We start from the raw sequence: 1,153,433 nt of genomic DNA, 5'->3' as shown, positions 1-1,153,433 counted from the left end.
ACCTGGATGTAAAACAGGAAACCGGAGAAATCTTGACAAGGAGATGGGATTTACAGGGACTATCTAGAAACTAGAGCAGAACTTAGAACTAACGGTTCTATTTGGACAAGGGAACAAAGTATCACCCAAAAAATAAACCAACAAACTGGCAACCTGTGATAGAGTCACCATCGTATCTATTTCCCAGTCGCTGATGAAAACCAGGTGTATGGTAATTGGGTAAACTAGCAGTAAATGGAGATCAAATGACTGAAATTGGGGCGTAATCAGGGAGAAAGAAGTGCCAAAGGGGAACGGCCAACTGGACCCATGACAGTTTCCTGTAATACCATGAGCTCTTAATTTGTTAACCAGGCTCATGTGGCACCTTGTTAAATGCCTTCTGAATATCCAAGTACACAGAATTCACTGACTGTCTAATCTGCTTGTAATTTCCTCAAAGAATCTCAACAGATTTGTCAGGCAAGGTTTTTCTTTAAGAAAAACAATGCTGACTACAGCCTAATTTATCATATTCATCCAAGCACCCTGAAACCACATCCTTAATAATCAACTCCAACATCTTCCCAGCCGCTGAGGTCAAATTAACTGCCCTACAGTTTCATTTTTTACCCCTCTCACTTCTTGAGAAGCAGCATGAAATTTGCAATTTTCCATTCCTCTCGAACCACGCCAGAATTCACTGATTATTGAAAGATCATTTCGGTTGCCTCCAGGTTCTCCTCAGCTACCTCTTTAATAGCCCTGAGGTGTAGACTATCTGGACCAGGTGATTTATCTATCCTGAGACCTTCCAGTTTCCCAAGCACCTTCTCCTTAGTAATGGCAACTTCACTCACTTCAGTCCCAGACACACTTGAACTTCCAACATACTGTTACTATCTTCAACAGTGAAGACTGATGCAAAATATGTATTCAGTTCATCCACCATTTCTTTGTCCCCGTTACTACTTCTCCAGCATAACTTTTCATAGCCTGATATCTACTCTCACTCCTCTTTTATGTTTTCTATTATTTTTAGTATTATTGGCTATCTTACCTTCCTATTCCATCTTTTGCATCTTTATAATTGATTTAGTTGCCTTCTGTTGGGTTTTGAAAGCTCCCCACTCCTCTAATTTCCCACTAATTTTTGTTCTATTATATCCCCTCTCTTTGGGTTTTATGTTGGCTTTGACTTCTCTTGTCAACCACAGTTGTGTCATCCAATCTTTAGAATACTTCTTGTTGTTTGGGATGGGTCTATCCAGCACTTTCTGAATTGCTCCTAGAAATTCTGGTCATTGTTGCTCTACTACTAGTGCTCTCTTCCTATCAGTTTTGGCCAGCTCCTCTCTCATGCCACAATAAGAGAAAATCTGCAAATGCTGGAAATCCGAGCAACACACACAAAATGCTGGAGGATCTCAGTAGGCCAGGCAACATCTAGAAAAGAGTACAGTCAACGATTTGGGCCAAAACCCTTCGGCAGGACAGGAAAAAAAAGCTAAGAGGTAGATTTAAAAGGTTGGGGGGGGGGTGCGGGAGAGAGAAACGCCAGATGATAGGTGAAACCTAACGGGTGAGGGGATGAAGTAAAGAGCTGGGAAGTAATTTGCTAAAAGAGACAGTCGGCCACAGAAAAAAGAAAAGGGGGAGGAGCAGCAGAGGGCGGCGTTGGGCGGGAATGGAGATGCTGCTGTAATTCACCTTGAGACGTCCATCATAACACTCATGTCTAACTGTAGCTTCTGCTCTTCAAATTTCAGAGTGAATTCTCTCATATTATGATCACTGCACCCTAAGGGTTCCGTTAACTTAAGCTCTCTAATCAATTCTGGTTCACTGCACAATACCCAGTCCTGAGTAGCTGAACTCATAGTGAGCTCAACCACAAGATGCTCTAAAAAGCCATACTGTCGGCATTCTAGGGAGTCCCTCATTGAAATCCAGCACCAACCTGATTTTCTCAAACTACCTGCATATTGAAATCTCCCATGACGATGATAACATTGCCCTTTTGACATACATTTTCTATCTTCATTTTAATTTGTAGATCCAGCTCTCGGCCTACCTGTTTGTCCTTTTGATACAATGTGTAATCTTCTCTCAGCCACATTTCAGTGATGTGTACAAAGTCATACATACCAACCTGTAACTATGCTACAAGTTCATTTACATTATATTCCATATACAGCATCCATTCAATTGTAATACCTTCAGTCCTGTATTCAACACCCTTTTGATTTTGTCCCTATTTTCATTGCAACTCATCCCATTGGTTGCAATTTTGCCCTATCATCAGCCTCTCCTCGTGAGCCACATTGCCTCTGTTTGTAAACCAGCTACCCCTTCCTCACCCCGTTGCAAACAAAATAAAATTTGCAGGTGCTTGAAATCAAAGCAATACACACAAAATGCTGGAGGAGCTCAGTAGGGCAGGCAGCATCAGTGGAAAAGAGTCATTGGTCAACATTTTGGGCCAAGACCCTTCATCAGGTTATTGGGTATACTTAAGGCAGAGGTTGATAAATTTTTAAACAATACACACAAAATGCTGGTGGAACACAGCAGGCCAGGCAGCATCTATAAGGAGAAGCACTGTTGACGTTTCGGGCCGAGACCCTTCATCAGGAATAACTGAAAGGAAAGATACTAAGAGATTTGAAAGTAGTGGGGGGAGGGGGAAATGTGAAATGGTAGGAAAAGACCGGAGGGGGTGGGGTGAAGCTAAGAACTGGAAAGGTGATTGGCGAAGTGATACAGAGCTGGAGAAGGGAAAGGATCATGGAACAGGAGGCCTCAGGAGAAAAAAAGGAGGAGGGGGAGCACCAGAGGGAGATGAAGAACAGGCAGAGTGATGGGCAGAGAAGAGAAAAAAAACAAACAACTAAATACGTCAGGGATGGGGTAAGAAGGGGAGGAAGGGCAATAACAGAAGTTAGAGAAATCAATGTTCATGCCATCAGGTTGGAGGCTACCCAGCCGGTATATAAGGTGTTGTTCCTCCAACCTGAGTGTGGCTTCATCTTGACAGTAGAGAAGGACATGAATAGACATATCAGAATGGGAATGGGATAAGGGGAACCCTATCAAACATATCTCTCTCATTTCCTGCACATCTGCCCTCACTCCATCTGCCCGCTACCCCACTCGGGATAGGGTCCCCTTGTCCTCACCTACCACCCCACCAGCGTCCAGGTCCAACGTATAATTCTCTGTAACTTCCGCCACCTCCAATGGCATCCCACCACCAAGCACATCTTTCCCTCCCCCACCCTCTTTCTGCTTTCTGCAGGGATCGCTCCCTATGCGACTCCCTTGTCCACTCGTCCCCCCCATCCCTTCCCACTGATCTCTCTCCTGGCACCTATCCTTGTAAGTGAACAAGTGCTACACCTGCCTTTACACTTCCTCCCTCACCACCATTCAGGGCCCCAGTCTGTCCTTCCAGGTGAGGCAACACTTCACTTGTGAGTCGGCTGGTGTGGTATACTGCATCTGGTGCTCCCGGTGTGGCCTTTTATATATTGGTGGGACCCGACGCAGACTGGGAGACCATTTCGCTGAAAACCTATGCTCGGTCCACCAGAGAAAGCAGGATCTCCCAGTGGCCATACATTTCAATTCCATGTCCCATTCCCATTCTGATATGTCTATTCATGGCCTCCTCTACTGTCGAAATGAAGCCACACTCAGGTTGGAGGAACAACACCTTATATACCGGCTGGGTAGCCTCCAACCTGATAGTATGAACATTGATCCCCTTCTTACCCCATCCCTGACATATTTAGTTGTTTGTTTTCTTTTCTCTCACTCTGCCTGTTCCCCATCTCCCTCTGGTGCACACCTCTCCCCCTTTCTTTCTCCTGAGGCCTCCCATCCTATGATCCTTTCCCTTCTCCAGCTCTGTATCACTTTTGCCAATCACCTTTCCAGCTGTTAGCTTCATCCCACCCCCTCCGGTCTTCTCCTATCGTTTCGCATTTCCCCCTCCCCCCACTACTTTAAAATCTTTTACTATCTTTCCTTTCGGTTCGTCCTGACGAAGGGTTTTGGCCCAAAATGTTGACAGTGCTTCTCCTTATAGATGCTGCCTGGCCTGCTGTGTTCCACCAGCATTTTGTGTGTGTTGTTTGAATTTCCAGCATCTGCAGATTTCCTAGCGGTTGATAGATTTTTGATTAGTTAGGGCATTATGAGTTATGGGGAGAAGGCAGAAGGTTGGAGCTGAGAGGGAAAATAGATCAGCCATGATGAAATGGTGGAGCAGACTTAATGAGCCAAATTCTGCTCCTATATCTTATGGCTAGAATAAACTTCTGCCTCAGCAAGGACATGGACCCACTGCAATTTGCCTATCACCATAATAGGTCTAGGCAGATGCAATCTCAAACGTTCTTCACACGGCCTCAGATCACCTGGACAATACAAACACCTATGTCAGGGTGCTGTTCGTTGACTATAGCTCAGTGTTTAACACCATCATTCCCACAGTCCTGATCAATAAGCTGCAGCGTCTGAGCCTCTGTACCTCCTTCTGCAACTGGATCCGGGACTTCCTAACTGGAAAACCACAATCTGTGTGGATTGGTAATATTTCCTCCTCCTCACTGATGATCATCACTGGCACACTTCAGGAGTGTGCTTAGTCCATTGCTCTACTCTCTCTATACACATGACTGTGTGGTTAGGCATAGCTCAACTGCCATCTGTAAAGTTGCTGATGATACAACCATTGTTGGCAGAATCTCAGATGGATATGAGAGGGTGAACAGAAGTGAAGTATGCCAGCTAGTGTCTCAACAACAACCGTGCACTTAGTGTCAGTCAAAAGAGCTGATTGTAGAGTTCAGGAAGGATAAAACATGGGAACAAGTACCAATCCTCAGAGAGGGATCGGAAGTGGAGAGACAGGGACATTTCAAGAAAAGGTGTGCAGGCATTGGAGAGATTCCAAAGAATTTTCACAAGAATGTTTCCATGAATGAAAGGGTTTAACTAAAAGGAACGTTTGATGGCTCTCAGCCTGTACTTGCTAAAGTTTAAAGCACTGAGGGGGTATCTACTGAACCTATTTAATATTGAAAGGCCTAGACAGAGTGGAATTGAAGAGGATTTTTCATGTAGTCTGTGAGTCTAGGACCAGAGGGCATGGCCTCAAAATAGAGGGCATCCATTTAGAACAGAGATGAGGAAGAAATTCTTTAGCCAAAGGATGGTTAATCTGTGGAATTCATTGCCACAGACAGCCGTGGAGGCCAAGTCATTGAGAATATTTGACGTGGAGGTTGATAGATCCTTGATTAGTCAGGGTATCAAAGATTATGGGGAGAAGGCAGGAGGTTGGGGTTGAGAGTGATAATCTATAGCCTAATTCTACTCCTATGCTTTATGGCCATATGGTCTATTTAAGTCATTAGTGAGGCCACACCCAGAGTATTGTGTTCAGTTTGGGTCACTCTGTTATAGGAAAGATGCAGTTAAACTAGAAAGAGTGCAGAGATTTACGAGACTGTTACTGGCACTCGAGGGACTGAGTTGGGGAGAGAGGTTGGGCAGGTCTGGACTTTGTTTCCTGGAGTGCAGGAGATTAAGGGGTGACTTGTACACAGGTGTATAAAGCCTTGAATGGAACAGATAGGGTGAGTGCAGACAGTCTTTTTCCTCACATTTGGGGAATTTAGAAGGCACAAATTTATGAAGAGAGGGAACAGATGAAGTGGTTGAGGCAGGTACGCACATTACCAATATTTAAAAGACACACGGACAAGTACATGGATAGGAAAGGTTTAGAGGGATACAAGCTAAATGCAGGCAGATGGGATTGGCTTAGATGGGCATCCCTCCAACCCCCTTCCCCAACTCATCTGTTCACACGCTGTCCAGGCTGTTTAAGCTAATTAACACAATTCACTCAAGATGATGATGATGCTGATATCATCAACAAGGTCCATCCAAATCATTCCCTAACTGGCAATGGTAAATAGATGTCATCGACCAATGTTTTCAGGCTAGTCTTTGTGATTGACTCCATGATGATGATATCATAGACTTCGTTGACCAAGCCATTGGCTATGATTATTCCAGAACTCTGTCATCTCCAATAGGTTCTGCACCAATGCTCCTGTGATTGGCTCTGGGGTTGTTCCCATGGTCGTAGTGATTGACACCAAAACATTGTTGTCATCATGGAACATGAACAAATTCACTTCAGTGATGGTCTCCACCAGCGGCCCTGTATGCTCCTGGGCTGTTTTGCAGGTGATTGGCTCATCCCCTGTAACACAGTGACAGGCTCCTCTCCAGCCTTTACCTCTTGCCTGTGGGTGGTCTTTCAGTAACATCATCCATTGGCTCACCTCCATCATCATCACTGAGTGGCTCCTACCTAAGTCCCCGGTGCTGGGCCTACATAAGGATCCTCATGGAGTGACCTCATTAACTAGCACAGCACTGGACTGCAACCCTACAGCTTTGTCTGGCAACATCGATGGGCTCATCGCAATTCTAATGCAACAGAACCAATCAGCCCACTGATTGACAGCAGGCTGTCAACTCTGATTGGCTTGTTGAGAATTTCAGTATGGTCATTGCAACTGGATCCTTCAATGACTCAACAACGACAACACCAGTTGATTCAACTAAGGCGGTAATGATTGACTCTTCCAGTGACTCAAGTTCAACAGCACCAATTGGCTCCTCCAATGACTCAAGCACGGTGACACCGATTGGCTCATCCAGTGGGCCAGCCCTGTCTCAGACAATGAGCTGGCAGAACAACTCAGATCAGGCTGTGCTGATTGGCTTTTTGAACTTAAGACTGTGCCCTCTGTTTCTAGCCTCCCTTGCTATTGGAAACATCCGGTCCACATCCACTCTATCGAGTCACGGAGCAGTGGTGCTGAACAGTGGTTCGGTTTCCACTTTCGGACCTTCACTGAGACCAATTCTCATCAGCATATGTTTTATAAAGAACACATTTCAAAGTTGAAGTTCAAAGTCAATTTATTATACAAGTACGTTAACCATGTACTATCTAATGGTCCATTTTCTTGCAGACACAGCAACTCAATGCTCACCCCCAGCCTGGGATAGGGAAAGGGCCAATTCCAGAGGGGGAGGGAGAGGGAACCTGCGACCTCATGATGGTAATCACCCTCCAATGTCCTCCCTCCCCTCTACTCACCCCTTTCCCTTCCCTATCCATCCCTCCTCTTCCTCACTTATCCTCGCCACCCTATCCTTCCCCTCCCCTCCCCATCCTTCCACTCACCTCCTGCTCCTTCCCTCTGCACCTCCTCCTCACTCTCTCCTCACCACTGTTCCTTCCCCCTCCCTCTCTTGCTCCTTAACTCTCTGCATCCCCCTCCTGTAACTTCCTCTCCCCTCCTCCTCCCTCCTCCTCCTCACTATCCGTAGCCTGCCTGCTCATTTCTACTCCCTGTCCGTCTCCTGTTTCTTCCCCTTCCCTATCTCACCCCTCATCCTCCTCACACCCCCTCCCCAACCCCCACTCCGTCACCCTCCACCCAGCCCCATGACTGTATGTATGTCTGTGGGTGTGCATGGTGGGAGGGTAGGGATAGGAGCAGCGGGAAGGGCAATAGATCAGAGAGGATAGGAGGGGGAGTGTAATGGTAGGGATGGAGGTAGAAGAGAAGAGGGGAAGAAGGGGATGGGTGGGGGAAGGGTGAGAGCTGAGAGGGGGCACAAGGGTGGTTAGACAGACGGAGGAAGGGGAAGTGGGCAGGAGCAGTAGGGAAGTGTGAGGTTTGCAATGCACGTGAGGGTTGTGTTAAGCATGGGGGTACCAGTGCACACAGAGCAGTGCAGTGTGCGTGGGGTTTGCAGTTTGAGTAGGGCTGCATACACATGTGGGGACTGCAGTGTGGGCAAGGGTTGCAGTGTACATGGGGTGATGTCGTGTGTGCGGGTTGTGGAATGTGTTGGGATTGCCTGTGCGCGAGGCCAGTGGCGTGCCCGTGTGTTGTGGTGCGCGCGTGGGTTGTGTTGTACATGGGGCTTCCAGAGAGTGCGGAGGTTGTGGTATGTGATGTGCGCTGTGGGTTGCGGTACCTGAGGCATGTGTATGTGGTTGCGGTGCATACGATGTTTGTGGTGTGTGCAAGGCTGTGGTACACAGGAGGTTTGCAGTGACGGTGGGGCTTGTGGCGTGTACAGGAGTTTGCAGTACTGCATACGGCTGTGGTGTGTGTGGGTGTTGTGGTGTCGACAGCGTTTGCCATGCATGCAAGACCTGTGGTATAGGCAGGGCTTGCCGTGCCCATGGGGCTTTCGGTATATGCAGAAGTTGCAGTGCATGGTGAATTGTGGTATGCAGAGAGGGGCGTGGGGGTTGGTAATGGCTGAGGAGGGGGAAAGAAAGGGTAAGGGGAGGAGGGAAGATGATAGTAGGTATGGAGGGGAGAATGTGTGGGAGGAGAGGTGTAGGGAAGAAGAGGAGTAGGGGATGGAGGGGAGGGAAGGGAAAGGGTGAGTGGAGAGGGAGATGGGCAGAGTGTGTAGAGGGGAAGGGGGGTGAAGGGAAGGGAAGGGTAGGGATGGGGGTGGAGGAGAGAGGTGCTCCCTCTCTGAAGGATTCAGGTTGTGACAGTCAGGACCGGGGCAGGGAGTAGGGATGGGGGCCAAAGAGATGGCATCATTGGTGGAGCAGTTGGGAGGTGCTCTGGGATTGATTGGCTCTGGTCATTTAATAAGCCAATCAGCACAGTCTATTCTGAGTTGTTCAGCCAGCTCACTGGGTGACACAAGGCTAGCCCTTCTAGATGAGCCAACTGGTGGTGTGGTGCTTGAGTCATTGGAGGAGCCAATTGGTGCTGTTTTACTTGAGTCATTGGGCGAATCAATCAGTGCCACCTGAGTTGAATCGTTCAGTGAGCCAATTGGTGTTGTCGTTGTTCAATCATTGGAAGATCCAATTGCAAAGTCATGCTGAAACTGTTGAAAAGCCAATTAGAGCTGATATCCTGGTGTCAATAAATGGGCCACTCTGGTCTGTTGCATTGGAGTTGAGGTGAGCCCATTGGTGTTGCTGTACAAAGCTGTTGAGCTGAAGTCCAATGATGTGCCAGCCAATAAGGTCACCCCATGGAGATCCTTACATTGGCCAATCAGCAGGCCTGTTGGGTAGGAGCCAATCAGTGATAATGATGGAAGTGAGCCAATGGATGATAGCAGTTCACTGGAGCAAATGTTTCAGGGCTTCCCAACGTGGGGTCCATAGACCCTTCGGTTAATGGTGGGGGGGTGGTTCCATGGCATAAAAAGGGTTGGGAAACCCTACTATAGCTGATACCGTTGCTGAATGACTGTCCATGTACCTGAACGAGTGTCTTTTAACTGTTGTTGATATATGTACCTGCCTCAGCCACTTCCTTTGGCAGCTTGTTCTGTATACATGTAACACTCTGGTTGACATGTTTACAGCTATGCTGTAGGTATTTCACTTTAACGGTTCTATAAGAGCAGTCTATTCAGCTTTCAGCCTGTTTGGGTTATTGTTGGAGATAAGGGATGCTGTGGAATGGGTCATCCAATTATGATGGTGGAACTGGGAGAAGGTTCTAAAGAATGCTGGGGGTAGTGGTTTTGTGAGGGACACTGAGGTTTTTCTTGATTTTAGTTTGGTGGAAGATTAAGAGGGAAGATGCTGGAGAGATTGGGTCATAGGTTTCAATCCAGTGGGAAAATGCAATTTGATGGGGCCAAGGTGTGGAGATCTACCAATGATTGGTGAATAAGACTTTTAGAAGATTTGAGCTCCACTGTGCATATTTGACTGTTTAATTATAATGGGCCCTTTTGTTTTTTTTTTATCTTTATTAACTCTTTAGTTAAGTTAACATTCACAAGCATACTTTATAATTGTATGCAGTGTGCAATGGTACGTTATGCCAACAGGCTATTGCAGGGCAGTAAGTTACACAGCATTCAGACAAACCAGAATCTGCATGGGTGAAGCATCCCAACCCCATGGGTTTGATGGAACCGAAGTTATATACACTCCAGACTTATGAATCTTGAGAAAGGCGAGTCCTCACTGTGGAGTCCAGCGGTCGTTAGCGAGGGGCCAACGAGCCACATTTCCAGAGACACTTTTAAAAGAGGGTTTCATATAGACCACTGTCTGGGTTAATAATTTTCACCTTGGGTTCCTAATACATCATTCCTTCTCAACTTAAACCTGTGCCAGCTGGTTCTTTATTCCCCAAGTGTCAGGTGTTACGTATTCAGGCAACAATAAATATATGAGTTCGGCAAGGGTTTTTTATATCAAACAACACGTTTATTAAACACAGAAAACAAACCTTCCAAAAGTAAACAAACACTAACGTAACCGGAAATCAACTGCGGTGCGGCAGCTCAAACAGTTCTCAAACAGTTTGCAAGCGATATTGCAAAAACAGTTCTTTAAAGTGGTATTGCCAAAAGTTTGATATGCTCACAGTCCACTTAAAAGGAGAGACTTTATAAGACGATTTAAATTCTCTTTCACGTCGCTTTGCTTCGATCCCTGGCGTCGAACTTCCCACGAAGAATTTACGAAATGAAACGGCTTAAAGGCACTGACCTTTCCTTCCTCACTATCCTCAATCCTTTCTGGTAATCCCAGGGATTAATGTGAGAATAGTCAACGAAATCCTTCCAAATAAGGATCAAACAAAGGCTGAACCAGTTTCACAGTAGAAAGCAATTCTCCTCGATCTTTAACTCCTGAACTTTGATCTTCACTCTCTACTGATTCTCAAACTAGCAGAATTGTAAAGAACCTGCTGGCAATGACCTTTTAAACTTTAGGCATTAGATAAAAACTTCATCTTTCAACTAAACTTCGTCATCACATTAAATCACGCAGTGGCATGAAGTCCACTTGACAAATCCAGCCACGAACTGCCCCCCCTCACAGGGTGGGGTCTTCCTTTTATAACCTGAAAAAAAAACCTGTCACATGATCTCTACTGGCGGGAAAATGACGTCATTCCACCATCACAAGACCATTACCTCAAGTCCAGTATAGTTTCAACCCCAGTCACGTGACAAGGGTACCACTGTCATGTGTCACAAGTACGTAACACAGGAAATAGACAGTGTGCATTCACTCTATCTGTACCCTTCATGGATTTGTACTTATGTGTAACGTTTCCCTTAATCTCTGTACTCCAAGAAACAAAATCCCAACCTGCCTAAATGAATCCTTGTAAACTTTTATAACCTGAGTACCCAAGAACCCATCAACCTCTGCTTTACTACTCAATGAATTAGCCTCCACTGCCATTCATGGCAATGAGTTCCACAGATTAACCATCCTCTGGCTAAAGAATTTCCTCCTCATCTCTGTTCTAAATGGACGTGTATTTAGGTGCAGTAATAAGAACTTGAAGGGCTCAGAGAGAGCTCAGTATATTGAATGAGCAGTTTGTGGAAGGTACGTTGACAATATTCAAAAGGAAACTGAACAGGTATACGGTTAAGAAATGTTACATGGGAACCTTGGTGTGGATCCATTGGGCAGAAGGGCCACTTTCCATACTGTATCAATCAGTAACTTCATGACATATAGTAGATTACCATTCTGATCTTCCAGAGGACCAATTTTGTCCCTGGCAACTCTTTTGCTCTTAACATATCTATAGCAATCCCTTTGGATGCTCCTTCATATCTGCTAGGTTAACCTCATGCCTTCCTTCACTCTTCCTGATTTCTTAAGTGTCTTCTTGCATTTCTTATACTCTATAAGAACCTGTGTATACCTGCTCTGCACCTCCTTTTTTTTTTCCTTAACTAGGGCCACAAAATCTCTTGGGGGGGGGGGAAGATTCCCTAGACCTGTTATCTTTACTTTTATTCAGACAAGCACATACAAGCTTTGAACTCTCAAAATTTAATTTCTAAAGGGTTTCCATCTACAAAGTACACCTTTGCCAAAAAACAGCCTGTCCCAATCTACACTTGGCAGAAAGTTTCTGATATCACCATAATTGGCTTTTCACTGATTTAGAATCTCAATCCACAAACCAGACCTATCCTTTTCCATATTTATTTTGAAGCTAATGACATTGTGCTCACTAGATGCAGAGTGTTCCCCTACACAAACTTCTGCCACCTGCTCCATCTTATTCCTGAATAGAAGATCAAGTATCACACACTATCTCATTTGGATTTCAATGTACCAATTAAGGAAACTCTCCTGATCACATTGACAAACTTTTTCCCATTTAGTCCTTTTTTATCATGGGAGTCCTAGTCAATATGTGGCAAGTTGCTTACTATAATAACCTTATGTTTCTTACAACAGTTAGTGATTTCTCAACAAGTTAGTTCTCTAAATCCCTTGGACTGTTGAGTTGTCTATAATATACTGTGGCCCCATTAACATGTTCATACCTTTCTTATTCTTCAGTTTCACCTATAAAGCCTTATTAGATGAGTTCTCCAGTCTCTACTGAGTGAGCACCACTGTGACAATTTCCCAGACTAGTATTACCATCCTTCCCACTTTAATCCCTCCCACACTGCTGTGTCTAAAATGTCAGAACCCCGGAACACTGAGCTTCCAGTCCTGCCCCTCCTGCAACCAAGTTTCACTAATTGCTGCTACAATATCATAATGCCACGTGTTAACCGATGCCCTGAGCTCATCTGCTTTTCCTACAACACTTCTTGCACTGAAATATATGCATCTTGAAACATTACTCGCATCATACTCAACCCGGTGATTCCTGAGTTTCACTGATGTATTAACATTGATCTCCACAACCTCTCCACTATCTGTTCTGGCACTCTGGTTCCCATCCCTTGAAACTCTCATTTAAACTGCTCGTGCAGCACAGGCAAACCTTCCCGCCAGGTCCCCTCCAGTTCAGATGGAAACCATCTCTTTTGTACTGGTCCCACCTTCCCTGGAAGAGCCCAATGATCCAAAAATCTGATGCCTTTTCTCTTACACCAAATCCTTAGCATATCTACACAGGGTTTGTTATCCAGTAATATACTGGGATGCAAATGACCGGGATACAAAAAAAAATGGATGCAAATGTCCAGGGATGCTAATGACCAGGACGCAAATACCCTAGTACCGCTTACAGTTTCTTATCTCTACCCACAAAGTTTTACATCTTCTGTTCCTATGTTACCTCTTTCTAAGGATTTAATTTCATTTTTTACCAAAAGAGCCACCCCATACCCTTTGTCTACCTGCCTGTCCTTTTAATACAATGTGTATCCTTGGATGTTAAGATCCCAACTATGATCTTCTTTCAGCAACGACAGTGATGCCCATAGTGACATACCTGCCAAGTTCTAACTGCACTACAAGGTCATATTCCTTATTCCATATATGCCATGCTTTCAAATATAAAACCTTCAATCTTGTATTCATTGCCATTTTTGATTTTCCACTACTTGTGTGTTACACTTCAACTCATCCCACTGACTGCAGTTTTACCCTATCATATTTGTCATTCCTCACAGTCTCATACACACTTCATTGACTTGCATACATACTGCCCCATCATCAGCACTATTGCTCCAGTTCACATTCCCCTGCTGAATTGATTTAAACTCTCCCCAACAAATCTTGCAAACTTGCCTGCAAAGTTATTGGTCTCCCTTGGATTCAGTTATACCAAGGGGGCTGAGGACATGAAAGCAGAGGGTCTTCCCTGCCTCAGATATCCGGGCACAAGCACTAGACTGACACACCCTAATGATTCTCCTTGGGGACCACTGCTAGTGGCTCACTCCCCCTGGTTGATGCTGGTTAACCAAGACAGGTTAAGTGCTTTCAAAGGTGGAACTGGACAGGGCTGTAGACCTGACTGGTTGCAAAACTGGTCTCTTATTCCTAATCTGGAATGACGAGCCAGTGTAGCACAAAGGAAATTGAGGTCTAGGCACAGCCTCAGAAAGGAGGGTGGAAGGGTCAGTGATAGGGGTCAAATCTACTCATCGGCTGTACCCTTACTCCTTGAGTATAATCTCTTGCCGGTTGTGCAGCCGCAGCATAGGAGCTGGTGGAGCCCTAAGCTGAAAGGGCAAATGAAGTGATGACATCAGGTGGATAGGATGAGAGACCTTGCTCCTTCATTGAGGCTCCCACAGCCTGCAGCTGCAGTGGGCACACTCAGAAGCTGGTCCTCACTCTGGCATCAGTTGCAGTCTCAACTTACCTGCAGGATCTAAACTGCCCGACAGTGTAGATTGGGAGGGGATGAATGGAGGGACTTCCGAACCTTCATTTCCAGACCCAGAATACTCTTAAGCTGAAACAAGGGGAAGTGATGACTGAATCAGGCTCCCACTGGGCTTCAAGAGGTGGGGCTCCCCAGGGAACTCCTTGGGGTGAACCGGCAGGGAGGGAATGTTGAAAGGGAATCCCTGGGAATAGGGATGAGAGTGTAGGGTAGTGTAATGCGTGACAGATGACACATATTGTTCCAAATGGAAGCTGTTCTACATAATTCAGCAACACCATCAATGAGTTGTTGTGCTCAATTCAAGAGACGGTGTCTGGTGTAATGACATCAGTGCAAGGTGACTGCTTTTGGTTTGTTCGTAATGGAAGTAAAGGGCTGCCGTTTTTGTTAAGCACATAAAATGGCTCTTGCATGTTTTATTCACAAAATCCTATAAGGATGATCCTGACGCTGTCAGACAATTCCAGAGTGACTCAATGACATTTTGACCAATGCAGGCACGTTGAAGCAGCCGGAGTTCTGGGAGAAGCATACTACAGCATAGTTTTCACAGGCAGAAGCATAGTTCTTGCCTTGAGAAATCGCCGCAGACAAAACCAAATTTTACTACGTCGTAGCTTTGCCAAGTAGTTCTACTGCAGCCAGAGTGGTGAGTCTACTAGAAGACCTACCTGTACATGATGAAAATATCACTTTGAAAGCTTACCTAACACAGGCTCTTAGACTGTCTGAGTCTAAAACAGTTGCTCTCCTTGCCCAGCCAGGGTGGTGCTAGGCTTTAAGAACTAATGGACCACATGCTGTATCTCCTGAGTAATCACCACCCTTGTTTTATTTTAAAAGGCCTCTTTATGCAACAAATGCCTGATCAAGTTCACACAGCCCTCACTAATGCACCTGTGAAGGAATATGGGGAGCTGGCTAAATGGTCTGTAGTCTATACCAAGCCAGGCAGAGGTGCATCATTCCTCTTCCTTTCCCTGTCTCTATCAGCCCTGATGGCAGAGCCTCATGCTGGGTCATGCCAGCTGTTTCAAACCAGACAACACCTGGTCTATGTTTTTACCATGCATGCTTCGGCTCAAATGCCAAGAAGTGCCATTAGACATGTACCTTTGAGAGTGCCTTTGCATTGGGACATAGGAGGTCTGTGAACACCATGGGTTCCAGATACTAGGGTCATCTATTGTTCATTAAGGACACACTTTCAGTGCAGCACTTCCTGGGTCACGGGTGCTCAAGTGAGTGTGCTGCCAGCATCACACGTTAATTATAAGGCAAAGAGCAACACACCCTCACCGGAGGTCCCAATAGCACCAGGATCTGAACTTAAGGGACACAGCATATGTCAATCTGCTTCAGTGGACAGCACTGCACATGGGACATTGTCTTGCCTATAATTGCTAGACCTCTGCTTGATGCAGATATCTTGTGTGCCAAAGAACTGTTAGCAGATCTTAAGAGCGTCTAGCTTGTGGATGCAAAGGACTTTGGATCATTTCTCTGTACCCTAGAAAGGTTCCCATGATGATTGCCAAACTTTACCAAGCCCACATAATCCTCTACAGTTACAAAGCATGGGGTCGAGCACCATATATCCTCAACTGTCTTGCCAATCTACACCTGTTCACATTGACGAAACTCAGAAAAGCTGGCCAGGGCAAAGGTTGAATTTAACATGGAAATGGCTGGCATTGTACATGGGCTGAAAAGACTTTGGCTTCACTCCTCCACATGATTCTTAAAGCTGATGGCGGTTGCTGTCCATCTGGCAATTATTGCTGACTTAATGAGGCCACCAACTCCTGATTATTACCTGGTCCCACATATTCAGGACTTTTCCATACTTTTAGACAGAAAGATAATTTTCTGAACGTGACCTTAGTCAGAGGTACTATCTGATAGCTGTGTGTGTTGAAGACATTGCCAAACCCTGTGTAATAACTTGGTTGGTCTGTTTGAGTTTCTGCGTATGCCATTTGGGCTGAAAAATGCAGCATAGGTTTTCCAGCCCCAATTCATATCAGACCTCGGAGACCCAGTGGCCCAGAACCTTGCTATTAAGTTGCCTTGACGGTCTTCCCATAACTTCTAATGCCCTTTCTAATCAAGAAACTATCAACCTCCACTTTAAATAGATCTAATTGATTCTTGATCTCCACAGGGATTTGTGGTAATGAATCCCACATATTTGCCACCTCTGGATAAAGAATTCCTCCTTCTCTCTGTCCTTAAGGAACTCCTATTCTCAGGCTGTTCCTTCTGGTCTTAAACTCTCCCACTAATGGAAACATCCTCTCCATGTTCACTCGATCTGTATTCAGTAGATTTCATCGTGATCCCCCTTATTCTACAAAGCTCCACTGAGTACTTGCAAAGAGTCATGCAATGCTCTTCATACATTAACCTTTTAATTCCCAGGCTCATTCTCATAAACATCCTCTGGAGCTTCTCCAATGCGAACACATCCTTTCTTATTTATAGTCCAAAACTGCTCACAGTACTCCAAATGCAGTCGAAACAATGCCTTATAAATTCTCAGCATCACATTCTGGCTTTTATACTCTAGTCTTCCAGAAATGTTCTTTTGAAATGAAGGCTAACATTGCACTTGCCTTCCTTACTGCAGGTTCAACCTGCAAGTTAACCTTGAGGAAATCCTGCACTAGGACAGCTAAGCTCCTTTGCACCTCTGATTTCTGAATTCACTTCCTGTTTAGAAAAAAGCCTACAGTCCAAAGTGCATGACCATACACTTCCCAGACTGTATTCCATCTGCCTCTGCATTGCCCATTCTTCTAATCTGTCCACATCCTTCTGTAGACTCCCTGCTTCCTCAACACTCTGTCCCTCCACCTATCTTTGTATTGTCCACAAACTTGGCCAAAAACCCACCAACTCTATTATCATTGGTAAGGAGGTATGTGTTAAATCTGGATCTAATAAATGAAAGATAGTCCAAAGATTAAGAGCTCATGGTGTGAAGGGTGCAATTTAGCTGGGAGAATTTGTTGAAGGAGATAAAAAATAATAAGAAAAATAGTTCATTTTTACATGGGCCAGTCTGTAACTGATAGATTGTAACTGGGTTTTCTGTTGAGATCTCAACAGTGTATAATCCATATCAATGACATTTATGAGGGATGCAGTATAATCTATCTTCAGTTATTGATAGCATAAATCTAAGTAATAAAGTGAACCATGAAGTGTTTGCCATGGGACTCTAGATATTGATAGCTGAGGGGGGCACACTGGCTCTGCCAATAGAGCTGCTGCCTACTGACTCCACTCATCTGTGTTCAATTCTGATGCCTGGTGTTGGTGGAGACTCACACATCTTCCCTGTGACAGCATGGGTTTTCTCCTGGTAATCTGGTTCCTCCTACAGCCTAAAAACTGTGTAAGTCGAGTAGTTAATTGGCCGCGCGCTCTGTATAGTGTGGGGGTGAGTGATAGAAGATGGTTGGAGATGATGTGAATGGGAGGAAAGATTACTGGTGAAATTGAAGGGCCATGAGATTGCTCTCTGAGGGAGATTTGATAGGCTGAGTGATCTCCCATGCTCCCATGATGTTCAGAATAAAAGAAGGTGACGTGGGATGTATTATAGGTAAAAATGTGAGATGGCTAAATTTAATTTGTTGGAAGTAGAATATTTTGTTTGTGAGGGGAGTTACAAATAATAATTTTGAGGGAAATTTGAATAATCTTACACTCAGAAATAGACCACAGAGCAGGAACTAGTCCTTTGCCCTATAATGCTCTGCCAAACTAATCAACTCAATAATTAAATTAAATGTTGACTAATAGACAGTGGAGGGCATTCTGACTTGTTGCATCATGGCCTGGTATGGATCACAAGAGACTGCAGAGGGTTGTAGACTCAACCAGCTCCATCACAAACATAACCCTCCTCACCACTGAAGACACTTTCTAGAGGTAGTTAAAGATCCTCACTATCTGGGACATGGCTTCTTCACCTTCCTATACCACTGGGAAGGATGTAGATGTGCCTGAAGACCTAATATCAACATTTTAAGTACAACTTCTTCCCCCGCCCCACCATCAAATTTCTGAATGGTTCACAAACCTATGGACACCACCTTATTGTTTGCCTTTTGCACTACCATTTATTTTTGTAACATATTAATTTTAGGTCTCGGACTATACTGCTGCCACAAACGTCAAATTTCACAGCATATAGTATATCAGTGATTATAAACCTGATTCTGATTCTAATCCCTTCTGCTTATACAATGTCCTTTTCCTTTCTTTTCCTGTACATCCCTATCCCTATCTAATCACCTCCATCACATCTGGAATATTACTATCCCTGACAGTGCATTCCAGACATCCGCCAATCTCTGTGTGAAAAAAAAATACTTGCCCTGCACATATCCTTTGAGCTTATCCCCTACATGGCCTCTAATATTAGACAGTGAGGAAAGAGATACTGGCTGTATACTCTATGCCTCTAATAGTCTAATAGATCTCTATCAGGTCTGCCATTCCAGAAAATAAAACAATGCAGGTATGTTCAACCTCTCCTTATAATAGGCACCATCCAGGCCAATCTTTCCTGCACCCTGTCGAAAACTTCCACATTACAAAAAATGAAACTCAGAGGTAGAGCATGACAGATAGATGTTGCAGTAAGTAGAGTAAGAAAGTTTTGCCGAATTGCTCCAGGCATTGACGACTATCCACCTCAAATACTTTCTGCAGTTCTGTAGTCCACACCGAGTAAAGTATACACTTGATGTTGATATTATGATGCTTACACTAGTGTGGACTGGGTTCTTCAGGGAAATACAAATAGTTATATATGGAAGGAGTGGCAATCATCTGTGTAAATTCCGTCAAGCTCCAGACTCCAGCATAAGTAAAAGTCCCAAATGTGTTTTTCTTTCTTTGAAAGGATTTTCTGGTGCACACTATGTTGGACTCCAAATGGATAACACTGGCAAAACACTGCAATACCCCTGCATTTATAATGGATGATTTCACCTGAAAACTTAAACTAGATTAAATCTGGCTCAGGAATGGTGGTTGCTTCCAGTTGAATAGAGAGGAAGGTAAGAATTAGGAAATTATATATTTTGTATTTTGTTAAATGTCATTACTATTTTTAGCTTAACAAGTGTTCATAAATGTTCTGTGTTTTATTTTTGTTTTCTTTTATCCCTAACAATCAATAATGTTTTCATTATTTAATTATTGCTATGATCCCAACATGTTTCGTTGTCATATTTTACAGGTTTGATGGCAAGTCACCTCACAAGAGCTTGTAATTGAATATCAGGCCAGTTTGTGAGTAAATATTTGGCAATGATGGTTCCACATTAAGAAAGTTCAGTCATATTTTCAGAGTCAGCAGCTCATAATAAGTCAGGAATATGATTAACTTGAGGAAGTAATTTTCATATGGAAATAAAATTGATAGAATAGGCCTAAACTCCCCTAAAATTAAAAATATGAGAAGGAAGCAATTGAAGCCTGTAAGCTTCTGAGGAGGATTGGATCAGGTAGATGCTGGGAAAAGGCTGAGTAGTCTAGAACAAGTTACAAATTTAGGATAAGAAATTGCCAGTTAGAACTGAAGAGACATTTCATTCTTTATCATGTTTGAATCCATAGAATTTCTCTCCCACAGAAGGCTATAAATCAAATATATTAAAACCTAACTCTGGTGAATTCAAAGGAGATCAAGGCTCACTGGTTAATATTTCAGGTTGATGGCCTTTCACCAGAACATCTGAAGAAACATTATCGACCTGAATCAGTATCTCCTGTTTTTCTCTATACAGATGATGCCCAACCCACTAAACATTCAAAATACATTTTTTTTTTATCTTAGATTTCCAGCACCAGAAGTTTTCTTTTGGTTTTCAAGTAGATGAGGCAGAAAAATAGTGATGCCTTTTCCTATCAGGCATCATCTTACTAAACAATCAAAAGGCTCAAGAGTTGACCTATCTTCTGAAGTGCATAAAACCTTTATATCAATGCACCAGTGTTATTTTTTCCTAATATATCATTCTTTTAGCAGCCGCTTTCAAATTTATTACACATGCAGTAGTCCATCTGTCAAATTTGCAAATTTTATTTAATATGGGAGCAGATTAGGTAAATAACATTTGTGTTCTCATTATACACAATTAAATAATATGAAATATTGATTGCTATGAAAGTTAATTTATAACATTTCAGATTTTCTTTCATGATATGCAAATGTGTTACAACTTTAGATTGTATTTCATAACAATTAGAGCATAGGGGAATTATCTTATCAATGTTATAATTGAAATATTACATAATTACACATCATGTACATTTTGATCAATGAATTTTTATGTTGAACGTATAGAGTTGATGTGTAGAGATCCTACACCACTGACAATTTTGCATGTTAATTACAACACGCTATCAAAGGGAAAGGTGGTGTGGCACTCCAGGGGGTGAGGGGCAGGAGGAATCATAGTGTTCAGCATTTCCCAGCAATCCTAGTGGCCATTTCTTGTTTTAAAATGCTTTTGTGGGATTATACTGGGAAGTTCATTTATTGTTACATTTTTGCCTGGGTTATACACTTTTTTGTGGGTCACATTGACTGTAACCGGAGTGAGTAATAATCACCTCCCCTTCTGTTTGTGACTGACTGGGTTCTCCCCCCAGGTCATAGCGCCCGGTCTGGTTTTGCGATTGTCACAATAAAAGCATCAGTTCAGATAAATGAGCTTTTCTCGTCTCTCATCATGGAACTAAAGCTCACCACATTGGTGGCAGGAGTGGGATTAGAAATTAACGGCAAGATTGAAGAGCTATGACGTCAGATGGAGTGCTTTAAAACCCAGGGGAGATGTTGAGGGACCGAGCAGTATGCCTTCACTGCAACCCCGGGCTGGGCTCCTGAAGATGGGAAGCCAAACCGGAGGGAGCACCTGGAAACCAAACATCGTGCCTTCCCAGAGAACCCCGAAGTGGTGAGCGTACCCAGTTTCCTCAACCGGGGGACATGGCAGAGCATATCACCCACCTCCCTCAAGGCCCACACCAGGGAACAAGGTCCACGGCCATGGTAGGATGGGCAACATGGCAGGCACCACCAATGCTGTGGAACAAGAGGAGGACCAACAGGCCTCAGCGATTAACAGCAAAAGGTCCACCCTGAAGCTCCCCAGATACAATGGTGCCAGATGCCTGGAACCTTACTTGACACAAGTCGAATGCCGCATGGCATAATAGGTGGAGCCTCTCCGATACGGCGGTGCATCTTGGCCTGGCACTAGAAGGGGATACTCTGTTGGCCCTCCTCGACCTAATGCTGGCTGAGAAGTACAACTACAGAAGTACATCCTAATGATGCTGGAGCAGCGATTTGGGCAGAGACATTGGAGGAAGGAATGAGGGAAGAACTGGGCAGCAGGCAGTACCGTCTGGGAGAAGGCTTGGCATATTTTCCAATTCCTTCCCACGTCCCCGGAAGAGTTTGTTCTCCATGCCTTTGAAAAGGCACTGAATCCAGAGTGCATTCGGCAGCATATTCACCTGACATCACCATCATCGCTGGCTGAGACGGACAGGGCAGAGGCAATTCTAGACCGCCAAGGCATTCCAGAGTCACCCTAAATGCTGCAAGCCCACGCTTGTGTCATTGAGGCAGTGGAGGAAACTAACAAGGAGGAGCTCATGAGACAGGTCCAAACAGGACCCAGCCACCCTCCGCATGCCATCGAGCAGTCTCTGCCTCTGGTGTGGTGGGACTGCCCCAGTACCACGCTACAGCCTAGCGCAGCCATCGTGAAACACTGAGTGGACAGCACAACCCAAAACCTCCAGCAAAATCCCTCCGTTGCCGCCCCTCCGGGTGGGCTGTTCGGGTGAAGAGCAAGGCTTACACATGGACCGCGTGGTGGGGGACATCAGATTGGTGGGTGTGGGGTCAACCATCACTATCATCTGTCCCAGTGTTCCCCTGAACACAGACCAGCCATCCCCACCTGGGTGGACAACGACAGCGACGGTTCAGCTGGCTACTGTCACCAGCGACTGTGCGGCGATGCGAGGGAAGAGGAGGCTGTACATCGCAGTGGGGAGAAACACAGTGGAGCACGAGGTGTAGCTGGCCAACATTCGGGACTCCTGCATCATTGGCCTGGGCCATCAATCCCACGTGGGGACCCGTGTGGATGTGGCAGGGGAAGCCGTGGCTCCAGGGAGTGGAGCCAGCAGGGACAGCGACAACCAGCACTGGTCTCACAGTGGACAGCCACAGTGCAGGGGGGCAAGCAGCAGTGGTGGCAGCTAGTGACGAGATAGACCTCCCCACCATTGACCAGCTGCTGCACAGCGAGCAGGTGAGCGATTCCGCGTTGGCACGGATGAGGAGATGGGGAAGTGTGGGACAGCGGCCAGAGTGGGCTGAGGTCTCCAACCTGGATCCGGAGATCAGAGCCCTATACTCTCAGTGGGGCACACTGGAGGTGTGCAGTAGGTTACTTTTCTGGCGGTGGCAGTTTTCCGATGGGGGCGGACATCTCCTGCAGCTGGTGGTCCCTTGGGGGCTCCATGCCACAGTGTTGCGGTTGACCATTTTGGGTTCGCAAAGACGTTGAACAAGCTGTGTGAATGCTTCTACTGGCCTGGGTACAGGCAGGACGTGGGGCTGTTCATGTAATGCCGCAACATTTGTATGTCCCAGAAGGGGCCGAGCCACCAGTCCAGTGTGCCAATGCAGTAGTACCTGGTGAGGGCTCCAATTTGGGCTACCTGGATCTCACCGGGATTAATGGACTGTCCCCCTAGCTTGGAGGATTGGAAGGGGCTGGGAGAGGTGCATCTCTGATGTGGTATCCTGGGTGCAGTTGCCTGAGCAGCAGAAGGCAGTCGTGCTGCATTGCGACTGAATGGCAATGTATTGGCCTTTGGACACCGCTGATGTTGCGAGGCTGAAGGAAGGAACCCAGCCAGGCGAAAGAAGGAAGGGTCAGCCTTGGTGCCCTGCCTCTTGCCTAACCAATTAATGCCTCCATGAGGGGGAGGGGGCACTACAGACACCACACATTGCTCCAGGTGGTGGCGTTGACGGCGCTGGGACTTTTGAACCTTGGCATTGGTGGGGATGGCTGCCCCCTCAGGCAGGGGCAGTGTGGTGCTCCCAAGGGCACAATTGACAGCCCACCCCCGCTTTCCTAGTGTCCAGCGCTATTTATTGTTCTTGTTTTAAAATGCTTTCATGGGATTGTGTTGAGATGTTCAAGTTCATTTATTGTTAAACTTTAGCTTCAATTGTACAGATATTCTCATGTGTGTTTGTGGGTCACCCTGACTGTAAATGAGGTGTGTAATTATCACCACCACCCCCCCACCATCTGTATGTGACTGATTGGGTTCTCTCCCCACATTATAGCACCCGGTCTATTTTTATGCTTGTTGCAATAAAGACATCAGTTGAGATAAACAAACTTTTCTCGTCTGTCATCAGGGACTGAAGGCTTACCACAGAGGCAATGAAATTATGGAATGTATGAGGTGCTGCTGATAATGGGTTTTTAAAGATCCAAATTATGGTAGGAAAATACATTGTTCTATCTGATTAGAGAAAGAAGAATAATTTCAGAGTATGAATTCAGCATTTGCATAAATGGCCACTGAGCAGACACTTGATTTGTTTACCCCTTCAGAATGTCACTTATGCTACTATATCTTCTATCTTTCCCATCTTCTGATCTTCCCTTGTTTCATGGTCAATAAATCAAAATCCTTCCTCTGCTCCACTATTACTGTGGATTTCTCCTATAAGAAACAGTCTGTCGACTACAAAAAAAAGGCAGAAATATTCCAACCCACATATTGAAAGCAGCGTCAACTACCTTGTGTGAGCCTATGAATGTACAGTTTTCAAGTACGTTTTGAAAATCAAAAAAAGACAGCAGAACATAAACAAGAGAAATTCTGCAGATGCTGGAAGCCCAAAGCAACACACACAAAATGCTGGAGGAACTCAGCAGGTCAGGCAGCATCTATGGAATGGAATAAACTATCGACGTTTCCGGCCAAGATCCTTCTTCAGAAGCTGGAAGTGGAAACTATAAATAGAAAATGCTGAAAATACTTAGAGGTCAGACCATGTCTGTGGGAAGAAAATGAAGAGCCTTGACCTGAAGAACAATAATCCTTATCCCACAGATGTGGCCTAACCTGCTGAGTATCTACAACATTTTCTACTCTTATTTTGCTGGCATCTTTTGTTGGTCTTTTGTTTCCCATACTTGGTGGCATTTACAAGCTTTTCTTAATAGAATGCAGGCAAACAAGTGCTCACATTTGTCCCCAGCAACAAGTGCTTTCTGCAGCAGTGTTTATGCGTATGGATGTGTGAACAAGCTGAAGATTACCAGAGAGCCTTATACTTGGCATTAATTAACTGGACCAATTTGACATATGAAAAAAAACTTCCACCACATTAGCACAAGGAGTTCTGTGGATATTAAAATGCAGAGAAGCAAATGCATGATGTTACAAGAACTCTGTATCCATCGGGAGCAATAAATAGTCGATGTTTTGGGCCAACGCCTTTCATCCTGAAAAGTCGACTGTTTATTTGCAGGACATTATTTTTACATGTGATGTTAAAACAAATACATAACTTCTGGCCACTACAGTTTTATCAATCTTCCAGAGGGCTGAATGTATTCAAAATTTTGCAACATTCATTCTTTGACGTTCTCACAAAAGACATATAGCACAGTAGACTGAAGAAAGTGGATCATCTTTGTTCTGTTGAATAGAAGAACTTTCCAGTGGAGATGCCCCTTATTTGAATGCAGCAGCCTTTAAAGAACTGGTTGCTTGCTGCAAATCCCACTGACATAGTCTGCTCACTGCACTTCTACACTTGGGACTGTGTGTGGAATAAGCATACGGCATAGAAATGATCTTAACGCACTATCAAAATGCACATCAAATGTGACCTCCAATCTACTCCCAGTGGGTGGTACTAGACTAGGTCTGGAAAATTGGCCTGTAATTTCTGCTGATCCAGTAACTACAGGGATATTTGTGTATTATAATAATCAATTAATGTTGCTAATTTCATTACAGCTGGTAAAATTGCAATCACGCAGCCCCATTATCTGCTGACATAAGATGAGTTAATATCTATTAACTTAAACTTTTTCATTGGCTGCTGGTACTTAAAGAGAGATTTTTTCCTTCTGTTGTGTAATTGATTCCTTGCTCAGATAGAATCCTCAGTGAAACTGTCTAAATATCAATATGGATGTATTAGTATATCATCTATAATTCTCCTTAAGTTGTTTCATAGTGAAACTATTCTTTTGTGTTTGCAGTTACATTTAAACTATGCTGAAGTATTTTGAATTAAATGACTTTGTCCTAGCTCAGATGTTAAACGTGTACAGTTGATACTTAAGCATTATTAGTTTATTTCATATTTGCAAAAGTTCATCACTTAATGAAAGATCCATTATTTATTATCATCCATAATATAGGAAATTTATGAAAACTTCTTCATAAATAATATAAACTATTATGGTATTACAATTTATTTAATATAGTTAATATGCATTTTAATACAATTAATTGGACAATTCATTTATTATAGCTTTAGTTTAATAATACTAATGTCTTGGTGGAATGATAAAGTGTTATGGTTTCTTTTACAACTGCTGTATCCTTATTTTCTGAAATCGTTGCCATTCAGATAGTTGGAATTATCACTTGGGACTGCTTGCTGACATTCCCATATTTGCTGGCATTTACAAGTTTTTCTTACTAGAATGAAGGCAAACAATTAAAGGTACATATTTGCTCATATTCTTATATATCCTAATCCATAATACTCATTTTTGATCCTTATCCTAGACTTAGAGCAAGTGAGGGAATGAGCCAAAAGCATGGGTTTGTGTAAAGCCCCAGTGTGTGGCACTGCAGATTATTACACACTTACTAATTGCATTTAACCAATGACGGATGCTGAGCAGGACTCAAATAACTATGAAACACCTTAAGGACAAATATAGATGATATACTAATACATCCATATTGATATTTAGATGGTTTCACTGAGGATTCTACCTGAGCAAGGAATCAATTACGCAACAGAAGGAAAAATCTCTCTTTAAGTACCAGCAGCCAATGAAAAAGTTTAAGTTAATAGGTATTAAGTCATCTAATGTCAGCAGATAATGGTGCTGTGTGATTTCAATTTTACCAGCTGTAATGAAATTAGCAACATTAATTGATTATTATAATACACAAATATCCCTGTAGTTACTGGATAATAACATTGCAGCATGGGGTAGGCAGTTTGGCCCAAAAAGCTTTGCCGTGCACAGGCCCTTGCCTCTCCTTTGGAGACTACCCAGGAATATACTGGTAGAAACATGATGCTCCCAACTGTATGATAGTTCTCAGATCTCTGTTGCCCTGCTCCCCAGCCACAAGATAATCTTATCTCAATCTAGAAAAAGTATCCATTTATTATCATTTCACATAATATTGCAGTTTCAGGGAACACAGAGGATCTCCTGTCAATGCAGACTATGATTGTTCAAGAATGTACTCTAAAAAATTCAGTCAAGTAACAAACTGCTCTCTAGGTTGGAGTGCTGCTTTCTAAAATGTTCTGGAATTCAGGAAAGATTAAAAAAAATCCACTTCAATTTTACACTGATGGTGAGGATAATGAAGAATAATAGCCGTTTAAATGATGAAGCGGTTGATAATTTATTGTTAAGATGAATCCACGAAGCTCATGATCAATCATGGCAAGTCTCAGGTTGAAAAACAAGCATGGGGAAAGGGAAGATGCACATGAAAACAGAGATGCAGATATTATGACAGGACCAGATACAGAATGGTTCCATTCGGAACAGGGAACTATTCTCTCTATACATCAAAAAGAGTTAAAACAATTTAGGGAAAAACATTTTTGTGCTAGAAAACGGGCTTTGCACAAAAATAAAAAGGTAAATTTGTTAGTGGAATATGATCATATATCATTGGCAAACTTATGCCCCATAGATAGTCAATGTCTCACCAAACAAGGGATTGGATGGGACTACAACTAGAGGTCATGAGTTAAGTGTGAAAGGTGAAAAGTTCAAGAGGAACATGAGGGGAAACTTCTTCACTGAGGGGTGTGAGAGTATGGAACAAGCTGCCAGCACAAGTGGTGTATCCAAGCTCAATTTCAACATCTAAGAGACGTTTGTATAGGTACGTGGAAGGTAGGGGTATGGAGAGCTATGCTGCAGGTCGATGAGAGTAGGCAGCTTAAATGTCTCAGCACAGTCCAGATGGGTCAATTTTCATGCTGTGCTTTTCTATGACTCTAGGACATTATGGAAACCACAGAAGATTTGCAACCCACCTCCCAAAGAAATTCAAATTTACTGCAAGTCAGCAGAGAAGGATGGAGACCATATATCTACTCTAAGATCTGGCATCCCATCAATACATTTCCGAATCTTGTGCAGAAGTTAGTTTCTGTGTCAACTAATGGATGAAAGCACTCAGTCCAGATTAAGATTTCATGTTTGAACAGGCATGTGTAGAAAGGACCTTTTAAAATGTGAGTGAATGTTGGCCTGCTGATTATATTTGTGACAGAGCTATGACAATGAGTCTCAATCATACAAACGGTGAACTGCAGGCCTGGCATTTCAGTTGCTGTGGGAATCATTCAGCTTAAAAAATTCAGCCAGATATTTTATTTGCATTGACACTATCTTGAGCATGCAAAGCTAAACAGAGCTCACCTTTCTGAGTTATATCATTAGACAAACTAATCACGAGTTACAATAATGTTTTCTAGAAATTTCCAGAGGGATAGTCTGTAGCAGTTCTTAAACGAATGCACACTTTGGGTTTCTCATGTCTCATTTATAAAAGTCTGCACATTTTGCATTGGATGTGCTGACTGAAAGGTTGATCAACTACTGTAAACTTATCCCAGTGTAGGTGGGTGGCAAAGCTTTGGGAATTGGTGGGAATGTGATGAGAATGGGTTGCAAGGAAACGTAGTTAAGGAGTGGAATTTCTCATCGAGCTGTCAATAGCCTAATAGGCTGAAAGGGCCTTCAATGTTAGAATAATGGAATAATGCAAGTATATAAGTATATAATAACTAAAAAATTAAGAGTAGAAATTAATAATCATGATACAAGCGTGACTATCACATAGCTGAAACTGACTCCAGTGAGGGAAGGTGTCTGCGTTTAAATCTATCTCGCCTTTGATCTTTTTGGAAGATGGTTCCGAAGTTCCGGGTCTGCAATTTGTGAGTTGGACTGCAGTTTCTATTTGCTCATTTTTCTGTTGTTACTTTGGACGACTTTGAATCAGGGTGGCCGGCAGATGTTGAGCACTGAGCTGAATTGAATTGGGACTCTTCAATATTGTATTTAGTTTTTGTGTTTATGCTCATTCTCTCCTATTGCTGTTTGCGCGAGGAGGTAGTTGATGTTCTTGTTGCTTTTGTGCTATTAGTTTTTTTGCACACACGGGTGTTGATTTTTTTTTCATTGAACGGGTGCCATGGTTTATTTTCTTTTGTGGCTGTCTGTAGAGAAGATGAATCTCGGGATTGTATACTGCATACATACTTTGATAATAAATTTGAATTCTTTGAAGTTGATGTCGAATCAGTAATCAGGTGCCATTATCCAGAAGAACATTAAATTTGAAGATTTACTTTTCCAAGGTCCCAGTAATATGAGGGAAAATATAGATTGAATCTATTTTACCTAATTGCCTCCCCCCCCATGTCCCCCCTAATTCCGATGCTATTCACCATTTGTGTTTCTTAGTGTACTCACTCTAATTACTCACTCTAATTCCTGCCCCGCTCTGAATAAATCATACTCACATATATCATAATGAAAGTAGTGAACAATACTTGAATTAAAGTGACACCCAGCATGACATTGTTTTATAATTAAAAATAATTCCTTGTAATTTCTCTTCAAAATAATTGGTGCAGGAAGTCATCTGTAAAGATCAGTCATTCATGAATTGTTAGTTCACAGACCCATCAGCCCCATTGTTGTTGCTGATTGTAAATGCTTGGGGTTCACTTGTACCCAAGGTCCTGCATCACAGTTGATGGAGAGGAGTGGAGGAGTCTTCCAGGTTGAACCCTGTGCTGTCACCGCCCAAAAAAAACCTCTCTTCTCCTCCTTCCCCTATTCAGTTTGCTTCATCTCCAGAAAAGACAGTGCTTTCCACAGACAGATCAGGTAACTACCTATGCAGTAAACAACTTACTTTCTAGCTTATGTATATTAATTAATTGATGAATTAACACTCAAATAATTATTTTCAATCTGAAATTGCCCCTGAGCAGATGGTCGTGTGTTGCCTTCTTGAACCACTGCAGTCCTTCTGGTGAAAGTAATCCTAAAGTACTGGTTCTGAGATTTGCACTCAGCAGTGATCATTGCCCAGTGATTTTTTTTCAAGTGAGTACAATGTGTGCCTTAGAAGGGAAAATTCTTCAGGTGGTACTGTACCAATATGCCTCCTATCCAAGTGCTTTGTGGTAGAGAATTTCACACATTTGGAGGGTAACATAGCTGAGTGTTGCATTTTGCGGATGTTAGACATTACAGCCTATTGGTGTTTGTGCAGCAAATAAATAATACTTAGGAAGAGGTGCCATCTAAAGTGCTGAAATCCTTTGAGTTGTTGGAAATGCATTCATCAGGAAAATGGAGAACATTCATCCACATCCCTCTCTTGTGCACAGTGCCCATAAATTGTGCAAGCTAGATTTTAATTCTATTATGGTATTTTATGATTATCTTATACTTAATGTAGATACCTACAAGTTATTCTGCCTCTGAATTTTAAGACGTTGATTCTAAATGTGTGATATAGAATCAAAGGGAGGGGAGGGGAATGTTGGATTAAACTTGATAATTATTATTTACTTTGCAATTGAACTTTCTCATGTCTGCTTGTACTTTATATAATTTCCTCTATACACATAACTTTTCAGTGTGGCACCTAGTAGTTGTAGATCTTGTATCATTCTCTCTCTCTCTCTCTCTCTCTCTCCCTCTCTGTCTCTCTCTCTCTCCTCCCCCACCCCCCCAGCTTAGTGGTGCATTACCGCCACCTTCTGCTCCAGAGTGTGCGATAGACTCACATTCTAAATCCCTTCACCCAATCTCACACACACATACCCTAACCTACACTTTATCTTCCCATCTTTGGCCATCCTACTACCCTATTTCTGTTTATCCATCATGTCCTATAAAAAACCACTGTAACCCTTAAGAAACCCAAAAATACCATGCTCAACAACCCTTTTAATGTGAATTCCTGCACCCGTAATTCCCTTAGGTTAATTCTCATCATCTCTCTCTGTATCCCATACTTCCTACAACTCAGAACTACATGTTCTACTGACTCCTCTTCCTGACATTCCTCACACAATCCTGCCTGTTGTTTCCCTATCATTTTCAATGTTTTGTTTAGTGCACAGTGTCCCAGCCTTAACCTAGTCCACACAGTTTCCTCTCTTCTGTATCTACTACTTACACTAGTACCTGTAACACTTTTTTGTATTTGATATAAATGCCTCACTTTCCCCTCCCTGTCTCATCTTTCTTGCCACATTTGATTGATTTTTGTTCCCAGATAACACACTTAACCTCTGCTTTACTGATACTAATGTGCATTTCTATATTTTCTTTCTTTAATACCCTCTTTGCCAACTCATCCACCCTCTCATTCCCCTTCACCCCTACATGAGCTGGAACCCATAAAAATTTAACCTGACCTCCCTGATTTGCAACTCTTGTGACTGACTGAAGGACTTCATGAAGTACATCTTGCCGACTGTTTGAGCGAAAAGACCTTAAAGTTGCTCGAACTGAGGATGAATCTGAGCATATCAACACTTCGACTAGTCTAGCCTTCTCCACCCATCGCAACGCACCCAACACTGCCATCATCACTGTATACACCGTTAACTTATCAGATGTTCTTCTGCTGATTGCAATTGCTTTTGCTGGTACTGCCACCCCAAACACTGTCACTCCTGTTTCAAGTTCCTTAGCAACATCTGTATAAATCTGAGTATAATCACTATACTTTTCCATCACATGACAGTTAAATGCACTTACCAAATCAGTTTTATTTATTCCTTTCCCTTTTTACCTCTAACAAATGCCAGTCTACGTCAGGCCATACAAGCTTCCATGGAGCTACAACCGTATAAACTACTGAAAGACTTATCCTTAGATCAATCACTCCACATTCTTTAGCAATATCATTTCCTATCCGACTAAAGTTTTCCCTCTGAAACCCATTTTCCCAGGACTCCTGCAACACTCCTTGAGCAGGGTGAGAATCATTGTGCCCCTGCAAATTAGCCCAGTAGTTTGCTATCAATTGCATCCTTCTTAATTCCAAAAGGATTACTCCCATTTCTACCTGCAGGGCTGATATTGATGATGTTTTAAAAGCCCCACTGCACATTCTCAAAGCCTGAGCCTGAAACACATCCAGTTTCCTTACAAGAGACCTTGCTGCTGATCCATATGCTGCACTTCCATAATCCAACACAGATCTTACTAAAGCCACATACATTCTCTTCAATGCTGAACAACTTGCTCCCCATTCAACTACCAGACAAACATCTCATCACATTTATTACTTATTTACATTTCTCCTCAACTTTCCTGATATGGTCTGCCCATGTTAATCGTGAATCAAATATAACTCACAGAAATTTAAATGATCCAACCCTTTCTAATTCAATCCCACACATTCTTAACTTCTTCCCTACCTCAATTCTTTTCCTGGTGAAAAATACAGATTGAGTTTTTTCTACTGAAAATCTACATCCCCAATCATAACTCCACTCTACCACTTCATCAATGGCTCCTTGTAGTTTCCTGATTATATGCTCCGTGTTCCTGCCTCTTTTCCACAAGACCCCATCATCCGCAAACAGTGACCTATCTATATCCACTGGTACCTTTGTGAAGACAAAATTGATCATAATGATGAAAAGTAACGGGCTAATCACACTACCCTGAGGTGTGCCATTTCCCACGATGTACTGTTTTGATAATTCTGATCCAATCCAAACTTGAATTTTCCTACCAAACAAAAAATCTTTAATCCAATTAAAAACTCTCCCTCCCCCCCCCCCCCAACTCCCATTTTGTGCAGCTTAATTAATTAATCCTTCCTTCCACATCATATCATAGGCTTTTTCAATGTCAAAAAACACTGCAACTACTGACTCTTTATTTGCCTGGGCCTTTCTTATTTCAATCTCTAATCTTATCACTGAGTCCATGGAATTCCTTCCCTTCCTAAAACCACTCTGATAACTGGCCAGCGTTCCTCTCTTCTCAAGATCATATGATAACCTTTCTGTTATCATCCTTTCCATTATCTTGCATATATTTGATGTTACTGCTATTAGTCTGTAGCTGGTGGGTTTTGACGGATCCTTGCCAGGTTTCCTTATTGGAATTACTACTGCTTCTTTCCATGCACTTGGTAATCTTCCCTCCTCCCACACTCTGTTATAAAGATGCAGTAACTTCAAGAATGCTCCTTCTCCTAGATTTTTTAGCATAACATAGCATATCAGATCTTTCCCTGGGGAGGTTGGTCTCGATCTCCTTATTGCTCTCACCATTTCTGCCAAAGTAAATGGATCATTAATTATATCATCAGTTTCTTCCCTCCTGTTTAACACACCTGGGTGTTGATTCATTGTCCTTTCTCTTCTCCATTCTTCAGACAAATATTCTGAACTATGTATCTGTACAAATGACATGGCCATGATCTCAGCCTCATCTCTGCTGGAGACTGCTGTTTCCTCCTCAGATATCATTACTGGATACTCCCATTCCCTTCTATCTCCACCATCCTCTTAATCATTCCCCATACCTCTCCCACTGGCATTGTTTTTCCTATTTTGTTGCAAAAACTCCTCCAACTTGCCCTTTTAGCTTGATGTATAGTTCTTCTCACCACTGCCTGTGCCTTCTTATATTGAATTAAATGCTGTATGTTATGGGTTCTTTTAACTAGCCTGAATGCTCTATTTCTGTTTTTTTACAGCCTGACAACATTCCTCTGTCCACCATGGAACTAGTTTTTTATTCATCCTATTTTTTCTCCAGAGTATAGATACTTCTGCTGCCACAATAATTGCTGAAGTCACCTGACTGTTTAATTCATCTATATTTCCAGAAATGTCAATCCTTGTCAATGCTTCTTCACTCAACTTCTGGAACTTACCTCAATCTGCTTTTCCAAACACCCATTTTGGGATTCCACCACCTGATCTTACTTCAACTCTTTCACCCACTGAACATGAAACTGGGTAGTGATTGCTGCCTACTGTGATGGAGAAATATAATGATTATACTCATTTATATGGATGGTGCTAAGGAACCTGAAAGGAGTGACAGGGTTTGGGGTGGCTATACCAGCAAAAAATTGGAATCAGCTGTAGAACATCTGATAAGTTAGTGGTGTATACGGTGGAGATGTTGGCAGTGTTGGGTGCGTTGCGATGGGTGGAGAAGGCTAGACAAGTCAAAGTGTTGATATGCTCAGATTCATCCTCAGTTCTAGCACGTTTAAGGTCTTTTCGCTCAAACAGTTGACAAGATGTACTTCATGAAGTCCTTCAGTCAGTCACAGGAGTTGCAAATCAGGGAGGTCAGGTTAAATTTCTATGGGTTCCAGCTCATGTAGGGATGAAGGAGAATGAGAGGGTGGATGAGTTGGCAAAGAGGGTGTTAAAGAAAGAAAATATAGAAATGCACATTAGTATCAGCAAAGCAGAGGTTATGTGTGTAATTTGGAAAAAAAATCAACCAAATGTGGCAAGAAAGATGGGACAGAGAGGGGAAAGGGAGACATTTATATCAAATACAGAAGAGTGTTACAGGTACAATTTTCTGAACCATGTATCTCAGCCTTTTTCCTGCTGGAGACTACGGTTTCCTCTTCAGATATCATTACTGGATACTCTCATTCCCTTCTATCTCCCCCCATCCTCTTAATCATTCCCCATACCTCTCCCACAGACGTTGTTCTTCCTATTTTGTTGCAAAAACCCCTCTAACTTCCCCTTTTAGCTTGATGTATAGTTCTTCTCACACTGCCTGTGCCTTCTTATACTGAATCAAATGCTGCATATTATAGGTTCTTTTAACTAGCCTGAATGCTCTATTTCTGTTCTTTTACAGCCTGACAACATTCCTCTGTCCACCATGGTACCAGTTTTCCATTCATCCTATTTTTACTCCTGGGTATAGATCTTTCTGCTGCCATAATAATTGCTGAAGTCTCCTTACTGTTTAATTCATCAATATATCCAGAAATGTCAATCCTCGTCAATGCTTCTTCACTCAACTTCTGGAACTTACCCCAATCTGCTTTTCCAAACACCCACTTTGGGATTCCACCACCTGGTCTTACTTCAACTCTTTCACCCTCTGAACATGAAACTGGGTAGTGATCACTGTCGACTGTTGAAGAAGTCGAAACTCCCCAGTTACTGATGCCAGCCAAGACATTAGACACTAACGTAATATCTAATACCGGCTCAGTTCCTGTTGTTATGTTTATCCTTCATACACAGCAAATCCCTTTCTTCCATGAAATCTTCAATAACCTTTCCATTTGAATCTGTAATCTGATCCCCCCATATTGTGCTGTGAGTATTGAAATCTGCACACCACACTACTTTGTGTCTGTTTTGTCCTTGTATCCTTAATAGGCTGTCCAAAACCAACCTTTTACATGGATTGTAGTTGTTAATTATAACCACTTTCTCCCCTCTCTCCCACATTTCCACCACTATGTATTCCTGATCATCTCCCTTTTCCAGTACCCTATATGGTATACCTTGTTTGATTAATGTAGCACAACCCCCTCCTCCCCCTAGATTTCTATCTTTCCTTATCATTGTGTACCCATATACCAAAAAGTCTAAAGCTGGTTTCAACAATGTTTCCTGGAGACACACTACATCTGGTTTTACAACCATTTCCTTAATAAAGTGTTTGAATTCCTGGCCATTGGCCAGTAAGCTTCTTGCATCCCATTGCAAAAGAATCACCATAGTGAGTATTAATCAACCCAGGAACACTTTCCTTGGCACTCTTTCTTCTTCAAATTCAATCAATACCGATTCACTTTCCTTTTTGACTCCCTCCTTTGTTGTTTTCAGCCTTAGAACATTAATTACTTTTCCCCCTTTGATATTCCTCTTTAAGTCCTCCATGTTTATACTCATTGGTACACCCATGATCACTCATTTACATCCACTATTTCGTGCTCCCACCCTCCCTGTATACTCCACCTTGCATTTTCCTATCTCTTTTAGCTTGAGTGCTTTCTCAAGTTGTTCCTTATTCACACACCTTACCAATAGGTTGCCATCATTAAGGACTTTTCCAAGTACTATTTCCCCAATCTTATTTGCCAGAGTTGTTGTTAGCACAAATGGGTTAATTTTCTTCATGTGTCCTTGAGCCTTCTCATTAAACCTAATTATGACACCTCCTCTCTGAACTTGTTCATATTCCTCACTTTCAGAGCTCTCTCCACTGTCCTTTCTTATTCTTTTATTCCCTTTGTCTCAGTTTTCATTCATCATCCCCTCACATCTCCTCATTCCCTTTATTTCTCCCTTCACCATAATCCATTTCTCCCCAGCTGCCTACTTCCGATCCCAAATCCCTACCCCGCTCCTTCTCCACTCTTTCCCTCAACACCCCCCCTGCCTTGTCCGCCATTACCGGACCCAGACGACCCCCTCCCAGCAATTCCCACTCCTTCCCCACTCTCTTTCCCTCAACAAGTTCCAAACCACATTCACGCATGCACCAGCCCTTCACTTCCACCCAGCCCGCACGACTACTGCCTGCTCCATCCTCTCCGTCCAGCCAATATGTGAGCCACATTCTGCAAGCTTCTTTAGTATTGCATTATTTGAATGGGGGCTATTTGATTGGTTAACTCTTATCTACAAATTTAAATGGAAAGTCTTTTATCTATGATAAAAAGGGCTGAGCACATAGGCTTGCATCTTTTTCTGTTCTTTGTTCTCAGCTATTATACTTTGTCATTTTCCATTTCCATTTCCTCTGTTCTATGAACAGTTAGTGAAATGATCATGAAGTAACAAGTTCTATGACAATTTCTTGACTCTTGAAACATCCTTGGGATCAGAATTCAACTGCATGCTGATAATGAAGACTGATAGAAAATTTCCAAGTCAGCATGGAGTGTGATTTGGAGTGGAATTTATATTTTATAGTGTTCCACCATGCCTGCTGCAGGTGTGTGCCCTTTGAGCTTGCAGAAAATTGTCATCACATTTTTTGGGAAGGCCATGTCAATCCTTGTCAACATTCAGCAGTGCATTTTGTAGATTACACATATTGTAGCCATGGTACACCCTTTTTGAAAGAACAGGATATTAAGATAATAGAGGGAGGCCTTTCAAGTCAATTGTTTTTCCTGAACACGGTTGAATCTTTAAAATTATCATAGAAACATAGACACATAGAAAACCTACACCACATTACAGGCCCTTCGACCCACAACATTGTGCCAACTATATAACCTACTCTAGAAGTTGCCTAGAATTTCCCTTCCCTATAGCCCTCTAATTTTCTAAGCTCCATGTTATCCACTTCTACCACTTTCACCACCACGCTCTGTGTGAAAAACTTATCTCTGACAGCCTCTTTGTACCTACTTCCAAGCACTTTATCACTATGCCCCCTTGTGTTAGCCATTTCAGCCCTGGAAAAAAGCCTTTGGCTATCCACACAATCAATGCTTCTCATCATCTTAAACACCCCTATCAGGTCAACTCTCATCCTCCATCGCTCCAAGGAGAAAAGGCAAAGTTCACTCAACCTATTCTCATAAGGCATGTTTTTCAATCCAGGGAACAACCTTGTAAATCTCTTCTACACTCTCTCTGCAGCATCCACATCCTTCCTGTAGTGAGGTGACCAGAACTGAATACAGTACTCCTAGTGGGGTCTAACTAAGGCCTTATATAGCTGTAGCATTACCTCATGGCTGTTGAACTCAATCCCACGGTTGATGAAGGCCAACACGCCATTCGCCTTTTTAACAACACTGCCAACCTGTGCTGCAGCTTTGAGTGTCCTATGGATATGGACCCCAAGATCTCACTGATCCTTCACCAATAGTCTTATCATTAATATTATATTCTATCTTCAAATTTCACATACCAAAATTAACCACTTTACGCTTAGCTGGGTTGAACTTCATCTGCCACTTCTCAGTCCAGTTCTGCATCTTATTGATGTCCCCGTGTAACCTCTGACAACTCTCCAGACTATCCACAACAACACCAATTTTTGTGTCATCATACTTACTAAACCACCCTTCTACTTCCTCATCCAGGTCATTTATAAAAATCACAAAGAGGAGAGGTCCCAGAATAGATCCCTGTGGAACACCACTGGTCACTGTCCTCCATGCAGAATCTGAACAATCTACAACCACCCTTTGCTTTCTGTGGTCAAGCCAATTCTGGATCTACAAAGCAAGGTCTCCTTGGATCCCTTGCCTCATTACTTTCTGAATGAGTCTCACATGGGGAACCTCATCAAATGCCTTACTGAAATCTATATACACTGCTCTTCGTTCATCAATGTGTTTTGTTACATCCTCAAATAATTCAATCAGATTTGTAAGGAATGACCTACCCTTAAAAAAAGCCATGCTGACTATCCCTAATCAGATTGTGCCTCTCCAAATACTTATAAATCCTGCCTCTCAAAATCTTTTCTATCATTAAAGGACTGTCATCTTTTTGGGAGTGAGAATATCCAATAACCCTTCTGATTCATGTCCTGAAGAAAGTAGTTAGGCATTGAGAAACCAGGTGGTGTGTCACCAGTCACTAAGAATCTAGTTCCCATCTCACCAAAATATAACTTGATGTTCCAGTTAAACTTCTGATCAATGATGACCACTAAGGTGTTGATTGTAGAGGAACTGCTGAGGTTAACATAACTGCATTAGAAGTAGAATAATTATGCCAAATTGAGAAGTGTAGCACCTCGATAATCTTCATTCCAAAACCATTTCTGTTGTTTAGTGGATAGTTGTGGATTGTACAAATGAGCAAGACAAATTATTGCATTTCTTGAAGTGAGCTCTATACATTAATGAAAAATAGGTACAGGTGAGGGGACAGGATACTAGATCCAAATTTTGTGACAAGTCAGGGCTAGGTGGGTATGAACTCTGAGCAAGATGCAGAAAGCTATTTTTCCTTTATTGGATACATTTTGATTTCTTTGGGCAACATTGATTCTTCACTTCTGGGAAATAAGTCTATACAGTAACTGATTTCTCTCAGTATGATGGCCTTAAAATAACTTTGAAGCCAATGGTTTATTCTGTAGTTGAATGGAACAGGAGAAGAAGAAACTATCAAGAGTAATTATGAAGAAATGTGTTCTGGACGATGCTGCAGATAGGAAGAGTCTGAAGCTAAACTCTCAATCATACTGTTCAATATGCAGTTAGTCATACAGCATCTCATGGGTGCAGGTAACAAACCACTTCAGTGTTGGATCTGAATGGGCTCAGGTTCGTACTTGGATATGAACTTTCTACATTTATCCCACTGGTGGAAATGTGTCAGAGCTCACATGAGGCATGTTGGCTGGTTTGGTTCGAGTGACTGATACAGTTTGTTTGGAGATGCTAAGTATGTTATCCTCCCGATTCTTATACTTATTTGAATCCAGAATGCTCAAACAAAGCATGATACGAATTATGAAGAGAAATGAAGTCCGAATTTTGGCCTAGAAATTCAGACAGCTTGAAAGAAAACTGTATTTTCAAGGGATCTTACAATTTTTCTTCCAGTTCTTTACCCAGTCATTACCTTAACCCCATCCTCTTGGCTCATATTTTATACCACTGATCCTTTGTCAAAGTACTGGAGTCCTGAATCTCATAGCATTGCAAGATCCATCTCTGCTACTTGAACTGTTAGCACTCATCCAGAAAGCTACCTTCCCTAAGGCAACTAGGAACGGAGATAAATCTTTCCCATACCATCACTAACAATCATCCAAGAGTGGATAACTTAAAATATAGAGCTGTTGGAGCAAGAGGCATAGTAAATTACATTTGAGGATTTGATATATAATACAATTAATATGAGCTAACATTACAAACAGAAGAAATAGGTGTCTTAAGGCCTGTGGTTCTGAAAAGTTTCCAACACTGAGTGGTCCCTGATGTCACATCTAGCCAAAGATTTAAGGAATCATGTTGCAGAGAATGAGACTAGTTGGCTATCATGCTTGTGTAAGCTGATTGAAAGTGCTATCCAATCAGTCCAGTTATCCTGCTCTTAATCCAACCAGCCATATCTAGTCCTTTCAAATGCTTACTCAATTTGCTTTCAAAAGTTTGCCTCAGCCACCTCTTAGACTAAAACAATCTGGAAACAGGTAGTTTGTTCCACTGGAGAATATACCAGTCAAGAGACACCCACTTTCACACAAATGCGGCCCCAGCCCATTTTATTCTCTCCATGTTACCTTTGACTTCCCCGACAATCTTCCACTCATCTGCACAGTAACATAGAGCAGACAATTTGCAGTTGCTGATTAACCGACCAAACCATGTGTCTTTGGAATAGTAGGAGGTAAGCCCATACAGGCAGAATCGGAATTATGTTTAATATCACAGACACTTGTCATAAAATGTGTTGTTATGCAGCAGCAGTGCAATGAAATACATAATAATAAAAACTGTGAATTACATAAGAAATATAGATATAATAAACAATTATAGTAAAAAGATAAATAAAAAAGCGAGGTAGGGTACATGGGTTCAATGTCCATTCAGAAATCTGATGGCAGAGGGAAAGAAGATGTTCCTGAATTGTTGAGTGTGTGCCTTCAGGTTTCTGTACCTCCTCCCTGATGGTAGCAGTAAGAACAGTGCACATCTTGGGATCTTAATAATGGGCGCTGCCTTTTTGAGGCATCGCTCCTTGAAGATGTCCTGGATGATGGGGAGGCATGTGCCCATGATGGAGCTTACTGAGTTTGCAACTTTTTGCAGCTTATTTTGATCCCACGCAGTGCCCCCCACCCCATACCAGATGGTGATGCAGCCAGTTACAATGGTCTTCACAGTATAGCTGTAGAAATTTGTGAGTGTCTTTGATGACATACCATATCTCTTCAAACTCCTAATGAAATATAGCTGTTGTTGTGCATTCTTTGTAACTACATTAATGTGTTGGGCTCATGGTAGACCCCAGAAATACAGTACAGTCACTCAAAAACTTGAAGTTGCTTACCCTTTCCACTTCCGATCCATCTATGAGGATTGATGTGTGTTTCCTCGTCCTATCCTTTCTGAAGTCCACAGTTAATTCTTTGATCTTACTGATGTTGAGAGTGCAAGGTTGCTGCTGTGAGACCACTCAGCTAGCTGATATATCTGTCTTCAGTACTTGTTCTCAACATCATTTGAAATTCTGCCAACAATAGTTGTGTCATCAGCAAATTTATCAGCAATACGAGCTGTGCCTAGTTACACAGTCATGGGTATAGAGAGAGTAGAAAAGTGGGCTGAACACACATTTCTGAGGTGCAGCAGTGCTGATTCTCAGCAAGGTGCAGATGTTATTTCCAATCCATACAGACTGCAGTCTTCTGGTGAGGCAGTTGAAGATCCAGCTGCAGAGGGAGGTACAGAGGCCTAGATTTTGGAGTTTTTTTTTATCAGAACTGTAGGAATGATAGTATTAAACATTGAGCTCTTGTCAATAAACGGCAGCCTAAAGTAAGTATTAGTATTGTCCAGATGATCCAAGGCCTAGTGAAGAGCCAATAAGATCTCATCTGCCGTAGACTTATTGTGGGGATAGGCAAATTGCAGTGGGTCCAGGTCCTTGCTGAAGCAGGGGTTGATTCTAGCCATAACTAACTTCTCAAAGCACTTCATCACAGTAGATGTGAGCGCTACTGGACAATAGTCAGTACGGTAACTCACCCTGCCCTTCTTGGGCACTGGTGTGATTGTTGCCCTTTTGAAATAAGCAGGAACTTCCAAATGTAGCAATGAGAGATTGAAAATGTCCAGCACCAGTTAGTTGGCGCAGACTTTCAGAGTCCTATGAGGTTGCCTTGAGATGTTCCATCTCCTTTACGTTGGCCTCTAAAAAAGGGATAACAGGGTCACCAGATCCTACTGGGGTTCCTCATAGCTGTAGTTTTATTCTCCTTTTCAATATGCACATGAAAAGCGTTGAGCTCATCTGTGACTGAAGAGTCACTACCATTCACGATGTTAGGTTTTGCTTTGTAGGAAGTAATAGCTGGTAAACCCTGCCAGGGTTGACATGCATCTGAGTCAGCCTCTAAAGTCAATTGGAATTGTTCCTTGAGATAGCCTTCCATATGTTGTACCTGGCTGTCTTGTAAAGTGCTGGATCACCAGACTTGAAACTACAGATCTAGTCCTCAGCAGACTACAAATTTCCTGGTTCTTCCACAGCTTTTGATTTGGGTATGTACAACATGTTCTTGTAAGCACACACTCATCCACACAGGTTTTAATGAAGTCAGTGACAACTGTGGCATATACTTTCAGACTCAAAGTTGAATCCCTGAATATTGTCCAGTCCATTGACTCAGTGCAGTCCTGTAAGCGCCCCTCCACCTCCCTTCTCCATACCTCCTTGGTCTTCTCTACTGATGCTGTGGTTTTCAGTCTCTGCCAATGCTCAGGGAGTAGGGGTACATCCAGGTGATCAGACTTCCCAAAGTGTGGGCATGGGATGGCACAGTAAACGTTAATAATGGTAGCATAACAGTGGTCCCGTGTGGTGGCTCCTCTGGTTCCACACGTGATATGTTGGTGATAATTATTTGGAGACTTTTTCAAGCTGGCTTGGTTAAAATCCCCAAAAATTATGGGGAAGGCATCAGGGTGTGCTGTTCCATGCCTGCTGATTAAGTCGTTCAGTTCAGCTAGAGCCTTTTTGACACAGGCACTGTTACCAAGATGATGACTAAAAACTTCCACAACAGATAAAATGGATATCGCCTGGTCGCTGGATGTTCCTAGTTGGGTGTGCAAACTCAAACCCACAATTGATAAAGGCTAATGCACCATATGCCTTCTTAACCACAGAGTCAACCTGTGTAGCAGCTTTGAGTGCCCTATGGACTCGGATTCCAGAACCCTCTGATCCTCGACACTGTCAACAGTCTTTCCATTAATACTATATTCTGCCATTATATTTGACCTACCAAAATAAACTACTTCACACTTATCTGGGTTGAACTCTATCTGCCATTTCTCAGCCCAGTTTTGCATCCTATCAATGTCCTATTGTAACCTCTGACAGCCCTCCACACTATCCACAACAGCCCCAACCTTTGCGTCATCAGCAAACTAACTAACTCATCCCTCCACTTTCTCATCCAGGTCATTTATAAAAATCACAAAGAGTAGGGGTCCCAGAACAAATCCCTGAGGCACACCACTGGTCACCGGCCTCCATACAGAATATGACCAGTCTGCAACCACTCTTTGTCTTCTGTGGGCAAGCCAGTTCTGGATCCACAAAGCAATGTCCCCTTGGATCCCATGCCTCCTTACTTTCTCAATAAGCCGTGCATGGGGTACCTTATCATATGCCTTGCTGAAATCCATGTACACTACATCTATGGCTCTACCTTCATCAATGTGCTTAGTAACATCCTCAAAAAATTCAATCAGGCTCATAAGGCTTGACCTGCCTTTGACAGAGCCATGCTGACTATTCCTAATCATATTATGCCCCTCCAAATGTTCATAAATCCTGCCTCTCAGGATCTTCTCCATCAAGTTACCAACCACTGAGGTAAGACTCACTGGCCTATACTTTCCTGAGCTATCTCTACTCACTTTCTTGAATTAGGGAACAACATCCGCAACCCTCCAATCCTCCGGAATCTCTCCCATCCTCATTGACAATGCAAAGATCAGTACCAGAGGCTCAGCAATCTCCTCCTTCACTTCCCACAGTAACCTGGAGTATATCCCATCTGGTCCCAGAGACTTATCCAACTTGATGCTTTCCAAAAGCTCCAGCACATCCTCTTCCTTAATATCTACATTCTCAAGCTTTTCAGTCCACTGCAAGTCATCCCTACAATTGCCAAGATCCCATTTCCAAGGTACTTAATGAATACTGAAGCAAAGTACTCATTAAGTACCTCCGCTTATTTCCTCTGGTCCCATACACACTTTTCCACTGTCACACTTGATAGGTCCTATTCTCTCACATCTTATCCTCCTGCTCTTCACATACTTGTAGAATCCCTTGGGGGTTTTCCTTAATCCTGTCCACTAATGCCCTCTCATGGCCCCTTCTGGCTCTCCTAATTTCATTCTTAAGCAACTTCCTGCTAGCCTTTTAAACTTCACACAAATAACCCCTGAACATTTGCCACATTTCTTCCGTATGTTTCCCTTAGAACATCTGTTTTCAATTTATGCATTCAAGTTCCTGCCTGATAGCCTCATATTTCCCCTTACTCCAATTAAATGTTTCCCTAACTTGACTGTTCCTATCCCTCTCCAATTCTTAGGTAAAGGAGATGGAATTGTGATCACTATCTCCAAAATGCTCTCCCACTGAGAGACCTGACAACTGACCAGGTTCATTTCCCAATACCAGATCGAATACAGCCTCTCCTCTTGCAGGTCTATCTACAACTGCCCCTGCTCGCTACGTTTGAACTCACTCTCCTGCTTCGCTATCCAACATCTCCTTGGGAATTGCGGTGTGCAAGAAGTCCCAACTGCTCCCACTTGTGTTCTTTTTAAATCTCTTTCCTGCTATGCGATCGAATATCTCCATGGGAACTGTGGTATGCAGAATGTGCTGACGACCTTACTCCCTCCTTTTGAATTCTCTCTGCTTCTGCACAATCCAATGTCTCCTTGGGAACTGTGCAGTGCAAAATATTTATATTTGAAAACATAAGGTTATTATTGTTTAAGTATTGTTCTTGTTATTTTTATTATTTAAATAAATGCATTTCAACTCTTCCTATGTATCATGGGTCAATAGATAGTGCTTAAATTCTGCCGGCTGCAGTTAAGTCATCATTCACAGCCAAATTCAGCTCACGGAGTTTCCATAATGATCATACTGTTAGTAAGTTGTGTTTTAAGAACATAAGACATGGGAGCAGGATGAGGCCATCTCGCACATTGAGTCTGCTCCACCATTCATCATGGCTGATTTATTATCCCTTCCACAGAAGGCAAAAAGTGGTTGTAGATGGGTCATATTCTGCATGGAGGCCGGTGACCAGTGTGTGCCTCAGGGATCTGTTCTGGGACCCGTACTCTTCGTGATTTTTATAAGTGACCTGGATGAGGAAGTGGAGGGATGGGTTAGTAAGTTTGCTGATGACACAAAGGTTGGGGGTGCTGTGGATAGTGTGGAGGGCTGTCAGAGGTTACAACGGGACATTAAGAAGATACAAAACTGGGCTGCGAAGTGGCAGATGGAGTTCAACCCAGGTAAGTGTGAAGTTGTGCATTTTGCTCGGTTAAGTATGATGGCAGAATATAGTATTAATGGTAAGACTCTTGGCAGTGTGGAGGATCAGAGGGGTCTTGGGTCTGAGTCCATAGGTCTGTGGTTAAGGAGGAGTAATGTGTATTGGCCTTCATCAAAATCATGGAATTGAGTTTAGGAGCTGAGAGGTAATGTTGCAGCTATATAGTACCCTGGTCCGACCCCACTTGGAGTACTGTGCTCAGTTCTGGTCGTCTCACTACAGGAAGGACATGGAAGCCATAGAAAGGGTGCAGAGGAGATTTACAAGGATGTTGCCTGGTTTGGGGAGCATGCTCTATGAGAATAGGTTGAGTGAACTCGGCCTTTTCTCCTTGGAGTGAAGGAGGCTGAGAGGCGACCTGGTAGAGGGGTACAAGATGATGAGAGTCATTGATTGTGTGGATAGTCAGAGGCTTTTCCCAGGGCTGAAATGGTTGGCACAAGAGGACACAGGTTTAAGGTGCTGGGGAGTATGTATAGAGGAGATGTGAGGGGTAAGTTTTTTACTCAGAGAGCGGTGTGGATGGGAATGGGCAGCTGGCAATGGTGGTGGAGGTGGATACGATAGGGCCTTTTAAGAGGCTTTTAGATAAGTATATGGAGCTTAGTAAAATAGAGGGCTATAGAGAAGCATAGTAATTTCTAAGGTAGGGATATGTTTGGCACAGCTTTGTGGGCTGAAGGGCCTGTATTGTGCTGTAGGTTTTCTATGTTCGATGTTCAACCGTATTTTCCTGCCTTCTCCCGATAGACGTAGAAGCCCTGACTAACTAGGAATCTATCAACATCCACTTCAAGTAGATTCAATGACTTGGTGTCCATAACCAACTGTGGCAATGAATTTCACAGTTTCACCACCCGCTGGTTAAAGAAATTCATTCTCATCTCTGTTCTAAATGGACATCCTTCTACTCTGATGCTGTGTAGACTCACCCACTATAAGAAGCATCCTATCCACATTCACTCTATCTAGGCCATTCAATATTTGATAGTTTCTAATGAGATCTCCCTTCGTTCTTCTAAACTCCAGTGAGTACAAGCCCAGAGCCATCAAAGTCTCCTCTTAAGATGCTGCGCAAAAGTCTTAGGAATGTGTAAAAAAAAACCTGTAAAGTGAAGATGCTTTAAAAAATAATGAAATGAGAAGTTTCTAAATAGCAAAAAAAAAAGAGCAGTAAACAATCAAAAATGAATTTAATCAATATTTGGTTTGACAACCCTTTGCCTATAAAACAACATCAATTCTCTTAGTACATAATCATGCGGTTTGTAAAGAAAAAAAATCAACTAGTAGGTTGTTGCAAGCACCTTAGAGAACTAGTTACAGTTCTTCTGCAGAATTTGGCTGTCTCACTTGCTTCTTTCTCTCCAGGTAATCCCAGAAAGCTCAATGATGTTGAGATCAGGGCTCTGTGGAGACCATATCACCTATTGCAGAACTCCTTGTTCTTCTTTTCACTGAAGATAGCTTTTTATGACCTTGGCCATGTGTCTGGGCCATTGTCCTGCTGCAGAATGAAACTGGGACCAATTAGAAGCCTCCCTGATGGTTTTGCATGATGATTGAGAATCTGCTTGTAGTTTTCAGCATTGAGGATTCCATGAATTCTGACCAGATCACCAACTCCATTTGCAGAAATGCAGCTGCATTCCTGCAGAGAACCTCTGCTGTGCTTCACTGTTGGATGCAGACACTCTTCCATAGAAAATTTTTGAATTTTCTGTGAGTCTGTCTATGATCTGGGTGCAGATTGATGGGACTAGGCAGTTCAAAATGGTTTGGCACAGACTAGATAGGCTGAAGGGCCTGTTTCTGTGGCTGTAGTTTTCTATGACTCTGACTCTATGGGCTATATACCTGCAAAGTAATCAAGTTTTTATTTCAAAAGTGGTCGAGTACCTAATATGTCACCTTCTTTAACAAACTACAAACATTTTTCTGTACCATTTAATTTCTTAGAAAATGAATGTTTGGAAATCTAAAATTTGCTCTTTTTTACTGCCACATTCCACATACTGCAAAAGACAAATAAATATGCAAAATTTATTTAAAAAAACATAGAGTATGCCTAACATTTGCAACAGTACTATACATTAACTCTTTCATTCCTAGAATCATTCTCGTGAACCTCCTCTGGACGCCCCCCCCCCCCCCCCCAATGCCAGCATACCTTTTCTTGGATAAAGAGCCCAAAACTGTTTGCAATAAACCAAGTGTAGTCTGACAATATCTTTCCAAGCCTCAACACCACAGCTTTGCTCTTATATTCTAGTCCTTTCAAAATTAACACCAACATTGCATTTGCCTTCCTTATCATCAAATCAACCTGCAAGTTAACCTTTACATCTTTCTGCAGATTCCCTGCTTCCTCAAAGCTACCTGCCTCTCTGTCTATCTTTGCATTGCCTGCAAACTTGGCCACAAATGTATCAATTCTGTCATTCAAATTGTAAACATATAATGTGAAGAGTAACACTATGTATTACTGATCACTGAGAAACACCACTCACCACCCACAGCTAACCAGAAAAGACCCTCTTTATTCTCACTCTTTACCTCCTGAAAGTTGGCTAATCTTCTATTCATTCTAGTACCTTTCCTGTAATACCTTGGACCATTACCTTGTTAAGCAGCCTCATGTGTGGCACCTTGTCACAAGCCTCCTGAAATTCAAGTACACAACGTCCAACGATTCTCCTTTCTCTATCTTGCCTATTATTTCCTTAAAGAATTCTAACAATTTTGTCAGGCAAGATTTTCCTTTAAGTAAATTGGCCTATTTTATCATGTGCATCCAAGTAAGCTGAAAGTTCTTCATTAATAACGGACACCAACATCTTCCCAACCACTGAGTCAGGCTAACTGGCCAATAATTTCTTTTCTTCCGGCTCCCTGTGTGGAGAGACATTTGCTATTTTCTAGTCCTCCAGAACCATTCCAGAATCTAGTTATTATTGAAATATCACTACTAATACTTCCATAATCTCTTCAATTACCTCTTTCAGAACCCTGGGGTGTAGTGCATCTGGTCCAGGTGACTTATCTACTTTCAGACCTGTCAGCTTCTCAAGCACCTTCTCCTTAGTAATAGTAACAACATTCACTTCTGCCCCCGGACACTCTCAAATTTCCAGCATACTGCTGGTGTCTTCCACTATGAAAACTGAGATAAAACACTTATTAATTTTATCCGCCGTTTCTTTGTCCCCCATTACAACTGCTCTAGCATTATTTTCTAGTGGACTAATATCCACTCTTGCCTCTCTTTTACTCTTTATACAGTGTATCTGAAAACACATTTGGTATCCTCTTTGATATTATTGGTTAGCATTCTCCAGAATCTTCTCCCAGTTCCACTCTCTGGATTGGATAACACAGATTCCTAAGCATCCCTTATCAATAATGGTAATCCAAACACTGCCAGCAGAACACACTGCTTATACAGAAAGACCATTAGATGAACGATCTTACATTAGCAGTAAAACCTTTACCAGGGCATTACCCACTCGCCCCAACAAAAATAGTCATGTCTGCATGATTTTGAAATTTATCAACCCCTCATTAATAATAGAGTTTTCAAAGGAATTTCATGACATCAGGACTTCCAATCAATTTGTAAATGGTCTCTGATGGTGGTGTCTGAAAAGAGGATGCTGTCCAAGTTGCATGCCATCTTCGACAATGACTCCCATCCACTCCATAATGTACTGGATAGGCGCAGGAGTACATTCAGCCAGACACTCATTCCACCAAGATGTAACACTGAGCGTCATAGGAAGTCATTCCTACCTGTGGCCATCAAACTTTACAACTCCTCCCTCGGAGTGTCAGACACCCTGAGCCAATAGGCTGGTCCTGGACTTATTTCCACTTGGCATGATTAACTTATTATTATTTAATTATTTATGGTTTTATCTTGCTATATTTCTTCACTATTCTTGGTGCAGCTGTAATGAAACCCAATTTCCCTCGGGATCAATAAAGTATGTCTGTCTGTCTGTAGTGACATATCTCACTTGGGGATAAGCACAACACCCTGTTCCCCTGGAGCAACATAGGCCAGCCTATGAGATCTCCTTATCCCATCATCTACTTCTTCAGTTTCAAACACTCACTGGGATCTTTCTTGTCTGCATAGAGAGGTCTCCCCCTGTCTATTACTCATGCCTTCTGGAAACTCAGATATCCCTGTCACTTGGCTGAGCTCAGTTACTTTAGAGCCCAGTCTCTCATCATTGTCCAGCCATAAGCCTGCCAGTCTTGCTAGGGAAACTGCTAGTTTCCCCTGTTTCATCGACATCAGCAAGAGGAGGTTTGGGAATCTCTTCGTCAATTATTGGGGAGTTTGCTTAGGGTAGCCTATACCACCCCCCACCCCCCATTTCCTCATCCTCTGAGTCAGTACAACATTCAGTGGTTAAGTCCCCTTCAGGTCTCTCCACTGCTTCTCTTTCTGTTCTCCCATGTCAGGCTCTAGGTCAACACGTACCTCTTGTCTCAAAGGTAGAAGGCGGTTCCAATGGGGAATTTGGACAGGTCTGTTTCCATGCTCTGGGTTCACCCAGAGAACTGGCACATTTGGCATCAGACTCTTTACTTTACATAAGGCGTAGTGACCCAGCATTCAGCCAATTTATGCTTCCCTGGTAGCCCCAAATTCCTTATTCAAACTCTGTCTCCAGGTATCAGTTGGGAGAACCTAATCTTCTGATCATATCTCCTTTTACTTCCTTGATTCTGCTTGGTAGCAGAGACCTCTGCTAGTTCACAAATATTTTAGAGACAGACTATACACTGACATCTTCTACAAACCCACTGACTCCCATAACTATCTTGACTATACCTCTTCCCACCCTGCCCTATGCAAAAATGCCAATCCCTATTCCCAGTTCCTCCGGCTCTGCCGCATCTGCTCCCAAGATGAGGCTTTCCGTTCCAGGACTTCTCAAATGTCCTCTTTCTTTCAGGATCGTGGTTTCCCTTCTGGCATCATCAAAGATGCACTCACTCGCATCTCCTCCACTTCCCTCACTTCAGCCCTTAACCCATCCTCCAGTCACCACAACAGGGACCGAGTTCCCCTTGTCCTCACCTACCACCCCACCAGCCTCCGGATCCAACACATTACCCTCCGCAATTTCCGCCACCTTCAACAGGACCCCACCACCAAGCACATCTTTCCCTCCCTACCCCTCTCAGCTTTTCACAGGGATCATTTCCTCCACGACTACCTGGTCCACACGTCCCTCCCCACAGAACTCCCACCTGGCACTTATCCCTGCAAGCGCAAATGCTACACCTGTCCCCACACCTCCCCCCTTTCCACCATTCTGGGCCCCAGACAGTCCTTCCAGGTGAGGCAACACTTCACATTCGAGTCTGCTGGAGTTGTCTATTGAATCCGGTGCTCCCGGTGCTGTCTCCTCTACATCGGTGAGACCCGACGCAGGTTGGGGGATGGCTTCGTCGAGCACCTACGCTCCATCCACCACAATAGACAGGACCTCCCGGATGCCACCCTCTTCAGCTCTGCCTCTTATTCCGATTCAGATATCTCCATACATGGCCACCTCTACTGCCATGATGAGGCTAAACAGGTTGGAGGAGCAACACCTCATCTACCGTCTGGGTAGTCTCCAGCCTGGTGGTGTGAACATTGAATTCTCCAATTTCCAGTAACTCCCTACCCCTCCCCCTTCCCCTATCCCAGGTCCCTCTCTGCTTCTCTCACCTTTCAACTTTCTGCTTCTTTATCTCCACAGTTCTTTCATACTTATCCCCTCCCCCTCCCCTGTTTATCTTTCCTCTGATTGGTTTTCCACCTGGCACCTCTAGGCCCTACCCCCTCCCCTATCTCTATTACTGGGCTTCAGCCCTCTCTTCCCCCCCCCCCCCCCCCCATTCCTGATGAAGGGTCTCGGCCCGAAATGTTGGCTACTCTTTTCTCACGGATGCTGCCTGACCTGCTGAGTTCTTCTAGCATTGTGTACGTATTCACAAATATTTTGCCATTTTCTCCTTATGTCAGACATGTACTTCAGATAGGTCATCTGAGCAAATCTTCCCCTCCAGTCCCAAAATAAAGGTCAACAAGCAGTCTTGCTTTGTGGCCAAACATCAAATAATTTGGCAAGTATCCATTAGCTTATTTCTGTGTACAGTTGTAACAATGGACCAAGTGCCCAACATTCTGACTCTATTTGTTCTTCCTGTTGATCTTCAGGGTTCTGAGCATGTCTAGCAATGTCTGGTTAAACTTCCCAGTCTGAGGGTGATAACATATAGCCCTTAACTTCTCAGCTCAGTAGCTCATGTATGAGCCTACTCTCAAAACCCCGACCTGATCGCTATGTATCCATTCGGGAAGGCCATAATGAATGAAATACTTCACCCATAACACTTTGGCCATGGTGGAGGCCCTCTGATCCTTTGAGGGAAGGCTTGAGTATATCTGGTGCAATGAACCAAGACATTCGCCATGTTGCAGGAATCATGCTCTGTAAAGAGGAAATCCATAGTTACTAGATCAAGTGGCCCCACACTCTGTAAATGGGATAATGGAGCAGCCGTCATAGGCAGCGTCTTCCTCTGAATACAATGAATACATGACTTACAGTACTCTTTGACCTTGGGCTTCATTCGGGGCCAGTAGAACAAACCTATGACCAATCTATAGGTCTTGTCAAACCCCAAATTACCTGAATCATCATGAAGTGACTTCACACAATCCTCCAATACTTCTCAGGCAGGACCAACTGGGAATGCTGAGGCCTGTCTGGAGGAGACATGACCCAGTATAGAACCTCATCCCTCAGATCCAGTTTGTTCCATTCTCTCAGCAGTCGACATACGGCAGGGTGTTACATACATCCTCTTCCACAACAGCTGACCAGACGTTATTGATGCAAGGGTCATCTCACTGAGTGGTGGCCACTTCCCCCGGACTCAACTCAGGCAACTGCTTTGTAGTCAGAGTGGTCAGGTTGCAGTAAGCTCATGAAATGGCACAACCAGAAGCTCCCAAATGGTCCACCACTCGATCCTGTTCTTGCCTCACCTCTGAATTCCCCGTGATGGAAAACTGGCACATTGTTTTAACTCCAGGTGCACAAACACTCTCCCACTCCCCATCCATCTACAGCCCTTCTTGCGCACGTCAGGCCAACCCGTCGGCATCAGTGTTCTGGCTCCCCAACCGGTACGTCAAGCTGAAATCATAGGAAGGCAATCCAATTTCACCAAGTCAATGGATTGTTGTCCGTCCTCACCTCAAACTTGGTGCCATATAGATAATCACGTAACTTATCCACCACAGCCCACTTCAATGCCAAAAACTCCTATTTTGCGTGGGGTAGTTTTGCTCAGAGGGTGACAGACTCCAGCTGACAAAAGCAGCAGGTGTCAACCCTGTGCCCTGATCTTGATATAGAACTTATCCCTCTTGGCTGGCATCTGTATGCAGTATATACAATCATTGGAAGTCACTTTCATCACTTTCAGGCACTTTCGTCAGCAGCTCCTTCAGCAACTGAAAGGCCTCTTCAGATTTTGCATCCCATCTTTTTTCAAAAGGCTTTGAAGGTCTAACATAACCTTTACCATCTTTTCCTTTTGTCCTCCTCCCGTTCTTTCCCAAGGGAGGGTAACTGCACGGAAGCTGATTCAAAGGGTGACTCACTTAACAATAGTCCTCACAAGCCTTCAATAGTACCAAGAGAATGCTTACATTCTTGGGCCTTGGCCATGTGGTCACCGCCTCTATTTTAGACAGATCTGTAGATACTCCAAACTATGAGACTATGTGCCCAACATAGTTGACAGGTGTTTTGCAGAACTGGCATGTCCAATGACAGTTTTAACCCTTTGCTTTCTGGTGATTTAACACCTTCAGTAGTCTTGGCTCATGCTCTTCCAGGATGGATCTGAAAACTATGAGATCATCCAGGTACAGCAGCACCTCCAGCAAGTTCATATCCCCAGTGGTTTTCTCCATGACACGCTGGAAAATAGCCAGGGCTCCTGATGTGCCCTGGGGCAAGCTTTCAAACTGAAAGAGTCCAAGTGGACATACGAATACCATCTTCTCATTGTCAGCCTCATTCATGGGGATCTGACCTCAAGTCCAGTACACTGAACCATTACAGTCCACTCACACAGGTCAGCACATATTCGATCCATGAAACAGTATATTTTTCAGGGACTATGAGTTGGTTCTGTGTTTGATAGTCCGCACACATCCGTACCTTCCCATTCTTCTTTCTCACCACTACTATGGGTGACAAATAGGGACACCTGGACTCAGTGATAACCCCAGCTTCCTTCAGCTTCTGCAGAATCTGCCATACATCCTCCACCTCGGCAGGTGCCAGTCGCCAAGATCCTTCTCTGAAAAAGGTGTCCTTTGCCTCTCCATTGATGTGGTGAGTACTCTTGGAGCAACCCACATCAAACTCATCATTAGAAAAGACTGCTTCGAACTTTAACATCTTCTCTGTCACTCTCCTCTCCAGGTACTCAGGAGTCATCAAAGTTGAACGACCTGGCTGTCAACTTTTTTCCAGGGGATGGTTTCTCTCCTGCTTGTCTTACAGGAAAACTAGACATTACAGTCACGGGAAAAAGGTGTGCCCCACCAGTGCCCCAGCAGGTAAGCATAACTTCTCTTCATTGTCTTCCAGAGCATCCACCAAGAAGGTCTCGGCATCAGGCATTGGAAATTTGAGGATTCCCATAACTCTAGCTATTTCCCCTGGCCGTAACACAACAGGTTTGGACTGGGTGTTACACACAGTCCCTCGTTTATGCTCATCTTCCAGTCAAGGCCAGGCGTGCACTTCCTCAAAAGGAGCTCTGAACACAGGGTAAATGGACAAGGTTTTCAGAAGACTCTCTTCAACTCTCTCCTTGTAGGATCCTGCTAACCTCCTCACAATTGGAGTATTTGTTCCCACAAGAATTGAAGCTTCACCCCTCTCGATTGGGTCCAGACAAAGCAACACTAATGTATCAAGAGCCTCAGCTACTCACACATCTGCCTCCAAAAACTCTAGCTTCAGCCACAAGTAACCATTATATCAGTAGTCAGGCCCCAGAGCTCTAAAGGGCATTGAGTGGTATCAATAGTAAATCCATCAAATACCGGTTGCGGAAGGATCTGCACAGCAGAACCTGTGTCAAATATGGCTCAAGTATAAATATCCTCGATACACTGGAGCTTGGCCCACTATGCCTTCAGGAACAGGATCTTTCACTTTAGTGTTTCCCTTGATACATTGATTGGAATGTGTTCGCCTCGAGATGCCAGGCTGTTCCCTCATTGGGTCTTTCTGAAGCTTCCCGACTTCTCCTTCTGTTTAAGTAACCATGGGCTCACTTTCCAATGGTTTTCCTGTCCTTCAAACTTCCTCCTGAAATGTCCCTCCGCACCACAGTTGTAACAGACAGTACCAGTCACTTCCCTTTTCAAGGGACCTCATTCAGTAGCAGCCCAATGCTTAGAACTTCCCATCAGTGGGTCCCGCTCCCTATTGGCTTTGGCTTGCTTGGTGACAGCACCCACCAATATCAGCTGAGATACCTCGCCTCTAAAACTTTCACAAACTCCTGTAACACCCCTGCCTGTGGGACATCAGGGGTCGCTTCAGCAACAGGGTTTACTACTGAGGACCATACACTGCTGACGAAGCCCTCCTACTCCTCCATCGAGTTTTCCTCCTCTCTTACTTCTCTGATCAGCTCAACAAACAAGGGGGAGTGGGGACTCATCTTACGGTACTTAAAGTGATCATGTCCTGTGACCGTGCACACTTTGCCACTTGATCTTCCTTAATTGATTCACCTCAGCCAGTTTTATGACTCCTTTATGCCACAAGCAAAGCAGTTGGCTCTACAGGCGAAAATCGTTGGCTGAAAGTTTCTTCCTTTCTCTTGGAACACGCTCCTAAACCCAGTCATAAGATCCATTGGGCTTCCCATTGTGCCAAAAATGCTTTCTAGCAGTTGCACGTAGCCTGTGAAAGTAGCTAAGGGGTCCTCTGCCTTGAAGGACCTCTCAACTTCAGTAGCTGGACCTTTTAGCCTCTCTCCCATTTGCTGTCTTTTCACATTATCAGAGCACTGCCACTCACCCAGCATCTGAGAGGTCTGCTCCGCCCAAGCTTCATATTCCTCCTCCCCCTTGGAGGTGGGTTTCATTCCTGATAGCATTCTCAGCCTACGATAACTTTGACTCTACTCCAGTGCACTTTCACCCCCCTCAGTGGATGACTCATTAGACCTTCCACATAAGACCACTCCTTCCCCTCACTCCACAGAGACAAGAGTCTTTACAGCTACGGGAATCTCAGCTTCAAATTCAGCACCCTCAATAAAACTTCCCGCTTCTCTTACAGTATGGACGGCCATGGCCCTGCCTCTCCAGTAACTCCAATGGTACCAGGCAGTTCCACTCCCATTATGCCAACACTAGACAGAATCAACACATCTTTCCCCTCCTTTTACTCATGTTACCGCTCGATAGTCGTAACTTTCCCTAATGCTCTAACAGTACTTAAAACCCTAATCAACAATCCATCCAGGCTGCAGGTATCCACCCTGCTCAGAGCACAAGAAATAGTTATGGGCAATCTCTTTGAATCACACCAACACTTAATCACTGTGGCATCCATAATCACATATCTTAATCACTTTCCCAGACAACAGTTTAACAGAGGCTTAAACTCAAACCATTTAATCAATTCTTAGGGCAATCACATGGCGTCTAGGGTGTATATGACTTTGGTCCTGCCAAATCTGTGAGGTTGGGATGGTTCACCCACCAAAACCATGATTTGTGTGAATGCTGTGTGATTTATTGCCCCTGGTAATCATCCGTCAGCAAGAAATAATAGATTGTACACTGCATACAATTATAAAGAAATATATTTAAGAAAGTTAACTTAAGCAAACAATTAAAGCCATATAACCATATAACCATTACAGCACGGAAACAGGCCATCTCGGCCCTTCTAGTCTGTGCTGAACACTTACTCTCACCTAGTCCCACTGACTTGCACTCAGCCCATAAACCTCTATTCCTTTTCTGTCCATATACCTATCCAATTTATTAAAGGAAAGAAAGGAAAAAACCAATAAGGGACCAGTATACTTAAACAGTGACATGTGCACAGTGGAGCGCAAATCTTTCAGAAGCCATTGTTTTTGATGAACACGGGTCCAATTTACCACCTCCCAATAAAAGTTTCTGTCTTGGGCTCCACTGGAACGCATGTTCCCGCTGGATTGAATTCTATGGCCAGTCCTCTCAAGCTCCTTCTCTGTGTCCATCTCCTGCCAAAAAAGAGACCTCAACCCACCTTAGTGTTTGTCACAAAAACTGCTCCCCCAGTGTTCTCTAGAACCTTCTCCCAGTTCCACTCTCCTGACTGGATGACACATATTCCTAAGCATCCCTTAACATTAACTGCAATCCAAACACTGCCAGCAGAACACGCTGCTTATACAGAAAGACCATTACATGAAATGCCCTACAGCATTAGCAGTAAAGCCCTTTCCAGGGCGTTACGCACAAGTTCCCTCGCTTGGAATCCAGCACCAATGAGATTTTCTTTATCTACCTGCATATTGAAATCCCCCATGACTATCGTAACATTGCCCTTCTTACATGTCTTTTCTATCTCCTTTTGTAATTTGTAGCCCACATCCTGGCTAGTGTTTGAAGGCCTGTTTTTAACTCCCATCAGGGTCTCTTTACCCATGTGGTTTCTTAACACTATCCACAAGGATTCTACATCATCTGATTGAATGTCACCTCTTTCACAGATTTTGTTTCATTTTTTTTACCGATAGAGCCACCTCAACCCCTCTGTTTACCTGCATACCCTTTTGATACAAGGTGTATTGTTAAATGTTAAGCTCCCAGCTATGATCTTCTTTCAGCCACAACTCAGTGATGCCCACAACATATCTACCAATCTCTAAAAGCGCTACAACTACCTTATTCAGTATACTGCGTGCATTTCAAATATAACACCTTCGGTTGCGTATTCAACACTCTTTTTGATTTTACCCCATGTTGCCCCTGAACCCATCCCACTGACTGCAGTTTTTTCCTATCATCTGCCTGTCCTTCCTCACAGTCTCACTACATACTGCATTGACTTGTAGCAGGAAGAGATGACTGCAACCAGGGTCAACCAATGAGGTGAACTCAAGGCAATCGATATGAAGAGATGTTTAAGAATTCCTACACCAGATCTCTAAGGGCACAGTCATAATTTATATATAAAATTGAATGCCAAACTGATTCACTGTAATCTCAGGCCAATATCCTGTACTCTGAAAATTCAAGTGGAAGAGCAGCTCAATTGGAATGGGAAGCAGGAAAAATTGACAGATAGTGATTAGACTGCATACATTGAAGTATTATTCCAGGTCAAGAAGATGATCTGCTACTGTGGGGATTATCATGGAACAGAAGATGGTGTGTAATATCTGCTGCCCACATCTCATGACTCCTATGCTCAACTAGATGGGAAAAGAAATCCTTACAAAATTGCTTGTCCTCAGCTTAATGTCGTTGAAGAGAGTCAAAGCTATTTGACAAATAATACCACAAGGGATTATGCTGGTATTTCAAACTCCATTATGGGACCACGTTATCACCCATGGTATTCCAAATAAGATTGGGTAAGATGTAAATCACAAACACGCAGAAATCTGAAGATGCTGGAAATCCAAAGCAAATGTTGGAGGAGCTCAGTGGGTCAGGCAACATTTGTGGATTAGATGTGGAAAGGGATCTAGTAGAGTTTGCCAAAGTTTTGAGTGGCTGTGGTGCAAGCAGGTAGCAATGCTGGTGGAGAACTAGACTGAGCACAACTAGGCCAGTTTTATAAAGCTGCAACCAAAGTATACTCTCCAATGTGGAGTTCTGAATAGCGTGTGGATGATGATATAACAAATTAAAGCTGCAATGCTCATTAAATAAATCTCCAGTGGTGAGATGACAACTCAAATCATTTTAACCTGCTTTATACTTGAAGGCTTTGTTTTCCCCTGTTAAGCCAGGATGACCATGAACGTAAATCTCTGCATTGTTGTCCATGAATAACTGTTCAGCAGGATAACCAATTAGTTACACATAACTAACCAAATAAACATTCACAACATTGGCAAGGTTTATCACTAACTTCTTTGACCCACCAATGTTGATTAAAGTCTACAGACCCATGGAAGGCTGTATGCTAAGGTTCATGAAGGAACCTGCGGGAAATGCATATCTAGGGATATAATATAAAAGAAACAGATTTGTCAGAAAAAGAGAATACTTGGAGTGAAATCATGACTGAATATGATATACATAAGGCTGATCTTAAAACTCTTTCAACTATTGATAGAAATTATTTGGACAAGGGCATTGAATTTGTAAGTTTCCAAATGATATTAAATAATTGAATCACAATTTAGCTGCAGCATCCAGAGTCCATTCAGCCCATAGAATGCATTTGAACATAGAAATCTGCAGCACATTATAGGCCCTTTGGCCTACAATGTTGTGCTGACCATGTAACCTACTCTAGAAGCTACCTGGAATTTCCCTAGTGCAGAGCCCTTTATTTTTCTAAGCTCCATGTACCCATCTAAGAGGGTCTTGAAAGACCCTATCATATCTGTCTCCACCAGCGCCACTGGCAGTGCATTCCATGCACCCACCACTCTCTGTGTGGAAGCCAAGGAATATGGAGACCAAGAAAGAACAATCTAGTAGCTCACATTTTTCTTGCTCTCACAAATTCTGTTCTTTCAGACATTTATCTAGAACACTTTTGAATATTCCAATTGTAGCTGTCTGCACCATCATTGCAGGCAATGCATTTCAATGCAGAGACAGCTCACTTTGGAAAGAGTTTCCTTGTGTCTGCTGAGGCTTTATATGGCATTGGTCAGACTGCATGAGCAGTTTTGGTCCCCTTATCTAAGAAAGGATGTGCTGGCATTGGAGAGGGTTGAGGGTGGGTTTACAGGAATGATCCCGGGGATGAAAGAGTTAACCCAGGTGCAGTGCTTGATGGATCTGGGTCTGTACCCGCTGGAGTTTAGAAGAAAGAGGAGGGATCTCATTGGAAGATATTGAAAATTGAACGGCTTAGATAGAGTGGTCATAATTTTTCCTGCTGAGGGGGAGCCTTAGAACTGAGGGTATACACTCAGTTTAAAGGACATCCCTTTAGAACAGAGATGTGGTGGAAATTCTTTAGCCAAATGGTGGTGAACCTGTAGAATTCATTGTTATAAATGGCTTTGGAGTCCAAGTCATTGGGTATATTTAAAGCGAACGATGATAGGTTAGCAACATAGAAACATAGAAAACCTATTGCAAAATACAAGCCCTTATGCCCACAATGCTGGGCCAAACATGTCCCTAACTTAGAACTACTTAGGCTTTACCCATAGCCCTTTATTTTTCTAAGCTCCATGTATCCATCCAGGAGTCTCTTTAAAGACCCTATCGTTTCCACCTCCACTGCCGGCAGCCCATTGAATGCACTCACCACTCTCTGTGTAAAAAACTTACCTCTGACATCTCCTCTGTACCTACTTCCAAGCACCTTAAAACTGTGCACTCTCATGCTAACCACTTCATTTCTGGGGAAAAGCCTCTGATCAACGCCTTGCATTATCTTGTACTGTGCTATCAGGTCTCATCCTCCATCGCTCCAAGAAGTAAAGGCCAAGTTCATTCAACCATGCTCCCTAATCCAGGTAACATCCTTGTAAATCTCCTCTGCAACCTTTCTATGGTTTCCACATCCTCCCTAAAGTGAGGCAACCAGAACTGAGCACAGTACTTCAAGAGGGGTCTCACCAGAGTCCTATATAGCTGTAATATTACCTCTCGGCTCCTAAACTCAAACCCATGATTGATGAAGGCCAATACACCGTATGCCTTCTTAACCACAGAGTCAACCTGCGCAGTGGCTTTGAGTGTCATATGGACTCGGACCCCAAGATCCCTCTGATCCTCCACACTGCCAAGAGTCTTACCGTTAATACTATATTCTGCCAACATATTTGACCTACCAAAATGAACCACCTGGCACTTATCTGGGTTGAACTCCATCTGCCACTTCTCAGTCCAGTTTTGCATCCTATTGACATTTTGCTGTAACCTCTGACAGCCCTCCACACTATCCACAACATTTGTGTCATCAGAAAATTTACTAACCCCTCCCTCCACTTCCTCATCCAGGTCATTTATAAAAAATCATGAAAAGTTGAGGTCCAAGAACAGAGCCCTGAGGTACACCACTGGCCTATGACCTCCATGCAGAATATGACCCATCTACAACCACTCATTGTTTTCTGTGAGCAAGCCAACTCTGGATCCACAAAGCAATGTCCCCTTGGATCCCATGCCTCCTTACTTTCTCAATAAGCCTTGCATGGGGTACCTTATCAAATGCCTTGCTGAAATCCATATACACTATGTCTACTACTCTACCTTCATCAATGCGTTTAGTCACATTCTCAAAAAATTCAATTTGGCTCATAATGCACGGATGGCCTGCCTTTGACAAAGCCATGCTGACTATTCCTAATCATTTTATACCTCTTCAAATGTTCATAAATCCTGCCTCTCAGGATCTTTTCCATCAACTTACCAACCACTGAAGTAAGACACACTGGTCTATAATTTCCTGAGTTATCTCTACTTCCTTTTTTGAATACGGGAACAACATCTGCAACCCTCCGGAACCTCTCCCATTGATGATGCATTGATGATGCAAAGATCATTGTCAAAGTCTCAGCAATCTCCTCCCTCACTTGCCACAATAGCCTAGGATGCATCTTATCTTGTCCTGGTGACTTATCGAACTTGATGCTTTCCAAAAGCTCCAGCACATCCTCTTTCTGAATGGATGAGAGGTGACCTGATAGAGGTGTATAAGAAGAAGAGAAGAAATTATCATGTGGATAGTAAGAGACTTTTTCCCAGGGCTGGAATGGCTAACCCGAGAGGTCACAGTTTTAAGGTGCTTAGAAGTAGGTACAGAGGAGATGTCAGAGGTAAGCTTTTTGCGCAGAAGCTGGTGAGTGCGTGAAATGGGCTACTGGTGATGGTGGTGGAGGCAGCTATGATAAGGTCTTTTAAGAGACTCCTGGACAGGTACATGGAAGTTAGAAAAATAGAGGGCTATGGGTAACACTAGGTAATTTCTAAAGTAAGTACATGTTGGCACAGCATTGTGGGCCAAAGGGTCTGGACTGTACTGTAGGTTTTCTATGTTTCTATGTTTCTAAATTTGCTGATCATACAACCATTGTTGGTAGAATCTCAGGTGGTGACAAGAGGGTGTACAGGAGTGAGATATGCCAACTAGTGGAGTAATGTTGCAGAAACAACTTGGCATTCAACGTCAGTAAGATGAAAGAGCTGATTGTGGACTTCAGGAATTCTAAGACGAAAGAACACATACCAATCCTCATAGAGGGATCAGGAGTGGAGAATGTGAGCAGTTTCAAGTTCCTGGGTGTCAAGATCCCTGAGGATCTAACCTGGTCACAGCATATTCATGTATTTTTAAAAAGAAGGCAAGACAGCAGCTATACTTTATTAGGAGTCTGAAGAGATTTGACACGTCAACAAATACACTCTAAAACCTCTATAGTTGTACTGTGGAGATCATTCTGACAGACTGCATTACTGTGTGGTTTGGAGGGGCTACTTCACAGGACCAAAAAAAGCTGCAGTAGTTTGTAAATCTAGTTAACTCCATCTTGGGCACTAGCCTATAAAGTGCCCAGGACATCTTTCGGGAGTGGTGTTTCAGAAAGACAGCATCCATTATTAAGGACCTCCAGCACCCAGGGCATGCCCTTTTCTCACTATTACTATCATGCAGAAGGTACAGAAGCCTGACGTCACCCATTCAGCAATACAGAACAGCTTCTTCCCCTCTGCCATCCGATTCCTAAATGGACTTTGAATCTTTGGACACTATCTCAATTTTTAAAAAATACACAATATTTCTGTTTTTGCACATTAAAAAAAATCTATTCAATATACATATACCATAATTGATTTACTTGTTTATTTATTAATTTTTAAAATTTTATTTATTATTATAATTTTTTCTCTGATTGATTATTGCATTGAACTGCTGCTACTAAATTAACAAATTTTACCTCACATGCCGGTGATAATAAACCTGATTCTGATTCTGAAATGGCCTAATTCTGTTCCTATATGTTTTGGTCTTTAGTGTCACTGTCAGTCCTTTAGCCTTATTTAACATTTGCTTTCTTTTTTTGATTTTCCTAACCTGCTCTGCTGTCTTCAAAAAATATCCAGCAATGCTGTCTTGAGAATTGTGTTCTCTGGTTTATATTTTCTCAACTCATTCTTCCTACAGAAATGTAATACTTCACATTTCACAGTATTAAATTTCATCTGCTCATTCCTTTACTTAGCTTGTATATCCTCAAGGTGTTTTACTATCCGCCCCATGGTTCATTACATCTCAGATCTTTGTGTCATCCACACGTATGTGAATTGTGCCCCAAAGCTGAATCCAAATCATTACTAAATATTAAGAAAAGTGTCAGCCCTACTATTGACCATTGGCAAATTCACTCTGGTTTGTCAAATAGCTTTTCAACACAATTTGGAAAGGTCAGATACAGGCCGGAACATAATGGCGGGGTCCAGGCCCAGAGGGCATTGAAGCGACAGACCCTGGTCCTAGTGCAAGGAATGATCCAATTTTTGGATGATTTAAATGCCAGGCCAGATTGAAAAGGCAGTGTGTCATGACCAGAGGCAGGGATTGGGCTGGTTCTGCACCTCCTCTGCTACGTTTGCTCAGCTCTGTGCTGAACTGAGTCTTGGGCTTGCTCTGGCTGAAGTGATGCCTGTGGACTCACTTTCATTTTGAATGCTGTTTTCTTACTTTGATTGATGGCAATATTTGTTTTTATTCTCTCTGCACATTGTGTGTTAGACAGTCCTTTTTTATGGGTTTCTTTGTTTTGTGGCTGCCTGTAAGGAGACAAATCTCAAGGTTGTGTAATGTACACATACTTTGATAATAAATGTACTTTGAACTTCCAGCATCCCTATCAATATAGTTAGACACAGTTTGCCTTTAGGAAATGCATGCTGCCTTTTTGTAATCAATCCATACTTACTTATGTAGCTACTAATTCTGCCTTTAACTATTGGTTTTACAATGTTCTGCATCACCAAAATGACAGAAGAATTACCATTGCTACTGGAGTTTTAGCTTAGCAATTTTAATGAAAGTACCTTCTGGAAATGAGGCAGCAAAGATTCTTTTTGTGAGTTTATGGTCAGGACAGCTGTCAAGTGTGGAGAAAAATTACTTTCTTGGTGTTCAAGCAGGAAATATTTGATGTTGAAGTTTTCAGAGAGGACTTAATATAAGATGAAATCATCTCAGCTAATATACCCAAAGACTTCTGCAAAGAGAAAGATTTGGTGCACTAATCTGAAATAGATTCAAATCAATATTGAAAATATAAAATACTATTGTACCCAGCCCAGGACAAAAGTGTCACTCAACATCTCTACTTCAATGTTGCAGCACAGTGAGATGCATGTTCAATATTTTGATGTGCACCAGGATGTTAGAATATAAACTTAAATCTTGAATTCCTGATAAGATGCAGTTCTTATCTGAGTGTTATTGTGCTATAAGGTTCCAGTGAAATATCTAACTAATTCTTCACAGCAAGGGATAAGGACAAATCCAATGAAGAAACACTCTTATCTCCTTTACCTTTCCTTATTGGTTGATAATAGAACAGCTTTGAAATAAGTTTATTTATTTATCCTGTGATGATGTGCAGATCTTAAAGGCCAAATGAGAGGCAAAGAATAAATACAAAATGTTAGATATATAATTATTTTTGAATGAATATTACTGGTTGTGAATTGTCTTTGGCAGTAGACATAGATTTTACTTGTTAACTCTGTGATATTAGTCAAAAATAACGTATGTTCTTCATATTTAAACATTCAAAAGTTCAAAGGTCAAAGTAAAATTTAATATTGGAGTACATACATGTCACCACATACAAGCATGAGATTCTTTTACCTGTGGGCATTCTCAGCAAATCTATAGAACAGTAACTGTAAACAGGGTCAGTGAAAGAACAGAGTGGAGAAGACAACAAACTGTGCCAATGAAAATATAAATAAATAGCAATAAATAACGAGAGCGTGAAATAACAAAATAAAGGCTCCCTATAGTGAGATCATTGGTTGTGGAAACATCTCAGTAGAAGAGTGTAGTTATCTTTTGTTCAAGAGCTTGATGGCTGAGGGGTAGTAACAGTTCTTGAACCTGGTAGTGCGAGTTCTGAGGCACTTGTGCTTTCTATCTGATGATAGCAGGGAGAAAAGAGCATGGCCTGGGTATAGGTGATTCAAAATGTTTCATCAAAGAATGGAACAAGATTGAGTCCCATCCACAGGATGAAATGCATAATGACTCATAGAATAGAAGGGGGATGGTTAAAGTGCGTCTTTAGACATTAAAGCTTTCTCAGCTTGAGACTGGAAGTTGCAGTATTGAGGTACGAACTTCGTATTTGTGGAAAGAGAGTCCTGTTCAGTTTTCTCAGTATTTTCAATAAAGTAATGAATAGACGGGTAAATTTAACAAAAACATATTATAGACAAAAGAGATTTCTTTCCTTCAAGTGAAAGGGAAAAATTATACATGAAAACATAATAATAAGAGATGCAGATCAAATATAATCAGTTTTCTTTGGAATTCCTTGGAATGTATAAATTTACTGGAATTTCTAATCAAATGTTTAAATTTGCAATCTGTTTCATTACTCTAAACCTCAATTTTTAAAGTGACTTTTTTTTAAGAGTATCAGTCATGATAAAATCAATTGTAATTCCCAAGGCTGCAAAAGAGCAGCAGCAAAAGTGTTAAACTTGAATGATCATATTACCGAGGAATAATTACTTTGGAGATTATGTCAATTATGTACACCAGAAAATATGACTCAAATACATTACCCTTCAGCAACTCAAATCACGTTTGCTTTTCTATATGCTTGACAATTTTCAATTACCTGATGTATTATATTTCCAATTTCATTGTTCAGCCTCCTAGATGCCTTCTATCTCAATAATGCACACAGTGGGCTGACACACAGGACTGACTGACTATAGGAATGTATTCTTTTGTATCTCCTGGTACTCATTTGGACAAGCTAATAGACCTGTTATCAGCCACTTCCTCTTACTCTTGTCATTGGTTTCTCTATTTTACAAGATCTTTGAGAGCAGACATGATTCTGTTTGAATATTGTCATAAACATCTGAAAAGCACCTTGCAGTATACTTGTATGAATAAAATTAGAACTGAAGATGCACCATTCATAGATGTAAAACATATTTTTGACTTACAAAGTATTATTTTTGAGTCTTATCAGATCAAAAATAGGTAAGGTCAGAGAGTCTCAAGAAGCGACAGCTGTATTCTTCAATTCATTTATAGTTATGCCATACTGTTGTGCTGTTATGTATGTTCGTCATCTTCTATAATAAATATATTGAGTTCTGAAATCACTGAGTATTTTCAGGATCAAATTATTGAACTACTGAAGAGTGCAATGAAAAATTGTGGCTTTTAATATTTGGCGATTGCCTGAGAATGAACTGCTTGGCCTCATTCAATGTCCATGCATTTTTGATGGGGAAATTAATTGAAATTTTTTGCCTTTCAGCATCTTTTAAGCAGTTCTCTGGACCTTCATTTCTTTTTCTCCTTTCTCTTCTTCACCTAGAGGCTGTGATACTTTGCAGCAGAACTCCAAGCATTCATAAAATCTAGCCAGAAGATTAATTTTTCATGTTCAATAAAACAAAGTAGAGTTTGGAATTGAATAGATAACTTGGATATATATTTATCCCTCTGGAGGAAATGTGCAGGAGACGCATCAGACTGGCTGAAATGTCTGTACATTGCAGCAACTATGATACCTCAAACTCAATACCTATAATATGATACCTATAATAATATGGATAATAATGATATCTATAAACTCAAAGCAGTCAGGGTTAAACACCAAGGAACACATTATCAGAAAATTCCCTGGCCTTAGCTTGCAATATGTTTGAGTGTACTAAGAGAAAAGTGTCACCCACCCTCAATATCTGCAGAAGTGTAGGGCTCCTGGCAGCCTTGTCCTAAGGAGGTATTTTGGTTCTTAGGAAATCCTCCACAATTTCTTTGGGTTCCTTAGAAACATAAAAATTACTCATTGATATGAGATGAAAAATTGTTTTTGGAGACATAAAAGCCTGCAGATGCTGTAATCTAGAGCACAGAAATAAATTGCTGGAAGAACTTAACAGGTCAGGCAGCAGCTGTGGAGACAAATGGATGGTCAATGTTTTGGACTGAAAGTGTAAAAGAAAAATAGCCAGCATAAAGAGGTGAGAGGGACAGGTGAGACAAAGGCTGGCATAGGTGAAACCAGGTGAGGTGTGGCATCAGTATGGGGCACTCCAGTAATGTAGCTGTCTGCCCGACACTATTACAGCTTGCCTCGATGGGAATGGATTACCTGAAACAGGGAAAGTCAGTGATTATACCATTGGTTCTAGACTCTGAAATGTGTGATTGGATTTAGTCTGCAACGGAGAAGGCTGAGGACAGGCAGGCTGGTGTGGGGGCAAAGAAGGGAGATGAACAGACATGCAAACAAGAAGGTCACGATGACTGTTACAGACGGAAGGCGTTGTCCTCTATTGCATTTATATTTTCACAGTTCAGCAATGGAGTTCTTGACAATCATAGCCACTACTTTTTGCAATAAGTATGTAGTCTGATTGGCATTTAGGTCAGAAACAGAAGGCACAAATGGAAGATAATTTGCAAAAATCCAAAGGGAAATGAGCTGAACTATTTGATTTATTCAGTGAATTGTTACGACCTGGAATAGGAGGTTCAGGGGCACCACAAGTAGAACTGCCACCACCCTGCATCAATTGTTCAATCCTAGCCTTTAGGATTGGCTGTGGGGGATTTTGCACTGTGGACTTCAGGTGTCCCTGTTGCCTCCTACTATTCCAAAGACACGTGGCTTGCTCAGTTAATCAGCAACTGCAAATTGACTACTCTACATTACTGTGCAGATGTCTGGTAGATTGTCAGGGGAGACAAAGGCAACAAAAGGAAAATGAATTTTCAATCGAAGCAAGAGGCTGAGAGTGGAAGACTGAAATATCGCTGAGGGAAGGTCATTTTTCTTTTGTTATTATATATTTATACTTCTTATGTAATTCACAGCTATGTATTTCATTGCACTGCTGCTGCATAACATCACATTTTATGACAAGTGTCGGTGATATTAAACCTGATTCTGATTCTGCCTGTATGGGCTTACCTCCTACTATTCCAAAGACACATGGTTTGGTCGGTTAATCAGCAACTGCAAATTGACTGCTATACGTTACTGTGCAGATGAGTGGTAGATTGTTGGGGGAGTCGAAGGTAACACGAAGAGAATAAAATGGGCTGGGGCCGCATTTGTGTGAAAGTGGGTGTCTCTTGACTGGTATATTCTCCAGTGGAACAAACTACCTGTTTCCAGATTGTTTTAGTCTAAGAGGTGGCTGAGGCAAACTGAGTAGTAACTTTTGGAAGCAAATTGAGTAAGCATTTGAAGGGACTATATATGGCTGATTGGATTAAGAGCAGGATAACTGGACTGATTGGATAGCACTTTCAATCAGCTTACACAAGCATGATAGCCAACTAGTCTCATTCTCTGCAACATGATTCCTTAAATCTTTGGTTAGATGTGACATCAGGGAACACTCAGTGTTGGAAACTTTTCAGAACCACAGGCCTTAAGACACCTATTTCTTCTGTTTGTTATGTTAGCTCATATTAGTTGTACTATATATCAAATCCTCAAATGTAATTTACTATGCCTCTTGCTCCAACAGCTCTATTTTTTTAAGTTATCCACTCTTGGATGATTGTTAGTGATAGTATGGGAAAGATTTATCTCCGTTCCTAGTTGCCTTAGGGAAGGTAGCTTTCTGGATGAGTGATAACAGTTCAAGTAGTAGAGATGGATCTTGCAATGCTATGAGATTCAGGACTCCAGTACTTTGACAAGGAATCAGTGGTGTCAAATATGAGCTAGGAGGATGGGTGTAGGGTGATGATTGGGTACAGAATTAGAGGAGAAGTTGTAGGATCCCTTGAAAATAGAGTTTTCCTTCAAGCTGACTGAATTTCTAGGCCAATATTCTGACTTCATTTCTCTTTGTAATTGGTACCATGCTGCGTTTGAGTATTCTGGACTCAAATGGGTATAAGAATCGAGAGGACAATATGACTCACATACTCAGCATCTCCAAACAAACTGTATCAGTCACTCGAACCAAACCAGACAACATGTCTCATGTGAGCTCTGACACATTTCCACCAGTGGGATAAATGTAGAAAGTTCATATCCAAGTACGAACCTGAGCCCATTCAGATCCAACACTGAAGTGGTTTGTTACCTGCACCCATGAGATGCTGTATGACTAACTGCATATTGAACAGTATGATTGAGAGTTTAGCTTCAGACTCTTCCTATCGTCCAGAACACATTTCTTCATAATTACTCTTGATAGTTTCTTCTTCTTCTGTTCCATTCAACTACAGAATACACCATTGGCTTCAAAGTTATTTTAAGGTCATCATACTGAGAGAAATCAGTTTCTTATACATTTATTTCCCAGAAATGAAAAATAATTTTTGCCGAAAGAAATCAAAATGTATCCAATATCAAAGAAATAACTTTCTGCATCCTGCTCAGAGTTCATACCCACCCAGCCATGATGTGTCACAAAAATTTGGATCTGGTATACTATCCACTCACCTGTACCTATTTTTTGTTAAAGTACTGAGCTCATTTCAAGAAATGCAATAATTTCTCTTGCTCATTTATACAATCTACAACTAACTACTGAACAATGAATATGGTTTTGCATTACATTCTCATTTGGAGTGAAGATTATCGTAGTGATACACTTCTCAATTTGGTGCAATACTTCTGCTTCTCATGTAGTTACATTAACCTCACCAGTTCCTCTAGAATCAACACCTTAGTGGTGACCATTGATCAGAAGATTAACTGGAACATCACATTGTATTTGGTGAGATGGGAACTAGTTATCTGGTGGCAAGTAGCACACATACTGGCTTCTTAATGTGTAACTGCCTTGTTCAAGACATGAATCAGAAGTGTTACTGAATATTCTCACTCTTAAATAAGTGACAATCCATCGATAATTAAAAAAAATCAACACTATCCAGGAAAAACAATTGGCTTGAAAGGCATCCTACTATTACCTTAATATTCAGACCCTTCAACAAGGGTGTACGATGGCTACAATGTGTATAGTCTACAAAATGCACTGCTGAATGTTGACAAGGATTAACATGACCTTTCCAAAAAATGAGATGACACGTTTCTGTAATTTCAAAGGGCATATGCCTGCAGCAGGCATGGTGGAATATTATAAAATGCAAATACCCTTCGAAGTCACACTCCACACTGACTTGGAAATTTTCAATAATTCTTCATTATCTGTATGTTTGTTGAATTCTGACTGAATGATTGAATTCTAAGAATGAATGGGAAGGAGAACTTCAGGTATTTTTACCTGTAGAGAAATGAGAGAAAATTCTCCAACTAGTTAACACTCCTTCAATGTGTGCTAGACACAATTTAAGGTGGTTCATAGGGCCCATATGTCCAAGGATAAGTTACTCATTTTCATTGCCATATAAATCCTGTCTGTGACAGATGAATGTTCTGGTCTTGCCCTCTTTTGGAAAAATGTTGGAAAGATATATTTGATATTATTTCAGCAATTTTGCATATTGATTTACAACATCATCCTATTATAGCAATTTTTGGATTACCAGTGATGGACTTTAGTCAATTATCCCTTTCACCTTGCCATTTGATTGCATTTGTTACATTAATAGCCAGAAGATCCATTTTATTTTAATGGAAAGATTTTAATCCCCCTACTACATTTCAATAATTTTTTCCAAACTATAACATGTTTAAACTTGGAAAAAATTAGGAGTGGCACTATCGACCCTTCGGTTAAATTTGAAGAAACTTGGAGACCATTTATTCAACATTTTCATATGATGTAAGCTGACCTTTTCCGAATCCTTCTCAATAGCAGAGGAGTGGAGTTAATGACAAATAACAATTTTAACCAATGAAACTTGGCAACCCAGCTTTTGTTTTGTTTTGTTTTTATTTTGGTTTTATTAGTATAGGGGGACTTTTATCTCTTGTAAAAAAATTTTTTTTGAATCCTTTTCATGTTTAGTTACTAAGAGATTGGGAGGCTTAGATTACAGATGTTACTCGCAGTCTGTTTCTGTAGACATTAACTGTTATTAATGTAATCTCCATCTCTTTGTATCATTATTGGTGTTATGTTTATCTACTCTAAACTCAATAGAAAAGATTGAGAAAAACGAGAAAGGATTCTGAATCAAGGATCTTTTGGTAGTCAAGAAATTGGCGTAAAGTTTGATGCTTCATGATTGTTTCAGTAAGTGCTAGGAGAATAGTGGAATTGGAAATGGAAAAATAAAGCAAGTATAATAGTTAACAACAACAAACAGAAAAAGATGTGGGCCAATAAGCTCCACTTTTCTTATATAATAGATAAGAGACATTCCATTTAAATTTGTAGATAAGATTTTAAAAAATCAGATAGCCCCTATTCAAATAATGTGATACCAAAGAAGCTTCCAGAATAATACAAAGAACTGTAACCATTAGGACATACACTGAACAGTTATCTGTATATAGGTAATTATATAAAATATAAGCTGGCATGAGAATGTTAAACTGCAAAAAATATGTATTATGCAGTCTAATCAACATTCCCCATTTTGATTCTAAATTACACATTCAGAATTATTACATCTGAAAATCCAGAGGCAGAAAACCCTGTGCTAGCTACACTAAGTATAAATTAATCAGTAAACTACATAAGTTCAGGAAATATCAAAGGGTATTCATAGGATTATGTCATTGTTAGACAGACTAGTAGGGACACTTGCATGAGCTTTTCACTACTCTATTTATGATGACCCTTATACAATTAAAAATAGAAAATATGAAAAGGCATATTTGGATAAATATTATAACTCGTAGTGCTGAGCAATCCCCCGGAGACTATTCCTGTTGTTACTTTTCCCAAGCCATCAGCAGTGTCATTGCCCACTCTTTCTAAAGCTACACCAATGTTTTTAATCCCTCCTATATTCCCTGCAACACCAAAAAATGGGAAGAAAATTGATGCAAAATGATCTCCTTCTAAAATGTCTCATTTACCTCTGGACCCAGGAGGCAAAGGTGAAGTGTATGTATGTCACATAGCAGGAGAAACATACTTGAAATAACAAGATCCTAATCAATTACATGGAAGGGATGTATAAGACCCACTTCCAAACATAAAATACGTATTTTTCTATGATCTTAGACAAGTTCTTGTTACTCAACAGGAATCTTGTTGAACTGTAATATTTATGTGATAGATATTGTCAATGAAGATTCCAGAGTCATTGCACCTTTTAGGACAACGTAAGGTATAATTGCATAAAGGTACCTATGTAAATGTACCTTCCGAACTCAAGCAAAAGGTAGCATTTATAGAGAGAATGTTTTATAGCTTTGTCATCAACATCAGATGCAGATACAGCTGTGTCATTAACATTAGATGCAAATATAGAGATATCCTAGGTAAGACATGAATAGGGTCAGATTTGATATAATTCCCTAAATCATGCTGATATATTTACATAAGTGATCCAGTTAAAGACAATATGTGGGGGCAGGCGCATGATCAGCCTCCCTTGAGAATGATAATTCATGGGCATAATATAAATATTGCCATTACTGGGCAAACTTTGCTTAAGGAAGAGGGCATATGTTTGTTCTGGACCTGCAGAAAAGCCTAGCATTGGTGAATATTTTGAGATGTGTGGTATACATTGACATACCCAACAGCTAGGGACATAAACACATGAATAATATTAGAATAGACTTCATAATGTCCAATAGCTGTCAACTCTTCTGGATGGTTAATGATTTGTCCACTGTAACCCAGCAATGTAGGTCCTGGGTCAGAGGTTGCCTGCAGTGCTTTCCTTCCTTCATCAGGTACTACTTTAGCTTGCTCACTGTCATATTGAGTGGCTCCATGTACTTTTACCCTCTATCTTCGCCACTGAGTTAGTAATTAACAACACCTGATAGCGACCTTGCCATTCAGCTCCCTGTGTTTCCTTAAGTAGTTTCTTAACCGGGATCTACTCACCAGGAATCTGGGTGCACCCTCCCTCTGCTCCAAGTGGCAGAAACCTGATGAGAAGTAGACTAGACAGCTTGGGTTAATTTCACACAATAGTTAACTGACTCTCTGCCATGATGTGTATAACAGCCTCTCTGAGATTAGGAGCTCTCGGCAGTGACATACCTCAATGTGTTATTACCTCAAATGGACTTAGTTTAGTTTCTTTTTTTGTTTGTGGTTGCTCTGATACTACATAAGACCAAAGGAAGATCCATTGGTCATGGTATGCCTTCCTCATGATACTTAGTCAGTTGTTGTGGATGGTTCTGCTCATTCATTTGACTTGATGACTCTGGGTGATGTGAACAATGGAAAGACTATTCAATGTTCATCAGTCGACATAATTCCTGACAAGCTTTCCCAGTTAAGTGTGTTCCTTGGTCAGAGTTGATGTCACATAGCAACCCCCATCTGGGAATATAGTCCTCACTAAGAATTTTTGCAGTGTGCATGGCTGTGGTTTTCCCTGCTGGAACAGCTTTCATCCATCTTGGCAAAGTAACGTAGTCTGCTTGTAAGTGTAAAAATCGCCCTGGTGAGGCAAGAGCACTTAATTGTGGTGTCTCTTTCACAAATCTAAGATTTGTTTCCATAATTTCAGTGGCTGGGCTCACTGCACATGTTCTCGGTATCATACTTCTTTTAACTCTTTGACCTTTAACACTCTTCAACTTCTTTTATTACTTTTACACCTTCCAAAGCTGCTTCTTTCCACAATTTCCACAACTTTCCATGGTAGTAATTTTGAGTATCCTTTACATTTTAATATAACAAACTCTGACGCAGTTGTATGGCATTTGTGAGTTCTTGTACTAGTTGGCCATTCTTGATTGGGGCTGCTACAGCTGTAAGAAATCCCCTTCGTATTCACAAATTTTCAAAGTCATGAACAACTCCAAAAGCATATTGAGTATCAGTGTAGATATTAGCTGATTTTCCCTCTGCCATCTTATATGCTTCAATCAGAGCTCTCAGAGAGACCAGGACCCATACTTTCTCTTGTTTCTGAAACTTTGGCTCATCCAGCTATTTGAATACCTATCTCAATGGCTGAGGAGCCTTCAGTGTACAAAATCAGATCTTTGCAGAGTAATAACCAAAGGGATGCTGCCAGTTTTATGTTCCTGAGTTAAGACTGCCATCATGTGTTTCTCGTTGACATACGGAATAAATAGTTTACCTGTATTAAGGATTCTGAGTGCAGCTGTAACTTTAAAGTTTGAAACACTCTCAGTCATTCATCATTAAGAGTCACAGAGTCATCTGACTGCTTACTGCCTTTCAGCAGATTTTTGAGTGGCTGGGCAATTTCAATTTATGAATCAACCCATACTCTGTTGTAGTTACAGAAAAGATCGAACTTGATGGACTGTTGTAGTAGGTTTTACTAACTTAATGGCTTTTGCAGGATCCTCAATGATTTCCTGCTTACCTTGGGAAATTTTCTGTCCCAAGTAAGTTACTGCTTGCTGCAGTTGTGCCTTGACTAGATTTGCTTTGTAACCCTTGGAGGATAAATAATTGAGCAAATAAATCACATCATGTTCACGCTGGTTCACAGCTCCAGATGAATTCAGAACATTATCCACATATTGTATGATAGTCTGATCAGTGGTTGGTAAGTTGCCCAGGTGTGGTCACAAAGCCATGTCTTGATAGTGGGACAATGGTGGATCCCTTGTTGACCAGCAACTGTGAAAACCAACCATGGTTGACATTCAGACACAGTTGCATCAGAATCCATTGGACATATCATTAACTGTAAACCACTGTGATGTAAATTGTGTGATGGCTTCAGGGCATTGAAAACCATTGATGGATCTGCCACCAGAGGGGTTAGCTTGTCAATATGTTGATAGCAACCTGGTAGTCCACTGTGAGTTTCCTTGCATAGGTTCTTTCTTCAGTCTGGTGTGTCTTCCTTTCTTTGGTTTTTATTGGAGCAAGCTGTGACATATCTGCCAATCCTATTGCTTCAGCATTGTCATCTGCACTTGAGTCATGAGAGGCCATTGCAGAGTCCTAGTCATATCCATCCTGTAATTCCCCAGAGCTCAGATGGTGGCACTGTCTTGGAGGACTGGTCAATGTAGAATTTTCCAAGGAGAAGTGTCACTGGCAGGACCGCCCACTTCCTAAGCTTTCTCGTATTGCTTCAGTTGATCTTGAAGCTCCATGCAACACACCTCAATTTGATTACAATTATCATGTTTTTCAATTGTTCAGTTTATGTAGAAATCTGCTCTCATTTATTGTCTCTATCATACTGTTTTTGTAGTTTATCACTTATTTCAACTTCCTGTCTCAGTCAATTAGTTAATTCCTTTATTTGCCCCATTATGTATTTTTACTCGATCACACATTCAATCAAACCGACCACGTGTTTTTATCTTTAGCTCATATATTCCAGTTGTTTCCATCCCTTCAGGCATTCTCCGGATCTTTTCTTTTCATTTACAAGATGTAGGCGTCGCCAGCTAAACGAGCATTTTTTGCTCATCCCTAGTTGTCCTTGAGAAAGTGGTAATGAACTTACATTCTTGAACCATTGCAATCCCTTATCAAATGCCTTCTTAATAAAATTAACATTGATGGTATTTTTTATACTTTTTTTCATTAATGTTATCAAACTTATATGTTTAATTCAGGTGAGATCACAGTTTCATAATTTTGTTCAATTATTCAATTGATGCAGCTCTATAAAACTCTAGTTAGGCCACACTTGGAGTATTGTGTCCAGTTCTGGTTGCCTCACTATAGGAAGGATGTGGAAGCCCTGGAAAGGGTACAGAGGAGATTTACCAGGATGCTGCCTGGTTTAGAGAGTATGCATTATGATCAGAGATTAAAGGAGCTAGGGCTTTACTCTTTGGAGAGAAGGAGGATGAGAGGAGACATGATAGAGGTGTACAAGATATTAAGAGGAATAGACAGAGCAGACAGCCAGTGCCTCTTCCCCAGGGCACCACTGCTCAGTACAAGAGGACATGGCTTTAAGGTAAGGGGAGGGAAGTTCAAGGGGGATATTAGAGGAAGGTGTTTCACTCGGAGAGTGGCTGGTGCATGGAATGCACTGTCTGAGTCAGTGGTGGAGGCAGATACACTAGTGAAGATTAAGAGACTACTAGACATATGGAGGAATTTAAGGTGGGGGGTTATATGGGAGGCAGGGTTTGAGGATCGGCGCAACGTTGCGGGCTGAAGGGCCTGTAATGTGCTGTACTATTCTATGTTCTATGTTCAATCTTGTGCAACACTTCATATGTACGTACTTTTCACTACTTTGACCTCAGTCTGAAATTTCACTAGACTGCAAATGAAGTTTAAATAGATTGCCGTGCAACCAAAGTTACAATAGATTGCAACTGACAGATCTCTTTTTCAAAGTAGAAATGTGTAGTAGTTTCCTCACTCCTGCACTTCCACCAGATGGTGTATTGAAGCAGAACATATCAAATCTCTCAGACAATTTGAAATCTGAAGAAGTTCTTACCTCCTTTTCACTTCACCTGGATTTATTCTGAGTCCTTAAATCTTTACAACCATTCTTGCTGACTATGCCAGATTGTTGGACTCTAATATTTTTGATCAAAGGTATTTTTGGAAGTCAAGAAAGAGACCTAAATCTTGTTCTTCCTTAATTATTTTATTAAGCACTAAGAGATCAAAGGAATTGGGAATGGAAAATAGCAAAAATCTAGTGGCTAAGAACAAAGAACAGAAAACGACGGTGACCCAATGTGCTCTGCTCTTTTTAAATCATAGATAAGAGATATTCCATTCAAATTTGTAAGTAAGAGATAACCAATTAGATAGCCCCTATTCAAATAATGTGATATCAATAAAGCTTCCGGATTGATACAAAGAACTGTAAACACTAGGAGACATGCAGAACAATTACATGTATTTAGGTAATTACATAAAATGCAAGCAGACATGAAGAAGCTAACTGCAAACAATAAATATTATATAGTCCAATCCAACAATATCAAATCCTTCACAGGTACCTTCTTGGGGGCAGGATACGGTGCTAAATGTGAGCATCACCACCTTTACAATTAAGTATCATCCTGGTCGTGTTCCAATGGGACCGAAGGTTCAATACTCAGAGACTCTCCAACTGATGCGACTCCTGCCTGGAGTTTTCCATTTAATTTCCTATCATTTTGTTCATTTTTATGAAGGAATGCTCATCATGGCAAACATATTTAATAAAGTACATCTAGACAGTAATTTCCTCAAATTGCAGGATAAGGAACAAAGCTATGAAACCTTACAGTTAAAGACAAATGCTTATAGTGGATCAGGAAGCCCACTTCAGTATGAATGGCAGAAATATGGAATTCACCCCCTTAGGATTGATATTACGCAAACCAGAATTGTTTCTGACTCAGATGGCCCATCAGAATTTTTACTCTGTATTGATGTGGAACAAAATCACATAAAGGCTGTTGATTATAATTACCCAAGATCTAATTGAATGGATCAGCATTGAGGGGCTGAATAGTTCACTTCTGTCCCTATATTTATGTTCCAATGCCACCAATAGATTATGATGAATGCTGCATAACTTTATAAAAATCTGTTTTTTTTAAAAATGTCACAAACCCTTGCATGTTTAGTAGACTGACTATTGTTGTCCAAGATCACTGCACCACAGCTGCAGAATATTACCTTGGTTTGGATATGAAGTGTCAATGTTGCTGACTTTGTGCACCCTGGAGTCGGATGGTGTGACCAGAGCTTCCAGAAGCTTCCACTGCTACCAAACTCTTGACCTCCAAGATAAAAACGACAAGCTAAGTTGGTGCATGGGAGCATCACCACTGTCGGTTCTTCTAATATTTGTGCACCATTATTACTTGGAAATACATACCCGTTCTTTCATCATAATTGGATCTAATTCCTCAAACTCTCTACACAACACCACTGTGGGAACAGCTCCTCCAGAAGGGCGCAGCAGTTCGAGTTGTCAGCTGCTCAAGGGCAATTAGGGATAGGCAGTAAATACTGGCCTCAGCAGCCCAAATATAATGATAAACAAAATATCAGGTTGTTCTGCCCCTGAAACACTATTGACAGGTTTTCACAGTCAGCAAAACACAATCCCAGCTGTGTTAACTGTCAAATCTCTGAGCTTTTAATAGTCCTCTTAGATCACCTAAAATTGTGAAAATTAAAATATAAAATAAGATTAAAAAATTATCAAACATTTTCAAATAAAAATAAAAAGAAAATGTTGCCTGTAAGCACCTGAAATACATAAAAAATGAAAATCGCCAGAGCAAATAAATTAAATTAAATCTGAAACTGTTGCACTAAATTTTCCATCGAAGTCAATGGGCTATCATATCTTGTTCCAAATCTGTCCTGGCACTGGATTCTGGTGGTAATTCCCAAATATATATATTGCTCATGGATCCAGGACAAACTGCTGTTTAAATGGTTTGAAAGCCAGTAGTTAGCAGTATTCCTTTCACTGACAAAGATATAATTAGCATTGCAAACATTCAGCTTCGAGTGGGGCATTACAGAGTAAAGTGAACTCTTAGCTTAGCAACAGAAAGTGCCATGAAGCTAGCAACCAATGTAGTAATGTGAAACTAACAGTGAAAGAGGACAGGATATTTCATGACTATTGTAGAAAAACCGCATTTCTTCACGCAAAGTTTGGGTAACTATTTATATGTCCAATCACAGGACCATAATTTGGTCTATGAACAAAACAAAGATATTTAACAGGTTCCAACAGCAGAATATTTTCAAAATGTTTTAACAAATAAAAATTGTTACAGAGAGTACTTGCCTATAGATCCATATAAAGAACCCTGTCACCATTTATAACCCTGAGCTTCACTTTCTTGCGGGCATACTCAAGAGACATTCAAGAGACATAATAGAATCAATAAGAGACCGCACCCATAAGCATGGGCAAACCACCAATGGGCAAAAGACAACAAACTGTGCAAATACAAAAAAAAAGACATAATAATATTAAATAAACAGTAAATATAAAGAACAATAGAATCAACAAAGGACCGCACCAATCAGTGTGCAAAGGACAGCAATCTATGCAAGTACCAAAAGAAAGAAGAAAAATAATAATAATAATAAATGAACTATCAAGAACATGAGAGAAGAGCCCTTGAAAGTGAATCCATAGGTTGTGGGATCAGTTCAGTGATGGGGCAAGTGAAGCTGAGCAGTTGGGAGCAGTTTGGCCCATGTGTATAGGATCTCAGACAATGGGTGCTGCTTTCCTGTGACAACGCCTCATGTCGGGTGTGATTTACCTATGATGGTGAATTCATCCCTACTATGGATGAATTTCCAAACTTACCAAAGAATATAATTCGATTGTAATATTTAAAAATTGATAGATTTTAACAGTACTTGGCAGTAATACAATAAATGTCATCTCAGTATGCATATTAAATTGCAAATTATTCATAGAAATCAAATTTATTGCAGAAAAATGTGTCATATGTATAAGGTATAAGGTATCAGAAGCTTAATCCCGCAAAGCAAGACTGGATGTTCATTCTGACGAGTGCAATAGAAGTTCTTTATTAAGCCAGAGAGTGGTGAATCTGTGGAGTTCTTTGCCACAGGCGGCTGTGGAGGCCTAGTCTTTATGTATATTTAAGGCAGAGGCTGATAGATTCTTGATTGGTCAGGGCATGAAAAGATATGGGGAGAAGGCACAAGACTGGGACTGAGAAGGAACTGGATCAGCCACGAAGAAATGGCAGAGCAGACTTAGTGGGCCAAATGGCCTAATTCTACTTCTATGTCTTTTGATCTAAAGTTTAACTCCATTGTTGAGTCAAGATTTTGCAACTCCCCTTCTGACACAACTATGGAAACACCTTCATTAATAAGACTGTGGTCATTCGAGTAAGCAGCTCAATCATCTGCTTCAAATGGCAGTGCTTCAAGAAGGCAGTATCCATTAGTGATAATACTCACCATCCATAACATGCCCCCTTCTCATTACTACCATTAGGAGCAGGTACAGGAGCCTAAAGATGCACACTCAACTTGTTAGGAACGGCTTCTTCCCTCCACCAACAAATCTCAGAATAGTCCATGAACATGACTGGAATATTTTGTTCTCACGCTCAGCCACTTTCAATAAACATGCCACCTATCGCCAATGCCTGAGTGCAGACTCCCCGAAGAAATCAGTAAATCCTGTCACAGCAACAGATCTCCAGCTAAAGAGAAATTTCAGGGATGTCTTATTGTACTTATCATAATTTTTTTGTATTACACTGTACTGCTGCCACCCAACAGTAAATTTCACAACATATGTCAGTGTAATAAACCTGATTCTGATTCATGGGTAGCAATGGATAGACAACAAATCCTGGACAGATCCAACTCATTAATGAGTTTAAAAATATTATTGGCCACTGTCCTTATCTTATTGTCCAAATGTTATTGTCTTGATAAAGGGTCTTGGCTGGAAATGCTGACTGTTAATTCCTCTCCATAGAAGCTGCCTGGCCTGCTGAGTTCCTCCAGCATTTTGTGTGTGCTGTTCTGGACTTCCAGCAACTGCTGAATCTCATCTACTTTTTGTTGGCCATCAGTATATCCCTTTGCGTGGATTTGATGAGAGTTTTAATAGCAAGTGTTTTGGCAGCCTGGGATGGGACAGGAGAGATGGTTGGAAGTCACATTACTTACGCTGAACTGGATAAATGCAGATGAATCGCGGTTGGTCATAGCAACTGAATGAGCTAAATGAAATGGCTAAGGTATTTGCAAACGCTCTGTGCCAGCTTTCTATGTAAATGATTATCAGAACACCTTCAAAAGCAGATCCTTCACAAATGAATGAAAAGGACAGGACCCAAAGCCTCAGGGAAAAAAAAAGCAAGAGCCAAATGATTTGGCAGGAAGTCCACAATTATTGTTTATGTAGCCACAAGATGCAGAGGAGCAGGACGCACAATGATGGTAACCGCATAGGGGGCACATAAAGGAAATATCATGGGACAGCTCAAATATATAATGCCTAGCAGATGATGCTGCTAATTCTGAGAAAATTAATTTCTAAATAAATCCTCTGATTTGAAATTATGTTCTGTGATTTTATTATGAGCACAATGAAGTCAGGCTTAAATTTATCACTGAAGAAAATAATTAATTTTGTAATAAATTTTGAGACAAAATCAGAGGAAAGAATAGAAACAGTAGAGGCACAGTGAGCTATGATTTCCACCCCTGTCCCCAGTCCTATCCTTCATTGCCAGACTCTGATCCTTGTTTCCTGCCAATGGGCCAAGTACTGTGGTGAGCTTTTGATCCCTGATGATAGACGAGAGAAGCTCATTTTGCTGAACTGCTGGCGTTATTGTGAACTGGGTGCTAAGACCCAGAGAGAGAACCCACTGAGTCACTCAACCGAGTAACAGTCAGGGTGACCCACAAACACACTAGCAAATAACTGGATACCCTAAGCTAAAGCGTAACAATAAATGAACTGGAATGTCCCACTGTGATCCCACAGATGCATTTTAACACAAGGACAATAAGTAGCTTTGTCCTCCAGGAAGGCTGGGGAAAGCTGTCACTGTCACCCCCACCCAGAGCTCCACACCACCCCCACCTGAGGAGTCAGCTGTCCCCGGCAACCCCAGAGTCCTAATGGCGGTCAACGCTGCCACCTGGAGCACTGGGTGGTGAGGCAAGGAGCAGGGCACGCGGTGTCATTGCCTACCTTCAGCATCACTAAGTCAGTGGTGGTAAAGGGTCGGCATGGTGCCAGCTGGTCCTCGTGCAGCACAAATGCCTTCCGCCGCTCAGGCAACTGCAAGCAATATTCCATATTGCAGTCAATGCAGTCGAGCCCTTCTCCTAGCCCCTTTCGAGGGCTTCCCAGCTTATGGGATAGTCCCTTCTTGCTGGTGGGACGGTAGACCCATACTGGGGCCCAATCCAGGTACTGCCGCATGGACGCCCTAAACTGGCAGGCCCGGTCCTTTCTGGGACATGCAAGCATCACAGCAGTGCACAAACAGCTCAATGTATTTGTGACCCCAAAATGGCCAGCCCCCACCAGCTGTAAGAGATGTCTGTCACCATCAGACAACTGCCACCGCTGGAAAAGCAACCCTCCGTGCACCTCCAACATGTCCCACTGAGAGGATAGGTCTTTGATGGCTGGATCCAGGACAGACACCTCTGCCCACTCCTGCCGCCATTCCATGCTAACCCGTCCCCTCACCCAGGCTCACCTGCTCGCTGCACAGCTGCTAATCTAGGGTGGGGAGGTCTATCTCACTGCCAGCTGCCACCTGAAGTGCCACCACCAATGCTGTGGGGGTACTGCACTGCCGTGGGCTGCAATGGGACTACTGCACCCGCCTGGTCTGCTCCCTGGAGTTGCCCTGCTGGAGAGCCACGGCACATCCATGCGGGCCCCAAGTGGGGCAACAGGGCCAGGCCAATGATGCAGGAGACCCAGATATCGGCTAGCCACACCTCGTGCTCCACTCTGTTTCTCCCCAAAGAGATGTGCAGCCACTTCTTCCCTCTCATCACCACGCAGTCGCTGGTGACCATAGCTAGCTGGATCGCTGTGGTTGTCCACCCAGGTGGGGATGGCTAGTCCATGTCGGGGAGGACAAAGGGACGGATAATTATGATGGTTAACCCCATGTTCACCAATGCAAGGCATCTGATGCCCTCCACCACACAGTCCACGTAAAAGCCTTGCTCTTCCCCAAACAGCCCACCCAGAGAGGTGACAGTGGAGGGATTCTGATGCATGTCTTGGGTGTCACCGCTCATTCGGTGTATCTTGATGGCTGCGCTGGGCTGTGGTGTGGGGTACGTCTAGGCCTCATGGCCTACCTCGCCACACCAGGAGCAGAGATCGCTTAGTGGCTCGTGTCAGGGCTGGTGTGGCGCTGGTCAGACCTGTCTCTCGGCCTCCTCTTCTAGTTTCCTCTTCTGCCTCACTGACACAAGTCCAGGCTCGCAGTCTGCAGGGTGATACTGGAACGCCTTGGCAGTCTAAAATGGTTTCTGCCCTCTCCACCTCTGCCGGCTCCTCGACCAGCAACGATGGTGATGTCAGGCGAGCATTCTGCCGGAGGCACTCTGACATCACCATCTTTATAAACACGTGGAGGGCAAGCTCTTCCTGGGCTGCGGAAGGGAACTTGTGGGTAGCCATGCCTAGCAGAGTGGTGGAGATCTGCCACAATCGCCCCCAGGCGTTCTCCCATACAGTGTCACCTGCTGCCTGGCTCTTTCCTCATTGTTTCCTCTGATAGCCTCTGCTCAAAATGCCGCTCCAGCACTTCTGCGAGGGCCCTGTAGTCACACTGCTCAGTTGGTGAGGTCAAAGAGGTCCGCAGGCAGTCGCCCTCCAGCGCCAGGGCTAGGTGCACCGCTCTTTCGGTGGGGCTCCACCCACTGTGCCATGTGGCAAGTTTGACTTGTGCCAGATAAGGCTGATACCAAGTATCTGGGTAGCTCCAGGGTGGAACTTGTGCGCTAATTTTCAGGCCCGTTGGTCCTCCCCTTGCAAGAGAAGGACACAAGGGAGGCTGGTGATACAGTCTGCGATGTACCCCTGGGTACAAACGTCCCATCAGGGTTCCTTGGGAAGGCATGATGCTGTGTAACCCTCTCACTGGGGCTTGTATGCCCCGATAGGTGGCTCGATAACTATCCCTACTAACAGCTATGTGGCTCAGTGATGAGGGGGCCACCTTTCATAAACAATATACGTCTAGGGTTGGTATGATTTCAGTTCAACCAAACTGTAAAGTTGGGATGTTCCAATTAACGGAACCTCGATGGTGCAAGTGCTGTGTAAATACTGCCCATAGACATTTTTTGGTCAGCAAGAAATGACAAGTCATACACCATATAAAATTATAAAGAAAATATATTTACTAATATTTTCCAACAGTTGTTAAAAGAAAGAAAAGAAATAAGAAGTCCCTTTGCAGTTAAACCAATCTAACTGTGCATGTGACTGTTGGAGCTCATCTCTTCCAAAAGCTGGGTATAACTGTTACTCATGGCACTGGATTCTCAGCACCAATCACCAGTAGAGCTTCCCAGTTTGGAGTTCTTCACTCACTAAGAACTCCTTGCAAATATATTTTCCAGTAGGATCCAATCCCATGGGTGTCTCTCCTGACCTCCCACCAAAAGGCTGCAAACCCGTCAGAAATCTCTCTTCACCCAGCTCTCTCTAGAACCTTCTCACAATTCCACCATCCTGATTGGGTGACACCACATTCCTAAGTTGAAAAACATGCCTCCTTATCTTTAGCCAGAAACCAAAACACTCTACCAGCAGGACACACTGTTTACACATAAATCTGAACTGGGGCATTACGTTTGGATCCCAGGTTCTCCTTCTGGTTCAACATCCCATCTTCTGGAGCCGGAAGGTGTGCGGGAGGCATACTGCTTGGTCCCTCAACTTATTCCCCGGACCTTAAGGTGTTCCATTTGGTGTTGAGGCTCTTCAATCTCATCTCAATTTCTAATCCCACTCCTGACACCAATGTGGTGAGCTTTTAGTCGACAATGACAGATGAGGGAAGCTGATTTAACTCAAAAAGCTGTTTTTATTGCGGCAAGCACAAAACAGACTGGGCGCTATGACCCAGGGAGAGACTGACTCAATCGCATAGAGATGGTGATTATCACACACCCTAGTTACAATCAGGGTGACCCACAAGCACACATGCAAATAACTGATTAACCCAAGCTAAAATGTAACGATTAATGAACTGGAACATCCCACCATAATCCCACAAACATATTTGAAGAGAAGAACAAGAAGTAGCGCAGACCATCGGGAATACTGGGATGAGTTGTCAACTATGCCCCTGGCCAGAGCACCACATAATTATTTCATTGGTTTCTTCCTTCTCTTTTTACATAAGAACATAAGAAATAAGAGCAGGCATAGGCCATCCAGCCCATTGAGCTGCCCCGCCATTCAATAAGATCATGGCTGATCTGTCTGTAAACTCAGCTCCATCTACCTGCCTTTTCTCCATAACCTTTAATTCCCTTACTATCTAAAAACTTATCTAACTGTATCTTAAATATATTTAGTGAAGAAGCCTCAACTGCTTCCCTGGGCAGAGAATTCCACAGATTCACCACTCTCTGGAAAAAGCAGTTTCTCTTCATCTCCATCCTAAATCTTCTCCCCTGAAACTTGAGGCAATATCCCCTAGTTCTAGTCTCACCTACCAATGGAAACAACTTTCCTACTTCTATCTCATCTATCCCTTACAATATTTTGTATGTTTCTATAAGATCCCCTCTCATTCTTCTGAATTCCAAACAGTATAGTCCCAGACGACTCAAACTCTCCTTATAGGTTAACCCTTTCATCTCTGGAATCAACCTGGTGAACCTCCTGCACTGCGTCCAAAGCCAGTACATCCTATCTCAAGTATGGAGACCAGAACTGCACACAGTACTCCTGGAGCGTCCTCTGTACCCTGTATAGTACCCTGTACCCTGTATAGTTGCAGCATGACCTCCCTGCTCTTGAATTCAATCCCTCTAGCAATGAAGGCCAACATTCCATTAGCCTTCTTAATTACCTGTTGTACCTGCAAGCCAACTTTTTGCGATTCATGCACAAGCACTCTCAAGTCCCTCTGCACAACAACATGCTGCAATCTGTCAACATTTTAAATAATAATCTGCTCTTCTATTATTCCTTCCAAAATGGATGATCTCGCATTTACCAGCATTGTATTCTCTCTGCCAGACCTTGGCCCACTCACTTAAACTATCTATATCCCTCTGCAGACTCTCCACATCCTCTGTACAATTTGCTTTTCCACTCAGTTTAGTGTCATCAGCAAATTTTGCTACGCTGCACTCAGTCCCCTCTTCCAAATCATCAATGTAAATGGTAAACAGCTGTGGGCCCAGCACTGACCGCTGTGACACCCCACTCAGCACAGACTGCTAACCAGAGAACCACCCATTTATACCACCTCTCTACCTTCTATTGGTAGCTAATCCACTATCCATGTCAAAACACTTCCTCTGACTCCATGCATCCGTATCTTATTTATAAGTCTCTTGTGCGGCACCTTATTTAAGTCCAAGTAAACGACATCCACCTGTCCCCCTCTATCCACTGCACTTATTATGTCCTCAAAGAACTCCAGTAAGTTTGCCAAACAGGATCTGCCCTTTCTGAATCCATGCTGCTTCTTTCTAAATGGATAGGAACTACTCCTTTCTAAATGTTTCTCTATTTCTTCCTTAATGACAGCTTCAAGTATTTTCCTGACTACAGATGTTAAGCTACTTGGCCTATAGTTGCCAGTCTTTTGCCTACATCCTTTTTTAAACAGTGGCATGATATTTGCTGTCTTCCGATCTGCCGGGACCTGCCCAGAGTCTAGAGAATTTTGGTAAATGATTACCAACACCTCTGCTATAACCTCTGCCAATTCCCTCTGCACCCTGGGATGCAGCCCATCAGGACCAAGGGACTTATCTACCTTAATGCCCTCTAGTTTGCTTATCACTGTCTCTTTAGTGACAGTGATTTTATCAATGATTTCACCTCCAATTTCGTCCATAACATCATTCTTTGACATATTAGACCTGTCCTCCACCTTGAAGACCAACACAAAATAGTTGTCCAATGTCTCAGCTATTTCCTTATCACCCAATATCAATTTCCCCTTCTCATCTTCAAGGGACCTATGTTGACTTTAGCCACCCTCTTTTTTTTTCAATCTTTTTATTATTGTTATTAATATCAACATAATAAAATTGATACATAGATAATGGGATTACAAACATACACCATTCAACTGAACATGAAAGAATATATAAGCAATGATTACGGTATAAATGGGTATTCCCAAATCATAGACAATACAATATACAAATAAACAAGGCAAACCTAGGTATATCATTATATATAATAAAAAAAACAGAAAAAAGAAAAAAAATATGTAAAAAAACTATTCTAATAATCTAGTAACTAATAAGGAAAAAAAACAAAAAAAGAAAAAGAAAAAAAAGGGCTGTTTATAATGTCTCACAAAAATACAGAATCACCAGTGTCGTTAACTCCGATCCTTTCAACATATATAGAATCAAAACTGGAAAATCAAATAGGCCTGGAACAGGGTCATATTACATCATATGAAAATATTGAATAAAAGGTCTCCATATCTTTTCAAATTTAATAGAAGTATCAAATACACCACTTCTAATTTTTTCTAAATTTAGACATAACATAGTTTGAGAAAAGCAATGAAATACAGTAGGAGGATTAATTTCTTTTCAATTCAACAAAGTAGATCTGGCCATTTGTGTAAGAAATACAATCATTCCACAAGCGGAAGAGGATAAATGGAATGAGTCCATCATTGGTAAACCAAAAATTGCAGTAATAGGATGAGGTCGTAAATCAATGTTCAATACCGCAGAGACAATATCAAAAATACCTTTCCAATATTTTTCCAAAGGCAGACACGACCAGAACATATGAGTTAAAGACTGTAGTGTTCCCGTTCGGCGTGTAAGTTAACGCGGAACTAAACACCAAGATAAACCTTTGTCAATAACGACAGGATCACAGTAAGATTAACCATTTACTGTTCACTCTTCCACATGGACGTATGGTGAAAACTGTTGACAAAACAATACAAGATTTGTACAGCATTTGTTTCCTTCTTGATATTACATTTACATCATAAGTACTTGCAAGGTAAAACTCCAACAACTACATTAAAGTGCAGCATACAGTCAGAATCTACCTACGCCATTGACTGCTTTAAATACACTTCAACGCAAACTATCCGCAACTCTTTAACTAACGAAAGCATAAACATTATCGGCCGTCATTACTTTTAACGGGATTGGCGTTAACATTTTAATTCAACATATCGATTATCTCATAACTCACAGCGTTGCTTTCACAATGTTTCTGGTGTGTAGAGAGAAAACTTTGCTGCTGCTTGCTCACACATGTCTCGACCCCCACCTTTCCATTTTTCCCAAACTGGTATTTTCCCACAGGACGTGGTGAAACCGGATGTGATGTCATCGCATGCCGCGATATCTCACAGACAACTTAAACAATCCTAACTTTAACTAGAATGCTAACAAATGAATTACTAAGCGAAAATATTATAAACTAAATAACTGCCATAAAGGCAGCACACTCCCCGCTTGACCTTCGTAAGGTCACAATGAACATAATACAAAACTTTAGTCTCTAATCAGTCCTTAGGTAGAAGTAGAATGACTTCTGTTACAGGCCTTTGGTATATTTTCACATCACCTTGGTCGGTAATTTTCAGCTCAACCTTCCTGACATGTTCGTCCCTGCTAGGGAATCCAGGAGTGATTCTGGCTATTGGCCAGCCATTGTGGGCGATTTGCTTGTCCCTGAGCAGGACTAAATCTCCAACTTGAAGATTCCTGCAGGGTTCTGTCCACTTTTGTCTGTGTTGCGACAAAGGTAGATATTCCTGTCTCCAACGAGACCAGAACCGATTTGCCAGAGCTTGGACCTGTCTCCATTGCTTTGTGTACAAATCCTTATCAGAGAAGTCCCCTGGTGGAGGGGGAGCTTCTGCCTTCTGTGTAAGGAGCATTGATGGTGAGAGTATGAAGGGGTTTTCCGGGTCAGGAAACATGGGTAGGAGTGGTCGTGCATTTATAATGGCTGTAACCTCTGCCATTAGTGTGCGCAGTACCTCGTGGGTCAATTGGGTGCGTTGCTGCATCTCCTTTTCCTTTTCAGGGTTTTTTTGCAAGGGCGTGAACCGCTTGACTGCCTGCTCTTTGTTGTTTGGCAAGCACTGGCGTGGTCCTCTGAAAGGTAGTGGGGCGACCCCATTATTTGCTTCATCTCTGAAGACCTTGGTGTCCTTTGTTTTTAAGAAAATGGCATCTTGAGCTGATTGAGCAAGTTTATTATCATGCTCAGTTTGAGCGAAGACTGACTGACCCAGCGTTTTGTCATTTACTTTACGTTTGTTAAAGCCTTGTCGTGCTTCCTTAATACACGTGACACTTGTGCGGGGTTGAAAAATTGAATGGCTGCCACTCTCTAGCTCATTGGTCTTGAGTGTGCTAACCGTCGGTTTGTGTACATTGCCAAGGCACACCTCTCCTATCACCACCCAGCCTAGATCCAGGCGTTGCGCAAAGGGGGCATCGTGTGGTCCATTGACCTGCTGCCTAACCTTGTGCACCCAAAGAACATCTCTTCCTAATAGCAGGAGTATTTCTGCTTTTGGATCCAGTTCTGGGATATGTTTGGTGATGTGGCGGAGATGTGGCTGGTGTAGCACCGCACTTGGCGTCGGGATCTTAGTGCGGTTATTCAAAATTTCATTGCACTCTAAGAGTGGAGGGAGACAGATGACGACTTTACCATCCAGGAACTCGAGCTGGAAGCCTTCTGCCTTCCTTCCATGAGTTTCCGCATTGCCTGAGCAAGTTCTAAAGTAGTATGGGAACTGCTCAATCTCAATGTTGAACAATTTAAAGAACTCTGGACTGACTAGTGAGCAGTTGCGCTGATCGTCCAGAATTACATAGGCTTTGATGGCCTTGTCTTTGGCTCCTTTAGGGTACACCTTAGTGAGGCAGAACTTTGAACAAGAACGGTTTGACTGAGCTTGACCGCAAACTTTTGTACAGCTCGAGCTGACAACAGTTGTCCTGGAGAGAGCCTCTCCCTCCCCGCCGTCCTGTTGTGGGGGTGAAGGAGCGTTGTCGGTTTGCGGTAACGGGCCGGGATGCATGGCCCCATCGTGATTAGTGCTATCACATTCCGGACACATCACGGCGATCGTACGCTCTTTAGCAAGGTGAGAGGTAGGGGAACAGCATTTTAAACATATTCTTTTCTCCTTGAGAAGGGCCATCCTCTCTTCAAGGGGTTTTTCCCTAAACATTCTGCATTTTCTGAGGGGGTGGGGTTTGTTACGCAATGGGCAATTCTTGCTAGGGTCATGATTAGTTGTAAAGACTTCAGTCTTAAGTACTGAGATGGGTTCATCAATGTTGAAATTGTTCAAAGAGGATTTATCTGGCTTGGTGTAAACTGTACTGCTTCCTTGACATATGAGGCTAGGGTCATTTCGCTTCTTCACTTCCCTGCACACAAGCCTAGTGAAATACTCCAAGGGAGGAAATTGACCATTGTGGTCTTCTTTGTACTCTGAGGCAACAGACACCCACCTGTCCTGCAGCCCAAATGGAAGTTTGTCCACGATTTGTCTAATCCCGAATGGAGTATCTCGGTATACTAGCCCAGTTGAGTAGCCATCTTCTTTGGCGCCTTGAATCTCCATGAGTAAATCTCCGAGCTCCCTTAACTTAATGTGGTCCTTGTCTGACACCTTAGGAAAGTTTTCCAGACGTCGGTATAGCGCCGCTTCAATAATTTCGGGGGCCGCATAGCCCTCCCGAAGTCTCTCCCACACTTTGCTTAAGGCTAGCTCGGGTTTGTTGATGTACACTGAACGTATGCGTCTCACCTGTTCGCATGATTCTTTCCCCAGCCATTTTGCCATAAGATCCAACTCTTGGGTTGCTCTGAGCTGGATTCCGTCGATAGCATTGGTGAATGTGGAGTACCATGCACGGTAATTTTCACGTTTGTCATCAAACTGGTACAGTTCTGAAGTGCCAAGATCTCGTCGTGCTAAATACTGTGCCATGGGTTCAACTGCAAGTGGCCTGCGGCCTGGGGAAGTATGTCGGTGGGTACATGACTGAGGGTGTACCTCTGTTATGGACCTTGCTGTTCTGAATTCAGCCTTTGCCTCTCTTCTCGCCAAATCTTGTAAGTTTGGTGTCGAGAAGTATTTGTCATCAGCTCTTTCATTCTTGACTTCATCGCGGAGTTGCAAGGATACATTGTCTGCCTCGGATGGATGTGATGCAATTGGATCTCTGAGACTCCTCATGACGTGGGGCGTTATCATATAAGTATGGAGTGGAAGAACAAATCTTCCAGACTGTTTGAGATTGGACATAGTCGCTTGTGCGTTCCAATCTGGTCCTTTCTGAAGTAGATTTTACGTCTACCAGATCTTGCATTCCTTCAGCATCTTCTATGAACTCTGCTTCCACCCTGGCAGCTTCTGCTTCTCGTTCCAGCGTCAGCACTTCTAACTCTGACGCTACCCTTGCCCTTTCCAACTGGTTTTCATCTTCTCTGGCAGCCACTTCCATTTCTCTGGCGGCTTTTTCCATTTCTCTGGCGGCCGCTTCCATTTTCAAATCTGCTTCTTCTCTGGTGCAGCGCAGTCGCACCCTGGCGGCTTCTGCCTTAGCTCTTGCATAGGTGGACTTACTTGATGATGTCCTACTGCCCCCCTCACTGGGTGGCAACAACTTGACGCTGGATCAAGATGTCATTGCAGCACTTGAAACACCTGATAATGCCGCTTTTTCACTGTAGTGTTCTCGTTCGGCATGTAAGTTAACACGGAACTAAACACCAAGATAAACCTTTGTCAATAACGACAGGATCACAGTAAGATTAACCATTTACTGTTCACTCTTCCACATTGATGTATGGTGAAAACTGTTGACAAAACAATACAAGATTTGTACAGCATTTGTTTCCTTCTTGATATTACATTTACATCATAAATACTTGCAAGGTAAAACTACAACTACATTACATTAAAGTGCAGCATACAGTCAGAATCTACCTACACCATTGACTGCTTTAAATACACTTCAACGCAAACTATCCACAACTCTTTAACAAACGAAAACATAAACATTATCGGCTGTCATTACTTTTAACGGGATCGGCGTTAACATTTTAATTCAACATATCGATTATCTCATAACTCACAGTGTTGCTTTCACAATGTTGCTGGTGCATAGAGAGATAACTTTGCTGCTGCTTGCTCACACATGTCTCGACCCCCACCTTTCCGTTTTTCCCAAACCGGTATTTTCCTACAGGACGCAGCAAAACTGGATGTGACGTCATCGCATGCCGCGATATCTCACAGACAACTTAAACAATCCTAACTTTAACTAGAATGCTAACAAATGAATTACTAAGTGAAAATATTATAAACTAAATAACTGCCATAAAGGCAGCACAAAGATGCTATATCAGACTGACATCTATCACAAATAGGATTTATATAGGAATAAAATTGAACCAATTTATCCTTGGACATATGAGCCCTGTACACAATTTTAAACTGCATTAGTGAATGTTTAGCACATATAGATGATGTATTAACTAATTGAAGAATTTTATCCCAATTCTCAATAGGGATAATAAGGTTAAGTTCTCTTTCCCAATCATTTTTAGTCTTATAAAAGGGCTCTGAATGTATCTTCATAATTATATTGTAAAGTTTTGATATTAGCCCTTTCTGAAAAGAGCTTAGTTCAAACAAATTCTCCAAAATGCCTGAAGTCACAAAATTTGGAAAAGTAGGAAGTACAGTATTTAAGAAATTCCTAATCTGTAAATATCTAAAAAAATGAAATCTAGGCAGATTATATTTATTAGATAATTGCTCAAAAGACATAAAACAATTACCCAAAAATAAATCGGAAAATCGTAATAATCCTTTAGTTTTAGCCACCCTCTTCCGCTTTATATATTTATAAAAACTTCTGCTATCTGTTTTTATATTTTGTGCTATTTACTTTCATACTGTATCTTCTCTTTTGTTATTTCTTGTTAAGTTGTTCTTTGTTTCTTTTTAAAGTTTTCCCAATCCTCCAATCTCCCACTACTCTTCGCAACTTTGTACACATGAGCTTATAATTTGATAGTATCTTCTATTTCCTTAGTTATCTAAGGTTGGCTCTCCCCACATTTACTGTCCTTAATTTTGACTGGAATATACTTTTGTTGAGCACTGTGAAAAGTCTCTTTAAAAGTATTTCACTGATCCTCAATTATCGTGCCAAAAAGCCTGTGCTCCCAATCCACATTAGCCAACTCCTCCCTCATCCTGTTGTAGTCTCCCTTGTTCAAGCATAGTACACTAGATTTGGATCTAACTATTTCATCCTCCATCTGTATGTGAAATTCATTCATACTATGATTACTCTTTCCAACAGGATCCCTGACTACAAGGTAGTTAATCTTACCTGTCTCATTGCACAGGACTAAATCTAAGATAATATTTTCCCTTGTAGATTCACTAACATGCTGCTCATGGAAGCCATCACAGATGCATTCTATGATCCCTCCTCAAGACTTCCTTGATCAACATGATTCATCCAATCTATGTGGAAGTTAATCTCCCCCATGACAACTGCCGTTCCATTCTTACAAGCCTCAGTTATTTCTTGGTTAATCACCTCTGCCACTGCAATATTTTTATTAGGTGGCTTATAGACAACTCCCAACAGTGATTTTTTTCCCTTTACTATTCTTAATCTCTGCCCAGATGGACTCAACATTCTCCTCCATATACCTTATATCATCTCTCAGAATCGCCTTGATCTCATCCTTAATTAAGTGCGCCACCCCACATCCTTTGCATTCCTGCCTTTCTTTCTGTATTACCTGATACCCTTGGATATTTAATTCCCAGTCATCTCCACCTTGTAACCAGGTGAACTCTTTCTGTGTTAGATATCTGTCAGTGACCAGCACTGATTGGCATGATGTTGCATTTCTTTCTTGTATCAGATAGTATAAAATAGATCATTTCAAATGGCCCAGGCATCAATGGACCACCTGGGGGACTCTCTAATGAGCATCCTGGTTTTTGTTGAAATAACTACCTTTATATTTCTGATGTGATTGCTTATGAAATGCTGAGCCTGACAACAGATACTTTCTTTCGGTCAGGAATTGTAGAGGAGGCTTTACGCAAAAGCAGAACAGCGGAGATGATTTAGCAATAAATGATAACTTACTCATAAACTGCAAAATGTTAAGCCATGAGGGGGCCACAAAACAGGAGAGAGCAGATACTAAACACATCAACTGATAAGGCAACTGAAGACTAGCAGCAATGGATTGGTTTGATGGGTGAGCAAGGACTGTGGTTGAGAGCTGGGTTCAAATAGGCTGCAGGTGATGAGTTAGAAACAAGTGCCAGATGACTCCTGCTAGTTGGCTGGAGACTGGGAGGTGCCAGCTTGTGTAGGCCGGGCAGTATTCCCCCCACCCCAACTAGGGCCAGCACCTAATGGACCAGGATGATCCAGGTGGGTCCAGTGGAACCTTCATTGAGCTATGGATCCAAGATGAAACTGGAGAGTAGCCATCAGCCCTGGTTCTGGAGCTGCAGGCTCAGGTGTGTTGAGTGGTCCATGGACAATGGGCTTGAGGCAGGACATGTGGAAGCTAGTGTGATCCAGAGGGATGGTGGCAGCTGGAGATGTAAAGTGACCAGATTGATACAATGAATAATCTTGAAGGGACCAATGAACTGGGGTGAAAAATTGTGGGCATCGGTGTGCAGGGGCAGATCTTGGGTGGACAGTTAGACACGGTCCCCAGGCCAGAATAATCTGGCTGGGCACTGACGGTGGTTAGCCCTGATGGCAGTAGGATCGCCCTCCGTGCCCTCTTCTAAGCATTCAGACTTCAGTGAACCAGAACCCTGGCAGACAGGACAACCACCATTGGCTCCTCCGTGAGGAACAACAGGGACTGGTTGGCATGAAGTATTTTGAAGGGTGATATACCTGTGACAAAGGGGGTATGTAGATTGCAGGACAGCTTTGCCCAGAGCAGGTACTTCTTCCGTGTGCATAGCAGAACTTCTCCACTTTAATGCTGCTCTTTCGGTTTGACAAATGGTCTGCAGATGACCGCCAAAGGACGGACTCACTGAGGTGTGGAGGAGAAAGCAAAAGGCCAGCCAGAAGCAGGAGACAAATGGTGGGCCCTGGTCTGACCCCATGCCATGAGGGAAACTGGAGGAAAACTACATTGCTGGAAAACTGGTTCTGTTGTCTCAGCGGCTGACAGAATTTTGGGGAGGGCAATGAAGTGGGCCACCTTGAAGAACCTGTCCACCACTCACATGATAAAGGTGGCCCTATCTGAAAGTAGTAAACCTGTGATGAAATCCTTTCTGATGTGAGATCATAGGTGTCGAGAGACGGTTAGGGTCCCCAGAGGGCCACTGATTGGAAGAATGAGACTGGGCACATTGAGGGCGGGCAGCGTCTAACTGACATACATCTGCAATCATGGTGGGCCACCAGAGCAGGCACCAGAGAAGATGCAGAATCCATTGTGTGCCTGGATAGCTGCAAAGTAGTGAAGGTTGAGCTCACTGGAATGCCTGAAAAGGCATAGCCGCTGGCAGGTACATGCAGTTGTCAGGAATGTTGGCTGGAGTAGGTTCATGCAGATCTGGTGCTCAAGATCACAGATGATCAGGGTGAGGATCTGAGTGGATAGAATGTTGGGCTGAGAGTCAATCTCCTTTCCAGCTGGTTCGAACTATAGTGACAGGATGTCTGCTTTTTTGTTCTTGGAGTTCGTAATGGCCAGTGGGTGTTACGAATGCCATCTTTGACTCATTCCCCTGGCAGATGTGAACCAGGCTGTATGTACTCGGTAGATACAGTTCGGTGAGGATCCGGGCCTCATTAAGTGTCTCGAATGCATTGTCCATCAAGGGGGAGAGGGCAGCAGTTCTTGATGGTGATTTTGTTGTGTCCATGGTAGAGAATGCAAAGACCCTCATCTTATGTGATGACCAAAAAGAATTTTGTACCCGCTGGGGACTGGGATGGTTGAATGAAGCTGTGATGTAGTCATTCATGACTTGGATCTCAGAAGGGGAGAGGCAAAGAAATTACCTTGAGGAGGATCAATATGAGGTCAATCATGGAGCAGGGTACTAGCTTTCCTTTTACTGAAAGCAATGGCTAAGTCATGATATTCCTGTAGAAGTTTGGTGAGGTCGAGAGTTTCTTCCATCTCCACGGATTTACAGGGTGAAGTCATCTGAGGTTGCTGAGTCCCCAATGATAGAACCATAGAACCATAGAGCATAGAGCAATCCAGCAATGAACCGGATGACCAGGCAGTGTGTGTCATGAGTGAGGAACCAGGGGCAACCTACGATGAGAGAAGTGTTGGGTGAGTCAGTTAGGAAGAATTGGATGAACTTGTAGTGCTTCCTGATGCTCCTGTGCAGAGGCTGTGTGCACACTCTGACTATCTGAGACACTAAGGGATGTCCATCAATGGCCATGATGTAGAAGTAGTGAGAGTTAGGCTTGGTCGGGAGTTTAAGCTGTGCACACAGAATCTGGTCCAGAAATCCACCTGACCCTCCTGCGTCTGTCGACCCTTTGGCTTGTGGCGGAACACAGAGAGTGATTACGGCTATGGGGCGGAACAGGAGCCAGTGCGGGGGCTTGCCAGATCCAGCCTTTAATTAGAAAAGCTTTAAATCTTGGCCGATCTTCCCTCTGAAGGAAAGAGAGACTTAAATTTATCTTGCAGTCATTTGTGCTGGTGATAGAGAATGGAAGGGTGAAGCATTGTGTCCCACTCAGTGAAGTACATTTGGAATGTATTCATGGCCGTCATATTGGGAATACATTGGAAAATTCTGTACATAACAAGCTTTCACAAATGCAAAATTAATAATAACTGGATAAACTCTTCCAGTGATGTTGTTTAAGAGAAGAAGAATTAGCCAGGACAACAAGGAAAACAGGAACAAAAAAAGGATTTACTGTGGATTAGACAGCATCTGTGGAGGGAACTAGGCAGCTGAACAACATCTGATCTTGAGCTGAATCATTAACTGTCAATTCCTCCAGAGACACAGTCTCACCCACTGCATACATCTACACATCTACTAGCTTGTTCTTTGCTCCACACTGCAGCATCTGCAGTTTCTTATGTCCCCATCAAGGATAACATCTGAATTCTTCTTCAAAATAACATCATGTGGTATTTTACTCCCATCTGAATGAGAAAGAATGGTTCTGTCACCTGAGGCAGTGCAACAGTCCCTCAACATTGCACTAGATATTCCGGCAAGAGTTTTGAAAAGTTGCTGGAGTGGGAATTAAAGCCCTATCTTCTGAGTCAGAGGTGAGCATGTGATCAATTGGGCAATGACTGTCAGTGCTAAGATTAAAAGCAATTACCAAGAAGAACTATTCTAGGAAACACATATAAAAGCACAGAAACTGCATTTAATTGCTTTGGCTCTTTATTCACCCATTTGGCCCTTCATTATTCAAATGCTTCTCTCTTCCTTTCAACTGTAAAACACATGTGGTACACAGTTTTATTCTTGAATGCAGAGAAATTAAGTGCTTAGCAAAAATGCATTAATGTAAGGCAAATGCATAATTGAGGCAAGATGAGTGATTACATTACATTACATTACTTGTTAAACTGCAGTCTTTGGGAGTCATTACCTTTGTACAATATATTATAGCAGACGTAAAGACAATTTATGCAGTTGACAGGGTGATTTACAGCATGTAGAAGTTTCTGCATTATTATGCTGAGAGAGTGTGATGTGCTCTGTAAAGTAATAACAGCACAGCTGTACGTCGTTCATGTCCAGCTGCAGTACTGTGGAAGGGTTTTTTGTGAGAAGATGTGACTGTCAGGTGGCATGAGGACAAGGTGATCAATGATACGTTTCAGATGGCAAAATGCACTGTGGCATAATTGTTACTTTACTTGTTGGTCAAAAGCCACTTCTATCATCGATTGGGCGATTGGTTGATCGATCAGCTCGTCGAATGGCCCAGTTGAAGTATGCGGCAGCTCTCTCCCATGGTTGTCTTGTGCGCCACGGCACCACTGTCCAGCTTCAGATATCTCAGGGGTATTAAAATAGCACATATAGGAGATTTGTCCTCTCTTCTTTTGTTCCCATGCTTCACACTGAGGTCATGACCAATGCTGAAGAACTATTTGGGAATGTATGTTCCAGACTTGGGGGAGCCCATGTGCACTCTTAGCTAAGTATTGTTTGTTCAGTACTTAGTTATGTAGTCTGTGTGACTTGAGGACTTAGATATCTGGTCAAATCTTTTACTATTTGTAAATAAATGAATGATATGCTTATTTGTAATCAGTACCTGCTTCCATGTTACAATAATAAGTGGTTCCAAGTTCCCTGTCGAGTATTGTTCTCACAGAATATGAACCTGAGGCCATAAATACTGTAACCTCAATTGTTCCATTAGCATTTACCAATGCATCTGCCTTATATTCAGAATGAAGGACAAATGTTATTAATTTGTTGTACTTTTATGGGTAATGCAAAGTGATTTAACCTAACAGCCACTGATTTATTAGAAAGATACGCCTTATACCATAAGACCATAAGACATAGGAGCAGAATTAGGCCATTGGACTCATCGAGTCTGCTCCACCATGGCTAATTTATTATTCCTCTCAACCTCACTCTCCTGCCTTCTCTTCAAGTCTAGTCAAGAACCTATCAACTTCTGCTTTAAAAACAGTCAATAACATGGCCTCCATAGCTGTACTTGCCAATGAATTCCACAGATTCACCACCATCTAGCTAAAGAAATTCCTTCTCATCTCTGTTTGAAATAGATGTCTCTCTATTCTGAGTGTGCCCTCTGGTCCAAGACTCACACAATAGGAAGCATCCTTTCCATATCCACTCTGTTGTGGCCTTTCAATATTTGATAGCTTTCAACAGGATCCCTCCCCTCTTCTTCTAAGCAGCAGCAGTACAGGCCCAGAGCCAACAAACGCTCCCCATACTTTAACCCTTTTGTTCCTGGAGTAATTCTTGTGAACCTCCTCTTGTTCCCCTCCAATGGCAGCACATATTTTCTTAAATGAGGAGGCTAAAACTGCTCATAATACTCCATATGCTCTGATCAATGCCTTTTAAAGCCTCAACATCACAGCCTTGCTCTTACATTCTAGTCCTGCATTTGTCTTCCTTACCACTGACTCAACCTATAAGTTAACCTTTAGAAAATCCTGCACAAGGACTCCCAAGTCATTGTTCTGCTGAGTTTTCAATTTTCTCCCCATTTAGAAAATAGCCGATGCCTTTATTCCTTCTACCAAAGAGCATGACCTTATTCAGTACTATGCAAAAGTCTTTGGTACACATATATATCTAGGGTGCCTAAGACTCTTGCATAGTATTGTATTTGTCAACGTGGAATGGAGAGTGAGTTTGTAAATCTGGTGAGAACAAAGGATGTTGGGAATGGCGAGGGTGGAGCACTGTGAGAGGGGCATGGGGCAGGTGGCAGAGGAGCAGTGCCACGGGCAGGTGGGGGATGTCATGGGTGCAGACACCAGGCAAAATCACTTGATTCCAAACAATTAGTTTATTGATCATTACAGAATGTCTCTCTGGTGTTTCCCACTCCCTCCCTTCCCTGTTCCCCTTTTCCCAACCGTGATTCCCCTCTCCCTGCCTCCTTCCCACTCTCAGTCCACAATAGGGACTCATATCAGAATCAGGTTTATCATCACTCTCATATGTTATGAAATCTGTTTTTTTTTTGTTTGCAGCAGCATATATACATGCCAGAGACTCTTGTACAGTACACTTCTGTACACTATATTCCATCTTCTACTTCTTTCCCATTCTCCCAATATATCCAAGCCCCTCTGCAGACTCCCTGTTTGCTCAACACTACCTACCATTCCACCTATCTTTATGTCATGTACAAATCTGGCCACAAAGCAATCAATTCCATCATCCAAATTGTTGATGTATGAAGTGAAATGAAGCCATCCCAATACTGACCCCAGCAGAACACGACTTGTCACCAGCAGGCAACCAGAGTAGGCTGCCTATATCCTGATTGTTTGCCTCCTGCCAATCACCTAATCTTCTATCCATTCAATCCATGGTATCTTCCTTGTTATACCATGCACTCTTATCTTGTTAAGCAGCCACATGTGCAGCACCTTGTCAAAAGCCTTCTGAAATTCCAAGTAAACAACATCCACTGACTCTCCTTTGTCCATCCTGCCCAAAGAATTCCAATTCGTCAGGCAAGTTTTCTCCTTAAGGAAACCATGCTGAGTTTGGTCTATTTTATCATGTGTCTCCACATACCCCAAAACCTCATCCTTAATAATGGATTCCATCTTCCCAACCACCAATGTCAGGATAACTATCTTATCCTTTCTTCTGCCTCCCTCCCTTCTTAAAGATTAGAGTGACATTTGCAATTTTCCATTCATCTGGAACCATTCCAGAATCTTGTAATTCTTGAACGATCATTACTAGTGCCTCTATAATTTCTTTGACCCCATCTTTCAGAACACTGAGGTGTAGGCAAATCTGGTCCAGGTGACTTATTTACATTCAGACCTTTCTGCTTTCCTTCTTCTTGGTAATAGCAACTACACTCCCTTCTATCCCCTGACACTCTTGAGTTTCTGGCATATTACTGCTGTCTTCTGAAGTCATGGCTGATGCAAAATACTTATTAGGTCCATCCGCCACGTCTTAGTCTCCCATTACTACCTCTCTAGCTTCGTTTTCCAGTAATCCAACATCCACTCTTGTCTGTCTTTTACTCTTTATATATCTGAAAAAAATTGGCATCCTCTTTGATATTTTTTGGCTAGCTTACATTGATCTATCATCTATACTCCCTTTATGTATTTTAGTTGCTTTCCATTGGTTTTTTAAAGCTTCCCACTTCTCTTATTTCCCACTAATGTATGCTATATTATATGTCCTCTCTTTTGCTATTTTGCAGACTTTGACTTTCCTTGTCATCCACAGGTGCTTCATTCTCCCTTTAGAATACTTTTAATCTTCGGGATATACAGCATCGATCCTATGCATTCTGAATTTTTCCCGTTGCTGTTCTGCTGTCATTTTTGCTAGAGTCCCCTTCCAATTAACTTTGGCCAGCTCCTTTCTCATGCCTCTGTAATTCCCTTTACTCCCTAAAATATTGATACATCTGACTTTATCTTCTCCCTTTCAAAATGCAAGATGAATTCCATCATATTATGATCACTGCCTCTCAAGGGTTCCTTTACCTTAAGTTCCCTAATCAATTTTGTTTCATTGCACAACATCAAATCCAGAATTGTCTTTCCCCTAATGGCCTCAACCAGAAGCTGCTTGGTAGAAAGTAATCTTGTAGACATTCTACAAATTATCTCTGTTGGGATCCAGCACTAACCTGATTTTCCCAATCTACCTGCATATTGAAATCCCCCATGACTATTGCCCTTATTAATATAATCATTGCTTTTTATATCTTAATGATAAAGGTGCTGATAGCACCTTCTCTGGATTGATCCAAGATGAAGAAGGTCCCATTTGTTTCAATGGAATATTTGAAAGGAAAAAAATTGTATCCCTCTCATGCTTATGACTTCAGGAAGGGTAAGACAAAGGAACACATACCAATCCTCATAGAAGGATGAGAAGTAGAGTGAGTGAGCAGTTTCAAGTTCATGAGTGTCAAGATCTCTGAGGAACTAACCTGGTCCCAATATATCAATGCAGTTATAATGAAAGCAAGACAGCAACTATACTTCATTAGGAGTTTGAAGAGATTTGCTATGTCAACAAATACACTCAAAAACTTCTATAAATGCATTCTGACAGGCTGCATCACTGTCTGGTATGGAGGGAGGGGGGGGGTTGTACTGCACAGGACTGAAAAAAACTTCAGAGGGTTGTAAATTTGTAAATTTAGTCGCCACCATCTTTGGTACTAGTCTACAAAGTACCCAGGACATCTTCAAGAAGCAGTGTCTCAGAAAGGCAGCGTCCATTATTAAGGACCTCCAGTACCCAGGGCATGCTGTTTTCTCACTGTTACCATCAGGTAGGAGATACAGAAGCCTAAACCACACACTCAGCAATTCAGGAACAGCTTCTTCCCCTCTGCCATTCAATTCCTAAATGACCATTGAACCCTTGGACACTACCTCACTTTTTCAATATATATTATTTCTGGCTTTTGCACAATTTTAAAACCTATCCAATATACATATATTGTAATTTATTTATTTATTTTATTATTTTTTTTCTTCTATATTATATATTGCATTGAGCTGCTGCTGCTAAGTTAACAAATTTCACGGCACATGCTGGTGATAATAAACCTGATTCTGATTCTGATATCCTCAGAATGTCCAAATGGCCTTATGTTTTAATGGTTATTTTGAGCAGACTAACAGGGGTACTTGTTCAACATTCTAATATTCAATGACACGCTGAAATACTAACATACAGTATATGATGTAGTTTGGTCCCTGCAAAAGAAATTAAACTCACTACTGTTGAATGTATCCCTCCATCTTTCATCCACCACCATAAATGTGAATTGGTGTCTGAGTTGAATTAATTAGCTGAAGTTCACAAGCAGTACAATTCAATTTTCTTTTAATAGTTGTGTGCACTACAAGGGGAACAAATGCAATAATAGTTATTCTCCTTAATGCACCATTTTTTCACTTCAAGCTCTATTCTCCTGTTCTGTTCTCTTGCATTCTCTTTGATTTCAAACACCAGTCACTGTGGTGAACACTCAGAGGATCCATTTGCACTTGCACAGGTGAGCAAACTGTCTGCTGTACTCATTCTCATTGCCAACACTTGTCAATAAACGCTGCATTTTTGTAATGCACAATAACACATACCATGCCAATTAATTTACCACAATTATATTTGTACCATTTTAACCTTGTCTGTTTTATATAGTTCCATGAAGTTTCAAGAAGCAACTGGAAGAAATCCAAACTCAGTGGAACCATAAATAGTACCACTCATATAGTTTTCAAAATCATGTTGGCAATCTCACCACAGAAGTACATTGTAGTCAATTTTTACCAGTGTGTATTACATAGCCATTTCCTTGTTTAGTGAGGTTGTTTCATTATATATCCCTGTGTGAATAATTGCTGATTTATGAGTCTCCTTAGTTCTTTATGGCATCTGGGATAGGAAGCTTTGACAATTTTTCTGTGTGAAGATCACAAAGCTGCCTTTATGGTTCAGCTTCTCTGCTATATCACTGGTGATTTACTTTCAGTTAAATATGTTCTTGCTGCAGAGCAGACGACACTGTCCAATTTAGCATTGACTGAGCTAGCCTGGCAAGGGAATAACCTTAGAGCTTTCAAACAGGCAGAAAAGACTTTAGAATCAGAACCAGGTTTTATATCTCTGGCATATATCATGAAATTTGTCAACTTTGCAACCACAGTACAATGCAGTACATAATACGAGAAACAAACTGTGAGTTGCAGTAGATATACATATTGAATAGATAAATTAAAGGAGTAGTGCAAAAATAGAAATAAAAAAATAGTGAGGTAATGTCCATGGATTCAATGTCTATTCAGAAATTGAATGGCAGAGAAGAAGAAGCTGTTTTTGAATCATTGAGTATGCGACTTCAGGCTTCTGTCCCTCCTTTCTGATGGTAGCAATGAAAAGAGGGCATGTCCTGGGTGATGGGGGTTCTTAATAATGGATACATTCCTTTTGAGGTCTCACTCCTTAAAGATGTCCTGAATGCTGGGGAGGCTAGTGTCCATGATGGAACTGACTAAGTTTACAACTCTCTGCAGCTCGCTTCGATCTTGTGCAGCAGTTCCTTCCCCACCCCCCGCACCAGACAGTGATGCAGCCAGTTAGAATGCTCTCCACAGTACAACTGTAGAAATTCAAGTTGCTATGGTGACATACCAAATCTCCTCAAACTCCTAATGAACTGTCCTGCCTTCTTTGTAATTGCATCAATATGTTGGGCCCAGACTATGTCCTGAGAGATGTTGACACCCAGGAACTTGAAATTGCTCTCCTTCCACTTCTGATCCCTCTGTGAGAACTGGTATATTTACCCTCATTTTACTCTTTCTGAAGTCCACAATCAGCTCTTTGTTTTACTACATTTCTGAAGTTTACATAAAAACATAGAAAACTTACAACACAATACAGGCCCTTTGGCTCAGAAAGCTGTGCCAAACATGTCCTTACCTTAGAAATTACCTAGGGTTACCCATAGCCCTCTATTTTTCTGATCTGCATGTTCCTATCCAGGAGTCTCTTAAAAGACCCTATCATATCCGCCTCCACTGCCGTCGCCAGCAGCCCATTCGATGCACTCACCACCCTCTGTGCAAAAATCTTGCCCCTGGCATCTCTTCTCTACCTACTTCCAAGACCCCTTCTCCACTCTTTCCTGTCATCTATGACAAAGCCAATTTTGCAGCTCGTGGATTGACTCACTGCAAATCACCTGTGACTTAATTTTCTGGACTAGTCTATCATAAAGGACCTTGTCAAATGCTTTTCAAAAAAAGTAATTGATTATCAATTCCAGCATCAGTGAAACTCATTTGCAATGATAAAAATATGCAGATATAATTAAATATTAACTCTTGTGACTAATCCATGAAGCATGTGCACTTCATGATCAAAACCCTAGTTCTTTTGGATGAGTGGCAAATTTAAAAATACTCTGCATATGGATATGCATATGCAATTTATTAAGGGAAATCACAAGCAGGATTAATAGGGCACTTTAGATTTTGGAATTGTGATGCAATAATTTGCTGTGTAGAATGATTATAACAAATATATACCATCATTCAGTATTCTTGAAAACCATCGACTAACTCCATTCCTCCTGTCCTGGTGTGAAAAAAATGGGAAAATATATGGAAATCCTTTCTTCAAGTAGGAATCAACTGCAAGAAAAAAAGTGGGTAACTTTTGGAAAATTTACAAAGTTCATTGATCTCCTGTATTGATGTACCATTCAGCACGCCTACATGAAACACTGTTGGAGGAAAACAGCATCCATCAACAGGCACCCCCACCATCCAGGTCATGCTCTCTTTTTGCTGCTGCCATCACGAAGAAGATACAGGGGCCCCATAACTCACAGCGTCAGGTTCTCAAACAGTTATGACCCCTCAACCATCATTCCTTGAACCAAAGGGGTAATTACACTTAATATCACTTGCCCAATGTTCCCACAATCAATGGACTTATTTCCAAGGACTCTTCATCTCATGTTTTTGATATTTATTGCTTATATATTTATTATTATTATCTCTTCCTTTTGTATTTGCACAGTTTGTTGTTTTCCACACTCTGTCTAAACACCCTGGTTGGGCGGTCTTTCATTCATTCTATTATGGTTATTGTTCTGTAGATTTATTGAGATTGCCCACAAGAAAATGAATCTTAGGGTTGTATATGGTGGCATATACTGTATGTACTTTGATAATAAAATTTACTTCAAACTTTGAACACTGTACTGGACATTTCAATGGCTCCATTTAATAGGTTGATTTTAGTGACCAAACAGAAAACCAATTTGACCAGTTTGGATTTTTATTGTTCTTTGGGCTTGTTAAAATTTCCAAAACACCTTGCAGGAGTATCATAATACAGTGCTTAACTGAGCTAAACAAAGTAGCAGATTACTTGAGTAAGTATTGTGTAGAGTCTTGGGAAAATGTGATAAGCAGGTTGGGAGCTATGAATGATTAAGGGAAGTATTCCATAGCTGCATGCCTATTCAGCTACATATGAGGCCTTAGTGAGGAATCTATGCTTCTGATGGGTTGGCAATCACTTTATGTTAATGACTCTGTGGTGACTTATTACATTTTGTGGATGTTCATTTTTTTTTGTAACATGTTAATTAGGCCTTGAGAAAACATCAGACCGATTCATACTTTAGCCATATGACAAGCAGCAGGAGCATCATCTCCCGTTCCATGGTGTGCAGTGGATTCCAAGCATGTTTATTAGATGTTTAGGAAGAAGCTGTCTTGTTGTGTTGATGGCAGTTAGCTGCTTTTGGGAAAAGGGATTTGTTTTTCTGCAGCGCCATTCACTTGTGAAAATCGGAAAATGTTAGAAATGTTCAGCAGGTCAGGCAGCAGCTGAGAAGATAGAAACAGAATTATCATTTCAGGTTGAACACTCTTCATGCAATCACTTTTGTGTGAATCCAGAGCCACATTGCCACTTCTAGTCACTTAAAATTTACATTAAAGATTCTTTGGAGTCGATTTTTTTTTAAGGCTTATCTATTGCACTCTCTAGCTAGAGTGATTTTGACTGGTGTGAATGTACAGCAAATATCTTTTCATTTGTAGCCTTAAAATGTAAATGAGGTCCTCTGTTACTTATGGCCTCCTGCTTCAACCATCCTTATCCAGACTCTAATTAATTAGTAACCAGACTATTTCTGGATTGCTCCGGCAGCACTTTGACCAGTGAAGCAAGTTAAACACGTTCAACCGTACCAACTTTTGATGAGGTGACCGATAAAGTTGATGAGGGAAGTGATGTAGATGTAGTTTTTGAATGCTTTTGAACAAGTTCTGTATGGTAGGTTCCCTGGAAGGTTTGGTCACATGGAATCCAGGAAGAGCTGGCTAATTAGATAGACTACCACATTGATATTGAGACAAGTAAAAAAACAAAACAGTAACTTGGAGAAGAAAAAAATAATTGCATGAAATTATCAGGAGGAAAATACACCAGTTAAGAAACAAAAATAATTTTGCTTGAAATTCAGATTACCTGAATTTATTCAAGCAGGTATTGAGGTTGGAAAGTTATAATGTATTTAAGTAAGAAATGAAATATTCTTCCTCAAACTTACATTGAGCTTTGACATAGTACAACAGAACAGGATGAAGAGGGTAAAGAAGAACAAATAGAAGTGTAGGACTCTCAGTACCATTAACTGTGGCGTTAACTGTTCAGGCTAACAAAATGGTTTCTCTGTAATGTTACTTAATGCTGCAATGGGTTCCTGTATCTGGAATGTTTGGGTTATAACTGCAGATAAAGGGGAAACTAACCAATGGAGAATTGTTATGCTATCTTGTATGTGTGAGCTGAGCGGGAGTTTGCGGTCTTTTTTGGGAGGCAAGCGAGGAGGACGGACGTGTGAGGAGCGGACAGCGGTTCCAGGGCAGTGGATACTGGATGTCGGCAGTTCGGATGGTAGCCAAAGGCTCGGAAGGTCGTTGTGGGTGGAAACGGAGGCGTGACCTCCAATGTATTAAAATATTATGTACACAAATTGATAAACTTACTGATTTGGTGCCTTTAGGTTATCTGTTTCTACTAACCCATCACCAAGAAATAACTATAAAGTTGCAATTATTTACTCACCTTTGGTGTAATGTCTAGTATTTGTGTTGCGAGCATGTACTGGGCGGGGGGCATTACACCGTATTTACACTGGTATTGCCCTATTGGCGGGGCGACGGTGGTTCACCCGAGGCAAATGGGGGTAAATTGGGGGCACGGTTGCTACACAAGCAATTAAAAAAACAGTGATTTGAAACTCAGAGTCACTAATCTATCTTTGGCCTTTTCGAGATCAATAGATTTCTTGGACATTAAGGAAAATAGGAGAAGTGATAGGTGGGCAAGATGATGAGGTGAGAGAAGGATGGGAAATAGTGAAGGAGAAGGGCTGTGGGAGGCATTATCGGAAGTTCAATTAATCAACGGTTATGCCATCAGGTTAGAGGCTACCCAAACGGAATACAAGGTGTTGTTCCTCCAACCTAAGTGTGGCCTCATCACAACAGTGGAGGAGGCCATGGATGGACATCTTGCAATGGGAATGTGAAGAGGAATTAAAATGGGTGGCCATTGGAAGAACTTGCTTTTTCTGGCAGACAGAGTGTAGGGGCTCAGTGAAGCAGTATCCCAATCTGCATCACATCTCACCGATATACAGGAGGTCACACCGGGAGCACCAAACACACTAAATGATCCCAACAGGCTCACATGTGAGGTGCTGCCTCACCTGGAAGGATTGTTTAGGGCCTGAAACCTCCATCTGGATCCCTCTGAATCCACCCATCGCCTCCCTCTGGTGCTCATCCCCCCTTTTCTTTCTTCCACAACCTTCTGTCTCTTTTACCAATTTATTTCCCAGCTCTTTACTTCATCCCATCCCCCTTCACATTTCACCTATCACCTTGTGTTTCTCTCTCCTCTCCCCACACCTTTTAAATCTACTCCTCAGCTTTTTATCACCAGTAATGCCAAAGGGCTTCAGCCTGAAATATCGGCTGTTCACTTTCCCATTGATGGTATCTGGCCTGCTGAGCTCCCCCAGCATTTTGTGTCTGTTATGTTCAGTTCTGGCGTCTGGTTGTAGAAAGTATATGGAAGCTCTAAAGAGGGTGCAGAAGAGAATTACCTGGATGCTGCCTAGATTAGAGAACGCATCTTAAGTAGATAGATTGAGCAACCTAGGTCTTTTCTCTTTGGAGTGAAGGAGAATGTGAAGTGACTTGATAGAGGTGTGTAAGAGTCAGATAGAATGGACAGTCAGAGAATTTTCCCAGGCTGGAAATAGGTCATATGAGTGGGCAAAAATTTAAGGTGATTGGATGAAAGTAAATGGGGATGTCAAAGATAGGTTGTTTTTATGTAGGGAGTTTTATGTTGTTTTTATGTAGGTGCATGGAATGTGCTAGGGTAGTGTTAGAGGTACTAGAATTGGATTTGGATTGTATCATATATCATGATAGTGATACAACAAAACCAAGTTCTGCAAGCAATCCATACAGACCATTATAAAACCTGAGTATATTCAGGTAGTACAAGGAAAATCAATAACAGAGTTCAGTATATATTGTTGCAGCTACCACAAAAATGTAGTGTATGTGGCCAACAAGGGGCAATAGTCAAACAATGTTGATTATGAACATAAGTGCTCATCTTGAATGTCCAGGCACTCCATTCAACAGTCTCATATCAGCAGCACAGAAGCTTTCCTTCAACTGGGTGGTGTGTACTATCAAGCTTTTGTATCTTCTGACTTCTTGAAGAGGAAATGCTTTTCTAAGACAGCAAGTACAGACAGGTTAATAGTAATCCCCTTGGCTACGTTAATGACAATCACTGACTCATTAAGGACCCTCATCACCCAGGCTATACCTTGTTCTTATTGTTACCATCAGGTAGGAGGTACAGAAGCCTAAAGGCACACACTCAATGATTCAAGAACAGCTTCTTCCCCTCTGCCATCAGATTTCTGAATGGGCATTGAACCCATGAACACCTCACTTCTACCATCAAGGCAATAAATTTCACGACATATGCCGGTTATATTAAACCTGATTCTGATTCCTACTTATCAAATTTTCTATTACTTTTTCAGACCTTTCCTTTCAACTACAGGTTAAGTACCCTTTATCCAAAATGCTTGGAGCCAGAAGAGTTTCAGATTTTGGAATATATAATGAGATAGCTTGGGATCACCATAATTTCTGATTCTGAATTTATGTGATACTAGTGAGCAATCTTTGTCTTACACTTGTTCACTATACACATATACAATAAAAATTATTAATATGATGAAAATATAGTGTGTGTAGGGTAACAAATGCAACACAGCAGCATTGGGAGAATACCTGAATCGGCTGTTGAAGAAAATCAAACAGCAAGCTTTCGTTCTCCACTTTCAATGCTATGCTTTGATTAAGAGGTTACAGTTTTTGTATTTTACTTCCTTTTTAGCCTTTATCCAAGGTATAAAAAGAATCAGCATCATGGACTTGTTCTGGTGTTAGCTTTTCATCAGCGATGACCTTCGCAAATTTATCAGTGCTGCATGATCAGCAGACACTTTATCAGCACCAATCTTTAAAATGTTAATGGTGTTGTAGGGTAATGTAATAGATGGAAACATCCATAATTCACATCCACCAGCACTGAGTTAGGGTTCACTTTAAGAGGCTACTCTGACGTGATGACGTAATTATCTATCATACGGTTTTGTGATGAGAGTCTTTGATGAGGATGGTTTGGACACAAATGCTGGAGTATCTGAGGCAAGGACTGAGACAGTTTCAAACTGGATCTTGAATCTGAGCACAAAGGAAACACTAGACAAAAAAAAACAAGAGGAGATCGATCCTCAGTTCAGGTGCTCCTTAAATGCTCAATCCTTGACGCCCAGTACATGATTGGCAATTAGTGGGACTGTCCCAAATCTTTAAATGGGCTGCACCAGCTATCCATTCTCTAGGGAGCTAGAGTGTCTAAACTTTGGAAGCTGGCATAAATGGGTAAATGTTGTAACCAGTTTCTCTTAAACTTAAAACATCTCTACAATTTTATTTATGAAAACCTACACTGGTGACCCCATTGCTCTAGGACAATTGCAGAGTTATTCAATGTGTTAACCAACACAGTCACTTTTTGAGTTTTGGAGCAAAATGCTATCACTTGGTTTCTACAAGTTGAGGCCCAATTCGTGCCGCAAGAAGCCTCCATCGATGACAGCAGGTATTACTATGTAGCAAGGTCACTCAGCAGGTATTACTATGTAGCAAGGTCACTCAGAAGAAGAAAGAGTGGTGAATCTGCTTGAACATTGAAAACTCACCTTTTACAGACTTCTAGACTATCGGAGTCTGAGCACGCCAAACAGTTACTCTCCTTGCCTGGCCTGGGGGACGCTAGGCCTTCAGAGCTAAAGGACCATATGCTGTCTCTCCTGGGAAATCACCATCCTTATTTTACTTTTAAAGAACTCTTTTTCACAAACAGGGGCAGGAGTGGACCCAAATGCAGGACACAGACACTGAAGTACTAGGGGTAGGACAGGATGGGGATGCCATGGCATGTGAGGGGTGAGGCCAGCAGGAGGATCCTTCATGGCAGGCCGCATGGATCCCAGGCAGAAAACAGAGGCCTGGGCCAGTCACAGACACCTGGGTAGGTGCGGGGCACAACCCTTGGGAAATGAGGGGAGGAAAGGGTAGGAGTCCTTAGGGCAGGCCGCATGGATCCCAGGCAGGGCCGCCTCCCAGACAGAAAACACAGAGGCCTGGGCCAGTCACAAATACCTGGGCAGGTGCAGGGCACAGACCTTACAGAGCAATAGGTGGAAAGGGCCAAAACCCCCACCAGCCAGCAGCAATCCAGCCAGACCTGCCCAACAGAGGCAACAGGTAAGAAGGGGCAGAACCCCCAACAGGCAGCAGCAGTTCAGCGAGACCTGCTCAACAGAGACAACAGGTAGGTAGGGGCAAAACCCCCACCAGGCAGCAGCAGTCCAGCCAGACTGGCTCAACAGAGGCAAGAGATCAGAAGGAAACTAGGTCCAGGGTGAGCAGCAGGACTACTATGATACACCAGTAAATTGGGAAAAACAACCAACAGCATGGCAGCACAAGCAAGGAGAATAAGGTGGAACAGCAGGACCAGTGCACAGGAGAGAAGCAGGGGAGCAAGACCAACCAGATAGAGCATATACAGAACAGGCCAGCAACCAGGGCAAAGCAGGATTCCAAGCAGGGCAGCAACCAGGGTAGAACAGGATTCAGAGCCAACCATCCAAGTACAGAGCAGGTTAAACCAGCTTCAGACCAGGACAACCCCACAACCAGGTTCAGTCCCTGAGCCCCTTATAAACACCTGCCCCCTAATAGGCAATAGGTGTACCTCCTTAAGCCAGGATGATCCAATGGCTCCGGGTGACAGGAGGGCTGGCTGCAAGGCCCAGAGTCTGGAATCTGCGGACCCGGAAGGCGGGCTCCGGACCGGACCCTAACACTCTTGATGCAGCCAATGTCTGATCAAGTTGACATAGCTCTCACGAATACACCCATGAACTTGCTAAAATTGAAGATAATCTACACTCAGCCAGGCAGTGATGCATCATTCATCCTCCTTTCCCTGCCTCAATAAGCCCAGTCAGCAAGGCCCCCTACATAAGGATGCCTATAGCTGTGAAACAGACGATGCTGAGTCCGTGCTTTGGTATGAACGATAGGATGTCCAGACTGCCCTGTAGCTTCAACCGTGCTGGTGCATCGGGAAATCAGAGGTCTTGGGGTAGCGAGGGTTCCCATGCCAGATTCGTCCATTGTTCATTACAGATACCCTTTCCGGGCGACATTTCCAGTGTGACATGGGTACTCACATGAGTAAGCTGTTCTCATCACCTATTGATGAGAAGGCAAAGAGCAACGAAACTGCAAGCCGCTAAAAGCAGCAGGTTTCAGACTTACGGGACACGACGGGTGACGCTTTGCTGCAGTGGGTGATGTCACACATGGGACTTTATCCTGACGGAAGTGGCTAACCTCTACTCGGTGCAGATTTCCTGTGTGTTAGTTGATCTTAAAAATGGCCGGCTTGTGGATACCAAGTACTTTGAGTCATTACCTTGTTCCTCTAGTAAGTTCTCCACAACAACTCCGTCAAGCACATGCACCACCGCACGTGAGTTTACTTAGATGCTGGGCGAATTCCCAAACCACACCAAGCCCACGTTCTCCACTGCAGTCACAAAACATGGCCTTGAGCGTGACATTTCCACAATTGGCACATCGGTCCATGCCTATGTGCATAGACTGGACCCAGAAAAGCTGGCAACCACAGAGACTGAGTTTGCCAACATGAAAAGGTTTGTCGTTTTATACAGGTGGAGTAGCTGCTGGGCTTCCCCCCTCCATATGACTCTGAATCCAATGGTGGTCGCCACCTGCATAGTGATTACCGATGCCTTAACAAGACCACCACCCCTGATCATTATCCGGTCCCACACCTCCAAGAGTTTTCAGCATACTTAGCCAGAAAAGTTGATGTTTTTCTAAAGTTGACGGTTTTGGGCCTGTGTGCATGGACAACATTCCAAAAATGGCTGTGAAAATCGCATTTGGGCTTTTTGAGTTTCTGTGGATGCTGTTTGAGCTGAAAAATGCAGCACAGACTTTCCAATAGCCTCTGAATTAAAATACTTAAGTTTTCTTTCTGCTTACCTGGATGACATGTCTCCAGCACATCCAAATCTGAACACAGACCTCATCTCTGCACACTTTTTCAGCATTTAAGCCAACACTGGCTGATTATTAATCCTGTTAAATGTCAGTTTGGGCTGTAAACCATCAACTTTCTCAGCGACCCCTGCAGAAGATGCAATAACACTCTCATCAGAAGTAGCTGCTATTATGAATTTCCCACCACCCTGCTCTGCTGAAAAGGCATGATGAGTTTGGATCTCCCAATGGCCACACATTTTAATTCCAAGTCCCATTCCCATTCTGATATGTCTATCCATGGCCTCCTCTACTGTCAAGATGAATCTACACTCATGTTGGAGGAACAACACCTTATATACCGGCTGGGTAGCCTCCAACCTGATGGCATGAACATTGACTTCTCTAACTTCTGTTAATGCCCCTCCTCCTCTTCTTACCCCATCCCTGACATATTTAGTTGTTTGTTTTTCTCTCTCTCTGCCCATCACCCTGCCTGTTTTTCAACTCCCTCTGGTGCTCCCCTCCTCCCCCTTTCTTTGTCCAGAGGCCTTCTGTCCCATGATCCTTTCCCTTCTCCAGCTCGGTATCACTTTCGCCAATCACCTTTCCAGCTCTTAGCTTCATCCCACCCCCTCTGGTCTTCTCCTATCATTTTGCATTTCCCCCTCCCCCCACTACTTTCAAATCTCTTCGTGTCTCTCCTTTCAGTTTGTCCTGACGAAGGGTCTCGACCCAAAACTTCAACAGCGCTTCTCCCTATAGATGCTGCCTGGCCTGCTGTGTTCCAGGAGCATTTTGTGTGTGTTGGTGAGTTTCTATCACTGCTTTCATTCTGCAAGCTGCTGAATTTATGCCTCCACCCCCGTATAGTGTGCTTAAGGCAGTGCCCCTAATCACGTGCTTGACTGGTCAGCAGGCACATCCAGATTATTTGATGGCACCAAACAAGCTCGTTCCAATGTTGGTGCACCCGCTCACCAATGTTCATATAGCCATTACTATGAACACTTCGGACTACGCTGTGGGTGCTGTGAATGAGCAGTTCGTCAGAGGTGCGTGGCAGCCACTTGCCTTCTTCAGCCGGCAGCTCCCCACAGCATGTTTAACCCCGAGCTTCTTGGGCAGTTTGCCCATTTCATTTTCTTCTATATGGTCACTATTTCACCACGTTCATTGACCGCAAAGCCTTTGTGCACATGATGGCTAAAATAACAGACCCTTGGTCCGCATGGCAGCAATGCCATCTGGCCTGCGTATCAGAGTTCACAACAGATATTCATCAGATCAAGGGGAAAAATAATGCCGTGGCTGATTGCCTCTCATTGACAATTGCCTCATGATTGCCTCTGAACCAGGTCACTGATCCAGAGGTCCAGACTTACCAAACAGCAGTAATGGGCCTGTGGTTTGTTGACAATAAGTTTGGGAAAGTGGAGATTTCTCTCCTGTGCAATGCCTCAACCAGTTGCCCTCACCATATCGTGTCCACAAAATGGAGGCGGACTCCATACATGGCCTCTCACATCCAGGCTGGAAGGCCTTACAGAAACTGATTGCGCTAAAGTTTGTTTGGTACAGCCTCAGAAAGGATGTGCATGATTGGACTGCAGCCTGTGTGAAGTGCTAGAGGGTAAAAATTAACCATCAAGTTCAGGCACCTCTGGCACCTTTTGAGATCCCAGGGTGAGGGTTTGACTGTGTCAAAGTAGACCTGGTTGGTCCTCTCCCCCCAACACCCCGTGGTTTCATGCACTTCCATACCATGGTGGATCGTACCACCATGTGGTCAGAGATCATCACAACAACCTCAGACATGACTCGGAAGCTCATCAGTACCTGGGTTGCTTGGTTTAGGGTGCCCCATCTGATATTTCTTCTGACCGCAGCTACCAGTTCACCCCAGATCTATGGGCCGCAGTGGCCCAGAACGTTGACGCTAGGCTACATCACACCATGGCATATCACCCACAATTGAATGGCCAATGCAAGCGGTTTCACCGCTCCTTAAAGGCTGCTCCGAGGGTTTCCCTGATGGATGAGTGTTGGCAGGATCATCTCCCATAGGCCCTGCTAGAGAACCACTCCTAAAGAGAACCTGCAGTCACCTGCAGCAGAATTGGTATACAGGCAGCCATTACACTACCAGGTGACCTTATTCCTGATGCTACAACCACCTGGTCGGCCCCTTAACAGCATTCCACCCTCCTCAGTAAATTCAATTTCTTTTCAGCTATTCCTACCTCCCATCATGGCATACAGCACTCTTGGGTTCCTGTTGACCCACATTCCACTTTGTTTTCATCTGCCATGATACACACCAACATCCACTTAGGCCCCCTTATGATGGCCCGTTCCACGTTTTGGAGAGAAAAGACTTCTATCATGGATAGCCTGAATGGACTTTGGTAGATTACATTAAACCAGCCCACCAAGATTTGGAGGATTCCCCTTCAATGTCCCTGCCATCACAACATGACCACAATCCTGTTAACACACATCTGGATGAGCCTGAGGCAACTGCTGCTCCTCCATGCATGGAACACAGGACCTGAGCCAGGCTCACAATGCCGGTTTTGGTGAATTCTTGGGGCGCCTGTGTAGGGTAATGTAATGGATGTAAACATATGCATAATTTAAAACCACCAATATTGAGTGGGATTACTGGTCTGATGTGATGACATAACTATGTGAAGTTTTACTGCACTTTATGACAATAATGAAATTGTTACAATTTCCTTTGAACTTAAATCACCTCTGTTGTTTCCTTTACAAAAACCTACACCGTGCCTTTTCTTAAATTTCAGCAATCAGCCTGCTAAATATTCACAATTATCTTCAATTTTCAGCTCATTGTTATAGATCTTAGCTTTTTTCATAATCAGCATGCTGTTAAGTGGCATTTGTTCACTCCAAAGCTCTTTCAATACTTGATCGAGATCGTATTTTTCACTTTATGCAGCATTTTTCTATTCCAAGGTTCAAAGTACATTTATTACCGTAGTCTGTATACTTTATACAAACTTGAGTTTCATTTTCTTATAGGTAGTTACAAACAAAGAAACCCAATAGAACCCATGAAAAAAGACTGTCAAACACCCAACAACCAAAAAATAATTGTGCAAACAATGAGAGTGAAACCCCCTGCTTTCCTGGGCTGTGTAAGTCTGGGGAATACCCACTCTTGTTCTACCAAACCCTTGGGATGGGGACACCTCTCCCACCCCAAACCCCGGTTTGTGTGGATGCTGTGTAATTTGCTACCCTGTTACAAATTAATGCCACAAAATAACAGAATGTGTACGATTAAAGGAATTATATTTATGAATCTTATCTGAATGGTTAGTAAAGAAAAACAAAAAGGGCACATATTAAACAGTTAAATGTGCACAAGTTGGGGTCAACACTTCTCTGATGTTCACCGATCCTCAGATGATCTCGCCACCTGGCTCCATCGAATCACGGTCCCATTGAATCCTATGACCAGTTCTCTCCAGCATCTTCTCTCTTTATCTCCCACCAAAGGCCCAAGACCAACCTTACTGCTCCCCACCAAAAACCTCTGCCCCCACCCCCCAGTTCCACCATCCATGGCACACATTCCTCATCATCTCTTACCTTCAACAATAACCCAAACAAGCTGACAGCAGAACAGATTACAGAACTGCTAGATGAAATACCTACAGCATCATAGCACTCAGAACTGAGTCTGCACTTTGCCAGCTGCTAACCACAGTCACTGTACAGTGCAGAGATGAGTCAACCTCATGGAGCATGTGATTGAACCAGCCCATTCCTTGTCTCCAGCCTGGACACCCTGACCTTTCAGAATCTGGCCTGGCATTTAAATCATCCAAACCTCAGGTTAGTCCTTGATCTCAGACCCGAGCCCTACCACTTTGATAAGCTCTCAGGCTTGTGTCGAACCACCTCAATTCGGCCTGTACCCAACTTTTCCAATTGGCTCAGTGACTAAATCAATCGAATCTTGGGTCTTTCCTCATTCTCAGGCCTGGGTCTGGGCCCCGTCACATTGACTCTGCATGGCCTCCACACTCCTCGTCTCGACTCTGCCGAATCAAATTGCCACCGTACCTGCACCAGCCATTTCCCGCTCTCCAGCCCAGACTCCATCACCTCAATTCAGCCACACATCACAGTGCAACTTGACGAAAGGTCTCAGCCTGAAATGTTGACAGTGCTTCTTCCTATAGATGCTGCCTGGCCTGCTGCGTTCCACCAGCATGTTGTGTGTGTTGTTCACACTGCAACCGTTCTTCAGTTTCCATCACAAAGTGCCAAGTTGTACAGGCAATTCAAAAGCTCGACTCCAATGGAGAAGTTAGAGTCTATTATTTGTAGTGATTGCTTCCAAAATAAGTGTGATTAATAAAGTATTTGGTTATTTCTTTGTTTTATTTCCCAACAGCAAGTGGTCACTAACATTCACCAGTACCATCTTAAATCAGAATATTTATCTTTAACTTCAGTTCATTATATAAATGAAGTCACTTCCCAGTCCTCTTTGTGAACTGCAGAGACCTGTGCATTGTCTGGGAACCTTCCCAGCACCTTGAGGAATTTTCCATTATGTGACATCATGTCAATGCTAGAGAAAAAAAATGGATTTTCTAAGTTTTTGGGTTTTATAATTATATATAAAGGGTACTCAACTTGCATTGATTATATTGAAACAGCCCAAAATCTATTATTGATTTACTGGATGTGTTCAAGAGAATCAGAAGCAATTGTCTGTATTTAAATGAGTACCATTCAAGCTGACCTGATCCAGCATAGGGATTGTTTGAATTACCCGGTTCAAAGCTCAAAAGTTCAAAGTAAATATAGCAAAGTATATATATATATGTCTCCACATAAGATTAATTTTCTTATGGTCATACTCAATACATCTATAATAGAATAGTAGCCATAATAGAATCAATAAAAGACTACTTCAACTTGAGCATTCAACAAACTAAGCAAATACAAAAATAAAGGAATAATAAATAAATAAATAAATAAATAAATAAATAAATAAATAGATAAATAGATAGATAAATAAATAGATAAATAAATAAATAAATAAATGAATGAATAAATAGATGGATGAATACTTACATACATACTTACATACATACATACATAAATATCAAGAACATGAGATGAAGAGTCATTGAAAGTTAGTCCATAGGTTTTGGAAGCATTTAAAAGATGGGGCAAGTGAAGTTGAGTGGATTTATCCTCTTTGTTTCAAGATCCTGATGGGTGAGGGATAATAACTGTTTCTGAACCTGGTGGCATGAATTCTGAAGATCTTGTATTTTCTTCCTGATGGCAGCAGTGAGAAAAGAGCTTGTCCTGCATGATGGGGATCCCTGATGATGGGTGCTGATTTCCTGCGACAACGTTTCATGAAGATGTGCTCAGTGGTGGTGAGGGCTTCACCTGTGATGGACTGGGCCATAGCCATTACTTTTTGTAGGATTTCAATGGTTCATTTTAACTGCTCAGCACAAAATAATTGCTGGACCACATATCCCATTACAAACTGGGACTCATTTTTGGTTGGACCATAGCTATATTACAGGAATGGTATAAAGACTAATTAAATGTTAAGGATTATTCATTTTCTACTGTAGTCCTTTAATAATAGTAGAAAAGGATATTATCAAGTGAAATAGCTTGAGTGTGTGTCTTTGGAGCTCATTTTGTTCCACTACTGATGGAAATGACAAACAGTAAAACTGGGTGCTGAATATTTGCATTCAGAGCTTTGCTCATTCTCTTAGTTAAGGTTTCCAGTACATGGCCTCGAGTTGCTTGATTGAATATAATTAAAGTTGCTTTAAGCAAAACCACGTAACACTAACTAGAAGAGAAATAAATTGTCTTGTGGTTAAGATGGATTATGCAAATAATAAGATAAGAAATAGCAAACGCAGCGAGAATGTCTTGAATTGAGGATTAGAAAATTATATATTGATTCCTTTCTAATCTATACATTACTAATTTTAAATATCAACACACTCATAGATACATTTCACATGAAAATAATAATCACAAAATTCCTGCTCACCAACATATGTATGTTTCTACCTGCACACATATTCACAGTTACAAAGAAAGATTTTAATGTTTCTCCTTTCTGCCCTAATAGTGCAAATCATGTCAGGGCAGAATTAATTCTGCAGTTCTCTAGTGTAAACTTCTACTGTAACTATTTTATTATGTCAAATATTATGCTCAACATTTTAATACAGTGAGAGGTCCATAGCTGCCATGATTAAGAATTCTACAGATTCACCACTCTCTGGCTAAAGAAATTCTTCTTCAGCTCAGTTCTAAAAGGACACTGCTCTATTCTGAGGCTGTGTCCTCTAGTCTTAGACTCTCCCATCATAGGAATTATCCTTTCCACATCCACTGTAACAAGGCCTTTCACCATTTGATAGGTTTCAATGAGGTCACCCCTCATTCTTCTGAGCCCAGAGCCATCAAATGCTCTTCATATGACAAGCCATTCAATCCTGGAATCATTGTTGTGAACCTCCTTTGAACCTCCTCCAGTTTTAGCACGTCCTTTCTAAGATAAGGGGCCCAAAATTGCTTGCAATACTCCATGTGAGGTGTCACCAGTGCTTTATATAGTCTCAACAATACATTGTTGCTTTTATATTCTAGTCTGATTGAAATGAAGACAAACTTTGCATTTGCCTTCCTCACCACAGACTCAATTTCAAATTAATCTTTAGGACTTCCAAGTCCTGTTGTGCCTGTTTTTTTGTATTTTCTCTCCATTTATAAAATAGTCAACCCTTTCATTTCTTCTACCAAAGTGCATGACTGTACACTTCCTGACACTGTATTCCATCTGCCACTTCTTTGTCCATTCTCCTCATCTGTCTGTGTCTTTTTGTAGCCTCTCTACTTCCTCAAAACTACCTGCTCTGCCACCTATCTTCATATCATCTACAATCTTAGCAACAAAGCCATTAATTCCATCATCCAAATCATTAATTAACATATAGCATGCACAAGATCTTTGGTTAGATCTATGAAAATTGCATACAGGTGCAAATTTTGTACTCTGCACTTTTCCTGAACCTGACGAACAGTGAAAACCATGCTGATATTGCTGCAGCCCGAGTGAAAACCATACCATGCCTCAAGGATGCTCTCTCATGATTTGATGCTGATTAGGCGGTTGAGAATAACACAGGCCAGACCATCCCAGCAATGAATAGAAGTCACCACGGTCAGCTTTGCCTCTCTTGTTTTTAGATCGAAGAGTAAAGGAGGAGGGCCATGCTTCATGGTCAATAATACCTAGTGCAAACCCCAGAATGTGCATACCCTCAAATCCCTTGGTTCCCCGGATCTGGAGTACCTAGTGCTGCTGTGTAGACCTTTCTGGCTGCCAAGGGAGTTCACGGTTGTTAGTATCACAGTGATGTACATTCTGTCGCAGGCTGATACTGACCTGGCTCTCAAGGAACCATATGAGACCATCAGCACCCTGAAGACTGCACATCCAGAGGTTGCTTTCATCATCACCAGTGACTTGAATAGAGCGTCACTGTCTGAAGTCTCTCTGAATTTTTGACAATACATCCAGGTGAGCACATGGGGAGATAGCATACTTGATTACTGCAACTCTCCCTTCCGCAACGCTTACAAAGTGCTCTTTAACCCGCCATTTGAAAAATCAGATCATTCCTCCATTTTGCTTCTGGAGAAGCTGAAACAGGAGTCAGCCATAGTTAAAACTGACCAATCAATTTCCCAGCTACAGGACTGCTTTGATAACATCCACTGGAATGTCTTTCATGATGAGGATGTCTCCATGATGGGGTCATGAGCTCATTCATAGGACTCTGCAGAGAGTGGTGCAGACAGTCCAGCGCATCTGTAGATGTGAACTTCCCACTATTCAGGACATTTACAGAGACAGGTGTGTAAAAGGGGCCCGAAGGATCATTGGGGACCCGAGTCACCCCAACCACAAACTGTTCCAGCTGCTACCATCCGGGACATGGTACCGCAGCTTAGAAGCCAGGACTCAACAGCTCCAGGACAGTTTCTTCCAGCAGGCCATCAGAATGATTAATTCATGCGGATACAATAGTATTTCTATGTTATATTGACTGTCTTGTTCTACAAAATATTTATTACAATTACTATGATTGCACATTGCACATTTAGATGGAGACATAGTATAAAGGTTTTTACTCCTCTTATATGTGAAGGATGTAAGTACAGTAATAAAGTCAATTCAATTCAAAGCATTCAACAATGTTGATGCACCATCAATAACTCTCTCTGAGACGAAAAGGGGAGATATCAGCTTTTATTGACTGGAAGAAGGAACAAGCAGTAGTTGACCACCATACTACATCCTGGAGACTGAGGCCGGGCTCAGGCCTCAATCGCCTTTATATCGGGGTCTGTGGGAGGAGCCACAGAAGTAGACAGTAGGGGGCGTGTCCAGACAGGTATACGTAGTTCACCACATTCACACCCTCCCCTTGTTTTAAAAGAGAGTCCCCATGGGGCGAAGTTTCTTACAAGTATATTTACAGGTTAGATCTATCAGGTGGTCGAATCTGTCGCTGCGATCTACGTAGCACCGGCTGTGATTGCACAGGTGCCGATGGTGATTGCACCGGAGACGGTGGTTGTGCTGGTTCTGGCCTAACTGGAGGTGTCAGCCCACTAGGCGTCAGTGATCCCTCATGCGTGTGCGAGGCGTCTGGTATATGCACGAATGAGACGCCCGGTATAGGAGTGTCGTGAGGAGTCTGTTTAGGGCTCAGTGTGCACGGTGTCACCTCCGGTACCATGGAGTGTTCAGGGTAGTGGTCTGCTGCTCCTGTGGGCGCTAGGTCGCGGACGGAGACGGTGTCCTCCCGCCCATCAGGTAAGACCACGTAAGCATTCTGGGGGTTCGCTTGTAGAAGGTGAACCCTCTCGACCAGCGGGGAGTATTTATTACTCCTCACATGTTTATGGAGCAGCACTGGCCCTGGGGACATCAGCCAAGCTGGTAGGGTGGTCCCAGTGGCAGACTTCCTGGGAAAAGAGAATAGGCGCTTGTGAGGGGTGGCATTGGTGGACATACATAACAGGGAGCAGATAGAGTGGAGTGCCTCGGGGAGGACCTCCTGCCATCAAGAGACCAGCAACCCTTTTGACTTAAGGGCTAAAAGTGTGGCCTTCCACACTGTGGCATTCTCCTTCTCCACCTGTCCATTTCCCTGGGGATTATAACTCATGGTCCGACTAGTAGCAATGCCCCTGGCCAGCAGGTACTGGCGCAGCTCGTCACTCATAAAGTAGGACCCTCTATCACTGTGGATATAGCAGGGATATCCAATCAGAGTGAAGAGCTCGCGCAAGGCTTTTATGACGGATGTGTTAGTGGTGTCAGGGCAGGGGATGGCAAAGGGGAACCGCGAGTACTCGTCGATAACATTGAGAAAGTAGACATTGCAGACATTGAGGGAAGGGGGCCCTTAAAGTCAACACTCAGTCGCTCAAAGGGGTGGGTGGCCTTGATAAGTTGCGCCTTTTCAGGACGGTAGAAGTGCGGTTTGCACTCAGCGCAGACTTGGCAGTCCCTGGTTATTGTCCTGATGTCCTCAAGGGAGTACGGCAGGTTCCGGGCTTTCGCGAAATGGTAAAATCGGGTGACCCCCAGGTGGCAAAGATGTGCATGGAGGGTGTATAGCTGGTCGAGCTGCGCGCTGGCACACGCTCCCCGGGATAGGGCATCAGGGGGCTCATTGAGCCTTCCAGGCCGGTACAGGATATCATAGTTGTAGGTGGAGAGTTCTATTCTCCACTGCAAAATTTTATCATTTTTGATTTTGCCCTGCTGTTGGTTGCTGAACATGAACGCAACCGAGCGCTGGTCGGTCAGCAAGGTGAACCTTTTGCCGGCGAGATAGTGCCTCCAGTGCCTAATAGCTTCCACTATGGCCTGGGCTTCTTTCTCCACCGCGGAGTGCCGAATTTCAGAGCCTTGAAGGGTACGAGAAAAGAATGCTACTGGCCTGCCTGCCTGATTGAGGGTAGCAGCAAGTGCGAAATCGGAGGCGTCACTCTCTACTTGGAAGGAAATGGTCTCGTCCATGGCATGCATCGTTGCTTTGGCAATGTCCCCTTTAATGCAGCTGAAGGACACGCGGACCTCGGCTGAGAGGGGAAATGTGGTAGACTTGACCAGGGGGCGGGCCTTGTCTGTGTAATGGGGACCCATTGGGCGTAATAAGAAAAGAAGCCCAGGTACCGTTTGAGGGCTTTAAGAGTGGTGGGAAGAGGGAGCTCTAACAGAGGGCGCATATGGTCGGGATCAGAGCCAATGACCCCATTTTCCACGACATACCCAAGGTTAGCGAGTCGGGTGGTTCCGAACACACACTAGCCCCTATTATAAGTAAGGTTCAGGGCTTTGGCCACTTGGAAAAATCGTTGGAGGTTGGCGTTGTGATCCGGCCAGTTGTGACCACAGATGGTGATGTTATCCAGATAGGGAAATGATGCCTTCAGTTGGCACTGGTCCACCATCTGGTCCATTTCCCTCTAGAAGACCGAGATACCATTTGTGACACCGAATGGGACGCGCAGGAAGTGATAGAGCCTGCCGCCCACCTCGAAGGCAGTGTAGGGGCAGTCCTCTGGGTGGATGGGGAGCTGGTGGTAAGCGGATTTCAGATCTATGGTCAAGTACACCTTGTACTGAGCTATCTGGTTGACCATATCCGCGATGCGGGGTAGGGGGTACGCGTCAAGCTGCGTGAACCCATTGATGGTCTGGCTATAGTCCACGACCATCCTATTTTTCTGCCCAGTCCGAACAACAACCACCAGGGCCCTCTAAGGACTTGTGCTTGGCTCAATGATCCCCTCCCTGAGCAGCCGCTGCACCTCTGACTGAATGAAGCCCCTGTCCCCCGCGCTATACCTCCTGCTTTTAGTTGCCACAGGTTTACAGTCGGGGGTCAGGTTGGCGAACAGTGGTGAGGGAGGGAAATTGAGGGTGGAGAGGCTGCAAGTGGTGTCAGTAGCGCAGCTGTCAGCATGGTGCTGGGGGGGACGTGTGGTTCGGTGTGTATGTGTGGTCAGTAGCGGGGTATATGGCAAAATCCCACAAAACTGAGGATTCCTGACAGTGAGTGGTGGGAGGGGCCCGTCATATGCCATAGCCACACTTTCGAGGTGGCTCTGGAAGTCCAGCCCCAATAGCACAGGTGTGCACAGTTGAGGCATGACCAGTAGCACGAAGTTCCGATATTCTGTGCGCTGCACCACCAATGTCGCTACACAACCCACCCGGATGTCTGTGGAATGCGACCCAGAAGCCATGGTGACCCTCCGGCTTACTGGCCATGTCACGAGTCCGCAGCGTTGCACCGTGTCCGGGTCAATAAAACTCTCAGTGCTGCCCGTGTCAAACAGGCAGCTAGTCCTGTGCCCCTCCACCAGGATGTCTATCATTGACCTTGCAAGCTGGTGTGGGGCGCTTTGGTCAAGGGTTACAGTGGTCAGAGTTGAACTGCCATCTTGGTGCCCGGTAAGCACTGGTGGGTGGGGGCAGGGCATGTTGGCGCCGACAAAGATGGCCGCCCACATCCGGGCATGCAAGATGGCGGCCCCCATGTCTCACACGCAGTGCTGCCCGACCCTGCTTGTGGTTCAGACTTACAGACCTTGGCAAAATGGCCTTTCTTCCCGCAGCTGGAGCAGGTCGCTTCTCGGGCCGGGCAGCGTTTTCGGGGGTACTTTTCAAGTCTGCAGAAGTAACACTGCACAGGCTTTTGACTGGCTGCAGCTGTGGTCGGGTTTGGGGAGTTTGTGGAGTCTCGACTGGCAGCGGTGTTGGCGAATTTGCTCGCCGGAACCGGCGTCAGCGGGGTCTGAGGTGTCCACAGAACCGGCGGGGGATTTCGCGGCTGGACATCGTCAGCATTGTGCAGCGCAGCCTCCAGCGTGTCGGCCGTCTTGATCGCCGAGCCTAAGGTAAGATTGGCATTTTCCAGCAGCCGCTGGCGCACATACACTGACCTGATTCCTGTAACTATAGCGTCTCGTACCAAGAGCTCCGCATGCTGTTCCGCTGTGAGCGTTTTGCAGTCGCAAGTTCGCACGAGTGTCTGTAGGGCTCAGAGAAACTCGGCGCTCAATTCTGCAGGTCACTGTCATCGCATACTAAGCGATGTCTTGCATAGACGATGTTCACCGGCTGCAGGTGCTGTCTTTTGAGGGCGTCCAGTGCCCCTTTGTAGGTCAGCAGGCCTCTGATAAGTGAGTAAACTTTCGGGGTGACCCTCGAGAGGAGAATTCAGTGCATAACAGCAGGTTTAGTTGCACTAACATCCTCCAAGTATGATTGGAAGCATGCAAGCCAGAGTTCAAAGGCAAGAGCTGCTTCAGGGTCTTGGGGGTCCAAATCCAATCTTTCCGAACGTAAAACTCTTTCCATGTTTTAAAACTTCCAGTCAATAAAATTGATGCACCATCAATAACTCTCTCTGAGATGTAAAGGCGAGATATCGGCTTTAATTGGCTGGAAGAAAGAACAAGCAATAGTTGACCACCACACTACATCCTGGAGACTGAGGCCGGGCTGAGGCCTCAATCGCCTTTATTCCAGGGTCTGTGGGAGGAGCCACAGAAGCAGTCAGCAGGGGGCGTGTCCAGACAGGTATATGTAGTTCAACACAACTGTCATCAGAGAAGTGCTGTGGACTGTATTGTTGAAGCTGTGATACCCTCACAGTTTCATCAACTTTGTTCACCTGTCTTATGACAATACGACTGGCCTTGTCTTGTCAACCAGGGAAGCTTCAGAGCCATTCAACATTTCAAACGGTGTGGTGGCTCCTGTGCTATTTCACTTATTCGTGCTGAGCCATGCCATCACAGACCTCGAACAGGGAGTGTGTCTGAAGTACAGGCTTGATGAATCACTCTTTGACCTGCATTGCAACGTCAAAGGTAATTGAGAAACTTATCCGTGAAGTGCTTTATGCTGAAGACCATGCCCTAATGACCCGCACAGAGTTGACAACTTATTGTGAACAGCAATGCAGAAGCCTCTCGTCTCCTTGGCCTCATCATCAGTCTGGTAAAGATGGAAGTCCTACTTCACTCTGCAGCTGGATCTGCTGCTCCCCTCATTTCATCACCTTCCAGGAAACAAACTTGAATATGGTTGATGGGTTCAGGTACCTCGGCAGCATCATCTCTACTGATGGCTCCCTGGACAAGAAAATCATTGCCAGAATTTGCAAAGCCTGCCAGAACCTTGGCCATCTGCACTTACTAAGTGTTGAATCAGCACATTATTTGACTATCGACAAAGCTCAAGATGCACAATGCTGCTGTCATTCAGTCCCCTTTATGGCTGTGAAACATGGACTGTTTACAGAAGACATCTCAGACGGTGTGGGTGCTTCCAGATTCATAGCTTGAGGTCGGTCAAACCCAGGCATCTGCTGATGGGACTGAGTCACAGACCTACGAGTCCTCGACAGAGCGGAGATCACAAGCACTGAGGCCATGATCCTGAAAGGCCAGCTTCAGTGGACTCTAGAATACTCAGATAGCTTCTGTATGATGATCTATCACTGGGCAAGAGGAACCAAGGTAGGTCTCACTGGAGGTTCAAAGGTGATGCCACATATGCTGGACTTACTGCAAAGCATCTGGAAGAGTGCATACAAAACCAGACTCGGTAGCATGCCTTGGTAAGACATGCTCACGACAACTTTGAAGAGAGGTGTCTTGTAGACCTGATAGCTGTCCAAGAGCAACAGAAAGCTGCAGCAGATCCCTGCCCTCATTGTGAATGGGTCTTCTGCTCAAGACTTGGACTCTACAGCAACTTTTGGGTCCATAACAGATGAGCCGGCACAAGAACGGCCATCATCGGATGAAACAGATGACCATCACAGCACAGGAATAAGTCCTTTGGCCCATGATGTCTGTATCAACCATGATGCTAACTTAAACTGCATTTCAGCCTGCACATGGAATACTGTATTTATTATTCTCAATTTCCTGCTTGATCATGTGCCAATCTAACTACCTCTTAAATGTTGCTATCATATCTACTTTCCCCTCTTTCCCTGACAACATGCTTCAGGCGCCTAGCATTCTATTAAAAGAAAAATTGCCATGAAAATCTTTAATTTTTCTGACTCTCATCCTAAAGCTATGCCCACAGTATTTCACATGTCCACCCTGGGGAAAAGGCTAACTATCAACCCTATCTTTGCCTGTCCATGTCCAATACACAATCCAAATTTGTTCATCTCTCTGTAGAATAATGATTTAACCTCTCTGTATAGAATAATGATCCAACTTCTCTGTATAGAATAATGATCCCTTTTATAGGCAACATCTTGAACCACTTTTGAACCCTTTACAAAGCTTTCACACCCTTACTGTAATATACTGACCAGAAATGTACACAAAGCTTCAAATGTAGCCTAACCAAAGTTTTACACACTTGCAACAAGACTTTCCAACGTTTATATTCAACTCCTCACTGAAGAAGGCAAATATGCTTCTTTTATCACTTATCTCGTGTTGCCACTTCAAGAGAACAATGGACCTGTACCCATGGTCCCTCTGTACATCAGTGCTCCTCGGCATCTTGACATTTATTGTATACTTTTCTCTTATAATTGTCCTCCCAAAATGCAAGTTCTCATACTTGGCTGGATTAAACAACATCTGCCATTTCTTTCCTCACATTTCCTGCTGGTCTACTGTAGATATTGCTGAATCTTTTGACAATCTTCCTGACTACCATCAGGATCCTCATGTCCCATTCTATCAGGTTCAGGAACAGCTATTACCCTTCAACCAGCATGGATAACTTCACTAACCTCAACTTTGAACTGAATCCACAACCTGCAGCTTCATTCTCAAGTACTCTACAGCTCTTGTTCTCAGCTATTTATTTATTTGTGCACATGGTTGTTAGTTGATCTTTGTTTATCTGTAGTTTTTCATAAAGCATTTTGTATTTCGTTACTTTCCTGTAAATGCCTGCGACAAAATGAATTGCATTGTTGTAAATGTTGATATATATGTACTTTGATAATAAATTTACTTTGATTTTGACTTTCACTGATTATAACTCTGCAAATGTTTGTGTTGTCTGCAAACTCACTAATCTGATCACTTACATCTTTGTCCATATCATTTGTAGTTCAGCTTTGCAAGGGACATGATCATTTACAAATTGAGTTATCCAGACACTTTTCCAAGTCTACATTCATATATCTCCACGTAGATTTTAAAATCTCAGTAGTAGTACGGTTAGAATATTCAAAATTCAGCAAAGCAAATGACAAGTTTGTGGCACAAATTCTCTCATAAAACACATAGTCAGTTTGGGTCCGGCACCTATATATTGTGTTTGTATATGGAGCAAACTTAACAGCATGTTAAATAACGAGGAAGATAGTACCAGATTTCAGAAGGAAGTACAAGTGATGAAATGGGCTGATGTATGGCAGATGCCGTTTAGTGAGGATGATTGTGAGTGTTTGCAGTTTGGATCACACAACGTACAGAGGCAGTACCATCCTGATGCTACCATATATTGGCTGCTCATCAACAATCCTTGAAAGTCGCAGAGACATTTTTCTGCACAATTAATAATGTATATGAGCTACTTGGCTTTGTAAACAGAAACAACAAATGCAAAAACTAACTGCTACAAATCATTGTAAGACTTCAACTAGTATAATGTCCATTCTCTGTTCAGATTCATACGAAGTGTGGCCTGGGAAGGGCAGAAGTGAGTCCATCCATTTGGGAACCAGGGTTGGACCTCCACCTGATCCAAGCATGCCCTTTCATCAAGGTCTAAGACGGCTTTGCCGCGGACCTTCAATGTGGCCGCGAGCTGGAGGAGCTGCTTGACAGCAACCAATTAGAAGTGTGAAGAGAAAAACACCTGCCAAATGAAACAACAAAACAACTCTTAAAACAACTTTTAAAAGCACTTTTAAATGAATGTTAAATGCAGGAGTGGGTACAAAGGAGATTCATCAGGCTAACAGCAGAATGAGGAACTTCAGTTATGAGGAGTGATCACAGAAACAAGGGAAAGTATCACAGAAGGAACAATGTAGGGAAAGTTAGGGAAGGAATTTAGCAAAGGAATTCAAGAAGAAGTTAGTTGTAAAGGGTTGTAACCAATGGTTATGGCCTTTCACAAGCAATAATGGTTAATATAGTTAAAATAAATTATTTTATAAAATAATCTGGGGAGGTGAAATGCAGTATGTGCATATTTTCTTTAAACAGAAATGATTTTCACATATCCTCATGATGTAGATGGAAGCCATTTTGGCCCATCAGCTTTATGCTAGTTCCCACTATCCGACCAGCTTCTCCCAAATTCGATCACTCACTCAACTACAGGCTAGGGGCGATTTCCAGTGGCCAATTAACCCACCACTCACAGATCTCTGGGACGTGGAGTACCTGGCAGTATCACACATGCTTATAGAAAGAATGTGCTAAATCCATGCTAATCTGGACGTCAGGAATGAACACACCACTGTGTCACCCCCACGTTATCTGAAACTGCGTGGTATCAACCTTCAAGGGGCACTCAGACGTAGAATTGATTTGAGATTTGAGGGGATTGGGAGGAAATATTGGAATACGTGATTAAATAAAAGACATGTTGCATGCTGATTGCCTGATTCTTCCAGACCAGCACTGTAGTAAGTGACTGAAGTAAACACGTAATGCATTTTAAGTGATTTTAACGAAAGAATAATTGTGACAGATCTGCATTATACATCAAAAATTGAATATTTCTGGATGTATCTAACATGAATACAGATAAGAAATTACATACAATGAAATTACTTATTTTAATTGAATATTTAATTTTAAACATGCAAGATAATTCTCTATCAATTGAAAACGTAACTAAAATACAACTTTGTGCAATTAATCTGTTCCACCTGAGTTCTCTCACTTTGCATTTTACAAATGCTCAATGTGCGAGAAGCATAATTGATTCTAGACTGTATAATGTATGCAAGCTTGCAGAAACAGGGAAAGCGAAAGATGTTTATCTGTAACTTGACCTGCAGGGGGGACATTTCAGAAAGGACTCCTTTGTTAGTAGCCATATTAACTGACTGAAAAGTAATTTGTTTATTCTTCAAGTGGGCCCCATTTGAGACATAAACATAATCATGCAGCTGATTTGTATTGTTGAGCTCCCTGCCTTACTTAAAGTGATTACACCAAGGAATCGTTATTTATATTGCTTAATATGAGAGATTCATTTGGAAGATAGAGAATAAAATGGATATTTTGATTACTTAATTTGTTATTAATGCTTAAGTATTATATAAATTAAATAAAAATAGCCATTTTGGTACAAAGTAATTGAAAAAATCACAGAGTTTTGAATGGTATTAATCTGTGGAATTCATTACCATAGGCAGCTGTGGAGTCAAATACAGTAATTGGGTGTATTTAAGGCAGAGGTTGATAGATTATTTATTGGTCAGGGCATGAAAGGGTGGGAATAAGCAGGAGATTAGGCCTGGGGGGAAAATGGATCAGCCACGATGAAATGGTAAATGAGACTCAATGGGCCAAATGACCTAATTCTCTCCTATATCTTGTGGCCTTAATCAATTTATATTTTGCCAGTTGGTTCAAGAACTGAATAGTTGAAGGGAAGTAACTGTTCTTGTAAGAAAAGTAGTAGCAGCAGACAAAAGCTTTGCCCAAAATGCTGGAGGAACTCAGCAGGCCAGGCAGCATCTATGGAAAAAAAAGTACAGTCGACGTTTCAGCCCAAGACCTTTCCCATCAACTGTACTATTTTCCATAGATGCTGCCTGGCCTGCTGAGTTTCTCCAGCATTTTCTGTGTGTTGCTCAGATTTCCAGCATCTGCAGATTTTCTCTTGTTCGAGCTTTGCCCAAATCTCACCAAATTTGAGCATATAGTGTAAACCTGCTTGTGCTAAAGCACTTTAGGTTATGTGTAATACTGCTCTATTCCACCTTTCTTCCATTTTCAACTTCATAATACCTTTCTATCAGTGTGGCATGAGTGTATTTCCAGGTCCACGACTCCATTTCAGAAACCCATTCCATTTCAAACCCAAGGATTACTGCAAAACTAATTCCACCATTCCACCATTTTGCCCAAAACTACTATTTTCTGCAGAACATCTCTACTAGAATTTTAGCAGAATCTTTTTCAAACACTCTTTAATGATGCACTTTCTTAATAATGCATTAGTAGAGAGGGCAGGCAATGGATGTTGTAAATTAGACTTGCAAAAGGCATTTGAAAGCTTATAAAATAAAACATATTCTGAAAATAAAACTACAAGGGATTAAGTGCCTGGTGGCATTGTTGACTTATAATCAGTTAAGGATCACAAGCAGAGATACATGGCTTAAGATATTTCACTGACTCAAGGACAGAGATCCCCAGATTCTGTGTTAGGGTAAGGGTAATTTCTTTTATTGTTATATATAAATGTTCTATTTGCATTCTGGAAGCACAGTTTTCATGTTTGTATAAAATCTAAGACATGATAATAGAATATACAGTGTATGAATGTAGCAAAGGTTAGAAGAAAATGGACTGGTAAAGTAGGGAGCAACAACTTAGAGAAAATGCATGGTGAATTTGTCAGGTCTGCTCAGGCAGCCATCTCCCATTCTCTACCCAGCTATCAGGAGTCACCTGCAGCCTACTCAAACCCATCGCATATCTATAGCATTTTGTTCACCCATTGAACCAGTCAGCCTCAACCAGTTACTTGGTTGCCTTGTCATGTGTAGTATCTGTTCTCTCTTGTTTTGTGGCCCCTTGTGGCTTGCCGTTTTCCAATTTAGGAAAATATTGATCAGTGCTAAATCATCTCTGCTGGTCTGCTTTTGGGTCTAGCCTCGTCTACATTTCCTAACAGAAGAGAAGAAATTTGAGAGAAATAATTTGCAAGGAACTGGGACAGAGGAAAAGTGTATACTAAAGGATAGCAGCACAAATTTCTAAAACAATTACGGAAGTTAATGGGTTTAGTGGGAAGAGACACTGAATACAAAACTGAGGAAGATACTGAATCTTTGCCGGTTATCAGATGGGCTTCATCTGGAAACTTGTCCAATGTTCTGGTGTTTTTAAGTTCAAAATTCAAAGTAGGTTTTTTAATCAAATTACACATATGTCATCATATACAGCCCTGAGATTCATTTTCTTTCAGGCATCTACAGACAAAAAAAGAAACACAATAGAATTTATGAAAAACTATACAAAAGCAGAGAGACTTCACAGTACATGGGATATCAGGAGCTTGGAATACTAGACAGATGCACCATGATAATTCTGGGGATGGTGACCTTGGCTCTGTGGAAAGATTTGAGAAGTTCTTCTGTATTACAGAAGACTACTTAATACAAGTATTGAAATTTACAGAGATTTAGACGTGAGTTATGTTACAAGACTGGTGTTCATGTAAAGTGAAATGCAAGTATATGAAGAGTCAAGCGGTGACAAAAACAGATGAGCATATTGACAGCAAATATCTTGAAACTGGATCCTAGCCAGTTAATGTAAAAAAGTGGAAATATGCTATTTGGCGATTGAACAGAAATAGTGGGAAGCTCAAGAAGCACCAGTGTTGATTCAGAATCAGACAGTTGCCCAAAGGCATTACAATAGGTTATGGATCCACATCTTCTGTCTCTATGAATGCTGACAGTCTTACTATCACAACACCATGGTCAAGCCAAAATTCAGTTTGAGCTTTTATCTGCTTCAAAACAGAATAATCATTATCTCTCAATGATCACACTCTTCAGCATTTTCTGTTGATTTCTCAGACTTACAGCTTTGTATTGCTCCCACCGTGATTTATCCTCTGGCAATTCTGAATCAAAAAACAACATCATAACATGGAGGAGAAAGAGAAAACACATCCTCGTTCCCCAGACATTCAACTGAATTCTCAGATAACTTTGATTTCTTTTTGAACAGTGTCTGGAAACTTCAAAACTTTATGCTTCTTTTAATGCTGCATATCCAAGAGTCCCCATTCCTATGCTTTCTCTGAATTAGAAGATTCAGAATCAGGTTTAATGTCACTGACAAATGTCAGGAAGTTTGTTGTTCATTGAAGTTTATTACCATAAATGGATCATGTGTTCAATTAACAGTGCAACCATCAATTTCACTATGCCTACTTATTGTGCAATGCAATACAAACCATAGCATCTATAGTAATATGACAAGCTGAATTACTTTTGATCTGTGTTCTACCTTTGATTTCATAAAATTAATGCTCACTTGTTCAGCATTTGTTGAAAAAAGTAAGCTGAGTTCCGCAGGTCTTTCATTATAATTATAGTTATAAATATCAACATCTCTGTGGCTAATTGTCTTCAATATTTGCATTACAGGCAGTCCCCGAGTTACGAACGTCCGAATTATGAACAACTCGTACTTGCGAACAGAGGGAGGGGAACGTTGTCCGCCATTTTAAGTCAGATCACGAAGCCGTCGGCCATTTTAAGTCATTGCTGTTAACATTGTGTTGACTGTGTAACTTTGTATTTGGCTTAAATATTTCTTAGCAAGATTCACCTTGACCCACCCCTTTTTCCAGTCAGCACTGCCCCCACTTGTCCTATTTAACCTGTCTCAGTGTGGGTGGACTTTAGGACCTGGGGCAGCAGATGACCTGCCACCCGTGGCTGCTGCTGAATCTGCAGTTTTTTGTTCCGTTGACGGGAAATGATCACGATTGAAAATGAAGTGGAAATAATAAAGTGATCGGAAAGAGATGAAATGCCATCAGTCATTGGAAAAGCATTAGGCTACAGTCAGTCAAAGATCGGAACAATTTTAAAGAATACAGGTAAAGGATAAAGTGAGAATAATGGAGTATGTGAAAGGCCCTTCTCCGATTACAGCTACAATTATTACTAAGCAACGCAGTGGTTTAATTATTGAAATACATATATTTCTTAAGTGTTTTATATGCATAGAAAGGTAAAATATATACTATATACTAAGACAAACGTTTGACTAACTGACACTAAATAATACTGGATGTACCTGTTCTGACTTACGTACAAATCTGACTTTAAAACGGACTCAGAAACAGAACTTGTTTGTAACCCGGGGACCGCCGGGTTTGTAACCAGTACCAAACAACTTTTGAAGCACCTCAACAAATTTATTTGATTATCATTTGAAATTCAGAACCAACATTTCCTCTAATTTTATTTACAGCAGTGTGGACTAACCATTGCTCTGAGCAGGAAACTTTTACACAGCCTGACAACTGTACAAGAATTTAAATGTTTTTTTTTGTAATATGAATATTTAGAATGAAAATATAAAAATCACATATTTCTGATTTTACTGAAGTGTAGAATGAAATACAGTACAACAAAGAAAATCTTTCATGTTCTGTAAACTTTTTCTTATCTGTTTTTACTCCATCTACACAGCAACAAAAGCCATGTAGCACACCCATACAACTTAAAGGGAATAGTTTCCAGAACCACCCGTCTGTGATTCTTAGCTTCACTCGCTCTTCCATTCACTGAACTAATTTCAGCAATAATCCCACCTCAATGCCATTGCTCACTGATCAAATTATTTTCTCAGCCAACTGAAGTCCACCTCAGACTCTCACTCGTTCAGCCATTTTCATTCATTGCTTCATGTGAATGCCTTATGTATTCCCTGAAATCACTAAAAGCTGGAGAACTAGGTAATTAAAAGACTGATAAAAAATCAAAAGGTTTAAAACTAATATTATATAAAGCTCTGGCGAGAACTGCATTTGAGATAGAGCTTTCAGTTCCAAGTCCTGTACTGAGGAAGGACATTTTGACCTTGGCAGCACTTATTCACTAGAATAATGCTGAAACTAATAACATTAATTTGCAGGGCCAGATTGCAATGTAGTCCCTTGAGCATAAAAAATTAAGTAGTAATCTACTAGAGGTGATGAGGATTTTTTTGAAAGTTCATTTATTTCAGGATGTGAGCATCTCTGCCAAGGCCAACACTTAATGCCATCCTTAATTTCCCTTCAACTGTGTGGCTTGGTGAGCCATTTCAGAGAACTATTAGGAGTCACATTTTGGGCAGCTGAAGCAATACTCCCAGAGGAGCATTTGGAAAACCAGATGGGGTTTTACTATATCTATTAACACCACCATTACTAATATTTCAGGTTTATTTAATTTACTGAATTTAGGTTCCCCAGCTGCTGTGGCAGGACTTAAAACTTACAACACTCAATCATTAGCCTAAGTCAATCTTGGTTACTTAACCATTGTAACAGTTCCTCTTAATTACCCCAACTGAGGTAATTAAGGGCTGGTATCACTGAAGCTGACTGAAGGTACTGAAAAAGAAGACAGAGGAAAACTGACTGAGAAGTGTGAATGTGCTGTACTTTATTTATTTATTATGTGTAAGTAAATAATTATTCCACAATAGAGTGCTATTGCAACTATTTCTGAGTTGGATTTCACCTTTCTAGAAATTCAGCCAGTCATTTTCAGTCAAAAATGAAACTTAAACCAAAGATGTAATTTCCATGTCTGTAATGAATAAAATGACATAATTCCCCAAGTGACCAGTCGTGTATTCTCACAACAATGTTTTGATAAGCTGTTGTCTTAGCAGGTTCCAACACATTAATTTTATTCCTTACCTTCCCTCCTCCCCTCCTTGTCTCACAACCCACTATTTAAGTTGTGAGTTTCAGATCACCCTACTCTTCCATTATCCCCCAGCTGTAACTCTTTCAATGGTTGACCTATTGCGGCAACAGGCAAATTGCAATGGATCCAGGTCCTTGCTGAGGCAGGAGTTCAGTCTAGTCATGACCAGCCTCTCAAAGCATTTCATCACTGTAGATGTGAGTGCAATAGTTATTAAGGCAACTCACATTATTCTTCTTTGGCACTGGTATAATTGTTACCTTTTTGAAGCAAGTGGGAACTTCCACCTGTAGCAGTGAGAGATTGAAAATGTCCTCGAATACTCCTGCCAATTGGTTGGCACAGGTTTTGAGAGTCTTACCAGGTACTCATCAGGAACTTCCACCTTGCAAAGGTTCATTCTCCTTAAGGTCAGCCCAGCATTGTCCTCTGAGACAGGGTCATCAGATGCAGCTGGGATCTTCACAGCTGTATTTATATTCTCCCTTTCAAGGTGGGCATAGAAGGCATTGAGTTCATCTGGTAGTGAAGCTTTGCTCCCATTCATGCTATGGGGTTTTGTTTCATAGGAAGTAATGTCTTGCAAACTCTGCCAGAGTTGTTGTACATTTGATGTTGCCTCCTATGTCAGGATGCTATCAATCAACTATAGCTCGGCATTTAATACCATCATTCCCACTATCCTGATCGAAATATCCTGGGCCTCTGTACCTCCCTCAGCAATTGGATCCTTGACTTCCTAACCAGAAGACCATAGTCTGTGCGGATTGGTGATAACATCTCCTCCTCGCTGACGATCAACACTGGTGCATCTGAGGGGTGCTTAGCCCACTGCTCTACTCTCTATATTCCCATGATTTTGTGGCTAGGCATAGTTCAAATACTATCTATATACTTGTTGATGGTACAACCGTTGTTCGTAGCATCTCAAATACTGATGTGAGGGTGTACAGGAGCAAGATATGCCAACTAGTGAAGTGATATTGCAGCAATAACCTAGCACACAACATTAATAAGATGAAAAAGCTGATTGTGGACTTCAGGAAGGGTAAGATGAAAGAAGATATACCAATCCTCATAGAGGGATCAGAAGTGGAGAGAGTGAGCAGCTTCAAGTTCCTGGGTGTCAATATCTCTGAGGATCTAACCTCTTCCCACATATCGATGTAGTTATAAAGAAGGCAAGACAGCGGTAAGACTTGATCAGGAGTTTGAAGATATTTGCTATGTCAACAAATGCACTCAAAAGCTTCTATAGTTGTACCCTGAAGAGTATTCTGACAGGCTGAATCACTGTCTGGTATGGGGGGGGGGGGGGGCTACTTCACAGGACCGAAAGAAGCTGCAGGAGGTTGTAAATCTAGTCAGCTCCATCTTGGGTACTAGCCTACAAACTACCCAGGACATCTTCAAGGAATGAACGGTGTCTCGGAAAGGCAGCATCCATTATTAAGGACCTCTATCACCTAGGGCATGCCCTTTTCTCACTGTTAACATGAGTTAGGAAGTACAGAAGACTGAAGGCACACACTGAGTGATTCAGCAACAGCTTCTTTCCCTTTGACATCCAATTCCTAAATGGGCATTGAATCTTTGGACACTACCTTACTTTTTTAATATATATTTTTTCTGTTTTTGCATGATTTTTAATCTATTCAATATACATATACTGTAAATGGTTTTATGTATTTATTTATTAATCATTATTATTATTATTTTAATTTGAATTTTTCTTCTATATAATATATTGCATTGAACTGCTGCTGCTAAGTTGGCAAATTTTATGACACATGCCAGTAATAATAAACCTGACTCTGATTCTGATTATTTTATTCACTGTGGCGCTTAACTTGACTTTGCAATTGGACTTGTGACCCTCAACAAATGTACTAATCTACTTTGAAAATTCAGGACCACGACTCATTTCCTGCACATTAATTTTCCTTGTACTTTTTGCCATTGCTCAAATGTGAAGGGAGGTGTATAAAGAAATATTGAGTCTTGATCATCATCAAAGGATTTGTTAGCGACTGAATGTTTTTACTTGGAAGAGCATAATATTAAGATTAGACTTTGCCATTTAGAGGTGTGGTCAACAGGCATTTCCTTCCACGTTGCCCAGGGATATAAGAAGCTGCAGAGTATAGTGGAGTCAGCCCAATACACCACAGGCACATCCCTCCCCACCATCATTCATCTACAAAGTGGCACTGCCTAAAGAAAGCAACATTCATCACCAAAGATCTCCAACAACCGTTACATGCCATCTTTTCCACAGTTGTCATCAGGTAGGAGATAGAGAAACCTGAAGTCCTACACCAACAGGTCCAAGACCAGCTACTTCCCTTCAACCATTCATTTCTTGAAACAGGTGACACAACCCTAATCACTATAGTTTAGCAACACTATGACCACTTTTGCCACTTGGCCCTAAGATGAACCCAGTCTTTTTTTAATCTACTTGTGCTCTTCCGTGTTAAAATAATGTCTATTTTATAATGATTTCTACTTGCAGCAATTTAGCTTTCCATTGTCTGTGCATATGACAATAAATTCCTTTGAAAAGGAAAGTAGAAATACAATACTCTCCTCTCCAGAATGGTGAATTGCAAGTTTCATGATGGACTTCATGAATATTTATTTAAACAAGTGTATTTAAGGTTATAGAACCTCACTGGCTAAAGGGAATTAAAGTTATGATCTGAACAAATGGTCAAGTAGACTCACGGTCTGGAAGTGTAGGGGATGCTTTTATGTAACCAGGTGACCATTAAATATTATGTTTATTGTTACGTATTCCCCTGGTAATGCTAAAATAGCTGCCCCTGCCTTTAAGAGAAGATGGTGATGTCATTATGCAAGTCTGGAGTAGAATGATCTAGAGTAATACAATGATCTAGAAAGGCGAATATGAAGTGCTGGATGCTGCTTCTCCCAGGCATGCTGGTCGTATGGTCAGGAAAGATTTTCGCGAGTAAGGTATCAGCGTTAGATAGCGTGGTCGTGCAAGTTCCTTATTGGCCTAGTTGGTTAATCTTTCTCATAATTTATTGACAAGGAAATAAACTGTAAATGTTTTTGTAAAGTTTATTTTTATCTTATTTTATTGTTTTATGACCAAATGTGAATGTAACAGAGAAATGCGAGTATGTTAATCTCGAGTTCATTTCAGGATCTAGTCTATAATGTCTGGAAGATAAGAACATGTGAACCAAAGTGAATATACATCTTAGTTAAGATCGGATGTATTTATTTTTTGATGATGTGTACAAGGTACAGGGTTGGTGGGATTCTGATGTTGTCAGTATTGTCTTTTAGAATTTCCACTAACGTATTGATTTAGTTTGTCTTGCTTTATTTATTTTCATACTGCATACATGACTAGATGATACACGTGCATGGGCGAAAGTTAAGCTGAGATTGTAACAGCAGAAACTGTTATTTTTTAAGTCATTTTGATGTTTTTATTTTGATATCCTCTTTCTGCATTATATATCTAAAATAGATAAGGGAATTAAAGACCTGATAAAGATTTGTTCTCCTGAGTATATTTTTTGCAGGCTATGAAATTTAAATCTTGAAGTTTAATATTTTTTGTTACAAGATTAGATTATTTACATTTCTGTGACAATCTAAATTCTCTTCCCTCCTATACTCATTTTTAATTTAGCATTTTAAGTCTGAAGAAAAGGTAGAGCATGTCCATATGAAGTTATAAAAATGCTGCTGAAACATATTGAACAAGAGGAACATCTAAAGGCCTTTTAAAGTAGGTAAACAGAGAACATTGAGATAGAAATGAGAAAGGTTGGGGAAGAAGACTTCCTTTAGAATACTGGGACTAAATATTTTTACCAATACAACATTCTGAAGTCTTAGAACATTAGGACACACAGATGTTGACCCTCAGACCTCAGCCTAGAAACCTTGCAATAATGTTGAACCACATAAGAAATGAAAGAATTGTTTAATAAAGCTAAGTGAAAGAAGTTGTACTAACTTTATGGGCTTGCACCAGGTTTTACCTTCAGTTAGCAACAATTTGACTGAAGGACAGATAGGTGTCAAGGGGTTAATAGCTTAATTAGAAAGAAATTATAAAGATAGTTTTGAAGGTTTATTTAAATATGTAGGTTGCATGTAGGCTTGACCTGCAATTTCATGTTGTTTTTCATAATAATGCAGGTTCTCCACAACTGCAGAATGTCTGAATTTGAAGGGATAGGTTTGGAGTGTGTACCAGAATGAATAAAACGAGAAACGTTAATTAAAAGTTACTGGTAGAAATGAGGGAGGGAAAGGTCAAATTTAATTGTTTGCACATCAGGTGGAGTTTTTTCTTGTCCCTGTGCATGATGTTAATGATGTTAAGGTGCAGATTTGCAGCATAAAAGTCATTTACAACAGTCACACATTTATTGTATGTGACAGTAATATCTGGAAAAGCCCAATGGCTCTGGAAAGGATACTTTAATGATGAGAACAGTGCCTCCGTAAACTAATTAGCTGCTAAAAGCTTCCATGCCTTGACTTTGTTTTGATACCATCTTCTTTTTAGCTTAGTGACAGATAACAGCCATTTCATTGGTATTTATACGTCTCAAAAATAGTTTTGTTCAGAACTGAATACCTTTAGATATTTTTGATTATAATGGAGAGAGAACACTGAGGAAGATCCAGGCTCTTTAATCATTACCCAGTTTGATCTGGAATTATTCAGTATCTTGCAAGAGGAAGGCAAATGCCATATTAGCATTCTTTTCAAGAGGGCACGAATATATAAAAAGGGTGTAATGCTGAGTCTTTATAAAGCACTGGTGAGGCCTCACTTGGAATATTGTGAGCAGTTTAGGGCCCCTCATCTAAGAAAGGATGTGCTGACACTGGAGAAGGTTCAAAGGAAGTTCATGAAAATGATTCTGGGATTGAAAGGCTTGTCACATGAGGAGCTCTGGGCCTTTACCTACTGGGACTCAGAAGAATGAGGTGGGACCTCATTAAAACTTATCTGATGTTGAAAGGCCTCGATAGAGTGGATGTGGTGTTTCCTATGATGGGGCAGTCTAAAACCAGAAGGCACAACCTCAGAACAGAAAACACCTATTTAGAACAGAGGTGAGGAGGAATTTCTTTTGCCAGAGAATGGTGAATCTGTGGAATCCATTACCACAGGTGGCTGTGGAGGCCAAGTTATTGGGTATATTTAAGGCAGTTGATTGATTCCTAGTCAGTCAGGGCATGAAGGGATAAGTGGTGAAAGCAGGAGACGGGCTGAGAAGGAAATGGATCAGACATGATGAAATGGTGGAGCAGACTCGATGGGCCAAATGATTTAATTCTGCTCCCATCTTATGCTCTTACGGTTTTATAATTATTGTAGGATATAGAACTATATGGATCCCTGAGAATGTTCAGCAACTCTCTTTATATGTTGTAGAGACTCTCAAAGCTCTGCAATGTTGTGAAATTCCAGCATATAGTCATGATATGGTGAATGAAGAATATCTTTACTAAGGAATCTCTGTAGAATATCTATAAAGGCTACAACAATTAAAAAATAACTCATCACCCAATTCAGCAGGATCAAAACATTTCATCATTTACCATACTTGTTTTATTCCATGTTAGGTTCAGCCACCAAAGTGAACAATCTATCCTAGGAGGTGGGAAGGCCAGTGAAGAACAAAAAAAATGTGGAATTGGTGAACCAGATGAAGCAGACTCCTTGCTTTAACCTGTTGGCAGAATAGCGCGTTTACAGCCTGTAATTTCTATGTCAAGAGTCTGCAGTTACATCCTGCTTGGATGTTACTCAGTCCATGGATAGCTGGGAACTCCTTACTAATTTGTCAGTTTATGGACATTTGTTCCAGGAGCTATTCTTTATAAATCATTTAAGGAATCATTGATGTCCACATAGATCAACACAATCTACCTAGTTCTGGCTCTCGCACCTTAACATTTACCCCCACTGCAGTTTCCCTGTGACTGTAACGCCACATTCTGCAATCCGTTATTGCTTCTACTTTGAACTACCTCTCTCTATATATTTTGACATGATCTGTGTGCATGTCTGCAAAACTAAGTTTTTCCAATGCATCTCATGCGTGTGACAGCAATAAGGCAATTCCAATTTTGTAGCTTTCGTGTAAATTACCTAATACTCGTACAGGATTCCCAAAGGATTAAGTTCATGGCTGAGTCTATGGTGAAGAAGATAAATGCAATATTAGCATTCACTTCGAGAGGACTAGAATATAAAAGCTAGGATGTAATAAAGCACTGGTGAGACTTCACAGAGTATAGTGAGGAGCACCCGAGGGAGGTGATGAGCAGGTAAGGACATAAGGTGAGAGAAGGAAACAGGAATGGGGAATGGTGAAGGAGGGTGGGGGGAATTACTGTAAGTTAGAGAAATCAATGTTCAAGTCATCAGGTTGGAGGCTACATAGACGGAATATAAGGCATTGCTCCTCCAGCCTGAGTGTGGCCTCATTGCGGCAGCAGAGGAGGCCATGGACAAATATGTTGGAATGGGAATGGGATGTAGAATTGAACTTGGTACTGATATACCTGCTCATCACCTCCCTCTGATCCTCCTCCTCCTTCCCTTTCGTCCATGATCTGCTAACCACTCCTATCAGATTGCCCCTTCTTCAGCCCTTTATCTCTTTCACCAATCAACTTCACAGCTCTTTACATCACCCCTGCCCCATCTTCTACCACTTTGTATTTCTTCCTCCCCTCCTCCAACCTCCTTACTCTAACTTCTCCTCTTTCTTTCCAGTTCTGATGGAGGGTCTCAGCCTGAAATGTCAACTATACTCTTATCAATAGATGTTGCCTGGCCTGCTAGGTTCCTCCAGAAATTTGTGTGTATTGCTTAGATTTCTAGCATCTTCAGAGTTTCTCATGTTTGTCACACACCATTAAAGCACACCCTTTGGTTTACTAAGCCTGCACTAACTACCAAGCACATAACCACATTGATCCCAGTTTTTATTCTCCCCACATTCCCATCAACTCACCCTTGCTTCTACAACTCAAATAGCATTAGGAGCAATTTACTATCATCAATTCCCAGAATCTTTGGGATATGAGAGGAAACCAGAGAACCTAAAGGGAACCTACATAGCAGCAGATGCAGATACCACAGAATCAACCCCAGAGGTCAGAATGTTTTTAATTGTGTGTTTTATGTATCGTATTTGGATGATATTTTCATAGTGCAAAACAGGGAAGTAAAGATGCATATAGTGGTGATAAAAAACACAGAATTGTTAACCTACAAATAAGTGATTATAACCTGAGGATGAATTCATGAATTCATAAGAGGAATTTCAATAAATTAGTATGTTGTGGAACCAATTAGAGGAAATGCTATTTTAGAACTGCTGCTGTAAAATTAGAAAGTGCAAGTTTATTATTTGGTAGTTAAGGTATTTTAGGGAACAGTGACCCTCATATCACAGTCTTTTATATAAAATGAAGAAACTCTTATGTTAATCTGAAATATGAATGAAGAAAACTGCCCCCAGTGTGTAGGGTGTGAGTTGATGCAGGTATCTTGCAATATTATGCTACAAAGGAGATGTCAGGGGTAAGTTTTTTACACAGAGATAGGTGAGTGCATGGAATGGCTGCCGGTGGTGGTGGTGGAGGCGGAAACAATAGGGTCTTTTAAGAGGCTTTTAGATAGGTGCATGGAGCTTAGAAAAATAGAGGGCTATGGGTAAGCCTAGGTAGTTCTAAGGTAAGGACATGTTCGGCACAGCTTTGTGCTGTAGGTTGTCAATGTTTCTATGTTTCTCTGCAATACAAGCAATTGTAAGTGAGGCAGGTAGAGGATACATGAGGTAGTGCTGGAAGAGTCTAGACCTTTGAGATTATCCAACAGGTCTGATATTCTTGCTCCTTGTAAGGTTAGAATGACACCCCCCACCCTCCTCTATCTTTTATTTCAAACATTGCAAAGAACTGTAGGCACTTCAAACCACTTTTTACAGGTGTCCCCCAATATATGTCACTTCACTTCACTTCACTTTTATGAAAGACCTACATTAGTACCTGTTTTTGCTAACCAGAAGAAATCCAAAGAGGATTTTCTCTTTTACAAAAAAAAGGCACCCGCTTTACAGTTGTGTTTACCCTGAGAAAGACTACCATGACTGTGAAGCCTTGTACGGGCAGGTGTGTACGCATGCGTGACGCGCACATACGTGTACATGCTGAATTTTTTTCTACAAATCGGCTTTTGGCCAAATCATCCCGATTTTGGTAAGTGAAACTACACTGTACATACATTATTTCTACTTTATATAGCTGTGTATTTATCATATCATTCCTGCTTTTACTATATGTTAATGTTATTTTAGGATTTATGTGCTATTTGGTATGATTTGGTAGGTTATTTTTTGGGTCTGGGAACATTTAAAAATTTTTCCCATATAACTTAATGGTAATTGCTTCTTCGCTTTATGCCATTTTGGGTTACAGTTTCACAGGAACGCTCTACTTTCGGAGAGCAGGAGAAAACTGTATAGTGTTTTTACACTATAAATACAAGCTGGTATTTATGAATTCATGCAGATTTTATTCCAAAAAGGTACCTTAACCTCCAACTTTATTTTTATATACAGTCGGCCCTCCTTATTGTGGGGGATTGGTTCTGTGACCCCCTGCAGATACCAAAAACGATGGATGCTCAAGTCCCTGTCACAATACGATGGTCTTTAGGACCCAGCGGAACCCCGGACTTTATTTAATCTGTTTCAGTGCGATGGATCTTAGGACCTGACACTGGAGCTCTGAATCCGCACTGTTTATGTTCACGAAAATAATCATGATCACGATTGAAAATAAAGTGGAAGTAAGAAAGCGATCAGAAAGAGGTGAGATGCCATCGGTCATTGGGAAAGCATTAGGCTACAGTCGGTCAACGATCAGAACAATTTTATTGGAGCATGTGAAAGGCCCCACCCTGATGAAAGTTACAATTATTACTAAGCAACGTAGTGGTTTAATTATTGAAATACATTTGTTTCTTAAGTGTTTTATATGCATATAAAGGTAAAATATATACTAAGAAAAATACTAACTGATGCTAAATAACATGGGATGTACCTGTTCCGACTTCAATTCCGACGTAAAGACGGACTCAGGAACAGAACTCATTCATAACCCAGGGACAGCCTGTACTTTTAAATCATCTCTAGATTACTTATAATACCTAATACAATGTAAATGCTATGTAAATAGTTGCTATACTGTATTGTTTAGGGAATAATGTCAAGAAAAAAAAGGCTGTACATGCTCAAACAATGAGTACTGGAGAGAGAACCTCCGGGTTTTCCTGATCCGTGGTTGGTTGAATACGCGCATGCGGAATCTGCGGATAAGGAGGGCCGACTGTAGTTCTTTATTCTTTACAATTGTTGAGTGTTGTTGTTTTTTTGTTGTATGTAGCACCAACATTAGCAAATTTCTAATACACATAAATGTTCAGAGGATTACGGTTAATTAAGCCATTGGTTAATGGGGGCAGCCATTTATTAAGGGCAACTCTTGAAGAAAAAAAAAAGTAAAAAAAAAACTGTGATTTCCTTCATTTATTTGGGACAGTATGCTGCTTAATTGGGGCAGGAGGCTGTTGCCAAACAGTTTCTAACCAGCGTCAGTAGTATGCACGTCTGTGGCCATTAGACCCTACACTGTGCTTGCAGCCTTCAGTTTTTAAGTAGCATCAGCTGTAGGTGCTGTGTTCAAAAAGCAGCAATTTTTGTCACCAATAGGTGGCAAGAAAAAAGCAGTAAGAAAATTCAGACCTGTTTTGATCACTGTGCTTTCAAGTATTTCAAGCTTGGAGATATCAGAAATGGCCAGGAGTGAAATTTGAACAATTTCACTACTTCAATAAGTTAGGAAGTACAAAGAATTTGAAGGTATCGACAATCATCTTGAATGTTACAATGAAAATGAGGATGCCATCATCTAAACCATTATCTACACAAAGGTGTCTGCACTGATTATATTAATTTACACTCAATCAAAACAATGTGGCAGATAAGTTCCTCCGTCAATAGCTATTAGGAACTAATATACCATTTTATAGTACCGTGAAGGCATTGATGGTGTTCTAATTTGTTCTGTATTTCATTTAAATACATAAATTGTTGCACAGTTAGATGGTTGTTTGACTATTTCCATGGAACTTCAGTCAATTGAGGCAGCTGCTTAATTAGGCTAAAATATATTGGTTGTGATGTGTCCTAATTAACTGGAATCCATTGTATATGGTGAATAGATTCATGATTCAAAGTACATTTATTATCAAAGTATGTATGCAGTATACAACCCTGAGATCTGTCCTCCCCACAGACAGCCATGAAAAAAACAAAAACATGGAACCTGTTCAAAGAAAAACATACCCACATACATGCAAAAAAAATCTCACACAAACGGCAACAAGAAAAGAGAGGAACACAGAATATAAAGCACATCGAAAAAATCCCATCACATTCAGTTCAGCTCACTGTTATCTGTAGGCTGCCCTGATTCAAAAGCACCAAAAAATAGCAACAGAAAAAGGAGTGACCAGAAACCAGAAACACATCATACCGTGAACTCCAATGCACAAAGTGTATCGATTAAGCCATGCCAGAACTCTAGCACCATCCAATGACAGGATCAAGGGAAAGAGAAACCATTCAAAAGCAAGGATCTTCCTTTGGGAGCAATGAGTGAGGGAGGGAGAGAGAGAGAGAGAGAGAGAGAGAGAGAGAGAGAGAGAGAGAGCATCACACACAGACAACTTCTTCCGGCAGCAACGAGTGAGATGCTGGCAGACAGCGCTGAACACCCTCTCGCCTTCTGTATTTGCCTTGATGATTTCAATCTTCCTCACCACTTTAATCGCTGAGATCGGTAAGAACTGAAGTCGATCATGGGCTCGCACCCCATCTCCAGGCTTTTTTTTGGCCTCAAAGCTGTACACCCACAGAACAACCTCGGGGACAAGGAATGCCAGGTCACTCAATCAGACCGAGGATATACCACCAAAGTGTAAATCACAGTCTTCAACAATTACAGAGTGACCTTTGAAAGAAACAGTTTTGTGAACCATCAACAAAGTTGATCTCTGATCCTTCGTTGGGCAGGTGGGCTAGTGGTGCTAGAAGAGCCTGTTACCATACTATACATCTCCATAAAATAAAATCAGCCATGGTCAAATAGTGGAGCAGAACTGATGGACTGAATCGCCTAATTCTTTCAATGCCTTATGGTCTCCTACTCTGAATGTTTAATGAACTAGAACGTAGATTACAAATCACAACAAAAAAAAAGAAAAGCAGGCCTAATGGTGGCTATCAGGACCATTTTAAGTTAATTGGGACAAAGTAATTCACACCAATGGTCTAAAAGCTGCTGGGGACTGAGATCCTAGAAACCCAAAATTAGTGTTGTTCAGGCTGACTCTGAGAACCCAGCTATCGATTGATGAATTGTACCTGCAACCACGTTTGGTATGTTAAGTGATAACATTAGTCTGGTTTGCCTGCTTGAACTCAGTCACAATGCAACAAATGATGGAGCCAGTGTTGCCTGGTTTGATGCAGGCCAATTGACATAACCTCGTTGTTTTATGTTTGACTGATGCAGACAAGAACATCTCATGGTCACTTCACTTTGCAAACACATCTCTTGAGCAGCCAACTGCCTGCTGTGGGCCAACAGTCTCTGCTCTGTAGACAATGCTGTTCACAAAATTGTACTTTTAACTTCAAACTGATTATTGGTTGCAATTTACACTAAGAACTGAAAATTGGTTCTTGCTTAATTTAGTATCTGCTATATTCACATAATTTCATAACTACAGAATAATCCCTAACATACAGTATAAGAGTGAATGAGAACCTCACAGAAATTGGCATGAGCAAATAAAATTAGAACAAAGTAAACTGCTACTGAAAGACAATAGACCTCAGGATCCTATAAACAGAATCCTAAATTTTTTGGAGGGGATATCCATGAAATGTAATGTTGCAAAGTGCATGGTCGTGTACTTTGGCAGTAGATATAATAAATGTGCCTACTATTTTCAAACTGGGGAGAAAATCTAAAAATCTGGGATGTAAAGGAACTTGGGAGTCCTTGAACAAAACACCCTAAAGGTTAACTTGCAGATTGAGCCAGTGGTGAGGAAGGCAAATGCAATGTTAGCATTCATTTCAAGAGGTCTAGAATACAAGAACAGGAATGTGATGCTGAGGCTTTATAAGGCACTGGTGAAGCCTCACCTTGAGTATTTTATACAATTTTGGGCTCCTCATCTTAAAAGAGAAGTACTGGCATTGTAGAGGGTCCAAAAGAGGTTCACAAGGATGAAAAGGTTATCATAAGAGGAACGTTTGATGGCTTTGGGTCTATATTTAGAAGAATTTAGAAGATTAAAACCTTTTGAATGTTGAAAGGCCTAGACAGAGTAGATATGAAAGGGATGTTTCCCATGGTGGGGGAGTCTAAGACAAGAAAGCACAACCTCGGGATAGAAGGGCTTCCATTAAAAACAGAGATGTGGAGGAATTTCTTTAGACAGAGGGTGGTGAATTTGTTGCCACATGCAGCTGTGGAGGCCAGGTTGTTGGGTGTATTTAAGGCAGAGATTGATAGGTTCTTGATTGGACATGGCATCAAAGGTTACGGGGCTGGGGAGTAGAGCTAAGGAGGAGAAAAGAAAGGATCGGCCATGATTGAATAGTGGAACAGGGCCTAATTCTGCTCCGATCTCTTATGGACTTATGGCCTATAGAGGCCATTCTTTCATGAGATGGCTTACACAAAATTGCAGGTAACAAATATAACAGCACTATGTAAGAAAAGAGAGAACGATGAAGCAGGGGATTACAGTCCAGTCAACTTGATATCGGTAGAAGGAAATAAGAAGGACAAATACAAAAACAGGCTTTAATTATGTCTGCCTGCAGCTGTGAATTTTCAGTACAAAAGATTAGTGTATCAATGCAGTTCTGATCCTATGTCAGAATGCCAGCATCGATACTAGTGTCTGAGAAAAAAATAACTTTACAAATAATTCTTATTCATAAATTTGCAAATATTAGATACAGTATACATACGCTGCAACACCATTCCATGTGTATTATATCAGCCTGACATAGATTTTCCTTTGCATACACTTTTTGTGCAAGTGTCAAAGACATTTGCTCTTCAAGTTGCAAACAAGAAAGGCCTGAACTGTGCCCAGCAATGTCATTGAGCTAGCTGCAACAGTCTTCATTGTATCTGTCAGTATGTAGTCCTGAACCATGGAACATGGCAGTCCACAATATTTAGTCTTAGGCAGCTCCTTGGAATTGGAAAAACACCAGGTTTTGGGAAGACCCAAGTGTGTCCAAATGTGTAAGCTGATAATCTTCAGGCAGCAGATGATAATGACTCAATATGTGTCCCTGGAAACAGTAAACCTACCATCTCTGATGAACCTTGACCAGGACCAAGCCTTTTTTGATCATCTTGGTTGAAGATGGAAATAGAGGATCAGCTCATCCTCAACACAGCCACCTCGGAGGCAGCATGGAATCCCACTGAGACTCTGACAGGGAGGTCCGTTCCCACTTTCAGCAAAAAAAAAGTGTGGACACTACTTCAGGGCTTCTGGTGATGACACATTCTGTCAAATGATCTGGACAGTCTGTGAGAGGAATTAACTGCCTGATTGACCTAATTGAGTATTTCTCCTGTTTAAAGTATTTTACAAGGGGCAGATAGTGTGACATGAGGCAAATCAATGTGGTGCTTTATGGCCAGGGTAATCATCAAGATGACTCACATTTTTATCTCTTTCCAAGGGAGATTTATACACCACACTCCCATTAATACAGTATGTTTTAATCTCCAGATAAAACAAAAAATAAAGTTTCAAATGGTTGCTACAGTGCAGATGTGGGTTATTGGTTGCATCTACATCATATACAACATTAAGATTGCCTACTGATCAATTTCTTCCCAAGTTCAGAACACCATTGTTACATCACTAAGTTTGCTTCACCTTAACTGTACACAATACCCATTTCTTCAAATAGGCCTCTGCTTTCCACGTTACATTTTCTGCACCTTGGGACAAGTTTTTCACTTCTCCACTTTGATTTGTTAGGAAATGGGAAAGGCAATCAAAAAAGATCCAGTTCTAGTCAAGTTTTATGACTACATTATCTTTATCTGAATTTGACATTTGATTTTCATTCAGATTTTGTTTCTGTTCTCTTAACTATTTGCCACCAGACGATACTCAAGAAATACTGCTCTAAGTTCTTAAGTGTTTCAATGATCAATCTCTTGAATTAATCTGACAGAGTCTGGCATTGAGCTATCTGTGATGATATACAGTAGATAGAAAAAGATATGAAGGTTATAATGAGTAAGAGTATCATATGTCAATCGGCAAGTAAATATCAGTCCTCATTCCCTTGCTTCTTCTGGTGTCCTTAGCTGATAGTAGAGCAGAGTCCATTGATGGTCCCCCATCTCCATTGTCCTCTAAAGTCAATGGTATGTTTGGAGGTCATCAATGCTTCAGCAATCCCTTGCAGGGGATGGGCCTATACAGCTTCACCAGAGCCCTGGTGACCAGTCTTACCCATTTCCACCTCTCACATTGGGGAGATGGGGTTGGACTTTGAGAGGTCCTCAGTTCCCTTGCACCCCTGTAAATTGTGCACTAGAGTATGACAGAGGTTTGTGGAGTTGGAAGGATAGCAATGGGTCTGCATGATATATAAATGATAGATAATAGCAATTCAAAACAGGGTGATGTGTTTCTGATGAATTGAACAATTCTCAGTAAAGCCTGGACAATTTTGCCAAGTTTACCTCATTTAAATTTCTGGAAAATAATGTGAACAATAGTGAGTCTCAACCTTATTCAGAAAAATGTACACAATTTATGAGTAGGAGTAGAAAATGCTGGAGTTCCATTATATTGCCCCCATTCTAATGGAACAGTTGAATGTAGATTACAAATAATTAAATTGACCCTTGTTAATGAAAGTGCTGGATCTTAATTCAGTTATTGAATATCAAACATGCAAACTTTCAAAAAATTTATTGAAATACAGCCTACAACATGACTGGGGCAAGACCTTGGACTGTTTCTAAAAAGGCAGCCACAAATAATATTCTCATTGTTGAAGCTAAATTCAGTCATCAGCAGAAGAGAAACAAGTAAAGCATGAGCTGAGATTGGTGCAGAGTCAGAAATTTGCAATCATGCCAGAGGTAAGGGAGGAAAAGCACCACCGGGGCTGAAATGGTTTCAGAGACTGCTGAAAAGTACAGGGCCCTTCCATATATTGGTTCAAGATACTCAGGAGTTACAACATTAAGTTTTATAATATAGTTGCACTTTATCAAAATCAAAGGAGATAAATTTGGGATGAATTTGATTCCACATAAATACATTGTTAGGGGTCATTCTGGAATTCTGGCACAGTGGAAGATAAAAGTGAGTGTGTGTGTTCACACATGTACACACGGCTATGCAGGTCCACATTGTGCTGGGTTTCAGCTAACATGCCAGCTTCACAAATCTCTCAGATCACTGAGTTTCATCTTGTATTATTCTTGGCTGCAGTGGAAGAACCTACTGCAGACACCTCTTGCCATTTCCTCTTCATTTCATTTAGTGTGGCCTCCTGATGCAGTAGACTGACCTTACCATCTATGGATGGTTAACCCTTTACATACCATATGGTTTATTTAAATAAAATGGATAATATTACTAACTTTGCCTCATGGAATATGAATGGTTTGAACCATCCAATTAAACAGAAGAAGAATTTTGAAGTTTTTCATAGATTGAATGCTCAGACTATCTTTGCCCAGGAAACTTATGTGAGGAATGAGGATAATCAGTGGTTCTTTAGATTTTGGAAACCCAACAATTTCACTCTAATTCACAGGCTAAGGTGAAAGGTGTATCTATTTTTATAGACTCCTCAATTTCAATTGTTCACTATGAAACAATCTCAGTCCTGAATGGTAGATTTCATTTAATTACTGGTTTACTTTATAACCAAAAAGTTGTTATGGTTAATATCTATTCACCAAATGCCGACCATCCTGCATTCTTTAAACATCTATTTGCATCTCTTCCTAATTTAAATGAATATATGTTGATAATGGGTGGAGATTTTACTGTTGCCTGAATCCCTCGATGAACAGGTCTGTGTCCAATCAGGTACCTCCAAACAAATCCGCTATACTTATTAATTCCTTTTTAGTTGACTCCGGAATTTTAGGAGGTTTTTACATCCTAACAATAAAGAATTTTCATTCTTTTCTCATGTATATCATAATTAATTTAGAATTGATTACTTTTTTTATCAACTCTCGATTAGTTCCATCTGTTACTGCCTGTGAGTATGATGCAATCGCTTTTTCCTATCATGCACCCTTGAAACTATCAATCAAATTAACTGATGTAACTTTTAGCACTAGACATTCTACTCTACTTCAGGACATAAACTTTGTTAGCTTAATTAATGAACAGATTGTCTTTTTCTTTTCAACCAACTTTACGGAAGAAATTTCCAAGTCAAATCAAGTCAACTTTTATTGTCATTTCAACCATAACTGCTGGTACAGTGCATAGTAAAAATGAGACAACGTTTTTCACGACCATGGTTTATGTGACACAGTACAAAACACTAAATTGAACTACGTAATTAAAAAAAACACAGAGAAAGCTATACTAGACTACAGACCTACACTGGACTGCATAAAGTGCACAAAAACAGTGCAGGCATTACAATAAATAATAAACAGGACAGTAGGGCAAAGTGTCAGTCCAGGCTTCAGGTATTGAGGAGTCTGATAGCTTGGGGGAAGAAACTGTTATATAGTCTGGTCGTGAGAGCCCTAATGCTTCAGAGCCTTTTCCCAGATGGCAGGAGGGAGAAGAGATTGTATGAGGGGTGCATAAGGTCCTTCATAATGCAGTTTCCTTTGCAGATGCAGCATGTAGTGTAAATGTCCATGATGGCGGGAAGAGAGACCTCGATTATCTTCTCAGCTGACCTCACTGTCGGCTGCAGGATCTTGCGATCTGAGATGGTGCAATTTCCAAACCAGGCAGTGATGCAGCTGCTCAGAATGCTCTCAATACAACTCCTGTAGAATGTAATGAGGATTGGGGAGTGGGAGATGGACTTCCCTCAGCCTTCGCAAAAAGTAGAGACACTGCTGGGCTTTCTTTGCTATGGAGCTGGTGTTAATATAACTAGTGGGATATTATGGGATACTTTTAAAGTATAAATCCATGGCCAAATTATATCATGTTCTGCTGGATTGAAAAAAATGAATTAATAATGAAATACGTACATTGGTTGATAAGATTAAAAGAAATTGATAAAAAAGTTTCTGCTGTTCCTAATCTGGAGCTTTATAAAAAAGAGAGTTGAACTTCAGATGCAACACATTTTATTATTAATATCCCTGATTGAAAAACAATTACTTAAACTACTAGTCAATATATACATGATGATAAATTGGGTAAATTATTGGCCAACCAATTGAAAATTGCTTCAGCTAAATGTCAGATTATTGAAGTTCATAACCAGGATGGATGGTAGTTTGACAGTTGACAATGACAAAACTAATAAATCTGTTCAAGAATTCTATACCTCTTTATACCAATCAGAATTTCCTGATGATTCTACCATAATGCATGAATTTCTAAGGAAAATGAATATTCCGAAATTACCACATAATGAACATTTAGCATTAGATGCACCCATCACGGAAAAAGAAATAAAAAAAGCAATTTCTTTGATGAATTCTATTAAAGCACCTGGTTTGGATGGGTATACAGTAGAATTCTTTAAATCTTTTTCAAATCTACTTTCTCTTTGGTTAAGTAGAATCTTTAAGGATGCCTTATTTGTAGGTAAATTACCATAATCTTTTTATGAAGCATTTATTTCTTTAGTTCCTAAAAAAGATAAAGACCCCACTGAATGTGCATCATATAGACCTATATCCTTGTTGAATATGGACTCCAAAATCTTTTCCAAAATATTGGCAATTAGATTGGAAAATGTATTGCCACAAATTGTCTCTGATGACCAAGCAGGATTTATTAAAAATCATTACTTGTATCTTAACGTTAGGAGGTTAATGTATATTGTATATACTCCATCTAAAACTCCAGAATGTGTTATTTCTCTTGATGCCGAGAAGCCGTTTGATAGAGTTGAATGGGAATATTTATTTAACATGCTTGAGAATTTTAATTTTAGCTCAAAGTTTATATCTTGGATTAAATTGATGTATCATACACCTTTGACAATAGACAATAGACAGTAGGTGCAGGAGTAGGCCATTTGGCCCTTCTAGCCAGCACCGCCATTCACTGAGATCATGGCTGATCATACACAATCAGTACCCCAATCCTGCCCTCTCCCCGTATCCCTTGACCCCGCTATCTATAAGAGCTCTATCTAACTCTCTCTTGAATGCATCCAGAGACTTGGCCTCCACTGCCTTCTGGGGCAGAGCATTCCACATATCCACCACTCTCTGGGTGAAGAAGTTTTTCTGCATCTCTGTTCTAAATGGCCTACCCTTTATACTTAAACTGTGACCTCTAGTTCTGGACTTACCCATCAGCAGGAACATGCTTCCTGCCTCCAGTGTGTCCAATCCCTTAATAATCTTATATGTTTCAATCAGATCCCCTCTCATCCTTCTAAATTCCAGTGTATACAAGCCCAGTCACTCCAATCTTTCAACATCTGACAGTCCTGCCATTCCGGGAATTAACCTTGTGAACCTGCGCTGCACTCCCTTAATAGCAAGAATGTCCTTCCTCAAATTTGGAGAACAAAACTGCACACAATACTCCAGGTGGGGTCTCACCAGGGCCCTGTACAACTACACCTCAAAGAGGACCTCTTTACTCCTATACTCAATTCCTTTTGCTATAAAAGCCAGCATGCCATTAGCTTTCTTCACTGCCTACTGTACCTGCATGCTTGCTTTCATTGACTGATGTACAAGAACACCTAGATCTCGTTGTACTTCCCCTTTTCCTAACTTAACTCCATTTAGATAGTAATCTGCCTTCCTGTTCTTGCCACCAAAGTGGATAACCTCACATTTATCCACATTAAACTGCATCTGCCATACATTTGCCCACTCATCCAACCTGTCCTTGACTTCTGTACTTGCCAGTAATCAGGGATCCCCCTTTTCAGGCTTTTTTTGAGGAATTAGATAGGGCTGTCTTTTAAGTCCCTTAATTTGATATTGCCTTGGAACCCTTGGCAATCGCTCTTCATGATTCACCCGATATATTTGACATTATTCATGGGAATGAGATGCATAAGGTATCAATATATGCAAATGACCTTTTACTATATATCTGTAACCCAGATAAATGCATCCCTGCAATAATACCACTACTTGCTCAGTTTAGTAGTTTTTGTGGTTATAAATTGAATCTTAATAAGGGTGAGCTTTTCCCATTAAATACACAAGTTCCAATCTATAGACAATCACCATTTAGACTGGTTACTGATTAATTTACTTATTTGGGTGTTAAAATTACTAAGAAGCATAAGGATTTATTTAAAGTTAACTTTCTACCCTTTAAACAACTGCTTACTAAATGGTCCCCACTGTCCTTATCATTGATTGGTAGAATTAATACTATTAAGATGATTATTTTACCTAAATTTCTGTATCTATTTCAGGTGGTACCAATTTTCATTTCTAAATCCTTTTTTGATATTATTGATTCTAAAATGTCTTCATATATATATGGCAGAATAAAAATCCTAGGTTAAGTAAGAAATATTTTCAGAAAACAAAGAAGGATGGCAGTTTGGCAATGCCAAACTTATGATTCTATTATTGGGCAATTAATATTCGATATTTAACGTTCTGGACACAAGATCTGGATGAAATTCAATGTCCATGAATCTCAAGCATGAGTCTTTACAGAAGTTCTCATTGGCTTCTATTTTAGGAGCCTTGCTTCCCTTTGCACTTACTAAACTGAATAAACAAATGACTAATCCAATAACTAAACATACAATATGAATATGGTTTCAATTTCATAAATTTTAAAATTAAGGGAATAATATGTTTTCGTGACTTATTTGTGGATAACTGTCTCATGTCTTTTGGACAGTTGTCTAATAAATATAATTTGCCTAGATTATATTTTTTCAGATATTTACAGATTAGAAACTTTTTGAATATTATTTTACCTACTTTTCCGGTATCACATCATACTGAAATTACAGAAAAAAAATTAGGTTTAAACCCCTATCACAAGAGTTTAATAGAAATTATTTATGATCTGATTATGAAAATATGTCTGGGTACATCTGATAAAATTAAGAATGAATGGGAAAGAGAACTTCAGATATTTTTATCTACAGAGAAATGGGAGAAAATTCTCCAATTAGTTAATACTTTTCAATGTGTGCTAGACACGCCTTGATACAATTTAAGGCAGTTCATTGGGCCCATATGTTCAAGGATAAGTTAGCTCATTTTTATTGCCATATAAATCCTGTCTGTGACAGATGTAAGTCTGAAGTAGCTTCCTTGACACATATGCTCTGGTCTTGTCCTCTTCTGGAAAAATATTGGAAAGATATTTTTTGATATTATTTCAGCAGTTTTGCTTATTGATTTACAACCTCATCCTATTACTGCAATTTTTGGATTACCGGTGATGGACTCTAGTCAATTATCCCCTTCAGCTTGCCATTTGATTACATTTGTTACATTAATAGCCAGAAGATCCATTTTATTTAAATGGAAAGATTCTAATCCCCCTACTAAATTCCCAAACTATAACATGTTTAAACTTAGAAAAAATTAGGAGTGACACTATCGACCATTCGGTTAAATTTGAAGAAACTTATTCAACATTTTGATATGATGTAAGCTGACCTTTTCCAAATTCTTCTCAATAACTTTTAGTTTGTGTATAGAGGAGCGGAGTTAATGACAAATAATGATCTTAACCGATGAAACATGGCAGCCCAGCTTTTGTTTTGTTTTGTTTTGTTTTGTTTTTATTTTGTTTTTTTTTTAGTTTAGGGGGAATTTTTTTCTCTTGTAAAAAAACTTTTTTCTTCAAATATTTTTCATGGTTAGTTACTAAGAGATTGGGCGGCTTAGATTACAGATGTTACTCGCGGTCTATTTCTGTAGACGTTAACCGTTATTAATGTAACCCCGATCTCTTTGTATCATTATCGGTGTTACGTTTATCTACTCTAAACTCAATAAAAAAGATTGATAAAGAAAAAAAGAATAAGTTTGAAACCTTGGGGTAAGAGTATTATATGAAAGGGAATACAAGAGCCATCATGATTTCAGAGTCAAAGAAGTAGAAGATTACAGAGGGCATACTCTGCGGTTTTATGTTTGTACTGTTTTATTTTTATTCCTTCCTTATCTTTTGATTAATATGATAATTAGTATGAAAATATTTGAGGGAGAGGTTATACGCAGATTTACACATTGGGCTGGCACCTATTAAGGTCAAACAACTGCAGTTTGACAATCCTGACAGTCCAGCCAACTAGATGATCCCAAAGGACATACAGTACATGTGTTGGTTAAAGCTAAATGATCGAGGAATATGTGGGACAGTTTGGCCCAGGAAGTGTGGGATGGTACATAGGCAAAAAATAGGAGCACCAGTAATGAGAAGAGGCATCACTACTTTAAGGAGGAAAAAAGGAAGCAACTGGGGTTGGTGAGAGTATTTGGGGAATTATCATGTCAGTAGTTCAGATCCACAATTGGCATGAGCTTCTCCCTTCAACAACTACCAGAGAAATGCAGAGAGCAAAGACAACCACTCCAAGTCACTTTCATTGACCTCACGAAGGCCTTCGACCTTGTGAGCAGAGACGGCCTGTTCAAAATCCTCGCCAGGATTGGTTGTCCCCCGAGGCTTCTCAGGATGGTTCCATCATTCCACACAGACATGAAGGGCGTCATCCTTCAGTTTGAGAGCTTTTCTTCAGAGGCCTTTAACAACAGCAGTGGTGTGAGGCAGGGCTGTGTGCTTGCCCCTAACCTGTTCGGCATCTTCTTTGCAGTCATGCTGAAGCACGCCTTTGGAACATCAACTGATGGTGTCTCCCTCCACACCAGATCGGACGGGAGGCTGTTCAGTCAGTCCCGGCTGAGGATGAAAACCAAGGTTCGTGAAGTGCTCATCAGGGACACGTCTGCTGACAACGGCACTGGCAGCACACTCTGAAGAGCAACTGCAATGCCTCGTGGACAGCTTCTCACGATCTGTCAGGACTTCAGCTTGACCATCTGCCTGAAGAAGCCAATGTGTTGGGCCAAGGCGTTGTGCACCCCCCCTGTCATTACCATCAACAACTATGAGCTGGAGGTAGTTCGCGAGCTTACATACCTTGGCTCCACCATCGTGGACAGTCTCTCCCTAGACCCTGAGATCAACAGATGGATCAGACGAGCAGCCTCAACATTCGCCAGGCTGACAGAGAGAGTCTGGAGAACCGAAAGCTAATGACACACACCAAGGTTGCAGTCTACATGGCCTGTGTCCTCAGCACACTGCCTTAACGGCAGCAAGACCTGGAGTCTCTACTCCAGACAAGAGCAGCATCTCAATGTCTTCCACCTTCGCAGCTTGAGATGCATCCTGAACATCGAGTGGATTGACCAAGTGACCAACAATGAAGTCCTGTGCCATGCCCAGATACCCAGCCTCTTCACCCTGCTCCAACGACTCCGTCTCTGCTGGCTGGGCCACGTACACCACATGTCAGACGGGAGGATCCCGAAAGACCTGCTGTACAGGGATCTGGCCTCCGGCAAGAGAGCACAAGGGTGGCCCCAACTTCATTTCAAAGATGTCTGCAAGAGAGAGATGAAGACACTGAACATGGACATCGAGAGGTGGGAGGACATATTAAGCGATCACTCTCGCTGGAGGCTGGAACTACACAGAGGTCTAAGAAGAGGAGAAGAAAGTGCACTTGCCGAAAAACAGCACCAAGACAACAGCAGAGGACAGCACCTTCAAGTGCAGTCGAGACTGTCACTCCCGTATGGGCCTCTACAGCCACAACAGACACTGCTCTACCAACACAGAATGAAGTAGGACTTCCCAGGCACAGATCCATGGTCTCGCGAGACTATCGGATGCTTCATAAGTTCAGAGACGCTATGGATTATACAAAGTATAATTATCGAGCATATGAGGAGTACACAGGGAGGGGTGATCCAGTATTCCTGAAAACGCTGAAGGAAAGCCTGAGCTCACCATACCAGTAAGTTTTGGACTTGGAAATAGCAGTGGAATCAACCTTCCCCGGGATAGTATCACAGGCTGAGGAAACAGAGCAGAGGAGAGGAAGGGAAAGTTGTGAAGTGTTTGCGGATGTAGCTGCTGCAAAAGAACTGAGGAGTTGCTCTGTGTCTTTTCAACCGGTGCACCTAGCAAGGTATTGCCAGAAGAAGGGTATAGGAGATGATTGGTTACAGTTGTAGTCTCTCAGGCATGGTTGGAGATAATGTTCTATAAAGGAAGGAAGGTGTGAGGGTCACCCACCAAAACAGGTAGAAACCACAACAGGAAATTCTGCAGATGCTAGAAATCCAAAGCAACTGACACAAAATGCTAGAGGAATTCAGCAGGTCTGGCAGCATCTATGGAAAAGAGGAAGCAGTCGCTGTTTACTGTTAATGTCCAGGTCAGACAAATGGCTGGCATTGCTAGCAGTGGTTACCTACAGATAAATACAAAAGGTTCATTAGGGTACCAGCAATGTGACATGTAATGGAGACAGTGTTAATAACAGATCTATTCTTGCCCATAACTGGAGAGGCGACTTATAATACAAGTACAGGGGTGAAACAATGAGGACAGAGAGAAGTGAGCCTCAAGTCCTTGTGATAGAGGGAGTGCAACCTCCTGCAGATTTTTCAGAGTGCCCAAACACTGAGGGTATTCTCCTGGGATAAAAATATTAAATAAGGCAAGTACTAGCACAGATTCAGGAAGGGGAGAATAACCTGGACAAGACAAGAACAGCAAACATACATGATGTTCAGAGACAGGACAACGTGTGTGAATCATGTCAATAGACAATAGACAATAGGTGCAGAAGTAGACCATTCGGCCCCTTGAGTCTGCACCGCCATTCTGAGATCATGGCTGATCATTCACTATCAATACCCAGTCCCTGCCTTGTCTGGGACCAAACACAGTCAAGGGCTATTAGAAGTCCTGCAGCTACCTGCAGGAGTGGCACTGATTAAAGAAACAGTAGAATGGGGAGAATAAGGAGCAGAAAGGGAACGAGTGTGCAGATCATGGAGCAAAGAGAGCAAAGAAAGAAGACCGCAATTGAAGGTTCAGAAAAAGAAACTACAAATGGCAATTTAGTAAGATTATATGGGGATCTGAAGGACCATTATAACATACATAAAATGCTGAAGGAAGTCAGAAACTCAGCAGCATGCATGGAAAGGAATAAAGGGTGAACATTTCAGGGCGAGACCCTTCCTCAGGACTGGAAAGAAAGGGGGAAGGAAGCCAGATTGAGAAGGTAGGGGAAGGGAAAGGAGTACAAGCTAGAAGTGATGGGTGAAGCCATGGAAAGGGGTAGATAATTGGGTGGTGACAGGATGAGAAACTTGGAGGTGATAAGTGGAAAAGGTAGAGGCTGAAGAAGAAGGAATCTGATAGGAGAGGTAATTGGACTTTGGGAGAAAGGGAAGGAGGAGGATACTAGAGGGAGGCATGCAGATAAGGAGAAAAGAAGCTGTGAGGGGAGCTAGAATGGGGAATTGAAGAAGGGGGAAGAAGGGAGAAGCTATCAGAAGTTAGAGAAATCAATAATCATACTGTCAGATTGGTGACTACCCAAACTGAATATGAGGTCTTCCAACTTGAGAGTGGCCTCATCTTGGCAGTAGAGAAGGCCATGGATCAACGTGTCAGAATGGGAACGAGAATAGGAATTAAAATGGTTGACCACTTGAAAATCCTGCTTGATGCGACAGAACAAAGGTGCTCAGCTGAATGAGGGGTTGCTACTAGGGTGAGATTCTTGGCAGCTATTCCATCCCAACCCTCTGTATATCAATCAAAGGGAATTGGATTATTCTGATAGTATACTATTATGGCATGGAAAGTGAACTGTTGCCTATGTACCTGAAACAAAGTTATCCTACTGGTGGCTCCTGCACACAGAATGACTAATGACAGCAATGCCTAATAGCTTCAGTTATCAGAAATTGAATGGACGAAGGCAAATTGTGATGTCTACCAGCAGTGAAGGAGGCGACAAGCAAAGTGTTACAAATGACAAAACTGCATTTTAAAGACTGGTTGAAATCAAGGATGAAAATACATCCAAGAAGTGAATGTGATCAAATGCCTAAATGTTTTATTGTCACCTCTGATAGTCCTACAGATAGCCTGTTAGAGAAGATAAATAGTGTAGATATAGACACACCTACAGACATAATTAACAAGTACTTTTGGAGGGAATCCTAAGTGAATTATTTACTACTTAATTAGATCCTCCTTAAAGTTTAGCCTTCCTGGGACAGATTTCTGTCCAGGGGTCAAGAGGAGGGTAAGTTAGGGATCATTCAGGAGTTACAACATTATTGATAGCATACTTATGGATTAAATAAAATGAGAACCCGTCACCAGAGGAAATAAAATCTGAACACATTTTAACTTCCAGCTGATAGATTGTGGCTAGTAGGCATGGAACACTCTGATTCTGTTCAGTTGAAACTACAAAAGGAAAGACAATAGGCAAGTGTTCTCGTACATCGTTAAAGGTCATCTCTGCCACTGGAGGCATAGTTCAGGACAGATCTGTCTTGTCACTTCACTTTCTGGATAGTTGTATATTAATAGAGCTATCCTTCAAAACTTTAACAGAAGGTTATATTTTGGGTGCTTGGAGTTTGTACTGAGGCTTTTGGAAGATTAAAAAACAGGAAATGCTGTCTGGCCTGCTGAGTTCTGCCAGCATTTCGTGTTTTTTTTAATTTATTTCCAGCATCTGCAGATTCACTTGTGTTGCTTTTGGAGGATAGTTGTATAGAATATTCAAAGGATTTCTGCCACAGAGATGGGGACACCCTTTCATGACTTGCAGCTCATGACTCACCTAGAAAAGTAACTGAAGTTCCTACTGCATGTTATCAAGACCACTTTGAGACCAAACATCCTCCTGGTCACAGAGGCAGCAAACCACATCATCCTGCTGGAGCTGACAGTGTTTTGGGAGGAGTGTCTGGAGGAGGCCCATGAGAGGAAGCTTGCCAGATATGAGGAACTGGCCAGTGAGTATCGGAGGCAGGAATGGAAGGCAAAGCCAAGCCTGTTGAAGTGGGCTGCCGGGACGTCACTGGACAGTCTCTTCACAGAGCTCTCATCGCACTGGGCATTGCTGGCACGAGGAGGCAGAGAGCCATCAGCAACAGAGGAAGTCTCAATATGGCTCTGGAGGAAGAGAGCAAGTCCATGGGGATCGGCAGCACATGCTACCTGAACACAGGTCATGGCTTGATCAACTACGATTGGGTCACGGGGTTGAGGGTGTCTGATGTTGTAAGACCCAAAACACCTGATGATCCCAGGTGACACCACCGATGATGTTTTCAGATCATTGTGTGAGGTATTCTTCAAATCACTTAGCTGGAGCTATCAGTGACAACAAGGAACAGACTGGCTGACAACTATGAATAGCGTGGTGACAACTGGAGAGAGCTAACAGTCCGGAAAGACAGCGACAGGGATGGGGAGGGTTAGCAATCCAAGCTACATCTTCTGTGAGGAAGAAACCCAAAGCAAGCCATAGATCATCTAATGGAAAATCACCCCCAGGGGAGCCTGAGGGGTGGGGAAAGGATGAGTACCCCAACCTGACTGATCCAAGGTTAACGAACCACAAAAATGGCAAACCCATGATGAGTGAGGAATGCATTTGCTGGAAGATCTGCAAGAACAACCAAGGCTTCGATATTCACCAGTCCTGGGTGAAATGTCTGGAGGTTGAAGCAGCCCCTGGTGAGATGCAGAAGGAATCAGGCTGGGAGTCACCCCACAATGCCTGGAGCTTCCACGTTTTGCAGCAAGCTCACAGATGCAGAGCATCTGAGAAAGTTCAAATAAAATGGTCACAGGCCTGTGAGACAGTCTGGGGACAGTTTGATGAGGATGTTCACAGGGTGCTGGATGCAGTAACAAAGGGAGATGCTGAAAGTGGATTGCAGGCAGTGACAACAATCACGGTCCACTTTGCTGAGGGAAGCTTCAGTGCAGCTGAACAGAAGCCAGCCAGAACACAATACACTATGGATCGGAGCACAAACAAGATCTACAAAATCGGCCATGAGTTGAAGTCCTGAAACACCAGTACAATAAGGCCAGTAAGGAGAGTGACTCCCTCTGGTAGAGGATAATAACCCTGTGCAGAGCTGAGAGGCATAGAGGATGCCACAAGCAGAAAACCAGGAGATGAGCAGCCTTCATAGTCAATGCTTTTGGGGTCACCAAGCAACTACTGGGACAGAACCATGGGGGAGCCTTGGTGTGCTCCAATGAGGAACTAGATTTTCATATCCAGACCACTTCCAGTGACCCTAACAGAGGACGAGATGTGGGTCATTATAGCATCTTGATAGATCCACCTCCAACCAGCATTGAATTTGACATCAGGGAACCACTCCTGAAAGAAGTGCAAGATGTGGTGAGGAAGGCAAGGTCTAGCTCTGCACCTGCAATGAGTATAGTCAAAGTCTTGAGTATAGTCATGAGATAGTACAAAGTCTTTAAGCATTGTCCCTGACTGCTTAAGTGGCTGTGGAGGATACTGAGAGTCATGGCTAAGCAGTGGAGATCTGCTTATGGAGTCCTGATCCCATAGGAAGAAGACTCCAGGAACATTGACCAGTTCAGGATCATCTCCTTGCTCTGTGTTGAAAGAAAGATCTTTTTCAACATTGTCACAAGGCAGTTGGTAGCTTTCCTCTCCAGCAATGGCTACATTGATACATCTGTGCAGAAAAGAGGTATTCCCGGAGTGCTCGGATGTTTGGAGCACACAGGATCCAGCTCATTTGAGAGGCGCAGGAGAAGAGGTGAAACCTGACCGCGCTCAACATGACCAATACCTATGGATCAATCCCCCGCAAGCTGGTGCAGACAATCATGGACAAGCATCATGTTCCAGGCAAAGTGGCAGACCTCATCCTGCATTACTACAGCCACTCATCAGGCCAAGCTACACTGGAGTGGCAGAGGCTGGAGATCAGGATTATCACAGGCTGTACTATCTCTGTGACCCTCCTTGTCCTTGCAATAAACATGATTTCAAAGTCTTCCAGCCCAGGGTGCCATGGCCCCCGCTCCAAGTCCAGTTTACGGCAACCACCAATTCGAGCTTTCATGGATGACCTGACAGTCACCATGGAGTCTGTGGCTGGAACCAGGTAAATTCTGCAAAGACTGGAGAAGCTCATCAAGTGGGCGAGGATAAGTTTCAAGCCCACAACATCAAGATCACTGGTGTTGAGGAAAGGCAGAGTCACTGACATACCCACTTTAATACTGCAGAAACACTCATTCCAACCATCTCTGAAAAGCTAGTGAGGAAGTGAAGAGCCTTGGCAAGGTGTTTGACAGCAGCTGAAAGACACACCATCAATCTAGGCAACTTGCCAGGAGCTGGAGGGCTGGCTGAAAGCAATGACAGGTCAGGACTACCTGGCAAGTTCAAGACGTGGATATACCAGCATGATATCCTACCAAGGATACTTTGGCCGCTGCTGGTACATGAAGTTCCAATTTCCATTGTCGAGAACCTAGAGAGAAAGTTCAGCAGCTTTATTCAGAGGCAGCTCGGGTTGCCCAGGACTCTCATCAGCATCACCCTCTATGAAAAAAACACCAAGCTGAGGCTGTTCTTGAAACCCTTGGAGGAAGAATTCAAGGTGACAAGAGCTAATGAGTTAATGCAGCATAAGGAGCCCAGTGACACAAAGATGGCCCAGGCACGGTTCATTATGAAGTTCAGGAGGGCTGTGTAGCAGGCCGAATATTGGCTGTGCCACAATGTCCTAGGGAGCAACTACCTGGCCCCGGAAGCTTCCCAGTCCCCAGCTATGGCACGGCTAAGGGGAGGAACAAGCGGAAGCTCTTGGAGAGGGCTGATACCACTGAAGTCACGGAAGCAATCTTAAGAATCAGTAACGGTAACAAGCATAACCCTGCAATTGAATCATCACCTTTGTGAGACCAGGAGAGCAACTGGAAGCAAGACTACCCATGGGGATTCTGGCACCTGCAAACGACTGACAGCTCATGACTGATTTGGAGAAATAACTAAAGTTCCAACAGTACGTCAGCAAGGCCACCTTGGGATCAGATATCCTCCTGGTCACAGAGGCAGCAAAACACATCATCCTGCTGGAGCTGACAGTGCCATGGGAGGAGCATCTGAAGGAGATCCAAGAGAGACCGCTTGGCAGATATGAGGAATTGGCCAATGACTGTCAGTGGCAGGGATGGAAAGCTAAATGTATGCCCGTGAAGTGGGATGCTGGGTTTTGCTGGTCAATTTCTTCACAGAGCTCTCAGCACATTGGGCATTGCTGGTACAAGGAGACAGAGAACCATCAGCAACATCTCCAAGGCAGCAGAGAAAGCCTCAGGATGGCTCTGGATGAAGAGAACAAGTCCTTGGGGATCTGCAGCAGATGCTGCCTGAACATGACTTGATCAACCACGGCTGAGTCGCCTGGGTGAGGGTGTCTGATGTTGAAAGACCTGAAACACCCAATGACCTCAGGTTACATCACTGATGATGTCTTCAAAGCATCTTCAAATGCTAGTTGGAATGTGCTACCATTGTAAATAAGTAATTCTGTAACTATACCTGGCTATAATCCAAATGTTAAAGTTAAGTAGCAACTGAAAGCGTTGTTAATTTTTTATTGTTACATTTTTGTTGAAGAAGTATAAAACATTGTGTTTGGAGAGTGAGATTATCTGGACCATCCTGGACTCTCTGTCTCTCCTGGTGGTTCGTTATGTGATTAAAGATTTTTGTATGTCCCAGTTACCACTTCTGTGTGGCTCAGTTTTAGTCAGTTACAACATACTCACTTCATGAAAATCACACAATTTCTTCTTGAGTGCTTCAATTATAGATTAAATTTCACCAATCATTAGCTATACCATTGTCTCCAGCTGAAGATATGCATGTCCGACTGGACCATGTTTCTACACGGGTAAGTATTTGGTAACATTGCTGTTTTGAACACCCACAGAGTAAAGGTTGGTAGCCTTTCAAAGTGCAAGGGGCAGTTTGGTAGACCCTAATTCTGAACAGACCCAACAATTGTAATGTGAGTACTGAATAGCCATCATTGGATGAGTTTCTGCATTGCTGGTAGGATGACTTTCAGTCTGCCTAACGTAACAGGCATTTGAAACAGAATAGCAATTGATGGAAGAATCGTCTGGTCTGTGTACACCAACTACATTCTGTCTTTATAAAACAGACACTGGATTGAGTTCCTTTAGTTCTGTTATAATTATTTTATTAACATACATCTTATTTGGCTATGCCTTTGTCTGTTAGGGATGGGAGAGTTTGACATTAATCTACATCCCACATTAAAAATGAAACTGTTAAGATTACATTCATCTTTTACATGATTTAGCAGCAGAATGCATGGAAACAATTGAAATATTACATGCTCAGACCATTATCCAGCACAATAGCTGCAAGGCCCTTGCCCAGTGTTGATCAGTCCAGACTCTGGAGTGTTACAAATTAAACGTGTTTGGGAATTAAAAGATTCCTTTAAGAATATATTTTGTAACATTTGACATCTAGAAGAGGAAATGCTAAATGAAATAGTGAAGTCATCTGGAACCAGACCTGAATCAGAATCAAAGTTTTCATTAAGCTGGCATGTGTACTCTTTTCTGTCTATCAGAATAGCCTCATGTACCGTTTAGAAGAAAATGTTCTGAACCAATGTCCAAAGGTGATTGATTTATTCGCCCGGTTGTATGGTTAGTGGCAAAACAAGCTGCTCACTGCTAACCTCCTATAACACAACTGCAGCTAGTTGCAATGAAGAATTCTCAAAGACAAGAAACAAAGAAGTAAAGAGGAACATTTGAAACTATTTTAAACATTTTACAGAGAACAAAATTAATAACTGAAATGTAAGTAAGCTTATGATATGAATATTTATGATTTGGGAACAGTAGTAAGTAACTTGAACCCTCAAATTTACATGGTGAACCTGTAGAATTCGTTACCACAAGCAGCTGTGGAGGCCAGGTCATATTTAAGGAAGAGGTTGATAGATTCTTGATTAGTCTGAGCATGAGGTTATAAGGGGAAAAGGATTGGGGCTGAGAGAGAAAAAGGATCAGCCATGATGAAATGGAAGACCAGACTTGATGGGCCAAGTGGTCTAATTCTGCTGCTACATATTATGGTCTTAAGATCACAGACCTAATTTAACAACTTAAATTGTTAAACTTTCACCTTTTTGTTTTTCAAGCATTTATCTACTTTTATCTTAAAAGTATTCAAAGGTTGTTTTTTCAACCACTTGATGAAGAGATTTAAAAAGCTCACACTTAGAGACATAGAGACGAGGGACTATGATGTCTGTCACAGGCTGAAGCGATTTGGTTTGGATTTTTACACAGACAGAGAGAGAGCGACCTTCAGTTGAAAGAGAGAGACAGAGAGAAGAGACTGGATAGGCAAACTGAAACTTCAGTTTGTCACTGTGATGGTTTGGAACTCTGTTAAGCCCAAAAGATTGGCTTAAACATCAGCATACAGTACACAACAAATGTGTGATAGTGACTTTGTATAATCCATAGGAGTGGATTCTTGAGGGCCCAGTTGTGCAGCCCTTGCCTGGGTGTGTTGTGTGGTAACTATTGGAAGATTATAGTCCTGTGACAGATCACTTTTGGTGATAATTTGTACATGGATTTGGAACGACATGGTGGACAAGATCTATGGCGACTGTTATCTCATTTTACCAGTGTGGAACCTGTGGAATACTTCGTACTTACCTTTTCTCTCCATTACAACGTGGATTACAAATATCTCTCTCCCATCATTTATTCCATAGATGACTGGACTTCCCTATTTTACCATCTCAGGACTTGTTCCCCAAGCTTGATAGTTTGGGAGTTAGTTTTATACACATGTATACACCTAATACAGGTAACTTATGTTTATCATATTTGAGTTACTATATTATGTATTAACTAATAAAGATAATGGTTTTATCATTAAAACCAGACCCTATGTGTAATCTATTGCTGCTGGTTCATTTCTCGTCCGCAACATGAGCAAATTTGGAGCTTATTGATTGATTATTGATCCTATTGGCTACTTCTCTTTTGATTTACTTGGCTGTGGAAATCAGCAGCAATGGATTTTGGGGCATTTCTGGAAGCGCCAACCCCTGAGGCATTAGAGAAGGCCAAAAAGGATGAATTGATGGCCATTGCTAATAAGCTGAATCTTACTGAGATAAAGTGGGCTATGAGGAAGCCGGAGATTCAGTGGAAAATAGTTGAGCACTATATATCTACGCAGGTGTTTGATGAGGAGGTGTTAAAGAGGTTTCCTGTGAGTAAAGAGGAGATCCAGTTATGACTAGAACAAATGAAGCTTGATATATTTAAATTAGAGGCTGAGGAAAAAGAGAGACAGAGGCAGTTTGAGCCAGAGAAGCAGACAAACAGACAGAAGAAGCAGAAAGACAGGGGTGGTTTAAAATGGATAAGTTAAGGCTCGAAAGAGAAGTTGCGGGCTCTAAGGAGCTGGTCATACCATTTATTGCCAGCCAAGAAGTTAAATTGGTCCCTCTATTTGATGAGACTAAAGTTGATAAATACTTCCAGCATTTTGAGAAGGTTGCTCAGAGCCTAAAGTGACCAAAAGAAAGCTGGTCTGTTTTGTTACAGAGTGCAATTAAGGGTAAGGCTCAACAAGCTTACTCTGCCTTATCAATTGGAGATGCAGTTAACTATGAAACAGTGAAAAGGACTGCACTTAAAGCCTATGAATTGGTTCCAGAAGCCTATAGGCAAAGGTTTAGAAATTTGACGAAATTTGTGAACCAGACTTATGTGGAATTTGCTTATGAGAAGTTTGTGTGTTTTGGCAACTGGTGCACATCTAAAAATGTGAATGATAATTTTAACAGCCTGAAAGAGTTGGTTTTAGTTGAAGAATTTAAGAGGTGCATCCCTAATGACATAAAGGCATATTTAGATGAAAAGGATGTTGCCACTTTGCAGGAGCCTGCTAGATTAGCAGATCAGTTCTCTTTAATCCACAAGGTTAAGTTTACCCCAAGTAGGACCTTCCAAAAGAGTAGCACGGATAGTCACGGTAAGCCAGAAATTAAAGCTGGGACTAGTGACAAAGGTAAGCAGTTGAAGGAGAAACTGTCTAGTCCTACTTGTCACCATTGTGAGAGAACTGGTCATGTTATGGCTAATTGTTCTGTCCTGAAAACGAGGTGGTCCCAGATGCTTGTATTCAGCATTGTGAAACACCTATAAACCCATAGCGGTCTGCACATTCTGATGAGGCTCAGTTAAGGACTGAGAGATCTGACTGAGTTAGGAAGTGATTCAATCATTTTATGTCAGATGGGTTTGTGTCAGCAAAGAAAGGGTCAACCCTGGTACCAGTGAAAATCCTTCGAGATGCTGGGGCTTCTAAGTCACTTATATTGGACAGTGTTCTGAAGTTTAGTGATGAGACTGACACTGGTGAGGTAAATCTTACTAAAGGCACTGGGGCCAGCATTGTTTCTGTGCCATTGTACAAGGTTACTTTACAGTTAGGGTTGGTTTTGGGACCTGTTAAGATAGGACTATGCTCCAGTTTACTGGTGGGAGATGTCACGTTGTTGTTAGGGAATGACCTAGCAGATGGTAAAGGTGTTCCGGCAGTGCAGCTGACCACTAACCCAACCATTGAGGACCCACAGATGGATTCTACCATTTATCCCTCCTGTGCAGTAACTCGAAGTATGGCTAAGAAGTCAGCCATTGCAGATAGTTCTGTGCAGCATGGTTCTGCTACCCATGATAGCCAAAGTCACGATTCCGATTTTGATGACTTGTCAGGGTCTTTTCTGCCTTCATTGTTTCACCAGGATCCAAGTATTAAATCTGACGATAAAGATTTCTCTCTGTGTAGGAAGGAGTTCATAGCAGAACAGAACTGAGACCCTGAGATTGAAGCTTTAAAAGGAAAAGCTCTCTCAGGTGATGGGATTGAGAAAGTGCCATTTGGATATTATATCAAAGATGGAGTGTTAATGAGGAAGTGGAGACCACCTGAGATACCTGCAAGTGAGGAGTGGGCAATTGTTCACCAAGCTATAGTTCCTAAAGTCTAGAGGAATGAGATTTTAACTGCTCCCAATGTATTTGAATATTTCTCATAATAGAGAAAACAATACAGTACTTGGTTCTACAGATACAGTTTCAATAGGTTTCAAAAGGTACGTTTAATGTCAGAGAAATGCATACAATATACTGTACATCCTGGAATTCAATTTCTTCACAGACATCTATGAAAACAGAGAAGTGCCCCAAAGAATGAATGACAGTTCAAATGTTAGAACCCCAAAGCCCCCCCAACTTCCCCTCCCATGCACAAGAAGTCTCTCTCTCTCTCTCTCTCTCTCTCTCTCTCTCTCTCTCTCTCTCTCTCTCTCCTTCCCTCCCTCCCTTTCCCCCCAAAAAATGTTAAAAGAGGTGTGCTGTTTCACAGCGAGAGGGGAGACATAACAAACAACTCATTGATTTATGATGTTAAGAGTTTATTGCATTACTTTTTCCAAGCTCTGCGCCCAGAGAGTCGGCACCAAAAAGGCACAACACTCCAGTCACGCAAGCCCCAGCAGCTAGCCAGCTGCTCCCAATGTCCCGTGTTCTCCCGCGATGCTTCTGTTAGCACGCCCCCAAAGCCATGAAAACCCAGAACCCTGAAGGCACACTCGGCTTCCAGGCCACGTCCATGGGATTTCAAAATGCGGCCGGTCGTGAAGCCCCGACAGTGAGTCCCATTCTTGCAAAGAATCGAAGTCAGAGTGTAACTCCAGGTCAGGGTCTTCAAAAGAACCTTGAAAAGGAAAAAAATGAGACAACAAAGATAGAAATAAAGATGTTTCACTATTGCCTTACGTAACCAAAGCATTACCTCCTTACTTTAGTATTCAATTCCTTTTGCAATAAACAATAACATTCTGTTAGCTTGCCTAATCACTTGCTTTACCCACATACAAGACTTCAGAAAATCATACACGCTGCATCTCAGAGTTCTACAGTTTCTCACTGTTTGGATTACATGTTTCTCCTGTCAAAATGAAAAATTTTAGTTTTCCATGTTACATTCCATTCACTACATCTTTGCTCACACATATAACCTATCACATGAATCATATCTTGTACCTAATAAAGTGGCTACAGAGTGTATGTACATTCCTGGTCTTCTGCTGCTTTAACCTGTCCGCTTCAAGGTTTGATGTCATTCAGAAATGCTCTTCTGCACACCACTGTTGTAATGAGTTACTGTTGCCTTCCTGCCATTTTGAATCAGTCTGGCCATTTTCCTCTGACCTCTCTTCTCTTATTAACAAGACATTTTCACCCACAGAACTGTCACACTTTAGATGTTTTTGTTTTGTTTTTTTTTTTTTGCATCATTCTCCGTAAACTCTAGAGAGAATTGTGTGTAAAATTCCCAGAAGATCAGCAGTTTCTGAGAGACCCAAACCACCTCGCCTGGCACCATCAATCAATCCATGGTCAAAGTCACTTAGATCACATTTCTTCCCCATTCTAATGTTCGGTCTGAACAGCAATGAACCTCATAACCATGTCTGCGTGTTTCTATGCTTTGAGTTGCTGCCATGTGATTGGCTGATTAGATATTTACATTAATTTGCAGGCGTGCAGGTGTATCTAATAAAATGGCCACTGAGTGCCCATCCTATGTAGATTTCTTATATTCATTTCACAATGGAGAACATAGAACAAAGGGGCACAGGTACAGGTCCCCACAATGTTGTGCTGAGCTAATACCACTTAATCATTTCTATCTTCATGTGGTATATATCAGTCCATTCTCCGCATATTCATGTACTTATCTAAGTGTATCTATCTCCACCACCAATCCTAGCAGTGTAGTCCAGGCAACCGCCACCCGTGATACAAAAAACCTGGCTTGCATATTGACTTTGAATATTCCTCCTCTCTCATTAAATGCAATTCATTTAATATTAGACACATTGACTCAAGGGAAAGATACTGGCTCTCTACTCAGTATTTTAACCTATCTACTATTCAATAATAGAGCACTATTTTACGTTACTCTATATGACTCTCATATTTTATAAACTTCTATTAGGTTTTCTTTCAGCCTCTGCCACTCCAGAGAAAACAACTCAGATTTGTGCAACATCTCCGTACAACACATGCTCTCTGATCCAGAAGGCATCCTGGTATACGTTTTCTGGACCTTCTCAATTAGTCTCCACATCTTTCTGGTAATGATGCAACCAGAACTGAATGCAACTTACCTTCCAACCTCTCTTCGTGTCAACAGTAAATTCAACAACCATACGTTCAGGATTTTTATCAAAGTCATTTATATCAATTGTTAAAAGTCAGGCTCCAGCACTGATCCCTGTGGCACAGAACACGTTATATCTTGCCAACCAGAGAGAAAAACATTTATGCCTGCTCTCTGTTTCTTGTTAGCCAGCCAGCCTTCTATTAATGGCCATATGTTGTGTTTTTAAAATTTATTTATTGCAATATAGAGTGGAATGGGTCCTTCTGGGACTTTGAGCCATGGTGCCCAGCAATCCCCCGATTTAATCCTAGCCTAATTATGGGAAAATTTGCAATGACTAATTAACCTGCCAACCAGTAGGTCTTTGGACTGTGGGAGGAAACTGGAGCACCCAGAGGAAACCCACGCAGTCAGGGGAGAACTCCTTACAGGCAGCAGTGGGAATTGAACCCCAGCTTGCCTGCACTGTAAAGCGTTATGATAACCACTACACTGCTGTGAGCTTACGGTGAGAGAGAATAAACTTAGACAGTATTACAGATAGCACACACAAAGTGCTGGAGGAACTCAGCAGGTCAGGCCTCATAGATGGAAATGAATAAATATTGATTTCCTTAGATGCTGCCTGTTCTGCTGAGTTCCATCAGCATTTTGCGTGCATTGCTCCTGACTCCCAGCATCTGTAGGATTTCTTGTGTTTATAGTATTAATTATAGCAAAACTGGCCGGTTCTGGCAGGCATCTTGTTGGAAGATGGAGTATTCAGTATTGATTCTGAAAGGCTGGCGTGTGCCTATTCAGAAAATAAGATACTGTTCCTCATGTTTGCGTAGTAAAGTTCATGAGAGCACATAGAGAAAGATCAGACTGGAATGAAATAGAGAATTCAAGTAGTAGGCAACAAGAAGTTGAGCATCGCTCCTATGGTCTAAATGCCAGTGTTCTGCAATGCAACCACGCAGTCTGCATTTGGCTTCTCTGGTGCAGAGACTACATTGCAAACACCAAACACTGTACACTTGGTTAGCAGAAGTGCAACATTTAGAAGGGCTTTTGGTTCCTGAATGATGGGAAGGGAGGAGATAAACAGACTGGTGTTGCAAATCATTGGCCATGTTTGAGAAGAGAAGATACAGAAGGAGTTTCAGAGATTTTATGAGCACCAAAATCCTCTTCATCCTCCTCCCCAAGTCATTGAACAGATGCTTCCCCAATCATAGTTTGGATTCTATCTATTCTATTCTATGTCTGCACCATGATACAAACCAATGGATCAGCAAAAAAAACATCATTTGCAGTGAAGGTGCTACATCAAGCAATGCTGAATCATTGCTCCAACATTTTTCATTGTCTTTCTTCGAGCCTCAACTCCAACGTTTCCACACAGTCATAAAGATATATAGCACAGAAGCCAGCTTTTCCATCCAACAACCCCGCAGACCATCAAATACTTATTCACACTAATTCTACGTTAATCTCTTTTTATTTATTTGACCCACCTTCGGACCAAACTCCCACAGGTTCTACCGGAATCGCCAATTCATTTACCAAACTGCAGTTTTTTGGGATGTGGGAGAAAATTGTAGCACAAGAAACCCAGGTGGTCACAGGGAGAACAGATAGCCTAACATAAAGAGCACCCACAGTCAGCATTGAACCCAGGTCCCTGATGATCTGAAACAGCAGCTCTACTAGCTGTGCTGCTATGCCCATGATTGCCTTAAGTGGCAAAGGAGCATTTGGGATAGTGTTGAGAATGTTAAGGCTAGTCCTCAGGAGACAGAAACTTAATCTAAGAACAATCAGAAGCACACCACAGAACAAATTACTGACCTGCCTGCCTATTTGGGCACTTCCTGCTGCATCGAGTGAAAAGCCTGTGGTTCTTACATTGAACTCTTTATGCACCTCAGAACTTACAAAACCAAAGTGGAAGCAAGCCATCTTGATCCCATAGGACCGCCTAAGAAGAAGATTAACACTGTGGTATCTGTCTGCATCACCTTCAGGTAATCTGATGATATTTCTTATTGATTGCCCACTGAGTTAGGATGCTGTTTCCATTTTATTCCATTCTGCACTTTTCCCTGTCATTAATTCCGAACTTTTCTTTTAAGCTAATTTGTTGTCACATCCCTTGCAGAAATTTTCATCAGCTCAGTGGTTTATATATATATTTTAAAGCTGTCTGTGCTCTCGCTGGAATTGAAGTGTGCAAGAGGAATTTCAATGAGTGAACATGTACATTCACTGTCAAGGACAGGATGAGTGAGGGGGAGGGGAGACGAGGAGCGACTGTGATTGTGCTTGAGCTCGCCCAGACATTCGTTCCCATGCTTATATGCCAAGAGTCACCTAAATGTATGTCCATTCCCATGCACGTGCAGTTGAGGCATGCCAGAGGCAAGTGGAGATAGGACCAAGAGTAGTCCTGATGTCTGGTTAATCTAAACACTGGGCCAAATTGGAAAGGTCAGATACGGGCCAAATCATGGTCGGGGGGGGGGGGGGGCGGAGTTCAGGCCCTCAAGCTGTCCAAGAGCGAGGAACAATCCGATGATTGGAAGATTTAAGCACTGGACCAGATTGGAAAGGTCAGGACTGGAAGCAAGGAGGGGTTGGTTCTGCCCAGTTCTGCTTGCTGCTCCACAAACTTCACTCAGCTTTGTGCTAAACTGAGGCTGCAGCCTACTCCTGCTGCAGTAATGTCTGGCTTCATGTCCGTGGTCCTGCAGCATTTACTGGGCTCTGTGATGAACCGAGGCTGTGGCCTACTTGGTCTTTCATTAAACTTCAGTTCTGAATACTATTTGCTTACTTTTATTGTATGCAAACTGAATTTTTGTATAAATCGTATGCACGGAATTTCTCCCCTCTCTGCACATTGAGTGTTTGACAGTCTATTCTTTTGGGGTTTCTCTGGCTGCCTGTAAGGAGATGAATCTCAAGGTTTTATGATGTGTACATACTTTGATAATAAATGTACTTTGAACTTTGATATTTATGAAGCATAATCCAGGGCCCTCTGTCCACTGAACCAAGACAGTGCATGATTAAGCCTAGGCCACAGCCTGTTCGCAATGGCTCTCTGCTGTTAAAATAAGTCACGCACAGGCAACTTCCCATTCCCAAGTATGAAATTTGGGACGTGAAGTGTGAGGGATCTCCTGGATATTTCCCAGCAGTGACAGAACAGGACATGGATGTTTCCATATTCCAAGACCTTTGATTCACAACAGGCAGCTCAAAGAACAAATTAACTGCTGGAAGAGCGAAGTGGAAGAGAAACAGAATTCACAGGATGGGTTTTGTTGGGAAGAATGAGCTTCTGTGTCATCTTAGTGACTTCCTCATGGATAGTTTGTGGGTCTCACTATCTCAGAGGACCTGTCCTGGACCCATTGTATAAATATAATTGCGCGACAGTGCCTCTACTTCCTCAGGAGTCCGCGGAGATTTGATGTGTCATCAAAAACCTTGGCAAGCTTCTATAGATGTGTGGTGGAAAGTGTGCTGACTGGCTGCATTATGGCCTGGTAATGGAACAGCAATGACTTTGAGCAGAAAATCCTAGTGGATTCAGCCCAGTATATCATGGGTAAAACCCACCCAACCATTGAGCGCATCTACATGAAACTTTGTCATAAGAAAGCAGCATCTTTAGTCAAAGATCCTCACCACCCAGGCCATGCTCTTTTCTCAATGCTCCCATCAGGTAGAAGGTGCAAGTGGCTCAGGTCTCACACCAACAGGTTTAAGAACAGTTACTACCCATCAACCATCAGGCTCTTGAACAAAAGGGGATAACTACATTAACTTAAGGACTCTTTTATCTTGTTATTTCATTCTCATTATTTATTGCTATTTGTTTATATCTGCATTTACACAGTTTCTCGTCCAATGATCCTGTTTACAGTTACAGATTTGCTAAGAATGCCCACAGAGAAAAAGAATCTCAGGGTTATATGTGGTGACATGTATGTGCTCTGATAATAAATGTTACTTTGACTTTGGCTTTTACTCTGGCAGAGTGAAGTCGATGTTTCAGGTTGAAACCAGAGTCCTGATGAAGGGTCTCAGCCTGGAACATCGACTTTACTCTTTTCCATAGATGCTCCCTGGCATTTTGTTTGTGCTGATTGGATTTCCAGCATCTGCAGATTTTCTCTTGCTTGTGAATGATAGAAAAGCGGAGGTTGTGCAGGAAGGAACAGTTAGATTGATCCTGGAGTGGGCTGAAAAGTAGGGCTGAAGGGCCTGTACTGTCACCTAGTGTTCTATGTTCTATATGATAATACCAACAAAACCTGTTTTCTGATAAAATTCTTGGAGCATGGTATTGTTCTAATCTATTGTTCTTGTTCTAACCTGTTCAACTAGACAGATAAGCTATGGTCTTCCTAACAAAATACTCTGGCAGCTTTTAGAGTATGTTGTTGTAAGAGGAAAGTTGCCCACATCACCCATGCCAACACTTGCACTGGTGGCTTTTGGAATGGCAATCACTCTTGGAGCTTTGTTAGCTCCAACTGTCTGGTCTCATATTAACGCGAGCAGAACTGTAGACTCAAGGGTAATCTCAAACAAGGGGGACTAATTAAGAGGTCAGTCATTTGAAACCAAGGTACAAAGACATACATGCGGGCCTGGTGGTGTAGTGTCATCAGCACTGGACTTCGAGGCGAATGGTCCTGAGTTCAAATCTGGCTGCCTCCTTGCACGTTTCCCATCTGTGCTGCATTGAGTGGCACAGCCTCATAAAAAAACAGTCAAGTACTATGGAAATCTCAGACATGCCGCCTGATGCACCACAAGGTGTGGAAAGGAACAGCAGCAAAGGCATACATGGAAGTTCTCCCAGAAGATAATTTCAAATTCAATTGTTTCCCATTTACATCAAATTATCTTATCCACCTTTGCTCCCACACCTGACCGTAAAAAGCTAAAATAAATGTCAACTAAGAATTAACCTCTGAACTAGAAAATATCACAGTTATAGCTCGAAAATCTGTCAAAGAGGAACTTTGATTGCAACTGCATAGCTTCAATATAACCATGACCAACTTCAAGAAGAAAGACAAGTTCCAAAATGGAAACTACAAAGGAGTCTGTCTGCTGTCTGCCACAGGGAAGTCGCCTCTAAAACCTTTTTCCTCAAAGGTTTTACTCAAAGGCCCCTTACTATAGTTGAACAGCTGCTTGCTGAAATGGAGTGTGGATATGTTGTTCAGGAAGACACATTGGCTGTACTGTTCAGCATATGACAACTGAGAGGCACAATGGCACAGCGAAAAGAGCATCTGTTTCATAGCTCCAGCAAACCAGGTTCGATCCCAACCTGGGTGGCTATGTCTGCATAGCTTGCACATTCTCCCAGTGACTGGACAGTTTTCTCTCACATCTCATGCTCAATGTAAATTGGTAGGTTTAATTGGCTGCTGTACAGTTTGTAGGTGGTACGGGGATTAATGGAGATGTAGGATAAAAAAAAAAGGGAATAATAGCAAAGATATTGCAGACTGTAAGTTTAAAAGTTTACTTTCTATCATAATTTCAACAAGATAGGAAACGTCAGTCATTCAGTCACTCCCAATAGAAAGGGAGAGAAAGAAGACTGAAGAGTTGAGAATGTTGGCATTGTAGTGACTGTCCTATGTACTTAAAAGATAATGAGATGAAAAATCAGTCAATGTTTTCCTTTCCAATCAGTAACCTTATTTGGAGAAGTGTGTACAGCAAGAAATAGGCCAAGGAATGGATCATGGCTGGCTGCCTTTAACCATCCTCCGAATGCCGACTGCCAAGGTTTATATACGGCTGATATATCCACATCTGTGAGTGATGAAAACATAATCCAAATTTAATGCAGCATCTTTGAGAGCAGAGATGAGAAAAAAGCTAGTGGATAAAAAAAAACATAAAGACGAAAAGACTGCTAAAGTATAGATTCAAATTTTCTAACGTGACATCTTAAGGTGACAATATATAAATAATAAAACTCTTAAAATTATTTTAAAATAATGTGGTTCATATCGTTTTTAATGGTGCATATTATAATCATTTTTGCAACCTGAGAAAAAGATCATTTTTTGACAAGCCATGCAATTCTTGTGTAGCTGTACAATAAATCAAGTTACTTAGAACATTATACATTTGGATTAAATTGTGATATGACTGTTCAGTTATATTGGTTTAGCTTATTAGATTTGTTTTCTCTCTAATCTAATTACTATTGTCCTGAAGCAATCAGTGTTTTAAAGAAATTCTCCATTAAATCATTTTGAATTCATTATCAGTTTTTTGCAATATATGACATTTAAAAATAAAAAATGAATTCTGAACTTAACCATGAAAGGTACTTCAAAAGTGTTTTTTTTTTGTTGCAAACAAGCAGTTCATGCATGGATGCTTACAATTACTTCCTCGCTGACTCTCTCAACATTCTAACTAATTTTTCAATGTATAAGATTTTGAATCCTGTAAGGTGCTACTGAATTAGAGGTTAGTCCACACTTTCAAAATAAACAACTTAAGGTATGAAAAAAAGCAAAGTACCAACAGTGAGTTAGCAGCAGTAGTTCAATTTTTGGAAAAAAATGCAGTTGAACAAATGGGCTTTGCTTCACACTTGAAGAGCAGAATTTCATATAAATCCATTGGTTGGTGTAGTATCCCCAATCGACAGCAGGCAGATGTCCTTTCTTAATGAGTGTTGACAGGACATCTTTCTGCACTTAATGGTAGTGTTTCCTCCCAATGTAAGTGGAAAAGTTTGGGCATACGCAGAATATTAACTGATCGATGTCTTATTCTAATAAATATTTCAGAAGCAGAATCAGAAGCCAGTTGCATTCTGTTATTCACAGAACTGCAAAATGAATAGATTAATTTTCATAGAATGGAAACAATTAATAAATTAAAAAGCATCAAAGCTTAAGTTTTGGCAAGGTACAACCACTGTCCCTCCCCTTCCTTCTCTTGGGCTGCTACCTATCATCAGAAGGCAATTTCCCTATGTTTATATCCAATATCCCATCATAGCAACAAGGGTAGCAGATTCAGCCTGTTCTGTTGTTTAATTAGGCCATCCCCAAGCCCAAATTCATCAAGCTGTCATTATTCCATTTCCCTTAATGCCTGAAGTTAACAAAATTCTGACATATGTTTAACAAGCTATAACTTTGATATTCTTACAAACATGAGAATTTCAGATTTCCCTGACCTTTCGAATAAAATATATCTCCTGACTTCACTGCAAAATGGCAGAGCTCCAACCTTGATAATCAACCAACATGTTTTCAACACCACAAACCAACAAAAAGCCTGGAAGAATATTTGATAAGACTGAAATTAGTGTTGCAAAAATACATATCAACATAAAGGTTAACTGGGAATCAGACAGAGGGGAAGGCAAACCGTGAACATAATCCCTTCCCTTGGGAGTATCAGGATCAATACTGTCATTTGCTATTATTATCACCGTTATCATCACACTCTTTGTAAAATCCTAGAAGAATGCTGAGGAATTGAGAAGCACTGTACTTGATTTCATGATATTTTCATTTACTACTTAACCATCTTCCAGGTAAATTTCAAAGCAGACTCCAATCTTAATGTCTTTTTAATGTAAATATTTTGTAAGTAGGGACATTAAGGACACATTCCCCAAATAGTTTGATGGATAAAAGCACTGGTAGAGTAAACCTCTCTGGTTTAAAGAACCTGGCTGCAAGATATCTTCTAAATTCAGACTAAATATTGATTGGATTAAGACCATCACAGCATTGCGTGGCTCTGCAAGAGAACGAGGAGATGGGATTCCTCTTTTGATTGAATGATCATGCATTTCTAAAGCTTAGAAATTCACTTGTGGAACACTGACAAACTGTCGTGTAATTGACAATTGGTTTAACTTGGAAAAGCGCAAAATCGTATTCATTTCCAGGCCACTTAGTACCCATCGGCTATTTCTTGATCTAATGCCGGAATTTATATTAATGGCAGAAACATGATTCCAGTGTAAGATACCCCCAAGTGATGTCAATGATTGCACAATGTCTGGTTTTGATTTCAGCATGATTTGCAACCATTCTGATCTAAAAGAAAGAGTTTTTGTTCGCTCACAAAACATCAGCTAATATCAGCTTTGTGCCACTGAAATCATCCTATTTAAGGATCCAGTTCTCAAATGATGTTGTTTGCCAAGCTGTGGCCTGGCACTCTGCAGTTTCCATGCCTCCTCTATGCACTCTGAACGTAAATGGGGTTTAGTTACATCTAACGCACCTCAGTGGAAGACATAGACTGCAGGTTTTAGAGATTTTGCAGACACATACAGGAACTGCATGGGTGGAAGCATGGGACATCTTTATTCATCCAGAGTCTCATAATTATTGCTAGACTTCTCTAAGCAGCAGGCTAAATTGCAAACTTAATTAGACTGTGTGATCACAACATGCAATTGAAAGGTGGGAGTGGGGACAGGAGAAAGTCACACAACATTTTTGTCCAAAGAGAGGTTATTTTTATATTTCCCTGTGTAGGAAACAATCAGATTCTGACAGTTGAGACAGCTTTTGGACTACCAGACTGGAAGCTGTTACTTTGGAAAAGGGTGACAATTTATAGGAAGTGATGGTGAGGAATAGTAAAACATTTCTACTACAAAATTTCTAAGTTAGTTGCAGTCATGAGTATAATTGCTTGCAAATGCAAAAGCCTGGATCTATAGGTTTAGCACTGGAGCAATAAGTAGTAGCAGTGTTCCTGGAAGAATACCTATAACCTCCTTGTAGATGGCTCCAGTAAAGACCTGGAGTGTGCTCTTTTAGAGTGAAACCAAGGAAGAGAGAAAATGCATTGGTTTTCAGAGGCAGCTCTCAAGGTCTTGATGAAGTTAAACATAGAAAACATACAGCACAATGCAGGCCCTTTGGCCCACAAAGCTGTGCTGAACAGGTCCCTACCCTAGAACTACCTAGGCTTTACCCATAGCCCTCTGTTATTCGAAACTCTATGTAACCACCCAGGAGTCTCTTAAAAGACCCTATCATTTCTGACTCCACCACTGCCGCCGGCAGCCCATTCCACGCACTCACCACTCTCTGCGTAATAAACTTACCCCTGACATCACCTCTGTACCTATTTCCAAGCACCTTAAAACTGTGCCCTCTCATGTTAGCTATTTCAGCCCTGGGGAAAAGCCTCTGACTATCCACGTGATCAATTCTTCTCATTATCTTGTACACCTCTCATCCTCCATCATTCCAAGGAGAAAAGGCCGAGTTCACTCAACCTATTCTCATAAGGCATGCTCACCAATCCAGGCAACATCCTTGTAAATCTCCTCTGCACCCTTTCTATGGTTTCCACGTCCTTTCTGTAGTGAGGCAACCAGAACTGAGCACAGTACTCCAAGTGGGGTCCGACCAGGGTCCTATATAGCTGTAACATTACCTCTTGGCTCTTAACCTCAATCCCACGAATGACGAAGGCCAATGCACAGTATTGCAAAAAATTAACAATTTAAATGAAGTGTAAAGGCAAGATACCATTACATTAATACATAGCTCAACACCCAGTTATATACTGACATTGAATTACTGCAGATGAATCTCATTGGTGCACTGTGCAGTTAACTATAGACCAGGTGAGCACTTTGCATATACATGTACAAATGCATTGTGTCTGTGTGTGTGTGGTTTGAGGGAGAGAGGAAGGGGGAGGTGGGTGCATGGAAGAATCTGCTCCTGCCTGGTCCATGTTTGATTCGGATTTGACCATCCAACAACGTGCAGCATGTGATGTCATAGCTGTTGCAGCCTTCCCTGCTTCTTTGAAGGCCACAACAGCTACCATTACATGCTGCATATTGAATGGTCAAGAAAACTGTGATTACATCATCACTGTCCATGTCAAGGGACAGAGTTCCACAACAGATGTACAGAGAGCTGCCAACAATGGTTTTGGACAGGAGAGACAGATTGAAAAACTGTAGGTACTAGAAATGTGAAATAAAATAGAAAAGTTAGTCAGCATCTGTGAAAAGAGAAACAGAGATGAGGGCCCCTCATGAGAAATGGGAAAGAGAGGGAAAAACAGTTTGAAGTCATGGGGAAGGTGAGAGGCAGATTAAGCAGGGAAAAAAGACAATATTTCTGCTAGAGTGAAGCCAGGCTTGCCATGAAATAAGCTGAAAATGAATTCATCCAGTGGATCACTGATGAAGGCAGTTTGAAACAAAAAGATTTTATACAAAGAAACATAAAAGTTGTTAAATGGGGTTATAAACAAATACTTGTCTACCGTCCTCATCTCTTAGCTATTATGTTACATAGTACCAATTCTCTCCCTCATACTGCTCTCATTAAACTGACTGAACAAATTATAGCTTTTACAGTTTATTACAATACAGCCCTACACTCACATTATCAGATATCTTTCCTTTTCTGATTCATGCACCCTCTAGCAAAACTTAAATGAGTTTTCTCTTTCTCAGCACTAAAAAGGAGTCTTTAACTATTTAGGTATCTGTTTCTACAAATAATCCTGAACTTCTTGCTGCAGTTTCTATTTTTACTTGAGAAGAACCTGTCTTTGCAGAGTACATCAGATGTTCAGCTCTTGTCTTCCAGCAGATGGAGTGAGTGAGCAAGTGCCAAAGTCAAAGACTAGTGTATTTAATATTTCAGTAATATTGTAAATATAATGTTTGATTAAACATTCTTTGTTTACAGAATCCAGTATGGGTTATAGGTTTTACCTACCATGGAAGATTTTTGTGATCATTTTGGTAGTGTTATACATTTCACCTCTGACCAATGTCAATCAGACTTTAGATCCGTGGTTCCCAACCTTTTTTTGGCCATGCCCCACCTAAACACCTCTAAAATCCTGATGCCCCCTGTGGTGATATATAATTCTTATTATTCAAAAAGTGAACTCCTATTCACCTGGAGGAAGCCTAGAAGACCATTAACTTGTTTTAATCAAGCTTCCAAAGAACATGGCATTCATGAAAGAGAAAAATAAAAGAACCAAAGGACTGTTAAAGTTCTGAGGAAGAAATTACTAAGAAATTGTAAAAAAAACATTAAGTGATATTAAAATAATAATAATAATAATAAATAAATAAAACAATGCCAATTCGACAGATACACCATTTAAAAGAGATGATGCAATGTACACACCTTCACACCACCAAGAACGGAAAGCTACTGCAAAAAGCAGCATTGGCGCAACCTCGTACGAGTTTCTTCCGCCTTTGGACTTGTTCGTTCGTTCCTTCCTACATCAGTCAATTCAGTAATTTAATTATGAAAGCCATTTGATGGTTGTAATGATGGTGATACACTATATATACAGTACATACGCAATTACACATGTACATACACACAAGTATTTTTATGTATGCATGCTGTATATACACATATGTATTAACTCGCACACACACTCATACCCACACAGACTTACCAGAAAAAATTCACTGTTAATAACTCATTCTCGAATTGCCCCCCTTAAAAATCAAATTACCCCCCTGTGGGGCGTACACCCCACGTTAGGAACCACTGCTTTAGATGATCTGAGAAATGGGATCAACATGCACAAAACAGTGTACCCTAATGCCTTCACCATCGTTTTGGTGGATTTTAACCAGACCAGTCTGAAAAAAATCACTAAACAATTGTCATTAACAGATCACTTGCAATACCAGAGGAAACAACACACTGGACCATTGTTACACCACAGTCAAGAATGCCGACCGTGCTATTCCACACCCTCACTTCAGGAAGTCTGATCACCTAACTGTACTTCTACCCCCTGAGTATAGGCAGAGACTGAAGACTGCAGCACCAGCAGTGAGGATCAAGAAGGTATGGACAAGGGCAGGACAGGAGCGCCTACAGGACTGCTTTGAATCAGTGGACTGGACTGTATTCAGAGATTCATCTTTGAACCGGGATGAGTTTGCTGCAGTTGTTACTGACTTCATTAAAACCTGTGTGGATGAGTGTGTGCCTATAAAGTCTTACTGTACATTCCCAAACCAAAAGCTGTGGATGAACCAGAAGGTACATCATCTGCTGAAGGCTAGGTATGTGGCATTCAAGTCTGGTGACTCAGGTCTGTACCAGAAAACCAGGTATAACTTGTGGACAGCTATTTCAAGGGTGAAGTGACAACTTTGAATGAGGTTGGAGGCGACATCGGATGTATGACAACTCTAGCGGGGTTTGCAAGACATTACTTCCTACAAAGCAAATCCCAGAAGCAAGAATGGCAGCGATGCTTCACTACCAGATGAACTCAATGCCTCCTATGCACGCTTTGAAAGGGAAAATATAACTACAGCTGTGAAGATCCCTGCTGCACCCAGTGGCCCTGTGATCTCTGTCTCAGAGGCTATCTTTAAAATTAGGCTGTCTTTAAAGACATTGAACCCTGGCAATGTGGAAGGTCCTGATGGAGTACCTGGTTAGGCTCTGAAAACCTATGCCAACCAACTGGAGGGATTATTCAAGAACATTTTCAACCACTTACTGCTGCGGGCAGAAGTTCCTACTTGCTTCAAAAATGCAGCAGTTAACCCAGTGCCTAAGAAGAATAATGTGAGCTGCCTTAATGACTATCGCCTGATAGCACTCACATCGACAGTGATGAAACGCTTTGAGAGGCTGGTCATGACTAGACTGAACTCCTGCCTCAGCAAGGACTGGACCCACTGCAATTTGGCTATTGCCACAATAGGTCAATGGCAAATGTAATCTCAATGGCTCTTCGCATGGCCTTAGACCACTTGGACAATATAAATACCTATGTCAGGATGCTGTTCATCGACTACAGGTGGAGCTTTTGGTGATGTTTAACACCACCATTCCCACAATCCTGATTGAGAAGTTGCAGAACCTGGGCCCCTGTACCTCCCTCTGTAATTGGATTCTCAACTTCCTAACTAGAGGACCACAGTCTGTGTAGGTTGGTGATAATATCTCATCCTCACTGACTATCTACACTGGTGCACCTCAGGGGAGTGTGCTTAGCCCACTGCTCTACTCCCTCTATATCCATCACTGTTTGGCTAGGCATAGCTCAAATAGAATCTATAAATTTGCCGATGATACAGCTATTGTCGGTATCATTGGTAGAATCTCAGATGGAGACGAAAGGGTGTACAGGAGTGAGATATGCCAACTAGCGGAGTAGTGTCACAGCAACACTTCCATTCAAAGTCAGTAAGACAAAAAAGCTGATTGTGGAATTCAGGAAGGGTAAGATGAAGGAACACATACCAATTCTTATAGAGGAATCAAAAATGAAGAGAGTGAATGGTTTCAAGTTCCTGGGTGTCAAATTTTCTGAGGATCTAACCTGATCCCAACATTATCGATGCAGCTACAAAGAAGGCAAGACAACAACTATACTTCATTAGGTGTTGCAGTGTCTAAAAGAGCACAAATCTGCATGTTGTTGATGAAAAATCTGATAATGGTGGGAGTGACAGAGAACCTGGTAGCCTTGAATTACGAAGTGAAAACTAGCAATAGAGAGTTGATATGGCTTAGACCAAAAGTGAACGGCAAATTAAATAAAACGGGATTGGACACTGGTTTGGCTGTTTCAGTCGTTCCACAAAATGAATTTGAATGACATTTCAAAGACACTGAACTGAAGTCTGCAGATTTCCACCTAAGAACTTAGACTGGAGAAAAGAAAATTCCTGTGGGAATGAGATTTGCATCAGTGAAATATAACAACCAGGAAGCGACATTGGGCTTGTAAATGGTAAAGACAGGAGGGCCAGCATAACGGGACGGTGATTGGCTGAGATAACCACAACTTGATTGGAGATCCATCCACCATTTGCATGCCACATCTCCTGCAATAGTGTCAACTGAAAGCAAATTAAGAAAGATACTGGATGATGTCACAGCAGTGTTCAAGGATGGTATTGGAAAACTCAAATATATCATGGATAAAATAGTGTTAACTGAAAATGCCACACTCAAGCTTTACAGCTCGAACCCATCTGGTTCTTTATACCATCCATGATACAGTAAGCAGTGAGCTAGATCATATGGAGGTTGAAGGAATTCTTTCCAAGGTTGAGTGGAGCTCATGGGCAATGTCAGTGGTCCAATTTGCAAAGAAGAATGGGTCTGCCAGGATCTGTGGTGATTTCAAGGTCACCATCAACCCTGTACTGAAAGTAGATCAAAAAGTAGATCAATACCCTCTGCCCAGAATAAAGGATATCTTTGCAAACCTTTTCACTAAGCTGAGGCCTACCTACAGAAAGAGATGGAAGAAGAGTCCAAAGTGTTTCTGACAATAAACACTCACAAAGGGCTTTATCACTATAATAGACTTGTTTCTGGAATAGCATCTGCACTGGCTTTCTGGAAGAAAGCTATGGATCAGGTACGGCATGACAGCCCAGTTACTCAGTGTAACCTGGATAACATCATTGTTACTGGTGAGGATGGCAAGGGTCATCTCTCAAATCTCAAGGTAGTGTTAAAAAGAAGATTATGGGCTCAAGGCACAAAGTGACAATCATAAATTTGCCAAAGTACGCTGCAAAAATTCAAGCAGTGGTGGATGCTACAAGACCAAAGGATGTACCATGGTTGTGGAACTTCTTAGGATTTATCACTTACTATAAGAGGTTTTTGCCAAACCTGGCTACTGTGCTCCGCCTTCTGTACTCATTACTACTGAATGGGAAGAAATAGCAGTGGACAAAGCAGTGTGAGGTGGCTTTCCTAAAGGCAAAGGAAATGGTGACGTCAGACATCATACTCAACAATATGATTCACATCGTCAGGTGAAGCTTGACAGTGAAGCCTCCCTCATGGTAAAGGTACAGTCATGACATGATACAAGTGATTGATGTAAATGTCCCACAGCATTTGTATTATGTTCCCTTAATTCTGAAGAGAAAAATTATGCACAGATTGACAGAGACACTTTGACTCTGGTTTGAGGTGCAAAACATCTTAAACAGGCAAGTATCCTGACCTCTGCAAGGGACTGGCAGCTGTTGGCGGACCTTGAAAGGCAGCTGAGATTCCCCAACCATATCGCAGCCACCATCCTGTAACCAGATATTGTCCTTGTGTCTGAGTCTATGAAGCAGGTGGTGATGCTGGAGCTGACAGTCCCATGGGAAGATCGCTTGGAATAGGCCTTTGAAGGGAAGCTATCAAAGTATGCAGGACTGGACAGCAACTGCCAGCAGGCTGGGTGGAGAGCGAGTTGTCTCCCAGTGGAAGTTGGTTGTACAGAATTCACAGCCTGTTCCTTAGCCAGAGCCTTCAGCAATTTGGACATCAAGGGAGAGAGGAAGAGGAGAGCCATCCACAGTACCACCGATGTGGCAGGGTGGTCCTCAAGGTGGCTGTGGCTCAAGAGAGCGGAGCCTTGAGTCATGTGTAGCTAGCCACCTGGCCACAAGCTGGGGTCTGATCAGCCCCGGCTGGGTCACCTGGAGAAGGGTGTATGATGTTGAAAGAACCAAAACACCTGATGATTCTAGGAACATCATTGATGATGTGTCCAGAAGCATCAGTAGATGTATGCATACAGCTATGGGAGAGAGTTTATCCCTGCTGCTGATCATCAACCACTACTGTCCACTTTCAATCCACAAAATGTGCTTCACTAACAGCGGCAGAATGAATGCAGAGATGGTCTTTTTCTTGGAGGGCAATTGGAAGATCGAATGCAAGATGACAAATAATCATGGAAGTGCAGATGGATTGCCCATTTATCCTTGGAAAAGGAAGTACATGAAAAATTTACAAAGGAGTTACTTTGTTTTGTTTGTATGCTTATTACCACATCTCCGGGACACTTGAATATTTGGATCTGACCTATCCAACACGTTACAATGCTCAGTAGTGATCAGTGATCTAAGTCAGGGTGGTGTGTGACCAGGTGAATCTACAGATGGTGATGTTTCTCAAAAGTAAGAATTGGGAACCAATTGAATAATAGTTGGAACCAGAACCAAATAGGGAGGTGATGGGTGGTTGCTGTAGTGAGAGTGACCAATGTGTGTGTGTCATAGGTTGGTGCAAGTAGGAGAGGGTGGGAAACGAACATTGGGTCTGGTGGTGAAGGTTTCAGCAAAGGGATCAAATTGGGAAGAGCAAAAGTGGCTCAGAGGGGTCTGAGAAGGCCGAAACAACCCACCAAGTAGAGGTGTCCTGGAGATGTGGTATCTAAAGCAGGAAAGTTTGATATTCATGCATTGGGTTGCAGACTACCTAGCTGCTGTTCCTTTAGCTTACCTGGGGCCTCAGCTTAAGAGTAAAGAAGGCCAAGAGTACACACGTCAGGGTGGGAATGGGAAGCAGAATTGAAATGGTATCCATTGGCATTGACATTGTATTAATGTTGTATCCTGTGTCCTTCCAAAATTATCGAATTTATGCATTGCACCCCGCTCTCAAATTCACCTGGACATTTCTGTTACTTCTCTCATTTTATTAGATCTGTCTCAGAAGACAAACTACCTCTGTGACTCCAGTAACATTCTGATAAACTGCTGATGGCAATCACTGATCTCTTACAAACTCTAGAATATAGAGGATGCAGCAAATGAACGCCTCAGCCATATAATTTAGAAATCTTTCTGATTAATCGAGAGAATCAACGTGGCACTCCGTTTGAGGCCAACATTGTTCTTTTCAGTAATATTCAGAATCAGAATCAGAATCAGGTTTATTATCACCAACATGTGACATGAAATTTGTTAACTTAGCAGCAGCAACAGCTCAATGGAATACATAATCTAGCAAAGAGAGAAAAATAAATAAATAAAATAAAACATAATAATAAATAAACAAGTAAATTAATTATGTGTATTGAATAGATTTTTAAAAATATGCAAGAAACAGAAAGAGTGTATATTAAAAAAAACTGAGATAGAGTCCAAAGCTTCAATGTCCATTTAGGAATCGAGCAGCAGAGGGGAAGAAGCTGTTCCTGAATTACTGAGTGTGGGCCTTGAGGCTTCTGTACCTCCTACCTGATAGTAACAGTGAGAAAATGGCATGCCCTGGATGCTGGAGGTCCTTAATAATGGATGCTGCCTTTCTGAGACACCACTCCCTAAAGATGTCCTGGGTACTTTGTAGCCTAGTGCCCAAGATGGAGCTGACTAGATTTTCAACCTTCTGCAGCTTGTTTTGGTCCTGTGCAGTAGGACAGTCTAACATCGACCTCTGAAACAAAGATCACAGGGCCACTGGGTGCAGCAGGGATCTTCACAGCTGTAGTTGTGTTCTCCCTTTCAAAGCAGGCATAGAAGACATTGAGTTCATCTGGTAGTGAAGCATCGCTGCCATTCACTGACCTCTAAGATTTCAACTGAGATTCATGAACCACGGCAACAAAAAATATTCCTCCTCATCCAGTTGGCAACCATATTCATTTTGTTGGGGCTAAAAGGATTGTGTGATAGATAAATGTCTCCATATAAACTTATTTGTCAGCCTTGAAATGTTTTTCGCCTTCACTATCTATTTCTATGTTTCTCTCACTTGTTGCATCTTTGAGTCTTTCCTTTCATTCTCCAATTTCTGTACCTCCATCTCAAAGATTAGGTTGATGAAAAGAGATTACTGATGAAAGTTCATTCACCTGAAACAGTAAACCTGTTTCTCCCTCCACAGAATGCTGCCTGGCCTTTTAAGTATGTGCACCCTTTCCTGTTTTAATTCTACATTTACAGCAAATAAAATCTTGATATCTGCTTGGATAGCAGAAACTTATTGATATAATGTCCTGCCAGTGACCTCAGACAAAATGTATGCTGTACGAATATAATGCTTTCTGCTCTTGAACACTCTGAGTTTAAATGAGTAGCTCATGTGGCTACATTAGTACACTGGGCAGTGGTGAATGTTGGAGTCTAGTTTTATCATTGAGCTCAGTCACTCTGGCCTTCTCTGACAATGCAATGGCACGAAACTGCAGTTGGACAGCTCAGCACATCACACAAACCAGCAGCACCTCCGCCCCCTCCCACTATCAACTCTGTCTATACTATACAGCGCAGCAGTCAGCATAATCAAGGATGGTACTCATCCCAGAAATTCTCTTTTCTTCCCCAAGGCAGAAGATACAAAAGCCTGAAAGGAGGCATCATCTGGATCGAGGATAAATGATACCCCACTGTAATAAATCCACTGAACGGATTACTTCTATGATAAGATGGACTCTTGATCTCACAATCTATCTTTTCATGGCCTTGCAACTTATTGTCTGTCTGCACTGCACATTCTCTGTAATTGTTAGACTTCATTCTGCATTGCTTTTGTTTTCCCTTTACCACCTCAATACAGTGTTGTAATGAAATTATCTTTATGAATGGCATGAAAATATGCCTCAGTACTTGCAACAGTAAAAAAAAAACAGTTCACCAATGGGGAATGATAGAGAGCTGTAAAATGAGAATTTTAAAAGATGTAAGATGTTGTGCCAACAAGGGAAGCCTTGGTATCATAGCAATAAACAGCTGTTCTGACCTTGAACGCTACATGCAGCACAGTGCTGATTGTGTTGCAAGACCTGATCCTTCCAGAATAAGAATCAGAATCAGATTTTTTGTCACCAGTATGTGACGTGAAATCTGTTAACTTAGCAGCAGCAGCAGCTCAATGCAATACATAATATAGAAAAAAAATGAGAAATGAAATAAAAATAATAGTAATAATAAATAAATAAATCAATCAATTACAGTATACATATATTGAATAAATTTTTAAAAAGTGTTAAAAACAGGAATACTATATATTTTTAAAAAGTGAGGTAGTGTCCAGGGGTTCAATTTAGGCATTGGATGGCAGAAGGGAATGAAGATATTCCTGAATTGCTGAGCATGTGCCTTCAGGCTTCTGTAACTCCTACCTGATGGTAACATTAAGAAAAGGGCATGCCCTAGGTGCTGGAGGTCCTTAATAATGGACGCTGCCTTTCTGAGACACCGCTCCCTGACGATGTCCTGGGTACGTTGTAGGCTAGAACCCAAGATGGAGCTGACTAGATTTACAACCTTCTGCAGCTTCTTTCTGTCCTGTGCAGTAGCCCCTCCATACCAGACAGTGATGCAGCCTGTCAGAATGCTCTCCATGGTACATCTATAGAAGTTTTTGAGTTTATTTGTTGACTTGCCAAATCTTTTCAAACTCCTAATGAAGTATAGACATTGTCTCGCCTTTTTTATAACTACATTGATATGTTGGGATCAGGTTAGATCCTCAGAGATCTTGACACCCTGGAACTTGAAACAGCTCACTCTCTCCACCTCTGAGGATTAGTATGTGTTCCTTTGTCTTACCTTTCTTGAAGTCCACAATCAGCTCTTTCATCTTCTTCAAGATGTTGTTGTGGCACCACTCCACTAGTTGGCATATCTCACTCCTTGTCACCATCTGAGATTCTACCAACAATGGTTGCATCATCAGCAAACATATGGACAGTGTTTGAGCTATGCCTAGCCACATAGTCATGTGTATATAAAGAGTAGAGCAATGGGTTAAGCACACACTCCTGAGGTGTGCCAGTGTAGGTCGTCAGCAAGGAGATATGTTATCAACAATCCACTCAGATTGTGGTCTTTTGTTTAGGAAGTCAAGGATCCAATTGCAGAGGGATGTACAGAGGCCAAGGTGCTGCAAGTTATCAATCAGGATTGTAGGAATGATGGCATTAAATGCTGGGCTATAATCGATGATCGGCATCCTGTCATAGGTGTTTGTGTTGTCTAGGTGGTCTAAGGCCATGTGAAGAGCCATTGAGATAGCATCTGCCATTGACCTATTGTGGCGATAGGCAAATTGCAATGGGTCCAGGTCCTTGCTGCAGCAGGGGTTCAGTCTACTCATGACCAACCTCTCAAAGCATTTCATCAGTGTAGATGTGAGTGCTACCAGGGCATAGTCAGAAGGATACTGATGTCTCTGACCAGATTAGTGAAAGGTAGCACAATGGCCAAGCCTTGGCGTGTCTAGAGTGTGTTACTGGAAGCACATGAGTTGGATATCATGTTTGAATACAACCTTATCTTTGTATCAATCCTCTTTTGCTTCTGTAGCAACTAGAACAACTCTGTTTGGGCAAATGCATTTTCACATTTTGGAAGGTGTGCGTGTAGGATGGTGGGGGCAGGCTTCAGCTCCTGGTCAAGCACTTCTTTTCTGTGGTGACTCTACAGGGCTTCAACCAGAATGAGCACAGCAGTTACACTCTTAAAGTGAAATATTTCACATTTCTGGAAAATAAATTATTAGTGAAACACTGTTTTAAAACCGTGCTAGAACAATTTCTGATGTGCATCAAAACTTCCCTTCAGACATTGTGAAGACAGTCAATCTCAACCAACAAGTGAGTAGTGAAGGGTAAGCACAGCTTTAATCATGTTCATAATCTCACTGGTTCAGTTGTTCTTTGATTGGGGAGGTTGTTAATTAAAGGACAATCCAGCAAAGTGTTCTGTAATATGTTAAATGAATGTTAATCTGTTATCACAAGCTTAGTCATCTTTGGGCAGCTATTCTGGGAACAGAATTAAATTCCTTTACTGAGCTTGCATCTTTCATGAGATGCAGTCCAAGAGGCCATTTGGTTACCTCTGAGACTCTGTGAGCTCAAAATGCCCCTAGAAATTCCACAATACAATGCAAATGTCATCCTATTAATGTTGAAATCAATTCAGAGTGGTGCCAGTGATTTAAAGTAGATTCTCCACATAAACAAGAGAAAGTCTACAGATGCTGGAAATCCAGAGCAACACACACAAAATGCTGGAGGATCTCAACACGTCAGGCAGCGTCTATGGAAATGAATAATTAGATGACGTTTCAATCTGAGACCCTTTTTCAGTAAGTCCTGAAAAATGGTCTCGGCATGAAACATCAACTAACAGATTCTCCTCGTTTGTATCCCGGGTCCTGCATTTTTCTTTCGATTAGTTTCTGTGGTTACAAACCATAACACAATGGCTTGGTAACTGTGGAGTCAAACTCTACTGTCTGTTCATCCTTAACTGCCCCAGAGAAGGGGATAGTGAACTGCCTCTGGAACCACTGCAATCTTTCAGAAGCAGGGACTTGCAGAAAGCTTTTGAAAGAGAAATTCAGAGATTTATACTTGTAGCAAATTAGATTTTGTAGAACATTGAGTGAATTCCTGTCTAGTCAATTAACTCATTTTGATATTGTAGCAAGTGAGGTTTGGAGAGTATCTCTGAGAATGTATGTCAAGTGGTTTGATTTCTGGATTCAGGCTTATTGTTTATATGTAAACGTCAATATACTTTGTAAGTCCAAGGAATTTAGTCTGTACAGACAGTTAGAGACTAGTGAACAAAGAGTGACCATTAACATGACTAATTGATTTATGAGGATATGCTGAATGCTATGTTAATGAACACACAATGTGTTTGAAAAAAAACAGACTGTGATAATGGCATGGGAACAAATGATCAAAGAGGTTGCCTTATGATTACTCTGTGCTTGTGATATATCAGGCTGTTTTATGTATCTTCTTTGGACTTCATCTGAGACTAGAATCATGATTGGTACCTGGGACCAAGGGATAGTTTCACAAGTGAGTTGGAAATTGGAGATTCCCCAACGACAACAATCAAGCAGTGACTAAGAATCGTGAATCCAGAAACCTTTGTGACTTGCAATGTAGTAGTTTGTGTGGTTTATTTGATGATAATAAATTAGGCTTAAATTACTTTTCTGTGCTTGTACACTGATTACTGCATCTCCTGGACACTCAAACAGTTGGGTCTGACCAATCCATCCAATTACAATACTCAGTAGTGATAAATGACCAGTCCTATATTCCTAAATCAGAGTGGTGTGTGACTAGGTGAATATATAGACAGTGATATCCCTTTAAGAATGAGTACCAATGGAATAGCAGTTGGAACCAAAACCAAAGAGAGAGGTGCAGGGGGTGGTTGCTATAGTGAGAGAGACCAGAGTGTGTGTCATGGGTGGATGGAACCAGGAGGGGGTGAGAGATGAAGATTGGGTCTGGTGGTGGAGGTTGAGGGAAAGGGATCAAATTGGGAAGAGCTGAAGAGGACTGGAGGGGTGTAGGGTGACCAAAACAAGCCAGCAGAGTGGAGGACTATCTAAAGCAGGAAAGCTGGACATTCATGCATTGGATTGTAGGCCATGTAACTGAATTTCCTTTATTTTGCATTGAGCCTTAGCCTAAGACTAAAGAAGGCCAAGGGTGCACAAGTCAGGGTGGGAATGGGAAGGGGAAATGAGTGGCATGCGGCATTGAAATTGTATTAATGTTGCATCCTGTATCCATCAAAACTTCTCAATTTTATTGCCTTTGCCTAACTTGCACCCTGCTCTCAAATTTACCTGGAGCATTTCTGACACTTCTCTCATTTTACTAGATCTGTCTCAGCAGACAGCCTTTCTCTGTGACCCCATTAACTTTCTCACAAACTACTGATAGTAATCACAGATCTCTTACAAGCTCCAGAATATAGAGCATGCAGCAAGTCACCACAGCTCCATCAAAACTTTAGCCATATAAAGTGGAAATCTTTCTGATTAATTCAGGGGACAAACATGGCACTCTGAGGAAAAGGTTGCTCTTTTCAATAATATTCATTGGCTGACCTCTGGGATTTCTACTGAAATTCATGAACCATGACAACAGAAGACATTCCTTCTCATCCATATTAATTTTATTGGTGCTAAAAGAATTGTGCGGTTGATAAATGTCTGCATACAAACTTACTTGGCAACTTTGAAATATTATCACCTTTTAACCATATAACCATATAACAAGCACAGAAGCAGGCCATCTCGGCCCTTCTAGTCCGTGCCGAACGCTTACCCTTACCTAGTCCCACCTACTTGCACTCAGTCCATAACCCTCCATTCCTTTCCTGTCCATATACCTATCTAATTTTCTTTTTTAATGACAAAATTGAACCTGCCTCTACCACTTCTACTGGAAGCTCATTCCACTCAGCTACCTCTCTCTGAGTAAAGAAATTTCCCCTCATGTTACCCCTAAAATTTTGCTCCTTAACTCTCAACTCATTTCCTTTTGTTTGAATCTCCCCTACTCTCGATGGGAAAAACCTATCCACGCCAACTCTATCTATCCCCCTCATAATTTTAAATACCTCTATCAAGACCCCCTTAACCTTCAATGCTTCAAAGAATAAAGACCTAACTTGTTCAACCTTTCTCTGTAACTTAGGTGCTGAAACCCAGATAACATTCTAGTAAATCTTCTCTGTACTCTCTCTATTTTGTTGACATCTTTCCTATAATTTGGTGACCAGAACTGTACACAATACTCCAAATTTGGCCTTGCCAATGCCTTGTACAATTTTAACATTACATCCCAACTCCTATACTCAATGCTCTGATTTATAAAGGCCAGCATACCAAAAGCTTTCTTCACCACCCCATCCACATGGGATTCCACCTTCAGGGAACTATGCACCATTATTCCTAGATCACTCTGTTCTATTGCATTCCTCAATGCCCTACCATTTACCATGTCTGTCCTATATTGATTAGTCCTACCAAAATGTAGCACCTCACGCTTATCAGCATTAAACTCCATCTGCCATCTTTCAGCCCACTCTTCTAACTGGCCTAAATCTCTTTTCAAGCTTTAAAGACCTACTTCATTATCCACAACGCCACCTATCTTATCATCTACATACTTACTAATCCAATTTACCACCCCATCATCCAGATCATTAATGTATATGACAAACAACATTGGACCCAGTACAGATCCCTGAAGCACACCAGTAGTCACTGGCCTCCAACCTGACAAACAGTTATCCACCAGTACTCTCTGGCTTCTCCCATCCCGCCACTGTTGAATCCATTTCACTACTTCAATATTAATACCTAACGACTGAATTGTTAGGTTTACGCTTAGAACCCTTCTTAAACATTGGAACCACGTGAGCAATACACCAATCCTCTGGCACCATCCCCATTTCTAATGACATTTGAAATATTTCTGTCAGAGCCCCTGCTATTTCTATGCTAACCTCCCTCAAGGTCCTAGGGAATATCCTGTCAGGATTTGGAGACTTATCCACTTCTATATTCTTTAAAAACTCTAGTACTTCCTCTTCTTTAATCATCATAGTTTCCATAACTACCCTCCTTGTTTCCCTTCACAATTCAATATCCTTCTCCTTAGTGAATACCTTCACTATCTATTTCTATGTTTCTCATCACTTGTTGATCTTTGAGTCTTCCCTTCATTCCCTAATTTCTGTATCTCCATCTCAATGAGTAGGTTGATGAAAGTTCATTTACCTGAAACAGTAAACCTGTTTCTGTCTCCACAGAATGCTGCATGGTCCTTCCAAGTATTTCCAGCCTTTTCGGTTTTAATTCTACATTTACAGCATCTAAATTTTTGATTTCTGTCTGGATAACAGATACTTATCTATATGATGTCCTGGCAGTGACGTCAGACAAATTGAGGTATGTAATTATAACACTACTGTCTTGAACACTTTGGGTTTAAGTGAATGAATCATACAGCTACATTTGTGAACTGGCAATGGTAAATCTCATAGTTTAGCAGTGGGAAATGATGAGAACTGTGGACACCTCCCATCAGTCAAAGCATCCAGAGAATTTTGAAAGATATAGGAAGTCCTAGAAGCTTGCAATTAACTGCTGCTCTGACCTTGATCACCATATGCAGCAGAAAGCTGATTGTGTTGCCAAGTCTAATCCTTCCATACTGATACTGATGTCTCTGGCAACATTGGTAAAAGGTAGCCCAGTGCCAAGCCTTGGCTCATCTGGAGTGTGTTATTGGAAGTTCAGAACTTGGATATCATGGATAAACAGAACCTTATCTTGTATCACTCCAATCTTGCTTCAGTAGCAACTAGAACAACTCTCTTTGGGCGAATGCATTTTCACATTTCAGAAGGTGTGCGTGCATGGTTGCATGCATACATGTGCATACACATTGGATGCTTGGGGTAGTCTTCAGCTCCTGGTCAAGCACTTCTTTCCTGTGGTGACTCTACAGGGCTTCAACCAGGATGAGCACAGCACTTAGGCTTTTAAAGTGAGATATTTCACATTTCTGGAAAATACCTTAAAATATCAATCAAACTTTTTTTTCAAACTGCATTAGAACTTCCAACGTACAACAAAACTTCTTTTCAAACACAGTGAATCAGTCTGTCTCAATGAACATGTGAGTAGTGAAGAGTAAGCACGGCTTTAATCATGTTCATGATTTCACCAGTTCAGTTGTTCTTTGATTGGGGAGGTTGTTAGCTAAAGGACAATTCAGCAAAGTGTTCTGTAATATGTTAAATGAATATTATTTGGTTATCACAAGCTTAGTCATCTTTGGGCAGCTATTCTGGGAACATAATTAAATTTCTTCACCGAGATTGCATCTGTCATGAGGTATAGATCAACAGTGCAGTCCAAAAGGCCACATTGGATACCTCTGACACTCCATGAGCCCAAACTGGACCTTAGCAGCTCCACAACTCAATAGAACTGTCATCCCATTAATGTTAAACCCACTTCACATTGGTATCAGTGATTTAAAGCTGATTCTGCACATAAAGAAGAAGAAGCCTGCAGATGCTACAAATCCAAAGCAACACATGCAAAATGCTGGAGGAGCTCAGCAGGCCAGGCACCATCTCTGAAAATGAATAAATAGCAGATGCATTGGGCCGAGACACTTCTTCAGGAAGCCCTGAAGGGTCTCAGCCTGAAACATCGACTAATAGATTTTCTATATTTGTCTTGAAAAATAATTTAGGCTCATTGTGCCAAAAATGCTGAACATTATGTTAGATCAGACTTTTCATGCTAACTTACTTACTGCCAGTTGAATGGACTCGATAGGGTGGATGTGGAGAGGATGTTTCTTTCCTGTGGTGGATGTATCCACAACTTGGGAGCACAGCCTCAAAATTGAGGGCCAATCTCTATAGAACAGAGGTAGGAGGAATTTCTTTAGCCAGAGAGTAGTGAATCTGTGGAATGCTCTACCATAGACTATAGTGGAGGCCAAGTCCATGGGTATATTTAAGGTGAAAGTTGATCGTTTCCTGATTAGTCAGGGCATGAAAGGATATGGCAAGAAGACAGGTGTATGGGGTTAAGTGCAATCCAGTATCATCTATGTTGGAATGGCGGAACAGACTCGATGGGATGAATGGCCTAATTCTTCTCCTGTGTCTGATGGTCTGACACCACTGGCGCTTAAGGCAGCATTGAAGGTCCTCCATCTCTGTCTGTCCTTGGCTATCTTCTCTACTGTGCTCCAGATTTAGTTCAGGCTCCTCATTTCTTTCTATACAGTACAGCAACAAGCTGTCTTTGGTCTCTGCCACAAGTAATTTCTTCCTCCCGCCCATCGCCCTGAAATTCTCATTATTCCTGTCTGGCAGTACTGACATTATGCTCAGCAGGTGCACACACAAGGCTAACGTACAGCATGGACACTTTTGTTTGTACTTGCTTGCTCCAGGACAGTGGTATTCTTTGACGCTTCCTGCTTGTTGTTGCTTCCAGTTTCAGGGAGGGGACCTGACTTCTTCTTCTTCCTCTATTTCTGGCAGTTTAGACGCATCTAGGTGTATTACTGCCCTCTGCAGGATGTACAATTAATTACAGAATTTCAAGAAACTCAAATTCTCAAATATAAATTAGTCGCACGTAGAAACAGAATAATAAACTTTTCAATCAGATGGTGGTTCTCTTTGTGGCCAGACAAAGATTTAATAGAAAAACAAAATACATTTAAGTCAGACAGCCTCTTGAACAATATTCTTCTTCCAATTTTATATCAATTACAACTCAGCAAAATATGCTGAACTGTCTCTGGACTACCACGGTCACATAAACCAGTTGGATGTTTTCCTATTATATTTAAGTAATAGTTTAGCTAACAATGCCCCAACCTAAGTCTTGTTAATTCCACCATATCTCTCTGATTTAAAGAGTAACAGTCTGAGACCTTTTTAACTAGAGGGTGACTAGAAAAGAAATGCCTTCCCTTTAATTCATTTTTTCAATCCTCTTGCCATTTCTTCTCTATGCCTTTTTTTTTATCCTACTTCTCAATTCTGCTGTGCCTAGGGGTATTCTAATCCCTACTTGCCCACTCTGTAAGGAAGACTTTGCAATGCCATCCACAATTTCCTTTCCCTCCACCCCAGCATGCCCAGGTATCCATGTAAATCTGACTTCACAACCCATCTTCCCTACTCTAAACAAAACTAAGAGAATCTCAATAACAATGTCAGGACAAGCTTTTAATTGATTCCCTTTTATAGCCTCTAAGGCAGCAGCAGAATCTGAACAGATGATAACCCTGTATGGTCGAGAGTCTTCTATCCACCATAAGGCCCAGAGGATTGCTAATAATTCTGCTGCAAAGACAGAAACACCAGCTGAAACCCAGTGACCAATCACAACTCCAAGTTGAGACATGTACATCCCAAATCCTGCCTTACTAGGGCACCTGACTGATGGGGGGTGGGGGGGGGTGTCTGAAAAAGGTGCCTGTTTGTGGTGGCACATGCCCAGTGCTGTCTCAGTGGAAGAGTACACTTTGGGGGATGGGGAAGAGTACTGGCGCCTAGAAAATGGGTAGTTGTTGATTGATTTTTTTGTTCAATGTTATTGTGATCTTATTGTGATGAATGTAGTTGTGAAGGAGAATGTGAATTCCTGTGTTTTGTTTTCTGTGTAATTACTCAGGCTCACGGTAACAACTCCCCCCGCCACCTTTCCAAAGAATGGACTAATGGACTATCCCTTTTCTCATAGAGTAAGGAGATCCCTGAAGGCTCAGTTTGGTCGAGTCAAGCCTGGCTGGTTCTGATCCAGCCATGGGAGCAGAGGATAGTTGCTATGAGTAAACGGACTCTGGCACCTAAGAAAGCTATGTCTAGGCCTACGTAGGAGAAAGACTGTGGAAGACCAACAGCCAGGCCACAAAGCTTCTTGGTGTCCCCTTAAGCAGCAGAAATTGTCAAACTACTGTTAAATTCCCCAGGAGACAGAAGAAACGAGTCCTATGAACATTCTAAGGGGAAGGAAGAGTATATGAAGGAAAAGGAGTTATTTGTTCATTATTGGACACTGGCAGTGTGGTGACTCTGATTAAGAGACAGTTGGTTTCCCCAGCTGCTGTTAACTATTCTAAATGTATGCAAGGGCAATGTGTGTATGGGGATGTTAAGTCATATCCTACCACAGATCTTACCCTTGGTCTCTCGGTCTCTCCATCTCTCTTTTGCTGGTGAGAGTGGTTAGCAACTTGCCAAGAGATATGGTCATTGGGTGGGATTTGCCTGTGTTGTCTGACGTTGTATAAAGATGAATATGGTAGCACTGTTCATCTTTCATGCCCTGTGTGTATGCCGAGCTTTAAAGGATTGAACCTTTACCTGCTGTTTGTGACAGCTTGCTTGAAGGAGGTAGGAAGGGCTCTTGGAAAACATGTCACCTGCATTACCTGGAGAAAAGTCGTAGGTGCACCATCCCCCATGCCTGACACCACACTCCTCATCACTGGTCAATGGCAGATTCCCAGTAACGTAAGTGAACTCCAGAAAGCTGACCTATCTCTGCACCCCCTATTCAATAGTGTAAGGAGGGAAGAGAGTAAGGGATCATGTCTGGGAACAGATGAGTAGGGTATTAACAACAACATACTCTATCTAACTGCCCTGAAAACCATCTGGTAGTTCCAAAGGTGTGCCGACTCCTCGTGCTCCATCTAGCACATATCTTATCCTGGGCAGGACACCTGGGTCAATGGAAGATCTACTTGAGAATTTGACAACAGTTCTACTGGCCCACCATGTATGCAGATGTGCAGAAGTACTGCCGCACTTGCCCAGAGTGTCTGAGGACAAGTCCAGTCTAGAGGTCTGACACAGCCCATCATCACAGCATCATTTAAATACATCTTCCTTTTGAGAAGAGTAGTAGTGGGTTCAAATACATCTTTGTGGTCTGTGATTATGTCACCAGATTTCCTGAGGCATTTCCCTCATGCTCCATAATTACTCCCAAGATAATCTCTGTTCTCATCCAGGTATTTTGCAGAGTGGCCTTTCCAGAGCAGGTACATATGGACCAAGGCACCAATTTTTCTTCCCAGCTGATGTCCCAGCTACACGGACAGCTTTGTGTCAGTAGCATCTGCACCAGTCCCTACCTTCGGCAGACTGATGGACTTGTAGAACGGTTTGATCAAATGCTGAAGTCCATGTTGATGAAGTTTGTTTCTGACACTTTGAAGCACTGAGATAAGTGGCTCACATTTCTCCTTTTTGCTTAGCGGGGTGTTCTTCAGTCCTCCACTTGGTTTTCCCCTTTTAAACTCCTCTATCTGTGGACTATTCAGGGTCCTTTGGATCTGCTCTGCAGCAACTAAGAAGTGAAGAACCTAGATAAAGCATTGTCTCCTACATTCTGTAGATGTGGGATCATCTTGACCACTATTGCAAGGAAGCCCACCAGAATGTGGTAAAGGCACAGAGAAATAAAAGAGAAGATCTGGTATAATGCCAATGCCTGATGCAGGGAGCTCCAGCCAAGTCCAAAAGTACTGCTTCTTTTACCTACCTCCAGCACCAAGTTGCTGGACAAATGGAAAGATCCTTATAAGGTTTTGAGGAATATAGGTCCTATGAAGTGTCCCATCTAAGGAAGGGGAAAAGGTTCCAGGTTCTATCATATTATCATCTTGAAAGAGAGGGTGGAGGCTATGAGGTCCCTGATGATTCAGAGGGTGGAAGCAGAGGAGGATAATAATCAAGATCCCTAGCCACGGGAAACCTCAACTCAGACTCATCACTTTGAACCTCACCAAAAGACAGCCCTAGAAGGTCTCTTCTTCCTGCATCCCACCTTGTTTAAACTACACACTGGGTGTACCAACTTGATCAAGCACAGCTTTCTTATAAAAAATGACCAGCCCTTTTGTCAGAGACCCTTCAGAGTGCCTGAGTGTCTTGTCAGTGCCTTGAAGGCAGGGATAAGGATTACGTTGAAAATGGGTTTCATCAAGCCATCAAACGGTTAATGGTGCAGTCCAGTAGTTAATGAGCCTAAACCTAATGGTTCTCTGAGGGTCTGTATTGACTTTAGAAAAATCAATGCCATCTCCAGGCTTGATGCTTATCCTATGCTGTGAGAGATTGGGATGTGCTCGGTAAATCACCACAATGGATTTGTGTGAAGGTTACTGGCAAGTTCTGCTGGATGAAAAGTCTAAAGAATGCTTTCCAGGTTCAACTTGGCCTTTGTATGCACTGTGTATTGAGGGGGTGTGAAGAGTTCAACATGGCCTGCCTCGATGATGTGATATTTTCAGCACGGGTTGCGAAGATCATCTCCAGCATGTCAGCTAGGTCCTGGGTCAGCTAGCCTCATTAGTTCTTGAGCTCAACCTACAGAAATGAAAGTGGGTGAAGACAGAGACCCAATATCAGCTTGGGAATGGGCTGATTTGCTCTCAAATAATAAGGTATAATCAATTCCTGTCAGCCCCTGCTCTCACAGAAAGAAACAAGTCAGGTCTCTTCTTGGACTGGTTAGATGGCATCGATGTTTCACACCATCATTTGCTGAAGTGGCAACTCCTCTAACCAGTAAGACCTCAAAGTCTGCAAAGAATCCTGAATGTTGGACAGAGGAGTGTGAATGGGCTTTTGTAAGATTAAAGGGGGCACTCTGTGAAGAACCAGTATTCATAAGTCCTGATTTCAAGAAGCTTTTCCTGCTGCATGTGGACACTTCTGGAATAGGGAGAGGTGCTGTTTTGGCCCAGGGAGAGGCAGACTGTGAGAGGCCAGTCTTATATCTGAGAAGGAAGCTGCTACCCTAGGAATCTTGGTATTCAACTATTGAAAAAAAGGCTCTGACTATCAAGTGGGCCCTAAACAGTCTACGCTATTACCTCATTGGACGGTAGTTTGTTTTGGAGACAGACCGCTGTGCCTTGACCTGGATCCAAACCGTGAAGGATCAAAATGCTTGCATTATCAGATGGTACTTAGCCATGCAAACCTTGCGCTTCTCAATCTGTCACATAATGGGCAGCTGGGATGTCACTGCAGGTCATCTCTTCTGTTTACACAACTTGGGTAAACTAGAAAAGAGGGGAGGGTAACGTGACACAGTAGGTCTACCACAAGTAATTTCTTCCACCCTACCTCCACCCCCAGTAGACCTGTAATTCTCATTAATCTTGTCTGGCAGTGTTGACGTTATGCTGATAGGGTGCACATATTGGGCTAATACACAGCATGGACACTTTTGTTTGTACTTGCATGCTTCAGAACAGTGGCATTCTTTGATGCCCCCTGTTCGTTGTTGCTTCCAGTTTCAGGGAGGGGACCTGACTGATGGTGGGGGGGGGGGGTGTATCTTAAAAAGGTGCCTGTTTGTGGCAGCAAATGCTCAGTGCTGGCTCAGTGAATACTCTTTGGGGAATGGGGTTGGGTGCTGGCTCCTGGAAAATGGTTAGTAGTTGATTGATTTTGTTGTGCAATGTCACTGTGATTTTATTCTGATGAATGTGTTTGTGGATGTTTATGACTGTGAAAAGGGATGTGAATTCCCGTGTTTTGGTTTTTGTGTAATTGTTCCGGCTCATGGTAACAACCACAACCCCCCCCCCCCCCCACATTCCAAAGAATGGCCTATCCCTTTTCTCCTCGAGTAAGGAGATCCTCATTTTGGTGTAAATGGGGAAGCGAAGTGAAATGGGGTGTGGTAAGGTGAGGTGTATTACTGCAGACTGATGTTTTGGAGCTGTAGTCCTAAAGGTCTGATGGTTTATATTGTATCTGTATTTTCACTTTTGTCATTTTTGTTATTTTTTCTTTTTGCTCTCTAAATATTTTTGCACATTTTCTAAAAATTTTTCACCTCAGGCACACCATAAACAGCTTCACACTGAGTGCGCTATCGTGGCCTGCCCTCTGAATTTTAAAGTCCACAGCTTCATAAGGGCACGTGACCCACACCAGAACACTGGTTTGATCATCTCCTGCGTTTCCTCCACCCTTCAGGGCTCCAATGAAATCCTGTCTTGATGTAGCTGGCCTCTCTTCTCAACACAGCCTGAAATGTCAACAGATTTTCCACTTTTGTCTTGCAAAATAATTCAGGTTCAATGTGCAAAAAATGTTAAACACAATATTAGATCAGACTTCTCATGGTAAGTCGTTCTGGAAAGGAATTCCAGGAATGGGCAAAACTGACTCTTTTAAACAGAATGCTTTGCAAACCAATCTAAAAGAAGGATAATTCAAAATATTGGCAAGAAATTATATTGATCATAGATCCAGCTGATGGTCAAGAATGCTATAAGGTTGCCAAATAGTTATGAAAATACAAGTTATAGACACAACAGAAAACAGCACCAAGTACTTTAGAAAATTTATCAGCTGGATACTCATGGTCCCTTTAAAAAACTATAGCATTTTTGGATAAATTGGGTCTCCATTTGAACTACACCAGCTGAATAGTAATGCATCAGATGTAGAGCATAGAGCATTTATCAACTTGCACTCATTGGATAGCAAAAGCATCATGGAAGCAAACTGTCAGGACAGTTACAGGTTCCTGATTAAATGCACCCGTTGTATAGCACTTACAATCTTGTTAAATGTACTAGCTGGACAACACAGAATCCTTATAAAGTATAGCCACGACAGAATAAATATTACACTTGGACAGAACTGATTCCTCATAAAACTTCGATACTGCCTAAAATATTAGAGGAAGTTTCTACACACCAAACGGCAATAACGCTATCTTTGCAATGGTGATTGCACAGAATCTGACAATTCATAGCATAATTTACTGGATCTTTGTGAATGCAAATGCTTAATATGATCATTTCGGATATCTACTAATATTAAGTGTCTACATTTAGTTTGCATAAAAGCATCCTACATCTTTCAACTATTGTGTACTTCCACTAAAAGATAGCTAACTGCCTCTCTCATTACATCTGTCACAGTCTACACTATAATTTATGTCATTTTAAAACAACATATGCATGTTAGATAAATTATTGCATGTAGAGAACTTGCATCAACTCCATAAAAACTATATCTCTACTCCACAGAATGTCCAGATGGACTGCTAACTTAAACAAATGGAAACACAGTATTATGCCCAAAGATTCCACAATGATTACTATGACACTACAGATATCAAGATCTTTCAATACCAGAGTTCAGAGCTCACTAATGCTCACCACTGAAGAGAGGGAAGTCAGCAAGGAGTAGAAGCGTGCATCTATGCACTCTGAATAATCGGAGCCTCTTTGTCATTAACTATGCCTGGTGCCTATGTGGAACACATTCCCAATCAAAATAAGAAACATTCAGCCTGTACCTACAAACTGGAGAAAAAGCACAGAAGACACTTTCATAACAGATTCTATTATTGATCATGAAGAACCAGCTAAGACAATCACTAGCAAGTGGAGACATTCTATGTCATCCATGAAATTCTGAGCAAAAAACTTACCCAGTTTCTTAACTCACACGCTTTCCATCAAGTGCAGTTATCCCAAGATGCTTAACTAAATTAATATACTTTTCCTACACCTGCAGAGCCAAGTTATAAGGTAGCTTCCCCAAATCAAATAAATCAAACTCTATTCACTTGCATGTGATTCCATTTTAACAAAATGGCACAGAATAATGTGTGCCAGCTGCCAAGCTGGCCGGTGGCATAGTGGCATTTTCACTGGACTTCGAGGCGAGTGGTCCTGGGTTCGTATCCAGCTGACTCCTTACACACTTTCTATCCATTCAATTTTCGGATTGAAGCTAACAACTCAGCCTTATATAACAAAAAACAAGATAAAAATGGCTAAAAAATTGGCAAGATTGCGACAGGTTCATGAAAAGGAACAACAGTTGTCAAGCATGGTCATGTATTTCAGCAAAAGGATTAAGGTATAGAAATTGGAGAAGTTGGAAGTACAAAGGGACTTCTGGTGCAGTTTGAGTCAGTAGTAAGGAAGGCATCGGTTCAAGAGGACTAGAATATAAAAGCAAGGATGCAAGGCTTTATATGGCATTGGTCAGACTCCATTTGGAGCATTTTTAAGCCCCATATCTAAGAAAGAATGTGCTGCCATTGGAGTGGGTCCAGGGGAGGTTCACATATGAGCAGCATTTGATGGATCCTGGCCAGTACTCACTGGAGTTTAAAAGAATGAGGAGGGAATCTCATTGAAACCTGCTGAATATTGAAAGTCCTGAAGAGGGTGTTTCCAATAGGATGTCCCTTAAGAACAGAGACAAGGAGGGATTTCCTCTTCAGAAGGTACTGAATCTGTGAAATTCATTGCTAGAAATGGCTGTGGAGACAAAGCCATTTGGTATACTTAAAATGGAGGGGTTCTTGATTTAGTAAGGGCATCAAAAGTTATGGGAAGAAGACTGGAGTTTGGGGTGGAGAGGGAAAATAAATTTGCCATGATCAAATAGCAGAGCAGACTTGATGGGCCAAATGGCCTAATTCAGTTCCTATGTCTTCTGGACTTAATACTGAGTTAACCATGGACTTGCCTTGATGAGGCAAACAACTTTCTCAAGAATGGAGTTACACAACACTCAAGTCTTGCATTGTTTGGGATGGTTTTATTTTAAAACTTCTCCCTTCTATTGTAAATAGTTCATGACAAGAGACAGATAAAAGCACATCAAATCCAACCGAAGAACCGACCAGTACTATGAAATGTATTACATTTTTAATTTAAAGAAAGATGGAAATAATATGTCAGTTTACAGTTTTCACAGAGACATTTCAGCCAGTGTCTGCAAACACTCAGCTGATTGGAGAAAGATAATTTGGGTTCCAGCTATGCAAGAAGTCAAGAAGTGTTCACTTCTAATGAGCACTGTGTCAACGCAACACACACACACACACTGCTGTATTGGTATTCCACTGCTAACAACTCATAGTAGGACTTACCACCTTCTTCCATTTGTATGAGCATTTGTCAAAATCTTGCAATTCCTTTACAAATAAGGAAATGCAATTTTTCTTATCAACGTTTGTATTTCTCCAATGCATTTTGAAAAAAAATTGCTTTGACTTCTGCAAATTTATATAGAAAATTTAATCAAATTCAATATTTAATTATATTACCAGTGTCTTCTCTGAGGATCCCATCACATGTTCTGAAAGTACATGAATATCATAAATACACTCATATAATTCTTGACTAGTATGATCCTAGAGCAAGCTAACATAATTCATAGCATGGTCATTGCAAATATAAAAGTTCCTGGCCTTGTATTAAGTTCTGATATATGCATTGCAAAGATGTTAGGATGTGCTGAAGTATTTTATATTGTTCATTAACTCTTCATGGGATACTTGAAGAATCTTTAAACATTTAATGAAATTTATTTACATAATTACTAAATATTTCTTGGTATTTTAAAACCAAAATCTAGTTTAGTCTGGATAGCATTTGTGATTGATAAAAATTGATTGGATCCAAATAATAATTGCCTTTGCTGAAGTCTTTAATCTACTGACTAAAATTGCCTAATAAATTCTATTTTGGAAAAATCAACCAGCTGTATGTCTGCAGAATGAAGGTCAAGGACAAAAGTGGCAGCACAAGGTACTAATTTGTGATTGCAGTGAAGGGACAGCACAGTAGTGTAGCAGTTAGCACAACATTTTACAGTACAGATGACCTGGGTTCAATTTCCACTGCTGCCTGTAAGGGGTTTGTACGTTTGCCCCGTGACCACATGGGTTTCCTCTGGGTGCTTTGTTTTCCTCCAACAGTCCAAGGACGTACCGGTTGGTAGGTTAACTGGTCTTTGTAAATTGTCCTGTGATGAGGCTTGGGTTAAATCAGGGGTTGCTAGGCAGCTTGGCTTGAAGGGTCTACTATGTGCTATATCTCAATAAAATAAAAGTGTTATCCGACTGAAATTGTTCACATTCCTTACCTGAGGGCTACCAGACACAGTATGGGGGCATGACTGTTCAAGTCAGCCAAACATTTCACACATTATGGTTGCTATTCGTGCCACCTTAACCCAATCGAACATTTACTTTTGAATAGGAGAGTAGCCCCCCCCCCCCCAGGAAGGAAGCAGAGAGGTGTATGAAATATAAAGATCTGATCCAGTGACGTCCCCTGGAGCTGAGTGACAACGTCAGTTAATCTGAAGAGAAGAGGGTGTTTTAGTATCAGGTCATCCATCAGACAAACCTGTCAGGGGCTGAGTCCTGCAGCAGGAAGACCCGGCTAGTAAACTTTACATTTTTACTTCTGGTTTTCTGTGGAACAGAAGTGCTTTACCTGACATCCTAAGGAAATATTGGTCCTTCATCAAGCAAAGTTAGATCCTGAAAATGCCTGACCACTGCCAAGCTCCCCCCCCCCCCCCCCACCAACTTTTCCCTTCCTAATTCAGTCTGCTCCTGGACAGCCTTATAGGGGGAATCATTCCATTGCATTCCTGGGTACAGTGAGAACAGATGGGCCTCACTGGATTCTCTCTGTAGGTTTCAAATGCTCGGTCTCCACCCTAACACTTCAAAATAGAGGTTTTAGAGTTTTGTGATTGTTCAAAGGTTCAATTTAATGTCAGAGAAATGTATACAATATAAATCCTGAAATGCTTTTACTTCACAAAAAAATCCATGAAAACAGAGATGTGCCCCCCCAAAGAATGAACGACAGTTAAACGTGACAACCCCAAAATACCCCCCAGCTCCTCCCTCCCATGTGAAAGCAGCAGCAAGTGATACCCCCCTCCCCAGCAAAAAAAACACACCTGCTACCGAGCACAAGCGTGATAGCAAGGACGCAGACTTTGCAGTTACCCCAAAGACTATCGCAATTCATCTGACATTCAGCAACCCACAGGTTCTCTCTTTCCCTAGTAAGGAAGAGGGAGGTGTCCCCCATTTTCACAGTAAGCAGGAGACATAACAACAATCTGCTGGTTTACAATGTTAAAAGTCTGTTTCATCGTTTGTTTCAAGTTCTGTGTCCGAAGATCGCAAAGATCTCGGGTCCTTGGGCCCCACAGTGAAAGATTTCCCGGCCTCCCCGACGACAACGACCCTCGATCCACCCGTCGCCAGAGCCCCGAGATCTGAAGCTTCCAAACACTAGGCCGCCTCTCAGGCCAAGCCCTTGTCATGCTGAACAACAGCCGGACCTGAAACCCTGAGAACGGGTCCCATTCCCGCAAAGGACCGAAGTCTGTGTGTAACTCCAGGTCAGTGTCTTCAAAAGAACCCTGAAGGGGAAAAATAAAGGTATTAAAGATGGAAATAGTTTTGACTGCTATATTGAAACAGGGTGCTTCATAAGGCAAAAGGAGAACTTGCAATTCATTTCATTATGCTTTTTTTATATTACTTTCCTGAATTTCGCTTGGGTACCAACATCACAGTCCTTGGTGGTGGGGCAGCGGGGGCGGGGTCACCTCTGTTATTCATTGTTTAACTGGAAGTCATCTGGTTTGGGGACCAGTGATCCAATCCGAGGGGATAGGAAGATAACTTAAGAGGGGCAGTGGTCCAGATGATTAGCTTGGAAGAGCAATGGTAGGTGGTGGGTGGATTGGCAAGCAGCTAGGGAGGTGGTGGTGTGGCCTCTGTCGGTCATGGGTACAGCGCCTCTGGTAGTCACTGGAGCGAAGCTGGAGAGCCTCAGGGCAGAGTTGATATGGAGATCCGTCTGTTGCCCATGCAGTGGGACCCCCCCCCCCCCCATGCTGATGACAGGTCCAAAGGAACGACGAAAGTCGGTACAGTTTGGTGCCAGCAGCGTCGCAGGAGTTGCCGTGCCGGGGCTGGGTTCAGCAGTCAGCCGCCTTCGGGACTCCAACTCCGGATTTTTCCTCAGGGTTTACTCCCAAAGCCTTCCCTGTTAGTGGGTATAGCTGCAAAGAAGGGGAGGTTTGAAATCGGAGTTTTCCCTCTCCTCGATGAGCTACCATCTGTGATTAATGAGCCCCATCTGCCCAGAGCAACTGGTCTAAGGTGCCAGTGGTCCGCCTTTGCCCCTTTTCCTGTCAGTGAGAACAGCTCCACCGGGCACAAGAACGATGCCGCACGTGAAGGCCGGGAGTTGGACTTGGTTGTCAGAGGCTGTTTGAGACACATGCCATGAAGAGCATTTGTTTAGCAGTGGGAGCTCGTCCCACAACCACCCTTCGGCTATGACTACCTTTGGAGCCAGGTAGGAAGGAAGCAATTAGCAAAAATGAAATGTTAAAGAAGGAATGTACCCTGAAGAATATACCGTAAATATCAGTGACTTTCCTTTAACTGCTCAGGTAAGAGTGAGCTCTTCAGCTAATTTAAAAAATAATATATTGTACAAGTCACACAAAATGCTGGTGGAACACAGCAGGCCAGGCAACATCTATAGGGAGAAGTGCTGTCAACGTTTCGGGCCGAGACCCTTCGTCAGGCCTGAAACGTCGACAGCTCTTCTCCCTATAGATGCTGCCTGGCCTGCTGTGTTCCACCACTATTTTGTGTGTGTTGTTGTTTGAATTTCCAGCATCTGCAGATTTCCTTGTGTTTGCTCTTTATATTGTGCAAGTCCTTTTGTTACGGCCTCCGGTGATGTTGAAACCTACAGCATTTTTCTGAGCACAATAAAATTCTGCAGCAAGTAAAAGGTCTTTTGATAACACTGCCCATGATCGGCAGCTTGATGTGTGCAGGAATATCACTTGTACAGAATAGCAGATTGAAATTCCTATGGCAAGGCATGGAAAAGTAGGGCGCTAGTGTTTAGCACTAAAAGTTAGTTTGCGTGGGATGTGATGATGATTAACTATGTCAGAGTGAGAGCAGACTAAACAAGCACAATGAATGAGTTGAATAACTGGGGCAGGTCCCTCACTGCCAGGTGAGATCATCAGCCATCCACCACTGGATCTCGCTACTAACATGAGATTGTGCAGTGCCGACCCTCCCTTAGCCAAATGGCCACACTGATTGGATAGCCTCAACAGTGGTGAAGCTCTACTCCCAGAATCGACAGCTGACATTTACAAATATTCATAAACACTTGGAACATGTTTTAAAAATATATTTTTATCTGTTTACTCTTTTCCATAGATGCTGAGTTGTTCCAGCATTTTGTTTGTGTTACTTTGGATTTCCAGCATTTGGTGATTTTCTTGTGTTTGTAACATTTTAAACTAGTATTTAAAAAAATAATGGAAAACAATACAAATGTGTAAACTGAATCAACTATAAAGGCTTTGTTGCAATTGAATTCACTCATTCATGTTAGCAGCACTCTGATCTTGCACTCTGTCTGTATAAAAAGCTGGAAACACTTAAGAGGTTAACTAGCATCTGTGAGAGAAAAACAGAATTAATACTTAGGAGATGACCCTTCAACAAATTCTTTTTTCACTAAGCTGTTCCCTGAGCTAGAGATAACGCAAATTGGGAAAGTTAAAAATTGAGCTATAAAATGCAGAGAGGTTGAGGCAGAGATGGCTAGGACAAAGGGTAAAATTGGCATTCTGCTCATGAATGTCAATACTTTGGTGAAATGTTGATGCTTACTGAGTAAATTCTAGTAAATTTGTGAGTGGTACATACAGTTCTATGCATACAGATATATACATGGAAATCTAGGGAGCATGAGAATAGTTTGAGTGAACTTGGTATTTTCTCCATGGACCAACAGAGGATGAGAGGTGACCTGAAAGAGGTCTATGAGATGATGAGAGGCATTGATCGTGTGGATAGTCAGAGGCTTTTTCCCAGGGCTGAAATAACTAACACGAGAGGGCACAGTTTTAAGGTGCTTATAAGTAGGTACAGGGGAGATGGCAGGGGCAAGTTTTTAATTGCAGAGGGTGATGAGGGCATGAAATGAGCTGCTGGTGATGGTGGTGGAGGTAGATACGATAGGGTCTTTTAATAGGTACATGGAACTGTGCTGAACTACATATACCTGTCTGGGCATGCCCCCCCCCCCCTGCTGACTGCTCCTGTGGCTCCTTCCACAGACCCCTGTATAAAGGCAATTGGAGGCACGGCTCCTCCCTCAGTCTCCAAGATGTCGTGTGGGGATCTCTTGCTGTTGACTGCTCTCTTCCAGCAGATAAAAGCCTATATCTCGCCTCACGTCTCCGAGAGTTATTGATGGTGCATCAGGAACTTAGAAAAATAGAGGGCTACGGGTAACCCTAGGTAATTTCTAAAGTAAGAGCATGTTTGGCACAGCATTGTGGGTCAAAGGGCCTGTATTGTGCTGTTGGCTTTCTATGCTTCTAAATATGTCAGTAGGTTCTGTTGCTGAATTCCTTTCAGACTCCAGCAGTGAAATATGAATCTTCACTGGGGAATCTACTGATGAATCCTGCACAGGATTGAACAGTTCTCCTAAAAAAAGTTTTTTCCCTGTATGTTAGCTTTTCTATAATATTAACAGATTTTTAAAATGAAGATTTAATTTCTACTAGATTATAATGCTTCTAAATGTCCTGCAGAGACATGGTTATCTAGTTTGCAAGCCTTGAGCTGAGATGGCCAGCAATCGTGGTCATTTAGATTAGCACCAGGTGACAAGGTTACCAAGCAAATTTTAGGCCACTTAATGGGGAGGCACAGCTGTGGAGATTTGGAACGTCATAGTGACAAAGGATTGTACAGCGTAGAAACAGGTTCCTTGCCCAGTGTGATAATGTTAACCATCATGCCAATCTATTAACAATTCCACTTGCACATATTAATTCCATAGCCTTCTATGCTCTGTTCTTCCAATTACCTGTTACTTTCTTGTGTTTAAAATGTACCCCTTATACCCCTTAATACCCCCTTCTTCTTGCCTTAAACTTGCATCATCTAGCCTTAGACTTTCCTATTGCATTCAGAGACACTTTCAGTTATTTTTTCACCTTGATGACCAAGAAATGTTTTGCAACCTGAAACATTCGATTTATTTCCCCCGATATAGTTTTTGATTTAGATATTCATCCCTTCCAGCATTTTCTACTTATGCTACATGAACTAAGGAGACCCTTAAAGTAGAGGACAGAAGGGTGTCAAACAAATGTTAAGTGTTTTCACAAAAGATCATTTTTAGCTTCACATTGTCGGATGTTAACCATTCCTTTGTCAGGCAGGCAGATGGCTCTGGATGAATTAATCATCCTCGTAACATGTTGTGCTCCTCTTTGACATTTATGGCCATTTTACAGACTGGTCTCTTTCACCTGTTAATATTCTTCTTCCTTGAGATCCTCAAACCATTATGCTCCAAGTGTCAAGAACCCATATCTTGGTCAGCTTCTCCAATCCAAAAATCATTGTTTCCTTGGTATGAGATTCCTCAGTTGGGATCAATGATTGTTCTCCTGTGAGATTGCCTTTCATTCCCCTTCAGGTTGACAACAATCTTTCTTCTATTAGTTTACTCTGCATGCTACTTCCACATCATTGGTTTGATGTTAATGAAGCCAAAAGTAATTTGTTTTTAGTATCTTCCAGTTCAGTTGCAAGGTTTGCAGCCTATACCTCACTAGAACCAGCAAAAGAACTACCCAAATATCCAGATGATAATCTCCAATCTAAAATCAAACTGTAAACTGGCATCTTCGTGGAAAACCTAGCCTCACCCTACCAGAGATACTTTGCCCCATCCACTCCCTCAGCTTAAGACACATTTGTTTTCACAATATATGTTGGTAAGTTGATGGAGAAGATTCTGAGAGGCAGGATTTATGAACATTTGGAGAGGCATAATATAATTAGGAACATATATAATATAATATAATATAATTAGAATCAACAGGAATTGATAAGTGATCTTGAAGTAAAGGAGCCATTAGGAAGTAGTGATCATAACATGATAAGTTTTTATCTACAATTTGAGAGGGATAGGGGCAGATCAGAGGTGTCAGTGTTGCAATTAAATAAAGGAGACTACGGAGCCATGAGGGAAGAGCTGGCCAAAGTTAAATGGGCGGATGCCCTGGCAGGAAAGACAGTGGATCAGCAGTGGCAGATATTCTTGGGCATAATACAAAAGATGCAAATGAAGTTCATTCCAATGAGAAGGAAGGATTCAAAGAGGGGGAAGGGGCCACAGTGGTTGACAAAGGAAGTCAGAGATTGTATAGCATTAAAGAAAAAGAAGTATGACAGGGCTAAGATGAGTGGGAATACAGATGATTGGGAAAGTTTTAAGGAACAGCAGATCTTAACTAAAAAAGCAATACGGAGAGAAAAAATCAGGTATGAGCTCAGTCTAGCCAGGAATATAAAAGGGGATAGCAAAAGCTTTTTTAGCTATGTGAAGAGAAAGAAGATAGTTAAGAACAATGTTGGCCCCTTGAAGAATGAATTGGGAGAAATTGTTATGGGAAACAAGGAAATGGCAACATAATTTAATGCATACTTTAGATCTGACTTCACCAGGGAGGACACAAACAATCTCCCAGATGTATGGATGGGCCAGGGTCATAAGATATCAGAGGAATTGAGACAGATTGACATTAGGAAAGAAACTGTGATGAGTAGACAGGTAGGACTGAAGGCTAATAAATCCCCGGGTCCAGATGGTCTGCATCCGAGGGTTCTAAAAGAGGTGGCTCAGGAAATTGTGGATGCATTGGTAATCCTTTTCCAATGTTCCTTAGATTCAGGATCAGTTCCTGAAGATTGGAGAGTGGCTAATGTTGTCCCACTTTTCAAGAAGGGAGGGAAGGAGAAAACGGAGAACTATCGCCCTGTTAGCCTAACGTCAGTTGTGGGGAAGATGCTTGAAGATGCTTAAGGACGAAATAGTGGCACACCTAGATGGCAGAAATAGGATTAGGCCAAGCCAGCATGGATTTACCAAGGGCAAATCATGCTTGACTAATCTGTTGGAGTTTTTTGAGGGTGTAACAAGGATGTTAGACGAGGGTAAGCCAGTGGATGTTGTGTACCTAGATTTTCAGAAGGCATTCGATAAGGTGCCACATAGGAGATTGGTGAGTAAAATCAGAGCTCATGGCATTGGGGGCAGGGTTTCAACATGGATAGAAAACTGGTTGGCAGATAGAAAGCAAAGGGTAGCAGTGAATGGGTGTTTCTCAGACTGGCTGGAGGTGACTAGTGGGGTACCACAGGGCTCTGTATTGGGACCACAGCTCTTTACGATTTATGTCAATGATTTAGATGAGGGCATTGAAAACTATATCAGCAAGTTTGCTGACGATACTAAACTGGGTGGCAGTGTGACATGCGAAGAGGACATTAGGAGAATACAGGGAGACTTGGATAGGCTGAGTGAGTGGGCAGATACTTGGCAGATGTCATTCAATGTGAATAAATGTGAAGTTATCCACTTTGGAAGCTGGAACATGAGGGCAGAGTATTGTCTGAACGGTGTAGAGTTATGTAAGGGAGAAATGCAAAGAGACCTAGGAGTCCTAGTTCACCAGTCAATGAAGGTGAATGAGCAAGTGCAACAGGCAGTGAAGAGGGCAAATGGAATTTTGGCCTTTGTTACAAGGGGAATTGAATACAAGAGCAAGGATGTTCTTTTGCATTTGTACAGGGCCCTGGTGAGACCACACCTGGAATATTGTGTACAGTTTTGGTCTCCAGGTTTAAGGAAGGACATTCTGGCAATTGAGGAAGTGCAGCGTAGATTCACTAGGTTGATTCCTGGGATGGCAGGGCTGTCTTACGCAGAGAGATTGGGCTTGTACACGCTGGAATTGAGGAGATTGAGAGGGGATCTGATTGAAACGTTTAAGATAATTAAAGGATTTGATAGGATTGAGGCAGGTAATATGTTCCAGATGTTGGGAGAGTCCAGTACCAGAGGGCATGGATTGAGAATAAGAGGTCAGTTATTTAAAACAGAGTTGAGGAAGAGCTTCTTCTCCTAGAGAGTTGTGGAGGTGTGGAATGCACTGCCTCGGAAGCCGGTGGAGGCCAATTCTCTGGATACTTTCAAGAAGGAGCTGGATAGATATCTGATGGATAGGGGAATCAAGGGATATGGGGACAAGGCAGGGATTGGGTATTGATAGTGAATGATCAGCCATGATCTCAGAATGGCGGTGCAGACTCGAGGGGCCGAATGGTCTACTTCTGCACCTATTGTCTATTGTCTATTGTCTAATTAGGAATAGTCAACCAAGCTTTGTCAAGGGCAGATTGTGCCTCACAAGCCTGATTGAATTTTTTGAGGATGTGACTAAACACATTGATGAAGGAAGAGCAGTAGATGTAGTGTATATGGATTTCAGCAATGCATTTGATAAGGTACCCCATGCAAGGCTTATTGAGAAAGTAAGGAGGCATGGGATCCAAGGGGACATTGCTTTGTGGATCCAGAACTGGCTTGCCCACAGAAGACGAAGAGTGGCTGTAGATGGGTCATATTCAGCTTAGAGGTCGGTCGCCAGTGGAGTGCCTCAGGGATCTGTTCTGGGACCCTTACTCCTTGTGATTTTTATAAATGACCTGCTTGAAGAAGTGGAGGGATGGATAGTAAGATTGCTGATGACACAAAAGTTGGAGGTTTTGTGGACAGTGTGGAGGGCTGTTAGAATGTTACAGCAAAACACTGATAACATGAAAAACTGGGCTGAGAAATGGCAGATGGAGTTCAATCCAGAAAAGTGTGAGGTGGTTCATTTTGGTAGGTCAAATATGATGGCAGAAAATAGTATTAATGGTAAGACTCCTGGCAGTGTGGAGGATCAGAGGGATCTTGGGGTCTGAGTCCATAGGACGCTCAAAACAGCTGCACAGATTGACTCTGTGGTTAAGAAAGTGTATGGTGTATTGGCCTTCATCAATCATGGAATTAAATTTAGGAGCCAAGAGGTAATGTTATAGATCTATAGGACCCTGGTCATACTCCACTTGGAGTACTGTGCTCAGTTCTGGTCGCCTCACTGATGTGGAAGGATGTGGAAGCCATTGAAGGTGTGCAGAAGAGATTTACGAGAAGTTTGCCTGGATTGAGGAACGTGCCTTATGAGAACAGGTTGAGTGATCTCGGACTTTTCTCCTTGGAGCGATGGAGGATGAGAGGTGACCTGATAGAGGTGTATAAGATGATGAGAGGCATTGATTGCATGGATAGTCAGAGGCTTTTTTCCAAGGGCTGAAGTGATTGCCACAAGAGGACACAGATTTGAGGTGCTGGGGACTAGATACAGAGCAGATGCCAGGGGTAGGTTTTTTACGCAGAGTGTGGTGAGTGCATGGAATGGGCTGATGGCAACAGTAGTGGAGGCGGATACAATAGGCTCTTTTGAGAGACTTTTGGATAGGTACATGAAGCTTAGAAAAATAGAGGGCTATGGGTAAGCCTAGTAATTTCTAAGGTCGGGACATGTTTGGCACAAATTTGTGGGCTGAAGGGCCTGTATTGTTTTGTAGGTTTTCTATGTTTTTATGTATGTCTATTATCCCAATTTCAATGAAAGCTCTTTCACTTTAAATGTTAATTCTGTTTCTCTTTTCACAGATGCTGCCTGAGTGTTTTCAGCATTTTTATTTTTATAGTAAATATGCTTCCTCGATATGACACAGAGTGGTGATTTCAGAGATATATTCATAGAATTGCAGCTAGTTTCAAAACCTTAATTCCAAATTGTCCAGGATTTTAACAGCAACAAATGAAATGGAAGATAGATGATATAAAATGTAATATGTAAAGATAAAGATATAGTTCTATTTACTTTCCAAAAATATACTGGTTAAAAACTCAAACATGAAGAAATCTGCAGATGCTGGAAATTGAAGCAACACACACAAAATGCTGGTGGAACTCAGCAGGCCAGGCAGCATCTATAGGAAGAAGCACTCTCGACATTTCAGGCCGAGACCCTTTGTTCTGACCTGCTTCTTCCTATAGATGCTGCCTGGTCTACTGTGTTCCACCAGCATTTTGTGTGTGTTGCCTGGTTAAAAACTCCCTTTTCACAGGAATCTAAAAACAAAATCAATAAAATCATACTTTTTGAAAACTGCCTAAACAAACATAAATTCTGAGAACAGTTTAAGAAATTATTCTCAAAAATTAAATGAGAATATTTCCTCTACTTTTGATATTATTGTGAGAAGAATATTGTTCAGTTAATTACATTCTCCCATCCATTTCAAGGATGCACAGTCTCTATAGGTTTGTGCCAACCCCTTACTAGGAAAGCCAAATGATAACATGTAACCACAGTTGTCAGAGGAGGAAGAATGCTGTGCGCAGATGGAGAAGCATATGGACCACCTGATCAGGCAAAAGTAGGTATTATAAAATCTAATAATAATCACAAAACATAAGCTCTTGCATCCATGCTCTCTACAGTTTATATAATTAAGAATGGCTATGTGCCATCCCTGAATTCAAGGGTGCTTGTATAACTGGAAGAATAGATTCCTAATTAGATCAGAAAGTAGACCACCTTTGTCCATAAGACAATTGGTAACCAACCATTATTTTCCTCAACAGAACATTTATTATCCAACACTACTTTCTTTCATTTTGTTTTCATTATTTCTGCTATCTCCATGTTTTTATTTTATGAAACAAGAATGGTTTTACGGACAACTTGTGGATCATTTTGCAGAGAACCATTGACACGAATCAGCACATTCCAGGCTTCCATGCTTTTGCCCTGCAGCGAAGAAGTGCGGAACTCACTGAGGCATGTTCAATAATTCCAAAGCTGTGCAGATAGATATACTTCAGATCAGGCCTCTCAGTTGTATGCTAGTTATTGTTGATGCATCTAACATATTCCCATTTATCTTAATTAAAATGGTATGTTTAGCTGAATATTTTATTTATTTTTCTTTATTTCCCTGCAAATTTATGTTTATTTAATTAATATTAGCTTAATACCCTTTAAACAGAACAATAACATTTTTAAAAATTATGTTATTTCTGTAATTTAGAAGGATAACTGAGAAGGGGAAGGCTAAAACTAGATTGGAATGAAAATTTGTGTAAATGTAATTGCATTTAGTCCTTAAATTATAACTTTACAATGCTGAAGTAAATCATGAAAATGGTGCTAATGATAACCAACACAAATTGTACTAATTTGGTAAAATTTGCAAATTAGGTTATATAAAATTCTTTGATTGTGAAATCTCATGACCTGACTTAAAAAAGTTGTAGAGTGCGCAGTTATGCTAAAGGTGAGTTTGATGAATTAAAATCTGTAACTCACATTTGTAGATGTAGATGTTTTATTTATAAAATAAGTGAGCATGATTTTATATTGTTCAAAATAATAATTTAAAATGCAACCAAGAAGCTAATGTCATCTGGTATTCTAATTCTAAGTTCTGTTAAGTCTAACTTCCAGTAAGTTAGCAGAGCTTGTCTTGGGTTAATATTTCTGATTTTATGTTCAGATTTTGTTTATTTAATCTAATAATGCCACAAATATCTGAATCTGAAATAGTGGTTAATTAGTAGGCATTGACTCATGGTTATCATAATTGGAAGTTAATGAGGTGGACTGAATAATGTTGACCTAGCCCATAGCCCCTCTTTGCTCATCACATCTCAGAATTCCCCAACTGAATCAAAAGCAGAAACCGAACAAAGCCTGAAGGTTGGATGCCAATACATCTGGTCTTCTGCTCACCATTAAACCCAGGAATAGAGAACTGAGTTGCTGATGAGGTATTGGAATGGATATTCCTCTCACCACCATCCAGGTCTTGGTGCTTGATAAGGCACTTTGCTGCTTGTGGAACCATCCAACTAGATCCTGTGTTTCTTTTAGTATCTGCAGGGCTCTTGTGAAATATCTTGTAGACGACTTTTTGATGAACTTTGACCAAGATTGCTTTACAAGGGAAGAGAATGTGGAAAAATCCAATTCAAATTGACAATCAGCAGCAATGCAGACACAGCCATTCCTCCCGACATCAGGGAGAGACAAGCTCCCAGCATGCAATGCCAGTCAGTACCCAACTACCCAGAATCCATGTGCAGCTTGACGAAGCCACACACCTCTGACAAACTGCCCTTGTCTAACTTGGTTTTATCAATAATAAATTATATTTCCTGCATTTGCATCCCTTTAGTCTCAGTTCCCTCTGCCTTCAAAAACATGGGGAAAATTATAATGCGTAGCTGTAATCCACAGTTGATTTTCAAAAAATATCAGAATTCTTGCAAGCTGAAGTCTTTTTTCATTTTCTTCTAAAAGTGTTTGAAAATGAAGATTATCTGGAACTTCATTCCGGGCAGAGATGTTCACACAAAGAAGCATGCTAATGATCTTTATATCAAGCGTCTTATTTGTACAGCCAAAGGAACATCAATAACTTAGCAGCTCAACCACAGGGCTGCTTTTCTATGTTTATGATACCAGCCCTGTGAAATGAATAGCAATAAAGTCACACACTTTATAAGTTTGCCTCATTAACTTCACATCTCTTTCTGAGCATTTCAAGGAAACGTTGTACACTCTTTGCTGATCAAAATGAAATCTCTTTAATTGCAATGTATTTCTAGAAATGAACTATTACAAACAAACAGGTTTCAAACTTAAGCAGCAGACTGGAAAGCTGGCAAGCATTTCACAATCAACAGCCCAGAGAAAAACACACTTTAAATTATATTATATTTTTTTCTTTGGAAAAGATAACACTGATGCTTTTAACACACCGGTAGTTGGAAGAAATTGCATTTATACAACATCTGATCAGTTTCTAAGGATGCCTCAAAGCACTTTAAATCAATTGCTTTCGAGAAACAATTGCGCATATTTTCAACACTACATTTACAGAGTGTCTCATCATGGGCTTTATTACTTTATGTGCTTAAAATGTGAGGTAAAAATGGGTTTCAAGGCATCATAACCCCAGAAAAGCTGTAGGGTCTTGCCCAAAGTTTTCACTGGATATAAGGCTGAATTACATAAAATATGGCAGCACTGACTATCATTTGTTTTCGTTGCCACCAAGTTGTCTTTGCCACTAAACTGGGTGTGGGTTTCTGGGATATGTGAGACAACCGAGGTATATTTAATTGCACAGTTAAAGGTTTGGTAGGCTAGAACTGGAAACTTGCTAGTTACTGCATTTGCAGTTTTCATTAACCTAATTTAAGAAAGTCCTTGCTAATGTATCAATCTAGTTCCATAGAGAGTGAAACTTGTGACACAAGTAAAATACTGCAAATGCTGAATATCTGAAAGAAAAGAAATGTAAAATGACATGTTGGAAACAATCAACTGGACAGCCAGCATCAGTTGGGAGATAATGAAAGATCAGTATTTTCGTCTGAAATCTTTAATCACCATTCAAAGTGTGAGCAAACAATTATGTTAAGTTGCAGAGATGCTGAGTACCGGAAGGGTCAGAGGGAATGTCTGACTTAGCACACAGACCAAAGTTGTCAAGGCTGTAATTACTTTAAAACCAGCAACTAAAAACAGAAAAGATAAAAAAAATTACAAGGAACATATTGAATTAGAAAGGGGCAGTTACATCTGTGGAGATAGGAGTGGTTTATCTGAAGTGGTTAAATTCAGTATTAAGTTCTGATGGCAATTATTATTCTATATGCTAGCCATAATAGGTGCAAAGTTGGAGGCTACAATCAGAGATGATAGTAAGGAGAACTACAGTAAATGTGTGTAAGCTTAGGGTTGTCATGGGGATGATGCATAAAACTTGGAAATTTGGTGAAGTGGAAGAAAGAGTTGAACTAATATGAAACAGTTGCAACCTATGTCAAGGATTTGTGAAGCAGGAGAAAAGATTTCCAGTGATATTGTCACAGGAAAACAGAAATGTAATCTTGCAATTTTCCTTTCTCTCAGTCTCAGAGTGATTCGCCATAAGTTATGATCATGTGCAAAATGTGTGTCTCAAGATGATGCTTTAAAACTATATAATCTAAATTAATTTGCAGTTTGAGAATTATAAATGAAAACCGAAGAAATTTAATTGATAATGAATTATGACAACAGTGTCAGGGCTAGTGTTGCATTGTGACTGTTGTGTGAGGGAAATGGTGAAGGGAAGGGCATTGACCACTGACCTCTTCCACAGTAAATGCTCTGCAGCCAAATTGAACAGTTTACCTTGAAATTCAGACTATTCTACTCAGGTCATTGTCAGACCCATTACTGAGGAAGTATTTGCAGTGTTTTAAGACTGATTGCCTCTCTATCCTTGATATTCACCTCCATTCTTGGTGCTCAATGAGATGGGCTTTGGGCTAATTTCATGGTTTCAGGGAGTTGCTGGGTTTCCTGATCTCTTTCTTTCACAATATATATTCAAGTTTCCTGATGGACCTGGCTTCCAAGTGCATTCTGAGGTACTCCTCCATCCTATCTCTGCCCCTTATGAGATGTCCTTCCACAGCAGCCCAGGCTCACAACCATCCCGAACCAATGAAGCCCGAGGTCAGATGAAAATGACAAAAGTTCAAGAGCGGATAATATCCCTGTTTGAGTTCTAAGAGTTGGGAGAAGAATGTTGGTCAAAAATTCACAATCTCATCTCCAACATTAGGTTAGAGAAGGACATGTGAAGTTAAGATGGTGCTAAATGTCGACTCCTTTGCTTGCACCTTCAAAAACAGCTCTATTTCTATCTTTAATATTTTTATTTTTCCTTTTCAGGGTTCTTTTGAAGACCTGGACCTGGAGTTATATGCAGACTTCGGTTTTTCGTGGGAATGGGACCTGCTCTTGGGGTTTCGGGACTGGCTGTTGTTGTTTGGCATGCCAAGGGTTCGGACTAAGAGTTTGGCTCGAATTCAGAAGCTTAAGATCTTGGGCTCTGGAGACGGGCGGCTCGAGAGTCGGTGTCACAGCAGGAGACTCGTGTCGTTGGGGAGGCTGGAAAATCTTTCACTGTGGGCCCGAAGACCCGAGATCTTTGCGATCTTCAGGCACAGAGCTTGTAAAAAAGCAACAAAATTGACTTTTTACATCATAAGCCAGCGGGTTGCTGTTATGTCTCCTGCTTGCTGTGAAAATGGGTGACACTTTCCTCTCCCTTATTAGGGAGAGAGAGAACTTGTGAGTTGTTGAATGCTGGATGAAATTCAATACTCTTTGGGGTAACCGCAAGGTCTGTGTCTTTGCTAATGTCTAGCTATTGTGCTCGGTAGCAGGTGAACTTTTTTTTGCAAGGGGGGGAGGAGGAGCTAGAAGGAAGGACAATGGAGTTCTCACATTTAACTGTCATTCATTTTTTGGGGCATTTCTCTGTGTTCATGGATGTTTACGAAGAAAAAGCATTTCAGGATGTATAATTGTGTACATTTGTCTGATATTAATTTGGACCTTTGATCCTTTTTGAACCTTTGAACATGCCAGAGCACTTCAGGGGTGATGCAATCTACCACACTGAAGAACAAAGCCAACTGATCATTTGAAATAAAGAGAGGTTTCCTGTCAGTGTGCTAGAGGAGAGCCATTGCCAATATCCTTCTCAAACGTCTCCTTCTAGTGTTGGAAAACTTCTCCCTGAATCACAGTGTGGCTGCTGTCCATGTTATGGCATCATGTACAAGATCTTCAATGGACAATGGACAACAAACCTATGGGAATTCTCCTTGGAAGTCCATTGGGAATGACAATCACATCAGTGACGACTCTGATGAGAGCAAAGCCCGAACCAGGAAGCACTGATGTGCCCGCAGGTTGGGCACGTTGAGGCTACTGAAGGGTCAAGTCCTTCAATCGCTGCTCTTTGAATGTGCTGGTGTCTTTGTAGACTACCGGTTGCCAGGCATTGTGGTCTTTGGCCAAGGCCTCTCAATCAGTTACGGGGATATAGCATGCCTTCAAGAACACTTTCACACAGTCTTTATAGCACTTTGTGTGGCTTCCTTGCTTTCTGGTGCCATGTGTCAGCTTGGAAAAGAATATCATCTTTGGAAGGCAGTTGTCTTCCATCGGGACCACATGTCCAACTCATCGAAGCTGAGTCTTCATGATCAGTGTCTCTGTGCCAGAGCTCTCAGTCCTTTGTAGCACTTCTGTGGTGAGGACTCTGTCTTGCCACAATGGCCCATGATCTTACAAAGCCATCGCAGGTGGAACTGGTCAAGCATCTTTATAAGCCTGTGGTATGGGGTCCATGCCTCACAGCTGTACAACACAGAAGTCAGGATGATTGTTCTGTAGATTGCCATCCTGGTCTTTAGCCAGATGCCATATTCTCCCCACACACACGTGCCCATAGCCTATAAAGGATGCCTCAGCTTTTGCAAGTCTATTTGAGACCTCTCCATCTCGACTGCAGGAGGAGGTGAGGTAGCTTCCCAGGTAGGTGAAGGAATCAACATTGTTGAGCTGTGTGCCTTTACTCTGAGTTTGTGGTTTTGCAGGGTTGATATGGGGTGTGGGCTGAAATAGAACTTCTGTCTTCTGCAGGCTGATGGCTAGGCTGAATTTCCTTGCTGCCACAGCGAGGCAGTCAGCGAGCTCCTGCAGGTCTCTTTCACTGTGCGCTGCAAGAGCAGAGTCATCTGCAAAGAGTAAGGATACATCCACATTAGACCGGATCATTTTGAAAACGCCGGTTTCATGTAAAAACGATAGGCGTCCACACTATGCGTTTTTGAAAATATCTCTATCCACACTGAAACAGAGATTTTGGCGAAACTCCTCCTCCTGTGCATGCACAGGACACATCTACCGAAAACAAACAACATGTTTGGTGTCGAATTTCACTGTAAAAGTGCACGTTTGTGTAGTTACAGACTAGAACAACTTAAAACGATGGACAGCTGTTGGCTCTTGTGCAGAAGAACTTAAAATTTAAAAAAAAACAAATACTGGAGCTTACGACAGCAACCAACAGGGAGTTCATGGACAGATTGACCCGGCTGATGACAAACATTGAAAAACTGACTAACTCTGTTGCATTAATAAAACAGCTTGTTAAACATATAAAACATGTCTGCATCAGTGTTATCTTGTATTTCCATAAAATGTTACATTAGGCTGTTACACATCTATTGTCAGAGAAGTACTTGCATAAATAGGTAAACCACTTTCATACGAGCAAGGACAGAAAACAGGGCAAAGTGAGTATACTTATTTATTCAGTAAGTTATGGGTCAAAGTATTTGGTGAGTACATTTCTAACTCTTCTGGCTTCAGTCTCGTTGCCAACTGTTCTGAAATTGTTAGGTTGCATTCAAGAAAACAATGAAAATAGCGCGCTACCGTCTGATAGCGTTTTCAAAAGTCTCCGGTTACCCCGTCCACACTGATCTGCCCAAACAGTGTTTTCAAAAATATCCACCTTGGAAAGCGTTTTTGAAAAGCTCCGGTTTCAGGGGCCGAGAACGCCGTTCTAGTGTGGAGGGAGCATAAAAACAAAGAGAAAAAGCTTTGGTTACGGATTTATCCGGCAGAGTGTGGATGTAGCCTAAGTCTCGTACTATTGCTTCCAGATCTTTGGTCTTGGCCTTGAGGCGTCGCAAATCAAAGAAGCGTCCATCAGTTCTGTAGTGAATTGTTATTTCCACATTGTCACCTGACAATGCTGACCAGCCTTGGCGGGGAGTGGGGGAGCAGCCTAGCTCAGTAAGGATGCACCAAAGGCCTGTGCGACTGACAGAATCAAATGCCTTTGTCAGGTCCACAAAGAGGATGTAGAGGATCTGGTTCTATTCCTGGCACTTCTCCTGGATGTGTCTGACACCAAAGATCATGCCCACTCTCCCTCTGTTAGATCTGAAACCACACTGGCTCTCTGAATCAACGGCATCAAGGAGGTGAGAGGTAACCCTGTTCAGTGTGGTATGGTCCATGGTCTTCTCGGTTATGCTCAAGAGAGATACGCCTCTGTGGTTGTCATAGGATGCCCTTTTCCCCTTGTGCTTGTACAGGCAGATGATGTTTGCATCATTGAAGTCCTGTGGTAAACAGACTTTCTCCCAGAACTGCTGCATGAGCTCTGTCAGTCTCTGAAGAAGTGTTTTGCCACCCTCCTTGAAGACCTCTGGTGGGATCCCATCCAGGCCAAGGACCTTACCTGGCTGCAGCTGGTTGACTGACTTCCTAGCTTCTACCAATGTGGGGGAGGGGGATCATGAAGGGCATCCAAGAAAGGACGCTGGTCCATGTCTTCTACGACTTGTCGTCTGTCTGAGATGGCCAGTTCAGCAGCTGGTTGAAATGTTCAGCCCAGTTTTGGATAATGTCGCCTTTGTCAGTGAGGAGCACTCAATTCAAGGAGTGAACTGTTGCCATGATATTAGAGGAAGATCCTACACTGCCTTTAGAGCATCAGAACACTTCTTTGTGATGTTCTGGTCAGTGTAGTGCTGAAGCTCTGGGGCTTTGGCCTCCCACCACTGATCTCTCATCTTCGGCAGCTCAGCCTGGACCTTACTATGGACGTGCTTTAGGCGGTCATGCTTGGAGGTTGACTGCTTGTCACTGAGCTAGCTTGCAAAGGCTCCTTGTTTCTGCTTGAGAAGGGTGATGATATCAGAGTGTTCTCATCGAACGAATCCTGAGGCTTTCTCTAGGAGTGCCCAGGAACAGCATTTGCAGCATGGTACAGGGTGTCTCTGAAGACAGCCCATGCTGTTTCAGGGTCTGCTTCCTCAGGCAGTTGTTCCTCCAGTTTGCTGATCGGCTCTTTTTTGATGCTGGGGTCAGCTTAATGTGCGATCTGAAACAACAGCTTGCTCCTCAGCAGGATGTGCTCAGTCTAGTAGTCTGCACCCCTCATCACGCTGGTGTTGATCACATCACTGATGTCCCGGCGCCTTGTGATCATGTAATCAATCAGGTGCCAGTTCTTGGAGGGCGGGTGCATCCAAGTGGCCTTCTGGATATTTGGAAGCTGATAGAGGGTATAGGTGATTGTCAGCCCATTTTCTGCGCAGAAAGTGAGTAGTAGCTGCCCATTTGAAATCTCCTTTGCAAAGCCAGAATTGCCAATGACTTCCAGCCAAGACTGATGATCACTGTCTACTCAGGTATTGAAGTTGCCAAGCAGCAGGATCCTGTCATCTTTGGGGACAGAGTGTAGTAGTTGGCCAAGTCCCTGGTAGAACAGTTCCTTCTGTTCAGAGGTGTAGGTCATGGTGGTGCGTAGGCACTGATCAGAGTCGGATGAGTCTTCTTTTCAGAGGGAGCCTCATTACCATGAGGCGATCATTGATGCCTCTGGGGAGGGACTCTGGGTTCCCAATGATTGTGGTCCAGATGACAAAGCCAACTCTGGCTTCTCTGCCTCATCCTTTCTCTTGCCACGCCAGAAAAAACATGTAGCCAGCCCCTACTTCTGTGATTTCACCAGTCTCAGCCAGGCAGGCCTCACTGAGTGCTGCAATGTCAATGTTTTACTTCTGAAGCCCGTGTCCTACAAGTGCAGGTTGCCGATCTGGTCTGTTACTGGTCTTGTTGTCTGTGGGTGTCCTGACATTCCAGGCTCCAACACAGAGTTTGCTCGGCTTTCTCGTGGTTCTTCTTTCTTTTGTGGTTCTTGAGGTTGTTCATCCGCAACATAGCTGTCCGGTCAGCTGCGGTATGCTGACAGGACAGGGTGAGGCAAGCTTTCTTTAGGTCACCTTTTCCAGACCCTTTCCCATGAGGGGGGAGCAGTGCGGTCCCTGAAGACGGCTGTTCCATTGCCACGTCGCTGTCGAACACTACCTTTGCTCGTGAGAAGACAGCGACCATCCTGCATTGTCCGCCTGAATGCAGGTCCGTGACTAGTGGCTCCCGTCACTGTCACCACTCACCCATCGCCCCAGGTCTTCAGTTGTTATGGAGATTGGTGCCACCAAATCTCGGGCAGGAGGTGTATGAAGACCACGAGTTACTGAACCGTCACAATCCCCCTCTCGGTCCATACGCTGATGTTAAAAGGGATGCGGGGCATAATGGTTTGATGATAGCTGAACTGCAGGAGCTGCTAGTATGATGTTGAATCAACACCAGGGTTTCTCCTGAAGCCTTCCCTATGAATGGGCATAGCTGCAAGGCAGCACAGATTTTAAATCAGAGTTTTCCTTCTCCTAGGCGTGCTGCCTCTCCAGGCTAACAAACCTCACCGGCCCAAAGCAACTGGTTTCAAGGCGCCAGTGACCGAACTTCACCCCTTCTCCTGACAGTGTTAACCATTATGTCACGTGAAGGCCAGGAGTTGGACTTGGTTATCAGAGGCTAATTTGAGATGCACACCATTAGGAACACTTTATAGGTAGTGGGAGTTTATCCTGTTATGATCCCAGTCCCCTCCTTTGTGAGAATCTCAAGAGCACCCGTTGGGGGGGGGAGGGTCAGAAGACCCAGGAAATGAGAGAGAGAGAGAGAGAGAGAGAGAGAGAGAGAGAGAGAGAGAGAGAGAGAGAGAGAGAGAGAGAGACGTGCTGAATAGACACAGGAAGTGGGAAAGAGAGAAATGTGCCGAATAACACGTTCCACCGGGATGCCAAATAAGGCGACAATGACTATTGTCCCATGGAGACCACGTGTAAAGCCCTCGGGCAAAGTGGGCTGGTTGAGAGAGAGATTGCATCATCACAACCTGATTGACACCTGCGGCCCCGTGAGGAAGTATAAAGGAGAGTCTAAGGGGGACAGCCCCTTCAGACGCACCAAGAAGACACGAGAGTGATCCCGCCGTAGCGGGATGCCATTCTGAAGGAAGCCACGTGCGTTAGATTCCGGGATTGGAATTTGTGGCTGGAATCACAGAAAACCGCTTTTAACTAACATCGGGGAGGGGGAACCCACGCTCCCCCGATTCAACGGAAGCAGCATAAAGACCCGGCAAGTCTTTCCTCTTCTCCCCAATCTCTCTCTCTCTCTCTGTCGCCCCACGTGAAACCCAGCGATTCTCAAAAGGCTGAAGCCTGCAGACTTTTATAGTTCCAACAGACAATATATTATCCCCTAGACAACAGTAGAGCTAATTTCTTAATGATGATTATTACTATACCCACGCTTTAGATTGAGTATTGATGACGTGCATTATCTGAATATTTGTATTAACCTTATTTTTGTGCCCCTTTTCAAATAAAAACGTTTGAAAATAGTGACATCAGACTTCAACGGGCCTCTCTATCTTTGCTGGTAAGTTATCCAGTTACGGGATATGTAACAAATTGGGGGATCGTCCGGGATTTGTCACCAAATTGGGAGGCCAGAGAATCGGGCTTGTAAGTCCAAAACTGGAATCTGGTTACGCGGGTAGCCAGATGGGAAACCAGCAAAGATGGACTTAGGTGAATTTATGAAAAACCCAACTGTGGGAGTGCTAGAGGCGGCCACCAAATCAGACTTGTTAAATTTGGCGAAGGGGTTGAACCTCGCAGAAGTGAGGTCGTCCATGAAAAAGCGGGAGGTGAGAAGGGCCATAACTCAGTATTACATTGGGAAGAATGTGTCTGAAGCTGAGGCATTGGAAGATATCCCTGAAAAGGTACTATCAAGTGGGACGGTTCAGTTAGAGGTGGAGAAATTAAGGTTGGAACATGAAATTAAGTTAAAAGAGCTGGAAGCGGCTGAGAGAGAAAGGGAGCAGGCGTTCCCCCTAAAGGAGCTAGAGGTGACCCGGGACCATGAGCTCCAACTAAAGGGGTTAGAGGTGAAAAAGGAGCAGGACCAAGCTGAGAGGAAAAGACAGCATGAAATTCAGCTAAAGGAGCTAGAAGCAGTTGAGAAAGAAAAGGAATGGGCCGAGAAAGAGAAACAGAGGCAACATGACTGGGAAATGGAGAAGATGAGGAACGAGTGAAGAGATCAAGGGTTAGACTCAAGGGAGCGGTTTAATGTTAGTAGGGACTTGAGATTGGTACCCCCGTTTGAGGAGACCAATGTTGATAGTTATGTCTTGCTTATTGAAAATGTGGCAGTAAATCAGAAGTGGCCAAAAGAGCAGTAGGTGGCATTGTTACAAAGTGTGTTAAAGCGGAAGGCCCAACGAGCATATGTGGTGTTGTCCCTGGAGGACGGAAAAGCGGAGAATTATGCTGAAGTAAAGGACATTCTCTGGACTTACGAATTGGTACCTGAGGCCTATAGACAAAAGTTTAGAAATTTAAGGAAAGGGTGGAATCAAACGTATACCGAGCTAGCCCATGAGAAAGGGGTGCTCTTGGACTGTTGGTGCACTGCGGAAAGGGTGGACGAGGATTATGGGTGTCTCAGGGAGTTACTTTTGATTGAGGAATTTAAAGGTTGTGATCCGGATGTATTTGAATGAGAAGCCGGATAAGTCCATTTCAGAATTTGCTAGGTTTGCGGACGAATATGTCCTAACCCACAAGACAAAGACTTCCTCGAATAAGTGTCCCCAGAGAAACCATGGGAACGATCAAGAAAGTCCGATGAGTGAGGCAGAGGTCCCAACGGGAGCTAGCGGTAAGGTTGAGGGGGGATGGCAAGACGGCCAGAGGTTTCCGGGTTTGACCTGTTTTAATTGTGGAAAGGAGGGGCATATTGCATCTCGATGCTTTGCTCCGAGGAAAGAGATAGGAAGAGGGAAAGCCGCAGTCCCTATCGGGTGTGCTGTGGTAATCAGTAAATCGACCAGAGAGCCGAGGGTAAAACAGTGTACGAGAAGGCTCTGAGAGTTGTCTGTTACACGGAACCGTGTCTGTGACGGAGGGAGACACACCAGTTCCCGTACGAATCTGGAGAGACACGGGGGCTGCGCTGTCGCTGATCAGCAGTAAGGTACTAGAATTTGGTTGGAAAACAGGCAGGGTAAAGGTAGAAGGAATAAATAAAAGGATAGAAATGGTGTCCTTACATAAAGTCATTCTGGATTGTGAGCTGGTGTATGCATCACTTGAAATAGGGGTGCCATCAGCATTCCCGAGAGCTGACGTGGACATCCTGCTGGGGAACGACTTAGCCGGGGGTAAGGTTTGGCTGCCGACCTGCCAACCAGTGAGTGTGGTGGCCCCGCCCCTAGCGTCCAAGGACTACCTCGCAGGCGCGGTCACTCGCAGCCTGTCGAGAGAGGCAGCTGAGAATGAGAGCAGTTTAAATCTGGCCAGTTTTGATTTGGCCGAGACGTCTTTGCTGACACTGTGCCATGAGGGTTTAGAGGGTGGTAAGATGAAGAGTAGTAAAGTGAAAGGGGGTAAGGGAGAGGAGATAGATCTGCCCTTAGCGAAGAGAAAGGTCCTAAAGGTAGGAAAAAAAGATGAGAAACAGATAAAGCTGTTAAAAGGTCCAGAGTTGGACATGGATGATCTGTCCGGTTTGGCAGAATTGTTTGAAGAACTTGAGTGTTCCAAAGGTGTCCCCAATAATGAGGTGAGGGCAGTCCTAGATGGAAAGGGTACCCTTGCCTCGAAGGAGTCTGCTGAAAAGGCTGAGGAGGTTGTTTCAGCTCGCAGGGTTGCGCCTTCCCCGGGTGGGAGCTGCCCAGAGAGTAACTGGAAGGATCAGGGAAAGTTCGAATTTGAAAAAGGTACGGGTGTTGAAAGCCTGGAAGAGGCCAATGTCCCATTTGAGTGTGTCCAAGATGGGGATGCACGTGGTGCTGAATCTGGTAACGGAGCTCAGAAGAAGTCTGAGGTATCTGATTCAGTGGAACGGGGCGGCCGTCCTTGTGGGTCAGATAGACTTGGTTCAGTGGGAAAAGGGTTAACCTTGGTAACCGTGGGAAGTGTGAGTTCCCCGGTGTTTGTACTCGAAGGTGGGTTCAAAGTTAACACAGAATTTAAGAATGGGGGGATGATGATTGTTATTGAAGGAAACTGAAAGTCTGTAGTTTCCAAATCAAAGGAAGAAATCTTAAACCTGGCAGATCGCTCACAGAGTGAGCCGGGAGATAGTGGGGCCCCCCACTCTACTGTTATGCCAGGATGGGGTGTGAAGAGGCCACCTTCGAAATGCTACTTGAGCGAAGAATTCAAATTAAATACCAACACCCTGAAGGATACTGACAAAAGGGCCAGCCATCTGGGTAAAATCAAAGAATTGGTTGGAAATGGTCTAAGTTTGGGGCATGGTGTTGCTAAAGTAACGCCGATGAACGAGGCAGGTGGGAGTTCACCACGCAAAAGTACTCAAGTTCCCCACGGGGGGGACTCGCCGGAAAAGAGCGACGGTTAATGGGGATGCCATTGTTAGCCAGCAAAGCAGGTTGAACGGGTTTTCGCAAAAGCCTGTGAATAATAAAGACAGCCCCTTTGGAGACCTGCCGGTTAAGTAAAATGACTGAAACGATTAGTATTCGCATAAACTTTTGTAAATGCATCTAAGCTAAGGCCACACCTCCTTAGTTTTGTTGCTGAAGGAAAAAAAATAAATAGGTGGTTATTGAATTGAAGTCTGATGCTACAAGACTTTAGTACGGTATGCGATGTTAAGATATTAAAGAAAGGGACACTGTAAACGTTAACTATTTAGATATTGACTTGAATGTATAACGGTAGTACTCTGTGAAAAGAATAACTTGTGTATTGTGTTAGATTCAAAAATCCTGTAAGACTGTGTACCACTCCGTTTTAACCGCTGGTAAAAACGTTTTTAAGAGGGGAGGTGTTATGATCCCAGCCCCCTCCTTTGTGAGAATCGCAAGAGCACCCATTGAGGGGGGGGGGGGGGTTAGTAGACCCAGGAAGTGAGAGAGAGAGAGAGAGAGAGATGTGCTGAATAGACACAGGAAGTGGGAGAGAGAGAAACGTGCCGAATAGCACATTCCACCGAGATGCCAAATAAGGCGACAGTGACTATTGTCCCATGGAGACCACGTGTAAAGCCCTCGGGCAAAGTGGGCTGGTTGAGAGAGAGATTGCATCATCCCAACCTGATTGACACCTGCGACCCCGTGAGGAAGTATAAAGGAGGGTCTAAGGGGTACAGCCCCTTCAGACGCACCGAGAGTGATCCCGCTGTAGCGGGAAGCCATTCTGAAGGAAGCCACGTACGTTAGATTCCAGGATTGGAATTTGTGGCTGGAATCACGGAAAACCGCTTTTAACTAACATCGGGGAGGGGGAACCCATACTCCCCCGATTCAACAGAAGCTTCATAAAGACCGGCAAGTCTTTCCTCTTCTCCCCAATCTCTCTCTCTCTCTCTGTCGCCCCATGTGAAACCCAGCGATTCCCAAAAGGCTGAAACCTGTAGACTTCTGAGTGACTTTTATATTTCCAACGGACAATATATTATCCCCTAGACAACAGTAGAGCTCACTTCTTAATGATGATTATTACTATACCTGCACTTTAGATTGAGTATTGGTGACGTGCATTATCTGAATGTTTGTATTAACCTTACTTTTGTGCCCCTTTTCAAATAAAAACGTTTGAAAATAGTGACATCAGACTTCAACGGACCTCTCTATCTTTGCTGGTAAGTTATCCAGTTATGGGATACGTAACAATCCCCACTACCACCCCAGCAATGGCAACTATTTGGAATATCAGCCATTACACAAGGTCTATTTTAATCACGCAAAACCTTTCAGTTACCATCAGTCAAGAAGAGTTTCTCAAATTTGGCTGGGCACAGAGGTTGTCTAAGCTAAAGCTAAAGATGGTGTCAGAGGGAAACTATTCCCAGACCATCTGTGAAATAGTTTAAATTCTACTCTGTAATATCCCTCCTTTCCTTTTCACGGTGCCTGGAGTCCTGTTGGAGTCCTTGATCTACAGCTGCACTCAAACTGTGGTTCTTCACAACAGAGGGTTTCTGCTCTTGGAGTTCGCTGAGGGGCTTGACGTTTTTGATATCTCCAGGAGCAGCCTGGAAGGCAGGCACCTTTGGGGTGTGGCCTTCCAGCCTGCGGATTAACTGATTCCTCACCAGTGAAGTGGATGATCGGTACATCAAGGCAGCAGTGTATGCTGCTGTTGAAGTAAACAACGCTGCAGACTGTAACATCAAAACAGGGAGCTGTTGGTCTACTCTCTCACTCCATCGCTAGGGAGACAGCCTGTGGAATGTCGAACTTCTAAGGTGTACAGTGATGTTGGTTGATGGATTGTAGATCATGCTTTCTTTGGGGGGTTTTGCTTCTCCTTGCATGGAAGGTGTTGGGGACTGATGCTCTTTGCTGCTGCTTGTGCTTGGGGAGAAGGGCGGCTTTGAGGCTCTAATGTCTTCCTGTCATTCGTTCATTGGGGTATTTCTTCTGTTTTGTGGAGGTCTGCACAGAGTAAGAATTCTAGATTGTATGCTATATGCATTTTCTGATAATCAATGGAATAATTAAATTTGTGTTTATTTCATGATATGAGCTTAATCAGTGGGTCCAACCTACACCTCACTTCCAACTGGACTCAGCTGGGTATTACTAACAGTAGTCAATGTGCAACATAAGAGACTGAAAGTGCAAATGTAAGAATGTACATACAAGTAGAATTAGGTTAGTAGGAAAAAGTAAAGGCATTTAATCTAAACATATACAATACCATCAAAAAGATGGAGAAATTAGTTTATAGCACAAATATAAAGAAATAGCAATGATCTACTAACAATTGCAGAGATGTGACTATAAAGTATTCAAAACTAGAAAATGAATATATAATTACATTTCAGAAAGATAGACAAAAGAAAAAAAGGAGATGGAACAACTCCATCAATTAAAGATGAAATCTGTGTAGTATGAAGAAATTATATTGACTCAGGAGATAAAAATACTGAATTGGTAGGGTTGGATATAGCCAGAAAAATGTCACTAGTGGGAGTAGTCAGAAAGAATGTTAACAGTAACTATGGCATTGGACAAAATACAAATCAAGAAATAGAAAAGCACTACAAGGAAGGTACAATAATCCTGAGCAACTTGAATCTTTATATCAACTGAATAAATCAAATAAGTAAAGGTAGCTTTCAGAACAGTATTGAAGTGTACTTGGAGAGGTTTCGTAGAACAAAACATTGTGAAACCAATCTGGGAACAGGCAGTTTTAAATCTTATCACGAGCAATGTGGCAGTATTAATGAATGATCTCCTATTAAGAATTTCTCTGATAAAGAAGAACAATAACATAATAAAATTTCACATTCAGCTGCAGAGTAGGAAACATGATCTGAAATAAAGACAAATTCAAAGAAGTGAAGATGGAGTCAGCCAAAATGCATTGGTAAAATTCTTTAACAGCTTAATCGGAAGAAAAAATGCTGTCAGTTAAGATGTCTCCGACTTCTCAATGATCTGTTGAGACTCTAAAAGGAGAATGATCCATCAATGGGGAAATTAGGATGGTACCAAAATGAAAGAAAAAACTCATAATGTTGTAAACGTTCATGATAGGACAAAAGATAGAAACATTTTCAAAATTACAAAGAATGACTGAGGGCAAAGTGAAGTATGAAGAAGTAAATTATGAAGGTATGCCAGTGAGAACTATAAAAATAGAGTTCATGCATTATATAAAAAGGAATTGAGGCAAAATGATGTCCTGGAGGGTAACACTGACGAATTAATAATATATAACAAGTATATGCAAAGAATTTAAACAAAGTATCCCATTTCCGAATAGAAAATACCAAAAACATCCCGATAATATTAGAAAATTCAAGGCACAATCACTGGAGAAAAGCATTATGTAGAATCTAATGGGACTAGTAGTTGCTGCTGTGAACCTGGTGGCCTCCATTTGCAGGCTTTTAAAACCTGGATTTCAGTGCTAGTGAATGCAGTAATTGTATACTTCCAAAATTCTCTCGATTAGAGATCTTTGTAAATGGAACGAATGGTGTATAGAAAGAGGAAGCAATAGATTTAACACATTAGGATTTCCAATTGGTATTAGTTAAAGTGCCACATGGTTTTGACATAAGGTAAGAGGCTCATAGCATAAGGGAAAATATATAATATGCACAAAGGATAAATGAACTCAGTGTATGGACAATTTAAATGCCAAGCCAAATGGATTGCAAGGGCAGGGAGTCGGGACCAGAAGCAAGGGTCAAGCCAGGTCAGCTCGCTACCCTGACACATTTACTCTGCTCTTTGCCACACTGAGGCTGAGGCTGCTGCCTGCACTGGCTGCTCCGGTCTCCATGTCTGAGGGCTCCATGATGTTTGCTCTGCGCTGAACTAAGGCAGAGGCTGTGGCCTGCTCTGGCTGCTCTGGGCTCCGTGTCCATGGACTCACTTTCTTCTAAATGCTATTTGCTTACTTTTATTGTTTGCACAATATTTTTTCTCTCCGAGCTTTGAGTGTTTGTAAGTCTTTTTAATGGGTTCTTTTGAGTTGCTTTGTTTGGTGGTTGCCTGTAAGGAGACAAATCTCAAGGTTGTATAATGTATACATACTTTGATAATAAATGTACTTTAGACTTTGAAGTAACAAAGAACAGAGAGTGGGGATAAATTGATCATGTCCATTTTGCTGGGCTATATTTATTGAGGTACAGCACTGAGGTTATGGGGAGACAGGAAACCTGAGCTGAGACCAAGACCAGCTCTGCAAGTTCATATCATGTGGCAGAGTAGGCTTGAAATACCTATAGTGTGACTCCTATGTTAATCTTTGAGCAATTGGATTTTTTCTGCACATCTCAGTGAGATTTTGATTACCCTGGGGAACAATTTTGGTTTTGAATAGCAGCATAACAAAGGAACCTTCTCTGAAATACAGATGACAAACAGAAGAGATGCATAACAGGGGCGTGATGCAACCTTCTCCAGTTTGCTCTGCCTTAGATGTTCCTTGTTAAATTGCAGAATTCTTTCACTGCAAGTGGTTCATAGTGAGAGCTCATTCCCAGATGCCTCTGTGAAAAGAAACACGGAGTTAACATTCCAGGTCAGGCACCTTTCATCAGAACTCCAGATGTTCCCACACAAATCATAATGATAAATATGCTATTCCCAGTGTACAAATAGCCACTTTGACTAGACAACCTGTCATCACACCTTAGCTTTGTACTTACCGGGATGTGACATGCTCATACTTGGCGATGAATATTTTTGAGGCTGCTTGGTAGTTTCAGCACATTCACTATGCAGTAATCCTTGGTGGCAGCCTTCTACAATGGCTGTACTGGGCTTTTTTGCTCTTTAAGCTTTTATAATCAAAGAGATTCTTGCTGTGACCATATTATCTGTCTCTGTGTGTATACATTTAGGGGCATTACCATCCTTCTTCCTCTTTGTTTTACCACTGAATTGCAATCCAAGTAAAATTGTCTCATTCTGAATGTCTTTTCCATTCTGGTGGTTATTCTACTTTTAACTCTTAATTGTTAAGATGCTATCAGTGTTTGATAGCTTTATCCAAGTTCTTTCATGCTGTATATCAGTCTGAAAATCAAGCAAGGTCCAATTTTTGAGTCAAGAAATTTCTCCTTTGTCTCAGAATCAGATTCAGCAAAATCAAATGTCAGGATGCATGTGCCAAACCTGTACATTCCTAATCTCTGATGGTGGAGGATTAACATGTTTTTTTCAGGGATTGCACTGTGATGTCATTGGATTTCCTTTGTGGTTTGTAGCGTATAGTCACCAATGTCTCATATTCTCTGGCATTGTATCACTCTGCACTTCTTCACTGTGGGTGCACTTGTCCGTGTTCTCTACTGGACCTCAGTGATATCAGTCCTCGGGAATGTTGCCTCTCGTTTTATATTGAAGAGTTAAAACTGGGACTGCTAATGCCTCCCAAGCTCCCTTATATATCTGTCATACTCACTTGCTACCATCACCACTGCTCCAAAAAAAGGGGGAAAATCCTGCAGATACTGAAAATTTGCAACACAAACTAGCAAAATGCTGTAAATATTCTGCAGTCAGACAGTGTCTGTGACAGGGTTAATGGAGTTAACAGTTCAGGTTGATATTTTGATACTCAGTCTGAGAAGTTAACCCTGTTTCTCTCTCTCTACAGACACTGATGGCATTGCTGAGTATTCCCAGTATGTTTCTCTATTAACTGACCATCGTGGTTGTGCTGAGGGAATCCTGTTACTTTGTTCACAGAGAATCATTGTTTTGTTGCCACATCACAAACAGTAAAATCCCAAACTTAGTGCTCACATTGGCTCTGACACATTACCTCTTGTGTAAGCTATATCGAGGAAGGAGCTGTCAGACTTCTTTTAATAAGGGGAGTAACTCAGAAACTGAATATTATATTACACAGAGTTTATTTCCGTGCATGCTTACATTTAAATGTTATGCATTAATTAAACTGAATTTGAGACAGCACAATTTAATGATTTTGATGACGGAATTGTGCACAGCATTCATTCAGTCCTCACTGATGAGCATCAGTCTAGCTTGAAATTGTAAACCACTTTTCTTATGTAAATCAGGCATTGGTGGCTTTTTAAAAAGTTTGAAAACATATATACTATTGTGACTGTGATCTAAACCACCAGAGAGACACTGAAGCTGGTGACATAAAAGTTTTTTATTCATCAAGACAAGTGGGCATCCTTTTGAGACCTTCTTGATAGAATCTCCCAAAACTCAAAGCAGATCGCATTTTTTATACCCTTAACATCAAAGGTAACAGCAGATGATTCAATACAATTTCAGTAGTTACAGTGACATTACTTACTTCTATATTTTGGATTGATAATGCTTCCTTTGAATTATGTATCTATAGTGGATGACTCCTCTGAATATACAATCACCTCAGCTGGAACATAATAATTCATATGGATGTTCTATAAGCCTCTAGGGAAAGATCCCAAACACCCAAAATTAATCATGTTAGATCTGGCTCTGAGTACACAAATATCCCATCCATTGATTGCCTATACCTGTAACCATGTTTGATATGCTAAGTGGCAACATCAGTCTAGTCTGCCAGCTTGAACTCAAAGCACAATGGCGCAAAATAACTTAGGCCATATTGCCTGGTTTCATGCAGGCCAATTAACATAACCCAATTGTCTTACATTTGGTTGATTCATATAAACATGGCTTTCACATTACAAGCCATATCTTTTAGCAGCCAGCCTTCTACTATAGGCCAAGACCCTGTGCTCTGTGGACAGTACTCTTTGCAAAGCTGTACTTTTAACTTCAAACTGATTACTGCTTGCAATTTATAAGTTACATTAAGAAGTGAAGTCTGGAATTAATATCTGCTATATTCACAAAACTCCAGCATGCACCTAAACACGGACAACATGAAATAACTTTACAGCAATCTTAAAGAAAGGACACACTGCTCCATAAAACCTGTCCTAAAAGAGACCTTGTGCATAATTCTAACAGCCTTTGAGGAGTGAAAAGCACAGCGCAAAACCAAAAATCAGAATATTTCTCCTCCAATATCATCTTCACCAGGCTTTAACTTATTTCCAGAGAAGCTGAAGCATCTGCTATTATCTAATCTTGCTGTGGTGGTCTTAAATAACCTTGGTCATTCATAATCCATCTGGTTAAAACATAGAGCTAAACAAACTTACTTTAATGGTTTCGTTTTGATAACCTTGTGTCCATTAAAGTACAGTGACTGAATTCTTTCTACATAATTGTATAACTACACTGCTTTGAAATGTTGTCTTATCCTTTCCATAGCCTCATCTTCACTTACCATCACAATCTGGTGTTTGACAGAATCAGCACGATAAAGGAAGTGTAATAGCTGATGTTCGGCATCCAGTATGTAATTAATCTAACATGGATCGTTCAATCAGTTGAAGGTAATAAATCTGCATAGAGTGAAGGGGGTGGATACTTCCTGCAAAATGTATTCCCATATAAAGAGGAACATTGACCTCCACTGTGTGTGGGTAACCTCTGCCACTCTATGTCGGTGCATCAGGTACGCTGCGTTCCAACACCAGCCTTAGGAAAATCAGGCATCTTTTAAGTATATAAAGCATTGTTAACCTGAGTTCCAAGGTGCTTTGTGCTGCAAGTCTGTGATGTACGATATATCTACATCATGTATGTCTCTCACTTCTGTGAACAGTGTTAGAACTAAGTCCATGACCCATCTTGCTTTGTCAAGATGAGTGTTCTGACCCCGACACACTGCATAAGGGTCAGAAAGCGAGGGCTCAGTGAATGAATTTACAGCCTATAGTTCTTTCCAATACTGTTACTTTCTACAGTGGTGCCAGAAAGTTTGTAAACCCTGTAGAATTTTCTCTATTTCTGCATGAAATGACCTTAAGATGTGACCAGATCTCCACATAAGTTCTAAAACTAGATAAAGAGAACCCTGTTAAATAAATAACACAAAAGCATAGGTCACTTATTTATTGAGAATAATGATTCAATGTTACACGTATTTGGTGGAATAAGTATGTGGACCTTTACTTTCAGTAACTGGTGTGATCCCCTTATACAGCTATAACTTCAACCAAACGTTTCCAGTAACTGTTGTTCAGTCCTGCACGTCAACTTAGAGAAATATTAGGCCATTCCTCCCTACAAAACTGGGATGTTAGTGGGCTTCCTTGCATGAACTGCTTGCTTCAGCTCCTTCTACAATGTTTCTCTAGGACTAAGGACAGGACTTTGACTTGGCCGTTACAAAACACGAATATTCCTCTTTTTAAATTATTCTGTTGTTGATTTACTCTTGTCTTTTGGATCATTGTCTTGTTGCATTATCCAACTTCTATTAAGCTTCAGGTGTTGGACTGCAACCCTGACATTCTCCTGTAACATGTCTTGATACAATTTTGAATTCATTGTTCCCTCACCGATTGCAAGCTGTCCAGGCCCTGAGGGAGCAAAGCAGCCCCAAACCATGATGCTCCTTCCAACATGCTTCACAGTTGGGATGAAGTTTTGGTGTTGGTGTGCAGTGTCTTTTTTCCTCCAAACATAGCAATGTGCATAACTACCAAAAAGTTCAACTTTTGTCTCATCTGTCCACAGGATATTGTCCCAGAAGCGCTGTAGAACTTCCAGGTGGTCTTTTGCAAACTTGAGACGTGCAGCAATACCTTTTTCTTAGACATGTGAACAGAGACGTTAGCAAAATCTAGAGATTTCTGCAGGCCTTTTGCTGTTACTCCTGTGTTCTTTATCACCTCCTTCAGCATTGCACATTGTGCACTTGGTGTGATCTTTACAGGAAGCCCACTCCGAGGGAGAGTAGCAACAGTACTGAGTTTCCTCTTTTTGTAGACAATCCCTCTTACGGTGGACTGATGAACATTCAGGTCTTTATAAATGCTTATGTTGTCTTTTCCAGCTTCCTGCATCTCTACAATCCTAAGGTCCTCTGAAAGTTGTTTTGATCGAGGCATGATGCACATAAACAGATCTTTTTGGAGAAGAGCAGGCTTTGTCAGTAACCTGACTTAGTGTGTCTTTTTTATAGGGCAGGGCACCTCTACAACCCACGCCTCCAATCTCATCTCATTGATTGGAACACCTGACTCCAAATAGATTTTGTCGAAGGCATTATCCCAAGGGTTCGTGTACTTTTTCTAACAAATACATGTAATGCTGAATCTTTCTTTTTCTCAATAAATAAATGAATAAGTATAATGTTATTTATTAGGTTATTTATTTAACTGGGTTCTTGTTATCTAGTTTGCATGAAGATCTGATCACATTTTTAGGTCACATTTAGGCAGAAATAGAGAAAATTCTACAGGAATCACAAACTCTCTAGCACCACTGTTCATACATTAAATGTTCCAATTTCACTCTTCTGCCTAATGTCCGTACTTGCACTTGTTTCTGTTTCTCAGGTTTGTCCTGGGGAACCAAGGGTGGTCAAGAGTACTGAAGAGGAGGCAGAAGGAATTTGAAACTAGCTCTAAAATGAAGTGCACCATTTTAAATCTTGCCACTGACTTATTGTGTAGATTTTTTATCTACTTAGACTTGTCCTATTAGAGTGGAGCTTGTTACAATTTTTTAACTTCAAAACATTAAACTAATGATGTGGGGAAGTCTGAAACACAGATGTGACTTTGTCTTTTACTTTAAGCGAATCACACACATATCATATGATAGTCTGATGATGTATGGATTTAACATATTTTAAATATAACCCATAAGTAATTATTTAAATGAATAAGAATGCTTAATTAAACTATATATATATAATAACTCAAATATCAAATAAACAGCAGAGTTGTTATTATCACATTAGAAATAATGAGCACTGAGCAGCAAGCTATTTACCTGTCTGATTATAGAGGAAAACACTAGTGGAACACTACAGGATGTTAGATAGCCAGGACACGACAGAGGTGCTTGATACTGACCTTGCAGAATTCACACTCCATTATATATCAGAATACATGCAACTGCATTGGAAAGAGAAGCACTGCCAGAAGAGGCTCCAGATTATTATGGACCACCAAGAAAACCTTGTGTTATGCATTCCTGCTCTGATGCTCTCATTAGATTACATAACTTGGATCTGAAGATTTCAGTTTCAAGGAATTCCTAAACTATTCTGTTCTAAGGTACTAGTATCCTATTGCCTGAAAAGATGATCATAACTCTCTTTCAGTGTCTATGGTTATTCATAGGTTCAGGTCAGCATCTGGAATCATTCTAATTCAGTTTGCAGCTCCAACTAGGAGGATGATATCTTAAGTTTCAAATAGAAACTGCCAGAGAAGCACTGCCCAAAACGTTGACTGATTACTCTTGTCCATAGATGCTGCCTGACCTGCTGAGTTCCTCCATCTTTTTGTGTGTGTTACTCTGGATTTCCAGGACCTGCCGAATCTCCTGCGTTTATGATTACTAGGGTTCGTAGCAATAAGTGCTGCTGAAGAACTACGAGTAAAGAAACATCAAAATTTACTCATTGCAGTTTCACATCTTCAATGGTCTTTAAGCAGGTTCTGGACACTTAACTTGAAGATGGAGCTGAACATTAACTTTGGCCAGATCTCTCGAAGACAGACGAAATTCTCTGCAATTTTAGCATCAAGACCACACAATTCATTTGCTTTGCAATATTAACATATTTCTAATATATAACCAATTTTTGTTTAATAGCATTGGCTCACCTTTGTCTCTTTACTTACCAAGGAATTTTCCCCTTGCGAGAAAACTGGGAGATACTGCTCCAGGAAGCCAACCTATGGGTTGAGGAATGGTGGAGTTCAGGGCTGGTAATCTTTCCTGATCCCTACAGAAGAGATTACGGGGCAATGAGTAGTATTCTGTGCATTTGTTTAGAAAATTTAGAGCATGATTATGGGAGGTTGGAGGGATATTTGGGGTTTCAGATGAAGGAGTTCAAGATGTATGTAATGGGCTGATAATTTATTGTGGGAAAGCATCAGATCCCTATGAGGATAGCTGAAGCTTTCTTGCTCCTCCTGATGCAAAGTGGTGCAGGGATTTTTTTTCTTAAATTCATCCGTGAACTATTTCTTCTCACCCTGCTGAATTTCTAGAGACCAGAGTACAGCATCATTCACATTTAAGCACATTAATATGTTTATGACTGAAGCAATGTCTAAAAAAATGCCCATTCCCATCTTACCTTCATCAATAGCAGATGGGAAGGACTGAATTCAGTTTGATTCCATTTCAAAATTTAAATATTGAATTTATAAGTATTTTATATATTTTAAATATTTTACTTTAATTTCCCAGCCCACCCAGATTGCTGGTTAAAATTACCTACCTATTGACTGCTAACCGTAGGTCGAATTACACAATTAAATTTTGCTCAGTTTTTGAGTAGGTGGAACATAATAATGTTGATATAATGGAATATGCTGGCAGGTTCAGTTTATCTTAAAAATCTACCCAGGCCTGTGAATGAAATTGCAGCCAATCAATGTCACTTTCTTTCCAGGGATAAAGTAAGTATGAAAGATGATGCATATCGCTGTCATTATCCAATAGGTGATAAATTCCATTTAGTTCTTAAAGGTAGGAAGGAATGTTCAATAAATTAAATTGAATTGTCTGGTGTCTGGTTGGGTTTTAATCTTAGGTCAAAGCTTAGCTCCCAGAAGCTTTTACAATCAATGTCATGGAGAGCATTTGTTGCACACTTTAACTTCTCAAGGAGGTCACAGGAAATAGAATGAAGACAAGGTTCTGACGTTACTAGAAGAATACACAATATGGTTTATGTTCATAGTCTTAACCTCAGCTGGAAAAAAAAGCTTATGACCTGAAACTGGAAGTAGCAAGTATAAATTGCAGACATTTCTTTAAAGTGTAAAATATTAACTCTCATTAAAAATGTAGCTAAAATATGCTCTCTACACAATTTATGTTAATTTTTGGCCTCTTGACACTTTTGAAACAGGGAGATTTTGAAATATTCATTAGATAGTTGAATAACTATGGATAAAAGCAAGATTATCTGAGGAGCTGAACTACCACAATTAAGCTGTTTTGTTTTAATGCTCTGTTGGCTCAATCCACAGCAATTGTTACTCTCGTGGACTTGATTCTGCTAATTTGTCAGTGAATCAGAAGTACTGCTGCTGGAGTTTTCAGGTATCACCCCAACATTATCTTTGCATTAAAGGTCTCAGAAATGAAAAGGTTTTCATTAAAATTGTACAGCCTTGCAACTTGAGTGTACTCATGTCTTCCAGAACACAGGAGAGAGGATCATTCTAATCATGTGATGGAACACCAGTGCCTAATAGTTGCCCTTGTGCTGATTATCACCCCAGGAAATTATACACACATTCACCATTGATCGAGTAAAGGATTAGGGCTTCAGAAATTGAGTATGTCTCCTGAGCAATGCACAGAGCACAACTTTAAATAATGTGCACTTCAAAGAGTGTCACTACCTTGTTGAATATGAAGACAAGCAAAATTGCATTTGGAAATATGCTCACTTTTGTTATCCATTATATTAATCATTCAGCAGGTGCTTTACATCCTCAAGGTGAATGCAGTACATCTGAAATTCCAGACAAATGCCTTTCACAGTAAAGGACATTCAAAAGAAACTGATAATCAAAAGCAGTCCATCTTTTTTCCATAAATAGAATGCGCAGGCTAAAATGTGTATATGGGCTATTACCTGTTGGCGTTTGTGGGTTGTGATACTATCTAGCTGTAACTGGAGAACAGTTTGCATCTGTACTTAATCAGTTATTAAGCTAGTGTGTGGGAGGACTGGAAGATGCTAACATATAAGGGATGGAGCAAACAATCTGCAAAGTTCACTCCATATATCAGTCATATCTCATGGACAATCATAGGATTGTAGATGTATGAAATCACAGATCAGGAGAGAGCAGAGAATAAGGCATGCTAATTGTTAGTTTGTGATGGGCAATTCTCAGCAAGGATTTGTTTTGTACTCTAGAGATCATGTATTCATAGACCTAAGAGGCCCAAGAAACTATCCTTGGAAAGTTGCATTCAGACAGCAGGAGAAGAATTTCAGTCAAGGTATTTGATGCCATGTTTGTGCAGGTGATGCACTAGTGCACAAAGACTGCTGGGGTTGTTCAGTGATAAGTGTCATACAAATCTCACATATCTCTTCTCAAATTCCTACCACCTATGCGAAGCTTACGCAAGAAGAGAATAATAAAGGGGTTGAAATTTTGTTATGTTTGTGGTACAGGGAAGCCAGGTGGCCATGAATAACATACAAAAGACAGAGAGGTGCCCAGAGTGCCCTCTCATCTAGCCAGGACACCCTCTCACATTATGTTCCGTGTGTAACACACAGAGAAGCTTGACAACAACCTGTAAGGGTCAATATATATATAACAACATAGCATTTCCCTCCCCCCTTAATTGAAAGGTTTTCCCCCTTCCCATATCCCATACACAGACTAACTGCTGAACTATTAACATTCAATGGAGTAATAATCAAATTTGATCATTAACAAAATAAAAACATCCTTTTTAAAACTAAGGAAAGAGGGTAGACTACCTCTATCTCCAGACATACATCTGAGTATTATTTTGCCCCATGTGCTGAGGGTTAGTCATTAAACTAAAGATTCAATCTGTCTAGAGGCTTCCTGTCCTGTGAGGATATCAACAAGAGGATGGTGCCAAGCCATTTCACCTCCTGCTGGTGTATGCATACAATGATGCTAGAAAGTTTGTGAACCCTGCATAAATATGAACTAAAATATGATCAGATTTTACATGTCTCAAAACTAGATAAAAAAAACCCCAAATTAATAAATAACAAAAAAAAAACATTATAGTTGTTCATTTAGTTATTAAGAAAAATGATCCAATAATACATGTATTTGTTGGAAAAAATGTGTGAACCTCTGGGGTAATGCCTTCTACAAAAGCTATTTGGAGTCAAGTGTTCTAATCAATGAGAAGAGATTGGAGGTGTGAGTTGCAGAGGGTACCCTACCCTATGAAAAAGACACACAAAGTCAGAGCTTGCCCTTCTTAAGAAAAATGTTTATGTTCACTATACCTCGATCAAACTTTCAGAGGACCTTGGAAGAATTGTAGCAATGTAGTACTGTCGTATTATTAGTAAAGGGCACCTCAGAAAGCACAGGTGATGGGGGAGTACTGGCTGTGACATTTGTTCTTAATAGTAGTTCTGCAGTCATTATCTCAGAATCCCATTCTATTTCTAGGACTGGATCTGAATTGGTCAGTTTGTGTTTGTTTTCAGTAGCCTCAGAAGCGGGCAACAGCTGATCAATATGCCTTCCCAAATGTTATTGTCACTAGTTTCCACTAAGTGTGACATAGGACCAGATTATGCCACAACCGTCACAGATATCCTCTTTGTTCCAGAGATGTAGTTCCAGGCAAGTACTCTCTCTCCTGCCATAAAACTTCAGTACTGTGCTTTGGTATATCTCTCTGCTTGGGTTTTCTGTTCATTTAGCACAATCTGTTTTGAGTTTGGGAGTCCAAGCAGGTCAAGATGGGTGCAAAGCTGTCTTTTCATAAGTGCAGCGACTGGAACCTTTTTGGTAGTGGTGTGAAGTGTGTTGCAGTGTGTCAGTAAGAAACTGCTAAAGCAAGCAAGAGAGTCTGCAGATGCTGGAAATCTGAGCAACACATACAAAATTCTGAAACAACTGAGCAGGCCAGGCAGCATCTGCAGGGGTCACCTACTGTATCCAGTGCTCCTGGTGTGGCCTCCTGTATATTAATGAGACGATGCAGATTGGGAGACCGCTCCACTGTCCACCAGAAAATGTGGAATCTCCCTTGTTTCATTGATTATACAAATCGTTCAGCAAGGTCATTAGTGGCTGGATGGTATGATGCTGACTTGATGTGCAGAATAATATTTGTGTCCATGAATACCTTTAACTCTTCAGACAGCAGTTGTGGGCCATTGCCATTGGCAACCTCTTGAGGAAGCCCAAAACAGCGAAAGATGGAACATAGATTCTCAGTTTATTTTTTCAAATGTAGTGATCCTCATGATGGCAATATTAGGCCATTTGCTTTGTGCATCCACTACGACCGAGAACGAGTGGCCTTCTACAGGTCCTACAAAATCTATGTAAATCCGCTGCCATGGTTCTTCAGACCATTCCATTGATGCAAAGGAGCAAGTTGAGGAACATTTCTCACTCATTGAAAATGGGGCACATTTTTGTCTTCCCTGTCATGGTCCTGTCTGGCAATTCCCCATCTTGCTATTATCTCCTTAATTGGGCCTTAATCTCCTCGACTGATTTCCAGACATTCCCAGTTCCACTATTTACAGCACTCCTGGTTCCCGTTAGTGAACATAGGATAAAACTCGGGCATCACAGCCACGCTTTGCCAGTTCGTTGGTTGACTCTAGTGTGAGTAAACCTCATTTCCTGATTCCTTAGGCCTGTCAGTTCTAAGCTCTGTATCATTTCCTGGATACTCTACGTAAACCTTGTCTCTGTGTAGTGACTCTCCTGGATACCAGTCCCCCATTTGCAACGGTGCTAACACCTCACAACTCTGCCTCCGCGCCTGTGTCCTGCACTTGGGTTTCTCCTCAGCCTCGTCCTTGTAACAGAATGAACTGGCCAAGAATAAACCCAGTGGACACAGACCTCATACAACAGGCCCTCGCCAGCCAGGGCCACCTACTGGGCGCCCACGACCAACTGCTCAGAGAAGTCACGGAAAACCTTCATGCATTGTCCACGAATGTGAGGAAGGTCAGTGAGCAGGTTGACCGGGTATCTGCTTTCCTTACTCCGTCCCTTCCAAGAACCCCCGACTGACTAAACCGCACAGCCTGGGATGGCTACGCCTCTTGGATCGGCAACACAATCCCCTTGAGAGCCGTACGTACCCGAACCGGAACCCAATACTGGGGACCTAGGGAAGTGCCGGGCCTTCTTACTACAATGCTCTTTGGTTTTTGAGCAACAGCCACGTACGTACACCTTGGACAGATCAAAGATTGCATACATCATGGGGCTGTTACCAGGAGTTGCCTTGGCAAGGGCCACCACGATCTGGGACAACCGTCCAGAGGTCTGTTCCTCCTTCCCCTCCTTCGTCTCCAAAATGAGAAAGGTCTTTGAACAGTCCATTCGCTCTAAGGGCACCGCTAAGTGCTTGCTAACTCTCTGCCAGGGTTCGCAAAGTGTAGCAAAATGCTCCGTTGAGTTCCACACATTAGAGGCCGACTGGGTGGAATGATGAGGCACTACGGGAAGTGTTTTGGCAGGGCCTTTTTCAGTAAGGTAACAGATGAATTGGCAGCGAGGGATGATGCGGACAGCCTGGACTCTCTGATCTCTCTAGCCACCAGGCTAGATAAATGGCTTTGAGTGCGTCTGAGAGAGAAAATCGGTCGTTCCACTCCTCAGGTCATCCCACTGCCAGTTTTACCATCTTCAACCAGCTCTAACCTCTCTCTCCCTTCTGTTCCTCGCAGAGCTCCCGCTCCTACTGTTCTGGTGAGTCAGATGACACTCCCTTCAGTCCTCCAGACCCGGATGCAGATCCCAGCTACCATGAACTATCAACAACAGTCCCTGTCCCTATCCGCCTTGCTGGATTCCAGTGACGAGGAAAATCTGCTGGACGAGGAGACAGCCTCCCGGGCCGGAATACCTCGGGAGCCATTAAGTACCCCTCTGGAGGCCCGGGTGCTGGACGGGAAACTGCTCGCTCGGTTTACCCACTGTACGCCACTCCTGACCTTGATCCTGTCTGGAAACCATCAAGAGGAGGTACGATTTAATCTCATCCATTCTCCTCAAGCCCCTGTAGTCCCTGGCTGAACCACCACAACTCCTACATCGACTGGTCTACCAGGAGGCTAGCCAGCTGGAGCCCGTTTTGCCACACCACCTGTCTGCAGTCAGCTCCATCCCCTAGGGAGGCTACCACGACCTCGCTTGTCTTGGAACCCCTTGACTTGTCCACAGTCCCCACAGAATACCTTGAATTGGGAGAGGTATTCAGCAAACAATGGGCTCTTTTCCTGCCTCCGCACCACCCGTATGATTGCGCGATCGACCTTCTCCCTGGGGCCTGATTACCCATCAGTCATCTTTATAACTTATCCAGACTGGAGAGAGAGGCCATGAAGAAATTCATTAGTGAGTCCCTCATGGCAGGCATTATTCGACCTTCATCCCCCCCGATGGGCACTGGTTTCTTCTTGGTAGAGAAGAATGATGGGTCGCTTCATCCCTGTATTGATTACCGACACCTAAACAATATAACAGTTAAAAATATGTACCCACTACCCCTCATTAACTTGGCATTTGAACCATTTCACGAAGCCACTATCTTCTCGAAGTTAGACCTTTGTTACACCTAACAGCTGGTCAGGATGAGGGAGGGAGATGAGTGGAAGACAGCCTTTAATATACCTTTGGGCCACTTCAAATATTTGGTCATGCCGTTTAGCCTCACCAATGCCCTCGCCATTTTTCAAGCCCTAATCAATGATGTGCTGAGAGACTTTATTAATCGCTTTGTGTTTGTCTACCTAGATAGTACCTTAACATTTTCTAGCAGCCCCCAAAACACATTCACCACGTCCATCTAGTCCTCCAGAAACGGCGGGAGAACAAGTTATTTGTGGAGGCGGAGAAATGTGAGTTCCATGTTCTTTCGATCAGCTTCCTGGGCTAATTCATCGAGAGTGGGCAGGTGAGGGCAGATCCCGAGAAGATCAGGGTGGTGGAAGAGTGGTCCAGACCCACGACCACTCCCATCCTGGTCCAACCGGACCCATCCCATCAATTCATTGTTAATTTTGATGCCTCCAACTCTGGGGTAGGAGTAGTCCTTTCCCAATGATCAGGTCCAGATGAAAAGCTTCATCCCTGTGCCTTCTTTTCTTGCCGACTGTCCCCTGCCGAGTGGAATTGCGATGTGGGGAATTGGGAACTACTGGCAGTCAAGCTAGCATTGGAGAGGTGGAGGCACTGGCTGGAGGAGGCGGAACACCCGTTTATTGTTTGGACTGATCTTAAGAATCTGGGATATATTCAGACTGTTGAATGTTTGAACTCCTGCCAGGCCCAATGGGCATTATTTTTTGGATGGTTCAAGTTTTTCCCTCACATATCATCCAGGGTCCAAGAACGGGAAGCCGGACGCGCTCTTCCGCCAATACAACTCCAAGGAGGACACTTCCAGCCCAGAGACCATCCTCCCACCATCCTGTGTGGTGGCAACCCTCACTTGGGACATTGAGTCCATAATAAAGGAAGCCCAACGGGATGACCCTGATCCCAGCAATGGACCCTCTTATCACCTTTCTGTGCCTGATTCTATCAGATCTCAGGTTCTCCAGTGGGGGCACACATCTTGCACCCCGGGAGTGGGCGGTCACTGGCTCTCCTGAAAAGATACTTCTGGTGGTTGTCCATGGAGGCAGATAACCATTCCTGTGTCTCTGCATGTTTTTTCTGTGGAAAACCCTCCCACCAGCCACCTACAGGATTATTTTATCCCCTACTCGTCCCTGGTCATTCTTGGTTGCACATCACCCTAGATTTCATCACTGGAAATTCCCTTCACACGGAAACTCCAGCGTACTCACCGTGGTAGACAGGTTCTCCAAGACGGTGCACTTTGTAGCCCTCCCTAATCTCCCGTCTGCTCAGGAAACCACAGACCTTCTCGTCCACCATGTTTTCCGCCTCCACAGAATCCCTGCGGACATCGTCTCCAATCGCGGTCCCCAATTCGTCTCACAGGTATGGAAGGCCTACTGTCAAGCCTTAGGTGCCTCGGTCAGCCTGTCATCCAGCTTCCACCCACAGATGAACGGGCAAACGGAATGGCGGTGACCACCTCATGTGGGTTGAGTATGCCCACAACTCTCTGGTTAGTACTGCCATCGGAAGGTCTCCCTTCGAGTGCTTCCTTGGGTATTAACCCCCGCTGCTCCCCATGCAAGAAGTGGAGATTGCGGTGCTGTCTGTTGAGGCCCATGTCGATCGGTGCTGCAAGGTTTGGGAGGACACACGGATGGCCCTGCTCAGATCAGCAGATCAGCACTGGACTCCTGCCCCGGAGTATCAACCTGGGCAGATGGTGTGACATTCATCCAAAGATACCCCTCTCAAAAATGAGCCTAAGAAACTCTTCCCTCGCTTCCTGGGACCTTTCAAGGATGAAAGTATCATCAACCCCACAGCAGTTCGATTTAAACTGCCAAGATCTATGCACTTCCACCCTAATTTTCATGTTTCCCAATTAAAACCACTTTCCCATCAGCCCCTTGTGTCCTCTGACCGAAATCCCTCCACCCATCTGGATCATCAGCAACCATCCGGCATACACCGTCCGGCAGCTACTAGATGTGCGCCATTGGGGCAGGGGCCTACAATGCCTGGTCGACTGGGAAGGGTACGGCCCAGAGGAGCGTTCCTGGGTTCTCCACTCCTTACTCCTGCACCCCTCTCTTATCCAAGACTTTCATCGGGACCATACGGACAAGCCTGGAGGCTCCCGTGGGGGGGGGGGGGGGGGGCTACTATCATGGTCTCATCTGGCAATTCCCCACCTTGCTATTACCTTAATTGGGCCTTAATCCCCTCATCTGATTTCCAATCATTCCCAGTTCCACTATTTACAGCACTCCTGGTTCCCGTTAGTGAACATAGGATAAAACTCGGGCATCACAGCCACGCTTTGCCAGTTCGTTGGTTGACTCTAGTGTGAGTAAACCTCATTTCCTGATTCCTTAGGCCTGTCAGTTCTAAGCTCTGTACCCTTTCCTGGATACTCTATGTAAACCTTGTCTCTGTGTAATGACTCTCCTGGATACCAGTTCCCCGCTCGCAACGGTGCTAACACCTCACAACTCTGCCTCCACGCCTGTGTCCTGCACTTGGGTTTCTCCTCAGCCTCGTCCTTGCAATGGTTACATTAAATCCTGGTCACCAGAAGTGGCTGTGTGGAATTTCTTTCACACGCACTATGCCACAGTTTCCTGTATGTAGCTCGTCAAGCACTTGCTTTCTTAGTGGTGAAGGAATGACAACATGATAACTACATTGTAAACATTCTGTGTGAACTGTGAGCTCCTTCCACTGAACCTGGTAAGGTTTCAATTCTATAGCTGGCTCTCCTTCTCATTCATGAGTTACCATATCCACCACTTTCGATGGAACAGGGTCAATATGTGTGTGCTTCTGATCTTACACCGTGGTTATTGAAGCTGTAGGGACTTCCTTGAAGTACAAGATCTCTTTCGGAGATGGATCTGGAGCTGTAGTAGCTCTGGGAAGTCTGGACAGTCCATCAGCATTGGACCTCTTGTTTATATCGTACTGATGTGTAGAATGTAACAGAGTCCAACATTGCATTTGTCTTGCACCCAGGGAAGGAACATCTGCATGTGGACCAAAAATTGACATCAAGTGGTGATGATCTGTCAAAACTGTAAATTATTAACCAAAGAGGAATTGGTGGAATTTCATAACTCTAAATTATATGTGCTTCCCGCTCAGTCTGGTCAGAGTGGCTTTCTGCCTTGTTTAATCTTTGAAGCAAAAGCAACTGGTTGCTCTTCACCCGATGGATGATGTGTGAGGTAACTGCTCCCACACCAAAGGGTGATCTGTTGCAGGCCATCTCTATGGGCAACGTTAGGTTGAAGCAAGTGAGTGCTTCAGATTTGTTACCAAGCTGTTGTCGCCTTTTTAAAAGCCTCTTCATGGTGATCTCTCCACTGCCAGTGTGTTGATTTATGAAGTGGTTTCAGCAGCTATCTAAGTTAGCAACAAACATTGTGTAGTATGTTAGTGGTCCATACGTACATTCTGTGATGGTGGATTATTGCCTTCACTTTTGATGGTGCTTTGTGAAGCCCTGAGTTGTCGGACACATGGCCCAAATGTGAATTCACACTTGCCCTTCTGGACCCTTAGCCCATGTTTTGTGAGTCTTTGTAGTGCAGTGTACAAGATTTGCAGGTGTTCACACTCATTTTTCCCAGCATTGTACCCCTATCGACCTGCTCAGGATCTGGTCCATTGCTCACTGAAAAAGCTCAGGAGCTGAGGTGATGCCAACTGAAGCCTTCAGTACCCGAGTATTCCTTTGTGAGTCACTATGGTCAACAGTTCCTGTGACTCTGGCTCCTCATGCATTTGCAAGTATGCTTGATACAAGTCAATCTTGCTAGATGTCTGTCCGCTGGCCAAATCTGTAAAATGTCATCAGTGATGGGAAAAGGGTATTGTTCAGCTGTAGGAACCAGGTTAATGGTCACCTTGAAGTCTCCGCAAAGCCTTAAAGACCCATCCCCTTTTAGCACAGGAACAAATGGAGTTGCCCAATTACTTACACACACTGGTTCCAATTCCCTCCTCTGGACCAGTTTTTCCAATTTAGCCTCTGCCTTTGGAACTGGCTTTGCCTCCAGGAATTGTGCGTTGAGTTGAGTTTAACAGTCATTCCATTCATGCTGCACAGTTCGCCGTTGAATATTTCTGCATATTTCTTCAAAACCTCTTTGTAGACAAGTGCTGAAGTGCACTTCATGCCAGTTGAGTACAAGCTGCTCCAGTCAAGAGTGGCCCAGAAGTGCTGGATAGCTATCTTTACCAAAGTACAGTGTAAGTTTCTATCTCCATCCGTTCATCTTTATTGTAACATGTACTACTCCCCTCACTGGAACAACCTCACCAATGTAAGTCTTTAACATCAACTTGCTCCTTCTGGGTGAGATACCATAATTCCTCCGTAAACTGTCTCTGACACCAGCCATACTGCAGCATCCCTGTCCACCTGCATCCTCACTGTGGCCCCATCCAACAGCGGGGTCCCCCAATAGTCATCTTTGTCTCACGAAACAGATAAATCATGCAAAGCTTTTTCCACCACAGAGTGAGAGTCATTCAGTTCATCCTCAGTATGCTCCATCTTGTCCATATTTCTTTTTGTTATTTCCAAAAGTAATATTTCTTTATTATAGTGCTTTTGATTGACAGTGTCTTTTTAACTTTTACAGGCACGTTCAATATCTCCCTTTTTGCCACAGCTTCAGCAGTCTAACTCTATATACCAGCAATCATTTGCCACAGCAGTAGCATTATGTGTTAATCATAAAGTCAGTAGAAACTTTATGAATTTGGGAAGATGCACTTAATAACTGTGCTTCTTTAGCTGCCATCTTCTTAGAAGTAATAGTATCAATTGCCTCTGTAATGTCAGTCTGTCTTCTGTAAGCAAACATTTCTGAATTGCCTCACAATACAGACAACATATGAGTCATTCAGTGACTGCACAATGTCACAGTGTTCAGATAATTCAATTGCTTCAGCCACAAACTGAAACAGACTTGCCTTTCTCTTGATTTTTTTTATGAAATCTAAACCTCTCAGCAATAATGGAAGGTTTAGGTGAATAGTGCTTCTTTAAGATGTTAACTATATTCTCATAAGGCTTACTGTCAGGCTAAACTGCATAATAAATTAAATGTTTTTGTACCAGTCATGGTCAGAAAAGTTGGAACACGAATATCAACTGAAATTTGATCTCCTAGTGCAAAATATTCAAATCTTTAAGTACATGAACTCAATTCTCTGTCATTTTGACACAAAGCCACATATTTCCAAACATTGCTGCTATTTTCAAACACAATCACATTCCAGAAAACATAGAACATAGAATAGTACAGCACATTACAGGCCCATCGGCCCACAATGTTGTGCCAACCCTCAAACCCTGCATCCCATATAACCCCCCACCTTAAATTCCTCCATATACCTATCTAGTAGTCTCTTAAACTTCACTAGTGTATTTGCCTCCACCACTGACCCAGGCAGTGCATTCCACGCACCAACCACTCTCTGAGTAAAAAACCTTCCTCTAATATCCCCTTTGAACTTCCCTCCCCTTACCTTAAAGCCATGTCCTCTTGTACTGAGCAGTGGTGCCCTGGAGAAAAGGCGTTGGCTATCCACTCTATCTATTCCTCTTAATATCTTCTACACCTCTATCATGTCTCCTCCCATCCTCCTTCTCTCCAAAGAGTAAAGCCCTAGCTCCCTTAATCTCTGATCATAATGCATACTCTCTAAACCAGGCAGCATCCTAGTAAATCTCCTCTGTACCCTTTCCAGTGCTTCCACATCCTTCCTATAGTGAGGCGACCAGAACTGGACACAGTACTCCAAGTGTGGCCTAACTAGAGTTTTATAGAGCTGCATCATTACATCGTGACTCTTAAACTCTATCCCTTGACTTACAAAAGCTAACACCCCATAAGCTTTCTTAACTACCCTATCTACCTGTGAGGCAACTTTCAGGGATCTGTGGACATGTATTCCCAGATCCCTCTGCTCCACCACACTTCCAAGTATCCTGCCGTTTACTTTGTACTCTACCTAGGAGTTTGTCCTTCCAAAGTGTACCACCTCACACTTCTCCAGTGAAAAGTTAATTTGTCTTATCTGTCTCTGTCGCCCTCTCTTATTTGTTTCATTTAACCATCCTATTATTGTTCTCTCCCCTCAAATTCTTTGCCCTCCTCATTTCCTGCAGCCGTTCTCGTTTCGCTCACCTACATTACACAGCAGTACTGGCAGCATTGCACGCAGACTTTCCCAATAAATGTCACATGAGGACATGATGTTTCATCGCCCATTGTTATATCTGTGGTACGGGGAAGTCAGGTGGCCGTGAATAGCATACACGAAAGTTGAAGAAAAGGCGTGCAGATGTTCATTTTACTTGCAAGTCATCTACCCAGAATGTCCTCTCACATGTTCAGCACATAAGGTGAACATAATGTGAAGCTTGACAGCAACCCATAAGGTCAAATGTACATGATAACATAACAAGTTTACTTTGGAATTACTTAAGGTTTTGTCTATCGTATGCATTTAACTGTCTTTTTACATTTTTCACCACTGCTGATCAACCCAATGAACAGACTGCTCACATCACCGATACTTCCAGAGTTGATTGGGGAGCAGCAGACCCACCACCTTGCTCATCAATGTATTAAACATCTTTGTATAACCTATGTGATTCCCTCTCCGAATCCCTGACCACTCCCAATCCCCTCTGCCTATTTCTCAGTCATGCTGTCATTCTAATCTCTTTCACTTTCGCAAGATTCTTCTTTTGACATGCGGTCCCATTGCACGCCGTGTCCCACTTATCCCAACAGTAGACTCTTGCCCATCTCCCTTCCCCTGATGTCTGCAGCCTCCATAACAGCAAGAGATAATTAAGGGAAATGTTAATCACAGTGCTTTGGGCCTTTATGCATTGTGCTCTGGAGTGTGTGTACTTCAAGGGTGCTCCCTTTCGGTAATACAAACTAAGAAATCCTGCGAGGCAAATTTGGTTCATGAGCCATTGTTGTGTCATCCTTAATTTTGTTTGTCTACTACATAAAACTGGCAACAATGTACGTTATTAAAATTGAATGTAATAAATTAGACAGATGTGCTAGTCTGTTGGAAATGAATTTCAATCTCAGGAAAAGTAAATGTGGTTATTTAAGACTGGAGAAATGTTGAAATGAGTACGATTGAATTAAAGAAAAGCTCGAGGGACTCATTATAATATTAGGGAATATTACAGAAATAAATTGTGGTCTTATATCAGGAAGGTTACTTCTCAATGTAGTATAATTTAGCAATGCAACTTTATTAGTTGGTTCCTTAAGCTTGTTATAGCCGGGTATGGTAATGTGGACTTACTAAATGCTCCCAATGGCATGCAGCTGAAATAGCCTCTGACAACCAAGTCCAGTTCCTGGCCTGCAAATGTGGCTTAGCTACTAAGCCCGGTGGAGCCATTTCTACTGACAGGAGAAGGGGCAAAGGTGGGTTACTGGCATCTTAAAATCAGTCACTTTGGGTAGATGGGACTCATCAGCTGTCGTTGGCAGTTCATCTAGGAGAAGGAAAACTCTGATCTCAAACCTCTGCTGCCTTGTGGCGATACCCATTCATGGGGGAGGCTTCGGGAGTAAACCCCGAGGGAAAAGTCCAGAGCTGGAGTCCCTAAGGCAGTCTTACATTGAGTTCAACACTGACTGGTAACTCCTGTGACACTGCTGGTGCCAAACTGTATCAGCCTCTGCCGTTCTGTTGGGTTCATCAGCAGGGTGAAGAGGAGGAGCTTGCTACATGGACAACAGCTTGCTCTCCATATTGTACTGCCCAGGCTTGCGTATCAAGACATCTAGGGCGCAACATCCATGGTCGACCCTGACCAACAGAGGCCTCAGCAGCTATATAAAGTTATTTTACAATCACACCATTGGAAGGAGATATTGACCCAAAAGGAAATATAGCTCCGAATTTCAGGAATGAGATTTAGGCATTGAACATCAAGTTAAGAGGGCAGGTTCTTCACAAGTTAGGTTTACATGATATGAAATTTAGAATGGATGAGTTAATTAAACTTAAAGATACAAAAGGGTATTATAAATAGAGAAATATCAATATTTCTGTAGTTAGGAAGTCCAAGGTAAGGAGTCACAGACTAAATGGACCAAAACCAAATATAACCTAAATACACACTTTGGAGAAGTGAAATTAGCAAACAATTCTGACTACAATGTTTGGAGATCTCTTCCTTAAAGCAAGTGTTATAGATGTTATTAATTTAATATTTACAGCTTTCAGATCTATTTATTTATATATTTCAAGATACAACATGGTAATGGGCCCTTTGAGACCAACAAACTTGCTTCACACAATTACACCCATATGACCAATTAACGTACAAGCCCGTAGGTCTTCAGCGTGTGGGATGAAACCAGAGCATCCATGTTGTTGCGTGAATGAAGTCACCGGAGAAAATCGCTGGTAGATATGAAGCAGCTTCTTTATTCAACAAAACAAGGTACAGCAGGCATATTATGGAGACACTCTTGGTGGAAAGGTCTTCTGGCCCAACGTGGAGCTCGAAATTTTATGTGCCAAACACCAAAGGACAACTCCATATTTACAATGTATGGACAATGCTTTCTTTGCATCTACATACAACCTTCACACCTCCTTTTTTTAAATATATTTTTTATTAAATTTTTAAAAGAATTACATACAATGAATAGAATGATAGAGTAATGGAAATTAATATTAGCCCTCCCCCCTCCCCTTAACCCTTCCCCCCTTAACATTCCTGTCTAAAAAAAAGAAAAAAGAAAAAAAAAGAAAGAAGGAAAGAAGAAAGAAAGAAGGATTGCCTGGATATCGGAGGATCCCCACATGCTCCATGGAGTTCAAAATAACTTTAGTATATATCTTTTTTTTCCCCAAATAACTAATAATTTTATCTTCAAAGGACCTATATATTTAATCCTATCTTTTGTAGATGGGGTGCCAAATTTTCAAAAATATATCATAATCATTTCTTAAATTATAGGAAATTCTTTTCAAGTGGAATGCAGCTATATATTTCATTATTCCAATGGTCCATAGTTAAGTATGAATCTGATTTCCAAGTAACTGCAATAGCTTTTTTGGCTACTGCCAAAGCAATTTTCATAATTTTTTTCTGATATTTATTCAATTTAGGTTTCGGTATTATCCCTTCAATATCGCCTAATAAAAATAATATTGGGTTATGTGGAAGTTGTATTCCAATAATTTGTTCCAGTAAAAGTCTTAGATTTATCCAAAAAGGTTGAATTTTAAAACAAGACCAAGTAGAGTGTAAAAAAGTACCGATTTCTTGATTACATCGGAAACATTGGTCAGATAAATTTGGGTTTAATCTATTTATTTTTTGTGGTGTAATATGTATTTGATGTAAAAAATTGTATTGTACTAATCTAAGTCGGACATTTATTGTATTTGTCATACTAGTAAGACATAGTCTTGACCAATTTTTTTCATCAATTTTAATATTCAAATCAGTTTCCCATTTTTGTCTTGACTTACGAATTCCTGGTTTAATTGTCTGTTTTTGAATCAAATTATACATACAAGATGAAAATTTTTAAAATTTTCCTTTTTGAATTAAAGGTTCTATTTCATTAGGTTTTGGCATTAACATTGTTTGACCCAGTTTATCTCTTAAATAGGCCTTTAATTAAAAATAACAAAAAAGAGTGTTATTTGATATTTTATATTTATTCTTTAATTGATCAAACAACATCAATATACCTTCAAAACAGTCACCTATATACCTGATTCCTTTTTGAAACCAGTTATATAAAAGTTGATTATCCATTGTAAAAGGATTAAGTATATTTTGAATTAGGGTTCTCTTTGCTAATAAATATTTCTTTATCTCATCAACCACATTTACCTTATTCCATAAATCAATCAAATGTTTTAATATAACAGATTCTTTCTTTTCCCATATCCATTTGGATTCTCATTTATATATAAAATCTTCTGATATATTTTCTCCTATCTTATCTAACTCTATTCTAATCCATGCCGGTTTTTCTTCATAAAAAAATGCAATAAATCTAAGTTGATTTGCTTTATAATAATTCTTAAAATTTGGGAATTGTAATCCTCCTAGGTCAAATTTACGTGTCAATTTTTCCAGCGATATTCTTGACATCTTACCTTTCCAAAGAAACTTCCTCACACATTTATTCAACTCTTGAAAAAACTTCTGGGGCAGTTGTATTGGTAATGTTTGGAATAAATATTGTAATCTAGGAAATATATTCATTTTTACAGCATTAACTCTACCTACTAATGTTATTGGTAACGTCATCCATTTATCAAGATCTTCTTGAATTCTTTTTAATAATGGCAAATAATTTAATTTATGTAAATTTTTTATATCATTATCGACTCTTATACCTAAATATTTTATACCATTTGTCAGCCATCTAAATTGAGTTACTAATTGACATTGACTATAATCTCCTTTAGTAAGGGGTAAAGTTTCACTTTTATCCCAGTTTACTTTATACCCTAATATTTTCCCATATTCTTCCAATCTAAAAGATAATTTATGCAACATATGCAATGGATTTGTTAAATAAATAAGAACATCATCAACAAATAAATTAATCTTATATTCCTCCTGGTTAACTCTGAAGCCCACAATATCTGGATCGGTTCTAATTAATTCAGCTAATGATTCTATCGCCAATACAAATAGGGCAGGTGATAATGGACAGCCTTGTCGAGTTGACCTTGTTAACTGGAATGATGTTGAAATTTGAACATTTGTCACTTATTTAGCTTTGGGACTAGTATTTAAGGTTTTAATCCATTTTATAAAAGATTTTCCTAACCCATATTTTTCCAATACCTTAAATAAAAATTCCCATTCCAATCTATCAAATGCTTTTTCTGCATCCAAAGCAACTGCCACACTCATTTCCTCCTTCTTTTGTGCCAGATGAATTATGCTAAGTAACCGAGTTACATTATCTGCTGATTGTCTATTTTTAATAAAGTCTGTTTGATCCATGTGTATTAATTTTGGTAAATATTTAGATAATCTATTAGATAAAATGTTTCTATTATTTTATAATCCATATTCAACAAAGAGATAGGCCTATATGATGTTGGTTTTAAAGGATCTCTATCTTTTTTTGGCAATACTATTAAGATCACTGTCGAAAAAGATTGTGGAAGTTTATGTGTTCTTTCCGCTTGATATATTAACTCCATAAAGGGAGAGATTAATAAATCTTTAATTTTTTTTTATAAAATTCAGGTGGAAAACCATCTTCTCCTGGAGAGTTGTTACTCTGGAGTGATCCTAAAGCTTTTTCAACTTCTTTTAATGTAAAGGGCATATCTAATCTTTTCTGTTCTTCTGAATTCAATTTTGAAAAGAGTTATTTGTGATAAAAAAAATTCTATCTCAGCAACCTCATTTTGTGATTCTGATTGATATAATTTGGAGTAAAATTTTTTTAAAGTTTCATTAATTTCTGAAGGTTTATATGTAATTTTATTTGCACCTGTACTAATTGCATTTATTGTTTTGGAAGCCTGCTCTGTTTTCAACTGCCAAGCAAGAATCCTCTGTGATCTTTCACCTAATTCATAATATCTCTGTTTAGTTCTCATAATTACTTTTTCTGTTCAATATGTCTGGTGTGTATTATATTGTAGCTACTTATTGACAAGTTGTCTTTGTTTTTCTTCTGTCATATATCTTTGGGATTCTTTTTCTAATGTTGTAATCTCTTTTTCTAATTGATCTATTTCTACCATATATTCCTTCTTAATTTTAGAAGTATAACTTATTTTCTGTCCCCTCAAATATGCTTTCATTGTTTCCAATAATATAAATTTATCATTAACTGAATATGAGTTTGTATCCAAAAAAAATTGGATCTGTTTTTTCATAAGATCACAAAAATCTTCACGTTTTAGTAAAATTGAATTAAATCTCCATCTGTAAATCAATTCCTCCTTATCCATCATTATCATTGTCATTATCAAGGGGGAATGATCTGACAGTATTCTCGCTTTATATTCCACACTTTTCACTCTATCCTGAATATTCATTGATAATAATAAAAAATCAATCCTTGAATAAATTTTATGTCTATTTGAATAAAATGAATAATCTCTTTCTCTTGGATTAATTCTTCTCCATATATCAATCAAATTTAAGTCTTTCATCAATGATAAAGTTAGCTTTATTACTTTTGATTTTGTTACAGCCTTAGTTGACCCATCTAGAACTGGGTCTAAACAAAAGTTAAAATCTCCACCTATTAATATTTTATCAGGTGCATCAGCCAAATTAAAAAAAAACTTCTTGTATGAATTTTGCATCATTTTCATTTGGTGCATAAATATTCATAAGAGTCCATAATTCCAAAAAGATTTGACAATGTATAATCACATATCTCCCCACAGAATCAATTAGTACATTTTGTATTTTAATTGTTAAGGTTTTATTAACCAAAATTGCAACTCCCCCTGACTTTGAATTAAATGAAGCTGCCATAACACTTCCAACCCAATCCCTCCTTAATTTCTGATGTTCTGACTCTGTTAAATGTGTTTCCTGCAAAAAAGCTATATCTCCTTTCATTTTCTTAATATATGTTAAAACTCTTCTTTGTTTCACAAGTCCATTAAGCCCATTAACATTAAAGCTTAAAAAATTGAGTAAATTAGTCATTCATAATACCGTGGGGGATCTCTTTAAAATTCTTCATGTTGCTATGTGTCTCCCCCCCCAATCATCCAGGCAAAAAAAGAAAAATAGAAGAAAGATAGATAGTAAAGAAAAAAATACAAAATACCCGCCCCCCCCCCCCCACTAATGTTGTGAATGAATAGAAACACAGCATTACCCCCTTCCATTTTACGGGTGATGGCAATCGCCATGATTACACACATGAATGCTGCAGCAATCAATCAGAAGCTCCTCCATCATCCCCTTAACAAAAAAAAGATATATATAAGTGAAGAAGAAAAAAAATGAATATCTCTACTCCCAATTAATATTCCTCAATTATTTTTTATCTTGTTCCCCTTCTATCATATATTTAAAGTATATTTGTATATTCTTCTACTCATAAATATCCATCAAATCCGATCCTTATCTCAATCTTCATCTTTAATCCATTTCATTTCCATAATTCTTTACCACATCTCGTGAATATTAGGAAGTTCTTGTACAAACTCCTTCGCTTTCTGATGATCAGTAAAAAATCTTCTTTCTTCGTCATCCAAAAAAATGATCAGTGTTGCTGGGTAGCTCAATATAAATTTATAACCCTTTTCCCAGAAGATTTTTTTCACTGAATTAAATTTCTTCCACCTCAGGAAGAGATCCAACTTGAGTACGAGGCTCCACCAAAACAGCCGGGCCTCTTTGCCCGCCAACTCGCGCTGTCTTCAAAGTAGTAATTCTCTTCTGTTTCTGTTTAGGAGGCATATCTAAAGATAGTCCTGAATTATTTATGTAATTTCTAGAAGGTATTTATTAACTCTTCTTCACTTAAACTTTGTTTTATTGGTTTTTATGGGAGAGCTGGATTTCCACGTCTCAATCCTACGTCATCACGTGACATCTCCCCACCTTCACACCTCCTGATTCACACCACAGACAACCAAATGAATTTTAATCAGCATTGTCAGCTGGGATTCACAGCTTTTAGGAACCCATTGTTCAGAGCTACACTCCAAATTAAATACCAATACATTTTCGGAAGTGAAGACCGGTGCCAAAGTCAATAGTTAAATGTATATGTCCTAAACCTAAAAATAACTCTAACAACCCAGTAATAATAACATTATCAAAGGAATAGTACATGAAGGTAGATCACAGAGCAACCAATATCAATTTGAAAAGTGGCACAGTGACATGGAACTAAGTGGCTCAATTCTGTGCCAGTGTTCCCACTGAAGTATATAAAACATTACAGATTTTACAATGTAGGTTGTTTAATTAATTGGATTAATTCCTTTGGAATGTTTCCATAGTATTTCACTAAAGCCTTTGTCAATTAGTAAGATGATTTATGGATGGGACTTACATTTATAAGTAAATATAAATATTTAGATGTAGACAGGTAGTTAAATTATGCAATGTATTAAGTCCCTGACTGCAATCAACACAGCAATAGATCTGATGAAAGTAATTGATCAAAATTGGGTAATATATACAGTAAATTTCAATTTTTAATTTTATTTTGATGTGCTTGGAAGATTGACAAGGGTGTGGGTGTCAATTGAAATTGTAGTAATACTTTTTTTTACATATTTTACATGTGTTGTCGATCACTTATCATAGGGCTGATATGGGTACATATATAGGAAGGGGAAGCCAATGTAGGTGTTAGAACACATTGATGAGACTTCTAAAACTTAGCTGGAAGATGAACTAAGCTGATAAGCCTACAGATTCTTGTGTTTTTACAGAGATCTGTGCTGCTTCTCAGGTGCAACAGTGATTCAGTTCTGGTGTATTTTTAAGGTGAACTGATATGTATTTGCTATGTAGCTGTGCAGAGTTTCAATGAAAGGTTAATCATACAAAGCACTACTCAGTTTCTCTCTCCATGAATGTTTTTGACTTCTATGTAGCAATTTGTTTTTATTTCCCTAAGTCTCAGAGCTTCCCTTCAGCCAAACAGGCTAGGCAACAAAAATATACAAAAGGTTTTGTAATTAATTGTTGGTCCTTCTTTTTTTCCAATTTGCCACTTATAAGTTAGCATCAAAAACAGAGTGCATCACAGTAAACTTTCAAAGGAAAAAATGGAAAAGTCACAAGTAGGTTTATGTTTGTGTTTACTGAAACAAATACAGTTTTTTTTTGTTGCATTTGCTCTTGTCTCCTGGAGTGAGAACAGCATGCTCAAAGTGCTGTGAAGTTGATAATGATGTAAATTCCATTTGCAAGCATGAATTATGTCATTATGACTAGAATATTATAAAATAAAAGCTTGTTTAACAAGTGTGTTTGTGAGTTTTCTCAGGAAAGGGTAAAATGGAATATACAGTTACATTGAACAATAACGGACCATATTTTGCTGGAACGGGTTAGTTAATGTTTCATAAATTTAATTAAATTGTCCTTTTCACTTCAGCTGCACACACTTGGCTTGTATACTTCTGGAATTCCACAGTGTAACAGGAGCAACAGTCTCTATCAGACTTATTTGAACATCAGCTACTAACATCTTGATATCTTTTGAACAACCAATATCATATTTTAAGATGGCACTGACGAACCACGCAATGTTCTGCAGGCTACATACAATACTTCTATATATATCTTTCTTGAATTATTCTCACTGCAATTTCAGCATGCAATTTCTTTTTAAGCAATATACTTTTGAACTGACTTAATGAACTACAGATTTCACAGACTTCTCTGGAACTCAGTGGACTTAACTCTCAAGCAAGCAGGTAGAACACCTTTAAGTGGACGAAGGTTCATTGCCCTGGCTGGATGCATGACAGGAGGTGTTGGGGGGAATCTAAGCTAGGCTGAAACACAGAGGAATGAGATCCCTTCGTCAACAGCATCTTGTTAGCAAATGTGCAGCTGCTGGAGAATAAAACTGTGGATCTGAGGGTGAGTGAAGGGAAATGAGAGAAGGTTGTGTCCTTTGTTTAACTGAGACATGGTTACTCCCAGAACACCAGATACTCTGATCAAACCTGATCAAATCTCAATTCACAGGATGGATCAAACTGCTGATTTGGAAAAGGCAAAAGGTGGAGGTGAGTGTTTCATGATAAATTCTTGGTCGTGCTCCGATGTCGTGTCAAACTCATATTCTCCCAACCTTGAACATCTAATGATAAATGCCATCTGTTCTACTTACCTAAGGAGTTCTCATTCATGATCCTCACTGCAGTTTACATACCACCAGTTGCTGATTATAATCAACTGCTTGAGATACTGCATGATAGTATCACCAAATAAGAAACGGTCTATCCCGGCACATTTCAAATCACGGTCAGGTACTTCATCCAGGCTTGTTTGAAGAAAACCCTGACAATATAACCTGTAGACCAGAGGTCCCAACACTAGACCACTGTTACATTAAGATAAGGAATGGCTACCCAGCGCAATAGACCACTGTTATGCTAAGATAAGGAATGTCAACCATTCCACGCCCAGGCCGCATTTCTGGAAATCTATTACTTAGCTGTCCTTATATCTGCATAGTTGCAGAGGCTAAATAGCAAGGCTCCAAAGATTAGGACAACAAAGACAAAGTCATGGGAGACAGAGGAGAGGCTACAGGATTGCATTGACTCAGTGGGTGGACCATGTTCAAGAACTCATTTACGGATCTGATTGAACACACCATGGTTGTAACCTACCTTATTAAACAGCTGCAACTCGTGTATCCCCACAAATCATTCAGAGTCTTCCCCAATCAGAAGCCCTGGATGAACCATGAGATTCACAATCTGCTGAGGGCCAGATCAGAGACATTCAAGAAAGTTACAAGAAGTTCAGGGATGATCTCCAGAAAGCTGACTCGTGGATGAAGTGGTGATCCTGCATGGAACTTGAATCAACAGAGTCTGCTCAACAGTTGTGGCAGGCCTTCAATGTTACCACTCTTGTAGAGTAAAATCAAGTGACATAGATGACAACAGGACTTCTCTTCCATATAAGCTCAATGGCTTCTTATCTTGTCTTCACCATCAAAACATGGAGGAACCGTCACAAACCCCTACAGCCCTCGATGACTATCTGGGGTCAAATTGCAAGCATCCCTCTGGAGGGTGAGCCCATGAAAAGAGAGGTATCTGGCCAAGTACTAAAGACCTGTGCTGATCAACAGGATGCAGTGTTTATTGAGGACTTTAATCTCTCACTTTGGCAGTCTGGGCTACCCACCTGTCTCAAGCAGGCTTCAGTTACACCAGTGCCTAAGAAGAACGTGGTAACCTGCCTCGATGACTATCATCCAGTAGCACTTACAACCACATTGATGAAGTATTTTGAGAGGTGAAACATATCAACTTCTACCTGAGAAGTGACTTGGATCCACTCCAATCTGCCTACTGGCACAACAGACATTATTTCATTTGATGCCATCTCATTGGCTCTTCACTCAAACATTGACCATCTGAACAGCAGAGATGCATACATCAGGATGTTCTTTATCAACTATAGTTTGGCATTCAATACTATCATCCCCTCAAAACTAATCAGTAAACTTCAAGATCTTGTCCTCAATACTTCCTTGTGCAATTGGATCATCAATTTCCTCAATTGCAGACTCCAGTCAGTTCAGATTGGCAACAACATCTCCTCCATCAGTGAGGTGCACCACAAAGCAATGTCCCTAGCCCACTGCTCTACCTGCTTTACACTCATGACTGTGTGACTAATCACACCACCAATGCCATATTCAAGCATTGCTGATGACACTGTTGTTGAAGGCCGAATCAAACATAGTAAGTAATCAGCATACAGGAGGGAGGTTGAATGGTGCATCAACAGCAACCTCTCATTCAATGTCAGCAAGACCAAGGAGCTGATTGTCGACTTCAGGAGGGGGAAACTAGTTGTCCATTAGCCAACCCTCATCAGAAGATCAGAGGAGGAGAGGGGCAGCAATTTTAAATTCCTTAGTGTTATTATTTTAGGGGACATGACCTGGATCCAGCATGTAAGAGAAATTACAAAGAAAGCACGGGAGCACCTGTACTTCTTTAGGAGTTTGTGAAGATTCTGCATAACATCCAAAACTTTGACAGACTTCTATAGATGTGTGGTTGAGAGTATATTGGCAGGTTCTATTACAGCCGGGTATGGAACAGCAATCCTACAGAAAATCCTACAAAAGCAGTGGATATGGTCCAGACCAACTTGGGTAAAGTGCTCTCCACCAGTGAGCACACTTAGATGGAGTGTTGTCGCAAGAAAGCAGCATCCATCCTCAGGGATCCCCACCATTCAGGACATGCTCTCTTCTCTCTTCTGCCATCAGGAAGAAGGTACAGGAGCCTCAGACTTGAAATACCAGGCTCAGGAAGAGTTATTACCCCTCAACCATCAGGCTCTTGAACCAAAGAAAATAACTTCACTTGCCCATTCACTGACCTATTCCCAAAACCTGTGGATTCACTTTCAAGGACTCTTCTTCTCATGTTCTCTAAATTTATTGTTTGTTTATTAGTATTATTTCTTTTTTTCTTTCTTTTTGTACTTGTATAGTTTGTTGCCATTTGCACACTGATTGTCTGCCCTTTTGGTGTGGTCTTTCTTTGATTTTGTTATGTTTATTGGATTTATTCAGAATGCCCACAATAAAATAAAACTCAGGGTTGTATATGGTAACATATATGTACTTTGATAATAAATTTATATTGAACTTTGAACGATGAGGTTGTGATTTCTTGCTAGAGTTGTAGTCGATTATTCAAGTCCTTGCCCTTACGTGTGACGTATCACCATCACCTGGATCAGCAATTAGGCAACTAAGTACAACTTTGCTCCTCTGACAGTGACAGTGCAGTGCAAATTCACGACATTAATTGCTTGAGCAGGAGGTTGTCCAACACTGACAGTTCAAATGAAACAGCCATATGCCTACAGGAGTTTGAAAGAATGGTTACTAATTGTATTTAACATCCAATATTCTGCGTGGGGTTGAAATGAAGCAGAACATGCTGGAAAGTCTCAGTAAACAGCACCAATGGAATGAGAAAAAGTTAAAGATTTAAGACCCATCATGAGAATCAAGATGGATTCTGAAAGTGATTAAGTGTTTAGAAGTTGAAAGACTATCTTTACTTTCTTCAGGGTCCAGAATGTGGGTTGTTATTAAGGCAAGTTATTACCTTGAAGGAATACAGCTTTTTTTCCCAATAAACTTAATCTTAGCTACATTGAAATTGTTTACTCAATACATGTCCATGCCTTGAACTTAGTTACGTCTCCTGATAACTTTTCCAGTCCTCCTCATTGTTGACCATCACTCCCAATGTTTTGTCATCTACACTTGCCAGAAGTGCATCCAGCTGCAGCTTCTAGCAGACCATGTTAAGGAGTTGGAGCTGGAACTGGATGAACACCCGATTATTTGATAGGCTCAGGGGTTGATAGACAGGACATACAGGGAGGTAGTTACACTCAAGGTGCAGGACACAGGTAACTGGGTGAGTTTCAGGTGGGGGAAACATAATAGGCAGCCAGTGTGGAGAACACCTGGAGCTATTCCCCTCAGCACCAGGTGTATTGCTTTGGAGACTGTTTGGGTTGGATGACCTAGCAAAACTACAATGGTTAGGTCTCTGGTATCAAGTCTGGCTCTGTGGCTTTAAAGGGAAGGTGGGAGAAGAGGTGAACTTTAGTGATAAGGGACTTATTGGTTAGAGGAACAGAAAGGGGGTTCTGTGGACGAAAAGGAGATTCCCAGATGGTAAGTTGCCACCTGGATGCCAGGATCAGGGACATCTTCGATCGATTCCACAGTATCTTAAATGGGAGGGTGAGCAATCAGATGTCATGGTCTATGTTAATACCAATGAAAAGGGTAGGAGGGGTGACGAGATCCTGCAAAGTGTGTTCAGGGAGTTAGGTACTGAGTTAAAGGACTGGACCTCCAGGATTATGATTTCAGCATTACTATCCATGCCACGTGCTGGTGAAGCAAGAAATAGGAAGACCAAACAGTTTAACATGTGGCTAAGGAAATTGTGCAGGAAGGAGGGCTTCAGATCTTTGGAATATTCGGTTCTCTTTCAGGGAAGGTGGGACCTGTACAGAAGGAACGGTTTGCACCTGAACTAGAGGGGACTAATATCCTAGTGGGAAGGTTTGTTAATGCTGCATGGTGGGGTTTAAACTAGAGTTGCAGGGGAATGGGAGTCAAAGCGACAGAATGGATAGTGGAGTTGTGGGGAAAGATGTTGTTTTGCCTATATACAAAGTCAGGAATCAAATGGTTGAGCATGGTGGGAATAATGTTCTGAGCTGCATATACTTCAGTGCAAAGAGTATTGTAGGAAAGACGGATGAGCTCGGGGCATGGACCAGCACATGAAATTATGGCATTGTAGCCATCAGTGAGACTTGCTTGCAGGACAGGTATTCCGGGACAGGGTCAGTGTTCCAGATATCTGTTCTTTAAGGTATGATAGGGGTATAAAAGGGGGAGGGCAGTGCTCAGACAGGACCGACTGGAGGGCTCATCTTGTAAGACTTTAGGGGTAGAACTGAGGATTAAGAAATGTATGACCGCATTAATGAGATTATATTATTAACCAGCTAACTGTCTGTGGGATTTAGAGGAGCAAATTTTAAAAGAAATCAGACTGTTGCAAGAAACATGTGATTGTGATAGTAGGTGATTTTAATTTTCTACATATTGACTGGAACTCACATACAGTAAAAGATTAGATCAGAAAGTGTGTGTCAAATGCATTCAGGAAAGTTTCTTTAATTAGTACATAGAATTCCCAACTAGAGAGAGCACAATATTAGATCTCCTATTAGGGAAAGACAGAAGTTTGTATAGGGGAACATTTCGCATCCTATGATCGTAATGCTAATTTCAAGGTAATGATGGAAAGGATAGGTCTGGTCCTTGGGTTGAAATTCTAAATTGGAGAAAGGCCAATTATGACAGTGTCAGAAAGGGTCTGGCGAGTGTGGACTGGGACAGGTAGTTTTCTGGCAAAGATGTACTTGGTAAGTGGCAGGCCTCCAAAAGTAAAATTCTGAGAGTACAGTGTTTGTGTGTTCCTGTCCGAATAAAAGACAAGGATAAAAGGCTTACAGAACCTTGGATTTTGAGAGATATTGGGCCCCTGGTTGAGACAGAGAAGGTGGTGCAAAGCAGGGATAGGCAAATAGGTACAAATGTGGTGCTTGAGGAGATGCAAGAGAACACGTAAAAATATCAGGAGGGCTAAAAGAAGGCACGAGGTTGCCCTAGCAGCCTAGATGAAGGGGAATCCTAAGGTCTTTTACAGATATGTTAAGTGCAAAAAGATAGCAAGGTACAGAATCGATCCTCTAGAAGATCAGAGTGGTAATTCATGCATGGAGCTGAAAGAGATGGGGGAGATTTTAAAAGGATTTCTTACATCTGTATTTACTAGAGATATGAGCACATACTAGAGATATGAGCACAGAGTCTATAAAAGTGAAGTAAACCAGTACCAAGGCCGTGGGCCCTATGCGGGTTACAAAGGAGAAGGTGTATGTTGTCTTGAGGCAAATTGAGATGGATAAATCCCCAGGGCCTGACAAGGTATTTCCTTGGTCCCTGTGGGATACTAGTGCAGAAATGGCAGAGGTCCTACCAGGGATATTGAAAACATCCTTAGCCATGGGTGGGACGCTCAAGGATTAGAAGATAGCTAAAGTTGTTCTGTTGGTTAAGAAATGCTCTAAGAATAATCAAGGAAACTATAGGCCAGTGAGCCTGACATCAGCAGTGAGAAAGTTATTGTAAGGTATTGTAAGGGTATTTGGATAGACAGGGACTTGATTAGGGGTAGTCAGCATTGCTTTCTTCATGGTAGGTCTTGTTTAACCAATTTTATAGATACTTCTGAGGATGTTAGCAGGAAAGTTGATGAAGGCAAACCAGTGGATGTTATCTACAAGGACTTCGGCAACGCCTTTGACAAGATACTGCATGGGAGATCGGTCAAGGTGGTTCAGTTACTTGGCATTCATGATGAGGTAGTATATTGGATTAAATATTGGCTTTGTGGGAGAAGCTAGGGAGTGGTAGTAGATGGCTGCCTCTTTGACTGGAGACCTATGATTAGTGGTGTGCCACATGGATCAATGCTTGGTCTGTTGTTGTTTGTCATCTATATCGATGGTCTGGATAATAGTGTGATAAACTGGATCACCAAATTTGTGGATGGCACCAAGATATGGAGTCTAGTGGTCAGCAAAGAAGACTATCAAAGCTTGCACTGGGATCTGGACCAAATGGGAAAATGGGCTGAAAAATTGCAGATGGAATGCAGACAACTGTGAGGTGTTGCACTTTGGGAGGAACAAACAGGTCTTACACCGTGAGATCTAAGTACTGAGGAGTGTGGTTGAGCAGAGGGATCTGGGAATACAGATCCATAATTCTTCGAAAGTGCTGTCAAAAGTAGATGGGTTTGTAAAGAAAGCTTTTGGCGTATTTGTCTTCATGAATCAATTTACTGAGTACAGGAGTTGGGATAACATGGTGGAATTGTACAATACATTGGTGAGACCTAGTCTGGAGTAATGTGTGCAGTTTTGGTCTCATACCTATCGGAAAGATGTAAATAAAACAGAAAGAGTACAGAGAAAATTCACAAGGATGTTGCCAGACCTGAGTTACAGGGAGGGGTTGAATAGGTTAGGACTTTATTCCCTAGAACATAGAAGATTGAGGGCAGATTTGATAAATGTATATAAAATTATGAGGGGTATAGATAGAGTAAATGCAAGTAGGCTTTTTTACTGAAGATAAGTGAGACTAGAACTAGATTTCATGGGCTAAGGATGAAAGGAGAAATGTTTAAGGAGAACAGGAAGGAAAATTTCTTTAATTGGAGTATGGTGAGATTGTGGAATGAGCTGCCAGCACAAGTGATGGATGCAGGGTCGATTTTAAATTTAAGAGAAATTTTTTTCAGGTACATGGACGAGAGGGATATGGAGGGCTATGGTCTGGGTGTAGTTCAATAGGACGAGGCTGATAAATGGTTCTGCACAGACTAGATAGGTTGAAGGATCTGCTTCTATGCTGTTGTGGTGACCCACTTTCCAGCGCACTCAAAATGGCTCACGAAATGGCACGCGCCGGCAGACAGGCCCGCCCCAAAAAGGGCACTAGGCCTTCTTCACCAGCAAGGGGAAAAGCCTGCGTGCGGGAAGGGACTGTGAATATGTGTCCCCTACAGCATTCCCGCCCAGGGAGGGCTGAAACGGGAAGGCTTAAAAGCGAGGCCATGAAGTTTGAATAAATCTTTTATACAACTGCAACTCACCATCTGCGTGTCGTTATTCCAGCGCTGTGTGATGCACACCACTACAATTGGTGACCCCGATGGCCCAAACGATATTTGGACTGAAGATGAATGATGCCACATCTGTTCATGCAGTTTTGTTAAAACTGCCTGGTTTCTGGACGCTGTGACCTCACCTGTGGTTCCAACAAGCAGAAGCCCAATTCCACATTCGGCAGATAACCTCAGATTCCACATGTTACTACTACGTGGTGAGCTCCCTCGACCAGGATACAGCTGCCCGGGTTGAGGAGTTCATACAGTCGCCCCCGGAGTATGGGAAATACACAGCATTCAAAGCCCTGCTCATAAGGACTTTTGGACTTTTGCCCGCTTTCTGCACCTGGATGGTCTGGGGGACAGGCCGCTGTCGGCATTAAGGAATGCGATGCTGGCCCTGGCTGAAGGACACAAGCCCTGCCTCATGTTTGAGCAGGCGTTCCCAGAGCAGCTGCCCGAGGACATATGCCTGCTGCTGTCTGACGTGGATTTCAGCGACCCCCCCACCCCCGGAAGGTGGCGGCCCAGGCAGAAGGAGAGTGGGGCGTCCGTCGCACAGATCACTAAGCCACACACCCAACAGCAGACCAGACCAGACCTGGGAGCAGAGCCCACAAAACTCAGAGGTAGGAGTGCAGAGGCCAACGAACAGTGGTGTTTCTACCACCAGCAGTGTGGCACAGAAGCCCGCCACTGTAGCCCGCCCTGCAACTTCCTGGGAAACGCCTGGGCCAGCCGCCGCTGATGGCTATGGCGGCTGACCATCGGGATAGCCTCCTGAATGTCTGGGACTAGCAGTTGGGACGCCGCTTTGTGGTTGACACCGGAGCCAAGATCAGCATCTTACCTCCGACGAGTTACGACACCCACAACAGAGAACCAGGACCCACCCTGAGGGCTGCAAATGGCAGCACAATACGGACCTACGGCACCCGTATGGTGCGGCTACAGTTTGGCTCCAGCTGCTTTACGTGGGACTTCACACTGGCCGCCGTAGCCCAACCGCTCCTGGGAACGGATTTTTTGCGGGCTCACAGCCTACTGGTCGACCTGCAAGGGAAGAGACTAGTCCATGCCAGGAATTTCCAAACGTTCTCCCTGGGTGAAGCCAAGTTGCCAGCCCCATACCTGGACTCCATTACGCTGTCTGACAACGAATTCACCAGAGTCCTGGTGGACTTCCCATCAGTTCTAGCACTGCAGTTCACGGCAGCCATGCCCAGACATGGCGTACAGCACCACATCCCAACCCAGGGCCCACCCCTCCATGCCCGTGTTCGAAGGCTTCCACTGGACAAACTCCGACTGGCAAAGGAGGAGTTCAAGAGGATAGAGGAATTGGAGATCATACGGTGGTCCGACAGCCCATGGGCCTCCCCGCTGCACATGGTGCCCAAAGCAACAGGGGGCTGGAGACCATGCGGCGACTACCGCAGGCTGAATGAGGCTACAACACCGGACCGCTACCCTGTGCCGCACATTCAGGACTTTGCAGCAAACCTGCATGGCGCACGGATCTTCTCCAAGGTAGACCTCGTCCGGGGATACCATCAAATCCCAATGCATCCGGATGACATCCCCAAAACAGCACTCATCACTCCATTTGGCCTTTTCAAATTCCTCTGAATGCCATTTGGCCTAAAGAATGCTGCACAGACATTCCAGCGGCTCATGGACACAGTGGGACGCGACCTGGACTTCGCTTTCATCTATTTGGACAACATCCTCATAGCCAGCAGTAGTTGTCAGGAGCATCTGTCCCACCTCCGTCAACTCTACACCCGACTGAGTGATTTCGGCCTCACAATCAACCCGGCTAATTGCCAGTTCAGATTCGACACCATCGACTTCCTGGGCCACAGGATTACCAAAGCCGGGGCAACACCTCTGCCCGCCAAGGTAGACGCGGTCCGCCACTTCCCTGGACCCAACACACTCAAAGGCCTGCAGGAATTTATTGGTATGGTGAATTTCTACCACCGCTTCCTCCCCTCATCAGCCCAAATCATGCTCCCCCTGTTCACCTTGATGTCGGGTAAGGGCAAGAACATTACCTGGGACGAAGAGGCCGCAGCCACTTTTGTTAAAACCAAAGAAGCCTTGGCGAGCACCGTGATGCTAGTGCACCCCAGAACAGACGTCCCTACCGCCCTCACAGTGGACGCATCCAACACAGCAGTTGGTGGAGTGCTGAAACAACACATCGAGGGTCGCTGGCAACTCCTGGCATTCTTCAGCAAACACCTCCGACCACCCGAACTCAAATACAGTGCTTTCGACCAGGAGCTGTTGGCGCTATACCTGGCAATCTGGCATTTCAGGTACTTCTTAGAAGGTAGGCCCTTCACCACATTCACGGACCACAAACCGCTTTTATGAAGGCGTCCGATCCCTGGTCGTCCCACCAGCAGTGACACCTGTCCTACATCTCCGAATACACGACGGACATCCGGCATGTTTCGGGAAAGGACAATGTCATGGCAGATGCACTATCCAGACCTACCATCCAGGCCCTGTCCCAGGGGGTGGATTATGCAGCACTGGCAGAGGCACAGCAGGCCGACGATGAGATCCCTAGTTACAGAACTGCAGTCTCCGGTTTGCAGCTCCTAAACTTCCCCGTAGGCCCAGGTGAGAGGACCCTACTGTGTGACATAGCTACTGGCCAACCCCATCCCGTCGTCCCGGCAGCCTGGCAGCTGCGAGTTTTCAACTCCATTCACAACTTAGCGCACCCCTCCATCGGGACAACCGTCTGGATGGTCTCCAACAGGTTCGTTTGGCACGGACTCCACAAGCAGGTCAGTGAATAGGCCAAAACGTGTATGCAGTGCCAAACAGCCAAGGTGCAGCGGCAGACCAAAGCCCCGCCACAGCAGTTCCACCCCACCCACCGGCGTTTCGACCACATTCATGTGGATATTGTGGGGACCCTGCCAGTGTCGCGAGGAGCGCGGCACCTCCTGACTATTGTGGACCGGTTCACAAGATGGCCAGAGGCGGTCCCGCTCACCGACACCACCTCCGAATCATGTGCCCGAGCACTGATTACAACCTGGGTATCTCGCTTTGGTGTACCGGCCACATTACCTCTGACAGAGGTGCCCAATTCACCTCCAGCCTGTGGTCAGCTATGGCCAGCCTTTTGGGGACATAGCTGCACTACACAATTGCCTACCACCCACAGTTGAACGGACTAGTGGAGAATTTCCACCGTCACCTGAAGTCGGTTCTCATGGCCCGCCTCAGAGGGCCTAACTGGGCAGATGAACTTCCCTGGGTCCTGCTCGGAATCTGCACGGCGCCCAAATAGCATCTGCTGCTTCGTCGGCCGAGTTGGTGTACGGCGCACCCCTGGTCGCCCCAGGAGAGTTCATACCAGCCCCAAGGGGGCAAGAGGAAGAACCCGCAGCAGTCCTGGACAGACTATGTGAACAGCTCGGCAACCTGGCCCCCATACCCACTTCACAGCATGGACGGACCCCGACCCATGTACCCAAAGACCTGCAACACTGTAAGTTTGATTTTATACGACGGGCCGGACATCGAGCACCACTACAGCGGCCCTACGAGGGGCTGTTTAAGGTGATCAAGAACAATGGGTCCACATTCGTGCTGGACATTGGGGGGAAAAGAGGAGGTTTTCACAGTGGACTGACTCAAACTGGCCCACGTAGACTTTGCGCAGCTGGTCGGAGCTCAGGCACCACGGCGCAGAGACAGACCGCAGACCTCCCAAACAGAGGCCGACTCAGACTGTGGACATTAGGGGGTGTATCGCCGGTTCTGGGGGAGGGGGGTTATGTGGTGACCCACTTTCCAGCACACTCAAACTGGCTCACCAAATGGCGCGTGCCGGCAGAGAGGCCGGCCCCAAAAAGGGCGCCAGGCCTTCTTCACCAGCAAGGGGAAAAGTCCGTGCACAGGATGGGACTGTGAATATGTGTCCCCTACAGCATTCCCGACTGAGGAGGGCTGAAACTGGAAGGCTTAAAAGCGAGGCGGCAAAGTTAGAATAAAACTTTTACGCAACTGCAACTCGTCGTCTGCGTGTCGTTAATCCAGCGCTGTGTGTAGCTCACCGCTACACTGTAATATTCCATTCCTCCATGATAAATTAGAAGTTGCTGCCCAGATATTCATTAATGTAGCATTGATACTTTTGTTAGTGTTTTGCACATGGAAAAATATTTTCAGAGAGGAGTATGCTTGTAGCCATTTCTGAGCTGAAAAGTTGACTGGGCAGTTTAGGTAAGATGCATCCTTATAACTAATGATGTACTTTCTGCACCTGATACATGTCACATTCTCATAGACAATACTGACTAGTGCATTGCTGGTGGATGTTGAGTTGTTGAGTGGTGTTTTTCCAAACTGTAAGGTCTGTAGGTAGGAACAAAGATCTTCCATAGCTGAGCAAATTAAAGGGCCACCAATTTTTTTAATGCTCAATCATTTACATTCTGCTGAGTTGTAGTAGTTGTCTGCACATTCTGACAACTTCTGTTAACCCCCAGCCTCTACTGCATTCTTTTTCTAGGGAAGGACAGCTGGATCTTCAGATTAAAATCTACCTGTCCCTTCTTGGGATTTTAGATTTACGAACTAACTTTCCTTTCTTGGTTTCTTACCCATGTCATTCTTCCAGCTGCAACTAAAGCCTTGAACCAGAGAAAAAAGATGGCATTGGATTCCGTGCAAATGAGATTCCACAGCATATAAACACTTCCAAGGCTTTGTACAAGATATATCTGACAGAATTTTATACTCTATTGTTCTCCCCTGCATCTTACCTAACATAAACCACGAAGAACTAAGCATTTCCTCAGGGGTCTAAAACAAGAGCACTGGTCTGGAAGAGAATGATCAGTAACAGACACATTGCCAGTGTATTAGGATTATCTTATACACCATGGAAAGGAGGACCTCTTGAAATTATATCAGATTAGCTTAGTTTGTTATTATACACAGCAGAGTACCTTGTTTGCATGAAGATCACTGAGGAAACAATATATTCAGTAATAAATACAAAAATAAATGTGCAATCAAAGGCCATTAAATTGCTTGGCAGCTCTTCTAAATAGCTCACTCCATGGTCCAACACAAACCATGGTACATACACTAACAAGGAACTAATGCCAGCACTAAACTATGGTGATTGATTACTCATTGCAACAGGTCACTTTCCCATAGTTATTATTCACTTCAGTTCAGGTGGACCTTATGTACTAAGTAAATAAAACTCAGGTGGACCTTATGAACTTAGTAAATAAAGCACAGCACACTGCAAAGGAACGAGTATTCAAGAACAACAGAAACGACTGCATGCAGCCAGTAGAGAGTTCACTGTTGGGGCACACAGAAGAATTTCATTTTACTTCTGAAGCACACTGCTAATATCTGAAAAGTGAACAAAAAATCAGATCAGTCTTGCTTTAAAGCACCCTCGGTATTTCAGCTTCTTCAGCTGCGACAATTCCATTAAAAGATCCATGGCCTCAGTATTCCTCCTAGGAAGATGATAACCAATTCAAACCAACAACTGATACTTTATTAAATGAACAAGAAACTTACAGTGTCAGGACAACATTGTTACTGCGACTTCTGCCACAGATTCCATCAACACAGACTAAATGAATTGGGAGATGGGTGGGGGGGCACTCGAATTGTTTCTCTGGATATGAGAAGGTATCTGTTGCATATTGATTAATTTGTAAATTTTTGGAAGGAAGACTTAACATTCAAAAGGCAGTTTCCTTAACTTCACATTCCTGAAATGTGGGTCACAGATAATCAGCTGCAGTTCGAAACCAGCAACCTGAGAGAAGTTCTCAAAGGACTATCAGCTCAATCACTGGGTAACACCACCTCATTTCTCAGAGCAATAGAAAGGCAGGCAACATTGTAAAGGTAGGTAAGGAAAACTGAAATAAACAATATTAGACACATTCCTGGCTTTCAGCAATGCCACAACCCAGGACGTAATTGTCACACATTTTGCAGAGACTTAATGGCAAACACATTTGAACACTACTCCAGTCAATAGGAAGAATGTCCCTACAACCAGGTCTTGGAAGACAATAGAAATGATCTCAAAAGGAAGGAATGCTGCTACAGTAGAGAATGCAAGGATGGGAAACTGCTTAGAATTGGAGAAAAAGTGAAGATGAAGCCTATGTTAGAATGACGCCATTTGTGGTAGAAAGCAGGGTTGACTCAACACACCACATCCCAAGTCTTATGAAGTCATGATAGAGGAAAGCGTCCCATCTTCAAGGAACAGGCACTATTCCAACTAGACCATTGATGGAACATGCTTGACGGAATCAGATATAGAAATGATAGAAGATACTCCACAAATCCTGAATGATGAGAACATTATAAGTTGGCTGTAGGTTTTGGGTGAACTTCAACCCATTGGCACAAGATCTGGAAGAATAGTTCATTAAACTAACCATCTGGAAGAATTTTGGCCAAAAAGTCACATTAATATTAAATAGTTCTTTTAGATACCTTAATTTCACTTGACATTAGGAAAACAGGGATATATTATCTCAGACAGAGATGATGATTTATTTTGCTCCTTTAAAGCTCTATCACTCATGATTGCATCACTGTTCTCTGTGTAGCTCTGAGCCTTCAGTTACCTTGTTGTATATGAGTTCAGTACCTGTTCTGTCTTGTCCTGAGGCCCCTCGTGGTTTGTTATTTTGCTGTTGATTATTAAAGTAATTGCTCACCGCTAAAACATCTCCACTGCTCAGCTTTTGGGTCAAGACTCCTATACATTTCCTGACAAGGTGGGTGAATCATCGACGACTCAGCAGAGCACGCTAACCAAAGGAAGTCATCTATCAACATGAGTGCACGATCCAGAAGCAGCAGGAATCCATTGACCATCTGCTTGCCACTCTCTGTCTCAATATAGCAATCCCATGCCAAAAAACCTCCTCGTTCTGAGCCCTGGATTCTGGCGCTGAAAAGTTAAGACAGATTCCCAACCTGATGCTGCAATTTCCTCTCCCATTACATTTTACACATCAAGCTCCAGCCACCTCTGTATTCTATGGACTGAGTCAAGATTGCCTTCATCATCTCTCTCTTGACTGGACGAGCTCTAACCTGGACCACAGTTAACTGCGACAATAAAACCACCATTTACAATAGACCTAAAGAATTCACTGCAGAAATGCGTTGGTTCTGAACACCTGGGAAGTGGAAGGGGGCAGCAGATCAGATACTTTGCCACATCAAGGTTGGTGCTCTGTATTGGATTACACCATGGAATTCAGGGCCAACGACGGATTGTAGTTGGAATGCAGAAGCGCTGCTGGACCATTATTATCACGTCTTCTTGGAGTGCCTGAAAGATTATCTCTCTCTTGAGAGATGCCACTGACCTCAAAAGCCTCACCTCCGAATTGACAAACGTCTTATGGAATGACCCTCCAGATTATCAGCCAAAAATCCAGTTCCATTCCCAGAAACATTTTAGGCTGCAGAACCCTTATCAGCAATGCCTCCAGCACTCATGCACCAAGGGGGGCCTCCCTTAATCACCCAAGAACCATGAGCATCATTGCTGAAATAACTTGTGTGCTTGCTACGACACAGCTGATCACCCATATATCAGATGTCCACTGCACCTGGGTGACAGCGCAGCTGGGGAAAGATGAGGAGTCTTCTATCTGGTAACCCCTCCTCTCCCCCCTGCCCCGTCTTCTCATTCCAGCACTATAGCCTGATTCATTCTTTCTGTCTTTCTCCACACCCTGACAGTTCTATGTGCACAGGAGGCTCTGCTGGATTCCGGCACAGCAGGCAACTTTCTGCGTGTGCAGCATAGACTCCTATTGAGCCTATCACTCACCTTTTCTGTATCACAACCATTGACGGATGTCCTTTGGGTTCTGGGATAGCCAGATCGTGCACATGGCCTGTGCACATGAGCACTCAAGAGCACCGTGAGTCTATCCAATTACTCCTGATTGACTCACCCATCGCTTATCTCATTGAGGACTACCCTTAGCTCTCCACTCATGATCCTCACTTTCCCTGGTAATTTGGTTTTCCACCAAGTTGGGGACCCATCTGCCTGCAACCTCAGTTGACTCTGTAAATCCATGAAGATGGAGGAAGTCCTCAACCTCACCAAACTCCCACAGGAATACCAAGACTTAGCCATCACCTTCAGTAAAAGGGAAGCTAGCACCTTACCTCCTCACAGATAACATAACTGCATAATCAGCCTCTTCTCGGGCACCACCCCTCGCCAAGATCAACTATTCTCCTTCTCCCGTGCTGAGATCCAAGCCCTGAATGACTGAACTGCTGAGGCTTTACTGCACAGTTTCACTCATCCAGCCCTATACCCAGTTGGTGCAGGATTCTTCCATGTCAAAAAGAAAGATGGGGGTGTTGGTGGACCCAACAAAGTCACTATTAAGAACTACTAACCCCTCCCCTTGATGGATAGCACATTCAAAACATTCCATGGGGCCCAGATCTTCACCAAACTGGAGCTACAGAGTACATATAACCTAATCTGCATCTATCAGAGGGATAAGTGAATGACTGCATTCATAAACTCAATGGCCACAATGAAAACTTGGTGATGCCTTTCAGACTTCCCAACTGTCCAGCAATTTTCCAAGCCTTCGTTAATGAAATCCTCTGAGACATACTACACAAGTATATGTTTGTCTACCTTATCTTCTCCAGGAGCCCCTAGGACCACACCTGTCATGTCCATTCAGTCTTTCTGTGTCTTCTTGAAAACCAACTGTGCTGCAAGTTAGAGAAATGCTAGTTTCACACCCCAGTCATTTCCTTCCTGGGAACTACAGTCAAATCATTGCTCCTCTCAGCTCCCTCACCAAATCACCTACCTCATGGTTAAGTAGTCTGTCACTGCGGATCAGACTTGTGAATACAAGAGACACTTCACCACAGTTCCCATTCTCTACCATCTGAACCCCACTGGACCTTCTGTGATAGAGCTAGACACACCTGATATGGGCACCAGGGCCATCCTCTCCCAGTGAGGACCGGATGGGAAGTCATACCCTTGTGCCTTCTTGTCGTGCAAGTTCTGCTCTACACAGCGCTGTTTCGAAGTAAGAGACTGGGGAGACTCACAATTAAATGGGCCTTGGAGGGATGGAGACATTTACTGATGGGAAACACCTAGCCTTTCCTGATCTGGACCTACCACCAGAACCTCATATCCTGCCAACTCAACCCACATCAGGCTCACAGGGCCCTCTTCATCCCGCAAATCTACTTCACCATCTCCTACTGACTCGGCTCCAAAAACACTAAGGAGGAGACCCTGTCATGACAGATCAACCCAGCTGAAACAAAGGTTGGCCATCAGCCCATCAATCCATCCTTACAGACTATTGCCCTAATTGTTTGGAATCTTGAGGACCAGACCCGCCAAGTCCAACAACCCAAGCCTGCTCTGACTAACACAAATGACAACCACATGTATGTACCAGTGGCCATCTGCTCTGAGGTACTCTAATGGGCTCACTCTTCAATCCTCTCCAACCGTCCAGGTGCACAATAGACCCTGAGTTTTGTGCGATGCTGGTTCTGTTGGCCAACCATGATTGCAGATGCACATTGGTTTGTTGCTGCCTGCCCTTAAGGTGCGCAATCCCATTCCTCCAACCTGCAGCCTTCTGGGTTTCTGTAGCCCCAGCTGGTCCTTCCATGTCCATGGACCCACAACTCCATGGATTTCATCACTGGTTTGCCACCTTCCAATGGGGCCATGGAGTCATGACAGTGGTGGACCGGCTTGCCAAGGCAACCCACTTTGTTGACCTCCACAAACCTCTATCAGCCACTGAGACAGAGAACCTGGTTTTCCGATATGTAGTTTGCCTCCATGGCTCTTCTCAAGACATTGTGCCTCAGGATGGCCAACAATTTGTCTCTCAGTTCTGGCAAGCCTTCTGCTCCCACGTCTGTACCTCAGTGAGTTTGTCCTCTCGCTATCATCCTTGGACCAATGGCAGTCAGAAGGAGCCAATCAATAAATGGAGAAGTATTTGCAATGCTTTGCTGCCTCTAACACTTCCTTGTGGAAAAAATATCTTCCCAGGTTTGTATCCTGTCTGGCTATCCACCCGAGATCCACTCTGGCACAACAACTCCCACAAGCTCTTGCCCCAGATCATTGGTCCCTTGAAAACTACACATTGCATCAATCCCATCACTTCCCATCTCACAGGATCACACCTATTTTCCATGTCTCTTGACTCAAACCCGTTGTCCATAAGCCACTCAACCCACTTGCACCAACGGAACCAGGGTACATGGTTTACCATTCAATGGATTCATGCCATTGTGGATAAGTAGATGGTCAAATAGGAAAGGTACTTCCCAGAGGAGAGGTCTTGGGTGCCATCCAGTTTCATTTTTGATCCATCACTCACTGAGGAGTTCCATTGAACCCATCCAGGTCATCTGGGCCCTCAGGTGCCAGCAATAAGAGGGGTCCTATCAGGCCTGCACAGGCAGGCACCTCCCTGTCTCCACCCAGCTAGTAGCAGTCATCTGCCAATCATTTGCAACTCATTACCTGCGGCCTACTTAAACCCAACTCTCATCCACAATCCTTGTTCACAATGTGAATCAACCAGCCTCAGCCAGTTGTTTCTAGTTTTCAGTTACCTTGTTGCCAGTGAGTTTAGTATCTGCTGCCTCTTAGTTTTGGCCCCTCATGTTCTGTAATTTGGCAGTTGTTTATTAAAGTAATGGCTCACCACTAGACAGTCTCCACTGCTCGGCATCTGGGCTAAGGCTCCTCTACGTTTCTTGGCAGGCAGAGAAAAAGGTCAGATCCACCCACATCTAAATGGCAGTGAATTCAAAGCCTGGACAAATTTGCCAGTTCTTGTGACAAGATTGGACTCACAGTTGGCACAAAGAAAAGAGAAATTATGCACCAACCTCAACTAAGCTCTCCATTCACAGAAACAAACATCCTTGTGAATGGTTAATGGCTTTTGGTACTGGACATGTTCACATATCTTGGCAGCACTCTCTAACGATCAGTCAACACTGATGACAAAGTCAACAACAGGATAGTAAAACCCAGCTCTGCTTTTGTAAGGTTTAGGTGTGAAGTGTGGGAAGGAAGAGGAATTGGACAAAAGATCTGTTTGTTTCTGTCATACCCACTTTATTCTCTGCTTAATATACCTGGAAGAATACAGAAAACCAGTTAATCACTTCCACAAAACCTGTGTGCACAGAATACCGGATATCAAAAGGCAAGACAGATTCTGGATATAGATTCTGTCCCAAGCAAACTTCCCCCAGCATTTAAACGTTGTTGAAAGAATCACAGTTCTGGTGGGCAGGGCATTTTGGAAGAGGCTCTGATGACAGAATACCAAGAAGTAACTTGTTGGCCACATAAATAGAGATTCAGGGATTTCTTGAACATCCCTGAAGAGTTTCAACATTGTCACATGCCAGAGGAGACAACAGGCATTGGATCATCCTGTTCAGCAGGTGCTCGCACATATGAAGTAGCTAAAATGGAGGAAGAAAGAAGAGAGTCTCATAAATAAAGAGCCAATGATGCTCCAGCATCCCTTTGTAACTTGTGAGAAAGGAACTTTCAAGTCAAGAGTGGCTTAATCAGCTGGCTCCATATACATTGGAGCACTATACACTTAGTCTCCTGGTTTTAGTTGAGAACAATTGATAAACAGCAACAGCTGCATTGTGTAAGCTCAGGGCTGGAACATGCTAATGTATGCACTGTAGCTAGGCAACAATTCATGATGGAACCACCAGCTGGCCAACAGTACAATCTAGCGCAACCTTTTTTGTTTAATCTTCCCTGATTTGCTATCATTGTCACCTCAATACATTCTTTCCACCGCACTCTGCATTCAAGGAAATGGAGTGCCTTTATTTTGATTGATTGTTTACGATCTTAGTTAAACATAGAACTTACATTATACATACTGTATTTGGAAGGATCATGCCTTCTGTTCAGGGATGGTGACTAAATTTTAGTTCATCAGCAGCACTTCGATCAGCATGTTTCACCAAGTTTCATTATCTCTCTGAGATATTGAACAATAATCAGTAATTGAAATCAGTAATAAAAAGCACTTGGCTTTCATTAAATAGAGGAGCTTTGCATTGTCAAGTAGAATTCTTACCATGGCTTTCTCCAGGGCAACATCCATTACTTCAGCAACTTTAAACACTGAGCTTTGTTGATTAGTCATACAATAGACTCTAAGATGTAGGAGTAAAATTAGGTCACACTGCCCATCGAGTCTGCTCCACCATTCTATCATGGCTGATTTATTATCCCTTGTAACCCCATTTTTCTGCTCCTCCCTGTAACTTCTGACACCCTGACCAATCAAGAACCTTTCAATCTCCACTTTAACTATGTTCAATGATCTGGTCTCCATAGCCATCCATGGCAATAAAGTCCATAGATTCACCATTTTCTGGCTAAGGAAATTTCTTCTCATTTCTGTTGTAAATGTAGATTTTTCTACTCTGAACCTGTGCCCTCTGGTCCTAGATTCACCTACTATAGGAAACATCCTCTCCACATCCACTCTGTCTAGGACTTGCAATATTCGATAAATCCACCCCCCCCCCCACCGCCCCATTCTTCTCAAATGCAGTGAGTACAGACCCAGAGCCAGCAAATCTTCTCATACATTATCTCTTTCTTTCCCGGAATGAACTTTCTGTGTACCTGCTCTGGACCCTCTCCAATGCTGGCACATCTTTTCTTAGATAAAGTGGCCCAAACCTGCTCAGAATACTCCAAGTGGAGTTTGGCCATTGCTTTATTTAGCCTCAGCATTATATCCTTGCTCTTATATACTAGTCCTCTCAAAATAAATGCTAACATTGCATTTGCACTTCTAATTTTTGAATTTTTTTCCCAATTTAGAAAAATCACCTTTAGTCCTCCTACCAAAATTCATGACCATACACTTCCCTACATTATATTCCATCTGCCACTTCTTTGCCCACTCTCCCAGTCTGTCTCATTCCTTCTGCAGACTCCCCATTTCCTCAACACTACGCACCCCTCCACCTATCTTTGTATCATATGCGAACTTGGTCATGAAGCCACCTATCCTGTCATCCAAATTGTTTACACATGACATGAAAAGCAGTTCTAATACTGAGTCCTGGTATACACCATAGCCATTCAGAATAGGCGCCTTTCATTCTGATTGTTTGCCTCCTGCCAGTCAGTCAGTCTTTGATCCATGCTAGTATCTTCCATGTAATACCCTGCGCTCCCATCTTCTTAAACAGCCTCACGTGCAGCACCTTGTCAAATGCTTTCTTTTGCCTGTCCTGCCTAAAATTTCTTCAAAGAATTCCAATAGGTTTGTCTGGCAAGATTTTCCCTTAAGGGAACCATGCTGACTTTAGCCTACTTTACCATGCACCTCCAAATATTTCAAAACCTTATCTTTAAGAATGGACTCCAACATCTTCGCAACCACTGGACGTCAGGATAATTGGGCTATTCATTTCCTTTCTGTTGCTTCTGTCTTTTCTTAAAGGGCAGAGTGACATTTGTAATTTTCTATTCATCTTGAACCATTCCAGAATCTAATAATTATTGAAAGATAATTACAAATGCCTCCACAATCTCTTCAACTACCTCTTTTAGAACACTGGGGTGTAGACCATTTGGCCCAGGTGACTTATCTACAGTCCTTAGACCTCTCTGCTTTCCAAGCACCTCCTCCTTACTAATAGTGACAACACTCACTGCTGCATACTGCTAGTGTCCTCAACACTTATTAAGTTCGTCCACCATTTCTTTGGTCCCCATTATTGTTTGTTGTGTCTGTGCACAACTATATATATATTCAATAAAAGCATGCATACAGGAGATGGCTTTAACCGGTGTATTCACATTGCAACAAGAAAGAGAGCAATGTGCATGCATAGACAACAGAGCATGCACAGACATCAGATCAATATGTAATGCTAAGGGAGGAGGGTCATTGCTCTAAAATAAGTAGATCCGTACATTACACTTCCTCCCCCTTTAAATTGATGCAACATAAAACTGTATATGTACAAAACATTCAATTTCCCTTTCATAAACCCATATTACAAATAAACACGCTTTCACAGTAACAGTCTATAACTAACTTCACAGTTCCAAAGGTTCTGTATTTTGGGTGATGTTCTGTCTCTTTCAGGATAGTGCCTCTGGACCTGTGAAGTGGTATCAGGTTTGGTAGGTATCTTGTCAACGATAATGTTCTCGGTTCATGGTGTCACGTTGCTGTCAGTGACATGATCATTACTGAGAGGTAAGTCCGGTGACTGTAATGTGTCCATCTTATTGGATGCAGTTGACTCAGATGTGTTCTTCGGCCAAACATCCGGTGTCTGGTCCACATGACATCTCCATGTCTGATCTCCAACATCCACAATGTACATCAGTGATCCAGTTCTTGTAGCTGTCCTATAAGGTGTCTACTTGGCTTCTTGGTAATCATGCACTAGGACTTGCTGTCCAATCTCAAAGCTCCTTGCTGCTAAACTTGGCAACTGACTGAACTGTTTATTCAGTATTCTCTTCGGAGGTCTGGTTTCAGAAGGTCAGTGTGAGATCTCAGATTCCTGCTCATGAACAGGTGTTTGATTTATCATTGCTTGAACAGATTTCCAATGCACAGAAAGGAAGATGTTCACCTTATGCTATAGATAAATGTCAACCTTGTGCATCGCTTTAATGGATTTCTTGAACGTTTGGATAAACTTATCAGCTAACCCATTTGTTGTTGGGTGGTGAGGAGCTGACTTAAAATGTCTGATGAAATTTTTTTTCATAATTCTTCCGACCTGTATTGTGGTCTGTTGTCCGGTAAGCCATTTTTGGCAATGATAGTCCTCAAAGTGGAGACGGTCTTTGCTGATGTGGTTGACTTCAATGGTATAACCTCCAGCCACTTTGAATGAGCATCCACAACAATCAGAAACATGAATCCATGAATGGATTCATTCCATTCAAACCCAACAATGTCAATATGTACTCTTTTCCAAGGTGACGACAGACACTCCCATGGGTGTAACGGTGCCTGCAGGGCATTTTTAACTTTTTGGCATCCCAAACAGCTTGAGGCCAAGTTTTCAATCTGTATATCTATCGCCTTCTGAAACACATTCTGATTAGCTTTAGGCAGCTGTGGCAGCCTCTGGTTAGTGCTACCATTTGGGGTTGATCCCACACTGAGAACTTTGATTGAGTCTCAGTCCAGTTGGATTTTTCTCAACCATTCACATCCAAAAAGTGCTGGCCCTCCATCTTCCAAAACACAAAGCTCTAATTGCTGTGTTTGGCCTCCAAACTTCATATTTCAGTTTGCCTTTGGGAGACACTTTTTCACCTGTGTAAGTCTTTAGCATCACTGAAGTCTTCTCTAATGGTATCTTAGAAAACTGTCTGTTATAGTCAGCCTCTGGAATTATTGACAAAGCTGACCCTGTATCCAGCTCCATTTTCAATTTTACACCAGACACTTTTATTGTGATCCAGATAATTTTGCAATCTGCCTCAGTTATTCTATGCAGTTCTGGGTATAACAGTTCACCTTTGTCAGACTCGATGTTGTCTGATTTTGTTTTACATTCAGTAACTTTATGCATTTGCTTAGTTTTGTGTTTAAGACTTTTCACTGGGTTGTGCTTTTTGTCTGCCTTGCACACTCTACGTGTCCTTTTCTGTCACACTTTCTACATCATTGCCACATCAATAACATTTTTGCACCATTCACAGACATTTTTGTGAATTTCACATTCTAACCTTTTCTGGTCTTCTGCTGCATCCTTTGCTGTAGTCTTTAACACTTCTGCAGTGATCAAAGCCCATTCTAAGGTTAGGTCAGTCTCTACCAGTAGCCTCATTTGAGTGCTTTGACAATACATGCCACCATACAAGCCTGTCCCTTAATACATCAGAAAGTCCATCCCTAATAACACAGTACTGGGAAAGCTTGTGCAGTTCTGCAGTGTATTCAGAAATGCTTTCATCTTTTGATTGGTTCCTTTTGTAAAATCTAAATCCTCAGCTATCACCAGCGGTTTAGGGCTCAAGTGATTTTGTGACATTGTAACAATTTTATTGAACATCTTGTTTGCTGGCTTTTCAGGGGTTACTATGTTGCAGAAGAGACTGTACGTTCTTGGGCCCATTTGCTAAGAAGTGTGGGGGATTTATTTTGCCCCTCCACATTAGTTGTGTTACAAAAGAGTTCCACCCTCTCAATATATGACTCCCAGCCTTCATTAGCACTATTAAATTTGTCAACTTTCCCATCTGAAGCCATTGCCATATTATTTTCACTTTAAATTCAGCATGTCTTTCACTGTTGCTATGCACCGTACTCACCCCTTTGTTAGCGTCCATGACGGCCTTCTCAGCACTGTTTAACTCTCCCAGTTTCGTCCCATCACTGTTGGTGCAGTTCATGATATTTTTTGACATTCAGGTTCATACTCATCACCAATTTGTTGTGTTTGTGCACAACCACATACATATTAAATAAAAACAAGCATGTGAGAAATGGCTTTAACTGGTGTATTCACTTTGCAATGAGAGAGAGAACAATATGTATGCATAGACAGCAGATTCATACATAGTGCGAAGGGGAGGGGGGTCATTGTTCCAAAAGAAATGCATCCATACATTACATTACCTCTCCAGAATTATTTCCCCCCAGTTGCAAATATACTCTCTTTAACTCTTTACATTTCTAAAAAATACTTTTCTTATCCCCTTTGATATTATTATCTAGCTTACCTTCATATTTCACCTTTTCCCTCCTTATGTTTCTTTTTAGTAGTCTTCTCTTGCTTTTTAAAAGTTCCCCAATCCTCTAACTTCTAACTAATTTTTGCTTCGATACTGTCATTAACTTTCCTTGACACCATGTTTATTTCATCCTCCCTTTAGAATGCAGCTTTATCTTTGGAATGTATATATCCTGCCTCTGCTGAATTCTCCCCAGAAATCCAGCCATTGGTGTTTTACTATCATCCCTGCTAGTGACCCCTTTCAATTAACCTTGGCCAGCTCCTCTCTTACACTTCTGTAATTCCTTTACCGATACATCTGACTTTATCTTCTCCCTCTCAAACTGCAAGATGAATTCTATCATATTATGATCACTGACTCCTAGGGATCTTTTACCTTGACCTCTGTAATCAAATCTGGTTCATTACTTAACACCCAGTCCAGGATTGCCTTTTCCTTAGAGGACTCAACCACAAACTGCTCCAAAAAGCATCTCATAGGCATTATACAAATTCTCTCTCTTGAGATCCAGCATCAACTTGATTTTCCCAATGTACTTGTATTTTGAAATTCCTGATAACTATCACAATATGCCTTTATTAAATGTCTTTTCTACTTCCGTTGGAAATTTATATCCCTCATCTTGACTGCTGTTTTTAGGACCTGTACATAACTCCCATTAGGGTCTTTGTACACTTGCATTTTCTTAACTCCATCTACAAGGGAGAATTCTTCTTCCAATACAAGGTCACCTCTTTTTAAGAATTTGACTTCATTGTTTACCGTTAGAGCTACCCCACCCACCTCTGCCTACCTGCCTGTCCCTGGATGTTAAACTCCCAATTGTGATCTTCTTTCAGCTATGGCTCAGAGAGGCCCACAATATCATACCTGCCAGTCTCTAACTGTGCTGAAAGATCATCTACCTTATTCCGTGTGCTGCATGCAATCACACCTTCAGTCCTTTCAGTTTTTTCCATTTAGTTTTTCCCCTCATGCTACACTTCATTTCATCTCACTGACTGTAATTTTTCCCTTTCATTTGCCTCTCCTTCCTCATAGTCTCACTGTGCACTGCATCAACTTGTACACCAACTACCCAATTTTCAGCCCTATTAGCCTTGTTCTTTTTCCACCCCCACCCCCTGCCAACTTGGTTTAAACCCTCCCGAGCAGCTCTATCAGACCAGCCCGCAAGATTATTGGTTTCCTTAGGTTCAGGTGTAACCTGTCCAATTTTCCACAGGGCATTCCTTCCCCAGAAGAGATTGCAATGCTCCAGAAGTCTTAAATCCGGCCCCCTGCACCACTTCCTTAGCCATTCAATCATCTGTACTATCAGACTATTCCTGCCCCAACTAGCACATGGTACTGGGAGTAATTCAGAGATTACTACCTTGGCGGTCCTGCTCCTCAGCCTCTTCACTAACTCACTGTGCAATACCCCTTTCCCTTTTCCACCTATGTCATTGGTGCAGTGTGCACCAGGATGTCTGGCTGCTCACTCTCCCTCTTGAGAATCTTGTGCAACTGCTCCGAGACATTCTGGACCCTAGCACCTGGGAGGCAACACAAAATCCTGGCTTCTCTTTCGTGGCCATTCTTTCTGCTGTCCATCCCCTTAACGATCGAGTCTCCTATCACTATTGTTCTGCCTGACTTTACCCTTCCCTGCTGAGCTTCAGAACCCACTATAATGCCTTTGGCCTGGCTGTTGCTGCTGTGCCCTGCTATGTCATCCCCCCAGCTGTATCCAGAATCCATAAGCAGAACATCCTCAAAAGAGAGTTACCTAGCATTAAATTTGTTACATATTTTACAAAGATCATTAATGTTGACCCACAGTTCCCTTAGCTAATGTCAACACCCAGCAAGAAAGGAGCTGCCTCAAAGAATTAAATTGTTATAATCTGGGATTCCACAGTATTCTGATGAGTAAGTATGTTGTATAATTAGTTTTGCAGCTTAGTGCTAATAAAGAGAAACCTTTTAAGTACTTGTCTGAGTTCACATCAGCTACCTCAGAAACTGGCAAGAATTGACCTATTTAGTTATCCGTTCTCTGAAATGGGTGGTCTTTAAGTCATTCAGCTAGAACATTCACCAGAAAAATACTTTGAGGTAAGAAATACTGGCTCTTTCTTCGGAACCATTTTAACAGCTGCAATCCTTCTGAACAGCACTCAGAGCTCTTGATCTCCATATCAGGCAATCCAAGGGCAAGGGAAGTCTTATGTTCATCAGGCTTCCACTCCAGCGTGAAGTCGATGTGCAAGCAATGCCACTAATGGAAATATACTGCAGTCAATTGAACATTACAGCATTGTCACATGAGCTGATCCTGTTGATGAAGCCCCAGTGGACTTAACAGTCAATCATCTGACATTGGCATGCATGTATGATAAAATTACAAGAGTCTTTTGCTGGAATAAGAGAAACAATGTGCCTCTGCCTCGAGAAATGGCCCGATAGTGATTCAGCTCAAGATCGGGCAAACTATTGCTAATCAAGCTAAGGGTTGTTTAGGCTGCAGTAGCCAAGAAAGATGAGTTCTCAGTTCCTGCTGCATCACTTATTAATATGCACTGACTGGATATCTGTGAATAAATTTCATCATCACATTGCTCTCCCTTGTTTCAGAGCCCGTGAGAGACTGACTCACCGTTCATCTGCTGAAGTGTTCATGAAGTGGCCACTGAGGATATGCATGTATTACATAATGTGGGAACACTTGGCTGGCTGTACCAAGACTGAAAGGGTGTGCCAGCATCATGCATTTTGTGAAATATTGCAGGAACTGGCAGAAACATTATAATTCCCCTTTTCACCATAGTGTGTGAAAATCAAGTTCTTGGAGGCTCTCAATAAAGGGAGTGGGTTGTGAAGAACAAACACCTCACTGGCAATGAGAGAGAGAGAGAAGGTGGGAGTCTTACCTTCTTTAGTGTTTGATTATCCACAGAGCTCTTTCACAATGTCATTGTAAAATAAAGGTTCCTTATGACTGAGTCCTGCCTAAAGAAACGTTTACAAATACAGAGGTGTGGGAGTTGTTCATTTACACAGGCAGAGAATTGGCTTCATTCAGCAGCAGGCAGCGGATGCTGAGAAACTTTAATAGTTTGGATTTCTTCATCTCAAATGCACTGCATTGTAATTACTGAAATTCTATTGATCATCTGAGATCTAATTTAAAACTCTGGCATTATTGCATTTAATTTGAAACAAAAGCTAAGACGTGAAAAAGAAAGAAAGCTGTGGTATTGTTAGTCAAAGCAAAAAGATGAGTAGAGAAAGAGAGAGATAGAGAGAACAATTTTATAGTGAGGAAAAAACAGCAGGTTCTGTTGTTTGAGGCAGTGGGATTTCCCCTTAAATGTGGACCTCTCAGTCACCGAGTAACTGCAGGTTGTATGAGGACTGTAGGTGTTGGGTTGGTCCCCCTGTTCTCTTCACTGCTGTGATGGGACCTTGGTCTGAATACATGCCCTTCACTGGTACTTACACAGCAAAGAATCACCAACAGCTCAGCAACTGTGAGGCCTAGTGTTAGTGTATGCTGGGTGGTGCAGTGTGGTAATTTGGAATTCAATATTGTCTTTGTTCTGTACCATTCTTACTGCTGCAGCCCTTCCGAACACAATTCAGAACTCTTGATTTGCGTATCAGGTAACCCAAGGGCTGAGAAACATTATGTTCATGAAGCCTCCACTTTAGCATGAAGTAGTTTGAGAATAAGGGGTAGGTCATTTAGGACAGAGTTAGGGAAAAACTTCTTCTCCCAGAGAGTTGTGGGGGTCTGGAATGCACTGCCTTGGAAGGTAGTGGAGGCCAATTCTCTGGATGCTTTCAAGAAGGAGCTAGATAGGTATCTTATGGATAGGGGAATCAAGGGATATGGGGACAAGGCAGGAGCCAGGTATAGATAGTAGATGATCAGCCATGATCTCAAAATGGTGTGCAGGCTCGAAGGGCTGAATGGTCTACTTCTGCACCTATTGTCTATTGTCTATTGTCTATAAATGTGCAAGCAATGCCAATAGAAGAAAGACACTGTAGACTTTCTGACAGCTTTGCCCTGTTCGGTGATACAATTACCTACTTACTGGTTGGGCTGTGGACTCTTGCTTGTACTGGGGGAAGACCTTTGACAGGACATTTCTCAAGTTCATGATGGATGTGAGATCCAAGATGGGCTCTGTGGAAGGAATCAGGAACTAGATTCATTTCTCTTTACCTAAACAGCAGTAGTGTAGTCTGACTTAATGAGTATTGCCCCATCAATCTGGAGTTAGACATTCTCCCTGACTTGTCTATGTGTTATATGGAATCTTTTGTAAAAACCATCAGGTAAAGTGTGGGCTTGAGAGAAATAAAAATGCCAGGCACTGGGGCACTCAGATCAAAGCCTCCCTTTACATGGACAATATCTTCTTTATCTTCTGCTCAGTTACAGGGTTGGCCCATGGATTGATTAGCATCTACAACCAGATTGCACTGGCCTCAGAAGATGGAATCACTGAATGTGTGAGGCCATGCTCTTTAGCTACTGTCACTTTCACTGCCAAGTCTGACTAACTGTAAGTGCTGAGGTTCTCTTTTGGGAGAATCGGAGCACCCATTGAAGATTGGCAGAAGCAGATAAGCAAAAACAAGACTGTGATCGGAGCTCCCTTTTGCTGTTGGGTAAGAACCTGGAGATTAGGTGGGAGTTGCACTTGGTGTTGCTCCACTTGACACAGGTATGTCCCGCGACCTGTTCTTTCCTGCAGCACAACAGTCATCTGAGCCATCTTCTATTTCATCTAGAGATGCAAGGAGAGGCACATACAATTAGTTAACAACATGCAAGACCCCAGAAAGTATACCCTACATCACCCCTTTTCTGATGGTCATATTTGTGCGTGATTGCACCAAGCTGAGTAGAATAAAGTACCACCATGTGCTGATTTTATACCTGCCCTCAGGGTTGCAAAGGATGGGACAGGCTTGGTTGCCATACAATGATAGAGCTTGCCACGGTATCCATCCTTCACAGGAGAACACTTTTGGCCACAAATCAGTCAGGCAGTGGTCAGTGTGGAACATCCTGCAGACTCAGAAGGACACAATAGATGCTGTGGGATCCCGTGAAGCAAGTCATAACGTTTTGACAGCATGCCTCAATGTCAGAACCCACCAAACATCAAGGCACTGAAAAAGAGGCCATCCTCATCAGATATTTCCTGCATGGTTAGGTCTCATTCCAATGCATACTGTTTTTGGAGCATCTGCAATTACTGCACATTTGCAAATTAAGTCTGGAAAAGGATGGAAAGGACCTTGTCAAGGTTCATCCCCTTTGTTGTGCAGAATCTCTGGTCTATGAGCTGTTCCCAGAGATGACAATCAAAATGGACAAGGCTGCTGGAGAATTATTAACTCGGTAACTTGATCTGTCCAAAGCTTGTACAAGGAGATCTGTGTAAGTGAAAGTTGCAAAAAGGCACATTCCAGGCTACAGAAGTATGTAATAGGGAACACACTGAAGCTTGACGAGGAAGGTCTGCATTCTAAACTCCTGACACCATAGGGGATTGAAGGCCTAGGACCTGAGTAACAACCCTGAAAAGACATGAACACTGGGTATACTAGGTGAAGAAGGGATGTATTGACTTGATAGCACTATGATTGATAGACTTGGTTAAGTTATGAACAAAAAGAAAATCATGTACTGTTTTGTATTTCTTGTATATATTTTTATGAATAAAAATAAAATATTGAGCATGTCTGAGAATCCAGTCCTCCTCATGATTTTATTCAACAGATCCTCCTCCTACTGAAGAGGAATATGAGACCATTAACTGCTGTGTTTCAATATTTTCGGAGAATCCTTCATGCACTCTCATCTGTCACTGACTTCACTATCTGAATGAGAGATTAACATTACAATGAGGGTCACACTGGTCCACAGAATTAATTCATTGCGCGCAGTCTGCCCACTCACTTCATTGCCTAGTTAAATTGGATTCCTGACACAATGTCCAGGCAATAGTATTTTAATGAAAGTTATAATATATAGATTCTGTTCAAAATGGAAATTATCACATTGACATGCCGCTAATAACCAGTGTACTACATTCCCCTTGGAGTACTTTCCAACATGGTTTCATTGGCCTGCTCCAAGAAAAAAGATTCCAGGCCGTTGTTTGCTTTTACTAGGATCTCTACAGTTGCATGAGCAAACTGAACTGTTAGAGGTTTCACTTTGCCTGGGGAGTTCATGTCATTCCCTGCCTTGCTCCATATTTTTCAGTAGTCATTCCTGGTGGGGAACTAAACTAACAACTTCTACCGTAGTTATGACTCTTGGCAACAAATGCCACAGTCCACGCTACACCCTTTGCTTCCCCCCACCCCCACCAGATTCTCCCCCAAGATATTCTTAATAAGGATTTTCCATTGTTGTTTGAAAGGTTAGACGTGCACACTGTCCTCCCACAGCCTTGGAAGCCATGGGTCATATTAACAGCTATATCCCCAAGGTGACTGCGCTGCGCAAGATTTTGTCAAGATGTATCATGGCCACGTTGCTTCCCTTGCTAAGACCAGATGCAGCAATGTTGTGATTAAATCTCTGATCCTAATATACAGAGATAAATGTCCAAGGTTGAAAAACATAACAATGCATCAACATTCCATGCACTGAGTTAGACAGGTGCTTTTGGTTCTAAATTTTGTGAAAAAAAAACACCGGAAGAATGGCTGTTGAATTTTAACATTGGTATATGTTGTATAGGAGAGGTTTGTGGGATTGTGTATGGGTGCTTGGAGATCACAAATTATTGAGTTTGTGAGGAAAATTGTTTAGCCATATATTGTACATCTAGACAAATAAGGCCTCTGGTCTTCAAATGATCACAGCAGCAATTATGATCAAGGACTAGTGTTGCCCCCCTTATTGTATGATGTGGGTATTCTTCTTTTTAAGTAGTCGCCCCTGCTATAACATTCTTTATTTTTCCTGGAAGAGAAATAATTGCAGTAACATTCTATGTGTATGGGATGCCTTGCAAAGATAAAGAACTTTGTGATGACACAGGCCGAATCGAGGCAGCGGGGTCCAGGCCCGAAAGCATATCAGAGTGATTGAACCCAATGTTCGGATGACATTTTAAGCACCAGGTCAGATTGAAAGGGTCAGGGTCAGGGTGTCAGGACCTGGGTGAGGAATGGGCTGGTTCAGCTTGCTGCTCTGTTTTGTGCTGAATTAAGGTCTGTGGACAAATTCCCTTTGTGGATTTCAGTTCAGAATGCTATTGTTTGCATGATTTGTTATTTTGTCTCTGCATTTTTGGTGCTTGACGGTCTTTTTAATGCTTTTTATTTGATTCTTTGTCTTGTGTCTGCCAGTGAGGAGGCAAAGCTCAAGGTTGTCTAATGTATACATAATTCGAAAATAAATGTACTTTGAACTTTGAACAGTGACTGTGCTAGTCAAAAATGCAATATGTAGATATTTGTGGATGCCAATGTATAATGTGATGGTTTATGCAATGTATTGAGTTTGTAATACTGATAGTGATATAGAAATGGCCACTTATGAGATGAGATTTCCTAAATTAGTTGTATCTTACAACATTGAAGCCAGATACAAAGGTGAGGACTTTGGAAATATAACTGACATTTGCATATCCCCTATCCCTTCTCAATCTTCAGTGCTGAGCCCTCTTTCTCGGATTCTAAGCCACCTGACTTGCCCGTCTGCCAGATCTGTCCACACAATCACCAAGAACTAAACAGTGTACTGCTCAGAGCATCACCCAAGCGGATGGCCATATTAGCACCTGCTTCAATTATGAAATCTGATTTAGCACTTAATAATAGAATGGTGGAAAGAATTAATGTTTTAAAACAGTGTTTTATTAACATGATACCCAATAATATGGGAAATGAGATAATTCATAGATCCAATTCCTGAACTGTAGATTAAACTGTCTAGTACTATCTTATCAATGTGAGGATACTGTTTCTGCACTCTTAATAAATAAATAATTTATAAAGTTTCAAATGAGATAGTGTGGTTGCACTCTTTCACCTAAAGAACTTAGACTAGTCCAGCATGGGAAATGCTCATGTCACAAGCTGAGACATTGTCAGCAGGTTGTTATGTACTGCAACAGAATTAACCAGGATTTCATGACAGAAGTGAAACCCTGGTGTAAACAAGTAAGTATTGAACTATCTTCCCATTGTGCATCAGGCTAATTATCCAGCTGTTTCAAGACATATATTTACTTTTCCAGCTGAATCCAGATTATGTCTCGATTAGATAACAGGAAAAAATACACTTGGATCCAAATGGTTCAGAGTTTTGTAGACTGAGGAATAAAGTTGCTGATTTTCACATTATCATGTTGCTTGATTTAATTAATTAGTCTGAACTAAACTAATAGGAAACTCCTGGGTTTGACGTTCAGTGCCAGAGCCATGATGATTTTTTATGCATTGATTGAACAGTAACAAAATTTTCTCTTGCTGACTTCTGAACAACAGCATCTTAATTGATTACTCAAGGGCAAAGAAGATATCCAATCAGATGTAAGATAAAATTAATTAGATCATAACTTTTTATTAGATGATAGGCAAGTAGATAGTATATGCAACTGAATGCAAAAGTAGAAAATCTAAATGTATGTGCAATGTCTTGCAATGCAGTTTTGCTTTGGTAACATTTACTTGGTAAAATATAATCCAGATTGCAAACACAATATGATTTTATAGTGACACATGGGAGCAGGATTAGGTCATTCAGCCCCTTCTATGCCATTCCATCATGGCTGATTTATTATCCCACATCCCCATTGCCCTATGCTCTCCCCATGAACTTTCAACTTCAGTGAGGCTCAAGTCCAATCTGCTTTGACTTGGGCCGCAGAATTCATTCACAGAAATGTATGCAGAGAACATGGTTTTACTCAGAGAATGTAACAGTCAACAATTTAAGGAGATATTCTCTTGTTCACATGAAAAAGATCAGTATCAACAAAATGAAAATGGTGGTGAAATGATGTTTACCAAAGCTCATACGTTGACGCATCATTATGTAAGCTCTGTCTCAAGCAAGAATTAGGTTTGCCGTAAACAAGATAACAGAAAGAACGGATTACTGGAGTATGACATTATTGCTTAGGCAATTGAACAGCTTATTTCTATTGTTACATACCCCGTAACTGGGTCACTTACCAGCAAAGATAGAGAGATCTGTTGAAGTCTGATGGTACTATTTTTAATGGTATTTATTGATAAAAATACACAAAAATAATATCAATGCAAACATACATATAATATACGTCATCAAGTCTAAATCTAAAAGCACGGTTATAATAATAATCAATAAGAAATAGCTCTATCGTTGTCTAGGGGATAATGTACTGTCCGATGGAAATATAAAAGTCACCTTAGTTCATTCAAGCTGCAGCTTTTGGTTGGAGAGAGAGACGGATTAAAACTTGCCCATTCCTTTTATGATGTCGATCCTTCGAGAGTCATTGGGGCTGATTTCTCCTTTAGTTAAGCTGCCTTCCGTGGTAGGGCCTCAATCCCAGGGCAACGGGAAAGGACACACGTGGGCCCTACACCGGTTATCGTTATTAAACGCTGTCACGGGATTTCTAGTGTTTCTCCTGGTGCGTGTCAAGGGGTTGTTCCCCAGACCCTCTTTTATCCTGACTCACAGGTTCTCAGATGTCAATCAGGGTGGAATGATGCCATCCCCCAACCAGCCCACGTTGCCTGAGCGCTTCCATGAAGTACAGTACTCAGTACACAATTCCGTCTCCAATTGACAATGACCTGTTCCGTGGCTTTGTATCGCTGAGGGCCAGGACATTCCAAACGTCTCTCTCTCTCATTTCCTGGGTCTCCTGACCTGAATTAATAGCAATCTTGCGATTCTCAAAAAGGAGGGGGCGCACAGGCGTAACACTATATAATTTCCAAGATGGCAAAAAATACAATTGTAAGGTTCTCTCTGAAACTGAACTTTAGGGTAATACATCAGAATGGAATCCTTTGCACAATATTGAGTGATGATCTTACACCAGCTCTCATAGCTGCAGTCTTTTTATTTTCTTTTATTTCCACTCAATTAAATGGATAAAGGCCAAGATACACAGCTTAGGACATTTATCCCTACCCTTCCAATCAAGAATACAGGTGAAGCAAATGTTCCAGTAATTAGTAGAACATCCAGCACGATTTTCTGGATCAATACACTTTTTATTCACTTCCTTTGGTTTTACACAGCAGGACAATAATACTTGCAGTGAACCAGGTGAGTTTAAAGGGAGAAACACTGTTGGAGAAATTCCACTGCAAATAGCACCTAAAGAGACAAACGGACAGTCAACGTTTCATGTGGAGACCCTCACTCTCTTTGCCTCTGCAGATGATGTTGGTGAAACCTCAGATGACAATGAAATGCAGAAGTGTGATAGATTGGCTAATTGAGAGGTGTCGCAACAACATCACAATTAACATCAGGAAAACTAAAGAATTCTTTGAGGGCTATAGGAAGGGAAAGTCATCGTTCCTCATTGAGGGATCAGTGGGGAAAGGGTGAGCAGCTTTACATTCCTGAGTTACATAGAACATAGAATAGTACAGCACATTACAGGCCCTTCGGCCCACAATGTTGTGCCGACCCTCAAACCCTGCCTCCCATATAACCCCCCCACCTTAAATTCCTCCATATACTTGTCTAGTAGTCTCTTAAACTTCACTAGTGTATCTGCCTCTACCACTGACTCATTCCACGCACCAACCACTCTCTGAGTGAAAATCCTTCCTCTAATATCCCCCTTGAACTTGCCTCCCTTTACCTTAAAGCCATGTCCTCTTGTACTGAGCAGTGGTGCCCTGGGAAAGAGGTGCTGGCTGTCCACTCTGTCTATTCCTCTTAATATCTTGTACACCTCTATCATGTCTCCTCTCATCCTCCTTCTCTCCAAAGAGTAAAGCCCAAGCTCCCTTAATCTCTGGTCATAATCCATACTCTCTAAACCAGGCAGAATCCTGGTAAATCTCCTCTATACCCTTTCCAATTCTTCCACATCCTTCCTATACTGAGGCAACCAGAACTGGACTAAGTACTCCAAGTGTGGCCTAACTAGAGTTTTATAGAGTTTCAATATGTTCAAGGATCTATCCCAGCACATTGATACAATCGTGAAGAAGGCACGTCGGTGACTCTACTTCTTTAGGTAGTTTGGGGAGATTAGTTACTGTATGTCAAGAAATACTCTTGTAAGTTTAAATAGGTGTACAGTGGAGGACATTCTGACTGGCTGAAATACAGCCTTATATAGAGGCTCCAATGTAAATGATCACAGGGGACCGCAGACTGTTATAAACTCAGCCAGCTCCATCTCAGCCCTCCTCATCATCAGGGACATTTTCATTAGGTGGTGTCTCATTGAGGGACATCACTGAGGGCTCTAACTATCCTGGCTCTTGTCTCATTATTGCCATCAGGAATGAGGTACAGGAGGCTGAAGACCACACTTAGTTTAAAAGGATGATTGGAAACGGGCTATGATGAATATAAAGGGTCCGCAGGAAGCAGAACCTGGTGGACAATTGAGGTTTCTAAACAATAGGATAATAGATTACAGAAATTTTACTGTACAATATTTCAGGGGAAGACTGTTAACTTATGTCATATAACTCATGATGATGAACAGCCAACATTTAGAACCAGTTAATGCAGCCCTGATTTTTATTTTGCCTTTAGGTTTTATAAGACACCCACAGTGAGCATCAGTAATTTCATCTCAGTGCAATCTATACAAGTATAAAGCATATGTTTGTTTGGATTGCTTACCACAATGCAAAACAATTTGAACAAAGACAAAACCTAGGAAGTTGCCCTGATTTCAGGATTCTGGGATGGCTGGAGGTTGTGTGAATGACATAGGCTTCTGCTCCCCTATAGCAATTTCTTGTAAACACAAGTGATCAATGGATGCTCCATATATTCATGTGTCTAGAAAGTGAATTTTAATCTTTTTTTTGATGTACTAAACTGCCGCTGGCTTTCTATACAAACACCCAATCAGATCCCCAGAAAAAAAGTAGAAGTTGTGAAATTGGCTAAAACGGATTTAGTGTTTGAAATGTCTTGCAACGAGAAGCATGGACTAAGTCAGTAACTCCACAGGTCTTGGCAGCATTAGGCTTCAGCTTAATGCACATCTTTCTGAAAAAGGTCACCAGCTATTAAATGGCAACAAGACACTGGCAACACATACTCTCACTGTTTTGAAAGAGTATGTGCGAAAGATGTGTAACCTAAATTCAGTCCTAATAACTGTAATGCATAGCAGGATGGTGATCCTGTGAACCAAGAGGATCAAGAGACCAGCAGGTCCATTGTAGGAAGAGTCTGGTGGCTGCCATTGCTTTACCAAGTGTGAGACTCCCTACTTATTCATGCCACATAGAAAGAAATGTCATACCTCACAGAATATGTCACAATAACATTACACCAGTTAGAATCAGAATCAGGTTTAATATCACTGGCAGATGGCATGAAATCTGTTAACTTTGTGGCAGCAGTACAATGCAATACAAAGTAATAATAGAAAAAACTAAATTACAGTAACATATACATATTAAATAGTGAAATTAAATAAGTTGTGCAAAAATAGAAATTTAAAAGAAGTACTGAGCGAGTGTTCATGGGTTCAATGTTCATTTTTTTTCAAACCTCTGAAAGCAAGCCTTACCCTTAACTTCACTCCAAGCCAGGCTCTGCCTTGATGCCTTGTTCTAGCCAGAGATCTGCATTTGCTCCCTGCTCCCAGCTCATGCCACAAACCAGCCCATCTTCCTTCTCCTGCAGCCAAGTACACATTGGCGTCTTCTGCAAACAGCGTTCCTGCCTTGCCAGAAGCGTAGTGTTGTTGCTCACTGCCCACTAGAGTCTATATTCCAGAACTAAGGTCACCCTCCACCAGTGTAGAGATAACACTCAAACCCTGAAAGCTCAAAGCTGAGCTCCAAGTTATAAGAGACTCACTCATAGAAGCGTACCAGAGGATAGGCCTTGCACTCAATATTTGCAAGGCAAAGATCTTCCACCTACCAGCTTTCATTGCATCAATCCCCATCCAACAATACAGCAGGCCTGGGAAACACACACCACTTTCTGTATTTCAGAAGTGGATGTCAATGATGACATTCTTAACCACTTTCCAAACACTGGCACAGCTTTTGACTGAAGATACTACTGTTCGTAAACCAAAGCCTCAGACTCTTGGACTTCTAGGCAGCAATGTTCCCGGCCTTCTGATAAATTTCTGAGACTTGGAAAATCAACTGGCATATCAATCAAGGTGCTGCAAGGGCATCCCCGATGTTCTCTCCACAAAAATCACCCAAAACCAGGACTGATGTTAGCATTCTCTCTCTAGTCAGCAACCCTGGTACTGGTGTCCTAATTAGCACTCAGCAAGCCCTGTTGGGCAGGCCACATTGTTCACATGCTGACACCAGGCCTCTGGATCAGAAATTCCCTCCTGAGCTCTGTCACTTAAACAAATTACCAGGCAGACAGAAGAAACACAACATCTCCACTGGATCTAGGAAATCCCTGGCCCATGACTATCTAACATAAAGAGGGAGCTTCCGTGATGTCATTGAAAGCCACATGTCCATGTATTAGAGGCACTTCAGTATAAACAACAGGGGTGTATCTCACACAATACTTCTTCACACACCTCCTATCCTGTCTGCGAAAGAATTTGTGGTTCTCCCATGATCCAATCAATCACCTTAGATTAGACAGAAGCAAGTAATTCTTCATCCCAATTACTTCAGAAGAGATAAGGATTACATGTGACTTACTACTAGCTAGCCTCTACCCTCTACAATTAGGCATTTAGTAAGATGGGGATGATGGAAATGCCTCAATTTTATCAATAATAGCTACTATACTCTTTTCACTACTATTTAAATAGACTATTTTCCAAGTGCATGGGGCTGTTTGGTGTAAACTATAAGTGTTATGGCAATTTCCAGCTTCATGGCTCATTCAGTACTGTCAATAATGTCATTATTAAAAATACTGTCATTATTTTCTTTAAAATAAGATGGTGCCAGCGAGAACACTACGAAAGGCAACATCCACGAGATGGTTCACAAAGCTACTCCTTCCACTTACTTTACATCTTTATTTTCATCATGGTTCTGCTGCTGTTAGAGCCTTTTATTATGTTTTAGGCTGATCGGGCAACTTGGTGCTGCATTGTCTCTGAGAGTGCTCCACAAGGCTGTGAGCAAAGCATGTGGCATGGAGCCCAACTCTCACTGATCTCGCCGATTGAAGTGCTGAGCAAGATTGAAATCATCAAGGAGGGTGCAGAGGGCAAGCTGGAGGTTTCTGCAAATAAAACAAAGTGAGGCATCTTATGTTTAAAAGAACCGTTAAAACATATTTTATTGAACTCCAAAACCTACACAACAGAAGTGTGCTAAAAACCTTTTCCATAATAAAGCCATCATATCAGACCAGCCTCTCAAAGCAAAACCTCAACTCAATGTCAGTGGTTGTGAATTATATACATTTCCCCCATTCACATTACCCTACACAGCGCACCGCCCTACCCTGGAACCGTAGCACGGTGAGCCCGCCCGGAGCTCGGGTCCTGTGATCCATGGGTGGAAGAAATTCCGGTGCCTCTGGCTCATCCAGAGGTGCATTGACACACTCATGGTCATGTCCTGATGCCAGAGGCATAGCAGTGGAATACAAATTTTGCTGGGATAGTTTAAGGCGATCTACAGAAATACATTCAGGTTTACCCCTTACCTATGATAAAAGTCTTTTCTCCCCATTCTAAAATGTGGAACGGGCCATCATAATGGGACCTCAGGGGATCTTGGCAAGCTCAATGATGGAGGAAAACAAACAAGGTGGAATGTAGGTCAACAGGAACCCAGGAGCGCTGCACTGTACTGTACCGAGTGATGGGAGGTAGGAATAGGTGAAAAGGAATTCAATTTACTGCGGAGGGTAGAATGCTGTTCAGAGGCCAACCAGGCAGGAATGAAATCACCTGGCACTAGTAACATCTGCCCATATCCCAACTCAGCTGTGGAGCTGTACTGAGCCCAAGCAGGACTATGGGAGCCAATCATGCCAGCACACATTGGTCAGGGAAGCCCTCAGAGTAGCCTTTAATGAGTGGTGTAACTGCTCACGTAGGCCATTGAACCGCGGGCCATTGAACTGTGGTGTGAAGTATCAAGGTTCTGTGTCATTGCAGTCCAGAGGTTTGAAATGAAATGGGGCAATGCTCAGAGGAAATATCAGATGGGGAGCCTAACCAGGCAACAGGGGTGCTGATGAATGCTGAAGCCGTGCCTGCGGCTGTCATCAATACCAGCGGGACGACTTCTGGCCACCTGGTGGTACAGTAGGTGTGTGAAACAGCAGGAGAGGGGAATAGGACCAACAAGGTCCACATTGACATGATTAAACCGTTACTCAGGGACTGCAAAAGGTGCCTGAACATGATGGTTAATTTTTACCCTCTAGCACTCCACACAGGCTGCAGTCCAATCGTGCACATCCTTTCTGAGGCTGTGCCAAACAATCTTTAGAGCAACCAGTTTCTGTGAGGTCTTCCGGCACCGATGCAAGAGGCCACGCAGGGATTCGAAAACATTCTTTCTCTAGTTTGCAGGCATGATGGGGCAAGGGCAACCAGATGATATACCTCACAGGAGAGAAACCCCAGCTTCCCAAACCAACCACAGGCTCATGACCGTTGTTCAGTAAGCTTGGATCACTGGGTCAGTAACTGGGTTGGCTGGCATGCTGACATAATCAACCTCTAGTGTACGGCCTCAACAGCTGTTCATGAAAGGCAATCAGCCATGGCATTATTTTTCCCTTTGATGTGTTGTATATCTGTTGTGAACCCTGATACATAGGCCAGACCGTGTTGCTGCCATGCAGTCCAAGGGTCTGATATTTTGGCCGTGTGCCCGAGGACCTTGTGGTCAATGAATGTTCTGAAATGGTGACCCTCTAGCTGGAAATGAAAATGGTGATGGAGAACCAGAAGCTCATGGTCAAAGGTGGTGCACTTCCTTTCGGGGTATGGAGCTGCCGACTGAAGAAGGCAAGCGGCTGCCACATGCCTCTGTTCATGCATGGCACCCACAGCGTGGTTTGAGGCACCATTTGTACAGGCTATTCGGCCCATTGGGGAGTGGGTGCGCCAGTAGAGGCACATTAGAAAGAGCTTGTTTGGTATCATCAAATGCCATGGTCATGTCTGCTGACCAGCCGAGCATATGATTAGGGGTATTGCCTTTCGTTGCACTATACAGGGGGAGCATATGTCCAGCAACACACAGAATGAAGTGGTGATAGAAATTCACCTTGCCTGAAAACTCATGTAGTTTCTTAGTAGTGGGGGGGGGGCAGTGGGAAATCCATAATTACAGCTACCTTTGAATTGAGGGGCTTCGCATCTTCTGTGGAGATGCGGTGGCTGAGAAAGCCAATGGTTGACAATTCAAACTGATGTTTAGCACGGTTAATAAACAGCCTGTGTTGGCTTAAGCACTCAAAAAGTGTGCGGAGATGAGATCCCTGTTCGGAATTGGACACACTGCGGACAAGATCGTCATCCGGGTAAACAAAAAGAAAATCTAAGTCTTTTAATACATACACTCACTTGAGCACCTGTGTCACACAGGAAATGTCACCCTGAAAAGAGGTCCATAATGAGCATTAGACAACCCTAGCAGCTGTAACCCATGGTCTTCACAGATCTCTGATGTCCCAATGCGCTGGCACTGTTGAAACTGCAAAGTGGTTGGTGCATCCTAGCGTTCCTTCCAAAGCAAGAGTGGTAAAAACATAGGCCAGCTGCCAACTGTTTCAGCCACTGCCGCCTTACTTATGTCGGAGACCTTGTTGTCCAGGCTAATAAAGGGAAAGAAAGCAGGAGGAATGATGCACTGTTGCCTTGCTGAGTGTAGACTATCAGCTGTTTTAGCTAGCTCCCTATAATCCATCATGTGTGCATTAAAAAAGGCTACGCAAGCTTCATCAGGCATTTGCAGCAGGAAAAGTTCTTTCAAAATAAAACAAGGATAGTGATTTCCCAGGAGTGACAGCATGTGGTCCATTAGTTCTGAATGCTTATCATCACCGAGATCAGGTAAGGAGAGCAACTGTTAGATGCGTTCAGACTCCAATAGTCCAGAAGCCAGTAAAAGCAGAGTATTCAGGAGTCGGTATCTATCGAGTTCAGGCAGATGTTTAAGCAGACTCAACACTCTCACAACCATAAAGCTTTTGAGCGATGCTCCCATGTAGAAATATTTGGTTTTGTCAGTGGAGATTTCTCGAAGATCGCACTGGGCCTCAGCTTGTATGAACCAAGTGGTGGTATTTTGCTCCCAAATCTCCAGCAGTTTCAAAATGACTGCATTGGATGACATGTCCAGTATCTCTGGAATCATCCTAAAGCATCAGGGTCACCAGTGTAGGGTTCCACAAATAAAACAAAATAAGGCGTTTTACGTTTAACAAAATCCATTTTATCAAACTTGAAAGCCTACACAAGAAAAGCACGCTAAAACATTTTACATAATAACATCATCACAACAGACTAGCCTTTTAAAGTGACACCCCAACTCATTGTTGGTGGTTGTGAATTACATACAATTCTCCCAATTATGTTACCTTGCAGGGTAAGTGTCCAGTGCCGTCTACTACCAGAGAAAGTGTCTGCATGAGGTGGCCTCTTGTTTGTTGCTCCTAAGGGAAGGTCTTTGCATTTGAGAAATCCCTCACCCTCAATACTGTCAGCAGATGGTGCTGGAAGAAGGTTTAATCAATGCAGGTTGTAGATTTTGAATTTAACTTTATAATGTGTTCTAGTTTCTAGATCTGGTTGAATCAGGGCATCTTGCAGGTAATGAACACTGAACTGAACCGAACTGAAATATGCCTTTTGATTTTGTGCCTTTTTATTCTGTGTTTTCGATCATCCTTTTGTTGTCATTTGCATGATTTTTTTGTGTGGAGAGGGGGAGTTTGATATTCAATGTTTTTCTTTGAACAGGTTCCATGGCTTTCTTTGTTTCATAGCTGTCTGTGGGAAGGTGAATCCCAGGTTGTATATTGCATACATGCTTTGATAATAAATGTACTTTGAATCTTGAATCTTTGGCGTATGGTTTGATCAGCATTGATCTTTATTTGTCCATTTCTATGTTAAACATGATTTATCAATGATGGACCCAGTGCCCCACATATCTAGAACTGCTTCAGGTAGGCAGACAGACAATGTTTTTTTTATATCATCCACAAATTTACAAGAAATTAGGTGGCATTAATGGCTCTAACACCACCCTAGTGTGTCACTATAGATAACCTGTAAGTCTGCACAGGTAACATAATTAAGAGGTACTGTATGTTGGTCTGTAACCACAGATCCACACAGATCACTTTTATCATGCTACTACCACACGCTATTATTATTATATGATGATGTACTCAGGACTTTCACTGTTGGATCTTGAAAATTAAATGCACATTCAGCTCCTTGGATATCAGTGCAGCCTGCCAAATATGGCTAATAACACTTGTGACATCTGTAACCATCTGATGAAAACAAATTCATTGAGGTCCATTTATCGATAGGATTAACAGATCGTTGGACTTCCCCACTTCTGCCTAACTCAAGTGCCATTCATTACTCTTTATTCGTCTACAACACTAAATAGATGCGGGCTAAGAGAGGACGGCTCCAAGAATGCAGAGTGTAAGGATGCTGCTGGTCAGCAAATGGAAGGACCATTTTTAGTTGTTATTGATGCAGAGCAGGGTTGGATCAGTTAAAGCCAGACCAATCAGTTGTTCAAATAACAATTCTTCTTATATGCAAAATCCTTCATATTATTTTGTGATTCCAATAAAAATAGAAAGATAAATGAATATTCATTAACCTCCAATTGAAGAAGAGTTTAATATTAAATTTCAGCAAGTAGGTGAAAGAAGTAATGACAGACTGTCTGTCCGTTATGCATCCGATTTGCTTTTCCACTGAAAACTTAGTCCTTTCAAACAGTCAAATCTTTTTCCTCATTTCCTCTCCTTTTCATAATCATTCACCACTCCCACTCCACCTCCATTTGCAAGTCTGTCCTCCTCCTCTTCTCAGAACCACCGCAATTTTAGTCACATCACAGCATTTTTTCATCTCATTACAGCCTTTTATTAATTAGTCTGCATACCCACTAGTTTAATAAACACCCCCCCCTTCTTGTTTGAGATCTTTCTTAAAAAATTCTTTTTGCCCAATGTTCAGTCATTCATTTGAATTAATGGAAAGTAAAAATGCTGAGAATCCTATTTACTTTGTGTTGGTATAAATGGACTGTGGCGTATTTTTTTCTGCACTGTAGTTGCTACAGTGCTGCTACTGCACTTTCCTGACAGTCAGTTAACTTGTTCTTGAGATGTTGCTTTGAGTGATAAATAAGTTAACCAATTTTTTACAGTTATGTAGTAAATAAAAATAGGAGCAGATCTTGATTTGGCTGATTGCAAAACAAACTCGCCTATCATTTCAACAGAAAAAAAATCACCGAAGAAACTGAGGCTTTTTACAGTGCATCTTTTGATTCAAACTGCCTAAATAATTGAAAGTCTAGTCAGTATATGTATTATCTTCAACTGAAAACAATCAACCATAAGGAGAAGGAACAGGAGGAGGCTATTCAGCCTCGCAAACATCTCTACCATGGAACAGGATCATGGCTGATCTTCCTCATTCCTGCCCTTCCCTATAACCCTTGTCTTCCTTATTGATTAGAAATCTGTCTCAATGTTAAGTACATTCAAATACTCTGTCCGCGCAACTCTTCAATGCCAAGGATCCACAACCGTTTGAAGTCAGATGGAGCATTAGCAAGTGGGATTTATTCCTGAAAGCCTGAGGTGATACACTTTGGGAAGTCTAAAGGGGTAAAATATTTCTGGTTAATGGTAGGGCACTAAGGAATGATGACAGAGAGAGGAAGCTTGAGGTTCAAGGTCCTTATTCCATCAAAGTGTTGATTATGATTGATTGGTTTGTGAAGAAAGCATTTGGCATGCTTGACTTCATTTTTTGCAGTAGAGAATATAAAAGTTGGAAGGCTATGTTGCAACTTTACGAAGCACACTAGGGCTGCACTGGGAGCATTTTGTGCAGTTCTGGTCACTACACTGGAGGAAGGATGTGATGGTGCTGGAGAAAGTCCAGAGGAGATTCAGAGGGATGTTGCTTCGATTAAAGGATAATAGTTATGAAGGGAGACCGTTTAGACTGGATTGTTTTCCCTGGAAAGAAGGAAGCCAAAGAGTGAAATAAATGTAGAATATAAAATTATAAGAGTAACAGTGTAACCATATAACCATATAACAATTACAGCACGGAAACAGGTCATCTCAGTTCTTCTAGTCTGTGTCGAAGTAGATAGTCAGAACCTCCACTACCCCCCATTGGTAGTGTAACCCCCTGGGTCGCCTCAGACTCGCTCAGCTCATTCTCGTCTAGGGGAAGCAACCTTCAGCCCCGCCAAACTGGGTAATCAGCTATGTGATGTCCCCGCCTTGCCCAAAAAAAGACAGTACACCATATGCGATTAAATGAGTACAATTTAAAAAGGTTACTATAACTAAGTGATTATTAACGATACAGTATATATGAAGGAAAAGAAAATAAAGAAAAGGTGCCAAACTTATCAAAGTCCAAACCACTTCGTGCACAGCCGTTGGAGCTCAATTACTGAAGTCTTCTGGCCACCATTCGATCCCCTCCGAACTCTCGACTCGCAGCTTAGGACCACCCAAAGTGGTCAACCAAGCACATCTATCTTCGTCTCCTCTCCTCGGGGTACCCCCTGGCCTTGGACCCCCACTTGGGGTCCGTTCCTCGCCCAGTTTACAGCATTGCATCCTCTCTCTCTCTCACCCCCTCGTGCCAATCTTTCCAAAAGCCCACCAACAATAGCTTACAGATTCAGAAGAAAGAAAAACATTAATCCCAATTGGTTTACAAAGGAATACAATTCTCGTTATCAGTAAATTTTAACCCAAACAAGCTTCCAGCACTCTCTCGCAACAAAGAAGCAGTCCTACTTTTAACAAAATAAAGAAGTCATTTTGATTACATACACAGTAACAAAGAAAAAGAAGAAAACCTCTTTACACTCTCCCCTCACCAAATACATGTCATGTCCTCATGACTATTAAATAACTCATCACCCTTCCTGCCAACACACCCTAACCCAAGCACAAACAGTGACATTTGCTCCCCACACAGTAAACCTCATGCCCTGTTCCTCAGGCGCTACGTAGGCTGACTAATCTGGGAGTTCCCTAACCCTCTGAGACCTCCGTACCTTCTCACCTAAACCCCTCAGGCTCGGACACAACTGGGGATACCTTGGGCCCGCTACCAACTTCTCTCTCAACCTCTCACTCATGCCCTTCACTGCACACAGCTAATCCTCCCCACTACACCTGACTCAGTGGGGGAAGGGCCAAAGGTCTCTTCCTCAATCGAGGGAAAGTTAGCAAAAGGCAGCATGTACCACACATCCAGCACATTATCCATCGAATCTGTATTCTTCCTCATTTCTGCGATTGGCAGCTGCTGTCTGATCTTCTCCAAACGGAAACACGTGGCCTGCACTGCTCCTGCAGTCTCTTCAGCCTCCTGCAATCGAGAGATCAGCTTCTTCTCTGGCTCCTCCAACTCTCGCCACAGGCTCAGCAGTTCTGACTCACGCGTCCCGGCCATCTCAGTCTGGGACGCAGTTACCTCAACAGCTTTTTCCACCCCGACCTGAAAAGCAGCAGTTAAAGATTGGTCAGCCTCCAGTTCAGTATTCACTGCACTTCTCTCCAGTTTTTTCTTCCTCATGACTTCTTCCAGATCAACTTTCAGGCTTTGCACTTCATTTGAACAGTCGATGGTCATCTTTAGGTTCCCTTCAAGTTTCTGCTTCCCTTTCCTGAGATTTGTCCGCAATTTCTTCACCTCCGCAAACTCCCCTCTCCAGGCTCTCAGTTTGCTGTTGCCCTCAGTCAGACAACTTTCGTCGTTTTCGCCAACTTGTAAATCTTCCCACTGGTTCCAGATCACTCTCTCCAGTCTCTCTATCTTCATTTCAAACTTGATTCCATAGAGACAGTCACTCATGAGCTGTGACCTTCACCAGCCCTGGCACGTGTCCAGAGAATACTTTAACTCTGTAGTTTTCAGCCACTCCTGCAATGACCTCACTTCATATTCTCCCGAGGCAAATCCAAATACCAGGAGATCATCCACAGACGACGAAACTCCAAACACCTCCACATCCCCCATGGTCTTCCACATGCCCCGAGGGAAGGTTGCAAGAGCTCCGGATATGCCCTGTGGCATCTTTTTGGATCAGAAGACTCTTCAGGAACTTATAACGGCCATCTTCTCCTTTTCGGCCCCACTCATCAGGATCTGGCAACATCCACTCCTCATATCCAGCATCTTAAACCACTTCGCACCACTCAGCCAAAAAAGATACCCTAAAAACTTTCCACCCAACACACATGCAGCGATAACCAGCAATTGCACACCCGCAAAGGCACGCCAGCTCTTCACTGCAGACATAATTTAAAGAGGGGAATCTCACAGCTTCCACAGAAATCAATCCTGGATGGGCCCCCACAATGTAATGCCCTGGGTCACCTCAGGCTCGCTCAGCTCATTCTCGTCTTGGGGGAGCAGCCTTCGGCCCCGCCAAACTGGGTAATCAGCTGATGTGGATGCTGTGTGATGTCCCTGCCTCGCCCAAAAACAGACAGTATACCATATGCAATTAAATGATTACAATTTATAAAGATTTCTATAACTAAATGATTAATAACAATACAGTATATTTGAAGGAAAAGAAAATAAAGAAAAGGCGCCAAACTTATCAAAGTCCAAACCACTTCATGCACAACCATTGGAGCTCAATTACCAAAATCTTCCGGCCACCATTCAATCCCCTCCGAACTCCTCGACTTGCAGCTCAGGACCACCCAAAGTGGTCAACCAAGCACATCTATCCTCGTCTCCTCTCCTCAGGGTACCTCCTGGCCTTGGACCCCCGCTTGGGGTCCGTTCCTCACCCAGTTTACAGCATTGCGTCCTCTCTCTCATCCCTTTACGCCGATCTCCCCAAAAGCCCGCCAACAATAGCTTACAGACAAGGAAGAAAGAAAAACATTAACCCCAATTGATTAACAATGGAATACAATTCCTGTTATCAGTCAATTTTAACCCAAACAAGCTTCCAGCACTCTCTCTCAACAAAGAAGCAGTCCTACTTTTAACAAAACAAAGAAGCCATTTTGATTAACATACACAGTAACTCCCAGTGCAGTAGAAATACCAAAATTAAAAGGCCACAAATTTAAGGTGTGGAGGAATTTTTAAAGGGGATTTGAGGAAAAAGTTTATATATATATATACACAAAGAGTGTGATTAATATTTGGAACTCACTACCACAGGAGATGGTGGTAATATGTAGATAGGTACATGAACAGGCAAGACACAGCTGGATATGGTCTATATGTATACAAATGAGATTAGTGTAGATGTGCATTAAGGTGGGTTGAAGGATCTGTTTCTGTCCTGTACAGCTGCGTGACTATATGAAAGGAAATTCTTACACATAAAAGTCTCTAACCGACATTCCATTAGTGTGACAATATGCCTTCTGGTTTGTGGTATGCTTCAACAAGATTGCCCCTCTAGTTTACTGCTGCTCCTTGCTGCCCATTTGGCAATGCTCTATCCATGACAAAATGTTACCTCCAATGTCATGGGCTCGTACAACTTAACTATTTCTAAGATTGAATGCCTTCTGGAAGTCTATATTTAGTACATGTACTGGTTCCTTTCTATTGACCATCAAAATAATGCTCATTTGCCAGAAACAACTTCTTCTTCATGGAAAGCTTAGACTCACTGGGCTGAAGGGACAGTATCCATGTTGTATGCTCTATGACACTTTGAAGCCATTCTGATCCTGTTTAATTATTGCTAATTTTTTTCATTTATACAACTACTATGCCGTTAACAATTGCTTTTAACATTTTTCCAACATTAGATATTAAGCAAATTGTTCTACAGTTCCCTGCTGTTTGCCTCCCTCCTTTTCCTGAGTAGAGTTGTCACATTGGCAGTTTTCCAATCCTCTAGCATTTCTGTATTATATATAGACATCCAAGGATCTAAGAATATTTGGAAGTTTATATTTAGTGAATCTATTCTCCCAGTAGTCACTTTTAAAGGTTCAAAGGTTCATTCATTATCAAAGTATACAAATCTGGAATTCTTCTTCTCCAGAGAGCTATGAAACCAAGAAAGAGAAGAAAGGCAGAATGATCATCAACCCCCAAATCCCTCTCCACGCATAAAAAATTAACAAAAATGCAACAAGCACATTGAGCCCCAAATCCCTCTCCACCACACACAAAAATTAGCAAGAACAGGCAAAACAAACAGAATACAAAAAAGACTGAAAAAAAATTCACAGTCCAAGTCCACATCTAAAACGCTGAAAAGCTGAGCAACATTCTTCCTTCTCCATCGCAGAGCGATCTCACCAACCTCTCACCAACCTCTCCATCGCAGAGCGATCTCACCAACATCTCACCAACCTCTCCATCGCAGAGTGATCTCACCAACATTAAAAAGGCAGTCTCTCCTCTCTGTAGCAAAGCGATCTCACCATATATTAAAGGGCAGTCTCCCTCCTCTGGCAGCAGAATGTGATGCACCATCAATAACTCTCGGAAACGGGAGGCAAACGATAGGCTTTTATTAGCAGCAAAATGGAACACAGCATCTCGGAGACTGAGGGGGGAAGCAGTGCCTCCAATCGCCTTTATACAGGGGTCTGTGGGAGGAGCCACAGGAGCAGTCAGCAGAGGGGCATGTCCAGATAGGTATACATAGTTTACCACAGAGTGATCCCCAGCAACAAAAAGACAGGCAGCTGTTGTTTCAATCTCCATTGTCCCTCAGTGAACAATGGAAGCTTTAATCAGCGAAGTGAAGTCGAATTATTGGCTCACAGCCTCTCGCCAGCAGATTCCCGCAAGCTGCCTCTGCCTCTCAGAATCCACTCAGAGACTGCAGAGCGCTGAAACACCCAATCAATCTCCAAACTGCAAAAAAAGGTGTAAGCCATCCAGACCCAGGTTACCCATCAGTCTTAACCATCATTAGTTGGTCTAAAATCAATTCACCAATTCCAATTCAAGCTAACACCAGTTAGTTTTGTCATAGCAATTCAAGAAGTGGTGAGAACCTGGAATGCATTGCCAGCGAGAGTGATGTGTGGAGAGTCACTGACCACATGTAAGCAGTGTCTGGATAACTACTTCTATTGGCTGGGCATAGAAGCCTACAGGCAAATGATATGCTGGGCTGAATAGCCTGATTCCATTTCATACAACTGTATGATTTTAAGTTTGTTTCTTAATTTGATCATTATAATTCATGTTATTGGTGGATTTTAATTTGTTTATCACAGAAACACAGATTTACTTAGGTCATACCCTACAATCATTAATGATGTATGATTGCCAAGGAAGGGATTGACTACTAAAATATATATATCAATAGACCTGTTCCCCACACTAGGTCACTCTGAAGTCACTGGAAAACAGAGTGCTGCAGGCAGCTCATCAACGGTTGCTCATTTTCATTCACCACCTAAAGTTAAAATCAGTCCTATCAGCAACATATTACTGTAAGCATGTCCTTTAAAATATATTTATGACTATCATAAATGTTATTTCTTGACCAAATTTTAGTGTGCACTAGAAAGCTAAACAAAATTCTATCTATATTTTAATAGGATGTATCAGGACTATAAAATGTTATTGATCCATTTGCAGCACAGCATGGAACACAGCGCATTGATTATGCTGTATGCAGTGCAATTTTTCTGGAGTTTTATTGTCTGGGGGATGATCTCAATATCGATAGATGGAGCATTTAGTTTGATTTTAATCCCCCAGTGTTGCAATGCATTGTTTACTGCATCTGTAGTTTCAGATAACTAAAGTTTGAAATGGTCTCTCTGATAAGTACTTAGCCAATGTTCAGAGAGATGAAAAACTGCATTCATAAATTGGCTCAAATAAAAAATTCTTCTGGAAGCTGCTTATATATTGTCATGAGTTTATTTTTTGTCAGAAACAAAGTGTTTATGTCACTGCCTTATAACTGCTTCCAAACTTTCCTTCTCAATTGAGGATTTCTCTCCACAATTATTTACAAGATTCTCACCAAGATTCTGTCCTCTGATTTGTATGACTGGGCTCCCCACTGTGCTCATTTTACACCTGGTTAGCTTCCTCTCTCAACCTTCCATTATTTCTGAGTTCTGCTTCCAATCTCAGTTCTTCATTAAGCATACTTTCCTTTCTCTTCACCTGCTCACATCCCAAAGAGATCAATTTCTCACTAAATCCGTGGTCTGTTCTTCCATAAATCCAGCAACTCTTCTGAGTATTTTCGCAACCATGAAATGGTCATGATTCATTCATTACCTGCAACACACTGGTCTTAGTGTTAACCAATATTTAGTAGTGCTTTGCATATATAATTGTCACTGCTCGTGGTAAAGGTTCTGTCACAATGGAAGAGCAAATTCATAATAGGTTTCAACTTTGCTGAGGTTTAGCCATGGCTGATGGCGATGCAAAGTGTAAAAAGGATTGACAGATTAACAGAAATAGTGCAACATTTTTAATGGCATTTTTATAGCGAAACAAATTAAATAACTGAAAAACAGAAAATGCTAGAAATACACAGCAGATCTGCCAGCTTCTACAGTAAGAAAAAAAGTGTTAACGTTTGAGGTCAAAGACACTTTATTGTAAGTGAGAAAACAAATTAATTAGTGTTCAGAATCAGAATCATTTATTGTCATGAATACGTCAAAACATAAGGAAAGACGTGCGATTTTTGTTACAATCAACACATCTTAAGGATATGGTGGGGGCAGCCCACAAGTGTTGTCTCATCAGTGCAGTATGCACACCATTTCAGCAGAACAACACAAGGTGTAACAATAACACATCAACAGAACAACAGCAAAACCAGGCTCACACACACACACAATCGCAGGATAGGCCACATTTTGGCCTCTGACCTCCAGTACTTGGGCTCTCAGATTTGTGGACATCGGGCTCCAACCTTCAAATCTTGGTATAGACATCAGGTCTCTGACCTCTAGATATGCTGACCCAGAGACTTTGATCTTTAGCATTCAATCTCCAAACCTGCTGACTTTGAGCTTCAACCTTCAGTCTTCGACCTCTGGATGCACTGATCCCTGGTATTGACCTTAGGACTCACCAACCATGCAACTTTGACCTCAAGGTCTCGATTCACATCAGACCACATGACACAGGAACAAAATTAGGTTATTTGGCCGATTAAGGCTGACTCACCATTCCATCATTAATTATCATTCTCAGCCCCATTCTCTAGCCTGCTCCTCTTAACCTTTGACACCCTTACTAATAAGAACCTATAAACCTCTGCTTTAAATATGTCAATGACTTGGCCTCCACATACATTCACAACAATGAATTCCACAGATTCACCACCCTCTGGCTAAAGAAATTCCTTCTTTTACTGTTCTAAAGAGACATCCTTGTATTCCGAGGCTGTGTCCTCTGGTCCTGGACTCCTCAATGATAAAAAAAATCCTTTCTAAATCCACTCCATATAGGCCTTTCAATGAGATCTTCCTTCAATTTTCTAAACTCCAGCAGGATCTTGTCATAGGCCTACTGAACATCTAAGTAAACAACACCTATTGACTCTCCTTTGTCTATTCTGCCTTTTATTTCCTCAAAGAATTCCAACAGATTTGTTGAGCAAGTTCCCCCCCTCCCTTAAGGAAACCATACTGACTATTATCATGTGTCTCCAAGTAATCCAAAACCTCATCCTTAGTAATGAATTTCAACATCTTGCCAACCACTGAAATCAAGCTAACTGGTTTATAATTTTCAACCTTTTGCCTCTCCCCCTTCTTAAAGAATGGAGTGACATTTGCAATTTTCCAGTCCTCCGGAATTATTCCACAGTCTCGTGATTTTTGAAAGATCACACTAATGCTCCACGATCTCTTCAGCTATGTCTCTCAGAATCCTGGGGGGTGTAGTCTAATTGGTCTGGGTGATTTATCTACAGAACCTTCAGACCTTTCAGCTTCCCAAGTTTCTTCTCCTTACTAATAGTGACTACACTCACTTTTGTTACCTGACACTCTTCCTCTCCAATTTCAGGCATTCTGTTGTTGTCTTCCACAGTGAAGACGAAAACAGACTACTCACTCAGTTCATTCACCATTTCTTTTTCCCCCATAGCTACCATTTTCCAGTGATCATGGCAGCATGGTAGTTAGCACAATGCTTTATAGTGCCAACTACCCCGGTTCATTTCCCACCGCTGTCTGTAAGGAGTTTGTACGCTCTCCAAGTGACCATGTGGGTTCCCTCCAGTGCTCTGGTTTCCTCCCACAGTCCAAAGACATACTGGTTCGTAGGTTATTTGGTCGATGTAAATTTGCCCGTGATTAGGCAAGGGTTAAATCAGGGGTTTCTGGGCGGCACGGCTCAAAAGCCTGGAAGGGCCTATTCCACAATGTACCTTGATAAATAAATACATAGAAAATGTCCACTCTAGCCTCTCAGATACTCTTTACGTACATGAAAATATTTTGGTATCCTCTTTCATATTATTGACTTCATATTTCATCTTCACTTTCCTTGTTAATATTTTTATTGCCTTCCACTAGTTTTTTAAAAAAGTTCCCATTATTCTAGACTCCCACTAATTTTTGTGATATTATTTGACCTCTCTTCAGCTTTTATTCTGCCTTTGCCTTCTTTCGACCATGGTTGCCTTACTCCCCCCTTTAGAACACTTCTTGTTTGGGATGGACTTCAGGAAGGGAAGTCACGGGAGCAAATGCCAGTCCTCATCGAGGGATTAGCAGTGGAAAGGGTGAGCACGTTCAAGCTGTGGACTGTCAAAATCTCCGAAGACCTATATAGGGCCCAGTATATACTATTTTGTTTTTAACTGATGTAACTTTTTGTCTTTTATTTCACATTTGCAGTTGCAAACCTGGACATCTGGAGTAATGTGCTGGAGGAGCTCAGCATGTCAGGCAGCATCTGTGGATGAGAATAAACAGTCGACACTTCAGCTGTGACCCTTCAGCAATCCTAATGACTCAGCAGAAAAGTTCGAATAATTTAATTAAATATAAACAGATTGGTGCAATTACAAAGAAGGCACAACTGTGGTTATACTTGATTAGGGCTTTGTGGAAAATTGGTATGTCACCAAAGACTCTTGCAAAATTAACAAATTATAATGAAGAACATTTTTATCTGGTTGCTTCACCATCTGGTACAGAGAGGACACTGCACAGAATTGGAAAAAGCTGCAAAAAATTGCAACCTTGACCAGTTACATCATGGGCATTTGTCTCCTCAGCAAGAAGGACATCTTCAGAACAACCCCCATCATCCAGGACATGCCCTCTTCTCACTTCTTCCCCTCTACCATCAGATTTCAAAATGGACATACTGTACACCAATGATATTAAACATCATTCTGATTTTGCACCTTCCGAATTGCTGCCGGAAACTCCAGCCTGCTAGTGTCTCCTTCTAATCAGTTTTGGCCAGCTCCTTTCTCCTGCCTCTGTCGTTCCTCTGTTCCACTGTAATACTGATACATCTGATTTTAGCTTCTCTTTCTCAAACTGCAGGGTAAATTCTATCATATTATGAGCATTGCCTCCTAAGAGTCCCTTTACCTTAATATCCCTAAACAAATCTATTTCAACACTCAATCCAGAAATGCCTTTCCTCTAGTGGGTTCAGCCACAAGCTGCCCCAAAAAGCCATCTCATAGGCATTCTTCAAATTCCTTCTCTTGGGCTACAGCATGATCCTGATTTTCCTAATCTATCTGCATATTGAAATCTTCCATGATTACAACACAGGACTTCACGTAAAGCCCTATCCACAGCACTAGTTATATGATTGGCCAGGACTCTGTTCCCAGCATGGTTCAGGTGGGGTCTGTCCCATTGGAACAACTCCTTCTTTTTCCAATGCTGGGGACTAGTTCCTAAATGGAGAGAAAAATTCAAAAATCTGAGGTGCAACTAGATTTTGGAGACCTCCTGCAGGATTCCTTAAAGGTTAATTTGCAGGTTGAGCCAGTAGTGAGGAAAGCCAATCTGTTGATAGCATTAATTTCAAGAGGACTAGGATATAAAAGCAAGGAAGTAATGTTGAGGCTTTATAAAGCACTGGTGGGGCCTCACTTGGAGCATTGTGAGCAGTTTTTGGTCCCTTTCATAAGAAAGGATGTGTTGACATTGGAGAGGGTTCAAAGGAGATTCATGAAAATGATTCCAGGATTGAAAGGCTTGTCATATGAAGACTGTTTAATGGCTCTGGGCCTTTACTCACTGGAATTCAGAAGAATGAGGGGTGACCTCATTGAATATTGGTAAATTTTGAAAGGTCTCAATAGAATGGATGTGGAGGGGATGTTTCCTATGGTGGGGGAATCTAAGACAGAGGACACAACCTCAGAATATAGATGCATCCCTTTAGAATGGGGATGAGGAGGAACTTCTTTAGCCAGAGTGTGGTGAGTCGCTGAAATTTGTTGCCACAGGCAGCTGTGGAGTCCAGTTCATTGGGTGTATTTAAGGCAGAGATTGATAGATTCTTGATTAGTCAGGGCATTAAAGGTCACAGGGAGAATACAAGAGATTGGGTCTGAGAGGAAAAATGGACACAATCAGACCTCGACACAGAGTCCACCCCAGCCATGCTTACACTCTCGAGAGTCTAATTCACCGAATCCCCAGGACACCGCAAAAGTGACAGATCATTTAGTTGGTTGAAAAGAACATCCTTAAAACAGAATTTCACAGGCTGCAGACGGCAGCAATCACAGTTCTGAAAAAGAAAGATATCTACTAGAGGATCTAGTAGTTTTGTAAGGTGTCTGTGAATGTCAGTTGCCAATGTTATAAATCAGCAACAATGAATATATAATTGAGACGGGTTTTTTTATAACAAATAAAACATTTATTAAACACTGTAAAAAAAACTCAAAAGTAAATGAACGATTAACTTAACCGGAAGTCAGCTGCTGTGCAGCAACTCGAACAGTTCTTGAAGCGATAATGCGAAAACAGTTCCTAGAAGTAGGAATGCGAAAGTCCAAAGTTTTACCCAGTCGCTTGGGAGCGGCTTTTTTTCCCGTACTTAAGTCCTTTCCACATTGTTACTGCTGATCCCAGTCAGAGTATGTTATTTTCCGGAGGATTTACAGTCAAAGGAAATAAAGCAGCTGAAAGGCACTGACCTTTCCTTGGCAAAACTCTGCATCCAAGTCTTTCTGCTCTCTTTTGGCAAAGCAGGAGTTAACATGGACACAAGCTGCTAATTCCTCGTGCGAAGATTAAACAAAGGTTGAATCTGTTTCACTGTCGACATTAACTTTCCCAATCCATCGGGATTTCCGAACTCCTTTAAAATCTTCACTCTCCACTGACTGGACTGGCAGTATTGGAGCGGAACTGCCGGCAATAACCTTTGAGACTTAAGGCAGAAAATAAAACTGCCCCACTTTAAAATAAAACTGCGTCATACATCAAAATATCCAGCAACGCAGAGTCACTAGTGAAATCAACCACTGACTGTCCTGCGTCACAGGGAGGGATTCTCCTTTTACACCCTGTTGGAAAAAAACTATCACATGACCTCTCACTGGTGGGAAAATGATGTCACTCCCCTATCACAAGACCATTACATCATGTCCAGCATAGCCTCAATTACATCACGGTCACGTGACAGGTACAAGATACCCACGGGTACGTAACACCAACACCATCTTGAGAGAACACTCACAGTCACTCTCTTGTCCCTGGCTATCAATCAATTTGAAATACTTAATCACATGAGTATGAGGTCCGCCTGAAACAAAGTGTCCAGGTCACCTTCCCCCTCCCTGATGCATTACAATGCCTGAACCTCACATTCTAGGTCTTCCTCTTTGAGCCAGAGTAGCCAACACTTGCTATAGTTATGGTCACAGTGGGGTCCACCAGCTCCCACATGGACCTCTGACCGTGGGATTCGCTGACCTGGGAGGGCTCAGTAGCTCTTGTCAATGGACCTGCAGACCGCACGGATCACTTGCCTTTCTGAACCTCAGTGTCTGCCATCCAACCATCTGCCTACAGGCCTTCAATCACAGAGCAGTCCAACCTTGACTCTGAACACAAGCTGCTGCCTCTGATTCTTCATTTGCTGCCCTGACACCTAACTTCCCATCATCCTTGTCCCTAAACCCTGTTTGTTTCCTAACTCCTTGCACTGCCACGGATGCTTCCCTGTGATCCTCACAAATGACTAAGCCTGAGCCACAACCATGATTGGGCTTGCAATCTGACATCACCTTTAAATCATAATCCAAAACCTAAATCACTAAAGTGTTCAATTGCTGAGAAGGTGCAGGAAGAATGGACAGAGGTAATTGACAGATGTTGATAGAGGCTATGAGACAGAGCAAGCAAGAGGAGAGGGGTAGAGATTCTGCAGTGTGGAGGGTGACCTCCATTGGTACAAGCTTCGGCATTGTGGAGGGAGGGTCTCCAATCTGCAAGGAAGGTCTCTGGAGCCGAGTGTCTCCAATGTGATTATTTGTTTGGAAGTTGAACTTCCCATTGGGTAAATGTTTGGTCTGTTGTAATGAGTCTGGTTGAGAGTGGTCCATGTTGTGTTGCTCAGTTTGCTGTGTGAAGTGGTCTTGGTGAGAGAGCTCCGCATTGTGATGTACAGTTTGCTGTGTGGAGTGGTCTTGGTGAGAGAGGTCCACGTTCTGATGTACAGTTTGCTGTGTGGAGTGGTCTTGGTGAGAGAGGTCCATGTTGTGTTGCTCAGTTTGCTGTGTGGAGTGGTCTTGGTGAGAGAGGTCCACGTTGTGATGTACAGTTTGCTGTGTGGAGTGGTCTTGGTGAGAGAGGTCCACGTTGTGATGTACAGTTTGCTGTGTGGAGTGGTCTTGGTGAGAGAGGTCCATGTTGTGATGTTCAGTTTGCTGTGTGGAGTGGTCTTGGTTGAGAGAGGTCCATGTTGTGATGTACAGTTTGCTGTGTGGAGTGGTCTTGGTGAGAGAGGTCCACGTTGAGATGTTCAGTTTGCTGTGTGGAGTGGTCTGGTTGAGAGAGGTCCATGTTGTGATGTCCTGTTTGCTGTGTGGAGTGGTCTGGTTGAGAGAGGTCCATGTTGTGATGTACAGTTTGCTGTGTGGAGTGGTCTTGGTGAGAGAGGTCCACGTTGTGATGTACAGTTGCTGTGTGGAGTGATCTTGGTGAGAGAGGTCCATGTTGAGATGTTCAGTTTGCTGTGTGGAGTGGTCTGGTTGAGAGAGCTCCATGTTGTGATGTACAGTTTGATGTGTGGAGTGGTCTTGGTGAGAGAGGTCCATGTTGAGATGTTCAGTTTGCTCTGTGGAGTAGTCTTGGTGAGAGAGGTCCACGTTGTGATGTACAGTTTGCTGTGTGGAGTGATCTTGGTGAGAGAGGTCCACGTTGTGATATACAGTTTGCTGTGTGGAGTGGTCTGGTTGAGAGAGGTCCACGTTGTGATGTTCAGTTTGATGTGTGGAGTGGACTGGTTGAGAGAGGTCCATGTTGTGATGTACTGTTTGCTGTGTGGAGTGGTCTTGGTGAGAGAGGTCCACGTTGAGATGTACAGTTTGCTGTGTGGAGTGGTCTTAGTGAGAGAGGTCCACGTTGTGATGTACAGTTTGCTGTGTGGAGTGGTCTTGGTGAGAGAGATCCACGTTGAGATGATCAGTTTGCTGTGTGGAGTGGTCTGGTTGAGAGAGGTCCATGTTGTGATGTACAGTTTGCTGTGTGGAGTGGTCTTGGTGAGAGAGGTCCACATTGAGATGTTCAGTTTGCTGTGTGGAGTGGTCTGGTTGAGAGAGGTCCATGACGTGATGTACAGTTTGCTGTGTGGAGTGGTCTGGTTGAGAGAGATCCACGTTGTGATGTACAGTTTGCTGTGTGGAGTGGTCTTGGTGAGAGAGGTCCATGTTGTGATGTTCAGTTTGCTGTGTGGAGTGGTCTTGGTTGAGAGAGGTCCATGTTGTGATGTACAGTTTGCTGTGTGGAGTGGTCTTGGTGAGAGAGGTCCACGTTGAGATGTTCAGTTTGCTGTGTGGAGTGGTCTTGGTGAGAGAGCTCCGCATTGTGATGTACAGTTTGCTGTGTGGAGTGGTCTTGGTGAGAGAGGTCCATGTTGTGTTGCTCAGTTTGCTGTGTGGAGTGGTCTTGGTGAGAGAGGTCCACGTTGTGATGTACAGTTTGCTGAGTGGAGTGGTCTTGGTGAGAGAGGTCCACGTTGTGATGTACAGTTTGCTGTGTGGAGTGGTCTTGGTGAGAGAGGTCCATGTTGTGATGTTCAGTTTGCTGTGTGGAGTGGTCTTGGTTGAGAGAGGTCCATGTTGTGATGTACAGTTTGCTGTGTGGAGTGGTCTTGGTGAGAGAGGTCCACGTTGAGATGTTCAGTTTGCTGTGTGGAGTGGTCTTGGTGAGAGAGCTCCGCATTGTGATGTACAGTTTGCTGTGTGGAGTGGTCTTGGTGAGAGAGGTCCACGTTCTGATGTACAGTTTGCTGTGTGGAGTGGTCTTGGTGAGAGAGGTCCATGTTGTGTTGCTCAGTTTGCTGTGTGGAGTGGTCTTGGTGAGAGAGGTCCACGTTGTGATGTACAGTTTGCTGTGTGGAGTGGTCTTGGTGAGAGAGGTCCACGTTGTGATGTACAGTTTGCTGTGTGGAGTGGTCTTGGTGAGAGAGGTCCATGTTGTGATGTTCAGTTTGCTGTGTGGAGTGGTCTTGGTTGAGAGAGGTCCATGTTGTGATGTACAGTTTGCTGTGTGGAGTGGTCTTGGTGAGAGAGGTCCACGTTGAGATGTTCAGTTTGCTGTGTGGAGTGGTCTGGTTGAGAGAGGTCCATGTTGTGATGTCCTGTTTGCTGTGTGGAGTGGTCTGGTTGAGAGAGGTCCATGTTGTGATGTACAGTTTGCTGTGTGGAGTGGTCTGGTTGAGAGAGGTCCATGTTGAGATGTTCAGTTTGCTCTGTGGAGTAGTCTTGGTGAGAGAGGTCCACGTTGTGATGTACAGTTTGCTGTGTGGAGTGATCTTGGTGAGAGAGGTCCACGTTGTGATATACAGTTTGCTGTGTGGAGTGGTCTGGTTGAGAGAGGTCCACGTTGTGATGTTCAGTTTGATGTGTGGAGTGGACTGGTTGAGAGAGGTCCATGTTGTGATGTACTGTTTGCTGTGTGGAGTGGTCTTGGTGAGAGAGGTCCACGTTGAGATGTACAGTTTGCTGTGTGGAGTGGTCTTAGTGAGAGAGGTCCACGTTGTGATGTACAGTTTGCTGTGTGGAGTGGTCTTGGTGAGAGAGATCCACGTTGAGATGATCAGTTTGCTGTGTGGAGTGGTCTGGTTGAGAGAGGTCCATGTTGTGATGTACAGTTTGCTGTGTGGAGTGGTCTTGGTGAGAGAGGTCCACATTGAGATGTTCAGTTTGCTGTGTGGAGTGGTCTGGTTGAGAGAGGTCCATGACGTGATGTACAGTTTGCTGTGTGGAGTGGTCTGGTTGAGAGAGATCCACGTTGTGATGTATAGTTTGCTGTGTGGAGTGGTCTTGGTGAGATCGGTCCACGTTGAGATGTTCAGTTTGCTGTGTGGAGTGGTCTGGTTGAGAGAGGTCCATGTTGTGATGTCCTGTTTGCTGTGTGGAGTGGTCTGGTTGAGAGAGGTCCATGTTGTGATGTACAGTTTGCTGTGTGGAGTGGTCTTGGTGAGAGAGGTCCACGTTCTGATGTACAGTTTGCTGTGTGGAGTGGTCTTGGTGAGAGAGGTCCATGTTGTGTTGCTCAGTTTGCTGTGTGGAGTGGTCTTGGTGAGAGAGGTCCACGTTGTGATGTACAGTTTGCTGTGTGGAGTGGTCTTGGTGAGAGAGGTCCACGTTGTGATGAACAGTTTGCTGTGTGGAGTGGTCTTGGTGAGAGAGGTCCATGTTGTGATGTTCAGTTTGCTGTGTGGAGTGGTCTTGGTTGAGAGAGGTGCATGTTGTGATGTACAGTTTGCTGTGTGGAGTGGTCTTGGTGAGAGAGGTCCACGTTGAGATGTTCAGTTTGCTGTGTGGAGTGGTCTGGTTGAGAGAGGTCCATGTTGTGATGTCCTGTTTGCTGTGTGGAGTGGTCTGGTTGAGAGAGGTCCATGTTGTGATGTACAGTTTGCTGTGTGGAGTGGTCTTGGTGAGAGAGGTCCACCTTGTGATGTACAGTTGCTGTGTGGAGTGATCTTGGTGAGAGAGGTCCATGTTGAGATGTTCAGTTTGCTGTGTGGAGTGGTCTGGTTGAGAGAGCTCCATGTTGTGATGTACAGTTTGATGTGTGGAGTGGTCTTGGTGAGAGAGGTCCATGTTGAGATGTTCAGTTTGCTCTGTGGAGTAGTCTTGGTGAGAGAGGTCCACGTTGTGATGTACAGTTTGCTGTATGGAGTGATCTTGGTGAGAGAGGTCCACGTTGTGATATACAGTTTGCTGTGTGGAGTGGTCTGGTTGAGAGAGGTCCACGTTGTGATGTTCAGTTTGATGTGTGGAGTGGACTGGTTGAGAGAGGTCCATGTTGTGATGTACAGTTTGCTGTGTGGAGTGGTCTTGGTGAGAGAGGTCCACGTTGAGATGTACAGTTTGCTGTGTGGAGTGGTCTTAGTGAGAGAGGTCCACGTTGTGATGTACAGTTTGCTGTGTGGAGTGGTCTTGGTGAGAGAGATCCACGTTGAGATGATCAGTTTGCTGTGTGGAGTGGTCTGGTTGAGAGAGGTCCATGTTGTGATGTACAGTTTGCTGAGTGGAGTGGTCTTGGTGAGAGAGGTTTACGTTGAGATGTTCAGTTTGCTGTGTGGAGTGGTCTGGTTGAGAGAGGTCCATGTTGTGATGTACAGTTTGCTGTGTGGAGTGGTCTGGTTGAGAGAGGTCCACGTTGTGATGTACAGTTTGTTGTGTGGAGTGGTCTGGTTGAGAGAGGTCCACGTTGTGATGTACAGTTTGCTGTGTGGAGTGGTCTTGGTGAGACAGGTCCACGTTGTGATGTACAGTTTGCTGTGTGGAGTGGTCTTGGAGAGAGAGTTCCACGTTGAGATGTTCAGTTTGCTGCGTGGATTGATCTGGTTGAGAGAGGTCCATGTTGTGATGTACAGTTTGCTGCGTGGAGGGGTCTTGGTGAGAGAGGTCCACGTTGTGATGTACTGTTTGCTGTGTGGAGTGGTCTTGGTGAGAGAGGTCCACGTTGTGATGTACAGTTTGCTGTGTGGAGTGGTCTTGGTGAGAGAGGTCCACGTTGAGATGTTCAGTTTGCTGTGTGGAGTGGTCTGGTTGAGAGAGGTCCACGTTGTGATATACAGTTTGCTGTGTTGAGTGGTCTTGGTGAGAGAGGTCCATGTTGAGATGTTCAGTTTGCTGTGTGGAGTGGACTTGGTGAGAGAGGTCCACGTTGTGATGTACAGTTTGCTATGTGGAGTGATCTTGGTGAGAGAGGTCCACGTTGTGATATACAGTTTGCTGTGTGGAGTGGTCTGGTTGAGAGAGGTCCACGTTGTGATGTTCAGTTTGATGTGTGGAGTGGTCTGGTTGAGAGAGGTCCACGTTGTGATGTACAGTTTGCTGTGTGGAGTGGTCTTGGTGAGAGAGGTCCACGTTGTGATGTACAGTTTGCTGTGTGGAGTGGTCTGGTTGAGAGAGGTCCACGTTGTGATGTTCAGTTTGATGTGTGGAGTGGACTGGTTGAGAGAGGTCCATGTTGTGATGTACTGTTTGCTGTGTGGAGTGGTCTTGGTGAGAGAGGTCCACGTTGAGATGTACAGTTTGCTGTGTGGAGTGGTCTTAGTGAGAGAGGTCCACGTTGTGATGTACAGTTTGCTGTGTGGAGTGGTCTTGGTGAGAGAGATCCACGTTGAGATGATCAGTTTGCTGTGTGGAGTGGTCTGGTTGAGAGAGGTCCATGTTGTGATGTACAGTTTGCTGTGTGGAGTGGTCTTGGTGAGAGAGGTCCACATTGAGATGTTCAGTTTGCTGTGTGGAGTGGTCTGGTTGAGAGAGGTCCATGACGTGATGTACAGTTTGCTGTGTGGAGTGGTCTGGTTGAGAGAGATCCACGTTGTGATGTATAGTTTGCTGTGTGGAGTGGTCTTGGTGAGATCGGTCCACGTTGAGATGTTCAGTTTGCTGTGTGGAGTGGTCTGGTTGAGAGAGGTCCATGTTGTGATGTCCTGTTTGCTGTGTGGAGTGGTCTGGTTGAGAGAGGTCCATGTTGTGATGTACAGTTTGCTGTGTGGAGTGGTCTTGGTGAGAGAGGTCCACGTTCTGATGTACAGTTTGCTGTGTGGAGTGGTCTTGGTGAGAGAGGTCCATGTTGTGTTGCTCAGTTTGCTGTGTGGAGTGGTCTTGGTGAGAGAGGTCCACGTTGTGATGTACAGTTTGCTGTGTGGAGTGGTCTTGGTGAGAGAGGTCCACGTTGTGATGAACAGTTTGCTGTGTGGAGTGGTCTTGGTGAGAGAGGTCCATGTTGTGATGTTCAGTTTGCTGTGTGGAGTGGTCTTGGTTGAGAGAGGTGCATGTTGTGATGTACAGTTTGCTGTGTGGAGTGGTCTTGGTGAGAGAGGTCCACGTTGAGATGTTCAGTTTGCTGTGTGGAGTGGTCTGGTTGAGAGAGGTCCATGTTGTGATGTCCTGTTTGCTGTGTGGAGTGGTCTGGTTGAGAGAGGTCCATGTTGTGATGTACAGTTTGCTGTGTGGAGTGGTCTTGGTGAGAGAGGTCCACCTTGTGATGTACAGTTGCTGTGTGGAGTGATCTTGGTGAGAGAGGTCCATGTTGAGATGTTCAGTTTGCTGTGTGGAGTGGTCTGGTTGAGAGAGCTCCATGTTGTGATGTACAGTTTGATGTGTGGAGTGGTCTTGGTGAGAGAGGTCCATGTTGAGATGTTCAGTTTGCTCTGTGGAGTAGTCTTGGTGAGAGAGGTCCACGTTGTGATGTACAGTTTGCTGTGTGGAGTGATCTTGGTGAGAGAGGTCCACGTTGTGATATACAGTTTGCTGTGTGGAGTGGTCTGGTTGAGAGAGGTCCACGTTGTGATGTTCAGTTTGATGTGTGGAGTGGACTGGTTGAGAGAGGTCCATGTTGTGATGTACTGTTTGCTGTGTGGAGTGGTCTTGGTGAGAGAGGTCCACGTTGAGATGTACAGTTTGCTGTGTGGAGTGGTCTTAGTGAGAGAGGTCCACGTTGTGATGTACAGTTTGCTGTGTGGAGTGGTCTTGGTGAGAGAGATCCACGTTGAGATGATCAGTTTGCTGTGTGGAGTGGTCTGGTTGAGAGAGGTCCATGTTGTGATGTACAGTTTGCTGAGTGGAGTGGTCTTGGTGAGAGAGGTTTACGTTGAGATGTTCAGTTTGCTGTGTGGAGTGGTCTGGTTGAGAGAGGTCCATGTTGTGATGTACAGTTTGCTGTGTGGAGTGGTCTGGTTGAGAGAGGTCCACGTTGTGATGTACAGTTTGTTGTGTGGAGTGGTCTGGTTGAGAGAGGTCCACGTTGTGATGTACAGTTTGCTGTGTGGAGTGGTCTTGGTGAGACAGGTCCACGTTGTGATGTACAGTTTGCTGTGTGGAGTGGTCTTGGAGAGAGAGTTCCACGTTGAGATGTTCAGTTTGCTGCGTGGATTGATCTGGTTGAGAGAGGTCCATGTTGTGATGTACAGTTTGCTGCGTGGAGCGGTCTTGGTGAGAGAGGTCCACGTTGTGATGTACTGTTTGCTGTGTGGAGTGGTCTTGGTGAGAGAGGTCCACGTTGTGATGTACAGTTTGCTGTGTGGAGTGGTCTTGGTGAGAGAGGTCCACGTTGAGATGTTCAGTTTGCTGTGTGGAGTGGTCTGGTTGAGAGAGGTCCACGTTGTGATATACAGTTTGCTGTGTTGAGTGGTCTTGGTGAGAGAGGTCCATGTTGAGATGTTCAGTTTGCTGTGTGGAGTGGACTTGGTGAGAGAGGTCCACGTTGTGATGTACAGTTTGCTATGTGGAGTGATCTTGGTGAGAGAGGTCCACGTTGTGATATACAGTTTGCTGTGTGGAGTGGTCTGGTTGAGAGAGGTCCACGTTGTGATGTTCAGTTTGATGTGTGGAGTGGTCTGGTTGAGAGAGGTCCACGTTGTGATGTACAGTTTGCTGTGTGGAGTGGTCTTGGTGAGAGAGGTCCACGTTGTGATGTACAGTTTGCTGTGTGGAGTGGTCTTGGTGAGAGAGGTCCACGTTGAGATGTTCAGTTTGCTGTGTGGAGTGGTCTGGTTGAGAGAGGTCCATGATGTGATGTACAGTTTGCTGTGTGGAGTGGTCTTGGTGAGAGAGGTCCACGTTGAGATGTTTTGTTTGCTGTGTGGAGTGGTCTTCGTTGAGAGAGGTCCATGTTGTGATGTACAGTTTGCTGTGTGGAGTGGTCTGGTTGAGAGAGGTCCACGTTGTGATGTATAGTTTGCTGTATGGAGTGGTCTTGGTGAGAGAGGTCCACGTTGTGATGTACAGTTTGCTGTGTGGAGTGGTCTTGGTGAGAGAGGTCCACGTTGTGATGTACAGTTTGCTGTGTAGAGTGGTCTTGGTGAGAGAGGTCCACGTTGTGATGTACAGTTTGCAGTGTGGAGTGGTCTTGGTGAGAGTGGTCCACGTTGAGATGTTCAGTTTGCTGTGTGGAGTGGTCTTGGTGAGAGAGGTCCATGTTGTGATGTACAGTTTGCTGTGTGGAGTGGTCTTGGTGAGAGAGGTCCATGTTGAGATGTTCAGTTTGCTGTGTGGAGTGGACTTGGTGAGAGTTCCACGTTGTGATGTACAGTTTGCTATGTGGAGTGATCTTGGTGAGAGAGGTCCACGTTGTGATATACAGTTTGCTGTGTGGAGTGGTCTGGTTGAGAGAGGTCCACGTTGTGATGTTCAGTTTGATGTGTGGAGTGGTCTGGTTGAGAGAGGTCCACGTTGTGATGTACAGTTTGCTGTGTGGAGTGGTCTTGGTGAGAGAGGTCCACGTTGTGATGTACAGTTTGCTGTGTGGAGTGGTCTTGGTGAGAGAGGTCCACGTTGAGATGTTCAGTTTGCTGTGTGGAGTGGTCTGGTTGAGAGAGGTCCATGATGTGATGTACAGTTTGCTGTGTGGAGTGGTCTTGGTGAGAGAGGTCCACGTTGAGATGTTTTGTTTGCTGTGTGGAGTGGTCTTCGTTGAGAGAGGTCCATGTTGTGATGTACAGTTTGCTGTGTGGAGTGGTCTGGTTGAGAGAGGTCCACGTTGTGATGTATAGTTTGCTGTATGGAGTGGTCTTGGTGAGAGAGGTCCACGTTGTGATGTACAGTTTGCTGTGTGGAGTGGTCTTGGTGAGAGAGGTCCACGTTGTGATGTACAGTTTGCTGTGTAGAGTGGTCTTGGTGAGAGAGGTCCACGTTGTGATGTACAGTTTGCAGTGTGGAGTGGTCTTGGTGAGAGTGGTCCACGTTGAGATGTTCAGTTTGCTGTGTGGAGTGGTCTTGGTGAGAGAGGTCCATGTTGTGATGTACAGTTTGCTGTGTGGAGTGGTCTTGGTGAGAGAGTTCCACGTTGAGATGTTCAGTTTGCTGTGTGGAGTTGTCTGGTTGAGAGAGGTCCATGTTGTGATGTACAGTTTGCTGTGTGGAGTGGTCTTGGTGAGAGAGGTCCATGTTGAGATGTTCAGTTTGCTGTGTGGAGTGGTCTTGGTGAGAGAGGTCCATGTTGTGATGTACAGTTTGCTGTGTGGAGTGATCTTGCTGAGAGAGGTCCATGTTGTGATGTCCTGTTTGCTGTGTGGAGTGGTCTCGTTGAGAGAGGTCCATGTTGTGATGTACAGTTTGCTGTGTGGAGTGGTCTGGTTGAGAGAGGTCCACGTTGTGATGTACAGTTTGCTGTGTGGAGTGGTCTGGTTGAGAGAGGTCCATGTTGTGATGTACAGTTTGCTGTGTGGAGTAGTCTGGTTGAGAGAGGTCCACGTTGTGATGTACAGTTTGCTGTGTGGAGTGGTCTTGGTGAGAGAGGTCCACGTTGTGATGTACAGTTTGCTGTGGAGTGGTCTTGGTGAGAGAGGTCCACGTTGAGATGTTCAGTTTGCTGTGTGGAGTGGTCTGGTTGTGAGAGGTCCATGTTGTGATGTACAGTTTGCTGTGTGGAGTGGTCTTGGTGAGCGAGGTCCACGTTGTGATGTACAGTTTGATGTGTGGAGTGGTCTTGGAGAGAGAGGTCCACGTTGAGATGTTCAGTTTGCTATGTGGAGTGATCTGGTTGAGAGAGGTCCATGTTGTGATGTACAGTTTGCTGTGTGGAGTGTTCTTGGTGAGAGAGGTCCACGTTGAGATGTTCAGTTTGCTGTGTGGAGTGGTCTTGGTGAGAGAGGTCCACGTTGTGATGTACAGTTTGCTGTGTGGAGTGGTCTGGTTGAGAGAGGTCCACGTTGTGATGTACAGTTTGCTGTGTGGAGTGGTCTTGGTGAGAGAGGTCCACGTTGTGATGTACAGTATGCTGTGTGGAGTGGTCTTGGTGAGAGTGGTCCACGTTGTGTTGTACAGTTTGCTGTGTGGAGTGGTCTTGGTGAGAGAGGTCCACGTTGTGATGTACAGTTTGCTGTGTGGAGTGGTCTTGGTGAGAGAGGTCCACGTTGTGATGTACAGTTTGCTGTGTGTAGTGGTCTTGGTGAGAGAGGTCCACGTTGAGATGTTTAGTTTGCTGTGTGGAGTGGTCTTGTTGAGAGAGATCCATGTTGTGATGTACAGTTTGCTGTGTGGAGTGGTCTTGGTGAGAGAGGTCCACGTTGTGATGTACAGTTTGCTGTGTGGAGTGGTCTTGGTGAGAGAGGTCCATGTTGTGATGTACAGTTTGCTGTGTGGAGTGGTCTTGGTGAGAGAGGTCCACGTTGTGATGTACAGTTTGCTGTGTGGAGTGGTCTTGGTGAGAGAGGTCCACGTTATGATGTACAGTTTGCTGTGTGGAGTGGTCTTGGTGAGAGAGGTCCACGTTGTGATGTACAATTTGCTGTGTAGAGTGAGTCTATTTTGAAGTTGATGATTTGTTGCAGTGGTCCAGCTGAATCAATAGAAACTGATTTGTAATTCTGTGCATCTGTCAAATTTTAATACGTATCTGCCCTTCTGGTGTTGGCTTAAATTCTCTGCATATGCATCCGTTGTGATTCTCACTGAATCGCTGTTTACACTGACTCGCACTGCATTGGCTTTTCTGATGAGTTTTTCAGTTTTGTCGAAATCCATATGCTTAACTATAAAAATATGAATCCTCCAAAAGTTTGTTCTGTTTTCACATACTGAGGTCAGTTGTGTTCATTTCTCCTTCATCGTGCTATACTTTCAGCAGTTCGCTGGGCAATCTGAGAGGGAATTTTGTACAATCACCTATGTCTGATTAAATAACTGCATGATATTAAAGTGAACTGAACAACCTGCAGCAAAATAACATGGGCCTGTGATGTGATAACTACAATTTGAATTAAATATTCAAGATAATGATCAGGGCATTAGCATTCTGTCATAAGTTAACATACAGAACAGAAAGTTGCATTGAAGAATATCAAGACTTGTAAGAAATTAATGGATACTGTGTAATTTTATTTGTAGTTTACAATATTAACTTATCAATTATTAATTTGCAATATGGCTAAACTTCACAAACACCAAATTGTGACCAGGATCAGAATTTTGATTGTAAATCCGTGAGTGGAATATACGCCCTTATGGATTTACAATATTTACACCCAGAGGCCTGAAGGAAAACTAACTCTATTGCAAATGGATAATAGGTGGACCACATATTACTTCCTAACTGCTCCATGGATATAATGAGAAACAACATTATAGTCCTTAGAGACTTCTTTATTCATATGGCCATGCCCTCACTTAAATTACATAACCTAGAAGAGCTATACGTCATTAGTACATATGAATCAAACTGGGTAGTTATCAGGTTTGAGTCTCTAAAAACTTTGTACGAAGTGTTAGTTTTAGCTGAAGTAATTAAAAAAAAACTTTGCCCAATGTTCAGCTGGGAAAGAATTCCAGTATGCTGCTTTTCAGTTCCCATTTTTATCCTGGAGCCTTTGTCGTGTGGTTGTCAATGGACATCAATAATGAAGGTAAAGTCAGAAGCAAAGGAAGAAACAACAACAGCCCTTAAGCATGCCGAAGGAGAAGACCAATTAGGTGATAAACTTCCTGAGGTATTGTCAGGCCACACCTATCTATTGATGATGTCTCCCAATAAGACTACTTAAGGATGCCTGCTATTGCCAATGGACATCCACACACCTTCTCCAAGTGAGGGAGCAGTTTACACTGAATACCATCCAACAAACAGCTTGAAATGTATCGTTTCTATTATCACTATCCATTTTCCTGATGACTTTGAATATATCCTATAACTATTCTACGCTGTAATGACATACTCTGGAACCACAACTCTGGTAACTGCAGTTGCCATGGGGAAACTATTAGTGGGCTGCTTTATTGGTGCATATGTTTGCTGGCGTGGTATTGTAAATTGGCTCCACGAGCATAGCAGGAGCCAGCAAGAAATATCACATGAGGTGTTACTAGGTGGCTTGATGGAAAGCTTCACCCGAATGCCAACTAGTTAAAAGGCAACACGCACAGAATGTTGCAGGAACTCAGCAGGTCAGGCAGCCTCTATGGAAAGGAGTAAGACATTGATGTTTCAGGCTGAGACCTTTCTTCAGGACTGGAAAGAAAAGGGGGAAGACAACAGAATAAAGGTAGGTGGGGTAGGGGAAGGAGGATTGCTAGAAAGTAGTAGGTGAAGCCAGGTGAGCAGGAAAGGTAAAGGGCTGGAGAGGATGGAATCTTAGAGGAGAGGAGAATGTGCCATGGGAGAGAGGGAAGGAGGAAAGGACCAGGGGGAGGTGATAGGCAGATGAAAAGAGGTAGGAGCCCAGAGTGAGGAATAGAAATAGAAGGAAGGGAGAGAGTTTTGTTTTACTGGAAGCAGAAAATGATATTCCTGGTCAAATATCAATAGTATTTGACAGTCAATCAAACGTGAGTACATGAGATCCTCAGTGGGTCCAACCCAGAGAGATCAGAAAATGGAGCTGGAAGTCACGTAGAACAAGATGACATCGAAGGCAGGTTCCCAAGAAGGATAAGCGGCTGTGGTAGTGAGTGTGGGTGAGTACAAAGGACTTTGGGAAACAAAGGATACCATTTCAAGATTGATAAAATATTTTGTCAATACTGCGAGTGCCAGCTGCATTCAAAATATCAAGAAACAGTTCTGTATGATCACTTTTAAAATATAAGCATTGCATAAGAAGATATTTGAAAACTCAATCATTTTAATCTTTTACCTTTTGTTTACCAGTAGATGTCCTCAGAAAGCTCCAAAAACAGCAGCATTCTCTCCGCTGATCAACTGCAAGTAAATATCTCCCACAAAACATCTGCTAAACATAAAATGTAATAATTTCTGGAATATTAACACAACACCTTATGACATATTACAAAATAGTAAGTTTTACTACTGTCAATCAAAGTAGTTGACAATTTTTTCTTTGGTGTATGGATATACAGCGTTTCACATAATCATCACTTAAATTTTGATTAATATACACACACTTGTAATGTGAATAGCTTTATCACCTCTTCTCAGATTCAGATTTATTTATCACATATACTTTGAAACAGATGGTGGCATGTGTTGTTTGCATTAATAACCAATGCACCTAGAGATGTTGCTGGGGGTTGCCTGCAAGTGTTGCCTTTGCCTTGGCTGAACAACACAGAACACATCAAAACAATAACAATGAAACAAGTCTCCTTCCTTGTGCCCATCCTCCCTCCCACCCACACACATGGACAGTCCTCCAGTATACAAGCTTCAGCCATTGGGCTATGTCTTCATCAGAAGGACTGGTAATATATGTTCTAGGGGTACAAGTATATTGTTCATACACTAAACGAGCTGACTACATTCTGTCTACAATGCTAGTCTGTCAAAAATCTTCTTCACCACCCTGTCTACAATAGGCAGACTGAGTAATGAAGAAGCCTTTTGGCAAACTGACATTTTGGCTAGAATGTAGTTGGCTCCTATAATCCTCAATTCCCTTCTCTTCTAGAAATGTATCTGCTTCCTCTTTGAATAGCCTGAATGATCTGCCTTCCACATCCTTTCAGGGTAGAGAGTTCCAGATAAAAATAAACTATGCGAGATGTTCTTTACCTGTGATCAAATGTTATGATGAAACAATCAAATTATATAATACACATAAGAATATAATCTGGCAAGGTTTGAAAAATTACTGAAATTGCAAGCTGAGTACCCCTTCTCCGAAATTCCAAAATCTGAAAACCTCTTAAATCGTAAGTTTTTTTGAGTGCTTATATGATGTCACAAATGGAAAATTCCACAAGGTGCTGGGATGCCTCCCAGGCAATGTGCAGGACTCTGAACACCACAGACAGTTCTGAGAAGTTACTTTACCTATGTAATGAACAGAAGTTAATGAAAAAATAAAAAAACACTGCACAAAGTGAAAAAGAAGATCTCAAATACAAAACTCAAAATGCTGGCAGAACTCAGCAGGCCAAACAGCATCTATGGGAGGAGGTAGTGACGATGCTTTGGGCTGAAAAGATCTCAAATGTGTATTGAAAGAGTGGATTCATGAGAATTAGAGTGAACACTTGCTGCTTAATGGTTTGCTCAGCATAAAACATGTAAACATTTATCATGACAACCTGAAAATTGAAGGTAATTGTCAATATTCAACAGACTGGATGGAGAAATAAAAGAAAAGGCACTTTGCTAGTTTTTTTAAAAGATTTGTGGTGATAAAGCATCTGTTGATCATGAAGCAGAAGAGAAATTCATTGGAGAGTTTGCCAAGATCATCACTGATGAAAATCTAGCATAATGAACAACTGCATCAGTACATAAGTGTGATGAACAGGTGTAAGACAAAGATTGCTTACCAGTAGCATGTAAATTCAGAGACAGAATGATGGCAATCTCAAGTTACCGCAGTATATATTCCAAAATCTGAAAAAGTCTGAAATCCAAAACATTTTCAGCCCCAAGTATTACAGATAAGGGGTACTCAATCTGTAATAATAGTAGTAATAATAATAATAATAATAATAATAATATAATGCACTCAGATTAACACTGCTTAGGACTGGAGGAAGAAAAGGAATAACAGACATTAAAAATCATTACTACAGTCAGATATAACTTCTAAGGATATATATGGATAGGGGAATCAAGGGATATGGGGACAAGGCAGGGACTGGGTATTGATAGTGAATGATCAGCCATGATCTCAGGATGGCGGTGCAGACTCAAGGGGCTGAATGGTCTACTTCTGCACCTATTGTCTATTGTCTATATTTTCATCAATGGAAATCTGTAATCAGTGCTCCACATAAGCATATACATTTCTGATAAGAAGTTTACACCACTAAACTCAGATGAGAGCACAACACAGAAAAAATGAAGAAACTATTGCTATTGAAGGAAATGTTAACCAATAATAGAGCATGACCCTCCATTGAAGACATCCCCATGATCTGTGCAGACTAGGTGTTGAAAAAGGAGTGTCAATCGCCTGGCTCAGAGTTAGAGACCTCTTCCCGGAAACAGAATAGTTCCTTGTGGTAATACAGGACCAGGTGGTAAACACAAAAATTGATCAAAAATTCATAATAAAATAACAACAAATTCAAATTGATAAACGTAGAAAATGCCAAGAAAAAAAGGAACAATCCAATACATTTATAGGATCCTGTAGCAGTTTAACTCAATCTGATTACTTACACAGGCATAATCAAATGGCAAAAATAATTCACCAAAATGTTGCTTTAAAATACAAACTCATAAATACAAGCCTAATCCAGGTTTAGAGTCAGAATCTCACAAATTGTATTATGACCATTCTGTTATTACAATCTAGAATAGCTGTCTGGATATAATAATCCAGGACAAACAATAAAGAACAATTTCCTTAATAGATATAGCCACTCCAAATGCACATAACTTACAGAAATCAAAGTGAAAAACACCAAAAATATGCTGAATTAAAAGAGGAAATTGAAAGAGTCTGGAACATGAACAAGGTATACATTGTCCTGATAGTAATACTTACAACTGGTATCATCCCAAAGTCACTACATAATAGCATTAAACATCTAGGTCTACACAGTAATATTTATATAAATCACCAGAAATCCAAAATATTAAACACCAGTAGAACGGTCTGAAAGTTGTTAGCAATTGAGAAATGACTATGCTTAGCTATGCCTGTACCTCGGGTTTTACCAGATTGAGCTGAGAAAAAAATAAAAATAGAACAGCAATAGTAATAATAATAATATCACTAGTGTACTAGTGAAATACTATCACATTATTGTAGTACATTGGAATAAAATGTGATTGGAAATCTAATTCTGGACCTTATGATAGACTGCATGAAAAAAAGACTGATCAACAAAACAATAGGCAATAGGGAATGTGTTCACTGGTTTGATACAGGGATTATGGTTTCAACATGAACAGATTAGAAAATCAATGTGACTGAATGCAACATTTGAAACAGGAGTGTCTTTATTGATCTGTGATTGAGTGTCTTTATTGCCTGTGTTTCTGAATGCTAAATGTAATTTTCCTGCACGTTTCCAGACTCACATTGAGTATATCCTCCTAAAGAATTTGCCCAAATTGTCCACTTAGCCAATATAAGTATTAGACAGCTGAACACAAGGACACCTGTATGACCATTGTTAAAACATTGTGCACAATTGAAAAGCAAAAATCTCGCAATCAAAAATGCAAAACACTCAAAATATTAAATAAAAACATCAAATGTTGGGAATACTCAGATCATTACCTCAGACTTTGCACATCTCTGTGCCTGGATAAATAGGCATAAAATACAGCAAACTTAATTCATCTGATCAACAAGGGAGCAATTCACTTTAACTATTTCGTGAATGCCAATAGAAATTAACAAAGGATTTCAGACACCTTACTCCCAGCAGATTCATAAAAATTAATGACCAGAAAATTAGGATAATAAATCAAGTGCTGTGTGATATGTGCTTGATTTTCTGATCTAATGTCTTCATGCAGGCTTCCACTCTGGTGTGTTTTCTCTGGCAATCTACTGTTATCATTAGTAAAGGTCACCAATAGCTGTGGAAATAAATTGTTTTAACTGGAGTTCAGAATTTGTCTTTCCAATGGAGTTCAGCATCTCAACTCTGCAGTATTATCTTCCTGAACAGGACCGGAGGTTACTGAACACTTTTCAGCTTGTAATGGGTTCTTTATATCACAAGGCTGCTAAAGGTGACAAAACAAGCGTTTCACGGCTAGATTCCAATTTGCTACGGATGCAATTGAACGTGTGCTTCAGAAAATCGGAAAGTCTCCTGTTTGTGTGACACCAGGTTAAGAGGATTGAAATGCAAATATTAAAATTGCCCTGCAGCAATGTCATCTGACAATCTATGATTGGAATAGAAAGAAAACAAGTGATATGAGCTTACTCAGCCCAGTGCAGCTGAAAATAACAATAAAATCAACTTTCTTTTTGTAACTGATACATGAGTTCCTATCTTAAAAGTGAACATGAGTTCCTATCTTAAAAGTGAACATGAGTTCCCTAGTGCTGCTTTTGAGAGAACAACAATAAACCGTTGTTTTCTGAAAGGTTCATTTTTAAATTTATGACCACGTTTGTGTCAACTTGGAAACCTGTGAGCTTCCCATTTAACCTCATTCCTAGATATGTTATTTTGCTCCACGTGGAATGAGAAACATGATCACGTATTAAAAAGTTACCACATAAATGTCAAACTTACTTCTAACTCCATCCATTTCCTGAACAAAATTCACTTATGTAAATATCCTATGATACTGTATGATATAATGACTGAGAGGTGTTGCTGTAGAATGACTTAAAGGAGTCATTATCACTTGCCCATTCCATTTTTTGATGTAAGCATAGGTGCAGTTTAAATTAAGAATAATTTTCTTGCCACTATAGGTGCCAGATAGGTTCCAATATAACAACAACGGACATATATAACATTTGCAGTATGAGTCACAAACTACCATAACCTATGGACTCATCTTCAACTCGTGTTCCCAATATTTATTGCTTTTTTTTTCCTTTTCTTTTTGTACTTGCACAGTTTGTTGTCTTTTGCATTTTAGTTGTTTGTCCATCTCTGTTGTGTCTGGATTTTCATTCAATCTATTGTGTTTCTTTCTATTAAGGTGGTCAATTTTCTATTGTGGTCAGTACCCATAAGAAAATGGATCTCAAAGTAGTATTTGGGGCTATACACGTACTGTGATAGTAAATTTACTTTGAACTTGAACTTTGTTATGGACAATAGTAGCTCTTAACTGTAGTAACCATTTATAATATTTACTTTAAAATGAATTTCAGAATATTGTATACATTTCTCTGACATTAATATATATATATATATATATATTACAATTAAACTGAAGTCATAGATTTATACAGGAGGGAAGCAGGCCAATATGTTAGTGTTTAATCCTTACCTTTTCAATCCATGTAGCAATCCAAATGTCTTTTAAAAGTTGTTATTGTACCTGCCTCAACAACTTTCCACAGCTCATTCCACATAGATACCACTCTCTGTGTCTGCGTAAAATAAAAACTGCTCCACAGTTCCTTTTAAACCTTTGCACTCCCACCTTAAACCTATTCCCTCTCGGGAGAAAGACTGAATTCATTCACCCTTTCTATGCCCCTCATGATTTTGTACATCTCTATAAGATAGCCTCTCCGTCTCCTGTACTCTAGGGAATAAAATCCTAGCTTAAGAACCCCTCCCTATAACTCAGTCCCTCAAGTCTTGAAAACATTGTAATAAACCTTTACTGCACACTTTCCAGTTTAATAACATCTTCTTTATTGCAGGGTGACCAAAATCGAACACTGTACTCCTCGTGCAGTCTTACCAGCATCTTGAACAACTGTATCATGATCTCCTAAATTTTATTCTCAATAACCCTGTCTTATGAAAGCCAGCATGCCAAAAGTCATGTTCACTACCGTCTCTACCTGTGACTCCACTTGTAATGAACCAGTATTTGTACTCCAAGATCCCTCTATTGTACAGCACACTCCAGGGCCTGGCATTTACTGTGAAAGTCCTGCTTGGATTTGACTTTCCAATATGCAGTGCCATGCACTTATCCAAATTAAACTTCATTTAACATTTCCTACTCCACTTATTCATTTAATCAAGATTTTCCTGTAATATTTGATAACCTTTTTCATTGTCCATTATACTACCTATTTTAGAGTCATTTGCAAACTTACTAACCATGCCCTGTACATTCCTGGCTAGATTATTGATGTAGATGACAAGAAAAGGACCCAGCACCAACCACTGAGGCACACAATTAGTTACAGGTCTTCAGTCCAAGAAACAAACGTCCAGCATCACTCTCTGCTATCCACCATCAAGCCAATTATGCATCCAATTAGCCAGCATTCCTGGATAGTCATCTAGCCATAATTTGAATGAATACTGTTGAAAATAATTTTCTTCCAAGCCAACAGAGTTCATGTTTTGCTGGCTTACCTTGTGTCACTGTTTAGATTTCTTGTAAATACCACTTCAGTTGATCTCTCTAAGAGATGTGCATTCAGTTGACTTATATAAAATAGATCCTATTGATGGATGTAAGCAGTTTAACTGGTTCAGCATGGACTAGATGGGCTGAAGGGCCTTTTCTGTGCTATACTTCTTTATGACTCTAAATAATCTTCTAAATGGATGAAACTCAGCCATTGTCCTGTGTTGTACGTTACTATATAATATACTGGTGATGAGTACAATTGTTCCCAAACTAACAATCTCTAACAATTCTAAGCTTTAAAAGATAAGGGAAGGAAATGGAAGTGCTATACTGGCACAGTCAGTAGAGCAGCTGTCTTGCAACTCCAGAGACCCAGATTCAAATCTGACGCTGGGTGTTCTCCATGTGGAGTTTGCACATTTTTACTTTGACTAGCATGTCCAAAGATGGACAGGCCCTTAGATCAATTGACCATCATAAATTTACCCTTAATTTGTGGTAAAATTTGAGAGAGTTGATGAAAAGATAGGAAGAATAAAAAAGAGGATTAATATGTGATTATTGTTAATGGATGATTGATGCTCAGTGTGGATGTGGTGGGTTGATCAGTTTATTTCAATGCTGAGTCCATCTATGACTACGAACATGGCCACAACATCAGGCTCAAATAAAGCATTTGACTCTGAAACACAGACAGAAGAAGAACATTGTAGGATTTCTTTGCAGCAAATGATATCGATGAAGAAAATAATCAGAGGTATATCCTAATTAGCATAATGGGTTCTTATGAATATAATGAAAATCCCGCTGAGCTTGGAGAAACTGGGTCATAAAAAATTAAAGGAAGTGTTGCATTTGTTGAAAAATCACTTCAATCCGAAACCAAATAGGATTGTATGAAGGTTTAAGTTTGATTCACTTTTTACAAAATCTAACAAAATGGTGGGTAAACATGTAGCTGAAATGAGGAAGTTAATGTGAGGGTGCATTTACAGGAGCACACAATCTCAAGGCTAAGGGACTTTTTTGATGGGCAGAATCGCTAATGGCCAGATTCCAAGGCACTCGTGATCAGATGTAAATCTGACCTTTGAGAAAATTAGCCAGACACTGAAATTGGCAAGTAAGGCCATGCAGGAACTGAAAAATTGATTGGTTGCTTCATGTAATTACATACACAGTGGACAATTGGTGCAGCAAGTGTTCCAAAGCAAACCAAACATCATTCTAAAAAGGCAAGCGAAGACAGCAGAGGACACATATGCCATCTGACTGCTGGTTTGGGCAAAGAGAGTAAGAGAGTTGTCACATATGTGGTTTAAAAGGCCACATTGACACAGCTTGTCCAAATACACATAAAGATGGCAAAGAAAGTGAAAGCAAGAGTTTAAAGGATGGTACTTCAAATGTTCATTGTTGGTATCACTTTAGCTACACGATGGAAACAGGTGAACTCTGGAATGCAGGTGAAGTGCTCAAAATGTTTAATGAAATAAGTCTGACTTAAGAAAGGTAGAAACCCTCAGAGTTATCATGAAGCCAATGACAGAGACATGATATTTGAACACATCTGAGGCTTTTCATCAGTGTGATACAGGGTGCAGTGTCACACTGATGAACCAGACTAATATTGCAGCTGGGTTGTCATAAATTATCACACCTGAACTTAAAAATCCATAACTACATCTGAAATCCTATTGAGGTGAAAGCAATGAATTAGTGGAGCTGTCGACATGATAGTGAAATATTAAAAAAGCATTAAGATTACCACCAGTTGCAAGGTTTCAGAAGAAATCTGTTGGGAAGAAGTTGAAATTCCCCTGGATGGGAGGAAGATTTGTCTCATTTAGGTGCGTGAGGTTGGAATATTGCAGGAGTGGTTCAGGAGACATGAAGATGTTTACAAAGTATCATGGTCCAGTCTGTGAAATCCACATTCTGGTTCACAATCTGGTTTATTGGTCCTTATTTTGTGTTTTCCTGTCTTCCCTTGTTCCATTGGGTGCCTTAATTGATGCACCTGATTCTCGTTTAAGCTGGCACATAAATACCTCTGCAAACCAAGGATTCCCTGCTGGACTGCTCCCTTCTGAATCCCTGACAGTTACCTTGCCTGCTGCCTTTGTCAGAATCCTTGTCAAGTATCCTTGGCAAATATCCTTGCCAGTCATCCTGGCCCTGTGTCCTAGAAGGGTCCTGGTGGCTCCGAGCCCAAGAAGGAGTCCCGGCTCTGTACACTAGAGCCTAACCCAGCCAAGTCCAAGAGCCAAGCCAAATCTTGTTCAAGAGCCTTCACCAGCCCAGTGTCCAAGCCATGTCCAAGAACCTCATCTAGTCCATGTGCCTCGTCCTGTGCAGGAGTTCCACATCCAGTCCTGTAGCTATGTCTTGTCCTTGCCTAGATCTGGGGTCTGAGTCTGAGTCAAGACCCAGCTTCTGGGTCCCTGTCCAGTCTCTGGCTTGGAGGCCTGCCCAGGCTCCTAGTTTCAAGTTCCTTGTCCTAGTCCTGCTTAAGTAGTCTTAGTCCTAGCCCAGGCCCAGTGTCCTTGTCTCATCCAGGGCTTGTGTCCATGTCTAGCATCATTTCTTCCTGACTCCCCTTGCTTTCTTGATAAACCTTGTCTTGTTCCTAGTACTTCAGTGTCTGTGTCTTGCATTTGGGTCTGCTCCTGGCACCCCCTTATGAAGCAAAGATGATCTGGGCACCCAAGCAAAAATTTAAGCTAAGCCCAATACTTCACCACAGATCTTCAATGTAAATCTGATGAGCAAGTTAGGGTTTTCTCTTTGAAGCAAAGGATGAGAGGTGACTTGATATAGATGATAAGAGGCATAGATCAACTGGATAGCCAGAGACTTTTTCCCATGGCCAAAATAGCTACTATGAGGGGGTATCATTTTAAGGGTTTTGGGGGAAAGTATATGAGGGTGGCATATCAATTAGGTTTTTTTCTTTACACAGAGAGTGGCGGGTGTGTGGAATGCCCTGCCGGGGTGGTGGCTGAGGCATTTAAGAAACTCTCACATAGGCACATGGTTAATAGAAAAATGGAAGGCAATGTGGGAGGAAAGGGTTAGATGGATTTTAAAGTAGCTTAAAAGGTTGGTACAAAATTGTGGGTCAAAGAGCCTGTACTGTGTTTTAATGTCTATGTTCTATTTAAGATCACATGTAGCTGATTATTCTGATGTGTTTCATCTATACCTGTTCCCTTTCAGATGGCTATGGAGAGGTCACAGCATACTTAGAGTATATCCTGGATATGAGAGCCATGAGAGATGAATAACTGTTGAAGCTAGAAGTGCTGAGAAGACTGGAACAGGCACTCATTTCATGAGGAATTAGTTATTGTCTTGGCAAATGCAATATAATTCTTGGTACACTGTGCAGACACTAAAGGACTGTAAGCAGTTCAAGAGAAGATAGTTATGGGTAAGCTGAATTATTATGATAAACTCTGGCCAAATCTAGTAACACTCTTAGCTCCATTGTACCAGACTATGAAGTGGGGGTCCACGATGGCTCAGGGAAAAACTTCCGTGCAATCCGCACTCTGTTGATGTGCTCGTCAACTACTCAAGAGGCAGATAATTAATCCTATCTTGTCGGGCAGATCCATAAGGTTTTGGTGCTCCATTTCCCCATTGGATGGAAGATGGGTCTGAAAATCCTACCAAGTTAATCTCCAGAATAGCAACAGCAGCAGTGACAATGTTTTTTTTAGCTGGACAAAAATGGCCATACAATTAGTACATTTATGGATCTCACCACTATTTATACAAATTATGAATCTCGAGTTCCTTGTACTTAGTATGTTTTGTTGTTCAGTTGTTAAGTCCAACTCTTCGTGACCTCATGGAACCCTGCACATCAAGATTCTTGTTGGAAGCTGCCTCTCTAAGATACCCCCAAGGTCATACACATTGTCTGAGTAATATTATCTATCCATCATAGCCTCTGTCGTCATCTCCTTCCTTTACCTTCTGTTTTACCTAACATGAGAATCTTCTCCAAAGAATCCTGTCTTCTCATGGTATGGCCAAAATATTTGAGCTTTTATCTCATAATCAAGCCTCCTAGTGAGCAGTCTGGCTGTATTCCTTCAAGTACTGACCTGTTAGATCTTCTTGCTGTCCAACAAACTCTAACACTTTCTTCCAGCATCCAAGTTCAAAGGTGTTGATTCTTTTGTATTTAGCCTTACTAACAGACCAGCTCTCAGACATACACCACAACTGGAAATACTATCGACTTGACTGTACGGATCTCTGTAGACAATGTTATGTCTCTGCTCTTCAGTATTTTTCTAAATTTGTATTGCTGCCCTCCCCAGAAATGAGCACCGTTTAATTTCATGGCTGGAGTTACCATCTATCGAAATCTTTGAACTGAGAAAGACAAAATCCATCACTGCTTCCACTTCCTTTCCATTTGTTACCATGGAGTAAATAGGGCTGGTCGATGTAATCCTGGTTTTCTTAATATTGAGCAACAAGCCAGCTTTTGCACTTTCTTCTTTCACTTTGATTAGAAGCTTCCTCAGATCCTCCTCACTCTCAGCCATTAGAATGGTATCATCTGCATATCTGAGGTTTTTGATTCCAACATTTGGCTCCTATAGACCAGCATTCCTCATGATGTGTTCAGCATATAGATTAAATAACTGGGGTGACAGTATGCAGCCTTGCCATACTCCTTTCTCGATCTTGAACCAGTTTGTTGTTCTGTGTTCAGTTATAACTGTTGCTTCTTGATCGTTGAACAAGTTTCTCATACGGCAGATCAGATGTCCAGGATTCCCCATTTCTTTAAGGATCTGCCATAGTTTAATATGGTCCACACTGTCGAAGGTGTTAGAGTAGTCAATAAAACATAGATGAATATTTTTCCAAAACTCCCCTGATTTCTCCATTATCCAGCATAGGTTAGCAATTTGGTCTCCAGTGCCTCTGCCTCTTCTAAAGTCAGCTTGTACATCAGGCAGTTTTCGTTCTGTATATTGCTGGAGTCCTGCCTGCATGATCTTTAGCATTATCTTGCTAGCATGTGAAATTAGTGAATTGTTCAGTATTTTGAACATTCCTTTACATTTCCATTCTTGGGAATTGGAAACTGATCTTTTCCAGTCTGAAGGCCATTGTTGGGCTTTCCAGATCCGCTGGCAAATTGCATGTAACACTTTTACAGCATCACCTTCTCAAGTTTTAAACAATTCAACTGGAATTCTGTCACATCCTGCAGCTTATCATTGGCAGGGTTTTCTACCACTCATTCAACTTCGCTTTCCAGAATGTCTGGCTCTAGATGAATGTGGGAGTCATTGCAGGTGTCTTCGCTGTTCGGATTTTTACTGTACAATTCTTCTGTGTATTCCAGCCACCCATTTTTGATGTCCTCTGCTTCTGTAAGGTCCTTCCCTTCTTTGTCTTTTACAATACTCTTATTTGTATGAAGTGTTCCTTTGTATGTTTTACTCATCAGTTAAAAATAGGTTTTGACAACATATGAATATACTGCTGTTTTCAAGATAGCAAACTTCCATGGAAGTACAGGTGTCCTCAAGCACCTTCTGGTCTCAGAAACAACTGCAGACGATGGATCATCTGGACACTATACCTATGAATACAGTTCAAACTGGACAGCTGTCAGCAGAAGATCCCATTTTGCTTTAAACAAAGATCAAGCACTCTATCAGGAAGGGGAGTTTTTCAACATATTTGAAAGTGTATTGAAATAATGTTAGTGAGCTTCAAGCATAGAGGTGGAATGTACTAATGAATACATTTCATAGTTTTCCTCCTCCAAGCCAGTAGGCCTTGAGCACTTTTGAGGGGGTTGGGGTGCGTAGTTTAGACATACCTTGTATCAGTACTTTGATCTTTGGCAGACCAGACACAATTTTAATTTGTTTTTCTGCAAGGTTTATACCTGCAAAAATGCGCACAGCAGGCAAGAAGAGAATAAATCAACTTTCCTGAAGGATGAAAGATAGCTACCATATTTTTTTTATTTATCAAACAATCACAAATGTTGCTCGATCTTTGTTCATAACAGGCAGATCAGGGCATCAATTACTTGACAACACCGCTTTCATGTCAACAAAACTCCTGAACAGATTTTCTGTTACAAGCCCCGTCATGAATCCATTAAGTGGACAGAGGAAACAATTCAAGAATGTGTTCAAAGCATCCCTGAATAAACGCAAAATACCCACTCACTTCAGGGAGCCCCAGCTTCACGAAACTTCAAAATGGAGAAGAGGCATTCGGGGTAGTATTAAAACTGTGCCATCTCACAATCTCTGCATTCATCTGCCCTGCGAAGCACATCCTATGCCATCCATGGAAAATTCTGGAAAGCCTACAGTTACAACATTGATTTTCAGGAGTCACCTCAGTACATACAAAATTAGAGAGGAAACAAGTTATCCTCAGGCCTTGGAAAAAACAGAAGATTCAGAAAACAGGATCAATGGGAAAACTAAGCTGAATCCAATGCTTGAGCCAATACATTCTTTGGAACAAATGGTTGAATTATTGGGCAGCATGAGGACCCGTTACCACTGCTATTTTTGAATAAAATTAAGTACTTTCAATTGTAAAACATAGGACCACAATTAGACCATTCGGCCCTTCAAATACGCTCTGCATTCAATCATGGCTGATTAATTCTCCATCTCGACCTCATTCTACTCCCTTCTCCCTGTAACCTTTGATGCCCTTACTAATCAAGAACCTATTAACCTCTACTTTAACTATACCAGATGCCTTGACCTCCACAGCTGTCTGTGCCAGTGAATTAAACTGATTCATCACCATCAGGCTAAAGAAGTTCCTCCACATTTCTGTTCTAAAGGGATGTCCTCCCAGTCTGAGGCTGTACCACCTGGTCCTAGACTCTCCCATTATTGAAAATATCCTGCTCATGTCCACTTTATCCAATCCTTTCAATATTCAGATGTTTTCATTGAGATTTACCTCTTATACTTCTAAACAGCTGTGAGTACAGGGCCAGAACTATCATACACTCCTCATCCTAGGGCTCATTCTTATAAACCTCATCTGGACCCTCTCCAATGCCAGTACATCCTTCCTTAGATATGGAGCCCCAAACTACTCACTGTACTCCAAATGTCATCTGACCTCATTGCATTTATATTCTAATCCTCTCGAAAAGAAAGATAATATTGTATTGGCTTTCCTTACTACTATTTCAACCTGCGTTAATCTTTAGGAAATCCAGCATTAGAACTTCCAAGTCCTTTTGCACCTCCAATTTCTAAGTTAACTCCCCATTTAGAAAATAGACTATCCCTTGATTCCTTCTACCAAGGTGTATTAACACACACTCCGCTATGTTGTATCCTATCTGCCACATTGCCCATTCTACTAATCTGTTCAAGTCCTCCTGCAGACTCCCTTTGGAGCAAAGACAATTCCTCCATCCAGATCATTAACATATAACATGAAAAGAAGTGAACCCAACAATTTCCCCTGTGGAACATCACTATTAATGGCAGCCAACCACAAAAGGCCCACTTTATTCCCACGTTTTGCCTCCTGCCAGTTAGCCACCTTCTAGCTAAACGAGTATATTTCCTGTAATACCATGGACTCCTTTCTTGTTTAGTAGCTTCATGTGAAGCTCCCTTAGTAGTCTCAAGCCTTCTGAAAATCCAAGTAAACAACATTTATTGACTCCCCTTTATCTACCCTGTACCTTACTCAAAGAATTCTAAAGATTTGTCAGACAAGATCTTCCCTTAAAGAAAGCAAGCTAACTTTAGCCAATTATATCATGTGCTTCCAAAACCTCATCCTTAATAAAGAAGTGCAATACTGAAGGTGGGCTAACTTGTCTATAATATCCTGTCTTTTACTTCCCTCCCTTCTTAAAGAGTTGAGTGACATTTGCAAATTTCCAGCCCTCCAGATCCATTTCAGAATCTAATGATTTTCGAAAGATCACTACCAATGCCTCTACAATAGCTTCAGCTACCTCTTTCAGAACACTGGTGTGTAGTTCATCTGGTCCTGGTGACTTCATACCTTTCAGCTTCTCAAACACCTTCGCCCCTGGTAATAGTGACTAGACTCTCAACTGCCGAAACTCTCTGGCATGTTGTCGGTGTCTCCCAAAGTGAAGGCTAATGCAAAATACTTATTCAGTTCATCAGCCATGTCTTTGTTCCCAATTACTACCTCTACAGTGTGATCTACCAGTGATCTGATATCCACTCTCATCTCTTTTTTCACTTTTATATATCTGAGAGAAATTTTTGGGAGTCCTACTTATGTTATTGGCTAGCCTACCTTCATATTTCATATTTTATCTCATTGCTTTTTTAGTTGCATTCAGTTGGTTATAAAAGCTTCCCAATCTTCCTGCTTGCCATCAATTTTTACTTTTCTGTATGCTTTCTCTTTTGCCTTTATGCTGTCTTAGACTTCCATTGTCAGCCATGTTTGCCTCATCCTCCTTCAAAATGTATCTTCTTCTTTGGAAATGAACATTTCCTGCAACTTCTGAATTACTCACAGGGACCCCACCCTTTGTTGCTCTACCGTCATCCCTGCTTGTGTCCCCTTTGGCCAGCATCTTCCATGTCTCTTTAGTTCCCTCTACTCAACTGCAGGGTTTATTCTATTATATTATAATCACTGTCTCCTAAGGGTTCCTTTATCTTAAGCTTCCTAATCAACACTGGTTCCTTGCATATTGCCCAATCCGGAATAGCTTTTCCCTAGTGGGCTTAACCTCAGGCTGCTTTACAAAGCCATCTCAAAGGTATTCTACAAATTTCTTCTCTTGGGATCCCAATCTACCTGCATATTAAAATCCCCAAATGACCATCACAACATTATCCTTTCTACAGGTCTTTTCCATCTCCCATTGTGATTTGCACCCTATATCCTGGCCACTGTTTGAAGCTCTGATTATAACTCCCACCACAATCTTTTTACACTTAAGAATTTTTTAACCCTACCCACAGGATTCTACATACTCTAATCCTATGTCACTTCTTTCTAAGGGTTTGATTTCACTTTTTACCAACAGAGTCACCACACTCCCTCCTGTCTACCTGCCTTTTTTCCAATAGGATGTGCATCATTCGATGTTTTGCTCCATGCGATGATCTCCTTTTTCTTTCAACTGCAGCTCTGTGATGCTCATTAAGTCATACCTGCTAATCGCTGGCTGTGCTGTAAGTTCATCTACCTTATTTCATACAGTGTGGAAATTCAAAGATAACACCTTCAGTCCTGTATTCACCGCCAGCCCTCTCTATTTTGTTTCCATGTTGCCTGCAGTTAAGCTCTTAACTCTCTCTAAACTTTGTGTCTTATTCTCTATTCTGGTGAATGCACTAAACTCTCCTGCACTTTCATTCTCTTTTAGTTAATCCATATTTTTCCAGGCCTTTAAAACAACCCCTTATGATTTAATTTAAACCTAATCCACAGCCCTGATGATGTGATTTACCAAAATGCTGGTTCCAGCATACTTCAGGTGGATCACTTCCCATCAGATTGGCTCCCTCCTACCCCAATACTGGTGCCAATGTCCCATGAATTCAGATCTACTTCTCCCTGCACCAACCAAACACTTAACCCTCTGATCTTATTAACTCAGGGCCACTTTGCTAATGACTCCAGTAACAATCCAGAGATTATTACCTTTTTTGATTCTGCATTTTAATTTAGACCCTGGCTGCACAAATTTCCTCAGCAGAATTTCATTCCTGGTTTCTTGTGTTGCTGGATCCTTCCCCTCCCACTCCAATTTCTCTGCAGTTCAGATATCCTGGCACTACTCAGGCAACACAGCCTTCTGGACTCTCGATCCTTGTGAAAGAGAATTGTATCTATTCTCCTGACTTTTCTTCTCTCCCTCCTCCTGAATGGTTTCCTGAAACATGGTGCCACAGTTCAGTTGCTAATCCTTCCTGCAGCCCCCATACTCATGGAGCAAGAATCTCAGATCTGTTGGCCAATCCCACCACTGAGGGTCCTCCAGCATTACCTCTTGAATCCCCTTACCTGCCTCACCTGTAGTCACACCCTCTTGTCCCTGGCCATAGACCGAATTTGAACTAGTTAATCTAATGCGTGTGCCTGTCTCCTGAAATACAGTGCCCAGCTAACTCTCCCCCCTCCTCGATGCATCGTCGTGTTTGAAGATCAGATTCTCAGTCATCAACTTTGAGCCTGAGGTCCTTCAGCAACAACATTTATGGCAAATGTGGTCACCAGAAATCACAATGGGGTCCACCAGCTCACAAATAGTGCAGCTGCGACACATCACCCGATCCCGCATCACTACTTTATCTAATTATGTGTAACTTGGTATCTTTTTATTAGGAAAATCCTTACTTGCCTTCCACTTGTGCCTCCTTGCAAAGTCTCTCAAGCCAAGACCTCAGATTCCTGCTCATAAACTGGCCCACTCATACAAATGCTGCTGTAAGATGACTGCTCCATTTCACCCTCTTTTAAAATGTTATATTACTTTCATGATTGATTTCTGCTTTGTGATTATACAAAGCTTTGCTACTTTCATGAGTTCCTTAGAGTTGCCAAATGTACAGGGAATATGCATGTTCTGATTAGATGACCTTTCTACAAGAAAGTTTCTCCCAAATGTGAGTGCATTAGAAGGCAATGCCTTTAATGCATAATGACTCAGAAAAATAAGGAAATGGCATGCAAAAAAGGGAAGTAGGAGAAGAGCACTGAATAGACCATAATTTACCTAGAGTCATCTCTCCTATGTGAAACACAACAAGTAATAATATATGGTGATTCTGCATTTCTGCAAACATTGTTTGACTGAAATATTCCATCTGATCCAGCCACAACCTCACCAAGGTCAAGATCATCATGGACATAGACATAAGCACCTTTCAGGCAAAAGCTTGCAGTTTGCTGTTAAATTTTGTACTGGAACATTTAAAGGCATGGTCTATTCCAAGAGAACTCAACATGTTTACTTTCTCCTGCCAGAGAGCACCAGCAAGACAGAGCACAGGGTTTGAAGATTCCCCACAGTAGACACTGCCTTCACCTGCATGCATGGCACCCTTCAGGCATCACATGTCAAACTGCAGATAATCTAAAATGAAAAATATTCCACTTCCTCTTTGTCCAGCTGTTGTTTGACTGTGCATTTGGTGACCTACCAACGTTCACAATGTTTTCATTTAGTACATTAAATAATTCACAATTTCACAAATCACAATAGTTCAAATTAAATTTTATTATGTAAGTATATATATGTCACCATATACAACCTGAGATTAATTTTCCTGTGATCATGCTCAGCAAATCTGTACAATAGTAACTATAATAAGATCAGTGAAAGGTCAACCAGAATGCAGAGGACAACAAGCTGTGCAAATGCAAATATAAATAAATAGCAATAAATAAAGAAAGTATGAGATAATAAGATGAAGAATCCTTAAAGTGAGATAATTGGTTGTGGGAACATCTCAATGGATGGGCAGGTGAGTGTACTTATCCCCTTTTGTTCAAGGTCCTGATGATTGTGGGGTAGTAACTGTTCTTAAACCTGGTGGTGTGAGTCCTGAGGCTCCTGTACCTTCTTCCTGATAGCAGCAGTGAGAAAAGTGCACAGCCTGGGTGGAGGGGATCTCTGATGATGGATGCTGCTTTCCTACGATAGTGTTTCATATATATAGTTTCCAGGTTGTTCGGGAAAAAAAAGCCACAAAAATATTTACAGAATTCTTAATCCCTGTTTTATTTAGGGATCTACTGAAATGTTAACCTTTATTTATATCTAAAGATTTAACAGTATTTAGATACAGTGTAAAAATGTAAAAAGGATATGACAAATAATAAACACCAACCAGGTATCCTAATTAGAGCTCAAGAGTTAAATTACATAATTATGCAGGTATTTCTGGTGTTTATATCAGGTTTTATTATCGTACTAGATAAGAAGTTGATAAGTGATCCATAACTTTCGGCTCTCAGTTCCAACATAGAGCTAGCTTTTGTCAATATGTTATAATGACAGCTTTGCTGATTTCTATTTTCAATTCCCTCTCTGTGAGAAGATTCCACTCAATAAGAAAAGGAGAACTGGGAACTTGCAACTTGTGGAAGTCGACACAATAGCACATCTTCAAAACGTTTCCATCAAATAGATTTCAGATAGAGAATTTTATAACAGAAAGATTAAAGGATGATTTGTGGTTTTCTTATTTTAATTTGGTAGAAAGGTGCTGAAGTAGTAACTATTAAAATCAAAGTGAGCTAAGATGAAAATGAAACATCTAAGATCTCTATAAGTCTATGCTTGCTGGCAGTTTAGTGTAAGCAGCAGTGTTTTAGAAAATATCTAACTGATAACATTTGATTTCCATATTTAAAAAAAGTACTTAATAAATGTAAAAGCACATTTTAATTTTTAACTGGTGTTGGTTATGATAAAAACACAAAATGCTGGAAGAACTCAGCAGACCAGACAGCATCTATGGGAGGAGGTAGTGACGACATTTCAGGCCAAAACCCTTCATCATGAGTGAAGTAACATGGGATGGTTGAGAGGGGATAAGAAGTGGGGGGGAGGGATGAAGTAGAGAACTGGGAAGTGATAGACTGGAGGGAAAATGGGCTAGGAGGAAGGTGGAGAATTATGGGAAATAAAAGAGAAAGAAAGGTAGGGCTGGGGGGAGATTATAGTGAGTGGGGAGATGATGTCCCTGCCCCCCGCCCCATCCCTATCTATAATTTTAGTCTGGTTCTCTTTCTCTCTCTTTCCCCCCCACCTTTTTCTTTTCCTTTCTTTCTCTTTTATAAGACCTTTTATAACAAGGTCAGCAGTTGTGCTCATCCAGCTAATTACTCTTTCATTATGGCAATGTTCAACTCCCTTCTTTTTATTGTAGTCTAGTTGAGACCTGACCGAAAGCATAGCAATATTACGCTCCCTGCTAACCTTTGTCCCTGTCCAGGAAGGAAGACTACCATTTCAACAGATGCTGTAAAGGAACGGTATTTATTTAGCATTTAGTTCACTTTCAGTTTGAGAAGCTTAGTTAACAACCCCGTTGACCTAATCCTTATTGTATTTCTTTTCCTTTAAATTCTACAACATTTATCATTAAAGTCATTGAACTGTTGACACGATTTAGTGTCTCTCTTTCCACACTTGGGCTATATCTGAATGTTCTGACAGTTCAAGTGTCACTGTAGGTTTGAACCTTTTCTACTGAAATGTCTTTTAAAGCCTCAGGGTCCAATTTATCATTTGAAAAGTAGTAGGTCATATTACATAACAGTGACAAGAAAAGTTTTGATTGGAAAATGTTGCTAATTGTCTATAATAAGACACAAAAAGACAGACGAACAAGACAAATTCACTTACTTTTTCTGAAGATCACCAAGAAAATAAATGCATTTTGTTGTAGCATTTAAAGTATAGTAAAGCATTCCAAGCACTTAACAGGAGTGTTGTCGAGTAAAAATTGTCACCACCTCTGACGATTGTAGAGCACATAACCCAAAGCTTGGTTGAGGAGGGGGAGTGGCTGAGGTTTCAGGAAGATTCTGGTGCTCAAGGTCAAGGCAGCTTATGGCAAGGCTACTAATGGGGAAGCGTATACTGCTCAGGGTGTACAAGAAGATAGGAAAGAAAGATTTCAGAGATCGCAAGGAGGCTATGAAAAGGAAATTTGACATTTGAAAGGAATGATGCATGTATGTGAATTCCTGTCAGTCAGAATTTGGACAGCAGCATTAGACAGGGTAGCAGATCTATGTTGGTTTCATGGATAGCCTACTTAAAGCAATGGCCACAGTGCAGTATATGAGAGGACTTTAAAGGGATGGTTCTCCACCAGGAAAAACTAGAAGCAGACAGGTACTGGTGGAATCCCCTGAGTCCACATGCATTACAAAACAGATTTTTCCTTTTGAATACTGATAAGAGTGAAATTCCTCAGGGGAGTGTGGCACGATGACTGGCTCAGCTGCAGCGGGGAAGAGGGAGGAAGAAGAGTAAGAGTTCAGTAGTCAGGAGATGGTTAGCAATAGTAGTCAATTGTTAACATCTGTAGTCACAGATGTTAGTTGGACATGGTCTGGTTTCTTACTAATACTAAAGACACTTCACTGAACAGCTGCAAAACATCCTGAAAGGAGAGGATGAAAAGCAATATGTTATGGTGTATATCAGTATTAACAACATCAGTAGAAAGGGGGAGCAAGTCTTGCTGGCAGAATGTAGGGAAACAAGAAAAAGTCTAAGAAGCAGCACTTGAAAGGAAGTAATTTCCTCATTGTAACACACTAGTGGGTGCAGGAAGAGGAAGAAAATGCATGCTAGTCAGGTGGAGTAGGAGAAAGAACTTTGGGGATTGGGATCATTCTGGTGGAGTTGGGACCTTTACAATCCGGAGAGTGGACCTTCAACAAGAACACCCTCACAGATGGAGGCATTGGTGGTGTTTGCTCATAGTACTGGAGGGTGGAAACTAAATTGACCAGGAGGTTGGAAACCAAACATTGCATTAGGTGAGGGAAAAGTCAGTATGTTACAGAAGGTAGGGAAGAAGGAATGGTTAGAGTCAGTTTGCCTAAATTCTAATATAATCTACTGTGTTCACCATATCCTGTAACTTCCCAATACACTGAGCAGAAGAAATTGACTATGATTCAGTACCAGGCTGATCTAATCTGGAGAAATCCATCCAGCACACAACTGATCCTTTGAAAGGAACAGATACACAGGGAAAAATGAGGCTCTGATGGTTCCTGTTGCTTCTTCTGTAAATGTTGTACTAACCTCAAGGTGCCCATTGAGGGATTCAAGAAAAAATTACTTTGTGAAAATTATTCCCTGTTCTTCTCACCCATCCGCATGCCATGGCTTCTTCAACTGAATTAAAAACCCAGGTCACATGCAAGCAGTTAGTATGCTCTCTGAAGGAAGTTATAACTGTGGAAAATATTGCCCTATAATTGCCATTTACGACCAACTTACAAGAAATCTTTAATACGTAGTCAATGCTTTGAGATAAATTGTACTTACATATATCCAGGAGCATTAGTGAAACATTCAGTAGTAATTAACCCTGTATAAAACTTAGGGGAAAAGAAACTCATTTGACTTAGTCTTCCCTTCTATCCCAGAAGTATTTTTAAATATCTTCCAGTAGTGATAAAACTGAGCCACAGTTGAAAATATTTTGCTGATCATCAATACTTGTGATAGAAACTCTATATTGAAAGCAACACACACGAAATGCTAGAGAACTCAGCAGACCAGGCAGCATCTGTGGAAATGTATGAACAGCTAAAGTTTTGGGATGAGACATGCATATCTATATGATATATAGATAAGAAATCACTGATTAAATATTATGTATCAGCCAGAAGCTTCAATATAGTTTAGCAAATGGGTTTAATGTTAATTTTTCAAATAAACCTTTAGGGTGGTCTTGGTTAAGGGCTGTATTCATAGAATTAAAAAATGTAACATAATTCAGAAATAGATCATTTGCACCTTTTTCCCCATGCTTTTTTGTTTTCAAATTATGCAGATTGTTTGAAGTATCTCTCTCTTATGTGTTTATCCAATTCCTTATCAATTTTATGATGTAATTAACTTGCACAACCTTTTTAGGTAAAGTCTTGAAAACCCACAAAGCAAGTTGTCCTGGATCCAATGCCTCAAGACTTTCTGCTGTAGCCTAACATGGGGAACCTGTCAAATTCCTTACTAAAATCCACAGACACCACACTCACCAGTCTTAAAAACATAAATCAGGTTTGTGAGACTCACCCTGCCCCTCACAAAGCCATCCCAACTATTTCCAAACAGACTGTGCTTCTCCAAAGGCTCTAAATCCTGTCCCAAAGAAACCCCTCCAATAGTTTGCCCACCACTGATGGAAGACTGACTGATCTATAATTCCCAGGATTATCCCTATTACCTTTCTTGAAAAAAAGAACTCTTATCTTCCAGTCCTCTGGTAGTACTCCTGTGGCCAGTGAGGTTGCAAAGGTCAACATTTATAGAACATAGAACAGTACAGCACATTACAGGCCCTTCGGCCCACAATGTTGTGTTGACCCTGAAACCCTGCCTCCCATATAACCTGCCACCTTAAATTCCTCCATATACCTGTCTAGTAGTCTCTTAAACTTCACTAGTGTATCTTCCTCCACCATTGACTCAGGCAATGCATTCTATGCACCAGCCACTCTCTGAGTAAAAAACCTTCCTCTGATATCCCCCTTGAATTTCCCTCCCCTTACCTTAAAGCCAAGTCCTCTTGTACTGAGCAGTGGTGCCCTGGGGAAGAGGCGCTGGCTGTCCACTCTATCTATTCCTCTTAATATCTTGTACACCTCTATCATGTCTCCTCTCATCCTCCTTCTCTCCAAAGAGTAAACCGCTAGCTCCCTTAATCTCTGACCATAATCCATACTCTCTAAACCAGGTAGCATTCTGGTAGATCTCCTCAGTACCCTTTCCAATGCTTCCACATCCTTCCTATACTGAGGCAACCAGAAATGGAACAGTACTCCTAATGTGGCCTAACTAGAGTTTTATAGAGCAGCATCATTACATTGTGTCTCTTAAACTCTGTCCCTCGACTTATGAAAGCTAACACCCCATAAGCTTTCTTAACAACCCTATCTACCTGTGAGGCAACTTTCAGGAATCTGTGGACATATACCCCCAGATCCGTCTGCTCCGCCACACTACCAAGTATCCTGCCATTTACTTTATACTCTACCTTGCAGTTTGTCCTTCCAAAGTGTACCATCTCACACTTCTCCGGGTTGAACTCCATCTGCCACTTCTCAGCCCACTTATGTCCCAGCAATCTCTTCATTCACTTCCTGTAGTAGCCCGAGACATATCCCATCTGGCCCTGGGGTCTTATCTGTCCTAATGCTTCTCAAATGTTCCACAGTCCCCGTTCCTTGTGATTGAAGAGCATATCTTATGAGGGAAGGTAGAGTGAACTAGGACATTTCTCTTCAGATCAAAGGAGGATGAAAGGTAATTTTGTAGATGTGTGTAAGGTGATGAGGTATAAATAGAGTGGACAACCAGTGCCTTTGTCCAACAGTAGGAATGGCTAATACGAAAGGGCATAACTTTAAGGTGATTGGAAAAATTATAAAGGGATGTCAGAGATAGTCAATTTTACACACAGACTGATAAGTGCATGGAATGTACTGCTAGCAGTAGTGGTTGAAGTAGATGTGTTAGGGAGATTTAAGAGAGTCCTAGATAGGCACTTTGATGAAAGAAAAATGAAAGTCTATGTGGGAGGGAAGGGCTAGATTGATCTTGGAATAAGTTATCATGATTCTTTCTCCACCCAGATAAATATTGATAGGCCTGCTTTTATTCATTTAGACACCATGTTTTCAAGTTTCCAATGTAAACCTAAGGATGTTTTGCTACCTGCTGCCATTTTCCCAGCACCAAACTTCAGTGCAAAAATCCTAATTGAGCAAGCCTTTCTGATTAACTTTATTTGAAGATGATCAGTGAGGTACCTTTAGATTTGTTCTGTGACAAGTCAATAGACTTCCAGCTGAACTTTGTAATCTCTCTGTAAAAAAAAACAATTGTTTCTAAACCACTTTGCATTATTTAATTTGCTTATAATCTGCCGTCCCAATGTTGTACTTTAAATTAGATGTCTGTGCAGTGAGCCATAATTCAGCTCTTGAATAAAGACTGATGTCACAGAAACTCATGACTAATATGTGTCCTTTGTGCTGGCATCTGCTCTATTTGTTTGTTCTCCCTCCCTTCCTTGTTGTAAGTTTCCTAATGCAATGCACCATTCCCAAGCTGAGTAGTATGTTAAGGCTGCTCAGGTTCAGCCACCATTGGAACAGCAGGTGGTAACAGAGATTTTTGCCCTGCTTTGTTTATGAGAAAGAAAATAACTTGTCCCCTTCTACAAATGTTTTATTGTCGTGGGGGAATCAAGAAGCAGATGAGAAGGGTGTTTGAAAGGCACAATATCTGCAGCCATTAAAATGTGCTGGAAGTGCATGTAAGTATATTTAAGTATACCTTAAATCTCTAAATGCCTCAAAGCGGGCCGTGCTTCAATACTGTCCCCTCCTAGCTGCTGCAAGATAAGCTCTCCAAACTTAACATACCAGGTCCCACCTGCAGGTGGATCACAAACTCCCTCTCTGACAGGAGGCAGGCACCGCTCCACGTCCCACTCTATCAGCACTGCTGTGCCACACGGGTGTGCTCTTTTCTCTCTCCTATTCTCTCTACGCACTAATGGCTATGTCTCCAGCGATCCATCAGTTAAACTGATCAAGTTTGCAAACCATACCACTGTCACAGGACTAATCACCAGAGACGATGAGTCCAAATACCACCAGGAAGTAAACAAGTTTGTGTCTTGCTGCAGTCACAATCGCTTGAGAGCTGAACGCCCCCAACCACAGCATACTAGTGCAATTATACACATAAAGAGCACTCTCACGTCAGCCATTTCTGTCTAGTTCGGTGCATCATCCTCCCACAATTTACAAAAACTACGAAGAACTGTCAGGACAGCAGAAAAGGTTATTGGCTGAAGTCTACCATCACTGCAGGACTTGTCTGTAAACAGAACAAAGAAGTGGACAGGAAATATCATTGCCGACACTACCCATTCTGCAAACTACCTTTTCCAAAAGCTCCCTTCTGGAAAGCGCTGTAGGGCTATTAAATAATAACATCACACCATGGTCGTTTCTTCCCCCAGGCAGTTACTCTAATCAACAATTCAAATTAGCTGCTCTCCAAAACCACCCCACCCCCCCCTGTTACTGCACGGTACTGTAAACACTTCCAACCACTGTTTGAAATGTTTATTCATTGCAAATGCTGATATTTATACACTTGCACACATTTCATTCCATATCCATACTTTGCACTTTATTTTTATATAATTCTTTAAACTTTATAATTGTTGAGTGTTACTGTTATCACATGTATCCCCATCACACACTGCAACAAATTCCTAATACACGCAAATGTATATGGTGAATAACATTGATCCTTGTTCCTGAGCATGGAGGAAAAAAGCCAAACTCAGTCTGTCATCTCAGCAGTCGGGAAGGTGCCATGATGGTGTAGAATTGTAGTGATGCACCATATTAAGCTGGCACTTGGTGTTACTCCAAGTGCGATTTTGGGGAGTACCTGTGACACCTGTAGATTAGTTTGGCAGTTATCAGGGACAGAATGGCAACATCCTGAATATTATAGCAAACAGAAACATTACTCCACAGAATAGATCATTATTCTTCTCTGTGTCAGTGTTTCTGAAGAATGATGCTCCAATTTAAGAGTGGATATTTCTTAACACATTGGTGTTATATTGGATAAATAAGCTTGAGTGAATTGTGGGAAATCAATCAAAATCATAGGTTCTATAGGTCAACAACCATTTATAGTTGTCCATTATCCACAATGCCTGGAGTGCGTACGTTTAGGATTATATACCTTCTAAATACGTTCGGTTAAAAAAAAGGTTTCTGATAAATTGTTGCATTTCTAAAGCATAGAGTGAAACATGAAACTTCAGTATTTTTTAAATACATTTAAAGCATGAGGTTGTCATTGATAAGCCCACTTTTATTGGACATCGAGATTAATATGGGCTGGACTGCTCATATGTTTTATGGTCTAACAACTTGTATGGACTTAATTTTTGGGGTCAGGTGAAAAATCTTGGATATAAAAGACACACTGACAGATCTCGGTTTGTTTATTCCCATGAGTTTGGTAGGTTGAATGGGGATTATTTGAAGTGTTTTAAATAAAAGAGGCATTCAGCACTTCTTATAAAGATCAGTTAATTCAAGTACAGTGAGATCTTAGAATAATGAGCATAATCTTAAAATTAAACCTAGACCAATCAGAGGTGAGATGAGGAAGTACGTTTCATGTAAAAGCTGTTGGAATACTGCCCTAATATCTCTCAATATTAATTCAATTTAAATGCTTGATGCTTCTGGTGTTTTTTGAGTTAATGTATCAAAGCAAAATATATAACAGTAAAGACCATTATTTTTCTTATGGATGTCAGGGTTTCTTCTATATGCTATGCCCAACAGTGAACTCTTGGTGCTGTCACACCATTTGAAATAACTTCCTTGATATACTGGAGACCTTTATTGTACAAATAAGCAAAGGAAAACAATCTCATTTAGCACGTATCCTCAATGCACAGTCTGTATTTCATCTTGTTTGATTGCACAGTTCACACAGACTCCTAATTCAAATTTTCAATTTGACTATGGATGAGTACTAATTACATAAACAGCACTCTGTTTATTTAATAATTAACATGATCTTATTAATAAATGTCCACATGATATGGGAAAATTACAAAGGCTATGTTTATTCTTCATTTTCACTGTCCTGAAAAATATGGCAGGGGGAGTGGGGTTTGTAAAGTGTCAGAATTATAGGTTGTTAATACATTCTGAGGTTTTTGCTTCTGCAGACTTTACAAAGTAGATGCAAGATGTGTGGAATTTGCCCTGTCTAAAATTATAGTTTGGAGAATTTCCTTATAATGAAGTCACAGATTAAAAATAACACAAAGAAACTGTCTTAAAACTTTGCACTGAAATCGTATAAAATTCTGAGCATTGTGAAGAGCAGTGATTTCCCTAAAAATAGATCAGCAAATGCTTATAGTATCCCATACCTTCCATGGACTTCATGTGCTGCTTCTGCTCACTTGTTAGTGGAATCAGATTCATTACCTTCTAGTCTTGGAAAAAAAGAGCAAAATATTTAAGGCACTTGAAAGTATATAAAAAAAACATTAAACTTGATTTGTAACTTCCTTCATTTGTAGCCAACACCTTCCATTAAAGAGAATGGACACAAAGGTCCAATGTACCAAAGGAACAGCAGATGGTTTCCCTGCATAAATGCATAAGTTGTTGCAGGACACACTTGACTGCTGAGGTGTCCACAGCTGGAGTACAATCAGGAAACAGTCACTGTTTACCTGCGCAGAAGTTCAGAACTTTGGAATATACACTCTAAGCAACTGCAGGATTGAATGATTACAGACGATATATATAGATAGATTTGGTATGTCACCAAAAACCTTACGGATGTACCATGGAAAACATTCTAACTGGTTTTATCACCATCCAATACAGGATGGAGAGGCCACTGCGCAGGATTGGAAAATTCAGCATAAGATTGTAAACTTAACCAGCTCCATCATGGGCACTAGCCTCCATAGCATCAAGGATATCTTCAAAAGGCAATACCTCAAAATGGATGCATCCATCATTAAGAACCCCCACCGGTCAGGACATTCATTCTTCTCATTACTACTGTCAGAGAAGAGGTACAGAAGCCTGGAGACACCAACTTTAGGAACATCTTCTCCATCAGATTTCTGAATGGACAGAAAACCCATGAACATGACTTCACTAGCTCTACTTCCATATTTAATTTTTTATACTTTTTACTGTAATTTATAGTATATTTTATGTTTTGGTCTGTACTTTGCCACAAAACACCAAATTTCATAACGTTTATTCAGAGATAATAAATCTGATTCAGTTCCAAGTGCAGCTGAGAACAATTTTATGAAAGCTTGCACTGTTATTGATCTAATTAGTTATAGTTAAAATTGCATTCCCATCTAACTTTTGATGAAAATTTCATGCTTTCATACTTTCTCACATGGTAGGGTATTCCATCCATCAAGTCCATGTTAGCTGTCAGGGCACTGGAGCAGGGACCCAATCACAGACCCAGTACTGTGCACACTGTGATATTTATTGAGTAACAAATCCAGAGGTGCAAACAAAGTCAGCGTCAAAATTCAGGCAGAGATCAAACAAACCATCCAGAGAAATCCAAAAATCAGAATCAGGAAAACCCACTGGCATAATCAGGTGAAAACACAGGACTAAAATAGACTGAGCAATAAACAGAGAGGCAGATGATAGGTGGAGCACAATGAGACACAGGTTGCAGCAATACAGGTAAAAATGGGAAACAGATGAGAGGTGGAGTTCCTGGTGACACGAGGGTCGGAGTAGAGCAGGAGTGGGCACAGGAGCACATGGGGCATGAAAACAAACAACAGCACATGGCAAAACAAAACCACAGACTGACAGCTAGGGGGAAATACAGAAAGAGACAGAGTTCAGCTGGAGGCACAGTGCAATTAGTTCTCAGTGCAATTCCATCAATTCTACTTCACAGTAATCTATTCTCTCTGATGTGGCTATTTCTATATACTACTAAAACTCTTGTGCTCTGTTTGTCCGTTTGTGACCTCCAATTAGCATAAACGGCACTTTTTTTTGGCTAAGTAAACTTAAAATGCACTAACTTGCAGAATGCAGACAAAGTTCAGGGTTATATATTCATATAAAGTTGCTCACTCGCCAAAATCAACAGCCCCATTTTCACCCGAGAGCCTACGTCAGCCATGATGGAAACCGCGACGCGACACCATGACGCATGAGCACAGCCAGCCTCAGAAGCAACTCATGATGCTCACAGCAGCAACACCAACTGGAGCAAAAGGACAGGACAGCTCTATTTCGAGCAGTCACATTCTGCTAATCACCATCGGCATGTGCAGGATTGGGACAGACCTAACTGCGAGCCATCAATAAGAGATAATTAAATCTTATTGTAATGACTTACTCTTCGAGACACCCATCAAACCCTTTGCTGCAGTCAAAGGACAGTGGTGCCTATATCACATCCATTTAGGAGAGCATCAACCACATCATTAAGAATAATCAACATCCTGGAGGCTTTGGGGTTACTGCTTCGTATCTTCTACCCAGCATTAGATTAAAAAAATATGGTCAGCCTAATCATGCCATGTGGAAAGAGAAGGGGAACATTATGGTCAAGACTCGACACCAAACATCGTCGGGAAGTGGCAAGGAGAGGGAGAAAACAAGAATTGGATGAGGCCAGGGCCGCACAACTCCAGGATCAAAGACTCAGGCCAAAAAAGATGAGAGAAGAGACAGAGGGGAAGAGGCATGCACATCTCCAGAATGACAACAACAGGCATAGAAGGAGGAGAGAGGAAGAGACAAAGGAGCTGAGAAATGCATGCCTCCAGGATCAGAGACAAACAACAAACAGCAGAAGAGGTGAAGAGACGGGAGATGAAAGGGCTGCACGTCTCCAGAATGACAAGAGGCACAAGGGTGTCAGATCAACCAGAAATTATGCATTCAAAAGTGTCCTTCATTAAACGAGAAGGAGCTATATTTGCCTTGCAATGCGTCCTTCTTCTTTAATAAACTGACGTCTTCTTCTTCAGTTTCCAAAGCAAACTGATACCAATTGCATTCAGGAAAATTTAACTTTCATTCTAGTCACATCAGACTGCACTACCCTTCTCTCAAAGTGTACCCCAGCGGGTCGTCCCATTGTCTAGTATTCTCTGTAACTCTCACTCTGCTTTCCTAAACTAGAAATAAATTACACTGACTGATTAACCTGACAAACAGAAGAATGTGAATCAGAATCACGTTTATTATCACTGATACATCATGAAATTTGTACTTTTGCAGCAGCAGAACTGTGCTACTCATAAGATACAACTTACAATAAGAAATATTTTATATATAGTGGTTCGCATGACACCTTACAGTACCGGCGAGCTAGGTTCAATTCCCACATTTTCCCTGTGATTGCATAGGTTCCATCTGGGTGCCCTGGTTTCCTCCCACAATCCAACGACGTACTGGTTGGTAGGTTAAGTGGTCATTTTAAATTCTCCTGGGATTAGGCTCGGTTAAATTGGGGGTTGCTGGGCAGCAAGGCTTGAAAAGACAGAAGGGCCTATTCTGCACTGTATCTCAATCAGTTAATCAACAAACGTATTTCTTATTCTAATTAATAGTATACAAATAGTGCAAAAAAGTGAACAAAATAGTGATATAGTGTTCATGGGTATTGTCCATTCATTGTCCTTAGAACTCAGGGAAAATCTAGGGGGACACAAGAGAATGTGCAAGCTCCATACAGATGTATAAAAAACATTTTTTTAATGAAAATATTTCCCAAATTGAAATCATCCTCCAATAATTTAAATGACCTTTTCTGTTGATATTATAAACAATAGGTACTCCAGCAGGTCTAAAATAAAGAGGCTGCAAGAAGGTAAATAAATTCACAATTCAGTGGATAAAATAGTACAAACTTTATATTAAAGCCTTGAAGAAAAATAAATCAGTACAGAAATGAATACACAATAGAAAAGTAGAAGCTACATTCTCTATATGAAGAACATTTCATTGAATTTTTTTAAGAATTGATTTCAAAGTAACACTGCCAAAAGAAATTACTTTGTCAGTAATATTAGCCTTTGTGATTCTTTGAAAATTTACCCCAGCATAAATTGATTTTTCTTTCAGCAGCATATTCTTAAAGAAAGGACCATTTCAAAGGGTTGCTTCATCATGCTAAATAAATAGCCACTTTTCGGGATAGAAACTATGTGTGGCCAATTCCACAGTATTCAACTACAGTAATGGAGCTAGATTTTTGTATTGTGCCTTTGAACATTGTCAAAGAAGCAATCTGGACAAGATCTTTGTTGCTGGTTAAAACTGGCCATTATAAAAATAACAGTAAATTTACTACCTTCTTTCAACTAATGATTCTGGGATCAGGCAATGCATTTTCAATCTCATAAAATAGTAACTGGATGTTTCTCAGACAGGACAGATATACTGCAGATGAATGCTCAGTTTTGGGATCTTACTTAATTCAAAAATATATAACAATGATCAAACAAGTCAAGATGTATTTTTATACAAAATAGAAATGGGATATGATGTGGGAAATGGGTTTCTCAATGGCCAGCATAAAATGTCTTAAAAAATAACCCTGACAGAAGGACATTTTTAAGTCACGGTATTTCATGGGTGTTTAACAATTAACCTGGGTAAATACATAAACTTTTTGAAAATGGCAACAAAATAGAAATACATTCCAAATGATTCCATCCTCAATTTAGTGGGGAATAGAGATAAAGCAGTGAAGCAGACATTATTCTGCTGTCATAACCATAATAAATTGAATTAAAAAATGCATCACTATCACTGAAGAATTTGGGAGTCTACTGCATCATGAGATTTTTATCTCTAAAATTAGTAAATGCTGATTGCTGATCCAGTCTCTAAAATGTGATTACTCCCTACCCACTCTTACTAAGTTATTGGGGATCTGTAAACAGGGCATAATTCTATACTCCTCAATCAGCTCTTTCACAATGATTTTACCTTTTTAACTCTACAATATTGTGGCTGCAATCTGTACCACATGCAGCGACTCACTCTGACATCCCTCACCTGGAGTACTGTGAGCAGTTTTGGGCACCCTATCTAAGAAAGGATGTGCTGAAATTGGAAAGGGTTCAAAGGAAGTTCGCGAGAATGATTCTGGGATTGAAATGAGCAACATTTAATGGCTCTAGGCTTGTACTCACAGGAATTCAGAAGAATGGGGGGGGGACCTCATTAAAACTTATCAAATGTTGAAAGGCTTTGATAGACTGGATGTGGAAAGGATGTTTCCTATGGTGGGGAAGTTGAAGACCAGAGGACACAGCCTCAGATTAGAGGAACATCCATTTAGAATGGTGTTGAGGAGGAATTTTTTTAGTCAGATAGTGGTGGTATTTGTGGAATCCGTTGCCACATGTGGCTTTGGAGTCCAATTGATTGAGTATATTTAAGGCAGAAGTTGATAAGATTCTTGATTAGTCAAGGCATGAAGGGATACAGGGAGAAGACAGGTGATTGGAGCTGAGAGGGAAGGATCAGCCATGATGAAATGGCAGAACAGACTCAATAAGCCAAATGGCCTAATTGTTCCTGTATCTTACGGTCTTATGAGTATTGCCACCTGACCCTGAAGCTTTGTCACTGAGAATGACGAGAGCAGCAGATGTAAGGGACCATGAGTGCCTGAAAGCTCCCCTCTGATTAACTTTCAGGGTTTGATAGGGTAAATGCTCAGATTTTTCTCACAAGTTGGACAGCCATGTAGAAGGGGACACAGCTACAAAATAAGCAGCCAGTCATTTAAAAATTAGGTTTGCATAATATTTTTTTACTTTCGGAGGGTAGTGAATCTCTAGAATCCTTTGCCCCAGTAGTGGTAGAAGCCAGATTATTACACAGTGGATTCCTGTTAATTGAGACTACATCAGGACCAGTACACTTTGGCCTAATTAAGCATCTGCCACAATTAGCTGAAGTTTCATGGAAATAATTTAATTAAGTAACAGATTTTGTATTTAAATGAAATACTGAACAAATTGGAACACGGCCAATACTTACAGTATGATAAACCTGTGTATTAGTTCCTAATGGTTATCAACAGAGGAAATGATCCAGTTTTTCTTTTGGTTGTACATGAACAAAATCAGAGCAGACACTGAGAACAGATAATGGATAGCCTTCAATACCTTCCTGCATGAAGCAGTGTCGTAATTCAACAATCAATTTCCTGTCATCCTATGTAGTTACTAGTTCAAGTTCAGATGTATCATCTTCATCACTTTCTTCATCTTCATATTTCCCGCCTTGGTGTTTTCATACAATGCTTTTGATTGTTGCATCCTCCAAATCTTCATTTTCATTGTAACAACCAAGAAGATTGTCCATACCTTCAAATTATTTGTAGCTCCTAACTCGTTTAAGTGGTTCAAACATTTCGTTTTCACTCCGGACTGTTTCTGGCACCTCCGAGGATAATTTTTCAACTATTGCCAAATGTCTTTGTGACATCCTGGCAAGAGTCTGAAATTTTTTTTAAGAACAAAAATAAAAAAACAAAACTATCAAGAATCGTTGCTTTTTGAATTGGCATCCATTGGCCCAAATAGATAGCATAACCCAAGCTGACACAACTGATGCTATTTAAAAATTACTTGCTCTGAGCAGGATATTGTGCCTAATGACAACTCAAGTGTATGCAACTGACGCTGGTTAGAAACTGTTCAGCAACAGCCTCCTTCCCTAATTAAGTGGCATAAATAAATGAAAGGAATCCCATCTATATTGTCAGTTAGTTTTTGTTCTTTAAGCGTTGTCCCAAATATGCGACTATCCTGATTAACCAATGGCCCAGTTAACTGCGACCCACTGTAAATCTATTTAAAGTAGAAACTGATAAATATTTGAACGATTGAGGAATGGAGAGTCAAGGGGAATTGGCACAGAAGAGGAGTTTGAAGCAAACAGAGATCAGCCATGACATTATTCATTATAAGTACAGGATTGAGGGGCATAGTGACATACTTCTGCTCATTTTTTGTGTGTTCTTACACTTACTGTTAGTCGAGTAGTCAACTTCAAACAACACTTTCGGAACACCCTTACCACAGCAGGTGTCTGATGACATAGGAAGGAAAAGCAAAGAGGTTCTGAAGAGAGAATTTAGAGATCTTGGCAGAAAGCTGAGAAGCTGGACCATGAGGGCAGTTATGTCTGGATTGCTACCTGTGCCATGCGCCAGAGAGGGTAGAGACAGGATGATATGGCAGATATATGTGTGGATGAGAAGGTGGTGCAGGGGCAGAGCTTCAGGTTCTTAGATCATTGGGAACTCTTCTGGAAAGGGTTGACCTATACAAAAGGGATGGGTTGTACTAGAACCCAAGGGGGAGCAACATTCTCAAGAGTAGGTTTGTTAGAGCTGCTGGGGAGGGTTTTAACTAAATTGACAGGGTGATGGGAAGCAGAATAAAGGGGCTTAGAATAGGAAGGATGATAAAAAAAAGCAAAGATAGCATGCAGTCAGACTGTCAGGAAGGACAGGCAGATGATAGGACAAAATTGCTGCCAGCAGGTAAGTATCAATGCATTAGAGATGCAGAATCTAAAAGGGTAGCAAATACAGTACTCAAAGTGTTATATCTCAATGTACAAGGTATAAGAAATAAGGTGGATGATCTTGTTGCACCTTTTACAAGTGGACAGGTATGATGTTATGGCCATCACTGAATCATGGCTGAAGGAAGGTCATAGTTGGGAGCTGAACATCCATGGTTACAATTTGTATTGGAGTTTTAGGAAAGTCAGTAGAGGGGTTGGTGTGGCTCTGCTGGTGAAGAATGTCATCAAATCTGTAGAAAGATGTGACATAGAATTGGATCCTTGTGGTTTGAGTTAATAAAATGGAAGAGTAAAAGGATCTTGATGGCAGTTATATACAGACCTCCAAAAAGTAGCAATGACATGGACTACAGATTACACTGGGAAATAGAAAAGGTGTGTCAAAAGGGCAATGTTATGATAGTCATGGGAGATTTTAATATGCGGGTAGATTGGAAAATCAGGTTGGTAATTGATCTCAAGAGAGTAATTTGTTGAATGCCTATGAGATAACTTTTTAGAACAGTTTGTTGTTTAGCCTACTAGTGGATGAGCTATACTGGATTGGGTGTTATATAATGAACCGGGGGTGATTAGGGAGCTTAAAATAAAGGAACCCTTAGGAGGCAGTGACCACAGTATGATTGAGTTCAACTTGAAATTTGATAGGGAGAAAGTAAAGGCTGATGTAGCAGTAGTACTTCAGTAGAGTAAAGGAAATTACAGTGGTATGAGAGAGGAGATGACCAAAGTAAATGGGAAGGAGATGCTGGCACAGATGACAGCAGAGCAGAAATGGTTTGAGTTTCTGGGATAAATTAGGAAGGTGCAGGATAGATATATTCCAAAAACAAAGAAATACTACAAAGGCAAAATAGTACAAGGTGGTGGACAAGGGAAGTCAAAGCTAATGTAAAAGCAAAAGAGAGGGAAAACAACAAAGCAAAAATAGTGGAAAGATAGAGGATTCAGAAACCTTTAAAAACCTACACAAAGGAACTAGAAAAATCATTGGGAGGGAAAAGACGAAATATGAAAACAAGCTAGCAAACAATATAAGGGTGGATATAAAATGCTTTTTCAAGTATATAAAAAATGAAAGAGCGGGGAGAGTAGATATAGGACCACTAAAAATGAGGCTGGAGAAATAATAATGGGGGACAAGAAGATGGTAGTTGAACTAAATGAATATTTTGCATCAGTTGTCACTGTGGAATATACTAGCAGTGTGCCAGGTGTTGAAGGGACTAAAGGAAGAGAATTGAGTGCAGTTACTATTACAAGGGAGAAGGTGCTCAAAAATCTGAAAGACCTAAGTGCACATAATTGACCTGGGCCAGATGAACTGCACCCTAGAGTTCTGAAAGAGGTAGCAGTAGAGATTGTGGAGACATTAGTAATGACCTTTTAAGAATCATTGGAGTCTGACATGGTTCCGGAGGACTGGAAATGTCACTCCATTCTTTAGGAAGGTACCAAAAAGGAAATTATAGACCAGTTAGCCTGAACTCAATGATTGGGAAGATGTGGGAGTCAATTGTTAAGGATGAGGTTATGGAGTGCTTGGTGACACGGGACAAGATAGGACAAAGTCAGCATAAGTTCCCTAATGGAAAATCTTCCCTGATGAACCTGTTGGAATTATTTGAGTAAATTACAAGTAGGATGGATAAAGGGGATGTTGGGGAAACAGGTAGGATGCAGAAGGACTTAGACAGATTAGGAGAATGGGCAAGAAAGTGGCAAATGAAATAAAATGTTGGAAAATGTATGGTCATGCACTTTGGTAGAAGAAATAAAAGTGCAGCCTATTTTCTAAATGGGGAGGAGATCCAAAAATCTGAGATGCAAATGGACTTGGGAGTCTTTGTGCAGAACACACTAAAGGTTAACTTACAGGTTGAGTCGGTGGCGAGGAGCATGAGCATTCATTTCAAGAGGTCTAGAATATAAGACCTGGGATGTGAAGCTGAGGGCTTATAAGGTGCTGGTGAGGCTTCACTTTGAATGTTGTGAACAGTTCTGGGTTCCTTATCTCAGAAAAGATGTGCTGGCATGGAGAGGGTTCAGAGGAGATTCACAAGGATGATTCCAGGAATGAAAAAGTTATCATACGAGGAACATTTGATAGCTCTGGGTTTGTACTCACTGGAATTAAGAAGAATAAGGGGGATCTCATTGAAACCTTTTGAATGTTGAAAGGCCTAGACAAAATAGATGTGGAAAGGATATTTCCCTTGGCGGGGGTTTCTAGGACAAGAGGACACAGCCTCCGGATAGAAGTGCTTCCATTTAAAACACAGATGCAGAGAAATTTCTGTAGCTAGAAGCCAGTGAATTAGTGGAATTTGTTACCACAGGCAGCTGTGGAGACCGGGTTGTTGGGTGGCATTTAAGAAATTGATAGGTTCTTGATTGACCATGGCATCAAAGGTTACGTGGAGAAGGCCAGGAAGAGAGGCAGAGGAGGGAAAAATGGATCATCCATGATTGATTGGCAGAGCGGACACGATGGACCAAATGGCCTAATTCTGCTCCTTTGTCTTATGGTCTTATGCTGTGGCTTAGAACTTGCTGATCAACACTGATTGGGAATGGTCAATAACTTGAGCATCATAGCGATATGCAGAAAAAGTCCACATATACAGTATATCATTATTCTGCATATGTGAGTCATTCTAGTTTTGAAATCTGGCATATCCTTGATCTGTGCTAATCTCCTCTAAAATGTTTCTAATTATCTCATAATTAGAGAGTCCAAACAAAACTGCAAAGTTTGTTCAAGCCTATGCCTAATTACAGCACATTGTACATTTTTGTTTAAATGAATTAACAGGGAGAGGCGTCTGAGCCGGTGCACTCCACCGTGGGTGGTGTGGCATGACGTCCAGGCTCCCACTCAGTGTTCACTCGGCAGAAGACAAGCTCTGTTGTGGTTGGATGGTGTGAGTTTGGACTCTTTTATTTTATCTTTCTATCTTATGTGTACTATGTGTGACTGGTGATTTTTTGTTTTTCAGTTTGACCCTGGAGTAATGCTGTCTTCTTTGGCTGTATACATGAACATTCATGTATGGTTGAATGAAAGGTAAGTCGGCGTGGGGTGTATGGAGGCCCGAGCAGTGGGTCAAATATGATCTGGCCTTTTGTCGTCCATTAATCCTCCACTATGAATATCCTGGAGGCTATTCTTGATAAGAAGCTTAACTATGAGCACTAAGGCTACAAAGGCAGGTTAGCTGTTTGAAACCTGAGGCAAATTCCAAATTCAAATTCAAATTACCAAAGTATGTATGCAGTTTACAACCCTGAGATTCATCTTCTCCACAGACAGCCACAAAACAAAGACAACCATGGAAACCATTCAAAGAAAAAGATCAAATGCACAAAAAAGAAAAAAAATCACACAAATGGCAAAAAAAAATAGCGAAAGACATGGAATTTAAAACATCAAACCACAAAATAAACAAAACAATCCAGGAATGTTTAGTTTCAGATCAGTTCAGTTCACTGTGTTGTTCATTGACTGCAGGCCACAGAGCCAGTTCACTCTGATCAAAACCGCACAAAATAACAAAAATAGGAGTGAACAGAAACATGTCACAACATGAGCTACAGGCTCCAGACCACAAACTACATCAATGAAACCTTGCCCACCAAGACCCAAGACTCCAACACCATCCTCTGGCAGCAATGCATGAGGAGAGAGAGAGAGAGAGAGGGAGGGAGGGAGGGAGGGAGGGGGGGAGGGAGGGAGGGGGAGAGAGAGAGAGAGAGAGAGAGAGAGAGAGAGAGAGAGAGAGAGAGATTGGCGTGAAGTAAAGTCAATTGTGGGCTCACACCCTCATCTTCGGTCTTCTTGATGTCCAGACCACACACTTCACTCAAAACCTCACTAAACTCCCTCAGAGGCAGCAAAGCAACGATTGGCCCAAATACACACCATCAAAACGTAGATCACAGACTCTAAATAGCAGCTGAATCATATTTGAAAGAAGAAGAAGTAAAGGAAGTAATGTCTCAGTTGGTGACTATTCAAAGCTTTGCATCATCTGCAATACACGGAAGGAGAATTAAGAAGTATCATGGGATACTCCTTACTTGCTTGGAAGTGTACAGCTCCAACAGCATTCAAAAACTTACACAAAACCAGCTTAGTCGACTGACATTGCATCCAGTTCTACTAAATATTAATTCCTTTGATTATTAGTACTCTATCGTTACAGAGTCTGCCATCTACAGTTACTCTTCAGTAGGGATCTGTAGTGCCCAGACCCATCCATATTAGTACAGAGACCAAGGTAAACACTCTACCAAGGTAAAGCTGGCGAATTGCATATCTAGGGCTATGCACAGGGCTTTTAACTAAATCATAAGGGAATAGATTTAACAGCTTGGAAAAGTGAGGATACAGTAAAAGATAAGGAGAGTGCAAGGGAAGTTACTGAAGTTTCCAGACAAAGGTTAGAAAGGGATAAGAATTTAACTTCAAGCAATATGCAGATAAAATTGAAAAGAAGGGTGGTGAATACAAGACTGAAGGCATTATATTTGAATGGACACAGTGTACAATATAAGGTAGATGACCTTGTAGCACAGTTAGATATTGGTAGGTACAGCATTGTGGGATCACAGTCTCATGGTTTAAAGAACATACTGGGAGCTTAACATCCAATGATATACATTGTATGCAAGCAGGTGGACAGAGGAGGTGGAGTGGTTTCATTGGGAAAAAGTGAAATCAGATTCTCAGAAGGTAGCGTTTTGTGGCAGTTTTTCTGATTCAAGGAGCGACCAATCAGCAAGAGGGATTCATTAGAAAGGGCCAATAAGAATAGTACTTTAGAGTGGCTTTGGCTCATCAGGCTTGGGTGAGGTACATTGTCTTGTAAGTTATTCTCTCTCTGTCTTATTTGTTCATTCCTTATCTATCAGTGTATAGTAGTGAGAATGGTTCAGGGGCGCAGTGTGTTGTACTGTGTGTGGGATGTGGGAAGTCTGTGAGACCTGCAGTCTCCCAGATAAACACATCTGCACCAGATGCACCGAGCTGCAGCTCCTGAGAGAACATATTAAGGAACTGGAGCTGCAGCTTGACGATCTTTGACTCAAACGGGAAAATGAGGAGGTGATAGACAGGAGCTACAGGGAGGTAGATTGCAGAAGACAGGTAAGTGTGTGACTGTCAGGAGAAGGAGGGGAAATGCACAGCTGGTGCAGAGTACCCCTGTGGCTGTTCCACTCAATAATAAGTATATAACTTTAGATACTATTGAGGGGATGACCTGCTGTGTGGAGCCACAGTGACTCCGGCACTGAGTTTGGTACTGTGGCTCAGAAGAGTAGAGAGAAGAAGAGGACTGCAGTGTTGATAGGAAATTCCATAGTCAGAGGAACAGAGACGAGGTTCTGCGGGTGTAACATAGACACACGGATGGTGTGTTGCATGTCTCAGATCATGTCAATGGCACTCTCAAGGGCAAGGGTGAGCAGCCAGAAGTCTTGGTACATATTGACACCAATGACATAGCTAGACAAGGTGAGGAGGTCCTGAAGAGAGATTTTAGGGAGCTAGATGGAAAGCTAAGAAACAGGACTTCCAGGGTAGTAATCTCTGGATTGTTGCCTTTGCCATGTACCAGTGAGTGAGTCAGTAGCAAGCAAAGTAAGTGAAATGTTAGCAGCATGCATGTCAAGAGGACTAGAACATAGAAGCAAGAATGTAATGCTGAGGCTTTATAACACATTGGTCAGACTGCATTTGGAGTACTATGAGTAGTTTTGGGCCCTGTATCTAAGAAAAGATGTGCTGCCATTGGAGAAGTTCCAGACCAGGTTCATGAGAATAATCCTAGGAATGAAAGCGCTAAAGTAAGACGGACATTTGGTGGTGCTGGGCCTGTACTTGCTGGAGTTTAGAAGAATGAGGGAGAGATCTAATTGAAACTGAGCAAATATTGAAAAGCCTACATATTGTGGTGGTGGAAAGGATGCTTCCAATCATGGGAAAGCCTAGGAATAGAGAGCATAGTCTCTGAATACAATTGTGTCCCTTTAGAACAGAAATGAGGAGGAATTCCTTTAGCTAGAGGTAATGAATCAGTGAAATTCATTGTCAGAGATGGCTGTGGAGGCCAAATCATAGGGTTAATTTAAAGTAGAGGTTGATATAGTCTTGATTAGTAAGGGCATGAGAGCAGGCGAATGCAGTTGAGAGAGAATATAAGTCAGACATGATCAAATGTTGGAACAGACTCGATGAACAGAATTGTCTAATTCTGCTTCAGTGATCTTAATGGACTAGGAGTGCAGAGGTATCATAATGCCACCATCTACATCTTCCCATCTAAATCACATATTATCCTAATAAATAAATATACAAATATCCATTCATTGTGGATGTGTCTAAACGTGACAGATCCCTACCTTTTAACACTCTGGTGTCACATTCAGTAATCACATTTCAAGGTCTAAGAAGCTAAATCACTACCATCTTTAGGCTTGGACAATAAATACCGGTTTTTTCAATGATACCTCTTCCCCAAGTGACTAACTTCAAAAAAATATTTCAATGGTACCAAATTTCAGAATTGGAATACAATGCATAGCAACTACTTTGTTCAGAAAGAGGGAATCACTGGCAGGACCAGCATCTATTGTTCATCACCGGCTGTTTTTGAGAGGGTGCTGGCAAGCTGAATCCTTGAACAGTTTCAGCTACTCACACAATAACAACATCAATGAAGGAACAGTGATATACTTCCAAGGGAAGATGATATGGACTTAGTGATGTTCCCATATGCCTGCTGCCTTTGCCTACCTTCACAATAAAGAAGTTAGGTTTGAAAGAATTGTGTTGGCGTGGCCTACCTTTTGGTAGAATACATGCACTAAAACCACGATGTGCCAATGACATAGGGAATGAATGTTTAGGTGGTACATGGAGTGCAAATCAAATGGGATAGTTGATAATATTGAGCTTCTTAACCTTTATCTATGTTGTACTGATCCTGGCCAGTTAAGAGCATTCCTTCATTCTCTTGATGCGTGCCTTGTGGATGGTGGAAATGCTTCAGGATATAAGGAGTTGCTTTGCATAGGATATCCAATTTCTGATCTGGCCTTGTGGCCTCTGTATTTATGTGACTGGGCCAGTTGAGCTTCTAGTCAACTGTCATGTCACTGACGTTAATGGCGTTACAAGCCAGCAAAAGTAATGCCATTGATAGATGCTCAGATTCTTTCTGCTGATGGGCGACAGTACCTCATGGAAGTCTGCACTTGAAATACTGCATCAGTTTTGTGACTGCTCTATTGCTAATGTGTGCAAATACTCTCCCAATTTAGTCCACAGACCTCTGAGATTTGTAAGAAATCTTAGCTAGATGGTTTTGCTGGGAGCAGTTTTGCCAAGACAGTATTCCATGCCTAGGTGAATGACAAGTCTTTTTTTTTCTCTGTTCTCATTCCTTTTTTGTTTGATCTAACAGAATTAGTATGATTGAATAATTTGATGGACCATTTTCACAGAAATTTTTGAGTCAACTGGATTGGTGGCTATATACTGCAGATGTACTGCAAACAAACAGGGATGAATTTTAACCACACAGATTTAATTCTGCAAATATACTGCTCATTCTGAGAAAATGAATCTGCAAAATCAGTCCTTAACTTAAAAGTAAGTATTCTTCCTCTACTATCCCCAAGAACTAATAGGCCAAGGCCAGAGAAATTAGAAATATGAGAGCAAATGTTACAGGAGTGGGGATTAACAGACTAGTATAGAATGGAGTGAAGAATTACAGGAAATATTAATGGGATTAGCCAAGAAGAGCATAAAATTGTCTTTGTGGACCAGGAAATAGGAATAAATCTATTATGTTAATGTATCTGTTTTTGTGCCATTGATACTAGCAATGTTATGCAAACTGGTCAGATCAACTGCTCATGAAGTTTATTTTGGTTTATGGATCATATGGTGGACAAAATAACTGATATATCTGCGTATGCGACATCAAAGTCTGTAGTTCATGAAAGTCTATTTTATGTACTTCTTAAGAAATAGATATAAATGCAATTCTTTCTTTCCTTTCATTTCACTTACTCTACACTTCAATGTTTTGTTTCTTTCACATTTCTGGAATCTGCAGATTGCTTTCTTTTCATAATAACCAGTATTTGGGTTGTTAATTAACAACTGCAGTTAGAGGTTAGAGAAGTAATTGCCTAACAAAACTGAAAGATTAAGTTAATACCACGAAGCATTCTTTTAAGAGTGTTTTGAAACACGTTGTGAGGTAAACAAAGACTTGTATCCAAATCACACAATATTGATACTTAGTTCAAAAGTAAAATACAAATTCATCCCCTAATATACCTCAATTTTAAAGGAAAATAGCATCAACAAAATAAGAAATATAGATTATTTTTAAAAACATTAAAAATCATATTTTAAAAATAGTTTGAACTTAATGTTTTGTGTTATGATACAAAGCTTGTGTTCTCTGTGCATCCCAATCCATGTTGCTATTAACTAATTCAGTGTAATCAGATCAAGTCAAGTCAAGTCGCTTTTATTGTCATTTCAACTATAACTGCTGGTACAGTACACAGTAAAAACAAAACAACATTCCTCCAGGACCACGGTGCTACATGAAACAACACAAAACTACACTAGACTACGTGAAACAACACAAAATACATTAGACTTCAGACCTACACGAGACTACATAAAGTGCACAAAACAGTGCAAGACAGTACAATAATTAATAAACAAGATGATCAGCACAGTAAAGGGCATTTACAATATAATAATAAATGATGTAAATGTAAGTGTAAATGCAAACAATGTAAACAATGTTTTAGCAGGAATTGAGAAAGAAATGAGCAACAATTGCAAAGGGAGTGGAGTGGTGTTCAGTTGAGTGTATGTGTGTGTGTGTGTGTGTGTATGTGTGAAGTAATATTCCAGACATTAAAATGCATTTTAGTAAAATCTGTGCAGGATGTAGATAGGGTGAGTACACTCAGTCTTTTTCCCGTGGATGGGGAAACAAGATCTAGATAAGAGGGGAGAGATTTGATGCAAATTTGAGGGGCAAGTTTTGTTTTACACAGCGAGTGGAACATAAGTGGAATGACCTTCCAGAGGAAGTGCTTGAAACACATTCAATTGCATCTTTTAAAAGACAGTTGACTGATAGATTGAATAAAGTAGGTAAAACATAGTAGGTATGGGCCAAACATGGAGCATTTTGATCAGCATGGATTAGATGTGCTGATGGGCCTTTAACTGATTCTATGTTTAGAAACATTATAGACAAGTGGGGTCTGAAAGCTGTCTAGTTACTAGATATTTCCTTTGGTGTTGAATATGATACTAAAAGCAAATATTCTTTCTTTTAAAAATAGTTTTATTGGATAACAAAGAATAAATAACATAGCAACAAGAAACTTGTCAAATCTTGAGCATCAACAAAACAACTCACAATATTTGACCAGATGTGCTGCAAGCTTGAATATTTGGATACTAGCATCACGCAAGACAGACAAAATCTATTATTAATCCAGTCTATCACTTATACAGTAGTTTCAATGCCTGGAAGTTCACACTGTAAAGACTTACAATCCCGCCTTGATCCACAAGGTATTATGAGTTTCATTGCAAATAGTGCCTTATCTCTGCTACTAAGGAACTTATAACTACAAAATAATCTGGTGTACTTTCAATATACTCCTTGCAAAGCCTCATAAAAATCACCCCCAGTCCAATGAGAAATGGGCACAGCATTCTAACTGAAGATAAAATGGATTCTTAGTCAAACTTATTAAAATCTGCTTTACTTTCTAATACATTGTCCTGTGAATGCTTATTTACTTTGGGTTAGGTTGGGTTCAGTTGGATTGGATATTTAATGTTACACAATTCTTAAGAAAGGTAATGCATTAAAGCGTCCTGATGTGATTTTCCAGATATAACTTTAATTACTTTCCTCTTGCATAAATGTATGTTGGACCATTAGTACTCCCAAAGCACAGCATTTAAAGTTTCCAATAACAGACTTAATACACTCAGGACCACTATGCAAAAACTGTTGTACCACTCTGAATCACCCACATGCTTACAGATCAATCTCCCCAACATCTAAATCATCAATAAAGTTAGTTGATAGCAGATACCCTGGCTGTCATACCAATAGAAAATGCCTGGTTATTGGCTTTGATCTGTTACGTCATTTATCAATACATTCTCAATGGACTACATCAGATTACCAGTTGATGGTATATTTCATATAAGAATCTTGCCAAAATCCCAATGCCTAAATTGCTGCTTTCTTGAAAAAAAAAACTGTTAGAATTGGTTGCATACATCCATTCTCAGGTGCCTTGGTGATCTTGCAATAGGGAGATGTAACCTGACAGGTATACAGTGTACTGGGTTGAGTGGAGCTGAGGAGATCAACTCCAGTAACAGTCAAAACTCCAATAATAAACTTGAACAATCCACACCAGGGATGTGTGAGATCAGCTACTTTTAAATCAGGGCGGTGATCAACATTTTGAAGGCAGAGTTTCATGACAGTTTTTTTGTGCTATGAGGAACGACCAATCAGCAAGCAGCAGTGTGTAAAGCAATCTACCTTTCAGTCAGGTCAATGTTCAAGACTTATAAAGCAGAAGTTCAAGCCAGTTTTCTCTGAGTTGGACAATGGAGATTTTGAAGGCAGAGTTTCACTGCAGTTTTCTTCTGATCTGAAGATTGACCAATCAGCAAGAAGGATTCAATAGAACGGGCCAATAAGAATAATTCAAGTGCAAGTGGAGTGGCCATTCTTGTGTGAGTGTGCCAGTCTTTGCAGTGGATTGGATTCATCAGGCTTAGGTGAGACCAGGCTTGGGTGAGGATTGATCTCACACATCCCTGGTGTGGATTGTCCAAGTTTATTACTGGAGCTTTGATTGTTACTGGAGTTGATCTCCTCAGCTCCACTCAACCCAGTACACTGTATACCTGTCAGGTTACATCTCCCTATTGCAAGATCACCAAGGCACCTGAGAACAGATGTATGCAACCAATTCTAACAATTTTTTTTCAAGAAATCAGCAATTTAGGCATTGGGATTTTGTCAAGATCCTTATATGAATTCTTATGTTTCTTTCTCCCTCTCACTCTCCCCCTCCCTCTCACCCTCCCCCTTTCTCTCCCTCTCTCTCTCTCACCCTCCCTCCTTTTCTCTCTCTCTCTCTCTCTCTCTCTCTCTCTCTCTCTCTCTCTCTCTCTCTCTCTCTCTCTCTCTCTCTCTCTCTCTCTCTCTCTCTCTCTCTCTCTCTCCCCCCCCCCCCCCCCCTCTATTCATATTGGTTCATTCCCTGTCTAATAGTGCACATCATCATGAGAGGACCCAAGGGCAGTGTTTTGTACTGTGTGTGGGATATGGGAAAATAAACACACCTGCACCAGCTGCACTGAGCTGCAGTTCCTGAGAGAACATATTAAGGAACTGGAGCTGCAGGTCGATAACCTTTAACTCAAACGGGAGAATGAGGAGGTGATAGACAGGAGCTGCAGGGAGGTAGTCACCCCTAGGTTGCAGGAATCAGGTAACTGTGAAACTGTCCGGCAAAAGAGGGGAAATACACAGCCAGTGCAGAATACACCTGTGGCCGTTCCCCTCAGTAATAACTGTATATAAGTTTAGATACGATTGAGGGGGATGACCTACCAGAGGAAGCCACAGTGACTGGGTCTCTGGCACTGAGTCTGGACCTGTGGCTCAGAAGAGCAGAGAGGAGAAGAGGACTGCAGTGTTGATCGGAGATTCCACAGTCAGAGGAACAGAGAAGAGATTCTGTAGGTGTGATAGAGACAACTGGATGGTATGTTGCCTCCCTGGTGCCAGGATCAAGATTGTCTCGGATTGGGTGAGCGGCCAGATGTTTTGGTGCATATTGGCACCGATGACATGGGTAGGAAAAGGTGAGGAGGTTCTGAAGAGAGATTTTAGGGAGCCAGGTAGGAAGCTTAGAAATAGGACCTCCATGGTAGTAATCTCTAGTATGTTGCCTGTGCCGTGTGCCAGTGAGGGTAAGAATAGAATGATTGGGCAGGTGAATGCGTGACTGAGGAACTGGGGCAAGGGGCAGGGTATCAGACTTAAATACCATTAAATCTCTTCTGGAGAAGTATGACCTGTAAAAAAGGGTCGAGTTACACCTGAACCTGAGGAGATCCAATATCCCTGTGGGCAGGATGGCTAGAGTTGTTCGGATAGGCTTAAACAAATCTGGCAGCTGGGTGATAGTGCTGCAGATGAGATAGTTGGTTTACAAACAGAGGCAATGTGTAGTGAGACTCCAAGCAAGGAGAGGCTGTTCCTGGGACAAAATTGTGGCAATAGAATGTGTTGCAATGTAAAAGGTGGACAAAATTGAAAAGGGTGAATACAAAAATAAAGTTATTATATTTGAATGCACCCAGTATACAGAATAAGGTTGATGAACTTGTAACACAGTTACAGTTTGGCATGCATGATGTTGTAGACATCACTGAATCATGGCTGAAAGAAGATTTAACTGGGAGCTTAATGTTCAAGAACACACATTGTATCGAAAAAAAAAAAAACAGGCAGCAAGTCAAAAGGGGTGGCATTGCTCAGCTGGTAAAAAGTGAAATCAAATCATTAGACAGAGGAGATGTACTGTCGGAATGTGTTGAATCATTATGGATAGAGCTAAGGAACTGTAAGGTTAAAAAGAACCTGACGGGAGTTGTATACAGAACCCAAGCAGCATGTGGTCTACAAATTACAGCAGGATATAGAAAATGCAGGCCAAAAGGGCAAAGTTACAATCGTCATGGGTAATTACAGTTTGCAGGTAGATTAGGAAAATCAGGTTGGTATTGGATTCCAGGAGGGGCAGTTTCTGGAATCTCTATAAGATGGCTTTTTAGAGCAACTCATAGTTGGGCCCACTGGGGGATCAGCTATTTTGGATTGGGTGTTGTGCAATGAACCAGAATTGATTGAAGAGCTTAATGTAAAAGAAACTTTACAGGAAAGTGATCATAACATGAAATTCAAACTGAATTTTGAGAAGGAGAAGATAAAGTAAGATATATTGAAATTACAGTGAAGAAAAAGGAATTTACAGAGACATGGGACAGGAGTAGGCCAGAAAAGATTGGAAAAGAACACTGATAGAGAAGATGGCAGAGCAGCAATAGCTGGAATTTCTGGAAACAATTTGGAAGGCACAGGATATATACATCCCAAAGAGAAAGATGTATCTTAAAGGCAAGATGACACATGGCTAACAAGAGAAATCAAAGCCAAACTAAAATCCAAGAAAGGCATATAATAGAAAGTAATTAAGAGGGTAAAAATGGAATGCAAAAGTAAGCTTGCCAGTAATATTAATGAGGATACCAAAAGATTCTTCATATGCATTAAGTGTCAAAGAGAGGTGGGAATGGATATTGGACCACTGGAAAATGATGCTGGATGGTAGTGATTGGGGATAACAAAATGGTGGATGAACTCAATAGGTATTTTGCATCAGTCTTCACTATGGACGACACTAGCAGTGTGGGGAAGTACCAGGTGTTAGGAGTCATGAAATATGTGAAGTTACCATAAGTAGAGAGCTGGTTCTTGGGAAACTGAAAGGTCTGAAAGTAGATACGTCACCTGGAGCAGATGGTGAACACCCTGGCCTCCTGAAAGAGACTGTGGCAACATTACTAATGATCTTTTAAGAATCACTAGATTCTGAAATGGTTCCAGAAGACAGAAAAAGTACAGATGTCATTTCACTTTTCAAGAAGGGAGAGAGGCAGAAGTAGGAAAGTCTGACCTCAGTGGTTGGGAAGATGTTGGAGTCAATTATCAAGGATGAGGTTTCAGGGTACATGGAGCACATGATAAAATAGGCCATAGTCAACATGATTTCCATAAGGGAAAATCTTGCCCGACAGGTCTGTTGGAATTCGTTGAAGAAATAACAAGCAGGATAGACAAAGGAGGATTGGTTGTTGTTGTGTATTTGGATTTTCAGAAGGACTTTGACAAGGTACCACATGTGAGGTTGCTTAACAAGCTATGAGCCCATGGTATTACAGGAAAGATTCTAGCATGGATAAAGCAGTGGCTGACTGGCAGGAGGTATAGTGGTAGTAAAGGGAGCCTTTTCTGGTCAGCTGCCATTGACTAGTGGTATTCCACAGGGGTCTGTGTTGGGAACAATTCTTTCTACATTATATGTCAATGATTTGGATGATGGAATTGATAGCTTTGCTGTAAAGTTGCAGAGGATGTGAAGACAAGTGGAGGGGCAGGTAGTTTTGAGGAAGTACAGAGGTTACAGAAGTACCTGGGTGTATTAGGATAATGCATAAAGAAGTGGCAGATGGAATACAGTGTCCGGAAGTGTACGGTCATGCACATTAGTAGAAGAAATGAAAGGGTTGACTATTTTCTAAATGGAGAGAAAATACAAAAAATAGGTGCAAAGGGAGTTGGTTGTCCTTGTACAGGATTCCCTAAAGGTTAATTTACAGGTTGAGTCTGTGGTGAGGAAGGCAATTGTGATGTTAGCATTCATTTCAAGAGGACTAGAATATAAAAACAAGGATGTAATGTTGAGACTTTATAAAACACTGATGAGGCCTCACTCAGAGTATTATGAGCAATTTTGGACCCTTTATCTTAAAAAAGATGTGCTGAACCTGGACAGGGTTCACGAAAATGGTTCCAGGATTGAATGGCTTGTCATATGAAGAGCATTTGATGGCTCTCGGCCTGTATTCACTAGAATTCAGAAGAATGAGGAGTAACCTCATTGAAACTTAATGAATGATGAAAGGCCTTGATGGAGTGGATGTGGAAAGGATGTTTCCAATGGTGAGATAGTCTAAGATCAGAGGACACAGCCTCAGAATAGAGGAACATCCTTTTAGAACTGAGATGAGGAGGAATTTCTTTAGCCAGAGAGTGCTGATTCTGGGGAATTCTTGGCCGCAGGCAGCTGTGGGGGCCTAGTCTGTATGTATATTTAAGGCAGAAGTTGATAGATTCTAGACTGGCCAAAACATGAGGGATATGGGGAGAAGGCATGAGAATGTGACTGAGAGGAAAAATGATGCCATGATGAAATGGCAGAGCAGAGCCAAAGGACCAAATAGCTTAGTTCTGCTCCTATATCTTTTGGTCTTATGGTCTTATCAGAAAGCAACTCTACCCGACCGCTCACTTCCATGGATGCTGCCCGAAATGCTGAGTTCCTCCAGCTTGTTTGTACGTGTTGCTTTGACCTCAGCATCTGCAGTGTACTTTATGTGAGCTCTACCCTTTTATTGTCTTCATTTTGCTAAGGGTTTTGGCAACTCTGAGGAGTAGCCAATATGTAAATCATTTGATTACAGGGATATTTACAAACTATGTATGTATGTAGTCCCCAAACTTCACAGCATTCACAATGAAAACAAAGTAAAGAAACTACAACACTGTAAAGAACTGAAATCACGATTGGTAAAATTATCATTAAGTACTCACTGTTTTCAGTGGATTTCTTGATAACCGTTAGAAAGCTTGTTGACAATGTCTGTGCTGAATGGTTATTTTGTACACTTTTAAAATTACTTCACACATTCTATGGTTCTCATTCACACCTCAGAGTTTTGGAATTCTGATGCATCGGTTCTGTGTGGTGGATGTTGAGGAAGGAAATTGTAAAATGTAGAAAAACGCTGGTCTGGTGGACAAAAAAATTGTAAACTAAGTTCTGTTGGACAAGTGTAGGAAAAGGAAATAGGCTGAAGATAATATTAAGACACTAAAAAGAACAGAGGAATCTCAGAGCACATGCCCCTCGGGCTTTGCAAAAAACACAACAGTAGATTCAAAGATTAAGAAGACAAACTATTTATTTTGACAACCAATACTGTACGTAACTCTGAAGGTGAGAACACTTAAAATTATTAGTATGTACCTGACAATCTTTCAATGGGTGATAGCATCAAGTATAACCAGTATGCAGTTGCTTAAGATTTAATGTTATTATGAAGTATATGGGTCAGCACATCTCCAACACCTTAACAAACAAGACTGTGAATTTCCAGCATCTCCTCCTCTGAAACTGTTAATTATGGGGTGAAACCTGGTCCTTTGACTCTCTCTGGTATTTGGTATTTGAACTAAAGAGACAGATGGATGGATATAACTGCAGGATCTGGAGTGGTTTTCAGAAGAGAGTTCGCCTGATATAATTATTAGGATCTAGTGTAATGTGCTGGGCTGGTTGGTGGTGCAGTGGCATCAGCACTGGACTTCAAGGCAAATGGTGCTGAGTTCAAACCCCGCCAGGTCCCAACCTGGGCAGCAGCAGTAGCTGCGCAGAAGAAAGACCTGGCAATCTACTTCCATATCTTGTCATGAGGAGTAGGACTCGCCTGATATACTAAAGCTCTTATCTTCCATACTCACTAAGATCACTGAATTAGTTTGTGCATTGTTACCTTTACCCATACTGCTAACTTCCAACATCCACCATGCTTTCTAGCATGTTTCTTTTCTCTTCACAATACCAAGAAGAAAACACTTATTTTGAAAACTTACAACCTTCTCCATGAAATCCAGAAAAAATGTATTTGAAGCAGACTCAGCCAGTTAGCCTCTAAAGCAAGTGACCTATGGCTCTTCATGAAAACCCCAGACCCTTTGACTTCTGGAGACAAGGGCCCCTACTACTATTTGCATGGGAAATGTGAAGTAAAGTAAAATGAAATGGTCAAATTACAGAGTCACTGGTAAAGGCACTGCACATATTTTTAAGTTTCCTTAGTAACACTAACTTCCTGTACAATGCCATAATTGCATCTGTGGACTTTTTCACCTCTTCTTCAACATCCAACTCTATTTATAATAATCCCCTCTGCCTGTCTCAAGAGGCTGAATAGTTATATTTTAATCCTGTTTATCTCTTCACAGACTCAACCTGACCTGCTGAGTGTTTGCAACTTTTTCTGGTGGTATAAGGATAATGAACATATAGTTAGTTGCTTTTCCTTCGTCCCTATTTCAGAAAATACAACATTTTATCTTCCAGTAATTCCCACAAGCTGTTTTCCATAATTATGAAATTTCTGTCCAATTTTGAAATTGTCCTTGTGTGTATACTATGCCCCTAGTGGCCTAATCCGCTTCATGGATTTCTATTATTTACAAAAAGAAAGCCGTATGCACACTACAGAAAAAAATAAACTTAATTACTGGGCTTGATGAGCATCATGAGCTTGTGAAAAATCTATATAAATGCATACTTTTTATTTGGGTTGATGAATGTCACTTCAACAGTGACTAACTTAATCAAATCGAGAAAATATTAATATTATCTGCAGCATCAGTGATTTAAAAGTCTATTGATTTGCAAATTAGCGTTGAGAAACCAGTTAAGATAGCTTGAAGGAATCCATAGTTTATCCGTGTCTTGATCTACAACCAGGCATTTTCTGTAAATTCACTAGTTTCTTGAAAGCACCAGCTTTCAGGCATCCGTCCTGGTGACAGGCGGTATTTTGCAATCACACGTTTAATATCAACTTGAAAATATTGATTTCGGCTATTCGCTGCGTGTTTCAACTGAGAGTTGCAATTTTTGTTTAGGAAAAGCTGGACCTTCGCCACGATGACAGAATATGACTGTGTGTAAGAATTAACATTTTCGCAAAGTCACGCGATCTCTAATGCAATTCTTACAATTATACTGGACAGGAGCAAAGATTTGTATGTAACTTTTCAAGCCGCGGAGATGATGCTTTCTGATGAGACAGTTAATGCTTTTTGCTGTTTGCCACTGGGACAGGCCAATTAAAATAATAACCAAGCTTACCGGACGCGTGTTTTCTATCAAGTAAGAGCTACTTTTACGTGCAAGAGTATAAGCGGTCAGGGAAATCCCTTCCAGATGCGTCTGAGAACGCGGGAGCCCGTCGTCAAAGGGGCGGAGATGACTCCCGACAGCCGTGGCAGGCGGAGGTGAACTCTGAGGACGCTATTGGCCGGGCTGCTCCCGGTATGTAGATGAGGGGGCGGGCAGAAGCGTCGGGCGCGGGCAGCGGCGCTGGGAGCTGTTCATTCACTCAGTGCTGGTTGGGTTCAAGAGGCGCAGACAGAGACCGAGCGGAGCGCCTCTGCCTGCCCGGCTCCGTGCACGGTTAGAGTGCAGCAGCCAACTTCACACGGGAAATTCCTAAAACGGGATTATTGCAGCCCTTATATCAACTCACCACTTAACACATTCAGTGTTTTCCACTTGTTTTTTTTTATTTGGCAAATTTTGTTTGAGGTTTGAGGGACGGTTCAAGTGTCTTAACTCCGTTTATCTGGAAGTGTTTGGGCTAGAAGCAGAAACTGCATTGCTTCCCAACGCCGCCTAGGTCAAAAGGTAAGATATCTGATATATTGAGGTGATGGAGAACCACTGAAGGTGAAGTGTGTTTGTTCGTGAACTGCTACTATTGTTCGCGGTGTCTTTCAAGTACAGTAACCAGGCCTACAGATTTCTAAAGGGATGAAATAAGACATTGCTGAAAATAAACAACAGATCAAGAAGCATGTGTAAAAGAGACGACAGATTCGGACTGCGTAGGAGTTAAAATGAAAACGTACAGTTTCAAACTACTGGGAACAAAACCTGCAAGTACTATAGAAGGTACCGGCATACGATATTTAACATTTCATGCAACAGTGTCGTTGATCAGTTAGAAATCCAAGTTTGGCACGTAGTAAGTGACATTAATAAAGTTGCTAGATTAAACTGGACAATTGGCTCGGCGTCAGATATAGCAAGAACACACTTAGCAGGAGTCAAAGATTTGCCCGAAGCGAGCTCCAGAGTACGTTTACAAGACCGTTTTCAGATCCTGGGTTAATTACTGTTCGGCATACGAGATGTAAATTCTGGAAGATATTTCAAGACATTTAATGAGTTTTTACTCCTTGCATCCTGCAAAACGCCCCAGAGTCAATATTGTTATTGAAGCGTTTCAGTTTTGTAGAAGACTCGAGGCAATTCCTTTTTCGTCTGCCTTGATGGAGCTCTGTTACTAAAAATGCTCTAACTTGCTCGGCTTTGTAGACGGTTGCTGTATGTCGGCGCGAGGCAATGCTTGCCAGCTGCGGGGAACCTGGTGTGGATGAAGTTCAGCCTAAATTAACATGTGAATCAGTTGAAGTTTTTTTTTAATTGACTCAAGCTTTCGAGAGAATAGATTAAGACCTATAAAGTGTCAGACTCTTCAATCTCCTTTGATGTGCTTTACCAGAACTCCCGCGGCTAATCCCTCTGGCGGTTACTAACCTCGTTTAGAGGTGGTTCCCATCTTTTCCACACTTGCTTAAGTACTAGGCGAGCTTCCAAATTATTTTTCTTGAATTAGGTAACAATGAAAAAATTACACTTCAAGAGTTATTCACAATAATGTTAAAAACTGAGGTTGTGCCTTAGACAATTGTGCAATTGAATATGCTACATTTCTAATACGCAGTGTTAAAGGGGGTTTGCCTTTGGGAAAGAGGATAGTTACGAGACAAAATCGTACTGGATAATGATAGGTTTCTATCTGATGTGATTCAGTCCGAACATGTGCGCAAGGAATTTGATTTCGGGCTCATCTGACACTAGGTAATCGATTAGGAATCGGCGATCCCAAGTAACGACAGAATTGGCGTAGATTGGTAGCACATGATGCTTGGCAATGATGGATTTTGTGTGTGGGTGCGTGTGAGTGAGACTGCGATACATCCATCAATGTGCTTCAGAGGGAATATCAATGGACGGTGTAATCGCCTGTCTTATGTTTATATCCAGCCGACTGCCAAATTATAAAGTTAAACCAATCAGTTTGGAGATTTCAGGAGGCTGACTTTCTCGCATTCCCATTAAGCGACTGCCATGCGGTATGAATTGTTTGGCGTGTCACATTTTGTAGGCAGTTTCTGACCTTCCAAATAATTCTGGGGATTTTGTTACAATGCAGCTTTAAAACAACTAAATGTGAGAAGAGGCTATTGGTAAAAAGTCAGCAGCTCAGGCAGCCGCTTTTGGTGAGTGAAATAGTGACGATTTCAGTTTAATGCCCTTTCATCCCAGCTAAAAGCCGCTGGATGTAACAGGTTTTGAACGAGTAACAGAACTGAAGGCAAAGGCTGGGTGAAAGACGGGAGATTAATGACAGAAAGGGATAATGATGATACAAGGCAACTGAAGCAAACAGATGGATCCAAAGGAGGAGGAAGGATTAAAATCACTACCATCATCAGCACATGTGCAGAGAAGGGGCAGTGGTCAGTATCTGAAATGTGCTGAACTCAGAGTTAACGTAAGCAGCTTTCCATGCCTTGATTTTTTGTTAATTGAGTTTCATAGGAACAAGTCAGAAGGCTGATGAGAAGTCAAAAGAGGGAGAGGGCGGAAAATTAAGTGGCATTGATTGGATGGTCGCCCAAACAATCGATTTCTTCATTACAACAAACACTCAATCTACATATGATCCTCCCAGTGCGATGATGACAATGTCCTGAACAGTGAATCCAGTATATGGCAATTAAAATATATAATTTTAATTATTGATAGGGTAAATGCAGGCAGGCTTTTCCCACCGAGTTTTGGTGGGACTACGACTAGAGATCATCGGTTAATGGTGAAAGGTGAAAAGTTTAGGGAGAACATGAGAGGAATCTTCTTCACTCCAAGGGTGATGAGAGTGTAGAACGAGTTGCCAGTGGAAGTGGTGCATGTGAGCTTGATTTCAAAGTTTAAGAGAAGTTTGGATAGGTACATGGATGAGACAGGTATGAAGGGCTTTGGTCAATGAGAGTAAGTGGCTTAAATGGTTTGGCACTGACTGGATGGCCCGAAGGGCCTGTTTCTGTGCTTTACTTTTCTATGATTCTGTAACTCCAGTTTTAAGGAACAGAGAGCTGCCTCTCCTGTGTTTGCCACAGGAAGGAAAGTGAATGTGGGGAGCATTGGAAAAGTGGAACAGCATCTTTACAGAACGCTGGCAAGTGAGAAGTAGCGGTGTATCCCCTGTAAGTAATAATTGTATCAGTTGAAAATACAGATGTTTCCATAGATGGGTACAATGAGAGGAAACGTTCAGTAGAAATGGCAATTCCAATTCATTGAACCATAAAGAATTACAATAGGAAAACATATCCCTCTGCTCACTGTGTCATCAGAATCTATCTTCACACTAATCCTACATTCATCCCTTCTATTCTCCCTGCTTTTACTATGAATTCATTCTACTCAACTGGGGCAATTTATAATTCATATTAAGATATCAACCTGCAAATTTATGGAGTGTGGAATGAAACTAAAACAGCCAGAAGAAGTCCGTGTATGTCCAGGAAGAGCATACAAACTTTGCAGAGACAGCACCAGAAATCAGGATTACAACTGTGCTGCTGGAGCTGTGCAGTAACAGTGCTGCTAGCTATGCTAACGTGCTGCTCTCAATTCAATTCAGTTTTTGAGGTAGAGCAAGTACTTTTATACTTAACAGCTGTCACTCTGGTTCTGTTCTATACAAAACTCTTAAAGTTTAAAACAAATGAGAATATTTAACTAACAGAAAATAAACTGCACTAGCACTAGTCATTTACAGATTACTGATTATTAAAATATGGAATAAGAAAAATAATGTGGATATTTTATTGCACTGCAGAAATCTAAAGGGTATAATAGTTATTTTAGAACAGAATGAATGCTCATTATTCTATTGTTATTTTTACAAATTAATTTTTAAAATGCATAAAATAATTGAATTGTTTTGTATTCTCAGTCATAATAATAAGAAATAATGTTGCAAATGTTAAACATTGAAGCAAATGAGAAAAAGCTGGATATGGACAATAAGGTTTATCAAAATTGCTGATTTTTAAAAAATTTGATGCAGAAAACACATGTTCTTACTGGAGTTCTGAAGAATGGTGGGGGGGATCTCATTGAAACTTATGAAATATTAAAAGGTTTAGATGGAGTAGATGTGGAGAGGATGTCTCCCATAGTAGGGGAGGTGAGCGAGGAACAGAGGGCACAGCATAAAAATAAAGGGTCATCCATTTAGAACTGAGATGACGAGAAATTTCTTTAGGCAGAGGGTAGTGTATCTGTGGAATTCATTGCCACAGGCAGCTGTGCAGACCAAGTCATTGGGTATTTTTAAAGCTGAGGTTTATAGGTCCTTGATTGGTAAGGCATCAAAGGTCAGAGGAGAAGGGTGGAGATTGGGATTGAGAGGGATATTAAATCAGCCATGATGGAATGGTGGAGCAGACTCAATGGGCTGAATGGCCAAATTCTTTCCGCTGTCTTATGGTCTTTAAAAAAATGTTGATGTGCTCAATGATTTAGTCAATTCTTTTGACTTTGTGCTTTGTATTCACATCACTTTTGTTTTGCCACAAAACTTCACATCATCATGAAGTTACTGAGCTTGCCATACCAAATGAGTTGGAAGGATGAGTTTTATTGAAAAAATATATATTACTCATGTAACAGAAAGAAACAAAAAATCACTGCCCTGTACTCTGTGTAAACTTACTGACCCCAAAGAAGGGCTCTCGTAATCCACAGTTGATATAAGGGCTTCCCTGCATGATTAAAGTATTATAATGCCAGAAATAGAGGCTAAGGACATTATACATTAGAATCACTTTTGAGTATAGAGAGGAATTGGAATGGCAGGTTTATTGGTGTAAGAAGAACAGCCTAAGCCTGAACGTGGCAAAGACAAAGGAAATCACTGAGGACTTCATGGCTTCATGTCTGCAAATACATGGCTCCTTTGTAGAAAGAGTTAACTGCACCAAATTTCTGGGAGTTCATATCATGGATGACCTTACCTGCTCCCTTAATATCACTTCCCTGAACAAGAAGGCACAACAATGCTTTCACTTCCTAAGATGATCGAGGCAAGCAGGGTCCCCACTTCCCCCAATCTTAACTCTGTTTTACAGGAGCACAATTGAGAGTGTCCTGACAATTTGTATCTTCATTTGGTATGGGAGTAGTTGGGTATCAGACCAGAAGTTCCTACAAAGAACTGTGAGAACAACTGAGAGAATCATAGAGGTCTCCCTACCATCCATTGGGGGAATTTATCAGGAGTGCCATGAATGCAGGGCCCTTGGTATTATTAAGGATTCCTCCCATCCATCTGGCATCCTCTTTGACTTTCTATCATCAAGTGGGAGATTATGATGTATTAAAACAAGAACAGTCAGAATGAGAAACAGTTTCTTCCCTCAGGCCATTAGGCTTCTGAACTCCTGGTCACATCGCACTCGAAGTGTCTCTGGTTAATCTGTTCCTTAGCTTACAATATTTAATATTAATACACTTTAGTTTGATATTTATGTGTGAGTCATCTATAGATTTTTATCATAAGTTATCAGGTGTTATATGTACTACTGTCCTTTACACCCTGGTTCGGAGAAATGTTCTCTTGTTTCTATATACATTATATGGTTATATACATTGCATACATGTATATAGTTAAATGACAATGAACTTCACTTGACCTTTTATGTACAAAACAATGACATAATTTAGAACAATAGTGCATTATTCATGGTGTTATCATACTGGGAAAATACTATATTCCCAAATACTACTTTTGGGGATACATAATTGCAACATTAAAAAAAAACACACACACACACACACACACACACACACACACACACACACACACACACACATGAAAAAAAGGTATAGAAATAATGAAAACACTGACAGTAATAATCCATAGTTTCATTCAAAAATTGGTGATGTTATTATTTATGTTGCATATTCAATAGCATATTGTTCTGAAACTTACCATCACCACCTATTCAGAAATATAAAGTTGTTAAAGTACATGCCTAATGATGCTTATGAAAATACTTTCTGGCTTACTCTGTCCTGAAGTTATTTGTTGGTCAATAATAATGTAAATTCACAGAAAACTTCTGTTAAGTCAATTGAGATTGCATTTCAAAGATTAATGAGCAGCTCAGATGAAGCTAAATAGCTTAAATGATAACAATCAGAAAACATCAGTAAGTAGGAGCTATTGAAAGGATTACATGACATTGCAAGTGACATGCAAGAATTTTAAGTGAAACACTTTTCCTAATAACTACTTAATAAGAAATATGTGTAAATAACAGTATTTGATATAATCTTTGTAACTGATGTAGTTTCAGTAATACATGGACAACCTTGGGCTTCATGCCACCAGCTACTCGCTGGAGAATATTCCAACTTTCATACATTTGATACATGATATTTAACTAAAAGGGTTAATTATACTATCTTATTAAAATTTATTTAGAATATTGTAAACTGATAACAGGGACATTATCAAAAATAAATGTTAATGGCAAAATAGTCTTGAGTGGCTCAAGATTCAAGGTTCAAAGTACAATTATTATCAAAGTATGTATGGTGTATACAAGCCTGAAATTCATCTTCCCACTGACAGCCATCAAACAAAGGAAAACCATAGATTCCGTTCAAAGAAAAACATCAACCTCCACCCCTCCCCCCCCCCCACGGAAAAGAAAACAAATTGTGCGAATGGCAAAAAATAAAGATGATAAGCACAGAATATAAAATATCAATCACAAAAGTCATCAAAAGAGACTAGGTATATTCAGTTCAGCTCAATTCAGTTAAATATTTTCTCCAGTTTTAGCTAAATGTAGACAACTAAAAAATCACAAAATGCATTTGTAAATTAAGGGATATTTGATGTATTCTTCAGCAATGATACTGCAAAAACAGCACTACAAATTTGATATGAATAGTTCTGTGTTTTGGCAATAAACAGATATTAATTTAAGTTTTTTAACTATATCATTTTTTTCACTTGGATCCCTAACCTATTGCATTATTGATGTAAAATTGTATATTTAAAAAAGATTAAAGTACAGAGAGATTCAAAGTACATTTATTATCAAAGTAATAGATGAAGTTTTGCCTACAATCCAGAAATCTTAAACCCAATGCACGATGATTTGAAGATTAGAAAGGTTAACCTTAATAGGCAAAGATTCAGTAGTCAACAGTTGTGTGTGTGAAATCTCTAGGGATCTGTGAAAGCAGCAGTAACAAGATCAATTAACAGGACTACTAGAATGGTATTGATGTGAAGTGTGCAATCTCATGTGGCTGACCAACACATTGACAATTGCAGTGAATAGAACTGTTGTAATGCTACTTGAAAACTGCCAGCATATTTATTGTGGATGTCACTGAATACTTTGCACCATCAAACTGTATCTGAAAAGTGTATCTGCTATTAAGAAGATTATTCAATAAATAATGCTGGGTTAATGTTATTTATTTTTATAGAGACTTCTGGATTCTATAAACTGAAACTAATGTTGAATTTAGGCATTTCTATATTGGTATTTGAATTAATTTATATTAAATAATTTGGTTTCTGTTTTACAAGTAAGTATTAACTCATTTGTTTTCAATCAATTATTTGCCATTCAGGGTCTGGCTTTAAGAATCATTGAATATTTTTCCTGTACATCAGGTACACATGTTTACAGAGAATACAAGTGTGATTTGCAATAATCATTAGGCAGGCAGACAAAATGTTCCCATTACTAATGCAGAGCATTAACAGCTTTACCTAGCTCCTAGTCAGGCAGTGCTCAAGAGAATGTAATGATTAATCTAGGTGCAATGAGTGTTAAAATATTTAATCACCAAGTCTTGCTGTCTTTTGTTTGTGATTACAACCCTTGCTGCAGAACTAAGTAGACAATTCATAAATTACTTTTTAGTGACAAAACAAATTGGAAAAAGAAGAAAAATTGCACACTATGCCAGTTCACCATAATGCTGTTTTGTCCTCTGCAGTAGACTAGCAGTAGACATGGTCACCAGAAAGTAGACAGATGCATTATAATGAAAAGCAGATTTGGGATTATATTCAATGACTTATTTTCCATGATTTTTTGCAAGAATTCTTATCAACCCTGATGCACAATGTTCCTTTATGAACACCTGCATAGACTTTATCCTAAACACGAAGAAGTCCGCAGATGCTGCAAATCCAAAGCAACGCTCGCAAAGTGCTGAAGAAACTCAGCAGATCAGGCAGTACCCATGGAAGTGAATAAACAACGTTTCCTGACTGAGAAGGAAGGGGGAAGATGCCAGAATGAAAAGATGGGAGGGAGGAAAGGCTAGGTGGAAAGTGATAGGTAAAGCCCGGTGGGTGGGAAAGGTAAAAGACTGGAAAAGAAAGAAAGAGTAATGTGGACCATAAGGGAAAGGAGAAAAGGAGGGGACCCAGGGGAAGTGATATACAGGTGAGAAGAGGTAAAAAGGTGAGAGTGGAGAATAGAGGAAGCAGGAGCAGGTAAAGTTTTTATGCCAGAAGGAGAAGTTACTGTTCATGCCATTTGCTTGGAGGCTACCCAGCTGTTCCTCCTTCACCCTGAGGGTGGCTTTATTTTGGTACAAGAGGAGGCCATGGACTGACATGTCGAAGTGGGAATGGGAATTGAAATTAAAATGTTTGGCCACTGGGAAATTCCACTTTTGGTGAATGGAGTGTCGGCTCGATGAGGCTGTCTCCCAATTTACAGCTTTCTCTATCTGCAAGCAGAAGTCTTTAGGACTCTACACAATGAAAAACAGCGTATAGTCCAAAGACTTTTGCTTGCTGCCAAATTTTCTGCAGTAATGCATAAAATATTGGATTGCACAGACTTGTGAACAGATGCAAACAAAATGGAAATAGTCTGTAATCTTAGGAGTCCAGCTTCTATTGCTTGTCATAAGCAAACTTCACTGTTTCAGAATGACTCCTTGGCAGAAGCCAAAAGTCACACAAGTGTGGGGGGAGGGGGCTTGGGTTTGCCGTTCTTGTGGGTTTTTAGTTTTTTATGTGAAGAGGGGGTTTTGGGAGGAGTCTTTTTTCTTGTTGCGATTTGTTGTCTTTTTGGTTTGGGGAGTGGGGTTTAGTGGGGTTGATGATTGTGTGCTGTGTTTATTTTTGTGCTGGGGATTGGGGTTGCTCTTCCCTTTTAACAGACCTCCATGGTTTTTTTTTGTTTTGTGGCTATCTGGAGAAGACAGAGTTGTAAACTACATACATACTTTGATAATAAGTGAACGGTTGGACTTTTTTTTTGACCCTTTGAATTACTTGGTCTTGATGGTTAGTCAGGTTATGGTTGTGTGTCTCTCAACAAAAGTTCCACCCTAAAAAAGGTGCAACAAGTCTGTAAGATTTAGTGGTTGGACAAGCAGAGATTTAATTCAGTGTATAGTAATGTAAACATCTTTTTTTCAGTGTGCTTATTCAGTATTATTTCAATCCCTTATTGCAATCCTTTTTTCCATCTTCTGCAGATCTGAGGGTATGAATACTGGAGCTGCTTTCCTGTTGCCTTAATGTTTATTCTTACTATATAATGCCAGAGAGGGAACTATCAGCTGATCTTAACTGTTTTCATCTAACAAGCAGAAATGCATACTTAGGTTGCAGTGGGAATTGAGGCTGATTTATCAAAAGCTAAATTTCAATGCAGTCTAGTCAGATGTATACCTGGAAATTGGATTGCTTAGCAGTGTTTCTTTCAGCAATTTAACCTCGATAATGTTGTAGTTATGATCATTTCTCAGTGAAATCATACCAATCAAGAAACTCAACCAGCCTGCATCCTAGAGATGTGGACACATTTGGCTGGCTGAGAGAGCATTGGGGACAGTATTGGTGTTGGGATATTCAGGAAGAGATGTGAGGTACTGCCAGGAAGGAGAACAGGAGACACTACTGGTATTGAGAGGGGTTTTGTCTTGACTGTACTCTTTTCCTAGAAGATGCCTGGCTTGCTGAGTTCCTCCACCATTTTGTGTATGTTGCTCAGATTTCCAGCATCTGCAGATTTTCTCTTGTTTGTGACAGAATACTCTATGCTTTTAAACCAATAGAGTATTTAAAGCACTGACTCAGCATTTTTATTTTGTGCCATGGCCAATGAAAGCAAGCAATCTAATTGCCTTTCCCACCACACTCTCTATCCCACTGCCATTTTCAGAAATCAGTCAACTTGTATCCTTCAGTGTCATGCTTTACTGTGTCAGCTGTAAGATTGGAGTTCAATTCCCACCACTGTCTGAAAGGAATTTGTAAATTCTCCCTTGACCACACTGGTTTCCTCCCACATTCCAAATGATGTATGGGTTAGAGTTGGAGTATTTAGGCATGATATGTTGCCACTTATGCCAAGAATAATCTTCATTGATTTGATTTGACAGAAACAATGTTTTTAACCATATGTTTTAATGCATTTATGACAAATAAAGCTAATTCTGAATTAAAGTTAATGCTGTTCATTGACTTTAGTTTGGCATTCACTACTGTGACCCCCTCCAAGCTGATCGGCAAACTTCACCAGCTTGGTATCAGCTTATCCCTCTACAATTGGACCTTGGACTTTCTGACTAATAGACCCCAATCAGTTAAATTAGATAACCTCTCCTCCTCCACTCTCATCCTGAACACTGGCGTGCCTCAAGGCTGTGTGCTGAGCCCTCTTTTGTATTCCCTTTTCACCTATAATTGTGTTCCTGTACATGGTTCTAACTCCATAATCAAGTTTGCAGACGACAGCATGGTGGTTGGCCTGATCAGAGGGGATGACGAGATGGCCTACAGGGACAAGGTCCAGCACCTGGCCTCGTGGTGTGCCGACAACAACCTTAACTAACCCTAATCCTTAAGGTCCTTCAATTCATCAATGTTTGAGCCATATACTGTGTCATATATCCTACCCTTGTCTAACCTCCAAAAATGCATCACCTCACACTTGTCAGAATTAAATGCCATTTGCCATTGCTCTGCCTAACTCTCAGCTGACATATATGATGCTGAATTGATATTAAATTGCTATTAGTTTACTTCAAATAAATCTACAGTGAAATAAATGAAACAATAAATGTAAGTAAAGTTAACTTTAAACAGAAGTTTCATGTACAGTGTGGAGCGTGAGCAAGCCAGCAGCTTACTCCAACCCATTAACTGTTTCCTCTTCTACTGACGCACCATGCCCTGTTTATGTTTACAATCCTTTTTCTGTAATGCCTTTGCAATTGCCATAGCTAAAATCAGCTGGCCCAACATGATCAATGGACTTCTGTCCTTCTGCCCTTTGTTCACACAAGTCGGCACACTTTCCACAGGCAAAATATCTTTATTTAAGATTTGTTTATTTTCCCCACAGTATGTGGACACCATTATGCCTTCGGCTTTCATCTTGGTCTTGTTCTGTGATTTACTGCTCTTATCTTCCCAATCACATACAATTTTCAACTTTCTTTCATCAGTGCATTAGGTTTTGTCTCTGACCAGTAAACATCTGTTGATTACTTTAATCTTGAAATATACTCATGACATAATTAGGATCAATAAAGACAAAGAATCATAGAAGTTGAACTAAATTAAGTATAAAACAAAATTACAGAGCGCTGCAGATACAACTATTAAGTGCTATTCACTATTTCACCATATCACTGACATTCCCTTTGTTTCACCCATGTCCTTCCCTATCTTTTCTGTTACTTGGACTAACATACTTCCTCCTTTTCCAGTTTTGATGAAGGGCCTTCAAACTGAGATGTTAACTGTTTCCTCATTCCACATGTGCTGTTTCACTAGTTGAGTTCTTCCAACATTTCTGTTTTTGTTTCAGACTCCAGCATCTGCAGTCTTATTTGTTTTCCATGGATATATCTATTTCAAGTAAGACATCTCAGCAGTCTGATATCAGAAGCTGTGTTAGTATTTGAGACCCATCAGAACGGAGGCGAGATCTGCAAGGTGCAGCTATTCCAGATCTCCTTGTGGGTTTCTATCACCCTATGGGCAAACCTACTGCATTTTTTTCTCTCTACAAGTATTTTTTAAATTTTCTCATCCATTTGCTAGTCACTGTCAGGACCTACATCTATTGTCCATTCCTAATAGGCCACTGTAAGTGGTGGGGAACTGCATAACCATGACTGCCTTCCTTCTTAAAACATTGCAACGTTTGTGCAGTATTACTAGTATTCACACCAAGTAATTCTAAAGAATAGCCATATATTGTCAAATCTGGATTTGGGGTGATGTGGGAGCTTGCAGATGGTATTGGTGTATCAATCCTTTTCAAAGTGGCAGAGGTCACCATGTAGAAAGTGCTATTCATGACTTGCTGCCAATCCTTTGCTGTAGATGACACAAATGGTTCAATCTTGGCTGTCAATGGATCATTGATGGCCAAGATTGAATTTCAAGGGTAATAGATGAGGGGGCAATCAAATGGGCTGCTTTATCCTGGATGGTGTTGTATATCTTGTGTGCACATTTTTTGCAATATTTTCAGGTTAGACATTTTTTACAACAATATTTACCTATGTTTCCATATTTAAAAGAATCTGATTTGTTTGATACCATTTTGAAACTGAATCCCTTAGTGAAAGGTTCCATTAACAGAATTTATAATTTACTTTTGTTACAAAAAGAGAACCTATCACTTAATCACAACCTATCACAATCTTAAACAAGATTGGGAGAGAGAACTTAACATGACCTTTGTTAATGAAGATTGGCTTCGAGTTTTGAAAAACGTAAATTCTTCTGTATGTGCCAACCATTGTTTAATTCAATTTAAAATTGTTCACTGTTATTATTTAACAAAGGAGAGACTATCTAAAATATTTTGTAGTATAGACAACTATTGCGATAGATGTAAAACTGAAGTAGCTACTTTGTCACATATGTTCTAGTCATGTTCTTCATTAAAATTGTTTTGAAAATCTTTATTTTCTACAATTTCTAAAGCTCTGAAAATTAATTTACAATGTAATAGATTGACTGTTTGGAACAGTTTCACATCATATTCAGGGTATCTCATCTTCAGATCAACATGTAATTGCATTTGTTACACTACTGGCAAGAAGAGTTATTTTATTAAAATGGAAAGATATTTCTCCCCCTACATTAATTGAATGGTTTTCTCAAGTGATGTTATGTCTTAGTTTGGAAAAATTTAGAAGTAGAACTTCTGATCCTCAATTTGATTTTGAGAGAAGATGGAGTTTTTTTGCCAAATATTATCATTTAATTTGAATTAAATTAATTTGAGTTATATGGTTTCCTTCCAATTTTATTTTTTTTTATAAATATGAAATTGCGGTTGATGACTTTTTTATATTTAGATGACGGTCAAACGTATTGCTCCGGGGGGTTGATTCCTAATGGGTTTTTTTCTTTTTTTTTGTAGTTAGTGGGTTTTTTCCCCTAGTTAGATGGGGTTCTTCCCTTTCTTTTTCCTATATATAAATAAATAAAAAGATCCTTAAAAATTAAAAAATGTATATCTTGTGTGATTTCACAGCTGTGCTCATTCAGATGAATGGAATATGTTTCACCAAACTACTGACAAGACCTGTAGGTGGTGAAGAGACTTTGTGAAGTCAGGAAATCAATTACTCAAAACAGCCATAAATCCTATTCTATGCAGTCTATGGTCAATAATGGCACCAGGAAGTTAATAGTGAAATTCTTAACTATAGTAACATAGCTGCAAATAAAGAGGAGGTAGACAGAGTATTATTGGAGATTGTTGTTGTTTGGTGCACATGTGGAGATAAAGATTATGACTGAATTACTGCTTGTGGACAAGGACAGTCTAATCACTTTAGGGATTACAAATGGAACTGAAATGACCTGTGAACATCTCTATCTACAAGAGTTGAATAGGTTAACCACTGTCACCACAACTTTCTTTCTATGTCACACAATGTCTGGACTTGAAAATATATTGATATCCCTTGAGTATCCCTTGAATTGTTGAGTAAATCAGGGAACTAATAGTGCTTACAGTACTCCACAGAGGAATGCAGTTGTTCAAGGAGGCAGTCAGAGAATACCATTGTGCCTAATAAAGTCAGAGACATGGAGAACTATTCTTTGTTAACTGGGGGGGGGGGGGGGGAATTCAGCTGTTTATGGCTGGGCTTGTCTAAACCCTGGTCACACCAGCCCTATCAGCAAGTTACATGCACAAAGCCCAAGGTGGCTTAATTTTGAGGACTACTTAGTGAGAAAATGAGACACAAGTACCCACTTGGGAGAAATATAAATTTAGACTTGCCATGTCAGTAGGTGGTGAGGAAGGCTGTAGTGGTGAGGTTGGACACAAGGACAGGAGTTCAGTGGTGAAAACATTGTTGTTGAAGTCAGAGGTGGAAAGATTTAAAGTGTGAGGTTTTTCAGAAGTGAGGAAGATGGAGGTGAGGAGCTCAACAGCAAGAGGTCAGATGGGTAGACAACAGTGGTAAGGAAGTTGGAGATAAGGAGATCAGTTGTGGGTGTGTCACTAGCAAGAGTTGTGTTGATGACAGAATTGATTGACTTTCAACTTTAAATTTTGCTTTCTTCTCCACTACTGCTGAATATCTTCAGCACGTTCTATATTTTCCTTTGGTCTTCAAGCATTTTGGTTTTGATTTTGTAGCCCTTGCATTGTTGTGAATTTTCCAATGGATTTCAGCACTGCAATTATGTTGAGTTACCTTGGCCTATAATGCTATTGATGCTGCAGATAATTTTGAGGTCCTGTAGAACTTTTTGCCCTTAACATGGTTGCCAATCTATCAGCCAAACATATATCAACAGAAGAAACTTCAACAAGGTTGTTAATTTAGAGCAATGAGATTTCATGGACCAAGAAAAAATGATTCACATAATATCAGATAATGTTATCAAACATTTTGCCCTTCTTCATAAAACTAGCATGATTTCATGATGGTTCACTTTAACCTAGTTTTATACTGTATTTTAAAGTGATGTTTAAATATAGTTCATAGTTGTAATACACAAGTAACTGATTAAAAGAAAATTACATTGATAAGTGACCGACTTCATCGTCTGGTGTTTCTTTTTTCTGTAATTGTAACTGTAGCATAATGGAAATTAAATCCAAAGTAACTTAAGAATGAGACGTAATTTTATTTTGTTCCACTTCCCATATGAATTGATGCATCAATGTCTAGTCTACTGTTAATCAAAATGGCTAAACCATTGTAGAAGTAATGTTACATTTTTTTTCTCAAACAAGGTGCCACTTAATGGTATGGAGTAACAGGACAAAGTCAAGCACATGTAATTCAGTGCACATTTCAATATTTTGCTATCAATATAAATTCTTGTCACCACATTTATAATAGAAACTGTGTAAACTTTGCATGTTGCAATTCTGTGCAGTAAAATATTGACTACCTATATAAATTATTGTCACCACTATTATAACTGAAACTCTGCCTTAACTTGCCGTGTTAAAACTCTGTTTTTCCTTTCTCATTTCTACGTATTTACCTAGTTTCTGAGGAAGTGATCAAGTTGATGATTGGGTGTAGTGCAGTGAATGTTGTCTACCTGGAACTTGGTAAAGCATTTTGTTTGGCCTCTCATGGTTAGCATAATTATTATGTGAGTTTTTAAGTTGGATATAAAATTAGTTTGGCCAAGGAAGACAAAATAATGATGGAGGAGTCTTTTTCTGATTAGAGGACTGTGGCCATTGGGATTTGGGAACAATGCTGGGACTTCTTTTATATTTGATATATGTAAAAGATTTGGATGAAAATGGAGATGGACCAATTAGTAAGTTAATGTTGTTAAATAACAACAGGAAAGAGATCAGTGGGAAATTTGGGCAGAGGAATGCCAGATGGTTTTTAATCCAGAAAAGAGTGAGGAGTTGCATTTTTGGTGGTCAAAAGCAAGAGGGAAGTATACAGTGAATGGTGGGGCTTTTGAGAGCATTGATGTATAGAGGAATCTTGGAGTGTAAACCCATTGTTTACTGAAAGTAGCAACACGTGGATGGGGTTTTGAAGAAGGGCTACAGTATTGATATCTTCAAAAGTTGAAGGCATTGAATACAAAGTCGAAGAGCAATGTTGCAGCTGTATAAATCTGTGGTTAGGCCACATTTGGAATATTGTGTGTGGTTCTGGTTGCCACACAATATGAAAGGTAAGAAGGTTTTGAGGCGCACCAGGATTTTGCCTGGATTGAAGTCAGGCAACAAAGAAGAGGCTGAGCAACCTTGGATTTTTTTTGGGAGAGGTGGAGATTTCAGGAGAGACTTGATGGACTTGTATAAAAGTATGAGATGTATAGATTGGGTAGATCGTAAAAGTCTTTTTATGTGCTGGGAATATAGAATCCTAAAGGACATAGGTTTAAGTAAGAAGAGGAAATTTTAAAGATGGTCAAGGTGAGTTTTGTTTTAACATAGAGTGGCAGGTGCCTTGAATATAGAAGTAATTGAAGCATATATGACAGGAACATTTAGAGGCATTTAGACAGACACATGAACAGCAAAGGAATAGAAGGATAGTGATAGTTAGATAGGATTAGTTAGACTAGCATTGTGGTTGGTGCAGACATGGTGGACTAAAGGAACTGTTTCTGCACTGTAGTCCTATACTCCCATGTTCTCTGTACCCTTTGAACCCTTCCTCTCCCAATGCTCCTTCAACTTTTCAACTTTTTTTTTGCTCAACCAAAATTCTCCTTCAGGTCATCTCTCATCCTTTCTCTCAATTCTTCTCTATCTACTGATTTTTCAAATTATTCTCTCCCCTTTTATTTTTAGCCCTCTGCTCATTACCATCTCATTTTCCCACTGAACCACCTCACTCTCGTGGGCTCTTTCTTTACACTATCTTCCAGACACTTCTCCTCTTCCCACCGATTTCCCATCTCCCCTCACTCTTTGTTGCTCATCACTTCTATCATCCTTCCTCCCTTCCAATTTGTTTCTTTTTCACAGAGGTTTTGTTGGCTTTTAAGGCTCACTAAATTAGAGTTGAGTTTACCTTGCCAGATCAGTAATCAAAAAATTATGCAGAACTTTAATAAAATGTAGATATGACAACATAGGAAGTCAAAAACAATAGACAGGAAGTGTACATGATGTGTAGTCCTACAAACTTTTTTATGCCATGGACTCCTATCATTATCCAAGGAGTCCGTTAGCACTTGGAAAGCTGCTTTAAGTAGTTCATCCACAGTAAGGCAACCAATGTTCAACTAATGACTCATTGTTGCAAGGTTCTATTCTGCTCAAAACTCAAAGCAAGCAGCCAGAAACAGTCAGGCCTCTTACCAATCATTCCTAAAGACCATTCTTCACTTGCTTTGTCATCAACAAAAAGGTGTGGAAAATAGCTGTGGGAGAGAGGCCTGGGTGTAAATTAAGACCCAAAGAGTCGTGTGTGGGGTGGGGGGAGAAGTTTGGTGGATTGTTATAATTATTTTTAGTTTCAATATTTTTTGTTGATATTGTCTATCTTAAAAGTTAAGAAAATGCACCTCAATTAGTGTACCTCTTGTATTATAAGAGGCATTGTCTGTGTGAGGAGTGGCGCACCACACAGTCTTCTGTTCCGTGCCTTGTAAGGCATGAAAATGCCCGACGTTGGCCTCTCAGGCCTGAGTCAACATCATCACCATCATCACCATCATATCACATGACTTTTACTTCATAATTGCTTATTAGAAGTTCCTTATGTCTTGCTGTTATTTGAAGATTGTTATTTATAAACTTTTGTCACGTAGTACAGTTTGTAATCCCGAAGTTATCTTTTGATTAAATAATTGAGTGACTGGAAGATCTGGAACATTGGGTACACCACAGAGGTAGATTTCACTTCTGAGAAACAAGCATATTGTTTCTCAGTAAAAACAAATTACAAGGTTGAGTGCATATTTTCCTTTCATTTGAATAAGAACTGTGGCCAGGTAACAGCACAATTGAACTCTGCCTAGCACTGATGCCGTATGCTTCTTTTTCCAACATTATCCAATTGAAACAATTTATTTTTCCTTCAGTGAAACCCAGTCATGACCATTTCTGATTTTTTTCACCTTATTTGTAAAATACAACACAGTACTTCTTGTGCCTTGTGATGGTGCCCCTGAGGTGATGTCAGTCCCTGCTTGAGGAATATTGCAGAGAACCTAGACCTCTCTGCCCTGGAGAGACCTGTATTGGACTCAACAGGAACATACGACTTCACTGCCATAACAGCAGGTGGGGAAGCCTGACCCATAAAGGAAATTAGCACCTACATCCTTGGACTTCCCCAGTGCATTGAGCACCACCATCAGATCCTCACTAAGCAGCACTGCTGCAGTCTCGAAGCTGCAAACCCCCATATCTTTGACCTAAATTGCCTGTACCATTATGATATCATACAGTTTGCTACACTTTGCAGTCTGCACAATTCAATCATTATCCTTGCTTCCCCAAAATGTGTGCTGCTTCTTACCTTCACAGTCACCAATGCAGAATGTAGACCTCCAGGACAGCTTCCCCTTGCCAATTACCAAAGCACAATACTGATCCTTCTCCCAAGAACTGTAGGTCACAAATACAGAATGCCCACCTTCCCTTCCACTGATCACCAAAACTTACAGCTAGTTCCCTCTTAAGCCCTTCATCCTTCTACTAATGCTCAGTGCTGAGTGCTTGTCCTTCCCCACTGAACGACAATGCTCAGTGAAAGACCTCCCTTCTTCTTGTCACTGCTCAACTCTCACATTCCCAAATGCAACATTGGGATTGGTTTATTATTGTCACATGCACCATGAATCAGAGAAAAGGTCTGGTTTTGTGTGCCACTCAGACAGATTGTGTCATACATAATTATATCAAAGTAGCAGAAAGAAATTGGAATGCCAAAGACAGTGTTACAATTGGAAGAAGCCCAGTGCAGGTAGACAAAGTCCAAGGGTTATAATGAGGTAGATTTTGAGATCAAGATTTCATTCTCTACTATTTGAGAGGCCCCCGCAAGAGTCTGATAACAGTGGGATAGGAACTATGCTGAGTTTGGTGGGTTCATACTGTTACGTTTTTGTCTTCAGCCTGATGGGAGAGCGGTGAAGAGAGAATGAAAATGGTCTGTAGTTATGTTGACTGCTATCCCAAGGCAGCATGAACTGTAGGCAGAGTTCATGTGTTCACAACTCTCAGCAATTTCTTGTGGTCTTCATCAGTGGCCGTATCAAGCTGGGATGCATTTGAATAGGATGCTTTCTATACCGCATCCATAAAAGATGGTAAGAGTTGTCAAGAATATGCAAAATACTGGTCTCCCAATATAACAGCACATGCTCCTCCATAGTCTGCACTCTGACACAGCACCAACAGCTGGGCTTCAATCACAACTCAATTTCCATATGAGGCAGATTGAAAGAATTGTTGCCCACTACATCATTCCAGTAGGAAGTACTAATATTTCTACATTTCAGTGTGATTTTAGTTATAGTAGAGCACAAAAGACTGCTTGTGCTTTAAGTCTCAAATAAAAATAGAAAATGCTGGAAAGAAATCAGCAGGTGATGCTGCCTGATGTGCTGAGACTTTTTTTAAGTGTTTCTTTTGCTTTATTTCTTGCAGTAGTGGAGAATTAGTGGCAAAAGTATAATGTGATGATCACCATTTAAAAAAAACATTAGAGCTAAAATACTTGGCTTGCAAAACAATTATGTTGATATTACTGCAAATAGTATTAAATGTAATTAAAAACTTCTTTTGTGCTTTTATTATGACTCACTACAGAAGTGCATTGTAGGGTATTGTACTGAGTCTCTCGCAGCAGTTTGCCATTGTCAGGCGTAGATTCAGCAATGTAGCTCCAGATGTGCCAATCATTGGCAATCTTCCAGGTATCTTGGCAAGGCTCCATTACAGGAAGATGTACACAGTGTTGAAGGAACATAAGTGAGATGGTAAATCAACAGATACTGAAAAAAAAACAAGTAGATGTGTTTCATTCCCAGGCACATGGAAATGTAATGGCAACGTCTTTGGTTTGAAAACTGATGAACCAAGAAGGGCTACTGGTGTACTCACTAACAAGGGAGAGAGAGATCGCTCCTGCCACAGTGAGAGGGGAGGCCAACAGCTCACTGTTTCAGTGCTACAATCTGCCATGTCACTTGTCCAAATTCCTTCCCCTCGAGGACCCACAGCCTCTCAGTCACCTTCAGGAGGGGGAAAGAAATCACGCGAGTGCAGAGGCCTTCTTCTGACAGCAGTGTACACTGCCTGTCTGCTGTCATGATATTTTACTCTCCTGTGATGCTTCAGTTGGCAACAACGGTGATATTGAAATGCCAGGCTGCTCGGCGAGTTATGAGAGTAGGAACCCACCACCTGTAAGAAACGTAGTTTGAGTGCAGCTGTAGATTACCGACTCTGACAGAACCCCTGCCATCTTGAGACATCTCTTAAAAGCCTCTAATGTGTTTCCCTCTACTACTATACCAGGCTGTGCATTCCAGGTCCAGGTATCCACCACTCTTTGAGTAAAATACTTGCTCCTCACATCCCCTTTAAACCTACCCACTTTCACCTTCAATGCATGCCCTCTGCTATTAGACATTTGAGGTTTATTTTTATAGTTCAGGCGTTCAGTTAAGATCCTGATGCACAATGAATTTGCTGAAAATACAAATCATTCTTCTACTAATGCTCCTCTCCTTCCAAAGACCATTTAATACTTCCACAGTATGATATTTCCTTGTAATAGAATCTCTACTACGTACCAATAATGGCTGACAGTTTCTGTTGGAGTTCATTGTTGGTAACATACAGTAGATTTCTCCTGTATCTGAAGGGTATGTCATTTGCTATGCTCCAGATGGACAAGCAGACAGCAGTATCTGACTTCAAACTGTTTCAAAGCTTATCAGACATGCCCTTTCTTCAAATGCAAATCCTCTCACCATTGTCAAGCACTGCGGCATCAAACAACTCTTTAAACTTTTTCTATTTAATGACTTAAAAACTATCTTTTCCTTTCACTTGTAATGTTCAATTGTTTGTTATAGAATGTGTTTTATTTTTGCAATTAATTCTACAACGGTGGAAGCATTGGGAAAAATAAAATATCCATATTGTCTCTTTTCCTTTTGATCATTGATCGTGGTCTGTTTATTTGCATTAATTTTCTAGTTAACCTGAAGACTTGTTTTAAAGTATATTTATTTTGTAATATTTATTTACATTCAGTTATTGAAATCCTTGTATATTCTATAATTAGAAACTGTGCAAAGGACTTTGACAGCAGTGAGCTATCAAAAGGCCTTCAGGGAAATCCAAAGGCAGGGTGTTAGGATTGGCCACTTGATTTCTTAAAACTGCTCCTGCAGTGCAGCAGGGAGACCTCAAACATACTTGGATTTGTAGGGAATACTGTAGAAAATGAGACTGAGATAGACTGATTTGAACCTGAGTTAGCTCAATGTTTTCATTCACACTCAAAATTTGCATACAAAGCATCCTCAATTTGATTTTGCTGTGTCCATCATATTAAAATTATGGTATTTGTTTTGTAATCAAATTTGCTGTATTATTTTCAACTTTAATTGATATTCTTATTCATTTTATTTCATTTTTATCACAATTGTGAGTTCCCTTTATTTATCACACTTCGGACAGTGGCTTCAATTTTGTTGTCCTTGAGTTTTAAATTCCAGCATTGGTCAAACCATAAAAGGCAGGATATTATTCAACAGAAAACTCACACTTGAAATTATTTCTAATCTGTCAGAATAGAAGAAGATGTAATTCTTTGGAACTGGATCCTCAATTTTATGATCATAAAACCTCAATCAATGAGGATAGACAGCAATATCTCTCACAACTATTCTAAACATTGGTGCTCCACAAGAATTGCATCTCCAGCCCCTCACTCTACTTATTACTGCGTGGCCAGATTCTGCTTCATCTCTATCCAATGTAGTGAGTCATAACTCGACTAACTCAGAGAACAGAAAAAAAGATGAAAGGGATATTAGTAACACAGGTTCATGTGCTCCTGTCTACACCAATGATACCTTGCCTGAGAGAATTGAGAACTTCGTTCCTGGAAGTGATGATCCAACCACGTAGATGCCATAACCAAGCTAGCTCACCAATGCCTCAGTTTCTTTAGGATGCTAAAGAAATTTGGCTTGTCTCCAATGACCCTTACCAACTTTTATCAATGCACCATAGAAAACACCCTATCTGGATGCATAATGGATTAGTGCAGCACATGACCTGAAGAAATTATAGAGCTGTGGACACAGTTCCAGTTCATTCCAGAAACCAGCCCCCCTCCACTGAATCTGTCTATATTTCTTGCTGCCTCAGTAAAGTAGCCAGCCCAGTCAAAGACCCCATCTACCTTTCACTTCTTCCATTGAGGAGAAGGCACAAAAGCCCGATAGCACCTACTACCAGGCTGAAGGATACCATCTACCCTACTGTTATATGACTGTTTTCGGCCCTGAATGGCAGTGAGGGAGGAGGTGTAGGGGCAGATTTAACACTTGTCACACAAATTTAGTGTTGTGAGTCTTCAGGCTTCTGTACCCAGTTCCCGGTGGTAGTTGTGAAACATTGGCATAGCCTGGATGGTAGAGATCTTTGATGATGGATGTTGTCTTCATGAGACTCTGGCTCCTCTAAATATATTAATGGAGGGTAGGCATGTGCCCATGATGCATTGGGTAGACTCTGTGCTCTCTGCAACTTCCTGTATTCCTGGACACATGACATTAGTCAGGATACTTTCAACAGTACATCTGTAGAAATGTGTTAGAGTACTTGATGACAAGCCAGACCTCCTTAACATCCTAAGAAAGTGAAAACACTGGCACATTCCTTGTGATTGCATTTATGTGCTGGGCCTAGGACAAGTCATCAAGACGTTAATGCTAAGAAATTTAAAGCTGCTGTTTCTCTCTACTGATGATTTTCCTCATTGTAGAACTGTGGATGTTCACCCTACCTTCCCTTCCTGAAGTCAACGAGCAGTTCTTTTACTGATGATGAGCAAGATGTTTCTGTGTCACTACTCAACCAGATGATCTCTCTCTCTCTCAGAAAAGCTGACTCATTGCCACTTGTGATCAGAGTCAAAGCATCATAAGAAAGCACATTTTGGCCCCTCTAGTCCATGCTGAACCATTCAAACTGTCTAGTCCCATTGACCTGCAATAGCCTTCCATATCCCTCCCATCCATTTACCTATCCAACATTTCTTAAACGTTGAAAGTGAAATCCCATATACCACTTGCACTGGCAGCCCATTCCACACTCTCACAACCTTCTACTGATAACAGTAGTATTATCACCGGGTTTGAAGAAAATGAACTCTAATTCCAGTTGAGGATAAACAAGGCAGTTTTGTAGTTTTAAATGCAGCTTCCATTTGATTAATTGCATTGATTGCCATATCCATTTGGAAAATAAATCACACAGTCCTATCTTTGTTGTATTCTATAACTTCACTAAAAGGATAAGTCTTAACTCCCCTTTGAATTGACTTTATAAGTTATTTTAGGATAGACAATGATTTCTGACCTTCCCAATGGCAAGAATATTCTTGAATTAGTTTTGAAAAGAATTATGAGGACCAATTTTGGAGGCCTGAGTCTGGTTCCCGGAGGTATGCAAATAAAATCACCCTGGGGCTGTTTGATTTAACATGTATGGAGATCTGAAAGGTTACACCTGCAAATTTTCAGGGACAATTCCATAAGGTCAAAAATGCAACACCACTACAAGGTTTCAAAACACTCGTCTGATGCAGAAACACTTATGGGTGTAACATCTTTTCCCAAATGCTGGTGTATTGATTTTTCTCATTGACCGACTCCTACGTGTAAAATTTCAGTACAAATAACTCCATGATTCTAATATATAGAGTTGGTGCTCCAAGGTCAGTGTTTTATTGGTCAGGTAGGGCATCCCCATATCTGTGTGTGTGTGGTTCAGATAGAATTTCAGTGTTGCCCTGTTATCAGATAAGGGTCTCAAAATACATAAAGTATTATTGAAGCAAAGAAAACAGATCTTCTGTCGTTTCTAGCAGAACAGATATATGGCAGATAATTGATTTTCTCAGTTAATGTAGGTTCTTGTGGATACACATATGGAGAGCAGATTGAGAGCAAATCATCGGTTTGCTCAGGAAATTACCTCAGTTAAGCATAAAAGTAATCCTTCCATCTGCACTCCTGGTCAGTTTAGACCGTTTTTACTTGTAATGTTAATCCAATTGATTCAACTACCAAAAGATGTTGCATTTCTGCATGGTTACTTCTGGTTATTATAATCTTAGGATTTCAGGAATACTGGAAAATAAGATTCCGAGAACAGAATGAATTCTTAAAATTAGGTTTATAGCATAATCCTTTATATAAAAATATTGGAAACTATCAACATGAGAAAGTCTGCAGATGCTGAAAATCCAAAGCAACACACACACAATACTGGAGGGACATAGCAGGTCAGGTAGCATCTATGGAAATGAGTAACAGTCGACTTTTCAGGCCAGGACCCTCCTTCAGGATTGAAAGGAAAGGGTGAAAATGCCAGAATAAAAAGACGCGTGGAGAGGAATGAGACTAGCTAAAAGGTGAGAGATGAAACCAAGTGGATGGAAAGGTCAACGGCTGGAGAAAAAAGGAATCGGGTGGAGGAGGAGGTGTGGACCAGAGGAGAAAGGGAAGGAGGAGGGGATCTGGGTAATAAGCAGGCGAGGAGAGGTAAACAGATAGAGTAGGGAATTGGAATTTATCATCAGGTTGGTGGTGTTGAATATGGGAAATATGCTCAAAGTGATCTGCATCAAAAATCTGGTTCCAAAGAACGCAAGATTTTGTGGCCGAATACAATTTGGTGCCATGACTATTTAATGCTTACTGCTAATATCTGAGTACATATATCTGGGTGATTCTCTTTGTTGTCTTTTAAAGCTATTTTGTAATCTATGGCTTTAAGCATTGTCTAGCCAAGCTGAATTCTTTAGAAGAGAGATATAATTGATAACGAGTAGATGATTCAATGGGTAAGGGGAAGATCGAAAGAGGAGTAAAGAGAGTGTGGTCACCAGTTAAGGGGAAAGGGAGATAGAACACAATTGGAGAAATATGTTGGGATCAAAGATCAGAGAGCAAGAAAACCTTCAGTCAACAATAGATTCCCTGAGACTCCAGAAGGCACAGTAGCATCTAGTGCTGTTAAACTGGATTAGCATAGATACATGATAGTATTGATACAGTAGGCTATCAGGTCTGTTCAAAGGTTCATTTATTATCAAAGTACAGTACACAACTCTGAAATTCTCCTCTTGCTAGCTACAAAACCAAGAAAGAAAAGAGTGACAGCACGATCATTAACCCCCAAATCCCTCCTCCCTGCATGAGAAAACAAACAAGAACAGAACATGGCATATAAACCCCTGAATCCTGCTCTGCTACACACACACACAAATACGAGAAAGATCGGATGAAAAACAGAGTATAAAAAAGTGTAAGACTGGAAAAAAAAAGTCTATAGACCAAGTCCATATCCAAAATGCAGAAATCTATAAATAAAGAGCATTTCTCACTGTTTTGCCCAGTCCTCTCTGACCTTGGTCTTCTCTAGGCTACTTTTATTAATATTTAACACCTACTTTTATAAATATTTAGCACCTTGTAAATGGGATTAGCATAGATGAGTACTTTATGATTGGCATGTGTATGATGGTCTGAAGGGTATGTTTCTGTGACCTTGTCAAGCCTTAACATAACCTTTTATATATTTCAATAACATTAACCCTCATTCTTCTAAACAGAACGGATTACGGTATAGTTCTCAACCCGCTCATGTTTATAATTAGTCAGTCCTACCATCCAAGATGTCAACTTAGTGAATCTTCCTGAGCTCCTGACAAAGCTAGTGCATCTGTTTTGGTGAAAAAAGACAAGCATTATTTGTAGCATTGCTGACATGTTCTGATCAACAGTTACAATAGAACATTCTTTTTGTATACACCACCTCCTTTGTAATAAATGCTAATACTTTTCATAAAATGTCTAAGCCTGTATGGTTACTTTTTGTTTTACATATAATGACCATCTGATCAGCTTAAACATAAGAATTCTGTGGTTTTCCCATTTAAATTACATCCTACTTCCCTGTTCTTTTTACTAGAGGGGATAATTTCTCCATTCCACTAATTATACACCCTTTGCCAAATTTACTATATTGGTTTATTTCCCTTTCTCCACTCTGCTTGTTAAATTCTCAAACAGCCCTGATAAATTTGTCAGAAATGATTTCCCTTTCGTAGAATGGAATTGATTCTGCATGATTGCATTGCATTTTTAAAAATTTCCTTCTTATACCTCTTTAATAATGCATTGCAGCATTTTAGCACTGGCAGAGGACTGGAATATAGTATTCAGCAATGTTTCAATTCCTTCTGTCATTTCCTAGTCCTCCGGGATCTTCTATGATCTACTTAATGTTGAAGATTCACACCCAATGCAATCAATACCTTTATTGCCACTGTTGTATGACAATAGGATATAAGCCATCAAGTCCATGGGACATGTTAACCTTTAGTTCCATTAATTGCTGGTATCTTTTTGAGAATGATTCCAGGAATCAAAGGGGTAACATATGAGGAGCATTTGATGGGTCTGGGCTGCAAAAGAATGGGAGGGGTGTTCTCTTTGAAACCTATTGAATATTGAAAGGCCTAGATAGAGTGGATGTGGAAAGAAAATTCCCTATAGTGGGGCAGTTTACTAAAGGGCACAGTCTCAGAATAGAGGGACATCCCTTTAGGACAGAGATGAGGTGGAATGTCTATAGCTGGAGGATGGTTAATCTGTAGAATTCATTGCCACAGACAACTGTAGAGGCCAAATCATTGAGTGTATTTAAAGCAGAGGCTGATAGTTTCTTGATTAGTAAGGACATCAAAGGTTACACAGAGAGAGGGCAGTAGAAGGGGGTTGTGAAGAAAAAGTGTTTCAGGATGTATATTGTATGCATTTCTCCGACATTAAATGTATCTTTGAAACCTTAAGGGAGATTGAAAGCCAACCATGATGGAATGACGGAGCAGACTCGATAAGTTGAATAGGCTTAATTCTGCTATTACAGTCTTATGGTCATTCCACTCCTCCCTCTGATTATTTTATTTGTGTACAGAATGTCTAAAGTTGAGGTTTTGATCATCTTTGACAGGTAATTTTTACATTCAGTTGTGACTATATAGAGTTATAAATATTCCTGCAGCTACCAACATCTCCTAGTCAGCATTTCAAGAGAACTTTCCCGATTGAATATAACAACTGAGAAAGAGTTTTCTCCATTGCTTGGTAAATTTCTCATTTCATGTCTCTGAGTGAATACAATAATAAATTCTTGGTTTACTATCTTTGTACCAATCCAGAAAAAGACAAAGTATCTGATCATCTTAATGAGCGAATGTTCCTGTGGAAATATGTGGAATAATAGTTGGCCTCTCCCCTTCACCAGAGTATCATGCAGCAATAGTAAGTATTAAAAAAAAAATACCTAGAAATTTAATCACATGCCACTTCCCCCACACCCCCCCCCCCCCGCCCCACCACTACCATGCAGATTAAGTTATGTTTACAGATATTTCTGAGTCCAATCAGGAAATTTGACTGGGTCTTCTGGTGTGAATCATTCTTGTTTCCCGACATCGCTTCCGTTTAGAAACGCCCAGAATGATCTTTTCTCTCATGCAGAACTTATTTCGGAGTGTTGCAAAGGGACAGAAACCAGGTAATATCTCAGAGATGCATGTATCAAGCTGCATTGAGGAGAATATATGTCCAGGAGAACTGGAGATAAGTGAAAAATTTAACAAACTTGTTGCTCACCCTTCACTGCAAAGCCTACCCTGTGCAACATCCCTAATTTTCCTTCTATCCTCTGACTCCAAACTACACAACCTTTTATGGTCTTGCTTTCATACTTCTACCATTTTGAACTCCCCCACCCCCTTTACCTGATGCTGGGGATCTTGACACCAATCTTACCAATTTATATGACGCCCTCCACAATTCCGCCCTTTCATCATCTACCAAGCTTCATGTCAATCTTCCTCAGTTTGAATGCCTGCAGTATTCAGATATGGATTTCAGTTAAGATTGTTCAGGTGCTAAGAGCTTCAATATAGGAGCATAGACCCAGCTGAATGCATAATCTACTAAGGAGAATTTTCTTTCTTGGTAAGCAATGATGGTGAATAAAGTATGGATGATTTTTGCTCAGAACTGCACACCAGTAATTCAGGTGCAAGTGCTGACCTGAGTTTTTGATTTTTTTCTGCCTATGGATGTAGAAATTTAAATTGACTGTATAATAATATTGAGAGATCACTGACATTGTATTTCTCTTTGAGTTTTTGTGGTGATCTATGTAAAAGATCAATTATTACTATCTCCACTTTAAAGGGAGCATGAGGGGAGACATTTTTACTCAGAGGGATGTGAGAGTGTGGAATGAACTGTCAGCACAAGTGGTACATGCAAGCTTGATTTCTGCATTTAAGTGAAGTTTATTAGGTACATGGATGTTAGTGGTATGGAGGGCTATAGTCCTGGTGCAGGTCAATGGGAGTAGGTGGGTTGAATGGTTTGGCACAGACTAGATGGGCCAAAAGGCCTGTTTCTGATCTGTACTTTTCTACGACTCTATGTTGACAGTTTTGTATTTCCTCATTCCATGCTTGCTGGTATCACTGTGAGATTACACCGTATAAAGATCTGAACTCTCTGCGAGTATGCTGATGCCGGATTCCTGCAGAACAGTGTGTAAATTTGGTTCAGCTGAGAGCTGTTATATTTCCAACTGCCTTCTCTCATTGAATGTCTCATGGAGTCTAATAAATTTCCATACAATCCATCTGGTTAACTAATGTCCTTTGGGGGAGGAAATCTGTTTTCTTGGCCCATGTGCAACTTAAGACCAATAGCCATATGGTTGGTTCTTAACTGCCTTCTGAAATAACTCAGGAAGTCATTCAGTGTTAACATACAATAAGAATTAAACTGGTCGAATCCTCCATTGATCCCAAATGGTTAATGTGTATCTATGGAAAATTGTCCTCAGATCAGTTGTGGAACATTCTCACACAGAATCATGCCTTACGAGGCATGATTTGTTCATTAGTTACTTATTTGTTTGTTCCTTCCATTGCAAACCTTGTGTTTGGCCTGTTTCATTGCCAGTAGGTACATGTGAATGAAAACGTATTGGTGTGTCTCTACTTGCAAGTTGGTGCCCAGTCAGAAGTAAGTCATCGTTGGGATCTTCTACATTGACTCAAGAACTCATTGTCTTACAGATCAAACCAAGCAATGAAATCTAATCGATTATCACTTAAAGTCTAGTCTCAGCTGGTGAGATGCTTTGGCTCATCTTCAGCAGCCGACTACTCAATCAGAATCAGCAGCATCAGGGCCCAGCCTTTCCTCTCTCTCCACCATTCCTATCAAGCAAGGGACTCAACCTCTAGTTCAATGAGATGTGCAGAAAAGCATGCTGGGAGTAACAGCAGGCATGACTAAAATTAAGTTGATATCCAGGCAAAACTACATTACAGGACAATGTGGCTGCAAAACACAGTAGGACTCATGAACCCACAAGCTATGTAGCAGATCAGCTCTGCAATCCTGCCAGATCCAGCTGTGAAGTGTGATGAATAATTAAACTACTAATAGAAGGCAAAAGAGGGACTAAGAGCATCCCATCTTCAAAAAGATGGATAGAACAGAGGCAGAGAACTTAGGGCAGCTGATACACAGCTGCAGTGATTTGAGTTCAACCCTGACCCTGGTGCTCTCTGGGTAGATTTTGTAGCTTCTCTCTGTGATCCCCTCATATGCTCCTGATTCTTCCTCCTGGGTATGTTGGTTGTCGATTGTAAGTCACCACTGGATGGGAAGCAGAATAAAGAAAGACTAATGAATTGAGAAATTATAGATTTTGGTCAAAAATGTGATGGAATGGAATGTGATGGAGATCTGCCAGGAAATTGAGTGGGCAAATGTAACAAAATATGAACTCTTATTGGTAAATTATTGAAAATACAATCTCTTATGAATGATCATTAAGATGTTGGAAAATGGCCTCAACAATGCGATTATTATGCATTTATCGATAATTTTCCACATATGATGACCTGAGTTTCACCAGGACCACTCAGCTTCGAACCGCATCATGGTCTTTGTGGGCAAATAATGTGAATTCCAGGGCTGAAGAGAGCTGTTGTCCTTTCCACTGAGGCAGCATTTGATAGATTGAGACATCAGAGATCCCTGGTAAAGATGAAGTCAGAATGCAATCCTCACAAGGTACAGTCCTGGCCCGAACAGTGGTTGCTGCAGTTGTTCGATATCCTTCACCTTCACCCCAAGGCCCTGTTGCTGGAGTTCAGCTGTTTCATGAATTACCTTGCTTCTGTCCTAGGGTGAGAAATAGGGATGTTCAGTGCTGATTGCACAATATCCAGTCTGACCCAGAAAATAAGCAGTCTAAGCTTGTGTGCAGAATGACATTGACAATAAATGGATATAAGCTGACACAGAGTTATAGAGTTGTATAGCACCAAAGTGATCCCTTCAGCTCACCATTTGCATGTCTACAGTTCCACTCTCCTCACATATTACCCTTCCATGCCTTGGCTGCTAAAATGCCTGTCTATATGTCACTTAAATGTAGCGATCATATACGATTTCACCATTTGCTCTGGCAGTGTGTCCCGGATATTAATCGTTCTCTGTCTCTTTCCTCTCTGACTCCTTTTAAAACTCCTTCATCCCAGATTAGAGTAGAATCTTATGTTCGCTTGTTTTTGATAACTCTTACTGTGGGAAGCCTCAGTGACCCGGAGAGCTATACAGGTTAGAGTCAGGGTCTTGTGCTTTGGCTCTTGCTAGTGTCGCCAGTGCTAAACAGGCCAAAGGGTAGAGGTCCGAGTAAGAGTGTACACTGCTCCTCCAGATTCAGGGGTTCCGCTCAGGGCTAACAACCCTGACTGGTCAAAAAATAACTGTTACGGAAGAGATGAAGGACCTTCATTGCTGCCTAAATGCCAGCAGCATAACAGGGACTAAGTACTACTGTGGGAAAATGATCTTGACTACCTAAGCCTCTTGTAATTTTATATACCTCTATCAGGTCACCCATCAGCCCCCGTCATTCCAGGGAACACAAGTCCAGCCTGTCCAGTCACTGCATAACTAAAATCCTCTGATCCAGGCAACTTCTGGTGAAACTGTTTTGCACCCTCTGGAGCATAATCACATCTTTCTCGTGGCAACCAGAACTGTACACAACACTCTCCAAATGTGCTCTAACTAGTGTTCATAAAGTTCCAAAAAAAACTTGCAGCTTTCACAATCTATGCCCTGATCTTTGAAGGCAAGCAGTTCATATGTCTTATTCACTACCTTGTATAAGTGTGTTGTCATTCTCAAGGAGCTAGGTCTTGAACCTCAAGGGCCTTTTGCATTTCCTAGTGCTCTATCATTTTCTACCTATGTCCTACCCCCACTTCACTTCACGAAGTGCACCGCTTGGCACTTGTTGGGATTGAATTCCATCTGTCAATACTCCACCTAACTTTCTTTTTGAGCTATGTATGTCCTGTCAGCCCTCCTCACTATCCTCAACACCATCAGCTTCTGTGTCATCTACATACTTGCTAATTACACCTTCTACATACATATCAAGTACTGAATATATATCCAAAACAACAAAGATCCCAGCTCCGATCCCTGCCCTACACTACTAGACAGGGACTTCCAATCAGAACTGTATTCTTCCATCATCACCATTATCACCAAGCCAATTAGTCAACTCACCTTGGATCCCATGTGTCTAAACTTCCTTAAACCAACCTACCAGGCAGGACCTTGTCAAATGCCTTTCAAAAGTGCGTATAGACCAGGGATTCCCAATGGGATCCATGGACCCCTTGCTTGATAGTACTGGTCCATGGCATTAAAACAATGGTTGGGTACTCCAGAAAAAGACAGTATCGACTTTATTGCCTTCATCAGTCTTACTTCCTCCAAAGATGTACAGTTGGGAATGCCATGGTGAGTTTCTCACTTATTCAGATCCTAAAGACGTTCCAGCATTTAAACAGCACAATTCACCAGTGTAGTGGAAAACTTCCCACTTGCCAAGTTGAATGAAATCCCAACAATATCAAGAAGCTCAGCACCATCCAAACCGAAGGAAGCTACTTCATTACATGCGCTGAATATTAATTCTGTCTACTACCGGCAGACAGCAGCTGCAGGTTCTGTCATCTACACCATAGACTTCCAAACTTTTTAATGCCATGGAGCCTTACCGTTAACTGAGGGCTCCATGGACCCCTGCAGTTACTTACCTCAGTACTCGGATTGTCTTCCAAATCTATCATAAAGGACAAAGTCAGTAGGATCATGAGAAGGCCATCACCAAGGAATGTACCAGGCTGATTTGGAAATAGATTTTTCGTTCTATCATTGTTACTGGAGCTATGTTCTGGTACTCCAGCTAGAGATTTCAGTCTTTGAGTAGTTTCACTTAAAGCACAGCAGTGGTCCGAGGATGAGATGCCACCATCTATTCAGAAGCAGTTTTAGGTGCCAGTTGCATGGTGGCTTGCGCAAGGCTAGGTTTACAGTGACTTCATTCATTTCAAGTCCGTGTGCGGAAGGTTTTGGAGCATCGTTTTTTTTTATGTACCGTGAATCCTGTAATTGGGCAACTGGTTAATCAGGGCAGCCGCTTATTTGGGGCAACTCGTACAGAACAAAAACTAATCAAGAAAATAGTCAGGATTCCCTTTGTTTATTTGGGACACAATGCCACTTAATTAGAACAGGAAACTGTTGCCAAACATTTTCTAACTACTGTCAGCCACATGCACTTAGGTGGCCTTCAGATTCAACATCATGCTTAGAGTGAACAGTTTTTAAATAGTCTGTTGTGTTCTTGTGTTATGCAATCCATTGGGCTGATGGATGTCGATTCAAAAAGCAGTGGATTTAATAATTTTGTATATCTTTTAAATTTTGATTTAAAAAATTTCACACCCTTGTCAAGAGGCCATGAAAACAGTTGACACTACTAACAAATTACCCTACTGGACCAAATGAAAAGCCATCTGCCTAACACCACTCATTATCAACTGGCAGAGAAAAGTGGAGTGCTGAAATCTGCAACTGCACACATGATACGTAGGCATGATAAACAAAGAGAAGAATGGGCATTATGTGAGGAACATCAGGGCCCATCCCAAAAATGAAAGCACGAAGGTAAAGGTCCAAATATTGAAGAGGCCCTCAATCAATGGTTTCCCATTGTAACTGGATGAGATGTGCTTGTCAGTGGACCAGGGTTAAAAAAGAAACATGACAGATGAGCTAGCTAAGAAGATGGTCACGAAAATTTTAAAGCAATGGATGATTGGTTGTCTAGATGGAAATTTTGGCACCATATTACATTCAAGAAAGCACACTGTGAGAAAGATAGTGCTGATGCTGTAAGCGCTGGAACATGGGAATCTACAAAACTCACCGACTTGCTTCAAAAATTTTTTGTGGATGATATCTACAACGGTAAGGAAACAGGCTATTTTTTATCATGCCACGCTGAACGGTTCCCTTGGCTGCAAACATGCAACACTATCATGTTCAAAGAAAGCAATACATCATATACTGGATCAGCACAAAGTGTCTGCACTGAATTTGTTCATTTATAGTCAATCAAAGAAAAACAGGGCAGAGTTCACTGGATGAATTCCTCCGTCAATAAATTTTAGGAACCAACACACAGTTTTATAACACTGTGGTAGTACTACTAGTGTTCTGTTCTTTCTGAATGTCATTTAAAAACATGTTACTCATCTGAATACAAAATTTGTCACTCATCTGAATGATAATTGCTCTTCTTTATATCATCTTAACTATTTCCATGGAACTTCATCTAATTGGGGCTGCTGCTTTATAGGGCCAATACGTGCTGGTCCCAGTTTGCCCCAGTTAACCATAATCCACTGTATTTAATAAGTGTTCATAATATATTAATAAATAATAATTTAATTACACTACTTAATTTAGTAAGTGTTTTCAAGTGTTTTAAGTGTTTTATTCCTAAAAAAACATTTTAAAACATTATTTTATATAATACACTTAAACTTCAACAGTTCTTGAATATTTTTGAATGTCCAATTCATGTTTGTTTGCTTTAGTTTGATGGTTTGTTCAGCCTGGCTTCACTTGCTGTGAATACATTTCTGTGGGATTGACAGTTGGTTGGCCCTGATGTTGCCTGGGGGTTTACCAGTCAGGCAGAAGATAGCTTCCTTGAGGATAATTGTCCCAGGCGTCCTGACTGAAATAAGAACTTGGTAGCTTCATTTCCTGCAATTGAATAACTTATGTTAAAAAAAAATGGAACAACATGTATTCAGGCTAAGATGATGTTTATAATCACAGCTGCAAGCGTTATTACAATTACAATATATTTCAGCAGTGAATTCAGAATTACCATGTGTATTGAAGAAAGCATGAACAAATTAAACAACTGATATGCTCAATGGTTAAATTAATATGCAATTAAAATAGGAAAATTAAATAGATATCGATCATTACTTCGCAAAGTCTATGATAATTATGTTGCTACTAATATAAAAATAGTCAGTAACTTCATATCTGATTTTAATAATAATTCATGACGAATGAATAAACTCCTGATATTTATTCCCTTCTAGCATTCAGGCGAAGACCAACAATGATGCCAGACTGGTGGTCAACACTTTTATTACTTTGTGTTTTCTACTTGAGCACTGATGGGGTGCCAACTAAAGAAGGATTTGGTCCAAAACACTACCTGCCTTTAGTGCGGTTACGACATAAGGTACTGGATGTATTCATTTATACTCGTTCCTCATATGGGCATTGTTGAAATCAAAATAAGCAAACTGAACTCAAACATTTCTAGAATTGACAAAGCTGTCTCGACATTCTAATTGATTTCTTTTGTAAATACTTGAAATAAGACAATTGTCAAAGGTACTCAGCCTCTGAACAGTTCTTGTAGCCATATCTTGTGCTGGTTTAGTTGAGCTTCTGATTAATAAGGACCATACCACCCCACCCCTAACTACCCCAGGAGGTTGTTGGAGGCTCCATAACCATATGGCTAGTTTCACTCCTGTTGGACTTGGCTGTTTCTGCCTCTACTATCACATCTGTCCTTGCATTCCAGGCACCCAACACTCCGTGTTCAACAAAACCTTACCCTACACGTCACCTTTGAACTTAGCCCTTTCACTTTACATGTCTGCCCTCAGGTTGTAGACATTTTGACTCGGGAACTGTATACTGGCTGCCATTGTTATGCTTCTCACAATGCTGTAAACCAATATCGGCTCTCTCAGCTTCTGCCACTCCAGAGAAAAGCTCCCTAAGTTTTGCCAGAGTCTCCTTTGAGGACGTGCCTTCTAATTCAGGAGGCATCCTGGTAAATCTCTTCTGTACCTTCCCCAAAGCCTCTACATCCTTCTTATAATTGGATAATGGAGCAACCTGAACCAAATCCAACTCTCGAGAAATGCCTTCCCAGAGTTTTATAAAATTGCAGCATGGCCTCTTGACTGTTGAATTCAATACCTTGACTAATAATGGCAAGCATGCCATTTGATATCTTTACCACCTTATTAACCTGTGCAGCAGTGGGACTAGATGTGTTCAGGGATTGTGGTGGAGGAGACAGATACATTATCTGTAATGTGTGATGCCGTCTGTTTGACTCTCTCAATCTGTAGATGAGTTAGTTAAGAGACTGCTTTCCCACTTTTAATTCAGTCCCCAGAGAATTTTGCAAAACCACCAGACCTTTAAACAACTTTTCTGTGTCTGAATTCAATCGCGGTGTCAATATTTGTAGCCCACCTACTTTAATCCTTTTCCTGTATGGTTTGATATAGTTGAGTGGCTTACTTGGTTATTTCAGAGAACACTTCACAACCATATTGTTGACACTCTGGACATAGATACTGGCCAGACCACATAATGAAGGCAAGTTTCCAGCCACGCAGAACAGTACTTAATCAAATAGATGTTTATTGACAATCTATTGCTATATGATCATCATTATGCAGAGTAGTTTTACTTTAAAATTCCAGATTACTTAAGTCCCAAAACTGCCATTGTCTGATTTAAAATCATAACTTTGGATTGTTAGGCAAGACCACTGGGTCCCTTATGTAGAAATTTAACAAATGCATTGCTGCTCTAGTTTAATGGAAGTTCACTTATCCGCATTATCCACATAAACTCTATCCTCAATCCTTTCTATTTATTCACAGTCTTCAGTTGACTGGACTCTCTGACGGTGGTGTCTAAAAAGAGGATGCTGTCCAAGTTGCATGCCATCTTGGACAATGTCTCCCATCCACTCCATAATGTACTGGTTAGGCACAGGAGTACATTCAGCCAGAGACTCATTCCACCGAGATGTAAATCCAAGCGTTATAGGAAGTCATTCCTACCTGTGGCCATCAAAATTTACAACTCCTCCCTCAGAGTGTCAGACACCTAAGCCAATAGGCTGGTCCTGGACTTATTTCCACTTGGCATGATTAACTTATTATTATTTAATTATTTATGGTATTATATTGCTATATTTCTTCACTATTCTTGGTTGGTGCGGCTGTAATGAAACCCAATTTCCCTCGGGATCAATAAAGTATGTTTGTCTGTCTGCCTGTCTGTTTCATTCTGTTAAGTTAAATTCCAACCAATTTTAATTTTAATGTGTCTTGAAGTTTTGTGCTCCCCTTTGTTGTATAATGTGTTGGGATCATCAAAAAGATGTACATGTCTTCCCAGTATTTATTGTTTAATGCATCCTTCCCATTTCAAGTTATGTACAGTGGTACAAATAAACAGTGTACTGAACTCAGTAATCCTGAAAAAAAATTGTACATCTTTTAACTTAACACAAAGTTTCACTTCGTAAGCAATGTGTAGAATCAAACAGGCAGGTCTATAATCGACTTAATTCTATAGTTACCATGGCTGTGACAGTTGTCAAAAATCAGCCTTGATGGCTGTGCTGAAAGCTAGTCTACAAATGCCATACAAGTTGGTAGGAATTTGTTGCTGGCAAAATTTAAGTCACCTGTGATAGCAGTCTAGTGTTAGATTTATATTACTGGGAGGTACTGAAGTTGCTACCAGAACTGGCAGAACTATATTCCCACAGGAATTAGGATTCAAAAGAGAGATTCAGACCTGGGAGGAATCACCTAGCAACATCAGGTGCACAACACGCATATACGGTGAAAGATAAAACTGAGTAATTTAATGAACTTTCCTGTCGAGCTGGTGTTCCACTGAAACGTCCCAGTGGATCCCAGCCTGGTTTGTGGCCAACAAATGGAAAGGATTTTTAAGGCTTATTGGGACAATCACCATCTCTTGAGATATAACGACATTATAAAAACATAACCACGGAGACTGCCTGACAATCACAGTTGAAAGTAATGATTTAGTAAAATGAGGTCCCAGGGATTTAGAGATAAGATTAAGACAGAAGCTGCTTGTCAGCTTTTCTCATCTGCTGCACTGATCTGCTCACATGGGCCTCAGTGCTGCAGCGTTCATCTCCCAGAGTAACCACAAGCTGCTGCCACACTGTACGGGTCCTGTCATGTCATTGTTGCAGAATTTATCTGTGTTTTCTGCTTCATAAGCACCCTGTCACGAAACTCTGCTGATCCAGGTCTCTGAAAGACTCCTACCTCACATCTATGGTGTTCACACCAAAAAGAGGAAGGGACATGAATCCATACAGTGCCCATTGTCATTATATCAAAATGCACACTCAATTCATTGGTTATAGACTGATTTTATTGATAATTTTGCTATAACCTGTGATTAATCAATATTACAGTTTGCTTTCAATCATAAAATATGCTGCTTAATTACTTTCTCTTTTTACAGAGACAAATGCAACATATTTAATTTTACCTCACTTGGGAATCTTTTTCATAAGCTTATAAACCATCAATCTCTCATGGTCTGTGACAAAATCTTTGTCCTAGTTTTGCTGCGCACTTCTGGTAATCTGAACATGTTGATAATTCAGAATGAGTCAGAGACCCGGATCACTAAGGATCATAATCCGTTTTCCATTTTCAGCTACACCACCCTTGAATGCAACAACATGGATTTAGAAACCTCATTTGCTCTGCTGCATTTTACTTATTCGTGGAACCAAAGAATAGTACAGCACATAAACAGGGCTTTCAGCCTGTCTAGTCCATGCCAAATTATTATGTTGCCTGGTCCCTATCAACCTGCATCCAGACCATAGCCCTCCATGCCCCTCCCATCCATGTATCTGTCCATATTTCTCTAAAATGTTGAAATTGAACCCATATCTACCACTTCCATTAGCAGCTCATTATATGCACTCAGCATTCTCTGAGTGAAGAAGTTTCTCCCTCATTTTCCCTTTAAAATATTTCACCGTTCACCTTTAACCTATCACCCAAGCTCAGTGGAAAAAAGCCTGTTATACCCCTCATCATTTTGTTTACTTCTACTCCCAACAGCATAGGAGAATGATGGGAGATCTGATAAAGTCTGAACTTATTCAACCTTCTCCTTTAACTCTGGTCTTCAAGTCCCGACAACCTCCTTGTAAATTTTCTCTGCACTGTTTCAAACTTATGTACATCTTTCCAGGGTAGGTAGGTGACTAGAATTGCTCACAATGTTCCAAATTGGACATCACCAAATTAATAAACAACTTCAGCATAACATTCCTGTTCTCAATACTTTGATTTATGAAGATCAACATTCCAGAAACTCTCTTTACGATCCTATCTGTGATGCCACTTTCAAGGAATTATGGATTTGTATTCCCAGATTCCTTTGTTCTACTGTACTCCTCAGTGTCCTACCTGATTTGTCTCCCAAAATGCAATGCCTCATCCATTGAATAAATGAATGTCACTAGTTGGCCCAGCATTAATTACCCACCCTTATTTTCTTGCGAGGATTCTGGTGAGCTGTTTTCTTGAGCAGCGTTAGTCTTTCTGGTGAAGGTATACAGACTGAGCTATTGGGACTTAGTCCATAGACCATGCTAAATCAATGGTTTACTTCCAAATTAGGATGGTATATGAGTTGGAGAAGAACTTGTAATGTTAGTGCTTTCCTGAACTTGCAGCTATTCTTCATTCTGTTAGAGATCATGGGCCTGGGAATATTGTCAGGGTAGCCTAGGTGAAGGATTGCCATGTATGTTGCAGATGACATGCATGGTAGCCACTCTGTATTGCTAGTGGAGACAATGAATGTTTAAGGTGTCAATCAAATGGCTACCTAGTTCTGGATGCTCTGGAGTTTGAGTGGTCATGAAAGCCCATCAGCAGTGCGATGTGAACTGCAATTCCAAGTGATAGAAAGAACCTTCAGGTATCAGAAAGTACATCACTTGCAGCATGAGATCTAGCCTCTCATCACAACATTAGGTTAGTGTCATGATTTTCTTGAGCTGGTCTTGAACAATTCCCTTTATGTGAAGTAGGATTCTAATTCTTAGAATGGTTTTCTCTTGATTCCCATTGATGTCAGTTTCAGTGGGGTTTTTCAATGCCGCACTTAATTATATGCTTCCTTGATGTCAAAAATACTCAGGTGGTAGAGAGAGGTTACCTCCTCGTTGTCAGGTTTCCTGCTTTTTCCGTCGGTCCTTTTATGGGCCCAATCGATTTCCTTGGCCTTGTAGTCATTTTGTAGGAATATCATGTCTAATCATCTTTACTTCCTTGTAGAGTCTCTCTGGGGCCAAAATAATTTTTGCACAGTTAATCGAAGTAGAAAGAACCATTCTACATTGGAGGTATGATGATAACTATTATTTTCAGTTATAAGTCCATGTGAGTGGGCTTGCAATTGACACCATTCCCAGGGCTACCATCCGGTTTCCACTGTAGTAGAATGCCCAGGAACGGGGGGTGGAGGGGGGCAACCATTCTTCTCCATTTCCATCGTAAATTGAATGTTTGGATGTACACTGCTCAGATGGTCGTGGAACTGTTGGAGTGTCTGGAGTCCATGAGGCCACTCTACGAAACTGTCACTGATATATTGGAGTGTGAGAGTGATGAGCTCAGTGCCATCCCCCAAAGCCCTTCATGTGGAAATTAGCAATAACTGGTGACAAGGGTGATCCCTTGACCACTCCGTCCATTTGTTCATTGTTGCTCCCCTTATTGAGGAAATACTTTGATGGAAGGATGTGTTCAAAAAGGTCTCTGGTACTCTTGTCAAACCTTGACTACAAAAGGACCAAACTGTCCTTAATGGTAACTTTTCTGAACAGGGACACTACATCAAAATTGACTGAGTACGGCTGGCCTTTACAGGATTCGCTGTGAATACACAGCAGCCTATATCGGCCAGACAGGGTGCCCGGTGGAAACTCTCATCAAGGAGCATAGGGGGTGAATCTGTTTGGGTTATCTGGGGAAATCGATGGCAGCAGAACAATACATACGCAATGACCACAGGATTGACTTTGACAGCACAAAACTACTGTGCTGTGCCAATAGTTTTTGGGACTGCCTGGTGAAGAAAGTCATTCAAGTAAGACTGGGGAATAAGAATTTTAAGCAAGACAAGTGTCTTGCTGTAAGTAAGAACTGGAATATGATTTTAAATCAGGTGAGTCAGCGGAAACCTGATTGGTTTGGGACTAACCCATCAGGAGGGATGGACGATTGGAGTTGAGTATACTGTACTCGACTAGACATGCTTAGGCAGCAACCCTGATGAAGTTGGTGGAGTTTGTCATCGAAACATTGGTTAAAATCAACACCCGTATCCAGCTTGAAACCCGAGAAGAATTTGTACGTCATATACACTGGGAAAGTACTAGATGCCTTTTTAAAGTATGTATCTGTCAGCATAGACAACCTTGAGACCGATTTTCTTGTGGGCAAATCTATGGAATACTAACTATAACTGGGTCAATGAAAGATCAACCAGAGTGCAGAAAAGGCAACAGTCTGTGCAAATGCAAATATAGATAAACAGCAAAGAATAAAGAGAACATGAAATATTGAGATGAGAGTCCTTAAAAGTGAGATCATTGGTTGCGGGAATATCTCAATGATGGGGCAAGTGAGTGTAGTTATCCCTTTGTGTTCAAGAACCCGATGGTTGATGGGCAGTTGCTGTTCTTAAACCTGATGGTGTGAGTCCTGGCACTCATGTACCTTCTATCTGATGGCAGCAGCAAGAAGAGAGCCTTTCACCTGTATGCTACAACTGCCTTCTATAGTAGGATAAGGTATACTTAGGAAATGTGATGGAGGATTCTGACATGTTATCTCTAAGGTCTAATCCTGTTGCTTGACTAAATGCTCCGTCAAGTTAGACACCAACCAGAAAACATCGCAAGATTAGCTGAATTGGGAGTAAGTTAGTCATGCCTGAATTTGGTCAAGACTGGGTGTCTTTTCCAGTTTTAATTCTTTAGTAACACAGCAAACAGTTTAAGGTGAGAGGGAAGAGATTTAATAGGTCCCAAGGAGTTAACATTTTCATACAGTGTGTGGTCAGGATATAGAATGAGCTGCCCATGGAAGTGCTTTAGGCAGCTACACTACATTAGCAATATTTAAAAGGTACTTGGACATCTACATGGATAGGAAAGACTTAGAGTGATACTGACCAATTGGACTAGTTTAGATGAGAAACATGGCCAGAATAAATCAGATGGGCCAAAGGGCCCATTTCCATGCTGCATGATTCTGACACTAATTGTTTGGTTTGCCAGAGGCAATCAAGAGGGATATACAGTAGCTGGAACAGAATGTAGGGCAGCCCGGATAAAGGTGGCAGATTTCCTTCCCAAAGGACGTTTGTCAACTGAAAAAACCTCACAGGTTTCTTTTTTCTTAAATAGAAAGATTGAACAGACGTTCAATAATGAAGAGACGTCAATCATAGGCAGATATAAAGGAAATAAAAGTGACTCCTAGAAAAATACAAATATGAAATCACAGCAAAGTAGTACAAAGCCATGAAGAAAGTGATGCTGAAGAAAATAAAAGAAGGCATGAAGGAAAATTATGCCAATCTAAATAATAATCTGGGGGGGAGTAACTTTTAAAATTCAGAAGTGGGTTTGGTTTCAAATGTACTTGATTAACTGACATAATGTTTAGTTACACTACATTCACAAATGCTTTCTGAAGGTTGTATTTCTGAGATTTTTATCCAGAAATATATTGTTTAGCAGCAACTGGATTTCAGGTGTTTTAGAAGAACTAGATTGGAGTGATGACTCATGGAAGTTCCTTCTAAAAGATGATAGATATCTGCTGAATTGAAACTTTTATATGCGGTCAAATTGTATCATTGTAGTTGATTCTTTTTATTAACTAAACAGGAGCAGAGTAAAGCTGAAAGAAGTAAACATTAGAATATTTACTCCTTCAGAGAGAAAGTTGTCCTTGAAGTTTCTACCAGTGATGCCATGCTGAGATGGGACTTGTGCCAAACTACCCACAACATTTAGATTTTTCTTTCAGCTATAGGGTTGACTCCTTTTCATATTATCTGCTGAATGCCACTCTGTAACCTGGGAACATTGTCCTGGCATGGCTGCAAATTTAAAGGGCAGTTTTCAGAAAGCATTGGTGCCTTGAATATTTCAAGACCGGTCTGGAAAATAACAAAATTAAGTATTTGGTTTGACTGATTGACTGCCAGTCAGCATTTTGCATGGTGTTAAATCATAACAAAGAAATAGGCATCTTCTGAAGGAAGAGGTGGAAAACAGGGCCTCGAGCATTGCTGCAGGCAGTAAAGTCCTGCGGTGCCATTGAAAGAATCAAAAGTTTTGCTGGGTCACATGTAGGGAAATTCGAGGAATGAGGTACTACTCTATCAGCCAATTAAGATGGAAAACTATAGGGATGTGGTTCAAAAGAGGGTCACTTATTGAGGGAGATACCTACAGGTACAAGAGATGACTTGAACACTGACTTCACTCCCAATTCACTGTAATTGTTCCTTTATAAAATTGTAAATTGGATGGCCCTCTGAGGGTTGAGGTTGACCAGGGATGTTGCGACCTAGCTGTCAAAGTCAGGGCAGCATGAAATGAAGAGTAAGCTATTTCCCATGCAGCAGGCTTACCCCCTCCATGCAGCTGATACAGTTTGGCACCAGTGGTCAAACTGTAGCAGTGTGGCAGGAGTCGTCAGTCATCCTTGAACTCAATATAGTTGAGATTCCAGCTCAAATTAGTTAGGGACAACTAACCACACACAAAGCCATGTTGACTATCTCTAGCCAGTCCCTGTCTATCCAAATACTTATATTGGTCTTTTAGAATACTTTCCATTAACTTTATCATGATTGATGTCAGGCTCACCAGCCTATAATTTCCTGGCTTATTCTACAACCTTTCTTAAACACTGGAGCAACATTAGCAATCCTCCAATCCTCCGGCACCTCACCTGATACTAAGAATGATTTAAATATCTCTGTTAGGGCCCCTGCAGATTTTGCACTTGCTTCCCACAGGGTCTGACAGAACACCTTGTCAGACCCGGGGATTTGTCCATCCTAATTTGCCTCAAGATGGCAAACATCTCCTCCTCTTCATCTGCATCGGGTCCATGACCTTGCTGCTACTTTGCCTGTTGATTCTACATGCATCCCTCAAGTAAGTGCAAATGCAAAAATCCTTTTTAAGATCTCTCCATCTCTTTTGACTCCATGTTTAGATTACCATTCCAATCTTCTAGAGGACCAGTTTTGTTCCTTGCGATCCTTCTGCTCTTAATATATCTGTAGAATAATTTAGGATTCTTCTTGACCTTGTCTGTTAAAGCAATCTCAAGTCTTTTTTTTTAGTCCTCCTGATTTCCATCCTAAGTGTTCACTTGCATTTCTTCTACTTCCCAAGTACCTCATTTGTTCCTATGTGTCTATACCCACTGTGCAGCTCCTTTCTTTTTCTTAACCAGGGCCTCAATATGTCTCGAAAACCAAGGTTCCCTAAACCTGTTATCCTTCCCCTTTATTCTGACAGGCACATACAAGCTTTGTACCCTCAAACTTTCATTTTTGAAGGTTTCTCACTTACCAAGTTCACCTTTGCTAGAAAAACCCTGTCCCAATCCACAGAGCACCAGGACTGCTTTATTTACAATGCAGAAGGGTCACGTTTGAAGCAGCAACAGCCAAAGCTGTTAGGTGATGTGATGACCTAGCAAATCTGAAACATAAATTTACATTGCAATAAAGAAAGTTATTTGACCTTAAACAACAGACCACAGTAGTCTGTTACATTAAGTTGAGAATGGTACTAAGCTATTAATTAGTTCAGCTTCAAGACAGCATCTTTCCTAAGATAACATTGAAGCAATTGCAAAGCTGTTCAGCCTGAGTGCTAAATAGATGATCAAACTTGACTTCTGACTGAGGTCCCTGTCATAACACTGTAGCCAAACTGCCCCAGTATAGCAAAACAAAGCTGGCAACTACCCAACAATGTGGAAGATTGGTAAATATTGTCCAATCAGTCTATTCCTGTTTACCAACCAAAACATGGAATGTGTCTGCAATAGGTGGTAGGTTGTACTTTCCAACAACCTTCTCCATGTATCTCATTTCACTTTGTTGTAGGTGCACTCTGCAGCAGCTCTTATAACAGCCTCCACTTATATGTATTGATCCATTTTGAGAAGTGTTCGGACAGCCATTGTGGAGTCCAGTCAGAATTTCACAAATATTTATTTATCCTGATCATTAATGAGGGCCAACCATATTCTTGAGAAAATGGGAAAAACTATCTCTCTTATTTGCTCTCCACAGCATTCAAATAAAACTTGGATAAGATTATTCTGTTTATTGAAATCTGATTGCCTGTGTAAACAACAGTAATCATTGTGTCAGAATGGAAGAGCACAATATCTTCATCCACATACTTGTACCTTTTTCAAGGACAAAGAGCATAACATGTTTCAGTTACAGAATCTTTACTATTGGGAACATACAAATCAGATAAATTCTGAATCAAGAATGGAGAAATTGGATGAAGGCAATGTAGTTAATATGGTATAGGTAGACTTTCAAAAGTCAAGTGATAAGTTATCTCATTATGGACTTATGGATAAGGTAAATATCATGGGAATAGTGGGGTACAAGCTCTGTACATACAAAACTGACTCAAGGCAGATAAAAGACATGAGCGGTGGGTAGCTTTCTTTCAGACAAGTGAAGAATGTGAAGTGTGTCCTCTCGGGGCTGATGTTGTGATCACTGCTTTATCAGAAAGTTATTAACGTCTTTGTCTTTGATGTATGAAGCATCATTTTGAAGTTTGCAGATAATAATAATAATCTCAAAGCATACAGTAGACAAGGAGGAGAATAGTAATAAACCAGTTACAAAAAAGCAAGCTACTTTATAGCAGTGAAGTGCTTCATTTTGGTGAGAAAGTGATTTAAATATAAATTGTAGATCAGAGAAAGCATGAGGCAAGGAGTAAATATACAAATTTTGAAGGTGCTTGGAGGTAAGTTGAGGGGGGTGTTATAAGCATAGGGATAGAATGTACACATTTGTTTGCGCTGAACAGAATCTGAACTAACTTCCAAACTTCAGTTAGGTGGAACTGGTGTCTGCCAAACTTTCAGCATGAGTTTTATACCTCACAGCAAGGAAACAGGGTTGAATCTTCATAAAATGCTCATTGGCCCCGATTGCTGCCGACTCTAGATGATACATTTCAGGAAATTTCAGAACCTTAGTGGAATAAATACAAATTAAATGTTCTTGGACGGTGTCAGAAATGAGGGACTTCAGTTAATGTGAAGAATCTAACAAAAATTAGTTTGCTCTTTATAGAACACTATAAGTTAAGAGATTTAGAGAGATCTTCAGCATATTGTTAGCATGTTTCCAGTGGCAGTGACAAAATAATTGGTAAGCAGACAATACAATTAAGGGTGAAAGAAACAAGAATCAGAAGTAACGTGTTTTTCTTGATTGCCACCCAGCAAGTTTATATGAACTAGAATACAGCATCTGAATGATTGATGGGAACTTATTTAAGGGTGGCTTTCAGAAACACATTAGATAAACATTTGAAGCTACCGCAGGAAAAGAGTAGAACATTTAGAGATGTGCTCTTTTAGAGAGATGGCACAGGCACAAAAGATGAAATGAATAAATTCTCTGTTTCATTATTCAACAATTCAACCTTCAAGACCACAATTGTTTCTTTGTTTTACAAATTAATATGAAACTAGTAAGGAGGACAATGAAAATTCTCAATCCACATTGAAAACCAAAGGCCACAAATGCTGGGAATCAAAAATAAAAACAATTTACTGGAAGATGTTCAGGTCATGGTGAAAAGAGACAGAGTTATTGTTTTCTGTAAGTGACCCTTCTCGCTCCACAAGAACTGTCTGATGTGCCGAGTAGTTTGAATACTCCCTGGCCCTTGAATGCCCAAGATGCACAAGAGGAATTTGGAATGCAAATGTAAGTGTCAAATCCATTTATTGGGGCCACAAAGAATCCAATGTAAATGATAGAAGAGGTGCACCATCTCCTAGTTATACCCACCTGCCATGTTCAGCACCTTACACTTTCTGTGGGGATGGAATGCTCGATCCTGACAATGACCCATAGAACTGGAACCTGCAAACACTGCCTAAGAAGAAAATGGTTAACATTCTAGTTTTGACATAATCACTAAAAGTATTTGTTATAAATTAAAACATATTTTCAATGTAATCAAACTTGTATTTCCTTTCCCTTGTTCTCATAATTTGAAGGTTTTTTTTTTTGGTATTTTTCTACTGACTGATGTGGTCAATTTTATCTGTTCTATCTTTATCTTTCTGATTGATTTAAAACCTGCTCCCGACCTCCACCACCTGCTTTGGTGTAAAAAGAATCATTTCATTAGGACATTAGACCTCATTTCACCCACTCCCCCCACCCTGACCAAATGACAAAGGTCTCAAAGCCTGTCTAATCATGCCATGGATACAAGAAACCAACTAAACAGCACTGTCAGTCAATGAAAAGTTAGAGTATAAAGTTATTCCTCATCTTGTTGCAGAAATTTCATCTTGTGTATTTTCAGTAAGTAAGAGACATGAATTAATACCCCCACAATTATGAAATAAAAATCATTAAATTAATATTTATTGACTTTTATTTTGTTCCTATTTAATTGCAGCAAGATGGAAGCCCAGACAGCATTAGATTAAAAGGTGAGTTATCAATTTACTCATGGATTTCTGGATTTCACTATTTACCAGATTGAAATTATTGTATAAAAATAATTTCTTTGTCATCTGTTTGCTTTTTGTAGTGATGATCATAGAATCAATCATAATTTGCAGGGATATACTGATAATACCAGAATCATATGTGCTATTTTGTGGAGTTGCAATTAAATCAATCAAATGAAAATTCAATAACTTTGGGAGTTTACTGCTCAAGTTAAAATTAGCCCGATACAGTTGTGGAAAAGATCAGTTAAACTTAAGATTGGAAGGCCTGAATCTGGAAACTGGAGCACATAGTTCCTATTGCTTCTGTACAAGTTGCACATTAGAATTGTTCTGTGCATGTTTTAAAGCATTTCTTATGGAAACCCACAAAATGATAATTTGGATTGGACACTTCTAGGTGCTGTCTATCATGGTATGCCTGATGTTTTGCCAGCACCATTCATTCTTAAGTTATGTCATAATCAATCTGTCAGATGTTCATCCAAACCGTAATGGGCAAAGTTTAATCATCATTCTAACTCTGAGTTGTACAATCTCTGTGCAGCACCCATTCAGTGCATCAAATCAGGGTAAATATTTTAAAGCAACTATTTAATTTATTCAATATCTTGTATTTCTGAAATGTTGTCCTTGGGTGAATTCCTGCGAGTACCCTAAATCTATGGAAGCTCTATTTATTTAGATTTACAACACTTGTGTTTTAGTTTCTCTCTTGTTTCACATTAAGGCTAAAGAAGGACTCAGCACATGTACTTTTTGCATAGAAGAATTTCACTGGGACATGCCACCTCTGTTGTTTAACATTTTGTAACATGTACTAAAGCCTTGCTGCCAGTGGTGTAGTGGCATCCACACCGGACTTTGAGGTAAGTGGTCCCAGATTAGAATCCCGCAAGCTTCTTGCACGCTTTCCACCTGTGCTGGGTTGAGCATCAAGCTAGCAACTCGGCCTCGTAAAAAAAAAACAGATAAAATTTCTAAAGAAGTGGCAAGGTTGGCACATGATGTGTCAGAAGGCATGTTAAGGAACAACAAATAAACCCTTCTGGATTTGTAATTTTAAAAACAAATTCCTATTTCTTTTAACCTTATGTTATTAATCCTAAATGCACCTTACCGGGAACTTAAATAGACAGAGTTGAAACACTTAACATAATTTTGCTAATCCAGTTGAAGTATTTGGAAGTGTATCCACAAATCACGGAAAGGTATTCCTTCTGAAGAGCCTAAGTACGTGGATTGTGGCAGTGTACAAGGAAGTATTTATTATTATCACTTGCATTGTGTTTGTCAAGTGATGAAAATTATTTCTCATACAGTTTCAAAAAGGCAGAACATGTAAAATCTGTCAGAGTAGCACTTGCAAAGATTAAATGCCTTGAATTGATGAATGGCTTAAGATTTTATTTTACCATTAACTCAAAGCAGTTAACACAAGTGTGTACTGTAACTTGTAGATTGACTGAAATATAGTTTAAACTCAGTGGCCACATTATTAGGTACAGGAATGGAACTGGGTGTGGTCATCTGCTTCAAAGTTCACTGTGTTGTACATTGAAAGATGTTCTTCTGCACACCACTGTTGTAACATGGCTACTGAGTTACAGTCGCCTTCCTGTCAGCTTGAACCAGTCTGGCCATTCTCCTCTGACACCTATCTTGAACAAGCCATTTTTTTTGCTGCTTACTGGATGATTTTTGTATTTCAGACCATTTTCTGTAAACTCTAGAGACTATTAGACATGAAACCCCATGAGATCCGCAGTTTCTGAGATACTCAAACCACCCCGTCTGGCACTAATGATCACAGTCACTTAGGGCATAGTTTCTTCCCCATTCTGATGTTTAGTCTGAACACCAACTGGATTTCTTGACCATTTCTGCATTGACTTGCTGCCATAGATACTTGCATTGATGAGCAGGGGGTCTGGATGTGTACACAATAAAGTGGTTACTAAAGAGTATTTATTTAATCAGTAAGAAAGGATGTAGATATATTTGGTAAGAAAGGATGAAGTTTAGCTCAATATTTTCTTGATACTCATTGCAATTGTTAACAAACCAATTTCATGGAAAAGTGAGAGAAGCACATTGTTTTTATATTCCCTCCATGAGTAGACGTTGCTGATACTAATATTTTTTTTAGGTCTTGGAGCTTCTATCTGTTGAGAAAACAGATGGAAAAACCACTTGTGTACACTTACAATCTTCCATTATGCCAAAGCCAACATTTAAGTTTTTCTACTGCATGTGTCTATTTGTTTTGCAAAGACTAAAGAAAAATAGAGAACGTTACATAGTACTTACTGTGCAGAAATGTGCCATCTGGTCGAACGGGTCTTGCCAATGTTGGCTCCATGTGAGCCCCCTCGGAGTTACTTCAATCCCTCTAAGCATGTTTGCAATAAACTTCTTCATATTCATTCACTGCAAATGAAAGCTTTCCATTTCTCACAACGTGATAGACTCTGTCCACCACTACATGGTTCAAATAGAGAAGAGATCGTGCTACTGTGTGACCCTTTTGGATTTTATGTGAAATGTAGCTTAACAATTTAAATGGATATTTTATGGAAATTTATTCTGCACCTGCTAGTGAAATGAATACAGACATTGTTTTTATTAGAATAATTGTAAACTACTCGCTTACTTTGGGAATTATCAATTGCAATTGTTATTTTCACAAAAGAAACTGGCTGGTTATGAGGAGGGCAGAATTGCTAACTACTCATTTAATTAAATAAAATTTGCCTTTAAGTGTTGAAGAACTACAATCTAAAATTATTGACACTTGATAGTTAATAGTATTTTAAATTAACACTTTGCAGCAACGTGGCTGTTACTTGTTTGAACAAACTGTGAATGTTTGTCCTTGCAGAATTATTCTGGCGGTCAGTTGCAGTGTAAAACATGACATAGTTACATAGTATATTCATTTTCAAAACCAAAACTAATACATTTTCTTGGGCATCTCATTTTAAGGTCGCCTTCTAAGTTAATACCTTTTCATTTTAATTTTGGGAAGGATAAGAACAACAGGATCAAGAAGCAAGCTTTGTAGTCATAGTGATATTTCCAAAATTGATCTCCTTAGGCATAGCAAATTGGCTTGGGTTAGTGAGTGACGAAGAGATCAAAGGAAAGGGAAGACATGATTGTAGATTTAGAAATGACAAATAATTATCCACTGCTCCCATTCATGACTCCCAGTAGAAGCCAGAGAAAGACGAATGAGAAAAGGCTGCAATGATTGGCTAAGGCTTTGCACCCCAGTGTCATCCCACCAAGCTCACTCTCCCACTACCATGACCAAAACCCCACAACCCATTCCACTCCTCTCACTGCACCCCACTCTCACCGCACACCATTCCTCTCCTCTCACCCCATTCCTCTCCTCTCACCCCACCCCACTCCTCTCCACTAACCCCACTCCTCTCCACTAACCCCACTCCTCTCCACTCACCCCACTCCTCTCCGCTCACCCCGCTCTCTCCGCTCACCCCGCTCTCTCCGCTCACCCCGCTCTCTCCGCTCACCCCGTTCTCTCCGCACCCCGCACTCTCTCCGCACCCCGCACCCCACCCCTCTCCTCTTACCTTACCACGAGCAGGTACAATGGTGTCATTTAAAAAGGATAGGTAGCAACTGCCAATTGTACATCGGTAACCAAGAGACTGAACAAAAGACCAGCTTTAATTACCTTGGTAGCTTTATATCACAAGATGTTAGAATTAAAGTAGAAATAAAAAGAATTGCCATTGCCAAAATCAACTTCCAAACAATGAAACCTATTTTTACCAACAGACACATTTCTATGACAACAAGGCTTAGGCTAGTAAAATGTCACATCTGGTCAATCTTGCTGTATGCTTCCGAAACATGGACTGTAACACCAGAACTCCAAAGAAACTTAGAAGCAACAGAAATGTGGTTTCTTAGAAGAATGCTGAAAATATATGGAGATAGGGTAACTAATGAAACAGTACTCCAATGTCCCCATACAAAAAGATCTTTAATGAGAACATTAAATGAGAGGAAACTTCATTTCCTGGGCCATGTCATCAGAAAGGGAGAAATAGAATGCCTTACATTACAAGGCCGTGTACCTGGGAAATGCGGAAGAGGAAGGCAAAGAAGAAAATATATGGACACTGTGAAAGAACTAACAAATCTAAGTGTGCAAGACGCCACAAGGGATCGTTCGATGTGGAGAGCCACGATTGCCCAAGCGTGTAACGTGCAAGGCACATGAAGAAGAAGAAGAAGAAGAAGAAGAAGGTAGCAGGAGGGATGTGGCTTGGTTGAGTACAGGAAACTGGGACTAGCTGGGAGGAGGACAACATGGTATGGACTGATTGGGCTGAAGGCCCTGTTTCTATGCTCTTGCTCTATGACTCTATTACACTGAAGTATTGTAAAGTAATATTAAAGGTAGATTTAGGCTATGATGGGATAACCTTATATTGTCTTAAAGACTAAGCTTCTATTGAGCGCCAAGAACTAAATCTTTACTTTTATTTTCACTTTCTCCTCCAGGTTTGAAAATTATTGTTGATCTTTTAGGTATTTCTTCTTTGGAATATCAAATTCTACAACTCCATTTCCTTTTCCTCTGCCATTTCTGTCCTTCTGTGGCAATGCTCAATAACCAGCAGACTGTTACTGCTATCTTATTGTGCAAATGCAACAACTTTATGGGTGTTAATTCCTGTTTCTCAATCTCAATCTATTCCTAAGTAAAGTAAGACTTCATTGCATGTGCCTTCTGAAGCAGAATAGTACTGATCGTGACCCACGGCTTGAAGTCATCGCTGAAGGTGGCATCCATCTGCTCAAACAAACCTTATCCAGAAACAGATTGCTAACTGAGCTGATGCTTCATACCCACTGGTTTTCCTATGAAGCAGATTAGTCTGAGAGCATGTGGAGGATCCTGAGATCCCACTCCAATAACATCCTGTTAGTGTTTTGACAATTCATTGATGCCAAATGCCTTTGAACTGTTTCATGTGTCTCTTGATAGTCTGAATCATTTTCAAACAGTTCAAGTAGCAAGTACAAATTAAGATACAAATTTAATTTAGAAACATAATAAATTAAAGAAAAATAGATTAAGATGACCCTGCACTTACCTTCCTTTTAACTCGGGGTCAGAGGTCCCATTCATGCCGGAGGTAAAGGACCAGCCACTTAGCTCAGTATGTCCGTGTGTCAGTGGGACTTGACCAGCAGCTCACCTCTGACTTTGTCCCAATATGCAGAAGACAGAGACAAGGTGAGCTGCAAGATGTATCATAGAACCATTGGTTGCAGGGAAGTATATTCTGACCGCATTTGCCTTTAGTACTTTCATCTACAAACTAATTGTCAAAATGTTTAAATGAAACACTCGCATTAATATTGGGTTCTTGAATACTTTATACACGATTTAACATTAAAGTTCAAAAGTTCAAAGTAAACTTATTATCTAATGACTGGAAAGATAATAATTGGGGAGGGTTGACATTTGACAAAAAGGAATAAAACAGGATTAGGCCATTCATCCCTTTGTGCCTACTCTCCATTCTTCTTCGCACCTTAGAAATTCCTAGGGATTAGTGATGATTTGCTTTGGCACCAGTTCTATGCGATTTGAGCAACGTAGTGAGCCGAACACAGAATGGCAGACCCTTCCCTAGATAGGGCAGTGAGTGCTTGATAAGCCGCATGTGCGGATGCTCTTTCTACCATTTACGCTGGGATTTTGTGTTTGCCTGATATATGAGCACAAGGTTCTCAACATCATCCTAAATGCTCTTCTCTGTTTCGAGTGGGAAGCAAGCAGAGACTTCAAATGGGGATATTGCACCTTTTCAGGGATGCTAAAAACATTCTGCAATCATTTCTTTGGTTTGATTAGTAATCTGCTCCTGTGACAGAGCTCAGAATAGAATAAATATTTTGCGAGTCCAGCATCAAGCATGTGAATGAAGTCTGCCCAGCAGAACTGGCCAAATATAATCCGGGTCTCATTGCAGGGAATGTTGGCCTGACAAAGTTTGAGTAACCTGCCACTGGATTTGGAGGATTTTGTAGACGCAACACAAATGGTATTTTCCAACACCTTGTGATGCTTGTTATACATAGAGAACCATTTATTTTGGCATGGATCACATCCACTTTGTAGACAATGAGCTTTGTGATAGGTTTGTGATCTTGACCTTCAAGCATTCTTTTCCTGCAATCAATTAAACCATGGCTGAACTCTTACCTTCAGCATTCCTTTCCTGCACTAGTCTCTTATCCCTTAATATCAACAAATCTATTAATCTCTCTTCTTTTCCTGAATATGCTCAGAGACTAAGCCTCTATAGCTTTGATTACTGAGAAGTTAGGCAATGCACTATTGACTGAGTGAAGAAGTTTTTTCTGAAGTCTCTACTGAATGTCAAATCCTCCCCCCCCCCCCCCCCCCACCGTGTGATGTGATGGATCTAGAAAACCAATCAGAGGAAACATGATTCCTCTATCTAACTTGTTTGCTCAGGGGCAGTTTTGTATATTACGCTATCAGACTATGGGTCTAATCTGCTTAGTATCACCTCAAAGAACCATTCCACCATCTCAAGAATCAATCTGGTAAGCATAGATAAATAAGAGCACAAGTAGTATGTTCAGGTCTTTGATTCAGTTCTGACATCCAGTACAACCAAGGGTGATCCTCTGTCTCAATGCCATTTTCCCATTCTCCCAGTTCCTTTTCGTACCTTATATGTTTAAGAATCTAGCTAACTCATTCTGAATTATATTTACCAACATGGCCTCCACTGCATTGCATGCTAAAATAAATCCACATATTCACCTCTTTATCTGAGTAAAGAATTTTCCTCTCATCTTAGTTAAACATCCCATTTTTTTAAGAACTGATGGATATCAATTTGGAAGGGCTAATGAAGGACAGTTATGATAGAAGAAATACAATGTCAAATTTGTGAACTAGTTTTCAGCCCTATGATGATGTAATGTGAAAATCTCCTTTAGAAAAATATAGAATATAGAACACTACAGCAAAGTACAGACCCTTTGGCATATGATATTATGCCGACCTTTAACCTGCTCTAAAATCAATCTAATCCTTTCCTCCTACTTCGCCCTCCATTTTTCTATCATCCTTGCACCTCTCTAAGAGTTTCTTAAATGCCCTAGTGTATCTGTTTCTACCACCAACCCAGCAAGATATACGATGAACTCACCACTCTCAGTGTAAAAAAAACTTATCTCTGACATACCCCTGATCCTTTCCTCCAATCACCTTAAAATTGTGTGCCTTATGGACCATCATATTAGCCATTTGCATCCTGGGGAAAAGTCTCTGGCTATCCACTCGATCTATAATCAGCTTGTACATGTCTTTCCAGTTGCTTGTCATCTCCCAAAGAAAAAAGCCCTGGCTTACTCATCCAATCCTCACAGGAATTGCTCTCTAATCCAGGCAGCGTTCTGGCAAATCTTTCTTGCATATTTGTAAAACTTCTGCATTTTTCATATAATGAAGCCATAAGAACTGAGCACAGTATTCCACATGTGATCTAACCAGGGTTTTATATAGTTGCAACATTACCTCATGGCTCTTGAACTCAGTTCCTCGACTAATGAAGGCCAGCACTCTATATGCCTCTCTACTGAACCTATCAATATTAGACAAAGGATAAATATTGGGTAGGAGATCATGATTAAATACCTTGCTGTTCTTCAAAATAGAGCCTTGAGATTTTATTACATCTGTCCAAGTGAGCATTGAGGCCCTCAATTAATTATCTCTTTGGGAAGACAGAACCATCAAGGTGACATTGGAGTTTCAGTGTAAATGCTTGGGCTCTAAATCAGGAATGGTACTTGATGTTCAAATTTCTGACTTGGAGGAAAGCGTGTTACCAACTGAGCCATAAAGAACACAATTAAAATAAGACAAAATTAGTAATGTAAAATTGGCTGCTGAATGACTAGCATATTTTAAATTGTAATATAAAATCAAGGTCTATGCTGTCGAGTGGTTTCTCAGTTCATTATTATTTGTGGGAGCTTGCTGTATGCAAAGTAGCTGTCATGTAAGCTCATGGACAAAATGACTGCACCTTAGGATAAATCATTCCATTCACCTGAAATGAACAGAGCTACATAATTCCCTGCAAGTGTTGATGTGGGCAGAATAAAATATAATAAAAGACCAGCAGTATTTCTGTTTTGACAAGTAGGAACCTAACAGTATAGTGAAACCTAAGAGTAAGTGGAAATTATAAATTTGTACATGGTAATAGTTCAGCCGCACTTTCATTGACATCAAAAAGTGAAAGTCAGGAAGAAATCACGACACAGATTTGATGAACCATACAAAAGATGGTAAACTGTGGTTAAAAGAATAAATGTGATATATTAACACATTTTCTGCTGAAGCAGAAAGGTCTAGAAGATGATTTAGTTGATTTTTTTTATTATGGAGGACATAGATCAGGTTAAAACGGAAAGTTTATTTTCACTAATTTGGAAGCCAGTGATGAGTAACCACACATTACTTTACAACTGTCATTTAGCAAGTGAGGATTTTTTGTGCTGAATTGTTCTATCTCAGCAGCTCATTCCACACTCTCACCACCCTCTGAGTGAGGATTCCACTCACATTCCACTTAAACTTTATACCTTTCACGCTTAACCCTTAACCTCTAGTTTTCATCACACCCAACCTCAGTGGCAAAAGCCTACTTGCATTTACCCTATCTATCATCATCATGTGTGTGGTGAACTATGTGCCTGCATGGACATGCCCCCTTCTGTCTGCTCCTGTGGCTCCTCCCACAGGCCCTGTATAAAGGCGATCGAGGTCTGATCCTCTGCCTCATTCTCCAGGATGTAATATGATGGTCACTCACTGCTGGTTCCTTCTTCAGTCAATAAAAGCCAATATCTCGCCTTACGTCTCAGAGTGAGTTATTGATGGTGCATCAATTTTATTGACTGAAAGTTTTAAAACATGGAAACTGTTTTACGTCCGGAACGGTTGGATTTGGACTCTTAAGACCCTGAAGCAGCTCTTGCTTTTGAACACTGGCTTGCATGCTTCCAATCATACTTGGCGGAGCTTCGTGCGACTGACCCTGCCGTTATGTACAGAATTCTCCTCTCGAGGGTCACCCCAAAAGTTTATTCCATTATCCGGGACCTGCCGACCTACGAAGGGGCACTGGATGCCCTCAAAAGACAGTACCTGCGGCCGGTGAACACCGTCTATGCAAGACATCGTTTAGCTACCCAGCGACAGCGGCCTGGAGAATCGAGCGCCGAGTTTCTCCGAGCACTACAGACACTCGTCCGAGCTTGTGACTGCAAGACTCTCACGGCAGAACAACATGCGGAGCTGCTAGTACGAGACGCCTTTGTGACAGGACTGAGGTCCGTGTACATGCGCCAGCAACTGCTGGAACACTCCGATCTTACCTTACACTCGGCGATCGAGATGGCCAACGCTCTGGAAGCTGCGCTGCACTACGCCGATGCTGTCCAGTCACATGATTCCCTGCCGGTTCCGTGGATGCCTCAGACGCCGCCACCGCCGGCTCCCGCGAGCGAAATCGCCACTGCCAGTCACGATTCCACGAGCTCCCCGAACCCGACCACAGCGGTGGCCCGTCAGAAGCCTATGCTTTGTTATTTCTGTGGACTTAAAAGGCACCCTCGAAAATGCTGTCCAGCGCGAGAAGCGACCTGCTCCAGCTGCAGAAAGCGGGGCCATTTCGCCAAGGTCTGTAAGTCTAAACTGCGAGCGGAGTGCAGCGCTGCGGGTGAAACGTGGGGGCCGCCATCTTGCATGCCTGGATGTGGGCGGCCATCTTTGTCGGCGTCGGCACGCCCCACCCCCGACCCTCCGATGCTTACCGGGTACCCCGACGGCAATTCAACTCTGGCCACTGTAACTCTCGACCAAAGCGCCCCACACCAGTTTGCAAGGTCCATGATGGACATCCGGGTGGAGGGGCACAGGACTAGATGCCTGTTTGACACGGGCAGCACTAAGAGTTTTATTCACCCGGACACAGTGCAACGCTGCGGACTCGCAACGCGGCCTGTAAGTCGGAGGATCCATTTGGTTTCCGGGTTACATTCCACAGACATCCGGGGGGGGGGGGGGGTTGTGTAGCGACATTGGTGGTGCAGGGCGCAGAATATCGGAACTTTGCGCTACTGGTCATGCCTAATCTGTGCACACCTGTGCTATTGAGGCTGGACTTCCAGAGCCACCTCGAAAGTGTGGCTATGGCATATGATGGGCCCCTCCCACCACTCACTGTCCGGAATCCTCAGTTCTGTGGGACTTCATCACTACTGACCACACACACACAGCGGCACACACATCCCATCCAGCACGACAGCTGCGCTACCGACACCACTTGCAGTCTCTCCACTCTCAAGGTCCCTCCCCCGCCGCTGTTCGCCAACCTGACCCCGACTGTAAACCGGTGGCAACTAAAAGCAGGGGGTACAGTGCAGGGGACAGGGCCTTCATTCAGTCAGAGGTGCAGCGGCTGCTCAGGGAGGGGATCATTGAGCCAAGCACAAGCTCTTGGAGGGCCCAGGTGGTCGGATGGCAGTCCCACCCCCCTCCTCATGAACTCCCATTCTCTTTTCCCAGGAAGTCTGTCACTGGGACCGCTCTACCAGTTTGGCTGATGTCTCCGGGGCCACTGCTGCTCCGGAAACATGTGAGGAGCAATAAATACTCCCCGCTGGTCGAGAGGGTTCACCTTCTGCATGCAAACCCCCAGTATGCTTACGTGGTCTTACCTGATGGGCGGGAGGACACGGTCTCCATCCGCGACCTGGCGCCCGCAGGTGCAGCAGACCACTCTCCGGTAACTATGAACCCTGTACCCGAGGTGACACCGCGCTCACCAGGCCCTACATGGACTCCTCATGACACTTATATACCAGGTGCCTCGCACATGCATGAGCTGGAACCAGCACAACCTCCGTCCCCTGTGCAATCACCAATGTTGCCGGCATCGGTGCAATCACAGCCGGTGCTACGTAGATCGCAGCGACAGATTCGACCATAGACTTGACCTGTAAGAAACTTCGCCACATGGGGACTCTTTCAAACAAAGGGGGGGGGTGAATGTGGTGAACTATATGCCTGTCTGGACACGCCCCCTTCTGACTGCTCCTGTGGCTCCTCCCACAGGCCCTGTATAAAGGCGATTGAGGTCTGATCCTCTGCCTCATTCTCCAGGATGTAATATGATGGTCACTCACTGCTGGTTCCTTCTTCAGTCAATAAAAGCCAATATCTCGCCTTACGTCTCAGAGTGAGTTATTGATGGTGCATCAATGTGCCATACTCTGCCAGAGCCTCGGTGACCACTTTCTTCCACTGTGATCTGTTGGCAGTCAAACCTCTTGCATCTCTGGCAGTGGGGCTTGTCCACGTCTTGATGTTGTCAATTCAGGTTGTCCTCTGTCTGTCTCGGGAATGGCTTCCTTCTACTCTGCCTTCAAACACAGTGCTTTCCCATGTGTCATCAGTTTTTGAGCTGTGTCCAAAGTAGTGAAGTTTCCTTCGGATAATGGCTTCCAGAAGTATTGGTTTTGTGCCAATCTTTTCTAGGATTAAATTGTTGGATCTCCTTCAATGTATGACATCCGTATGTCCACATCTCAAACGCTGTCAGCTTCTTTTCATCAGCTGCTTTGAGGGTCCATATTTCACAGCCATATAGGGTTACTGGCCAGATGAGACTCTTGAGGAGGTGTATCTTGGTGTCAGTGCTCACAGATCTCTCTTTCCAGATGTTCCAGAGTTCCCTATCTATACCCCTCATAATTCTGTACACCTCTATCAAATCTCCCCACAATCTTCTACATTCCAAAGAATAAAGTCTTAACCTATTTAATCTTTCCTTATAACTCAGGTCCTCCAGAATCGGCAACATTCTTGTAAATTTTCTCTGTACTCTTTCAGTCTTACTTACATCTTTCCTGTAGGTAGTTGACCAAAACTGCACACAATAATCCAAATTAGACCTCACCAACATCTGAGCCAACTTCAACTTAACATTCCATCTCCTGCACTCATACCTTGATTTATGAAGGCCAACATGCTAAAAGCTTTGTTTATGATCCTATCTATCAGTGATGCCACTTCCAATGAATTATGGCCTGTAATCCCAGATCCTTTGTTCTGCAGCACTCCTCAATGCCCTTCCATTCACTGTGTAAGACTATCCTGTTTGGTCCTACTGAAATGCAACACCTTGTACTTGTCTGCATTAAATTCCATCTAACATCTTTCAGGCCATTTTTCCAGTTGATTGATATCCTGCTGCAAGCTCTCATAGTCTTCCTCGCTGTCTACTACACCCCCAGTCTTGGTGTCATCCACAAATTTGCTGATCAAGTTAACCATAATATCATCCAGATCATTGATATAAATGACAAACAGCAACAGACTCAGCACCGATCCTTGCTGAACTCCATTAATCACAGTCAAAGAGGCAATGATCTACTATCACTCTCTGGCTTCTCCCACAAAGCCAGTGTCTAATCCAATTTGCTACCTTATCTTGAATGCCAAGCGACTGAACCTTCTTGACCAAGCTCCCATGCAGGACTTTATCAAATGCCTTGCTGAAGTACATGTAGAATGTCCACCAATCCATTAGTCTCAGGCTTCCAGTCAGAGAGGCAGAGAATCCTTCTTTAACTTTCCTGGTAACTTCCTCAAAAAACACAACCAATGTTCCCTCTAATTTGTAATGACCAGTGTGCACAAAATTCTTCTGCTATGTAATTTTTTGCCCAGTGACAACAACATATGCACACTCAATCTTATATAGAGAGGTATTCGTTTTAACAGCTAGCAAAACACTATCAGAAAGAACCTTGATCTCCTCTGGTTTGACCATTTTTGCTCATGTTCATCTGCACTCTCACAAAACATACACAGAGGCCAGTAGCAGGTCTGAAGGATTTTTTCACTGCCATATGTTATTTGATTGCTAAATGATGCTTTACAAAAATCAAGTTTCCAAATATTACTCCAACTGTTTGCACTTGTAAATCCCTCAGCAACTTGTGCATTGCAACAATACACGCAGGTAACACAGGTTTCTGTATTGTGCGTAAATATCTCTTGTAGCTGAACGTTCCGGGCCTCATGAACTTCCAGTGTAGCAGTGTCTACTATTTCATGAAGCCATTCCACTTTAAATGAACTAGCAGTTCTTTTAGCGCTTCATGCTCTTTGCTTCTTTGGAATTTGACATAGTGAATCAATAATTTCTTCAATAAAAAACAATATAAACAAACTAGTTCTAAAACCTGCAGACAAATCATTGCAAGCTCCATGTTGTCAACACCATCTGAATCAGAAACTGGAAAAGGAAGTCTACTGTTTATGATTGTGAGATACACTTAACATGCCAATGAGGTAGAGGCTGACAACATTTTGTGCCCTATTTAAATTCCTTTGTGTGCTTATTGCAAAAGATGCGCACGCCCACAACATAGGAAGCCATGCTTACTATCAGTAATCAGTGCCTGTCTATCCAAATGTTCATATATCCGTTCTCTTAGAATATCTTCCAATAACTTTCCTACTACTGACTTCAGTCTCACTGATCTACAGTTTCCCTGAATATTTTTAGAGCCTTTCTTAAAAACAGCAGAACAACATTAAATATCTCTGCTGGGCCCCCTGCAATTTCTGCACTTGCCTCCTACGGGGTTTGTGGAAACACATTGTCAGTCCCTGGGGATTTATTTATCCATCCAAATTTGCGTCAAGACAGCAAACACCTTCTGCTCTGTATTCTGGAAAGGGTCCATGAAGTTGATGTTGTTTTGCCTCACTTCTGTAGACTCTGTGTTCATCTCCTAAGTAAAACAAATGCAACAAAATTCATTTAAAGTCTCCCCCAACTCTTTTGGTTCCGTGTATGGATTACCATTCTAATCTTCCGGAAGTCCAATTTTGTCCCTTGCAATCTTTTTGCGTTTGATATATCAGCAGAATCCCTGAGGATTCTCCTTCACCTTCTCTGATATGGCAACCTCATGCTCCCTGATATCTTCCTTAAATGTTCCCTTGCATTTCTTATACTCCATAAGTACCTCATTTGTTCCTAACTGCCTATACCTGCTATGTATCTCCATTTTTTTTTTAACCAGGACATCAATGTCTCTTGAAAGTCAAAGTTCCCTACACGTTATCTTTATCTTTCATTCTGACAGGAGCATACAAGCTTTCAGAATTTCACTGTTGAAGGTCTCCCATTTAGCAAGTACACTTTGCCAGAGAACAGCCTGTCCCAATCTACAACACACACAAAATGCTGAAGGAACTCAGCGGGCTGAAACCCTTCAGCAGGACTGGAGGAAAAAAAAGCTGAGGAATAGATTTAAACGGTGGTGGGGGGAGGGGAGAGAGAAACACAAGGTGATCGGGGAAACCTGGAGGGGGAGGGATGAAGTAAAGAGCTGCTGGGAAGTCAATTGGTGAAAGACACAGAAGGCCAAGGAAGAAAGACAAATGGAGGATGGAGCACCAGAGGAGGGTGATGGGCGGGCAAGGAGTTAAGATGAGAGAGGGAAAAGGGGATGGAAAATGATGAAGGGGGGTGGTGGGGGGCATTACCAGAAGTTCAAGAAATCAATGTTCATGCCATCAGATTGGAGGCCACCCAGACAGAATAAAAGGTATTATTCCTCCAACCTAAGTGTGGCCTTATCACAACAGTGGAGGAGGCCATGGAACGACTTCCAGAATTCCAGAATTCCAGAATGGGAATGGAAAGTGGAATTAAAATGGGTGGGAGATTCTGCTTGCTCTGGCGGATGGCGGATAGATGCTCGGCAAAGCGGTCTCCCAATCTTCGTCATGTCTCAGCAATGTACAGGAGGCCACACTGTGAGCACCGAACACAGTATATGACCCCAACAGACTCACAGGTGAAGTGTCACCTCACCTGCTTCACCAAGCTCAGATTTCCAACAACTGCAGATTTTCTCTTGTCTGTCCCAATCTACATTTACCAGATCCTTTCTGATACCATCAGAATTGGCCTTCCTCCAATCTCAGCCTGCAGACCAGACCTATCTTGTTCCATATTTACTTTGAAACTAATGGCATTATTGTGTCCAGATGCAAAGTGTTTCCTTCCACAAACTTCTGTCCCCTGCCCTGTCTCATTTCCGAATAGCAGATCCAGTATCGCACATTCTCTCATTGGGGCTTCTGCATACGGATTAAGGAAACTTTCCTGAACACATTTGACAAACTGTATCCCATCTAGTCCTTTTATTGGAGTATGGGAGTCCCAGTCAAAATGTGAAAAATCACATACTATAGCAACTTTATATTTCTTGCAACAGTCTGTGGTCTTTCTATATATTTATTCCTTTAAATCCGATAGACCTTTGGGTGGTCTGTAATATAACCCCATTAATGTGGTCATAATTTTCTTATACCTCATTTCCACTCTTAAAGCCTCACTAGACAAGTTGTCCATTTTGCCCTGACTGAGTACTACCGTGATACTTTCCATGACTAGTATCACCACCCCTCCTCCTTCAATCCCCTCCCTTCCTGTCATGTCTAAAACAATGGAACATAAGCTGCCAGTCTTGTCCCTCCTGCAACCCAGTCTCGCTAATGTCTACAATGTCGTAATTTCATGTGTCGATCCATGCCCTCAGCTCATCTGTCTTTCCTGTGATACTTCTCGCATTGAAATACACACAGCTCAGGACACGTCGCACCATGCTCAACCCCTTGGTTCCCAACATCTGCCTCCACAACCTCTCCACTATCTGTTCTGGCACTCTGGTTCCCATTCCCTGCAACTCCTGTTTAAACCCCACTGTGCAGCACTAGCAAACCTTCCCAACAGGATATTAGTTTTCCTCCAATTTATGTGCAAACTGTCTTTCCTAAACAGGTCCCACCTTCCCTGAAAGAGAGCCCAATGATCCAAAAATCTTGTGCCCTTCCTCCAACACCAACTTCTTAGCCATGTGTTAAACTGTATAATCTTCCCATTTCTGACCTCATGTGGCATGGGTAGCAATCTTGAGATCACAACCCTGGAGGTCCTAATCGTTAACTTATTTAACCCCCTGAACTCCCTGTGCAGAACCTCATCACTCATCCTACCTATGTCATTGGTGCCTACATGTACCATGACCTCTGGCTGTTCACCCACTTAAGAATGCTGAGGACTCAATCTGACATCTGGACATGTGCTGGACCCTGGCACCCGGGAGGCAACAAACTATGCGGTAATCTCAATCTTGTCCACAAATCCTCATTTCTGTACCCATAACTAACAAATACCCAGTCACCACTACTTCTCCCCACTTCCCTTCTGAATTACAGAGCCAGACTCAGTACCAGAGAGCTGGCCACTGGACTTTCCTCTGCTAGGTCATCCGCCTCCCCCAACAAAATCCAAACCTTTGCTGAGGGGGATGGCCACAGGGGTACACTGTACTGGTTGTTTAACCCCTTCCCCCTTCCTGACTGTCACCCAGTTTCCTGTGCCCTGCACATTGGGTGTAATGACCTCTCTACATCCTATCTATGTCACAAGCAAATTTGTGATAAATCCATTACCTACCTAGAAATGCATGCCAGGTCATAAGCACTAGATGCATGACAGAATAGAGGCTGCACATTTTACTCTGTCTTCAGAATCAGGAATGGCCTCTAGCGCTGCTACTTCATGTCTTTTTTAGCACACCTGATTGGGGATGGATTTCTAGGTAAGCATTTTATTTTTAAGAGCTATTCATCCACTTAATTTTCCTCTCTTTCCTGCATTAACAACCAGCAATTGTCACCTTTACTTGGTAGCATTCCACCTCTCCCTTTCCAACCCTAATAAAACAAAATGCCCACAGATTAATGTCTGAATGTCCGGTGCATCTGTTAAAACTAAGGTAGAAAAGAAATGTGAATGGATCATAACAAAAGGCAATGAGGGTTAACATGTGTTTATGAGACTATTCTACAGATCCACTAATAGTGAACGTGAAACAGAGGAGGAAGTAATATAAACTATGAGTAAAAGATATCGGACATCAGTTACATAGGTTAGGTAAATAGTACAATAGTAAGCATGCATTGTGTTCCACTCCAGAATACAGTCCTATTGATTTCAGTGAAGTCAAACTTTAGAAATGGGGTTCAAATAGGGAACGAAATTCTACCACAATAAATGTCCGAATAATTATTAGGAAAAGCATAGAACAGTTCATAGGTTGTGGCATAGAACTGAGTTAAGAATGGACCGGGAAGGGTGAAGTGGAAAATATATTGATCGATAAAGAAATAGGCATAGTGGGAAATATTTAAATCAATAATCAATAATATTTAAGGAAAATATACTCCTCTAAAAATAGGAACAAAGTAGCCTATTTTGTGGATGAACAAAAACAATGTGTAAAATTGAAACTGAGGAAAACTATGCCATGAGAATATTACAAGAAAATACAAGATGCTAGAAGAGGACCTGAAAATATTGGGAGAGAAATCTGAACCAGCTAAACAAAGTGATAGCTCCAAATTAAATTGTCAAGAAAATAAAGAAATAGCAAAATATTCTATTAATATGTATATAAGAAAGAAAATCAAGATAGCAGCAAAAGGCTGCAGAAAATAATTCAGAGGTAGTGACATTGAAAAGGCAGAATATTACATAGTTACTTTGCCTGGGACATGGAAAATTTGGACGTGGCATTTGAAGAGAAGGTAAAAAGATTATGAGGTTATTTGAAATAGCAAAGGGAGAGACAATTGATAATCCATCAAATGAGACTGCTCCTGAACTGGTCACATATTCAAAGAAGTTAGGCAAGATATATTAGAGATGATGCTCTGCTTATTTAGAATGGAGGTAGTTCCAGAAGACTGACAATCAGCTAAAGTGATTCAAATATTTAAAGAGGGAGGTATAACAATTCCTGCACTATCGATCAATGAACTGAACATAGTGGCAGAAAAGATAATGGTCTCTTTCTTTTTACACAAAGATGCAATTTAAAAAGCAGCTATAAATCAAAAGAATAGTTAAAAAAAATCAATACTCTTTTCAAAAGTGGAAATCTTAATTGAATTTTTGAACATATAACAAATAGTAGACAAGGATAGTATATTGGATGTAATGTACTTGGCTTTCCAATAGACTTTCAGTAAGGCAAGGTAAACTACCGACTATGAAGAAAAAAGGGAGTAACAGGACAAGGGGCAAAGTGGATTGCTAACTGGCAATGAAGCGGATAACACTGTAGTAACGCAGACTGATAATTGGTAACTAGAAGATGATTTTAAAATGTGTAATGATGCAAATAGAAGAACGCAACACCATACGAGAATAGATTCATGAATGTAAAATTAAAGTGTGACAGGCAAAGCAGTTTTAACAACTCAATAGTGTCCATTTTGGAGGGAAAAATGAATCTACGTACTAGCCAGATACAAGTCAGAAACTAAGTGTTTCAGTGGCTGATGGAACAACACCGTCTAGGATAAAATATTTTCAGATTACTAGGAGTAGTGATAATGATTACTCAGGCTGTAAGATTACACAGGAAGGCATTGATATCTGATTCTCAAGGCACAGCTTTTATCATTTATACTATGATAATTTCACAAAGCAGCATAGGAACAACACATCAAGAGGACTTTTTCTATAAACTATGCAAGTGTTTTAACATAATTTAAGATGATTGCTAGAATAAACATAATGATTATAATGAGGTCTAAGTTTAGGGTCCAGAAGTATAATAACCCAATAGGAAATTCAACAGAAATGTCTTCAAATAGTGTATATTTAAAATGTAATTCATATGTCCTCAGAGTGTAATACAGGCCAATGACATAAATGCATTTAAAGTAAATTTAGATTTGCACATGTGGAAATAGGAAGAGAATGAGAAGCTGTAGATGGTGGGAGAAGGCTTCTATGGATGAAAAGTAATGGGTCAGATCTCCATTTCTGTGCTATGGACTCAATGTGAGTGAATGGAACAATTAGATTTCTGGTAAGTGAACACAATCCTCAGTGGTGCAGTGAGCAGAGCCGCTGCCTCACTGTGCCAGAGACCTGGCTCTCAATCTTAACCTTGGATGCTACTTGATCAGATTTTGCACCCTGTAACTGCATGGGTTTCTTCCCTCTTCGCAATGTCAGGCAGGTTGGCATTTTGATCCTAGTGTAGGTGAGTGGGGAGAATCTTGAGAATGAAAAATGGGATTACTATAGGATCAATGCTAATGGGGTGTTGATGGTCTCAGACCATGTGATGAAGCGCCCGTCTCCGTGATATATCTACCATCCAATGAGCACCCACCCATGTTCTTCAGCACATTATAGAATTACATGCAAACTTGAAGTACATGCACATATGAATGCAAGCTCTTACACACACAAAAATGCATATTATAAAGTATATGTAAAAATTATTATGATTTGGTATTTAATACTTTAAATTCTAAATGGAGATTGATTAGAAAACCTAAATTAGTGAGCGACACAGTAGCACAGTTGTTGTTAGCACAATACTTTACAATACAGGGGACCTGGGTTCAATTCCCGCTATTGCCTGAAAGGAGCGTATATATTCCCCCTGTGACTGCATGAGCTTCCTCTGGGTGCTCCGATTTCCTCCCACAGTACAAAGACGTACCGGTTAGTAGGTTAATTGGTCATTTTAAATTGCCCCATGATTAGGCCGAGATTAACTCGGGGGATTGGTAGGTGGTGTGGCTCAAAGGTCTGGAAGGGCTTATTCTGTGCTGTATGCCAGAAAAAAAATACAAATTATAGACGAGTATGACTGAATGAATGTAGGTCCTTACTTTGGTCCCTCTGGAAACGAAAGTTATATTCTACTCCATTTATTGCAAAAGGAAAGTTGTAATTGTGTATGTTGACACAGATCAGAACGAATGGCATTCAGCTTTGCACCTTAAATTTTTCCATTTCACATAATAAGGAAAAATAGGACATTTACCACAAAAAACAATTTTGTATTTAATAGAAGTGATATTAAATTCAGAGAACAGGATTGTTTAGTGTATGGACAGGTTTTCAGCTGACCATTTACAACTTGTCATGTATTAACTAGCATTTAGACTTGTTTAAACAGATGCTCAGATAGATAATTGCAGTGAAATATTCCTTGCTGGTTTTACAGACATAAATGGGTTGTGTTCTATTAAATTTTTGTGCTTGAGGCAAGAATGAAAACTTGTAGTTAGGTTTTCTCATGGACCGCAGTGTCCATTTTGCTCCCCTATCACTGAGTTGTATTCATCAAATCACATCAGCAAACCTAAAGGACATTGATGTAAGAAAATTAATTGAAAAGATGATAAACATATATTTTTGGCATGAATGTAATGATTTTCTGCACAAGAGCATTTCAGGCACAGTTTTGAATTTTAACAAGTCCCAGTGTTGATCTACTTTTCACATATATGCTTGATATTTCATGATAGTGTTTATGCTGAATGTAGCCTAAGATATAGCTGGCAGTGAACCACAAGGCACTGCATTCAAAACTCGCTGTCATTGCATCTGGAAGGATTGGAGGCGAAGAGTAAAGGTCAAGGATTGATGGCAAAAATAGGAAATGTTCATTGAAGAATCAGAACTTTCTTTTGAATTGAAGAGCTTTATTTTGTGCTGTATGTAATTGTTAATCTAGTGATGAATTATTAATGAATAATGTAAAATTAGTCTCTATAATATTTAATTCCACATAAAGATATGCAGATATACTTTTAGTGAAGACGTGGCTGTTTCTTTGTTTTTAATCAGATCTAGCCTACTGTATTCTCATTCCAGCAAGAAAAAAAAATTCCTTTCATGCCCATGCATATGTCCCTCCTTGGTTCACATTCGGTTAAGGCACCAAGCCTGAAATTTGTTCCAGAACAAGATCTCTAGACAACAAAACTATCTGTTCCATGCTGTTAGAACAAAATACAAAATATAAAGCAGCTCAGGTAGTCCTAAGCTCTATTGTCCTGGTCTTGTTTATTCACCTTCTGACTTTTAATGTTCTTCTTAAAACAGAATGAGTTGTCCAAGTTTCTGGTCACCATTCCTTTGAGTTCCTTATTTGTCTAACCATCCACTTTGGGATACTTGTATGTCAACGAAGTACCTTGGGATGACTTTCAATGTCAAAGATGATAATGAACATGAGCTTTATGTTACTTAAAGGAGTTTGACCAATATATGTTAATTAAGAAGAAAATAACAAGGTACATTAGCCTAAATTACACTCACAATGGTCTATGTCTAATGGTTTCTCCCAATCTTTTCAGCCACATGGCTCCCAAAATCCTCACTGTTTTAGTGCTGTAGTGACTAGGCCTTGGGCAATGAAACCAGACAGCTTGTGCTGTCAGATACCTCTCCAATTACTTAATTGTCTCCAAGACTTTTAATAACAATGTAAGAAACAACAGTATTTTGATATATAAAGTCTAAAACAGAGAGAAGAGTGGATATTGAACCGTTGGAAAATGATGTTGAAGAAGTCGCCTTGGGGACAAAGAAATGAATTGGATAAGTATATTGTGTGGAAGAAACCGGAAACACGCTAGAGATCTGAGAGAGTCGGGGGGCAGAGGTGAGTGTAGTCACTATTACTAAGGTGAAAGCATTTGGAAAGGTTTGAAGATAGATAAGTCACATGGTCAGGACTGAGTGCACTACTGATGGAGGTAACTGAAGAGATTGCGGGGTGAACTAGTAATCTTTCAAAAATCAGTAGAGTCAGGAATTGTTCCAGAGGACAGAAAATCACCAATGTTGCTCACTCTTCAAGAAGAGAAGGAGGCAAAAAGCAGGAAATTATAGGCTGAATTCAGTGTTTGAAAAGAGATTTCTAATGTTTAACTTGCAGACTGAGTCAGTGGTAAGGAAGACAAATGCAATGTTAACATTCAGGTTGAGAGGACTAGAGTATAAAAGTAAGGATATAATTCTGAGGTTTTTGAAGCATTAGTCAAACCACATTTGGAGTACTCTGCACAGTCCTGGCCCTTATATCCAAGGAAAGATGAGCTAGAATTGGAGAGGGTGCATAGAGGATTATGAGAATGATTTGGGGAGCAAAGGGTTAACATATGAGGAGTGCTTGAGGGCTCTGGGCCTGTACATACTGGAGTATAGGACAATCTCATTGAATATTGAAAGGTCTAGATAGAGTGGATGTAGATTGGATACTGCTAGTAGAGGGAAAATCTAGGACCAGCGACTACAGCCAGTTAAGAATAAAAGAACAACTCTTTAAAATAGAGATAAGGATGAATTTAATTTACCAAAGCATGGTGAATCTGTAGAATTCATTGCTGCAGATGGCTGTGGAGGCCAAGTCATTGGGTATATATAAAGTGAAGGCTGAAAGATTCTTTATTAGTAAGGGTGTCAAAGGTTATGGGAAAGAAGCAGGAGAATGAAGTTGAGAGGAAAAAATAAATAAGACATGATTGAATAGTGCAGAAGAATAGATGGGCTGAATGGTCTAATTCTGTTCCTATGTTTTATTGTCTAACAATTGAAATGCTTAAAATGATACGAAGCTATATGTTACTCCTCCTCTATACATTGACAACTGCATTCATGCTGCTTCATGCACCCATACTGAGCTTGTCAATTTTACCAACTTTGCCTCTGACTCCACCCTGCCCTTAAATTCATTTGGTGCATCTCTGCCACCTCCTTCCCCTTTCCTGATCTCTCTGTCTCCATCTCTGGGGACAAACTGTAAACCAATATCTTTTATAAACCTACTGATCCCCACCGTCATCTTGACTATACCTCTTCCCATCCTATCTCCTGTACAAATGCTATTCCCTTTTCTCAGTTTCTTCGCCTCCGCCGCATCTGTTCTCAGGAAGTGGCTTTCCTTTCCAGGTTATCAAAAATGTCCTCTTTCTTCAAAGAACAGAGTTTCCCTCCCTCTGCTATTTATGCTGTCCTCACCCACATCTCCTCCGTTTCCAGGACATTTGTGCTCAGCCCATCTTCCAGCCACCTTAACAGTGATAGAGCTCCTTTCCTCCTTACCTTCCACCCTATCAGCCTCCACATTCAACACAGCATCCTCTGCAACGTCCACCATCTCCAAAGGGATCCCTTCACTAACCCTATCTTTAACTTCCCCCCCCCCCACTTTCCACAATTCCTTTGTTTATTCATCTCTCACCACTAGTCTCACTCCAGATATTTATCCCTGCCAGCAGCCTTAGTGCTACACTTGCCCCTTACTCCTTCTCCTCACCTCCATCCAGGTGTTGCAACACTTCACCTGTGAATCTGCTGCGGTTGTCTATTGTGTCTGGTGCTGCAAACGCGGCTTTCTCTACATTGGAGAGATCTGTTGACTATTGGGGAACCTCTTTGTTGAACACTTCCATTCCATCCACAAAAGTCCCACAAGAGGCCAAACATTTTAATTCTTATTCCCTTGCCCCTTCTGACATGTCAGTCCACAGCCTCCTCTTGTGCCAAGACAGGGACACCCTCAGGGTGGAGGATCAACATCTTATATTCCATCCGGGTAGCCTCCAACCAGATGGGATGAATATCAATTTCTTCTACCAGTTAAAAAAAATTATTTCCCTCGCGTTCCTCTATTTTCCATTCTGACCGTTTGTACCTTTTCCCATGCCTGTCACTTTCCCTTTGTTTCCTCATCATTCCCATTCTCCTATGGTCCACTCTTCTATCAGATTTCTTTTTCACCAGCCCTTGACCTTTCCCACCCACCTGGATTCACCTATCACCTTCCACCTAGCCTCTTTCCCCTCCCCCACCTTTCCATTTTGGCATCTTTCCCCTTCCTTTCCAGTCCTGCCTGAAATGTTGATTGTTTATTTATTCCCAACAATGCTGCCTGCCTGCTGAGTTCCTCCAGCAGTTTGTGTGTGTTGTGCTGTAAAACGTTAACTGAACTGCTGTGGAATAAATATCAAGTGAAATTAATAAAGCATTTAACTTTTAATAAGTCTGGGGCACTTTTCAACTGAATGAGACTGAGGTCAATGTGAAAGAAACAGCTGGGGTAAAGCTGAAGAGCAAAATTGGAAAATTATTCAACCCTGCCCCCCCCCCCCACCTTTAGTTCAGGATAATGTTGAACTGCCGCTGGGCCTAAGTAGCCTCAGATTCAAAATCAGGTTTAACATCACTGGCAAATGTTGTGAAATCTGTGGTTTTGTGGCAGCAGTACATTGCAATACCAAATAATACAAACTATAAATTACAGTAAGTATTTATATGAAAAGAAAGTTAAATTAGTGCAAACAGCGAGGAAAAACATACTGAGGTAGTGTTTATGCGTTCATTAGCCTTCCTGAAATCTGATGGCAGAGGAGAAGAAGCTGTTCATGTAACATTGAGTGTGCGTCTTCAGGTTCCTGTACCTCATCCTTAATGGTGACAATGAGAAGAGGGCATGTCCTAGATGATAGGGGTCCTTAATGATGGATGCCACCTTTTTGAGGCAGCACTTTAGAAGGTGTCTTGAATGCTGGGGATGCTGGTACCCATGATGGAACTGGGTGAGTTTAAAACTTTCTGAGGCAAATCCTGTGCATTGAGCACTCTATACCAGACCTCCATGGTACATCTGTAGAAATGTGTGAGTGTTTTTGGTGACATACCAATTCTCCTTAAATTCCTCGTGAAATATAGCCGCTGATATGTCTTCTTTTTAATTGCATCAATATGTTGGACTGAGGATAAATCCTCTGAGATAGTAACACTTAGGAACTTGAAACTGCTCATCCTTTCTACTGCAGATCCCTAACTGTTTGGATAGACTGGATAGACCTTCATTTGACCTCCATGTACCTATTCAGTACTTTTCCTTTACTACACTCCAGTGGCAACATTGTGAACATGCCGGCTCATCATTCCCTCACAAACTGTCAAAAAGATCAATATCTCTTTTTGTAATGTCAAATTAGAACTTAAGACATCCGTTGATAGAAAAGCTCTTTGGATGATTCTTGACATCCCTATCTACAAAGTTTGATTTTCAAGGGTGTTGCCTTTTCTAAACTCACTAATGAAAGAGGACTTTATATGGGGCAGTCATTATGTGAAATATTTGGATATCCAAAATGTCTTAATTATATTTCAAGCATCACTCATAAAATATTTTCTTATCAAAAAGACGTAGTTCAGCAATTAATGCTTCTGTAAGAAAGTCATCCTGGATCTGTAGGTCATTCGATAAACTGTGACTTTAAAAGGGAGCCAAATTCAACTTTCAAGTTAGTCAAAGCTGGTGGCAGGTACTTGACAGGTGGTTATCACATCCTCCCTATTACAAGATGTACTATATCAGAAGTAAACAATCAATTACCTGATAAAGCTGAGTTTTATCCTCATGTTCAAATGGAAATTTGTTCTTTGTTTGGTTTATGGAAGTTTAAGCCGTATTGTTGTAGAGGAGAAAAAGCATGGAATGAATAGTGATCTCTAATAAAGACTTGGAATAATACCATTTACAGCATCAAAATATAAATACAGTATTTCTTTACAAGAAAGGGCATAATTCTTGTTGCCATGCTAACCGGAAAATACTCAGCTGATCCGACAGAAATGGTTTACAACAAGGATTAATTTATGTTTGGTAACAGAAAACATTAAGCTGCCACAATACTGTGTGCAAAAGACATTCGGTCATATATCATAGCAAGCTAAGATTTGAAACTATTGAACATGGATATTAATAAGCAGTCAGAAGGGAAATGTCATTGCGATTAACATGGGCTTCTAAATTAGAGAGGAACTGAACGTACTTGATGGATTAATATTTAAACAATGGTGGAGTGTCCATACAGTTACATAAGGGAAAGAAGACAAAGTGCTGAGCATAATCAATGTCCAAGGTGAGCTTTGGGGACCAAGGGATAAATTGTAGGTGAATCACTTGAAAGCTCCCTGTTTAGCCTGTTTTGTGTTTGAATCATGAACTGTTTTCTGTTCATTTTTGCCTGAGTTTTTAACAAGAAACCTGTAACTTACATACACCTCCAAATTGCTTTAAACAACCAAGCTGTTTGAGATGAATTGCCTCCTTCCCCATCTATAACAATTCTGGCAAGTCTTAAATCTCATTTGGACAGTTAAGGAGTCCTTACTTTCCCTTTGCGATATAAACAAGTGTAAATTGCATCTCTCCTCCATACTTTAACATCCCTGATAAATGAAGAAAGAGCAGTAAAAGTAAATGAAGAGTGAGTAGACATCGTCAGTCACAAATCCAGTCTGTGACTCCTCCATAACACATAACTTGTCTTTGAGTCATAACACACAGCATTTAGACCTTATAGGAAGAAGTGATTTTAAGTGTGTTGATTCCTCCTGCCAGATCCAAAGTTTGAAACTTTCAAATTGCTAGTGTAGCAAAAGAGCTTTAAGGCCAGATAATTCAGCTGTTCATTCTTACTGCAGAAACAATTGTGCCTTTTGCTCCTCCCTTCAGCTGTGTGGGTGGACCTGTGCATTTCTGTTTTCACTTGGGCAACGATAGGTTCAGGAAGGAAATATCAACTTGGTTGTTGGACAGGGTTAGATTAATCTTAGAGTAGTTTAAAATGTTGGCACAACATAGTGTGCGAAGGGCCTGTACTGTGCTGTAATGTTCTATGTGCTATGTTATTGTACTAAACTTATGAGTTGACATTGGCTTGTATTATGGAGCGAAAAATGACTGTAGATGCTGGAATTTGAAGTAAAAAAGACAAACTGCGACAGGAACACAGTGGGTCAAGCAACATCTGTGAAGGGAAATGGACAGTCGGCTAGAGCAGGTGAAGAGTCTCGACCCAAAAAATTGACTGTCCATTTCCCTCCAGAGGTCTTCCTGGCCAGTTGAGGATTTACTAGCATTTAGAAAACCATGGCCTAATTAGGGAGAGCCAGTATGGCTTTGTGCAGGACAGGTCATGTCTTATTAACTTTTTTTTTTGAAGAGGTGACAAGGATGGTTAATGAAGCTAAAGCTGTGGATGCTGTCTATATGGTTTTTGGTAAGGCATTCGACAAGGACAGTCATGGGAGGTTCACCCAGAGGATTAAGATGCGGAGAATCTATGGTAAATTAGCCATTTGGATTCGGAACAGATTTGCCTCTAGAAGACAGAGGGTAGTGGTTGAAGAATCTAGCTGGAGGCCTGTGATTAGTGGTTTTCCAGAAGGATCTGTATTGGAACTTTTGCTCTTTACTATGTATATAAATGTCCTGTATAAAAATGTAGATAGGTGGATTAGTAAGTTAGCAGATGATATGAACATTGGTGGTGTTGTGGATAGCATAGAAAACTGGCAAAAAATAGATTAGTTGCAGATATGGGTGGTGAAATGGCAGATAGAGTTTAACCTGGCCAAACGTGAAGTGTTGCACTTTGGAAGGTCAAATGTAAATGTACACTGACAGCATGGATGAGCAGAGGGGTCTTGGAGTCCACGTTGCCTCTGCTCATCAACACAGTTCATGAATGCAACATGATATATTAGTCATCATATCAGTTTGTAGACTGATATATATTAACATGTTGGCTGTGATAACTCTGGATTTCCTGGAACAGAAAAGATAACTAATTTCTTATATCTTAAGACCAAGCATTGCATTGTTTCCTTATGGTTTCCAAGATCAGGATGAGATAACCTGTATCCAGGAGATTCAACTTAATTAGACAGATTTGTCTAATGGCAAGTTAAATTACTGTGAAATAGCTATTACATATGTTACGAACCCTGTAACTGGGTTACTTACCAGCAAAGATAGAGGCTTCTGTTGAAATCTGATGATATTATTTTCAACAGTATTTATTAGTAAAAATACATAAAAATAATATCAATGCAAATATACAGATAATATACGTCTTCAATACTAAACCTAAAAGTGCGGGTATAATAATAATCAATAAGAAACAAGCTCTATCGTTGTCTAGGGGATAATGAATTGTCCGATGGAAATATACAGTTCGTTTCAGTTTGCACAGGCTGCCGTCATTTGTTTGTCGCTGTGTTGCAATTATTGGAGAGAGAGAGAGATAGAAGAATGGGAACAGTTACCATTAAGTGTTTTGCCAACCTTCCTTTATGATTTAGATCCGTCGGTGTCTTGTTGCTGTGGCCGTTCAAATATGACCTCTCCTTTAGCTAAACCGTTCTTCCGTGATGAGCCCGCCACCCAGGCAAGGGAGGAAACACATGAGGTCTCACCGGCTTTTTCTATAAAATGCTGTCACTGGATTTCTACTGTTTTTCCTGGTGTGTCAAAGGGGTGTTCCCCAGACCCCTCTTTTATCCTCACTCACGGGGTCTCAGATGTCAAACAGGTTGGGATGATGCAGTCCCTCAACCAGACTACTCTGGTTGTCCCCTGAGGGGTTTCAATGAATAGTACAGTACTCAATACACAATTCCTTCTCCAAGAGACAATGGCAGTAATCAGTGGTTCCGTTTCCCTTATGTCAGGAGACATTCCACCTGGTTGTGTATTCTGCATCTCTCTCTCTCTCGCTCTCTCATTTCCTGACATGCTGTGTATCTCTCTTATTTCCTGGCATGCTGTGTATCTCTCTCATCTCCTGGGTCTCATACCCAAAATACTAGCGATCTTGCGATTCTCAAGAAGGGCGGGGGACGACTTTGCACCCTTCGGCCCCTCAGAGTTGCTCCACATTCATAACACCCCCATCCTTCTAAGGATTTTTACCACCAGTAAAAATTAACTACTACAGAGTCTTACAGAATTTCAGAATCGTACGCAATACAAAGGAGATTTTTTTCTCTACAGAGTAATACAGTTATACATTCCATTCAGCATCTAAACAGTTAGCGATTACATTGTCACTTCCTTTAATATCTTAATATCTTGTACATTAATAGATGCCTGTAGCATCAGACTCCAATTTAATAACCACCTATTTTTATTCCTTTTCTTCAGCAAAACAAAACTAAGGAGTTGTGATCTTAGCTTACGTGTATATTACAAAAGTTTATGCAAATACTAATCTTTATTTTACTTTAAAACTTAACAGTCAATCTTCCATGGTGTTGTCTTTATTACTTACATGCTTTGTCGAAATCCCTTAAAACCGGATCCTGTTAATCACAGTAGCATCCCGTCAACCCTCACCCCTTTTCCAGTTAACTCCCACGTGGGTAGCTTGCTTACCGGTGTGGAATAGGCTTTTGCATGCTCCTTTCATAGGAGTTATTTTATCAACAATTTTTTCCAAAATTAGCCCATTTTCTGAACGTCCACACAATTCTTTATTTTTAACCAAGGCATTAGTTTTATCTTCAGGATCCTTCATTCTATTAGTTTTCAGTTTAATATCTGCAAGCGATCCCTCCTTGTCCAAACAACATTTCAAATTCTGCCTCTTCACAGCACACCCTTGAATAACATTAGTGTGTGGGACACCTTTACATTCCAAATCAAACTGTAATTGATTCGCAGGCACTGTGTTAACAACCCTTTGTCCCTCCAGCCTGGTTACTGCTTCTGACACCAATCCAGACTTTAAATTTTCTTCATTCAATTTAGGAACTACTCTTTTCCCTTTCCCTTCAATAATAATATCCACATCACCACTTTTTATCTCCTCACTAACTTTTAACACACCTATAAACACAAACAACTGGGAATTTTCACTTCCCACTAGTACCAAGGTTAACACTTTCTTCGCTGAACCATCTGACCCACAAGGACTGCATTCCTTTTTAACTGAATCAAATACCATAGACTTTTCCTGAGTTCCATTACTAGGTTCAGTACCATGTGCATCCACATCTTGAACACACTCAAACAGGACATCTGCCTCTTCCAGGCTTTCAATACCCATCCCCCTTTCAAATTCTAGGTTCCCCTGATCCTCCCAGTTACTCTCTGGGCAACTCCCTTCCGGAGTAAACTCAACCCCGCGGGCTGAAACACCCTCATCTGCCAACCCAGCAGACTCCTTCAAGGTAAAGGCATCCTTTTCATCTAGGACTGCCCCCATTTCATTATTGGGAACACCTTTAGAATTTTCAACTTCTTCAAACAGTTCTGTCAAGCCAGACAGATCATCCATGTCCAACCCTGGACATTCTAACAGCCTTATCTGTTTCTCATTTTTACTCCATGCCTCTATAAATTTCCTCCTGGCTAAGGGTAGGTCTACCTCCTCCCCTTTACTCTCTTTCACCTCCCTATTCTCTGTTTCACCCTCTAATCCCTTTTGGTACAGGGTCAGTAAAAACGTCTCAGCCAAATCGATACTGGTCTGATTTAAACTAGTCTCTTTCTCAGCTGTCTTTCTCGACATGCTGCGAGTGATTGCGCATGCGGGATAGATCTTGGAACCTAGAGGCGGGTCCTCAACACTTACAGGCTGGCTCGTCAGCTCCATGGCTGACCAAACCTCACCGCCGGCTAAATCATTACCCAGAGGGACGTCTACGTCAGTTCTCGGAAATTCTGATCGCACCCCTATTTCAACTGGTCCAGATACCAGCTCACAATTTATAATGATCCTATGCAAAGGCACCACTTCTGTCCCTTTTCCTATGCCTCTCAAAGCTACTTCTCCCATCTCAGGACCAAAGTCTAGTACTTTAATGAGAATCAATGACTGCTCAGCTCCAGTATCTCTCCAGATCCTCACTGGAACTGATGTTTCTCCCTCTTTCACAGACACGGTCCTTTCTGAAATAAATTTCACACACCCCTCTCGTATTCTATCTACCTGGGGCTTTCTCGTCGATTTACTGATCAACACAATACACCCTGTAGGAACTGCTGCTTTCCCTTTTCCTCTCTCCTTCCTCGGAGCAAAACATTCAGATGCAATATGACCCACCTTTCCACAATTAAAACAGGTCAAGCCAGGACACCTCCTGCCACCTTGCCTTTCTTCCTCCTTATTTTGACCACTAGCTCCTGGATGTATCTCTGCCTCAGCTGGCGGGCTTTCTCTACCGTTCTCACAGTCTTTCTGGTAACTCTTATTCGAGGAAAACTTTGTCTTGTGGGTTAGGGCATATTCATCTGCGAACCTGGTAAATTCGGATATGGACTTATTCGGCTTCTCGTTCAAATACATCTGGATATCATCCGAAACACAACCTTTAAATTCTTCAGTCAGAATTAACTCCCTGAGATGCTGAAAATCTTCTTCCACCATTTCTGCTGCGCACCAATGATCCAAGAGCACACCCTTCTCATAGGCAAACGCTGCATATGTCTGATTCCACATTTTCTTTAAATTTCTGAACTTTTGTCTATAGGCCTCAGGTACCAATATGTAGGCCTGAAGAATGGCCTGCTTTACTTCCTCGTAATTCTCATACTCCTCCTCTTCCACAGACAACGCCGCATATGCTTGTTGTGCCTTCCCTTTTAACACACTTTGTAACAATGCTACCCACTGATCTCTGGGCTACTTCTGACTCACTGCCATCTTTTCAAAATGCAAGAAATAACTATCAACATCCGTTTCCTCAAACGGAGGTACTAACCTAGACTCCCTACTAACATTAAACCTCTCCTCTCGGTCTGGCCCTTGAGCTCTTTGCTCTTTCCTTAACGTCTCCATGTCCAACTCAAGTTGCCTCTGTTTCTCCTTCTCCTCATACTCCTTCTGCTTTTCAGCTCTTTCCTTCTCCTTTTCAGCTGCTTCCAGCTGTTTTAACCTAATTTCATGCTCCCTCTGCTTTTCAGCTCTTTCCTTCTCCCTTTTCACCTCTAACTCCTTTAGCTGGAGCCAATACTCCCTCTGCTTTTCAGCTCATTCCTTCTCCCTTTTCACCTCTACCTCCTTTAGCTGGAGCTCATACTCCCTTTTCCTCTGTTCTGTGTCCAGCCTCAATTTCTGCAACTCTAACTGAGCCGTCCCACTAGTTGGTACCTTTTCAGGGATATCTTCCAATACCTCAGCCGAAAATACATTCTTCTCAATATAATACTGTGTTATGGTCCTCCGCATCTCCCACGTTTTCATTGACAACCTCACCTCTACGAGATTTAGTCCTTTCGCAATACTTATCAAGTCCGACTTTGTGGCAGCCTCTAGCACTTCTGGAGTCAGGTTTTTTATAAATTCGTCTACGTCCATCTTTGCTGGTTTCCCATCTGGTTACCCGTGCAACCAGATCCAAGTTTGGACTTAAAAGCCCGATTTACTGGCCCTCCAATTTGGTATCAAATCCCGGATGAGCCCCCAAGTTGTTACAAACCCCATAACTGGGTTACTTACCAGCAAAGATAGAGATGTCCATTGAAGTCTGATGATACTATTTTCAACAGTATTTATTAGTAAAAAAAATAATATCAATGCAAATATACAGATAATATATGTCATCAATACTAAACCTAAAAGTGTGGGTATAATAATAATCAATAAGAAACAAGCTCTATGATTGTCTAGGGGAAAATGAATTGTCCGATGGAAATATACAGTTCGTTTCAGTTTGCACAGGCTGCCGTTGTTTGTTTGTTGCTGTGTTGCAATTGTTGGAGAGAGAGAGAGAGATAGAAGAATGGGAACAGTTCCCGCTAAGTGTTTTGCCAACCTTCCCTTATGATTTCAATCCGTCAGTGTCTCGTTGCTGCGGCTATTCAAGTATGACCTCTCCTTTAGCTAAACCATTCTTCCGTGATGAGCCCGCCACCCAGGCAAGGGAGGACACACATGAGCTCTCACCGGCTTCGCTATAAAACGCTGTCACTAGATTTCTAGCGTTTCTCCTGGTGCGTCTAAGGGGTGTTCCCCAGACCCGTCTTTTATCCTCACTCACGGGGTCTCAGATGTCAATCAGGTTGCGATGATGCAATCCCTCAGCCAGACCACTCTGGTTGTCCCCTGAGGGGTTTCAATGAATAGTAAAGTTCTCAATACACAATTCCTTCTCCAAGAGACAATAGCAGTAATCAGTGATTCGTTCCGCTTACGTCAGGACACATTCCACCTGGATGCGTATTCTGCATCTCTCTCTCTCTCTCTCTCTCTCTCTCTCTCTCTCTCATTTCCTGGCATGCTGTGTATCTCTCTCATCTCCTGGGTCTCATACCCAAAATACTAGCGATCTTGCGATTCTCAAAAAGGGGGGAGCGGCGAGTTTGCACTCAGAGTTGCTCCACATTCATAACACTTACAAAGTAGATACTTCATGTCTTCATGAAATGCAACAGGACAGGACATAATTATAAATAGTGAAGGGGAAATGATGATGCAAGTGACATTGGTGGCAGAAGTTATTTGTGCAGAAATGATTTCTGGATCTGAGTCTCCCCAATGTCACGATGTAAAGTTTTGGGATTGTTTACTGGGGTTTTGTAAAAGCACTATAGAACTTAGCATGAAATCTAATATAGTTTAAGATGGATTTTATGGCACAAGTTGTCCAAAAATCCAGGTGTAGCTTAAAATCAGCATTTTGAATTAAATATAGTAATTATCATTGATATAACTTTATTCTGATACAGTACATTGTGGTGTAATTCATGGAGGGGGCAGATAGCACACTGAAAGCAATGTAGCTGCATGTCTTTGAGACATCGTGCATAATCATTGCCTGACCCTTCCAAAATATACACTATTTCCGTATTTCTTTACGACATAAAAGATGGTATATTTGACCCTTTGAATTTATGCCAGCTCACTAAGCAACCTTATTGCCCCAGTCATTTTTTTCTAACCAATTCCTTCCTCTTTCCATCAACTTCCCAAAAACTCTATCATTTCCATACCTCAGGGTAGCTTACAGTGGCCAGTTAACCGACCAAACAGTTCCTGAGGAAAACTCAGCTGGTCTCATAAGCTTCAGAAAGAGAGCACCCAAGGTCACAAGCAGCGAAACGGAACTGCCCATACAGTCAATAAATGGAGGAGTCAGAAAAGAAGAGTTGCCAGTTAAGTTTTTCAAAAGACTTCCTCGTAAGTTTTATTTTTGTAATTTGAAAAGAGCAGATGAAACAAAATATTGAAGTTAATTCAAGAAGAGTTATTTATATTTGGAGAATATTTTAAGGCTGCTGAGTACATTAAAACAGGACCAAAACGCACAAACTATTACAGTGTTTGAAATGTAATGTGTATCCCAGGTAAATATTGTATTTGAAAGACCTTCAGACAGCTCACTTCAGGTCTGAAGTGTGGTAATCCAATCTCAAGCAAGAGAAAATCTACAGATGCTGGATATCAAAGCAACATAGACAAGATGCTGGAGGAACTCAGCAGGCAAGACAGCATCTATGGAAAAAAGTACCAAAATGTCAACTGTCCTTTTTTCCATAGATGCTGCCTGGCTTGCTGAGTTCATCGAACATTTTGTGCGTGTTGCTCAGGTCTGAAGTGGCTCAGTTCCATACTAAATAACATTATTATCTTGGGGGCACTGTGAAAAATATGTGCTTAAGGATAGGAACCCTCCAAATGGAAGCTGATTTTTACTGAGTATGGTCTATTGTGAACCACATGATTCCATTCTAGTAGAGCTTTCTGCATGTAAGCCATCCTAACACCATTCAATTTCTCTCTTTGGGCAACTTCATACACTATGGGCGATATCCAAATCAGTTTTAGGTGTGAAATGCATTCAATAACAGGTGAAACATAATTCCTTGGCAAAATATGAATTCCCTTCATTCTGTCAACTCAGATTCCATTGAAAGATTCTCTGCATTGCTAGTTTTAAAATTCAATTTAATTGTTTATGACTACAACAAGCCACTCTAAGCAGTGACATGTTTGTTGCAGGAAAGACAGATTTCTGGATCCAGTACAAAGAAAAATCCATTACAAAGGCAGTAGTTGAAGTTTGTTCCTTTGAACCTTGCAGGTGCATCCACTGTGTAACTGTGGCATCATCTTATTCTCATGCTGTGTCTTGTTGGCTGCAGTCCTTCCTCCAGGGTGCATTTACTGTCTCACAGTGACTGTACTTTTGTGTGCTTTTACTCTTTGATATTGCAAGGTATCTTATAACTTCCTGAGTTCCCTCATTCTTTTATTCAATTGTGATTCCTCTGTTATATTATTATTTCCCAACTTTATTCCTTCTTTCTCAAATTGATCTGCCCATAATTTTGAACTTTCACAAAATTAATCCCTTGCTTTGCCCAAATGCCCTTATTCCATTGATAGGGATGATCATTCTCCCAATGTTCCCTACCTTCTAATTCAATTGTTTTTGGGTACCATCCTCAATGAGAACATTCACTGTGTTCAATTGATATCCTGTATCCAGTTGTATGCTGTATCCAGTTATACCCTGTATCCTGTCATACCCCGTATCCCGTCATACCCTGTCTCCTGTCGTACCCTGTATCCTGCCGTACCATCTCCTGTCATATCCTGTATCCAGTTGTACCATGTATGAGGTTGTATCCTGTATCCAGTTGTTCCAAGGGCAACACTGCTTTCACGTATTTTCTGACCTTCACAGTCTGCAAGTTTTAAATATATTCTTGCTTCAGCAGTTTCTTTGCAGTTAGCATGATTTTTGACTTAATTTATCATTATGTGACCTTATCCCATGTTGAAACTGAGTTAATGTGGTTGATACTTTAACATGCTTTCAGGGTGATGCTGTATAACAGGGTTTCTACCTTTTATGTGCCATGGACAGTAAGCAGACAGTCTGAGGTTGGGAACCCCTGCTCTATAATATTAAAGAGTGAGATGCATTTTGATTTAAACTTAGATATTTGAACAATGCACTATTTATTAAACAGCCAATAAATTGCCTGAGATGTTAGTGTTACAGAGTACAAGGAAAGCTATTGATTTAGGTTGGAATGCAGCTGGTTTAGTATAAATTCTGTGAGTGTACTAAATGAAATAGAGTCATGGAGTCATGCGGGATGGAAATAAACCCTTTGGCCCAACTTCTCCATCCTGACCAATGTTCATATCTGCACTGCTCCCATTTACCCATTTCCCTCTAAATCTTTCCAAAGCAATGTTCAAAGTACATTTATTATTAAAGTATGTATTCATTATACAACCTTGAGTCTCATCTCCTTACAGGCAGCCACAAAGCAAAGAAACTAAAAACCATGTACCTGTCCAAATATCTTTTAAGTTATGTCAATTAAACATAGGAAAGGTTAGGAATTCACATCCTGTAATCTTCCTCATTCTGGTATTTCCTGGATTTTTGATGACTTGATTAGCTGTCTGCTATACTACCACTGGCCTCTTCACAAATGAAATCTTTCTTTCTTCCCGCTTTACTACTCGCTTCCCATAAAGTATTTCATCCTAGCCCTGTTTTCATTTCAGTTGTCACTTCCCTGCACTGAACTTTACAATATGTCAGTATCCAAGCAATCTGGAAACAAACATTGACTTAACATTCTTTTTTCATTTGCCTTTTGTTGGTGACATTTTTGAAATACCAAGGGTACAGTACATATTTTGCTGGAAATACATAAGTACCCAGTAAAGGTTTCCTCTTGTCCCATTGAAATCGTAAGCTACTCATGGAGATTACAGGTAATTTTTCAAAAAGTAAGGTTTTGCATTTTTTAGCATTTTATCAAATCTCTCCCAGTGATGCAAGCTCAATATTCAGGTGTCTAACAGGAAAACATGTGATTAAAGTAGATAATATTACAATCCCATGGCTTCACTGCAGACCTTGATTTGAGGAAAATAGTGACATGGTTTTATGCTATAACGCCAATCTCCAACTTGTACTTCTTTGGAACAAACGTTGTAGAATTATCTCAGTTAAAGTGCACTGCAGCATATCCCTTCATAGTACATTGAAATGTCACCTGAGCTTAAGTTGTCAAATACTAGAATAAGACTGAAAGCCATGAAATTCTGACTCAGAAGTAATGTTGCTCCAAATATTTAGATCAAATCGATTTGTGAAAACCTGTGAAATGTTATAACATTTGTTGAATTGTGTGCAAAGTGTTGCAATTAAATATATTGCTTTGAAAATTAGTAACTTTTTAAATTGACAGATCATTGAAAGTTTGGGAATACTTAATAAATTCAGAATCTTTCAGTATAGTGTGAGAATCACTGTTTGAGGTGAGAGCCAATATTTAATTAAAGTACAAAACTTATGCATTATTATTAAAGAGGCAGGATATTTTTCATAGGCAAATGCTTTCTAACATCTTTGTGTGAAAGCAAATATTGACATTCTAAGACAGAATATTATTGTATGCTGTAAAGAACTATTTTAATTTGTTGATATAAATATAGCAGAAGTTGTAAGTGTAATTAATGGTGCCATCAATTACTGTAGTTCACTATAGTTCACATTATGATGCCTGGACTCTTTTGATGTTTGTTTCATATCCTGTTTCTTTCTTGCTTTTTTTTTGCTTTTTTTTTGCACATGGAATGTGGGGTTTGATGTGTTTCTTTGCATGGGTTCCACACTTTTCTTGTTTCATGGCTGTCTGTGGCGAAGGTGAGTATACTGCATACATCTTTTGATAATGAATGTACTTTAATTCTTTGAGATGTTAGTCCAGTGAGATGAGAGAGGGATCGAAGCTTTGCTGTTGTTCAGTTGTTCAGCTGAGTCCGACTCTTTGTGACCTCATGGACCATAGGGTCCATCGGGTTTTCATGGCACGATATGGAAGTATCCATGCAGAGACTGCTGCTGGGACCCAGCTGGGTTCAAACTCAGGACCATCAACCTTGAATTCCAGTGCTGCTGCTGCTACACCACCAGCTGGTCGGGGATCAAGACTAAAGAAGGCTAAATTTTCATTGAATATAAGATGAGAGAACAACGATAATTAAGGAGGTTCACACTGTTGAGCAAAATTCTTTGGAGTTGTAACCCTAAAACTATTTGTATATTAATGTAATGTAGTAAGTGTCTCATGCTTTAGAACTCTTTCTCTATCAAAAAGCATTTTCCCTCCTTTAGATTTTGTCAGAATGTTTGTGCCATTGCTTTTTTATGTTTTGTGTCTTTGTTTCTTATACTTTCCCAGGACTTCCTAATAGTATTCCCTTTGTGTTCTGCTACTAATGATAGAGACACTCAGAGAGCTGAAAGAGACATGTGCAGAATATGGTATAACTCTCCTTAGGCTTCCTTACTGAACCACAGCTTCTCATTTATAACACCTGGAAAAGGGGCCCAGATACATTCATAGTGGAAGATAATGGTATTTAACACGAGAGGTGGTATTACACCTTGGATTTGGTACTTTGGTTGGATTATCTAGAGCTCAAGTGAGCAGATCCTGATTGGAGCATATTGAGAACTTTAGCTCACAGAATCCTGAGAGAAAGTGTGCTTGGGACTATCGACCTGTATTTCACACACACTCTCACCTTCATCTAGTTTTCATTATTCCACCGTGACCAAGCCTCTTTTGAATTCAATTTGAGAGTGGGATAAATCAGGATTTTAAAAATCGACACATTTATTATAAATTTATGTTGCTTCAGTAAACTATTATATTGAATGCCACATAATCTAAACAAATTTTATTTTCTCTCTGTAGAAACACTAATATGGCTAACATATAGTCGACAAGTACACCAGAATGTTACCAGAAGTGTCGGGGTTTGTTAGTGTTTGCATAATAATGAAGGTCTAATACGAAAGTGAAAATACAAATTAAAGACTGGTAAAATGCCTGCCAGGTACAATTACAGTAAAATTGTTATAAAGCATCCATTTTATTCTCTAGGTCAAAGTAAAAAGATAGTGTCATTCATTACCATAAAGGGTGGGCTGAGCTGTCTGAAGCAATTAACTTTAATCTGCAGTATGTCTCAGATGATTGCTGCACCAGCAGTTTTGACCCATGGAAACTGGAGCAATCTTGGCATATTTGAAGTGGTGTAACATCATATCAGTTGGGTTTTCACCTACTTTAATATTTACAGCTGCTGAAATAAAGAATCTTTCTCTAACATTCAATTAAACCAAATTCTGGAAGCCCACAAAAATGTTAAGTATATACTGTCAGGTTTACCAGCCAGTCTTATCCCCATAGATGGCTGACATAATAGCTTATCAAACACAAGCTATTAAGTTATTATAGAACATTTTTTGGCATGAGGAATTGATGCAGGATTTTAAAAGTGAAGCACCATTTTTCCTGAATTTTAACAGTTCAGGGCATTTCTTTATGCCACTTGCCCAGTCATAACAACAATCTTTTGAGGTGTTTAGTCTTACATAAGAAAGGCAGAGGCTCCTCTCCTCAGATATATGAAGTGAAAATCTCTAAAGTAGGCTTCTGCTCTTTTTTGGAGTTAATACAGGCTCTAACTCTAATGCTGACAATAAACACATCTGATCATTTTGGTCATTTAGGTAGCATCCTCATGAAACAAGACATGAACTTCACTGAGTCATCAAGTTCAGCCAAGCCCTCTAACATTTCAGCAACCTCAAACTGTAGGATTTTACTGTCGGTTGTATAAAGTATACATACTTCGATAATAAATGTACTTTGAACTTAAGTGTTCTCTGTAATGCCGCTGACAGTTAGAGCAGCAATCTCTGGCGGTGTTCAGGGCTTCCTTCATCATGTCAGTAGCTTCCTCCTGGTTTTCGCTACTGTCAGTAATGCAGTCATGGGCGGAGACTCGAGAATACTGTCGCAGTCAGATGTAGAAGAACTCTTCATTGCTGTGTCCATAATATTTTTGTTTTACCAATCAGGTTGCTAGCCCTAAACTGAACCTCCGAACCTCTGGACCACTCTTAGTTAGGCCTCTGTCTCTGACCTGTTCGGTATGAGTGACCCTACCAAGAGCCAAAGCATAAAGTGCTGACTCCAGCCAACATAGTTCTCCAGGTCACTGAAGCGCACAAGCCTCCAAACCACAACAAGGTTGTGTTCGTCTTGGAAGTGCAGGAGTTTAATTCCTCTCAAAGCTCACAGAATATCCAAAGGGTTAGTTTATAATACAGTTGGCCCTCCTTATCCACGAGGGATTGGTTCCAGGACCTTCCACGGTTACCAAAAAACGTGGATGTTCAAATCCCTTATATAAAATGGTGTATCATTTACCTATAACCTCCGCACATCATCCCATATACTTTTAATCATCTCTAGATAACTTATAATACCTAATACAATGTAATTGCTATGTAAATAGTTATTATACTGTAATGTTTAGGGAATATTGACAAGAAAAAAACTGTACATGTTCCTCTCGCTCACAGCACAAACAGTGAACAAATGAGATGCAAGGCGAACAATGATCAAACAATGAGTAAAACTTTTAATTATCTCCAGATTGCAGAACTTATAACACATAATGCAATGGAAATGCTATGTAAATAATTGTTACACCGTCTTGTTTTATTGACAAGAAAAAATGTACATGTTCCTCTCGCTCAAAACGCAAGCAGCAAACAAATGAGACGCGAGGCGAACAATGATCAAACAACGAGTAAAACTTGTAATATCTGTACAGTAGTTGTACAGTCTTGTTTAGGGAATAAAGATGCTTTGGAGGAGGCTCAATAATACTAAAGTCGGGAACTGTGGAGGATGAGGGCTGAGGATCTTCAAACATTGAACATTGAGTCTTCGGAATTGCAGCTCCTCTGGGAACACTGCTGCGGCCTTGGCATTAGCTGATGCTGATTCTCCCATGATCTTTATGTTCTTGAGGCTGCAGCGCTTTACATAGTCAGCCAGACAGCCAGCCAGCCATCCCTTACTAGCCTTAAACTCTTTTTGCTCACTCTCATCAACCCTGTCACAGTAGAACTCATAGAGCTTTTTCACATATAATTTGGCCATTGACTGGGATATACTTCTGTGACATGTCCTCTAGCCACACATGTAATGCTTTCTCAGTCTTCACAAGCACTTTATCACAAACCAGAGAGACCATTTTAGCCTTTGAGGAATTTCTTTGACCACCTAATTGCTTTTTAGGAGCCATTTTTCACAGGAACAAAGTAGCAAACGAACGAGACGAGAGGTGAACAGTGCTCAACAACAAGTGCTGGAAGAACACTTCCAGGCTTTCTTGATTCGCGGTTGGTTGAATTCGCACATGCTGAACTCACGGATAAGGAGGAATGACTGTATGAGGTTTTTTCATGTATTCAAAAATACATAAGTACAACTTAACTCAGAATAAAATAAGCATTTACCAGATGTAGAGGTGGAGGAGTGTCTTGAACTGATTGGAGCATCAAGCCAGGGCCCTTACCTTTCCTTCTCTACTGCTGCTTCCGAATTGTGGGGCTGGAGTCTTCTCTTGCCTTTCACATTTACAAGAGGCCTATCATGGTATTACAACGACAGACCTGGGGTCCTAACTAGACATTTTTAGCTAATGACAAAATATTTCTTATTCTGGTATGAAATGTTATTTTTCAGAGTGTACAACAATTTGGATCTTAGCACTAGGATACATTTCCCTTTTCCCCACCCCTGCTGTTACATTTATTCCTGCCCCTCCCACCTAGCCAAGTTTCAGCTCTCATCCCCTTTTCTTTCTGGCCACTGTGTCAGCTTCTTGTTATCATTTTCAACGTTACAAAGTCATAATCTTAAATAACATACCTTATGATTAAACTCAGTTATAATGGGGTTTGTGTGTGAAAGTAATCAAGAAGAAGTACAGATTCACAAACAGATACATTCTAGGTGAGGAGATTAAAAAAAAACTTCTCAAAACTTCCCAGCACCGCCTGAGAAAATTTTTAAGCATCAATACTTGTTTCCTGGATATATAAAGTGCAAAACCGGTCAGAAATACTCATTTATTCAGATTTTGGTTACCTAGCTGCCTGCAGCTTTTTCTTGGAATTGCATTTATTCATCACAGAAATTTGTGTGTACTGAACTCTTTGTCCACAATTAGATTCTCCAGGGGCACCCTGATAACATAACTGTCGGTGTGGATGTTGTTATAGCTTAGGGCATCAGTGTTCAATTCCAGTGTTTCTATGCCTTTCCCTTGAAGTAACTGACTTTCCTCCAGGTTCTCTGGTTTCCTCCCACAGTATTGGTCATTGTAAATTATCTCGTGATTAGGCTAGGGTTTAATCGCTGGGCTGCTAGGTGAAGAGGCTCAGTGGCCTGGGAGAACCTAGTCCATGCTGTATCTTTAAATAAATAAATACTTTTAAACCCCTTTTCAAGTCAAAATAAGTTTATTGTCATATGCAGCTCTCCTTCCCACTCACTTCCACAACATCTTCCCCCCTCACTCTCCCTTCCTCTCCTTCATTAGAAGAAATGTGGCTGGGCCATGGTCCTCTTTCTCCTTAAATTGCTATCTACGTTCACAATTGAAATTACTTTCCTGACCACATTGATAATATAGCCTACCTGCAGCTTTTGGCTCCAGTTTAAGTTGTTTTTTTTTGTCCTACAGCTACCTCTTCAATGATCTTAAGGAGCCCCCAGTAAGGGTGCATTGTAAACTCCCGATGCCTGCCACCATTTCCCCTCCCATAGCCTGAATGTTTGTTGGCCACAGTTGGCTTGGAAGACAATGAGAAACTTTAGTGAGTTTCAATTGGGTATTATTGTCCCCTACCTTAAATTCTCAAAGGTTCTCTTCCTGCTGCAGAGACAGCATACAACATTTAATGTAAATGGTAATAGCCTGTTCATTTCACTCCATTAAGGCAATTCAATATCATACTGCTTCACCTCTAAAAATTGCCCAACATATTCCATCTCCAGCCTTGACAGAATTACTGCTGTATGCTTTAATTCAATTGTGTTTTATGGGAGGATAAATGCATAATTTAACATCCCCTAAGCTATCTTAACTGGCCCATCAGCCCCAGGCCTATCATGTCTGTTGCAAAGCTGGGGGAGCCCAGGAGCTCGTTGTCTAGGTCCATATTCTAGTTCACATATCCTATTCCCTCTGTACACTTCCAATCCACCCCATACTCAGCATCTTTCAGAATAGAATTCTGACTCTGTGCTGTTCCCAACAGAGTCTCTGTACTTTCATTTTATCCTGCAGTTCCTCTGTGGTCTATTTGACTGATCCTTTCCTCTGTCTCCTATTGCTGCAGGATCTAATCAGTGGCCTTTCTGCCATCTCTGTCCTGACCCTGTAATCAGTTTCTTCCTGATTACCTCTAACATGATCAGTTTGACTGGTCATTCATACACTGACTCTGAAAAAAAAATCCCTTGTTGATTCACTTTTTACTTTCATTTTTGTGTACCTCCTTCAATCATTTCCTGGAATAGCTTTTTTCCTTAGTCCTTAGTCAGGATCCCACTGATTTCTGATCATTCAATTTATTTTCCCGCTGGCTATTTGGATCCCGAAGTTCTGGCTTTGCCAGACCATCCTTGAGTCTCTACTCTTGATCTACCAATAACCACTTCACTTTTCCTTGAGAAGAGTTGAACATGAAACACTGCACCCATGATTCAGCCTCATTCAGTGGACTATTCTTCTCCAGGGTAACCTAAACCCTCACTTTTCTGAGAGCTAATATATCAGCAACTTACCTCACTCTTCTTTGCTCAGAAGTACCAAACCCTTGCCTGGCATTATTATATTATACCCCATCTGCCTGCCAAATCGGTAGAATTGGTGTCTCCCCTGTTTGCTTACATTTACGAGTCATTGATGAAATTATTTTTGGGTGTGTAAAAGTCCAGGCTTAAAATTTTTAGTAAATAGCAAAAAATATTCTTTGGTGAGATATTTGGAAGATTACAGTAGTATTAACGTAACAGGTGATAGTAGGATGCATTTCCTGCCTCTATATCCCCTGCAGCAAGTTGAATTCAGTCTAGGCTCACCACAACTCTCGAGAACATTCAAGTGAGGCAAGACTCCCAATGAATGACAGGGCATCCTTCCCAACGGTGGAAGCTTTCTTTCTAAGAGACCCTACTTTTCTCGTAAAACTTCACTGCCAGAAACAATGAAAACTAGAGTTTTCCCTGTGATGTAAAAGGCTAGGCAGCTTGCTGGCATTGCTTCTGTTTACTGAGTCCCCTCCTTGTGTACTGAGTTCCCTCCTTTATTCCCTGTATGGCCAGGACTGGATCACCACCCACAGTTCCAATCTGCTAATTAAATTTACCAACATTGATTGGCCTTACCTCAAACAATAATGAGGTGGCCTACAGGGAAGAAGTCATCTCTCTGACACAGTGGTGTCAAGAAAACAACTTCTCCCTCAATGTTGCAAAAACAAAGGAGTTGGTTGTGGATTACAGGAAGAATGGAGATGGGCTAACCCCTATTGACATCAGTGGATCTTGGGTTGAGAAGGTAAACAGCTTCAAGTTATTTGGCATCCCCATCACCGAGAACCTTACATGGTCTGTACACTCCAGCTGTGTGGTGAAAAAGGCACAACAGCGCCTCTTTCACCCCAGACAGTTGAGGAAGTTTGGTATGGGCCCGCCCAGATCCTAAGAATGTTCTAGAGGGGCACAATTGAGAGCATCCTGACTGGCTGCACCACTGCCTGGTATGGGAACTCTACCTCCCTTAATCGCAGGACTCTGCAGAGAGTGGTGCGGACAGTTCAGCACATCTGTAGTTGTTATCTTCCCATGATTCAGGATATTTACAAGGACAGGTATATAAAAAGGACCCGTAGGATCATTGGAGACCTGAGTCATCCCAAACACAATCTATTTCAGCTGCTACCATCCAGGAAACAGTACCACAGCATAAAAGCCAGGACCAATAGGCTCCGGGACAGCTTCTTCCACCAGGCCACCAGACTGATGAACTCACACTGATTTGAGTACACTCTATATTATATTCACTGTTCTATTTATTATAAATTACTATGATTGCACATGGCACATTTAGATGGAGATGAAACATAAAGATTTTTACTCCTCATGTATGTGAAGGATGTATGAAATAATGTCAATTCTATTCAATTCTTCCTGACTTTGTTTAGAAAACAAGATTAGTTTAATTTGTCACAGTTACACTGAAATATTGAAAAGCATTGTTAATTTTAATGACCAATGGGGTCCGAATATGAGCTGGGTATCATTCCCACAGCAGTTATCTTTTCTCCAGTATGTTCTTTGTTGGATATCTGCAGACTTTAGTTTAGTATCTTTGAAATGCCATTCAAACTCATTTTGTCAAATAACTGAAACAGCCAATCCAGTGACCAACTTAATTTAATTTGCCATTCACTTCTGGGGTAAGCCATCTGGTACTTCGTTTTTGTTAAGTTTTCACATTGTAAATCTCAAGACTATCCAGTGGTGTGTTATTCTCATCATCATCAGATTTTTCATCAACAGTGTGCAGATTCGTGCTCTTTATGAAACTACAGCTTGACTTTTATCTTTTTCTCTTTCCTATACAATCCATTTATTTTTGTCTGCCTGACGTGCTCTTTGTTGCATTTTCTGCAAGTTTCACCTTTAAACCTGTATTTATCTGGTGTATATGAGCCACAGTAGTAACACAATTTATTCAGCTAGGCACGCTTTCACTGAGAAAATGTTCGTGCTCACTTTCATTCTTGACTGCAACTCAATTGTTTCTCTGTCTGCTGTTTCCATTGATACAGCAAGTTCAACTGCTCTTTTAAATATGAGTTGTGCTTCATTTAGGAGCTATATTTAATGCTTTCTCATAAGATTCTGCAAACTAAATGATATCTCAGTGCATTATTAAGCTCATCACTGAACTAACAATGCTCAGACAATTTCTTCAGTTCAATCACATGCACTGAAATGGACTCCCCTTCCTTTAGATTCTGCATATGAGTCCTAAAGTGTACTGCAATCAACAATGTTTCCAGTTTTGAATGTTCCTCCATTATTTTAATGATATCATCAAAGCTCGTTTTGGCTGGCTCTGTTGAAGCATTCAAACTTCTAAGCAAACCATATGTCTTTCCACTTGATGCACTCAGTAAAACTGACTCTTGCTTTTCACTGGCTATTCCATTTGCTTCAAAATATTACTCTTTTCGCTCAATTTAAAATATCCAGTTATTCATTAAATCTGAAATGCACCTATCTTTCTGATATAGCCAGCGATTTCTGATTTTTTTTTGGAGTCTATGATTACTTTTGCCCGATACTCACCATTTTTGAACCTGTAAATTTTGTCTATTCTTTGCTTTTTTAACTAGGATGTCTCTGTCCCTTCCGAAAGAAATGTGTTGTATTTTTCTTTTGCTCAAATGTATTGCTGCACTTTAACTGGTAGGTAGTTTTCTCAGGTTCATTTAAAATTTCCTTGTTACTACTGTTATGTGTTATAACTCTGAAAACTCAAATGGAAATCTCAGGAGAGCCTGGTATTTCATTTTTTTTAACTTTTAGTGAGGCATATACATATGACATAGTGGTGTAATGACATGTGCTATTCACATACTTTTAGATATAACCTGTAGAGAGTTAAGTAAACAGCAAAACATGCTTAGTCATAAAAGATATTTAAAATATTACTTAAATATTGCTGAAATATTAAATACACAATAATAACCCTTACACATCCATCTTTGAATGTAGGAAGAAACAGAGAATTTGGAGGAACCCACACACAGGGAGAACTTACAAATTTCTTACAGACAGTGGCAGAAATTAAACCCTGATTGCTAATTGCTGGTGCTTTAAAGTGTTATGCTACTTTAAGGCTTTATCTCTTTTTCTCTGTCTGTCTCTTTATTTCTCTACCTCTTTGCTTTTCTCCATTATTCTATTCTGGCTCTTTCCTCTCTCGGCCTTCCATGCACAATATTTCCTCTATCACAGCTTCTGTCTTTCTGCTTTGCAGTCTCTCTTAGATCTCTCTCTCCATTACTTTCTCTGCCCTATATTGATTTCCCTCTTTTTCTCTATTCCCCTCTCTCTCTCTCTCTCTCTCTCTCTCTCTGTGTCTCTCTCTCATTCTCTCTGTCTGTCTGTCTGTCTGTCTGTCTGCTGTATCTCTCTCTCTCCCAGCTCCCTGTTTGTCTTCTCTGACTTTTGCCTCTGTGGATCCACATTACCAAAGTACGCAGTTTATGTGTGTGGATCAGATCTTTTGTCCCTCCTATTTAGCTGTACACTGATAAAGGACAAGTGCACAAAATGGACTCCTGAGCTTCTTTATACCAGTTATCTGTCTTTGTTAATCATCTCTCTGTTCTTTGTAAGAACACATTATAATATTTTCCCAGTCAGAATCACTAGATAAATAGGTTGCATCGCACCACCTCTTCATTATTAATATGTTATTATGTCTACTCACAAATCTGTTTATCTGAATTGTGCCCGCGAGGAAAAAAAATCTTTGTTGTATTTTAGTCCATCCTGACATTGCCCAGTACTGTAGACCAGAGATCTAATTCTAATAAACATCTTTTATTTTAACTGACAGGATTGCTAATGAGCCCTGATTTTTCTCTCTTGCATTTTATGATAGTACTGTTCAATGTTGGAGTAAAACCTCTCTAAGAGAACAATGCTGCCTCTGCCCCTATTGCCAGATATTTGCTATAAACAGGTTAATTTCCACTCTTCTGTGCAAAACTAACCACAAACAAATTATTTTGTTTAAATCTTTTGCCCAACAGCTTTATTCATCTTTTCCAAAATCTTCTATATTGTCCCCTGAGCATCTTCACTGAAACCTTTATACTAACCCAATGGGTTCAGAGTAGTGACGGACCCCTGTTCATTTTATGTAGTATTCTGTTTTCATGAATTATCTGTGCTCAAACATCAGACTTCCAGTTCCATGAAACCCAGGCTGATTTAGTACTCTTAGATAACACTTTATCAAAAGTGTTTAAAATTGAGGCACACTTGTCAGGAGTTCCTTAATTGACCACTAGAACTTCAAAAAATCTATCATTGAAATTACATAGAGAACCCACAAGGTTCTACAAGGAAACTACACTTTCACTTCCATTATTAGCCAACATGGGGCCATTCCTAGTGAAGTTATTGAGATATGCTTTCCTCCTTCAGAGGCCATATTTAAATTTCTTTGCAGACGCATGTTCTTTCAAGTAATATCCTGTGCAATGTCTTAAGCATTGTTCCTATCACACATGCACCATGCACACAGCTTTCACATTCACGCGATGATAATGTAACTCTTGAAATTTCTTTGACAGCACCTCCTTCACTCATGGTCTTTGTTACTTAGAAGGAGGCAAGCATCTGCTCATGGGAGTGTCACAATCATCAATTTACCCTCCAGATCATAAACATCCTCAAGTGCAAAATGCTTGTTGTTTGTCACCAAAGTAGCAGCAGAAATTCATGATGACAAACCATCACCATTTTCCAGGGGACAGTTTGGAAATGAGTAATTCCAGTTTTGGCACAGATGCTAATATCCAAATTTTTATCAAAGCACTTCTTGGCATTACAAAGGCTTCTCTTCAGTCCACAAGAACAATCCCAATGCCAGTAAGCTGCTAAGTGTATGAGCCTGTGGTTCACATAATCCAGCTACCATTTCTATTTTACCACCAAAGAGTAGACACCTTTGCACACTTGCCTGATACTAAATAGCATTACTAGTCCATGCATTTAAACATACAGGCAACCCCTGAGTGATAGCCATTCTAGTATTAGAAATTCACCCTTACACTATTCACAAATCACTACTCAAAAATGTGAAGTGCGTAATAACATTCATTTTTTAAAAATGTACATGAAAATCGAGATAAACCAACAAAACTAATACTTGTTTTCAAGAACAACACATAAAATACTGGAGGATCTCAGCAGGTCAGGCAGCATCTATGGAGAGGAAATAACAGTAAAAGTTTTGGGACCAAGACACTTTTTCTCACTGTGTTTCTTAATGCATCCATAGATTTGTGTTATGGAAAATCAAGACATGGTGAGGTTTCTATGCAAACAACCCTCTATTATACAGGGTTCACCTCTACTCAGTTTCAGTATCAATGCAACATCAGCAACTTGGTGTAATCCTTAAGAATTTTTTGTCCTCAGCTAAGCTCTGAGACTTCAGCCAAAGGACTTTAAGTAATATCTAATACATCTTAGATCCTGAACACAGATTAGGAAGGTGCCACCTCTCATCCTTCCACTTCCTCAGTCACCTTTTAGATATCATTGCCCTTCATTGATTTAATATCCAATCCTACACCATTCAGCTATTTAGTTTATGCATAGTGAAATGTTTCCCATTTAGTTTAATTTATCCTTTAACATCACCATTTTGCGTTTTATATTCTTTAAGCCAGATGCCTTCTGACCAAAGCAGATACCTGAAGTTAATTTGCCCAAGGTTTCAAAGTTCAAAATTCAAAGTAAATTTATTATCGAAGTCACCATATACTACCCTGATATTCATTTTCTTGCAGGCTTTCATGAGACTTGTTTAAATTAATCAAGATTTTATGAATGACTTATGTCTGTATGGTAGATGTAGGAGTCAATGTTACTCAAATGATGTTTTGGGTGTGGAATAGGAGTACTTCACTGAGTGCACCAAGATGGTTAGGCCTCTATACTCCCAGACCTCCACCGCTGAAATGAGACTTCAGAGAACCCTGTTTACAACTGTAAATAATTGCAGGTTGATAGCTAATTGCCTTGCAATTTTCTACAGACTTGAATCTTCTTTCCACTTACTTAGCTCCTCATCATTGTAGGAAGCAAATCATCAAGAAGTTAATGAGAAAAATCATCTTTGTCATTATAAAATATGTAAGGGAAAACTTGCCAAGATTTCTTGCCAAAAACCTGCTGGTATTTAAAATCCATTTTGTTTATTCTTTGTTCTAAATCTGTATATTTGTATTTGGAATATGTTCAGTTTTCTAAAAAAATGTTAATTGTGGAACTAGGAGATAATTCATAATTGAAATCAAAAGTGAGGTTGCACTGCAGCTTGTAGCACAACTACACTCACTTTTCCATAAATTAAAGTGTTCAGGGGTGTTCATAATAGCATTGTATTTAAAAATAATTATTTATTGGATTAATGAATCACCAACAGATTTTTAAAGAAAAGGTTCTTTTTCTTGAGAAACTGTACATCTCATATTTGAAGATGGAATCTGTTGAAACAATTTTAACCATAAAATTACATATGTTCCAACTGGAATTGTGGAATTAAGCATCTTTACTGTTCTTACTATAATTATTACACTCCATAAATATTACAAGATATTGTAGCAGAAGTGCTACTTGAGAACAGGACTCACAAAATGCTGGATTAACTCAGCAGGCCAGGCAGCATCTATGGAAAAGAGTAAACAGTTGACTTTTCAGGCCAAGACCCTTCATCAGGACTAGGAAAAAAAGATGACAAGTCAGAGCAAGAAGGTCAGAGGAAGGGAGGAAGAAGTACAAGGTGGGTGAAACAGAAGAGGGGGAAGGGGTGAAGTACAGAACTGGTCAGTCGATTGGTGAAAGAGATAAAGGGTTGGAGAAGGGGGAATCAGACAGGAGAAGGTGAGGACTATGGAAGAAAAGGAGGAGGACCAGAGGGAGGTGATGAACAGGAAAGGAGATAAGGTGAGAGAGGGAAATGGGAATGGGGGAATAGTGAAGGGGAGGCAGCAATTACCAGAAGTTCAAGAAACAGAAAACCAGATTCATCAAAGTTGAACCTTCCATGATTCTACACTCTTCACTGAGCTGCAGTGAATCCCTTGGCCTGGTGGTAAAGTGAGGAGTATGTTAGACCAAGAGGTTATCTTTGTGCTTCTGCTGATCATCCAGTGTTTTGTGCCCAGCCAGTTTCAAAGTGCACCATGGGTCCTAAGATAAACCCATTTTGTACAGTGCCACTGCTAAAAGCATTATAATGAAATCCACATAAAGACAGAAAACTACCAATGCTTTCATAGATAAATGGGTGGCAAGAAAAGACAAATTCAATCTGGTTCATCTTTCCTATTAGTTCCTTTTCCAACTGTTGTGTGACATTTCAAAACTTATTATTGTTACAGAGCACAGCCAGAGAAAATTCTGTACTCTTACTGTCATTGATTTGAAGTACATTTAGTATCAAAGAGAGTACAAATTGTTTGATAAAGAATGTATAAATTATACAACCTTAAGATACCCCAGGAGATGAAGCAAGACAGAATATGGAAATCAACTGGTCTATTTCTTGCCCATGATCACCCTTAACAGTGGGACTTAGGGTTTATGATCAGGGCCATTGGCTTAAAGATACAAATTCTTTTGTTGGTCTAGATTGTGAATCAGTTCAACCAATGTCCAACCTATGTCAATAGGGGTGGTTTCACAGAAATGGAAAATTACAAATTCTTTAAAAGGGTTTATAAAATAAGCATAATAACTACAGACTAGTTAGCTCAACCTTGCTGGTGGGGCAACTATTAAAAACAATAGTTGGGGCAGAATTGGCTGTCAGTTGGATTAGTATGGATTGAATAGGAAGAGAAAACATAGGTGGTTTTATTAAAATTAATCATTCTTGTTTAGATGGCGTGGTAAGGGTTTTTGATAAAGTTATGGGGAAGATTGGTGTAGGAAAGTTGGCTAATGTGTATAAAAGACATTTATAAAATGCTACATGATTAACTTGCCATCAAGATTGAAACCCATAGAATAAAATAATCAATTATAGCATTGGTCTTGTAACTATGAACATTTGTTCAGTGGCAGATAGTAGAGTGAATGGTTGTTTTGCACATTCAGAGAAACGCAAAATTCAGAAATATGCAAAGTTATGCCTTTTAGTTGGAAAAAGAAGATGCAGTAGAATCTAGACGGCACAGTTCTAAAAGAGGTCAAAGAACAGAGAGAACCAGGATGTTGTATGGGCCTAATTTATTGAGAGTGGTGAAGCGGCATGTCATCCTGTGCTTGAGAAATGAGCATGGAGTTCATGAGGAATAGAACACTAGTGAAACTTCAGCTTCACATTCAGCCTTAACTGGAATATCGTCTTTATTTCTGGAGGCACATTTTCATTAAGGTAAAAAAGATTTCATGAGGGGATAGTAGACATTTACTAATGTAATCCATGAAATTACATATTTCGAACGGAGAATACTCATTAGACTAGAAATTATGGAAATATTTAAAATCATATGAGGTATTGAGGAATGTGTGGTTGGAATGGTTAACAGCCATTTAGTATGAAGGTAATTGGCAAAAGAACCAAACATGAAATGAGGAAATTTGTCTACGCTGAGAATAGTTAAGATCCAGAAAGCACTGCTGGATGTGGTTTGGATCACTATAAATAGTGGAAGTAGGTTCTATCATGATGTTCAAAAGGATACGTGCTTGTAGGAAGGATAAAGTTGCCGACCTGTGGGAAGAGTGTGAAGGAGAGGATGAGCTAGATTACTCTGATTTGTGCCATTGCAATAGATCAAAAGTCTACATCCATGCAGAATGCCTTCTGTGATTCTGTGCTGTACCTAGATGCTCATGAAGAGGACACTGAGTGGTCTCACATAGAGAGCAGACAGATTAACACCAGCAGATTTATCCTAATGTGAACTTAAATTTTTACTGTACTCATTTCTCAGCTGCCATCATCGATACTTCAAAAATATTTCTAGATTTTTATATTAAATGAATTTAAATGTTCCTGCATCTCTGGTGGGATCTAAACCTTTGATTACACTGTAATTTAACCACTCTGTTAAGGCATTTCAAACACATTCTTCTCCGAGCATCTTTTTGTCTATATACTTCTTGATGTAGAATGAAATAAATATTGTATATACTTAAACAGTGTCTAAAATTAAATTACATAAACAAGAACTACCAGAAGCAGACCACAAGTCAACTAGTATCTGTGGAGCAAGGAAAGCTTACATTAGAAATGGTGTTGGATATATGTGACAATTTGTTATAAATATAAGTTGTATGCTCTCTTTGGATTTGTCACTATTTATGAATGAGGTTTTCCCATATTTGCCTGCTATTTAAATTATGTAAGGATCAGTAATGATAAATTCTTTGCTGCATGCATTAGCAGTTGTACTAAATATGTAAAATGCACTATGAAGCCTTTTTTTAAAGAAAAGAAGGAGAAATTCAAATATGTTTAAATACATTTTAAAAATCCCATGCTAACTTTTAGATCATGTATTTTTAAAGTTTACGCCCAAGGAGAAGCTCAGCTGCAATTAACATGTTCGTTTGAAAGCAGACTCAGGAGTTGGGGATTTCTTGGCAGTTTTTTTCTAGGCAGAATGAGTAAAAGCTAGATCACTAACAACAGCTAGTAATCTGGAAATCCAATCTAAATTCTCGGTATCTATGACCTGTATGACCTATGACCTTGAGGGAGAGATGATGGAGTGAGTGATGTCAGAGGGAGAGAGACAGAGAGTGTGGGAGGACAGACAAAGGGAGTTGTGAGAAAGAGAAATGTAGGAATTTTGTGGGTTATTGTGTGTGTGTGTGTGTGTGTGTGTGTGTGAGAGAGAGAGAGAGAGAGAGAGAGAGAATGGTGAATTGTAGATTTCCATTAATCAATTTTTTAAAACATTGCAATGTAAATATCATTATTTACCATTGTTCCTATATTTCAAAATCTGTTTTTCAGCACCTAACCAAATCTCTTAAGGATTGGAAACGATCCTTCGGGTTTTGAAACCATTTGTATACAAGTAGCTTCCAAGAGGACCACATCCTTGCCATAGTTAGGGGGCTTGTGAGCCTCAATGAGCCTCAATATGTTGGCTGAAGTTGCTCTTGATAGGGTCACCCTTTCCAAATGGGTCAAAGGGTAGAGGCCAGACTAAGAACGCCCTACCAGTCCTCCAGGTTCAGGAGTTTAGTTCAGAGCTAACAACCCTGACTGGTATAACAAAACTGTTACTGAAACAGCAAAAAAGTATCCTTCTACATCAGTTTGTGACAGTATTCCTGAATCTCCACCCGGAACTTGCATGACCGACAGTAGTGAAAACTGAAGAGTTGACATTATGAAAGAAGCCCTAAACACCATCAGAGATGGACGACCTTCACTGTTATCTTAAATGCCAGCAGCATAACAGGCAGTAGAGAGTATACAAGTGGGGCTTTAAAAATGGTCTACAATTATACATAGATTATTGCCAGATACTCTCCTCAGTTATTGAAAATGCCTTTACTTACTTCTGTGAAATGCTTTGATAAAAGCAGTAAAATAATACTCTTACTTACCATGGAGTTCCTCATTATGGTTGAGAAATCGAGCCCATACAAGATCTGCACATGTTTAATTATTCCAAGTCTAGTCATAGCACTCAGCTATTATTATGCAAGTTAAATGAAACGTGGACTTTGTTAGATATCGCTTAGGTTACTTCTCTGCTACTTGGACAAGAATGTGAAAAATGCTGCTGGGCTCTGGACCAAACGATGACCATGCCATGCATGATACTTAGTCGGCACATGAGCACCAGCTTGCATCTGATTCTCATTCTAGGATTTCGTATGCTTGGGCTTTCCTGAGCTTTTGACCGAGTCAGCAGATAGAAACCTATTCCAAGAGGATTTTATTGTCAACATAACTCTGGCAATTGTCCTACTCTGTGCTCTGAGTGCAATATTATACAGTAAATTACGTATGCACCCAAAGCATCTCTTTCACAACAGGACTCCCACTGTGCTGGGCTTAATGGCAATAAATGTACTGAATCAGGTAAAATGGAGGAGAAAAGAACAGGTTGTACAAAGCAAATTCCTGCCTGTTATCTACTGAGAACAAATAAATAACACACTTTAAATTTGTTGTCAGGAAGCGTAGAGCAGGCTTGACCCAGATGCAGAGCAGCGGAGGCGATTTAGAGATAAAGAACCACTTTAATAATAATCTACAAAATAATAAGTAGAAAGGGGCCACAAAGCAAGAGAGAATAAATACTTAGCATGAGAAGGCTGGAAGGTAACTGAAGGCTAAGAGCAGCTATTTGAAACTGGCTGGTTCAATAGGTGAACAAGGGCTGGTTCTAAATAGGTTGCATGTGATGAGTGGGAAATGAGTGGCAGGTGATTTCTGTCAGCTCGGTGAAGAGTAGGAGGTGCCTGCCTGTGCAGGTCTGATGGGAACGCCCTCTTATAGCCAGCACCTGACATTCCAGGATGATCTTGATTGGTTTGTTGGAACTGCTCGGTGAGCGACGGACCCAAGATGAAACCGGAAAGCACCCAAGACTTCTCCTCCAGGCTGTACTCTTCCCAATCGACCACTCACCCTGTTCACGATGATGTAAATTCATCAACCAGCAAACCACGGACACCAGACCACCTTCCACCATCCTCGGTTCTGGAAATGCAGGCTCAGGTGGGTAGAGTTCTCCATGGACAATGGACTTGAGGCAGGACACGAGGAAGATAGGTATGATCCTGAAGAATGGTAGCAGAAGATAAGTGATTGGGTTGAGGCGAAGGGTAATTATAGAGAGTCCAATGAACCAGAGCAAGAACTAGTGAGGGTTGGTGTGCAGGAGCGGATCTCAGGTGGACAGCCAGACAAAGTCCCCAGATCAATATAGTCTAGATCGGGCCATCAGTAGTTGCCCTGGTGGCAGTAGGCAGGATTGGCACTTTGGATAGCCTTGAGTGTTTTCTTCCAAGCATTCTGGCAGTAGTGAACCAGGGCTCTGCTGGAACAGATCTGTACCATGGTTTACGGCCAGGCAGATGTTGTTCTAAAGATTTTAGGTGATTGGGGCATGGATCTGTGAGGATCAAGTTATGCACTCAGAGTCAGTCTCTATTTCTGCTGGGTCAAATGTTATGCTGGGATATCTGCCTTAGTGTTCTTGGAGCCAGGATTATAGGAGATAGTGAAGTTGAATTGCTTGAAGTAGAGGGCCTTTTGAACCTGACGTAGCTTGAATTGGCCGGTCTATTGAGAGGATATGACGTTCTGGTGCTCAGTCCACCCCAGAAAGTTCTCATTGTTTCCATCAGCCAATGTATCCATTCCTCCAAGGCCCATTTGATGGCAAGTAGCTCCCTGTCCCCCTACTCCATAAGAGTGCTGTGGGAAGTTGAACCTGCCTGAGAAGAAAGTGTAAAGGTGTTACTTCCCATCTGGTCCTTGTTAGGAGAGGATGGCCTGCCCCAGTACCCACATCAGAAGCATCCACCTCTACTACTAAAGGTCCAGTGGGGCTCAGATGAAGGAGAAAAGGAGTGGCGGTGAAGTGCTTCTTGAGCTCCCTGAATGCAAGGTCTGTGGCAGCAGACCAGGTTATCCATGAGGTAGGTGATCTGTTGAGGGTGATGAGAGGAGCATCAATTTGGTTCTAGTTCCTGATGAAACAGCGGTAGAAACTGAAGAATTCTAAGAAGCACTGTAGCTGTTTGAGGGAGCATAATCAGGGCCATTTAACAACAGGGCATATTTACTCTGGGTCCAAGGTTATTCCTTGGGGTGAAAGGACATAACTCTGGAAGGAAATGACAGGGGTGTGAAACTGGCATTTCTCTAATTTGTAGTACAGTTGGTTTTCAGGGAGAATCTGAAGGACTAAACAGACCTGACAGACTGGCCTTGGGGGGTCTTGTAGAAGACAAGGATGTCAGTAAGGTAGCTGAACACGTGCCTGTATAGCACGTCTTTGAGGATCTCATGAATGAAGGATTGGAAAATGGCTGGACTGTTGGAAAGTCCAAAAGATATCATCAAGTTTTCATAATGGCCAATTATGACAGCTTTTTCCACTCATACCCCTGGCAGATTTGGATCATGTTGTACATGCTCCATAGATCCAGTTTGGTGAAGATCTGAGCTAGCTACCCAAGTGTTTTGAATGCACTATCTATCAAGGGAAGCTGGAACCAGTTTTTACTGGTGATTTTATTGAGTCCATGATAGTTCATGCAGGGATGGAGACACCCATCTTTCTTCTTGACAAGAAAGAAGGGTCTAGGATGGTTGAATGAAGCTGTGCTGTAGCACTTTGGCAATGTATTTATTCATGGCTTGACTCTCAGGAGGGGAGGGGGCAAACAGTCAGTCTTGGAGAGGGGTATTACCTGGGAGGATGATGATTGCACAGACTTGTTGGCTGTGATGCTGCAAAGTGCTGGTTTCCCTTTTACTAAAGCCAATAGCTAAGTCATGGTATTCTTTTGGGAGTTTGATGAGGTTGAGGGTGTCCTCTGTCTCCAAGGATTTATGGAGTGAAGTCAAATGAGGTTGCTGGCAGGTGGGTTCCTAACTCCACAGTGAACTGGATGACCAGGCAAAGTGAGGGTCATGAGTGGAGAGCCAAGGGGAACCCACAATGAGAGGAGTGTTGGGCGAGTCAGTGGAGGAATTGGTTGGCATTGCAATGTTCTCCAGTGTATATGTGCAGAGGCCAGGTATGTGCTCTGACCATCTCAGATCCCAAGGGACATCTGTTGATGACCATAATGCAGAAAAGGTGAGAGTCAAGCTGCATATAGAGAGTCCAGTCCAGAAAGTTGCCTGTTATGCTGAAATCCACTAGAGGCTCCTGTGCACATAGATCCGACGGGGTGTGAAGGAGGACAGAGAGAGTGAGTCAGGCTGTAAGGGGGCAGGGTGAACTGATCAGATAGAAAGACCTTGTCACCGCCTGATGTTGATCTCTGGGTCAGTAGTAAACACGTGTGTTTCTCCACTGACGCTTGGAGAGGGGGGTGTTAATGGAGCTCTCCCTATCTGCATGGTTTCTGGGGATGCTGATAATAATTCCATAAGATGGTTGTCAATTTGGAGGGCCAGAGTGATAAGGCATTCGTGGTAGGTTGGCATCTCCTGAGTAAACGGCTCATCTTTAAAGTGGTCTGAGAGGCCATGAGGTAGCGGGCTAACAGCGTTCCAGCTGCATTCCACCACGAGGGTCCAGAGTTGCAAGGTGTAATCCGGAACCGAGTGTGAGCTTTGACACAGGCATAGAATCCGATCAGCTGCCCGTCATCAAAATCCCAGATGACCGAGAGCTCAGCACCCTCTCAGTGGTGTACTCCTCCTGTGTATTGCAGATGATGGTTTTATTGTCCCAGTTAGTGGCCGTCCAGGTCAGAGCTCACCCTGTCAAGAGGTGACCAAGGAAATCTTGGCTCGGTCCATAGAATAGAGATGGCTGGAGCTTGAGGTGCAAGAGCAATGAGATAGGAAGTTGTGGCATTGGGTGGAGGATCTATTGAAGCATTCGGTCATTGGAATCTGGGGCTCCAAGGGAGGAGGTGGACTGACACGGGGTTGCTGAAATGGGAGAGTGGCAAGCAGATAGTCAGTGGTTTCCTGCCACTTCTGGTTCATGTACTTGAGTTGGTGAATGACTTCCTTTAGGCAAGCAAACTCTGCTGGGCCAGTTGCTGGTTCATGCATAAACACAAACATCTGCAGATGCTGGAAATTCAAAGTAACACACACAAAATGCTGGAGGATCTCAGCAGATTTTGATTGACAAGCATCTTATGGAAATGAATAAACAGTCAATGTTTCAGGCCGACCTTTCTTCAGGACTGAAAAGGATTGGGGAAAGACACCAATGAAAGTTGAGAGGATGAGAAAGAGGCTAACAAGAAGGTGATATGTGAAGCCAGATGGATGGGAAGCAGAAAAAGCTAGAAAACTTTGGAGAGGAGAGCAGACCAAAGGAGAAAGGGAAGGAGGCATGAACCCAGGTGAGAAGAGGTAAAAGGCCAGAATGGGGAATAGAAGAAGAGGAGAGGGCTGAAGGTTTTTTTATCAGAAGGAGAAATTGATATTCATTCCATTCGGCTGGGGCTACCCAAAAGAAATATAAGGTGTTGCTGCTCCACCCTGAGGGTGGCTTCATATTGTCACAAGATGGGAATCAGAACTAAACTGTTGGGCCACCAGGAAGTTTTGCTTTTGGTGGATGGAGCAGAGGTGTTCAACGAAATGGTCCCTTAATTTATAACAGGTCTCACCAATGCAGAAGAGGCTGCATCGGGTGCAATGAAGTCAATGGATGACCCAAGCAGATTCGTAGGTGAAATGTTGCCTCACCTGGAAGGACTGTTTAGGGCCCTGAATGAAGGTGAGGGAGGAGGTGAATGGACAGGTGTAGCACTTGAGCCACTTGCAGAGCAAGTGCTGGGAGGGAGATTAATGGGGAGGTACAAATGGAAAAGGGAATTGTGGAGGGAGAAGTCATTTCAGAAAGCAGAACAAGGGGGGAAGTTGGGAAGGTAAAAATATGTTTAGTGGTTTACTGGAGATGGCAGAAGTTGCAGATAATGCTGTGATGGATGCAAAGGCTCATGGGGTGGTAGATAAGGACAAGGGGAACTCAATCACTGTTAAGGTGGTGGGAAGTTAGGATGAGCAAGAATGTTTGGGAAATGGAGGATATGTGGGTGACAGCAACAATAGTGGAGGGAGGGAAACTGTGTTTTGAAGAAAGAGGATATCTATAATGACCTAAAAAGGAAAGCCACATCCTTGGAGCAGATATGGCGGAGATGAAGGAACTAGGAATGGGAATGAATTTTTTGCAGAAGATAGGGCAGGAAGAGGTACTGTATAGTCAAGATAATCATAGGAATTAGTAGGTTTATAAAAGATGTCAGTTGACAGTTTGGCTTCAGAAACGGAGACAGAGAAATTGGGAAAGGGGAGGGCAGTGTTAGAGATACACAAAATGAATTTAAGGACAGGATGGAATTTAGAGGCAAAGTTGATAAAATTGACGAGCTTACCAAGAGTGCATGAAACAGCACCAATACAGTTGTCAATATAGTGGAGAAAGAATTGGGGAGTATTACCAGGGAAGTCTTGGAACAAGGACTGTTCTACATGGTCAGTGAAGAGGCAGGCATACCTGGGGTTCATGTGAGTGCCCATAGATGTCCCCTGAGTTTGGAGAAAGGGTGAGAACTGAAGAAAGATTTGTTGAGGGTGAGGACCAGTTCTACCAGATGGAAGAAGGTGGTCATGGAGGGGAATTGCTTGGTTCTTTTGTTAAGAAAGAAACAGAGAGCTTTGAAGCCTTCTTGATGGGGGATAAAAGTATATAGGGACTGCACATCCATTGTGAGGTTGAAGCGACCAGGACCAGGGAATTGAAACTTAGTGAGGAGATTGAGACTTTGAGAAGTGTTGTGGATGTAAGGAGGGAAAGGACTGAAACAAGGGGGATAGAATGGAATCAAGGTATGAGGACACAAGTGGGGCAGGAGCAGGCAGAGACAATAGGCCTACCCAGACAATCAGGGTTGTGGATCCTGGGTAGGAGGTAGAAGTTAGCAATGGGGGGAAAGAGAACTATGAGTTTGGTGGTAGTGGATGCAAGTTCTCCAAAGTTAATGAGGTCAGGGATTGTGTCAAAGACAGTATTCTGATGGTCTGAAGTGGAGTCCTCTTCAAGGGGTAGGAATTGCAGACTCTTTCTTCCACGAATGGTGTGGGACATGCTTCAGTGGGTGGATGAGTAGGTTGAACATGGCTTCTGTGTACTTCTGATGCATGGACCAGTAGATCCCAAAAAATGGCATGCCTTGAGAATTTGTTACTATTGCTCCATTCCTTCACTGCTGTGACTAAACCACCGTTACACATTATATTTAGTCATGGTGGTGAAGACGTGCAGGTTGGATAATTATGTAAGTCATAAATATAGAATCTACAAATGCCAGACCTGCACAGGCAGGCACCTCCCAGTTTCCGCCCTGCTAACAAAAGTCACCTTCCACTCATTTCCAACTCATCACCTGTAGCCTATTTAAACCCAACTTTTATCGATAGTCCTTGTTCGCAAACCAAACCAGCCAGCCTCAAGCAGTTACTCCTAGCTTTCAATTACTTGTTGCCATTGTGGCGACCCATTTCCTGGCACATCTGAACCAGCTCACAATTAGCCAGCGTTCCGGCTAAGGGAGATAGCCTACGGGGGTTTGCGAGCACAGAGCTTTGGAGCCTCTGCGCCACGGGGGGCAGGTTGAGGGAGGCTTAAAAGCAAGGCTGGGTACTTCGAATAAAGTTTTTCTCTGACTGCAGTTACCCACTCCGTGTCGTAATTTTAGCGCTGCATGTAGCACACTGCTACAATTGGTGACTCCGACGGTCCAAACGACTTTTGGAACAGAAATGACCGACACCGCCTCTGTTCATGCAGTTTCGTTGAATCTGCCGGGTTTCTGGACACAGCGACCGAAACTATAGTTCCAGCAAGCTGAAGCCCAATTCCACGTTCGGCAGATCACCTCAGAAGCCACCCGCTACTACTACGTGGTGAGCTCCCTCGACCAGGACACAGCGGCCCAGGTCGCGGAGTTCGTACAGTCGCCCCCGGCAGACGGCAAGTGCACGGAATTCAAATCCCTGCTCCTCAGGACTTCCGGATTCTCACAGCGTGAGAGGGCTGCCCGTTTACTGCACCTGGATGGCTTGGGCGACAGACCTCCATCGGCTTTAATGAATGAGATTTGTCTCTGGCCGACGGACACACACCCTGCCTCATGTTTGAGCAGGCATTCCTGGAGCAGCTGCCCGAGGACATACGCCTGCTGCTGTCCAACGCGGATTTCAGTGACCCCCGGAAGGTGGCAGCCCAGGCGGACTTGCTGTGGAACGCCAAAAAGGTGAGCGGGGCGTCCATCGCACAGATCTCCCAGCCACGCTCCTGGCAGCAAACCAGTCCAGGCCCGGCCGCAGAGCCCGCCAACCCCAGGGGCAGGGGTGGGGGGCCCAACGAACACTGGTGCTTCTACCACCAGCGGTGGGGCGCAGAAGCCCGCCATTGTTGCCTGCCCTGCAAGTTCCCGGGAAACGCCAGGGCCAGCCGCCGCTGATAGCTATGGCGGCTGGCCATTGGGATAGCCTCCTGTATGTGTGGGACAGAAGGTCAGGGCGCCGGTTTTTGGTCGACACCGGTGCCGAGATCAGCGTTTTACATCTGACGAGTTACGACACCCGCAGCAGGGCACCGAGTCCCACCTTGAGGGCCATGGACAGCAGCACAGTAAGGACCTATGGCACCCGTCAGGTGCAGCTACAGTTCAGCTCCAGCCAGTTCACGTGGGACTTCACACTGGCCGCCATAGCCCAACCGCTTCTGGGTGCTGATTTTTTGTGGGCTCACAGCCTACTGGTCGACCTGCCCAGGAAGAGACTGGTACACGCCGAGACCTTTCAGACGTTCTCAGTTGCCAGCCCCTCACCTCGGCTCCGACAACGACTTCACCAGGGTCCTGGCAGATTTCCCATCGGTTCTGGCACCGCAGTTCACAGCGGCCATGCCCCGACACGGCGTACAGCACCACATCCCGACACAGGGACCAACCCTTCACACCTGTGCTCGGCGGCTTCCCCTGGACAAGCTCCGACTGGTGAAGGAGGAGTTCAAGAGGATGGAGGAATTGGGGATCACCCGGCGGTCCGACAGCCCATGGGCCTCCCCCCTGCACATGGTGCCCAAAGCAACAGGAGGCTGGAGACCGTGCAGCGACTACCACAGGCTGAACGAGGCTACCACACTGGACCACTACCCTATGCTGCACATTCGGGACTTTGCAGCAAACCTGCACGGCGCACGGATCTTCTCCAAGGTAAACCTCATCCGAGGGTACCATCAAATCCCAATGTATCCTGACGACATCCCCAAAACAGCTCTCATCACCCCGTTTGGCCTTTTCGAGTTCCTCCGCATGCCGTTCGGCCTGAAGAATGCCGCACAGACGTTCCAGCGGTTAATGGACACGGTGGGACGGGACCTGGACTTCGCATTCATCTATTTGGACGACATCCTCATAGCCAGCAGCAGTCGTCAGGAGCATCTGTCCCACCTCCGTCAACTCTGCACCCAACTAAGTGAGTACGGTCTAACAATCAACCCCGCCAAATGCCAGTTTGGACTCGATACCATTGACTTCCTGGGCCACAGGATTACTAAAGACGGGGCAACCCCTCTGCCCGCTAAGGTAGATGCCACTTCCCCCAACCCACCACGATCAAAGGCCTTCAGGAATTCATAAGTATGGTCAATTTCTACCACCGTTTCCTCCCTTCAGCTGCCTGGATCATGTGCCCCCTGTTCGCCCTGCTGTCTGGTCCGGGCAAGGACATTACCTGGGACGAGGAGTCCGCCGCCGCTTTCGTTCAAACGAAGGAAGCTTTGGCGAATGCCGCGATGCTAGTACATCCCAGAATGGATGCCCCTACTGCCCTCACAGTGGACGCATCAAACACGGCAGTCGGTGGGGTGCTGGAGCAACTCATCGCAGGTCGCTGGCAACCCCTGGCGTTTTTCAGCAAACACCTGCGGCCACCCGAGCTCAAGTACAGTGCTTTTGACCGGGAACTGTTGGCGCTCTACCTGGCAATCCTGCATTTCAGGTACTTCTTAGAAGGTAGGCCCTTCACCGCGTTCACGGACCACAAACCGCTTACCTTTGCATTTACGAAAGCGTCCGACCCCTGGTCGTCCCGCCAGCAACGCCACCTGTCCTACATCTCTGAATACACGATGGATGTCCGGCACATCTCGAGTAAGGACAATGTCGTGGCGGATGCGCTCTCTCGTCCTACTGTTCATGCCCTTTCCCAAGGAATAGACTTTGAGGCACTAGCAGAGGCACAGCAGGCAGACGAGGAGATTCCGAGTTACAGAACCGCAGTCTCTGGTTTGCAGCTCCAGGACCTCCTCATAGGCCCCGGTGAGAGGACCCTACTCTGTGACGTCACCACCGGCCAGCCCCGTCCCGTCGACCCGGCACCTTGGCGGCGACACGTTTTCGACTCCATTCATAACTTCGCGCATCCCTCCATCCGGACAACTGTCCGGATGGTTTCCAGCAGGTTCGTTTGGCACGGACTCCGCAAGCAGGTCAGTGAATGGGCCAAAACGTGTATGCACTGCCAGACGGCCAAGGTGCAGCGGCACACCAAAGCCCCACCGCAGCAGTTCCATCCCGCCCACCGGCGTTTCGACCACATTCATGTGGATATCGTGGGCCCCCTGCCAGTGTCGCGAGGAGCGCGGCACCTCCTGACTATCGTGGACCGGTTCACAAGATGGCCAGAGGCGATCCCGCTCACCGACACCACCTCCGAATCTTGCGCCCGAGCCCTGATCGCCACCTGGATATCTCGCTTTGGTGTACCAGCCCACATTACCTCCGACAGAGGCACCCAGTTCACCTCCAGCCTGTGGTCAGCTATGGCCAGGCTTTTGGGGACTTTTGACCACACAACTGCCTACCACCCACAGTCGAACGGGCTACTGGAGCGTTTCCACCATCACCTGAAGTCGGCTCTCACGGCCCGCCTGCGAAGAGCTAACTGGGTGGACGAGCTTCCCTGGGTCCTACTCGGCATCCGCAAGGTGCCCAAAGATGATCAGCACGCCTCGTCGGCCGAGTTGGTATACGGTGCTCCCCTGGTCATCCCCGGGGAGTTCCTACCAGCCCCAAGGGGGCAAGAGGAAGAACCTGCAGCAGTCCTGGGCAGACTACGCGAGAAGCTTGGTAACCTGGCCCCCATACCCACTTCACAGCACGGGCGGCACCCGACCTGCGTACCCAAAGACCTGCAGAACTGTAAGTTTGTGTTTGTACGAAGAGGCAGGCATCGGCTGCCGCTACAGCGGCCCTACGAGGGGCCGTTTACGGTGCTCCAGAACAATGGGTCCACGTTCGTGCCGGACGTTGGGGGGAGAGAGGAGGTTTTCACGGTGGACCGACTCAAACCGGCCCATGTGGACCTGGCGCAACCGGTCGAGTTTCCGGCACCTCGGCGCAGAGGCCGACCTCCCAAACAGGTTCCAGCCCAGACTGTGGACATTGGGGGGTGTATCGCCAGTTCTGGGGGGGGGGTTATGTGGCGACCCATTTCCTGGCACATCCGAACCGACTCACAATTAGCCAGCATTCCGGCTAAGGGAGATAGCCTACGGGGGTTTGCGAGCACAGAGCTTTGGAGCCTCTGCGCCACGGGGGGCAGGTTGAGGGAGGCTTAAAAGCAAGGCTGGGTATTTCGAATAAAGTTTTTCTCCGACTGCAGTTACCCACTCCGTGTCGTAATTTTAGCGCTGCATGTAGCACACCGCTACACCATGTTAATTATCTGTTCTCTCTTGTTTTGTGCCCCTTGGTGGTTTGCCATTTTGCAGTTTAGCATTAAAAATATCACTTACCACTAAATGATCTCCACTGCTCTGTGTATGGGTTAAGCCTCCTCTACATTTCCTTACCACTTGTCACCTGCAATCACCTCCTCTGGGTCCCTTCTCCTTCCTTTTCTCCTATAGTCCACTCTCCTCTCCTATCAGGTTCCTTCCTCTCCAGCCCGTTATCTTTCCCACCCACCTGGCTTCACCTATCACCTTCCAGCTATCCTCCTTCCCCTTCCCCACATTTTTATTCTGGCACCTGCTCCCTTCCTTTGCAGTCCTGAAGAAGGGTCTCAGCCCAAACCATCAACTGTTTTTTTTTCCATAGATGCTGCCTGACCTGTTGAGTTTCTTTAGCATGGTTGTGTGTGTTGCTTGCATTTCTAGCATCTGCAGATTCTCTCTTGTAATCTTGTTTGGATTGAAACCTTCAACTCTTAATAATAGTGCTCGCATAGATCGGTTAGTGTCTTTGAATGAAATTGTTCGAAATAAATGCTGTTAAACCTCTTATTGCTGAGGAGCTCTCTGCACACCATCAAATTCCTACTCTTTTCATTCCTAAAATTTCAAATCTCTTAAAACATTTAACAAATTACATCTATTGTATTTGAATATGAGTTGTCAAAAATACTTATTAAGAAAATAGCAAAGCTGACAGAAATATCAAGTAATCTTGTCTTGTGGTTTTTGTTCAAAGCTCAATCACAGTCCAGTGATGGGGAAATAATTATACATATTGATAATCTGTTGCTGATGTTTCTCACATTAATGTACTTTCCAGCTAGTTTAAACTCATTGCCTTAACCCAGAGTTTCATTACAGTGCAAAAGCAACAACTAAGACAATTAGCAAATTGCAGAGTGGCATTTCTAACAACTGTAGATAAAACAGATACATAGGTAAAAATGGGTTTTGGGGCAAAGAAGAAGCCATGAAGAGGGCAATAAAATGTAAATTTTCAGGAGGATCTTAAAAAGAAGAGATGCAGGTTCAAAGGAATATAAAAAATATAAGCAGGCATAGACCATTCAGCTTCTTGTCCCTGTTCCTCCACTCAGTACAGGCATAGCTCATCTTTTACCTCAGAAAAACTTCCACGTATCAATCCTATATTTTTCTGAATTCTTTAATATCCATATATAGTTCTGTTAAGAAAACACCCAACAACTAAATCTTCACAGTCCTGTAGGGAGAGAATTTACATATTTCCTTCCCTCAAGGTGGAGAAATCTCCCCTCATCTCTGTCCTGAAATGCTGAGTCCTTATATTGAGACTATTATAAATAAACTCAACCACATATACATCCTGTTAAGCTTTGCAAGAAGTCTGTACATTTAAATAATCATCTATTTAATCTCTCTTCCTACAACAAACATCTTAATCACAACAATCAATGAATTGAATTGAACCTTTAATGGACTTCCTCTATCATCAGTTACCCAGGTAGCGAAACCAGGGCATGACATAGTGTAACAGATGCTGTCACACTAGGGTTGTATGTATTTGGAGCAAGGTGACTCTACCCATGCTTTTAAAAACTTTGAATAAAGGCCAACATACTGTTTGCCTTCCAAATTGCTTGCTGAGCAAGTGTTAACCTTCAGTGATTTGTATTAAGGACACCCAAATCTCTCTGAACACCAAGTCATTACAGTCTTCCACTATTAAAAAGAATCCATTTTGTTTTACCAGAACTGATGATCTCACATTTTAACACATCATATTTCAATTTCCATGTCATTCACTTACCTTGCATATATCCTCCAAAGGCTCTCTGCATCCTTCTGATATTCAATAATGCCACCTATTATTGTAGCATCAGAAAAGGTACACATATTATACTAGAGCTGCACACACAAAATGCCGTAAGGCCGAGACTCTTCTTTAGGACTGAAATGGAAGAGGGAAGATGCCAGAATAAAAAGGGAAGGAGGCTAGCTAGAAGGTGATAGCTAAATCTAGCTAGATGGGAAAGATTCCTAGGAATGGAATCCTGGGCACCACTATTCAGCTGATAATTTATGTAGCACATTTTCCCCCAAGCTATCGGACTACCAATCTACTGACCTCTGCTGTGCCTGTTGTCTTGTTTATTATTTATTGTAGTTCTGTGTACTTTATGCAGTCCTGGGTGGGTCTGTAGTCTAGTGTAGTTTTTGTGTTGGTTTACTTAGTTCAGTGTAGTTTTTGTATTGTTCACTAGCACCATGGTCCTGAAAAACATTGTCAATGACAATAAAAAGCAACTTGACTTGACTTGAGAAGACAGAATCTGATAAGAGAGGAGAGTGGACTGTAGACAAAAGGGAAGAAGAAGGAGACCCAGAGGGAGGTAATAGGTAGATGAGAAAAGGTAAGAGACCAGAGTGTGAATAGAGGAAGAGGAGAGCGATAAGGAAATATATATTTTTACCTTTTCATGAAGAAGTGTTTCAGCCTGAAACATCGACTGTTTATTCATTTCCATAGATGCTGCTTGACTTGCTGAGTTTCTGCTACATTTTGTGTGTGTTGATCTGGTTTTGCAGCATCTGTAGACTTCCTCGTGTTTATATTATACTTGATCCTTGGTGCCCCAGCAATAATCTTTGCAGCACACACTACTCAAAGCCTTCCACTCTGAAAATTACCCATTTACTCCTATTCCCCATTTTGTATCTGCTAACCATACCACAATTCATGCCATTATATCACTCCTAGTGCCAGACAACTTTATTGTCTTCTAAATGCTGAAATATTATTTTTCAGCTTTACAAAACACTGGAATGTTGTGTGTATTTCTGGTTACCACACCACAGGATGACTGTGGTTTCACTGGAGAAAGTGCAGAGGACGTTCACCAGGATGTTGCTTGAACTGGAGGAGCTTAGTTGTCAGGATGTTTGTTTTACCTGAAGCAAAAACCTGACAGAGGTACTTAACATCATACAAAGCTTAGAAAAGATAATTAGTAAGAATAATCTGCCCATGGCAGCAGTATCAAATATAAGAGGACATAGAGTTAAAGTGATAGAAAGAAGTTTTGAAGGGAACTTGAGGGGTAAGTCTTTACACAGAGTGTAGTTGATATCCAAAGCTTTCTGCTGCCAAAAGAGGTGGTGGAGTCAGATAAAATCATAACTTTGAAGAGATATTTTGGCAGGCATTTAGGAAGTTGGTGTGACATAAATGAATATTGACAAATGGGATTACTGTAGATGGTGAAAAAGTTGGCTTTGATGTGTGGGTTTTTTTCTGTGCTGTGTGAATCTATAACTATCTCAACACATTCATGTTTGCTGTCTAAGCTATGAACTGCTTAGTTACAGTGAAACAGGATTTGTGTGCTTTCTCCAACCCATGACAGACAGGGCTCCCAGCTCACCTGGTTCACGCTGGCTTGGCAGTTCTTCCCAAATTCTAACACCCATAGTTCAATCAAGCATATACGTACAGTTCACCCAGAAGGACTTTGTCCCTCCCCTTGGCATCAAACAGGGCCAGGCAATCTTTCTCATCCCTTCAACCTGCAGTGGCAAGCACATGAAGGCAGTAGCATTTGTGGGAGATCTGTGGAGTCAAGAGGAAAATCCCAGTGATTGGGAATGAGAGAAAATGGAACATTAGAAAGAGACAGAGAAAAGGAGAGGGAGGGAGGGATGGGAGAGGCCAGAGAAAATGAGAGAGAGGGAAGTGACCTGAGAGATGGGCAGGCAGCAGCACCAACCAGTGCACTTGGCCTTTTGTGATCTCACAAAGCCTTTGACTACATCATTTGAGAGGAACCGTGGAGCATCCTTCACAAAGTTGGCTGGCTGACGCAGTTTATCTCTGTGTTATATCGGTTTGAAAATGGTGTGAAAAGTATGAATCTAACTGATATGTTCACAATGGATCCATCCTCAGTGTAGAATGTCATCGCCCCAACACATCTCACATCAGAGGATAGCATGCAAAATGAAAGTGCATGACATGCACTCAGTATTTGTTAAGGGACAAGTGGCAGGTAGTTACTAGTCAGTACCTCAGGGATAAAAACACCTGCAGCAATTTTTCTCATCTCCAAAGACCTGCCAGCTGGAGTGAAGCCAACCTGCATGACCAACGTGTCACAACCAGAGATTCGATAGTGCAGCGGATACGGCAATAGCGCTCGTGAATATGCACGTGTCAGCTAATTACTATTTCATTGTGATTGTATTTAACTCCATTCATTCCGTCGTAGTATTTGTTGAGACTTGGACACAGCACAGTAATGCTTCGATGCATGTTTGCATTCAGCTTGAGAAATTGGACTGTCCAGTCAACTCTCTCTAAAGACTAATGGTATTTGTTTTATCAACACACACCAAATGCTGGTGTGTTGCTTGAATTTCCAACACACAGAAAATGCTGGTGTGTCGCTTGAATTTCCAACACACAGAAAATGCTGGTGTGTTGCTTGAATTTCCAACACACAGAAAATGCTGGTGTGTCGCTTGAATTTGCAACACACAGAAAATGCTGGTGTGTCGCTTGAATTTCCAACACACAGAAAATGCTGGTGTGTTGCTTGAATTTCCAGCATCTGCAGATTTCCTTGTGTTTTGTATTTGTTTTATTCTCAGTTGTTCTTTTCAGCTGCATTGTTAGCTTTGTTTTCCATTTGTGAGCTTAGTTAACGGCTCTGTTTGGCCTAGTATTTATTGCTTTCTTTCTCTTTAACACTGTTCGCATTAAAGTCTGTGAGCTATTGACCTGCTTCAGTTTCTCTCGCTCCGCACTTGGGCCAATTCTGAACCTGGTGACACAATGGGAATTTCTTCAAAGCATATTAGCTTCACTGTAGAGTCAAGGACATCCTAACTTTAGTCATATAGCTGAATGTACAGGCATATGTTGGAAGCTAACCTCTTAGTCCTAGTTGATGCATTCCCTGATGTGATTGAGACAAGACAAAGGTTTCCCTTCAGCCAGTCCCTGCTGCTCCACTCTATCTTGACATGAGGGATCTAAAAAGGACCTTGGAAAAGGAAGACAGCTTTCCATATCTCAGGAGTTAGCTATCAGTGGAGGCACATTTCCAACTGGGCTGTAGTTGTGGTAAGAGTTGGACTGGGGGAAATTATGTCTGCAGAACATCATTCTAATATTAGGCAGTCTCTTCCATTTCACTTCTGTGCTTATATTTTATACAATGATAATATAAAAATGATTTTAAAAAAACATTGCGGTTGTGAAGGCCAACATATCCATGGGGGTTATGTTGTTCTAGCAGGCACTTGAATAATTTAACTCTGTTTTCATCATCTGCTCAATATCTGCAGCCTGCAAAATGTGTACCCTATCTATGATGGGAAAAGCTTTGGTAATATTCCTAAAATGGGAGTTAGTCACGATGAGTTTTGCCTCTCACCAGGCTTGGAAACAAATCTGGTTCTTTAGCTAACTCTGCTGACAGCCACGTGAATGAACAGTGATAACACCACCTATCATAAACAATATACATCTAGAGTCGGTATGATTTGGGGTTCAACCAAATAGGACACTTGGAATATTCTGATTAAGGAACATGTTTTCTAGTGAATTCTGTAAATACAGCTCCACACAAAGTTATCATTTACCAGGAAATTAACAGATGGTACACTGATATAAAATTACAGAGGAAACATATTTACCAAATTTTCAACTTTAACGAAGTTACAGAAAAAGAGAAGGGACCATTAGAATTAAACCTGTCCAGTATGCACATAAACATTGGAGCTCATTTCTGGACTAGTTGGGGCAGTATCACTTACTCATGCACGGAAGCCACAATCTATGTGAGAACACCCACCACCGCCCGAATTTTGCTCGAAGACCGTCTTGAACAAACTGGCTCTCTTGGGAATACTGGCCCTTCCTCTTTGGAACCAGTCATCTGCACAGAGCACTTCTTACAATGGGGACTCTCCCTTGAACAACATTGTGTGGCATCTTCCCTTGTGCCCCTCTCTGTAGCTCCTGCCAAAAGACCCTAAACCAGACTATTGTCCTTCAGAAATCTAATTCCACCCAGCTCTCCAGAATCTTCCACTGGGCAGAAAGTTACAATTGGCTGAAAAAAACATTCCTAAGTTGGACAACATGGCTTCTTATCTTTAGCCAAAACATACTCACCTGCAGGACACACTACTTTTACAGAAAACCACTAAAATAAAATACCTCACTGCATAACTAGGCCATTAAATAGGGCATTATATTTATTGTAAATGATACTTTACAAACGATAGCTAAAAAACATAAAAATTATGATTCACCATTAGTATTTGGGATCAAGCTAAAGTTCTGTCAAAAGGAAACAGGAAAAGAATTTTTCAGTGTATAAGCACAAGTTAAAAAGTCAGTAACTTCACAAAAAGAAAACATCATAACTCTTCCATGGTTCAATTTTCCTTCTTGATATAGAAATCAAAGTTATCACCGCAGACAGGTTTACTCTGATACTAAACATTATTGTCTCTATAACATGCTGTAAGGATTCACTGCTAATGTAATGGATTCCCTGTAGTTTTCTGTGCTGAGGTAATGGTTTCTCTGTAGCAGCAATGTTTGGGTTATGGCTGGAGATAACAGGACTGTGGTATACATGTTAGCCAGTCAGAGGATTTTTGCTCCATCTTGTGAACATGGAAGGAGATTTTTCTCAGTTTTTTTTTTTGGCTGGGGAGAGATGAGGAGAGAAGACACAGGTGGAGAGATTTGCTAGACTGCCAGACAGGGTGGACTTGGAGTGAAGGTCCGAAGGGCAGCGACAATCAGAAGAGGTTGATGATGAACGATTGACTTATCAGTGAGCTCCAACTTTGCACAACAGGCTGTTTAATAAGAATGGGGCCCTTTTTTTCATTTTTTTACTAAACATATAGTCAAAGTAAGAATTATAAAGCTTAGTTGTTTAATCGCATATTGTTTGTTATTTCAGGTACTGATTTGTAACAGGGGATACACATCACGCAGCATCCACCCAAATGAGATTTCTTAAGTTTGGCCAGGCCAAACCCCTTGATACTGAATATATTACCCCCTATATTAAGCTGCTAGCCGAAGCAAGAATTACATCTATAATCTGAGTTACAAGATGTTCTATTTCTCAGCATTATGCATTTCAGAATGGTTTTTATTCTTTAGAGAAAGGTGTTAACAATGACTTCCAGGATTTTCCACATTACTGTGTTATAGTGCATGACTTGGCCTCGTCATTATTGTGATTTTGATGGATTTGTGCATCAAAATGAACATGCTGTCACCAGACTATAAGACATAGGAGCAGAATTAGGCCAGTCTACCCATCAATCAAGTCTGCTGCACCATTCTATCATGGCTGATATAATATCCCTCTCAATCCCATTCTCCTTCTTTCTCCCCATAACCTTTGACACCGTTATTAAATAACCTATCAACCTCCACTTAAAATGTGCCAAATGACTTGGCCTCCGCAATGAATTCCACTGATTCACTACCCTCTGACTAAATAAATTCCTCCTCATCTCTGGTCCAAAGGGATGTCCCTCTATTCTATGACTGGGCCTTATAGTCTTAGACTCCCCCACTATAGAAAACATCCTTTCCACATCCACTATATCCAGGCCATTCAATATCAGACAGATTTCGATGATATCCCTCCTCATTCTTCAAAACTCTAATGAGTACAGGCTCAGGATCATCAAATGTTCCTTGTATGTTAACCCTTTCATTCCCAAGTTCATTTTTGTGAAACTCTTCGGGACCCTTTCCTATGCCAGCACATCCTTTCATAGATAAGAGGCCCAAAACTGCTCAAAATACTCCAAGGGTGGTCTGACGACTATCTTATAAAGCCTCAGCATTCCATCCTTGCTTTTGTATTCTAATCCTCTTGAAATGAATGCTGACATTCCAGTTGCCTTCCTTAACACCAACTCAACCTGCAAGTTAACCTTGAGGGAATCCTGCACAAATTAATTGAATTGACTTTATTACTTACATCCTTCAGATACATAAGTAATAAAAATATTTATGTTATGTCTCTGTTCAAATGTGCAATTTGCAATTATAGTAATTTGTAATAAATATACGTACATCAGGATAGTAAATATGACATCGAAATACAGTTTCGTTAGCATGAATTAAGCAGTCTGATGGCTGGGTGGAAGAACCTGTCCCAGGGACTGTCGATCCTGAAGTATACTGCAGTACAATTTCTCGGATGGTAGCGCTGGGACAGTTTGTGTTTGGGGTGACTCAGGTCTCCAATGATCCTTCAGACCCTTTTTACACACGTCCTTGTAAACATCCTGAATAGTAGGAAGTTCACAACTACAGATGTGCTGGGCTGTCCACACCACTCTCTGCAGAGTCCTGTGATTGAGGAAAGTACAGTTCCTGTATCAGGTGGTGATGCAGCCTGTCAGGATACTCTCAATTGTGCCCTTATAGAAAGTTCTTAGAATTTGGGGGGCCATACCATCTTCTTCAACCGTCTGAGGTGAAAGAGGGATGCTGTGTCCTTTTCACCACACAGCTGGTATGTACAGAGCATGTGAGATCCTCCGTGATGTTCATGCCAAGGAACTTAAAGCTGTTTACCCTCTCAACCCCAAATCTGTTGATGTCTATAGAGGTTAGCCTGTCTCCATTCCTTCTGTAGTCCACAGCCAGCCTGTTTGCTTTTGCAACTGTGAAGTCCATTTATACCTCTGATTTCTGAATTTTCTTTCCATTTAGAACTTAGTCCATGCTTTTGTTCCTTCTATGAAAGTGCTTGACCATACACTTTCTTACACCAATATTCCATCTGCCACTTTTTTGCCCATTCTCCTAATCTGTCTTTCTGCAGACTACCTGCTTCTCCAACATTGCCTACCCTTCCACCTATCTTTGCAGTGCCTACAAACTTGGCTACAAATCCATGAATTTCATCATCCAAATCTTTGATAAATAACGTAAAAAAAAAGTGATCCCAACATTGATCCCTGAGAAACACCACTAATCATCAGCAGACAACCAGAAAAGACCTGCTTTATTATCAATCTTTGCCTCCTGCCAGTCAACTAATCTTCTTATCCATGATGGTACCTTTCCTGTTCTACCATAAGGTCCCATCTTGTTTAGCAGCCTTGTGTGCCACATCTTTCAATGGCCTTCTGAAAATCCAAGTAATCTTTCTCCATGTGACATTCCTTTTAAAGCATTGCAGGAGACTTTGGATCAATTGTACCAGATGAATTCATAATGAAGCTGTGCTGTTACCTTAGTGGTAAAATGGGATACCTATTCCTTAAGTGAATTATCTACCCACATTCCATGGAGCCATTCCATCCCTCAATTACGTCAGTTTCTTCTTCCAGACTGATGCGCTGCTAGTTCCAAATCCCCTCAACAAAATGTGATGTTCTTCCCCAGTACCATTCAGAGACTGTGTATCCTGGGCTCAAACTCAACTTTCAGCAGAGCAGAACTCTCAACCAGTTGTTGGTACTTCACTGCCTCAAACTTCCAACATGCCTAGGAACATCGCCTACATTCTAGCTGACTGTTCAAAATGTTTTAACATTGATATACATGTGTCCCCCTTTAATATTCACAGACACACCTTCCTTCCCACAGCTGAAAATATCCCCTTTTTAAAGCATTACTCAGCATGACCCCACTAGAGAATGACTGTGTTACTGATATTGATTAACATAGCTTTAATAGCCAGTACATTCTAAGAAATCAGTTAGTTATTGGAATTCGTAAAAAGCTTTTGAAACATCATCCAATGCATCGATATTGCGTATATCAGCTAGAGAGATCATGAGGAAATATCAGTAACACATGTTCAAGATTTTCAGTTGATGGTTTTAGTTTGAAGCTTGGCCATTTCTGTTTCTGTTGACTACAAAGCAGTTTCAGAAAAAAAAACAAGTCATTACACGAATAAGAAAATCAATTAAATATCATCAGACAGAATCAATGCTATTTAATTATATTTAGTTAAGATAATATATAATGTGTATAGTCCTGCAGATCCCTTGTCAAAGCAGTAGACAAATGCTGTTTTTGTTACAGGTGGGTTTGCCATATAAGAGGTATCACAACTTAATAATTGTTGAAATATAATTCTGCTCCACGGGTTGACTGCAAGTAATTCCACTGACATGATGCAGTTCTCTCTCTGTATCATAATTACCTGGAGGTGTTCAATTCTGTAAAAATGGCCTTTTGCAGTGGTAACTCTGTTACTGAACATTGCTATTGCATTGATCACATGATTACTGCAATCATCACTTTGTTACAGAAGTATTTTATAAACTGTTTATATTTTGGGCTAACTAATCAGCAGAGTCAGCATCAGTGATTGAAGGAATGCTTTGGCAATCTTATCACCATCTCATGGAAACTCTGGCTGCTGTTGTTTCTAGCCTGAGAAGCTGTTTCACATAGTTGCCTAATTTTAAGGTGGGATATGGACATTGTGCAGGTAGGAGGGATGAGTTTTGTGTTTTTTAATTCACTTTGTACCTGGTTGAGCACACATAGTGAGTGTGGGGGGGGGGGGGGGGGGGCTGCTCCTGTGCTGTACTATATTCTATGTTTTGCATTAATCCAGTGACAAAATTATGAATAACAGAGATCAACTTTATTACATGCCTTGCAGAAAACTGCATCAGAATCAGAATCGTTTACTGTTGTTCATACATGTCATGCAGATGACTGTTTTGCAGCAGCAGTCCAGTGCAAGAAACAAACAAACACAATGTTACAATAAGACAGTAAATAAATAGTGCAAAAGAAGAATAGAGAGATAATGTTCATAGATTTACAGACTATTAAGAAACCTGCTTAATGTTTCCTACATTTTTTTTATTTTCAGTCAGATTTTCTTCATCTGCTTTTATTTCATAAGAACATAAGAAATAGGAGCAGGAGTCGGCCATTTGGCCCATTGAGCCTGTTCCACCACTTTATAAGAACATGGCTGATCCGACCTTGGACTCATATCTACCTATCTGCCCCATAACCCTTAATTTCCCTACTATACAAACAGCTATCCAACCTTGTCTTCAATATATCTACTGAAGTAGCCTCCACTGCTTCAGTGGGCAAAGAATTCCACAGATTCACCAGTCTCTGGGAAAAACAGTTCCTCCTCATCTCCATCCTAAACCCACTCCCCCAAAGCTTGAGGCTATGCCCTCTAGTTCTAATCTCATTTACCAGTGGAAATAACTTTTCTGCATCTATCTGATCTATCCCTTTCATAATTTTATATGTTTCTATAAGATCATATTTAATATTGTCATTTAATAGTGAATGAAAATGGACTACCGTGCACTTTATTTGTAATTTAAGTTTGCTTGCTATAAATCTGTAAGTTTGAAAAGTTATTGCTTTTTTCTCTGATGATGAAAAATAAAGGTTTCTCTGCAATGGGATAGGTTTAATTCCTAGTCTGTGGTGAGTTAATATCTTCTAGGTATGTACATACCCTCTTCTCACTGTTACCATCAGGAAGGAGGTACAGAAGCCTGAAGGCACACACTCAGAAATTCAGGAACAGCTTCTTCCTCTCGGCCACATGATTCCTAAATGGACATTGAACCCGCAAACACCACCTCACTTATATTTATTTTGCACTATTTTTAAGCTAACTATTTAATACAGATGCGCGCGCGCGCACACACACACACACACACACACACACACACACACACACACACACACACACACACACACACACACACACACACACATTCTGATTCTGTAGATAATGTCTGTAGAAAATAAATTATTAACTAGGGAAGGCAACTAATCAGTTCAAGAAGCTGTCACCTAAAATGCACCAACAGTGAAATTTGACGGTGGTAATTATGAGAAACAGGTTATTTTATATGGACTAATTTTCTTTGTTTCACTCATTGTAGCTGCTTGTAAAAAAAAGGCAAGGTTTTTAATTCATGATGGTAATACTGGAGCATCTATTGGATTCTTTTTAAGCATGGAAGACCAGCCTCAGCCCTGATACAACACTGAACAAACACTTCAAATGGCATTCAGATAAACTCATCACAATGATGAGAAAGTGACCTAACATTCAGATGGAATTTGCAGTTGTATAGTCTGACAGCAGTCACAGTCTGGAATTAACCATTAGATGAATGGGAGGGTTGTTTACTTTCAGTGGGACAGTGACAAAAACTATCTGGATTACTCACTCAACTAAGCCTGCAACTTGCAGTACATTATTGGGTGAGGAGGTGAGTGGTGGGGATAATAAAAATTATCAAATGCCGTCAATGGGTTGCACTAAATATATTTAAAATGTTATCCTTTGTTTCAATGTTTCAGCCACATTTTTGACCTCAGCCCTCTTTAGTATCCTAGGTTTAGAATTTGCAAAGCTAGGAGATTGAAGTCACAAGAACCCTGACTATTGCGAGTATCTATTTCACCTCATGAAGCCTGTGGATCTCCCATCTTAAGTCACAGAGCAAGAAAATCCAATTCTCGGCCTTCTTGGGTTGCATGACTGGAATTACATTAGTGGTGCACTGGCACAGTTGTAGATTTTCAACGATATAGCATTGGATAAAGTGATTTACTGGTGAAACAAACATCTCTTCGACATTGATCCTGGATCCCAGAGTCCAAATGAAGGTGAAATATGCCATGCTTGCATTGGACCATGTCGCTTTTATCCAGACAGTAGCACAGCTTTTCTTTTGCATCAGAAGCTGTACAAAGAAGTACTTAAACTTCAACAAAAGAAAGCAGCAAATCCTTGGCCTGGAAATTGGGTTGCACAATACTAAATTTAAGAGCTACATGATCAAGTAATTGAAGAGCATTAAGAATTTCCTTCACTACATCAACCAGCAGACATCATTTGCTTGAGGTGTTGGACATGCCATGAGTGATGTCGCTCATTCTGCAATGTTCTAGGTTACCGGGAAAAATCAGATGATGTCTACTGGAAAATGAAAAATTTCTGATTAGATTAGAATCAATTAGATTAAATTTATTGGTCACATGTACATTAAAACATACATCAAAAGCAGCACTTTTTTTTTAACATGGATAGGCTGGAGGTATCCCAGAAGTGTCACCATGCTTCCAGCACCAATATAGCATGCCCAGAATGTTCAGCAGACACAAACAACATGACAGACACAACAATAACAAATCAAATCTCTTCCTATCCCCACCCCTCCCCCTACCAAGAGGGATTACTGGCTCTCATCGTTGGGATCTGCAACTTCAGTCCTTGATCACAGGATTGTATTTCATCTTCAGAACCTGCCAACCCAACATCAGCCCTTGGGAATTGCTGGAGCCTGACATCTATACCCACTTGGGTCTCTGGACCTGCTCCACACAGACTTCTGAACCAGGACTTGCCAAACTCGGATGGTCACCAGCCTTTGTCCTCACCCTTTGACCATAGAACCATTGAACACCATGGCACAGCAAACAGGCCATTCAGCCCTTCTAGTCTGTGCTGAAACTTTATTCTGCTAGTCCCAGGGGACTCTGTCTATATCCACAGTCTTCAGAGATTGCTGTCCTTCATCCATGGAGCACTCCAACCACTAGCTCCTGCCCCTAACTCTTCATTTACTCCCCATCCTCCAAGTCTCTCTCACATCTATCCCTAAACCTAATCTGACCACCAACTCCCCCTGCTGTGCCCAAAACCATCCCTGCAAATCTAATAAACTATTAAGTCTGAGCCACGACCTCGACAGACATCTTAGCCTGGCACCACCTTGAACAGAAGCACTCAGGAGAAGTGTGATTTCATAACGCTGCATTCACTGCACGGAGTCTGCTCTAGAACATGCTGGAAACTGCATGTTCATCAAGGAGACAACTGCTCTTGATCATGATGAAGATGAAAGAGGTCCACTACAACGTCTCTCCTCATATAGTGGAGGGATCTGTCATCCTGAGAGCAGACAGCTTTCTCAGATTCTACAATGCCAGTGGAAGGTCCCTGCAATTGAGTAAACACTGGGTTGTATGTCTGGTACGACCTGGAAGGTGCAACTCTGTCAAAGCCGCTAGAGCCAGAACAACGCTGACAATTAATTTTGCCGTGCAGCAATCGTGCTCTCTGATGGCTGTGGCGTGCACTATTTTGGAAATAAAGTGCTCTCTTTTTAAGTGTCACTTCTCTGTTCTTGCATAAAATCAATCTACTTTCAACTGATATCAAGCAGAGTTTATGCATAAGCAGCCTGACAATTCATTCAGGCACAAAGATTTTTAACAGCCTTTGCCCATTGAAACGAACTTCTGTTCCATTGGCTGCTGCCCAGTACCACATGGAATTAAAGCATAGTAAACCAAAGAAAAAGAGCCTTCCAGTTCCAAACCTGTGAAAAGTTGGAGGTGAACTCCCTCAAGACAACTTTTACATTCTGGAGTACTGTGCATAATTATTTAAAGAAGAATATTAATCCATTGAAAGGAGCTCAGAGATAGAAACAGATTAGCCTGATTCTTATTGAATGTCACAACAGTCTTGAGGAGCTGAGTAGTGGTTTGTCAGTCTTTTTTATTTATAGTTTTTCATAAATTCCATTGTCTTTCTTTATTTTCTTGTAAATGCCTGCAAGAAAACAAATTTCAATGTAGTATTTGACATACATGTACTTTGATAATAAATTTACTTTGAACTTTGAACTAGTCCACTGCTGCTCCTAATTTAAGGACTAAAGATAAAATTAGCTTTATTTGTCACATGTACATCGAAACATTGAAGCGGAAAGTGAAATGCATCATTTGCGTCAACGACCAGCACATTTTGAGGAAGAACTCAAGTATCACCAGTGCCAATATAGCACGCCCACCGCTTATTACTCATACGTCTTGAGAATGTACGTGTGAGGAAAGAGGAGCACCTGAAGGAATGTCAGGAAGTCACGGGGAAAATGTACAAACTCCTTACAGACAGCGGTGGAGCCCCCATCATGCATCTAGTACAAACCTACAAACCCTAATGTGTAGGCCTGTGTGTAGCCTTTGCGCACATCATTATTGATGTACAACCTGTCACACTGGAGAACTCTTGCACTACTCATACTTGTGGTCTAATGCATCATTCTGGTGTTAGGTGTCACAAGCAGGATTTAAATCTCTCAACAGATAGGAACTGTGCTGAAAGAAATTCCATAATCTGACTAGATAAGTAAACATGATTGCAATAATGTTCTTCGAGGTGAGCAGCAATTATGTGGCCTATTTGCCCATGACTTATTTAAAAAACAGTGCAAGGCATTTGCATTGATATATCAGTGGTTATTAGTGCTTATTAGAGTTGTTAGTATTCTACATGCCTGACACCCCTTGCAGCAGTCTCTCTATCCTGTGCTCTCTTAAGAGCTGATTAACAGGGAGACGGAGGAAAAGTTTCCAGGGTATATGGTAAGCATCCTCAAGGAATGCAACAATCTCTGATTTGTGGGAACCGCTGACCCATGACAGTGCAAAGTGGAGAAGGAACACTTGGGTTGGCTTTGAGAACAGTAAGGGCATAATACATTGAAAAGACTTGGTGGATAGACTACACTCCTTCACAAACTATCTCCCTGCCTGCATAGCCTCATCAAGGATGAGTCTGTGGTTCCAGAACATAGGTCTTATTAGTTACATCAGAACAACAAAAGCAGAGTGGAAGCAGGTCATCCTTGCTCCCAACTACTTTCTAAGAAGTTATTCTTTAGGACACTGAAGATTTGCAAAGATGTTCCTTATCCTGGATAAGTTTATCTCAGTCAATATATTTTAAAAAATGGTTTGTTTGTGAATAAGTGAAGGAGGAATCATCTGCTATCCCAGGATTAAATTCAGGAATTTCTGATCCTCTTATACTTCAGTTGTAATATAAGAACATAAGAAATAGGAGCAGGGGTAGGCTATCTGGCCTGTCGAGCCTGACCCGCCATTCAAAAAGATCATGGCTGATCTGGCCATGAACTCTTTTCCACATACCTGCCTTTTTCCCTACTATGCAAAAATCTATCCAACCTTGTCTTAAATATAGTCACGGAGGTAGCTTCCACTGCTTCATTGGGCAGAGAATTCCACAGATTCACCATTCGCAGTTCCTCCTCATCTCCGTCCTAAATCTACTCCACCGAATCTTGAGGCTATGTCCCCTAGTTCTAGTCTTACCTACCAGTGGAAACAACTTTCCTGCCTCTGTCATATCTATACCATTCATAATTTTATATGTCTCTATATGATCTCCTCTCATTCCTCTGAATTTCAGCGAGTTAGGTCCCAGGTGACCCAATTTCTCCTCATAGCCTAACCCCCTCATCTCTGGAATCAACCTGGTGAACCTCCTCTGCATGGTCTCAAAAGCCAGTACGATCTTTATATATATAGGTCAAATGTAGATCTCTTCCTTTTTACTGGAGCAGGTGTGGTGAACTATCCATCGTTTCGAATGTGGTGTACTTTCTTTGTTTAGAAAGGCTGCTGAAAGGATTGCCCAAAGCACATTTCAATTAATTCGGAGGTCAGTGGTGAACTGACAGCCCTTGCCTTCCATTACAAAATGCTGGGCCGTCATGTCTGTCAGGTAGCTTTGGAACAAAATGTGGTCCAGCTTGGGATCAGACTGTGAATTGATTTTCCGAGGTCAAGTTGTGAAATTTTATATAAGAGAATGGTTGTCCATTGTACATATTGTGCCAGGTATCCCACTTCATGATTAAATTCAGGGTATTCTTTCCAGAATGAGTGTTCAGAAGACTATATCTTCTTCAAACCTCCCAACTATTCCTCTTCTTAGTGCTCCTTCTTGTCAGCATCACTGTTGCCCCCAGTCCCCTTTCATTGACCTCCCCTTTACTCCCTTCTACTCCCAATATTTTATTGTCAGTCTTTGGCAGTTGGTTGGGCACCTCAGCTTGAAGACTGGGCACTGAACTGCTTGGTATTCATTAATTGTTTGGGCTGAGCCTTGTCTGATACTCAGCAAGGGGTTGCCCCAGCTTTTCAAGGATCCTGGCAGCCTGGTGAGTTTTGAGTTTGTTTTACTGTGTATCCACAGTCCTCCTGATAAGTTATTATTTGTTTCCTGTAAAAACTTCCAGTCTTTGTAGGCTATAAAGCACATTGGTAAATAGGACATCCTACTTCAATGTTATACAGAGCAGCCCAGATCCTGTGGAAGTAAGAGAAGCTCTATTAATTGGTGACAATTAAATCAAAATGCATTAGCCTTGGTCTTAATCTTGATCTAGTCCTCTGAAAGAAATCGTGAAGGATAAGGAGTTCAAATCATGGCAGAGTAGAGGCCATTTTGCTCCGAGCTCCATGCCTGCACTGTTTCAGCTCTCATTATCCCAACAATATTAAGGATACTCGCCACAGAAGGCTGGAGGCAAATTAAAATTTGAGCATTGCACCCTGGGAATGACTTCAGTGTCGCACCAATGCTTAGAGTGATGATGGAAAATCTTGTGGAAAGCAGCAAAATGGCCAGAAAAGGACAATATACAATATGTATGCTTCCCCCCCTGTGTGCTGTGAACCTACAAAGAATTATTGGCTTCCACAGATCTGCTTTCATCTATTTATTTGAGTCTATACTCCTAACTCTGTTTTAAACTTCCTTTAAGATGTCTTGCCATCATTTCCACCATCTCTGACTGGAAAATATTGGAAACTTTGTAAACTGGAATGCGGAAGTTAAAAAGGCACCACCTCACACCAGGGAGTCTATGAAGGCTTCACAATTATATCAAACCTCATTTGCCTGAATTAAAATTCAGGTTGATCATTCATGGAACTGGTCAACTTGTGAAGGTGCAGATGGTGAAATCACTCTGGTGAATAATGCGAACTTCTTTAATGAGTTTTTCTTATTTCAAATTTGTTATGCCAGAAGGGTTTGTTGTGCTCTTTTCCACTGAATAACTTGCTAAATTATCTTGCAAGGCAACGTACTATTTGAGAGTAAGTTTTACATACAGCATTTCTCTGTAGTAGCTGAAAGCTGGACATAATTAAGTTTATGCTTCACACTTGCATTTCCTGGCAGTAGTTAATGCATCTTCTCACTTCTACTGAACCTGGTGAATGCCTTATTTTTTTCTCTAATCAAGCAGCTGTTCTCAATATGCTTAGCTGCCATTATAAAAGTTGGGGCTGGTGGATTTGCAAAGCTGAACTTCAGATCTTTATTGTTTTTGAATAGTCCACAAGGGAATATGAAAATTTGTCTCATTAATTGTGATGTGGCTAAAGTTAAGAAGGTGAACCAAGGAACTGAACCTTTTCACTTTGGTTTCTTTAGCTGCTTGGTAGTTGCATGAAAAATTTTGTACGTGATTTCTTGTCATCCTCAATTTTCATTATATTCCTCAAAGTTGTGTTATTGCCCATTATGCTGCTGCTGTTAAGGGAAGTAATGAAGGTCCTCCATGTCTGGTGGTGTTCAGGGCTTCCTTCGTCATGAAAGTAGCTTCCTCTCGATCTTCAAGACTGTCTTTATGCAGGTTCCCAGGTGGAGACTCAGGAATGCCATTTCACTCATTGCTGTTTCCATAACAATTTTGTTTTACTGGTCAGGATTGGTAGCCCTGAGCTGAACTCCCAACCAGGAAGACCAGAGGACCACTGTGGTCTGGTCTCTAACCCTTTGACCTGTTTGGCATGGGCAACCCTACCAAGAGCCAAAGCATAAAGCCCTGACTCCAGCCAACAGAGCTCTTCAGGTCATTGAGGCACAAGAGCCTCCAAACCACAATAGGTTTGTGGTCTTTTTAGTAGGAGAGATTATTAATCAATGCAGATTTTTTATATGTCTGTATATAAGGTATACTTTAACTTCATGGTTTGTAATTCATTTTTAATTAGTTGAGAACAAATAATCTGTGAGAACTGTGAGAATAAAACATATATTGTTGTTGTTTTCTGAGACTACACTTTGAATTTAGTTCAGGCATGTGCGATAATGAGGAGCATGAGGAGGCAGCCTCCCATATTTCCCTTCAACCTGGCGAACATCAGTCAGTAGGCATTCATGATACAGCAAGAAATGCACGTATTTTACTCTTAGCTTTTTTATTTTTAAATGGCTTGGTTTTTCAAAAATGCATGATCTTCCTCTGAGAGAATCAGACCTATTGTGTTAGTACACCACTGGGATCCTAATCAGAAGGAACTGGTTCCGTGACAGAAACGCCTATCAGTTAAGTTTCAATATTTCCATTTTCATAGGGAGGGCAGGCTTTTCTAGGTCAACCACACACACTCCCTGAACTGCCCCTCCACATTCACCTAGTGCTTGAAAATCAAAAACTGCTGTAAATCTTAAGTAAGTGCAGGAAACACACAAGTCAGGCAGCATTTGTGGAAGAGAATCATCTCAGGGGCAGTATCCTTCATCAGAACTGGGAAAGAAAAATAACAAATTGGCTTTTGATGTCATAAAAGACTCCACTCCCCACCACCACCCCCCCCCCCCCCACACACACACACTCATCCTTTTGACTGCTTCTCTTCCCAAGGATGCTGTTTGACTTGCTGAACATTTCCAGTGTTCTCACCAAACTGCATAAGGTGACTGACTGATCCATTCCCAGCTTTCCCATGGCTTCGCAGTGGCTTTCCATAGGAAATAAGCCGGCGGCGCGTTGGAGGAACCAGACCCATCAAAATCAGCAGAGCCCTTCCATATGGCTTTCAAGTAGCCCTGCTGGTTATCTGGCTGCATGCATAGCTGAGAGTTAGTGCTTTTACTTTTGGAATGAAAGCACTATGACATTTTGAAGATGTACTTTTCTCTCTTGCTTATCTAACAACCTGCTATTAGTACAAAGATATGTGGTTGGATGATGACCAAAGGAGAGACTGCTACCATTCAGAATGAAGCAGACTAGTTCATGGGCTCGGGAGTTGCTAAATGGATTTTATTGTAGACAGTATAAAATATAGAAAATGATGCAGGAAACATGAAATGTAAGTGTACAGTGGTTCGGTTTTCATTAGCTTGACAGACGGATAAAATTAGTTTAAATGTGAATATTTCCTTTCACTGAAAATATAGGATCAATATAATGCTGTAATCTACAGAGTTAATTGAATTCTATGTTGCATCTTAAGAATTATAGTTATATTAAAATGGGTTATTCTGATCCTGTGTATCTGAGTGGGTTGTCCATATTTAGAATGCCATAGCAGATTTCCATGGGTCCTTTGAATGTGATTTCAACCAGTGTTGGATTTCAAAGGAAGTTTAGGGGATTGTGACAGCTAAACTTTTTTTTTCTGGAAAACAGTAACTTGAAGGGGAGGGGGTGAGTGGGTGAGTTCATTGAGAACATTTTGAATTTAAATAATGAAAGGTGTGGTATCCATTGATGTAAAGAAAAACAAAAAACTGTTCAAATACACAGGCTGTTAATAGATAATATTTCAGGCAAAGTAACAGAGAAGGGGAGACAATGCAGGAACAAAGGGCAAGTATGCCCCCCAGAGAGACATCCAAGAAGGGGAGCTGCAGCTTACCTGTCCAGAGGAGCAGTAGGTAGAAGAAGGACAGAGGAAGAAATGGATTACTCAAACTGTGAGATACACACACAACAAGAGCTGGAAAACTGAACTAAAAGGGAAAGGGTGACATTTCCAGGCCATCAGGCCATCATCTTAAGACGCTTTATTCTTTTCTCTATCACTACCCATTTATATCTCTTTATTTCCCACTACCTCCCTATCTCTCTCTCTCTCTCTCTCTCTCTCTCTCTCTCTCTCTCTCTCCCCCTCTCTCTCTCTCCCTCTCTCCCTCTCTCCCTCTCTCCCTCTCTCCCTCCCTCTCTCTCTCTCTCTCTCTCTCTCTCTCTCCCCCCCCCCACCCCTCCTCTCACTCTCTGTATGTTTCTTTGGTCTCTCCATCTCTCATATGCTGACTGATTTGCTGAGCTTTTCCAGCTTGCTGTTTTGTTTCAGAATTACAGCAAATGGCATGTTTTATAGCTGACTTCTCAATGGTTGCTTTCATTTTCTACCTTCTTTCCGCTGCTGATCTTCAGTAGAGAAGATCTGCATACTCTAACACTTGGGCACAAACTTCTGTTACTGAATACTGATCCAAGTTAGTCATTTCCTCTTCACTTCCACCCGACAATGGACATTCTCCTCGTTCACCTACCTCTCCCCTCTTCTGCATTTTTACAAAGGCCTTATTTTCTAACTATTTCTGATGAAAAACCTGTTACCTGCCATGCTAACTCTATTTTACTGGCCATTGAGGAATTCTGACTTGTTGAGTATATCCACTAAGTTCTGTTTTAGACAATAAACAACAGACAATAGGTGCAGGAGAAGGCCATTCAGCCCTTCGAGCCAGCTCTGCCATTCACTGTGATCATGGCTGATCATCCACAATCAGTACCCTGTTTCTGCCTTCTCCCCATATCCCTTGACTCTGCTATCTTTAAGAGCTCTATCTAACTCTTTCTTGAAAGCATACAGAGAATTGGCCTCCACTGCCTTCTGAGGCAGAGCATTCCATAGATCCACAACTCTCTGGGTGAAAAAGTTTTTCCTGAACTCTGTTCTAAACATCCTACCCCTTATTCTTAAACTGTGGCCTTTGGTTCTGGACTCCCCCAAAATCGGGAACATGTTTCTGCCTCTAGCATGTCCAATCCCTTAATAATCTTATATGTTTCAATCCGATCCCCTCTCATCCTTCTAAATTCCAGTGTATACAAGCCAAGTCGCTCCAATCTTTCAACATATGACCATCCCGCCACCCTGGGAATTAAGATCGTGGAACTACGCTGCACTCCTTTAATAGCAAGAATGTCCTTCCTCAAATTTGGAGACCAAAGCTGAACACAATACTCCAGGCGTGGTCTCACCAGGGCCCTGTACAATTGCAGAAGGACCTCTTTGCTGCTATACTCAACTCCCCTTGTTGGGAAGCCCAACATGCTATTAGCTTTCTTCACTTCCTGTTGTACCTGCATGCTTACTTTCAGTGACTGATGTACAAGAACACATAGATCTCATTGTACTTCCCCTTTTCCTAACTTGACACCATTCAGATAGTAATCTGCCTTCCTGTTTGTGCCACCAAAGTGGATAACCTCACTTTTATTCACATTAAACTGCATCTGCCATGCATCTGCCCACTCACCCAACCTGTCCAAGTCACCCTGCATCCTCCGAACATCCTCCTCGTATTTCACACAGCTTTGTGTCATCTGCAAATTTGCTAATGTTACTTTTAATCCCTTCATCTAAATCATTAATATATATTGTAAATAGCTGTGGTCCCAGCACTGAGCCTTGCGGTATGCCACTAGTCACTGCCTGCCATTCTGAAAAGGACCCGTTAATGTCTACTCTTTGTTTCCTGTCTGCCAACCAATTTTCTATCCATGTTTGTACCCTACCCCCAATACCATATGCTCTAATTTTGGCCACTAATCTCCTATGTGGGACCTTATCAAAGGCTTTATTTCAGATTTTCAGCATCTGCTGATTACTTTCCATTCCTTTTGATGTAGACAGGTGATTTAGTCACAAGAGCAACTACAGAATTGAACTATTCATAACCTTAATGAGTTTAAAAGATGTTAATCTCAAATATCAAAATCAAGTTTACTGTAATACCCATAGGTACATGTATGCATAGGTGCAATGAAAAACTTACTTGCTGCAGCATTAAAGATTTGAATTGGGAATTTTAAAAAACTGTTTTCTTATTGTCACATGTTACTTTCTTACTGCCCGTTATGCCACTGTTATTTAGGGCCACAATGAACGCCTTTCATCCCTGGCCTCCTGTTCAGAGCTTCCTTCATCATCTCGGTAGTTTCCTTTCTGTTTTCACTGCTGTCAGTCATGCAAGTTCTGATGTAGACAAACTCTTCTTTGCTGCTTCTGTAATAATTTTGGTTTACTAGTCAGGGTTGTTTGCTCTCAGCTGAACCCCCGAACCTGGAGCACCAGTGGACCACTCTTAGTCTGGCCTCTACCCTTTGACCTGTTTGGCAAGGGTGATCCTACCAAGAGCCAAAGCATAATGCCCTGACTCCAGCCAACCTAGTTCTCTGGGTCAGTGAGGCACTCAACCCTCCAAACCCTACGAGGTTGTGGTTCTCTTGGAAGGTCGTCATATGTACCAGGGTGCAATGAAAACCATCTCTTGTAACCTAATCATGCAACTCATCTCATTATACAGTGCATTGAGATAGTACAAGTTCAAAGAGTAAAGTGCAACAGCTTCTGAGAAAGTACTGTGCAGGTATGCAATAAGGTGCAAGGTCATATTGAGGTGGATTAATAGGTCAAGAGGCCATATTATTGTATTGAGGATCCATTCAAGAGTCTGATAACATTGTTCTGTAAAAGTGGCTTATGAGTGGTAAAGAAGTCATAAGGCATGCTTGCTTTATTTGGTGGTGGAATTGAGTATAAGAGCAAGGAAGTCAGACGGCAGCTATATAAAACCTCAGTCAAGCCACATTTGGAGTATTACATACAGTTCTTGCCTCCCCAGAACAGGAATGATGAAGAGACTAGAGAGGGTGAAGAAGAGGTTCACCAGGATGCTGCCTGGATCAAAGGAATGAGCTATAAGGAAAGGTTGGACAAACTTGATTTGTTCTCCCTAGCATACCAGAGACTGAGGGGGGATCTGATAGAGGTTGTTAAAAATATGACAGGTATAGATAGGGCAGACAGTAAGAATGTTTTCCCCAGGGTACATGCATTTAAAATAGGGGAAGAAAGGGATGGTGAATGTGGGGAGAATATAGGTAACATGGGAGACAAGGTTTTCTTTTACACAGAAAATGCCTGAAATGGGCTACCAGGTGTAGTGGAGAAGTGGGCAGTTTGATGGAGTTTAAGAGTCTTTTAGATATATACATTAATATGAGAGTAATGGAGGGTGAGGAATGATACATCAAAGTGAATAAGGATTTAGACCATAAGATCGTAAAACATAGGAGCAGAATTATACTATTTGGCCCATCGAATCTGCTCTGTCAATCCATCATGGCAGATTTATTATGCCTCTGATCTCCCCATAAACACTGACACATGATCAAGATCAGCACAATACTGTGAGTAGAATGGCCTGTCCAGTGTTGTACTATTCCATGTTCTAATATTGCGTAAATTAGTTTTATTGAAGGAAGACCAATCGAATCTCGGCACTCTGCAAACTGTCATTCTTATTTAAGCTCTGTTCCATGTGTTCAGCCTATCCTGCTTCTGGTGCCAATTGTCTACAGAAAGAATTCAGCATCAATCTTTGACCTACTCTAACTGATTAATTTGGTTTGGGGCTAGGTGACACAACGTTAGCGACCTCATCCTTCTGCAAGATCAAATGTGTTGGCTTACTATTATCATGTTATCTAACCCCAAACTAAGTTAATATCAGTTGGAGGAGGTTATAGCATTTCAAATGCCAATAGTATTATAATGGCATTAATGGCATTTCTACAATGTGAACAGCAGGCTAAGCAATTGAAGCTGGATGGTTCCCACCTCTCAGTGCACAAGCTGAAGAATTGCTTCTAACAAATTTCACAGTCCTAGTTGGATGTTTACCAAGAACTACAGCCTTGAAATTAATCTCCAGATGGATGGGTCTCAAGTGCAAAATTAAAACATGAAAATTGCAAAATCTTGTGCTTTCCAATGCCAAAGCAGCTGCTGTCATTTTCAGATGCCACTGGTGAATCCATCAGGTTCCTACAGTGGAGAAGCAAGAAGAAAATTAACATATTTTAGGAGTCCTATATTGCATCAAGAACCCCTAACAAAATTTACTGCAGTGCAGATTTGCTGAGAGCTTGAAATCCAAATAGGATAATCAAAATGTTAATTTAGATGCTTATCTCGCCATGTGGAAGCCAGTTAATAGCATTTTGTCGGTTCTTTGTAAGCAATGCTCTGGAGTTGGTAGGAAGAAATCTTGGGCACTGTTTTTACTTTGTTGCTCAGAAATAATGCAGGGGAACAGCCAGGTCATTATAGATTGAGAGCCACTGAGAATTTTTAAACTAAGGTTCAGTGCCCTGTCTGTAAAACAATAACAGTTATTTATGGACCATCTTTAACATCCAAGACATGTGAGCGAATAAAATTTGACATCGATCCACAGAAGTAGTTATCAGGCCAGATGACTAAAAGCTCAGTTAAAGTAGGAGAGTAAAGGGAGAAAAGAAAGAAGTGCTAGGAAGCAAACACTGATAACTGAAGACACGTTTGTCAATGGTAAGCAATCAAAATTGGAGACATGCCAACAGCCAAAATGGAGAGGATGGGGATTTCATGGAGGGTTGCAGGGCTGAAGGAAGGTACAAGCAGGTGAGCATCTGGCATGATTTCAGGCCAATATTTCTCATCGCAAGGGTAATGGGAATGCAGGAGCTGGCACAAGTTAGATAACCAATGTCAGCAGATTTTTGGATGAACTCAACTTAAGAAAGCAGAGCAAGGGAAGTTGTTAAAAATGCAGATCCTCAGGAGGTGGCATCTCTCATTAAGGACGCTCACCAAGCCCATCTTACCATTACTACCATCAGGAGGAGGTGCAGGAGTCCTGGTATCAGATTTCTGAATGGTCCATTGTTTTCCCTTTTTCTTTGCACTATTCATTTTTTTATTATTATTTATAGACTTTTATGTCTTTTGCACTATACTGCTGCCGCTAAGCAACAAATTCCATGTCATATAAATCAGTGGTAACGAATGTGGTTCTCAGTCTATTTAGGATCTTTCAGTGTCCTTTGCTGCTGGGCATTGGCAGTCTCTTTGAAGACTGCAAATATTCAAGCAGGTGAGCATCTGGCATGATGCTCATATCTATGGTCATGAAGTGCTTTGAGAGGTAGAATCAACTTTCATCTCAGAAAGGACCTTGACCCACTACAATTTGCCGACTGCCACAACAGGTCTATAGTGGATGTGATCTCATTGGCTTTTCATGCGGCCTTGGATCATCTGAACAATACAAATACCTATGTCTGGCTGCAGCTCAGCATTTAACACAAACATTCCTATTGTTCTGATCAAAAAGCACCAAATCCTGTGCCTCTGTACCTCCCTCTGCAACTGGATGCTTGACTTGCTCACTGGAACACCACAGTCTGTGCGATTCATAAACAATATCTCCATTTCACTGATAATCAACACTGGCCCACCTCAAGGATGTGTGCATAACCCACTGCTCTCCTCCGTCTATACTCCTGTCTGTGTGGCTAGGTACAGCTCAAATGCCACCTATAAATTCACTGTTGGCAGAATTTTAGATTGTGACGAGAAGAAATACAGGAGCAAGATATGTCAGCTAGTTGAGTGGTATCGCAGCAATAACCTTGAACTTAATTTCAAAAAGACCAGAGAATTGATTGTGGACTTCAGAAAGGGTAAGACAAGGGAATACACACCGATCCTCATAGATGGATTGGAAGTGAAAAGAGTGAGCAATTTCAAGTCCTGAGTGTCCACATCTCTGAAGATCTATCCTGGGCCCAGCATATTGATGCATTTACAAAGAAGGCATAACAGCAGCTGTATTTCATTCGGAGCTTGAGGAGATTTAATACGTCACCAAAGACACTCGGAAATTTCTACAGATGTACCAGGGAGAGCATTTTACCTAGTTGCATCACTGTGTGATATGGTGGGGTGGGTTTTTGAGGGGGAGTTTCTACTGCACAGGATTGATATAAGCTGCAGAAAGTTATAATCTCAATTAGCTCCATCATGGGCAATAGCCTCTCTGGCATCCTGTACATCTTCAAGGAGCAAATCCTAAAAAGATGGCATTCATCATTAATGATCCCCATTAGCCTGGACATGCCCTGTTCTCATTGCTGCCATCAGGAAGGAGGTACAGGAGCCTGAAGGCACACACTCAGTGGTTCAGGAGCAGCTTAGTTCCCTCTGCTATTTGATTTCTAAATGAACATTGAGCCCATGAACACTACCTCACTACTACTTTTTTTGCACTACTTAGTTAATTTTATATATATATATATATATATATATATATATATATATATGTGTGTGTGTGTGTGTGTGTATGTATCTATACACACACATACATACATACACAGTACAATGTACTGCTGCCACATAACAAATTTGCCAACATATAATGGTGATATTAAACCTGATTCTGATATTCCACTTATTTAAATAACAGTAGAAGATAGAAGATGAATCACCACAGTTTCTGCCAATCTCCCTAACAATTGTACATTTTTGTGTAGTGATAATCTGTGTCAAATTTGCATTTCCTAACAATAAACAAGAGATCTTTCAGAAACTAATATTGTTCCTGGGAAAGGAACGGAAAAAGTGTTAACAACTGGTTGGTAGTTTTTCAGCAACACCCACGCTTGGGTTATGGAAATCTACTCTTATAGAATTCAGAAATCACTACCCAGAATTTGGAGATACAGAATTTGTGCCGAATTTTATGTAGAAAAAAGTAAATAAATCAACAATTTTTTCTGCAACTCTTCTCTGACACATGCATAGATGAGGTGGCTTTGTGTAATGGAAAATCACAATACGGATAATTTTCTGGAACCACAACACCCTCCCCTGTAATTTGGGGGTTACCTGTGCATGGAGTGTTTGACAAAACCAAACAACAGGCTTGAGGCAAAAATGAAGTCTTTAAGATTATTGACAGAATGAATACAAAATTCAGAAAGGGCAGAAGGCAGTATTTTTTAGCATATGCAATGTGAGTGAGATTCCTGTTGGAACATGAATTTATTCTGCTGGTTTGATCTTCTGTTCCCAAGGCAGCAAATCTCATACACCCAGTATTCCCAGGTGGTCTCCCATCCAATAGTAAGCAGGCTTGAGTTTACTTAACTGGATGCTCACTGGGAATAAGGAAGAACACACATGCATTACTCCCTATGGTTCTGAACAGTTGTTTATCAGTCTGGAAGGAAATATACTGTGTTGTCTCCAAGAGCTGGGATTACGATTTCTCCTTATTTTGGCATATATTAATGACCCAGGGTAGGCAGGAAATATTGTCATAAATTGTAGATGATACAAAATTCAAAACAATAAAGAATAAGGAGGGTAATTCTGGACTTTTAAAATGCACAAATATATAACAGATGAAAGCTAAACAGAGCTCTATGAGGTGATTCAATTTGCTAGTAACAGCAAAGAAGTTTGATGTGAGCTACATTAAGAGAGACATAGGTTGTATCTGTGGGATGGCTTACCAATTTGATAAGACTGTTATGTAGGGTGTAAGGTGTTTTTTTAATGCAAGAATGAAGCTCAGAAAAGCCATGCTAAATGATAACCAAATAAATGAGTTGTTGGCTGAACTTACATTTCTTTTCAAAGGTTTCTTCATCACCCAATAAATTTAAAAACTTAAACAGAAATGGAATATCTTCCCCATCCCAAATGTGACTACATGCCCCGCCCCCACCTTTGTACCTTTACCTGCCCACATGTAGGTTTTGTTTAGGATAATCAGATTCAAGAAGTCTTGGTATTTCTTAGTAATCAATGCTTGCTCATTTGCAAAATGCAAATCTGATTTTAAAAATAAATGTTAGTTTCATGTAATAATGTAGCTGATTAAATTATCAGTGTACTTTCACAGATTTTTGCATTAGCCTTGTCAGAATCTTTGAAGTATCCAATCATTTCTCAGCAAATTTACAAGTAATTAATGTCTAATATAAGCTAGTCAGTCAAGAAGGAAATATAAATTGCTATAGATTAATTTTACATGCTAATTTCTCTCTTTGAATTTGACTGTTGCATTGAAAGTACAGTTTAGTTATGCATAGATAACTTTTATATTTGTTACAGTGAGAAAATAACTTGTACCTGCAGTCAATGCTGTTAATTTAATATAGTTAGTAATTGCAATTTGTATCCTAACAACATAGCAAAGCAGCTTTCTTCTCACTGCTGCCATCAGGAAGAAAGTAAAGCAACCTCAGGACTCACAGCACCAGGTTCAGGAACAATTATTAACCCTCAAACATCGGGCTCTTGAAACTGATAACTTCCCTTGCCCCATCATTGAAAAGTTCCCACAACCTATGGACCCACTTTTAAGGATTCTTCATTTCATGTTCTAGATATTCATTGCTTATTTATTTATTTATTTATTTATTATCATTATTATTTCTTTCTTTTGTATTTGCACATTCTGGTGTCTTTGCACGCTGGTTGAATGTCCAAGTTGGTGTGGTTTTTTTATTGATTCTGTTATGGATTTATTGAGTTTGCAAACAAGAAAATGAATCTCAGGGTTATGTATATATAAATTTTGATAATAAATTTACTTTGAACTTGGAACTTACCAAATGTATCACTTTGTTTAGAGGTACCTCTTTATTAAAGAGGTACTGAACCTTTTAGAAAATCGGTTCTTTTCTATGTCCAATTAATAAAACGTACAGTAAGGTGAAACAGGAGGGAATGTGGAGCATAGTTTTTATTTCATTATTAGGGAGAATATCATAGTCTACAAGGTGCCAATGAATAATAAAATCATTTTCATTAGTGGAACATAATGCAAATCCCTGTTGTATATCTGTTTACGTGACTTAAAAGTATATTAAGAATGTTCTTCCTTGGGGGGGGGGGAGGGCGGGATCCAGAGCTTTGAGGTAAATGTAATATTTTCCATGACATCATTTGAAGCATATCTCCTGTGGCTTAATCCATGTTTGATGATGTTACAGGAACTCTGGGTTAGAAGTACATGGCAACAAGTTTTTTTTAGACAAATGAGCAAAAATGGGACTTCACAGTGGCACACAACTTTGCAGCCTGTTTTAGGATTTTTTGATATTGCTAATTGAAAAGAGTCAAAATTTATAAAACATTTTTTTTGCAAAAATTGTTAATAAGGGAAATTGAACCTGAGTTGTCCAAGTATCAAAGTTTATTCTTAATTATGTGCTGAAGTTAACAATGTTAATTTCTCAACACAATCCACAAAGAGCTGGAAGGTGTAATTAGTTTACCAATGAGGAATTTCATTGAACTTTTGACATGATTGTTGGAAATCCCGAATTCCTGCATAAATGAAAAGTTTGGGGGCCTTTTCTGAACTCCTGGTCAGCTCTTTCCACATGCAATTGATAGCAGACTCTGGGGGGGATCTGTCTGCTTAGATTCAGGTTAGATCTGATAGATCAACAATAAGCCCACTAATTTGAATGAATTTGCAAGTGATGTGATAGAGTATGAGATAATTATAGTTGTTTTAAATTATTTCACTTAACTATTTTAACTGTCCAAAACAATCAGTTTTGAGTGTTTTAGCCTAGAATTTCAGTAACAAACAAAATATTTTTAAAATTTTATGTGATTAGATATCAATGTTTCCTGGAGTGAAATGCAAAAACTACCTTCACTGGTTTGTTATGCATCACTCCAGCAATGTCCTCAGATACTTCCAACCATGAGTCACCCTTATGCACCTGTGACACAATTTACAAAGAAGGTAGGATGGCATCATTCAGTACAGCAGGGAACATGAATCTCTCGTGGGAGTGGCAATAGTTGAATTCCCCGAGGATAACCAGGTGGTTCCAGCAGAGCTTCAGATTGGGACCTCCATCAAATAAAGCTCTTATGCATTTTTTTACACCCCCCCACCTTCACTGGAACAGTGGTGGTATCACCCCTCTGAACTTGATCATGAACCCCACCTCCCAAGGACCCCGAAACCCGGATCCCAATCTCCTGAAAGTAAAGGCGTTAGCACAGCTATGAATTCCCATACATGGTCTCCAGTGCACCTCAATTTAGGTAATACTCAGTTCAATTGCAGGAACCCCTCCTCTTTTTGACAATCCCCAGAATCAAATCAATGATATATGCTGTCTACCTCAGCACTGTCATAGCAAAACTCATTGCTGCCTCTGTCCTCTCCTCAATCATCTTTACAACTCTCCAATGTGTGTCTCTCTCTAACCCCTATATCATTGAATTCCAATCCTTGAACACGCCATTACCCAATCCAGTTCCTCCCCTTCCCAGTACTTTCCCATTCTCCAACCCATCTTTGCTTGCAGCAGAAGCATGTTACAACCTTTGTACATTGGACTTCCTAAGGCCTTAACATGATATTCCACAAGGCACATCTTCATTTAAAACTGAGGCTTGTAGCAATTGAAGCTTCAGAGGCCACAAACAAAGTAATTGGTGTCCTGCTCTAATTTCCTTCTAGAACACTGCAGTGTCTGGACCAATATTTAGAAAGAAACCACTATTTTTAAGACATCATAGATCTTTATTTTTTCTAAATATTTCTGGTTCAGTAGTTTTTCATTTTTTTAAATGTTTCATCCCAATTTATTTAGAATTATAAAAGTCCATTGTCACTTTGTGACCTATACATTTGCATACTTCCAAGTTTTTCAGTAAGTTATAGTCCAGTGTGGTACATTGCTTAGCTGCAAACTTTTCTGCTGTCCAGTTCCACCCATGCAATAGTGAAAGGTTTGCTAGAGCCTTTCTTTAGCATGTCTTTGCATTTTTGGATCAGGACAGCATTGGGTGTAAAGGGGGTTTGTTCTTTTTTCTTTGTTACTGTTGGGAAAGGGCTTCTTTGTTTTGTTAAAAGCAGGAATGTTTCTTTGTTGCGAGAGAGTGCTGGAAGCTTGTTTGGGTTAAAATTTCCTGATAACGAGAATTGTATTCCTTTGTAAACCAAATGGGGATTAATGTTCTTTCTTCTGAGTCTGTAAGCTTTTGTTGATGGGCTTTTGGGGAGATCGGCGCGAGGGGGTTGAGAGAGAGGACGCAATGCTGTAAGCTGGGCGAGGAACGGACCCCAAGCGGGGGTCCGAGGCCAGGAGGTACTCCGAGGAGGGGGGATGAAGCTAGATGTGCTTGGTTGACCACTCGGAGGGTCCTGAGCTGTGAGTCGAGGAGTTAAGAGGGGATCGAATGGTGGCCAGAAGACTTCAGTAATTGAGCTCCAGCGGTTGTGCACGAAGTGGTTTGGACTTTGATAAGTTTGGCGCCTTTTCTTTATTTTTTCTCTTCATATATACTGTATCGTTATTAATCACTTAGTTATAGTAACCTTTATAAATTGTACTCATTTAATCGCTTATGGTGTACTGTCTGTTTTTGGGTGAGGCGGGGACATCACACAGCATCCACACCAACTGATTACCCAGTTTGGCGGGGCCGAAGGCTGCTCCCCCTAGACGAGAACGAGCTGAGCGAGCCTGAGGTGATCCAGGGGGTTACAGAGGTTTGCTAGAGCCTTTCTTTAGCATGTCTTTGCATTTTTGGATCAGGACAGCATTGGGCAGCACAGAGACTTCAGTCAATTAGAGAAGGTAAAATTGAATTTGTATCAGTGATATGTCAAAAAACTCATGTTTTTGTTTGTTATTCAATGTCCACAGTGCTTCACATAGACCCAGTTAAACATCTGGTTTCCCAACATGTAAAATGAACAAACTCTTCTCTAACTTCCGGCTGAGTACAGGTATCAATTATAATCAATACCTGTACCTGGCTAGAAACCTGTGAAGAGTTTATTCATCTTATACTTACTCAAGTTTGAAGTGGAAAGGTAAAATTCACTTTCAACTGTTAAATATCAGCTATTACTTCAGTGGAACTCAATTCACAGTAATGCACGATGTCAACAACTGAAACTGGTGTATGCATTTTATGTGACAGCTGAAGGTAAGGTTCGCCCCTTATGATTCTGGGGAATCAAGGGATACAAAAAACACTGTTACATTCTTTTTCACTATTTCAGTTCCTGTTTAAGAATAAGTGAAAGAGAATCAAACATTTAATCAAAACATCCAACAGTTTTCTTAATTCTGCAAACATAATAATGAATATTTTGCCAAGAACAGTTGTACAGTATATTTGCTGATGTTGCATATTATTAGATTTTATGCATTAGGAATGCATTAACTATGATGGATATTCACTCCTTTGCCAGTCCTTGAATTTTTGCAAAGCTTGCTCTCTAATCACAGCTGCCACTTGAAAGATCACAAACAGTTGTAAGTTCCAACAGTTTGTTTAGTTTCTAGTCATAAATGAAAATCAGTCATCAGTTCTTAAAATGTAAATAGAAAGCAGTAATAAAGTGAAAGTTAAAACAAGGTATTGCATTTAGAATACTTTGCAGAAGCAGACATTTAATCTCTGCACCTGCTTTATTGCCTATCAAGATGTGGTTCAAGACAAGTGATTGTTTAATTAGGGTTGTTTCAAACAGACAAGCTGACTCTTTTTTTCAAGCGTTTTTATTGATTTTCAAATAAAGAATATACAAATACAAATCGAAAGAGGAGTTTAGCAAGTAGATAATATAAAAGAAATATAAACAGCGATATCTCGGTGTTTAGTTCTGCGTTATCTTACACACCGAGCGAGAACACTACAAATATTAAAGACACGAAGCATATAATATCAAACTCAAATAGGTAATATATTATGCTGTTACATATACAATGGTCAGAGAGAAATTACAACTCTTCATAGCAATCATTAAATAAAAGATTGGAAATTTTATTGATAGAGAAAGAAAAACCCCACTTACTAAACTAAAACAAAAAAGAGAGAAAGAAAAAAAAAGAAAGAAAAAGAAAGATTGGGCAGTCCAAATGAGGATAAACTTAAAAAAGAAAGAGAGAGAGAGAGAGAGAGAGAGAAAAACACAGCCTTGCAGTCATCATCGAACCTTCATGGACAAGGATATTCTCCAAAGAGAATAAAGAAAAATAAATAAATAAATATAAATTAAATCATGTGAAAATATTGAATAAAAGGTCGCCACACTTGTTCAAAATCAAAAGATGTATCAAATGTCTGGCTTCTAATTTTCTTCAAGCTTAAACATGACATGATGGAGGAGAGCCAATAGAAAACAGTGGGCGAGTTAGATTCTTTCCAGTGTAGCAAAATAGCTCTCCTAGCCAGTAAAGTTGAAAAAGCTATCACATGTTGGGCGGAGGCAGACACTTTGCTTGCTTCCTCTGGGAAAATCCCAAAAATTGCTGTAAGTGGATTAGATTGAACAACCATATCTATAACTTTAGATAATATTCCAAATACATCCCTCCAAAAATTATTTAAACTTACACATGACCAAAACATATGGGTTAGAGTAGCCACGTCTGCTTGACATCAATCACAAATAGGGCATATATTAGGAAAAATGTGCACCAATTTATCTTTGGACATATGGGCCCTGTGTACTATCTTAAACTGAATTAAAATATGGTGTGCACAGATAGATGAAGTATTAACTAAATAATAAATTTTACTCCATTGGTTATCTGAGAGTGAATGTTAAAGTTCTACTTCCCAGGAGCGTTGAACCCTATCATTAGGCCATGTGAGGACATTCATTAACTGTTTATAAATGATAGCTATTAATCATTTTTGAAAAGATTTAAATTGAAAAATAACATAAGCCAAATTTGAAAAGCAGATCAAGGGGTAATTTGATAAAAAATCACGTAAGAAATTCCTAACCTGTAAATACCTGAAAAAATGTGTATTGGAGATATCATATTTATCTATTAACTGTGAAAAAGACATTGAACAGTCTTGTAAAAACAAATCTAAAAAAGTTTTTATTCCCTTAATTTTCCATGTTAGAAAAGCCTTATCCAAAGTTGATGGTTTAAAAAAGAAATTAGAATAAATATTACTAGAAAGTAAAAAATCATTTAATTAAAAAAATCTAGGAAATTGAAACCAAATTTTAAAATTATGTTTAACAATAGGGTTAAGAGCTTGTTTACTTATTCTGCAGAACGAAAAGGGAAAAGGAGCTCCTAATAAAGAAGCTAACGAAAACCCCACTACTGAATTTTCCTCCAGCTGTAACCATGAAAGTGATCTTGATCGTCTATATCATAAATCCAAAAAGTAATATAGTGAGTATTAATTGCCCAATAATAAAATCTAAAGTTTGATAAAGCCAGTCCTTCATCTTTTTTTGATTTTTGCTATAAAAGTTTATTCACTCTAGAGCTTTTATTATTCCAAACATAAGACAAAATCAGAGAGTCTATTTTATCAAAAAATGTTTTTGGAACAAAACAGGGAACTGCTTGAAATGTATATAAAAATTTTGGTAGAATAACCATTTTTATAGCAATTATTCGACCTATCAATGACATTGACATAGGTGACCATTTGGAAAGCGCCTGTTGAGTATATCCAACTAAAGGGAAGAAACTATACCTATATAGATCTTTAACATTTTTTGTGATTTTGATACCAAGGTAAGTAAAATGTTTTTGGCAATATTAAAAGGTATTTGATCATAATAATCAGAATAATTATTAACAGGGAATAATTCACTTTTATGTAAATTAAATTCATATCCAGAAAAAGTACCAAATTCCATAAATATAGATAATATAGAAGGAATAGATTTCTTAGGATTTGAACTGTAAACTAATAAATCATCCACGTATAATGAAACTTTATGTAATTTATCCCCTCTCCTAATACCCTGCACAGAATTAGAATCCCTAAGAGCAATAGCAAGTGGTTCTAAAGGCAAATTAAATAATAAAGGGCTAAGAGAACAGCCCTGATGGGTACCTCTATTTAATCTAAAGTAAGGAGACTTTTGATTATTAGTGAGAACTGCAGCTACCGGGGCATGATAAATCAATTTAATCCAGGAGATAAATCCTGGACCAAAATTGAACCACTTCAAAACCTCAAATAGATAAGGCCACTCCACCCTATCAAAGGCTTTCTCTGTATCCAAAGATACAATACATTCAGATTCTTTGGTTGAGGGGGAATAATTTATATTTAATAATCTATGAATATTAAACTGTGAGTACCTATTTTTAATAAATCCTGTTTGATTGTTTGTGATAACATTAGGCAAAATACTCTCAAGCCTATTTGCTAGAATCTTAGAGACAATTTTAAAATCTACATTCAATAAAGAAATAGGTCTATAGGATACACATTCCAGTGGGTCTTTCCCTTTTTTTGGAATCAATGAAATTAGTGCTTCATAAAAAGTTTTAGGAAGGTTCCCAGAAGATGTAGAATCAGTGAATGTTTGATGAAGATGTGGTATAAGTGTTTCATGAAAGTTCTTATAAAATTCTATCGTATAATCATCAGGTCCCAGAGCTTTACCTAATTGCATAGAGGTATAGCCTTGGCTATCTCCTGCTGTTTAATAGGTGCATCTAATATATCAGCATCTTGAGTCGAAATCTGAGGTATGTTTAACCTTTGCAAAAATCTATTCATAGTGATATTACTATCAGAGAATTCAGATTTATAAAGATTAGAATAAAAGTCCATAAATATCTTATTAATTTCATAAAGATATAAAGTTTCTGTTCTATCTGGTCGGCGAATTTTTAAAATCTGTCTTCTGACCATCCCAGTCTTTAAATGACCAGCTAAAAGTTTAGCAGATTTTTCCCCATGTATATAAAATAAACTTTTAGATTTAAAAATTTGCTGTTCAATGGGAAAGGTCAGAAGTAAATTATACTGTGATTGAAGTTCGACCCTTTCTTTATATAGGTCAGTAGGTTTAACTGAATACACTTTATCTATCTGTTTAATTTTATTAATAAGCACTGACAATTCTGCTTTAGTTTTCTTTCTCAAGGCTGCTGACTATGAGATTATCTGTCCCCTAAGAAAAGATTTCAAGGTATCCCATATAACCAGATTTGACATTCCTTCAGTTGTATTAAATTCAAAAAATATAGAAATTTGCTCCTTAATAAAATTAACAAAAGCTGGATCCTGTAACAGAATGGGGATCAATCTCTGTTTTTGAACAGATTTTCAAAAATCTATCCGGATTAACTTTAAAGGTGCGTGATCTGAAAGCGCATTGATGTCATACGCACATTAAACACTAGAGTTTAACAGACGTGTATCTAAAAAAAAAGTAATCAATTCGGGAATATTTGTGATGGATGTGTGAAAAAAAGGAGAAATCTTTATCAATGGGGTGTTCATATCTCCAAATATCGACAAGGCCATATTCTAATAAAAAAGAGTTAATACAAGTTGTCACTTTATTAGGAAGCGACGGATCGGTTGATGACCTGTCAATCGCTGGATTTAAGCAACAGTTAAAGTCACCACCCATGATCAGCTTATATTCGTTGAGATTCAGTAACTCTGAAAAAGTTTCTTCAAAAAATTAGAATTATCTACATTAGGTGCGTATACACACACCAGAGCTACCTTTTGCTCGCATAATAAACCAGTAACAATTAAATATCTTCCAATCAAATCAGTAGTAGTATTAAGGTGTACAAACGGGGTTTTGGGACTAAGAAATATAGAAACGCCTCTTGTTTTACTATCCGACAGTGAGTGAAAAAGAGGTCCTTTCCAAAAGCGAAAAAATCTATCCCCGTCCTGTTTTCGTATATGATTTTCTTGCGCAAAAATAATATCAGCATTAAGTGTTTTTAATTTCTTAAAAATCTTTTTACGCTTAATGGGATGATTGACATCATTCCAATTCCAGGATATATTAATTTTATTAACATCCATGTTTAAAATTGAGTTTAATATTATATAAAAGAAATATTACGCAAGTACAGATTAAACCAAAAAGCGCGGGTACAACCAGAAGGAGTGACGTATTTACGAAAGCGAAATCCATCAAAAGCACTGCCCAATCAAGAGAAAAACCTACTCTAATAGACCCCTCCCCTCTCCCCCCCGCCCAATAGAGAGAAAAGAAGGAACCAATAGGCTGGTCCCATGTTAACTAATCACCTTTGACCCTGTTCTCCAACTTGCAGCTCCATATATATAAAAAAAGCAAAAATCCCACAGAAAATAGCCATAATAAAAGGCACAAACAGAATTCGACTACTATAATGTTGTGTCTAACATTAATAAAACATAATCAACAACGGCCATCTTAGAATCAGCTAAAGTAGCTTAAACACATTTTCAAAAGAAAGAATAAATCCGTGCAAATAATGTTACAAAGAATATTCTTTCTCTCGAAAAAGAAAAATAAATGAATATATGTGTATAACAGACCTAAAACTATAAGTATTGAAACAAATAAAAAAATAAAAAGATTAATACACAACAGGTCCTACACAGACCACTAAGGTACAATACTATAAAGGTTCTCTACAAAACAGTTATACATGTATTAATCCAGAGAGTGAAAAGGTATAACATGTACTTAACTCAAAAGCTCCATAAACAACTCATACAACAGATACTTAAAAATTGGCTATTCAATAATCGATGTAACTTTAACATATTATTCAGTAGGCTTAACTTTAAAGTTTTTAATATACTCCCATCCCTAGTGAGGAGAGTAGGTTCTCAATGGTTGAGATTTTTCAGGAAAAATTATCAGCTTTGCTGGAAAGCAAAGGGAGGGATTTCAATCTAATTTATACATTTCACTCATAACTTCTCGATATTTCTTTCTTTTGGCAAAGATTTCGGGGATAATCTTCAACTATATGAAAGTGTGTTGAATTAAAGAGTAATTTCCGTTTCTTTCTGGCTTCTCAAAGAATAGCTTCTTTAGTCGTGTAATAATGCAAAGAAAGTACAACTGCTAGAGGACATAATTTAGCTGAACGGTGAGAGAATAGAATTCTCAGGGCTCTGTTGATTAAGGGGCTAGTTTCGAGGGTCTCATTGACAAATGAATACAGCATATCTGAAAAGAATTTTAACAGATTGCCAGCTTCAGTATTTTCAGGCAGTTCCAGAATACGCAGATTCCTCTGACGCCCTGTACTATCTAAATCAACCATTCTTTTCTTTGTTTTAGATAGTTCCAAGGTAATTTCATTGATTTTCTTTTCCATCAAAGATATCTTCTTTCCTTGTTCTTTAATAGTTTGCTTGAATAAATCATGCTCGCTCTCGATTCGGGTTGTCATCTGCTGAAGTGCTTGAAGTTGAGAATCCAAGTTTTTCAGCGTGTCTTGAATCGTAGAAATAGCTTTTTCGAGCTTCCCGTTTGAACCGGCCAGCTTATCAATTTTAATATTAAGCGATCTGAATTCCAACTTCATGTCTCATATTGAAGAAAATATTTCCGCTCGTGTAACAGGTTTCTCCGTTTTCTTGGTTTGTTCCGTTTGCTCCATTTCGGGGAAAGTCTTGCCACTTCTTAATTCAATACCAGAATGACTTTTCTCGGCCATTGTAATTCAGTCATAAAATACTTCAGTAGAAGTAGTAAGTCATTAGAACTAAAAGGGGTCTGTTAGTGGGATGTAAAATATTCTAAAAGAGAGAGCGCTGCTAGAAACGCGATCCACTCCATATGCTGCAAAGATGGAGAATCCGCTAAGCTGACTCTTAAGTTGCTTATTTCAAGGAAGCTTGCAGGACAGATGCATAATATAAATTAACTTATCAATAACTAATCTGTTTATAGCTTGAGGTTTTTATGTATTCAGAAAAGTTAGCATTACAGCATTAGTAGTAGCTAGTAAAGATCTCTGTCTCCAAAAATGCTTTTAGACCATTTGTGTTAAAAGAATATCTGAGGAAATATCACATGCCTATAAACTCATCCAAGTTGTAGAAAAAGGGTATGAATGTAGAGAGCAGTTCAGGCTTATTTTGAACATCAAGAAGTGATGAACGAAACAAGGGAAGAACTAGAATCCATTCCCCTAGCTTCAGTTTCTGCGACGGACGATTCATTGTCTGCTTAGTGCGTATGCCTTTTTAATTTACAGGAATTGTAACTGTGTTTTGGAAATACTTTGTCCTTAATGTTTTCTATTTTAAAAATGCTTTATGCTTTGTGTTTTGGAAATGGTTTGTGTTTTAGAAATGGTTTGAAATTTGGAAATGTTTTATAATGTTGTAAGATTCAAGATAATGATTCAAGGTAAGATAGAAATCCTCTATGGTTTAAATGTGTTTTAAGAGTGCTGTTCAGATTTAAGTATGTCATTGAAAATAAATGAACAGTATTTTAAACTACTATGTCAGCTGGAGGGATCTTCTCCTTGGTAGGGAGAGGGGACCCACCACTCAAATAGTGGGTATTGGCAGCTAAACTCACCTTGGAGAATAAACAGTGAAATGAACTAGTCTATGAAGATTGAGTAGCTACAATATAATCTCCCTTTGGTGAGTGTACTCATAGCTGTTTATATCAGATAGGGCTTAAGGTCTTTGTTTGAGTTCAGTACATTGCGGTTAACAAACTCAATACCATCATACAACATATTGGATTTGGTGATCTTTAACAAAATTAGTCCTACCACCTCAGAACTATAAAGAAATAAGGAAATATTTATTTCGATTTAGTGGTTCAGAATGTTGTGTAGATAATTTCAGGGTTTTGATTTCAGGGATTTGATTTGGGTCATCATATGCTGGATTAGCTAGTTTTCAACTGTTTAAATGATGAAAATTGAAAGGTTTTGGTTTTCAGAGGAACCTTGCACAAGAATCACTGAAAGTTAATGTGTAAGTACAGTGCAAGCAGTTAGGAAAGCAAACTGTCTGAGGCAACAAGAGAATTGGATACAGGGATAGAGACACCATGTTCGGAAAGCACAGAATAATATTCCAGACCACATCTGGAATATTATGTACAGGTCTCTCCAGCTAGGAAGTAGATACGTATGATTAGAGAAAACGCAATGAATGGTCACTAGATTGAATCTTGGCAGTTTTACATGTTCTTAGCAAATGGAAGGTTCAAAGTAAATTTTATTATCAATGTATGTACAGAGTATGTCACCATATACAACCCTGAGATTTAACTTCTTGTGGGTATACTCAGCAAATCTATAGAATAGTAACTGATCAATGAAAGGTCAAGCAAAGTGCAGATGCAAATATAAATTAACTGCAATAAGTAACACGAACATGAGATGAAGAGTCCAGGAAAGTGAGATCATTGGTTGTGGGAACACTTCAATGACTGGGGCAAGTGAGTGTAGTTATCCCCTTTTGTTCAAGAGCTTGATGGTTGAGGGGTAGTTACTGTTCTTGAACCTAGTGGTGCAAGTTCTGAGGCTCTTGTACCTTCTACCTGAGGGCAGCAGTGGGAGGAGAGCATGGCCAGAGTGGTGCAGATGATGATGGATGCTGCTTTCCTACAACAGCATTAGTGAAACAAAATAAATGATCAATCATTCCTTCACCAGTCCAAAAAAACTCATGAGATGCATTATAGTACGTTTTTAGTTAACTCTATTTACTGACTAAGGCACCAAGTTTCTTATATAAAGTATTCTGGAGAGATTACATGCAAATGCTGAATTACTGAGCGGGCAGACTCAATCACTCCTCACATCCATCAGATCCATATAATGCATTTAAGGGTTTGCAGTAGCAGGCATTTTATTGACCAAAATATTATCAGCTTTGCCTTTTGAAAAATTGGGGATTTATTTTGGAATACATATGCAGCTTTATCCAATTGTAGCTATTATGATTTATTTCTAAATATATGCATCTATGTGCATTAAATAAGTTTCTATTCATATTTTAATATTGTTGCACACATTTCAAGAATCGAGAAAATAGTATGTGACCAATAATTTAAAATGTTATTTGCATAAAATGTAGTTGATTATTGGTCATGGGTATAGTGCCAGTTTTTAAGTTCCTATGAATACAATTGTGAGGCAGCAGAGAAGGCCTCAAGATGGCTCCGGAAGAAGAGTGCAAGCACATGGGAATCTGCAGCACATGCTGCCTGACACAAGTCATAGCTTGATCAATCACAGCTGTGCTGCAAGGGGAAGGGTGTCTAATGTTGGAAGACCAGAAACACACAATGACACCAGGTTACTTTACTGACGATGAGTTCAGTGCATCGTGAGAGTTATTCTTCAAGGAATAGCTGTAATAGAAAGCCATTGAAAAATTCAATTATCATTACAAATGGATAATGATTTAATGTAATCATTGAACTGTAAACCATCTGATGTACTACAATGCTAAAACATAAATAACATAGGCTTACTGATATTCTGTTTCATTAACAGAATTGGTTCCTCTCTCCCCCTCCTTCTCCAATGTTGTTGCTTCCTTCTTTGAGCATTCAAATACCCAAGGATATATTCCATGACTAGAGCCAAGAGAGTAAATGTTTAATTAAAAGGATGAAAATACACCATATACTGTATCGATAGAGTAAATAACCAAACACATAGAAAACAAAGAGGAAATAATCTGGTGATCTATTGAGAAGCAAGTAAAGAATCTATTGACTGTACGCTAAAACGGACCTCAGTAAAATGCTAAGAAGATAATAAGGAAAAAAACTGCAGAATAATTGAGAGATTGTGGTAAATTAAAATTTCAAAGTTGAGGAAACCCTTACACAGTGAAGGGTTACTTCTGCGATTGTTTATTTGTAATTGAATAGAAATAGTTACCTTCTGGTAGTCATTTTTGAATTTCTTATCTGGAGTCCTGCAGATGAGATTTACTAGTGTGAACTATGATGTCCTCCCTTTTGTAACAGCTGTTTCTTAAACCTCCACCCTTAAACCCTTAGGCACCTGCTCTTTCACACATTTTTTCATACTGTGTTAAGGTTCGTCAGAAGGTTAACATTGTGAGATCTTATTGCTTCCTTGACATTTTTCTGCTGTTTTCCTTTGATGGCTTCACTTAAGACACAACATGAAACTAAAAAAAGAACAACATGAATTCTGTCTATTGCAACCGCACTGAAAGTCGACTGACCTCCTGGAAATTTATCGACCAATATTCTCATGTGTCGTTGCATCATTGAGAACATCTGTTAGTACTAGCATCAGTCACCGCACCAGGGGGCTTCAATACCACCATAATGGTTTCTCAAGTCTAAAGACTTTGTAGTCTCTTCAAGTTAACTTTTATTGAAGGTTAAACCTAATGTAATAGAAACATAGAAACATTGAAATTTGAACCAAGTGAACGCCATTGTCCTTAAATATTGCTCTGACTTTCAATATGATCATAGCTGGTGAAAGTTGGTACCCTGTTCCTGCTTTTACCCCATTGTTCTTTATAACCATTAGTAAAATATCTAATTCCTTCTTGATTGTATTTAATACTTTGGCTTCAACTGTTTCTTTGGTGGATATTTCCAGAGCTTTGCCACTGTTTGCATGAATAAATTTCTCCTTGTTTATGTGTTAAATGATTCCACCATTGGGATCTTTTTTTCTTGAATTTAGCCTGTCTGGTTCTGCCCTGAAGAAGTTTTGAAGAGGTCTCTTCTCACTCTTTGAAACCCAGATAATATAAATGTAATCATCCTAATCCCCCTTTGTGCATCATTTATTTATTTATTGAAATGCAATGTGGAATCGGCCCTTCGAGTCTTGCCACGCAGCAACCACCTGATTTAATCCTATCCTAATCACGAGACAATTTACAATGACCAATTAACCTATCAGTCTTTGGACCATGGGAGGAAACCAAAGCACCCAGAGGAACTCTACTTGGTCACACGGCAAATGTACAAACTCCTTACAGGCAATGCCGGCAATTGAACCAGGGTCGCTGGTACCATATGCTACTTCCCCTATAGCAAGAACACATATAACGTTTAAGATGTTAACCAAGCCCCTGAAATCCTTTTGTCTTTCATATGAAAGCCAACACACTGTCTGCTTTCTTAACTGCCTGCTGCACCTGCACAGTTGCTTTCATTGAGGGGGGCACAGGAACAGCTGCATTGTACTGTAAACCTGCCTTTCCTAATCGTTTATCCTTCAATTAATAATCTGCTACCTTGTTTTTGTCTCTTCAGTAGATAACTTACATCTATTCACATTACAATGCATGTGCCTTACATTTGCATGCTCATTCAACCTGTCCAAATCACCGTGGAGCCTCTTTGCATCCTGTTCATAGTTCACATTCTCACCAGTTTTATGTCTTCCACAATCTAAGTCGCTCATCTAAATCAGAGATATGTATTGTGATTAGTTGTGGTTCAAGTACTAAATGGTGCAGTCTAGTTCATTACCAACTGAAAATTAATTTAATCCTACTCTTTGTAACCTTTCTGCCAACCAGCCCATTAACTGTGACTGTTTATTACTCTTAAGAGTTATAATTTATTACATTTGGTTTATATTCTTGAAAGATAGTGTATAGTGTGAATTATATTTAATTAGGATAATCTTACTTAATAAAGTACTTAATACACCCTCTTATTGAGCCATGTTACAAATAAACAAGTTATTTGTAGAAAATCAATGAAATTATAAGATGACAAACAGCTACTAAGTTTCAGCAGGAATGAGGCTAACGAAGAGAACGTGAATATTTGCCACTAAACATGTTCTGACAGTACAGCCAGCTTCTATAATCCTATTTGTACTTCTTTATAATCTACTGTAGTGAAATAGGAAACTCTTTTTAGCTTCTTCACAGAGGAAATTTGTACTATGATTCAAATATTGAGATATGGATGGATGCTCTGACATCCAGCCACTTCCACAGACAGTTTTAAAGGGCTAACTCTGAGAAATGCAGACAGTATAGAGTAGACTCTATGGAAACCATATTTGCTATTCATGGACAAAGTTCTTTTATGAATCTAATTTACACTTCAATTAACAGTGCAAAAGTATATGATTGATCCCAAAGGACATCAGTTACTTTGAAAATGGAGACACTTTGCTTCCCTCTTGTTACAGTGCAGTTAAACAAAAGTTAAGTTTTCAGGTTTTCCCGATTTGAAAGGACACTTGAAAACTTCAAATATCACCAGCAGGATTTGGGACAAGTGATGGCTGAAGTCAAGGCACTTTGTTATGAGTCACACTCAGCCAAATGGCTGTGTCATAACAGGGCTTTGAAACTTCATGACTTTGCTAAAGAACTTTTTGTAAGCTTGCTAAGCTATTCATCATTGGAAGGGTCAGTTCCTTTGTTCAAGAATAATTTCGATTATAAATGGATTTATGTGTTTTGAAATTAGCTAAATTTGATCTTGGAACCACAAACCCACCTAAAGAAGGTTCAGATATCCCATTGCAATTTAGCTGCCTTGTGGCAGGAATTAATTCCCTTTCTTTCCTCCTTTTCCTTCAGTTTTGAGGGAGACACTTGCCCTTTAAGTGGGGTGCTGCCTATTAGAGGAAGTAATGCTATTTGCTATTTGAGTTGATGCCCTCCCAAGATTGTATTATCTACACTTGTTTCCTTGCGATAAGTTGTCAGCATGCCCTTGCAGAGCATCTTTTGGTCATCACAGAATCTATAACTAAGGGAAGGGGGTAATTCACTGGAGAGATGAAAGGATGGCATAAAAGGAGAGTTGTTTACAGGCTCGCCAATTAGAGATTCTCATCAAGTTAGTTACAAACCTACAAACAACTTTCAGTGTTCCTTTCAAATATCCTTCCTGTTTTCAAGTGAAATACAATAAGATAGGGGTGAAATGCTGATTGCTCATTAAAATAATACACAAATAAAACAGAAAAAAAAATGCTGGAAATACTCCACACATAGGGCAACATTGTGGAGAGAGATAAAGAGCCAGGACTGCAGTTTGATAACCTTCCATGAAAGATCATGATTCCAAAATGTTAACTCTGTTTCTACCTCCATAGATGCCACCTGACTTAATTGGTGTTTCCAGCTTTCCTTACATGTATAATCTGACTGGATGGCTGTAAGGATCTGAGAAAAATGGCCTCTTCTATTCCACATTGATGTCTTTCTGGAATTAAATTTATGTTAAGGAACAATGTATTTGACTGATGCATATGCTTGCTATGAAAAAACATTGTAGTTTCTTTACTAGAAAATTGTTCAGAAATATTATTCTAAAGTAAACTCCTGTCAGTAATCACAAAATGCTGGAGGAGCTCAGCAGGCCAGGCAGCAACTATGGAAAAAAAAAGTAGTTGACATTTCAGGCTGAAACGTCGACTGTACTTTTTTTCCATAGATGCTGCCTGGCCTGCTGAGCTTCTCCAGCATTTTGTGTGTGTTGCTCACAGTTCCAGCATCTGCAGATTTTTTTTTTGTTTGTGACTGTCAGTAATCAGTAGGATGATGTCAGACCCTATTATATATAAAAAGATATCCATCCAGTAAACATCAATATTTCACAGCAATATGACCGTGATGGTATGGATTTCCATTGGATTCTCTGGCTTCCTCTCACATCTGCTAAGGTATTGGACCACGATGTCCTTTAAGTAAAAGACTCTAATACCTTGGTGCATTTCTATTATCCTTTTTGCTGGTGACTTGGGTGCCTTTGGGTGTGTGATCCCATCAATGGTATTTTTCCACTCAATATATCAGGATAACAACTCTAATCTTAAAATGTTTGTGCAGGTAACAATATCCAGTTAAGACTTCAGTGTTATGCTATCACTAAGCACAAGAGGCAGTTGACTGGAAGAACTAGTTCACCCATTTTTGGAGTACCAATTGCTGTCACCCAGGGAGAAAAAAAATCACTTAAACTGGTACAGCTCCCTTCAAGAATCATTAGACAGGCACTTAAAAGCATTAGAAACAGATGTGCTTTCACAGTTAACAGCTGCTGCCTGAGCTCTCAGTTACCATCTCATCCATGGGGGTGTGCTGTTAATGAGCTCTCACCATGGTAGCTATTGCAGGCTGCTGTGGAGCTGAGAGAAAAAATAGGGGGAAATTTGGCTTAGGCAGGGAAACCAATGAGTAGTGCCGTGAAAATTGAGGAAAGGGAAAATAAGGAATGGAAGAAGAATTATACAGCTTCTTATTGGGAGATTGAGTTCCCACATTGTGGGTCTGCTTGAGCAGGTCCAGTGCTGTGATGAATGATCATCAAAGATTGTCATAGAACACAGAGTGTAATAAAAATAAAACAGAAGCCAATAGAGATATTTTTAATTTGTGTGATGTACTCCTTGTTTTACTGGGAGCCATAAACATATTTTGATCTATTGATGACTTCATCGTAAGCAAAAAAATATAGTGGAAATTTTAGAATTTTGGAACAAACGCTGGCAAGAATGGTCTAATTTAATGTTGCATTAATATATAATAAGAAATGTATGAATACGTTTTTGAACCCTCTTCATGTTGTAGAGAGGAGCCCTCAACAGATGTATAAAAATTGTTAAATACAATATGATCCCTAAAATGTATGATAAATAATTATGGATTTGTTTTCTGTACATGTTGAAACACTTCTGTGATTTTGATCACTTGCAACAATATCTACACCAATTATCAACAAGTGCATCTTAATTAAGATAGCACCTTAATTCCACATCCTTGCCTAATACTGACCACCCTTTACTCCTTTCCTGATAAATTATTGATCTGTATCTGTCAGAAGGCTAATCCAAGTGTCATCTTCCACTGACTTTGAGGAAGAAGTTTGCAGGAACTCGGGACCCTCTGAGGAAAAGATAATATATCTTCAATAAGCTTCTTATTTTTTAAGTATCCCCTAGTTCAAGCGTTTCCCTCATTGAGGAAATCTCTCTATTTTGTTAAGATCTCTCAGCATCTTGCATATCTGAATCGTCATCTCTCACTTTTCTAAATGTCGGTGGATAGAAGTCTAGCTTGTCCAATGTTTCCTTCATTCCATTCTAAACTGCTTTCAATGCATTCATATCCTTTGTAAAATAAGCACACATTACTCCAGGAGTGACTTCACCAACATACTGTATAACTAGAATATATCCAACTCTTTTTGTATTCAATTTCCCTGTCAATGGTCACTATCATTCCATTATCATTCACCTGTGACACTCCAAAGCTACCACTGGATCTAGAGAAGGCAAGGGAGGGTTGGCTTACCACAATTGTTATTGCCACCAGATTCAAATTTGTACCGTTTGTACACAGTTCAGACCTGACAATGGAACTAGCTCAGATTCAAATTGTTTTGAGTCAACTACTATTGAAAAGCCTTCTCACTTGATTAGGAATTCTGAGCTTATATAAGACCATAAGTCATGGGAGAAGAATTAGGCCATTCAGCCCATTGAGTCTGCTCCACCATTTCATCATGGCTCATCCAGGATCCCTTTCAATCCCATGCAACTGCCCTCTCACCATAACCCTTGATACCCTGACTTCGGCTTTGAATATACCCATGGATTTGGCCTCCAACATAGTCTGAGCAGACCATTACACAGATTCACCACTCCTCGGCTAAAAAATTCCTCCTTACTTCTGTTCTAAAAGGTCATCTTTCAATTTTGAGACTGTGCCCTATAGTTCCAGATAACCCCACCAGAGGAAACATCCTCTTTATATCCACCTTGTCTAGACCTTTCAACGTTCGGTAGGTTTCAATGAGATCCCCCCGCATTCTTCTAAATTCCAATGACTACAGGTCCAAAGCTGCCAAATGCTCCTCATACGTTAACACTTCATTTCTGAAATAATCCTCAAGAACCTCCTCTGGACACTCTCCAATGACAATATATCCTATCTGAGACAAGGTGCCCAAAACTGTTGATAATTCTCCAAGTGCAGAATTTATACTGTCTTTTAAATCCTCAGCATTAGTTCCTTGCTTTTTATATTCTATTTCCCTTGAAATAAATAGCAACCTTGTATTTGCCTTTACTATAGACTCAACCTGTGAATTAACCTTCTGGGAGTCTTGCATGAGGAATTCTAAGTCTCTTAGCACCTCTGATGTTTGAATATTCTCCCCATTTAGATAATAGTCAGCACTATTTTTCCCTTTACCAAAGTCCGTTATCATGCATTTCCCAACACTATATTCCATCTTTTTTGTCTATTCTAGTTTATCTAAGACCTGCTGCAATCGAATTGCTTCCTCAACACTACTTACCTCTCCACCTTTCTTCGTATCATTTGCAAATTTTGCCACAGGGCTATCAATTCCACCATCTAAATCATCAAATATGCGAAAAGTAGCATTCCCAATGCTGACTCCCGAGAAATATCATTCGTCACTGGCAGCCAAACAGAAAAGGCCCCTTTATTCCTGTTCACAGCCATTCCTCTATCCATGCCAGTATCTTTCCTGTAACACCACAGGATTTTACCTTGTTCAGCAGTCTCATGTGTGGCACCTTATCAAATGCCTTCTGAAAATCTACGTAAATGACATCCACTACCTCCCCTTTGTCCAACCTGCTTGTTACTACCTCAAAGAATTCAAACAGATTTGTTAGGCAAGATTGCCCTTTACATAAGCCATGCTCACTTTGACTTATTTTATACGTGTATGAAAACTTCACTGACAAAATATCATGCTTTGTCTCTCAAAAGGTATTTATTGTTGCTCATGTACAGGATAAGTGACATCTGAGTGATTTTCAGAAGCTAATGTCATACTGTGTGGTATGCATACATAATTCCTTGCACTGATATAAAGGCATTGTAAATTGAATAATAGATGAAAATAGATGTAGCCTTGTTGATCCATTGGTTAGTCCCTGGCCTTTAGAGAACATGACTGGCAGTATATAATACAGAGAAGAGGTAGAATTTCTACCATAATAACAGCAGTAGAGCAACTTCTGTAAAAAATATCTTAATACTACAATTTACAGCCAAATTTCAAATAAAATGCCAGTATCCAAATAATTAGCCACATAAGGCTGGTTATAGATATATAACATTGCCCCAAACATTGTACAAAGATATAGATGAAATTGCTGATAGATCCTCGCGCAAGTGCAGGCAACCTCTAAATTTCACTTGTGTGCATGGTCACAAATAAACAAAGAAATCCGGAGTTGCTGTTAATGGTCGTTTGTATTCCATATGGAATCACCATCAAGATCCTGCCCTGGTGAGACATCAGGTCTGACCCAGTCCTCCAATCATTTAGTGAAATGGTGCTTCAAGCCAAGGATTTGTCAATGGAGAGTGTTACATTGCCTAAGACACAAGGGTTCTTAGATTTTTTTTTCTTTTTGTTTATTATGTTGAAACAATTGTAAGCTTTTAATTGATGGATAGTTTTTAATAGTTTAAAATTATTTCTAGAATATTGTTAAATGCCTGAAAAAACATTGTAGGTTTTATACTGGAGAGCATTGTGATAATAGCATATACTGGTACATAAAGGCCTATCACCAGTTTGGTAATGGGTCCATTGACATCAGTTTGGAACTGGTATTGGACTATTATTGTCACATGTACTGAGAGAAAGTGAAAAGTTTGTCTTGCATACTGTTCATTCAGATCAAATCACTTCGCAGTTTATTGAGGTAGAGCAAGATAAAACAATAACAATGCAGAATTAAGTTTAATAGCTACAGTGAATATGCAGTGTGGACAAACAATAAGGTGCAAGACTGTAAAACCAAAAGTCTGTCTTATTGTACTAGGGGGCCATTCAATAGCCAGCAATGTGACAGCAGGGTCGAAGCTTTCCTTGAGTGAGGTAGTATGTTCTTTTGAGTTTTTGTATCTTCTGCCTGATGCAAGAGAGGGGAAGGGGGAATGTTCAGGGTAGTGGCATCTTTGATTATGCTGGCTGCTTTACTGAGACAGTGAGAGGTATAGAGTCCACAGAGGGGAGGCTGGTTTTTCTGATGTACTGTGCTATCTTGACACCTCTCTGCATTTTCTGGTGGTCACGTACAGAACCATTGCCATCCCAAGCAGTAATTCATCTAGACAGGATGCTTTCTATGATGCATTAATTAAAAATTGGTATTGGTCAATGGGGCCATATGTAACTTCTTTAGCCTCTTGAGGAAGTTGGTGAGTTTTCCCAGCTATGGTGCTAACATGGTTGGACCAGGACAGAGTGTAGATGATAATCTCTCCTATGAGCTTGAAGCTCTCAACCCTCTCAAACTCAGCACAATCCATTGTTGGCAGGAGGATGTGCACCATCGCCCATCCTTTCTGAAGTCAATGACCAGCTCCTTTTTTTTTTGCTGACATTGAGGGAAGGAATTTGTCATGGCACCATGTTACTCTATCCTTCATCTACTCTTGCACATTTTAGAATTAAATCGTGCCACCTGTTGTGACCGACAGAGAGCAGCAAATTTCCTCAGACTATTCTGTGCTTGGGGCATTAGCATCGAGGTAAATGGCAAAGGTCATAATAAAGGGTCTCAGCCCAAAACACCAACGGTTTACTCTTTCCTGTTGATGCTGCCTGGCCTGCTGAGTTCCTCCAGCATTTTGTATGAAATGCCAATGCTGGCATTTGTCAGAAGCTGTTTGAGGGCTTGGGAGGCAGTCAGAGGTAGGTGAGACCGGCATCATGTGATTACTGTAGTGTTGGAAGTTCATTTTTCATTTTCAATCTTGTTTTTTATTGATTTTTCAACAAAAAAAAGATACAAATCAGAGGAGAAGTTTTAGCAAACACATAATACAAAAAACGTAGAAACAACAAAATAATATATACTGTCAAAGTAAAATAAATATAATATTAAGCTATTGAATATAAACAAGAAACCACAACTCCTCTTGGCAAATCATAGACAAAAAAAAAAGACTGGAAATTTTGTTCAAGAGAAAAAAACCCGCTAAACAAACCTAAAACAACAAAAAAAGAAAGATTGGGCAATCCATTTGAGGATAAAATTAGAAAAAAGAAGAAAACGTCCTTCTAGTCATCTCTGAACCTTCGTGGATAAGGAGGAACAGAAAGAAAAAATGAGGGAAAAAATTCCTTTAAAAAATTAAATCATATGAAAATATTAAATAAAAGGTCACCAGACTTGCTCAAAGTTGAAAGATGTGTCAAATGTCTGGCTTCTAATTTTCTCCAAACTTAAACAGGACATAATGGAGGAGATCCAGTTAAAACAGTAGGTGGATTAGAATCTTTCAGGTGTAACAAGATAGCTGTCCTAGCCAGTAAAGTTGAAAAGGCTATCACATGTTGAGCGGAAGCAGGAACACTTCTTGTTTCCTCTGGAATAATCCCAAAGATTGCTGTAAGTGAACTTGGTTGTAAATCCACACCCATGACTTTTGATAATATTCTAAACACATCCCTCCAAAAATTGTTTATCTTTACGCAAGACCAAAACTTATGAGTTAGAGTAGTCACCTCAGCATTGCCTCCGTCACAGGTGGGGCTTATATTAGAAAAAAAATATGTGCTTTAACTTATGGTCCCTGTGTACCATCTTAAACTGAATTAGGGAGTGACGTGCACAGATAGATGACTTATTAACTAGATAATAAATTTTACTCCATTGATCATCCGAAAGTGAATGTTGAATTTCCATTTCCCAAGTATGTTTAACCTTATCATTAGGTATCATAAGTGCATTCATTAACTGTTTATATATAATAGCTGTCAATCATTTTTGAAGTGGTTTAAGTTGGAAAAACAGCATAAATCATATTTAGTGAATGAGCCAATGGATAATGTGGTAAAAATAACATTAAAAATTCCTAATTTGTAAGTATCTAAAAATATGTGTACTAGATATATGTTTATCCACTAACTGCGAAAAAGACATTAAACTATCCTCTGAAAACAAATCTAAAGAAGTTTTTATTCCCTTGGTTTTCCATATTAAAAAAGCCTTAGCCAGAGTTGATGGTTAAAGAAAAAGTTAAAATGGATATTACTAGAGAGTACAAAGTTATTTGATTCAAAAAATCTATGAAACTGAAACCAAATTTTTAAAGTGTGTTTAACAATAGGACTAAGACCTTGTCTACCTATCCTGGAGAAAAAAAGGAAGAGGGGCTCCCAATAGAGAAGCTAAAGAAAACCCCCTTACCGAATTCTCCTCCAAATGTAACCATGAAGGATAGTCCTGGTTATCTATCCCGTGAATCCAGAAGGTGATATAAGGAATATTAATTGCCCAATAATAAAATCTAAAGTTTGGTAGTGCAAGTGCACCCCCTTTTTTTGATTTTTGCAATAAAAACTTACTCACTCTGGAGCTTTTATTATTCCAAATATAAGACAGGATCATGGAATCTATTCTATCAAAAACTATTTTTGGAACAAAAGATGGAACCGCTTGAAATGTATATAAAAATTTAAGTAAAGTAACCATTTTTATAGCATTTATTCAACCAATTAATAATGTCAACATAGGTGACCATTTAGAAAGTGTTTGTTGAGTACATTCAATTAGAGGGAAAAAGTTATATAGGTCTTTAAAATTTTTAGTACAAACGTTTGTAATTTTAATACCAAGTAAAATAGTTTTTAGCAATATTAAAATGTATTTGATCATAATAATCAGAATAATTATTAAAAATAAATAATTGACTTTTATGTAAGTTTAGTTTATATCCAGAGAAAATACTGAATTCAGTAAATATCGATAACATAAAAGGAATAGATTTCCTATCGTCTAAAATGTAAACTAATAAATCATCCGCATATAATGAAACCTTATGTAATTTATCCCCACTCTTAATACCCTGCACAGAATTAGAATCCCTAAGAGTGATAGCAAGTGGTTCTAAAACCAAATTAAATAATAAAGGACTGGGAGAACAACCCTGACAGGTTCCTCAATATAATCTAAAATAAGGAGACTTTTGATTATTAGTTATAATTGCAGCCACCGGGGCTTGATAAATCAGTTTAATCCAGGAAATAAATCCTGGACCGAAATTAAACCTCTTCAAAGCCTGGAACAAATAACGCCACTCCACCCTATTAAAAGCTTTCTCTGCATCCAGAGAGAAAATACATTCAGATTCTGTAACTGAGGGGGAATAAATGATATTTAACAGTCTTCGAATATTAAAATGTGAGTACCTATTTTTAATAAATCCAGTTTGGTCATTTGAGATAACAGGAGGCAAAAGGTTCTCAAGTCTATAAGCTAAAATCTTAGAGAGAATTTTAAAATCTACATTCAGTAAGGAAATAGGTCTATAGGATGCACATTCCGATAAATCTTTTCCTTTTTAAGGAATCAAAGAAATTAATGCCTCATAAAAAGTTTTCAGAAGATTCTCGGGTTTTCAGAAGATTTCATGGAAAGTCTTATAAAATTCCACTGTATAACCATCTGGTCCTGGAGATTTCCCTCATTACATAGAGGATATAGCTTTAGCTATTTCCTCTTGTTAAATAGGTACATCTAATATATCAATATCTTGAGTTGAAATTTTTGGTATATGTAATTTTTTCAAAAATTTGTTCATAATAGAAGTATTGTTAGAGAATTCAGATTTATAAAGATTAAAGTAAAAATCCATAAATATCTTATTAATTTCATAAGGATCTAAGGTTTCAGTTCTATCTGGTATATGTATTTTCAAAATCTGTCTTCTAACCATGCCTGCCTTTAACTGACCAGCCAAACATTTACTTGACTTATCTCCATGTATATAGACTTTTAAATAAAATAGACTTTTAGAATTAACAATTTGCTGTTTGATGGGATAGGTCAGAAGCAAATCATATTGTGTTTGTAGTTCAACCCTTTCCTTATATAGATCTTCAGTAGGTTTTACTGAATATACTTTATCTAATGCTCTAATTTTATTAATAAGCACTGACAGTTCCGGTTTAGTTTTCTTTCATAAAGCTGCTGAGTATGAAATTATCTGTCCCCTAAGAAAAGATTTCATCGTGTCCCGTATAACCAAGTTTGACATTCCTTCAGTTGTATTAAATTCAAAAAATATAGAAATTTGCTCCTTAATAAAACTAACAAAAACTGGATCCTGTAACAATATGAGATTCAATCTCCGCTGTGACATTTTCAAAAAGATATCAGAGAGTGGTGTTGGAGGTTGGGGTTGTACAATCCTTTCTCAGGATCAGGAATTGTGTTCAGTGGGAGAGACAGATGATTGAGGGTTGGAATTGTATTGGGTCTTTCAGGGGATGGGTTATGGTTTGGATGTGTCATGGAATTAGGGGCATAATTACCCTTCACTTAAGATTAAGCAGGATTGGGAGAGAGAGCTTAACATAACCCTGATTACAGAAGATTGGTTGCGGATTTTGAAGTTGGTTAACTCTTCTTCGATTTGTGCCAATCACTCTTTAATTCAATTTAACATTGTACATCATTACTATTTGACAAAGGAGAGATAGTTTAAAATGTTTCCTAATGTTGATAGTCAGTGTGACAGATGTAAAACCGAGACAGCCACGTTGACACATATGCACATAATGATATATTGACTTCATGTATCTTTTTCTTGTTAATCTTCAATTCTAATTAATGAAAAAGATTTTTAAAATGAAATTAGGGGCTTAGTGTTCAGGAACCAGAGCTTTTAGATGTTAGATGTTAAGTGTTAGATGTTAGATCTGAAGAGGGTGGTGATAAGCACCCAGATGTGTATTTGGGAGCAGCAGGGGAATACTATGTTAGCCCCATATGAAACTGTACTTGGTAGCAAAGTACAGTAAATAAAGAGAATCCCTACTCATGTAATGGCTATCAAAATCATGGTCTTGGATGTCCATTAAATGCCATTAATGGTGTTTTAACTTCCTGCACTGTTTTTATTCCATTGGGTTTAGATTAGAATCCATATACTTTTCTGTTCAACTTGAAATAGAAAGGTGCTTATATTTTGTAAGCAGAATCTCAGCAAGGAGCTGGTTGGTTATTCTTTAAACCAATAAAACACTTCTGTGTGTACCCTCATGTAAGGACCGGTAAGTGGGCAAAGCCAGAATGGCTACAGTGGATAGATAATAAAGAGTGGGAAAGCAAGTGGGGATACAGTAAACACTAGAGCATTCTGTATTTTTGGAGATTTGCTGACAATATTGCTTTAAGCTGATATTTTCAGGCAGTTTGCATAATTGTAAAGAAAGATAATGTGATTTGCCAGCATACTGAGAAACAGTTGAAGTGTTTGTGTGTGACAGTGTTGAACTTGCCTTTTGTTGTGTTGGATGCCTGAAACTATTAGTTTTAACAGTGCATATTTAGACCAGCTCGTGATGACATCTATTAGAATTTAGCTTTGGCAGACTCAAAAGCAAAGTTTGAGGGAGCACTAATGAATCAGTGGGCAAAGTGAGGATTTGTTTTGATTAAGAAATTTATGACTTTTTCCCCCCATCCGTCATCACAGAGCGCTCCTAGACCTGCTGTTGTGGTGTCCAACTGACAGAGGCTTAACGGAAGGGGAGGGAGAAACTCTACCAGCTGATCTCCTGCCAGTTTATCTTGAGCCCCTGAAGTAAATTGAAAGAAAAGGACTTAATTCTTTGACCTTAGTTACCTTTCCAACTCTTTGATCTCAACGCCTAAGGCCACATATTTGTTTATTGTACTTATCTAGTACTTCAACCTATTAGAACCATAGAACATTACAGCACAGAAACAAGCCTTTTGGCCCTTCTTGGCTGTGCTGAGCTATTTTTCTGCCTAGTCCCACTGACTTGCACCTGGCCCATATCCCTCCATATCCCTCTCATCCACGTACCTGTCAAGTTTTTCTTAAGTGTTAAAAGTGAGCCCACATTTACTACATCATCTGGCCACTCATTCCACACTTCCACCACTCTTTGTGTGAAGAAGCCCGCCCAATGTTCCCTTTAAACTTTTCCTCCTTCACACTTAACCCATGTCCTTTGGATTTTTTCTCCCCTGGCCTCAGTGGAAAAAGCCTGTTTGCATTCACTCTATCTATACCCATCATAATTTTATATACCTCTATCAAATCTCTTCTTATTCTTCTACGCTGCAGGGAATAAAGTCCTAACCTATTCAACCTTTCTCTGTAACTCAGTTTCTCAAGTCCTGGCAACATCCTTGAAAACTTTCTCTGCACTCTTTCAAACTTATTAATATCCTTCCTGTAATTCGGTGACCAAAACTGCACATAATACTCCTATTGTGATAGTTAATAATCATATCAGTTAGCCACTCCCACATGGGAGGAACTCACATCTTGTAAAGGAGTGTTATCAATAAAGTTCAGTTGAATATCCTACAAGGCTAGCATCCAGGTATCTCTTAACTATACCTCAATATCAAACACAACATGGTGTCAGAAGTGGTTAGTTGTCAAATAATTTGGACTTCAGACCAAAGGAGATCCCAACAAGAAATAATGTAAATACCTGTATCTATGAAAAATATCTCGAGAGTTATCAACCTAAAATGCCTATGCTAGTTAAGGTATGAATCATGAAGCTGAGCTGAGAACTGGCCAATGCCTTCAAGCAAGACCTGAAGATGGATGCATTGTAATAATCTGTGGGGCACTAGCCAGGGGAAGTGTACAGAGACACAGACACAGCAGAGAAGTCAGTCATTCTCTCAGGGAGAGAAAAGAAGACACTTGTACTCCAAATTAAAAGAAAACATAAATAAGCTAACAGGAAAATGGAGCAAATACCTGCAGTAACTGCATTTACTTACTGAATTAAGCTCCCTGAGACATTTGATTTCTCTAAACCAGGGACTTTGATCAGAAGCTTTGAGAGATTTAGGTGCAGGCAATATCACTCAGGCTTCAGAAAAGCATCAAGTAAGCATACTGATGTACGATATGGGTGACAAAGTAGATGACATCATGAGTAGATCTGGACTGATGGATGCTCTGAAAAAGGAGTACCAATCAATGAACACAAATTCAAATAATATTAACAGGAAAGTAAAATGTGATATATGAGAGGGCAAAGTTCAACTCCAGAGAACAAGATTCAGATGAAAGTGTAAATGACTTCATCACAGCATTGCATGTCCTGTCAGACAACTGTGTACATGGAAATATGAGAGATAAACTCATTAGTGACAGGATTGTTTTTGGGCTACTAGACACCAAATTATCAGAGAGACTTCAACCACAGGCAAATCTCATACTAGTGGAAACTGTTACTCTGGTTGGACAGAGTGAGAATGTTCATCAGCAACAGGCAGAACTCAGGCACGAAATGATGCTGATGTAAAGCTAGAAGCTGTACAAAAAGAAGGGTACAAACAAGGTACAGTCAAAAAGACTACAGAAAGAGGTAGCAGTAGAGCTCAGCTCAAACAAAACAGACAAGTGAAACAAAGAACAGGTAAAACATCCAACTGCAGAAGATGTGGCAAATCTTCATTCCACATCAAAAAGTTCTCTCCAGAAAAGAAGTGAAATGCCACCAGTGCAATGAAGTTGGCCATTATAAAGGCCAGTGTCACTTAATAACAGTTCTTCAGGAGGTCAAAGAAGACCATGATTCAGAGGAAGAGAGAATTTTCCTTGGGGCTTTGGAATCCAATAGGCAAGGCTGGTGTACTATGGTTCAGTTACAAAACAAGGCAGTGGCATTCTAAGTGGACACTGGGGCAGATGTCATAGCCATCCCTGAACATCTATTCACAAAACTGGCAAAGAAAATGGGGATCACGCTAAACCCAACAAAGAAAATGCTCATGGGGCTAGGGAAACATGAGCTCAGTGTGAAAGAAATGCTTACTACTTCCATTCATAAAAATGAGAAACAGTTAAAATAGCTTTTCTCTGTTGTTGTGAATCTCTTTTCACCACTACTGGGATGATGTACCATCGAGAAGCTGAGCCTCAGTGCAAGGTTGGATTTGCTAAACAATGTTCAGTGGCAAGAGAAATTCCCACAAGCCTGAAAGAAAAATACCCTATTCAAATGAGGCCAAGAGTGATGCTCTAAAGACCACAGTGAGGCATATACCAGTCCCATTGATGAGCTAAGTCAAAGCTGAACTTGAGAGAATGGAGGCACTTGACACCATAACTAGAGGGATTGGACCTACTGACTAGAGTGTGGGCATTGTTTCTGTTCCCAAGCCATATGGCGCAGTGAGGGTCTGTATTGATCTAACAAAACTGAATAATGCAGTGAGGTGGGAGAAGTTTATTATGCCTTCTGTTGGGTATGCTGGGTAGAGAAAAATCATGATGAAATGGTCTTATTAGTGGTATTCCTAAATTACTCCTGTGTTAGCCACTGCCACATGGGAGGAGATCACATATTGTACAATCAGCTTTATCATTAAAGTTCAGTTGAATATCCTGCAAATCTTGCATTCAGATGTCTGTCTAAATTTAGGTCAAATTTAACAGTATCAACATTTTTGTGTTTCTTTTCAGTATTCTTGACTCAAACTAAATTGCTATTGAGGACACCAAGCATTAACTAAGTTAAACTCCTATTAAATTGGTAGAGAGTGGAAATTATATGAATTGAATTGAATTGACTTTATTTCTTACATCCTTCACATACATGAGGATTAACAGGATGTACAACAGGACAGTCAATATAGCATAGAAACACAATTGTATCAGTGTGAATTAATCAGTCTGTTGGCCTGGTAGCAAGTTTGGAAGCAGACTTGAGAAATACTCAGCTCAGATTTAGAAGTGGCACCTTGATGTTGGATTAAAAAGAACAATTTTCTCCTGCAAACCTCTGCTACAATTAGACTCATATGGTCCATGGTTAGCTTGTACTTACAAATGATACTACAGATTAATTCTTCCCCATGGTATTGATTGCATTGGCAAGAGTACTTCCCCTATGGGTGAAATGTTATGGCCCCTAAGAGTACCTGCATCACAGAGAGAACTCTGCATGCAAAAATCTGTGATATTTTATGTTCCATTTGTGTTTCTGAAAAAAAAAATTGGAGTTTCAAAGAAAGTTTGTTTTCAATCTGTTGGGTGAGAGGCAGCAGATGGAGGAGTCTAGCTTGTAAGATATACAAGCTTCCTGCGGAGGTGTGACACACACCACTTGTCAGGAAGCTAACCTTTACATTGCCAGCAAAGGTTAGTGATATGGGTATCTTCCTGATGAATTCTTGTTCATATCATGATTCTAGAGGGGAGATTTGTATTGGTTTTCAGTCTTGGAAAGAATCTAAAATGCTAAATACCAGAGTATTTGACTAATCCTAACTCAATGACTGAATTGAGTAAAATAAATAATACTGTAGGAGGAAAAGTTCATAAAATCTTGTCTGATTAGCAGTGGAGGCTGGTTACATTTTTGACAGCCGAGCACTGAAATATATGCCTCACAAAGCCAGCAAGTTACCATGGCAGCATGCCGTTACTGTAGATTCTATTCCCCACACTCATAATCTTATAAAATAACTTTAAAAGAATATATTTAAATGAGTACAGGTAAATGCTCTCTTCACAAGGGACAGATGCAGAAACTCTTTGGTTAAGGCATGGTCCGTGTTGATAAAAAGAGAGCACAAACATTTCCAGTTTCATTGGCTGTAATCCAATGGCTCATGTCTTAGTAATTACATCAGAAATGTAATGTAAACAGTGGATCTGCACCTCATTCTGCCAACAGTTCCTCACTGATGAGCCATTTCAGTTCAAATATAAACATAAATATTAGTGATGAACCTCTAAATCATCAGGTGCTGTGATAATCTTCACTATACAACTTTGTGTTAAAAAGGGTCTCTTTTATTTGTGATCTGATTTTCTAAAAGGGACGTACAGAGCTACTTGTTTGTTAACAGCTCCCATTGTCTAATAGTACCAGGAGATGGGATCCACACACCAAGACCTCCCTACTTAAAAAACAATGGCTAAAAAATATGGCTCCTTTATGCATATGTTTGAATGTAAGTGAAAAGTGATATGAATGTGACCATTTATGCTTACAGTTATGTCAGACATCATACTCATAAGGCCATTAATGCCCACCTGAAGTTGCTGCAGTGATTACCAACTTCTGCTCTCAAATAAGTCTTGTTTCATTTAGTCTTTCAGCTGGTGTTTTGGGTTCTTATTCTAAATACACTTGGTGCATGAAATGTAATCAGAATCAGGTTTAATATTACCGACATATGTTGTGAAACTTGTTTTGCTGCAATATGTAAAAATATAAATATAAATTACAGTAAGAAGTGTGTGTGTGTGTGTATACAAAATTAAATAAGTAGTGCCGTAGTTCCACCGAGATGTAACACTGAGTGGCATAGGAAGTCATTCCTACCTGTGGCCATCAAACTTTACAACTCCTCCCTCGGAGGGTCAGACACCCTGAGCTAATAGGCTGGTCCTGGACTTATTTCCACTTGGCATGATTAACTTATTATTATTTAATTATTTATGGTTTTATATTGCTATATTTCTTCACCATTCTTGGATGGTGTGGATGTAACGAAACCCAATTTCCCTTTGGATCAATAAAGTATGTCTGTCTGTCAGAGAGAGAAAAACAATACTGAGGTAGTGTTCATGGATTCATTGTGCATTCAGAAATCTAATGGTGGTGGGGAAGAATCTGTTCCTGAAACATTGAGTGTTTGTCTTTGGCTCCTGTACCTTCTCCTTGATAAGACCATAAGATATAGGAGCAAAATTAGGCCATTTGGCCCATTGAGTCATGGCAGATCCAATTATCCTCCCAGGCCCAATCTCCTGCCTTCTCCCCATATCCCTTTTTGCCCTGACCAGTCGAGAATCTATCGACTTGTCCCATAAATATAAATAAAGACTTGGCCTCCATAGTTGCCTGAGGCAACGAATTCCACTGATTCACTATTCACTGGCTAAAGAAATTCCTCCTCAGTTCTATTCTAAAAGGAGGCCCCAATATTCTGTTGTGTCCTCCGGTCTTAGACTCTCCCACCATCAGAAACATCCTCTCCATGTCTACTCAATCAAGGTCTTTCACCATTCGATAGGTTTCAAAGAGGTTACCCCTCATTCTTCTGAATTCCAGCGAATACAGGCCCAGACATGTTCTTCATATGACAAGACATTCAACCCTGGAATCAGTTTTGTGAGTGTCATTTGAACCCTCTCCAGTTTCAGCACGTCCTTTCTAAGGTAAGGGGCATTGATGATAGCAATGAGAAGAGGGCATGATCTGGTCACGGGGATCCTTAATGATGAATGCTGCCTTTTTTGAGGCAACATCTTTTGAAGGTGTCCTGGATGTTGGGAAGGTTAGTGCTCATGATGGAGCTGGTAAGTTTACAACTTTCTGTAGCTTTTTGTGATCCTGTGCTGTGACCCTTCCATACCAGACTGCAATGCAACCAGTTAGAATGGTGTCCATGGTACATCTGTAAAAATTTGTGAGAGTCTTTGGTGACATACCAGTTCTACAACAACTCCTAATGAAATGTAGTAACTGTTGTGCCTTCTTGTAGTTGAATCAATATATTGGTATGACAATAAATCCTCAGGAAGTTAACACCCAGGAGTTTGAATCTTTTCACTCTTTCCACTTCTGATCCCTCGATGAGGGCTGGAGTCTGTTTCCTCAACTTTCCTTTCATGAAGTCCACAATCATTTCCTTGATCTCAATGATGTATGCCTCCTTGTCACCATCTTAATTTCTGCCAGCAATAGTAGTGTCATTGGCAAACTTATAGATGCTATTTGAGCTGTGCCTAGCCACACAATTATGGGTGTAGAGAGAGTAGGGCTGTGGGCCATGCACACATCCTTTGAGGTGTGCCAGCATTGATTGTCATTGAAGAGTTGTTACTTTCGATCTGCACAGACTGTGGTCTCCCAGTGAGGCAGTGAAGGATCCAGGTTTGAGGTACAAGTACAACAGCCTAAGTTTTGGAGCTTGTTGCTTAGACCTGAGAGTATGATTATGTTGAACTCAGAGCTGCCGTCAATAAATAATAGCCTGATGTAGATATTACTATTGTCCAGGTGATCCAAGGTTGAGAGGAGAGCCAGAGAGATTGCTGTAGACCTATTGTGTTGATAGGCATCTTGCAGCGGGTCCAGTAATTGCTTTGGCAGGAATTGATCCTAGCCACAACCAACCTCTCAAAGCACTTCATCACAGCAGATGTGAGTGACGGTGGCGGCAGTCATTGAGGCAGCTCACCTTGCCCTTCTTGGGCACTGGCATGATTGTCGCATTTTGAAGCAGGTGGGAGCCTCTGACTTCAGCAGTGAGAGATTGAAGCTTTCCTTGAATATTCCTGCAAGCAGGTTGGAACAAATTTCCTGGGCTGCATAGGAGGGAAAAGTTAGAATGCTCTAGGTGTAGGTCAAAAGTTCAGCATGGCATCCTAGGGCAATGGGGCTGTGCTATACTGTACTATTGTATGCTCTGGATTCTTTCCCATTGGTGTTCTAGGCTAGCTTGGACATTAAAACTGATGAATTGCAATGCCACCAGGCCAGATCTGGAGATGTCTCATTGCTTGCTATCCATTGCTTTTCTTATTGAAAGATTGCTAAATTCATTCCACTTCCTCTTGCCAGACAACAGGAGAAAAAGTCTGAAGTTTGGACTAATGTAATGACTAGGAAATGGACATTAAGTATAAATAGGCATTATGCATATGGACTTCAGAATTCATTTGATATAATTTCTTCCAAAATCAAAGCTAATACTTATAGAATTTACTTGGTGGTTGAGTTGGTTGAGCGCAAGGAAATAGAGAGAAAAAATAATAGGTAGGCACTTGCCAGTATGTGACTGGTGATTTTGCAGAATGGTTTTTATTGGGGCTTCAGTTATTGATCAGTTGTTATGAGATGATGAGATAGGAAATCACGTATCAAATTTTTCTGATGACACAAAGATGGATCGTGGTGATGCCATAGTCAGGAGACCTGGACTAACAATCCAGACACCAGAGTTCACAGCAACAGCACGAGAATTTAAAAATAAATAAATAAATTGTATCACTATTCTGGCATTTGAAAAGAAAACATCCGTCTCCGTAATGGTCATGTAAACTACCAGATGATTGTAAAAACCCAATCGGTTTGTTAATGTCCTTCTGGGCAGGAAATCTGCTGTCCTCACCTGGTCAGGTCTACTTGTGTTTCCAGTCCCACTCTGAGAGTCAGACTCTGATGTGGCCTAACAAGCCACTCAGTTGCACCTTTCGTGCCATATTTATACTGATGTGGAATAAAACTGAACAGACTGATACGGGATCAAATGAGCAACTGAGCTTGAACATGGCAAAGTTACTCTCAGCCTATTTCATTTGCTAAGTGTGCTTACAGACCAGTCAAGGAACAATCTGGGAAACATGAAATCAGGCCCTGCAGACATGTCTTGCAGTTCCTGGGTACATTGAGTTTCGTTGCCAGGACAGACCCATTAGAGTTGAGGCACAGTGGTGTAGGTGGAGGAGGGAGTAGTCCTTCTAGTCATCAACAATGACTCCAGACCCCATGAAATCGCATGACATCAATTCAAGCATAGACAAGTAAATTTTCTCCTGATTACCACCATAGTCATCCCTCAGCTGATGAATCAGTGCCCTCCACGTTGAATAAAACTTGCAAGAGGCACTGAAAGCAGCAAAGGAACAGAATGTATTCTGGGTGGGAGATTGTTGGGTATTTAATATTTTTAGTAATAGTTGAGTAATATTGTAACTATATTGTTTGATTAAACCTTCTTTGTTATTTATATAATGCATTCTGGGATATCTGTTAGAGTTTTTAAAAAGCAGTGCAGCACTTTTTTTTTGCAAGGATGTTGCCTGAATTGGAGAGCATACCTTATGCGAATAGATTGGGTGAACTCGACCTTTTCTCCTTGGAGTGACGGAGGATGAGTGGAGACCTGATAGAGATGTATATGATGAAGAGAGGCCTTGATTGTGTGGATTGTCAGAGGCTTTTTCCCCAGGGGCTGAAATGGCTAACATGAGAGGGCACAGTTTTAAGGTGCTTGGAAGTAGGTACAGAAGAGATGTCAGGGGTAAGTTTTTATGCAGAGAGTGGTGACTGCGTGAAATGGGCTGCCGGCAATGGTGGTGGAGGCAGATACGATAGGAGTCTCTTTTAAGGGACTCCTGGACAGGTACATGGAGCTTAGAAAAATAGAGGGCTATGGGTAACCTGAGGTAATTTTGAAAGTAAGTACATGTTGGCACCGCATTGTGGGCCAAGGGCCTGTATTGTGCTGTAGGTTTTCTATGTTTCTATGTTTCTATTTTCCATTCAAGAGTATCGGTGTTTCCATAGCAGAATGTGATTTAGCCAGTGAATATTGTAGTGGGCTGGATTGATCAGACCCAGACTATTCGAATATCCTGGAGAAGTGGCAGTAAGCATACAAGCACAACAAAGTAACTTAAACCTAATGTATTATCATAAAATATCATAAATAAACCACACAAAATACTACATAGTAAGTCACAATGATTTCAGGGCTCACGATTCTTAGTCATGGCTTATTTGTCACTGTTATCAGTGGGGATTTCTTAATTCCAACTCACTCATGAAACCATCCTGGGTCCTTGGCACTAACTGCACTTCTCAGTCTAGGTGAAGTCCAAAGAACCGAGAGAAAAGTATCTCCAATAAATATGAGTTCCACAAACGTAGAGACACACTTAAAGAGTCAAATTCTTTGATCGTTTGTTCTCATGCCATTAATTCAGCCTGGTTTCTTTCATTCAAGCAATTCAGGTGTTCATTAAGACAGTGTTCAGCATAGTCTTATAAAGTAAATCGATTAGACACTTTAATTGTCACTCTTTATCCGTCAACCCAATAATGTTTTGGAAATAACATTCCTTTAGTTACAAAATAACATTAATATTACATATAAGCAATAAGCCAGAATCCACCATGCCAATTTAACAGACACTAAGAAAGTCTCCAGCTGCTATCAGCAAACATCAGACACTAACAAACCTACACTGTTTACCTTGCACAGACATGCTACATGCTGCGAGCTCACAAAGAACTAAGTTGTCATTTTGAAGTGTTTAGATATTTGCCCTGTATTTTACAGAACTTAATACAACAAATACACTCTCCACTACACATCTAGAGAAGTTTGTCAAAGTTTTAGATGCTGTGCCGAATCTTTGCAAACTCCTACGGGAGTAAAGGAAATAGAGTAAAAGTAAAGCCATGCTTTCTTCATAATTGCACTTGTGCGTTGGGCCCAGGACAGGTCCTACAAAATAATAACACCGAGTAATTTGAAATTGCTGACCCTCTCCATGTCTGATCTTTCAATGAGGACCAGCTCATGGACCTGGTTTCATTCTCCTGGACTCAATAATCAGCTCCTTGTTCTTGCTGACATTGAGTAAGTGGTTGTTGTTGTGGCTCCATTCTGCCAGATTTTCAGTCTCCCTCCTATATGCTGATTCATCACCACCTTTTGATTCAGCCTATGACAGTGGTGTTGCCAACAAACTTAAATATGACATTAGTTACACAGTCGTAAGTGTAATATGAACAGTGCAGGGGGCTAAGCACAAAGCCTTGTGGTACACCTATGTTGATGGAAATCATGGAGGAGATGTTGTCAATCCAAAATGACTGGGGTCTGTAAGGGAGGAAATTGAGGATCTAATTGCACAAGGAGGAATTGAGGCCAAGATCCAGGAGCTTATTGATTAATTTTGTTCACTGTGAAAACTAACAATAGACAAGCAATATGGCTTACACCAGAAGTGAATGGCAAATTAATTACAATGGAATTGGACACTGATTCGAATGCTTCAGTCGTTTCACAAAAGTTTGAACAGTATTTCAAACATACTGGCATGACCTCTGCAGATATCCGACTAAGAACTTATATTGGAGAAACGATAACTTCTGATGCAATGATGCTGATGACAGAGAAATACAACAACCAAACAAGACACTTTGATCTTGTATGTTGCAAAAACAGGACGACCAGCATCGTGACTGGAACTACTATAACTTAACTGGAATTCCATCCACCCTTTGCATGTCTCATACGCTGCAATAAAGTCAACTGAAAGCGAATGAAGAAAGATTCTGGATGATGCCATAATAGTCTCCAAGCTGGACACCATGAGCCATTGCCCAACAGAGGGCAGACAGGTATTGGTGCCAACCTCTGTGCCTCTGGTTGGTAAGTATATTGGACCAAGGAAGTACCATGCTGCTCAGAGGGATTATCGAATTGTCAAAAGCAGTGGTCTGATTACAACTGCTTTTGTAGGCAACATATCAGAATCTGTTTTAATATCACCAGCATATGTCATGAAATTTATTAACTTAGTGGCAACAGTACAATGCAGTACATGATAATGTAGAAAAAAAGAAGTAAATCAATTACAGTTAGTGTGTGTGTATATAGTATACAGATAAATTAAAATAGTGCAAAACCAGAAATAATAAAATGTGAGGTAGTATTCATGGGTTCAATGTTCAATATGATTGGATGGTAGAGTGGAAGAAGCTGTTACTGAGATTTCAAGGAGCTTCAGGACAGTTGCAAGCATTTGGCTTTTGTGAGTATAAAGAACTGGAATCTACTCTGTGTGCATCAAGGTGAATGCATAAACTTCAAGTGGGAGAGCAAAAGCAGCTTGTAAAAGTAGGTATAAAGACCAAAGCCCAGATAAAAGGTCAAAAGCAAAGGAGTCTATGGAGGTATGATTCTTTGTATGATATTGTGGATGAGGAAACCTAAAGGACAGATCAAATCATAAAGGGAACCAGAGAAAGATTAATAAGAGAATACTCCAGTGAACTAAATGTGCCTTCCCAAAACTGAGATGGACATTCGACAAAGAAGAAAAAGGAAACAAAAGAGGAGGATGCCATAAGTGCTGTGAAAATGGAAGAGGATAAATGAGATCTAATTTCTTGGGAAATGAGCAAATTCAGAGATATTCATAAGAAACTAGAAGAAGGAAAAGGAAGGTGAGAAAAAGGAAGACAAGAAGTTGAAAAGGTGAAGAAAGATGTCCAAAGCTATCAGAACCACTCCCTGCTGTTCCAGAGTCAACTCCTGAAATCACATCGGAGGAGGCCCCAGAAACAGAGATTGTTTCACAGCCACAGGTCCCTCCTGTGTGTAAACATTGTATATTCCAAACATAAAAAAATCTGCTGATGCTGGAAATCTAAAGCAACACACACAAAATGCTGGAGGAGCTCATCAGGCCAGGCAGCATTTATGGAAAAGAGTAAGCAGTCAATGTTTCAGGCCGAGACCTTTCATCAGAACTGGAGGAAAAGAGGAGAAGTCAGAGTAAGAAGGTGGGGGATGGGAGGAAGAAGTACAAGGTGGTAGGTGATAGGTGAAACCGGGAGTGGAGGGGGGAAGTGAAGCAAAGAGAAGGAAAATTGATTGGTGAAAAAGATAAAGGGCTGGAGGAGAAGAATTCTGATAAGAGAGGACAGAAGACTGTGGAGGGAAGGGAAAGAGGAGGAGCACCAGAGGGAGGTAATAGGCAGGTAAGGAGATAAGGTGAGAGAGAGAAACAGGAATGGGGAATGGTGAAAGTGGGGAGCAATTACCAGAGGTTTAAGAAATTGATGCTCATGCCATCAGATTGGAGGCTACCCAGACAGAATATAAGGTACTGCTTCTTCAACCTGAATGTGGCCTCATCATGTCAGTAGAGGAGGCCATGGACTGACATGCCAGAATGGGAAGTAGAATTAAGATGGATGACTACTAGGAGATCCCACTTTTACTGGCAGATGGAGTGTACATATTCAGCAAAGCGGTGCCTCGATCACGTTGGGTCTCTCTGATATATAGGAAGCCATACCAGGAGCACCAGGTACAGTGGAGAACCCCAACAGACTCACAGGTGATATGTTGCCTCATTTGAAAGGACTGTTTGGGGCCCTGAATGGTATTGAGGAAGGAGGTGTAGGGGCAGATGTGGCACTTGTTCTGCTTGCAAGGGTAAGTACCAGGAGGGAGATCAGTGGGGAGGTATGTGAACAAGGGAGTGACCTAGGGAATGACCTCTGCAGAAAGTCGGAGAAGGGAAAGATATGCATGATGGTGGGATCCTGTTGGAGATAGCGGAAGGAAAATTATGTGCTGGATGCTGAGATAGTGGGGTGGTAGGTGAGGACAAGAGGAACCCTATCCCTGGTGTGGCAGCAGGAGGATGGGGTGAGGGCAGACAGGCATGAAATGGAAGAGATGCAGGTGAGGCCAGTGTTGATGGTGGAGGAATGGATGCCCTGTTCTTTGAAGAAAAAAGATATCTCAGTAGTTTTGGAATGAAAAGCTTCATACTGAGTGCAGATGTGGCAGACATGGAGGTAATGACAGAAGAGAGAATTGTACTTTTTGCAAGTGGGAAGAGGTACAGTCCAAGTTGCTGTGTGAATCAGTGGGTTTATAAAAGATATCAGTAGATAAACTGTCTCCAGAGATGAAGACAGAGAGATCGAGAAAGCAGATCAGAAATGGACCAAGTAAAGTTGAGGGCAGAGTGGAAGTTGGACCAATGCCGATGTTGATGTAGCATAAGAAGAGTTGGGGAGTGATACCAGTGTAGGCTTGGAACATGGACTTTTCCACATAGCCAAGGAACAGGTAGGCATAGCTGGGACCCATCCACATAGTAACAAAAAGACCAGTAATTGTGTAGGTTATCTGTAAAAGTTAGTAAATGGCATATATATGTCGTCACGCCACCAAGTGATACGCACGTACCTCAGTTGAAGTAAAAACAAACTAAGACTTTCATCTCTCAGCTCCCTTGTTTTTCTTTCAATTAGTTTAATAACCTGGAGTCACTGAATTCTGAAGGTCAGCTGCTCAGCGGAGCCTGTGGCAGAGAGTGAGTAAACCGACACAGAGAGTAAACTTGCTCGATCTTGTCTTCCCCAACCTACCCATGGCAGATGGATCTGTCCTTGATAGCTTTGGTAGAAGTACAGTCCTGAGGAGGTAGAGTCCTGTCATACAAAGGGCACAATCCACTATGTTTGTGGGACTATGGGCACAGTAAATAACATTGATTCAGGATAGGTTTCCACAATCTGTATCCTCATAACCTGACATATTCCTCACTCTACCATAACTATCAACTGAGCAAATCAAAGCTGTATACTTAAGAGTAGCACTGGGCATACCTAAAAATAATATGGTGCCAGCCTGTTGAAGCTGCATGCAAAACACCAAGAACTAAGAGCTAAGCAATTGCAGAACCATTGTTTCCTGTCAGTTATCAGCAAATTAATGGAAACTGCAATGGGTTCCTTTCAAACAGCACTTTTTCATTGTTGCTGGGTCTAAATCCTGGAACTCCCTACTAAGAGTGTGGTGAGAGTATCTTTGGCAGAAGGAGAACTACAGTTCAAGAAAGCCTCCTTCCTGTGAGCAGTTAGGGATATGCAATAAATGCTGACCTTCTCAACAAGACCCACATCTTGAAAATGATTTTTTTAAATCTACGAAGAATACAAAATGGAAACAAATGGAGAATAGAACAGTGGCAGGCAGCTGTCGATCCCAGGGGACCATGGGTTTGTGCCTCTGGTGGACTGCCTCTCTCCAGGGCGCAAGCCTGGGCATGAAGATTTGAAGAACCGGCTGTTGCCCATGCAGCAGGTTCCCCCTCTCCACATCGCTGATGTAGTCCAAGGGAAGGGCAAATTCCGATACAGGTTGACATCAGTGTCTTCGCAAAGGTTACAGAGTGAAGTTGTAAACAACATCAGACTGCCTCAGCGACCCCGGCTCTGGATTTCTTCCTCAGTGTTTACTCCCAAAGCCTTTCCCATGGGTGGGTATGGCCACAAGGCAGCGGGAGTTTAAAATCAGAGTTCTCCTCCTAGTCGGGCAGCCCTCCAAGGCTGACAGACCCCACCTGCCCGAAGCAACTGGTTTTGAGGTGCCAGTGGTCTGCCTTTGCCCCTTCTCTAGGCAATTGAAACAGTTCTGCCTAGTAGTTAATCCACACGTGAAGGCTAAAAGTTGGACTTGGTTGTCAGAGGCTGTTACAGACACGCCATTTGGAGCACTTTATAGAGTATATGAATGAATATACTATGAATATCCACTCTGTGTTCATATCATATAGTTCCCATTCAAACTAATACTGGTTAAGCAAATATCTTGTTATTCATGCTTACGTCAGAGTCTGCCTGAAGAAATTTTACATCCAGTGTCTAAAGGCTTTGATCAATTATTTCTTGTTGTCCCAGTGTTCAATTCTCTAAGTTGCAGGGTGGATAATCAGTCATTAAAACAAATAAAGGCTTTATTAAAAATAATCAGATTTCCCAAGATGGAAAGATTAAACAAAGATTGAAGAACATCTAATGTCACACAAGCACACATGTGGCATCTTCCTTTATGAAGCAAAAGCCAAAACAAACACACAGTGGCCACTTTACTGGATACATCTATACACCTGTTCATTAATGCAAATATCTAATCAGCCAATCATGTTGCAGCAACTCAATGCATAAAAGCATGCAGACATGGTCAAGAGGTTCAGCATTGTTCAGAATGGAGAAGAAATGTGTTCTAACTGAATCTGACCATGGAATGGGTGTTGGTGCCAGACAGGGTGGTTTAAGTACCTCAGAAACTGCTTGGATTTTCATGCACCACCGTCTCCAGAATTTACAGAGAATAGTGCAAAAAACAAAAAGCAAATCCAATGAGTGGCAGTTCTGTGGGCAAAAACACCTTATTAGTAGAGAGGTCAGAGGAGAATGGCCAGGCTAGTTCAAATTGACAGGAAGGTGACAGTAACTCAAATAACCACTCATTACAACAGGTGTGCAAATGGGCATCTCTGAACACACAACACAATGGATCTTGAAGTGGATCGGCTACAGGAGCAGAAGATCATTAACATACAGAAATACACTCAGTGGCCATTTTATTAGGTACCTCCTCTACCTAACAAAGTGGCCACTGAATATGTTAAAACAGTAAACTCTGCAAGCTTCAGTTTGCTGCAGTCCTCCATATAATTTTATCAACATTCTGTCCTTCCAAATATAATGCCAACTCTTTGGGATTTATTGCTGAGCTGGCTTTCTCAGTCTGCAAGGTTGATGATACTTTGATGGTACTTCCATATCTGCTTCTGGCAAACAAACATCTTTAATGGTCTACTTGAGAGTGCCAGTTTTTCTGAGATGGGATATAATCCTGAATTATCCCATTTTCTGGAACATGGAATACATGAGGTTATCTATGACTTGTGCCACATCTGGTGTTGAACTCATATGAGCATCATCCTCACCAGGCATCCAGCTCCCAATGGAGGAAGGCCACTGGCAAATGTTGTCATGATAGTATGCTTGTCTCCTAATGCTTATCACCAATTGCCCATCGTTTTTTTCGTGTGCTCTGTATCATCTTACCTTGTTTTAAAACCTCAGTGTCCTAAAATTTAGAGGTTAGGATATTGTCTTGGGTTCAGTGTTTTTGGCATCCCTTGTTTCTATGCCATAAGCCTAGCAACACACCTCAGTTACAGCCATGTTCTTTCTGGTCAGTAGCCTTTCATCAGAACCTTCAAACCACCTTCATTATCCTGAAATGTTAACTATGATTCACTCCACCTTTTCTTCCTGACCTGCTGAGTGCTTTCAACATTTTTTTGACATTTCCATCTTTTGCATTTCTTTGATTTCAAGTATTGAATCTTCACAACATATACCCCTGTACCTTCACAAGTATCGTCTGCAACTTCTTTAGTATGCAATGAAGTTTATAAAACCAAACATTTTCTGTGCTTTATCATCAAGGTACAAATTATGCCAAAACCCTTTTCTGAAGCATATGGCAGCAATGTCATGTCTTATCATCAATGTATCACAAGACAGGTTCAGCTGTAGCTATCAGCTTAATTTCTTTGACTGATTGCTCATAGGCATTCAACCGATGCCTATCCACAGCTCACTCAGATAGAGATTTCTTCAGACAGTTGATGAAAGTCTTGTACTCCTTTAGCATTCATTGAGCTCAGCATCTTCTGCACTGTTTTGACTTTGTTGGATCTAGCTTCAGACCATCTCTAGTGATCATCTGATCCATAAATTTCAATTTTTGTTTCTTCCCCTTCAGTTGCATAGGGCTGTCAGGTTTTAGTCATGATCAAGCTCTGTTCCATCTGCCGCAAAGATGATGATGTCACTTTTTATTATTTTACCCTTCTAGGATCTTCACATTCTTCTGAAGATCGGGATGGTGTCCATGGCAAATGTGTATACTTTTCTCTCAATCTATTTTTTGAAGTATAAACTAGAAGCAAATTTGATATATTGGGGAAATCTCTTCTTTGTAGTAAGAGAACAGCTGAATTAGTGTGGTGAATTATACTTTCTTCAGCTAATTTTTTGTCAATAACACGGTTTTGAGTTTCTGCACCATGCTAACAGGATTGTAATAAGACTATTGCTTATCCCTATATTATGCATATTCTTAATGGAAAATACTCATCAATATAGAGTGTATCTTGAATTCAAAACTGAGAAAACAGTTCCAGCAGCCAAATGTTTTAATTAGCTTACATCCTCTTCAAATGACTAAGAGTTTGAAGAGAGATTCAAAATTATTTAATGTCATTTCCTGTACACAATTGTAAAGGAGAATGTTATGCAGTAATTGTCACTCCAGAACTGAAGCAGCACAAAAAATGATAAGATTTTTAATATAACAATATAAAAATAAATAATATACAATACTTATATAAGATAGCTTATACACATAGATTGATTGTATGCCCATAAAGTGGCGCTAAGCTGTCTATAAGGTGACTAACAGGAAATAATAATGTGGTCACAAGGAAATCTGCAGATGCTGGAAATTCAAGCAACACACACAAAATGCTGGTGGAACACAGCAGGCCAGGCAGCATCTATAGGGAGAAACACTGTCGATGTTTCGGGCCAAGACCCTTCATCAGGACTAACTGAAAGGAAAGATAGTAAGAGATTTGAAAGTAGGAGGGGGAGAGGAAAATGTGAAATGATAGGAAAAGACCAGAGGTGGTCTAATGGAGTTGGTGGGTCGAGGTTTTTGTCAACTTTTGGGAAAATAACTATTTTTCAGTCTGCTGGTCCTGGTGTGGATGAAACGTAGTTTCCTCCTTAATGGGAGTGGGACAAACTGTCCATGAGCAGGGTGGATGGGATCCTTTATGATGCCGCTGGCCTTTTGCCGGCACCTTTCAGTATGTATGTCATTGATGGTGGGTAGGCTGGTGCCAATGCAGTGCTTGGCACTTTGACTACCAATTGCAGAGCCTTCCCGTCTCTCGCAATGCAGCTTCTGTGCCACGCAGTGATGCAGTTTTTTGGGTTGCTATCTACTGCACAACTGAAGAATGACATGAGTATTGATATCCCATGTCCAGCGCTCGTCAGCCTCAGAAAGTAGGGGTGTTGGTGAGCTTCCCTAACTGTGTGGGATGTGTATTGGGACCATGATTGGTTGTGTGTGATATGTTCTCCCAAGAGTTTGAAACTGCTTATGGTTTCCACTGCTGTGCTGTCAATGTAAGGGGGAATGTGAGTGGTGGGAGTTCTCCTGAAATTGATAACAATCTCTTTTATCTTGTTGACTTTAAAGAAGTGGTTATTGCCTTGTACCAGGCTCAGACTCTTCCACCTTCACTCTATAGGCCATTTCATCAGTATTGGTGATGAGCCCCACCACTGTTGTATCATCGGTGAACTTGACAACGTGATTTCTGGGGTATTTCACCATGTCGTTCTGTGAACACAGTGTACAGTAATGGGCTCAACACACAGCCCTGGAGGGCACCTGTGTTAACAGTGATGGTGTGGGAGGAGCATTTGTTCATATTGCCTATCTGAGGTCTGATCATTAGGGAGTTGGACACCTAGATAGTGTAGAAGTATCTGAAATCATCTTAACTCTTGTCTGTAATGATAATACGCCCAAAATATTCAAAGCTGTATATGTTTAAATCATCTTCAATTTTAATTCTGACATGTGCACATTTTACAGAGTTACATGCATTTACTTTTCCAAGTTACACTAATCATTAATAGATTATGACAAAGTAGGAGCTGATATGTCCTTCCATTTCAACAAGATGCCCCTCCTAGCTATCAATGTAACAAAGACAATAACATGTTGGTCAGACACAGAAATACCATGGTTATTTTGAGGAATTATTCCAAAAAGCACAGTAAATTTATTAGGTTGTAAATTGATTCTGAGTGCTTTAGAAATTGTTGAAAAGACTGATTTCCAAAACTGTTTTAATAGAGAATATGACCAGAACATATGTGCAGTGTAGCTATCTCAGTTTTACATCTATCACAATACTTGTCAACATTGGGAAATATTTTACAAAGTCTCTCCTTTGTCAAATGGTAACGATGTACAATTTTAAGTTGAATCAGCTCCTACTTTGTCACGATGGTTTTCTCAAGTGGTGCTGTGTCTTAGCTTGGAGAAAATTGGAAGTCAAATCTTTGGAACTTTTATTTAATTTTGAGAAGAGATGGGGCTCATTTGCTCGTTACTATCATTTCAGTTAACTGACAGATTTCCTCCACGATCTAAATGTAATTTTTTTTTGATATATCTTTTTTTCTTGTTGGCGTTTGTTCTTGGAAGCTTTTTGTATGATGCATGGGTCCGGGGTTGTACCTCCAATAGGTTTCTTTTTTTCCCCTCAATTTTCTTGCTTAGTAGGGTTTTTTTAATTCACAAAAATTTTCAATCCTTAAAATAACTTCTTTTTCAAGGCATTGTAAGTGTTGTTACTTCGATGTACTTGTGCTATTTTTGAATAATAATAATAATAATAATAATAATAATAATAATAATAATAATAAAAAGATTTGAAAAGAAAGAATCATTAATGGATGATCGTACACATGGCATCGTATGAATTTTGGATTCAGCCACGGGTGCAGTTTCATTAGTGAATGCTATGTTTGTCCACAGCCTATCACTAATATGTTCTGACTTAGGTACTTGGCTGTTACCGTGGCATGACCTGCTTCACGAATGAGATGGAGGAAGAGGAAGACACTCTGTCACATATTCTGAATCAGCCTGTCAATTTGTCAGTAATTTTCACTGCACTTCGTCTTTCATTGATATTCAGGGTGATGTTGATAAGCTTGAGTGGAGCATTCTAAAGTTCTAAAGTGATCCCTGTGTCTAATCCAGTCAAATACTTTCATGCAGTCAGTGCACATACAGTATTATGCTGCTCTTACAACTGCTCAGTCAAGGAATTTGACAGTTGAAAATAGAATAAAGACTGAAGATAGAAAAAATTCTCAACTTATCCTTTTTGAAGGTTTGTTCTGCTATAGAAATAAATACCTAGCTTGATGCAATTCTCAGATCGATGCCCTATATATCTTGCTGTGTGATTGATAAAGCTTATTTTTCTGTGGTCTTCACAGCCTCATAACCTGTACTTTCTTGAGAGAATATAATGTTTTGGTATCTGATAGAAATCCTGTGCATAATACTGTGCCTCAAAACCATACAGACCATTTGCTAAAAAATCTACTTAGGGCATTTTGTGGAATATACCTTTGAGTTTGCTATGATGAACTTTTCTTAAATGCCCTGCCTATTAATTTAAAATATAATCTACACTAAATTTTGACCAATAGGTAACAAAATATGTTTTAACATAAGGTACTATTTCATCTTGTTATTTACAATCCTTGTTTCTTTGGCAATTATGCATGTCTTGCACACTTTTGTTTGCTGGAATCAAAATCCAAATATCCAGGGGATGTATATGGCATCCAGCAGGACCAACCAGTTTGACAGGCTGGGTGGCTACAAAATGAGGAGAGCAGACTCCTGCTGGGTGAATGACTGAGTGAAGAAGAAGAAGAAGGAAACTTAAGGAGTAAATCCTCCTTGACACATGTCAAAGTCTCAGAACAAAGGATGGTGATCAGTGAAACTATTTAGTTTTGTCTGTGGACAGCTGGGGAGTCTCAGCCTGAAACATTGACTGTCCAGTTTCCTCCGCAGATGTTCCCTGGCCTCTGTGTTTCTCCAGTATTTTGTTGGTTGGATGTAGATATGGTAGTTGGTTAACCAGCTGATCATTGATCTTGAACTGTTAGCAGATTGCTCAAACAGTTACCAATTTTAACTTTTTCTTTGTGAGCTGAATGAATTATCATCCAGCAAATAAGATTTGGCAGGCTCTATATGGTGCCTTGGGAGATGGGGATTTGGCAGGGAGAGATTGACACTGATTGCCAGTTAACCTTTAGGGAATCCTGCACAAAGGCACTCAACTCTCTTTGCACCTTTGATTTCTGACTTTTCTCTCCAAAATCCTGCCTTTCCCTTGTATCCCTTCATGCTCTAACTAATCAAAATTCTATCAACCTCTTCCTTAAATATACTCAATGACTTGGCCTCCACATCTACCTGTGGCAACAAATTCCACCGATTCACCACTCTCTGGCTAAAGAAATTCCTCCTCAGCTCTGTTCTAATAGGACACACGCTAATTCCAAGGTTGTGTCCTCTGGTCCTAGACTGCCCCACTATAGGAATCATGCTCTCCACATTCACTTTATCCAGACCTTTCAATATTCAATAGGTTGCAAAGAGATCCCTCCTCATTCTTTTAAGTTCCAGTGAGTACAGGCCCAGAGCTATCAAACACTCCTCATTTGTCAACCCTTTCAATCCTGAGATCATTCCTGTGAACCTCCTCTGGACCCTCTCCAATGCCAGCACATCTTTTCTTAGATAAGGAGCCCAACACTGTTTATAATACACCAAGTGCAGTTTGACCAATGTCTTACAAAGCTTCAGAATTATCTCCTTGCTCTTGTATTCTAGTCCTCATGAAATTAATATCAACATTGCATTTTCCTTCCATATCACTGGCTCAACCCTGCAAGTTAACCTTTACTGAAACTTTCATGGGACCCCCGGTTCCTCCTTCAGTCCTGACTTTTGAATTTTTCCCCATTTAAGAAATAATTTATGCCCTTATTCCTTCTGCCAAAGTGCATGACCATACTCTTCCTACATTATATTCCAATAGCCACATCTTTGCCCATTCTCCCAATCTAATTTCCTTTGTAAGCACACTGGTTCCTCACCCGTCCCTCTACATGTCTTTGTGTCATCCACAAACTCGACCACAAAGCCATCAATTCTGTCATCCAAATCACTGATGTACAAACATGAAGTGGTCCCATCATCATCACCTGCAGCATATATGTGACCTGAATGAAAACTGGACTACTTTCTCTGGAGCAACAGAGGCTTAAAGGATATCTGATGAAGGTTTATAAGATTATGAATACTGTAGATAGATGGCCAGTATCTTTTTTCCCATGGCTCGTGTCTAATACCAGAGTACATGTGTTTAAGATGGCGGGGTGTAAAATAAAAGGTGAGTAGGGCAAGTTTTTACACAGAGAGTGATGGGTGCCTGGAATAGGCTAACAGGGGTGTTGGAGGAGGCAAAAATGATAGAGTGTCTTGGGTAGGCACATGTACATGCAAGAAATAGACGAATATTGATGTAGTGTAGGTGGCATTTGATTACTAATTTATTGAGTTCAGTACAACACTGTGAACCAAAGGGCCTGCTCCTGTGCTATATGTTCAGTATTCTATATTGTAGGATAAGGGGCTGAAAGCAGGCATTGCAAGGAGTGGCAAGGTGGGACCATAGGTGAGGGAATGGCCAAGCATGAGAAACCACAGGAGCTGGGAGGGCATCCACCACAGGAGCTGGAGTGAGTGTTACAATTCCTGACGTTGGAGGCATCTTACAGGCTGAATGCAGTCTCTGCTGGTATTGGTTTGTGAAAACTCTTGTGGAGTTGGTATCTCTGCCTATTTCATTTAGAATTAGTCACACATATTAATGATATTTAATTGACACACCCAATGAATAGATAAACATTTGTCCTTTAACAGTGTTTGTGTAGATGTTACTTATCTTTTAAAATTCCTTTAGGGAGAAATCTGGTTTCGCACAGAACAGTGCATAGACACAGTTTGTTTTAAAGCCTTTAAAAGCATAAAAGACTTATTTAGTACCAATTAAAGGAAATATGGAGCTTTACTGGTGGTTGGCTTTAAGCATAGATGGCGCTAAAAATAGTTATAGTGGACATGGCATTTGAGGAATGAATTCATTCAGTCAAGGCCCAGTTAGGAACACAGCAAGAAATAATGAAAGGACCAAATTAACTTCAAACAGCAGTCACAGACTATTAGCAGGCATTGCCACTCTGAACGTATACTGTACTGTAATAGGAGAAAGAGACAAAGGGTAACAATGCACCAACTGACTAGGCACGCATCAACTTTGTCACCTTACCTGGGAAATCAAAGCATTGGCATGCCAAAAGTGATAATGACACTTGACTACTTTCCACGCGAAGTTACAAGATTGCCTGGATTAATTTGCTTGCAATTTATCATTGCATTATTTAGATACACTTCTATGTTAATATAAAAATAGAAGATGTTGGACATGCTCAACAGGTCAGACAGCATCTGTGGAAAAGGACAAAGGCAGATATCCAGCAGAGCTAGGAAAGGTGAGAGAGCAAGCATGTTTTAAGTTGTAGACAAGAGAGTGGGGTGGAGATTAAAGTAATGGTGGCCACCAAGAGGAATTACATGATCAGATGCTGTTGTTTCCTATTGTTTCCTATTGAGAGAGGCTGGTGAAGGCTTTTACTTGCAACTGATCTGTCTGCAGGAGCGTGCGAATGAAGAGAAACATAAATGCTCTAAGGTACTAAAACAATGCAGTTGCTGGAAATTTGAAATGAACAAGAATGCCCAGCAAGTCAGGCAGCACCTACGAAGAGATTAAAAAAAGGGCAGATAATGTAACAGTTGAAGTGTCTTGGCCCAAAACATCAACTCTTTATTCATTTCCATAGTCACTGCCTGACCTGCAGATTTGCACTAGTATTTTGTATGTATGACTCTGGATTTCCAGCATAATCTCTTGAGTTAGTGTTACAGTTATAGGCTCGATGTCAGGCAGACTAGATGGGACACAAATTGGGAACTGTTGAATTTACAGCAGAGTCCTCAAAGCTCTGCCATACTCAGATGAACATTGGAATGCTACTTCTTTATTTTCATTCAAGTAATGTGAGAGGACAGAGAGCGAGGTCAGAATCGGATGGGATGGAGAATTAGTGACAGGCAACTGGAAGCTGAGTACCCCTGTCTGACAGAACATAAGTGATCTTCACAGCTAACACTGTGTTTGATTTCTTCAATGTAGGACAGACCACATTGTGAACACCGAATTGACAGAGCTATAAGAGTATCAATGTTCACTTTGAATGGTGAGAAGAGGTAACAAACAAATACTGTGTCTTCTACTGCTGCTAGGAGATTACATAGCAAATGGGAGTGGTTCTTGTAGACTGTAAGAGTGAACTCAGGAGCCATAGAAGGAATGGTCCCTTTGGAATGCCAAACTGAAGAGGAGGAGCAGATAGGTCTTTGGTATCATTTAGAGAAGATGGTCTTTTCAGTATGAAGGCTGGTGGGATGCAAGGTGAGAAACAAGGAACTATCCTTTCTAAGAGTATAGAAAGGAAAAGAATGGGGCATGGAGCAAACATGAGGAAATCTGCAGATGCTGGAAATTCAAACAACAACACACACAAAATGCTGGTGGAACACAGCAGGCCGGGCAGCATCTATAGGGAGAAGCGCTGTCGACATTTCGGGCCGAGACCCTTCGTCAGGACTAACCAAAAGGAAAGATAGTAAGAGATTTGAAAGTAGGAGGGGGAGGGGGAAATGCAAAATGATAGGAGAAGACCGGAGGAAGTGGGATGAAACTAAGAGCTGGAAAGGTTGATTGGTGAAAGTGATACCAAGCTGAAGAAGGGAAAGGATCATGGGACAGAAGGCCTAGGGAGAAAGAGAGGGGGAGGGGAGCACCAAAGGGAAATGGAGAACAGGCAAACAACTAAATATGTCAAGGATGGGGTAAGAAGGGGAGGAGGGGCATTAACAGAAGTTAGAGAAGTCAATGTTCATGCCATCAGGTTGGAGGCTACCCAGCCGGTATATAAGGTGCTGTTCCTCCAACCTGAGTTTGGATTCATTTTGACAGTAGAGGAGGCCATGGATAGACATATCAGAATGGGAATGAGACGTGGAATTAAAATGTGTGGCCACTGGGAGATCCTACTTTTTCTGGTGGACCAAGTGTAGGCGTTCCACGAAACGGTCTTCCACTCTGCGTCGGGTCTCACCAATATATAATGTGCTCACACCGGGAGCACAGGACTCAGTATACCACACCAGCCGATTCACAGGCAAAGTGTCGCCTCACCTGGAAGGACTGTCTGGAGCCCTGAATGGTGGTGAGGGAGGAAGTGTAAGGGCAGGTGTAGCACTTGTTCCGCTTACAAGGTTAAGTGCCAGGAGGGAGATCGGTGGGAAGGGATGGGGGGGAACGAGTGGACAAGGGAGTGATCCCTGTGGAAAGCAGAAAGAGGTGGGGAGGGAAAGATGTGCTTGGTAGTGGGATCCCTTTGGAGGTGGTGGAAATTACAGAGAATTATATGTTGGACCTGGAGGCATGAACATTGACTTCTCTAACTTTCGTTAATGCCCCTCCTCCCCTTCTTACCCCATCCCTGACATATTTAGTTGTTCGCCTTTTCTCCATCTCCCTCTGGTGTTTCCCCCCCCCCCCTCCCTTTTCTTTCTCCGGAGGACTCCCGTCCTATGATCCTTTCCCTTCTCCAGCTCGGTATCATTTCCACCAATCACCTTTCCAGCTCTTAGCTTCATCCCATCCTCTCTGGTCTTCTCCTATCATTTTGCATTTCCCCTCCCCCCACTACTTTCAAATATCTTACTATCTTTCCTTTTGGTTAGTCCTGACAAAGGGTCTCGGCCCGAAACGTTGACAGTGCTTCTCCTATAGATGCTGCCTGGCCTGCTGTGTTCCACCAGCATTTTGTGTGTGTTGGGGCATGGAGCAGATGGCTGGTGTGGTATACTGAGTCCTGTGCTCCCGGTGTGAGCACATTATATATTGGTGAGACCCGACGCAGAGTGGAAGACCGTTTCGTGGAACGCCTACACTTGGTCCACCAGAAAAAGTAGGATCTCCCAGTGGCCACACATTTTAATTCCACGTCTCATTCCCATTCTGATATGTCTATCCATGGCCTCCTCTACTGTCAAAATTGTGGCGGAAAGCAAGCCAGGATCAGGGAAGGCATTTCAGAAGCATTTATGAGAAAGGTGTTATCTTCAGAATGGATTGAACGGAGCCAGAGAAAATTGAAAAATGGAATTGTCCTATTAGGTAGCATTGGAGAACAGGGGTAGGATGGGGGCACGGAGGTTCAGTTAAGATAGCTGTGAGAGCCTCCAGTCTTGCAATGGATATCAAACACTTAAGTTCTGCTGAGATAGAGTGAGAGGTGAACCATGTGAAAAGAGCAGGAAGAAGAACCAGTACAATGATCAAAGCACAGGAAATAAGTGAAACAAAGCAAGTGGCCTGAGAAGAACTAGTGTTGTATCTCATACAGGCTGACCTCGTCTGGATCCTTGTGAATTCAGTGAAGTTCCACAATTTAGGAATGAGTACAGCCATGTAGAACAGTGGAGTGGGGCTAGTTGGGACTCTATTCATTAAAGGGTATCTTGGTGTGAATTATTCAGCGCCAGGAAACTGGAATCTGTCAAAATGACAAAGATCAGCAGAGGTTTTATAAATCTAAGTGGGCAGACAGTGAACAAATAGGCAAGAATTAGTGGAAAGAGGCACACTTGGTGAGTCAAGAACTGACTGATCTGCTGGACAGTCCTATTTGTTTGTATTGGGAATGAGGCAGAAGCAGACTATGTGAATCTGGGAATCAGTGAGACTGGGGTCTGTAAAAGGAAGTTCTGAAGAAGTGAGGTCAGTGACCACCTGGAAGACAGCAGCTTGATGTTCAGATATGTTACAAATGCTTTATCCAAATATACATTCATCTTTTTAAATGTTTTTCTATTCATTCCAGATATCAATTATTCCGTTTCATTTGCTTATAAGTTGGTGTGCATTCCATATTCCATTCTGCTAGTGAATACGAGTGGAATTGTGATGTGAATGCTGCGACTGTATCCTGCAAACTGGAGATCTCTGTGCCTCTTTGCTATAATATAATGTGCTAGCACAGCAGCACTGAATTGACATTGTTTTCAACAGCCATATGAAAGTAAACCAGCAAGAAATATAAAAAAGTCATCACAATGAAATAGACATAGGTAAACAATGGCTTCCTTAGATTGTGTGCTTTCAGACTTCTATACCTCCTACCTGATGGTAACAGTGAGAAAAGGGCATGCCCTGGGTGCTGGATGTCCTTAATAATGGACGCTGCCTTTCTGAGACAATGCTCCCTACAGATGTTCTGGGTACTTTGTAGACTAGTGCCCATGATGGAACTGACAAAATTTTACAACCTTCTGCAGCTACTTTCGGTCCTGTGCAGTAGCCCCTCCATACCAGACAGTGATGCAGCCTGTCAGAATGCTTTCCATGGTACATCTATAGAAGTTGTTGGGTGCATTTGTTGACATGCCAAATATCTTCAAACTCCTAATAAAGAATAGTCACTGTCTTGCCTTCTTTATAACTACATCAATATGTTGGGACCAGGTTAGATCCTCAGAGACCTTGATACCTACCCAGGAACCTGAAACTGCTCATTCTCTCCACTTCTGATCCTTCTATAACAGGGGTGTCAAACTCATTTTAGGTCACGGGCCGGATTGGGCAAAATGCAGCTTCATGCAGGCCGGATCAGTCGGGCGCGTGCGAATGCAGCTTTCATTGCCTCCGTTTTTTCAGCCTGTTCTCATGTGTCTCAGTCTCTGCTATAACTACAAAGTGTTTCACTTCACAAATTCCGTTTCTTATGAAGAAGACTGCTGAGCAAGCATTATTTTTATGATTGGTATTAACTTACAATTATAGGCTTCATATCGCCGGGCCATTAATAATTAAAATAACAGATCTATCTAAAATGATCTCGCGGTCCGGATATAATTGTACGTCGGGCCGGATATGGCCCACAGGCCTTGAGTTTGACACCTATGTTCTATAAGGATTGGTATGTGTTCCTTTGTCTTATCCTTCCTGAAGTCCACAATCAGCTCTTTCGTCTTATTGATGTTGAGTGCCAGGTTGTTGCTGTGGCACCATTCCACTTGTTGGCATATCTCACTCCTGTGCACCCTCTCGTCACCACCTGAGATTTTACCAACAATGATTGATTACTAAGGGGTCAATGTGAGGGAGTATCATAAAACTATTAAGAAATATCCATATGAAAAACAAGATTCACAAGTTCTATGGAAGGAAATGTTGTTGGATTACAATTCAGCCCAGATCAAGGGGAAGATTGGACGGGATGGGTGTCAAGAAAGCTGGAGTTCACAGCAGAATTGGGAAGGAGAAAATCAGGGTGGGATTGGAATGATAAGAGTAAAGAGTGGATTAGTAGAGTAAGATTCAGCATTGACCACAGGTATTATGGCTGGCTTGAAAGGGTAGGCCAGAATCTTTTTCCCCAGGGTAGAAATTTTGAATGCTCAAGGGCATAGCTTTAACGTGAGAAAGTGAAAAGCCAAAAGAGGATGCATGGGGCAAGCTTTGTTTTTACACAGAGACTGCTAGGCTCCTGGAATACTCTTCCAAGGGTGGCAGCAGAAGCAAATATGATAGTGGAAGCAAATAGGATAGTAGCATTCAAGAGGCTTTTAGACATGCACATGTAAATGCAAGGAATAGAGGTATTGGTCTAATTTGGCATTATGCTTGGCATGGATGTTGTAGGCTGAAAGGCTCATTCCTGGTGCTGGTCTGTGTTCCATACCAGAAATGGTAAGATAGATCTCAGAGAGCAGGAGCGAAATGGTGTAGATCATGACTGGATGGGATATGTGGAGGTCCAGACTGGCTTGAGAAAGAAGGGGCCAGACTGTGACCAGAAGGGTGGTGGCCAGGATTGAACTGGAATTAAATTGATCAGTGCAGGATGGAAAGAGTAGGGATCACTGGTGGTCAGATAGAATTGGAAGCGTAGGAGTCTTGAGAGGATTAGATTAGAAGGTATAAAACAAAAGAGATAAAAATTAAGAAAAAACAATAGATGTTGGAAATCTTAGTTAAAAAATGGAAAATGCTGGAAACTCATTAAGTCTGAGGACCTTTTGTCAGAACTGGGATAAAGGACAAACAAATTAGCTTTAAACTGAGGGATGGATACGACATGGGGATTATCTCAGACAAGATGAGACTGAAGTTATCTTGATGATTTGTTGATGAAGTTAAATAGCTGATAGGTTAATGAGCAAAGGTAGAGAGAAATAAACAAAGAAAGGAGCATTCACCAGTCCATCCACCAATCTATTGGCGATGACTGTTGAAGTACTAAAGGTAATCAGATAATCTGATATTTCCCCTTCAATCAGCACTGCCAAAACATTCAGCTGATTGCAGTGACCAACATCTTATTAGCAGGCACTTTTGTCAAAGTGATGGTGTCTGTATTTCTCAAAGTAACTGAGTATACATGAAATCCTTTGAAACATTGACTGATCAGTCTTATTTAAAAGTTTAATATCTCAGAGCTTTTTCACTTGGGATTCTTCGGGACCTGCTGTGCTCAAGAGAGGTTCAATATTTAATTTTACAGCAATATTTTTCTGTGGTGGCAGTGTAAGCAGTTTTCACCACTGGCATTGGTTACAAGATTAAAGCACAGAGGATGTACATTGAGGGAATGAAAGCTTCGAGCCAGACTAGCACAGTACCCAAGAAGAGGAAAGTACCAGGTTCAACTGAGTAACAGTTATGTCACACAGAGTGCTAAAGGCAAGGGAATTCAAAAGTACACTTGTAAATAAATTGATACACATTGTTTTTATTTCCAGTGTGACTCAGTTGGGCAAAGTCAGGAGACATTCCTCCTTCCACCCTGTCATATAAAAATGCCATTCCCTTCTTTTTGTTCCTCCGTCTCTGTCGCATCTGCTCTCAGTATGAGGTTTTTCATTCCAGAACTACTGAGATGTCCTCCTTCTTCAAAGAAAGGGGCTTCCCTTCCTCCACGATCAATTACCTACATCTCTACTATTTTGAGCACATCTGCCTTCCTGCCCTCGCCCCATCCTCCCACTGCCACACCTGTGATAGGGTTCCTCTTGTCCTCACTACCACCTCACTAGCCTCCGCATCCAGCACATAAATCTCTGCAAATTAAAAACAGGATCCGACCACCGGGCATGTAATTCCCCCTCCCTCCGCTTTCTGCAGCTCCATTGTCTATTCATCCCTCTGCAGGGATCTCCGTCCTGATACTTATCCTTGCAAGTGGAACAAGTGCCACACCTGCTCCTTCACTTCCTTCCCCACTACCAGTCAGGGTCCCAAACAGTCCTTCCAGGTGAGACGACACCTCACCTGTGAGTCTTTTGGGGTCTTCTGCTGTATCGGTGCTCCCAGTGTGGCCTCCTGTATAACAGTGAGACTCGATGCAAGTTGGGAGACCATTTCGCCGAGCACCTTCACTCCGATGAGGCTGCACTCAGTTTGGAGGAGCAACACCTTATATTCTGTCTGGGTAGCCTCCAAACTGATGGCATAAACATCAATTTCTCGAACTTCAGTAATTGCACCCCCCTTTCACCATTCCCCATTCCTGTTTCCCTCTTTCACCTCATCTCCTTACCTGCCCATCACCTCCCTCTGGTGCTCCCTCAATTTCCTTTTCTTCCATGGTCTTCTGTCCTCTCCTATAAGATTTCCCCTTCTGCAACACTTTATCTCTTTCACCAGTCAACTTCCTGGCTCTTTACTTTACCCCCTCCTCTTCTCTCAGTTTCATCTATCACCTACCACCTTGTGTTTCTTCCTTCCCTCCTCCCCCACCTTCTTACTCTGACTTTTCATCCTCCTTTCCCCTCCTGATGAAGGACTGGGCCCGAAACGACAACTGTTTACATTTTTTCATAGATGCTGCCTGACCCGCTGAGTTCTTCCAGCGTTTTGTGTGCGTTACTTTAGATTTCCAGCATCTGCAGATCTTCTCATGTTTGTGAGACATAACAGTTGTCCATTTCAATACCAGTCTTCAGTTTTGGCCTTATTTCCAGTACTGTTCCTATTGTATAATATCGCTAATAATCTAAGATTGAAAGATTTACTGCGGCACCACAAAAATTTGATGCCCCTCTCAAGCTCTCAATTCATATTCCAACAGAGCTCTTCACTGCAACAAGAAACCCATGAGTATCCTTTCATCTAGTACCATGGATGGGACAGTAGTGCAGTGGTTAACACAACGCTTTACAGAATAAGTGACCCAACTTCATTTCCCACCGCTGCCTGTAAGGAGTTTGTACGTTCTCCCTCTGACCTTACTGGTACCATCCAAGCACTTCGGTTTCCTCCCACAGTCCAAAGATGAGCCGCTTGGTGGGTTAATTATTCATGCTAAATTGTTCCTTGATTAGGCTAGAAATAAATTGGGGGATTGCTGAATAGTTTGGCTCGAATGGCCATGAGGACCTATTCTGCATTCTGTCTCAAAGGTTCAAAGGTCCAATTTAATGTCAGAGAAATATATACAATATACTTCCTGAAATGCTTTTTCTTCACAAACGTTCACGAAGACAGAGAAGTGCCCCAAAGAATAAACGACAGATAAACATAAGAACCCCAAACTCCACCCCCCAGCTCCCCTCCCTCCTGCGCATAAGCGGCAGCAAGCAACAATCCCTCTCCCCATACCAGCAAAAAAAAAAGCAACCATTGTCACTGCCACCAAGCACTCGAGCATGAGCAAAGCAGTCGCAAAGACGCAAACTTGCAGTTACCCCAAAGACTGGGCATTTCCCCCGGCACTTGACATAAGTTCTCTCTCTCCCTAATAAGGGGGAAGGAGGTGTCTCCATTTTCCCAGTGAGCGAGGTGACATAACAAACAACTCGCTGGTTTATGATGTTAAAAGTCCATAACGTCGCTTTTTCTGAGCTCTGTTCCCAAAGATCTTAAATCCCAGATCTTTGGGCACACAGCAGTAGATTTTCCGACTCTCCCAGTGACACACGGGTCCCCTGCTGTGACACCGACCCTCGATCTGCACTTCTCTAGAGCCCCAAGATCCTTGGCTTCCAAATCCAAGCCAGACTCTCAGGCCGAACCTTTGGCATGCTGAAAAACGGTCGGTCCTGAAACCCCGAGAACGGGTCCAGTTATCACAAAGAACCCAAGTCAGCGTGTAACTCCAGGTCAGGGTCTTCAAAAGAACCCTGCAAAAGAAAAATAAAGATATTACAGATGGAAACAGAGCTGTTTCTGAAGATGCAAGCAAAGGAGTTGCCATTTAGCACCATCTTAACTTCGCTCCACCTCCTCTCTCCTCAATAAATAAATCAATAAAATCTGCAGTGCAGGTCTCAGATGACTGTTCATGGAATTTCATAGATGTTCTGTGGGAATGTGGCCAATTATGTGCTCAAGACACTGAAGTTTTTGGGTCATGTTTATTGGGATTACCCAGATTAAAATTCTAATCAGCTGATGTTCATTAATGGCAACAAACTCAGCAATTAAGTTAACCTATAGCCAAAGCCTAGTTTCTAAACATTGGGCTGCTTGTATTGTGTGATAACCCACAAAATGCAAAATAATGGCTTAGTCACCACACAAAGTAGATGAAAATATTTTCTGAGTTGCACACATTGAAATAAGCAGAAAACTTGATTGTATATGGATAGATCCATAACTTTAAAATTGGAATGTCTGTATTGATTGATTCCTGCCAAGTAGATTTGAAAAAAAGTGGCCTCTCAATTCAGGTGCTTTTGTGTATACAGAATATATATTCAGAAAATGAATTAATAAGGTGATTCTAAATTGACATTTACAGAACATCTTGGTAAGCACTTGTTGCCCTTAGGGCCCAGATTTATTATTACACAGGAGGTTTTTCTTCTTCCTTATATTGTCGGAAGAATTATCTTTGGAATCAGTAAACAGAAAATAGAGCAATTTGTGTAGTCACTTTATGAGATAGTGTGTTCCATGAGGAAACTTAGAGACTACACCATCTCAATATTTACAATTTTGAACCAGATTTTTTTTCCTCTGAGATTGCAGTTTCATAGCTAATAACAGTTATGAGTAACACACTTCAGAGATGATATATTGAGCATGGACAGGATCTAATGCAGGGTTATCAGAGTTTTACAGGATCCTTGCGAATTAACTAGTGTGGAAGGCTGCATAAGTTTGGCTGATATTTCACCGTTTATTAAGTCAAGGAGATAGTAATTTGAGGAGTCAGTTAACAAATAACTGGATTTGTTCAGATTGAAGTAGAAAAATGTTTTAAATTCTGAACAGTTTTAAAAAGTGACAAAAGTTGAAATCAAAAAATTATAATTAAACAATATCATATCATTCAGTTATGCTGAAGATTGTTCTTTTTGTAACAGAAGGGAGGAAAGAACCCTCTTCCTCATAAGGCATGAAAACGAGGTCAATTGAACTTTTAGTACTTCTTTTATTACTGAAGGAACATTAAACACATTTGGAGCTGAGATTCTCAGCTCGAAAATCTGAAGGAAGAATGAATGAAAGCAGAAGGATTTTACTGGTTGTTGGGGGCCTGCTCTTGTGCACTTTCTGGTAGTACTCTTTTCAACCTATGCATTCTGCACGTAGAGTCCCAAAAGGCTTAGATAGTTTTATTAGCATTTTCCAAAATATCAATATGTTGTAATTGTAATTATGCTCTGTAATATGGATTATTTTAATGAATTTTCTGGGAGACTGATGAACATTTTGCAGCTTCCTAAGAAGTGTATTAAAATGTTGCATACAGTTCTTCTGCATGTTGCCTTTGGTGTGAAATTTTGATTCGTAGAAACAATTTTGTTGGTTCTTTTTTATGCCCTTATACATTCCCAGGTGCATGCAGAGAAAATCTATAGTTTCAACTTGTAGTTCACATGGAACAGCGTAACAAGCGCTAACTTTAGGATATCTGCAGGCAACATTTATTCCCCTTTTGGGGTGCATTTATAAGTGCACCCCTTGTAGTATAACATGATTTTAACATAATGTAACAGTTTAACACAGGGAATTGAGCAGAGGCACAAAGATCAAGACCGGCAGCTGGAAAAGAAGCAGAGGGGTGGGTGTGGAAAATGTCAGCAAAAAAAATTATATTCACCTGGGTGTTAAGCAAATTATGTTCAGGAGAGCACAGCGGTGCAGTGTGTTGGTGCCACACAAATTCTACAATTTGACCTCAGGTTCTGTTTGTGTGAAATTTACACATTCTCCTTGTGGCCATATGTATTTCCCTTGGTTGATCATTTTCAGTCAAATCCCAAAGACATGCTAGTTGCTAGGTTAATTGGTTTGTCTATTTTGTAAGCAGTGTAGGTTAGTGCTAAGAAAATTAGAGGAGCGGGGGAGTTCAAGGGGTTGTAGAGCAAAATGGTTACAGGGAAATAAGGTCAAAGTAAATTTTTTATCAAAGTGTTTTCGGTATATGTCACCACATGCAAACCTGAGATTTGTTTTCTTAAGAGAAAATCAGTAAATCTAAGAAAGGCAATAGACTGTGCCCAATGTGCAAAAGGCAACAAACTGTGCAAATACAGTAGAGAAAATTAAATAAACAAACAAATAAATAAATAGCGAACATGAGATGAAGAGTCCTTGAAAGTAAGTCTGTAGGTTGTGGGAACAATTCAGTGATGGGGCAAGTGAAGTTGAATAAAGCTATCCCTTCTGTCTCAAGATCCTGATGGCTGCAGGGTATTAACTGTTCCTGAAACTGGTGGTGTGGGTCCTGAGGCTCCTGTGCCTTCTTCCTTATAGTAAGTGAAGAACAGGACTGACGAGGATGTTGTGAGAGCTCGATATGCTTAATAAGAAAATGTGAGAAATAATTATCTTAACTGGATGAGATAATTGATGAGTGAGACAACCATTCATCAACAATGCTGTTACTCAAATCAGCGACTACCTGGAGCCACATATAGTCTCTTGAACCGCTCAGGGGAGAAATTCATCAGAGGTTGCAACCACCAAGTGCTTTTTATGGTATCACCTATCTCTTCTGATGGAGTCACTTTGATGGCAATGCAACCAGCTATGTGGAGCTGAGCACAACTGGTGGCTAGTAATTACGTGTCACTAGCTAGCAACCAGTGATCAATTTCATTCCCCCACATCTTTGCTTTTGTTCTTGTGCAGACAATCTGCAGTTTGCTGATATATTGTTAACTTTGTTGTAAATAGCAACATAGCTAGTAATGAAGTAAGTTTTCATCACAAACATAATTATGTGAGTCTATCAAATGATTATAATACATCAACCTCAGTGATATTATCTATCTACCCCAAAGAAAGTGAAACATCTGGTTCTTGTTACTTTTCAGCATATCATGGTCAGGATGGTCATTTCGGACCCTGCGAGAACAAATATTGTGGGCTTGGCCGGCACTGCATTGTTAACAAAGAGACAGGCCAGGCGGACTGTGCGTGCATGGAGCGCTGCAAACCGAATTACAAGCCTGTGTGTGGTTCTGATGGCGAACTTTATGAAAATCACTGTGAACTTCATCGTGCTGCTTGCCTGAAGAAACAAAAAATCTCAATCGTTCACAACGAAGACTGCTTTTTCAAAGGTAAAATTCAAAAACATTAAGCTGCAAGGTCATAACTTACCTTTCAAGTGGAACATGTCCTCTTTGCTTTCTGATTTCAGCAGGTTTCAGCGATGAATATTGAGGGTTGGAGCAAAAATTCTATCATTAAAATATGAATGAAAATTAACTATGAAGTGGTATATGAAAGTGATGGTTTATTTTCATAATTTTGCATAGTCATTCTCCAGGCCATGTTTATAGCTTAAAGGAAAATGCAATTTTACTTATTAAGAGTAATAATGGATACATTGGATATTAATGAAAGTACAAATTTATATTAGGTTATGTGTGTTGCATTAACTACACAACATGCCACTTTGCATTTGCCTCTGCAATTAATAAGCACCCTAAAGGACGAAATACTGTTAGAAATAGAAAGGTTTCAGGATGCAATACTGGAAGTTGAGAATGGGGCTGTTAAAGGCAAAACTGTTATCAGTGGCATAATTAAAATCAGAATATATAAGATACCACAATTGCATTTTGTGCATCTTACTAAAGTCAGTTTTATTGTGAATTCATGTCAAAATGCCCTAGATCACAATAACGAGAAAGATAGATGAAAAAGTCAGAGAAATTTTTTTTGGACATTGCTAAATTCGAGAATATAAACAAGTATATTGTACTGTTTTTGGTCATATCAAACCAATTAACAAAGAACAAACTACTTGTACTACTTATTTTCATTACGTTACAGAGGAAGGCCAGCTTCCAACTGAGCAATCACCATCTTTATCATTCCCTCGATTCTTTCCCTGTGTATCTTACTATCTCTCGCATGCCCATCAAACTGTTCTTGATTCCTGTGCTACCTATGTACAAAAAAATGTATGGTTTCCACTGCAAGGAAGCTAAAACACCTGGAGGAAACTCATACAGGAATTGAAAGAAAGTTTGTTTCATGTGAAAACAAGTTACGCTGGCAGAGTGTTAGTGGTTGGGAACTAGATGGTTATCAGTCGAAGGAAGCAACAAAGGGCCTTCAGGAGTGAGAGAAATGTAGTCAAAATGGTCAGCAGCTATCAATTAACTGTAAGATAAACAGGTTTTTGCTTCTTGTAGTTTACTTGTCATTTATTTGATGCATGCACATACAGATCATAGCTGGAGTTTTTCAGTTGACCACTGGAGTACATTCTATTTCCCTCATCCCTCTTTACAGAATATGCTTGACTTTCAATCCAATAGATCGAAAGAGCAAGAAATAGACCTTAGTTATATTGTTAAACTCTTCATTATTTTGACTGTGTGTGTTTTTGAATTATCAAAATCAATAATCTCATTGATCTGTTTTCAGTAATATTTCACATAATGTTGTTAATTAGAGGAATCCTTTGGTGATTATTACTGCAAAAATGGAACAAGAGGAGGTCACATAATGTACTAAATCTATGAGAACTGTTTCTTTCTTGATGAGTCTGGTTCACTAAATATAATCACAGTCATTCCTGACTTTGTAGTATGAAAGAATACCAAGTTAGAAAAACACTTTTAATGAGCAAACCTGTTTGAAATGTCAGAGCAAAAATGACATATAAATTGAAATGACCATGAAATATTGTCTATGTCTTCAAATTTCAAGGTTCAAAGTAAATTTATTATCAAAGTACATACAATATATGTCACCATATGCATGCCCAACAAATCCAATAACCGTATTAGAATCAATGAAAGACCGCACCAGTAGGGTGGACAATCAGTGTGCAAAAGACAGCAAACTCTGTAAATGATAAAAGAAACTTAAAAAGTAATGATAATAATAGATATCAAGAACATGAGATGAAGAGTCCTTGAAAATGAGTCCACAGATGTTGTCACAGTTCAGAGATGGGGCAAGTGAACCATTTGGTTCAAGAGCTTGATGGTTGAAGGGTTGTAACTGTTCCTGAACCTGTTGGTATGAGTCCTGAGGCTCCTGTACCTTCTTCCTGATGGCAGCAGTGAGAAGGGGACATGTCCTGGGTGGTGCAGGTCTTTGATAATTGATGCTAATTTCCTACAATAATGCTCTGTGGAGATGTGCTCAATGGTGAGCTGGGCTTTACCCATGATGGACTGGGTCTTATCTACAACTTTTTGTAGGTTCTTCCATTCAATCATGGAGCCAGTCAATATACTCTCCACTACACATCTACAGAAGCTTGTCAAAGTTTTAGATATCATGCAGAATCTTTGCAAACTTCTAAGGAAGTAGAGGCACTGCCACTGAGTTTATCAGCCGTTCAACTATTCATGTTTATCCCAGAGTTTGTTGGGGCAGCACAGTCACATTGTGGTTAGCACAATGCTTTACAGTACAGGCGACCTGTCTTATTTCCTGCCACTGCCTGTGAGGAGTTTGTACATTCTCCCCATGACCGTATGGGTGTTCTGGTTTCCTCCCACAAGCCAAAGATGTATTGGTTGGTAGGATAATTGATCATTGTAAATTGTTCTGTGATTAGGCTAAGACTAAATTGGGGGATTGCTGGGTGGTGCAGCTCAAAGATCTGGAAGGACGAATTCCATGCAATATCTCAATCCATAAATAAAATTGCAACCCCAGAAAGGATTCTAAGTTAGGTTTATTGGAGTGAAATTTTTCTGTAAGTGATGAATCACACACATTCATTGCTGCTATGCCTCAACCACAAAGGTGGTTTCAGACTTATCAGTGGGAACCTGTAGAATGCAGGGCCACCAGATCTTGAATTACATCACATGCTGCAGTGAGCAAGCTCCCACCTGCAGAAAAGCTTTTGATATCTGATTCAGCTATGCCCCACAGCCTTAAGCATCTGTCAAAGCAGTTATATGCTGTTAATGTTTGTCAATGTGCTTGCCATCCACAAATACTAATATTCAGAAACTATTAAAGAATAATCATATGCTTGAAGAAGTGAAATAATATTAAATAATTTTAAATATCTAAACCATCCAAGTTGCCTCAGTGTATATGACCTGAAATTTACTTCCTCCTTTATAGTTATTCTCCCTCTTTAAAATGAATGAATGTTAGAGCATAGAACAGTACAGCTCAGGACAGGCCATTTGGCCTACAATGCCATGCCAAACCAATTAATTTAGTAATCAAATGGCCGACTAAACTCATCTCTTTTGCCTACACAATGAATAAAACTTTATCTTTATCTCACAGCAGGAGAGAATCCCAAAGTGGTAGTTGGGGAACTGCGGGAAGTTCAGATTGTCTGACGGAGCAAAGAAATTACTAATGTGAGCTTGCCAGGAATTTCATGACTTGTGTCCCTGCACACTGTAGACCAGTGTCCTGAGTTTTCTGACACCTGCCACCCTTTATTAGGAAAATGCAGCTATTTTGTCATTGTCTTTGGATTCAGGAGTATTGATGGCGGTGAATAAAGCTTTGCAGTTCAGTTTTCTAGAAATAATCTGCAGGGAATTTGACCTACTGGCTGTCTACCAATGTTGATTAAACTGTGACCTTGAAGGCTTCAATTTCACATCCAAAGCATTCATGATACTGAACAGGAATGATGGACAATGGGCCCCGATTTGCTGATACGTACAGGCAAAATTTGAATGACATCATAAACATGGAAAGACAATCCTTGTACGTCATTCCTTGGAAAAATTTTAAGTGCCAAGAGCCAACTATTGTGGAGTAAAACGCAGCATAGATTATCCAATGTTGTTCTTTCTGTTTCTTTTTGGAAGGAGCATTTGCAACAGCCTTTGTTATTTCAACAAAATGCATTTCAGTGTGATTTATAACAAAGTGAAGAAAGCTTTTCAGTAAAAAAAAGTACTCATTTAAATGTTGCCTAATTGGTGTCAGTCTTATGAAATAAATTATTTCTTCCAACTCTTAATAAGTAATGGGGAAATAGGACTGATGTAGACTAGGCTGATGAAACAGCATCCTTCTACGTCATCAGCAAAAATATAAAAGAAAATCGGAAGCCTGCAGCAATTTAACATACAGTTTAGTCATATTATGAATGCCTTTCCTTGCTTTTCATGGACGTGCCGCCTTCTTGAAAAACAAGCAAAAGAAAGAATCAATTTGCCATGCTAGAATAGCATGTAGCCCAGAACTATTCTTCCTGCTGATTTCTCTGTCAAGAAGTTTCATGTTCAAGGATGCCAATAGCATGAGTTACAGTTTGCAGTTCACCCCATAGTTTCCTGGTGATACATAGTTTCAGACACTAATTGCTAATGCTCTTAAGAATTAAGGAGGTCTGTCTTGAACATCATAGTGCATTTTTTCCTTAAAACTCTTACATCTTTTTAAAGAAAATCATTAAAACTGCTCTACAGCACCACTTAGTTAATTTTGTAGTGGTCCTGCTGGAATTGCTGGTCAAATTTTTTGTTTTATTTTGATTAACGAACCATTACACGGTGTTCAATGGATATGTTCAGAAAAATTAATTAGCAAGGTGACAGTGAGTACATATGTAAAAACAACAGCTAGGAAGTAAGTATTTTCTAGTAACAGCTATTTATGAAATATATCGTATTTACGGCAACATTATGGTCATATTTTCATTTCTGTGGTAGCATTTAATGTATAAAAAAATACCCCAAGATGTTCTGGAGGTTAATTGGATTAAAGTTCATGCCAGACCAAAATAATATTAACAAGGTAGTTGATTGAAAGGTTGGTCAAAAACAGAAGTTTATACCAGATGGAAGAAAATGGAAACAGAAAAAAAAGCAGAGGTGGGTAGGATTATAGGTCCTGGGGCCAATATCAGAAAGAAGAAATGGAAGATTCAGAAGGAGCTAGATTTGAAAAAAACATAGAGTTCCTACAGTTAAAATATAAAGTTGAATCATAGAATCGTGAAGTTATCTGACACAGATGCTGTTCTGTCCAACAAGATTGTACCTTATGAGAGGAGTTGTGTTACTTCTGTTCCTTGTCCTTTTTTATGCTTCTGTATTTCCCATCCAAAGTTCTTTTTGAAAGTCGCGCTTTCATGACCGAAGGGCAGTTAATCCCAGGTCACAAATGCTTATTTTGTGTAAAAGATTTTTGTCATTTCACCTCTGTCCTTTTTGCCAATCACTTTAATCTCCATTTGTCATTTCTGTCACTAGAGGATGTTTATCAATGTCCATTTTATTCAGACACATCGTGATTTTAAACAATTCAAAATTTCATTTTCATGTTTAATATCTCTGGCGTATGTCATGAAATTTGTTCTTTTGCAGCAGCAGTGCATTGCAACCCAACATGGCTTAAAAAATCTATCTTACATTAAGAAATGTATAAAAAATTAAGTATGCAGAAAGATAGTAAAAAATACTGAGGTAGTGTTCATAGGTTCATTGGTCCTTTCAGAAATATGATGACAGAGGGGAAGAAGCTGTTCCTGAAACACTGGGTGTATGTTTTCAGGCTCCTGTACCCCCTCTCTGATGGCAGCAATGTGAAGAGAGCATATCCCGGATGACGATGATCCTTAATATTGAGGCATTGCCTTTTGAAAGTATCCTGGATGCTGGGGAGGCTAGTGCCAATGACAGAACTGGCTTAGTTTGCAACTTTCTGCAGCTCTTTCCAAACCTGTGCATTGGGCCCCTCCATACCAGTGAGTGATGCATCCAGTTAGAATGATCTCCATGGTACATCTGTAGAAATTTATGAAAGCCTATGGTGACATACCAAGACTGCTCAAACTCCTGATGAAATATAGCCGCTGTCACGCCTCCAAGCGCAATTGTAGTTGCACCAATATGTTAGGCCGGGTGTGTCACACAAAGGTGCGACATAACTTCAGAAATATTGCATTCTGTATCTTTTTTTAGCAAGGCCTAAGATCCTCTGTGTGTTACTTCCCTAGTTTGATGAACAACAATCTGCCCATTTTACCGCAGGTCTCTATTCCCACGCTCCTTTTAGATCGGTACACCTTATGCAGTGTTAACTTTCTTCATACTGCATGCCAGAATCCATAATGTTCTACAATGCATTGTTAAATTTTCATCTACACCGTGTTTGAATATCACACCAGCCCTTCAGCCCTTCAGCCTTCTGATAGCCTCATTCAATATCCTCTCAGTTGTTTACTGCAGAGCAATCTTCTGGAAGAGAAACATGTTTGACTGTTTTTAGGAGTTGTTGAAGTTCTAAGGATATATGTGCTCAGGATATGAAAGAACTGGTCGCTGTGCCATTTTTAGATTTCCAAATGTTGTTGAGTATGTCTGCACACAAATAAGACAGTAGATACTAGATTCTAAAACATTGAAAGAAATAATGGAAGAACTTAGCCATTCAAGCAGCATCAGTGAAAAGAGAAAGTAGTTAACCTTTCAGGTCAAAAATCTTCCATCAGAACTGAGCAACACGAGCAGAATGCTGAAGAGAATCAGCAGGTCTGGCGGTATCTATGGAGAGGAACAATCAGTCGGCAATTTGGGCTGAGACTCTTCATCAGAACTCGAGGTATATCTTCTCATGAAGGATCTTTGACTTAAAACATAACTGGTTTCTTTCAACTGTTGTTTGACTGGCACAGTTCACCTCTGCTTGTGTTTTGATAGCTTATTACAAATTGTAGCGGGGTGGAGATATTACATCAAAGTTATTGCAGAAAATAAAAGCACACAGTATAGGAATGGCATATTGGCATGCTAACAGTGAGGAAACGGGGAGCAGGGTCTTTATCTGATTGGCAAGATGCACCAAATGGAGCACCTCAGCATTCACAATTTATGTAAATAAGCTTTGGATAAAGGCACTGAAGGTACGCTTGCAAAATTACCCCAAAGCAAGCAGGAAATCAATTGTGAAGGTGACATGAGGTGGCTAAAATAGGATACGGGGAAGTTAAATATGTGGACAAATATCTACCAAACTGAGCTCGATCAGAGGATGTAAAATTGCCCATTTAGTAGGAAAAATAAATAAGAAACATGTTATCTAAATGGTAAAGCATTGCAGAACTCCAAGGTGCTGCGGATTTGGGTGTCTCCATGCAGATTCATACACAAAACCTGACACAATGATATTAATTATAGTAAGGGGAATTGAATACCAGATTTAGTTGAACAGCTAAAATTGAAGGTTTGTGATCCTAATTATGTAGAATAGGCAGGAAAAGGTGGATCGGTTAAGCTTATACTCACTGGAATTTAGAACAGTGCAAGATGACTAGACTGATACGTGTAAAATCCTGAGGACTGCCCATATTGTGAATATGGAAAGGTGGTTTCATTTCATGGGAGAACCTAGAATTGGAGTCACCACTCTATATAGACAGTGGTCAGTTCAGACAGGGTAAAGTGAATTATTTTCGGACATAAAACCATGAGTCTTTGGAATCTGATTTCTCAAAGGGTATTGGAAGTAGTTTTTAAGTAAATGTACTTTGAATTTTGAATTTTGAAAGTTGTTAAGTTCTTGTTGCAGTGCCTCCTATAGGTACTACTGATAGTGGGGAGGGAGGACCTCTTGATGTACTGGGTAGAATCCAATATTCCCTGCAGCTTCTTACATGCCAGTGGATTATGCTATACTGGCTCATCAGAATATTTCCAACAGTGCATCTGTAGAAATTTGTTACAGTGTACAATGATAAGTCGAAACTCCTTGACCTTCTAAGAAAGTAAAGATGTTGGCTCACTTTTCTTATGTCTGCATCTATGTGCTGGGCCAGAAATTTAAAGCTACTGGGTGTCTCTACTGCCAATATCCCAGTGTCAATTGGTGTATATTCACCCTCATCCACTTCCTGAAGTCTACAATCAGTTCTTCAGTTTGCTGATATTCTGAGGGAGGTTGTTTCTGCGGCAACACTTATCCATGCATGTTATTTCACTCTGGTAAGCTGACTCATCGCCAGTTGTGATTCATCCAACAACAGAAGTGGGATCAGCAAATCTGAAATGACACCAAAAATGTGCTTAGCCACATAGCCATATGTGTATTAGGAGCAGAGTAGGGGGCTAAGCACGCAATCCTGTGGTCCATGAGAAGGATGAGGTGTTGTTACCAGTCTTCACTGATTGAAGTCACCAGTTGAGGAAGTTGTGTATCCAGCTGCAGAGGGAGTACAAAGGCCCAGGTCTCGAAGCCTGATGATAAGTTTGGATGGGATGCTTATGTTGAATGCCAAGTAGTAGTTGATGAACAGTAGGTGGAAATACAAGTTATAATATATGGTTGTTGTGTAAATCAAAAAAAAAAATGATCTATTTAGGGGTATACTCTGTAGAACACTTAGTTTGGTAGGCAAATGAATGGGGGCACTGCAGAACGGACGGCTGGCTCTCCATTTGGCTTGCTCAGGAGCATCCTGCTCTATGTCAAAGGATTTGCCTTCCAAGTGAGTTGTTTTTAACAAATATGGTTTATCTGTATTTCAATGCTTTTTTTCATTGTGCTTGTTTCAGTAAGATTCGCCTGAAAACAGTCAGCACAACTCTTGAACATTCCCTGCCACCACCCAGGTGATAAATAATTTATCTGAAACATTAACTGTTTCTCCTTCCTCCGTTCCCTCACATGCCACTTGACTTGCTGTGTATCTTCAGCAATTTCACTTTTATTTCAGATTTCCTGGTATCATAGTAGCTATTTGTCAGTAGCAGCTCTGTTTATTTGTTTAAGGTTACTTACTGTTAGTTAAAGTTCGGTTACTCACAGTTGGTGTGCTACATTGAAACACACACACACACACACACACACACACACAAATGCAGGAGGAGCTCAGTGTGTCAGGCAGCTTAAATGGAGGGGAATGAACAGTTGGCTTTCAGGCTGACATCCTTCAACAGGACTGAAAAGGAAAAGGGCGGGGTGGCAAAGAAGCCAGAATAAGACCGGGTGAGGGGGGGGGAGGGTAGGAGGGGTGATGAATTCAGAAGCTGGGAGGGAATACGTGGAAGAGATAAAAGGTTGTAGAAGAAGGAATCTTATAGAAGAGGACCATGGAAGAAACGGAAGTAGGAGGGGCACCAGAAGGAGGTGAAGAGAAGAGAAGGGATGAAGGGGTAACTAGAAAAGGAAATGGAAATAAAGAGAAGAGGGAGGGCGAAGTACTTCCAGATGTTTGGAAAATTGATGTTTGTGGCATCAAGCTGGAGGCTATCCAAACAGAATATGAGGTGTTGCTTCTCCAACCTGAGTTTGGCCTCATCATGGCAGCAAAGGAGGCCATGGGAGATATATCAAAATGGAAATGGGAAGTCAAATTGAAATGGGTAGCCAGCAGGAGACCTTGTCTCAACAATGCAGAGGAAGCTACACTGGAAGCACCAGGTAGAGTAGGTGACCCTGACAGATTCACAGGTGAAGCATTGCCTCACCTGGAAGGACTGACTGGGCCCCTGAATGGTGGGGAATGATGAGGTGGAGGGGCAGGCAAAACACCTGTTACACTTGCATGGATAAGTACCAGTAGGGAGATCAATGAGGAGGAACAAGTGAGCAAAGGAGCTACATAGACAGCAATCCCTATAGAAGTGATGGGGTGGCATGGGAAGGTGGGTTAGGAGAGGATGGGCTTAATGGCAGAATCCCATTGGAGATGGTGAAAATTATGAAGAATGATTGAATGTGTAAAGATTGGTCTGTTCAAATGCAGTATTTTTTAGCTGGGAGGGTTTTAGGGCAGTCAGTGGTAAAAATACAAAACATTGCATAATTCTTATGAGGTTTAATAGTCTGGATGCACGGACGATGAGATGGTTATTCTGCTGAATGAGATGCCCAGATCAGGGAGCCTTTTCTCCAGGAAAGGTGATAACTATTCAAGTCCCAGGTGAAAAGAATTTCTTTTTCATTTCAAGGCAAGGGACTTGTTTAAAATTCTCCATCTCTGTAGAGACACAGTCACTATGCATGTTAAAATCAGAAACTGATATTTTTTGATGTTATGAGAGTAAAGATTTATGAAGTTAGAGCAAAAAAGTAGTAATAAGACAAATGCCCTTTTTGAAGTTGGAATAGACACAAGGGGCTGTGTAGCCAGTTCTTACTTGTTTCTGATGCTCTTATGTAAAATTGCCAAGTATACTTCAGAAATGGATGCCAACATAGTTGAAGAAGTACTTGAAGATAATGGAGTAGAATGGGATTAATTGCTTTAATAAATCCTGAAGGTTAACTTTCAAACATATGGCATCATGTTCAGTAAATTTGTGATTAACTTATGAATCATAATTACAGATTACTGTATTTACTCCAACATTTTCCTTAGGACCAGCCTACAATCTTTCACCAACTTTATTCTAACTCTCTTGGAAACCTCATTTATCACAATAAAATAGTGTACTTGCCAGATTTTGCAATGCTACTGCAAAATTAGCTGCATGTACAAAATATCATTTATGTTGTCCAAGTGCCAGTATGGAGTTTTCTTAAATAACCAATTGATATGTAATGTCATAATGTTGGAGAAATAGGGATGTAGGTCTGTTAAAAGTAAATGGATTTCCTTTTCAACTTGCCTTAATATCCCTTCAAAATTAGTTTACAAATAATACTCATTTTATTTCCATTATGTAATATCATTGCTGATATATATTTTATATCTAAAACTGCAATAAAAGTGCTAGTGTACAATTCCTAGCGTAATTATTAACTTTTATTTATTAAATATATAGCTCTATGCTCATATAAGCATCACAGAAGCCAATCAGAGAGCATGCAACTTCAACATCATTATGATGCAAATAATAATTGCACCTGTTGCAAGAAAGAGTAGATAATTGGAAAATGTTTTCTGTAGTGGAGCATAAGCTACTGCTCTGAAATAAGATGTTACATAGTCAGTGCCACAGGATATTACTCTTCAAATATAGTACACAGCAATGCCCATGGGCATTTATCAGCATCACTTTCAGACCCATCAATGTTCTACAAAAGTGATGGGAGGAAAGCACGGTAATAACTCTGGAATTTCAGAGCCCGTCAGCTGTAGCCCTCCACCTTCCCATCCTTCCCCTGCTCACCATGCCAAATCTAGACTGTTCCAATTTACTTCACAGAAGCGCGAGAACAAGTGAAGTTCAGCACTGCACACTGAACGTTATCGCTGCTGAGCCGCCACTCATAATTTACTTCTTATCACTAACAGCCTTGTTAGTGATGAATAAGTAATTAAATATAACCACTCTAAAGTAATGGATGATCAGTTGAAGACATTAAAGTTAAAATAACTGTTCAAGTGGTACAACTAAATAGTAATGGAAGTGAAGCAAATTCATGTTGAACATTGAAGTATTAAGAATTACCCTTGATTTACTAACACAAGGAGGTCTGAAGATGCTGAAAATCCAGAGTAACACACATAAAATTCTGGAGGAACTCAGCAGGTCAGACAGCATCTATGGAAATTAATTTCAGGCTGGGACCCTTCTTCAGGACTGAAAAGGAAGGGGGAAGATGTCAGAATAAAAAGGTGGGGGGCAGGGGAAGGAAGCTAGCTATAAGATTGAAAGTGAAGCCAGGTGGGTGGGAAAGGTCAAGGACTGGAGGAGAAGGATTCTGATAGGAGAGGAGAGTAGACCATGGGAGAAGGAGAAGGAGAAGGGGACCCAGGGGAAGTGATGGAAAAATAAGAAAAGGTGAAAGGCTGGAATGGGGAATAGAAGAAGGGAGAGGAAGGGACAAAAATGTTTTACCGGAAGGAGAAATTGATATTCATGCCATCATGTTGGCTACCTATCAGAATATAAGCTTAATTTACTGTTAATTTAATCTGTATTTATATATTTGTCATGAAATAAAATTAGCCCCATATAAACAGCTTAATATTTCAAATTGTATCATGGGTTATTGGGTATGGTGAACTACCACCTGGAAACGGTTTTAGGTGCTGTTGGGTTCCATGGTAAATGCCTGTGAGGTGGAGCTGCATATTTCTTGATCAAGAGTGACATGTTGAACTAGGGAAAATGTAAGAAAGGGAGAAGAAAATACCTGCACATTGTTTGCATTTATTTACATTTTTTTAAAGTTTAATTTATTCTCTGCCTATCTTCAGCTGAAGATTTCCAATCCCCAGCTATTAATTGGCCATCTGAATTAAGTAAACTTAAATAATTAAAAGCTGTCTTACTCATTGACAGAATTTCACAGTTTTAGGAAAAGTAATATTTATATATTTCTACTTCAGCAGCTATAGAATTTTGGTGCATGCAGTCACTGAGTTTATTATTAGGCAGTGAAAAATTAATTTGTTGTACTTATCCAGGTTCAATATAACCACCTACAAGGTGAGATCAGGTTGCTTAAGTGGCAAAGACCCATCACTCTCAGAGGAGTACAATGCCGTTATGCATGCGTTGATAATGAGAACTATGGCACACCCACACAAGCCCCTACTTCTCCAGGTAACTCTGTAATTTCAGTCTCTGAGTCTGACAAGAGGCACATCTTCAAGAGGGTGAATTCATGAAAGGTGTCTGATCCAGAGAGCATAGCTGGCCAAGTTTTAAAGACCTCTGTAGACCAACTAGTTGGACTATTTTTGGACATTTTCAACCTCTTACATCAATGGTCAGAGATTCCCACCTGCTTCAGAAGGCTTTTATTATACAGGTGCCCAAGAAGAGCGTGGTGACCTGCCTCAGTGACTCCATCTCAACCGATTTTGAAAAATTAAATATGGCACACATTAATGCTTGCTTCAGAGACCTGGATCTGCTCCAGTCTACCTACTATCATAACAGTTCAGCAGCAGATGTAGTATCTTTGGCTCTGTGCTCTGTTCTAGTTGATCTAGACAAAAGAAGCTCAAATGTCAGGTTGGTTCTTATGGACCTCAGCCCAGTGTTCAACAAATTGACCCTATCCAAACTCATCATCAAGTTTCCAGACCTGGCCCCTGTAGCGCCATCTGCAAATGAATACTTGTCTATGTTGATGGCCCACCTCAATCAGTGAGGATCGGTAGTAGCGTATCCCCTCCGGAGGTGAGAGTCAGGATGATTTCACTCATTCTCCCGCAATGTTCATTCCCGTCTCTGTGACACTGAGGCTGCCCCAGTGGCCGTGCTTTGTATCTGCGAGCTTCACATGATTTGTTCTGCTAATATGATGAGCTGATACTGAGGCTTTGAGCCTGCAGCAGGATGCCCCAGGATTAGGGCCTAGGACTCGTTTTGGTTTGGAATGCTGTTGATTGCTTCTACTGTTTGCATAATCTGTGTTTTTCTTCTCCTTCTCTGCACAGTGCCAGTTGGTCTTTTTTAATTGGGTTCTTTCAGGTTTCTTGCTTTATGGCTACCTCTAAACAGAAATATTCAAAGATTGTATAATTTATAAATTCTCTGATAATAAATCTACTTCAAATCTTTGAATCCTTGCTCAGCACAGGGACAGCTTAGGTTATACTTTCTATAGACACACGACTGTGTAGTCAAACAGAGCTCAAAGCCACCTTCAAACTTTCCAGCAACAGTAATGGATGAACTACGGTTGTTAACGTGCCAGTTAACTGAAGTGCGATAGGACATAAGTTCAGTGGTGCCACAGTGAAACCACTTGCAAACATACCTTCCTCTACATTGAGGGATCAGCAGTGGAAAAAGTCAGCAGCTTTAAATTCCTGCCATTGCAACCTGTTCTGGGTGCAGCACATAGATGCAATCATAAGGAAAGTGAGCCAGTATCTTTCCTTTCTTAGGATGTTAAGTAGGTTTTTGGCCTGACTCCAAACACTCTGACAAATCTCTACAGATGTTCGTGTTGGAAGTATCCTGACTGGTTGCATCCCGGTCTGGTATGACAAGTTGAATGCACAGGAATATAAAAAGCTGCAGAGAGTGGTGCACTCTGCTTAATACATAAAGGGCACATCCATCCCTACCACTGGTATTATATATAGGAGGCTCTGCATCAGGAAGGCAAAATTCATCAACAAAAAATCATCACCATCAGGGCCATATTCATCTTTATACATGATGCACCATCAATAACTCACTCTGCGACGTAAGGCGAGATATCGGCTTTTATTGACTGGAAGAAGGAACAAACAGTGGTTGGCCACCATACCACATCCTGGAGACTGAGAGGCCAGGCTCAGGCCTTGATCGCCTTTATACAGGGGTCTGTGGGAGGAGCCACAGGAACAGTCAGCAGGGGGCGTGTCCAGACAGGTATATGTAGTTCACCACATTCACCCCCCCCCCCTTTGTTTTAAAAAGAGTCCCCATGTGGCGAAGTTTCTTACAGGTTAAGACTATCAGGTGGTCAAATCTGTTGCTGCGATCTACGTAGCACCGGCTGTGATTGCACAGATGCCGGCGGTGGTGATTGCACAGGAGACGGAGGTTGTGCTGGTTCCAGCCCACTAGGCGTCAGTGATCCCTCATGCATGTGCGAGGCGCCTGGTATATATGCGTACGAAACGCCCGGTATATGAGTGTCGTGAGGAGTCTGTGTAGGGCCTGGTGTGCGCGGTGTCACCTCAGGTACAGGGTTCATAGTTAACGGAGAGTGTTCAGGGTAGTGGTCTGCTGCTCCTGCGGGCACCAGGTCGCGGATGGAGACCGTGTCCTCCCACCCATCAGGTAAGACCACGTAGGCATACTGGGGGTTCGAATGTAGAAGGTGAACCCTCTCGACCAGCGGGGAGTATTTATTACTCCTCACATGTCTCCGGAGCAGCATTGGCCCTGGGGACGTCAACCAAACTGATAGGGTGGTCCCAGTGACAGACTTCCTGGGAAAAAAGAATAGGCGTTTGTGAGGGGTGGCATTGGTGGACGTACATAACAGAGAGTGGATAGAGTGGAGTGCCTCAGGGAGGACCTCCTGCTATCGAGAGACCGGCAACCCTTTTGACTTAAGGGCTAAAAGTGTGGCCTTCCACACCGTGGCATTCTCCTTCTCCACCTGTCCATTTCCCCGGGGATTATAACTCGTGGTCCGACTAGAAGCAATGCCCCTAGCCAGCAGGTACTGGTGCAGCTCTTCACTCATAAAGGAGGACCCTCTATCACTGTGGATATAGCAGGGATATCCGAACAGAGTGAAGAGCAGGGCTTTTATGACAGATGTGGTAGTGGTGTTGGGGCAGGGAATGGCAAAGGGGAACTGCGAGTACTCGTCGATAATATTGAGAAAATAGACATTGCGGTCGGTGGAGGGAAGGGGGCCCTTAAAGTCAACACTCAGTCGCTCAAAAGGACGGGTGGCCTTGACAAGTTGCGCCGTGTCAGGACGGTAGAAGTGCGATTTGCACTCAGCGCAGATTTGGCAGTTCCTGGTCATTGTCCTGATGTCCTCCAGGGAGTACGGCAGGTTCCGGGCTTTCATGAAATGGTAAAATCAGGTGACCCCCGGATGGCAAAGTTGTGCATGGAGGGCGTACAGCTGGTCGAGCTGTGTGCTAGCACACGTACCCCGGGATAGGGCATCAGGGTCTCATTGAGGCTGCCAGGCCGGTACAGAATATCATAGTTGTAGGTGGAGAGTTCTATTCTCCACCACAAAATCTTATCATTTTTGATTTTGCCCCGCTGTTGGTTGCTGAACAGGAACGCAACCGAGCACTGGTCGGTCAGGAAGGTGAACCTTTTGCCAGCGAGATAGTGCCTCCAGTGCCTAATAGGTTCCACTATGGCCTGGGCTTCTTTCTCCACCGTGGAGTGTCGAATTTCAGAGCCTTGAAGGGTACGAGAAAAGAATGCTACTGGCTTGCCGTCCTGATTGAGGGTAGCAGCCAGAGCGAAGTCGGAGGCGTCAAACTCTACTTGGAAGGGAACGGTCTTGTCCACCGCATGCATTGTAGCTTTGGCAATGTCCCTTTTAATGCAGCTGAAGGCCGCGCAGGCCTCAGCAGAGAGGGGAAAAGTGGTAGACTTGACCAGGGGGCGTGCCTTGTCTGCGTAATGGGGACCCATTGGGCGTAATAGGGAAAAAAAAACCCAGGCACCGTCTGAGGGCTTTGAGAGTGGTGGGAAGAGGGAGTTCACACAGGGGGCGCATACAGTCTGGATCAGGGCCAATAACCCTGTTTTCCACAACATACCCAAGGATAGCGAGGCGGGTGGTTCCGAACACACACTTGTCCCTGTTATAAGTAAGGTTCAAAGCTTCGGCCAAACTTGGAAAAATCGTTGGAGGTTGGCGTCATGATCCGACCAGTCGCGACCACAGATGGTGATGTTATCCGGATAGGGAAATGTTGCCTTCAGTTGGTACTGGTCCACCATCCAGTCCATTTCCCTCTGGAAGACAGAGACACCATTTGTGACACCGAAGGGGACGCGCAGGAAGTGATAGAGCCTGCCGCCCGCTTCGAAGGTGGTGTAGGGGCGGTCCTCTGGGCAGATGGGGAGCTGGTGATAAGTGGATTTTAGATCTATTGTCGAGTACACCTTGTACTGAGCTATCTGATTGACTGATATCTCGCCTTACGCCTCAGAGTGAGTTATTGATGGTGCATCAATTTTATTGACCATACTATATTCTGGAGACTGAGAGGCCACGCTCAGGCCTTGGGCGCCTTTATACAGGGGTCTGTGGGAGGAGCCACAGGAGCAGTCAGCAGGGGGCGAGTCCTGACAGGTATATGTAGTTCACCACAATACAGCTACCATTAAGCAAGAAGTTCAGAAGCCTAAATTTTTCCACAAGGTTCAAGAATAGCATATCCTCTTCAACTATTTGGTTCATGGACCAGCTGGGAAACCCTAATTTCTTCAGTTTAGGAACACAATGACCACTTTAGTCACTTTGCGCTAAAATTGAATTTTTTTGTTCTAATTGTGTTCTTTCTTGTAAAAATTGAGTACAATTTACGTTTAATTTTGGTTTCCTTGTTCTGGTGAACTACATATACCTGTCTGGACACGCCCCCCCCCCCCCCCCAACCGCTGACTGCTCCTGTGGCTCCTCTCACAGACCCCAGTATAAAGGTGATTGAGGCCTGAACCCTGCCCTCAGTCTCCAGGATGCAGCATGGTGGTCAATTGCTGCTTGTTCTTTCTTCCAGTCAATAAGAGTGTCTGTAATGCTGCTACAAGTGATTTTTCATTACACCCTGCATACACATTTCCAGAGCAATGGTCATGACAGGTGCTTCAAAGAGACTGCTCTCTCCTTGCCTAGCAACATGATATGTGAGAAACTGCACTTAGCTACAGCTTAAGGCAGGTTTCAGAACAGATAAGATGCTGTGGATGCTCTGTGATACCCATTGTTTGAAAGCAGTCAGGTTGCATAGAAGACACGGTCCAAGAAGAGCTAACTCTGTAGCATTGATTTTTTTGTTACATCAGAGCACAACTGCAGCATTGCATCCAACAGTATTCGTTTGACTTCAGGAAGGATGTGAAAGTCTGAAAAAGCATGAAGAAAGGATTAACTAAAATGTTTCCAGATGGGGGGACTTCACTCTTGGAATACAGAAAGGAAGCTGCGGTCGTCCTCCTGAGCAAAAATGTTGAGATTTGTTGATGGTCACCACATATTTCAATCAGATAAATAGAAGCAGCTCTACTCCTGTTAAGGGCGACAGGAATACATACTGAAAATCATGGAAAAATCGCAGGGGAGCATGTAAGGAAAACATTTTTATACATATATTAGTTCTGATCATCTACAAAAATGTTGGAACAGGGATTAGACTTTGAAAATCAAATTAGATAAACTTGCAATCAAAAATAATTTGAGAGAATAAGACTAAAAAGGTCCTTCATAGGTTCCTAAGGACCTGCAAAAAGTTAATGAGCAAAATTGCCTCCTACTTTCATAAAGTTGGTTCAATGGTTCTATCATTCTGTTCAGAATCTTGAATGGCTTTAAATGAAGAGATTCAAAAAAACAAGGGAATATGGGACAAATGCCTAAATAGGTTTTCCAATGGTAGGGTAATCGGGGATTTTCTAGCTCAAAAGCATTGACAGACATGAATCCATCTGCCTTTTGTTCTCATCTTCCACAGAATTTCAAAACCATGTTTAATTTGTTGTCATTCCATTAGTGGGGACACAGGGAGAATAAATAAGATAATAAATAGAATTAGTGTATCTGGGTGATTGATAGTTGGTGCAGACTAGGACAGCCAATAATGTTGTAACTGTAATATGAGTCACTGAACAGACACTTGAAGCTGGTGATACAGAAGTCTTTATTCATCACATTCTCCTGAAGACCCTCTTAGTACAGTCTCTCAAACGCACCACATTTGTATATCTTTAAGATCAAAAATAATAGCAGGTGCTTCAATACAATTTTAGTTATTCCAATGATACTATCTCCAATGACTCCAATATATCCTTTGAGTTACATTTCTCAGTGGGAGACATCTCTGAATGTTCAAGCACATTTGGTGTGTCAAAGCAATTCACACAGATGGTCTAAAAGCTTCTGAAGACAGAGAATCCAAACAGCTAAAATTAATGTTGTTAGGGCTGGCTCTCAAATACCCCAACAAATGATAGATCATCTGTGACCATATTTGAGGCACTAAGTGACAATATTATTGCAGCATGGTAGCATTGTGGTTAACACACCTCTTTACTGTATAGGCAATCTAGGTTTAATTCCCAGTGCTGCCTGTAAGAAGTGTGTGCATCCTCCCCATGATCAGTTGGGTTTGCTCCGGGTATTCCAGATTCCTCCCACAGACCAAAGATGTGCCGGTTGGTAAGTTAATTGGTCATTGTAAATTGTCCAGTGAGTAGGCTTGGATTAAATTAGGGGATTTCTGGGTGGCGTGTCTCGAAGGGCCAGAAGGGCCTATTCTGCATTGTGTCTAATAAATATAAAAGTATCAAGCTTCTGTAAACTCAGTCACAGTGGTGCAAATGACAGCCCATATTTGCCTAGTTCATTGCAGGCCAATTAACATAACCCCATTGTTTTGCAATTGACTGACGCAGACAAGGATGTCTCAGGGTCACTTCAATATGAAAACCACATCTCTTGAATAACCGTAACTTTGTTATGGGCCAGCAGCCTGTTCTCTGTAGCCAGCCAGTACAGTTTATTTACAAAGCTATCTTCTGAACTTCAAATCGATTACTGCTTGCAATTTACATTAAGAACTGAAGACTGGTTCTTGTTGAATTGATATCTATATTCATATCATTACATAACTCCAGAAAATTCTGTAGATCATACTTGAATGGATGTGCAAAATGTATCCATGTTTTTTTTAAGTGTGCCAAGTAAAGGAGAGGAGTAACACTATACTACTTTTCATTTGACATGTGATGATATTAGTGATCTAGTCTGCAATGTCAATTATGACTTCTAGTTACATACAGTTCTCTCCCCATTGTCAAAATATAACATGGTAACTGGCAACATCCTTGAAGTGGCAGAATTTATACTTAGAGATACAATCTGCATGACCTTGTCTGGTTTAAAAAGCTGTGGTGACTGTGATAACATGACAGTAATATGTGACAGGATACATCACAGAAATAAAATCTCCAGCTTCTTTATATTTCTAGTTTCTATTGTTGCATTCAGCACTCCCCTTGAATACATGCTTCTTCATTTGGCTAAAGGAATTCTCGTAGCATTCGTTCAAGTAACCCCTTTCCTTGAAATTCCATAGAGAATATCATGTGGTGTAGGAGTCACACTGTGGATTTTGTGATGTTCACATATCCTTATGAAGCTCTGGTCTTTAAAGATCAGATAGCAGGCCACAAATGCACATTCAGTGTAAAGGTGTTTATTGGATAAAAAAATAGAAAAAATGCAAAGATATTTACAGAGCACAAAAAATAACAAATCACAAAAGTGATGAAATAAAAATTTCAGATGAATACCATCAGACCATTAGGACTACAGCTCCAAAACGTAAATCTGAAGTAATCCACATCACTTCACCTCCTCTCCCTTCCCCACTTACACCAAAATGAGGCTTTCAGTAAGGATCTCCTTACTCTAGTAGAAAAGGGTTAGTTCATTCTTTGGAATGCATGTTGGGGGGTGTGGTGGGAGTTGTTACAGTGAGCCTGAACAATTACACACAAATCAAAACACAGGAATTCACGTCCTTCTTCACAATCAGAAGTGTCCACAAACACATTCATCACAATAAGATCACAATCACACTGTGCAACAAAATCAGTCAACTGCTGACCATTTTCCAGGAGCCAGCACTCTTTCCCATCCCCCAAAGTGTACTCTTCACTGAGCCAGCACTGAGCATGTGCCACCGCAAACAGGCTCCTTTTTAAGACATCCGTCAGGTCCCCTCCCCGAAACTGGAAGCAACAACAAGTAGGATGTGTCAAAGAATGCCACTATCCTGGAGCATGCAAGTACAAACAAAAGTGTCCATGCTGTGCGTTAGCAGAACACCAACTGTGCCAGACAGGGATAATAAGAATTGCAGGGCTATGGGGCGGGGGCAAGAGGAAGGAAGAAAGTACTTGTGGCAGCTCTGTCACAGTAGTATTTTTAAGAAGACAATTTGACATTTTTTTTCCACAAGTACAAAGACTTTTTTTAAAAGTCCAATATAAGCATTCTGAATAAAAAAAAATGCTGATGATTAATTGCTTTATATTGAAATCTGAAGTAACCACACTGGAACTCCTTCTGCCCACCCACTACCCCCCCACTGTAGACACTACCAATTCTGTCAATTCTTTGACAGTGACAAATTCCTGAAATTAGTATCATTTAAAATTTGAGTAAATAAGGAGACTCATATGCAGTGAGGGTTCATGTCAACGATATAGGAGGCATGCAAGACACATTGTGTGATATTTATTCATGGAGATATTGAAGATCATTTATAATTTGCAAGATACTCTTCTTTCAGATTTTGCACAATTTTATTTATAATGAAAGAGTTTCTTAGGTTTAGAAAGTTGGAACATTACTCTTTTGCCAGTTGGACTGGGCTTAAGCAGTGTTTGAGAAAATGTTCCCTCCACTTGGGTCTGCATAAAATTATCTTTGACAATCTTGGTATTATTGTAGTGGACAGGGTACTTGTAGGAAGATTGTCCATAATTCATTAACAATTAGTACCGAGTTGTCAGTTTCACGATGAATGGCCTCAACCGTGGCTAGCAGTGATACGCGGAGGTGGTCAAATAAGGTAAGTGCATCAATATTTTACTGTTGATCCAGCCTGTATTCTTCCAACTCTGCACTGCTTGATGTAAGCAATGTGTGCAACTTGAATTTGTGGGCCAGAGTCAGCATGGAAAACAGTCACAAAGTGCTTCACATGAAAAAAAAAAGCAGCAGGCAGGACGAGGACGGGCTGGGAAGGTAAATGAAAGTTTGATGGAAGAAGTGTAGTTGGAAACAAAAAAGTTTGCAGAATTTGAGAATGAGGTTTTCAGAAAAGGCAATTCTGTAATCTCCGGATCATAACATTAATAACTGAATGGTTTCAGCATTAAAAATCTGCTTCAATGCTTAGCTTTCTTTAACTTTGGATTTTGTCCCATCTGTTCAGGTCAGCTGAAAAAGGTGTGAAAAATATAAAAATAATCATGAATGGAACAATGAGGCATTTCAATGCTCAGAGAGCACATTTTTCACATTTCAATGTGAGCAAGCATGTATATACAGTATGTGTGTGTGTGTGTATATATATATATATATATTGCCATTGATAGTTGGTGAGAAATAAGTAGTAAGACAATTCAAAATTGTTTTGCTCACTACGGTTTCAAACATTCAAAGCTGGAAATGCCAGAAACAACCAGGAGTATAAATGAAACAATTTCACTACTTCAACAAATTAGGAACTATGGAAAATTTGAAGGTATTGACAGTCATCTTCAATGTTACCTTTGGTCCCAATGGGAGTCTCTGCTCTCACCGGTGTCCTGACGAAGGGTCTCGACCCGAAACGTTGACAGTGCTTCTCCTTATAGATGCTGACTGGTGTTCCACTAGCATTTTGTGTGTGTTGTTTGAATTTCAAGCATCTGCAGATTTCCTCGTGTTTGCTCCAAATATTTGCTTGGGTGCAACAGTGGCCACACCCAGATACAATGCTTCAACCAGTGGGCTAAACCAGGTGAAGGTAGGAGGCAGTCTTGTACACCAGTGAGTCAATCATGGGATTGAAGTCATCCACTGCAACCAGGGAAGATGCCAGTTGTGATGTCTATTCATCGCACTGGACCCAGGCCTCTGAGGGCAATGGTTTTTCCACATTGAAAGATCTCACACACAGGTTTCCTGTCATTGTCCGGTTTGATGGACAGCCACCAGTAGTAGTGGTAGTGTTCTAATTTGTTAAGTATCTCATTTAAAGAAATAACTTGTTACTCAGTTAAACAGTCATTTGAATCATATATTTAAATATTATATATTAACAAATGCAATCAAGATTTTTGTCAAAAAGTCAGTATCTTGTTTTATAACTTACAGTTTTACCTTGCCTTTTCACCCAAGCAAACACGAGTTCATAAGAAACAGAAGCAGCTCAATCTGTTCCTTTCACCTGCTCTGCCTTTCAATCAAATCATGGTTGAAGTTTTAACTCAGCACTACTCTTCTGCACTAACCACTTATCCCTTAATTGGTATAATACTTTAAAAAAAACATTGATTGATGTCCTCAGCAGGTGGACTTGGACCACTCTCCTGTGCAATGAGTTCCAAAGGTTTTGTCTCATCTTTGGCCTGAATAGCCAATTCTGTTTTTTTTTATTGTTGTGACTAAAATCTCTGAAATTAGATTCTCCAGAAAGCAGAGATATAGTACCTATTCCACCTCTGCCCATAAGGGATTTTTAAAGCTTCAATGAGATCATATTTCATTGCATTAAACTAAAGAGAATCTTTTCTCATGACAAATGCACCATCTGGCAATTTTCATACATCTTTAATGTTACCAGCTAAATTCTTTACATTTCTGCTCCGTCCTCATTTTTTAAATATAACCAGGGTTTGGCATGTAATGATGTGTAATGAGTAATGTTACAAAGACAAACTAGTTGCATTGACAAGTGCAATATATATCTATGTGGACTTTGTGGAGACGTCATACCTAAACGCTATCATCCAAAACCAGTACAGCTTATTCAGTCATCTGTGTAGATTTTAAATTTCAACAGGAAGAGATGCAATGGAGGGGAATTATGTCTTGTATGCTGGAGTGTAAGGAACATCTAGACCAATGTATCAATCTGTGTCTCCTTTAATGAAACTGCTTGTTAATCAGGTAAATCATTTTATCCAACAACTGGCTTAAGTGTTTAATATATTCCTTTTAAATGGAATATTGAAAAATATAGGCAAGCAAAAGCACAAGAGCAGAAATGAGTAAATGGAAATATTAGTAAGCATACAAAAGGAAAATTTAGTGATAAGGGGAGTGTGTAGAGCAAGTGAAAATGAGACATGAGACTTCCTAGGAAAAATTAGAAACAGTAAGCTAGTGTCTATGTAGTACAGTGCTCAGAATGGAGATTACAAAGTACAAAGTAAAGTTTTTATGTCACCATATAAAACAATGAGATTTGTTTTCTTGTGTGCATAACTGTAAATCCAAGAAACACAATAGAATCAATGAAAGACCGCAGTCAACAGGACAGACAAACAGTTAGTGTAAAAAACAGACTATGCAAATAGAGAAGAAAAAAATAATAGTAACAAACAAACAAACAAATAAATAAATAAACAATAAATATCGAGAACATGAGATGAAGAGTCCTTGAAAGTGAGTCCATAGGTTATGGGACCAGTTCAGTGACGGGCAAGTGAAGTTGAATGACGTTATCTCTACTGGTTCAAGAGCCTGATGTTTGAGGGATAACTGTTCCTGATCCTGGTGGTGTGAGTCCTGAGGGTTCTATACCTTCTTGCTAATAACAGCAGCTGGAAGAGAGCATGCCCTGGGTGGTGAGGGTCCTTGAGGATGGTAAGTTTGACAAGGATGCAAAACAGGCAATGTCTTGATCGGGGTGGTGGGGGTGGGGGAGGGGGGGTACTTAGCCAAACTACATCATGGGTACGTTCACTGCTACCAATAATTTATAATTGAAATCTGCTGGACATTTAATTTTACGCACAGAAACCTGGTTGTGAAGTGGGTAGGTAAAAAGATATATTACTAATATATTTCATGAGGTATCAAATAAGGAAAGAGAAAGATTAACAGGGTGTTGAATGACAATATGCATGGTGTTGGGATGACTGAGATGCATATGAAAAAGTCAATATGCTTAAAATACTAGAAAACTTAAAATAAAATTTGTCTGAATGGTTTCAACCTGTATTTGCCCTCTGTGAGATGCAAGGAAGGTAAATTTTAACTTAATTCTGTGATTAATGCTGAACACAAAATATCAATCATTGTATTAGTCTTACCAAAGCCTCCTTAAATATCAAAGTGATAACAAGTAACCACTGTAACCATTCTTAGTCATTAGTACTTGATTGAATCCAGACCACTTTTATCATAACCTTGTTGTCATATTTAATGCTAGTATGAATTCAGGCCACATGCTGCACCTTAATCCTACTGTTGCTGCCTATGTAAAATCACCTAATTTCAATTCTCTTCAGCTCAGATCGAACGGAAACTCTTATCCAAGCCTATGTTACCTTGAGACTATTCTGTGTACTCCAGGCTGAATTCTTTTATTTCACCTTCTGTCAACTCTGGCCTCTGCATATGAATTCACAGAAATAAAGATCCCATTTACCTATTTTAAACCTTTGTGTTCCAATCTAAATTAATTTTAATTTAGATTGGCCTGTATTGTGCTGTAGGTTTTCTATATTTCTATGTTTCTATGAAAAACCACACACGACAAAAACAGACTAACAGACATTGTACACAATATGATAAACTGTAAGTACAGAAAGTTAAAAAATAATAATAAATAAATAAGCAACACATATCAAGAACACGAGTTAAGGAGTCCTTGACACGTGGGGGGAGCAATGTTTTTGTTGAGTTTTTATTAGTTTCTTTGTGTGGGGAAAGGGCGATTTGGAGGTCGATATTCTTGTGTTTTTTGTGGTGGGGAACAGAGTTTGGGGTGGTTGATGAATGTGTTGACATGCTTTTTTGTGTGGGGAGAGGTGGGCTGGCTATTTCTCTCTGAACTAACTTCCATGGCTTTTCTTTGTTTCATGGCTATCTGGAGAAGAAGAATCTCACAGTTCTATACTGCAACCATACTTTGACCTCTGAAAGTTAGTCCATAGGTTGTGGGATCAAACCGATTGTTGGAGTGAGTGAAGATGTCCCTTCTGGTTTAAGAGGAGTAATAAGTGTTCTTGAACTTGGTGTGAGCCCTGAGGTTCTTGTAGTTCCTTCCTGATGACAGCAGCGAGAAAAGAGCATTGCCTGGATAGTGGGTGTCCTTGATGATGGTTGCTGCTTTCCAGTGACACTGCTTCTTGCAGATATGCTCAATGGTGGGATGGCTATTTCTGTGATAGATTGGGTCATAACCACTACTTTTTGAAGACGTTTCCATTCCTGAGTTTGGTGTTTCTATGCCAGGCCATTATATAACCAGTCAATATACTCGCCACATGCATCTATGGATGTTTGTCAAAGTTTTATATGGCGTGCCAAATCTTTGCAAACTTCACAGAACTTAGAGGCACTGCTATGCCTCGTTTGCCATTCCTCAAATGACAACGGCAAGGAATTTGAAGTTGTTGATCCTCTCCACCTCTGATTCCCTGATAAAGATCTCTGGTTTCCTCCTTCTGTAGTCAATAATCTTTGGTTTTGCTGATGTTGAGTGAGGGGCTGTTGTTGTGGCACTATTCAGTCTCCAATAATGGCAATTATAATTTCTGTCAAGACTTTTAGTAAAATATATTGTGATTTAATAAGTAGGATATACTTGTATTCACACTAATATCTTCATTTGTGCCACACATATTAAAGATTAAAAGATGCTTAACATACATGAATGTAAGAAAAGTTTAATTAATTATAGAATTGGGTTTAAAAATGAACTTTTTGTGCTGCAAAACTCTCAGAATACATGAAAAAGAATTCTGAAGCTGTCCTCTGCAGTAATTCTCCTATTGTGTGCATAATATTGGCATCCCAGTGTAAGTCATTATTGAAAAGTTGGCAGGATTGAAAGTGGAAATGTTAACGGTTTGATGGGATGGTAGGTAAGGATTGAGATTACTGAGAATAGTTACACTTTTCAGATCTTCTCTATAATGGAATTGTTCAGAGGATTGCAAATATTGTACCACAGTTTAAAAGAAATGGAACAGGCATTAATCTAATAGTTTCCAATCAATTTAATGTGGGTAATGTAGGAATGTTCAATCGTGTTAATCTCAGTGACAATTAATTGATGAAGATTGACAACTGTGCACTAATAATTAAAAGCTAAGTTGAAAATCTTACAAGAAGCTTGTATTTGCTTAACTTTGATTTTGTGGTTGGTGAACAGGAAGTATTTGTTGAAAGTAGCTTAGTCCATGTAATGTATGGGCTTATGTAATTGCATCAATATGTTGGGCCCATGATAGGTCTTCAGAAATGTTGGCACCCAGAAACTTAAGGGTGTTCACACTTTCCACTGCTGACCCCTTGATGAGAATTGCTGTGTGTTCTCCCAATTTCCCCGTCCTGAAGTCAACAATCAATCCCTTGGTCTTACTAACAACATTATTTGTGAGGCTGTTGTTGTGACATTACTCCCGTCTCATTTCTGTACGCTTTCCTGACACCATGTGACATTCTGCCAACAACAGTTGGATTATCAACAAATTTATAAATGGCATTCAGGCTGTGGCTAGCCACACAGTCATGAATGTAAACAGAGTACAACAGTAGGCTAAGCATGCATCCTTGCTGGGCACTAGTGTTGATTGTCAGCAAGGAGGAGATGTTATACCCAATCTTCAGTGACCGTGGACTCCCTTTGAGGAAGTCAAGGATCCAGTTGCAGAGGGAGGTATGGTGGCCCAGGTAATGAAGTCTGTTGATTAATACTGAGGGAATTATGGTGTTGAACGCTGAGTTGTAATCAGTAAACAGCAGCCTAACACGGGCATTTCTGTTGAGCAGGTGATCCAAGGCAGAGTGGAGAGCCAGTAAGACTACATCAGCTGTAGACCTATGGTGGTAATAGGCAAATTGCAATGGGTCAGGATCATTGCTTAGGCAGTAGTTGCTTTTGGCCATGACCAACCTCTCAAAGCACTTCATCACAGTAGATGTGAGTGCATCTGGTCAGTAGTCATTGAGGCAGCTCACTATTCTCTTTTAGGGCACAACTGTGGTAGTGTGATAATAATGACATCCTTGAACTCTCCAGCCAGTTAGCTGGCCCATCTTTCCAGTGCCTTGACAGCAACATCATCATGGTTTGATGCCTTGCCCTGTAGGGCAGAAATCACAGGTTCACCAGGTGCTGCAGCAAATCACACAGGTATAGATTTATTCTTCCTTTCAAAGCATGCATCAAACAGCATTCAGCTCATCAGGGAGTGCTGCATCACAGCCATTTATGATGTTAGGTTTCTCCGTTTAGGAGGTAATGGCCTGTAAACCCTACAATAGCTGAGGCATGCACCTGATATTGTATCTGACTTCACTCAGAATTAACATTGTGCCCTTAAGATCCCTTTCCACAGGTCATACTTTGACCTCTTGTAGTGTTCTGAATCATCAGTCTTAAGTGCCACAGATCTAGCCCTCAGCAGACTGTGTATCTCCTGGTTCATCCACAGCTTTTGGTTTGGGTATGTCCAATATGTTCTCAAAAGCACACACTCACCAACACAGAGGTTGGTGACAGCTGTGGCATATTCATGCAGATCCAAGGGTGAATCCTTGAATATGGTCCAATCTACTGATTCAAAGTAGTTCTCCTGTTACGAACCCCGTAACTGGGTCACTTACCAGCAAAGATAGAGAGGTCCGTTGAAGTCTGTTGGTACTATTTTTAACAGTATTTATTGGTAAAAATACACAAAAATAATATCAATGCAAATATATAGATAATATACATTGTCAATACTAAATCTAAAAGTGCAGGTATAATAATAATCAATAAGAAATAAACTCTATCGTTGTCTAGGGGATAATGTCCGATGGAAATATAAAAGTCACTCAGTTCATGCAGGCTGCAGCCTTTGGGGACCGCTGGGTTTGCAATGGTTGGAGAGAGAGAGAGTTTTGGGAGAAAAACTTGCCGGCTTTCCTTTATGATTTCGATCCGTCGGAGTCTCATTGGTGTGGCCGTTCACTTGTAGCCTCTCCTTTAGCTAAGCTGTTCTTCCGTGGCGAGCCCGCCAATCCCAGGCAAGGGAAGGATGCACACGAGCCCCCACCGGCTGTCGCTATTAAACACTGTCACGGGATTTCTAGCGTTTCTCCTGGTGCGTCTAAAGGGGTTGTTCCCCAGACCCTCTTTTATCCTCGCTCAGGGGTCTCAGATGTCAATCAGGTAGGGATGATGCAATCCCTCAACCTGCCCACTCTGGTCATCCCCTGAGGGGCTTCAATGAATAGTACAGTACTCAATACACAATGCCGTCTCCAAGAGACAATGGCCATTATCAGTGGCTTTGTTTTGCTGAGGCCAGGACACATTCCAAACCTTGTTGATTCTCACTCTTTTCCTGGGTCCCAGACCCGAATTAATAGCAATCTTGCGATTCTCAAAAAGGAGGGGGCTACTTTGTACCCTTCGGCCCCTCAGAGTTGTAGCATATTCATAACACTCCATCTCCCTTGACATGGTGCTCACCAGTGGTGCTATGGTCCTCACTCTCTGCTGTGTGACAAGAATAGAAGCAGAGAAGGCAATCAGACATGCCGAATTGTGAACGTGGGATGGGATGGTAAGCATTCATGGTGGTTATCGCAGTGGTGAAGTGTGTTTGTTTCTCTGGTCCATAGGTGACATGCTGGTGGTAGTCTTAGTCGACTTCTTACTTCGGGTTTTGTACCACATCTGCTACTAGTTTTTAAAGAACAAATTTTGTATTTGGGCATCATAATTTTTGTACCAAACTTTATTCTAAAATAGACAATTTAGTAGCCCTGCAGTTAAAAGCAAAAAAGAAATTAATTCAAGAACTAATCATACAATAAAGATCATAACCTAGGAATCTCCTCCAGTGCCCACTTGACATCTGCCAAGGGTGAAATGTACACAGGCAAAAAGATAGAACTGGCGATGATTGGTGATAACTGCCTCGGAGAGAGAATGTACAACACTTGGCTGCCAGATGTAAAGCTGCTCATTCTCAGAAACTATTGGCAATTGTTTCATTGTGGACCCAATATTCATTTTGACATTCTGAAGAGAACTAATCCAATAAGATCTTTAAATATGAGCATAGATGTAGACAAGCATTGAAATTTAGCTAAACAATTTCTGCATCTTCAGAAGCTGCCTCTTAGTGAGACAATAACTGCATACTTATGCAAACAGGGCAGGCATGAAAATAGCCAAATGCCTGATATTGAAAATCTGTGACTGAAAGAGTATCCATCAGGATTGTTCAATATATAATGTTATATAATAAATATTGAAAAAGACATCAATTAACCCTGGTGCTAAGATGATCGGAGATTAATCAGGTCATCATTCTAGTCTTCAAAGGATCTAGGAGAGAAGTATCAATATAGTTGGTTGTGACATTTATGTTTGGAGAATTCATTGACACCAAAATAATTCCTAAAATAACTTACTCGGTCTTACCTGAGGTCCCTGCATGGAGGTGAAGGAATATAGATACCACATTGATCCTTAAGCAAACTTATTTCCTCACTAGTTGTCCTTTTTGCTCTTAATATTGCTTTCAGAATCTGGGGATTTTCCTTAATCTTTATTGCTATAGCTTTCCCATGTCCTCTTTTTGCACTGCTGATTTCTCTTTTACTTTTATACTCAATGCATTGGCTTAATCCTGGCTGCCTATCCCTGACATATGCTTCCTTTGTCCTGACCAGAGCCTCAATATCCATCAATAACCACTCATCCTGTCAGCCCTTCCTTTTAATATCTCAGGATCACGCTAATACTGAACTCTCCCTATTTCACTTTTAAAAGCCTCCCTCTTGCCAGCAGTCCCTATACCTGCGAACAGCCTCTCCCAGTCAAGCATTGCAAGGTCCTCTCTAATATCATCAAAATAAGTCTTGCCCCAGTTTGCAAATTTAACTTGTGGAGCAGTCCTATCTTTTTCCATTGCTGTTATGAAACTGATCAAATTACAGTTCTTGGTCCGCCACAGCAGCCACTTGCCCATCCTTTTTTCCCGATAGGTGTTTGAGGGTGGGTGGAGAGAACAAATGGGAAGGTTTGTGATAACATGGAGATCAATGGAGTTTAAATAATACACATTCTGGTTGTGCCAACAGGCAGAAGGAAGGAAAGATATTTCATTCAGCAGCAGAGGGGAAGAATAACATCTCAGAACTCGTAATTCAGAAGGAGAGAGGAAATAAAACCTGCTGGCAATTGATTATCCAAAGCTGCTGACTTCAATATTCCTGAAGGCTATTGTATTTTAAGTTCAGAAGATGAAATGTTGTCCCTCAAGTTTGAACTGGGACTCATTGGATCAGTGTTGGAGGTCAAGATCAGGGAAGGAAGGGAAAAGGGCATTCCTAGGAATCTCGAGGTCATCATTATGGACTGTGCAGAAGTGTCTTGTATTGACAATCAATATTTTCCACTGTGTTTTAAGAGATCTCGTGCAAGTAAGCTGAAGTGTATAAATCTGACGGGATTTCTAAAATTAGCTAGAGATTTAAAAAGCTGAATGAACCAAAGGCTGTTTTTCTTTCTTTTTCTGCCTTGTTAATGGATCCGTTTGCTGTAATATCCATCAATATAAATCAATCCACCTATTGTAAACCAAAATGATGGGCAAATAAAATTTTGACTCAGCTCCAAAGGAGATAGGAAGTCGGGTGACTAGGTATAAAAAATGCACAGTGGAAAATCATAGCTCCCATTTTCACTTCAATCAATCTTTAATGTTAATCTGAACTGCTGCAGACAGGTTCCTAGAAATTATTTTGCAGTTCAAATGGAATCCTCTCCTAGTGATGTGTGAACGTCATGAAGAGCAGCATGGTAGTGTAGTGGTTAGCACAACGCTTGACTGTACAGGCAACTCGGGTTCAATTCCCATTGCTGCCTGTACGGAACTTGTACATTCTCCCCAAGGCCGCTTGGGTTTCCTCCAGGTGCTCCAGTTTCCTCACACAGTCCAAAGGCATTCCGGTTGATTGTAAATTTTTCCATGGTAGGCGAGGACTAAATCGGGTATTGCTGGACAGTGTGGTTCAAAGGGTGGAAAGGCCTATTCTGCACTGTATCTCAGTAAAGACATGAACACCGCCACCACCCATCTCCCACTATTAGTTGGCCTACAACAGTATTCATTTAATTGATCTTGTATGTGTAAACACACAGGGTTGGAAGGAAATCTAACTCTAACTATTGCTACCTCTGTCATTGTCATTAAATTTGAAGGCCATGTATGCAATTCTTTTTCCAGGTGGAATTTAACTTGTGTCACAAATATAATCTTTTTCTAAGCCTCAGTGAATTGTGATAGTCATATTGATGTCATTAATCCAGTTTACAGAAGATGGGAAGCTAGCCAGGTGAGCCATGGCTTTATCAAGTTAAGAGAGCAAAGATATGGAAAAGATTCAAGTAGCAGACAAACCAAAATAAAATCACGTTTTCAAAGGATTTGGATGACATTTATTGTCAAAGTATGTATGTAGGATACAACCCTGAGATTCGTTGTTACCCCAGACAGCCACAAAACAAAGAAAAACATGGAACCCATTCAAAGAAAAAATATTAACACCCCCTGTGCAGAAAAAAACAAATCGCACAAACAGCAGTGAGAAAGAACAAGCAAAAACACAGAAAATACACAAAATTGAAAGAGTCCACATTCAGTTCAGCTCAACGTTCATTTTCTGCAGGCCACCTGATTCAAAGTCACCCAAAATAGCAACAGAGAAAGCAGCAGCCAGGAACTACAGACCAATCCACAAACCACAGGCTCAGAACTTTGGTACCATCCTCCGACAACATCGTGAGAGAAAGAGAGAACACGGGTCCTTCCCTCACGAGGGAGGGAGAGAGACCTTTACACACAGACTCCTTCCTCCGGCAGAAGGAAGCTGAATTTATTGAATTGAAAATAGTTAACAGTGTGGTCAATAGCTTGCCACAAGGTCAATTACAACAGCATGTTTCCAAAAATGTATTATGAATGATCAACAGAGTCAAGATATACTGCAAGGTACTGTGTAGTAAAACGAAGTATTATGCAGATCGATTATTAAGGTAAGCTCTGCGATAGTGTTATTTACATTCAGTTAGGTTAACTGTGGGGTGACTTACACGAAGTAAACACCACAGTAAGATAAGTCATTTTAATTTGACGCAAGCATTTGATGTAACTGTATAGGCTAGGAATTTAACTGTCTATGTTTGAATGTTCGCGACATTGAAGATTGATCAGCCTGGTTCAACTACAAAATGCAATTAATATCTAGAGACTGATAAAAGAAAATGGTGCTGATGTCTGGAATGTATTGAAATGAACTATTTCAAATATTTAATAAATGCTGTCAGAAATGACAAAGATGCATTGTCATTCTGCAGACAGGCAGAAATTAGAAGAATTGTATTCTCTGACAGTGCTATCAAGTCTGACCTAGCCAATGTAATTCTAATTTGGGTTGTCTTGATGCACTCATTAATTAACAAGGAAATGGAGGTGGCAGAGTGACCTTGCATTTAGGCCTGGACTTGCAGAACACATTGAAATTTGAGTTGTCTGTAAATTCACAGCATGCAATGAAATTTAATTAGCCAGACAAGTTTACAATACTGTATGGTCTAGAATGGGAGTGCACCTTCCTTATGTAGATGTTATTCTGAGTAGAAAGCAGTGATAAATCTGCAAACAGGAAGGCAAATTTTAAAATTTTGCTGATGTCTGAAAAATCAGTGGTTATGAAGTTCTAATATAGCCAAGTGGGTGCACTTGATGGTCATTGCAGTGAAGTGCTATTGATAGTATGAGTCTTACTCCTCCTATCCCTCTCCACACCCACTGCCACACAACTCCACTCTGCAAATTACAGTCCTGACTGATGCAGAGGGCCTCAGAGCAATTAAACTAATATCCCCTGTTCCCTTACATGAAAATTGTGCCAACCTTTACGGTAAACTTCTGGAGAAATCCAACAAAAACTGTGATTAAAGTTGTGGATCAATATGGCTTCAGTGAAAAATTTTAATAGAGAAAAATTCAACAACTTGAAAAGGAAAGTCATCAAGCTAATCATTATGAAGGAAATTGCCACAACAGACGGAAATCAGGTGTTCCTAATGGGAAAGATTTCAATATTAGGAAGAACAACTTAGAAATTAGCAATGTCACAATCAGTGATGCTGACTGAATGAAAGGATTCAAGGAATAGATATTCTGGGAAAAGGGATCATGGGGTCTGATAAACATTATGCACCTGTGGGTAGATTATGTTTATGTATGCTAAACCTAGGGGGTTACTTCAACTTACTGACATTCACCAGAGTCCAAGGATTTTACTCGATTTTTCTCTGACCAGCTTGCAAACAGTGAATCATGTGTGTACCAGAAAAAATGAAATTATACTTGCCAGCTTTCTGCATCTGAATAACACTAACGCGAAGTTTGTGAATGTCCTTACTGACATCTGTAGCTGCAAGTGTGGCACAGCTTTGTGGGGCACATTTACATGGTGCTGCATACAAGAGATTGACTGTCCTGATCAAACCATGACATAGCCCCTCATCCTGACTGGGTGGAAGTGCCTTATATTGTGTTTCTTCCACACAGTACCTACCTAGGCATTTTGGAAGGTGGCATCTGCAACATTCATGTGTGGCCATCTCCTTGGACTAGAAGAACACTATTTCCTACAGTTTTGAGGCTGGATTTCACCATACTGAAAAATCAAAGGCAACATTTAATATCCCTCCCAGTGTGAGTTATTGGAAATAGGTTGCAGAGAAGAAAGCTGTAAGACACAGGTGTTCAGGAAGAACCTTGGCAGTAAGCAGTGCATCCTTTATCCTTCTTGGCAAATGTACATTCCAGAAGAAAGTAGATGATTCTCTCATCCCCAACACAGTGACCATGTATGTGTGGTATCTGTTTGTCTCGCGAGACCATGGATCTGTGCCTGGAAAGTCTTCTCCAGGGTGCAGGCCTGGGCGAGGTTGTATGGAAGACCAGCAGTTGCCAATGCAGCAAGTCTCCCCTCTCCACGCCACCGATGTTGTCCAAGGGAAGGGCAAGGGCCAATACAGCTTGACACTGGTGTCGTCACAGGAGTTGCCAGAACGAGGTTTCGGGAAAATTGTGCATGCATCTCTGCTGACATGATTCATATTTCCTGTACAGATGAAATAGAACATGGCTGGGATTGACTGCGGGAATGTTGGAATGTGGACTAAGCCACTCCTTTAACAATGCTAAGAGCATCTCTCCTGATGACCAGGTTGTTTCCTGTAATAGAAGGAGATGGCTGCTCAAAGGCCTAAATGGTGTTCTAGCTGGGGCAGGGCATGGTGGCATTAAAGCTAATACCAACTTTAGTAACGGTGCCTTGTTTGTTCTGTTTCCCCATTCTACGTTCACACTGGTTTCCGTGGTCACTGATGATGAGCATCAACCACGAGCCTGAACACACATTGTGAAACTCTGTTGCCTTTTCCTTAAGAAATGTGTTTCTCCATTACAGACCAAGAATTATTTCACCCTTTGAATCCACAACTTCTCCATTCCATTCCAATACTGGTTGACATGGTAACATAGCACTTAGCGCATTGCTATTACTGTGCCAGTGACCCGAGTTCAATTCTGCCAGGGTCTGTAAGGAGTTTGTTTGTTTTCCCCATGACCGCATGGCTATCCTCTGGCACTTTGGCTTCCTCCCACATTCCAAATGCATATATGTTCATAGGTGACTTGATCATACCGGTCTAATCGGACAATGGAGGTTCATTGGACTCGAAAGGCTTTTTACTGTGCTGCATGTCTATAAAAAATAAATAAAGAAGGCTCACAGCTATGGTGGCATAATAGTTAGCACAACACTTTACAGTACAGGCAACCCTGGTTCAATCCCCACCACTCACTGCCTGTAATATGTTTGTAATTTATTCCCGTGACCACGTGGGTTTCCTCTGGGTGCTCTGGTTTCCCTCCACAGCCCAAAGACATAGTGGTTGGTTGATTAATTGGTCATTCTAAGTTGTCCGATGATTAGGCTAGGGTTAAATTGCTGGGTCGCATGGCTCAAAGGGCCAGAAGGGCCTATTTTGCTTTGTGTCTCAGTCAATAAATAAATAAGTAAATCAATCTTCTTTCCTTGCTGCTGTTATCAGAACCAGAGTCAGCGTTATTATCACCAGCTTGTCTTTGTTTTTTTAACTTTGCATTTCTAGTGTTGGGTTATTTCTATAAAAAATTAACCCTGTTTCTCCTTCTGTAAATGCTGCTTACCCTGCTGAGTATTTCTAGAATTTACTGATTTTATTTCAGAACTCAAATAACCCAGCGCAAGTATTTCAATTGGACAAACTACATTAAAATGTAAATCTGCGGGTGCGACTGACAATAAATGAGTTGTGCTTTTAAATATTTAAATATTGCTGCTATAATAAAAGCTTAGCCTTAATAATTAGTCAAGTGTACGTATACTTAAATTACCTCCCTCATGGGGCACCCAACACACCCACCCTTTCTTTGTTTTTGCTGTCTTTGTTTCAGATTTTCTTGCCTTCACACAGGCTCTGTTACATCTGGGGAATTTTAGGAGAATTAAAAAACAGCCTCTAATAGTATGAGGCAAATGATGCTTACTGCAGTGGACTCTTAAACAAAATTTTGAGTCATGGATCATGAAAAGTTTCTACATTTAACACTCCTTCAAGAATGGAAACACAGAGTCAAAATCAATCCATAATTATTTATGTTAAATGTGCAAGATATGATCATGTTATACATGCACTGCACTCTGCTTTAAAGTTCTGTTCCAATTATATTAGAGCTGTTGACAGTCTCATTTTGTATGAGATCATATACCTCACAGCAAAATGCCTGTCCCTAATGACATCAACCTGTGACTAGTTTCTCTTGAGACCAACAGAAGCTAAAGACACAAGTCCGGGAATCACCAAGGCACCCACAATGCTTTAAAAGGAGTCATAGATGATTTCATCTTCCCATTTGCCTTGAAGCTCTGCACCAAGTAGAGAGCAGATGTTGACTTCCATTGCCCTCTGTTCAGCATCCACTCGACATCATACGCTCAAGAAACATAATACTGAGCCCAGGTCTCTATGAGGCTGGCCTGAAGACATCTGAAAAAGCATGGGCTAGTCTCTTGCTGACACCAACTGCAATTTGAGAGAGTTGTTTAAAAGATGTAATGATCTGCACTTTATTAGTGATGGCCAGTTTATTAGATAAACATACACCTGCTCATTAATGCAAATATCTGATCAGTCAATCATGTGGCAGCAACACAATGCATAAAAGCATACAGGCATGGTCAAGAGGTTCAGTTGTTGTTCAGGTCAAACATCGGAATGGGGAGAAAATGTGATCTAAGTCACTTTGACCGTGGAATGATTGTTGGTGCCGGATGGGGTAGTTTGAGTATCTCAGAAACTTCTGATCTCCTAGGATGTTCTCACACACCAGTCTCTAGAGTTTACAGGGAATGGTGTAAGAAACAAAATTAAAATCCAGTGAGCAGAAGTTCTGTGGGCAAAAATGCCTTGTTAATTTGAAAGATTGGAGGAGAATGGCTAGACTGGTTCAAGCGGACTGGAAGGTGACAGTAACTCAGTTAATGACTATTACAACAGTGATGTTCAGAAGAGCATCTCTGAATGTACAACACAGTGAACCTTGAAGTAGATGAGCTACAGCAGCGAAGGACCTCAAGCATACACTCGGGGGCTATTTTATTTGATACAAGAGGAAGCTAATAAAGAGGCCACTGAGTATCTGAAGCTGGCCAGATTTTGCTTTTGTGAACGTTTAATAAAATCATACGAATTTGAGTGATTGCCAGACAAACCAGAAAGCTACAAAGGACAGTCCTTCAGGAATATATTCATAGAAGATCCAGTTTCTTAATGTAGGGAGTGGAAGCAGTCTGCCATCTGAAGTTAGCAGGGCCTGATGAAGGGTCTTGGCCAGAAACATCAACAGTATAGATGCTGCCTGGCCTGCTGCATTCCACCAGCATTTTTGTGTGTGTTGCTTAGCATGCGAATAGCTAGCTTTTTGAAAAACACATTCAGGGTTTGTGCATTTTGTTTCTGAAAAGTCTGAAGTGTTGCCTTTAGAGTTTAATGTGTTAGTGAAAGATCATGTTTTTTATTTCCCTTATTTCCTTTCCATGTTTAATATGATCTCACACAATGTCCACAGTGTTACAGGAGATAGTTTGTTTCACAGAGCTTGTGCTGCTCCTGCAATCTTCTGTTATACAGAGGGATTTTTTTCAACCTCACTATCACAGTCTCCATCTGCAACAAGCCTTACACATGACCCGTCCCTGATTGTTGGAATACAACCCTAAATGAAGCCGTTGCCTAGAAATTACTAGTTTTCACAGCACTGTGAAATTTAATTCCGAGTGGAAGGTGATTGTGCTGGAAATTTCCCTGGGCACTTCTCACTGGGGAATGTACTTGTGCATCTAATGGCTTGTCAGAGTCAGGCACAAGCCTAATAACAACAATCATCATGCAAAGCCATTTTTCATTACTTCTGATATAAATTGGATGATGCTGGTCGTCAAAGTAAACAATTTTCTATAAGATTGCATGCACCTACAGCAACATCATTTAAAGCACCACATGCTGAAACATTGAACTGTCGTGTTGAGCTCTCTGGAGGTTGTTTGCACAAACTGAAAAATATTCCTAATCACCTTGTAACTTTAAATGCTGGGGATCCTAAGGGCGGTTTCCTTCAGCTGCTTGAAGGTCATAGAACACACCTTGTAACTCGTGCATTTTCTTATGCATTGCATCAACGCTCAAAATAAACCAAATGCAACACCTTGTGTGACTGGTCGCTGCACTCTTTATGAGGCAATCAAATTGCATAGTACCACACTAGGTGCTAGTTGGCCATCAGAAACTCTAGAAGGAGGCAGTGAATAGAAAACACACACTTCTGGAAGTAAGTTTTGCTTATTAAAAAAAAAGCAATATTTACAGAATTTTTACATGAGTGAAAACAATTCAAAATTCCAACTTCCTGTTTAGATTCCAAATCTGAGATATCAAATGAAAACCAAAGTCCCGTTTATTTAGAAGCAGCAAGATTCATTAGAATAAACTTTGTTACACCAGTTTCTCTAACTAGATTAGTGTACTGTATTCCCTATTTAAAGGATTAGAGTAACAATTTCCTTTCTACTTACTCTAGTTAGTTAGAAGTTAATTGAATTCCTATTCTTATTATTATTATCTTCACTTTCAGCTCGTCAAAATGCCTACAAATTCAAAGTCAGAATTGTACATACACGGCTTAACTCTTTGCATGACAAATTCTCCAACATCTCAACTTTTAAACAAAGTAAATCTCATTCAGTCACTTATCAAAAGATTTTGCAAAAATAATCACTTTTTAGAAAATCAAATTCAGATCCTTTGAATGAGAATTAAACATATTCATTCAACTGTTATTAAGTCCTCTACATCGTGAAACATTTAAATCCCATGCTGGTTCTTCAGTCTAGGATGGCTCACCATCTTGTTTCTTGTTTTGTTGCATGAATTGGTGGGTAATCCACAGAAAGTTGATTTGGAATAAATAAAAATGACCAAATCCCTTGGTATGATTTAACTAATTCCTGGTTATATGGTAGAAAACTTGAACATTACAGCTGCTCTTTGTAATAGTCGTAGCTTCAATAAATCTTTTATTGCTGTTTTCTCTCCTTCACAGGTTTTACCCTGAGGTTTTCAAGTAAGTAGGGTAGAGAAACTCACTACTAATCCCACTATTAACAGTTCATATCTTTAGTTTCTAATAGTTTGCTGCATTTCTCTTGTTTGTCCACACCTGTGTCAGCTATGCCTCATTCTCACATGGCTTTTCTCCCCCCAAGTTCTTTTTTAAAATTTGGTAAACCTCATTTTCGTTCCTCCACAGGTGGGGGTTCCTAACGTTACATCTTTGGGTTTACTTAACCTGGGTTACACAAAGCTGTATTTTTGTACGGTGATCACATTATGATCACTAAGTTGGTGATCATAATCCAGAGCTGAGTTATCTTGAGGGCAACTTAAAACAATGATCTAATGTCTTCACAATAAAATTTCCAGCATACATGATTGCATTCTTCACTTAGCTCTTGTAAAACAGGACAAATTTCTGATCTTATTTTGGTTCCTAAGTTCATTTATTGTAGAATAGAAAAATGATGTATTGAGAACTTGGTTCAGTGGCATGTGATGTTTGAAGGTTAAAAGTGAAAAAAGAAAAATATGTCAAATAGTGAAGAAAACAGAGGCAAATAACTTTGGAGAAGTTAGGTAACAACCCTCAGGATTCAATTTTAACAATATGAATGATTCAATACAATAAACTCTGAAATTCAATTGTATTTAAAAATCCTTAAAGAAGTAAATGGTCTTTTCTATCAACAGTACCTGAGAGAAGATTAACAAGAATTAGGATATTTGCTGTTAGGAAATGCCAAAAAAGCAGTTTTGTTTTGGATATCTTTCTTTATCAGTGAAGATATGTGAAATAGAGTACATACAGGTGACAGACCAGAGGAGAGTTCCTTTCTTGGAAAACAATAATGAACAACGGGAGATTCTTTTTTCCCTGATATGGATGCTTTAGGTAACTTGGACAAATGGCTGAAGTGATTCGTCAGCAAGAGTAGATGCCAGGAAGAGCATTGTATCTGCCCTGGGTACAGTGTGATATATCTAGAAGATTTTCTGTTAGAATCTGCACTGTATTATCTAAATGCTTGAAGAAGGACAGGATCAATAAAATCGCTTTCTGTTGTAACAGAAAGCCAAATACTTAATCATTAGCTCACCAGGAGCATTCCAGCTCTTCACTAGACCATTCCAGGTTCTCTCTGGCACACTGGAGGATATATAGCTTCTCAATAGACAATCAGAAACATTCCAACTCCTCACTGTTTTTGGGATCTTGCCAACTCCTTGCTAGCCTACCAAGAGCTTTCTGACATTTTACTAGCCTATCAGGAGCATTCTGATACCCAACTTCCAATCAGGAACCTTCCAAATCCTCACTAACCTATCTGGAAATTTCTAGCTGCTTGTTAGACCATATGAAGCATTCCCTCTATTACACCCCCCACCCCCCAATGGCATTCCAATTCCTTCCCAACCTACTGGGAGCTTTCATTTCCTCACAAGTCAATCAGGAATTTCCTGTCCTGGGCCTTTTGGAAGAATCCAACTCTTTACTAACCAAGCTGCAACAGCCTTGGACAGTTGGAGTGATTGACTCACAGGTCAACAATGGCTTTGTGAAATTTTCAGACCACTTTTATGTCCTTCTAATCAAGCTGTCTGGAATCTGAAATTTGATATACAAAGATAAATGAATTAATCATGGAAAATTCAGAAACTTGGTTATCAACAGGATCAGTCTTCTTGCCTTCTAATATTCAGGCACTGATGGAATTAAATCAGCATGTGTGCAACAGAAATATTGCTAATTCTGTCACCAGTTACCATCAAAATTCTAATCTCTCTGTCAGCACTAGAGAGGTGACACTTACTTCATAAGCTCCACTTTTTATTTCTATCATTTTGTGGAAGTCAATTCCCAGTCCTAATCTTTTTGCATTTTGTGCCTACTTTTCTCACAAAAGCCAAAGATATTAACCTGTCAAGTACTGACCTAGCTAATTCCATGTTTTAATTATCCTGCTCCCCTTCTCTCTCTTTTCACTTCATATTCTGTCTCTCCTCTTACTCCTCATCTCCTCACCTGCCTCTGGTGCCTCTCCTCTGTCCCTTTCTCCCATGGTCCACTCGCCTCTTCTATCAGATTCTTTCTTCTTCAGCCCTTTACTTTTTTCACCTATCACTTCCCAGTTCCTTACTTCATTCCTGCCCAACCCTCCTACCTTCCCCTCACCTGGCTTCACCTGTCTCCTGCCAGCTTGCACTCCTTTTTCTCCTCCCAACGCCTTCTCATTCTGGCATTTTCCACCTTCCTCTCCAGTCCTGATGAAAGGTCTCAGTCCAAAGCACTGACTGTTTATTCCTCTCCGTAGATCTGCATGACCTGCTGAGTTCCTCCAGCCTTTTTGGTGTGTTTATGTGGCAAAAACATTCTTTCATGATTAGGCTGAATGGCAATGTTGAATGAATAGGTGGAGGTCTGATGAAGTGTATGGACAGTGAAGGTTCTATGGTGCTGAAATCATGAGATGGAGTCTACTTTGTAAGATAAGTCAAAGCACTGAATATTATTTAAAAAAGAAGAAAAGTTTGCACTTTTCTTGACCTGGACTGGTCATTAATCCTATTCTTATTTTTGGATCTATGTGCTGAACAGTAAATGCCTGTTGCTTACCTCCTAAGCTATCTCTTTGTGTGGGAGGAGCAGGTTTTCAATTGCAGGAGAAAGTGTGTCCCTCTGCTCCGGAATGCATCCCATATTAATTCTAGAAATGGGCTATTAAATCCTGTAGTGTATTTGCCATTTATTCTCCATTTTCTGTGGATTTTAGCTTTAAACACCTCTGAGGTTTTGTTGTGTGGGTGCATACTGCTTAGAAGTTAAAACAATTGGTTCAGATCATTTTTATTACTAATTTATACCAACTCTGTTGCCTTGTGGGTTTCCCCCACATACTTCCACTTGCCACACAGAAGTACCATGACAATAATGTTGATTGTTTTGAAAAGATTATGAGGTGGGAGGTTTTGGCTTGAGGACTTTTCATTGATAGGGAGGGATAGGGTTATACAGGTTCCATTTTAATACACATTGATAGCTTTATATTAAGCCATTAGAGATTTAGACCCAATATGAGTTAACCACTACATATGTCAAAATAGGATTCTGAAGTGGAATATATTGTGTTAGCCTGCATGCTTACAGCACCAAGACTTGCACAGAAACCAAATTGCAACTACTGCTGTGGCACCTCAAGGCTGATCGCCCTCTGAGGCTGAACCCTTGCTGAGATTAGACTGCATTCTCTTCCAACAGCTTTTCCCCTGTCACCCTTGCTCAACCTAAAACTGAGCTCCTATTTGAACCGTTGAGATTTAAACAACAGTGAAAAAATACTGATCAGAGGCAATCAAATCGCATCTTCTTACAAGCAATTCATTATGTATTACTGGTTCAAACTGACTCGCAGCTAAGGATACAAAGAAAGCAATAAATTTAAACTTGAACTACATAAATGTAAAGTTCAAAATTTAAGTGCCAAATACTCTCACTGACTGTGAATTCTATGCACATTACAGTGGCCTTTCACATTTCAATAATAAATGGATAAATATTAAAGACAATGAATATTAGTTCATCTTAAGAATTCAACATTTCTGACGTTAGCGATATAGTGTGGAGTAGGTACTTCTGGCCCTTTAAGCTCTGTTTAATTCTAAACTAATCACAGGACAATTTACAATGACCAGTTAACCTTTGGACTTTGGGAGGAAACAAAAGCAGCTTGGGAAAAGCCCCACATTCCACTGGGAATTCTTACAGAATGGTGCTGGAATTGAACTCTGAACTCCAGAAGGCCCTGAGCTGCAGTAGTGTCACACTAACCACTACCCTACCATAGCACACAACAGGCACCATGTTATGATGTGTTAGAGAATAGGCCCGTGTGTGAGTTTGTAACTGAAAAAAGGAAGTGTTAGTGATCAAAACAATATTGAGATGAAGAGAAAAGTTGGATGGCTGAACAATTATCCTTTCAGGTTTCTATTTTCTTCCTTCCTCAACATCCTCTCAAATGGTGCATCAGCTGTATTCTGCTTTTCAAAATATCTTTGTGTCATTTGTCAAAGCATGTATTCATTAAGGCTTCCTTCGGTTCTCCTGTGGTGTCTTGCTGATTGCTGAGAAAATGGTGTCATCAAGTATGGTACTTTCCTCTATAATAAAATATTGATTGATGCATTAAGTACGCATATTTCATATCAGATTTTCACAATGGTCTAATATAATCTATTACAGTGAATACCACATTCTCAGCTTTGCAGTAAGATAGCACTGTCTGTTAATATCTGACCAATGATTCAATTAGATTTCAACATAATGGACCATCCAAGTCAATTCAAAAAGAACTTTTGAATGGTGGGCTGAAAATTGGAGAATTATGTAGAGAGAATATGAACTCTTTCTTACACGTAAAGTACGTAGGCACTGCCTCACACTGCACCTTCTAGGTTAGAAGCCAGTCAACAACAGTGAAAGGTATTTTACCTCAAATACTAATGTTTCTCTTTCCACTGATGTCGCCTGACTTGCTGAGGGTCTCCAGCTTTGTCTGTTTTTATTTAAGATCACCAGCATCTTCAATTTTTCTTTTTTCTATCGCTTATCTTCCATCACTTAGCTACCAAAAGTCTTTAGGAAACAGCAATGAGAATTATACCTCAGAAGCATTCACGTGCAAGTTCTGTCCTACATTGTGCTATGTTTTATAAACTCCAATTGCAAGAAAAGGATGGGAGCCCAAAAGAATAGGTCTTATCTGTATTTACTTTAAGCAAGACATGTGTGTGTGATGTGGTGGCATAATGATGTATGCCATTTATATACTTTTACATATAACTCGTAATGCGTAATGTAAACAACAAGCAATGCTTAATCCAACAATACATTTACAATATTGCTCAAATATTACTGCAATATTAAATATACCACACACTGCATCATCCAGCTTGCACACACAAACAACTAATTAATCACATTATTTGGCAATATAATGTGCAATTCATAAAGTATTATGCTTCCTCCTGTTTTGTAGGAAATGGTATTGCAGAATTGGCATGCTGAAAACAAACTTTTCTCTCTGACAGATGAAGTGCTGCTTAGAATGGCTGTGGCCAGCTGAGGCCTCTTGCTGTCTGTGGTCTCACTATATATTTGCTTCTCAAATTCTTTCTGATTATTAGGGAGGCTATTGTACAATCCTATCAAAGCAATCCTTCCTTTTAGTTGAGAAGTATATGTTGATTACATTGATCTTAATGGCTGTTCTAACTCTGCAGTGAGGTTGGAAATTTGTCACGTGCCGTATATTCCTCTTAGGGCTCTTTGCAAAACCAGAGTCTACTGCCACTTGTTCAGACCAATTAATTCATACCAGTTTGTGAGCTGGTTTGCTCCTTTCCCCACTCACACATGTCTTTTGTGTGTTCCTGCTTCATGGTCTCAAGTATTCAGTACCATCCTGAATACTCCCCCTTTTGTTAAAGGTTGCCAGGAATCAATAGCAATTTTGCAATTCCAAGACATCCTTGACCTCTTTTTCTTTGTTTACTTGGTGATCTCCTCCAATGACAGAGCTTAATAGATAGCATTTTGTTTTGGTAGTCTGATGTCAGATATGGAATTCCTGACACCAGCTATATATGTGTTCAATATTTCCTTCACACGTGAACAGGATGAACACATTTTCTAGGCTCTTGCACAACTAGTGGGCTGCTCCATTGTGTTGGCAAGTGCTTAAGGCGTTCGTCTAGTGATCTGAAGGTCATTTGTTCGAGCCTTGGCTGAGGCTGCGTGTGTGTCCTTGAGCAAGGCACTTAACCACACATTGCTCTGCGATGACACTGGTGCCAAGCTGTATGGGTCCTAATGCCCTTCCCTTGGACAACATCAGTGGCGTGGAGAGGGTAGACTTGCAGCTTGGGCAACTACCGGTCTTTTGTACAACCCTGCCCAGGCTTGCGCCCTGGAAACTTTCCAAGGCAAAAATCCATGATCTCACGAGACTAATGGAGGCCTATACACACTTCATGAGTGCAGTCCAAGAGAAAGCTATGGATTTTTGTCACATTTATTTTGAATCTGGTTTACTGTGATTTATTTGGCTTGTGGGGTGTGCTTGATTTGGAATGGAGCTTAAAGTCTTCCTGCAAAAGTAGCCAGTGAGAGGCACTAAACTGAGCATCTCCTAACATACACCATATTTTCTAGAATAGAAACATACTGGTAGTATTTGCTTGAGGGCTGCCTTAAAACAACAAGTGCCTACTCCTACCTCCATAAAAGTGCCCAGCAGTGCTTTGCTTCATGTCATCTGTGATATTGAATATTAATTACACTTAACACTTAGTGACAACCAAATGAAGTTCATTCTAAATAGGTGTCACCCACTCACCTTAGGCTCGTAATGAGTTAACTATTACTGTGAATACAAGATAACAGCAACATAACTCAACAATGCATGGGACTCCATTAAATAAACACACTTAGGATAAATTTGATTCAGGTAAACACAACTATAGAAGTATGAATGAACCTTCTCAGGGAAAACAAAGACAATTACTTATATGAACACTTAAATACCCATACAAATTTACTGTTCACCAGGAAGCAATAATTTAACCCACACCAGTATGAACTTAGATCGAAGTTGCATTGAGAAATTATTTTAAACTATAACACTATAACGGTAATACTAAATAATACAAAATAAAGAAAATTGTTGTGTAATCAATCCAGTTTGCTTCACTTTGTTTACTGCCTGAAAGCCAAGTCCAAGCAAAACATAAGTATCCATGCCACATCCAGGGTGTCAAACTTTCACCAGTGTCGAACTTTCACAAGTGTCATGTGCTAACTAGCTAGCTAAGGTAATCTGCACATTTGCTGTGAGATCATTGTCTGCATGAGAATTTTCCGACAGTGGTATATGTTGTTCTCCCAAACAAGTTCTGTGAGCATTAGACCATGTTCTTCTGCTATGACCATTGTCCATTTCCATTTTCCTTCCCTCTCCTGGGCTGTCTCTAGAAAGTGGCTCCCCATTCTTTCCTTATACTCTCTCAAAAAATATTAACAAGACAAATCCTATTGACTAAATCAGCAAGCCTAACTTAATCAACTGCATTTTTATTTTAAGCAGCAATAATGAAATACTTAATTGTACAATATAAATAAAGGAACACTTATTACGTTTTGAGAAAATCTGCAAAAGTAAAATACCCAACAGCAAAACTGTATTAATAAAATAAAGCATGGTCTTAAACCAGAGTATTACATAGGAAAAACAATAGTGAAGAACCTTATTTCAGGGAATCTTCAGGCAGCCACCTGCTCTTGGGTTGTTGTGTTTTTTTTTTATTCACTAACACCCTTGAATTTCTACCTTGTGTATTTTATTTATCATTGTTATTATTTATTTCCTAATTTCAGGCTCAATAAGCTGCACCACCCAGCAACTCACCAAATTACCCCTAGCCTTACCACAGGGCAATGTACAATGGCCAATTAGCCTACTAACTGGTACATCTTTGTGCCATGGGAGAAGATTGGAGCAGCAGAGGAAGCATGCGCAGTTCACAGGGCGAATGTACATATTTCCTACAGATGGCGCTGGGTTTGAAAACTCTGAACTCCAGTATGCCACCGGCTATAAGAGCGTCACGCTCACCACTATGCCACCATGGTATGCCCACGGTATTTTTGTTTCTCTATCATTATTGCAGTACCCCATATCAAAATTTACTCTTTCACATGTATATATTTAGAGATTTTTCATGTAGTTTTGAGGACAGACAAGTTTTGAAAGTGTGCCTTGCTTTCTTCTCAATGTTTGGTTGAGTGCACAAATCATCATATGTCAGCTCAGAGTCCCCAGTATTACGAAGAGAATGCATGGACTCTGAGCATAATGTACTGAAACTCTTATTTTATTTGTGCTAGAGTGTTTCCAAGGATCAATGAAACAGAACAAAGCATGAGGGATCCAGAGTGTATAGGTGAAATGAATCACAACTGGCTGGGTGATATGAAGGCAGAGGATTGTGTTGAATGGGTGTTTTCTTGATTAGTAATTTGTAAAAAAAATATGTTGTTTGTGAAATGTAGGGGTGTGTATGATTAGTAGCTTCACAGATGACATAAAATAGAAGAAATTGGTGGTGTAGGAAATAGTGAAGCCGGGCCCGTTGGTATAATGGCATCTACATCAGACTTCAAGGTGAGTGGTCCCAGATTCAAATCTGCCTGGTGACTTGCACACTTTTCATCCAGCAACTCGGCCTCATTAAAAAAATATGCAAAGGGAGACAGCAAAAAAGGTTGCCGCCCAATGCACCACAAGGCGTGGAGAGAATGAACATTAACAAGAAATGGTGAAGAAGCATGTCTAAATATACTGAGTGACATAGATCAGCTGGAAAATTGGGAAGAGCAGAAGCAAATTGAACAACCTAGACAAGGGTGAGGTAAAGCACTTTGAGAGGACATGTCAGAAGCATTTAGTGTGCACATAGAACTTGTGGTGCTTCCCTGAAAGTGATGATACCTGTGGATAGGTTAGTGACATAGGCATTTGCATGCTTGCCTTCATAAACCAAGGCACTGAGTGTAATAATAAGCGAGTTATGTTGCATTGATTAGACGTGATGTGTGATGAGCAAACCGGGCTGAGATGGGGTTTCAGAGTTGACCCCCTGTGAACTATGGAGAGAGAGAGAGAGAGAGGAGAGAGAGAGAGAGAGAGAGAGAGAGGAGAGAGGAGAGAGAGAGAGAGAGAGAGAGAGAGAGAGAGAGAGAGAGAGAGACGAGAGAGAGAGAGACGAGAGAGAGAGAGAGAGAGAGACGAGAGAGAGAGAGAGAGAGAGAGAGAGAGAGAGAGAGAGAGAGAGAGAGAGAGAGAGAGAGTAGAGAGGAGAGAGAGAGAGAGAGAGAGAGAGAGAGAGAGAGAGAGAGAGAGAGAGAGAGAGAGAGAGAGAGAGAGAGAGAGAGAGAGAGAGAGAGAGAGAGAGAGAGAGAGAGAGAGAGAGAGAGAGAGAGAGAGAGAGAGAGAGAGAGAGAGAGAGAGAGAGAGAGAGAGAGAGAGAGAGAAAAGGAGGAGAAGAAGAAGAAGAAGGGGGAGGCATCCTGCCGCAGATGCTGATAATGAGAGAGAGAGGGATGATTTAGTATTATGGCTTCTTCGATAATTGTTTACTTTACTCCAAGGACACTTTTCTTTGCCTGCTCATGTGAATACTGCTGAGATAGCAAGGCGGTACCAGGTGATGGACAGGATGGATGTCTGGTACCCCGGCAGGGGAGATAAAAAGCAAGTCTGCTGAGACACAAGCAGACACGCCATGGGACACTGAAAGAGCATTGTGCACCTACAGGAAGGTGGGGGTTTGGAGGATCGATTCGGGGAAATTGATCAGAGGCTCACTGTGTGAAGGCAGACCGGTGGGGGCTTGTGTGTGTGTCCACCCTTGCCTGGGTGACAGGCTCACCACTGAAGAACGGTCTGGCCTGGTATGGAGGGGTCACAGTCGGTGACCACAACAGGACAAGAATACAACGGAAGGTTTGCCTGCAATTGCATCACCTCTCACTCTCTCTCTCTCTCTCAATGGTACAACAGCAACTACCTCGACCTAACCTGAACTGAACTGAACTTTGCATCATCATAAGACTATTCATTTACCCCTAGACTTCGATAGAGCTTGGTTTTAATTCCTATTTCCACACTTCTGTATATATCATTGCTAACCTGTTTTATATATATATTTGCATTTTATTGTACTGTATTACTTAGTTTACCAATAAACACTTTTAGTTACAGTAATACCAGACTCCAACGTATCATTCCATTTCTGCTGGTTTGGTAACCCAGTCACGGGGTATGTGACAGACTGCTCCTATTGTGTACAATTCTGGTCACCACAGGCAGGAAGGGTGTAGCAGAAGAAGAAAGAGTGCAGAAGAGATTCTCTAGAGGAAACTGAATAAATTGAGTTTATTCTCCATGGATTGCAATTGCCTTAGGGGTTACCTTATTATGAAAGGCATAGACAGAACAGGTGGAATCTTTTTCCCAGGGCAAGGGGCTCTAGAACTTAAACTAGAAAGCATGGGTTTAATGGGGGTGGGGGGTGATTTAAAGGAGATATGAGTAATATTTTTCACACAAAGAATGATGAATATCCGTAATGAGCTGCCAGATCGTTATAAAGTGATCTGGACAGGTAGTTGGATAGGAAAGGCTAGTTGGAAGGATATGGGCCAAATGTGGCAAATTGGATTAGCCTAAGTAGTCCAAAAGGGCTTGTTACTGTGCTGTAAGCTTCAATGATTAAAAGTTTCCAAGACCCTTTGCATTCTATTTCTAGTGCAATATATATGAGTAAAAGGATCAGTTTTGAGGGGCACTTTTAATCACAGCAGTCTTTTCTTTTTTGCTGTCTTTCTGTTTGTGGCCCTTTCTTTTTTTATTTCAGATGTCCAGCATCTGTAGTTTTAATTTTTTAGATGTAACTGAAATTACAAGAATTTCAGAATATTTATATCATTTAGCTTCAGCTCATGAGGATTTGTTTACCTTTGAGTGAAGAGACAAATTGCAAAATCCTGCATCATCAATAGTATTACAACATAAGCAAATCAAATTATTAGTTGGTATCTCTAGGAAAACCTTTCTTTTACCTTGGAAATGAAGAACAGATGTATTTTTTGGAACAGTCATGAAACATGAACTGAAATATACTTAACTAAAGTACTTACTACAGCTAAATCCAATTGATCTCATCAATTAACATTCTTGAGATTTTTGGTTGTTTGATGGTAATAGGTAGTAACCTTTATGTTTCAGTGGTGTTCTGCTGAGGTCAACCTCTTACATACTTAGAGTGTATTCAAATTGTTGTGCACTATGGCTTCTTACAGCAGATTCTTGGTATCAGCATAAGTAACTGTTACTGGGGATGAATTTGATGTGTTCTCTTTCTTTGTCGGGTAATAGGTCCAAGAATCTTACTAATAGGTGAAGTCATTGTTTATAAAGCAGATTGACTTGAATTCCATCTGTACACACTTCACGAAGGCTAGCCTCAAAACAGTCCAGAGAGGCTGTATGAAAGTAAACATCATCAGAAGAATATGGAATTTCTGTGGCAAGTAGTGTTCACCCTCAATGTTAGTACATTAAAGTTGGCCCCTAGTCAAATTGGAGGGATAGGACATGTGATAAATAGATATCTGCCAATTTCCTGTTAAGGTTATTACTAGGAAAAATCCAGAAATTAGGCCCACTAATTTCAAAAACATCACTAACATTGTGAAGCTCCAGATGGCTAAAGGAAGGCAACAATATCTTGTGTTGTCAGGATTTACTCCACTGCTGTACTGTTTCTACTTAACAACTTTTCTAGAAGTTATCTGTACTCTATTTTCAAATTGTAAATGTAATTTGAAAAAGCTAGACTTAATCCAAACTTGGGCTGAACCCATTTTTCACTGCAGCAAATCACAACATAATACTGTTCGAATTTCATCAGAGATTAGAATTCAACTGACCATTGGCATCGGGTAAATTTTATTGCTGGCTGATGAGGGAAATGAATAGGAAAAGAGGAGAAATTACATGAAGCTCTCACAGATATATTTTGGAGTTTGATGGTGATACATATCTAGAAAGCTTTATTTTCTTTCTTCACAGGGTGTCTCTCATCTGAAAATCCTCAATAGTGAGACCAAGTGAAGCATTCTCTTTTTTATCACCAATATTGGTCACTCTGTTAGCACACAAATCACAAGATGGTTAACTCTCTGTGCCCAACCAAAGGTGTGATTAAGACGAACAGGAAAGCTGGATAAACTCAGCAGGTCGAGCAGCATCCCTTGAAAGGAGCAGTCAACGTTTTGGGTTGAGACCCTTCGTCAGGACTAAAGAAGGCGGGGGCAGGGTGGAATACCAATCAGATGAAAGATCAAGGGGTGGGGGAGGGGCAGCAGGGAGGGGATAGGCTGGAAAGGTGAAGAAGGAATCTAAGGGGAGAGCACTATGGGTAGTAGAAGAAGGCAGAGTCATGAGAGGTGATAGGCAGCTAGAAGAGGAGACAGAGTAGAGGTGGGATGGGGAATGGAGAGGGAGGGAATTACCAGAAGTTGGAGAATTCGATGTTCATACCAATGGGCTGGAGACTACCCAGACGGTAGATGAGATGTTGTTCCTCCAACCGAAGTTTGGCTTCATCATGGCAGTTGAGGAGGCCATGTATGGACATATCCAAATGGGAAATGTGATTGGTATGATATATATCAAAGGTGTGATTGCCTGTCCTTCCTGTCTTCTTCACAATCACAAGACACCGCTAGTTATCAAGGACATCAAGTTCTGCAGGTCTACTCCACTAGCGAGTTGCTGGATAGTGATGAACTTAGATTTGTTGCGCACTTTTTTGCAGCCTGCTTCAGCCATCCAAGGAAGAAGGCACCAGCAGCGTGCGGAGGTGGTGCACAATCCAATGGATGGGAGTGATTATCTTGGACGTTTTTGTTATAATCGCTGGACGCTGTTGGACATTGGTAATGTAGAATACTGCAGGTCTGATTCTCTAGCGAGACTGACAGAGGAGGAGCTGTGTAGCACCAGATGTGGTGCAGACCAGGCCTCACTGATTTCTAGGTGTCACCTTTTGCGACCATCAAGGACGAGGACACTGGAGCTGGATTGCACACTGGGTTGGAGGCTGCTCCCTCCTGTCAATACTGCTTTCCACTGTTTGCTTGGTGAAAGACAAACTGGGTTGCATTCACCTGCAGCTGCACTGTGCGATATGAGGAATTGCTGCGGGCTGTTCACGCGCCAGGCCAACATCCACACACCATTAATCTACAGGCTGTGACACTCGGCTATATTATTACTTTTTAAATACTTTTTGGTAACTATATGTTTTTCTGCTATCATAATTATGTAGGTATACAATATGTGCAGTGTGCAGTGTGTGACTATGGCCCTCTGTGGGATGCTGTTTAATTTGGCTGTATCCACGTGTATCGTTAAATGACAATTAAAGTTGAACTTGAACAAAGGAAGCAACATTACATTAAGAAACCTGCTGGACCAATAGAGTTCCCATTAGGTTCCTATTCAGATTAATAAAAGAAACCAAGCTGAGTGTGGTTAGACTTTTTGTGGTCACAAAACAGAATGGGCTGTTTCATCCTCTATAAAATATTGACTTTTGCTTGGCTGGTGCCCTTTGAAAGGGGGGAAGGCAAGTAATGGAAGTCTGAAACCTCACTGAAAAACAGAAGACTACCTGTACAAATTTGTGTGATAGGGTGAGTCAAAGCGTTTGACAGCAAGAAAATAGGCTTGAAGTGTTCTTTTTCTTGGAGTCCTGAACCTGATCAAAGTGCAGGTGAAGAACTCGTCTCAAGATACATAGTGTTGAGTCTCCAAAGGGGCTCTTCAACTTGCTTCCTCTGAACCTCTGCTCAGAACACAGCAGAAAGGAACAAAAAAGCAACATAATAGCTGTTCTAAGCCACTTTTCATTTCACTAACTCTGCTGCTGATGTAACAGCGATTGATCAGGAAACTCAACCCCACAACATAATGGCAAGTTGAACAGTGAAGTGAAGTGTTTTTCTCCGCCAAATAGAAACATCAGTACTGGGATTATTAAAGTATCATATCAAGCATGCTGACACTGTCCCCTGGGAAGAACAGAACACTTGATTTTGGCCAAACTCTTTTTTCTAAATGGATTATTGACTCTGCTGGATAAACCATAGAAAAGAATTTCAGGCACAATCATTATGGATTCATGCGCTCATATCCCAAGGCATAATTTCATGATTGTTTTGTTCAAGTTCTTTTTTAGTTATTATATTCTCTGTTATCCATTGTGGGGAGGTAAGTTGTACATTCTAATGTGATTTTTTTTTAAATTCTACAAAATAAGAGAACACTTGTCCCTGCAAACAGAATGTAATTTCATCATAATTATCTGGATTCATAATGCATCTCATGAGGCGGTGGACAGATTGCAATGTTCCAGTCGAAGCCCTTGTGGTACTGGGCCTTGCTCCCTGCTGAGAAGCTATTGACCTTCTATCATTAACTGAACCAGAGGGTGCTGGACACAGCTGGATGAAGTAAAATCAGTTTACTGCAACATAGAAATGCAGGTTATTAGTTGGTGAAAGCAGGCTATACCCCATGCCAAGACAATCTTTTTACTATCTAATTAGGCTTATTCCATTTTCCATGAGTAAGTACTTTCACTGTATGTACAATATCAACTCATCCAGCTTGTGGCAAAGTCTGCAAGGTTCTGCGACTGGCAGCAATGACACTTCCACCAAGTTCCCTCGTTCCATTCCGTTAAGACTTCATGTTATGTGGGAAACCAAAGCGCAAAGTGATAAGAATTCCATTTTTAAAATACCAGAACAGATCACGGCCTAGGAAGCAAGAATGATTGTGAGGATAGTGTCCTTGGAAGCAGTTGTATCGTAGGATTGGGATTGGGGAAAGGAGATGGTTCAGAAAGCCTGGACATGGGTCAAAATACCAGGATCAGCGCATAAGGAGCTTGCATGGGTATCATGAAGCTGATATTGGTGTAATTGGAATCCTGAAGATACCAAATAAATTAAACGGGACTCAGCTGGGTTCCTGGCACTGAGTGAGCCACTTCTAGGAAGCCTCTCCTCTACTGTATACTGTGTTGCTGATGATGGAAAATAACTTGCCTTTTCTGAATGCATTCAAAGATAGATGTGTTTTAGAGCCACATGGATGAATTTTGCTATCAATATTAAAAAGAAACACTAGGAAGAGTGGCTGTAATATTCGTATCCAGCATGGAAAATACATCCTCTATTCCTCTGAATTTCATATCAAGAGGCATCCAATCAAAACAGTATAATTCAGTCTGGAAATCACCATGGTCTTGTTCCACACTGTAACAAACAATTTTAATGCCAGAAAAATAAGTGCCATGTATCTGAATTTCCAAGTTGTTATTTTAGATTTATTTTAATTAGTACAGTTTGTCATCTTTCTTTTTTGAGATTAATCTCATGATTGTTAGATTGTTGGTTCACAATTCTATATTAGTTGCCCCACTTGCCCATCCAGTGAGATGTTCCCAAAACCAATGGCCTCACTTGAAGTTCTTTTAATCTCATTTTCTCATGTTATCGTTATTTATTGCTATTTATTTATATTTGCATTTACACATTTTGTTGTCTTCTGCACTCTGGTTGATCTTACATTTATCCTGTTATAGTTACTATTCTATAAACTTGCTCAGTATGCCCACAAGAAAATCTCAGGGTTGTTTATGATGACGTGCAGGTGTATATACTTTGATAATAAAATTTATTTTGACTTTGTACACTTCAATACCATTTTGAAGTTCTGGAGGCTAAATTTAGCGGTAACACTGAAGAAGATGTTGGATGACCCTCTAGGTGGTATATAATGAAGGACATAGGAGGTTTTTGTTCTAATTGTTCAGAAGAATACTTAAAACAGAATATTTCTTAAACAGTAAGAAACAATGAAGCTAATGCTCACAGAAAGTTGTGTGTTCTTGTGCATAAAACACAAAGATATCATGCAAGAATATCAAGCTTTTGGAAAAGCTTATTGAATACTGAGCGACCATTTTCTCCAGTTGGCAAGCCTAGTTCTGGGGTAATTGTATCAGCAAAGTACGCAGCCTTAGTAAGTACGATAAAAAGAAACTTGCTTACTCAGCATGTTGTAAATCTTTGGAATTCTTTACATTAGAGGATTGTGGGTGCTCAATTATTCAAGAATGCAATGATAGATACTTTAAGCATTGTGGTGACAGGTTGTATAGAAATGAATGTTCTGCCATGCAGCAAAAAATAAAGAAATAGTCTTTCATTCAGATTGTGATAAATGTTTGGAGTTTTCTCATCCTGAGCACAATGGTTATTCTGTAATTTATATTCAATGCTGGTGGCAATAATACTGAGTTCAGAAATGTAAACAGGATGATGATGATCTGCTGGGAAAGCAGACCTCATGTATGACATTGAGCTGGTCTTTTAATCCACAGCCCTGCACTAGGTAAAAACAATGACATTGTGCTTTCTTAATTCTTGAAATCTAAGCCTTTACTTCAATCATTTCACAGCACTGAATAGGAACCTAAACACTAAATCCCCAAAAAATGGTCAAACGTCATTGGACAATCAAATGTTACATCCACAAACTGCATTTGTTTTGAGGCAGTGGGATAATTTATTCATTTTTGTAAAATATTCCTGACTTCTCTCCTTAATATATGAAACAGCCAGTTCTACTAAAGGCCACAGCATTATTCAAATTTATATTAACATAAGCACAATAATTATTTGGCTTCAGTGAATCAGCTTTGAGCAATTACCATGCTACCAATATGTTTGGAATATATCTGTGTGCTGCCTTTTAAAAGGGGAATTATCACGTTTGCATGGCGGTGGCTATGCTCGACAAGTGCCAACACTGTTCAGTTGCTGATATTCTTGAGCCCACGTACATTAATAGTGGCTACAATTATAGTCATCTTGCCTCACATTTTGTTCTCAGTGTTTGATTTGAATATCAGACTGAAAGTCACAGCTACCTGTCAGCTTGATGCTGCAGTTAGAGAATTGCTTACTAAAATTACAATATTTATTGGGAATTTGCAAATATGTCTCAAAACATTTGGCAATAATTTGTAAAATTGAAACTCAGCAAGTTCCCGCGTTCAAAATTGATAAAGATCTTTTTTTTTGTAATTTTTAATTTATTGAGGTATAGTGCGGGACAGGGCCTTCCGGGCCCTTCAAACCACACTGCTCAACAATCCTCCGATTTTATCCAATCATGAGACAACTTACAATAACCGATTAACCTACCAAACAGTACGTCTTTGCAATGTAGGAGGAAAGCAGAGTACCTGCTGGAAACCCACGCAGTCAAGGGGAGAAAATACAAACTCCTTACGGGCAGCGGTGGGAATTGAACATGGGTTGTTGGTACTGTAAAGCGTTTTGCTAACCACATTACTGTGCCACACTAACGTAGTCATCTTGCCAATCACATTTTTTTCTCAGACAGTGAAGCTACAGCACCTGTTGGCTTGCGGCTGCAATTAGAGAATTGTTCACTATAATTGTAAGATTTATTAAGTATTACAAGATAGAGCTCTTATAGATAGCGGGGTCAAGGGATATGGGGAGAGGGCAGGAATGGGGTACTGATTGTGTATGATCAGCCATGATCACAGTGAATGGCGGTGCTGGCTAGAAGGGCTGAATAGCCTACTCCTGCACCTACTGTCTACTGTCTATTGTCTATTTGGGGATGTGTCTCAAATGATTCCAAGACATTTGTCAATAATTTGTAAAACTGAAACTTAGCAGGTTCCAATTGATAAAGATATTTGCTTCTGTCAAGCATCAACATCAGGATATTTTCTGAATGTATACAGATGTGTACAAACATGAGAAGGTGTAATTCTCCTGAGTAATATTGGCAATATTGCTAAGCTTGCGATTCAAGGAAGCAGCTGACATTATTCTTTGTCACTGCACGTCATTTTCACCCTGATCCCCGTTAGTCTATTAGGAGATGTTACTTGATTGACTCTGTCTTGGTTTTCCATCATTCATGCTTTCGCAGACGTTCAGGGGATTATCAGATTCTACCGTCTGTTGCTGAGCTACCTTCAGGCTGTGGAAATCATAGTGCGGCTGGTGCAGCAAGGCCAGCTTTAAAGTAGAACATAGCCAATAAAATGGATAATGGAACATAATGTAGGACAGCACAATTTAGGACAGGACATTCAGCCCATGCTGTTGTGCTGACCCTTTAACCTACTCCAAGATCAATCAAACCCTTCCCTCCCACATATCCCTCAGTTTTTCTTTCCATGTGCATATCTAATATCCTTGATGTATCTGCCTCTACTAATATCCATACACCTACTACTCACTGTGTTTTAAAAAAAATACCTGCCTCAGAGATCACCCTATACTTTCCTCCAAAGATCATAAAATTGTGCTCCATCGTATTAGCCATATCCACGCTGGGAAAAATTCTCTGGCTGTCCACGCAATCTATGTCTCTTATTGTCCTGTATACCTCTGTTAAGTCACCATTCCTCATTCTCCTCTTCAAAGAGTAAACTCCTAGCTCTCGCAACCTATCCTCATAATACATGGTTCTAATCCAGGCATTATCCTGGTAAATCTCCTCTGAACCCTCTTTAAAGCATCCACTTCCTATAATATGGCAAACACAAAAGAACACGATACTCCAAGTGTGGCCTAACCAGAGTTCTATAGAACTGCAACATTACATCATGGCTCTTGAACTCAGTCCTCTGATTCATGAAGGTTAACATAGCCTTCTTCTTAACCACCATATCAACACCCCTCCTGGCCCTACCTTCTTATTCTGGCTGCTTCCCTCTTCCTTGTCAAGCCTGATGAAGAGTTAATTGTTAATTAACCCAAACATTAAGTGCTTACTCGTCTCCCTGGATGTTGCCTGACCATTTGAGTTTCTTCAACACTTATGTGTGTTACTATCAACTTGTGCTGCAACTTTGAAGGATTTATGGACATGAACCCCAAGATCCCTCTGTTCTTCCACACCTTTAAGAATCCTGCCCTTATCTCTATATTCTGCCTTCAAATTCATTCTTCCAAAGTGAATCACTTCATGCTTCCCCAGATTAAATTCCATATGTCTACTTTCAGTCCATTTCTGAAACCTATCAATGCCCCATTGTAACCCATGACAACCTTCTTTCTACACGCTCCACAACACCACAAACCTTAATGTCATCTACAACTTACTAATCTTCCCTTCCACTTCCTCATCCAAGTCATTTTTTAAATCGCAAAGAGCAGGGGTACCAGATGGATACTACAGAATATCTCTAGTCACTGACCTCTAAGCATGATGAACTCCATTTGCTATCACATTCTGCCTTCAGTGGGCAAGCCAATTCTGAATCCATGCAGTCATGTTTCTCTGAATTCCTTGCCCCTTGACATGAGACTCTCTGGTCTTTAATTCCCTAGATATCCCTATTACCTTTCTCGAAGTAAGGAATAACGTTTGTCACCCTCCAATCATCTGGTGGCCAGTGAAGACGCAAAGCTCATCCCTTCCTGCAGTAACTGGGATTATATTCTTTCTGGCCCCGGATCTCATCTATCCTATTGTTTTACAAAAGTTCCAGTGCATCCTCTCTCTCTCAATTGTCAACATGTACCAGCACATCAATCTTTTTTTTTACGGGCCTCACATTCGTTAAGATCCCTTTCACTCCCTTTCACTGGTGAATACTGAAGCAAAGTGTTTGTTAAGGACCTCCCCTACCTCCTCTGATTTCAGGAATATGCCTCCTCTTCTATCCTTGATCATTCCTACCCGCACTCTGGTCATCTCTTGTTCTTCATGTACATGTAGGACATTTAGGATTTTCCTTAACCCTACTCACCAAGGCTTTCTCATGACCCCTTCTAGATCTCCTAATTCTATTTTTTTCATTTCTCCCTGGCTACTTAATAACTCTTAAGAGTCCTATCTGATCCTTGCTTCCTAAATCCTAAATATGCTTCATTCTCATTCTAAGCTAAATGTTCCATGTTTCTTGTCAGCCATGGTTCCTTCATCCTGCCATCTTTTCCCTGCTTCATTGGAACAATATAATTCTCTTTGTAAACCTCTTGCTCATCTTCTCTCATTCATTGTTTCTTAAAAATCATCTCCTTTCTTTTTATCTCTTTATATGATTTGGAGTCAATCATTTTCCAATTAATATGAATGTATCTTCTTGGGAATTTCATATAATTAAAAAAACATTTAAAATCAAGTTGCTGTTTTGTTACTGTTACTCTGTCCCTTAGATTAGGCAAGTGCAGCTTTACACTTTTGTTTTCACATAGCCTGGCTCATTAGCATTCAAAGCTAGTTCGATTTTTAATATCATCTCTTGTTAGGAGCTCTTCACTTAAACTAAAATGTTAATATTGAAGTTTTGGAGTTTGCTTTGCAGTGATTGCTGCTATGTTTCAATTAGATAAATATGGACTGAGGCAACATCAGTATTATGATCTTGTAAAGAGAGCAACAGTTCACCATTTGTCCAATAGCTGCACTTCACGAAAATGCTGTACTTGTCTTTGTATCAGGATCATCTGAAAGTTGCTTTGTACTGCAATTAAATCTTAATAGAATATCTCCAGGGAACAACAGAAAATGACTAAAATCACTAATATGATAATATTTCAAAATGGAAATTTTGCATACTCCAATCTCACTGAAATCTTTGAGGAAGTAAGATCGAGAGAAGATAATAGTAATGTTGCAGACGAACATATTTAGATTTCCAAAAGGCTTTCAATAATATGCCACTTAATAAGTAATGATTCAGGTCAGATCATGCAAAGTCATGAACTGCTTGCAAAATAGATAATTTCAAGATTCTGAATGACGACAGTAAGGCTGAACAAAAGCTCATCGATATTGAGAAAGTCAGAATATGAAGTTCCATAAGGACAGATGCTGTACAATGTGTTCAGAATCTATATTGAAGATTTAGACTTTGAAATGAAAACCACAACTTGCAGATTCACAGATAGCATGACTTGGGAGTTGGTAAAAATTACAGAGATTAATGGATTTTCAGAATAGGCAGAAAATTGACAAATGAATTTCACAAGTATAAGGATTAATGTTTGTGTAACAAAAGTAAGGGCACATGTCACATGGAAAATAAAAAATATATAAATTAAGCTGAAGCATAAAGGTACAAGTAAGCAAATCAGTAAAATGATGACAGGTTAATTAGACTATTAAAAAAATAAGCCATGTATTGGAGTTTATTTCCATAGTAATGAAATTAAGAAATACAGATGTATACCATGATTGTTTCAACTGATAGTAGATCCAACTGAAGTACTATATATGATTATGGACTCCAGATTGTGAAATGATATGGAGCAGGTATAAAAGAATATTTACAAGGATGATTACTGAACAGCAAGTACATAACTTTGGTAAAGTGTGAATGGGCTAGGTTCCTTTTCTCGTAGAGAGAAGACTCAAGCGTGACTTAATAGACAGATATATAATTATGAATATACTGTGAATAATTTATGAAAAGTTTGGACTTTTTTGTTGCTACTGAAATAGTGGTAAGATATCAGTGGTAGGATTGTTGCATGGCTTAGCAGCTGTGCAGCTGTGTCCTTGGGGTCTGGCTTTAAAAGGGGATGCACTTCAGCACTCTTTCGGGAGAGTAGGATAAGAGTCTGTCATAATTCTGGGAGAGATTTGGAGAGGCTGACAAAATGAATCCGCAGGATGGGAGGTGCCCAGAGACCATGGAGATTCTTAATACTTACAGCCAACCACACCAGGTGTGGGCTGTTCAGGAGATCTCTGTGAGAAGCAAAATTCATACACCTGCATAATTTATGAATGCCTAACCTGTAGGAACTTTTCAATGCTAACAAATCCTTCTGCCCAGTTTACATCATACTTTCAGCTGAAGGAATGCTATTTCATGTCTTTTCTTCTGGAATACAGAGCTGGGACGAGCTCTATAATGCAGCCAAGAACAAAACAGGAGATTTTTGTTCAGATCAGAGTCAGCAACCTGGAATAACCCTGAGGCTGGAAGCTGAGAAGAAAGGTGGCCTTAACTTTGATTGTGGGGACAGTGCAGCCATTGTGTAATTTTGCTATAGACTCATTCAGCATACATTGCCACTCAGCCTACACTTCTCCCACTTCATTTTACTCATCAGTCCTCCAGATTCTACCACTCATCCACACACCGGGGACAGCTTACAGTGGCCAAGTAAACTACTGACCCATGTAACCTTGGGATGCTGGAGGAGAACTTCTTGGTTGTAAGGAGAATGCATAAACTCCACATGCACAGGATCAATGTCAGAACTGAAACTAGATCACTGGAGGTGTGCCATTCTGCCGCCCCCAATTTCACACCATTGTATTTGAGATAAGACCATAAGACATAGGAGCAGAATTAGGCCATTTAGCCCATTGAGTCCACTCCGCTATTCCATCATGGCTGATCTTGGATTCCACTAAACACCATACACCTCCCTTCTCACCATATCCTTTGATGCCCTGACCAATCAGGAAATGATCAACTTCCACCTTAAATATACCCATGGACGGCCTCCACGCCTGCCTATGGCACGGCATTCCATGAATTTACTACTCATTAGCTAAAAAAATTCCTCCTTACCTTTGTTCTAAAAGGTCACCCCTCAGTTTTGATGCTGTGCCCTCTAGTTCTGGACACACCCTCCTGAGGAAACATTCTCTCCACATCCATCCTATCTAGTCCTTTCAACATACAATATGTTTCAATGAGAACCCCCTGCATTTTCTGAAATTCCAGTGAGTACTGTCCCAAAGCTGCCAAATGTTCCTCATATGTTAACCCTTCATTCCAGGACTCATCCTTGTAAACTTCCTCTGGACATCCTGCAATGACCACACATCCTTTCTGAGATACGGGGCCCAAAACTGTTGACAAGTGCGGCCTGATCAGTGTCTTATAAAGGCTCAGCATTATGTCCTTGCTTTTATATTCTATTCCCCTTGAAGTAAAAGCAACATTGCATCTGCCTTGTTTACCACAGACTCAACATGTAAATTAACCTTCTGGGAGTCTTGCATAAGGACTCCTAAGTCCCTTTGCACCTCTGATGTTTGAACCTTCTCCCCATTTAGAATATAGACTACACTATTGTTCCTTTCATCAAAATGCATACCATACATTTCCCAACACTGTATTCCAACTGCCACTTTTTTGCCCATTCTTCCAATCTGTCTAAGTCCTGATACAATCGCATTGCTTCCTCAGCACCACCTACCCCTCCATCTATCTTTGTATCATCCGCAAACTTTGCCACAAAGTCATCAATTCCATTATCTAAATCATTGACAAACAATGTGAAAAGCAGCGGTCCCAATATTGACCCCTGAGGAACACCACTAATTACCAGCAGCCAACCAGAAAAGGCCCCCTTTATTCTCATGCCCTGCCTCCTGTCTGTCAGCCATTCCACCTCCATCTTTCCTGTAGCTCTATAGGATTTTATCTTATTAAGCAACTTCTCCTATCAAATACCGTCTGAAAATCCAGATAAATGACATCCACTGCCTCTCCTTTGTCCACCCTGCTCGAAAAACCCTAACAGATTTGTCAGGTGAGATTTCCCTTGACAGAAACCATGCTGACTTTCACTTATTTTTATCATTAGTTTCCAAGTACCTCAAAATCTCATCCTTAATAATAGACTCCAACACTTTCCCAACCACTAAGGTTAGGCTAACTGGCCTATAATTTCCTTCCTTTTGCCTTCCTCCCTTAAAGAGTGGAGTGACGTTTGCAATCTTCCAGCCCTCTGGAGCCATGCCTGAATCAAGTGATTCTTGAAAGATCCTGGCATGGAGGAAGATTGAAATATCGAGGTGGGTGCAGAGGGCAAGTGAATGTTCAACATCTTCTGCCATCCTCTCACTCAGTGCTGCTGGAGAAAGGTGTCTGTGTGTGACAGTTCCTCTCTCCCTGTCACTCACTGCTTCCAAAGGAAGGTCTCTGTGTTCGAATGGTCTCTCTCTTTCCCTCAGTGCTGTTGGAGGATAGTGTTGAAGATCTGGGTCTGCGATATATGGATTGAACTGTAGTTTGATTGGATTCTTCCAATTCTAGACTTGTATATTCTGTGTTTTTGCTCATTCTTTCTTGTTGCAGTTTGAGCAATTTTTTTTGTACTGAGGGGATCTTGATGTTCTTGTTGCTGTTTGTGTGATTTTTCTTTCTGCATGTGGTTGGGGGGGGGGGAATGCGTTGATGTTTTTCCTTGAACAGGTTCTATGGTTTTCTTTGCTTTGTGGCTGTCTGGAGAAGATGAATCTTGGTTGTATATTACATACATACTTTGATAATAAATGTACTTTGAACTTTTGAATTTTGAAGTTTGATCAAATGGCTGATTACACAGCAAACCTGCAGATGCTGCAGAGTCATCTGGCAAAATAAACTGATTTGAGTTCAGTTGCTGGATGATTTCATGGGAAGTGTATTAGCAAAAGTTTGTTGTTCTTTGGGTGGACAAGTACTTTCTTTTTCAGAACATTGTAGGTGAAAATCACACTGGAAGGTTGAGAAAATATGCTGCACTATTGCTTTTGCAAACAGGGTGAGAGTGTGGTTCATGCTACCACAATTGTTGATGTGAATGACCACATACATGAAATGTAATAATGGAAAGCAAAATAAACAGCCATTTGAATTTGGTCCTTTATCAAGCAAGGCAAACCTGATGAGGGGAGGCACAAGGACTCCTACCCAAGGCAAAAAAGGAAAAAAATTGGCAAACTGATCAAAATACATTTTGGTGAATCTATGGCAGTGAAACTGGTAGAGCACGCTATTGTGAGTGGCAGGGAGAATGACATTAAAGATGTCATGGTCGCCCAAGCAGCTAAGGACAATTTCAGCCTTAAGTATTCTTCAATAGAACTTGGCTTTGTAGTGGAGAAAATGGAACTGCTCCTTGGTGACACTCCTGTTAAAATGATTTTCTTATACGGTTTGCTTCCAAATAGAAGAGAATGGAATTAATCAAGTCAAGATGCATGATATAAAGGAGCAAGCTGGATCATCATGTGTACATTAGGTTGTAGCATGGCCCATAGACTATCATTTGCTTAAGGTAAATGATTCAAAATTAGCCTCATGATTCAAACCTTAAATTCACTTTTTTAGTTGACATTCTTATTAATATTATTTGACTCTGCAGCAATCATCTTCCTAATTGTTATGTTTTGAAACTTCAAAACGTTAAACTGATTGAAAAGGAAGAAATGAGAGTCTGAAATGCGGGTCTAACTTTATATGTTTACTTTAATTCGGGCACCCACCTATCACATGGTAATGTGTTGATGTATGCAATTGACAAATTTATACATATAACTCATAATGAATTATTTAAGCAAACAAGAATGCTTAAACAAACAATATATGCAAGATTAGTCAAATATTACTGAAATATTAGATACCCAACACTAATGTAGAGCAAACAAATAATGGCAACAGACACAAGAGGCTGCAGGTGATGTTCGACACGTTGACTTCCTCCACCAGTTGTGTTTTTTTGCATCTGATAATGATGTCAATCAACATAGAATATAGTTAGTTGTTACTGCTGCCATTGTCAAATAGTAGACTTTGGGCAAAACCTCATCCCAACCTCATACAGCTCTGGACTTTGTTAATTTGTATGAAGCAGGGCAGTCAACACTATTCCAAAGAACAAAAGGACTGTGAACAATTACTGGCTACTTTTGGGATTGCTCACTCTAACACCCTGTTGCAATTCCAGTCACACATAAGTCGACAGCAACATTGAGGGGAGTACTCTGCAGAACAAAAGAACAAACCAAGCTAATGGACAAGACTAATGTAGTCTACAAAATCCAATGTGAGGTCTGCAGCAAATATTACTTCAGCCAAACTGGGAGAAAAACTATCCACAAGGATCCATGAACATCAACTGGCTGTGAAGTAACATGACCAACTCTTCTTATTTCCAACCATGAAGATCGAGTGGGGCACAATCCAAATGAGCAACAGTGACAGTCATGATGCAAGCAAACACGTGGCATGTAAGAGGGTTCCTCGACACTTGACTATCCACTGATATGTAGACCTCAATCCTATCTATGAGCTAGTGCAGGAAAATTTCTAGACCACAATGCACACAGTTCTTCAGACAACCAATCATTGATGAGATCCCCTCTCTATGTCACTATTGAGCTTCCATTATGATGACCAATCAGCTGATTAATATGTATATAAAGGCCAAGCATGCGGAAGACACACCACAGATTAATGGTGCACTGGTGATGTCTCCTCATTTGGTGACAAAACATTTGCAAATGAATTGCCAAGATTGGAGAACAACTCAACTGAACCACTGTGTCACCTTCCAGCATTTGCCTGCAGTGTGTGTAGACTTGGGGAATGATAAGGCTTCTTCATATAGAGGCTTATGGTGAATAAGTTGCTCCCAAGGACTGATGTCTTGATAGAGCTTCCTCTGGGAATGGAGCATGCCTTGGAGAATGAAGAGACACTGCAGAGCAAGACAAGCTGCTTGAAGAAAAAAAGAGGAGGAGGAGAGATGGAATTCCAGAGGATACATCCACCCAGGATTTTCAGGAATCATTTTGCTTATGACATTAAGCAATGGCCAGATTTAACGAATCTTCACTCGTCTAAAGAGATTCCTTCCATGGTCAGAGCTGCAAAATTGTGGGGCAGCGACACTCCTGATATGACGATTGTGGCTCCTAACATTTATACATCTGTCCTTTCCAAGTTGTTGCTGGAAGTCTGAACAAGATGATGTACTTTGCAGTGTACTAGGAAAGAAAAATTTCTGAGCCCCTTTGTGAACAGTAACAGTTTTGTTGAATGTCTTCTTGCTGTGGTCTAGCAGAAAGAGTAAGCTCATTAGAGACATCCACGCAGTTCAGAAACAGAATCAGTTTTACTATTCCTAAGATAGGTTGTGAAATATGTTGTTTTGTGGCATCAGTACAGAGCAAGGCATAAAAATCACTGTAAGTTGCAATGTATATATACCTATATAGATACATAAAGGTTGTGAAAGAGGAAAAGTGAGATAAAGTTCATGGGTTCATGAACCCTTGAGAAATCAGATGGGAGAAAGGTAGCAGCTGAACCTCAAACATTGACTGCAGGTGTTCAGTCTCCTGAATCTCCCCCCTGATAGTAATAATGAGAAGAGGGCATTGGAGACATTGCTACAGTCCACTGGTCTTAGTTGGCATTACCTTGAGGGAAATGGATCAGCTATGATGAAATGGCGGAGCAGACTCAATGGGCCAAATCTTATGATTGGTAGCCATGGCTGTAAGAATGAGCAACAAAGTTCTTGACTTCTCAAGTCTCTGCTGACTGGAAAGAATCCTGGGGATCTATAATACAAAAAAGTGGGGGTTTGCAGGCTTGTGTTGAACAGGAGAAAGTCAGTAGTGCAAGGTTACACCTTCTGAGTGAAGATCAGTAGAGATTGTAGAACAAAATTGTTGTTGAACGACCAGGAGAATGACGGGACTGATATATCCTCATGATAGAGGAACAAACCAGATGCTGGAGAACAGTCGACCTTTTCTGTTCAGACCTTCATCTTGAGAACCTGGAATTTCCTGTTTTTCTCTACAGTTGCTGCTTGACCAATTTAGTTCATCCAGCTTCTTATTCAGTGTTTCAGGTGCCAGCATCCACAGTCTCTTTTGTCTCTTTCCTCATCATAGGTGGCTCCAGTCCTCACAGTGGCTATTCTCTCAATTCCTCCTCTTCCCAAAGTGAATGACAACAGATTTTTCCATATGTTCTTAAAGCATTTAGCTGTGCTTGGCCTCTTTTGGTTCTGAGTCATTCTCTCCTCTCCTGAAAAGGTGAAATCTGTCAATGATGATCCTGCAATATGCTCAGAAAGGCTTGAGAGTGATGATCTAACATTTGAGAATTGTGAGAGTGAGGTTGAGGGTGAGAGAAAGCACAAACAGTTTATTATTGAATACTGATTACTAAAGGTTGTCAGTAGGTGGTGATTGTGAACTGAACAGGTTCTGGAACTGGCACACTCTTGGAACGTGACATTAGGAATTCATCATAATCACCATGGCAACTCGCGTGGGATTGGTGCACTTAAGACATCCATGCGAAATATTTGAAAATTTTATTATGCACATCTTCTGTTTTGCTTTTAAATATAAGAACACAAGAAAATAGGATCAGAACAAGGCTACTCAGCCCTTTTTAACTGTTCATGGTAGAGCAACACTCTCAAGTCAAGAATTAGCACGGTCAATCTTTACTCACTTCCTCCAATACCACTATATCCTTTCTTAAATAATGGGACTAAAATTATGCACAGTAGTCTCATCAGCACCCTGTACCATTGTATCAAAATTTCACTGGTCTAATTTCCAGCCCTCTTGTAATAAAGGGCAGTGTACTCTTTGCCGTCCTGACTAACTGCTGCACCTGCCTGCTAACTTTTCATGATTTATGTACCATCCCATCTGGATCCCTCTATACTTTGCCCATTTGCAGTCTTTCTCTATTTATATAATCAACTGCCTTTGTGCTCTTATTTGATGCTCATGATACGACATCTGTTTTTTTTAATAACACTGACAATGTGTTACAGCAACAAAGCACCTCCCCTTTAAGAGTTCAGGTTGCCTTTAGGTAGTGCCCTCCACTTGCCCTTTTGGGCCCTGGAGATTGTACAGCCAATGAAGACCAGAGGCCAAGAAGCAATGGACAGCTTCAGGTTAATTTCAATCCTTGTACCAATGCACATTTTCATGAGTGAGCCAATTTCTTCTCCGTCATTCCATTACTTTTATAGTTCATGCGATTGACACAAACAAGAAAACCACATCATGGAGGTTCTGTGTGTGATTAATGCTGCTGTGTTGGAGTGTAAAAAACCTAGTCAATACTGTGCTGCTTTGTAACTGACAAAAAATGAGTAGATTGCACACTGTCATTTGTCATTCAATCGTAAAGATCGACCGAATTTTCAATTACTGCTAACCACCTAGACAGGATCCAATCTCACAGGAGGCAACTACTCAAAATATGCCGTAATATTTGCAGCTGTAATAGTGCTTAGATACTAGTAGGTTAAGCTCACATTTGTATCTTTCCAGGAAGTTGTAAATGGTACATCAGGGTCAATTTCTGCCAGAGAAAAAGAAAGAGAAAGTGACAAGAAACATTGTAGTCAAGAAATGGGACTAATTGGTACTTCTATGTGCACAAATCTGGCATAGCATAGCAGTTAGCACAAGCTTTACAATGCTACCAACCTGGGTTCAATTCCCACCACTGTCTGTTAGTAGTTTGTATGTTCTCCCTGTGACCTTGTGGGTTTCTTCCAAGTGCTCTGGTTTCCTCCCACATTCCAAAGATGTAAGGATTAGTAAATGGTGGGCGCACTACATTGGACCAGAAGCATGGTGGCACTTGCAGGCTGCCCGCTTGGAGTGTGCTGGCCCTTGTTGCACATGATGCGTTTTACTGTATGTTTCAATCTTCCAAGGCACATGTGACAAATTAAGCCAATATTAATCTTTCCTTTAATGTGATTGAAATGTATCAGACAATCAAACGCTTCAGGGTAAAACATATCCATTACAAAATGGGACAAGACAATCCTGTTCTCTATTCAGATTATCATACCTGTTAGTTTTCCATCATCAGGTGTGAACCCAATAATATCTGATAGAGGTGTATAAGATGATGATGAGAGGTATTGACCGTGTGGATAGTCAGAGGCTTTTTCTCCAGGGCTGAAATGTTTGCCAAAAGAGGACACAGGTTTAAGGTGCTGGGAAGTAGGTACAGAGGAGATGTCAGGGGTAAGTTTTTATGCTGAGTGGTAAGTGCATGGAATGGGCTGCCGGCAACTGTGGGTGGAGGCAGATGCAATAGGGTCTTTTAAGAGACTTTTGGATAGGTACATGGAGCTTAGTAAAATGGAGGGCTATAGGTAAGCCTAATAATTTCTAAGGTGAGGACATGTTCGACACAACTTTGTGGGCTGAGAGCCTTTATTGTGCTGTAGGTTTTCTATGTTTCTATCACTATTTGTACAATGTCCATTTCCATTACTATTGATGTTAGATGATGCTAGACTGCAGCCTATACCCATCAATTAACATTCATATAAGGAATAACACTTCATTGCTTTTCTTTTTTGTTTGGAAAAGTTAATTCAAACAACTAACAGTGAGCAATTTGTCCAGCACTGAATTGCTAGGGTACTCACTGCTGGCAGCACTCCTGTAATACAGGGCCATTTTGGCAAAGTCTGGTTTTGCAGGGTGCCTTGGGGACTTCAAAGCAAGAGATAAAGATAAGCTCAGCTGTGAAGAAAATACTTCACATAGATACATTGGCCTGGACTACTGTTCAATCATGCTTACAGCCTCAGACTTCTCTAGGTTGCCGTTTTTTAGATTTGTGAAAGGTTGCTGGAGGACCTTCAGCCTCACCTCATGCCTTGAGTGCTCTCTCCATGAAGGGCAAGATTATGTTGACTCTCAATTTACTCCTAGCCGCAGAATGAGGGATTGCCCAGAAACAGTACTCTTACTGGGAAGTAACTGACACCTCAGGCATTGGGATTTGCCAGCATGACTACACCCATGTGGCCATAAGAATGGCCATTAATAATTGGAAGGTTTTCTACAGCTGGAAAGGTTTCTACTTCCTTAGTGCTTACGTGGTTGTCAATCACCACAAGAATTTCCTGATGGTGAGGGCCATACTCCAGTAAGTGCAAAGAATGAATCCATTCCTCTGGCAGTTTGAACTGCATGATGTTTTCCTAAATACCATATGTGTGGATCCTGAGGGACAGTGATTAACCATCACAATCTGAGATGTTGACACAAACTTACAGCCTGCCCTGGTGTAGTGAGAATCACAAAAGTACCAGATTCATTATGGGAAGTGCCACTGGCCTTCTCAAAATGAAATTCCTTTGCCTGCTCCAATCCAATAGTGATTGTGGAAATGGCCAAAGTTCATTGTTTTGTTGTGCAAGCCAGTGAATAAAAGAGAGCTCCCAGAATGAGAGAATTCAACAGGATATCCTGAATGTCAGTTGCTAAAATGGGCAGAGAAATAGCAGACTGAGTTTAACCTGGCCACATATGAAATGTTGCTCTTTGATAGGTGAAATCTAAAGAGACAGTAAATGGTTAAGGGCAAAATCCTTAACAATGTTTATGATCAGAGGGATCTTGGAGTCCAAGTTCATAACTTCCTGAAAGTGGCAACACAGATTGAAAGGATGTAAAGAAGGCATATGGAATGCTTGCCTTTATTAGTCAAGGCATGTTTTTTATAAGGAGCCTACCAAATCATTGTCTGCAGTGTGGATAAAATCACTCTTTCCACACTACAGTTCTTTCCACCAAAATAGTTTGTCTTTAATTCAGTGGAGAGAGGCTAACTGATGTATAGAAACATTCATGTCCTCCTTTGTAGTCCCAGCTGCCTTGACCATAACACATAATGGAATGAATTTGGGTGCCACAGTAAGCGTAGCCATTAGAGCAATGCTATTACAACTCAAAGCATCATTCAGAGTTCAAATCCAACAACATCTGGAAGAAATCTCTACATCCTTCCCATGGAATGTATGCTTTTTCTGCAGGTGCTCAGGTTTTCTCCCACCGTCCAAAGAAGTACCGGTAGGTAGATTAATTGGTCATTGCAAATTGTCCCATGATTAGCCTGGGGTTAAATTGGGAGTTGCTGCGTGGCATGGCTTGAAGGGCCAGAAGGGCCATTTCCACAATGTATCTTGGTGAATAGATAAATCCCTGATCAATTTATTGACATGGCAGTCTGCAATTGTTTCCTGTAGTGAGTAGCTCACCTTCTTAAATTGTGAAGACATAGAACTTAATACTCTAACGGCTGAATGAGAGGGGACTCTCACGCTTTGAAAAGGTCATTGGAACCACCTCCTGGTAGACTCTTCCTCTGGTAATCCAAAGGAACATTTTGTTGACGTACTTCACAATTACTTGCAAAGAGTTAGTTGGATGTTAGCACTAAATACAGTGGCTCTTTGTAACGGTTCTATCCAAATTCTAGAGAAGAATTCCTAAATTGCATTCATGGAAATGTTTTCAGCCGTATTATGGTAGGCCGCTGGGGAATGAGATTGGTAAGGAAGCAGAAATGTTCCAGAGTTGCAATCCTGGAATGAGTTTTCCAGAAGGTGGAATGAGCATCCATGGTAGTAACTATAACTCAGTTAGATGTAGTATCACTAGAGAATATGAGAGGCAGGAAACTTTCTAAATTGACAGAAGAGTAAAACTGCTGTGCTGAGAAATGATTATTCAAAATGATCTGAAACAGCTACTTGAAGGTAAATCGGTGCCAGAAGCATTCAAAAAGTTACAAGGGATGCTGGTAAACATATTAACACAAGTGGAATTGCTGGAGCCTTTTAATGTCAAGATACATGGGGGAGTGAAAAGGTAGAAGGGGACGCAACAAGAGCTCAATATTACAAAAAAAAACCCTGAAAGAGCAGTAAGTGTAGGAGTAAATTAAAAAGAAAGAAAAGCAGGAAAATAAAAGATCATGTACAATAAATCAAGGAAAATCTAACAATTCTTTATAATAGGACATTTAAAGAAAGAGTACTACTATTAAAACCAAAAATATATCCACTTGTGGGGGATGAGGATGTGGTGAAGGTCTTAATAAAGAATATCTGGCTGTCTTTTTATAGGAGGGGGCAATGCTGACTGTAGTTATGGAGGATGAGTTTGAAATATTCGATGGGATAAACATCAACATCAGGCCAAGATAAATTATATTCCAGGCTGTTAAATGAAGCAAGGAAGGAATTTGCAGAAAGTCTGATCATCAATTTTCATTTTGTTTGATTACACGGATGGTACTTGTGGGTAGGAAATTGCTAACATTGTAAAGGGTGGGAGGGATAAACCAGGAAATTACAGGTCAAGTCATTTAACTTTGGAGGTGGGCAAATTATTGTACTAATTTGTGAGAGGGAGTACAAAACTTCATTTAGAAAAGCCACAGATTAACTAAGCACAGTCTGCAAGGATTTCTTTGGGAAAGATCATGCCTGACTAACTTGTTTTGTTCTTAAGGGATAACAAGGTGGATCAATGATGACAGTTCATTTGATGTAGTCAACATGGATTTTAGCAAGGTTTTAGATAAGGTTGCTTGGCAAGATGATCAAAAGTCAAAGCCCATGAGATCTAAGGGAGAGGGGCAAGTTGAATCTATAAGTAGCTTAGTGGCAGGAAGGAAAAAGCATTGGATGGAAGACTTTTCAGTGGGGTCCACAAGACTCAATCCTTGAACTTCTCAATTTGTAATATATATTAGTGACAATGACTTAAATGGAGGATAAAGAAAGTGCAAGAGGGTGTCAATGCAGCTATTATCAAGGAGGAAAAGTTGTTAAAGAGGAGGACATGATGGAATGATCATTTGGACAGTGAAATGACAAATGGAACTGATTCTGAAAAAGAGTGAGATGTTGTACATTTAACAAAATAGAAGATTCTCGGAGTGTGGAGGAGCAAAAGAATCTTGGAGGGCATTCACCAATTCTTAATGGTAACAGGATAGATAGATAGATCAAATGGTTACAACAGCATATGAAGTGTTTTCATTTGTTAATCATGGCATGCAATATAAAGTCTGGGATGATGTGTAGGGCTGAACACAATACCAGTTAAGCCCAGCTTGAGAACATCACACAGTTTTGGTCAACACTTTTTTGGAACTTGTCACCTCATGATTGGATTGAAGGATGTAAAGGATTTATGTAAGAATGTTGCCAGGAGTGGAAATTTATATCTTTGAGGATGGGTTAGTGTTTTTTCCTTTGAAAGCTGGAAGATTAATTAAAAGTGCATTAGATTATCAGGAGTCTAGACAAGAAAGATCTATCCTACCTCACAGCATGGTAAAAAACTGTAAAGGACATCAAATTAAAGAAGGATTAAAGGGAAGATATCTTTTTTTTCCACCCAAAATATGTTGGGAATTGCAATTGTTTGGAGGTAGTTTTGGTAGAAACCGTCATCATATTGAAGAAGTTTTGGAGCTGTACCTAGCATTGAAGGGTGGATTTGATTGAAAAGTGGTTCCTTTTCAAATACCCTGGACACAAGAGGCCAAATGGTATACTTTTGCCAAAACTTTCTCTGATTCAGTGCTATATGAAATGATAATTGCTGGGTCTCTGTCAGATGCTACCCTGGATCAGTTGAAGATAACGCAGTGCTCCTTTCCAAGTGTATTTCATTATCCTTCCTGGGCTTTTCTGGCATGGAAGCAACTGAAAACAAGTGAAAGTTCAGCCATGCAAGTTCAATTAGATACTGAGCTCTAGAACAATAGTGTCAGCTTCGAATCAGTCCTGTACGTGATTGAAATTATTATATATCTGCTCTGTAAATGGCTTTTGAACATTTTGCTGCATCCTCCCTATTATAGTACTGTAGATGGCATAATTCAAATTAAATCTTTGGGTTTGTACCACAGTAAACATTTTGAGCTCTGAAGGCATTAAAGACTTGAATCCCTGACCCTGATTTCTCATCTCATGTGAATTTCAGAAATAGCATCTAGTAATTGGGAACAATGCTGGCCAGTTATCTGTGCACACATGGAAACTTTCCTTGTATCAATTTAAATTCACATGCACTAAACTCAGTGCAGAACTTTAATGTGAATTATATATTTGCACGATGAATACATTTAACCATGTAAGATGCCATAGGCAACATTATTGGTCCGTCATGCGTAAAATACAAGGTATGGCTAGGAACACAGAAATGCATTCAGCCCTAGCGCAATATCCCAGATTTTATATTGTATGTCTTGAATGTTTAAGATCCCATGTGGGTAACTTCAGAAGCACTTCATAAGTGTGTAGATAGAGGAAATTTGTATCTCTTCTGCCATCACTGAGTTTGAAATCTTGTTGGTGAATATTTTCTTCTCAATTTCTGCACCAGTTAGTTTCTATCCTGGTTTCCCTTTGTCTCATGGCTTTGTTCGGTGATTTTTAAACCAGGATTTCTCACCTGAAATATGTACTTAATTGTTCGCTTATTTGGTGTTGGTGCATCAAGAAGTACAGGGATTGTAGCATCAATCAAGGACTAGAGAGTCAGTTTCTTGGGTCTTTGTTGGACATTTTGGTCACAATAAAGACATTCTTGATGGGCCATTAGAATTGGTACAATGACAACTTCCTTATCTTCAAGAGGAGTGTATGCCTCAAAAAAGCCAATCAGTTCTGATGGGTCATAGTTACATAGAGGTACAGAAGGTAGAGCTTCAGCCTCTCTGGCAATCATTTCAATTCTGATCTGTTTTAAGAATTCTTACAGAAGAAAACTGCAGTTATTAAAGTCTCTTCAAATGAGAGATCAATCACATCTGTCCAAGAGGATCCTAGAAAGCTGTAATTCTGTGACATCTGAGACACTCTGGGTGACTATTCCACTTGCAGCACTGAGATCAGAGGATCCTAGTGACTAGACGGTTTAGGGTTTGGTGTTTAATGGGGTCTTTGGAAAATCAATGTTACTGCAGTGAATACTATTAAAACATAAAATGCTCTCTAGTTATTGAGCAAAACCTTGACCACAAACAAAGCTGATGATGAAAATGACAAGCCACTGGGCTTGGCTGCAGGACTGTTTGACTGCATGTTACATTAAAATACTTGCCCTTTTGAAAATCAATTAGTGATTTCACTTATATGTGGAGAATAAGCCATTGACAATTAATTAGGTAGGAAGTGTCAAGGTTTGCAGTCACCATAATGTAAGCAAATGAAATGCATTTCCATACTATTTCATGCTGGTATAATTTAAATAAAGTTTTGTAATCAGTTATAATTTCAAACTAATGATAACATTGGGAACTATTTTGAGGGTTTCAAGCGTAGGCCCGATTTTGAAATATTTTGTCAGATCATGAAAGCATTTGGAGTTCTGCTTCTAGCTGCAGGGTGATTCCTTCTGTGTGAATAATTCAGCTGCCAATCTCTGCCTTCTCCTTTCTATTTCAGCCCTTGCACAGGGGATGTGCTCCCTCCCCTCCAATTTATCACCAAGGATGTCTAGATCATTGATAAGTGTTGAGTCACTGGTATAAGGAGGAGGCAGGGTGTTGGTTAACGGCAGTGCAGGCAGCTCCAAAAACCTGGCTCGTTAGCCCCTCGTTAATAGCCACTGGGCTCAGCGGTGAGAAAGCCACCTTCCTCAAACTCTGTATGTCTAGGGCGAGAATATCTTGTGTCCTATCAAACCAGGAAGTTGGGGTGTTTCAACCACCCAAACCCCAATCTGAGCAAATACTGTGTAAATACTGCCCTCATGCAATTATCTGGAAGCAAGAAATAACAAATCATACACTGCATACAATTACAAAGGAAGTGTATTTACGAATGTTGGCTTAGTCAAACTGTTATTAAAGAAGAAAGAAAAAAATAAAAGGACCCATTATAATTAGACCAGTCGCGTGTGCATATCTTCCAAAAGCTGGATGTATCCTTTTACTCATGGTGCTAACTCCTATTCACCAGTCACTCGTAGAACTTCCCCATGGAACTTCATCAAATCCTATTTCCCAGTTGGAATGAATCCGACAGCCTGTTCTCCCAATCTCCTTCTTTCTCCATCTCCTGCTAAAAAGACCTGGACCACACCAGAGTTCATCCCAAAGCCTCTCTGCCCAGCTTTCCCTCAAACCTTCTCCCAATTCCACCATCCTGATTGGCTGACCCAACATACCTAAGTTGATCATCACAAACCTTTATCTTTAACTGAAACCCAAACACTATTAGCAGAACACATTGCTTCTGCAGAAAACTATTAAATGAAATACCTTACAACATTAGAAGTAAAACCTTAACCAGGGCAATTATATACAGATACTATATCTCAAATGCCTAGCACCTCTCCTTCAATCATTTTATCAGACCACAGGAACAAAAATATTTCCAGTTTTAGCAGAAAGTCTCTTTAAATTCAAAGTACATTTTATTATCAAAGTACATGTCACCATATACAATTCTGAGATTCATTTTCCTGTGGGTGTACCCAGCAAATCTATAGAATAGTAACTTTATAACAGAATCAATGAAAGATGAACCAGAGTGCAGGAGACAAACGGTGTAAATGCAAATCTAAATAAATAGCAATAAATAATAAGAACATGAGATAATGAGATAAAAGATCCTTAAAGTGAAATCATTAGTTGTGGGAACATCTCAGTGGATGGGCACGAAAGTAATTATCCCCTTTTGTTCAAGAGCCTGATGGTTGAGGGTAGCAACTGTTCTTGAACCTGATGATGTGAACCCTGAGGCCTTTTTTCCTTCTTACTTAAGGCCCTGGTGCCTTGATATAAATTAGCACAGCAATGCCCTGTCATGATAATCTGAAGCCAGTCAGGCATAATTTTGTATATCCTATCAATATTTAAGAAATCAAATATATTTGTTCAATGGTGTCTTTAAGTAAATAAGGCAATGTGGAAATTGGTATTCCCCGAAGAATAAAACAGCACATAATCAATCTAATAAATCTTCATTCATTATATAGTTTTGGTTAGAGTTCTAAGTCAATCCCTTATTTTTCTGGTCTAATCCTTAACTTTATACAGTACCTTTTTATCAGTTTCTAAAACATAGGAAGGTCAAAACGCTATAAAATTAAACATATTTTGAAATTGGTTTATATCTAAGAACAAAGGCAAATAATAAGTATGTTTCAAGTGAGAAGTAAAACAATGCAGAAGTAAGTTAAGAAATCAAAGCTACTGATTTAAAATAAAAACAATTACCAAATGCTCTTCCACTTTCCCAGCACGTTCAACACAATATGAATCCATTAGAGAATACTAGTGCAGGAGACCATAAACTCATTTTTGTCTTTACATTTTATTGCTCTGATCTATTTTTGTACACAGCATCATCCTCTGATTTATGACCTAATTCATGAGCTGTAACAACCCAACATAACAATGTGGTTCCCTCTGTCAATTACAAAAGATCACATTTAGTTTGGTTATTGTTAACACCAGAGGGGAATACTATTGTGCTACTGTGTGTACAGAAATCAGAATAAAAATCTCTTAACCTTCCCAGGAGCCAAATACAATATTATTGGAGAGTGCTCTTCTATCCCACCACCCTATCACTGAAATAGCCTTACACAATGACCAAACGGGTCTCACTCCTCACAGCTTTCATTTTATGTTGCCAACACAGGAAGAGAACTAGCAGTACATTCACTGACCTCTCTTTCTGTGACACCACATGCTGCAGGATTTAGGCAATGGCTTCTGTCACTGAGAATGCCAAACTGCCTACACTTGGCATTCTGTAATTTAACAATGGCAGAGTTTTCCATTGACTGGAAACTCAGCTGATACAGCCACATGCACATTTCTTGTACAAAAATGGTAAGAAGCTGAATATTCCCTAGTGTGTGACTCATGTCCAAGCACTCTATGGCTTTGTCACTACCTACAAGGGAAAAGCCAGGGGTGTGATCTAATATGCACCATTTGCTGGAATGAGTGTAACTCCAGTAATAGTCAAGAAGCTCAAGATTAATCATTACTAAGCATCTTATTTAACAGGCATCTTAAACATTCATTTCTTTCACCACTGATGCATGTTAGCTATTTTGTGGACCATCCTTGAAATGCAGAGTTAATTTATTTGCCTGAGCTACTAGAACAGCACCTGGAATTCTACCAGAAAGAAGACTAAGGGTAAGAGGCACATGGGAACATCACCACCCTTCATGGCGCTTTCCATTGTGACTCGGAAATGTGTCACCAGTCCTTTGCTTTGTCATCATTGGGTTTTAAATCTGAAACTCCCTACCCAACAGCACTGTAGGACCACCTTCATTTAAAGCACTACAATGATTCAAGAAACTGGCTCAGCACAACCTTCACAAGGGTTCTTAGCATTGGTCAATAATTGCTGACCTGCATCCTAAGAAATAGATAAATATATAAAAACAGTGGCTAACGCATGTGGTTTTACTTTCAGTACTCAACTGTCAACTGATATTGGCTTCAGCTCAAATACATTTTACTTGGGACACTCTAGCCCATCAAGAGCATGTGTGACACACTCAACGACGTAATTTCCTGTTCCAGGTGAACCACCTGCATTGCCCACTGGGAACTGAAGTTCTTTATTATGTTGACAGATAATAACACACAATGTACATGGTTACTTTGAACTGGTTGTGGGCTTCAGAAACAATAAGATGAGGGAACACACACCAGTCCTCATAGAGGGATCAGAAGTGGAAAGAGTGAGCAATTTCAAGGTACTCGATGCCAACACCTATGAGGATCTATCCTACGCCAAACGTATCGATGCAGTTACAAAGAAGATGTGACAGCCTCTATATTTCATTAGGAATTTGATGAGATTAGGCATGTCACCAAAGACACTCACTAATTTCAACAGATGTACTATGGAGAGCATTCTAACTTGTTGCATCACTGTCTGGAATGAAGGTGGAAGGGGGTGCAGGCTACTGCACAGGATCAAAAGAAGTTACAGAAAGTTGTAAACTCAGTCAGCTCCAATATGGGCACTAGCCTCCCTGGCATCCTGGTCATCTTCATGGAGTAATGCCTCAAAAATTGGCATCCATCATGAAGGACCCCCATCACCCAGGACATGCCCCTTTCTCATTGCTACCATCAGGAAGGATGTAGGAGATCCTGAAAGCCCATACTCAGTGATTCACCTTTGCCGTTCTGAATGAACATTGAACCATGAATATAACCTCACTTCTTCTTTTGCACTACTTATTTAACTATTATAATTCTCAGTTTATTATTATTAATATTATTATTACTATTATTATTACTGCTGCTGCAGTAACAACAAACTTCACGAGAAATGCCAGTGATATTAAGTGTGGTTCTGATTCTGTCTCTGCCAGACAGACACCTGCTTTTGCAATAGAGCAATAGTTGTTCTTCCACCTTGGAATTGTACTGACTGGAATGATTACTGTGAAGTGTGAGTGTGTAGTGTGTTTTTAACCACTACAAAGCCCATTGTAGAGTGCAGACATGAGACACTCAAACAAGTGTGTGTATTTTTTTCAAAGGCTCTTCACCGACAACCTCTGTAACTTTCTACTCTAAGAGCAGTGAGTGACATAACACATTCCATAGAAGAGTGAGAGCCATAGAAACAGAAATTGACTACAGCTTATATTACACGTACAGCAACAGCAAAACATATTCACATAATTTCTATTCAATAGAAATTGAACAGAACAGACTGCTATCTAAGCCTCTATTTCCTTTGAACCTCAGTGATGATTTACAAGCCAAAGATGAAGCCCACTGGAAAAGTAGTAACTGAGAATTCAAAAGCCTGACTCTGTTCCGTCTGGCCCTCTGTTACACATTGAAAAGAAGACCGGAAATACTGGAAATATGCTGTAACAACAGTTCATGCCAGAAACACAGCAAAAATTAGGAAAAAAATGCACAGCTTAACATTTGAAGTGCTTATTCTTATTCTGGGTATATTTTATACCTTTAGGAAGAAGCATGTAAACTCAAATTATTAATCACTACACACAGTCTAAAAACATTGGAAACATTTTGACAATGGTAACGGTCCATCAAAAATCTTTTCTTCAGGTTTGAACTACGAGGAGAGAGGAGGTAAAATCAGTTAACTCTCACTGGTGTTTTGAAAAATGGGAGGTGATCTTGATAGTTGAAGTATAGTATTTTGCTTCAACTCACAAGTGTCAACAGCATTATTGTTGTAACTTTTTAGAAGCCCTGGGAGTACTTCAAAGTTCAAAGTAAATTTATTATCAAAGTATGTATAGTATATGTCACCATATACAATACTAGCCTGAAATTAATTTTCTTACAGGCACTCACAGTAAATACAAAGAAACACAATAGAATCAATGGAAATCTGCACACAAAGACAAAGAAATAACCAATGTGCAAGTGACAACAAATTGAAAATACAAAAAAGAACAAAACAAATCAATCAATTAATTAATTAATTAATTGATAGATATGCATATATATATATTGAGATCATGTATTGTCGAGTCCTTGAAAATGAGTCCATTGATTGTAGAATCAGTTCAGTTTTGGTGTGAGTGAAATTATCCACTTTGTTTCAGGAGGCTGTTTGAGTGATAATTGTGTTATTATGTGTGTACATGATAAAGATCTTCAGTTTTCAGTGTGCAGTGCAGGCAGTTCATGTGGAACTGGTAGTGACATAGGTGAGTGGGACTCACTCATGTTCTTGGTGGGCTGGAGTGTGCAGAATAAAATGTGGTGCAGCTGAAGCCATTCTATGTATCTGTAAATAACATAGCTCTAGTGTTTTACCCATGTAAGTTTGTCTTTGTTAAAGAACAAACATAACATGGTGTTAGAAGTCAGTGTGGGGTCTAAATATGAATCATAACTGAATACCATGAGTGATTAAGAAAGAGACACGATGTTCCGGTGGAGAGAAGCTGTCAGCAACAGAGCACAGACTGTCTCAAAGTTTACCGAGAAATTGCGTTGAGAGCCCAAGAATCCCTTCAATGGATAACCTAAGGCCCCCACACCTGTGCAGTTTACTGGCAATCTAGCTGATAATCTATGGTTCTTTGCTTCCTAAATCACCTTCTTACATATCCTCACAGCAAAATACCTCACCTCAAAATGCCACACATTTTGATTTATTCTTCCACTTCATTAAACATAATTGTAAAAATGACATAAATAAACCCAGCGATTTGGACAATAATTATAGAATTAAATGATTTTGAATAGCTAGGTAAAACTATCAATAAAGTACCAAAAAATATTTCAGACCATACAAGCTAAATGTTAGAAATAAATAATGTTTGCATTACCTCTGGTGGCCTGTTTTCTTCATCATTTAAACCATACATGTTATTAAATAATATTAGGAAGAAAATATCAAAAATATATTACTGAGGAGAATAAATTATTGAAACTCAGTTATTTTAAGTTTGAACAGCTCCCACAAGATTTTTCCTATTTGAAGGTTTAAGGTAGGAATGATTCTATAAGCAAAACTGATACATTTGATCTGCAGCACAGGTAAGAGAGAGATTCATCACTTATAAATTCAATGAAAGAGTGGCTGTCACTTTCACTGCTTTCCTATTGATTAGACTAACAGACTAACAATTTGATCACATGTCATGCAAGCAGGAGATATTGAAAACCTTTTAGGAAATGATATCTTTTCAAAATTGCATTTTTTTCTACTACTGAGAAAATGTGATGGTTTTTTTAGGCCCAATTTGGACAGACTTTCTGAGAAAGGATCATTATGCTGCAATGTTCTTCCCATGGTGAACTCAACAAAAACTGCATACCCACCTGGAACTTCAAGGAATAGTTTGATTTGGAAAAAGAAGCGGGAAATTTAGATGGATAAATAAGGATCTTTTATTTCAAATAAAAATTGCAAAAAAATAAAATCCCATGATAGCTGCAAAAGAAGTATAAGCATATCTTCCTGTATTTCTGACCAGTGTTCACCCAGAGTACTACGTGGTCAAGATATATTCATTGTAAACTCGATTCTTTGCTGCCTGTGGAATCTTTCTTTGTAATTATTTTATTTTGACAAGAAACTAAAATTGCATCCTGCTGTGATCTAGCCTACATACAAGGAGTAATTGATAAATTCGTGGCCTAAAGTAGAAGGAGTCAATTTTAGAAAACCTAGCACATTTGTTTTTCAACATATTCCCCTCCTATATTTACACACTTAGTCCAGCGGTTGTGGAGCATACGGATCTTGGACCTCCAGGAAGTGTCCACAGATGGATGATTGATAAGTTTGTGGCCTAAGGTAGAAGGAGGTGAGTAATACAGCTCTTGTTACATGCACATGCAGTTCAACCCTTCGAGTGATAATGCAGTAAGTTTGAAGTTAATAATGAGTTATTATTTTCTGCATAATCACTCAAAGAGTTGAACTGCATGTGCATGTAATGAGAGCTGTGTAACTCATCTCCTTCTACCGTAGGCCACAAACTTATCAATCACCCCTGCTGTGGACACTTCCTGGAGATCCAAGAGCCGTTCGCTTCACGACCGCTGGACTAAGTGTGTACATGTAGGAGGGGACTATGTTGAAAAATGAATGTGCTAGGTTTTCTAAAATTGACTCCTTCTACCTTAGGCCATGAGCTTGTCAATCGCCCCTCATAGGTTTCACACGAAGTAATTCGAATGGTCCAACTAGTTACTTCATTTAGTAATGAGTAATAATATCCAGCCTCAGCAACAACATTCACATATCTAGACGAGTATTGGAAGTGAAGCATAATGATAGTTATACAACCCAGAGACTTACCCTTTGTCCCAATTGTCCATACTGATCAAGGTGTCTGCCTGAGTTAATTTCATTTGCTTGCATTTGACCGATATTCCTCTAAAGCTTTTCTGTCCATTAAATGTTGTAACTACAGCTGCTTCTATCACGTCCTCCACTAGCTCCTTCAATATTGTCTGCCAGACTCTATGTGAAAAAGTTGCCCCTCATTTCCCTTTCCCCTCTCACTTTAAATCTATACCCTGTAGGCTTAGACCTCCCCCCACCTCCACTCTGTGACCATCACCTTACTTATGATCTGCATACTCTTATATACTTTGATAAAGTCATCCCTCAGCGCCTACATCCCAGAACCTCAAAATTCTAAGTAAACTTTATTATCAAAGTACTGTGTATGTCACCATATACTGCAGTGGTATTTAATAGCGTTATTCCTCGGCCTTTCAGTTAGCTACTTCCACATGGGAGCAGTTAACATCCTGTTTTAGTTGGGTTGTCAATAAAGTTCAGTTGAGTGTCCTGGGTGTGCTCTGCACTATCCCACAGTAACAAACAGAACATAAACAATCTTGAGATTCATTTTCTGCAGTCATTCTCATCAAATCTATAGAATAATAACTATAACAGGATCGATGAAAGATCAACCAGAATGCAGAAGACAACAAACAGTACAAATGCAAATATAAATAAATAGCAATAAATGATGAGAACATGAGATAATAAGATAAAGAGTCCTTAAGGTGAGATCATTGGTTGTGAGAACATCTCAATGGATGGTCAAATGAGTGTAGTTTTGTTCAAGAGCCTGATGGTTGAGGGGTAGTAACTGTTCTTGAACCTGGTGGTGTGAGTCCTGAGGCTCTTGCACCTTCTACCTGATGGCAGCATTGAGAAAAGAGCATGGCCTGGGTGGTAGCAATCTCTAATGATGGATGCTGCTTTCCTACAACAGCGTTTCAGGTATATGTCTCAATGTAGATATAGATGTCCTTATAACTCAAGCTATTGAGTCCCAGTATTATTCTCGTTAATATTTTCCAACTTAATTATATTCTACCCTCACCTGACTGACCACAACTGCAATAGTACTCCAAATGTACTTTCACTAACATCTTATATTGTTGTAACATGATGTTCTAACTCTTGTACTCATGCCCTTACTAATGAAGACAAGTGAGCTAAATACCTTCTTTATCACTACATCTAGCCATGTTACCACATACAGGGATCTATGAATTCCACTAGGAATCTTCTTCATATTATACCACTAACCACAGACTAGACAGTGAGGAGACATGGATCTTTTCAGGACATCCTGAAGATGAAATGTAAACGTATATTTGAACCTGTTTCTATCAAATTCGATTGATTCATGTTATATATAATCTCACACTGAATATGGCATAGTGCTCTTATCTTAGTCTGATATTCGAAAGAAGGGTCTCGGTCCAAAACATTTCCATAGATCTTGCCTGACCTGCTGAGTTCCTCCAGCACTTATTGTGTGTCACTTTGGATTTCAAGCATCTGCAGACTTTCTCATGTTTATGGCTTACTGTTCCTGCCTCTCAATTATCCACAATTTCCCCACCAACCAAACCTTTTTTCAATTTCAACATTAAAGTTTTATTGAAACCTTTGAAGGTTTCAATAACCAAATATCTCAAATTGTCCTTAGACTCGCACCCCTACTGCGTTAACTTAGCTCCTCCAGGCTCTTCCACCCTATCCATATAATCAAAGTAGATTTTTATCTACAATGGCTTAGCGTTCAATCAGTTGCCAAAGGAGATATATAATTGTTAGTTCACCAATGAAAATCTTGACCCACCAATGCAAAATTTTGGATGTAACTACGATAGTGTATTACCTCTCAGATATCAAGATCATTGCTTGATATCTGGACAATCATGTGTCATTTCATTTACAGTTATTCACAAAACTTAAGCCTGTAAATATAGTGCTGTATTATTTTTGTCACTCCTCATTAAGAAAAAGTGTCACTGTTTTAGAATATTTAAACAGTTGTTAATGGTACTGTGCACAACTGTTAAACACCATTTATCTGCAATGGAATTGCATTAACAGATTGCTATCAGAGTGTAAAATGTTCCATCTATTCTTAATGTGCTCACTTATTTTGAATTGTTTGCAGATATTTCCATTTTCAAAAGTTGTGCTTAAAACCTATGAACATTTTAGGAGCTCTTATTCTAATTAAGGAAATGAATTATGCTTAGCAAATCCGCACGGTTAACATCCAATCAATACCTTTCCAGGAATCTTTGTTATAAATACTAAATGAAACAAATTGCAATCATTTGGGAGCTACATTATGAATTGCTGCTGAATGAAATTATTCTGCCTAATGGTTTGTTCAAAACACTATTGCTGCTATCTCATCTATCACCAGGTTTCTCTCATCCATCAGCATGGCGTTTGTTTATATGCATTCTATCTCAGTGCTCAGTGGCTTAAATTTAAATTTCTCCGCTTCACATTTAATTCATTTCATGGCCTTATTCTATTACGTTTTTGTAACCTCCAACAATATTCTAATCATGCCAGGCTTTCTAATTCCCCAACACTACCTTCTTGTTCTGTCTCCCTTTTTATTTTCTCCTAGTTAAATCTTTTTGAGTCTGTTGTTTGTTATATATAAATGATTTGAATGAAAATGTAGATTGGTGGGGTAGTATGTTTGCAGAAAACATTGGTGGAGTTGTGGTCAGTAAAGAAGGTTGCCAAAGAACAAAGCAGAATTACGGTGGACTTTAGTTTGTGAAATTGTAATGTGTTGCACTTTGAGAGGTCAAATACAAGGGGGAAGTTTACTGTTAATGTCAGCACCCTTTTCAGCATTGATGTACAGAGGATCTGGGGTTCAAATCCATAGCTCCTTGAACATGCCCACACAAATGGTAAAGAAGGCACGTAGCATGCTAGCTTTCATTGTCAGGGAACAGGATTTGATATCCAGAAGGTCATGCTTCAGTTATATACAGCTTTGCCTATTCCTTATTCAGAGTATTATGTGCAATTCTGGCCAGCACATTACAGGAAGGATGTGAAGAGTTTGGATATGGTACCCAAAGTGGCCTGGATTAGATGATGTGAGCTCCAACGAGAAATTGTTTTTCTTGTAGAGAGGCATGTTTTCTGCTGAGGGGAGATATGTTTTCTGCTAAGGCAGATATGATAGAAGATTATAAAATTATGAGTGGCATAAATGTAAGAGACAGACAAAATCTTTTTTTCTCCACCGGGGGGAAACATCATATAGTAGAGGACATGCCTTTAAGGTGAGAGGGAGAAGTTTTAAAGGATGTGAGTTTTTTTTAAATGAGAGATTGGTAGATGCCTGGACAGTGCTGCTGAGGGAATAGTGGAATCAGATATTATGGTAATGTTTAATATGGATAGGCATATGAATATTCAGGGGATTCACATGAATATATGGATCATGTGCAGACAGTGCGGTGTTTATTCAATGTTCAGAGCTGCGGGGGGTGGGGGGGTTGCATTTACCCAAGCTCAGCTTTCTCGCACAGTAAGCTGACACTTCCAGGGATCAAAGAGTTGTGTTTGAGTAAGGTAAACTCCCAAACAATATTCTTTGTCAGTTTCCTGTCATACACAAGAACCAGTCTTCAGTTCTTAATGTAAATTGTATGCAAAAATCAGTCTGAAGTTAAAAAGACAGCTTTGCAAGCAAACAGTATTGTATATAGAGCACAGGCTACCGGACCACAGCACAGTGATGACTTCTGAATAGATGCATTATGATACAATGGGGTTATGCTAATTGGGCCTGCATCAAACTGGACAACACTGGTTAGATCAATTAAAGCACTAGAGTTTTGTTTTAACACTAGCTATTTCATTTAAAGAATGTTGCATACTAGACTGATACTATCACTTGGCACATCAAATACCTGATCTATCAATAGTTGGGAGATTTGTGTATTCAGTGAGTCAGCTTTCACTACATTAATTTTAGCAGTCTGGTTTCTCTGTTCACAGAAGCTTTTAGTCCATCTGTGAGAACAGGTATCCAAAAAATTATCATGTGTGTGAAGTTGCCAAGTAACAAAATACTGTATAAATATAAGAAAACAGTAAGGTTTGTTAGGAATGGTCAATGAATAGTAAGAAGAATAACAGGAAGATGGGAATGACTAGAAACCATTCTTCATCCTTCAATTTCTGTGACAGACAATTCGCTCATCTGCAACTCATTTGTATGTCTTTTTGGCTCAGAGGGATTTTATCTATGTTTTGGGAATCCTTTGTGCTTAGAAATTGTTTATAATTGGAAATCTTACATAAGATAGAAAACTTCTGTAAAATTTAAATACATTTTTAGATTTTTGTCTAAATTTAAACGTGTATCACTATAAATAAATGAACTGTGTTTAAACTACTTTGTAGCTGGCAGTATCTCCTCCTTAGTAGGGAGATGGGACTCACAACTCAAATAGCGGGTATTGGCAGCAAAATTCTCTGTGGAGTATAAACAGACAAATAATCTAGCCTTTGAAGGGTAGGTGGCTACAGTATAATCTCCCATTAGTGAAGGTACCGTTTGCTATCTATATTAGATGAACTCAATTTTCGTTTTGAGTTCAGAACTTTGCAGACAGCAAACACAATACCATCACAGCAGAAGAGATTTAGTTTAATACAGTATTTATTACCATATTTGGCACAAATATCATAAGCCAAAGGGCCTGTGGGGATACTGTTACTATGTTCTATATTCTTAACTTTAATTGCTTGGGTCCCATCTTAAAACCTCCTTCTGCATTCCTCTCACATGATGAAGCCCCCTGTTGATTTAATTTCATATTGATACCACTCTTCAGCTCTCCTTTGCTGGATCAGTGTACTGATTATATTTATACATTAAACCCACTAAAATAGAAACAACTTTCATTTATAAAGTTTACATTTTCATAGCACTTTCAAGGTCCCAGTTTGTCCCAAAGTAATTTAAAACAAAAAAAACACATTTAAAAAATTGTTACATTAATAAGATGCAGTTGATTTATTCTAATCATGTATCCGCAAACAATATTGCACTTTACTGCTACCTCAAAATCACAGGTTTCAAGTCTCTTAAGTCAGTGATAATAAATCTGTTTCTATTTCCGAACAATGACAGAAAATAACCATGGAAACCATGCATTGACAAAGTTATTGAAACAATTTGCCTCTCATGGCCTGGGTATGAATCTTAGCTTAAGGCTGAAGTCAACATTTATAGCATTCCACTTTCAACCTTGCATACAGCTAGTCTGTGTTGGCCAAGTCTGGTTTTTCCTCACTGCTCTGAGCTGATCAGGTATTAATGTGTTGTGTACAACACATTATTGTGTACAATGTTACATTGCTCCATAGCATTGTTCCATTGTGTTGTAACAATACAACTTGGCAATCTTCCATTGTTATGTGGTGGTTGTCTGTCATATCCAATGACAGGAGAACTGTGCGGGAAGGTTTTTAAAGTGGAAGAGCCACTGCACTTGGCCAGTTCCACTCTCTCAGCTGCAGAAATCTGGGTCCAATTCCTTATTGGATCTTCCTTGGTTGCAGTGGATGAGCCTTGTCATGCCTTTCGTTCTCCATGAAGCATTGCAGTACCACCTTCTTATCTGTTAGATCTCTCTATTGATAATGTGTTAATAAGAGATCCAATCCCTCTTTGAAAATATTTTGGCTTAGTTTCTCTGGACGTTGCTCTAGTCTGAAGCATTTATCATTGAGAAAAGCACATTTTTAAAAATAGAATCAAACACAGTAATGTGATCAGAAGTATGGAGAAACTTAAAGAAAGGTCCTTGAATTACTTTTATAATTCCAGTTATTATTCTTTCCCCTAAATATAATGACAATTGAAAGTCCGATCCTTTAATTCCTGTAATAATAGCACAGGGATTTAGAGAGATTCTTCACAATAGCAATACAAGAGAGTCAAATACAAGACTTTATAAACTGGAGTTCTTGAGGCTCTGGGCACTATGGCAACAAGTAAGAATGCTGCAGAAGCAGGAGATAATTGAACTACAACACACACAAAATGCTGGTGGAACACAGCAGGCCAGGCAGCATCTATAGGGAGGAATGCTGTTGACGTTTCAGGCCGAGACCCTTCGTCAGGACTAACCAAAAGGAAAGTTACTAAGAGATTTGAAAGTAGTGGGGGAAATGTGAAATGATAGGAGAAGACCCGAGGTGGTGGGATGAAGCTAAGAGCTGGAAAGGTGATTGGCGAAAGTGATACCGAGCTGGAGAAGGGAAAGGATCATGGGACGGGAGGCCTCAGCAGAAAGAAAGGGGGAGGGGGGAGCACCAGAGGGAGATGGAGAACAGGCAAACAACTAAATATGTCAGGGATGGGGTAAGAAGGGGAGGAGGGGCATTAACAGAAGTTAGAGAAGTCAATGTTCATGCCATCAGGTTGGAGGCTACCCAGCCGGTATATAAGGTGTTGTTCCTCCAACCTGAGTTTGGATTCATTTTGATAATAGAGGAGGCCATGGATTGACATATCAGAATGGGAATGGGATGTGGAATTAAAATGTGTGGCCACTGGGAGATCCTGCTTTTTCTGGCGGACTGAGCGTAGGTGTTCAGCAAAACGGTCTCCCAGTCTGCATCGGGTCTCATCAATATATAAAAGGCCACACCAGGAGCACCAGATGCAGTATACCACACCAGCCGACTCACAGGTGAAGTGTCACCTCACCTAGAAGGACTGTCTGGGGCCCTGAATGGTGGTGAGGGAGGAAATGTAAGGGCAGGTGTAGCACTTGTTCTGTTTACAAGGATAAGTGCCAGGAGGGAGATCGGTGGGAAGGGATGGGGGGGGGACGAGTGGACAAGGGAGTCGCATGGGGGAGCGATCCCTGTGGAAAGCAGAAAGGGGGGGAGGAGGGAAAAATGTGTTAGGTAGTGGGATTCCGCCCCCCCCCCCCCCGTCTTTCTCCTGAGGCCTCCCGTCCCATGATCCTTTCCCTTCTCCAGCTCTGTATCACTTTTGCCAACCACCTTTCTAGCTCTTAGCTTCATCTCATCCCCTCCGGTCTTCTCCTATCATTACGCATTTCCCTCTCCCCCCACTGCTTTCAAATCTCTTACTATCTTTCCTTTCGGTTAGTTCTGACGAAGGGTCTCAGCTCAGATAATTGTACTAGTTGTTTTAAATTCTGGGGCTGAAAGATTGCCTCAAAATACATCCAAAAGGGTTTCACTTGGACTGTGCCCTGGATCAAAAGAGAAACTCTCTTCATTCACCATAAGGATTATGTTGGTGAGGAAGCAAGTTGTCAGTTATTGATCATGCCGGTAAGGACCAGCTGCCAATAGATGTGCCAGCAACTTCCCATATTAAGGAGGCTGGGCAGTCAGTACGGAAGCACACTTCAGATCCTCACATTGACATTTGGTAATTTTCTCCTTAGAGATTATTACCTGAGGCACTGTGACAGTCCAAGAATTTAAAAGAAGCAGTTGGAATATTTTCTACTCCTGGAGCAGTCTTACTCATTGTCATGGTTCCCAGAGTCCCTAGAATTTCTGCTGATAAAGTGATTTCAGAATTTGTACTTTGCTTTTATGAAGAAGCCTATTTACTCCAGTGCTTTAAGGGACAGAACTAAAGGTTAGGATAATTAACCATCACATCCTCATGAGAAGTATATCTATTGTACACTTGCGGTATTGGAACAAAGTATTGTGGAGACTTTTGCAAGTTTCTCCATACTCTGATCAAATGTTGATGAAAGATTCAATAGATTAACATGTGGCCTGAGAGGGAATGCAGTGAAGCCACACTAGAAATTCCTGGGATGATTGTTTGTGAGAAAAGGTTGTACGAGTGACCCCATTCTCCTTGAATTATAAAATATATGAGATTGATCTAGTTAAAAATTGGATAAAACAATGTGAAGGGATTTGGCACAGTAGATAACTGGAGGAATATGCCCTGCATTGTGGAGAAAATATTTCTTTTATTGTCTAGTAGTGTGGTGGTAGCATCCGTTAGTCGGATCTGTGCCTGGAAAGACTACTGGAGTGGCCTCTCCAGGGCACAGGCCTGGGCGAGGTTGTATGGAAGACTGGCAGTTGCCCATGCTGCAAGTCTCCCCTCTCCATGACAGCAATGTTGTCCAAGGAAAGGGCAAGGGCCGATATAGCTTGGCACCGGTGACATCGCAGAAGTTGCCAGAACGAGGTTGAAGGCAACGTTGGACTGCCTTAGGGACTCCAGCTCCGGATTTGTCCTCAGGGTTTACTCCCGAAGACTTTCCCATGAGTGGGTATAGCCACAAGGCAGAAGAGTGTTGAAATCAGAGTTTTCTCTCTTTTAGATGGACTGCCTTCCCAGGCTGATGAGTTCCATCTACCCGAAGCACTGGTTTGAAGGCACCAAGACCCGTCTTCGCCCCTTCTCCTGTCAGTAGGAACAGTTCTGCCGGGTGTAGAGGCTAAGCCACATGAGAAGGCCAGGAGTTGGACTTGGTTGTCGGAGGCTATTTGAGGCGCATGGCGTGAGGAGCATGTTTAGGTAGTGGGAGCTTGTCCCCACCACTACCCCTCGACTTGACAACTTTGGAAACCTTGTGTACTGTACAGCTGTTATAAAAACAGTACATTTCATGACATATGCTGGTGATAAGAAACCTGATTCTGATTCTAATATCTGAACTTGAGGTGAGAACATTGAGTTGAGCATTAAGTAACAAAGCAAAACTTGAACTTTCATAACTCCATGCCCGGAGACACTGTCCTTCTGCAGTCATTAAATACATACAACACAAAGATCAGTGGATAATGAAGAAAATAATGAAGAAAACAAGAGAAATGGGATTAAAGTGTGAGAAACAGTTGGGGACAAAGATCAGTCCTGTTCTTAATGAAATGCGTAGCAGACACAAGAAGCTGAATGGACTTTTCTTCCTCTTATTTCTTGACCATTTATGTTATTTTAATAAAACTAAATTTAATGGTTTCTCATATAGAAAGGCTGATAAAATACCTTTATAGGCAGCCTCCATATTACAGCTAGAAATTTACAGAATTTACGAATCATAACCCAGAAACCTGAGGTATGGATTATGAGGGGTGATTAATAAGTTTGTGGCCTAAGGTAGAAAGAGTCAATTTTAGAAATCCTAGTACATTTATTTTTCAACACAATCCCTTCCTACATTTGTACACTTAGCCCAGCGGTTGTGGAGCATAAGGATCCCGTCTTTGTAGAAGACGGCATCTTGGACCTCCAGAAGTGGTCCACAGTATGGGGTGATTGGCTTAACGTAGAAGGAGATGTTATTAACTTTAAACTTTCTGCATAATCACTCAAAGAGTTGAACTCCACGTGCATTTAACGAGAACTGTATAACTCATCTCCTTCTACCTTAAGCCATGAACTTATCAATCACCCCTCATATAACTTAGAAAACAGAAAAATAAATAAATTAACATTTTTTTATCTCTCATTTCTTGGCATATGCACAGATTCATATCTTCACAATAACGAAAATGATGATGTGCTCCATTTTATTTATTACTATTGAGATGCAGTGCGGAGTAGGCCTTACAGACCCTTAGAGCTGTACCACCCAGCAACTCACGACTTAACCCTAGCCTAATCACAGGAAAATTTACAATAACCAACTGGTACGTCTTTGGACTGTGGGAGGAAATCGGAGCACCCAGTGGAAAAGCACACGCTGACGGGGAGAACACACAGTACAAGCTCCTTACAGACGATGGCAGGAATTGAACCCAGGTTCCTGGCACTGCAAAGCATTGTGCCAATCAGAATGCTACTGTGTTGTCTAGAAATGCCACCAATCTGTAATGCCGAGGTTGACTGTATTTTTGATCTGCATCAGTTAGTTAAAGATATCAGGCAAGCATGTAACTTGTACTTTTAGATGATAATTCGTGAACTGTGAAACGTTGGGGTTTAGTCAGTATTACTTGCATCTCTCTCTCATTGTGCCTTCATTCATAGTGGCACAGTTATTCCTTGCACAGACAACATGGTACAAAGAAATACTAAACAGATCCAAGGTATTAAATCCCTCAAATATTATATTGTGGATGAACAAGAGCAAAAGCTGAAACTAACATGCCGGATACACACTGAATACGTCTGGTAAATCTGAAATTGTCTGTCAGATCACAAACCATAAAACACAATCATTTTACTCAAAATGGAAAACTTGTTGCAGTATTCAGACAAAGCAGGGATACATTTACCAAGGAAAAGCTCCCTTCTCTTTCTGCTGTTAAAGCAATCTCAAGAAACCCTTTGCTGATTTCGGAGCCTATAATAGAGAGCTTCCCCTCTTTGCTGCGTTATTATTATGGCTTTCTGGATACTTGCAGCTGGCTTCCTGTCACTTGAGAAAAAGAAGGTCAATTTATCTCTGCCTTTCTTCGAAAGAGGTGCAGCACACTGACTGGAGTATTCATGATGAATGAGCCCTTATACTGTCTTCCTATTTGCCTCTGAATATAATTGTTCAAGTTGTGTGCACCTGGCTCTGGCTAAATGGAATGCAGTAATGTAAACCACATGCAAATATATATCAGAGACATCTGCACTTTAACATCCACTGATAGGTTATGATTAGGGCAATTGATCCTAATGTTGTTGTTCAGTAGTTATCTATGCTAACAGATCAACTGCTATTACCAAGATACCTGGGGCTTTTTGAATTTGAAACATTAGAAACATAGAAAACATACAGCACAATACAGGCCCTTCATCCCACAATGCTGTGCCGAACTCGTCCTTAACTTAGAAATTGCCTAGGGTTATCCAAAGCCCTCTACTTTTCTAAGCTCCATGTACCTATGCAGGAGTCTATTAAAAGACCCTATCGTATCCGCCTCCACCGCTGTTGCCGGCAGCCCATTCCATGCCCATTCTGCTACTTTCGGACAGGTTACAAAATATTATTTATCATTCTATATGCAGCATCAGAGAAAATTTTAGGCTCTGTGCTCTCTTACAGAGATTGTTGGAGGGATATAGCTTGCAAGGAAGGGTGGACTTTGACTTTTCTTCACTCTAGTGTATTTGGTCTGCAAATTGCTTCAAATGCAAACGACTCTGAACCTTGTTCAGATACTTTAGATGTGCTCAGTTTATTATCGGAAGATCCGTAATCAAATTTGTGTGCGATCATGTCCACCATCTGAGTGTAAATGCTACTGTCCTCCAAGTTTGGTCATTGAACTTCTGATTCTAATTAGCTGGAGTAAAACCATTTCTGGCAAAGATCTCCACCTACATTTACGGATAAGCCTGTGGTTCTGCATCAATGTAGGCCTCCTGATCTGCCAAAGTACATTACCCCTCTGATCTGTCTAAAGCTGGTGGGTATGTCTCATATCATCGCCATTGGCTTAGATGAATTATCTCTTAATAGTACACACATCTTTCTCTGACACCCAGGGACCTACAGCTGGCATTTTTTTTTCATCCATGCATTTGACATACAACACTGTCAAATGCATGGATAAAAGTAATTTGTGTTAGAAAGTGTTGTCAAAATAAAAGAACAAATATACACTCAGTGGACATTTTTTTAGGCACCTCCTGTACCTAATAAAGTGGCCACTGAGTGTATGTTCATAGCTCATCCACTGCAAGGTTCAACATGTTGTGCGTTCAGAGATGCTGTTCTGCAAACTGCTGTTGAGATGCATGGTTATTTGAGTTACTGTTAGTTTGAACTAGTCTGGCCATTCTCCTCTGACCTCTCTCATTAACAAAGCATTTTCACCCATAGAACTGTTACTCACTATTTTTATCACACCATTCTCTGTAAAATCTAGATACGGTTGTGTATGAAAATTGCAGGAGATCAGCAGTTTCTGAGATTGTTAATGTTTATTGTTGATGCCATTTCGCACCAACAATAATTTGCATTGATGAATACTAACTATGCATTGAGGAAGGCAAATGTAATGTCAGCATTCATTTCAGAGGACTAGAATATAAAAGCAAGGATGTAATGTTGAGTCTGTAATAAACATTGGTGAGGCCTCACTTGGAGTACTGTGGGCAGTTTTGGGCCCCTTATCTAAGGAAGGATTTGTAGACATTGCAGAGAGCTCAAAGGAGGTTTGTGAAAATAATTCTGGGATTGAAAGGGTTGTCATACGAGGAGTGTAAATTGGCCCTGGGCCTCTACTCACTGGAATTCAGAAGAATGATGGGTGACCTCATTGAAACCTATTGAATCACCTCGATAGAGTAGATGTGGAAAGGATGTTTCCTATGGCGGGGCACTCTAGGTCCAAAAGACACAGCCTCATAATAGAGGGGCATCCTTTTAGTATGGAGATGAAGAGAAATCTTTTAGCCAGAGAGTGGTGTATTTGTGGAGGCCATGTCATTGGGTATATATAAGTTAGAGGTTGATTGATTCTTGATTATTCAGGGTATATCGGGATACATGGAGAAGGCTGGAGAACGGGGCTGAGAGGGAAAATGGATCAATCATGATGAAATGGCGGAGCAGAGTTGATGGGCCAAATGGCCTAAAACTGCTCCTATATCTTATGGCCTTATTCACTTGGATCACATTTCATCCCAGCCTAATACTTCCTCTGAACAACAACTGAACTTCTGAACATTTTTGCATGCTTTCATTCATTGAGTTGCTACCACATGATTGGCTGATTAGATATTTGCATTAATAAGCATGTGTACAGGTGTACCTAATGAAGTGGCCACTGAGTGTTTTTTTTACTCCCAAATATTTTGTTTGAATAATTGATCCCAGACTCCAACAATAGCACAAAGAACCTCTTTAAACTCAAAGAACCTCCGTTGGTGTTGGTGAGGTGCAGTCACTTTGAGTACCCAACCTGCAGCTTCAATGAAAACTATTCTCAAAGCAGTGAGTCTTGCTTCTTTCTATTGCTTTGGATTTCCAGCATTTGCAGATTTTCTCATGTTTGTGTCACTTCTTTCTGTGTTGGGTTACAAAACTTCAAAGCAAAATATTAATAATCATCTTTAAACCATAAGATCATAAGACATATGGGCAGAATTAGGCCATTCAGCCCATCCAGTCTATTGTGCCATTCCATCATGGCTTATCCCAGATCCCACTCAACCCATACACCTGCCTTTTCGCCATATCCTTTGATGCCTCGACCGATCAGAAAAATACCAATTTTCGCTTTAGGTATATCCACCGCCTTGGCCTCCACAGCTGTCTGTGGCAGAGCATTTCAAAGATTCACCACTCTTTGGCTAAAAAAAATTCCCCCTTACCTCTGTTCTAAAGGGTCGCCCCTCAATTTTCAGGCTGTTCCCTCTAGTTCTGAACATCCCCATCATTGGAAATCCTCCTCTCCACATGAACTTTATCCAGTCCTTTTAACATTCCGTAGGTTTCAATGAGATCCCCCTTCATTCTTCTAAATTTCAGTGAGTACTTGCCCAAAGCTGCCAAAGGATCAGCATATGTTAACCCCTTCATTCCCAGAATTGTCCTCATAAACCTCCTCTGGACACTTTCTGAGATATGGGGCCCAAAACTGTTGACAATATTCCAAGTGCAGCCTGACTAGTGCCGTATAAAGCCTCAGCATTATCTCTTTGCTTTTATTTTCTATTCTCCTTGAAATAAATGCCAACATTAGATTTGCCTTCTTTACCACAGACTCAACCTGTAAATGAACCCCCTCTAGAAGTCTTTCACAAGGACTCCTAAGTCCATCTTCAGCTCTGATGTTTGAATTTTTTCCCATTTAGGTAATAGTCAACACTTCCATTCCTTTTACCAAAATGCATTATCATACATTTCCCAGCACTGTATTCCATCTGCCACTTTTTTTGCCCATTCTTCCAATTTGTTTACATCCTTCTGCAATCATATTGCTTTCTCAGCACTACCTACCCCTCTACCTGTCTTCATATCATCTGCAAACTTTGCCACAAAGCCATCAATTCCATTGTGTAAATCATTAACAAACAATGGAAAAAGCAGTGGTCCTAGTACTGACCCCTGGGTAACACTAGTCACTGGCAGCCAGCCATAAAAGGCCCCCTTTATTCCTATTCACTGCCTCCTGCCTGTCAGCCATTCTTCTATGCATGCCAGTGTATTTCCTGTAATGCTTTGGGATTTTATCTTAAGTAGCCTCATGTGTGGCCCCTTATCAAATGGCTTCTGAAAATCCAAGTTAATGATATCCACTTCCTCTCCATTGTCCGCCCTGCTTGTTACTTTCTTGAAGAACTCTAACAGATTTGTCAGGCAAGCTTTCCCTTTACAGAAATCATGCTGACTATGACTTATTTTGTCATTAGTCTCCTCGTACCCTGAAACCTCATCCTTAATAATGGACTCCAACACTTTCCCAACCACTGAATTCTGGCTAACTGGTCTATAATTTGCTTTCTTTTGCCTTCCTCTTTTCTTAAAGAGTGGAGTGATATTTGCAATTTTCCAGTCCTCTGGAACCATGCCAGAATCAGGTGATTCTTGAAGGATCATAACCAATGTATCTACTATCTCTTCAGCAACCTCTTTCAGAACTCTGAGATGTAGTCCATCTGGTCCAGGTGACTTATCCACCTTAAGTCCTTTCAGTTTGCCTAGCACTTTATCCTTTGTAATACCAATGACACTCATTCCTGCTCCCTAACACTCACAGACCTCTGGCATACTGCTGGTGTCTTCCACAGTGAAGACTGTTGCAAAGTACTTGTTAAGTTCATCTGCCATCTCTTTGTCCTCCATCACTACCTCACCAACATCATTTCCCAGTGATCTAATATCAACTCTCACTTCCCTTTTACACTTTATACAACTGAAAAAATACTTTTAGTATCTTGCTTTATATTATTGGCTAGTTTACCCTCATATTTCATCTGCCCCATCCTGTGGCTTTTTTAATTGCCTTTTGTTGGATTTTGAAAACCTCTCTATCACCTTTTCTACATTATATGCTCTTTCCTTGGCTTTTGTGCAGTCATGAACTTCCCTTGTCATCTATGGTTGCCATTAGAGAACAACTTCTTCAGTGGGACATATCCTGTGCCTCAGGAACTGTTCCCAAAATCTTCAGCTATTTCTCTTCTTCTGTCATCCCCACCAGTATCCTCCTCCAATCCTCTTTGGCAAACTCCTATCTCATGCCTCTGTAATTTCCAATATTCCATTGTAATATTGATACATGTGACTTATGTTTCTCCCTCTCAAGTTGCTGTTTGAATTCAATCATATTATGATCATTGCCTCCGAATATTTCCTTTACGTTAAGCCCCCTAATAACATCTGGGTTATTACACAACACTCAATCTAAGATGGCCTTTCCCTGAGTAGGCACAAGCACAAGCTGCTCCAAAAAGCCACCTTATAGGCATTTAACACATTCCCACTTTTTTGATCTGACACCAACCTGATTTTCCCAATCCCCTTGCGTATTGAAGTTCCCCGGTACTATTGTACCATTTCCCTTATTACATGCCCTTTTCAGCTCCCATCGCAATCTCCAACTATTTGGAGGCCTATATATGATCCCCATAATGCTTTTTTCACCCTTTCAGTTTCTTAACTCCACCTACAAAGATTCAACATTCTTTTACCCCATGTCACCTCTTTCTGAAGATGTAATTCCATCTCTTACCAACAGATCCATACCACTGCCTATGTCTTCCTGTCTGTCCTTTTGATACAAAGTGTATCCTTTGATAATAAGCTCTCAACTATAACTTTCTTTCTGCCACGATTCAGTGATGCCCACAACATCATACTATCCAATCGCTAATAATGCCATGAGTTCATCCACCTTATTCTGAATACTACATGTATTTAAATCAGCACCTTCTGTCCTGCATTCTTTGCCATTTAGAATTTTCCCTCAATGGTACATTTTAACTGGTTGTCATCCCTCTGCTATTTTAGTTTAAACCATTCCCAAAAGCTCTAGTAAACCTGCCCACAAGAATATTGGTCCCCCTTGGATCCAAATGCAACCCTTCCTTTTTGTACAGGTCACACCTGCCCCAGAAGAGGTCCCAATTCTCCAAATCTTCAACCACACATTTATCTGCCCCCTCATTCTGTTCCTATCCTCACTATCGCATGGCACAGGCAGCGATCCCAAGATTACTGCTTCTCAGCTTCCTTCCTAACTCCCTGTATTCTATTTTCAGGACCTCCTGAAAACAGAAATAAGAAATAAACTTACCTACTTACCTTGCCTCAGCCCATTTTCTTGCCGAAGCCTGTTGCGCCAAAGTCTTACCACTCTGACTCAGACCACTCCAACAATGGCCATTCCACTAGATGACCCTTTCTCTTGTATGGAGACTGGGTCTTCCAAGCTCCACTCCAGAGCTGTGCGGGAATGCTTCTACTGTGTCTGAACCACTGTCCAATCTTTATGCTGTTTCAAATGTACATGTTTATCTTTCTCCTAGTGGCTTTATGCTGATTCCAGGCATAATATTTGCCAGAAGGATGCCCACAAGAAACATACTAAATGACTCAAAATAAAACAGACTCATGCTTGTTGAACTGGACACAATAGACCATATGTGTTTGTGGAGGAAAAGACAGCTTCAGTATCATTTTGACAGATGTCTAGGCAAATTAAAGCAAACTTTATTGCCAAGAGGAGACACTGTAGCATATTTATTAAAAAAATAAAATGGAGACAATGTATATTTTTAGACCAATATTTACTATTTCTCTGGAACCTTAGTACTTCTGCTAATTTTAGTCAAACTGGAAATGTCATGTGATTTGCGGTACTTACAGCAGATTACTTAGGTCATGAATGATTCATCCTGTGCTGTTACAGATGCACAAACATTGCAAGATGTGCTTGTAAAAGAATAACACTGTGTGAGTCTGAAAATGCAGTCATTCTCACATCCTAATAGGACTAGAGACAAAAAACAAGGTGTGAATGGAAGAATTATTTCAAATGTCAAATCACAAGCATCACAACCTTTTTTTTCCCCAGATGTTGTTCTGGTTCTGAGCTAATTGAGAGTTGTGAGAACACCAGACTCCAGGCTTATACACAGCATATTCTCCACTGTTTGCTGCTGGCAAGTCATGGGGAAGCACACCAAGAGAGAAGATGTTCCATAAGTAGCCATTAGGAAGCAGGGCAGTGCATACGACTTACTGATACTAATTCAATTTTTCGTTGCTGATTTCTAGAAAGGAATTTAGTCAGAACTCCTCGGGGTTGAAATACTCTTGCAAATAAGGTGTTACATCTTGATATACTATAGCCTTGAAGTTCTCCTTTTTATGCTTTAAACTATTTTGGCTAATCGATCTGAATTGACATTCTAACTGATCCAGAAGAATCACTATCAGAATCAGAATCAGGTTTACTATCACTGGCATATGTCGTGAAATGTGTTAATTATGTGGCAACAGCACAATGCAATACGTGATAAATATAGAAAATGAAACTGAATTACAGGTAGTAAGTTGAATAATTAAATTAAATAAGTAGTGCAAAAACAGAAATAAAAAGTTGTGAGGTAGTGTTTGTGGGTTCATTGGCCATTTAGCAATCAGATAGCAGAGGAGTAGAAGCTGTTCCTGAAGCACTGTGTGTGTGCCTTCAGGCTGCTGTTCCTGCTTCCTGCGGGCGTGCCCTGGGTGGTGAATCCTGAGGCACTGCTCCTGAAAGATGTCTTGGGTACTATGGAGGCAAGCACCCATGACTTTACAACTTTCTGCAACTTACTTCGATCCTGTGCAGTAGCCCCCCACCCCTGTGAGGCCAGCATACCAGATGCTGATGCAGCCAGTCAGAATGCTCTCCATGGTACATTTTTTGAAGCTTTTTGAGTGTTTTAGGTAACAAACCAAGTCTCCCCAAACTCTTAATGAAATATAGCTATTGTCTTGCCTTGTTTATAGCTACATCAATACGTTGCATCCAGGTTAGGTCCTCAGAGGTTTTAACACCCAGCAACTTGAAATTGTGCACTAACTCCACTTCTGATCCCTCAATGAGGATTGATCTGTGTTCCCTCATCCTGCCCTTTCTGAAGTCCACAATTGGGTCTTGCTAATGTTGAGCGCAAGTTTGTTGCTTGTATATCTCGCTCTTATATGCCCTCTTGTTGCCATCTGAGACTATGCCAACAATGGTTGTATCACCAGCAGATATATAGATGGCATTTGAGCTATGCCTAGCCACTCAGTCATGGGTGTAGAAAGAGTTAAACAGGCAGGTTAATAAACATCCACTTTATGTGCCAGTGTTGATTGTCAGCGAGGTGGAGGTGTTTTTTTTTCCCAATCCACACACATTGTGATCTTCTAGTTAGGAAACTGAGAATCCAAAGGGAGGTACAGAGGCCCAGGTTCTGTAGCTCTTCAATGAAGATTGTAGGAATGATGGTATCAAACAACACTCTGAAATAATTCTTTGTATTGCCCAGGTGATCCAAGGCTGTGTGGAGAGCCAATGACATTGAGTCGGCAGTAGACCTACTGTGGCGATAGGCAAATTGCAGAGCGTCCAGATCCTTATTGAGGCAGGTGTTGATTTTAGCAATGATCAACCCCTCAAAGCATTTCATCACCGTAGATGTGTGGGCTACTGAACGATAGTCATTAAGGCAGCTCTTGCTGCTCTTCTTGGGCACTGATATGATTGGTGCCCTTTGAAAGCAGGCAGGTACTTCTGATAGTAGAGATAAGAGAATGAAAAAGTCTGTTAGAATGGACTCAGAGAGTCTAACCCTGGTAATATTGCTTCTTCTCTGCCTCTGCCTGAATGCACTGGCCAGTGCTGTCCGGGGCAATTCTCATCATGCACAGATAAAAAGCAACACACACAACATGCTAGAGGAACTCAGCAGGTCGGGCAGCATCTGTGAACTGCAGAGTATTTTGTGTTTACAGATAAAAAGCCCTCTTTCAATGCCAGTAAATTCCTGCTTGTGAAATTGTTTAGGGATGAGAAAGGAGTTTATGGAATTGCAGCAATGAATTAAGAAAACAGAGCTTTGTAGATATTTAATTGTTCCATATTTAATGTAAATTTGCATTAAAAGCAATGGTAATGTTAACTTGTAACTTTACTCAAACAAAAAGCTTGGAAAATTAGAAACTTATGCCTTGCCCATCAGTAGGGCAGCTGCAAATTGAATTTCCGGGTTAATATGTAACAGTGTTTTCTGAAGTAATTAATGCATAATCTTCAATTTAAATGGCTGCTCAAAATGAAAAGTCTGCTGGATGAACTCAGTTGGTTAAGTGGTATCTGTGGGGTTGGGGGGGAATAGAGAAATTGTTGGTATGTTGGCTTAAAACCCTGCATTGAGACTGAAGTTCAAAAGGAAAGATAAGTTTCAGAAAGAGGAGAAGCGGATGGGTGAGACAGAGGCCAGAAGGGGAACAGATGAGAGATGAGGAATGATGGGGGGCAGATGGAGTCGGGTGGAGGAGTGCAAGAGGTCGTGTTGGGAAGCAGAGGCAGGTGGGTGATAGGTAGAAGCAGGCAAATTTTTTAAAAAATGCAGATGGAGCCCACAAGGGAGAAAGTGAAGGTGGAGACAGGAGACTGATAAGTAGCAACACATAGGCTACCAGTGCTGGAATCTAATTATTAATGAGGGTGATAATGGAAATTAATAGGAGAGAGATGTATGACAGATGGAACAAGATGTTGAGATGTATCTGGTGGCTAAACTGTGCGAGTAGTAGGTCAATGGAACCAGGAGGGCAAGAGGAGTATGGGAAAGGATGTCTGATCAAAAGGGAGGAAACAAGGTAGATTTGAAGAAGAGAGAAAGGGGTGGGTGAGAACTCAAGAGGTAGAAGTTAACTGAAACTAAAAAAATCATTGTTCATGCTATTGGATTGTAGATAATTCAAAGGAATATGAGTGGTTGTTCCTTTAGTTTTTGTTGGACTTTAACTGAGCAGCGGAGAAGACCCAAGGACAGACAGGGCTGGTGTGGGAATGGGAAAAGGAGTGGAAAGCAAGCAACTAGGAACTCAGAATGGCTATTGTAGACAGAGTGTAGGTGTACTGCAAATCAGTCACCTATTCTGAACTTGCTCTTGCCAATGTAGAGAAGGCCACGTTGAGAGAACTGAATGTGCTGGACTAGGTGCCTTCGTTGGAAGAGCTAGTTGGGTCTCTAGATGCTGGTGAGTAGGGAAAACAATATTGAACTTCCTGTGGTTTCAGGGGAAAGTGCCAGGGGTCAAGGAGGGCTGGACCAGAGGAATGAGTGAACTAGGTAGTCGCTAAGAGGATGGTCTCTGCAGAAGGCGAAAAGGAGGGAAGGAGATAAAAGTTCAAAAACAATATTCACAATCATCCTTCCTCAAACTGTTGGACAATACTAACTTTTGGTCATGTGATAATTTTTAAAGTATTGTGCAATCAAGAATCAAGTTTATTATATTAGTAATCATCTCCAAGAAAAATTACAGCAATTATGGACTGGGTGGTTCACATTAAGAGCCACATTAACACACTTGAATTATCACAGAAAGGCACGGGAGGAATTCAGTGGGTCAGAAAGTTTTCTGGTATCTGGAGCAACTGAATGGTAGCTGTGTGATGAAGGCAACATGTCTGCTTGTAGCAGCATAACTGGATGCCAAAGTTCCACAAAGTGACCACAGTTGATCTTTCTAATCAAAATTAGGAGCATGTTACACTACATAATTGTTTCAGTGGTAATTTAACTTTTCACCACATTGGCACTAGGACAGATAGTAGAGCAGTTTCAAAGCTGACAGTAGATGGCTTGAACATCACTTTTCAGTATATAGTTGCTGAGCTGCTCATTCAATGGTTACCTCAATCGTAACATGATTGCCAACTGCCCATTGCCAGGGGATTCAAAATGAGCCAGCAGCAACTCAGAATAGCTCAAGATCCCTGGAACAGGGATACTGGAGAGCCTATCTATAAGAGCTATTTACATAGCGAATCCATACAGTCATCACTTCATACCTGGACATGATGAACAGGCTCCGGTTTTCCATAGTCATATAAGCTGAGGTGTAGAACTTCCTGTGGGACATCCTCCAGATATGTTCTAGAATCTGGTGTTTGCTGTATGTGGAGTCACTCTCAATTTCCTGGCTGCTGATTTCTTCTGAGTAGCTGCTGCTGCTCTCTGCCCTATTTCTCAGGCTGCTGCATCAGAGAGACAGCCAGCTTCTGCACTCATTGATGAACCAATTTAATTTACTTTGACCCAACTGAGTAGGAAATAGTAAGTCTGGGCAGAAATATGCCAGGAGTGTTGCTTTCCCAGGAGTGCATTCTGCGACCAATTGAACGGATATGCCCAATTTATAATCCAGATCTCTGATTAACAGAAGGGGTTTCCACCTCCCTAAGTTTCCAGTGATGAAAATTTTAAGATGATGGTTGACTTGTTTTATGATGGCGCCCATGTCTCCTTAATCTGAATGAATTCACACTGCTCTGATCATTCAAGGGCCAGAATGATGGATCAACATTCGGCATGGACTAGATGGGCTGAAGGGCCTGTTTCTGTGCTGTACTTTTCTCTGACTCTAGCACTCTATTGATGATTGTTCTTCATCACTGTAGCCTTTGCACATGAGATAATGCATCGGTCAGAGTGTTAATCAGTGGGTAGTGAAATGCAATGAGAGTCTATATTTCAAATCAATGAAGCAATGGGAATTTCTCACAGAATTCCAAGCATGGTTTAAATTTAACCCATTAAACCAGGTGAACACTTCAAGGTGCATTATGGAGAAGAACAAATGAAGTCGCAGAGATAAAACAAGAAAAATTCACTCTGTTTCATTTTATTAGATGTGATCACTGTTATGTAATACTTCCTTGCTCAAAAGCTTCTAATGCTAAGTGGCTTTTTTCCTTTGTGCATAAGAATAGCAGAGAATGGGAAGCATTGAGCAAAACCAAATTCAATTTTCTAAATGTGACCAAACAGCTGCAAAATGATGTCCCTATGCTTATATTCAACACTCTTGTTTATGAAGGCAAACAAACTGAACATCTTCCCTACCCAATATTTTCTGGGAACTATGAGCTTGAACCCCAAGGTCCCTCTGAATGTCAATGATCCTTGCCATTTACGGTGTTTATCCTGCTTTGGCTCAACTTCCCAAAATCTATTACCTGTCTTTCCATCTCTCTAAACCTAGCTCCATATATTCATTTACCTTACACCTCTCTCCTCCACTCCTTAGCTGTGCTGTGAAAAACATAAACCCTCCACTGCCTCCACAGTTCCTAGGAAGGGCACCGATCCAAAAAAGTTGACCACTTTCTCTTTCCACAAGCACTATTGCCTGGCTGAATTCTTCCAACATTGTTGGCTTGCTCCTATCACCAGTTTGAGTATGGCCTCTTCTCAGAATGGCCATGACAGATCTCCCTGCCCCTCTGGTGCTTAGCATCTCTTTCCAGATATCTGTTTTACTGACAAAGGCTTCTGAGTCTCCCTATAAATGTGAAGCCAGAGGCAGCCTGATCATTCCCTAATTTGTTCCTAATCACAGCTGTTTCATGCCCTGATACCACGTAAATTAGATATCAGAGATGGCTTCTAATGATAGTTGCATAATATTATTATTGATGTCTCTGTGAGAAATGGAAATAGGTTATATGTATATGGCCATGGATCTTATGGAAGAAGGCAGCTGAAGACTTTATTCTCACATGGTCTTCACTTTGATTCTATCATGTCTTCTCACAAGTTTCTACGGCAAGTTTTCAGTGAAACACAGATGATAACAGTAACCTTAGATATTGATTAGAAATATGGCTTACATCTGGATGATCTTGCAGCATTCTTGCATTTTCCACCAATGGATCTCATGAACACAACCCTCTGAGAGATGCTTTTGAAATTGCATCTGGGTCTTGCTCAGCATGGGGTCTTTGAAATCTCTTTGTCATGAAAATGTAAATAAACCCAAACATTACAAGAATATGCCAAACAAACTATTTCCCTCTTTCTGATGTTGATCCACTATTGTGAAATTTGTAATTACAGAATAATATGCATTAACATTAGCCTAGATGCACTAACCTTGGACTTCGACAATCATTCCAGTGACAGGGTGATTCTTATCATAGCAAATAACTCTTTCTAGGAACCAGAGTTGCAAATGTCAATCAAATAGGGTAAGTAAGTTTATTTGAATGAACTGGATCAATAAGTGTGATTCTAAGGTTAAATTTGCTGATAAAGTGATAACCTGTGAGATAGTAGTTAATGCCATGCTGAACTATAATAGGCAAATATTGTCCCTTCCTATTATAGAATACTTAACCTGTGTAAGTTAATGTAAATTACTGTTGGAGGCATCCAATTCCATATAGGACTATTGGCCATTTCTTTAAGCATTTTGATTTAAATTTCAAAGTAGAAAACCAAAAATATGGAATGATGTTGAGAGTGAAGCAATCATGGTGACTCATGGACCATTAATTTTGAGGGTAAGATCTCTATGACTGCATTAAACCAATAGTGAGATGTTTCATGTTGCACGTGTTAAGTTTTATTTTAAGTGACCTTTGCTTCATTTGGTAATTATTATTTATTTATGTTCATCTAATGAGATATATTATTTTAGGTAGAGGAAACCAAAGCCTTTTTGTCAAAAGCCCAAAGTTCGGGGTGAATAATAAAGAGCTTGTATTTCTCAGACCGAGAATCATAGATCCTTCTGCAATGGGAGATGATGGAACATCCCCAGATCACTGATGATTATGCAGACACTATTTTATATTATCAAAACTGATTAATGAACATCATTAATTATTGTAAAACAAATGACTGCGATTATTTATTTCAATTAACCTCTCCCCTCATTGTAAAGAACTTGCAAATAGTTAATGTTGCATGATACATCACTTTTTGTATCTCCATTCAATGCTGTCTATTTTTCATATTGACTGTAAAAGTTTAGTAGTTTCCCTTCAGCATTAAACATCAAATATAAAAGTGATTTTGAAAGAGATAATCAGCAGAAAAACTGAACAAATTTTATTCTATTTAAGAACCTTACCTTTTCCACATAACACTAACTTTCCATTTAGGTATTATTGCTCTATCTCTTTAGACCATAAGGTGTAGGAGCAAAATTAGGCCATTCTTTCTATTGAGTCCACTCTGCCATTTCATTATGAGTGATTTATTATTTCTCTCAATCTCTTTCTCCTGCCTTCTTCCCATATCCTTGGATGCCATTACTAATCAACCTCTGCTTTCAATATAGCCAATGATCTGGCCTCCACAGTTGGCTGTGGCAATGAATTTCACAGATTCACCACCCTCTGGCTGAAGAAATTCCTCTTCACCTCTGTTGTAAAGGGACTTCCTTCTGTTCTGAGAGTTTACTTCTGGTAGAAGATTCCTCCACTAGAGGAAGCATCCTCTCCACTTCCATTTTATCTCGACCTTTCAATATCCGATCAGTTTCAATGAGATCCTTCCCTCCTTTTTCTAAACTCCAGCAAGTACATGCTCAGAGCCATCAAACACTCCTCATACTTCAAACCTTTTGTTCCTGGTATCATTTTTGTAAACCTCATCTCCAATGCCAACATGTCCTTTCTTAGATAAGGGGCCCAAAACTGCTCCAAGTGGGATCTGACCAATGTCTTATGTAGCCTCAGCATTGAATCCTTGATTTTATATTCTAGTCCTCTTGAAATGAATGCTAACATTGCACTTGCCTTCATTATCAGCTGCTCAACCTGCAAGCTGTAGGAAATCCTACATGAGGACTCCAAGTCCCTTTGCACCACTGATTTTTGAATTTTTTTTCCCATTTAGAAAATTATTCATACATTTATTCTTTCTATTAAAGTGCATGACCATACACTTCTTAACACTCTATTCTATTTGCCACTTCTTTTCCCATTCTTTTCTGTCTAAATCCTTCTGCAGACTCCCTGCTTTTTCAAAACTATTTGTTCCTCCACCTATCTTTGTATCATATGCAAACTTGGCCACAAAGCTATCAATTCTGTCATCCATATCCTTGACATATAATGTGAAAAGAAGCGGTCCCAGCACCAACCCCTGTAGCACAGCACTAGTCACCAGCAGCCAACCAGAAAAGACCCTCATTATTCCCACTCTTGGTTTCCTGCCAGTCAGCCAATCTTTCCTGTAATACCATGAGCTCAATTGACTGGTAGATAGAAGTCTGTTTGCTTTCTGAGGTGGAGGAGGTAGAATTTGTGATGGACATGCCAGATGAGCTCCTGTTTGTCAGCAGTCTAGGAAAGCTGGCAATGAGGCACAGTTGAGTTTGTTGCCTGAACTAAAACATCAAGACATAGCGATGGAGAGCAGGACTTCCAATCACTTTTCCTGGAATTCTTCTGGAACTATGTAGTCAAAATGGCATCATCTGTGACCCTGAACTTGCTATACTTTTGCTGTTGGCATTCATATTTTGCCAGCTCTGGGGTGGCACGTTAGCATGGCAATTAGTGCAATCACTTTGCAGAGCAAGGGCTACACGATGGGGGTTCAATTCCCACTTCAGTCCCTGAGGAGTCTATACCTTCTCCCCATAACCGTGTGTGTTTCCTCTGGGTGCTCTGGTTTCCTCCCACATTCCAAAGACTTCTAGTTAGTGTTATTGAGTGTTATTGTGGCCATGCTATGTTGGTGCCCAAAGCATGTTTACACTTGCAGCTGCCCCGGTACATCCTCAGACTGTGTTGGTTGTTGACACAGAATGACGCATTTCACTGTTATGTTTTGATGTACATGTGACAAATAAAGCTAATCTCATCATGCTATTTATCTCAACTCTGGCAAGTGATATCTGAAAACAGCTGATATTCCCCAGTGGCTGCAGTAATGGCTAATGTGGCATATCTTATTTCCTGAGGAACAGCAATCTGTTAGCATTGGAGATCAATCTGTAATTGATTCAGTTAAAAGTGCTCAGAAAGGATTAGCTTGAGTCTCCACTATGACCTGAAGACTTTGAATGGTCTCAGGGGCAACTCCATTGATGTGGGTGAGGTGGGGTGGATTCTCTCTCTGGTCAGCTTCATTTCTTCTTCCATGCCATTTCTAATGCCATATTTCTTAGTAAGCTGTAGCAGAGGCATATCTTTTTGTAAGGACTGTAGGCTTGAGATCACAACTGAACAGTTAAATGCCTGCTGCTTCACGAGAGACAGCAACAATGGCATATGAAACGCGATCCATCTACTGCTGCACTGTGTGATTGCCTGTGTTGGCTGAGGCAGAACGTCTGTCAATACAGACTAGAACTAATCCTCTCCGGGCTCGGTTTGAGCTCCTGTAAGCTGAATGATATGAACTTATCCGAACTTTTAATTACCTCATGCATTCATGATGCATCACCATTCACCTTTTCATGAATTCCAAATCCTTGTTCTCCTATTTTGATTCCTTCAAATATGGCCACCCTCCAGTAAGCTCGCACCAGATCTTTCCTTCCCCTCCGGTTCTTCTCTGTCAGTGGCAATATCTAAGCTTGTACTTGGTGTGAATACCTGTAATGAATCTAGGTGCAGGTTCTCCAATGTCATCGTCTTCCTCCTTCTCCCTCCCATCCTCAGCCTGCACCTTTTCTGGTGGACTGGATTCTTTCTGTGGTCAGCTACCAATTTTCCACTCCTACAGCATTTCTAACACCATGTTTCTTAGTAAATTATGGCAGAAATGTGTCTCTCTGTACATGGATAAAAGATTGCTGTCATGAGATCACAGCTGTATAATTAAGTTCCTGAGCTATACGAGAAAGCACTAGCAGCATATGAGGAAGAAAAGATTTTGCGCGAATTGTGGTTAAGGGCTGTGATGCTTACACTCTGTTTCAAACCTGCCCAAGTGCTACACTTCGTATTGTTCTTATAATGATCTTGGAGCAAACGAATTTCTTAGCTGACATTGATTTGAAGCTTAAATTATTTCCAACATCAAAGGCAAGCGTAAAGAGGCTAAGCAGTTTATAGCTGTATTAAACATTTATAGCTCAAAATCTTCACATATTTACATGAGATCTCCCACAATGATACAAAGGGAATGTTTGAGAACCCTGTGTTGATAACTGATATGCTCTCTTTCACTCTTAGGGATTTGGATTCCTTAGTATATGGATGGTATATTGGCACTATAGTTAGTTTAAAGCTCTACAGACCTGGTTTTAATCCTGACTTCAGGTGCAGACTGCACAAAATTTGAACATTCTTCCTATAACAATTTAGTTTTCCCTTCGGGGCTCTAATTTCCATCTAAATCCCAACTATGTGCTGGCTGGTAGATTATTTAGCTACTATGTATTGCCCCAAGTCTGGGTGGGTAGTAGGAAAAGTGGCAATGGATGAAGGAGGTGTTGCTGGGGATGTAAGGAAGAATAAGTCACCAAGAACTAATTGTGGGGATAGAATTTCCCCGATAAAAGTTCATATCCTCAATGTCCTCTTCATACTCTATGTCATGAGAAATACCAAGTGTAATTCCAAAGATTCTGCTTTGGGCTGTTATTCTCCATCACCTTTTCAATCATGTCCATACTTGCCATCAGCATTTACTAGTTCTCCAGAGTTTATGAGAATAACTGTTTTCACTCTCTCATGTGTAGATGAGTTCTGCCATTATGGAATCTACCATGTTTTTCCTTTGCCTTAAAGAGTCCTGCAGTCCCCATTTTTCCTTCAGACAATGCACAACTGTGTGTGCTATATCTCCAGTGTCACCTCTGATACAATTTACTTTCAAATCTCAGTTGTTTCTTTGTACATACACCATACATGCACTTACAGATTTCTGTTGTCGGCTCACAGTGTCTACTGCACGTTTTCATAGTCATTTGCCTATGTGATTATAATATTAAACATATATATTCCTGAAAAATATTTCTGTACTTAAAAGTGCATGAGCGACACAGCCCACAAACTTTGAAGTCTGGAAACTTGAGGTTTGATTAAGTGCTATTCAATAGGTGTCCAACCAGCCTTAGTTGCCATTCTAACAATGGGTCCAAGCTATCTACCATTTCCTGAAAGGTTCTTTAAATGTTTTCCTTTAGGGATCACTCCAACCAGTCCATCCATTATTGATCAGGCCCCTGGTACTGATTTCAAACTCATGTCCCTATCTTTACCCTGTCAAATCAAATCCCCAGCCATTCCACCTCCTGGTCCTCATCTCCCTTCATTTTCTGATTCCTGACATGATCTTGTCCTTCTCTATGAAATTCCCCATACCTGCAGACTCAACCCTAATCCCCTTCTCCACATATATCTGTTGCCAGCTTACTTCCTCTGTAAGCTCTACTCTCTGCAGTGGAAGCTGCCCACAGGTGAAAGGTCTTTCTGTGCCTCTTCTGTCACTTGTGACATCTTTGACTTTGTCTGCTACCTTAGTACACTTTCCCTGGTGCTTTGCATCCACTGAACCATTAATTTAAAAATCTGTCAGCTGTGTACAATAGCTTAACTCTTATAGCAAATTTATTGTATAATAATAGCTCATGTTCTTTAATATATTATACCACAGTATTCAATTTACCTTTAACAGTCAATGTGATTAAATATGTTCAATATTTCTGTGAAAATTCAAATCACATCAAGCAAATTGTATTTATGGTTTCGCGGTATATAGATAAGAAGTGTTCACAAATACATTATGAAATAATACATCCAACAATGTAAGCTATCCTACAACGTTATTTTATTTTATATTATTGAGTTTACTTACTTCTATTGTTTACTTCAGTTCCTACAGTTTCTGTACAAATCAATGTGAAGAGAATGAAAAATGCCTAACAAGTATCAAATAGACAATTATGTGGGTTAAACTGAAGGAGTTTATGTTAGAGATGACATTTGATGCAACTTCCAAATATCAGACAAGTAAAATCCATTTGCTACATGTAGAAGTACACCAAAAATGCTCATTTTGGTCAATGCTACTGGCAAGGTGAATGTTTTGAAAGGTAATTTAGTGGTGTAACAATGAAAAATTCTCCTTCTGATGTGTTGTTTGGAGATGCCCAGCAAATACCTACAGATGACTGGTATCATGTGGATGAAACATTCACAAGGACAGAGCACAAGGAATAATCCCAATTGCCCAGCAAGTACTGATAAGACGGTGCAAATCAAATTCTAGCCCACATACTTCAGGAGGAAAGAAACAGTCAGTAAAGAAGTCTTCCAAAAATGATTTTGTTGTTCCTGATAGGTTATAAAAAATCAACCTTTGCAAGATAGCTTATTTCCAAAGTGAGAACTTTACTGCCAATACTAGGCTTTGATTATACATTCACTGATCTCATTTGTACATCTAAATAGTTGTAATGAGGAACAAGATATTTCCATTTAGATCAATCCACCTATACCCTTGTAGGTGTACTAGCTCAAAATATGTTACCTCATTAAATTCTTAAAAAAGGAACAATTTTCACCATTGAAAAGCAAGAATATGTCGCAACTATTATAAAGATGTATTAATTTGTGACTTTTAGAAGGTGCCAAGATGGCTGTCGAAATGACTAATTTATTTGTCAGAAAATAAAAGACAAATTATAATACAAATATCAGGTTCTTTTTCATAAAAAAATCAAGTCGTCATTTGCAATGACAATGCTTTAATCCTCATTACTTACAATATTTAGTAGAATTATGATGTCAGATGATCATTAAAATTGTATCAACTGCTCCAATGTAACTGTTCCTAAAAGAATATCGAAAAATCATTTAACGTCTTCAATTACAGAATGCCCAAGTTTGACATTCATTTGACAATGTAAACTAATGTGGTGCTTTGTTTCCCTGATACAATCAAGCAAACAGAAATCTAATTCCTATTATATAATGTCATTGTGAATTTACCAATCCTTGAAGCTTTTAAATCCAACCTCGTCAGTAAATTAGAGAAACGTCAGTTACTGCTATGGTTGAATGCTTTTCCCATGTTATGTGTTATATTAATGCACAAATTAGTGTGATGCCTTAGGTCAGGACTTTAATAATGGATCATATGATTCACTTCCGACTGAAGGCACTGCATGAAAGGTAAAGTGCCCAATAGCAAAACCAAAGTTGTACAAAGAGGTGAGCTTGACGATTGACTTGGCTTCTTGAGTCTTGTGCCTAACAAAGAAAAATATAAATTTATCTCAATGTGTGTTCCTCGAGGCTCTGATAAAAATGTGATAACCTTTTCAAGTACAATGGTCAGTCTTAACTAGATTTCCCTTACCAAGCAGAACTACTTATGAACTGAAAGGGAATCTATTTGCTCAATAAAAAGCCTATAAATATGAAGCTTTGGTGCTTCTCATTAAAATATTTCGAATTAGAAGGATTGCTAGAAGTGCAGCAGTTAATTGCAGAAAGAATCAAGATGTATTGATAAGATTAGTCATCTATAAAAGGTTGGCAATCAACTGATCAGTTTTTAGTGGTTTTCCCTGAGAGAAAATGAATACCAGAATAATTGCCTGCCAGTGCTTGATTATTGTCATTGTATTCCAGAATTGACTCTTGACATCAGCAATAGTTTGCAACTCAAACAACACAACACTCCTTCATTGTCTGCAGTCATTGCCTGCCATATTTGTTGGAAAATGCATTTGCATAGCTGCCGGCTAAGGACATTAGTAATTCTGTATTTTACCCACAAGGGCTGGATAACCCTTTACTTCAGCACACTCACAAATGTTGGTATTTAGGATGAAGTACATGACTTGATTTGGTTTCTGCAGAAAACTTGGGTGGCACTGTGGCACAGCTGGTAGTGTTGCTGCTGCACATCTTACAGGGTTCATTTCTGACTGCTGGTTCTGACTTTGTTGAGTTGGTAACTGCATGGCTTTCCTCCTGATCTAAAAAATGTGTGAGTTGGTTGAAAAATTGTCCTCTGTGCAATGAATCTAGTGTGTGGTGAATACTAGAATCTGTGGAGAGTCGAGGGGAAATTGTAAAAACAAAATGAAGTTGGTATAAATAGGTGCCTGATGCAGACTTGGTGGGGTAAGTGTCTCTTTATGAATCTCTGAGATAAATACCCATGCTTTCATAGTAGAAAGGGAGTAAAAACATCTCTGGATTTTTTTTGTTGCCACAAATGCCCCGCTTTCACCCTTCTTCTGCTACCATTAAAAGCCTTTTTTCTACATCCACGTTTGCTATTATATTTTCCATAGTGCATCATTTACTTTGGTTGGGCTTCATGTTTGGTGGTCTCTGTTATGTCTCATAACTTCAAGACATTAAACTAATTCAAACAAACTCACGTGAGTCTGAAAATGGGTGTAACTCGAGTTTACTTCAAGCAAGGTGCAGGTGTATCACATGGTAGCACAATGACGTATGCAAGTATTGTATATTTACATATAATTCATGATTAATTATCTAGACAAGTAAGAATGCTTTATCAAACTATATATATACACACACATATTACACAAATATAACTGAAATATTAAATACACACAGTCTCCTTTAAATACACAAGGTGCTCCTATTTGCTAATTGTCAAACATTGAGAGTAAGTTCATGAATTGGGCTCTGAATGAAGGGCTCTTTTTACTGAGTTTTAGCTTATTTGATGTGTTCTGATAGTCATTTTTCTTAAGTCTGTTAAAAACAGTAGATATTAAACTATGGTACAAAAGCACAATAAATATACGGTGTGCAATTCTGACAATATAACACAAAGACTCACACTTATTAATATCCCTGAACATAATCTCCAGTAAAAACATTAATAGTTTTTGTTGCCATTCTCAGCTTCAGAAGCTGAGCAAAATGAACTATATGCATTATGCAATGAAATTAATTCATCATGTCCACATTACACAGCAAAATGCAAACAGTGGGTGATGAGATCAGTTATTTCTGATGTCTTCATCTGAAGCAATCTCTTGAGATTTAGGATAACTCAATTAAACCTCAGTTTTGTGGGTTCCAGTTAATCATTGAGAGCAGAATGGGAATTCCAGAATCTGCCACAAGCAAATAGGGAATATATTGTGAAGTGAAGCTTGTGATCCAGGAAAAGGGATTCTAGGACAAGCATAGACCATCTTTTGTTGCAAGGCTTTTGTTCTTCTCACACTACTGGGGTCACATGTAGGTGCTGCATAAACATTAATTCTTAATAAATTCACTATATTGAAGGAAAGTAAGATCATATGCAGAGAACTTGGTTAATGAGCCTCAGACTGTTCAAACTAAATTTTGTATTTGTTCTCCATCCTGTCAGTAGCTTCTGGTGCTAGCATTAATGTTCCAGTCTCAGCTGCCTCCCAATATAATACTAAGCTATTTCTTCATCCTATTACATCTTCACAATACAAAGAGAAGCCTTTTGGCTTATGGAGCATCTCAGTAAATTCCCTCACTAATTTCCCTGTAATCTCTTTTGTAACTCCAACCTACATTTACTCCTCTTACCCATCTACACACAAGAGCAGTTTTCAGTAGCCATTTGACCACCATCCTCGAGATATGAGAAGAAACTAGATGACCAGTGAAAACCACGTAGTCACAAGGAGAATGTGCAACATCCACACAATCTGCTCTGGAGGTCAGGATCAATCTGAGGAGCAGCAGTAGTATCTGTTGTGCCATAGTATCTCCCCTATTTTTGAGATAGTTAAGGGTCTTTGCATCCAATAGCCATTGTTATTCACCTCTAGAATTCAATGGACAGTCATCAAAACTCTTTATTTCTTCAAAAATATAGAAACATAGAAAACCTACAGCACAATACAGCCCTTCAGCCCACAAAGTTGTACCGAACATGACCCTACCTTAGAAATTACTAGGCTTACCTATAGCCCTCTATTTTTCCAATCTCCATGTACCTATCCAAAAGCTTCTTAAAAGACCCTATCGTATCCGCTTCCACCACCATTGCTGGCAGTCCATTCCACTCTCTGAGTAAAAAACTTACCCCTGACATCTGCTCTGTACATACTCCCCAGCACCTTAAACCTGGGTCCTCTTGTGACAACCATTTCAGTCCTGGGAAAAAGCCTCTGACTATCCACATGATCAATACCTCTCATCACTTTATACACCTCTATCAGGTCACCTGTCGTCTTTCATCGCTCCAAGGAGAAAAAGCCGAGTTCACTCAACCCATTCTCATAAGGCATGCTCCCCAATCCAGGCAATGAGGTGACCAGTACTGAACGCAGTACTCCAAGTGGGGTCTGACCAGGGTCCTATATAGCTGCAACATTACCTCTTGGCTTCTAAACTCAATTCCACGATTGATGAAGACCAATATGCCTTCTTAACCTCAGAGTCAACCTGTGCAGCTGCAAATACAAACAGCAGTCAAACTGCAGCATTTTGTAGAATGTCAGTTACTTCTTGAGTTAACAAAATAGCAGCTGGTTATGAGCAAACACTGTACAGGATGAAATCAATTTTTTGAGACTTTTGTACAAGAAATTCCATCCTATATAGTATTTGCTCACATCCATTCCAGCTGAGAACTTCTAACGTAAATGCTCGAGACAAAGCAGTTCTCAACTGAGTAACTGTAAAAACAACCAGAAGTAGCCCTTCCATCATTTCATCAACATGTGACACACTGGGCCAAAGTACAGCAGCATAGAGGGAAACAGATTATGGATCCAATACTTGATTTAATGGCTAGCAAACGTGACTAAATGCGGACAACCAGCAGGTTTCAATCCAGATTAACTGAGTGTGGACAAAAATGAAGATTGAAAGTGTAGACCATAATTTATCCTCATGCTTAGATATTTGTGCTCTATCTTGCCGTGACAAGCACAAATGAATGAAGTACGCAGCTTTCCATCCTTCTGGGAAACAAGTACACTAATCTGACAGATGTGCTTAGCCAGCTCCTGCATTTTCTCCCTTATCACTGTGTATCAGGATGACTATTATGTGACCATTTGTAAGTACCGATCGAACCTTTCATGTATCATGTTGCAGCTGTATAATATTTTGCTTAAGCAATGGTTGAAGTACGAAGCACATTTTTGCTCACTATACTATAGGAAGGAGGCAATGGCGAGGATGTAAAAAGTTTATATTGACTGGGTAGGAGTATATAGGAGATGCTGGATAAGCTTGGGTTATTTTATTCTGAAGCATTAGAGGGTGAAAGGACCACTGATAAAAGTGCTTAAAATTATGAGGGGCATTGATAGGTTAGATAGTCAGAGTCTTTTACCCCCAGGGTGAAAATGCATAATATTGGAAGGCACAGATTTAAAGTAAAAGAGGGGAAAGTTTAAAGGAGATGTGTGAGGCAAGTGTTTTTTCATAAAGAGAGTGCAAAGTGCTTGGAGTATACTGCCAGGAAAGGTTATGGAATCAGACACAGAAATCTTTAAGAACATTAAGGCAGATGTATGAACAGAAATAGAGGCTTATGAGCCATATTCGGGTTGGCATCTTGTTCAGTGTAGATGAGGTAGGCCAAAGGCCCTATTATCAACCTGTATAAAGGTGGCCTTTTCCAATTGGCTACCAGTGACAAGTGCTTTGCCACTTCTTTTTACATTATATGTCAATGATTTGGATAATGGAATTGATGGCTTTGTGGCCAAGTTTGTGGACAACACGAAGAGAGGTAGAGAACCAGATAGTGTTGAGGAAACAGGGTTTCTGCAGAAGGACATAGACAGATTGCAGGAATTGAGCAAAGAAAATGGCAGATGGAATCTAATGTAGGGATGTGAGCCGTGCACCTCTGCATAAGAAATAGAGGTGTGGACTTTTCTGAATGGGGAGAGGATCAATAATCAGAGGTTCAAAGGGACCCGGGAGTCCACGTGTAGGATTCCCTAAAGACTAACTTGTAGGTTGAGTCAGTGGTAAGGAAGGCAAATAGGATATTAGCATTCATTTCAAGAGGATGAGAATTAAAAAAAAAGCCAAGGTATAATACTGAGGCTTTATAAGGCAATGGTCAGACCATAAATGGAATATTGTGAAGAGTTTTGGGCTCTTTCTCTGGCATTGGAGAGGGTCCAGAGGAGATTCACAAGAATAGTCCCAGGAATGAAAGGGTTGACATGTGAGGAGCATTTGATTGCTCTGGACCTGTACTCACTGGAATTTAGAAGGATGAGAGGGAGCTCATTGAAACCGATCAAAATGTTGAAAGGCCTACATAGAGTGGGTGTGGAGAGGATGCTCCTACAGTGGGAGAATCTAGGACCGGGATGCACAGACTCAAAATAGAGGGACGTTCATATAGAACTGAGGTGAGAGAAAAGTTCTTTAGCTAGAGGGTGGTGAATCTGGGGAATTAATTGCTGCAGACAGCTATCCTGGCCAAGGCATTGAGTATACTTAAAGTGGAAACTGATAGGTTCTTTATTAATCAGGACATCAAAGGTTATGTGGACAAGGCAGGAGAATGGGGTATTTGAGGAATAATAAATTAGCCATGATAGAATGGCAGAGCAGATTCAATGAGCTGAATTATTCTGCTCCTTTGTCTAATGGTCTTATTATGCTACACAGTCCTATGGTTTAACAAAGCAATGCACAGCCTTGACGGTGCTGTGCTGTGTCCCGGGTAATACTGCAGAAAAGATCTATTGATTTTAGCCAGAATGTTGCAAGGTCAAGTCCAATCCTTTTCAGATTCATGAACTAAGTACATCTCATAGAGACATAGAAAACCTGCAGCACAATATAACCCCTCAGCCCACAAAGTTGTGCCGAACATGTCCCTACCTCAGAAATTACTAGGCTTACTTATAGCCCTCTATTTTACTAAGCTCCATGTACTTATCTAAAAGCCTTTTAAAAGACCCTGTCGTTTCCACCTCCACCACCACCGCCAGCAGCCCATTCTATGCACTCACCACTCTCTAAGTAAAAAACATACCCCTGACTTCTCCTCTGTACCTACTCCCCGTCAGCTTAAACCTGTGCCCTCTAGTGGCAACCATTTCAGCCCTGGGAAAAAGCCTGTGGCTATCCACAGGATCAATGCCTCTCATCATCTTGTACACCTCTATCAGGTCACCTCTCACCCTCCTTCATTCCAAGGAGAAAAGGCCGAGTTCACTCAACCTATTCTCATAAGGGATGCTCCCCAATCCAGGCAACATCCTTGTAAATCTCCTCTGTACCCTCAAGTGGGGTCTGACCAGGGTCCCGTATAGCTGCAACATTACCTCTTGGCTCTTAAACTCATTCCCATGATTGATAAAGGTTAATGCACCATATGCCTTCATAACCACAGAGTCAACCTGCATAGCAGCTTTGAGTATCCTATGGACTCGGACCCCAAGAACCTTGTGATCCTCCACACTGCCAAGATTCTTGCCATTAATACTATATTCTGCCATCATATTTGACCTACCAAAATGAACCACCTCACACTTATCTGGGTTGAACTCCATCTGCCACTTCTCAGCGCAGTTTTGCATCTTATCAATGTCCTATTGTAACCTCTGACAGCCGTCCACACTATCCACAACACCTCCAACCTTTGTGTCATCAGCAAACCTACTAACCCATCCCTCCACTTCCTCATCCAGATCATTTATAAAAATCACAAAGAGTAAGGGTCCCAGAACAGATCCTTGAGGCACTCTCCTGGTGACCAAAGTCCATGCAGAATATGACCCATCTACAACCACTCTTTGCTTTCTGTGGGCAAGCCACTTCTGGATCCACAAAGCAATATCCCCTTGGATACCATGCCTCCTTACTTTCTCAGTAAGTCTTGCATGGGGTACCTTATCAACTGCCTTGCTGAAATCCACATACACTACATCTACTGCTCTTCCTTCATCAATGTGTTTAGTCACATCCTCAGAAAATTCAATCAGGCATAGAAGGCATGACCTACCCTTGACAAAGCCATGCTGTCTATTCCTAATCATATCATACCTTTCCAAATGTTCATAAATCCTGCCTCTCAGGATCTTCTCCATCAACTTACCAACCACTGAGATAAGACTCACTGGTCTATAATTTCCTGGGCTATCTCTGCTCCCTTTCTTGAATAAGGGAACAACATCCACAACCCTCCAATCCTCCAGAACCTCTCCTGTCCCCATTGATGATGCAAAGGTCATTGCCAGAGGCTCAGCAATCTTCTCCCTTACCTCCCACAGTAGCCTGGGGTACATCTCATCCGGTCCTGGCAACTTATCCAACTTGATGCTTTCCTAAAGCTCCAACACATCCTCTTTCTTAATATCTACATGCTCAAGCTTTTCAGTCTGATTAAGTCATCACTACAATCACCAAGATCTTTTTTCCATGGTGAATACTGAAGCAAAGTATTCATTAAATATCTCTGCTATTTCCTTCGGTTTCATTCACACTTTCCCACTGTCACACTTGATAGGTCCTATTTTTTCAGGTCTTATCCTCTTGCTCTTCACATACTTGTAGAATGCCTTGGGGTTTTCCTTAATCCTGCCCCTTCTGGCTCTCCTAATTTCCTTCTTAAGCTCCTTCCTATTAGCCATATAATCTTCTAGATTTCTAACATTACCTAGCTCTCTGAACCTTTTGTAAGCTTTTCTTTTCTTCTTGATTAGATTTATTACAGCCTTTGTACACCACAGTTCCTGTACTCTAGCATAACTACCCTGTCTTATTGGAACTTACTTATGCAGAACTCCACACAAATATCCCCTGAACATTTGCCACATTTCTTCAATACTTCTCCCTGAGAACATCTTTTTCCAATTTAAGCTTCTAATTTCCTGCGTGATAGCCTCAGAATTCCCCTTACTCCAATTAAACACTTTTCTAACTTGTCTGTTCCTATCTCTCTCCAATGCTATTGTAAAGGAGATAGAATTATGATCACTATCTCCAAAATGCTCTCCCGCTGAGAGAACTGACACCTGACCGGGTTCATTTCCCAATACCAAATCAAATACAGCCTCTCCTCTTATGGGCTTATCTACATACTGTATCAAGAAACCTTCCTAAACATACCTAACAAACTCCACCCCATCTCAACACTTTGTTCTAGGGAGATGCCAATCGATATTTGGGAAATTAAAATCTCCCATCATGACAACTCAGTCATTATTACTCCTTTCCAGAATCTGTCTCCCCATCTGTTCTTCAGTGTCCCTGTTACTATTGGGTGGTCTATAAAAAACACCCAGTAAAGTTATTGACCCCTTCCTGTTCCTAACTTCCACCCACAGAGACTCCGTAGACAATCCCTCCACAGCATCCACCTTTTCAGTAGCAGTGACACTATCTCTGATCAACAGTGCCATGCCCCCACCTCTTTTGCCTCCCTCCCTGTCCTTTCTGAAACATCTAAAATCCGGCGCTTGAAGTAACCATTTCTGTCCCTGAGCCATCCAAGTCTCTGTAATGGCCACCACATCATATCTCCATGTACTGATCCACGCTTTGTTCACAACACTCCTTGCAATAAAATAGATGCATCTCAAACCTTCAGTCTGAGCACGTCATTTCTCTAACACCTGCCTATCCTCCCTCTCACACCATCTACAAGCTTTCTCTATTTGTGAGCCAACTTCCTCTTCCCCAGTCTCTTTAAGCTCGATTCCCATCGCCCGAACAATTCTAGTTTAAACTGTCCCCAGTAGCCTTAGCAAACCACCCCGCCAGGATATTGGTCTCCCTGGGATTCAAGTGCAACCCGTCCTTTTTGCACAAGTCACATCTGCCCCAAAAGAAGTCCCAATGATCCAGAAATATGATCCCTGCCCCCTGCTTCAATCCCTCAGCCACTTATTTATCCTCCAACTCATCCTATTCCTATTTTCAATGTTGCGTGGCACAAGCAGTAGTCCCGAGATTACTACCTTTGTCGTCCTGCTTCTCAACTTCCTTCCTAACTCCCAGTTGTCTTTTTTCAGGACCTCTTCCTTTTTCTTACCTATGTCATTTATATCAATATGTATCACGACCTCTGGCTGTTCTCCCTCCCACTGCAGGATATCTTGGATGCAGTTGGAAACATCCTGGACCCTGACACCTGGGAGACAAACTACCATGTTTGTTTCTTTCTTGCATCCACAGAATCGCTTGTCTGGCCCCCTAACTATAGAGTTCCCTATCACTACTGCCTTCCTCTTCCTTTCCCTACCCTTCTGAGCCGCAGGACCATACTCTGTGCCAGAGGCATGGCCACTGTTGCTTCCCCCAAGTAGGCTGTCTCCCCCCAACAGTACTCAAGCAGGAGTACTTATTGTCAAGGGGTACAGCCACTGGGGTACTCTCTAGTACCTGACTCTTCCCCTTCTCCCTCCTGACTGTGACCCACCTGTCTGTCTCCCGTGGCCCCGGTGTGACCACTGCCTATAACTTCTCTCTATCACCTCCTCGCTCTCCCTGACCAGGTGAATGTCATCCAATTAACACAGGTAAACCTACCTCGCCATGTCCCATTACCGCCTAAGCCCGTTGAGCCAAAGCCCTACCACTTTGCTACCTCTCACTCCTCTGCCTACTCCGACGCTACTCGCTGGATATGGCTGCCTTCTTTTTAAACCTTTTGTGCTCCATTAGCTGACATCACGTGCCTGCACAGTCTTGCCTCTCTTTTACCCCAAGTAGTAAAAAACCACCTTCACTCCAGAGATCAGCCTATCACTCGCAACCTTCTTGCTCTGAATATCATTAACAGTTATTGTAACAGATCGTCAAGTTAACCTCGTAATTAAACTGCATGGCAATCTGGAACTTCCAGATGAAGAGAAAGATTATTACCTATTTTCAAACCATGAAGGTAAAATATACAATTTCTATTAAGCTAGGTTACTATACTTTTATCATGTAATTATATTGTCCATTAAAACGTGTTCTATTTGGAATAAAAGCAGAATATGCTGGAAACACTCAGCAAGTCAGGCAGCATGCATGGAAAGTGAAATTTAGATGAAGGATCCTGAACTGTTCATCTTTCCATAGATATTGCCTGAGTCCTTGCAGTGCTTTCAGTTTTTAATTTAGATTTCCAGTATCAGCAGTTCATTGATTTTTATTCAAAGTTCAACTTGGAAACTGCATGATTAAAATGAATTAGCCCCGATAATTCCCAGTAGTGTAAGCACTTGTTGGCCTTGTTGTAATATGTCTGTCTATTCCTTGTATTAAGAATTGGTCTTTCAGGAAGTGACTGCAATAGGCAGATGATGTTTATCTCTATCAAAATAGATAACAAAAGATCTACCTGAGATTGAACAACAGAATCTGTAGTCAGTCTTGAAGCCAACAGTGCATTTTCTTGGAAGTCCAAGTTAAAAGTTCTCCAAAATAGTTATCACTGTGCAATATAATCCACTTGAAAATGTAAATAAACCTGCCTTTCAATTTTGTGTTTGATCTCTGTAAAGAATTGTTATTACTTGAAATTTTAATTGCAAACATTTGCTGCAACACTGCCCATGAGTGACAAATCTTACCTTGTGTGATTCACAGGAATTTATCTTACACCAGTGCAGACTGAATTTGCATGCTTTCACTCTTTTATAAATGATGCTTTTATACTTTAATTCATAGTATAATTCATAAATCTGAGATTTTCCCCAGATGTGAACAACACGCATTGACATTTAGATCATGCAGTTCGATTGACTTTATCTCAATAAAAAGTAATGAAAATCTTGCCTTTATCTGAAACTGCTATTTAAAATAAATAGGTTGCAACTGTGCTAAAATAGTGAATAGAAGGATTTCCTTCATATATATTACTCCATTTTGTTATTGCTTTTATTTTTATCTTCTGGCAGCTTGACTGGGAAACAATCCTTCCAGATGGAACAGCCTTTATACTTGAGATAATCTTATCTCACTCTGTTCCAGACCACAGGCTTGAAAGATGTCATTGTGTCGCAGATCTTTTTAACTGACAATATCACACTAGTGTCTCCATGCCACTACACGAAGTTCTGAATATAGATGCAAGGAAGTGGAATAACATTGTTTTAAGGCAGATACAAGTGAAGGTTTGATCGATTAAATCCCAAATAAAGCCCTTGTTGTGATGTCGATGGTTTCTCTGTGTTTGCACTGCGCCGACTGTTATCAGTTTCCACAACATTCATAGGTTGACGGGTGGACTAGCTGTGGCTTTTGAACTTGCCTAATGGAGACTGAATGGGAAAATTTACACATAAATGTTCTGATACGCCTGGATAGAACATTGTTTACAATCTCCTTCAATGGCAGTGAACTGTTTCAGAGAGAAATGAGCTGGTAGGACAGGTAATCACCTTCATCACTATAAATAGAATTCACTTTAACATCTTTTAAAAGTTAAATCTAACCTTTGGGATTTATATCCAACAAAGATGAAATCATTCACTTGGAGCTGCCTTAAATGTATTCCTCTTTAATCTGAAATCCAACTACTCCATCAGCTTCCCACTGAACTGAAAGATAGTAACACAAGCTCTCTGGAAGGGTTTATAGAGCTGCAACATCAGCACATCCTCTTCTGTTGCAGAAGCATGTTTATTTTTAGCCTGCTGGGTATTCACAGCCTTCTTTGATTTTATTTACAGGCTTAAAATTGTTTTGCAAAACAAGAAAGGATTTAGATGTTAAATTGGTCCCTTCCTGTGTTTCTTTGGTAAATCAAACTCACTGTCAGTTTCTTCTTGCTCTGGTGTAGAGCATGAAAGAACAAAATAAATACTGTACACCAATGTAGATTTCCTGACTCCAGGCACACAGCATGCAGCCCATTAACCTGGATGTTTGCGATCAGGGCTTTAATAATCGGTGACAGGACTTTCTTCTCAACTTGTGTCTAATGCAGCTGACAGCTGTGCTCCCATTTTTCTGCCTGGTTGGATTGTAGATCCAGATTGCTTTTACTTACATCCCCACAGCAATCTCCCCTGCTATTAAAGCCAAATTAGTAACTTGTAGCCAAGAACGGATATTGAAGCTTCCACAGCAAGACCAGTGACAGTGCTGTCTTTTATCTTTGCCCCTTTAATTTAGTGCCAAATGCACTAACTTCAGCCGAAATACATTTTGGCAGTTGCTAGACACTCTTGCCCTATCTTATTTATGTTCACAAGGAACTTGGGTTGACACTCCAGTGCAATGTGCTAAGCTGCATTTGTATTCCCTTCCTTTTTTTTAAAATAACTAACTATTTGTCCATTAACACCTTGCTATTTGTGGGAAATTGCTTACATCATATGCTAGGATGCTCTCATCAGTTACCTGACGAGGTAACCGTAGCCTTTGGCCAGGAACAGTTGTGTGCAATCTAGCTGTCATGTCTCTTTAATATAAGAAGACGCTTCCATTAACCATTTTGGTGCATTCATTGAGGAAAGGTATAGTAAAACGCAATTTTATTTTAAGGTTTATATTAGTGTGTTTGTGTGAGCATACATGCGGAATATGTTAAATGCAAGTCGGGCCACGCTGTGCAGGAAGGCGAAGACATGTGTATGTGCATAATAAAAATGCATTTAACTTTTGTTAGTGTTCTATATATGCCCATGTACACATGCAGCATGATAAGTTAAGAACAAAAGGAGCAGGTGTAAGTCATTGGTCCCTTAAGTCTGTCCTGCCATGGTTACTTTGCCCCACAGTCCCTCTCCTCCTCTCTGTCAGAGCCCTCAGTTCCCTGGTCATTCAAAAAACGTCTCTATTTTTTTTTCTTATACACCCCTTGTAATCCGGCCTCCACAATCTTCCAGGGTGGGGTATTCCAGAGATTCACTACCCTCTGTGAGAAGAGAGGTTGCCTTGTTTGTCTGTGCAGAAAGGAGACGGTGGTGTGTCTGAATCTGTTGTCCCCTGGTAATAATAGCTCCAAATAATGGAAAACAGCTTCTGGAATCAAACCTAGACTTTGTTGATCTGATGACTTTATCTTGCATTGTTAAGCAAACCAACCAAATAAGCTTTTCAGGGAACTTCAACAACATGGCACACTGACTCAGGTACTCTTTGGGTCAGATTTCCTGCTTTGTGTTATCTTTCAACATAAAAAATATCGAAAATATTGAAATATTGAAAATATTACTGAGATTTGCTTAAATTTCACTTCCAGAACATGATCAAGAAAATTGCTTATTATGGAAGTTTAGAGGTTATTTAAAATACATCAACAGATACTCCAGCATATAAGTAATAGGAAGGAAATGTAAAGAATACTAAGTTGATCATTCCCACGTAAATCTGTGATTTTATCTTGCAGGATGAAGGGTGATATTTTAATGAGAAAATAGCTTTCATTTAAAATAAGATAAATTTTCTACCCCCCAGGTCATTTGATAAAATGGATTCCTGGGATGTAGTTTCGCTGAAACTCAGAGCATTTATTATTCACTGACAACTTACAGAAGTTAGTGGAAAGCTGTTGTCTTGTTCCTCAGTCTTCACCTTTGTTATGAAAGTGCAACTACATCAGCACCAAGCATAAGGAGCTAAAAATTCCACCCAACAGCACTCTAGGAATGGTGATGTACACCTCCTGATCACTTTGTTAGGTACACCTGTACACCTGCTCCTTAATCAAATTATCTAATCAGCCAATCATATGGCAGCAACTCAATGCATAAAAGAATGCAGAAATGATCAAGAGGTTCAGATCAAACATCAGAATGGGGAACCAAATTGACTTTGACTGTGAAATGATTGTTGGTGCCAGATGTGGTTGTTTGAGTATCTCAGAAATTGCTGATCTCCTAGAGACATAGCAGTCCCTAGGGATTACAGAAAATGGTGTAAGAAACAAAAGAAAACATGCAGCAAGCTGCAGTTCTGTGTGTGAAAAATTGTTTTGTTAATGATGGAGGTCACTGGAGAATGGCCCAACTTGTTCAAGCTGACAGGAGGACATCAGGAATGAAGTGGACTGCTGTTTTATCTGTTTCCTTATGTCTTCATGACCTTATTGTTGTAGCTGGCTCAATGTTGATACAATATGTCCTGGAGCTGAAATGATAAGCCTTAAACAATACAGCCACTTAAATTACCAGTTTCCCCCTTAATTCCCTTTCCCTGCTTTACCAGCAGATGGCCACAATAGATGGTCAAAACTCAAGGATTGTTACTCTTCAATAGATTAGTCCAGAAATACCATTCATAATAGTTACTTGATGATTAAGCCTTAGAAAGGGTGCAGAGGAGATTTACAAGGATGTTGCCTGGGTTGGGAAGCATGCCTTATGAGAATAGGTTGAGTGAACTCGGCCTTTTCGCCTTGGAGCGACAGAGGATGAGAGGTGACCTGATAGAGGTGTATAAGATGATGAGAGGCATTGATCATGTGGATAGTCAGAGGCTTTTCCCCAAGGCTGAAATTGTTGCCACAAGAGGACATAGGTTTAAGTTGCTGGGAAGTAGGTACAGAGGAGATGTTGGAATAAGTTTTTTTACTCAGAGAGTGGTGAGTGTGTGGAATGGGCTGCTGGCAACGGTGGTGGTGTTGGATATGATAGGGTCTTTTAAGAGGCTTTTAGATGGGTTCATGGAGCTTAGTAAAATAGAGGGCTATAGTTAAGCCTAGTAATTTCTAAGGTAGGGACATGTTCGGCACAACTTTGTGGGCGAAAGGGCCTGTATTGGGCTGTGGGTTTTCTATGTTTGTGATGATGGGTCAGATGATGTAGTGTAAGTTCACTTCTTTCCAACATGCTAAACTTTAGTCTTTATGTGTGCATTGCTCTCCACCATCATTTTCTATCTTCATGCTGTTGGATCAATATTGCAGTTTGTTAAATCAGATGCTCTATCATGTGGTTGTTTTTTTTTGTCCAGAGGCTCACTATGCCTCCAAGGGTTTGTTTGTGAGCACCAGATGTCAGCTATTGTCAGCACTGCAAGGCCCCTTTTGACCACGATTGATTGCCAAGAGAAGAAGAGCGAGGTTTGTTAATGAGCGATAGGAGAGCTTTGCAGATGAATGCAATCTGTTGAAGTTGTTTCATTGTGGTATAAACATCCTAGCCCCTTCTGTTCTGCAGCTATATTCTAGCATCAATCCTCTTAAAAAGATTTAGGATTTATTCAGCATAATTAGAGGCAGATTGTCCTTTGTTTTGTGATGTTGTCTGCCCTTAGTAATTAATCATCTGACCATAACATGTTGTTCAATCTTTCTGTTTCCATAGAAGTAATTGTAAATAATTGTACAGTGCAGAATTAAAATAATAATGAGATGTATTTAACTGAGTGTGGAGAAAATAAAATTCATTTTTGTTCAAATAAATCTGCAATTTTTTAAGAGCATCACCCAGAGGACCACTAAACTCACTGCTTTTCTCTGAAACCCATCTACAGTCCTGCTCATTTATTCTTAATTTTCTTCTTATTTCAGAATGCTATCTCTGAGCCAATGACCTTTCCTAGCATCTTATTCTATTTGTTCTAAAACTGCTTGAGACATGCTTTCATAGGCCTTCCCCTGATTATATTAAAACATAGATAGCCACATGCCAGGTGTAGTTTTGTGACTCTGCTCTATCGATAGGGAGCTTTTCACAATGAAAGCTGGCAGAATGGAAACATGGTAAAACTTCCAATCCAGTTTTCCAAACCACATGAAATACCTGATTCACAAGGAGTCATGGAGAAATAGAGCACAGAAATATGCCACAGTTACAATGAAAATATGAATCCCATTTTTAAAAATTCTCCCCCCATTCCCATTAACTCCTGCCAAATTATGCCTCTACAGGGAAGGAGAGAATTATAGTGACCATTTAATCTACCAACCCACATGCCTTTAGGATCCACAAGGAAATTGGGCATCAAGAGAAAATCCTCACAGTCATCCAGAGACAACACCCGAGGGTAGGATCGAATCTGGTCTTTGGAACTGCAGGTCACTGTGTTTGGAAAGTTATTTTAAGTCATAGTGCTCCAGCCTTAATTTTGTTAACCAGAATTCTCACAAGTAAATATAAATTGCAGGAAGTGAATCACTGTAAATAGGATGAAACTGTGTGTGGGAACTCAATTTACACTACACGCTGCATCCGCAAATGAAACAGAAACAGCATTATGAAGGACCCCATGCACCCCTCATACAATGTCTTTTCCCTCCTGTCATCTGAGAAAAGGCTCCGAAGCATTCGGGCTCTCAAGGCCAGGATATGTAATAGTTTCTTCCCCCAAGCTATCAGACTCCTCAATATCCGAAGCCTGGACTGACACCTTGCCCTATTGCCCTGTTTATTATTTATTGTAATGCCTGCACTGTTTTTGTGCACTTTATGTAGTCCTGTGTAGGTCTAGTGTAGCTTTCTCTGTGTTGTTTTTTTTTACATAGCTCAGTCTAATTTTTGTACTGTGTCATGTAACACCATGGTCCTGAAAAACGTTGTCTCATTTTACTATGTACTGTACCAGCAGTTATGGTCGAAATGACAATAAAAGTGACTTGACTTGACTTGGATGAATGATAGTTCAGTTTAGAATGATGCCTCCTGTGGCATATGTGGCCACAGGGGACAGGACACACCTCACCAATAATCATTTGAGTCATGTTGTTTGTGAGAATGTTTAATACTGTATGTGTATACAATGTAACTCCTGCACATTCTTTCCAAACATAGCCAGATTTGAATTCTAGCATACTATTCTGGATGTTTGTAACAATGACACTAATTACCTGTTTGTGCAGCCCGCCTCCAGCTTCTTGGGGATGGGGATCATTTGATATGTGATACTAGACTGGTAGTGTAACTGAGCTAACACTGGAGATGGCTTTTATAGACTGAAAATGCCACATTGATGCATTGGGAATGTGCTTTTCAGGTTCAAATGAAAGTATGTTATGAGACAAAGAGGGAGACACTTTATAAGATTTTGCAGTATTTATTCTTTGAATACGTTAGATGCTATGACTGAAGATTGCCCCATTTTCCAGTATTAACATGTATTTACTTTTCCAGTGTGATAGAAATAGAAGTTTGAAGAATGAAGGTCCCTTTGAGTTAATCTCCACTTAGCACTAGAAAGGAAACAACTTGGACTATTTCTTATTCGTGTATAGGGCAGTTACTTTCTCCTAGTTTGCTGTCAAGTTGATTCCTGAGATTACGATAAATCACAGAAATGCTTTTGATTTTTAATTGAAGGTGTTGGGGCAAAAAGAAGGCAAAGGAAAGTAGCATGGCCAATGTCACAATGTGAATTAACAAGCTAATTAACCATCATTATCTGCTGTTAGGAACTTTAAATCCTGTTAATTAAACCATTACATCAGTGGCCAATTCCATGATATTTGCTTCCAGTGGGGAAGCCAAACCTGAAGGCAAAATCAGAAGATGGAGCTATTATGGATAATCAGTATAATTTTCACAAAATTGATATGAAGTACTTTGGAGTAGAATTAAAATGTCAAGAATTGAATTTCATAAGACCATAAAGTATAGGAGCAGAATTGGGTCATTTGGCTCATCGAGTCTGCTTCCCCATTTCATCATGGCTGATCTAATTTTCTTCTCAGCATTAATTTCCTCCCTTCTCCCCATATCCCTTCATGTCCCGACCGATCAAGAACCTATCAACCTCTGTATTAAATATTCATAAAGAATTGGTCTCTCTAGCTGCCTGTGGCAAAGAATTCCACAGATTCAATACTTTCTGGCAAAAGAAATTTCTCCTCATCTCCATTCTAAAAAGACACCCCTCTATTCTGAGGCTGTGTCTTTTGGTCTTAGACTCCCCCACCATAGGAATCATCCCCTCCACATCCACTCTATCAAGGCCTTTCACCATTCAATTGGTTTCAATGAGGTTACACCTCATTCTTCTGAATTCTAGTGAATACAGACCCAGAGTCATCAAATGCTCTTCATATGACAAGCCATTCAATCTTGGAATCATTTTCATGAAACTCCTTTGGACCTTCTCCAGTTTCAGCACATCCTTTCTATGAGAAAGGAGGCCCAAATCAGCTCATAATATTCCAAGTGAGGCCTCACCAGTGCTTTATAAAGTCTCAACATTACATCCTTGCTTTTATATTCTAGTCCTCCTGAAATGGATGCAAACATTACCTTTACATTACATTACAAACATTACATTTGCCTTCATCTCCAACCTACAAATTAACCTTTAGAGAAGCCTGCACAAGAACTCCCAAGTCCCTTTGTACCTCAGATTTTTATTATATTTCTCTCCATTTTCTTCTACCAAAGAGCATGACCATACATTCACTATACACTTCCCAACACTGTATTCCATCTGCCATTTCTTTGCTCATTCTCCTAATCTATTACCTCTCTATTTCCTCAAAACTACTTGCCCTGCACCTGTAAATTCCATCATCTATATCATTGACATGTAACGTAACAAAAATCAGTCCCAACACAAACCTCTGTGCAACACCACTAGTAACCTGCAGCGAACCAGAAAAGGCTCCCTTTGTTCCCCTCTTTGCCCCCTGCCAATCAGCCACTACTTTATCCATGCTAGAATCTTTCTTATAATACCATGGGCTCATAGCTTGTTAAGCAGTAGGGGTTCATATTGTGGAGCTGGAAAGAACAACCAGAAGACAGCAGAAGAGAGCCAGGAGAAATGCAGCCAAGGTTGCCATCACTACCACCACTACCACATATATATGTCCCATCTGCAATAGAACTTGTGGGTCCAGGATAAGAATGTATAGCCATCAAAGATCTCACCGTTAAAGGAGTGGATGTCGTCATCAGATTCCGATGGACAACCGAAGAAGACGTGTGGCACCTTGTCAAAGGGCTTCTGAAAATTCAAGTACACAACATCAACCAATTTTCCTTTGCCTATCCTGCTTATTAATTCTTCAAAGAATTCCAAAAGATTTGAAAGGCAAGATTTTCCCCTGAGGAAACCATGCTGACCACAGCCTTTTTTATCAAGTGCCTCCAAGTACCCTGAGACTTAATCCTTAATAATTGAGTCCAACACCTTCCCAACCACTAACTGGCCGACAGTTTTCTTTTTTTTGCCTCTTACCCTTCTAGAAAATTGGAGTAACATTTGTAATTTTCTTGTCTTCCAGAACCATTCTAGAACCTAATGATTCTTGAAATGTCATCCACCATTTTTGGTGCACTAAATGCAGTTCATATTTTCTCTGAATGTTGAATTGGATATCATGAAAAGAATTACCAACCTAGGAAATCATCACTTTGATTAATTGTTGCTGCAATTTCTTCTATGTTAAAATATTAGAAGCTAGTGAGAATATTCAGACAATAGCCACGGTCTGAAATCATGCAAACACAAGGAAATCTGCAGATGCTGGAAATTCAAACAACAACACACACAAAATGCTGGTGGAACACAGCAGGCCAGGCAGCATCTGTAGGAGAAGCACTGTCGACGTTTTGGGCCGAGACCCTTCGTCTGAAATGTCGACAGTGCTTCTCCTATAGATATTGCCTGGCCTGCTGTGTTCCACCAGCATTTTGTGTGTGTTGTTGTCTGAAATCATGGGATGTTTTCTCTTTGAGAACTTCCCACTGGGCTCAGTGGCTGCCACATAGATCTCCATTTGAAAAGGCCAAGTCTTGTCAAGGGTGTGTCATAATTAGAAGTGTAAGTCAGAGAGATTTGGTTACAAGGCAGGAGCCATTTGAAAAGAGCAAGTCTTGTTGACAATGACTTTTATTTGAGACAATAAAAGGAAGAGAGGTTTAAATGGAGTGGAGATTGTTGGAGTGGGCCAGCGTTAGAGTGCAAGACTTCGGCTCAACATGCTTTGGCAAGCATTGATGGATCTTTCTGTTAGTACATAGTCATGAGGTGTGCCGAGAATGGGTCCAGAGCTTGTACATTCTTTGTGTGAGATGCGGGAACTCTGGGAGACCCCCAGTCTTCCTGTTAACTACATCTGCATGAAGTACACTAAGCTGCAATTCCTTAGAGAGTGAGTTAAGGAACTGGAACTGCAGCTCAATGACCTTCGGCTCATATGGGAGAATGAGAAGGTGTTAGATAGGAGCTACAGGCAGGTAGTTACCCCTAAGTTGCAGGAGGCTGGTACCTGTGTGACTATCAGGAGAGTGGAAGGGAATAGGTAGCTGCTACAGAGTACCCCTGTGGCTATTCACCTCATTAATAAGTGTCCCACTTCGAATGCTATTTGGGTGAAACAACCTGCCAGGGAAAGTCACAGCAACCGATTTCTGGCACTGAGTCTGGATCTCTGAGGAGCAGACGGGAGATTCTGTGAATGTGAAAAAGTCACCTGGATGGTATGTTACCTCTCAGGTGCTGGAATCAGGGATGTTTCAGATCAGTTCCACAGCCTCATAAAGAGAGAGGGCGAGCTCCCAGGTGTCATGGTCCATATTGGTACTAATAACATAGGTATGAAAAGTGAGGAGGCCCTGAAGAGTGAATATGGAGATTAAGGTAGAAAGCTGAAAAGCAGGAGCTTCCAGATAGTAATCTCTGGATTGCCTGTGTCACACTCCATTGAGGGGGAACTGGATGATTAGGTAGAAGAGGGCATGGCTAAGAAATTGGTCTAGGGGCAGCAGTTTAGATTTCTGGATCATTGGGATCACTCTGGGGAAGTTATGACATGTTCAAAAAGGATGGTTTACACCTAAACCCAAGGAGGACAAATATCTTTATGGGCATGTTTGGTCGAGCTGCAGGGGTGGGTTTTAACTAATTTGAAAGGGAGATGGAAACTGGAGGGACAGGGCAGAGGATTGGGCATTTGATATACAAGTACAGTAGATTCAATGTGTTCTGGATTCTGGATTAGGTGTTGTATAATCAACCAGATTTGAATAGAGAGCATAAGGTAAAGGAACCCTTAGGAGGCTGTTACCATAATATAATAGAATTCACCCTGCAGGTAGAGAGGTAGAAGATAAAGTTAAGTGTATCAGTATTATAGTGGAGTAAAGAAGCTTATCGAGGCATGAGAGAGGAGCTGGCCAAAGTTGATTTGAAGAGAACACCTGCAGGGATGTTGGCAGAACAATGATGGCAGGTGTTTCTCTGGTTAATTCAGAAGGCACACAATTGATACATCACAAAGATGAAAAGGTATTCTAAAGGGATGATGAGGCAACTAGCTAACAATGGAATTCGAAGACAGCATAAAAGCAAAAGAGAGGACATACAGTATAGCAAAAGCTAATGCCAAGTTAAAGGATTGGGAAGCTTTTAAAAGCCACCAGAAGGGAACAAAAAAGCCTTAAGGAGAAGAGAAGATTAAATATGAAGGTAAGCTAGCCAATAACAAATAGAATACCAAAAGCTTTTTTTCAGAGGTATATAAAGAATAAAAGAGAGGTGGATATCAGGCTGCTGGAAAATGACACTGGATAGGTAATAATGGGGAACAAAGAAATGCATTGAACTTAATAAGTATTTTGTTCAGTTTTCACTTTGGAAGACACAAGCACTATGCAAGAAATTCAAGAGTGTCAGAAGCAGAAGTGAAATGTCTGCAGGTACAACAGTAAATCACCTGGACCAGATGGACTACACACTAGGGTTCTGAAAGAAGTAGCTAAAGAGATTGTGGGGGCATTAGTAATGATTCTTCAGGAACTACTAGATTCTGGAATGGTCTGGGAGACTGAGGAATTGCAAATGTAACTCCATTCTTTAAGAAGGGAGGGAGGCAGGGAAAAGGAAATTATAGGCCAGTTAGCATGATTTCAGTGGTTGGGAAGATGCTGGAGTGCATAATTAGGGATAAGATTTCAGGATACTTTGAGGCACATGATAAAATAGGCCCAACTCAGCAGGGTTTCCTTTAGGGGAAATGTTGCTTGATAGATCTGTTAGAACTCTTTGAGGAAATAGTAGGCAGGATAGACAAAGAAGTCAGCAGATGTTGTTTACTCGGATTTTCAGAAAGCCTTTGACAAAGCGCTGTTTATGAGACTGCTTAACATGATAGGGGCCTATGGTATTACAGGAAAGATGCCAGCATGGTTTGACTGGCAGGCAAAGAGTGGGAATAAAGGGGCCTTTTCTGGTTGGCTGTCGGTAATTAGTGGTGTTCCTCAGGTGTCGGTGTTGGGACCACTTCCTTTTATATTATATGTCAATGATTTGCATGAAGGAATTGATGGATCAGTGGCCAAGTTTGTGGTGAATATGAAGATTAGTGGAGTAGTGTTCAGGAAGCAGGGAGTCTGCAGGGTGACTTAGATAGATTTGGAGAATGGGCAATGAAGTTGTAGATGGAATATCATGTTGGGAAGTGTGTGGTCACACACTTTGGTAGAATGAAAAAAAGCACAGTCTATTTTCTAAATGGGGAAAAAAATTCAGAAATTAGAGGTATAAAAGGACTTGGAACTGTAGGATTCCCTTAAGATTAACTTGCAGATTGAGTCAGTAGTAAGAAAAATAAACGCAATGTTGGCATTCATCTTGAGAGGGCTAGAATATAAAAGCAAGGATCTCATGCTTAAATGCTCTGAGCCTGTAATCACTAGAGTTCAGGAGAACAAAGAGGGATCTCATTGAACCCTATCAAACATTGAAAAGGCTGCATAGAGAGGATGTTCCTATAATGGGAGAATTTAGGAATAGAGGGAATGGCCTAGAATAGAGGGACATCCATTTAGAATAGAGCTGAGGAGCAATTTCTTTAGCCAGAGGTTGCTGAATCTGTGTAATTCATTACCACAGATGCCTGTGGAGACAAAATCATTGGATATATTTAAAGCAGAGTTTGATAGGCTCTTGATTAATCAGGACATCAGATGTTACAGGGAAAAGGGGGTTCTGAATGGGGTTCAGAAGGATAATAAATAAGCTATGATGGAATGGCAGAGAAGACTCAATGAGCTGAATAGCCTACCCTATTCCTATATCTTATTCTCTTATGGTCTTAAATGTGAAGTTTCCCTGTGAGTGGAACAGCCATCGGACGTGGCTGGTAAACTAATCCAAACATGCTCAACACCCTTTGTATATCTAATTTAGTTCTACAGACTGGTACAACAATTTTAAAATCCAATTCCTGGGCTCAAGTTTGATTAAAAGACAAAATAAACTGCTGCAAATTCAGAAAAATATTGAAATAAAGGTTGCAAGTTCTGGAAGCAGCAAGGGAGAAGGTAGGGTTAATGACCTAGAAATTTATGGATTGGCACATCGTAAGTGTTGGACTTGTTTCACACTGTAAAAGCCCCAAGAAATTCTGGTGTTAGTGTTTTATAGTGTTACATATGCTGCAGCAAAATTTCATTGGGCATTTGCGTCACTTCACCACCTTTTGAAAATGTGCCAAGTGTTACTGGTTTGCCAGGTAGAGTGTGCTGAGTGGCCTGTAGCAACTTAACTTCACTTCTCTAGTGTCTATGAAATGATGACTGCCATCCAGAAATTTAACTACGACTTCATTGTAATCCCAGTTAATAAATCTAAGGACTTAAAAAAAATTCCCAAATACAATATAACTCAGGGAATTCTATGCAATTGATTAGGTATAGCAAAACTCCCATAATCTGCGGTATAACGCTTTGGAAATTCTAATGGTTGGGTGGCTGGCTGACCAGGTCATGTTTTCTGTGCTCCTTTCTGATCAGTCATATCATGTTTCCTGTAAGTCCTTAGAATTCATCTGATTTTGCTTTGCATGTGTTCTTGAAATGTGCCTACTTCTGTCTCCCCTATTCCCTTGTTTACAGTGCTCCCTTTAAAGCTGCTGGATCCAAATGAACATGTACTTACAGTATACCATCTGAAACAAGTGAATTTAAAACTTATTGGAATCATATGAATCACGTGGGTCAGAAAGCGTACTGATCCAGTAATTTACTGTATAGAGTAGAAAATATCAGAAACACCATCGGCAGGTGTTGGGAAATGTGTTCTTTGTGGCAGTAGTACAATGCAATACATGATAACAGAGAAAAGAACTGTGTATTACTATGTGTGTGTGTATATATATACATATATAGTATATAAAATAGTTGAATCACATATGTAGTGTAAAAATAAAAAGTAGGTATTGAGATGCTCTTGGGTTCCAATGTTCATTCAGAAATCAGATAGCAGAGGGAAAGAATTGTTGGCTGTGTGCCTTCACGTTGCTGTACCTGATTCCTGATGTTAGTAATGAGAACAGGGCACATGCTGGGTGATGGGGTCCTTCATGATGGATGAGGCATCACTCCTTGAAGATGTCCTGGATACTACAGAGGTCACTGCCCACGATGGAGCTGACTGAGCTTACAACTCTCTGCAGCTTATTGCGATCCTGTGCAGTGGCCTCCTCCCCACTCCACCCCCATACCTGTCAGTGATGCAGTCAGTTTGAATGCTCCCCACAGTACATCAGTAGAAATACAGATCTGTAGAACTACGGAGTTCTACAAGCTCCTCTGATTAGGGTTGATTTGCTTGCTTGAGGCAAGTGGGGCAAACTATTGACTGCACTGGTTCTAGCCTCCCAGCTTTATGATTATGCTGGCTGCAGTACACTGAATTTACTTCCTCAGAAAGTGCTGGGATACATTTACAACAGGGAAACAGGGACATAAAGCAGTGCCAGCAGTTGTCCCATTCCATGCAATGACTCCATTGCTTCCTCTCCTGGATGAAATCACGAAAAAGGCACACCTTTATCTTTACTTCCTTGTGAAGTAAAGGAGGTTAGGCTTGTCGCTGAACACTTTAATATACTTCCACAGATGTACTGTTGAAAACATTCTGATTGATTGCATCATGGTATGGGTACAGCAATTCGAATGCTCAGGAAAGTAGCAAGCTGCAGAGAGGGGTGCAATCAGCCCAGTATATCATTTCCCACCATCAGTACTATCAATCAGAAGTGCTGCCTCAAAAAGGGAGCATACATATCAAAGATTCCCATTCAGGCCACAGCAGTTATTTTTCTTGCAGTTGCTACTGGGCAAGAGGTTTAAAAGATTGAAGTTCCACACCATCAGGTTCAAGGACAGCTACTGCTCTTCATCCATACATTTCTTGCACCAGCTATTCAAGATCACTACCGTTTAACCAAGCTGTGGCCATGTTGATCACATTTCATTAAAATAGCAATTTTTGTTCAAACACGAGGAAATCTGCAGATGCTGGAAATTCAAACAACAACACACACAAAATGCTGGTGGAACACAACAGGCCAGGCAGCATTTTGTGTGAATTTTTGTTCAAGCTTCGTTGATTTTTATAAACATTGTGTTGAACTACATTCATTTTTTATATATTTAAAAATCCTGCTTATATGATGGTGTGTGCCTAAGATGCTACTGCAAGTAAGCTTTTCATTGCACTTGTGCATGCATATACAGTATTTGAGCATGCACCTATGCATATATGTCAATAAACTCAATTTTTACATTCTGTTATTTAATTTTATTGTGTAACAAATGAAGCAGGTTTGCCTGGAGATTGTATTTCCCTACATTTAATGTTTTATTTGAGCACTGACATCAAGTTAAAAGTGATGAAAAGAAATTGAGGCATAATTTCTTTGAGAAATCATAATTGTGTTTTTTTTCCCCTGTCACTTGAGAGGCAGACAACAGTTAATGATTTGCATAGTGACTCATGAGAGAACATAGTGCTGTGGGAATCTGATGAAGATAAAATCAAACGAGACAGAAGGTATTATGAAAAACAGGGAAACACAGAGAGGTTGGGAAAGGGGCAATGGAGCATGTATCTCCTGGGGGGACTACTCCGAGCATGACATATCTAATTGAACAGTGCGGTCATGGGCAAACCTAAGTCCCTACAGTTAAAACAGTCATCATGTCACATTTTGAGTGATCAGAAATACAGAATACTGAGTCGGTATCTCAGAATGCTGACAGAAAAGTTTTATATCAATCACAATTAAGGGAAGAAAAGGTGCAGAATCAGATTGACGTATTTACCACATGTACGTCAAAACATGCAGGTGAATTGTGCCATTTCTGTAAACAATCAACACAAACTAAGAATGTACTAGGGTCAGCCTGCAAATGCTGCCACACATTTCAGCACCAGCTTAGCATGACACAATATTTGGCAGAACAGCAACAACAAAAGAACAACAGCTAAACAAGCCACCTTTTTTTCTCTCTCACTCACACACACACACACACACACACACATTCAATACCACCATTCCCTCAACACTCATCATTAAGCTTCAGGACCTTGGCCTCAATACCTTCTTGTGCAATTAGATCATTGACTTCCTCACTTGGAGAACCCAGTTAATTCAGATTGGCAACAACATCTCCTCCATGATCTCCGTCAGCATAGGTTCACTTTTAGGCTGTGTGCTTAGGCCCTGCTCTCCTTGCTTTACACTCATGACTGTGTGGTTAAGCACAGGTCCAATGCCGTATTTCAGTTTGCTGACAATATCACTGTCATAGCCCGAATCAAAGGTGTTGATGAATAAGTATATAGCAGGGAGATTGAAAATCTGGCTGAGTGGTGCCACACAACCTCTCACTCAATGTCAGCAAGACCAAGGAGCTGGTTATTGACATCAGGAGAAGGAAAGCAGAGATCCATGAAACAGACCTCATCAGAGGATCAGATGTGGAGAGGGTCAGCAACTTTAAATTTGTCAATGTCATCATTTTGGATGACAGGTCCTGAAGCCAGCACGTAAGTGCAATTATGAAGAAAGCATCACAGCACTTCTATTTCCTTAGGAGTTTGCAAAGGTTTGGCATAGCATCTAAAACATCGACAAACTTCTGTAGATGTGTGGTGTAGAGTATACTGACTGGCTGCATCACAGCCTGGTATGGAGCATTCTAGAAAAAGTAGTGAATACAGCCCAATCTATTACAGGTAAAGCTTTCCCTACCACTGAGCACATCTACATGAAGTGTTGTCACAGAAAAACAGCATCCATCATTAGGGTCACCCACCACTCAGGACATGCTTTCCTCTTCCTGATGCCTTCAGGAAGAAGCTAAAGGAGCCTCAGGACTAATGCCACCAGGTTCAGGAACAGTTATTACTCCTCAACCATCAGGCTCTTGAACCAAAGGGGTTGACTTCACTTGCTCCATCATTGAAATGTTCCTACAACCTATAGACTCACTTTCAAGGACTCTTCATCTCTTGATATTTATTGTGTAATTATTTATTATAATTTCTTTCTTTTTGTATTTGCACAGTTAGTTGTCTTTTGCACACTGGTTCAACTCCTAGGTTGGTGATGTCTTTTCTTAATTCTATTTAGGTTATAATCTATTATGGATTTACTAAGTATATCTGCAAGAAAATGAATTTCACGGTTGTATGTGGGGACATATGTGTACTTTGATAATACATTTACTTTGAACTTTGACCTTTAATACTGAAATTTATTGTTTTGTGGCATCATTCTGTGCAAGCCATAAAAAGTTACTATAATTTACAATTAAAACATAAATAAATAAATGCTGTGAAGTTAGAATATTGAGATAATGTTCATGGGTTCATAAATCTGCTGGCTGAGTGAAAGAAGTTATTTCTAGAACATACAGTGTGCATCTTCAGGTTCCTGGACCTCATCCCTGAAGTTAGGAATGAGAAGAGAGCATATCCCAGATGGTGAAGGTTCTTGTGGTTCTGCATCCTTGAGGCACCATTTTCTGAAGATATTCTCAATGTGGGGTGGGGGCTTCTGCCCCTGACAAAGCTGGCTGAGTGTCCTGACCTCTGCAGCCTCTTTCAATCTTGCACCTTGGAACTTCAAATTTAGGCAGTGATGTACCAGTCACAATGCTCTCCACAGTACATCTGTAGAAATTTGCTGGACACACCAAATCTCCTATATGATCTCTACATGCTCTCTATATGATTGCATCAATATGTTGGGACCAGAATAGGTCTTCTAAAGTGTTGCTACTTAGGAACTTCAAGCTGCTCACCCTATATAGAGCATCTTCTGCCTGAAGGTTGGGGACCAGTGATGTTCTGCGTTGATCTGTTTTGGGATGCCTGCTCTTTGTGATTCTTCTACATGACTTGGATGAGGAAGTGAAGAGATGGATTAGTACATTTACAGATAACACAAAGGCTGGTGCTGGATAATGTAGACATTTGCTGTAGTTACAACAGGACATTAAAAGGATGCAGAGGTGGGGTGAGAAGTGGCAGATGGAGATCTTTTGGAGAAGCCAGAGAAGTATGAACTGATGTTATGTGGGAGATTTTTGTTGTGTCACTGCTCAACCAACTGATCTCTCTCATTCCTGTATACCACCTTGTTGCCATCTGACATTCTGTCAACAACAGTGATATCATCAGCAAATTGATAGATGTGTTTTTAGTTGTGCCGAGCCACATTGTCATGAGTGTAGAGAAAATAGACCAGTGGACAAACCATGCATCTTTGAACAAAGTTCAAAGTACATTTTATTATCAGAGTATGTTATATCACCGCCCACAACCCTGAGATTCTTTTTCCTGCAGGCATACTCAGGAAATCTATAGAATAGTAACTGTAAATAGGATGAATGAAAAATCAAGTAGAGCATAGAAGACAACAAACTGTGCAAGTGCAAATATAAACAAATAGCGATAAATAATAAGAGCGTGAATAACAAGAAAAAGAGTCCTTAAAGTGAGATCATTGGTTGTGGGAACATCCAAAAAGATGATTGTAGTTACCTTCATTTGTTCAAGAGCCTGGTGGCTGAGGAATAGTAACTGTTCTAGAACCTGGTGGTGCGGGTCATGAGGCAGTTGTACCTTCTACCTGATGACAGTACCAAGAAAAGAGCTTGGCTGGGTAGTGAGGATCAGTGATGAGGATGCTGTTTTCCAATGACAACATATGAAAACACAGGCAATAGTGCAGAAGTAGGCCTTCAGGTCCTACAAGCATACTTTGCCATTTTACAGATTATGGCTGCTCTGGCCATGGTCTCTGCTCCATCAACCTGCCTTTTCCCCATAATACTTAATTCCCCTGCAATGCAGAAATCTATGTGACTCTGTCTTAAATATATTTAATGAGGTAGCCTCTCCTATTTCCCTGGGCAAAGAATAGCCTACGCCTTTATTCCTCCTACCAAAGTGCATGACCATACATTTCACTACAATGTATTCTATCTGTCATATTTTTGCAGCATGGTGGAAGCTTTCCAAACCAGAGATGACACTGGACAGCAAATTGTTTTGAAAGTGTTGCTTCCTCAGATTTTTCTTGTTATGATAGACTGCTTGAAGTGGAACACAAATATAATTTTAGACTACAAATTAGCTTTTATTGAATATAATGTGCTTAATTTCATAACAGTGCTGTCATTTTACAATAGTGCAACTAAGCTAAAAATTTTTGTTGATGATTTCATTTGTACTCAGTGTCTGAGGCTTCTCACTGAAGTGTTCAACAATACTCAGCCAGCATTGATGGATTCCACTTGCCCTGATACTGCTTCTCCACAACTGCAATGTCCTGGTGAAACCTTTCACCATGCTCGTCACTGACAATGCCAAGATTTGTAGGGAAGAAGTCTAAATGAGAATACAGAAAATGAATCTTTAGTGACATGTTGCATTTCATGGTTTTGCATGCTTGAAGCATGTTGTCAACCAGCTCTGCACAGAGTTTGGTGCTCTGTGGTTGCCATGAAAATTTTCAACATCCTTGAATGCGTTTCATGCGATTTTCTCCTGTCCCACTAGAATTGCTTCAAATTTCCTGTCATTGATGACCTGTTTGATCTGTGGACCAACAAAAACACCTTCCTTAATCTTGGCATCAGTTATTCTGGGAAACAACTGTCTCAAATATCAAAATCATTGATGGAAATGTTTGTGCCTGTTGACTGCAGATTCCATCCATGCAGTCTTTAACCCAGTAATCCTGGTTTTGCCTTTGACAAACTCAAGTCTTTGACCAGGTCATTTAACTCAGATTGAGCTGTCAGATGAAGCTTGCTTAACATAATTGGGTTGAAGTCTGTATCAGTGTCACTCTCCATTCCTGGCTTCTTTCCATCATGGCATCTTCATCTGCCTCCTCTAAACTCTATGTTTTGGTCTTCAGTACTAGAAGACTATCGTCATGCAGCACAGGTCTCATGGCTGAAGGGAGATTGGGGTATTCAATGGATTTCTTGTTATTAGCAGAGAAGCCAGACACACTGGTCAGACAGAAGTAGCAGTCTGCCACATGATCCTTCTGCTCTCACCGTATCATTGAACAGTGAATGACATTGACTTCCATGTACCACAGAACCAAGCTCTAAGTCAACAGAACATGTTGTGCAACAAATGTGAGGAGCCCAGGCTTTGTCTTGGTCACCAATTTTATACTCAAGGTAGGGCTCATAGGCTCTCTTAATGAGGAATCACTCTCTGTCTTTGAAATTTAAGCATATACTCATCACAAATATAATAAAAATTACCGTGGCTGTTGCAACATTGGTGAGACATTTTGTTATCACAAATACTGCTGAAAATACAATTACTTTATTTTAATGAGTACACACAATATGCTATGTGTGTGGAGCATATCAATGTGATCAAAAATTGATATGCATGTAAGTGCAATGCATAGAATGATGTGTGTGTGATGCTTTTAAAACCTTTCTAAAACCTGACCTGCTGTGCAGCGTCTTCCCTGCCTAAGCATGCCTAGACATGCCTGGACAAGAGAGAAAACATTTCAGCTTATGTTGCAGGCAACATTTTAATTGAATTGAATTGAATTGTGAATTGAATTAACAGTTTTAGGTGATTTCAAAGGTATGGCATGTAATAAGGAAATTTCATGGTGATTTTCATGATCAGCAGCCCAAAATCCATTAAGGTGCACCCAAAAGTATTCAAGAAGCAAAGTCTTTGTTGTCCAATGTTAGCGTAAACCGGGGGCTGCTGATTTGTGACACCTCTATTGTTTTTAAGCTTGACTCCATAATGATTCCAATTGTAAAGCACAATAACTGATTGATGGGCAGGCAGGACCATTCTCAGGATTTCCAGATCTGCGTATGATAAGGTCCTGAGCTTAGTAACAATGATTCATTGTGGAATCACCGACATTTATGATCAAGTTTTGCTTCACTGATATGTTGTTGGATCCTAATGCAGGAGCTATCTTCCAGCAGCATTATGCATGTACCTTCACCAGAAGAACTTCCAGCAGTTCGAGAAGGCTATCAAGGACAACAAGTAGCAACATGACAAGATTCTAAAACAGATTTTAAAAATTGCATTGTATCCAGTTGACAGGGCATAGTCAAAGTTGAAATAAAAACTAAGATCATTTTGGTCTTCTTAGGTCAGGGATTCCCAACCTGGAGTCCACCAACATCTTGCTTATTGGAATTGATCCATGGCATAAAAGATGTTGGCAACCTCTGCCATAGGTGGATGCTAAAGGCTCTATGTTACAAGTATGAAAAAAATCCTTTGTCAGGGCTAGGATGTATTTCTCGAGCAGAAAGACTAAAATAGATAAAATAGCCAAGAAAAAAGCATATACTGAAAGTCTGAAATGAAAATTATATACTCAGAAGAGATAGCAACATCTGTGGGAAGAAAAATAGTTTGTTTACTTATTTCACAGATGCTGCCTGACCTGCTATGTATTTCTAGCTCTTTGTGTTTGCTCTTTAATGTCAGGAAAGTTATCAAATGACACCATGTTTCCCTTTGATGACAACATGTGCATTTCAAAATAATTGGCTCATCTCCTTCAAGTGCTAATTGACCCATTGTGAATTTTCGCCATGCTTGTTTTAAATGATTCCGTTGGCCTTATTTTTATCACTAATTATATCAAATTACTTGAGTGACAGTATTAATGAAAGTGGAATTTTGTGCATTATGCCTGATAGATGGGTGTACAAGCTGTGGTGAAATCATTTGAGCAGAAAACACATTGGTTTAGTTTGTAATGTGGCAACGCAAACACATCTGTCAAACGTAGGTTGCAGGCATTCATCATCAAATCAGCAGATGCTGTCTTAAGTTTGACTCCAGTCACACAATGAAGGGAAATGATGTGAAGAATCTGGAATCAATGTATAGTTGTAATGGTTATAATTGTCTAGGATTATAAATGCGTATTTGCGTTATTTTCAGAGATACGTAGTTGAAAACTGTCTCCAGAGCAGTGTGCGATACCACTACTTCAATATCATTTTGCGTCATTCTTGAAGTTTGACCTGGTACTTGAGAAACACGCCATAAAATGCCAGAGGGACTCAGAATGGCAGGCAGAATCTATGGAAACGAATAAACAATTGATATTTCGAGCTGAGACCTTCCATTAAATTACTTGAAAGTGACATCACAGATAGATTAGGTCCTGATGAAGGTCTCAGCCAAAGGCAGAAGCACATTTTGTAATATGTTGGTAACAGTGAAGAATGTCCAGCAGATCATAATATACTGAAAACAAAACTTAGCCAAAACAAAGGTAGATGGAAATGTCTAGTTCAGATATAGAAGTAAAGAAACAGTGAGTTACCACAGTTGGAAAAATTGATATTGAGTCCAGAAGGCTGCCACATGCTCAAGTGGAAGAAAAGTTGGATCTTAAGATTCCACTGAGCAACATTTTAACAGTGGTAGAGGCTACACCTGTGAAGGTCAAAGTGTGAATGAGATGGTGAGTTAAAGTGCAGACATCCTGATGATCATTGCTAAGGACTGATAGATGATATAGTATTAACCTCTCTCATGCTTGTTTCCCATACCTGATAGTCCTTTATTAAGCTTTCAGTTGTACTTCCAACCTACACCAAGAATGTCTACCCCTGTCTACCTATTCTCCAATATCTGCACTCCATACCCAAAGAGGGTGTAGCTGTTGGAGTCTGGAGCAGCACACACAGACTGCTGGAGGAACTCAGCAGTTCAAGCAGCATCTATGGAGGGAAATGGACAGTCAGTGTCTCAGGCCATTGCACACCATACCCGTCTAACTGGGCTTGTTTTCTTCTATTTATATTGCTATTAAATAGGTAAACGGTTGGTTTTTTAATCAGCTCTTCAATCTTGTAAAGAAACAGAAAGCCACTTTAGGACCTTTGAATGATTATGTTGGGCAGACTAAGCAACTGTTTTGCATCAATCTTCATTAAGCACAACATGTTGCAAAATATAGTGGATTCTACAATTGAAAGTCTTAGATTAGTTGTATAATTAGTTCTCGTCAGAATATGTCATTTCAGAATGGGTCTGACTGCTTGCTGTTCTGGCTGCAACACATTCTCTCACTAATGGCTCTGCAAACTTTTAATAAGAACAGAAAATAGTGGAAGCTTTCAGCAGATCAGACAGTCTCTGGAGGAAGTGAAACTGAGTTAACATTTCAGATGAAAGCCCCAATTTCCTGAAATATGAACCATGTATCTCTCTCCACAGATGCTGCCTAACCTGCTGAGCGTTTCCAGCATTCCCTCTTTTCTTTGTGACTTCTGTACTTGCTGTTCTACAGATATCCATTGCCTGTTCTTGCACTTAATAGCATAACAGGATTGGGGATTGTCGCCAGAACTGTGAACAAGAGAAAAACAAGTTAGTTTTTGTTAGGAGTGAAGGTAATGGGTGGAACAAAAGGAATATCTGTCATAGCATGAGAAGAAATGGGGAAAAGCTAGAGAAGCAGTCAGAAGCAGTATGCTGCTTTGTCTGTGTAATGATGTTAACAGTAAGGTATTTTTAGCAGATCAGTCTCTATCGCAAACTGAGCCAAAAAGGCATTAGAAAACGTACCTGCCTAGAGACTCAACACAGTTTGTCTTTACATCTTCTGGTCTTTGTTGATTAGCTTGTTTTGATGTACTAAAATATTCTTGAAAATCTATTCTTGATTATAATAACCTGTGAAAATAATGTTATGATGGTTGTTATAGATGCTGTCAGAACCATATTTATTTATTTGACTACAAAAATTCATTGAGACATATAGAATGACAATCTTGAAAATGAAAGCATTTTGAGGTCTACATTTGTAATTAGAGATACCCTGGCTGACATCAAGGGACATAAATGAACATTGTCCACTTATTTAATAGGTGTGAAAGATCAGCATTACAAGATCATCTGTCACAATTCAATGTAAGTTTGTTAAAAGTTATTGGAGATGTGATTATTAAAAAACATATATATATATATATTCCTTTTATTGAACATCTTTATGCTGTCTATTAGGTGCTCTCATCAGTAGAGGCATAGCTTGGAGAATGTGAGGTGCCTCATTCTTCTGTATCCATGGCCTGAATTCCTTGCCTGATGGTATTTTGTCTGAGAGAGTGAGAACAAGAAACCATACTTTTGTAAAGACTTGTTCTTGTCTGTCACTGTTTCTTCAATCTCTAATAGATAGATTTCAGGCTGTGATATTTGCTTGAACTAATTTATTACAATGGTAACATGGCATGGAGAAATACACAAACATTTCAGTAAACAGATTCATCATAGTTAACTATAATTGGCTGTTTTTGTTAAGGAATGGCAGTGTATGGAAATTATGGTCATCTGTCAGAAAAGCTGTATTGAGTATTTTGTCATTTCAAAAATTATAATGAATTAAAGCAGGAGGAATGAGAAGATGCACTTTACATTTAAACTATCTAATTTAGACCTGTCAATGAAAGTGTCTTTTCAATACAAAAATATTAATGGCCCAGATCTAATTGGGCCCTGCCAACACCTTGTGCTAATGCCTGTGCAAGCTCTATTAATTTCCTATTATTTTCACTTGTGGCCTTTAATAACCAGGTGGTATCATCGCTGTGGCCTTTCCATTAAACAGCAGGCAGTAGTTACTATCAGGACCTGGGCCGCAGAAAAATAAGGCCTGGTGCACAGACGTTCCTGATGGCTTGGGCTGCCATGTTGACACATGCATTGCAGCCAGCTATTGGATCTCTATGGAACTATCAACTGACCATCAGCATGATGCAGTGGACATTAAGATTTTTTGTATCATAATTGGCATCATTGAATGCTTACGTAGCTAAAGACTCAACCCAGATTATCTTTATCTCCTCTGGCCTCTACAGAATAAACTATCTTGATGTATGGGAATATTCTTGTAAGTAATAAAAGTTTGATTATAATAATTTTTCCATATACTAAGGCCTCTTTAAAGTTAGCCTTAATATTTGACAAGCCAGTAAGAACTCCTGAACAATACCATAGTTTAGCAGTAACATAGATTTGTAGACATGAGGAAGAAGGAGGGAATATTTTTTGATTTTTTTCTTATTTACTTTTTAGCTGAGATGGGCCAAATGGTCCATTCCTGTGCTGTACTATTCTATGTTCTAATGTTGTGTACAGCTCTTGACGTGAGAAGTTTTAGAATAGTTGAAAAGAGGGAAATTAGAGTATTTTGGAGACTGGGAGTAGAAAATAAAATATATGTAAGGTCATTATATGGTGGTCATTAATATTGACTGTGTATATGGAGCACACATGGTTTTTTCTCTTCATTATTAAGTCAGTCATTCCTTAAATTATATCTCACATAAGTTGGTGTTCCAGATTTCCTCTCCTTAGTGTCTAGAACATCCTTGTATTATTCAAATCATGGCTAATTAATCTGTCCTAAAATAGAATCACAAACAATTTGTAAATGTAGGAGTTAGTTTGAGACCGGAAAAATTCCACAAGTAGAAAATAAATGAATGACTGACAATCCTACTTCAGTAGTTTCAGACATGGCATCAGTGAGCACAAACTGACCGATCAAACACTCCTCCTCTTTAAATAGTTCTCAGAAATGTTTGAGCTCTCCCAAGCAGCATTGTCTTGGTATTCTAGAGAAATATTAACATGGAAGTTAATTTCAGCAGAAATTCATGGCTCACTTACAACATGTATTTCTTTGTAAAAGCTCTCTGGAAACGTTGGAACTTAAGTTGGCTGAGAGGGAATTAGACAGCGGTATATTCAAATACAAACAAAAAACGCGTATGTTTCAATGCAGAAGACAACATACAGACATTATATTCTTCTTCTTGGACCCTTAGTTTCCAGTGAAGCATAAACCATTGATGACCTTCCGTCACCCTCACCAAAAGTCAATGATATGGTTGGAGTTCATCAAAGTTTCTGTAATCCATTGTATCCACTGTACAGGGGACTGACCTATACAGCTTCACCAGAGACCTGTTGACTGGCCTTATCCATTTCCACTACTCACGATGGGGATGTAGGGTTGGACTTTGAGAGGCATAGACATTGTATTAATGCATTTTTAAATTTAACGATCCAAGGATCAATTACTCTGTGTATGTCGAATTGATCATAATGGTTAGCCACTTGAAACAGTAATTGGTGATTTACTGATGTGAGTTATGACTAATATATACTGCAGTTAGTACACAAATATTAAATAGATAGAAATTGTTCCAGTTTAATAGCATTGTGTGACTGAGTCTAAATTTACAGTATTAGCAAGGTGGTATCACACAGCTGGATAAAACAACTCTTCTCTGTGTAGCTTCCAGTTTCCATGTATTCCAGTTGGCCTTAGTCTTTAATATCTTAATGTCTAATTGATGTGTGCCATGTTTGGTCAGATGTAAAAATATATGACTTAACATATATTGTGTTATTTTCCAAAAGAAGTATTCCCAATATGCAGGCTTGGTGTTTTTTTTCTTTCACATTCAATTTTTGCTCACATTTCAAATTGTTTATCTGCCAATCTCTGTTACTAATCAAGGTAAACATGAATAACAGCAACAATAAGAAGACCTTTTAGCTTTCATATAATGGAGCACAAACTGCCAGGAATATGGTCTCTATGCTGCAAGGCGTTTAGTTAAAGTTGTTCTAAAAATAGTTTACTTGAGGAGAACAATTACCAAGTATCCATCACTAAATTAGTCATTTAGCTAAATTGAATAAACTAAAACAAAATGATTTTATGATATGCAGGATCACATTCTTATTATAAGTTAAAAGAAATGAAATGAGCTTAATTTCAAAAATCCCATTTACATGAAATTGCTACTGAGAGATTAGTTTATTATGACCGCGGTGTCACTTCAATTTTCTTCAGTTTGTGATGGGATGTGAAATGCTATGTGTAATGGCATAGACAAAAATAATTCCCAGCAAAACAAGCCTTTTTGAAAAATTTGCTGTGCTATGTTCTCAATTAAGTCGATGAATGTCCAAAGTATCTGAACAGCCGGCTAGAAATTACTTACCCTTGTATCAGTAGGGAAAGCATACATTCATCCATATCAAATCTTGTGGTGGAGCTTCCACTTAGCTCCACTTAAATCCCTGTTTACCAACTCTCTCTACATGTTCCAGCACAGTGCTCTATGGTGGGGGGTGGGGGTGAGATGGGGGCTCCCTGGTTCCCAGAACCCAGTCTGGCATGGTGCAGCACAGCGGTTGAGTGAAAAGGCAATGGGATTCACACAACAACTTTTAAAGCATCCTTCCCTACTCACCCCAACATGCCACCTCCCCAATCGGTCTGTCAAATCAGTCAGTACAATCAGGGGCATTGAATATTCATAGAAATATTACACTGAAGGTCAATCAGCGTAAAATAAATAATTAAACTCTGCTTGCTGTTACTATTTACTTGAATGGGGGCTACAATGATCATGCCATCTGAACCTGGCATAGGATGAGGAGCAGATGGCCCAATGGGAAAGTCAGAAATTTGTGCAAGACCGTAATACACTCTTAGACTCAATGAGGAGTCCACTGCAGCAGTGCAAGAGCAGCCAGCAGCTCAGCTAGGGAAAATGCCTTTGCCAGTTCAGACTGACCCCAACATTGGAAACCAGAAATTCCCTGGTGGGTTAGTCTGAGTTTTGGGGAAAAATACTTTAACAGGATTTTATTCGACTGCTGAACTTCATGTTCTGTCTTCAGTGAGAGCTGTAACACTGAATTGCCATAAGAATGAAAAAAGCTTTGTGGTCATCAATCACATTTAAAGAAGCAGCTGAGCATCATTTTCTTAAGGGCAGCTCAGGGTAGGAATGAATATTGGCCTTGCCGGCTTTCTAACTTGTACATTTTCAATGGAACAGCCGTCATGCCTTGCGAAGGCCAGTTTCTGCAAGAGTAACCCATTCATGCAAATCATGGCCGTAGCACCTTGTTTGACACAATGGCACTGAATATTTAAAGAAAAAGTATGTAAACCACGTGGTTGCCATGTCGATCGTAAAGACCTCAAATGTATTGCATTGTCTTCTTTGTCAATTCATATTTGTAAATGTTCATTTGCACAACATGATCAAATTTCTAAATTGCTATGTGCACTGTCAAAACATGAAATTGCTGTAGTCACCTAATATACAGGGATCATAGTTCACATATGTACCAGAAGCCCTATATTATAATTTCTCTGGTACATAACACATTATAGAATATAGAAAATCTACAGCACATCACAGGCCCTTCAGCCCATAATGTTGTGCCAACCATTTATCCTACTCCAGAAACTGCCTAGAGTTTCCCTACCATATAGCCCTCTATTTTGCTAAGCTCCATGTACCTATCTAAGAGTCTCTTAAGAGACCCTATTGTATCAGCCACTACCCTCAGGATCAATAAAGTATGTCTGTCCGTCTGTCACCTTCACTGACGGTGTATTCCACGCACCTACAACTCTGTGAAAAACTTACCTAACATCCCCCCTGTATCTACGTCCAAGCATGTTAAAATTATACCCCCTCACGTTAGCCACTTCAGCCCTGGGAAAAGAGCCTCTGACTAGACACACGATCAATGCCTCTCATCATCTTATACACCTCTATCAGGTCACCTTTCATCCTCCGCCTCTTCAATGAGAAAAGGCCAAGTTCACTCTATCTATTGTCATAAGGCATGCTCTCTAATTCAGATAACATCCTCGTAAATCTCCTCTGCACTCTCTCTATAGTATCCACATCCTTCCTGTAATGGGGTGACCAAAACCAAGCACAGTACAGTATTCAAAGTACATTTATTATCAATGTATGCATGTAGTACACAATCCTGAAATTCATCTTCCCCTTGGACAATCATGAAACAGATGAACCATGGTACCCAACTCATTCAAAAACATTAATCAATAAAAAACCCTCCCCCTGTGAAAAAATGGCACAAATGTCATCAAAAGGAAAAAAAACGAGTGAAAACAGAGAATGTAAAACACAAAACCAAAAGGCATATTTCAGTTCAGTTCAGCTCCGTGTTCATTATCTGCAGGCCACCCCAATTCAAAAATCGCCGAAAGGTAGTAACAAAGAAGAACGACCAGAACTAGAACTCGAAAATAAGACACATCATAAACCTGAAATAGATTCCATATCTACACCTGTGTTGATTAAGCCTTGCTACGGCACCATCCGCCAACTGCACTAAAAAAGAGAGAAAGAGAGAGATCGATCAAACACGAAGACCTTCCCTCTGGAGTAGCGAGCGAGTGAACGCTACATGCAAACACCTTCTCTGGCAGTAATGAGCAAAGGGCTGGTAAATGGCACTGAACGCTTGCCTATCTCGATGACTTCAATCTTCCTTGGCACTTCCTTGGTGAGAAATGGAGTCGACCATGGGCTCACACATTATCTTCTGGCTTCCCGGACTCCATACCTCATGCTTTGGTTGCAGCCTTGTGGAATCCTCTCAGAGCAAAGCGCCAAATCGCCTGATCGGCCCAAAATCACACCACCAGAATGTAGATTACAGACTCTAGTTGTAGTAGGGCCATAATTAAAATAAAAATGAGATACAAAAGAAAGGAGAGAATTGCTTCGTGCCTTGTCTTGAGTTTGTTGCTTTGGTGGCATTGTTCACTGGCGCCAATTTCTTCTGGATCACTTTAATTACCACCTGTGCACTTAGGATTTAATCTTTTTTCAGTAGCAAACTGCTGTCTTTCAAAGTGGCATATTCATTATGGCAGGGATCCACCTTAACATATAAAACAAAGATATCATCTTCCCTAATTGATTCAAATGATTGTGAAATAACCAATATAAGAAAGTATAAATTTGAGTGGCTACATTCAGTATCAAATTAGAAAGATTGAGAGAGAAAGAAGAGAGAAAATATTAACTACATTTTTTTAAATCAAACTACAATAAGTATTTGAAAAACTGAGGCTACATATAGTTGTTAATTTTCGGTGACTGAGAGATTGGGCCCATTAAAGCAATACTCAAATATTTCATCTCAGTTACGTGGTTCAGAAGGGAAAGAAGGATGCAGACAGTTTTCTTATTGTGACATAGTAGAATATTTTTAAATGCTGTTCATGCTTTCAAGGTAATATCATCTTTCTATTTTTTTTGCCAGTCAGTACATACTCAGGTAAACGGGATCATTACAGTGTCACTCGCTAGAACTTTACAATAGATTGTAAGAAGTGCTGGCAAGCTCACATGCAGCTGAATGGCTTGTTGGAGCACTTCAGAGAGCAGTGGGAAGCAGCAATTGTGATTGTGTTTGTGAATAGAGTCAGATGAAAGCCCAGCCATATGAGGGTATTAGATTAGGTTTCTGCTTACATTTCCCTTCATATTATTCAACAGTACCAGTTCCAAATAACTAGGTTTATTAAAGAGAAAGATGAAGGGCCTTGGACCTGAAATGTTTCTTTTCTCTGACCACATGCTGCTGTTTCCAGCATTTTCAGTTTTTATTTCAGACTTTAATAATGAGCAGTTTTTTAAGTTTCAATTCATTAAAAATCTTGAACCTATCAGCTCAGATATACAGTGCCTATAAAATGAATATCTCTTTCACCATTCAACTTCCCAGCTCTTTACTTTACCACCCCCTGCTAGTTTCATCTGTCACCTGCCACCTTGTACGTTTTCCTCCCTTCCTTTCCAGTCCTGAAGAAGAGTCTCTGCTCAAAACATTGACTGTTTACTCCATTCTATAGATGCAGCCCAGCCTGCTGAGTTTCTGCAGTTTATAATATTAAGTGGATTGGAAGTTTGTATGGGGGAGTAAATGTCAGAACTAAGTTCTTTACACAGAGAGTGGTGGACACATGGAATGGCCTGCCAGAGTTGGTGGTAAAGGCACGTATGTTAAGGGCACTTAAGAAACTCTTAGACACATGAACAGAGAGTTTTGTCAGAAGGAAGTGTTAGATGGGTCTCAGAGTAGGTTAAAAGGTTAGCACTTCACAGGCCAAAGGGCTTGTGCTGTGCTGTGGTGTTTTGTGTTATCAGTACAGCATGAGAACAGAATCTTTACCCCATAATTATGGAATGGCCTGAAAAACAGAAAAGACTCATGTCCTTCAAGTCAGTATTTAGCAGATGCACCTTTACCAGCAATTACAGCCTTGAGTCTGTGTGGATAGGTCTCTATCAACTTTGCACATCTGAACACTGCAATATTTCCCCACTCTTCTTTACAAAAGCTGCTCAAGCTCTGTCAGATTGCATGGGGTTCATGAGTCAACTTCACTGTTCAAGACCAGCCTCAAATTCTCAATTGGATTAAGGTTTGGACTTGACTTGCAACTCCAGGACATTAACTTTGTTGTTTTTAAGCCATTCCTGTGTAGCTTTGGGATTTACACTTGGGATCATTGTCTTGCTGGAAAACAAACCTTCTCCCAAGTCACAGTTCTCTTCGGGTTTTCCTCCAGGATTTCCCTGTATTTTGCTGCATTCTTTTTACCCTCTACCTTCACAAGCCTTCCAGGACCTGCTGCAGTGAACCATCCCCGCAGCATGATGCAGCCACTACCATGCTTCACGGTAGGGATGGTGTGTTTCTGGTGATGTGTGGCATTTGGCTTAGTCTGATGGCCAAGATTTGCAATTTTGGTTTATCAGACCACAGAGCTTTCTTCCGGCCTACTTCAGAGTCTCCCACGTACCTGCTGGCAAACTCTAGCTGAGATTTAACTTGAGTCTTTTTTCCCCAACAGTGGCTTTCTCTTTGTGACTCTCCCATAAAGCTGCACCAGTGAAGTGCCCATGGAGCAGTTGTTGTATATACAGTCTCTCCCATCTCAGCCACTGAAGCTTCTAACTCCTCCAGAGTTGTCATTATGTCTCTTGGTGGCCTCCCTCACCAGTCCCCTTCTTGCACACACTTTTTTTTTTGAAGATGGCATGCTGTAGTCAGATTTACAACTATGCCATATTCTTTCCATTTCTTGATGATGACTATAACCTTTTTGTGGAATTGCTCAGTCTTTTGGCTTCATGTAGTTTTTGCCAGGATACTGACTCACCAGCAGTGGGACCTTCCAGATACAGGTGTATTTTTACTATAATCAATTGAAACACCTTGACTGCACACAGGTGATCTCCATTTAACTAATTGTGACTTCTAAAACCAATTGGCTGCACCAGTGATGTATTGGTTTAACAGGTGGAGAATACTTAAGCAATCAATTATTTTGTGTTTTATTCTTGTAATTAATTTAGATCACTTTGTTCTGTTTTCACTTTGACCCGAAAGAGTTTTTCTGTTGATCAGTGTTGAAAAAGCTAAATTAAATTTATTGTGATCCAGTGTTGTAGAACAATGAAACATAAAAACTCCAAGGGAGGGTGAATACTTTTTATAGGCACTGTGTAACAATTTAGAAGCAGTTGTACACAAATGACTAATTATGAAGCTTGGACATAATAAAATTGGATGAGGATTTATTGTATGAACTTAGATTTTAAAAAACTATTAAACACAACAGACAAAGGAGCAATAAGATATACATTGTTATTTTTGATTTTTTTGAAGTGAGTTAATTGGGCTTCATGGATTATAGTTGGGTATTAAGTAGTCAGTTACTAAGGCTTTTGATAAAGTGACAAAGGCGATTGATGAAAGTAGAACCATGGATGTTGTCAACATGGATTCTAGTAAGACATCTAAAAAGATCTTTCATGGGGAACTCATCCAGAATTTTAGGTTGATTGGGGTCTATTGTGATTTGGTCATTGTGATTAGGGTCTATTGTGAATTAGTCATTGTGATTCGGATTGGCTTGCCCACAGAAGGCAGACTGTAGTGATTGAGGGGACTTAATTTGGCTAGAGGCCCATGATCAATGGTGGTCTGCAGGGATCCATACTGGTCCTTTGCTGTTTGTGATATTTATGGTCTGGATAAGCATACAAATGGGCGGGTTAGTAAATTTATAGATGATATGAAGATTGGTCATGTTGTGGATAGTGTAGAAGACTATAGAAAGTATATGATAGATCAGTTGCAAGTATGAGTGAGAAATGCCATATGGAGTTTTATCTGACCAAATGTGAGATGTTGCATTTTTAAGGTCAAATGTAAAGGGACAGACAGAGTTAATGAAAAGATCTTTAACAGTGTTAATACACAGAGGGATCTTGGGGTCCATGTTTGCAGCTCCTTAACAGTGGCTGCACAGGTTCCTGGGGTAGTAAGGAAAGTGGATGATATTATTAACTGAGGCATTGAGTTCAGGAGTTCACTGTTGCAACTTTAAGAAATGCTGGTTATGCCACAGCTGGAAGAATGCATCCAATTCTGGCTATCCCTTTGTAGGAAGAAGGTACCACCAACTTTGCATAAGGTGAGGGTAACACAAGATGTTTCCTGGCAAAGAGGGCATGCACTATAAGGAGAGGCTGGATAAACTTGGGTCGTTTTCTTTGCAGCTCTGGAAGCTGAGAAGAGAATAGATGGAAGTTTATAAGATTGAGAGGCATAGATAGGGAAGTTAGCTGGTATTGTTTTCCAGAGGTGAAACTGAAGCTATGTATTTACAGTGAAATAGAGGAAGTTTGAAGGAGATATGCCTGGTGTGGTAGTGTAAGCAAATATGATAGAGGCATATAAGAGGTTCTTAGAAAGACACATGAAGGTACAGATAAAGGAGGGATATAGACATTGTGTAGGCATAAGGAAGTAGTTTAATTACTAATTTAATTAGGCCATTACAAGATAACGTGAGGCATTGATTGTGTGGATAGTCAGAGGCTTTTTCCCAGGGCTGAAATGGTTGCCACAAGGAGGACACAGGTTTAAAGTGCTGGAGAGTAGGTACAGAGGAGATGTAAATTTTTTACTTAGAGAGTGGTGAGTGTGTGGAATGGGCTGCCGGCAACAGTGGTGGAGGTAGATATGACAGGGTCTTTTCAGAGACTTTTAGATAGGTATGTGGAGCTTAGTAAAATAGAGGGTATAGGTAAGCCTAGTAATTTCTAAAGTAGGGATAAGTTCAGCACAACTTTGTGGGCCAAAGGGACTGTATTGTGCTGTAAGTTTTCTATGTTCTATGTTTCTATGTTACATGATTATGGGCTAAAGATTCTGTTCCCATGCTGTACCGATAACACAAAACACCAGAGCACAGTACAAGCCCTTTTGTCTGAGAAGTGCCAACCTTTTAACCTACTCTAAGACCCATCTAACACTTCTGGCAAAACTCTCCATTCATGGGTCTAAGAGTTTCTCAAGTGCCCCTAATGTACCTGCCTTTACCATCAACTCTGTCCAGCCATTCCATGTGTCCACCACTCTCTGTGTAAAGAACTTAGTTCTGACATTCCCCCTCTATAAGGTCTTCCGATCACCCTAACATGATGAACTGCAGGAACTCAGCAGGCTAGGCTGCATCTATGGAAAAGTGGAACCAGTCAATGTTTTGGGTGGAGACCCTTCTTCAGGACCAGAAAGGAAGGAGCGAAGTCAGTGTAAGAAGGTAGGGGAAGGGAGGAAGAAGTACAAGGTGGCAGATGATAAATGAAACTGGGAGGGGAAAGAAGTAAAGAGCTGGGAAGCCAATTGGTGAGAAAGATAAAGGGCTGGAGAAGAGGGGAATCTGATAGGAGAGGACAGAAGACCATGGAAGAAAGGGAAGGAGGGGAGCACCATATGGAGGTGATGGCCAGGTAAGGAGATGAGGTGAGAGAGGGAAACAGGAATGGGGAATGGTGCAGGAGAGGCCATTACCTGAAGTTCGAGAATTCGATGTTCATGCCATCAGCTTGGAGGCTAGCCAGACAGGATATAAGGTGTTACTCCTCCAACCTGAATGCGGTCTCATCCTGGCAGTAGAGGAGGCCATGGACTGACATGTCAGAATGGGAGTAGGAAATATAATGGAATTCCATGCACCAGTATTTCCTTTTTTTGTACGTTTACAGAGCTTATTGGCTTTTGCACATTGGTTGCTTTTCCATGTTGTTGCATGTAGTCTTTCATTGATTCTGCTGTTTCTCTTGGATCTACTGTGTATGCCCACAAGAAAACATATCTCAGGGTTATATATGGCAACATTCTGTATATGTACTTTGATAATAAATTTACTTTTAACTTTGAAGTTTGAGACATATCTGGCCCCTCCCAAAGCCTAGCTGACTATCCCTAATCAGACTATATATCATCAAATGCTCATAGCGCCTATCTCTATGAATACTCTGTTTTGGACTACAGGAGGAATGGAGACAGGCTAACCCCCATTGACATCAATGTATTTGCAGTGGAGATGGTGAACAGCTGTAAGTTCCTTGGCATACACATCACCGTGGATCTCATGTGGTCTGTATCTACCGGCTATGTGATGAAAAAGGCACAACAGTGCCTCTTTCACCTCAGACGGTTGAAGAAATTTGGTATGGGCCCCCAAATCCTAAAAACTTTTTAAAAGGCACAATTGAGAGCATCCTGACTGGCTGCATCGCTGGCTGGTATGGGAAATGTACTTCTCTCATTCGCAGGACTCTGCAGAGAGTGGTGCAGACAACCCAGCAATTTGTAGATGTGAACTTCCCACTATTCAGGACATTTATAAAGACAGGTGTGTAAAAAGGAACTAAAGGATCATTGGGATCAGAGTCACCACAACCACTAACTGTTCCAGCTGCTAACATCCGGGAAATGGTACCACAGCATAAAAGCCAGGGCTAACAAGCTCTGGGATGGCTTCTTCCACCATGCCATCAGACTGATTAATTCATACTGACGCAATTGCATTTCTATGTTATATTGACTGTCCTGTTGTACATACTATTTATTACAAATTACTATAAATTGCACATTGCACATTTAGACAGAGACATAGCTTAAAGATTTTTACTCCTCATGTATGTGAAGGATTTAAGTAATAAAGTCAATTCAATTCAATTCAATCCTTCAATAATTTGCTAATCACTGAAGTAAGACTCATTGGTCTATAATTCCCAGTGTTATTCCTACTCCATTTTTTGAACAAAGGAATAACATTTGCCATCCTCCGATTTTCTGGTACTTCTCCTGTGGCTGTAAAGATGCAAAGATTATCATCAAAGACGTAGACATTTCTTCCCTCACTTCCTATAGTAACCTGGGGTATATCCCAGTAGGCCCTGGGAGCTTATCAATCCTAATGATTTCAAAACTTCTAGCACATCTTTTTTCTTGATATCAACATGTCCAAGCACATCAGCATGTTCCACACATCTTCACGGTTGTCAAGGTCCCTCTCCCTAGTGAATGCTGAATCTAGGTATTTATTAAAGATCTCCTCTACCTGCCCTGATTCCAGGTGTGTGTTTCCTCTACTATCTCTAATTGGTCCTACCCTCACTCTGGCCATGCTCTTGTTCTTCACATACATGTGCAGTGCCTTCACATACATGTACAAGGGGTTTTCCTTGATCCTACTAGCCAAGGCCTTCTCATGCTCTCTCCTATCTCTCTGAAGTCCAGTCTTCAGCTTCTTTCTAGCTACCTGTAATTCTCTAGAGCTTTGTCTGGTCATTGCTTCCTAAACCTCAACTAAGCTTCTTTCTTCCCCTCAACTTAGAGACCAGTTTGCTGATGACACCACTGTGTGGGCTGCTTCAAAGGTGTTGATGAATCAGCACACAGGAGGGTGACAGACAATCTGGCTGAGTGGTGTAACCAACAGCCTCTCACACAATGTCAATAAGACCAAGGAACTGATTGTAGACTTCAGGAGAGGGAAACCAGAGGTCCAGAAGCAGTACTTATCGGAGGATCAGAGGTGTAGAGAGTAAGGAACTTAAATTCCTGGGTGTCAATCTCTCAGAGGACCTGTCCTGGACCCATCAGATGAATATAATAGTGAAGAAAGCACAACAGCATCTCTACTTCCTGAGGAGTCTGTAGAGGTTTGGCATGTCTTCAAAAACCTTTTCAAACTTCTGTAGATGTTTGGTGGAAAGTGTGCTGACTGGCTGCTTTGCGGCCTGGTGTGGGAGAGCAATGCCTTCAAACAGAAAATCCCACAAACGGTGGTGGATTTGGCCCAATACATCACGGGTAAAACCCTCCCACCCTTTGAGCACATCTACATCTACATTAAAAGATGCTGGAGAAAAGCAGCATCTATCAACAAAGATCCTCACCAACCACACCATGCTCTGTTCTTGCTGCTGTCATCAGGTAGAAGGTACAGGTGCCTCAGGACTCACACCACCAGGTTCAAGAATAGTTACTACCCCGCAACCATCAGGCTCTTGAACAAAAGGGGATAACTACACTCATTTTTTTTAATATCATTCTCACAACCGATGGCCTCACTTTCAGACCTCTTCATCTTGTTATTTCAAACTTGTTATTTATTGCTATTTATTTATATTTGCATTTGCATAGTTTGTTGTTCATTGATCCCTAAGACCTTGAGGGAAGTTAGTGTAGAATTAGCAGGGGCTCTGACAAAAATATTTCAAATGTCATTAGAAACGAGGATGGTGCTGGAGGATTGACATATTGCTCATGTTGTTCCATTGTTTAAAAAGGGTTCTAAGAGTAAACCTAACAATTTGTAATCCTGTAAGTTTGACGTCAGTGATGGGTATATTAATGGAAAGTATTCTTAGAGATGGTATATATAATTATCTGGATAGACAGGCTCTGATTAGGAACAGTCAACTTGGATTTGTGCATGTAAGTTCATGTTTGACAAATCTTATTGGATTTTTTGAAGAGGTTACTAGGAAAGTTGATGAGGGTAAAGCAGTGGATGTTGTCTATATGGACTTCAGTAAGGCTTTTGACACGGTTCCGCAGGGAAGATTAGTTAGGAAGGTTCAATCTTTAGGTATTAATATTGAAGTAATGAAATGGATTCAACAGTGGCTGGATGGGAGATGTCAGAGAGTAGTGGTGGATAACTGTTTGTCATGTTGGAGGCCGGTGACTAGTGGTGTGCCTCAGGGATTTGTACTGGGTCCAATGTTGTTTGTCATATACATTAATGATCTTGATGATGGGGTGGTAAATTGGATGAGTAAGTATGCAGATGATACTAAGATAGGTGGCGTTGTAGATAATGAAGTAGGTTAGGCCAATGGGCTGAGTGATGGCAGATGGAGTTGAATGCTGATAAGTGTGAGGTGTTACATTTTGGTTGGAATAATCAAAATAGGACATACATGGTAAATGGTAGGGCATTGAAGAATGCAGTAGAACAGAGTGATCTAGGAATAATGATGCATAGTTACCTGAAGGTGGAATCTCATGTGGATAGGGTGGTGAAAAAATCTTTTGGTATGCTGGCCTTTATAAATCAGAGCATTGAGTATAGGAATTGATAGCATTGGTGAGGCCAAATTTGGAGTATTGTGTACAGTTCTGGTCATCGAATTATAGGAAAGATGTCAACAAAATAGAGAGAGTACAGAAAAGATTTACTAGAATGTTACCTGGGTTTCAGCACCTAAGTTACAGAGAAAGGTTGAACAAGTTAGGTCTTTATTCTTTGGAGCTTAGAAGGTTGGGGGGGACTAGATAGAGGTATTTAAAATTATGAGGGGATAGATAGAGTTGACATGGATAGGCTTTTTCCATTGAGAGTAGGGGAGATTCAAACAAGAGGACATAAGTTGAGAGTTAGGGTGCAAAATTTTAGGGGTAACGCGAGGGGGAATTTCTTTACTGAGAGAGTGGTAGCTGTGTGGAACGAACTTCCAGTAGAAGTGATAGAGGCAGGTTCAATATTGTCATTTAAAGTCAAATTGGATAGGTATATGGACAGAAAAGGAATGGAGGGTTATGGGCTGAGTGCAGGTCAGTAGGACTAGGTGAGAGTAAGTATTTGGCATGGACTAGAAGGGCCAAGATGGCCTGTTTCTGTGCTGTTATTGTTATATGGTTATATGATCCTGTTTACAGTTACTGTTCTGTAGATTTGCTACGTATGCCCAAAGGAAAAAGAATCTCAGTGTTAGTTGTACATGGTGACATGTATACATGTATATACTCTGTTAATTAATTTTACTTTGTACTTTGACTAGATGTTCCACATCTCTTATCTATCATGGCTCCTTCACGCTGTCATCCTTTCATTACCTCATTGGGCCAAGATTATTTAGACACCACAGTAAGTGTCCCTAAACAACCTCCACATTTCTGTTGTGCACAGGGAAAGTCATGAAGTTGTAGTCACACTCTCTGAAATGCTCTCCCACTGGGAGTTATGGTGTCTGACCCTATCCTATGTTTAATTTCTGGAATGTTCAGGTGATTGTGAAGCAAAAAAAAGAGAACGTTTTAGAAATTTGTGAGACTGAGGGAGAGGATTGGAAGGTTTAGTTTTTGTTTTGGTTCTTGGTAGGTGATGAGAGTTAAGGCTTTAGCATTTGGACTCTTACAAACTATAGATCACAGATGGATCAAAACTTCAGTTGGGGGTCAGGCAATGAGCCTTCTATTGTGTCTCATTTCCAAAATGGACATGATACATTTTGCTGGAATTATGAGTGTGGCAAGAACAAACATTCTTCAGTAACTTTGGTGAGCAATGGGTCCAAAAATGTGAGAGAAAAAAAATTGAAATAGGGATAAATCAATATAGTCTGGATAGGAAGCAAAACAAACAAAGATGGATTAAATTCAACAGGAAAAGGACAGAGGAATAAGTAAATGGAATAAAGAGCTGCATTTTTAATGTATAAAAATCTTCTAAGAATAAATTACTCTCTGCTGGAATCAAATTATGTCACTTCATTTGTTTCCTTTTTGGGCAAGGATGATGGCATCGCCCTGCAGCAACATAAAACATAGTATTAAAAGGATGATTATATTATTAAGTATTAAGCCGGGCTTTCCATTCTGAGTTTTATGTAGTTTTAACACAGTAACACAGCTATTTCCTGCACCCCGGAAGCTCATGGTAATCTCCAGTTTTGCAAACCTAATGGCAGATAAGGGCAAGTTGTTCAACAATTTGTGATGATTCACAATGGGTAGTGATTTTTCCCAAAGCATAAAATGCTAAACACTCGACATACTAATGATAGTGTGTTTAATAGAATATAGCTCCCTTTATGGAAAAGTTGAGCTTCAGTAAATAAGGAACAAACGAATTAAAGGGATTGTACACCAAACAAAAGCTAATTGCTCTATGAATTAAGCAGCAGCCTTACTGAAAACAAAATGCAACTATTTAGAAACAGAAATAATTCGGTAAGATTTATCATCAATAATTTCAAATATTTTCCTTAGGTCCTGAAATCTAAATGCTTATAAATCCTATCTCTATGAATCCTCTCTCTAATAATTGAAATGAGGCTCACTGGTTTATAATTCCCAGGAATTCTTTCTACACCATTTCTTAAATTAAAATTAACTGTTTTTATTATAGCATGAAAATCATACAAGACAATCTTGACAAATTGATTGGAGAGAAACCAAGATGGCAACAAAGTTAAATAAAAAACAAATTGGACCATATGTTGCTGTTTTTATATTGTTGCAAGTTAATATCATTGGATAAATATTCATTCATGGTTTAAGCAGACGAATGACAGTGATTGAAAATATTCAAACAAAAAAGCTGCAGAAGGTGTTGGTGCACAGGAAGCAATTATACATATAATGTATGTGCTTAAGGATACTGGAAATTAATCAGTTTATTACAGAAGTCTTTGGCACATACTGTATATAAAGCTAGGGTGCTTAAAACCTTTGCGCAGTACTGTATTTGTCAGCATGGAGTAGAAGCGAGCTTATAAGTCTGGCGGAAGCAAAGGATGTTGGGAATGGCAAGGGTGGAGCAACACGGAAGGGGTGCAGGACAGGTGGCAGAGAAGAGGTTCTAGGGGTGGGGGGTAGTTGGTGGCATGGGTACAGCCACAACCAGCCCTGAGACACCAGATAAGGATCTTTGATTCCAAGCAATTGGTTTATTGATCATTACACAATGTCTCTCTCGTGCTTCCCGCTCCCTTCCCTCTCCCTTCCCCTTTTCCCAGCCATGATTCCCCTCTCCCTGCACCCACTTTCAGTCCGCAATAAAGACCCATATCAGAATCATGTTTACCGTCACTCATATATGCCATACAATTTGTTTTGTTTTGCAGCAGCAGTACAATGCAATACATAAAGTTACTACAGTACTCTGCAAAAGTCTTAGGCTCCCTAGATATGTATGTGCAGTGTGTAAAAAGTTGTATATTGTATCTATTACAAATATTTTTGTGTTATGATAATGACTTCACTGGTTGTTCTCTATCATAAGGACTGAAATAAATAGTCAGAGAGCCAGTGATGTCATTGATATGTGCATATTTTCTGATATTATGGATATAAAGCTCTTTGCTTTGTGTTCTTTGTCCAGAAGTCATTTATTTCTGAAGTGTAATACAGTTGTCAATATTTCATGGTTGAATTGCCACATTTGGAAAACTCCATTGAGCACTTGTGGATATGAATCATCCTTCACAAACTCCGCTAAGCCATGCATTACTTTAGAAATTATCTGTGAAATTACATCACATTATTTTGAGGAGTGATATTTTGACTATTACAAGCACAATTATGTTTGGATTGCTGTTCAGAAAGAGGAGCCAGCAGCTTTATGACTTCAAAACCTAAAGTTGGTGGCACCTATGTGGAGAAAACACCATGAAAATCTTAGCTATTGACACTGCTGTAATGGAGGAAGTGAATTTTCAGTGCTAAGATGAAATAGTATGCATTTTTTCCCTCTCATTCTGGCAAAATCATTTCCTTCAGCCATTGTACAGAGATCATCCTGAATAGTTTTGATGAAAGTTTCTCGATCTGGAATACTTTCCATTGATGCTTCCTGAACTCATGATTGTTTCCAAATATTTGGCATGTGTAGACTTCTTTTCAAAGTTCAAAGTGCAAAGTCAATTTATTATCGTAGTGCATATATGTCACCATATACAACCCTGAGATTCATTTTCTTTCAATTTAATAAATCCATAATAGAATAATAATGAAAGACCGCACCAACTTGAGCACTCAACCAGTGTTCAAAAGACAATAAATTATGCAAATATAAAAAGAAATAATAATAATAATAGTCTGCACTGTTGTAACTAAACAGTAACTATAACTATGTGGTTTTGTGTAGGTTTTTGGTTTGTTGAGTGGTAGTGCTGGTCTCTTGACTTGGTGTGTCTGGGTAGTCTTGTTTTGTCTGATGGGTTTGGAGTTCCTTTCTGGGGAACGTGCTAAGATGGTAGCGGGATATTGATACGCAACAGCCTTTCCGGACTCTGGATTGGGGATTACCAAACGTTATGTGGTTTTTCTTGTGTGGTCTGTTTTGTTGTGTGCTTTTTTTGTGATATCATTCCAGAGAACGTTGTCTCATTTTTTAACTGCATTGCATTTGTGGTTTCTAAATGACAATAAACTGAATCTGAGTCTGAATCTGAATAATAATAAATAAGCAATAAATATTGAGGACATGAGATGGAGAATTCTTGAAAGTGAGCCCATAGGTGAGGGAACATTTCAATGATGGGGCAGTTGAGTGGTTATCCCCTTTGGTTCAAGAGCTTGATGGTTGAGGGGTAATAATTGTTCCTGAATCTGGTGATGTGAATTCTGAAGCTGCTTTACCTTCTCCCTGATAGCAGCAGTGAGAAAAGAGCATGACCTACATGGTGGGCATCCCTGATCATGGATGCTGCTTTCCTGCAACATTTCATGTAGATATGTTCAATAGTAAGCTAGACTTTACCCGTGAAAAACTAGGCCATGTTCATTGCTTTTTGTAGGATTTTCTGTCCAAGGGCATTGGTATCTGCATCGGTATACTCTCCACCATTCCTCTTTATAGAAGTTTGTCAAAGTTTTAGACATCATGCCGAATGTTTGCAAACCTCTAAGGAAGTAGAGGTTGTTGCCATGCTTTCTTCATAATTGCACTTACATGCTGGGCCCAGTACAGGTCCTCCAAAATGACAACACTGAGTTTTAGTCTCGTCAAGAAACGTACACCATCTACAGTGCCAAATACAATCATTCACAGTGAGTTGAACATTTTCCTGTAATAGAACCTTGATATGGTTCAATTTAAAACAGAATCATTTTCTTTTTACACGTTCATGTCAAATTTCAATTGATTCCAAAGGAGCCATTTAGAAAATGTTCACAGTGTACAGCAATGCTTCACTAAGATTTTTCCATTTTCTTTTAAGTTATCAAATAATATTGACCTGAATTCCCTAGTGGTTTTAATAAATTAATGTAGCTCATTACCTATTGCTTGTCACAACATGAGCACAATCTCAGAAATGCACACAGCTTGCTGAGTTTTTCCAACGTAACACTCAAGTTTCCAGAATTCACCTCCATTTTGTCATTTGGCTATGTCAAACTATGGTAGAAAAAATGTATGATGACTTCTGGTGTCATCACTCCTCATGATGTCTGGAATGCCTCTTCTGATTGCTTTATTGAACATGCAAGCTGAAGGTAAGTGCTTACAGTTTGTCTCATTCATTACACCTTGCTCCACTTGTAATTCAGAAAGTCTCATTTCCATAAGGCCATAAAGCATAGGAACAGAAATAAGCCATTTGGCCCAGTGAGTCTTCTCCACTATTCGATCATGGCTGATTTATTTTCTCTTTCCGTCCCATTATCCTGCCTTCTCCCGATAAACTATGATGCCTTTGTTTACCAAGAACCTGTCGACCTCTGCTTTAAATATACCCAATGATTTGGCCTCCACACCTGACTGTAGCAATAAATTCCACAGAATTGTCATCCTTTGGCTAAAGAAATTCCTCCTCATCTCTTCTATTTTGATCCTAGACTCTCTCAGTATTGGAATCCTTTCCAATATCCACACTATCTAGGTCTTCCAACATTTCAGCAATAATCTCATCAATTATTAGGCACACATTCTATGTCCTGTTTGAATCCAGAATTTACATTGCAGGTTCAACCCAGATGATGGGATCCTCGACTGAATTTTTGTTAGAAACAAATCCTGTTGGTCTAGTTTTGTGTTGTTGTCAAAATCGTCTCTCAGCATTCAGATCACTTGATAGAAGTTGGAACACATGTAAATAGAAAGATGGCTTAACAAGCTTAACCTTTGACATATGCTGCTTGGAATTATGAAGGATGGAGGGAGCAATTGCTAGAGCTGGTTTGAAGGAATGAGGTGAATGGCATGCCTTAAATTTCAGTAGGGGAACATTTAAGAGATAGTGTTCACATCATCCAGAGATTCATATTAGCCATAGAAAAGGAGCAAAGTAAAAATACTGAATTGTCAGAAGGTCATTTTCAATGGAATGAGAGTGGATCTGAGCTGGATAAATTAGAAGTAACAATTAAGAAGAAAATCTGTAGCTGAGAAGTAAACTGCCTTTAAGGAAAATGTTCTTTCAGTAGTTGAAGCTACTTTTGTTGGGAAACAGAAGATACTGAGCTTTGGAATCCTCTACCCCAGAATACAAGCTCATTAAAAATAAAGAAAAGTTAGTTAAAATTTGGAAATATTGGGGAATTGAGGGCTAAGGGGAAACCAGCGCAGAGGAGGAGTTGTCTAGGCCAGATCAACCATGATCATATTGGATGGTAAGCCAGGCTTAATGGCGCAAGTGACTTGCTCCTGTTCCTTTTTACCTGCATTCTGTGAGCAAAGGAAGAACAAGCATACCCAGATCTCCATGGATGGCATTGGAGGTACAGAGGAAGATGCAGCAAAGGTAAAAGGCTGATCATGTTGAGCACCAGTTGTAACATCCACTGTAAGGTAAAATGATTCCTGAAGAATTGGAATGGAGGCGAAAACTAAAATAAGAGGCAAATAGAGTGCATGAGCTCCAATTGAAATATAAATGATAATTTAAAAGTAGCTTTTTGCAGGTGAATATTACAAGGGTAGTATGTGCAGAAGTGTGGCCCATTTACGACATGAATTCTGAAGGCATTTCAAGGGTTCCATATGAGTATTTTGCTCCTGTCTTTAGAAGAAAAGTGGATACTAACAAAGAAATAGTGAACGGTACAACAGCTGACATGATATACTAATAAATAATCATAGCATTGAAGGCATCAGAATTGTCAGCTGAAATTATGTTAAGTCTTTGGAGCATGCAAGGATCTTGAGGGAAATACGTGAATAAATTGCAGGTACCGACTTATAACCTTCCAAAGTTCTTAGATGGTGCCAGAATATTTGCGTGGCAATATGTATTCCTTTGCTCAAAATAGAGAGTAAAGATAAGCCCAAAAATGACAGGCCTCAGTGAAAGGAAAGCTACTAGAAATATTGATCCTGAAAGGATTAGTGGTCAGCCAGAGGAGAGTGAATTAACTCAAGCAAGCCAACACATTTTGAAGGGCAAATTCTGATGAACCAACCTGAAAGAATACTTTGAGTAAGTATTGGATTGAGTTCATTAGAATAATGCAGTTGATTTGATATACATGGACTTCCAGAATTCTTTTGATAAGTCGATGCACAACAAACTTTTCAGCAATGGTGAAGTATGTGGTATAAAAGAGATATTGATAGCATGAAACTGCAAAATTTACAGCAAACAGAAAATCATGGTAAATGGTTGTTTTCCAGACTGGAGAAAAGCAAGCAATAGTGATCGCCATGGGTTTGCTATTAATGATTTAATTTTATATCCTGGACTAGGATTACAATCCACATATTCTAAATCTGCAGGTGAACCTTGAAGAGGTTAGTGATAAATTGTAGTAGGATATAAACAGGCTGCTGGACCGGTCATACTCTTGACAGATGAAGATGAATGTAGGGCAATAGGAGATGATGTATGACAGGAAGAACAAGGCATAGCAAGACAGAATAAAGGATACTGTTGTACAAAGGGGGTGCAAGAGCAAAAGGTCTGGGGGAAAATAGATGCATAAGTCATTAATGATGTAAGGGAAGGTTGAGAAAGCATTTATCAAGGTATACACAATCCTGTACTTTAGCAGCATAATATACAAAATCAAAGAAGATCTACGGATTCTTTATAGAGCAATGCTTCTGTCCCAACTAGAGTATTGTGTTCCATTCTGGTCTCCATATTATAGAAGTACGTAGAAGCATTAAAGAGAGGCTAGAAAAAGATCATAAAATGTTTTTTTCATGAGGGGAATCTACAGTTACAAGGATAGATTGGAAAAGATTGTTAACTTCAAAGAAGGCAAAAGGAAGTTTTGATGGAATTAGGCAAATGATCAGGTGTGTGGGCAGCATGCTCAGTGATGGGTTAATTCCATCAGTAGAGAGTTGAGAACATGACATCTCAGGCATAATGCAAAAGGGAAAAATGCTAATAGCATCATTTGGAGGAAGATCTATGTGAAATGTGGTAAGAATCCAGAACTCCACCTGTAGATGTAATGGAAGCAGATTCAATTGTGACTTTCAAGAGGGAATTGGATAATTATGTAGTGATCAAAATTTTGCAAGAAGAAAGGAATCAGGAAATTAAACAAGTGAGTTATTTTGGTAGAGAGCTGCAGAGACACCATGAACAGAGTGACCAATAACCACCCTAACAGTAACCACCCTAGTTATTAGCCATGAGGTCTTTGTACGGAGGAGATCAGTGGTCAGATGTTCTCTTTTGGGATTCAGTCCTAGTGCTGAATCCCCAGTTACATGTGAAGAATGGCAACCTGTAACACTGGGAACCATGGAAATATAATGGGTATCCACACACCACTTACAGTCTGTATGGCACATTCATCTGTCTGTCAACACATTGAATGTGAGGCTTCTGGCCTCATGTAGAAACATAATACTCAGCTGCGAATAGTGATGGAACCTGGGTTAATCTACCCAGTGGGTACATCATTTTCTTCGGCCATATCCCCCCGAATTGTACTCCAATTACTTGCATTACTCTTGTTGCACAAAATTGCACATTTCCCATTTTATTGGACTGAAATTTGTTGAAGTGGAACTAGGATGCAATCATCCCAGTTACATTACATTTCAAATGCCAAGATCTCAAGTAGACCTCCAGGATGCCTTTGTGTGCTTGCAGTCATCAATGTTGTGTGTGAAAGTGCAACAAATCTCCATACTTTCATATTAAAAACCATTAATACATGTACTAGCTCAATGTCTTAAGACTTGAGATGGGACAAAGTGAAGCAGGTTTCTTGTTTAAGCCAACTGTTCAAAACTGCTGGAAGGCATGCATGAAAGTGTTACTTGAGACAAGGATCTGGCTTAATCAAATGCTCGAACAGCCCCCAAAGTTCAGTGGCCAGGATCACACGTGCAGATTGATGAACAGTGCATGGTAAAGATACCTATTTACACCCACCACATTGTACATGAAACAGAATCATCACAGCCAAGGGAGGGGGGGGGGGATGATTCCCAACAATTTAGATCATAAAATACAGGCTATTTGTGTTATCATGTCTGTTCTACCATTCATTCATGGCTGATTTCATTTCAGCCTTATTTTCCCACCTTCTCACAATCTGTAACTCCCTTACCAATCAATAACTATCGATCTTTACCTTAAATACTCCCAATAACTTTGCCTCCATATCCCTTTGTGGCAACGAATTCCACAGATTCATCACCCATTAGCTGAAGAAACTGTTCCTCATCAGTTTTAAAGGGAAGTTCCTTTATTCTGAGACTGAATCCTCTGATTCTGGACTCCATTTCCGGTATTGTTGTTCATTAAATGCTGTCTTCCTGCTCATTTATCTTCTTGGTATTTCTCCCTTTGGGGTTTTGGTAATATTTACATATCTAGACAATATTGTTTCTCACTCTTAGAGACTGAACAGCCAGTTTCCCTGTATCAGGCATTGTTATGGTGATAACACCAGACAATATTTTGTATAATATAATTATTTTCACCCCGTTATAATGGCTGATCTGCCAGTGATACATTGAACAAGCACACTGAAGAATCATAATTTAGGAGTATGTTCTGCTGACATAGCTTTAGGAATGATACTGCTTATCTGTGTGGAAACCTTCCGCAACATGTGAGTGGCAAACGGGCATATGTAGAACAGCCCATGTTCCAAGTCTTCCCTGGCAAATGGTCCCCAGCTCTTCCTGCACTACATTGAAATCTGCATTGATGCTGCTTTATGTACCATTGCTCAGCTTGCCAACTTCAACAATTTCTCCTCCAATTTCCAGCCTAACCTTAAATTCACTTAGTAAATTTCTGATATTTCCCTTCCCTTTCTTGATCTCTCTATCTCTGGAGACAAACTGTCAACCGACATCTTTTATCAACCTACCAATTCCCATGGCCATCTTGACTATACCTCTTCCCATGTGGCCTCCTGTAAAAATATTATTTCCTTTCCTCAGTTTGTTCATCTCTGTTGCATCCATTCACAGCCTGAAGTTTTCCTTTCCAGGACATCAGAGATATCCTTTCTTCAAAGAACAGTCCTTCTCTGTTGACGCTTCCCTCACCCACATATCCTCCATCTGCCAAGAGCTGAATTTCCCAGTGGGCAACCATTTTAATTCCTATCCCCATTTCCATCCTTACATGTCAGTCTATGGCCTCCTCTTTTGCAGAATTAGGCCACTCTTGGGGTGGAGGAGCAACATTGCATATTCTGTCTGCTTAGTCTCCAACCTAATGGCATGAACATTAATTTCTCCTTCTGGTAAAATTTTCCCTCCCCCTTCCCTCTTCTTCTATTCCCCACTCTGAACTCTTGCCTCAACTCCTCACCTGCCTAACATCTACTGCTGGTGCCTCTCCTTCTTCCCTTTCCTATCAGATTCCTTCTTTACCTTTCCATTACCTTTCCCACCCACCTGGCTTCACCTATCATCTTCTAACTAGTCCTCCTTCACCTCCCCTCACCTTTTTATTCTGGCATCTTGTCCTGAATTAGGGTCTCAGCCTGAAACATCAACTGTTTATTTATTTTCAAAGATGCTTCTGACATGCTGATTTTCTCCAGCATTTTGTGTGTGTCACATTTTACTTGTACCAGCTGAAAGAATCTACACTCAATTTTTTTTCTATAGCCTTTCCATTTTATATTTTTGCTTTGTTTATCCAATACTTATCCACCTCCATTTAAGATCTATTCTGGGTTCTTTTTCTACCGTTACCTCTGGCAGGGCATTGTGTATTCAGCAAGTCAAGTAGAATTTATTTCAAGCATAAGTATTGATTGGCAGTAAAAGGTCTGACAAGGTTCATCACGATACTGTCCACTCATGCCATGTGAGGATGTTTTTACATTATAATAAGTTAGGGGGAATTTGTAGTATGTATTTCCAAATATAATGGCCAAGATAAGCAATGAATCTATCAGATGTGGCAGGAATAAGTCAATCTCACTAATTGAAGATGCAAAAAAATGTCATTATATGTTAATGTTTTTTGTGGCTTTTATTTATGATCCATTGCAATGATTATCTGGGAAGTTGAGATTTTTTTTGTCTGCAGCATATTTCTACAATCCGAGTTCAAGCTTAAGTTTTAAGTGTAAAATTCAATTATCTTTCAACTGTACATGAATATAGCCACACAAAACATCATCCTCTCGAGCCAAGGTGCACAACACATTACCAACAGTATACAGCACACAATGCATAGCACAGAGCATAAATAGCACATGTGGTTATGATTTAAGAAAAACCTACAGTCACAAAGAGAAAAGAAGTCTAGCTTAAAAGTCCCCGAGTTGTCAAGGTCCAACTTGTTCTTCCACCCAGTGAACACCAGAGGGCAGCATCAAACACTGGAGGACAGCACTGATGAAAGGGCTAGCCTCCAACCCAACACAACATCTAAGAACCTAGCCAGCTTTGACTTCTGATTTGCTGGTGACTGCAATGGGCGACTCCGAGGCATGTGGGCCTTGTCCGCACAACAACTGAGGCAATGCAGCTCCCTCGTCATCGGTCTCACCAAGGAACCCGTGAACCGTACTTGCAGTTTTCTACATTTCTAATGTCCAGCAGGGTCTTGGTGATCACAATGAAAATAAATCTTCTGTTCATCTGGCACCACTTAACATGGGAAAACTTTTAATAAAATTCATTATTTCCTTTTAAAAGATAGAATAACATTGGGAGATCTATGCACTAAAGTGAGAACAACACTATCATTCTCTTAAGGAAATGTTTTAAACTGGTAAATTGGATGGCTGTGACAAATAGGTCAAATTAAAATACAAATATTAAGTTGCTGTATTTGCATTGATAATAACAATTTATAATACTAGCAGGAAACATGGGCTTTACTTAGAGTACAAGTTATAGTGTAGGCTTTCTCTGCCCACTAAATCTTTCACATGCTGGAGCAGCATCCCACCAAATCTGAGGAACCAGGAAGTCAGTGCTCAAGCTAAATGCCCATTACATTTCCATTAGGGGTTTTTTACAGGGGTACTGAGTGGAATCCCACACTGATATGATGCTAATAGATAAATACAGGACGTCTCTGTAAAGCAGTGAATAAAAATGAAAAATGCAGGTATGGCACAGCAAGTCGGGCAACAGCTGTGGATAGAGAGACAGTGTTAATTTTCAAGGAGGAGACCTCGCATCAGAACTGCATTTTACTAGGTTAGGATAGGAGGGATTGAAAGGGCTAAGTCTGAAATGTGAGCAACACAATTAGCATGAATGAGTTGGGCCAAAGGGCCTCCTTCTATCCTGTATTACTCTATAAATCTGTGTTCTGATGATTTAAAGTTAAAATATAAAGGAATGGAGAGTTTTTCCTTAAAAAACGAGGGATGAGTGTAATGCTGACATTAGATGATCTTACTATGAGTAAAGGAATGATAAATGTGAACAGGTTGAATGCATTATGCAGAACAGGAAAGAACAAACTGCTGAAGAAACTGAGTCAGGCAGCATCTGGAGGCCGAAGGATGATTGGCGTTTCAACTCAAGGCACTGCATGAGGACATACTGAGCTCCCTGATGCAAGCCATTTCCACTCCGTCCCCCATTGCCTCACTGACCTGTCTGTCCTCAGCCTTCTCCACTGCCAGGGTAAGGCCAAACACCAACTGGAGGAAACAGCGGTTCATATCCCACTTTGTTGTTTCCATTGTCATCTCACAGCCCCTGGTGCTATCTCCACCCCTCTCTCCTTACGTGGCTCCATTTTGCCCATCAACCCTGTCTCACCTTGATCTTGCCAGCACCTGTCTCAATCTGTCCTCTCACCCCTTTATACCTGCTGCCCTCCTTTTACAATCTTACTGGCTTTGAACCAAGACGTTGACTATTCCTCAACCTCTGCTGATGCTGCCCAAGTTCTTCCAGCAGCTTGTTCTGAGTCCCAGCATCTGCAGGCTCATGTGGAACTAAATGCATTAGACTACGTCTTCAATATCTCTATAAGAGGTACATTGAGCTTTCTTTCGTTGTGCTCTTATTTGCGTGCTTTTCTTTGCAAAGACGCTCCTGCAAATATGAATAGCATTCCATGTATTTTGTTGTAGGTGTTGGCACATTCTGGTGGAGTTCTCCATACATTGACACATTGGTGAGTGCTTCACATACACATATACATTTCAAGTCAATTCCACAGATGTGAACCATCTACAGATGTTGACCAGAACTCAACAATGCCTAGAAATTAAAATGCTGCCTTCTTGCATGCATTGGTATCTTTGGCTAAAACTGTGTCAGGCACTCCTGTTCTTCTAGTGGTAGTACATTTTGTAGATACACCCTTGACTCTCAACATTATTTTAATAGAAACTTCAAGATACGTACTTTAAATGGATAATGCTTCCATTCAGCTGACTGCATTGCCCATTGTTACATAGAAAAGTTAATGTACAGAGCAGTGGCTGTGTGCTAAATCAGATTCAGTCTCTGAGCTCAGTTTGTAAAGATGAAGTTTTGTATCTGCAAAACATAGAGAAAATGTTAGAAGTACATTGGAATATACAGCTTAGTTCAGTAAGGCTTCCTCTTTCACAAACCATGGATAGTTGTCCAATTTTTACATCTTGAGGAAAATGATTAGAACTGAAAATTAATCATGCAAAACTCCTGATATCCATTATACTGTACTACTTTTTTTATGAGTGAAATAGTCCTCATCCCCACAGCACGCAGAAACAATTATGTTTCTTGAAATGTTTCATTATCTATGCCTGTCTTAATTAGATAATTGTCATCTGTTTCCTGTAGCAGCAGTAAGTTTTCCTGGACCCATTCTGTGTTCTGATTAATATTTTCTATATTGATAGACTGCTATCTGTATTTGCAGGATTATTTTATATGGATGTTTAATGAACTTCAACTATATTTAGGAATAAATTAGTCTAGAAAACCAATAAATGTGCTTGTCCTTTATATAAAATTGTTTTGTCATTGTAATCAAGCTGTTATCTCATTTAAAGTTTGTCAGCTCAGGCACTGAGCTCAAGAGCAGAGAGATCATGTAACTTTTACACAAATCGGTTGTTCAGTCCCACTTGAAATATGTTATGCATTTCTGATCACCAACATACAGGCAACAATTGATTAAGCTAAGGAGCATGCAGAAAGGACTCACAAGTATATTGCCAATTGTCTGGATTGGAGTGCATGAGTTATATGGAGTGATTGGATAGACTATGTTTGTTTTCGCTGGAGCAAAGGAGACTTAGAAGTGACAGAATGGAAGAATATAACATTTTGAGAACTGAAATTAGATAGAGAGCCAATGTTTGTTTTCCATGGTAGGGGAGTCTAAAACTAAAGGCTTTAGATGGAAGTTATTAAAAGAACCTCAAAGGAAATCTGAGGTGTAAAATGTTCATGCAAAGGGTTATTTGTATCTAGAATGAGCTGCCAGTCAAAACGGTGAAGGAAGAAAGAATGCAGTGTTTAAGATGCATTTGGACATGTATTTGAATGAGCAAGACGTAGGGGGGTGTGGAGTTAACACAGCTGTGTGGGTTTGGTATAGACAGTCATGGTGGTCAATACAGATGCAATGGACTGAAGGGCCAGTCTCTATATGTTATGAACAAGTTCTGTTCAAATACTAAGCAAAGGATGGCTTTGCCCACGTGTTGTTTACCTTTGGTAAATATGAACCCATCAAGAATTCCTTACAATCTCAGTCCAAATTTGTTGAAAGGAACTGTGTTTGAGGTGAGATCAACTGCCCTTCACACCAACATAATAGGCCAAGCGCTGCACGTGTAGTGCCAGTAGAACTGAAGTCAATGGACGAAGAGCAATGCGGGCAACAAGCCTGAGTTCCATGAAGGAATATAGTTATGATTAATGGAAGTCAATCATCCCAACTCCAGGACATTACTACTGGAGTCATAGTCAGAGTGACCTATAGCACAGAAACAGGCTCCTTGGACCACCATTTCCATTCTGATTATCAAGTAGTTATTCAAATGCTCCTGAAACGCTGTAGCAGTGCCCACCTTCACTGCTATTCCAGGCAGTGTGTTCCAGATTGCCTGGAACCATCCACAGGATGAAACATATCTCCTATCCCCGCCAATCGTCTTACTTCCCTCCTTACACCTGTTCCCTCCATTATTGGGAAAGGTTTCTCACCCTATGGCTCCCATAGTTCTGTATACAGTACTTGTTTCAGTTTTCCTGTGAGCAAAACACATCCACTCTATCCAATTCATGTTCAAGTTTGCTGTCATGGTCATACGTATCCAGGCATAAACGCAATGGAAATTAGCATTTTACAGCAGTAGCACAGTGCATTATAGACATGACAAACATAATTTTAATTGAAATTAACATCCCAGCTTTGCTTCTAACTAAAATGTTTTGTCCTGGTAAATCTCTGCTTCTCTCTGGAGCATTCATGTTCTTCCTAAAGAGGAGTGATAAGAAATAGAAATCATACACCAACTCAACCAAATTTTTGTAAAGTTGTACCAGGATCCTTTTTTTATATGTTCTGTCTCAGCTGATGAAGGCTAGCGTTCTACATCTCTCCTTCACCACATTGTCTCACTCTACAGCAGCTTAATGGGCCTATGGTTTTGGATACCAAGGTCCATTGTTCTTTAAAACTCTCTCATGCCCTCTCTAGGGTTTTCAATACAGTGTCCTAAACCCTCTGAACTGCTTCATGAATGATTCACCTTCATTGTAATGGAAGAATGAGGCCATTTGCTCAGAAAATGAAGCAACCCACAGCCACGACTACAATATCTGAGCAACATGCAGGCATAGGCTGAAAAGTAGTGAGTAATGTACACACCACAAAATTGGTTTGTGCAATGGTTCTCCCAATAGGACCCCACCATTTCCCTTGGGGATGATGTAATATCCCTGTCTCCAGCATCTTGGGTATTTTCATTTTAATAAAAACCTGACTAGCCACATTCATTCTGCAGTTTATGAGACCATCTGAGAGACTCAGTAGTCTTCAGTGATTAGCCTGCTTCTGAACAGGTCACAGATCAGGAGCATGATACGATACTCCCAATGTACATGAGTAAATACAGCACCAAAAATACTCAAAAAGATCACCAAGGTCCAGGACAAAGTCACCTGTCCACTAACCCAAACATTAGTTGCTCCATCATCAGCATATCAAGGCTTTGATATGCACAACCTGTAAATGCATCAGAATATCATCTGTATACTTTGCCACAAAGCCGTCAAGTCTTGTTGAGTCTTGACCAAAAGCACAGCAACGTTTACGCTCCCTGCTTACCCTCATGCTTGTTTGGGAAAGAGGACTACCATATCAATTGATTCTGTGAATGAGCATTATTCATTTAGTATTTAGTTATTGCTTCCAGCCACAGTGTAGGCATTTTACTTTCAGTTTGAGAGTTTTAGTCAATGGCCCTGTTGGTTCAGAGTTTATTGTTTTTCTTTTCCCTTAAGTTCCTCAACAGATCTCATTAAAGTCAATGAACTGTCAGTGCTTCTCTCTCTCTCTCTCCACACTTTGGCCATATCTGAACGTTCTAACAATTTGTGTTTATTATGGCAGAGGTTATAGTGTGGGAAAGTGCTATGAAATAGTTTTGGCGGGTCACTTAGATGGTACCAAATAGGTGGAGGGGGAGGTAGTGCTGAGGAAGCAACGTGATTGCAGCAGGTCTTAGATAAATTGGAAGAATGGGCAAATAAGTGGCAAATGGAATACAGTGTTGGGAAGTGTATGATAATACATTTTGGTAAAAGGAACAATAGTGCAAACCATTATCGAAATGGGAAGAAGCTTCAAACATCAGAGGAGCAGAGGGACTTAAGAGTACTCTTGCAAGGCTTCCAGAAGGTTAATTTACAAGTTAAGTCTGTGGGAAAGAAGGCCAATGCGACGTTGGCATTCATTACAAGGGGAATAGAATGTAAAAGCAAGAAAATAATGCTAAGGCTTTATAAGACACTAGTTAGGCCGCATTTAGAGTATTTTGGGCCCCATATCTTAGAAAGGCTGCACTGTCATTGGAGAATCCAGAGAAGGATCATAAGGATGAGTCTGGAAATGAAGAGGTTAACATGAGAGGAACATTTGGCAGGTTTGGGCCTGTACTCACTGGAATTCAGAAGAATACATGAGAATCTCATTGAAACCTACCAAATGTTGAAAGGACGAGATAAGGTGGATGTGGAAAGGATGTTTTCTCTGGTGGGGATATCCAGAACTATAGAGCACAGCCTCAAATTGAGGGGCAATCTTTTGGAGCTGAAGTAAAGAGGATTTTTTTTTATCCAAAGAGTGGTGAATCTGTGAAATGCTCTGTCAGAGACTGTGGTGGAGGTCAATTCCATGGGTTCATTCAAAGCAGAAGTTCATAGATTCTTAATTAGTTGGGGCATAAAGGGGTATGGTGAAAGGGCAGGTGTATGGGGTTAAATGGGATCCAGGATCAGCCATGATGAAATGGTGGAGCAGACTCAATGGGTTGAATGACCTAACTCTGCTCCTATGTTTTATCGTCTAATGGCTGGTGCCACCTGTCTTATAAAGACACTGCCCAGAAAAAGGCGATCCCAAACCACTTCTGTAGAAATATTTGCCAAGAGCAATCATGGTCTTAGGAAGCCCATGATCACCCATGTCATATGACATGGCACATACACAGAAATGAAAGTACTATGTTCAAAGGACCTTACACTCTAAATACTCTGCCTCCATAATTTACAAAAATTTCACAGTTGGAAGCCTCCAAGGTTACATTTATGAATTGTATTATTGAGAGCTAAAATTATGGGATACTGTGGTAAACCATGTATACCTGTCTGGACACGTCCCCTACTGACTGCTCCTGTGGCTCCTCTCACAGACCCCTGTATAAAGGCGATTGGGGCACTGCTCCTCCCTCAGTCTTCAACATGGTCGTGCTCCCTTTTTCGCTGTTAATAAAAGCCTATCGTTCACTTCCAGTCTCCTAGAGTTATGGATGGTGCATCAGATACAAGTACTGTGATCACTTGGATTTCATGCCTGAATTCCCAATAAATAATCCTGTTACAAAGGAAACTGCACTGGAATCACAAACTTGTGAGAGATGCCTGATAGTAAAGGAAAAGTTAAAACAGTCCAGTGGAGTTTTGAGCAGTGATGCCCCAGGATAGTGTGGGCTCCTGCCTAAAGTAGTGTTGCACTGGAAGTGGCTGCAGTTGATTTCTTTCTAACATATGCAGTATATTTCACCTGGCAAACAAGCATTTCTTATGCCAGGGAGTGCCCAGTTCAATTTCCAGAATGATGCAAATTGACCTGAAAAAGATCATTTTCACGTTTCCCTCCAAGAAAGGTCACAGGATCACTTTCAGTTGTGCAGTACTGCAATAAGTAACACTAAGACTGAATTACCAATGAAGTGGTTGTTATTTAATTTTTACATGACAGATTTCAAATTGTGCTACCATTCAAGACAAGGTTGTCCTTCAGGACAACCTATTACATAAGAATCAATCTATGGACAAATTTTTATGCTGCCTCAGCATTGAATATGTATATAGGGAGTACAGATCACAAAACTGGAACATAGAATTTCACAGTTGAAGAATTGTGCCATGAGTAAGGACCCAAGATTTTCTCTCAAGTGGAATAAATTCACAATTTCCATTGAATTAATATCGTAGGTAATTTAGAACATTTTGCAATAATCAAGATTAGCCCAAGTGCATAGGGTGCTTTAATGACTAAGAATAGGTATTTTAACTGTTATTACCTCTGGGCTGAGTGATTACCGATTCACAGCAATCCTCCTACCAGGGCTGAGTTGCGGTATTACAGTAAGGCTTTAGCTTTGCAACTTAATATGGAAACAAAAGTAGTTAAGCACTCTAAAGTGAAGCCAATCTACAGAAATGAAATAGGTTTTAATTGAGTACACTAAGACATATTTAATAAAGCATCTATTTACATTTTTGGGGACATACTGTTAGGGAGAGCTTTCAAACAGATAGCTGAAATTAACCTGAGGGCGAAACATGAAGAACAGAAAATGAGGTTCAGTGCTTGACTAACCATTGGTGACATGGAGAACTTGAAAATGGGTGTGTAGTGAAGGGAATGGGAAGGGATGTGTTCCTGCTACTGCTGCAGTTACTTTAAGCAGGTCAATGAGAGCAGCTCATGCTGTGATTGAGAATGAATTGGTGTGTAGCTATCGGACAAATTGAATTTTTCCCAGTGACCATGAAGGAATAATAATATGATTTTAGATTTAATAACATCTAGAATAATATAATTTAGGGCCATGGGCAACTTGAAGGGTAATCTACATTCAACATCACTGACATGTGCCTTTCCTCTTGTCCTCCGTAGCAGAGATCATAAGTTTGCGGAGTGCTGTTGCAATAGAGTAGGCATGTAACTGTAATGAATATTGCTAATTGTACACATAATAACTGCTGGGCATCAAGTTGGAAAGTATAACTATTTAGGGTAGTGGATGAAGTGCCAATCAAGCAGGTTGCTTTGTCCTAGCTGGGGTTGAGCTTGACTTTGGTTGCAGGGGCATTCATTTCAGGAAGTGGATAGTATTTAAAACATTGCTAAGTCTAGGAAAAAAAAGGCTTTGGCCTCTCAGGAAGCTATCACATGCTGCAGAATACTCATCCTCTGACTTTTTGTAGTTTGTAAATCTGAGTTTCTGGTCAATAGTAACTTCTTGCCTACTGTTGATGTTACTCAGCAATGGTGAAGCGTTAAATGTCAAAGGTAGGTGGTTATACCTGATGGTTTGGTGCTGGTCAATACCTGACACTCAGTGGTGTGGATGCTCCTTGCTACTTATTAACCCTTGCCAGAAGATTGTCTAGGTCTTTTTGCATGTAGGCACTTATTCAAGAATTGAATAGAATTTAACCATCAGCAAACATCTTCTGTTTTGCCTTGATGATGGGAAAAAAAATGGTGGAGCATTTGACGATGGTTGGGCTTAAAACGTTACCACAAGGAGCTTCTGCGTTAGCACCCTAGGCTGGAACGATGATCTCCAATAAGCACAACGATTTTCCTATGTGCCAAATATCGGTCCAGTCATTGAAATGTTTTCTCCTGAACACCCATTGACTTTAGTTTTACTAGGGCTCATTGAAGCCACAAACATTTAAAAGTTGCCTTGATGTCAAAAGTCATCATTCCTACTTTACCTCTATATCTCAGCTCGCTGGTCCATTTGTGGATCAAGGCTGTAGCGAGATCTGGAGTTCCATTGACTGAACCTGGTAAAAGCCAAGCTCAGCAGGTTACTGGTGAATACCTACCTATTTATTGGGAACACGTTCATCAGATGGCGGCTGATTGAAAGCTGACTGGTTGGAAGGGAATTAGCTAAATTGAATTGGATTTGTCCTGTGTTCTGGGAGCAGGATTTACCTGGGAAATACTGGGTAAATATCAATGTGGCAACTGTGCTGGAGCAGCTAAGACATTGACAGAACTGTAAAAAGCAAATCAGATTCAGATTCATTTACTTTTCATGTGTACGTTGAAACATACAGTGTCAATTGCTTTTACAGCTAACACAACCTAACAATATAATGGAGGCAGCCTGCAAGTGTCACCACACATTCTGACACCAATATAGCTTGGCCATAATGTTCAGCAGAACAAGACAGAACACAGCAATACACATATACAGTCCTTTAAAGGCAGCACAGGCTGTCTTGGGCCCCCAGCGGTCTTGTGGATTCGCAAGTATTTGGGTTCAACTTCCCCGTCAGACTCAGAAAGATTTGCAGACTCAGTCTTCCATAGATTTGCGGGTTTTGATATTTGGTACCGAGCTCATGACTCACCAATGATGACCAATAAGAGCACTGGGCATCTAGCTCTGGACTCACCGACAACGGGACCCCAAACTCTAGCCCTCAAACTCCAGTCTCACTGATTCGCATATCGAGGGGACCACCGGTACCTCATGCCTCCTGCCTACATGGAATTTGACCTGGAAGGTCACCAATCCCGAACTCGCTGTTCTGCCAACCCAACATCCAACCATGGGTATTCCACGTTCACATCATTGTCCTTTGTACCTGGATCAGGCAGTGCTTCCAGAGAGAAAATATGAAGTTTGGCTAGAGGTCTGCCATACTTCTAGTCAAGATTCCCTGCCCTTTGCTGTATCCAGTGCACTCAGGCCATTCTTGCTTTCAGGTGGCATGTACTGCATTGGCTTGTGCTTGAATGTGGTTGTGAACATTTCAACCATTTCTTTAGTATCCATATGCCGGGTTCTATATAGATTGGGATGTTCCTGGAACTTCCACCTCCCATTAATTATTTAATGTTTCATCACCATTCACATTGCAGAACTGTGAAAGCTTTGATCAGACTCTTATGTTTATTACCAATGTGTGCTGCAATTTGCTTTGGGTGTGAAGTAGTGAGAGACAGCCATGCAGTACAGAAATGGGCCCTTTGGCCCATCAACTCCATGCTAACCATATAGCATGGATCTACATACAGTATGCCTTTGTGCTGATCCTACCCAGCCTGTCTGCCTTCCTTAAAGAACCACAGTAGATCCCATGGATTAATGGTAATGTTAAGCCATAAAATAGAGAGAGTACAGAGGAGATTTACTAGAATGTTACCTGGGTTTCAGCACCTAAGTTACAGAGAAAGGTTGAAAGAGTTAGGTCTTTATTCTTTGGAACGTAGATGGTTGAGGGGGGTCTTGATAGAGGTATTTCAAATTATGAGGGGGGATAGATAGTTGACGTGGATAGGCTTTTTCCATTGAGAGTAGGGGAGATTCAAACAAGAGGACATGAGTTGAGAGTTAAGGGGCAAAAGTTTAGGGGTAACACAAGTGGGAACTTCTTTACTCAGAGAATGGTAGCTGTGTGGAATGAGCAGGTTCGATATTGTCATTTAAAAAAAAATTGGATAGGTATATAGATAGGGAAGGAGTGTAGGGTTATGGGCTGAGTGCAGGTTGGTGGGACTAGGTGAGAGTAAGCGTTCGGCACAGACTAGAAGGGCCAAGATGGCTTGTTTCTGTGCTGTAATTGTTATATGGTTATATGGTTAGAATGAGGACTATATTGGGTCATGTGATTACATATCAGGGTAGTATACTGCTGCAAATTGTCCATAGTGCCTCTTGGAGACCCAGTTTTGAGATGCCAGATCTATCCTGCCCGATTTAGTATGATATGATACATACTATGGCTGGAACCATTCTCAATGAGAAGTTAGGACTTCATTTGTCATCATGGTTGGATCCACCTGCCACAGATAAATTAGTAAGGACGAGATCAAGTAGGATTATCAATTGTTATTTTTGAGGCATTTCTTAACAAATGTTTAATTCTCAACCAACATTGCTATCTCATTGTGCTGCCTACAAGCTAGTTGTCTTGTTTCACAAAGTACACTGCAGATTCTGTGGCCAAATCAACACGTACAAACAAGCTGGAGGAACTCAGCAGGTTGGGCAGCATCTGTGGAAACGAGCAGTCAACGTTTCGGGCCGAGACCCTTCGTCAGGACTGAAGAGGGAGGGGGCAGGGGCCCTATAATGAAGGTGGGGGGAGGGTGGGGGGTGTCAGGTTAAAAACCAATCAGGGGAAAGATCAAGGGGTGGGGGAGGGGAAGCAGGGAGGGGATTGGCGGGAAAGGTGAAGTAGGAATGTAAGGGGAAAGCACTGTGTATTAGAAGAAGGCAGAATCATGAAAGAGGTGATAAGCAGCTGGAAGAGGAGGCATAGTGAAACTGGGATAGGTGAAGGGAGAGGGAGGGAAATACTGGAAGTTAGAGAATTCAATGTTCATGCCAAGGGGCTGGAGACTACCCAGACGGTATATGAGATGTTGCTCCTCCAACCTGAGTTTGGCCTCATCATGGCAGTAGAGGAGGCCATGTATGGACACATATGGAATTCTCCAACTTCCGGTAAATCCCTCCCTCTCTCTTCACCCATCCCAGTTTCACTCTGCCTCTTCCTCTAACTGCCTATCATCTCTCTCACGATTCTGCCTTCGTCTACTACACAGTGCTTTCCCCTTACATTCCTTCTTCACTGTCCCTGCCTATCCCCTCCCTGCTTCCCCTCCCCCACCCGTTGATCTTTTCCCCTGATTGACTTTTAACCTGATACCCACCACTCTCCCCCCACCTTCTTTATAGGGCCTCTGCCCCCTCCCTCTTCAGTCCTGACTAAGGGTCTCGGCCCAAAACGTTGACTGCTCATTTCTGTGGATGCTGCCCGACCTGCTGAGTTCCTCCAGCTTGTTGTACGAGTTGTCTTGTTTCATTCACAGACTGGCTGTGGTCTATGTTAGGATATATAGAATTCGGTTGAGCTTTGGGTGATATCCAAAATTATTTTTAAAAAAAGGGATGTGTGAGTGATTTCTGTTACTGATCTGTACCATGAACGCAGATAGCTATGGTTAAACTGCAAATCAATTTTATGCATTCACGCTGCTTGTAGGATGTCTCACCACTCATACAGTACTGTGCTTCAGAAATTCAAAAATTGTTGCCTTAGGCATTCATGCAGCTGCAAAATGAAGAATGATGTGTCTTAGAGTAACATTTCTAACAATCTCAGGAAATTCCTACCAAGAAAGGAAGAGCTTCTGAAGAGAACTCACTGCTATCCAGTTATAACAAAATACCATTAAAGATACTGGAAACAGTATCTCATGATATACAGTACATCATGCAGTATTTCCTTTATGTATTAGATGATAAATAAGGCTGCGGGGCTGGACAGGATATACCCCAGGTTACTATGAGAGATTAGGGAAGAGATTGCTGTGCATTTCGTGATGATCTTTGTGTCCTAACTGTTCATAGGAATAGAACCAGAAGATTGGAATGTGGCAAGTGCTTTTGCAAGATGGCTATGAGGGATAATCCTGACAATTATAAACCAATGAGTCTTAAATCAGTGAAGGTGATTCCCAGATTCAAGACTTCCAAGCATTTAGAGAAGCATCGTCTGATTAAAGATAGTCAGCACGGCTTGTGAGCAGCAGGTCCTGCCTCATGAACCTGACTGAATTCCTTAAAGTTGTGACAAAGCACATTGTTGAAGTTAGAGCAGAGGATGGGATGCAAATGGAGTTGTCGATCTTAATTTTTTCAAAAGTTACAGTACATCCTCTTTCTTAACATTGACATGTTCCAGCAAATTAGCCTGTTCTACGCTGTCCTTTAATTTCTCAAGGTCCTTCTCACTGGTGAATACTGAAACACAGTACTTTCTTCATACTTCACTGGAGTATCATTAAGTAGTTCTCTTCTTGAACCTTTAGAATTGAGTTACTTATAATTCCAGTTGCAGTACAGTTATCTTGCTTCAAAAAGGAAGTTAGTTGTTTTGAAGTCACTACAATATTGTTTATGCCATGAATAAATGTAGTTTAAGTTTTGTGACATGATTTATAGGATTAGCAGTTAGTCTTGAGTGTAATGTTATCATTATCATATCTATTATCACATGCAGAAATTCACTCTGATGTTCGGGTGATGATCTGAGGTCTCAACCATAACATAAACAAAAAAAAAGCAGCAAATGGCTGAAATCTGGAATAAAAACACAAATTGCTTCAAATATTCATGAGGTGAAATAGTATCTCCACAGAGAGAAAGAGGTCACCTTTTCAGACCAATGACATTCCATCAATATTTAGATGTCAACCATTTTTATGTTAAATGAGAGGGAGGAGATGTGGGGAGAACAAAGGGGGGGATAATGGTGATAAGATGGAGACATGCGTTGGTGGTGTCAATTGAGAAGAGGTTAGTGAAGATTTGTTAATCATAACTGGTCTGTCTGAAGAAGACAAGTGGAAGACAAATCATTTCTATGAAAGAATGAACCTGCAGCTACAGTAGGTCCATGAAGCTCGTTATTAATTGGGATAAAGACCGAGTAAGTGCATAGCATGAGGTCCTAGTATGCTGTGAAGAACACAGGTCGGTTGCTTGTAGTACTCCACATCTGATGTTCCCCTATATTCATCTATTACACTGGTTCCCAAAGTGGTGATATTGCTTCCCCCTCCTACCCTGGGAGAGGTGGGAATGTCTAAGGGGTCGATGATGGTAACAGTGCATAGGGGAGTTCAGTAGCAAGGGAGGTAGCTGAGAGGGATTACAGAGTTAATTTAAGAAATATATTACCTATTATAAGCAGTTGATCTTCAGTCACTCATAATTGATTACAATGATCGCATAATCACCTCATCTCTTGCTAACCCACCATTCTCTTAGACTTTGCAATATACTGTGGTTGTTGCTAAGCAATGTGATACTTCTGTATTTGGCACATCTGGACTGATGAAATCGTGCTATTTCCAGGCTCACTCTTCACATCATTGCCTTTCACTGCTGTAGTACGTTGTTAACTGGTATGATCTCCATACTCTAATCATGCAGATAGCCAGCTGGTGGAGCAGTGGCATCAGTGCCAGACTCCAGAGCGAAGGCTCACAAGGTCGAACTCAGTCGGCCCCTCCCCGAGCACGCCTTCCATCCGTACCGGGTTGAGCATCGAGCTAGCCGCTCAGCCTTGTAAAAGAACAAAGGTGAAGTTAGGAGCGTTCATACCATGACCTGGTTAATCTAAAAGGAGGCCAATCCTGGAACTACACACCAAACAAAAATGGCTGACTGTCTGGTGTGACAAGCAGTGATGCAATTTCTGTGAATTACGGTATTCAATTGGTTAAAGTTCAGAATCTGCCCTTTCAAATGATCTTGACCAATTTTTTCTTGCCTAAGGTCCAACTGAGATATCACTGCCCCATTTTACGTACCTTCAACTCCTGCCTGAGAAGTGACTTAGATCCACTTCAATTTGCCTACTGAAGTAACAGGTCCACAGCAGATGCCATCTCATTGTCTCTTCACTCAGCCCTGGAACCCTGGAACATCTGGTCAGCAAAGAACATCACAATGCTTTTTATCAACTAAAGCTCAGCTTTCAAAATCATCATTCCACAAAACTAATCAATGAGCTCCAAGACCTTGGCCTCAATACCTCATTGTGCAATTGAATCCTCAATTTCCGTACTTGCAGACCTCAGTTGGTTCGGATTGACAACAACATCTCCTCCATGATTTCCATCAGCTCAGGTGCACCACAAGGCTGCATACCTCCTGCTCTACTCACTTTACATTTATGACTGTGTGGCTAAGCACTGCTCCAATGTCACTTTTAAGTTTGCTGATGACATCATTTTTGTAGGCCAACTCAAAGGTGGTGATGAATCAGCATATAAGAGGGAGATTGAAAATCTAGCTATGTGATGCCATAACAACAACCTCTTACTCAATGTCAGCAAGAACAAGGAGCTGATTATTAACTTCAGGGGGAGAAAACCAATTAGCCAGTCCTTATTGGAAGATCCAATATAAAGAGGGTCAGCAACTTTAAATTCCTCAGTGTTATTATTTCTGAGTATCTGTCCTAGGCCCAGCAGGTAAGTGCAATTATGAAGAAAGCAGGGCAGCACCTCTATTTCCTTAAGAGTTTATAGAGAGTTGGCATGATATCTAAAACTTTGACGTACTTCTATAGATGTGTAGTGGAGAGTATATCGACTAGCTGCATCACAGCCTGGCATAGAAACACGAGTGCCTTTGCACAAAAGGTTCTACAAAAAGTAGTGAATATAACCAACTTCATCACAGGTAAAGCTCTTCCCACCGCTGAGTGCACCTACATGAAATGCTGTTGTAGGAAATCAGTATCCATCATCAGGGACCCCATTGCTCTCTTCTCACTGCTGCCTTCAGGAACAATGTAAACGAGCATCAGGACTCACACCACCAGGTTCAGGAGCAGTTATTACCTACAAGCTTCAGGCTTCTGAACCAAAGAGGATAACTTCACTCGCCCCATCATTGATGTGTTCCCACAACCAATGGGCTCACTTTCAAGGACTCTTCATCTCATGTTCTCAATAGTTATTGCTTATTTATTTATTATTATTATTCTGTATTTGCAAAATCTGTTGCCTTTTGCAATCTGATTGAATGCTAAAGTTCGGGGTCTTTCATTTATTCTGTTATGGATATTATTCTATAGATTCATTGAGTATGCCCTCAATAAAATGAATATGGTGACAAATACATATGTACCTTGATAATAAATTTACTTGGAACATTTTCAGGCAGACAGTCAGACTTTGCCTGAGCTATTATGATATCTTAGCTTAATTTAAGTCACTTCATAAAACTTTTCAGAAAAGAAAAACACTTTAAAACATGTTTGCCAACATTTCACACAGAACAGTGATGCTTTGCAAGTTTTATATGATATTTCATTGCTCATTGTTAACTCTGGAAAGGCCCATACAAGTGGAGAAGAACTGATACTGTCAGCAGTAAGGGAAGTTCTGAGTACGGTTTTGCATAAGTTGCTAGACAAAGTAACAAAAGTGAAAACTCCATTCAAAGATGAAATGTTTGAGAATGCGGAAGACACATTGTGTAACATATTTAGGACAACAGAACTTGCTCTGAAGTTGGATGAGTCAACTTTGCCAGGCAATGAATCTTTGCTTCTTGGTTATGTTTGCATGGTTTAGGAGTTGTTAGTTGCATGGGGATTAGAAACATATATGAAGGGGTAGTCAATATTCCAGGTTGTTGAGCAATTTTTCAAAGAGAGGGACATCCTGCTCACCAACATTCTTGCTTGTGCAACAGATGGTGCACCATCAATGACAGGACTCCACCATAGGGTTAATCCTTTCTTAAAAAAATAGCTGTGCCTAATACCATTCACTGTGTAATTCACAGACAACATCTTGTTGCAAGAAAATCTAAATGACCTACTGCACAAATCATTAAATACTGTTATCACAGTGGTAAGTAAAATCAAGTTCCACGCTCTCAATTCTCAACTATTTTGAGAGCTTTCCCTTTGAAAATGAACAGCTTTAAAGCTTGCTGTTGTACTCCGAGGTCAGAGGTTCTCAAAAGGAAACTGTCTAAGATACTTTTATGTGCTTTTTGGAAACAGTGATAAAATTCTTTGAAAACTCAAATGTTTCATTCAGTAATCAACTCAAGAACATTAGGCCTAACATTGTTTATTTTTGAGAATAATTTAGAATATTTAATGCAATTAGTCTTCAATTACAAGAAAATGCTGTGAGTTTTACTATTGTCAAACCAGTCCACTGTTAACTATATTTAAATGCAACATTGGTTGTTGTGACCTTTTCCAATTTCCAAGCCTTTATGAGTTAGAAGAGAAAAAATGAATACCAGAATATAATCTTCAAGTATACCGAGCCCACCTGGGAGAACTGCACAGAAACATGTGAGATTTCAGGATATTTTCTTGATCCAATTCCAAATGGAGGAAGAACTAATCTCGCTATAAAATTACTTTGAGCTGAAGCTGAGGTTCAAATATCAAATCAAGACTTTTGATTGCAGAAGGAAATCTCTGAATGCTATCTTGCACCTGGAAATGTCAGGCCTGCACTGGCAAGCACTTCCCAGTCACCACCTAGCTAAAAGGAATCACCTGCCACTTGTTTCCAATTCATCACCTTCCACTCATTTCTAACTGATCACCTGCAGCCTATTTAAACCCAGCTCTCATCCACAGTCATTGTTCACTCATTCAATCAGCTAGCCTCAATCATTTGCTCCTAGCTTTCAGTTCCCTTGTTGGCTATGGTGTTTAGTATCTGTTCTCTTTTATTTTATGGCCCCTCAAGGCTAGTTGTTTTTGCAGTCTATTATTAAAGTTATCAATCATTGCTGAATTGTCTCTGCTGCTCTGCTTTTGGGTCAAGTTCCTCTATATCCCCTGATACAAAAAAGGTCAAAATGTTCTTTATTGTCTTTTCAATATTATATTTGGTAGTGCGCTGTTTCAATACAGACAACCAAACTCTTTCAAAGCAACAAAACAGATGGCATATTACTAAATGTGGGGATCTGAGATTCCTTTTGAGTGACATTCAGCCTGATGCTGAGAAGCTGACATCACTGTACCAAGTACAACCATCTCATTGAAAGATGAAAAAGCAATGAAATAGTGAAAAATTGGACTTTTAATGTACGTTCTAAAGTTGTTGATAATTGTTTTTCTGTAATTAAATAAGAAAATAATTTTATTTGTAGCTTTAAATAGATTTGAATAATTTTTGCAATTGTTTGACATTGCTTTGAATTTGAAATTAGTCTTTGCTTTCACCTTGTATCGTAAATCTTTACCATTTTTATATAATGGCCAAGGAGGCGGTAACCCAAAAGAGTTTGGGAACCACTGATCTGTTAACACTCCTTGTCTCTATGTTTCTCCAGAGGTAATATCATTCAATTATATGTGGCTTCCTGTGCTACACATCACCTGACTCACAAAAATGCTTTTTCCCCATGTACTTTTACAGCTTTATTCAAGATCACAATAATATTAAGATGTTTTGTAATTTTCATTAATTATTGAATTATGTTTCTTTTCCATTAGTTTAATTAAAGATAGTGTTAGAGAAAAATGTAAATTAAGTGAATTATAGGAAATGTATGCAGAAATATATGTTACGGTTTACAGTTGTTTCTAAATTAGAGACATCAGTTTATGGACAGTTCTCAGTAATGGAACCCTTCCCTGAGCTAGGGACTGCCTGTATCTTTCTTCAAGTTGTGTCTTTTTCCAATCTTTTAACTAGACTAATTTCTGATATAAAGAATTTCCATTACTGATATAATTGATAGGCTACAGGTAAACAAATAATTACTACTGTTGGCCAGCTAAGCAAATTTCCTGAAAAATCATAAACCATTTCTTCTAATATGCCAAATATGATGAATTAAACACTGACAACAAATCGAAGTGTATCAACATGACAGTGGCAAAACAATTGGTTGTCTCCTTGAAGTAATGAAATATATAAAGAAAATATAAGTATTATTTCATTAATAAATTATTTATCTAAGTTGATTATTTCATTATTACAATTAAAATACATAAAAAGTGAAATAGAAGAAAAAAAGTTTTTTTCCAGAATTCTGAATAGAACACATGAAGGGTCTCGAACCAAAATGTCGACAGTACTTCTTCCCATAGATGCTGCCTGGCCTGCTGCATTCCACCAGCATTTCGTGTGTGTTACATATTAGGACTGCTCAGTGGGTCAGACAGCATTTCTGGAGAGAGAAACATTTAAAATATCAGTTGATGTCCTATCAGCAGAAAAAATAAGCAAAACTTAGATTAGTTAAATAAAAAAGGAAAGATTTGGAAAACACAGAGCTGTGATAAATAGTATATTTGTGGTTGATAGTTTGATAATTAAAAGTCATGGCAGGGCACCTAAGTTATATTGAATGTACATATATACTGACTGTGAGGAAACTACAGAATCATTCTCATATCCTGTACCATGAGTACACGTCCAGCAATTCTTGTCCGCTTGCTCAGCGTTAGACTGAGTAATAGCTGGTGTTATAAAGTTGTACACAATCCACATACTGACCTAAGCAGAAAGGAAATGAGCTTCTGCAGAACATCAAGAGTTAATAATCTCTGGATTGTCATTGCTACCAAGTGGCTGCAAAGATAGGAAGACAATAGTGAAGATGTGCGTGGAAGGTCATGTTTGACAAATCTTATTGAATTTTTTGAAGAGGTTACAAGGAAAGTTGACGAGGGTAAAGCAGTGGATGTTGTCTATATGGACTTCAGTAAGGTCCTTGACAAGGTTCCACACGGAAGCTTAGTTAGGAAGGTTCAATCGTTAGGTATTAATATTGAAGTAGTAAAATGGATTCAACAGTGGCTGGATGGGAGATGCCAGAGGGTAGTGGTGGATAACTGTTTGTCAGGTTGGAGGCCGGTGACTAGTGGTGTGCCTCAGGGATCTGTACTGGGTCCAATGTTGTTTGTCATATACATTAATGATCTGGATGATGGGGTGGTAAATTGGATTAGTAAGTATGCAGATCATACTAAGATAGGTGGTGTTGTGGATAATGAAGTAGGTTTTCAAAGCTTGCAGAGAGATTTAGGCCAGTTAGAAGAGTGGGCTGAAAGATGGCAAATGTAGTTTAATGCTGATAAATATGAGGTGCTACATTTTGGTAGGACTAATCAAAATAGGACATACATGGTAAATGGTAAGGCATTGAGAAATGCAGTAGAACAGAGTGATCTGGAAATATCAGAGTGATATTTACAGAGTGATGCATAGTTCCCTGAAGGTGGAATCCCATGTGGATGGGGTGGTGAAGAAAGCTTTTAGTATGCTGGCCTTTATAAATCAGAGCATTGAGTATAGGAGTTGGGATGTAATGTTAAAATTGTACAAGGCATTGGTGAGGCCAAATTTGGAGTATTGTGTACAGTTCTGGTCATCGAATTATAGGAAAGATGTCAACAAAATAGAGAGAGTACAGAGAAGATTTACCAGAATGTTACCTGGGTTTCAGCACCTAAGTTACAGAGAAAGGTTGAACAAGTTAGATGTTTATTCCTTGGAGCTTAGAAGGTTGAGGAGGGACTTGATAGAAGTATCTAAAATTATGAGGGGGATAGATAGAGTTGACATGGATAGGCTTTTTCCATTGAGAGTGGAGGAGATTCAAACAAGAAAACATGAGTTGAGAGTTAGGGGGCAAAATTTTAGGGATAACACGAGGGAGAATTTCTTTACTGAGAGAGTGGTAGCTGTGTGGAACGAGCTTCCAGTAGTAGTGGTAGAGGCAGGTTCGATTTTGTCATTTAAAAAAAAATTGGATAGGTATATGAACAGGAAAGGAATGGAGGGTTATGGACTGAGTGCAGGTAGGTGGGACTAGGTGAGAGTAAGCATTTGGCATGGACTAGAAGGGCCAAGATGGCCTGATTCTGTGCTGTAATTGTTATATGGTTATATGTGTATTAGATGAATCCATGGTGCAGAAGAGAGGGCTTTAGATTCCTTTAGGTGGTAACAATTCATGTTGAATTGATAGCTTGTGCCTCTGTAGAGGGATGAAACAAGCATGGTACGTGGTGGAAAATTGGATGTGGTTTCAGAAGGGAAGGAGACAGCATTTGTTAATAAGACAGGATCTGCTAACCAGATTTGGAATGCAGAAGAACCCTTGAGAAAAAAAGTAACTGAAGAGCTTGCCAGTACTAAATCAGATGCACTTAAATGTGAGGAGTCTTGAAAATAATATGGAAAAAGTGAGGGTGAAGATAGACCGATATCTGTATAACTGTCATAGAAATAAGGTTATAAATATGGCCAGAATATTGCATTTGAAATAAAGATAGTGGTAAGAAAGTGAGGGTGTAATATTGATAAAGAGGGAAATACAACTGAGAGGAAGGAGGAGATCCTATAAAATCAACAAGTCAAACCATATGGCTGATCTGAGAAATATAAAAATGAGAATTGTACTGATGGGGATGGAGTCAGAGGGAAGTGAAAATGGAAATAAATTTAAGAATAGTGTTTTTCTTCACCTCAGTTTAGGACGTAAAGCTGGACAGATGGAAAGCATAAAGATAATGTTGAGACTTTGTAAAGCACTGGTGAGGCCTCACTCAGTGTACTGAGAGCAGTTTTAGGCCCCTTATCTTAGAAAGTATGTGCTGAAACTGGAGAGGGTTCAAAGGAGGGTCCCAAAAATGACTCCAGGATTGAATAGCTTGTCACATGAAGACCATTTGATGACTTTGGGCCTGTATTCACTAGAATTCAGAAGAGTGAGTGGTGACCTCATTGGAACCTATTAAATGTTGAAAGGCCTTGATAGAGTGGATATGGAGGGGATGTTTCCTATGGTGGAAGAGTCAAAGACCAGAAGATACAGCCTCTGAAAAGAGGGATGTCCTTTTAAAATGGAGATGAAAAGGAAATTCTTCAGTCAATGAGTGGCGAATCTGTGGAATATTTTGCCACAGGCATCTGTGGAGGCCAAGTCTTTATGTGTATTTAAGGCAGAAGTTGATAGCTTCTTCACTGGTCAGGACATGAAGGGATATGGGGAGAAGGGAGGAGATTGGAGATGTGAGGAAAATCAAATCAGCCATGATAAAATGGTGGAGCAGACTCGATGGGCCGAATGGCCTAATTCTGCTCCTATATCTTTGATATTAGGGACTTATAACATTGGGAGATGACTTCGATAGTTCTAATAATAAGTTATTAAGACTTTTCAAAACTATGGAAAAAAACAAAAATTGGCCAGAATTAAATTTTTCCAGTTCGGTTAAGACCAACTTTACTGGGTAAGGAATAAATTAGCATAAGTAAGTGTTTCACAGATATGGGATCAGAGAAAAAAATAGCACAATGTGTGCAAGAAACTATTGGGGTTGATTGTTGGAAACTTGCTCAGAGAGGCGCAAGGGCACACAAAATGTATGAGTGGGAACGGATAGAGAAGGAGGCCACATTAAGTGAATTGTTGATAGTGAGTTTGCTTTTCCAAGAAGACAAGAATGACAGGAGGGGGAATGGATGCTGTGGCTAGGCACAGGCATAGCTTTAAGGGGCACAGGGAAACATTCTTCAGATCAGTGGTACTAGAAAACCCCTTAGTGGCTAGAAACAATCGCTCCTCCTTACATTCAACCGCCTGATCTTAATGAGCTTTGAGAAACCCAACTCAAAGCTATTAAATCAAATTGATGCTAAACCCTGTAAAATGCAACCTATTGAACGAATATAATTACATTCCATCTCCTGTGAATGTGTCACTTACTATGCTTAAACCAGAAATTGCTTCATTCTTGAAGGGATGGTGTTTGATTTGTCTTTTATCAGATTATAACCATCTTAACGTCTTTCCCACCACCCTGGAGTGGTGAGTAGATTTTCATACTCAGTATAAGAGTAATCAACAGTCGTCACACAAGACTTCTTAATGAATGAGCGTATAGGTCATAGTGAGGCACATGAGAGGAGGAGTAAAGAGTGACCTTCAAAAGTACGAGTCACTGAAGATCATATCTTATGGAAGTGATGACTGTTCAGATCTGAAAGATAAATGAATGGTACCTGTTTCAAGGAGCAGTGCCTTGGGAATGCGGTGTCTATCATTAAGGACCCTAACCATCCAAGACGTGCCCTCTTTATACTGTTACCATTGGGAAAGAGGTACAGAAGCCTGAAGCCACACACTTAAGTATTCAGGAGCAGCTTCTTACCCTCAACCATCTGATTTCTAATTGGACATTGAATCCATGAACACTACCACACTACTTTTTTATTTCTGTTTTTTACACTACTTGCTTTAACTTAACTATTTAATAGGCATATATATACTGAATGTAACAGTTTTTATTTCTCTATATTTATTTATCATGTATTCCATTGTACTGCTGCTGTAAAGTTAACAAATTTCATGACATGTGCCGGTGATATTAAATCTGATTCTGTTTAAAATCAAATCCTCAGCAAGGTTCTAACTGTGATATCTGACCTTCTCATTGAGGACCTAAAGGTTAGCTAATAGTCTACACAGCACTGGCAGGAACAAAAATGGGCATCAATAATCTAAGATAACTTCAAATGATGTATCTGTACCATCAGCAAGGCCACTTACTTTTGCCTTTTCATATCACTTGAATTGGCCCTACCCCATCTCATTCATGCCCATGTTACCTCCAGGCAATTACCATGCACTTTGACCTTTTTCATTCTACCCATAGTAGATCAGAGGTCATCCAAACCCATGATGCTTGTAACTAGACTCAAATTGAGTGCCATTCACCTACCACCCATGCACTGCCTGTGCTGGCATGCATGGAACATTGATTAAACAAGACCTGATATTTTAAATTACTTTCTTCTTACAAATCCACTTGTATTCAGGTTCAGTTGATTTCAACTGTAATGATCTCCAATAACCGGCTGAGAATTTCACAGGCCTCCAATTCCGGCTTCTAGCTCATTTCCTAATTTGAATGCTCAGTCATTGATTACCAGGGTCCTAAGCACTGAATTTTTAAAACCCTGATGCTTGCTTGCAACTTTATGCTTTCTCACACCTCTTTCTTCATTGAAAATTTTCCTGAAAACAGAGCTTTTGACCAACATTTTGCTCCATGTCCTAATTTCTCTTAATTTTAATTGGTATTATTTTTGTTTTTGTTCAATAAAACTGCTACAAGAAGCCATGGGTTGTATTGCTACATTTAAAGTGGTATAAATGGAAGATATTCTTGTTGTTGTACCTTGGTGGGTAATTCTCCAAATGACACCATTTCACTGACGAGAGTGAATTACTATTACTGAGCTATTATGTAGATAACACGCTGTACAGGATTTTAGCAAACGTATTCATGTTTTTGTGAATGTACCCAGTAACTTTTTGTACAGTATCCAAATATTCCACTTATATATCTTAGTAACCTTCCATAAATAACAAAATTGCTTTTATTCAATATTAATAACTACTCGTCATTTCATCACAAGTACTATGATATTTAACTGCAGCTTTTCTCCCAGATCCCAGAGGCACTTACTTAAAATGAGAAATACTTCAGCTGGATATCAAGATCGGAAGCTTAATGTGGCAGCCAGAAGTTTGGGGAGAGAAGTTATTGCTTTGTGGGAGTTGAGTAACAGAAGTTGAAATGGGCAAGAGTAAAGAGATTTTGTTTGTAAAGACATTGTGACAATTTTGTATGTTGCCAAGAAGAAGGCTATTGACATTGACCCTATTGATGAAAACTCGTGGGTAGTATTGCATAACGATCACAACACATGCAGACACATGATACTTGTAATGCATAGTTAGAATTTTCACATGGGCTGCACATCTGAGATGTGTAATCCACAACATTAGTAAGCATACACACATCTCTTTTGAAATTGCACCTGACAATTCATGTTCAGCACCTCAGAAGGAGATCAGTATTCCATTTTCATGTTAAATGGATCACTAATTTAATAGCCTTTTATTATTCGACATTAACAGCAATTCTCTTTTGGGTGTGGAATCTTTGAGAGTTGACTTCTTCCATATGGTGTGACTGATTAGAGATGTTTTAGTTGAACATTATTCATTTAGCTGTAGCATTATAAATCAGTACATCCTATTATTCCAAACACTGCCACAATACAGTTGTCTACTGGGGAAGAAAGAAAAAATCAGGTTAAGTCATTTTCTGCAGAACTGATGCATGAAAATTCAGCTCCCTCTCTGACACATTAAGGAAGATAAATGCAACTTACCTCTGTTTTGAAGTACTTGAAGGAAATTGAATCTATCATCCGTGCTGGCAGAAAATGAATTCCTTCATGCTTTTTTTGGGGGGAATGCACTTGAAGAAGCTGCTTTGATTATTCTGACAGAGTAGGAATGATGATTACACACTGAGAGTGTCCAAAGATAGATTCTATGATAGCTTTGATACAATGCTAGATATTCATATTTTGTAGGAGCTTGATACAAGTAAGAAGTGCAACATCATCTGACTCGGTTAGTACAATTGACTGCCTTTCTTAGTGTCTAACAATAGAATTTCCAATTGCTTCTGGTAAAAGGGTATAAACTGGGAAAAGCAGAATTGGTGGAAATCTCTTCCAAGGGATTTCTTTTCTTTTATCATCCCATGAAATTGTGCATGAAATTTTAAACTGGCTATAGCAAAGCCTGTCAGTTTGTACTATAGGAAGGTAAGGACTGCCAGGTGAGAAGAACCCTTCTGGCCCTCACTTTATATATTATCTTTAATTAATTCCATCTATCAAACACCACAAATTATTTGTGCCAAATCTAGATTTAATATGACATAAGTTCCAGGAAATAAAAGTCTGGGATCCAAGGGGCTAGAAGTATAGTTCACTGAATCCCCTATAACTTTCACAGCAGTCCAGCAATGGCACAAGATCTGTAAAATGGACCTGATACCAAACAGAAATCAACACCCTAACAAAGGGTGGCATGGCAGCTCAGAGGTTAGCAAAACGCTATTACAGCGCCAGTGGCCCAGGTTCAATTCCTGTTTTCTGTCAGGAGTTTGTAATGTACATTTTCTTGTGACCATGAAGTTACCTCTGGATATTCCAGTTTCCTCCCACGTTCAAAAGATATAGGGTTAGCGGGTGCACTAGGCTTGTTAGGTCAGATGGACCTGTTACCATGATGTATCTTTAAACAAAAATTAAGAAAAAGCTTTTGCACACCAGTAAGGCATTGTCTCAACCTGAACTAACTGCGAAGACAAGGACAATTCCCACTTACATAGGTGTCTTAACACCTACAGAAATGCTCATGATGAGGCAAAATGGCCATTACTTTTCCTCCCTTGCTTTTAAATTTAGTGCTTTCCCCCACAAAGCCAAAGTGAATTGCGAAAATTACATTAGTAGATCGTTTTATATTGTCACATGCTCAAAAGTACAGTGAAAAAGCAAGCCATCCATATAGATACGCTCATTACATCAGTATTTGAGGTAATACAAGGAAACACAATAACAGAATACAGGAAACAGTGTTACTGTTACAGAAGAAATACAGTACAGGCAAAGTCAGAAATTCCTCAGTGCAAATAGTACGCAGGCAGCTGCTGGTGTAGAGATGTCAGCACCGCCCGTGGAGGCGAATGGTCCTGATTTCGAATCCAGCTGGCTCCTTGTAGGCTTTCCATCCATGCCCGGGTTGAGCATCAAGCTAGCAACTTGACCTATTTTTAAAAAAGTCAAACGCTACGGAAATGGCAAACGTGCCGCCCGTGAGGAGGAACAACAACAAGCAGTACACAATTGGTGATGAGCAGCAGAGGCTTGTCTCCCAATAGTGTCCACCATTCATGAGGGAAAAAGACTAAACACACTGTAAACGATAGTCACTAAGTTTCATTACTGCCTGTCCCTGAGCTGATCAATGGAGTGTTTTGTTCTCCCTGAATCACACAAACATGGAAATGAGCTTTGTAGGCAGCCAGGTTTGTGAAGGATTCTTCGCAGTCCCTCACTCTTGACTGGGTCAAAGACTTCTATAATGTCAAGAAAATCTATGAATAGTGATTGATGCCGATTGATGGGCAATTGCCATTCAGGAATCATTTGTTTATTATTTATCTACGTGTTTACTTATTTGAGATACACCTTGGAACAGGCCCTTCCAGTCCAAAGAACCGCACCATTCATTTAACCCTAACCTAATCACAGGACAGTTTACAATGACCAGTTAACCCATCAACTTGTTTCTCTTTGGACTGTGGGAGCTCCTGGAGGAAGCCCACAGGGTCATAGAAAGAATGCACAAACTCCTTACAGACAGTGCTAGGATTGAACTTTAAACTCTGACATCAAGCTGTAATAACGTCATGCTAACCACTATGGTACTGCGGCGCCACTGGGAGTAGACGATTAAGGAAGACAATGACAATAACATTCCCTGTGGTAAACTGAGACCAAACTTCGTAATAATGACAATCAAAGTTGCCTCTATTCCTGAAGATAATCAATTTCCTATATCTACGAGGCCTGTGCATGTACCCTTTGACCCAGATATAGAAGATGAGGTTCAGAATTTGTGACACAAATTCCTCTCCATTTTTAAGACCCTGCCAGGAATACTGTCAGCTCCTGAGGCCCTGATTGTTGGCTGGCCTATGGCCTTTTTGACTCCTTATCAGTTGGGTAAGGCTGTGCGAGATAGTTTGCTGTAGGATCTAATCAAAAACACTCAAGCAGAAAACAAGTCTCCTTCAATTAGAACTGACTGCATCATAGTCCTTGATTAGTTCTCCTCTGCTGGAATTGCTGTATTATTGCCACATGTACTGAGGTATTTGGTGCATGGATGTTTGGGACATAGATAGGGCTAGGGTCTTTTCTTCCACCATCTCTGCATTAAATTTTGGTGGGGAATAAGCCCTGATGTTAACTAACATGTCTGCAAAGGATATGATCTCAGTACAGACAGATGTTAACCAAGGCTGTGACATGGTCTTACCATTTTTTGCATTCTTTCTCACTACAATACTGCACCTCACTACCTACAAACTTTCCATTGGAGTGCAGCTAATGTGTTATGCAAATAGCAACATATTCCAACTCTGTTACCTCCATTCCAGTACAAAGAGGTATGTTGATATCAGTCATCATATTGGATGTTTCCTTGTGCATACTTCTGAATGACAAGCTCCAAGTCTTTGTTGAGTGCAGAGGAGGACAGGTCTTATGCTTAACATCTCAAGGGGAAGATCCTCTACCCTTAGTTGTATGGCATCTTCTCCCAACAATGAAGATCCATAACTTGACCTTGGAAAATGTTGGCTTTTTCCATATCTAAGGAGCCACTTCTCAATGAAGGCAGGCGTTGTTGAGAGATGGCTTCTCAGATGTACAGGGAATCTCCCTATGTTTTCAGTGCACTAGCCCAGTCTTTGGCAAACTGAAGAAAATCTGAAAATTAAGTCTTCAAACCCATTTCGGAGCTCGTGGCCTAGCGCACAAAAGTGATCACTCCTGTCAAAACTACTTCTGCCACATAACCTCTCTCGAGAAGGCACCTAAAGATCTGGAGAGGTAGCACCAATGCTGTGTTCTGAAAACCTGCTAAGTTCACTGACAGAATCAGCAAATCCTTGCCTGCATCCTTTACAGACCAACAAACTCAGTTTCAGACCCTCAATTAAATCTTGTCCACTTCAGCAGGATTTGGACTTCACATCCAATCGCTTCCAATCCCTGTCAAGACAAAATGCCATGAAGGGAACAGACAAAATGATTCCTCTGCTTTTTTTTAAATATACTGTCTGTTGGGTAATATTTTTCCTGTCAGTACTCCTTTGTGTTATGACAGAATCCTGGCTGACACATAAGCTTCAAGCTCTTCAGTTCAGTATAATTGTAGACTGGATAACACAATTGCATTAAATTACTCTGTGTGTTGTTATAGAGAAATCTGTGGTAAAATTTCCCCATTAACTGGTGCTAGGTTGAATTCAATCTATTACTTTTGCATCGGGTAACGTAAGAGCGATGAGTCACTCTGTGTGCCATTACAGTACACTTTCTAATAAGCTCTAACTGACTCTTCTCTGCATTATTACAGTTCAATGGCTGGCAATTCTTTGTGTCAGTGTTATCATGATTAACATGCATACAATTGAATTCCTCCAGATCTGGTCACAGTTTATTGGCTGACAGACTCCAGTTGAACTTTGACATGCACTATTTTTCAGTTAATAATTAATATTCCTAAGAATCTGTTTTATACCAGGAAAAGGCATCCTGATTCTTGGCCTATGGGAGAACTTCTTGTAATTTCTGTTCTCTTTGGATAGCATTATTTGCAATGAAATGTCACTAATTCTTGTCTTTTTGTTCCAGGTGACAAGTGCAAATTGATTGAATACAGCAAACTGAAAAACATGCTACTGGATGTCCAGAATCAAAAATACATTCGGTACCGAAATAAGAAGGAAAATAATGACAAGATGTCCCTCAAAAAATTGTTGGTCGACAACATGTTTGAATATTTTGATTCAAATAACGACGGGCTTGTAGACAGCAATGAACTTGCTCAGGTAGGTTAAAAAATGTATGAGCTTGAAAATAATGAGTTTTCTGAATATTTCATTTTAAATGTAAGATGCCAGAAGGTACAGTAATCGGTTGAAGAGAACTCAGTTTGACTTCCATTCTAATGTTGAATCCTAGCAGTAAAATATTACAGAACTACACTTACATCAAGCATGCTAACCATATGTATGTGATGGGAAAATAATACTAACCATTTGCCAGTAGTATAGGAATCAACTTTAAAAGCCTTAATTCTAATTAAAATCAGACTTCAATCTGGCTTTATGGTTGATGATGCAGGCAGTTCAGTAAGTTTCTCTCATGTTATATTTGTATTTAAATTTCTGACAGAACGTCTATCCATGCTTCAGTAAACAAGCTGAATCCACACAACTACTTGCTTCATTCCTTCTGTCTACTCTAGGGGATCCCAACCGTTTTTATGCGGTGGACCCCACTATTAACCAAGGGTTCCATGGAGCCCAGGTTGGGAACCCCTGGTCTATTCTTTCTTGGTGAGTTTAAAGGAAGATACACGATCCAATGCTTGTGAAAGGCTAATCACATAACATTACTGTGGGGACTGTAATTGTCATCTGGCAATCATTTTGACCTGCATATTTCAGAAGTTTGAGCTACATCCATGTACATATCAGTATTAGTTGGCAGGCAAAATTGAGTCCGCTCTGAAATTATTTAGATTATTACTGAACAAGGATAATTAATGCAAGTGCAAACAAGAGTTATTGAAAGATTAAGGTTATTTGCACCAACACTAATATAATTGGAGATTATGTTAACATTCTCTGACATCATGAACCTCAAATATACAGCTAATAATTTTTTTTGCAGAACTTTACAAGAAGCAAATCATTTCAAATCAGGAGTGGCACTTGAGAGAAAAAGCATAATTAATTGCCACCAGCCTCACAACTGACGATGTAGACTTAAACTCCCTAAACCATCTTAAAAGGGAGGCAGGGCAAGCATATGAGGAAAAGAATGGAGGGATATGCAACACACACAAAACACTGGAGGAACTCAGCAGACCAGATGGCATCTATAGAAAAGAGTAAACATTTGACGTTTCAAGCTGAGAACCTTCTTCAGGACATCAGGGTCTCGGCCAGAAACATCGACTGTTTACTCTTTTCCATAGAACTGAAAACTCAGCAAGTTTAAAAACTCACCTTCTCTTGAACTGAACTTTAATCTTGGCCTTTGTTTCTTTGGACTTCCATTAAATATTATATTTGACTTTTTTTAACATTTCATCACACTGCTTTATGTTCCTTATATAATATGTACTGCATTTTGGATATGATCACCTAAGCTTACAATGGTATAGTGCAATCACCCGAGTCGAGTATGATGTTCTCCTCAGGGATTGTCTATAGGTGGGTCTTCTGGTGGCTGAAAAGGCCAATTGGGATCCAAATATTCTGGAGCAGTGTGGGCTAGAGGAAATGGTGGCTGTGTTTACTGGTTAGGTCCTCCAGATTTACAGTATCTATTGCGTGCAATGTCTTCCCAGTTTTTAGAAAGAATGTTGAATCTCTTCAGGCTGAATTTGATGTTATCTTTGAAGCTTACAATGCACAGGTGAGAAATAAGCTTTGCTACTAGCAGACTCTGGTTGTTAACAAGCCCCAGTTTGCTCACATGTTATCCCTTATCATGTCTTTAATAGTTCTCTTGTTAATTTCCAACCTCCAACTATGAAATATACTTTCTAATAAGAAGAATTATCTTTTAGAATGCTATTAGCCTGTAAGTGTTCCGTGAAGAACTTAATTCAATTTCTTTGTTCTGATCCATATTTTTAAAAAAAACTTCCACTTGAATGAATGAGTGAATTTAATGAAAATGCTGAGAAGCTGCTGGACTTTCAAGCTGTCTGATCTATGTTGGATATGCTTCAGAGACATGTTATCCTCACTTGATTTACTTGAATTTGTCCATGGAAATCAATCTCCTGAACCTTCTGTGCTGCTGGCTTAAAAAAAACTTAAATTGATAGTTTTTTCTGATTTTGAAAATAATTAGTTTTGAAGTGAAAGTCTTGTCAATATGAGTTAAAATATATTGGTGATCTTCATAATGTTCATTCCCTTTTTTTTCTTTTTAAATATATGAAACTGGTAGTCTAATTTCTTGAGGCAAACAGTGTTAAATTGCAGATAAATATCATGCATATGTAATTAGTAATGGTTTTAGGTAATTAACAAAAAGTGAAGTCAGTAAACCATATCATTAACAGCATCTTTAGAGAGAAACTCAAAGGCACAAACTCAGATATTCTATTACTTTCTTCCATTCATTATGTAAACTTCATTAGTATAAACATTCCAGCAAAATGTGGGTTTAGAAGTAATTATCAACTGTACGTTTTAAATATGTAATGCAGTTCTCTTTGTGTATTTCATTCTATTACTATAAGTTCTTTCCAATGACCGGTTTCAAACCCTCACAAGGTTTAATCAAAACGCTAGTTTGGAGAATTTCTTACTAGTTGTTTACTAATAGTTAAGGTGCACATAGGATCAGGCATATTCTATTTGATCCAAGGTTTCAAAAAAAATCCTACTAGAGAAAAACACTTTTCTGACCTTAAACTGAGATAGTCAAATTAAAATTGTAACAGTCCTTGAAATTGGATCATACATGCCGCATGATTCAATTTTACTGGAAGAGTCATCCATAGAAGCAAGTCAGGGATATAGTGCCAGATGTACAAAGCCTGGAATGTTCTTTCGATTACTCTGATCATCTGATGTGCTAACATGCAATGCATGAACTCATGCAACAGTAGTGCTCAGATTTTCCTGCACATGCTTAAGACCCATCAGCAGTGAAAAGCCCTCATGTGTTCATTTCAGTGTCTACTAAAGGAAATATGCATGGGTACTTCCAAGGAATCTGCGGTACACTATTTCGACATTATCCTCATTACCTCTCTCCTGAGCACTCCACCACTTTCTCCATCTGCTCCAGTTCGTAAGACCTGGCCAGCCCCCAACCTTTAACTTTCATTGCTGTGCCCCTCCCATCCATTCTGGACAAGGATAAAGCAATAAGCAGATTCAAAAGAGGATGTTGAAATTCCTGAACGTGTTATCATTAAAAGGGAGTGATCAAATGACTTAGTAGGCTTAAAAGTGGATAACACCCCAGAGTCTAATAGTAGAAGTTTTTGTAGGTTTCTGAGTGACATCTGTAAACATTCATATATGATAGTTGTGGTTGGGCCAGTTTCAAATAACGTATGTGGAGGCCTCAAACCCAGAATGCCTTGAAGACCAATCGTCCGTATTGAAAGAAATGTTTTTAATTTTAGTTCATCGTCATTATCATCATTATGTGCGGGGTCGTATGATGTGAGTGATCATGGTCTATGGCCATGATTATTCTTGGCAAATTTTTCGACAGAAGTGGTTTGCCATTGCCTCCTTCTGGGCAGCGCCTTTACAAGACGTGTGACCCAAGCCATTATCAATACACTTAAGAGATTGTCTGGCATCAGTGGTTGCATAACCAGAACTTGTGGTATGCGCCGGCTGCTCATACGACCATCCACTACCTGCACCCATGGCTCCACATGATACAGATCAGGATGGCTAAGCAGCTGTCACACCTTGCCCAGTGGTGACCTGCAGGCTAGTGGAGAGAAGGAGCACCTTACACCTCCTTTGGTGCCGATATATCTCCACACCGCCACCCAAAATGCTAATTCAAATTGATTAAAACACATGCTAAAATAGTATAAATGTTCAAAAAAGATCACTGAAAATCACTTGAACAAGTAGAAATTAACTAAAAGCAAAGGAGCAAATAAAAATAAACTTACCAGTCCCTTCCTTTTAATCAAGGCCAATACCAGTCAGACTTGAAGTAAAACTGAGGAACTGCCTATGGAGTGCACACAGCTTCCCACTATCCAGGGTGGTAGTGCTCCACCCATGGGCAATACTGAATCCTGTGGTGGAGTTCAAAAGTTGGACACTGAAATCCAGCTCATCTCTGACTCCACACCTCACAGTCATTGAACTGACTTGTGAGGAGGGTATTGCTGCTTGTTCTTCAGGAACTACACCATCTTGCAACTTTATCACTGAGTATGAAAGCTTGACAGTGAAATGGAACTTGTTTGATATTTCCTGCTAATGTAGGTATGGCTTTAACAACTTTCAAGAAAGGAAAGTAACAGAATGTAATAACATCTGTAAGTGATGGAAGGGCATGAAAATACACATTTGATTGATACTGCAAAACAATCAAACCTACAGATGTGATAAAAAAAACTAGTGAAAATACATGTGATTTATATATAATACAAACATTAAAAACATGGAGCTAATGTGCAGTGCTACCGGCTAGATATTGCCCATGAGTAACTCAGACAGAAAACTGACAAACTGACAGGGTTGAATAGTTACTGTATTCTTATGACACCACACCACACTCAAAGTGCTGGAGGAACTCAGCAGGGCAGGCAGCATTTATGGAAGGGAATAAATAGTCAACATTTCAGGCCCAGACCTTTCTTTAATGTGTTGGCACTCCTTTAAATTACATCTATCTGACATTCATAATAACTCTTTCCCTTCTGCCTGTTGAATACTGCAATAGATTTGCATTTCTTCTGCTGATTTTTATTCCTGAAAAGTTCTTGCAGTTTTAATTTCATATAAAGTTTGGGCTTCAAAAGATGATCAGTAATAACTCCAGCATTTTCCTTTTTCAAGGTAATTAAACAGGATCGGCTTGGAAAGGATCTCTCTCAGTGCTCATTATTTGATCTGCTGAAATATGATGATTACAATAGTGACAAGCATCTAACACAGGAGGAATTTTACAGAGCATTCCGTAAGTCTAAAATAACTTGAATTAGTGTAACTGAATGCTGGTTTCATATCTATGGTGTATTGCTTTGGCATAATCCACTTTTGTGAAGTTCTATTTTATGAGGTAACTCTTCATTCCACTTTGATCAGAGTGTGCATCCTGCTTCAACCATTAACAGCACTTGTGACTTTATCAATGTGTAATTGCAATGAACAAATATTCTGTTCGGGATCAGAAAGCTCAATTAACACTTTTCAATTAGCACGTTTCAGCTGCTTACAGCAGTGATGATAACAATTCTCTGTCTTTGTGCTAGGGACTAATATCACAGGACCAATTCAGCACTTTTAACTAAATCACACCCTGGTCTTCTGGAAAGTTACAGCATCAGTTATGAATTTCGTTTTGACACATCCAGGCTTTCTCAGTGCCAGTGAGATGAAACAAGTCACAAAATGTTACAACCTGCATCCCTTAAGGAGCTGTATTCTAAAATTAAAAAGATACAGACATTTTATGCAAAGCAGCTCATACTGAAGTTACTCATTAGGAAGGTCAAAGGCATTTTAGAGTTTAGAAACAATTTTGAAAGCACTTCAAAATGAAGAAGTGATGGTTCAAGTGAATGAATAGAAAATTCTGAATGGAAGCACACACCGCTCAAAGCTGCTGTGCAGGTTGACTGTGTGGTTAAGAAGGCCTTCATCAACCGTGGGATTGAGTTTAAGAGCTGAGAGGTAATGTTACAAATTTATACGACACTGATCAGACCCCATTTGGAGTACTGTGCTCAGTTCTGGTCACCTCACTACAGGAAGGATGTGGAAGCTATAGAAAGGGTGCAGAGATTTACAAGGATGTTGACTGGATTGGGGAGCATGCCTTACGACAGTGGTCCCCAAACATCGGGCCACGAGGAAACGATATGATTTGGTGATATGAAGCGATATGAGTCAGCTGCACCTTTCCTCATTTCCTGTCACGCCCACTGTTGAATGTGAACACATGCGAGATTATTACCCATGCGAAGTCATCAGTAGCCTAAACGCAGTGATACCCTAGTGCCAAAGATCACTGGTTAGCCTCGGGTAACTGGCCACCTCACGCGGCCAGCAAGAAGTGCTGTTGCTACTGGCCTGGAGCACGGACAGATGGGTGCCGCCTCTAAACCTGTTTAGCACACCAAATGTTCGTGGGGAACCCGGTGCTAAAATATTTGCAGACGACCTCATTCAGGCTCAGGGTTTCGTAAGTACCAGAGCAGCTGTCCCGCTGCGATCTACTGAAAGTCATCCCTTGAGCCAAATCTTTGTCGGCTGATAGATCCTACCTACCTACAAGAGGGTTAGGCACGCACCCTGTCCGCACTCCGCACTCGATCGGTCACTTCCTCCAGACTGTGACTGCCGCGGCCCCGGCATGGGGACCTCCGGCCCTTACTTTGTCCTCTCACCCCACCCAGAACCAGCTGCACCTGGCCAAGGCATCTAGTGGCAGGCAGGCGGGAGGCTGGAGTTCGGGCCCGGAGGCTGTCTAATGAGGCAATGAAGCCCTCAAAACTGCTTCGGTACCTTGAGTCCAAGCACCCTGCAGTTAATGACAAACCCGTTGAGTTTTTTGAGCAGAAAAAACGTGAGCAAGCGGGACAGAAGCAATGCTGATGGCCACGGAAACTAAATTGCAGAATAGACTGGACATAAGGAACTCCCTTCGAGTATCACTGTATTCCGGTTGTGATTAACACCCACCCACCCCCATTGGCCAGTCCGCAAGAATATTGTCAATGTTAAACCAGTCCGCGGTGCAAAAAAGTTTGATGACCCCTGCCTTACGAGAATAGGTTGAATGAACTTGGCCTTTTCTCTTTGGAGCAATGGACGATGAGAGGTGACTTGATCGAAGTGTATAAAATGATGAGAGGTATTGATTGTGTGGATTGTCAGAGGCTTTTTCCCAGGGATGAGATGGCTAACGTGAGAGGGCACAGTTTTAAGGTGCTTGGAAATAGGTGCAGAGGAGATGTCAGGGGTAAGTTTTTTACTCAGAGAGTAGTGGGTGAGTGGAATGGGCTGCCAGCAGCAGTGGTGGAGGCAGATACGATAGGGTCTTTAAAGAGACTCCTGAATAGGTACATCAAGCTTAGAAAAATAGAGGGCTATGGGTAACCTAGGTAATTTGTAAAGTACGTACATGTTTGGCACAGCATTGTGGGCTGAAGGGCCTGTATTGTGCTGTAGGTTTTCTATGTTTCTATGTAAAGTGTGAAGGAAAGGGATGAAGAAGTACCCCAAACCAGAATATCAAAATGGCAAAGAGTTGCTCACTGATGTGCTCTATGCAGAACTTGAGACTGTACCGTGACAGGCAAATGGAGCCTTTAAGCTGAGCATTATGTACCGTACTTGCAGTAACATGTACTTGACCTAGAAAAGCAAGATTGATCAATAGTTTGGGTGCCAGTAGAGTGTTTATGGTTTTATGCCTTCATCGAGTGCTTTGGTTTCCTCGCACAGTCCAAAGCCATACCAGGTAGGTTAACTGGTCATTGTGAATTGTCCCGTGATTAGGTTAGGGTTAATTGGGGTTTTAGGGTTGCTGGGGCGATGTGGGTCAAAGGGCCTACACTGTATCACTAAATAAATAAACAAACAAACAAGGTGCCGTTCAATTCATACCAATTTACTGCTTGCTTATACTGCGGTACAGCACATTGACAGTTGCAACACTCACACACTAAATCATTGAAACACAAGCTTGATCACTTCCTGACATCAGGACCAGCTTCAGATTGGAATTTTACCCATGCTGCTAAATTACATCATTGTTTGATTTAGCTGGAAAGGAAATTAAGGTGTGCATTGATTTATCTTTGGAAGCTAAATTTGCTAAATCACCTTTATATTCAGAAATAAGCCACAGACATAAACATTGAGGTCAATCATCCTCGAGTTCTCCCTCATAATTCAGTTTTGTACCAGTAGATTTCTGAGTTTTTATTGGTAATATTTCCAGCAGTTGAATATTTCTAATGGACAGATGAAGCAAATACGTCCAAGGTGCAAACTGAGCAGAATTTGAAAAACTTTCACAAAATCATACCTCAACTTAACATGTTATTAATGACTTAGAAACTTGCTATAGAATTGGCTTGTTGGTTACTGTGATGGATATGTCAACTAAATCTGCCTAGCCACAGAATCTCTTTGTAATTACAATACCAAAGTCAATACCATTCAAGGATGAAATATTGTTTCCATAAATGGAACAGCATGATTTGAGAAATGAGTAACCCTGTAGTGTTTGCAAAGTATTACATTGCCAGAAATGCAACCGTTCATCATGTAGAGGCAGTACTCTTTCAGATAGTCAATCAGAATCAGAATCAGGTTTAATATCACTGGAATATATCATTAAATTTGTTAAATTTACAGCACCAACACAATGAAAAACTGTGCATGATAAATGTAGGAAAAACTGAAATACAACTATTTTATAAAGATATATAATTACTAAATTTAAAAAAGTTGTGCAAAAAACAGAAAGAAAAAACTGCCAAGGCCAGTGCTCGTGATGGAGCTGACTAATTTTGCAACTTTCTGCAACTTACTTCGATCCTGTACAGTGGTTCCACCCCCAACCACCCATACCAAACTGTGATGCAGCCAGTCAGAATGCTTTCCAAGATATGTCTGTTAAGGTTTTTGAGTATTTTAGTTGATAAACCAAACCACCTCAAGCTCTTCATGGACTCATGAAATATAGCTGCGGCCTTTCTTCTTTATAGCTGTATCAATATGTTGCATCCAGTTTAGGTCCTCAGGGATCTTGACACCCAGCAATGTGAAATTGCTCATTCTCTTCATTTCTGATCCCTTACGAGGATTAGTTTGTGATCCCTCGGTAATGAAAACACAAGTACTATAGATATTAGAAAATTAACATTCGCTAATTTTTTTCAGCAGGTCATACCATCTGTGTGAAAAGAGAAACAGAATTGATGTTTCAAGTGGAAAATATTTCATCAGAATCATTAATAATTTTGCATTTCTTACTAATTTTAATTCATAATCTATACACGTGGGAATGGAATTGAACAAAGAGTTGTCATTCATCAAATTTGTTTTATTTCTTGTCTCTAATTGAATTGTCTTGCATTGTTCATCCTAAGGTACAGATTATTTCAAAATATACCAAGCTTTCTTCCTGTGAAATTCTCCTTGTGAAATCAGTAGTCATTGGATCATTCTGCATTCTATTACATTTCTCCATATGTCCATGTTTGTAAGAAAGATTGTTGCCCCACTCCCTCTATTCCAGCATTGATTCCTTGGATCTATTTAACCTACTAGGACTTGAAATTGTGATCTTCCTGCTCATTGGAAAAACACTAAGATCCATGCCTAAAATTATAGTAAGCCCATTGTCTACACAAGTAAGGGTTGCTACCTGTTTATGAGCTCAGCTGCAAGTTTAGGTTGTTCTGAATAGATTAATTGAGACCTTGAAACTCATTGTAATCTTCCTGGTAATGATTTCATGTATATTTATCATAATGGAGAGTCATAAGCAGAATGTTCCTTCCAACCTCCTTCATCAACACTTCACTGCCTTGTCCACTTTCACCAATGTTTTAAGCCAAGGTTTCTCTGCCTGTGCTCCACGGACCACTTGCTTAATGGTATTAGCCAGATGCACCAATCTAAGCCTTCCTCTTCCAAACACAGACCAAATGACAATTCTTTGTCATTTCTCCTGATCACTGACAGCCACTCTTAACTCTGAAATTCCGACCATCAGCCCTTTCTCATTATCCCTGAATGTGCAACCCTCAGTCTGTGGTCCCAGCACTGGACCTATGTATCTCATTCCGAGGGCTCCTGTGAAAGCAGCAGATTTGATAAACCTTATGTCCTCTTCGCCAAAAGGATCCATTTTTTTTGCAAGAGTTAGTATTGGTTTTCTTTAAACTTTACTACTCAGGCACGAAGATGCACCAAAATCTTGTCCCTGCTAAAAAAGAATACCTGAGTTTATAAGCCTAAATATTCAACCCTACCAAGCCACTTTTGCATTGATGCCCACAGATATTAAAACCTAAATTAGTTACTATTTCAGAATTAGAATCAGGTTTAATTTCACTGACATATGTCATGAAATTTGTTGTATTGTGGCAGTAGTACAGTGCAATATATACAAAAGCTACAAATTACAATAAGATGTCAGAATATGTAGAGAAGGCTTGACCCAGACACAGAGCATCAGAGACAATTTTGCTGTAGTGGTAAGAGCAATGAAGTGGATGCCTTAGAGAACTGATCCACCACTGTCATGATCACCTTGGCGCCATCAGAAGGTGCCATGTCCCGTGATGAAATCCATGGTGATGTGAGACCACAGGCATCGAGGGACTGGCATGGGCCACAGGAGCCCAGAGGGCTGCTGGCTGAAAGAATTGGAATGGACACACTGAGGCCAGGAAACAACAAACAGCGAACATGATCTGTGATGATGGTGGGCCACCCAAACCAGCATCACAGAAAATCCAGCACCTGAATGGCCAGAGAAGGGTGAGGAAATGGTCCAGTGGAGTGCCTTAGAATGCATGACTACTGGGATGTACATGTGTGTTTGGGGAGCAGGATCATGCTGTAGGGCCAGGTGGCTCTAAATCTCAAAGTCACGGATAATCAGGGTGAAGATCTGGGAGGATGAGATGATGGGCAGAGTGTCAATCTCCATTTCAGTTGGGTCAAACTATTGTGACAGGGCAATTTGCCTTGGTATTCTAGGAGTCAGGTCGGTAGGATTTGGCAAAATTGAATTGCTCAGAGGTGAGAGGCCAGCAAGCCTGATGCAGATTGAGTTGGTGGGTTTGTTGTGTGTATGAGTTTCTGGTGATCAGTTCAGATCAGGAAGAACTCAGTGTTTCCCATCAGCCAATTTCTCCATTCCTACAAGGCCCATTTAGTAGTTCCCTGTCTCCTACTCCATGACGGTGCTGTGAGTTGAACTTGTGTGAGAAGGTTGTGTCTTCTAGTCTGGCCCTTACTGGGAGAGAACGTGTCCACCTCTACTGTAAAAGGTCCAGACAGGTTTGGATAGTGGAGAATGGGAAGAGTGGTGAAGCATCTCGAGCTCTCAAAAGTATGGTTTGTGACAGCAGGCATGGTTATCCATGAAGTAGGTGATTTGGCGAGGGAGGAGAGAGGAGCATTGATTTGGCTGAAGTTCCTGATGAAACGGCAGTAGCTGTTGGAGAAACACAAGATGCTGCAGCTATTTTTGAAGGGGCATGGTTGAGGCCACACAACCACGGTGCACACTTTCTCTTGGGCCTTGGTTATGCCTTGGGTGAAAGGACATAACCCAAGGGGGGAATGACTGGGGTGTGGAACTGGCATTTTTCTAACTTGCAGTACAGTTGGTTTTCAAGGAGCTGCTGAAGGACTGAATGGATTTGACGGATGTGGTCTTGGGGGTCCATGGTGAAGATGAGGATGTTATCAAGGTAGATGAATACCTACCTGTGTAGAATGACTCAGAGGATCTCACTGAAGGCTTAGAGAATGTCTGAACTGTCGGAAAGTCAGAAAGGCATCACTAAGTATTTGTAGTGGCCATTTTTCATTCAACCCCGTGGCAGATGTAGATCTGGTTGTACGCAATCCATAGATCCAGTTTGGTGAAGACCTGGGCCTCATTGAGTGTCTCAAATGCATTGTCCATCAAGTGAGAGGAAGCAACAGATCATAATGGTGATTATGTTGAGTCCATGGTAGTCAATACAAGGACAAAGACATTCATCTTTCTTTTAGACGAAGAAGAATCCTGCACTGGCTGGGGACCGGGATGGTTGAATGAATCCATGCTGTAGCACTTCAGTGATGCAGTCATTCATGGCTCGGGTCTCAGGAGAGGTGAGGCAGAAGAAATTACCTTGAGGGAGGGTTTGTGTCAGGAGGTAGTTGATGGCACAGTCATGTGGTCTGAGAGGCGGCAGGGTGCTGATTTCCTTTTTACTGAAGATGATGGTCTTCTTCTAGGCATTTGGTGAGGTTGACTGTTTTCTTTGCCTCCATGGATTTACCGGGCGAGAGGTTGTAGCCAGGTAGTCCGACAGGAGAATCTCCAACTTAGTAGTGAACCAGATGATCAGGCAAAGTGAGAGTTGTGAGTTGAGAGCCAGGAGTAACTCAAGAAGGGAGGAGTGTTGGGTGAGTTGATAAGAAGGACTTGGATGGATACATGGTGTTCTCTGAGGCTCGTGTGCTCAGGCCTGAGTATGCTTTGACCATCTCCAACCCCAGAGGATATCCATCAATGGCTGTAATGCAGACGTGGTGAGAGATATGCATGGTAGGGAGTTCAAGCAGCACACACAAACACACGCACACCCACACGCACACGCACTCGCGCGCGCACACACACACACACACACACACACACACAAGTCTGGTCCTGAAGGTTGGCTGCTGTGCTGGAATCCACTGGTGTGCATAGAGCCATCGACATGTAAAGGAGGACAGAAGGAGCGAGTCAGGCTATGGTGCTGGAACAAGGGACATCAAATAGAAGGAGCTTTGCCTATTTTTTCTGGACAAGAGGGGCATTTGATGAATGGGTGATTGGTGGCTCTGCAGTAAGTGCACAAGTTGTTTCTCCATTGCCTCCTGGGGAGAGGTGTTTAAAGGCGTTCTTCCTAACTAACTGAGTTCTGGAGGAACTGGTGATGAGAGTTCTGTAGACTGAAGCGGTACTGGGCATGGAACTGGGATTCTGGCTGATGATCTGGAGGACGTCTGACAACTCAGAAGGCCAGAGGTCGGTGAGCATCTCCCAAGTAGTCAGCTCATCTTTGAAGTGCACTGAGAGGCTATGATGATGATGGGCCATTAGCACTTCCACATTCCAGCTGCTCTACTCTGTGAGGGTCCTGAATTCCACCATGTAATTCAGCATCAAGCATTGACACTTAATGCTGGTGAAGTATCCAATCTGCTGACCCCCTTCGACTTCCAGGATGGTCAAAAACCTGATGCATTTCAATGGTGAATTCCTCATATTTAGTGTAAATGGTAGTTTTATTGTCCCAGTTGGCAGCAGCCCAGGTTAGAGCTCATCCTGTTAAGAGAGAGATGATGGAGCCAATCATGGCTCAGTCTGTATATAGAATAAAAAGATACTCAACATGACAAGGTTCAAAGGATGAATAGAACTGTGGATGAGAGCTGGGTTTAAATAGGCTGCAGGTGATGAGTTGGAAATGAGTAGCAGGTGACTCCTGTTAGCTGGGTGGACAGAGGATGGTGGCTGCCTATTCAGGCCTTATATATATATAAGTTTGGTCTATTGCCTGTTCAAAATATCTGATGGCAGAAATCTGAGTGTGTGTATTCAGGCTCCTATCCTCCTCTCTGATGACAGTAACAAGAAGAGAGCACGTGCTGAGTAATGAGAGCCTGAAATTATGTATGCTGTCTTTTTGAGGCATCTCCTTTTAAAGATGTCTTCAATGCTGGGGAGGCTCGTGCCCACGATAGAGCTGGCTGAAGTGGCAAACCCCTGCAGCTTTTTCCAATCCAGTGTTGTGGCTCTCCATACCATATGGTGATGCAACCAGTTAGAATGCTCTCCATGGTATATCTGAAGAAATTTGCTAAAGCCTTTGTTGCATGGCAAGAGATTCCAACTGAAAGAAATTTGCACAAATGTAATAAAGCACATTTGAAGTCTTGCTGGGGAATGCCAATGATCCTTAGATCATTGATGGGATGGAGAAATTCAATGCTACATTTTCAAATTAACACTTCTGGTCAGCCTTCTCTAATGAAAAATACTGCAGGAGTTTGCAGGTGACAGTTAACACCATCAGCTGCTACAAAATTCTGTAAGTACTCATTGGAATTTATTTTATTTTGTGACCTTTCAAAACACTGAGGAATTCTTGTCAGTATTTTATGGGACTTCTGTGTTTACTGACCAGATTGGGATACTGTCCCACTTTACAACTATGAATTTTGATGGGAAGGAACTTCAAAGCTTTTTTTCTCCCCCAGACCAGATTAAACTAGCATCAGTTCAGTATGTAGATTTCCCAGATTGAGAGCTGGGAAATCATTTGAAGTTCCTCATCCTTGACTCCGAATGTTGCAGAATAGCATAGAAATGTCACGGTTGGAATTCTGCTGAGTGGTACATAGTGCTACAGCCTCCACCCAGGAATTGCTTGCTTAAGGGCATATCTGCTGTATGTAGACCTTGATGAAAATTATCCCTTGTTGTAACCACATTCACGTGAAATTTGTAGGCAAGTTAAATGTTTATCCTTAACCTGAGATTTTGGAGAACAAAAACAGGCATTGTAAAAATGTGAGTAATTACTGGATACTTTCAAAGATTTGATCTATTTGTGCCTTAGAATGATACAGTCTGTTGTCAAATTGGATGTACCGTACTTTTATCAATTGCTTCATTTAGGACAATGTTCTTCCTTACTTAAAATTAATAGCTAATTTCATTTCAACTTGAAGGGGAGTGTGGGTTTAAAATTAGCAAGTTAATAGGATGCTCTTTTGTTAATAATAATGAACAATTAGTAACCTTTACCCATGCAATAATGATATTTTAATGCTTCTGCAACACCTAATGAGCTTTTAAACCAAATAAAATCATCAATGTACATTAATGCAGTCAGACGTGGACAATTACTTCCAAATGATTGATGAACTGCAAAGCAAAGACAAACTGAACATGAGCTAATGGTATTCTTGATAGGGATAAAAAACACATTTGAAAATTAATAAACACTAATTGGCCAGAAATTGTTTGGAAAAATAATAGTGCAAAAAATTCTAACCTATTATGGTGATGAAGACAGGACACCATGGTAACATGGTGGCTAGCGCGATGCTATTGCAACTCAGGGCATTCCGGTGATCAGAGTTCTGTTTGGCTCCATCCGTAAGGAGTCTCTATACATGGAATGCATGGGTTTCCTCCGGGTGCTCCAGTTTCTTCCCACAGTCCAAAGGAGTACCAGTTGGTAAGTTAATTAGTCATTGTAAATTGTCCCATGATTAAGTTAGGTTTAATCGGGATTTTCACGGGTTGCGTGGCCATTTCATAAAGAGTGGAAATTTATACAGATAAAATTTTTTAAAATGATAATAATGAATGAGCAGTCTTAAGTTTTCAATTTAATATACACAAAACGCTGGAGGTACTCAGCAGGTCAGCCAGCATCTACGGAAATGAATAAACAGTCAATGTTTCAAGCTGAGATTCTTCATCAGGACTGAGAGGGAACAGAAAAGATGACTGTATTAAAAAGTGGATGGTGGGGAAAGAGGCTAGCTGGTGATAGGTGAAGCCAGGTAGGTGGGAAAGGTCAACAGGCGGAGAAGAAGATGGACAATAGGAGAAAGGGAAGGAGGAGGGGGGACGGGGGGAGTAATAGGCAGTTGAGAAGTGAAAGGTCAGAGTAGGGAATAGAGGAAGTGGGGTAAGGAATTTGTTCACTTGAAGGAGAAATCAATATTCATGCCATCAGGTTGGAGGCTAACCAAACGGACCATAAGGTGTTGCTCCTCCACCTGAGGGTGACCTCATCTTAGCACAAGAATCAGAATCAGGTTTATTATTACCAGCATGAGATGTGAAATTTATTAACTTAGCAGCAGCAGTTCAATGCAAAATAAAATACAGAAGAGAAAAAATAATTAATAAACCACAACATACTAACTTTTTAAAAAATAATAAAAATAAGTAGATCAATTACAGTATATGTATATTGAATAGATTAAAATGTGCAAAATTCAGAAATACTATATATATTTTTTAAAAGAATGAGGTAGTGTCCAAGGGTTCAATGTCCATTTAATCAGATGGCAGAGGGGAAGAAGCTGGCCCTGAATTGCTGAGTGTGTGCCTTCAGGCTTCTGTATCTCTTACCTGAAGGTAACAGTGAGAAAAGGGCATGTCCTGGGTGCTGGAGTTGCTTAATAATAGACGCTGCCTTTCTGAGACACTGCTCTCCGAAGATGTCCTGGGTACTTTGTAGGCTAGTACCCAAGATGGAGCTGACTAGAATTAAAACCTTCTGCAGCTTCTTTTGGTCCTGTGCAGTAGCCCCTCCATACCAGACAGTGTTGCAGCCTGTCAGAATGATCTCCACAATACATCTATAGAAGTTTTTGAGTGTATTTGTTGACGTGCCAAATCTCTTCAAACTCCTAATAAACGATAGTCGCTGTCTTGCCTTCTTTATGACTACATCAATATGTTGGGACCAGGTTATATCCTCAGAGATCTTGATACCCAGGAACTTGAAGTTGCCCACTCTCTCCACTTCTGATCCCTCTATGAGGATTGGTATGTGTTCCTTTGACTTACCCTTCCTAAAGTCCAAAATCAGCTCCTTTGTCTTACTGACATTGAATACCAAGTTGTTGCTGCAGCACCATTCCACTAGTTGGCATATTTCACTCCTGTACGCCCTCTCGTCACCACCTGAGATTCTACCACCAATGGTTGTATTGTCAGCAAATCTATAGATGGTATTTGAGCTATGCCTAGCCACACAATCATGTGTATATAGAGAGCAGAGCAGTGGGCTATGCACACACTCCTGAGGTGTGCCAGTGTTGATCGTCAGCGAGGAGAAGATGCTATCATCAATCTGCACAGACTGTGATCTTCTGGCTAGGAAGTTGAGGATCCAATTGTAAAGGGAGGTACAGAGGCCTGGGGTTTGCAACTTCTCAATCAGGATTGTGGGAATGATGGTTTTAAATGCCGATCTATGGCCAGGTGCTAAAATGTTGGAATGGGAATGGGTATCAGAATTAAAATATTTGGCCATCAGGAAGTCCTGCCTCTGATGAAGGTGCAGAGAGGCTCAACGAAACAGTCTCCCAATTTATGATTGGTCTCATCCATGTAGAGGAGGCAGCATCGGGAGCACTAGCCGCAATAGACAATCCCAGCAGATTCGCAGGTGAAGTGTTGCCTTGCCTGGAAGGACTGTTTGGGGTGAGGGGGTCCTGTATGGAGGTGGGGAGGAGATATATGGGCAGGAATAGTTCTTAGACTACTTGCTGAGTTCCTCCATCACTTTGTGTGTGTTGCTCTGTATTTCCAACATCTGCTGATTTTCTCGTTTGCAGTTTTCAATTGATTATAAAGATCTAGCAGTTGTCAGCAAGGCCATCAGTTGTTACCCATTCTTAATTGCCCTTTGGAAGGTAGCAATGAGCCACAGTGATAATACATTTCCAAGTTAAGATAGTGTGTCACTCAGGTGAGAGCTTACAGGTGCCTGCTATCCTCGCCCTATTTGGTGATAGAATTACTGGTTTGTCAGTGTAGCTGTGGCGAGTAAATGTGATGTATTACAGACAAAAGAGCTGATTGTGGACCTCATGACGGGTAAGATGAAGGAACACATACCAATCCTCATAAAGGGATCAAAAGTGAGCAGTTTCAAGTTCCTGGGTGTCAAGATCTCTGAGGATCTAACCTGGTCCCAACATATCAATGCAGTTATGAAGAAGGCAAGACAGCAACCATATTCCATTATGAGTTTGAAGAGATTTGGTATGTCAACAAATACACTCAAAAACTTCTATAGTTGTACTGTGGAGAGCATTCTGACAGACTGTATCACTGTCTGGTATGGGAGGGGAGGTGCTATTGCACAGGACTAAAAAAAGCTGCAGAGGGTTGTATATTTAGTCAGCTCCATCTTGCATACTAGCCTACAAAGTACCCAGGACATCTTCAGGGAGCAGTGTCTCAGAAAGGCAGCGCCTATTATTAAGCAACTTCAGCACCCAGGGCATGCCCTTTTCTCACTGTTACCATCAGGTAGGAGGTACAGAAGCCTGAAGGCACACACTCAGTGATTCAGGGACAGCTTCTTCCCCTCTGCCATCTGATTCCTAAATGGACATTGAACCCATGAACACTACACACTTTAAAAAAAATATTATTTCTGTTTTTTGCATGATTTTTAATCTAATCAAAATACATATACTGTAATTGATTGACTTATTTATTTATAGTTATATTTTCTTCTATATTATGTATTCCATTGAACTGCTGCTGCTAAGTTAACAAATTTCACGACACATTATTATCACACATTATGCTGGTGATAATAAACCTGATTCTAATTCTGTGTTTTGTAGATGGTTTATTGCAACCATAAACAGCTTCGTGTGCAAGGACTCCAACTATTGATTCCACCCCCCCACCCCCCCCCCCACTGTGGCCTGCCCAATTAATCAGAATTATGTTTAGTATCACTGCCTATGTTGAGAGTTGTTTACAGTAGAAAACATATATATTAGTTACATTAAATTAGTGCAAAAAATTGATATTAAAAATAGTGAGGTAGTGTTCATGGGTTCAATGTGCATTCAAAAAATGGATGGCAGAAAGGAAGAGGCTGTTCCTGAATTGTTGAGTGTATACCTTCATACTTCTGTGCTTCCTTCCTGATGGTAGCCGGCAGGAATTTAACTAGGGCCTCTTAATCGCACATGCAGTCCAACATTGTTTTGATGTGAAGAGCAGTCACTCTCAACTCATCTCTGAAATTGATCTCTTTGGTCTTTTTCAACCAGGACTAATGAGATGTGAAGCCCAGTAGTCCTGGTGGAACTAAAGCTGCACATCATTGAACAGACTACTGGAAAGCAAGTGCCATTCAGCTGCCTTAACAATGATTCAACTGATGTTTGAGAGGAGACTGATTAACCAAATTGGATTCACCCTGCTTTTTTTTGTGAACAGGACATATCGGATCAGTATCTGATAGATTCCAGTAATATCATTGTATTAGAACAGCTTGGCTGGAGTCACAGTTTACTGTGAAGTGCAAATTTCAGTGCCATAGCCATAATGTTTTCTAATTTCATATCTTTTGCTATAAATTACCGGTAGGCATTCTTTAATATCATATGGAGTGAACAGAGTTGGTTAGTGTCTAGTTTCTGTGATGGTGATGAGGGAGCTCACTGTTTTGGCTGAGCATGATTGTGACAACTTCTGTCTTGTCTTTAACCAGGCTCTTGAAAGTGGAAATTAACTTGATTCTTTTTCCTCCCATTCACTTTTTACTTGTCTACCAAATTCACAAAGAGAGATGGCAAGAATGAACAGTTATTGCTCTGAGCTATTGGTTGTGGAGTCATTTTGGACTTTTGGATGTTGTTTAGCATTCATGTAATTCTGTCTTGTAGATTCTTCAGGATAATGACTTTTTAAAAAAAACATACCTAATGTATTTCTGTGCATTGCTTCTGTATTCTTCATATCTGCCTGGGAAATATGGCAGAGCATACAATATGCTACACACACAAAATACTATCGGAGGGCAGCACAGACGGTCAGTTTGCTATTGGCTATATTCTCCTGTCCAAGGCACATGTTATTCCCTGTCAGTATTCAGTTTATAAACTTAGAAATTAAACAATAGGCAACTTATTATTCATATAATCAGATAAATATTGGATTGTAAATATGTATTTCATTAGTTAGCAGTTACACAGTTTTTCCTCAAGAATGAGAAAATGTTAACAAATTTACAATGAAATATAATGAATGTTAAGGTTGTCCTAGCTGGAAAGAAACAGAATAGATACAAGAAGTAAAAATTTGGCTAGGCACAAATAGCCCTTGTGAAGTTGCGATGCCTTCCAGAACCTCTTTAAATGGTGGTATGAAAGTACCTCCATGGTGGAGCTGGGTCGAAAGTTGTTGCAACATTGTGCATTTGAAGATAGATTTCTTCCTCTTTGTCATTGTTACGGGTGGCGGTGATGTACTGGTTAGCAAAATGCTTTACAGTACTAGTGACCTGGGTTCAATTCCTGCCTCCGTCTGAAAGAAGTTTGCATGTTCTTCTCTTGACCCATCGGGTGCTCATACTTAATCTCTCGGTCCAATGCCTTACTGGTTAATTGGTTATTGTAAATTGTCTTATGATTAGACTAGGATTGAAGGGCTGGAAGGATCTATTCTGCACTGTCTCCAATAAATAAATAACTTTTTTGGCATGAAAGTTGTTAATGGTATTACAACATGTTTACTTGGATATTAGAATCACTATTTAATTCTATGTTTTACATTATCTTTCCTAGGGTATCATATGCATCAGCAACATTAATGTCTTTGGATCTGTTCCATGGTTTGATATGTTCCTATTTTATAAATTTGCATGCATGGAATGACATATAAACTAAACATGCAGTTAATTCCTGCTTCTATTAGTATTCTTCAAATTTAATTTCATATTTAGGCTTCAAAAGTGTCATTCATTCACCTACCTTTAATTAATTTAGTGTAAATTCTTTTATATCTGTTTATACCTTAACAATACAGTATATGTGCTATTGGCTTCCACTGCATAAATCTGGGCTTATAAATTTACTGATTCCTCTATAATTAAAATGGTTTAATTAAACAAGCAGAAGCAACTTTCTTCTCATGTATAATGCAGAAATGAATAATTTTTGTAACTCTCATCTTATTTTGAAATGACTCTATTCATTCACCACAATCCTATCCCAAAGCCCATCATGCATCAACAAGATACATTTGAAGGTGAATGTGTTAGAACAAAGCTTATAGTACCATGGAGTCTGTGGACACACTCTGAAGACAAAGTATTGGTGAAAAAAATGTGATTTTTTTGCTTGTGAATAGCATCACTCACATATAAATTTACCAAGAAACTCCCGACGTAACTGCTCAGAATTCCACATGCATATAACATGGCGAGATATCCCATTAAACTCAGACATTCCATAAAACAGTCTTCCCATTTTCTTCAATATCTTTGCTGTCTCCCTCCTTTGAACTATTATCACTACAAATTCTCCATCCTGTGCTAAAGTATTGACCACCAAAAAGAGGTATTATACACTCAACTCTTAGTTTAAATCTAATAAACTTTGATGCTGCCAATGATCTGATACCACAGGCAAGCAGAGAGTTTGCACAGAGATTATTCCCCAGGGACACCCCTACTTTCAAGATATCTTTCTGGAAATACAAACGTTTATAATTTTGATTCAAAGATTCAAAGTACATTTACTATCAAAGTACATCTGCCCTGAAATTTGTCTTCCCCACAGAGTCCGGAAACAAAGAAAAATCATAGAACTAATCCATTCAAAGAAAAACATCAAAAGTCAAATCCATATCCCCTCCCAAGCACATACAACATCAAAAGAAAAAAATCAAGCAATGGTTCAGCACAGCTATAGGTGGACATGCTATTAATGAATCCAAACAATGGGATGAAGTCCTAAGAATGATTACTCATTATATTTTTGCTGATAATGCCAAAACTGTTAGCCAGATTTTCCAGGAGCCATTGCAGAAAAGAAATACATTTAAATGGATATATTGACTGAGAATCAATTGCAGGGGCTGTAACTATGTTAACTGAGGAGAGATTATATTGTTAGTTATTAATTCATTTGTCTTATTTCGGGAGAATTCACATGTTGCTGCTGAAGCAATCACCCATTTCCCATTCCAAATTGCTTGTAAGAAGATTCTTGAACTACAATTAGCCTTTCAGATAAAAAGTACTGTTAGTGCTGTAAACGAAGAGTTTATCATTTTGACAGAGCAGAAATAAAGGAATGGCAATGTATTTCTAAGTCAGGATGGTGTATAATTTGGAGGTGGTATTCTTCCTATGCACCTGGTGCCCTTCCCTCTCAATGGTAATGGATGTTGTGGATTTGGAGATGCTGTCAGAATATCCTGGAGGGTAACTACAGTGCATTTTGCTGAGAATGCATGAGCCTGCCACTGTGTGTGAAGGGAGGGTACAATTAGAGAAGTGAAATCAGTTTCAATTGACTGAGCTACTTTATCCTGCATGGTGTTAACCTTAACTGTGCTGACTAGAAGTTTTTAAGGATTTAGCTGTTTGTCATTGAAAATAGGTCACTGTGAAGTTTTCAAAACTCCACATTTAATTGTAGTTTTTCAGTATAACTTAGTGAAAATTAGATATTTTCTCATGGGCTTAAAAAGTTGAAGGTTAAAGGGGCACCATTCTATTTTGCTTCTGTTATGAAACTTTATTGCATATCTGGAATCCCCTACTCTCTTGACAATAAAATGACAGTTACCAGGGCTTTCTAATCATGATACTTCTGCCTTTTTATTAAAAAAACTGTTGCAAAAGTCATTTATAATCTGAGGTTACATCTAACAATGATAGAAGATACATTGCTTTAAGACATTGCTTTTTCTGTAGGGGAGAAAATCAATGCATCTTTCCCAAGACACAGTCTGATGAAAACTAATCATATCACTCCTTGAATATCAAGAATGCTGACCTTCAGACCAAGTTGAATATCCTATCCTTCAGTGTACTCGCTAAACTTCTATGGTTCTTTTAATGGATTCAGACAATTAGCTTCTGTCCTGGAAGGATTTAATCAGACACCAGAGACCATTTGATCCAAGCAAAAGTGGAAGAAATTTTTGTTTGATGTAATTGTAATCAGCATGTGCTGTGGTTCTAAGACAAGTCCAATAGAATATCTGGATTTAATGCACAATTATAGTCTTAACTGCTGGTTAAACTGAATTTAAACTTGGTTCGAACTTCTAAGAGACATCTATAGTTTTAGCAGTGAAGTGAAGATTAGATGTTTTTGTTGTTAGACTCCATACGTTCAGTTACACTGAAGGCTTGCACTGATCTGCACAGGGAGGTTATACAGTGCCTATAAAAAGTTTTCACCCTTCTTGGAAGATTTCATGTTTTATTGTTTTACAACATTGAATCACAATGCATTTAATTTGGCTGTTTTGACACTGATCAACAGAAAAATACTTGTTTATGTCATAGTGAAAACAGATCTCTACAAAGTGATCTAAATTAATTACAAATATAAAAAAAAGTAATGGATTGCATAAGCATTTGCCTCTTTCAAGTCAGTATTCAGTAGATGCACCTTTGGCAGCAATTACAGCCTTGAGTCTGTGTGGATAGGTCTCTATCAACCTTGTCCAACTGGACACTGCAATTTTTCCTCATTCTTCTTTACAAAACTGCTCAAGCTGCACAAGATTGCATGGGAATTGTGAGTGAACAACCCTTTTCAAGTCAACCCCAGATTCTCAATTGGATTGAGATCTGGATTCTAACTTGGCCACTCCAGGATGTTAACTTTGTTGTTTTTAAGCCATTCCTGTGAAGCTTTGGCTTTATGCTTGGGGTCATTGTCTTGCTGGAAAACAAATCTTTTCTCTAGTTGCACTTTGCTTGCAGACTGCATCAGGTTTTCCTCCAGGATTTCCCTGTATTTTGCTGCATTCTTTTTACCATCTACCTTCATAGGCCTTCCAGGGCCTGCTGCAGTGAAGCATCCCCACAGCATGATGCAGCCACCGCCATGCTTCATGGCAGGGATTGTGTGTTTTTGATGATGTGCTTATGCCAAACATAGTGTTTAGTCTGATGGCCAAGGAGTCGAATTTTGGTTTCATCAGACCACAGAACCTTCTTCCAGTTGACTTCAGAGTCTCTCACATGCCTTCTGGCAAACAGTAGCTGAGATTTCATGTGACCTTTTTTAACTCAACATTCTTGTAAACGTCTCCTGACCTGTGCGTTTCAAAAATCTTTTTATGAAGTTGCTTGGAGTTTTCCTTTGTCTTCATAGTGTAGTTTTTGCCAGGATACTGATTCACCAGTTGTTGGACCTTCCAGATACAGGTGTATTTTTACTACAATCAATTGAAACACCTTGACTGCACACAGGTGATCTCCATTTAACTAATTATGAAACTTCTAAAACCAATTGGCTGAACCAGTGATGATTTGGTGTGTCTTATTAAATGAGGTGAATACTTATGTGATCAATTATTTCATGTTTTATATTGTAATTAATTTAGATCACTTTGTAGAGATCTGTCTTCACTTTGACATGGACGAGTCCTTTTCTGTTGATCAGTGTCAAAAAAGCCAAATTAAATGTACTGCGACTCAGTGTTGTTAAACAATAAAACATGAAAACTTCCAAGGGGGTGAATACTTTTTTTATAGGCACTGTATGTGTCTTGGATTCAGAAAAGCCACAAAGGTTTGTGATGTTCAGAGAAGGAATGATAACACCCTACCTACAGAGAGTAGAGATTCACAGAATAGAAATGCTAGTAAGGAATCCAGTAAGGAAAACATACACAGCACTTATGTAAGTTAGTTAGAGATCAGAAAGAATTGTCAGAATAAAAGTTGGTAAAGAGTCAGTGAAATTTTCACATGCTGACAAGATATTCTGATATCGCTGAACAACAAAGGTTTTGCTTCCTGAATATTTTTGGTGTACCTTATGGATTTTGGGATGCTGATCATGAAAATCACCATGGAATTTCCCTATTGTGCACCATTTCCTTTGAAGTCGCCTATATTTGTTATTTCAAATGATTATTCAATTCAGAATAACTGATGTCAATGTTAAGGAAGGCATTTTTGTTGGTCCACAAATCATGCAGGTCATCAATGGTGGGCAATTCAAAGAACTTCTAGTGGGACTGGAAAAAATTACGTGGAAGGCATTTACAGAATTGTTAAAAATGTTCTTGGCAGCTACAGAGCACCAAACTACGTGCAGCTGGTTGACAACATGCTTCAGGTATACAAAGTGGTGAAGTGCAACATGTCACTAAAGACTCATTCCCTGCATTCCCATTTGGACTTCTTCCCTACAAATTTTGGTGCTGTCAGTGACGAGCATGATGAAACATTGTGGTCATGGAGGAACAGTGTCAGGGCAACTGGAATCCATCAATGCTGGCTGATTATTGTTGGAGCCTTTAGCAAAGAAGCCTCAGGCACTGAGTACAATAGAAAATCATCAACAAAACTTATTTAGTTTAGTTGAACTATCGCAAAGCATCAGCAGCATTTATGCAATTAAACACATTACGTTCAATAAAAGATAATTTCTTGTTTATCCAAATTCCTACACGATACAAGTAGTTTGAAATTATATCTATATTCAGCTTCAAGCGGTGTATCATAAACAAAAATTCTGAGGAAGCAACACTTCCACGTAGGAAAGCAGGATGTCCAGTCTATTTATCAGAAGCAATTTTCAATTTCCAGAACAAAGTGAAGTGCAAAGTATGAGTATGCCTTTAGTAAGCTTGGAATGGCAGATCGATCTCTTATATTAGGATCTTCAGCTATCCTTTGCAGTTTGTGTTAATAGTCTACTGTATTACTGCAAATACAATGCATCTCTCTTACCTTGGACCCTGTTCCCCAGAGTACCCAAGAACAGCAGAACCTGCTCTCTCCTTTGCTGTATCATTCCACAATTTAACCAAAGCTATGTAAATTATAGGATTGCATCTGTGCAGGCTGAATCTCCTCTCCTCTAGGCTAGTTTTAAGTTGAGATTGGCTGTCTGATTATGCACAGTCTGTGAACCATGCAGTTCGATTCGGCTGCACAGTAATCAGGTAAATGAACAAGATGTCTAAAGTTAACTGGCTTATAACAGAAATAACAGACATGAGTTAATTGCAATCTTGGTACACATTTTTAGTGATATCCAATATAAATATGCCCATTTCCTCAGGAAAGCAGTTTCAAAAGCATTCCTACTGATTTTTATGCATTTGAGACAAATTGTAAAAATTTGCAACATGGATGTGTTTAAACTAAGTAGTGGGGGGGAGGGGATGAACAGGAAATATAAGGATGGAGTTAAAGGGAAAGTGAAAATAAGAAAAGTTTAAAAGGACAACAGAATCAATGGAGTAGAAAGCTCAAGAAGAGATCATACAGTATGGCCAAGTGAAATAGGAATTGATATGAAAGGAGAGGGGAGTAACAAATTAAAAGTATTATACATGAATGCACAAAGTATAAGAAATAAAGTAGATGAGCTTGAGGCTCAGTTAGAAATTGGCAAGTACAATGTTGTGGGAATAACAGAGACATGGCTTCAAGTGGACAGGGCCTGGGAAATGAATATTCAAAGATATACATCTTATCGAAAGGACAGACTGACTGGCAGACAGGGTAGGGTGGCTCTGTTGGTGAGGAATGATATTCAGTCCCTTGCAAGGAGGGGGACATAGAATCAGGGGATGTAGAGTTAGTATGCATAGAACTGAGAAATTCTAAGGGTAGAAAGACCCTAATGGGAGTTATATACAGGCCCCCAAACAGCAGTCTGGATGTAGGGTGTAAGTTGAACAAAGAGTTAAAATTGGCATGTCGCAAAGGTAATGATACAGTTGTCATGGGGGATTTCAACATGCAGGTAGACTGGGAGAATCAGAATGGTACTGGACCCCAATAAAGGGAGTTTGTGGAGTGCCTCCAAGATGGATTCTTAGAACAGCTTGTACTGGAGCCTACCAGGGAGAAGGCAATTCTAGATTTAGTGTTGTGAACGAACCAGAGTTGATCAGGGACCTGGAGGTAAAGGAACCATTAGGAGGTAGTGACCATAATATGATATGTTTTAACCTACAATTTGAGAAGGAGAAGGGAAAATCGGATGTGTCAAGTATTACAGTTGAACAAAGGGAACTATGGAACTATGAGGGAGGAGCTGGCCAAAGTTCAATGGAACAATACCCTAGCAGGGAAGACAGTGGAACAACAATGGCAGGTATTTCTGGGAATAATGCAGAAGGTGCAGGATCGGTTCATTCCAAAGAGGAAGAAAGATCCTAAGGGGAGTAAAAGGCGGCCTTGGCTGACGAGGGAAGTAAAGGGCAGTATAAAAATAAAAGAGAAGAAGTATAACATAGCAAAGATGAGCAGGAAACCGGAGGACTGGGAAGCTTTTAAAGAGCAACAGAAGATAACAAAAAAGGCAATACGCCAAGAAAAATTGAGGTACGAAGGTAAACTAGCCAAGAATATAAAGGAGGATAGTAAAAGCTTCTTTAGATATGTGAATAGCAAAAAAATAATTAAGACCAAAACTGGACCATTGAAGACAGAAAAGGGTGAATTTATTATGGGAAACAAGGAAATGGCAGACGAGTTAAACAAGTACTTTAGATCTGTCTTCACTAGGGAAGACACAAACAATCTCCCAGATGTAATAGTGGTCAAAGGAACTAGGGTAAAGGATGAACTGAAGGAAATTTATATTAGGCAAGAAACGGTGTTGGATAGACTGTTGAGTCTGAAGGCTGATAATTCCCCGGGACCTGATAGTCTGCATCCCAGTGTACTTAAAGAGGTGGCTCTAGAAATGTGGATGCATTGGTAATCATTTTCCAATGTTCTTTGGATTCAGGAACAGTTCCTGCTGACTGGAGGTTGGCTAATGTTGTCCCACTTTTCAAGAAAGGAGGGAGAGAGAAAGCTGGGAATTATAGACCAGTTAGCCTGACATCAGTGGTGGGAAAGATGCTTGAGTCAATTATAAAAGATGAAATTACGACACATTTGGATAGCAATAGAAGGATCAGTCCAAGTCAGCATGGACTTATGAAGGGAAAATCATGCTTGACTAATCTTCTGGAGTTTTTTGAGGATGTAACTATGAAAATGGACAAGGGAGAGCCAGTGGATGTAGTGTACCTGGACTTCCAGAAAGCTTTTGATAAGTCCCACATAGGAGATTAGTGGGCAAAATTAGGGCAAATGGTATAGGGGGCAGAGTACTGACATGGATTGAAAATTGGCTGGCTGACAGGAAACAAAGAGTAACGATTAACGGGTCCTTTTCGGAATGGCAGGCTGTGACCAGTGGGGTACCGCAAGGTTCGGTGCTGGGACTGCAGCTGTTTACAATATACATTAATGATTTAGATGAAGGGATTAAAAGTAACATTAGCAAATTTGCTGATGACACAGAGCTGGGTGGCAGTGTGAAATGTCAGGAAGATGTTATGAGAATGCAGAGTGACTTGGACAGGTTGGGTGAGTGGGCAAATGTATGGCAGATGCAGTTTAATGTGGATAAATGTGAGGTTATTCACTTTGGTGGCAAGAACAGGAAGGCAGATTACTATCTAAATGGAGTCAAGTTAGGAAAAGGGGAAGTACAACGAGATCTAGGTGTACTTGTACATCAGTCAATGAAAGCAAGCATGCAGGTACAGCAGGCAGTGAAGAAAGCTAATGGCATGCTGGCCTTTATAACAAGAGTAATTGAGTATAGGAGTAAAGAGGTCCTTCTCCAGCTGTACAGGCCCCAGCTGGAGTATTGTGCACAGTTTTGGGGAAAGACATTCTTGCTATTGAGGGAGTGCAGCATAGGTTCACAAGGTTAATTCCTGGAATGGCGGGACTGTCATATGTTGAAAGATTGGAGCAACTGGGCTTGTATACACTGGAATTTAGAAGGATGAGAGGAGATCTGATTGAGACATATAAGATTATTAAGGGATTGGACATGCTGGAGGCAGGAAGCATGTTCCCGCTGATGGGTGAGTCCAGAACTAGAGGCCATGGTTTAAGAATAAGGGGTGGGGCTTTTAGAACTGAGATGCGGAAAAACTTTTTCACCCAGAGAGTGGTAGATATGTGGAATGCTCTGCCCCAGAAGGCAGTGGAGGCCAAGTCTCTGGATGCATTCAAGAGAGAGTTAGATAGAGCTCTTATAGATAGCGGGGTCAAGGGATATGGGGAGAGGGCAGGAACGGGGTACTGATTGTGTATGATCAGCCATGATCACAGTGAATGGCAGTGCTGGCTAGAAGGGCCAAATGGCCTACCCCTGCACCTATTCTCTATTGTTGGAACTATATCTTCCTTGAGATCCCATTATTAGGTCTTAAGTTCTGGAAATAAATCAGCTCCAGTGGTGTGGTTAGTCTTCATCTTTAATGTAAGAGAATTCAACCCATTGTCTGAGATGCGGGTTATTGATAGTACCTCACACTCAATATCAACAAGACCAAGGAATGGATTGTGGAGCAGCAAACCATAAACACAAGAGACTGCAGACACTGGAAATCTTGAGCAACACGAAGCCCATGAGGAACTCAGCAAGTCAGGCAGTGCCTATGGTGGGGAATAAACAGTCGATATTTTGGGCCAAGCTCCTTAAGCAGGGGAGAGAAAGAATACAAGCTAGTACATGATAGGCAAAACCAGGCTGGGGGGGGGTGTATGATGTATGAAGCTGAGAGGTGATAGGTGCAAGAAGTGAAAGTGCTGACGAACAAGGAATCTGATAGGAGAAGATATTGGACCATGGAAACAAAAAATGGAAGCAGGGCACCAGAGGGAGTGCTGGGCAGGTGAGAAGAGAAGAGTGAGAGGGATACCAGAAAGGGAATGGAAAAAGAGGAAAAGGAGGGGGAGAAATTACCAGAAGATATAGAAATTGATTTTCTTGCTATCAGGCTGGATGCTACCCAGACCAGATATGAGGTGTTGCTCCTCCAACCTGAATGCAGCTTCTGCATGGGAGGAGGCCATGGACTGCTATGTCAGAATGGGAAAGGGAAGTCAAAATGAAATGGATGGCGAATGGGAAATCCCATCTTTTGTGGTATTCATAGCAAAGGTGTTTGATGAAGCGGTTCACTGATGTTCAAGGTAAATTATCAAAGTACGTATATATCACCATAAGCCACTCCAAGATGTAAAGCAAGCCTCATCAGGAGCAACAGATACAGTCAGTGATGCCAACAGTCACACAGGTGAAGTATTGCCTCACCTAGAAGGACTGTTTGGGACCCTGAATGACAGTGAGGGGGAAAGTGTAGGAGCTGGGATTTCACCTGTCCCACTTGCAATGATAAGTGCCGGGTGGGAGATCAGTGGGAAGGGACAAATGTACAAAAGAGTCACATAGAGAGTGATTCCTATGGAATGATGAGAGTGAGGAGATGGAAAGATATGCTTAGTGGTAGGATCCTGTCGAGGATTGCAGAAGTTACAGAGAATAGTGTGCTGGATATGGAGACTTGTGGAGTGGTAGCCAAGGACAAGAGGAATCCCATCTCTGTTATTGTGGTGGAAGGATGGGGTGAGGGCAGATGTGCAGGAAATGCAGGAGATATGGGTAAAGGCGGCACTGATGGTGGATTTCAGGAAGAGGACCTTCAGAGAACACACACATCCATTATGTGGTCAGCAGTGGAAAGACGAGCAGCATCTATCTGGGGCCCAACACACTGATGCAGTCATGAAGAAGGTCTGCCAGCACTCAGCTTCATTAGGGTGTTGAGGAGAGCTGGGAAGGCAGCAAAGACACTTGCAAATTTCTGTAGATGTCTGGTGAAGAGCACAATGTTCCCCAGCATCCTGGTCATCTTTAAGAGCGGGTTCCTCTGGAAGGTGATATGCTTCACTAAGACCCCCTACCATCCACAAAGCATTCCCTTCTTATTCCTTTCAGTGGGGAGGATGACCCACAGTCAGTGATTCAGGAGTAGCTTCTTCTCCTCTGCTTACATGCTACACTCTATTGTAAATGCTTTATAGTGCACTATTTTTTTATTTTGTAATTTATAGTAATTTTATGCCTTTGCATTACACTGCAGCCACAAAGTAGCAAATTTCAAATCATTTACGACAGCAGCAATAAACAAGAGTGAGAATTAGGTTCATTATAATTGACAGATATTGTGAATTTTATTTGTTTTGTGGCAGTGATACAGTACAGGACATAAAAATTAATGTAAGTTACAAATATAAATAAATAATGCAAAAGTGAATAATGAGGTGTTTATAGACAATTCAGACATCTGGTGGAGGAGGGGAAGAAGCTGCTCTTAAAATTTTGACTCTGGGTCTTCAGGCTGCTGTCCCTCCTTCCTGATGGTAGCAACACAATGAAGGCATGTCTCCGGTCAGGTGGGTCTTTAACGATGGATGCTGCCTCTTGAAAATGTCTTTGATGGTGGGGAGGGTTCTGCCAGTAATGATGTTGGTTGAGGCTATGAACCTCTGCGGCCTCTTTTGATCCTACACTTTGAAGCCTATGAACCAGGCGGTGATGCAGGCAACACACACACACATACAAGATGCTGGAGGAACTCGCAGGCCAGGCAGCATCTATGTGAAAGAGTACAGTTCATGTTTAAACCTTTCATCATGATCTTTTTTTCTGTAGTCCAGATGAAGGGTCTCAGCCCGAAAAGTTGACTCTTTACTCTTTTCCACAGATGCTGCCTGACCTGCTGAGTTCATCCAGCATCTTGTGTGTGTTGCTTGGATTTCCAATATTGGGAGATCTTCTCTTGTTGGTGATGCAGTTAATCAGAATTCTCTTCCCTTCCACCGGTAGCAATTTGATGATATACCAAATTTCACCACACTCTTAGTGGAGTAGAACTGCTGGTGTGCATTCTTCATAAATGCATCAATGTGATGCTGACTCTGATTCTGAAGTGACAGATTGGGGTTTCCATTGCTTGCATCAATTGTTTCCTTGTGTTTTGGTATGTATTGTAATTGCACAGTATTTTTTGCAGAAATAATTTGGTACCCCAGTCTTTCGGACCAGCTTGTGTGAATGCTACCTTGCGTCCAACCTGGACTACTGAAGTTCACCACTGAGTCTGTGGTAGTCCTATTCTACACATATAAAGTCATGGAGTCATAGAGCACTATAGCACAGAATCAAGCCCTTCAGACCATCAAGTTCATCTGCCTGGTCCAATTGCCCCGCACCTGGTCCATAGCCCTCCATTCCCCTCCCATCCATGAACCTATGCAAATTCCTCCTAAATGCAGAAATTAATCCAGCATCTACCACTCTGCTGCCAGTTTACTCTACACTCTCAGCATCCTGTGAGTGAAGAGGATCAGGAACTATTAATGTTGTCCTTAAATATTTCACCTTTCACCCTTAAACCATGACCTCTCACTCAACCTCGGTGGTAAAAGCCTGCTTGCATTTATCCTATCTTATACCCTTTATTATTTTGTATATGTATCAAATCTCCCCTCAATTTTCTATGTTCTAGTGATAAAACCTTAATCTATTAAACTTTTCCCTATAACGCGGGTCCTCTAGTCCTGGCAACATGCTTGTAAATTTTATCTGCACTCTTTCAATCTTGTTTTCATCTTTCCTGTAGGTAGGTGATCAAAACTGCACAAAATACTCCAAATCAGGCCTCACAAAAGCCTTATATAATGTCAACAGATCATCGCTTCTTCTGTACTCAATACATTGATCTATGACTGCCAAAGTGCCAGATAATTTCTTTATGAACCTATCTACTTGTGATGTCCCTTTTAAGGAATTTCCAGATCCCTCTGTTCTCCCAGACTCCTCAGTACATTGTGTTAGACCTACCCTGGTTGGTCTTCCCAAAGTGCAACACTTCACGCTTGTCTGCATTAAATTCTACCTGCCATTTTTCAGCCCACTTTTCCAGATGGTCTCCTTAGCCACACATTAAACTGAATGATCTTCTGATTTCTGGCCCTGCTGCCAAGTTCCTTTGTAGGACTCGACACCCCTCCTACCCATATCATTGGTCCTGACGTGGACCACAACCTTGGCCTGTTCAACCTTCCACTTAAGAATGCTGTGGACTTGATCCAAGATATCCCTGACCCTGGCACCCTGGAGGCAACATACCATCCAGGAATGTCATTCTCATTTACAGGACTTCTTTTCTGTTCCCCTAACATACAAAATCCCTATCATTGAAGCCCACCTCTTCTCCTCTCTTTCTTAATGAGCCACAGAGCCAGACTCAGTGCCCGAGACCTGACTGCTGTGGCTTTCTTCTGCTAAGTCATCCCCCCAATGATATTCAAAGTGGTGTACCTATTGTTGAAGGGAATAGACAGAGGGGTATTCTGCAGTGGTGCCTATCCTGTTTCCTCCTCCTGTCGATCACCCAGTTTACTGTGCCCTCCACCTCTCCACCTTGAGTGTAACTCCCTCCCTGTAAACCACTGAGGTCCGCACATGTTGACATGTTAGAATGGCCATATCTGTGAATTCGCTCCCCTACAGCACTCCTCATGGAGTCCTCTGGCAGAGCACAGTATTAATGGGATTTTCCAACAAAATCTTGGAAGATTGTATGATGGATTTTAAGCCAGATCAGATCTATCACTTTACTAAGCGGTACACCATGCTGAGGTGATCGAATGCTCTCAAATATTTCTCATGGAGCTTTTGTTCTCGTGTCTCTTCTAGACGAGTTTATCCAGGTGTTGAAGCATGTGAAATCAATGCTGAGTACTTCCTTGACCAAATAAGAATAGCACCATTTCTTACCAGGCACAATAAATATCTCTATTGCTAGATTTATTTGGCAGGACTGATGGTTAACATGACTTGCACCTCAGGTCTAGTTTTGGATAGACTGTGCCTTATGACTGGGATCCAATCTGCTGCCTTATCACTTTACACAGAAAGACTAAGCAGACGGTCTCTCTCCATTTTTTGCGAGTGGCTGCTTTAAGAAAAAAAAGCAGTCTTGAAAGTTTTCAGGGTTGAAAAGACAGAATGAATTGTCCACCCACCAGGCTTCTGTACATGTCACTGGATAGCCTAGCCAGCTGAGGGTACACGAGGCAGTTGAGGTTAGAGTTAAACTGACCTCAGAAGAAATATTTAGTTCACATGCCTCTGCACTGATTTTGCTGCCAGCACATGTTTGACAAACCTTAATAGAATATGCAATTAGATAATTAGGTAGCAAATATGTCTTGTTATTTTAGAGGGTTTTGTCAGAGTAATTTTTGTTTCTCAGCAGTATTGACATCATGTGGAGCTCTAACCATTAGAAAATAGATTAATTTAAATTCTCAGCACATTCTGCTTTATCATTTGTTTACATTTGAAGCCACAAAGGCACAACTTGTGAAATGTTCCATGCAAAGGGAAGTGGCTGGGTTTGGAATGGAATGTCTCCCATCTGTTATTTGCGCCGTGCACTAACAGACAACTTGGCCACAGCCTTGCTGCAGCAAACTATGAAGTGGCCCAGGGTCCCAGACCTTTGGCCACTCCATACTGATATTACATTTTCCCTCATATTCAAATGTCTGACTGGAGTGGAGGAGGGGTTTAACTAGATGGGGATCGACTCCCTGGAAGGAAGAGGTCGGGGTGGGCAGTTTGTAGTGAGCAACAAGGAGCTTCAGATATCGATCAGTTTAGGAGGTTATGGATCAAGAAATTAATCCTGTGTAGTGGTGGGGGCAGAGAGGGGACAACTGGGGTGATAAGGCTTAGGACAATGGAGCATTCAGAATCAGGTTTATTAGCACTAACATGTCATGAAATTTAATGTTTTTTGCTATTAGTACAGTGCATGGCATAAAGTATACTACAAATTTTAATATATATTAAAAAAGATAGTGCAAAAAGAGAGGGAAAATACTGAGGTAGTGTTCAAGGGTTCATTGTCTGTTCAGAAATCTGATGGCAGAAGGAAAGAAGCTGTTTCCAACTCGAATTAGAGTACCTATACCTCCCCTCTGATGGTAGTAATGAGAAGAGATTATGACATAGGTGGTGGGGGTCTTTAATCATGGATGCCGCCCTCTTAAGGCATTGTCTCTTGAAAATGTTCTGGGTGCTGGGGAGGCTAGTGCCATGAAGGAGCTAGCTGAGTTTGTAACCGTCTGCAGCATTTTCTAATCATGTGCAGTGGCCCCTCCTTACGATGGTGATGCTCTCCACAGTACACCTGAAGAAATTTGTTAGATCCTCTGGTAACATATAAGGCTCCTCAAACTCCAAATGAAATATAGCCCAGGATACATAGGTCTCCAGAGATGTCAGCAGCTAGGAACTTGAAACTGCTCACACTTGCTGCTGTTGACCCCGTGATAAGGACTGTGTTCCCTTGACTTTCCCTTCCTGAAGTTCACAATCAATCCCTTGGTCTTACTGATGCTGAGTGCAAGGTTGTTGTTGTGACGTCATTAAACAAGCTAATCCATCACACTCCTGTTGCCTCCTCGTCACCATCTAAAATTCTGCTGACAGCAATAATGTCATTGGCAGGTTTATGGACGATATTTGTGCTGGGCCTAACCACACACTCATGGATGTAGAGAGAGTAGAGCAATGGGATAAGCATGTGTCTTGAGATCCACCAGTGTTGATTGTTGACAGTGTGAAGATGTTACTACAGATCCATGCTGACTGTGGTCTCCCAATGAGGAAGCCAAGGTTCCAGTTGCAGAGGGAGGTACATTGCCCAGATTTTGAAGCTTATTGTGAATTAGGTTTGAGGTTGGAATGTTGGAATCACTGTGGGAGAGAAGGAGAGCCTGGTGGATAAAAGATGAGGAATGGAACTTATCTTAGTGGGATCTCCATTCTGAACAGCACAAGTGTTGCGCCCAGTGCAGAGCATGATCATTGCTCTTCAGAACCAGTTATCTAATCTCGCCAGAAATGCATCTTACAGTGTTGACTGCAGGAATCAGATGTACAACTGGTAATGAAATTTTGGGATTCATTCTAGGAACTACCCATCCCACTTTTAAGGAATGATTTGAAGTGACATTGAAATTGTGATATTTTCTCTGGGGAAAGCTCATTTTCATTAATACGGCTCTGAAATAGCATATATAAATAAATGTCTAGTCAAGTGTGCTTTATCTTCAGCAAGTGCATATCCAATATAATGGAAGTCTAAAATGTACCATTCAGAAAATGAAAATAACAAAGAAAATAAATTTAAGTACAACTTAATCGCTGTATACCTTTGCTTTTTAAAATTTAATATCATCCTTAAGTTGAACAAAATACAGTCTCCATACAACCAGTAAGTTGAAGACCTGCCAACTATTCATATTTGGAAGTACATTCCATCCATGTTGATTGAAATGAAGACTGTGATACTCTCTATTACTCAATTTATTTTACTTCCTCTTTACCCTTTCACATGTGAGGAAGTTGAGCAGGTAACGTTGAAATAGGCAAACCAGTTGCTTGGTAGCACCAACAAGAAGATTGACCCCTTCTAGGGTTTGTGCCTCATAAACGTTGTTTGCCTCAAGCCAAGTGTCTCAGGCCTGCTTTTGGGTTCAAGAAGAGGCAAAATTATGCAACCCAGATGGTCAAAGGGCAGGAGAGGGAGGGTTTATGGTAACAGCCATTTAATTTCCAAACGGTTGAGATGGGGGGTGGGACGCGGAAGGAACAAAAGCTACAACTATGCCTTGGACTATTATTGCAATTCTCTTCTTTAATGAAACACAAGGATGAAATGTTTGTACTGCACCACGACTGACTTCTTACGCCATAGAAGCATAGTAGTTAGCACAATGCAATTACAGCTCCAGAGTTTGTAGGTCGATTGTGGCACTGTTCTGTAAGTAGTCTCTGGATGTTCTCCCTGTGGAATCCATTTATTTAGGTCCTCCAGTTTCCTTCAACAGTCCAAAGACGTACCAGATAGATAAATTAGTCATTGCAATTTGTCCTCTGATTAGGAAAGGGTTAATCAGGGTTGTTAGGGAATGCTGGGGCTGCGTGGCTCAAAGGACCTATGTGCTGTATTGCAAAATAAAAATAAATAAAAATAGCAATTGCCTGACATTGAAGTATTTCCCTCTCCAATTGACCTGTGAAAGTTAAGAACTTACAGCAAGACACATTGCATCACATTGGGGAATCATTGTGTTCTTATCAAGTCATTCCAGTCAGAGTGAAGTAGCATGGTGGGAAAAGAGAACACAAATATGAGATGGATAAAATTCAATTATCCATTTACTATGATTATTTCAGTTTCAACACTGCCATTAAATATAATAGTGGATTGAATATTTCGCTTCCCCTTGTTCTCTCACGAACCACAGATTCATTGTTGAAACATACAATATTCACAATTCATATAAGGATTTTGAATCCAATCTTCGCTGCTGTGACATCTCATCTAGCTTCATGCATTACTTTATGCATCTTTAGAAGATGTCAAAAACAGATTGACTTTCAAAAATATGATAAATGAATCAGGTGCTGGAGTATTTTATACAAAAGATTTACTCTCTTTAGCCAACCATCCAGTGGATGAGGCCCCACATGCCACCTAGGCACTAAGGGTTCACAAGACGACGATCCAGTGGAAGGAAGAGAGGCTTAGAAATCTGAAAAATAAGTATTTTTTAAAATCAGATTCCAAATTCAGTAAGAAAATGCCACATGCACAGCCAAAGGCTCCTTTTCCAATTTGATTACCTTGCACTCAACAGGATCTCAGTGTATAATTAAATTTGTACAGTGTCTTCCACCAGGGAAATCTTGTCATTTCTGCCACAACAAATTGAGGCTGATACTTCAGCTTTTAAAAGTAAATTTCTTTATTGTTCATGTTATAGTCATATGTTGTATTTCTTGCTTTATTAGAGCTCCAATAGAGAACGTGCAGATATAACTAAACTCCAATTACGTGTACAATTGTGATAAGAAACTTGATGTTAAAAGTTAAACAATGAAGAAGTATGTCCTACTAGTGCAATGGCAAGGTCCTTGACTTTTACCCTCTGGCTGAAAAGAAATTTTAATAAGTCTGTAGATGGTGATGAGAGGGTGTACAAGAATGAGACATATCAGTTAGTTGAGTGGTGCCACAGCCACAAACTTGAACTCATTGTCAGTAAGACCAAAGAACTGATTGTGGGCTTCAGAAAGGGTAAAATGAGGAAACAAACACCAGTCCTCATAGAGGGATTGGAAATGTAAAGAGTGAGCACGTTCCTGGGTGTTAACATCTCTGAGGATCTATCCTGGGCCCAACATATTGATGCAGCTACAAAGAAGGCACAAGAGTGGTTATATTTCATTAGGAGTTTGAAGAGGTTTGGTATGTCACTGAAGACACTTGTAAATTTCTACAGATGTACTGTAGAGAGCATTCTACCTGTCTGCATCACTGTCTGGTATGGTGGGGAGGTGCTACTGCACAGGATCGAAATAAGCTGCAGGGAATTGTAAACTTAATCAGCTCCATCATTGGCACTATCCTTCATAGTATCCAAGACATCTTCACGGAGTGATGCCTTAAAAAGGCACCATCCTCATTAAGGACCCCCATCATCCTGGTACTCTTTGCCACCATCAGGAAGGAGGTACAGAAGCCTGAAGGCACAAACTCAATGATTCAGGAACAGCTTCTTCCCCTGTCATCTGATTTCTAAATAGACATTGAACCCATGAACACTACCTCACTACTTCTATTTATTTAATTTTGCACTACTTAATTAATTTAATTATTTATGCATATATTTACTGTAATTTCATCCTACTGTATTTTTCTCTGTTATTATGCATTGCAATGTACTGCTGCCACAAGAACAACAAATTTCATGACATATGCCATTGATAATAAACCTGATTCTCATTCTGATTCTGAGAGGTGTAATTTGGTGGAACAGAAACCTTCTGCTTCCATTCAGGTAACTATGCACCTGAAAATGTCCTATTGTCTGCACCAATACACAGAAGTTAAATTTAACCTTATGGTACTTTTTAAAATGGGTGTTATTGATTCCGATTCTGTTGTTTGTTATTTGTCTTTATGTCATTGGCAGTAGAATAGAGAAAGGCATTCAATGGGTTGTTGAAGTGATAGGACCTATTGTTCACCATTGCACAAGGTCAAAATGGCTATCATTGTGCAATAGACATTAGAATACCAATTTATACTGTTCATTCATTTCCCATCCCAATTGAGGAAAGGAAATGGGTGGAAAATCTTTGTATTAGGAATAAAGAAAATTACAATAGTCTTTCTTAGTAACAGGGCCATTTGCAGGAAACCCAGTCGCATAAAATTGAATTAAAATATCAATTTTTTTCAACTGCTAATCATAAACATTTTTGCATATTTTGTTTTTTTTTAACCTGATGAAATACCAGCCATTTAAAAACTAGACTGGGTACTTCATGTTGCAATTTACCCTTATACTATACTATTTTTCTATATTATTTACAGCAGGTTGGATTAAAATGTTATGATTTGCAGCCTGCATAATTAATGTGCACCACAAAAATGGATATCATGTTGAAAGCAATGATATGTATGCAGTTTAATGTGTTTCCCAGGGATTTCAATTTTACATGTCGAAATCATGCCTTATAACTTCTCATTTCCACAAAACTTCAAGCTGCCCTTGTTATAGTTCAAGACTGCTGAGAATTGAGAACTGTCAATCATAGTTGGTCCAGAAGAGCCTGTTTATGTGCTGTATCTCTAATTCATAAATTAATAGATGGGTAAATATCCTTCTATCTATCAAACAAATCCTCAGCCTCTGAGTCAATGTCTTGCTCTGATTATGAGAGCTCAGGAGCACCCAGAGCCAACTCAAAACTTATGGGATGGTTTTTCCCAGCCGGCACATGCTGTAAGTCCCTTCCCTTTTCCCAATTTCACCTTTTTGCGATTTTTGTCACTGTTCATCTGATTCAATTGAACTTCACTAGTCACCAGCCTGTCATCAAGTAAGAATGTCAAATGAGTGAATTAGTTTTTGAAGCTTTCTTTTCAAAGAGATAATACCTTGATATATCAAGGATACTCCAATTTCATATTTTTATTTTGTGACTTCTGATTTTATATTATGATTAACCTTAGCATGCACTTACCAACAGTGGGTAAAATCCAATGTACTATCACAAATCCAACCCAATATCCTGTGAAAGCAGGGATTTCACAAAAGCAGGGATCCAGCTGATAACTGGCAAGCAAGCAGAGACTGTTTATTTTGTTTGCACATTACCAATAGCCAGCTGTAAGTCATTATTTGTAGTTATCTAAATGTAAACTGAATGAGTGTCTTTTTTTAATTGGTCTGTTTTGTATGACATTGATGGGGGTATAAAGATGTGAAAAAGAGGAGAAAAGCAAAGCATAGCTGAGAGGCTAATTCAATGTCTGTGGCTACATTGAGCAAGAAACGTCCAGGAGCTGATGTGTAAAAAAAAATCTTGCCTGAAATGAAATTGTAATGAATTGTGGCACTTTTGGTCGTCTCTCTGGTGACATTAAGTTTATACAGTGCAATACTCTGAGCTGCAATTCTGATTTAGGTTCCGGAGCCAAAAGTAATGTCAGCAGTTTTAGGAGTTTAACTGCCTTGATGCAGTAATTCATTGCAACTGAAATGAATATTTACCAACCACGGTCTAATTCAGGGCACCAATGTGGTCTATTGTCCTTGCCAGCTTGCAACAGTTTTTCTCAATTACTAAAATGTCTGTGCTAAACACCAGTTCTCCTAATATTGTGCACTTGCATTGATAGAGCTGGCTTACTGCCAGGGGATAATACCTTGTCTGATCCGGATGCACTTCAGTGCAGCATCCTCTCGCATTTTATCAGGAAAACAATGTAAGTGTCTCCACTTGCATAGGGTGCAGGGCCATCAGTATAAAAGAGTCACCGATACATCAACAAGGAATTGAGCAGAAATCTGTTTATATTCAGAGAATGATAAAAAATCAGAAACTTGGTCACCATGAGCCATTGTGAGGAAAATCATAAATGCGTTTAACATGGAGATAGATAAGTAGTTGGGGAAGAAGAGAATAGTGAGATATATTGAGGCTCGTGTAGAGTATGTATACCAACAAGGTCATTTGCATGGCCCTCTAAAGAAGAACATAAAAATATAGAACTCCAGTCCATCCTGCTTTGTCATTCAATAGGATCATAGTTGATCTTCCACCTAAACATAATTTTCCTGCCCTGTCCTTACTGTCATCCTGAAATCTATCAACCACAGTTCTGATTTAAATCAAAAAATTATGGTCCTCATCATTGGTACTAAGATATCATTTTGATCATGAGTGCATTTTTTACAATAAGACAGTTACTGTTAGGACTCTGGTCTATTCTGGGGTTTTCCAGTATCGGCAGACATCACTCCCTATGGGCTTTTTCTGAATTGGTTGGACTCTCTTGTTATTGATCATTGACTGTACAATGTTCCCAATATATGTCTGTGTATTGAACCTGTTCCTTACTTAGCTCAGTCTTAAAGTGTGATCTTGCAAGTAGCAAGAGCCTCTGGAATTTTTTTGAGCCTCCTCTGTGTGCTTTTTTATATTTGCTTATTGCCTGCCATTTCTGGATCTTATTTGTGCATCAGGATCTTGGGTTGCAGGATTTATGTTTGGATTCATGCATTTTTTCAGTTGGTCTGGTTGCCTTTTCTGGCCCATCTTGGCTAAAATAAAGTAAAGCCTGCTTTTGAATTTGCATAACAACTCCTGTCTCCATCATGGTTTCTGCAATGGAGCTCACTTGCAAAACTCTGTGGTACTCTGGACTTTCAACGCAGTGATGTGAGTTGATTTGCTGAATGGGTCACTTCCCTGACATGTTACAATTTAAAGAGCAAACACAAGGAAATCTGCAGATACTGGAAATTCAAACAATACACACAAAATGATGGTGGAACACAGCAGGCCAGGCAGCATCTATAGGGATGAAGGGTCTCGGCCCGAAACGTCGACAGTGCTTCTCCTTATAAATGCTGCCTGGCCTGCTGTGTTCCACTAGCATTTTGTGTGAGATGTTACAATTTATTTCCTTTATTTCTCCAAACCACATTAAGTCATTAGGCGAGAGCAGTTAGATTTGTTTGCCAGATATTGTATTTATTTTATTAATCATCTGGTTATAATCTGAAGCTGAATATAAAAGGGCTAGCATGGACATCAAGTAGGCAAGTCAACTTAGCTTTTTATCATGGACTCATGTATTCACCTTTTCATCGCCGAATCTCTGTACCCATTATTTCAAAAGAAAGAAATAGGATTTCTTTATATTTCAAAAATAATCTTTACTCATAATAAAACAATACAGAAGAAGAAAGAGTAAAAATGTTTACATTCATGGTCATTGAGTTCAGTAGTGTTAGTTTAATTTTCAAAACCATAGCACCATTGACACATCTGTGACCTCCTGAGGTGATACACCCTTCCATTGTTTGAGGGTCTTCCCAGCTGGCTCAACCCTGAAGGTGCAGTAGTGGAAGGAGATTAGAGGTGGTAGCTCTTCCCCATGGTGCCTTTTTATTGGTTTCACCAACTTTCAGTGCATCCCTCAACAAGTACTCCTGCAACCTGAAATATACCAATCGGCAGGATCCTTTCTCGGACACCTCACTCCACTAGAAGACCAATAGGATTCAGGCTGATCAAAGGATGTCTTTTACTGAGCCAATGACCTTCCTACAGTACTTGACCTCTGTTCCAGAGTATGCCTTTGGGATTATCCCATAGTTCAGAGCCCTCTGTCATACAGCCATTGGGGATGAGCTGAGTCAAGACTTTTGCATACTTCTCCATAATCTCTTAGTAAATCCACTGTCTACAAGAAGATGGGTCACTGCCTCTTCCACACAGTAGCTGTCCCAAGGGCAGTGTGCATTGGGAATTATATGTCACCTGTACAGGAAGGATATGACTATGAGAAACCAGCCAAGCTAGATCTTGGAGCTTGTTGGCAAGTTCTTAAGAGGGTAATGATGCATAAGTATTTTTATTAACAAAGTGTACATTATTCAAAACAAAAGTTTTACAATAACCCATTCAATGACTCTCAATCCTTTACAGACATTACCATTACATTCTACACACTTCCACACGTTCAGCCACTCCCATGGCACTCTGTTGGTTCATCTTTGCCCACCATTGCTGAGGAGTATACCCCCACCACCCTACCCCTCCTACTCCCATGAGAGAAGGACCCTAAACCATGGTCCTTCCCCACTGGGTCCTTGCGGTGGCTGCACCAAGTTTCAGTGCATTCCTCAGCACGTACTCCTGCAGCCGAGAATGTGCTAGTCAGCAGCATTCTCCTACAGACATCTCCATGTGCTGGTAGACCATCAAGTTTCGGGCCAACCAAAGAGTGTCTTTTACCAAGTTGATGATCTGCCAGCAGCACCGGATGTTGGTCTCCGTATGTGTCCCCGGGAACAGCCTGTAGATCAGAGAGTCTTCTGTTACTCAGCTGCTGGGGATGAACCTCGACACTGTCCCTTCCATCCTCTGCCACAAATTCTCCGCGAACCCACAGTGTGCAAAGAGGTGGGTCACCAACGACTCCTCACTGCAGTCCTCCCGTGGGCAGCGGGGTGTGAAGGCGGCGTTCCAGGCGTACAGGAGGGATCAGACTGGCAGGGCCCCTCTCACCGCCAGCCAGGCGAGGTTCTGGTGCCTGTTGGTGAGGTCTAACGATGAGGCATTTTGCCAGATGCACTGGATGGTCTGCTCAGGGAACCACCCAACTGTGTCCATCACATCCTACTCCTGCAGTGCCTGCAGGACTCTCCGTGTCAACCACTGCCTGATGGTCCTGTGGTCAAAGGCATTGTCCTGGAAGAACTTTTCTTCGAAGGACAGGTAGTGCAGCAATGACCAGCTGACTGGGACATTTGGCAGGAATGGGGCCAGACCCATCCTTCGTAGCCAGGGCGACAGGTAGAACCTGGGCACATAGTGGTACTTGGTGCCCACATAGTTGGGTTCTACACACAACCTGATGCAGCCACACTTAAAGCTGGCCATCGGCATGAGGGCGACATTGGAGACGTTCTTGCCCCATTGTCCAGGGACTTGTGCATGGTGGCCAGTCTGACCCACTCCATCCTGGATCCCTACATGAATCTGAAGACAGCTCGGGTGATTTCCGAGCTGCAGGAGCAGGGGATGGGCCAGACTTGCGCCAAGTACAGTAGCCCTGAGAGCACCTTACAACTGATGACCAGGTTCTTGCCCGTTATCGATAGGGAGTGCCCTCCCCCAAACCCAGTTTCTATTTCACCTTGGCAGTCCACTCCAGCCAGTTCTTATTCCATGCCTCTGAACCAGATCCCCAACACCTTCATGTGATCAGACTTAATGGTGAAGGGGTCACTGGATCAGTCGGGCCAGTTGCCGAACAGTATGGGTTCGCTCTTCGTGTGGTTGACCCTGGCTCCCAAAGCCAGCTCCAAATGGTCGCAGATGCTGATCAGCCTGTGAACTGACTTCAGTTCAGAGCAGAAGACGGTGGTGTCGTCCATGTACAGGGAGGTTTTGACTTGGGTCCCTCCACTGCTTGGCAGCATCACCCCTCTTATGCTCTCATCCTTCCTGATGGCTTCAGCAAAGGGTTCTATGCAGCACACAAACAAGACAGGGGAGAGAGGGCAGCCCTGCCTGACTCCAGACCTGATGGGGAAGCGGTTGTTTCCCACCCGTTGACCTGGACTGCACTACTGATGTCTGTGAAGAGCAGTTTGATCCAGTTCCAGATTCCCTCCCCAAATCCCATTTTGGAGAGTACATCCACCATCTACATATCTGATCTGTTGAAGGCTTTCCTCTGGTCCAAGCTGACCAGGCAGGCATCCACCCTCATGTCCTGCACGTAAGCAATGGTATCCCTCAGCAGCGCAAGGCTGTCCAAGATCTTCCTGCCCAGTACAGCACAGGTTTGGTCCGGGTGGATCACCTGGCCCAGAGCAGGCTTGATCCTGTTGGCAATAGCCTTGGACAGGATCTTGTAGTCCACGTTCAGGTGTTATATGGGCCTCCAATTTCTAATGTCCTCCCTTTCCCCCTGCTGATTGTAGATGAGGGTTATGATGTCCTCCCTCATGGATTCGGACATGCTGCCCGCCAGAAGCATAGCATTGTTCACTTCCAGCAGGTCTGGGCCCATCCGGTTCCACAGAGCCGAATACAACTCGACCGGTAAGCCATTGCTTCCGGGAGTCTTACTCCACTCAAAGGAACAGGCAAAACAGGCAATGATACATAGGTGTTTCCCAACATTCTGAAGATGTTTTTTCTGGGGGGCAAAGCAACAGCTATAGTGCATCATTTTAGGATAAAGGAACACCACTTTAAAGTCAAGAACAGGAAGAATTTTTTCTCTTTATTTTAGAGCCCTCTTTTCCAGAGATGTTTGAATGCTGAGTCTCTTTTTAGATTCATGACTGAAAAAGTAGATTTCCAGACTAAAGGAGAACCAAGGATTATGGGAATCTGAACCAAAGAAGAGCTGAGGCCAATTAGATAAGTAATGATTTTAAAATACACCGTGGCAGGTTCTTCATTGTAGCTAACTTTCAGCACACAATCTGCACATCAGTATGCAGTGTTGAGGAGTGGTTTGTAAATTGAAGTTGCTATGGAGTTACACTGTCATTAGGGTACCATGTTACAAAAGCCATAATGTGAAGGCAGACAGTTTCTTTCTTTTATATCGTCGGCTTGATGCTGCATATTTTCCGTTGTAACTGAATTGCAAGGCACTCATCTCCCCCGGATGATAGGTCCCTGCCAGGAAAAGAAGTTCATCTTCTTTCACAAATGTTGTGGAGCGTATTTTCAGTTGGAGTGTGATTCACAGTGCATGAAAGGCCTGCTACCTTTCCTTCAAGACTAATTAGTAATGATAGTGTCAGAGGGCATATTTTACTGCATCCATCATTTTGAATGGCATTCAGCTAAACAGCTGCTACAATATAATCTCATTTTACCACATAAACCTCTGAAGGGTATAAGAGGGAAGATATTTCTTCTCAGCCATGGGAAAGTAGTGTGCATTTCAAACTTCAAAGAATTCTTCTTTCATCCCTTGCTATTATCATCTTATGACAGAGAATTAGGAATGAAGATAGCAAGGAATGCCAGATAAATAGTCAGCATCAAATATTTAAAAATATAAATCTCACTAAGATCTGTTACTCTCATAGAATACAATAGTGCTTAAGCGTATAATGTAATTCTCAATTGCAAAAAGAGTGCTAAATCAACCAGAATTCATGGCTTAAATAAGTATTAAGATCATACACCTCCACATTATTGCATATTATATTCTCTGCAATAAAAAATAAAAATTATTTGGTCTTCGTAAAACCTGGTAAACAAGCCTGACAACGATAAACTGTAATTGCAATACCTATGTTGTTCTGATGTGGGAGGGTGTGTGAAGATATTCCAATGTCAAGGGCTATGTCTTCCTAATTTGTTATTGTCGTTTTTAAGTCTTGCACTGTACGACTGCCACAAAACAACAAATTTCACAACATATGTCAGTGATAATAAACCTGATTCTCATTCCTTTCATTGTACTGATGGTCCTCTCTTGCTTATGTCACTCTGTACTCTTGTTTCACTCTGATTTGTTCTGACTTTCTGTTTTGCCGCAAGCTCTTACAAATCTATATCATTGTCCTGTGTATCAATCCTGCCTTTTGTACCATCCCTCCATTTCAAATGCTTTGCTGTTTGCTTCTCTGTAGTGTCGCCTACACAATGTAGGTGAGAATAAAAACCATAAATGACCTGTACACTCACAGAAGGGAAAAACAGGAGGAATGACAAGGAGCAATATAAAAGTGTGACGGCAGGTTGTCAGGGGCAGGGTCCTGCATGAGGGAGTGGAACCATAAAATTGGGAATAAACGCAAGGAGTTAATATTGGTACTGGTTTATTATTGTCACATGTACAGTACAAAGATACAGTGAAAATCTTGTCTTGTGTGATGTTTGTACAGGTCAAATTGTCCACAGTACATTGTGCTAGAGTAAGGTAAAACAATAACAATACAGTATACAATGTAAGAGCTATGAAATATGTGCAGTCCAGTCACAACCAGGAGAACAGCTGATGCTGATGCTGGAAATCCAAAATGCTGGAGGAACTCAGCAGGCCAGGCAGCATCTATGGAAAAGAGTACAGTCGACATTTCAGGCCGAACGATGAAGTGCATGATTATAAAGAGGTTGATTGTGAGGCCAAGAGGTCCATTCTAAAGTCTGCTAACAGTGGGATAGAACCTGTCCTTGGGCCGGGAGGTATATGCTTTCTGGCTTTTGTATCTTCTGCCCAATGGGAGAGGCGAAGAGAGAGAATGGCCTGAGTGAGTGGGTCTTTGATTATGCTCAAACAAGAGAAAGTCTGCAGATGCTGGAAATCAATGTAATACACACAAAATGCTCCTCCCAATGAGGGAGTCCTGATGAAGGGTCTCAGCCCAAAATGTCAATTATTTACTCTTTTCTGTAGATGCTGCCTGGCCTGCTGAGTTCCTCCAGCATTTTGTGTGTATTACTTTCAATATGCTGGGTGCTTTACTGTGGCAGTGAGAAGTATAGGCAGAGTCCAGAGACAGGAGGCAGGTTTTTACCCAGTGTCTAGTATTTTGCAGCATACAGTCTCACTTGATTCAACTGATGCCCAAGTGCACAGTGCTAGGACACTACCATGCTGAATAATTGAACTGGTCTATCTCTTCTTGCAACGCCTGTTACCTGAAGAGTCCTTCCTGTGTCGGTGGTCTTTGCCTCAACAGGAGGCTCAATATATCTGTAGTGCACATCTTTCGGTCATAACAGTGTGCACAGTGATTATTCAATTGATAGGGACTGCCAATGTATTTTTGCTAAATTTCCCTGTTGATGCAGATTCAATTCCATTTACTGCGCCTGCTCCATTTCTACTTTTCAATTCAGATATGATACCAAAACAAAAATGTTCCACATCATTGCCAGATTACATCTGAGGCAAAGGGAGATTACCATTCTTAACAGCAATGACTTTCTTTTAGAATCTTTGTACTCATACAATATGTTGAACTTTTAATGTAGCAACTAAAAGACTGGAACATCATGAATGTGGATCGTAAGGCTGGGGGACCTCCATAATGGCCATTGTGTCATTGTATAACCTCTGCCTTTCCCATCCATGTAACTCATAACAGACAGACAGACAGACATACTTTATCGATCCCGAGGGAAATTAGGTTTCGTTACAGCCGCACCAACCAAGAATAGTGTAGAAATATAGCAATATATAGCCATAAATAATTAAATAATAATGTTAATCATGCCAAGTGGAAATAAGTCTAGGACCAGACTATTGGCTCAGGCTCTCCGACTTTCCAAAGGAGGAGTTGTAAAGTTTGATGGCCACAGGCAGGAACGACCTCCTATGACGCTCAGTGTTACATCTCGGTGGAATGAGTCTCTGGCTGAATGTACTCCTGTGCCTAACCAGTACATTATGGAGTGGATGGGAGTCATTATCCCAAGGCAACCTTCCACCTTTGACATTTTTGTTACCTCCTGTTTTTGTTGTAGTCTCTCTCTTATAGCTACTACATAGCTCGGCAACTGTTACCAACTCATGGCCTACTCAGTGTTATACATCTCAATAAAGGAACCTGTTTGGTGTTCATTGATATACATTCCATACTAGTGTCTATAATGTGTTCTCACATGAACATCAGACCTAATGAGACAGTTTTATTTAAATTCAATCATTCAGCACCCCACTGTCCACAAGATCTCTTGGCACCTGCCAGAAGCAAGGTCTGGGGGATGCAGCATTCAGTCAGTATCTTTAAGCTAACAATCTATTCCCCAGCAATTTCTTTTGTGCTTGGTTGCACATATGTGATATGCGACTTATGGAGGTGCTAGATTAAAATGACTTTGGAAATTCATCACAATATCCTCGTGAAAGATCTCACTTTGGTTCATAGTGCTAGCTAGCTCTCTGTGTGGACCAGCCGCAGTGCTAGAGTAGCATTGCTTTCTTCTTTTCAGGTACAGCTATGTTCTATGTTGTTGTGTCTTTCTGCTGGACCTCGTTAACATAAATTACTCTTCAAGGAAATCTCCACCAGTTCCAAAGACAGGCAAACTCAGCGCAGTCACTAATACTTGTCAGCTGAATGATTATCTCCCATGTTCAAATGCAACCATGACCACTCCTTTCAGGGAAACTTGTTCCCTTTCCTCTCACGTTTGATTTGTGTCTTACTACACACTCCACATCAATTTCTCAAAGTTGTTGCCAATATAGCATCCCTGTTGTTTTTTGTGAAGCAGAAATATGGAATATGGGTGGAGCTTCTAATCAAGCATACTTTATTTAAGGCACTCAGCTTAACTGCATTGGTTGGTACAACACATCAGAAGTAAAAACACTCGGTGTATTTAGTCATTAAAAGTATTTCCACATCCAACAAAGATAAAGATTTAAAGGTTAGCTTTATTTATCTTACGTATGTCAAAAGATACAGTGAAAGGCATTGCTTTGTGTCAAACCTATCAACCAAGATTGTACAAGCATCAGTACACTTCTGATGTCAACATAGCATGCTAACCCTAACCCATACATCTTCAGAATGTGGAAGGGAGCCAGAACACCTGGAGAAAACCCACATGGTCATGTGAAGAACATACAAACACCTTACAGACGACAGTGGGAATCGAACACCAATCAGTGCTTAGTCGCACTGTAATAACATTGTGCTAACCACTACACTACCACGCTGCCCCAATATACAGTGTTCCCCAACCTGTGGGCCATGGACCAATACTGGGCTGCAAAGCATGCAGGGGTGCAGCGGTAGCCGGCGCGCACCCAGCACATCTTTAAGAAAAAAGCTAAAATAACAAGCTAATTAATTAGACTGCCAAAATGGTGAGAGAAACGATGGGCCAATATCATAGACTGATGAGTTACATGAAATACAGGCTCAATATTCTTTTCTAGAACACATCCAGTCGATCATGGAGAAGAAAAAGTGGAATTGATGATCAAACATTAATGATTTACATGAAATGACCAATACAGTACTGGTATAGAAAGAGAAATTGACATTGTAGAACTCAACTTTGAGTTCTGGAAGGCTGCATCAGAAAGGTCTTTTCTCCGAGTTATCTGCTTCTCAGTTCTGACTGACCCACTCTGGTTCAATGAGGTTATTAATTAGTTTATTTTCATAAAGTGACTATGATTATATTTGAGTCCCTGGGGCCATTAGGATATACAGCAGGTTACAATGGAAGTGAAGAAAGTAATTGCTGCACCTTTGGTAATTATCTTTGCATTCTCACTGGCCGCAGGAGTAGCACCTGAAGATTCGAGGGGGACAAATGCAATTTTTTTCCTCAAGGTAGGTATTCGGGATAAATCTGGGAATTGTAACCCAGTGAGTCTTACATCAGTGGTGGACAAACTTTTAGAGAGGGTTCTTAGAAACAGAATTTATGAGCATTTGAGAAAGCAAGTCTGATTAGTGATGGTCAGCCTGACTTCATGAGGGCAGGTTATTCCTCACAAACCTGATTGAATTCTTTGACAGAGTGACAGAATAAGTTGATAAAGGCAGAGCAATGGATGTGGAGTACACAGGTTTTAGTAAAGCATTTGACAAAGTTCCTCATGAGGTTCATTCAGAAAGTCAGGGGGCATGGGATCCAGGCAAGCTTGGCTGTGTAGATTCTGAATTAGCTTGCCCACAGAAGGCAGATGGGAGAGTGTATTCTGCCTGAAGGTCGGTGACCAGTAGTATTCCACAGGGATCTATTCTGGGACCTTTGTTTTTACTGATTTCTATAAATAACAGATAAGGAGGTACAAGGGCAGTTTGACACAATGATTGATGGAGTTGTGGATAGTGTTGAAGGTTTTCATAGGTTATTATGATATATCGATAGGAAGCAGAGCTGGGCTGAGAAGTGGCAGTTGGAGCTTAATCGAGAAAATTTTGAAGAGAAATGATGCACTTTGAAAGGTGGAATGTGAAGGCAGAAGTATGCCTGTTAAACCTATGGATGTTAGGGCATCAATGAAGTTCCACCATCCGTGGCGGTGTTCAAAGCTTCCTTCATCATGTCAGTAGCTTCCTCTCAGTTTTTGCAGCTGAGGTAATGCAAGTCCTGGATGGAGACTCAGGAATACCATCACACTCAGATGCAGAAGGATTCTTCATTGCTGTTTCCGTAATAATTTTGTTTTACCAGTCAGGGCTGTTAGCCCTGAGCTGAACCCCGAAACCTGGAATAATAGTGACTTGTTCTTAGTCGGTCCTCTACCCTTTGACCTGTTTGGCATGGGTGACCCTACCTAGAGCCAAAAGATAAAGTCCTCACTCCAGCCAACATACCTTTCTGGATCATTGTGGCATGCAAGCCTCCAAACCACAACAGGCCTGTGGACCTTTTGGAGGATGAAAGCAGAGTACAAAGTTAATGGCAGGATTCTTAGCAGTTTGGTGGAACAGACTGGTGGAACAGTTTGGGGTCCATGTCTATAGATTGATAAAGTGGTTAAAAAGGCGCATTATCTCTTCCATTTCACACACATCTGTTCTTATCCATCCTCCTGTCATGCAACCAGGGATAGGGTTCCTCTTATCCTCACCTACCACCCCAGCAGCCTGCATGTCCAGCACATAATTCTCTGAAATTTCCACCACCTCCAACTACATCCCAAATCAAACATATCTTTCCTTCCCCCCTACTTTCTGCTTTCAGAAGGGATCACTCACTATGCAACTCACTTGTCCATTCATCCCTCCCCACTGATCTCCCTCCTGGCACTTATCCTTGCAAGGAGAACAAGTGCTTCACCTGCCCCAACCCCTCCTCCCTCACTACCATTCAGGGCCCCAAACAGTCCTTCCAGCTGAGGTGACACTTCACCCATGAGTCTTTTGGGGTCATATACTGTGTTTGGTGCTCCTGGTGCGGCCTCTTGTATATCGGTGAGACCTGACATAGATTGGGAGACCGCTTTTTTGAGCATCTATGCTCCATCTGGCAGAACAAGTGGGATCTCCTGGTGGCCATCCATTTTAATTCCACTTCCCATTCCCATTCTGATATGTCCATCCATGGCCTCCTCCACTGTTGTGATAAGGCCACACTCATGTTGGAGAAACAACACCTTATATTCCCTTTGGGTAGTCTTCAACTTGATGGCATGAACAACGATTTCTCAAACTTCCAGTAATACCTCCATCCCCCTTCACTATTTCTCATCCCCTTCTCCTTGCCCGCCATCACCTCTCTCTGGTGCAACGTCTCTCCTTTCTTCTTTCTTCTATGGCCTTCTGTCTGTTTTACCAATCAACTTCCTAGATCTTTGATTCATCCCTCCCCTTCCAAGTTTCACCTATTGCCTGGTGTTTCTCTCTCCCCTACCCCCCACCTTTCAAATCTACTCCTCAGCTTTTCTTCCCCAGTCCTGCTGAAGGGTTTCGGCCTGAAACATTGACTGTACTTCTTTCCATAGATGCTGCCTGGCCTGCTGAGTTCCTCCAGCATTTTGTGTGTGTTGCTCGGATTTCCAGTGTCTGCAGATTTTCTCTTGTTTGTGATAGGAAGGCATATTATATGTTGGTCTTTATTAGTCAGGGGATTGAGTTCTAGAGCTGAGCTGTAAAACTCTGCTTAGAGAATTGTGTTCAATTCTGGTTGGTCGCGTCATTATAGGAAGCATGTGGAAGGTTTAGTGAAGATGCAGAAGAGATTTACCAGGATGCTCTATGGATCAGAGAGCTTGTTTTGTGAGGATAGATTGAACAAGCTGGGGCTTTTTCTCTTTGTGAGGATAGATTGAACAAGCTGGGGCTTTTTCTCTTTGTGAGGATAGATTGAACAAGCTGGGGCTTTTTCTCTTTGAAGTGAAGCAGGATAAAATGTGACCTGATAGAGGTGTACAGAATGATAAGAGGCAAAACTAGAATAGACAGTCTGTGCCTTTTTCCCAGAGTAACAATGAGTAATATGAGAGGGTATAATTTTAAGGTGATTGGAAGAAGGTATGGGGGCTTATCGCAGTTGAGAGAGATGCATTAGGAACACAAGGAACTCTTAGATAGGCAGAGGGATAAAAGAAAAATGGAGGGCTATGTGGGAGGGAAGGGTTAGATTGATCTTGGGGTAGGTTAAAAGGTTGGCACAACATCGTGGACCGAAGGCCCTGCACTGTGCTGTACTATTCTTTTTTTCTACTTAAGATGTTACAGGGATTATAAGATTTGATGTTGTTAATAAGCTAGCTTTCCTCACCATTTTATGGATGATCAATATCATAAATTAAAGAGTTAGCTTTCATCTCTCGCCCTTGGGCATACGTAATGCTTCATGTTAACGGACATGAAATGATTTGCCTGCAAATCAAGCTTGCGCTGACATTTGCAGTATTTTCTCTCAGTGTTCAGTTCCAAATGAAGAAAAATAATTATCTCTGAAATGCTTGCATCTATATATACACTTCCCACAAGAGCAGCATTTTCTCCTTATGCTTGTCTCATCATGTTCTGTGTTGCAAGCCAGTTATGCTTAAATTTTCCCATTATTTTACCACAGTTAAATTCTTATCATATACAACACTGTTGCACTTTCAACGTTAGTGGCTGTAAGATTCTAGGAGCATATCTGTTAACTCCTTAACATCTTTTCCATAGAGCAGTTGCGAGCCCTTTCCAAACCTGTGGTGAACTACAGATAACTGTCTGGACACCTTCCCCCCCTCCCCCCCCTGCTGACTGCTCCTGTGGCTCCTCCCACAAACCCTGGTATAAAGGCGATTGAGGCCTGAGCCCTGCCCTCAGTCTCCAGGATATAGCATGGTGGTCAATCGCTGCTTGTTCTTTCTTCCCGTCAATAAAAGCCGATATCTTGCCTCACGTCTCAGAGAGTTATTGATGGTGCATCAAAACCTAAAGTTCTTGTCATGCTGGGAAGCCTGATATGAAAAAAATGTGAACTGGAGGCTCTGGAAGATAAGTGTTTATCACAGGATCTATAGTCCATATACCATCCCTCCATGGGTCTCGTTTTTGCCCGTCACAGTTTTCTTTTTGTTCTTTTCAGAATAGCCAGCCTACCACCTACTTTTCTCCACCCTCCCATTTGCTAACTCAAACCTGGAACCATTATTATATCATCAGGAAGCATCCAGTTGCTGCCTCCTGCCACTCATTTTCCCAGGTGGGTCTCTGTACCTTCATCCTACCAGTTTTGTTCTAACCTTCCCCGTCTCTTCCATGAGCTGAATTCAGCGTTTCGTCCTGGGAAACAACAGCTGCGACAGAGAGTGGAATTCATTGTCTCCTCCGAAATTCAAAGTACATTTATCTAAGTTTCTATAGGCTATACAACCTTGAGATTCGTCTCCTTAAAGGCAGTCACAAAACAAAGAAACCCCGAAGAACCCAGGAGAAAAGAAACATCCAATGTGCAGGAAGTTTAAAAAAAACATATCATGCAAACAATAAAGGTAAGCAGATAGCATTTAGATCAGAAGGTAGCCCTCAGACACAAAGTCCAGGGCAGCCCACAGCCTCAGGCTGAGTTTAGCACAGAGACAAGTAAATGTTGCGGAACCCACAGCCACGAAGCTGTGAGCAGCCAGAGCAGGCCATCAGCTCAGCACAGAGTGCCGCGGAGCCTGCAGGCATGAAGCTCGGAGCAGGTCACAGCCTCAGTGTAGCTTGGAGCAGAATAGACGTCACAGAGCAGCGAGCAGAACTGGCCTGACCCACAAATATTAACAGCTTGACATATTCTAAATTTCCAACAAAAATCCCAGTAAATCCTAACTTCCCCTCAGTGCTCTCTCACCAACCCCACCCTCCAGTGTGTGTTTCCAGTTACTTGCACCCACATCCTAGCAATCCCACGCAAAGCTAACCTTACTCCTTTTCCCAAGCACAGTTTACTTCTCTGAATCCAGATATTCATCCCTCACTGCTTCTGGACTCTATGACACCCCTTCTTTCAGTCCTAAGCACTACTTCTTACCAATGCCTCCTTGCATCGATGCTACATATCCAAACCTTAGAAATACAGAGGAAGTATTGATTATAAAGAAGCATTCTGTTCATTAAACCTAACACCTCCATTATTTTGGAATAATAATTATTGATTTAGGGAACATGTACTATTTGTTTAATCTCTGCAAAAAAACAGTAAAAAGAGTATGAGAATAAAATAAGTTTCATTATATCATAAACTTTTAATTTTTCACCATAGACCATTAACCAGTTGCCTTCCTTCAGCATGATTTTGTTATTCTCTCATTTATCTCAAGAAACATTAAGCCAGGTTTTGCTGAGTTTCACCAATGGCTCGATTTTGAACTGCCAGCTATTGGATATTTAGACCACCCAAAGTCTGAGACTTCAAGGCATGTTGTACGAAATGTGGAAGCCCCAGGTTTGATGGATTTGTGTGGAGCCCAACAGCGGTGCAACATTAGTAAAACATCTCTCACTCAGACCTGGTGGTAGCAGTATGCGAATCATTGTAGTTTACACTCACAGAGTCATAGAAAAATACAGCACAGAAAAAGGCCCTTTGGCCCATCAAGTCAATGCCAGAACATTTAATTGACGATATAATATTTGTTATTGACGTGTTTTATCATCCTTAGTAATTTAGTATTATTTTTATTTTTTCATGATAGTTTTTGTTTTTAATTATTCATTTTTAATATGTAGATTTGAAATTTAGCAGAGTCAGAAAATGTACGATATACTGTAGAAGAAGATTATTTGAGCAAATCTATGCACTTAGTGGGCAACCCTCTGGCAGGGGAAATAAGCATTTCCTACTGACATAATCTAAGCTCTAAGTAATATTATATACCTCGATCAAATCTTCAATTTTTCTCAAGGAATAAAACCCCAGTCTATTCGATCTTTCCTCTCAGATGCAACTTTTCATTCCTTGTAAATGCTCTGCACATCTTCCAGTGAAATTATGCCTTTCTTTTCATGTTATAGCCAAACTATATAATATTCTGTGAATTCTGTGTAATGTTCTATATAAGCTGCGAATCTCTGGCCTAACTCCTGTTGCGTGTAGTTCAAGCATATTCTCCTGCTGCATATCTTATGCCTGTAGCTAAGGGAGAGCATACTGTATGTGTTTTAACCACCATATCAACCTGTTTTGATTCCTTTGAGTGTCTGTTCTTCCACATCGCCCTACCAACCTTACACTCCATATACAATTTGTTCTGCATCTCTTGCCTTTTGGCATTATTTTCTTCCCAGTTATCTTGTCCTGCAGTCTAGGTTTCCTTCATGCACTTTGGTAGAAGAAATGAAGGGGTAGAATATTTTCTAAATGGAGAGAAATACAAAAAACAGAAGTGCAAAGGAACTTGCTTGTCCTTGTGCAGGATAACGTGCAGGTTGAGTCTGTGGTGAGGAAGGCAAATGCAATGTTAGCATTCATTTCAACAGGACTAGAATATAAAAGAAAGCAAGAATGTAATGTTGAGACTTTATGAAGCACTGGTGGGCCTCACTTGGAGTATTGTGAACAGGTTTGGGCCCCTTACCTTAGAAAAGATGTGTTGAAACTGGAGAAGGTTCGAAGGAGTTTCACGAAAATGATTCCAACATTGAATGGCTTATCATATGAAAAACGTTTGATGGCTCTGGGCCTGTATTCACTTGTATTCAGAAGAATGATGAGAATAATACTGAGCTAATTTATTCTTAGACATATGGGCCCTATGCACTACCTATACTTTAAACTAAATCAACAAATCTTTAGCACATATAGAGGATGAGTTAACTAACTGAAGAATTTTTTCCCATTTTTCGATAGGTAGAGTAAGCTTAAGTTCCCTTTCCCAATCATTTTTAATTTTATTAGATGCATCTGAATGAATTTTCATAATTATATTGTAGATAGTTGCTATTGCACCTTTCTGAAAGGGATTTAAATCTAAATTATTTTCCAAACTATCTATAGAATATAAATTCAGGGAAGTAGGAAGGACGGTATTTAAAAAGCTTCTAACCAGTATGTGATATATGTCATTCTGAGACAGCCTCTTTAACACATATGTTTTGGTCATGTTCCTCTTTGAAAAAGTATTGGGAAGATATCTTTGATATTATTTCAACTGTACTGAATATTGATTTACAACCTCATTCTAATACTGCAATTTTTGGTTTACCAGTGATAGAACCACATCACTTAACCTCTTCAGCGTGTCGGATGATTGCATTTCTTACATTAACGGCTAAAAGATCTATTTTACTAAATTGGAAAGAGATTAATCCTCCCACCACATTTCACTGGTTCTCTCAAACTATGTTATGTTTAAACTTAGAAAAAACTCAGAAGTGTTATATATGATCTACCCATTAAATTTGAAAAGACCGGAGGCCTTTTATTCAACACTTTCATATGATGTGATTTGACCTTTTTCCAAACCTATTCTCTTGTTTTAATATATGCAGAGAGGTTCAGAGTTAATGGCACTAATGGTTCTGTCTTTTTTGATGTTACAAACAGCCCATGTTCTTTTCTTTTTCTTAGTTTTTGGTTAGTATTGTTTAGATAAGTTTTTTTGGGGGGTATATATATTTTTCTCTTTTTGGATATGTTAATCCTTTCTTCTATGTATACTACATTTGTACAAACAATTTTGGGAGGTTTATTACCTTTGTATTAACTGAATATTTATTTATATATGTTAACCTTTAACAATTTAATCCCAATAATTGTGTAGCAATATTATGTTATATCAATTGTTTTGATATTAATAAAAAGATTGAAAAAGAAGAATGATGGGCAACCTAATTGAAACCTAGCGATTGATGAAAGGTCTTGATAGAGTGGATGTGGAGAGGATGTTTCCTATGGTGGGACAGTCTAAGACCCAAGGGGACAGTCTCTGAACAGAGGGGCATCCTTTTGGAATAGAGGTGGGGAGAAATTTCTTTAGCCAGAGAGTGGTGAATCTGTGGAATTCTTTGCCACAGGTAGATGTGGAGGCCTAGTTTTAATGTATATTTAAGGCAAAGGTTGATGGATTCTTGAATGGTCAGGGCATGAAGGGATATGGGGAGAAAGCAGGAGATTGGGGCTGAGGGAAAAATTGGATTGGACATAATAAAATGGTGGCACAGACTCAATGGGCCAAATGGCCTAATTCTGCTGCTGTATCTTATGGTCTTTACCCATTAACCTATATTAAAAAACAAAGTACAGAGACCTGAGGAACTCACTAGACAAAGCTTCCAGATATAAAAAAAAACTGCCAATCATTGGCTTCCTGTCACTAAGCTGACTGTGGATATCATTTGCCGCTCACCCTTGGACTCCATGGACATTTACCTACCATGTGAGGTTTGGTTAAACATATCATTAAAATCGGTGTAGATTGCATCCAGTGCAATGTCTTCATCGAGTTCTCCTTCCCTCCCTTTTACTAACTCATTGGAAAGCTGTGCAAGTAACTTTTTGAAGTTCCACTGCCTTGCCAACAATCAAGGCTGTCTGATTGGGCCTGTCTGAAGAAGCATCGGGATGGTGGGTGGGGAGCTGAAATGCTGATCCAGCATAGTGAACTTCCAGTTCAAAATGGCGCTACCGAAGATGTGCGACAGCTCACTGGTAGTTCGAAAGCAAAGGAATTTGATTAAAACCGTGATTAATAACACTTTTTTTTGAAGTAATTTGTGGTAAACTATCAATGAAGAAGCGAGCGAAGGCAAAGCAAATTCATGGGCTGTGCCCTGCTGTTGTGCTGCAAAATTGACACACTTGGAATTGGAGTGAACGATTTAGAGGGGAGAAGACAGGACAGAGGTGTTCCAACACCCGTCCAACTGACCCAGGAATGAGGGTGGATCACTCTAAATACTGAGCCGATTTGGAGAACTCAAGAACGGCTTCTTTGGCAAAGAAATCCTGGTCCGAATCAAATTGATGGGCAGCGTGTCAAGTCCCGGAGCAACTCACAGCGGCGGGGCCCGGGTCCTAATGCAAGGTACAATCCACTGTTTGGATAATCTGAATGCCATTCCATTTTGACTGGAAAGGCAGGGTGTCAAGAGTTGGATGAGATTGGATCACTCTGGCCACCAAGCCAATTGGGGGAGGTCAAGAATACCTCCTTTGGCAGCAAAAGCTAGGCCAGAGCAATTCAGCGGTGGCAGGGCTGGGGTCCTAGTGCAAGATCAGACAACTTAAATGCTGGCCCAGATAGTCTGGGGCCTTCTCTGTCCACAACGCCAAGGCTGTGAGACAGCCCCCAGCTGCTGTGCTTTGTGTCTGTATAATTTGCAGTGATTTGCCTTGCTAATATGATAAACTGAATACCAAGGCTTTGGACCTAGTCCAGGGATTTGGATCTAAGGACTCAATTTGGTTTGAATACTGTTTTTGCTTGCTTCTATTGTTTATATGATTTGTTTTGTGTTTTTTTCCTCTCTCTGTGGACACAGGGGGTGGGGGGATGGTCTTATTTTTTTAATTGGGTTCTTTCAGGTTCCTTGTTTTGTGATTGCCTGTGAGCAAACAAATCACAAGGTTGTATAATTTTTACGTTCTTTGACAACAAATGCACTTTGAAATGTTGAAACTTTGGTCCAGCATAAACTGAATCTATTGTCTCAGTAATAATAGCTTAATAAGGGACCAAGCATGAATGAGGATGATCAGATGGCAAAAGAAGGCATGAGATACTTCTAGTAGGTAAGATGAAGGAGAACCCAAAGTGAATCTACAATTATATTAAGAGCAAAAGTATAAGTAGGGAAAGAACAGGCCCCCTTAAGAATCAATATAATTGCCCATGTGTGGAGCCACAAAGGATAGCTGAGATTTCAAATTAATTCTTCTCATCTGTATTTACTCCTGAAAAAGGTCATGCAAGCTAAGGAATTAAGGGATATGATTAGTAATGTCTTGGAAAATATCCAAATTACAAAAAAGGAAGTCTGAATTTCAAGCATATTAAAGTGGATATATCCCAGGGATCTTAAAGCATATTAAAGGGATATATCCTGAGGCCTGACCAAGTGGATCCTGAGACATTGCAGAAAGGTAAGGAAGAAATTGCAAAGGTCCTGACAGTACAATTTGTATCTTCCTTTCTTTAGAGTTAAATACACGATTCAGAAACAGAAAACAAAGGGCAAATGACATCGTACATTTGTTCAGGAAGCACTGCAAGGACAAGCCAGGGAGCCTGACATCAATGATGGGAAACTTACTGGAAAGGATTCCGAGGGAGAGAAAAAGGCAAGGACTGATCAGGGACAACAGCATAGCTCTGTGCAATGGAAATCATATCATGTACTTGACGTTGTTTCTTTGAATGGATGACCAAGAGGGTTGGCAGTTGATATAATGTACATGGACTTTAGCAACACTTTTGACAAGGGCCTACATGGGAGGTTGGTGAGAGCCTCAAAAGTGTGGTAGAATGGAGGGATCTAGGGGTACAGGTGCATAGATCCCTGAAAATTGAGATACAGATAGGGAGGACGATGAAGAAGGATTCAGCATGCGCGCATGTATCGGTCAGGGCATTGAGAACTAAATTTGGGATATCATGCTAGAGCTGTTCAATATGTTGATGAGAACTCATATTCTTGTTGGCTACCAGTGACTAGTGGAACAGGCGTCAGTGTTGGGTCGACTACATTTCATGGTATATGTTAATGATTTTGGTGACAGAATTGATGTGATTGTGGTGATGCAAAAATAATTGGAGTGGCAGGTAGTTTTAAGGATGTAGGGAATCTGTAGAAGTACATGGACAGATTGGGATAATGGGCAAAGAGGCGACGGATGGATTGCAGTGTGGGGAAATCTACGGTCATGCATTTATGTAGGAGAAATAAAGGCATAGACTATTTTCTAAACATTGATTAAATCATAAATCCGAAGTGCAAAGAGGCTTGGGAATCCTCACACAGGATTCCCTCAAGGTTAACTTACAGTAAGAAAGACACATGCAATGTTTGCATTCATTTCAAGAGGACTAGAAAATGAAAGCAAGGATGTAATACTGAGACTTTATAAGACATTGGTCAGACTTGATCAGACCACATTTAGAGTATCATGAGCAGTTTTCGGTCTCTTATCTTTTAAAAAAGATGTACTAGCATTAAAAAGGGTCCAGAGTGAGTTTATGAGAATGATCCTGGAAATGAAGTGTTAATGTATGAAGAACATTTGATGACTCTGGGCCTGTACTTGCTGGAGTTTAGAAGAATGAGAGAGGATTTTATTGAAGCCTACTGAATATTTAAAGGCCCAGATACAGTGAGCGTGGAGAATATGTTTCTGATAGTAGGAGATTCTCGGACCAGAGGACACAGCTACAGAATAGAAGAATGTCCCTTTAGAATAGAGATGAGGAGGAAGTTCTTTAGCCTGAGGGTGGTGAATCTGTGGAATTCGTTGCCATGGGCAGCTATGGAGGCCATGTCATTGGGTGTATTTGTACAGGCAGTTGAGAGGTTATTAATTAGTAAGGGCATCAAAGGTTATGGTTAGAAAGGAGAATGCAATTGATTGGGAAAATAAATCAGCCATGATTGAATGGCTTTACAGAATCCATGGACTGTATCTCCTAATTTTGCTTCCAGGTGACTAGAAGCAGGTACTTCTGGTTGCATGGGTATAGGAACAATATTATTAAGCTGGAAAAGGTAAACTAAAAATTCAGAAGGATGGCACCAAAACTGGAGAGCTTAATCTATAAGGAGAGAATGGATAGGTGGACTTTTGGACTGGTACTTGGATATGAAATGTTTTGTGGGTAATAGGCCAATATGAGGGAATGGGATTAGCTTGAGTCAACAGCAATACACAGAGTTCTGGAGGTACTCAGCAGGTCAGGCAGAATCGATGGAGCACAAAGGACAGTCAATGTTTTAAGTCAATGGTTAAGCCTTCATCTATCACAAGTGGATAATTTGGTCGACATGAAGAGATTGGCTAAAGGGCCTATTTCCATTATGTTTAACATTGTGACTCTATAGAAGGCTTGAATAACCTACAACATAGTTCCAAAGCACCACACATCAGTCTCATCTAATAATTAAAATTAACAAAGCAAGCACAGATACAGATATTGTAAACTGCTTTGAGATTCAGCTTCTGCAAGACAGTATTTCTGTGATTCTGGTGATAGATAAGGTTCACAATAAAATTGTTACTGGCATTTTTAGAGTACAAGCTAACAAGAATCCATTCCTCTGAACTCCCAAATGTCTGAGCTGAAGTTATATTGGAATGGATTAATCTGCTGTTACAACAGAGAAGATCTTTAGAGCTTTCAGTTTGATGGCATTACCGTGGCCTTATAATGTACTTGGGAAAACAGAAGACTTAATTATATCACTAGGTGCCAGTGTAAGGAAAATATTTTTCTTGGCACTACTGACATCTCTCCAACTGTGAAAAGTGAGGGGAAAAACCATATTAGTGTGAGCTGTTCTTTGTTATTTTCTAGATTCTGATGCCTGTGAGGCACCAGGATGTTATTTGTTTAACTCAGAGGCACAAAGGTGATGAATTATTTTACAAGGTCCTTAAGGTTGACTTCAATCATTCACACTTCTGCATTTATTGAATATGTCTTCACTGGATTTAACAATAGAATTGTAAACTTCGGAAAGATACAAAGGTCCACCAACATCAATAACAATGTCAATTAACATCAGCTTTAACGTCGGAGTAGCTTGAGCAAGTAGTGCATTTTGTGAGTTGTTGAATGATTGTTCCTCTCATTCCTGAAGCAATTAATTTTACTTTATACGTGGCTATAACTGAGGCAATCAACAATGAAGTATCATTTGCCCTGCTGCAAAAGGACAACACAAGTAAGATGCAGGATATAGGAAGTTAAAATACCTGAGAGTGTTGGAAGTACACCAAAAAGTCAGGTAGGATGTGCAGAACAGTATTTAAAGCTAATATTTCAGATTGTGACCTTCCAAAAAGAAAAAAAAAACAGCTGGAGATGTAACAGACTCACCACACTCTTGCACCTCTGACCCTCAACACAGATGCCCCTCAGGGCTGTGTACTAAGCCCCCTCCTTTACTCCCTGTATATACATGACTGTGTCACCAGCCACAGCTCCAATCTGCTAATTAAATTTGCTGACAACACTATACTGATAGGCCTATTCTCAAATAATAATGAGGCAGCCTACAGAGAAGAAGTCATCACCCTGACACAATGGTGACAAGAAAACAACCTCTCCCTCAAAATCGCAAAAATAAAGGAGCTGGTTGTGGATTACAGGAGGGATGGAGACATTAGTCCCTAATGACATCAATGGATCTGGGGTTGAGAGGGTGAACAGCTCTAAGTTCCTTGGCATAAACATCACCGAGGATCTCACATGGTCTGTACCTACTGACTGTGTAGTGAAAAAGGCACAACCGCGGCTCTTTCACCTCAGACGGTTGAAGAAGTTTAGTATGGGGCCCCCAAATCCTAAGAACTTTCTATAGGGGCACAATTGAGAGCATCCTGACTGGCTGCATCACTGTCTGGTATGGGAACTGTATTTCCCTCAACCGCAGGATTCTGCAGAGTGTGGTGCGGACAACCCAGCACATCTGTAGATGTGAACTTCACACTATTCAGGACCTTTATGAAGACAGGTGTGCAAAAATGGCCTGAAGGATCACTGGGGACCCAAGTCACCCCAGCTGCAAACTGCTCCAGCTGTTACTATCTGGGAAATGGTACCGCAGCATAAAAGCCAGGACCAACAGGCTCTGAGACAGTTTCTTCTACCAGGTCATCAGACTGATTAACTCATGCTGATACTACTGTATTTCTATGTTATATTGACTATTCTGTTGTACGTACTGTTTATTATAAATTGCATATTGGACATTTAGACAGAGACATAACGTAAAGATTTTTACACCTCATGTATATGAAGGATTTAAGTAATAAAGCCAATTCAAATTCAAAGACTCTAAGGAAAGAGTAAAATGAAGTTTACAAGGTGTTAACCTAGAGGAAAGAACAAAATGACCAATTGTAGAGTGAATGATATGAGAATTTACATGCCAGAAATTCAGGGGTAGGCATTGGTTTAACTGCTCTTGCAAAGAGCCAGTAAGCACTTGATGACATGTGGCTTACTTCCATCCTGAATCCTTCAATAATTCCATGAAAATTTGTGTTCATAGAAGAGAACAAAGAATTATAGAAGCACCATTTTAGAGCACTGTCATCACTGGGCTTGAAGCAGTTAAAACCACAGCTCACCACCACCTTCTCAAGGTTAGAGATGAGCAATAAATTTTGCCCACATTGTACGCTTGAGACAAAGGTGTGAAGAATGCTAAGGGAAAAAAGAATTCTAGCATCAGCTGTTCATGGAAAAACACTCAATAATTCTATCTTCAATGTTGAGTCCAATGACTGAAGTATCTGGATATTTATTGGGGCAGTATAGGCGGCCATGGACTGGGAGGCCAGAGTGGGAGTGGGAATTACAAGATCTCTCCTTCATGTTTATTGACAGCAAAAATAATCATTTGTTTCACCATTGTATAGAAAGTCACGTTATGGTCAGCAAATGCAGTACATTAAACTTGGGCTACATCTACGCTGAACTGGTGAATTTTGAAAACACCGGTGTCACAAGAAACTGATAGGCCTGCACACCAGGCGTTTCTGAAAATACCTCTGTCCACATTAAAACGGGTATTTGGGCGAATCTCCTCCTACTGGGCACGCGCGCAGAACACAGCTACAGAAAACAAGTGAAGAACAAACGGTATACTATCTCTGTTTCCTCCTCTTAGTTCAAGAAAACAATGAAATGCCGTGCTGCCACCACCATCTGTTCTCGCACATCATGAGAGCATTTTAAAAAACCTCCAGTTACCCTGTTCACACTACCTCGCCCAGCAGGTGTTATCAGATTTACACACACTGGAGAGTGTTCTGAAAAGATCTGTTTTTGGGGGAGGAAAACACTGTTTTAGTGTGGACAGAGAGTCAAAACGAAGGGAAAAAGCTTTGGTCACGGATTTATCTGGTATAGTGTGGATGAGGCCTGAGAGATTTTCAGCTAAAACAGTGACTCGCCTAGAATGATCCTAAATGAAGGGGAAGAAAAAGGTAAAAGAGCAAGTGTTTTATCTCTTGCAGCTGCATGGGTTGCATTGAAAAAGGAAGAGATTTTGGGAGTGGTTAAGGAGAGAGACCAGTCTATCCAAAAATGAATGTTTCCTTCAGAAAACTGAAAGAGGAAAAGGCAAAGTTGGTGGCATTTTTGCAGGAGGTTTGGCAATGGCAGAGGATGATTCACTGAATGTGAAGTGACCTGTCTGTTGAGGGTAATTCCAGGTTTCTACTTCGAGGATATGCAATCTTGGATAATCGCTATCTCCTCTGATGCTCCTAATTCCACAATTCAAGAGCATAGGATGCAGTTACAGTATTGAAGATGGCGTCATCAGAAAAGATGCAGTGGAAACAGAGAAAATGGGAGAAAGGAATATGCTGCTTACAGGAAGAAGGACGGGAAGAAGGGCTACTAATGAAACTCTGAAACTTGATGACTATTCAATGAATATTAGTTATGCCTTTGCATAAAATCTGCAATAGTAAAGCCAAAGAAATAGAGATAAAGAAATGGGCAATGTCCAGGCACGAGAGTGGTGATAATTCAAAGTAAAGGCGGTGTTTCCAGTTTATTAAGAGCAGGGAACAACACAAAGTCATCAGTGCACCAAATGGATGAGTTAGAGTGGGCCTGGAATTTACTTCTTACCAGCTTTGGCCAGAAAGAATTAATATCTACAAAGCAGCAAACAGAATGAAGCAAGGGCAACAGAAGGAGACAAAGCAAATGTTTGTTCTTGCCTTGCGGACTAAGGAATGGAGGCTGCCATTTGCTGAGACTGCTTCCATTTTGCAAACTATTCAGTGAACTGGTTCCTGCTTAGGGGAGGCTTAATCAGAGCAATTGAAAGTGAACACAATGAATTTCCTGTCGATGATCTTCTAAACCTGAGACAATAGGCTACATATTTGATTACGTAGAAATGGCAGGCTTGTTGAAAGACCAGCTTATGATCTGAATAAGCCTGAGCCCAGAGTTTTGCTGGCCTGGCTAAGCCGATTTGAACAGGTCTGATTTGTAAAGAACAGAGAAAGTTACCTGAGGCATAAATATATGCTTGGGGCTTTGGGCCAGATCAAACGAAAAGCAGACACAGCTGTCAGATGAGCCTGATCCAACGAAATCAAAACATAGCAAATTTACATGATAAAGGAGAGGGTTAGATTGGAGGATTTGGGGAATGCAGGCAGTAACAACTCTGGAGCCCTACCATCATAGAAGTGGATGACCTCATGTTAGAAACGTGGAGTACACCAGGATCATGAGAAGTATCCGGGCAGCCTAGACTCCTTTCCCAAGGTATCATCATTTCTATTCCTTGTCTGTCCAGGAAAGGTCAGAGAAACCTAGTGTTGTATTTAATTTTGTATAGTTCACGTGCTTGTTGTTAACTGAACCAATAAAAGTATTTGTCAGTGAATACTGATCCTCTCTGTGCCTGACAGATCATTATTGCTAAGGGTTAATATCTGAAACAAAACATTGCATCAAACAGTGTTTCATAATCCCCAAACGCACAGACATAGCCACATTTATTTGGAGAAAGTGAGTGAATTTAAAGGAAAAGTTGTACGGTTTTCTGATAAGTAACAGTGGGACAGAATGTGTGCTGCTACTCCAGGAATTGGCAGTGTGTTAACAGGGCACACTAATGAAGGACAGCAATGCAAAAGGACTGGAAATCAATGTTAAAAAGGCCAGGATTAGTTTTCAAGTAGCTAAGGTTTTCAGAAGTGAATATTGGGAGAAATTGGACAAGTGAAGTCATATGTATTTAGACTGAATAAAGTGGAATAGAAAAAGAGTTTTCCCGAGGCAAAAACATATATTTCTGCACTGTTAACAGCTTAATATATTTGTCATATCCCACAACGGAGTCCACTAATTGCTTGTATGCACTGTAAGATGAATTCTGTGGTGTGACTATTATCCTAATATACCAATAACATTAGACTAACAGTTCTGAATACAATTCTTTTTCATCCAATGGTTTGATTGAAGTCATTCTTTGATCAATGTGAAATGCTTAATATAAAAGGCTGTCAGCAAAGAAAATCATCTCTTTAATGAGTAGGGATAAAATTTTAATTGACCCAAGGCTACACCAAACGGAGCCGAAAGGAGAGGTGACTAAGGGTTGCCACAGCAACTCTCAAATCCACGGAAGGAGTGGATTGTGGTTCATTAATGAAAGTCTACTTCTATATTCACTGACTAGTGTTAGTATCACAGGCTAGGCAGCCAAGTCAAAGCACCATCTATGACCTGAAAATGTAGCTGAGGTTATGAACACTTTAAGTATTTCTCAAATTTTCCTGAATCAGGTGCTTTGTAGATCTATCACTGCGTGTTATGCAATCACAGAGTATAATGTGATTTTCTATGAACCAGAGCTCACTAGCTAGGCTGTTATCAGTGCATTCAACATGATGGCACTTTTGTGAAGCTTCTTCCCAAGCATTGAAGGTTCATATGTTTCAACAAGTTTCACAGGCAGTGGTCAAACACATGCAGGGTGAAAGCACTCAAACCCTCCAACAATGAAGCTAATTGTGTTGCCTTAATGTTGCATTTAATACTCAATATGAATCCTGGGAAGATTGCAGTGCAACAATTAGAGGAAGAACTAAAAGCTCTATTTGAACTTTATCCACCCAAAATAGATGAATTGGTATTTGACCAAATGTCCAAGTTACATTCAACATGTGGTTGCATTAATGGACGATAAAATTAATGCAGTCATAAACCCTACTTCTTTGGTCAAGATAACACAGCAGCATCTCCATTTCCTGAGGAGATTGAGGTGAGTGATGCGCCTCCCTCTCACTCATTCAAACCAGTTTTTATAGGAGCACCATTAAGAGTGTCCTGACCAGTTGCATCATTGTCTGGTACAGGAATTGAGCACAAGTCCCTACAAAGAGGTTATGAGGAGAGCTGAGAGTATCATCAGGTTCTCTCTTTTATTCATCCAAGATACTTCCCAGGAGCAGTGCAATTGTAAATGATCCCTCTCATCCATCCAGCAATCTCTTACCATCAAGTAGGAGGTACCATAGCATTAGGACAAAGACTAGGAAACAGTTTTATCCCCAGGCTATGAGACTACTGTTCTCCCTGCCACCACCCAGATAAGAAGTGCCAGTAATATTATATTGTTTACATTTTTATTTTAGTTTTATTGAGCTACAGTCTGAAATAGGCCTTTCTGGCCCTTTCAGCTGTGCAATCCCCTGATTTAATCCTAGCCTAATCACTGGACAATTTAATAACAAATTAACCTACCAACCAGTATGTCTTTGGACTGTGGGAGGAAACTGGCGCCATGGATGAAGTGGCAGGATAGGTTGAGAAAGCACATGGAATCTTGTGCTTTGTAATTGGAGATACAGAGATTCAAGAGCAAGGAAGTTGCATTGAATCATTATAAAACTCTGGCTAGAAATGGAAAGTTGTGTTCAATTCTGGCTGTCCACTTTAAGCTAAGTATAAAGGCTTTAGAGGAAAGGATAAGAGATTCACCAAAATGGCTCCAAGAATGGGTTAAGTGGATACATGAGAGAGATTATGGCTGCTCTCCTTGGAACAAGCTGAATGTAAGGATTTCCAATAAAGAGAATAAAGAGTGTGACTAGTAGTGTTGTGGTTAGTGTCACATTATTTCAGCACCCACAATTACTGATCGGGGTTCAAATCCCACCGCTGTCTGTAAGGAGTTTGAATGTTCTCACTGTGACCATGTGGGTTTCCTTTGGGTGGTCTGGGTCTCTCCCACACTCCAAAGATGTAGAAGTTAGGTTTAGTAGGCTGTGGGCATATTATGCTGGCACTGGAAGCATGGCGGCACTTGTGGACTGCCCAGGACAACCCTTGCTGGCTTAATTTGATGCAACAATGCATTTCATGTATGTTTGTACACGTGACAAATAACGCTGATTGTAAAAAAAAATCTTTAAATCTTCTCAATTATAAAGGAGACAGTACATGGGAAGAAAATGTCCCCATGGGCAAAGGAGTCAAGGACTTTGGGACAATTAAAGAACTAAGACTAACATGAGAAAAATATTTTTATGCATTAAGCGGTTTGGATCTGGAATGCCCAAGAATAATAGTCAAGACAGATTTAATTGTAGATTTGCTGTTGAAAGGCAGATGAGTAAATATCTTGGAGGAAAGAATTTGCAAAGCCATAAGGAGAGAGCTGGGGAAAGGAGCAATTTGATTGTTCAGACATAGAGCAGGAATATGCTCAGCAGTCTCCTTCCTTGCTGTTACCTTGATGTGATTTTGTGACAATGGAGATAAAAGAATCATCTTGGATCAGATATACTGTTGAGCAGGGAGTCAGGGACTGGTCCAAGGAAAAGAGGTTTGGGATCTTACTGAATGTAATATAAGAACAAAACAGAACAGAGCATCATGTTTTCACTTCCAAAACAATTATTTAGCAAAATACGAGGAAATCTGCAGATGCTGGAAATTCAAACAACATACACAACATGCTGGTGGAACACAGCAGGCTAGGCAGCATCTATAAGGAGAAGCACTGTTGATGTTTCGGGCTGAGACCCTTCGTCAGGACTAACTGAAAGGAGAGATACTAAGAGATTTGAAAGTAGTGGGGGGAGGGGGAAATGCGAAATGATAGGAGAAGACCGGAGGAGGTGGGATGAAGCTAAGAGCTGGAAAGGTGATTGGCGAAAGTGATACAGACCTGGAGAAGGGAAAGGATCATGGGATGGGAGGCCTCGGGAGAAAGAAAGGGGAGGGGGGAAGCACCAGAGGGAGATGGAGAACAGACAGAGTGATAGGCAGAGAGAAAGAAAAAAAAACACAACTACATATGTCAGGGAAGGGGTAAGAAGGGGACGAGGGGCATTAACGGAAATTAGAGAAGTCAATGTTCATGCCATCAGGTTGGAGGCTACCCAGCCAGTATATAAGGTGTTGTTCCTCCAACTGAGTTTGGATTCATTTTGACAGTAGAGGAGGCCATGGATAGACATATCAGAATGGGAATGGGACATGGAATTAAAATGAGTGGCCACTGGAAGATTTCATTGCAACACACACAAAGTGCTGGAGGAAATCAATGGGTCAGGCAGCATCTATGGAATTGCATAGAGTCAATGTTTCGGGCTGAGACCCTTCTTTAGAACTGAGAACGAAAGGAGAAAATGCCAGAATAAAAAAGGTGGAAGAAGGGGTTGGCGGCCAAGCTGGAAGGTGATAGGTGAAGCCTGGTGGGTGGGAAATGTCAAGGGCTGAAGAATAAGGAATCTGATAGGAGAGGAGAGTAGACTGAAGGAGGAAGGGTCCCGGCAGAAGTGATAAGCAGGTGAGAAGAGATAAAAGGTCAGAGTGGGAAATAGAGGAGGGTGAGGGGATTTTTTTTACTGGAAGGAGAAATTGATAATCTTGCCATCAGGTTGGAGGCTACTCAGGTGGAATATAAGGGGTTGCTCTGTCACTCTAAGAGAGGTTTCAACGTGGCAAAAAAGGAGGCCATGATGAAAGTAGAATGGGAATTAGATTTAAAGTATTTAGCCACCGGGTAGTTCCACTTGTGGCAGATGGATTCATTTGTGTAAACAAACTAGAGCTTGTTAAATATTTTGCTTTATATGTAATTAAATAATGCTTCCTAGAAGCTTTAGATAAGTTTGCTGTATTGATGTGTTTAAATTTTATTTCTATAAACTATTATCCATCAATTACTTTTCCATCAGCATCCCTTTTCCATGTACATAAGCTTTCAGGGAATTTCTGAAATACGTCATTTTTGCTTTTAGTTTGTCTTGCCTCTCCTTTGACTCGGGTAACAGAATATTTGTTGTTCACACAGTTTTCTCCCAGATCAGTGTCCAGTATGTGGAACTTCACAGCTTTTGGTTCATGTGTTGCCAGCATTAGACCTGATTCATGAGATGTCCATAGAGCTTTTGAATAATGAGGTATTACCATCATGTCTTCACTTCGGCCCTGGTACCAGACTGGTTCGTCTCCAAATCATAAATCACATACCATGATAGGGCAACTCCTATAGCCTCTCCGCAGCCTAGTTTGTTGTTGAATTTATCATCATCTTCAACACCTCCACTTCATAATCAAGTGAAGTGGGTTCTCACCCAGCTAATTCGAAATTTGCTATCCAGATATGCACACAGAATCCCTGATTCAGCATCTCTTCTTGTTGATGCAGCTGTTTCTCAAGGCTCAGTCCATGCCCTCTCCAATCTCCCATGTAAATACTGCGTCCTGGCAACACCATCCAAAGACAAAGTTTCCATATGTTTATTAATGAAACAAAAGTCTACCTTAATCTTACATATTTTGGACTTTACTCTCCTCAAAATTGAATAGACTGGCTGTTATCCTATTCTAGATGAGTAGGAAACTATCCTTGATTGGATACAGGGAAGGCCAAAGTCTATGGTTGTTTACAGCACAGGCTGGTATGGAAATACCAATGCCCCAAAACAGAAAAGCCTATAAAAAGTAGTGGATACAGACCAGCCCATCAGAGGATAAACCCTCCCTATTGGTGAGCACATCTACAATGAGTGCTGCCACAAAAAAATGCAGCATCAATCATCAAGGACCCCCACCATCCATCAGGCCATTCTCTCTTCTCTCTGTTGCCATTGGGAAGGACCCTTAGGTCCCTCACCACCAAGTTCAGGAACAGTTATTATCTTTCAATCATCAGGCTCCTAAACCAGCGTGGATAACTTCACTCACCTCAGCACTGAACTGATTCCATAACCCATGGACTCTCTTTCAAGGACTCTGCAACTCATGTTGTCAAATTACTTATTTATTTGTTTGCTTATTTATATTTAATTGTTTTTTATTTGCATGGTTTGTTTTTGCACATTAATTCTTTGTGTGGAGTTTTTCATTGATTCTATTGCATTGCTTTGTTTTACTCTGAATGCCTGCAAGAAAATGAATCCCAGTGTCATGTATGGTGGCATCTGCATACTTTGATAATAAATTTATTTTGAACTTTTTGAAACATCCTTACCTTTTACCAATGGCTTGCAAGAGAGCTGCAAACAATGCTCCCCTCACAGGTGACGACACTCTAGACTTACACACCTGAAAACAACACAATGGAGATAAAAAAATGTGGTGAGGTTCAGGTGTGAACTCAGAAGGCTGAGGCAGTTCATGGTCATCTTCAGTTGTGGGGCTGGTCACTCAGCTTATGGCAACCACAGGTGATGATTTCACTTGGATGGGAAAAATAAGTAGTTTTTTATTAATTATACTTTTAATATTTAGTATAAACCAGGTAAACAGGCAGGCACATCCATAAACAACACTTAAAGGGCAGCCCAAGAGTTGGACTTCAGGAGGCCTAGTTGCTTCTTGTAGACAGGTCTGGCTTATCGGGTAGCGGTGACATCAGGGCCTCAATACTGTTGGATGTTCACCTGGCAGTAGGGTGCAATTGTGGTCATGGCAAAAGTAAGGAGATCAGACTTGAGGCATGGCTGGATTAAGTATAATCCTCATCAATTGCCTTTGGTCACAACTATCGTTCCTCAGTCAGCAGTTTTCTGACTTACTCTGGTGAATATCTGAGGTTGAACCAAGTTGTAAGCAATCTCAGTGTCATTTTGGCCCTGAGAAAGGCTTCAGTTCATACATCTGCATTATCATTAAGATAGCTCATTTTCACCACCAAATCATATTTTCACCTAATTCCATTCCCATCTCATCTTATTTGCTGCCAACTCATCAATTCATGTCATCTATAGATAAGGGCCCTCTTGACATTCCTAGGATCCTTCCATTCTAAAATAGTGATGAGTCGGAGTACAGGAAGGCAATAGAACTACAAGAAATTTCAGAGAGTTGTGGTTCAGCACATCACAGAAACAAGTCTTCCTTCCATGGGCTCTGTGTACATTTTTTGCTGTCTTGGTAAAGCAGCTAGCGTAATCAAAGACCTCACTCACCACAGACATTCACTCTTCTCCCTTCTCCCATCCCACAAAAGCCTGAAAGCACTTACTGCCAGGCTCAACAATAGCTTCTATTGCAAAGTTTTAAGACTATTGAATTTATTTCTGGAGATATTTACTTATTTATTTATTGAGAGACAGTGCACCTTCTGGCACTTCAAAACGCACTGCCCAGCAATCCCCAAATTTATTTCTGGCCTACTCATAGGACAATGTACAATGACCAATTAACCTACCAACCAGTACTTCTTTGTTTTGTGGGAGGAAACTCACATGGTCAAACTTCTTACAGGCAGTGGCAGGAATTAAAATTGGGTTGCTTGTACTGTAAAGCGTGGTGCTACACTACCATTCCTTACTATGATAAGATAGTCTCTTAACCACACAATCTACCTTATTTTCAGCTTTTGTCCAACTGCACCACACTTTCTCTGTCCTGTAACATCTTATTCTACTCTCTGCTGTTCTGTTTATCTTGCACTACGTAATGATTTGATCTGTATGAACAGTATGTAAGACAAGGTTTTCACTCTATCTCAGTACACCCGACAATAATAAACCAATTTACCAATTTGTTCTACCTCAGGAAATTATAGTTCTCTAATATTCAGCTACCAGAGCCACAATTTGTACTCTTCTGTTAACCCACCATCACTGTACTGGCTGCCATAGATTAGCTCCAAGATGAGCATTCCCTTGGAGTTAAAATTCTCATAATTGCTTTCAAATTCCTCCATGGTCTTTCGACTAATGTTTCTCCTGTTCTCCTCCAGCCTTACAAACCTCCAGTTCTGGTCTCTTAATAATTCCTGTCTTTAATTGCCTCACTAGTCAGGGCTTGTCTTAAGCTACCAGAGTGCAATCTTTGGATTTTTTTCTATAAACATACCTTTCTACCCTGCTTCATTCTTTCATTTTTTTCTTTGAAACCTATCTGTTAGGCTAGTATTTTTTCCATCATCTGTTCTAACATTTTCTTTAGTAGATTAATGTCAAATCCAACTGTCTTGAAGTACCTTGTCACAATTTAATACATGAACATATTATACAAAAGCATGTTGTTGTTGTTATTGCCTTTAGTTCAATATCCATGTATACAAGTAAATGCCTGCCTCTTGTTATAAAGTGACATTTTGTAAAGGTATGCAAGGTTCCTCAAGAATAAGGTCAGGCTAAATAAATGGCTCAAAATAAATGTTTGAAAAAATTGAAAAGCGTGTTTTCAATTTAATATCAATATGTTACGAAGGAAGCTAAGTCTATTGTTATGGATAGGCACTGCCAAATGTTGAAATTGCAATGGAATCCAATATGGCACCAATATTTTTTTGTGTGTCATGTATAACAAGGTCATGTCAAATTGTGTACTGAGGCAAAACTTATTGTTTATTTTCTTATCATTTCATGGATTTATTCTGCCCTATTCTTAAGAGAATATTTTAAATGTATACAACTATTATCTTTATTAGAACAGGTGCTGTTGTCACATTATACACACCAAACATCCATTGTTGCACTTATCCAGTTGGAAATAATTCAAAAGATGTGTAGCTTGGGTGGTTGATGGTTGGGTGGAGTTGTTCTCCCATCTTGGTAATTTACTTGGAAATGTTTCATTGCCATACGAGAAGACATCGTCAGTGTGTTACTGATTGTGGTGTGTTCACTGAATGCTTCGCTTTAAGTACTTTTCAGCCTGTGGAAACCCGTACTTCTATGAACATCAACTGGAGGTAAAGTGGCATGATCAACATTGAGAGGGGTACAAATTCAGCTGGGCATCAGTGAGAGTCTTGGCATAAGTGAGCATGCACCATTCAAGAGAATTCCTAGAATCATGGTTTCCTGCAAACAATTCTGTAAACAAGCACATAGACCTCGATACTATTTATGAATTAATGTGGACAAAATTCCAGATCATAACACACACAAAGATCGCCACAAAGGCAATCAGCGATTGTATTTCCTCCCCACATCACAATTCAGTTTCTGAAATGATGTTCAATCATCTGATTGAGAAGTATATGAAGGCCAAGTATTCAGAGGACCCACCACAATCATCAGCACACTGAATGTGTCTGCTCGCATGATGATATAAGTTTGCAAGTAAATTGTCAAGATCAGAGAACAATTCAACCCAACCAGTTATCCTATTTGCTGAAAAATTAAGAAAATAAAATGATCCTGTATTTTCATCAGTTGAGTGGTAACTTTGACAAGCTCATCCAAGTTTCATCCCAGTTCATTAAGATGATCAAACAATTTCTTCCATTTTAGTAGTGAAGACCATCCTAATGAATTGTGTGTAAAAGTCTGAGAGGACAATTATGCCAGAAATATGGAGGTCACAAAAATAATCCAGCAATAAGTTAAGGAAATTATAGGTCAGTTAGCTTCACTTAGATATTTGCAGCCTTCTGAATTTTATAAAGTAGAATCTATAAGAACATAGGAAAGGTATGTGAGATTAAAAGACGTACAACAAGTCAAATAGCTTCAGCAAGTTATTGCCACAAGTTGACTTTTGCAGAAGTAAACAGTATTTTATTCAGCTTTCTTGGATTCTTGTTCATTTTGTACTATTTAGCAATAATTGGGCACAGAATTCTGAAAGGTAACTGGGGTCAAGTAAGTTCACAGAATGGAGAAATAGCAGAGAACGCTGAGAAAAAATACATTGGATGTGATTTAAATGAATAAAAAAATTAAATGCAATAAACCAGTTCTTTTGAAACTTGTATAGCAAAACCAAAACCTTGGTTCCCCAATGTGATTAGGACATCTAAGCTCAGTCCAGAGAATGCTAAGTCTATTTCTCTCACACACTAAGATGTGTAACAATTGGACTGGAATTCGAAATATAAGGGCTGGTGGGGAACTGGAAGTCCAAAACCCTCAGGTGAATGGAATTTCTCTGCACTTTAAATTGTGTCCACTTTTATTTAAAGCACACATGAAAGTCTAAATTTGGGAAATAAGTAAGATAGAAAAGTTGGGTTTGCCTTGGATTGTTTCATTGCATTTAGTACATTCCCGGTATCCTCTTGTATGATTTGAATCAAATAAATTGTCAAACTTGTAATTGGTTAAGTAAAACAATGTCAGATGCAAATTGTTATGTTCTGTTCTGAGACAGCAGAGTCAATTTTAATTGCTTTCTTCTGGCATTAATGGAGTGGTAATAGGTTCAGGCTGCCAAACCATCACTGGAGATGCAGTGACTACATTTTGCAAGTTGCTGCATTGTACATCAGAAGTGTCTGATAATAGATGTTTTTTAATGTGTGTTCTACAGCACTTTAGGACACCTTAGGCTGGTGAGTGTTCAACCCGCAATGCAAATGATAGATCCTGCAAAATCAATGATCATTAAGGCAAAAGTATTTCGGTGGGAACAGCAGAGATCTGTGCAACTGCCAAGCTGCAACCCCACTTACTCATCATTCCCCTGGTTACTGCACCTTGCAAGGCTCACCAGGGTTACTTACCCTTGGAAAATGGTTCTTCCTGAAACTCTTTGTTTTGCAATGGCTGCCCCTTGGCATTATTTTCAGACCTCACTCTTTGAGCCTCTCAATAATGTCTGTTCACTATCCTCATTTAAACTAGGCCAGTAGGGAGGCATATATATATTGCTGCAGACGCCATGACCATCACAGTTGATTGGTGAACAATGTCTGATTTTGTATGTGGCTCACACTTGCTCTGCGATAAGTCTTGTGAAGCCATAAAACTTTTATATCTCAGTTGAGCTGAAGGCCAGCCTGCAACAGCACCCCACAAAGTAGTACAACTGTACCATGGGTACCAGGCCTCAGGTGACAGGATCAGAATCAGAATCAGGTTTATTATCACCGGCGTGTGATGTGAAATCTGTTAATGTAGTAGCAGCAGTTCAATGAAATACGTAGTATAGAAGAATAAATAATAATAATAGTAAATAAGTTACTCTTATTCTGTATACTTTATACAGTATACATATATTGAATAGATAAAAAATCAGGCAAAAAACAGAAATACTATATATTTTTAAAAGAAGTGAAGGAGTATCCAAGGGTTCAATGTCCATTTAGGAATCAGATGGGAGAGGGGAAGAAGCTGTTCCTGAGTCGTTGAGTCTGTACCTCCCACCAGATGTTAGTAGTGAGAAAAGGGCATGCCCTGGGTGCTGGAGGTCCTTAGTAATGGATGCTGCCTTTCTGAGACATCACTCCTTGAAGATGTCCTGGGTACTTTGTAGGCTAGTACCCAAGATGGCGCTGACTAAGATTACAACTCTCTACAGCTTCTTTTGGTCCTGTGTAGTAGCAACTGCCCCACCATCCCCCATACCAGACAGTGATGTAGTCTGTCAGAATGCTCTCCACGGTACAACTATAGAAGATTTTTAGTGTATTTGTTGACATACCAAATCTCTTCAAGCTCCTAATAAAGTATAGTTTGCCTTGCCTTCTTTATAACTGCATCAATGTATTGAGACCAGGTCAGATCCTCAGAGATCTTGACACCCAGGAACTTGAATCTGCTAACTCTCTCCACTTCTGATCCCTCAATGAAGATTGGTATGTGTTCCTTTGTCTCACCCTTCCTGAAGTCCACAATCAGCTCTTTCATCTTACTGACGTTGAGTGCCAGGTTGTTGCTGTGGCACCACTCCACTAGTTCACTTATCACACTCCTTTACGCCCTCTCATCACCACCTGAAATTCTACCAACAATGGTTGTATCACCAGCAGATTTATAATTGGCATTTGAGCTATGCTTAGCCACACAGCCATGGGTGTATAGAGAGTAGAGCAGTGGGCTAAGCACACACCCCTGAGATGCACCAGTGTTGATCATCAGCAAGGAGGATGTGTTATCACCAATCTGCACAGATTGTGGTCTTCCAGTTAGGAAGTTGAGGATCCAATTGCAGAGGGAGGTACAGAGGCCGAGCTTCTGCAACTTCTCAATCAGGATCGTAGGAATGATGGTATTAAATGCTAAACTATAGTCAATGAATAGCATCCTGACATAAGTGTTTGTGTTGTCCAGGTTGTCTAAAGCCGCGTGGAGAGCCATTGAGATTGCATGTACCATTGACCTATTGTGGCAATAGGCAAATTGTAACAGGTCCAGGTCCTTGCTGAGGCAGGAGTTCAGTCTAGTCATGACCAACCTCTCAAAGCATTTCATCACTGTAGATGTGAGTGCTACCGGGCAATAGTTGTAAAAACAGCTCATATTATTCTTCTTAGGCATTGGTATAATTGCTGCCTTTTTGAAGCAAGTGGTTCCACAACTTTGACTTTCTGAGAATCAGACATTCAAAAATGGCTGAAGATCTGATTAACATCACATTCAATTGATATAAATTTATTTGATAAAAATTATTGATTAAGATAAAGAGGATGAAAATATACCATGAAACTCCACTTATATTTTCTGTGTAGGTTGGTACCTCTATTCAATATAATGGCACCACCCTAGAACCATACAGCATTTAAGCAGGCCCCATTGCCCGCAGCACTGGGCCAGACAGAATAGAAACAAGTTCCTTTGTCCAGTGCATTTGGCCACACAGCATAGAAACAGGCTGCATAGGTCACTGCGTTGGGCCATACAGCATAGGCCCCAATAGTCTAACAGGTCCCATAGCTAAATGCCTTCATTACAAGCATCAGAAAAATCATTTATACTTATTCCATGTACCAGCATTTTGTCTGTAGCCTGCAGTGTCTCACTGATTCAGCTGCTTGTTCAGATACTTCTCAAATACCGTGGGAGTATCTGCCTCCACCACTTCCTCCGGCACCACAACCCAGGTTCCATCCACACTCTAATGAGAGAGCCAGTCTAAACCTTCCACCTCTCATCTTAAATCTCTACCCTCTTGTCTTAGATACCCCTGTCTTAGGGAAAAATATTTTTACTATATACACCATCTAATCGCCTTAAAACTTTTGTATACATAATAGATAGACAGATACTTTACTGATCCCAAATGAAATTACAGTGTCACAGTAGCATTACAAGTGCACAGATATAAATATTAGAGGAGAAGTAGAAAGACTAAAAAATCAGTTACTTCAAACAGTCTAACATGAAGGAATCATTACATCCCCATGAAAGGTTGACTCATTATAGAGCCTAATGGCTGAGGGTGAGATTGACCTCATATTGAGCTCTTTGGAGCAGCACAGTTGTTTTAGTCTATTACTAGAAGTGCTACTCTGTTCAGCCAAGGTGGCATGCAGAGGTTATGAACATTGTCCAGAATTGCCAGGATTTTCAATACGGTCCTTTGTTCTCCTACAGCCTTCAGTTTGACTCCTATGACAGAGCCAGCCTTTCTAAACAATTTATTGAGCCTGTTGACATCACTAGTGTTGATGCCATTGCCCCAGCACACCACCGCATAGAAGATTGTACTGGAGACAACAGACTGGTAGAACATATGAAGGAGAGGCTTGCATACTCCACAGGACCTCAGTCTCCTCAGGAAGTAGAGGCGACTCTAGCCCTTCTTGTCCACAGCCTCTGTGGTGGTGCTCCACTCAAACCTGTCACCTAGGTACTGTACTTGTAAGTCCTCACCATATCCATGTTCTCACCATCAGTAGTAACAGGGAGCAGTGCAGGCTTAGTCTTCCTAAAGTCCATCACCATCTCCTCTGTTTTACTGATATTGAGCTGCAGATGCTTTAGTTTGCACCATTTGACAATGTCCTCCACTAGGACCCTGTATTAATCCTTCCATCATCCCTTTATACAGCAAACTATTGCAAATTCATCAGAGAATTTCTGCAAGAGATATGAATCAATGTTGTAAATAATGTCCAAGGTATATGGGGTAAATGGGAACGGAGCCAATACTGGCAACAACAGTGGGGCCATGTCTGACACACACCTCATAAATATGGAAGCTCAAAAGTGAGGGTCCAGATATGAAGTGTATCTACTTGCTCGGCTCAGGACTGCTAAGTCCCAGCTCTAGACTCAGCGCTGGAATTTGGCACAAAGTGGAAGATAGTCCTCAGGCATCTGACCTCTTGCATACACAAAAGTTAGGAAGGTGCTGACCTAGAACGAAGATCTCAGTTCTGTTCAGAAGAGATCTACCTGCAAAATATACGTACAACTCATTCAAGTGTATCGTTCACTGGACAGTCACATAAAAATAAAAATACTTACATGTACTTTCACATGTAATTCTGGTCAGCCTTGAGCTTCAGCAAGTATTTTCTCTTGTTAAACTTTCGTTTCTCCCAGAATTATCTGGAGTTACTATACCTCTTCATCTTTATCTGTTTTATAGACTGCCCAATGTGGGAGGAATCTCTCCATCCTTTCTAGATCACTTTGCTTATGATGAAAGTAAAGAAGAAAAGCATTTCTGAAATACATGTTTTTGTCTTAGGCAGTTCCTCAGGATCAACAATAATTTACTTCCACTACAGGTAGTCATTGAGTGACTGAGGAGGCTTGTGTAGAATCTATAAACTGGAATGCATATATGAACAGGTGGTGGGTAACTTGTCAGATGTTTCACTTCTTCCTCCCTCAAGATGGGCTTCTATGCATTTCCAAGGCATGACCTAAATGTTCTCAGTGCTATCCCTAAACTCTTACTTCATTTTGAGCATTCATGTCCTATAGATTTCCAGTTTTTTATCAGTATTACTTTATTTTCTTCAAAGTGGCTTTGAGAATATCTTTGAATCATTTCCTCTATCCGCCTGATAAAATTCTCCTCAGTAGGCAATATCTATTTTGGGTGTTGGATTAGTATTTGGAGGATTTTGCAGATTACGTTAGTAATTTCCTTTCAATCCAGGACTCAGAGCTATGTGGAAGTGCAGAGATCACTGCTACCACATTACCTGCAAACATCCTTTGCCCCTGTTGGCCAAAGTCTGAGCTAATGAACTGAAGGTGAAGGTGAAATTCATCGGTGAAATTCGTTACTGTCATTTGCCTTCACTGACAGGTGGCTCCTCAATTTGGCAAGTAGTCCATGTTTTCTAGAGATGTGCCATAAACATTTGTTGTTAAAGAGTAATGGTAGAATGGAAGTGGGTTAGAACAAGATCATTATATTTATATTCAAGATGTACATTTTCTAATTCAGATATCTTTTGTAGTATCAAATTTAAAATCAGAATGAAAAATACCTATTGGCCCATCATATACATACAATGCCATTCTCATTCACACTCCTTTGATATTTCTGTCTTCAGCTGTTTATCCCACTTCTTTCAGGAGTTACTACTAAATGTGTTTCAACTACTTTTTTCAAGCAGTGTATTCTTCATCACTATAATCTGTCATGTTGAAAAAGAAAGTTTCCTCATGTCACTTCTGCTTCTTTTATCAATCACTCTGGTTCAGTTCTTACACTGAAAATCCAGCAGTCCTGCCCAGAACTTATCCTGCAAGTCAGAGCAAATTCAAGTTTCAATGTATTACAACTAAATGACTGCCGCAGAGGGAGTGTGTGTGTGTGTGTGTGTGTGTGTGTGTGTGTGTGTGTGTGTGTGTGTGTGTGTGTGTGTGTGCGTGCGCGTGTGAGAGAGAGAGACAGAGAGTGAGAGTTGGTATAACTGTACATGAATATATGTTTGTGCATGTGTATGTGTGAGTATGTGCAGGTGAGTTTGTGCGTGTGTGTGTGATACAAGGATACATTTACTTTATGCATGTTTATGCATGTGTCTGTTCAGGTATGTTAAGTATGTTTAGTTGGGTTGAGTTGTTCACTGATCTTGGCAATTTACTTGCAAATGTTTCCGCACCAAGTGAGGAGACATTATTAGCGAGCTGTTGATTGCAAGTACTGTTGTGTGCAAGTATGTGCAGATGAGTTTGTGTGAACGTGCATGCGCGTGCATTGGTGTGTATTTGTATGCTTACAGGAAGCTCAACTCACCTGTACAGAAAGGTGTAGAACCATTTGAAACAATGGTGTAGCTTAGTGGTCGATTGCCTTTTGGGAACTAGTACCCGGATATCACTTTGCACAGCATCAAGTTCACAAGTACTTATTTATTCATTTATTTATTACACACTTAGCCATAGTCATAGGCAAAGTTTTACAAGTGAATGAAGGCTGAGTGCAGGTTGGACCAACTCAAAGTGACCCATGAAGTACCAATTTATTGAAGTTAATTGAAGGCCAAGAAATTCTAGCCTCCCAGTCCATTTCATATGCTTCAGTGTGGCACAACTCCATGTTGAGAACACAGATTTATTCTTGAATTGCTTGATCTTTAATGTTGCAATTTTTGGTATTATCCGTAAGACTGACATATCAACATGTGCTCTTATGTTTCTCTTTTCATTCTCAGCTCTTCTTAGGACAGAAGACTAAACTAAAAGCCTTAAAATATCTGCAAAAATGATTAAAAGATCAATAAAGAGGAAAAAATAAAATATGAGATAAAATATAACTAGAAATATAAGAGAATATCTATAGATATTTTGAAAAGACAAGGATCAACAATGACTGATAGAAAGTAAGCCTTGGGAATTAGTAATAGAAAACAAAGAATCAGCAGATGAATTAAACATGAACTTTTCATCAGGTTTTACAATGCAAGAGATAATAATATTTCAGAAGTAACTGCAAATTGGGAAGGAGGGAGTAATTCTGGAAAATTACTAACACCAGTGAAGTGGCACTGAGTACATTATTGTGAGCTGACAAACCTCTGGGTCCTAATAGACTTCATCCTAATGTTATCAAAAATGGCTCATGGGAATTGATGGGATTGTTTTGATTTTCCAAAGACATCACAAGAATCAGTACGGTGAGAAGTTACTGGCTTCTGAGATGCAGAGCTTCCTGGGTGTCCAAAGGCCTGCTGTGGAGATACTGCAAGTAATTAGGGCTACTAACAAAATATTATTGTTCATTCTAGGAGGAATTGAATGCAGAGATAGTGTAGTTATGCTTCAGATGTGTAGAACATGGTGAGACAACATCTTGAGTACTGTGTGCAGTAATGATCTTGGAAGGACATTAATGCATTGGAAGCAGTTCAGAGAATGTACTAATACTGGGATGGTTCTATGTTTAGACAAGTTAGGCTTATTAAGTTTACACAAGTTAGGTTTGTTGAGAGAGTGCATGGAGACACATTGAAATATAAAAGTCTTGACAAAGTGGATCTGAAGAGAGGATTCCTCTTTCAGAAAAATCTAGAAAATAGACAGGAGATAGAGAGCAAGAGACTACTTGCTATTGGTTTATTATTGTCACAGATATACTGTGGAAAGTGTTTATGTAGATTGAATCAATACAATGCATTGAGCTAGAATAATGTAAAACGATAATGCAGAATGAAGTGTAAAATCTAGCTAAACAGTGCATTGTAGGTAAATGATAATGTGCAGGATCATAATGTGATACATTGTCGGGTTGAGAGTCCATTTTATCAGACAAGAATTCAATTTAAGAGTCTGAAAACAATGTGATAGAAACTGACCTTGAGCCTGGTGATATGTGATTGAAGGCTGCCCGAATGGGAGAGTAGGGAAGAGAAAGGGTGGGCGGGGTCCTTTATTATGCTGTCTGATTTACTGAAGCAGCAAAAGCTATAAACAGAGTCCATAGACTGGTTCCTGTGATGTGCTGAGCTGTGTCTACGACTCTCTGCAGTTTCTTGCGGTTACTGACAGAGCACTTGCTGCACCATGCATTTATACATCCAGACAAAATGCTTTCTGGTGCATTGATAAAAATTGCTAAGAGTCAATGGGGACATACCAAACTCCGTTAGCCTCCTGACAAAGTAAAGGCATTGATGAGGTTTTCTTGTCCGTGACATAAGTGTCGTTGGACCAGGACAGGCTATAGGCTGCATTCGCACCTAGGGACATGAATCTGCTTTAAGCACGCTTCAATTATACTGGTGCTGAAGAGGAACATGGTAACCTACTTGAATGACTATCATACAGTAGCACTTACATCCACCATGATGAAGTGCTTTGAGAGGTTGGTAATGAAATATATCAATTCCTGCCTGAGAGGAAACTTGTTTTCGCTTAAATTTGCAAAGCGTCACAAGTCAATAGCAGATACCATTATTTGACTCTGTACTCAAACCTGTAACATCTAGACAATGGAGATAAAACTGTGCATCAGGTTGTTCTTTGTCAGCTACACCTTGGCATTCCATGCTCTTATCCCCCCAGAGCTAATCAATAATCTTCAAGACCTTGGCCTCAATACCTCCTTGTGCAATCGGATCCTTAATTTCCCCACTTGCAGACTCCAATCAGTTCAGATTGGCAACAACAACTCCTCCACAATCACCATCAGAATAGGTGCACCACAAGGCTGAGTGCTTTGCCTCCTGCTCTATTTGCTTTATACCATTGACTGTGAGGTTAAGCACAACTCCATTATTATATTTATGTTTGCCGCTGTCACCACTTTTGTTGGCCAAACCAAAGGTGGTGATGAATCAGCATTTACGAGGGAGATTGCAAACCTGGCTGAGTGGTGCCACAACAACCTCTCACTCAATGTCAGCAAAACCAAGGAGATGATAATTGACTTCATGAGGAGGAAACCAGAGGTCCTTGAGCCAGTCCTCATCAGAGGATCAAATATGGAGAAGAACTTTAAATTCCTTAGTGTTATCATCTCAGCAGATCTGTCCTGGATCCAGCACATAAGTGCCATTACAAGGAAAGCACACAGTGCCTCTACTTTCTTAGGAATTCACATAGGTTTGGCATGTCATTTAAAACTTAGACAAAATTCTATAAATGTGCGATGGAGAGTATATTGACTGGTTGTATCATGGCCTGATATGAAAACATCAATGCCTTTGAATAGAAAAGCCTACGAAAAGTTCTGCGAAGCCTCTTCCAGTGATGCCTATACTGAAGAAGTTCAGATCTTCTCTCCGACAGTTCAGCAAGAGCCTCTCTCTCTGCTCCCAACCTACTATTTCTTCAGCCCTGAAACTTTTGGACCACACGCTAACCCAGACCCGCTATTATAGTCACATATCCCTCCTTGGTGCGTGTCTCCGCAACCAAGACCTCCGTTGATACCCCTGCCCCCCCTTACCCCACCCCTATCTATAATTTTAGTCTGGTTCTCTTTCTCTCTCTTTTTCCCCCCTCATTACAATCTCCCCCGAGCCCTACCTTTCTTTCTCTTTTATTTCCCATAATTCTCCACCTTCCCCCTAGCCCATTTCCCTCCAGCCTATCACTTCCCAGCTCTCTACTTTATCCCACCCCCCACTTCTTATCCCCCCTCAACCATCCCATGTTACTTCACTCCTGATGAAGGGTTTTGGCCTGAAATGTCATCACTACCTCCTCCCACAGATGCTGTCTGGCCTGCTGAGTTCTGCCAGTGTTTTGTGTTTTTTTATGAAAAGTTGTGGATAGAGCCCAATCCATCACGAGTAAAGCCCTCCCCATCACGGAGTACATTTACGTGGATTACTGTGGCAGGAAAGCAGCATCCACTTCAAGGACCCCCACCATCCAGGCCGTGCTCTCTTCTCGCTGCTGCCATCAGGAAGGAGGTGCAGGAGCCTCAGGACCCACACCATCAGGCTCTCAACCAGAGGGCATAACTTCACTCATCCTAACAATGAATTGAAGACAACCTATGGAATCACTTTCAAGGACTCTTCATCTGAAGTTTTTGATTGTTATTGTTTGTTTATTTATTTTAATTATATTTTTTCTTTTTGTATTTGCAGTTTGTTGTTTTTGTCCATCTTGTTGTGTGCAGTCTTTCATTGATTCTATTGTGTTTCTTGTTACTTGTGAACGCCTGCAAGAAAATTAATTTCAGGGTTGTATATGATGACCTGTATGTACTTAAATAATAAATTTACTTTGAACTTAGAAGCTCTCAATCCTCTCAGCATCAACACCATTGATGTGGACAGCAGCATGTGCACTGTCCCCCTTTCTGAAGCCAATGACCAGCTCTTTTGCCTTGTCATTGAAAGGTGGTTGTTATGACCATGTCACTAAGCACTCTGTCTCCTTCCTGTATTCCAACACATCGTTTTTTGAGGTGTGGCCCCTTACAGTGGTATCATCTGCAAAGTTGTAGATGGAGGTAGAGCAGATTCTGGCCACAGAGTCATGACTATACAAGGATTAAAGTAAGGGGCTGAGGACACAACTTGTAGAGAACTGGTGTTTAGAATAATCATGGCTGGGGTATTGCTGCCTGTCCTTAATAAGTGCAGTCTGTAGGTCAGGAAGTCAAAGATCCAGTAGCAATATAATAATGAGGCATCATGTGTCTATGGATCTCTCTATCCTATAAGTTGTGAAAGCAGAGTCTAAAGACTTTGAAGGCAGAGCTAGAAGTAACCCTGAAATGTATTGGCATTTTTGAATATTACTGGAGTTGAACTCATCCATTGCACTCACCCATTCTTAGTCACTGATGGTTAATGACATTCCAGTTGTTTTTGTAAGTTTTGTAATTAAATCAATGTTGACAAAATTCTATTTGCAAGAGTTCTAATTTTTGCATATTTTGATAGCTTCGGTAATGAGTGCCACTGCGGTCAGGGCTTGTAAAGCTAATTGAGGATGCAGATCACAGGTCTCAACAAGAAACAAGACTGTTAATAACAGGGAAATTTATTCTCTGTTCCTTTGATAATCTTCTGCCATTCCTATTACACAATTCTCCTTTCATTGTGTTGTCTGTCTCAACAGTCTATGTGAGACATGTTGTCCATTCACTTTCTCTATAACATATACTGGACCATAAACAAAACCAAAATGCAATAACCATGACTTAATCTTCCAGTGTTATTGATTTGATTTTATTGTTTGCTGTGTCTTTTCATTTGTAATATACTTTATTGTTGGAATATTCTTTCTTATCTAGGTTAAGCAGGTCTTACATTGTCCATCCTGGGGAAATCATGTATCAATGTACCTCCAAAATAACAAGCATCTGTCAATATAAATCCTATTGCAGGTTGGTATACTTGGCAATTGGAGCAATGAGTTGCAGATAGGGAAATTGGGGTAAGGCAGGAGATGGTCAGATTTGTTTGCCTGCTGGCCTTGATGTTGGTTTAGAGTCGGGGGAGGTGCTATGCTGAGACAATGTTTGAAGTTGAGCTATGAGAGGTTTTCAGGAATCAGTCCTTTTTAGTCAATATCAAAAAAGTTCTCAGTTCGTTCCGGAACGAATAGGACAATGACATTTCCAGGAGTGGCATCCAGATATGTATTCCATGCTGCTGGATACCACTGGGCTCTTCCCGTGTCACCTATAGAGATAATTTACAAAATAAATAATTGATTTCCTGAAATGGCCAGTAGGTCCCTAATTTATCTTTATAAAAACACTGCCCTTGATGTTGAATAACATTACACAAGAATAGTGATTCATAAAAAGTCACAACGATATCTCAAATTTTGTTATAAAGTCTTTAATTAATTGAAAACAAAACCGGGGAACAAAAACAAATTATTAGAAAAAGGAACATTCTGATTCTGGAGATTCAAAAGATGTATTCCACAGTAACAGTGTTTATTTATCTACAGAAAGCATATGTGATTGAAAGTGTTTGGCATAACTCACTCTTGCATGTATATTACAGCTATAGCGTGATTAGTTATTTGAATTAATTTGAACAGTATTACCTCCAGGGCCTTAAACTCTATAAACTCCACTGCAATACTGTGAGAGCATTGCTTGTCAGCTCTGTTGTTCTCCAAATGAATTGTTAAATCAAACCCCTCTAGTCCTGACACGCTCTTCAAGACTGTCACACTGGCCCAGAACAAGCAGCCTAGTTCTCAAAAGAGCAATTAAGATCTCATGGCAGAATGCACAGAACAGTCGGGTTTATTCCAACTCCTCCTTCAGTCAATACAAGAAAAACAATTGAGTTATCTTGTTCATGTACATAATGGTTTTGCTGTGATACAGTTGGTTGCTGAATTTTCCTACATAACAATCACTTCTTTCCAACATATCACAGAAATACAAGTAAGCCTGAACTCCAAGACCTTATTTGTCTCTAACCAATAACTGGCACTGAACCAGAACGCTATTCATTATCTCTGGGAAATGAGAAGTAGGCTCAGTATTTCTCCTGACTCTTCTCTGTACTACTGGGCAATTCCCGTCCAAGCGCTCATCTGATGCCTAAATAAAGGTAGCTATGTTCTGTCTCTTGATAGATAAACAAATGTTCCTGTTAAACAGTATGATTAGGTTTTTGAGTTGGCTGGTTAAAGGTATTGATAGTCCTGATGGCATTACATGCTTTACTAGTTGCCTTTAATATCTATACAAGTGATTATCTGTATGTGGGATCTTAAACAGCTAGAAAGAAAAAGCCCAAAGTTAAAACCATTAGAATTGCACAATTCCAAATTCACACTGTGTTGGTTTTATTTCCATCTGTTAGACAGGGTTAAACACAAACTGACTTTTCTCACTTTCTGAATTACGTAGCTGTGATTTATTTGCTCTTAAATTGTTTTTCATGAATTTATGATGTTTATTTCAAATTCCACATCACTTGGACTCAGTTTGTGCCAAGCAGAGGGTCAATGATCTCAGCCTCTGCAGGTTACAGCGGTGTCAAGGATTGCCTATGAAGCTGAAAGCAATTTTTGAAGGGCATGCTTTAAGTACTGCCACTTGCACTAAATAGTAAACCAAATGGATTACTGGGTTAGACAGAGCTGGCAAATTTGCCAAGAGACAATGAATAAAAATCTAATGTTAAGATAAATAACCAGTGAATAATGTGTTGAAAGTTCTGGTTCAATAATTTAGTCCAGTGATCTTTCATTAGTATGCACAATGGTGGTGGTTATCTGTTGTGTTTGACTATGATGGGAAAACTTTGCAGGAGAGTTTTTAAATTGGAAAATCCATTGCACTGGGGCAGTTCCACTCTCTTGACCTCAGAAGTCCAGGTCCAGTGGTACAAACAAACATCACAAATTGGGGTCTTCCTTGGTTGCAGTAGATGACCGTGACATCTTCTGTGCCTTGTCTTTCCTTTCGCTCTCCTTGGAGTGTTGCAGTACTGCCTTCCTGACCATTGGATCCCTCTGTAGGTCTCATCTGCCCGGTCTGCCAGAGCTGACTTTGGATGCTGGGACAGGCATGTCCCAAACTCACTGGGTTATGAGGCCACCTGCTACCCTCACCTGCTTTAGTTTGCCAGTCAAAGTGGTGTACCAGGATGTGGCCACTGTCACATGCAAACAGCTACTTGGAGCCACAGGTGAGAGCTGAGTGAGCTGCCCCAGAATGGACACGACAAGCCCCTTCACCAGATGTGCTACCCATACCTGGACAACCCATATACTCCAGTGTGCACAGTAGTTCACCTGATCAGGATGACAGCAAACTTGTGGACAAAGTTTTGCAAACCAGAAGATACATAAATAAGTCTAACTCCCACATAGAGCAGACTCTTAGCTCTGGTTGGAATATGAGAAAGGTGACCAAAATCTTGGAAGAGCAGCCAAGCCTTGAATTTGGAGAGATTCTTTTTCAAGAGTATGGTAAATTCAATACAGCTAATTGTTTGGTCACAAGTTGAACCTGATAGACCTGAAACTAAGCGAAAAATCAATGAAAGCTCTTTAAAGTGAAGGAAGCCATTTGCAGTGTCTATGCTTTCAGTTTGTATCAACCATTTATTGACTTCCCAATGAGATTCTGTTTTTCATCCATAAAATCTCCAGAGAGACAAATGATGTGGGCATTCCATGACACCTATGTCAATGAGACAATCAGTCTTCTGTTTTTCTATGGTTAGTCCACGTAAAGCTGAAGCAGGAGGACTTTGCAAAGTTAAAGACAATACTTTGGTGAAGAAGCAGAAGACTTAATTCCAGCATTGAGTTTTACAACACTTGTCCATATTCTACATCCTTCTGCTATTTCCATGGACGGCTGATATATAACAGTTGTTTGATAATGTTATTTGATGGACATATTGCTAATGCTTCGTCACTATGAAAATTTGTGAAAACAACTATTACAGGGAACATAAATCTGCAATCTCTCAGCACCTCAAATAACACCCAGCTATTCATCCAATTCAGCATAATCCATTATCGGTGCAAATATCCATGAGGTGCAAAATCATTCTCCCAGAACACATTACTTCAGGAAAAGCAGTAATGATCAGGCTGGAGTGATACAAACCTCAGTGCTCTTGTAACCTCAAATGATAATATTCAAATATCAGGGTTTATCCTGCTGTAATATACATCAATACATTTTCATGTAAATGGCACATAATATAGAGTCATAGAAAAGTACAGAACAGAATTAGGCCCTTTGGCCCATCTAGTCCATTCTGAACCATTTAAGTTGCCTAGTTCCATCAACCTGCACTGGGACCATAGGTCCCCATATCACTCCCATCCATGTACCTATCCAAACTGCCCTCAAACATTGACATCAAGCTCATATCCACCACTTGTGCTGGCAGCTCATTCCACATTCTCACAACCCTCTAAGTGAATATTTTCTTTACTTTCTCCGGCCAAGCCTACAAACAATGATTCAAATGATATAATATAGTATCAATATTAAATTTCCATCATATGACTTGATTAAAGTTACTAGGAGCATGACTTCAAAGTAGGCTTGATGAAAAATTGTCAATTAATGAAATAGATTTATAAGAAAGCACTATAAAATTAATTTACAAAATGCAATCCAATACATCAATGACCCACATTACTCAAATGAAGCTTTTTGATAATATTACCAGGCCAGATGTTAAGAATACTCTGACATGACTTGTACATGTATTTCTGAAGGTTTTACAAATTATTTTAAAGCTGGTAGACATCAGGAATCTTAATGCCACCGTGAATATTAATTCCTTGAATAATAAGGGTCAGAATGCTTTATTTTATTTTCAGTTCAGTGTGTCTTTTGATTGTTAATGTAGCTAACCCCTTGTGACTATTCAAGAAGAGTTCAAAGCAATTTTAATGCATCTGTCTCAGTTTTTGTTAATAGCATAATGTCATAATAAACTGTGGCAGAACTCCAAGAAATTAAATCAGACGTACATACCTAAAAATATAGAACTTCTCTACCAAAGATTGGTAAAGTTTCATACTTTTGTATATAATGATTAAAAATTTGAATTAAAAGAACTGTGAAGGATGCATTATTTTAGGCAACAGCTCTTTTTGGCTGTCCACTAATAAAATGGTTTCCATGGTTCCAGCCTTCACTCATCATAATTATGGTTACAGAATGATTAAGCAATCATGTACATGTACGTTCATATAATTTGAAAGGTTGTGATTTGTGACCTTTACTCTTAGTAATTTCCATGCTGATTTATCACAATGGAGGCATTAAATCTAATTTTAGGTATGTGAATGTCAGCTTGGAATTGTCGACATCAATTTAACATGATAATAAATCACCCAAACTGGTACAGCAAAAGTATCAGCAGTCTTTTTTTTTGTTTCAATTAACCTTAGTAACACTGAGGATACCAAGTATGTACATGGTTTACACTGCCAGAAAGAGGGTGTAAAATTACTCCTGGATACTTAAATTTTGCTGTTCTGTAGAATGGTCTGATAGCTGTTGCAACTGATAGCTCTTCTATTCTCAGAGATGCAATGGGATACATGGGTACGTTGTGGTCATAAATGCTGTTCCCTCGAAAGAAGGTCACTGTGCTGCGAAGACTTTGTCCATACTATTTGGAGTATGGTACTTATAGAATCTGAGGTCCTGTGAAAGTACTTGTTAGAAGTACAAGCAATTCCGGATCCTATTTTAAAGGGATCATGAATGGTTCCAGCTACATTGCTGCTGACTGTGGAAGTGACACCAACCATTAATTTTCTGGATGCAGTTTCTTTCCAATCACCACATATTATTTTTAGCAACACACACAAAATGCTGGAGGAGCTCAGCAGGCCAGGCAGCATCGATGGATCTATGGAACAGAGTAAACAATCGATGTTTCAGGTTGAGATCTTTCGTCAGGACTGGAAAGGAAAGGGAAGAGTCAGAATAAGGTGTTGGGGGATTAGTGGACACCACCCCCCCCCCATATTCTTACTCTGACTTCTCCTCTTTCTTTCCAGTCATGGTGAAGGGTCTCAGCCCGAAGCCTTGACTGTTTACGCTGTTCCATAGATCCATAGGTTTTGCCTGGCTTGCTGAGCTCCTCTAGCATTTTATGCACGCTCCTTCGGATTTTCAGTGTCTGCAGTTTTTCTCATGTTTATGTGATTTTTATATCATTTCTGTGGTATTGGATACAGTGGCATACAAAAGTTTGGGCACCCCTGGTCAAAATTTCTGTTACTGTGAATGGCTAAACGAGTAAAAGATGACCTGATTTCCAAAAGGCATAAAGTTAAAGATGACACAGAAAAGGGACCTCTCCAACTGTTAAATACGGGGGTTGGTGGATCATGTTTTGGGCTTGTGTTGCAGCCAGTGGCACGGGTAACATTTCACTGGTAGAGAGAAGAATGAATTCAGTTAAATACCAGCAAATTCTAGAAGCAAACATCACACCTGTCTGTAAAAAAAGCTGAAGATGAAAAGAGGATGGCTTCTGCAACAGGATTATGATCCTAAGCACACCTCAAAATCCACAATGGACTACCTCAAGAGGCGCAAGCTGAAGGTTTTGCCATGGCCCTCACAGTCCCCCGACCTAAACATCATCGAAAATCTGTGGGTGGACCTCAAAAGAGCAGTGCATGCAAGACAGCCCAAGAATCTCACAGAACTAGATGCCTTTTGCAAGGAGGAATGGGTGAAAATCCCCCAAATAAGAATTGAAAGACTCTTAGCTGGCTACAGAAAGTGTTTACAAGCTGTGATACTTGCCAAAGGGGACGTTACTAAGTACTGACCACGCAGGGTGCCCAAACTTTTGCTTTAGGCCTTTTTCCTTTTTTTGTTATTTTGAAACTGTAAAAGATAGAAATAAAGAAGTAATCTTGCTTAAAATATTAAAGAAATGTGTCATCTTTAACTTTATGCCTTTTGGAAATCAGGTCATCTTTTACTCGCTTAGCTATTCACAGTAACAGAAATTTTGACAGGGGTGCCCAAACTTTTGCATACCACTTTATGTACCCCTATATAGAAAAGGTAGTTTATGGGCATTGTTCTGGAAGATTGGATGGCTCTTCTATTTTGCCAAAGTGCAGAGAATCAGACAGCAGGGTTGTTAAGCCTCAGTATGAAGTGTCTTTAAAAGATATATGGGACAACAATCTGTTTTCTCATAGTTTCCCTTTCTTTACGATTTTTCTGACCCATAAATTACCTCATAATTTGCACAAGACACAATTAATCTATATTGTCTTTCTCTGTAGTTAAACATGTGATTAAATTATTTGCATAAAATTACACCTGCAACTACATGAAATAGCATATGACGCAGTGTTTATCATCCATGATAATCACCTCCCTTTCCTCTCACTCCAACCTAATCATCTTGCTGAACTTTGATAAGAATGCTCCAAAGAGATAAAGGCAGCAGTGTGGAATGATTGGGCAAATGGCGTGTCTCTGCATTGTGCATTCTATTTATTTCCTTTATATGTTTCTCCCCTCTCCACTCTCAGTCCTGATACAGCGGTTTCAACCTGAAAAGTCAACAATTTCTCTCCTCTCACATACGTTCCATGACCCATTGAGTTCCTCGAGTTATTGATTCCACTTCTATATGTTTATCTAATTTTCCCACGAATATAACTAAACAAGACAACGTTCCTCTGGGGCCAAGGTGTAACACACATTACCAACAGCACATAGCACATATGTTACAATTTCAGTAAAACATAGAGTCACAAAGAAAAATAGTGATATAGCCCCAAGTCCTTGAGTGGCATGACTATTGTCCTAGTCCAAATTGTTCTGCTGAGTGAACACTGGAGGGCAGCATTGTTGGGAGGAGCCAGGCCCCAACCCAGTATGGATTCCAGCCCACCCAGAGAGGCTCGACCACACCATCTTGGCATCTCCTCTCCTGGGTGGCTGCAAAAGACAAGCCCACAGCTTTGGCCTGGTCCTTTCCACAACAAACGAAGCACAGCTCCACTGCCATCAGTCTCCCAATGAAGCAATGAACCCGACTTTCAGTATACTGCATTACCAATATCCAAAAGGGTCTTGTGATCCAAATAAAAACATTTAGGCAATCACTTGCACAGTCCAATGGTGATCCTGTAAGAAGCAGTTAAGATGTGAATGGGAGCCTTGCTTGCCTGAATCTTCTTAGGAAGAGGTGGCGCTGCTGCGTCTTTTTGTTCAGGGAGGTGATATTAAGGGACCAGGTGAGGTCATCCATCTTCACCTTCATTGCTATCAAGGATGGGATATTCCTGCAGTACTTGATATAAGTATACAGCAGTGACTTGTGATTATAAAAACAGACATACGGGATAAACAAATACACCTTTGATTGGACCCAGTGTGGCTGCCGTATCAGAACATACCACCATCTTACTAGTAATCTTATTTGTAATTAGGGCACGACTTTCCATCAATGGAGAGACACAATTGTATGGAGCATAGCTATAATCTAAATTCATAATGCTCGTATTCCTTAATCCATAGTGGCCAGCAGAAAAAACAGGTCATCTTTATAGTACAAGCTTCCTCAGGATTCACATGGTCAGAAACCTACCAGATTTGCCCGCCTGTGCTTATTAGTTTATCTCATTAGCATGCATTAATGGTGCTTACAGTTGGAATCAGTATTCCAGCTAGAAAGTTGAAAATCAACAATAGTCTGCATTCTTGAATTCTAACAGTGTTATATTGAGGTGGGTCTTGGATAAACTAAGGGTTAAGGTAAAAGGTCAAAAATAAAATACCTTTGGTGACATATGTATCAAAAGGGAAGAAATTCCATAACTATCTATTCAGCAGAAGTCACAGTAAAGATGGGGAGAAAATAGGAGCAGAATTTCAAACTAAAATTACCAATTGTACATCCAAATGTTCACACTTCATAAAAAGTACAACTTTTAATTCAAATCATCATAATACACCTATTGTGCAGAAATATCAAGAAAGAAGGAAAAATACATTTCAGGCATTCCAGAAGGCAACACCTGGAAAGATAGCAGGAAGTTTGATCAAATCCCCTTGGAGATTCAAGACTTATTATTAACCTGTAGGACATAGATATAAAGGAACACAGCTTTTAACACTAAAACTTGATATTGTTTTGAAAGAATGGAAAATATACTTCTTAGGTTAAATCCATTAATGAAGAGAGAGTATTCTGTTTTGACTGTGAATGACAAGATCTTCTTATGCATTTGATTTCTTTCCTCTCACAGTCTCCTGAGAATTTTGAAAATGGCTTACTGGTATAATAACTAATTCTGTAGGATTTAGCTGTGATTTAAAGTCGTGATTCTAGTCAAATACTTTGAATTAATTTAAATTAAGTTAATTTGCAGCTGATCAGCTTGTTATATTTTATCAGCAGTGTAAGTGAAATTGTCTGTAAGATCTTTTCGGCAGTTTTATTAATTTCGTAGATTTAACTGAGAAATTGATTTGGCTATTAGAACAGTAAAACAATCACTTATTGTTCCTTCTTCAAGAACATTGCTGGATAAGCCTCTTTATTAAAGGCCATGTCATCTAATAGAGGGAACAACATTGTGAATTTTACTATTCTAATCTGTAATCTGTTTGTAAATCATCCCAGGAACTTTCTCACAACAATGATTATTTTTCTTGAAGCTTTGCACAAACAAGTGTAACAACTGATTAACAAGATTCAATCAATAACCAGTTTGTACTTAACAATTTTCATCTCCATTTTAGCAAAGGAGGTACTGGAGACATCAAACCTGTAAATGTCACGGGCTTTTTTCCATACTTCACCATAGGCTATTGATTTGAGTACCAATAACCAGTGACAGGTAGTTAATTTAGGAAAATAGTCAGGCTCATTGTTCTAAAATTCAGTGAACCATGGATGTCATGAATTAAGGGATAGATATGAGATTTTGCAGCTTTACTAAAACAGTAAGAGCTTTTGTTTCAGACAGTCTATTAAGAGATTGAAGGTTTCTCTGAGATTAGCCAAGTAATTCCTATGATATGAAATATAATTGTTAGAAGTAATGTGGAATAAATACTGTGACAAGAATGTTGTGTAATTTTGTAATCTGTTAACTTCAGTATTATAGGTGAGCATTCCAATGAGAAATGATAGCCTATTTAGTATACTTCACACCCATCACCCTTGAGTCCTTTTTAGTTAGCTGCATTCCCTACGTATTTTTGCAGAGTTTCTTACACTTTCTAACCCTAATCCTTCCTTTCCAATAATTTCAGAAATTTACTGAGACAAAATTTATATGCAATGCTTTTATTAAAATAAAATGAAGCTGGTGTGATCCATGAGGAAAGGAATGAAGTTTGATTTTTAACATTGTGCCCTGATATAAAATCAGATCAACCAGTTCCATATAGAAAACATTATATTTTTACTCCCCTTTTAAATAACAGATATGGGCGTTTGCAAACATACACATTTCTTTGCACATGTGAAGGATATGCTAATAAACACCCACTACAATTTAAGTTTATTCCTTCTTTTCTAAGTTAAAGGCAGAATTGTTAACTTGTTTATTGTTTGATTAGAAAGCAATAGCAGTGATCCAGAGGAATTTTCAGAATGTTTAATACCAATCAACCTTCAGAACCCCCAAGGAAATTATGAATCAGTGTTGGAACAGGCTTTTAAGCAATAAGGTGTCTGGAAGCACATTTTGAAATTATTATTTATGTGATATCTTACTAATCTGACCACTATGTGATTTGTCAAGCATCCAAAAGATATATCTAAGGGCTAAAATTGTGACAAGAGTTCTTATCAAGGATGGTTTGGACCCATATGCTGGAGTATTCGAAGCTAGGGTCAGGAACTGAGCACAAAACAAAATGCAAGACAGTACCTCTGGTTGCATTTTCAGTTGAGCACTGAGGGTCATTTCAGCTGTTCTTTAAATATTCAATTCTTGGTACCCAAAACATGGCTGACAATCAGCAGGACAGTCTTGAACCCTTAAAGGTGCAGTGCCAGCTATCCATACTCTGGAGAGTTAGAGCTGCTAAACTCTGGAAGCTGGCATGTTTGGGTGTGTCTCGTAACAGGACCCCCTCCCCTGCGGTTGACTCCTGATGGCCCAGGTTGCTTGGTAGTCATGGAAGATGTCTCTTTCAGGGACCCAGCAGCTCTCATCAGGTCCACATCCCTCCCAGTGCACAAGGTAGTGCCAAACACCAAACAGTACATGAATCCAGAAGTCTTCTCTGCATGAGACCATTCCCCATTGCTAAACCTGGGTGGTGTTGGGGCTGATGGTGGAGAGGCTAAGGGGCTGGTACTGACAAGTTTTAATATAGGGATGTGAAAGGTGGGGTTGATCTTAAGGGTCTTGGTGAGCTGCAACGTGTAAGCCACCAGGTTTACTTCCCTCAGGACTTTGAAGGGTCCAACAAACCTGGTGGCCAACTTTCTAGACTCCACCTGGAGAGGTAAATCATGAGTGGACTGCCAAACCTGTTACCTAGGCTACAAAGCTGGTCTCTGACTTCTCCTTTGTTTCGCCTTGATTTCCGTCTTCTGGTTAAGGGCTAGCAAAGTGTATCCTGCCCTGATCCATTTCTGCTTCGAACATTGGACTAGATCTTTGGCCACAGGAGCTCCAGCCTCAGCCTCCTGATCCAGAAGAGTGGCAAAGAGTAACCAAACTGTACTCAAACGGTGACATTCCATGTGCTGTGAGGTGTTGTGTGTGACCTCTACCCATATTAAATGGTCACATCATGCCTCAGGTCTATCTGAGGCCAGGCATTCAAGGGTTGGTCTGCTCCGTCTGGTCACTGGATTGTGGGTGAAACCCAAAGGAAAGACTTGCTGTTGCCCCAGTCAGCTTACAGAATGCTCTCCAGAAATGTGATGGGAGCTAACGTGAACCACTGTTTCAGCTCTGCAAAAGCAGCCTCTGCTTCAGTAGTCCTGACAAAAGCGCCCCTGGACTTCTTAATTAATGCCTTCAGCGGAGCTGCCACCAAGCTGAAGTTGCTGGTGAACTGCCAGTAAAAGTTTGCAAACCTCGGGAATTGTTGGACTTATTTGACTCTGAATGATTGTGGCTAGTCTTGGACTGCATGGGTCTTGGTAGGGCCCATTGTGAGATTACTGTTGTAGATGATGAAATCCGAAAATGAAATTGTCATCGAGTGAAATTTGGACTTCTCCAGCTTGACATAAAGTCCATGGTCCAGAAGCTTTTTAAAGAAGTCCCTGACATAAGCAACGTGCTCTTCTATGGACGTCAAGACGATTAGGATATCATCCAAGTAGACCAAGGCAATCTGAGAGTCCCAGAGAACATCATATGTAAAGGCCTGAAAGACTGCTGGAGCATTCACAAGACTAAAGGGCATAACCAGGCACTCATAGTGCTTCATCGGTGTATTGAATGTCTCCTTTATATGGATCAGACTGTATGCACTCTGCAGGTCTAACTTCATGAATACGCTTGTCCCTTGGAGCATCTTGATGCCGTATTCATGAGTGGAAGGGGTATTCTAAAACCATCCCCCAAGTTCCAAGATTCCCATGATGATAAACACCCTTTCTACATCAACCATGTGAAGCCCCCTCAACTCCTTATATTTTCAATAAATTCCCCTCATTTTTCTAAGCTCTAGCCTGTACACAAATTAATCTGGTGTATCATCACTGAACCTCCTACAATGTAAGTATGTCCTTCCTTAAGTAAGGACTCCCACACTGGATGCAGTACTTCAGCTGTAAATCAGAGCTGGAGAGCACATGAAAACATTTCATCATTTATATTGATGTTCATCATAAAAGTCTTCTGTAATTCATATTATATAAATCCAGAATAGGCCGGGAACATGATTCCTACAGATTGTGCATCATTCAGGATCAAATCTCTCTTCTTGACTACCTCCCAGGAGAGGCAAAGAGCATATTAAATATGACCAGATTTGATGTACTCTAACTAAAGAGTATTATATTATTTAACTATGTATAACAGCAAAAAGTACAATGTTATCTCACTGGAAAACAACAACCAAAAAGATTAAAACATGGATTCAGTTCCCAGCTTGTATACTTATCCATATCATGGGACAAATAACATGGTTTCTCTGTTAAACAATTTAGAATGTCTCCTTGAAGGGCTATTAAATATAATTATCTGCTCATTTGTCCACTAATTAATAGGAAATTTTCAAGAAAGAAAGCTCCGCAACAGATCATTTGAAGAAAGCGAACAGTTAAATCTTTATTAGGAGTGGTATGGAAGAAGTGTTGTCATTATTGTGTTGTTAGAAAAGTGTTCAAAAATAACTTCAAATTAATCCAACCTATATTATATCCAGCCTGTTTTTAAATCATAATTGACTTCAAATTTCAAAAATGCAGAGGGTTGACTTTCATTTAACTTGGTTTCTTTGATTTTTGAGTCTCACATGTAATCCTTGTGATGAGATTGGAAGTATCCTGCAAAATTTTAGCAATAGGATGAATATTCTGCACAACCAATATTTTGCTAATTTGCAATAATGTTTTGGACACCAATAATTGAGCATTTAAAGAGCCTCAGTGGTCAATCGGAAGCCCAACCAGAGATATCATCTAGCATTTTGTTTTGTGCTCTGTTCTCTACCCAGTATTATTTTGTGTCTCAATCCTTGCTTCGGATATTCCAGCACTTGGTTCCAAGCCATCCCTGTCAAGGACTTGCATCACAGTATGATTGAGCCAGTGTGGACCCAGCAGGTATCAGAGTCTTTTGTCCACTGTGACCAGACAGAGCCTGGAGATAACATGATCTCCAGGTAGCTGTTTGTCTTCTTTTTCAAGGAGCAAGCCAGAGTCGCTCTGCAGAGTCAGTACATCTTCCAACCCCGGAGAGATCGGACAGACCCGGGCTCTTACCGTAGCTTCCCCATTCAATGCTCTTAGTGTTCGAACTCCAACTATCCTGGTTCCTTGTGGTGCGTGGAAATTTTGTCTTCATTATCTCTTTTGACTGGATGAGCCCTGGCCTGGGCCACTGCGCTTTGGGAACAAAGGTCTGAGGTTTGCTCAAATTCAGAGGAATTCATGGCCACAATGAGGAATGTGTTCCATCACCCTGCCATAGCCAACCATGTTTTAGACTGTCTGAAGATTCGACTGAGTGGATGGTGAGCGGCTCACTACACTATCAAGTTTCGGACCTTGGAACAAGAGGGCAGCTGGAATGGGGGGGCTTTGGCCACTATACCACCATGGACTCTCAGACAAACTGAAGGAGGTTCTGGATGACCAATTAATTCATCTCAGGAATCATCTGGCAGAGCATAAATGGGATTACATTAGGAGGTTGAAGTGGGCTACTGTGCGCCTGGCCTAAACGCATTGTAGCTCCACCCACCTCATGTAGTCTCGGACCATGACCTGCCAGTCCCCTGTTCAAGTCTCTGTAGAACAGACGCAGGTCGGCTGCACTAGACTCTCTGAGTGCAGAGAGTGGCCCCGCCAGAGTCAAGGCTGCTGCTATTTCTGCGGGGAGATGGGTAACCTGCAGGCCAAATGCCCGAAGCTGCAGCCATCCAGACAACAGCTGTTGGGAGGACTGTGACGGTAGCAGCCACTACTATCAATCCCACAGATTTTGTACTGAAGGTGGAGATCACCTGCGGTAAGAACCAAAGTCAGGTGTGGATTTTTGTGGGCTCTGGGGCAGTGGGTGATTTTCCAGACTTCCTGCCAGCTCAACGTACTGCTGTGAGAGTTTAGCCAGTCACTGCCCGTAACGGTCTTGGACAGCCACCCTCTGGGTTCCAGATTGTTCCAGCAACAGACCCGTTTGGCAGGTGAGGAAAGGGGAACATGTGTAAGACATAAGTTTCTACATAATTGACTTGCCACTCATACCCCTGATCCTTGGGTAACCTTTGTTGTCCCAACAGAACCCATCCATTGACTGGGGGGAGGGGAGAATCATTGTTTGATCCAGTCATCGTCAGAGGGCATGTTTGCCAGTGTGGTGTTCCAACCCCAAGATTCTCCTGAGACCAAAGGCCAACAAGGAGGTGGCCCTCAGTGCAAGGTAACCTGAGACCTTCTGGAGACCCAGACCTGTCTTCAAGGATAGATAAACTGGTCCCAGCCAACGGGACTGTGCGTGTCCCGACCCTGTCGAGACCACACTGGAACTAGAGAGGGGGAATCTCTAGTCCAGAAGAAAACCAAGGAGATGCTTGAGCTGTCTGGAATATTTGTAGCTAAGCCTAAGGAATCCAGCAGACAGGTCTCAAGCAAAAGAAAGAGTCCTATATGCAGATCCTTGACCTATATGCAGATCCTTGAAGCCTATACCCAGGAGGGGGTTGGAGGGGCAAGGAACATTTGTAACGCTCACCGCTCTTGCCTGAGGATACAGATGAAGACGTGCATCCTGATTTGGCCACAGTTTCTATGAATGAGTTTTGTGAACCTAGGGAGGGGACTCTGAGGTCATTTGAATCACCTCTGCCACTAAGAAGCCTCAGGAGTCTTCCTCGAAGGAGATTGCAACACACAACTTAGTTGAAATCCCTTCTGTCTACAAGAACTTGGAGCAGGTCTTCAGAAAGGGAAAGCCCTCGATTCTTCCACTGCACCAAACCTATGACTGTGCTATAGACCTGCTGCCTGGTACTTGCCTCCCACAGGGTCAATTAGATGCACTCTCAGGCCCATAAAGTGCAATAAAGGAGTATAGAAAAGAGGCTCTTGCCATGGGCTTCATTCAGCTCTCCACTTCACCAGCTGGCGCTGGCTTCTTCATACACAAGAAAGATGGGTCTCGCCCTGAAATGTCAACTGTACTCTTTTCCATAGCTGCTGCCTGGCCTGCTGAATTCCTCCAGCTTTTTGTGTATGTCACTTGGATTTCCAGCATCTGCAGATTTTCTCTTGTTTATGTTTCTCCTTTGCTGTTTGTGTACAGCCCTGCATCGAGAGGTGATATCTCAGACAGGTCAGATAAAGTACGATAATTATTATAATGCCCTTGAGTATAGAAGTGCCTTTGATACCCTTTGGTGGGAACTGAATTTGTTCGCTCTCTCTTAGATCCTGAGACACAACATTAGTTGCACTTCCTAGACAGAAGCTGCACAGGCACTTTGTCAGGTTAAAGTCACAGGAAATTACAGCACAGAAACGGGCCTTTTGGCCCACCTAGTCCATGGGCCAAATCATTTGAAGTGCCTACTCTCATCAACCTGCACTGGGGCCATAGCCCTCCATACTCTTACCATCCATGTACTGATCCAAACTTCTCTTAAACGTTGAAATCAAGCTCACATGCACCACTTGCGCTAGCAGCTCCTTCCAGACTCTCATGATCCTTTGAGTGAAGTTTTTCTCTCATGTTCCCCCTGAATTTTTTACCTTCCACCCATAACTCATGACCTGTAGTTATAGTCCCACCCAACCTCAGGGAAAATAGCCTGCTTGCATTTACTTAACTATACTCCTTGTAATTTTGCATACCTCTTTCAAATCTCCCCTCAATCTTGTCTATTCCAAGGAAAAAAGTCTTAAACTTACTGTCTTTCCTTTTAACTGCACATGCAGGACAAAACACCTTTCTTCTTTTGGATTTCTGCAATTACCTATTGTGTAGATAATGACGATGACAACAACGAAACTAGAAGCACATCCTTTCCCAAGCCCCTGGTGTTTAACAGAATATAGAAGACCAATCCTATCAAGGCCCCACATAATCGCCAAGGTCAGAGCAGGGATAGGAGCTTCCCTGTCCAGGCTTATATTCCAGACATTACTCTGTTGTCCTAAGGAAACTTGGGTTTTCACCATCTTGAAAAGAGAATTTAATTTGATTTAATTCAGCTAAACAATGTTTGTATGATGAATAGTTTATTGCTGTGAAGTAAAGCAACTTGCACACACAACAATAGAAACAGCACATTTTGGAAACATTCTTCAGATCAGATGGCTCCTGAAGCGAGAGGGAACAAATAATGTTTGCCCAGAGATCTTTCATTATTGCTGGACTTTAATTGTCACCAGGTCCAAGCCTTGCAGGCCATTATCCAAGCAGCTTTGCTGGAGTAACTCCACCAGAATGACAACGGCACATCAAGAGGGTGGCTAATCACCTTCTTCTCAAAAAGGTAGTGATGAGAAATAATTGCTAGCCATTTTCAGCAAAGTCTGTCTTTTGCAAAGCATTAAGAAAAGCTGTCTCGTAGGAACTGTTTATAATTTGTTTTTTATAGGTTGAATCAAAGGGAGCTAACTATATTCCGATGCAGTTGTTATTTAGACCAAAACTAAATGGAGACTTAAAACCATTGTGAGAAACTTCCTCACTTTTAGTTCTTGGTTCAAGTTGTTTCATGTAGACAAATGCTACAGTTCAGATATATACTGTTTTGAAACACCTACTATTTAGTGCATTGGAATTATGAATTGGTTATCCATGGAAACAATGATGGTTCTCTGATCCACAGAATGTCATTAAAGCTGTCTTTGCAGTAGCTGTTCTTCTCAAGATTGAAACTGTGTCCCATAATTACTGATACATAGTGCAATGGTTCATCTTGCCATCTCAGATAAGGATTGGCTTGGTGACAACAGCCCCTCAACAGCTTTCAAACCTTCCACATGGATCCATTTTGTGAGGCGTCCTACTTTCCCAAGACATGCTGAGGAACTTATCATCATTAAACTCACCTTCAGTCAATGAGTAAGCCAGACTTGTGCAAGCCATGGTCAGAGGGGATGTAGTTCGATGTTAGGTTAGTTACAGGGGCAGAGGCCCACATCTGTTGCTCCTTCACTCCTTTGATTTGCACCCACTCCACATTTTACAGAAGACATGCGATCAACCTACCAACTCATTCATCGGGACAAGGGAGAAAAGTAGAGCATCTGGGAAACCCCACATGATTACAGGGGAATGGACATCACCAGGGGGCAGGGTTGAAACAGGGTCACTGGAACTGTGATGCAGTAATACCTCTTATTTGCTGTGTTACAGAGATGCCCTACTCATCAGCAGCCTTAAGCAAAATATATTCTAAGTAATTCTTTTAGTTCACACTGCCTTCAAAATGGCACAATATTTGTGTCGTATGTAATGAAATAAATAAAGTTAATGAATTGAAATATGCAAAACGATCCAGTACATACACTTGATTTGACACAATGAGCAAAATATCCGTGATCCTCAGAATATAAAACAATTGCATTCAGATATTATCAGCTGGAAGAACAATTAAACTCTCATCTTGTGAAATATTAACTTAGTAGCATTTAAGTTTTGCTGAGTTAAAAGCAACCTGCAGGTCAAAGAAAAACAATACCTTAATATTTATCTAAGATGTGGAAATAAACTCATCATGAACTAAAAGAAAGGTAACATCAAAGGCATTTTTTAATGTGAAAAGGATTTAAAACTTGAAACTGCACCATACAGATATTGGCATTTGATTATTTAGTAAACTTACATCTAATTTTTTTGGTGATTTTATGAGTACCAGTAATCATAAATGGGTGTTAAGAACTGGTAGAGCTTATTATTAGAATTACTAACTACTTTCTAATAGTTAAACACTTCCATATGATTACTCACAGAGAAAAACATTTCAAGGCTTTGGAAGATCCAGACTTCCCATAGGAAAATGAAAATTGAAGTACAATTCTTTTCCTTAGCCTAAGGTATCATGGGATGTGAGCCAGAATGTACAGAGAACAATCTACTTTCACAAATTGCTGGACTTAATAATGCCAACTGCCTTTGTGAATAATTATTTTCCAGAATAATAGCAAGATATCAGGCAAATATGCAATCACAAATTTGTAAGATTTATGTTTCAGATGTAAATTTTGAGTCATTTGTGAAGCACATAAACACATTGTCCAATTGCTGTAAAAAATTGTAAAACCTTGTGTAAAAATTGAGTTTTACCACAATAGCAATTTAATGTCTTCATATTATAGAAAATTTCCAGTGTTGCTAATTGATCTGTAAAAAGACTTGCATGGATAAGGTATTCATCCAAGTATGCCAAAGCTGCCATCATTCTTGAAGATCCCCTCAGGAAAATATAAATCACCATTTTAAAGAATAGTTTTCTTTTGCTCTAATCATTTAATTACTTTTAATAGATTTCCTAATAGAATTTATTTGATTCTAGCCTGTACTTGTCGAGTACCAATCAAACATGCCATTTACCCAAACAGTGCTATAATAATATAACATGTCTGCCTAAAGCCTCCAGTGCTGTTTTCCTTCAAAAACCTCCAGTGTTGTTCTCCTTCTCCCATTGACTATTCCCTATATTGCAATCAAAAGATAGAATGCTGCGTGGGGTTTTGCCATGACTGACAAATAAATTTTCTAACTCCTGTGTATGAAGAAACATTCGGCAGAAATGAAGTGCAAAAGGAGGGCATGTATCACTGTAAAATGACTAAAAGATTTAACATTGTATTCAGAAATTTTTGCTAAGGCTGCAATCATCAAGAGCAGTCGCTTGATTGACTGAGGTTTAAAAAGAGCTTGGGGGATTTCTGAACTTTTCAGCATACAGCAATCATAATAGTCTATTAGGCACTCAGCAGAGGCCAATCATAAGAGGTGAGGTGTGAGTGGCATGACCATTGTGTGAGCGGACAGTGTTAGAGTGGTCAGGCTTTGGCTCAATAGGCTTGGGCAAGTACAGGCAGATGTTCCAGTAAGTTTTTTTCCCCTCTTTCTTTGTTTATTAGTACATAGTTATTGGATCCAGAGTTAGTGGTATGTTCCTTGTGTCAAATGGTGAGACCTCCAGTCTCCTAGATAACCATATCTGCACTAGGGGAACCAAGCTGTAGCGCCTTAGAGACCATGTTAGGAACTGGAGCTGCAGGTTGATGACCTCCGGCTCATATAGGAGAATGAGGAGATGGTAGATAGGAGCTATAGGGTGGTAGTTACACTGAAGTTGCTAGACACAGGTACTTGAGTGACTGTCAGGAAAGAGAAAAGGAATAGGCAGACAATTCAGAGTACCCCTGTGGTCAATCCCGTCAGTAATGATTATGCAGCTTTGGATACAGTTGGGGGGTGTGGAAAAACCTATCAGGGGAAGCCAAAGGTACCAGGTACCCAGCACTGAGTCTGCCTCTGTGGCTCAGAGGGAAGGGAGAAGATGAGGAGTGAGGTGGTGATAGGGGATTCCATAGTTACAAGAGCAGACAGGAGGATCTATGGATCTGGAAGAGACAACTAGATGGTAGCTGCCTCCCAGATAACAAAGTCGGGGATGTCGTAAATTTGGTCCACAACATTCTAAAGGGTGAGAAGAGCAACCAGAAGCTGTGCTAACATCAATACCAATGGCATAGGTAGGAAAAGGGAGGAGTCCTAAGAGAAGGTATAGGGAGTTAGGTAAAAAGCTGAAAAGCAGGACTTCCAGGGTAATAATCTCTGGATTGCTGGCTGTGCCACGTACCACTGAGGATAAGAATAAGATGATTTGGCAGATGAGTGTGTGGCTAAGAAATTGGTACACAGGGGCAGGGTTTCATATTTCTGGATCATGGGTGTCTCTTCTGGGGAAGGTACAGCAAGATCTGTTCAAACAGGATGGGTTACACCTGAACCTGAGGGAGACTTGTGCACAGGTTTGCTAGAGCTATTGGGGAGAGTTTAAACTAATATGGCAAGGGGATGGGAACGAGAGCGATAGGGCTGAGGATGGGGTAGTTGGTGTACAGATACCATAGACGCAGAGTGTAGTGAGACTCTGAGGAAGGACAGACAGACAGACAGTAGGGCAAAATTGCCCTCAGTGGGAAAATTTGAAGTGTAACTTGGGGGCAAAATTAAATGTGGAGATAAATACAAGACTGGTGTTATATTATAATGCATGCAGTATACAGAATAAGGTGGACAATCTTGTGGCATGGTTAGAGATTAGCAGATATGATATGGTGGGCATCACTGAGCTGTGGCTGAAATAAAATCATGGTTGAGAGCTTAACACTTATGGATACGTATTGTACCAAAAGGACAAACAGGTGTGCAGAGGGGTGCTGTGGATTATTAGTAAGAAATGAAATAAAATATTTAGAAAGGGGTGATATAGGATAAGATGATATAAAATCCTTGTGGGTATAATTAGGAAACTGAAAGGGAAAAAAGTCCCTGATGGGAATTATATACTCATTTTCAAACTGCAGCCAGAATGTGGGATACAAACTGCAACAGGATATAGAAAAAGCATGTAAAAAGTATAATGTTACATTAGTCATGAGGGATTTCAATATGCAGGTAGACTGGAAAAATCAATTTGGTGCCTGATACCAAGGGATGGAATTTGTACAATGCTTACAAGATGACTTTTTAGAGCAGCTTGTGGTTAAGCCCACTATGGAAAAGACAATTCTGTATTGGGTGTTATGTAATGAAACAGATTTGATTACAGAGGTAAAGGTAAAGAAACTCTTAGGAGGCAGCGATAATAATGTGATAGAATTCACCTCGTAGTTTGAGAGGAAGAAGATAATGTTAGATGTATCACTGTTATAGTGAAATAAAGGAAACTATAGGTGCATGAGGGAGGAGCTGGCCAAAATTGATTGGAAGGGAACACTAGCAAGGATGACAGCAGAACAGCAATGGCTAATGTTTCTGGGGGATATTTGGAACATGCAGGATAGATACATCCCAAAGATGAAGAACTATTCTAAAGGGAGGATGCGGTGATCGTGGTTGACAAGGGAAGTCAAATTCAATAAAACAGGGCATATAAGACAGATAAAATTGTTGGTAATTTAGAGGATTAGAATGCTTTTAAAAACCAAGAGAAGGCAACTAAAAAAGCCATAGGAGAGAAAAAGATGAAGAGTGAATGTAAGCTAGCTAATAATATAAGAGGATACAACATGTTTTTCATTTAAGTTTTTTTCAGGTATATGAACAGTAAAAGAGAGGCACAAGTGGAGACTGGGGAGAAGTATCTTCACTGTAGAAGACACTAGCAGTATGCCAGATGTTTGAGAGCTTTAGAAGACAGAGTGAGTGTAGATGCTATTACTAAGGAGAAGATGCCTAGGAAGCAGAAAGGTCTGAATGTTGATAAATCACCTGAATCAGAGAGACTATGGCTCAGGGCTTCCGAAAGAGGTACCTAAAGAGATTTATATATATATATATTATATAGAGAGTGTGGGGGGGGGGGGGGAGAGAGAAAGATGTAACACTGAATAGTCCCTTTCGGCCCTTTGAGTCTGGCTGCCCTGATATATCCATAGCCTAATCACATCACAATTTACAATGAACACTTAACCTACCAACCGGTACATCTTTGGTCTGTGGGAAAAAATCAGAGCACCCCAAGGAAACCCAAACAGTCCCATGGAGAATGTAAAAGCTCCTAACAGGCAGCAGGGCAGAGAGATTTTGGAGGGATTAGTAATGATCTTTCAAGAATCACTAGATTCCGGAAAGGTTCCAGAGGTTTGGAAAATTGCAACTGTCACTCCACTCTTCAAGAAGGGAGGGAGGAAGAAGAAAAGAAATTATAGGCCAGTTAGCCTGAGTTCAGTGGTTGCGAAGATGTTGGAGTCCATTGTTAAGGATGAAGTTTTGGCATACTTGGCGGCAGATATTTTCAAGGAAAGATACTACAATGGATAGAAGATTGGCTGATTGGCAGGAAGCAAAGTGTGGAAAAAAGAGTATAAAGGGACGGGAATCCTTGTGAAGGATTCCCTAAGGATTAATTTCAAAGGTTTGTTTTATTATCAAAGTCTAAAACTCTGAAATTCTTCAATTCTCTGGCCATGAAACCAAGAAAGCAAAGAAAGACAGCACGATCATTAACCTCCATATCCCACTTCCCCATAAAAAACAACAAAATGGATCAGGCACATCAACGCCTAAATCCTTCCTCACACACGAAAACCTGCAGGCTGAGTCATTGGCACAGAAGGCAAATGCAATGTTAGCATTTATTCTGAGAGGACTAGAATATAAGAGCGAGGATGTAATGATGAGTTTTTACAAGGTCTTGGTCAGACAGCACTTGCAGTACTATGAGCAGTTTTAGGCTCTGATCTAAGAAAAATGTGTTGGCATTTTAGAGAGGATTGAGAGGAGATACATGAGGATGATTCAGTGAATGAAAGGGTGAACTTATGAGGAGCATTGCATGTCTCTGGGTCTGTACTCACTGGAGTTTGGAGGAATAAGGTGGAATCTCACTGAAACCTATTGAGTATTGAAAGGCCTAGATAGAATGGATGTGGAGAGGATCTTTCCTGTGGTGGGGGAGTCAAGGACCAGATGGAACAGCATCAGAATGAAGGGACGTCCATTTAGAACAGAGATAAGGAAGAATTTCTTTAGCTATAGTGTGGTGAATTTCTGGAATTCATTGCTAAAAACAACTGTGGAGGCCAAGGTATTGCATACGTTCAAAGCGGAGGTTGATAGGTTCTTGTTTAGTCACAGCATCAAAGGTTACGGGGAGATGGCAGGAGAGTGGGATTGAGAGAGATAATAAATCAGCCATGATGGAATGGCAGGGCATAATTGATGGGCTGCATGGCCTAATTCTTCTCCTATGTCCAATGGACTCATGGTCCAAAAGAAAGTGTTTGAAAGAATTGGTCACTGTTTGTGATTTTATGCTTGGCAATTTGTTTCAGCAGAGATTTATATGTGTCATTGTGGGTGTGTATTTTTTGTGAAAGATAATACCTCAGCTTCCTCCTTCTTTGCAATCCAGGCAACAATACTGAAGCCTGTTTTCTCTCATTTGCAAGACACTGTAATTGGGTTGCAAATCTAATCTTAGCTGCCTGTCGCAAAGGAGCAGTGAAGGAAACGTGTTATTTTCATTCATTTGTTCTTGTGATATGAGGGGTTCACTGGTATGGTTAGCATATTGTTTTGCCCTTCTTTGAATGTGGACAATTCCTTTCCAGCCAGAGATGCTGCTGAACCAGTTCAGTTCTCCCAGCAAACTGTTTGCTACCCCAGAGTGCCGATGGGACTCAGACCCTATAGCAGTGAAGAGCTAGCAATGTATTTCCCAGTCAGAAAAGAATATGGTCTATTAGTGAACAGCTGCTGTTCTTGCCCTTTTCTTGTAGAAGACAGAGGTTTGGGATGTGCTGTCGGAGTAGTAGGATAAGTAATGGCTGACAAAGAGAGAGGAGCTTGCGACAATGAAAATGAATATAAAAAGATGCAGGAGAATAATGCTGGATATACCAGAAGCTACTGTCCGATAAACATGGAAGCATGAAGGAATCCTGAATTACTGGTGCACACAACTTTCTGCTCAGCTGCTGGATGGACTATTGAGCTCAGTTTGTTGCACTTTGTAACAGAATCTTCTGCATTATAGCAGAGAGGATTGATGAAGGGTACATTGGCGCACTCACAATCCCGACATCAGCAAAATAGGGCACTAGCCACAACCACTCATATCCCCATCCCCATAAGATCTTGGCCTGATTCTTCACCCTCCCCAGTAGTCCTACCACGAAATATCAAATCAATCCTCTAAACCCCTGAAGGCTTTGACCTTTCTACTTCTCCCATTTCCCCAACCCACCTAAGACCCAAACACCTGGCATACTGCTAGACTTTAATTTTACCTTTACCCCACCTGCCCTGCCTCCTTCAAGTGCCTGTTCTTCTGTCTAATTCTTCCAGTCACCAGGTGCTTAGGGTGACTGCAGACAGACCTGACCATCAGAATCTGATCCACACCAGAGCTTGGAGTTTGCCCTACACCTTGCCCTGCACCATGCTCCAGTCTTTGCTGACACTTTCTCTACATATGGAAACGTGCAGCAGCCTTTTAGTTGCTCTGAATCCCTAAGTCACAATTCCCATTTGCAGGCACATAACAAAAAACAGACCTTAACCCACAGGGACACTGATCAACCTGACTGAACTGGAATTTTGGCATTTATCTGGTCATGATTACATTGTTATTTTTGGGAGATTACTCTGCACATTTGACTCATGCAGCCTCCACATTGTAGCAGAGAGAGCACTTAAGAATTACACTGATGGCCTTAGGTTCTTCTGGTATTGTGAAAGGTATTTTCTTGATGCAAGTCTTTTTCCCTCAGCTATGAAATACAATATATGGATGACTCAAATCAAATCCATTCATTAATCTTCTCCGATGCTGAATACTATGATATTGTCAAGCTACACTTGACTGCCACATGGCCGTCTGAACTTCCGCAGAAGATCGCACTGGAATGTGTCCTTTCCAAGTTCTTGCTTTTTGAATCTGCTCCAGTTCTGGTCTTCCTGTGACAACTTTACTGCCTTTCTTAGTATCTTACAGGACAGTATCAAGCAATAATTTAAAGAAAAACATACTTTGGAGTTACTCAAATTTTTCCAGTAAAATATTTTGATCAAAAATGTATTGGAATATTCTCTATTTCCTTAGAAGTTTGTGAATATACAGTATGACAGCTAAAACTTTGACAACTTCCATAGGTGTATGCTGATGACAGACACTGGATCCAAACTATTCTCATTGGGTTTGGTTGGATAATCCTGCCCATATTTGCCATCTGCAGTCCCTGCCGGCCAGCGCTTTTTTCTAATGCAGTCGGCTATCCAAGCTGACCCTTTGGACATGACAGGCAGCTGGCAGGCAGAAGGGTCTCCAATGGAAAAGTAGGGCAGTGTATCCTGAGGGCATGGCCCAGAACAATGCAGACATTGGAAGCTTGCTAAAGGTGGTGGGTTTTTAAATGTCTCAGATTGAGACATTTAGAAACTTTTCAACCAGATTTAAATATTTTTAAAAAATCTTTAAATGTGATTTTAAAAAATAAAAGATAGTTAAGCAATAATTAAATAATTAGTGAATAAGTAAATAATTGAACTAAGTAGACCGTAACCCCAATCATCCTGTTTCACAGAGTAGCAATCTCATTAAAATGAAGAGGGCCCAGTTCCCATGGCTGAATTTCCTGACATAAAGCTGATTGCAAGGTGCCTTCTCTCTTCAGTAAGTCAGTGTTCCTCTGCTAAGGTCATGGTGAGTTTAGTGGTGGAGCACTGAGCAACTGCAGAGGTCAGAGATATCCTGAGATATGAATGGCAGGTAGTCAGCCGTTTCCTTTGAAACCTCAATCAATCAAATTATTGGAGATCAAGTAACTGTTGCTTAAATTATTGACAGAATGCCAATGACTTATGACTGTATTGCTCAGTTTACAGGTGCCATAATAGAGACCATTGAGCTGCCAGAGACAGTTGTGTAACTTCGATTAAATCATCCAATACTTGATCAAATATTATTGCATTTTTAATAAATAAAAAAAATTGAAATTTGATTTATCAAATATGCCATCACACAGTAATTAATGTGGCACAAAATTGTCACTTCCATAAATAAAACATAAGTGAAATTTCACGAGATGTTATTTAATTATATTGAACTGTCTGCTGCTTATCACATAAATTGCTTGAAATGTACAATACATGTACCATTAAGCCTTAGTTATCAAAAAGTCATTAATTTAATTCATGTTAGCAGTCTAATTTTCAACCTGATTTCATGTCTGCTGTACAAGGAATGTATAAATCTTTTTGTTTGTTAACCAAAACGACATTACTCATACTGTTACCTTTTTTCAACCCATATCTAACTTTAGTAGTTTGAACAAAGGTGTATTTTCAAAAAAACTGGTTGCAATGTCAATTGAAAATTGTTGACACTAGAATCTAAAAGTTAAAGCAAAAGGTTAGCCCCATAATCAAAGAATTTCACCCCCACAAAGATAATTTTAATTTTGGATGTTTGTATAAAATGTGGAACTTAAAGATCTGGAGTGATATCTCAATGAGTCACTGAATATATTTCTCAATCTCTACACTGCTATCCAAGATCAAAATTAATTCCATTGTGCTTAAAATTTGCTGGGCTTTAGCTACCAAGATGGAGCTAACAGAGATGGCCACAAGCAATAAATCCTTTTGAAATGAGAAATCTGCAAGGGTAGCTTAGTGCTGAGAGGTATGGGGAAGTTAGGGATGCACGGTGGCCAACGAAAGGTATGGACTAAAGTTTCCTTCCCAGGAGTGATGTTCCATTAGTACATAGCTGTAGTTAACTCTAATTCCCTCTCCTCCACGACCTCTCCAGTTAGCTACTTATATCATTTGAAATGCTGGGGTTCCCAGTGCCAAGAGGAAACACACCACTTTGAAGTCCAAAAAGTTCTAAGGGAGTAATGCATGAAGTAGAATTGGAGAGAGAACCGCACCCAATCCACCCAGCATTCTGGGAAGGGCAGACATTGTTTATACTGTATACCACCTTACAGATATCCTGTGGAATTGCATAGGATGCCTGCCAAGGAAAATACTTGTCTTCATAAGTTGATTGATGTGCACTCCTGTGCAGCACCAACAATTGAACAAACCATTGACAGTTCATTGAATTAAAATTAACATTGGGAAAGTCAATGGGATTCTCTTGACATAGGTACTGCTACAATATTTTTTTAAGAAATCAAGGCAGTAATCCAGTCCAAAGTTGTACTATAATGTAGGTGATAATTCATCAGTTAGTTTTACATATCTTAAAGTTTTTATTTCTTCTGATTTTCATATAAAAGCATGAGCATAATGGGTTGATTCTTTGTTATCAATTGTTTTACATTGCTACAAAGTCAGAATTACTACCATAAGGTAAATAGTGTGCCACGGTAGTGGAGCAGTTAGCACAAGCTATTAAAGGTCAGGGCATCGGAGTTTGGAGTTCAGTTCTGATGTCTTCTGTAAGGAGTCTGTATGTCCTCCACATGGGTTTCCTCCAGCTATCCGAAGGTAAAGTGTTCCTATGAAATTGTTTGTAAGCCAAAATGTCATAAAGTGTCATTACTTTATATGGGAAAAATTTTTGTGTGTTCCCAGACCCAAAAAATTAACCTACCAAATCATACCAAATAACACATAAAATCTAAAATAACACAGACATATAGTAAAAGCAGGAATGATATGATAAATTTACAACCTATATAAAGTAGAAATATTGTATGTATGGTGTAGTTTCACTTATCAAAATCAGGAAGACAGTGAGCCAAAATCAATTTGGAGAAAAAAAATTGGCACGTACACACATGTGCATGTACACTCCTACGCACGTTCACACATACATATGTACACACATGCGCACACAACGGCCTGCACAAAGCTTCATGATCATTGTAGTATTTCTCGAGGTAAACACACATCGTCTTTTTTTCATAAAAGTGGAAATCCTCTTTGGTTAGCGAAAACAGGTATTAATGTAAGTCTTTCGTAACAGTGAGCTGTCATAAAGTGAACATCGGAAAAACAGGGCCATCTGTACTGGTTAGTAGGTTAATCTGCAACATGGGGCAGATGAATCCTGGCATTGTTCTGCAGGCTGCGGACAATAATTCTAAATATATCTCTTTCGAATTACTCACGCTACATTCTGCAGCATGTCATTACCTTTTAATCAATGTACTTTTAAATCAACTTAATGATCTACAGACTTTATGTTCTTTTGAAGCACTCAATGGACCAAGCAGGAACGGCCATAAAAGGACAAAGATTCATTGTCATGGCCAGAGGAAGGCCGGTGGGGGGGAATGGAGACTCCAAGCCAGGCTGAAACACAGAAGGATGAGGCTGCCTGGAGCTAGGACCTTGTTAGCAAATGTGCAGTCATTGGAGAACAAAATTGAGGAGTTGAGACAAGCTTGCTGTATCGGAGAGAAATAAGAGATTGCTGTGTACTATGTCTGTGTGAGATGTGGCTTTTACTGGGCACACCAGATACAGCAATCAAATTGGAAAGCTTCTCGATTTACCATGTGGACTGAACTGCTGATTCGGAAAAGGCAAAAAGGTGGAGGTGTGTGTTTCATGATAAACTCTCAGTGGTGCTCCGATATGGCAGTTTTGTCGAACACATGCTCCCCTGTTAAACACTGAATGATCAAGTGTCATCCATTCTATTTACTATGTGATTACTCTTACATAATCCTGACTGTATTTTATGTACAACCTGTGGCCAACTATAATCAAGTGCTTGAGATACTGCATGATGCATCTCCAATCAAGAAACAGTTCATCTGACACATTTAAAATCATAGTTGGGGATTTCAACCAGTACTGTTTAAAAAAAACCCTGCCCAATTACCATCACCATATAATCAGTAGTAGCAAAGATCCCAACATACTAAACCACATTAGAACAAGATAATGAATTCCTACCATTCCATGTCCAGACTCATTTCAGTATATCGGATCAGCTGTCCTTCTCCTGCGTGTACACAGGCAGAGGATAAAGGTCAAAGCTCCAGAGATTAGGAGAACAAAAAGGTGGTCACAGGAGGCAGAGGAGTGGCTATAGGATAGCTTTGAGTCTGTAGACTGGTGTGTATTCAAGGATCTGAATGAATACATCATGGTTGTCACAGACTTTATTAAAGTGGTTGTAGATGAGTGCGTCCCCACAAAATCATTCAGAGTCTTCCCCAATCAGAAGCCCTGGATGAACTATGAGATCCACAATCTGCTGAGGTCCAGATCAGAGACATTCAACCCTAGTGACCAAAATAGTTGCAAGAGGTCCAAGAAGCCACCTCATGGGCAAATGGCAATTCCGGACTAAACTTGAGTCAACAAAGGATGCTCGACAATTATGCCAGAGCATGAATATTATCACCTCTTATAAAATTCAATCAAAGGACATAAGCAACAACCAGGCTTCGCTTCCAGATGTGCTTATTGCCTTCTATCCTTGCTTTGACTACCAAAACATGAACTCCCACTACCCCCGGATGATCCAGTGACTTCAGACCCTGTGGACGACAAGCAAGGAGCCTTCAGATGGGTGAACCCCTGAAAATCATTAGCCCAGATAAGGAACCTGGCCAAGTACTTAAAACCTGTGCTGATCAGCTGGCTGCAGTGTTCAATGAGATCTTTAATCTCTTGTTTCAGCATTCTGAGGTATCCACCTGCTTCAAGTAGGCCTCAATTGTACCAGTGGCTGAAAAGAACATGGTGACCTGCCTCAATGATTATCATCCAGTAGCACTTACATCCACTGTGATGAAGTGTTTTGAGAGGGTGGTGATGAAATATATCAACTCCCGTCCGAGAAGTGACTTGGATCGGTTCCAATTTGCCTACCAGAGCAACAGATCCACAGCAGATATCATCTCATTAGCTCTTTACTCAACCCTGGAACATCTGGCTAGCAAAGATGCACACATCTGGAAGCTGGATATCAACCACAGCTCAGCATTTAATACAATCATTCCTTCAAAACGAATCAATAAGCTCCAGACCTTGGTCTCAATACCTTCTCGTGCAATTGGGTCCTTGCCCTCCTCACTTGCAGACCCCCATCAGTTTGGATTGGCAACATCTTCTCCACAATTTCTATTGATTCCATGGCAACACCCTCTCACTCAATGTCATCCAGACCAAGAAGCTGATTATTGATTTCTTGAGAAGAAAACCGGAGTTCTCATTAGAAGATCAGAGATGAAGAAGGTCAGCAACTTTAAATTCCTTGGGGTTGTTATTACAGAGGACCCATCCTGGGCCCAGAACGTAAGTGCAATTATGAATAAAGCACAACCGTGCCTCTACTTACTTAGGAGTTTGCAAAGATTTATAATGACATCTAAAACTTTGACAAACTTCTATAGATGTGTGGTGGAGAGTATATTAACTGGGTACATCACAGCCTGGTGTGCAAATTCCAATGCCCTTAAGTGGAAAATGCTACAAAAGGGAGTGTCTAAGGTGCAGTCCATCATGGGGAAAGCCATCCCCACCATTGAGTGCATCTACACTAAAAGCTATCACAGGAAAGCAGCATCATGGCCACCACCACCTAGGGCATCTGCTCTTTCCACTGCTGCCATCAGGAAGAAAGTACAGGAGCCTCAGGACTTACACCACCAGGTTCATGACCAGTTATTACCCCTCAACCATAAGGCTCTTGAGCTAAAGGGGACAACTTCATTTAACTTCATGTAGAAATGTTCCCACAACCTATTGACTCACTTTCAAAGACTCTTCATCTGATGTTCTTGATATTTATTAATATTATTATTATTTTTTGTATCTGCTGTTATGTATCCCGTAACTGGATGACTCACCAGCAAAGATAGAGAGGTCCGTTGGAGTCTGATGGCACTATTTTCGAACGTTTTATTCATAAAGGGGGCACAAAATTAAGATTAAACCACACATTCAGAACATATACATCGGCAAAACTCAATCTAAAGCGTGGGTATAGCAATAATCATCATTAAGAAATAATCTCGACTGTTGTCTAGGGGAATTGTCCGTTGAGAATATAAAAGTCACTCAGAAGTCTGCAGCCTTCAGTCTTTCTGGGGGAATCGCTGGGTTTCACGTGTTTCAGAGAGAGTGAGGAGAAAACGGGAAAAACTTGCCCAGGTCTTTGACAAAGCAACACCGTTGAATCAGGGGAGCTTTGTTTCCCTGTTATTAGTTCGAAGTTCTTCTCGGTATTATCAGCCACCTGCTCCCCAGGCAGAGAAGCTACAGAGCGCACATGGCTTTTGACTGGCTTCCAGCTATCACGGGAGCGTTGAGCGATCGAGTCCTTCTGGTGCGTCTCTCTGGGGTACCGCCTTCTGCAGTCCCCTTTTATCTTGACTTGCAGAGTTGTAGATGTCCATCAAAGTAGGGTGATGCAATCCCCACCCAGTTGTCACGTAGCAGGGTCATGCCCTCAGCACAGGTGTCTCTAAGAGCCATGGCCAAAACCATTACATTGTCTCTCATTTGCCTGGGTCCGAGACCCGAATTAATAGTGCTCTTACGATTCTCCGGAAGGAGGGGGCTGCTCCCGCCCCTTCGGCCCCTCAGAGCTGTGGTACATTCATAACACTGCACAGTTTGTTATCTATTGTGCACTGGTTGAACTCCCAAACTGGTGTAGTCTTTCATCAATTCTGTTAGGGTTATTATTCTATGAATGTATTGTGTATGCCCACAGGAAAATGAATCTCGAGGTTATATATGTTGACATATATGTACTTTGATAATAAATTTACTTTGAACTTTGAACTTAATTAGACATTGTAAATTGTCCTGTGATTAGGCTAGGGTTAAATCTGGGATCAATGGGCAGCATGGCTTGAAGGGCCAAAGGGGCTATCCCGCACTGTACCTCCATATTAAATAAATAAATGTCAAACCAGTTATGTAACAAGATTGATTTTGTAAACAACATGGCCATAGCTACAGAGATTCTTACTTCTTATATGGAGTTTGTGTGAAAGAAAAACAGTGAATCCTGCCGAACTATCAAATTTTAGAATATAATTTCTTTCGAACGTTGTCTCAAAACTAGTGAAACATTTGGGATTCAATGAAAAATCAGGAATTTAACAATTGCAAAATCAGAGCTATTCCCGACAAATTGGGATGACCAGAAAAGAAATTTAGGAACAGAGGGACACTGATGTTTAGAAAAGCTTGAAGGTCATTACCATATATATTCCCTTTCATCTTTGTTAAAAACTTTCAGGGTACATACAATGATCTGTAATGCGATATTGTCAAAGATAGTGTTTCATTTCTGTGGAGTGTATTAAATTATAAAGTTTAGCCTTTATACCCTGCATTATGGAATAGACCCATCTCCTGGTTTCCAAGTGTTAGCTGGACATGTTTTTTTAGGAACCCTTATTGTAATGTATAAGAGAGCAAGGCTTGAAAGGAATGATCTCCACAGTTTGACAGTACAGTATATTAACAACCATTTTGTATGCCTTACAGTGAAAATATCCAGTAGAGCATTTGAGGGTGAAATTTGCCAACAAAACTGATTTAGCTGGTGAAAAAAAATCAAATGAAATGCATTACCGCCTTCAATGTAATTAAATTTCACAGAGAAGTGTGATTTGTTCTATTTCAAATACTTTATTAGCTGGTATGCTATCTTGGAGTTAGATTTCAGGCAGAAATTACTTTCCTGCCTTATATGTCTCAATTTGTGTGCTGAGAACATCTGTGTTCTTCTCCTGGAATCCTGGTTAATGACAAATACATGATTTAGCTAAATAACCTACCAAAGAAATATACAAGCAATAAGAAATACACAAGCTTAAGTTTGTGCAGTATACCTTTGGTACATGTATGAGATTTGATAGTGTAAATCAGTGCCCATTACAATCTGATTTCAAAGGTATTTCAATTGTATCAGAAGCTCTTTCTTTCCGTTGCTGGATGCACCAGCTGTTATCAATCACTTCTGAAGATATTGAAAGAATTGCATTTTGGAGAATACGCGTGGAATGGAAAACTTTAAGAGAAAGAGCAACATTTTCAAGACAGACACTTCTGGCACTCTGTTATGCTCTGTGAGTGTTAGTGGGTTGGGAGAAGGAAACCTGGCATCTCATGTCCCTTGAATAATGATTTCTTTCTTTCCATTTTATTCTTTGAGATGTCCGAATAGGAAGCCCTGTAGCCCTGAAGACTCAGATGTAGATAATGTTCAGGCATGGACTGCTAAAGAACAATAATGTAAGTCCAAAGAGAGAGAAAACAACAACGTACCTTTGTTCACCACCAACGGTAACTAGCAACAACCTGAAGGCTACCATTGATCAGAAACTCAACAAGAACAAGTATTCTGCAATGAACGGTGAGAAGAACATGGAACAGTACAGTACGATGTACTGAGTACAGGAGCATGTCCTTCTGGCTGACCAGGTCTGGACCAATGATTATATCAATCTAAACTAATCCAGTCTGCCTGCACGTGGGCTGAATCCCTCTTTTCCCTGCTTGTTCGTGTTTCTGTCTAAGTGCCTGCTAAGGATTGCTGTTGCTTTTGTTTCTGCTTCCTCCAGCACCCCAGGCATTTGAGGCATCTTAAACAAAAGTGCTCCACTAATCTCCTTAAACTTTTCCATTCGTGCCTTAAACCTATGCCCTCTAATATGTGGCACTTCCACCCTGGCAGAAAGGCTGACCATCTACCCGACCTACATAGCTGTCAGAATAGCTTCTCTACGGTTGTCCCTCAGCTTCTGACGCTTTAGAGGAAATGATACAAGTTTGGCCAACCTTATTTTTAGTTAATGCTCCCTACTGGCATCAAGGTCCCCTTGCTAAAATGGAGTCAATGGGAATTGGGGGGAAAGCCTCTGAAGTTTGGAATCATACCTGACACAAAGGAAGATGTTTGCGGTGGATGAAGGTCAATCATCTCATCCTCAGGACATCACTGCAGGAATTCCTCAGGGAAGTGTCCTAGGACTAGCAACCATCAGCTGCTTCATCAATAACCTTCCTTCAGAAAGGTCAGAAGTGGGGATGTTCGCAGATGACTGCACAATGTTCTGCACCATTTGTGACACCTCAGATAGTGAAGCAGTTTATACCCAAATGCAGCAGGACCTGGACAATACCCAGGCTTGGGATGACAAGTGGAAAGTAACATATGAGCCACACAAGTGCCAGACAATGACCATCTCCAACAAGAGAGGCTCTATCCATCGTCCCTTGACATTCAGTAGCATCACTATCACTGAATCCCCTACTATCAACATCCTGGGGGTTACCATTGACAAGAAACTAAACTGGTCTAGCCAATATAAATACCATGGCTACCAGAACAGGTCAAAGGCTAGGAATCCTGCAGCATGTAACTCACCCCCTGACTCACCAAAGCTTGTCCACCATATACAAGTCTCAGGTCAGGAGTGTTATGGAATACTGGCCACTCACCAAGTTGAGTGCAGTTCCATCAACGCTCAACAAGCTCGACACCGTCCAATACAAGGCAGCCCTTGATTGGTACCCCTTCCACAAGCATCCAATCCCTCCACCATCGATGAACAGTTGCAGCAGTGTGTACTATCTACAGGATGCACTGCAACACCACACCAAAGTTCCTAAAGCAGCACCTTCCTTTCCCAGGGCTACTACCATCTAGAAGGACGAGAACGGCAGATATCTGGGAACACCGCCACTTGGAAATATTACTCCAAGACACTCATCATCCTGATTTGGAAACATATCGCCATTCCTTCATTGTCACTGGGTCAAAATCATGGAATTCCCTCTCTTTCAGCACTGTGGGTGTACCTACACCTCAGGGACTGCAGCGGTTCAGGAAGGCAGCTCATCACCACCTTCTCAAGGGCAACTAGGGATGGGCAATAAATGCTGGCTTAGCTGGCAATGCCCACATCCCGTAAGTGAATATTTTTTTAAAAATCCAGGCAACATCTTTTGAACCTCTTCTGTTGACCTCCAAAGGTGAACCTCCAAAGCCTCCACATCCATTTTATAATGTGGTCTCCAGAACTGCCCACAATACTGTTTTAAACAGCTGGAACATATCTTCTCAATATTTATATTCAATGTTCCAAATACTGAATGCAAACACGCTGTATCCTTCATTACTATCTGTGTACTTCCATTGCCACTTTCAGGGACCTGTTGACCTGAATTCTGGGACCCCTCTATATCAATACTCCTAAAGACCCTGCCATTACTATATACTTTCCTCTCTCATTTGACCTCCAAAAATACATCACCTCACACATCTGATTAAACTCCCATCTGCCGTCCCTCCACCCACATTTTCTGAATGTTTTCTATCCTGCTGTATCTTTGAAAAGCTTCCTCACTCTCCATAACTCCATCAATGTTCATGTCACCTGAAACTTAGGGATCAAGATTACATTTCCATCCATATCATTAGAATACATTACAAACAGCAAGGGTACCAAGGACTGACTCTTGCAGAACGCCACAGGCCATAAATGTCCAATTAGGAATACTGTATATCTCTTGGCCACTACCTTCCTTCTTCTATGACCAAGCCATGTTTTGGATCTACTTTACCAACTCACCATGGATAGAATACAACTTAATGTTCTGAACCAGTTTTCCCTGAAGAACCTTGTCAAATCCTTTACTGAAGTTCGTGTAGACAACATTCACTATCCTACCTTGTCAATCATCTTTGCCACTTTGTCAGAAACCTCAATCAAATTGTAAGAAGGGCCCTAGCCCACACAAAGCCATATAACTCTCCCTAATAAGTCTGTTTTTCCAAATCAAGTAAATCATGTTGCTAAGGATCTTCAATAATTGTTCCCCCATTAATTTAAGCTCACTGGCTTGCAATTCCCTGCAGCCCTTAAACAAAGGAATAGTACTGGCTTTTTCTCCTTGGAGCGACAGAGGATGAGAGGTGACTTGATCGAGGTGTATAAGATGAAGAGAGGCATTGATCGTGTGGATAGCCAGGGCTGAAATGGCTAACACAATAGGGCATATTTTAAGATGCTTGGAATTAGGTACAGGGGGGTGGGGGGGATGTTTGGAGTAAGTTTTTCACACAGAGAGTGGTGGGTGCATGGAATGCACTGCCAGTGAAGGTGGTAGAGGCGAATACAATAGGTGTCTTTAAGAGACTCTTAGGTAGGTACATGGACCTTAGAAAAATAAAGGGCTATGCAGTAGGGAAATGAGGCATTTTTATAGTAGGCTACATGGTTGGCACAACATTGCAGGCCGAAGGGCCTGTAATGTGCTGTAGATTTTTTATGCTTCTATGTTCAGTCACTGATATCCACACTCTATGTGGCAGAAGCTAAAGAGTAATAGAATACTCCCTGAGTTAGTGCAGCTCCAACAGCACTCAAGAATTTCAGAACCATTCTGGAGAAAGCAGCATCCTCAACACATGCCCCATCCACCACTAGCACACTGTAGTTATATTACAGATTGTCTATAACATACACTGCAGGTACTTGTCTCTGTTACTCCAGAAACTTTTCCCAACATAGAGGGACAAATACCACATGATGTGAGAATGCCACCACATAGGGGCTCCCTTCAAAACTGCATGTCATATTGACCAGGAAATATTGCTGGTTCAAAATCCCCAAGAGTATTCTGGGAATATCTTTACCAGAAGGAGGACAGTTCACCAAAATGTTCTCATTTTTTTTTCTATTTTGTTAATTTCAGATTCTGTTCTACTTTGTTTATGAATCTGTAAATTGATGGGAACAATCTGTGGACCACTGACATGAGTCTTAATGGCACTATGCTTCTCACTAATGATAGGAATGTGGAGGGAAGAAAATGGGAATCATGTAGGAATAGGTGATGATGTGTGTTCGATGGTTGGTATGGACTCAGTAAGCAGGACCTGTTTCTATAATTATGACTCTGGCAATAAGATACCAGCAATTAATGGAGTTCATGCCAGTAATACCATATCTTGAAAATGCATTTAAGAAAGTAACATTACATTTTGATTGTAATATATTTGAGAGTTGAGAGTGCAAGCTTCACTCCATGACATGCACCAGTGTTAGACTGACTCATTTATGTATAAAGTCTGCTATAGCAACAGGAATGCAATCCTTTGTCTAGGATGCTAAATTTAGGCTTTTTCTTTTTTTTCTACTTCGTGGTAAACATTAAAGTTATCATGTTGTTAGTTGCATACAAATGTAATGGAGTGCTCGTCAAACATTCAAAGTACATTTATTATCAAAGTGTGCATGCAGTGTACAATCCTGAGATTCTTTTTCCCCACAAACAGCCCCGGAACAAAGAAAACCATGGAACCCGTTCAAAGAAAAAAAATAACCTCCCCCCCCCCCAAGCTCTATGCACAAATAAATTGTGCAAACGGCAAGAAAAAAAACAAGGGAGAAACACAAAATCAAGAGTCCAGGCATATTTCAGTTCAGCTCAGTGTTCGTTATCAGCAGGCCACCATGATTCAAAATAGCAATGAAGAAAAGAGTGACCAGAAACCAGAAACACTTCATAACGTGAGCTACAGAGTCCAGTCATCAAGCTGTGTCAATTAAACCTTGCCCAAGAACTCCAGCATCATCCTCCAACAGCACTGAGGGACAGAGAGACCATCACATGCAATGCCTTCCTCTGGCATCAGCGAACAAGAGGCAGAACACTCACTCTTCAAAGAACCATAGATCATTGCAGAACAGAAATAGGCCTTTTGGCCCTTCTTGGCTGTGTCGAATCATTTTTCTGCCTAGTCCTACTGATCATAATCTCCTTGGTAATTTCAATTTTCCTCAGTGCTTTAGTCAGTAAGATCAGTGAGAAATGGGGTCAATCATGGGCTCATGCCCTGTCGCCAAGCTTCTTAGGCTCCAGGCTGCATGCTTCACCCAAAGCCTCACCTACCCCTCACAGAGACAGTAAAGAGCCAGATCGCTCAATCGGCCTGAAAACATACCTTCAAAAGGTAGATCACAGGCTTCAACAGTATCAGAAACATGTTTGAAAGAAAAAAAAATTGTAAAATAAGTGAAAGAAGTAGTTTGGTGGACTGTCTGGAAGATGTCTCCCTTGGTAGCATGGTTTTCTGGCGCCATCTTCTTCCCAAAATTTGTCCTACCATTGGGCATTTATAATGTTGCTTGTACGCAATTTTCATCCTTTGCCTACTAATGTGATTACTGTAACAACACTACAAAATGAATTAAGAAGCTATAAAAGTGACATCAATGTCTTGAAAAACTTGACAATATCCAAGTTTGGATATTGTGTGGTTTGGAGCCGCCACCAAGCAGGATAGAATCAGACTACAGCGCACAGTGAGGACTGCCGAGCGCATCATTGGAGCCTCCCTGCCCTCTATTGTGGACCTGTACTCTTCCAGGTTGAAGTAGAGGGTGGGGAACATCATAAAGGACTCCTTCCATCCTGTTTGAACTGCTTCCATCTGGTAGGCGCTTCAGATCCCTCCAGACTAAGACTAATAGGCACTGGAGAAGTTTTTTCCCTACTGCGGTCACTTTGCTGAACAGTTAACTGCCGGTTAACTGTCGGCTAACTATTACTTGAATTGCACTACTTGTATGTATAATCTATATTTTCATTTATATTTATCATCTGTTATGAGCAGAGAGACAACATCTGCCGGAAGTAAATTCCTTGTATGTGTACAGGTACTTGGCGATTAAAGTCTGATTCTGATTCTGAAAAGTTCCTTTTTCTATCAGCTGGATGTTCTGAATGTCAGATAAAAGTTAAGTTAGCCCAACTCTAATTAGTTTGGCTGAAATATTGTGTATGATTTTCACTACAAGAAATGAATGGTCTTGATGAAGGGTCTCGGCTCAAAAGGTCAACAGTTTATTCATTTCCATAGATGCTGCTTGAGCTGCTGAATTCCTCTAGCATTCTGCGTGTGTTGCTCTGGATTTCCAGCATCTGCAAAATCTCTTGTATTAAAAAAAAATTAATGGTGTTACATTAAGTGCCTTCAAAAGTAACTACCAGCATTTGGAAAAGAAATCACTGATGCAATAGAATTATCATGATGTGAAATACTCTTAGTAATTTATTCTGAAAGTAATCAGAGTACAAGAGAAAAGTACAAGTACTTTAGTGTTGCCTGTAGGATACAGCACATAATATCTCACATAAATTAACACCTCCTTCATTAATCTGTTGCATCAGCTGTTGACAGCAAAAAAGCTAGCTTGTTGATCATTACCTATCCACGTGTGGACCCTTGTATGCTAGGGCTATATTTCTTAGAGTCCATATTGACAGGAAAATGTTCATCCAGTTTCAGGAATTTGTGCAAATCCCTGGCCCTGTGCTGTGCACTCTGTTTCCAGGTATTTTGCGTTTTGACAGCAGGTTATTTACTTTCATGGCTAAGTCAACATTGGAAGGTCAACAAATCAATGGCCCCCTCACCAGTAATTGATTGTTCATTGAAGGTGTTATGGAAGTATTCTGACAACACTTTCTTCATCAATGAGAACTATGGTACCATTAAGACACACTGTTGATAATATTCCTGATACTTGTAGTCCTTAGATTGCCCTCACAAATTCATGAATTCATAAAGTGAAAAACAAGAAAATAAGGAAATCTGAAACGAACAAAAAACAGAAAATTCAAGAACTTCTCTCAGTAAATTATACAATGTTGATAGAGAGCAAAATTGTTAACAATTCTTAGTCCTATTTCATCATCTCTGATATTTGTGACTACCTGGCCAGGAAACTGGGTCATATTGATTCACTTCTCGGATGGTGGATTTGTCATATGGTGGAGGTGGGGGTGGAAATAAGAAAACTAGACCTAAACACTTGTAAGTACAGAAGAATAAGAGGTGATGTATTTGAAATTCTTAAGGGGCTTGACAGGATTGCTAGGCAACTATGTATTTCCTGATTGAGGTGTCTAGAACTAGGTGCCATAATTTAAAGTTAATAGATTAAGCATTTAGGACAGAAATAAAGAGAAACTTCTTCACAAATTTCTTGGAATTTTCCACCCAAGAGGACTGTGGAGGCTCAGTGATTAAGGATACTTAAGACAGAAATTGTAGATTTTAAATATAAAAGAAATCGAAGAATCTGAGATTAATGCAGGGAAGTGGTGCTAAAGTGAAATACTATCCATGATCTTATTGAATGACAGAGCAGACACAGTGGGCTGAATAGTCAACACCTGTTTTTATTTCTTATGTTACATTCATATATTGGATACTGTAAGGGCGAAAAAACAGATCAACATACACAAAATGGTGGAGGAACTCAAAAGGTCATGCAGCATCAATGGGAATGAACGAACAGTCAGGAGATGTTTCAGTGTTATCAGGTTCCTGATGGATGGTCATGGACTGGAGCGTTGACTGTTTATTTATTTCCATAGATACTTCCTCTGTTCTTCCAGCATTTTGTGTGTGCTGTCCTGGATTTCCAACATCTGTAGAATCTCGTGTGTTTAAATAATTAATTTATGAGAGAAAGTCCTCAGAAGGATGCATAGATGTAGAATAGAGCTTTTATTGAAGAGTTATTTGAGTAGAGGGGTAAAATAATCATACTCCAATCGTATGGGTCCTGGTGATACCTCATGTAGAACATTGTGGGTCTTTACTCTTTATATGAGGAAGATTCAAAGAGAGCAGTGAAACTACCCCAGATTGCTTCCTGTTCTTATTTCTTACCATCTTCAGTGGCATCTATTTGTCTATAACATGTATCCGATGTTGGCCTGCACTTTCATGACCAAACTGTGGTGCAGTAAGATCATGCAAACATAGACCTCATAACAGTTGAACAACTTTCTTTGATTATTCAGCTCTGTAATCATCAGGTCCCAGCCTTTGGACTCTAATATTTGGAATGTACCTTAGATAAATCCTCTTCATGTAAAATGCGCACTTGTAGGGGTACCAACAGCACCTTTACTAGTCCATGAAATCTAGAGTGATCTTTGCTTTTGTCCTCCAATGGACTTCACCACTCATTTTCAGATACTCATCAACTGATCTTGAGCCTTATTTTTGCCCAACATTTGCAAGACTACACCACTCATCTAATGCCAGTCATAACCCCTACCCAACTGATCATCCAATTTGACCACCTGGTCATTTCTAGCCCTAACTTAAATCCAACGTCTCTCACACTTTCATAGAACCCTTAGCCCAAACCTATTTTTGCATTGTATTGACAGTGTGTGTGTGTGTGTGTGTGTGTGAAGAAAAGCCCTCTGAACCCATAAAATTTGCAAGGCCCGCTCTCCTAATGTTGAAGTGCCACTATATTGGCATTCATGTTCTACATTGACTAAAACTTTGAACAAAATGTTTCTTCCCTTGCAATGCATCACCCATGAAACACAGCCAAGATACTACTTCTCTCATCTATGTTTGCTTTGGGAATTACTCTTGATATTATAGAATACAACTTTCTTCCAGACAAGCCTTAGTGTTTTATACTTATTAATCCCCCAATGTCAAGCTTCTTCCCATCAAACAATTCTTGAAATATTGGTTGTGATCAGGTATGTCTTCCTCAATATTGTTGGAATTCGCATCAATATCTGTTTGATGCTTATGTTGTTTTGGCAATACCAGCTAAAAGGCCAAATTATTCCTACAGTAAATAGATTCCCCTTCCTTTGAATTTCATTGTCACATTACTGTAAAAATCAAAAGCAAATTGCCAGTGTTAGAAGGCTACATGCAATTTCACGTGAGTGTAGAGGCATCAAAAAATGAACAGCACAGTAAGTCTAAAATCCATTCTGTTGTCAAAAGACTCCTGGATGGTGTACTGGTGTCATGTTTTCAAAGTTGAATGACTTTCACATGAGCTGCCTGAAAATAAAACTGATGGGGATAAAATGACAAGACAAGGGCTGAAAAATCTGACATGGATCTTGCACAGAGAGCCATATCAAACTTTCACACTCTGCTTATGAGATTATACATAAGAGAGGCTTGTATCATCAATAGGATGTCAGATAGTCACTGCCAGAGATCCTCTACCTAAAGGAAAGAAAGTGCTTTCAGGCAAGCACCAAGAAACATTTCATAACCTCTCTCAAGTGATCTTTTATAGCATTTTATGGAGGATCTAATTTATGAATGTTCTATCAATGAACCTCATATACTTAGAAGCTGCAGTGACTGAGTGGAGGAGAATTACAGAGGTGGAGCTCAAGTACACCATAATTTTCTGAACAGTTACACCTCCGCTGTTAATCATGCAACTCAAGCCATTTTGTTTGCCTAGGGAACTGCAGACAGATCTGAAGACAAATTTGTCTGATCAGGAGATCACAGCTCTTAAAGAGCACATAGATCTGTAGTCTCAGAGCCCTCTTTAGTTTTAAAAGATAAACTACACTTGAACAGAATATTCAAGGGTGGTGACAATATAAAACATGCTTGTAGGGAATCCAAAAGCTCCCAGTGCACAGCAGTGCAAGCCATTCTGTAGATGTGAATATTCTGGCAAAAGTCAAAATGTGAACCAAAGCTCAAGGTCAATATGATCCTAACTGTTTCAAAGTGGTAAAATCACATTCATGTTAGTTCATGTACAATGTGTCATCTGTTAAAGTTTCCAGGAATATATTTTTATACAGGCCATCCGAAGGTAGAGCGTTCTTATGAAACCGTTTGTAAGCCGAAATGTCATAAAGCGAAGAAGCAATTACCATTAATTTATATGGGAAAAATTTTTGAGCGTTTCCAGACCCAAAAAATAACCTACAAAATCATACCAAATAAGACATAAAACCTAAAATAATATGAACATATAGTAAAAGCCAGAATGATATGATAAATGTGTAGCCTATATAAGATAGAAATATTGTATGTACGGTGTAGTTTCACTTATCAGAATCGGGGAGGCAGCGAGTCAAAATCGATTTGGAGAAAAAAATTGGCACGTACACATCTACGCACGTTCACACCTACGCACGTACACGCATGCGCACACAACTGCCTGCACAAGTCTTCACGGTCATAGTAGTCTTTCTCAGGGTAAACACACGTATAAAGCGGGCATCTTTTTTTCATAAAAGCGAAAATCCTCTTTGGTTAGCGAAAACAGGTACTAATGTAGGTCTTTCATAACAGCAAGCTGTTGTAAAGCAAACATTTGAAAAGCGGGGGCCACTTGTACAGTTGTCCATCCATGATTACAGGCATATAAAAATACTAAACTTTGAGTTTAACATCTGATCAGTTAGAGATTGTCTTTGTACAGACTGAATATGAATGATAACCTTTCACTGTGGTACTTTTCAAGGTGTACAGTAGTGCTGACACAGTGAACTAGAATCTGAGCTCTCAAATCCTGTAGCTCAACTGAAATTGGATCTCAGGCTGCCCAATGTCATTGCCAAGAAACTCCGTTGCACCAAACCTTTTTTTTTTCACTTTCATCATTGATTTTCCCTGGAGTGAAACATAACATCCATTTCCAAGTAACACACGCAAAATGCTAAAGGAACTCAGCAGGCCAGGCAGCATCTATGGAAATTAGTACTGTCTCTAGTCTTGCTGAAGGGTTGACTTTTTTCCCTAGATGCTGCCTAGCCTGCTGAATTCCTCCAGTATTTGTGTGTGTTGCTCAGATTTCCAGCATCTGTAGATTTTCTCTGGTTTATGATCCATTTCCAAGTCACCACAATTGGTCTGGAAATTTGATGAGGCACCCCTAAGTGTGAGTCATCCATGATGATTTCTCCCTCAGGAAGAGATAGACATCACCATTCTATGTGCAATGCTGCTTTATCAGGGGAACTCGAACCACTTTGTCTGTAGGGCACATACCAGACAAAGTTGTTTACACATCACACCATCAGACTGGCACAGCTGTTGGGGACGTTATTTACTAAACATGCATCTTTTTGAAATCCTATTTATACTCCTTCAACACCACAATCAACCACATCCTGGTATCCAGGTTTCTTTACCTCCCTGGATTCCCAGACCCCCAACTTCTACAGGCCAATCCAGATTCCAACGGCCCTGCATAAAATTAGCACTTATACCTCAAATTTACTTCAATAAAATCAGTACATGCCAAAAAAAAAATTGGTGAGTGGTTTTCTGGTGCTAGGGCTGCTAAAAATAGCTGTTAATGTATAGCTTTCATTAATATTGATTTGTCCACAGACGTATTCAGAAATTGGTGAAATCACAGACCACCATCTAAATCAATATATAGGTAACAACCCTGTTGAATACTTAGGTCATCAGTCAATCTATACTGCGCTTTAAGTTTAAATTGAACCTGCTAATTGTAAGTTTTGCTTACCATTACTTTACATCAATAATTTCCTGATTTGCAATTTGCAAAAAAATGTTTGAACTGGAAGAGTGGTTACCTTGGAGGTGAAGGGCCTTGAAATTATTTGTCTTAAAGCAATATTTTTTTGTGCAACTTGATGGAATTTTATCAAAAAGCAGTTACTAAGTACGTTTGGATACCTGCAGGCAAGTTCGGAAAGGTTGTAAATTTGCTTCTGGATCTAGTTTTTCCTGACCTGAACAGAGCACAAAATTCCTACATCATTTAGCAGACAATTGGATTCAACCTCTGCAAAATTCATTTGTACTTGCATGACAGATGGCTTCAATGGATCACAATGTGCATAGCAGATTCTGTTGCACTTAACATATTTGACCTTACGAGCAATAGCATTTAGCAACGGGCTGCAAGCACAAACGTGTGGTCTAAGCACTTTGCTTCCTGAATAGTGTACTAAGCAGCCATTTTCTAGGCCATAATACCTCGCCAAATCATGCAAAAGCCTGTGTATGTTGAGAGTGCAGCGCTGACCAACATCACACAGAACAATTGAAAATACATTACATTAACAGCATATCGTCCAAAAGTTCTAAGACCAATTTCATCAAGGGTTTGGAAGTTTTGAAGTTACTTGGTCAGTTGGAAATCTATGATCCATCTGGAACATAACCAGTTAAGTAATGTGGTCCTATCCTTTGTTCTGTTTCCTTGATAATCTATTATCAGTTGTTGGCTACCACAAGTCTCTCTGGGTTAGTTGAAAGACATTCAACCTTCTTAGACAGCTGTGTATAGTTTTGACATTAATTGTAGTGGCTCTTAATAGCGTTGAGAAGGCCATCCATCAAGATCATTCATATGCATCACAACATAAAATCTCTTCTCCACAATAAGTCATATTGAACAGAGAAATAATGATAGGCAGTATCACTCACATAATTAGAACTGACACTGCTATTTTGTTTCATCCCAGCTAAAACTTGAGCACTGAGCAGTATTAGAAATGAAAAGAAAAACAATGGGATTTCTATTTCATCCATGAATCAATGTCTGGCAGTACATCAAGGAGCCAAGTTGTTTCTTTCCATTGTAAATATTCAGATTAATGACCAGAAAACAAAGCTAAGGAAAATAGAGTGGAAAGGGGCCAAAATTCTTGTGTATATGTTCAATGGCATTTGCCACTGCCTAGAAACTGAATTGCAATGCATCTGTTTCTTAAGTTCAAGTAACATAAAGTATGATTTTTACCTGAAATCAATCATGCTAGTAAGCCTAAAATTTATTTTGTTTAATTGATTTTTTAATGCATTTTCTACAACACTACAAATAAAAAAAACCCAAAACAAAGTTGAAAACTGAAATTTCACCAGTCACAAATCAGGATGAGTTGCTCTTTAGTGTTTACTTGGTGCTGCCTTCCAGTGGTGGAAGAAGAAACGGGAACACGATGATGTACTGTCATGTCACTCTGGGACTTGGCTATATATATTTTTTTCTTTATAACTGTATGTTTTTCTGAACTCATAACCATATGTGCTACTTGTGCTCTGTGCAGTGTGCAGCATGCTATAGGTAATGTGTTTTGTACCTTGGACCCAAAGGAATATTGTTTTGTTTGGCTATATTCATGTACAGTTGAATGATAATTAAATTTGAACTTGAACTTGGATTGTTCACTTCCATGTGTGATCAGTACTGGTGTGCCTGACCTTCTCCCCTCATGAGGCATATAACTAAGATTTCATTACTTGTGCAATATTAACTTCCACGCATCCCAACACATACAGCCTCTGTAAAGGTAGATCAGATTGCATTGCCTTGTTGGAAAAGCAGATTTTAAGGAGCACAATGCAGCCGACAGAAAATTTGATTGGCAACTTCAGAATTCACTGCATACTGTTCAGATTCCTTCCAAGGTCCACAGAGTGCTTCCTCCATGATTTATCTCCTAAGATGTTCTTCCTGTCTCAGCAGCAACTTTATCTTTACAACATGACTACAATGACATGGGGCCTCCTTCTTTGGGGCTGGAGACAAAGAGTTTCCCGCCAGTGAATAGTATTCTCCCAGACAATCTTCAGAGGCTCTGAATTGTACCTAGACCTTCTTACTGGTCAATATATGGGTAGGATCAGGATTTCTATACTGATTATAACATGAAGAAATCAATACTTAAGACCATAAAGCATAGGTGCGATATTTGGGCCAATCATTTTCCTCAATTTACTTAAATGGGGTTATTACAGCATCTCTGTGCAAGCGTTAACTCACATAAAAAACACACATGCTGCATAAAAATCATTTTCTTCTCGATCTTCACTTTGAGTAAATAGTAGTGCACAAACTATCTCATTATGTCTACTGAGGACATGAAATTTCCTTCCACATTGTTCCATTGTGTGAGATTCTCAGACTGCTCTATCTCCCCTTGTTGGTCTCTGTTCATTGCAGGCCTGACATCCGGCATATGAGACCAACCCTCTGGCATTTAACTCATTTGAATGTCCCTGCTGTCCTCTCCAATAATACCAACTTTGTCTGATGAATATCTTCCAGTCATATTCCAGAGGCCGCTGAAAGGCTATGAACTGTCATGTCTGGTTCTGGAAATGATTTTGCCACTTCTTTTGCAAATCAATCCTAGTAGAGTAACTTTACAAAGGAACAGAATGACCTACAAATTTTCTGTCCCAGAGCACGATCACCCATAGTGAAGTGATTGAATCGAAAAATGAGTAAGAAACCAAGTTTTAATTTCCTTTTAGCTTTATTTGACACCATCTTCCCTTTCATTATTTTCAGAGCTGAAATTAATATTTCCTTTTACTCCTCAGTCCTATAGATATGCCTTGAATAGAAATATATTATAATTCATGAGACTTATTTAATATATCTAGCACTTACTTCTAATACAATGAATTATCAAAATTATCAGAAACTGCATTCCCTATACACCGCGGTGATTTTTCTTGTAATGTCCTCAAGTAACAAATGATTTTCAGAAACTACTGCAGTCAAATAGTTTGATTCTGAATGTGAGCAAAATCATTTCATGAATTAATACCAAGCAACCTTGGGATCCAAGTTGACAGTTCCCCGAAAGTGGTAATGCAAATAGATACAGTGGTAAAAAAACTCATATGGCACCTTTGCTTTTATCATTCAGGGCAATGTGAAATTAGTCTCTAGGATTCAAGATTCAAATATATTTATTATCAAAGAATGTATAAATTATACAACCTTGAGATTTTACTTGCTCACCGGTAGCCACAAAGCAAGAAACCTGAAGGAACCCAATTAAAGGAAAAAAGAATAAAAATAAAAGATCGACACTCAATACACAGGAGAAAGAAAAAAAATACAAATCATGCAAACAATTGAAGTGAACAACAACATTTTGAACAAAAATTGAATCCTCAGATCTGAACCCTGGAGCAGCCCAAAGTAGGCCAAAAGCCTTAGTTATTAGTTCACCATGTTAGCCAGCATAGAGCAAAGCAGCTGGTGCAGTCTTCATAACCTCAGCACCAGGGAGAGAGGAGTGACCATCACGGAGAATGAGCAAATTCGGCTCTTGCCTCCAATCTAGGCTGGTGTTTTAATTGTCTAAACATCTTATCATACCTCATGCTAGGAATTGGGCTCCACTGAAGCGAAAGGCTCTGGGCCTAGACCACTCTGCTCAGTGACTCACTTTGGGCCCAGATTTCACTGTTCAGCCTGAAGCCACTCTCAAGCTCTCCAAATCAGCTCGGCGCCCAGTGCAATCCAACTCGCACTTAGGCCAGTTGTATGGAAGCTGAATCTCCTCTGCCCAGGCCAGAACTTCTTTTTTTGGCACACAGAGTGATCCACCCTCACACCTGGACCAGTCATACAGGCATTGGAACTCCACCTACAACAACTCTACAACACACAATCTCAGCTCATCCTCTGAACTCACCTCGCCATCATTCACCTCTTCACTGTTTGCAGCAATAATTTACCACAGATTACCTCAGTAAAGTTGCTTTTACTGATGTTTTTAGTCAGATTTCTTATCCTTTTAATTATCAGAGAGCTGCCACACACTTTCATAGTGCCATCTTAACCGGAAGGAGCCATACCATGTAGAGCTAAATTATGATAGATCTTCTTAGGAAAGAGATGCAACAGAGAAATATCTGTAAGTACCATGTCCTGTTATAGGAAGTGTTATGCGATTCTATCTTGTAGCCCTTCTGAACTTTGCATAAAAAATAAAAGATACCCAATCTACTGATCTCTCTGATTAAAATGCCATGCTAAAGTCTGTGCACTTATGGATATACTATACGGTCCACTAAAAGCAAAGGGATGGAATGAAATAGAAAAGGTGATTTTAAAAAAACTGAAAATATAAAAGTGGAGAAAATATGTTAAATGAATATTTGTTTCCATAATGAATCTCTCACCATTTAGTCATGAAAAGCAAATGTCATAGTGCAGGCACCTGCACACAGGTCCCAGACAGACCCTTCAGTGTTTATGCTGAGGGAATGTTGTTCCAGTGGAGGTGCCAGTTTTTGGACAAGAGGTTTAAACAAAGTGCTTTAACAAGCGAGAGGGAGAGGGAGAGGGAGAGGGGGAGAGAGAGAGAGAGAGGGAGAGAGTGAGAGAGACAGAGAGAGATATGTGCAGGTATTGTGATATGGTAGGTACTGACAGAATATGTCCCCTAGTGGAGTTGTCAAGAACTACGTAATTTCAGAATAACAGGTCTCTGCTTCATCACAGAGGTGAGGCAGAATTATTTCTGTCTGACGTTTGCAAATCTATTGAATTCTTTACACTAGGTAACTGTGGAGGTGGAATCATTGAATATATTCAAGGCAGGAATTGACAGACAGAAGTACACAGTGCCCACTTTATAAGGTACCTCCTGTACCTAATAAAGTGGCATCTGAGTGTATGTTCATGCTCTTCTGCTGCTAAAGCACATTTAATTCAAGGTTCGATGTGTTGTGCACTCAGAGATGTTCTTCGGCACACCACTGTTGTAAAGTGTGGTTATTTGAATTATTGTCACCCCTTTCTGTCAGCATGAATAAGTCTGATCAATCTCCTCTGATCCCTCTCATTAACAAGGCATTTTCACCAACAAACCTGCTGCTCCCTAGATTTTTTTTTTGTTTTCCATGTCATTCTCTGTAAACTCAGGAGAGTGTTGTGTGTGAAAATCCCAGGAGATCAGTGGTTTCTGAGATACTCAAGCCAACCAATAATCATTCCACAGTCAAAGTAACTTAGATCACATTTGTTCTGAACAACCACTGAACCTCTTGACCATGCCTGCATGCTTTTATGCTTTGAGTTGCTACCACATGATTGGCTGATTATATATTTGCATTGACGAGCTGGTGTGCTGGTGTACGTAATGAAGTGGCCACTGTATGTAGGGAGAGCAGAAAGGGGTGTAGAGGCCAAACCTAGATCTGCCAGGAACTTACTGGATGGAAAAACTGACCGACTTGTCTTTCTTCTTATGATGTCCTCTATAATGAAAATATAAAATATATGGATAAGAAGAGTGTCTAATTTAAAACAGTGTGATTGGCAGAGGCACAACTCAAGCATTGGTGATTCAACTCATTGCTTCATACACAAGACCTTTTTCCCTTCAATGGAAGACAAGCAAAGTATAAGATGGGTTGTGATTTGCTAGAGGCTATTTTGTAGAACCCATCAAGGCCAATTTATATTCAGAAAACTACTGTTACCTTGCATACAATTCTTGGCTTCACATGATTCTGAAAGTGTGTTTTTGTATCGTGAAGATGGAACATTGATGTTGTGAAATGTCGTGATAATTAATGTTAAAAGTTAATTTATTATTTAAGTACTTATACATCACCATATACAACCCTGAGATGAGATCCATTTTCTTGTGGGCATTCACAGTAAATATGAGACCTCTGGTACAAGAGCCTGATGGGTGAGGGATAATAGCTGTTCCTGAATCTGGTGGTGTGGGTACTGAGGTCCTGTACCTGCTTCCTAATGGCAACAGTGAGAAGAGAGCATGGACTAGATGGAGGGGGTACTCGAGTAATAATGCTGCTTTCCTGTGCCAGCATTTCATGTAGATGTACTATATGGTGGGGAGGGCTTTACCCATAATGGACTGGGCTGTGTCCACTACTTTTTGTAGGCATTAACATTCTGAGGGATTGATGTTTCCATACTAGGCCATGATGAATCAGTGCACATCTATAGAAGTTTGTCAAAGTTGTAGATAACTTGCCACCTCTTTGCAAAAGTCTATGGAAGTAGAGGTGTGGTTGTGCTTTCTTTGTAATGGCACTTACATGCCGGATCCAGAACAGATCCTCTGAAATGATAACACCAATGGATTGAAATTTGCTGATCCTTTCCAATGTTGATCCTCTGATGAGGACTGGCTCATGGACCTCCAGTTTCCTTCTCCTGAGGTCTATAATCAGCTCCTTGATCTTGCTGACATTGAGTGAGAGATATTTGTTGTGGCAATACTCAGCCAGATTTTCAATCTCCCTCCTATATGCTGATTTGTTTGATTTGACCAATGACTGTGGTGTCATTAGAAAACTTAAATAAGGAATTGGAACTGTGCTTAGCCTCACTGTCATAAATATAAAATGAGTAGAGCAGGGCACCAAGCACACAGTTTTATGGTGCAACTGTGCTGATGATGATTGTGGAAAAGGTGCTGTTGCCCATCCAAACTGATTGAGGTCTGCAAGTGAGGAAATTAAGGATCCTGTTGCACAAGGAGGTATTGAGGCCAAGGTCCTAAAGATTATTGATAAGTTTTGAGGAGATGTTAATGTAGAATGCCAAGTTGTAGATGATAATGAGCATCCTGATGTATACATAAGAACATAAGAGATAGGAGCAGGAGCAGGCCAATCAGCCCCTCAAGCCTGCTCCACCATTCAACAAGATCATGGCTGATCCAATCATAACTCTAGTTTTCACCGAATCCCACAAGGCAACAGTGCCAACCAACAGGGCACCATGCCGCCCATTTTATTTTATTATTCATCCCGCCCAAACCCATGTGATCACCCAGGGGGAAAAAAACAATTTGCCAATTGAGGAGAAAAAATCTGGAAAATTCCTCTCCAACCCATCCAGGCTATCGAAAACTGGTCCAGGAGATCACATGGCTGATCTAAACCTAGCCTCATGTCTACTTACCTGCTCGCTCACCGTATCCCCTAATGCCATTTTTATCCAGGAAAATGTCTATCTCCGTTTTGAATTTATTGAGTTTAGTAGCTTCCACAGCTCTCTGGGGCAGTAAATTCCACAGCCCCACTACCCTCTGAGTGAAGAAATTTCTTCTCATCTCAGTCCTGGAACGGCATCCCCTTATTTTAAGATTATGCCCCCTAGTCCTAGTTTCACCCATCATTGGGAACATTCTCCCCGCATCCACCCGATCAAGCCCCTTCATAATCTTATATGTTTCAATAAGATCGCCTCTCATTCTTCGGAACTCCAATGAGTAGAGTCCCAATCTACTCAACCTCTCATCATACATCAACCCACCAATCACCGGAATTAACCTAGTGAACCTTCTCTGCACTGCCTCGAGAGCCAGTATGTCCTTTCTTAAATATGGACACCAGAACTGCATGCAGTACTCCAGGTGTGGTCTCACCAATACCCGGTACAACTGCAGTAAGACCTCCCTGTTCTTATACTCCATCCCCCTAGCAATAAAAGCCAGCATTCCATTGGCCTTCTTGACCACCTGCTGCACTTGCATACTAACTTTTTGTGTTTCCTGCACCAGGACCCCCAGATCCCTTTGCACAGAAGCACTTTCCAGTTTCTCTCCATTTAGATAATAACTTGCTCTATCATTTTTCCTGCCAAAGTGCAAGACCTCACACTTGTCAGTATTATATTTCATCTGCCAAATGTCTGCCCAATCACTCAGCCTATCTATGTCCCCCTGCACCTTTGCTGTCCAGATGTTCCAGGGTTGAGTGAAGAGCCAATGAAATTTGCCATTCTGTTGTGATATTACCCAAATTGGAGAGAATCCAAGTCACTTCTCAGGCAGGAGTTGATATGTTTCATCACCAACCTCTCAAAGAACTTCATCACTGTGGATGTAAGTGCTACTGGACAATAGTTATTGAGGCAGGTTAACATGTACTTCCTAGGCAGCGGTATAATTCAAGGTTGCTTGAAGCAGGTGGGTTCCTCAGACTGCTGAAGCGAGAGGTTAAAGGTATCGGTCAACACTCCAGCTAGTTGGCCAGCACAGGGCTTTAGTATTTGGCCAGCTTCCACATTTGGGCCAGTTGCTTTCTATGGATTCACCCTCTTGAAGGATGCTGGTACCAAAATGTTTCTGATTTTAAGCTGATATTTTGAATATTTATGAGCATTTTCTTTAGAATGTTTTTAAAACATCAGGATAGGTTATAGAATAATATTAATTAATTATCTGAGCAATTTAATGTTTTAAGTTTAGTAAAGCCATTTACATATTATGGAAGTAATCTTCTAGAATTGTGTAATGTGAATCATTAGGGATCAATGAATTTTGTAGAATATTGTTTTAGCAGCATCAATTAATACAAGTGGTCTTTGGCAGAGGGAGCTGTGTAACATGCTGAGCACAGAGGATATTGCAAAGGGGAGTAATTCATTTAATTTGGAGGGTAGGCATTGAATAAAAGGACATGATTTAAAATTAACATGCCTGAAGCAAGAGTGAAGGTTAAGATTTATTTCCCCTACTGATCTGTGGAAAGTTGAAAAAGGTTTCTAGATAATATTCAATTGATTAATGGCTTTGAAAGAAAAGAACTAGATAACTAACCCAGTTAGGAGGATTATCAAATATCTGCAGGAAAAATTGTTATAAGAACATGGTTAGGGAAATATTCCTTTGCGCAAGCAATCTGATTTGTTAAGGATGATTTTTAACTTGGTCAGTAATCTATGGACTGGGATTCAATAAGTACCAGCCCCCATACATCATTGGCGATGGAAGGACTGAGCCACATGTAGAGAGAAAGTACCCTGTTAAACATAAGTCATAGTGAGGCAGTCTTAGATATGTTGGCAATACGGGGACTTTTATTTGGTAATGGAAATATTGCTCTGAACTACTATATCCTGCTGAAAATAAAACACTGATGTTTGGATGATGGAATTGATGGCTTTGTTGCTAAGTTTGCTGACAATACGAAGATAGATGAAGGGGCAGGTAGTTTTGAGGAAATAGGGAGGCTACAGAAAGACATAGACAGATTAGAAGAATGGAGAAAGAAATGACAGATGGGATAGCATCAAAAAGTGCGTGGTCATGCACTTTGGTGGAAGAAATGAGAGGGTAGACTATTTTCTAAAAACAAAATACAAGAATCTGAGGCACAAAGGGACTTGGGAATCCTTGTGCAGGATTCTCCAAAGGTTAATTTGCAGGTTGAGTCTGTAGTGAGGAAGGAAAATGCGATGTTAGCATTCTTTTCAAGAGGATTAAAATATAAAAGCAAGGATGTAATGTTGAGACTTTATAAAGCAATGGTGTGGTCTCACTTGTTGTATTGTGAGCAGTTTGGGGCCCCTTATCTTAGAAAGAATGTACTGAAACTGGAGAGGGTTTAGGTGGATAGATTTTTGATTAGTTGGAGCATGAAAGGATATGGGGAGAAGGCAGGAGATTGGATCTGAGAGGAAAAGTGATCAGCCATGATGATATTGCAGAGCAGACACGATGGGCAAAATGGCCTAATTCTGCTCCATTATCTTATAGTCTTACAGTTTTATATTTTCCCTGAGCTCTTCTGTAGTCGGGTTGGTTCCATGGTGCTTCTTTGTTTCATGACTGCCTGTGGGGGAAGACAAATTTCAGGGTTGTATGCTGCGTTTATCTTGCTATTTCATGTTCTTGTTATTTATTGCTATTTATTGATATTTGCATATTCATGGTTTGTTGTCTTCTGCACTCTGATTGATCTTTTACTGATCCTGTTGCAGTTACTATTCTATAGATTTGCTGAGTATGCAATCTTAAGGTTGTATGTGGTGAAATCTATGTACTCTGAATGGTAAAATTTATTTTGCCTACGTAATTTGATAATAAATGCACTCGGAATAGTATGTCTTTTGTTCTAATTTCTCTTTTTGACTTCCACTTAAACCACTTCTGGACAGATCAGCTGTGATTACCAATTGTATACCTATCTCTCTTAGATGGCTCCAACAGAGTTTGTGTTTGTGTAATTTGGGCTTCACTCTAATCTCTGTTTGTCTCTCCATGACTCGACCCTTTCTGCATATGTAAAATGCAGAATTATATATTGTTTTCCCATATAGCTAGTTCTGATAAAAGATCATCAACCTGAAACATCAATTAACTTTCTCTTTCCGTATATACAGCCTGGCCTGCTAGGTATCTCTAATGTTTTCTGTTTTTATTTCTAAACTTAATCTCAGCTTGTCACGTTTGTAACTTCTCTGCTGAAAGACCTGGCTCTTATCTTCAAACCAAGTTTCATAGCCGCAGCCTCCACAATTAGGAAAAAGGCTTCATTTAAAGGCTCAGAACTTCCCAGAAGCTGCAGCTGTCTCCTCCCCTGAGCTGATCTTCCAGCAGTTCTGAAGCTGACTTCAACTTGATTGGCATAATCCTGATTACTGTAGTGCCTTCCAGGTGTAGGCCACACAAAAATGCTTTGACAGATGGTTAAACCGCCCGCAAGCTGAACTGCCTGTTCAATTTCTTAACTTGTTTCAATGTTTTCAGACATTTGGAAACATCAAAACTATTAAAAATAGAATCAACTATAAAGACACTTAACATCAAAAAACGCTCAAAAGTAGTTGGCTGTTTAAATTATCTAAATTGATTTAAAATGGAAATAGTTTGAAATTCATTGCCCTCCTGTGAGCCATTCGATCACTTGGAAGTGAATGTGCTGGCTGAATCTGTGCCAGGTCCAACCTGATGTGAGTTACTTCCACTGTGTATCTCAGTGCAAGCTACAAGAAACTGACACCTGATGAGGAGCCCAGTATTATAATTACACACAGCATTGAAATGGGTGAATACAGGCTGCCTCATTGCGTGCATCTCCCCTGAAATTTCAGGCCATTTATGTTTTCTTAATTTGAAGTATGAGACCAAAATACCTTCCTGAAAGGCAGTTTAATCTTCTAGCACATACCCTAATTAATTTGCCAGAGGTTTTAGTTATTAGCATCATTTAAGAGTATAGGAGGAAGAATTATTATTTAAGTATAATTAATTACTGAGTAGCTCAGCTTTGACTATTTGGTTGGGACTAAATTATCATGAGTTCATAGTGACTGAAGAAAGTAAATAGCCGCTAATAGTTTTAAGTCAGAGTCTGCGGGCTCTGCTGGGCCACCTACCTATTGAACACCCACTGTCCAGAACCATGGAATCTCCCAGCCATCACACTAGTGGGTGACGCAGTTTGCTGGATGGTGGGAGGTGTCTGGCTGCGAAAGCCGTGGGGCTTGTAACTCAGTCCGTGTGCTGTGGTGAGGAAGTTGCTGTGCTGATTAGAACGGGAATACAGAACAAAACAGTAACATTACTTAGATTGTGAGAAAGGAATTACGGTGATCAGAGATCAGTTACGACAATGGTGCCTTCAGCTAGGTATGAGTTGAATTGCGTGCTGTGCCAGACCAGCAGGCTCTAGGCGGTGCAGGTTTCAGTTTACAAACGGAGTGCCACTGTAGCGTTGCAGGCTATTACAGCTTGGGGGCACTCGGAAGTTCATATCCGGTGCCGTCCCGTAAGCGGTCCATGCAATGCCTGGGCTTTTCCCCGGGTGCTCTAGTTTCCTCCCACAGTCCAAAGGTGTACTGAGTAGGTTAATGGGTCGCTGTAAATTGCCCTGTGATTAGATTAGTGTTAATCAGGTTTGTCCGGGGTTGCTAGGGCAATCGGGCTCCAAGGGCCGGAACAGTCTATTCCGCGCTGTATCACTAAACAATTAAATAAATAATTTTCCTGTGTAGTACCAATTTATTTAGTATCTTACTATGTCGTATTCTCTTTGCATGTTATTTGATCTGGAAATAAATTTAATCTAAAATTAGCAAAATATACAGTCTCAGATTGCTATTGAAAACAGCAATTGCTATAAGAGAAACACAGACTTTAATCTGCTGGATGAGGTAAATTGCACTGTAAATATCTCTGAATGGATGATTCAGTTTGGATGAATAAGGGCATCCTGCCACAGGATGGGCATCTATGACTTCATTCCAACTGCTGAAGAAGGGTTCTTTTCCCTTGCGACATAGAAAATTCTGAGTGCCATTAGTACCCAGTTAATGAAAAGGAACCAATCCATCCAGAGTTGAAAATTTATTTTAGAGTAAGATCTATTTCACAGTATCATATTATGAGCAGGACGTTGATCAATCATTGGCTTTGCTACAGACAGGATAGTCGGGGAGAGCAGCTGTAGGAAGCAGATGCTCTTTTGCATGAGAACAAAGATGATGGAGCCCTCTCTTTGATTACGACACAAAGTGAAATTGAACAAATGCGTACATCTGCATCTGAATTTCCCACTGTTAGAGAAATAGGAATGAACGAGGTCTGCCCTAGATACAAATAGGACCGGGAGTAGATCACATGGCTTGTCCAGCCTGCCTGACTGTTGAATAAGATCTTATAATGTTTTCAGAGCATTTGAGCAATCGAAATATTTCTTGATATACAATTTGAACTAGTAATACTGCAATGTATATATATGTTTTCCTTATCACACTCTACATTTTGCTGATCACACACAGGTCTTCATCTTGCAATGAAACATTGTGCATAATATATGGGAAACACTTGTTTACCTAGTTCCATCTGAATGCACTGTGTAATGATTTGATAAGTATGAACAGCATGCAAGACAAACTTTTCACTTTGTCTCAGTACATCAGATAATAGTCTCCTTTCCACTTGTGTACTGAAAATGATGCTAAACAATCTTGAATCTCAAATTTTGAATAATGAACCAAATCCAATTCCAATTCCAATTCATGAGGGATCTGTAATTCAGAACACACACTTTTTCCCTGGATTTATCTCTAAATTTCATTGAAAACAATTTTTAGAAATCTGATATTTCCCTCTTGCCTCATGCATAGCACTAATGCCAGCAAGAATTAACCCACCGGCATCCACAGGTGACTTATCTGAGTGATAGTTCTTCATGTCTGAGCTGATCTAATGTATGTCTATGGATTGTTGCTATTATTACTCTCTGAACTTTGTGACGCATCTGGTTGCAAATGATAAATAAATCTTCCTTGTCTTTTCTTTACCATTTTGTCTGCTTTTGTTTTACAAGGCTAAGTTGCTAGTTCAACACTCAACCCAGCACAAATGGAAAGTAAGCAAGGAGCTGGCCAGAATTGAGCCTGGAACCATTAACGTTAAAGTCCAATTCTGATGACACTACACCACTGGCCAGCCAATGTACATTGATTATTTAGCTACTAAAAGCTTCATAGCTGAATTCGTTCTTGTCTTAGCGATATCCAAATGTGAATTTCTAGTGAGCAACCTTTTAGAAGCAGACACCCTGACTTAAGTTTTCCATTCAGCAGCACAGAACCATTGCGATCACTTACAATGTCCTTATCGCAGTACAATTAACAACATAGCACAGAAAATCGTAAAGCATCAGCCATTCTCAAAATTGGTAAATTGGTTTATTATTGTCATGTCAACTAAGGTGCAATGAAAAACATTGAATGCACACACCCATACACAACATTTCATCACATCTGATCATCAAGGTGGTACAAGGGAAAAAACAGTAACTCTTACAGTTGCAGAGAAGGTGCAGTGCAGACAGTGCAAGGTGATGACGAGGTAAATTTTGAGGTCAAAAAGTCCATCTTATTGTACATGCAGTTTATTCAATAGCCTTATAACAATGAGGTTGCTGTCCTTAAGCCTGCTGATATGTGCTTTCAGGCTTTTGTATCTTCTGCCTGATAGGAGGGGAGAGAAGAGAGAAAGGGTAGTTACACTTCAATCACTCATATACTTGTAACTAGAAATACTGATGGGATTAATTACATTGAGAATAATTTGATGTTTACTTTAACATATCATAAGTTTTATTTTGTGATTTTTTTTATATTGGATGGACTCCTACTTCTGGCAAGTTGTGGCAATATCCTCCAGGCTGTCCTGAATTTAGCTCTTATTCCTTGGAGTTTGCATCAGCCAAGGTAAATTGAGAGCCCTGAAGTAAAAACAGTAGATGCTAGAAGTGCACCACTTGCAGACCGTATCCGTGGAAAGAGGAAGTGGGCTAATGTTTCAGGTGAAGTGCCCTTTGTCAGACATGTGAGACAGCTGATCAGATGACTTCTGCACGCACTATTCAGAGAAGCATGGGATGGGATTTGCTGCAGACTCAGCCTCCCTAGCTCATCGGGAGCTTGCTAGGTTTGCCAAGAATGCTCATTGCCTCTAGGCAAGTGGCAGATGCAGTGACGCCCAAGGGTTGATTGGAAGTACGGAAGATAGGAAGCCTAGATGGAGACTGGGACTGGATGACTGGAGGCCTGGAGTTGGAAGACTGTCCATGAGTGTCCGTGTCCGTGTGTGTTGGGGAAGCTTGTTTTGCTGTTCTCATTTTGTTGCTTCTTGTGTTCTGTGTTATTTTGGAGATCATTGTGGGCATGTTATTTTGGTGCCAGAATGTGTGGTGACTTCCAGCTAATATACATGACTTTACATTTTTATAGACTTAGACAGCACAGAACAGACCCTTCAGCCTGTCCATAGGAACCAGTTTCCCCATCCAAGCTCACTCCATTTACCGGTGTTTGGCCCAGAACATTTGAAACTCTTGCAATCTATGTAGCCATCCAATTTGTTTTAAAGGTTGTAATTGCACATGTCTCCCCAAACAAGAGAACATCCACAGATGCTGGAAATCCAAGTAACACGCACAAAATGCTAGAGGAACTCAGCAGGCCAGGCAACATCTATGGAAAAGAGTACTGTCAATGTTTCAAGCTGAGACCCTTCAGCAGGACTGCTGAGTTCCTCCAGCATTTTGTGTGAGTGTACATGCCTCAGTCACTTCCTCTGGCAGGTCTTCCATGGACATACCGCCGTTTGTATAAAGAAATTGTTCCTCACAATCCAACTTTCTTACTACATCATTGATATAAATGTGCACCACACCCTCTGGCAGCTCACCATCCCCCTTGAGAATATCCTGTGATCATTCCAAGACGTCCTCACCCCTAGCATTCATGAGGCACCACACCCTTCTGGCATCTCTTCCTTGCCCACTGAATCTCCTGTCTGTACCCCTAACTATCAAAGTTGCAAGTCCCCCACTGAATCATAAGGATCGCTGGCACACGTCTACACAAAATGAGCTGAACATCTCATGTCTCTATAGCAAGGATATACACAGCATCTCAAACAGTACACACTCCACTGCTGCCAAGTAGTGCACAAGGCAGTGTGACAGAGACTGCCAGCCCAGCGTAGAACTCATTAGTCAAATCTGAATCTACAGAACTGCATGAAACTAAATTATGCTTGTCCTCAGGGACTGTCAAAGAAGATGAGACGTGACAGGAGCTTGGGTAAATGCTGTAAAATTTTACTTGAACTTACCATAGCAGAGCTAACAACCTATAACTAGACTTATTTCAGGAAGCAGAGTAATTGGGTATTCTGCTGCAGAGGTGGGTAAAGATTTTCTTTCTCGAACATGACAAAGATTGTACACTAAAATTTTAATATTGAGCCTTGATGGCACTTGAAGTGATTTTTGTAAACACAAGGATATCCTAAACATGAGAGTATCTGCAGATGCTGGAAATCCAAAGCAACACAAACAAAATGCTGGAGGAACTCAGCAGGTCAGGCAGCAGCTATGTCAATCAATGAACACTGGCCTTTTCAGGTCAAGCCCGTTCTTCAGAACTGAGAGAGAAGGGGGAAGATACCAGAACAAAAAGGCAGAGGTGAGGGGAAGGAGGCTAGCTGGAAGGAGATGGATGAAGGCAGGTGGATGGGAAAGTTAAAGAACTGGAGAAGAAGGAATCTGGTTGGAAAGGAGAGTGGACCATAGGAGAAAGAGAAGGAGGAGGGGACCCAGGGGGAATGATAAGCAGGTGAAAAGAGGTAAAAGGCCAGATTGGGGATTAGAAGAAGAGGGGAGGGGTAGGAATTTTTTTTTACCAGAAGGAGAAATCTATATTCATGCCACCATGCAAGATATCCTATTAGTTATCTAGTATTTTGGCAAAACAGCTTACAACCATATAACCATATAACGATTTTGGCACAGAAACAGACCATCATGGCCCTTCTAGTCCGTGTCGAATGCTTTCTCTCACCTAGTCCCACTGACCCGCACTTAGCCCATAACCCCCCCCCCCCATTCCTTTCCTGTCCATATACCTATCCAATTTTACTTTAAATGACAATACTGAACCTGCCTCTACCACTTCTACTGGAAGCTCGTTCCACACAGCTACCACTCTCTGAGTAAAGAAATTCCCCCTCGTGTTACCCTTAAGCTTTTGCCCCTTAACTCTCAACTCATGTCTCCTTGTTTGAATCTTTCCTACTCTAAATGGAAAAAGCCTATCCACGTCAACTCTATCTATTCCCCCTCATAATTTTAAATACCTCTATCAAATCCACCCTCAACCTTCTATGCTCCAAAGAATAAAGACTTAACTTGTTCAATCTTTCCTTGTAACTTAGGTGCTGAAACCCAGGTAACATTCTAGTAAATCTTCTCTGTACTCACTCCATCTATAGTACAAATTAACTATATTTCCTGTTCCTGTTTGTATAGTGTTTCCTACCCTGCTAATTTAATCAAACAAGGTATTTCTGACACATTCGGATCACCTGTATTTCAATGTTTCAAACATGAAGTCATAGCTTTAAGTTGTAGGTACTTAACTTTTTTGAGGCAGAGAATCTTTGCATTAGTGGGAATTTATTGTGTTTAACTTTCTGGTTTAAAATTACTGATGTGACTTTGAACAATTGAAGTATCAATTGTTTCAAGGAAAGTAATCCTGGAGCAATAAATCGTGCCGTTCCCAAGCCACCAAACAGCTTCCAGTGCTATTATTTTCTATTCAAAAAACAGCAGGGACAAAATTACAGCTAATTAAGCTAATTTGTGATCACTTTTGAGTTTAATGGAGGGACAGTTATGTTAGTTAATATTTCAAATTTTTGGCAAGACAAATGGCACAGGAGCCAGAAAATGTCTGAAAATTGTGATACCTTAATGCATGCCAAGTACAATAGTGAACATCACATCTTACATTATTTCTTGGGAATATTAACATGCTGCTTTCTCTTTTTAGAGATAAAAAAGTTAACATGATGCTGTAGATGCACCGTTATAATTTCTTGTAACAATCTGCTGGAGGAACTCATTAACAATGATGAGGGCAAAGGCATTCTTGATATTTCAGGGCAAAACTTTTCATCAGAACTAAGAGTAGAGAGGGGAAGTGGGCAGTATACAAGGAAAAGGGGGAGTTGTGAGACAACTGCCAAAATTGACTGGTGGTTCAAAGTGAAGTGAAGTTCACAGCGGGGAGGCAGAGCTGAAAGACATGGGCAGGTGGATGATGGATGGAGGTAGAGGAAAAAAGGGGGATAATGGGGAAACAAATGAAGTGAAATTGACAAACAGACAGACATACTTTATTGATCCCGAGGGAAATTGGGTTTTGTTACAGTCGCAACCAACCAAGAGGGGATGGTGAAGGTGGTGGCAGCTGCTGGAGGGTGATAGGCAGGACCACAAAATGATTATCAGTGTTGGAATTGATAAATTAGGGAGGTGAGAATGTGAATTGTTAGGATCAAGGTGAATAGAGGATGGAGCCAGTAGCAGATGGAGGAGGGAGGGAAAGCCTGTGGGAGAACCCTGTGTGCAATGGGTGGATGGAAACAGGAGGGGAGAGGACTGAAGATGAGTAGTGGAGAAGTGAAAAGTGGTGGAGAATGAGAAAGAAGACAAAAATGGAAGGACCAGAAAAGGAGGGAGGAGGGAAACCCACCAGGGGATGGTTACAAAAGTGGAAAACTCAATATTCAAGCCATTAGGTTGTGGATTATCTAAGTATGATATCTTGTTCTTCCAGTTTAATGATGGGCTTCCATCACCCAATGACCATCGATGAATTGGTCGATGTGGGAATGGAAGGGAATTGAAATGGCACATAACCGGGAGCTCAGTATAATTTTGCATCAGAATTAATTTGTCCATTGCATCAGCTTTAATCCTCTTGAACTGTTTGTAACTGGGTGCAGGGGAGAAGACAGAAAAGATATAGTAAAGCCAATCATTTATCTTCATTGCTGCTTCACAGTCTCATTCCACTGTGTCCCAACCCTAATCGCACAGCCAAGGAATATACAGATCAGGTCCTTGATGTCAGCAAAACTGATCAGCAATATTAGTTGAAGGTCAGCATTAAGGACCAGTCAGCCCCTTCCAAATAATGATTTTGAAAAGGGAAGTGTGTGAAAGAAAACGCCAGCAGTACAACCTCAGTATTCAAACTTGAGTTCACTTTGCTTCTGTGTCACTCCTTCCCAGATTGCCTCCAGTGTTCTCTCTCCAATTCACTGGAGACTTCAGGTATAAAACTCATGAGAAGTAACTTTGCACATTGGGAAAACCAGCATTCTAATGTGAAAGATCAGCAGGTAGTTATGCACATTTATGGGGGTCCCTGTGCTCATCAGGAGATATCGCTCCCAGCCTAAATTGGCATTACGGTACAACCGACTCTTTAACTTGTCTTGTTTTCCCTGGAACATTGATACTTAATCAGCTCTCTCATACAGCATCCTTTGTCTTCGTAAATGTCTATGATCATCTGCGATCTTAAGAAGAAAGGCTCAGGTTTGTGTCTACTTTGCTCAGAGGGGTTATGATATGGTGTTTCTCAGCAGCATGGATGACCCCAAGGCCAGGAAACTGCCAAAATATTTCATCAGTTCTCCTATGATTCACCCAAGTGCAGGTGTTCCCACACTGCGCTCATTTAGCTCAACCTGCTCAACCTCTCTCCATAACTCAGTCCCTTGAGTCTCAGCACCATCCTCGTAAATCTCCTTTACACTCTTTCCAGCTTAAAATTTCTTGCTGAAGCTGTTACAGGCATCATATAGGAAAACACAGCAACTCTTTTCTGGGATGATCACTAGAAGTCACTTTGATCATGGGTCACACACAGTGCTAGTTTACTGATATTAAAATATAATAAAGCAATTTCTCTGCTGAGACGTTCCATACAACATATTCACCATACTGTCCCATTCCCAACTCACTGCCCTCAAACTGATCACTGGTTCCCATCTTCTGCGCTACATCCTATTTCACTTTGACAATTGCACCTAAAGTGTGCCAGGAAATGTTATTCATCTGATATCCATGAAACTGCATTGTCATAATCACATCTAGTTTCATCATCTTATTTAATTTTAATCTGAAATATTCCTGAATAGGTTGCAAAGATCATTCGCAATCAAAGGCAATCAGCCCTAATCAGTCTCATTTCCAAGAAACATTGTGCATTAACATCAGGGAAAGGATGAATCTAAATAATTCCAGAATTAATAGAAAACTTTTAAAAAATTAATTTATAATGTATCTTGCTGGCAATGCTAGAATTGCTAATCCAATACAAAATTAATGAATCTCAGTAGATAGTGATTTCACCTCTGAGTTATATGAACAATTCAGCTGTTTACTGTCAATATCCTAGAGTGCACATTTTTTGTGTAATCCATATCTTTTTTTATCTTTGTGCACTATTAAGGTTTTATATATATACTTTTTGTAATTTGTGGTACTTTATTATTATGTATTGCTATATAAAACAACAAATTTCACAACATATGCCAGTGATCTTAAACCTAATTCTGATTCTAAAATCAAGGGTTTTCAGTTCCTCGTGCTGTAAGATTGGGCAGTGTCTCACCTTTGTCAGCTATTGTTGATTTGCTATTGGAGCATTGATCACCATATCATGAACTGCCCTCATCTGACTTGCTCATAAAGAAATGGGGTAGATGCCCATTAAATTAAATGCAGAAGTCATATTTGAGCTTTTACTCATTTTCTCACCCCAGGTTTCTTTGTCCTGTGGCTGACTATAAGGAGGTATATATAGTATACAAACTTTGAGGCGGCACAGTTAGCACAGTACTTTACAGTATAGGTGACCGGGGTTCAAATTTCATTAAGAAATTCGTAAATTCTCCCTGTCGGGTGTTCTGTCTTCCTCCCACAGTCCAAAGACATCCTGGTTGATAGATAAATTAGTTATTGCAAATTGTCCCATGATCAGGCTAAGGTCAAATCAGGGGATTGTTGGGCAGCCTGGCTCGAAGGGCCAGAAGGGCCTATTCTATGTAGTATCTCAAAAAATAAATCAGTAAAATTTGATCATTAGAATCATGTTGAGTATTACTGATATATGTCATGAAATTGGTTTTGTTCTATGACACAAGTACAGTGCGAGGCATAAATAACAAAATATAGATTACAATAAAAATAAGTAACATGCATAGTACAAAAGGGAAATAGCAAGATAGTGTTCATGGTTTTGTGGACTATTCAGAAATCAGATGGCAAAGGGGAAGAAGCTATTGCTAAAACACTGGACGTAGGACTTCATACTCTTTTACCTCCTCCCTGATGGTAGTAATAAGGTGTACATGTCCCAAATAGTGACATCCACTGAGGCACCATCTTTTAAAGATGTCCTCAATGGTGGGGAGGCTTGTGCCCATTATAGAACTGGCTGAGTCTACAACTCTTTCGATCTTGCATAGTGGAAGCTCTGTACCAGGTGCTGATGCAACCATGGTCCGTCTGGAGAAATTTGTTAAGGTCTTTGATGATTTACCAAATCTAAATGATAACAACCAGGAAGCTAGAGGTATGACTGATATGGATCTTCTTAGCAAAGTTATAATTAAGCCAGTGTTGCAATGTTCAGTATGACTTAATTTGACACAGTACGCTTTCAGATGGGAAAGGGAGATAGGTGGCTGTGAGATGGTAGGGGTTGTGGGTGGAGGTGACAGTGTCTTTGTGATGGTGGCAGTGTAATGTTGTGGACATTAAGGTACAAACAAACAGGGCAGTTGTTAAGCAGATAAGAAAGTTGTGGACATCAACTAATTCAGGGAGATAAGCATTGGAGATGAGAGCAAAGTGGACAAATTACTGGGCTAGTTATCAAGAATCTGAAGAGTGATACAGAGACTTAAGTGTCCAAATTAAAGGGTGTTCCTGAAGAACAGGTAAATAGCTGGATAGGTCAGTAGGTAGGTATGCATGCATGCTTTCTGACTGTTCTCCAAGAATAACATAAAGACCAGGTGATTCAATAATGCATCTAAAAGCAGGAAATATGTAATCTTTTGTATGGCATAAAGCCCGCAAGAATCTTGGCAATGTGTGCTGTTGTACCATTCCAATAGGAGTTAATCAAGGGTTTAGCTCACCACATTACTTTCCAGGGAGTAAGAATTGGCAATAAGCATTCGACTTCCCAGCCAAACTCATACACTGAGTTAAAAGGTCGAATTCAAAAGCTGCACAGCAGCATATGACTCTCATGAGTAATGCCTCTGCAGAGCCTGCAGACGTTTTAATGAGCAGAGGATATAAATAATGAGTGAACCAAAAATCTTCAGAAGGTTCATTCTCACATCATATCACATGGGTGGTCATGGTCTTTCAGGCTCAAAACTGGTATGAAATCATAACCTCCTGTTCAGGTGGTGAAGTGGAGATACGTCTTTACCAAAGCTGGTGTAAGGCACTCCTCTCCCCTGCTGACCTGCAGGTCACCCTTGGGTAAGGTGAAGCACCTGCTTACCACCTCCCCCCCACCCCGATCAGTGTCAATGATTGTACTTGGCAAAATTTTCTACACAAGTGGTTTGCCATTATCTTCTTTTGGGCAGTGTCTTTACAAGACGGGTGGCTCAGCCATTATCAATACTCTTCAGAGATTGTCTGCTTGGTGTAAGTGGTCGCATAACCAGGACTTGTGATATGCACCAACTACTCGTATGACCATCCACCACCTGCTCCCATGGCTTTATGTGACCCTGATCAGGGTGGGGGCTAAGCAGGTGCTACACCTTGCCCAAGGGTGACCTGCAGGGTAGTGGAGGGAAAGAATGCCTTACACCTCCTTTGTGAAAGATGTAACTCCACCTCGCCACCCAAACTGGAGGTAATAATGTCATTACCAGTTTTGAGTCTGAAGCTGAAGATGCTTATATCTATGATCTGAGATATGAACAACCTCCAAATCAAAGCAATGCTGCAGCTCTTTTTACAGCTTTATATGCTAAAGTTGGTGATGAGGAAATATTTGTCTTGATTTTTATCCAACTACAGATCACCAATGCTAGAGCATCCTGTGTCTATTTAAAAGTTGTTATTGCTATCATTAAACATTAAATAAACGTAATTTTTTGTTGTGTAAAGTGATTTGCAACAGTTTAATGACATGCCTAGATGAAAATAATTTCTTTGTACCATAATGAATTGTTCAAAACTGAGCAATAAAAAGTGTACTGTATCAACATTATAAACTTCCTATGAACTTCGACCATTAGAGTTTACATAATTAGTTCACTGTTCATCTTAAAGCCAAAATAGGGCTTCTAAATGTAAGTCAAAAGCTAATAGCTATTGGAATTTCTCTAAAGAGAATAAAGGAGTTAAGTTGGATAGGTCCACACAGAGCATTTGAGGTGTATCAATTCTGATCTTGTACAGGCAGTGTGAACACTTTATTCTGCCCCTCTCCTATTTCAGTGACTGCCATGCACAGCAAGTGCAGCTCTGCTTCAATCAATAGCTCATAGTCTCAGCAAGGGACCAGTATCATGACGATGATCCCCATATGTGGCTTTATATCAAACTTTACTTCGTAATGCTCCCGTGAAGAGCTTTCGAACAACTTGGTACCTTAAATATATGGAATGAATGCAAGTTACTGTTTGATGGTTTAGTATGATACTCTATCCAAACCCAGAGCACTATTATCCATTGTGCAATTTATATTGAAAATATAGAATGTGATTTTAATAAATATAGTTTAGCTTGACAGCTTCTGAAGTGGAATGTAGCAAACAAGACATGCAGATGAAATTACAGAATGTTTAACAAACCATCTTGAAGATCCCATCCACCATTTAATAAACTGAAGTATCAGGGTAAATGATATTGCATTAAAAACCAATTTGACAAATGAGAGGAATTCTAGGAAGTGAAGAAGCTTATTTTTTGATAGCAAATAGATGATTAATTTAAGTGAAATGTTCATGTAAAGCATTCTTAGTAGATTGTATATATCTACTTATACCCAGAACTATTTGTTAGGAGAATTGGCGATCTTAATATTAACTTACCTTTAGGATAGTACAAGAGGAAGTGAGCCTGGGCCTGTAGCGTTTGATGAGTGGAAATGAATCAAAATCTTGTTTATAAGTGGCCTGTTTTGACATCACCTATTTCACCATTACACCAAAGGTTAATAGTCAGGACGGAGACTGTTCACACTTGAGGAGAGCGGATTCCAACTGGGGCTCAGACTTTAAGAACTATCAATCTATTTGATGTTGTGGCATTCGGTGAGCTTGGCAATTAGCTTGGAGACATTCCATCACCAGTTGAAGGGACATCCTCAGTGTGCAGTTGTTGGTGTTTCTCTCTGGGAGTGTGACAAGTTTACATAGCCTCCTAAACTTTCAATTTATATTCAACATCTTTGATTATTTGGTTCTCTTCCATCTACATTAATTCTTCACTTCTTAAAAATAAACATTTTGTCTCCAGAGCTTCAAGCAAAAATGGATTCAGTTTTCTTTGGCATTCTTCATAATTTCAATTCCAAATCCTGAAACTGTCATAATTAACCTCTTCAATATATCAGTCTAAGATGTACTATTTCAAATAATGCTACAGCAATGTTCAAACCAGGATATAAATAATTATCATGATTATTATCAAATACTGTATATCAATTTCATTTTTATTTTGACACCTGTCAATATACATCTTTTTTAGGGACTAAATACATTTTAGTTCACAGTTCCTATTAAACCTACTGGAAACTTGGAGTGAAGAATGTAGCAGGTGCCTGGACTCTTTTGTGTACATGATGATTTGGTCTCCCTTCTTCCCCTTTGATGTCCCCTTTAAGAAGCTGTAATCCTACTCACAGTCAGAGGAGACTGTTTAAAATTTGATTAGTACACTTGTATCATAATCAATATAGAGGATCTGTTGATTAGTTTGAAAATTTGATTATTTGATTTGTAGGGTAAGCAATCTGAAGGATCTGTTGATGATTTTGCTCCTGAATGTTACCATTAAACACCCAAGGCTGGCCAAAAGCCAAGTGTTCTGCAAGCATTTGATTCACTTTTACTAATTAGTTTCAGAAGTTAAAAAAAGTCAATGGACAGGGCTCCTTTGGTTTCTTATCCAACATTCAAGCAATGATTGTTTGTCATCCTGATGCATTAAACCATTCTGATTAAAGTGGCTTGCTTTAGTCAAGGTGACATATCCATTGTTCAGAAAGTCCACCAATAATTCAAAGGATCATTTAATGTTAGAGAATATATACAATATAAAACCTAGAATTCTTACTCTTCACAGGCACCCATGAAACAAGTTTCTTGGATGAACTGGAAGAAGTTGCCTGGGTCTGTATAAACCACTGGTTCCATCTTCCCTTACTCCACCACAAACATTTATACATTTTATTCAATACTTTTTATTAGTCCTATTTCAGGTACTGCTATATATTGATAATATGATTGTAATTCTCTGCTACAAATCGTTTTATCTCTGGTCTTAAAAAAAAAAGGGTTTTCATTCCTGGCTTCAGGGAGCCAGAAGTACATTACAGCATTTTAAGTGTTTTTATGAGGTATGTCACTGGAGCCATACAGAAAATATGGGAGCCACTGACTCACAGTTAATACTAAATGGAAGATGACCAGATCATTAATTGAGTTGAATGAGGGACAAATGCTAACTGGGCCACCAAGGACAAATACATTCCTTGCCTTAAGATTATTGCATGGGATCTTTGACATTCAATATGGTAATTCAAATTTTGCTCCCACATATTCCATGGATATGAACTAAAATACAGATCAAGTTAAGTTTGTTAAATAGATCAGCTTCATATGCACTAAAAATTACTTCAGGCTAAAAGTAAGATCAGATTTTAGGAGGATCATCTGCCTTTTTTCAAGGACATAAAGAAATTTTAAATGAATTCCTTATGGCATTTTCTCATGATTTGCAACACCTCAGACAGGCCATTTTGCAAGTGGTGAGCTTTTTGCTTCAATAAAAAATACAGTGATGAGCAGGCAAGGCTAAAGAGCTTGTCATTTCTGTGGGCACATTTTGTGAAGCTTGACATTATTTAACACCTCCTTTCATCTGACCTATATCTCTGCTCTAAGTAGATAATTTTGCAATTAAAAAACAAAGAACAGACAGTAAACAGCCAGAATCTATGACAGGAAACAAGCTATGTGCTCTCTTGAAATCCAGAATATTCTGTTTTAAGAAGAAGAATGCATTTCAAAGATGTGTATTAGTGTTGGTTTATTGTCACGTTAACCAAGAAATAGTAAAAAGGCTGTCTTGCATATGTTTGTCCAGATCAAATCACTACACAGTGCATTGAACTAGAATAAAGTTAAAGAAAGTAGAAGTGTAAAAACTACAAATAAGAAGTATCGTCCAGATAAATGTTAGGTGCAAGATCATAATGAGATAGATTGTGAGGCCAAGAGTCTATCTCATCATACAAGAGATCTGTTTAAGAGTCCAAAACAGCAGGTCCTTGGCTCTGGTGATACATGCTTTTAGGCTTTTGTATCTTCTGTCCAGTGGGAAAGGGGAGAAGAGGGAGAGTCTGGGTAAGTGGGGTCTTGATGATGCTGGCTCCATTACTGTGGCAGTGAGAAATACAAACGGAATCCATAAAGGAAGGGCTGAATTCTGTGTTGTGCTGACCTATGTATACAACTCTCCAGTTTCTTGTAGTCACTTGCAGAGCAGTTGCCATACCAAGCTTTGAGGCCTATAGACAGAATTTTTTTTATGGTGCATCAACAAAATTGTTGAGGGTCAATGGGGACATGCCAAATTTCTTAGCTGCCTGAAGAATTGGAGGCACTGGTGAGGTTTTTTGGCCATGATATAACATGGTTGGATCAGGACAGGCTCATGGTGATGTTCATACCTAGGAACCTGAAGCTGTCAACCACAACACCATTAATGTAGACAGGAGAATATGCACTGTGCCCTTTCTGAAGTCAACATCCAGCTATTTTGTTCTGTTGACATTGAGGAAAAGGTTGCTATCATGAAGCTATGTCGCAATGCTATCTGTCTCCTTCCTGCACTTTGATTCCTCATTATTTGAGATGCGGCCCAGTACAGTGGTTTCTGTCTACAAACTTCTAGATGGAGTTAGAGCAGAATCTAGCCACACAGTCATCAGCATACAGAGAGCTGATAACACAACCGTGTGGAGCAGCAATGTTTAGAATAACTGCAAAGGTGTTGCGGTCCATTTCTACAGATTGTCATCTGTTGTTCGGGAAATCAAGGATCCAGTTGCAGAGGGAGATATTGATTCCCAGGGTTCTGAATTTGGTGATGAATTTGTTTGGAATAATAGTATATTAGAAAGACTGTAGTCAATAAACAATCATATAACGTAGGTGTCTTTACTGTCCAGAAGTTCAAGAGATATGTGTAGAGAACGAAAGATGACGGATGCTGTAGGCCTTTTTCAGCAGTAGTAGTGCAGTGGGTTAAGGTTGACTGGAAGGCTGGAGTTGATGCATGGCATGACCAACCTGTCAAAGTACTTCATAATAGTAGCTGTCACTGGGCATTAGTATTAAAGTGCATTATCTTGTTTTTCTTCATACTAGGATGATAGAGGTCTTCTTAAAGGGGAAGGGAACCATAGCCCTATAGTGGTGATCACATCTGTTGGCAGAAAATATACTGTCCAATTTTCATAAATAGTAAATTAAAAGAGCCCATTTTTTTCTGATATCCATTCCACCACAAACACCATTCATCAGCCTTGAGGAGAGTCAGTGAACCAGAAATGGACAACTGTGGAAACACTTTTATTTCTTGGCTCAGGCCCCATGCTAGGTCTATTTCCTGTCAGGGTCTTGTGAGGACTATAATTGGAAAAACAGTCAAACTGCCTGTGCAAGAATGATCATTGTGACTTTCCTCCGAAGAGTGGAGATGAATATGAAACTGACTCCTTGGACATAAAGAACTTTGTGTCAGCTGTTCTTCAGCCTGATGCTAGGTACTCATAGCTTTTCCTATGAATGCAAATTCAGGAATATGCACAGATTACCTTTTACAGGTGGAGGCATCCAGCAAATGTAGAGGGAAAGAAAACAAGGCAAAGATTTTGAACGTCCACTACCTCATTTTTATTGTCAGTCTACTGCACATATAGCTGGACTTCCTAATCGATAAGAACAGGATTAGGCCTTAGCTCATCAAGTTTATTCTACTATTCCATCATGGCTAATTCATTTTCCCTCACAACCCCATTCTCCTGCATTCACCCCATAGCCTTTTACACCCTTACTAATCAAGAATCTATCGATATGCTTTAAATATTCCCAATGACAATCTCCATAGCCATCGGTGGCAAGGAATTCCAGATTCAGCACTCTCTGGCTAAAGAAGTTCCTCCTCATCTTTGTTCTAAATGCAGGTCTCTCTATCCTGAGGCTGAGCTCTCTGGTCATAGATTAACCTACTATAGAAAACATCCTCTCCACATTCACTAGGCCTTTATATATTCAATAGTTTGCAGTCAAATTCTCCCTCTTTCTTTTAAACTCCAGTGAGTACAAAGCCGGAGCCATCAAAAGTTACTCATACGTTAAACTTTTCACTTCTGGAATCATTCTCCTGAATCTCCTCTGGACCCATTCCAAACCCAGCAATGTCATACAGCCCAGAACTGTTCACAATTATAAGCGAAGTCTAACCAATGCCTTATAAATCATCAGCATTACATCCTTGCTTTTATATTCTAGTCTCTTGAAGTGACTGCTAACATTGCTTTTTCCTTCCTTACTACTGATTCAATCTGCAAGTTAACCCTTGCTGCACTAGAATTCCCAAATGCCTTTGCACCTCCAATTTCTGAATTCACTCCCTATTTAGAAAATAGTCTACTCCTTTAATCCTTCTTCCAAAGTTCATGACCATACATTTCCCATCTGTTACTTCTTTGCCTGTTCTCCTAATCTCTCTAGGTCCTTCTGCAGACTCCCTGCATTCAGAATACTATCAGTTTCTCCACCTATTTGTGTATCATCCATAAACTTGGCCACAAAGCCTTCAATTCCATCATTCATGTCATTAACATATAACGTGAGAAATAGCAGATCCAATGCTCACTCCTGCAGAATTCACCAGCAGCCATCCAGGATTGGTCCTCTTTATTGCCATTGGAACACGTGAATTCCTATTAATCCTTCTCTTGCTGTCACTCTTTCATGGGTGATCTCCAGAAAATAGCCTGCCCACGGTTCAGTTATCTTGTGTTCTGCATCAGGACATAGAACAGTACAACACAGGAATATACCCTTCGGCCCACAATGTTGTGCCAAGCTAAGTGAAAATAGTAATCAAGTGGCCATCTAACTGAATCTCTTCTGCTTATACAATGCCGATATCCTTTCATTTTCCTCATATTCATGTGCCTAAAAATTCTCTTAAAAATCTCTAATGCTTCTACCTCTATCACCATCATAAGCAACACATTCCAGACACCCACCACTCTCTTCCCATCATTTCTCCTCTGAAATTACTCTCTCACCTTAAATGCATGCCTTCTGATATTAGACATATCTGCCCTTGGAAAAAGATATTGCTTGTCTACTCTATCTATGGATAACTCTCAAAATCTTATAAACTTTTATCAAGTCTCCCCTCAGCATCTGCCACTCTAGGAAAAAAAAAACAACCCAAGTTTGTCTGACCTCTCAATGTAGTACATGCCATCAAATCCAGGCAAACCTCACCGGCGTACCGTCACATTCAGATGTAAAAGGATTTTTCATTGCTGTTTCTGTAACAGCTTTGTTTTACCAGTAAGGTGTAAGTAATCCTTGAGCTGAACCCCTGAACCTGAAGCACATGTGGACCACCCTTAGTCTATCCTCCACCCTTTGACCTGTTTGGCATGGTGACCTTAGCAAAATCCAAACCATGAAGTCCTGACTTCAGCCAATGTATCTCTCCGATCATTAAGCAGGCAAACCTCCAAACCTTCTGACAAGGCTGTGGTCTTCTTGGAATTATCCTTTCCTACAGCTATCTTAAAACTTAAGGAGATGTGGTCACTGCTCCCTAATTATTCAGACACTAAAAGTGTGGTCACCTGGTCAGGCTCATTACCCAACATCAGGTCCAGAACAGCCCCTCCTCTTGTTGGACTACCTACATAATTGATTTGGGAAACCCACCTGGATGGACTTAACAAGTTTGGTCCCATCAAAACCTCTTGTACTCAGGTCCCAGTTAATGTTAGGGAAATTGAAGTCCCCAATGACAACAATCCTGCTGTTTGTACACCTTTCTTTAATCTGCCTGCATGTCTGTTCCTCAATGTCCTGGTGGCAGTTTGTTGGGGAGGGGGGTATGTAGTACAATCCCACCAAAGTGATTATTTCCTCCCTATTTTTGAGTTCTGTCTGAGTAGGCTCAGTGGACGAGCCATCCATTATGTCCCCTTTGAGTTCAGCTGTGATATTGTCCCTCATTAATACGGTAACTCTCCCACCTGTTTTACCTCTTTCTCTATTTTTTCTGAAACATTGAAATCCTGGGGCATTAAGCACCCATCCCTGTCCCTGTCTCAGCCAAGTCTCTGTAATTGCCACAACATCATGCTTCCATGTATTATTTCTTCATCTTTATCCAGCATTAAAATACACACACTTCGAAATATGCATCCTATCATATCTATTATTTTGCTCCTGCCTGTTTTAACTATCCCTGGTATCTACCTTGCTCTCCAGCCTCCATCTCTCTGAACTGGTTCCTAGAGAACCATTGATTTTGGACTGTGTATCTATTGTTTGTGTCATCATGTTGCTTATTGCTAATTACCCCCTGTTGTTATGTAGTTTGTACAATATTGCAGCAACCATTTTGTTTGCAGGAGGTTGAAATTGTGCCATGTCGTTTTTGTTTAGTGGAGCACTGATTGATACGTGTGTCAAACTTCAGTTTCTCTGGTGTCACCAAAGACCTTATAATGTTTGTCAATTACATTACAATAAAAAAATAAACACACAATGTACCTACAGGTTATCACTGTACCCACTATTAAGCTGATAGTACAAGTTGCAAACTGCATCTGGTCACCAGTCCTGTGGTTTGTATTCTACCCAGGGAGTGCTGTATGTGCTTAAGTCAAATGATATGAGTTCAGATGCACCATGATCTGGCCTCAAACTGCATTCAACCCTTTCAATGAACAGCTTTAGGAGTCCGAAACAAGGTGACCCATAAGGTTAATCATATTTCTCATCCTGCTCTGATGGCTAGAATGGGGAGGAAACCTTTTCAGCCCTCAGAAACCCCTGACTTTATTCTGTCCAGTCATCCTGTTCCTAGCATCATTCGTCCTGCTGCAACTTCCCAGGGTTCATTCCCAAAGGTGGCCAGTTGTGACCACCTACCACTTGGTTGCTCCTGAAAAGTCAATAATGTTGGAATCAGAACCATAAAATATTAATGATGTCCTTGTTTTCGGTTCAGTTGGACACTTCTTGGTGGCTGTCGTTTGTTTTGGACCTCATCTAAATGCTCCCTCCCTCGATTAAATAAGAAATCTGCTCATATTTTCTTTACTTTTCAGGTTATTGTTCCCGGTGCTTTTAGTTTTTCTTATATTGACTTTTATTTATTCTCTTCCCCCTCATTGGTTCACTGTTGATAGTCCTCTGTTTGAAACTTAAGAAACTTGATCCTCAAAGCAATCAAATGACCAATACAGCAAGTGTACAATTTTAAACAGTTCCTTGGGCTTAAGACTGACTGCCTTTTGTTACAAGGGGGCATTGGGAGAGGACCCAAGTGCAAGACACAGATATTGAGGTAGTATAAACTGAACTGTGTTTATTGAGAATTACTAGAAAGGCCAGGAATAAAGTCACAATGTCAACATGGACGTAAATGCTGGATAACAAACTAGTAAAACCTGGTCTTGACTTGGAACTCAGATTTGACTTGGAACTGGGATTTGACTTGACTGGACTAGAACACAGAGCCTGGACTGGAACACAGACTTGGACAATGAAGAGACAGAATACCCAACTCAGAGCAGCAGCAAATGGCTGGACACACTCAGCTAGAGGGACTTGGACAACAAAAAGACAGAACCACACAATGACAGCTCGTACATATTGTTGCTCGGAGTGGCAGCAAATAGCCAGCAGTCTCAGCCGGCCACAAAAATGACAGAATTTGTACCTTACGTGAAGCAGCGGCAAAACAGCCAGCAAATCAGCTGGCCACGAAAACAACTGAGTTCACTAAGCAGCCATAGGCACTGAGGCAACAAGAGTCCATGATTCTCAGTGACTCCGATGATGGTCCAGACTTCTTGGCAGCCCAGAACCTGAAATCATTGGCCTGGCTTCCGGTAACTGGCTTCTGGTGACGAGCTTCTTGGTGTGAGTTTCTGATGACAGTCCAGCAAAGGAATAGCTGAACTCTGGAGCTATTTATGTTGCAGGCTCAAAAGGAGGATCAGGTGCCTCAATCAAGGCGCCCAACGGGACATGGGGAAAAAGAAATAACGGGAATGCGGAGTCCATGGACCGGACCGTGACACCTTTTGTTCCAGTTTGAACAAGGTCAATGTAGCACCCATAGTTTCTTCCATAGTAGGTGTGTAGCCTCCATACCCCCAATTTACCCCAGTTCACCTAGGGTGAACCGCCATTGCCCCGCCAATAGTGCAATACTTCGGTGTGAATGTGATGTAATGACCCCCCACCCCAGTACATGCTCGCAACACAAATACCAGGCAATACCCAAAAGCGAGTAAATAATTGCAACATTATAGTTATTTCTTAGTGATGGGTAGGTAAAAACAGATAACCTAAAGGTGCCAAATCAATAAGTTTATCAGTTTGTGCACATAATATTTTAATACGTTGGAGCTCACGCCCCCGGTTCCATCCACAATGACCTTCCGAACCTTTGTCTGATCCACCGACGTCCAGTATCCATTGCACTGGAACCGCTGTCAGCTCCCCACATGTCCGTCCTCCTCAATCTCCTCCCGAGAAAGACCGCAAACTCCCACTCAGCTTACACATACAAAATATCATAACAATTCTCCATTGGCTAGTTCCCCCCTTATCTGCAGCCATAACCCAAACATTCCAGCAACAGAAACCCATTACAGCATTAAATAACATTACAGAGAAGCCATTTCATTATAACAATACTGAGAAGACATTTTGTTAGCTTGAACAGTTAACACCACAGTTACTGGTACTGAGAGTCCTACAGGTGTAAGAGGAGTTAAGTGGTTTGATGGGTGAACAATTTGGGAGTGTATGAAACTAGGCTCCATATGCTTCTGACAGAAATGTTGAGGTACTCATTGCTGAATCTTCCTCTATTATAGGGCAGTGATTAGTCAGAATTGGTGTGGTTACAACATCCTTGGTTCATTTCGTTCAAGTGTCCACCTTGTAACCTCTTGTTATCTGAACAACATGGGCTGCCCATTGGAGCTATCTCAGTAAAATCCGAGCCTCAGTGCTCAGGAGAGAAGGCCAATGTTCCTTATCCCCCTGGTGAATTTGAAGGACTTTGTACCAACAGCATAGGTGGTGTCTCACCTGTACTTTGAGTGACGTGCTTTATATCATCCATCTTTCAGGAGCACACAGGAGGGCAGAGATTACTCATGTAGACCACAAATTTTAGGCTATGTTTAAAAATTCTTTTCCTCAGATGACCAAAGTCTGTTTTCACTCACTAAGTGTAATTGTGAATTTCAGCAGTGATGTCTGTTCTTGCTGAGAGGTAGCTTCTAGGATAGGGCTTCCCAAGAATCATCATGTGTACTTACTGTTGTGTAGCTAGGACAAATTAGTAGTGGATCATTGTACCCATGATAGAAATAAGGCTCATTCTATCAGCCACTCCAGTGAACAAATTTGAGCATAGTCTTTGAACATGCACATAAACAAATGTCTTCTCCATATGACAGCTTAACGACTCATGTTGGAGTGACATTGTATAAGAATGGAGATGACTGATCAATTTCCATGTAGGTTAGTTACACTCTAGCAAGAAGACAGCTAGAGGTGAGATAAGTGTAGTATTGGAGTGAAAAGATTTAGAAGAGCATTCCGCCAATGTCACAGTCTTGACACCATTTCCTACTGAGGTTGGGTTTGTTGTGGATTTGTTGGATAAATACATAGTTTTGCACACTGTCATGTAGCAGATGTAAGACAAAGATAAATTTGAGCAGGCAAGCAGAATTTGGTAGGGCATTCCGCAGTCACTCTTGATTCAAAATCTTCTGCAAAATCAGAATGGGTGTGTGCCATGATATGTACTTGCATTTCTCCTGGAGTTGATACATTCTGCACGTCATGACTGTTGTGCTTCGGATGGAATCCACAGTGTAATCCAGGGAGCTGCTCTTTGGCTATTGGAAGAAGGTAGTTGATGAGGAGTCTGGTAACAATTTTCCATATGACGGACAGTTGGATTTGCCTCCTCTGATGCTGCTCATGGTAACAGTGTATGCAAGAGCCTTTTTTTTTCCCTGATCCTCCCTTTCCCTGATGTAGATGATGCTGTGAATTTAGAGTGAAACCCAGCCCAGCAAGCTGTAGGACTTCATCAAGGGCATTGTCTGTTCTCATGGCCTTGTTTTTCAGTAAGAAAATGTCATTTTCAGCTCCTTGTTGGGCAGTGATGGCAGAAAGGATCAAGAGAGCTGTGGAGTGAACCCAAGGGTACTCTTGTCAAGGGCAGAATCATGGTGCTCCAACAAGTTTACTTTCATCAGCTGCTGAACTGCCTGTCTGTTTTTGAAAATCTGTCTTCTGATCTTAGTCTTCTCATTGGAGCCAGTTAAGTGTTTGGCCTTTAGCTAGTCGTGTAGTACATCCATGATTGAAGAATCTATGCTTGTTGTAGTAACTAGTGTTTCTGGATCTCCTGGGGTCTTTCCACCTACTATTTGTTCCTTAAACCACAGGTTTTCTCTTGGACCTTGGCATTCAAGTGTCTGTAAAACTGTTTTCTTATCCCCTGTACAACCAAGAATTCCTCATGTTTCTAATAAAAAGAATCATGTTGCATGGCTTCTATTGAGCTTTGCATTCAGTCATGCTCTTTACATGGCAAGTAATCTTTTACATTAAGGTAGTCAGCTCTGTCATGTCAGGCTTTACTGGAATATAATATTATTTTCAGTCTTGTTCTTTTACCCAGGTATATACAGTTAAGATTAAGAAAGTAAAGAATATGCTACAATCTTAGCAGATACTGTAATTGTTCAGCTTCTGCTTGAATTTTTTCCTCCTTAAGAATGTTTTGGCTAACTATGTGTGTGTGTGTAGGCCTCCGTTAGACCATGATAGACCATGGATTTGCACCTTGGAAAGTTTCCAGGGCACAAACCTGGGAAAGGTTTTTTTTTATGGAAGACCAGCAGTTGCCCAAGCTGCAGGTCTCCCCTCTCCACGCCATCAATGTTGTCCAGGCATTAGGACCCATAGAGCTTGGCACCAGAGTCGTTGCAGAGCAATGTGTGGTTAAGTGCCTTGCTCAAGGACACACACGCAAGCCTCAGCCAAGGCTCGAATGAGCGACCTTCAGATAACTAGACAAACGCCTTAACCACTTGGCCACCCGCCAACACTAACTAACTATACTGCCTATCCATAATTCATTTATAGTTTGAAGGAGTACATGTCTTGAATGAACTAAAATCTATCAATTAATAAATACTATTTAAAGTCTCTTTATTTCAGCAGCACCCCAAACATTTTCACGCACTGAAATTAATCAAAACCGTCAGTTGGTGGTACATGGAAAGTTTTGTTATTCAGTTCTAGTTACCAGCATTTCTGATGAAATGACTGGGCTGGAAGAGGGGCCACACTGAAGGAAAGTTTTGTTATTCAGTTCTAGTTACCAACATTTCTGATGAAATGACTGGACTGGAAGAGGGGCCACACTGAAGGAAAGTTTTGTTATTCAGTTCTAGTTACCAACATTTCTGATGAAATGACTGGACTGGAAGAGGGGCCACACTGAAGGAAAGTTTTGTTATTCAGTTCTAGTTACCAACATTTCTGATGAAATGACTGGACTGGAAGAGGGGCCACACTGAAGGAAAGTTTTGTTATTCAGTTCTAGTTACCAACATTTCTGATGAAATGACTGGGCTGAAAGAGGGGCCACACTGAAGGGACAGCTGGGCCAACTTGACTAAGTGGCAAATGTGATCAATCAGCATTAGGCATGTCTGTCATGTGCCAGATAGCAGAGATTGACTGTGGATATATTGCTGGTGTTTCACTGAGTATTGTTTCATGTAACCAACCACTCACTAGTTGCAGTATTGTGTATATGAAGTCCCAGAAAAGTGTCAGGTGGCCCTGAGTAAACTGTATCCTCATTGTTCACATGTATCCCTTGGCCATCTTGCTCCGTGATGGACTTAATCAGGATTATAAAAGCCCTTCAGCTCATCAAGTGCACGTCACCCATTGGAAACTAATCCTCCATTAATCCCATTTCGTATTCTCCCCACGTTCTCTTCAGCTCACCCAAGAATCTACCACTCACCTAAACACGAAGGGCAATTTACACTTGTCAGTTTACCCAGTAACCCACATGTAGTTGTGATGTAGGAGGGAACTAGAGCACCCAGAGGAACCTGTTGGGCAAAAGGACAATATGCAAACTCTACACTGATCATGCCAGAGATCAGGATTAAGCTCTGCTCTCTGACTTAACCGCATTACCATCTGTGACACTGTGCTATGGGTGAAGAACTGAGTGAGCACGCACATTTTACACTTCTGACAAGGATAGGATTCTGTTAATACTGGTAAAGTCGTCAAGGACGTAGGCAGTGCGAGTCCACACAGATCACAATTAAATATTTAACACAAGTATAAGAAAATCTGCAGATGCTGGAAATCCAAGCAGCACACACAACATGCTGGAGGAACTCAGCAGGCCAGCAGCGTGTACAGAAAAGAGTACAGTCGATGTTTCAGGCCTGATGAAGGGTCTCGACCCGAAATGTTGACTGTTCCATAGATGCTGCCTGACCTGCTGCGTTCCTCCAGCATTTTGTGTGTGCTGATTGGATTAATGATGCAAGTCTGAGATGAAGACTTAGCAAGATAATGCTTTCAAATCTTAGTGCAAATGAAAATGTGATTCATGACAGACCTCCCCCTTGCTCTTTGAATGGAAGGAAATGATATTTAAGAAAAATAGAAGCTTTGAAATAGAGGGCGATGACAAACTTGCACAGAATAAATGCACACTTAAACTTTAAAGGTGACTCTGTTTAGATACAAAATAGCCTGATAATTGTGCAATGCTTGAAACTTACTTTCATGGGATAATTGATGTCCACTGAAGTAAGGCACAACGTTATTTCAACACATTACTATCAGTAATTATGGAAAGCTATACTTCAAATTGCTAATCAGACGTAAGGTGAGATAATAAATGATTATAAATTAACTATGAAAAATCTGACCTCAGAAAATTCATAGATCATAGACTGCTAGACTGGAGAAACACACACAAAATTCTGGAGAAATTCAGCAGGTCAATAGAGAATCAACAGAATCAATAGAATTCAACAGAATCAATAGAGAGGAATAATCAGTCAATATTTTGGGCTGAGACCCTTCTTCAGGACTGGGCATGAAACATTGACTGTTTATTCCTCTCCATAGATGCTGCTTGACCTGCCGTGTTTCTCCAACATTGTGTGTGTGTGTGTGTGTGTGTGTGTGTGTGTGTGTGTGTGTGTGTGTGTGTGTGTGTGTGTGTGTGTGTGTGTGTGTGTGTGTGTGTGTGTGTGTGTGTAATGCTCTGGATTTATAGCCTCTGCAGAATCTCTTACTTTTAAGATTTGTTAGATGTTCTATTGATAAGATTATGAGAGGCATAGATAGAGTAGACAGGGAGAATCTGTTTCTCAAGGTAGAGATGTCTAATACCAGAGGGCATGCATTGAAGGTGAGAGGAGAGGTAGGTTCAAAGGGGATGTGAAGGTTAAGTTTACTCAGAGACCGGGGGATGCCTGGAATGTGCTGCCTGGTTTGGTGGTGGAGGCAAATACCTTAAAGGCTTTTAAGAGACAATTAGGTAGGCACATGGATATGAGGAAGATGGAAGCATATGACATTGTGTAGTGGAAGAATTAGTTTTGCTTTTTTTTAATTTACTTTTCAGTTGGTTCAGCATAAAATTGTGGGCCAAAGGGCCTGTTCTGTGCTGCTTTATGTTCCATAGGTTCCATATTCTATTTTGTATGTGGAACTGATCAGAACTTCCAGTCCAAGTAACTAAGCACAGTAAAGCTGGCATTCGATTAGACATGTAAAATAACTGCATCTATGAAAATAGTCTTTAAAAGCAAGGAGCAATTTCTGCCAGTACCAAATGTTTGTGAAAAAACAGTACATGGACCAATGACATGAGCATAAAGGGGGGGGGGGGGGGTTCCATCATTGTGATCATGATACATGAACATAAATGATAGATTAAACAGGTCTGGTGGAAAACTCTGCTCTCACTGCTATAGAAATCATTTGGCACAAGTGTTGATTCAGGACAGTGAGATGCTTTAATTGTCAACAGAAGGGTCACTTAATCTCTGTATGGATGGCGTTGTCCCATGGAAGAGCAACATGACTGCAAAAAAACACAAAACGAGGTTTTACATAACATTTTTGGTCCAGCAGCAATGCCAGGAGCACATTTTACACACGTATGCTTACCACTATTTGTGCACAAGCGCAGTGGTTCATTTCTCACTTTCAGTCATCTCTGCTGACGTGCTTGAATATGAAGTGGAGATCCAAATGAGTGAACCTCTCCTTGTCAGTCCAAGTCCCCTACCACATGGGGATATTTGTGGTTCCAGGTTAAAGCTTCAGGGGAATTCAAAGTAAGTTTGGCCCTCAGGCCTGCAGGTGTACCAGTGTGTAAAATCCCAAGGCACTTGTAAACCAAGCCAGCAGAAACCTTTTTTGCCTTGTTGGTATCTGAGGAGTGAAAAACGGAAAGAGAATAAACCTGGGTGAAATTCTATTGTGGAGAAAAAAAAGACTACTTTTTAAAAAAAAATTCATCTTCCTAATAGCTCCTGCAACCAAGCCTGTGCCAAATATAATTCCCTGCATTCCTTAGGACACAATTGGGATGGCTGAGGGGACTCCCTAACATTTGAGAAGACCAGGCTTTCTATATATTCTGCCCAGTCTTGGTACCTGAAGAGGACTCTGTAGTCTCTCTGCAGAGACTGAATGCAAGACATGAGAAAGCAGTTATGAGTGATTGGCCCAACTCAACCCAAGCATAGACAACAGGAACGTACAGTATGAGTCTGACTTTGGGGGAGATCTTTGTGTCTCAGCGATTGGCTTCAACCTTCTTTAAGCTGGAATGTTCCCAAGCAGTAAGGTGCTGAGCTGCTGTAGCCCACCTGTTTCAATACGGTGCTTGTTGCTGAGAGTCCTCAGGGCAAGCAGGCACAAATTCTACCACATCATCTCATCTCTGAATCAAAAGGCATAGTTTCAGGCCAGGAGGTCTCCAGATATTTATTTATTTGCTCACTCCAGATCTTTCTGACTGATTGTTTTTCATGCTACTTATGGTCAAAGCCTCTGATTAGCTGTAAAATCATGCCATATTTATGACTAATCCAGCTAATTCCTATGTTTCCATTGCTATAACTGCAACAATAATTACCTCCACCATTATCTTTATTTTACTATTATTTATATTAGAATAATAAATCAAACACAATAAATCTAACAATGCAACTCTAATAGCATTCATCATCAGGATCTTTCTTTACATGTTCTCACCCTGTTAGATTTTCATTTCTTCTTATCTGTTTCATTCTGTGTCTTACATTGCTAATCCTTTCTTGATTCCTGGATGAATCTTATATATATATGAATACATATATGTGGTGACAGATATGTACTCTGATAATAAAATTCACTTTGAACTTTGAAGCTGTGTAGTTACAGTCTCCCTGTTTGTTATCCATCGGCCTTGGCACCACAAGCACCAAGGGGAAAATTCGACAGCAAACCAAAAAGTAACAAAGCAGTCTGTGACATTATGGTTTTAATCATGTGTTAATTATGCTTGTTCAGCTTTAGAGATTTTATTTCATTTCCATGCCAAATTAAGACTGAAGCAGATTTTGTGCCATGTTCTCAACATCCATTTCATGCTCAACTAACCAAAATACCATCAATATTTTCTTGGACATAAGTCAAACTGTCACCCGTGATAACTTGCTGAGGAATACTTTGAGATTTTAATGTTCAGTTCAGAGTAAGTTGTTCACAGAGATCAAAGCATTGACGGGGACCATTGGTACCCCGCCCCGACTAACTGCGACAGGCATCCAGGTTTCGGTGCTCCACTTCACCCGTGTGTGATAAGCTGCCACTGTCCCTTTAAGACCGCCAATTATTGCCTGCCACATTCCTTCATGGCAAATCAGTACTTCAGGGTCTCGTGCTGAGTATTCACTGGAGTCCAATTTCAGGTTTGGCTCTTTGTTATTTTGCCTTTTGATTTTGTTTGTGTTGTCTTATTTCTTTTGATTCTGAGTTAAAATTCTAGATGTTACTCTGCACTTGGGTTCAGCATCATCCAGCAATCTCCTGTAATAGCATGGTTGAGCCATTATGATCGCTGCAGGATATGAATGAATGTGAATTGAAGTATACTGAGGATTCCTGGTACAGCCTCCCAAGCTCCAGTCAGAATGCAGTAAGGTAGTCAATATCATCTCACTCCTAACTGGAAGAGCCACTGCTCTACGGGAGAATGATTCACCCAGCTTTTCAGTGACTTTGAAGAGAGTGTTCTATCACCCCACTGGAGGACATGGGTCTGTGATAAAGCTCTTCAATTCTCACCAGGGGAATTGGTTTGTGGCCAGTTATTCCATTGCATTACATACCTTGGCTGTAGAGAGCAGCTGGAATATGATAGCACTGGAACTATTCCATAAGGGATTGAGTGATGAGCTAAGGGATTCCCTTGAGGCCCAAGAGATTACTCCAAAGGGATCCTGCTCCTTGACCATCCTCTGCCCTCTCCTATTCCCTAGGCTAGGATTTATCCTCGATTGCAGCTGACCCTAGCCTCTGAGGAGCCTACGCAAATAGGCCAGACCGGGCTCTTTCAAGCTGAAAGAGTGAAGTTGGGAGGGAGAGGTGCTGCATTTATTGTGGAGAGGCCAGATATTACCACCTCTTGTCCTAAGCTTCCAGGAAACTCCCAGGACTATCCAGTGTAGTGAGGGCAGTGATGGTTGCTAGCCTCACACCAAGTTCAGCTCCCTCCAGTGTGGTCTCTCTTGGGGAGACCAAAAGCATTTCCTAAATGCTTTTATTGACTCCAGTACAGTAGGACTATATTTTATTTTAGACCTCAGACTGGCCAGAAGATTAAAAAATCCCGTTTTTCTGTCTCAGCCAATGGTCCATTGCCTTGGCTCTGGATGGGAGACCTTTGATGTTGAGGCAGATCAACCACCAAATGTCCCCACTTAAGCTCAAGGTTGGCCAGCATATGGAATCAGTCCTGCTCCATCTCATTCACTTCCCCAAAAGTACACTCATTCTGAGTCATCCCTGGCTGTCATTGCACAGTATAAGAGTCTATTAGTGTCATTCTGGGCTGGGCTCCTGAAATACCCCCTGAGACAGCCCCCAAGACTCTTACCACCCAGGATCAAAATAAACCGGATGACTTCTCTTCATACCTAACGAGGAAGAGAAGCCTTCAACTATAATTCCCAGCTCTGGAGTGGTGGCATCTATCTGCAGAAACATTGACTTGATAGAGAGTGCACCAAGCCGGAGAGCAACATGGGACAGACTGGGGTAAAAACCCTCCCCACTACATTTTTGTTCCCAATCCTGCTCGTTTAGAGGGGGCATCTAGGAGTTTGTCAGGGACATCACTGGAGGCGAGATGTGACTGAAGATATCCGGGGATACGTCTTAGTGTGATGTCTGCAGATGAAATAAAGAACCCTGAGCACAATTCAAGGTCTGCTTCAGCCTCTCCCCATCCCTCTTCATGTTTGGTCTTGCACTTCTATGGACTTTATTACCCCAAGATGCTGGAAGACCAGTGACACCGTTATCATGGTATCGCAGATCAATTCTCCAAGCCCTACCACTTCGTATTCCTTCCCAAGCTACCTTCCCTTCCCCTTTAGAGTCCACCAAGTTTATGTTGCAGCATGTCTTCAGGATTCATGGTTTCCCCAGGTGTCGTCTCCGACCATAGCCCCCAGTTTCCCTGTAGGTTTTGGAAGGCTTTTAGTGAGTTTTTTGGGGCCTCTGTTGTCTGGGTTCCATCGCAGACCAATGGGCAAATGGAGAGGGTCAACCAGGACCTAAAAAGAGCACTCTGCTGTTTAGATTTGTTGAACCCTACCACTTGAAGTGGCAATCTGTTCTGGGTGGCGCTTCCTCACCACACACTTTAGCATTCATCTATTGTGATGTCCCTGTGCTGTCTTTACGACAGTTATTTAGTTTATAATATTTTCGCTTAGTAATTCATTCAATAGTATTTTCTAGTTAGAATTAGAAGTGTTTAAAGTATATTCATTGCATGTAAAATATATCGGCATGCGATGACGTCACATCCGGTTTCGCCGCGTCTTGTGGGAAAACACCGGTTTGAAATTAGCGCGAGGGTGGGGGCTTTCCACGAGGCTCACCTGAGCAGAAGTAGTTTTGCAGGCATGAGAAATCACAGTGAGAGCAACGCTTTTTCACCATATGTTAATGTGAAGAGTGAACAGTAAATGGTTAATCTTACTGCAATCTGGTTTGCATTGGCTGTGGTTTATCCGGACATTAAATTCGGCGTTTCGTTACACCCGAAGGAGAACGTTACAGTGAAAAAGCGGCATTATCAGGTGTTTCAAGTGCTGCAATGTCAGCTCAATCCAGCATCAAGTCGACGCCGCCCAGCGACAAGGGCAGTAAACCGACATCAAGTAAGCCCACCCAGGCGTTATCAGGTGTTCCAAGTGCTGCAATGTCAGCTCGATCCGGGATCAAGTCGATGGCGCCCAGCGACAAGGGCAGTAGAACGACATCAAGTAAGTCCACACAGGCAAGAGCCAAGGCAGAAGCCGCCAAGGTGCGACTGCATTACGCCAAACAAGAAGCAGTTTTGAAAATGAAACTGGCCACCAAAGAAGCCGAAAGGGCCGCCAGACAAAGAGAAGAGGCTGCCAGAGAAGCCGAAATCCAGAAAGAAAGGGCCGCCAGAGAAGCCGAAGAGGCTGCCAGACAAAGAAAAGAGGCTGCCAGACAAAGAGAAGAGGCCGCCAGAGAAGCCGAAACCCAGTTGGAAATGACAAAAATATCGACAGAGTTGCAAGTGCTGCAGCTAGAAAGAGAAGAAGAAGCTGCCATGGCGGAAGCAAAGTACATAAAAGAAGCTGAAGGGTCGCGTGATCTGACCGAAGCAAGATCTACTTTAGAAAGGACCAGACTGGAACGCACAAGCGACTATGTACAATCTCAAATAGACAGGCAGGCTCGTCTCCCCTCTCCATACGTATTCGATAACTTCCCCAGCTACGAGGAACCTCAGAGAGTCACGATTGCATCACATCCATACGAGGAAGGAAATTTACCCTCACGGCTCCGTGATGAAGTCAAGAATGAAAGAACCGACAATGCTCCTTCACCCCCACAACAGGACGGCGGGGAGGGAGAGGTTCACTCCAGGACAACAATTGTCAGCTCGAACTGTACAGAAGTTTGCGGTCAAACTCAGTCAAGCCGTTCTTGTTCTGAGATCTGCCTCACTGAGGTGTACCCTAAAGAAGCACAACAAGACATTACCAAGCGTAAAGTAACCGACGAGACGCTAGGTCAGTCAGTTTTCGTTCAAACCGAGCACGGAAACAAACTTGCACAATCAGCTCAAGATACCATTTCTTTAAAACCCAAAGACACCAAGGTCTTCAGAGATGAAGCAAATAATGGGGTTGCCCCATTGCCTATCAGAGAACCATGCCAGCGCTCACCAGATAACAAAGAGCAGGCAGTCAAACAGTTCACGTCCTTACGGAAAACCCGGAAAAGGAAACCTGAGATGCAGCAACACACCCTATTGGCCCACGAGGTACTGTGCACCCTAATGGCAGAGGTCACAGCCATTATAAACGCACAATCATTCCTACCTGTGTCTTCTGACCCAGAAAACCCCTTTATACTTTCGCCATCAACGCTCCTTACGCAGAAGGCAGCTACACCTCCTCCACCAGGAGACTTTTCAGACAAGGATTTGTACACAAAGCAATGGAGACAAGTCCAGGCTCTGGCAAATCAGTTCTGGCCTCGCTGGAGACAAAAATATCTACCTTTGTTGCAACAGAGACAAAAGTGGACAGAACCCCGAAGGAATCTTCAAGTTGAAGACTTAGTCCTGCTCAGGGACAAGCAAGCCACCCGCAACAGCTGGCCAATGGCCAGAATCACTGCTACATTCCCTAGCGAGGATGGACATGTCAGGAAGATCGAATTAAAGACTACCGACCAAGGCGATGTGAAAATTTACCAAGGGCCAGTTACAGAAGTTATTCTACTTCTACCCAATGACTGATTAAGAGACTAAGTTTTGTACTCTGCTCATTGTGACCTTACGAAGGTCAAGCGGGGAGTGTGCTGTCTTTACGACAGTTATTTAGTTTATAATATTTTCGCTTAGTAATTCATTCAATAGTATTTTCTAGTTAGAATTAGAAGTGTTTAAAGTATATTCATTGCATGTAAAATATATCGGCATGCGATGACGTCACATCCGGTTTCGCCGCGTCTTGTGGGAAAACACCGGTTTGAAATTAGCGCGAGGGTGGGGGCTTTCCACGAGGCTCACCTGAGCAGAAGTAGTTTTGCAGGCATGAGAAATCACAGTGAGAGCAACGCTTTTTCACCATATGTTAATGTGAAGAGTGAACAGTAAATGGTTAATCTTACTGCGATCTGGTTTGCATTGGCTGTGGTTTATCCGGACGTTAAATTCGGCGTTTCGTTACACCCGAAGGAGAACGTTACAGTCCCCTTTCAAGTGACAATTTGTGTACCATCCTCTCCTGTTCCTGGAACAAGAAGCAGAGGTGGGGGTTCCATCAGTGGACCAACTGGGCCAGAGGTGTTGCCAGAAATGGGTTAAGGTGAGTGAGATATTGTTGGCCAATTCGTGGTCTGGCTCTCAACTAGACATCTCCCCATCCAGGTTGAATCCAGAGAATTGGACCCTTGCTACGATGGTTTGTTCAAAATCCTGCAACATGCCAACCCAATTACCAATCATCTCCAACTCCTGAGCACCTTACATTTCACATCCCACCTCAAGCCCTTGAGTGCCAGCCCCTTGGCTCTGGTTCCCAAATGATCTCCTCCTCCCAGAAATGTTGAGGGACAACCCACCTCCACAGTCTGGCAACTTTTGGACTCTGACATAGTTTGAGGTAAAAGGCAGTACCTCATCAGTTAGGAAGGATATAGCCCAGATGAAAGAAACTGGATTCCTTCATGGGACAACCTAGATGCTATATTGATAGAGGAATTTCAGCAGCACCATCCTGGTCACACTGGGCCATCAGGATTCAACTGTAATTGGTGGGTGGGGTCTGTCACGATCCCAACTGAACAGCGGCCAGCATCCAAATTTTGGTGCTCCCATTCCCTGAGGTATGATTAGCTGTCGCTGTCCGTTTAAGATTCAGACTGCGAATTATTCATTCCTTCATGGAGAGTCAGTGCATAAAGGCCTCATGCTGAGTACTCAGCGCTCAATCATAAAAGTTCCAGTACCACTGCTTGTGATTTCGTTCTTGGATTTAATTTGTTTGTTTTGAGTCTGAGTCTGTGTGCATTCTACACCTCACTCGGCATTTGCGTTCACCACCATCCATAGCTCTCTGTAAGGCAGTCCAGCTTGTTATACTCCAAACCTTCTCCAAATGCTCTCATTTCAGTCACGTATCCCACTCCCTTTTGAACACTGTAATTGAAGCTGTCTCTGTTTCATGCCGAGGAACTGACTTCCAAATCCTATCCACTTGCTTTGTTTAAAAAAAAAATGTCGTCATGTCAGTTTGTTTTTCTTTTGCGTTGATCCTTCCACCAAGGGAACAGACTCTACTTCATAATTTTAATTATCTATGTCAGTTCTCCTCTTATCCTCCTCTGTTTTCTAGCCTATGCACAGGTCTAAAGTCATTTATTACTAGAATCCACTTTAGTAAAGCTCTTCTTTACCCTCTTTAACGTGTGGTTTCCACAATTGTCACTCCACATGTAGCTCATGTACTAACGCAAGTGCTGAGTGAGGTCTAGAATGCACACAGACTCAGACTCAAAACAAACAAATTAAATCCAAGAACGAAATCACAAGAAGTGGTACTGGAATATCTGTTTATAAAGCACACCATCGCATGTCCATATGCCACCTTAATCTCTTTTCTAATCTGCCCTGCAGTCTTCAATGAACCATTCACATATACCCCCTAATCTCTCCATCTGTGTACCCCTTATACAATTATAGACCCTCCTTTATATTGCCTCTCATGATATTGAAACATTCTGCGAAGAAACCAAGGTTAACACCACATTTGCTATAATCAACTTAACTGGCAGAGCGCAGTTATACTCCAAAATGGCATGTTTATAAGTATTTTGCATTTTGCAGAATTAAATTTCATCTTTAACCTATCACTGCACTCCACTCCCTGTATATGTCATTTGAGCACTGAAATGGCTTAGTGAGTGTTGACTAACTTTCAGAGATTCTGCAGTTCATGTTTTATGTATTATTTTCCACGTTTCTTTTATTTTTGCACATTGTATGTCTGATAATCTTTGTTGTGTGTCTGTGTTTTTTTTGTATTCTATTGTGTTTCTTTGAACTTTGAACGTTGAATTGACCATTTGCCCCATTCAATGTTTTTCACCATGCTTTTTTAAACTTTGACCTTCGTTCAATGTTTCATGATTCTCTACATTTCTGGTAATTGGAGTCAGACTGCCTGTCTATCTGCCTGTCAATGGTGCAGAGGTCAAAAGGTCAGAGAGCTTCAAGTTTCTGGGAGTGAACTTCACCAATAGACAATTCTAATTCAACCATGTAGATACCATGGCCACGAGAGCGCACCAATGCTTTTACCTCCTCAGGAGGCAAAAGAAAATTTGGCATGTCCTCTCTGACCATGATCAAACTTTATTGATGTATCTTAGCTAGATGCACTAAAGGGGTTATCCTATCTGCAAAGTGACTCAATATGGCAATTGCTCTGCCAGAGACCACAAGAAAGAAACTGCAGCGAATTGTGGACACAATGATGGAAATTTGCTCCCCTCCATGGACTCCGTTTGCACTTCTCGCTGCCTTGGTAAAGCAGCTTGAATCATCAACAACCCGACCTGCCACTGACATTCTGTCTTCTTCCCTCTTCCATCAGGTGATAGATACAAAAGCCTGAAAGCACGTACCACCCAGCTCAATTTGGAAGCTTCTATCCTGCTGTTAAAAAGCTACAAAACAATTCCCTAGTATGGATAAGAATGGGCTCTTGACTTCACGATGTACATCATTATGATCTTGCATCTATGGTCTACCTGTGATGCACGTTCTCTGCAACCATAAAACTTTATTCTGCATTCTGATATTGTTTTACCTTGTACTGCCTCAATGCACTGCTTTAATTATTGATCTGTACGAACAATATTTTTGACAGTACCTCAGTACATGTAACAATAAACCAATATACTTTTGCTCCAAACTGTTGTTTCTGTAACCTGCTCCACCTATACTTAAATCCCATAACTACCAGTCAATCAGTTTATCCCTACAGTCCTAGCATATCAGGATAAATCTCATGGGTGCCAGTTTGACTTGTGTTCAAGAAAATATTAATGCTGTTTTGGTTGGTTGAACATTAAATGGATGTTATGAACATGAACAGGAATGTAACACTTGCTATTTTCCAGTCCTTGAGTGCTTTCCTTGAATTTATAGATGGTGAGAATATTACGCTTAGGATATCTGTAATTTACTTCCTTCTTTCTCCAGGCAAACTAAAATGTATCCTATTTGAACTGACTAATTTGTCCACTTTCAGTGCAGCTAGCTACTCATATATCTCTCCCATCAATTTTAACCTGTCCATGTCTTAATACATCTTCTTCCACTGTAAGTAGATCATCATTTTCTTTATGATTTGACATGAATTGGGATAAAATTGTATTGGGATCCGGTTGAAGATTTTTTAAGGCATTGTGAATTGTAGTGTGTGGATAACAAAAATGGTTGATGTAATCTTTGAAAATGCAACAGCAACCTTTTAATAAAAGGGTACAATGTTTTAGAAAAGGCTGTAAGTTATAAAGTGGTACTGTAAGTTCCAAGACCACAACTGTAAGACTAGAAGATACAGGAGCAAAATTAAGCTACTTTATCAGGTCTGCTCCATCATTCAGTCATGGTTGATGCATTTTTCCCCTCATCCCCATTCCCTGGTCTTCTCCTCATAATCTTTGATGCCATGTCCAATCAAGAACCTATCAATCTTTACCTTAAGTATACCCAATGACCTGGCCTTCACAGCAACCTGTGGTAACAAATTCAACAATTTCACCACCCTCTGGCTGAAGAGCATTTCCCCACACCTGTTTTAACTGGATGCCTCCTCTATCCTGAAGCTGTGTCCTCTTGTCCTAGACTCCCCACTATGGGAAACATCCTTTCCACATCTACTCTGTCTAGGTCTTTCAACATTAAAAAGGTTTCAATGAGATACCCCCCTCATCCTTCTGAGGTCCGGTGAGCACAGACCCAGAGCCATCAAACGTTCCTTGTATGGGAACCCTTTCATTCCCAGAACCAATCCATTAAACCTCCTCTGAACCTTCTCCAATGCCAGTGCATCTTTTTTTTTTTAGGTGAGGAGCCCAAAACTGTTCACAATACTCATGGTGAGACCTCACCAGGGCCTTATAAAGCCTCAGCATCACATCAATGCTGATATATTCTAGACCTTTTGAAATGAATGCTAACATTCATTTCAAGTCCTTGTATATGTGATGCACTTTAATATAAAAGAAAGTCTTGTATTTATACAAAGTCTTTCAAATCATTTTCAGAACTTACCAAAGCACTTTATATTCATTGAAATATCTCTTCGGGTGTGTTGTGCCCAGTTGTAATGTAGAAAATACAAGTCAATTGTACACACAAAATGCAGGAGGAGCTCAGCATGTCAGGCAACATTTATGGAAATGAATAAGCAGTCAACATTTTGGGCTGTGACCCTTCTTCAGGACTGAAAAAGAAAGAAGACACCAGAATAAAAAGCTGGTGGAAAGGGAAAGGAGGCTAGCTGGAAAGTGATAGTTGAAGCCAGGTGGGTGGGAAATGACAAGGGCTGGAGAAGAAGGAATCTGATAGGAGAGGAGAGTGGACCATAGGGAAAGGGGCCCAGAGTGAAGTAGTAAGCAGGTGTGAAGAGGTAAAAGGTCAGAGTGGAGTAAAGGGGATGGGGGTGTGTTTTACCAGAAAGTAAAATATCAAGTCCTATAAATAGCCCTACGATAATGCTCAGATGACCAAGTTAGTAATATTGATTGAGAAATTAGGAACAGACTGAACACCATGAAGAATTTCTTGAAAAGATTTTGAGAAATCATCCAGAGAGTGGTGAACCTGTAAAACATTCCACCACAAATCGTAGTGGAAGCCTTCTTGCTGGATGTATTTAAGAATGAGATAGATTTCTAGACAGAAAAACATTAAAGTGGTAGGGAAAAATATTGCAAATATGATATCAAGATAAAAGATAAGCAATGATCTCATTGAATTATAGAGCAGCTTTGAGGAATTGCTGACCTATTCCTTTTCTCTATGTTTCTATATTTTTCCAAAAGTAAAAATGAAAAGTTAAACTAAAAAAAATTGTTCACTTGGGCAGAATGAGTTAAAGTTCAAAGTACATTTATGATCAAAGGAAACATATCACCATGTACAATACTGAGATTTACTTTCTTGCAAGCATAATCAATAAATCTATAATAGAACAATAACCATAATAGAATCAATGAAAGACCAGATCAACTGGGTGTATAACCAGAGTGCAAAAGACAACAATCTGTGCCAATACAAAAGAAATAATAATAATAAATAAATAAAGAAGCAATAAATATCAAGAACATCAGATGAATAGTCCTTGAAAGTGAGTCCACAGATTGTGAAAACATTTCAATGATGGGGCAAGTGAAATTGAGTGACATTACCTCCCTTAGTTCAAGAGCCTGATGGTTGAGGGGGTAATAATTCTTCCTGAACCTGGTGGTGTGAGTCTTGAGACTCCTGTACCTTCTTCCTGATTGCAGCAGTGAAAAGAGAGCATGATTCTTGATGATGGATGCTGCTTTCCTGCGACAATGCTCTGTGTAGATGTGCTCATGGTTGGGAGGGCTTTACCCATCACGGACTGAGCTGTATCCACTACTTTTTCATGATTTTCTTTTCAAGGGCTTTGGTGTTTCCATACCAAGCTGTGATACAGCCAATCAATATATTCTCCACCATACATCTATAGAAATTTGTTAAAGTTTTAGGTGTCAAATTGAATTTTCACAAACTCCTAAGAAAGTAGAGACACTGCCATGCTTTCTTCATAATTGTGCTTATGGACTGGGCCCATGACAAGTCCTCTGAAATGACAACACCGAGGAATGTAAATTTGCTGACCCTCTCCAACTCTGATCATCTGATAGTTCCTCTTCCTGAAGTCCTCGGTCTTGCTTACATTGAGTAAGAGATTGTGTTGTGGCACCACTCAGTCAGATTTTCGATCTCCCTCCTGTATGCTGACTCATCACCACTTTTGAGTCAACGGTGGTGTCTTCAGCAAACTCGAATATGGCATTGGAGCCATGCTTAGCCACACAGTCGTAAGTATTCACCTGTTCTGATGGTGATTGTGGAGGAGATGCTCTTGTTTAGCTCAATGCAATCAAAATGACTTTTTGTCGTGCATATGTATAAAATGTGCTTATTAACATTATTTTTATAATAGCATCACAGCTACTCCAAAATAATTTATCTGTTAATTTCTTATGATTTTGCTATCACAATATGCAAGCCAGATCTTACTGAATTATATTGAATGAATTTGGCATTAAACAAATACTTGTATTTTGTATAAATATATAAATGTTTGGGGATATTTTGGTTGGGAATGGAAATATAACTATATTTCTTGCCTGCTGTTGATACTTCAAATTATTTGATTCTCTGAATATTTATTGTTTTTGGAAATTTACATCCCATTTAATTTCTGCACTCCTTTCAAACTCACTACAAACATATCTAAAGTAAAAGGCTTTTCATGCATGATATTAGTCAATCCCAATGAGAAATAAATGTCCTTTGAAGACTTCTTGGAATCTTTTTAAAAATATTTCTGATTTGTTATTATATTCAAACATTTTAATCAGATCAACAGGAAATGTTAACTAATCTCAAAAAATATTATTTTTCCAGAGGTGGTTCAATTGAGTCTGGCAGAAGATCAGAAAGTGAGTGTAACTACGGCAACAGTGGGGCAGAGTGCAGTCCTAACATGTTCAATTCAGGGAATCCTCAGGCCACCAATAATTTGGAAACGCAACAATATTGTTCTTAATAACTTGGATCTGGAAGATATCAGTGTAAGTGATGTTTTTTGTTGAGGTAAATGCTTCTTTATCTTATAAAACTTTGAATTTAGTTTGCGATTTAGACTGTTTTTTCAATCATAATTATCTCAGGGTCAGATTCTTATTTATTTATCACATGTTCATTGAAACATACAGTGAACTGTGTCAATTGCATTAACAACCAACACAACCTCGGAATGTACTGAGGACAGCCCACAAGTGTTACCACACATTCTGGTGCCGACACAACATTCCCACAATGTTCAGCAGAACAACACAAGCAACACCAACAACACAAAACCAGAACAAACCGCTTTACCACCTTCACACACTCACACTCCAACCCCAGCACTGGGCACCTCCATGCCTCTGGCCTCCAGTGCTTAGCCCTGGACACTTAGACTCACAGGCATCAGTTCTCTGACATCCAGTTCCTGGCCTGGACTCGCAAACTCACAGGCATCAGTCCTCCAGAAAAATTTCATCCACATGTTGCTGGGCAACTTGACAATGACGTGTGTCTGCCCATAATCTCCAAAGCTGGCTGATTTGCTGCTGTCGGTTTACTTATGTCTTCAGCATTGATAACCAGTTCTTTAGGAGAGGGATTTTCATTTCATCACCTCATGATCAATAATTTGAAAATATTGTCAATGTATCATGCAAATTTTTATTCCACTTTATAAAGAGTTATGTGTGAAAAAATGTAATGAAATCTATCTCAAAAATGGTGAATAATGCTCAGAAGTTAGTATTCTAATGACTACCTATGTGATTTTCCCATTAGTACCATCTAATATCATGGACCTTTATCAGCTTGCCCACATATATAACAGCCTGCCCACATATATAACAGCCTGTCTTGAGAGTGATCAAATGCGCAAAATTATTGCACATGCCATTCATGTCTTTGGCACACTGATTAGATCAATGTGTTAAACAATTTGTATCCTAGCCCCTCTGCAAGGTGATTCTTAAAGTTCATGACAGCACTCCAGCTGAAACTTCGAGGAAGTTAATTTGACAATATATATTCATTACATTTCATGCAACTTGGCGAAGAAAACTGCACAAGCAATGGGACTATAAGGAGCAAAAAGCCAATTGCCGGAGAGTCATGACAAAAGGATGAAATTGGTAGGAAGTGTGGCAAATAAAATTTAATATGGAGAGATGTGCATCTTGAAAATTAAGCGGGAGAGCGATAACATAATTTAACCTGATACAGCAGCACAAACCTTGGCTTATGTTCACAAATATTTGAAGGGCAAAACAAGTTTTTGTCTGTTAAAGTACATTTATGTATTTGTTATATGATGATCACTGGCAGGCCCTATATTCCTTGTCCATCTGCAGCATGTAGGATTGTTGGCAGCCAGGCAAGGCATAATATTTACAGGGTACCCGAGCAATTTTTTGGCAAGCCTGCTGAATTTGACAGCTGGACCTATGGAAATAGTCTTGCACTTCCTGCTATAAGCACTTCATTACTTATGGCTTCTATAGATGTGCAACTGAGAGCATCCCACATGGTATAGAAACTGCACTGTGTCAAACAGGAGGACTCTGCAGCAGGTAGTTAAAACTGCCCAGTGCATCACCAACTTCTTGGTAGTGGCTACCCACCACCAAGAAAATAGAGTGTACATAGAAAGGTGTCAGAAAAATGCCAGCAATATCACGAAGGATCCTACTCACTCTGCCCATGGACGGTTTCCCATCAGGGAAGAGGCTATTCAGCATCCATGCCGGGATCCCCAGTATCAAGAACAGTTTCCCCAAGCTGTCAGGCTGATGAACACCTCCACCCATTAACCCACCCTACTACACCTTATATACAGATACTTCTGTACCTTGCTCCTGTCACTTTGTGTACATACTGTCAGTCTATGTATATAAGCTATTTTATGTATTTATATTTATTGTGTTCTTTATGTCTGTGTTTTTTATGCTGCATCAGATCAGGAGAAACAATGATTATGTTCTCTTTATTCTTGTGACTGAAGAATGACAATAAGCCATCTTGAATCTTGAGGATGACCAGATTTATAAGCTGGCTGTCCATTGAGCAGAGTTCAACAATGGGGTGTTCCTGATGTTTCTCAAAGGTTTGAGGGCTGATAAACAGACAAAGCTCCCGGTGATGATCCCAGCAGAAGGTAGAGAGGGTCACCACTGGTTGGGCTTCTTTGGGGTATTGGGAAGGCACTGCTCTTTTTACAGGCCAATATGGGACACACTGAGATGCATTGACCTTTAAACAGGTCAGCAATTGAATGTGGGAAATATATTTAATCTTCTATAAAATGCCCCTCTTCTCAGAACACCTGCACTCCAAACTTCCTGATTACAGAAACTTTTTCAGAGGTGCAGTCACAATAGTTTTTTATCACAAGATTTAACTTGTTGTAATGATGTCTGCCTACTTGTAGGGAGAGTAGATGAATTAATATTGAACCTTTTCAGCACAGAAGCAAGGATGTTTTCATATATATGTATAACCCCTTCAGAAGGATGTAAAAACCCTGAATACTACAGAGGAGATGTGGAACGATGCTACCATCTGAGGGGCTTTCATTACATGGAGGAACTGGAGAAATGGAGTTACTTTCTTTAGAGCAAGGAAGGATAAAATTAAATTTTACTGAGTTCAGGATTGTGGCAGGATTTGGTTGGAGTTGACAGAGAAAATTCACTTCTACCACCAGGACATATAGTGTGTGTAGAAATTCTTTGCGGAAGTAACAGACAGGATAGAAAACGGAGAGTCACTGACTGTTGTTTACTTGGATTTTCAGAAAACCTTTGTCAACGTGCCACACACATGAGGCACTTAGCAAGACGAGTGCCCATGGTGTTACAGGAAAGATACTAGCATGGATAGAGCATTGGTTGTTTGGCAGGAGGCAAAGATTGGGAAAAAGGAGGCCTCTTCTGGTTGGCTGCCAGTGACCAGTGGTGATCCACAAATATCAGTGTTGGGAACACTACTTTTCACTATATATATATATCAATGACTTGGGTGACAGAATTGATGGCTTTGTGGCTAGGTTTGTGGATGATATGAAGATAGGTGGATTGGCAGATAGTGCTGAGGAAGCAGGGTGTCTGTAAAAGGACTTAGACAGATTGTGAGGATGGGCAAACAAATGGCAGCTGGAATATAGTGAAGGGAAGTGCATGGTTATGAACTTTGGTAGAAGAAATAAATGAATAAGTTTAGGACCAAAGGACACAGCTTCAGAATAGGACACGCATTTGGAATAGATATGAGGTGGAATTTCTTTAACCAAAGGGTATATAACCTGTGGAACTCATTGCCACAGCCTGTTGTGGAGCAAGTCATTGGATATAGTTAAAGTGGAATTTGATAGATTCTTGATTAGTCAGAGCATCAACGACTATGGGGAGAAGACAGGAGAATGGGATTGAGAGGGATAATAAATCAGACATGATTGAATGGTGGAGCAGAATCGATGGGCCAAATGGCCAAATTCTGCTTCTATGTCTAATGGTCTTATATTTAAAATAATTGACAAATAAATTTAATGTGGAAAAAAATGGACAATTTTACCCAAGTAATTATGATTTAGAATACACTCACTGAAATGTCAGTGATGGTTTTCAAAAGTGAATTACAAAATGTTTTCCAGAAATAATTGCTGGGTTAAGAGGCAGGATCAGAGGATTATTGGATTATTCTTTCAAGCAGCCTCATGATGGATGCAGTGAGATGAAAAGTGTCCTAGTGCTGTGCTCGGAAAAAAGCCTCTCATGCTTCTAAAGCCGAAGAAATATGGTGAGGGTGATCAAGTTCTGCCCTGCTGCTTTCAACTACTATAATCTGGGTACTCATCTTGATTGAACCACACCAGGTGAAAGAATACCTTCTTCAGAAACAAAGTGGATACAGACTGTGGCAAACAGCATGGGAAAGAGATTATCATGGCTATAGGGATACAAGAGCTTGTGGCATCAAACAGCACTAGCCTTAGCACTTAGCTTTTAGAAACATCTGCAATGACATCACATTAACAAATAAGTCACAGTAATATACTTCAGCTGAGCACAAAGATCTGAGCTGCACAGTGTCAGTATTTAAGTAGACTTCTCAATAATGATGAGCATATTTTATTAATGAAAGCCTCAAGATTTTTCAGTGTTTTCATAGGCTTAAATCTTTTTTCAGTTGTTTAAGATAAAATGAATAAACCTTTAAAATTATGTCAGAGTAAAATTAATATTCTCTTTAATTTTGAATTGATTCTTCTGAATTCACATATCAGTCTTAGTAATTATTTAAATTACTCCATGAGCAGAAGTGAAATGGATCAAAAACTTCTGCTTTCTGTGGTAATGAATACTGCAATCGGGAGGCGATAACACCTTTAGAATGAGGTATTAAGCCAGGACTATGAACCTGTCTGAGGTGATGTGTGTTTTGATGTGTGCTGACAGATGACTGAACCCAGGTGTGGGTGATAAAACAGATTCCCATGTGGAGACAGAAACAAGAGTTCATTCATATCAGTTCAAACAGATTGGTGGCTCGACCGAGCGACACTGCGAGACAAATCATTCCGGAAACACAATGACCCTGCGAGGAGCGCTAATCAGGAGTCCCTTTAAATAATCACAGTACACAGAAAACGCTTGCCAGTCAAAATAAACTTGACAAATTCAACAGAAGGCACAAGGGCTTAATGCCTTTAGATAAAACAAGAATTAACAGACAGAGGTCCACAGAAACGCGAGACTCAATATCTAAGATCCCATTGCAGTATTTTGAAGTTCAGAAAGTTATACATGTCCATTGCTTGGATGACATTTGCCATAAATTACATTGTTCTTCGTGAGAGCTTTCTGGCTGCAAGTTGTTCGGATACGAGGGGTGATCAAACTTATTCTTTCCATCAAGGAAATGGATGATGAGTCTGCAGGCATAATTAGGAGTCAGGTGGTGTGCTGCTGGGACAACACACGAGAGCACCCTGCCAGAGGACAAGGTACTGCAGAGCTTTGCCTCTGTCAAAGCTTGGGAGGTTTTCTATCTTTGCCTTTAAATCTTTAATTTTGAGGGCTATGTTCAAACTATTGTAGCAAGCGCAAGTAGGAACATAAGAATTTAGAGTAGGAATAGGTCATTTTGCCCCTGAATTCTATTCTGACAATCATTAAAATGGTGGTGACATTCCACCTTGGTAGCTATTTTCCTGTCCAAAATCACTTGATTCTTTTGTTACTCAGAAATCTCTCAGAATCAGTTTTGAATGTAATCAGTGGCTGAGCCTCCATGGCTCTCTCGGGCAGCAGATTTAAAAGATTCATCACCCTTTGAGTTAAGAGATTGCCCCTCGTTAAATTACCTACCTTTAAGCCCTAATTTTAGACTCTTCAGTCAGAGTCTCTTCATCCTCTCATACCTACCCTCTCTCAAGCTCTCTAAGTATTTTGCACATTTCAATGAGAGTAGCACTCATTCTTCTAAACTCTCAACTGGAGGCCTAACCTGCTTAATCTTTCCTCATATGACAGGCCTGTGATCTTAAGAATCAATCTGATAAATGTTTGCTGCAATTTATCAGTAGGAAAACATAAAATTATTAATTATTTAAAACATTATAAAATCTGCAAATTTAAAATTAAAACATTCAAATAAAATAAATGAAAAACAAATGACTTCTTTTTTCCCTCCCAGTCTTGAAATCTCATTCAGTTGAATGGGAACTTGATGGCTAGCTGGTTTAGAATTGGTAAGTGGACTCGTATACAGTGAATCATATACAAGTGGATTCGTATACAATGTGAGCATCAGCTGTTACTCAGCAAGACTAGGTTTACTACATTTAGTCACACACAGAGAATTCAAAGCTTACCAAGATTTAAACATACCCGACTCAAATGCTTTAAAGTCATAATTTTGATTGGAATCCAACAACTGCAGTCAGGAGATTTGTGGTGATAATACAAATCCACAGATATTATATAGATAAATGAATACATAAAATATGTATGGAGGCACGGCTGGCATTTGGCATCTTTCCAATTACTTATAAACATAACATTCATGCAAGAAAGGATAATACATTCCTATCAACATACTGTATACAGAGTCAGTTTTATGCAATTGTATCCAGAAAAGGTTGGTGATTTGCACAGCAAGACAAAAAAAAATCACAGCAGCAATTACAATTTTTCATTTCCCTTCTGAGCAGTTTGCTGTTGCTCTGGAGAATTTGTGCTTTTTATGAGTCTCACAGAGCATTGAAGGTGTAGCAGGATGCATCACACTGAACTCCAAAGGTCTGTCAATTTTGTTACATCAGTCTGCCATGGAACAATCAGCCTTGCAATGGTGGAAAAGGGATGCTTCAATAACTCAGAGATATGTGTGTATTGATTGTATTAATTTTGAGCGCTGAGGCAAAAGGATCATTCTTTCTATCTGGAAGAATCCAAGGAAAGGCTGATGGGAAGGGTGGAAGTACAAATGAAAGTGGTGAGAAAAGGAGGGCAATGGCATTGCAGAACGAGGCACAGAACTGGTGTCTAATATGTGCAATGAACAACTCAGTTTGCCTCTTTGTTCATTGGTGTAGATAATTCAATCAAAGGAGAGAAAAAAAGGCAAGATGCATTTTGCTGTTGTCAAAATATCTTAATAATTTCTTAAGAAAATTATCTATACTTAAAAACATTTTTAAAATGCTCACATGCCATGGAATACTTTTCTTCCTATTTCTCCCTTCAGTATTAGATACAAGAGACATTCATTGTCCTGCCCCTGGATGGTGGCACAGTTCAGGAACACTACTCTCCATCCTGAACCTTGGCCAAACTTTGCACCAAACCCTGAGATCAAAGTTAGGGCCAAGCATTTTCAGTCTTCTGTTGACTCAATCCTCAGAGCTACTGCTAAAAGAAATCAGTGAACATCTCATCTGTTATTAGACTTTTCTTTAGGCTCTTCTTACATGCTGTACAGGACAAACCAATTTTCTTGGGGCAGTCGTTTGTTTGAGAACTTCACAGAAAGAGGCGGTGAAGTGTGAAGCAAGCAGTTTGAGACATAGGTAATGTTCCAGGGCCCTACTATCAACATAACACCCCAACACACTTCCTTACCCAGTCATTCACCCTCCTTACTAGGATATTGAATCTGTGCCTATTGCAAGTACATGTCCAGTCATATTCATTGAAGCATCGCCTCGTAATGTATTACCTTCAACCCCATACCTCGATACAATGCCTCGCCACTGAACTAACAAACCTTTCACTTCTGATGGGAAACAGTTGCATGTCTATTGCAAAATATTTAGAAACATAGAAATCTACAGCACATTACAGGCTCTTCGCCCACAATGTTGTGCCAACCATGTAAACTACTCTAGAAACTGCCTAGAATTTTCCTACCACATAACCTTCTATTTTTCTAAGCTCCATGTACCTATCTTATAGTCTCTTAAAGACCCTATTGTATCTGACTCTACCACCTTCGCTGGCAGTGCATTCCACGCACCCAATACTCTCTGTATGAGAAACTTACCCCAACATCCCCTCTGTACCTACTTCCAAGCATCTTAAAATATATCCCACATCGTAGACATTTCAGCCCTGGGAAAAAGCCTCTGGCTATCCACACAATCAATGCCTCTCATCATCTTATACACCTCTATCAGATCACCTCTCATCCTCTGTCACTCAGAGGAGAAAAGGCCACGTTCACTTAATCTATTCTCATCAGGCATGCTCCCCAATCCAGGCAACATCCTTATAAGTGTCCTCTGCACTCTCTCTATAGCACTCACAACCTTCCTGTAGTGATGTGACCAGAACTGAACACAGTACTCCAAATGGAGTTTAACTCAGGTCTTGTAAAGAATAGAATTCCCTTTTGGCATAAAAATAACTACTGTGCTGAAATTTTGTCTTGCCACTTCAGTATTAAACATCATCTCAGTGAATGATATTAATGAAGACCCATAGCATCAGTTACAGAATCAAACTGTTTTTTCATATTTCTTTACAACACACAAGGGGACCAACTGGACCATCAGAGTAATCACAGCATTCCTGGTCACCAATTGTTTTACTGGAAGCCATTCTGTCACTCATGCCCTTTAATTCCCTGCTGATTCTCTTGCCACACAAGGGCCAATGTACAGCAACCAATTATACTGTGAACAAGTACCTCTTTGGGATGTGAGGGGAAATTTGACTCCCAGGGAAATGCATGCAATCACAGGAGAATGTGCGAATTCCAGACACCTAATGAGTCAGGTATGACCCTGCCACAGGTTGCTGGAACTGTGAAAGCAGCATAAACTGACAGCTTCCACTGAAATCCTGTTCTGTTTCTTTGCACCTAATTTTCCATAAGATATAGGAGTAGAATTAGGCCATTCCGCCCACTGAGTCTGCTCCACTCTTCAATCATGGCTGATGTTTTTTTTTCAACCCCATTGAGCCCGTTACACTTCTCCCCATAACACTTAACCCGATTGCCAATCAAGAACCTATCAACTTCTGCCTTAAATACACCCAATGATGGCTGCACCACCCTCTGTGGCAACAGATTCCACACATTCACTACCCTCTGGCTGAGGAAATTCTTCCTCACAACAGTTTTAAAGAGACATCTCTTTATTCTGTGGCCGTGCCATGAGATCCTAGACTCTACTACTATTGAAAATAACCTCTGCATGTCCACTGTATCCAGGCTTTTCCGTATCCAGTATTCCACTGAGAGGCCCCCTCATCCTTCTGATCTCCCTCGAATATAGGCAAACGGACATCAAACATGTTCCTTTCTGTGCTTTAGTCAAAAACTTAAATGTAATATTTATCAGCATGTTGATCATGTTTTATAAAAAATTTGCGAATTATATGTAGCTGCAAGACGTCTTAGACAAATAAACATTCACTTGCCGATGATACTAAGGTAGGAGGTGTTGTGGATAATGAGGTGGATTTTCAAAGCTTGCAGGGAGATTTATGCCGGTTAGAAGAATGGGCTGAACGTTGGCAGATGGAGTTTAATGCTGAGAAGTGTGAGGTTCTACATTTTGGCAGGAATAATCCAAATAGAACATACAGAGTAAATGGTAGGGCATTGAGGAATGCAGAGGAACAGAGAGATCTTGGAATAACTGTGCATAGTTCCCTGAAAGTGGAGTCTCATGTAGATAGGGTGGTGAAGAGGGCTTTTGGAACGCTGGCCTTTATAAATCAAAGCATTGAGTACAGAAGTTGGGATGTAATGCTAAAGTTTTACAAGGCATTGGTAAGGCCAAATTTGGAATATTGTGTGCAGTTCTGGTCACCGAATTATAGGAAAGATATCAATAAATTAGAGAGAGTGCAGAGACGATTTACTAGGATGTTGCCTGGGTTTCAGCAATTAAGTTACAGAGAAAGGTTGAACAACTTAGGTCTCTATTCATTGGAGCGTAGAAGGTTGAGGGGGGATTTGATCGAGGTATTTAAAATTTTGAGAGGGATAGATAGAGTTGACGTGAACAGGCTGTTTCCATTGAGAGTAGGGGAGATTCAAACGAGAGGACATGATTTGAGAGTTAGGGGGCAGAAGTTTAAGGGAAACACGAGGGGGTATTTCTTTACTCAAAGAGTGATAGCTGTGTGGAATGAGCTTCCTGTAGAAGTAGTAGAGGCCAGTTCAGTTGTGTCATTTAAGGTAAAGTTGGATAGGTATATGGACAGGAAAGGAATGGAGAGTTATGGGCTGAGTGCGGGTAGGTGGGACTAGGTGAGATTAAGGGTTCAGCATGGACTAGGAGGGCCAAGATGGCCTGTTTCTGTGCTGTGATTGTTATATGGTTATATGGTTATATACTTCAGAGCCAGCATCCAAAAAAGCCAAAACAGTCACTATTGTCACATTCACTGCCAGAAAATTTTTCAATCGATAGTTGAAGTATTGTTTTGGCATCTTAACACAGAAGTAAAGCTCTGGAAAATACTGCTGTGGCACAGGTTTTGCTGGACAAAGCTTGCCATTTTGAGCATGCTGTGTTTATCAGTCTGATCCCAAGCACCAGTTTGGAAGTTGAAGCTGGACGCAGATGATTAGTGAGGTCCTTTAATAAAGAGTACGCTGTGCTCCCTGCAAAGACAGGGTTGCCCTTTCTAAAATAATTGTACTAAGATCTATTCATCAAGTGTTATCTTTAACAATAAGAAACTTGTATTTATATCTTTCAGCAACCCTCAGTAAACCATGCTGTATGATGAATAACTTTGAACTTCAGGTGGTAACAAAAAACAGTTGATGTATACGGCAAGATCCCATAAACTCCATCAATTGAATGATCTGTTAATTTTGTTTTATTTCAGTCTTGTTTTAATGAGGAGAATTGGCCTGACCATTTTCCTTCACTTCAGTTTCTAGCATGGTATCGTTCATATTCATCTCCTCAACTACTAGAAGGAGCAAGCCCTTTGAAGAATCTTATTCTAAATGTTGTACACACTCAACAATGGAGCCTTGGGTTTAAGTCCAGAGTAGACTGGAGCTGAATATGTAATATGTAATACTGGGGACTAGTAGCCTTGGCCTGAACTCCAACACTCACAACTAAGCCCTTGACGGTCCTGTGAGCCCAGAACTCTGGCAAATAAGCACAGGATCTGAGCACAGGATAATCAGGCTAGGCCCAAGATAGACCAGGTTTGTGCCAGCCAGAATGGAGTAGATCTCAGTCCAGACACTAAAAATTAAATTTGAAACATACTAGGTCTAAGCCAGACTCTTAAATCTAAGCCTGGAATAATATGGGTCTGAGCTCAGACAAGATAGAACCAAGATTAAATTATCTGCAGCTGAGTTCAGGCAATCAGTAGTAAGCCTTGCATGGATGCATTTGAGCCCAGGCATGCAAGAGTAAGCTTGAATTGACCAGGTGGCAGCCATGTTAGATTCCCCTTCAGTACTTTAGATTCACCAGTTTCCATTGGCATGGTCTGGATCGCTGATAAAAAAGCCTGTCTGCCAATTACAGAGAAGGCCCTGTCTGCCCGCTAATCACAGAGAAAGTCCTGATTGGATCAACAGGAGGATAATTTGAACATAAACAAAAGGGTATCTATGCTCAATTGTTTATTTACCTTTAATAAACAGAAGTACACTCCAGCAAGAATGAGAGTAACTTCAGAGTATTAAAAGATAGCCTTGGTTAATCAGCTTTAAAGTGGTGGTAGTCTAATTTTTACTTTCCTAAGTTATTGTGTGTTATGTGCACTACTGTGCTTTACACCATGATCCAGGGAATCATTGTCTCATTTGGTGATAAACAACATATATAGTTAAATGACAATAAACTTGACTTGACTTAACTTGACAACAGGAACTAATATGGATGATGCTGAAGGAAATTCTGCTGAATTAAAAGTTTCTCTACAAAACAATACAGTGTAGCATGCTTAAGAGAGTACGTGGAGGATGCATAGAGTAAGGCTGGAAGAGGTGGTTTGTGGTGAGGAGAAGAGCTCTCAGCAGAAGCTATATCTGATCAAAGTACTTAGGGTGTGGTGGATAGGGGCCTTTCTTTTTTGACAAGCTGAGATTTCTAAACACAGCAGCTGACATTTGGAAAGATCAAAATGTTGTTTTTGAGTAAAGTCACCCAAGTGGCAGAGAAAGAAGTATAATTGTAGAGTGCTGTCCAGGCTTATTAGGAACGGTCCTGGAACATCACAGAGCATGACACAACACCATATCATTATAAATTCCTCTCTGCTCCTGTAGTTTATTCTCACCATTATCTCAGTCTACGTTCAACTCCTCATAAGTCAATTTCGTCCATGGTTTAATACTCTGTAGGAAAATGGTTTCTCCATTCTCTCTGAATTCATGCTCAGAATAATAAAGCTTTTGTATGGATCCCAACCCCATCTCATTTTAACACCATCTGTTATTACTTCAGTTTTATGAAAATAAACTGGTAGAACTTCATAGTATACTTTACAACACTCACAAGATTATAAACAGTTTGTAAATATGCCAGAATATATGCATGAGAACTATGGTTTTCCTTTAGAATGCCTGCTTAATAAAATTGAGTTTGTTAAAGCTAAAGGAAAAATGCTGGAAACGTTAATCAGAAGAAGGAAATCTGTGGAGGTTAACACCTTGAGTCAGTAGAACTATGACAAATCAGAAATCAAAGAGACTTTGCCATGCAGATAGAGGGAAAGGAGAACATAAGGGGTATCAGTGACAGGGTGGAGAATAATGGACATGAGCAACTGTGGTTGTGCTGGCTGAGAGATGGCGATAAAAGCTTATTAATCACAATTAATCTCGCTAAATGAGATGAATTTAAGTGAATTGTAAAAGGAAATTACTGTAGATATTGAGATAGGTTCTCCCCTGGATCACATCACCTACAAGTGATTTGAAAGTTGGTCACCAATAGTTCATTATTTTTATTGATATAAGCAATGGGCAAGCATAATCTGAAAATAGTGAAAAAAAATAAAATTGCATTAAAAATATTCTTCATATGAATGATTTACTGTCAAACATTTACAGTTCTGCATATCTCTTCTGGTGATATATATTCATCATGCTGAGAATTAAATATTCACAGCTCCTACTTGGCCTTTAAAATTGAAATAGAAATTATCACTCATCTCATAGCAGCCACATATATGACAGTTATTAATACAAGGCATTGTTGACCCTTTTTAAAACCTTTGTATTGTGCTTTAGCTATTTTATTGTTTAAGAAAATAATATTCTGCAGTTTGTTGCTTAACATTGATTTGCATCTTTGACAATAAACTTATGCAATGATTATAAGTATCATTACATTAAATGACAAAAGATTTTTATGGGATTTATTTAGTTTTAACAAATATGTGATTTATTTTCGAGGGTCAAAATACAAGGTTTATCTTAAATCAATTTTCACTAAAACTTTATCCCTTAGGATTTTGGAGATGATGGCTCACTGTATATAACCAAGGTAACCACAACTCACATGGGAAATTATAGCTGCCATGCAGATGGTTATGAAAAACTGTACCAGACTCATATCCTGCAAGTGAATGGCAAGTATAATTCATTATTATTATGACTATATAAATTACCTAATTTGCCATGATGTTATACTAGGCTTTCCTTTTTAGAATGTGTTTGTTTCTTCATGACCAAGTAGTAGTTTTACTATTGATGCTTTTTCAAAGGATGGAAGAGATGGTGCAATGGTAAGCAAGCTCTGGACAAAGGCTAAGAACATGTTTTGTGATAAGAAGTATTAACTATACCATAGTTGATTAAAATCACAGTTTTTTTTGGAAGGTAGAAAGTGCCTGGTTAAAAGAAGGAGTGGTTTTCAAGCACTGCATCACAGATTCCCACTGAGAATAAGGATGAAGGACAGTAAAATTCACCAGGAGGCACACTGTTCTCCTGATACGCAAAGCCCACTTGATGTCGTTTTTTTTTTATCCCAGACTTGTAAGTGGGTGAGCAACTCTGGTGGGAGCTGGTTTAAATATGCTAATCTCTCTTACTTATTAGATACTAGTGTACGTTTTCAGGCATTGCTCCCTTCACTTCTGACAGGCATTGTGCAGTTTAGTTTTACAGTGCTTAACCAAAAGCAGATCATGGAAGACCACAAAAATATGTTGAAATTATTAGTTTGGTCGTGCGCACAAAATAAATGTCTAAATCACTGAAGTTCTCTAGGCTTGACCTGATAGGTGGCTTTTCTATTTTCTATCCCCACTCCCCTCTCCCACACACAGACAGGACAATGCTTAGCAACCACAATTCACTGGCTTTGGCCTCTCGGTGACTTTAGGTACATAGGAAGGCCACAGCATGAACTTCCTGTACATCAGTGCAGAAAGTCAAAAAACATCTATGAGGATCTGAATGACTCAAATGTTAATATCCCATTGAAGTTGAGTTAAGCTCCAAGATGCAAACATCTAGAGTTAAACATTTCTACAATCCTATGTACAAAATATTTCAATTAAGTAGAGTAATCTCTGTTAAAAGGAGCATTAAAAGGCTCCTCACAAATATTGGCAAGAGCCTTTTCTCTGATGGAACTGAATTTATTTTGCATTTGAATGCAGCTAACTGTAGAGCTTTATTAACATCTTCAGTTGATCATACCATAACTCTTTCACCAGCTTGGTATTTTAGTAATTTAATGAATTGAATTTTGAAGCAAAAGCCTTTTGTTGAAGATGACATTGACATTGAAATCTGGTTATATTAATAAAGAAATGAAAGTTTCTAATTTGAAGATAATTCTGATTCATATTCTCTCAGCAAAGCTTCTAAAGTTGTGCTCCTATGAATTATAATGGATTCCTTATTTCTATGATATACTGTATGCATTTAGAGGTTTTATACATTTTTCTTTCATATAATTTCTGATCCTTGTCTTCATTATGATAAGTCTCCTTTAGACTTACTTATTTTCTATGGAGTTCAGTTGTATTTTATTTAAAACAGATTTATGTAAGAATATCAATATTCCACCGTTAAATATTTATTTCCATCAAAAAATTGAAAGTCATTTTGGCAAAAGGGTTTCTAAAAATTTCTGAGCAACAAATGAAAATCTCAAAGCCATGGGATACGTCCAGTAACCAATGGACGATGTCATTGTCTTTTGGAGCCATTAAGCTGAGTTAATAGACAAGAGACATGATGTTTTGTGGACTGTAGTTTTGATGGTCTCTGGATCAAAGACTCTTTGAGAGGAGTCTCTGCTGTTGCTTGCATGGTGGGGAGGTGGGGGTGGCCAGTGCTTCTGCCAGCATGAATGGGAGGGTCAATGCATTTGCCACTGCTCATGCAAAATGACAGGGAGGGGGATTTCAAGGCGTTGATGTTTCTGTCAATCATTCAATGTGGTTCTTGTTTTGTGGATGTCCGTGAACAGTACGAATTTTGGGTTGGATTACTGCATACGTTGTCTGATATTAAATGAACCTTTGAATACACTCATCATACAATGAAAAGTGTTTGTGCTGTGAATAATATTAATGGGAATCTAGTAAAAGCACCAAAGAACTGCAGATGAGTATTAGATGAAGTTGTCTTGTTTAGGTCTGCCTTACTGCACACATTTCAGGGATGAACAATTCATTTAAATGATATAATGATTTACAGAAATATATATTTTCTAAGTGATTGAATACAATAATTAAATGCGAAGACCGAAAATGTGATACAATATTGTCCCAAGGATGATATCCATAGCATGCATTATTATAGAAAATGTATCTCCCAGTCAAGGTGGTGCTGAGCTGCAGTCTCCTTCAAGGTCATGGCTCAAACATCTTCTTCTTCTCCATTACTGACTGTTATGCTGCTGCTGTTTAACGCAACATTGAAGGTCCTCCATCTCTAGCAGTGTTTAGGGCTTCCTCCATTGTGCCAGTGGCTTCCTCTCGGTTTTCACTTCAAGCACATCCTGGGAGAGACTCAGGAATACTGCCACACTTGGACGCAGAAGAATGCTTCATTGCTGTTTCCATAACAATTTTGTTTTACCAATCAGGGTTGTTAGTCCTGAGCTAAACCCACAAATCTGGAGAACCAATCTTAGTTTGTTGTCTACCCTCGGACCTGTTTGGCATGGGTGATCTTACCAAGAGCCAAAGCATAAAGCCCCGACTCTAGCCACCATAATTGTCTGGGTCTTTGAGACAGACAAGCCTCCAAACCCAACAAGGTTGTGGTCCTCTGAGGTGGCTAAACCTTAGTTGATCTTTAAGTTCAAAGGGATGATTTTTGGGACAGGGAGAGGAATTAGGGGTTAGGTGAAGGTTCAGACCCAGGTATGTGAGGGAATTAGAGAGGTCAAATCAGAGTCTAGGCCTCCAATCGGTGTACGACTGCCAGCAACATGGATGGGTAACAAAGGACACCTGTGGTCAGATATCAGGCCAGCCGACCAGCAGGAACAAGGGCTGGTGCCCTCTTCCCTCAGGTCAGTGGGTAATCAGTGGATTTCAGGATCAGAATTCTGAGCAGGCATGAGGTCCAGAGACCCCCTGGGTAGATCAGTAGGTAAGGTCAAGATTAATGTGCGGGATCCCATCATTGGCAAGTCCAGAGTTCAAAACCTGGAGTTCAAAGTCCTCATTCAGGTACATACTTGTCATCATTGGTGAGCCCTGGGATCAACAATGAAGATCAAAGCCCTATTGATTGGAGGTCAAGGCACAATGGCTGAAGCCCTTCCCACATGCCCACTGGGAAGTCAAAGGCTGATTATTTGCAAATCAACAAGTCCCATGGAAACTGTAGGCTCAGAGATGGCCTGTCCTGAGGTTTGAGGATCATCTATGTGCATATGGGTGAGTAGGCAGTAGGGGAATAAAGGGCTTGTTTTGTTGCTGTTGCTTGTGTGTACTGCAAACATGGTGCATGTTCTGTGTTTTCATTGGAATGCGGGGCGACACTTGTGGGCTGCCCCCAGCACATCCTTAGGTTGTGTTGGTTGTTGACACAAACATCACATTCCACTGTATATTTCGGTATATATGTGATAAATAAATGCATCTAAATCTGATTTGAGATTTTTTTCTCACAATTCAGGTCAGTGCAATATTTTAAAAGTTGTTCTGTTCTATGCATTCACAGCTTTCCGGTATTTTTGACAACTTGGCTCTAGAATTAAGACGTTGTGCTTGTCTACATGCAGACACTTTGAAACCACAGTTACATTTTCTACCAGTAGACCACAGGAACAGACCCTTCATCCCACAATGTTGTGTCAAACCAATTAAATTTAGCAATCAAATGGCTAACAAAACTAATCTCTTCTGTCTATGTCCTTCCATTTTCCTCACATCATGTGCCTATCTAAACATTTCTTAAAATTCACTAATGTATCTGCCTCTACCACCACTCCAGACTGTGCATTCTAGGCACCCACTCCTCTGTGTAAAAAAAAACTTGCCCCTCACATCTCCTATGAAATTATCCCCTCCCACCAGGCATTAGACATTTCAACCTTGGGCTGGAATTTTCTACCAGGATCACCACAGAGCTACTACAAAATTGCACTTCCCATTTTTTTTTACTTTTTATCTTCTACCATAACTCAGAATGTATAAATTGTATTCCAGTACAGTTTTTTTTGTACCTTATTAAAGCAGCCACTGTAAAAGAAAGTACTTTTCTCATAATTATAGGTTTGGCTCAGAGATAGTTCAATTTATTTGATGTTTTTTTTTGTTTGTTAGGTTTTTTTTGGTTTATACAGTTCTGTTTAGGAGTTGAATTATACATTGCTATCATTAGTGTAATGAAGTACCACACACTGTAATGATCACACAAAGATGATACTCTCAGCAAAATCTGACTAAGCTATTTATGTAAAATAAAAAATAACCTATATTTAGGTTGATCATAAAAATTAGCAACTTAATGACTCCTCTTAAATTCTGCAACTCTTCTGGAAAGAATCTTCCCTACAACTTGCAATGGCCCCAAATCACAAGCTATTATAAGCAGTATATAGTATTAATGGTAAGACTCTTGGCAGTGTGGAGGATCAGAGGGATTTTGGGGTCCAAGTCTATAGGTCGCTTAAAGCAGCTGTGCAGGTTGTCTCCATGGTTAAGAAGGCATACGTATTGGCCTTCATCAATCATGGAATTGAATTTAGGAGCCGAGAGGTAACGTTGCAGCTATACCGGACCCTGGTCAGACCCCACTTGGAGTACTGTGCTCAGTTCTGGTCACCTCACTACAGGAAGGATGTGGAAACCATAGAAAGGGTGCAGAGGAGATTGACAAGGAAGTTGTCTGGATTGGAGAGCATGCCTCATGAGAATAGGTTGAGTGAACTCGGCCTTTTTTTCCTGGAGCTATGAAGGATGAGAGGTGACCTGATAGAGGTGTACAAGGTGATGAGAGACATTGATTATGTGGATAGTCAAAGGCCTTTTCCCAGGGTTGAAATGGTTGCCACAAGAGGACACAGGTTTAAGGTGCTGGGGAGTAGTTTCAGAGGAGATGTCAGGGGTAAGTTTTTTACTCAGAGAGTCATGAGTGCATGGACTGGGCTGCCAGCGGCAGTGTTGGAGGCAGATACAATAGGGTCTTTTAAGAGACTTTTGGATAGGTACATGGAGCTTAGAAAAATAGAGGGCTATGGGTAAGCCTAGTAATTTCCAATGTAGGGACATGTTCGGCACAACTATTTGGGCTGAGGAGCCTGTATTGTGCTATAGGTTTTCTATGTTTCTATTCTGCGCTTGGACTCTTTCACAGGACATCTCCAAAGGTGCTAAGCTAGTCAATCATTCCCTCATTCCCATGTTGGAAACATTGCCCCTGTTTCCTATCCTAGGAACAAAGTACAGAAGCCTGAAGGTACACACTCAGCGATTCAGTAACAGCTTCTTCCCCTCTGCCATCTGATTTCTGAATCGATATTGAACCCATGAGCACTGCCTCACTATTTTTTTTATTTCTATTTTTTGAACTACTTATTTTATTTAGCTATTTAATATAAATTGATAAATTGCTGCTACCTTATTCCCCTTCTCTACTATACCAAGCTTGTCACCATTCAACTCCTGTACTGATCCTCTGTTTCTGTTCCTCTTCTGTTGTTGTCATATCCCCTTCCATGCTTTCTCCTAACTTTAGCTTGTTGGTAAGAGCCATCCCTTACTTACTGATCATGTATTTAGCATTCTGCTTTCTTTCCTTGCTTTTGTTCTAGCTGGTACCATAATTGGTTCTCCTTCTCTTGTCATTCTTCTCTTCTGTTTCAAAACTCCTGGCATTACCCACATCCTTTTAAATATATCCTCAACACTACTGACCATGTAAATGACCAGGCGCCTCCTACCCCTTTGTCTTGTCCAGAAGCTCAAATGTGTTGTTGCTCCATGCCCATCTTTCCCACAAATTTCAGTCTGGCTTCCTGTCATTAAGCTTCTGCATTGGAGCAGCCCCAGTCGAAATCTTCAACGGCATTCCGTCTTCATCTCTCTGTATGTTATTCCATGTTACATCATACACAGGACTGCAATCAACTTATAAATATGTGCTCATGAAATCTAACTCTGTTACGCCATTGATTAGACAAGTTAAAAAGTAGCAGTCTGCTATCCTAGAGTATAGAGAATAGGAATGAAAACCCAAGAATCTTTCTCACATTCAGCCAGTCCTCTATAGAGCTTCCAAATGCCATAGGACTGAAGGAAGCCAGATATCTAGAGGAGACCACAAGAACAGTTGCACAAACAGCAAGATCAGAGGAAACCGATAATCAGTGTAAGAATGTTGTTTGGTTAATAAATATTGTGAAAAGCAGCAGGGAATACTGCTCACTACCACTTCCAGATAATGTGGCAAGCACCACTTGAAAGACTAGAAAGGATCTTTGTTTAACTATTCATTTCAAGAATGGTACTTATAATCATCTGGTAGTGTACTGGAACACTAGTGAAAGATTTGTACTCAATTCTCGAAAATGACATTGAAACACCCAACCTTCTGACTCAGAAGTAGAATGCTGGCTTACAACCAAATGAACTAGGGTCTTTAAAGAAATTCAGTGACATGGTGGAATTATAGATACTCCTTCCACTGGGGAAGTTTAAGATGCACTTGCATTTATCAGTAATCTTCAGGTTGGAATGGCTTAATAGATTTCTTGAAATTGAGTGCTCTACAAGAACTGCAGGATAGGAAGCACTGAGCTATATGTTTCAATGGCAGTCCTCTCATACATAAAAAGCACTTTAAAATAAAAATCTTGCAAAGTGTAACATTGTTCTAAGCTACTTAAAAGGCAGCACGAGTTGATTGAATTACTCTCTGAAGCCTCAGTTAGCAGATAGGAGATTGTGGGTCCCTGTCATACCATGGTTGCAGTTAATAATGAAGGTAGCATTGCATTTTGAAGCTGAATATCATTGGTGATTTTTTTCTGCTACATCTTCAAGCAGCAAAAATTTGGAAGTGGCAAAGTTTAACATTAGAGATTATGCCAACAACATTGTCCTTGAAGAAAAAGACTTTGTTACTACACTTTTTCTAAAGGTCAGACTTCAGAAGCAATCTGTACTGCAATTACCAAGCAGATACATGGAACAATTGAGCCACTGTGAAGTGAAGTGACAAGAATACATAATATAACTTGCTTGTCTCTAAAGTCATTGGAATCACCCTCTGGTCCTTGCTTCCCTGTCCATAGCCAATGAAGCATGAATAAAGTCCTCATAGTATGCTTGACGCTTCTGCTGAAATTTATCTAGAAACACTAGCTCACAAAAACCACCTCTGGTAGCATGGTCAGTTCCGTGGAGGACACTCTGATAACGCATCATCACATTTGCTGAAAATAACCACTTTTACTATTTTATAGATAGTTTGAAAACTATTGCATTTAGAATAAAATTTCTGGCATTTTGAATATTCTGTAATACAAGAATCAAACTGGGTTGACCAACTTCCACACCTCATTATTGATCTAGAATCTTTAGTTATTATTAGAATAATTTTTGAACTTCAGCATGAGTTGGTTTTGTAAAATTATACTACTCCGAGTGGAAATAAAATGCAAATATGGCCAAATATTCTTTACCATTCAGTCTTCAATCAGAATATCCTCCTCCACTCCACAAGATCACATTTGCATTTAGCACCAACTCTAAATCAACACTTTAATATCTTATTCTCAAAGTATAGTTAGCTCAATACTCTGAGTAGGTAAAACAATAGATTGACATATCACTCCTAGCTGTGACAGGGAGACCAGCTCTGGAATTTTCAGCAATATAACTGTGAATTAACACTCACCTTTCAATTTACGAATCTTAACAAAAATTAAATCCATTTAGATGGGGGGAGGGACTTTGTTTTGTTGTGACCTTCATTTGTTCAAATGCATGTTCATTACAGAAACATGTCATTTGAATAATAGATAGAGATAAAATCTCCAATTATTTAGCTAAAAAGATCTAATTAATTATCTTCTGCAAAGGCTGCCATCCAATTGATTTTAGATGCAAAGAGGTGAGCTGTGATTGACCATGTCACTGTTCTGTCAATACTAATACCCAACAAGAGAAAATTGGCAGCTGATAATTGTAGAAAGAAATTATTTTTATGTTCATTCCTTAACCACACTTATGAAGTTAATTCCCAAATTAATTTTGTTTGAATTAGCATTATAATTGGTTATAAAATAAAACTGGAATTGCATTTGATGACAGTTATGGGTGTTAATTGGCTGAAGGTATATTTGAAACATTCTGCTCCTTATTGTAAAGTGTAACTACAAAATCAATATTTGTCTGCCCTATAATGTGTAGTACCATTTTCAAAACCGAATCATAGAGCATTAGAGGAAACTGATGGTACATACTTCACTTACTTGCTTCAAAAATTATAATCTTGAAAAAGAAAATCAATAAGCTGTAAAAAGAAAAAAAATAAGTGATTATTTCTGACAAGTTTAGTACTTAATGCCCAACCCAGAATGGCCATGAAAAGGTACTGTTTCAACCTTCTCAGCCCTCCACCTGATCAAAGCACTTCTCGATGCTGTTAAGTAGAGTGGTCCATGATTTTGATCAAATTGTTAAGTATTTCCAAGCCATGGTGGTACATTACAGAGGAACAATGGCAGATTGTGGTGTTTCTTTGTGCCTGTAGCCTTTGTCCTTCCAAGTGATAGCAACCAACAGATGCCACTGTAAAAAAGGCCATCAGGAGTTGCTGCAGTATATTGTGTGGATATAGGCAGCATCAATGGAAATAAATAAATAGTTGACGCTTCAGGCTGAGACTCTCCTTCAGGACTGGACAGGATGGGGTAAGAAGTCAGTCCTGGCAACATCCTCATAAATATTTTCTGCGCCCTTTCCAGTTTAACCATATCTCTCCTATAGCTAGATGCCCACAGCATTCCAGGTGCAACCTCACCAATAACATAAACAACTAAAACATAATGTCCCAGCTCCTATACTCAGCGCCCGGACAGATAAATGCCTTTTACATCACCCAGTATACCTTGATGCTGCTTTCAATGACATGCAAGTGTCCATAGTGAACAAATATATTTTGACTTCAGAGTGGAAAGATGGCCGTTGATAAAGCAAATAAATACCCAAGTATTTCCTGCACTGATGTCCTTCAGCTACCATTATGGCTTGAACTGCCACAGTTCCCTTCTGAGCTAGGTGTGACTCCAGACATTGGAACATCCTTCTCCTGATCCCAATTGACCTCACTGCATTCAATAGCAGTGTCATTAAAGTTCTTTGAAAGTACGACTACACAGCATTCTATAACTGTGGCATTAGAAAGAGAAGTCAATATATTAGTCCATATCAGGCCAGTTGTTCAAGAGCTTAACGTGGAGAATTTTGAAGTACTAATATGAAAATTGGTGACATCATAAAAAACAGTTTTCTGCCTCAAAGTTCATAGGTTAATGAGTCAGAAATAGCGTTCTGTCACATGCGAGGATGACATTGTGAAGAAAAACTTACAAATTTGGACCTGTTCTCAGAGGTGGCAAGCTTGTGCAATCCCCAATTTTTACAGGCCAAAGTTGATAAAAGATATTCAAAGAAAGCAAAATTTAAAAAAAAAAGCCCTTAGAGTTGCAGTACTGTTGGTAAACATGAGTTTTGGATGTAGCAATCTGTCAACAAGAATGGAAATTAAACTGCACTACCATTTCATTAAATTGACAATTGATCAGCATACTGACTACAGCTCAGTGTTTAACACAATCATTCCTACAATTCTGATCAAAAGCTCCAGAACCTGTCCCCTGTACCTCCCTTTGCAACTAGATCCTCAGCTTCCTAGGCAGAAAACCACAATCTGTGAGGATTGGAAATATCATCTCCAACTCACTAACAGTCAACACTGGCCACCACGGGAACGTGTGCTTAACCCACTCGCTCTACACTTACGACTGCATGGCCAGGCACAGCTCCAGTGCCATCTATAAATTTTCTGATGATACAACCATCATTGGCAGAATTCCAGATGGTGACAAGAACTGGCTGAGTGGCATTGCAGCAACAACCTTGCTCTCAACATCAATAAGACCAAAGAACTGATTGTGGACTTCAGAAAGGGTAAGACAAAGGAACACACATCAGTCCACATAGAGAGATCAGAAGTGGAAAGAGTCAGCAACTTCAATTTCCTTTCTGCCAACATCTCTGAGAACCTAACCTGAAGTCAACATATTGATGCAGTTACAAAGAAGGCAGAACAGTGGCTATATCTCATTAGGAGTTTGAAAAGATTTGATATGTCACCTAAAACACTTGCAGTGTCTACAAATGTACCATGGATAGCATTTTAAATGGCTGCATCACTGTACAGTAGGTATGGTGGAGGGGGGGGGGGGGGGGGTGGTAGTGTGGGGGTGGCTACTGCACAGGATCGAAGTAACCTGCAGAGAATTGTAAACTTAGTCAGCTCCATCATGGGCTTTAACCTCCATAGTATCCAGGACATCTTCAAAGAGCAGTGCCTCAGAGAGGCGCCGAACATCATTAAGGATCTCCATCACCCAGGACATGCCCTCTTCTCAATGCTACCATCAGGAACGAAGTACAGGAGCATGAAGGCACACACTCAACAATTCAGGAACAGCTTCTTCCCCTCTGCCCTTTGACTTCTGAATAGACATTGAACCCATGAATACTACCTCACTACTTTTTATATATTTCTATTTTTGCTCTATTCATTTAAGTTAATTATTTAATATATATTATAGATACTTAAGTAATTCAGTTTTTTTTCTATTATTGTGTATTGCATTGTTCTGCTGCTGCAAAGTTACCAGATTTCACAGCTTATGCAGGTGACATTAAATCTCATTCTGATTCTGAATATCCCTTCCTAACAAATGTGCAAAAGCGTGAAAAGACCCAATAAGTGATTAGGAGTGGAAAACGCATGAGCAGAGGAAGAAGAGCTGAGAAAATGATAGCAAAGATGGGAAATATTTTTCTGCATCTTTAGTAATATGAAGCACAAGATGTTGCTTATTGGACGTACCATTTTATAACAGCAAGAGCACTTCCTACCTATTGCACAATGCATAGTGTTGTTACTGCATTAGTTCCAATGGCTACATCAGAGGACTGAAGTAAATAATCAAGTTGTTGCACCTCAAATCCAGAATTCCAGAGTTTTTATTTCTTTCCTTCTGTGTGAAACAAACCACAACTTCCTGAGGTGCAACTTAAATCCTGAAGCATGGTGGTTAGCTCTCAATGCATCTGCTTCACAGCATTTGGGACACAATTTCAATCCTCGACTTGGGTGCTGTCTGTGTGCAGTTTGCACTTTCTCCCCTTCAGCAAAGAGAATTTTCTCCCACATCCTGAAAAGCTGTTGAAAGTTTAATTTAATGCTGCAGTGAAGTGGCAAAAGAATCTAAAAAAATTAGTGGATCCCCTAGTGGGTGATCATATATACATATATCCTTCTGTCTTTTAAATAAATCAGACATTTTGCTCATCCCACACTCACAATGAGTAGTAGGGCACTGAAGAATGTGGAAGAAGGGAGGGATCTGGGAATGCAGATCTATAATTCAGTGAAAGAGACATCACAGGTAGGATCATAAAGAAAGTTTTTGGCATATTGGGCTTCATAAATCAAAGTACTGAATACAGGAGTTGGGATATTATGTTGAAGGCATTAGTGAGGCCTAATTTGGATTATTATGTGCATTTTTTGTAATTTACCTGCAGGAAAGCTATAATTAAGATTGAAAGAGTGCAGAGAAAATTTACAAGGATGTTGCCGAAACTGGAGGGCCTGAGTTTTTGGGAATGGCTGAATAGGTTAGGCCCTTATTCCCTGGAGTATAGGAAAATGAAGGGAGATTTGATTGCGGTGTACAAATTATGGGTGGCATAGATAGGATAAAAGCAGACAGGCTTTTTTCCATTGAGGATGGGTGACACTAGACTAGTGATTATGGGTTAAAGCTGAAAGATCAAAAGTTAAGAGAAACATGTGGTTTGGAATTACTTCAATCAAAGGTGGTGAAGCTGTGGAATGAGCTGCCAGCAAAAGTGGTAGATGTGGGTTCAGTTTAAACATTTAGAGAAATTTGGATAGGAATATGGATGGGAGGGATATGGTGGGCTATAGTCTGGTGCAGATTGATGGGACTAGGCAGATCAATGGTTAGGCATGGACTAGATGGACTGAAGGGCCTGTTTCCGTGCTGTAGTGCTGTATGACTTAATGGCTCTATGACCCAACCCCTTCACTCTCGAGGCACTGTTCCTCCTGTATCTTCAGGAGGTGTAACACTTATCCTTATATTACCAGCCAGGGCCTTAAACTACCCTTCCAGCTGAGACAGTCTCTCACACACACACCCTCCAGTGTTATTCATTGCAACAGATGCTTGCTTGTGACCGAGCAACTAGTTACTGTTTGCCATTCTCCTTCTTGTACTTGGTTGAAATTAATAGAAATTCTCAAAAACTCAACAATGACGAAACCAATTCAACTACCCACAGAGGACATCTATAACAAACCCAATAGCACCAATATTAGTAACCACCAGGTTAGATAAAATATGGCCTTGTGTTCTTCAGAATTCAGTTTGATCATCTTGCCTATGGCATTTTACCGTCATAGTCTTACAATGAACAATATTCCATTAATTATTTCAATACTGCATTGGAAGCTCTGAATTGTATTTTTTGATCTTTTTTGACAGTGCCTCCAGTTATTAGGGTTTACCCCGAGAGTCAAGCTCGTGAGCCAGGTGTGACCGCAAGTCTCAGATGTCATGCTGAAGGCATTCCGAATCCCATGATCAATTGGTTGAAAAATGGAGTTGACATTATGCCCAAACTGTCAAAGCAGCTTACTCTGCAAGGTAATACTGCACTCATGTCTATAAATACTTAACTTGTAACAAGGAATGTTTGTTTATCAAATGATATAAAATACTAGAAGTATTGCATGGAATACAGGAACCTTGAAAACAGACACGCTGTTTATTTAGAAAATGTAAAATCTTGAGGTCTTTATATTAATCTGGTATAGTATTAGTATGTAGTTTTTATGCATCTTTTTGTTTTCCTTTTGTTAACATTTTAAGATACTTCATCCCACCTACTTGAACAGCTTTGTGATCTTGGAAAAAGGTTTCAGCCCATGAAGGATATTTCAAAACCTTGGCAGAGTTAATATCTGTTCTTGTTGCTTTCTGCAGAACTCGGGAGTATCTCAGAATGATTTATCAATCTCTACTCTATTTATAACTCTAATGCAGTAATTTTCCTATCATTGTGTTTCCCAACACATTATTTCTCAATCTTCAGTGCTTCCCCGCTGCTCTGAATTTAATTTCAGTATTATAGAACTTACCAAAAAATAGCATGCCAGGCAAAGAGATAAATTGCACATTCCAAAAATAAAGTTCTTTTCAAAGAAACTTATTTGATAGGATTTCTGCTCCTATCTAAGATTGAGAAGGCATCAAGTCAAGATCAGACAATTAGACAACTAGTTATCACACACAAAATGCTGGAGGAACTCTGCAAGTCAAGCAGCATCTATGGAAAAGAGTACAGTCAATATTTTGGGCCAAGACCCTTTTGGCAATCCTGCCGAAAGGTCTAAGCCCAACATGTCAACTGTACTTTTTTCCATAGATGCTGCCTGGCCAGCTGATGTTCCTTGGATTTGCAGCATCCTCAGAATTTCTCTTGTTTGTAACTAGTTATCCTTACAGTTCAACTACCAGCAAGCTTGATGGGCTGAATATTGGGTAGGGTTTGGAAGTAAGTTACCAATCTTTTCTGAGTTATTAATAGCTATGCAGAGTTATAGAAACATGAATAACAGTCATATCCTGCAAGACTCGGTGATGCTTTGTAGGCATCAAATATCAATACTAACTATTCTATTAATTACACCTTTTGTGGACTATGATCACTGCAACCACATCCTACTCTTTGCGAGCTGTGCTTTCAAATCGTCTGCACGGTCTTGCATTTCTGTGGTATCCTGAAAGACTCAGTGAACCGGACTCTCAAGAATGCAGGTACTGTCACAGCTGCCAATGCTGGACTGGACTTTGGGCCAAGTTGAAGTGGCAGAGCCTGGGCCCGAGAGCACGAAGGAACTAACGTTCAGCCATTACTGGAATGGACGAGGGGCCGGGTTGAATCAGCAGGATCCGGGCCCATGAGCGAAAATCAAATCAACATTTGGTTGACTTAAATGCTGACCAAGATTAAAAAGCTCAAGGCTGAGAGCAAAGGATGAGCCGATGCTCAGCTCACTATCTTGTGAGGCTTTATTCACCTCAGCGCTGAAGTGACTCTGCAGTTGTGGCCTGCAGTCATCAGCGCTCACCTCAGTGCCAAACTGTCTTCGTGGATGTGGCCTGCAGCCATCGGGCTCCTAAACCAACTTCACTCACCTGAGCACTGAGCTGTCTTCATGGCTATGGTCCTGCTATCAGGGTCTCTCTGGATAATGTTCTGTGCTATTTGTTTACTTTTTTATCACTGTGTGAGTTGTTCTTTTTTATGCTCGTTGATTGTTTGACGGTCTTTGTTGTGTGGGTTTTAATGGGTTTAATTGTGTTTCTTTGCCTGCAAGAAGATGAATCTCAAAGTTGTTTATAGTATGAATAATTAAATAATAAATGTAATTTGAATTCAAAGTTTGAACTCCAGGAAATTAACATTTCTCATTGGTGAGGTGATATTTCCAGTTACTCAAGTGCCCATTCTTTCCCTTAGCAAAATAATCTGGTGCCGTTGATGACTTTTGAGCAATCATGGTACAACTCGCAATAAATCATTTCATTTACATCTGATTTGTGCCTTGTGGATAACAAAAAAAAAGTTTTTAGGTGTCAGGAGATGAATCATTTGCCTCAAGACATTCAGCTTTTTGCAAAACTATCTATTTATGTGGCTAATTCAACTGAATTTCTGCTGGGAGGTGACCCTGGAGGATATGGGTCGTGGCAGATTCAATAATGGAGATGCCATAGTCAGTGAGGTGGCGAATCTGTGTTTAAGTCCATGTTTAGTTGTCATTCAACCGCACATTAATACTCAAGAATACAGTCAGAAGAAACAGCGTTACTCTGGGTCCAAGGTGCAACTCAGCAAAAGGCACAGAGCACATCTAAGATATCAGTAAAATACAGTCACAATAAAATTAAATAGTTCAAGACCCTGAGTAATGAATGCTGCAGCATTCCGCAGTTAAAGCTTGTCTTCTGCCGAGCAAACGCTGGGGCAACTATGACATGTGTGCCGAAGGCAGCTCATGCAGAAAAGTTCATCGACATCGAGCATGCAATGTGACCTTTGATCCTTTTAGCCCCACCCACAATACAAAGATATACACAGGTGATCGTTACGGCCAGATGAATCAGTAAATGGCCCGAAAGCAGTGTGATGTGTTTTACAGGAAGTGTCTTACACTGGCTGTTCTGAAATCCTCACTCACCCCATGATGCACATGAGTATTTGGATAGCAAACAGTTGGGCAGATGGCATTGGCCTCACTCTGCTTATATTCTTTCTTCTGTTGCTTGTGAGTGCACACTGAGTATTCAGTGATGATAATGCTAAATACTGGATGTAGTTTAGTGCCTTCATGAGTATTTATTTTTTATTAGAAATAAAATAAGCATTTTATTTTTGTAAGTGAAACTACATTATTTAAAGTTATTATTGAGATATTTTTTAAATTGTGTAAAGGAAGTGGCCCAATCAGGTAACAAATTCAGGTTGCTGGGTTGAAAGTCAACTGTACCACTGAGGATTGAGAGTAAACCCAATTGCAGAAACCATGAAGCAAACAGGAGGTGATATGGTGATTCAAAAGCAAGTTTCGTTTTCTTTTAGCCAAGATGGGCAAGAAACAGACAACCAGCCCAACTCAAGAATGCAGTAATCCAAACACAAATATAATAATCAAAATTCTTGATGCAATAATAAGACCCAGAAATGGTAGGAATTAAGCAGACATATAAAACACACACAGAAAAGACTCAAAAAAACGCACACAGAGGCTCTTGCTAATTACAAAATCACACTTTAAGACCGATCAAACTAAGGTATAGCGAGCAGTATTTAAATACACAGACAGTATGGGAACATGATCAATAACAAGAGAGTCCAGTTCTGAAAAAACCACTATGCCTGCACCGGCTGACCAGCCTGGAGTCCTAACACTTTTCAACTTGTTCAGAATGTCAGATACACCAGCAAAAACACAGAAATGATGGGAGTAATAGCAGAGACGTTCAAGAGTAATGGATTGAAGGATTTGGCATGATTAAAAAGATGATAAAGCATTATACATTTTATGTTATGAAACAGTGGTGTGCAGGACTTCCTCTGTAAAGCAGCATTATGAAACTGTTCATAAATGGCTTTGAAATAAAGTTAACAAGAACAAAAGTAACACATTTCTTGAGAAATCAACATCAAAATTTTCAGTCGTCAAGTCAAGTCACATTTTATTATCACTTCGACCTTAACTGCTGAAACGAGACAACGTTTTTCAGGACCATGACACAGTACAAAAACTACACTGAACTACACAAAAAAAACACAGAAAAAAAATACTATACCAGACTACAGACCTACCCAGGACTGCATAAAGTGCACAAAACAGTGCAGGCATTACAATAAATAATAAACAGGACAATAGGGTAAGGTGTCAGTCCAGGCTCTGGATATTGAGGAGTCTGATAGCCTGGGAGAAGAAACTGTTACATAATCTGGTTGTGAGAGCCGGAATGCTTTGTTCCCTTTTCCCAGATGGCAGGAGGAAGAAGAGATTTATGTGGGTCCATGGGGTCCTTCATAATGCTGTTTGCTTTGAGGATGCAGCGTGTAGTATAAATGTCTGTAATGGCGGGAAGAGGGACCCCGATGATCTTCTCAGCTGTCCTCACTATCTGCTGCAGGGTCTTGTGATCCGAGATGGTGCAATTTCTGAATCAGGCAGTGATGCAGCTGCTCAGGATGCTCTCAATACAACTCCTGGAGAATTTAATGAGGATGGGGGGTGGGAGATGGACTTTCCTCAGCCTTCACAGAAAGTAGAGACACTACGGGCTGGTGTTGAAGGAACAGGTGAGATTCACCGCCAGGTGAACACCAAGGAATTTGGTGCTCTTAACAATCTCTACCGAGGAGCTATCGATGCTCAGTGGGGAGTATTCGCTCTGTGCCCTCCTGAAGTCAACAACCATCTCTTTTGTTTTGTTCACATTCAGAGACAAGTTGTTGGTTCTGCACAAGTCCGTTAGCCGCAGCACCTCCTCTCTGTAAGCTGACTCATCGTTCTCGCTGATGAGACCCACCACGGTCGTGTCATCAGCGAACTTGATGATGTGGTTTGAGCTGTGTGTTGCAGCACAGTCGTGGGTCAGCAGAGTGAACAGCAGTGGACTGAGCACACAGCCCTGGGGAGCCCCCGTGCTCAGTGTGATGGTGTTGGAGATGCTGCTCCTGATCCAGACTGACTAAGGTCTCCCAGTCAGGAAGTCTAGGATCCAGGTGCACGGGGAGGTGTCCAGGCCCAGTAGGCTCAGCTTTTCAATCAGTTTCTGAGGGATGATTGTGTTAAATGCCGAACTGAAGTCTATGAACAGCATTCGAACGGACATTTTTTTTTTGTCCAGGTGGGTTAGGGCCAGGTGGAGGATGATGGTAATGGTGTCGTCTGTTGAATGGTTGGAACAGTATGCAAGCTGCAGAGGGTCCAGTGAGGGGGGAGCAGGGTTTTGATGTGCCTCATGATGAGCCTCTCGAAACACTTCATGATGATGGATGTGAGTGCAACGGGACGGTAGTCAATGAGTCAGACACTGAAGACTTCTTCGGCACAGGGACAATGGTGGCGGCCTTGAACAACATTGGAACAGTGGCGCTGCTCAGGGAGATGTTGAAAATGTCAGTGGGAACACCTGCTAGCTGATCTGCACATCCTCTAAGCACTCTTCCAGGAATGTTGTCTGGTCCAGCAGCCTTCCGTGGGTTGACCTTGCATAGGGTTCTTCTCATATCGGCCACGGTGAGACACAGCACCTGGTCATTTGTAGGAGGGGTGGACTTCCTCGTTGCCACGTCATTTCCCGCCTCAAAATGGGCATAGGAGTTAGTCAGCACATCTGGGAGGGAGGCATCACCCGCACAGTCAGGTGATGTTGTTGTCCTGTAATTGGCAATGTCCTGGATGTCCTTCCACATGCGCCGCATGTCACCGCTGTCCTGGAAGTAACTGTGGATTAGCTGGGCATGTGCACGCTTTGCCCCTCTGATGGCCTGGGACAGTTTGGCCCTTGCTGTTGTTAAAGCTGCCTTGTCGCCTGCTCTGAGGACAGAGTCGCAGGACCTCAGCAGCGCACGCACCTCTGCAGTCATCCATGGCTTCTGGTTGGCACGTATAGTGATGGTCTTGGACAGAGTAACATCATCAATGCACTTGCTGATGTAGCTGGTCACTGATGCTGTGTACTCCTCTAAGTTGGTAGAGTCGCCATTGGTTGCAGCCTCCCTAAACATGTGCCAGTCAGTGTGCTCAAAGCAGTCTTGAAGAGCAGAGATAGCTCCTACTGGCCAGGTTTTCATCTGCTTCTGAACTGGTCTGGAGCGCCTGACCAGCGGTCTGTATGCTGGGATTAGCATAACAGAGATGTGGTCTGAGTATCCGAGGTGGGGGCGGGGTTCTGCCCGGTACGCGTCAGGGAAGTTTGTGTAAACCAAGTCCAACGCGTTCTCCCCCCCTCATTGCAAAGTCCACATACTGATGAAATTTGGAGGGCACTGACTTGAGGTTTGCATGGTTAAAATCTCCGGTGACAATAAACAGTCCATCAGGGTGTGCATTCTGCAGTTCACTAATAGCCCCGTACAGTTCACAGAGCGCCTCCTTAGCATTAGCGCTGGGGGGAATGTAGACACTGAATATAAGGACAGAGGTGGCAAATAAAGTGGTCTGCAACAAACTGCCACAAACTACACTAAGGATGAGCAGTGTCTGGAAACCAGCACAGAGTTCTTACACCATTCCATGTTGGTGTAAACACACAAGTCACCACTGTGAGTCTTACCGGAGAGATCTGCATCCCTGTCTGCTTGAAATAAGGTGTGCCCATCCAGCTGAACGGCGGCATCTGAAATTCCAGCAATGAGCCACGTCTCTGTAAAAACATATGCACAGCAGTCTCTGTACTCCCACCGAGTATTTCATTGGAGTCGGATGTAGTCCATTTTATTGTCCAGGGAGCGGACATTATGAGAGCAGAATGGACGGGAGAGCCGGCCGGCTAGGGTTTGCTTTGAGTCTGGCACGGACCTCTGCCTGCTTACCTTGCTTCCGCTTTCTCGCACATCGCTTATGACGTTTCCATCTCCAGCCACCAGCGTCAGGCGACTCCGAGGAATGTGGGCCCGATCCTCTCCACAAGCTGAGGTCACATAATTTAACCAGCAGATCTTCGTGAAGGTTTGTTTTTGGGCAATCTCTGTATCATAGTAGTATCTGGCGATGGTAGATAGCCGCTCTGTTATCCATGTGCCCTAATCAAAAATTGTGTCTCAAACTTAAATTAGAAAATTGAATTAAAGTAACACCAGGTCTGAAAGGCCGTTGCTGCCGTGCTGTGTCGTGTATTCAGGTATTTCTATCCTAGTTATTGGTAGTTTTGAGGCTTCAAAGATTATTGAATAACACAGTGAACTGCTCAATGATGGGGAAAATGTTGAAAAATCATAGCTAAATTGTGCTCCTTGGCTTTTTGACAGTTTTCCAGAAAGAGAACAATATATTAGCGCATTAAGGATTTGCCCGTGAACAGAAACACAGTAAAAGATAGATTATGGAAACAAACTTAACAGACCAACTAACAAACAATGTTAGTTCATGTAAATTTATTTCTATTTGTCTTGATGAAAGCTCTGATATGTGACAGTCAAGAAGGGGAAAGTGGTTAAGGAATCAGTGCATAGTACTCCTGTGGCCATCTGCCTCAACAACAGGTGTATTACTATGGATACTGTTATGGGGGTGGGGAGAGGAAAATCACAGTGGTTGGGACTCTGGCATTGAAGAGAAAAGGGGAGAAGACACATGCTGTGGTGATAGGGGATACATTAGTTAGGAGCTTTGAGCAGAAGAGATTCCCGGATGGTATCTTGTCTTCTGAATTGAGTCCTCACCATTCTTAAGTGGGAGGATGAACAGCCAGAAGTTGTGGACCATGTAGGTACCAATGACATGGGTAGGACGAGTGACAAGGTTCTGCATAGAGAGTTCAGGGAGTTAGGTGCTAAGTTAAAGAGCAGGACCTCCAGGGTCATGAAGTATGAGGAGTTACCATTACTAGAGAGAAGGTTCTTGGGAAACTGAAAGGTATGAAGGTAGATAAGTCACCTGGACCAGATAGTGCATACACAAGGATTCTAAAAGAGGTGACTGAAGAGATCATGAAGGCAATAGTAATGATCTGTCAAGAATCACTAGATTCTGGAATGGTTCTGTAAAACTGGAGAATTGCAAATGTCACTCCGCTCTTCAAGAAGAGGCAGAGATAGAAGAAAAGCAACTAGGACAATCACAAACAAGAGGAAATCTGCAGATACTGGAAATCCAAGCATCACACACAAAATGCTGGAGGAACTCAGCAGACCAGGCAGCATCTATGGAAAAGAATACAGTCAACATTGTGGGCCGAGACTAGAGGCCAGTTAGTTTGAACTCAGTGATTAGGAAGATCTTGGAGTTGATTATCAAGGATGAGGTTTCAAGGTACTTGGAGGTACATGATAAAATAGACTGTTGTCAGCATGGTTTCCTCAAGGGAAAATCCTGGCTAGCAAATCTGTTAGAATGCTTTAAAGAAACAACAAGCAGGAGAATTGACAAAGGAGAATTGGTTGATACTTGGATTTTAAAAAAGGTCTTTCACAAGGTGCCACACATGAGGCTGTTTAATAAGCTATATGCCCATGATATTACAGTAAAAAATAAAGTTAAAGTCTGTTCTGAGCCTTATAGGCTCATCAGACCAGTGTTTATGCTGGTTTCCATGCCGGACTTCCCCCCGGATAGGATGCCAGTCTATCGCAAGGTTAACCCCCAGCATTTTGCCAGTACCCATTTTCAGCTGGGTGGACTGGAGCAGTGTGGTTAAGTGCCTTGCTCAAGGACACAACACGCTACCTCGGCTGGGGCTCAAACTCACGAATTTCAGTTTGCTAGTCCAACGCCTTAACCACTTGGCCACACGCCACAGCACAGTAAAGATTCTAGCATGGATAAAGGAGTGGCTAATTAGCAGGAAGCAAAGAATGGAAATAAAGGTATCCTTTTCTGGTTGGCTGCCGGTGACCAGTGGTGTTCCACAGGGATTTGGGACTGATTCTTTTTATGTTATATGTCAATGATTTGGATAATGGAATTGATGGCTTTATTGCAAAGTTTGTAGATGATATGTAGATAGGTGGAGGGGTAGCTGATTTTGAAGAAGTAAAATGGCTACAGAAGGACTTAGATTAGGAGAATGGGTAAAGAAATGGCAGTTGAAATACAGTGTCAGGAACTGTAAGGTCCTGCACTTTGATAGAAGAAATTAATAGATTGACTATTTTCTAAATGGAGAGAAAATACAAAAAAAACTGAAGCACAAAGTAACTTAGGAGTCCTTGTGCTGGATTCCCTAAAGGTTAATTTGCAGGTTGAGTCGGTGGTAAGGAAGGCAAATGCAATGTTAGCATTCATTTCAGGAGGACTGGAATATAAAAGAAAGCATGTAATTATGAGACTTTATGGAGCATGCCTTAGCATCACTTGGAGTATTGTGAACAGTTTTGGGCCCCTTAACTTAAAAAGGATGTGCTGAAACTGGAGAGGGTTCAAAGAAGGTTTACGAAAATGATTCCAGGATTGAGGAGCGTTTGATGGCTTTGTGCCTGTATTCACTAGAATTCAGAAGAACAAGGGGTGACCTCACTGAAACTTATCGAATGCTAAAAAGGCTTTAATGGAGTGGATACGGAGTGGATGTTCCCTTTGGTGGAAGTGTCTAAGACCAGAGGACATAGTCTCAGAATAAAGGGGTGTCCTTTTAGAACAGAGATGAGGAGGAAGTTCTTTCACCAGAGAGCTGTAAATCTTTGGAATTCATTGCCACAGGCAGTTGTGGAGGCCAAGTCTTTATATATTTAAGTCAGAAGTTTTTTTATTATTATATAAATTTTTATTTGATTTTTAAGATAATTACAGAAATAGAATAGTGAAATAATGATATATATAATCATATATATCATATAAGGGGAACCCTTCCCCCTCCCCTTAACCCTCTCCCCCCCCTTACATCCCTATCTAAAAAGAGGAGAAAGAAAGAAAGAAAGAAAGAAAGAAAGAAAGAAAGAAAGAAAGAAAGAAAGAAAGAAAGAAAGAAAGAAAGAAAGAAAGAAAGAAAGAAAGAAAGAATGAATGAATGAATGAATGAATGAATGAATGAATGACTGGATATCAGAAGATCCCCACATGCTCCATGGAATTCAAAATAACTTTAATATATATAGTTATTTTCACCAAATGACTAATAACTTTATCTTCAGAGCACCTATATATTTAATCCTATTTTTTGTAAATAAGGGCACCAAATTTTCAGAAAAATGTCATATTTATTTCTTAAATTATAGGAGATTTTTTTTCAAGTGGAATGCAGCTAAAAATTCATTATTCCAATAGTCCATAGTTAAGTATGAATCTGATTTCCAAGTAACTGCAATAGTCTTTTTGGCTACTGCCAAAGCAATTTTTATAAATTCTTTCTGATATTTGTTCAATTTGAGTTTTGGTTTTATCTCTTCAATATCACCTAATAAAAATAATATTGGGTTATGTGGAAGTTGTATTCTGATAATTTGTTCCAATAAAACTCTTAAATTTATCCAAAAAGGTTGAATTTTGGCACAGGACCAAGTAGAATGTAAAAATGTACCAATATCTTGATTACATCGAAAACATCGATCAGATAAATTTGGATTTAATCTATTTATTTTTTGTGGTGTAATATATAGTTGATGTAAAAATTATATTGTACTAATCTGAGTCGGACATTTATTGTATTTGTCATACTAGTAAGACATAGTCTTGACCGATTTTTTTCATCAATTTTAATATTCAAATCAGTTTCCCATTTTTGTCTTGACTTATGGATTCCTGGTTTAATTGTCTGTTTTTGAATCAAATTATACATACAAGACATAATTTTTTTAATTTTTCCTTTTTGATTAAAGTTTCTATTTCATTAGGTTTTGGCATTAACATTGTATGACCCAGTTTATCTCTTAAATAGCTCTTTAATTGAAAATAACAGAAAAGAGTATTAATTGCTATTTTTTATTTATTCTTTAATTGATCAAATAACATCAATATACCTCCTTCAAAACAATCTCCTATATATCTAATCCCTTTTTGAAACCAGTTATATAAAAGTTGATTATCCATTGTAAAAGGAATGAGTCTATTTTGAATTAAAGGTCTCTTTGCTAATAAAGATTTCTTTATCTCATCATCAACATTTATCTTATTCCATAAATTAATTAAATGTTTTAATATAAGGGATTCTTCCTTTTCCCATATCCATTTAGAATCCCATTTATATATAAAATCTTCTGGTATATTTTCTCCTATCTTATCTAACTCTATTCTAATCCATGCCAGTTTATCTTGATCAAAAAAAGACAAAATGAATCTAAGTTGATTTGCTTTATAATAATTCTTAAAATTTGGGTGTTGTAACCCTCCTAGATCAAATTTACATGTCAATTTTTCCAATGATAGTCTTGACATCTTACCTTTCCAAAGAAACTTCATCATAACTTTATACAACTCTTGAAAAAATTTCTGCAGTATTTGTATTGGTAGTGTTTGGAATAAATACTGTAATCTAGGAAATATATTCATTTTTACAGCATTGACTCTACTTACTAATGTTATTGGTAACATCATCCATTTATCAAAATCTTCCTGAATTTTTTCAATAATGGCATATAATTTAATTTATATAAATTCTTTATATCGTTATCAACTCTTATACCTAAATATTTTATACCATTTATCGGCCATCTAAATTGAGTTACTAGTCAACGTTGACTAATCTCGTTAAGTAAGGGGTAAAATTTCACTTTTATCCCAATTTATTTTATACCCTGATATTTTCCCATATTCTTCCAACCTAAAAGATAACTTATGCAACAAATTTAATGGATTTGTTAAATAAATCAGAACATCATCAGCAAATAGATTAATCTTATATTCTTCCCGATTAACTTTAAAATCCATAATATCTGAATCAATTTGAATTAATTCAGCTAAAGGTTCTATTGCAAGTACAAATAGAGCAGGTGATAATGGGCATCCTTGTCTAGTTGACATTGTTAATTGAAATGATGCTGAAATTTGGCCATTTGTCACTACTTTAGCTTTAGGACTAGTATTTAAGGTTTTAATCCAGTTTATAAAAAATTCTCCTAATCCATATTTTTCCAATACTTTAAACAAAAAATCCCATTCCAATCTATCAAATGCTTTTTCTGCATCCAAAGCAACTGCCACACTCATTTCATCCCTCTTTTGTGCCATGAATTATACTAAGTAACCGAGTTACATTATCTGCCGATTGTCTATTTTTAATAAATCCTGTTTGATCCGTATGTATTAATTTTGGTAAATATTTAGATATTCTATTAGATAAAAATTTTTCTATTATTTTATAGTCCGTATTCAACAAAGAAATAGGACTATATGATGTTAGTTTTACATGATCTCTGTCTTTTTTTGGTAATAGTGTTAGAATCGCTGTCGAAAAAGATTCTGGAAGTTTATGTATTCTTTCCGCTTGATATATTAACTCCATAAAAGGAGGGATTAATAAATCTTTAAACTTTTTAGAAAATTCAGGTGGAAAACCATCCTCTCCTGGAGATTTATTATTCTGAAGTGTTCCTAGAACTTCTTCAACATCTTTTAATGTAAAAAGGCACATCGAATCCCTTCTGTTTTTCCGAATTCAATTTTGGAAGGGTTATTTGTAATAAAAGTCTTTCTATCTCATCAACATCATTTTGTGGTTCAGATTGATATAATTCAGAATAAAAATTTTTAAAGGTTTCATTAATTTCTAAAGGTTTATAAGTAATTTTATTTGCATTTGTTCTAATTGCATTTATCGTTTTGGAAGCCTGCTCTGTTTTCAACTGCCAAGCAAGAATCTTGTGTGATCTTTCATCTAATTCATAATATCTCTGCTTAGTTCTCATAATTGTTTTTTCTGTTTGGTATGTCTGAAGTGTATTATATTGTAACTTCTTATTAACAAGTTGTCTTCGTTTTTCTTCTGTCATATATCTTTGAGATTCTTTTTCTAATTTTACAATCTCTTTTTCCAATTGATCCATTTCTAACATATATTCTTTCTTAATTTTAGAGGTATAACTTATTATCTGGCCCCTCAAATATGCTTTCATTGCTTCCCATAATACAAATTTATCATCAACTGAATATGAATTTGTATCTAAAAAAAACTGAATCTGTTTTTCCATAAAATCACAAAAATCTTGTTGTCTTAATAATATTGAATTAAATCTCCATCTGTAAATCAATTCTTCCTTATCCATCATTATCATTGTCATTATCAAAGGGGAATGATCTGGCAGTATTCTTACTTTGTATTCCATACTTTTCACTCTATCTTGAATATTCGCTGATAATAGAAAAAAATCTTTTCTTGAATAAGTTTTATGTCTATTTGAATAAAATGAATAATCTCTTTCTCTTGGATTAATTCTTCTCCATATATCAATCAAATTTAAATCTTTCATCAATGAGACAGTTAGTTTTACTACTTTTAATTTTGTAATAGCCTTAGTTGATCTATCTAAAACTGGATCTAAACAGAAGTTACAATCTCCACCTATTAATATTTTATCATGTGTATCGGCCAAATTCAAACAAGTTTTTTGTATAAATTTTGTATCATTTTCATTTGGTGCATAAATATTCATAAGAGTCCATAACTCCAAAAAAGTTTGACAATGTGTAATCACATATCTCCCTACGGAGTCAATGAATACATTTTGTATTTTAATTGGTAAGGTTTTATTAACCAAAATTGCAACTCCCCTTGCCTTTGAATTGAATGAAGCTGCAATAGCATTCCCGACCCAATCTCTCTTTAATTTCTGATGTTCTATCTCTCTTAAATGTGTTTCCTGCAAAAATGCTATGTCTACTTTCATTTTCTTAATGTATGTTAGAACTCTTTTTCTTTTCACCGGTCCATTAAGCCCATTAACATTAAAACTTAAAAAAATTCAGTAAATTAGTCATTGTTTTTAACAAGGTTACTCCAATCTATAACAGTATATAATATCTCTGCTCTTATAGTACCTTGGGGAATCTCTTTAAGATTCTCCATGTTGCTATATGTCTCCCCCCCCAATCATCCAGGCAAAGAAAAAAAAGTAGAAAAAAGATAAATTATAAAAAAAATAACAAAATACCCTCCTACTAATGTTGTGAATAGAAAAAAATCACAACATTACCCCCCTCAGTTTTACGGGTCATGGCAATCACCAGGATTACACATGTGAATTCCATAGCAATCAATCAGAAGTTCTTCCAGCTCCCCGTAATAGAAAAAAACATATATAAGAGAAGAAAAAAAATTAATATCACTACTCCCGATTAATAAATTTTTACCTTCATCTCCTTCTATCGAATAGTTAAAATATATTTATATATTCTTCTACCCTTAAATGTCCATCAAATCCATTCCCAGTCTCAGTCTTCATCTTAAATCCATTTTGTTTCCATAAGTTCTTTATTGTGTCTAGCGAATATTTGGAAGTTCTTGTGCAAACTCCTCTGCTTTCCGATAATCAGTAAAAAATCTTCTTTCTTCATCATCCAAAAAAATTACCAGCATTGCTGGGTAATGTAATATAAATTTATAACCCTTTTCCCATAAGATTTTTTTCACTGGGTTAAATTCCTTCCTCCTCTTCAAAAGGTTATAACTTATATCAGGATAGAAAAAAAAACTACTCTTTTCCCTTCTATCACCAATGGCCCATTTCTCTTTCTGGTACCTTGAGCAGCTGCCTTCAGAATCCTTTCTTTATCTTGATATCTTAAGCATTTTATCAAGATTGATCGTGGATTTTGATCTTGTTGGGGTTTTGGTCTTAAAGCTCTATGGGCCCTTTCGATTTCAACTAACTGACCTCCTTCTTCCATTTCCAAAGTCCCCGGGATCCATTTTTGAAAGAATTTTATTGGATCTTCTCCCTCTATGCCTTCTTTAAGACCAACAATCTTAATATTATTTCGTCTGCTAAAATTTTCAAGCACATCCACTTTTTCCAGCAACTGTTTTCTTTCTGATGTCCAGGCAAGGATATTATATTCCATTTTTTTTTCCGTTCTGTCAGTGGTGTCTCCCGTTATTTGTTCCAGCTTTTTAACTTTCTTATCCGTTTTCTCCTGTTTTTTTTCACAACTTTATCAAGCGTAATCTTTATTGCTTTTAATTCATACATTATTTATATCAAAGCTTCGCTTATGTCTTCAGAAGGTCCTCTCTTTTTGATTTCTTCCGGTTCCTCTTCTTCCTCACCTGTGTTGTCCAGAGACTCCGCTTCTACTTCCAGTTCACTTTCACTTTCAATTGCAGCTGGAACTTGTAGTTTGGTTTGCATCTGTTTGCGCATACCCTTTTCTTCACGCATGTGCAGTTCCTGCTGCTTTTTCTTGGAGACTGTTGATGTTGTCGCAGTTTCCTGTTCCTCACTGCCAGTGGCTAAATGCATTTCACCGAAAAGGGGTCTAACCTGAGCACAGGGCTCCGTCATAATGGTCGGGCCTTGTTCTTTTCCAACTCGGCTGTCTTCAAAGTAGAAGTTCTCTTCTGCTTCTGTTTAGGAGGCATGTCTAAAACTGATCCTGAATAGCTTATAAGTAGTTTTTAGAAAGTATTTACTAACTTTTCTTCACTTAAACACTATTTTACTAGTTTTTTACGCGAGAGCTGGATTTCCACGTCTCGATCCTACGTCATCATGTGACGTCCCCTCGTTGATAGATTCTTGATTGGTCAGGGCATGAAGCGATACAGGGAGAAGGCGGAAGATTGGGGCTGAGAGGAAAATTGAATCAGCCATGATGAAATGGTGGAGCAGACTCGATGGGCCAAGCGGCCTGATTCTGTTCCTATGTCTTATTGTCTTATGGACTTATCATCAGCTGGGCTATCCATTATTGCTTGATCTTGTAGGGGTAATGAAATACACAAATAACTGGTTAATGCTACCTGAATATACCACCAGGGTTGAAATATGTAAGGCGGTACTTCAACAATTTTCTGGTTGACACATTAACCCTTCAATATTAGTTTCCATGTTAACCAAAGATCCACCCAGCATAGTTGGTAAAAAAAAAAACAGGTGTTATCAATCTGTTTGCAAAATATGTTGGGCTTCCACTGACAGACTTTCATTATATGGCTTTGTGTGCAAAAGCTGGCCTTAAAAACTTGAAGAAATGATGTAAATTGTAACCAAGGTAATTAAATTTAACTCTGGGCATGCTTTGGGAAAAAAAATTCAGAATATACTGAATGCATTGTGCCCAGGACTATTTATGTACAACAGTGTTTGTAGGCTTAGTAGAGATTCTGTCCTTAAATGATTGAATATTTAGCTGAAATATGTCCATTTTTGATGAACAAAAAAATTTTTGTCAAAAATTATTTGTCATTGTGTGGATTTGTAAATTAATGTTTTTTTGCAGATTTCGCTACACATTTAAGTGACTTGAATATCAAATTACAGGAATCTGGTAAAACACTTTACGTTATGTTGGAGAATAAAAAAACCTTTGAAATAAATTATGATTTAAATATGACACCAAAATGGTGTTTTTAAATATTTCCAGATCTAAAGAAACACATAGCAGATATTGAAATTTTCCAAAAGGCAGACATTCAAAACCTTCCAAAGCAATTTTTAATCATCATTGGTTCAACTACTGAACAATTTCCTTAACAATTTATTAAAATCCAAGCCATGTGAAGAAGCTGCAAAGTTTGTAAAGTTTGCAGAAAATGTAACAGTAGATGAACTGAATCTGGAAATGTTGCAGTTGATTAATTTAGAAAATTTTTAAATGCAATTGATTGATTTAGAAAGTAGCTCAAATTTGGAGGAAATAATCTGTTAATTTAAGAGCTGAATTGGAAATTGAATTGAATTGAATTGAATTGATCTTTATTGTCATTATACATAGGTACAATGAAACTCTGTTTGGCTTCCTCTCAGGCAATTAAATAAAGTGGTAGATAAAAACAAGACAGTAATAGAAAAACAGTATTAAATAGATAAGTAGCAGAAAATAAGTTGTAGCAGCACCAGAATATCACAAAGTGCAGTTAGTGCAAGTATTTGAGTCCTTGCGTGTGCTCACAGCTTCAGTCATTGTTCTGTGGGAGTGGTGTGATGGAGGCCACAGCTCTGGGGTAGAAGCTGTTCTTCAGCCTATTTGTTCTGGCTTTTAGTGTCCTGAACCTTTTGCTGGAAGGCAGCGGGTCAAACAGGGAGTGGCGGGGGTGTGTGGTGTCTCTGGTTATGCTGATTGCTTTCCCCCTGTGTCTGCTGGAATAGATGGTGTCCAGTACTGGGAGTTCTATCCTGACAATTTGCTGGGCTGCCTTCACCACGTGATGCAGGTCTTGTCACTCAGTGGCTGTGCAGCTGGCATACCACACTGTGGCGCTGTTGGTCAGGATGGTTTCAATTGTGCTTCTGTAGAAGTTAAGCAACAGCTTTTGTGGGAGTTTGGCCTGTTTCAGCTTTCTGAGGACAAAGAGTCTTTGTTGTGCCTTTTTTCTAAGCAGTGAGGTGTTGGTGGTCCATGTCAGCGAGGTGTTGGTGGTCCATGTCAGCGAGGTGTTGGTGATCCATGTCAGCGAGGTGTTGGTGGTCCATGTCAGCGAGGTGTCGGTGGTCCATGTCAGCGAGGTGTCGGTGGTCCATGTCAGCGAGGTGTTGGTGGTCCATGTCAGCGAGGTGTTGGTGATCCATGTCAGTGAGGTGTCGGTGGTCCATGTCAGCGAGGTGTTGGTGGTCCATGTCAGCGAGGTGTTGGTGGTCCATGTCAGCGAGGTGTCGGTGGTCCATGTCAGCGAGGTGTTGGTGGTCCATGTCAGCGAGGTGTTGGTAATCCATGTCAGCGAGGTGTTGGTGGTCCATGCCAGCTGTTTTGACAACATAACTCCAAGGAACTTCAAGTTTTCCACACTTTCCACCACCTCTCCATGTATATGGAGGGGGGTGTGTACTCTGTCCTTTGATCTCCTGAAGTCAATGATCATCTCATAAAAATATTGGAAGAGGTTGGTTAGTGAGTCAAAACATAAGTCAAAACATAACAATCCAGACAATGAAGTTGTGAGACCCTGCAATCAATTCCTGAAGCTTTTAACTGTCTGACAAATCTTGCAATGGTAATATTAATAGTATTTTCATTGATATGATTTTTCTGAGGCATTTTCAGTGATGAACTCAGTCAAGTCTAATTATTGGAGTAAACTTACTGATGAAACTAATGCTTTGTATATTACAAGCCAGATATAAAATATTTGTCATCATTAGTGAAGCAACAATAGTGTTATGGAGTAAAGTGTAATTATTTTCCTATTCTTAACCTTTTATGAATATACACCAAAGCTTCTAATTTCAAGTTCACACTTTATGTTATATATGAGGTACCATAACAATACCCTTTAGAAATATTTTTTCACCTGTCTTTTTAAAAGATTAATAATCATTTGAACAGGTTTTCTAAAATGCTTCATTTATTTCTATCTGTCTTCATTATACTCTTATTAATAGCATTACAATGAATACACATAAATAAGCAACAGGAATCATCCTTTTTCCTTAAAAAAGGTTGTAATTATTGTTACTAATTCATTAATCAATAACAATCTCTGCTCAAAGTTACCATGGCATGTGAGAGAATTTTTAGAAGATTATTAGCAACTTGGGTATACATTCTTAAAAGGTTTTCTATTGCTGCAATAGAATGAAAAAAGCAGCAGTTTAGACTTGATTTTGAGATAGTTATTGCCTGATACTTCAGTTGTGTGGATGTATTTTTGCCAAATATCACACCATGCCTGAGTGTTGTTAACCTGTTGCTGGGTGCAGGCATGGGCTACTCCATTTGTCAAAGTATTATGAATGAAATAAATATCTTGCAAACTTTAAAAAATAATCCACTTCTAACCTCATGATAGAAGGAAAGTCAAAGCTAAGAGTGCCCCCCCCCCCACCACCAACTGCTGCAGTAATATCCTGGGGTAAGAATGAATGATTGTTGTCCGGAAACTGCCGTCACCTTTTTTTATGTGAGGTATGACTTCAACCATTAGTGTGTTTTTGCTGTGGTGTCCTTTTGCTAGTTCCACCAGGAGTCCTAGAGGCTGCACTCAATCAAATGTTACTTGGATGTCAAGGTCAGTAGCTCCCAGTTTGTCCACCGAACTCAGTACACCTATCCATGTTTTGGACTTGTGTAAGTCTGTGATGAGGTCCAGAATGGAATGATCCTGGTGAACACAAAACGGCTATCCAGGAACACTTCTGGGTGAATAAATGCAGCTTAGTAGCAAATGCAGTGACGTTTTCCATTATGTAGCTGATGATTGAAATAGACTAATTTGCTGATTTAATTTGGCCCAATTTTCTGGTCAAAATGTACCAAGGTAATTTCCTTTAGTAATTGAAAAGAGGAAATTAAAACAAAACTATATGTGAATCTGAAATTAAAAATGAGAATGGTGATAGTACTCAGCAGGTCAGGTAGCATTTGCAGAGAGAGAAGAACAGAGTTAGGAATGCGGCATTCTTGTGAAAGGTCAAGGATCAGAAATGTAAACTCCAGTTTTATCTCTACAGAGGCTGCTGACCTAATGCGATAACCTCCTGTACATCAGTGAAGCCTGACATCAATGGGGGACCACTTCATCGAGCATCTCCACTCCATCTGCCACAGATGGGACTTACTGGTGGCCTAACATTTTAATTTCCATTCCCATTCCCGTTCTGACATGTCAATCCATGGCCTCCTCTTGTGCCAAGATGAGGCCACTCTCAGGGTGGAGGAACAACCTTATATTCCGCCTGAGTAGCCTCCAACCTGATGGCATGAGTATCGATTTCTCCGTCGAGTACACAAATTTCTTCCCTCACCCCTTCCTCTAATCCCCACTCTGACCTTTCACTTCTCACCTTACTATTACTTCCCCCTGGGTCCCCACCTACTTCCCTTTCTTGTATGGTCTACTCTCTTATCAGATTTCTCCTTCTCCAGCCCTTGACCTTTCCCACCCACCTGGCTTCACAAGCAACTTCTAGCTAGCCTCTTTCCTCTCCTCCCACCTTTTTATTCTGGTATCTTCCCTCTTCCTTCTCAGTCTTGAAGGGTGTTGGCCTGAAATGTCAACATTTTACTCTTTTCCATAGATGCAGCCTGACTTACTGAGTTCCTCCAGCATTTTGTGTGTGTAACCTATTGAGTATTTCCAGAGTGGTAAATGAAATAGTACAGAGAGAAATTTCTAATTCTGGAGAGTGGATCTTCAATGCCACAGCTAAGATAATGTCTGATCTCCTTATCTTTGCTATATCCAGTACCTTTGTTTCTTGATATCATATAAAGTGAATCAACTTGGCTGAAGGACCACTTTCTGTAATGGTGGAGGAAGCTGAGATGGATCATCTAATCTGCACTTATGTCCAAACATAGTTATGAATTTTTGGCTTTTGCCTTTAGCACTCGTGATAGGTTCTGCCATCACAGACGAAGGGGATATGCTTGGAATCTCCTGCTTAAGAGAATATAGTCACTCGATGTGTTAGAGCCATGGAACTTTGATCGTTTCCATTGGTTGTGTTTCAGAGGTTCACAAGCTCAAGTTTTCCAAGTCACTGAGTCAATGTGGAATTCCCCAGAAAGGTGTTTGCTCATGCTCTTTTGCCTGGGCTTTTCGTTCCATGGAGACCAAGTTCACCTTGATTCTGAGTTTCCTCACCAATTGATTGTATCCATATCTCTGTGCTCTCTCCTGATTTTCAGCTCACCACCCATTAAAGGGATCACCCAGGTGCACCTCCATACACTTTGATCTAAATGATGACCAGGAGACATTGGGATATTCCAGCTTCCCATGAACGCAGGCAGCCATTGAATGCACATTTGACCATAAGGGCCATCATTAATAATACAGATATTTTCCTCAACAAATGCTTTCATGTTCAGGGCGACCAAGGAGGAAGCAATTTCCACAGCCGGCATTGTCTGGAGGGATAGATCCTAAAAGGAAAGTGATGCCATCTGCTTCCCTGTTTACTGATTCTTATTCACAATGCAACAGAAGCTCTGTGCTGCAGCATTGTAAACCATATAAATAGCATAAGTGTTATATAAAATACCGGTGATCTTCTCATGAATGTGATCCTGGAACGCGATTATCAAGGGTAAGTCCTAGCAGAGTGGAGGGTACAGACATTATTGTATGGCTGTAAGTGATATTATGATAAGAAAATGTTTTTTTTTAATACGGAGCTTTGCCAGAATGAAAGGGAACCACCACACCCAATGAACATAGCATAATCATAGCACAATCAACATAGCATAAATACGCAGCCGTGTCAATCCACATGATATTTCCTTACAGAAATTTTCAAATGAAGGGATCTCTGATTGAGTTGTTGAACTACAGTTCACCTTGATATATATTGTGAGAACATGAAACTTATTTCTTCCATTTATTGAATAAATGAGGTTTCTCATACCTGGAGGGAATTGCTGAAGCCAATTTTGCCAGTTTCCTCTACAAATGAACACACAGGGCCTCCATTTTCCCCTGCAGTACAGGGCCTCTCTCCTTCATTCGACTTCACTATTAAGGTCTTCATGTCCCTTTCAGTGATCATAGGTTTTCTCTCTTATCTCTTTTGTAACTTCTGCTTCCTCACTGGCAACCATAACGTAGCTTGTTGTTGAATGAATGCATGTGTGGTGAGTGTACTTTTAAGGCAAGAGTTCCCAACCTGAGGTCCATGGACCACTTGGTTAATGGTAAGGCACTGTGGCAAAAAAAAGGGTCCGGAACCCCTGATGATACCCTTCTCTGCTTGCTACATAGGAAATTGTCAGAAGCTGCATTCAGCTAAGTCTGATCCCATTGGGAACTGTGTAAGTCCTGTTTTGCAACAGGTTTCTGGGTGTTAGTTTCTAGTGTATTTTGACCCTGTTTCCAGTGTATTTTGGCCATTTCCATAATCGCCTGAAAGGGCATTAGTCTTTTATGCAGTGAAGTTTTAGCATGCCAAAGTATTGAAATATCAAAAATCTAGATAGCATCTTTTAATGTGATTGTACAGTAATGGAAATTATGAAAATAAATAGAGTGACATCTGATTTTCATTTGTAGCAAATGGAAGTGGAGTGCACATTAGCAATGTGCGCTATGAAGATACTGGAGCTTATACTTGCATTGCCAAGAATGACGCAGGAGTGGATGAAGACATCTCATCTCTGTTTGTGGAAGACTCAGCCAGAAAGACACGTATGTTAAACCTCTGACAGCATTCCCGTGATTTTTATAATCAGCATGAATCTTGTATGTTTCCAAGACTGTGAATGGATTCTGTTGTACATGATGTTCTTGTACAAACTGAAGTGCAAAAAATTCTAACCCATATCCTGCAATATTTATACTATGAAGTTGGTTTATTATTAATAAGATTTAACAGGTGTTCATACAATGTTCCAATAAGTAAAGCTAATCAAATATTTGCTACTGAGGTATGTTAAGAGAATGCTGATTGGAAAAATAAACAATTAGGATTGATTTCCAAATGTATTTTCATTTACTCAAAGTATACCAGAAAACGGAAGGAACCCAGAATTTAAGAAACATTTTATATTTGGAATGATTACTACGTTTTCAAAAAGTTTATTAAAGAAAGGTTTGATAATTGAATATTTTCTAATCAAGGTCCATCTGTACATTAAGCAGACACAATATTTCAAGAGAATTATTTTATTAAATCAAGAAGATTGGACAGTGAAACTTGCACAACAAGCATCTCATTTTAAGGATGAAGAATAATGATTTCAAGGAACTAAGTGGCCAATTGGTTTAGAAAGCTTCTTTGAGACAGTCATAATTGCATTTAGTTCAATTCTCAGAGCTCCCAATAAAAAGAAATTAAAATGTACAGAACTATAATAGCCTGGAATCAAACCCAAATCCACTGTTTCATTGTAAATCAATGAAGAAATTTCTTTGTGAAAGTTTCACTCAGAAAGACATGAAAATTAATTCTCTGTGGTCATTTTTATCAGTGTTACTTATCAGAATGAACTCTTGTGTTTCCAAGAAAATGAATAGATGATAAAGTGGCTTTAAAGTTATGAACAACCACTGTACTGCCATTGTTCAGCACATTACAATGAGTTTCCAGATGCTTCAGTGCCAAGATCATATGTAGGTGCTGCTAAGTAGAGCACACTTGTTCACCTAAGGTAGGGGTTCCCAACCTTTTTTATGCCATGGACCAATGACATTTAGTAAGAGGTCCATAGACACAGGTTGGAAACCCCCATGTATGTTTTTAGTTTAATGCCCTGGTTAAGATCTCTACTGCTATGCTGTGAAGTACTTTTATTTTAGCAGTTTTCTGCAGAACAGTGTGTTCTGCTAGTAGAGTCTTGGCCAAAGATAAAGAGCCATGTTGTCCAAGTTAGGAAAGTTGCATCAGCCAGTTGGGGTTGTCTTGTAACTTACAGCCCAGTGGAATGACAAGGAACATTTGAGAGGACTGGGTGAAGGACAGTGGTTTGGTTTGGGGCCTTTGGCAGGAGCTACGGAATGGGGCACAAGAGAAGATGCAGACTGCCACTCGAAGGAGAGACCCTGTTGTAAAATGTGCTTTATGTAGATGAATAGTTCTAAGGAGGTGGTGCCAATACTCTTGAGTTGGTGCCTTTAACACAGAATGTGGGTTCAGCGCGTAAGTAAAGCGATATATCCCAATATTCCAGAAATGAGTTCCAATGCTTATGTGCACATTGGACTTGTTTAACTGTAATGGGCCCTTTTATCTTGCTTTTTTGTTAATTGTTTGATAAAGTTGAAAAATTGTTAAATATCCTTTCTTTATAATTTTATGCTGGTGTACATCCTGTCATTTCTTGGTGACTGATAATTATGTGTGAGCATTATTTAGACAGTATTCATGACAATCAATATCCCTTCATTGGAACATCCCAACTTTTGTGCTTCATTGAAAACCAAATCATACCAAACCTAGATGTATATAGTTTATGAAGGGTGGTGTTCTCACCGCTGAGTCACGTGGCTGTTAGCAGAGTTAGTTAAAGAAACAAGTTTGCAAACAAGCCCCAATTAGAGGGGTCGTTCTTACCCCCAACCCAGGGTATAGTTCTTATTTATCCCTCGTGTATGTTCTTTGTTTTACTTTTAGCAAGATGTGCAAGTGTCACGGTGGCATAATGACATATGCCATGCATGTGTGTTTACATATGACCCATAATGAATTATTTAAACAACAAAAGAATGTTTAATCAAATAATGTATTTACAATATTACTCAAATATTACTGAAATATTAAAAATATAATGCTCATCTCTGCTTAGCTATGAACTCCAGCTCAATATAAAATGCTTCTCAACTTGTATACACATATAAGCATATATTTATGTTTGTGTGTGTGTGTGGATGTATACACACACATGCACCACAAACACTCTCTCTCTCTCTCTCTCTCTCTCTCTCTCTCTCTCTCTCTCTCTCTCTCTCTCTCTCTCTCTCTCTCTCTCTCTCTCTCTCTCTCTCTCTCTCTCTCTCCCTCCCTCCCTCCCTCCCTCCCTCCCTCTCCCTCCCTCCAGGTCCTCAGGTCTGATCTTGCACTTCCTTAAAGCATTCTTCATCTGATCCTTATAGCGCTTCTTCAGCCCTCCAGCTGAGCATCGACCATGATGTAGCTGGCCGTATAACACTCTGCGGGGTAGCCGACATGGGGGCATCCTTATCACGTGCCCCAGCCACTGCAGCTGAAACTGGGTGATCATGGCCTCAATACTTCTGCAGTTGGTCTTTACAAGTATTTCAGTGTGAGGCACCCGCTTGTGTCAGGTAATTCCCAGGATGTGCTGAAGGCAGCTTATGTGGAAGCATTCCAAGGACTTGATGTGACGGCTGTAGGTTACCCAAGCTTCACAGCCATAAAGGAGGGTGGTGACACAGACCTTTGTGGAGGGACGAAGGCTTCTGATCTGAAAGACTCTACACCGAAGTCTCCCAAAGGCAGCTGATGCCTGTTTAATGCGGCTCTGGATGTCGTTGTCAATGCCGCTATCCTCAGAGAGAATGCTTCCCAGATATTTGAAAGATGGCACTACTGACAGCTTTTCATCACCAACAGTGAAGGCAGGTAGGGTGGGTGGGACACTGGTATTCCATTGGCAAACCACTTCTGTCTTGGAGGTATTGACGGTCAGCCCCATCCTGCCGTACGCACTCACCACCACAGCAAGGACAGTCTGAAGATCCTCCGGAGTCTGGGCCACAAGAGCACAGTCACCTGCATACTGCAGCTCCAGGACGTGTTCTCCATGGAGTTTGGTGGTTGCGTGGAGCCTCCTGATGTTAACGAGGTTGCCATCTAATCTGACGTCCACTGTCACACCGCTGCTGTCCTCAATCTCATTGTGGAGAAACTTGGTAACACACAAGAGGAAGATGTTAAAGAGCACTGGCGCTAGTACACACCCCTGCCTCACCCCAGTGCTTACAAGGAAGGGCTCAGACTCTTGACCTCCTATGGTCAGCCGAGCAGTCATCCCATCATGGAACTGGCAGAGGATGTAAACAACTTTATTGGGACGGGCTAACCTGAGGAGGACATCCCATAAGAGCTCTCCTTGCACAGTATTGAATGCTTTGGAGAGGTTGACAAAGGCCATAAACGGGTCCTGATGTTGCTCCCAGCAATTTTCCTGAAGCTACTGGGCTGTGAAGCTCATGTCAATCATACTCCTGGTCTTCCTAAATCCACACTGCGACTCAGGCAGCATTGACTCAATGATGTACAAAAAAGGGTCCTGACAAAGGGTCTCGACCCGAAGCGTTGACTGCTCCTTTCAACGGATGCTGCCCGACCTGCTGAGTTCATCCAGCTTGTTTGTACGTGTTGATTTGACCACAGCATCTGCAGTGTACTTTGTATTGACTCAGTGATGTTGCTGATGAGCCTCTGAAGCAACAACCTTAGCCAGGACTTTTCCAGCAACGGAGAGGAGTGATGTGCCTCTACTATTGCCACAGATGGCCTTGTCACCCTTGTTCTTACAAATGACAACGATGTTTGCATTTCTCCATTGATGTGGGATGTTCTCATCAGTCCAGGCCTTGGTGATGTACTGGTACACATGCACATATACATGTACCCTCCGTTATTCAGTAACTCAGCAGGGATATTGTCCGTGCCAGGGGACTTGTTGTTCTTAAGGGAATAGACAGCTGATAGAATCCCTGGTGGTAGACTGAGGTCGTGGATAGGAGGAAGCTCAGGTTGTTCGTCCAGGCTGGTGGGGTCTGCGTCAGAATCCTGATTAAGCAGGGTGTTAAAAAGCTCAGCCCACCTCAGCAGAATGGTATTCTGATTCTTCAGAAGTGTTTGACCATCTGCTGTTTTCAGGGGAGTAACACATCGATTTATTGGGCCGTAGATGGTTTTGACAGCATTGTAAAAATCATGCATGTCATTATTATCAGCAAAGGACTGGATTTCATGTGCCTTTTCAGTCCACTGCTCATTTGATATGGCCCGTATTGCCTTTTGCACTTTCCTCTGAGCCGGTGGATGAAGGGTTATCTAAAGTTGCCCAGTGTGCCTTGTGCATGTCCTTAAGCAAGTTGTGGATGGTATCTGAGTTATTGTCAAACCAGTCTTGGTTGTTCCTGATCTTATGGCCAATGGATTGGGCTGCTGCCTCACAGAGCGCAGAGCTGATATAGGTCCACTGTTGTTCCATGGTATCTTCTGAACTCAGTCAAGGTTCCAGCTCCCTCAGTTTCTCATCTAGGATGCGTCAAGACTCACTTCTTGCTTCTGTGTTTCTCAGGCGGTTGCAATTTATCCGCTTTTTATTGGGCTTTTGCAGCTGCAAGGGGGGTACGCACTTTCATATGGAGCTTGGCCACAGTCATACGATGGTCAGTCCTGCACGCTGCACCTCTCATGGCACGGGTGATGAGAACATCCTTGACGTCACTATGTCTCACAATGATGAAGTCAATCATGTGCCAATGTTTAGAGCAAGGGTGCATCCATGAAGTATTATATTTTGCCTTCTGCTGGCAGATGGTGTTGGTTATGGTAAGGTAATGCTCAGAGCAAAGAGTAAGTAGCCTCATGCCATTTGCATTCACATTGCCAATACCATGCCTACCTAGCACTCTACTCCATATCCTATTGATCTGTCCTACCCTAGCGTTGAAGTCCCCAAGCAAAAGGATCTTACCATTTTTAGGGATCTGGCAAAGAGCTTCATCCAATGTCTGATAACAGCATTCTTTGGCCTCATTCTCAGGTGGCAAAGTTGGTGCATAGGCACTGAGAAGCGTGGCATAACATTTCTTTGCCAGAGGGATACGGAGGGTCATTAGTCTTTCACTAATGCCAACGTGTTTCTGTGAGACTTGGTAGAAAGGTGTTCTTGAAGGCCAATCCTACTCTGTGGAGATGTTGTCCACCTGGGGGGAAACCGTTCCAGAAGAAGATGGAACCCATCCCTTCCTCTGGTAAAGGGCCTTCATCCAGGAGCCTGGTCTCACTCAGGGCAGCAATGTCGATGTGGTAGCACTTCAGCTCAGCAGCGATCAAGGCTGTTCTCCAATGAGGTCTGTCAGAGATGCCATACGAATCCAGGAGAGTCCTTACATTCCATGTTGCCAGTTTTAAGTTGTATTGTTTCTTACTTCGACTGCAGTAGTGGAATAGCCCTACAGGTGTGGTAACCTATCCAGGTGAGTGATTGAATCATAATCTTTAGGCCACCTTTTCTAGGCCTTTCCCCAGTTGGGGTGAGCAGTGCGTTCCCTAAATATGGCTGCTCTGTCGCACAGGGGTCTGCAGAAAACAGCTGCCACTCAGTCCCAGCTGCTAGTAACAAAATACCCTGTGCCGCTGCCATTCAGGGTTCTGACTAGGAGCTCCCAGTCCATTCGTACCTGCTCCCGTTGCCAGACACCCCATCGCTGTCAGACTTCAACCATATGTAAGGTCCAGGTGTTGTTCACTGTGGTCAGAGGTGGAAACCTGCACAAGGAAGATATCAAAGTGCCACTGGGGTGCGCCATCCCCAGTAGCACTACCTTCACCATGATGGGGTAAATCCCGGTGGCAATGGTGAACCCAGGACAACCGGTCCCACATCTTGGCTGCAGGAGGCTGCCGGGTCCTTGGTTTGTTAAGGCCCGCCTATTACGTGTCGCCAGCGCATTGCTTTTCTGTCGGGGTGTGCTCCCTTAGCCTTGTCTCAACAGACTTACCACAAGGCAGTGGGGCTATTCACCCACAGCTGGGACAGTGGTTGACGGGCGCCAGGGCGTGTCCACACAGTGGTGGGCCTGCACGCCCCATCTCTGGGGCCCACTGCTGCTCCGAGATCCCCTGTAGTTTAGCCTGGGACCGTAAGATACCCAGTTTACGCGTGCGGCCCTGAGCAGGCACTGCAGAAGTCTTGGTGGCGGAGAGGCTCTGTTACCGGCGGGGGGAAGCTTACACACTCGGCTCCTCTTTTCACCCTCCGTTGAGAAAGCTAGCCAGCGGCAATAGCTGTAAGCAGAGAGCATCATGCGGCATACAGCATGCAACATGCACTGACTACAAGCACCACTACACTACTGCACTAGACATTTCACACACACACACACCCCAAATCTTTCAGTTCCTCATTAAGTCTGTCATGGACCTGACAATGCTCAACAGCTAATTCCATTCAGCAATGTACAGTGAAATGTATCTTCCTTTTGATTTTACCTATAAAATCAATAGCATTCAGCAGTCAGCAATGGTTTCAGTTCTAAGTGTTCCTGCATGACTTTCATGATATCAGCAAAGCTCATTTTGGTGAGTTTTGTTGGACCAGTCAAACTCCTAAGCAACTGTATGCTTTTCCATGGAATGCATTCAGCACAACTGATTTTTTGTTTTTCATTGGCTACTCAATTTGTTTTTTTAAAAAAATCTGTTCGATTTCTTCTGTATACAAAATCCAGTTATCTCTTGTGCAATCAATCAGAACCATTTCTGTGTTTCTTTTAATTTATGATTATTATCACCCAGTACTCTCAGTTTATAAATCTGTGGATTTGTCCATTTTCTACCTGCTTTAAAGTCAAACATCTCTGTCTCCTCCCAAAGGAGCACTCGCTGAACTATTTTTTTTCTTGACCATTTCTCAATGTGCTTTTCTTTAACTTGAACGTCTTGCTGTACTTCAACAAGTCTATAGTCATCTCGAATTCATTTAAAACTCCGCTAACATCGCTGTTATATTTTGTAACTCCAAAACACAAAAAACTAACAAAAAAGAAAAACATGGAGCAGGGATAACTCGTATGCATTCTTAGTTTTACTTTAAGCGAGGCAAGAGTAGATGACTTGGCTTTGTGATTACGTATGCCATGCATGTATATTTGCATATAACTCATTATAAATTATTTAAACAACAAAGATTGTTTGATCAAATACTATATTTGCAATATTTCTTAAATATTATTAACAAATATTAAATACACAGCAGAGAAAGGTAGTGAAGAGAAGTTGGGAGGAGGGTAGGTGAGAGGTAATTGAGAAAGAGGTAGAGAAATGGAGGAGAGGGGTGATGTAGAGAGATGGGAAGAAAGTGGGTGGGAAGGAGAGGGCAAGTGCTGGAGTGAGAATGGGGTAAATAGGAGAGATGGGAGGAAAAAAAGGGAATAAATAGAAGTGGACTAGGAGAGGAAAGGGGTCAGAGAATGAGGGAGGGAGGGATGGAGGGAGCTTTCATGTTGTGGATCAAGGTTGGTGGGAAAGAAGTTGAAATAGAGGGGTTGGAGTGAGGAAGGGAAGTGGGAGTGAGAGAAGGAAATGGAGAATATGTGATTATTGGGCAAGGGAGAGAAATGAGAGTAGGAGCAAGGAGGGTCTTGCAACAATGGTATGAGAGATGATTGGGGTGATATTACGTTGGTGCTGCTTGGATTACACTGTAATATATTAACTGTATTTGTGAAGGAAGCAAATGAAACTAATTTCTACAAACTTCTGTTCATCAACTATTCAAAATTCTATATTTATTTTTCCCATTATTTTGCATTATTCATGTATTTCAGAATTTACTTTTCAATTCATATACAAATTTCTTAGGGGTTGGAAGCAATCTATGCAGAGTTGTATACTCTTGTGTGTAAGTTGGGCTTAAAATGCGTTGGCCAAACTCAACAGAAACTGACAAGGTATCACTCATCACTCATCATGGGACCTACACCTCCTATTTTCACAAAGAAGGTAAAAACAACCTTTCGGGCTCTGTTTTGGCTGTTGTCCTTTCCTTGCTGGATTGATCACATGGGAAATAGATTGGAGTCAAGCTGCTGGGTAAAAGTTCTGTCTTATCCTAATGGTGTACTGAGCAACATGCATCTGTGAAAACGGACTCAGTTGTTTTTGGCCTGAAGCACCATGTTAAAATCAACAGATTCAGTGGGCTCTTGCTGACGTTAGGACAGGATATTAACCATGGAACTTTTCAAAGTCTGTCATTTTGATTTCTTAAAAATGCAAGATGGCTCAAATGGAATGCATAAGACTGAGAAATATTTGGTGCTGTATATCACTCAGGCGTAAACGTTGGAAGGTCATCGCAGAGGGCTGATGCTTCATGTTTACATCTAATATTGCTGCAATAATAGGACACGTCCATGGCAGAGTAGTTTTCTATTGGCATTCCTCACCAAATGTTGGCTGTCAATCAAAGTCTGTGTTTTTTTGTAGGAACAATCATTAAAGTGATAGGCAGATAAGTACAGAAACAAGCTCTTTAGCCTACTGAGTCCACACTCTCACCAAGACTATGCCAGTACTAATCGAGTTTTATTCTCCTCACTTCTCCCTACCACACGATGCCATCATCCTTCCCTCTGTAGCCCCAGCTCGCACCACCACCACTACCAAATTCTACCACTCACTAGGAACAAGTTATGTTGGCCAATTAATGTTTTAACCTCCATGGCTTTGGCTATGGGTAAAATCCTGGAACACATGGGGGGGAGATCTATGTGGTCACAGTAGGACAATTTGAACTTGACACTGATTGTGCAGGTGATCAGGATCGAATCCATCTCGCTGGAGCTGTGAGACAGGAACTCTATTAACAGAATCACTGTGCCCCCGCTGACTGCACCTACAGGACTGTGGTTCGCTGACACATTCGTATCACATCAAAACTGAATTGTAAATCAAATTATATTAATTATGTTAAACTAATGCTACCAAAAATAGTGGAACCTATAGAAATATTGTTTTGAATATTCTATATTGTTAGTGCAAAACATCTTTAAAATATATATCCAAACTGAAAGAAATGAAATGCTTCCATGGTTACTTCAAGAGTAATAGCTGTACAGCCCTTGAGAAAGTTAATTGTGTGAATTAATAAAGCTCTTTTGTAGATGCTTTGAGTGATCTGGTACAGCCCTAGAGTTTCTATAAGGAGAAATAGTACCACTTCAGAACCACTCCTGTCGAAACCTAAATGTTTTAATGAACACTATAGCAATCAATGTTTAATAACTCTATGAAAAATGAATGAAAGGTTACTTCCATAAAACAGACCGAGTTCACTATCCATTTCATAGTGGAAAGGCAACAGAATTATAGCTGATAGGTGCAGGAAACCATGTGTTCCCTTTTGCACTGTTGTTTCTTCATCTCTATGAAGGTTAAAAGATTTATTTGCCTTTGCAACAAACCCAGTTCTTTATTTATTGTAGACAAAGTATGATGAATTTAATTAACCAGGCACAGGTTTGTTTTCCTCTGTGTTTGGGGAGTAAACCACTTCCAGGGAAAACTGAGTGGATTAGATAGTTGGAATACAGTTGATCTGATTTCCTGATCTGCCTGAGACATAGATGTGTTCGTTCCCATCCTATGTCTTGCTGCAGCATCCAAGCAGGCATGAGAGATTAATTTCAAGAATATGTTCATCTTGGGAGTAAAAGTGATAAATATATTTATAAGCTAAGATGAAGATTACTTTAAAATAATTGGGGATGTAAGCAATTGCATGGAGTAACCAGTCTGATATTTAAATTATCTTGACTTCAGTTTCCCAAAAGCAGATAAAAATTCAGATAAATAACATACTTCATTAGCCAAACATTTAAATAAACACTTCACAAATTATGTACTGTTCAATCCTCAATTTTTATTCTTGGAGAAGTTATTTTTAATTCATTTTTTTCCAGATGTAGGTGGTGTTTGCTAGACCACCCTCACTCTGACTGCTAATCCCATGGAAACAGATACTGAAACAAATGAACACAAGGAAATCCAAGTAGAAGTAGGCCATCCAGCCTCTCAAACTTTTCCCACAGTTCAATGCAGATCTATGCCAACTTGCTCATCCAATGGAAACAGACGGGCCTCACTCCATCTCCCTATCACATGGAAACAGGAAGGAGCTCAATCCAGCTGCTCATTCCTTTGACCTAGGGGCATCAATAGGACTCCACCTAAAAATGTGAAATCAATAATGTTTGCTCTTCTGGATGTTCTTGTTGCTCTGAATGTTGTGCTGTAGGGCCGGATAAGCACTAATTAAAGGTTCTGTTGCACCTTTTGACAGAGCCAAGACAATTAGGATGTTTTATGGTACAGATGTACCTGTTCTTACAAAGTTTATTCTGTCCATGTTCTGAGAACTCCACAAGTATTTCCCAGTGATGCCTCGCCTTACCTTAATTGACAAAGCTTCACAAAGTTCCCCAGAATTCCCACGTACACTTTGAAAGATACTTTACACTTTAAGTATTTCTATATCACTATTCATTCCCTTAAAGTACCACCCAAAGGAGTTTATGGACATTAAATTACTTTAAAAGTGTTAGCACTGTTGAAATATTTGACAGTTGAATTGCACACAGAAGGTTCCCACAATGATGTGAAAATAATCATATTATATGCTTTTTAACGATGCTGATTGTGATATCAAAATTTGATAGAAGACTTGGGGTAACTGTCCCATGCAACTTATCAGAAGTTACACATCCTGATAACCCCAGGGATCTGAATTTACATAAAGTAGAAACAGCAAATGATGTAAACTGTCAGGTGACATCTGAAGGGTCTCTGGTACTAATCATTAACTTTAGTTCTCATATCATAGATGAACACCTAATCTATAATGTGTTTCATGAACTTTTGTTTCCGTTTCAGTCTGTAAATACCTGCAAGAAAATGGATTGCAGGGTAGTATATGGAGACGTATACGTACTTTGATAATAAATTTACTTTAAAATTTAAATTTAGACTTCCAGCACCTACAATTTTTTAAAATTTTTAATTCCCTCATTTAATATATCATCTAAAAAGCATCCTAAATTGTAGTCGCAACTTCTCTGTAGATGGACTTGCACTGACTTTCAGACTATATAAAAAAATTACAGGTGTTATTAACTAAACCAATGCATGAATAGATAAGGAGCCTGTGGAAATTCCACTATCATAAGATGGGTCATACTGAAATTCTGTTTCATGGCTTTATAAAGTCATTTAAGTAGCCTTTTTGACATCAAAGAATATGTTCAACTTTTCAAGGAAATCTACAGTATGTTAACATAGAGCATGTTATAAGGGACTATAAATATAAAATTTAAAAAGCCATTGCAAGTGGCAGAACATGACCACTAAGAGGGCCAACTGAGTTGTCAGAGCTACCATGAGAAAATCCTGGCAGAAGGAGGCTTGGGACTGTAATTGTCATTCTCTGAGGTGGTTCTATGCTTCTGAAGGTGTTTGTTACTATGATGCCCTTTGGTGTTTGCATCATCAGGCCTCCAGGAGTGAAACTTCTTCAGGACCTATAATGAAAACCATTGCCATCTACACAACTTTCTCCTCCACTGGCCTTCTACTTCTCGTCCCTTCCGGTGGCCAAGTGCCTAAAAATAAAACAATGTAAAGGTCACTGAATCTCCCATATTTAGGTTGAAATAGTGAAAAAAGAGGCAAAAGAACCAGGAGGGAATGCAACCGGTCAGCATCTCTCCAGGCTGAAGGACTCCATCCTCCTCCTCCTTAGGGACAGATAGACTATGACAGATAGACTAGACAGATAGACAACCACACAAAGCAAAAGCTCATACAGAAGATGTCAGGAATACTAATTACAATGTTTTGCTGTGACTACAATAGATTTATTGAATTTACATGCAGTATTTACTTTCACTGTGATGTATGCTTCTCAATGATCATGAAGGTGTTCTGGGTGTAGCTTACCTGTGTATCTCACTTCTGCTGCTGTCCTTCTACATCATTTGGAGAGCATTTCTCTTTCCATTTGCCAGACACAAGGAGGAGAAGGAGCAGGAGGATGTCGAGGAACACAAATAAAAGGAGGCAGTAGAGTAGAAAGACTAAGGGAGTCTTTGTACCTGACATTCCTGTGCCAGCCAATTGGTGGGAGTGTTCAAGGAGGTCTGTAATCTCTCACTGCTGCAGTCAGAGGTTCCCACCTGCTTCAAAAGGGCAACCATCATACCAGTGCCCAGGAAGAGCAGGGTGAGCTGCCTTAACAACTATTGCCCAGTGGTGCTCATACATCTCTTGTCCTGAGGTCCTTGAGAGGTTGGTCAAGGCTAGAATCATATACTGCCTAAGCAAAATCCACTGTAATTTGTCTACAGTGAATGAAATCTCACTGGCTCTCCATTCGGCCTTGGGTCACCTGGGCAATAGCAATACTTATGGCACACTGTTGTGTATTGAATACTGCTCAGTGTTCAACACAATCATACCTTCTAATTGACAAGCTCCAAAACCTAGCCCTCTGTACCTCTCTCTGCAACTGGATCTTTGACTTCTCAGGGAGACCACAGTCTGAGCTGATCAGAAATATCAACCCCTTCTCATCGACAATCAGCTCTGGTGCACCTCAAGGATGCATGCTTAGCCCTTAGCTCTACTCTTTCTACCACCGTGATTGTGTAGCTAGGCACAGCTAAAATGCTATCCATAAATTTACTGACAACACAAATACTTTTGGCAGAATTTCACATTGTGAGGAGGATGTATACAGGAGTGAGATAGTTCAGCAGGTTGAGTTGAGTCACAGCAACAACCTGGTAATCAACATCAGTATGACCAAGGAATTAATTGTGGACTTCAGGAAGGATAAATCGAGGGAACATTTATCAGTCCTCAATGATGAATCAGCAGTGGAAAGGGTGAATTTCTGGGAAGGGAGGGGTCAACATCTCTGAGGTTCTATCCTGGGAACAACATGTTGATGTAATTATAAAGGCAGCTATTTTTCATTAGGAGTTTGAGGAGAATTGGTATGTCACTGAAGACTCTCACAAATTTCTATAGCTGTAATGTGATGAGCATTCTAACTGGTAGCACCACCATCTTATATAGAGGGGCCAATGCATAGGATTGGAAAAAGCTGCAGAAACTCTGCCAGATCCGTCATGGACACTAGCCTCCCCAGCCCCAGGAAACCTTCAAAAGGCGATGTCTCAAAAGGGCGGCATCCATCATTAAGGACCTCTCATCACCCAGGACATGCCCTCTTCTCATTGTGACCATCAAGGAGAAGGGTACAGGAGACACTTAATTTCAGGAACAGCTACTTCCCCTTTGCCCTCATATTTCTGAGTGAACAACGAACCCATGAACACTACCTCAGTATTATTTTTCCTTCACTTTTTGCACCACTTTTAAAATTTATTTTTGTATATACTTTTTAGAGTAAATTTAGAGTGATCTTAATTATGTATTGCAATGTACTACTGCTGCAAAACAACAAACTTCTCGGCATATGCCAGTGATATTAAACCTGATTCTGATTCTGATTCAGCACCTCAGGCTCAGGCACTGAGAAGAATGAGCCACGCTAGAAGAGGGGGTGACTGACATGGGAAGAGATAACATATGCAAGCAAGTTGCAGCTAGGCACGGTGATACAAATGGATCTCACATGAAGCTCACCAGATGTGATAGTCCTTACAAATATATTGCCCAAAGTCTCAGATAATGACCATGATTAGGATGCTTTCATGAGAAGATTTGCATGGATGGTCATTGAGATGGCTTGTTAGAGTTCATCAAAAACCAAGAATGTGCTAGCTACAATAGTCACCCACTATCATCAATGGAGAACTAAAATCCAAAGAACTCAATTTCCCAACACCGTTTACATCCTCTTAAGGGAAGAATATTTTGTGCAGAGCCTAGAGTTTTTCAGGTAAAATATCATTCATCAGTGATATTGTAGCGATCCTTCAAGTATTTTGGAGGAACAGAGGGTCCATGTCTATAGATCACTCATATTTGCTGGGCAAATCATTAGTATAATTAAGGTACAATGTGTGGGTGGCCTTCATTAGTCATGGGAATTAGTTCAAGAGCTGTGAGGTAATGTTACAGCTCTATAAAATTCTGTGCCCTCCTCTTCCTATAATGAGGAGTCCAGAACGTAGCACTATACTTCAAGCATGGAGTAACCCTTACAGCCCTTGTCAACAATACCTTCCTCTTCCACCCAGTTGGGAAAAAAGACTGTTATTGAACTGGGCCATCTATGTTTGGCTTCATTGTCATCCAGCATCTGTTACCTCTGCAGTCATTAAGCCTGCTTCCTGGTTCCCTGGGCCCCAGGTTCCTGCTGGTCTTCCTTTGACAGTGTCTGCTGACTGACATTTGTGAGGATGTATTGTGGGCAGCACAGGGCCATGGAATCCTCTGTGGGTGCTTGTATATGCTGTTAAGTGCCCTGGATTGTCAATAGAATCTCGTCTTCAAGAGACCAAAGTTATTTTTCACAACTATCCCAGTACTTTGGTGGCTGATATTAGAGAGATTATTTGGAGAATGACATAAGTAAAAGGTAGACTTTGAACCTTGAGATGTCTGGAATGTGCACTCCCTCAGACAAAGGTGTGATGGGAGATAATGGGAAAAAAAACAGCATTAACCACTAGAAATTCTGCTGATGATATACATTCCAAAATAGATTTATTGAGTTAAAAACCTTTCTGTTGATGAGAAGTTGCATGTTATATAATCGAGCCCTCATCAGAAGCCAGCACTGCTGCAAAATCCCAGTGTCAAGGGGCCACCCTATCTTCACTGAAATGGCAAAAAGGTGAGAACTTCCCTCATTCAGCAACACCTCAGTGAACATTTTCCATGCTGTTGTGAGCAGCGAACTGAGAATTGTGGCAAAGATCTGCGGCAACTGCCTCAAATCATCCACTAGCTAGAAAACTGAGAATGACCATCAACTTGACCTCAACAGAGAGAGGCCAAACATGAGTATGAGCCATGGGCATTCATGACAATCCTCACACAGCAGTCCTGACAGAGTTTTAATGATCTCCTTTTGAAACAGGTGTAGTTACGTACACCTGGTGAGCGAGATGACAACTTGGGAATAGGAAGAGCCTTCTGTCATGTGGTACCTGACATGTGTTTAGTGCTCTAGTGTGCCTTTTCCAAAGGATTCAATAATGGACTGTTGCTAAAGGTGCCCTCACTAAGAAACTCATACACTGAGTTGTGCCAAAGCTGAACGCTCAGAGTTACACTTCCTGCAAATTGTAGCATAATCTGTGAAGTTGGAAGCTGTCTGAGCAATTTGTAGTCATTTCCCATGCTACCTATCAAACCTTATGATATCAGCAAATTATCCTTAAAGACGGTGATGTTGAATTACATAATTACAAGAATGCATGATGTAAGGAAATTGTCAGGCATGTTAGTGAGGTGCCTGATGTTAGTCAGAATGCCAGATTCAATTTTGTGATTGGTACATTTTGATCCAGAAATGACTTTTAACATTATCTATTCTAGATAATAAAAAGCACTATGCAATTCACTCCCTCAATTTTACTTTATTTTTGTGGCCTTACTTAGTAACCTATTATTATTAATTTGCTATATTTCCTAATACAACTTGGAATGGTATAATTTAAGTTGTTGTTTTGCTCAGCAACCCTTAAATCTTCTCTCAGTACATATTAATTTATCCTTATTTGAAGCCTTCTTTTTCAATATTACCATGAAGACAAACCCACCACTTAAGTTCCAGTTCAGTTTAAGTAGTTTGATATGTGAACTACATGTGAACGGATAGTTGAAATCGTGTGCATTTTAACGCTAGGAATATTATAGGTAAAGGTGATGAACTTAGAGATTGGATCAGTATATGGAACTGTGATGCTGTGGCCATTACAGAGACTTGATTGATAGAGGAAGATTAAGGCTGATTAAGGTAAAAATAATAGGTTTGTCGGGGGGACATTCCTAATATAAACCAGGAACTTCTGAGTACAAGAGGTTTATGTGGGGCAGAATTTGTTAGGTGCATCCAGAAGGGTTTCTTAAATCACTGTGCATAAGGTCCAGCAAGGGGGTGGGGCTGTACTGGACCTAGTGTTGGGTAATGAGCATGGCCAGGTGACTGAACTTACGGGTGAATACTTAGGGAATAGTGCCTACAACTCCTTAACTTCCACAATAGCGATAGATAAGGATAAGTATGGACCTTGTGACAAAGTATTAAGTTGCAGCAGGGCAAATTACGAGGGAATTAGGCAGGAACTAAGGAGAGTTAATTGAGAGCAGCTGTTTTTTGGGCAAACCTAGCACAATCTGGCACAAGAGTAAGGTTGTGGCAGGAGGAGGTAAATTTGTGAGAAAGGGGTGTACACTCTCACCATTTACAGCTTGGGAAGCCAATGAAATGGGATGTAAGACTGAGAATAAGCAGATGAATACCACCAGCTTTCACTCTTTCCACCCTTCTGACGTCTACAGACTCTACATTGGCTGAATCAAAAAGTGAGAATCAATCACTGGTCATTGTGCTCCTTTGGGTTTCTGCTGCTGTCCTGGCCAGACACATCCTTGTAACAAGAGAAGGAGGTGCATCAATAACTGATGCACAATCTGCTTGGGTGAAGTATGTGCCATCGACAGATAGCTGACAATATGTACAAGCTGGGAGATGTAACTGTGAGGCTAGCAATGTTGTGAAGTGTTTGCGTTATCCAGAGGAAGTTCAAGGTCCTGAATGACAGGGAGTGTTGGTGGGTGATTGTTGTGGTGCAGTACGCAGAGCAGGGCCTGGCACCAACTGTGCTTTGGGAAGATGTAACTTTTAAGGCTACACCTGACCATTGTAGTGCTGCATTCAGATATGACTGCTGGCATTGACTTCTGGATGCATGTCTGATAGGGGGAGGTGTCCTTCTCTCCTACACCATCTTCACCATCTTCAAGTTCAAAATGGAGGTGATAAAGCACAGCAATGACTTCCAGGAGGCAAACAAAACTATAACTTACTGTATTAATCACAGTTGTTCTCAGATGTGATCACTGAAACTTCCCTTTCCGAGCTGAGCTTTTGAACCGCCGGTGTGACCTGCCGTTTTTGGAGTATGAACTGGAGTCCCAAAGGTTAAGGCATGGTGCCGAGGGCTGGATCAAAGGGCCCATGCCTGAGAGTGGAAATTGGCCATTGCTGGCGTGGACTTGGAAGCAATTCAGTGCCACAGAACCAAGTCGAGGCAGAGTCCACGTGTTGGGGTCCAGGCCTGAAAGCAAGGAACAACCTGCTGTTTGGTTGATTTAAGCACCAGACCAGATTGAGAAAGGTCAAATCAAGGAAGCCGGGCCCGGTCCAAGGGCAAGGAACAACCTGAGGTTTGGCCTGTTTTCGAGCCCGGCCAGATTGAAAAAGTCAGGATGTCAGGACCAGAGGAGAGGGACAGGCCAGTGTTCAGCTCACTGCTCCACAAGGTTTACTCGTCTCTGCGCTAAACTGAAAAACGTGGTCTGCAACTAATTGGCTCCTGGATCAGATACAGTGATCACTCTCTTTGTGGCTGTGGATTTACTTTTGTGAACTTTGGTTCTGAGTGTTACTGCTTACTTTTAATGTTTGCACATTTTGTTTTTCCTTCTGTGCATTGAGTACTACCAGGAAATTTGTGCCCATGAATGGTCAGGCAAAATCCACATGAATCCTCTGCCTGGCCATTCACAGTGATGGAGAGATACTGCTCTTTGCATTTCTGGACATATTGACATCCCAAACAGTGCATGGCAAGTGCTTGATCTGCTCATCTATCCAAGGCCATCAAGCAAAGCTTCAAGCAATTGCATTCATTTTCAACATGCCTAGATGACTTGTATGTAGTTTCTCCAACACATCTGCTCTCAATTTGTTCAGTATACATCATCCATTTATCTATTGTGCAATCAAATGTGTCTATCTTTCCAATATAGCCAACCATTTTTTGCTTTATTCTGATTTATTATTCTCACCGAGTACTCACTGTTTATGAATCCATGATTTTTGTCCATTTTTTGCCTTTTTAAAAATCCGAACATCTCTCTCCTCCTGAAGAAAAAATGTGCTGCACTTCGAAAGGTAGGTGATTGTCTTGGCTTTGTTTCAAAACATCCTCATTGCCACTGTTATGTTTTGTAACTCCAGAGTCTAATCAAAAGAAAAACGCAAGAGCCAGGAATGTGTGAGCTTAGTTACTTTTTCTTTAGTGAGGCGCTCAAATATGATGAGATAGCATAATAACGTATGCAATTCACGTACTTTGTACAATGAATTATGTAAGCAAAGAATGCTCATTCAAACTAAATATTTACAATATTACTGAAATATTCAGAACACTACAAGATAAGGGGAGAGGTTGCCAGTATGTAACAGTTCGAGGGAGGAGTTTTGCAGAGGCTGGTAAGTGATGGGGAGGTGGATAGGGACGGGATGTGAAAGGTGAACAAAGGGAGAAGGAACTTAACTGAACTCATGAAAATGTGTGTGGGAGAAGAACAGGGGCGGGGGGTGAATTACCTGAAAATGGAAAATACAATGGTGATGCCATCATATTGTAAGCTACTCAAGCAGAATATGAAATGGTTTTGTTCCAGTTTGCTTCTGTCCGCTAAATGGAGAAGACCAATGACAGATTGATCAGTGTGTGAGTAGGGGAGAGAATTAAAATGACTTACAACTAGAAGTCTGAGATGGACACTATGGATATAATGCAGAAGTTCCATGAAATGGCTATCTATGTCTCCCCATTTGCTCCACCAAACAGCAGCTACCAGATCCTTCTGCATCTCCATGATAAAGCTTCTTTAGGTAGGTTTCGCTGGTGGCCACTATTGAAATTGGTCCCTCTGCTGTGGTCAAAAACCGTGCTATAACATAGATTGAATTTAATATCCTGACTACATTGGGCCAAATGGGCACAGGTTAATCATGCCTTCAAACCTCTCTACCAAATATTGGCTGATCTTCAGTTTGAATCTTCTAATATTTCAACATTTCTCATCTGCAGTGGTTAGGGTGACATGAAGCTTATGTAACTGGGTTCATAATTCAGCAGCCTGGGCTAATAATTCAGAGATGCTGTTAAAATTATGTTCCAGCAACAGGGGAATGTAAGTTCAGTTAATTAAGCAAGAGTCCATAAAGAAAAACTAATGCAGTGTCCATGAAAGTATTGGGCTGTATAATAAAATTGTTAGGCAATATATCCAGATAATGGCTTACTTTTAAGGCAGAATATTTACACTATTTACAGACTGAGGCTTTAAACTCACACTATGACCTGAATGTCTGAGATATTTTGACATCTTTGCATAATAGGCCCACTATTTGTTTTATTGTCCAGTGTATGAATTCACACAGAGTAAAATGAAGAATATGCTTAAAGAAACATTTCTTAATATGATTAAAGAAAACTTTCTTCCCTATTATCATAGATCATAAAATCCAGTAACTAACTTCTGTGTGGGTTATATGTAACATAGGGCCTTCAGCAATATTGTTGACACTTAGAAACATAGAAGCATAGGAAACCTACAGCACAATACCTCGGGTTACTCGTAGCCTTCTATTTTTCTAAGCTTCACATACCTATCCAAGAGTCTCTTCAGAGAACCTATTGTATCTGCCTCCACTACGGTCGACGGCAGCCCATTCCACGCACTCACCACTATCTGTGCAATAAACTTACCCCTGACATCTCCTCTGTACCTACTTCCAAGCACTTTAAAACTGTGCCCTCTCATATTACCCATTTCAGCCCTGGGAAAAAGCCTCTGACTATCCACACGATCAATGCCTCTCAACATCTTATACACCTTTATCAGGCAACTTCTCATTCTCTGTCGCTCCAAGGAGAAAAGGCCGAGTTCACTCAACCTATTCTCATAAGGCATGCTCCCCAATCCAGGCAACATCCTTGTAAATTTCCTCTGCATGCTTGTGTTTACCCCGAGAAAGACTACCATGACTGTGAAGCCTTGCGCAGGCAGATGTGTGCGCATATATGTACGTGCTGATTTTTTTTCTGCAAATCGGTTTTGGCTGAATCTGTCTGATTCTGCTAAGTGTAACTACACTGTACATACATTATTTCTACTTTATATAGGCTGTGTATTTATCATATCATTCCTGCTTTTACTATATGTTAGTGTTATTTTAGGTTTTGTGTGCTATTTGGTATGATTTGGTAGGTTATTTTTTGGGTCTGGGAACACTCAAAAATATTTCCCATGTAAATTAATGGTAATTGCTTCTTCTCTTTACACCATTTCGGCTTATGAAAGGTTTCATAGGAACGCTCTTCTTTCGGATAGCCAGGGAAACCTGTAGCTGTAACATTACCTCCCGACTCTTAAACTCAGTCTCATGGTTGATGAAGGCCAATGCACCGTATGCCTTCATAACCACACAGTCAAACTGCACAGCAGCTTTGAGTGTCCTATGGACTCAGACCCCAAGAACCCTCTGAGACTGCCAAGAGTCTTACCATTAATGCTATATTCTGCCATCATATCTGACCTACCAAAATGAACTTGTTTCATAACTTCGAAACATTAAACTAATTCAAAGGAAGACCCGAGAGTCAGAAATGTGAGACTAGTCTGAGTTTACTTTTAATGAGGCATACACATATCACACAGTAGTGTCATGACAGGTACAATTCATTTATTTATAAATATAATTCACAATAAATTATTTAAATAAACAAGAATGCTTAATCAAACAATATCTATACATGATTACTCAAATATTACTTAGATATAAAATGCACAACAATGCTGAACTGTTTGTTGGCAATTAAGGATGAGTGATAATTGGAATGGGTATTATTAGAATGTGACAGCCTGGCCTAATAATGAATAAAACAAAATCCCAATTGGCTATGAGATGGCTCTTGCCTGCATTTTCTCCTGTTGCATGTTTATGCTTTTTCTCGTTGAAATACTCCTTATACTAAATTGGTTTTAAATTTGTACTTAAGGCCAAATTCTTATTTTATTGATTAAGCTTTCCTCTGTGGCATAACATTCAGATATTTGAGATTTAAATTTTGATTTTGAATGCTTAAATATATTCATTTCCCTTTGCTGGTTCTGCCAATAGTAATTTAAATCTCTGCCACCTTTATCGCATGAGTTGGAAGGCCACACAGGGCAAGGCAGAATCTGAGCATTTGGAGAAATTGTAAAATGAAAGCTCAAATATATAGCTGCAGCAGGATCAGGAGTGAGACTAATGATGCATGTGGTATTTGCAGTGGGAGCTACAGGATCTATGAAGTAGCCAGGCTAAAAGAGAGCAGTCAGAACTGTACTGACAATGCTGAGGGATACGGAGCTTACAGTCAATTTCCAGCAGCCTCCAAAGTTTCTCAAAGAAAGGTTCCAGCTGAAAGTTATTTGCAGGTAGAAGAAATTGAATTAGAAGGGAACTTAGCAACTGCCTGTGGATAAAGGGCTGCAGAGCAAAAGGAACTTCTCCAGGAAAAGTTTTTGGTCTGGTCACCAATGATCCAGTAGGGCTGGAATAGAGGTACAGAACTGATAGGAATAATGTGAAAGGGTGAAAGAGTAGGAGGCTTCATTTTCTGTTCTTCATTCTCATCAGCAGCATGAGTTATCCTTTATCTAGTTGCCTTGAGAAGGTTTTTTATGCTAAACCATTGCTGTGATCAAGCTGACCAACTGGAGGAGTTTCTAAGTACCATGACAGACCACTTCATAAGACACTCGAAAGCAAACAATATTGTAAATTAAATATTGGCTGGATTTTAAAGAATATCAGCAAAATAGTCAAATTTTTGCAATAATCCATCAGCTTTGTGACTTAAATGTGCTAATGTCAATTTTTTTTTTAGCTTGAAGTTTTTTTAAATCCAATTTCAAACTCTAAAATGCAATTGTGGGATTTGAGCTCTTTTTCCAATTATTCTATTAAGCCATTCACTGCTGCACTGTGGCTACATCTATGGGAAAGAGACAGATTTGCAGTATCCTCAGAAAATTGTACTCGGAGAAGTTCCTTCGTTGGATAAATTGAATAAACATGAGTTGACACAGTAAGAGATCCACTTCAGAGTGCTCAGTCAAAGAGTTCTGGTGTTTAATTGTTTAACATAGATTTAAATGACCTACAGAGAGCAGATATGTACACTCCCAGAGTTGACACTAAATTGAAGAAAGATTGCAAACAATAAGAGGTAAATTAAGTAGCAATGACAAATAAATAAATTGCAATGATATTTTGAAGGGCCAGATGCAAGACTGAGAAATAAACAATGAGGGTAGACATCAGGGGAAGGGGCACTGTGCTTATTTTTCTCATTGAACTCTAAAATGAGAAAGACAATGCAATTACTGTTCTAGCAGTCAGTATCCAGTGGAGTAATTCCACAGCAGAATTGGTTTTCTATTTGTCTATCTATTCGGCCTCATGTATGGCATATCCAAGGTAGTTAAATGATGAGCATTCTTGCCATTAAATTGATCCATTTCTAGTACAATCCCCTGCACAGACTGTTCATAAAGTAAACAGAAATGTGCTCTGTTGTAACTGGTTTGACAGGTCTATGTTTATCACAATCTCACAGTTACAACATTAATTATCTTAAAGTAAAACCTTTCAGAATGTGACTTACAGCCTGGTCTTTTGACTGCTTCATGAGCCTAATGGAATCACTTTGCATCATCATGTATCTCCACTATGTAGTTATTCTACAGTCTTTAATTCTTTTAGTTATTCAAGTACAAATAAGAAACCACCAAAATTGCCCAAGGTGCTCTATGCCTTCACAGCAGAACGCAGGATACAACTCCTGGTAACTGCAGTTCCAGTTTGCATTGTTTCTCTTTATCAGCTGCTGCTGTCAATTGTGGGAGGAATTGGGAAAAGATGATTGCCCCCACCAGGAAGGCCTCAAAGCTCTCATATGTTTTTCTGGACACCAGATCCAACCAGTTCCCCTCCACCACCACTCTCCACTGTCTAGCTGAACTTGCCCTCATTCTTAATAGTTTCTCCTTCGGCTCCTCCCTCTTCCTTCAAACAAGTGGTGTAGCCATGGACATTTGCATGTGTCCCATAAAGGCATGCCTGTTTTTATGGTGGCCGCATGGAACAGTCTATGTTCTGAGCCTACACCGGTGGCTGCCCCGCACTTTTCCTACATTACATTGACGACTTCATCGGTGCTGCGCTCATGCAGAACTCATCAGCTTCATCCACTGTGCATCCAACTCCACCCTGCCCTCAATTTTACCTGGTCCATTTCCAACACCTCCCTCTCTTTCTCGATCTTTTTGTCTCTGGAGACAGCCTATTTACTGATGTCTATGATAAACCATCTGATTCATACAGCTCCCCGGACTATACCCCTTCCCATCCTATTACTAGCAAAATCGCCATCCCCTTCTCTCAGTTCCTCCATCTCCACCGCAGCTCCTCTCAGGATGAGGCTTTTCATTCCAGAGTGAAGAAGATGTCCTCCTTCTTCAAAGAAAGGGGCTTCTTTTCCTCCACCATCAATACTGTCCTCTACTGCATCTCTTCCATTTCACACACCTCTGCTCTCACCCCATCCTACCACAACCCTACCAGGGACAGGTTTCCTCTTGTCTTCACCTACCACCCCACCAGCTTCCGTGTCCAGCACATAATTCTGCACAAGTTCTGCCATCTCCAACAGGATTCCACCACCAAGCACACCGTTCCCTTCCCCCCACCTCCTGCTTTCAGCAGGGATCGCTCCATATGCGACTCCCTTGTCCATCTGTCCCTCCCTGCTAATCTCACTGCTGACATTCATCTTTGCAAGCAGAACAAGTGCTACAACTTCCCCTACACTTCCTCCCTCACTACCATTCAGAGCCCCAAATAGTCCTTCCAGTTGAGGCGACACTTCACCTGTGAGTCTGTTGTGGTCATCTACTGTGTCTGCTTCTCCCGGCGATGCCTTCTGTATATCCTTGAGACCCAATGTAGGTTGGGGGACCGCTTGCTTTGCCAAGCACCTACGTTCCATCCGCCAGAACAAGTGGGATCACCCAGTGGCCACCCGTTTTAATCCTACTTCGCATTCCCATTCCAATATGTCTATCCATGGCATCCTCTACTGTTGCGATGAGGCCACATTCAGGTTGGAGGAACAACACCTTATATTACATCTGAGTAGCCTCCAACCTGATGGCATGAACATCAATTTCTTGAACTTATCACATTCTCCCTCACCAGTCCCCTTCCTCTTTCCCTCTCTCACCTAATCTACTTGCCAGCCATTACCTTCCTCTGGTGCTCCTTCCCCCTTTTCTTTATTCCATGGCCTTCTGTCCTCTCCTATTAGATTCCCTCTTCTCCAGCCCTGAACCTCTTTCACCAATCAACATTTCAGCACTTTGCTTCACCCCTCCCCATCCCAGTTTTACCTATCACCCCAAGTTTCTCCTTCCCCTTCCCCCACCTTTTAACTCTACTCCTCATCTTTATTTTCTCCAGTTCTGCTGAAGGAACTCAGCCTGAAACGTTAACTGTACTTTCTTCCATAGATGCTGCCTGGCCTGCAGAGTTCCTCCTGAATTTTGTCTCTGTTGCTTGGATTTCCAGCATCTGCTGATATTCTCTTGTTTGTGAAAAGATAATGGGGCAGAGTATCAGTCATGTGGGATGGCATTATCCCTCAGGAGTTTTGTGGACAGCATTCCCATTCCCATTCCTCTGGGCTCTGAATAAAGGCAAAAGATAGAGGAAGTGTCCTGCTGACTGCCACTGGTTTAGCCACATCCACTCCTGAGAAATGCAGCAGACCACCTCTTAAATATAGACCACCCCAGAGTTAAGGTGCTCAAATTGTTTGCCACTGTAGGTATGAAGAAGCTCCCCTCATATTAGTTCAACAGTCAAGATACATTTGTCCCTATGATTGACAGACTAGTTTTTTCTCTTCCTCCATTTCTAGAAGTTGTACTTTATATTCAGACTGAAGCAGTTTTGATGCTATAGCAATATTGTGAAGCTGTAGTGACCATAGAGTGTTTTTTAATGTATGTTCCAACTCATGAGCAAATTGAAAGCTGATTGTTACCCAGCATTGACTTTGGAATTACACTGGAATTGTTTCCTCTGCCCCCAACTACTGAGCCATGTTCCACATAAAATTGTTGAATGGCTGGATGTGAACCAAGACCAGTTTTGTGCCAGACCTTTTTCAAGGATTCTGGGTGCAGAAGAGAGCTCTCCAGAATTAATTCATTTCTGTCAGTGAAATGGCAACAACAAAGACCAATTTCTCTTCCAGCAGTACCACATTCTACTTAAACTGTAAATTTTACCTCAGATTGTCTTCATCCTTTTCATCAATGCTTTAATGATTGGTATAATCATGACACATGGCTTCTTGACATTGCTATTTGCACTCTGTCAATATCTCTTCAAATCTTTGGGATCTCTGCTGCTGTGCTATCAGGTTATATTCTGCACCATAGAATACAGAAAATTGATTTTTTAAATATTTTTCCAGCACTCATCAGAATGCCTTCAGTCTGTCCCTTCTGACTTGTCAGTCATGATGAAAAGCACTGTAGGTCCAGAGATTCCCACTGCATTTTTATCATCCAATCTGCAAGTCAGTGACTTTGTCTGGTATTAAACAATTGAGATTTTAAGCATATTAGTAAATGTATTTCCAAAATTTCAAGCTTGGAATTAATTACAGATCCTTCGGAAATCGTTAGCATAATTAATGATTTATCATCATGTATAATGGAATGCCAAATATCAAAAAAGACAACTTCTATTAAATGTTGGAAGAGTTTAAGGTTCGAAGTTTACAGCAGCTTTGAGACCATAAGAAGGAAGTGCAGGAACAGAATTAAGCCATTCAGCCCCTCAACCTACTCTGCCTTTCGATCATGGCTGATTTAGTTTCCCCCATTCTCCTACATTTTTCCCCTTACCATTTGACACCCTTACCAATTTAAAAAAAACCTATCAACCAGTGACTTGGTCTCCACAGCCATCTATGGCAATAAATTTCACAGATTCACCACCTTCTGACTAAAGAAATTCCTCTTCATCTCTGTTTTAAAGCCACGCTCTTCTACTCTGAGGATGTGCCTTCTGGTCATATATGTACTCTCCCCTATTTGAAGCATCCTTTGCATATACAGTTTACTCTATCTACTCTAGGCATTTCAATATTCAGCAGATTTGATTGAGATTCCCCATCATTCTTTGAAACTCTGGTGAGTGCAGGCCCAGACCCATCAAATGTTCCTTGTATGTTAACCCTTTTATTCCCAGGATCATTCTTGTGAATCTCCTCTGGACCTTCTCCAATACCAGCCTATCATTTCTTGGATATGGTGCCCAAAGCTGCTCATAGAACTCTAGAAGTACTCTGACCCATGTCTTATAGAGCCTCAGCATTACATCCCTGCTTTTATATTCTAGTCTTCTGGAAATGAATATTAACATTTTATTTGCCTTCCTCACTACTGACTCAACCAGCAAATTAATCTTTAGGAAATCATGCACCAGGACTCCAAAATCCCATTCAAATGGTTTAATTTAATATCCAAGGATGTCTACAGTATACAACCTGAAATTCTTACTCTTCACAGAGATACCCATGAAACAAGAAGCTCCCAAAAACTGAATGATAGTAATATCAGAACCCCAAAGCCCCCACCCCCCACACACAAGCAGCAGCAGAGGCATTGACCCTCCCCCCACTCACACCAGCAGGAGCTCAGCAACCCCCCCCCCACCATCCCACCATGCAATCAATAGAAAAGGTCCCCAAAGAGACCGTGAACTAGTGTCCATCACAAACTACAGTCCATAACGCAGGACTTAACTGGTATCTCAGACAGGCTGTCTCTCACCAGCCAAGGAGAGAGAGGTCATTCCTACAACTACAAGAGTGAGATACAAATGGCTCACTGTTCCGATGTTACAATCTTCCGTGTCACTTCTCCAAGCTCCCTGCTGCCCAACTTGGAGACCAACGGGTTTTCACCCTCCATCATGAGAGAGAGAGAGAGCGGTATCACTTGAGTACAGGGGCTTCCTTCTAACAGCAGTGCACATTGCCTGCTGTCTCAATGTTCCAGTCTCCCACAATGCTTCAGTTGGTGAAATCGGAAAGGAGTAGGGTCATCTATGGGACAGCATTGACCTCCACCACCTCAAAAGGCGCACGTCCTCCAAACCACTCGTGGAGATATCAAAATGCCGGTATAAAAACTCACCACTTGTGGAAAAACACAGTTTGAACTGTAGATCACAGGCTTCGACAGATTCCCAGCCACCTTGAAAAGAGACATAAGAAAGAAAGAAGAAACTGTTTGTGGACAATCTGGAAGAATCACCTGGGTCTACAAAAACCTCTGGCACCATCTTTCCTAGCTCCTTCCATTCCCATCTTCACAGCTCCAATTTCTGAGTTCACTCTCCATATAGAACGTAGTCTACACCTTTACTTACCTACGCTGTGTTTCATTTCCCACTACTTTGCCCATTCTCATCTGTCCAAATCCTTCTGCAGACCACCTGCTTCTTCAACACTACCTACCCTTCAACCTACCCTCTGCAAACTGGACCACAAAGCTATTAATTCCATTATCCAGATCATTAACATAGAAAGTGAAACGTAGTGGACTCAACAACAACCCCTGTGAAACACCGCTAATCAATAGCAGCCATCCAGAAAAGGGTCCCTTTACCTTTTGCCAGTCAGCCAATTTTTTTGTCCATGCCTGTATCTTTTCTGTAATACCACAGGCTCTGATCTTGTTCAGCAATCTTATGTCAATAGCCTTCTGAAAATCCATGTAAACAGCATCCACTGACTTGTGCCTGTTATTTCTTCAGAGAAGTACTTGATTGTCAAAGGCATTAAATGACGGAAGAATTTAAGGCTCAATGTTTTTTTTTGTAATTCAAGTTTTTTTTATTATTTATTCTTATTTTACAAAGCAGCACAGCATGTCATAGAGCAGATACAGTACAGCGTATTTACACAGCCATCCCATGATAGGAAAACATATAAAACTAAGAAACAGAAAAAAAACTTCTAATTTAAGTTTAAATTAACATACAACCAGAATTGATCCCATGCGTCTTGCACTTTTCCCTCACTGTTAATTCTTCTCAACACGTGTTCATATGATGAAATCTTAACCATTTCCTCAGTCCATTCCTTCACAGTGGGACATCTGGGTTTTTTCAGTTTTGCAATATAATTCTTGTAGCTGTGATGAGACCCACCCTTAAAATAGTAAATTTGTCATTGTGTACATTAGGTATCATTGTCCGATCACCCAGGTGACAAAGCTGTGGGCACAAGGGCAGTGTAGGACCCGACCAATTCCCCAACAAATCAAGAACTTTACACCAAACTGGACGAACCATGGAACTCTCCCAAATCACCCACAGAGTTCACAAGTAACTGCTGTCAACTTTACTTTGTATTTCCAAACTTGTTTCAAGCTTTCCTTTGCTGCAACTAAGACCCTGTAAATAAATTTGAAACTGGGTGTTTTCCATTTTGTTATAACAATGCTTAAGATGTGTGGCTATTTCAAGAACCAGCATTGCTGTCAGCTAGAGCCAATAATTCTGTGATTATAAAGACATCATTTAGTCCTAATTTACAATGAATGCAGTTCAGTACATTTACTCAAAATCTAAAAGGTCAGACAGGTACTCGTAGGTTCACAGTTTTGGTTGGGCACACCACTCTGTTACAGACATTAAAAGGAGGGGAGAGATGAAATTTGTCCAGCTACACAACCTTTCCCAAATGGTGCTCTTGTACTTGGTATGTCCGGCTGGTGGTGTAGTGGCATCAGCACTGGACTTCAAGCTGAATGGTTCCAGGTTCAAATCCGACCAGCTTCCCATCCATGCTGGCTTGAGCGTTGAGCTAGCAACTTGGCCTTGTAAAAAACAGACGAATGCTAAAGAAGCAGCAAAAAAAAAAAATGCCATGCAATGTGCCACAAGGCATGAAAGGGAACAACAACAACAATTAATATTTGGACATGCTGAAATCCTTAAAGTAATGTAAAAAGATGGTATTTGGATTAAATGGAGATTACAAATCATTTTCAAACTGTAAACTGCAGAAGGGCTAGAAGGTTTTGCAAATTGATGTAGATGAGTAAAGAAGGTTTAAGCAAAGTGTAAAAGGACCCATCATAGTGCTTACATAATTCTATATAATCCTATTCTCATTTAAATATGGAAAATGCCAATTTACTAAATCTTACTGTCAGAATATTTCAGCCAAGTATTACTGACACAGGCTGTCCGCAATATTCTGAATCATTACAGATTACAGTAGCTTGGGCCAAGAAAATATCAGGGAACATAAAGTATATAGATAATACACTTCAAAGTTTATCTGCAGCCCAGCAATCCCCAGTGAAATGAATTTGGTCGTGGATCCTTGCAGGCCAAGCAGACAGAGCTGATGCTCTGAATCTGTCAACCAGTTTGAATAATGTTCACTGGAGTCCTGGGCTTGCTCTGTTTAAATAGATTATAAAAGAATTAAAATAATATTTACCAAGAAGATGCAAGCAACACATTGTTGTAGATCAGCTGCTGCGAGCAACTACAACTAATTTCCAATCACCGGGTACAATTTGTCTGGAGAATTATGTGTCACCCTTAAGCATGTTACAGCATCTACTGTTTATTTAACCAGACATGGCGGGTGAAAAAAATAGCACTGCCTGAAGCCAGAAAATAAGTTCAGTTTAAATACAAGGATATTTTCATCCGTTCAGCCTCAAATATTTGTAACTCCTTGATTCAAGCTTTCATTCCAGTAATTATGACTGCAAGTGTCATTAGTATTTCAAGTAATTTAACAAAGAATTTATGAATTATAATTGGTTTATTGTCTCATGTACTGAGATACAGTGAAAAGCTTGTCTTGCATACGGCTCACAAAAATTGAATCATTACATGGTGTTTTGAGGTAAAACAAGTTAAAACAATAACAGAATGCAAAATGGAGTGTAATGTCTATAGAAAACAGATGTAAGTGTAACAGCTATAGGAAATGTGTTTTGCATATAGACAATGAGGTGCAAGGTCATAGTCTTAAAACCGCAGGGAAGGAGCTGTCCATGAGCTTGGTGGTCCATGCTTTCAGAATATTGTACCTTCTGCCTGTTGTTGAGAGGGGGAAGGAGAGAATGTTGAGGGTTGGTGGGGTCTTTGATCATGCTGAACCTTTATAGAAGCAGTGAGGTATAGACAGAGACTGTGGAAGGGAGGCTGATTTCCATGATGTACTGAGCTGTGTCCACAACTTTCTGCAGTTTCTCATAGTTACCTACAGAGTATTTGCCATACCAAGCCATTCTTCATCTCGCTCTTTTGAGGGAGAGTGAGAGCCTGTTGGTCTTCAGGAGGAGCGACGCAGAAGATTGTAACATCGGAACAGTGAGTTATTCTTCCCGCTCTCGTTGTTGCAGGAGCAGCCTCTCTCTCCTCAGTGAGGAGGAAGAGCCTGTCTGAGATACCGAAGTGCTGGGTTATGGACTGTAGTTCTTGATGGACTCCAGATCAAGGTCTCCATGAGGGCTTTTGCTATTAATTGCATAATGGTTTGGGAGGGGAGCAGTATGGTGTCTGTGCTTCCGTTGGTGCAAGTCGGGGGAAAGGGTTGACGCTTCTGCTGCTCCTTGTGCAGGGGGGCAGGAGGCCTGCAGAGTTCTGATGTTTCGATCATTTATTCGGAATCACCGGCATGTTCATGAAATTTGTTAACTTAGCAGCTGCTGTTCACTGCATTACGTAATATAGAAGGAAAAAAAAGTAAATATAAATAAATTAATTAATCAATTACAGCAAATGTATGTCGAATAGACTAAAAATCATGCAAAAACAGAAATAATATATATTAAAAATTCTATGGGGTTTCTTGTTTTGTGGATGTCTGTGAAGAGTAAGAATTTCAGGTTGTATACTGTATACATTCTCTGATATTAAATTGAACCATTTCAACCATTTGAGATAGGATGCTTTCTATGGTGCAACATTAAAAACTGGTAAAGGTCAATGGGAATATGCTAGCATTCTTTACCCTCCTGAGGAAGTAGAGGCATTGGTGAGCTGTCTGGCCATGGTGTCTGTGTAATTGGACCAGACAGGCTTCTAGTGATGTTTACTCCTATGAACTTGAAGATCTCAAATCTTTCAACTTCAATACTCTTGATAAAGTCAGGAGCAAGTTCACTGACCCCTTCTTGCAGTTACTGACCAGCTGTTTTGTTTTGTTGACTTTGAGGAAAAGGTTGTTATCATTACAAAATGTTACTAAGCTATCTCCCTCCTGTACTCTGACACATTATTTGAAATATAGTCCACTACAGTGGTATCGTCTGCAAACTTGTAGATGGAGATTGTGCAGTCATAAATGTTTAGGGACTATAGTAGGGGGCTGAGCACACAATCTTCTGGAGGCCCGTGTTTAGAATAATCTTGCTGGAGGTGCTACTGCCTAGCTTACTTACTACGGTCCTTTGGCCTTGAAGTCAAAGATCCAATTGCAGAGGGAGGTGTTGCTCACAGGGTCCAATGTTTGGAAATGAGTTTGCTTGAAATTTTAGTGTTGATGGCACAGCTGTAGTCAATAAACGATGGTATACTATAGGAGTCCATACTGTCCATGTGCTCCAGGGATGAGTGTAGAGCCTTGGAGATGGCATCTGCTGTAGACCTGTTTTGGTGATAGGTGAATTGCTCAAAGGCTTGGCCAGAAGCCTGGAGTTGATTCAAGCCATGACCAGCCTCTTGAAGCACTTCATGATGACGGATGTCAGACCCACTAGGCATTGTCCTTAATGCATGTTATCTTATTTATTTCTTAGGTACATAACAGAATGCATTAGAGACTGCAGATGTTGGGCTTCCCCTTTAGGCCAGCATCTTGTTTGCTGCAATATATTTAATCAGACTGGAGTTAAACAAAAAAGGCCAGTGGCAGAAACTCGAGTCCTGCTCTGGTGGAGAGCTGGCATGCTTATGATGGGCCAAATAACCCACTTCCGCCTAGCTGTAGCCATTCTATAATGCTCTAATGTCTTACTGTACCAGTAGTGTCCTGTACTTTTTTTAAGCACTAAGAATATATCCCAAGAAATCATTAAAGAACTTGTAGATCACAAAACAGAAGACTTGTTCCTTTGATTATTTTAGTATTAAGAGAGAAGCATGATTGGAGGTATCGTGACCAATAACAATATTTAGAGACTACTTCACTGAAAAATATTGAAGACAAATACAATTTTATATATTTTTTATTTATAATGAGACTTAAACAGCACTTTCCAAATCTATTGTTCCTTTGGCTGAAATAATAATAATGACGTTTTCGGAATGTTTGGGACAACTAATTCGAGTAGATTCAAATGGAACGATTACTTATTTTGCTGTTTGCCACTGTCACTAATTAACTTAATATCATCCATCCCTTTCAATCAAAATTGATGGAAAAAAATACTACAACATATGTTGAAGAAATGAAAAAAAGTTTGTGACTTGTAGGAAATTTGGGTGAGCAAAGTTGCTGGAGAAATTGACCTAATGAGTAAATGCTGTATTCTTGAGTTACAGTTTCTTATGTAATGTTTGTGGGAACACTCAAAATATTACGAGACAAGTTTGCTTTAAAGTTGTCAGTCATCCCCGGAAAACAGTGCAAAGACAAGTCTTTGAGATTTTGCTCAAGTTATGTACATCAGGCGGTTGTGACTCCTGCCCCATGAAAATACTTGTCTTTTCTATTTCTTTGAAACCCCACTTTTCTGTACACTTCTCAAGTTAAACCAAAATAATTCACTTAACCTTTTCACATTCTCCTTCAGTTTTGGCCACACTGTCATGTCTGATCAAAGTAGACATCCTAGTTCCGCCCCACTGTTTAAAAAACTGTTCTCCCTTTCACATCAAATTTTTTCTTCAAAATATCTTCATACTGATCAATTAAAGACAATCCATCTTGGGTAAAGAGGTAGTAATTTGTGACAATCCTTTAATTACATCACAACATCACTATTAAAGGTAATATACTGTAGTCGGTTATTGACCTCTTTGAGTTTGAAGTACTGAAGTGCTATTCAGCACATCCATCATTTTAGGTTAGCATTCAATCATTACTCCATGAGAAGAATTCATCAGTAGTTCCATCTATTGTTTTATAGCATGGTACATACTGTGCCTTTAAAATTGCCATAATTGGTTTAATTTAGATTGCATTTAAACTCTGTTGCTCTAATCAAAATTGAATTCTAGTTGGATTATTTTGGACCATAGTACATATATTGATAGAGTCATAGAAAAGTATAACACAGAAACAGGCCTCCTACCCCATTTAAGCTGACTACTTCCATCGACCTACACTGGGACCATAGCCCTCCATGCCCCTACCACCCATGTACCTATCCAAACTTCACTTAAGTGTTGTATTGAACTCATGCATACCACTTGTGCAAGCACTCATTCCACACTTTCACCACCCTCTGAGTGAAGACATTTTCCCCTTGTGTTCTTCTGAATGTAACGTGCTATGCCATTCCTTTGACCGTCACTAGAATACAAACTCAATATCCCAATGTTTTTGTGGCTGTTACTGGGGACTTTAATCAAGTTTCTCGCAAGGCAACAGTACCAACTTTTTATCAATATGTCAGCTGCCCCACACAGGGCAATAGAACACCAGACCTTCTGTATGTGAATGTAAAGCACACATACCGTGCTGTTGCCATTCCCCCACTTGTCAGAACTGATCACAACCTGGTCCTGCCTATACCCAGGTACGCACCTCTTGTCCAGCAGCAGCCAGTCTCAACAAGGATTGTAAGGAATGTTAATGAGGCTCTGCGGGAATGCTTAGAGAAGACGGACTGGGGTGTGTTATGTAAGCCACACAGGAAGGACATTAACACAATGATTGTATCAGATTCTGAGAGAACACCATCATACCAGCCAGGACTGTATGCTGCTTCCCCAACAACAAGCCCTGGATCACCAGTGACGTGAAAAGAACTTTTGAATATGAAGAAGAAAATATTCAGGTCTGCAGAAAGACAAGTACTGAGGCGAGTACGGAGTGAACTGAGGGTAAAGCTGAGGGAGTGCCAAGAATCCTACAAGAGGAAGCTGGCGAACAAGTTCCAGCAGAATAGCATAAGGGACGTGTGGTTGGGCATGAAGCAGATCACTGGCTTCACGGTTAAGATCGAGGGCTGCCCAGAGAGGGCCAAAGGATTGAACTTGTTTCTCACCAGGTTCGCAATAGGACCTCCTGCTGTCCCCGCCTCCACGTGCCCAAACCACACACCCTCTCTGCCCCCGAAGCCTTCTCCATCCACCCACCCCTCCCTCACCTGGTGAGTACTTGTGTCCTAGACCACCCAACTTTGGGGTATCCTGCCTCCATGGGGATGACCACCCCAGGTCAGGGTGAGAGACAGCTGGAGAGACTACATCAAGGCAAGGCTGCTGGACCGGATGGTATCGGCCCAGGGTATTGAAGGCCTGTGTGAACCAGCTGTCTGGTATTTTGCAGCACCTTTACAACCTGAGTCTGAGTCAGGAAAAGACACCAGTGCTATGGAAGACTTCCTGCTTGGTTCCTGTACCCAAGAAGGTGACTCCATCTGAACTTCATGACTACAGATTGATTGTCCTAACATCTCATGTGATGAAAGTGCTGGAGAGGCTGGTCCTGATGAATCTTGTACCACAGGTGAGATCTCCACTGGACCCTCTACAGTTTCCCTACCAACCTCATGTGGGGATGGATGATGTCATCATCTACCTGATGCAGAGAGCTCACTCCCACCTGGATGATGCTGGTGCCATTATGAGAATCGCATTTCTTCAGTTATCTTGTTACATACTCATGACATGTGACAGTGGTACCCTTGTCACGTGACTGGGGTTGGAGCTATACTGGACTTGAGGTAATGGTCTTGTGATGGTGGAGTGAAGCCATTTTCCCACCAGTAGAGGTCAAATGACAGGTTTTTTTTAACAGGGTATAAAAGGAGGACCCCTCCCTGTGAGGAGGGGCAGTTCCTGGCTGGATTTGCCATGTTGACTTCATGCCACTGCGTGATTTAATGTGATGACGCAGTTTAGTTGAAAGATGAAGTTTTATCTAACGCCTAAAGTTTAAAAGGTCATTGCCAGCAGTTTCTTTACAATACCGCTAGTTGAGAATCAGTGGAGAGTGAAGATCGGAGTTCGGGAGTTAAAGATCGAAGAGAATCGATTTCGACGGTGAAACAAGTTCAACCTTGTTTGATCCTTATTTGGAAGGAATTCGTTGACTGTTCTCGTGTTAATCCCTGCGAAATAGCAGAAAGGATTGGGAATAGTTCTGTAAAGGAAAGGTCAGTGCCTTTAAGCCGTATTGTTTCGTAAATTCTTCATGGGAAAAAGTTCAACCTTGGGAACCAAAGCAACACGACGTGAAAGAGAATTTAAATCATCTTAAAAAGTCTCTCCCTTAAATGGACTGTGAGCATTTTGAACTTTTGGCAATACTACTTTAAAGAACTGTTTTGGTAACATTGCTTTAAGAACTGTCTAAGCTTCATTGCTTTAAGAACTGTTTAAGCTACCGCACAGCAGCTGATTTCCAGTTACGTTAGTAATTTGTTTATTTTTGAGGGGTTTGTTTTCAGTGTTTAATAAATGTGTTATTTGTTATGAAACCTCCTGCCTGACCCATTATATTTATTGTTGCCTGAATCCATAACATAAATATGGGGTTTGCGTCCGGATTGGATCATTTGAGTTTAAATGCTTGTTAAATTTTGAATCGGTGTTTTGGAAAAGGGGAATACTCAATTCGTTTGTTTGATTGGCTTGTGAGTGGTTTTTGGCAACAATGAATATTGATGAGTTTCTGGCTTCGGCAAACACGGAGTTGTTAGTGAAGGCGAAAAAAACTGAGGTATCTGAGATAGCTAGTAGATTGCAACTTAAAGGTATTTTGAAGACTACATCAAAGGCTGTAGTACAGAGAAAAATCGCATCACACTATGTGGATTCGGGTGATTTTGATTAATCGATTTTAGAGTCGTTTCCTTTAAGTAATCTGGAGATGCAGTTGCAAATTGACCAAATGAAGTTTGAGCGTTGTAGGTTAGAAGCTGATCAGAAAAAAAGGGAATTTGAATATGCAATGACGGAATTAAGATCTGGGAATCAGTCTTCTGGTTCTACAAAGCCGTTTGTTGGTAGTCAAGAAATTAAATTGGTCCCACCATTTAGTGAAACAGAAGTGGAAAGATATTTCCAACATTTTGAAACTATTGCTCGGATGTCAGACTGGCCGAAAGATAAATGGTCAGTGTTGTTACAGAGTGTAATTAAAGGCAAAGCACAACAAGTTTACACAGCTTTAACTGCTGCGCAAGCACTTGATTATGATATTGTGAAAATGCATATTTTAAAGGCATACAAATTAGTCCCAGAAGTGTATAGAGAAAAATTCAGAAGTTTGAAGAAGTCTGTGCAAAAGACTTATGTGGAATTTGCCTATGATAAAGCTATGTGTTTTGAGATATGGGTTTCTTCTAAAAATGTAAATGAAGACTATGATACATTGAAAGAGCTGATTTTAATGGAGGAATTTAAAAGAAGCATTCCTGTTGAAGTAAGGACCTACTTAAATGAGAGGGATACTGATAAATTGCAGGACTGTGCTAGATTAGCTGATGAGTATGTGTTAATCCATAAGAATAAATTTCCTCAGGGCAGAATTTTTAAGAGGAGAAATAACACAGAGACTCAAGGTAAATCAGAAATTAAATCAGAAGTTAATGAGAAAGGTAAGGAGGAAGGAAAACCTATGAAGGAAAGACAGTTTGGTCTTATTTGTAACTATTGTAAGAAACCTGGCCATGTAATAGCTAACTGTTTCAGATTGAAAACGAAAGAGAAGGAAGCAGTTCCAGATGCTTGTGTGTAACACACTGAAGCACTTGTAAAATTACAGGGTTCGATAAACACAAATGAGGTTTTGTTAGAGTCTGACCAAATTAGAAAGGGATATGATCATTTTATAACTGAAGGGTTTGTATCCTTGAAAGAAGGATCTACTCCGGTGCCAATAAAAATCCTTAGGGATACTGGAGCTTCTCAATCACTGATGTTAGACAGTGTGTTGAAGTTTAATGAAGAGTCTGATACTGGTGATACTGGTGAGGTAAATTATATAAGAGGTGTTGGGAGTGATTTTATGCCTGTGCATTTACATAAAGTAAATTTAAAGTCAGGGTTAGTTACAGGATTTGTTAAAGTAGGATTACAACCTAGCTTACCTGTGAAGGATATTTCTTTATTGTTAGGTAATGACTTGGCAGGTGGACAAGTTTTTCTTGAAATGCATTTGACAATGGAGTCAGAGGAACCAGAGATGAATTCTAACACAGATTCTTCCTGAGTTGTGACGAGAGCTATAGCCAAAAAGATTGATGTGCAGAATGAGGTTGCTACTCATGACTGTTCAATTCAGGATTCGAGTTTTGAGAATGTGTCAGAGACTTTTTTACCTTCGTAGTTTGAATGAGATACTTGGAGTAAGTCTGACTATGAAGATTTATCTCTGTCTCGGAAGGAGATGATAGCAGAGCAGAACAGAGACCCTGAGATTATAAAATTAAGAGAACAAGCTTTACTAGATAGTGAAATTGATAAGGTGCCAGGAGGATATTACTTGGAAAAGGAGTGTTGATGAGGAAGTGGAGATCATCTACAATTCCTGCAAGTGTGGAATGGGATATTGTTTACCAGGTAGTTGTCCCTAAAGTTTATTGAAATGAGATTTTGACTTTAGCTCATAGTGTGCCTTTAGGTGGACATCAAGGGGTAAAGAAAAGTGTGAACAAGATTTTAAAACATTTTTACTGGCCTGGTCTAAGAAAAGATGTGGCAATGTTTTGTAAAATGTGCCATACTTATCAAATTGTGGGTAAACCCCCAAATCAAGTTACACCAGTGGCTCCATTACAACCTATTCCAGCATTTGGTGAACCATTTTCTAAAGTTATTGTAGATTGTGTTGGTCCATTACCGAAGACAAAAACTGGTTATCAGTACTTGCTGACTATCATGTGTACTTCGTCTAGGTTTCCAGAGGCAGTACCACTTAGGAATATAAAAGCTAAAACTATGACAAAGGCCCTTATAAAATTCTTTACTTATTTTGGATTACCTAAGGAGATACAAACTGATCAAGGCAGTAATTTTATGTCTGGATTGTTTCAACAGATAGTTTATAAATTGTGAGCTAGGCAATATCACTTTGTCTGCATACCATCCAGAGTTGTAAGGTGCCTTGGAGAGGTTTCATTCTACCCTCAAGAATATGATTAGGACATATTGTGTGGAAAATGAAAATGATTGGGATGAGGGTATAAACTTACTTTTATTTGCAGTAAGGGAATTGGTACAGGATTCTTTCGGTTTCAGTCCATTTGAACTTGTGTTTGGGGATAGAGTTAGAGGACCTTTAGCTTTATTAAAAGAACAATGGATTAGTAAGGAAATACACACTAATTTGTTGGACTATGTTTTGAAATTTAAGGACAGGTTACATAAAGCTTGTAGCTTAGCCAAGGGAAATTTAAAATTGGCTCAGGAGAAAATGAAAACTTGGTATGATAAAGAAGCTAGGATGAGGATGTTTAAGTCTGGAGATAAGGTGTTGGTTCTTTTCCCAGTGCAAACGAATCCATTACAAGCTAGATTTCATGGTCCTTATGAAATTGTGTCTAAAATCAATTATGTGGATTACGTGATAAAAACTCCAGATCGTAGAAGGTCAACACAACTTTGCCATATAAATATGATAAAACCATATAATGAGAAACAATCTGATACTGTGACTGTTGTGGTTAGTGAGAATGAGTTTGATTTAACTAGGAACATGATAGATGATTCATCTGAATTTCATTCTAAATCCAACATTGTTTCTGTTAGGTTACCAAATTCAACCATTCTGGAAAATATTGATGAGAAATTAGTACATTTACAGCTAGAGCAGAAACAACAGATGAAGGAATTACTTTTTAAATATAAGGATTTGTTTCCAGATGTTCCGAGAAGGACTACTATAGCTTCACATGATGTAGATGTTTGAGATGCCAAACCTATTAAACAACACCCAGATAGGATGAACACAGAAAAATGTGAACTTGCTGAGAAAGAAATTGAATATATGTTAGAGAATAATATCATTAGACATTCTAACTCGAATTGGAGTTCGCCATGTGTTATGGTGCCAAAACCAGATGGTAGTATTAGGTTTTGTACGGACTACAGGAAGGTGAATGCTGTAACGAAAACAGATGCATATCCAATTCCTAGAGTAGATGATTGTGTAGATAAAGTTGGAAAAGCAAAGTTCCTTACGAAGATTGATTTATTGAAAGGGTATTGGAGTGTTCCATTAACGGACAGAGGTAGAGAGATTTCTGCATTTGTAACTCCATCTGGGCTATATGAATATAATGTTCTTCCATTTGGGATGAAGAATGCCCCAGGTACTTCCCAGAGGATGATTAACTCTGTGATTCAGGGATTGAAAGATACTGATGCATATATTGATGATTTAGTGACAGGAAATGATACTTGGGAAGCACACATTATTGTGGTGGAGAAATAGTTTAAAAGGCTTTCAAAAACTAACAACTATTAATTTAGCTAAGAGTGAATTTGGACATGCCACTGTGACCTACCTTGGTTATGTTGTGGGTCAAGGTAAGGTAGCTCCTGTTCAGGCAAAAGTTCGGACAATTTTAGAGATTCCCACTCCAACAGGGATAAAAACTCTCAGAAGATTCTTGGGAATGGTAGGATATTATCGAAAATTTTGTAAGAATTTTGCTAATGTTCCCCTTCCATTAACTAACCTTCTGCAGAAGAATGTGAAGTTTGTGTGGACAGTGCCTTGTCAAGAAGCATTTGAAAAATTGAAAACAATGATATGTCAGCAACCTGTGCTTAAGGCACCTGACTTTGAAAAACCTTTTTCATTAGCTGTAGATGCTAGTGATGAGGCTGCAGGAGCAGTATTAATGCAAAGGAATGAGGGTGATTAGGTTGATCATCCAGTAGCTTACTTTTTTAAGAAATTTAATAAGCATCAAAGAAACTATTCAACAATAGAGAAGGAATTGTTATCTCTTGTTTTAGCTTTGGAATATTTTGAGGTGTATGTTGGTACAACTCAAAAACCACTTATTGTTTACACTGATCATAATCCGTTAGTTTTTCTGAGTAAGATGAAAAACAAAAACAGAAGATTATTAAATTGGAGTTTGATATTACAAGAGTACAATATTGTGATAACTCGTATTAAAGGTAAAGATAATGTGGTTGCTGATTGTCTATCTTGATGTTGAATGTACAATGTAATTTTTTTTATGGAGTGGTTTTTTTTCAATTGTAACACTCCTACTGTATTGTGTGTTGTAAGATGTTATATGATGGTATTCTATATTGTGTATGTTATAAAATTTATATATTTGTTTTTCTTGTAAATAATTTTTGAAATTTTTGTTCTTGTCAGACCAAAAATGCTTTTTTGGAGGGAGTTGTTACGCACTCGTGACACATGACAGTGGTACCCTTGTCACGTGACTGGGGTTGAAGCTATACTGGACTTGAGGTAATGGTCTTGTGATGGTGGAGTGACGTCATTTTCCCACCAGTAGAGGTCATGTGACAGGTTTTTTTTTACAGGGCATAAAAGGAGGACCCCTCCCTGTGAGGAGGGGCAGTTCCTGGCTGGATTTGCCATGTTGACTTCATGCCACTGCGTGATTTAATGTGATGACGCAGTTTAGTTGAAAGATGAAGTTTTATCTAATGCCTAAAGTTTAAAAGGTCATTGCCAGCAATTTCTTTACAATACCGCTGGTTGAGAATCAGTGGAGAGTGAAGATCGGAGTTCGGGAGTTAAAGATCGAGGAGAATTGCTTTCTACGGTGAAACGGGTTTGGCCTTGTTTGATCCTTATTTGAAAGGAATTTGTTGACTGTTCTTGTGTTAATCCCTGCAAAATAGCAGAAAGGATTGGGAATAGTTCTGTAAAGGAAAGGTCAGTGCCTTTAAGCCGTTTTGTTTCGTAAATTCTTCATGGGAAAAAGTTCAACCTTGGGAACCGAAACAACGCGACGTGAAAGAGAATTTAAATCGTCTTAAAAAGTCTCTCCCTTAAATGGACTGTGAGCATTTTGAACTTTTGGCAATACTACTTTAAAGAACTGTTTTTGCAACATTGCTTTAAGAACTGTCTAAGCTTCATTGCTTTAAGAACTGTTTAAGCTTCGTTGCTTTGAGAACTGTTTAAGCTGCAGCACAACAGCTGATTTCCAGTTACGTTAGTGATTTGTTTACTTTTGAGGGGTTTGTTTTCAGTGTTTAATAAACGTGTTATTTGTTATAAAAACTCCTGCCTGACCCATTATATTTATTGTTGCCTGAATCCGTAACAATCTGGTGCATTCAGTATAATCCAGCCACATCTTCTGAGTAAGAAGTTGCAAAGGACGGGCACAGACAAATCCACTATATCCTGGATTACTGACTACCTGACAGATAGACCCAGTTACTATACCTGGAGTAGTTCTCTGTCTGAGATGCTGGTGAGTGACACTGGAGCCCCACGAGGGACTGTTCTGTCTCTGTTTCTGTTCACACTGTACACCTCAGTCTTTCAGTACAAATCTGAGTCTTGTCACTTGCGGAAATTCTCAGATGACTCTGTGGTGGTTGGGTGTATTAAAGATGGGCAGGAGTTGGAGTACAGAGGACTAGTGGACAGGTGTATGGAGTGGTGCGGGAGGAATCACCTGCTCCTGAATGTGGCCAAAACCTCTAATTGATTTTAGAAGGAAAAGGACTGCAACAAATCCTGTATACATTCTGGGAGAAGTTAAAGTGGTGGAGGAGTACAAATACTTGAGTGTTAACCTTGACTGAAAAAACAACACCAAAGCTATTTACAAGAAAGGGATGAGCAGCCTCTATTTTCTAAGAAAGCTGAGATCCTTCAATGTGTGCAGCAGGATATTGTACATCTGTTACCAGTCTGGTGTAGCGCGTGCCATCTTCTTTGGTGGCTTTATGTTGGGGAACAGCATTGCTGCTGGTGATGCAAAAAGACTCAATAAACTCATCAAAAAGGCTGGGGCCATCCTGGACTACAACCCAGACTCTTTCAAGTTAGTGATGGAGAAGAAGTCACTAAACAAACTGTTATCCACTATGGACAATCAGGTACAATATCTTCTCCATCACCTGCTGACTAAGCAGTGGAGCACCCTTTCAAACAGACTCATTCAGCTCTGCACTCACAAGGATCATTAAAGAAAATCTTTCTTTAAATGTAATAAGCATATACAACAGTTCATCTCTGTGTGCTAAGAGAACACTCATCATAGTACAATAGTCTCTACTTTTTTTCATTATTATTTGGTACTTTATTATTAGTTCATATTATTATATTTATTATTATTGCTAAGTGTGTCTTTAAATGTTGCTGCAGTAATGAAATAATTTCTCACTCAGGATCAATAAAGTACTTATTATTATTGTTATTATTAACTTTCATGCATAATCCCTGAGCTCTAGGAATACGTGGCTATTTCAATTTTTCTCTTAGAGACTTCATGAAATTTGAATGAGATTATTTATGCCCTATATCTGATAACATTTAAGGAAGGGTTAAAGTACAGTAAGTTAACAGAAATTATATGATTAAGTATTTACATTTATAATTTTCCATCTAGTAATGAGAATTAAAACACTTACCTGCTTTCTGGTAAAATAAAGCTGCAAGATCATTTTCATTCTCCAGGGATGTTCCCACCATTGGGGATGTATTGGAACATTTTGTGAACACCTTGTGCATGGCTTATTTCTGTCATTCTTGTTAAAAATGACCATTGCTATCTAACATTGTCAGTTATGAGATTTTGGCTTGTTGTTGAAATTAATATTTTCGCAGCTGTTTAATCACACTCTGGCTCTCTCTGTTTTCTTGATGCTGCAGTTGCAAACATACTGTGGCGAGAGGAAGGTACTGAAGCAAGTTCTTGTCTTGTAGTGATTATGTACTTGTCACCTTTCCATTACTGGAGTAATCGTTAAAAATTGATTTACCATTAAAACTATTGCTATGAATGTTTCCATCCAAACTTTTAAATAAGTACTGTTGGTAAATAGTAAATTACCCTTGGGACATTTTGTAATAGCAAGTACATAACTGCTGGCCATTAATAGCAGTAGTGCTATAAAATTCTCTGGAGAATGTCTAATAGCTTAGACCAATGCTATAGATTATTGTTTACCTGGGTCACATTGAACCATTGTAAAAAAAAAATCACGCATTGCATCTGGTCTAAATATAGATTGTTTATATGCTAGAATTTATACTGCTTTTAAAAATAAACAAGAGAAGCGCGCAATTGGTCAGCCAGCTTCTGGAAAAAGATTACAATGTTAATTTCAGTGGGATCTTCCTCAGTATAGTTCAGGAAGTAGCATAGTGGCAATGGTGGGAATGTTAAGTGAATTTTTCTTTTTTTCCCTGCTTACTGACTGAATGTGCACTTCCAGCTTTATTTGTTCCAATTTCCATCTCCTGTGTTGCAGTATTTCCTTTTATCTTTTAAACCTGCTTTTCATGTTTTGTCTCTCACTAGGATTGGGAGTAGGAAACATGTTCTATATATTTTATGAAGATGGGATCAAGGTGATTCAGCCAATTGAATGTGAGATTCAGAGGCACATTAAGCCCTCAGAGAAACTCCTAGGGCATCAGGTAATTGTCTTTGTGTAATTGCATTCGAAGCTATTGATTAATGGAGCAATGTCAAGGAACGTCACCATTTCCTACAATGTTGCCAGCCCAGGCTCCACATTTGCTGTGTCTTCAAACTGAGCTAGTCACCACCAGAAATCTGTGTCTTCTCTCACTTTCTAAAGCTTGCTCCATCCAGTTGTAACATTGCTTTTGTTGGGATAAACCAGCAATTAAATTGTTGTTTTTATTTCCTTTCAAGAGCAAAACCATTGTATTTATAGAGTGAACAACGTATTAACAAAGTATGGTTTTGCATTTGAATTCATTCTTGTGTTGTGGAGATTGCAAACAGGATCAGTTTGTAATGGATATATGTTTGTTTTAATGGGCAGACCTTGTGAACAACTGCTGTCCTTGTCACAATAAGGAGTGTCTTTTAGGGCACATCAGAAGGCAATCCAATCAGTCAGTGTGTGAATGGAATTGCTTGAAAGGAAAACAGTGTAAGCCCAATGGTTTGAACACTAGAGAACACCAGCAGAACAGGCTGCAAACAGAGTAAGTGATGGCCCTATAATAATTTTGTTATGCACCTGTCATATATTTGGTTAGCATCAAAAGTCTCAGAACATCGGAGTGTTTTGTGATTTGAAGACGTGCAACTTGATAGACTGTCAGGGAGTGCAGTGCCCCAAGGACCATCAGGGTCAAGGTAACTGACTCTCACAGCAAAGGCTGGCAGCAGCGAGTCTGGTGTGTACATGATAGATTAACCTCAATGAAGTCAATCTACTGTGAGTACCCAAGTTTGCATTGAGAATTGGGAGTGAGATCAGCATCCAGGGTATGAGGTGTGGGCTGGGCCTTGGGAGGCCTGGGATTTGCTTTCTGGTAAGGAGACAAAGGTTAGTGGAATATTGAGAGACAGTATCTGGGAGTCAGTTTTGCATGTGCTCAGGCCTGAATACAAGACTAAACAGAGGAATTTACTTGGGAAACCTTCCCATACAGAGTTATTAAAGCCCAGTTTTTCCATAAGTGACCACTGACTGTTTTGCTCCCAGACCAATGAGACTGCCTAGAGCGAGGAGTTGGGAGAGCTCAAAGCCTGGTGCCAGGCAAAAGACCTCCTCCTTAATGTTGACAAGACAAAAAGGAGACGATTTTCAACTTCGGAAGAACTTGCACACTCACAAACCCCATTAATGAGAAAGCAGTGGAAGCTGCAAGCAGTTTCAAACTCCTGGGAGTGCACATCAGACACAGCCTCTCATGGTCCCAGAACACATCCTTCAGAGTCAGGAAAGCTCACCAACTCCTCCACTTTCTGGAGAGAGCAGGACCTCGCACATCCGTACGCAGGTCATTCTACAGGTGTGCAGTAGAGAGCATCCTGACAAGCTGCATCACTGCATGGGATGGAAACTGCACTATGACAAACAGGAAGACTCGACAACGACTAGTCAAAACTGCCCAACGCATGTTGGGCACCAATCTACTCACCATCAAGGACATATACATTGAAAGGTACTGGAAAAGGGCCAGGAACATCATAAAGGATTCGAGGTACCCTGCTCACGGATTGCTTGTGTCACTCACAGCAGGGAGGAGGCTCTGTAGCATCCACACAAGGGCCACCAGACTCAGAACAGTTACTTCCTGCAAGCGGTAAGGCTGATCAACACCTCCACCCACTAACTCACCACTCCATGCCTCCAACCTCCACTACTTTATAATTTCCTGTCAGTCACCTTGTGCATAGACATTCACATGCTTAGCGTCACTTTATGGACATACAATCTATGTATAGAAGCAATCTTTTGTATTTATATTTATTGTATTTTTTATTATTTTGTGCTCTTTATATTTTGTGTTTTTTTATACTGCATTAGATCTGGAGTAACAATTATCTCATTCTACTTTACACTTGTGGACAGGGAATGACATTAAACCATCTTGAATCTTGAAAGTGAAATTCCTGCGTAACATTCCAAAAGGAACATTACACAAGAACTGATGCCATTGAAGTGTGCTAACACTGGATTACCACAAGGGTAGAGGTACCCAGTGGAATTTCCAATCTTGGCTCGTTCATCAAACAGCCATGTTTTGAGAATGAATGTTTCAATGTTCTATAGGGCACCACGTGACTTGGTTTTCAAGAGACATCCTGCATGCCTCAAGTCAAATGGAGTCAGTGATTGTCTATCACTCCAAAGATGACTGAATAATTTTGGCTCACATTAATGCAGTAGCTCAAGTTTAAATTTCTAATGGATGTTTGCAAATCCCTTCATGGTCTGGCCATCACTATCATTAACACCCGAGATATTTGTGTTCCTCAAATTCTAACTACTTGGGCATCTTAGCTGGGGTAGTTTTGATGTCCTGTCTACAGCTGCCAAGCCTTTAAGGTTCAAAGTTCATTCTGTAAATGCCTCCATCTCTACTTCTTGTTGATAAGAAAATGATACAGATAGAATGCTGACTTTCAGGATGGCGAGATTGAATCTGCCAATATAATACACACTATATGTTGGAGGAACTCTGCAGGCCAGGCAGCATCTATGGAAAAAAGTAAACAGTTAACATTTTGGGCCGAGACCCTTCATTGGGACTCGAAGTTCCTCAAGGATCAGTTCTGGGATATCAACTATCTGACCATAAGATATAGGAACAGAATTAAGCCACTTGGCCCATTGAGTCTACACACTATTTCATCATGACTGATTGGTTTCCCACTCAACCCCATTCTTCTGCCTTCTCCCTATAACTTTTCATGCCCTGACTAATCAGGAATCTATCAGCCTCTACCTTTAATGCACCCTGTGACCTGACCTCCACAGCACCTGTGGAGATGAATTCACCACCCTCTGGCTCAAGAAATTCTTCCTCATCTCTGTTCTAAATAGATGTCTCTCTATTCTGAGGCTATCCTCTGGTCCTAGACTCCCCCACCAAAGGAAACATCCTCTTCAGATCCACTCTATCTAGTCCTTTTAACATTAAAGGTGAGAGAGGGAAATGGGAATGGGGAATGGTGAAGGAGGGGGAGGGGGCATTTTCCAGAAGTTCAAGAAATTGATGTTCATGGCATATCAGGTTGGAGGCTATTGAAACAGTACATAAAATGTTGCTCCTCCAACCTGAGTGTGGCCTCATTGCAACAGTAAAAGAGGCCATTGTGTGGGCGGCCTCCAACCTGATGGCATGAACATTGATTTCTCAAACTTCTGGTAAACCATCCATCCCTCTTCACCACTCCCCATTCCTATTCCTCTCTCTCACTCACCTTATCTGCTTACCTGCCTATCAACTGCCTCTGGTGCTCCTCCCCCTTTTCTTTCTTCCATGGCCTTCTGTCCTCTCCTATCAGACTCCCCCTTCTCCTGCTACGTATCTCTTTCACTAATCAACTTCCCAGTTCTTTACTCCGCCCCGCCCAGACTCACCTATCACCTTGTAGTTCTTCCTCCCCTTCCCCACCTTCTAATCCTGACTCCTCATCTTTTTTTTTTCCCTGTCCTGATGGAGAGTTTCTACCTGAAACATTGACGGTACTCTTTTCTTTAGATGTTGCCTGGCCTGCTGAGTTCCTCCAGCTTTTGGTGTGTGTTCCTTATCCTCTGCCTGTTTTTTCTGCTTGTCTGTCCTATTGATAGATTGTGTTTTCTTGGATATTAAGCTCCCAACTGCAATCATCTTTCAGCCATAACTCTGTAATACCCATAACATCATACCTGCCAATCTCTAACTGCGTTCTACATTAACGATTTAGATGTGACAATAAAATTGAAATAGGTATGTAATGGTCAACATGGATTCAGTGGACAAATAGCATTGTCACTCTATAACACTCTGAAGGGTCCTCATGTGTTGTAACTGAATATCTGAAAGAATTTACATGTTACGCAGGCCATCACATTTTAAAGGAACCTTTGTAATGGCCATGAGTACACTTTGTATAGATAGGAAGTGTGCAGGTTTTCTCCTAATAATGGGATTTGAGAATAGAAGTATTATCAAGGAAATACAGTTACAAGTAGGAATGCCAGATGGAGGAAAAAAAAACTCTTCTTTCACAAACTCATTGTCTTATTGCATAGAAAGCTGGTTCTTTTTTTGATTCAAAATAGTATATAAACATTATTATTATTCTGCCCATTCAGTTTTAGCCATGTCTCTGTGTGTGCCACACCATTTGGAAAACTACTATTTTTTACATTCTTATTTTCTTGATGTAATCCAGTTCCCATTCTACACAGCTTATGGATTATGTTTTCAGAGATTGATTTTTTAGATTAATACGCCACTTCATTTTTTACATTTTTGAGATTTATTTGTGGTCACAACTTCACTAAGATTTATGGTACAATTTATATTTTACAATCTTACAAATGTGCCACCGTTGTGAAAGAAAAAAAACACTTAAAGTGATTGAGGACCTTGTTCCAGACTACTGAATAAGAAATGTATTTGAGAGAATCTTTCCAGTATTCTATTGGCAGCTGTGATATTCTCCCAGGTAGATAACTCATTGATGATGAAACTCAAATACCATATTGATGCTTTGCAGGAAAGAGAAAAAGAAATAGATAATGGCTGTTATTTTACATTTAACTGCAATTTTCAATTGTTATCTGTTTATATCATCATGCATTTTGACCTCTTTGTACATATTACTGTTAATGTTTGGAATTAATTCTTGTTCACTGTATTTGTATTTTCACCCCCACATTTAATATGACAGTCATAATTTATTTGACATTAGAAGTTTGACCCAACAGAGTTGAATACTGTTACATAAGTATTTGGCAACAAATTGAAAACTTTATTGGACTTGCAGGATTCAAATTGCTGATTTTAAAGAAGAATTGAACAAGCAGAATAGAGACGAGAATGGGCTATTTAAACCTGAGCCGGTTCCATCATTCTGTGAGATAATCAATTTCTGTATCTAATCTCTATACACTAGGCTTGCTTCCAAAACCTTTAAAACAAATGGCTTACAGAGCTTTTGCCTAGTGATGAAGATATTAGTTCAACTATCAGCTTTTGAGGAAGCCATAAGAGAGGGGTTCTGGCCAAGGCAGACAAGGCTGAGGATGTCAAGGGAGAGAGGAAAAAAAATCCCAGTTCCAGTGTATACAGGATTCTGTATTCTTACCTCTAACTTTTCAAGGAGCAATGTCACTTCCATAGGCAATGACAGAGATCTATCACTCTTTGCTATCAGAACTTCAGCTGAAGATCCATATCTGGACATTATTATCTGGTTGATATGAAGGTAATGTTATGCAGGACTCAGCAGTGGTGGCAATTTTATGCCAATAGTGCAGCTTACCTTGAAACAGTATGGTTATTATTGTTTTTTTTTGTCAGTTCAAGCTAGCAAGCTCATTTCTCAAATAAGACCATAAGATCTTGTAGCACAAATAGGCCATTCAGCCCATTGAGTCAGCTCTGCCATTCAACCATGGACTGATCCAATTCTTCCAGTCATTCCTATTTCCCTGTTTTCTCCCCATACCCTTTGATGCCTTAACTAATCAAGAACCTATCTATCTCTGCTAATGACTTGGTCTCCACAACTGCTCATGTCAACAAATTCCACAGATTTACTACCCTCTGACTAAAATAATGTTTCCGCATCTCTGTTCTAAATGGACGTCCTTCAATCCTGAAGTCATGCCCTCTTGTCCTAGACTCCCCTACCTTGGGAAATAACTTTGGCATAGCTAATCTGTTCTGGCTGTTTCACATTCGGAATGTTTCAATGAGATCCCCCCCTCATTCTCCTGAGCTCCCCCCCTCATTCTCCTGAGCTCCAGGGTATACAGCTCAAGAGCTGCCAGATGTTCCTCATACAGTAACCCTTTCATTCAAATGCAAGGAACTTTCAGACTATTCTTGGAGTGTTTATTATTGTGGCTTTCTGAAGATTTACTTAGATATTGTTGTGCAGCCCTAATTGGTTAACATTATTGTGTAGATACTTAGGGATGACACCAGTTGTAGATGTTACTATTTAGGCAATGTGTACCCTGTTCAGGTTCCATGGTCGTTCAATTTTCTCTTTTAATTGAGAATATTACTAGTGTTGCTCACATTGATTTCTGTAAGTTATGTGTGTTTGGAATGGCTATATCTAATAAGTAAGTTGTTCTTTCTTGTTACCCTGCAATATTCTATCCAGACAGTTATTATAGATTGCCATATCTGTAGCATTAGATCAGTGATAGTATAATTAGTGTGACTCTGACTTTAAACCTGGATCAGGCTCATATCTATGGTAAGGTATGGTTTTTTATGAATATGTATTTTAAAGCAAGATTTTGGTGAATAGTGTTTGCTACTTGATTGTGCCTATAGAAGTAATCAGATTGAGTTAAACTGCTGCAGGATTCTGTAATGATTTCTCTTGGCATTTTCTGCACTTATTCTCGAATTTGTTGGTCTTTTATTATGCATTTTGATCATTTTTTTGTGTAAACCACCTGGTTCTTTACTGCCATATGGAACCCTTGCGCTTTTGGGAAGAGGTCTCCAATTCTGAACCGGACATTTGACGCTTCTTTGTCAACATTTAGTCTGCTCAGATCGAGGAGATATCTTCCATGGAGGGTCTTGCTCTTCAGTTGGTTAACTTTTTCTTCTATTCTAGTAGTGTTAGTGTTGAGTTTTTCTGGAGATTTAGATAAATATTGTTGTGTCACCCTAATTGCTTAATGCTGTTGTGTGGTGATTATTATTATCTTGAAACATAGTTTAAAAATTTATGGAAGCATTTGCATCAGTTTGGATTTCCGTAACTCAGGGAATTTGCAATGCAAGAAAACCTTGTACATATGGACTTGAAATAGTGGTAGATCTTTCATTATTAAGTTGGAATGTGAGAAACGGTGCTTGGTGGGGCACTTCAATCAAAAATTAATTTACAACTTTGTATCTCCTGTATTAAATCATCCCTCACATTCTCTCTGTGGTAATAGTTACTTAGAGCAATAGGCTTGGTTTATATTTATGATTGTTTTATCATGTTAATGTTTAATGAAATGCAGTTAAAATGACACACCAGCCTTTTCTATCCAGTTGTTTGAAAAAATTTTGATTAATTAATATTACTTATGGTCAATTAGCTATTATTCAGTATATAAATTTCTTCAAAACATTGTTTACATTTGCTATTTAAAATTTTCTTTAGCAAAGAAGATTAAACATTTTATTAGTAGAACATTGAACATTTTATTAGCAAGACAACATGTCACTTACCTGTTTGTTATAATTATGTCACTCTTAGTCCATTAGAATAATTCTAAACATAGATCTCTGCCTTTAAGATCCATTTTCACTAGAATTCTAAACTGGTAAGTACCGGATCCTGCACAAAACAAAAACACACATTGACCACATCTAGTTGTTATTCAACACATACAGGAAAGCGAGATGAATAATGGTGCACATTCACTCAAGTATTGCTTTCTAACTTTATATCTGCTGTGTTAAGTTATTCTATACTCTCTCTGCTCTGTAATAATTGCTGTGAGCAGTGAAATTAGGTCAACAATTTTGCTTTATTTGTGATTGTTCTATTTGTGTGTCTAAACTATGGTAGTTTTTAGGCTTAGGAGCCTCCAATAAATTACCATCTCATCCTTTACTCATCTAACCAGTCCAAAATATAAATCTACAGTAAGAATAAAGATTTAAAGATATAATCTTCTACATGATACATGAAATGCAATACAAGATTGTACCATGGTTAGAAATTTACTCAAGCCTAACTGTTTTCTACTGTTATTGCCACATACACTGCATTAATTAATACAAGAAAAACGTTTAACCTTATCTAACAACGTACACGGTCCATGTATATACTAGTATAATTAGTGAATGGACATTATTTTAATAGAGGAAGCACAGAACCTGGTTTGCACAGAGAAAATCCTGGAAATAGCAGTGGGATAGTGGCCAGATAACCTGAACTGATCAAAGTCCCTTTTATCTTGAATTTGGCCTGTTGCCTGGGTTTTCTGCCCACAGCTCCTGCAAACCCACATTTACTTTCCCAGTATGTATTTGACTGGATAAACTTCCCCTTATCTCATGAGGCTCAGGATATGAGTAGATCTCAGTTGTGCCTCCCGAGACCTGAACCTTGGAACACCCAAACAACTGTTGACAGCTAGGCAGCTATCAAAAGCATCAGTAATCTTTTTGACAACTTTGATACGCGTTTTCTAGTTGGAGAAGTTAAAATGAGATTAAACTGAATTTAAATAAAAGCACCTTAAATTGCTCAATATAAAACATTAAAGTAAGATAAAACAAGTGAGATAATGACCTGCACTTGCCATTTCCACATGGTCAGTGATGTCTGCCCCATGGATGGTGTTACCATTCCTGTGCTAGTGTAAAATGAAGGACCAGGCATGAAGTGTATCCTTTCTTCATTGAGATACTACCCGCTGTAGGGCATGATAATGAGTCTTGCAATAAGGCTCATTATTGTTGTGGTATTTAACCTTCACAATGTCTCAATCTTCTGAGCTTTACTCAGCCTATGCAGAAGTCTGAGACTTATCCTGAAGTTCTATTGCCAGCGATAAGGTTAGTGTGATACAGTCCTTTCTCAGTTATTGTTAAGCATTACAGAACTATGATCTAAAATAGAACAGTTTACCTCTCCCCAGTATATCAGTTTTCATGGTCAACTTAGATTGTTTGCCTATACTAATTATCGTTCATTATACAATATTGGTGATACGGATTTTATTCCTAGGATTTTGGAATGGTATGAGGGCTGCTGTTAATATTTTCTGAAGTATTTTAAAACGGCATCATATATTACTTCAATGTCCTTGTTTGCGCCAATGAATTCAGGCTAGTTTCACTTTACTGTACCTTTTGATTTTTTCATTCCTCTTCATTCTTGCATAGGATGAAGTCTGCCCTAAAGCTGAGAGTGAAGCCTTCCAGCGATGCGTTTGGGCTACTGCGGTGAACGTCAAAGACAAGTACATCTACGTGACGCAGCCAAAGCTGAACAGGGTGCTGATTGTTGACATTCAGTCCCAGAAAGCAGTGCAGGTCTTTACACCTTTTATTTATTGTCCTGATGATTAATTGGAAGTTGCAGTGATTAAAAGCCATTTTTTAACCTTCAAAGCATAGACAAGTGCTTGCAGTGTATAGTACTTCTTTTTATGAAAATTAGGTGTCTTTTTTTCTCTACTGATTAAAGTGTATTTGCATTGATTTTGATTCCCTTTAACTTAGTAATATGTAAGGTGTATTTGGAATGTTTAGTGAACGTTCTATTTGAGCCCATCAAATTTGGGGGAGGGGTTTGTTTATAGGAACCATTCTTGGAAAACAAAAACAGAGAAATTTGTCAAGTTGGTTTCTGATATAATTAATTGTCTATTCACAATATCCTGTTGCATGGGTTATAATGAATTTCAACCTTTCACATTTGTTACTCCATTTGAAGATTCTTGATTTGAATAAATGGTACAGATATTATTAGTGCAATATATATCCACTGTATTTTCTTTTGGTACAGTGGCCAATGCACACAATTTTATTACTATGACCTATATTGTAGTAAGAATATTAGCACTTAGAGAAACATAGTCTGATTAGGGATGGTCAGCATGGTTTAGGCGGAGCCGGTCATGCCTCTCGAGCCTAATTAAATTCTTTGAAGATGAGAGAGAGCAGACTGATGAAGGCATAGCAGTACATGTGTTGTATATGGATTTTAGTGTAGCATTGGATAAGGTTCCCCATGTACACTCACAAAGTCAGGAGGGATGGGATTCAGGGAAACTTAGCTGTGTGGATAAGGAGTTGTCTTGCCATAGCTGACAGAGGGTGGTAGTAAATGGAGAGTACTCTGCTTGGAGATTGGAGACCATGGTGTTCTATGATGATCTGTTACACTCTTTGTGATTTTTTAATATATATGTCTTGGATGAAGGAGTGGAAGGGTGGTTCAGTAACTGCAGATGACAGATGGTGTGGAGGGTTGTCATAAATTGCAATGAGACGTTGACAGGATGCAGAGCTGAGCTGAGAAGTGGCAGATGGAATTTAACCCAGAGAGTGCGAGGTGATTCACTTTGGAAGATTATATTTGAAGGCAGAGTACAGAGTTAATGGTTGATGTCAGCATGGAGCCAGTGAGCTAAAGGATCTGCTTCCAATAACTGTCTCAAAGTCTTGAATTAGAGAAATCTCAAGGCATTTTAAAACATATATTTTATACAGGAAATACAATACATATATTCAGTTCACACTTTTCTCTACATTCATTGTACTGTTCTATTATAATGCATCAACCCTACTTTAAGCAACACACCAATGCAGTGTTTGAGAAGCCGGACACCGGGTGTAGCCCCTCTGTGTCCAGTGAGGCAGGACTCTAGACTGCAGCATATTTCTTTCAAAATCCTTGTTATGGCTACACCACCAATCATATAGTGTGCTCTTTGAGAGGATGGTTTTGTCTATGGCCTCAGGATGTGAATGAGAATAGAAATGATATATGCATATTGTGCATATGAAAAATAAAATGCATCTGCTTTAACACCCTGAAAAATGCACTTGAATGATGAAGCATTTGCATTTGAACCTGGTGTCAGCGGAGGCCACGTCATGAATGGTTGGTTCCACTAGTAGCTGGTCTGTGCCTTTAACAGGGAGCTACATTCCAGCAGGAGCATTCTGATGATGATGCTGGCAGGTGCCCTGTAACTGAAGAGGATCAGGGATTAGGGAGGAATACTACAAAACAGGACAGAGTGGGCAGTGAGGTTTTCAGCACAGAAATAGAGGGCAGCGTGGAGATAAAAAGATGATTCATAGGGTTATATTCAAAGATTCAAATTCAAAGTACACTTATTATCAAACTATGCATGTATTATGCAATGCTGAGGTTTGTCTTCCTCACAGACAGCCATGAAAACAAAGAAAGCCATGGAACCCCTACAAAGAAAAATATCAACCACCACCCCCTTCCCGCTTCATATGAAAACTAAAAAAAAAACAAATCATGCAAATGGCGACAATGAAAATGCGAAAAGCACAGAATATAAAACACAAAATCGAAGGAGTCCAGCCATACACAGTTCAGTTCTGTGTTCATTATCTGCAGGCTGTCTCATTTCAAAAATGCCCAAAAGAGCAATTAACAAAGAATATATAACAAGGAATCAAGTCCTTTATCCCAACTCAATGATGCTAACCAAGATTCCTAACTGTGCTAATCCCAGTGGCCCATGTTAGGCCCATAACCCTGAACCGTTCTTATCTTAATATCTTTAGCAGTTTGTTATACTATATGCACCACCCTATGTATGAAATACTTTCCCTGCAACCCTTTTAAATCTCTGCCCCCCACCATTCCACTTTAAACCTATACCATATAGTTTTAGACTTCTCTGCCCTGGATAAAAAGACTGTTACTATCTAACCCTATCAGATTTTGTAAATCTATCTCAGGTCATCTCTCAGCTTTCTTCTCTTCAGGGTCAACAGTCCTAGCCTATCCAATCTCTTGGCACAATTAAAGCCCTCCCATCCAGGCAACGTTCCTGTAAATCTTTTCTGTACTTTCTCTGACTTAATCACATTGTTCACCACAAGGATGGTGACCAGAAATGTACATAATACTCTAAGTCTGGTCTAAGCAACAATTTGCAATTGGAATATGAATTCCCAACTTTTGTACACAATGCAACACTTTGCACTTGTCTGAGACAAATTCCATCAGCCATTCACTTGCCCACTTTCTGAGCTGCTTGAGAGCCTGTTACCACCTTAAACACCTTTCTTCAATGTGCACCATACCACCTTTTCTGGTGTTATCTGTAAACTGTCTAAACATGCCGTTAAGTATTGGAGGCTTTTCACTTCACAGGGAGCCAGGAGGCCTTATAAACATATGGCAGTTGGAGTAAGTAAGTTTGGAGGTCAGTGTAACAGAGCCAGGATTCGGGGATAGTCATGAGTTAAAAAGTATTTCAGTGTATTGGCATGGGGCTAAATGTCATGAATTTCTGCAACAGTTCCAATGAACAATTAAAGCTGTTTCTCTGCCTCTTATAAGAGAGATGTTGCATACCTGCAAATTGGTTTAGAAATTTTTCCAAAGAACTGAACAGCTTGCTTGGAGCAATGACTGGTCAATAGGAAGGGTAGACACAACAATTTTGCATGACTCTGGGAGCACCACTGTTCAACCAGTGGAGGGAGTTCTATGTGCAGGGCTCAGATGCCCTCTGGGCACACTTTAAAACAGAGTGAGAAGAGGAAGTTCCTGAGGTCGTTTCATCTTGAGTGCTCTCTCTCATCGAGGGTACCAGGAGTATTATCTGTTACTTGACTGCATCAGACCCACATCGCTGACATAGCAAACATCTCCAACAATCAGTACATGGACTTGCCTTTTCTGTGCCCCATTGCACCTTGCCCAATTCGCAACATTCCAAGTCTCACTTACATTTCACTGGGGCAAGTGGTTGAACGCAGTCATTAGCTTCTTCATGAAGAGGAGTTTCCAACACATTTCTCCTCCCTGGTGTGTACAAAGGAGAATGTCTCCTTACAACCTGCTGCTTTGAACTGCCAATGGCAGAGTCTTCCCACCTTCACCCTTCTCCCTCTTGCAATTGCCTTCTCTGCAGTTTCCATGTCATGTTGCAAATAGAACACCCAAATCTAGGAGTAGAAGAATGGCCGTGAATCTTGTAGTAAACATAGACTCACTTACTTTGCTAATGTAGGCAATTAAAACCATTGAAATTAAACTCCAGCTTTTCTTCAACTGCATCACCAATAACTAAGTAACACTGGATAACAAAAGTTATTGAAAATGTTCCTTCCTCAGCGTTTATTTTTTGGTATATGATAGACCACTTGAAGCTGAACATATATCTAATTTCAGACACCATGTATCACACAGGAATTTGGAGAAATAAGAAATTAACTTTTATTGAATATAATGCACTTAATTGCATAATGGTGCAATTAAGTTTGCAATAGTTCAACTAAGCTAAAAATGTTTTGTTCATGATTTTCATTTGTACTCAGTGTCTGAGGCTTCTCGCTTAAGTGTCCAACAATAAACAACCAACATTGATGGACTCCATTTGTCCTGACACTATTTCTCCATGACTGCAATGTCCTGGTGAAACCTTGCACTATGTTCATCTCTGACAGCACCAAGATTTGCAGGGAAGAAGTCTAAATCAGAATGGAGAAAATGAATCTTTATTGTATGTTGCTCTTCATGGTTCTGTATGTTTGAAGCATGGTATTAACCTGCTGCACGTAGTTTGGTGTTTTGTAGTTACCAAGAAAATTTTCAATAACAGCCTTGAATGCCTTCCATGTGATTTTCTCCGGTCCCACTCGAGGAAGTTATGAATTAAAGTAACAAGTATAGGCTATTTTTTAAATGGTGTGTGATAGGGAGATTTCATTGTGCTTTTCATGATCAGTTGCCCAATATCCATAAGATACACCCAAAAGTAGTCAGGAAGCAAAATCTTTGTTATCCAGTGTTAATTAATGGTCATTTAAAATAATACAGATGTTTTGAGCGCTGAATTTAGGGGAAGACAGAATCTTCCTTGCTACTAAACACTAAACTGCAAGTTGAAAAAAATGGTAGCATTGGTAGCAATCATCCCTGTAGATATGAAAGGCAGTGAAAATTTTACTGTGGATATACCCACAGGCATCTCACAAGTTCTCTGCAAATCAGTGCCCTCAGCATCCAGAGTCAGCTTCTGCAAAGACAAATTTCACAGCCTGATAATTGCTAATTCTCACTGTGGAACATAGCTAATTTTAAAAAAATCAGTCCTCAATCTGCCCTTGCATCTCTACGAGCTCCAATTTATAATTAGCCTTTTGTGTAGCACGTTGTCAAAACAAACGACTCTCACTTTCCAACCTTGAAATCCTTTCAGAAAATTCAACAGAAGCCATGTTGAGATTCAGCAGTAACCTTTCTTTCAAGGTAGTCGATATAGAAAAATGCATATGATCCATTATAACAAATTGCCTATAACCATATCAAGCTAATAGGCCAATAATTTCTTGGTTCTAATTCGCTGCTCTTTTTGAATATTGGTCCATTATCCTCCTGCCAGACCCTTGGAAGAATCCTTCAGTCTAATGAGCTGTTTAATAAGCAGCCCACTTAACATACCTCCCAGCGCTTGGATCATTGTTGGGTGAATGCACATCATGACATGCAAACTTGTCTAATTTGATATCCTGAATTTTAATAGGAAGCATCTACTTTGGCATTTATAACTTTTGTGTAAACTGAGCTTAGCATTAAACAAGAATGAGATGGGTCTAATGGAACAATATCCTAGCAGGGAAGACAGTGGAACAACAATGGCAAGTATTTCTGAGAATAATGCAGAAGGTGCAGGTTCAGTTTGTTCCAAAGAGGAAGAAAGATCCTAAGGAGAGTAAGGGGTGGCCGTGGCTGAAGAGGAAAGTAGTATAAAAATAAAAGAGAAGAAGTATAACATAGCAAAGATGAGCAGGAAACCGGAGGACTGGGAAGCTTCTAAAGAGCAACAGAAGATAACAAAAAAGGCAATACACCAAGAAAAAATGAGATACAAAGGTAAACTAGCCAAGAATATAAAGGAGGATAGTAAAAGCTTCTTCAGGTATGTGAATAGCAAAAAAATAGTTAAGACCAAAATTGGGCCATTGAAGACAGAAACGGGTGAATTTATTATGGGGAACAAGGAAATGGCAGATGAGTTGAACAGGTACTTTGAATCTGTCTTCACTAGGGAAGACACAAACAATCTCCCAGATGTAATAGTGGCCAAAGGAACTAGGGTAAAGGATGAACTGAAGGAAATTTATATTAGGCAAGAAATGGTGTTGGATAGATTGTTGAGTCTGAAGGCTGCTGGGTCCCCGGGACCTGATGGTCTGCATCCCAGGGTACTTAAAGAGGTGGCTCTAGAAATCGTGGACACATTGTTAATCATTTTCCAATGTTCTATAGATTCAGGAACAGTTCCTGCTGACTGGAGGGTAGTTAATCTTGTCCCACTTTTCAAGAAATGAGGGAGAGAAAAAACAGGGAATTATAAACTGGTTAGCCTGACATCAGTGGTAGGAAAGATGCTGGAGTGAATTATAAAAGAGGGAATTATGACACATTTGGATAGCAGTAGAAGGATCAGTCCGAGTCAGTTTGGATTTATGAAGGGAAAGTCATGCTTGACTAATCTTCTGGAGTTTTTTGAGGATGTAACTATGAAAATGGACAAGGGAGAGCCAGTGAATGTAGTGTACCTGGACTTCCAGAAAGCTTTTGATAAAATCCCACATAGGAGATTAGTGGGCAATATTAGGGCACATGGTAGTGGGGGCAGAGAACTGACATGGATTGAAAATTGGCTGGCTGACAGGAAACAAAGGGTAGTGATTAACGAGTCCCTTTCGGAATGGCAGGCTGTGACCAGTGGGGTACCACAAGGTTCGGTGCTGGGACCACAGCTGTTTACAATATAAATTAATGATTTAGATGAAAGGATTAAAAGTAACATTAGCAAATTTGCTGATGACACAAGGCTGGGTGGCAGTGTGAAATGTCAGGAGGATGTTATGAGAATGCAGGGTGACTTGGACAGGTTGGGTGAGTGGGCAAATGTATGGCAGATGCAGTTTAATGTGGATAAATGTGAGGTTAACCACTTTGGTGCCAATAACAGGAAGGCAGATTACTATCTAAATGGAATCAAGTTAGGAAAAGGGGAAGTACAATGAGATTTAGGTGTTCTTGAACATCAGTCAAAGAAAGCAAGCATGCAGGTACAGCAGGTGGTGTAGAAAACTAATGGCATGCTGGCTTTTATAACAAGAGGAATTGAGTATAGGAGAAAAGAGGTCCTTCTGCAGCTGTATAGGGCTCTGGTGAGACCCCACCTGGAGTATTGTGTGCAGTTTTGGTCTCCAGATTTGAGGAAGGACATTCTTGCTATTGAGGGAGTGCAGCGTAGGTTCACAAGGTTAATTCCTGGAATGGTGGGACTGTCATATGTTGAAAGATTGGAGCGACTGGGTTTGTATACACTGAAATTTAGAAGGATGAGAGGGGATCTGATTGAAACATATAAGATTATTAAGGGACTGGACACAGGAAGCACGTTCCCGCTGATGGGTGAGTCCAGAACTAGAGGCCACAGTTTAAGAATAAGGGGTAGGCCATTTAGAACAGAGATGCGGAAAAACTTTTTCACCCAGAGAGTGGTGGATATGTGGAATGCTCTGCCCCAGAAGGCAGTGGAGGCCAAGTCTCTGGATGCATTCAAGAGAAAGTTAGATAGAGCTCTTATAGATAGCGGTGTCGAGGGATATGAGGAGAGGGCAGGAACAGGGTACTGATTCTGTATGATCAGCCATAATCACAATGAATGGCAGTGCTGGCTAGAAAGGCCAAATGGCCTACTCCTGCACCTACTGTCTATTGTCTATTATACCACTCAATTCCATTCTCTTGCCTTCAACCCATAATCTTTGACACCCTTACTAATCTAGAGCTTATCAACTTCTGCTTTAAATATACTCAATGACTTGGCCTCCATGGCCATTTGTGGCAATGAATTCCATGGCTTCACCACCCTCTGGCTGAAGAAATTCCAGCTCATTTCTGTTCTGAAGGGACATCATAGTATTCTGAGGCTGTCTTTTCCTCTGGTCCTTCATTGGAGGAATCATCCTCTCCCACGCCTAGGAGGAGGAAGTAGGTCAAACTAGAAGATGATAGATGAATACAGAACAGTGGGCGAGGGGAATGTTGAAAGGCTGTTTGGTGAAGGGGCACCAGGGGGAGTTTATAGGCAAGTGAGGAACTCAGGAAGTCAGACGGCATCAGAAACCTTCCTCACCTGCCTATCACCTCTCCCTACTGCTCCTCCTCCTTTCCTTCCTCCCATCGCCCACTCTCCTCCCTTATCAGATTCCTTCTCTTCAGCCCTTTACCCTTTCCACCAATGACCTTCCAGCTTCCCCCTCCCCTACCTACCTGGCTTCAACACTGTCCTGTAATATTAAATGAAGGATGATTAAAGAAGATTAACACTTCCAATAAACCAGGTGTTATTTTCATTTTTTTTTTCTAAAGCTGTTGATGATGATCCTATATCTGAATTGACATGATGTGATGTGGGTGAGGACAGGGGAGGGGGGAGCAAAAGCAGGTGAAGAATTTTACAGAAAATGAAGTATTAATTCCAACTGTTCCTCCAGATCAACAGTAAGTTTTCATTTATGAATGATTTAATACAAGCAAGTCTCTGGAATTTTCTTCAGAAATAAATAATTTTTGATCTTCCCTTGAAACAAAATATCATAAATAATGAAAGAAATGCACATGCTTTATTTGCAGGCAGTTATCAGCATATAATAACTTTCAAATAGTTGCATAATAATAATTTTTGATTACATTAGTTACTAAATTTCCATAACTGATTCTAATATGCTGGTAGGGATGATGAGGTTAAAAACTAGCAGTTTTCAAGAGCTGGGCTCTTTTTTTGTTTAATTATTGATTTTATGCAGTGAAGCATCTTGCTGTGCTGAAGATCTTTTATTGTACAAACATTTCTCGTGCTGTGAAGTTATAGTCACTTCTACGTGCTCCTGAGTTCACTTGAAAGCTATTATTTGCTTTGTTAAAGTTACATAATGGGATACAAATGCAAATGGGGTTTTAAATGCAACCCTGGTTTCCTTACTGTTTTCATCACCATCATTTCAAAAAGTGGCAAGGAGCTGAGATGAGAGGAAATTTGTTAAGAAAGAAAAATCAGTTATTTCTAGCAGTTAGGTGAAAGCCAAATAGATTGAAACAGTAAATGTAATGGTAAGAAGGCTATGAATAAGGTCAAATTATGGAGGAAATGTTTAGAGTTAAAATTATCTAATTACACAAGGCATTTGTAACAAGTTGGAAGGACTGACGGAACTAGAGATAAAGAGATTTAATCTAATAGTCATTAAAGAGAAATAGTTGGATGATGACCAAGGTTGGTAGCTAAATATTCTAGAGTACCTGATGATGCAAATGAACAAGCAAAATAGAAATAGAGATAAAGGCTGAAGATTCAGTGTTGGTCCTGGTAATGTAAAAATAGCTGGAAGTTCAAATAATGGAAACAGAGCAGATGGAAATAAGAGAACGGAGAGAGTCCAAAACATAATCAGGAGTAGTTTTAAAGGTTTCCATTCAGTCACTTTAATTCTGGACAAAGTACTGTTGTAATCAAGAAATAGAATAAGATTGCAGTAAAGCTAACAAAAATAACCCACCAATATGAACAATGCAAATTGACAAACACGTTTTGGAGGTTATACCCCAAGAGCATCATATCATAGAACCAGAATAGGAAAAGTTCTGAAGGCAGTAATAAGAGTGGAATACAAAAGCAGAAGAGTCTTGCTGAAACCTTGTAGGACTTTGGTATGTCAAGGACAAAGGTGCGAAAACATCAGAGAATAGAAAAATGTCTTGCTTATTTTTCATTCAGAAATGTAAGTCAGAGATCATCTGGTTTATGAGATTTGAGTTTATATTTCTCTCATTTAATGGGATCCTTCAAAATTATTACCTTCTTTATACACAAGTGTAACATTCTCTTCAAATGGATATGAGGTCATAAAAATCAGAGAAATGAATGGAAATATGGCATGTGTTTCAATTCATGTGGCATTGGAACCAGCCCATGGGTTATAAGGAACTTTTTTCATTTGGGTGGGCTTGGTAGGATGAAAATTGCAGATTGACTTAAGAAGCCGCAGAGAATTTTCACAAAGGTATGTGTAGCCTGGAGGCTAAGTTATTGGGAATTATGGAAGGTGGAGGTTGATAGTTTGTTGATTAGTAAGAGTATCAAAGGTTGTGGGGTGAAGGCAGGAGAATGGATTGGGAAGGATAATTATCAGCCATGATTGAATGGTGGAGTAGACTTGATGGGTCAAATGGCCTAATTCTTCCTCTTCTATATCTTAAGGTCTTAACTGAATTGGTAAGGATATGGCAGATGAAATATAATTCACTTTGGTAGATGATGTACAAAGACAGAGTTCTTTTAAAATGGTGAGATATTGAAAGTATTGTTGTTTGGCGGGAACTAGCTGTACTTTATAAATCACTGAAGCTTAACATGCAGCAATAGCAAGCAGGATGGGAAGTAGTTAGAAGAATGAGCAGAAGATAAATGAACAGAGATTAAAATACCTATTACCTCTATTACATAGCTCCCAACTGCAAATGCACCTTGAATGGGTAAACGTCTGATCTTCTTATCCAGGAAAAAGCATATTTGAGATATAGAGAATGCAAAAGCTCTTTTCTATAAGCTAGAGTGTCTAGAATCAGGGATCACAGTCTCTAAGGAAGTGGTCAGCCATTGAGGACTGAGGTAAGAATAAATTTCTTCACTTAGAAGTTAGTGAATAGTTGGAATTCACCATTCAAGATCAATGTTACTGAATATAATCAAGTCAAAGGTTGATAGCGTTTTGGAATTTAATGAATCAAGTGAAATGGAATGATCATGACAGTTGAGTAATCTCTAAGTTATAATGTGGAAAAGATGTGAGCTTTTTGTCAATTAATAATTCAGGGAATTGTAGCAGTACTTCATTCAGTTCTGTTCTCCATTATAGGTCGTAGTCACTGATCCAGTTCCAGTAAAACTTCACTATGATAAATCACATGATCAAGTCTGGGTTCTTAGCTGGGGTGATATGGAGAAAACATCACCAACACTGCAGGTAATTTCATTTGCATTAAGTGATTCATTTTACACCATTAACAAAATCAAATTTATATTTCCTCAGCTCAGAACTTTAGCAGCAGAGTGGATGTCAGTCCATGGTAATGACATCAAAGTACTGATCTGAATGTGGGCTGTTATGAAAATTATGATTTGCCGAAAGTATAAACAAAATTACAGAATTTCTGGATAAAGCTCTGCACTGTCTACTTCTAAACCAAAAAAAATGCTTAACCTAATATCTCAATGCCATGCACGCACAATGCCTTTAGGTATTTGCAGAGAAAAGAACAGCGATAACATAGAAATGTTAATTTATCATCAAAGCTCCTCATGTCTATTTTACACTAACAGCAGGAAATAATTATCATTCTACAATATTGATGTGAACTTATGTCTTTCAAGTCTAGTTATAGCTGCAAAAGTTTTCATGTATGTTATAAGCAACTACAGACCAAAAGATATGGTGCCTCCAATTTGTGCTTGTTTCCACTTTTTAATGTTTTTATTATCTTTGGTGACCTAACATCCTTCTTAGCTAAAAACCTCTTAGTCTTGGTTTGCTCTTCATTACTTGACCTTTGAAACACACACACATATATATCTCTGTTCTAAAAGAACACACCTCTATTTTGACACTGCATCTTTGATAGGTCTCAATGAGATCTTCCCTCAGTCCTCTGAATTCCATTGACTAGAGGCCCAGAGCCATCAAATGCTCCTCATATGACAAGCCTTTCAATCCCCGGATAATTTTTCTGAACCCTCTCCAATGCCAGCACATCATTTCTTAGATAAGGGGCCCAAAATTGCTAACCAGTGTTTTAGAAAGCCTCAACATTACATCCTTGCTTCTATATTTATATATATATGACCTCCAATTGAAGGTGTTGGTTAGTTTTTGCATCAATAATAAGCTATCCTAATTTGTATACTTCATAAATCACCTGTCAGAGTAAATGAAAGTAAAAATTATTTAATAGCATTAAAAATTCTCCAGCCTAAATGAATTTTAATTAATCATGTTATGACCAAATAAAAATACTTCAATAGTTTTTAAAATGCATCATCAGGAAACATTAGGATCATTAGTTCCATAAGTCGGGTTTAGCAGCATTATTATAAAATCTGAACAGAAACCAGTAAATAAAATATTAATTTTGCACTAACAAAAACAAATCATCTTTATTTTATTTTGAATGATAAATTAAGCTAGGGACATTGCAAACAAGAGGAAATCTGCAGATACCAGAAACCCAAGCAACTCAATTTGTCTTTCTGAACAATAAAGTCTTTAAAAATCTACTCTTTCAATGTTACCTCAAGTTCATTCCATTTTTTATGAAAGACCCAAGCACTATAATAAATAGCAGTAATTTTTGTGCCTTTCACAAATGGACATTTTAAAAATGTTCTCTTTGATTTGAGTATATTTCTATTTCGGTGACTTTTCCTCTGCAGGTAATTAATCAGGCCAGTGGGAGTGCAGCCCATCACACGATCCATACTCAACCAGTCGGCAAACAGTTCGATAGGGTGGATGATTTTTTCATTCCATCTACAACTCTCATCATTAATCATATCAGGTAGGTGTGTGGGTGTACACCCACAACAGGATCAATTTCACTCAGAGCTTGGACTTTCTGTGGGGGGTGATATTAAAGACAAATAAAAGGTAGCAATAACAAAGTTTTTACTACAGGGAAGGCTATATAATGTTGTTTTATCTTGTAATTAAACATCTCATTGCTGTTCAGCAATCTAAAATTGTTTGAAATATTTCAAGATATTGTTTATTATGTCTTCAGTGTCGTAACAGAAAGGAATGTCTGATAGCAGTAAAATATGCAATATCTATTATCTAAGTGATGAGGAAAAAGGGTGAATTTGAGGTTTTTTAATAAGAGTTTTGGGAGATTTAAAACGTTCTTTTGTTCAACGGTCCAATTTTTCACTCAGTGATGAAAATAAATAAACTTTGGCCTCAGATCCAAGCAGACTGATTCATTAAGTTAGTCGTGGTTTTCAGGATAACTGTGGGGCACAGTGGTTGGTACCAGTGTACATCAATGAGCATGCTGTCTACATGCTGTTTAAATCCTTAGTCAGTCATAAAACTGAAAATGCATCTGGTGTAAACTCAGCAGGCACGAGGCAATAGGAGTAAAATAGTTCAGGCAGTTTTAAAAAGTAATAATTACTCTGACCAAGTTCAAGTCCTAATACAGAAAGGGCAGAAGACAGCCATAATTGTTGATGTTGACATATTAAGTGTGATGGTTTTCAGAACACAAGTCCATTCAAGCCCTGTGTCCCGCTTCTTCCCATTCAATAAATTCATGGCTAAATTTTTAACACTGCCATTTCCTCACACTAATCACTCTGACTCCATTTCCTAAGACGGATTATCTGCCAACACCTTTTACAAACCCACTGACTCGCACAGTTATCTTTACTATACCTCCCCCCACCCTGTCGCTTGGAAGAATGCTATTCACTTCACTCCGTTCCTTTTGTTGCATCACATCTGTACTCAGAATGAGGCTTTCCATTCCAGAAGGTTTTCATAAAACATGGAGTCACTTCCATCACTATCGAAGCTGCCCTGATCCACAACTCCTCCATTTCCTGGGCATCTGCCCCTCATCCCATCACACAAGACCCCATGACATAACAGGGATAGGGGTTCTCACCAACTACCACCCAATGCCATTTCCAACAACAACTCTGTGGTGAACTACATATACCTGTCTGGACACGCCCCCTGCTGACTGCTCCTGTGGCTCCTCCCACAGACCCCGGTATAAAGGCGATTGAGGCCTGAGCCTGGCCTCTCAGTCTCCAGGATGTAGTATGGTGGTCAACCACTGCTTGTTCCTTCTTCCAGTCAATAAAAGCCAATATCTCGCCTTTACATCAGAGTGAGTTATTAATGGTGCATCAAACCCACTGAGTCTCTTTGACTCCCATGGTTAGTGAATTCAAAAGGCTCACCACCCTACAGTGAAGAGTAGCTGACCCCTTCTTTTGAGATACTCCTAAATGGGCAAACACCACCTCCATATACACCCTCTCAAGCCTCTTAACAATCACCTACATTTCAATGCTGGTTTGAATTGGGCTTTCTTACTTGATATTGCAAGGGTAACATTAGCAGGAAGTAAATTGGGAGGTTATTTGAGATCTGCGCTAGGACAAAGGATAATCAGAATCAGACACCTGGTTTCCTTCACAATTCTGAAGGGCGAAACATTAATAGTCACTTCCTCCCAAACTCCAAAGGCAGGAAAAACAGACTGTCACAACATAACTGGGACATCATATGTTGTTGATTGCCTTTTGAAGTTCAGATGAAAATTTATATGCATTTCCTGTTGTCATAGTTAAATGCGTAGCTCCATAATTGTAAAAGAAAACAAAAGGAAATGATTTGATCTGTAATAAATTTCATGGAATTCATATAGTGATTTGGTAAAGATGTTTTCATGCCATGTAAAATGCACACAGATTAACACTAATGTTTCAGGGTAATTAAAATCACAAACTTAGCTGTCAGACTGCTCAAAGTTGCACCTGGTACAACAAATAATAACTGAGCATTGACTAAATTAAATGCAATACAGCCTTTTTGATGAAAATAGGTTAGCTTTACTGCAGTTTCAGTTTATTTCAAATATAATGCATGAAGATCCAAGTAAATTCATGATTTTATAATTGGTTTGAATAAGCAGAAATTTTAACTGAGCTGGTAAAAGCTAAAGCTTGGTTAATGCTATCTATAAATTTGCCAATGACACAACTATTGTCAGAATTTCAGATAGTGATGAGGAGGCATAAAGGGACGAGGATAGATCAGATGGTTGAAATGTGTCACAACAATCTTCCACTCAACACCAGTAAGATCAAGGAATTGATTTAATTTAATTTTCTATTTTTATATACGCATTTGCAGCGTACATAATAATGAAAACTATAAAATACGGTATGTAAATCAAGGAAAATTAAATTAAATAAGAAGTGCAAAAAGATAGGAAAAATCTATTGAGGTAGTATTCATGTCCATTCTGAAATCTGATGGCAGAGGGGAAGCTGTTCTTGAAATCTTGAGTGTGTCTTTAGGCTCCTATTCGTCTTCCTAGATGGTAGCAATGAGAAGAAGGCATATCCTGGGTGATGTGGATCTTTATTGATGGATGCTGTCTTTTAGAGGCATTGCCTTTTAAATGTGCCCTGGCTGTTGGAGAAGCTAGTGTCCATGATGAAGCTGGCAGAGTTTACAACTTTCTGCAGCTTTTACTGATCCTGTTCAGTGGCCCCTCCGTTCTAGATAGTGATGCAAGCAGTAAGAATGTTCTCCATGGTACATCTGCAGAAATATGCTAGAGTCTTTGGCAGCATACTAATTTTCCTCAAACTCCTAATGAGATATAGCCACTGCCATGCATTCTTTTCAGTTGCATCAACATGTTGGGCCCAGGGTAGATGCTTAGAGATGTTAACACCCAGGAACATGAAACTGCTCACCTTTCCACTGCAGATGCATTTTTGTCTGGATAGATTAGATAGATCTACGTTTCACTTTCAGTATCTATACAGTACTTTCCCTCTACAGCACTCCAGTGGAAAAGAGACGAACATACTGACTTGCTACTGCTCACTCTTTTGAATTTGATCCCTTGATGAGGATCCCTTGGTGTGTGTTCCCTTTACTTTTCCTTCCTGAAGTCCACAATCAACTCCTTGGCCTTTATTGATGTAGAGTGCAAGGTTATTGCTGTGACATCATTTAACCTGCTGATCCATTTCACTCCTGAATGCCTCCTTGTCACCCTTTGAAGTTCTGCCAACAATGGTTGTGTTGTCAGCAAATACGAAGATAGCATTTAAGCTGTGCCTAGCCATACAATTGGGAGTGTAGGGAGGGTAGAGCAATAGGCTCAACACACATCCTTGAGGTGCACCAGTGTTGATTGTCAGTGAAGAGGAGATGTTTTTTTTTCCGATCTGCAGAGACTGTGATCTCCTGGTGAGGAAATCAAGGATGCAGAACCAGAAGGAGGTATAGAGTCGCAGGTTTTGGAGCTTGTTGATTGGAACTAAGGGTATGATGTTGAACGTTGAGTTGTAATCAATAAACAACAGCCTGACATGGGTGTTATTATAGTCCAGGTGATCCAAGGCCGAGTGGAGAGCCAAGGAGACTGTATCTGCTGTAGACCTATTGTGGGAATAGGCAAATTGCAGCGGGTCCAGGTCCTTGTTTAGGCAGGAGTTGGCTCCAGCCATGACCAACCTTTCAAAGCACTTCCTCACAGTAGATGCGAGTGCCAGCAAGAGTGCTCTTCTTGGGCACAGGTATGATTGTTGCCCTTTTGAATTTTGAAGCAGGTGGGAACCTCCGACTGAGAGATTAAAGAACACAACCAGCAGTTGGTTGCCACAGGTTTTCAAAGTCCCACCAGGTACACCATCAGTGCATGACACCTTTCAAGTGTTCATCCTCTTGAAATATGTTCTGATGTTGGCCTGCGAGACAGAGATCACAGAGTCTCCAAATGCTACAGGGATTTGCACAGGCATAGTTTTACTCTCCCTTTCAAAGTATACACAAAAGGTATTGAGCTCATCTGCGAGTGAAGCATCATGGCCATTCATGGTGTTAGGTTTTGCTTTGTTGGAAGTAATGGCCCGAAAACCCTGCCAGAGCTGACGTACATTCAATTTGTTTTATAGGTTTTATTTTTATGTATTGCAAAGTACTGCTTCTGAAAAACAACAAACATCCTAACATATGCCAGTGATATTAAATCTGATTATAGAACATAGAAACCTACAGCACATTACAGGCCCTTCAGCCCACAATGTTGTGCCAACCATGTAACCTACTCTAGAAACTGCCTAGAACTTCCCTAGTGCATAGCCCTCTATTTTTCTAAGCTCCATGTACCCATCTAAGAGGCTCTTAAAAGACCCTATTGTATCTGCTTCCACCACCACCACTGGCAGTGCATTCCATGCACCCACCACTCTCTGTGTGAAAAACTCACCCCTGACATCCCCTCAGTACCTGTTTCCAAGTATCCAACTATGGCCCCTCGCGTTAGCCATTTCAGCCCTGGGGAAAAGCCTCTAGCTATCCACGCAATCACTGCCCCTCATCATCTTATACATGATTATGATTCTGATTCTGAACAACATAAATAAGTGCTTCTTAATTAACAATCTACCATGGCTAATACTTTGGACAATTATTGAATAAGTAGATTGGATGGGTTTTTCATTTGATTACTGTCAAGCTTTAGAAGCAACACTCATTTCACTAGTCAGAGCTATTAGTGTAGGTTGTGCAATTAAATTCTGCATTGTCTGTTATTTTGATGTGTCTCACTGATTTTGGTGATGGTGGGATGCATGAGATATGAGTGTGAGTGTGTGGTGGTACATTCCAGTCCTACCTTTAGTAGAGAGTTGAGTGGCGCAGGTCAGTTTCAATGAACAGTGTCTGAAGTTATAGGCAGGAAATGGGTTTTGATGATGGAATTGTCGATCTTGACTATAAATGTAAAGACTAGAATCTGGTACAGCAGGACACCCTGTGCTAGTGATGTTGAGTTTATGTGTATTATTTAAACTGCACACCATTTAAAATGTGTGGCTTCTTTTTAAATGTGCTGAACTGGTTCTGGCAATTGTGGCTGTCAAGTTGGGCAGAAGGAAAGATCACCACAGCGCAATGTTTGAGTTATTGGACAGGCATCCAGAAACTTGAGTCACTAATTTGAAGATAGTTTCACTCTCAGTGCGGCAGCTGTGGAATTTAAGTACAAGTAATTAAGTAAATCTGGAATGAAAATAAAAAATTTGCATCAGAAACTATAACTATACGTAGTGTCATAAAAACCTATCTGTTCACTGGTGTGCCCCAATCTGTCCTATATGGAAGTGGGTGACTCCCAACTGTTCCCTGAAATGGGCTAGCAAGCCACTGGTTTTAGGATCCAAAGTAGATATAGACAATAAATGTCAGATTTTTCAGCAGTATGCAAATCTCAAGAATGAATAATTAAAAAATTACAATTAATCGTGCCATTAATGTTAACTGGACTCTAAAATAAGACTGAACAATGAATTCTGTGTATGCCCTGCAAGGGGTCAAACAGGTGATGTTTAAGACCTCCTTTTACTAGCATGTCCAACCTAACACCCTTCCAAATATAAAATCTAACTTAAAAGTATGAACTTCAAATGTCAGAATTATTTAGTATTTTAATACTGCTGGTGAACAGTCTCATTCAAATTGAGCACATGTTAGAGAATCGATGTTATAGTGTTCAGCCTGCCCACTAATCTCAAAGGGAGTGTAGAGTGTTGTCCACCAACTGCACTGTGTACTTATTTCTTTGTATACTGTTGTCTATAGATTTTTGTAACTGTAATATGTGTTCTATGAAGCACTGCCTGCATTTGGACACATTAGTCATCTGGACAATGAAACTGCTGATTGTGGATTTCAGAGAATGTGTTAACAGGAACTTAACCTCCCATTTAAGCCAGGTCAGCCCTTTTTTGGTAAAGGATGTAGAGCTGCTGACTTACTCTGAGGCTTTTGCACATTGTAGGCAGTCCCCAAATTCACTCTTAATGATCACAACTCTGTGATGCTTTGTGTAGATACATTGCCTAGAGCTAATTGGGATGAACTGTGGGGATTAACATGATCCTGCATTGATTATTGATGGGTTTTATATCATACCTACCTTACTAATATACAGTTAAACATGTTATTAGTTTTCTACTATGGACAAATAATCCTTATCCTAAAAAAACATGATGTCTATTTGTGTAAAGTTTTCTTCTAATATATTAAAATATCCTCAGCGACATGGGAATAATGATAAACAAAAGAGACTTTTGCATGGTTATATTTTCCCCAGCATGTGGCAGCAAATCCTAAGCTTGTTATATAACACTATAAAGAGAATAAATGGAAAAGGCACAGGAATTAGCCATTGGATTCGATACAGTACTAGCTCTCTGTAAAAGCAATGCACTCTGCTCCATTTCACTTTCCTGTCACTGCAATTATTTTCAGTTAAGTCCTGATCCGTTTCCCTTTGGACTGCATCTTTCTCCTGTCAGGAAATGCATTCAGAATGCTAGTCACTGCTGGTGTAAAAGTGATGTTCCACCTGCCTTCTTTGGTTCTTTTGCCCCTTCTACATTTTCTCATTCAACCTTCCAGAAGTTAGAATTATTTCCCTCTGTCCACTCTCTTTTTTACTTAGAACAGCCCTATTGCATTTCCTCTTCACCTTCACTGCTCTAAGGAGAAAAGTATTTTTTTTGCCTTTCCCAAGAAACTAAGAATGATCCCTAGAAATATTCCAAGAAAATCTTGTGTGCATCTTATCCTCCATATTTTATCTAAAATGCAGTAGTGAGGGCCACAGTGTCATAGAGTTAGACAGCATGGAGGTGGATCATTCAACCAATCATGCCCACGCCAATTATAACAGGAAGAGAATGAGAAGCTGGGTGATGCAGTTACTCAGGTGCTCTAGCTGTCACAATTCATCCTCAAATCTTTCTATTCCTTGCCTTAAAGCAATAACCTTTTGATTATTGACACCTCGGCTTCCTGTATTGAAGGTAGTTTATGGATTATTTTTCCTCATTAGCATTCTGGTAGCGTCAAGTGAAAGAGCTTGAGTTTATAGCATAAGAAAATCTGGCTGCAGTTCATCAATTTTGTACATACAGTAGTAAATATCATGCAGCTTTTGATATAGCCAAGTATTCAATTTTACAAGCTAGGCTATAAATTTGTTAAACATATATATCAAAATAAATGTAAATCAATGCTAACTTTTTTGTCTAGTTCTTTGGTTGGACATGTGAATGAACATAAAAGTGTCAAATGGCCATGACAAAACTGCATACCAGGATGAATATTTCACACCTCTTTATCCATCACTTTCTATTGTTTCACTACCCGAAACATTATCAACCAGACAGATAATAATGTAAAGGAGTACAGTGTCTCACATGATGTTAACTTTGAAAGACACCATTCTTATTACAGAGTTTGAGACAGGTGAGCAGGGTATTCACATAAAAAAAAATGGCCAGACTCACCAAGCCACACTGGCTCTCTGCTAAAGTAATTTGTTCAAGTATATTTCCCAGCCTTAACTTGACAGTGTTGTCCCTTCTCCACTAGTAAGCAATGTCTCTGGCTATTGCTTGGGAAAATTAGAATGCCCATTCCCATTAATGTTGTCTGCTGTGTTCAGTAGGTAATTATTGAGTAAAGAACGTGAAGTTTAATGTTGCCTGTCAGCAAGGTAACATTATTATGAAGGCAATTTGAAGGGGTGGGGTGTGCAGGAGAGGCGTTTCTGGAAGTTTACTTTCCACAGCACGAATGAGGACTGCAGAAGTTGTCTAATTTATACTATAATGTTTATGTGCACTGATAGCTTCAACTTATCAATGTAAAATCTGGATCAATAGCTTCAAATCGCTAAATCTTACTTATTCCAGGTACAGCCTAAATAAACAAGCTCTCAGGAATCTAAATTCTAATTAAAAACACATTGTCTAAGCATTTATATTCTCATAATGTCATAATCAGCTTGCTTTTTGGTATCCAACTACAAACCCCATTTCCAGAAAAGTTGGGGTATTTTCCAAAATGCAATAAAAACAAAAATCTGTGATATGTTAATTCACGTGAACCCTTATTTAATTGACTAAAGTACAAAGAAAAGATTTTCAATAGTTTTACTGACCAACTTAATTGTATTTTGTAAATATACACAAATTTAGAAATTGATGGCTGCATCACACTCAACAAAAGTTGGGACAGAGGCGTGTTTACCATTGTGTTACATCACCTTTCCTTTTAATAACACTTTTTAATTGTTTTGGAGCTGAGGATACTAATTGTAGTAGATTTGCAATTGGAAATTTTGTCCATTCTTGCTTGATATAAGACTTTAGCTGCTCAACAGTCCGTGGTCTCCGTGTCTGATTCTCCTCTTCATGATGCACCATACATTTTCAATAGGAGATAGATCTGGACTGGCAGCAGGCCAGTCAAGCACACGCACTCTGTGTCTACAAAGCAACACTGTTGTAGCCCGTGCAGAATGTGGTCTGGCATTGTCCTGCTGAAATAAGCATGGACATCCCAGGAAGAGATGTCACCTTGATGGCAACATGTGTCTCTCTAAAATCCTAATATACACCTCAGAGTCAATTGTACCTTCACATACATGCAACTCACCTATGCCGTGGGCACTGATGCACCCCGATACCATCACAGATGCTGGCTTTTGCACCTTTTGCTGATAACAATCAGAATGGTCGTTCTCATCTTTGGCACGGAGAACTCGATGCCTGTTTTCTCCAAAAACTAGCTGAAATGTGGACTCATCTAACCACAGCACACGGTTCCACAGTCTTTCGGTCCATCTGAGATGAGCTCAGGCCCAGAGAACTTGCTGGGGTTTCTGCATAGAGTTGATGTATGGCTTCCTCCTTGCGTAATACAGTTTCAAGTTGCATTTCTGGATGCAGCGATGGACTGTGTTAAGTGACAATGGTTTTCCAAAGTACTCCCAAGCCAGCTGGCTATAATTGTCACAGTAGCATGACGGTTTCTTAGGCAGTGCCGCCTGAGGGCTCGAAGATCACACGCATTCAACAGTGGTTTCCGACCTTGCCATTTACGCACTGAGATGTCTCTGAATTCTCTGAATCTTTTCATAATATTATGTACTGTAGATGTTGAAAGACCTAAATTCTCTGCAATCTTGCATTGGGAAATGTTCCTTTTGAACTGACTAACAATTCTCTCACGAATTTTGGCACAAAGGAGTGAGCCACAACCCATCCTTGCTTGCAAAGACTGAGCCTTTGATAGACGCTACTTTTATCCCCAGTCATGATACCTCACCTGCTACCAATTAGCCTGCTTAATGTGGAGTCTTCCAAACCGGTGTTACTTGAATATTCTGTGCACTTTTCAATCTTATTTTAACTCTGTCCCAACTTTTGTTGAGTGTGTTGCAGCCATCAAATTCTAAATTTGTGTATATTTACAAAATACAATTAAGTTGGTCGGCAAAATTATTGAAAATCTTTTCTTTGTACTTTTGTCAGTTAAATAAGGGTTCACGTGAATTAACATATCACAGATTTTTGTTTTTATTGCATTTTGGAAAATATCCCAACTTTTCTGGAAATGGGGTTTGTAAAAGAGAGCATCTGAATGAGCCAATTCCAATCATCATCTGTGACTTGCACCCTGGAATCCTATCTGGTTTAGGAATTTAACTTGCACATGATTTTTCATGTCAGCTCAAACTCAGAGAGGTCTTTCTTACTTCAACCAAGCCAAAGTAATCACTATTTGCTATAGATTCAAGCCCTCACTCAAGCAAAAATGAAGTCTGCATTCCCTAGCCTGGATTCTTAAATATGATAAAGACTTCTTTTTCATTGTTTGTCTTGTAGACCACAAACTTGACTTATATTATCATTTCATTTTTAAAGAAAAGAAATGACCACACATTTCTTCTTCATTTCAAAGTTCAAAGTCAATGTAACCCCCTGGGTCGCCTCAGGCTCGCTCAGCTCATTCTCGTCTAGGGGGAGCAGCCTTCAGCCCCGCCAAACTGGGTAATCAGCTGGTGTGGATGCTGTGTGATGTCCCCGCCTCGCCCAAAAACAGACAGTACACCATATGCGATTAAATGAATACAATTTATAAAGGTTACTATAACTAAGTGATTAATAATGATACAGTATATATGAAGAAAAAAATAAAGAAAAGGCTCCAAACTTATCAAAGTCCAAACCACTTCGTGCACAACCGTTGGAGCTCAATTACTGAAGTCTTCTGGCCACCATTCAATCCCCTCCGAACTCCTCGACTTGCAGCTCAGGACCCTCCGAGTGGTCAACCAAGCACATCTAGCTTCATCCCCCCTCCTCGGAGTACCTCCTGGCCTCGGACCCCCGCTTGGGGTCCGTTCCTCGCCCAGCTTACAGCATTGCATCCTCTCTCTCGACCCCCTCGCGCCGATCTGCCCAAAAGCCCGTCAACAACTGCTTACGGACTCAGAAGAAAGAACAACATTAATCCCCATTTGGTTTACAAAGGAATACAATTCTCGTTATCAGTAAATTTTAACCCAAACAAGCTTCCAGCACTCTCTTGCAACAAAGGAGCATTCCTGCTTTTAACAAAACAAAGAAGCCCTTTTGATTACATACGCAGTAACAAAGAAAAAAGAAGAAACCCCCTTTACATAAATTTTATTATTAAAATACATATATGTCACCATATACAACCCTGAGATTAATTTTCCTGTGGGCCTACTCAGCAAATTTAGCTATAACAGGATCAATTAGAATGCAGGAGAGAACAAACTGTGCAAATACAAATAAATGGTAATAAATAATGAGAACTTGAGATAAAAAGTGCCTGAAGTGATAACATTGGTTGTGGGAACATTTTGATGATGGGGCAAATAAGCGTAGTTAAGTAAACAAAGTACTAGAATTGAAGAGCAGGGAACATATTTGAAACAGGTATTAAATTTAGAGTTGCCAGATTATAGAAAGCTCAGAGAAGTCCTCTAAACATACTTCATTGGTTGTTAACTTTAGTATGTCCTAAATCAAATAATGGCCTGTAAATATGCCAGGCTTTACAATTTCCTTCCATATTTGTTTATATTCTTAATAAACAGTTAATTGTTTACCTCCCATTGATTAATTATTTTGTCTTAATTGCCAGCAGTAATTAGTCTAGGTCTTGCACTGGAATCTGTCAATTTACCATCTGTGCAAGCTCCATGTTCCTCAGGAGACAACGTGGTAGTTGTAAAATATAAACATCTTGCCAAAGGCGAGAGGGTCACACAGATTTTTGCTTTTTTTAAAAAAAATTAAAGTATTGCAATTGCAGGACACTGATGCAGTAAAATTAATTTTAAAAAAGAGACATTAAATTGGTCGTAAAAATTTGTGAGGAATTAAATTCAACAGTCCAGCAAAATTGATTGTGGATTAAATGGGGATGAGCTGTTACTGCCCATCTGTTCGCCATTTTCACAGAATGATCTCAGAACTTATAATTCCTGCGAGCACTGAACTAAACTGCTTTACTCTCACATCCAGACTTACCTTGCCATGAAAAGATCCAGCAAATTCATGGGTTATTGGCATTCAATGTGTGTGTGTCTCTGTGTGTGTGTGTGTGTGTGTGTGTGTGTGTGTGTTACAGACAAAATATCTTGGTTCTCAGAAGAAATACTTAATTTTTTACGGAAGACAGGTTGACTTTAGTATTTCAAACAGCCCACAATTTGTAGTGGTAGCAATGGTGAACAATGTGTTTGCCTTCATTGCCACACAAAACTGAGAACAGCTTAATTTATGTGTGTTGCTTGGATTTCCAGCATCTGCAGATGTTCTCTTGTTTGCAGCTTAATGTTATGGCGGCTTGACCTAAACTCAGGATAACTTTCAGTAATTTCGTGTACATCCACAAAGTGAATTAATGCTTTTCCTTTGCGAATGAGGGAAATCGCTTGAAGTTATCTGAATTAAAAATATTTACCCGTTTCTCCTACTACAAAGTAATATTAAAACGGTGCGCTTGTAACAGAAGATCTGATTAATGCTCGAGGCCATAACTGATATTCAACTAATTAACACCCGAAATAATCATGCAATTTGTCAATTCTAATTTCTCTCATATTTCAGAATATATGGTACTTCAACGTATTAAAAAAGCAAGAATTTTCATGATATTTGAGCTTTTTTAATCAAATGAGAATGCTTCAATCTTATTTAAGTCTGTATAACATTTATTTATTGTCAAAATTATCATTTGTTTTTATCCTGCTTTATGATGAAAAATTATTTAATGTGACTGGCAGCTCAGTCAGTTTGATGTTGGTGACACACTGGACACTTTGAACTGAAGCCTAACATCATTAGCAGAAGGTGAAAACTAAGAAGCTGTCACCTCAAAGGTCACTAAATGTTTATGGAGATGGTCTTCATTCTCAATGGCAGGCACTATGGCTTTCACATTGACCTTTAATTCCCAACCATTATGATGTCATGCCAGTTACTTGAGGCCCAAATGCAATAGCTACATTGCAAAAATTAATTCTGAAAACAAAACAAAATCCATCTTGATCTAAGACAACTTAGAAAAGTAAATTTTTTTTCTGATTCTGAATTTGTGAGACTATTTTCATTTTGCCTATTATCATAAATGTTCAAAACAGAACACAAGAAAGTCTGCAGATGCTGGAAATCTGAGGGAATAGACATAAAATGCTGGAGGAACTCAGTAGGTGAGGCAGTATCCATAGAAAAGAATAAACAGTTGACATTTCGGGACAAGTTCTGAAGAAGGGTCTCAGCCCAATACATTGACTGTTCACTCTTTTCCATAGATGTCACCTGACCAGCATAGTTCTTCCAGCGCATTGTGTGTGTTGCATCATATTAAGTTATTCTTCCAGTACCTTGCAAATGAAGGGATGGGAGACTGTCATTAGGCAAGAGTATGTTAAATGTAGATTTAATGATCTGCTTCAAATTTTGATGGATTTTGATATTGTAAATAAGGAAAGGTTGCTTCTAACAGCAAAAAGGTCAGTAACAAACAAATGCAGCGAGTCTTAAAATCTGGAATTCTGGAATGCACAATCTAAAAAGGTGGTAAAAGAAGATTCAATAATAACTATCAAAATAAAATGAATTAAGTACTTGAAGGTTTTGGCAGTAGGGTAAGAGCAGTATGTGAGGATAAATTCTGTGGTCTGTATTGTTATTTCGTCTTCCCTCTGCTTTCATTACTTCAATCGGAGAATATTGAAGATTTTTTTTTAAATTTATTTAGCTACTGGGATTTCAAGCCATCATTCTTACTAATTTTGGAAAACTACACTAGCAAATAGAGTTGTCTTTATTTGCCCCAGTACTTTTCTTGCAGCAGTTTCTGCTATGTATCTTTCTGGATAAAAGGTATCTTGAGTAGGTTTATTAAAGAACACAGTACAGTACATCACAAGGACAGACCTTGTCCCCTGGCAGCTTGTTCCAGGCCCCTACGGCTCTCTGTGTAAAAAATAAACTTACTGCATACGTCTCCTTGAAACTTTCCCCCTCTCAGCTTAAACCTGTGCCCTATGGTACGTCATTCCCACTGTGTGAGAAAGGCTTGGTTTATCTACCTTGTCTGTGCCTCTGGTAATTTTATATATTTCTATAAGATCGCATCCCAGTCTGCAGTGCTCCAGAGAAAACATTCCAAGCTTATTTGTTTATACAGTGTGGAATGGGCTGTTCTGTCCCTTCAAGCCATGCCACCCAGTTATCCCAACTTTTAATTCTAACCTAGTCACAGGACAATTTACAATGATCTAGCAACCACTATGTCTTTGGACTGGGGGAGGAAACCGGAGCATCTGGAGGAAACCCACACAAACACTGAGAGAATATACAAGCTCCTTACAGGCAGCAGCAATAAATGAACCTGGGTTGCCTGTACTATAAAGCATTGTTCTAACCATTACGCTGCTGTCCCTGTCCAAAATCTCCTTACAGTTAGCGCTCCCTAATCCAGGCAATATCCGAGTAAACCTCTTCCACACACTGCCCCAAGTGTCTACATCCTTCTTGTAATGCAGTAGCCAAAATCAAAATAAGTACTTCAAATGTGGCTCAAAGAAAGATTTGATACAACTGCAACATGATTATTTTATGTTTATATTGATGCTCTGATCAATGAAAGTAAACATGCTTTCATTGCAATCTTTTGGATTAATTTACCATGAGGGAACTTATCAGACAGTTTATTAAAATCAGCTCACCAACCTATTTATCTATTGTAAGTGATGGAACAGCATGGACTATTCTTCAAGTCTTTTGCCTACAGTTAGAGAGGATGCGAAGATCTCCATCATGGCTCCAGCAGAATACCTCCTTGCTTCTTTCAGTCACCTAGGATCAATTCTATCATTGTCTGGAGTCTTACCCACCTTAATTTTCTTCTAGAAAGCCAACATTGTTTCCTTTTTGATCCTTTGTCCTTGAGTAGTCCTACCCTCTCTCAAGCTCCCCACTTACTTTTAATGGCTATTTAAAATGCTTTGGGATTTGCCTTAATCCTATTCACTTAGAACATTTAGGATGCCTTTTAGAACTCCTGATTTCCTATTTAAGTTCTTTCCTGCTTCTTTTATATTCCTCGAGGTCCTGTCCAGTTTCATCTTACATATGCTTCTTGTTCTCGTTTTCACTATATTTACAACATCTCTCAGCATCCAACATTCTTCAATCGTGTCTTCCTTCCTCACTGGAACATATGGGTCCTGATTTCTAACCAGCTGACCTTTAAATGGTTCCCACATATCAGATTGGGACCTACCTAGTAACAACCACTCCCATTTGACTCTCCCCATTTCCAGCTTAATAATGTTTTAATTAGCCTTACCCCAATTTAGCACATTCCCCAAGACCTTATCTCATCCTTAAGCAGAACTATCTGAAACTGTGGAATTATGTGATAAAAATCCCCTAAAATTCCATCTCTGTGAACTCTGATCACCTAGCCAAACTCACTTCCCAACAGAAGGTCTCGTATGGCCATCACTTTTTGAACTATCTATATAGAAAGATGCTGCATGAACTGCTGAGTTCCTCCAGCATTATGTGTGTGTTGCTATCTATATACTGTTAGACAAAAAAACTTTTAACAACAGCTTAACAAATTCTGCACTATATAACTCTGGCACTAAGTAAGCTACAGTCATTACTGAGAAAGTTGAAGATATCCACTACAATGGGGTGTTTTTACATCTTTCTATGATCTTCCTATCTATCTCCAACATTATTTGGATGCTTATTGTATAAACTTCATCCACAGTGTTTGCACCATTCTTATTTCAAAGCTCTATCCATACTAGAGTCCATCATTTGGGTAATGATTCTTGAACCAATAACTGATTACCCCTGAAGTCAATGAAGATACCCTTTGTAACATCGATAAAAACACCAAAACTGCAAATTTACTCCAAAATGTGAGGCTTATTGTCTGGGGTGCGTGCCCCATGATTAGGAGAGAGAGCTTCAAAGCCACAGGCCAGACTCTTCATGATGTATGCGGCAAGAATAAGGGCTTCAGGGGTATTTTAACCATTTGCTGTGGCAATTTCTGTCAGCTTCTACCAGTTGTAGAATGTGGAAATGATGCTGATGTGGAGGATTCATGCATTAAAAAATCTTACTTACAGAGAAGCCTCATCAGGTTTCAAATGAAGAGAAATATGTGATTGAGTGAAGGAGAAGGATGATATTCTGAGTTCTTATTGGATGTTGGAGAAAACAAGATTGAGAAAAATGAAAACGATGAAATCAAATTACCTGAAAATATGATTCTGCCAGTAAAAACTATGGAAGTGCATTGATTTTATCTACTCGACATTCAACAATCCTGCAGAACTGTTATTGCGGAATTCTATCTTGGTTCCTCTCAATGAAATGATGCGAAAAATAAACTTCACATGCATTAGACGGTTCCCTGGAATCATGAAAAAATACTGTTCCTTCAATGCGGTAGTGAAGGAGTTAACGCCACTCATTTTCCAACAGAATTCCTTGATTCAGTCGAACTCTCTGGATTGCCGCCACATAAACTGGAATTGAAGAGGGGATCTCCCATCATTTCAATGAGGAACTTGGATCCACCAAGGCTTTGCAATGGAAGGCGAATGATGGTGGAAGAACTGCACGACAATCTCATTGTAGCAAAGATAAACATTGGTGTGTTCAAAAATGACATTGTCATGATCCCAAGAATTACTCTCAATTTATCAGAAGGGGAAGATGTCCCTCTTCAGCGGAGCCAGTTCCCAATACAGTCATGCTTTGCTAGGACTATACATAAGGCACAAGGCCAAACCATGGAGAACGTGTTGATTTATCTGGAGAAACCAGTATTCCAGCATGGTCAGCTGTATGTGGTTTTAAGCCGGGGAAAAAGAAATTAAAACATTAGAGTATTCTACCAGAAATATCAACCAGAAATGTTGTCATCAAAATTGTCCTTCATTAAACGAGGAGGAGCTATATTTCTCTTGCTATGCATCTTTATTCTTCAATAAACTAAGTTTTTCTTCTTTAATTTCCAAAGAACATCGCATCAGACTGCACTACCTTTCTCTCAAAGGGTGCCCCAATGGGTCACCCAGTTGTCTAGTTAAACTTAAACTTGAGTGTATATACTTCAGCCTACCAGTATCACCGTGTTCACTGACCTGTCCTTCTTTCAGCCTTACTTGACCTAACCTCAACCTTCCCCTCAATCCCTCCACTTGCCGATATTCAGCCTTCATTCCCATCCATCAACTATTAACTAAATCATTCCCGAGAAGCACCAGAAAACTTCCTTGCAAGGATATTGGTTGCCCTCAAGTTTTCATGAACTGTCTTTCTTGTAAAGGTTTACTTCCTTTGGAAGACAGCCCCGTGATCCGTGTACCTAAAACCCTCACTCTGGCATCAGTTTCTTAGCCAAAATTCAGCTGTACCACTTGCCTATTCCTTGCCTCACTAAAACATGGCACAGGAAGTAATTCCAAGGTTACAACCCTAAAGGTATTGTTTTTTAACATTCTACATAGCTGTCTATATTTTCATAGAAACATAGAAAAACAAAAACAATACAGGCCCTTCAGCCCACACAGCTCTGCTGAACATGTCCTTACCTTAAAAATTACCTAGGGTTACCCACAGGCCTCTATTTTTCTGAGCTCCATGTACGTTAAAAGACCCTATCATATCCGCTTCAATCACCGCTACCGAAAGCCCACTCAACGCACTCTCTGCATAAAAAAACTCACCCATGACATCTCCTCTAGACCTATTTCCAAGCACCTTAAAACTGTGCCCTCTCATGATAGCCATTTTAGCCCTGGGAAATAACCTCTGACTATCCACATGATCAATGCCTCTCATCATCTTATACACCTCTATCAGGTCACCTCTCATCCTCTGTTGCTCCAAGGAGAAAAGGCCAAGTTCACTCAACCTATTCTCATAAGGCACGCTCCCCAATCCAGGCAACATCCTTGTAAATCTCATCTGCACCCTTCCTATGGTTTCCACATCCTTCCTATAGTGTGGCGACCAGAACTGATCACAATACTCCAAGTGGGGTCTGATCAGTGGTGACTGACCTCCATGCAGTATATGACCTGTCCACTATCACTCATTGCCTTCTGTGGGCAAACCAGTTCTGGATCCACAAGGCAATGTTCCCTTGGATCCCATACCCTCTTACTTTCTCGATAAGCCTTGCATGGGGTACCTTGTCAAATGCCTTGCTGAAATCCATATACACTGCATCTGCTGCTCTACCTTCATCAATGTCACATCCTCAAAAGATTCAATCAAGCTAATAAAACATGATCTGCCTTTGCCAAAGCCATGCCAACTATTCCTAATTATATTATGCCTCTCCAAATGTTCATAAATCCTGCCTCTCAGGATCTTCTCCATCAACTTACCAATCACTGAATTAAGACTCACTGGTCTTCAATCTCCTGGGATATATCTACTCCATTTCTTGAATAATGGAACAACATCCGCAACCCTCTGATCCTCCAGAACCCGTCCTGTCCCCATTGATGATGCAAAAATCATTGCCAGAGGCTCAGCAATCTTCTCCCTCACCTCCCACAGTAGCCTGGGGAACATCTCGTCTGGTCCTGGTGACTTATCCAACTTGATGTTTTCCAAAAGCTCCAGCACATCCTCTTTCTTAATATCTACATGCTCAGGCTTTTCAGTCCACTGTTAGTCATCCCTACAATCACCAAGATCCTTTTCCATAGTGAATACTGAAGCAAAGTACTCATTAAGTAGCTCTGCTATTTCCTTTTGTTCCATACACACTTTTCCACAGTCACTCTTGATTGGTCCTATTCTCTCACATTTTTACCTCTTGCTCATCTTATACTTGTAGAATGCCTTAGGGATTTCCTTAATCCTGTCCACGCATGCCTTCTCATGGCCCCTTCTGGCTCTCCTAATTTCATTCTTAAGCTCCTTCCTGCTAGCCTTATAATATTCTTGATCTCTATCTTTTGTAATCTTTCCTTTTCTTCTTGACTAGATTTACAACAGCCTTTGTACACCACGGTTCATGTACCCTACCATCCTTTCCCTGTCTCATTGGAACGTACCTATGCAGAACTCCATGCAAATATCCCCTGAACATTTGACACATTTCTTCCGTACATTTCCCTGAGAACACCTGTTCCCAATTTACGCTTCCAAGATCTTTCCTGGTAGTCTCATATTTCCCCTTACTCCAATTAAACATTTTCCTAACCTGTCTGTTCCTACTCCTCTCCAATGCTATGGTAAAGGAGATAGAATTGTGATCACTATCTCCAAAATGCTCTCCCACTGAGAGATCTGACACCTGACCAGGTTCATTTCCCGTTACCAGATCAAGTATAGCCTCTCCTCTTGTAGGCCTATCTACATATTTTGTCAAGAAATCTTCCTGAACACGCCTAACAAAATCCACCCCATTTAAACCCCTCACTCTAGGGACATGCCAATCGATATTTAGGAAATTAAAATCTCCCACCACAAGAACCCTGTTATTATTACACCATTCCAGAATCTGTCTTCCTGTCTGCTCCTCGATGTCCCTGTTACTATTGGTTGTCAATAAAAAACACCCCATAGAGTTATTGACCCCCTCCACCCACCTAACTTCCACCCACAGAGACTCTGTAGATAATCCCTTTGTGGCTTCCTCCTTTTCTGCAGTCATGACACTATCTCTGATCAACAGTGCCTCGCCGTCACCTCTTTTGCCTCCCTCCCTGTCCTTTCTGAAACATCTAAAGCCTGGCACATGAAGTGATCATTCCTGCCCCTGAGCCATCCGTCTCTGTAATGGCCACAACTTCATATCTCCAAGTGCTGATACACGCTCTAAGCTCATCCACTTTGTTCATAATACTCCTTGTATTAAAATAGACACATCTCAAACTATTGGTCTGAGCCCATCCCTTCTCTATCACCTGCCTATCCTCCCTCTCGCGCTGTCTCCATGCTGCTCTATTTGTGAGCCAACCACCTCTTCCTCCATCTCTTCATTTTGGTTCCCACCTCCCAAACAATTCCAGTTTAAATTCTCCCCAGTAGCCTTAGCAAACCTCCCCACCAGGATATTGATCCCCCCCTAGGATTCAAGTGCAACCAGTCCTTTTTGTACAGGTCACACCTGCCCCAAAAGAGGTCCCAATGATCCAGAAATCTGATACCCTGCCCCCTGCTCCAATCCCTCAGCCACACATGTATCCTCCACCTCATTCTATTCCTATGCTCACTGTCACGTGGCACAGGCAGTAATCCCAAGGTGACTACCTTTGTGATCCTGTTTCTCAACTTCCTTCCTTATTCCCTGTAATCTGCTCTGAACCTCCTCCCTTTTCCAACTATGTCATTGGTATCAATATGTACCACAACCTCTGGTTGTTCTTCTTCCCACTTCAGGATACCGTGGATGTGATCAGAAACATCCCGGATCCTTCTCTTCACAGCCTCATCTCTCTTCCTGCTAATGCTGTTAGTCCAAATATGGACCACAACCTTTGGCTGCTCGCTCTTCATTCATTCGTTATGTACCGTGTTATACGACATAAGCAATAATGATCTTTCCATGACCATGATTTTTCTACAGAAGTGGTTTGCTATTGCCACCTTCTGGACATTGTTTTTACAACATGGATGACCCCAGCCATTATCAATACTCTTAGAGATTATCTGCCTGGCATCAGTGGTCGAATAACCAAGACATGATACACACAGGCTGCTCATTAGACTTTCCACCGCCTGCTCCCATGGGGCTTCATGTGACCCTGATCTGGGGAGGGGTTGGCTAAGTAAGTACCACACTTTGTCCAAGGGTGACCTGCAGGTTAGTGGAGGGCAGTTCTTACACCTCCTCTGGTGGAGTTGTATCTCCACCCTGCTCACTCTACCCTTTCAGAATTTCCTGTGCCTTCTGTATGCTCTTCAGTAAGTCCAGTGGCTTCTCCAGCTGATTAATGAGGTCCGAGAGAAACTGTAGCTGAACACACTTCCTGGAGACTTGGCCATGCCTTGATTTCCCACATCTCACAGAAGAAGCATTACCACTCCTTTGACTGTCATTTCTGCCCCATTAAATAACTGAAGAAAAGGAAATTTCTTACCTTGTCTTATCCTTCCGCTGCTTGTCCTCCTCTCTGAAGCCCAACATTCAGCAAAGCTCATGTTTTTGCATTCATGGCATCATGGTAACTTCTGATTAGCCTTTCACAAAATAATTGTTCCATATTGACTGCACTGCTAAAGCCCACCCTTCATTACCAGGCCTGTTGATAGGCAAACAGTAGTAATCTTGTGCTCAAAATGCATCCCCATTTGGTATTGCTAATTTGGTCAATTTTGAAAAAAAACATGGAGATGGATGCTTAGTGATTTAATGCTACTGATCATGGATGAAGCATTAATTGTAGTTGCTAGGAGAAAGATTATAAGGCACATTTTCTTAATGCTCCAATGCTACCTACACTCACCAGAAAATCGCAGATATGCTGCCCTTCACTTCCCACTATTTTTAATGGAGCTCAACATAATTATATGCAACTTTAATGGAGTATAAAGGTAAAAAGTGTTTCTATTGGCAAGTAGGTTGGTGAACAGATTTCACAGATTTAAGATACCTCGCATGAGAGGAACAAGGAAGAGAAATCTGTTGACAAACACAGAAGATTCTGCAGAGGGTAGAAATCCAGAGTAACACACACAAAATGCTGGAGAAATTCAGCAGGTCAGCCAGCATCTGTGGAAATTAATATACAGTCAACATTTCGGATAGAGACCCTTCTTCAGGACTGAGAAGGAAGGGGTAAGAAAGTGGGGAAAGGGTACAAGCTGACAGGTGATATGTGAAACTAGGTGAGGGGAAAGGTGGGTACGTTGGGAAGTGGGATGAAGCAAGAAACTGGGAGATGATTGGTGGAAGAGGTAAAGGGCTGAAGAAGAAGGAATCTGATGAAGGAAGTGAGTGGACCATGGGAGAAAGGGAAAGAAGAGGGGCACCAGAGGGACAAGGTGGGCAAGTGAGGAGAAGAGAAGGGGTGAGAAGGGAATAAAAATGGGGAATGGGAAAAGAGAGAAGGGAGATGGGAGAGAAATTGTTGAAAGTTAGAGAAATTGATATTCATGCCATCAGGCTAGAGGCTCCCCAGACAGAATATGAGGTGTTGCTCCACGAACTTGAGAGTGGCCTCCTCATGACAGTAGAGGAGGCTATGGACTGAGGCAGCAGAATGAGAATAGGAATGGGAAGTTGAATGGAAATGAATGGCCACCGAGAAATCTATTCTGCAGTTTATGCTCTGGAATCCTGAAAGCACAGCAGAAAAAAAATCAATAGTATGTTTAAAAATATGACTGGATAAACAGTTCAAGAGAAAAAGTGTAAGCATTTTGGGGAAAGAACAAGAGAATTGGATCATCCAAACATCCCTTTGAACGAATTGGCAGAGGTTTAATCACTGAACTTGCCTCCTACTATGCAGAGAGTAAGTTTGATTCTGATGTTGCCTGCAGGCTAGCACACAAAAATTCTCTTTCCAGATGCTTTCAATATGCTTTTACTTATAATGTTTCCATTGACTGTGTATTTCCAAGTATGTTATCCTTCTCTGCATTCCAGCACAATATATTACATATAGTAACAAAATAGTCCCCATAATGTTTTCACATCTCATTATTCTATAGCAATGCAGTAGGAGAAAATGCCTCCATTTGGGTCCTTGCCAATTTTATTTGTTTAATTCTTCCTGTACCTTTATTCTCTCTTATATCTGCCTATCTACATACTGTTTCTTGGCATAAATGTAAACTAATGGCTATATCACTGTTATGCGTTGTAACTTCAAAACATTAAACTAATCCAAAGGAAGACACAGGAGTCTGCAATATGAGTCTAACTTTGAGTTTACTTTAAGTGTGACATGCATGTATCATGTGGTAGTGTGATGACATATGCAATTCATGCATTTATACATATAATGACTTATTTAATCAAACTATATATATATATATATATATATATGATAACTCTAATATTACCTTTAATATTACATACACAACACTCCTCCCTGCATAGCTGTAAACTCCAATTCAATATAGAATGCATCTCAACTATATATACAGTATACTATATAATAGTCCCATACTGACATCCACAGCATAGTAAATCTTAAATTGTCCCATTCAGCCCTGAAGATTTAATCAGTGTGGAGGCTTCCTTACTCTCGTTAAATAACATCTTTCCTGACAAGGGGGATTGCTTTGTTTGACAGGCAAGACTGGTAGTTGTGAAACTATCTCAGGTTTTGGGACTTCCTCTGTGGAGGTTGTAGGAGTTGATTAGGAGACTACAGGAAATGGTCCTAACAGCTCTGCACATCTTCCTTCTCATTCCTTATTCTTCTAGTTTATGCTTCTTGATCTTGGGAAGGTCTATTTAGTCCACTGGAGTATTCTTGTATTAATCCTTCTATTGCTCCCTTTATGATCTGATCTGATCTCTCCTTTTGGTTTCCATGTCCACAACATCATCTGACAAATAACACACACAAAATGCTGGTGGAATGCAGCAGGCACCAGCATGTTGTGTGTGTTGATTGAATGTCCAGCATCTGCAGATTTCCTCGTGTTTGCCTTTCAAAATCATCTGACAAATCCTCTGTTTTCATAGCTCCATTGACTCCTTTCATTTTAACCTTCCATTCATCCAGTTGGACTTTGGTCTTTGCAACTACTTTTACAAACCGCTTTTTGCCTCCCACTTGAAATTCATACAGTAAGTCTTAATGCACGCAGGGGACATTCCAATTCTTTATACTCATAAAAGCCAAGTGCAACTTTCCAGAAGTTTCTTGAACTCTGCTCCAGCTTAAAGAGAAGCAACATTTTGCAAGTAACTTCCTCATTAACATATCAGGAACTTTCTCAGATATGTTGCTGACTAACTGCTCTTGTCACTTTCAGACCACTGCTCTTGTCACTTCCGTGGTTCCTCTGAGCAGCATAGTCCTTCATTGGTCCAATATGCTTTTTAAGAGGTTGGTACCAATGCCTATTTGCCCTCTGTTGGGCAAAAGTTCATGAAGACAGTGCAGGAGTCATCCAGTACCTTCCTTAATTCGTTTTCAGATGGTTTAATTGCAGGGGATGCGCCATGTAATTGTGGATGGATCTCCAATCAAGCTGTGGTTGGCTCATCAAATCACTTCTTCTCAGTGCTGGCACCTCTGTTATTACCACATACAAGCCCAATGTGGCTTGTTGGTTGTTGTATTTCACTATTACAATTGGAGGAGTTATCTTTTCTTTAGAATAAGTTCTTGGTTGGATATCTGCAGGCTTCAGTTTAGTATCTTCGAAATGCCTCTCAAACTGTAACAACTGAACCAGTGTCTAATTCCATTTTAAGTAATATGCTGTTCACTTCTCGTGTAAGCCATATTGCTAGTTTTTACATTGTAAATCTTAGGCTTCACTGTCCTGTGTCACTCTCATCATTATCAGATTTTTCATCAACAGCAGGCAGACTAGTGCTCTTTTTGAAAATCCAGTTTGATTATTAGCTTTTTCTTTTCCCTGTGCAGTCCATTTATTTTTTCATGTGTCCTACTTTGTTGCATTTTCTACAGGTTTCACCTTCAAGCCTGCATTGGTCTGGTGTATGTGAGCCTGTGCCACAATGGTAACTCAAATTTTTCAACCAGGCAGGCTTCTGTCTAGATGCTGCAATTTTGTTCACACTCACTTTCATTCCTGACTGTAACTCAATTGTATCTCTACTGTTTCTGTTGAAATTACGATCTCAGCTGCTCTTTCAAACGTAAGTTCTGCTACAGTTAGGAGCCGTTTTGGAATGCTTTCTTGTACGAGTCAACAAACTAGCAATCTCTCAGTACAATATTAAGCCTATCATTGAACTGATAATGCTCAAACACATTCAGTAATGTATGTTGAAGTGGACTTCCTTTCTTTTTGATTCTACTTATGAAACCTAAAACATACTGAAATCAACAATAGTTATCATTTCTAAATATCCCTGCATTACTTACAGAATATAAGCAAAGTTCATTTCGGCTCATCTGGTTGGAGCAGTTAAACTTCGAAGCAAACTTTGTTCCTTTAAACCTAATACACTCTGCAAAGTTGGTACTTGTTTCTCATTGGCTATTTCATTTGCTTCAAAATACTGTTGAATTAGCTCAGTATACATGAGCCAATTACCCATTGTTTCATCAAACGCATCAATCTTTCCAATGTAGCCAGCCATTTCTGATTTTTTTATGATTATTATCACCCGTACTCACTATTTATGAACCTGTGAATTCTTCCATTTTCTGCCTTTTTTTAACACGACTGTCTGCATGTGCTGGGCTGTGTGTTTTACTCACCATTCCTCACTAGGCTTATTTTTTAGTTCGAACATCTCGCTCCATTTTGACAGATCTGTAACCATCCCTGGTTCATTTTAAAAGTACCTTGTCATCTTTGTTATGTTTTTTTAATACAAAACATTAAAGTAGTTCAACAGAAAACACAGGAGTCCGAAAAGAGAGTCAAACTTTGTTCTTCACTTTAATCAAGGTGGGGCATGCACACGTCACGTGGTAGCATGATGACTTCTGCAATTTACGTATTTATACACATAACCTGTATGAAATACTTAAACAAAAATTCTTAATCAAACTATATATATAAGATTACTCAATTATTACTGAAATATTAAATACACACCAATCACTATTGTTAATTAAGTTACTGGCATATTTTTAGGATGTGAGAAGAAACCAAACTATTATAGGTCAGCCCCTGATTAGCATTAAAATTACATAAAGCATTTAAGTAAAATAGCCAAATAAGGATTCATTTAATTTCATGCATGGTGAGAGTGTTAACAAAAAATTAAGTGGATTTATTCAGATTTGCAGCACTTTTCATAAAATAATGGCCTGCTTCATATGAATCAATAAATAGTAGAATTTCACTGAGGCTGTGAAGAGGGAATTGTGCAGATGCAATTACTTAGAAGCATGAATATGTGGTGCACAATGGATTTCTAGTTTTAACCCAATGCAATATTATTTTTGGAAACCGAAATGTATAATATTTATAAGAAAGAAGAAATGACTCCAAGCTAAGGCTACTGAATTCCAAGCAATCATATTGGTCATTAATTTTCATCTGACATCAAGTAGATTTTAAATTGGAATGTTCTCCCAATTGCATGCTTACAGCTAATAGCACAATGATAATGAAGGTTTTGCAAGAAGGTTAGGATTTTCAATACCAGAGCTGACCTTGTCAATTATGTGCAACACAGTTCTTACAGATGCTCATTTTGAATCTTGTCTTGCAGTAGAAAGTCGATAGGTTCCTGAGAACTAGATGGACATGTGACCTCTGATAAAATATCAAGTATTCATGATATTGAAACAGATTTAGTTTTTTAATCTTTGAAAATACCTTTATTAATTATATTTTAATGGAGTACAACACAATTAAAGGAAATAATTTATTCTGCCTTAATTCAGATAGTACTGTAAAAACATTCTTCCAAAATCCATCTTAACCCAGCCTGTGGTATAGTGGCATCCACAATGGACTTGGAGGCGAGTGGTTTCAGTTTCAAATCCAGTTAGTTCCTTGCACACTTTCCATCCATGCTGGGCTGAGCGACCGGCTACCAACTTGACCTCATAAAAAACAGCCAAAATACTCAAGCAAAAGCAAAAGCCTGATGCCCCACAAGGCATGGAGAGAAACTCTACAACAACAAGATTCATCTTAAGTATGTGTATATGCATTTAATTAGGTTTTCTTTCTCCGTAAAAAAAAGAGGAGGATAAAACCCTACCAAAAGAAAGTTTAGAAGATATTTTAAAAAATGAGGACGGAAGTGATAAATATCAGCTTTCACAGCCCTTGGGTTTTACACATGATAAATTGATTCTTTAATAAGTAATCAATGTTGTCATGAAAAGCAAATATTAACACAGTAAATTCCTACATCCTCAAAATATATTAGATTATTCTTATGGCCCATTAATATTAAATTATATTTTTACTGCATACTCTTTTTTTGGCACTTTTTAAATTCAGTTGATTAAGAGTGAGCAGACATGTTCCTGATGCTCTAAATTATAATTAAATTAAAGTCGAAGTTGAGTTTGTTGTTCTGTGCACAAGCACACATTTGTACCGGTATAATGAAAAACTTACTTGCAGCAGATCACTTGGTGTAAATTTATAGTATGTCCTTAGGCTTGATTAGATCTTAGCTCAGGGTATAATGGATCATGTTTTGTTGGAATCTGTTTCCAAGTTGTGTAATTCTATGACTCTATTTTACATTTTAAAGAGGACTGTATTAATTGAAAAAGGTAGACACATTTTAAGTTCCTTGTCAGAGTGGTGTGATGTATTGTGTTGGCTTCTCTGCTCTTCTGGAGGATCCCAACTGAGAGTTAATATTATATATGGATACATAAAGCACTTAAATGCAGAAAATGACATCAAATTGAACAATGATAGGACAGGGGAGCTGATTTAAAACTAGTGCAAGGCAGATTAGTACTTCATTCACAAATGGAGCAAGCTACTCACTGAATGATTGTACAGAAGAGAATTAGATGTAAGGTCCTTGTATCATTTGCATAGCAACTTTCTTTTCTTTTTCTTTTTTTTTTATTATCACTGACATCTTTTCCAATATTTTTATTAGTTTCTTCATAGAAGAATACAAGAAAGTGTATATAAAAGGTCAAAAAAGATTTTTAAAAACTACCAATTACATCTGTTTGTAATAACAATCACATTACCCCATATTCATATAAGTCAATCAATAGTTATATTGAACTATATTATTACCGATAAAAAGAATCTAACCCCTACCAAGACTGAAGCTGTTCTTTGAGGAAAAAAGAAAGTAAAGTACCTTCTCATATAATAGAAATCAATAATAGCCAACATCTGTGTTTAAACAATGAATTGAAGGTTTTGAAAATAATTCAGAAAAGGCTCCCCACTGTATTTGAAAGTCTTGACGAGATTCAGAAATTGAACAGCAAATCTTCTCTAAATCTGAACATGTCATAACGTTACATAACCATTGAGCATGAGCAGGAGGGAAAACATCTTTCCATTTAAACAAAAGCATCCTCCTAGCTATAAGAGAGCTAAAGGCCAAAATATGTAAATCAGATGCCTTCAGCTTAATATTTTGTCCTGCAACAATACCAAAAAGGGCTGTCAGAGAGTTAGGCTTAAAATTGACTTTGAAAAGTAAGGAAAAAGTTTGTAAAACTTCCTTCCAATATTTTTCAAGTTTCGGACAAGTCCAAAACATATGAATTAATGAAACTTCTCCATTATTACATCTGTCACATTAGGGAGATATATCCAAATATAAACAAGATAGCTTATCCTTAGTCATATAAGCTCTATGTACCATCTTAAATTGTATGAGGGAATGACTAGTACATAGCATTGAAGTATTAACCAGTTTAAAAATTTCATTCCAAGATTCCTCAGATGTTGATGTCTGTAAATCTTTTTCCCAGAGATTCTTAATTTTGTCTGAAGGAACATTCCTTGCCTCCAGTAACATACCATAAATATTAGATATTAAGCTATTATGAAAAGGTACCAAGCTAAAAATTGTCTTGTAAGTTCCTATCTGAGTTTATAGGGAATGTACATAATTGAGATCTTAAAAAAAGTCTCTGATTTGTAAATAGCTAAAAAAGTGAGTTTTGGGCAAACTATATTTAGCTGACAATTGCTCAAATGAGTAAACGTTTCCTCCAGCAAACAGATCCCAAAAACACTTAATACCCAACCTGTAAGAAATTGCTTAAAAACTTATTCAGTCATGGAGGGTTTTAAAAAAAGTAGAATAAATGGGACTTGAAAGGCTTCAATAAACCAAAGTGTTTTCTAAATTGTATCCAGATCCTCAGGGTATGTTTAACTATTAAATTCTCGGTTAGTTTACTTACAGATAAAGGAAGTGAGGATCCTAAAAAAGAAATAAATAGAAAATTTATAAACAGAGTTAGCTTCTAAAGAAACCTTACCGGACAATCTACACAATTAATATAATATAGCCAAAACACAAGGTATCATATATTAACTGCCCAGTAATAAAACCTAAAATTAGGTAAGGCTAAACCTCCAGACTTTCTAGATTTTTGAAGAAGAACTTTATTTAAACAAGGATGTTTATTTTTCCATATATAAGAGGATAAAATAGAATCAAGAGAGTCAAAAAAGGTTTTAGGAATAAAAATGTGTAAAGCCTGAAAGTAATATATAAATTTAGATAGAATATTCATTTTAATAGAATTAATTCATCCATTCAATGATATTGAAAGAGGTGACTGATTTAATGATATCCTTTTTACATGATTCAATAAAGTAAGAAAGTTTTCTTTAAACAGGTGTTTGTAATTCTTAGTGACTGTTACACCCAAATAAGTAAATTGATTCCTTACAGCTTTAAAAGGGAGATTAGCATTAATTGATACCAAATTATTTAAAGGAAATAACTCACTCTTATGTAGGTTCAATTTATATCCTGAAAACTGGCTAAAACATGAGAGTAAAGAAATTACGCAAGGTAACGAGGTCTCAACATTAGAGATAAATAGCAATATATCATCAGCGTAAAGTGAAATTTTGTGAGTAATACCTCTCCTTAAAATACCACAGATATTATTAGATTCTCAAGAAGCTATGGCAAGAGATTCTAAAGCTAGATCAAAGAGCAAAGGACTCAATGGATAGCCTTGTCTAGTTCTGTAATGAAGTTTAAATGGTTTAGAATTTAGTAACAACCCGGGCAGAAGGAGATAGATAAAGAAATTTAATCCATTGAATAAAATCTGGTCCAAAATTAAATTTTTATAAGGCTTTAAATAAATAATTCCATTCAACCCGATCAAAGGCCTTTTCAGCATCTAAGGATATCACACATTCCGATATCTCCTGGGAGGGACAGTAAATAACATTTAATACACGGCAAATATTAAAATGGGAGTGTCGGTTTTTAATAAATCCAGTCTGATCATCAGAAATGATAGAAGGTAGAATATTTTCAATCCTACGAGCCAGAACTTTAGAAAGGATTTTAGTATCAACATTGAGTAATGAAATTGGCCTATATGAAGGGCATTCAGTTGGGTCCTTGTTCTTCTTTAGGATGTGAAATAGAGGATTCTTAGAAAGATTGAAGCAAGCTACACAATTTGAACAAATTCAAAAAGGCTAAGTGTAACTGCAGTATAATTAATGAAGAAAAACCCTTATAAAATTCTCCAGAAAATCTATTTGGACCCAGAGCCCTCCCCACGTATAATGAACTCTTACAATTTCCTCATAAGAAATGGGTTGATCCATCTGTTTACAATTATCTGCAGAAAGTGCAGGGATATTTAATTGATCTTGAAAATCATTCATTACAGTATTATCTTTAGAGGAATCAGAACTATAATTCTGTAAAGGTATCATTTATTTCAGAGTGATCAGTTGTCCTATCACCATTAGTTTTGCAAATTTCTTTAATTTGTCATTTAACTTCAGAAGTTTTTAATTGGTTGGCCAATACTTTGCCTGATTTATCTCCATGAATGTAAAATTGAGTTTTATCTTTAAGAAGTTGAGTTTCAATTATATATGTTAATAGAAGATCATATTTAGTTTTAACTCCAACATGTCTTTTATGTAAAACACAATCTGGAGCATATTTTTGATCTAATTGTTTCAATTGATTGGCTAATTCAATTCTTTCTTTATTAGCTTTATTCTGAACACTTGGAGTATAAGAAATTATTTCTCCTCTAATATAGGCCTTGAACGTATCCCATACATTAAGATTGGAAGTCTCTTCCTTTTCATTCTCTTCAAAATAATATGCCTCTTTAGAAATTTTTAAAATTCCTTATCAGATAACAAAGTTGTATTAAAATGCCAAATTCTGTTTGTTTGATGACCAGGGAGATTTAAAGATAGAAATGTAGGAGCATGATCTGAAACAGCAATCTCTTTATGTTCACAGGAATGAACTGATTTGACTATAAATAAAAAATATCAATCGTGGAATATGTATGATGAACATGGGAAAAAATGAATATCTCCTATCTAAAGGATATAAGACATATGAGCCCTATGTACAACCTTAAATTGTATTAGGGCATGTTTAGCACAAATAGAGGACGAATTTACCAATAATAAAAAATTTTCCCATTGCTCAGTAGATATAGGACAATGCAACTCTTCTTGCCATTCCTTCTTAATTTTTTCTGATACATCTGACTGTAAATTCATGATCATCTTATAAATGATGGCTGCTAAACCCTCTTGATAAGGATTAAGGGCTAAAATTCTTTCTGTAATGTCCAATAGACATTCTTTTGAAAAAGACTGTAACTCATTATACAAAAAATTTCTAACTTGCAACTATCTAAAAAAATGGGTTTTAGGTAAATTATATTTATTAGATAGCTGTTCAAAGGACATAATGTTATCATCCAGGAACAGATCACAAAAACATGTTATACCTTTTGTTTTCCATAAAAGAAAAGCTTGATCCATAGATGAAGGCTGAAAAAATATGTACAATTTAAGGTTGTACATAGAGCTCATATGTCTAAGGATAAACTGGCTCGATTTTATTCTCATCTTAATTCAACCTGCGATAGATGTCATTCTGATGTTGCTTCATTGACTCATATGTTCTGGTCTTGTCCTTGTTTACAAATTTATTGGAAAGATATTTTTAGTATTATTTCAAGAGTTTTAAATATTAATTTCCAACCGCATCCTCTTACTGCAATTTTCGGTTTACCAATGACGGATAATAACCGTTTATCCGCTTCATCTCAATGAATGATTGCATTTGTTACATTAATGGCTAGAAGATCTATTTTATTGAATTGGAAAGAAATTAATCTTCCAACTGCATTTCAGTGGTTTTCTCAAACTATTTCTTGTTTGAGTTTAGAAAAAAATTAGAAGTTTGGTTTTTGATCCTTCAGTTAAATTTGAAGAAACTTGGAGACCTTTTATTCAACATTTTCACATGAGTTGAATAGCCTTTTCCTAAACCTTACTTATATTATCCTTAATTATTTGGATGGAGGTTCGGAGTTATTGGCACTACTGTATATGTACTTAATATTATTCAAAGGCCCATGTTGGTTAGTGTTTTTTTTTGTTTGTTTTTTCTCTCTCTGTTTTTTTTTTGGGGGGGGGGGTTCTTTTTTTTCTCTTTTTACTTCTTTGTTCATTAATGTTCTGAATTTGAGAGGTTATATATTTTTATTATTATACATCTGAATATCTATTTAAACTATTAATTATGTACTCTCAAACACTTTGTATTCATGTTTCATTTATGTTTGTTTAAAACTAATAAAAAGATTTTAAAAGGATGTAAGAAATGCCAAACATCAACAATGCCACATTTTAATAAAAAAAATTGAATAAACAAAGCTGATTTATTAAGAGACACTGTTTTAGAAGATGATCAGTCTAAAATTTTGTCTAGGCAGCAGTTAAAATCTCCTCCCATCACCAAAGGAGCGAGACTCAGATCAGGTAGAAATGGGAAAAAAAAGCTCAGAAAATCCTGGATCATCTACATTGGGGGCATACACATTGGCAAATACTATTAATTTATTATCTAGTTTCCCTGAAACTATAACAAAACATCCATTAGTATCAGGCACTACTTTATGTTGGACGAAAGAAAGTGTATTATCTATAAGATTCGAAACTCCTCTAGATTTGGCCTGAAAAGACGAATGAAAACAAATCTGTTCCAACAGATTTAAAAAAAGTAGATTATCACATTTGTGCATGTGAGGTTCTTGTAAAAAATAATAGGGACCTTAAATTTCCTAATATACAAAAAATCTTATTATGTTTGACATGTGATATAACCCTTTCATGTTAAAACTGAGTAGATTAATAGTTTGGTCCATTTTTCAAATAATTTAAAGGAAGGGTTAAAATTTAAGTTAAAACCAATCCATAAACCTTGAAAGATGGTACCCAAGCAACAAGCTGGCTAAAAAAAAATTTGAAAACAGCTTCTGAGAAAAAAAACTATACCCCTGCCCACCTCCCAAAGAAAGAAAACCGACCAATAGAAAACCAGCATTTACAACAACAGACAACCCCCTAAAAAACCTGTTAATTGCTCCAATTAATTTCAGGCTGTTTATATTCCAACCTAGACTAAGCAATATCCAAACAAGAAATTCAATTCTTGTATATCAAAAATACAGTATTAAAAAATACAAAAGGAAATTAGTTACAAATGTTTATGAAAAGTAAAAGATATCATTATTCATACAGAAAGACATTAAACATTTAATCTTATATCTTCATGAGAAAACAGTTAGCTTTTAAATTTTAAAAATGTTTATCCTTCAGTATTCAAATGAAACCATTCAAAGGGTCCATCTTTAATAAGATTCTTAGTCAAACTAGGTAGCCAAGGGACGGGTTAACCCTTGATAGAAAAATTCCAACAAAACTTGTTTAAAGTTAGCACAGTCCTGCATAACCTCAAGCAAATAGTCTTTGAGAATCTTAATATTCCACCATATAACAAATCATGCCCCTTCAACAGGATTTATGAATTAGAAGTTTCTCATTTAATTTTGTGTTTTCATGTAAGGACAAATTAAGCAGCTAGCTTTCAGATTTTAAAAACCTTTGTGCTTCAGCAGTGGAACTATACCATTCGAAAGAATCGCTTTTAAGTGTGATTCTGAGATGAGCTGGATAGCGAAGGGAGGATTTAAAACCATTGTTAAAAAACTTGAGCATAATTTCTTTGAACTTATCACGTTCCTGTATAACCTCAGGCAGGTTATCTTCAACAATTCTAATCTTGCCGCCACGATAATAAGTCATGCCTCTTCGATGAGATTTGTGTATTAACAGTTCCTTTGTTTTAAATGAATGAAATCAAATTATTCCAGATCTTGGTCTATCTCTGTTAGGAGAACAAAATACAGGGGTTCTGTGAACTCTGTCAATCATAGGCAATGACGCCAAAATTTCCAGAAATAACTCTTGCAGAAAATTTGCAAAGAATTCCATAGGATGATTACCTTCGATTAATTCTTCGAGACTCAGAACCGGTAGGTTTGTTCCTTCTACTTCTATTTTATATGTTGATAGTCCTCCGTCTTAACTTTTCGTTGGACTTCAATTGCTTTTCACAAAGCTTTTGCAGTTCATCCACTTTGGTTTCCAAAGCCGACAACATTGCTTCTTTATTTTTTATAAGTTTATCGTGTTCATTAAGAGTTTGCTTAATAGAGTCCAATTTACCCTCTATTTGTTTAAATTCAGAGCTGAATTGTTGAAACTTCTCAGAGTCTTCTCATGTATGACTTTGCAGCAAATCCATAATAGAATCCAAAGAAGTAGGGGGATCATCCTTTTTAGTAGCTCTGCCACTCCTTGACATAGACATAATGAAAAAATATCACAGTTAAAAAGGAAGTTTCAAGACAGGTTGGAAATAGTAAGATAATTAGAGTTGGAACAACGGGAGATTGCTGCTACTCCATCAACCACCACCACCATATATGTTAAATTGATTCTTTAATAAGTAATCAATGTTGTTATGAAAAGCAAGTATTAGCACAGTAAATTCCTACATCCTCAAAATATATTAGATTATTCTTATGGCCAATTAATATTAAATTATATTTTTACTGCATACTCTTTTTTGGCACTTTTTAAATTCAGTTTATTAAGAGTGAGCAGACATGTTCCTGATGCTCTAAATTATAATTAAATCAAAGTCAAAGATAAGTTTGTTGTTCCGTGCACAAGTACATATTTGTACTGGTATAATGAAAAACTTACTTGCAGCAGATCACTTGGTGTAAATTTATAGTATGTCCTTAGGCTTGATTAGATCTTAGCTCAGGGTATAATGGATCATGTTTTGTTGGAATCTGTTTCCAAGTTGTGTAATTCTGTGACTCTACTTTACATTTTAAAGAGGACTGTATTAATTGAAAAAGGTAGACACATTTTAAGTTCCTTGTCAGAGTGGTGTGATGTATTGTATTGGCTTCTCTGCTCTTCTGGAGGATCCCAACTGAGAGTTAATATTATATATGGATACATAAAGTGCTTAAATGCAGAAAATGACATCAAATTGAACAATGATAGGACAGGGGAGCTGATTTAAAACTAGTGCAAGGCAGATTAGTTTATTCATACACAGAGCAAGCTACTCACAGAATGATTGGACAGAAGAGAATTAGATGAAAGGTCCTTGTAACATTTGCATAGTAATTTAGATAATGTTTATGGGGGAACTCCTGTTTCTTCCCCTTAGGATGGATAAACTAAAATAATTGGAGATGATTTTCCTCATTTGCATTTATCATGCGATTCTAAAATTAGTTCTCAGACTCTTCTATTTGAATGATGCCCACATAAGTAAAGCATATATCTTCTACACTGATCAGTTATTGAAAATCAAAGATGTAAAGATAAATCTTGACTAAATAATGATCTTGTATTATTTTTGTCTTATTTTTGTGAATGAATGCCACATGGCATTGCATTTGTCCAATGTAAATAACATACCTTATCACAAAGTAAAGACAGTTGACACGTTTGTCAGTGGCATAAAGTTATAGAGCTGAAATTTTCCTGAAACACTTTAATTTATTCTGCAGGAGGTGTGTTCCTGCCAACTGACAAGCAATACCTTCAAACTATAATTCATATTACTACTGTCACAAAATATTCTAATTGTGTATTCAGATAATTTGCTTCTTCGCCAAATGATGGTGACCAGTCATTATTATTGCGAAAGTTGATCTTGGCAAGCAATTAAAGTCCCCTGACTTCATTGCATCATCATTCCTGAAACCTCGAAGCAGGTGGTCATGGTAGAATTGATAGTCCCTTGGAAAGACCAGATTGAGGAGATGTTTGAGTGTAAGAAAGCCAGATACCAGGAGCTGGTGGAGCAGTGCCAGAGACAGGGGTGGAAGGCATGATAAGAGCCCATAGATGTGGGGTGTAGAGGTTTTGATGACTGTTCCTGTGCAGAACCTATCCTCCCCTTGGTATTACAGGGGCTAAAAAGAAAACAGTTATCAGGACTGTTACAGAGTCTGCTGTGCGAGCTTCAAAATGGCTATGGATCAAGAGGTGTTACCCATGTACCAATGCTGCTGGGACACAGGCTGGGGCCTCATCAACCCTGGCTGGGTCATCTGGGCGAGACTGTCTGATGTTGAAAGACTTGAAACACTTGATGACAACTGGTTACATCACCGATGATGTGTCTCAGCATCATTACATCTGTTCCCTCACTTAAATGAAAATAAACTTGACTGTGGCTACCTGGCATTATGGCATGGAGTTCTATGGGGTTGAGCAGTTTTCTTATAGTAGAATTTGCCTGATATTAATTCAGCAAACTCAAAAGAATAAGGTTTTCAAATACAAGTTGTGTTCAGTTAATCTCAGGCTTTGTATTCTGTGAGATCACTCAATCCGCCTACGTATCTACAAACATACAAGTTAGGAGCAAAATAGGACTCTTAGATCATCAAGCCTGCTTTGCCATTTTATATCATACTGGCCTAATTTTAACCTCATTGCCACATTCCCATGTTATGGTATGTATCAATTATATCCATGTTTCTCAAGTATCTATCAATCTGTGTCTTAAGAATATTCAAAGGCTCCGCTTTCACCATCCAATAATGATGTTAATTCCAAAGCCTTTTGATGAAAACAAAAATCGATCATCTCTGTCTTAGGCAATCAACGGCTTATTTTTGGAGATTACTTCTTAGCTGTGAATTTCCACTATTTTCAACTAAAGAAACATGCGACACTTCTTTGGTTGGAATTGAACAGAATGTAATGACATCTTAATGTCATTCCAGCACCACTATGTAGGTGCACTGAAATTTCCACAGTTATCATTATCTGTCTAGTTTCTAAATAACAGTGATGCCATCAGCATCTCGCTGGTCTTAATGTAAGACAAACAACTTCCAAATTACATATACCCTCATTTAAACAATGACCTGGCGAGGTTACTTCTACCATGACCTGGTCTCCACAACCTGTATTAAATTAGAGTGTTACTGAGATATTTTACAGAATGAAGCTGAGTTATAAATGTGATAGATACCAGCTAAACTCACCAGAAAATGTTAGAATGTGTTCATGTAGTTCTAAATGATTCTCAGCCTTGTGGTAACTATTAAATTTTCCCTAACATTACCAATGAAAATTATTTTGTGCAAATGTAGAGCTTCAAGTTTTCATTCTAACTTGGAATCTAAAAAATTATTTTACCTTTTTTCCCACTTTATCTTTTAATCTATCCCTTAATCATGTCTTTCTTTCCATCAACTATGTTTTCACTATCAATTGTTTTAACTGACAATTCCTGGATTAGACTTTGCAGGACTCAGTAAAGATTACTTATTTACGTAGCAATGCAATTGCTTGCCCTCTTCACCTCTGTCTGAGATGCCCCAGGGTGAATGATGTACCAAATTGGCTTTCTAATTACTGCAAGTTCTAATCTAGAGAAATGTCTCATAAAATGTCCATTGGTTTTCGCAACTTGCTGTTGCTATTTCATCACTATTGACTACTGAATCCCAGACCGGTAACTTTCAGATGTAACCTTTGTTCTTGAGAATAAAGCTAGTGCTAAAATCAGCGGAGTAAGATTCACTAATTCAGATATTGCTGAATAATATAACAGACACTAAATCAGTATTCTATCATTTCTCACTGGTAACCATGAAGGATTAGATTAAATTCCTGCATTTTCTTTCCCAGCAAATTGTGTTCTGAAGTTCAGCATTTTTTGAGTGGAAGACGGTTTCTAGTCATTTCTGTTTTTCCTTAAAATAAACTTAAAATAAAATTGATTCTGTAATTATCTTGTACTCCCATTGGTTTGATTTAATATTATTAAGTAAGAATTAACCACTTATTGAATGCTTCAGTTAGTCCCCCATTGTCCAAACAGTTGCCTGGCCCTCGTACCATAAATGACTGTGAGTGGTAAAACAACTTGCATATTGTCATTTACTGACACTGAGGACTCTCAATCATCTTACCTTATTTATTGTTCATGCTGATAATAAGCTACTTAAATACCAGAGGAATTGTACGCGTGGACAGAGGAGAAGTAATATAAATAAACAATATTCCCCTTGCCAAGGGCTATCAAGGTTTTCAGTCCACAGATCATACGTGGCAAAGATTTATGGATAGGCAGATCGAAGAATTTAAATTTGGAATATAACATAGTATATAGTATTTTATATTAAACATGCTGCAGATAAACCATCCATTGTATTATATTCAATGCACTGAAACATAAGTTTGCTAATGACACTGTTCTAAATGTCTTATTAATGATCTTATCACAACAATCAATAGAACCGAGGAAAACTGTGAGAAATCGAAACCGTGCTCTTTTCTTAAATTTGTTACATAAAAATATAATCATCTTTATTGCCAAACTGTGGAATTCATACACCCATCACCTGTGATTCATATCCCCTCTTTTTAATTAAAGGGAAATCACAACAACAAAAAAAGCACGTCAGTTTAAAATGTTGACTCTTTCTCTACCCAAAAGCTGGCTGTTTTTCTGTGGCATTTCAAAAGTTTCCATTCATAGAATTTTCTGTTTTCATTTTGGATCACCGGCAGTGTTTTAATTTTGAATTAATCTTAAGTCTCAAACTCAATCCAATATATAATCAGATAAGCTAAAAAAAAAGCAGCACTCTGGCAATTGTTTAAAAAATACAATGTTGTAGCGATGTGCTACACACAGCGCTGAAATAATGACACGCAGTTGGTAAGTCATTTTGAGACTGGTTTATTCAAACTTCACGGCGCTGGCATTTAATCCCTAGTGCCCATCCTCTCTGGGTGGAAATGACGTCAGAGGTGCATTACCAAGGTCTCTTTCCGCGTCCTGGTTATTTGTGAGCCGGTTCACCTGTGCAGAAAGTGGGTCACCACAATGTCTCTCTTTTGACTAAAGATTGAATTTAGACCACAGTTGTCCTCAGTTGCATTGCTGGTTGGTTGTAGCAAATGATTACAATGGAGAAAAGTTTCAGAGGGATGTAGAATACAGCTCACTAAATTATATTATGTGTCTAACACAATGTGAAAGTAAATTTCTACTGCAGAGAATCAAGTGCACTGCAGTTGGATGGGAAATGAGATTCCAATTTTAGAAAGCTATTATCAAAATTTATTGATGATCATAATGGTTTCAGAGCTGATTGAACAGAAGTTCAATGTCCTGAAAGGATAGTCTTTTTTTCTGGTATCATGTCAAATATATGGTGGAGATTGATTGGATCCTTTCAAACTTACTTTCTTGTAACAGCAAGGACCAAAAGTTTGGCTTCATTTATTTGAAACTGCTGTGAAACCAATACTCTGCTCCTGATTACTTCAGAGGGGAGGATCTGTCTTCTTGTGTTCAAGCCAATTTTTTTATTCAGTCAAGATTTGATTGAGTAGCTGTTGTAAGTTAATACTTCTTTTTAATGCAATCTTTGCTACTCACTTTTTTTTTGTGATTATTGCTGTCTACACCTTCCCACCACCCCTGTGTTAATGCTGAGAAAGTGTTGCAGGAGCTCTGCAGTTCAATCTGCAATCTAATGGAATCTTCATTGTTGTAGATAACTTCAACCATGCCAACTTTAAAACAGTTGGAACCCCTTTTTGCTGGGCATCTCTAGAGACGTGACTCGTTAGCCCCTTGCTAACAGCCACTGGAACTCAGCAGTGAGAAAATGCCTTTCAATATGACTTGTGTCCCACCAAAACCAGAAAGTTGGGAAGTTTTTACCACTTGAACCTCAATTTGTGTGAATACTTTGTAAATGCTGCCCCCATGCAATTAGCTATCAGCAAGAAATAACAGATTGTATGCTGCATACAACTATAAGGAAAGTATATTTACAAATTTCAGCTTTATCGATCGAGCAGTTAGTAGGCAAAAAATAGAAAAAAAATTAAAAGGGTTCATTGGGGTTAACCTAGTTCAAATGTGCAGTTGGAGGTCATTTTGAAGTTGTCTTTAACTCATGCGCTGGATGCACGGTCTGTGTGAAAGCACACACCACCTTCTGAATTTCGCTCGAAATCCATCTTGAACAAACTGGAGTATTGGCCCTTCCTCCTTGAGGCCAGTCATCTGCACAAATCACTTTGTGCAACGGGAACAGCATCCTCAGCCATCTGTCTTCTCCCAGCTCCTGACGAAAAGACCCCGACCCACAACAGTGTCCATCACAAAAACCTATCCGCCCAGCATTCTCTAGAACCTCCTCCCAATTCCATCATCCTAATTGGCTGACAAAACATTCCTAAGCTGAACAACCTAGCCTCTTATATTTAGCTCAAACCCAAACATGTTAAAAGTAGAAAAGACTGCTCTTATAGAACTGGCAAAATTAAATACCTACAACGTAGCAGTAAAAATCTTACACAGTCCTGCGCCAACGGTCTAGCAGCATGTCGACTTCATAACCAGAGGTGAGACTATATTAGACCTGGTTTATACCAATATTTAAGGTTATCCCCAGTCCTCACCTCGGTTATTCAGACCACATATCGATTTTGCTAATCCCTGCATAAGGACCACTGGTTCAGTGAGTCAAACCAGTTCACAAGAAGAATAAGACTTGGCCAGAAGGTGCCACCTCAGTGCTACAGGACTGCTTTGAAAGCACAGACTGGAGCTCATTCAGGCAGGTGGCAACCGGTGATCATCACGCCAACTTTAATGTGGGATCAATGACTGGCTACATAGGAAAGTGCATTGAGGACGTTACTATAATTAAGCACTACACTGCCAGGGTTAACCAGAAACCATGGCTAACTGTACACTGCTTAGCGATCAGGACGTCGCCTTCACAGTGAGGACAGGCCAGCAAAAGCAGTGTTCTCCCATGCCATCTGGAAGCCAAAGCGTGAATATGCACAGAAAATGCACAAACACCTTTACGACAGCAGAGACCTGTGACGCATAACAGATTACAATCCACCTTATGTGTCAATGACAGAGCGCCTTCCTCCTTGATAGGCTGAGCGCTTTCTACGCATGATTTGACCAATTGAATATTAAGATATTAAGGAAGGCCCCCTCTCTTCCTGAGGAGCAGGGACACTGTCCGACCATAGCCAAGCTGAGGAGGACCCCAGCCAGAGTAAACCCAGGCAGGGCTGCAGGGCTGGCCAACATAACTGGTCAGGTACTGAGGGACTGTGCAGCCTAGGTAACAGAGGCATTAATGGACATCCTTAACATCTCTCTGAAACAGTCCGTTATCCCTTCACACTTCAAGGCAGCCGCCATCAATCTGGTTCACTAGGGAACAATGGTAACTGGACTAAATGTCTGTTGCTAGTGGTAGCTAGTGGTTGCTGTTGCTAGTGACTTGAACAATCATGAAATGCTTTGCATGACAGGTAATGGATAATATAAAATCCCACCTTCCAGCTACGTTGGACCCCTTCCTGTTCATCTACCGCACAAACTAGTCTAGTAATTATGCTGTAGCCTCAGACCTCCACTCCGTCGTGTCCCATCTAGAAAACGATGCCTCAAACGCTAAGATGTTGATCATCGAATTTAGTTTGGTATTTAACACAAACATCCCTTGGAGGCTGGTGGGTAAACGGTCCTCACTGGGACTTAACACCCACCCCTGTAACTGGATCTTGGACTTCTTGATGAAAAGACCCCCATCAGTCTGAGTTGGCAGCAACTTCTCAAGCTCCATCACACTGAGCACTGGTGACCCCCGGGGTTGTGTGTTCAGCCCACTGATGTTCGCACTGCTGATTCACAACTGCACTACCAGATCCAGCTCAAACTGCATCATCAAATTCACTGCTGACACTACAGTGGTTGGCCTCATCGACAACAATAATGAGTCATTATGCAGAGAGGAGGTAGAGAGTTTTGTCAAATGGTGTGAGAGCAGCCTGAATCACAACATTGACAAGGCAAGGGAGATGGTTGTGGACTTAAGGAAGGCACAGATCAACTATTTTCCATTGCACATCAATGGTTCCTCTGTGGAGAGAGTAAAGAGCACAACGTTATTTGGTGTGCACGCAAGACCATAAGATTTAGAAGCAGAAGTAGGCCATTCAGTCCATCGAGTCTGTTCCACCATCCAATCATGAGCTGATTCAATCCTTTCCCCTGCCTTCACCCCATACCCTTTGATGCCCTGGCTAATCAAGAACCTATCTATCTCTGCCTTAAATACACCCAATGACTTGGTCTCCACAGATGCTCATGGCAACAAATTCCACAGATTTACCATCCTCTGACTAAAGTAATTTCTCCACATCTCAGTTCCAAAAATACATCCTTCAATCCCGAAGTTGTGCCCTCTTGTCCTAGAATCCCCTACCATGGGAAATAACTTTGCCATATCTAATCTGCTCAAGCCTTTTAGCATTTGGAATGTTTCTATGAGATCCCCCCTCATTCTCCTGTACTCCAGGGAATACAGCCCAAGAGCTGCCAGACATTCCCCATACAGTAACACTTTCATTCCTGGAATCATCCTTGTGAATCTTCTCTGAAACTTCAACAATGTCAGTATATCCTTTCTAGAATAAGGAGCCCAAAACTGCACACAATACTCCATATGTAGTCTCCTGAGTGCCTTATAGAGCCTCGACATCACATCCCTGCTCTTATATTCTATACCTCTAGAAATGAATGCCAACATTTCATTCACCTTCGTCACAACCGACTCAACCTGGAGGTTAACCTTTTTGGTATCTAGCACAATGTCTCCCAAGTCCCTTTGCATCTCTGCATTTTGAATTCTCTTCCCATCTAAATAATAGTCTGCCTGTTTATTTCCTCCACCAAAGTACATGACCATACACTTTCCAACATTGTATTTCATTTGCCACTTCTTTACCCATTTTCCTAAACTATTTAAGTCTCTCTGCAGGCTCTCTGCTTCCTCAACAGTACCCGCTCCTCCACCTATCTTTGTATCATCGCCAAATTTAGCCACAAATCCATTAATACCATAGTCCAAATCATTGACATACATTGTAAAAAACAGTGGTCCCAACTCCGGCCTCTGTGGAACTCCACTGGTAACCGGCAGCCAGCCAGAATAGGATCCCTTTATTCCCACTCTCTGTTTTCTGCTGACCAGCTAATGCTCCACCCATGCTAGTAACTTTCCTGTAATTCCAGGGGCTCTTATCTTGCTAAGCAGCCTCATGTGCAACACCTTGTCAAAGGACTTCTGAAAATCCAAGTACACCACATCTACATTGTCTACCCTGCTTGTAATTTCCTCACATAAAGGATGATCTAATCTATGCCTACAACACCCCTTTATTAGTCAAGAAGACACAGCAGCCTCGGCACTTTTTGAGGAGTTTGAGGTGTACAAGGTTCCCTGCCCCATTCTTAACAACTTTCTACAGGAAAACCATTGAAGGTGTCATGTCTGGCTGCATCATTGTGTGGTACGGAGGCTGCAAGGCATCAGACCACAAGTCCCTATGGAGGACAGTGAAGAATGACAAAAGATCACTGGGGGCTTCCTCCCCCTGCCCCATTTGTGATATTTACCAGAAGCATTGCAAATGAAGGGCCAAACCACTGTTGAGGATCCATGTCCCACAAGCTCTTTGCCCCACCACCATCAGGAAGGAGATAGAGAAGTGTCAAGATTTGGACTGTCAGATTGGGTAACAGCTTCTTTCCTCAGGCTGTGAGACTAATGAATACACTGCCAACTCCGAGGTCTCGTCACTAGGACAACAAATTGTTTAATGTGCTCTTTACTGTTTACCTGTGCTGCGCTTAACTACATGCATTTTGAATTATATTTTATTAGCTTATTTATAGCATAATATTTGGGCTTATGGGCTGTTGTGTGGGTGAACCATGATCAGAGGAATGGTGTTTCGTTTGGTTGTATAAATGTACAGTAGGATGACAATAAACTTGAACTTCAACTTTTCTAACTGTGCTAGAGATCAAATGTGATATGTATTCTCATTGAATATTGCTGCATCCATCTAATGGGTTGAAGTTAAGAGCCTTTGAGACTTTGAATTATTTCAGGAAAGCTTTCACCATTATGCAGTGTCTATATACAGTTTCAGGATTGAAAATAATTTGCTTGGCTTTTCATCAGATCTACACTATAAGACGATATAGTGTAGAGTGATGCTTGTCTTATTTCTGTTTCTATACATAGACTGGATGTGCACTGAATCTCCAATAAAATTGAATTGTGAGTGTAGTGACAGACATTCCCCTTGGCCTCCTCAAATAAAAGTTCATCCTCTCCCATCCTGCCTACCAGCATCTCCCATAGCGCTTCACAACATCAGAGTGTCGTCTCTTGCCTCTGTTCTGTCATCTCCTTCAGAAAGCTCCAACAATCTGTGCCATGACTTCTGACACCATTTCAAATAGGACTGGGCTAGTCAATTCGAACTGGTGACCAAAGGCCACAGTAGTGATTCACTGTGATGGCATCATTAGCAATGGTTAGTTGCTGATATCACATTTATGTAAATCTTGTATTATCCTACATGGGGATAAATAGGCACAAGTTAATCACAAATTGTGAACTGAACACATTTTGTAATGCTATCGAATTGTACTAAGCCTGTATTTCTACAGTTGGGAAGAATGAGAGGTATCACCTTGAGAGGAATTGACTCAAAAAAACCCAAAGACAATCAGCTATTAAACATTCATTACATGGTCCATAAGACCAAATAACCCAGGATTCCTCTAAATCCTTTGCAGGTTTCAGAGTTGAGAATATCAGCTAACTTGTGGGTCAGGTATGGAATTTAGATAGATGGCAGCTAACCCAAAATAGGGACAAAGAAACAGGTGTAATGAGTGCATAACCAAAATCCAGAGGCGGATATCAGAGGGAATTTGGATCACAGTAAAATAGCAGAGTTCACATACTGTCCACGTAAAATGTTTTTTCTCCTTATTAACCTTTTACTAAGCAAATCAAACATCAGTTGCACCCAGCGACTTGCTGGTGCAATGAGATATTAGAGAATCTAATGAACCTACTGTCAGCCACCTCTACAAAATTTGACCATGTCAGAAAATATACCAAATTTGGTACAAGAATCCACAGATTTAGAAAATATTGCCTGTCTTAAAATGAATTTATCTGCATACGATCATTAAGAGAAATAATTTCAGCTGACGTTTAGTCTACCTCTTACTCTGGGTTTACCCTTATCTGTCTCTTCTGGGTTGGTACACATGTCTCTCTCTGTCCTTGGGGTAAAATTCTCTCATGGTCAGTTCATAGCTCTTTCTCGTGGTTGATGTATAACTCGGTCTTTCATGATATGTGTGTAACTTGGTCTCTCTTCCTCTCCTAGATGGTATGTATCTCTTTCTATCTCTTTCACTCACACACATGGATTATTGTGGCTCTCTCTTCAAGTCAAGTTTATTGTTATTTGACTATATACATGTATATAACACGTATAACCATATTTTATATCTACAAATGTGTGTGTGTATATATATATATATATATATATATATATATATATATGTGTGTGTGTGTGTGTGTGTATGTGTGTGTATATATATATATATATATATATATGAGCAAGACAATGTTTCTTCGTAACATTTGTGGTCAGATTGAAGCTCTGTCCTGTGGTTGTATAACTGCCTCTCTCTCCTAGTCAGTGCATAGTACCCTCTCTCCCTCTTGGTTAGGATATGACCCATGCTGATGGATGGATTGTGGCTCCCTCTTACCATCAGGTTACAAATCTTCCTCATGGTTGCACAGCATTCTTTCTTTTCCCTTGTTCGTGTGATGCTCTTTTTGTGCTAGTTGGAGTGTGCCCCTCTTTCACATCATGGTTGCTGTGTAACATTTTACAACACTTACATTTAACATTCTCTTTTTCTCACTCTCGCTGATAGTCAAATTATTATTCCATTTATGGTTCATGAGTACAGCTGTTTTAATTTTTCATGTGTTCAATATTTTGGAGGAGAGCAAAATAGGAAAAAGAGGCAGGGTGCTTCCTTGTTATTAAAGAAGGAAATCAGATCCAATGTGGAAAAAGATATTGCCTCAGAACCTCAAGATCTGGATTAAGTCTGGGTGGAGCTAAGAAATACCAAGGAGCAATATGGGTGATTTTGATTGGTCAAACAAATTGGTATTGCCATTGTGAAGGATAAGTTCCTGAAGTTATGTATAATATGTATCTAGACCAGTATGCTGGGGAAGAGGTTATCCAAGACTGAATATTGTTCAATGTAATGGGATTACTGCTTGAGGCTATTTTATAAAGATCTTTCAGGAAGAGAAACTGTTATGTTTTTGTAACTTCAAAACATTAAACTAACTTAAAGGAAGATACAGGAGTCTAAAATGTGAGTGTAACTTTGTGTTTCCATATCACGTGGTATCGTGATGATGTATGCAGCTTATGTGTGTGTGTGTGTGTATATATATATATATATATATATATATATATATATAAAAAAAACCCATAATGAATTATTTAAAAGAACAGGGATACTTTATCAAACATATATAGAGAACATTACTCAAATACTACTGAAACAATAAATACACAACAGTAACCAAAACAGAATAGAATTCTTCACAGAGTAAGGAAGTTTAAGATTAAAATGGACACTCAATGATTCAGAAACAGGTTCTTCCCCTCTGCATACAGATTCCTGAATGTTCAATGAACATTCCTTTTCTTTGCATTATTTACTGAGTTTCTAAATAATCTTTATGCCTTTGCATTGTACTGTTGCCACAAAACAAACAAATTTCACATCATATAAATCAGTAACAATAAATCTGATTCTGATTTTAAAGTGAAGTATTGTAACCTGAAACTAGTATCCTAAATCTAAACAAAGGAATCAATGAAATTATGAGGAGTAAGCTGGCTGTGAAATATTGGGAGACATCATTGAAAAGTGGTAGGCAATGGCTAACATTTAAGGAACAAATGCAGGGACTAGTAAAAAATCTACATGCTTTTCCGATGAAAAAATGTGATTAGCAAAATAATCTATGGCTAACAAAAAAAAGTAATGATGGTATTTGTTCCAAAGAGGAGTTAGATAAAATTGCCACTAAAATTTGCAGTCTTGAGGGTGGGATGCAGTGTAGAATTCAGCAAAAGTGGACCAAGAGATTGATTAAGAGAGTAAAATAACATATGAAACTATACTTGCAAACTACCTAAAAACATATGTTAAAAAGAGAAAGATGAATGAAAATAAATAAATGTAGAAACACCCTATCCTTATTATATGCAGAGGATACTTCCCTCGCAGTCAATGCATAATGTGAATAATTATTTAAGTGGAGAAAATAGGGATGCATTCTGGAGAGCTTCCTAAATATGTTTTATCTGTAATTTATTCATATTTTCATACCAATACGACACAAGGCAACATTCGTATTATACTTCATCAATTTAAGGTAACATTCAATGTAATAAATCAAAGAAAGTTAACATACTAGGGTGTACAGTACTCGCCAACAGTGGCAGGTGTGTTGGCTCCGGGAGATGAGTGGTTGTGGTGTCGGGCAGCTTTACATGGATGAGGTAGATGGTTGTGTGTCATCAGGATCATCATAAAATCCTTTACCTGCAACTTGACACTTTCTTCTTCATCATTAACACCTTCAGTCTGAGTTAAACGCAGAAGATTATCCACACTTAATTCTTCATCATGAGAATCCAGGAGTTCCACCACATCAGCGATCTCGTGATCTGAGAGTCCTTCCCCACCAATTTTATGGTCCAGGGGCCACACAACCATGGACAGCTGCAGTGAAGGCAGGAAACCCCTTGAGGGTGTGCACACACACGCCCAAATTGATTTCCATGCTCCATTGAGAGTGACTTATTTCCAGGATTCATCAATGTTGTTGATGGCATGTCTGATGTTGAAGGACTTCCACCATTCCCTCACTGTTGGTAAACTCCTGGGATTTTGAAAATCGTCTGTTGCTTGCAGTATCTGAGAGATAAGTTCACCATAAAAAATATGCCTTGAATGTGGATATCACACTTTGGCCAAGTGGTTGAATCAGCAATGTTGTGTTAGGCGGCAGGAAACACACTGTTATGTTAGGATGAATGCTGTCCAAATGTTTAGGATGGGCTGGCGCATTGTCAAGCAACAAAAGAACTTTAAAGGCAAGATTTTGTTTGGAGCAGTAGTGTTCAGCCTGAACAGCAAAATGATTAGCAAACCAATCTTCAAAGATTTGACCAGTGACCCATGCTTTCTCGTTAGCTGCCCAGAGGACAGGAAGTATGTTCTTACTCAAACCCTTAATAGCATGAGGGTTCAGTGAATGGTAAACTAAGAGAGGCTTCATCTTATAGTCTCCTTCAGCATTGGAACACATAGGCAAAATCAATCTATTCTTTTCTGCCTTGAAACCTGACTCAGTTTTATCATCCTTACTTATGTAAGTGCATTTCAGCATACGCTTCCAAAAAAGCCCAGTCTCATTTGCATTAAAAAACTGGTTTGGTGTGATGCCTAAATCAGCTATCATAGCCTGCAACTGCACAGGGTAGCGTTCAGCAGCTTTATGGTCAGCACTAGCTTGCTCACCATGCACAGCTACGTTGTGAAGCCTGAAACAATCAACAAACTTAGCAAACCATCCCCTACTTGCATTAAAGCTAACAATATTACTTGACACTTCTTCACTAGCCTCTGAGCAAAGTCGACCATAAATTTCACAAAGCTTTCACAAGAAGATGATTGAAGCTAAATGTTTTTTTCTTTCTTTCATGCTCAATGTACAAACTCAACATTTTCTCCATCTTTGTCATAATCGGGTTATGCACTTTGGTAACAATCTTTGAAGACATTTGTGATGAATCAATCACTGCACTTTTTATTTTCTCAGCATTTTTCATTGTGTTTCCAATTGTGGACTGACCCAGGCCGAAGCAGCGTCCCAGAGCTGTGTTACCATCACCTGACGCCACCCTGTTTATAATTTCCAACTTTTTTTCAAGTGTAAAAGCGGTTCTCTGCCCCTCGGCTGATGGCCCACAACTCGACATGGGACGCTTAGGAGGCATAGTTAAATATTTCCAGCACAAAAATCACTGCACCGTAGGTAAAAACAACAAAAGTTTAAGAGCGCAAGATCACATATCCATACGTTGCCAAAACCAATGCGAGACTGGCGGGAGTGAGACTGTGAGGCGTGCGCATGTGACTTGTATTGGCGGGAAAGTGGTGCTTCTCATTCCTACAGTGAGACTGTGAGGTGGGCGCATGCGACTTGTATTGGTGGGAAAGCAGTGCTCCTCGCATAACTGTGAGTTATGGACGCATATAAGGAGAAGTTGGTAGAAATAGGTTCCTTGCATACTGTGAATCCACATTGTCTGAAGACACATATAAAGAGGATAGGGTGTACCTTGCTGTCAGAAGCGGGAGAATTTATAATGGAGAAGAAAATTAAGCACGTATGTTGGTTCTGTCTTTTTAGAAAAAAGATGCAAATAGCTCCCTAGTAATGCAAAGGAACCAAGTATTGAATGAAAATGAGTAATTAAAGTGAATTAGCTTTAGGAAAATAAAATCCCAAACCAATTAATGGGACTGAAAGCCGATAAATACCCATGGCTTGATAGGCACCTCAGATTTTAAAAACGAGGTAGTCATGAAACTAGTGGCTGCTTGGTTGTCCAAAATTTTATAAATTATGCAACAGCTCCTGCTGGTTGAACAGTAGCAAATGTAAAAATAGAAGGAGAGGGAAAATAGTAAACTGTAGACCAGTAAGCCTAACATGAGTAGTACAGAAAGTGCTGGAGTCTATTATACGTGATGCAATAATAGTAAATTTATCAATAGGAAAAATTCAACAATTTAATAAATTCCTATTTATCAATGGGGAAAATTATTTTTGATAAACCTGTCACAGTTTGTTTGAAAATGTAACTGGTAGAACATATTCTACGGGAGAATAATTTATTTAAGTTTTCTGAAGACTTTTGATAAAGTCCCATGTAAAAAGTTAGTTAACAAATTAAACTACATGTAACTGTGGTTAATAAACTGCCATAGATTGGAAGTTAGTTAACTGAAAGAAGGCCATGAGAAGGAATAAATAGTTATTTTTTTCTGAGGGCAGGTGATGGCTCATGGTATCTATGGGTTCACTCTTTGGACCAGAACTATTCATAATATATGACAATGATTGAATAATGGATCCATACATAATATTTTAGTCTGCCAGCACAAACCTGAATGTGATTTTGAGCTGTGAGAAAGATACAATGAGGCTCTCAGGTGATTTAGACAAGTTGCATGACTGGGCGAATATATAACAGATGCAGTATTGCTGGCATAAATGTTAATTTACCCACCAGTAGAAGAAACTAAATGGAAACTGTGATTCAAATGGTGATATTTGAATAGGAAATGTTGATGGACAATGGGATCACATCTAAGTCCAGAAGTTACAACATTAGGATACCAGGCAAGATATTTAGGACTGAAGAACTATGTTGGGGAGATTTTTTTTTCACTCAGAGTGGTGAACCTGTGAAATATCTACCATAGAAGGCAGTGGAAACTAAGTTACTGAATATATTTAAGAAGGAAGTGGATAGATTTCTATCTACAAGAGCATCAGTGAGGTATTGCGAGAGAGCAGAAATATGATTTTGAGATAGAGGATCATTCCTGATCACCTTCAGTGGCATATGGCTAAGTTGTACTCTTCTGTATTTCCATGGTTCTGTGATCCATGTGTAACTCTTTCTTGAGATTATAGGATCTTATAGTTTATCTTATAGTTCTTTCTCCTCTATTTCACTCCCCAAACCTTCTCTCACCGTCTCTTCATAGGTATATGCAGCTCTCCCATGCTCCCACTCACTCTCCCTTTCTCTCTTGACAGGCATGTATCTCTTGTTCTCTTTCTCTTTTTCATATTAGCCATATCTACCTCCCGTGAGATGGTAGCACCCTCATTGACTCTATATATCACTGTTGTTTTCACACACTTTCTCTCAATAGATAATTAGTGCTCTATTCCAGTCTGCCTAGCACTTTCCCTTATTCTCTTCCTATCTTTCTCTATGTCTCTCTTTCAACACATATATGGTCCTATATCTCCTACCCATTGTCTATCCTCCTAATTCTCCATCTTCCACTTTCTCACTCTTCTCATTAGGTGTGTACATCTCCCATTCTTAAATTCTCTACAATACAAATGTCAATTCTCTCTCTGTCTCTCACCCTCCCCCTCCCCTCTCCCTCTCTTTCTTCTCTCTCTCTCTCTCTCTCTTTTCCCTCTTTCCCTCTGAGAAAGAGTGAAAGAAATGGAAAGTTGGTATGCTGGTCACTGCTTAACTCTCTCTCCAGGAAGGTGTGTAATTCCCTCTCTCTTGGAAGAGGGAGTTACACACAGGTGAAGTTCTTGCTTACTCTGGAGAATGTAGCTCCCTTATCCTGATTCATTAGATTTGTGTTCTCTCTATTTATTCCAGTCTCCTTGCATCTTGAATAATACCCTATATGATATGCTCAAAATTTCTGTTTGACTATGTTCAATCGATGCTTCCAAGTTTGACTGGAAGAAATATTACTGAGTTAAAAATAACAATGGAAATTAGATATTATCTGAAGACTTCAAGTAAAAATTATGTAAACCTTATCAAATGCATTTGCCTAAAGGATCAGAAATATCTGCTCGGCAAAGTGAACGTGAATCCTATTGTTGAAAGGTAGCTTCTAGGGGTGGTGCTTGACTTGTAAGAAAGGGAAATAGAAATGTCACTATTGATTACACCCTGGCCAAATTTTGAATTTCTATTAGTCAGCCCAATTTCACATTGTGAAATCCTGAAACAAAGACATGATTCATTACAGGAGATGACAGGCATAAAACGTATAGAATAATTGTAGAATCGTTTAGTACCATCTATTCCATGCATCTTGTACTCTATGCTGCTTCACCAAGTTGGCACCTAAATTTCTGGTTACCACTCCCAGCATGCCCTTCCACACTCTCTTACGTTATACTGGAATCAGTGTGAAAACCTCAGGGTAACAGGTGACGTCTCTGAAAGCCGTGGGTGTCAAGCATCTGATTCACAGTCATAGAATTGTGGTAAATGTTAATGCATTAACTTTTGAACTAAGCTATACATCATGTATACCACAGGCCTATGTGAGTGGCAGGGAGATGACTTCTACATTGCGTCAACAAGCATTAGATAATCAGCTGAATAGAGTGCAGTATCTTACTTATGACAGAAACAGCCTGAATGATAGGATGATTTTATGGTAAAGAACATGGGAAATCAATATAAAAATTACATGTTTGTTTCATAGCGCTTCACTGAAAGCATTGAAAAATATAGTCCTCTGAAACATTATAGAGTCCTTTCCTGTCAGTTCTTTTCGTCTAGGATACATGATAAAAAATAAACCATGTTTTTTTTTATTTTTTATGCTCCCGTAATTATGTTCTTGTTATAAATGTTGCTCTTTTTCAATGTTGTTTTGTTTGTTTCTGTTTACAGGTTTGGATTTATTCTTCACAAAGGTGAACCAGCCCTTCACAAAATTGATCTTGAAACCATGATGTATATCAAGACCATCAGTTTGAAAGACTATAATTGCATTCCACAGTCACTTGCCTATACTCATCTTGGTGGATATTACTTTGTTCACTGCAATGCTGACAACACTGGAGCGACCGAGCCACAGATTATAGTGGATAGTGTCACAGATTCTGTCATTGGTTACAATGGTGATATAACAGGTGCACCTTACGTTTCTCCAGATGGACATTATTTGGTCAGTATCGATGATCAAAAAGGGCTCTTAAGAGTCCAGACCATCACCATCCAAGGGGAAATCCTCGAATCCTTTGACATTCACACCAATTTACACATCTCCGATGCCACCTTCCAACCTTCTTTCACCGAAGCCAACCAGTACAATATCTTCGCTAGTTCAGGTGTGCAAACAGAGGTGCTCTTCGTGGAACTTTCCACAGGGAAAGTGAAGATGGTGAAGAGTCTGAAGGAACCCATGAAGACTGAAGAATGGCCATGGAACAGTAAAAATCGAATTATTGTGGACAGTGACCTGTTTGGCCAATATCTGATGACACCATCCAAGGAATCACTGTTTATTCTTGATGGAAGGCTTAATAAATTAAACTGTGAGATCACAGAGGTGGAAAAAGGCAACACAATAATCTGGGTAGGTGAAGCATAAAAGGAAAGGTTGATAACCTATCCCCTGGTATGTAGTTTGCCACTGCACCTAGATTGCAACTTGCATTAGAGAAATTCTGTTCTTTTATAGACTGCAAAAGGTACCTAATTAATGTAAAACGAGTTTGCAGATACAAAGACCACGAACTTCCAAGTGACATAGATAATAATTGGAGTTTTCTAATTTATTAGTGCTTTTAACTACAAGATAGGTTGCAAATTTAAATTGTGCAATGAGGCTACTAAATGTTTTAGTTATGGAAATTCTAATAGCTGCAGGGAATTATAGAAAACCTACTAACACCCAGTTGTGTGTTTTAACCCTCTTTTTTTCAGAGCTGCTTGCAAAGTATTGACTTTTGCTTGTGGATACTGATTCAAAAATTCTCTTGTTTAATCTGAAAAATCCAGAATTGTTTGTCAGCGTTTTTGTGCCTTGAAGGGCTAATTATGCAGGGAGAGGGTTAATTAGTCCCACCATGGCCTCAAGTTGTTTAATACTAGAGGATCCTGCATACCGTTATTAATGCCAACACCTGGTCCAAACAAGTGCTGACTAACTCGGTAACACAATACCTTTTCAAAATTGAATTATAGAGCATGAGGAAAAGCAACTTGTTCCCCTTCCTCAAAAGACATTCTGTCAACTCTAAATCAGCATACATCAAACTGTTTAACATTGTTAGAATAATGTAAAAGAAATCTAACAATCAATTTATAGTTAAATGTGGCAGAGAAAATTGTGCTGTACTCCAATAATGGCTGATAATACTGTATTTTTAGATTTAATTTGAGTCTTACTGGATTGACTTGTTACTCAACTAGTTGTGTCTTGTGATCAGGATTTTATACCCATGACCATGTCTATATATAGCATCTGCTAGGCTCTGTGTTTTCCATCTATTAGTTGGGAAAATAAGGTATGCGGGAAGAATCCATTTCTATGCTCGACTGCACTGCAGCTGACTGATAAATTGTTGAAGTTTGTAGTAACTGAAATGGTCCCCTTTTTTACCGGTAATGTTCTATCTTGTGGGCATCTAGAGTATGAAAAGTCTCTATGTAAACATGTGTCTGTCAAATATACATTTTTTCTGTGTCCTGTGATAGATTTCATAATTTGTGAATGTTGTATATGTAGAAATTTGCTTGACACAAGGCAAATAAAATCTTACATTTTACATTTTGCTGTATCAGTGAGTCTGAATTTGCTAAAACCATGAAGTGATATACGATGGGCAAAACAATACTGATAAATTCGTAAGGTGGTTTATCGTTATCACTGATACCAAGGCACAGTGAAAACTGTGTTTTCCATGCCATGCAGATCATTTCATCACACCGGTATATCGAGGTCTCAGAACTTAGATTTAAAAGAGTAGAATGATTACAATAGAAGTAGTGAATGAGACCTGCTGAGGGCAGGTTGCAATGTATCACCATCCTGTGGTGACATCTTAGTTATCATTAATGCCAAGCGCGGAATAGAATTGATTCTTACAATGTTAAGGCTCAAGTTGTTGACATTGTCTGATTGGTGTGGCACAAGTGAGAATAGTCAGCGATACATGCAAAAGGTTATAATGTATGGGAGTTTCTTTGGCACTGTTCCCTTTCCATCACAATAAAGTTTTACAATAGAAAACCTGCCAAAACTATCAGGGTGTAGAGAAGCAATTCTATGAAATTTCCTATCCATTGATCTTAGAACTAGAATTTTGTCAACAGACTTCAGAACTTGTATTTCCCTATTACTTTTATGCTTGAACACTTCCTTAACTTCAACTGTATTAGGACCTAAGCAGAATCATAGCTGATATCCCATTGGCTAGGAAATTCTATATTGTTAATCAGCAGCAACTCAATATTAGTTTTTAGAACAAAACAACTGAGCAGACAATGGACATGGGTGACAGGAGTGATGCTGAAATTCCACGCACAGGAGGCAGTTATTCCCCATACTGAGTTGTCCTGAGAAGACAGGGATGACCTACTTTCTTGAACCTTTTCTTTGCAGTTAAAAAGATAGCTAGTGTGGATGTAGAACCAAATAAAAGACAAATTGAATTGGTTCTCCAAACAGTAATTGTGAAGTGGTTGAAATTTTGCAATAATCTATTTGGATCATGCTCATTTTATTAATGATAATATGTGGACCCAAAATGTTCTAGAACTGAATTCTGATCAGCCAATGATCAGGCTGATATGTGCCTTAAACTTATTCTGATTAACAGTCTAGGCTTTAGGATTACATCCACAAAACTGCCATAACAGTGATATTAAGCTGAAGATCACAAGGACTAAGAACAAAGGTAAGCAGATGGTTCACTTACTCTTACACTGTCACTCATTAAAGTAATGGCTGAATGTCCACCTGAAGTTCACATTGCTGTTTGATCCCAATCTTCAAAGACTGATTAATCCCTGCTATTAATACTCTATTTATTGACTGACTTTTCACAGGTTCTAGGGTAGGCAGTGGATACAGTACAGAGGAAACTGTTGACTAGGTTAAGGCTGGGGCACTATGCACTAAACAAAACATTGAAAAGGATAGGGAAACACCAGACAGGATTGTGTGAGGAATGTCAGTAGAACATGTAATTCTGAGTAGCAGGAAGTATGGAAAACAGAGAGAGATGATGAGAATTAGTCTAAGGGAATTGGGGGTGCAGGAATTCATATTAAAAGGGTTACTGGGCATGGATGAAAGGGCACAGATCAGGGTACTTTTAGCTTTCTTAAGGGATACAGGGGTTTTTTATAGGATATGATGGATAAGCAGGAATAGGGTACTAGGATGGCCAAAGACGGAAGGATAAAGTGTAGATTAGGGTATGTGTGCGGGAATGGGTGAAGGGATTTAGAATGTAAGTCTATCATCTGATCTACACTCCGGAGCAGAAGGTGGTGGTAATGCACCATTAAGCTGGGTGCTAACCTCTGTAAAAGAAGAAGAATAAGAAGAATTTCCAGGGCTCTCTGGGACAGAGAATGCCAAATATCCATTACTTTAGAAATAAAGACACTTCCCCTCAATTTAGTCCTAAGTGGTTGACCACTTACATGACACTACATCCTGTGATTCTAGAGTCCAGTTACAAAAAAATGCCAAACACCTACACTCTATAGACTTCCATAAATAGGTGAGGTTTCTAAATTTCAAATAATACGGACATATTCTGCTTCAGCTTTTCATGTACTTAAAAAAATAGTTAAAACTGTTATCGAAGAAGCACAATGAAGAGTCATTAGACTTGTTCCTGGAATGGCAGGTTTCACATTTGAGGAGTAATGCAGTAGAGTAGGCTTTTATATGTAGTATTTAAATAAATTGATGGTGACTTCATTGAGTTGTCCAAAATGCTTTGAAGACTCAAAATGGAAGATGCAACAAGGATGATTTTTTTGGCTAACGGGACACTTGGGATGGAAATTCGAAGAAGTAGTTTTACTCAGAATATGGTGAATCTGTGGAGTTCTATACCCCCAGAGGGCTGCGGAGGGTCAGGCATTGATACCATTCAAAATGATGACGAATTCTCGATATTGGAAAAATGAAGGGATATGCAGGTTAGGTAAGGAAGGTGGTCTTCAGCCAGAAAGTTGGCAGTGAACTTGTTGCATGGCAAATCTGGCTCAAGGGGCTGAATGAGTTACTCCTGCTCCTATTTCTTACATTTTGTTTCTTTTTTGTTTGGCATGAGGTATCATGATGTGAACTTTAATTTTAGCCCTCTCTACAAGGACTGGACTGGAAATTGAATTGAGATTGACTCATATGCCATCCTGGCAGTCTGATAATTAGCACTCAGTTCTAATATAATTTAGAACCAATATGCAGCTATCAATAAATCGTCAGCTCTCCGAAGTAAGTACTCAGAACCATACACAGTATGTGGCTACACTAACATTGTTCTTCAATAAATATGCACACATCATTTGTCTTTGTGATTACCAGCTCTACCTGCATGGTAATTTTCTGTGTTTTATAAAAGGATCTTCAAATTATTCTTAGTACCCACATGTCATGTTTTTACTGTTAAAAATAACCAACTTTTCTACCCTTTCTGCCAAAGAGAATTCATGCTTTTCTCCGATTTTATGTGTAGAATTAAGGAAATCTGTATTAGTTGGTCAACAGCAGGTTTCAAACAAATTATCTCATGGCTGGAGTAAAATTTGGAATGGAGGAAGAGGATTTCAGTATTGTGATTTATATGGGCTTGGTCTAATTTTGATTTGGCCCAACATAGATCACATCAAAGCAATTTCTGGGTAAAGATGTACCAAACACAAAATTGGACCAAGTACATACGTGCATTTTTTACTGATATTTTTTTAGCATCAGGCACCTACCGTTGAGTTTATTTCCACTATTGGTTTCCTCAAATCAAAATAAGATATTATTACCTGTCTCAGTCCAGAAGAACTTCAAACTACTCATTGAGCAGATGTGGAAGCTCGCCACTAGCCACATAAACTGACTACCTGAAAACAGCAATCAATGCCAGAGGAAGAGCACCACGGAGATCCAGTTTTCGACCACCACCAAGAGCAATACAACTGGAAAAGCAAGACCATCAGGGACATGTTATTGTTCTGTATTCAGTCCTAACCCCTGGCTGAGTGAAAGGGACAGGTTTGATTAGAGAGTATATAACAGACTTTGTAATAGTAAGTTCTTTTCATAAGAAACTTGCAAAGTAAAGTTTCCCAGTGCAAACCAAATGACACTTAGGATACAAGCAAAAGTTAAGATTTTGCACAAAAACCATTGAGAGAGCCCAAATATTGCATAAAGCCTTCTCACCTTCATATCTTCCTCTGTACATTTACCCACACTGAATGAGTCCTGTGCTATTCATAGATCACTGCAAAATCTCTGTATTTCATAATACATGACATATTGCATCATGAGCCCTGAACAGAATATACTTTTCTCAGATCTGCTGCATGCTACAGTGCCTTGAAAAAGTATTCAACCCTCACAACTACTTTCACACTTTACTGTCCTATTGGCTAAATTTTAAATATATTGAAGTAAGAATCTTTGAGTTAATCTAAAAAACCTTGTGCATCATGTTAAATCAAATGAAAAACTCTGAAAGCAGTCAACAATTTATGAAAAATTAAAAACTAAAATTGTGAGTATTCATTCCTTTTGTAATTGCTATGCTAACTTTCCTCAGGTGCAATACTGTATGTTACCCTACCAACTCATCTAATTTATTGATGTAGGAATTTGGAGGATCATCTGAATAAGTGCCCCCTCTCGCTGTAGATTTTCAACAGACCAAACCATAATTAAGACAAAAGAGGCAGGTCAGGGAAATGATGACAGAGGAACACAAATCTGGGGAAGGGTACAAGACCATCTCAAAGGTACAGAACATATCTCAGAGCTCAGTACAGTCAAAGAAAAAAGCTCTGGCTAAAAAAAAAACACATATCCTTACCCGTAAAGACTTTGAAAAGCATCACTTAGAAGATACTGTAAAGATATGGAAAAAAGGATTTGTGTTTGATTAGACTAAAATGGAACTTTTTGGCCTCAACAGTAAGGGATATGTGTGACATAAATCTAATACTGTGCATCAGCCAAGTAACACCATCCCTATCGTAAAGTATAGTGGAGATATCATCAATTTATGGGGATGCTTTACAGCAGCAGGGGTTGGAAATCTGGTCAGGATTAATGGGAAGATGAATGCTATTAAATACAGAAAAACCTTATTAGCCTCTGCCAGAAAACTTAAACTGGGGAGGAAATTTATCTTCAGCAGGAATACGACACAAAGCACAGAGCAACCATGGATTGGCTTCAAATGAAGAAAATTGATGTCCTTTTGTGCCCATTCAGAGTCCTGACCTTAATTCAATCAAATATCTTTGGCAAGACCTCAATTCTGCAAGGAAGTATGGCCAAGTCATGCTCCATCAAGTTGTGAAAAGCTAATAGACTTATCCTAAAAGACTACTGGCTGTAATAGCTGCAAAATTTGGTTCAACTGAGTACTGAGAAAAGGGGGATGAATATTTTTGAACTGCTGCCATTTCAGTTTTTGAACTTTTAGTGTTTCATGCTCTACAATTTTCTGTGCTTTTTGGGCTCAACTGTGAAAAAAAGGAGCATGTGATACACAAATAAAGATTTTCAGTTAAATTGATCAAAATCCCTGGTTGTAATACTCATTTATGCAAACTAAGAGTTGGGGGCTGAATACCTTTACAAGGCACTGTAATATCAGTTGAGACCCTGAACACTTTAGATGGTAATAGCAACAGCAGTGGGCTACAGGCACTAGCGACACAGCAACTGTATATTTTTATATTGGCCAAAGTGGTTTCCAGGAGGACTAACATTTCAAGCCCATGTAATAAATAATCATTTAACAATAAGAAAAGCAGAAAGAGATTCCTGATGGGGTTCATTTGAGGCCATTGCACTAATTGAACACATCAAGGTTGTTCTGGCTTCTAGAGGTGCAATTCATTTGGTATGAACACCACTTCCTATACATACATTGCATTTAGACCATTTCCAGCACTGCTGGCTTTTCATTCTGCTTTGAAGCACATGGTGAAAAAACAATTTTACACTATCCACTTTTTACTTGCCCTTGAAACAGTAATATCTGTATGTCCTGAGTTTTGTTAATATTGGTAAACATTTAATAGATGCATTTTGAGGAAAGAAAGAAAGAAATCTCATTAAAATGCTGAAGGAAAGCTTCCACCCTGGGTGATTTTCAAAAAGTTGTTTGTCTTGATGGATTGCTTTGTCCACATATGCAGTGTGGGCAGAAGAATGAAAAGAGGAATCACCTTCAAAAGGCATTGCCCCGGACTAGAGATGCATCTGAAGTCTGAATGTAGTCGATGATAACGTCAGCTTCCGACCTGAGCAATGTCGATCACCAAGACTTGGAGGTCAGGTTAGAATGTGGCTCATCTACTGCGTCTTCACAACACTCAGGTGTTGATCAAAGCTGAAGCGGTAAGAACAAATGTAGCACATGCTAAGCATGAAGTTGAGATGCAAATGGAGAAAGCATGTATAAACATGGAGAGAGCACTTATTGAAGTTACATCAAGTGCACTCAAGAAAGAAAGTGAAGCTGAGGCCGCACTTTCAGCAGAGGTAAATATGTATGAAGCAGCAGCTGACTTAAGCAGTGGTGAGTCTATAACCACAACCAGTCATGCTTTGCTGTCGCTGCAGCCAATGCATCTTATCAAAGTATATGTCCTAATGCAGTTTGGCTATTAAAAAAATAGACAGTGCTTCAGCTCTACAAGCAAAAGCTCTTGTTACCACTTAGCCAATGTGCCTTTCACATTGTCCAGGAATTGTCAGTCAAGGTTCACAACAGCAAAGATCTCAGTCAAGAGTTGTTACTGATGCTAAACCATCTGCATAGACAGGGACAGATTGAGCTTCCACCCAATCCAAGAAGCGCATTTGGCAAACCCATTTCCACAATTCAGGAGCCACAGAATCAGAATCAGGTTGATTATTACTGGCATGCGATGTGAAATTTGTTAATTTAGCAGCAGCAGTTCAATGCAATACAAAATATAGAAAAAAATATTAAATGAAGTTTTTAAAAATAAATAAGATAGTCAATTACAGTATACGTATATTGAATAGATTCAAAACGTATAAAAAAAACAGAAATACTGTATGTTAAATAAGTGAGGTAGCGTCCAAGGGTTCAATGTCCATTTAGGAATCAGATGGCAGAGGGGAAGAAGCTGTTCCTGAATCACTGAGTGTGTGCCTTCAGGCTTCTGTATCTCCTTCCTGATAGTAACAGTGAGAAAAGGGCTTGCCCCGGGTGCTGGAGGTCCTTAATAATGGACGCTGCCTTTCTGAGACACCGCTCCCTGAAAGTATCCTGGGTACTTTGTAGGCTAGTACACAAGATGGAACTGACTAGATTTACAACCCTCTGCAGCTTCTTTTGGTCCTGTGCAGTAGCCCCCCCCCCCCCCCCCCCCCATACCAGATAGTGATGCAGCTTGTCAGAATGCTCTCCACGGTACATCAATAGGAGTTTTTGAGTGTATTTGTTGAGGTACAGTAGATTTGTCTTGATGTCTGGCTCATCTAGATTTAGTCACAGAGGGATTAAAGGTGTACACCAACCTGTTATCAATCCAGGTAGTCAAGCTTCTGCAATGCCATGGGAGCACTATATCTCAATCCCAGTGGAAGTGATTTGGTGGAGAGTCACTGCAACTATCACATCCTCAGACTCTTCCACATGGTCTGCACACCTACACATGTGGGCTACTAAATGGGTTCGGCAATTATGCTCATGAGTATACACAGTCCAGCCCATTAGATTTTCACTGTGGTGGAATTTAACCCCCTTCCCCTCATTAGTCTTATTGAGATTTGGCTAAAGGCATAGCAATGTCAACAGTCCTGGCTTACTATTGTCTTGATTTCAGGAAAGAATATGACCATTTAGACTGATGCTGTTAAGGAACGATATTTATTTAGTATTAAACTATTACTGCCGAGTTGCCTCATTGGTGGTAAATTTAGCTTGAAGGTTTTCGTTAACAGCACTTTGATGGCTTAGTGTTTTTTTTTTTCATTTATTTCTGCACTGTTCCTATTAAAGCCAGTGAAATGTTGATCCACTACAATGTCTGTCTCATGGCACTTGGGTAATAACTGCACACCTCTCAACAACAACCCAACCTCTCACTTAATGTCCAAAAGACTAAGGAGAAGATTATTGACCTTAGCAGAAGGAAAGCAGAGGTCTGTCAGCCAGTCCTCATTGGGGGATCAGAGGAGCAGAGGGTCAACAACTTTCAATTCCTCAGAGTTATAATTTCAGACTATCTGTACTGGGCCTAGCACATAAGTGTAATTATTATGAAAGCACAGCAGTGCCTCTGCTTCCTCAGAAGTTTGCAAAGGTTAAGCATGTCATCTAAAACTTTGACAAACTTCTATAGATGCACGCTGTAGAGTATATTGACTGGTTGCTTCATGGCCTGGTAAGGAAACACCAGTGCCTACAAAAAGTCATGGATATGGCCCAGTCCATCACAGGTAAAGTCCTCCCCACCATTGAGCACATCCACATGGAGCGCAGTCGCAGGAAGGCAGCATCCATCATAAAGGAAGCCATATCAGCCAAGCCTTGCTCTCTTGTCACTGCTGCCATCAGGAAGAAGGTCCATGAGCCTCAGGACGCACACCGTCAAGTTCAGGAACAGTTATTACCCTTCAACCAGCAGGCTCTGAACTGGAAGGGATACTTCTCGCAACTTCACTTGTTCATTTCTGAACTGTTGCTACAACAGGACTCTATTCAAGGACTCTTCATCTCATGTTCCTGATATTTTCTGCTTATTTATTTATTTTTCTCATTCAAATTTGCATGGTTGTTGTCCTTTCCACATTAATTGTTTGTCTGTCCTGTTAGGTGTAGTCTTTCACCAATTCTAATGCATTTCTTAGATTTATTGCGTATGCCTGCGGGAAAATTAATCTCAAAGTTGTATATGGTGACATATATTACTTTGATAATAAATTTACATTGAACTTTGAATTTGAATCTTGTGTCATTAAGTCTCAACCAAAGAAAGTGAACCCAGCAGAGAGAGAATGATTGACTTTGGCCCTGACATTCATTGGCCAGATAGGAAAAAAGTTACAGTCTATTGAAGATGTGTTTGGAGAGGTGACTCAAGCAGTGCATTAGTTATTTGCAGAATGACAAGCCCACTCCAGACTGAAGTTTGTGATGTAGAAACTAAAATCAGTAGAGGCTGGGCTGGCCATTGTGTTATGCAATGCAACAGCAACTTTCAGAGCGGCTAGCTCAGTTCTACCTAGAAGAACGGGTATCAATCTTCACAGCAACAGTTTGGCAACTCACTGCAGGCAACTGGAATCAGGTGACAGTGAATACTGCTCACAGCCATGATTCAGCAGCACAGATAGCCAGAACGAGGTGACGGCCATTACCACTCTTGCTGCTACAAATCAGCAGCCTTTAGCCATGTCAGTCCCGTTCTCAGAATATCTTCTTCCCTCCCCTTCAACATCCTCATCAACCTCGACCACTAGTAGCCCAACTCTCCCTCATGTTTCAGCATATGTGCAGGCTGCATGGCTTCCCTCAGGACATAGTCTATGCTTGAGAATCAGGAGCTAGAGACAACTCTGAACTACCTTGCCTCTTTCAGCCACACATCCTGGAGCTCCTAAATGGTCTGGGCAGGGATTGCCCACAATAACCTCCAGTCAACCTCAACTGGCATGTCCTCCATTGACTGCCAGAAGAGATTCCTGCCACCGCTCTTCCTTGACCAAGAGATTAACTTGGGAGTTCCTGCTGCTGAACAGTTGGTCCAATGCTACAAGTGCACATGGAGACAGGCCAGGGCTTCCGTGCTGCACGGATCCGCGGTTCCTTGCAGACGGGCTGTGGCATAGGGTCAGCAATCATGTGTGTGAGTGTGCACATTTCAGCCCATTAGCGTTTCATTGTGGTGGAATTTAACTCTCTTCCTCTTGTTTCCATTTTGTGGAAACTTTTCCAAAAGCATTGGTGTGTCAACATTTCCTGTTTACCATTGTCCTGGTTCTAGGAAGAAGAGTACCGTTTAGACTGACACTGTTGTGATATATATTTAGCACTAAGCTACTTCTGCCAAGCCACTGTATCAGTGTTAGCTTTAGTTTGACTATTCTAGTTAATGGCTGGATGGCCTAGTATTAATTGATTTTCCTCCATTCCTGCACAGTTCCTCTTGAAAGTCAGTGATCTGTTGATTCATCAGTTCCTCTTGAAAGTCAGTGATCTGTTCATTCATTTCAGTCTCTCTCTCTCTCTCTCTCTCTCTCTCTCTCTCTCTCTCTCTCTCTCTCTCTCTCTCTTTCCCCCTCTCCCTCTCCATCTCCATCTCTCTCTTTATCTCTCTCTCAGCATATGAACCATAACTGCACACCTCATATCAACAACAAAAAGGGTTAGGGCAGCTATGGGTTTAAGAATGTTGTGGCAGAGGCTAGACAAATGAAATGGCTTTCCAGAGGCAATCGCAGAATCTCTCTGCAGTAGACCCAACAATTTTCCAAGGTTCTCACACAATGAACTACGGAAGCTACAGGAGCTTGCACAACTGTTGTTTGAAAGCAAGCCACAAAAAATGGGGGTTACCTACTAAGGCTGAGTTTCTTGGACACAGCAAGAGGAATAACAATTATAGTGGAGAAACTACAAACAATACCCACCAACAGAGGGTAATAAAAGGTTTCAGGTATAAAATGAAGCATCATATCCCCAGTTTATAATTTTCATTCTTTGTGGACTTTCCTGTCATGCAGAAATGTGAAATTACCTCAGTTTTATGCTCTCAAATTCTGGTAACACCTTGGTCAAAACATAGAAAGCTATTATAACTCTATAAACTCTATTATATCCCTGATAGTCCATAATAAACCTCATCCTTTAAGGAAATGCGGAGGATTCAGAGAAAAACTGCTTGCAGACTGGAGATGCTTTCTAAAAGAGCACTCAATATGTTTCAAATGTTGTGCTTCAATAGCACACTCAGCAAAAGATTGTAAAGCTAGCATACTCTGCACAGACTGCAACAGTGACTAGCATACATCAGCACTTCATTCAGGGCCAGCACCTTGGGCTGTACTGTTTCCAGCACACCCGCAGCAGAGTGATGTGCAGGGAACAGTGCCTCTAATGGTGGGAGGCCAGTTGATCAGCCATCAGATATAGCTATAATCTCATGCACCTACTATCTCATGCACAGAGGTTTGTTTGCAGGAAAGCTTCAAGGTAAATCCTGCTCTAAAATATGTCCAGCCAACATTTACCTGAAAGGATATCCTGAGCAAAATATAAAGGCATATGTGATATTGGATGATCAGAGCAATGAGTCAACATTTTTTGACCCATTCAAGGCTGTTTCCCCATACATTCTGTGGACTTATTCTGGAACTTCAGAAGTTTTGGGAAGAAAAGACAGGGGATCTGTCATGGAGTCATTAGGAAAGGACATCTGCTTACCTTTCCCAACAACAGGAATGAAATTTCAACTCCTGAAGCTGCAAATGGTCATTCACATCTTAAGGCCATAGCTGATAAGATTCTCCCACTTGACTCTTCTGCTGAGATGCTCCTGTTGCTTGGCAAAGACACCATCTGTGTACGTAATGTACATGAACACCACAATGGTCTTCACAATGCCCAGCGATTGGACCTGAGTTGGGTCATAATGGGTGAAGTCTGCCTCGATGGTTCGCATCAGTCCACTGTCAGCAAATTCAAGACTAACGTCCTGGAGAATGGGAACCCAAGTCATTTCAGACCCTGTGAGAATAGAATCTGCATGAAAGAGAAGATGGTAGGTATGCAAACCAAGCATTCTGAAATACTTACATCTGCTCAACCAGGTTTAGGCAAGCTGATCTTCTGTCACTCAGAAAATGGTTATAAGCTGGCACCTTCCATTGAAGATGAGGTATCCCTTTGATCATCACCAAGGAGTTTAGCAAAGAAGAATCAAACATTGGGAAGCTCCCCTTCCTTTCCACACTCCACAACAGCCATCTACCAAATGACAGAAAGCAGGCTCTCAGTTTATTCATGTCCCTCAGTCACACATTGAGAAATCGACCAGAAATTAAAGATCATTACATGGGACCCATGAAGAGATTCTTCAGGAAAAATTAGACTGAGCTAGCTCCTCCACCAAATCCCAACATAGTAAACTGATATGTGCCCAACTTTGGTGTTCACCACCCCTGAAACCTGCACAAGCACAAATTGTCTTTGATCCAAGTGCGCAGTTAAAAGGTGTACCATTGAACAATGTGCTCTTGCTGGGTCAAGACCTCAATAATTCTACTCAGGGTCCTCATGCCCTTCAGAACTGAGCCCATTGCAGTGATAGCAGACATTGAAGAGATGTTCCACAGCTTCATAGTGAGAGAGGATCATCAAGACTACCTCAAATTCTTATGATTTCATGGCAACCAGCTGAAGAACAAAACTCTGGTGTACCACAAGAGTGTTCATGCATTTGGTAACTGTCCCTCACTGGCTGTGGCCTTAAGAGGATAGCATTTGAGGTAGAGAAGGAATTCAGGATCGAAGCACAGAGGCACATGGAAAGGTTTAAATTATTTTCTAGTGCAGAAGAAGCAGTCAATGTGCTGAAAACAGCACCAGATATAGTGATGCAGACCGCATAAGACTGCATCCAACAGCACTGAGGCCATGCAATGTTTCCCATCTGAAGATCTAGTCAAAGGTCTACAGTATCTTGATCTTGGACAGGACATCCCTCCTATGCAGCATAGTCTAGACCTTGGATGGGACCTCCATACCAATTTTCCAGGATGCTAATACCAAAACATCCTTTGCCCATTACGCCATGCTATCGACTACCAACAGCCGATTTGATTGTCTTGTATCTGCTGCTCCAGTCAGTACCCAGGAATGCTTCATATTGAGAGTTGACCTTGGACACTTGCGGATGGCCTGTCCCACTCCCTAAAGAGAAACACAAACAGAGGCAGCAGTGGTGCTCTTCCCTTCAGGATCTTAAAAGATTCAACAGTCCAAGTACCTCATGACAAATCCACTATGTACAGTCCATATCTGTATCCAACTGCACAGTGAGAGCAGTAGAAAGGTAGACAATAGTACCAAAATAATGAATTATTAGCATTAGAAGCAATTATTTCTATTCTTTTCACAATTGGAATAAAAAATGTTCTGCAGAGTTAATTGAAGGAGCAATCTGCTCTGGGGCACTAGTGAGCCTGCTGTGGTGGGAGATGAGATTTTGTCTTCATCTTGGTACATGTACTCATGACCTCACTGAGTCTTTACCTGGGGCCCTGTGTAAGATTTTCATCTCTGTACAGAAGGAAGGAGTAGAAGGAATAAAATATTGATCAACTCAGATGAATCTGGAACAGTATATATCTAAAGGGATATAGTCAAGTAGGTTTCTCTTAAACCCACTAGTGTTCAGAAGAATGACAGAAACATAGACAAATCTGCAAGAGCTTAACAGGGCGGATGCTGAGAGACTTACTCTCGTAGCCAGAGCTTTTAAGATTAGGGATGTTGTCTCTGGGTAAAGGGTCAGCCATAAGGATTGAGAGGAGATAAACAATTTACTTCAAGAATTGTTAATCTTTGGAATATCGCAGTTCAGTTTTGAGTGTACGCATTACTGAGATCAATAGATTGAAAAAAAAGACTATCAAGAAAAAAAAGCCAGTTGGGAGAGCCTTTAAAGTTGTAGTAGAAGTTCAGCAGGGCCTATTAAATTGTGGATCTTCCTCAAGAAGTCTACTTCCTGACATCTGTTTCCTTATTTTTCAGTTTAGCTGTGCTCAGTTACATAAGAAGAAAAGGTAAATTATAGGAAATTATATTTTATTTTACAATTAATGTTCTTGGGCCAAGTTTGTAATTTGTAATTTGAAAAAAAGTCTTGCAGCTGATCTCCACTCTGAGGTATATTATTAATCTCTATGACTCTGGCTAAGGTTCTAACTATGGTTAATAAGCCCTCCTGTGACTTCTTGCAGATCCATAAAGCCAAGTACTTAAAGCATCCCCATCCTTGACTCATTTAAGCTATTCACTTGGATCTGCCAAAAAAATTAAATCTTTACACCTTCTTCCATTGAAGGAATTTAAACATTTGGGAATATCCGTTGTGATCTCTATATAACTTAACTACTTGTGATGGTATTGGGTTTCTGACCATGAAGTTCTAAACTCAAATGAAGACTTTAAGTTCTATCAGATATAAATAGCCATGAGTGCTCAC

General features: G+C 40.6%; 2 protein-coding genes and 2 long non-coding RNA genes across 7 annotated transcripts; 3 read left to right on the top strand and 1 right to left on the bottom strand.

Annotated features, from left to right (window-relative positions):
* Positions 1 to 165,107: 165,107 nt before the first annotated feature.
* On the top strand, positions 165,108 to 228,361 carry LOC132391582 (uncharacterized). Of its 3 annotated transcripts, none has more exons than XR_009511271.1 (5): positions 165,108 to 165,140; positions 173,413 to 173,508; positions 208,585 to 208,823; positions 217,703 to 217,836; positions 222,192 to 228,361. It is a non-coding gene; the product is annotated as an uncharacterized LOC132391582 (long non-coding RNA). The 3 variants fall into 3 exon arrangements; XR_009511270.1 differs by lacking the exon at positions 165,108 to 165,140 and adding an exon at positions 165,944 to 166,089; XR_009511272.1 differs by lacking the exon at positions 165,108 to 165,140 and adding an exon at positions 167,022 to 167,116.
* A 158,777-nt stretch (positions 228,362 to 387,138) lies between these two features.
* LOC132390929 (follistatin-related protein 5-like) lies at positions 387,139 to 593,544 on the top strand. The gene is made up of 5 exons (XM_059963464.1): positions 387,139 to 387,259; positions 421,532 to 421,677; positions 434,056 to 434,089; positions 590,083 to 590,331; positions 593,489 to 593,544. Exons 2-5 carry the CDS (start codon positions 421,552 to 421,554, stop codon positions 593,542 to 593,544), a joined length of 465 nt encoding a protein of 154 aa, XP_059819447.1. The 5' UTR covers positions 387,139 to 387,259; positions 421,532 to 421,551.
* A 43,271-nt stretch (positions 593,545 to 636,815) lies between these two features.
* Positions 636,816 to 1,139,713, top strand: fstl5 (follistatin-like 5). Its single transcript, XM_059964959.1, has 12 exons — positions 636,816 to 636,829; positions 791,028 to 791,224; positions 795,965 to 796,085; positions 972,393 to 972,559; positions 985,498 to 985,618; positions 998,284 to 998,445; positions 1,020,127 to 1,020,261; positions 1,064,090 to 1,064,208; positions 1,073,131 to 1,073,280; positions 1,083,910 to 1,084,017; positions 1,085,481 to 1,085,605; positions 1,137,885 to 1,139,713. Exons 2-12 carry the CDS (start codon positions 791,069 to 791,071, stop codon positions 1,138,585 to 1,138,587), a joined length of 2,067 nt encoding a protein of 688 aa, XP_059820942.1. The 5' UTR covers positions 636,816 to 636,829; positions 791,028 to 791,068; the 3' UTR covers positions 1,138,588 to 1,139,713.
* Positions 1,068,544 to 1,072,596, bottom strand: LOC132391581 (uncharacterized). Of its 2 annotated transcripts, XR_009511269.1 has the most exons (4): positions 1,072,535 to 1,072,596; positions 1,071,463 to 1,071,571; positions 1,069,358 to 1,069,462; positions 1,068,544 to 1,068,758 (listed from the first exon to the last, which is right to left on the bottom strand). It is a non-coding gene; the product is annotated as an uncharacterized LOC132391581 (long non-coding RNA). The 2 variants fall into 2 exon arrangements; XR_009511268.1 differs by lacking the exon at positions 1,069,358 to 1,069,462.
* Positions 1,139,714 to 1,153,433: the final 13,720 nt, after the last annotated feature.

Source organism: Hypanus sabinus, chromosome 3 (genome assembly GCF_030144855.1).
Source record: "Hypanus sabinus isolate sHypSab1 chromosome 3, sHypSab1.hap1, whole genome shotgun sequence".
In the NCBI taxonomy this organism is placed as follows: Eukaryota; Metazoa; Chordata; class Chondrichthyes; order Myliobatiformes; family Dasyatidae; genus Hypanus; species Hypanus sabinus.
This window is presented reverse-complemented; position numbering and strand designations above follow the sequence as displayed.

Bases quoted from the DNA above. Each gene is read 5' to 3' on its own strand.
- LOC132390929 (XM_059963464.1), top strand. From the start codon at position 421,552: ATGATGCCAGACTGGTGGTCAACACTTTTATTACTTTGTGTTTTCTAC. The intron at 434,090-590,082 runs GTGAGTTATCAA...GTTACTTTTCAG, and splicing joins AGACAGCATTAGATTAAAAG to CATATCATGGTCAGGATGGT. The intron at 590,332-593,488 runs GTAAAATTCAAA...TTTATCTCACAG, and splicing joins CGAAGACTGCTTTTTCAAAG to CAGGAGAGAATCCCAAAGTG.
- fstl5 (XM_059964959.1), top strand. From the start codon at position 791,069: ATGCTACTGGATGTCCAGAATCAAAAATACATTCGGTACCGAAATAAG. The intron at 1,020,262-1,064,089 runs GTATGTTAAACC...GTCTCTCACTAG, and splicing joins AGACTCAGCCAGAAAGACAC to GATTGGGAGTAGGAAACATG. The intron at 1,073,281-1,083,909 runs GTCTTTACACCT...TCTCCATTATAG, and splicing joins AGTCCCAGAAAGCAGTGCAG to GTCGTAGTCACTGATCCAGT.